At 43.9% G+C, this 1,102,651-nt stretch overlaps 102 protein-coding genes, 2 long non-coding RNA genes and 5 pseudogenes across 141 annotated transcripts; 69 read left to right on the forward strand and 40 right to left on the reverse strand.

Moving 5' to 3' along the window:
* Positions 1 to 41,627: 41,627 nt before the first annotated feature.
* On the reverse strand, positions 41,628 to 52,650 carry RTN4RL2 (reticulon 4 receptor like 2). Its single transcript, XM_028738628.2, has 3 exons — positions 51,937 to 52,650; positions 44,295 to 44,770; positions 41,628 to 43,389 (listed from the first exon to the last, which is right to left on the reverse strand). Exons 1-3 carry the CDS (start codon positions 51,965 to 51,967, stop codon positions 42,592 to 42,594), a joined length of 1,305 nt encoding a protein of 434 aa, XP_028594461.1. The 5' UTR covers positions 51,968 to 52,650; the 3' UTR covers positions 41,628 to 42,591.
* A 13,050-nt stretch (positions 52,651 to 65,700) lies between these two features.
* On the forward strand, positions 65,701 to 108,106 carry SLC43A3 (solute carrier family 43 member 3). 9 transcript variants are annotated; one of them, XM_077933104.1, is made up of 14 exons: positions 65,709 to 65,794; positions 67,247 to 67,315; positions 88,593 to 88,817; positions 90,183 to 90,312; positions 93,403 to 93,449; positions 95,319 to 95,395; positions 95,600 to 95,692; positions 99,321 to 99,460; positions 100,968 to 101,122; positions 102,239 to 102,421; positions 104,438 to 104,557; positions 104,672 to 104,858; positions 106,475 to 106,598; positions 107,280 to 108,106. In XM_077933104.1, exons 3-14 carry the CDS (start codon positions 88,634 to 88,636, stop codon positions 107,430 to 107,432), a joined length of 1,593 nt encoding a protein of 530 aa, XP_077789230.1. In that variant the 5' UTR covers positions 65,709 to 65,794; positions 67,247 to 67,315; positions 88,593 to 88,633; the 3' UTR covers positions 107,433 to 108,106. The 9 variants fall into 9 exon arrangements, with proteins under 9 accessions (XP_028594482.2, XP_077789230.1, XP_028594500.2 ...); XM_077933107.1 differs by lacking the exon at positions 65,709 to 65,794 and adding an exon at positions 66,057 to 66,190 and having other exon boundaries at positions 67,248 to 67,315; XM_028738649.2 differs by lacking the exon at positions 67,247 to 67,315 and having other exon boundaries at positions 65,701 to 65,796.
* A 2,310-nt stretch (positions 108,107 to 110,416) lies between these two features.
* On the reverse strand, positions 110,417 to 141,483 carry P2RX3 (purinergic receptor P2X 3). Of its 3 annotated transcripts, none has more exons than XM_028738690.2 (12): positions 141,166 to 141,483; positions 129,635 to 129,770; positions 122,351 to 122,422; positions 121,287 to 121,350; positions 120,376 to 120,469; positions 119,412 to 119,489; positions 117,755 to 117,896; positions 116,161 to 116,297; positions 114,869 to 114,962; positions 113,198 to 113,263; positions 112,583 to 112,660; positions 110,417 to 111,904 (listed from the first exon to the last, which is right to left on the reverse strand). In XM_028738690.2, exons 1-12 carry the CDS (start codon positions 141,282 to 141,284, stop codon positions 111,779 to 111,781), a joined length of 1,206 nt encoding a protein of 401 aa, XP_028594523.1. In that variant the 5' UTR covers positions 141,285 to 141,483; the 3' UTR covers positions 110,417 to 111,778. The 3 variants fall into 3 exon arrangements, with proteins under 3 accessions (XP_028594523.1, XP_028594532.1, XP_028594541.1); XM_028738699.2 differs by lacking the exon at positions 141,166 to 141,483 and adding an exon at positions 130,017 to 130,480; XM_028738708.2 differs by lacking the exons at positions 129,635 to 129,770; positions 141,166 to 141,483 and adding an exon at positions 124,004 to 125,394.
* Positions 141,484 to 146,072: 4,589 nt separating this feature from the next.
* On the forward strand, positions 146,073 to 160,365 carry SSRP1 (structure specific recognition protein 1). 5 transcript variants are annotated; one of them, XM_077933137.1, is made up of 17 exons: positions 146,073 to 146,196; positions 146,647 to 146,930; positions 148,626 to 148,811; positions 149,313 to 149,418; positions 149,597 to 149,787; positions 149,872 to 150,102; positions 151,714 to 151,817; positions 152,505 to 152,633; positions 152,760 to 152,981; positions 153,489 to 153,561; positions 154,185 to 154,326; positions 155,702 to 155,747; positions 157,272 to 157,392; positions 158,185 to 158,355; positions 158,997 to 159,088; positions 159,225 to 159,405; positions 159,848 to 160,365. In XM_077933137.1, the coding sequence occupies exons 2-17, from the start codon at positions 146,877 to 146,879 to the stop codon at positions 159,914 to 159,916; spliced, it is 2,118 nt and encodes a 705-aa protein (XP_077789263.1). In that variant the 5' UTR covers positions 146,073 to 146,196; positions 146,647 to 146,876; the 3' UTR covers positions 159,917 to 160,365. The 5 variants fall into 5 exon arrangements, with proteins under 5 accessions (XP_077789263.1, XP_077789272.1, XP_077789266.1 ...); XM_077933146.1 differs by having other exon boundaries at positions 146,081 to 146,252; XM_077933140.1 differs by having other exon boundaries at positions 146,186 to 146,261.
* An 11,259-nt stretch (positions 160,366 to 171,624) lies between these two features.
* TNKS1BP1 (tankyrase 1 binding protein 1) lies at positions 171,625 to 199,113 on the forward strand. 6 transcript variants are annotated; one of them, XM_077933173.1, is made up of 12 exons: positions 171,625 to 171,774; positions 178,165 to 178,306; positions 179,180 to 179,942; positions 180,563 to 180,635; positions 181,863 to 183,311; positions 185,030 to 186,819; positions 191,265 to 191,673; positions 192,911 to 193,052; positions 193,652 to 193,785; positions 194,719 to 194,870; positions 196,849 to 196,924; positions 198,623 to 199,113. In XM_077933173.1, the coding sequence occupies exons 1-11, from the start codon at positions 171,748 to 171,750 to the stop codon at positions 196,907 to 196,909; spliced, it is 5,142 nt and encodes a 1,713-aa protein (XP_077789299.1). In that variant the 5' UTR covers positions 171,625 to 171,747; the 3' UTR covers positions 196,910 to 196,924; positions 198,623 to 199,113. The 6 variants fall into 6 exon arrangements, with proteins under 6 accessions (XP_077789299.1, XP_028561655.2, XP_077789288.1 ...); XM_028705822.2 differs by having other exon boundaries at positions 171,702 to 171,840; XM_077933162.1 differs by having other exon boundaries at positions 171,702 to 171,840; positions 191,268 to 191,673.
* An 11,631-nt stretch (positions 199,114 to 210,744) lies between these two features.
* LOC114601534 (apelin receptor) lies at positions 210,745 to 703,163 on the forward strand. Of its 2 annotated transcripts, XR_013394010.1 has the most exons (2): positions 210,745 to 213,716; positions 703,126 to 703,163. XR_013394010.1 is itself a non-coding variant. In XM_028738768.2 (1 exon), exon 1 carries the CDS (start codon positions 211,023 to 211,025, stop codon positions 212,139 to 212,141), a length of 1,119 nt encoding a protein of 372 aa, XP_028594601.2. In that variant the 5' UTR covers positions 210,745 to 211,022; the 3' UTR covers positions 212,142 to 214,835. The 2 variants fall into 2 exon arrangements, 1 of the variants encoding a protein (XP_028594601.2); XM_028738768.2 differs by lacking the exon at positions 703,126 to 703,163 and having other exon boundaries at positions 210,745 to 214,835.
* On the reverse strand, positions 240,212 to 252,927 carry LRRC55 (leucine rich repeat containing 55). The gene is made up of 3 exons (XM_028738781.2): positions 252,543 to 252,927; positions 249,795 to 251,428; positions 240,212 to 244,614 (listed from the first exon to the last, which is right to left on the reverse strand). Exons 2-3 carry the CDS (start codon positions 250,462 to 250,464, stop codon positions 244,379 to 244,381), a joined length of 906 nt encoding a protein of 301 aa, XP_028594614.2. The 5' UTR covers positions 250,465 to 251,428; positions 252,543 to 252,927; the 3' UTR covers positions 240,212 to 244,378.
* Positions 265,227 to 266,168, reverse strand: LOC114585175 (olfactory receptor 5G9-like). The gene has a single exon (XM_028707557.2). It carries the CDS (start codon positions 266,166 to 266,168, stop codon positions 265,227 to 265,229), a length of 942 nt encoding a protein of 313 aa, XP_028563390.2.
* Positions 269,687 to 270,622, reverse strand: LOC114585183 (olfactory receptor 5G3-like). Its single transcript, XM_028707570.2, has one exon. It carries the CDS (start codon positions 270,617 to 270,619, stop codon positions 269,687 to 269,689), a length of 933 nt encoding a protein of 310 aa, XP_028563403.2. The 5' UTR covers positions 270,620 to 270,622.
* LOC114585191 (olfactory receptor 5G3-like) lies at positions 280,336 to 281,277 on the reverse strand. The gene has a single exon (XM_028707582.2). The coding sequence runs from the start codon at positions 281,266 to 281,268 to the stop codon at positions 280,336 to 280,338; it is 933 nt and encodes a 310-aa protein (XP_028563415.2). The 5' UTR covers positions 281,269 to 281,277.
* LOC114601554 (olfactory receptor 5G9-like) lies at positions 284,773 to 285,714 on the reverse strand. The gene has a single exon (XM_028738805.2). The coding sequence runs from the start codon at positions 285,580 to 285,582 to the stop codon at positions 284,773 to 284,775; it is 810 nt and encodes a 269-aa protein (XP_028594638.2). The 5' UTR covers positions 285,583 to 285,714.
* Positions 292,843 to 293,971, reverse strand: LOC114601548 (olfactory receptor-like protein OLF1). Its single transcript, XM_028738792.2, has one exon. The coding sequence runs from the start codon at positions 293,941 to 293,943 to the stop codon at positions 292,996 to 292,998; it is 948 nt and encodes a 315-aa protein (XP_028594625.2). The 5' UTR covers positions 293,944 to 293,971; the 3' UTR covers positions 292,843 to 292,995.
* On the forward strand, positions 302,109 to 303,082 carry LOC114601568 (olfactory receptor 5AP2-like). The gene has a single exon (XM_077928638.1). It carries the CDS (start codon positions 302,223 to 302,225, stop codon positions 303,078 to 303,080), a length of 858 nt encoding a protein of 285 aa, XP_077784764.1. The 5' UTR covers positions 302,109 to 302,222; the 3' UTR covers positions 303,081 to 303,082.
* On the forward strand, positions 305,429 to 306,446 carry LOC114601560 (olfactory receptor 5J3-like). Its single transcript, XM_028738820.2, has one exon. The coding sequence runs from the start codon at positions 305,429 to 305,431 to the stop codon at positions 306,416 to 306,418; it is 990 nt and encodes a 329-aa protein (XP_028594653.2). The 3' UTR covers positions 306,419 to 306,446.
* On the forward strand, positions 310,281 to 311,518 carry LOC144327793 (olfactory receptor 5G9-like). Its single transcript, XM_077928729.1, has one exon. It carries the CDS (start codon positions 310,296 to 310,298, stop codon positions 311,118 to 311,120), a length of 825 nt encoding a protein of 274 aa, XP_077784855.1. The 5' UTR covers positions 310,281 to 310,295; the 3' UTR covers positions 311,121 to 311,518.
* LOC144328601 (olfactory receptor 5J3-like) lies at positions 319,543 to 320,499 on the forward strand. Its single transcript, XM_077932733.1, has one exon. The coding sequence runs from the start codon at positions 319,543 to 319,545 to the stop codon at positions 320,497 to 320,499; it is 957 nt and encodes a 318-aa protein (XP_077788859.1).
* LOC114584208 (olfactory receptor 5G9-like) lies at positions 328,345 to 329,127 on the forward strand. Its single transcript, XM_028705835.2, has one exon. It carries the CDS (start codon positions 328,345 to 328,347, stop codon positions 329,125 to 329,127), a length of 783 nt encoding a protein of 260 aa, XP_028561668.2.
* LOC114601571 (olfactory receptor 8U3-like) lies at positions 333,906 to 334,832 on the forward strand. Its single transcript, XM_028738847.2, has one exon. The coding sequence runs from the start codon at positions 333,906 to 333,908 to the stop codon at positions 334,830 to 334,832; it is 927 nt and encodes a 308-aa protein (XP_028594680.2).
* LOC114584217 (olfactory receptor 5AP2-like) lies at positions 345,266 to 346,192 on the forward strand. Its single transcript, XM_028705863.2, has one exon. The coding sequence runs from the start codon at positions 345,266 to 345,268 to the stop codon at positions 346,190 to 346,192; it is 927 nt and encodes a 308-aa protein (XP_028561696.2).
* LOC144328761 (olfactory receptor 5AP2-like) lies at positions 349,816 to 350,717 on the forward strand (annotated as a pseudogene).
* Positions 355,448 to 356,374, forward strand: LOC114590506 (olfactory receptor 5AP2-like). The gene has a single exon (XM_028716752.2). The coding sequence runs from the start codon at positions 355,448 to 355,450 to the stop codon at positions 356,372 to 356,374; it is 927 nt and encodes a 308-aa protein (XP_028572585.2).
* Positions 362,444 to 363,388, reverse strand: LOC114601585 (olfactory receptor 5AR1-like). Its single transcript, XM_028738880.2, has one exon. It carries the CDS (start codon positions 363,380 to 363,382, stop codon positions 362,444 to 362,446), a length of 939 nt encoding a protein of 312 aa, XP_028594713.2. The 5' UTR covers positions 363,383 to 363,388.
* LOC144327814 (olfactory receptor 5AR1-like) lies at positions 368,477 to 369,421 on the reverse strand. Its single transcript, XM_077928923.1, has one exon. The coding sequence runs from the start codon at positions 369,413 to 369,415 to the stop codon at positions 368,477 to 368,479; it is 939 nt and encodes a 312-aa protein (XP_077785049.1). The 5' UTR covers positions 369,416 to 369,421.
* LOC144327817 (olfactory receptor 5AR1-like) lies at positions 373,945 to 374,889 on the reverse strand. Its single transcript, XM_077928976.1, has one exon. It carries the CDS (start codon positions 374,881 to 374,883, stop codon positions 373,945 to 373,947), a length of 939 nt encoding a protein of 312 aa, XP_077785102.1. The 5' UTR covers positions 374,884 to 374,889.
* On the reverse strand, positions 379,064 to 380,014 carry LOC114585195 (olfactory receptor 5AR1-like). Its single transcript, XM_028707596.2, has one exon. It carries the CDS (start codon positions 380,000 to 380,002, stop codon positions 379,064 to 379,066), a length of 939 nt encoding a protein of 312 aa, XP_028563429.2. The 5' UTR covers positions 380,003 to 380,014.
* On the reverse strand, positions 382,444 to 383,379 carry LOC114584223 (olfactory receptor 9G19-like). Its single transcript, XM_028705877.2, has one exon. It carries the CDS (start codon positions 383,377 to 383,379, stop codon positions 382,444 to 382,446), a length of 936 nt encoding a protein of 311 aa, XP_028561710.2.
* On the reverse strand, positions 388,131 to 389,066 carry LOC114601608 (olfactory receptor 9G19-like). The gene has a single exon (XM_028738923.2). The coding sequence runs from the start codon at positions 389,064 to 389,066 to the stop codon at positions 388,131 to 388,133; it is 936 nt and encodes a 311-aa protein (XP_028594756.2).
* LOC114584231 (olfactory receptor 9G19-like) lies at positions 391,861 to 394,625 on the reverse strand. Its single transcript, XM_028705890.2, has 3 exons — positions 393,720 to 394,625; positions 392,614 to 392,712; positions 391,861 to 391,890 (listed from the first exon to the last, which is right to left on the reverse strand). Exons 1-3 carry the CDS (start codon positions 394,623 to 394,625, stop codon positions 391,861 to 391,863), a joined length of 1,035 nt encoding a protein of 344 aa, XP_028561723.2.
* Positions 400,628 to 401,563, reverse strand: LOC114585206 (olfactory receptor 2D3-like). The gene has a single exon (XM_028707619.2). It carries the CDS (start codon positions 401,561 to 401,563, stop codon positions 400,628 to 400,630), a length of 936 nt encoding a protein of 311 aa, XP_028563452.2.
* LOC114601619 (olfactory receptor 5AR1-like) lies at positions 406,811 to 407,749 on the reverse strand. Its single transcript, XM_028738935.2, has one exon. The coding sequence runs from the start codon at positions 407,747 to 407,749 to the stop codon at positions 406,811 to 406,813; it is 939 nt and encodes a 312-aa protein (XP_028594768.2).
* LOC144328991 (olfactory receptor 5AR1-like) lies at positions 410,321 to 410,962 on the reverse strand. The gene has a single exon (XM_077935112.1). The coding sequence runs from the start codon at positions 410,960 to 410,962 to the stop codon at positions 410,321 to 410,323; it is 642 nt and encodes a 213-aa protein (XP_077791238.1).
* LOC114584238 (olfactory receptor 5AR1-like) lies at positions 419,183 to 422,222 on the forward strand. The gene is made up of 3 exons (XM_028705903.2): positions 419,183 to 420,102; positions 421,788 to 421,881; positions 422,193 to 422,222. The coding sequence occupies exons 1-3, from the start codon at positions 419,183 to 419,185 to the stop codon at positions 422,220 to 422,222; spliced, it is 1,044 nt and encodes a 347-aa protein (XP_028561736.2).
* Positions 423,648 to 424,595, forward strand: LOC114584246 (olfactory receptor 5AR1-like). Its single transcript, XM_028705915.2, has one exon. The coding sequence runs from the start codon at positions 423,648 to 423,650 to the stop codon at positions 424,593 to 424,595; it is 948 nt and encodes a 315-aa protein (XP_028561748.2).
* On the forward strand, positions 429,779 to 430,741 carry LOC114601643 (olfactory receptor 5AP2-like). The gene has a single exon (XM_077933193.1). It carries the CDS (start codon positions 429,779 to 429,781, stop codon positions 430,739 to 430,741), a length of 963 nt encoding a protein of 320 aa, XP_077789319.1.
* LOC144328722 (olfactory receptor 5M11-like) lies at positions 431,820 to 437,196 on the reverse strand. Its single transcript, XM_077933196.1, has 2 exons — positions 436,281 to 437,196; positions 431,820 to 431,863 (listed from the first exon to the last, which is right to left on the reverse strand). Exons 1-2 carry the CDS (start codon positions 437,194 to 437,196, stop codon positions 431,820 to 431,822), a joined length of 960 nt encoding a protein of 319 aa, XP_077789322.1.
* On the forward strand, positions 443,496 to 444,434 carry LOC114601631 (olfactory receptor 5M5-like). Its single transcript, XM_028738960.2, has one exon. It carries the CDS (start codon positions 443,496 to 443,498, stop codon positions 444,432 to 444,434), a length of 939 nt encoding a protein of 312 aa, XP_028594793.2.
* LOC114601636 (olfactory receptor 5M5-like) lies at positions 450,024 to 453,347 on the forward strand. 2 transcript variants are annotated; one of them, XM_077933216.1, is made up of 2 exons: positions 450,024 to 450,937; positions 453,320 to 453,347. In XM_077933216.1, exons 1-2 carry the CDS (start codon positions 450,024 to 450,026, stop codon positions 453,345 to 453,347), a joined length of 942 nt encoding a protein of 313 aa, XP_077789342.1. The 2 variants fall into 2 exon arrangements, with proteins under 2 accessions (XP_077789342.1, XP_028594805.2); XM_028738972.2 differs by lacking the exon at positions 453,320 to 453,347 and having other exon boundaries at positions 450,024 to 450,962.
* LOC114601626 (olfactory receptor 8U3-like) lies at positions 453,759 to 458,216 on the reverse strand. 3 transcript variants are annotated; one of them, XM_077933201.1, is made up of 2 exons: positions 458,193 to 458,216; positions 453,759 to 454,664 (listed from the first exon to the last, which is right to left on the reverse strand). In XM_077933201.1, the coding sequence occupies exon 2, from the start codon at positions 454,578 to 454,580 to the stop codon at positions 453,759 to 453,761; it is 822 nt and encodes a 273-aa protein (XP_077789327.1). In that variant the 5' UTR covers positions 454,581 to 454,664; positions 458,193 to 458,216. The 3 variants fall into 3 exon arrangements, with proteins under 3 accessions (XP_077789327.1, XP_077789334.1, XP_028594780.1); XM_077933208.1 differs by lacking the exon at positions 458,193 to 458,216 and adding an exon at positions 456,919 to 456,933 and having other exon boundaries at positions 453,759 to 454,667; XM_028738947.2 differs by lacking the exon at positions 458,193 to 458,216 and having other exon boundaries at positions 453,759 to 454,703.
* LOC114584252 (olfactory receptor 5AP2-like) lies at positions 460,231 to 461,074 on the forward strand (annotated as a pseudogene).
* On the forward strand, positions 466,995 to 468,699 carry LOC114601654 (olfactory receptor 5AP2-like). The gene is made up of 2 exons (XM_028739005.2): positions 466,995 to 467,915; positions 468,682 to 468,699. The coding sequence occupies exons 1-2, from the start codon at positions 466,995 to 466,997 to the stop codon at positions 468,697 to 468,699; spliced, it is 939 nt and encodes a 312-aa protein (XP_028594838.2).
* Positions 470,841 to 471,809, forward strand: LOC114584258 (olfactory receptor 5G9-like). The gene has a single exon (XM_028705941.2). It carries the CDS (start codon positions 470,844 to 470,846, stop codon positions 471,807 to 471,809), a length of 966 nt encoding a protein of 321 aa, XP_028561774.2. The 5' UTR covers positions 470,841 to 470,843.
* On the forward strand, positions 475,976 to 476,944 carry LOC144327842 (olfactory receptor 5T17-like). The gene has a single exon (XM_077929260.1). The coding sequence runs from the start codon at positions 475,985 to 475,987 to the stop codon at positions 476,942 to 476,944; it is 960 nt and encodes a 319-aa protein (XP_077785386.1). The 5' UTR covers positions 475,976 to 475,984.
* LOC114601664 (olfactory receptor 5AR1-like) lies at positions 482,820 to 483,758 on the forward strand. Its single transcript, XM_028739016.2, has one exon. The coding sequence runs from the start codon at positions 482,820 to 482,822 to the stop codon at positions 483,756 to 483,758; it is 939 nt and encodes a 312-aa protein (XP_028594849.2).
* On the forward strand, positions 488,665 to 489,621 carry LOC114584277 (olfactory receptor 5AR1-like). The gene has a single exon (XM_028705983.2). The coding sequence runs from the start codon at positions 488,671 to 488,673 to the stop codon at positions 489,619 to 489,621; it is 951 nt and encodes a 316-aa protein (XP_028561816.2). The 5' UTR covers positions 488,665 to 488,670.
* On the reverse strand, positions 494,041 to 498,861 carry LOC114601676 (olfactory receptor 8U3-like). Of its 2 annotated transcripts, XM_077933229.1 has the most exons (2): positions 498,838 to 498,861; positions 494,041 to 494,961 (listed from the first exon to the last, which is right to left on the reverse strand). In XM_077933229.1, exons 1-2 carry the CDS (start codon positions 498,859 to 498,861, stop codon positions 494,041 to 494,043), a joined length of 945 nt encoding a protein of 314 aa, XP_077789355.1. The 2 variants fall into 2 exon arrangements, with proteins under 2 accessions (XP_077789355.1, XP_028594874.2); XM_028739041.2 differs by lacking the exon at positions 498,838 to 498,861 and having other exon boundaries at positions 494,041 to 494,967.
* On the forward strand, positions 498,544 to 499,498 carry LOC114601670 (olfactory receptor 8U3-like). Its single transcript, XM_028739027.2, has one exon. The coding sequence runs from the start codon at positions 498,566 to 498,568 to the stop codon at positions 499,496 to 499,498; it is 933 nt and encodes a 310-aa protein (XP_028594860.2). The 5' UTR covers positions 498,544 to 498,565.
* On the forward strand, positions 503,219 to 504,208 carry LOC114584279 (olfactory receptor 5F1-like). The gene has a single exon (XM_077929329.1). The coding sequence runs from the start codon at positions 503,219 to 503,221 to the stop codon at positions 504,206 to 504,208; it is 990 nt and encodes a 329-aa protein (XP_077785455.1).
* LOC114584287 (olfactory receptor 5F1-like) lies at positions 507,714 to 508,658 on the forward strand. Its single transcript, XM_028706009.2, has one exon. The coding sequence runs from the start codon at positions 507,714 to 507,716 to the stop codon at positions 508,656 to 508,658; it is 945 nt and encodes a 314-aa protein (XP_028561842.2).
* On the forward strand, positions 514,243 to 515,187 carry LOC144327867 (olfactory receptor 5F1-like). Its single transcript, XM_077929433.1, has one exon. The coding sequence runs from the start codon at positions 514,243 to 514,245 to the stop codon at positions 515,185 to 515,187; it is 945 nt and encodes a 314-aa protein (XP_077785559.1).
* On the forward strand, positions 518,285 to 519,229 carry LOC114584292 (olfactory receptor 5F1-like). The gene has a single exon (XM_028706022.2). The coding sequence runs from the start codon at positions 518,285 to 518,287 to the stop codon at positions 519,227 to 519,229; it is 945 nt and encodes a 314-aa protein (XP_028561855.2).
* Positions 523,529 to 524,536, forward strand: LOC114584299 (olfactory receptor 5AS1-like). Its single transcript, XM_028706036.2, has one exon. The coding sequence runs from the start codon at positions 523,577 to 523,579 to the stop codon at positions 524,534 to 524,536; it is 960 nt and encodes a 319-aa protein (XP_028561869.2). The 5' UTR covers positions 523,529 to 523,576.
* Positions 528,793 to 529,761, reverse strand: LOC114601685 (olfactory receptor 5AS1-like). The gene has a single exon (XM_028739068.2). It carries the CDS (start codon positions 529,759 to 529,761, stop codon positions 528,793 to 528,795), a length of 969 nt encoding a protein of 322 aa, XP_028594901.2.
* On the forward strand, positions 539,571 to 544,570 carry LOC114601688 (olfactory receptor-like protein COR4). 2 transcript variants are annotated; one of them, XM_077933234.1, is made up of 2 exons: positions 539,571 to 539,600; positions 543,698 to 544,570. In XM_077933234.1, the coding sequence occupies exon 2, from the start codon at positions 543,764 to 543,766 to the stop codon at positions 544,568 to 544,570; it is 807 nt and encodes a 268-aa protein (XP_077789360.1). In that variant the 5' UTR covers positions 539,571 to 539,600; positions 543,698 to 543,763. The 2 variants fall into 2 exon arrangements, with proteins under 2 accessions (XP_077789360.1, XP_028594887.2); XM_028739054.2 differs by lacking the exon at positions 539,571 to 539,600 and having other exon boundaries at positions 543,623 to 544,570.
* On the forward strand, positions 549,219 to 550,148 carry LOC114601694 (olfactory receptor 5J3-like). The gene has a single exon (XM_028739112.2). The coding sequence runs from the start codon at positions 549,219 to 549,221 to the stop codon at positions 550,146 to 550,148; it is 930 nt and encodes a 309-aa protein (XP_028594945.2).
* LOC114601689 (olfactory receptor 5AR1-like) lies at positions 555,709 to 563,306 on the reverse strand (annotated as a pseudogene).
* Positions 567,865 to 571,442, forward strand: LOC114585210 (olfactory receptor 5AP2-like). 2 transcript variants are annotated; one of them, XM_077929533.1, is made up of 2 exons: positions 567,865 to 567,873; positions 570,513 to 571,442. In XM_077929533.1, the coding sequence occupies exons 1-2, from the start codon at positions 567,865 to 567,867 to the stop codon at positions 571,440 to 571,442; spliced, it is 939 nt and encodes a 312-aa protein (XP_077785659.1). The 2 variants fall into 2 exon arrangements, with proteins under 2 accessions (XP_077785659.1, XP_028563466.2); XM_028707633.2 differs by lacking the exon at positions 567,865 to 567,873 and having other exon boundaries at positions 570,507 to 571,442.
* On the forward strand, positions 573,898 to 574,836 carry LOC114601709 (olfactory receptor 5AR1-like). Its single transcript, XM_028739134.2, has one exon. It carries the CDS (start codon positions 573,898 to 573,900, stop codon positions 574,834 to 574,836), a length of 939 nt encoding a protein of 312 aa, XP_028594967.2.
* LOC114601716 (olfactory receptor 5AR1-like) lies at positions 578,091 to 579,026 on the forward strand. The gene has a single exon (XM_028739148.2). It carries the CDS (start codon positions 578,091 to 578,093, stop codon positions 579,024 to 579,026), a length of 936 nt encoding a protein of 311 aa, XP_028594981.2.
* LOC114601736 (olfactory receptor 5AR1-like) lies at positions 583,922 to 584,858 on the reverse strand. The gene has a single exon (XM_028739212.2). It carries the CDS (start codon positions 584,855 to 584,857, stop codon positions 583,922 to 583,924), a length of 936 nt encoding a protein of 311 aa, XP_028595045.2. The 5' UTR covers position 584,858.
* Positions 595,503 to 596,456, forward strand: LOC114601744 (olfactory receptor 5AR1-like). The gene has a single exon (XM_077916972.1). The coding sequence runs from the start codon at positions 595,512 to 595,514 to the stop codon at positions 596,454 to 596,456; it is 945 nt and encodes a 314-aa protein (XP_077773098.1). The 5' UTR covers positions 595,503 to 595,511.
* LOC114601762 (olfactory receptor 5AR1-like) lies at positions 604,141 to 605,085 on the forward strand. Its single transcript, XM_028739252.2, has one exon. The coding sequence runs from the start codon at positions 604,141 to 604,143 to the stop codon at positions 605,083 to 605,085; it is 945 nt and encodes a 314-aa protein (XP_028595085.2).
* Positions 609,981 to 612,203, forward strand: LOC114601769 (olfactory receptor 5AR1-like). Of its 2 annotated transcripts, none has more exons than XM_077933244.1 (2): positions 609,981 to 610,423; positions 611,699 to 612,203. In XM_077933244.1, the coding sequence occupies exons 1-2, from the start codon at positions 609,981 to 609,983 to the stop codon at positions 612,201 to 612,203; spliced, it is 948 nt and encodes a 315-aa protein (XP_077789370.1). The 2 variants fall into 2 exon arrangements, with proteins under 2 accessions (XP_077789370.1, XP_077789373.1); XM_077933247.1 differs by having other exon boundaries at positions 611,702 to 612,203.
* On the forward strand, positions 617,694 to 618,653 carry LOC114584316 (olfactory receptor 5AP2-like). Its single transcript, XM_028706076.2, has one exon. It carries the CDS (start codon positions 617,703 to 617,705, stop codon positions 618,651 to 618,653), a length of 951 nt encoding a protein of 316 aa, XP_028561909.2. The 5' UTR covers positions 617,694 to 617,702.
* LOC144325177 (olfactory receptor 5AP2-like) lies at positions 624,817 to 625,770 on the forward strand. The gene has a single exon (XM_077917906.1). The coding sequence runs from the start codon at positions 624,826 to 624,828 to the stop codon at positions 625,768 to 625,770; it is 945 nt and encodes a 314-aa protein (XP_077774032.1). The 5' UTR covers positions 624,817 to 624,825.
* LOC114584325 (olfactory receptor 5AR1-like) lies at positions 630,714 to 631,667 on the forward strand. Its single transcript, XM_077918402.1, has one exon. It carries the CDS (start codon positions 630,723 to 630,725, stop codon positions 631,665 to 631,667), a length of 945 nt encoding a protein of 314 aa, XP_077774528.1. The 5' UTR covers positions 630,714 to 630,722.
* LOC144325455 (olfactory receptor 5AR1-like) lies at positions 634,323 to 635,276 on the forward strand. Its single transcript, XM_077918897.1, has one exon. The coding sequence runs from the start codon at positions 634,323 to 634,325 to the stop codon at positions 635,274 to 635,276; it is 954 nt and encodes a 317-aa protein (XP_077775023.1).
* Positions 640,745 to 641,680, forward strand: LOC114585215 (olfactory receptor 5AR1-like). The gene has a single exon (XM_028707646.2). The coding sequence runs from the start codon at positions 640,745 to 640,747 to the stop codon at positions 641,678 to 641,680; it is 936 nt and encodes a 311-aa protein (XP_028563479.2).
* LOC114585220 (olfactory receptor 5AR1-like) lies at positions 647,973 to 648,908 on the forward strand. Its single transcript, XM_028707659.2, has one exon. It carries the CDS (start codon positions 647,973 to 647,975, stop codon positions 648,906 to 648,908), a length of 936 nt encoding a protein of 311 aa, XP_028563492.2.
* On the forward strand, positions 656,054 to 657,001 carry LOC114601776 (olfactory receptor 5AR1-like). The gene has a single exon (XM_028739278.2). It carries the CDS (start codon positions 656,057 to 656,059, stop codon positions 656,999 to 657,001), a length of 945 nt encoding a protein of 314 aa, XP_028595111.2. The 5' UTR covers positions 656,054 to 656,056.
* LOC114584781 (olfactory receptor 5AR1-like) lies at positions 660,441 to 699,307 on the reverse strand. Its single transcript, XM_028706879.2, has 3 exons — positions 698,803 to 699,307; positions 670,795 to 670,798; positions 660,441 to 660,903 (listed from the first exon to the last, which is right to left on the reverse strand). Exons 1-3 carry the CDS (start codon positions 699,305 to 699,307, stop codon positions 660,441 to 660,443), a joined length of 972 nt encoding a protein of 323 aa, XP_028562712.2.
* On the forward strand, positions 662,230 to 663,183 carry LOC114584335 (olfactory receptor 10T2-like). The gene has a single exon (XM_028706114.2). It carries the CDS (start codon positions 662,230 to 662,232, stop codon positions 663,181 to 663,183), a length of 954 nt encoding a protein of 317 aa, XP_028561947.1.
* LOC144328435 (olfactory receptor 10T2-like) lies at positions 666,397 to 667,350 on the forward strand. Its single transcript, XM_077931843.1, has one exon. It carries the CDS (start codon positions 666,397 to 666,399, stop codon positions 667,348 to 667,350), a length of 954 nt encoding a protein of 317 aa, XP_077787969.1.
* On the forward strand, positions 673,330 to 674,283 carry LOC114584336 (olfactory receptor 10T2-like). The gene has a single exon (XM_077931890.1). It carries the CDS (start codon positions 673,330 to 673,332, stop codon positions 674,281 to 674,283), a length of 954 nt encoding a protein of 317 aa, XP_077788016.1.
* On the forward strand, positions 678,359 to 679,312 carry LOC114584342 (olfactory receptor 10K1-like). The gene has a single exon (XM_028706142.2). It carries the CDS (start codon positions 678,359 to 678,361, stop codon positions 679,310 to 679,312), a length of 954 nt encoding a protein of 317 aa, XP_028561975.2.
* On the forward strand, positions 683,529 to 684,482 carry LOC114584352 (olfactory receptor 10T2-like). The gene has a single exon (XM_028706155.2). It carries the CDS (start codon positions 683,529 to 683,531, stop codon positions 684,480 to 684,482), a length of 954 nt encoding a protein of 317 aa, XP_028561988.2.
* Positions 690,543 to 691,565, forward strand: LOC114584360 (olfactory receptor 5G9-like). The gene has a single exon (XM_028706167.2). It carries the CDS (start codon positions 690,543 to 690,545, stop codon positions 691,563 to 691,565), a length of 1,023 nt encoding a protein of 340 aa, XP_028562000.1.
* LOC144328725 (olfactory receptor 8U9-like) lies at positions 694,580 to 695,524 on the forward strand. Its single transcript, XM_077933256.1, has one exon. It carries the CDS (start codon positions 694,580 to 694,582, stop codon positions 695,522 to 695,524), a length of 945 nt encoding a protein of 314 aa, XP_077789382.1.
* A 4,651-nt stretch (positions 703,164 to 707,814) lies between the features above and the next one.
* Positions 707,815 to 708,750, reverse strand: LOC114601804 (olfactory receptor 5V1-like). Its single transcript, XM_028739328.2, has one exon. The coding sequence runs from the start codon at positions 708,748 to 708,750 to the stop codon at positions 707,815 to 707,817; it is 936 nt and encodes a 311-aa protein (XP_028595161.2).
* Positions 708,751 to 712,581: 3,831 nt separating this feature from the next.
* Positions 712,582 to 713,571, reverse strand: LOC114601790 (olfactory receptor 5V1-like). Its single transcript, XM_028739304.2, has one exon. It carries the CDS (start codon positions 713,569 to 713,571, stop codon positions 712,636 to 712,638), a length of 936 nt encoding a protein of 311 aa, XP_028595137.2. The 3' UTR covers positions 712,582 to 712,635.
* A 6,082-nt stretch (positions 713,572 to 719,653) lies between these two features.
* LOC114601796 (olfactory receptor 5V1-like) lies at positions 719,654 to 720,589 on the reverse strand. Its single transcript, XM_028739315.2, has one exon. The coding sequence runs from the start codon at positions 720,587 to 720,589 to the stop codon at positions 719,654 to 719,656; it is 936 nt and encodes a 311-aa protein (XP_028595148.2).
* A 5,948-nt stretch (positions 720,590 to 726,537) lies between these two features.
* On the reverse strand, positions 726,538 to 727,473 carry LOC114601811 (olfactory receptor 5V1-like). The gene has a single exon (XM_028739342.2). It carries the CDS (start codon positions 727,471 to 727,473, stop codon positions 726,538 to 726,540), a length of 936 nt encoding a protein of 311 aa, XP_028595175.2.
* A 16,498-nt stretch (positions 727,474 to 743,971) lies between these two features.
* Positions 743,972 to 744,916, forward strand: LOC114601784 (olfactory receptor 5J3-like). The gene has a single exon (XM_028739292.2). It carries the CDS (start codon positions 743,972 to 743,974, stop codon positions 744,914 to 744,916), a length of 945 nt encoding a protein of 314 aa, XP_028595125.2.
* Positions 744,917 to 749,878: 4,962 nt separating this feature from the next.
* On the forward strand, positions 749,879 to 752,932 carry LOC114601820 (olfactory receptor 5AP2-like). The gene is made up of 2 exons (XM_077933266.1): positions 749,879 to 750,802; positions 752,195 to 752,932. The coding sequence occupies exons 1-2, from the start codon at positions 749,894 to 749,896 to the stop codon at positions 752,726 to 752,728; spliced, it is 1,443 nt and encodes a 480-aa protein (XP_077789392.1). The 5' UTR covers positions 749,879 to 749,893; the 3' UTR covers positions 752,729 to 752,932.
* Positions 752,933 to 758,507: 5,575 nt separating this feature from the next.
* Positions 758,508 to 759,446, forward strand: LOC114601823 (olfactory receptor 8U3-like). The gene has a single exon (XM_028739368.2). It carries the CDS (start codon positions 758,508 to 758,510, stop codon positions 759,444 to 759,446), a length of 939 nt encoding a protein of 312 aa, XP_028595201.1.
* Positions 759,447 to 762,194: 2,748 nt separating this feature from the next.
* On the reverse strand, positions 762,195 to 763,148 carry LOC114584369 (olfactory receptor-like protein OLF3). Its single transcript, XM_028706178.2, has one exon. It carries the CDS (start codon positions 763,146 to 763,148, stop codon positions 762,195 to 762,197), a length of 954 nt encoding a protein of 317 aa, XP_028562011.2.
* A 3,866-nt stretch (positions 763,149 to 767,014) lies between these two features.
* Positions 767,015 to 768,319, reverse strand: LOC114584377 (olfactory receptor 5AR1-like). Its single transcript, XM_077933280.1, has 2 exons — positions 767,405 to 768,319; positions 767,015 to 767,044 (listed from the first exon to the last, which is right to left on the reverse strand). Exons 1-2 carry the CDS (start codon positions 768,311 to 768,313, stop codon positions 767,015 to 767,017), a joined length of 939 nt encoding a protein of 312 aa, XP_077789406.1. The 5' UTR covers positions 768,314 to 768,319.
* An 8,073-nt stretch (positions 768,320 to 776,392) lies between these two features.
* On the forward strand, positions 776,393 to 782,988 carry LOC144325789 (olfactory receptor 5AR1-like). The gene is made up of 2 exons (XM_077920307.1): positions 776,393 to 777,296; positions 782,930 to 782,988. Exons 1-2 carry the CDS (start codon positions 776,393 to 776,395, stop codon positions 782,986 to 782,988), a joined length of 963 nt encoding a protein of 320 aa, XP_077776433.1.
* An 8,526-nt stretch (positions 782,989 to 791,514) lies between these two features.
* LOC114584381 (olfactory receptor 5I1-like) lies at positions 791,515 to 792,465 on the forward strand. The gene has a single exon (XM_028706207.2). The coding sequence runs from the start codon at positions 791,515 to 791,517 to the stop codon at positions 792,463 to 792,465; it is 951 nt and encodes a 316-aa protein (XP_028562040.2).
* A 4,689-nt stretch (positions 792,466 to 797,154) lies between these two features.
* LOC114584387 (olfactory receptor 5AR1-like) lies at positions 797,155 to 798,126 on the forward strand. The gene has a single exon (XM_028706219.2). It carries the CDS (start codon positions 797,155 to 797,157, stop codon positions 798,124 to 798,126), a length of 972 nt encoding a protein of 323 aa, XP_028562052.2.
* Positions 798,127 to 804,583: 6,457 nt separating this feature from the next.
* Positions 804,584 to 809,026, forward strand: LOC114601831 (olfactory receptor 5AR1-like). Its single transcript, XM_077930188.1, has 2 exons — positions 804,584 to 805,477; positions 808,982 to 809,026. Exons 1-2 carry the CDS (start codon positions 804,584 to 804,586, stop codon positions 809,024 to 809,026), a joined length of 939 nt encoding a protein of 312 aa, XP_077786314.1.
* Positions 809,027 to 814,782: 5,756 nt separating this feature from the next.
* Positions 814,783 to 817,041, reverse strand: LOC114584403 (olfactory receptor 4S2-like; annotated as a pseudogene).
* A 595-nt stretch (positions 817,042 to 817,636) lies between these two features.
* On the reverse strand, positions 817,637 to 818,560 carry LOC114601835 (olfactory receptor 4S2-like). The gene has a single exon (XM_028739392.2). It carries the CDS (start codon positions 818,558 to 818,560, stop codon positions 817,637 to 817,639), a length of 924 nt encoding a protein of 307 aa, XP_028595225.2.
* Positions 818,561 to 823,081: 4,521 nt separating this feature from the next.
* LOC114584410 (olfactory receptor 4S2-like) lies at positions 823,082 to 824,020 on the reverse strand. Its single transcript, XM_028706255.2, has one exon. It carries the CDS (start codon positions 824,018 to 824,020, stop codon positions 823,082 to 823,084), a length of 939 nt encoding a protein of 312 aa, XP_028562088.2.
* An 8,863-nt stretch (positions 824,021 to 832,883) lies between these two features.
* LOC114584416 (olfactory receptor 4S2-like) lies at positions 832,884 to 833,822 on the reverse strand. Its single transcript, XM_028706269.2, has one exon. It carries the CDS (start codon positions 833,811 to 833,813, stop codon positions 832,884 to 832,886), a length of 930 nt encoding a protein of 309 aa, XP_028562102.2. The 5' UTR covers positions 833,814 to 833,822.
* An 8,456-nt stretch (positions 833,823 to 842,278) lies between these two features.
* On the reverse strand, positions 842,279 to 843,235 carry LOC114585234 (olfactory receptor 4S2-like). Its single transcript, XM_028707684.2, has one exon. It carries the CDS (start codon positions 843,233 to 843,235, stop codon positions 842,279 to 842,281), a length of 957 nt encoding a protein of 318 aa, XP_028563517.1.
* A 9,135-nt stretch (positions 843,236 to 852,370) lies between these two features.
* LOC114584432 (proto-oncogene Mas-like) lies at positions 852,371 to 853,482 on the reverse strand (annotated as a pseudogene).
* Positions 853,483 to 862,049: 8,567 nt separating this feature from the next.
* On the forward strand, positions 862,050 to 870,515 carry RHOD (ras homolog family member D). Its single transcript, XM_028739403.2, has 5 exons — positions 862,050 to 862,410; positions 864,905 to 864,992; positions 868,312 to 868,421; positions 869,023 to 869,157; positions 870,082 to 870,515. The coding sequence occupies exons 1-5, from the start codon at positions 862,264 to 862,266 to the stop codon at positions 870,244 to 870,246; spliced, it is 645 nt and encodes a 214-aa protein (XP_028595236.2). The 5' UTR covers positions 862,050 to 862,263; the 3' UTR covers positions 870,247 to 870,515.
* A 9,629-nt stretch (positions 870,516 to 880,144) lies between these two features.
* KDM2A (lysine demethylase 2A) lies at positions 880,145 to 939,652 on the forward strand. 4 transcript variants are annotated; one of them, XM_077933292.1, is made up of 23 exons: positions 880,145 to 880,258; positions 881,060 to 881,087; positions 882,792 to 882,896; positions 903,851 to 903,989; positions 905,820 to 905,898; positions 908,582 to 908,628; positions 908,925 to 909,103; positions 912,424 to 912,530; positions 913,057 to 913,150; positions 915,761 to 915,914; positions 916,391 to 916,506; positions 917,915 to 918,041; positions 919,024 to 919,421; positions 925,050 to 925,133; positions 925,628 to 925,894; positions 926,177 to 926,308; positions 926,399 to 926,488; positions 926,813 to 927,010; positions 930,507 to 931,219; positions 933,625 to 933,788; positions 935,063 to 935,221; positions 935,416 to 935,631; positions 936,747 to 939,652. In XM_077933292.1, the coding sequence occupies exons 1-23, from the start codon at positions 880,239 to 880,241 to the stop codon at positions 936,926 to 936,928; spliced, it is 3,798 nt and encodes a 1,265-aa protein (XP_077789418.1). In that variant the 5' UTR covers positions 880,145 to 880,238; the 3' UTR covers positions 936,929 to 939,652. The 4 variants fall into 4 exon arrangements, with proteins under 4 accessions (XP_077789418.1, XP_077789416.1, XP_077789422.1 ...); XM_077933290.1 differs by having other exon boundaries at positions 880,179 to 880,204; XM_077933296.1 differs by having other exon boundaries at positions 880,190 to 880,212.
* Positions 936,607 to 955,730, reverse strand: LOC144328729 (uncharacterized). The gene is made up of 3 exons (XR_013394018.1): positions 955,356 to 955,730; positions 942,866 to 943,049; positions 936,607 to 938,579 (listed from the first exon to the last, which is right to left on the reverse strand). It is a non-coding gene; the product is annotated as an uncharacterized LOC144328729 (long non-coding RNA).
* Positions 955,731 to 956,381: 651 nt separating this feature from the next.
* On the forward strand, positions 956,382 to 994,883 carry GRK2 (G protein-coupled receptor kinase 2). Of its 3 annotated transcripts, none has more exons than XM_028739464.2 (21): positions 956,382 to 956,860; positions 966,005 to 966,081; positions 970,036 to 970,109; positions 971,170 to 971,271; positions 973,744 to 973,818; positions 974,194 to 974,255; positions 974,834 to 974,885; positions 975,551 to 975,642; positions 977,176 to 977,275; positions 978,201 to 978,279; positions 978,449 to 978,579; positions 979,660 to 979,754; positions 980,583 to 980,690; positions 980,998 to 981,064; positions 983,392 to 983,492; positions 985,508 to 985,574; positions 986,038 to 986,133; positions 987,833 to 987,995; positions 988,300 to 988,436; positions 988,671 to 988,805; positions 992,736 to 994,883. In XM_028739464.2, the coding sequence occupies exons 1-21, from the start codon at positions 956,748 to 956,750 to the stop codon at positions 992,904 to 992,906; spliced, it is 2,097 nt and encodes a 698-aa protein (XP_028595297.1). In that variant the 5' UTR covers positions 956,382 to 956,747; the 3' UTR covers positions 992,907 to 994,883. The 3 variants fall into 3 exon arrangements, with proteins under 3 accessions (XP_028595297.1, XP_028595307.1, XP_028595313.1); XM_028739474.2 differs by having other exon boundaries at positions 956,389 to 956,860; positions 988,692 to 988,805; XM_028739480.2 differs by lacking the exon at positions 966,005 to 966,081 and having other exon boundaries at positions 956,728 to 956,860.
* A 2,957-nt stretch (positions 994,884 to 997,840) lies between these two features.
* On the forward strand, positions 997,841 to 1,015,853 carry ANKRD13D (ankyrin repeat domain 13D). The gene is made up of 15 exons (XM_028739493.2): positions 997,841 to 998,329; positions 1,002,136 to 1,002,271; positions 1,003,046 to 1,003,170; positions 1,003,843 to 1,003,888; positions 1,004,584 to 1,004,727; positions 1,004,813 to 1,005,002; positions 1,005,751 to 1,005,817; positions 1,005,964 to 1,006,045; positions 1,007,188 to 1,007,249; positions 1,007,445 to 1,007,575; positions 1,007,849 to 1,008,006; positions 1,008,953 to 1,009,111; positions 1,010,168 to 1,010,331; positions 1,010,857 to 1,010,936; positions 1,014,761 to 1,015,853. The coding sequence occupies exons 1-15, from the start codon at positions 998,240 to 998,242 to the stop codon at positions 1,015,038 to 1,015,040; spliced, it is 1,914 nt and encodes a 637-aa protein (XP_028595326.1). The 5' UTR covers positions 997,841 to 998,239; the 3' UTR covers positions 1,015,041 to 1,015,853.
* Positions 1,015,854 to 1,019,419: 3,566 nt separating this feature from the next.
* Positions 1,019,420 to 1,040,245, forward strand: SSH3 (slingshot protein phosphatase 3). The gene is made up of 14 exons (XM_028739506.2): positions 1,019,420 to 1,019,753; positions 1,024,286 to 1,024,323; positions 1,026,620 to 1,026,809; positions 1,029,314 to 1,029,432; positions 1,030,633 to 1,030,704; positions 1,032,702 to 1,032,767; positions 1,033,240 to 1,033,434; positions 1,034,133 to 1,034,226; positions 1,034,500 to 1,034,628; positions 1,035,390 to 1,035,436; positions 1,035,733 to 1,035,879; positions 1,037,303 to 1,037,503; positions 1,038,377 to 1,038,812; positions 1,039,037 to 1,040,245. Exons 1-14 carry the CDS (start codon positions 1,019,688 to 1,019,690, stop codon positions 1,039,538 to 1,039,540), a joined length of 2,304 nt encoding a protein of 767 aa, XP_028595339.1. The 5' UTR covers positions 1,019,420 to 1,019,687; the 3' UTR covers positions 1,039,541 to 1,040,245.
* Positions 1,040,246 to 1,041,486: 1,241 nt separating this feature from the next.
* On the forward strand, positions 1,041,487 to 1,056,805 carry LOC114601898 (MLX-interacting protein-like). The gene is made up of 17 exons (XM_028739518.2): positions 1,041,487 to 1,042,049; positions 1,046,525 to 1,046,631; positions 1,047,047 to 1,047,129; positions 1,047,225 to 1,047,314; positions 1,047,918 to 1,047,959; positions 1,048,134 to 1,048,287; positions 1,048,525 to 1,048,617; positions 1,049,828 to 1,049,865; positions 1,050,106 to 1,050,550; positions 1,052,498 to 1,052,541; positions 1,052,694 to 1,052,793; positions 1,052,961 to 1,053,037; positions 1,053,177 to 1,053,293; positions 1,053,442 to 1,053,569; positions 1,053,682 to 1,053,805; positions 1,053,964 to 1,054,093; positions 1,054,605 to 1,056,805. Exons 1-17 carry the CDS (start codon positions 1,041,670 to 1,041,672, stop codon positions 1,054,724 to 1,054,726), a joined length of 2,274 nt encoding a protein of 757 aa, XP_028595351.2. The 5' UTR covers positions 1,041,487 to 1,041,669; the 3' UTR covers positions 1,054,727 to 1,056,805.
* Positions 1,045,707 to 1,062,877, reverse strand: POLD4 (DNA polymerase delta 4, accessory subunit). Of its 3 annotated transcripts, none has more exons than XM_077933372.1 (5): positions 1,062,126 to 1,062,279; positions 1,061,247 to 1,061,396; positions 1,059,065 to 1,059,163; positions 1,058,654 to 1,058,765; positions 1,045,707 to 1,045,840 (listed from the first exon to the last, which is right to left on the reverse strand). In XM_077933372.1, the coding sequence occupies exons 2-5, from the start codon at positions 1,061,341 to 1,061,343 to the stop codon at positions 1,045,816 to 1,045,818; spliced, it is 333 nt and encodes a 110-aa protein (XP_077789498.1). In that variant the 5' UTR covers positions 1,061,344 to 1,061,396; positions 1,062,126 to 1,062,279; the 3' UTR covers positions 1,045,707 to 1,045,815. The 3 variants fall into 3 exon arrangements, with proteins under 3 accessions (XP_077789498.1, XP_028595561.2, XP_028595543.2); XM_028739728.2 differs by lacking the exons at positions 1,045,707 to 1,045,840; positions 1,062,126 to 1,062,279 and adding exons at positions 1,057,186 to 1,057,613; positions 1,062,746 to 1,062,877; XM_028739710.2 differs by lacking the exon at positions 1,045,707 to 1,045,840 and adding an exon at positions 1,057,186 to 1,057,613 and having other exon boundaries at positions 1,062,126 to 1,062,277.
* Positions 1,062,878 to 1,063,028: 151 nt separating this feature from the next.
* LOC114601909 (glycine N-acyltransferase-like protein 3) lies at positions 1,063,029 to 1,071,730 on the forward strand. The gene is made up of 5 exons (XM_077933322.1): positions 1,063,029 to 1,066,850; positions 1,066,968 to 1,067,075; positions 1,067,294 to 1,067,420; positions 1,067,952 to 1,068,072; positions 1,069,024 to 1,071,730. The coding sequence occupies exons 1-5, from the start codon at positions 1,066,773 to 1,066,775 to the stop codon at positions 1,069,442 to 1,069,444; spliced, it is 855 nt and encodes a 284-aa protein (XP_077789448.1). The 5' UTR covers positions 1,063,029 to 1,066,772; the 3' UTR covers positions 1,069,445 to 1,071,730.
* A 114-nt stretch (positions 1,071,731 to 1,071,844) lies between these two features.
* LOC114601999 (glycine N-acyltransferase-like protein 3) lies at positions 1,071,845 to 1,083,286 on the forward strand. 2 transcript variants are annotated; one of them, XM_077933355.1, is made up of 7 exons: positions 1,073,778 to 1,073,865; positions 1,075,224 to 1,075,344; positions 1,080,696 to 1,080,841; positions 1,080,959 to 1,081,066; positions 1,081,292 to 1,081,418; positions 1,081,950 to 1,082,070; positions 1,082,866 to 1,083,286. In XM_077933355.1, the coding sequence occupies exons 3-7, from the start codon at positions 1,080,764 to 1,080,766 to the stop codon at positions 1,083,284 to 1,083,286; spliced, it is 855 nt and encodes a 284-aa protein (XP_077789481.1). In that variant the 5' UTR covers positions 1,073,778 to 1,073,865; positions 1,075,224 to 1,075,344; positions 1,080,696 to 1,080,763. The 2 variants fall into 2 exon arrangements, with proteins under 2 accessions (XP_077789478.1, XP_077789481.1); XM_077933352.1 differs by lacking the exons at positions 1,080,696 to 1,080,841; positions 1,080,959 to 1,081,066; positions 1,081,292 to 1,081,418; positions 1,081,950 to 1,082,070; positions 1,082,866 to 1,083,286 and adding exons at positions 1,071,845 to 1,072,744; positions 1,073,013 to 1,073,150; positions 1,074,525 to 1,074,651; positions 1,075,695 to 1,076,501 and having other exon boundaries at positions 1,073,758 to 1,073,865.
* LOC114602019 (uncharacterized) lies at positions 1,078,454 to 1,082,020 on the reverse strand. The gene is made up of 3 exons (XR_003707851.2): positions 1,081,916 to 1,082,020; positions 1,079,250 to 1,079,453; positions 1,078,454 to 1,078,983 (listed from the first exon to the last, which is right to left on the reverse strand). It is a non-coding gene; the product is annotated as an uncharacterized LOC114602019 (long non-coding RNA).
* Positions 1,083,287 to 1,088,407: 5,121 nt separating the features above from the next.
* LOC114601974 (glycine N-acyltransferase-like protein 3) lies at positions 1,088,408 to 1,095,832 on the forward strand. 3 transcript variants are annotated; one of them, XM_028739658.2, is made up of 6 exons: positions 1,088,503 to 1,089,332; positions 1,089,631 to 1,089,768; positions 1,090,355 to 1,090,462; positions 1,091,836 to 1,091,962; positions 1,094,491 to 1,094,611; positions 1,095,001 to 1,095,832. In XM_028739658.2, exons 2-6 carry the CDS (start codon positions 1,089,691 to 1,089,693, stop codon positions 1,095,401 to 1,095,403), a joined length of 837 nt encoding a protein of 278 aa, XP_028595491.2. In that variant the 5' UTR covers positions 1,088,503 to 1,089,332; positions 1,089,631 to 1,089,690; the 3' UTR covers positions 1,095,404 to 1,095,832. The 3 variants fall into 3 exon arrangements, with proteins under 3 accessions (XP_028595517.2, XP_028595491.2, XP_028595484.2); XM_028739651.2 differs by having other exon boundaries at positions 1,088,504 to 1,089,358; XM_028739684.2 differs by lacking the exon at positions 1,090,355 to 1,090,462 and having other exon boundaries at positions 1,088,408 to 1,089,358.
* Positions 1,095,833 to 1,097,660: 1,828 nt separating this feature from the next.
* LOC144328746 (glycine-N-acyltransferase-like protein 3) lies at positions 1,097,661 to 1,099,527 on the forward strand. Its single transcript, XM_077933374.1, has 3 exons — positions 1,097,661 to 1,098,537; positions 1,098,655 to 1,098,762; positions 1,098,968 to 1,099,527. Exons 1-3 carry the CDS (start codon positions 1,098,460 to 1,098,462, stop codon positions 1,099,037 to 1,099,039), a joined length of 258 nt encoding a protein of 85 aa, XP_077789500.1. The 5' UTR covers positions 1,097,661 to 1,098,459; the 3' UTR covers positions 1,099,040 to 1,099,527.
* The last annotated feature ends 3,124 nt before the right edge of the window (positions 1,099,528 to 1,102,651 follow it).

Genomic DNA, 1,102,651 nt, shown 5'->3' on the forward strand with positions numbered 1-1,102,651 from the left:
TTGATGGTTTGCTCAGCCCCAGCATGAGAGGGCAATTGACTTAACCACCATGCCTTCTAAAAAGAAAAGGAAAAAGGAAAAAAAGATCAGGCTGATGATCACAGTGAACAGCTCTGTGAACAGGAAAGCTGGGGGCCATGCCAGCAGACCCGATGGACTTCTAGAAGGTAGAGGAAAGCCTCTGCCTGGTAATGGGGATGGGCAGAAGTGAAAGGAGGAGCCTGATCTAGACTGGAACCTTAGTAAAGATGGAAGGGAAACCCCTCATGTGCTTTAATTCCTTTAAATCAGTAGGACTAGTTAACCATGACTAGAATGGTTGGGAAAATCCAGAGTGGTTGGGGAAATACAGCCAGATGGGCGGGGTATAAATAATAAATTATTATTATTATTATTATTATTATTATTATTATTATTCTAATGCAGGCACTGCTGATTTCAGTGGGACTAACACACAGCACAGGCAGATTTAGGGGAGCACAACTGGTTGGCCTGCACTGGGCACTGAGTTAAGAGGTTGCCACAGGGGCACCGTGACAATGATGAACAATGGAAGGTGAGAGGTGGGGTACCCAATTCTGGCATTGCACAGGGCATTGTTGAAATTTTACAGCCCAAAGTCTGCCACTGTGCACCGCTTATTTAGTCCGGATCCAATGCAACACATCTGATTGCTAAATTACTCTTCAAGTGAAAAAGTAGTTCTGACTGTCAGATCCTCGGTGCGTTCACTAGAAAGTTGTTTCTGTTCGTCTGAGGGAACTTACAAATGCGCTCAGTTAGTCTCCTTCAAGTAGACCTTTCTAATATGCAGAGTGAGTCTGACTCAATTAACTGGAATTCAGTGCCAGCTAAGTAGAATTGAGCTGTATCGTCCCATCGAAACAACAGGAGCAACGGTTTGTTGTGACTAACTTCAGCTGGTTCAGGGCTAATAGGTTTGATCTATCAAAGCTTTGCTTGCTGATTAAAATTCCTCCAGACTAGCAGCAGGAAGATGCCTGGCTTGAGAACCCTGCTGCTGGAGAGGCAATACAGATGTGTGGCTGTCTCCTCTGTGCCAGATGTTAAAGGCAAAACATAAGGATGGCTTTTCCTAACAGTTTGCATCCTACCCTAGCAGATGCTTTGCACTCTGTGTGGGGGTTTTTTAATAAAAAAAAACATGCTAACAAACTCCTGTCAATAAGAAGAACAGGCAGCTGAAAGTGACAGCATTAGTGATATATATATATATATATATATATATATATATATATATATATATATGCATGCTAGGTTGAAATACATGTCAACACATATTTTAAAACAAGTGTTTCCATAATAGTGATGGAAGTTGAATATGTTCATTTTTGAAGCCCTTTTGCACGTTGCTATAATAGGAAAATTCTGTTTTCCCAAAATTGAGGAAGACAATATATTTTTAAATGGCTTTTCCTTTTCTGGCAATGAGCAGAAGGCATATTAAATTTGAGCAAGTTTCCTGACGCTTAAGAAACTGCCGCTTTCAATCTGTATCCTCGGAAAACGCACCTTAGTTGAGATTTTTATATATATTTTTTGCAATAAGTGTGCATATTTCATAGGATACACAGTTAAATTCCAGAAAGCATTTTTCTGTGTTAGTTGACAACCTTAAGAGAGAGCTTTCCTTTCCGGCAACAAATCCAGACTAATTTGAGAAATATGGCAGGGAAGACAGATGTGGGAGCTTCAAAGCACAGTATGAGATTCCCAGCTGGAAGGGTCTCTAGTAAGCAGACTCACTGTTCTGCAGGTGGGATTCAGTTGCAAATTATTGCGTGCAAGTGGATTTGGCACTCTTGCATAATAACAAACTTGCTTCTTCCCCCCACCCCAAGACAATCAGACTTTCTGAGATAAGTAAAGCGATGGGGGAATCCACTAGAAAGTATGGGGTAACAATTGTTTGACAACCTATTGTATAACATCCTCGCAAACAAATCTGGATGAATGCTCAATAAACAGGCCTCTGGAAGTGACTGATGCAAAGGTTCAGTTGCCCTGCTTTAAGAGGTGTAGCTCCTGCCCTGATGTCAACAAAGGGAGCTAGAGCCTCTCCCATTCTCAAGGCTTTACCGACCTGTAATATGGTGGTGGGCTGTCTCGAGTGACATGGAAAACCCTGTGTAAGAACAGGCTGAACCCCCTGTCGCTTAGGATAGGAGATGGTCAGTGAGTCAACATCGAGAGCCTCTGTGGCGCATGGATTATCAGTCGTAGTATCAACTGTGGGATGTAAACACAGGAGCAGTCAATGACAACATTCCTACATGGGGAGGGATGTCTGTCTAGCAAGCAGGTAAACTTCCTGGGGACGGACTTCCTCCGCATGTGACCAGAGGTGGGTGTGGCCTCACCTGTGCAGGTAAATGATAAAAGCACGGGGCAGGCAGCCATATCTCTCTCTCTCATCTTCTGAAGGAGCAACATGCCCTCTTGGCTCTCAGCCAAGAGAGGACTAAGGGACTATCTTCCATAAGATAGATTCTGAGTGCATTTTACCTTTTTTAAACTGTCTGCCTTCTGGGATCATATTGTGAACAGAACGTGAGTAAACTCTTTTATACTTTTATAAAGACTGTGTCGTGTCTTGTATTTTAAGAGGGAACAAAAGGGGAAATTACCAGAGTAATTATTATAGTGGTTCTAGCGAACCTGTGCAGACGTTACCGTTGCGAACTAAAAGGGGAATGTCATAAACTCTGCTGATATTTTGGGAACTTGTTAGCACAAGTTGGATTAGGATATAATCTCACAATATATCCTCTCCTGCACCCCTGAACATTCCCACATCAACATTGTGGGGTTTTGGGTAAAAGGGGTGTGATGTTTACATGGCACGCTCTGGCACCACCCTTAGACTGGTTCTATATTTGTTTTGCCTGTTAATGACTTAAGGGGGTGAGTGGGTGCTGTTTCGGTTAGTGTCATGGTTCTAAAAGGGTGATAGGGAATAAGTCCCTATTTTGGTTTGAGATCTGTGTGGCAATGTAGGGCTGGTGGGGGTTGGTGGGGTGAGGATGGGGGGGTGTACTTGGGGTAAGATTGTAAGGGTGAATTGGGCAGGTCTGTAGGAAGGGTGAGGGAGGGGAAAGGTAGTGGGTATTGAAGGTAGGTATTGAGTGTATAGGTATGGGTGGGAGGGGTCGGCAGATAGTTGTGGGAGGAGTGAGGGGATTATTTGGGCTTCTCCACTGTATATTTTTGTTGTTGTAATCTTTATGTATACCGCTTTGAAACTTGGGTGATTGAGTGGTTTATAAATAAGTGAAATAAATGAATAAACCCATCTGTGTGTGCCCTGCTTTAAGTGCCTGTTCGCGATATGGACTTCTGTTTTATTTGAGAGCAATTGGGTGAACCAAAAGATAAGGCTTGCACCTCTTCTGTTGATGATTGTGGCTGGGCTTGTCATATGTCCTCTTTTTCATGGGTATGTAAAATGAGAGTCATAGTTAAAAGTAGCACTGGCAAATGTGTCCTCTTTTTTGCTCTTCCAAATATGGCAACCCTATTTAGTCACCTGACTGTTGCCCCTGAGCACAGAGTTGCACTGAGTTTCCCTTCCTTTGATCTCCTTCTGCTGTGAGGGTTAAAACAATGACAACAATGGTGATGGCATGTCCCTGGGCTCTCCTCAGCACAAACATATACTGTATTTTTTGCACCATAACACTCACTTTTTTCCTCCTAGAAAGTAAGGGGAAATGTCTGTGCGTGTTATGGAGGGAATGCCTACGGGTGGCATGCCTACGGATTTTCCTCCTCTAAAAACTACGTGCGTGTTATGGTCGGGTGCGTGTTATAGAGCGAAAAATACGGTAGATATAATAATAATAATAACAACTCTCTCTCTCCCTGTGTCATCTTGTAAATGAACCTTCTTCAGCTTCATGGGGAAAGTGGAAGGAAGGAGCTTGCGGCTGCCATTCACTTATTCGTCTTTCTCTCCAGCTGAAGCCCAGACATGCTGGGAGGCTGGGAGCCTCAATGGTGCCCCTCTAGAAGCTTCACCCAGGGCAGGAACCCTGGCTAAACTATGCCACCCCTCCCAGCCACAGCTCTGTAAGATTCATAAAGTCCAGAGTCTAGAATTACCCCTTACACCTTTGCATCCGTTCCACACATTTGTAATGGACTGTTAAGAATACTGGATACTTTTCCAACAGCATTTTAGTAGGTTTTGAACCCTTGTTATTCCAGTTCCTAGTGCAAAGCACTACAGTGGTAGCCTATACTTTTGTGTGGATGAGCCACTCACCATGCTTGCATGGAGAAAGTCTCAGGAGGCTTTCCTCTGACATGAACTCAACTAATCTCTAAACCCATTGCTATGCAGTGTGTGGTACTAATTCTGCACTGGTGGAAGGGTTGCTTTCAGTGCTGGCCCTGCGTGAGCGAGGCTGCGTGCACTGAGCTGCCTTGTGTGTCCCCGAGGCAGATGATGGCACCAGCATGCCCACTAGTTGTGGGAAGTGATACTGTATGTACATGATATTGGGCATGTGCCAGCAGCACAAGGGAGGAGCTGGGGCTGTTTGACGCTGGTGCTCAGTTTTGCAGCAGCAGCAGTTCCTGTCTGTCTCACCGTGTCCCTTACAGCACACAGATACAGCCCTGTGTCACTAGGCTGAAGACCTTGAAGAACAAGACTCATGTTCTTCCCCTTCTCCAGCCATTTCCCATTCAGCCAGTCCTTTGGGATGTGTTCAGAGATCTCCTGCAGCATATCACCATGATAATACAAGATCCCAATTGGCTGTAGCTCTTTCTTCCCGGGCAGCTGGCGATACCAGAAGAAATGGTAGGTGCTGCTGCTGCCGCCAGAAAGTGAGCATTTGAACTCCTGTCTCCCCTCTTGGAAGGAGCTGGCAAAGGGTGGTTCTTGGGTCACCTTCACTGTGGCTCCACCACTCAGTAAAGCTGAGGAGAAGAAAATGAGAAATTCAGGGAGGGAATGTGAGAGAGCTGTCCCTGGGGAGAGACTGTGGATTAACAGAGGCAAAGGAGCTCAGCCAGAGAAGTGCCACTGCATAGCACTGTTTATTCCATACGTCAATGAACAGGGATATCTAAGGATGGAAAGTGCCCAACTTACCACACCACAGAGCAATGAGGAAGAGGAGTTTAGTGGATTCTTGGTAGCACTGAGCTGGGGCTGAAGCCATGTCAGTCTGGGATCGAGAGAGGAATTGGCAAGAACCTGGAAGCCACTTCACTTCCTGTCATGGGTGCAGGTGTTCATGACAGGATGTCCTGCCCACACAGAGGCAGGGTAATATTGCTTTCTGTTGGGTTCTGAGCTGAGCAAGAAGTTTAGAGCAGATCCTAATCCACCATCAAAACCACCTCAAAATGTCGTGATAGAACGAGCAAGCTTCTGCAATTCTCCAGAATTCTTCATCAAGCTGGGGGTTAGAAGTGGGTGGGGAGAAATGGGTGACTTGATGCCAAAGCTAACAGAGTTTACATGGAAGCCACAGGCTTGAAGTGGAACATGGGAGGCGATTGTAGGCTTCATTAGATTAGGCTCCATGTCTTCAACATCGCCAGTATCCCCCCCCCCAATGTTTCACAGTGCTTTTTCTCTAGAAAAATAGGTACCAGTACTCACTATGGAGATGTTGCAGTAAGTGCCACACTTTTTAACAACAAAAAAAGAGTACGGCTTACCGTGAAATAAAAGCACTGGTGTTTCACATCCAGCTGGATGAAGAGCTCTAGAGGACTCAAATGTTTGTTCACTGTTTCATGACATTTCAGCAGGGACCAACGACTGGTTTTTGTAAGCAGCTGTGAGAGCATTCTTGGCTAAGGGGTGAATTCGTAATGCTTTCGATGAATAAATAAGTCATAACACTTTCTTTGGGGTCACCGTCTTAATCTCCTGCTGCAAAAACAATCCAGGATTCTTAAAAAACAACCAAATCATTCTAGCATGAGCTATCATGGACTCAACCCCAGTTTCATTAGATGAACCTAGAAATGCAAAGGTTCAGTGTGCCCCACAATTTTTCTGAATTCCCCCATTTATTTCTGCAAAATGGGGGGGGGGGACCACCTGCCCCCACTTTTCAGTTTCCCTCCAGGCCTTTGCATCTCTAGATGCACTTGAATAAAGGCATCCACTGTATGTAGATTTTGTGCCCAGCGTGGCTCTTTTTATCTTCTTCTTCCTCTGCGTTTCTGATTCCTCCCAAGGAAGCTGGTGGATTGTGGTGGTTTGGCTGCACCTGCTTCTGGGCTATAAATAGTTTCAAAGAGGATGCCGTTCTCCATTCCAGGTGCTTCTCCGAAACCTTTGACCCCAGAGTGAGGGCTGCATGTTTTCTTCCCTGCTTCTCCCTTCACGCTGCATTTTTAGTCCTTAGGATTGCAAAGGCATGCATGAAAATGTGTGGGCAGTGCCTGTGAAATGTCAGATATCCCTGGGGAACAGAGCAGGAACTACAGTACTCAAGGCATTAGTGTGTTGCACAGCTTCTCATCTCTCCTTGGCGGGCAAAAGCAGAAAAAGAGGACAAAATCTCCTTGTCTGAAACTCTGGAGAGCCTCTGCTAGTCAGTGTAGATGGTACTGAACTAGATGGACAAATTTTGCTTGTATTCATAATTGTGTGTTCATAATTTTGCTTGATTTCCATAATTTCACGGCTTGGAATAATCCAGCGATCCTTGGTGTAGAATGTTGCCTTGGCCCAGCCTTGAACCACAAAACCAACAACTGATCCAACCTTGATTTGTTTTATTTATGGCTGAGTGAGGTTTTGAACCCAGGCCTTCCAGGTCTAATGCATTAGCAATATAGTATGAGGCATACATTTTATTGGGGGCATATGCTATATGAGGCAGTAGATAAGTTAGCTTAGAAGTGAGGGAGCCCAGATCAAATGCCATGCAGTTCAGTAGCCGCCTTCATGATCTCCAAGCTCAAGAATGAAATGAACTTTGTCACTGTATAATTTCTGCAAGCATTACGGAAATTAATTAGTTGTCCAGTTATTGGTGAATCCTTCCCATTTCTGTCTTGTTTGTTTAGCACAAACATAATTAGGGTTTTTGGGTTTTTTGGTCACTGAATCATGTTCCACATTTTTATCCAGCCGTTCTTCAGTAGTTTGGGTCTTTTTCATTTATCACCATTAATTAGTGTATGCATGTGGTTCTAACAGTGGTGATTATATAGAAGATCAATTCTCCATCTATAATAGGTACAGTTTGTCTCTCTTTCTGACATTCCCAAAAAGTTGGCTGTGGTTCTTATTTATTTTAAACATAATTAAAGGGGTGCAATAGAAACTAGATAGCATTTTTGTAGTATTTCTCTCTAAGGTCCACAGGAAAACGTGTGAGAGAGATTTCCCACTGTTGCAAATGTTTTATCCTCTCTTGCTTGCTCAAATTCACACATATTTTTGCAAGATTTCATAAATATTTAAAAGAATGTACTTTTCATATGAATTTTATATGGCAGTCATGGTTTAAAATGGTTTCTTCCCTGAACAGTGTGATATTTTTAAAATGTACATCTGATCTTAGGAAAGTGTTTAAGAAAGCCTGGGACGCAGGTGGCACCGTGGGTTAAACCACAGAGCCTAGGACTTGCTGATCAGAAGGTCGGCGGTTCGAAACCCCGCAGCGGGGTGAGCTCCCATTGTTCGGTCCCTGCTCCTGCCAACCTAGCAGTTCAAAAGCACGTCAAAGTGCAAGTAAATAAATAGGTACCGCTCCGGCGGGAAGGTAAACACAGTTTCCATGTGCTGCTCTGGTTCGCCAGAAGCGGCTTAGTCATGCTGGCCCCATGACCCGGAAGCTGTATGCTGGCTCCCTTGGCCAGTAAAGCGAGATGAGCGCCGCAACCCCATGACTGGACCTAATGGTCAGGGGTCCCTTTACCTTTACTAATCTAAAAATATTTAAATAGGGAAGGGGGCAGCATTCAAACGAGCATTCCCCCCCCCCCACTTTCTCTACACAGCAAACATGGGGGCAGTCCTCCATTTGTTGCTAGACTACAACTTCTACCATCCCTGACCATTGGCTCTGCTGGCCAGGACTGACGAGAGTTGGAGTCCAACAACATCTGGAGAAGTTCTGAACTTCTTCTCTATGGGACAATAACCTATCACACTTAAGACAAGCACCCCTCTCCCTCCCTGGCAGTAAATGTCCAATAAAACTAAATTAAATAGCAAACAGCCCTTTTGTGAGCTCTTCAGGCACCTGCCTTACCCTGTCTAACAACAGGACTGGGCCTGGCATCAAGGCTGGAATAAGGTTTAAACACATAGTCTTCATTTCCACTGTGATCAGTTTCCAGTTCCAACTGCTTGGTTGCTAGCACTTTTCTGGGAGTGGGGAATTGTATATGCTACGGGGGGGTGGTGGTGGTGGGGAAAGTGTGAATATCTTCTGCCATCTGGCTCCTGCATGTAATTATTCATATATCTCCCTTTTTAAAAAAATAACAACGCAATAAAGATTTAGAAAAGCATCTGAAATCCAGAAAACAGTTTGTATTCTCCATGATCACCCTTTGCCTGCAACAGCTAACTAGCTTGGTTATCAATAGTGGAAAAAGTTCAAAAAGCACGTGTGTACTGTTGATGGACTGAAGTGCAATGGAAAATAATTCCCTACCTGCATTTTTTGTTTCAGAGGTAGTGAGTAATGAAGTGAGTGAGGAGCTATCAAGGGAGGTGATATGAGTGAATTGGCCTGGAATGTGGGGCCCAGCAGACACCTGGAAGATAACAGTGTTCGTGAGAACAGCCTCTCCATGTGACAAGTGACGGAGTCTTTGCATTGAGCTGGCTGCTGTGTGTGTGGCATAGATCGGCCTTTTGCAACCTGGTGCCCTCTGGATCATGTTGGACTCAGGCTCATATCAGCCCTAGCCAGCAGGCCCAACAATCAGTATGCTACAACAGCAGCAAGAATACTTATTGCAAAGTATTGGAAGACACAAGATCTACCCACCCTGGAAGAATGGCAGATGAAGGTGATGGACTATATGGAACTGGCGGAAATGACCGGCAGAATCCGAGACCAGGTAGAAGAGTCGGTGGAAGAAGATTGGAAGAAATTTAAAGACTATTTACAGAAATACTGCAAAATTAATGAATGTTAGAATGATGTCGGAATGAAGTTAAGTGGTTTTTAGCAGCAATGTTATAAAGGAATATGTAAAAATGGATTGTTAACAGGTGATAATCTAAAGTTATAATATATTAAGATAAAGGATTAAGATAAAAACAAAGAGGGAAAGGTTTTGCTGAATTAACTATTTGAACTGGAATACAAAAAAGGGAGGTGTGAGGAGGTCAGGGAAACAAGAAACGAAAGACAAGATATGGAAAGATTTATTTGTTTTTAACTGTTTTTATTTTTCTGTACTTTGTATTTTTCCCCCTCTTCTTTTCTTTTTCTTATTTTTGTAACATTTTGAAACTTTAATAAATATCTTTAAAAAAACAAACAAACAGCAGGCCCAACAATCAGGGATAATGTGGGCTGTAGTTCAAAAAAGCGTCTGGAAGTATTGGAAGATGCAAGAACTACCCACTCTGGAAGAATGGCAGACGAAGGTGATCGACTACATGGGACTGGCAGAGATGACCGGCAGAATCCGTGACCAAGGGAAAGAGACAGTGGAAGAAGACTGGAAGAAATTTAAAATATATCTTAAAAATTGTTGTAAAATTGAGGAATGTTAAGATGTTAAGGAATTAAGAAATAGAGAATTGCGGCTGTAATCAATAAGCTAAAGAAAAAAGATATAATGAAAGTGATTGAAATAATTAATTAATTTGCAGGAGTTGCTGAAGAAATGTAAAACAAGGATGCAGAAAAGGGGAGGTATGGGGAAGTCCGGGAAGTAAGGTGTATGAAAATAAGAGTATGAAGTTATATATGTTTATATGCTCTTGTTTTGTGTATTGTTTGTTTTTGTTTTTTGTGTTTGGAAAATCAATAAAAATTTATTTTTTTTAAAAAAAGCGTCTGGAGAGCGTCCGGTTGGGGAACCCTGGTGCAGATTATGGCATCAGTGTACACAGATTGTGGGAAGTAATGTTGCGCACATCTGACATCAGGACTGTTCCTCTGCACAGCTCCTTGCGCTGTGTGTCCCTGATGCAGATGATGGCACCTGTATGCCCACTGGTTGTGGGAAGTGATACTGCACTTATGTGATATTGGAAGTGTGCCAGCAGCACGAGGAAGGAGCTGGGGCTGTTTGATGCTGGCACTCGGTTTTGCACCAGCCGCAGTTCCTGCCTGTTTCACAGTGTCCCTTACAGCACACAGATACAGCCCTGTGTCACTAGGCTGAGGACCTTGAAGAACAAGACTCATTCTCTTTCCATTCTCCAGCCAATTCCCACTCAGCCACCCCTCTGACTCGGTCAGCTTCTCATTGTACTCAAAGAGGCTCCCGATATGCTGTAGCTCTTTCTTCCCAGGCAGCTGGCGATACCAGAAGAAATTGTAGGGTGAGCTTTCTGAATGGGAGCAGTTGAGTGTCCAGCGCCCCTTTTGCAACATGCTGGCGAAGAGAGGCTCCTGGGTGACCTTCACTGTAGCTCCAATGCCCAACAAAGCTAAATGGAGAGAAAGGGCAAAATCAGGTGGGGCTGTGGAAGAAAATCCCTGGAGAGAGACTGGGGATTCACTGAGCCAAGGGAGGTTAAGTAAGAAAAGGCACCAGTTCCAGACACACTGGAGGATATAGGGGTCCCCAAGGATGGCAATGGCCCAGGACACCAACCTGAGTTTGAGAGTCAGGCCCATGCTCACATGAACACACTCACCACACCAAATGATTACAAGGAAGAAGAGGGAGCAGAGTTTAAAGAAGCCTTGGGAGAACTGAGCTGGTGCTGCAGCCATGTCAGTCTGGGGCTGCAACAGCAAATGGAAAGAAACCGGAAGCTGCTCAATTTCCTGCAAAGGTTGATGTTGGGTGGAGGGGGCGGGGGCGGGGTTAGGCAGGATGTGCTGCCCCCACAGCGACAGGGTGGGGCTCTTTCCTGTTGGGTGAAGAGTTAAGCAAAAAGACTAGTGCAGAGCCTGAGCTGAGACACAAGTGCCACCATCAGGCAATACCTTAGGAAGCCTAATCAAAATGGCATGGCAGAATGAGCGAGCTTCTCACATAGGCCATCACCACACTTTATGTTCCCTTTAATCCTGGTCTGCAGGGTGGGGGTCAGGCAGATTGGCTGAGGTTGCCTCACTGTGTCGAATGGTAGGGCCGGCCCTGGATACTCTGAGTGCCTCCTTTGCAAAGGCTTTGCCCTTTCACTGACACATACTGCCTTCCTCTGCGGCACCTGCTTCTCTGCTGCTGCTGCTGCTGCTTGTGGTTTTGAGGCTAATTCATGACACCCTCCAGCACTTACCGTTCTCTTCGCTGACATCTCAGCCCTCACTTCCTCTCGCTGCTCTGCGGTTTGACTTGTTCCTGCAAGTCGGTGGAAAAGAAGTCCGATTCTAGGCATGTTGACTCAGGTGAAAGCCCCAATTGTTTGCAAAGTCCCCATATCTCTATGGCTCCTGGGTGGGTGAAGAGAAGGGCAAGCTGTAACCAAGGCTTTGAAGATGTTGGCCAGAACAGCCCTCTCAACCACTAGGGGTTAGCAAGATTGGCTCCTGCCAGAGGCACACAAATAACGTATCAGGCTATGTTGTGCAGGACACATATGTGTGTGGTAACATGTTGCCACTGTTGTGGCGAAATCAAACGTGGGAGAAGCTTCCCATCCTTCTCATGCCGATTTTTTTGCCCTTCCTCCTCGCCTCCTCTCCTCACTGCAGTCACTTTGAGTACCTGGGTTGTGTAAAATGTAGTAATTTCTAAGGTGGCTGTTGTGATAAAGTGGTTTTTTGAGAGAGAGAGGGAGGGAGAGAGAGAGAGAGGGGAGAAGGTTCAAATTCCATGCTCAGCTAAAGTTTGCACTATGATCTTGCACTCTAATCTTCTGATACAGAAGAAGAAGAGTTTGGATTTGATATCCCACTTTATCACTATTCTAAGGAGTCTCAAAGTGGCTAACATTCTCCTTTCCCTTCCTCCCCCACAACAAACACTCTGTGAGGTGAGTGGGGCTGAGAGACTTCAGAGAAGTGTGACTAGCCCAAGGTCACCCAGCAGCTGCATGTGGAGGAGCGGAGACGCGAACCCGGTTCCCCAGATTATGAGTCTACCGCTCTTAACCACTACACCACACTGGCTCTCAGCTCCTTGCCAAGGGCACAAGGGACCCGAGATATGCCTCTGCCCCACTCTGACATTTCCCTTTTTGTTTTCCTGTTAGTTTCTTCAAGGATTAAAAAGGATCTAGTTGTTAACATTTTGCATAGGTGAATGGTGTGTGGATTCATTCTGCCATGTTTGGAATCTCTGCCATCATCAGTTTCCTGGATCCTTCCCATTGGGAAACAAATAGCTCTTCTTCTGGACAAATAAAATGAAATTCATTGTGGGCAGAAAATGAATCCATTCCCAGCTCCTTCCTTACAGTATGGTTCACACTCTTCTTCATCATACTTTTCTCCCATGGTGGCTGTCCTCGTTTTTTAAAAATACGGGGCTGAATGAGGCCTTAAAGTACAGCAAACAGTCGGGGAATACCTGATGCTGCAGTAATTCTAAAGTTAAGTAGGTGTGGATCCTTGAATGGGAGACCATTTCAAAGCCCATGCAAGAGGAGAGTGTGATATTTTTGGAACCTGATGTGGTCCAGTAGTTAGAGGGCTATGACCTGGGGGACTAGGTGGGGCGAATCATACAATTTAAGCATATTAAAAGCACATGCCCCACCCCAAAGGATCCTGGGAACTGTAGTTGGTTAAGGGTGCTGGGAACTGTAGCTATTTGAGGGTTAAACAGCAGTTCCTATGGGTGTGTGTGTGTGTGCTTTAAATGTGTGGTGCATACACAACCCTAGCTTCAAATCGATGCTCAGCTCAAAGCTTGCATGGTGATCTTGCACTCTAATCTCCCATAAAAAAGGTTATTATTGTGAAGGTAAAAAGACCTATGTGTGCACTTGCCTTGAGCAACTGGAATCCAGCCTGGGATAAATATGTAATAAATATAAACTGATTAAGCCCCTTCCCCGCTCCACCCTTTGATGAGCTAAGCTGCTAGTTCTATTCTCCTCCTGTCTCCTTGCCAGCTGTCCCCTCCCCAGCCCCCAGCATTAACAGGGTGGAGGGAGATGCTCTCAAAACATTTTAGTGGTGAGTATATATTATTGCTCCTTTGGCTAATCAATGCCCTGACTACCAGAGCGAGCAATCAAGATTTAAAGACGTTCAAGGAGATGGGCCAGCCATTAAGACATATGAGTCACTATGAAGTGCATATTGAAACCGGTGCTAAGATGGGCTGCTTCAAATCCCTCTGCAGTACTGTTGAATGAGAATATATTTTACCAGGGTGAATTATGTAGAACCAATGGAGGGCTTTATTGAATACATAACCAGAGAACAACAGCCTCCGGCCTGGAGACGCAGATCAGGCCAAAGTTACAAGGCAGGATCTCAATGCAGCAAAGAGCAACTATGGATTGAATCGGGGGTGGGAGGGAGAAGGGGGAGCTAAATTAAAACCAAACATTGCTTTATAAACCATCTCTCTGAAATAAAAGGAGAAAATGTGTTTGTATTGGGGGAGGGCCACCATAAAAAGAATTTTTTTAAAAGCACCAGGAAAATATTAATCATGAATTTTAGAGGTGTCAGGTGTGGCCTCATGCTATGAATCAACCTGGCACGGGATCAGGAAGGAGCAGAGAGGAGAAAGGGTGGAAGGGAGTGATCCTTGACCACACTGTCTTAAGTAGGTCACACTTCTTCCAGGAAGATCTGCCCTTTTCTTAGCATGGAGCTGACTTTTCCCTGCAGAAAGGGAAACAGCTGTTTCTCTGCACTTGATGCAGACTGTGTGACTTTGCTTTGCTATGTGGAAGTTCTGCCCACGAAGGCTACATACCTGGGATGGTTCGTTCGCACATGCAGCTGCTGATGCTGCAGTTGGCAAGTGATCGCGATGAGTGAGCCTGTGTGAATCAGCCCAAGGTCAGCGGATCCCACAGCAACGAGAGATGGGCCTCCCTTGGGAAGCAGGGGTGGTTGCCAAAGAAGCCCACACTTCCTCCTGACTCCTCTCTGTGAGTGTCTTGGCTAGACGAGGAGGCAGAGGGCCAACGCATTAGTGCTATAAAGGAGATTGCATCCTTCATCCCTTCTGTTTATTATTAGTGCTAGGGTATCCCAGAAGCCATCATTTATTTCTCAAGAGCCTCCTGTAGGAATTTCAACAAGTTCAGTCATCTCATGCAGGCTGCCCGTTCTCCCACCAACCCACGCACCCTGCCCTCACTCCCCCTGATTCATTGATGCTGGGTTCAGGCAAAAGTGCCCACTGCAAAAAAACACCTGCCTGCCATCATTGCCCGTGCCCTTTGCCCTAAGGGAGGGGCAAGTATGGGTGCTCTTGCCTGTGGGAGGCTCCAAATGCCATGGTATTAGCAGCCCTAAAATAGCATGCAACCCAAGACCATTGCCTGGAGCCATCTTCTGTTAGAAGCTGAACTTTCGCAGTCATGGCTTCAGGTTCTTGTAACGCTCCCTAAGTGGAGTCCTGCTGGATCAGGCCAAAGGTCCATCAGCTACAGCCTCCATGCTCACAGTGGTGAACCTGATGCCCACGGGAAGCCCAGAACACGAGAGCAACAGCGCTCTCCCGACCTTTGAATCTCATGACTAGTAGCCATAGACTGCCTCGTCCTCCATGGATTTATCTAATCGTCTTTTAAAGCCACCCGAGGCAGTGGCGGTCACTGCTTGAGAGCCAGTGTGGTGTAGCGGCTAGACCAGGGTTCAAATCCACACTGGACCACAAAGCTCACTGGGTGACCTTGAGCCGGTTTTGGCCTCTCAGCCCTAACCCACCTCACAGGGGTGTTGTGGGGGAGGCAGGGGAGAACCATGTATGTCGCCTTGAGCTCCTTGGAGGGAAAGGCTATAAATCAGGCATGGTCAAACTTGGCCCTCCAGCTGTTTTGGGACTACAACTCCCATCATCCCTAGCTAACAGGACCAGTGGTCAGGGATGATGGGAATTGTAGTCCCAAAACAGCTGGAGGACCAAGTTTCACCATGCCTGCTATACATACATACATACATACATACATACATACATACATACATACATACTTGTGGGACCAAATTCCATAGTTTAACTATATGCCAAGTGAAGAAGCATTTTCTTTCATCTGTCCCGAATCTTCAAACCTTCAGTTTAGTTGATTGGTCCTGAACTCTAGTATGATAAGGCAGAGAGAAGAAAAAAATTGTGCCTATCTGTTTTCTCCACACCAGCGAGTGAGAACCACCAGCAGATAAGGAATAAGACTTAAGGAAGGGCAGTGAGGATGCTGAGCCCGGGACTGATATGAGAGAGAGGGTGTTGTCGCTAGCAAAAGAGGCCCTGTTGGGGCATTAAGAAATGGCAGGCCTTGGCCAGATGGCAGAGGAGGGACCGTCAGGCCCAGATGCTCCAGGATATTGTGGCTGAAGCAGGAACGAAGCATCATTTCAATTCTTCATGTGCGCAGAGCGCCAAATTGCTTAAAGGCGCTTAAGCAGAGTTTGGTGCGTTTGACGGTGCAGTGGAAAGTTACGTCCAGCAGGTGGCACTGCGGAACTATGTCACTCTCCTCCGGAGGCAGCAAGTAAGGAACGCAGCGCCCAGTCAAGAGGTGAGATAGGGGATGGGTGAGAGGGTGGGGTGGGGGGGATACAGAGACCCCGCCCCACGTAAAACGGGGGGGGGGGAGGACTGTCGCAGCCAACATAGCTCACATCCAGCTCTCATTCATTTATTAAAGCATTTTCTCCTTCAAGAGATGGAATGCATAATTTAGCGACGGCAACGTGTGCAGAAATGAAGTATTAGTAATTTAACATTTCAATGTTAGATGGGATGCAGAAACATGGAATGCCGTAGGTACCCCCCCCCCCACTTAGTATTTAGCCCTTCGTAGGTGCTCTCTGTGTGGAGAGGCACTCACCGCGACACCTGGGGTGAAAAGATGCTTATCAAGTTGTTGAAAGTCCGCATTACAGTATTTTCGCAAGAAGTGCCCCTTAGTTACAAGGACCAAGCAAGGAAGTCTTGACTTCGTCGGTGACCAGGAGTTTTTCATGTGCTTCTACAACTTCGTGGCTACCAAAAACACTAATATAATCAATCAATCAATCAATCAATCAATCAGTAGTCTTTCCGAATGACTTTGGACTATTTCCCTATTTGCCTATCTGCTCTCCCTCCTGTGAGACATGAGTTAAGTGATGAGTTCAGTGGTGTTATTATTAACCCCCTTTGGCCCGTTGAGCTGTTTAGGGGACCAGCCCCACAGCCTGATCTGCTGTCCCAGGTCTGTCCCCTGCCCCACACGTCTGGTTTACCTAGCAGAGACTGGCGTGCTAGCCCCCAACCACTACTGGAACATAGTCCGAAGCTGAAGCCAAAGGACCATTGGCCCATCCACCTCCCTGAAGCCCGCCTGATGATGCTGGACTCCCACCAGCCCTGGCCAACATGGCCAACGGACAGGGATGACGGGAGCTGGAGTCTTGCCGCATCCGCAGAGCCAAAGCTTCCCCATCCCTGGTCTAGCAACCCCTAGGCAGGAGTCTCTTCGGACCCTGCCTGGAAATGCCGGGGACTGAACCTGAGACCTTCTGCGCGCAAAGCCGATGCTCTCCCCACGGAGCTACGACTCTTCTCAGCTGTGCTGCGACCCTTGTGGGTTGTAAGGAACCACATCGATCAGAAACTGGGCCCCCAATAGCCACGATTCCTACTGTGGAACAAGGCTATGGGTGTCAACTTTTAGCAGGGCTCCTGCGCTTTGGGCAGCACCCTGCAAGCGGAAACGAAGCCGGTGAATGCCAGGCTTAGCTTGCTACATTTCTTCACGCCAGGCTGCTGTTAAAAGGATAGGATCAGGGAGAGAGAAAGAAAGAGAGAGAGAGAGAGAGAGAGAGAGAGAGAGAGAGAGAAATCCAAATGATCGAAGGCTGGCAAAAGAGTGGATTCCCCCTCCTCTTATAATGCGTTATTATCTATATGGCGATGCTAATGCATTCAAATGCGCGTGCACACACACACGTAGTGAATAGATGATAGATAGATAGATAGATAGATAGATAGATAGATAGATAGAGAGATAGAGGGAGGGAGGTATTAGTGGTTTTAAAGACATTTAACAGGGGGTGGGGGAGGGAGTTGCTAGCGGTTAATTAATCTGGAATAAAAGAGTGTAACCATCTTTCCACCACATACAAAATACTTCATCTTGGGGACTTGGGATTCATTAGTCCGAATAACTACCATCTGCTCGTTTTCTGTTCACAATGGATTATTAGAAGAATGCCTGGGCGTATTGTGTGGGGCGGAGATCCACTCCATAAGGATCTCTTGATCGGGGGTACAATGCAATGGATACAGTGGGGTGGCGCTGAGTGTGCCCTTAAAGAGAATAGCCCTTAGGCAAGGCTAGCAGCGCAGTGTACAAACAACTCCGCAGGCGTTTCCGGGGGTGTCAGGTCAGCCCTGCCGGCTCCTCTCTCTGCCCACCTCCGAGCCATTCCCTTGTATAGGAAGGGAACGTAGAGAGGAAGCATTTTGGACTTTCTTCCTGCGTTTAATTCAAGGTTCAAAGAAACTTCATGCAAACTGAGGCCAGTCGAGATTATATATATCCCTCCCGCACCCGAATCCTTTTCAGTGCTTCCCAACAGGCAGTCGCTCAACAGGTGCAGCTTTCTGGCCAACCCCTCCCAGCTTTACTTCTTGAACTTCTGCCTGCCGATTAGCTCTTAAAGGAACAGGAGCCGTGAGAAACGCAGGTGAGGGGAGTATCTGATGACCATTCATCACTCTCCTCTCCCCCCCCCCACCCCCCGCCACAAATATGCTTCGAGATGATAATAATAATCCCGGGGCGCGGGGGAAGGCAGCAGCGATGAGCAAACCGAGGGGCTGAGAACGGGAAAACAACGTGTTTTTTGCTGCTTAACAGGGAACAGATGGCGCGAAAGGGCTGCATCTCCTCCTGCGGGGGCCGGGATTAGAGGGGGGGCGATGGATGGAGGGAAGTGGGGGCCCAGCAGAGACAAGCACCAGGAAGGATTAAACCCCTCATCTCCCGATGGGGAGCAAGCAGGAAGGGCGGCTTCTCTTTCAGGCCCCGCCCCCGCCCCTCCTCTCGCCCCGCCCCTTTCATTCATGGAGGGAGCGGGCCCGGAGGAAGCCGGAGAATCCCCCGGAGCTCAGCTTGAGCTGGGAGCTTCGGCCGTCTCTATCTTCTTATTACAGTACAAGGAGGTCCCTAAAAGGCTGGAGAGTGCGCGCGCGCGAAGCCCTCATCAGCCCCTCTTTCCATCCAGGGGAGGGGCGCGAAGCCCTCGGGGCGCGCGTCTCCGGGGCGCATGCAGAGTACATTTCGATCCGCTGCACTAAACCGCCGCCCCCCCCCCTCCCGGGAACACCTGCTTCCCGAGCGCGAGGGCGTCGGTTCCAGGAAGGCAAGGCAAGGCGGGCCGCTCCCCTCTTTCCTTTAAAACAGCAAGAGCAGCAGCGAGGAGTCCTGCCCTGAGCAGAACAGCACACGCCGATCCTGGCTGGCCCGGCGCCTTCTTCCTCGCCAGGAAGACCTCCTTCGTCGCCCGCCGCGTGGTGCCAGGATCGCCACGCACAGCAAACCCCACCCCCACCCCGTCTCTCTGGGCAGAGGTGCCAACTTGAATAAAATGGGGGTGGGGGAGAATCGATCACATGACACGCACACTATTTGAATGCCAGTGCCCATCAGCTTGAGAGGGCCCAAAGGGACATTGGCTCCTTTGCCTCTGGGTGTCTCGCTTTCTTGGCACAGAGCATCCGGTGGTCAGGTCTTCAAGGCCAGAAAGCCTTGAAAGCAAAGGCTGCAGCGTTGGGGGCCCAGGCATAATGCCATTGCTAAGACCCCCCCCCCCAATGGAACATGGCCATGCTGATGATGGGCGTGCATTGTTTCAAAAATCCGAGTTGTTCCACCCGGTCCTTTCTCCAAAGAATGCAAGAATGGCACACAGTGTTTTCCCCTCCCTTCTTCTCCCCTTTGAACCTCACACCTACCCTGCAAGGTAGGCCCAGGCTGAGATACAGCGACTGGTCCAGGGTCACCCAGTGAGGATTTTCACCCTCATTGCCCCACTTTTGTTCTGACGGTCTCTAACCACTATGCATTACAGGAGGAGCTTCTGAGACAGAATCGCTTGAGATGTCAACCAGCCCCACACCTTTACTGGAAAACAGCTTTTTTATAATAATGAAACACCAAAACGAAGTTCTAAAAAGGAAATCTATTTTTGTTGTTAGTACACTGGCAAAATGCCCTTCATGATGACATGACAGGTGCCGTGTGTGGATAGAGAGATGGTAGTTTGAATTCAGTAGGACTTGAGTTGGCATGGCTAGAATAATTGTGCTGTAAGCTTAATGCTGTAAGCTAAACTGCAGCCCCTCTTGGTCACAATGCAGTGTGACAGCTATGATGGGACTGGGCTTTCATATTGCTTTAGAAACACTTGTAACTCATTCTCAAACAAATATCTGCATGAGAAGTTTGAGATTTTGAGGAGCAAAATAATCTTCTCCTCGACCTCCTCCTAAACCTCATTTCCAGTTCCAAAGAAAGCAATGAACATTCATTTTGAAGTAAAGGAAAACATTTCAGTGTATCACACTTACTGGAGACAAAAGTAATAGTGCAGTATGAAAATTGTTCTTCAGACAATCTGTCTGAAATGAGGGGTAAGGAGCTCCAGGCCATTAAAATTTCAAAATAGATTAGGTTTGCAAAAAATAAAACAGAAAGGAGACCATAAGTAGCAGAAGAAAAAGGTGGCTGTGAACAGACAAATGCTTCGGTTTCCAATACTGTGACAAAATGTTAATTGCGTTTTCCAAAATGTCCTATGAGCAAGAAAATCACAGGGGATGTTGCCTAGAGACAGAATATTTAAAAAACGATCGTTCTGGAAATCTGGGTGCCCTAACATTGCTCTCTTGAATGACTCCAACCAAGGATCACCTTTCTCCTCCCTGCACCTCTGTTTTCCTATCTGCATAATTGAGATAATGGGTACAATCCCAAATAATTAAAAGTAATGATGCCATGGCCTTCAAATCCAAGGAACTGAGGGCTAAACCATTTCACCTCTCTACTGTGAATTGTTTAATACATATGGATGCATGGAGCTAGTTTTTAAAAAGAAAAGAAAACCCTACAGGTTAATCTCCGTTACACATTTTAAAAGGTGGCATTCCATCTTTTAACACAGTTCCCTAGGGATAATAGCCAAATCAAAATGGTGAATACAGTATTGGCCGATAGATAGCACCTTGCTTAAAGGTTATGACCCTTTAAGAAATGAAGCAATACCAAGGGAAAGCCATCTCTCTATCCCGCCTTTCTTCCTGCAAAGTAATACACAATGCAATCCTATACAAACCTCCAGCTGGTGGGCCAGAACTGATCCATGGGGGCCTTTTTGTCCAGGTCTACCTCCCTTCCTGCTCCTCCCTGTGCATAAAGCAGCCTCCCATTAGAGCCAGTGGAAGTTCAAACCGAATTGCCACATCAGGGAGCATTTTCAAGGAGAGGGTAGTTTGCTGCATACATGTCTACTCAGAAGTAAGCCCTTATTAAGTTAAATGGTGCTTACTTCCAGAAAAGTGTGCACGGGAATGCAGCCTTATTAGACTTCATACAGACTTTTCTCACAATGAGGAAGGTTGCTACTTGCATTTTTTTTCCAAATATGAAACCTTGGGCATGAGGAACTGACCCTTCCTCCACCATAAAGCCTCTGTCCATGTGAAGAAGGCTGTGGCAGGACTTAACCGAGTTGATACTTAAGCTTCCATATGGCACCTGAATTGTGTCATGACACATATGGTTAACTGCCCTGTGGTTACTTTTGTCAAGTCTGGACCCTTAAGAAAATCTATTTGAAGGAGGAGAAGGAGAAAGTGACCTGTCCCAAGTTCAGCCAGTGAATCCAGAATCCAGCCAGGCTATGATGGATCCACTTCTCTCGGGCCTCATGACTTTCTGGATCCTCTGCTGCTAGCCATGATAATGTTTATTATAATTATATGTAAGGGAAAGGGTTAATCCTTGGCACTGGAGCATTCGGGAGTGGGAGGGAAGGAGCTGGTTGCCACTTACTCATGGCTGCAAATTCCAGGGAACGTGTTTCATGTTCTGGGGATCGCAAATAGAAAGGGGGAAACGTGTTAATTAAGACAGAATACAGATGAGGGGGGAAGGGAGAGAGGAAAAGGAGGAAGAAAGGAAAGGTGAGGTGGAAGAAGGGGGGTGCAGAGCAGGGAAGGCCCAAGGATTTTTGCACCGCTGCTTTGGGGGAAATATACCTACCCAAAGGTGCAGATGCGGGAAGCGTTAACTCAAGAGATGTTGGCTCCTGAAGCATAAAATCTAAAGGGTATCTCCTATCTAGGTTACAGCGGGGACGGGTGCCCCAAGGCCAGAAGGCAGCGAGGCCAGAAGCCGTGGCAGGCGGAACCGATTCATTCCAGTTTTGTTCCCAACCTCCACGCTGCTGATGTCCACCAGGGCAACACTGAGAGGGAGGAAGGTGACAACCTGGGAGGCAGCATGGCCTGGCAGTCTCTAGCGCCACCTACCGTTGGCCTCCCTGCCTTCCGCCCTACCAGCCACCGGGGAAGGTGTCATCCTGTCTCGCGCGCCCCATTCACACCGCACTGCAGCCCGACGGGAAGGACAATGGCCTCCCGCCCCACACCCAATCTAGGCTGAATCCCAACGAGTTTCTCTTTTGCTAGAGGGGGGGGGGGGGAGTCCAGTGCTGTTGCATTCCCTTCCTCCGTCCGCGAATTTCTGAGCCAACTGCCTCCTGGTCCTGCTCCCCAGGTGCTGTTCCTGCTCTCTCTCGCCCCTTCTCCTCCCCGCCGCAGGTCCAGAGCTGAAGGGCATGGTGGGGAAGCGAGGCCAAAGTAGTAGGAACGGTAGCTGCCCCTTCCTAAAGGGCCCTGGGAAGCAAGCCGGAGAGAGGGGTCCCCTTGACCCTGTCGAAGGTTTTCACCGCTCCCCTCCCGATCTACTGTGCCAGTCGCCTTGCCTCTCCCTTGCCCTGTCCGCCCTGGCGCAGCGCCGAGCTGAGAGGCAGGTGCGCGGGCGAGGACGCCGAGAGGACATCGGCCAGGCCGCTGGCGGAGCAGATCTGGGCAGGATGATAAAAGAGGGAGCGTCTCTGGGGACAGGGAGAGGGCGGGGGGGGGGGGGCTGATTCCAGAGGTCACAAACTGCGAGGGAGGGGAAGGAGCGCAAGGGTTAAACACAGCTCTTGACGCACGTGACCACGGGCTTGTGAATGAGTTAACTCCTTAACTTTTTTTTTTAACCTCCCCTTTTGCACCCTCGCCCAATCTGAATGAGAAAAGGGGCGCCGTTCCTCTTTCGGTTCCTGCTGATGAGGCAGTGCTGTCAGGAGGCGCAATCCTGCGCTAATCTGAATGGTTCGATCTGGATAATTAATCCGGAGTGGTCTCTCGTCATCACTCGTCACAATCAATAAATACGGATTAGCGGAGTTTGTTCTCTGGGGGAGATAGAGAAGAGCCCAGCAGCGCCCCAAATGCTGGGGAATGTCTGGTGGTGGGGGAAACGGAGGTGTCGAGAGAGGCAGAGCCGGAAAGCGGGAGCTGCAGATATAGCAAACAAAAGAGCTGCCTCTTAATTTGGAGAGTCACGTGGCGGGGAGATGGGCGCGGTGGGCGAGGACTGTCGGAGAAAGGCCCTTTCCTGGAGAGAACTTTCTTGGGCAAGGATCAACCAGGGACGAGGGCGAGGAGGAGGATGAGGATGGAAAGATGACCTCTCTCTCGGGTTTCGGAAGGTCTGACGGGGCAGGAGGTATTAAACATTCATGGCGGTAACTGGAGTGCCCCCCCACACTTGCCCCCACCCTCGCCGGCTCTAATTGTCTGCCGGCTGATAACTGAGCCGCTATCGCGTTGCAAGGCAAAGAATGGGCACTGCCAGTCACGGGAGGGAGACCAGAGAGCTTCCAGCCGACAGTGCCCAGCCAGTGCCCAATCAAAGCGCCAGACCAAGACGGCACAAAACAAGCGCTCTCTCAATGCCCGGCTAGGGTTGCAGTATCAAACTTCAGCTGATCGGGCTGGAGGCTGGGAGCTGCTTTCCAGGGAGAGGGAAGGCAAAGAGACGCGGGAACCGCGCTGCACAACTCAGCGCCTCTGCGCTTTGGAGATAGGCAAGGAGCATGTGTGTGTGTTTGCAGCACAGAGGGCGTGTCCCGGCGCTACCGCTCTCCCCACCGCACCCCCACGAGAATCCTGGGAAGTGTAGTTGAATGCTGAGAATTCTGTTTGGAATTGCCAGACCCCACCCACAGGGCTGCAGTTTTTAAGGCTCTCTGGGGGAAAGAGTGGCTACCAAGCCAGTACAGTGGTACCTCGGGTTACATACGCTTCAGGTTACATACAGAAATAGTACCTCGGGTTAAGAACTTTGCTTCAGGATGAGAACAGAAATCTTGCCCCGGTGGCGCGGCGGCAGCAGCAGGAGGCCCCATTAGCTAAAGTGGTGCTTCAGGTTAAGAACAGTTTCAGGTTAAGAACGGACCTTCGGAACGAATTAAGTTCTTAACCCAAGGTACCACTGTATGTATATTATGGTGTAGATAGGCCCATTGAGTTGAAAGGAAGCAATTACATATTCCTGCACTTTATGCGGAGGCAGGGACATCTTTCCATATCACACAGACCAAAGCACAGTGTGTAAGACCATCATGCATCCTGATAGGGCAACTGCCTATCAGTCCAAGGCGAGCTTAAGAATGAAGAACCTTAAGAAGGGGGAGTGATGCAGTGGGGGGCCTTGAAATTCTCCATCGGCAGTTAGCATCTGCATAGGTCACCTGGTCACAGCCTTCTTCACTAGACTCATAGAGTTGGAAGGGATCTTGAGGGTCATTCTGCAATGCAGAAATATGCAGCTGTCCCATACGGGGGTTGAACCTGTAAGCTTGACATCATCAACACCACACTCTAACCAGCTGAGCTATCCAGGCTGAGATGTGTTCCTATTTCAATTATAGCAATGATTTCTAAATGTATCACTATTTTCAGGTGATACTCAGTCTCATACTGTACTGGCAAATTCAGGTTGTGCAATTAAAGCTGATTTGGGGCTGGACTTTATATAATAAGGAAAGTGCCCCAGAAAGTTTGGGGTAACTCTTGCTTGACACAACCTAGTCAAATCTCCCTGCAAACAAATCAGGATGAATGCTTAATAAGCAGGTCATATGGAAGGGACCTGTCTCACAGACACCTTTTTATGCCTGGTACAGCTGTAGAGCTTTGCCAGTCCACACATGAAAATCAGGAAAATGGCACAGGTTTTTTTAAAGACAACGATGAAGACAACATGTATTTTAAAAGCCCCCCAAAACTGGAATGCAACAGCTTGTCAGCAGCCAGTTCGGATTCCCTGCAATTGCTATGATATAGTGAGCAAATCTAGCAACCAGTGAAAACAGCAAGTGTGGAAGCAGCCACTGCCTTTAGAGGCAAAAGCACAGCATCGCGTGCTATTAGCACTACAAATGTGTGTAACAGCATCTTCTGCACGCCTCTGTAGCTATGCGATGTGATGGTTGGTGTGTGTGTGTGTGTTGGCTTCTAAGTGCAAGCGAAGGTGCGTGTGTAGCGTGCAAGAGAGACTGAGAGCAGATGTACAGGGCATGTGTGAAAAGTTCTCTTGGATCCCAGGGACATACCCGGTGCTGCCTTGGCTCTTGCTGACTGGCTGGAAATTGGGTCACTGCAATGCTGTGATGTCACACTTCAGTGCTCTGTTAGAATTACAGTGAAAGGGGCCCTTGGGAGGAGAGCTGGAGCCACTGCTAAACAATACAAGGAGAATCACTTCAAATCTACTGTAGCTGATGAAGTGCACCCACTGCTTGTCTAGGGAGACATTCTTTGTGGAAAGCCTATAAGTATTTGGTCTCCCCTGTTCTGAAGCCAGATGGTGAGGATGCCTCCTGTTGGGCTGGAGAGGAATCCCTGCACAATTTGATTGGCAGCTTTGTAGCGCCATGGCTGTCATAATCGTGGAAACTTTCACACCTGTACAGCGCAGCTTCTGAAAATCCCTCTTCAGCTCTGCACAGGCCTTGAAACCTGACAAATGTTTCCTTTTAGCAAATCAAAGCTAGTTATGAAACCTAGACTCACCTGTTCTGTACTGGAAGGACCAGGGATTACCCCCACTTCCAATGAAATAGAAAAAGGAATATGTGAATGAAGGAACAATGATTTCTTTAAATTCATTCTCAGATTAATATTTCTGTATTTAAACAACTATGGATGGAAACACCCTTTAAAAGAAAATAATTTGTGGCTCCTGGGACTATATCAACAAAGAAAGTCAAGCAGCACTCTGGGAGATATATCCAATTAAGCCATATGCAGGGTAGATCCACTGAGATCGGTGTACTCAGAGATGGCTGATGCCATAGGGACTGGTAGGGTGGAAGGCAGGGAGGCCACCAGTAGGTGGAGCTAATGACTGGTGGAGCCAACTAATTCTGGTTTTGTCCCCATCCTCCTTCCTGCTGAATTCCACAAGAACAACACTAAGGCTAAGAAGGAGGAAGCTGACAGCCAAGATCTCTCCATGGACTGGTTATTGAGCAGGCAGGTAGGCTGATGAGGACTGGGTGAGGACAGGCTGAGCATGGTAGGGCAGTGCCCCATTCACCCTAATGGCCCAGCATCCACTGATCAGTGTCATTAAGTACATTGACACTGATTTCAATAGGTCTACTCTGAGTATGGTTTAATTGGATATCACCTTTAGTATTCCAAAATAACAATGAGCATTTATGCCACTGGGGTGAGGAGGGGACTTAATAAATATTATTCTGGCTGCTATTTATGTACACTCACCTGGGAATAAACCCACTGAACCTACTTCAAACATGGATAATATTGTTTCAGTGAGGCAAGAATGTTGTTGGCAAGCCTGTTTCTTGCCCTGCTATGGCCAAGTCCAGCTGTGGACTTGAAAAGTTTGACACCTTCAAACATTCCAAGGAAAAGGATTCCCTTTTCCTAGTGGCAGGAGAAAAAACTATGAGTCAGTGTGGGTTGGGGAGCAGAGATGTGCTGGCCAAGTTCCTAATTCCCTGGTTTGGAATAGGAATTTGTCCGGCTTGTAATGCTCAACTAGAAATCGAGAGTCACTTCCTCCAGATCTTCTCTGGGTCAGAATGTAAAATGAGTTTCTGCACATGGGCAGTCAGAGTTTAGGCTGACAAGGCTGCTTTGTAAGCACATGCACGTAAGTTCTTTAATTTTATCCCCTTACTCTCAGTGAAACTCATTGATCACCATGAAACTATGCGAATAACAAAGCCAGCTGCTTCATAGCTTATGTGCAGAAATTCTTTAATGCCTGCCCCTTACTCTCAATGAAACACTCATTGATTGCTGTGAACTACGTGACCAAATTAGCCAGCCAAGCAGTCTTCTGCTTAGGAAGAGGGTCTCTCGACTGGAGTCCGATCTCTCTGTTGTTGCAAGTGTTTTACTTGCTTGCTGTCCCCCATCCAGATCTAATACCCTATCTTGCTACTGAACGGAGTCTGCTTTTGGCAAGGGAGGGGTGGTTACATTTGCAAGTGGCTCTGAACCATGGCTGATGATGCAGGGAACTGCAATTCCCCAGAGGATGAATATGATAAGGTCTGTGTGCCTGGCACCATCAGAATGCATGTGACAAACAACATTAGGAGACAGAAACAGATATTGCTCTCAACTACCACCCCTCCACACCCCACAACCCCAAGAAAGCTTGTAAAAACTGAGACGGTTCAAAATTGAACTGTGGAGAGTTTGTCCAGCAAAAGTTCAGAGGCAATTGGTAACTATAATTTTGCTATTTAGTAGGTGTTTACAGGTGGAGAAGGAATTGGCAAACCACTCCAGTATTTTGCCAAGAAAACTCCATGGACATAAAAAGGAGAAGCTTTGAGAAGAAAGTGAGAGTTTCCAAGGCTTTCTCTGGTTCATGGGGTCACGGAGAGTCGAACACGACTAAGACGACTAAACAACAACAACAAGGTGTTTACAGGGCATTTTGCTACCTGAGACAAAATCCCCCCACCCTGGTTCCATTTCATGGTCAGAATCCAGTCAGATGTTAGTCTGGTGATGTTCCATCACACCCAAAGGCAGCAGGTTAGCTTAGGGGTGTGTAGCAGGGCCTGTGTCTGAATGGACCTGGGTGGAAGTGGGATTTATCCTGCGGTGCTCCATACTTTTAAGAATGTAAAGGCTGCCATATTTCTGAAACCACCAGGTCTTTAAAAAACAACGACAGCAAGAAATACATTTGAAATTATCTCAGAAAGTGTTGTGTATGAATCATTTGGGTGAGGAAAACGTCTGAGTGCTGGATGACTTGAATACAAAATCACACTTCCAAACTGCATCTCCAGTTGTTAAATAAGCCGTGTATCCCCTACTCCAGAAGCAGCCTGCATTTAAATGAGAATGATTTTTGAAAAGCCCAGTGTCTTGCACCTTATAATGGTCAGTTTCAGATGCCTTAGGACAGCCATCCTCAACGTGGTGCCCTTCAGATGTTATTGAACTATAACTACCACCTCTGCTGACCATGCCAGCTGGCACTGATGGAGCTGCTGTCTTACAGCATCTGGAAGGTACCAGCTTAGGGCAGGCTGCCTTGGAAGAAGCATAGTGCAGCCCAGGGCACTAATACAGATTAGCAGGTCTCTAGCACACATTCCTTCTATCCAGTAGTTCATGCTTTACCCACCACAAGACAGGAAATGCCCAGAACATCTTTGCTGATACCTACCTATCTAGTTTTTCTTTGAAGATGGTTGTCTTTCACCAGATCCTATGGCAGTGGATTTCAAATATCCATTGTCCACTGAAAACAGATCAGTTCAGAGAGAGGCACATTTAAGACCATTGATTTCAAAGATGTCTCAGGGACAACAAACTACACATGACATGGGAAATTGGATTCTGTAATGTCATTTCATTTGCTTAAAAGCATCTGTGAAGAAGGGGTTTGGATTTGGATTGTGGTTACAGTGCTGGGGGGAAAGGAGGGAAAAGACCACTTCCTCCTGCACTCTTTCCCTGATCAAATAAGACACCCCCCAGATGCTGTTATTAGCCATGGAGTCAAATAAGCACAGGCATTACTATTCCCTTCTGTGATGAACAGCAGCTGGGCATGTGAGATTTGATAAAATCATGGAAACATTGTAGGGGGAAATGTTCAACTTTGCTTCCATAAACGGCAGCCTGGACCCAAATGCCTCCCACCCCACCTCCTCTATATGGCTGCTTTTAAGCAAACAAAAAGATGTCAGAAGAGCCAGTCCATGGACCTCTCACTTCATGGTGGTTTAACAGTCACCTAATTCAGCGTAGACTTAGGGACGTTAGTTTGGTCCTTAAGCACTACATGTCATTTTTGTGCTGGATGGCAATGTCCACATTCCAAATCATTTAGGTTTCAAAATTTAGTGTAGGTGTAGGAGAAGTTTAGCACCCTTCTCTTCCACCCACTGATTTATCCTGTGGTGCCTAGATGTAAAAGAGGACATGGCTTCTGCATGTGGATGAAGGGATTTCAGCAGGACTTGGCCAAGATAATGTGCCATTCCACCCGCAAGAAGAGAGGTTGCACACATGTTTTCTGCCTTGGGAATGGAAGTAATTCTGCTGCCCCAAATAGATGTGTTTGACTTACTTCCCAGCGCCTCATGTTCTTTTAATATCCATCATGCGGATGTCTCTGGGAAGGTCAAATTTACAGCTGGCTGTCACGTCAAAGCTCAGGGGAAGCATGGAGTCCAGTTCCATACCATTCCCATGCCCTCTTTTCGTAGGCCGCTCTCTCACTTCTCGATTGATTTATTTTCTGAAAGCTCCCTTGAATGGCTTCCTGGCATTCCCTGCATCTGCCTGCCAGCCTACGCTCCTCTCCGCTCCAACCTGCTCGCTCATCCTGGCCGCCTTCCCCAGAAGACCAATCTCCTTTTGCTGCTCCTGCCAGAGTGACCCCGAGAACCGAGGCGGGGAGGGGGGGATTCCCAGAATCAATGCTTACCCCTGCGGGTCGCGTGGCTCTCACAGAGCCTGCATTATTCCTGTGCAGCTGGAGCGGGAAGGGAAGGGAATGCAGCGGCCCGTAGGCTTTTCACAAACACAGGACTTCCAGCTGCGATTTGGCCGGAGTGTTCCTGCCACCGGGATCATTGAGATTTATTTGTGTTTATAGAGCCCTGTTGAGCCCAGCAGAGTTGACAGTAGTTGCAAGCTTCTGCCCTAAGTACTATATAAACTCTGTCAGCAGCTGAATCATGCCTGGGTTGATCTGCCGGCTTCTTAGAGCAAGGTGGCTGACAGGAAGGGGAAAGAAAGGCGACAGCCCAGTCAAATGAATGCAGCAGGACAGGCCTTCAGGCACCTTGACCTGTGGTTCAGCTAGTGGGCTCTCCCCTCCCCTCTCGTCTCTCTTACAGAGAAGGGCCTATCCAATATTTAGTGGCACAGTTCTGTCTCTTTTCCACATCGGGAGAGCTTGAAGGAGCCAGGTGCCATCGCCTCGCCTTCGGATTCCATCTCTCTGTGTGTCAGAAGAGGGAAAAGTTCTCCTATCAAGAGCAGGGATGGGGTCATCTTGAAGGGTTTGCAGAAAGAAAATTTTGCAGGGGGGCAGGAGGGTGCAGAGAAAGAAGGGGAGCCGCTGTGGAGGGCAGGAAGTGGGGGAAAAGCCATTTTGCAGCAGCTGGCTTACACTCTGGGCTGCAGAAGTTCTTCAGGTCAGGGGCAGAGGCGGGCATGAATGGTGCCAGCTGCACAAACATGGCATGGCTTTCGGTGGTGGGAGAGGACCCAGCATATGGTTCAGCAGAGGGTCTCTGAGCCAAAATGACCCAGGGAGGGTTTCTGCCTGATATTAATAGGGCAGCCTCTCACACTTTGCTGCAAAAGAGGAAAGGCCCTACCAAAGCAAGGACAAGAGAGAACAGGTTTCTGTCCTGTCTGCTACTTTGCATAAATGCAGATTTAGTAAGAATGGGCATCATTTAAATAGAAGCAGAAGAATCCCCACCATAGAATGGAAGACTGTGACTTGCTCAGTCTACTACCATCCATGTGAGGTTGATCGGCAACTTCACACACACACTCTTTCTCACACACAAACACTGCTCACCCTCTCTTCCTACGGTCAAATCATATTGAACCAGGCAGCCCTTCCAATAGAGAGCTGTCCTCTGTAAAAACAGGACACCTGGCCACTCTAGCAACACCTGCTCAGAGCTGATGCAGAGAACCTGGCTTCCTAATAAGTGCATTTATCAAAAACTGGACTGGAATCCCTGGATTACAAAGGATCATTTTATGAAAACATGGATCTGTATGACTGGTGATATGACAAAGGCAATAGCCTGGATCATGCCTAAAAGATGAGGGCCTCCTTTTGTGAGGTCAGCCCAGGCAAACAGCATCCCCATTCTTACAAAGGTGGGACTCTGCCTCTGCCTTCGTCACCTTCTCTTCTAGGCTAACCGGATTCCTCGGCACTGCTGTCTGATGTCCTGGGTTCTTGAAATATCTTTCCCTTTCCATGTTAGCATCTTAATAGCCTTATGTCTTTAAGATACAAAACCATTTAAGGCCTTTATCTTCTGCTTTCCTGCCGCCTAATCCTCCTGATCCCCCTCCGAACAGCTGTTTCTTCCATCAAATTGGAATGCAACTAACCTTAGATTGAGTGACCACCCAATGAGTTGTGGCAAGGGGACCAAATTCCCTGCTGACCCTTGAACCAGGGCAGGATGGGTGTGAGCCGCTGAGCAATGACCAGCTGCAGTTCAGTCCCCACCAACTGAGATAGCAGCATCCTCTGTCCTTGTGGGAGAGAATGAGAAAGACTCTCCTCCCTCAGTGGTGCCAAATGCAGGGGGGAGGGAAAGGAAACAGATCCAGGAGCACACAATTGGTCAGTGTCAGAGACAAAACAAGAACCCAATGGCCATTTCAAGAGAGGCAATTCATTTCCTCCTAAAACCAGATGTGCAGAGAACAAGGATGAAGAACTATGAGAGTGTTTCAAAGAACAGCGTAAGGAGCTGTATCCTCAGTCGCCCATCAGCCGTGAAGGCATCATGCATTTATTTCCTAGATGAGAAAAGCGGCAACTGCTTCCCTCATGCAAGGGGCCAAATGAGATGAAATGCTATTTATGCCCTTGAAGCACTTATTTGAACGGCTTTTAAAAGTAAAGAGCAGACATGGAGACCTGATGGGGCAATGACACAAGGATTGTCACTTACAGCTGGGTCCAGCTCAGTCTCCTTCTTTGTTGCTGCTACAGGGATGCTCTCCCCAGGGAGGCTCACCTGGCACCTTCACTACTTATCTCTAGGCAATAACTTTCCCTTTCGCCCAGGCCATTGGGTAAATAAACATTCAGTGGCCTTTTAAACTGTGTGTGTTGGAGTTACCATTTGTTGCTATGGTATGTATTTTTGTGTTTTTATATTGCAAACTGCCCTGTGATCCTCAGATGAAGGGTCGTAAAGAAAAAATAATGCTAATGACGACAACAACGACAACAACAACAACGCAGGAGGATTTAAGCTCACCACCACAACCAGTGCATCCCCACTCTGGCTCCCCCTGCACTATGCAGACTATTTGCATTGGAAAAGTAAAAGAAGAATATGGTCAGGGCAGAAGAGAGAAAAGCCATATGTGGGGAGAAGCCTTCTGGGAAGCTGGCCTCTGATCTGGAAGCCAGGCCCCCGGTTCCCTGACGTGTGGCACGATCAGAAGTATGAAAATCATGCATCAAGTCTGCACAGTCCTTGAAGCCAGCGTTTAGATTTAAAAGCAACTACAGCAGCGGAACCCAGCATAAGGAGTGATGTGAAATATGCAGGTCCAAGGCCAGAATTCCAGCTATTCCACTGAAAGGCGATGCTCAAAGCAGGGATCGCTGCAGCCACATTAGCTGCCTGACAAAGAGAGAACCTGAACTGAAAAACAGATCAAAATTTTGTTGTGTGAGGCTGAGAATTACTTCCTTGAACCCAAATGGGAGCTGTGGATAGGCATCGGTTACGGATTCAGCCGTGTGGGCTTGACTTGAAATAGAAACTGATGGCACACTCATTAATAACCATCAGAAAGCATCATGGAGATGTACAACCAGAGTGTCTGGGGAGGTTCTTTTAAAATGTATATTTGTCCATCGGTACCTGCCCTCTGGGAAACTGCAGGCATGCCAGAGTCCTGTTGCTTTTATGTGATAGATATCCATAGCAGGCAGGCAAACAGGTCGATGGCAGAGATGCCACAGTGAGGTGGGGAAAGGAGGGGAGCCAATCCTTCTGGTCTCTCCTCCCTCCCCCATTCAGACAGGACATGGTCAACATCACTTGGTACCTGCTGAGGCTTCCCTCTTGAGCAGAGGTCCCTCCACTGAGCTCCTGATCTTGCTCCTCCTCCTCCTCTGCCTGTAATATGCCCTCTCTGAGCATAGAAGCAGCTGCCAGAGGGAGGAAATGGAGGAGTAGCATCCTCTTCATGTGCTTTCGCACTCTCCAAGCATTTGTGTAGATTTGGCCACATTGGGGGGAGGGCAAGGAAGTGGGCAGTGGGGCAAGTGGCAAAAAAGAGGTGGACCTGATCAGAGGTGGAGGCCCACTGAGGGCATCTCACCCAAGGGACTCTCCCTCCCCAAAGCTGGAGCGGGTGCTGACCACATGCAGTTGTTCTTGCTGAACAATTGTTATTTATAACTAAACAGGCCAAAGTGCAAATCCCTCTGCTTAAAACAAAGGTTAAAAGTGTATTGTTTGGCCTGTAATGATCCTATTGCTCTTATTATACTGAGATAGAAATATGTAACTACATACACACTCTTAAAATAGGATGCTTTTTTTGCAGGGGCAATTAAATGTCAAATCTAGCAAAGAGTCAGGTCTCTAAATTTGGCAGAAATCTTGCCTTTCCTCTCCCTTTCTCCCGCCAGTCTCCAAATGCCAGTCCCATGACTGGGAGAGGACAGCAGTTTGAAACCACCCCTTTTTTCACCTTTGATGCAAGAATCACATACACATAGTTGTTAATTCAACAGCAAGTTCCCTGCCAAAGGGTGTATTTATGGTGATTTATGTCTATAGTATCTCGTATAGCAGTTTCCCCCTCTCGAAGCTCTGAGAGAGACAACAAATTAGATCCATTAATTTTGCTTTGTTTCTGCTGACCCCCTGCAAGACTGAAAGGGCCAGCCCCAGGCATTATGCTGCCTAAAGCAAAGGCCAAAATAGTGCTTCCCCCATTCTTTTATTATTTATCGTTTACATACTGCAACTTGCCAAGGTGGTTTCTAAGCCATTTACAAATATAAAACAAATCACCAAAAAAGCCAACTGGACTGATTTGGCAACTGAATCTTACTTGAACACTGGCAGGGTCTGCCATCACAGCTGAGACAAGCAGGCTGATTTAAGAGCTGCAGGTCAGGCTGTGTGTCATGCACAACTCTGCTTTCTCAACACCACCTTGCCACTGCTCCCTGCCTCTCTGGATCTGCTGCCTGAGGCAGCTGCCTCCCTCTGGCTAAGAATCTGGCTGGCTCTAAACCAGACCAGAAGAACTTCAATCACAGTTGAGCCCAAACACCACAACACCAAAGGTTCAGTGGTTCAACTCCTTTCTGACACGGCCTTCTGGGAACTGGGAAGTTGAGTTGCCAGCTTCCCCTCCACCCCAAAGATGCCTTTAAACAGCTGCATAAAAAGAAGAAATTTGGTAGATCAGCTCCTTGCCCCCAGCATGCAGATAACCACGACCGGAAATTTTTTGACATGCTAGTCAGAAAGCAGTTTAAGGCACAAGTGCTTTGCTAGGAAAAGAGTTTGCGACCCAATCAGCAAGACAGAACGAAGAGGGGTCTTTCACATGCATTTCAATTTTGATTATTTTCTGTAGTCTTGACTGTTACTTAAGTACGTCAGCCTTTGAAATGCATCCTTGACCTTTCAACCCAGCAATGATTTGCTTTGTTTGACAAAGCACAGCAGTGCTCTTCCAGAGAATGCCGTTCCATGCTAAAAAGAGGAATTTGCTTTGTTTTATCGAGTGAGTGACATATGTACAGAACATGTTAACCTCAAGCGGGCCATACATCTGACCTCTGTAATTGGCATCATTGAGTTTCCACCGAGACAGTCACTTTGCTAGAGTCACAAAGCCACTAAATACCAGATAAAGCCTTCTCTGAGCTGAACCTTGCACCTTACACGGAGAGCCCATTTTCTATATAGATGAACCCAGATCTGAAGTACTGATACAAAGGCATTAGCTATCCACTTGGTAGGCTCCAGCAGTGAGCGCAGGTTCAAGTTAAGTCCTGCTCCATGACTGCGCCAAGAAGCTCTGCACTTAAGCCCAGTTTAACTTTCTGCTTGCAAAGCACCATATTGATGTGGAGAATAAGAGAAAAGGCTTTCTCTCCTAGCTTAGTGTTTCAGAAAAGGAAAACAGAATGGCTAGATCAATATATTTTCTCAAATTATGTGACACCGTTAGCATTGAAGCAGTTTGCAATCCAGGTTGTTTCTGTGCAGGCTGATCCTATGCATCTTTACCCAGCAGGAAGTTCCACCAAGTTCTGTGGTGCTTACTCTTTAGGGCATGGGTTAAGAGTCTTAAAGTTCAGGACAACCGGCAGGAATGGGAAACCTCAGGTCTGGGGCCAAATGCAGCTCTCCAGGCCTCTCCATCCAGCTGTCAGGGCATGCCCCAGGCCACACATCCCCCCAAATGTGTTGTTCCCTCCTTGCCTTCTTTTGCCTGGCTGGAGCATGTCCCTGAACAGTGAAAATTGTAACAAAAGGAGAGCCCTGACAGATCTGGCCAATGGTCAATCTAGTGCAACATCCTATTGTCACAGTGGCCAACCAGTTGCCTAGTGGAAGGCTGTAGGCATGATCTGAGGGCAACAGCACTCTCCCTCCCGAGGTTTCCAGCAACTGGTTTTCAGGAGCCTCCAACGAAGGTGGCAGAAGATAGCCATTCTGGCTTGCAACCAATGACAGGCTGCTTTAGTCCTCATCTAAAGCCATCCAAGTTGGTGGCCATCACTGCCTCTTGTTCCTGGTTTCTATGTGCCTGGAGCAGTCAGGTGAGTTTCTCCACCCACTTTTGCCTCTGCTCCTGCCCTCCACTGGCATGTGGCCCCTGGAAAGTTTCTCACAAAGCAATGTGGCCCTGAAAAGGGTTCCCCATCACTGTCGATTCCTAAATGTGGCACTGGCGGTTTTTCAGTGCTAACCATTAATGGGACCCCTTGGCAAAGGGACTGGATAAGCCACTTGCATCGATCCAGCTCAGTTAAGCTTGGAAAGGAAAACAGTATCTTGATGGCTAGAACACCTGGCTGCATTTAATTTCTTACAATGCCAGGGCTTGCTCAAGCAAGCTCTCCCCAATGGCACTTCTCCATCTGTAACACCAAGTTCCTTTGTATGCAGCTCTTGACTGATTCAGGGAATTTAGGGAGCTGCACAGAAACAAGTCACTCCAGGGATGTTGACATTGCAAATTTCTCACTGCATGGTCCAGAAGGGCAGAGTTAAGGGGATGAATGCATAGGGCAGGACAGTTACCAATGGCTGATTCAAGATGCCCTTGCAGAAAAAAGGACAGAGCCTCCTCTTTCCTCCTTTAACAATGGGAAGAAAGAGGTGGTGTTCAGAGTGGCAATCTACATTTCATCAGGGCTTCATTTAGAAGAAGAGAAATGTCAATAGTTTTCACTCCTTCATTTATTTACATACCACTTGGGGAGGAAAGGAAGGTCACTTTGCCCTCTGATAACCGCCATTAGTAAATAGTGGATTAAAAAAGAGGAGAGAGAGAGACTAGTTAATTCACTTGTTAAGCTTGCTGCGCAGAGGGGGCAGCCTCATATTCCACTGCTTTCCTATTTTCTCTTCCAACAACGGAAAGCGGAACAATGTGGAATGGACAGATCGCTCCTTAATTATCTTCTCCATATGCTTCCCTTCAAAGTGTTTGGAATTGGTCTCCCTTACGGAAGGGACATAAGCACAGGCAGTGCTGGGGGTGCTATGCAGGCGCCCAAAAGGAAATTCCACAGCAAGGTAATAATACAAGCTGCAGTTTCTGACTCACTTGTTCACAACAAGACAATCTGAATAATGGCTTCGTCTGCATCATTTATTCCTTCTCCCTAGTTAGGAACAACATAGAAAGTTGCCTGATGCCATGCTCTCTAGGACAGGGGTATCTCCCAGCTGGGGATCTAACCCAAGACCTTCTGCTTGCTAAGCAAATTCTCTGCCACTGAGCTACAGCCCTTCCCAGGCCCTACCCAGGGGTAGATCCACTATGAAACTAATGAAGTCTAAGCTTCAGGGCCCCAATTCTAGAGGGCGGCAGAAACTACTTGCTTAGAAACATTGGGTCTAGTAGAACCAATCTGAGTTGCATGACTCTAATGGACCACACACACACAATCCCAAAGTTTGAGAGTCAGTAGCACAGATGTTGTAAACAACCCCATTGAAGAAGATAACATTGGTTACCCAGACCTTGTTGCTGATTGTAAAGAGGCCCCCATGACTGTTTGAGCTTCAGGGTCCCCAGAATTTAGGTCCACCACTGGCCCTGTCCAGGGCAGAACACTCCAACTGTAGACGCCACACCCAGTGGATAGACTGCACACACAGGACTCTGGCCACAGGATCCAGTCCTTTGACTGTGGCAGCTGATCTGTGCCTAAGCAGGGCAGTGGTACACAAATACTTCTTCTGTTTAGGAGTCTGTGAGAGCTCATAGGAACAGCAGGTCGACAAGGTGTGGGATTAACACCCGATGCAGGAGTACCTGCCTGGAGGAGTTGCTGCCAGGTATCTTAAGAGCAAATACAGAACCTGAGCTGCAGCAAGCCCAATTTCAAATCTCAACCCCTGCATCAAACCATACCCTTTAACCTAAAATTTGGGAAGCATCCTGAGTAACAAGGCTCTTGCAAAGATGGCTGAGGTAAGGTACGCAAAGCATTTAGCTTCCCATTCCCCAAACTGCCCTGCTGTAATAGTTCAGCACGCAGGAGAAAGTGAGGACAGAGGTCTATTTTGCCCAATGGCAGGGTTGGGGAACCTCTAGCCCTCCAGAAGTTATCAGGCTCTGCCTCCCATCATCCTCAGCCAGTATGGCCAATAGCTAGGAATTGAGAGTGTCAGAGCCCAGCGGCATATGGAGGGCTACAGCTTCCCCGCCACTGCCCTATATGGGGTACTGCACTCCTTATGGCAAGCAAGCAGCACCGGTTTCAGGGTAATGTGGGCGGTTTTCCCACACAGGGTGCCAAGATGAGTAGGTGCAAAACAACAAACAACAACAACAAATGTATTTATATGAGTACCTATTAAGAAGATCCATAAAATAGGCAACTGTACCAAAGGAAAATATTGAGAAAATAAGAAATATTGGGGGGGGGGGAGAGGGAATTTTTGCCTTTGCTCAGGGCACCATGTTACCAAAGTCCACCTTTGCAACTGAGCAAGGCATAGGAATTTGTGACTCATCCCAGCACAACAGATTTTTGCCACTCCTCCTAAGGATTGCCCATGCCCAGCTCAGGAGCAAATTGGACTTAAAGGTTAGCAACTGGAACAAATGGGTCACCCAGACGTCAGTGGCTGGGATTACTAATGAGAGCAAGTTCGGCGCATCTCTTCACACAAGCAGAGGCCAGTGTTGGTGGCAGTTCTCGGGGAGAGCCAAGCCCCCAGAAGCCTTTTGGAACGAGGCGTCTTCCAGTTTCCACAGCGGCTCCGCACAAAAGAAGCAAGAGAGACGCTAGGTTTTCCGGGGGGTTGTTGCTGTGGCAAAGATGAGGCGGGCTGCTGACTGCCGCGACAAGAGCAGGTCACCCCCATCATCTTCTGTCTGGACAGGAAGCCCTGCCTGCACAATCTCGTGGATGTTTGCCTGTGTTTAAGAGGAAGGGTGGGCAGGAGGCAGGAGACGGTGTGTAATTTGTAAAGATTCCATGCTGCGATGTAGCTATGCGTATGTGTGTTTGTATCTTCCCGAGCCTTCATTCTCACATCCCTCTCTCCCCCCCTGCTGCTCTGAAATAGCATCTGGGATAAGGGGTCATGAATATTTCACAAGGATAATTACCTGACCTGGAAAGACTGAGCCCGCTGGAGTCTTGCTGGCAGATTTAATGGCACTTTCCTCCCGTTTCACGGCTCAGCATGGCCCTCGCTGCAGCTCTGGCCTTTGCCTGCACCCCTGCCAATTAACCCTAACTTCATACTCATTCACTCGCTTGCCCACCCTTCCACAGGAACACCAGAGAGCTGGTTCTGTTGCTCAGTCACCCCAACGTGTGTGTGTGTGTGTTCAATTCTCCTCACCTTCCAGCTCCTAAAACCCCTTTCAATGGACCTGCCTATTTAACCTGCCTCAGACAACACACACACACACACACACACACACACGTACACAAACGTATGCATACCTCACACCTGTACTCTCACATTTAACTTTGGCTACGAGCAGCCTTCTACCTGCTAAAAATAACCCACTCTTCCAGCTCTAACATCCTCTCTCTCCCTTATGTGAAGTTAAATTAAGAAAGCTGCTGCCCTCAGAGTGGGATAATATACACGCTCTTCTTGCTGCTTCAACCCCAACCCCGCCCTTCTTTCCACATATTAAAAAAGAGCCTCTCTAGCACCATCTCTCTCTATCACAATTTACAGGCACCCAAGGGCAATATTAAGCACTATAAAGCCAAGCATTCTGGTGCTAGCCACCTGATCCACACTCTCCCTGTACACATACCCCAGGGCTCTATTGAATTTTTATTTTAGGAAGGTTGGGATCGCTCCTATCTTTACAAAACATACTTGCAGCCTATTTCGAAAACTAAAAATAAAAAACGGGGGGGGGGGGGGACTGGTTGCAGAGACTTGGAGAGTTTTAAGATGCAGATAGTTCTCTTGCTGGCAAACTTAACAGGGGAATGGGGACAAGAAAGGAGAAAATGCTATTTTTTTTAAAGCATATCATGTTGCCAAAGGAGGACACTCTCGGCAAATAATCAAAAGAATTAAGCAGAACATGTCCTTTTAAAAAAGAAACCTGTGTGAGGAATACCAACACTGAATATTTTCAATTTAACACGGCATCCTAAAAGACGATTTTTGATCCCCTTCCAGTTATCAATCACAAGCCTCTCTGTTTAGAATATTAACCCTGTACAAGTATTTATACCCAAAACATATACAATAACTGTGTACAGTGGTATCTTGGGTTACAAACTTAATTCATTCCGGAGGTCCGTTCTTAACCCAAAACCGTTCTTAACCTGAGGCGCACTTTCACTAATGGGCCTCCTGCCGCCTCACGATTTCTGTTCTCTTCCTGGGGCAAAGTTCTCAACCCAAGGTACTACTTCCGGGTTAGCAGAGTTTGTAACCCAAAGCGTTTGCAACCCAAAGCGTTTGTAACCCGAGGTACCACTGTATAACAGGAGTAAGAGCTCAGGAAAAGCGAGGTGAGTACTACTGGCATTCTGAACATCTGATGCCCATTCCAGGACTGGAAGGACTCTCCCTTCAATCTGAGAGGAGGCCATCTTTCTTCAGGGTGGGCCAGAACAAATTATTAGGATGCTCTGAAAATGAAAGGATTCTTTCCCACCAAAAGCTTTCATACACCCATGGGAAAAACCTTGTGATGAGGAACCTGTAGCTCTCTAGATGTTGTTAGACTACAACACTCCTCATTCCTACCCACTGGCAGGCAGGAGTTGAAGACCCCCATCATCAGGAGGACCAGGTTCTCCAACCCTGCCTTATGAGGACCCTCCCTCTTGACATAGCTTCCTCTCTCTATGGTCCACATTGCTTACAGAAGCAACTTTCAGTGGAGGTAGCAGGATGTGTTGTTCTTGCTGCTAAACAGGCTAAGGGTCCCTCCAACCCCTCAAAGACTGTAACACATTTATTACAGCCTAAGAACATAAGAAGAGCCCACCCACTGTATCAAGTCAGTGGCCCATCTAGTCCAGTATCCTGTTCTCACAGTGGCCAACCAGATGTCTGTGGGAAACCCAAAAGCAGTACCTGAGCACAACAGCAAGCTCCTCTCCTGCAGCTTCCGGAAACTGCTATTCAGAGGAATACTGCCTTTGACAGTAGTCGAGGCAGAGCATAGCCATCAGAGTTAGTAGCCATTGATAGCTTTATCCTCCATGGATTTGTCTAATCATCTTTTAAAGCCATCCAAGTTGGTGGCAATCACTGCTTCTTGTGGAAGCATAAACCTTTAAGGAGTATTATCCATTGCCAAAATAAATGTGTTTGGGTTTTATGCTACAGTGCTCTTGTTTTTGCTGCCAGTAATTTCTTCCAAATTACTATGTCCCAGCCAGATTTTATATTACCCCTAGCTCTTTCGGACACTAACCTCTTGGGCTATATATGCAACAACACTTCCAGGACCACACTATATGGTTACTATGGGGCCAACCAGGCTACAACAGCAACAGGAGATGGCTTCAGGTCTTCCTTCCCATCAGCATCTCTGACAGCCTCTATCTCTAGGATTTGTGAGAATAATCCACTGCTGGAATTTCTCCAATGAGGCCTTCAAGTAACATTCAACTGATGGAAGAGGGCGGATTATAAAGTGTAGCCAAAGCTTTAGAGTTAGGGTGTTTTAATTGTTGTCCAATTTTGCTTTGTAAACCACTTTGCTAACTTTCTGCTGAAAGGCAGCATATAAATAAATACTGCAAATAAACTATGCAGCAGGCTAAGACAGAAGTAGAGGCTGTTTCAACCCAACTAAGCCTAGAAAGACCTGTGGACTAATGTATCTGAAAGGAGCCCTTGTTCCAAAGCTCTGGGGCCTGTTTTAAGCAGGTACACTTTTATGAAGTAAACATGTGATTATGAGAACACTTGTATAAGAAAAGGCACACATTGGGAAGCTGGACTCAGTTGTGTTTCTTTGTCAAGTGTAGCACTCTGCAGCAAACGCAGGTTACACGGCAGCAGACATAGGTCACAACTTCAATGCGAGTGAAGACCAGTTGCAAGAACGGAATTTCTGAAGAAACCATGGGTGAATGGACTGGATCTCTTTGAACAACCAAATGACTGGCATAAGGGCTACTCCAGGAAGTATCCATACAAGAATGTGTAGTGAGAAATGAGCAACCTTTGACAGAAGAATGAGCTACTCATTTCCAGTTAACTTCCAGTCAGCCAGCCATTACGGACTTCTTACACCTCATCATGGTTCTCTCCATGTATCCCATTACAAACTTCCTTGAGTGACCAAGTCCACCAAGCCATACTAAAATAGTTTAATAGTTCTCCAACCAACCAATTTTTTGGCCTTTTTCCAAGGGAAAATAGGGGTAGGGGAAGACATGGAGGCACCAGGGGTGGGGTGGGGAGAGGACACGGCCACACAAAAAATGAAGACCAGCAGTTATGAGCAAGGGCCAATTCACATGATCGTGTTTATCATGAGATAACTGCAACTGTTGCCTAAGACTTGGTAGTATGGAAGAGCCAACACAGCCACTTTCATCATCATGTAGACACTATCCCTGCCAATGAAGATTAGCTTACCCAGTGAAACATTGCACTGGGTAATTATTACCTGAACTGATTATGTGACTTGGTCCCCTGGTGTTTAAACTAAAAACCCCAAAACATATACCAAATAATGGGGGAGGAGTCAAGAGTGACAAGGGCCCAAGATTCCTGTAGCCTTTTGCGGCTCAGGAGGAGAATGGTATTTCTTTTTTTTCTGAGTTGAGATGTCCTATCCGATTGGACAAAGCAGGCACTTATGTGCATGGTAGGATATTGAAGAAAGAACAGAACCTCTGAAGATCAGATCCTCATTCATTCCGCACTTCCTTGTCATGCACAGAAGAGATCCCTGCTCTTTCCAGGATATGGAAAACACAGAAGGCCTCATAACAGCCCTGGATAGCAGTAGCATTAAGGGAACATCTTTAGCAGAATTATGCAACACCCCAGAAATAAAAAGGGGGCGCCCTTGCCATATGTTCACAAAATATGTCAGATACCACCCAGAAAGTGGCTCCAGTGTTAAGTCTCACAAATGGCCAGGAAAGCAGCAGCAACGGATCTAGTCTCCCTTTGTCCCTGTAGCAGGAGGAAGCTTAATCCCTTTGGCCTCAGCTAAGCCCTGGGTGGGGACCCATCCTGGCTTGGATCTCCCAGAGAGTCAGTTCTCAAAAGGCAGCTTAGCATCCAGCACAGCAGCCACCCTCCATTGTCAAAACCAGGAAGGTCCCCAAAGCATCAGCAGCCAGGGAAAGGGAAGCAACAGGACGCCAATCCTGGTACCTCCAGAGTCCAGAGAAGAACAGCCAGGTCCCGGGCACCCCTTTTTCAGCTGCCCCCCTTCTTCGTTGCCATAGCCCCCCCAGTAGCCGTCCTCCGTGGGTGGGTCATACTTGGGGCTGCGGATGTCATTGGCCGGCACGTCCCTGTAGAAGGAGGAGGGGTCGGCGGGAGGCGACCCCCCGAGGCCATAGAGGTGATTGGATGAGCCATTGGAGTGAGGGCGGGGGTGGGGGTGGGGGTGAGCTGCTCCATTCTCCCACTCGGGCCTGCAACCCCAGTCAAAGCCCACAGGGTGGTGGTTGCCCGGCGGGCAGCCCCGGAAGGCCGTTTCGTTGAGGCGGCGCATGTCGCGCCCCACGCGGTCAGCCGGAGAAGTGCATATGACGTCCGAGACAGAGACACGTGTGCGCTGGAACCAGGCCCAGAGGGATCGGGCCCGGCAGTCGCAGGCCCACGGGTTGTTGTTGAGGCGTAGGAACTCCAGGGACGGCAAGTCTGAGAGGGTTTCCCCGGAGAGGGTGGTCAGGCTGTTGTTGAACAAGTAGAGGATGGTGAGCTTGCCCAGATCACGGAAGGCCCAAGTCGGAACGGCATGCAGGCGGTTCCTGTGCAGCAACAGGCGGTCTAATCCAGACAGACCCCGGAAGACGTTCTCGGAAAGCTGCCAGATCTTGTTGCCGTGCAGGAAAAGGTGGCTCAGGTTTGCCAGATCCACAAAAAGGTCGTCCTGGGAGATGGAGGAAGAAAGGACAAGCTGTGAAGACACTGCTGGCAAAAGGAACAGCCCCAAAGGCCTCTTCCTCCATATGGGAGATTCTAGGCCGATTGTCAACTCAAGACTGTAGACATTCATTGCTGTCTCCCCACCTTTCCAGATCTCTCCCACACAGCTACACAGGATTTACTGCTGGACGCAAAGCCAGAGTTTTATGAGGAGGTTGACTCCTGCGCTTTGGTTGAGGAAATGATACAGGCTGGCTCCTAAGTCCCCCACCCACAAACTTTGCCCTCCCCTGCTAAGGATGTGGCTTGAAGCACTGAGGCATGATCTGCAAATGCATTTTTGCTGCTGCAGGCCAGGCTGCAGCTCCCCTACTCTTAAGCCACAGCGCGCCTGAGGCCGGATAGGCATGTGGTTTTTAAGTGAGTCGCTGGCAGGGCACAGAGAACCTGCCTTCAGGGGAGGACCAGCCATGTGGGGGTGGAAGGCTGAGCGGCACACCAGTTCCTTGCCAGTCTTCAGAGAGAAATGGCGGAGAGGCCTCCATTTGTCCTCTCAGAAGGCACATCTTAAACCATCTATGTGGAAACATGTCAACACCTCACCTCATCGACCCACCTCCCTGTTCTGCCCAGTGAGACTCTCTCCTATCCATCTGCTTGCTGGAAACTCAGAGGAAATTCCCCATCTGTCCTCAGGCTCCACTGCCAGTCATTTTTCTTCCTTCCCACTCCCATCATCTTTCCTCGAGAATATGCCCCACAAGCTCAAAAGGAACTTAAGCCCAGAGGACCACCAGAGGAGAAAGGGGTCCATACCTCCATGGCCCACCTGGGAAAAAGCTCCCCCTTAGAGGCCAAAGACAGTGGCCCAAGTTCGACGCTAACACACAACCAAGCACTCTGGCTCACCTGTAGGCAAAGCAGGTTGTTCTCCTGAAGGTAGAGGTATTGGAGGCTGAAGAGGTTACGGAAGATGGTGGTCGGCAAGCTGCTCAGCTGGCAGCGGTACAGGTGCAGAGACTGCAGCCGCTCCAGCCCGCGGAAAGTGTCTGCGTCCAGGGTGCGCAAATTGCGGTTGTCCCCCAGGTCCAGCCACTCCAGAGCTTGGAGGTGGCGGAAGGTGCCCGGCTGGATGGAGGAGATGTTGTTGGAGTAGAGCCAAAGGGTGACGAGGCTCGGCCCAAACATGCCGGGCCGCAGGGTCCCAATCAGGTTGTTCTGCAGGAAGAGGCGCTGAGCATTGGCGGGCAGGACCCGTGGCACCGAGGAGAAGTTGTTGGCCTGGCAGCTGACCGTGGGTGGAGAAAAGTAGCAGGTGCAAAGCATGGGGCACATGGCGGCCACCAGAGGAAAGGCCAACAGGAGCAGGAAGGTGGGAGCCAAGCCTGGAAGCAGAGAAGGACAGGCAATGAGATGCTTCCTTCAGCAACCATCACCCCCCGCCCTTATGTGGAATATCCTAGGAGTGGTCCCGCCTTCCCTGTCCACCCACTGCATTGCTATTTCAAGACAGCTATTTATTTAAAGCTGGGCTGGGGAAGCTGTAGCCACCTAGATTTTGTTGGACTATTAACTCCCATTATCCCGGTCTACTGGACATGCTAGCTGGGGCTGCTGGGAGTTGGAGTCCAATGACATCTGGAAGGCAATAAGTTTCCCACTCATGATTTAAAACAGGGTTTCTCAAACTTGGGTCTCCAGCTGTTTTTGGACTATAATCCCCATCACCCCTGACCACTGGTCCTGCTAAGCTAGGGAAGATGGGAGTTGTAGTCCAAAAACATCAGAAGACCTAAGTTTGCGAAACCCTGATTTAAAATATTTATACCCCAGCTTTCCTCTTGAGAGCTTAGGGGGGCTATTCCCATTATTCTCCTCCTCATCTTCATCATCACCCCACCCTTGCTCCAACCACTACACCACACTAGCTCTCTTTAGTACTCCCCCCAAAATGCACACATACTACCCAGATACTTCAAAGGTTCAGTTGCCAGGCTTCCAGTTAAAAACATGATTTTGAAAGATCAAAACAGAATGTCAACATTGTGTTCTTGATGGGTCAGTTACATTTCCCAGCTCTTTATCTTTGATTTACTGGCTATTACTTTGATTTAAAAGAAAAGAAGAGAAAGAAAGCCCAAATCCTCCCACTTTTCAAGAGCTGCGATGCAGAGAGAGAGATCCCAAACCGTGAGACTCACAAGTCACCAGAGCTGGCAACCCTGCGAGGCGTAATCCCACATGAGGAGGCATGCTCCCCTAGGCAAGAGAGCCAAAGATGTCATCCTTCGCACGCAATTTCTCACGTGAGACCCCTCCTCCTCGTGCAAGTGTGCATGGTCCCCAACCTCTGCATGCATGTGTGTGGGCAGTGTGACGTGGCAAACGAGTAACACAAGCTGCCGATGCCGTTTCGGTAGTTCACACCACCTCCACGCGGGCCCTACGCTGCCTTCCCACTCTCTCCAGCCTCCATGCTGCTCATGACAAGCTCCACACAAATGCAGGAGTCCTTCAAGGAGCCTCGCCAACACCCAGAATGCTTCGACACAGCTCCATCTTTACCAGCATCAACAACATTGTAAATCCCCCCCCCACAGGGCAGAAATATGACAGTCCCCATGTCCCTTCAATAAGAGACACCTGAAATCACACACCCCTCTGCCAAAACTTTATAGTTTTGATACATTCACTGTTTTGGGACTTGCATGAAGCATACTGGGAAAAGCCTCCTTTTGGCTACACCAGTCATAGATGGGAGATAGGGGTAGTGTACACACTAAGCACAATTTAAGCCCATTTCGCTACCTCAAAGAATTCTGGGCACTGCAGTTTCCTCCTCATGGGGTTATAATTCCCAGCAACCCTTTACAAACCCCAGCGTTCAGAATTCTTTAAGGGAGGGTTTCACTCCACAGGTCAGGAGATTCACAAGTGCGGCACCTGAGAAGGCCAGGACCCCCTGCCCCACCCCTCCTTTGGCTGTAAGATTACAAGCAGAAGTCTTGCACTGACCCAGTTAAACAGAGCAGGCACACAAGGGGGGGGGGCAGGCTGAATGGCCAGTGGGACAAGAGGGAATTGCAAGACAGCTGCTAACAGATGCCAAGGTGAAATGCTGCTGCCCCCCCCACCAAATCCACCACAGAATCCAATTATTCCCCCTCTTCCCTGTTTTTTAAAAGAATTCTGTTTGTGCTCAGTTTTGGACTATTACCGCAAGCTGGTAGCAAAGAAACATAAATTTTCAACAACAAAAAAAGTCCTAACTTACATAACATATGCCATGCCAAGGAAAGGAAAGGAGTGTCTCTCCCACCCCCCCACCCCATTCTTACTGATGGGTGGCTTCGTGACAGTAACAGGCACAACTTTGGCAGGATATGACACAGGCAGGACTGGGATTCAGGTTGTGAATCAAATTACAGAACTGATAGTCACAAAAATACATGTTGCTTTATAGCTCCAAAAGCATGGCTTTGAGTAGGCAGCAACCATGTATGTTCCACAACCAAAGAGACACATGAGGCGAAATTCTGTTTGCAGGACCTGTTTTTCACCCCTGAAGTAGGGAGGGAAATCTGCCCTGACCTCCCTGCTCCCTTCCTGCCAAAACACTTCCCCTAAAACCCTGGGGTGGGGTGGAAGGAAGCCTATGTTCCTCAGTGCCATCAGCAGTGGCCATTTCCTCCAATAATGGCAGGCCAGTTTTCCCTCAAGGGAGAACAGGGAAAAAGCCTTTATCTTGAGCAGAGGGGTGGGGGCAGAGAAGAGAGGGAGCTGCAGCTGCTACTAATGTTGACTGCTTGCCTCTTGTCTCTGGACTCCTCTCTCTCTCTCTCTCTCTCTCTCTCTCTGGTGCGGTGGAACCGGCTGTAACCCAAGGAGTCTCATCCATAATTCAGGCCTGTGGCTTTTCGCTGGAGCTTGGGCAGAGAAAAAGCAGAGGGGAAAGGGATTGGAAGCTCCACATCTCTCCCCATAAAAGCCCTCTGGCCTCTCTGCCTCATCTGAGGGGGAAGGGAGGCCTGCAGGCAAGTTCTAGATACTGCTGACCTCCCTATGCCCCTCCCCAGCCAACTCTCACACCCCCACCCTTGAATCTCATGGGGGTTTTCACAGCAAATTCCTTCTCAGTTCCACCCACCCCACATTTCCCCAATATTCTCAGGAATTACCCACCCACAGTTACCTTCCCGGTCCCCTCTCCAACCTAATCCCCCCACAAAATCATCATTGTATGGGGGGTGCTTTGCTTCAATTCCTCCCCCCCCCCGAAAATGCAAGAGGTGCTCATTCATAATTTTCAAGGTGAAAAGCTGAACGACTCAGACGAGACCGAGCACATTTGTATGAGACCAAAAAAGCTATTTTACTACCCTTGTTGCTAAACTGCAATGAGAGGAGATGTTCTTGGCTGGAGCACTAAGAATGTGTGCCCTGTAATCCCCATCCAAGCCGACACCAGCACCCCACCCCCGCTCTTAAAGACATTTCTCCCTCCTAAACTGCTTCTCCTGAGATTTAAAACCCTTGATCCTTCCCTCAGAAGAAAACTTCACCAAATGTTCATTAACCTTGTGAGAGGATTCCAGTCCGTACTACGAATAGCACAAGCTCCTCAATGCACTCTGGCTTTTAAACACACTGTTATGGATGGATTTTACCACTCCCTTGGGAAGGCGCAGGAACAACTTGCCCCATGATGGGAAGGAACAGGGTGGGGGCATGGGTCACATGCAGCAGGATTCCAAGGCAGAGGTGAGGAAGCTGGAAGCAGCCCCTGCCATGTCCCCCAACCTGGTGCCTTGTGAATGTGCACGTGAGGGCCTTTCCTTCACACAGAGGAAGGAAGGAGGTGGGACATCCTGCCAGACAGACTCAGTTCCTGGGATAGTTGAAAGGAAGAAGAGTTGGGGTGGGAAGCTGGGATGGGATGGGTTGCTTTCCCCCAACTGGGCAACACAACCCTGTAGTGGCCTGCAAAATGGGGGCTTTGCATCAGTCCTTTCCCCCCAGCCTAACTTGCCTCACAGGGTTGTTGTGGGGGCAAGAGAGGAGAATCAACTTGCTGCAGGAAAGGCAGGATAAAAATGGTAACAAATAATCAAAACCGAAAATAAATCAGATCTGTGCCTACTACCAGGAAGATTTTGGGAGGGGGAGGATTAAGACAGAAGTTTTCTACCACCACATCAAGACTGAAAGCATGGTCTGACCTGGGATGCACAGCTAGATTGGCTCCATTTTTAACTCAAGAGGTAGGAGTGAAATCAATGGCAGTAGATGTGCTCTCAATCCCAGGAGGAAGGGGATGAAATGAGACAGTATTTCCAGTTCTTGCAGAAAGTCTGGCTTCTTAAGGGACACCATTTCCTCCCTATCTTGACCTCCACTTCTTGATCCTTGCAGCTCAAGAGGAACCTGCTCTCTCTCAAGCAGGGAGGAACTACAGAAACACACATCACACCACCTTTCCTGCAGGCTGAACATCTCTTCTAAAAATCAGGGCATGGTATTGACTGGGATCCTCCAAGCGGGAGAGCCTCTTCTTGCAGCCTTGCCCTCCCTCCTCTAGATGCTGTACAGCTACTCTGGCTTTAAGAGAGAGAGAGAGAGAGAGAGAGAGAGAGAGAGAGAGAGAGAGAAAGGAAGAAAGAGAGAGAGGCCTATCTGCTCCTTTGACTGCCAGCTGTTGGTTTTGTCTTCCTCTGCCAGAAGAAAGTAATGCTGATATCCAAAGTTTTAATGCTGGAAAAGTCAACTAGGTTTAAAGGTTCTCAAATCTTTTTTAAAATAAACAAATAGCATCCTGATGAATACTCAAATAGTGGGTGCAAAGGGCTTCTCCTGAAAAAGGTGGCTATATTCAATGGGCCATGTTTTGTGTCAGCCTTTTGAGCTCATCATCCCGTCGCTTTCCCCACCAGCCTCTGTTCTGAACCTTGGAGATCTTTTAAATGTGTTGGCGCCAGGTCAGGGTCCAGCATGCCGTGATAGCAGCAGTACTGGTGCTCCATTGATCAAGTGTTGATTCCCATCTTAACATACCAGAACTCTCCCCTACTATGGAGCATTACTGCCCTTTTGGAAAGAGCCTTTGCTTACCCCTTACAGGAAGGATTGGCAGCTGGACAGAACCCGACCTGAGAGGGGTGCCATCTGACTTGCTGGTTGCCAACCTATTTGCAGTTAAAGTGACATCAGGCCACTCCAGGAAAGAAAAGTCAAGGATTTGGCCCTGCAGTGTGATTCCATTCACAGAGGGAATGCTTCTTCCTTCCTTCCATCCCCATGGGGTTTAATGGTTGGTCAGGGCTTCACATATCTGTTTACTGGCCGTCTCTCAAGGTGGGAGGCAAACAGTGGGCAGGCTCAGCCTACCTAGCTATTGTTGTCTTGGGGAGGGTCCTCCCTCCCCCAGCATTCAACTTTCTCTTTATGTTTGCAGTGTAGATTACAAGAAAAGGGAAACATGGAGGGAATTAACTTTGAAATTAGAAGAATAAACTGAATCAGAAGACATGTGCTTACAAAAGATCTGTGCACACTATGCAGCCAGATGGAAATAAATAAATAAATAAATAAATAAATAAATAAATAAATAAATAAATAAATAAATAAATAAATAAATATAATGCTGCACTCCAGAATGCCACAGATTCCCTCTCACCACCACCATATCTCATGGTTTGCCTCTAGTCCTGGGTGCTTAACGCTGAACAATTTTCCATCTGGAGCCACAAGTTGACATGATCTGTGGGGGAGCTCACTGAGTCCAGATTTTCACCCCTGGTCACATATATCCTTGTTTGCGGCTGTCTGTAGGGCTGGTCCAGGTACGCATGTTCCAATGTTTATAGAATCCTGTGTCAGAATCAGCAGAGCTGCATAGGACAAGCAAGGTTGGACCCATCCGGGGAGCTGGGGTGCCTGCGTGTTCCAGTGCAGGATCTGGCAGGAAGCGCTACTCAGTGTGCGATCGGATACCAAGGCAGGCAACACTCAAGCCCTGCTCCTAAATCTGGGGAACCATGGTGGGTGCTGAGATCAGAAATGACAACTCAGTTGTGCGTAGGCTGGGGGGGTTAAGACAAGTGTCCCTGGGAGGGGCCAGAGGTAGCAGGTCTGACGTAGCTGGTGACGCGGATAAAGCTGAAAACAACCCAACTCCTCTTTCGTCCATAATTTAACACCCCCAAAATAAGCAGCTGCCTGTTGTTGCGTAACCCATTGGGGGCCAGGCTATAAATGGCAACAAGCAGAGTAGAGCAGAAAGCCACCGGCATCCCTCCAGCCAGCCAGGGCCATTGCCTCGTCTGAACTCCTGATCCCGGGACCCACACGGGCCATGCATCTGTCCTGCAGGACAGCAGCGCCAGGGAGATCTGCAGCACCTGCCATTCCTTGGCTCCTGCCTCATTCGCTGGCAGCGCACATCCTCCGTCCTTTATGAATTCAGCACTGATCGGCCCTCCAGAGATGGAGAAGCCCATTGCAGTCTCTCTCTCTCTCTCTCACACACACACACACTGGTCCTGTCCATCACCTTTAGAGTCAATCTCCTCTCAATGCCAAGAAGAAGCGGTGCACATCCTTCCAACTTCAGGACACTTCACCTTGCTCGGAGAAGAGAACTGGCCTTGCTGAGCTGAAGGGGGAAAGGTCTCCAGTTTCCTCTGTGCCTACAGAACCCAACCTCTAGCCTCCGGAGCCACTTTTGAATGGATACCCCTCTAGAAGTTGCACAATCCTGTCCAGGTGGCATGGGGGGGGGGCTGCTAATGAGGCTTTCTGAGCAATTTTGAGTCAGGCAAATTAGACCACTCCTGTAATCTTCCTTGGGGCTATCCATCCGAGATGGTTAAAACCATCAGAAGAGTAGTGCTCTCTCTCTCTCTCTCTCTCTCTCTCTCTCTCTCTCTCTCTCTCTCTCTCTCTCTCACACACACACACACACACACACACACACAGCGTCCTTCGCCAGGACATCATCGCTAGTGTGTGGTGCTTGTGTGCCTCCACATTATTAAGGCACCGGATCGGGGAATGAGCAGTTATTTCAGAACAATCAAAGCACAGAATAACTGGACAGCCCCAGAAGACGCCCATTATCTCCAGTCCACGTGAGCATAATAGCGCCTTTGGAAATGGTGCCACCTCAAGGTCGCCTTGGGGCTGGAGTGGGCAAACAACCGAGTGCCTGTGTCTGTGTGCCTGCGTGTGTATTCCCACGAGATATTTCCCGTGTTCTCAAAAGGGACATCTCAAGGGGATGGGAAATAAAGCTTCGCTTTTTCCTTTCCTTTCTGAACTCAAAGGAACAACCCCCAAATGGACTCCTGACCGATCGTGCCCCATTCTTCCCTCGCTTTGACAGCCAGTTACACGCGAGGTCCCGTTCTCTCCCCCCCATCTCCCCGCCCCCTAATAAAAAAACCCCACCAAGTTATTTTTTCTCGCCCACCCTCACGATCAAAACATTCGTGTCCCGCATTCCAGACCTCCCGAAAATGGATGGAGGGGGTGGAGGTGGGTGCTCCTCACTTACCGTACAGGGTGGGTCCTAGACGGAGCCGCATGGTGCCAGGCAGGCTCGGTGGAGGGACGGAAGAAAACGGCAAAAAAATAAGAAAGACAGACAAAACCTCAGGAGAAGAAAAGGAATGAACGAAGAGACAAGGAGGAGGAGTAGGTGGTGGAGGAGGAGAAAGCAGTAGCGGCGGCGGCGGGTGGGTGGGGGGCGGGGAGGGTCGCGATCGCCTCGGAAGTCCTCGCTGGAGAGCAAACGCGCTCGGCGTCCCGGGACTCCCTAGAGAAGCTCCTGCGCGACGGGGCGCAAGGCGAGGGGTCGCGGCAGCCCGGGCGCGTCTGGGCTCAGTCTGCGGGGGATCATGGCCCGCCTGGGGCCAGCCAGCCAAGCGGCCGGCCGGCCAGCCACCCTCCTTTGGCCCGGCGGCGGCGGCGCTACCCTCCGCTCCGCCGGCGAGAGCTGCCGGACGGAGGCTTCATCCCGGACGAGCCGCCTGGCACCATCTGCTCCGCTCGGCTCGGCGCGCGCGCGTCGCCCCGGCGCAGCCAACCACTCCGCGAAAGGGAGCGCAGGCGGCCGGGCGGCGGCGCCTTATTCCCAGGGCCGGCTGGGGCTCCGCCCCCCCGCGGCCGCGCTTTAACCCTTTCGGAGCGGGACGGACGGACGGGCGGAGGGTCGTCCTCCCCTTCGTCCTCCCCGATCTGCTCTGCCCACTGCCGCCCGGCCCACCTTGCCCGGCAGCCCCTCACTCGGCCCCGCCCACCTGCTTCCCGCCCACGCACCTCGCCCCACCCTGCAGGCGTCATCGCGTCTGGACTCCGCGGGGGGTCGCATGCCCTGCCCTTCCCCTGGAAAGGGGCGGGGGGCGGGGGGTGGGATGGGGCGCCCGCGGGAAGTCAACAAGAGCTCCGCATCAATTAATGCGAATTAAACGTTCTCGCTTCAGTCCCCACGGGAGACACTCCCCCCCAGCTGCCCCACCCCGTGCACACTTACTTGGGAGTAAGCTCCCATTGAAGCCGGTGCTTTCTGGGCTGAATGAATGGTTGGGGAAAGAAAAAGTTAAGGAGATCTGAGCATGCGCCCCCACCACTACACCTGTTCCGACGCGCACCTTCCCGATGGCTTCAAACGTGGATTGCGCCTCCTGCACAGAGAAGCGGAGGTTGGAGGAGATGAACTGTGTAGCCAGGCACTTTCTGAGAAGCGGCTGGAGGCCAGGGCGTAAGCCTCGCCCGCCGCACGCTAGGTGATCCTAGAAAGAGGGTGCTTCTGAGCATGTGCAGAGTTTCCCTTCTACCTAGGAACTGCAACTGGATTTGGCTGAAGGCGGGGGCTAGAGGGATTAGAGGGCACGGCTGTCGAGGAAGCGCGACCTCCTCAGCACCCTCCCTTTGAACAGAGCAACCGTGGGGAGAAGTTTCTAGTCTCCGGTGTGTTTGGTTCGTGCTTGTCTCACTGCAAAAAGCGGGACTGTTCTTTAGGGTTGGGAAATCTGGTTTCGTTTCCATTGGAAAGATTTCGAGGTATTTCTCAGCAGCCTGACAGAGCGAGCGAGCGGGGTGGGGGTGAGGAATCGGAGTACTAGCGCCTACTTCCCCCAAATCGAAGTACCGTAGTTGGGCAAGTGACCTCGCCAACTCGCTCTCCCCAAAACACACACACGCTTAGCGGGAGAGGTTCGGGGCAGAATAAAACACAGCTCCATGGAGCTGGAGCAGATGGGAAGTCGCTTACACTGAAAAACAGCCGATATATAAGGCTGAAACAAGTTTAAGGACGCAGTTCTTTTGTGTAAACGTCGGGGCTCTGGGTACAGGCGTGGGGAGGTTCTGGCCTTTCCAATGTTGCTGGACTCCCGCTCCCATCATCCCTGATCACAGGGCATACTGACTAGGGCTGATGGGAGTGGAACCTCATCCCATGGCTCATCCAGAAAATTTGCCCTATTGGAAGAGCATGGAAACAGAAAACGCGAACCAAGAGAAAGTCTGCGCGGAGAGCAGGAGGCGGCACCTTTTCCCCTACTGCGCTCAATGGCGCTTGCTCCCACAGTCGGTGCGTCCAGGATTCCAACCTCGGTGCAATTGGGATTTCTCTACCGCCTTTCAACAGACGTCCCCAGGGCTGTTTACTTAAGAGGGGGGAAACACAGACAGGTGCACAACGAAGCGTCCCCTACTAGAAGATACCATCTCGACAAGATTTGCCTTTCCCAGATAGAAAAAGCTCATCGGGATAGTTAAACAGCAGGACGCTCGTCCTTACGATGGGCGGGATGAGAGCACAGGCAGAACGTCTACGTCGTAGACATTCAAAGACGCACTTAGAAAAGGGTCGCAAGGGTCATCTAGTCCAACCCCCTGCAATGCAGGAATCTTCTGCGGGATGGGTTAGGGTCGGAGTCAGTTAACGGTGATGGACACAGGAAGCTGCGGTGCCTTTGCAGTGGAGACTGGCGACCCATTCGGGCGGATGGGATGGGGCACTGCCCTCCAACCTCAGTCTGCTCTGAGGCAGCCCCCGACTTGCCTACCGCCTCCAGTCCAGGAGGTAGCGCTGTCTTTTAGCAAGGGAGGCAGAGCGGGGCTCTCATGTGCTCTGGCTCCACCTACTGGTGACCTCCCTGTCACCCGCCCTACCAGTTTCAGTTGTCACCAGCCACTATTGCCTTTGGGGTGGGACTTTGGGGGCAGAACAGAAGTCCAGGACTTCCAAGCGCAGCAGGGTCGGAAAGGCTAAACCCGGACCCAGGGGCAAAGGAGAGCGCAAGACCACTCGGCCCAGAGCCTCACGGTACCTGACTGCACCGCGGCGCAGCGCTAGATCCAGTTGTCTAGTCACGCCAGAACGTGACAAAACCTGGAGAGTCGTATGATGCAGCGCCTACCAGGAGAGGGAAAGCAGTGTTGTGCAATGGTTAGAGCATCGGGATGCGGGCCAGCCATGAATTTCCACCCAGTGATGCCGAGCCGTCAGCCCCCAGTGCTCATCCTAAACAACCTTATGGGGTTGTTGTGCGGTATAATGGGGAGAAAGGAAACCAGGAAAGCGGACGATGGGACGGGACTTTCGCCCGCGAGAGGGGCCGGGCTCCCCCGGGGCAGGTTTCCGTGTCCCTCTCCGACCCCCCAATCATCGTCCCCTGCGGCGGAGTGCGGGTGAGCGAGGAGGACCTGAAAGACGCCAGCCAAGAAAACGGAGTCTCTCTGGGCCAAAACCAAAGGGGAGACTCGGGAAGGAGCGGGAGGAAGGTGGAGGAGAAGGAGAAAGAGAAAGGAGCCCGCGCAACTGACAACCTGGAAGAGGCGCCAGCTGGCCGAAGCTCTGCCAAAGACTCCCTTGCCAAGAATCGCTGCTCTCCCAGGAAAGGAAGCAGCCGCTGCCTCCCTTATTTATCTCGCTCCTGCTCGCTTTCGGGCCAGTTCGATTCCCACGTGAAATGGGGGCGGGGGCAAGAGTCAGGATTCTCCCTTCGCAGGACTTTCTCAACCAGGCATTAAAAAATATAATAAAATAACCGATTCGTATGTCAAAGGCTCTTGAATATATTTTTTTTGAGGGGGGAGCAGGTAAATCCCGCCTCGCATAATCAATCATAAGATGCGGTGCACGCACACTATCAACTTTGGGTCGGGGCAGCCCCCTCGAATATTTTATGGCGGGGGGTCGAAGGGACCTCAGCTCCCAGGAGTTGGCTTCTATGCAAAGGCCCCTGGACCGAAGGTGGAGAGCCGGTATAGGAGCGGAGTGGTCAGAGCTGCGATCCTGCCGCGCTTTACACCCGAGTCAACGCGCGGGGGGTCGGGTGTAAGGGTGTGTCAAACCATTTTGGGTTCAGAGCCAAAACCACTCTCGCCTAGACGGTCCTCGATTAGCTTCAAGCAGATCGGAGCATCGTCTTTCCTTCCCTCCAAGCTCTCAGGGTTGGTGTAGGGCAGCGCTAGGAGAAGATGGGTTAGAGGCCGACTTAGTCGTGCTTAGAGTAGGCTCGGTGAAATCCATGGGTCTAAGCTAGTTACCTCCTGTTCATTTCCATGGGTCGGTTCTGATTCTGAGCCTGCAATCCTGACCCGCCCCCTTACTTGGGAGCAAGGCCATGGAATTCCAAAGGAATTACTTTCGAGTAGACATGGTGGAGCTTCCTCTATAAATCTGGAGCCAACCCAATCTAGGCGAAATTCCTGAAACTACTGTGGCGGCGTTGTTGTTGAATAGGACGTCCCTATTTTCATCGGAGAAATGTTGGAGGATATGAGTTAGGCCTCAAGAAGGCAGGTTGCGCCACTGCCATACAAAGTAGCTGGTTTAAAATGCCTGGAGATCACAGCCCATCTCTAATCACATGGATCGTAAGCAAATGCTTTAGGATCGCCATCTAATAGCCACGCAACCGATCCAATGCATGTTTGAAATCTGGAGTAAGTCTCATAAGACCCATGTGACTTACTTCCAGGTAATAATATGCGAAAGACTGAAGACTGGAAGTTTGTTTTACGCTCACGCAGGTGGGATCAGGTACTCCGACGGATCCGTCTACAAGTCCTTGGCATGGCTAGCTTATGCAGTGGCAAGTAAACTGAAAGGGGTTTAAAAATGGAAATGTTGCCGTTTCTGAAGACGAAGGATTTGTGGGTTTGGTCCATTTTGGTTACCAGAAACCTGGGCGAAAGCAAAACAAACAAACTAAAAACACCCTCCAGTCAAATTGTGTCATAGACTTGGAAGTTCTGGCAAAAGCTGAACATTTCAGGATTTACAAAAATGCTAGCTTGTGACCAAAAATCAACCCACGTCGAACAGCTTTAGTTATTATAACTTGGAACATGCCAATTTATAATGGTTTTTTTTTTAATCGAGTGACAGAACGTACACGCAGGATCTTCTTAATCTGCATTAAGTAACGGGAGAAAGAGCTCTCGGTGTAAATGACCTCATCGCGCGATGCAGAGGAGTGGGCCGCAATTGTCATTTCGAAGGAGATGCGCCTCTGATTGGCATGGCTTGGGAGGAGGGGGCAAGTCGGAGGTCCAGGGGGAAAGTGTGTGTGTTAGCTGGGGGGGGGGGAGATAAGATTCTACCACCCAATGTTGATGAAGAGCTCTGTAGAGCGTAGGGGGGGCTGGGGAGGGGCTCTTCAGTACAATCTGGCACCGAGTTTGTTTGCCTCGCTGCCTCCGGAGTGAAATATCACAAGATGGAGAGACAGACGGTGAGGGTGCAGGTGGGCGGTGGCGGGCGGTAGCTCAGGCTGACTCAGGGGGGCCGTCATCCGCTTGGCTGGCCATATGCGGCTCGCTTAGGGAGGGAGGATCGCTCCCACAATGCACTGGGGCCAACCAAGCATGGGCACCTGGCATCAGGAGCGTGGCTTTCCCTCCTCCTTTCCTTTCCTCCCCATCCTCTGTAGAGCTTTCTAAATCCAGAACCCCTCTTTCCTGCGTTGAGTCCCTAAGCTAGCTGCCCATAAAGCCATCCCACACCCCTTTCGCTTCCCACACAGGTAAGGCTCTTCTCCTGGTCTGCTCAAGGCAGGTGATGGTACTCTCACCTGACCATCCCAATTCGTTGCAACTTCTAAGGACTGTGCTCGCCCCCAAGACACTCTGGTACCCACAATAAACAGAAACGGGTTTTCTGCTGCCCAGCATCCTTGCCCAACCATGGTGACCTGTCAGATGTCTCCTGGAAGTTCAGAAGCAGAACGGGATCCACATTCCCATTCCCTGTCGTTTGTCTCTAGCATTTGACAAACAGGAACATGCGGCTGTTTAACCGTTGGTGTGTGTATGTTTTAGCACTAATAAGCACTGATAGTTGATCATCAATGATGTGGCCAATTCTTTTTCTACCATCTAGGCAGGTCACCACGACCGCATCTTGTGGCCATTAGTTCCATAAATTAATCCATTTGCTTGCCAGGAACCTGTTGTCCATCAGTGTCCTAGGGCTTTCAGAGAAAAACACCCCACCCCTCGCCGTTCATGTATGGTTACTATAAACCTCCGTGTAAATCTCAGAGTAAAGAAGCAATCCTGACCCCAGTTACCTGGATGTGAGCCCCTCTGAATTCAATAGGACTTACTTCTGAGTAGACATAGTTAGGATAACCCTATTAGTCCTACTCTTTTCTTTAAAGAAGCAAAACAAAACCTTACATTCCCGAGACTTTTTCCTAGAGGGAAGACGCTTCAATTATCAATACCCCACCTCCGTTCGAGTTATTTTCCAGCTCTCCACCATCTCTAAGGTGGGGGCGATCAGAACTGCTTTCAGGATTCTAAATGTGGGAACACGAGATTTATATAATGACCATGTGGTATCTGCTGTTTTTGTTTTGGGCCCTTTCCCATCCTGACATCACATTTGCCTTTTTAAAACAAAGCCACAAAAAACCCCACAGCACAACGGACTGACTTTTTCAGTGCTACTTCCATGACCCCGTGATCTCTTACAGGTGAATGCAGTCATTTCAAACCCCACTGGAATATATATGTGAAGTTGGAACTGTTCCCACTCCCCAATAGCCAATGTATGTTACTTTGCACTTATTATTTATGTTGAATCTCCTCTGCCATCTGTTGCTCAGTTACCCAGTTTGAAGAGACCCTTTTGGTGCTCTTCACAGTCTGTTTGATGTTATCATCCATACTAATTTGATGCCATCTGCAAACTTGGTTATCTTACTATCCAACCCCTGGTATGAGATCATTCAAAAATGAGTTTAAATAGCACCATTCATCTCTATGCAGATTCTGAAAGGACCTGGCTGGAATGGACTTGTCAACTAACAGGAAACGATGGGAATGTCTGTTCCGTTCTAATTCTTCAATGCCTGCACAAAACATGCTTCTAAACCACACTATCTCATCTGGAAGCCCTGCCCCTCACCAGAGATGGGAGCATAGGAAGCTGCATTGTATTGAATCAGGCCGCTGATCCATCTAGCTCAGCAATGGCGACTTTAAAAGAAGACTTTTAATGGGTCTTCTGGGGTTCAGATGGGAGATACCCCAAAACCCTACCTGAAGATGCCTCAGATGGAACCTGGGACCTTCTGCATTTGAAGGAGATGCTCTAGCACTCGGCTATGGCCCTTCTACTGCTAATCAATGATGCAGAGAGCCAGTGTGGTGTAGTGGTTAAGAGCGGTGGACTCATAATCTGGGGAACCGGGTTCGCATCTCCGCTCCTCCACATGCAGCTGCTGGGTGACCTTGGGCTAGTCACACTTCTTTGAAGTCTCTCAGCCTCACTCACCTCACAGAGTGTTTGTTGTGGGGGAGGAAGGGAAAGGAGAATGTTAGCCGCTTTGAGACTTCTTCGGGTAGTGATAAAGCGGGTTATCAAATACAAACTCCTCCTCCTCCTCCTCCTCCTCCTCTTCTTCTTCTTCTTCTTCTTCTTCTTCAGAAAATGTACTCTTTATATGTTTCCAGGATTTCTCTTCTCATACCTCACATTTGATCATTAAAACCTGACAGTGAAGACATCAGGGGTCCACCTGAAACTACATCTTTCCTCTGTCCACAGAATCCAGCATAGTCCTTCAATTTGCCTCTGAATTGCTGCACTTTCCCATTTTTTAAAATTCTGATTCGTGTGCAACAAGTGCAATACAATAACTCTAAGCATGTTTACTCAAAGAAAGGCCAACTCATTTCAAAGGGACTTCTATCCATGTAATGGATTATCTGCATATTCTATTTAAATAATTTTATTAATTGTCCACCATCTGAAAACAACTGTGGTGGTGTACAATATTACAATACAGCATAAAAAGAAATAAAAGCTACAGACAAATGAATAACAAGTAGGCTTTCTGATATTGCAGATATTTCTTTTTACATACAGCGCACAGAGTACTTTGCACCAACAGGTGGTTCTTTTTTTGGGCACCCACTATGCGTCCAATGAACCATCGATCCATCCCCAGCATTTTCCCCACAATCATTGTTGGATCTGCAAAGAGTTCCTCTGCTGCGCACCAGATCTCAGCTGAAGAACTATGATGTAAATCTTGCTAGTAACACCTCTCAAACTTACCTGTTTTAGACCTTTCAAGCCTCAAATACATGCTTGTACCCTTCTGCACTTTGCCTGATTATGCATAATGCAGAAGACAGACTAGGTAAAGGGCATGTCAAATTGCAGTGATACATATACATGGGCCTAAGGCCCCCTCTGCTGGCTGCTGGTAAAATTTCAAAACTTGGCAACAACTTCCAGGGGGGTTAGCCAGGTCTATTGGAGAAAAGTCAACATAGTATCTTGTTTCATGTTAAAGGCAAACAGATTTATGATGACATAACATTTATTTGGTCCCTAAATACTTTTTCCATAATAAATCTTCCAGTCTTTAAGGTATCATAAGACTCTTCTTGTTTTCAATACTTGGTGTTCATTCTGGGGCAGCTTCATGCATAACTTCTTTTTCAATATGAAAAAACACCCACGCATCATGGAAAATATGTGCACATACACATACCCTCTTGAATGAGCTCAGTAGCAGTTTTGCTTCAGTTACAGGATTTTGCAAGCTGTAAGGATGCTTCACACATTGAACGGATGATTTTCATGTAGGAAATAGGATATGCCAGCAGTACTTCTCTACTATCATGTAGGGAGGAACACATGTATGCCTTTTCATTGCAACCACAGTTCTGCTATGTGCTCATGAAGTGAAATAAACATGCATGAACTCTTCACACTTAATAGTGGATATATATCTCCTATATGAGAGGGAGATATGTGAATCAGCTACAGTTACTTCCAAATATATAAATTCCTTCCCGTAGCACCTTAGAGACCAACTAAGTTTGTTATTGGTATGAGTTTTGGTGTGCATGCACGCTTCTTCAGATAACAAATATATGTCCCAAATATATGTTATAATTGCAAAACAGGCACATGTGCAATTTTCACCCATGATGGTGCAGGGGACTGCAGAGCATATGCTATTGTTGTATGTCTGGCTCACAGTAGCAAGACCAATGCACTTTGCTACCTTAAGGTGAAGCACAGGGCTGCCCCCACATCAACCCATGGCATGTACAGAAGCCTATTGGTTAAACATTAGGAAGAACTTCCTGACAGTAAGAGCTGTTCGACAGTGGAATTTGCTGCCAAGGAGTGTGGTGGAGTCTCCTTCTTTGGAGGTCTTTAAGCAGAGGCTTGACAACCATATGTCAGGAGTGCTCTGATGGTGTTTCCTGCTTGGCAGGGGGTTGGACTCGATGGCCCTTGTGGTCTCTTCCAACTCTATGATTCTATGATTCTATGATTCTAGGACTGGTAGCTGAATCTTATTTCTGCACTAGCAACAGGACAGTGTCCTCTACCACCCATGAGAGAATCAGACTACGTAAGGGGGTGCAGAGTATTCTTGGCGACAAAGTTCTGTCCTCCAAGACTTCACTGCCCCTTGCTCACTGCTCCAGCACATGCCGTAATGCAACCATAGAGGCCCGCATCATCATAGGAGCATAGCAATGTAGGCACATGCAGAGTGGCTGCCAGAGTGCATGGGCTGGCCTGGCTCCCTGTCTGCCTGCTTCTGGGTTCAGTGGCTTTTCTGCAGTGATGTATTGGGAGAATGCGACTTGGTGAGACAGATAGCCCAGCTCAGCAGTGGAAGCAGCTGTGGCTTTCAGTCAGAATGTGTCAGGTTTTCAGCACCAGAGCCAGTAAGGAGAGGTTTTGCTACTGATAACTTAGTGAGTTCCTCTGAGAACCAAAGTGGATATGATGAGGGCATCTGTTAATAGATGTGTCTGTTCTGACCACACACACATATAAAGGGAGAGTGAATTCTGATTTTAACTTCAAGAAGCATGTGGGCGAGGGAAATTGGATCCTCCCAGGCAGTGCCTCTCCTATTGCTACAGACACTTTTCTCTTAGGCTGTGTTGTTGTACACATTATGGTTTACTCTGACTGCACTGCGCTCCCACTGCTGGTGCTTGAAGTTGAGCACACATGATGCATCTGAATCCTGCAGCTTCTTAAGGAATACTCCTGTTTGATGCACTTCCCCTTAAACCAGCTTCCATTTGATGAGAATAAAAGAAAGCCGAGGTTAAGCAGAGGGGTGTGCATTGCATATATGCAGCAGTGCAGTGTGGGGAACGAAATCAGCCAATGTTATCTGGGATGAAGAAACCTCTCCAGTGTACACAGCAATGTAAGAAAGTCAGTTGCAGTGAGGAGGGAAGCTACCTCACTGCTTTTCAAGGCACCAATGCGTACATAGCCATGAGTTGGGCTTCCTTCTGGTATTGGAGCTGGAGAGGGGGAGTGCTTAAGGATGGACCACAGCTCTCAACTATATATAAAAAAATTAAAATAAGAAAAAATAAATCCTGCAGCAGTGATCACCTGTCCAGGTGAGCCCCAGCATGCTGGCTTAGCTGCTAACATGGGGCAGGTTTGCCACTGCCACCATAACCTGCCATGCCCTGAGTGGCAATTCCCCCCACCCACCCGGGTCCCTGGACTAAGGCTCTGAAATCTAACCCTCACTGCAACACGAGGTCTGGAAACATGGATTGTAAACATGGCTGCCCCTGTCACATCGCATTCAGTCCTCAAAGTGGAGTAGTAAAATCCAAACCATACTGATATCAGAATACATTCTAGATCAGCTGGATTAATCCCTTTTATAAGCCTTGCCCCCACATAACACCAACTGTTCTTTGTGTTAAAGGGAGTAGGACAACACTATTTCTGGATCAGCTGAGAATTTATCCTTTTGTTACCTGCCCCCTCCGCCAGTATTCAAATAGTTCTGGAGGTTATTTACTTATTTATTGATTACAGGATTTTTGCTTTTGTTTTAAAACCCACTGGATTCATTTATGCATTACACACACTACTACTTCAACAGATGTAAAATTGTGTATTTCATTCAGGTTTCCTAACTATAAAAAACCTTGCAGCCTTCATAATTGACTAGTCAAATGGTTTGGCCTTCTCTCCCATCTGCAATAAGGTGTGACCCTCTTTTTGGTGAATTATTTAAAGGACACAGGTCTCATATTATATACAATAACAAGGTCATTAGCTGCACTGAGGTAGGTAGAAATACAGATGTAACCCTCTCTCCAACACACTATCACAGTTTTGTGTGAAACTGAACACAGGATGGGGTTACACAGGTTAAGAATCAGGAATGTGAATATGAGAGGTGGAGATGTGAATATAGGAGCAGGCATAAGGTTTAGCCCCCACTTGCTGGTATCCCCTTTTATACACACAGAGCCAGACCTACCATTAGGCAGAATGAGACAGCTGCATCAGGTGGAAGATGTCAGGAGGTAGGTGCACTCCCACCTCCATTCCTGAGTTTCCTAAGCAAGTTGGTCCTGTAAGCTGTGTATGGTGGAAGATGTTGTCCCACCACCAATGTTGAAAGAAGATTCAGCTGGCAGTCCAATCAGGTTTTGTATGTGGAATGGGTGCATTACCATTTTGTTCTTTGCCTTAGGCAGCAAAATGTTTTTGCCTAGCCCCACTTATATAAGTGAATGCCCCGCTTATATAAGTGAATGCTTGCTAGGCAAAGTGCTGTATTTGATACTATTATGGTGAGAGCAAAACATACCCTTCACCTTGACATTGGGTGACCTGGCTCTCACTGAAAAGGGTTCCATTAAGGGTTGTGGTGCACTTTCCCAGAGGTCTCCAAATTATACTATATATAATAGGGATAATGCTTTTGTGTTCATGTCTGGATGTGGCTTTCCAATAGGCTTCAGCTTGTCCAATATGGGAACAGGATATTGGACTTGACAGCCTTTGGTCTGATGCAGCTTGTCTCATCCTATCTATCTATCTATCTATCTATCTATCTATCTATCTATCTATCTATCTTTCATTCATTCACATATATTTATAGCCACCAATAACAATAGTTCTCTGGCCGGTTAACTCTTAGATTACCTGCCACACACTCTGCCCATCATAACCACTAGCATTTTCTTAGCAATTCAAAACATACTCAGCTTTGCTGCTCAACAAAAACTGCAAGCTGAAGAGGCTGGCTACACATTACACACACCATGCCAATAAACAGACATGTGTATACTGGGCTCTGATCATTGCACATTCTGGAGCCTCCCCAAAGAAAGATAGAGAAATGTGGGCGCGTTACAGGCAAACCTACAACAAATCAGGGGCCACTGGTCACTTTTATCTGGCTCTCTTTGGTTTGTCTCTCCTTATCTGCTTTCCTGTGTATTTTCCTGTACAATTACTTCCAACCTGGGAGAACTTCACAGAGTTCTCAGTAGTAACCAGTTTATGTAAAAGCAGATGAATCACAAGGATAGCTCAGTCAGAAGAGCATGAGGCTCTTAATCTCAGCGTCATGGGTTCAAGCCCCACACTGGGCAAAAGAATCCTATATTGCAGGGGGTTGGACTAGATGACCCTCATGATCCCTTCTAATTGTACAATTCCATGAGTCTATGAATGGCGGTTTTTTCAGTTTTTTCAGACTGTTCATGAAAAAGATTCAATTAACATGAAAAATGCAGAGTGCCAGGTTAGCAAGTTGTAACAGTATTTCAATACCATATTGACAATCCTGATTTGAGAGCACCCCTGAGGATAAACTGGATCTGAAACATGTTGGGCTCACTAAAAATTGTGCTCTTATCTCCCTTTGCACAGCTGGATGCTCTTTCCCCTCCTTTCCCAGCAGTTGGTGGCCTGCCAGATTGCCTTTCAAGTGAATTAAAGGGAGGCTTTTTTGTAACAGTTATATGTACTGCAGTTATTGTATCATTGTTTTTTTGTGTTGTGAGTCACTTTGGCACATGCGTGTAGGAAACTGGCACACACAGTTATCAAAACAGCAAATCCTCACTTGCTTTTTCTGGATGGGGTGATAGAAGTATGATCTCTAGATAGTACTGGGTCTTCAACACACGCAGCAGAACTACATGGTAGGACATCAAACGCGGAGGTGGTAAAATACTCTGTACTACTTCTGGCAACAGGTATGGGACTCCACTTTTGAATAGTTCTCCCTGACCTCCAGTTTGAGCAAAATCCCCGAAAACAAGAAACTAGCACACAGGAAAAGCAGGACTGCAGGCGGAGTGAGGCAGCTGCCTCAGGTGGGGGACTTGGCAGGGAAGCAAAGTGTTATTTATTATTGTATTTTTACTAAGGAGGGGGAAATGGCCTCCTTTCTTTTTTTGCCTGATGTGCCCAAAATTACTTAGGGGAGAGTTACAGCGTTTGCGTTATGAGCTGAAGGCTCCAGGCTCAATCTCCACCATCTCCTGGTAGGGCTGAGAGAGATCCTGGTCTGAAATCCTGGACAGCAGCTGCCAGTCAGTGTAGACAATAATGAGCTAGATGGACCCGATGGTATGGCGCAGTAAAAAGCAGCTTCTTATGTCTGCCTCAGAGAGCAAAATGTACTGGATCAGGGTTTCCCAAATTTGGGTCTCCAGCTGTTGGGGGTTTTTTTGGACTACAATTCCCATCATCCCTGACCACTGGTTCTGCTAGCTATGGATGATGTAGTCCAAAAACAGCTGGAGACCCAAGTTTGAGAACCCCCCCCCCCCAGGTAAATCCCCGATAGGGCTGCAGCAGCCTATATATTTCGCTAATGGCGAAAAGCGCGGCCGTTTTGGCGCGCCGAAGGTGTCGTGGAGAACAATCCCTTTCATCTGGTGCGGCCCAGGGGGGCGGGGGCTGGTCCAATACGCGGCTCCTGAAGAGACGGCGAGCGGGAGAGGCGTGTCTCCGCGCTGACGTCAGAGCACCCCGCGCTGCCTATGGAGGACACCCGTGGCGCACGGCCAGGGCTGCACGACCCACCGCTATGACAACAGTCGGCCGGCCGGATTGACGCGGGCAGGGGTGAGTCTCTCCGCAGGAGCAAATGCGCGCGGCTTCCTTTCATGTGGGGCTGGGGCGGGCCTGTAGCGGGGAGCCTTGTGCAAGCAGGGGAGGGAGTAGGCAGGGAGAGGCGGCCACCCAATCGGCGAGGGGCCCCAGGGGGGGCAGGGCGGGGGCGGGGCCGGTGACTGACACCTCCGGGCGCGTGGGAAGGGAAGGGGAAAGTACCTGCAGCTGAGGGAGGTTGCCAGCGCGCATATGTGCAGGTGGGAGGAATAGTGGTCTCTTCCAAGGGGGGGGGCACGGATAGTGGTCTCTTCCAGAGCAGCCTGTCCTTTGGCCACACGGGGCTAGTCGACGTCCCCCTCTTCGCATTGGACTGAGTGGAAGAGGGGCCCTGAGCCTTAGGAAGGAGGTATGTCTGGAGCGCCAGGTGCCCCCTAAAAGCGCCTATTTGTTAGAGGGATCTTGGAAGTTGGTTGCTCTCGAGCTTGCCTACCTTGAATGCATCCCCGGCGACTTCTGAATAAATGAGCCACGTGTCGGGCCGCTACTGCTGCCGTGAAAATGTGGGGAGGGAAGCAGCCTCGGCGCCTAACTTCATAGGAAGACATCAGAAAGTTTGACTTGTACAGGTGTGTGTGAGAGCAGCTGGGAGTAGGTTGCTCTCAAAGGTGGTCAAAGAATAGAAGGGAGGTGTTTCTTGCTTTTTGTATCAGAATCATAGACTTGGGTCATCTAGTCCAAACCCCCTACAATGCAGGAATCTTTTGCCCAAAGTGGGGCTCGAACCCATGGCCCTGAGGTTGCCTGAGGTTATATGGATACAGGTAGTGACTATTCAGAGATGAGAGGTGGGCTACCCAAATAAATTCTGAGCAGACCGGTCGTTGTGAGGAAGTGTTTGTATCCCACGTGCTGTGCATTTATTTAGGTTTCTTAATTGTCCTGTCTCCAGGGTAGGTGTCATTACTGAAAACAGATGAATAGGCCTAGATCTCGACCCAATATAAAATTCTACAGAAAATTAAAATAGCCCCCATATCTGTCTCTGCTCTGAAAGGAAAGCCAAACATGCACTACTTACAGCACACCTGGAGATTGTTCCGTGTTGTGGTTTTGGGATGCTGAAAGTTAACAGCCTTGACTAGCATAAGTAGATGTGGAATTCATGGCAGGTCTGGCTCTCTAGAGAAAAGCTGGCAGTACTAGCATGTATCCTTTGGGGCAGGTGAGTACCTGGTGGTGTTCTAGATCCTTGGGACAAGGAGGAAGAGTTTCTGTTGTGAAATATTGAGGTAGGAGGATTCTGGGTAAAGACAGGCCTTGCTCAGAAGTGGTCTCTGGAATCCCAAGAGAAGCTCTTTAGTGGGAGACAAGTGATTTGTTTTGCTTGCTTTTCAGAGTTGAAGCTAGAGTATGCCATTGAGTAGGGCATATGCACTCATCCCATTGTTATGTCTGACAAACAGGTTTTGCAGCATTTCGTATTGTTTCAACAACTGTTTGACCAGAGGCAACAGTGGGACAAAAGCAATATGTGAGTACAGTGGGACTTACTCCCTTGTAAGTGTGTGCAGCATTGCAGCCTTATTCCTCTTTTCAAAACCAAAAAAACACTGCCTCCAGCATTTATCCGAGGTCCTGTCCACTGTTTGTGGTCCTGAAATGGCAGGCAAGGAGATAATGAAAAGAATCAGTCTTTGTCTGATATCCACAGACTTCTCTCTTGCCTCTTTTTCTTGCTCATAAGCAAGAACACATGATTTTGTGCCCTACTGAGGTCTGCTGAATCATATATTTCGCAAAGTCCTCATTTTATCTTCCACTTGCTCAATTATTACCTAAAAGTTTATACAGGCCCTGCAGTTTGTGCTGCTCAGGAAATGGACAGTGTCGTCTGTGACTATGCCTCAGGTGGTCAGAAACTGCACAGAACCTTGTCTTTTTATCAATTTAACCAAATATCCAAGCATCTCCCTTTTGTATCGGCAGGAGAACAATTTGCATCAATTACTACTTTCTCATCTGTTTGCTGGGATGAAAATGGAATTAAATGGGAGTATTAGAGCAGTTGCCAATTCCCCTAGACTTGTGTTTCCTTTAGGTCCTGTCCACTGCTTGTGGACATTTCTGAATGGACCTTATGCTTCTGAGCATGAGCTAACTTCCCTCTTTGAAAAGGAGAAAGCTCTCTCATGGGATGACCAAGACCTTGAGGAAACCGCAGGTATAATTAGGCGGTGTTCGTTTTTCCTTAGATCATATTTTTAAAAACATGTTTCACAGCTACTTGTACATTTATTTGTTTTAGAAAGCCAGAATGCTGTGAAATGTGCCTGGGCCTTCCCTTCACTCCCTCCTTTGCAGAAACAAGGTGCACTTGGATGTGCAGGCATGCATACACAAGAGTGTAGTGCATATTATTTAGGTGTGTGGCAGGCTGTGTAAATGTGTTTGACTGCTGGTGGTACTAAGTGTAGAGAAAGATAGTTGTGCATGGAAAAACTCTTCTCCCAAATGAGTAGTCAGCAAGTGGAACCTGCAACAAAATGTTGCAATGTGGTGTGCTGGATGCCAGCAGCTAACCTTTTCTAGGATACTCTGTTCTATTCTCTCTCTCTTTATCTTGTGCATACTGGCCATACTCGGTCCTCACTGAACATCCCCCCCCCCCCCCCGTCCCCTGTGTGTGTGTTTACTCCTCATCCCTGTAGGGCTTTTCCTCTAAATATTTTTCTTGTACTGCTATAAACCTCGGGTTTTCCCCAAACCTGTTTGTGTGTGAATGTTGCCATTTTGACTATAAAATCAGTTTGCTATTAGTTTATAGGTTACACTGTAAAGACCCGGGTGTACAAAACAGTCACATTGACACTACTGAATTGCAACATATTTTCCCCCATTCTATAAACAGAATGCAAGTGTGGTGAGACAGGGTTGCCATATTTCAAAAAGTAAAAACCAGGATACCCCAAAAGCAATTTTAAAGGCAATCTGCAAAATTGTTCTCCCCCGCCCACCCCCACCCCCTCAATTCCACCTTTGAAAGCCCTAGGTGAGATGTAAAAGAGGAGAGGGTTTCTGTTGAAAAAGGGGATTTCAGCAAGGGGTGAGAAAAGCTCTTCTGTGAGATAATTAAAGCTGTAGGCCGCCTTCTCTTTTTGATCTGATAGCCATGACAATATGTTGTGAAATCAGAGTTCCTGTGGAAAGTTTTATTCTTGTTGACCCAGGAGATGGGGGAGTCTGAAGCTTGGAAAATGTCCTTATCCCCACACCACTGTTTGGAAAGTCAACATAGCAGCTGAAATTAGCAACAAGGATAAAATAAATGAGGCCTGGAGCTAGTCAAGAAGCAAATCCCTAGTGGATTTGACCTTGGCTATCACTGAAGATAAGAGCCATAATAAACTTTTAAGGAGGGTTAGTTAGTTTGTTTTACTGTGTAGGTCTGATCCCACATTTCAGAATCGCTGAAGGGCAGCAGTAATGCTATTGCCACCTCTTATTAATTTTGGGTGGATAAGATATTTCAATATTGTCACAGAAAAGGGACTTCCAAGAGTATCACACAACTACTAAAATGTAATTGGAATGAACAGTGCAATCCTATATATGTCTCCGTGGAAGCGAGTGCCACTGAGTTCAGTGCAGTTTGCTTCCATGTAAGTGGGTGTAGAAATTGCTGCCTTTGTTAGATACTTTATAGTTTGAATTGACCTTAAGTCAATATAGCCCTGTCTTTAGACTCCAATCCTAAGTGCATTAACTAGGAATTTAGGTTGTAATGTACTCACATACCTGGAAGTAGGGCTCATTAAAATCAAGGGTTTACTTCTAGAGGTAGGCATGCATAGGATTTTACTGCAAGTCTCACTGAGCTCAACAGAATACACTTCCAAGTAGGCCTGCATAGGATCCCTCTCTGCAGATAATTTTGATTGTATTGCTGCCTCTATGAGGAGAATTGATATTCTGCAGAGGAAAAGGGTAAGGCTACTTGCTCAGCTGGTTTAAGACAAGATTCTCCCTAACCATAATTATGTCTCCTTAAGGAATTGCTATGTAAATAGAGGTTAGAGAATTCTAACTTTATTTGCAGCACTCTTGCCAAGCTGCAATTCCCAGGGCTATTTTTCAGCAGCCAGACTCACCTCCCCTGGCCAGTTAAAAGGGTATCAAACATACAAGGAGCTAAAACAAAAAAATATTCCTTCCAGTAGCACCTTAAAGACCAACTAAGTTAGTTCTTGGTATGAGCTTTCGTGTGCATGCACACTTCTTCAGATACCTTCAGATACCTTCAGATACCTTCTTCAGATACAAGGAGCTGCCATCCCTGTTTGCTCTGTTTGCCGATATTGTCTACTACCCTTCCCTAACACCTCTCTTTACACCTCACCCACCTGTCTCCCCACAGCCCACTTCAAGCCCCTCACCTCCTGCTCCACACCTGCTTTTTAAAGGAGAGGGGAGGTGCTTCACAGTGTGGCTTGCTAAGTTTGCTGGATTTGAGTTAAATGCTTTGCTGAATCAGAGCCTTTGGTTGTTGCTTAGCAGCATACCTACTGACCAGCAAGGGCATTTTGTTCAATGCATTTCTACTCATGACCTTCGTGTCTCTCTATTCTGTTTTATGTAGTTAATTATTCACAAATTGAAAGTGAATTCTTCCCAAACTCAAATCAATTAATGATCTCTTTTTATGTTACTCTGCATACATATTAATGGTTCTGTTCCTTATATTAGAATGCTTCAAGGCACCAATTTTTAAATTTTATTTTAGTCTTAACATGATCAGCAACTATTTTTGACAATCATGTTCTTCTGCCTCGAACACGTGGCAAGCAGAAAGTCTGCCGGCGATTTTTTAAAAACAAACAAACAAGGAGATACAAGTGATGAGAAAAAACTTTATCTACTTATTTGCAGCATAGCTTTTTACTGTACTGTACTGTACTGTACAAATATAGGGTCAGTAAAAAAAGAAAATGGAGACCTGGAAAGCCAGTGATATGGGCAGATGCATAAGAGGGCTTGTACTTCATGAGGAGGAGGAGCAAGACTGATTTTGGACAGAGAGTCCGTCTCTGTAGCACAGAAGGGAGCTCTGTATGGAATGAGAAGACTATGAAGTGTTTCTGAGAGGGGGAGGTGTGCATTGTAGCACCATGAATAGGCTGTTTATAACCCAAGGAAACCAGTCCCTGGGGTCATATGCTGGACAGTTTTGGTCTGTTCCAGCAGTGTCATGCTTGGCATTTAATGAGCTAGTCTTTTATATCCAAAAGAGATGTGAATTTGGACTGGCGAAGAGGCTGATGGTAGAGAGTTTGCCTTCAGCCCTGGTATGTACCAGGCTGTACCTCATTTCCCCTAAAGAGACCATAAACTGTACTCTCCCAGGGTTTGTTTGTTCTGCTTACAGGTCCAAGATTCTTTTTTGGGGTAAATCTGGGTTGTCTTTTCTCTCTAAATGCAACTTACTATTGTTCTTGTATAAATGATTATCCCCTCATAAACAAACAAGCAAGAGCTTTGTTATGCATAGTATAGGAACATCTGAAGGTTTCTGTTAGGGTTGCCAACATTCATACCAGCCCTGTTCCTGACCATTTAACTGCAGTTTAATGAGCAGAAATTTAACAACTTTTCCTGGCAAGGAGGCAAAAGTAATGAGGAAAACTCCACTTGGTAACATAGCCTCCCCCACACACACCAGGCTGCCCCTACCAAGAAGGGAACAGGGCCCTTAAAAGTTGGCAACCCAGCATTTCAACATGTCTTACTTGCAATGTAAGTTATGAAATGAAATGAAATGTATGTCCCTACTACTATTTGATTTGCACAATACAGTACTAACAAAACAGAGAAGTGGAAGAAAATGCTGAAATTATGGTTTGTGGGACACAGCCCAAAAGAAGCATCCCCTCCCCCAAAGATGACCGAGGAACTGATTCTGCTTCTGTTGGGATTGCTGAAATGCAATGCACCTGAGTCTGCATTCCTGAATGACTGTCTCAGGTGCATAAGTAGTGGCCTTAGGGCTTTGTGTGTGCGTGCCTGCGAACGTTTAAAATAGAAACAATCAATCTGTATAATGAGGAGCCTCTACTGTAGCTTTCCCAGATAATTCCAGATAATTTACCGCAAAAGTGTTCTTGTTTTACAGCCCCACTGACTGTTCATGGTTTAAATGACAGAGTACTGTCATCAGCATGTTGCTCTTTATGTCAGACTTATCTGCTGCTGCTCCTATACTTTGCACACAGATTCTGTTTTACTTTGTGATTAGATTCCTTTCAGTCTTCCTTCCCAGCCGTGCAGCCTTATTACCTCTTCTCTCTTAGGCTTTTTCTGCAAGCAAAACAATCTGGGTGATTATGATGAATGCATTTCAAACACCTTCCTTGTCTCCCTTCCTCCGCCACCTCTCAAAACTAATGGGTGGATCTGGTTAGTTTTTCTTCACTGCTTTATAGCTACAGCCTTTTTGCAACTCAAGACAAAACAGACACCTGCCACATGTATTGGTTAAAATGGTTTGTACACTAGGATGTTTTCCTGTTCCTTTAGCCCAATTAAAATGGACGTGAGCAGTGATAAAACGTGGTTGTGCTGCTATACAACTCCCATGCATTTTAAAGGGCCTTGCACAACAGAGCCTCTCTATCCATTGTGACATAATATGTTGGGAGATGGGGGATCTGTGTATCTCCAGATTTTGTTGGACTCCAGTTGCGTGGTGCGTGCTGTAGTCCAGGAACATCTGGATGGCCTCAGGTTTCCTACCCCTGCTCTAGAGATAGTCTCATGAGAAATTAGTGCTAGAAATTACTTGGTTAACATCAGGCAGATCCATCAGGTTCCAAACATCTTAGGAAAAGTCATCATTAATGATTCTGTGATATGACATACGTAATTGCATTGGACCTCTCCAAGAGACCATTTTCTTAAGAATTTCTTTTCTGTGCACATTACCTGTTGATAATCCACACATATTGTTTAGCTATCTGTTAACCTGAAAATATATGCACCACAACTGAGATGTTACCCATTCTACAATTTGAACACAGAGTATACACACTACATGAAAGTTTAGTTAGGGTTGTCATATGTCCAGATTTTCCTGGACATACCCAGAATACTGAAGTTGAAAGCAGTGTCTGGGCAGAAATTGGTGAAATGTCCTGGAAAATCCATATGGCAACCCATGGCAGCAGTGTCATTTTGCTGATTTTTCTTAAAAATAGTTTAAAAACGCAAAAAACACACAACAACTTTTGTGTTTGGATTTTCACCTTTTGAAATGTGGCAACCCTGATTTAGACATCTGCACAGTACAGGAAGGGTATGCGGTGGAATAAAGAGCTCTCCTCTGAAAAATTAGTAAAAGCGACAGTACATTTCTAAAATACTGGGGCTCCATTATGCTTGAAAGTTATGTTTTCCACCTGGAGACATTGCCATCTAAAAAAGGGAAATGTGGTGGTTAGGGTTGCCAACTTCTCTTTGGACCTGGGCTCCTCTGGACAGATTTCTAAAGGGCATATGTGCTGCTGCCCAAAAGGGCCTGTTTCTTGTAGCTACCAGCTCTGCCTCTGAGAGTTGTGGCCAGGTTTCACCCGCCCATGAGTCCAGATGAGGTGACAGTATCCCTGGGGGCAGCAGATCCTGATGTCAATCTTTCTTGCCCCCTTGTTCCTCATGTATATCTTCACTCACTCCATCTTCCCTGATAGGGAGGGAGGAGACACAGGTTAGCCTCAGGCTGGCCCTGGTTGTGGAGGCCAGGAAAGGGGTTTGAGAGACAAATCGAGCACACAAGGCAGTTTATGTAGGGAAAAGTGGTACCAGAGGTACTGTATCCTTGTCCAGGACATTGAGGACTGTAAAAGAACTACCACCTCGGATTGTGCCTGGAAACTAACCTGTAGTCCAGACCAGTGCAGTTCTTCTAGCACTGCACAAACTCTGCAGTCCATTCCTGACCACTAACCAAGAAGCTGTGATTCTGGACCAGCTGCTGTTTCCCATTTTCAAGGGAGGAACCAAACAGTCTGGCTGTAAGGCTGACCATGGATTTCATACACCCAACTGTTACAGACTTGTACAGTTACTTGTGACCCACTGAGTTAAATGTAGCATTGTTGTTGTTTAGTCATTTAATCGTGTCCGACTCTTCGTGACCCCATCGACCACTGCGCTCCAGGCACTTATATGCCTGTTGTCTTTGTCCATGGAGTTTTCTTGGCAGGGATACTGGAGTGGCTTGCTGGTTCCTGCTCCAGGTGGATCACGTTTGGTCAAAACTCTCCACTATGACCTGTCCATCTTGGGTGGCCCTGAACGGCATAGCTCATAGCTTCTCTGAGTTATTCAAGCCCCTTCGCCATGGCAAGGCAGTGATCCATGAAGGGGAAATGTACATACCACCTATTTTTTGTGACTACTAGGTGTTTGACAAGTTCTCTGTATTATATTTCTGCCCCCCCCACTCCCAGTGAGTTTCTTACTCTCCCCAGTACCTAGATAACACTAAGTTATCAGCTAAAATGGCAATATAAGGTCAGCTATGAAGGAAGTGTGGGGACGCGGGTGGCGCTGTGGGTAAAAGCCTCAGCACCTAGGACTTGCCTATCGAAAGGTCGGCGGTTTGAATCCCCGCGGCAGGGTGCGCTCCTGTTGCTCGGTCCCAGCGCCTGCCAATCTAGCAGTTCGAAAGCACCCCCGGGTGCAAGTAGATAAATAGGGACCGCTTTCTAGCGGGAAGGTAAATGGCGTTTCCGTGTGCGGCTCTGGCTCGCCAGAGCAGCGATGTCACGCTGGCCACGTGACCCGGAAGTGTCTCCGAACAGCGCTGGCCCCTGGCCTCTTGAGTGAGATGAGCGCACAACCCCAGAGTCTGGCAAGACTGGCCCGTACGGGCAGGGGTACCTTTACCTTTACCTTTTTTATGAAGGAAGTTTTTTGTCCTTCTCAGTGGGTTCTGGCAGGATTTACACTACCAAATTATATAAAGACAATATACTTGAGGAAAAGGTATTTAATAAAAAAAACCACCTAATTTACTTAAAAACTTCAAATAATATATGCATATGGCCAGTGCTATTTTTCTAGAAAAATAGGTGCCAGAACTCACCATGAACACATCCCTTGTTCTCTTAGAATGGCAATGGTGCCCACCTGAGAGGTGTCAGAACTGAGTTCCAGCTGAAAAAAGCCCTGCATATGGTATAAGTGCATAGAATAAAGACCAAAAATACAAAATTGTTATCGTTGTAATTAACAAACACATTTTAAAAACTTTTTAAAGAGTCATAATTGAGCATTTCCCCCTTATAAAGAGTCTTGCTCAAAATGATTTTATATAATTATGAAATCTACATAAATGTATCACATCTTTTAGGACACGCTGTCCTTCCGAGGCGATAAACACTTGAAAATAACAGTGATTGCAGTTTAATCATTAATATTAACATAGTAACTGAAAACTATCAACAACTAAAAACCTTCAGGCATATCCCATTACGGTAATTAATCAAGTGCAGACTGGAATAAAAACATCTTCAGAGATTTCTTTTAAAACATAAATAATGAAGCAATAGTACGTGTTTTCATGGAGAGGAAGTTCCAAAGGTGTGGGGACAAAAGGTCTTATATCTGTTACCCAGCAATCTAACAGCTCCTAGTGACGGGCTGGAGATCAGGGTGGTCCTTGGATAACCTGATCCCAAACTGTTTAGGGTTTTAAAAGCCAAAGCCAGCACATTGAATTGACTTGGAATCAGTGCAGAATAGGCAGGGCTGGTCCACCCACGAGGCAAGGGGAGGCAACTGCCTCAGGCAGCAGGATCCCACAGGGGCAGCAGATCTGGCTTTCAATACATAGTCTGCTGCTGCCGCCGCCATCTCAGTGACAGCAAAAACTGTGCTGCACTCCTTGGAGGCTGAATCTGTCATCTCCTCAATAGCTCCTCCTATGCTGGCTCTAGAGTGGCCTCCTGGCGAATAGAAGGGGCTGCTGGTCTCCTTCCCCCATTGTTCCCAATGTAAATCTCCCCCCCCCCCCGGATGTAGAGCTTCACTCACCCCTTCTTTCCTAGCAGAGCCCCCCACCATTTTGTGGTTTGCCTTGTGTACCTAAATGTCTTGGCCTGGTCCTCAGAATAGGTTGAATATGATCTGAATGCCTAGATTAATTTGATGCATAGCAATAGAAAAGATTGAGTGCAATGTTAAAATTGACTGAAAAATGTACTTGCACTATAGCAGTAGACATTATTCCATCCATGCCATCACATTTTTATGCTTCAGCTTGATCACTGAGGTCTTCTGATGGGGCATAGGAGGCCAACCCCAGTTCAGCTGGCCTTCACCACAAACTGAGACTATAGTGTGGCAGACCCTGACCTGCAGAACTCCTTGCCAGTAGAGGTTCAGCAGGAGTCATCTGCTCGCTTTTAGACATCTTCTGAAAAACAGGCTTTTTGAACCTGAGATATTTTTTTTGCCAATCAGCTGGTATGCCTGGTGTTTTTCTTGTTTTTATTATAGTATTGTATTTTTAGTTTGTATGCTGCCTTGCAGTATTTTATATGAAAGTGTGCTTATACATATTTAAACAAAATAAATAAAAAGTGGTATTCTTTTGTCTGTGTATTTTAATATTGTGCAAGGAGGCACTGTGTTCAGTGGACGAAGTGACTCAGGCCAGTCCTTACCTCTCAGTTTAACCTACCTCAAAGGATTAAATTAGAGTGAGCGATGGGGAAGATCTTGTATGCTGCTTTGAATTCTCTGGAGGAAAAGTGGGATATTATTTAATAAATAATATGCCTGCTCTATTTTCTCGGGTCAAACAGGTCTTGCCAGGTTTTGAAGCACTATACTAACCATTAAATAAGCATTATGTTTGTCTGAAGATGCTAACAAGATGTGTGTGTGTGGGGAGGGGGTAGGATTGTGTATCCCATGCATAGACAGTTTATTATGCCACAGGGGGAGTGTGTGTCCCATTGACACTTTAATCTCAGATATATGTGTTGTCTGTCCCTAAACTGTGGTAAATTAAACCACCCTGGACCAAAGTGCAGGCATCACTCTGCCACGCCAGCTGCATAGTTGTAAAAAATCCTGATGTGACGGAAAGGTTAACAGAAAAATTACTGAGGGAATCATAATGATTTTAGAAAGTGTGACCTACAAATGCTGGCATAGTCGGTGTCAATAATGACACACAATCAATGCAGTGGGAAAGGGAAATCCAGGCATATGGAAAGAGTGATAGTTCTGGGCCAAAGTTAATCTTTAGTGCTGGAAAGCAACTCCTTTGGCATAATTAAGTGGACTTTTCACAAGCCCTTGCAATAATGTACCTCCATTAAGGGTCCATTAAGGAAGTTAAATAAACAAGTGTAAGGTGCAAAGTCTCGTTAGGAATTAAAAGGTCTTTCTAACTGTAAGCGGTAGCAGAAGGTGCTTGTTCCTGCTTCTTGCAGCTTGGAGTGGGAGCAGCGCTAATGGCTTGGAAGACACACACATGCCCACCCCCCATGAGATTTGCTTAATGGCACACATTCAGGAGTTCAGCTAAGACAGGGGGGGGGGCAAACATTTTTCAAAGAGGGCCAGATTTGATGAAGTGAACATATGTGAGGACCGACCAAAGTAGTTGAGCTTTTTAAAGGATTTTACCCCAGGAAATAAATTGCCACAGGGTCTGGGGCTGGATTAAACCGACCGGCGGGGCGGGCCAGATTAAGCCCCCAAACGGACTTTGGACATGCCTGAGCTAAGACATCCAGATGGTGGAACGTGCAGCGCAATGGAAGACACAAAGCAACGTAGGTACATCTCCAGCTTTGAAGAGAGGCTAGTGGTCTTCTGAGGTGCATGTAAGTTTTCCCCAGGTTTAGGTCAATTGGCATGTTACAACTGTAATTCTTACTGTGTACTAGGAGAGTGATGTGGTTTTGTACAGAAAAGCTCCAAGTGCAGCCAAAGTGGGCTGTCTTCTGTCCCTCATTTCCATGACAAAACTGTTAAGTCTAAACAGATTGTTGCTTGGTGAACTGATGCACGTGTACCGTTTTCTGTAGGGCTCTTAAGGCAGAAGGGATTGCACCGCCTGTGTAGTAATCAGGAAAATGCAAATATCCTGGAATTGTTGGTGTGGAGATATGGGTGGAGAAGTAGAGTGGGCATCTTGCTGCATATTTATTTAGTGGAAGATATATGCATTAAGTTCTAAGTTGCAGATATGAAGCAGCCTAACCCCTTGACTTTTTGTTATCTAGTTTGTGATGCTTGCAGTCTGAGTTATATTGCGAGCCCACACGCTAAACCCTGTCCTTGGAGCCTACCTGCCAGGAATGAGACATGACAACAATGTATGGGCTTAAATGAGGCCACAACTTTATCGAATTTCAGGTGTAGGAACCTTGGCTTAGGCCTTGGAAGGTATCCCTCTCATAGGCTGAGGATGTGCAGGGCAGTCATGTGTTGTGGGAGGGGCCTGTAAAGTGTGAACTTACACAGTGTGCCTTCCCACTTCGCCAAAGCTGGGAGTTTGACTGTATGCTGCCGCTCCAGCACCAGTGACTCCTGCAAGCAACCCTTTCATGAATCCTGCTGCCGCATGGGGGTGCATGCAGATGCTACCCCCATCTCAAAGATAGACTATAGAATACCGACCAAGGCCTAAAACCGCCAAAGTTGTGACAAATTGCTATGGGGAAGGCAAAACCTGCCAATGCAGGGAAATTCCTTCCCGGTTCTGAACACAGCAACCATCTTACAACTATAGCAGCGCCTGCTGACCTAGGAAGCAAGAGGTTAGCCTGCAAAAGAAGACCGTGTTGTATTTTAGGGAGGGTTGGGTGGGTGAACCTGGAAAGAAAACAAAGTGAGCCTGGGCCTAAGAGGATTGGCCTTTTTCCGACCCTCGCCCTGCCCCCAGCCTGCAGCCCATTGACCCGCTGAGATGGGGACGGGGAGGTGGCAACCCTGTAGCCAAGGTGGGTGGCACCCTGGTCCCAGGAACTGCTGCGTGGTGTCGCAAACCCTGCCCCCCTCTTGGAGGGGGTGAGCAGTAATTGTGTTCTGTGAGGGCAAAAGAGAATATCTGGATAATTTTCATGACTGGGTTGCAACAAAGTGGCCTTGATGGTAGCTGTCACTCCTTTTAAGTAGGTCTGTGTGACAACGAAGAGCAGATCATGGAAAATAAATGGTGAGCTGGATCTCACAGGCACAAAAGATTATTAACTGGCCCTTCACTATATAGCGTAGACGTGGTGAACCTTTGGTCTGCCAGGAGTTGCTGAAGTACAACTCCCATTATCCCTGTCCATTGGCCATGCTTGGGAGTTGTAGCTTAGCAATGTCTAGAGGGCCAAAGGTTACTCACACTTGCCTTACAGAGTGAAGGGTTGCATTGTTCCCCTCCTCCACACACCCACACTATGTAGTCTCCGTTACGATAGTTCACAGTAAAGCACTAAAGATTGTGTACACAAATTCAGTGTTTTTTAATTCATTACCTTGGTAGATTGACTTAGAACTTTATTTGGTCATCATTATGTCTCCTTTGGAAACTCCTCTGTAAGAAAGTTAGGATGCCCATCACACACCATGTTAATACAGTCCTACTTCTTGAAGTCCCAGTGCTGTGAACAGTCAAGATAGCATGTAGTTTCTGTGGAAAAGGCAGAGTTTGCAGATCTTCATCTCTGAGATACCTGGACCACTTTGGAATCCAAAATAGCTTGGATCCAAGGCAGTCTAGGGTGTAGCTGCCTAGCTCCGAAGCTCTGGAACAGTGTTAGAATCTTGGGAAGTCTCCTAAGGTGTTCTTAAAATATATATTTTGTAACCTTGTCCTACTTCTTTATTAACTGAAAACACCAGGCACAAAAGAGGCAGGAAGTAGGGGAGGGATTCTGTGACTTGCAGTTCTAGCTGCCAGTCAAGGTATGACTTTTACCAGGTCTCTCCTTTCACTTTCAATTGCACTGCTTTTGGGAGGAACTCATCCACCTAAATCCTAACCAATTTTTTGCTTTGTGACTTTAAGGCAAATTGAGCAGTAAAGAATCTAGGACTTTGTAAAGCCTCAAAGACTTGTTTTGTTCATTCCTTCTGTTTTGATTTTACATTATATTTGAAAATCAATTAAAAATGCAAAAAATATACTGGTTTTATTCAAAATTCCCTAACCTCTGTATCTATCCTTCTGCAAATGTTTCAGGGAATGTACCTTAAGGGCACATTATGTGACATGTTTCTACAAAGTACTCACAAAACCATAGGGTAGGGCATCAGACCTTTTAAAATTATTTCAAACTTGTCATCTAATGGAGGTGAATTCATGTAGTACTGTCTAGCAGATGTACAAGGGCACAGCTATAATTCTTTTGTCTATGGGAAAATATATGTAGCTGTGCCCTTGTGCATCTGCTATGCGGAGAGCTGAGCCCTCCAACCCATTTGAGCTTGACATCTCATTTTAATTTAAACAATCCCAAGAGAAATAGCAGGAAGCTAAAGGGGCGCATCCAGCAGTAATTCATTGGTGACCTCTAAGGCAAATGCTATTAAGATCATAGCCTTGTAAATGAAACTGGAGGAATTTCTGCAAGAGGTTCTCTTCTGCCTGTGGGGTCTTTTGTGGGCCACAGTGTCAGGCCATAGCATTTTGCTGCCTGAGGCAGAGTGGCAAAACAGCACCCCTCTCCCAAGTCAAGGTGCCTAGTATTCAAGGTTGGTTGAAACAAAAAAATTCCTCCCAGTAGCACCTTAAAGACCAACTAAGTTAGTTCTTGGTATGAGCTTTCGTGTGCATGCACACTTCTTCAGATACACTGAAACAGAAGTTGCCAGATCCTTCTATATAGTGAGAAGGTGGGGAGGGGTATTACTCAGAAGGGTGGTGGGAATGGGTGATTGGCAGATAGCTGTGATGAGCCTGTTGACGACTCTTAACGACTGCAATAGGTCTTACAGGAAAAAGCAAGGGGTGAGAGGTGAGGAGGTGAAAAATGGCTTTGTCATGTATAATGAGATAAGAATCCAATGTCTTTGTTCAGACCAGGTCTCTCCATGGTTTTAAGTTTGGTAATAAGTTGCAATTCAGCAACTTCTGTTTCAGTGTATCTGAAGAAGTGTGCATGCACACGAAAGCTCATACCAAGAACTAACTTAGTTGGTCTTTAAGGTGCTACTGGAAGGAATTTTTTTGTTTTGACTATGGCAGACCAACACGGCTACCTATCTGTAACTGGAAGGTTGGTTGAGTTATTTTGGCACCTGGAGCAGAAAATCCCACAAGTACTTCTCCCTGCCCCACTCCCTGGCACTAAAAAAATTACCATAATAAATTAAGTAACTAATTTGTTGCCCATTTATGATTCTCTGTCAAGTGCTGGGGCTGGCCCAGCCCATCATTACATAACGGGTTGCTAGCCTAGCCAAGTGGCTGAGATAAGGAGCAGAGGGATTGCAGACTTCTGGGTCTGGGTAGATAGGAACAGAGAATTTGTCTACTCCACATATTGTAGACCTAAGGGAAGGGTGTGGAGCAGCAGCAAAGCCAGGGGGAAGTTTTGGCAGTTGTTAGATTTGCGGGGCGTTAGCTCTGTTGAGCCTAAGGCATTCTGAGCCTGCTCAGAGCACCTCTGCATACATGCCAACTGCCCCTCCTTCTGTTCTAGCCCCTGGTAAGTGCCTATTTTTGTTTGGTTGGGGAAATGCCTTATTTGAACTTTGTCAGGGGGAGTTCCTAGATATGCCATCCTTTGGAGTTTCAGCTGCCTACTCCAGGTCTGCAGAAATGGGGGGGGGAGGGGGGACTCATCTTGCCTCTAGCATGCATCCATGTAAATTAGGGTGGTGAATCCTTTTTTAAAAAAATCTGTTGAGGGTCCACATTCAGTGGGGGGAGGCTCTGCAAACCAATGGTGGGTGGGTTAGTATTCAAATCTGTGTGAAGCTGGAGTTGCCCCTTTTCTTTCTTTCTGCCACTCCTTTCTCTCTTCCCCCTTTCCCTTCATTTTCCTCCTCCTTGCCACCTGCATGGTGCTTATGCCAAGAGCCATAAGTTGCCCTCCACTGATGTCAAAGCATGCATGTGTGCACCAAGGTCCTGTGCTATTTTACATACACACACTGCAGCTGCTTAAGGTACATTTTTGAACTGTTGATGCCATATTGCAGGACATTTTTAACCAAACAATCCAACACCCTGCTGATTTTTGGTAGAGTTGGCTGTATGTTGCTTTGGGTTGCCCTGGCCAAGATAAAGCAACTAAGAAATATAATAATAATGATAATGATAATAATAATAATAATAATAATAATAATAATAATAATAATAATAAATAAAAACAAAAGCAGTAGATCTGGAGTAGAGCTTTCAGCAATGTGTAATTTCATCTGTAAAATGTTGCCCCTAGCAACTCTAGAGTTCTACAGTTCTGCCATATAATCGCCAACCATTGCAGAATCAAGCTCCTGTTCAAATTAAGCCCAGAGTTCAGGGTTTTTCAATTTTCTGAGAAAAAGGTCAGCATTTGGGGGAACAAGATATTGAGCCATAAGCTTTAAGGAAGGTGTTACATTTGTAAGCTAGAGGTTTTGGCACCCCTTTCACACAGTTTGAGCACCAAATGCTGGGTCACACTTAAGAAGACCTGCGCTACAGGAAGGTCTTCTGGGGCCGTTTTATGTGGTGAAATATTCTTCTTTTGCAGAGATAAATTCCAGCATTGATCAAAATGTGCATTTCATCACTTGTGAAGTGCACCACATGTATTTAATTTATTTTATGGGTGAGGAAGTTGCCGTGTACCTCAGCTTCCCATGAAGTGTCCTGGTGTCTCACAGGAAAAAGCCAATGCTGTGTGAAATATCTGGGTAGAAACTGAGTAAAGGAGAGATCTGGGGCAGCAGTTTATGCATGAATGTGACAGTACTGGTGAATATGTGTCAGTGTACCCATCACAAGTGCCATTGTTTGTCTGACTGAGACTTCTTCCACCAGAGGATCTCCTCTTTCAACATTTGTTTCCTTCCTCTAGGGAAGGAGGGAGGAGACAGAAGGGAGGAGAGAGACTCTGGGCATTCTCTTAAGTTGCATGTGGTCCCAGTCCAGTGTCTGCTTCCTGTTGTTCATTATTCTGCTGACTGGACCTGCCTTCATTGGCAAAGGTCTCACTCTCTGGAGGCAGCTGTGTGTCTTTCGGGTCTTGCCTGAGAGTGGCTTGTGGAAAACCATGTCACTTCTGAGACATGAGGCGCATATGCAGGTCAGCAGCATCTCTTGCCCCTCTTCACTCTCTGGCAGGTGTCCAGCCCATGAGAGCTTAGCCAAGGGTAAGATGTTTATGGGGAAAATATGAGGAAGTTTTGAAAATAGCTGAATGATTCTAAGGGGAACCAGATGCTGTGAGGCATGAAGGAACAGAGATACGTATTTGGGAGATTGAGAATGACTCAGGAAAGTGAAGGGAGGTGATCAAAGAGTAAGAAGAGTCCTTGCTGGATAGACTTGAGTGGGTAAAAAAATATAACTGAGGGATGCAGAGAGGTATCGAGGTGTGTGGTGGCATGGTAGTGGAAGAAATGAGATTAAGCAAGAATCTGGAGGAAGCAATTTAGCAGGAGTGGGAGAAAGGCAGCAAGTCCAAATAAAAACATTACTTCCCACCCCCATCCTCAGAGAGTCTGTAGTGTGTCCACTCTTTAAAAAGCCAACCTTGGACCCAATGGAATGCAACAGCCATTGGCCAGTTGCTAACCCTGCATTTTTCTAGATGGTGGCGAGGGTAGTGGTGGAGCCGCTACAGCTGCTTCTGGAGGAGGCAAATGGTCTAGATTCATTTCAGTCTGGTTTCACATCTGAGTTTGGGACTGAACCAGCCTCTGTTGCCTTGATGGATGACCTTTATCAAGAAAAAGGTAGGGGACTGCAACCCCACTTCTTTTGCTGCATCTCTCAGCAATTGATTCTCCTAGCCTGGTTCTTCAGGCTGGTTATTGGGGGCACAGTGGTTCTGTTCTTACTTGCAGGGTCATGTCCAGAAAGCAGCATGATGGGGAGACTGCTTCTCAGGCCCATGGCAGTATACAGTCCTGGGGGGCACTCTGTTCTCCCCAGTGCTGTCCAACATCTATATGAAGCCATTGGGAATGGTGGTTTTGGGGCAAGGTCTCATCAGTATGCTGGGGAGGCCAAGCTCTGTTTCTCCATTACATCTGACTCAGGAGAGGCTGTGAAAGAGTGGTGGACTGAATGAGGCCAATAAGATGAGTCTGAACCTTGTGAAGACAGGCCTTGTGGGAGAACAGTTCTCACATCCAGGCAAAAGGCTAGCTTCCTGTCATGGGTGGGGTTGCACCCCCTCTAAACAAACAGGTCCATACTTTGGGGGTACTCTTTGAGTCAGTATTGTCACTTGAGGCTCAGGTTGCCTCTGTAGCTAGGAGTGCCTTTTATCAACTTTGCCTGGTACGTCAGTTATGGTCATGCCTGGATAGGGATAACCTGATCTCTCTGGTTTATGCACTGGTAGCCTCAATATTTGATTATTGTAACATGCTGTATGTGGGGCTGCCTTAGTGTCTGGTCTGGAAGCTTCAGCTGGTGCAGAATGCTGCAGTCAACAGTAGTTTGGTGGCAGGAACAGACTACAGTGGTACTTCGGCAGCACAGCCACAGCAGGAGGCCCCATTAGCTAAAGTGGTGCTTCAGGTTAAGAACAGTTTCAGGTTAAGAACGAACCTCCGGAACAAATTAAGTACTTAACCCGAGGTACCACTGTACTGCCAACACATGGCGCTGGTGTTAAAAAGACCCGCCCTGGCTTCCTGTCTGCAACTGGGTCAAATTAAACAGGGTTCTTGTACTAGTGTACAAATAGCTGAATAACTTAGGCCCAAGGTATATTAAGGCCAACCTTACCCTGCATACCCAAGTTGGTCACTGAGGTCATTGTGTGGGGGGAGCACTATTAGTGGTTCCCTATGGGCCAGAAGGGACGCGGGTGGCGCTGTGGGTAAAACCTCAGTGCCTAGGACTTGCTGATCGCATGGTCGGCGGTTCGAATCCCCGCGGCGGGGTGCGCTCTCGTCGTTCGGTCCCAGCGCCTGCCAACCTAGCAGTTCGAAAGCACCTTTGGGTGCAAGTAGATAAATAGGGACCGCTTTCTAGTGGGAAGGTAAACGGCGTTTCCGTGTGCGGCTCTGGCTCGCCAGAGCAGCGATGTCATGCTGGCCACGTGACCCGGAAGTGTCTGCGGACAGCGCTGGCTCCCGGCCCATAGAGTGAGATGAGCGCACAACCCTAGAGTCTGGCAAGACTGGCCCGTACGGGCAGGGGTACCTTTACCTTTACCTTATGGGCCAGAAGCATGACATGCCAATGAAGAGCTATGCCTCCAGTGTTGTGGGCCCAACTCTATGGCACGCCCTCCCACATCTGGGGCACTGCCCCTGTTGAGTTTGGATTCCTGGTCAAAAATCTTTAATTTTTGTTTATTGGAGGTTTAATTATGTTTTTTAATGTTGTACATTGTATATTTTATTATAAGCCACTTTGAGACCCATGTGGTGAAAAGTGGCACATAGTTTTAACAATAAATGAATAAATAGTGCCCTCCTTTGGCTTTTCGAGTCCAACTGCTGAGTGGTGTGAGAAGAAAACAAGACAAATAAAGGGCAGGCATGTGTAAGATGTTTTGATTTGGGTTGATGAACTGATAAGTGAAAGGAAGTGATGCTTGCTAGCTCTCTACTAGTCTGTTTACTATATGTTTCCAGTAGAATAATTCATCCTTGGGTTTTTATTTAGCTTTTGACAATATCCTCTTGACTTGAGACACCCTATAGTGAGATCAGTATCCCAAAGGGAGTCTGTTGCTCTGTTACTCCTCCCTCACATCCTACTCAGCATGGTCCCAATGTTTATAGTAGAAGAAGCCTGAGTCTCTATTTGAGCAGAGAGTACCTGGATCAAACTAGGTCTAGCCCTGTGGAGCTGGGTCCCAGTTCTCTTCTAAGTGATTGAGATGTGATGTAGTTTATTTACCAGCCATTAAAGCTCAGCTTGGGTAGTTAATTTAGGTGGAACATGTTGATAGGGCTTGGATTGAACGGGCCCCAGAAATGTGGAACATTATTTTTAACATTTACCACCACCCACAGCTGAGAGGGAACAGGCTTTTATTAAAAGAATGTGTGATTAATGATTCACAGACAAAGCTGCAGCTATGAAGGTTATACAATGCAACATGCCCCACATCCACACACACACACACACACTTACTTTCTCTCTCCATATGCAACCCACCACAATAACCAAAGACCAAACCTATCTCTCTGCCTATTATACAGCACTGAAGAAATACCATGGTGATGAGCTTGCCAGCAAAAGATAGGAGGATGGTAGAAATATAGATAAGTGAGGGGATAACTGGCGGCATAGGCACATGTCAAGCAGGAGGATAGGTGATTGACAGAAAGTTGGGTGTCTTAAGTTAAACAGATGGCAGGATGTGAATCTGTGAATGTTGGAGGGAGTTTGAGAGGGTGCATTCCTGTTTAGCAATGATCATATGTGCAATAAATTATCACGTGTAACTGCACAAGCTCATCTTTCATGCCTTCTTACCCTTGTCACACTTTTCCATCTCTCTGTAATCTCTCCTGCTGCCAATAGTCTAAATGTAAACTGTAAGCTTCTCAGGGCAGGGGTCTCTCTCTGTTAAGTGAAGAATACCCTGATGGCACTATAAAAATGCATTATTATTATTTTGTTACAATGACTTGTCTTTGCTTGCTTGAACTGTACAGGGTGTGGATTCAAAACTCAAAAGCATATTCCATATCAGATACCATTAGAAAAGTGTGGCTGTGTTGTCCAATGTTGAATTCATTCTTTCGTATTAAGGACATGTGTGTGTAGGGAAAAGTGTGAAGCTTGGGTGTACATCACTGCAGACAGTGATTGTATACATGTTTATTTTGCTTCATGTATAAGTACTGTGAAGCTGTGTGTGGACAGGCAGTGAAATGTGTTTGTGCAATAGCCACATGTGATGTCAACACATGCTTTTTCTGACATGCAGGTTCTTACAGTGTAAGGGTAATGCACGAAGCGGCTTTTAGGGTGTGTGCCTGCTGCTGTTCTATCATGAAATTTAGCAAGGATATAATGCAACGTTTATTTATAATTGGAACCATGGTGTGGAGGGAGACTTGAAGCTTACCCCCCCCCCACTGTGATCCTGATCTGATCAGAGCAGTGTCAGATTTAGGGTGCTGCAGGTGGTTTTCTCTACATGGGGTGCCAAGCTGGGGTGTGTGCAAACATTATGGGTACAGTCACCAAAAGAAATTATTGTGGAAATAAGGCATTTTTGGGCGGCGGGGGTGGAATCTTGTCCTTGCCCAGGGTGCCATATTACCAATGTCTGCCCTTGATCAGAGGCCCTTGGTGCTAACTTCTTCCCACTGTAAATATGCAAGGGGGAAGATTGTGATTACGGTGAGGCAAAGGATCAAAACCCTGCCCCCTTGATACCTTGGTGCCAATTTCACGCAGCCCCCATGTGCTGCCCATTTTTCTTTAAAAATTTATAATCTTCCATGGCAGGGCTAAGTACATGTCAAATGTCCCATCTTGTTTGGCTCTGAAAAACAACAGGGTTGCCTAAGGCAAAGAAGTACCGTATTTTTGTTTAAATGAAATGTAACATTGATTAAAACATTGTTGTTAACTAGTATACTTCAAGCCAATGTAGCAGCAGCTCAGTCTTGTTGCAATAGCACAGAGGGCTTTCCCTACCACCACAAACCAGAGACCTGGAGAAATCCTGCAGCAAAGTCATTGCCGCAAGAGGGCTTGTATGGCATGGTGTGGTGTAGGGTTGCTTGAGTGTTTGATGTGGGAAGTAGGGTATAAACCCTACCCCCTTGAAGGTCACTGGGTAGGCCACTGTCGGAGTGAATTGTCCCACTGCAAGGTAAAGGAGAACAAAGTTACATAAAGGAGAACCCTATAATGTCATGGAGTACTCTTCAGAGATTTTACCCAACTCCATTGCAATATAGTTACACTGAAGAGAGGCAATGAGTTCAAAGGAACTGGGTGCACTCAGCAACATGCACCAGTCCCAAGTCACCAGATTCTTCCAATATCAGTGCATGAAATCCTGTAAGTTTAGCTATCTTTATCCTCTGACTTGCTAGGCGAGTTTGGTCTCGTTTCTGTGCTCCTGAGGTGCAGCTAGGGCTTTCTCACAACAGATCAATAGAGAATGGCAGTGCCAAGTTGTTCTGCATCTGCCCATAAGTTGGTTGCCCTTGAAAGCTTCATAACTGAACTTCCCAACTGTTTTTTGTAAGCAGCCTGAGCTTTAAATTCTCTTTATTATTGCAAGCACTCTATTTAAAAATAGGGTGCTTTGCCAAAACCCAAGTATCACTGTAGCTATTCACAAACCTATTTTGTGTCCATTTTACACATTCTTATATTGTTTCTCTTTCTCTTCTTATGATTGTTTCCTTGTGTTGTAGATGTAGAGAGCTTGCTTGGTCCTTGCTCATGGTCTTATGATATTACCACTAATCTGCTTCCTCATTTCCCCCTTTGCCTCTCTACTAGGTCCAGCATCTTCAGCCAGCCTCCCCTTATAAACTCATGCATGCTGTTATACATTTCACTGCAGAAGCAGCTGCTTGCTACTGAGCAACTTGGATACGCCCTGCTTAGTTTTCCACATATTTCACTGACTACATTTTCTCTTTGGTTGCAGGATCAGAAAAGGAATTTCCTCAGGATCAACAGGGAAGGGCCATGGAGCATCGGGGCTCAAGCATGGCCAAACGTCTGGCCACGCTACTCTCAGGTCTAGTGGAATGCATGTGCTTTGCAGGTGTCATTTTTGGATGGGCATCCCTGGTGTATGTCCTCAAGGATATGCACTACTTTGAGGATCTGTGTATGTCTGCAGCTGCCAATCAAACAAGCAATGTCACAGGTAAGATCAGATGGTGGGGGTCTGCTTTTAAAGGGAAGTTCTGAGTTTATACACATACTGGGCAAGTTGGGAGTCACAAACAGCTGTATGGGCAGGACTGCACAACTTGTAATCCCACCAAGCCAAATGCAGACTGTTGTTCATGTATTGTGAACTGCCAGATGCTTGATAACCCTGCTTTTGCAGGCAGCAGAAACCAAGGAGTTTTACCAAGCCTGCGGCAGATAACCATGCATAGCTGGTGGGCTACATTCAGCTTGGTGGGTCACATGTTGAGCAGGTCTGGCATAGGGAGTTAGTTTGGAACTGCACAGAGATTGGGTGTGAGAGTGTATGAATTATGGCAGAGGTGAGGCACTCCAGAAGTTGTTGGACTCCTCACTCCCATCAGTCCCAGACACCATGGCCAATGGAGAGGGATGATGGGAGCTGGAGTCCACAAAAGGTCACAGGTTCCCTGCCCCTGAACTCATGAATGTGTTGAGACATTCATGCTGGTTCAGAAGTACCATTGGAGACTGGCTGGTGTGGTCCATACATCATCCCGAGTTATGCCCCTGTGAGTACAGCACTCATTTTATAGGTTTTCTCACTGTGATGTGAGCACCTCATTGCAGGGATACAAACTTTCCTACCGTGCTCCTCTCATGCAGGCTTTGTGGCTTGGAATGGCAGGTTTGGTTCATCTGAAAAAAGGATTTCAGTCTAACATACTGAGTGGCAGCTGGAGCCCATTCTGCCTTAACAGATGTGCTCCTTAGCAAGCACTCCACACCGCAGGCTGGTACACTTGCTTGTAAATAATTCTTGCGTTGCATTTTGTGAATGGGTAGACTGCAAAAAGTTCAAGGAACAGAACAGGGAACATTTCGGGATGTGGAGGGAAAGTTGCTGTTTCCATGTCCTGAATTGAAGGCTGGAAGGGGAGCACTGATGTAGGTTCAGTCTAATGCAACACCAAATACTCCCCAGGACATGCCAGGCTTTCAGTGCCAGGGCTCAACCATAGTAATAAAGTGAGTATTTTTAAGTACCCGCAGGGTGCCCTTTCAAAACATTTAAGTAACTGCAACCATTGCCAGCACTTAAGGAATCTGAGGTTAAGGGCTGTCAAATGAGAAGCTGTGAAACTTTCATCAGGAGGGTTTGATCCTGGCACCTCTCCTTTTGGAAACTGGGTACTGGCTATGAACAATATGGTGCTAGGGGTTTGCTTTGCATGTGGGACAGGGTGTGTTAGGCTGGGAGACATACAGTAGATAAAAATCTAAAGTAAGTTGAGTCTGAGCTCTGCACACAGTAAATATGTGCTTGGGGGACTGAATTGCATTAGGGACCATATCTGAATTCTCTGTCCCTTTGCAGACTGCAGTGCTCAGGATGAGCAGTTTTCCCTCATCTTCACCATTGGCTCCTTCATGAACAACTTCATGACCTTCCCAACAGGCTACATCTTTGACCGCTTTGGTACCACAGCAGCACGTCTGCTTGCCATGTAAGTGTTGGGGCACAACCTCTTCTCGTTTTCCCTGCTTGGAGCTCTCTGCCTTTTCTGTGGAACTGAAGCAGGATTGCTAGCGCCTGCCATTAAAGAGCTCCCCTGCCTTTAATAGTCATGTAGTGGGGAGAAACTGGGCAGCAGTGAACTCTTCCACCACCACAACCCTAAGAAGATGTGAGAAGTGGAACCTGCTGAATTCCACCCTGCAATGCAACACTTAAAATCCTTTATAGATTAAGAGTGAGTAATCCTAGACTGAAGTAAGTTCACTCTCTGAAACTTGATTCAGGGACTGAAGTGTTCTGGAGGGTGGGTCCTAGGGTGACTACTCACATTGCTGGGGGGGGGGGGTCATGCATCACCAAAAGAGGAGCAAAGCAGACATAAATCTGCACAAAAATTCCCCAACATTTATTTATCATTTAAAATGTGATGCCTACCTGTAGTCTGAAGTGGTTCAGGCCATTCTCACTGTCTGTTCTTCCAGTCCCTTTTTTAGGTGGGATGGGTGGAGTCCCAAACACTTGGCATATGCTGGCCAGAAAGGAACTGTGATGGTCAGAAATTCACTTCTATGCACATTTCTATCCCTCCCTCCTGCCTGATTCTTTCCTTATCTTCCACCCATGCTCTTGTGCATGCTGTCAGACAGCTAGAATGATAAAATGCCTGTTATCTTTAACAGCCCAGACTGCCTCCATATGAGTACTGAGAAGTTCCTCTTGACTTAATACTAATCTTCACATAACTCTAATAAACAGCTTGCTGCTCCTGTCAAGGGGGAGGTTATACCCAAGGGAGGAAGGTCAGAAACTTTTGCTAGTTTTTGCATGAGGCCTCTGCAGACTGCTGCATCAGCCTCCCTCTTATGTAATAAATGAACAGGATATGTAACCGAGTACGCATGCATGCACATTTTTAGTTTGCATTGACGTGTTCAGTTTCTGAAAGACAGCTCCTTCGTCTCCTCAAATTTAAAAAAGTTTGACTGAAGCAGTGAAGGGGAGAGCAGGCTGACTGGGGATAGATAGAGACTCACAGGATGAGCAGGATGTATTAGAAAAGTAACTAGCAGCTGTCCATGGCTTGGAGGGCCTATTCGTAAGACTCCTTGAGACTGTGGCAGCTGCAGTTTTTCATCTGGCAGCTCTGACTTCTATTTGGGCTGTGTACAGAACTAGCTGCATAGCAAGTGTGCAGGCATGTGCTGGACACAGATTGGCTAGGCTGTGGGCAACAGGTATAACGAGCTCCTGGACTTTTTTTTAAGATGGAAATTGGAAACTTTTGACATTTTTTTACCTAGCTGCATTTGAATTTGTAGCAGTTTTCACACTGAAACCACTGAGCCTTCTACCACTCAGGGCTTCAAAACCAATCTAATTTATCCACCTTGAGGGTGGGGAATAGAAGTGATGTGCTTCTTGAGTCAATATTACCTGAAATAAAATCTGAAATGCCCGTATACTTCACCTGAGCCGATGTTTCGGGGAAGATGACAGGTTGTTCTACACTCCCTATCAGTTGATAGTGACAGGAGAACAGGGAGACAATGACACTTCCCCCTCTCTTGCACCATAAAATGACTGGGTGTGGTGTAGTTATCAATGGAAATGACTGGCAGGTGATTTAGGGCAGACAAAATAAAATGATTCTTCACACGGCACATAATTCATATATGAAACTCACTGCAGAACATGCTGATTATACACAGCACTGAATCGGACCAGTCAAACCCCTGGTGATCATGCCAAATTGTGGGGAGGGCAGTTTCTGGGATGGGAGGTTAGTGAGCCTACAGCAGTGAGGTGTCAATATTCAACCTAGCCCTGTTATCTGATACAGATTTCATTTATGATCAGCTGCAAACAGGGAGCCCTTTGCAGTGCCTGTTCTTTGAGCTGGATACCCAAGTGAAGCAATGTTTATGCCAGCCTATGAGGCAGGAAGTCCAAGGGTTCCTATGAGCACACGCAGGAAGCTAGTATTTGCTGTGGCTGCAGTTTGTGAGGTTCCTTAACTGGCTGGGCGTATTAATGGAGTGGGCAAAGTCATGCGGCTCATGTGAGTGAACTGATCAGCCATGTGGGCAGGAGAGTAGTGCTGAGGTGGCTCTTTTGGGTCCTTGCCCTCTTTCCTCGCAGGGCACGAGGCCAACTAAGCAGAGCTGTGGAAATGTTTTCCTAACCTGGTGTTATCTGCTTGGTGTTATCTAGTACAAAAAAAAAAAAAAAATGTTAATGGGTGCAGCATTCCAAAAACATCAGAAGACTCCCCAAGGGGAGGATATGGTTAAAATTGTTTCTCCACAGCTGCTTAAGTTCCAATAGTTATCACCCACCCAGTGCCATTTGCCTTTTTTAAAAGAAGAACCTGTATATTAGAGACAGAAGACAAACATAAACTTTCATGTAGTTTGTCTATCAGTATCTGAACTAAAGCTAAACTAGAGTTAATGCTCATTCACATTCTCATGTGGGTGAGTATAAGTAATAAATCATCATCATCATCATCATCATCATTCTTTCTCTCATAACCCTAAACAAAAATGGAGGACAATTTTTAATGATCCAACCAGAGGCGGATCTTGGGGTCTCAAATTTCAATGGCACCCTGTGTGACACCAAAATTCGGTGCCTCTTGCACTCCATTGTAAATCCTAGTTGTGGTGTCCTCGGCAGCGCCTCTAAAACTCCACACCCAGTACAACAGAACTAGTCACACTCCCCTAAATCTGCCCCTGGTCCAACTCCCTCCAGGCTGTGCCTTTGCCTGAGTCTCTCCTCTTTTCTAATTTCAGTTTCTATTCTGTTCCTCAGCATGGTTTCCTTCATCTTTTCCCCACCGGTCTATTTCTATTTTCAAATGATCTCTCAATTCCAATCTCCATCTTACTGATTCATCTTTCTTCCTCCGATGCCCATGGCTCCCACAGCTGCCTGCCTGTCTACCAAAAGGATGGGAAGCTGATGGATGCTCACTGTGTCTGATGGGGGATGAAGGGAGGAAGTAGTTCACCTTGCTGCCCACGTGTCCGCAGCCCAGTGCCCATTTGGTAGCTCAGGGCATCTCTTTGTCTTCCAGATCTGCCTACACCACTGGTACTCTCCTCATTGCATTTTCCTCAGCAGGTGAGTGTTCCTGGATTAAGAGCTGGGCTTATTTAGGTAGATTTGTAGGGGTACAAATTATGGACACAATAGTTCCAGTGTTAGGCTTGAAACTGTTGGGAACTGTTGCTGTTGTCCTTCAGAACAATCAAAGACATGATACTATGTTATGTTGCAAGCTGGGTCAGCTTGATGCAGAGTTGTATATGTGAAAACACCCATCCAGTGCATCTGGTGGGGTAGAAATGATTTTAACATATACCTAAGTAAATACATTTTGTATGGCTTTGTGTGGAGGAGCAAAAGATGCCTGGGTGGGTCTTCATATGGGGAAGGGGTGTGTGTGTGTGTGTGTGTGTGTGTGTGTGTGTGTGTGTGTGTCTGTCTGTAGTGCGGACATGAGTTTTAGAAGTGTGCCTTAGCAACACCTATAATCAAGGGATGGCTGTAAATGTGGAAGAGAAAGGGTGTGTGTGTGTGTTAAGTACACATGTATGATGTGATGTACAAGAGTTTCAATGTCTATATCAATGGCTACAGGGAGAGAGAAACCATGCTACTATAGCTCTCCATCTTGAGAGACGTTCAGTCTTTGTGTGTTGCTAGATAGCTGTCAGTCCAATAATATTATTATTATTGCTTGTGTAGGTCTCCCAAAATTATGCTGGATCCTCCAAATATTTCTAAAGATTGGAAAGGGGAATCATATGAGGTGGGATCTTAACTACAATCTATATTTGTAGTAAGTTCCTGTTTTGCCTCTTTCCACACACTCCTGGCATGTTGTGCTAGTCTTTCTCAAATGCTAAACACCAAAAAGCAAGTGAACTGGATTCATCCTTCCCATTGCTGCATTCTGAGCCCCCTGAGCTGGCATAGAAATTTAGAATAGCACAGTGTGCTGCCCTGTATTAATATGTTGACTGGAGAATTCTGGGAAGAGATGGCTTGAGGAGTACGAGTTCCTTTTATTGCACTGGAACGTCTCATTTTCAGTACTGAGCTGCTTCTGTGTGCACACACCAGCAAGATTGTAAGAAAAAAAAGAAATTTAGGTTCAAAAGTAGAGGAGAATGCAGCACTAGGACTTCTGTTTCATTTGTCAGGATGACTAATATTCTCTCCTTACTCTGGCAAATTAACAAGGTGATAACAAGGCTTTCAGACATTTTGGGGCCAGATAAACAAAGAAGGAAAAAGAGGGAACCAGTAAAGCAGAGGCTGGGTACTTCTTTCCTTTCCTTGGATGGGGTTCCTACTTCATGCTAGATAATACTTAATTGCAAGTTTCTTTTTATTTCTAATTTAATAGCTAAAGGCTGATTGGGGATGTGAACCTAGGTCTCCACAGCCAAAGTTCAACATGCTAATTATTACAACTTTGCTGACTCACTTTTCTATTATTGCCAACTGGTCTTAATAATTTGGGCATTGTGCTATGTACTGCTGCACTGTGTGTGTGTGTGTGTGTGTGTGTGTGTGTGTGTGTGATATATCTAGGGGGATGTTGCTATAGGGCAGGGGTGGCCAGCTCCCAAAGGACTGCAATCTACTCAGAGTTAAAAACTGGCAGTGATCTACCCCCTTTTTTGGGGTTCAGGTTGAAGTTGCTGAGCTTTTTTTAGGGAGGAGGAAGGTCCGTTTTCAGGGGTTGTTGATCTTCTTTGGGGGGGAGCCAGTTATCTACCAGTGATCTACCACAGACATCCAGTGATCACCATCTACCTGTTGGACATGCCTGCTATAGGGATTGTTATGAGTTCCTGCAGTTCAAAGTTTGCAGTGGCACCACTGCTTAGAGTGATGTGATGCCCAGCTGTGTCTTGTTTTATGAGCATGGTAGGCCTATGTTGCTGATATGCCCTTCCATCCATTTTTCTTCCGGTACAGCCACTGCGCTGATGCTGTTCCCAGCACTGACGTTTCTCTCTGTCGGTGGGATCCTCTTTATCCTCACCAACATGCAGGTTTGATGCTCTTCCCTCACACATCCTAATGGGGAGGGAGCTGGGAGAGGAAATTCTTTACAGGAGAACCTTTGGGGCACTCTGTCCCTGCCTCCATACTCTAACATATTAAAGTTCACCGGCAACTAGGCCCTTTGGCTGTGATCTGCTGACCCCCTCCAGGAAAGTAGTCAATTTGCTTTGAGATCTTATTTGTCTCTCCAGGTTGGGAATCTGTTTGGAAAACACCGCTCAACCATCATTACCCTCTACAATGGGGCCTTTGACTCTTCCTCTGCAGTTTTTCTTGTCATCAAGGTTAGTGACTGTTTCCTAAAGAATTAAAAATTGCCACACTTAGGAAAAACAAGCACCAGAATCCTGTGTTGTGGGCTTTCCTCCTAAGAAATGATGTGTGTTATGACAGTGCTTCTTCTTCCTCTAAGATGTTGAGTCAGCAGCCTAGTCATAGAACCCTCAGAAATTTCACAGGAAAGGGAAGTTTGGACTCAAGCATTGCCACCTTTTTGTCCCACCTAACTTAATAGCATTGATTGAGCCACTGGCTAGCTCTTGAATGGCCTGAACTGGCAACTGGTTTGGACACAGAAAGAAAGAAAGAAAGAAAGAAAGAAAGAAAGAAAGAAAGAAAGAAAGAAAGAGTCCAGGATGGGAGATGATGGGGGGAAGGGAGGAGGAAAGATAGTGATTTAAGTGGGTGGAGGGAGAAGAATGAGGAAAAATAGAAAGACAGGAAAACAGGGGGATGGAGAAAGATTTTGAGATTCCAAAAGGTCCCAACTCCAGTACTGTAGATACATTTTCAACCTCTCTGGTCAGAAAAATTCTACAACTCTCTGACATCATGTGATATGTCTTTCTTATTGAACATCTGGGTGTCTGCATGGATAGAATTGGCAAGTGCTAGGTATCTTATTCCTCTAATCTTTGGGGGCTTCTAAATTGGATTAACTCTCAACATTTAATAGCAAGAACATATGCAACACATTTGTCTCCTCATCCCCACCTGATTAATTTTCCACTTACATAATGATAAAAAACACTTCCTTTAGAAGCTGTTGTATTATGCTTGTACCGTAGATAAGCTAACCCATGCCTTTTCAAGAGCATTAGAGTAGCAAACTGCTGGTCACTTTTGCTGCAGGACATTGAAGAATTAAGTAGGCTGCTTGTAGTGACCCTGAGACAATTTGAGACTATTAATCCGATAAGTAGCTAAATTGTATGTGAAGGGTCATCCTTGCGCTTTCAGCTAATTCCTAGTTAGGTCATAGCTGAAGGTCAAGGCCAAATAATAAGATATGGCACAGTCACCTGTCTTGTTATTCCAACACTCTTTGTCTTCCCTGTGAAAACCAGCATGGGGCAGCTGTGAGCTAGACTCAGTACACACCATACATTGAAAGCACAATTAAAGCAGATTTCCCCCCCTCCTAAAGAACACTGGGGGCTGTAGTTTAACCCTCAAAGAGCTATAATTCGCAGCATCTTTAACAAACTACAGTTCTTGGGATTCTTGGGGAATCCACTTGGAGTGTTCTTGAACTGCAAGAAGATCAAACCTATCCATTCTGAAGGAAATCAGCCCTGAGTGCTCACTGGAAAGACAGATCCTGAAGCTGAGGCTCCAGTATTTTGGCCACCTCATGAGAAGAGAAGACTCCCTGGAAAAGACCCTGATGTTGGGAAAGGTTGAGGGCACAAGAAGAAGGGGACAACAGAGGAGGAGATGGTTGGATAGTGTTCTCGAAGCTACCAGCATGAGTTTGACCAAACTGCAGGAGGCAGTGGAAGGCAGGAGGGCCTGGCGTGCTCTGGTCCATGGGGTCGGACACGACTAAACAACTAAACAACTAAAAAACAACAACAACAACAATGCCGCCTTGATCATAATGGGAGAGAGGCTGTTCAGCCTTTTTCCCCCCTTACTGGCATTTGTCTACTCCAAATATCCTCCAGCCGCTATTCTCCTGCAGAGGAACACTCTTTCCTTCATAGGTGGGAGGACTGCTGGATGGGGCAGCAATTTTGAGTGGGCAAGCAGGAAGAAGGAAAAAGGTTAAACACCCTCTTCCATTCATCCTCTTAAACTCATAATGCTCTGGACTATTTTTCAGTAAAGATAAGAAATATACCATTGGGGGTGGGGGGTGGAATGCATCTGCTTGGTGCATCTTGTTTGGCTCTGAGTCCTGTGTCTTCAGCTAGTCAGGGACTCAGCAACTCAATTTCAATGTGTGATCACAACATTTCACCCAGGGATAGCCAGTGTGCTTTTCAGAGGTCATTAGACTGCGGCTCCCATCAGCATCAAGCATCATGGCCCAATGCTCAGGGATAGGGGGAGTTGTAGGGTAAATAAGGATATCCTAGATGTTTTTGAACCATGGTGGATATCCTCGTTTATCATTTGCCTTCGACTTATTGGCCAACTTTGATTTTCTCAATTGGGTCTTTCTGTAGAATCTCATATAGCCCAAAGCTTCCTGACTGGATTCCTGGAGATACTGGAGGTGCAATACTTAACATCAACATCATAGGCCCCCTGCACCTGGTGGAAGACAGTCTCTGTGCTGTTAGTATTAACAGTTGCCTCTTTTCACCAGTTTCATTAAGACTGTTCAGATATGCATTGAGCTAAGGGATCACCATTCTCTGTAGAGAGAGCACATGAGCCACCACACAGAAAGCAGCAGGCAGCACTCCTGATGACACAAACCAAAATCCAGCCACACGAGGACAGAGAATATGGGGATGTAGTGAAAGCAGAGGAAGGGTGCAGTATCCTAAGCGTGATTTCAGCTAAGAGGAAGCAGGGCTATAGTTAGCGTGGAAGACGTCAGCTCACAAGGGTTCTATTTCCAGCTGTGGTTCAGCATGTATATGCATGTGACCATGTTGCTTCTCAGGATGCAGGTGGCGCTGTGGTCTAAACCACAGAGCCTAGGGCTTGCCGATCAGAAGGTCGGCGGTTCAAGTCCCTGCGACGGGGTGAGCTCCCGTTGCTCGGTCCCTGCTCCTGCCCACCTAGCAGTTCGAAAGCACGTCAAAGTGCAAGTAGCTAAATAGGTAGCACTCCAGCGGGAAGGTAAACGGCATTTCCATGCGCTGCTCCGGTTCACCAGAAGCGGTTTAGTCATGCTTACCACATGACCTGGAAGCTGTATGCCGGCTCCCTTGGCCAATAAAGCGAGATGAGCGCCGCAACCCCAGAGTCGGCCACGACTGGACCTAATGGACAGGGGTCCCTTTACCTTTATGTTGCTACTCAAATCCATGTTCCTGAGAGCATGGTCATGGCAAAACTGTGCTCTAGGAAGGGAATGTGAGGCATGATTTGCTGACGGTGGTGTATGGTACTTAGGCACGGTGTCTGGAAGCACTGTGCTATCTATTGTTATGAGGAAGTAAGGTTTTTCAAGAAGTACATTTTTATTGTGTTTTCCCCCTATTAAACACTACACACTAAATGCAGACACATTTTGATATCGCATATAATTTGGCTCTGTTGTGATGACATGCAGAAGCTGCTTAGAAACAGTAGCTGGGCCTGGGGAATTCTATAAAAAAGATCAAATCAAATTGAGTGACCAGATAAATCTGTTATGCAAATGAAAGAATGAGCCTGAGAGCTAGTGACTGGTCCAAGGCATTTTGGTGTCTCAGGTGGAGATTCATCATAATTAAAAATAGAGCACAGTCCACCAATACGTTTTCCTGTTCAAATGAATGGGAATTGCAGAAGAGATGCAGTAGTGCTGCTTATATTGAATTGTACCCTGTGGGTTGGATCTGTCTCCCACTCTTAAAAGACAGGCAGATAATCTGCTACTTGAGCCCAAAGCCAAGCAAGCAATCTGTGCACCACACAGATTAGAGTCAATGCAGAGCTTGGCTAACTCAAGTTTGTGCTATTTGTCTACAGCTGCTGTATGAACAAGGCCTCTCGCTGAGAACCATGTTCCTCTTCATGTCTGCTTGCAGTGCCTGGCACTTGATCCGTACTTTTTTTCTGATGCCCCGCAGCCATATTCCATATCCACTGCCCCCAGGATATACATATGGGTAAGCTGCACTTGCCTCTACTTCAGTCTGATACACAGCTCTCTCCCCTGTGTGCCCTCGCTAAGATCCTGAGCCCCTTTCTACCTCCTTCCATTCCTTCCTTCCTTCCTTCCTTCTTCAAGCTCGCAAAGTGCTGCCTAAAACCCTGGTGGTGGTAGAAGAAAGAAGCTATCCCCAGTGGGTTCCATCCACTGTTATTTTTAAAAGACAGTTCTGCTTTCTGAATGCTTCTTCAGGCAGGCACAGTGCTCTGGGATTCGTATAGGGTTGCCAACTCTTCAGGGACCACTGTAACCATACTGCTTGATTGGCAGGTGATGTTTATATCCATGATGAGAAAAGCTTCATCTGTAGGCTTTCTTCACGTGCTGCTATTAAAGATAAAAGAGCAGTTTAACAACTTCTTCTGCCCAATCGATAAAGATAGGATTCACACCCTGCACAGTTTTTACTGTGGCTGTCTCCCAACATCACCATCCCAAGCTCCATTGGGGGGAAAAACACCAGTTTGGAGAGCAGCTCAGGTGCCATTTTGTAGCATCTTCAGAAAAGCCCTAATTAAACAGCATCTGCATGGCCTTCATTGAAAGGATGCAGGAAATATAGTCCAAAGTGAACCCATTGTTTCAGGATGCCTGCAGTTGAGGCAGGCATCCTTAAGACCCCAGACCTCTGCATGCTTAGTTGGAAATTTACATTGACATAAGGGCCAAACTACACAGCAAGCAAATGCATGTTGACTACAGCCCTTTTTGAAGCAGTAAAGCCGGGGGGGGGGGGGGTGATCCAGAGTAGAGAAGCATCTGATGGGAAGATGCTCAGCCTTTTTCCCACCTGCCCTTTTTCTGCCCCAAATTACCCCCTGGAGCAAATTCCCTCCCCTGTAGGGTTTTAAACACATATTCCCTCCCTCCTACCATTTCTATGCTCCTGATTGTTCTCCCTGGAAGCAGCATTGCTGCTTCGAAAAGGTTCACTGGGCTATAGTTAAACCTGTTTGCGTGCAATGTGTCATTTAGCCTTAAATCTCAGAGTTCTATGGAACTCACTCCCAAGTAGGTTTGTAGAGGACTCCCAGCCTAAACTGGTGAGCAGTGAACTGGTTTGGAATGAAACTTCCCATTTCTCACCACTATCAAATAAGAAAACTGAAGGAATGAAGAGAGAGAGGAATGTTGTTGGCTCAAACACATGGTGAAAGTATTTGCTGCAATAGAGATAAACTAACCTGAGGCTGAGTTCTCAGTTTCCTGTACTCCTTTTCTCTTATATGTTGAATCATCCATTTATAGTTTATGCATTTAATGGCAATTTCTATTTACTTGGCGTTATGATCAATGCCATTGTGATTTTGTACCTTTCTGTCATGGTGCATCATCTGAAAGAACGAATAAATTGTATTTGTACTGCCCTGTCTTTCTCACTTTGCACATGTGGAACTTGGGTTTTCATTCTTTGTATGGGAAATAAGTCCCCGGGATACCAGTCATATTAATTGTGTCTGCAGAGTGAGCTGTCACAAGAGGTCCCGTTCGTATCGCACCTATGAGGAGCAACGTAGCCCCAAAGTCCTGGATGAGAATGATGCAGAGGACTCGGATAATCTGCATGCTGACCCAGCACTCGAAGAAAATTCCACCAACAAAGGGCTTGTTGGCATAGGTAGGGACTGAGACCGGTTCCAAGGTTGGTGGTTAGAGATTCTAGCTGGGCCTTAATATTGGATGGGAATGTTGCATTTGGGAAAATATGTTTAAAAATAGAGTAAATCTGCTGCAAAGTAAGTGCAGTTTATGGGGTCTTGAGGGTGTCAGATATACCTTTCACTTGGCATTTGTTCCAAGAAGAGGTTCTGTGTGCATTTATGTGTTTCTGTAGTCAGGCTCATATACCTAATTTCTGACCATCAAATGTCTGAAAGTGCTGTGTTTAGCAGAGCCAGTGAGCAAGCGGGGATTCAATACCAGGGACCTCAAGAGTCAAGTCAGTTCCTTTAACCCTTCTTAATCCTACCCAGTGCCAGATTTACTAGAGCTATAGTTTAGGGCCCCACCCTCTTGGGCCCCCCCAAAAAAATTAAAGGAAAAAAACCTGGATGTACATTTCCAAAATATAATATAAAAAACAAATAAAATAAAACCTACATATAGCAACAGTGTTTTGTGTTGTGTAGGCTCCTATGATGTAAATAATGGGCCCCGCCTGCTATATAAAGGGCCCCATTACCTTCAGTAGCTTAGGGCCTCATCAAACCTAAATCCGGCCCTGATCCTATGCACCCACCCCTGCACTACTAGTAATTCACAGGCAGTCATCTATGCTCATCATTCCTGCTAGAGAATAAGACCTCAAGTCTTCTGAAGCATCACAGTCAGCTATTCCTTTTTGGGTGGGCAGGCAAGTAGGAAGAGTTAACTCATTTGTTTGCTCTTAGTGGTTTTCCCCAGGGCATGTGAATTAATGACTGGAAGATTTCAGCCATACTTAATCATGTTTATCCATAGCATCACTACTGACAAAATGTAAGTCCTATACCAGAACCGACTTTGCATGCCCATTTTTCACCCCTGGGTGAGAGATTCTCTAGGCCTCTGCATGGGGAGATAATTGCTTAGAAGCCCTCATAAAAACCAATGGATGTGTATTTGATTTGTGCCTAGAAAGGGCTCTCACTTTGGTATGACTGTCAGCAGTGAAATAGTAGCAAGGTACTGTGTGACATAAAGATCATTTCAGATTTTACACATGCCTCCTGTCCCCTCTTTTTGATTTATTTAGGAGATGCTGAGACTGCAGCAAACCTCAAGGCTCCAGCTGTTGTTTCCTTCTGGAGCTGTGTCTTCTCCAAACTGTTTTTTTGGCATCTGGTGTGGCTGTCGGTGATGCAGCTGCGCCACTATCTCTTCATTGGCACCCTCAACCCCATGCTGACACAGCTGGCTGAGGGAGACGCCACCCTTGGTAAGGAGAGTATTTGGAAAGGGGCAGGGAACCATCGGGTGGGGATTAAGAGGTTCTCTTGTTTGCAGAATAATCTCCCTCCCTTTGCTGTCACCCTCAGTATAAACTTTCAGGAGGAATTTTAAAACATTTCTGTCCACCCACACATTTGATAGCTGAAAAATACTGTTCTTGGGAAACTTTATTTTAATTTTTGACATTTTATTATGTTTTTATATGTGTTGGAAGCTGTCCAGAGTGGCTGGGGCAACCCAGCCAGATGGACGGGGTATAAATAATAAAATTATTGTTGTTGTTGTTGAAATTATTAGCTGTGAGGCTATGTGTCTATGTTTTTAAGTGTTTTTATTACTTTATTTTAAACTATGTTGTATTGATGCTGTTTCTTGCCCCCCTGGGCTCTTTTGGGAAAATTTAGCCCCAAATTTATGATATGTAAGAAACAAACAAAAATATGTGTGTGGAGATGGATGAGAGTTATTGGGTGAGATCCAACTAAGCCATAGCCATAGTAGACCCAGGGAAATCAGTGGACCTAAATCTATTGTTTGCAATGGGTTTATTCTAATTATGGCTGACATTGGGTCTTGCCCTTTGTCTTGGGGCAGGTAGACTAGAAGAGTGTAGAAGGGAAAAAACACACTATGAGAGATGTTTTGTAACTGGGATTAATAAATTGAATTATTGTGCACCTAAGGAAGGTTTCCATCGAAACCTGTTGGGCTTTTCTCTGTTCCATCAAAGTTCCATATACAGTATAGCCAACTTAAGTTCTGTCAGACCCTCCAAATATCCATATTTTCCAGGGACGTCACTGATTTAGAGAAGACGTCCCAGTTCCTGATTTGATCCCAGAATGCCCCACTTTTCCTTGGGATGTTCCTCTATTCATTGGAGAAATGTTGGAGAGTATGGAGTTACCTGACCCCCACAAGTTATCTGAAGGCAATCCTGTATGGAGAAGTTTTTTTAATGTTTATTTTTTATATGTTGGAAGCTGCCCAGAGTGGCTGGGGCAACCCAGTAAGAAGTGTGGGGTATAAATATTAAAATTACCAGTATGGAATGGGATGTCCCTATTTTCATCGGAGAAATGTCGGAGGGTATGTTATGTTTAAAGTAGAGCTCTTGAAATGAATGGACCTAAATTAGTTGTACTCATTCATTGCAATTAGTCTACGCTAAATATGACTTAATGGTGGATACAGCCCACATAATTTCAGTACAATTTTGAGGCATGCCTCCATTTTCAGTCTCTTGTGTTTGGTGCTGCTGACTCCCTTTTCTCTCACCATGAGAGGAAGGCCATCTTGTCTCAGCAGTGCTCTTGACTTCAGGAAAAAGCTGCTGAAATAGAATTAAAATGGTCTTGTAATGACTTAGCTAAATAGCTGTGCCAGGAGACTGCCCTGGCTAGGAGTTGAGGGGAAGCCCCTCCTGATGGTGATAGTCTTCCTATTGAGAAAGAAGAGGTAGTTCTTGAAATTTTTTTGCTTGGAACTACTGGAGAACTAGGGACATGGGTGGCGCTGTGGGTTAAACAACAGAGCCTAGGACTTGCTGATCAGAAGGTCGGCGGTTACGAATCCCCGCAACGGGGTGAGTTCCCGTTGCTTGGTCCCTGCTCCTGCCAACCTAGCAGTTTGAAAGCACGTCAAAGTGCAAGTAGATAAATAGGTACTGCTCTGGCGGGAAGGTAAACGGCGTTTCCGTGCGCTGCTCTAGTTTGCCAGAAGCGGCTTAGTCATGCTGGCACATGACCTGGAAGCTGTACGTCAGCTCCCTCGGCCAATAAAGCGAGATGAGCGCCGCAACCCCAGAGTCATCCACAGCTGGACCTAATGGTCAGGGGTCCCTTTACCTTTACTGGAGAACTAAGGGCTCCTGGCCTTTGATTCCTCCTACTCTCTTGCCATCATCTAATAATGGGTTACGTGTATGAAAATCTTGGCACATATTTGTGCTGACGGGAAGAGGGTTTTGTCATCCTTTTGTCTTAATTCTTTCTGTCAACAGTGAGCAGCTACACCAATGCTTTTGCCTTCACCCAGTTCTGTGGAGTCATCTGTGCTCCCTGGAACGGGCTTATCCTGGACCGTCACAAACGTGGACATAAAAAGGAAGGGAGTTCGCAAGGTACGTCCCATTGTGTGTGTTTTGCTTTCCTCATGAGACTGCCCATCAAGGATATTTGATGCCCCGAGGTCTCCTTTGGTCCTGCTCACCTCTGTCTGTATTCTCTGTTTCTAGGGGTGCCAGATTCCCTTGCGGACCTGCGCTCCTGTGTGCTGTCACTGGTCATCACAGTGCTGCAGTGCGTGGCCTTCTCAATTTGTGCCTCTATTCCGGTGCTGCCTGTGCAGTACGCCACGTTTATCCTGCAGGTTCTGAGCCGCTCCTTCCTCTACGGGGGCAATGCTGCCTTCTTAGCCATTGCGTAAGTAACTGGCCTCTCCGTGAAAAGAGGAAAGTGTGGTTTGGGAGGGATGGATTAGGGGCGGGGGAAAGAGAAAGGGAAGGATGAAAGCAGAAGGAAGTTTTGATACTCAGTGAATGGTACTTGGAGCCACTGAGAGGAACTGGTAGTAGTGCAGAATAACAATCAATTACAGAAAATTGTTCACTGAAATCCTTTCCCCCTCTCTACCAGCTCCTCTGGTTTTGAATTTTTTAGCAGAAACAGAAACAGAGGCTGTTCAAGATTCTCCCCACACGCAAGAGGGCTAAAAATATCAATTTATACTAATAATAAATGGCTGCAGTTCTCAGAATCTTGCTTTAGGAGCAGCTTCCACAGTTCATAGCACAATTTATGTCTTCTGGGTTTGTAGAACCCTGCTGAGAGACCTTTCTAGAGCTTGTTTCTGTCAGACGCAAGAGACTGGACAAGATGAACTATTTATCTGGCATTTTAATGTTTTGCAGTTATGCTATGATGGCAGTGTATGAGAAGTGACTGTTGCACTTGGCTTAAAATACTAAAGAAAGCAGATATGAGGAAAGGGCTTAGTATGAGTGCTAAATCTGCTGGTTGTTTTCATTTTAAGCTAGTCATTGAGGAGGCAGGCCACATGTTAGCATGGAATTTTCCTTCAGTGGATTTAATGAAAAGCCCTTTGTTGCAGTGTGGGTCCAGACCCTCCAAGTGTCCCTATTTTCCAGGGATGTCCTTGATTTAGTGAAGCCATCCCAGTTTCTGATTTGAAACTGGAATGTCCCACTTTTCCTTACGATTTCCCTTTTTTAATTGAAGAAATGTTGGAGGGTATGGCGTTATCTGCCCCCTGAGACGTCTGAAGCCAATCCTGTATAGGGACACTTTTTAAATGTTTAATGTTTTATTATGTCTTTACATATGTTGGAAGCAGGGGCATAGGAAGGGGGTGGGTGGGAGCGGACCACCCCGGGTGCCCTCACTGGGGGGGGGGGGTGGCATTCGGTGCACTGCCCGCAACTCCCAAGCCTACCTTGAGCCATCGGGGTAAGCGGGGGGAGCTGTGCCGCTTTGCCAGTGGCATTCCCCCCTTCCCCCTTTGTTTTGACAGCTTGGGGGAGGCTTGGGAGTCGCAGACGGGTGGCGCGCCAAATGTCCGTCATGAGTGGCTCACTCCACCCCCTTTGAGGGCACCATCCGCACCATGCGCCCCTCGGGAGCATGCTCTGCCGCTGGTTGGAAGCTGCCTAGAGTGGCTGGGGCAACCCAGTTAGATGTGTGGGGTACAAAATTATCATTATGGAATGGGACATCCCTATTTTCATTGGAGAAATGTTGGAGGGTATGTGGGTGCCATGAAATAGTGATGCAGATGCTGTAAACAAATGTCCCGCCCTGTTCCTTGACCATATGAGGGATGCAGGTCTGATGTCCTTCCTCCTGATGAGGAAGGAAAGGAACATGGAAGTCAAAAAGGAAAGAAATTAAAATATAGAAGGATGGGAGGTGGAGAAGCAGCACATAGTGACAAGTCACTGTGAGGAGGATAGTCCGCTTAGACATGCCGTGTCACAATTTCCATGTCCTTCTTCCTCCCCTCCCCCACTCTGTCTTGGCAGCTTCCCCTTGGAACACTTTGGGAAACTCTACGGCCTGGTGATGGGGCTCTCAGCCGTGGTGTCTCTCCTTCAATACCCCTGCTTCTCGCTCATCAGGGGCCCACTCAACGGGGATCCCTTTTATGTGAGTGTTTTGTGCCCTAATGAGTCTGTTTCACCACGTGAGAGTCAGTACTCCAAATGGGGATCTCTACTTCTTTGAGGAACAGTGTTGTATTGCAGATGGTAGTGAACATGGAGCTAGGAGACCTGATGTACTACTCTGTTGACCAGGCAAAAGGCCAGGCCCCATGTATTGCAATATATATCTGGGCCTGAGTGTGTCCTGCTCTTCAGGGCGAAGTCTGTTAGTCCAAGTCGAGTTTAAATGGGCAGGGGACCTGGACAGCAAATTCAGCATACAGGGCACCTGGTCTGTTGTCCCAAGTAGGACTAGATATATTGCATTTTTTATTTGAAATAGTCATTTTTTGAATTTGCACGTATAGTTATAAATTAGCATATGGAAATATGCAAGTCTCTGTCCTCATTTGTCCTTTGGGTGGGGAGTGGTGCTGATGCATTTCCTCTTTTTTGGTGCTGCATAAGTGGCTGCCATAGGCCTGGCTGATTCAAAGCCTTCATTCTGCCTGCCAGTTGCATACACCTATTCCCTTCTGCCTCTATGCAGAGCAGGCATAGAGACCCAGGTAGCTCTCTGGGCTAGGTGCCAGCCTCAGACACTTCACATTTCCCAGAGCCCCCCAGAAAGGAACATTTTTAGAAGCAGCCGTCTGCATATTAATAGTGCATCTCTTTTTTCCAGGTGAATATTGGTCTTGTAGTCCTAATGTTTCTGGCTTTGGTCAACCCAGTGATGGTGTGGTTGGAGTGCAAGCGGCGGCAGAATGAACATAACATCGCAGGCTCCCCAGCCTTAACTGCAGGCAAGAAGGAAGGCCTGGAGTCTTCTATCTGAGCCCTTCACTGTGTAGACTTTGCGAACCTCTCCTATCAAAAGGGAACCTTAAGAAGATTTGAAAAGGGAACTGAGGAAGAAGCCTCCTCTCTCTCTGAGCTTCATTCCCAGCAAAATCTGGTCACAGTCCAACACAGTCAGGTGTGCTTAAGTCCCTTGAAACAAATGGACTTAAACATATCTGTGATACCAAACCACAGTTTATTGTTCCCTCTCTCTAGAGTGTTATTTTTCTAGGAATCAAACCTATATTGTATCCTCCTAGTGTGGGAATTTAGGTTGTATTTCACTTACATTTATTTTGTTTATTAACAGAGCTATATTTTTGTGAATCATACAAACGAGCCAGTATTAGAGCAGGTACCAAGTTAGGATGTTTAATATGTCAGAAAATGCAACTCTTTAAAGTGGAAGACTTAACATTTTTGTCTCCCATTAAGTTTTTGAATTAGTTGAAAAACAGTCTACCCTCATTGTTTTGAATTATTAAATAGATATATTTGATCTTGGTTTTTAAGAACCAAAGTCCATTACACAGCTTGGGAGATATTCCTTCAAAAAAAAATTTTTTTTTTTTTAGTCGTGGAATGAAAAAAACCAACACCCTATGCCATTTGAATACTTCAATAAAGCTTGTCTTTTTTTATATAAAAAAAATCAATTGTGGAAAGATGCACTAGTTTCAGGCATTGTGTTGTAGTTAAGAAGTCCAGTATTAAATTAAATTCAGAAGGGAACCCAACTGTAATGAAAGTTCATAAATACTGTAGAATAGCAGAAGAATAAGAAACCTGATGTTCCGCATCAATTTCTCTCTCTCTCTCTCTCTCTCTCTCTCTCTCTCTCTCTCTCACACACACACACACACACACACACACACACACACTGGTGCACAGCTCTTCCCATCACAGATAAACTCTTCTTTCAAGGTACAGCAAGAAAGTGTAGTGACTTGTTGGGTACTATAACTGTATCAATTATAGCATTGACTACAACAGCAGGTTTTGTTGTGTTGCCAGACCATCCCTTGGGGGTGGGGTCATTTCACCAGCCAACCTTAGAAGGCGCTCTAGCCTCCTCCTTTCTTTGTGGTTCCTGACAGGATGCCTAGGAACCACATGTTCCTTGCCTTGGGTTCCATGGCAGGAAAAAAGATGAGATGCAAATTTAAAGGAATAAACAGATGACCGGTGCTGTCTCAAAATAAGTAAGACACCTGTATAGAGAGGCTTGTGGCAGGAGGGGGAATCTGAATCCAAGACAGGGCAGGAGATGGATGGGGCTGATGGACCTGTAGGATTGTGAGCCTGGAAGCTTATCTTTTTACCACAAATTCATACTGTGTTCTTCTGACTTGAATAGCTTCAATAAGACACAAAGCCAATGGTTTGTTGTTGTTTTTAAAAAAGTTAAGCTTGTTGAGACGGCTTATATGCTGCTGGTTCTTTCTGTCAAACACATACTGACGTCTATGCTTATATTCAAAGTTTACTTAAGTTGAAGGCTGCATGAAATAGTGATGCTCTTACTCCCTGCTGAAGAGAGATTTCCAAAGTAGTGTTTCATGCAGCAGTTTTAACACTTCTAGAAGCTTTTGCAAAACAAGAACATTTCCTCAAAAGCCCGGGACTTATCAATTCTGCCAGTCATAGATGCTGGATGGGGGGGGCTGGGTGCTCAAGCCCCCACAACATTCCCCATGAAGGGGCCGGGCACCCACAAATTTCTGCACTGGAGCCACGCACCACAGGGGAGCATGTGTCTGATGTCAGCACGCCCGCTGTGGCGCAGGCCCCCTTGGGCCTACCTGCAGCCATGCTGGGTCCCATCAGGCCCTCCAGAGGCTGCGACAGGCCCCGTCAGGCCTACTCCTGCTGCATGACATCTTCCACATGCGCCAGACACCCACAAATTTGGGCAGAATCCGGGGCACCGGCTGCCAATAGCAGTTTCTTATGACTGCCCGGAAAGAGATTTCTGTGGCTTTGCTGCTACAGGCAGGTTAACATGGGATGTTTGTGTTTCTGGCTCAAGCACCAGCTGACTGTTCACGAATATTCTCAGTCATTATTCTTTGAGCTGATGCTTGTCTTCTGCAAGCTCATCTACGTATAAGCTTGCACCAGCAACATGGGAAGGTATTCATCATCTCCTGTGTCATCGTGTTGTGCCCTAAGTTAAGGGGGCCATTTGTGCCATCTGAAGTCTCTGCCTGTGTTCCTGCCTCTCATAAAGGCAGAAGCTAGTGCCTGTGAGTCAGGCAGCCTGAAGGATTCTAGAATACAAAAGAAAGTGCTGATTCCAGCAGGGCCTACCCCTCTCAAACAGGTGATTAGCAGAGTCAAAGGAGACAGCACCCCACCGACCATTTTTCCATCGCTCTATGTGACAGTCCAATCTGGTACTGAGAGTTGCATGTGCAGCCTTGATTATGACATTCAGTGATCAAATGCGAACGACAGTGCATGCATGACAGTTTCCAATCCAGCAGAAGGACACGCATATTGCTCTCACTTGATCAAGCTATGAACCTTCCAAAAGAATTTACATCATAAATCCACGTTACACCTGCCAGATGACCATCCTTTCCTGGGCGGAGTGTTTGCTACCAGTATGAGAAGATGAGCGGATGTTTCCTGGGGGAGGCAAACAGTTGGGGGGGTGTTCTTCCTGAAAGGGTAGATCACCTGCGATTGGGGTCAGTGCTTGGCAACAGCGAGGCTGGAGTGGTGGGGAAGCACTTGCCAATTTTGAATGTGGGGTAGATCGAGCTACAAGTTTAGTGGGCTGAAAGTAGCAGGAGAGGCTCCAGTGGTCCAAGCTGTTGCTTTGGAGAAGTGTCTTAGCTCTATCATAGAGCATCTGATTTGCACGTTGAAGGTTCAATTTCCAGGTAGGGCAGGGAGAGATTCACGTCTGGAAAAATTCAGAAAGCTACTGCAAAGCAATGAAGACAGTAATGGACTAGATGGACCCCAGTGATCTAGCTGGGTATAAGGCAGCTTTTAATGTTCCTTTGGGGAACCTGATATAGGATTAGGAGCTGTGGTGTCTGCTGCAGGGGCCCACTTTCTTCCACTGGACCCTGCTTCTACATTTGAAAATGGAACCAATATTAGACATCGTAAGTCTCTGGTTCTCTCTCATCCAAGGGCTGTATTGTCTCCACTGCTCTTGGAGTAGGGAGTACCTATCAGCGTTGTCACAGAATGCAAAACAAACAAACCCACCACTATTTACAGCACATCCATGTTTTCTTGCCTCATAGATTACGCATGCATTTTTATTTTTATTCAGAAACTTCCATCACTTTGCCCAAAAGTCCTGGCCATTTGGTAGGCGAAGGAGTGGTCAAAGCTCCCTAACCACCACCCTCTCACGGGACCTTTGTGTTGGTCCATGTGACAGTGTTTTAAACTTCTCCAACTCTGCATAAAATACTGTCACATGGATCAACACAAAGGTCATGTGAGAAAACTTCTCCATCTCTCATAATACTAGAACTCAGCCATCCAGTAAGTTAAATATTGGAAGAAACAAAAGGAAGAACTTCTCCATTCTGCACAGTTGAAGTATGACATTTACTCTCACTAGATGTAATGATGGTACCAAGTTGAATGGCTTTAAAAGAGGGTGAGTGTTATCAATGGCTGCTAGCCATCATGGCTCTGTCCAGCCTCCACTGGCTGCCCCTGTATTCCTGTTGGTGGAATTCCCAAGTGGGGAGAGGACTGCTACACGCAAGTCCTGCATGTGTGCTTCCCACAGGTATTTGTGACAAGGATGCTGGTCTAGTTGTGACTTTAGGTGTTCTTATGTAATGTCACCACATGGTACAGCTCAGCTCATGAGGTGGAGATTTTATGCTGCTGTCGTGCCACCCCATAGTGAATCTGAGATTCATGGATTCAGTGTGAAAAGCAGTTTTCCAATGGTACATTTTCCAGTTCTACTGGAACTCTTAAGAGTTTTTTGGGATGACCATCCCACACCCACTTTTAATGCACTGGTGTTGGTGACCCAGGAATCTCCTTTTCTTTAACACTTTTTGTTGTGGCTATTTTCTCAAGGAAGAGGTGAGAGGGGATATGAGTCTTTGACAAGTTAAGACTCACAAGCTTCCCTGGGAGAGGTGGGCCATGATGTGAAACTGAGGAAAAAACAGAGAGGGGGAGAGAGAGAAATGGGAAGCACACAGTAAACTGAGACCAACCAACCAGTTCCCTCAACCCCAGTGGTGTGATGTGACAGAAGGATCCAAAGTGAAGGGCTGTTATGTGGGGCAGCACCCATGACAGCAGAGCAATGTAGGAAATTTGTTAATGTCCTCTTCACATGTCTGTCTGTTAGAGTCCAATTGAGAAGGTGCCTGAATCAGTTGACTGTTTCTCCTCACAACGACGTCCCAGGGTCTGGTTGTTCTGGTAAATGGGGCTTCCAGAAGTGTCTGGATGCAACACTTTCTCTGACACCTGGGTGCGGAGAGAGACAGAAAGCTGTTACCTTTGTAGAGGAATCATTATTATTCCTATTTATTACCTCTATATCATACTTTTCCTCTAAGGAGCTCAGGGTGGCATACATGGTTCTCTCCACAACAACCCAGAGAGGTTAAGTTAGGCCAAGACACAGTAACTTGCCCAAAGTTACCTAATGAGCTTCATTGCCAAGTGGGGATTTGATCCTGGGTCTCCTAGGGCCTAGCCCAACACTCGAACCCCTGCCCCACACTAGCTTGCACAATTCTGAACATTTCTTCTCAAGCTCTACTCTGCAGACTGTGACTTAGCTCCTTGTGACAGGGCAAGAGCAGGGAAGAAGTGAAGAGGCTGCAGTGTTCTAACTGTGCACCAGCACACTTGCTCATTTACACTGAGTCGTGGTTTGGTTCAGTGCTACGTGTGAACAAGGCTGGGGGCGGAGGTAAAAAGGGGAGTAGAGGGGAGTTTTCCCCATAGCGAGCAGAGTCTACTATAATTGATCTTCAGCTGGTGGGCCAAGATGCACTGCTAGGTCATCATTTGACATAAGATGGGTTACAACAGCAGCACTACAACCATAAGAGGGTCCTGGTCTGAAAAGGCTGAGGTCTACTGGCATGGGGGTACTTTTGCTGGCAATGAACTTAACTGTGTACTGTAGAGACCCACCTCTTCAAATTTCTTGGCCTTGTACTGATCTGCTCCCTTCAGGAAGTTGAGGAGAATAATGTCACACAAGACTGTCCCCTGAAGTGAGAAGAGAAGAGGTGAGATGGCCTCTCACAGGAGAAGTGGCCAGGCAAAATGGTACAGCAGAAGAAGCAACTCTGGGCATAACTGACTGACTGGTGCATTAATCAACATTTTCAGATTAGAAAAAGCTTCCTGTCCAAAAGGAAGCTCAAATCCTTGATCCTCTGGAGCTTCCTAAAACCCAGCACTTTCCACTCTCCTCCCCAGTCGGTGAATCCATACGGACATAAAGAGAGGCTGGTGGATCAGGCCCATGGCCTATCTAGTCCAACATCCTGCTCTCACAGTGGCCAGCCAAATGCCTGTGGGAAGTTTGCAAGCAGGAAGGAAGGACAAGAGCACTCTGGCTGTCCAGAAGGAAATGTAGCTCTTGGGCTGAAAAAGTGTCCACACTGCTCTAGGGACCCTTGTCCTAATCGGGTGTGTTCTGAGAACTAAAACCCATGAATGATGAAATCCAACCAGTTCTTTGGACTAAACAATGAAAGGAGAGAAGACATGACGAAACCTTGGGCAATCCAAAATGCTTACCACCCCAACAGACGTGAAGGCTGCCACTGTGTTGATGAGGGTTGGGATGATGTTGAATTTCCCAGCCTGAGGGAACACAAGGCAAAGTTAGCATCCACCAACAGCATACAAATCAATATGGCTAACCTGATCCAAAACACCCACCCACCTCACTCACACACGAAAACAAAGATCACCACAGCCAATCACAAGCAAACAATCACACCCTAGGCCAACCCCAACCTCTCTCACCACCAAAGGAACACAAGTGAACAACACAAGCACGCTGACACCAAACTCTACACACATTAAACATAATAGAAACACCGCCACCCAATCCCACCCTTATCCATCTTCCCTCTCTCCACCCCCCTTTCTCTTTTCTCTCCTTTTTTTATTTTTATTTTTATTTTCTTCTCCCCCTAATGCCTCAACAAATGAAACGGATTTGTAAAAATGTTACATGGGGAAAAATATATATGAGGCACTACACTTCTGTAAAACAAGAAAATCCTTAATAAAATATTAAAAAAAAAAAAAAAAAAAGTTAGCATACCAAATGCGGTTCTCCTTGAAGAATCAGAGGATTGGAATAAATGTCAGCGAACTGTGATACCACCTAAATGGCTCCTCCTCCAGTTGTGAAAGGCGTTCTTGGGCTATTCATGAAAGCAGCTCTACCTTAGCTTGCAGCTCTCTGTAGAAGGGCCGCAATCATGGATGCCACTGTCATCTTAATCATTCCAGGTTACCATCTTGGCCATGGCCACTGGTGTCACTTTGATGGTCAAGAATCCACAGTTCCACAATAATAATTCAATATGGAATTATTGATTAATTAACATACTACAGATGAATGGGTAACCAGCAGCATCTGAACACATTTGTGAAAAGGTGAGTTTTATTTGTGATGTTTTGAAGGAATAATTTTTGAATGTATGCATATCCTTCGAGATCCTAACATTATCACTTCTTATTTACTTTAGAGATTCTTTTCTGTTAGCACTGTTTTAGTTTAGTTTATGTTTCGTTGATATAGAATTCATTAAAAACGCCCCCCCTGCCCCAAAGCTGCTCTTCTGATTTCAACTAACTTGGGCTGTGATCCTAACTCCACTTAAGGTAAAGGGACCCCTTACCATTAGGTCCAGGACGACTCTGGGGTTGCGGAGCTCATCTCGCTATATTGGCCGAGAGGGCCAGCATACAGCTTCCGGGTCATGTGGCCAGCATGACTAAGCCACTTCTGGTGAAACCAGAGCAGCACACGGAAACACCGTTTACCTTTCCGCAGGAGCGGTACCTATTTATCTGCTTGCACTTTGACGTGCTTTCGAACTGCTAGTAAATCCCACTGAATTCAATAGTGTTTACTTCTGAATAGACATGGTCAGGACTGCAGCTTCAGTCTGGATCAACCTGATTACTTTCATTAAAATACTGTAGCTGAAATCTTACAATTGGACACCTGGAAGTACATTCCCTTGAATTTTATGAGGCTCATCAGGATAGACATGTATAGGATTGTGCTAAAAGTACCCCTTGCAAGACATATTGCCTTTGTAAATGCATAAGGACCTGGGCTTTTAACTCCCTGGGCATTAGTTAAGATTTAACTCTCTCCCACCATATCCCATCAGGCCTCTGCCTAGCCATTGCTTTCTGTTCGCGCAGTTGCCCTGTTCCACTCACATTCCCGTATACCAGAACATCAAAGCGAATGCCAAAGGCTTTCATGAGGGTGCGGAACTCTGTGCCGTTCTCTTGCTTGTAGTATTTGGCATATCTGTGGGCGAGGGAAAGGGACACACACAGGTCCATGGGTCTGTTTAGGCTGACAGCAAACACATAATTGCATGTACATACACATCCATGCAAGGTAAACATAACAGTGAGGTGCCATTGGATGGTTGTAACAGTAGAAGAGGAGAGTCGGAAGGCTGTGAACCTGCAATAGAATGCTTGCCAGCTAGCAGCTAGAAGGCACTAAGGCTGTTACTTGCATACTGCGGGTTGTGTCCAACAGAGCCATCCTGTTCACACAAGGACTTCCCTTCCCTCTCCACTTCCCATGTGCTCTAGAAGGTTAAGGGGACAGAATGGGTGGGTGTACAGGGAGAGGGAGGAGAAGTTCTGTTGCACAAGCAAAAGTCTTTGGGGAAATGGGCAACTTCGTTGGATAGAACCCTGAGTGCCTCAACACACCAGTACATAGTTACAAAACTTCCTATCACACCATGAGAAATAAATGAAACAGTTAAAGGTGCTGGGACCCCAAAATACACAGGAAGCTGTTTCAAAATGAGCTACACTAATAATTCGCTAGCTCAATGCCTTCTACTCCATTGGTCTGCTGTGGGTGTGTCAGGAAACACTGCTATCTCACAGCCTGATCTGAGATGGGCTGCAACAGTGGCACAACTATCATACAAAATATGTGGTAAAAAGGATAAGAAATGGGTGTCAAATGCAAGACTGGGTTAAAGGTGGGTCCCAGGTCTCAAAATATTGATGACTGTTGGTCTATTCTGACTGACAGAAGCACTTCAAATTCGCAAACAGATTTTTCTTTCTTTCACCTATCTGATAATTCACCTAGAAATAGCAAGCATTGAACCAGGCACCTTCTGCATGCAAATGGTGCCCTCTGCTACTGAACTGCCATTCTTCCCCTTTGTTCTCTCTGTGTGGCTGGCAGAGTAAGGACACCTGCATTTATGTACAGAGCAGATGTGTCTTATGTGTGAGACGAGTTCTGCAGCTGAAAAGTCATATATAATGAGGGCTGCCTCTGGTGTATCTGCACAGGGGGGAAAGCAGGGGGAAGATGTGTGGGTGGGCGCGAAAGTGCACAGGACAGCATGTTCACAAGCCACAGCAAGGGTGAGAATGTGGGGAGGAATCTTAAATTACAAAGTCATTGCAACAGGGGAAGGGATTCCGAGTATTGGTTTTGATTGAGGACTGAAAAGCTCCGCACTTACCTGAAATTGTATCCATTAGAGACTTTGTTCTTTTCAGAGACACCATCAAGCCGGTTGAATGAATAGCTGGGGACGCAGCGATCCCAAGAATGGTCCAGGTCACACACCCATCCGATCTTGATCCCTATTATCCCACCCTGTGCGGAAAAACACACCCTCAGGCAAAATCTCCCTACAAGCGAGCAGGGAGTTTCTGGCCACTAAGCAGGGACAAGGAACTTCACAGACACAGAGCCAGTTCTAAAGGCATGTGGCCCAAGATCACATCATACTAATTAAATTATGCTTTTGTGGTCTTTAATTATTTTATTGTGCAAATTAGGGTCACTAAAATACAGTGGTACATCGGTTTCCGAATGTCTTTGTTGACAAACATTTTGGTTTTTGAATGCCCCTTGGAAGTCGAACATGCCACGCGGCTTCCGTACTGAGTTTTCCATATTGTGTTTACTGTATTAAGGCTTCCGTATTGAGTTTTTGGTTTTCGAACGTTTCAGAATTCAAATGGTCTTCCGGAACGTATTAAGTTCGAAAACCAAGGTACCACTGTATAGTACAAGGATGGGTTCCCCCCACCACCACCTTTTTAATTCATGCTTACACATGGTGTGAGGGGTTCTAATCCTGGCTACCAATGGATTGTGAATGAGTGATAGCTATTCTGGATCCATTAGGATGATAGGAATCTGCTTTACACAGAGACAGAGACCATCAGTAATGGAATTGAGACAGCTTGTAACTGTAAGTGTGAAGGTTTGCCTGTTATGGTCACACACAGACCCTTGTTGAGGAAAAGTAGCAAATGATTTTATTATGGGAAGCACATAACTTGGGTAGGGTAGAGGTTCTAGTTTTAAGCTAACTAGGCTGGAGAAATAATATGCTTGCTTCTTTTGTTGACCTCTCATCTCAAGGTCCAAAAGAGGAGAGGGAGAGGGAGGCGAAAGTTAGAGAGGATGCAGCTTAAGGATATCAGTCTTAATACCAAAAGATAGAGAAGTCAGCGTAGAGATCAAAGGTACAGAGCTAGAGTAAGCAACCTTCAGATTCCTGCACTATCTGTTCTAACTCCCTCTTGCTGTAAGCTGAGTTGCACCCAAGCTTCCAGAAAGTGGCCCATCAAGTTCAATATTGTCCGTACTGAGTGGCAACAGCTCTCCAGGATTTCAGAGCTCTAGTTGGAGGGGCTGAGGAGCGGCATCTCCAAAGTACAGGGGTGTAATCTTATGAACATCACCATAAAGGTATCCACCCTAACCCCATGCCTGTGGCCCCTGCTATCTCTGTTTGCAAATGCTTTCATCCTGGTACCACTGTTGCACCATTTATTTCAATGGTTGTGATGTACATTTATATCCCTGCTCTGATCGCTAAGGAGATCAGAGCTGTACTTTAGAATTTCAGCAACCTTGCAAGGTAGGACAGACTGTGTATCAGTGAGTTTGCAAGGCCACTGAGAAAGCATCGTAGCTGAGGGGGAGATTCAGGTCAGAAACTAGGCTTCCAATGCTCAAAACTGCAATCCTGGCCATTACCCCACAGCAGCCACAGAGCACCCATCCTAGTGTTTCGTATTGGCAGCAGTAATACTCACTGTGTCAGCCAATTGGGCAAAGTCTTGCCCAGCAAATTTCACTATATCCCCAAGGCGCAGGATGGGGCAGAATGGTTGCTCCACCGGGTTGAAGCGGCATCTCTTGATATCTTCAGCTGTGAGGTTGGGTAGGAGGTTTCCCCTGGGAAGGAGGCAAAGCAAGTCAGACTGAGACGAGAACTGCTGAGCCCCAAATGAAGAGAGTGAGGAAAGTCAGAGGCAAGAAAAGTCAGGGCTTGATGGTGCAATGCAACTCGGTCTGAGGAGCCTGCCCTACTGCTCCCTTCACCTAGAAGTAACTGGAGGTGACGATAGAGCCACAGCCATCACAGGGTGAAAGAGACCGGCCAGAAGAACTGCAACGTTTGTTAGGGGATGTGTGAGCTGCTCTCTGAACCTTCCCAGTCTACTTCTGCGGCACAACTTGCTTGACAATGAAACAGCGAGCCCTGACTCTCCCCAGTGGCCAAGGGGAATGCAGAGTCTATATGGATTGCTTTGAGGTTTCACCTTACAATCAATAAATGCTAAATATATAAATTTTATGAAATAAAATAAATAAAAATAACTTGCTTGGAGACATTATGAGGGAGAGAGGTCATTATAGGGGTCTCTCTCTCTCTCTTTCTCCACAGATGCTTGCTGGCACAATTCACATTCTTACTGTTCGCAAAAAAAAAAAAACCCCAAACCTGAATCTCTAGGGAGGAAAGCATAATATTGGTGTGGAGGAGCCTGCTTTGCTGACATGCAACCTGCACCCACTACACTGCACATTAGCCATGCCCTCCAGGTGTTCCAGACTACAATTCCCATCACCTGGTGGCCACCAGATTTGGGAATCTGCATCAGACTGTGCTTGACAGAGATGACATACAGGGACGCGGACTTATAAAAAATATTGGGGGGGCCCGGGAAAGCTCATGAATAATAAATAAGCTCATGAATATGCAAATAAAGTGGCGCCGCCTCCTCGTGAGCGAATAGGGGAGAGCGTGCTGCGCCTATTAATCAGCTCCAAAGGAAATTGGGTGGAGCTTTTGCTCGGGAGGGAGGGCAGGAGGCATGCAGCCCGCCCCTCCCTGTGCATTTTGGGCTGGGGGAGGGGCGGCGATGGCGCTCTGCTGGAGGGGTGCCGGAGATTATTGGGGGGGCGGAGCCCCCCCAAACGAATTTTTGAGGGGGCTCGGGCCCCCTCAAGCCCCATGGAGTCGGCGCCTATGATGACATACTCAACCAAATGCCATTGAGTGGCTATGCCTATGCTGCAGATAGGGAACTGGTGTTGTTGGGATACAGTACCCTTCATTTCTGACTACTGGGCATGCTGACTGGGGCTGATGGGAGCTGGAGTCCAAAAGTATTGGTGCGGGTGGGGAGAGAGCCGCACAGTTCCCTGTCCCTGCCCTATGCTGCAGACTGGTTTGATGGCCCAGGAGGCCTGTTGCAGCCCAGCCACTGTCAGTCTGTGCCACCACCTCCCACCCTTTGCACGGAGCCCGCCTGCAACTGCCAGAGAACACAATTCCAGCGGGATGAGGAAAACCTCTGGCCAAGGGAAATTTCCAGAGGGCAGCTTTCAGACCAAGTGTATCGGGAGCCACATTCCTGAATGCCATCCCCACTCAGGTTTATAGGCTGGAGCCCATTTACTCACTTTTCAAAATTGAACAGGGGGAAACGGATGCTGTTCTTAATGAAGAGGGTGAAGTTTTCTGCTTCTAGCATGACAGGTCTGCAGGGAGAAAAGTAAAGGAAATTGATTATTTGGAACAGGCTTAGGCAAAGCCTTAGGCAAAGTGAGGGGACTGCCTCAAGTGGCAAATGTCTCCTGGCTATTCCTCCTAAGCCCTGCTAGCCATTTCCCTCTGTTGGAGGACAAGGGCTGTCTGTGCTTTCAGTGGGGCATGTCCTGACCTCCTGAAGAAAATTGCTGCCTCAGATGTTGTGAAGGATATGACCACATCACCACCTTTTAATCAAATGAAATAACCAGGTGAAATAAGATGAAATAACTCCTTCCTTGGAGGTTTTTAAGCAGAGATTGGGTGGCCAGCTGTCATGGACGCTTGAGCTGAGTTTCCCCGCATTGCAGGGGGTTGGACTAGATGACCCTTGGGACTCCTTCCTAATCTACAATTCTATGATTCCATGATCTCTGATAGTGGCAATATAGTTCATGTTGAGGTTTCAGGTTTCCGTGCCATATGTTTTTTTTTTAAATTGCCGTATATGGGGGATTTCCTCATTTTAAATCAGGAACAAGCCTATACTTGTCTGTGAGGCACTAAGACATTTCATGCATCCACCAGTTGGGGCCTGGTTATGATGCTCAAGTCACCTGAAGCTGGAAGTCTTAAGAAGGCACTGAATCAGTACTGGGATAACTGTCAAAGAACCATCCTGTACTTCCAGGTCAGATTAAAATGAATGGAAAAGCTAAGCCACCACCTACGCAAGGACATTTTTGGCCTCAAGAAATATTTGACTACAGGCAAGAGTTGGCGGGTCTGCTGGGCATTATTTGACTAGTCAGTTGACTAGGGCGCCAGCTCTGATTGAAGGTTCACAGTGGGGTCAATGTTCCTTCTCTTTGAAATAATCATGGTTCAAGCACTTACACGTTTACATTGTCCACCTCTGCTGGGCACCAACCCTGGATCTGACAGGTCTGGAAAGTGGAATTGTAATTAACACATCGGCCCGTCAGGATCCCTGCAGAAGGAAACACTCCATCAGGAAAATGTCATGGTAAAAAAAAGCAAAGCTCAGCATGTCAGGAAGCCATGTCTTCATTCAAAGATTACTTGAGAATTTGTAGTTACAGATGGGTAGCCGTGTTGGTCTGCCATAGTCAAAAGGAAGGAATTTTTTTTGTTTTGAGAATTTGTAGTTCACCTCAAATAGCAAAACTGGATGGAACTCTCCAGCTCATTATAAGGGGCCCATTGCAGTCTCCACGCTCTCCTCAGCCGCCACCCAACCACCCGCCTTTTGATCAAGCACATCCAATCCACTGTGGGGCAATCCATGACTGCCTCAACCTGGCTGAACCCCAGGTCAACCTGAACTGGCCTGATTTGGTTTGGGAGCTGATTCAGCTAGAGCCTGCGGACAGTCTTAATCAAAATAATCTCTAAAGCCACATTATTCTTTTTAAACCACAGTTTTTCCTGTGCTGGATGCCTGTCCACCAGCCTTGTTTCAGCACAACTCAAGAACGTATGGTGGGAAAAATAAGTTCCACACATTCCAACTATTTATCCTTCCCGTCATCCCAGAAATTGTTCTAAAAATAAAATTCTGTACAGAGCAATCCAAGTACCAACCAGCCCCTGCTTGGCTCCCCCCCCCCCCACTGTCACAGCATCATTCATGTGCCCTCAGACCATTGGGTATGAAAAAAAGTAGGTCAATGGTGTATAGATCGTTCTGCCAACGATGAGCCAAAGCCAATACATTTCACAGTGACAATGAAAGGTAAAGACAAGCCTTTCATTTGTACACCGCTCCTTCCTTGTCTGTTGCTTACCTGCTCCTGTGGCGGTGGGGACGGGCTTCTTGCAGTCTTTGTCCCCCTTGCACTTGTACCCCGGCTATTTATGAAACAGGAAAGAGAAGAGATGGGCAGAGAGAAGAAGCCTCTAATGTTTCCAATATTAGTTCCCAGTTACCTTGTCCCCCTGTTCTGAGATGCTCAGACTCCTGAGGGAGCTAAGAATATCTTAGCTCCCGATCCCTGTCTCATTCACAATCAGTCCTTAAATTTCTTTTTTGGAGGGATAAAGGTAAAGGTAAAGGTACCCCTGCCCGTACGGGCCAGTCTTGACAGACTCTAGGGTTGTGCGCCCATCTCACTCAAGAGGCCGGGGGCCAGCGCTGTCCGGAGACACTTCCGGGTCACGTGGCCAGCATGACAAGCTGCATCTGGCGAGCCAGCGCAGCACACGGAAACGCTGCTTACCTTCCCGCCAGTAAGCGGTCCCTATTTATCTACTTGCACCCGGGGGTGCTTTCGAACTGCTAGGTTGGCAGGCGCTGGGACCGAGCAACGGGAGCGCACCCCGCTGCGGGGATTCGAACCGCCGACCTTTCGATCAGCAAGCCCTAGGCGCTGAGGCTTTTACCCACAGCGCGTCCCTTTTTGGAGGGAAGGAGCCCATTAATAAAATCCATGAACTCCACCCCGCCCCTTTCTCTGCCACCATTGTAGCCAATTAGTGTGAGCAGTTCTGAGCTAGACGGTGAAGGCAGCTTTTTATACTCCAAAATGAACAGGCCAGTGCGGAACGTCAGAGCTGCCACCAGCATGAACACCGGATTGGCTGTGCCCATGTTGCTGCCACTGTGCCCCAGCACACCCGCTTCAAGCAAGCTACATGGCGTCAGGAGGGCGGCTCTGCAGCTCTGCCCTACCACTCTGACAGCTTCTGCTGCAAAGCTTCCTCTGCCACCAGGATAGTCTTCTCAAAGGAATAGCTAAGGAGGGAAGCACAAAAGGCTAAGCCCCTTTTTGTCTAGAGCACGGAAGACATGGCAGGAGAAGCCACAGCCCCAGGCCACCTCCCTTCACCCTCTCTTGCCTGACCTGCTTACATCAGGGCAGACGCCTTGGAACTGGTTCTTCGTCACAATGAGTTTGGTGATGATCACAAAGACCGATGTTCCCTAGGAGCAGGTGGGAGCAGGGAGGGAAAGGAGGGGAAAGTTCACGTTGTCGCAAGGAAGGGCACAGAGACAGAAGAATGGTGAACAAATGAGTTACCGCGGTCACAGACCAAGAAAATAAAATGCAAAATTAAACCCAAATGACAAGTTGAAGAAGAGTATGCCAAGTGAAGCAATGGGTGGGAAAGAATCAGAGAACACCCAGGCAAGGATCAAAGCACAGACTAAGAGACCGGGACAAGCAAACATTTTTTTATGAGCCTGCCTGTCCACATCAACCAATGTTAGACAGCTGCAACCAACTCTCAATAAGTTTGCAAAAATTCACCATACCAGACCTGTGACTATTTTTGCAATGGATTAGAATTTTAAAAATAAGACCCTGAGGCAACGAATTGGAAAGGAGATGCAATTGTGCATATATTTTTGAAAAACAACAGCACTTTTCTTTTTCTTTGTAAAAAACCCTCCCTCTCCCTCCCTTGAGCACTCACTCAAGCTTTTCCACCACTGGGGAGGAACAGGTTTGGGGGGGTACCCTTCCTTCCCAGGGAGAAAAGTTGCTGGGGAGGATTTTTTTCATCAGAAAGGGTTAAGCTTTAATGCTGTATTGTTTTTAACACTTGATTGGAAGCCACCCAGAGTGGCTGGGGAAGCTCAGCCAGATGGGCGGGATATAAATAATAAATTATTATTATTATTATTATTATTATTATTATTAACCCCCTCCCTTTTCTCTGGCTGTTCTTCTGCAGCTACTCAGCCATATGCACAGTCACTCTTGCATTTAACATTTGAAAGAGAACTTGTGCAGAGAACCTGCATCCTGTACACCAGTGGTTTTCAACCAGTGTGCCGTGGCACTGTTCTGACTTTTCTTCCCTCCCTCCTCTGATGCCCTTTTGCATCTCTGCCTCCCTAAGGCTTGCACAGCTGTTTATTGCACCAGCCCTGGCCACAAGCTCCCCAGGCGAATGGTGCCTCTGGGGTTGGTACTGGTTGCCAGGAGCTGAAGTGGCCTTGGAGTAAGCAAGTGGGCGAGGGAGTCCAGCCAGCCAGTCCACCAGCCCTTGTTACTGGGAATAGACAAACAAGTACAAATCTAGACTTGCCAAGGACAAAATTAACAATATTTAGAAATCATCTGTACAAACACAGTATTAGGTTAAGTTTAGGATAAGTAAAATCTTTTTTTCACAGGTGTATTTTAACAATTGTTATTCTTTTCACTTGTAACTTTATACTGGGTACAAAAGTCCTTTTAATTTTTCAATAAAGAATAACTTTTTTAAAGCTGTGTAATTTCAATATAATCTAAGGATTTGTATGGCACACTTGTAAAATGTTCCACACCTAGGGGCGCCTAAATACCTAAAGGTGTTCACACGATTAAAAAAACTAAATGCTTGCAGCTGCATTTTTCACACAGGCAATAGGAATTGAGCTTGACCCTGGCTCCTCACAATGCATACATAGATGGACAAACAAAAGTAAGAGAGGCAATGTGGTGTAGTGGTTAGAGTATTGGCATGAAACTGGGGAGAGGCGAGTTCAAATCTCCCCCTCTCCCGCACAGCTTACCTGGAATCCCTGGTTCATAAAATGAAGTAACTAAATTTCCACGTAAAGTGATCCTGAAACAAGGTCCCACCTTGAAACAAAGAGCACAGAGCAGCCCTTATGTTCTGGAATGTCAAGTCTGGAAACAAGAAGCCGCAACTCTTAGGAGAAAATGAGTTTCCCTTTTTCAAGCATCTGCCTCGGGACTGGGCAGGAAAACAAAAACAGAGCTGGTTTCTGTGCTTGGAATTACTCTGAATTTTCCAATAAGTTAAGAAGGAAAGTTCTCTTCTGCACCACAACTTTCCCACGTCTGCCAATGAAAAAAGGTTACTCAGAGTTTCCAAAACATTTTATGGCAGTTCCTCTCCCCTGTTGCAGTTTTCGGCAAGCAAAATTGAAACATGTGACTTAGAACTTGAGCTCCTATGAGCACAGTTCGTGTGTTGGGGTGTTTCTGCTGAAGGACGGGGGAAAGCATTTTTTGCTGATTCTTCCTCCCCCTTGCAGCTCTCTGAAAAGCTGCTCGGCTCTGGCTGATGCTGGAGTTTGGAGGTGTCCCCTCCGTGTCTGAGCCTTCACTGAACCACAAATTCCCTTTACTCCGTTTAGAGTGCACTCCCACTGCTGGTTTGAAAAGCAGGATACACACATTAGCCACAATCCATATTTATCTTGTATCAGTCCTGCCGTTCCTTACGAAATCTTGAGTTTTGATGTATTTTACCCAAACCAGCTTCGATCCAAAATGAGAAAAGAACTGTGTACATGTTACCAGCTTAAAAAGCAGCAAGGTTGTCCTTTTTGTTGGATCGATATTGGATCGAATTTGGTTTGGGAGGAAACACATCAAAACACACTATTTAGGGGGGGGGGAGAGATAGGGTGCAGGAAAGATATGGATTGCGGCTAATGCTGTGTGCACACTGTGTTCTGAACACCAGTGGGAGCGCAGTGGATGTTTCCACAGCCAAAAAGTGATGTTGTGTACACCATCTCCGTCCTTTATTTTAATACAGTGGTACCTTTATGAATACAGTGGTACCTTGGTTCTCAAATGGTTTAGTTGTCGAGCAAATTGGCTCCTGAACGCTGAAAACCCATAAGTAAGTGTTCCGATTCGCAAACGTTTTTCGGAAGCCAAACGTCCAGTGCGTCTTCTGCTCGAGTGCAGGAAGCTCCTGCAGCCAATTGGAAGCTGCGCCTTGGTTTTCAAACAGTTTTGGGAGTCGAATGGACTCCTGGAACAGATTAAGTTTGAGAACCAAGGTACCACTGTAGCTGTAAAGACATTAGCAGATTATTATGCTTATCTCCAGGACATAAAAGGTTTCATTTGCTGATCTCTGCTGATTAAGATGCTGTTAAAAGGCACAGCAGCAAGCCAGGATGATTTTCTACCCTGTTCAGGTGCCGCCTTTTTTTTTTTTTTTAAACAAAATTAATTTAATGTATCAAATATATGTGTTACCCATTTGTGGGGGGGTGTGTGCAGGAAAACTGAACCATAAGACAAACAGTAAAGCATACTATAATCCATTAATGATGTTCAAATACAACAACTTGCATGCTGGTGTATTTCACCTTAACCCCCCCTCCCCATCTTTACCTTGGTGACAGATGCTGGGGGTGTAACATGACACTATGCTCTAGCTGGCAAGCACTGCCTGTGGCTGGGAGCCACCATTTAAATCCCCCCCCCCTAATTCCCCGATAGAAACTGGGCGGGGAGTTGAAATGTTGGCTGCAGCTGCTTCAGAATCAGGAGGACTGGGCCCAGGAGATGGGCGGCCCCTTCACAGCCACCCAACATTCCTGACCCATGACCTGCCATGCAGAACAGGAAATGCCTTCAGATAATTTTCTAAAAATGCTTAAGGATGAAGGAATGCAAACTGCTCAGTCTAGCACATGGGTAGGCAAACTAAGGCCCGGGGGCTGGATCTGGCCCAATCACCTTCTAAATCCAGCCCTTGTATGGTCCAGGAATCAGTGTGTTTTTACATGAGTAGAATGTGTGCTTTTATTTAAAATGCATCTCTGGGTTATTTGTGGGGCATAGGAATTTGTTCATTTCCCTCCAAAAATATAGTCTGGCCCCCCACAAGGTCTGAGGGACAGTGGACCGGCCCCCCTGCTGAAAAAGTTTGCTGACCCCTGGTCTAGCACTAAGGAAAGGGGGGGACAGTTGATCCCCACCCCTAATGGAGGAAGGTGTGTGCTAGGAGATTACACATTTCTGTTTCCCTGAGTGGTAAAGAGCTTCAGGGGCTGTGCTGCTGGGATGAGTTCTTCCTGTGTACGAAAACAACTGAGTTCTGGTTTTCTTTGCAATATTTGTCCCCCCTCCCCCTTCAAATAGGCAAGCAGACTGGAGGCAAACAGACATCCCACACGTAGGTAGCAGCTGCTGAACACCCCAGTTCCAGATCCAGCTAACCGCAGCCAACCACAAGAGTCTGACTTTCTCCCCATCCTGCCAGTCTCTGTATTTGTTGCTTATTTAAATGGCCAGTGCTGTTTCTCATGTACACAACTGCTGAGAACCGTCCCATATTCCAGCCCTGCTGGCAAACTGCCTATTCAGGAGACCATAAAAAGTCATTAAGAAATACAGATGGGTCCTGGTGCATACTTTTAAGGCCGTAAACAGCAAGGGCCCATTTGACATGGCAATCCCTCCCTCACCCCCCAAAAGCTTGACTTTACAATTTATTTGATGCCAGTTTAAGACTGTGGTATTTGTGATATTTGCCTGGTGTGCTCTGGTCCATGGGGTCACGAAGAGTCGGACATGACTAAACGACTAAACAACAACAACATTTGCATATATTTGTTGAAAAATACTGGATTGTATTGTCAAAATACTATTGGGGAAAATATGGAAAATAAATTTTATTTTTTAAAAAAAGACTGTGTGGTATTTGCAGGGAGTCGGGTGGGATGTAACAGGGAATGGGTGTGTGTATCTTTATTGTGATGAATTCTGTTTTGATTCTATTGTATTGTTATGAGTTGGCCGGTGGTGGGAGGGAGTAGGCTGTATGTTGAAACTCTTCTATCCCCTGAGTCCAGCAAGTGTAATATAAGCAGGGATTAAAATTCCTAGAAGAGTCAGGCTAGCTTCCTGGTGAGGTGATAGCCTAGGTGATGGGGACATTAAGAGAACAAAGGAAGTGGATTTGTGCCAGATGACAAACTTGCTGGTACTTAGAAAGACAAAGGTGAGAGTGAAGAATTGAAGGGTGTGAGCTAGAAGCTGGAAAAATGCTGCAGGCTGGGAAGCCAGAAAGTCAGAGTGATGCTTGATTTGTGTGTGAATGCAAGGCTGTGGCTATGGGATAAACAAGGCCCTCTTGGAGTGTTAATGCTGTGAAAACCTCCATCGTAGGCTCAGGTTGTATATACGTGTAAATAAGCCATATATCATAACAACACTACAGTCTCCACTGTCCCTCATTCCAAAGGAAGCACAAACCTTGGGTAAGCACCTGGAACCCTCAGAATCTCATACCAATTGGATATTGGGGTGGCACACAACAGTGTATTATTCTTATTCTACACTACCCAGGGATTTGTCTGGACAAAGGGCAGTTTAAAGATTTTAAAATCAAATAAATGAACATGAACGCTCTTTTATTACGTCCCATGAAAACTCAGTTTGCGGTGGCCAAGTCAAACGAATTGACAATCCTATCCTGTTGCCCCCAACTCTCCGGCAGAGGTCCACATTCAGCTGCCCGGGTTCAGTCCACTTGCAAAAGCCAGCAGGGACCTCAGGACGCCATATCCTTGACTAAGCCTTACTCTTGGATTCCACCCCATCCATCAGTTTCACTGCAACATGCAGCAAAAATCAGAAACAACTGGGATGAAGTTGGTGGCCCCAGAATTCGGAGCAGTTGCTCCTATCATCTTTGGGGGGGTGGGGAGTGGGAACAGCTCATGTTCTTACCCACAATGTTTTCTATTTATGGAACTCTTCTTCTGCATTCTTTGTATTCCTAATGGGCCTGAGCATGTTTTGGGAATTTCCTGCTCAGTTGGGGAACATGAGAGCAACGTTTGAACTCTGTTACAGTTCCAATGGGGTGAGGGGGAACAGCATAGAAGGGTTATCTGCGGTCCTGAGAAGTACAGTGTGTATATATTTAGAACACAAATTGCTTGTGCTCACTGACCTGTCTCAGATTTGATGCTGAAGGTACAATGAAATCTGAACACGTATCCATAGAATATTCCGACTCAAGACTCCATAAACTTTTATCTACAGTTCTGCTGATGCCAGTTACTTGCTGCCTTAGATCCACAAGAAAGGCTCTTCATACCTTCATCTGTACTGTATTGCTACCAACAATCTACCTTTATGGCACCGTTTGCCATGGCAAGTGAGCAAGCATGAAATCATTAAGACACTTATTTTCCAAGAAGGCATTTAGAAGTGCTTTAAACAAAGTTTGCACTCAGGTGTGATTCCCCAGGGCAAGAAATACTCACAACTGAGCATCTGAAATTGTGTATTTTAAAATACAGACACTGTAGGCCCTGATCCTTTTCCATTTACTATTTATGTGCAAACACAAATGGCTCATTTGCACCATTAAAATATTAAGTATGTATATCTGGTTCATGCCTGCACATTTATCACTTGATGGCTGCAACATCAGGGGGTGATTCGTATGACTGAATGGCAGGGGCAGCGCGTCCTGTTTTGCCTCCTGAGATGAAACGGGAACGTGTCGCCATGCTACCCATACCTGGGAAGCTGAAGGACAGCCACTGGTAGAGAAGCGATGCTGCTGCTATTGCCACTTCTCCACTGGCGGCACGGCAGGGGGCACCCATGGGGGCACTGTCTTTTCAACTTCCACCACCTGAGGCAGCTACTTCAACCAGTCTCATGGGCAGGCCGGCCATGCTGAATGGGTCATTCTAGAACAGTGGTTCCCAACCTTTTTTTGGCTATGCCCCACTAAGCATCTCTAAAATCCTGACCCCCCCCCCCCCCGCCGTGACATATAATTATTATTATTCAAAAAGTGAACTCATATTCACGTGGAGGAAGCCTAAAAGGCCATTCACTGTTAATAACTCATTCTCGAATTGCCCCCCTTAAAAATCAAATTGCCCCCCTGTGGGGTGTGTGCCCCATGTTGGGAACCACGGTTCTAGAACATTCTTATCACTTCACAAACAATGTTATTCCATGGAGTCAGTCAGCATATGCATTCCCTTGCTAGTAATCAGGTATATAGTAATCTCTCTTACAGAAAGTGATGCAGTGTCATGCACAAACTATACCGGGGAATATTTTTCTGAGAGGGGAGCCACATTACCCCCCCCCCAAGTTATTGCTGAACCCATACTCTGCTCCTGAAGGGTTTTGCTGCTGCTTTATTGGGTCTGTGCTATGGGTTATTGTATAGCTTGTATTGCTTTTTTCTGATTTTATATTATACTTTATGCTCTCAAGTAACTTAGAGACTCCTCTCACAGCAAGCGACTATTAAATTGAAATCATGACGACAAAAATAAAAATGATTGATTTATCCAGACATCAACAGACCAAACGGCCTACCCACCTTTCAGCCTCAGGAGAGCTCCATACCCTTTCAACCCAACTCCCTCCCCGAGAACTTCGTGAAGGCTTACCTGTGGAGGCGTAACATAATCAGCCGTGTCCATGACCTGGTTACTGTACTTGCCAAAGCCTTTCACCTTGGTCACCACGGAGGACTCAATGGAGGTGTCCCTTATTTGGTAGGCCTTCTCGTGCAAGAACACCCACCTGCAAAATGGGGCGGAGGGGGCAGAATAAACCAGTTAGCAAGTCTTCTAGGGCTAGGCATGCCTTGTATGAAATGACAAGACACAGAAAATAATGGTGGACTAATTTACATGAGCAAAAACCACCCTGATCTTTTACTGCAGGGTTAGCTAACTTAGTGTGCTCCCACTGTTGCTGGGCTCCAGCTGCCATCAGCATGGCTGGTGGTCAGAGATAATGGGAGCTGGAGCCCAGCACACTGCCTACCCCTGTTTTGGTGTCTTAAGCATTAGCACTGTTAACGGAATAGCTCCCTATGACTACTAGATCTTGGGGCCAGTAGCTTCCCCTCATGCTTCTGCATAGCCCTGTGCATAGTGAGGTCACATCTTCCACATTCTCTCAGCTGTTGCCAGCCGGTTATCTCATTTTGGGGTCTCCAGCTCCCTCCCTGTGGGCGTAATCCATTTCTATTGCAGTCAGTACAGATGTTATGAATTTGTTTGGCATTTCAAAAGCCTCTTCTGGTTGTCTTGTTATGAGAACTGGGGGGTTGGGGGCTTTCTTCAGAGAAGGAGTGATGAGGTGATCTGCTGGAGCGCAAGGGTAATTGACAGCTTCTGCTTGCTCTGGCAAGCAAAGGAAGTGATGATGTGAGGCTTTCAGGTCCTTTTAAAATGAAGTTTGAACCATAAACATACTATTTTCCAGTTCAGACGTTGTCCTATCTATACCATTAGCCCCCTGCCCCATAATAGTAGATCCCTCCCAGTTATTGCTTCCAAAAAAATGCTGTTTCCCACAACAGGCCTCCCTGCTAGGCAATAAATGACGAGAAGCCCTGTAGGAGGGCGTTTAAAAGAATGTTTTTGTCCAAACCAAATTGTAAGGCAATTTTTACTTCGCATCTCATTTTTTGTTGGGTGCTGCCCTCTAGCGCTCAGATTTATATTGATTTATCACAGCGATAGATAGAAACGCCATCCATGTATGCAGCTGATGGCTCTGACAACGGTGACTTTACCAAGAAGGAGGCCAGGGAGCATATCAGCACTGGCCAAATGGAAAAATGTCACCTGAACACATTTAGTCAGCAGCACATCCCACTGATTTCAATTAAGCCTGCTCCCCAATAAGAGCATGTGCTTAAGAATGCAATCTGTAATGCAATTTGTCTAATTTGGGTTTCAGTGAATCACAGATTGTAAAGGGCCTTTCTATCATCAGCCTGATTTCCGGCATACAGCAGGGTGCATATATTATCCCTCCAGTAATTCTTAGATAGTGTCTGTACCTTTTATGGGATATCAGACATCTAGCGCTGAATCAAGCACATCCATTGGCAAACTGTTCCAACTGCCAATTATCTTCCCGGCTAAATGTTTGCAGCTAATTTCCCGTCTGAGGGATTCAATCTCCCTGCTGGATCCCTCTTTGGTTGCCTAGAGATTAAAAAATGGCCTCCGCTATGAGACATCACTTCCTTGTTCATCCCTTCCCTTGCTCAAGAAGACCATGTGAGCCAGGCACAGCTGATGCCATCCCATCCATACCAGAATGACAGCCTTTGAACATCACAAAGGAGAACAAAAAAAAAAAAAAAAAAAAACCCAACCTCATGAAGTATCAGATGCCAACATTCAAGGTTGGAAGCCACTAATGGATCAAATTAAATTAGATATTTCCCCCCTTCCATACCCACTTAGAACTTGGTAAAATGCTAACAACATTAAGCACACGGTCATTTTGAAATGAAGCTGGCAGTTCAGTTAAATGGTCCATTTATTTCCCTCTGTTTGATCAACTCAGAAGAAGTAGAAGGGTTTATCCTATCTTACATCACTCCTTTCCTACTGCCTTTGCCAAAGACTGGAGTTTTGCTGTTGTAGGCAACATACGCACAGGATCCAGTCCCCTCCTCTTGAGGAAGAGCTTTTATTGAAGGGATGTCGCACATTTCCCCAGCAGCCAGACCACCCCAGTTTTGTCACTGGGGAAAATGCCCTGTCCGTCCAACAAAGATGCTGATATTTGCAACTGTTGTGTGGAATGGACTTTGCCAGCAAGAGGCTCAGAAATGGTGACAACAACAACTTTGCTGGGTCAACACCGTTTTATATTGACTACTTGGTAGTTACAAACTAGGGAGGCTAAAAACAACCCCAGCACATCACTCCAGTGCGGCAGAGAGAGTCAGACACTAGATAGGTTATACCAGCCTGGCCCCCATCCAAAGTTCTGGGCTACAACTACCATCAGCCTATGCTTGCTAGAGCTCATGGGAGTTGTAGTCCAAAACATTGGGGGGTAAAAGCTTGGTAAAAGCTGGGTATATACCATCACCCTGCAATAATAATATTGCCATTTTATGAACCTTTCATTTTAGGAAGGCCACCCTGGCATCTGAACCATACCACACCCTGTGAATGTAGCCAGTGTCTATCCCTTCTATGGCAATGCATCCTGTCTCCATTAGGTGGTGGGATATCCTCCTACTGCTGTAGGATGATGGCTAACATGAGCATGGTGCTTTCAAGTGCATGGGTACCTAAACTCTCTGTTTGGAGGTGGTGGTCTCCTGATTTATGCCACGGTGCATCTGCAGAAGCACAACCAACCAGACACCTTCATCTGCCTCAGCTGCAACAAAACATGTCTCTCCCACATCGTTCTCCACAGCCACAGCAGGAGTTGCAACCTTCCAGCAGTCTGACTTCACCCCCAAAGGCGCACTCTTCCATTGTCTCCCGAGACAGACACCAACAAGGTGTGGGATGAGGGCTAACAAGAGCATAGTGCTTTCAAGTATCTACCTACTTAAACTCTCCATTTGGGGGGGGGGTCTTCTGATTTAAATATTTAGCGGGGGGGGGATGATTTGATCCCCTTTCCTTGGGATGGGATTGATCTGTTTGCGTAGGGAAAAGTTCAGTAGCTGGATCTGAGAAGACCCCCTCCCCAAATACTTACCCAGCCCCCATTTTCTTTTATCTTGCCCTAATTTAGAACATAAGCATGGAGTTTTCCCCACAATCATGAGTTATAAACCTGCCTCTTAGTAAAATGGAAGCTCCTGAAGGTTCCTCAGAAGCTAATGGAATCCATGACCACAAACATATTTCATGCTTTGTGGTACAATCAATGTCATGCCAATTCCTAGACTCCATGCGCCAACTTTGAGCAGCATGTCCATTACACAGACTACAAATGCTTCGCTAGGCTGTGAGCCAAATGAAACTCTATGAAGGGGGGGTTAGCAGTACCTGCATTGTGTGACATAAGAGCCTTTTCAATCCACGTTTACTATGTAAGAAGGTAAGGACATCTTGTCCTGCATCCTGTTTTCTCAGTGACCAACCAGATGCCCAGGGAAAGCCCCCAAAAGCAGGACCAGAATGAAAACAGCACTCTCCCCACTTGTAATTCTCCCCACTTGGTATTCAGAGAAATGCTGTCTCCGATGGTGGAGGAAGTGCACAGCCAACAACACTGCTGCTACGCACGGATAGCCTTATCCTCCATGAATATGGCCTCTTTTAAAGGCCTTCCATGCTAAGTGAGTAAAGGATTGCTGTGACATGCAGCATCCCCAATCTACATATGTTAACTTGAGAGCTTGCATAGAGCCTGCAACTGCAGGCTTTGTAGATTAATTGTGGTTTGTACAGGAGTATCATGTATCCTTTCGAGCTGCGCAGAATCTAATAAGGCATCACAGGCAACGAAAGGCTAAAGTGCGGGAGCGCCTCGTGATGGCTCACACAGCAATACCTGCAGGAAGTTCACAACCAAGCCCTCAAGTGGAGCCCAAAAATGTAGGCACACACAAACTCAGCAGAAGAACGTTTAATCCAATCCAATCCAGTGCTATTTTTCTAGAAAAAGAGGTGCCGGAACTCACAATGAACTCCTCCCTTGTTCTCTTATAATGGCAATGGCACCCACCTGACAGGGGCCGGAACTGAGTTCCGGTGAGTTCTGGCCACTGCTTTTTTTCTTTAAAAATGTTTATGGATACTCTCATTTTCCTACTCATAACGAAATACTGCCCCTCAATGAGGCCAAACTTAGATTCACAAAATGTTTAGGGGTATGCATCCCCCCCAGGAAAAAAATCACTGGTTCCAGCTGGAAAAAACCACCCTGAATCAACCAGCTGTCAGATGCCTGGCAGAAGAGATACGCTTTAACCAGGGGAAAAAGAAAAGAAATGCAAACATTATTGCAAAGAAGTTCAAACCACTAGCATGAAGTTGGCATCCTTCAGAGAAAAGGAAAGGAGTATCTGTTCTTTGCTTATTTCCCTCATTCTCTGACTTCTGTTATTCTGCCACACGCAAAATGGAAAACCTCACTGTCATCTCAGTCACTTGCCAAAACAAGGAAAGTCTGTCGATTACTCTGGCACCTGATAGCCCTCACACTACTCAGAATAAATTTCATGGAACTGTGCTCCCCTGAGTTCCCCTTCCACTGCGCTGCTGACCCTGGGGCCTGATGAAGATAGCCAGATGTGCACATACTCCTTCCACAGAGGTAAGATATATAACCTACTGGTTAGAGTGTTGGAATAGGACCTGGAAGACCAGGGTTCAAATCCCTACACAGTCAGGAAGTTCACTGAGTGACCTTGGGCCAGTTGTTATCTTTTGGCCTAACCTACCCCACAAGATTGTTGTGAGGAGAAAATGTGACGGTAGAGAACCATGTATACCACTCTTAAGTTCCTTGGAGGATAGATGAGATTTAAATGCAATCAATCAATTGATCAATCAATCAATCAATCAATAATAAACAAACATTCTATTTATTATTTTTGGTTAGCAAGGCAGCAATTACCTATTGCCAAATATCTCAGGTAGGCTAGTGAGATGGTTAACCTTTTATTTTTCATGGGATGCAACGGAATTCTGAGACAGCGCTAAGTGAGACTGCTACCAAACTGCACTTTATTCTTGTGGCCAAGGGTGTATCTGTTCTGTACATTAATTAGGCAAAAGATTAGCCAAAGGCAGCATCACTGCATCACAGCATTTGAGTTTGTGTTGCTGATGTGTTCTTCTTCCAGTAAGGAAGCAATGCTCTTGAGCTTTCTGGCTCAGAAGGCAGCACAAAGTGGATAAGCTGAACACCCGTTTAAAAGGGCAGGCCAGCTACAGGTGTAGTGAGAAGCTCAAGGAAGGTGGTGCCAGGAAGTAGATCAGGCAAATCAAAGTGTCAAGAACAAGGAACTTTGCAGTGCAATACAAAACCCTCCCAAACCAATTTCTAGCTGTGAAAGTGTGATGAGAATCTCATCGCAAGCAGCAACTTATCTTTCAGACTACCCACAACTCTCTGGGAAACACCACTGCAAATCGCCCATGCTCATAGCATCACACAGAAATGAAACAGGATGGTTATTTCGCTTGCCGGTTGAGAAATTTCAAGTGCTATCTAACAAGTCCCACAATTCCATTGTGTGTGCGCAGGTGCGGGGAATTTTTACCAGTGACAACATACTGCAGTTTAAGTATGTGAAATATGTACTACCTTGAGGACCCCACACATCAGATGGGTGTAGTCCTGATCTAGCTACAGTGTGTGGTGACTAATAGCCCATTCCTATGCATGTTTATTGGAAGTAAATCCTAGTAGGTTCAAGGGGGCTTACTCCCAAGGAAGTCTCCATAGCATTGTAGCATGGGTCCCATTGAAACTACTATAAGAAACAACTTGTGACTGAGGTCACATTGCATTCAATAAGATGGATGGCCCAATCTTATGCACATTTATGCAGAAGTTCCATACTTTTCCATGTATAAGATGAAGATTTTTTACGGATGGCTGCGTTGAAGTTAAATCCTTTGAAGACAGAGGTCCTCTGGCTGGGTCGGGACGACATGGGGTTGGGGGGCCAACTCCCATCTTTTGCGGAAGCTCAGTTAGTGTCACGCCTTCTGTCAAGAGCTTGGGTGTAACTTTCAACGCCTCCCTTTCCAGGGAGGCGCAGGTTGCAGCCACAGCAAAGCTGGCATTTTCCCATCTCCGCCGTATCAAGCAGTTGATCCCTTACCTGTCTCGCCCTGATCTGGCCACAGTGATCCATGCAACGGTCACATCCAGGCTTGATTATTGTAACTTGCTCTACGCGGGGCTACCCTTGAAGCTGACCCAGAAACTCCAGCAGGTGCAGAATGCTCCTTACGGGGTCCTTGCTGTGGGATCACATTCATCCAGTGCTTTACCAGCTGCACTGGCTCCTGGTGGTGTACAGGATCATGTTTAAGGGGCTAGTTTTGACCTTTAAAGCCCTATGTGGCCTAGGTCCCTCGTACCTACGGGACCACCTCTCCTGGTATGCCCCGCGGAGGACCTTAAGGTCCACAAATAACAATACTTTGGAGGTCCCGAGCCGCAAGGTGGTTAGATTGGTCTCAACTAGGGCCAGGGCCTTTTCAGTACTGGCCCCGACTTGGTGGAACGCTCTGTCACAAGAGACCAGGGCCCTGCGGGATTTGACATCTTTCCGCAGGGCCTGCAAGATGGAGCTGTTCCACCTGGCCTTTGGTTTGGACTCAGTCTGACCCTTATGTTTCCCTCCCCTTATGGTTTTGATTTATGGGCTACTACTAAAATGAGGCTGCATTTTAAATTGTATTTTAACCCGTATTTTAACCCATATTTTAATTAACTGTTTTTTCTTTAACATTTTATTGTAATTTTATTGGTGTTAGCTGCCCTGAGCCCGGTTCTGGCCAGGGAGGGCAGGGTATAAATAAAAATGTATTATTATTATTTATTATGTTAATGTTGAAAAATTGGGTTCTTCTTATACATGGGTAGTGCAGAGGGGTGATCGGGGATTGGTTGCTGCTGGGAGCTGGAGATTGTCTGCGGTGGTATTGCGGGTGATTGTTGGCTGTGGCAAGGGCTTTTAAAAATTGGCTGCTGCAGCGACAGTTCAATTGGGCAGGCGATAGGCAGCTGCTGGCGGCTTGAGGTCAGATGTTTGGTGGCTTTTGTGTCGTGTGCAATAGGAAGCGTTGCTCAGGCAGGCAAGTGATTTTCGGCAATCCCCCCACAAAAGCTGAATGACCCTGGGCAATCCCCCCTCAAAAAAGCTCAAGAACTCTGGGCAATCTCTGCCTATTTTCTTAATTTTGGGTCCCCAAAAATAGGGGACGTCTTATACACGGGGGCGTATTATACACAGAAAAATACAGTTAGTTATTTTGTTTTGACGAAACAAAATAAAAAAATTCCTTCCAGCAGCACCTTAGAGACCAACTAAGTTTGTTTTTGGTATGAGCTTTCATGTGCATGCACACTTCTTCAGATACTTCATATTCTTCAGGCAGACCAACACGGCTCCCTACCTGTAACTATGTTTTGACGGTTTTCACTCCCTAGTAAATGTGCTTAGGGCTGCAGCCTTAGTCATAGGGAACTAATGCTGGTTTAGAGCCTGTGCATTGATTCCACTGCTAAATAATTGTCTCAAGAAGAACCATGTTCTTTAGTCTGTTAGACCCCTGGGAGTGGAGAGAGAAGACAGGATTTACAGCCGAGTTTCCCCCAGCAATGCAGTAGCGGATAAGAAATTGTGTTGCCCCCGGAAGAGGGGAGTATGCATAGGGGAGAGAGAAAGTAATGGGCAAGGCCCAAGCGGCTATCCATGCTAATGGAACTCTGGTTAACAACGTCAGGGTTGGGGTGGGGAACAATTCACTCCAAGCACTCAAGCAGAGATGGCAGAGGGGGGGGGGGGCTTGGCCTCCACCTATTTCCTGCCATCAGCCCCTCCGTTCATATTCCTCTGGAAGGATGCCCAGGAAACAAGTCTGTGCCTCATCAAACAAATGAACTCCCACCATTCTTCTGGCACTGAGCGCTTGCAGGCTATCTATTTTCAGGTGGGATTCAATCATATACCAGCAAATTCAGGTTGTGCAATTAAAGTGGATTTGGTGTCCTGCATGACAAATCTACTCCCAATCCCCGAAGATTGGACTTTTTGAGATAAGGAAAGTGACCGGGAAAATGCACTTGATGCAATGGTCGTCTTAAGGTCCCGATAAACAAATCAAAGTGAATACCCAATGAACAGACATCACCTAATCTTCCTACAAACAATTCAGGTTCAATGCTCCTCTGGAAGTGTCCACTGTTGCAACTCCCATATATTACTACCACCTCTGCCTATAACCAGGACACTTGCTAATATAGCTGCCCTCTCTCACCATCCCTTTCACAACCCAGAATAGAGCTCGTAATTATTATTTCATATTGTACTTTTATAGCCTCTTCCCAACACTGTTTATACAGGGATAGTCCCACTTATCTCCATGGGACTTTCTGGTAATTAGACTAATCGGCTTTGCAGACTTTGTTTATCCTCACAAGCAACCCATCATTCCATTTAACAGATCAGGGACTGAAACCTGCAGTCAGGGACCTACCGTATGTGGGGCCAGACTCGAAGTCTTGAACCCTAAAGCTCCAAATTCAAGGCCCTCCGTTTCATTGCTTGACTCACAGCAGCGGTGTTTTGTTTTTGTTTTTAGCTTAATCCTGCCCCTCTTACTTGCAAATATTTATTTTACAAAAAAAAAATGTACTGCTTGATTGTAACAAAACTAAGGGGTTTACAAGATATGTTCATTCTCAGTAAAAAAGAGTTAACAAGTAGTTTTAAAAGATTTAAAAAAACAATTAGAATCAGGAGTAAGATAAAAAGAGATTAAAACATATTGACATCTACCTGTTTGGATCAGCTTGCTTACAGAAAAAATACAGTGAAGGTGCCTGCCTGATGTGAATTGGCGGGAAGCTCCAGAGTATAGGTGCTGCCTTTTCACAACAATATCAGTTTCAAAAGTGCTTATTCTGTTATAGCATACACAGGCACACATCTCACATCAGTCCCCACCCCTTGCCTGGGGAAACTGAGGATTTATCGTCTTCCCCTCATTCCGCTGGCTTTCCCGTTCTACTCATTCCAGAAAGCTCTCTGTTAACTAGAAGAAACCATCTCCTAACAATTATCTCCCATAAAGAGACCTTCACGGGCCATTAGGAGACATTAACATTCTTTCGCATGTAAGGCAAAACCATATCATGGACCTATTTAACTGTAATCAATAATAGTAAGCCCAGGGCGCTAGGATACCCAGCAGTGATCCCCCCCCCCTCCCATCTCTCTGTGTGCAGCAAAAGCTGTTTCCATATTACTTCTTTTTTTTTGGCCACCAGATGGCCTTCACAGTCACTGTTCCCTAGGTAGCTGCTGGCTTCTATAATTTCCAACTACTCATAACCTCTACCCCTATATAGTAGTTGTCTCCTGTAACTATGATCTCCATGTGCACAACCTCTCTCTCTCTCTCTCTCTCTCTCTCTCTCTCTCTCTCACACACACACACACACCCCTTCCTGCTGAAGTAGTTTTAAGTTGGTCAGCCTTCTCACAATCCACTAATGTACGTTCTTATAGAGTTAAAGGTAAAGGTAAAGGTACCCCTGCCCGTACAGGCCAGTCGTGACCGACTCTAGGGTTGTGCGCTCATCTCCCTTAAGAGGCCGGGAGCCGGCGCCGTCCGAAGACACTTCCAGGTCACGTGGCCAGCGTGATGAAGCTGCACTGGCGAGCCAGCACCAGTGTCGCACACGGAAACGCCGTTTACCTTCCCGCTATAAAGCGGTCCCTATTTATCTACTTGCACCTAAGGGTGCTTTCGAACTGCTAGGTGGGCAGGAGCTGGGACCGAATGACGGGAGCTCACCCCGCCGCAGGGATTCGAACCGCCGACCTTACGATCTGCAAGTCCTAGGCACTGAGGTTTTACCCACAGCGCCACCCGCGTCCCCTCATCTTATAGAGTTACCATCCCCCAAAAGGCTTCCCTCCTTTACCCCACCCCCCCAATATATATTTTTCTCCCAGAAACAACTTTAAGGTGTCAGTGAGACTACTCCGGTATAAACAGTCTCAGGAAAAACAGAACACAGAACCCATCCCAAAGCAGTTAAGTGAACTGTTACAGTAATCGCCTGCTTCCCAAACCGTCCCAGCTCCCCTGAGAACTGTGGGAAGATGCCTTCTACCAGGTCAGACCTTTTGGCTATCAAGCCCAGCATTGCCCACTCTGACTAACAGTGGCTCTCCAGCGTCTCAAGCTGAACTCTTTCACATCACCTGCTCCCTAATCCTTTCCCCTGAATATGTGGAGAGATGAAGCAGGGGGCTCACATTCAAACGAACACCCAACCCATAAAAGCCACGAGTAGAATGAATTAAAACAACTACCAGGAGCCTCTTGCCATCTGGTAAAGCAAATTTTATCATGGCATGTGGTAAAGTCAGCCTCTCTGTGGGGCTGGATGCTCTGGCTCGGGTGGCAAGTTTGCAATGGCACAAACATAGTGCAAAGAGTTATCAGAATCCTTCTTTTGCTGGAAGAAATGACTATACAGTATGTGTGGACAAGCTTGCCTACATAATCACACGTCCAAACAAAGTCTCTGAAGGGACAACATGAATTTAGCTACTTGGTCTCAGGCACAATAGGCAAATAATTGTGAAGCACTTCTTCAGTTAAAAAGCAGCAGCAACAGCAGCTCCTTTCTGTCTATGATTTCCTTGGGGCTATCTAAGGGCAGAAGCCCATGAATTTGTACAACATCCCCTTAGGATGACGAAACGGGGTTTTAACAAATGAAATTTGCTGTGGCCCTGAATCCAAGTCTCCTGGCTCTCCAAACAGCTCCTCAACTCCAGACTTGTGAGAGATGGTAATCATTTTCTATCCGCCACCCAAACCCCACAAACCAGAGACAACACTGTCCGCAGCCTCGTGGGACCACATAAGCCTTCCTGCCACCTGCAACTGCACGTTCCTTTTCCAGAGCTGACAGGAATGTCTATGTGAGTTATTATTTCCTTAGAGATCTTTGCAAGTTTGGAGAATCCAAGTGAAAATCTCTATGTATTTCAAGTCTCCCTTACAGGAACAAGTTACATTTAGAACCATTCACTTGGCACAGTGCTATTTTTCTAGAAAAAGAAATACCAGAACTCACCATGAACACCTTCCTTGTTTTCTCTTACAGTGGCAATGGTACCCACCTGAGAGGTGCTGGAACTGAGTTTCGGTGATTTCTGACTGAAAAAAAGCCCTGACTTAGCAGCCTTATCTACCTGGTTTCTCACACCCATCAAAAATAAGGCAAGATTTTTAAGGTAGCCAAGCTGTTCTCGGTTACTTCCCCAACACCTTCCTTGTTCTACTGTCCTCTACCAACACCTTTGTGTAAAAAGTTGCCACCTCTTGAGCGATGATGATTTGTGGGGTGTAAGCCCTTACCTTGCTTCTCCCAAAGCCACCCTCCCCCCCAAGTGAGAATATATTTCCCCCATTCACATGCCATCCCTCACCCAATGAAGTAGGAAATGATCAGCAGCTGGACGGCCCGGTTGATCACGCCGATGGTCCAACTTTTTACCACCACCGATTTGGTGGTTTCATAGGTGAAGAAGTTTGCCACACAGTTCATGCCGAAGAAAAGCCTGGGCGCAGAGGAGCAAATCCAAGATGTTCTGCAGACCAGACTGGAATGTCAAGGGTGTTGTGATGGGTCTATGAGTGGTAGACACGGAGGTGTAATCTGCGCAGGGAGAACATTCAGAAGCTTTTTGAAAGGAAGAAGTTCTGCTGGCTCCCTCCTGCTGTTGTCTCCTGCTACTCTGGGCATGCTTGAGAGGCTGGGACCCCTTTTTATAAGATCTCTTTCCCCACCCCCACCCCTACCCAACACCCGGTGATGCAGTCAGAGAAAGGTGGGGCTTTCCAGCTCATCAATTACAAATTGGATTCTAGCGAGTGCCTAGATGGAAGAGATCTGAGCATTAAATAATGAATCTGCAATTGCTGCATTTCCTCTGAGTGGTGTTCCAGCTCTACAGATAGTGCCCCTGCTGTGTCAGACCTTCGCAACATCAGTCAAAGGGGAAGGAAGGAGAGGGGGAGGGGAAAGCGGAATAATATTCCCCTCCGGAGACGACATTGGAAAATGGGAAATCATTCTGACAAGATGCTGCCTGCATTGAAAACAGTGGGATCCTAGTCCCAAATCCGTGACAGTGTGAGCAACAGCAAAAGAAAGTTCCTGGTTATTCCTTTGAGCTATCTGTCTCAAAGACGCACAATTCAAGTTCACTTACCAAAGCTCAGTAGCCGAATAAAAAAGCATATCAGGCTGGGTCCAGGGGTCCAGTTTACGGCATTTGTTTTGTGGGACAGTAGGGACGGTAGGAGAATTTGCCTGAGACAGTGTGAAGCAGTTTGAAGAAGAAAAATTGGAACTGGTCTCAACTAGGGCCAGGGACTTTTCAGTACTGGCCCCGACTTGGTGGAACACTCTGTCACAAGAGACTAGGGCCCTGCGGGATTTGACATCTTTCCACAGGGCCTGCAAGATAGAGCTGTTCCGCCTGGCCTTTGGTTTGGACTCAGTCTGACCTTTATGTTTCCCTCCCCTTATGGGTTTGATCTATGGGCTACTTTTAAAATGAGGCTACATTTTAAATTGTATTTTAATCTGTATTTTAAATTGCCCCCCCATTATGTTTTTATTGTAATTTTACTGGTGTTAGCAGCCCTGAGCCCGGCTCTGGCCGGGGAGGGTGGGGTATAAATACATTTATTATTATTATTACTATTAACAGTTTTTGAAAGACTGTAGAACTTTGAAAGCAACTGGACTAAGGACTTGGCTGTGGACTTTAACACAGCAAGAACTTTGAAGCAAAGACCCCTCTCTGGGCTCAGAGAGATAGAGCGAAGACTACTTGTAACATCTGTAAATTGTGTGTGTGTTGGCGTTGGACCGGTAAAGACAGGTCTGCTAAAGCGCTGTTTTCTGTGGTGAGCTTAACTGCTTGACTGAGCTTCCATGGCATATATGCCCAACACTCCCATCATCCCTTACCATTGGCCATACTGGCTGCGGCAGATGGGAGTTGGCCTCCAACAACATCACTTGACTATTGTGCCTGAGAAGATTTGTTCCTAAGAGTGAACAAAATAACCATGGCACCCCCTGCCCCCCGGGTTTCTACACAAGTTAGTGTTCTGGGTGTGACCTCCCCAGTAGGAAGCTAGCAAGTCCAGAGCACTGACTTGTACAGCCTTTAATTGTCTGTTTCTTACAGCACACTCCCAGTTCTCTTGTGGCACACAGGGTGGGAATTTTGCCTGAGAGGAAAGGGGAAAGGTGGTATATACAGTTTTAAAAAACTAAAAGCAGAACCCATGTTGCAGGCTGAGATTAAAAGGTAGGTTCAGGGTCAGAAAAGGTTAAAAGCAACTATTACTGAGCTACAGAAAGACTTTGAATGGAGCCTTATATGCAAAAAGCCTTGTACAGTTTCAGCTCTTCAAATTATTTACAGTATTGTCCGTTACATTGCTTAAGTGATATTCTGCAATTCTATGATTCTATGAATCTAGAGTTGGAAGTGTTCCCAAGGGTCATCTAGTCCATCCCCTGCAATGCAGGATTCTTAACTAAACCATCCATGACAAACAGCCATCAAACCTCATCTTAAAAATCTCCAAGGAAGAAGACTCCACCACCTTCCCAGGGGGTCCATTCCACTGTCAAACAGCTCTTACCATCACAAAATTCTTCCTGGTGTTTAATAGGAATTTCCTTTCTTGTAACTTGAAACCAGTGCTTTTTTTCTGGGATTCAGGGGTACGCATACCCCTAAACATTTTGTGAATCTAAGTTTGGCCCCATTGAGGGGGCAGTATTCCAAATATGAGTAGGAAAATGAGAGTACCCCTAAACATTTTTTAAGGAAAAAAGCACTGCTTTAAACCATTGGTTTGCCTTCAGAGAAGGAGAAAACAAGCTTGCACCATCGTCCATGTTTCTCATCCCCTGAGTTACACTTTGTGAGTTCCAGGTGTGTGTGATATAAGACCAGAGACAGGACAGGCCCTCCAGTGAGGCAAGGTGAGACAGTTGTCCCAGCGTGGCAGGCTCTGGACAACTTGGAGAGGTGGCAGATTTGGCCTCCAAGAAGCATGCCCCTTGCTCCCTCCTCCTTTGCACACTTGTCCCTCTCTGGCCTCCTTTTACTCCCCCCACCCCTGGACAGTGGCATGTGTGAGTGGTGTGTGGCAGGCGCGCAGCAGAGGGTGGGCTGTGGATGAGAGACGGGATTTTGCTTTGTCTCTAGCAGCAAAATGTCCTTGGCCCACTGTGGCCAGAGAGGTATAGCCCCATATGACACACCCTTTCATCTGAGTGATGGGACAGCTAGATAGGTAAAGAAAAAGTGATTTATATGTTAAAGAAAGTGTTCAATGGGTTAATTGCACATAAGTTGGAAATGCTGAGTCATTCCCCGCAATGCAAGTGTTTGGTGACCATCTTATCTTTGTTGCTGGGAGGAATTTGTAGGTAGCTCCCATGTGGATAAAGAGCAAAAGCTATAGCGTTCAGTGCTGGCCAGAAAAGTGTGGGAGATCTAAGCAGCAGAGACTGATTAGAATTGTGTAGAATTGTGTAAGGAAGTGGAACACTTTGTGAAGAGCTGCAAGGACTTTAGAAGCTGCTGGACTCAGGACTTGCTGTGAACTTTGGAACAGCAATAATTTTTGAAGCAAATAACTCTTACTGGGATTAGAGAGATATGCCTACTTTGCCTCTGTCTTCACCCAAAAAGGAAAGCAGTGCCCAACCTGGTGCTAACAGAATAAATAATGCAAGGAAAGAGCTGCAGCCCAAGACAGGAAAACAGGTGGTAAGGGAACACCTAGCTACTTTAAATGAATTCAAATCTCCAGGGCCCGATGAGCTGCACCCAAGGGTACTAAAGCAGCTTGTGGATGTAATCTCAGAGCCTGAGTCTATGTTTGGGAATTCTGGGAGAAAAGGTGAGGTTCCTGCAGACTGGAGGCAGGGAAATGTTGCCCCCCTCTTCAGAAAATGGAAAAAAGAAGACCCAGGTCAGCTTGAAGTCAATACAGTGGTACCTCGCAAGACGAATGCCTTGCAAGACGAAAAACTCGCAAGACGAAAGGGTTTTTGGTTTTTTGAGTTGCTTCTCAAAACGATTTTCCCTATGGGCTTGCTTCGCAAGACGAAAACGTCTTGCAAGTTTGTTTCCTTTTTCTTAAAACCGTTAATACAGTTGCGACTTGACTTCGAGGAGCAACTCATAGCACGCGGTGTGGTAGCCTTTTTTGAGGTTTTTGAAGACTTTGGTGATTTTTGAAGCTTTTCCAAAACTTTTCCGAAACCGTGCTTCACAAGACGAAAAAATCGCAAGACGAAAAAACTTGCGGAACGAATTAATTTCATCTTGCGAGGGCACCACTGTTACTGTACAGTGGTACCCCTGGTTGCGAACGGGATCCGTTCCGGAGCCCCGTTTGCAAAATGAGCAGAACGCAACCCGCAGCTGCACATCTGAGCATGTGTGGGTTGCGATTCGCAGCTTATGCGCATGTGCGTGACGTCATTTTGCGCATCTGCGGGACGCAACCTGAAAAAAGTATCATGAAGCAAACGTAACACGAGGTATGACTGTACCAGGAAAACTCCTAGAACAGATAATTTAACAGTCTGTGAGCACTCAGAAAATGATGCTGTGAATACTAACACCCAGCATGGGTTTCTCAAAAACAAATCATGCAATCTCATTTCTTTTTGGATAGAGTTACAAGCATGGTGGTTCGGGGAAGGCTATGGATGTAGTGTACCTTGATTTCAGTGAGGCTTTTGACAAAGTCGCCCCCCCCCCCAAATTTTTGTGGAGACTGGTAAAATGTGGGCTGGACGAGGTAACTGTTAGGTGGGTATGTAGCTGGTTGCCTGACTGAACCCAGAGTGGCCACTAATGGTTCCTCATCATCCTGGAAAAAAGCGAGGTGCCACAGGGTTCTGTCCTGGCCCTGCTGTTCAATGCCTTTACAAACGACTTGGATTTAGGAATCAAGAGGAGGCAAAAGCAATACTGAACAGGCAGCCCCACACCCCGCTCCAGAGTCCCATCCTACTCCCGCGTTAACCAATCAAGAGAATCACACTGCCGCTCCTCACGGGAGCCGCGCCTCGCTCCCAGGATGGGAAGCCCATAGAGACGGGGGGAGGAAAGACCGGCCTTCTCTCCATGCCGACAAAAAACCCCCCACTACTCCAGGCTGAAAAGGCAAACGTCTCCTCAAACAAGATTCCCCCGTGAGCACTTCCGGTCTGCAACGGAGCGCGCTTCCGGCACTCTCTTCCGAGCAGTCCCACCATAGAGGCGCTGCGCGATAGAGCGGCGTCCCACGGCCTTCGTAGAGAGTCGTGACGCCTTCTTCCATTTTCTTTCTTTTTCAAACCGGAGAGGCAAGAGAGCACTAAGCGACTGTGGGACCGAAAGCCAACGGCCCCGGAAGGAGGAAGTGAGGTGAACTTTCTAGAGAGGAGGGAAGAGGATGTGACTCGTGTTGCGCAGGCGGGAAAGTGCGTCTGGTGAGGGGAGGCGGAATTCAAAGCCGGGCGTGCGAGGGCGGGGGGCAATTGTCTTCGGTTTAAGCGCGGTTGGTATGGGAAACTGAGGTAGTAGTAGTAGTAGTAGTAGCAGCCGGAGTAGGCGGCTGGTGTGCGTTGTTGCTGCTCCGTAAGGAGGCGAGTTTTGGCTCCCGCAAATAAACAACGTGCGTTTTGCGCTGTGGCGGCGCTGAGCATCTTGTGGGTCGGGGGCTCCTGGGTGCGGGGTTTGGTGTGTGTCCTTAGTAGGCATTGTGAGGCATGGGTGGTTTTTAACTGAGTTGGGTGAATAGCAAGGCAGCTTTCTAGAAGTCGTCTTCTTCCCGTCTCCCATGTATAAACAAAACATTTTCTGCTTTCTCCCCAGGTTTCGCCTCCCCCAAAGTGTTTTCTAGTCCTCTGTGTCTTCGTGTTCCCTTTGCTTCTGTTAGAACTAGATGGAGAAGATCCCACGTTCCAGCAAGGACTAAGGCGTCTTGTCTTCTCCCTGCCTGGTTCCCTTTGCAAAACTTTCCCCCAAGAACAGCTCGGCACGTTTTGCTGGTGTGGCCTCAACCCCTGCCATAGTGGGGTGAGGGGGGTGGAGGTGCTGTCAACATGACGGATACATTGGAATTCAATGAAATATACCAAGAAGTGAAGGGATCGATGGTAAGTTAATGGGGTGGTGGTGGTAGCCTGAAAGGAGGAAAGTAACATATGGTGCTATGTGAGGAACAAGCAGTATGTTTGGAGGAAGGTTGACCTGTTGGGTGGGATGCCACCTTGCCACTTTAGAAATCTAGTGCTTTGCCACAAGTTTGTTGTATGATCTGTGGTGTTCTGGTATGCCATCTTTTAAAGGGGAGTAATAAATAATCCCCGCAGCGGGGTGCGCTCCCGTTTTTCGGTCCCAGCGCCTGCCAACCTAGCAGTTCGAAAGCACCCTTAAGTGCAAGTAGATAAATAGGTACCGCTTTATAGCGGGAAGGTAAACGGCGTTCCGTGTGCTGCGCTGGCTCGCCAGATGCAGCTTGTCACGCTGGCCACGTGACCCGGAAGTGTCTGCGGACAGCGCTGGCTCCCGGCCTATAGAGTGAGATGAGCGCACAACCCTAGAGTCTGGCAAGACTGGCCCGTACGGGCAGGGGTACCTTTACCTTTACCTTTTTAAGAAATAATATTGCTCTGTCCCTTAAGGGTTCGGTGAGGTTAATACTTTAAACATACTGGCAGGAGGGCCTATGATAATACATTATTTAGGATGGTGAACAAATGTTTCAAGAGTGATGAAGCCCACATTTTTGCTTTGGACTCCTGAGGATTGTGGAGAAATAACTTTTTTGGGTGGCAAATTCTTTACTCACTAAAATGCATCTTGAGACTTCAGCTGGGTATGAAACGTGCCTTAAAGCCTTTTTATTATTCAGCATTGTTAATGCCACTGGGGGGATTACTTGGCAGGCTGGTTGTATATCACTTGGGATTATTTCTGGATGCAAAACAACAAAGACTCTTGTGGCAAACTGAAAGACTAACAAATATATTATGGTGTAAGATTTTGTGAGCTAGAGTCTATAGGTCTATATAAATGTGATTCCTAGCCACAAATATCTACTTAATTTAAAACTGAATATGAAGCAAGGTTCTGAGGCAGACTTCTAAGGAAGTAACACCTACTTAAATAAATAGGGCTTTACCTCTTAGCAAATATGGTTAGGTTTGTGCTGTAAACATTGTCTTTTTTAAGAAAACAGATGTCTGGACACTTTACTGTAGAAGCATAAAACTAGATCTGGCCACTAGGTTGGCTCCATATTCCTCCCGCTGCCAAAGCAAAGTTTGACAGATGGGGGAGGCTATCCACCTGTCAGTCACTTGACATCACAGCAACATTAAGTCACTGGTGTTTGCCTATATGGTTAGAAATTGACTGTGGGCCAAGGCAAATCACTTAGCAAAGTGCTTAGAAAGCACACTGCAACCCCACTTTTGGACCAGCCACATTTTGACCTTCTCTATCCCAGATAGCATATAGCACATCAGGTGTAAGACAGGTGGGTGTGGTAACCTAATTAGGTCTGTGGGTTGGAGGTTCCCCACTGCTGCTTTACTGAGTGGTTTGAGTCCCATTCCAAATGTTTGGGGAGAAAATAATTATAGTGGAAGGAATTCTTATAGTTGTCGGATAGTTGCCATAAACACCACATCATATGTCTTGTCCAACTTGTTCTAAATAGAATTTTAAAAGGGAATTTGGTGGCAGTTTGAGGAATAAATGGAGTTGTTTTAGGAGAAGAGCTTATGAAGCTTTTGAGAGGCCACGGAGCTAAAGCACCTGCTAACCTTCTATCTCTTGTGGGTCAGAATGATGGCCGCCTGCGACTGAACCGTCAAGGTGTGATTTTCAAGAACAGTAAAACAGGAAAAGTGGACAATATTCAGGCATCAGAGTTGGCAGAGGGCATCTGGCGACGAGTGGCACTGGGACATGGTCTCAAACTCCTGACAAAGAACGGTCACGTCTACAAATATGATGGGTTCAGGGAGACGGTAAGGTTCTTTTTGGAATGAGTTTGCTTCTGAACATGATACAGTAAAGCCCTCAGCAGGTCTTCAGGACTTGGTGGGGTGAGCGGATTTTTTGTATTATGGATAAAGACAGGTTGATATTGTGCAGCATCTGCCATTGGGTGTTTATTTTTGCCTGAAATTCCACCAGTTTGCATATCCAGTTTGGTCTTGCAAAAGTGCCTTTTCCCTCTTGCCTTATGGTTGTGGGTTGCCTTAGTTGCAGGCTGTTATAAAGGAGATGTCGGTTCTACAATGGGATTTCTAGTTTCATGCATCTCTTGTAGCATGCAATTCTTAACTCTCAGCTTATATAAAAAATACTTGTTAGTATTGACATTATTTTGCTCTGGCTTGTGATATGTAGCTTATTTTAATTTCCAAGGTGCAGAAAGCTACTCACAATAAATGGCTACTCTGTATACCTCTGCCTTACTAGTGCATTAACTGACTGCTCCCTGATTATGCATTTTCCTTCCATAGGAGTTTGACAAACTCTCAGATTTCTTCAAGACACACTTTCACTTAGACCTTGCTGAAAAAGACTTGTGCGTGAAGGGGTGGAACTGGGGGACAGTGAAGTTTGGAGGTACGTTTGGGTGCGGTGGGTGGTACCCCGACCACAGGGGAAATTGGCACACTGTGTCTCAAAGACAGAGCTAAGAGAAAAGAATGGAGAAGGTTGTTTTTGTTTTACTTTGGGTGGGAGAGTGACTGAGAATGTATTATTATTTTCTCTTGGAAGATACCTTGTTGGTCTTTTGCAGGGCAGCTCCTCTCTTTTGACATTGGTGAGCAGCCAGTTTTTGAGATCCCACTCAGTAATGTCTCCCAGTGTACGACTGGCAAGAATGAAGTGACGTTAGAGTTCCACCAGAATGACGACACTGAAGTGTCGCTTATGGAGGTGCGCTTCTACGTGCCACCCACTCAGGAAGATGGCGTGGATCCTGTGGAGGTGAGTGAGAACTGAGTAGAGATGATGGTGGGGTGGGAGAGAGAGCATTAGTTGATAAAGACTTCATTCCACTCTTTCCTGCAGGCATTTGCCCAGAATGTATTATCCAAGGCAGACGTCATCCAGGCCACCGGAGATGCCATCTGCATCTTCCGAGAGCTGCAGTGCTTGACACCTCGTGGTCGATATGACATCCGCATCTACCCTACCTTCCTGCACCTCCATGGCAAGACATTTGACTACAAGATCCCCTACACCACCGTTCTGCGGCTTTTTCTGCTGCCCCATAAAGACCAACGCCAGATGTTCTTCGTGGTGAGCAGCAGTCGAATTGGGGGGAGGGGGTTGCCTGTCAGGAGTAAGAATGATGGTTACTTCATGCAGCAGGCTCCATTCATAGGCTCTCTTCCTTCTCCCCTTTGTGCTTTACGAGAGAGGCCAGGTCCTTTCATCCCTTGAAAACTTGGGACCAGTTAACGTAAGAGATTTATTTACTCCCACATGCACCCACTCAACTGCTTTGATCGGTGGAATTAGCACTACTGCGGGTGCCACATAATACCTGTTCCAGATTTGTAAGAACTTGATTGTGTAGTGTTTAGTGGCAGTACCTGCGCTTCTGAACTTCCTGCCTATTGAGATCAAACAGGCGCCTGCTAAAAACATTCTTGCTTACACAAACCTATCCTGGTGCTTTGAAAGTTAGTATTTTAAGTTTTTTAAAAAGATGGTTGTGATTTTTTTCTTGATTTTCTTGTTTTATCTTTTTGTAAACCACTTGGAGGTATTTTACAATCAAATGATGTATAACTTTTATGAAATAAAAATAAATAAGTTCTTGTTACTAATTCAAAAACCAGAAACAAAGCAAATTATCAATCTTATGTTGCACTCTGGGGAGAAGAATCCAGGTGTCTTTCTACTCAGTACGCAGTCAGTGTCTCAGATAATATTTCAGGGATTCTTATATATCCTGCCCCTTCCTATTCTTCTGCTTTGCCTTGGTTCCCTCCCTGCAAGCGTTCCGGGCATAAGGGGAGCTGGCCTGTTGTTTCAGCACTATGTCAAGGTGTCGGGCCTTAGGGCTCTCTCGTTCCTTCTAACTGCAGCAGGTGTGGATAGAGATGCAAGAGCTAATCCCTCAGCGTTGCATAGCTAACTTGCACATTCCTCTCTTCCTATCAGATGGAGATAAAGCACATAATTTTTTCTTAGAAAGCAGCAATGTGGTCTTTTGGCACCTGCTATGCCAGTCTGCACATCTGACCAAGTTATTTGTTGCTTAGAAGGCCATTGGCCTTTATGTTTCAACAAATGAAACTGATTTGTAAAAATGTTACATGGGGAAAAAATACGAGAGAGAGACAGTGCACACACTTTTGTAAATCAACAAAATCTTTAATAAACAAATAAAAGTACAAAAAAGAGAAGGCCATTGGCCTTTAAGGCAGAAGGAAGTCAGAGCTTGCATGTCCAGTCTGGCATGGCATTGCCAATGTCTGACATGTTATTGCGAGCAGAGCAACTGCATATACAGGCTGGGGAGGTTTGGCCCTTGTCTGCTAAAAAATCGGTTGTTGTTGTTTTTTTAAATAAAAAAGACTATAATGTCTCTTAACATTTCTGAAAGGGTGTGTGAGAGAAATATACTCAGTTTGATGCAGCAGTCTGAACCTGAAGATTCCTGAAAAGAAGTGCAAATTTGTATTCTCCTAGTTGAGTCTGTAGAGACTGCTTCTGTCTAGGATTAAATTTGGATTTCTGTCTTAACTCAAGGGGAAAGAGCTTTGTAATGGGTAGGTTGTCCCTTATGAAAGGGAGATGCATGTTATATCAGCGTGGTGTGGGGGGGTTAGGCTGCATGGGAATGGTGCTTTTGGATCAGGGCTCCTGCTGAAGGTGAAGATTATCTCTGCTTCCTTCCAGATCAGCTTAGATCCTCCTATAAAGCAAGGCCAAACACGTTACCACTTTCTTATCCTACTCTTCTCAAAGGATGAGGACATCTCCTTGACCCTCAACATGAATGAGTGCGTACCATTCACAATATTGTATTCCTTGCAGTGTATCTGTGTCTGATTCCCCTAGATGCTTTCTAAGCTTGACTCTACCCATCATGCCCAAGTGCTTTTTTGTCTCAGTTGCACAGACTGCTGCAATTAATTGGTGTTGTAGTAATCTTTGGAGTCTCTTGCATTTCCATTTCTGTCAAACTTGTTCTGTGTGTTTTGTATGGAGAAAGGGAGAGAAAGAGAAAGAGACTGGCTTGCACAAGAAGACCTTGGAGTTTCTGAACGGGATTCCAGTGCAACATTCTAACTTTAAAGTTGCCAGTTCTAGTCTCTACTTGCTCCCTATTATTACCTTTCTCAACCTCACCCCCATGTGTGCATATATGCCCGTGCACACCCACACACAGACGACTCTCCGCTTATGTGGGAGCTATGTCCAGGGAAGGTAGAAACTATAAAAGGCACAGTGCAGCATTTACTGCAGACTGTCCCTGGACCTCAGAATGCTCTCCCAGAGTGAATGCAATGGCAGGTGGAATTGCTGACTGTGCTTTTTCAGCATAAAGCTGTGATCCCTCAAGTTAAATGTGCATAAGTTGTGAGTCAACTGTACATACATAAGCATGCACACTTAGTATTTAAAACATCTTTCAACAGCCCCTTGAGTCTGGCACTTTCTTAACTTCTATTCTGTCTCTCTAACAGGGATGAGGTAGAGAAACGCTTTGAGGGTCGGCTCACCAAGAATATGTCTGGCTCCCTGTATGAGATGGTCAGTCGTGTCATGAAAGCTCTTGTCAACCGGAAGATCACCGTGCCTGGCAACTTCCAGGGGTGAGAAATGCCTCCATGCTGGGTTAGAGGAATCGTGAACCATTCATTGGCTGTCATTGTTTGACCTGGGCGTGAATGAGAAATGTATGGCCAAAATTAAGCATGGCTCTTATTTCAATTTTACAGGCATTCTGGGGCACAGTGCATCACTTGTTCCTATAAGGCTAGTTCGGGCCTCCTGTACCCTTTAGAACGTGGCTTCATCTACGTGCACAAGCCACCCGTTCATGTTCGCTTTGACGAGATTTCTTTTGTGAACTTTGCCCGTGGGACCACAACCACACGCTCCTTCGACTTTGAAATAGAAACCAAGCAGGGAATGCAATACACTTTCAGCAGCATAGAGAGGTGAGTGAATGGATCGTAGCCGAAACATAGAGACACAAGTGTGCTCACCAGCTTTTGATCTCAGCCACCTCTTTAGCTGTATAATATTTTCCATTGTGGCGGAAAGGGGCAGAATTGCCACTGCCCTTGAGCCCTTCCCATTCTGAAACACAGTTCTTTATGCTGCTTGCATATGTGTGACCTATAATTTTCAGGTGTTTTCATTTTAATAGCTGCATCATGCATATATTATTATTTATGAATTTGTTACCTGTCTTTCACTCTTAAGGTCCCAGGGCAGGTCACAGCATTAAAAACAATATTCAAAACAATTTAAAGCCATAAAACTAAGGTAGGTCCTAAAAACACAATTATTTCGTTCTCCAGTTCCCCTCTGTGCCCTCACAATATAGGATCTATTTTCCCTGGCAGCAACTGATTCACTGCTGTTCTGTGAAGTTTTGTCACAGGCAAGTGAGTATTAGTCTTGTGCGAGATGATTGCATCTATGGCTTCTCTTCCTTGCAGAGAGGAATATGGCAAACTATTTGACTTTGTGAATACCAAGAAGTTGAACATCAAGAACCGAGGACTGAAGGAGGTACCTGTTACAAGAGGGTGGGCAAGAGAGAGGACAGGGAAAGGCAACTACTGTCTGGTCCTGGTCCTGATCTACTGGGGAAGGGTGGGGGTTCTCTGTCTCTCCGGAGCTTTCTCCCTTCTCAATTTCTGTTCTCTCCTTGTAGAAGAAAAAGGTCTGTGCGATTGTCCCCTCCTCTTCCTCCTCCTCTTGGTTCAGGTCTCCTCTGCATGGCTGTGGTGAACATTCCTAATCACCATAGTATAACCTTGCATGAACCACAGGGAAGGGGCAGCAGCCTGCTCTGCTCAAGAAGTGGCTTCCACCTAATCCACCTTACTAGCATGGTTCTTCCCTTCCTCTGAGGAGAGAAGGTGTGTTCTAGCAGACCCAGGAGACAGCATGCATTCAGTTCTTGAGGAATCTGCTGTGTGTGTGTGTGTGTGTGTGTGTGTGTGTGTGTGTGTGTGTGTGTGTGTTTAAAACAGAAGCCTTTTCCATACAGTATGTGTGCTCAAAAGCATGCTGCGAGTTGTGGTTTTAGAAACTCTGCATGTTTTGGGTGTGGAAAGTGTTGAGAGAGACTGTCTGCTCAAATACTGGAGTTGGGAAGCTTCCATGGAATGCTTTGTTTATGTTTCTAGGGCATGAAGAGTGTGCCCTATGATGATTATGCTGGTTCGGATGAGGACTCACATGACGCTTACTTGGAGCGTATGAAGGAGGAGGGCAAGATTCGCGAGGAGCATGCAAATGACAGCAGTGAAGACTCCGGGGAGGAGACGGGTAAGCCATTTTTTGTAAATTTCTTTTGGGTTTTGTTTTTTTAATAATTGAACAGTATATAACTTTTTAAAAATACGTTTATATTTATTTTTCATGGCACAGGAGATACATTTTGAGAAACCGGTTGTTACAACAGTAAACAACAAGTAACTTGTGCTGATTGTTTCAAACTTTTGTCATGTTATATAATAAAGTTGTGTTTGATTACGCTAAAAGATTATGCCACATTTCCCCATGAATGTTTGGTGGATTTCTTCCATGGTCTCAACAATTTATGTTTTCAAGAAGCATTTGCCATACATTATAAAAGGAACGTGGATTGTGTCTGCCCTTTGCCGCTTCGACCTGACATGTCAATATCTAAGCCAATGCTATGGACTATACTTGTTAAGCCCAACACCAATTTTCCAGCATCTGACTATCTCCATACAGGCAGCTGTCAATAGAAAGGCTAAGAGATCAACATTAGGGTAATTTTGAGTGGGTGGGATCATAAGCCAAATAGTGCTAGTGCAGGAGACATTTCACTTGTTTTGTTGTATGTCAAACTTATTTCTATATCTGCCCATGGTTTGCTCTTTTGACTGTTCATCAATGACATCAAATGTTTTAGTTGAAAGGCATTGTTAGAAGTTTGGAGGTGTGGGATTCCAAATCTGCTGCTTTGAACACTTCCATACATAGTTCTGGAGCCTAGTTGCACTTTTCCCCTTCGTGTATGAACTTGTTCATTGAGCACTGCCAAATTTTAAATTGTTTGGGTGTAATCATAATTATCAGCACTTGAAAGAGAAACAAAAATTTCAGAAGGATAGCTGCTGTAAAGATGGTTATGCGTCCTGAGCATGCTAAATGTAAGTTTTCCCAAGATCTAAGATCCCATTGTACTTGTAAAAGTAATGGTGTAAAGTTTGCTTTCTTTAGAGCTGACAGGTTTTTTGTTACCTAGGCTCCCAAATATTTTACTTCCTTATAGCAGATTCAAAAACCTATCTGTTTTTGAATGATTGATTGGTCAAATGGAGAAATGTCCATTTATGTTATTTCTGATTTGGATTTGCTGATTTTGAATCCAGACACTTTAGCATAATTGCTTAGTTTTTTCATTTCAGTAATATGAGCATTGCAACTTTTGGATTCAATAGCATAATTGATACAATGTCTGCAAAAAGGCTTATTTTATGCATTTCTTTTGTTAGCTATTTAAATGTTATGAAATAAGTAAATGAATAAATAGCTTTTCTGCAGCCTGGAGATACAGAGATTGGCCTATTCTATCTTTGGTTTGTGGCCAAATCCATTCCTGTTTGCCTTTTCATGCCTTACATTTCATTCTCATCAGTGTGGTTTAAAAACAGAGATTTTCTTTTTCCAGATGAATCATTCAATCCTATGGAGGAGGAAGAGGATGTGGCAGAAGAGTAAGTAAAATGCTTCAGCCTGCTGGAGATAGTGTTGTTGAATGCTGCATTGAGGGCTCTGTTAGGAATCAAAAGGCATGATATTAATATTTTAATAATTACTGGAGGAAGCTGTGTGCTTCGCAGGGACCAGTGTAACACTGAAGGATGCAATAACATCGAACTGTGGGTCTTCAATATGACCGTATGGAAGCAGGCAAATCACATGATTAGGAGACTTCCAACAGAAGAAAGTTGGATCATCTGTATTGGAGTGATGACAATAGTAGGGTGAAATGGGAAGAAGAACATCTTGTTATAATGTTGTGAGGATCCATTTGTGGAGTAGGAAATGGGGGTTGTAGTTCATGCCGCATGAGCAGGTTTCCTCTTTTGCAGGGGTGGCGTGCTTCCTTTTCTCTTTCTCCTGTCAGTCCACCCAGATCTGCTCAGGATGGTCTCCAAAGCCTCTTGAGTAATTGTGACGGTGTGCAGTCAGAGCTGCAAGGAGGAGGGGAAGTCCCACTGCATTAGTGGAGGCCTGTTCCACTCGTATAGCCGCCTTACTGGGTGCAACCACTGGCTATCAAAATGAATGGGGAAATCTGAGTCCTAAATTTAAGGCAACACTTTGCGACTCACTTTGACAGTCTTGTGCTTTTTATCTTCGTCTGTGAAATATGCTGTCCTTTCATCAGTCTAAAATTGTACACAGGGTTGAATATTCAAGAAAACGTTGGGAGCTAGTAATCTGGGCGTGCTTTCACTTAAGCTGTTGGAGAGCATCTTGCAGGGTGGGCAGTCATGACAATGGACCCATTCTATTTCAAATGCTTTAAGAACGTCAGCTTACTTAAAAGACTTGTCTGGTTGGTCTCTGAAGTATGAACATTGGGGCAGGTTAGACAGATGAAGGGTATAAAAGGCAATTGCTTTTGATGTTTGCATGCAATGGTTAACAGTCAATTGATACCTGCTGCTTTGTGCGCTCTTGCTAGAATAGTTTCTGACAAGTCTATGCAGCGGCTTATTGAAATCCTAGATTGTATATCTAACAATTTTTAGCAGTCGTGTTAGGGCTTCCAGTGTTTGTAAATTTTATAAGTTGTTTATTCTAATCGGGCTATATAGACTTATCTGTTTATGATATTTGTTACTGATTTTAATGATCCTGCAGCATCCAAGTCATTCTTGGGACTTATTAATTTATTTGCTGTATTTATTTCCTAGTTTTTCTGTAAGGAGCTGGAGATGGTGTTTAATATGGTTCTCCCCCTCCTTATTTAATCCCCACAGCAACCCTGTTAGGTAGGCTAGGCTGAGTGGGGATTTGAACCCTAGTTACCCTATTTCTAGTCCTGCACTCTAACCACTACACCACACTGATGTAGTGTAACTGACACATGAGAGTTAAGCACAAAAAAACTTAGGATGAGGATATTGTTGCTCAAGCTTGAGTGTGTGCTCTCATTTTAAAAGTGACTGGGATTTGTTTAGGAAGCTGTGAACCCACCTCTTTCTTTGGGTGTCTTTTCCTTGTGACAGGTTTGACAGTAATGCCTCAGCCAGCTCGTCTAGCAACGAAGGAGACAGTGACGAGAAGAAGAAACCTGCCAAAAAAGCCAAAATTGTCAAAGAACGCAAGCCTCGCAAGAAGCCATCTGAGGTGAGAGCAACCAGGATGTGGAGATTGTTGAATTCAAGGCCGCTCTCTTCCTGGCTTTCTTTGAGTGCTTCCTGTCAGAGCTGGAAGTGCCTGTGAGAAAGCAAACAAGTGCACAGTTACAAATCAGCAGCCTTGCACTGGGCATTGCTTGGGAGTTCCTAAGAAACCAAACAAATCAGTGCAGTTTTGAAAGGGCATCCAAACAGAGGGGAACCTGCTCCTCGATCTCAGTGGTGTCCAAACACCTAGCAAGCAGACAAATCAGCAGTTGATATATTGACAAGGGACCATATTTTGAACTGAATCGGGACCAGCAGTGTTAACTTGCGCCTGTGTTAGCTGAGACCGGAACAAGAACTGTTTTAAAACTCTTGAACACATTCAAACATTAATCGACTTAAGTAAAGCTATTGAGGGTACCTAAGGAGAGTTCACTGCCGAAAACTCTCCTTACATAGAGAGGTTAACAGGCATTTCCCCTGTTATTTCCCCAAGTTGGTCCATGCTTATTAGTGGTGCAGTGAATATGAAAACCAGTCTTGGGAATATAAGGGGGAAAGGGGGCAGTAGAAGAGGATTTGGAGCAAAAACTGTGTGTTGCAATTTGCAGAGCTGCAGATTGCTGGAAGGGCACTTGGCTACAGTCAAAAGTCAAGTTAGAGGTCTTTATGCAGGTGGCTTTGGTAGACTGGAAGGGATTTTTCCGGAATCTGTGGAATAGGCAGTGCTTCCCTTTACCTGGAGGTGAAGTGTTGTGATTTTTCTCTCTTCTCACCCTCCCTTTTCCCACAGGGTAAGAAAGGGAAAGACCCCAATGCCCCAAAGAGACCTTTGTCTGCTTACATGCTCTGGCTCAATGCTAACCGTGACAAGATCAGGGCAGATAGTCCTGGCATGAGTGTCACTGATGTGTCCAAGAAGGCCGGAGAACTCTGGAAAGGAATGTCCAAAGAGAAGAAAGAGGTGGGTGATGAGTTGATAATGATAATGTGGAAGTGTGCCAGTAACTTTTGGGAGTTGCTTATGATTTGTTCATCTGAATGCCAGTTGCTGGGGGGGGGGGCAGACAGTGGGAGAGGGCTGTTGCTTTCTGGAGGTTTCTCTGAAGTGTCTTGGAAGGGTGGTAGTTCAGTGGTGGACCACATGCTTTCCACGTAGAAGGTCAGAGGTTCAATCCCTGTTGTGCCAGGCTAGGATTGGAAAGGATTCCTGCCTCAAACTCTGGGACATTAGGGAATTCCTGCTGTGAGAAATGGTTGCTAAACCAAATTGACTCTTGGTCTGATCCAGCAGGAATTCCATAATGTCCCGAGACAGTTAAATCCTGATTTATCCTGATGATTATGCATTTCCACTTGGTCACTAAATCCAGCTCTGGGTTTTTGAACCTCAGTTGAATCCATTTCGGCCTTGACCCACAGGCATAAGGAAAAGAACAATGGGCTTAAAATAAAACCTCAGGACTCTGCATTCCTTGAGTTTTTGGATTTCAGTTTCTATTGCATGGGATACACATGCTCCTGGTGTTAGCAGAAATGGTGCATGAGTTGTTCTTTTTGTGGGTTGCGTGAGTAGTGAGTAAAACGTTCTCTTTTTGGATGAAGGAATGGGATCGCAAAGCTGAAGATGCCAAGAGGGACTATGAGAAGGCAATGAAGGATTATACTGAAGGAGGGAAGTCAGACAGCTCCAAGAAGTGAGTAGCTGCGTCCCTCCCTCACAAACAAGAAAACAGACTCCCTTCCTCATTTCTCCATAGCGCTTCTGTTGCCCCAAAGGGACTCTGCCAATTCTGCCATTACAGCACCCTATCTCTTTCTTCACACGAACAGGGAAAAATCCAAGAAGAAGAAAAAGCCAGAGAAGCCAGGGAAAGGCAAGCCAGAGAAGAAGGCACCTGCATCTGCAAAATCGTCTGTGAGCAAGAGCCCTTCCAAACAACTTGGAGAGAGTTTCAAGAGCAAGGAGTTTGTCTCCAGTGATGATAGCTCCTCAGGCGAGGACAAGAAGGAGGTGAGTGGCAATGCACTCTGTGGTGGCAATGCAGTGCCACTGCCAGTGAGCTAGGGAGGAGGGGAAGGAAAGCATGCTCCATGATTTCTATTTTCTCCTGGTTTCTCCATGTTTTCCTGTCCTATTACTGCCACTTGCTGAACCATATTTATTCTCGTTACATTGTACACACACCTGTGTTTCTAGCATAGTAAATAAAAACACATTTAAGGCTTTTCTAGATTTCCCCATCTTCATGCAGCTTAAACATCCTGTTTGCTCCATTTATTGTATGCTTTTACTGCAGTTGGCTGTTCAGCTGAAGCTTAATTGATCTGGTCCCAGTGGTACCCAGCAGCTCCCCTTTCCGGCGCTGATTCTGTTGGCTTAGACTCTAAGGCATGCAGCTAATCTTGAATCTTTCCCCTGCTCTTAACAATACCTGTGCCTCTTTCTTTTCTAGGATTCTGATGAGGAGGAGATTGCCAGCACCCCACCCAGCTCAGCAGAATCTGCATCTGGTTCAGATTAGCAAGAAACACCCACACAAACACCCCAATTCCCCACCCTTTTTACAGGTGTTGTGGTGGTTCTATTTGTGGAGGTGAGGCCAAGAGGACGTTGTTCCAGGCAGGATGGATGGAGAGCTGGCACCACTACAATGCTTCAGTTGTTCCCCCTCCCAGTATTGCAGGTTGTAGTCAGGGCCAGTTGTCCCGTCCAGAGAGAATGGATTGTGCTAAAAGAGGGCAGAGAAAGCCCATCACCCCTGCCCCTTTTCTACCTTCATGTTGCTACAGATGCATTGTGTCCTGTTAGATGGTGGGCTCAGTGGTATGCGGCATACAGCTGGAAGATGGGGGCACTGTGTTGCTTCCCTGGTCAGATTCAGTTGATGTCTTTTGGTTTTTATTTTTTAAGGTTCTCTTTGCATTTTTGTTTATCGTGGCTAACTGATTTAATAAAAATCAAGTGAATTTGGACGAGAATTGTTCTTGTGTGACACCCCACCCTGCAACAGCCCGGACAAATAAAAAGCATCTTCCAGCATGGAGGTGTATATCAAAGCAAATCAAACCATTTCTTCTGCAGCAGCAGGAAAAGACCTATGTATATTTGCGCAACCTGCGCCAGTAATCTTTATGTAGAGTTTTGTACAGGAGCTGCATCTTATGCTTTGGGCCAAGGGGCTTAACTGTAGTACCTTCCATTAGCAGCTGCTGCACTAATTGTATTTAAAGGGCCATTGCGTGCTGATGGGATGTGGCTAATGTAGGCAAGCAGTCAATAGAGATGAAACCTGGCAGTGCCTGAGATTCCATCAGCAATAACAGCATCCTTGAACCTCGCCAACATTAACACTTGGGACAGCGTCTGGTCCCGATGGATAACTGCTGGCACTCTTTAAAGAAATGTGAGAGCTTCTGTGCTTTGCTTTTCCTTAAAGGCAAAAGAAGCTTACAGGCCGCTTCCTTTCCCCCCTTTCCTCTATTGGATCATCTTATATCAACCAGTATGGAGACATGTATCCATGTGAGTGTGTGTACAGAAGGAACAGAGGTGGACTTGAGCTGGCCTTGGGTGGATTGCCAGTGGCTGTTTCCTTGGCAGGGATGTTGCTCGACAAGTGGCTCTCTGGGAATTCAGGAGCAGTATTAAAATGATAAGGGGCTAATTAAAATCAAATTGGACCTAATGGCTCAACCCATGGAAGTCATCAGCCTCTTTTGAGTACAATGCATCCTGGGCCAAAACAAAGGGGTATTGTGCCCCCTAGACAGAGTGGGAGCCCTTTGGGAAACATAAAAGCAGGGCATGGTGATCAAATCCATCATGTTTAATCTTTTTGCATCCTGTATTGTTATTAGTCATGAGAGTTGCTGCTTTGGCTAACATTTGTATTTCTCTTTAGAAAGCCATTTATGTTGTTGGCCATCACGGTATCCCCTGGCAGTAGGTTTCATATTTTAATTATGCATTCTTTTGATTACTTTTATTTATCTTAAAACCAGCTATATATCCTTTCCAATGAAGAGCTGTGAACTCTTGTTTTTTTAGAGTGGGCAACCTTTCAAAATTCCTTACCCAGTACTTCTCATAACTTTACGTGCCAATCTTGTCCCACCTCAGCACTTCCCACCCACACAAAGCTAAAATCCTCAAATGATTGACACTTTCTTTGTAAGGTAGGTGGGCTCCCTGTGATCATTTTATTCATGTTTTTTCTTTCGACAGCTGTAGGGCTTTGTATTGAGGTTCCTAGAACTGCACACACATTACTAAATGTGTGCACATACTATAGGTTTTTATATGATGGTGCTATGATGGAAGCTGTGTTTTTCAACTTTCCTTATAACATGTAACATTTAGTAAATAGTATATTCATGTGCTCATCCTGAGATTCTGACCAATTCAGACTGATGTCTGAATTCTGTAGTTAAGTATACTTAAAATCATCATAACCCACAGTGAAAAAAACAGGCCTTACCAGGGGTCAGACTAGATGTGATGGTAGCAGTTCAATGTATTTAACCAAAGAAACCCCCCCCCCTTTTGCCTAAAGAATGTGTCTGATTTTAACCCCGAAAGGCATACGTGGGTAAGGACTGCAGAATGCTCCTACACCAATCACACAGCCTATTGTGGCTTCTCTATGTGACTGCTTTTCTCTGACATTGGAAGTGATCTTGGCTGCATGAAAGCACTTTTTGGGAGGGGTAGCGGTGGAGAAGAAAGATTGGCTACAGACAGGGTAAGCCACGGTCTAGTGGGGAAAGAGGATTTCCAGCTCCTCTCATGCACATGCTTCTTTTGCTTTTCAAATAGTCCCATGTTCTGTACATGATTAAGGAGAATGCCATATCAAGCATAACACACCTGCCACAGTCATATCTAGTTGAGCTTTCAACCTATCATTTTCACTGGTTTGATCATTCGGAGCACTATGTGATTTCAACCCTTCCCAAACTGTGTAGATATGGAATAGCTCTTGCCCCCTTCTCACTAAAAAGTCAAGCTTTTACTTATGATTTCCTGTCCCTTTCCCACTTCACTACTCTAGTTCTCTCTACCCCATCAGCTTTTGCAAATTTAACTGCTAGGTGGCAATTAGTAGCAAGGTGGGTTTTCTATCTAGCTCCATTACTGTTAAAGCAGCCTGAAGTTCTTTTTCCTGAAAGGACAGTTAATTTGAGCTAGGGGACTGAACCATGATCCAATTAGTGTGGATTACCGGTCCTCTGCCATCCATTAAAATGGCTGTGGGAACCTTTTTGAGAGCTGTCTTGCAATCACCTGTGAGTCAGACAGCATTTTCTGCTTTGGGATAATTGAATAAGCACTGAATTGTTTTACTGAGAATTGGTACGGAAGAATCTATCTCCTGCTTGTGCTAGGAGTTGAGCGCAGGAGTGTTCCAAAGGGTCTGTAAGTAAGTTTGCAATTAAAGCCAGCAGCAAATTCCTATTTGCACACTTGGAAGCAACACAAAATGTAAAATTCCTGAGGTCCTTGTGTTTGCTTTGGCCAAGCTTACATAAGTCATTTACTGGAAATGTGCATAGGCTGCCAAGAATAAATGGGGGGCTGGTTTCATCTACCTGTAGGCTACCCTGCAACTGTGGTATCTTGCCTCATGCTGCTCTTTTGACTGAACAGCTGAGGGTGGCAAGCAAATGGCCAACCTCCTATTCTGTGGTCCTAGCAGCCCTGTGGTCCTAGCAGATGGTCTTCCTGTTTTCTGTATTTTTGCTGGACAGCAGCTTCCATGGAAGGAGTTAACTAGTTTACCTTGCTTTGTGAGTGTTGGCTAATTAGGCATTGACCAGATGAAATAAAGGATAGGGCTCTGGTATTTCTAATACTTCGCAGGCAAATAGGAATTAGAGATTTTAGGGAGGTGGTATATATGTGGGAGAAGGGTCGCGGGTGGCTCTGTGGGTTAAACCACAGAGCCTAGGACTTGCCGGTCAGAAGGTCGGCGGTTTGAATCCCCGCAAAGGAGTGAGCTCCCGTTGCTCGGTCCCTGCTCCTGCCAACCTAGCAGTTCGAAAGCACGTCAAAGTGCAAGTAGATAAATAGGTACCGCTCTGGCGGGAAGGTAAACGGCGTTTCTGTGTGCTGCTCTGGTTCACCAGAAGTGGCTTAGTCATGCTGGCCACATGACCCGGAAGCTGTATGCCGGCTCCCTCGGCCAATAAAGCGAGATGAGCGCCGCAACCCCAGAGTCAGTCACGACTGGACCTAATGGTCAGGTGTCCCTTTACCTTTACCTATATATGTGGGAAGGGAGGTTGAATGATCTAGCTAGAGACAGTTGTAGACATAAATTCCTGAACTGAGGTTATAGTGGACAATATACCATGGCAATATTTGCAAGGCAATAATGCAGTCCTGTAGTCCTGTACTTGCAAATAAGTTGTGGTTTTCAATGGAATTACTGTCCTAGCTAAATTGTATAGGATTTGTAGCCCAAGAATAAAAGATAGTGGGGCGGGGAGGGAATGGATGGATTATGGATGAAGTAGATTGTTGTGTATAGAAGCTCATGACACAATTTTTTGGGTGCTGCTTTGGCCACTGCACAGCTGTTCCTCTGGGGATTTGTCTGTTTTCTTGTGAGAGTCTCAGTCTATTCATCCCCAAGAAGCATTGTAAGGTTGTATCTCATTTATAAACCCAAAATCCTGGGGGAAAGAGGATGCACAGGATAGATAATGCTTCACATCTAGGTCTACTAGGTATTATCATTAAACAACGGGATACCCATTTCAGCCTTAATAATGTGGGCCTGTTTCTGAAGGGGCATGAAAATTGATTAGTCCCACCCTAACCTTGTTCTGAATTCAAATGAGGCGATTGATGGTTATCTAGAGGTGAGGTAGCTTTTATGCACTCTGAGCATGAGAGAATTGACTGCTGATTTAGAATATAGCTGTGCCTGCTTTCAAAAGAGAGAATTCAAATACTCTGTTTAAGATAAAAACTTGGGTGTCAGAAGATCTACCTTTCTTCCTGATACCTCAGCGTCTTTCCACATTTGCAGCAATGACTGTGAATGGTCTAGAATCTCTATTTTAAGGGAAAGACTGTCTTTCAGACCTATATATGGCTCAAATATATGTCCTTTCTGTTGCTCATTAACTTTCCATGCTGTGGGAGTGTGAGAGAATAAATAACTAAAAGACCCAGCCATCAAGAGTGCTGAGGATTCCTAATTGCGAATACCTTAATATTCTAGATGAGTGTGACTATTACCTGTCTTGAGTCCCCATCTAGTGGCCAAAATAATAATTTTAAAGCTTACCCAATAAAATAACCTATGCAGGAGATCTAAGTATATACACTCTGGAGTGGGAAATATAATTTTCCACTGATAATTCCCTGTTACCTTTGTATTCAAACTGATTTAAAGCATGTTTATGGTTAATGTTGCTGCTAAGGATTGTGAAATATCGGTGGCAATGCAACTTTCAGCCATGAAGGAGTCACTTAAGGAAGTCTGCGTGTTCAAAAAAATATAATCCCAAATAGATCTACAGTTGAATAAGCAGAAGATTTCCATATAGATATCACGTGCTCATTTTAGATTTACCTAGTCTGCCAATTGGGAAACTTGGAAGATGTGATGCAGTCCCAAGTGAGGTTTCCAGTGTCGCGTCAAGTAGCGTTTTGTCTGATCGGTTCCAGTTTTTGCAGCCTGATGTTGTTGGGAAGGTACTTGCGAGTATGCATCCAGTTGTGTCCTTTTGGCCCTTGCCCCTCATGGCTGACTAAAGCAAGTTCAGGCCAAGATGAATGTGTTTCTGGGCGAGGTGCTGGCTGCCTTGAATGAGGTGATAGTGTGACCCAGGGGTCGGCAACCTAAGGCCCATGGGCCACAAGCGGCCTACGGGGGTCGTTTAACCGGACCACGAGCCACCCCCAAACTGAGCCGCCCACTTGGCGAGTCCACCAGCGCAGCATGGCGTGGGGACTCGCTTCCGCGGTGCCAGAAATTGTGGTCACGCGTGCTCACGATCCGGCCCACGGAGGGATCTCTGCTGGAGTGAACCGGCCCAGGCGGGGTAAACCTTGCTGACCCCTGGCACTGTGACCATTTCTGGGGGGAGGGGGGACCCCAAAGGAAGTAGGCTGAATGCAGGATTCTTCCAATTCCTGGACCCAGCAAGGATTCAATTGCTGGAATAGCCAGGCCTGCCTGGCAATGGCCTGATAAGTATAGGTCCTTAAGGGAACAAAGGAGTGGCTCTGTGCCAGAGGAAAATGGGTGGACTCCCTGGTTAGTGACAAAGACAAAAAGCCAGCGTTAAGAGCTGAGTGAAATGAGCTAGATGCTGGATGCCAAAGCGTGAGGCTGGAAAGGCAGAGAGAGGAAGAAGGAAGAGAGAGAGCTCCAGGTTTGATGTCTGCTGGAATCCAAGGCTGCGGCTATGGAAGAAGCAGGAGGATGCTTTGGAGTGTTAATGCTGTGTGCTCCTCCAACGCAGACTCAGGTTGTATGCATGTGTAAATAAATCACATATCATAAGGACACCACGGTCTCTGCTGTGCCTCCTTCCAGAACGGAATGCCAACTTTTAACAAGTGCCTGGAACCCCTGGAATCTTGCACTGCTCAGAGATTAGGGTAGCATGCAACAGTAATTACTCCCCTGTTACATTTACCTGCTTTGGGAGAAGGTACCTAAGAAGGGACACAGCTGCAGACATTCCTGGAGGAAATTGATTGTTTAGACCAGTGGTTCCCAATTAGCTAAGTGCTGCAGACTCCCTGTTTCTTTGGACTCGTTTCTTTTGAAAATGTTGATATCTCTATGGTAGTTTTTATTATGAGAATGGTGCCACAGACCTCTTGAGTGGGTTACGTGGACCCCCCCCCCCCCATGGTCTGCTAACCACCAAATGGCAACCACTGATACAGACCCATTCCAATCTGGGTACAGACCAAGGTTTGGGACTGAATCTGCCTTGGTCACCCTGATGGATGACCTCCAAGGGGAGAGTTGTAGACCACCAATGATTGGAGAACATCATGTTGGCCACCTAGGTTCATGGTTGTGACTGAGCCCAAGGATACTTTTCTGTCTTTTGAGACTGACAATAAAGGATTTGGTCCTTTTCCCTCATCAGGAGCCATACTGTGGCACTGTCAACACGTCAGTAAGTTGGGGGTGTTTGGGCAGCATGTATGTGATCTACTAAAAAGGAAATGCTCAGCCCACCATCCTGCTTGAACTGGGGCTGACCCATGAAATACAATGAACCAGTAATAAAGACATGTCTCTGTAGTGTGTTTGATTTCCTAAGAGTTCTGCTGTATCAGAGCCAAGGGTATGCAGGTTCTAGCAGGCTGTTTGATGGACTGGCCAGCCACATGCTTCTGAGAAGCCCACAAGCAGGCCCTGGAAGTAATAGCCAATCCCTGCTGTCTGTCCCATACCACTTAACCTTCAAAAGTATACTGCATATGAGCATAGAGGTTCCATTTAACTGTTGTGCCTACTAATTAACCAATCTACCCACAGATTTACCAGATCCCCTTTTAAAGCCATCTAAGGTTTTGGCTATTACCCCATCCTGCGGCAGCAACTGCCATAAAATTAATTATGCATTCTGGGACGAAGTATTCTTTTGCTTTCCTGACTCTGTGGTTGTGCTTTTGAGTGGCCCCAAGTTCCAGAGAGGAATATTGTGATATTAATTTATTATGTTTGACTTTGGTATGGAAATTTGTTCCTATATGTTTGGATGTAGATCTCTTTTTACTTTATGTCGTTATACAGTGGTACCTCAGGTTAAGAACTTAATTCGTTCTGGTGGTCCGTTCTTAAACTGAAACTGTTCTTAACCTGAGGTACCACTTTAGCTAATGGGACCTCCCGCTGTTGCCGTGCCGCCACTGCACGATTTCTGTTCTCATCTTGAAGCAAAGTTCTTAACCCAAGGTACTATTTCCGGGTTAGCGGAGTCTGTAACCTGAAGCGTATGTAACCTGAGGTACGACTGTACTTTGTCATGTTATAAATAAATATATGTAAATAAATAAACAAAAATCACAGAATTATAGAGTTGGAAGGGACCATGAGGGTCATTTAGTCCAACCCCCTGCAATGCAGGAATCTTCTGCCCAATGTAGGACTTGAATCCACAACCCAGAGATTAAGAATTTCATATCCTACTAACTGAGCTACCCCAGAAAAAAGGAAACTGAATATTTCTACCCACTTTCTACAAGCCAAGCTTAATTGTTTCAGATAGATCTCAGTCCTGTCCCTTTTCTTATTTCTAAAGCAAAAATACCCATTTACCCTTTCCACCTAGGGAAGGCACCACACCAGCCATTTGCCCCTGTTATCATCTGTATTAAAGGTAAAGGTACTCCTGCCCGTACGGGCCAGTCTTGACAGACTCTAGGGTTGTGCGCCCATCTCACTCAAGAGGCCGGGGGCCAGCGCTGTCCGGAGACACTTCCGGGTCACGTGGCCAGCGTGACAAGCTGCATCTGGCGAGCCAGAGCCGCACACGGAAACGCCGTTTACCTTCCCGCTTGTAAGCGGTCCCTATTTATCTACTTGCACCCGGGGGTGCTTTCGAACTGCTAGGTTGGCAGGCGCTGGGACCGAGCAACGGGAGCGCACCCTGCCACGGGGATTCGAACCGCCGACCTTTCGATCGGCAAGCCCTAGGCCCTGAGGCTTTTACCCACAGCGCCACCCACGTCCCTGTTATCATCTGTATTAGCCTTTTCTTTTTCCAGCTACAGGCGCTAATTTTGCAGATGGGATAATCACAACTGTAAACAGTATCCCAAATGCACCCTTGCCATGAATTTGTTGATTTATTTTAGAAAATTTCTGCACAGAGAGTCTGTCAAGTGGCTTCTAGTTTTAATACAAAACTACCATAAAATGATGACATAAATAATATTTTTTATTATACTTGTTAACGTGCTTGTTACATAAACGTATTTGGGTGACTTACGACACAGTTAAGAACAAACATAAATACATTACTGTGCCATTAACAAATGGGTACACTGATAAATCCAGAAAAAAACTCCAATTCACAGGTAAGTCTTTAGTTGGTGCCAAAATGATGTCTGAGAAGGTACCAGGTGGACCTTGCTAGGGAGAGCATTTTACAGGTGGAGAGCCACAACTGCAAAGGCCCATTACATTGCCACCACCCTCTCAGGCTCCTTCAGAGTGGGGATCTGGAAAATATTAAAGCAGCAGCATTAGAGGAGCAAAACGGAGGTAGGGTGGCAGTGGCTCAGGGTAATTGGACCCATTGCACAGTGCAGTGCTGGGGAGACCACAGCAACTTTCCATCTTATTTTGCAGAGTACTATACAGTGTACTGTGGCGGACACGGGTGGGACGCGGGTGGCGCTGTGGGTAAAACCTCAGCGCCTAGGGCTTGCTGATCACATGGTCGGCGGTTTGAATCCCCACGGCGGGGTGAGCTCCCGTCTTTCGGTCCCAGCTCCTGCCCACCTAGCAGTTCAAAAGCACCCTTAAGTGCAAGTAGATAAATAGGTACCGCTTTCTAGCGGGAAGGTAAACGGCGTTTCCGTGTGCTGCACTGGTGCTGGCTCGCCAGAGCAGCTTTGTCACGCTGGCCACGTGACCCGGAAGTGTCTCCGGACAGCGCTGGCCCCCGGCCTCTTAAGTGAGATGGGCGCACAACCCTAGAGTCGGACACGACTGGCCCGTATGGGCAGGGGTACCTATACAGTGTACTAGGCCCATAAAATCTTGTTGGTACCTCATTAACTCACAGTAAACCTGGGGACCAAGAGCCATAGGTCTTCCACCATCACCTCTGAAAATCACCCTAAATTTGCATGCATAAACATACAAATGCGTGCCACCATTCTGTGCCCCAGTCATTTAGGTACTGTACCTAACAAATCCCTGGGCCACAAACAACAAGCTAAACATAAAGAAAGACCACAAGCTTAACATGAGTGAATGGTGTGATGCAGCAGCAAAAAAACCCTAGGCTGTATCAACAGAAGTATAGTGTCCAGTTCAAAGGAAGTAATAGACAGGAGGCGGGCGAGTGTGGAGGGCTCCCTGGTCCTGAATGGGGTAACTGTGCCCTTGAAGGACCAGGTGCACAGCCTGGGAGTCATTTTGGACTCACAGCTGTCCATGGAGGCACAGGCCAATTCTGGGTCCAGGGCAGCTGTTTACCAGCTCCATCTGATACGCAGGCTGAGACCCTATCTGCCCGCAGACTGCCTTGCCAGAGTAGTGCATGCTCTGGTTATCTCCCGCTTGGACTACTGCAATGCACTCTACGTGGGGCTACCTTTGAAGGTGACCTGGAAACTACAACTAATCCAGAATGTGGCAGCTAGACTGGTGACTGGGAGCGGCCGCCGAGACCACATAACACCGGTCTTGAAAGACCTACGTACGTTTCCGAGCACAATTCAAAGTGTTGGTGCTTTAAAGCTTTAAACCCCCAAATGGCCTCGGTCCAGTATATCTGAAGGAGCATCTCCACCTCCATCGTTCTACCTGGACACTGAGGTCCAGCGGCGAGGGCCTTCTGGCGGTTCCCTCACTGCGAGAAGCCAAGTTACAGGGGACCAGGCAGAGGGCCTTCTCGGTAGTGGCGCCCGCCCTGTGGAACGCCCTCCCACCAGATGTCAAAGAGAAAAATAACTACCAAACTTTTAGAAGACATCTGAAGGCAGCCCTGTTTAGGGAAGCTTTTATTGTTTGATGTATTACTGTATTTTAATATTTGGTTGGAAGCCGCCCAGAGTGGCTGGGGAAACCCAGCCAGATGGGCAGGGTATAAATAATAATAATAATAATAATAATAATAATAATAATAATAATAATAATAATAATATATCTTTGTCAGACCAGACCAGGAGTACTGTGTCCAGTTCTGGGCACTACAATTTAGGAAGGATGTTGACAAGCTGGAATGTGTGCAGAGGAGGCCACCAAGATGATCAAGGGTCTGTAAACCAAGCTTCATGAGAAATGGTTGAGGGAGTTGGGTATGTTTAGCCTGGAGAAGAGAAGACTGAGAGGTGATATGATAGCCCCCTTCAAAGATCTGACTGGCTGTCACATGGAAGATGCAGCCAGCTTGTTTCTGCTGCTCCAGAGGGTAGGATGTGAGTCAATGGATCCAGATTAAAAGGAAGGAGATTCCACCTAAATAAGATATTTCTGGTGGTAAGGGGAACACACTATCTTGGGAAGAGATAGACTATCCTTCATTGAAGTTTATTAAACAGAGGTTGGATGGCCATCTGTCAGGACTGCTTTAGCTGTGACCCCTGCATTGCAGGGGGTTGAACTAGACGAAATTGCGTACAACTCTGTAGTTCCAGGATTCTAAGTGGGTCAGTTTAAAAATACATCGCTCGCAGCTCAGTCCTATCTCTCTAGTCAGAAGAAAGCCCCCACTTCCATGGGGGTTAAGTGTAGGATTGCAGCCTCAAGACGAGGTGGAATAAAAAAGGAAGGAAGAAAAAGTGCCACAAGAGAGGGGCCGGACTTCACCTTTTGCTGGAGGGAGTTCCGTAATCTGGTTGCCATAATCTAGCAGTATCTCCCTAGTAAGAAGGCGTGATGATACTGTTGATCGTTTTATGTGTAACACAGCAGCCGCGCTGCTCAGCCCTTCCCTGCAAAGCTTCCCTCGGGGTGGGGCTTCAGTTTCGGAGTACATTACAGGCACAGGGGTCGAGAGGCTCGCCTCGACTCCGAAGTTGTTTGTTGTTTAGTCGTTTACTCGTGTCCGACTCTTCGTGACCGGAGTAGTGCTGTTAATTAGCCCATCACTCGCAACACGTGGGAAAAGTGGGAGAAAAGTTAAGGGAGGTGCGGATCCCGCGCCTGCAGGGACTCCTTTAAAGTTTTGATCCTCAGCCAAACCCAAAACAAAGGAAACCAACAACAAGAATGAAAAGCAATTGTTTATTGTGTGTACATAAAAACCACATGACTCCAAGCTCCTTGTGAGTCCGGGATGGGTTGCAGAAAAAAAATAAAAATTAACAATGGAGAAATATTTCACATGCCGGTGGGGGGGCTGTGGGCTGGAGAGTGGGGTGGTGTTTCTCCAAAGCCCCGCCCTTTGGCCGTGCTCGTAAACCTCCTTTTTTCCCCTTAAAAAGGCGGAGGCAACGAGGTTCTCATAAAATGTGTAAGCCGAAGCTTCCTTGCAAGCCCAGCCTCGTTGGAGTCCCTGCAAGTCTCGGGAATGTGACACGTGGGGGTGGGTGGCTCTGTATTTGCATGCCTCATGAATATGCATCGAAGTGGGCGGGGCGAGCCTGGCCTTGATTCGAACGTCATGAATATGCACAGTGCGAAGATCTGCTGCGCCTATGTCGGGCCGTAGATCGCCGAGCTTGGTAAGGGAGCCTACGCAGAAGCCCCCGCCAGCGGGGAGGGCTGTGCATTTTCGTCCACATCCCGAGGTGGGGCTGGCAGGAGATCCTCCTGGGGGTCACTGGTGGGGGGGGGGGAGAGATGCGTGCGGGGGGGAGGCGTGCGAAGGGAGCGGACCGCGAGGATAAGGAGGTGGCGTCGCAGGGCCCTGGGGAAAAGAGCTTAGGGGGAGGAGGCCAAGTGCCCCCCCCTCGCCCCCAAATCGGTAGATCGGGGGAGCTGTGGATCCGCGTGCGGGTGGGTCGTCTTCGGCTCAGCCCCTTGCCTGGGATTGAGTCGAGGCGAGTCATGGTGGCCGGGGCAGCAATTGTTCTTTGTAGCCTCTTCGCTGCTGCAGGGATTGTGGAAGGCCTGGCCTGGAGACCCGACTGCAGGATGGTCTAAGGAGCGGGGATGGCGGATTGGTCGTAGAGGGAAGGCCAATTAGGACCATATGGTATGCCCATATGCTCTTAAAGGTAGCTTGTATGCCTTCTCTGCTGTAAGCGGGGCTGTCATTTACACTGGCCAGGGGTAACTGTCCTCGGGCCCTCTCCCTGCTTCCTCGCTTATGCTAACTGGCACCCCTGCTCGCCGCCTTTGTATGCTTTCTGCTTAATGCGTCCTGAAGCTGCTCTCCACCCCCTTTTGGCTGGAGTTTCCCGCAGTTCTGCCTCTCACCACTCCCTCCCTTTCTTGGCTGTGATTCCAAGAACACCCAACTTAGAAATACTTAGCTCCCTTTAAATCTTGCTGAAAACCAGTTACTGCACACAGGCTTTATGAACCTGAAGTACACCCTGTGACCTCTCCTTGTACCCATTTCTGCACCACAAAACACTGCCTCATGCTTGCTGAGCTCCCATCTTCTTTCATGATATTTCCTTGTTGCTTGTGAAAATAGTGGTCTGAACTGGGCTATGAGGACTGTCTAAACTGGCTTTTAAAATTCTGCCATTTGTGAGTGTTGGTTGTTGCTTATTGTTTACAATGAAACTTATTCTCTGTTGGGAGAAATCCACCCCTCTCTTGTACTTTAATCACGTGTCAACATTCTCCCACATGCCTTCTGTTTCCTGTATTTCTGCACAATTCTTCCCCCTAATAGAATTATGAGTTTCTTAGCCCATTAACTACTAACCTAGTGGCCCCCTTTCCAATTGCTGTGATAACCTCTTTCCTATCTGCCCTGGTTTCTATTTAGGATTCTTTCTTTGATCTTCTCTGTTTGGAAATAGGGAGCAATACATTTTTAGAATAAATTCATAATCTGTGCCTTGTAATAAGCCAGTTTTGTTTCACAAAGGGCCAAGTTTACCTAAATACATCTGTTCCTGGTGCCGTTCTTTTCTACCGCTGCTCCTTGAGGAAGAGCCTCCTTTTTATTATCCTTCTGTGACTGTTTCCTATCCATTATTTTTTATTAACATGGTATGTGTGCATTCTATGGACATGCTGAGATTAATGTCCCCTTCATATGTGGACTGTGCAGACAAAGTGGCAGACAATGGTTGCTGCAAGGGTCTTACAGGCTGAAAAGGCAGGGTGGCATGGGAAACAATAGCCCAAAGATGGCAAGGGATTTGTCTGGATGCATTTAGTAGATCACTATGGCAGCTGGGATCCCTTGAATCACATTGTAGTAAGCGTGTGCTGTCTTTTTACTTATTCATTCCTTCGACTGCAAACTATCAGAATGCAAGTGCTGATGAAAAGCTGTGCAAGTAGTAGTCTGATTCAGTGCTAATTGCATAATAGGTAGTCCCTGCACAATGCAGCACCTTCAGAAGAGAGAGTGGGTGGGGAAAGTTGCACCCATATTACTCTCCACCCCCCACTAGAGCACCTACCATTGCTTCTTAGATACCTTTACTTGCTTAGCTCTTTTCCCATAAGAGCTCCCTTGACACCATTGTTTCTGATGTTCTATGGCGGAAGAAAGCAGTTTAACTGATTTTTGTTGTTGTTGCCAAGTTTCACCTTCTTGTAAATCCAATTCAAAGGCTTTACCATCTTCACCTCCGCAGTCCTATTGCATCAGTGCTGGGAATCTGGTTATCCATATGAGGAAATAGTGCTACTTCAACTGAAACATGAAACATTTGTGCTTACAGTTGAAGTTGTTGAAGCTTTAAAAAATGACTACAAACCAGCATTTTAAGAAAGTAGTATGATCCTGGCATGGGCTGGGAATGGGAATGCAGCCATTTGGGAAACTTGCTGTCTGGATTCTGAAGAACAAATAAGTAAGCAACTTGTATTTATACTGGGTAGAGGGGCTAATGTAGAGAAGAATCTTATTGAGGCCCCAGATCTAAACCCACCTGTGGCATTAGAGACTCTTTTGTTCATGATGCACAGTTCTAGAGGAACAAAGTTATAGCCCAACTTGATTTGAATTCATAGTATGTTGGGAGAGTAGTCATTGATGCGTAGTCCAGCCATGCAGTGTTAGAAACTGAGATATGAAAGTTAGGAGCTAAATGGCACCTTAAACCTAGGTTATGGTGCAACAACGGAATGTCTAGGCACGCTTTTTTATAACAAGAATACAAAGCTGAAAATGAATGAACTGCAGCTAAAATATTATGTTCATTTTTCACATGGTCTAGTCCTTCCCCTGCCCACCCCCTAAAGGTCCTCCTTTCCTTCCACTCTGCAGTTTTAATCTGAAATCTTAGGCACAGTACTGCGCCCAGAACTCAGAAACTGCTCTCCCTAATGAAATTCCCTGTCGCAAAATGCGCCTAGAACAATGGGAGTTTTGAACATTGCAGCCATGGTGTGAGTTGTATAGTTTCCTCTTCTTCATATACCTTCTGCTGGAGAAGTTTTGTATAATGTCTTGGAGGTATAAATGCTTCACAAGAAGAGCCTCTGTAGATATCAAGCCATCGCCTTTAGGTATTTTCTCAGTTCTACTTTCTTGGCTCAGCTTTTGTACTTTTTACCTACACCTATTGGTGCCTTTTTCACCCACGTCGTATCTGCTGTTTGTTCATCCCCTGGTTTTACCTTAACCAAATCCTTATTATAGTCTTTCTGAGTGGTTTCCTTCCTGTGGCATTCCAGTTGAAAATCTCTGGGTTCCAGCAGGAGTGGATTCTGTTGCAAGTTGTACTCATTTAGAAGTCTGTGCCTTCTTCATCCCATGTCATAGGGTTGTGGAGGTGCAACTATATACATGACAAAAACAACTATTTTGCTTTAGATATTCCTTTCTATTCTTTACACTGTGAACTTGCCTGTCTTCTCTGCCTTCTATTGACTCACTCTTGATCTTTAAGAATTGCCTTTCTGCATATCTCTGTTTCATCACGGTAGCCCAAAGCTCAGCTGTAATATTATGTGCTTCCTTCTTCCTAAGCGGTTTCTAATTCTGATCTCTCTGTTCCTTTCTTAAAACAATTATGGATTGTCTTTAATAATGCATCACTATTAAAGTTAAAGTCTGGTTGGCATCCGTGTGTCTCAGGAGACAATGGAGGAGTGTGCCTCTGGGGGTGAGGTCAAGTTGTTGGAAGGTTGCATCGCCTGCTGTGGCTGTGGAGACCCATGTGGGAAAGATACGTTTTGTTGCAGCTGGGGCAGAAAGTACCATTTGGGTATATATGCCCCTTTCTGTTAGTAGTAGTAGTAGTAGTAGTAATAATAATAATAATAATAATAAATTTATTATTTATACCCCGCCCATCTAGCTGAGTAGAAAGTCCAGGCACTAAAACTAGATTTTGCAACTATCTGAAAAGATCATAAATGGAATGGCACTTTATCTTATGGGTCTTGCAAGTTAATTTTTTTGATCAAGTGTGAAAGAATTCTCTCCTCAGGAGTCTCTCATAACATGAGATACACTCTTGGGAAAATAGAAATTGTACTGTGATAATTTCCATTTCAAGACTGAGGCTGTAATCTTATACCTGCTTACCTGAGAGTGAGCCCCATTCAACTCTAGGAGTTGCTTCTGAGTAGACATGTATATAGGATGGGTTGTCAGTCAGTGTCTAAATATAAAACAGTTTTTTCTTAATATTCCTCCCCCCCTCACTTTAGAAGCCAAAAGTAACCACCCTCGCTTATCTTTCTTCTTGGTTTTTGTTTACTAGCTTATTGTGTGTATGCATATGTGTTTTACCAAGGCACTTCCTCTTTGAAGGCTGCTTTACTCTTGATGATTTTCCTGCATTGACATTGTTGTTTCTTTAGTACAGGAACAAGCATATACCATCTAATCTGACACATGTTTCTTTATATGTACCCATGGCAAAATGACCATGCATTCATTTTCCCACATAGAAATAATGTTTGTGTAGATAACAAAACAACATGTTTGGCAGTTTTAACTGCTTGATGAAATATAGTTTGTGTACTTCCTTGTATTTTGTAGAAAGGACTTGTCTGTTTCAGGAGCCTCTTTGCCTGACAGGTTAAAAACCATACTTCATCTATGAAGAAAAGTAAGAGCTGAGGAAATAGGATTGGACTGTTTCTCTGCCTTTTTTAATTCTACCTTTATTTAGTTATACTAGTTCTGAATTTGGAGAGAGTCTCATCTTGTCTTGCGTATTTTATTGTGTGTCAGGTATTCACTGCCTTAATAGATTTTGGATGGGGTTCTGGGTATCTTAATGTGTTGCTGGTTTTCAATGTCCACTCAGGTTTCATCTGCTCTCCTTCAGCTATCTTCTCCACTAAACGAAACTCTTTCCCCTTTGCAGGGGATTCTGTATTCAGAAGCAATAGTTCACTCAGGAAGTTCTTGCTGAGTAGGATAAACAGAATGGTACCTCGGACACAGGGGTGTGCAAAGTTGCAATAAAGATTTAAGTTAAGGCAAATGAATATGAGGGGAGAGAGGTTATATGAACAAGTAGCTTAGGCAAAAATAAGGTCTGGGGCTTTGCAAATGTTGGGCTTTGGTGCTACCAGGCTAGAAGTAGGGGATGGGACTAAGGCGCTGTATCCTTGTAGAAATGAGACAGGGCCTTTTTGTGGCAGCAGCCTGTCTGTAGAGAGACTAGTCCCATTCTGACGACATTTCGACTGGCAGGGGAAACATTCTTATTCTGCATGGCTTTTAATGGTTTTCATTATATGATTGAAGCTTTTAGCTCTGTTCCTTTTAAGTTTTCAGGTTTTGTTTGGCATGTTCTTTTATGTAAACTGCCTCGGGGGACCTTGTTAGGGCTGAAAAATGATGTTAAAAACATCTTTTATAAATCAAGATTAAACTAGTCAAAGGAGGGGCCTAAGCAGAAAGAGCAGAGGCGGCTGAACTGCCTTCCCTCATCTGAGGCACTGTGCCTTTAAATCACCCTCGCTTTGGAAGGAGAGGCTTGATGGTCCTATTTTGGCATAATGTATAGATGGAGGCTGAGGAGGGGGCTGTTTACAATCTTGTGGCTATGCCTTAAATTCAGCTGTATGCCTGTTGTTCCAGCTCTTTCTGTCATACTGAGGGAGGGGGGAGTTACTGGTAGGCCCCCCTCCTCCTCCTGCCTCATTATGGGGATCAGTTCTGTTAGAACAATCTCTTGAGGCACACACTCCTTGTAACCAAGATGCTGGCTTTTCTTTTCTTTTTTAGCCAGGGTTTGGCCCTCTCCTGAAATCTAGCGGGAGGCCGTTGCCGTAGTGACAGGAGCAGGCCCCAGCTTTACCTCATTGAATTCCAGGGGCTGTGCCAAACGATTGAGAAATCTGGAGGGGGGTGGTGGGAGGGGGAAGTACTCCAGATGTTTGCTCCCTGCTCAGTATATCCTGGTTGGGAGTGTATACAGCTGGGATTGGGTTGAGCAGAAACTCGGCTTTGCTGCGAAGGGGTGGGAGCAGAAAGGGACTTGGGAAGAGAAAAGGAGATTCTGACTGGAAAAGCAGCCAAATGTTCTGGCAAAGTGACTGGACCTGGCAAAAGAAAGGCAGGGAAGGAGTGATAGCGAGTTGGCTGGGAAGGAGAGGGCGTGGCAGAAAGGTGGAGCAGGGGTGGCCCTGTGGAGAGTGGAGCAAGTCAGCTAGAAAGCCAGAGTTTTATAAGTTTGAGATTCCCATCCTTTAGCATGACTCATGGCCTGGATATTTGTGGGAGACTTGCTTCCTTCACCCTTGTTCCAGCCTGCCCTGGGAGTGGCATAACATGATACATTCTCTCTTTGTGTGTGTGTGTGTGTGTGTGTGTGTGTGTGTGTGTGTGAGAGAGAGAGAGAGAGAGAGAGAGAGAGAGAGAGAGAGAGAAATTCCTCTCTCAAAGGAACAAAGGCGGATATTGGAAAACTTGCATTCTGGGAGGAAGCATCTATGGTCTGATGTTGCATTGAAGGTCTTTGCTATCTTTACAAGTTTTGCAGACTGCCTAAACTCCTTTTCCTGTATCCTAGGGGCTGACATTTATGCTGAGTTCAGAGTCCCAGCCCGGTGATGTGATGGACTCTAATCCTCAGTCGCTGTGCTCCCCATTTCCCTGTACTGCTGCTAATGGCCGGAGAGGACCCAAACAACTAGCAAGCAGTCCGGAGATAGGTATGCCTTGCATTGTGAGCCTTCAGCTCAGCAGAACTGAGTTGATTGTTTGAGAGAGCTAAATATGGGAGATAGTGCGCCAAGTTGCTAGGTATTTAATTTTTTCTGTTTATGTTGGGTGGTGGTGCACCAGAGAATGAAGAATGGAGTCAAATAGCAAGCAGAAGAATCACTTAATGCAGCTCTTGAGGGATTGTAGCTCTTCATTCTGAAAGTAGGGGACAACATATTTGAATGTGTGAAAAACAAAACATGGAAGCTATTGTGTCCAGGAGAAGACTAACCTTGAACCTTTTTTCCTGACATGCTTGTTTTCTGTGTGCATGGGGGATTCCTCTTTGCCCCAGGAGGCAGCCCTGCACCTATAATTGAAGTGTCTTCCCTAAAAGTTGCACCACACGGTTCGGCTAATCACGTAAAGGCTCTGATCCCACTGCCTGACCTGAGAACAACGGGTGGTATGCAACTAAGTTATATTCAGAGCAGAGCTATTGAAAGTAATAGAGCTAACTTAGTAATGCTATTACTTTCAGTGGGTCTACTCTGAATACTACCATTTGCAATTTAAATGCATTCCAAAAACATTTTCATGGCTTCTGTTGGTAATCTTTATTACCACTATTTCTGGTTTAATGGACTAGAAGATCCTCTAGCCTGACCTGTGTCCAAAGCTGCATGCTTATTTAGTGGCTTCTCGGTTTCCTGCAAAATAGTTTGGAAATTTAGCAAGGGTTATTAGTAGAGCTCATTTTATTTTTATTTTTTGTGTACTTAGGCAATTGATTATTATTTTGATTCATATAATTTAGTTGCCCTGTGTTCTGGTTGAGCTCTGTATAAAATGCATCTTTCCCCACATCCTTTTTTCCTCAGGGGATGCCCGTCCAAAGCCACCCGTGAAACCCAAGCCCTGTGTCTTGCCAAAGCCAGCCATGCCAGTGAAGCCTGTTCCTGGACAGCGTCAGGCTCTCTCTGAGGTGCCCTCTGCTGAAAAGATCAACTTGTTGGCTGGGCCCAAGCCATATAGTGGGGCTGGCAATGCTGTTAAGCGTCTTTCTTTTGGTCTAAAGACCTCTCCAAGAGAAGCTACCAATGGGAAGGAGGTTTTGTATCCATTTTCCACCACACCCAAACCAGCTGGAGATGGAGAAGGAACTGGGCCTGCAAATAAATCAAGTGCTGTGGAGGGAGCATCTGGAGAGGAGTGTGGAGAGTCCTCCAGTGTTCGCAAGGGTGCTGTTCCCTTCAAAGTAATACCGGTGCCAGTAGCAGCCAAGCCAGAGCGTTTTCCTGGGACCACAGTGGAGGAGATTTTGGCCAAGATGGAGAAGCCCAACAAAGAAGGGGCAAGCAGCCCTGATAGGCCTCGGCTGGTACGCTCCTTCTTCAGCCAGGATGGTAGCACAGCTGTCCACCTGGGGCCTAAGGGTTATGCTGCATTCCGGAGATGTTCCAGTGGAGAAGGGGGCGAAACAGAGTCGGAGGGTCCTGCTTGCAGAGCCTCTTGTAAAGTTGAGGACAGCATATTGTCAAGGAACAAGGAGGAAATCACAAGCTCAAATGGTCAGCATCTGCCTGAATCTGAGCTACCTGCAAGAGCAACGGAGAGAAACTTAGACTTACTCTCTAAGGACAGGTGAGGTTCAGATTCATTCCACATAATCTTAGATGATCAGCTTTGCAATACATCACAGAGTGCCCTCTGTCAAGGACTGAGATGGGATGCAGGTCAGCAACTAGAGAACAGTGCTAGGAAAATGAAAGCAATACAGTAAATGTGTCTAGAAGGTGACCTGCTGGCAGTTCTTTCTTTGTTCTTTCACATTTGGCTCTAGCAGAGGTAAATTATTCCTGTGATTTAAGAATGAAAACTGAGGGTTGGCACAACTGAAGGCTACATTCCTGGGCATTACATACATGGCAATAAATACCATTGAATTAATCACAACTTGAATTCAATGGCTAGAATTGGGCATGCTTCTCCCAACTATAGTTTCTGTGAAATCTCAGTAACCTTAAATCCTGCGATGATGTCATGAGTGGTAGCAACTCTTGGGATTTATTTGTAGGTGAGCAGTTGATCAGGCACAGGTAACTGCTTTTAGAAGAACTCTGATGATGCTTGGAGCATTTCTACATTGTGGGGGTTGGATTAGATGATAATTGGGGTTCCCCATCTCCCGTTCGTTATGTGATACACTTTTTTCCATCAGTAATCAGGCTTGTTTCCTGATGGCGATGCAATCTTTCTCTCAGCAGCTCCAGTCAACCTAGCATGAGCTGTGATGGAGGCCAACCTGGATATAGCAGTCTACTGTCTCCTCCTGGCGTGAGTTATCTGCAGCACGGCAATTCCTCCGCTGGGCTCTCTCCTTCCTGGCTCTCCTCTGTCTCAGGGGTATCTGCCACCTCTCTCCTTCCGGGCTCCCTCTCTGTAGGGTGCGTGTCTCCTTTCTCTACTAATGCTTCTCTTCAAGAAGAGATTGGTAGCCCAAGCAAACAATGCACTATCTTGCACTGCTATGGGGTTTCCCAGGCCATATTTGTTGCTTTTCAGTAACTGGGTATGTCCTTGCCAAAATCCCATGGGCTGGCTTACGTAGGTGCCTGCAGTTTGAAAGCTTCAGCCCCTAACCTCATGTGCAAGACATGGTGACATCGACTCTGAGGAAGTCTTCATTTTTCTACCTTGCATGGTACACTTTTGAAAAATCCAGAGCATAATCTTGGCATTTGGTATAGCACATAGTGCTCCCACTAACAGCCCCAATACTGCCTTATGCTTTTGGAAGAGTTAGAAAATAAATGAGAAAAAATGGATCTGTGACCCTTCAGCTCTTTAGAGAGCAAACTCTGGCCTAGGCTAGCTAGCTAGCCTGAGCCTAGCCCAGGCAAAGTGTGGAAACCTAATGCAAAATACCAGGCCCTTAGCTGGAGGGAAGGGAGCAGCTGTGACTCAGTGAATACAGTTTGGTGACCTGCAAGGTATGTATGAAGCAGATCCCAGCAGCTGGGCCTGTGGCCAAATAATCTAGCAATGAAAGCACTATAACCTCTTGCTGCTTGTTCAGGGATGGGTGATGGTAATGATTAACTCCTTTTGCCTCTCCCAGAGGAGGAGGAGGAGGGGGGGGGGAGGAAGGTCATCAGCCTATTGTGTGATCTACTTAGCTTAGTTCTTCACTTTTCTGAAGGCCTAGTTGGAGAGGAGGCAAGGTCCTGGGGTGGGGCATACAGCCTTGTTACTGCAACACTTTGAACGATTTCTTCAGCCTCTCTTTTCCCCTTCCTCCATTCTTTGAATTTCCTTTCCTTCTGGCTTCCTTCGGGCAGAAATATTGTTGGGGAGGGTCTCGTGGGGTCTTGTAGTGAAAACAGAACATCCAAGACATGAAGGACAATCTCTAAGGTCTAGAAAAAGAGGGAAGAGGTTAGGATTGGAGGAGACATCCTGTATTCTTTGGGGCTGGAGGGGGACAGATTAGGATGCTCGGGAAGGTTCCAGGGAGGGAGGAATCATATTTTTAAAACCCATTCTTCCCTTGTTTCTCTCCAGGTCTCTCTCCCCAAGACCTATCAACTCCTCACGAAGCTTTCTTCTCGAGTCACTCCTGGGTCCCCTGATGCCCCTGCTGAATCTGCCCAGTCCCCAGAGAGCCCACATTTTCCAGCAGATGTCCCAAGTGCTAAAGCTCAGCTTCCCCCAGGCTCTCCTGATGCACCTACTGAACCCCTCAGATCTCCTGTTAAGGTCTCCCTTGGTCATGCCCAGGCTCCAGGTTCCCCTCTTGCCCTATCTGATCCCTGCCCCCCAGGATCCCCCAGTGGTTTCCTAGGACACTCCTTGTCTTCAGGTCTTGGGGACCTTTCTGCAAGATGTGCTGGGCCATCTGCCAGTTTGACTCATCCTGCTGCTGAGCGCAGCCTGGCACCCCCCTGTGGTCTCCGAGGAGTGTCGGAGTCCCCTGGCTCCCCAAGCACTCCTTCTGAGTACCTTGCTAGTTCTGATAAACCTCCTGGCTCTCCCTCTCATGCACAAGCCTCCCCCTTACTCTCCAGGGTTAAGGATTCCCTCGACAATCAAGCACCAACATTACCATTTGAGGGTAAAGACCCCCAATTATCTCAACTGGTTCTGCGGCGTGCCTCAGAAGGGGTGTTGCAACCACGGGGTAAAAAAATGGACAAGGAGGAGCTGGGAGGGTCTTTGGCTGTCTTGCCAAGAGGAGGGGACCCAGCTTTAGAGCAGGCTGCAGGGGGAGAGTCCAACTGGAGCTTGTCACAGTCCTTTGAATGGTCGTTCCCTAACCGGGCTCTTGAGTTTGGTGGAAGGAGACTGGGGTCTCCTCCAAGGTCTCCCATTGCGGAGGCTGATGATACTGGTCTCTTGGAGGCAGAATTGGATAGAGAGAGCCTCAGCCCCAAAGGGTCTTATAAGGAAAGAGGTTCAGAGGGCCAGAGAGGAGAGGAGAATGAGGCTTATGGGAGCTTGTTCTGCCACAGCAATTCCAGGAGTTCCCCAGGGATCAGGAGAAAGGCTGAGGACCAGCTGGAGTCCCCTTCAGCCCTTGAGATATCAGCACCTGGAGGTCCCTCAACTCTGAGGGAGCCTATTAGCCCCAAGCTCAAGGGCCCTATAGCAGCAGCAGAGGTTGGTTGTCAAGAGGAGCGTGATGGTTTCTTACCCTTTGTCCCAACCCCTGAGGAAGGGGCTTTAAGGGCAATGGAGCCGTTGCCAAGTGTAGAGCAGGCTGCCCCTCCTGCAGAGCCTTGCATCTTATTCTCTGAAGATGTCCAGGTGCAGACAGCTGCTTCCTGCCAAGAAGATGATGGTGCTGTAGGTCTGGCACGTGAAGGCAAGTTGGGGGTTGCTGACCCCGAAAGGAGGGCTGACCCTGATCCAGGCTCACACTGGCTTGATGAACTGCTGGCATCTCCTCCGCCTAGTGCTGATGACATAAAGAAGAGAAGTACGCCCAAGTCAGAAGACCCTACAGGACCGGAGGTAAAGGAACTGTATTTAGTGCGGGGATGGGTGGTTGGCTGAAGACCACAAAACGGGTTGCAAGGAGACAGTTCTACTGGCTTCCTATTTCTAGTGCTTTTAGAACCTGGTAAGAAGGCATTAAATGGGCACAAGCATGGCTAGGTGAATGTGCATTCCTGCCCAGTTAAATAACAGAGACTGAACTTGTCTTTGGGAAGGGCGGGTCTTGGTTTTTAAGTAAGCCGCAAAAGTGGCTGAACAGGTTAGATGGCTGCAGAGCGTGCAAAAGAGGAGGCTGAGCCAAAAGGTGCTGCTGCGTGGGTAATCCTCCAGTCATCCTGGGTGGAGCAGCTTCCCTCGCCTCCCTGAATCCAGCCTGCCCGTACACATCAAAGTTACTTTTGTCTGTTTGGTTGGCCCTCTTTGCCACCAAGAAATTGTGCCTTGAGCTCCAGCAGACTCAGCCTAAGAATGAATTGGTGCTCCTTAGTTTGGTAGGGCTCCATAGCTATGTAGCCACAAGGCACATCACTTAATGTACTGGGTTGTATACCAAAACTAATGTGCATACCTTGGTAGGCTCACGTGCTCTAGCGAACAAGAATTAACTGTTCATTAGGTGGTTATAATAGGGGGTGCTTCTGAAAGCCCCAAAGTCTCAGGGGGTTCTTTGCCAGTGAACAATTCAGTACCAGTGGCTACTAGTTTATTTTCCTGGCCATATAGGTACCTCTTTAATCTTCCTTGCATTCTACCAATATGGAACTTGCCAAAATTCCAAATTATTTTTGAAAACTAATTTTTAACAGGCACGTTTCAAGCTATAATTTCCTTACATAGAAAACACTTCTATGTAGGAAACTGAGCAAGCATGAAAGACCAAAGAAAGAATTGCCACCAGGTCCCCCTCCACACACATTTATGTAAATAATTGTTTCTATACTAAATGCGTGTAACTTGCTTCATCTACACATGAGTGGATGATTACCAAGTGCAGGCTTATCACTCTATGTATGGTCAATTTTTTTTTTAATTGTATATAGCCAAAGGCCTTTACAATGGATGACAGAGAATAAAAGGAAAACTTTCCTCTAAAATCATACATGTGGGTTTGATATATTTTTCCATTTGGAGGAACTTTCTAAATGGAAGATTGCAGTGTTAGGAACATAGGAATCTGCCTTAGACTGAACCAAGACCATTGATCCCTCTAGTTCATGTCTAGTTTAGACCTGGGACCCATTTTTAGTTCAAACATTCTTTTGGGCATAAGCATCTTAATTTTTTACTACATATTTATAAGGTTGTGATGTAGTTGTTGTGCCCACCTTAAGTCATGTTGATCTGGTAGTAGATCTGGCCCATTTTTTGAAGATATAATGGTCTACACTGACCAGCTGCTCTCCAAGGTTTTGGACAGGGATCTTTACCAGCCCAGTCTGTGGATGGCAGGGATTGAACCTGGCACTTTTACATGCAAAACGTGCTGCTACCCAGTAATGGCCCTTTCCTAAATTGTGCATGTTAAGTGAAATATATTCAAACTGGTTTAAAAAAATAATAATACAGGAAGGGCTTAGTGAATTTACATTTTCAGTTTCTGTCTCTTTAATGTATTTCTCATATTGGACTGTTGGGAGAAGGGACATCTTTACTAGATCAGATCCCCACTAAATTTGGCTCACTGCCCCATGCCTTTCTAATGTTGCTTTATTTTCCTCGCCTTTCTTTATTAGGATCTTCTGGGATGGTCAAGGAAGGATCTTCACAGCGAGTTTGGCTTTGTAGAAGTTGATCGGTCTGCTACCTTTGGCATGGGTTGGGCTGCTGGTGTTGGCAAGGTAGTTTGGCCCGGTGAGACAGAGCAGGATCGAGAATTTGGCACTGGCCCACAGGAGTGGCTGAGCTCATACAGTGATGCCAAAAGGCAGGATATGGAATTTGGTTCCAGCCAGAAAGTCTGGACCAGAGGAACACCATTGCAGGACAGTTCTAATCCAGGGCAAGAAGATTGGATCACTGCCTATGGCAGCAGCTGTGGTGACCAGAAGATTGAGGAGCCAGATTGGAGCAGCACATATAGCATCAGCACTGCTGAGTGTCAGGACCGAGAGCCATATGTGAGAAAACCAGGCTGGCCCAGACTCTGCAGTAATGAAGATGATCAGGAGAGCAGCACGTCCGCTGCTGAGAAAATGGGTTGGAGCAGCCCCTATCACGTTGGTGCTACTGAAAGAACTGACTGGCCCAATAAATACAGTGAAGAAAAGGATAGCTGTCCAGAATTGGAGGTTAACACAAAATCATCAGATGCGTTTAGCAAATACGGTACTCACAGCCACCAGGATGCAGAGCTCAGTGCCAGGCATTTAGAGGGGCCCAGTGATCACAGTGCTGTCAATGTTGGCTCTCAGGATGCCACATCCAGTGCCAGCCAGTCAGGCTGGCCTAGTGATTCCAATGTTGACAGCAGGGCTAGCCCAGTGCAGTCAGAGTCCCATGCCAACCAGGTGGAGCAACCTAGTGAATATAGTGCCAATCATCCAGAATCCCAGGTTAGCATCCAACAGCGACTACGACCCAATACATATGGCTTTGATGATGGCAGCTGTCAGGAGTCTGAACTGAGTGTCAAACAGTCTGATTGGCCAAGCAGATATGTCATGGGTATTCCCCAAAGCCATGATGGTGTGCTCAGTGCTGAAAAACCAGATGGAGCCAGTGAATATGATGATAATCAAACACGCTGGGAAAGAGAACTCAGTATTGCAAGCAGAAGCAGCACCACTGAATTTGAGGCTGGTGATCTGGAGTACTGTGCCCGGAAGCCAGTCTGGGCTGATGATTACAACCTTAGGGAATCTGATCTACAAGATAGTGATTTCCCCATTGCCACAAGAGAATGGGTCAGAGACACTGATGTCTCGGCAACTAAACAAAATAACCAGTTAGGTGCTATAGGGAAGGACCGAGCTGGTAGTTTTGGTCCAATAGAGTTACCAAGTCTAAGTGTGACCGTGGATTTGGAGGAGACAGCTGGCAGCCTGGTAGGTCACTCTAGAGACTTAGTAGCAGTTGCTATGGATGAGCCTAGAGGAGTTGGAGAGGGGCAGCCTGAGTGGACTCAAGATCTTGGCCTTAGAGGCATGGATCTCTCAAAAGACTTGAAAGTTGGGAGCCCAGATGCATCTGAAAAACCTACAGAGAAGCAGCTTCATTGGTTTCCTTCCTTGGGTCTGGAAACCTTGTCTGCTTCATCAGATGTAAGGACTGTGAATCCAGAGGAGACCAGAGAACCTGGTGTGGGACAAGCAGATTTGGCCTACAGATCTGGCACTGAAAGCATGGAAGTGTCTGATTTGAGGCCCAAGGCTTTGGATGGGGCTGAGGAAGTAGATCTAATACAGATGGACTGGACTGGCGCAACTGGGATAAAGCATAAGGACAGCAGCTATCAGTTTGGAGCGACACCTTTGGATGGTGATGAGATGGAGCATCCAAGAGCAGCTGGAGTCTCTGGAGAAAGGTAAAGGCTGTATCCTAATGTATTATAAAAAGGTTCAGATGTTTTCATGCTTCAGTTCACTTGGTCTCCAACAGGTGCACTTCAGTGTGACAACAGACCTATGAGAGCTTTCACAGTGCTATTAGAGGAGGATGAGAAGATGAAGGCAGGTGGGTAGGTTGCCCAGGCGATCTGCAGAGGAATTGCCAGGACATTTTCTGAGCAGCTGTGCTGCTGCTTCCGCCATATCCATTGCTATTCGCCTCACACCAGTGATGCCATTTCAGCCTCAGCAGTGTCAGACAACAAGGGAAGTGAAGCAGGTGACCTGCCCAAGTGAGTCATAGAGGAACAGTTGGGACCCCTTGAGCAGCTTAATGTGGGTCAGACTGGGGGGTGGGTGGGTGTTGGTGAGTGAAGCAAGTGATGGCACAGCCCCATGTCTCTTAAGAAAGTTAGAATGGAAGTGGAAGGCTAAATGAATACAAGTGGACAATGGAATTGAAGTACTGATTTTGTTTTTGCATTGATTTCCTTTTGTAAATTCCTTTTGTAAAGTCAAAAGCACAGTTGCACACTTTTAATCGGTTTGCAACCATTCCCTTTCATCCCTCCATGTTATCCATTGTTAGTATAGCCAGTACCACATATTACTTTGTGTCTATGGTGCACAGCTGCTGAGGTAGGCCTTACAGCTACCTCTTGAAGCCAGAAATCTTTGTGGGAACCAGGATAGGCAACTTCTACGGCGCTGCGGTGTAGAAACACTGCCCAGGCAATGGAACTTCTTTCCCTCACTCCCTGTGTGGCCCCTAAATCTACTATGGGTTTCCCCCCAGTTCTCCATAGCAGATTTGGGGATGGCATGGGTCACATTTGGTGGTGTGGGAGAGGGAAGAAGAGAGGGAGAAGGTTCCATCCAACAAATAAAATCCTTGTAGTGATGGAACTTTAGCTCAACATATTAGTTGAATATGGCCCTGAGGTTTAGAAGCAACAATCATAGTGTGTAACTCTTGTTTCTTTGGTGAGAAAATCCAGTGATGCTCCACTGCTACCCTCCATCTGGTCATGACAGCAACTGCACACCCAGTAGCCATGATGTGCACTGTTTTGTTTTTCTAACTGTGGAAACACAGTAGAGTACTGTGGCTGTTGTAGAATGAAATCAGGCAGGCGGGGGGGGGGGGGCTGCAGCAGGTTACCTGGAGGTATATTTTTACTCTCCTTAGCTGACCAGGCAAATGCCTAATGATCCAGCTGCTGTTCTGCAAGAGCTGTCACCTTTGCTGTCGTATGGTCAGTTCCACTGTCTTGTCTTGGGTTGGTGCCATGTTCAGCAGGAATGAGAAGAGGACTGATTCTTTTATGAATTGCTTCTAGTGTTTTGGCTTTCAATTAGCTGTCTTGCTTCAGCAACATCCTGTACCAGCAGGTCCCATGTCTTATGCACATAATTAGCACTCTCATTCAGCATGCTCTGAAGTCACAACCTCTTTGTTATGGGTGAAAATGAGTGACAGTATCTACAATTCTCTTTCCTATATTGCATTCTGTAAACATCTCTCTTCGTCATCACTTGTTTCTCTTCAGCCTTGGATTTGCTGACTAGTTTTTTTAAAAAAATGATTCACTTCCCTCTGTGCCCCCCATGCCTCTTGCTGTGGTCCCTCATTTACGCAATTTTCTCTGTGGCCCCCTTGGAATATCCTGGGCCCCAGCATATGGCCCCTGGTTGTGAAACGCTGCTCTAGACTGGAGTAGGAGTGCTTTGTCAGGATGTGAGGTGGCATTGCTCCCTCCTTTGAACATGTGCTTTTGAGCACCTCTTTTTTGGCAATACATTCTCCACAACTAGGTACTTGAGAGACCAGCAGCAAGTATGGCTTAAGGATTGTGCTGATGTGGAAGTGGCGCACTATTTCAGAGGTAGGAACAGGTCCCATAACAGAAGTAGGTCAGAAGGGGTTGGACCAGGCCTTGTGGTCTCTTCCTGGAATGAAGTGGTAGCTAATCCCCCCCCCCCCCCAGCACTCAAATCTGGATCCATACCTGTATTGCTTTCACTGGGGAAATAACAATTTTGATGACTGTCCAGCTTCTTTGAAATGCAAAACAGAGTAGGAGTAGCAGACTGCACAAACCCCTGTCGCCTTTCTCCCACTTTCCTAAACTTGAAACAATTTTCTTTTTATACAGCTAATGCTGTTGCCATGTTTCTATCACTTTCTGTGGGTTATAACCAGCATCTTTCTGTTCTAGCATTTGAGGAACTCATGTCACTGCTTGGAATAAGACTTCCAGATTGTGAGCTCTTTTAAATGCGAAGTCATCAAATTGGATTGTGATTATGGAAAGCAAAAGGGACAAGAAAGATAGTTTGCAGTGCTGCACTTTTTAAGCTAACCATGAAACAGGGGCAAACTATTATTTATTAGTCACCATTATGCTGGAGCCCCAAGTGGCTAACAGTGAAAATTAAATATATTAAATTTAATCAAGTACAGCAGCAAAAATGAACCATAGCAAGCAAACAGACTAAATGCTAAACTCCTCTTGAGCATAAGCCTCATTGTCATCAAGTTTATCAAAACAAAACAAAATAATGTTAAAAGCACTGATTGGTAACATATGTTGAAAATGTTGAAAGGCCTGGGGAAAGAACTGAAGTCTTCTCATCGTGCCCTCCATATATGTGTAGAAATTAGGAAGAATTGGGTCAGTTTTAATCTCAAATAACTGATTGCCATCATCTCGTCCTTGTAACCTAATGAAAATGGATATAGAGATGACCTTGGCAACTGTAGAGAGAACTCAAGGAGAACAACAAGGTGTGACTTTCAATGTCATGCACACAGCCATTTTAAAAGGTGCAGGTTTCACTCAAGGACTCTTCTTAGCTAAATGATGTGCCTTCTGATTTGGCTAAAATGGGGGATGGAGAGAATTGAGGGTACAGCCAAGGTCACCCAGTGAACATCATGGCTGAGCATGGATATTAACTTGGGGCTCCCTAGTCCAAGCCTAGCATGCTGCCTTTCTCTGATGTGGAATCCTTCTCATGTGCATGCCTAGTCATACTCTTGTTTTGAAGCTGCCTCTGCCTGTTTTGGTTGCTGCGTAACTTCCAGACAAAGGCTTTCTTGTATATTGGGTAATTTTGTACACTTGACACCCTTAAGCCATGCATGGAGTGATTGCTAATCCCTGCAACTCAAAATGAGAAACCAGGAAGTATCAGCATCCAAACCAGTGTAAATTGAATGAAAATTAATTAATGTGTCGTGTCTTGGGTACTCCCCCTCTTCATACTTACATTCTTCAGGCCACAGAGGGAACAGAATGCAGTGGTGCCTAGCAGCTCACTGAAGTTGATTAAGGCTATAATCCTATTGTCCAGTTTGCATGTAGCAGCCATGCTCTGAAATGAACTATAGCTTATCTTAAACAAGCAGTATACTTGTACATGGTGGTCGGATTGTGACCTCTGTGTTTGTCCTTTTTCAGAAGCAAATCATTGCTGGCTTAGCATTGCATGCAAACCGGCACTCATGGTTTGCTTCCCACTAAACAAACCACAAGTGGCAAACCAAAGTCAAACCTCGATTTCTTACTCATGGTTTGTTTGAAAACGCTCCAAAAACATGGGGTCATGGTAAACCGTAATTTTAGGCTATGGTTTACCATTACATGCTAACCAGGACTATGTGTGTTATGTGTGAGTAAGCCTCATTGAACAGAATGGGACTTAATTCTCAGTAAGCATGCATAGGATTGTTCTTTTAGAGTTGCCCTTAAGGGAATGTAAAACCAAGGAGGTTGTCAAGCCAGGGTTTTTGCAGGCTGTGGGTTGTAAATTGGGCAGACATGTCATAACGGCAGCCTTTGGCCTGAGGAATCTGTAGTCTGTGGGGTAGCTAGAGTTACATATTCCACACTCCTCATTACAGTCCAGCCTTTTGAAATGGTCATATAGTATAGCCTGTATTTATTTTGGCAGTCGGGAAATGTGCAGGTTTATCTTTCCTCCTGTCTTCTCTAATGCAAACTGTTGCTGCCTTGGATCACATGAGCTTCCACCTGCATTGTGAAGTGGATATCCCTACGATGATTGTACCATGTGGCTTAAGCGTAGGGTCATGATTTGAGTTCTCTTTGAGGTATTTGTACTCTTTGACCATTGGCAATTGTAGGTTTGAATCCTCCGTTGTGGGTTTGTCCATCTCTGATGCCTCCTTAGGCCTGCATCATGTTTGTAAGGTATTCATTCTCGCTTTGGCTGTCGAGTCCTGACCTTCACATACCGTCATTTCTTTTGTACAGTGAGGAGAAAAATGGCTTTGGGATGATTAGGAGATATGGAGATGCTTGGAGTTGGGGAGGGGGAATTTTGCTAGGATAGTGAGAGCCCTGTTGATAAGAATTAAGAAGAACCTTACCCTAACGTTCATTATCTGACATCCAAGCAGGAAATTCCGTAGTGAGCGACTCTCTAGCCCCAGCTGCCTGCAGGAAGACATGGTTTCCAATAGTGCTGTCAAAGAGGTGGCCCAGCAGAAGAGACCTGCCTCCTTCCACAGCTGCCATTCAGAAGAAGAGAGGATACTGCGCAGCTTGCGTAATAACCAGGGGGCTCTTGCTGAAAGGGCTGAAGGACTGCCTTTCTCAGCAAAGGAGGATGGAAAAGCTTTGTCTGCTGCAGATGGTGGGGACAGCCAGTTAGACAGTGGAAATGGGAGTCAGCTACCCGTGGACCTGAGAGTGTTGAATCATCCAGAGCAAAATGGAAGTCAAGCTGCACAGCCCATATCACAGAAGGCTCCTGCTTCAGAGGGAGCTATTGCTCCTGAAGGGGAGAACTTCATCTTCTTAGAGGTAAGTAGTACTTAAGATGTTTCTGAGGTACCTGCTTGATCCCTGAGCCTTCTCTGCAGGATATGGGCTTATACGTGCACAGCAATTCTAAGGTTTGAGGGGCTTTTACATTACATTTAAATGCGTAGCTGATATAGAAACATGGGTTCCTAATGCTTTCTTTCAGGCAAATGCTCCATTTCAGACCTGCTTTACAAAGGGTTTTGTCAGCTTCTATAATTGCTTCTGGATTGAGAGGGATCGCTAAGTCAGTAGAGCGTGAGGCTGTTTATCTCAGGGTCATGGGTTTGAGCCCCACGTTGGGCAAAAGATGTTGCATTGCAGGGTTTTGGACTAGATGACCCTCATGGTCCCGTCCAACTACAATTCCATGATTCTGTGATTCTATGTATAAAGAATAGCTCATAACCTTGCCTATTTTGGCTGTATTTTGGTAGCTGACTCCAGATAATATTTCAGGCTTCACAAGTTGACTCATGAGTCATGAGTCCTCCAACAAACAGCTTATGTCTTGCTGCTGAAGTAGAAATAAGCTGGAAGACTAGAGAGTGAGGAGAGAAATCTAAATCCTTTTTCTAATATTGCCATTTCAGTTGGGCAACCTTGAACCAAAGTTATTTTTGTCCCTTGGTTTTCATGCAAGCTGTAAATCATTTGTAGGAAAGGTTTCAGCCAACCACCCATGCCAGTCTGCCCAGAAGCCTTCCCACACAGCCTGGTGATGCCCTTGTGTTGTGCTACATGGGCAGAACTAGTGTGTCCAGGCTTTTGGTAACCAGCCTCATCCCACACTTTAGACTTGAGTGACACCCCAGGACAATGTAAGGAGCCTGATGCAGTGCAATCTGGTTGGAAAAATTCATAAGCAGTTCTCCCCGCCTTCCTCTACTCATAGCTGTCAGTCGTTCACCTAAAAGTTAGAAGGTGAGCCAACCATAGAAGAGTATTTGGGGCAGGAAATAGAAGAAAACCGACACATATTAACAGTTTTTAATGAAAGGACAAGTTGTTAATGGTTGAGCTCGGCTTTGTGGGAATATGTGGATGTTTTGCTAGCTGTGGTCCTGCAAGCTGTGCATGTCTCTGGAAAGTGTATGAAGTACTCTTCAGTTTCTGCGCCTTGGAGGAACTGAAGCTGAGAAGGATCTATGGGGACACTCTGGGTGTTGCTGTGCATTCATTGAGGGAGAAATGTGTTTCGCTGATCTCTTTGTTCTCCTCTTCTGTATGCTTTCAGGATACAGAGGTTCTTGACAACACTGTGTATCGTGACCGTGTTAATTTGGGCCGTAAGCGAGGTCATCGTGCACCAGCCACCCGGTCTGGAGGGGCTCTTTCCGAGAATGACGGAGACAATTGGATGTTCAGAGATTCCACAGGTAGCATGGAGCATTGCATCCTGGGCCTGGCATGTAGCCTTCATTGGCATGTAGCCAACACCTGTTACTGAAGCGGTTTTTGATGTGTTATCTCTTCGTGTCTTATTTGGTTATGTCATTTTGTGTGTGGCTTATTTTGTTAACTTACATTCTTGCCTTTCTTCACAAAAAGCTCTAAGCAGCTTGCATATGATTCCCAGGCAGCATTCACTACAGAGGCACTGCTTAGGGTTAGGCCATCTTAAGGTAGTTTACATTATGCTACCAGTACAAGAATGCAAGCTTCTATCTAGAGCTTGCAGTCTAGAATTTGACAGAGTGAAGAGGGGATAACCAAGGCAGCAGTATGTGGTTGCTTCAGTTACATGTGCTTAGGCTTTGTTATAGGCTTCAGCAGATGTGCCACATATAGCATGACTTGGTGTGACAAAGGTTTCCAACAGGAGTGTCCTAGGTTGCCTGTCATTGCTGCTTTCTAGGCACTGCACTTTAGATTATGTCATTCTTTTCCTCCTGTTGGGGCATGGATTAAAATGCGTCACATGGTGTCAGCATGGGTTCTTCTGCATTATGGCATTGCCATTTTCTTCCCTGTTTAGAGCCTCGAATAGTTTCTGCGGTCTCTGATGAAGAAGCCCCAGAGGAACCAAGGAGCAGGAAGTCACGAACATCTCCACTGTCAAAGGGGGTAAAGGTCCCTCTCTTCCCAGGGCTGAACCCATCGGCATTGAAGGTAGTACCTGGAAAGGGGTTGGGGACAGGATAAAGAATGACACAATGTTAACAAATATGGGTTGGCTCTTGGAAACTGAGTGGCCTTTGCTATCAGATAGTGGAATGTTAAATGTTAGAATTCCAAGCTGAAATCAAAGTACTGAATGAAAGGAGGGGGGAGAAAAACTCATGGAGAATGAGACAGTCAATGCTTCCAAGTCATGGTGGATAAACATTACTTCCATCATGCCACTGAACATCATTTGCTGAGGATCACCAATGGTAGAATGCTATTGCACTCATATTTGATAGGCATCTGGTTAGCTACTATGAGGAACCAGGATGCTGGACTAATTAGCTGATAAACCTCTGGCCTATAGGCGGCCGGGGGTTTCAGGGGTTCAGGAAGGGGTTTGCATTGAAATCCTACTAAAATGGTGGAAAAAACATTTGTTTTAGCAGGAGTTTCAATGTGAACCCATTGTGATAAGGAAGGGAAGTGCATGCATTAAAACCCCTGCTAAAATGAAAGGACGAAAAACCTTTGCTTTAGCAGTAGGTTCAATGCAAATCTCCTGTTATAAAAAGGTGTTGGCATTGAAAGCCCTGCTAAAACAAAATGTTTTTCACTGTTTTAGTGAGGTGATTGACAAATGGGTGGCCTTGCAAGGCTTGTTTTGGCCCATAGGGCTAGTTGTGTCCAATTTGGCTTGCAAGGCACTCCTGGCCCATGGAGCCAAAAGCTTCCACACACTTGAGATAGGTCTTTGCTTTGTCAGAGGAGATTACTATCTAACCTGCAGCCCCTGATGGTAAAGAAAGTGCAGGGGGCAGTTGTGAGAGAAAAAACAGAAAATTGCCAATGAAAGATCAGGGAGTAGGACAACTCTAAGCAAATGTTAGGTGTTTTGCTAAATGCCTGCTTTTGTAAATCTGTTGTCCTCAATCCTAGGCCAAGTTGCGAGGCCGAAACCGTTCTGCTGAGGAAGGGGACCCACAAAGTGAGGCCAAGGAAACCCATGTTCAGCGCTCTAAATCGTGCAAGATTGCCAACATCACTGGGAAGCCTCTGGTGCTGCCACCCAAACCAGAGAAATCCTCAGGGTAGGTGTGTGGTGGTGGTGGAAAATAACATATGTCGGTATGTCGGTGGTGGTTATCCTGCTTGCTGCAGAACATGAGTGTGCTGCAACTCTTTCTGGCAACTATAGCAGAAGAAAGGCAGCAGCCAACAATACACAGGAAATTAGGATAAAGATCATATATACTATCAGTCTTCTCAATTCTCCAAGTACCATTGCTTATGTAGTCAGAACATCACCACCCATGCACAAGAGGCAGCACCCCAGGTTTGCAGAAGTACAAAAAATCTTGAAGGAAGAAACCTTTTTGAGGGGAATGCCTCCTTTCCCAAAAAACATTCCATTGAGAACTAAGTGTGCTTAATGAGTACAGAATGTTCCTTGACTAGGGAAAACCAGGGATGGGGAAGAATGGAATGGAACAGCTGGAATCCCGAATGGAGGGCATTTGTTCAATCATATGGACTTGCTGGCCTATTGTTGGTCAGTTACAGGTGTCTGTATACCATTTGTCCCTCTAAGTCATGGTCCTCTGTATGTTATCAGACTGAAACTCCCATTGTCCCTGACCGCTGGTCATGCTGGCTGGGGCTGAGGAGAGTTGCAGTCCATCCACATCTGGAAGACCACAAGTTCTACTCCCCCCCCCCCCTTCTCTGCTCTGAACAATGCATAGTCATTCTTAGTTGGTGGAATGTTCTGTCTTTTTAGTGCTGGCATCGAATGAGACTCTGGCATGCCAACTAGTCAAGACCTCTTAGTGGTTGGCGTTCAGCTAGAGGGAAAGGGACAAAGGCATTTTGCGTTAAGACTCTTACCTGGTGCAGACTCATGGCCTTTCCCTCCTCCTCTCTCTCCCCACTGTTGCTTTTTGAACATCCAGCCTGATAAAGAGTTCTGGGCAACTTGAAAGCTTGTCTGCTGTTTTGTGACATTTTTGGTTGGCCTAATAAAAGTATTGTCCTAAAACAGATTTTGGAGTTCAGTGATGTGTTCCCAGCAAATGACCTCATGGGATATTCTCATTTTTAAAGTAAACTTTGCAGTTGTCTGCTCCCTCTTTGAGCATTCAAAAACTAATGTTACAAAAAGTTTGAAACTGGATGTACTCTTACTTTTGGAATTGCCTTCTCCCATGAGAACCTGTGCAGGAATGCTGTTCCGCTACAGAGGCCCTCTACTATATTCACTTGCTGTTAGAGATACAACTAACGGGCTGATGTCTCTCTCTCTCTCTCTCTCTCTCTCTCTCTCTCTCTCTCTCTCTCTCTCTCTCTCTGTGTGTGTGTGTGTGTGTGTGTGAGAGAGAGAGAGAGAGAGAGAGAGAAAGCCTTCTCTGTTGTGGTGTCCACATTAAGGAACAGCCTGCCTAGGGAGATGCACTTGACTTCCTCATTGCTTGCCCTTCAGCAAGCAGTGAAGAACATCTTATTCCAGCAGGTGCTCACTTAACCTGGCCTCTCTCCATGATGTTTTAATTGTTGTTTTCAGCTGTTGTCTTACTGGCTTGTATTTATGATTTGTATTTTATGACTGTAGCCGTGGTCTTGTTGTAAGCTGCCTTAGTCCACTTCTGTGAGCAAAGGCAGGTAGAAGTAACTGAAATACATAAGAAACATAATAAATATATAATTTTGGGGCAAACTCTGTTACTTAGTGTTGTGATTTTGGGTTCTGCCATGGGTCACAGCGCTACCTGCTCCTTCAGGCTTCCTGCCCACAACTCATGAGACATATTAGATTGGGGGGGGGGTGAAATTAGTGGTGCAGGGCTCTTAGATCCTGTTCTCTGCACTCTGCCTCCTTGCCTGTGTAGTGTTGGAGGGGTTGGAAAATTGTATACAGCGGCATGTCTGTGTGGCTGCATGCTGAGCGTTGGTATTCAAACTATTTCTTAGCATCCAGGTCCATCATTTTGCCTCTGGAATGTGGGTAACCCATTATTATTTTTTCTATCGTAGTTCCACCTTTTGCTTTTAACCATTTCCTGACTCCCCTAGGTCAGAAACATCCTCACCCAATTGGCTGCAAGTCCTGAAGTTGAAAAAGAAGAAGTCTTGAAATAAAAACATTCAGGCAAGTTTCTCTTCTCAGATGCAGGGCTTAAGTCTAGCTTTCCAAATGGGCATCTGATCGCTAATATTTGTGCAAGTGGGATCATCATTGCTTTCCAAGTGCACTACATTCAGCACAGCTGGCCATTTTGGTTCTGCAGCTGCAAGAAAAGTTTGTTGGAATCTTGGCAGTTTGTCAAGCATGCTTACAGAAAAATGTCTGTGGCTCTTGTACATCAAGCATTAAGACCTCTGAACAGGATGAGGCATTTAGGCCTCCTGGAAGTTGAAGCACTCTTCATAGTGGATGTCAGTTGGACAGAGTTATAAGAGTGGCCATTAAATCTCTTCCCTGCTAGTATCCATATACCCCAAATTCTCTTCCGTGAGCTCTCACTGAAGTCTTGTCCAGATTGCACTCAGCAGCTTCAGGCTGCTTGTGTTAGCTTTTGCACAAAATTGTGATTTCAAATACAATGCTTTTCAGTACACATTTATTTTTGTTGTGTTTGTGTGGGGTGGGGATAGGGAGCTTGGGGAATCCTCCTGTCCTTTTTGACCTTTCCATTTACAACTCTGGTAATGTATACTGGGTTAGTCCTGGTACTATAAGGAGAAAGCTATAGTTAGTAGAACTGCATGAGCCCAGAAGGCTGCACTAGTGGATTACCTGTGCTTGCATTGTGGTAACTGGCACTCTGGAATCCTACATAGGTGAATTATCATGCATGTTCATGATAATCATGCTCTTGCTTAGCTGTTTGTAATCTCACAGACAGCTGCAGTAGAGGAGCCTAAAACATTTGTCATCTGTCAGAGGTCCATTGCAGTTAATGTAAAGTGACATGACCATCACAGGATGATTCATGTGCTTTGATTCCTGTGTAAATGGTATGTGCATATTGTAGGTGAGGAAACTAGCTGCCAGGCTGAAGAAGTGTGACTGGTATAGGGCAATTCCCAATGAGTGCTGCACTGGTTGACCTGGGAATTGTTGCAAAAACAACAGTCTTCCGTCACCTTCAAGACTTACATGTTTCTCAAGGCTCAAACGTTTGTAGACTAGATTCCATTTCGTCAGATGCATGACATATTGTCCTAAGTAGGTGCCTGCATGCAATATATGCGCTTTGGGGCTGTGTGGGTGTATGAGGATAGAAGCAAATGAAATGCAAAAAGTACAGGTCGTGTCATAGCACTTCCATGTATTGCACAGAATGAATGCTAGTCTACAAAAGTTTAGGTCATAATACATTTGTTACTCTTTGGGCTGTCTTTGCTGCACCAGACTACCATTATTCCAGGAACTAGAGTAGCATTCCAGCAGCTGGAACCGCATGTGGCGGGAAACATCTTGTGTCTGCAACTTGCAGGCTATTCTAGGAACTTTTTGCCACCTAGTGGGCAATGCTGCACATGACTTCCCGTTTATTTTGGTTGGGGAAATGGAAGATTGGTTCCTTGGGAATTCTAATTGAAAGAGAACTGAAGAGGGAATTTGGCATACTAAATAACTATGCAGTTACAAAAGGTCACCTTGATTTGAACGTGCTGCTCCAAAGGGTGTGTAGGCTTGTGTGGGAGACTAAGCCTTTAACATGTTTTGCCCATGAGCCAAAGTTGGGCGGTGATGCATAAGTCTGTAGGTGGGATTCCTGCACTATAGCAAATAAGCCTGCCAAGCTTTGTAATTCCTGTCATATTCTTCTTTTTGTTGCAGGTGTTGCTCTCCTGCTACTGGGCCCCTGACAGCTGAAGTTCCAGTGAGCTGTTCACGGGTGGGAGGCAGCATGTTGGGTCTGGAGCCAGAATCCCCACCTAACAACTTAGAGGGATTGGGGTGGGGTGGGGGGAGGGGGGAGGTGGGGAGGGGAGAAGGAGGACGAGGCACATTTATGCACTTTGTATCACATTCAGTCACTCATGCATATGGCGGTCAGATGCTCTCTGCCGCTGTCCTAGCTGTTTTCTCCTTTTTTCCCTCCTTCTTATACCACATACATTTTTATAAAGTATCTTTATTCTTTTTTTGTAACCAGTCAAGGAGCTTTGTGCTGGCCCCCTTTTCTTTCACCCCAAGGTAGGGAGGGAAGACAAAGAGGTGAGGCTTCTGCTTTCTCGGCTGCCATATAATGCATTTCAGACAAAAGAAGAATGGAATTTCCCCCCCTTTGGCCACTTGAAACAAATAAAGGTTTTATGGTTAAGGAGGCACTGTGGTTCCCGCGTGCTTGTGTGTGATCCTCTGAGCTGTATCCTGAGCCAGCCTTGTTACTTGGCAACCTATTCTTTGAGAGGGGCAGGCAAGCAGGGGTCATAAAAAAATGCTGGTGGTGAAATAATGTTTTGCTTTTTAGTGGATAAAAACAGGGAGCTTGTTCAATATAGTTTTTATCTTTTTTTAAAATTGATTTTCAGTTTTTACTACTCATTGGCTTAGTCCTGCTGGGAATGTAGGATGAGTGTAAATATTAGAATATGAAACTTGGTTCATTAGCTAGTTTCAATATAAATCAGTATGGAGAATTTTAGTGCTGGGGAGAAACCCAACCGTACCTCTTGGTTGGTATCTTAAGGCTGAAGATGTGCACGAAAAGATTCTGAGCTCTGAAAGTGCATTCACCAGTCTTCTTGTCCTGTCCTATGTACGAGTAGTGAGCTCATTCTTGGTGTATTGATCCTTGTGTATCTAAACTACACCACACATACATGGGAACCGCAAGTACAAAAAATCCTTAGGAAAAAACTCAGAGTGCAAGTCCCAAAATAGTCCAGTTAGAACTGAGTATGTTCAGTGTGCCCAGGATGCTGGTTAGTGGGTGGGTGTGGGGAGGAAAACCAGAAGGGAGATGGAATGGAGTACAATTTAAGAGGGCAACGCAGGCTGAACTGGACCCTTGAGCAGGAGCACTCCATCCACAATGCAACTTGTTTTGTTGCAAGTCCTACTTGTACACACGTAATCCTCTCCAGGACTGAGGTAGCAAATAAACTCTTGGAGTGCTTAGATGTACAAGTGATGGTTAAAAAAATTTTTTTTTTTTAAAAAGTCAGATAGCTTACATTACCCACGGCAGGAGGGACAAGATCTGTGGCTGATTCAGTCATGTAATCCCTAGTAAGTATGTGTGCTGATGGCACTGTAGGGGGAGATGAATCCAGGTTTGCTCGGCAAGGGGAAAAAAGCTTACACCAGATCTTCCCAACTCCCTCTTTTATATACATCAGCACACATCTCCTCTTTAACTGGCTTTCTCTCGTACCTCCTGAATCCCCAAAGAGCAGTTGGGGTGGAGGGAATCTCCAACCTGTGAGTAGGCCTGTGAGGTTGTGTTAGGTGATCCTCTCCCACCTGTCCAACTCCTGACACCATTGTTCCTTTGCAGCCACAGCTTGAATTCAACACCATCTCAATCAGGTGTCTTTCACCTGTTTTGCTACTTATGGAAGAGGTTGAAAGCACTTGCTCACTGCAGCTATATCAGAGCCATGAAGAAAGTAGCACTATGGGGAAATATGCCGTGTTCAGACACCGCCAAATTCAAGCCACAGCTCCAAAGGCACAATTGAGAACTCGCTCGAAGGCTTACAGTATTTTCCTAATTGTTCTTTTGCAGGCGTGGCTTTACCTTTCCTCTGCCTGATGTCTGGTGATGGGCAGGTGGGTGTGGCTTGCCCACTTCCACCTTTGGAACAATAAATTCGGCCCTTGGGCCAAAAGTGGTTCCCCAGCCCTGATTCAGAACAGGTATAAGTCAGGTCCCAGTCATGATACAGCATGGGGTATTTAATGCAGTTAATTTCATTAGGAAGTACAACAACCTCATTTTACACCTGGCACTGTCACACAGAGACTTTTCACATGTTGCCTGTGCCAGAAGTGGATTGGCCACTCCAGTTTCATAGTAGCCTCAGTTATGCAAGACAAGTATTTCTCAATCTTAAATGAGTCTGGGGTTCCTTTTGGACACATACTAGCTGGCCTTAACATGTAGTTGTGCAAACATCCTCCTCTTCCTCCTAGATGACAGCTATGCAGGTGTGCATACAGCCAGTCTTCAAATTTAAGTTGGTACCCCCTTCTCAGAACTCTTGTGTGTCTCTCTCCCCCCCCCCCCCCCCGGGATCTGCAAGCAACGAGGTGAGAATGACAGAAGCAGGGGTGCTATAGTTTTCTTCTGGTCTGGCTGTTGTGCCATTGCTCACTATGGCCTGCAAATCAGCCAGCTTTACTAGTGGAACAGAGTATTGAACTTGAGCCCACAGTAGATTAGCAGCTTAGCCACAATATTTTCTGAAAAGAGGATTTATTCATTCTTGGACACAGGTTTACCAGGCAGGCACACTTTTGATTTTATACACCTCGATTTAACTACAGCACAATCTCGAAGTGCCTTTAACTTGATCCCATTTTCAAATGTTATAGTGTAATTATTATTATTATTTTGCTTTTCAAACATGCCATTGCACATGCGGGATTTGCCTGAAACTATTGTGCCTTGCACCCACCAGAGGGCACTGTGGCACCTTGTAAACTGGCAGCAGACATGTCTTGTTGCTTTGTGTATTCAGTTGCTACAGATGGACAGGAGAAGCGAAGGCAGTAAGAAACAGCAAGAGAGTAAAAGCAGTTCTACCACAGATGGAAAAAAATAATAATCTCACCACATGCATCCTGAACTGGGTTAAAATTGAGTGTGGCTACCAACATAATTCCATCTGTATGCAGAGTGGTCCAGCTCTATCCATGTGCACACACTTGAATATGGTCAAAACACTATAACTTGCATTGGAAACCAAAGTGGAAAAAGAAGAATTACAGGACTGAAGTGCCAGTAAGGAAAACAGTAAGATTGGGCTCTCTTGGCCTCTACAGGATTTATGGCTGAAGAGAATGAGATGTTTGGTCACTTCGAAATCTACATCATTTTTATTGAAGTATTTAGGGGGAAAGCACATGCGGTTGCCTAACTCAAGTATGTTTGAAAAAAATTCAAATTTATATAAATTTCCAGTATTCTTGCTTGTGGATATGGTTAGTTGCAAGGGTTTCAGAAAAACGAGAGTGTTAAGTCTTAAATTGCCGTATTTTTAAATGAATGTTATTGCCTTAATAAATGAAAAATATTTTAAATACTTCGCTTTCTTCCCCCTTGCCATCTTTTGAACAGACCTGGGTAAGCATGAAAATGCCTGAGAATGTTCCCCTGCTTTCCCCATCACTACAGATGTTGCAGATGCTCCTAAATCTTTCGGCTTGCACAAACATTCCACATTTTCAGTATTTGTTCTATGTAAAGTATGTGTTATGTGTTTGGCAGGGAGTGGGGGGTGAAGAGGAGAGAGACGTGATGTGATGTCATGGTGTTTGTCTCATTTCAGTGTGGATTTGTGACTTGGATGCTGCCAAGCCCACTGTTGCTTTGCAATTGTCACACTACACACCCACTCTTTACAGGGTATTTATACGATGCCATTAAGTCATAGTCCTGTGTTCCCTCCTCTCCATGTTCTCCCCTCCCCCTGCCCAACAGCAGAAAATCTGGCTTTTTTGTTGAAAGAATGGAACAAAAGTGTGTTTTATACGTGCAGTGTCATATGAAATGTGCAAGCTCAAGACCACACATATATATCCCCACACATTGTCACTATTATGTTTCTGGTCAGCACTGTGTTAGCTGCATTTCTAAAACTCTTTTTTTGGCTATTATATTTAATTACTGAAATATTTGCAGAAGAGCGCTTAAACGGAAAACTATGTCTGTGCTAATAAAAACAAACAATTAAAAAACCAAGTTTCCAATCAGCATCATTTCATCGTGTTTCATTCTCCCCTCCTGTTTCATATGGACATAAGCATACAATTGTGCATAAATTGTTTAAGTGCAAATTTAAAACATGCTTGTTAAACTGGCAGGGAGGAAAAGCTTGGAATTGCATGTTGAGATGATTTTCCCCCCTTTCCTGCCCACAAGGCTACGCTACACTAAAGAACACTTAGCACATTCATTTATATTATGATTGTGGTGTAGATAATCTTACACTGTTGTTGGACTCCAGCTCCCATCAGCCTCAGCCAGCACAGCCAATGGTCAGGGATGATGGGAACTGCAGTCCAACAACATCCGGAGGGTCAATGGTTCCTCATCCCTGTTGGACAATGACTGTTGCATCAGAGTCATAACTCTAATGATTTTTGTGTGCAAAATGGCTGATGAGAAGCAGCAAGCTTCCCTTGCGTGTGCTAAGCTGAGACCCTTTTCATTTAGCTTTCAAAATTATTTAGAGACTAGCAATCTAGTGGAGAACGTAAACTGGCAAAATAGGGAAGAGTGATGTATCTCAGTTTTTGAGGGCTGTGCGCAAATCCTCACCTGTGCTTGGGAGTGCAAAGCATCAAGTGCTGCCTCCCCTCACAATAGCAAGACCACATACCTTTGGAATTTCACTTCCCATTCTGTCCTGGATGCTTCGGCTGAGATTCCTGCATTGCAGGGGACTGGACTGGATGACCCTATGATTCTATGAAATTCTCTTATTCTATCTGTTGTGCCGAGAAGGTCTATGGCACTCCAAGGATAATGGGCCTGGGGCCTGATTTACTTGTGCTGCAATGCCTACAGTGGATAGTCATTCAGCTCTGGATGGGAGGAAAGAGGTCTGTTATCTCCTTAAGCTGACCTGCATCCAAGCAGAGATTCTCCACTGCTCACATCCCCTCATTGTTACAGTGAGACATGCTATAAATACTTTGCTTACTGTATGCTGGCCCCAGCTCTCCTGTCCTTTCCTTCCTGTCTCCCTTCCACTTCCTGCCCCCCCCCTCCCAATCTCAGCCAGGCATCTTCTCCAACATCCAGGCGCACTTTCAGCACTGAGGGAAAAGTGACGGAAATAGACAGGCGAGTGGCAGCCGGCGCTTTGGAGGGAGGCCCCTGCAGCTGTTGCTACACATCTCAATCCTTCGAAAGGAGGCCTGGCTGACGTTTCCAGGCCTGACTGCAGAGAAGGGAGCGTTCCAGCTAAACTGGTTGGCATTGTACCTCTGTGCCAGTAGCACATGCTTGTCGGCTCACTAGCCTAGCCCAGCGCATCAAAACACTGACAACAATCAAAGAAAGATTTTTCTTTGACACAACATACATTTCCATTTATTCCAAGGAGTTCAAGGTAGTGGATAGGTGGTAGGTGAGACTGGGGTGACTGGCCCCAGGCTCCCCAAATAGCTTTATGACTGAGTGGGGACTTGAACCGCTACATCACACAGGCTGTCATTTAAAGCCCAATGGCTTCTCCCATAGAATCCTGGGAACTATATTTTGCTAAGGGTGCTGGGAGCTGTAGCACTATGAGGAGTAAATTTGAGTTTCCAGGAGTCTTGGTGCTTTAAATGTATGGTATGAGGGTAGGACTGTAGCTGTGTCCCCAACAAAGATGGAAGAGAGCGTAGGAGAGTTGTTTTTACAAAAGGCCAAGTCTCTTAGAAGTTGAATCTTCCTTTGCATTTATTATGGACCAGCCTTCCCCCAACCAGGTACCACCCTCTCTTGATGTTGTTGAACCAAACACTTATTCCCATCATCCCTCAACACTGGCCGTGCTGGCTGCTGCTGCTGCTAACAGTTGTGGTCCAAAATGCCTGGGGGCATCATGTTGGAGAAGGCTGCTTTAGACAGGTGAAGTTTTCAAATATGATACCCCCAGGTATTTCTAGTCCCCCCCCCCTTCTGAGGAAAACTGAGGGCAGTTACTTGGTCGTACTTGCTTGTATGTATTAATAAGGTAATTGACCAGGGCATGGCGGGAGAGATTGGGCAGCATGGAATCAAAGGGAACACCAGAGACGGGAGATGCTGCTCTCTGAGTTTATTTATTGCATAGTCACGTCTAACCCCCTCTTGCTGTGTCTGTTCCCCACTCTTTCATCTGTGCCACTCTCAAATTCACAATCCTTCCTCTCTGAGCTTGATTTGTAACGCCAGTTTCTAGATTAGACCTGGCTGGAATTTGCAATTTAAAATACGAGTTGCTTTTCCCAAAGCTGTCTAACATCTGACATTGTGTCAATACCAGACCCATATTAAATAGTAATGATAAAGTCACATCATGCACACCTTTTGTTTTCCTAGAAAAGCTACTCTCATCCATCGACTTAATTTAAAAGATATTTCAGAGTCTGGGAGTACGTGCAGTACTATGAGATTGAGCTAGATGAACCAGGACCAATCTTGCACTCTGCCACAAGCTCTCTAGGTGACCTTAATCAAGCCCCTGGCTCTCTCCACACTTCCATTTCCCCCCCTTCCATTTGTCCCATGATTTCTAGCCATGGGTATGAGAGGTTTTTCTTTTGCCTTGCTGCTTTCCCCTGGAAAACCCAATCTTTGCTATTGAATCAAAACAAATGTCAATCTGTAGAAAAGCCAATGGATATTTGTTCTGATTTAGCAGTAAACAGCAGGTTTTCTCAGGGAAAGTGGTGGGACAAAGAAAAATCTCTTGAAAGCATGGGGCAAACAGAAGTGTGGACCAGCCCTAACATAAGGAAAGCCCTGCAGAATCAGGCACAGTGGCCCATCCAGTCTAGAATCCTGTTCTCACCGTGGCCAACAAGATGCCTTTGGGAACCCTGCAAGCAGGACCTCTGAGCACAAGAGCATTCTCTCTGGTTTCCAGCAACTGGTATTCAGAAACTTGTGGCCTCCTTTAGTCGAGGTAGAACATTGCCACCATGGCTAGTAGCCCTTGTTAGCCTTTTAAAGCCATCCAAGTTGGTAGCCCCCATTACTTGTGGGAGTGAATCCAATATGTGAAGATGTCCTTCCTTTTGTCTGTCCTGGGTCTTCCAACATTCAGCTCCAAACTACACGTGATGTGGCAGCAACAGTTTTAGCCCTCTCCATTCATTATTGTTTTTAAAAGCCAAACTTGGTCTGGGCAGGCTACAAGGTGGGGTGTGAGAAAGACAGATGGGAGGGTGCTTAACCATTTTTATTCTGGCAATTTCCCAGCTCAAAATATCACCCCCAATATGCTTTTTAATCTTGGAGGTGGAAAGAAAGATGTCCCTTGCTGGGGTGGGGAACCAGTGGTTGACCAGATGTTTTTAGATTCCATCTCCCAGCAGCTCCAGTCAGTGCAGTCATAAGGAATGATGGGAATTTTATTCCAGCAACATTCTGGAGGGCCATAGGTTCATCACCGCTGGCCTAAATAGCTGTTTTGATGATTTCTCACATAGCATATATGTAAAGTGCTTTGAGAAGTCAGTCATATTCTATTTTTTTAGCTGAAGTTCTTGTGTTTTTAAAATTAAAAGTTTTGAACAGAAAGATAAAGAAAGATCTGCTGGAGTCTATTTAGACTGTAAAGTGGTAATGACTCAGTAGGTTTCTGAAATTTTGGCACCTTTACAAAACTGCTCTTTGCTGATCAAATTGCTGTTCTACCCTACCTGTTTATCACAGGCTTGAAATAGCAATTTAGGGGTGAAAAAATGCTGTTTGTAAGATTCTCGGAATAATCCTGTTTCTGGTACAGGAACTGAAGTCAAGGTCCGCTCCACCGTGTCTCTTTGAATAGCTCAAGCGTCAGACGTGATTATGACACATCTTTAACCTCTTTAAAATAGGATGGGATTGTTTTCACCTGCACAGCTCTTCCTCCAGCCTCCTTGACTCCCAAGACATGCCCTGACTAGTAGTAGCTTCTGAATTTCAGGAGATAAAAGTCTGTTAGATTGTATGGAGTTACTCTGAGAAACGCTGGAACATGAAATCTCTCAATTTTTTTTAACCTTGAGGCTGGTGATGGAGCATAGCAGATTGTAGTCTTTATGTAGAACACGTTTAGAACTTCCAAGGTCAAAATACACTTATTGAACTTAAGATGGTGGGCATGAATGAGAAATGGCTGTTGCTCTCGTGTCTTGCTTGGGGGCTTCACAGAGGCATTTGATTGGCCACTGTGGAAAATGGAATGCTGGATTAAATAAACCCTCTGTCTGACCAGCAGGCACCTATGTTCTTATGCAATATGGAAGCAGTATAGACCCAGAAGCACTGGGATCAATGTCCTTTCCATCAAGAGACAGGCTACCCTGATGTGATCTATGTGCCACTTAAAACAAAATGTTCATGCTGACTGGGCTGGTGGTTGTAGTCCCAAACTTTTGGAAGGCTAGTGAAAACAGTGCTTTCAGTTAGTTGCCTGTGTGTTTTAAAACATTATATTGAAGGCTTTATCACCTAAACTGGCTTTCCTACACATAAATTTGGATGTGTGTACATGTGCAAGCCTATGTGTTTGTCACATGTGATCCGCTCCATGTGAGAGTTTCATAATGTCCTCCATGGAAATTCATTCATGGCTTAGCATTTCTGAAGAACCACACAGTTCCTTGATGAGCTTTCACAATATATAGCTTGCCTACCATAGAATCGTATGTGAAGCACACATATCGAGGTTTATTCTAAATCGTGTTCTCATTTCAAATGAGGCAAAAGAGAGGCTTGGCATTTTTGGCTAGTTCCTCACATGAAGTGGATATGTTTTCTAGAAATGATGATGTTCCCAAGGGCTACCTAGTGATCTACAATCACTGTGCCCACTTACCTGGGAATATGCTTCATTGCACTCAATGGGGCTTCTTTTGATGCTAGTATAGGATCACACCATAATATACTGATACCCAAGTTCATCTAGTGGTTTTGATAATGTTGGAAGGGGGCCGTGAACAGTGAACCAGGAAGTCTATGGTTCAAATGTCACCTTTTGCTATGAACTCACTACTTAGTTAGCCTTAGGCAAACTGATAGGCTCAGCCACTTGGTCATCTGCCATACAGGGCTAATGATTCTGACCTACCTTGTATACTGCGGAATTACTGAAAAAAGGTGTATGATTCAGTTGTGCTAAATAACTCTTAAATATTATTGCAGCTGGAGACTTGGATCTCCCACTAACCATGACATCATGCTTATTCCCTGGTATGTGAAGAGGAGAATGAGATGGGCTACCCATTGGCAAAAGGATCTAGACAGAATGTTTTCCAAAACAAGAATGGTATTTGATCATTTAATGATCATCAAAGCTGGCCTGCTACATCAGTACCACACAGGCTCACTATGATTTTCTACTTTTCAACAAATGGCTTGCATGATTTGGGGAAATTGCTCCCTTGACTAACCCAGACATGCTTTCTTGTTTTTAATTTCCCATCTGTAGACCTGAGCAGATATCTGTTGTTAATCCTTCCAGAGTGAAACAATGAGAGAGGCAGTGTGTTGCATTGGTTGGATGAAGACTGGGAAGACCAAAGTTCAAATCCCCCACTTAGTTATGATGCTCACCTTAGACTGGTCACCATACCCTACCTTGCAGGATTGTTGTAAGAATAAAATGGAGGTGGGTGGGGAGAAGATTTGTATACCACCCTGAAGTCCTTGAAGGCAGGCAAATCACAGTCAAGATAGTGTAAGCATTCCGGGTCTGTTTAACTAGATCAAAGTACACTTCTTTCCTAGTTTTCTTAAGCAATTGAGAAGTCCAGCATTTCAGGGAGGAAAACTTAAGCCTAAACAGCATAGAGGCTGTCTTGTTATACAGATGGTATCACAACGCATGCACTATAAACATAAGAGAACTGAAGCTGACTAGGACAGATATCAGTAGTTATCAGGCAGACCAGCAAAACACAAAGAGCAGATAAAATGATCAGAGAGAGATCAAACACCAAAGCCATACGTGACCATAAGGCATGGCATTCTGGTCAGCACAAAAGCCATTTTTTAGTACAATAAGCCAGATGTTGTTGGGAATGCAGATAAAATCCAATAAGCAATGGCACTACTGTAGACACTTCAAAGAAATTGATTGTAGCTGCTGTTGACTATTAGCAAAGAGGGTCTGGTCTTGTCCTGAGATCTCCTGTGACCTGGGTTCAAATTAGTCTTCAGAGTAGACTTTTTATATGACCTTTTGGCAAGTCAGGTCAGACGTACCATTTCATGGGCTGAGTCTGATAGGGTTTCCTGCAACTCTTTCTCAAAGCTCTTCCAGATTCTCCATATTTGTATTCATCTCAATCAAAGGTTTGTAAGTCAGTTTGTTTCCAATCAACACATGGAATTTCTGTTTTGGTTTTTACCCTAAGTATGAGGTAAAAGGTAAAGGGACCCCTGACCATTAGGTCCAGTCGTGGCCAACTCTGGGGTTGCAGCACTCATCTTGCTTTATTGGCCGAGGGAGCCGGCATACAGCTTCCGGGTCATGTGGCCAGCATGGCTAAGTTGCTTCTGGCGAACCAGAGCAGCGCACGGAAACGCCGTTTACCTTCCCGCCGAAGTGGTACCTATTTATCTACCTGCACTATGACGTGCTTTTGAACTGCTAGGTTGGCAGGAGCTGGGACCGAGCAACGGGAGCTCACCCGGTCATGGCGATTCGAACCGCCGACCTTCTGATCGGCAAGTCCTAGGCTCTGTAGTTTAACCCACAGTGCCACCCGCGTTCCTATAAGTATGAGGACATTGCCATTTTATGAGACTTGTGGTCCTACAAATATTTTACTCTGCAGCCTCATATTAGAAAGAGAGTTAGCAGGCTATAGAGACCACCGTTCTTTCTCCTGTGCATCACGTTACCGGGTAGTGTCTGGTTGGAGTCACCATTTAGTTAACAAACTTCATTTTGGATTCCTTAGTAGCACATGCAACATACATATGCCACTCACAGCTGATGTCGTTGCTGCAGGAAAACTTTTACTGCATTAAATGACTGGTGCCGGAGATGGCAAGGATTGCTGCCCACATCAGTTACAGCCGATTTCAGATAAATTATTTTGTTTGGAAAAATAGAAAAGATCTTGATTTCAAAGTTCTAATTCAAGATTGCAGCAATATTTTTAAATAAAAAGCTATTTGGATTATTTTTTTTAAAAAATAAAACGATGCCATTATTGATCTCAGAGGTGCAGAACAGATAAATCTGTTTAGTCCAGAGGAGTGGCGGCCAACCTCTGGTCATTTTGGCAAGGGTTGTTGGGAGATTGTGTCCTACAACATGGGCCAGCACAGGTTCCCTATCCCTGGCCTAGACTGTGGGGAGAGAGTTCCTAGATCAATGACGCTCTTCAAATGTTTGGGCCCCCTGTAAATCCCACCCCTCCTTAAAGCTTGGAAATGCATCTCGTATACTCTGCACACCCCAAGCCTTCTTTTTCTCATCTCTGGGACCAATCACGTAAGCTGAGAAGTTGCTGGAAGGATAAGCAGCATCTGCATTTTGTCTCCAGCTTATCTCCATCCTTCCCAAGGACCAAGCAGAACCTATTTAAAATTCAGATTGGTTTTGCATCCGCCAAGCTCACTCGTGACACTATCCTCGACCCCACCAAACCTATTTGCATGAACAAATGCCACTCAAAATAAATACAGCATTACTGCATCTAAGTAGGATTGACGTAAGTGGATGCTTTCTTTGCTTTGGGCACCCTTTTGTTCCCTGTTGCACTGCTCTTAAAACTAAGAGAGGCTCATGATGAAACTGACAGACAAATTAGATCAGGTTAGCAAGGCATTTGTGAACTGGGGCAGTGAGCCTTCCCTCCACCCGCACCCACCAGCATCTCTGGTTGGACTTCAGCTGCATTCCACCCCCCCTTCTTTCTTTCTTTTTTTGCTCTGGAGAGTTTAGGATGAGAGGATGTGTATGGTTTGTTTGCAAGTGGGTGGATACAAATGACAGATGGAGCTGCCCAGCACTGCAGGGGGTCAAGTCCTCCAATTCACATAAGGATGTTGAGTGAAAGCAAAGGGAGGGGTGGGAAAGGGGGCTGGGTCGCCTGGATTTTAAGACAAATCCCAAGGAAGGAACTGCAGCCTCCTGAGTGAGTGTGTGTGTGAGAGTGAGGAGGAGATGACACACAGGCTGAGCAAGCCCCTGGCCAGATCTGCCTAAAGCTGTGATAAGGAGGCGCAGGAGAGGCAAATGAGCTGAGACCCTGGGACTTTTTCCTCCTTGCAACAAGGAAGGAACTTGTACGGAGTGGATCCAGATTGGTGAAGGATTCTACAAGATTGGAAGAGAGGCCTCTTCCACCTTCTCCTTCTTGAGCAGGCATGGAGTCCAGCAACGACACTGACAGCTACCCAGGCATTCTGGAGTGTGACTACGAGGACTGGAGTTCATCCAGGATCCTGATTCCCTCCATCTACTTGCTGGTTTTCTTCCTAGGAACCACCGGCAACGGCTTGGTGCTATGGACCATTTTCTGCGGAGGCCAGGAGAAACGGCGGTCTGCAGACACGTTCATTGCCAACCTGGCAGTGGCCGACCTCACCTTTGTGGTCACCTTGCCACTTTGGGCTACCTACGTCATCCTGGACTACGACTGGCCCTTTGGCTCTTTTGCCTGCAAGCTCAGCAGCTACCTGGTCTTTGTCAACATGTACGCCAGTGTCTTCTGCCTCACTGGGCTCAGCTTTGACCGCTACCTGGCCATCGTCCGCCCCATCGCAAATGCCAAGCTGAGGTCCAAGGTCAGTGGGCTTTTGGTAACCCTAACCCTCTGGGCCATGGCAGTCCTCCTAGCCTTGCCAGCCATGATCTTCCGGAGCACAACCGTCTTCACCGGGACAGACAAAGTTACGTGCTACATGAATTTCTCCAGTGTGGCCACCGATGAGACCGAGCAGGTCTGGGAAGCAGGGCTGGGCTTGTCTTCCACCCTCCTGGGCTTTGTGCTTCCCTTTGCCATCATGCTGACCTGCTACTTCTTCATTGCCCGCACCATTGCCGGCCACTTCCGAAAGGAGCGCACTGAAGCGCTGAGGAAGCGGAAGCGCCTGCTGACCATCATCATCGTCCTGGTGGCCACCTTCGCCGTCTGCTGGCTGCCCTTCCACTTTGTGAAGACCATCTACATGCTGATGGACTGGGGGGTGATGCCCTTGTCTTGTGGCTTCCACGCCTTCCTCAGCAACCTCCACCCGTACAGCAGCTGCTTGGCCTACATCAACAGCTGCCTCAACCCTTTCCTCTACGCCTTCTTTGACCCCCGCTTCCGACAGGCCTGCGCCGCCCTCCTCTGCTGCAGCCCAGGGCATTTGGCAGGATCTGGTGGGGACAAGTCGGCCAGCTACTCCTCCGGCCACAGCCAGAACCACCTGGGGAAAGGAGCAGATGCACAGCGGGAGAAGCAGTGCCCCGACAGCCAGGAGACTCTGCTCCGGGGATAAAAGCTGGACTACGCCGCATACAAATGTCAAGGACTTTGGAGATAAGGGGCTCTGTTTTCCTCTTTTCCACCCTCTTCTGTGGGCCCTTCCTTTCTAATGCTGTACTATCTTTTTCAGGGTTCCCTTACCCCTTCTGACTCACACCCCCTTCTGCCTTTCTTTGTCTTTCTCTGCCCGCCACCTCGTCCCCTAAACCAGAGCTGGAAAAATTGGTGGTCTTCAATTGTTGCTGGACTCCACCTCCCATCATGGCCCAAAGGTCAGGGGTGATGGGAGATGTGGTCCAACATCCATGTTTAACTTTGCCACTTGACCTCTTTTTAAGATGGAATATCCTGCAGTGATGGGATGAGCTAAGCTCCCAAGGAACAATTAGGAGCTCTGCCAGCTGTTCTGGAGTGAAAAATACAGGTCATGGTGCTGAAACATAACTTTGCTGGGCACTGGCTCTGTCTCCTGCTCCATAGCACTTTCAATACAGTTTTGCTTCTGTCCCCCCCTCTGCACATCTGTGCTTTTTATTGGCACGGTGCAAAGACAAATCTGCCTTAATTTGTGCTACTTGACATTCCAGTAGCACGGCAGCAAGAAAGAGGGAGCAGAGATGAGTTCCTTAAGAGGGGACCAGCTGTCTTAGGAGGCAAGCAAAGTCTGCAATCCCACACACACATAGTTGGGAACGAGTCCCCTCGAACTCACACTTCTGAGCAGGCATAACTGGGGTTGCACAGATGGTCTGATCACCGAGGAGTCAGCCTATAACTTCTAGGCAAATCCTGGGCATTCTAGAAAGGCAGCAATCCCATGCGCATGAAATTAACGGGACTCATTTCCAATTAAATCAGGACAGGATCATCCAGTGTGTCCCACTGGGTTCCACTGGGCTTACTTTCAAGTAAGCAGCATAGGATTACAACCTTGGGTAAGGATTTTTAGCTTATGGTGAACCCCCCCCTCCCCTGGTTATAGAACCATAAAATTGTAGAGTTGGAAGGGACCCCAAGGGTCTACAATCTAGTCCAACCCCCGCAATGCAGCAATGTCATAATTCATTCTGCTCCACACTCCCTAAATAACAACAAACCTGGGAGTAATAACTTATTATCTGTAGCTGGCTGTTGTTATTTTTTTTTTTATTTTTGCTGCTGCTGTTGTCTGAGCCAGCCTCTGGTCAGGATTCCCTGCCTCAGAAGTTTCCCCACCCACACAATTCATTCTTCTTGTCAGGAGACACCTGGGGATGTGATCGATTTACAGCTCCCAGTTGCTCTAAACCTCTGCCGGAGCAAAATGACCACAGCTCAAGGAATGTATCCTTTTTAAGATCCAGCACTAGGACTGGCACCATGGACAGAGGTCTCCGGCCTGCTCCCCTGTACAGTGGTACCTCGGGTTACATACGCTTCATACATACATACGCTTCTTACATACGCTTACATAAGGTTCAGGTTACTCAATCCGCTAACCCAGAAATATTACCTCGGGTTAAGAATTTTGCTTCAGGATGAGAACAGAAATCATGCTCCGGCAGTGCGGCGGCAGCAGGAGACCGCATAAGCTAAAGTGGTGCTTCAGGTTAAGAACGGACCTCCGGAATGAATTAAGTACCGTACTTAACCCGAGGTACCACTGTAGTTGAAATGTGCCTTATAAGATGCACTGAGAACAGATACCAGGCTGCCCTTCCCTTTGTTCTTCTCCCTCTTTTCCTGTCCCTTAACACCCCCTCCCACTTTATTTCCTGCCACAAGATGTGAAGGAAAGATGTGAGGTGTGAGAAACTATCTCCCCTTCCTCACACACACACAATTATGGATGGTTTAGTAGGAGTGACTTCTTGGGTTTTCAGTTTTTTATGGTATAATCCCCCCCTTTCCCCACAATTCACTGGGAGCTGGTTTCTCCCAGAATGTGTACAGAACCCCCCCTTTGCAGGCAATATGAACAGAAATGGCAAAATGCAGTTAATATTGCATATGAGCTCCCTTTTAAGGGGGTTGGGACCAAATGGCAACTTTCTGATAATTTCCTTGTGTTCATTCTCCAGTTTAGTATATTGAGCCATGCAGCAAAATGCTCCAGAACACTATTATAGGCGTGTTCACATTTGCATTCAAGAAGTGTGCAGTCTGTGTACCTGTCTACACATATAGTGGAGCTGTACATATCAGATAGTTACACTCTTTTGCACAAAGACTTGCAAGTGTGTAGAGAAAGCTTGTAACTGTGCTCTCTGCAAGCTATGAACAAACCTTGAGGAATTTGTCTGTTGGCAAAAGGTTTATGTATGAAATGACCTTAAAAATGCATTCTCTGTTCTTATTAATCTAGAGACCCTAGGACAAAATTGCAAAAAAAAAGTTTGAATCTCTCACTTGCTATATTTTTTTATATCTGAATGATTATTTTAAAAACGACTCGTGTTTAATTTCCTAAACTTTTTTTGTATAAGATTTCTGCTGACCTTTAAAATTTTTAGCAAGTGCTGCAGACTGGAAAGCGGCTTTTAGCAATCAAATACTCTGCTTGAATAAAGAATAGCGAACTGGGAAATGCAAATGTTTTTGTATAGATCCTATTGAAACAAAAGTATTCATCATCATTATTTTTTTTATCCTGCCTAATCCAAATTCATTTCCCACCTGAGAGTGTAATGTTCTATTGTTGAATTAAAGAATCTTAAAATGTATGAAATCTACATCTTTGCTGTCTTCCTGGGGCAGGGTGGGGGAGGGGAATCTCTCTCCCAGTGGTAAAAATAGATGTGCAGATGGCTCTCGTTCTGGAGAGGACGTGCTGCTGACTGAGGTTGTGATGCATTTAACAGAACCAAGTGATAGAACTTCCCCTGAATTGTACCATTTCAGGGTGCAGGTGGGAGGTTTCATGTTTAAAAAACCTCCCCGGATATAGAAAGGTAGCATTTCAGGGAGAATATGAGGTTGAACAATTCTCCATGGAATGTTAGTTTTCGAGATGAAGAGAAAGTTTTAGATAGGTGGATTTAAACATGAAACCCCACCTCCAGTTGCAACCTGAAAAGCACGCAATCCAGAACAAGCTTTCCCACTTGATTTTGGCTAACGTCTAAAGTGACCCTGTGTGTGTCAGCTTCTTTCTCCTTGGACAGAGAAAGTGCACACCCTCATTTGGATTATGCATATGTGATGTGTTTCTGAGCTGTCAATGCCCTTGTCTTAAAGCCTTGAAAAGACTGCAGAAAGGAGAATAGGAGAGGGCAATCTGGTTAAAATTCCTCTTTGAATTTTATTATGATTGATCTCATGCTGCTATTAAGCTTTCCCACAAGCTTGATAGTAGCACTGGGGGGCAGGATTTAAAACTTTCCTCTTCCTGTGCTGCTCCCTGTGCTGCTCAGCTGACTGGAGAACAGCTGAGAGTGATGAAAAGAGGAATAGACTGCCAGAAAAAATGTTAATAATATGGGGTCTCATCCTTCTTCCTCTTCCTCAGCTGATCAGTGGGAGGGTATTTCATGGGGGGGGGAAGAGGGACAAAAGGTAACAGGGGTGGGTGGGTGCAGATTGCACAGTTCTAAACAGGAGATGGTGTGGGGGGAGGTTCTTGGAGACTATGCATATTGCCCAGAGAACATACAAAATGCAGTCAAGATATGGCCTGTTGGAGATGTCTGGAGAATATACAACATTCGGCTGAGATATGGACATTCCCTAAGGCCTGTTGGAGATTATGTACATTGACTGGGAAATGTGCACAGTTGCCTTTTATGTGCATATTCTCCATGAGGCCTGGTTAATGTGCATAATGTCTGGTTGTTATGCACATTAATTGCTCAAATTACATATATAGCGAAGGCACTGGCTCTGGTGTTTAGTGCCTATGGATCATGTTGGTGCTTGCCTATTGTATCTGGAACCACCCAGATGTCCATATGCACACCTCTCCTCTGGATGCTTTAGGGGAAGACTTGCCCATCCATGGTGGCATTGCCCTCTTTGCTCCCTCCCACTGCAGAAACATAGCAGAAAGCTTCAGAGAGCAATGTTCCCAGACAAAGCCACAGCTCAAACAATCTAGTTTGCTCTGCTACAAGATTCCTTGCTGGAGCCAGATGCAAGGGAAACCAAACATTCAAAATGCAAAAAGAGATAAAAACTGATGCCTGAGTGCAAATAACTGCTAGACGCCCCAGTGTCCTCACTACAGAATTCTTGAACTTTCCACTTTCAGATTCCCAAAGAGTGTCACTCTCTCTTACTCTTCACCATTATGCTTTTCATCAGTCACAAACACCAATGATGTCTCTTAGGGCTCCCAGATGTCTGATTATCCCACAGACTTCTCCCAAGAAAACTCACTCTTTAGTGCTGAATCAAAGCAAACATCAACCGGGTTTTCAGCAGATTGATGTTTATTCTGATTTAACAGAGTGGGTTTTCACTGGGAAAGCACTGGGACAAGCAGAAAACAATTTGGACTCGTGCCTAGAAAGTATTAGGGACGTGGGTGGCGCTGTGGGTAAATCCTCAGCGCCTAGGGCTTGCCGATCGCATGGTCGGCGGTTCGAATCCCCGCGGCGGGGTGAGCTCCCGTCTTTCGGTCCCAGCTCCTGCCCACCTAGCAGTTCGAAAGCACCCCTAAGTGCAAGTAGATAAATAGGTACCGCTTTATAGCGGGAAGGTAAACGGCGTTTCTGTGTGCTGCGCTGGTGGTGGCTCGACAGAGCAGCTTCGTCACGCTGGCCACGTGACCCGGAAGTGTTTCTGGACAGCGCTGGCCCCCAGCCTCTTAAGTGAGATGGGCGCACAACCCTAGAGTCGGACACGACTGGCCCGTACGGGCAGGGGTACCTTTACCTTTACCTAGAAAGCATGGGACAAGTGGAAGCCTTCTCCTTCTTTCATTGCTGGACTCTCCCCTATTCCCGCTGTCCAGCTAGCTGATGGAGAGGGCTGTGACCCCACATCCACTTACCTGGGAGTAAGTTACATCAAACTCCGTGGGGCTCTCTTCTGAGCAGAGATGCATGGAAATGCATTGTAACTGTACCTATCTGACTGCCACCATGCTCCCCCCTTTTCAGAACTTTGCTACCACAACTATTTTGAGTGTAAAACTTATTTTGGGAGTGAGATGTGTGCTAATTAAAGTGGGTATGTTGGTTAAATCTAAATCTAAAATGGTACTTTATGTGTCATAAGACACAATTAACAGAGCTTCTCAAAAATTCTTTGGAGCGGGCACACCAGTAGGTTAGATCAGTAGATTGGGGATGCAGCTCATAGCTTCAATCCTCAGCATCTCCAGGTAGGGTTGGGAGAGACACCTGCCTGAAATTCTGGAGAGCTGCTGCCACTCAGTGTCAATAGAACTACTCTGGATAGACCAATGAACAGAGTCAGTATCAGGCAGCTTCCTGTGCTTTGTGTTCAACAGATGATGATGAATCTGACTTACTTGACTGCTTCACCATAACACTAAAGTGACCAAATAATTGATACAGGAGCATCAGTGCACATGCTGTTTTATCAAGTTCCCCTGGCCTATGTGAGTCCAAGCATCACAAGCTGCTTTTATACCAATACTATCCTGACATCCCACATGCCTTGGGCGCATCACCCTGACGGCAGCTTCTGCTATCTGTTGAGTATTAGGGCCAGGGAGAAATGTGCAGGCTGGGCTATATATTTCTTGGGGAAAGCACATGGATGCTCCTATGGGAAAGATTTATTGTTTATTATTTATGGCATGTCTATCCCACCTTTTTCTCCAATGAGCTCAAGGTGCTGCACAATGCACATGGCTCTCCAGTTCCACATTTAATCTCCAAAACACCCCTGCGAGGTTGGTGAGGCTGAGAGGCAGGCCCAAGATCACCTGGTGAGTTACATGGTCTCCCAGATTTACTCTTTTCCCAAACTGGGAGCAAGGCGAACAGCAACGTGGACATACAAAATGACCGTAAGCAATGCCACTATCAAACGGCGGAGGATATGCAGCTTTTTCACTTCTATCTAGCCTGCATGACTTCAACACAGGCATAATAACTGAATCCACTGTTGATGCTTTGCTTGTGTGAAACAGCTGCATCAGGTCATCCGTCAATGGAAGAACTTTCCCACCACCTGAAGAGTGCTTGTTTCACCCATGGAAACAAGCAGTTGACACATTCAGCAGCTGCTCAGCCAGTGATGTGCATGTTTGTGTGAACTGGCTCTCAAAAGTCCTCTGCTGTTCTGTCCGTTTCTTCTCACCCAACAAATCCACCTAATTATTTCAGCTCTTCCTTTGTAGTCTCCCTGTCCTGAAAATAAAGAGGGGCAAATGGTGCTAAACCTCTAGCTGGCAGCTCTGTGATACATTTGTCATCAGGACCCTATCAAGTCAACTACAGGTAGAGAAAAGCAGAGACAATTTTGAAGGGTGTGTGGGGGGAGGGGGAGGAGAGGGGCTTTGGCTGATGGAACTTGCTAAGTGAATTCTGCCCGTGAATGGCTAGCTGCATCAAGAGCAAAAATAAGTGAATAAACTCCAGGTTTGGCGCACAAGTTAAATGAATAACGGTTGAGGAAAATGGATATGTTTAGTTTTGAAATGCTGTTATAGAAGAGGCAAGAGAGACAAAGGTAATATTTACGAATGTCTAGGAAGAAGAAATGAAAGACTACAAAAGGTGTTGCATCCATTGATTTGAGGGTAAACCTGGAGTTCTCTTGCTACAGTGTAAGAGAAGTGAGAACAACAGTAATAATGAAGGGACAGCGTTGGGATGGCACAGTGACTCTTTTGTCCCTCTCTTGTTGCTTCGGGACAGGTGGGGATTCTGGGCTGCATCTTGAAATTTTAATAGGTACAAAGTTGCAGCCAAGCCTTCCCTAAATGTACCAAAACTACCAACAGGATCACTTTGAGTGGTGGATTAGTGAGTTTTTTTTGTTTTTTTTAAAAGGTTGATTTACTTCCCCATGTCCCTGAAATTGGATCTGTTTACTTTGCCTTCCTTCTGTTTAGTTTCCCCTTCAAGTGTTGCAAAATGTTAATTTCTTCCTGGAGTTCTGTTAACTGCGTCCCTGGCAATTAGATCAAAGCAGAGTCAGCATGTTGTATAATAGTCTCTCCTTAAAATAAAACAAAGGTTTTAAAATCTGAACTGCTAGATCAAGGCAGAGTTCCCGCCCAAAGCTTCAGCATTCGCAAATTAAATAAAATAGACTTTGTTAAACCTGAACTGCTAAGTAGTTAGGCAGTGGCTCCCAGTTCCCATCCCACCATCTCCCATCTTCAGTCCCAAATCCACAGAAATGTCAAGGACCACCTGAATGAAGCTTGTGGCCCACAGACCAGTTTGGGAATCCCTGGTGACAGAGTTTGTCAGAAAATTTCATGGCAAGGCCTTAATTCCCTTTTCTCTGACTGAAACAGATGCCAAGATCAGACTTCACGTGCAGAGTGAGCTCTTTGGCCTTAAAACATGGCAATATGAAGTATCTTTAATGGCGGTGGTGGGGTTGGGGGGGAGGGAGGGGATACCATGTGAATCAATGCAAAATAATAAAATGTTTATCCTGGTTTTCTCACTTTGATTCTAGTAACAAGAGACAGGGCTTATTCTAAAAGGCAGCGTACTAGCCAAAATAGCCACCCCTGGGATTTTCAGAAGCCAACAAGTGCACTTGTGGGTACCAGACCACGTAATTCCGCATTCTCTGGGTGACTGGGATTAAGCCAGACGACTGTTTATCAAAAAGGCAATTTACCTCAGTGCTTATGTGACCTCTTGATTACAGATAACTATTTAACTACGTATTTACATCGAATAATACATTTAATCCTTTTGTTTAGGGACGCTAACCTTGCTGGTTTGGTTTTATGGCACTTGGCTGTGCAGTTCACTGCTGGGGGGGCTTTTGGCTGAAAAGTAGTGTATAAGTTAACTGGGGTTGGGGAAAACCAACCAAACAAACAAATAAAACTTTCCATTTGACAGTGATGACCAGTACTCTTTCCCCAATACTCTTTAACCTTTTTACATGCTCACCGCATATGAAAAAAGGTTTCCTCCCTTTCTTTACAATTCCAACACAAATCTGATCCTACTTTATACATCTTAACCAATCTACCCAGAGTTAAATACCATCTATGGATCATTTTCATGTGATTCTCTTTCAGTGCGTCTCATGCAGTCAATTTCAAATCGTTCTTCCATAGTTTCTCCCAAAGTTTTAGATCTATGTTATGCCCTATATCCATTGCCCAGTGTGTCACTGAAGCTTTAACCTGCTCATCTTTTGTTTCCCATTCTAGCAGTAATTGATATATTTTAGACTATAGGTTGTCCTTATTCTGTAATAACTGTCTTTCATACTCAAAACAAAAAAATTCCTTCCAGTAGCACCTTAAAGACCAACTAAGTTAGTTCTTGGTATGAGCTTTCGTGTGCATGCACACTTCTTCAGATACACTGAAACAGAAGTTACCAGACCCTTCTATATAGTGAGAAGGTGGGGAGGGGTATTACTCAGAAGGGTGGTGGGAAAGGGTGATTGGCAGATAGCTGTGAATAGCTGTGTATACCCCTCCCCACCTTCTCACTATATAGAAGGGTCTGGTAACTTCTGTTTCAGTGTATCTGAAGAAGTGTGCATGCACACGAAAGCTCATACCAAGAACTAACTTAGTTGGTCTTTAAGGTGCTACTAGAAGGAATTTTTTTGTTTTGACTATGGCAGACCAACACGGCTACCTATCTGTGTCTTTCATACTGTGAGCTTTGGTCTGAAAACCCATTTTTCTTCCCTAGTTTAAACATGTTGTATAACTGCTTATACTTGGCTCCTCATATTTTCCATTGGTTTTAATCTGGGCTCACTCCCTGTGTCTTTGACTTACTTTGTGGTTCAGTGCCTATCATACTCTCCCCCCACCCCAATTTGGCAAATAGCTGCCTTCACTCTGTTTCCCGTTTTAGAGTGGGAGTAGTTGAGGGACAGAGACTGGATAAGCCATTATCAATAAAACTCCTCCATAGGAACATGAGAAACCCCCTCTACATTATCAGACCAAAGACCTACCTAGCCAATATCGTGTTTCCTAAAGTGGTCTTTGACCAGATGTCTGTGAGAAGCCCACAGGCAAAACATGAGGGCAATAACCCTCTCCTGCTGCTCTGACTGGTAACCCAGGGCACACTGCTTTTGATTCTGAAGGTAGCAGATAGTTATCCTGTCCAATGCCCATTGATAACCTTATCCTCCATGAGTCTTTCCGATCCTCTTTGAAAGCTGTCTAACATGGTGGCATCATCACATCTTGCGGTACCAAATTCCTGCTCTGTGTGATAAATCGCTTTGACTGAATGGTCGGCCACAGAAGACTAGCTCCATACCCCATGTGAAAAGTGTAGAGCAAGCGGTCACCAACCTTATTGGGCCTGTGGTCAGATTTGCAAACATGAGAAACTTTTGTGGGCACCACCCACCCACCACCGCAGCACAACAGCCTCTTCTATGGGTTACCACAGAATGATTCTTCCAAATTTCTAATTTCAGTGAGGGGAGGGGTGTACCTTGGGGACAGCAAAGATGGCCTCTGTGAGCACATGGACACCACATTGACAACCCCTTAGAATTGCCCCATCCTCACTTTGCCCCCTTGTTGTGTGGAGTAGGAATGTGGGGCAAAAAGAATGACTGCTAAGGAACAAGAATAGATGCCAGTTCACCTGATTCTGCTTGCAAATATATGTTTAGATGAAACCTCAACATGCCCCCATGAGGCTAGTCAGGCAATTACTGCCCACACATATAAAAGCTGGGCTTGTGGGAGTGTTTGTTTGCTGTTTGCTTCTTATCTGAAGAAAAGTTTGAAGGCTACAGCTGGGTTAATTGAGGTGCTGCTTTTTTTTTTTGCACACAAGCAAAACAGCAAACACTTGACAGTTGCTTATGGGAATCATACTAAAGATAGCATTTGGCAAAAGGAAAAAACACATCCTACCGACACCTAATAAGGCAATTAAGAAGACCTCAGAAGTACCTCAGGCCAGGCTAATTGATCTAAGCAGGCCAACAGCACCGGGGGTGGGGGGTGGAAATAAAGACTGTTTTGAAGTCTATTTAGGCGTTGATGGACAATGCTCCGGGTCTAAGGTCTTCCGCTTACCAGCAGGGCAGCAGTCCACAGCAAAGAACCATTTTCTTCAGTCACCCCTCTCACGGCCATTGCTGACAGAAAAGAATAAGCTGACACTGTGAGGGAGTTGCATGCTCAAACAGCCACCCACTTCGCCCTCCCTATGTTCCTGTGTGAAGCAGCCCTCGTGGGAGGGATAGTGTTGTTTCAGAGTGCAGCAGCTGTAAGTGCACTTGTCTCTGAGGGAAATGTCTCCTTCCCTCCCCCAAATTAAGCTAAAGAAACTTCGGCAGACTTCTTTTGACTCCTACATGGAGCTGCTTCCGAGGCTGGGTGTCTATTCCCAGCCGCTATGGTACTGATGGCAAGGAGAATCCTTCACCTAGCAGCCAAGGTGCTGAGGAGGACAGCAGCTGGGCCAAAGAAGCCTACTTACTAGTTCAATCTAAAACTGCTGACAACCACCCACATGGGCTACCCAGAGGCCCGGTTGGCATCTCAGTCTGTGTCTCTTATGAACTCAGTCCTATTGCGCATTGTTTACTTGGGAGTAAGCCCCACTGAATTCAATGGGACTTTCCCCCAAGTAATACAGCTGAGATCCTATGACCAAAAAAGCCACTCAACTCAGTCACTGTGGTACACAGCCTCCACCACCACCACCATTGTACCAGGTGGAACAGGCCAGAGAAGTGGTGATTTGAGGGAGAAGGTACAAGGGCAGCCTGCTTTGACCAAGTCATGGGAGCTATGATGGGCAAATACCAGAGTTCATTTGGGGGTCTCTGAGGCTTGCTGAGTTTTACATTGGCCTCTACAGAGCTGAGCAATCACAATTTCCTGGGTGTTTTCAGAATAGATACTGCATGGCTCAACCAACCTAAATTCAGTGCTGGCTAACACAGGCTTAAAGTAAGCTAGAGTAGACCAGGCTGCTTGCTGAGATAGATAGAAAAGCTTGGAAGTCAAGATTGTGTAGAAATTCAGCCTGAGGCAAGTCCTAGTCCCTCCAGCTCTTTCAACTTCTCCATGCATGGACTTGGAAAATGCCTGGAGTCTAGACCATTCCTTTGTTTGGAAATGAGACTTCCTTGCTACATTGGATGCCTTTTTTATTTTTGTCTCTTATGAGCAGGGTTAAAAGTGTCAGGCAATGGAGAAATGCTGGACTTGATCGTAGCTGTGGTTTGGCAGCAGCGCATCATCCTGTGCTTCCACAGGAAACAAATGTCAAGGCAGGGACTGCATGCTTTTTCACATGCAGGTCTTATTGTGCAGGGAAAAAGGTTATTATTATTAAACACAGTAATCCATGCTAATGCCAATACAAATACAGTCCATATTTGTGGTGAGTAGTGGTGGCTACCCAAGAGTAGCTTATTTTTAATTTTCATTTATTCTTCCAATTACAGTGTATTCTACCTCTCCCCCCAAGAAACTCATTTCATCCCCGCAACAACCCTGTGTGGTAGGTTAGGTTAAGAGATTTGTGATTGGCTCATATGTATGCAGTGAGCTTCATGGCCCAGTGATGAAATGAATCCTGGTCTCCCAGGTCCTAGTCCAACACTCACCACTACACCACACTGCCCCTTGTAACACAGTCTAGTATTATTATCCTCTCATTATACAGGGGGCTGAACTCTAAGCCTGCAGCTTGGTGTTATCTACTTAGGGTTATCCAGTGCTTCTTTTTCTGGGGAGACGCAGGAGTACACATACCCCTAAACCAGGGGTCAGCAAACTTTTTCAGCAGGGGGCCGGTCCACTGTCCCTCAGAACTTGTGGGGGGCCAGACTATATTTTCAAAAAAATAATGAATGAACCCCACAAATAACCCAGAGATGCATTTTAAATAAAAGGACACATTCTACTCATGTAAAAACACGCTGATTCCCAGATCGTCCATGGGCCGGATCGAGAAGGCGATTGGGCCAGATCTGACCCCTGGGCCTTAGTTTGCCTACCTATGCCCTAAACATTTTGTGAATCTTTGTACTTTTGTCCATTTACTGTATTTATTTTCCCCCAATTTGAACTATAAAATGGTGATTTTCTTGAGTCAAAATGAGAGTACCTCTTAAACATATATTTTTTTTAATAGAAAAAAAGCACTGGGGTCATCTAATTTATCCTCGCTGCTCTTACTGCAATCTAGGTTCTTGAACAGCCCTCAGAAGCACTGTAGTGGAAGCTCTTAACACCTGCAATGTGCAGCTAGGGGCTATGTAGTTGTTGTTTTGGCTTTCCAGCAAGAACGATCGGACACCAACAAATTCTTCAGACTGTAGCCTCAAACTCAAAGCTGAACACTGACATAATTGCACCCCATTCACTTTCATGCAGACGCACTGCGCATTCACCCCTCCTAACGCTGCAAAATGAGGGTCCCACTTCCAACCAGAAGCCAAGGACTCTTTCTGTCTCTATCCTTTCTGTCTCTATGCATATTTTCTAATTATGTTTCTTGACTCTTGGCTCAGATCTGGGAAGGATGCAGGGCTGATACTGCTGGCAAGATTTCTTTTGTTTGGTCTTGTTTGTGTGACTTTTCTTATCACGGTGATCTCATAATTTTGCACCTTGTGCCAAATTCATAACTCTAGTGGGATTAATTTGTCTCATGATCTAACACGTATTAAAATAAAAACAAAGCTAAAGGAAGGGTGCAGTAGATTGCTTTGTTTTTAACTTTCTGAACTTGGATACAAGAGGCGACCTGAGGACTAATTCCATACCAGGGGTGATTAATGCCCAGTTTTGGGGCTTGAACTCCACCCAATAAGCCAATTTTTCTGCTCACCATGACCCCACTACTTTTGGCAGCAATGGCAAAAATAAAATATGAATTAAAGTGGATAGAACCCTGAGGTGGGTGGAGTCCTGTGCCCTAATGCTGATGCAAATAGTCTCTTCCCTGGTTATCAGATCTATCATTAGATGAGGAGGAAAAGTGTGATAGCAAGCAATCAGCTGAAAATGAGCTTTGGTATTCCAGGGACTGTTGACACCACCAGATCCCCATCCCTACTGTGCTCTGCAGGATACCATCTAAATATATTATCTCATCAGGAATTCCTTTCTACACAGTCAGGCCTTTAGGGTGGTGGCATCTAACTTGGGGAACTCCCTCTCTTCACATGCCAGACATCTCTACTGTCTTTTCAGCATCTGTCCAAGTCTTTCCTCTGTCAACAAGTGTACCTCAGTCAGTATCTGTTTTGAATTTTGAGTGTGTGTGTATATGTGTGTGTGTGTATTAGTTTTGCCTGTTTTTATATAAGGAATTGTTTTAACTATTTTAATGTGTGCAATGATTTTGTATATGGCTTTATTGTATGGTGAAATTGCTTCAAGATGCTTCATAAGAAGCATGAAGATCATCATAATCAGGTATTGTAATCATACTGTATGAAAAACTGTGGGGCTGTAATAAAGACTCAGGTGTGTTTTCTGGCTTCCACTAAGAACACAGCTTCTTAAATTAACTTACAGTACAGTCGTACCTTGGTTGTTGAATGCCTTGGTACTCGTAGGTTTTGGCTCCCAAATGATCGAAACCAGGAAGTGAGGGTTCCGGTTTTCGAACTTTTTTGGGGAAGCTGGACATCCGATGTGGCTTCTGCTATTGTTTCTGGCATGCCTGTGCAATCAGAAGCCAATCAGAAGCTGTGCCTTGGTTTCTGAATGTTTTGGAAGTTGGATGGACTTCCGGAACGCATTCTGTTCGAAAATCAAGGTACAATTCCTATGGTAGAGTTGCCGTATTTCAAAAAGTGAAAATCCGGATACAAAAGTTGTTGAGCCTTTTTTTGAAGAAAAAAAAAAAAGGAAGAAAAGGAAGAGTTTTTGAGCTTTCTTTAAAAATAAAATTTAAAAATTGCCAGAATAAAGCCTACACTTCTGACATGGGCTTTCCCTGGACATTTTAGCGATTTCTGCTCGGGCGCTGTTTACGAGAGCCGAATACTGGCTATGTCCGGGAAATTCCAGACGTATGGTGACCTTATAGATGTCTCACTCTCCAGAGAATGAAATTTGTATGTGCAGCCTGACTCTCTACTCACTGCAATACTTTTTGCACACATGTTGCTATAAGAGAAAGCAGTGGTGGTGGAAGTTACTTTCCCCACTCATTTTCTCCACTACCGCTCAATATTGAATGACATAGTGTCAAAGAAATGTCCCTCTTTTCATCTGACATCTTCTGGAAGACACGGAATTGTTGAAAGACCATGAACAAAGTGTCTCACTGAAGAATGAAAGCAAAAAAGGGGGAGAAAGAAGTTTTTCGGCTATTTCCTTTCAGGAGTGGGGACAAGGGATGTGGGCTGCTGTTGTTTTCAATCCAGAGTGCCATCTATTAGATTTGTCATGCAGCCTCTTCATTTTCCATTTCCTCTCAAGGAGGGAAATGGCCTGGATGGAGTCACCAGAAGAGAGAATTTAAGCAACATGACAGGAAGCAGAGACTTTAAACCTGCACATTGCCTCAAGAAGAGGAGTGGGCAAAAGTGGGGAGGAAGCAGCAACATTTAGCAAAATGTCTGAAGGCGATAAGAAAGGTGACAACATCCTGAGGCATGGCAAGGGGACAGAGAGTAGAAAATCCCTGGGAGAGGTACAGGTATTCATTTGTGTAGAAAAAATAGATTGAACCCATATTAAGTAACTCACTTTAGACCCATTGTGATCAAGAGGACTTACTTTTGTCATGACTAATTTATTCCATTGATCTGAATGAGCATAACTGTATTGTGGGAGGGATTCAAGCACATATATACAGTTTTAGGTTTGCGCAGTTAAGGTGGATTAAAGTGCTCTCTTGCCCTAGCATGTAACAAATCCACCTTAAAAAATGGACAGTTTGCAGTTTGGAAAGTGATGATGAAATGCATTCTTAGAGCCTACACACAACAGAACCTTGAATACTTGCTTAATTAAGAGCATTTGTTTAATATGGGGTGATATGGAAGTGGGTTTTTGTACAGTAGCACTGATTATATCTTAAACTTATTCTTATTATATTTTTCATAGCCTGCAGAAATGGGCTGTTCATTGCTGGAACCACAGTAGACAGAAACTGAAATTAACTAGAAAGAAAAGTATAAGAGAGGACTCTTGCTCCAGCTCCAAATAATATGGGGTTTTAATTTATCCCAAGAATGATCAGATTACCACGAATTATTTAACAACACCCACCTTAGCCATTTCTCCTCTCCAAATCACATTGTCACAAAATGGTTGTTCCTGGAATAAAAAGGCTGTTGCAGTTTGGATAGTGACCTTTGTGTATAATGAATAGTTATTAGGTTCCGGCTTTCCCTAATGAATACAGCACTACCAAACACTGAAAGGCTGTAGAAAGTAAGACTTGCCCATTTTTGCTGAATTGAGCTTTGAGAGGCATCCTGATGGATCTTTGCTGAAAGAGAGTTCCACAGCTGTGTTGCCACCACTAAAAAGGCCTTGCCTTCATGCTCAGTAATGCTGAATGCCTTGTGATGGTATCCTTGGATAACATGCTTAGACAAGGAAAAGGAATGAAAGGAACCTCACAAATGTACAGATTGTATTAGCAAAAACATTGCAGCAGCACACACACAGTCACAGAGAGACACTGCCCTACTGGCTCCTGGTTGTGTAAACACCATACATTTAAAGCACGTCTAAAGCAGCCCCCTGCAAGAATGTAGGGAACTGTAGTCTGCACAGTGCTACAATTCCCAGCACCTTTAGCAAACTACAGTTCCCAGGATATGTGTGTGTGTGTGTGTGTGTGTGTGTGTGTGTGTACTTTAAATGTATGGTGTGTATGTAGAACCTGAAGCTGCTCACCCAAGCTATCAAAATTGCAATGACTGGGATATTTCAAGTAACACTCATCAGGCGCCATTCCTCCTTGCCCACCCAAAACTGAGTCTGAAAAGAGCTCACACCTCCCCTAGCAACCATTTATGCCTTTGCAAGTTGACTCCCATTTTCACACATATGCTGAAAGCTGGCGGAAACAAAGAATGTAGATGTACATGGTGATAATTAGCTCTTGACACAGACTTCAATACAGGAGGGCTAAGTAGCTTTTTAAAAGTGTCGCTGTGCTTGAGCATGACCCAAAAATAGGAGGAGGGAAGTGCTGCAGTTGCTCTGTATTTAACAAATGAACAACAGCAACAAAATCCCAGTAAAAGGTTCATTACAAGAAACGTTTCAAGCATTCAAATGAAGCTTTCAAATGGAGAGCGGGTGCAGTGTAATAGTTAGAGGGTCAGACTAGGATACCAAGGTTCAAAACTCCACTTGGCCATGAAACTCACTGGATGTGACCTTGGGGGCCAGTCACTGCTTCTCAGCCCTAACCTACCTCAAAGGGTTGTTGTGGGGATTAAATGAGGAGGGGGAGAAGCATGTATGCTGGCTTGAGCTCCTTGGAGGAAAAGGTGGGGTAGAAGTTTGCTAGATGACTAGATGACCCTTGGGTTCTTTTCCAACTCTACAGTTCTGTGATTCTAAGCGCAAAAAATAAAAATCACACAAGATTCCATTAGAAGTATTCAAAATTGCATTAGGTAAAAAGGAACCAGTTCTTGCATGCTTAGCTTGGTCACCTATAGATGTTGGGCCTGAGAATTTCAAAAAGGCTGCCAGGGTAAAAACTGTGGGTGCTTCAGAGAAAGAGATTGAGGCTGAAATTTGTTCAGCATGAAAACACAACAGGCAATCCAGTCGTAAGTGAATCATCCGCTTGCACAGGGATAGCGAAGCTGTGGTCCTGCAAGTGTCACTCCAGCTCCCATCAGCCTCACCCATCATGGCCAATGACCAGAATACAATGGGAAATGTGGCCCAGCAATATCTGGAGGGCCACAGTTCCCCCATCTCTGCTCTAAGGCTCTCTTTGCGTTTGGCAAAAGCATTGCAAAACAAGAGGCTGGGAGGCAAATTGTAGCCAGAGAGGAATTTTCAAATTGGCTTGGCAGCAGGCTTGCAATAAGGAAATTTGCCCAAATCTACACTCAACAACAACAACAATATAGGAAAGTGTGTTACTAGATGAAGTTTGCACTCTGCAGGCCTAGATACTGGTTGCTGGCCACTACCAGAGATTTCCTTTCCTCCCTCCTGATTCAAGCATGTGACTAAAGAGGCAATCCAGCTGTCACAACCCAATTCTGTGCTATGTTTGGCTTGGGGAAGGCTAACCTCTATCTACCCCATATGGTCTCTCAGCTGTGTGGGGGGAAAAGCGTATCAGCAGGTGCAACTTGGCATCTTTAAGCCTGTGGAAGTAAAGTTCACAAGTAGGGTGTTATGCTCACAGCCACCCTCTGAAGTTTGCCTCTGGGTACCTGTCAATCTTTGATCACCTGCCTCTCCCTGCATAGGTTCCATTCTTCACAGATACAAGAAGTTGCATATAGAGTTATATATGCCACAAATTTGTCTAAAAATCCTTTTCCAACTAAAGTTCCAAAATAAGTCTCTTCTGAATGATGAGAACAGAGGGAGAAGAAAACGGAGATGGCATCATCATAGCACAAAGCTACTGCAGAATCAAGTATGAAGAACAAGGAAGGACAGACAAATGCTAGACAGAGCAATCTATTGACTGAATTTAAAGCATTTCTAAATCACTTGATATTTAAGCATTTCCGAGTGGTATGCTAAAGTGCCACTTAAAAGCAGATGAAGCAGGCATTGAGTAACAACAGGGCTCGGGGAAAGGCTGGGCAAGAAGATATGTGTTCACTCGAGATGTCTGAAGCAGCTGATGGGTGATGCTTCATGTGTGGCAGAGGGAGGGGCGTTGCAAATCAATCAATCATAGGGGCAATGGCAAAAGATGCTCATTTTTGGGTCACAGCCATGTGATATTCTGTAAGGTACAGTGCCATGAGTATAATTTCCCCAGATGATCCAAGTAATTTACAGGTCTATACAGGGGCAGGTGGTCGTTCAGGTAACCTGGTCTTGAATTGTTCAGGGAACCTAACCAAAGGGTGTGTGACCAGGGATATATGAAGTCAACACATTTTGATTTGTGGCTGTGGGTTTGGGGATTCTTCTCATGGACCCATGTGGCGTCCTTCACTTTTTAAAGGATGATTTAATAAGATACTCTGTGAAATTGCAATAACTGGTTGGTTGAGTGAAGCTGTGACATTTGGGGAGTAAGAGATGACCCTCAAAATAAGGGCCAGTTGGCAAGGCAACTCTGGGTTTGGTGACGCCCTGAAACAACCACATCTGAATTTGACATAGACCTTTGGGTTGCCTCGCTAATCTTGCAAGCAAGGTGCCACTGAGATGAACTCAACATGTGTCCTGAGGACTTCTCTGCCAGCAAAGTGAAATACAGCCTGTTTTGTTTTCCCTTCCTTCTGGGAGACAAGGTGAGGAATTTCAAACCCTCAGATCAAAGGGCTGCATGGTACCTTGTGTTTGGTAGATCTGGCCCCAGCTGTTAAGGATCAGGCTTCCCCTGTGGGAAACAAAAGGAGCAAACTGGAACCGTAAACCAGGAAAGAAGGCTCAAGAAAATTAGCTTCCAGGCCTCTTGCTTCCAGCAAACAGGAAAGATAAATACTGCTGGGCAGGACAAATAAAATGCAGATGGAGACATTCTAAGCTTTGCTACTCAATGAGGATGTTAACAACTGGGAGAGGGTGATAAATTCTGTTGCTCAGGATGACAGTGTACAACTGAGGAGACAAAAGTAGGTGACAGGGTCTTCCATAAAGAAATGACATAACCTACTCTCATTTCTAGGAGAAGTAGGTTTGAGACTTGGACCTAGATGTTCTGCCGCTGAGCTACCGTCTTTCCCTTTCTTTATCTCCCAAATTGCTGACGTGGCATCTGCCTGCAATGGCCTAGGAGACAATGCTGATTCCCCCTTAGGAACAAACAGGAGCACCATGGCTGATAACTCTTTGGCACTCTTGCAGCAGGAATTTTCTGCCATGTGTCTTTGTGTTGTTGATGGCTCCCTGGAGAGAAGACCGGTCTCTGTCTTCTTTAGCATCTGTGAGCCAGGGCTACATGGCCTTGAGATAGCAGCATTAAATCAGTCACGAACCTGTGACATGGACAAACAGGAAGAATAAATATCTCTGGGGCTGTGAGCAGGATAAGGTGACAGTCAAAAGGATGCAAATGTTATTCTGAAGTTCCTCTTTGAGTTATTGAGGCACGGCCCAGTGTCCTGTGTGTGAGATCCAAGTCGAAAATGGGAAGAACAAAAAGGGCTTTGTGTGGGGTGGAATGCAACCCCTCAAATGGGAGCCAGTGTGGTGTAGTGGTGAGGATGTGGGAGCCTGGGAGATCAGGGTTCAAATCCCCATGAACCTTACTGAAAATCCCCATGAACCTTTTCTTGGGCCAGTCATTGCCACTAAGCCCAACCTACCTCACAGGCTTGTTGTGAAGATAAAATATGGAGGAAGAGGACTATATATGCTACCTTGAGCTTCTTGGAAGAAAGGTGAGATATAAAAATAATAATAAATAAATACATCTCTACCAGTTCAGTGGGAGCACAATGTATTTCCTCACTACACATGTACCAGCAGTTGGGGTGTTAACTTACTTCCAAACATAAAAACTGGGAGGAATGATAGCACTGGCATCTTTCTTGAGCTATCCACTATTACTCCAAAATCTTGTTCCTTGTCAGTCACTGGTTCAAGCCCCAAGAGCACATATGTGAAATTTAAATTTTTTTTGCCCCAACACATGTCTGCCATTTTTCTATCCACAATCCCTTTTTTACAAAAACACCAAAAAAGTGATTTTTTGATTGACTGACCTGTGATCCATGACAAAGCACCACCTTCCAGAAATTCCACCTTGTTGAGCTTTTTTTTTTTTTTTTTTTTTTTTTTTTTAGTAAAAGCAACAATAATTTTTGAGTTTTGGAGCTTTTAAAGGCATTTTTAAAGGCCCTCCTCGCCCGTGTGTTGTGTGGGAGTTTCCACTAGGGTTTGATTAAATGTGATTAGAAGAACCCTCTTTGTGATCTGACAAAGCAAGGTCCCTGGTTGTGCAAAGGAGGCTACTCCCATTCAAGCAAGCACAGGTAGAAGACCCTTCCAGATTTCCTTGTGCAATGCAAGGATGGTTGGGGACTGAACGGGGAGGGAGGGGACATGTGCAAAGACTTTGGGAGTGGGCTTGCAGGCGTGCCTCCATTCCCATCCACACGAGGATGCAGTTGTTCAGGCCAATGGCAGCCATCTGCACATGCGACAGCAGTGTCATATTCACAACAACCCTGTAAGGTAGGGCGGGCTGAGAGATGATCAGCACTCTGACCACTTTGCCACGCTTCCTCTCAATGTACTTTACATACATTATTGCAATAATCTTGAAGCTCAACAACTTTGCCAAAAAACGCGCAGCAACTTTTGTGTCCGTATTTTCACTTTTTGAGATATGGCAACCCTATCTTGGAGTTAGCATGCATTTGCCTTGTAAGTGGGTCATGTGAGCAAAGACAGGTATTCACAGCTAGACCAACCCTTTGGTTCCCAGCATTTTCTAGAAGACAATCAGGGTGGCCTATACTAGTGCAGTTAGAAGTGTTGCAGGGTGGACAAATGTAGGCCTAAGAGTAATTAACATTGACTAATTAATCCAGTACAATATTTAAACGGAGATTCAGGACGACTAGCCTAGAATTGAAAAGACACTTGAGAATAGATGGCACAGTAACCTAAGCTCCCGCCCCCAGTAAGTTTTGTTTGCCTTCACTTCTGTTACTTCCTCAAGTTTTCCGGCCAAAATCCACCTTTAGCTTCACAATTAGAAAGGTCTGATGCAGATGAATGAGCAGAGGAGATGTGAATGGAATCTGTTGCCAGCACAATGCATCTGGGGATGATATAAGATATATTGTTGGTCCTTGGGGGAGAAAGCAGGGCAAGGCAAGCCTTCGTAAGGTAATCTCCGCCAGGACATGAGTGCCAGCTGCTGTTTGACCTCTGAGACTTGTGGCCTCCAAATACACAATGTTTGCAGTGACCTCTGACTCCTGCTAATGTTCAAATGCTGTTTTGAGTCCGCAGTAGAAGGAAACTTTAAAATAGAAACCAGTCGCTCTCCACACTCCTGGCTCCTACCCTGCATTACACAGCGTCTTTAATATGAAAAATCTTAGCCTGTGGATGCCCACAGGACTGACTAGGGAAAAGCGGAGCTGTCAGTGATGTGGGCACAGCAACAGAGGCAGTCTACCGCCACTGTGCCTGTGCTGTGCCCACACCATGCTAAGCTCCCACTGCCTTGCCCCTCTCTGTCAGCAGGAGTGCCAACTTGGCCCCACGACCGTGGGTGCCCAGGGCCGTAGGTGCCATGCAATGTGCATGGCCCTGGCACCAAAATCTGTGAGTGCCCAGCCCCTTCATGGGGAATTCTGAGGGTGCTCTGGCATCCAGGGCCCCATGGAGTTGGCACCTATGCCTCTCAGCAAGCAGCAATGATGCACGGTTCTGGGAAGGAAGGTCAGCAATACAGCCCCTCCAAGCCTGGCTTATTGGCGGCACACATGGTTCTTCCCCCACTTTTTATCCTCTCAACAACCCTGTGAGGTAGATTAGGCTGAGAGATGGGGAATGGCCTAAGGTGACTTTGGTGAATTTCATGGCTGAGTAGGGAGTGGGGATTTGAACTTGGGTCTCTCCAGACCTGGTTCTAAGTATCCAGTCCGTTTTTACGCTTCAAAAGCCCACAACCCTTTGCCCAATTTCAGGCAATTCTTCCCTTCTGCCAGCAGCAGATACTCCATCCACAGCCTCCCCATGATATATTTTTCACGATGTCCTCTCGGACCCAACAGATATGCCTTTTAGGGGGTCACAGGAAGAAGGAACAGACAGGAAATTTTCCCTTCATGAACTTCCTCAACTTTATCTTAGAACCCAGACTAATGTGGTTTGATAGCTTGAAATGAGGCCTCTCAATCGGTGTTTCACTGATTCATGATTAATTGAAAATGTACTATTTTTGTTTTCAAGTGTATTTTGGGACCATTTTCTGGGTTATGGCTATGATTTCACATTGTCCTGCACTCTACACTTTTCTGTGTTGAGTGTTTGTTCGCTGTGCTCTCCAAATAAAAGAGCCAGAGAAAAGGAGTACGTTTTCATTATTGATCTTTACATTCATTGCGATTTAAGTAGCATTCTTTGTTTGTTACTATTGTAGTTCCTGAAGTGGTTCTTTTTGTTGCAGACATAATATTGGGGGAAAATGGTTATTTTCTTTTAGTAAAGCATAAGGGAACAAATCTTTGCCTGCGTTAAGCAAATGTGCTCTCCAGTTGCAAAAAGAGCACTGGCAGTCCTTGTACTTCACATTGCATGGGAATTCTACAAAAAAACCAAATCTGTGCAGTTTTGAAATCAGGAGTAAAGCTCAGTGCAGTTTTGAAAGGTTCAGTCCACAACCTTGAATCAAAATGTTGTCCAATTGTATCCAAACATAGATAAAGGCCTGCTCCTTAATCTCAGGAACCATCATGCAAAATTTGGCTACTAGCTCTTAAGAGATGTGCAAGTGCATAACCAACAGACAAATAACTTTCCAAAATAGGCAGAAATTCATACAAAAGCATTTTTGACAAGAAGAGTGGAGACTTTCCCTTCATTTCTGCTGTGGTCAGATTGTTGTCGTTGCACAAATATTCTAATGTGGTTAGGTTTATATACTTCACATTTTTAGTTTTTCGAAAGACTTTTCAAAATGGGGTGGAATATAAACCTGGCTGCATGCGATGGGTACATTCATAAGAAAATCTAATCACCAGAGAATAGTGGGAAACTAAAGACACTAGGAAGAGAGGTTATTGTGTGTGTGTCCCCCAAGTTATGAGGAAAGCAAACTTTATACATCCCTTTCCTGTTTTATTTTCAATTGTGAAAGGGAATCTTCACAAGAACCCCCAAATTAACCCCTCAGTGAAAACTGATGAAAATTTCCAGACGAAATTGTAGGAATTTTGAGGCTAACTTTTTGCACCAATGGCAGCATCAACCATGTTAAGCCACCTAGTTCCTTTTGAGGTGGGCTGGGATTCGCAAGTGGAGAGGGTGCTGGTGTGCTCAGGTCCTCCTTGCCAGCTTCCGATAGACATGTGGTTGGCCCCTGAGAGGCCAGGATGCTTGGCTAGATGGGCCTTTGGCCTGATCTAGCGAGGCTCTTCTCAAAGCTGTGCTGAAGAATAACAGGAAGCGTGATCGGGAGAAAGAACCAGGGAAAACACTCCTAATGCACTCTCCAGACTGCATGTGGCTTTTTGTTTTTTCCCTTTATAGCTACAGAAGGACTTTTCTTTCCGTCTGGCCACCGGGACCCTGCGTGAGCAGGAAGGCACATGTAAAGCAAGGAAAAATCTGCCACATCCCTGTAGGCATTCGCTTCTTAGAACATCCTCTTGCTCACAGAAGACCACAAGGCTGCGAGTTCGCAGGAACGGCTGCATATGCATGATGCCGGCATTGTGCTCAAAGTTATGGCCACCCAGGTTGAATGGACAGGCAGTCTCCAAAAACGCTGTTGTACAGATATAAACAGAAAAGCAGACTTGACACAGACACCCTGCAACCCATGACACTGTCATTCAGGACTCCTCGAAAAGATGCCAAGCGCAGTGTACACTCACACATGAATACACATTGCTTGACTCCTCGTCACTCGATGACTCCGAGATGAACATGAGAATGGACCCCACTGGCAAGTGTCATTATTTGAGGTGTCAGCTATTGGCGGTATTTGATCTTTGATGACCCACTCGCACATGAAAAGCACTCACTGGGTGTTCCAGTCAAGTAAGAGATAATGCTGTATTGTCATTGGTGTAAAAAAAAAAAAAGGCCTTGACAGGATACATAAAACAATGAATGACAAGGAGAACAGGGTCCGTCAAACATGTGGCTGTCTGTCCTTTCCTTTGATTTTGCCAGCATGGGATCCACATGGGGTTTGCCAGGCATGAACACACCACAATAGATGGGCTGAATTTGGCTTAGTTGGCCACAAGTTGGGCCAACTTGAGTTTCAAAAGAGGTATGGCAAATAATAATATGCAGCCACCAAATCTACATCTATATATTGAATCTACATAGATTTAAAAACTACATGAATCTCTAGGTTTACGGAGAAACAATTAAGAATGTTTCAATTTATTTTGGAAAACATGTCCATGTTGTAAATCACCTTACTTTGTGCAACCATCTCTCTCTCTCTCTCTCTCTCTCTCTCTCTCTCTCTCTCTCTCTCTCTCTCCCTCTCTCTCTCTCCCCCCCCCCGTGTGTGTGTGTGTGTGTGTGTGTGTGTGAGAGAGAGAGAGAGAGAGAGAGAGAGATGGAACAGAGCCACCAAAAGGGAAGGAGAATGAAAAGAGGAAGGAAAGCCTCATGGAGAGGAAGCAGAACATCATGAGAGATAGCTCAAGATACTCTTAAGAGGAAGTATCACAAAACACAAGATTTTTACAAGATTTTAAAAAAGAAAATACTGTCCCTTGTGAAAGTTTTAGTTCATGCTAAAATGTTATCTGCTTTTGGATGTACTTGTTGGCAAACAAAAGTGCCAGACTCTGAACTTTTAGTTGCTTGTGTTTTGAATTCTCTTTGATTTTGCTCCAAAACAGTTGTGAATACCCATGAAAATGTTATAGATGCACCCCGTTTTAACTATTTAAAAACCGTAAGACAAAGTGATACCAAAGAAAGATTTAAGTGCAAGTTAATTCCTCCCCTCCAGAGTTCTTTGTGTGCTACGATGTGCACATGGAGCCCCTTCAGGAATGGGTTCCTTTCTAAGGGCTTTTCTTATGTTCTTATGAGGTCCCCATGCAATAGAGGGGCCAAACTTGGCTTGCAAAGTTGCATCTCCTTCTATTGAAATGCCCAGGATATCTCTTGTGAGCAGTGGAAATCCTGAGCCCCTTTGCATTTGCTGGATATGGAGCAATTATGTTGATCCCTCCCCTCAAAAACTTGTATGGTGGTTGGGGATCAGTCCATCCATTATTTTAATCAGGCTGCCTGACTTGAAAATGTTCCAGAAATCTGACTGGAATTTGTTTGCTGGTTGAAATGTGTAAGCGTTCACTCTATGGCATCTTCCTAGGGCTGCCATATGTCCAGATTTTCTCAGACATTACTGGGATTTCAAAGGTGGAGTTGACGTCGGGGGGGGGGGGATTTCCAAAAGGAGGCGCTTTATCCTGAATCTTAGGCAACCCTACTTCTTCATGGATAACATGAGAAAACGTGTGTGTGTGTTTGTGTGTGTGCTTTAAATGGAATTTCCTCTTTTAATCCACCAGCTGAGGATCAAATCGGCTGCTAAGATTGCACAAGCTTTGCGCTACACCAATATGAGCTGCACTGATTTTCTAGAATGTGGGTTGGGAGTATTCAAAGTGCAACACTGGCAGGTGGGAGGATGTTTGTGATGAACCTTTAGTCAGTCTGTAGAATACCCACCCCACCCAATTTCCCCCTAGCAGGTCCCCCCCTCTAGCGGATCAGTGTTGCATTGGTTAAAGAGGAGCAGTTTTTGAATAATGGGTGTGCATGTGTGCATGACAGAGAGGGAGGGAGGGGGAGAAAGAGGAGGGGGGAGAGATGGAGAGAACATATGAAAACCCTGCTGGATCAGACTAAAGTCCTATCTTGTCCAGCATTCTCATAGTGACCAACCATACTTCTCATAGCGGCCAACCAAATGCCTATGTGAAGCCCTCCAACAGGGTGTGAGAGCCATAGGCTTCTCCTTCTCCAGATCTTCAGCAACTGGTATACTGCCTCTGACACTGGAGATAATCGGTGGCTTTCATGAGAGAGTACGGAATTAGTACTTCCTCCTACGGACCTATGGTTTGCTTTAAATGTCCCTGCATAGCTTATAGGAAATTGGCTTAGCTCATGCTGTAATTTTTAACATAGGGGTCTTACTACTTTGATACTTTGGTGCGCGTACACACACACAGAGACATTTCTATGACTTTTGCTTCCAAACTTTCCAAGTTCTCATGCATGGCTTCTGTTCCTTTTCCACTTTCGGATCTTGGTGATCCAGGTTGTGCCCTTGCCAGATGCTTTGAATGTAAAGGGATGTTTGATCCTATCTCTCGGTTAACGGTGCTCTCTGAATCTCCAACAAAAAGAGGCAATACCAGGTTCATAGAGTTTGATGGAGGGGAAAGAAGTGCCCAGACCAATTTTGTCCATACTTTCAGTTTCAAAATTGTCCTGCGAATGTAAATTTTTGGAATTGCACCAAATTCAAAATGTAATTGTGATAGTCAAAGCTTTCTTTCAGCCGGAGCTCACCAGAGCTCAGCTTTGGCACCTCTCAGGTGGGTGCCATTGCCATTCTAGCAGAGCAAGGGAGAAGTTAACGGTGAGCTCCAGCACGTCTTTTTCTATAAAAAAAAAAGAGCACTGGTGATAGTCAGATCCTGGGCTACGGAATCCTGGCTTGGCCATCATCCAAATAAGATTATTGATGACTGGACTATGCCCTCAGAGTTGCATAGCGAAATTCTGAATATATATAATGATATGCAAATTAGATCTTAGTTTTAAATGTTCAGTGAAGCCCTGTAAGTTCTCCACATATCTTCGTTGAACAGACAGCTCAGTTCTGCTTATCTTTGGAGAACAGATGCTGTTAGTTCACAAAGCTCCAAAGACTTAGCTCTGAAATTCCTTAAAACACATTACAAAGTTACATAGAGCCTGACAGATCTAGCACTATATTTATGGATGAGATGCTGCAATTCTGAAGTGGACTGTTTTGCTTTTGGATTTTTTTTTTTTATTTGACAACTTTATGTCTCATGACATTTTCAGATCTTTCAAAAGCAAAAAGTGAAATATTTGGAGAAAAGAGAGAAGACAGCATGTGTTAGTAAGACACAGGGCTTGTCCACACTTGTTTGTCCTGGGCCTAGAAAGCACCCGAGCAAGCAGTTGTCCTGTGCTTTCTATGCTTGGATCCTTTCTAGGCAGTTTTGCTTTTACCCTACTGCTTTCCCCTAGAAAACCCCCTCTTTAGCATCAATTTGAGGGAAGCCAGCCTTAAGAGATGCACCAGCAAAATCTGCTCAGCTTACAAGCAGAAGCATTTATGTCCCACTCAATTAGGATACGTAAATGCTCAGTTGCTGCTTTTTGCTGGATATCTAAAAAACACAAAATCATCTTGCAATGATCCCTGTGTCTGAAGAAATATGCTGAATGCAAAGAGAGAAGGATCATACATGAAACTACCTCAGAAGGCATGGCAAAGCTTATTCTCCTTGTATATTTCTGCACTAATTGATTCCACCCCCCTTTTTCTCAGATCCAGACTTGACACAAAAGAGTACTCATATCTTTAATTTAGAAGCAGACCTGGGAAGTAGATTCCCAGCCTCTGGGATCAGGGTATCAAACTAGGTTTCTTTCCAGAAAATATATTCTCACACAGCTATGCCTACACCAGCAAAAAGCTGCTGGTCAGCTCCGCACTGATTACATAACTGCCCCGTGTGAGCTGAATTGCAAAAGGTTGTAAATTGATGTTGGTTCCTGCTCTATATCTGGGACATTTTGCTTGATGCAGATGGACATGAGGATCTGTGCTGAGACCAACATTTATTGCTGCGCACCTGACCCACTTTTAGTGACTATGCAATGGGACAGTAAATGTGGGTGGAGGCGTGACGTGAGCGTGTCATGGACAATCATAAGACCTCCTTCTCACTAGCTGAACTGCTGCTGAGCTTTTGCTCAGGTTATCAAAACGCCCTTTTGGTCATTGCCAGCCCCTGACTTCCCCCAAACAAGCGCTGGATTATGATCTCTCTCAATCTCTCTCTCTGGTTTACCACATCGATCTTCTTTAAACCAGAACCAACTATGTCAATGCAATCAAAAACTAAGACGCAGTCTGAAAGGCATCCTGATGTATAAATGATGCTTGTTATTTTAATGAGTTTTGGAAAGATCGGACAAAAATCAAGTCAGTCTTGCTGGGATGAATGAGATCTACTGTTTTGCATTGCTGTGCAAAACTACAAGAAAGAGAGGAACCTACTTATCACAGACCAGCAGACATTATTCTCAATATACATAATAGAAAAAAGAAGTACCAGATGCCATTCTATGTAGTTGTAGTAGTTGTTTTTAACTAGAGCAGACCTATGTTGCTTTTTTCTGTTGGAAAGATCTCCAAATATTTTTTTCACTTGGGTGGCATGAACTTTCAGTATGAAACTGAGAGCTGCCCTTAGCCATGGCTATCTGCGGACGTTGTTCTATTTTTTTGCAACTCTAGAGTGAAAGCCCATTTTCTCAGTGTGGCCATCAGAGGGACAACCAAGCCAATACCAATAAAAAACTGCAGTGGGGCTGAGATCCTTAAGCGCACCTTGAAATAGTCCTCTGCAGCTAAATACAGGCAATTCACTACAGGGTATGGGAACAATAATGCAATTCTAGCTCGCGAATGAAAGCCTATCAGAATTTAGCCCTGAATAAACCAGTTTCCAGATCCTGAAAATCACATAAAGGCAAACATTTAGGGTCATTTGATATCAACCCCCCCCCCGTCACAGTGCTCCCCATCACTTGGTAGTGAGATCAGTGTGAAAATGTGATTTTTGTGAAGGGCATGTGACAATTTATTAGGTTTCCTGAATCTATAACAGTGTCAGAGATAGTCCAACACATTCTGATGTCTGAAGCTGAACACTGAAGTGCTTCCCTCATGGTCAAATTGATCATCACCATCCATATAAATGATTGACAACTTGCTGCCTGACATCCTCTGCCTGATGCAGGTTGCCTCTCCCTAAATAATGAAAAGGTCAGCTGCGGTTGGTGAAAACACTCATCTCCAAGCTGATCTCACCATGGAGTGTTTGAGGGGGAAAGATCCTAGCATGAAGAAATGATGGTTATGTGAGTGCACTCTGAAAAGATCCTGCCCTTTAAGGACAGTTTTACCTGCTGTCTTCCTGATTTGGGTGAGACTGGGTGAGAACAGTGGACGTGCTCTGTCCTCCCACCCTCCTCTCTCCAATCCCCCCATCCCTGCAGCGTTCAGTCTCTTGTTTGGTCCTATTTCTATGCAAAACCTAAAAAAAGTACAAGTTTCAAAATACGTTAGCTATGCTCAGCGCACACAGAAATCTCTAAGAGATAGTTATAGGCTTTATAAGGTGGTTCCCCAGCAGGGAACATTGGCTGTGGTCTTATAGTTTAACACGCCAGCTAGGCATCAGAATCCTCATGTCCGGCTTTGTTGCTATGAGCCTTGGCACGGCGAGTCTGGATGGGAACAATGATGCACAGTCATCGATGAAGGTCCTTGGCTGCATTCGTCTGGTCTTCAGACCAATTTATAGGAGCCGGATTTGCAGACTGAAGATTGTGTATGTAATGGTTGAAGTTGAGATGAATTCAATTTGAATCCCGCCCCTGACACAGGCTTCCTATGTGACCTGGGAAATGCATTGCCTCTTTTTATACTCCCATATGAATTTGCCCCTTTGCTCTCACCTTGGTGGCTTTGCAAGGATAATGGCAGATGAAAATGTTCTGGGGGATGCTGCATGAATGGAGACAGCAAAGGGCTGCAAGAATCAGATGGCTTTGGCCAGAGTCACCTTCCCTTCCAATGCAAACTTTCTTCCCTCCAGAATAGTTGGTTGTGATCAAGAGAAACAAGACCTCTCCAGCAGACCTAAGCTTCACAAGTCCTTCTAAGCTCCCCCTCACTTGGACTGTGCCTTGCTGCTTTCAGCCCTGACTTGTAGCACCACCTGCTGCCCGAGCTTTGAGTGCAACAACAAAAGAACAACTCTCAAACCAGGGACAAACAGGCTGCTATTTTAGGGTGGGATTCAATCACATACTGGCAAATTCAGGTTGCACAATTCTAGTCAACTGGATTCGCTCCCCCCCCCCCCATAAGTGACAGGAAAGTGCACTGGTGCATGTAAGATTTGCTTTGTTATGTTACAACGTTGTCTAACCTCCCTGCGAACAAATCAGAATGAATAAATTGCCAGCGGCATCTAATCTCCCTGGAAACAAATTAAAAGGTAAAGGTACCCCTGCCTGTACGGGCCAGTCGTGTCCGACTCTGGGGTTGTGTGCCCATCTCACTTAAGAGGCCGGGGGCCAGCGCTGTCCGAAGACACTTCCAGGTCACGTGGCCAGCGTGACAAGCTGCATCTGGCGAGCCAGTGCAGCACACGGAACGCTGTTTACCTTCCCGCTAGTAAGCGGTCCCTATTTATCTACTTGCACCCGGGGGTGCTTTCGAACTGCTAGGTTGGCAGGCGCTGGGACTGAACGACGGGAGCGCACCCCGCCACGGGGATTCGAACCGCCGACCTTAAGATCGGCAAGCCCTAGGCTCAGTGGTTTAGACCACAGCGCCACCCGCGTCCCAGCAGGAAACAAATTAGGAAGGACAAATGTTCAAGAAACAAGTCTGGAAGCACCCTTAAAGTGCTTGAACACTCATTCCTTCTGGGGTAATAGGAATCTGCAACCAGGAATGTTTGCCTCGCCAAATTAGTCTAAAACAGTTCTGAGGAAAAACAAAGCTGCAGATACTAGGGAGATTTGCAAACCATAATATATCATATCCTTAGATGTTTCAAAAAACAAGGCAGCCCTTCACTCCTTGGGCAAGATCTTACCACGTTATCCCCATTAAAAACATCATTCTCCAGAAAAGTTTTAGCATTGGCAGCTTTGGGTTTCCCCTTTGTAGCCTATATTTTTTCCGTTCATGGTTAATTTCAAAGGGAGTCTGCCAATATAATCGGCTCTGGTCTATAGCCTTGGTCTAACCTCAGCCATGTACACTTCAGACCAACTTGGCTAGACTGTGCACTGTCTCCTCCCTTCTGAGCTAAACACTACTGGCAAGGGAACTTGTTTTAAGGTTTCCCCTCCTGTGATATAGTGATTCTCTGTGGGCCACCTATAGAGGGAGATTCTTCTCAGGGGAAGGACTCCACGAAAGGCCACCTAACCCAAAAGCCATATACAGCTTTCAAGGAGCCAGTCACAAAAGCAGGAGACACTTGTATAAATCGTAGCACCATCTATGCTAAATGATTAGCAGTTGGACTGGAAAGTAGTTTTATCTGAGGTGGGTTCTCTGGCCCTCATATTTTTGGGGGTCTCCAAAATCTGCTTGGGGAGCTTGATGGCACTGCTGCAAATAAGAATAGATTGAGAGACTGGGCCACTGGGACTTGTTAAGAATGGTTTTAAAAACAGTTCTTTCATGCTTGGGAAAGAATGTATGCAGTGATGGGATGGGGTGGTTCGAGAAACAGAGTGCTTCATACCTCTAAAGAGGAAACCTTTGATTTTCCCAGGCCAGCCAGTGTGATGTGCATGTGCAAAAGTGTGTTTATGCTACAGCCGTGCATTCAAGGCATTGACTGAGAAAGGTGCAACAAGGCATGAGAGATGAGGAAAGCAAAGGATGGCGAATGGTTCGAGTGTCTATCAATGTCTTTCGGTCGTTTTCCAGGACATGGCTTGCTGGCTGTTTCCAGTGCGAAGAGGATTGTACAAGGCACACTTCAATCTCCCTACCCTGGCTGGCCCCATCCCCTGTACCTAGTAAGGGCTCAGTCACACTTACCTTTCACCCTGTACTTTCTAGGCATAGGTCTGCACTTTAGAGTGCCATGTCCAAGCACTCCCCCCCCCCCCCCTCTGAAAAATCTGCTCTTCAAGCAAAGGCTGGAGAACTCGGTTGGTTGGTTGCCTGAATTGGCAATACAGATTTTCCGCAGATTGCCATTTGCTCTGGTTCAGAGCGGGTTTTCAGTGGTGGGAGCACTTGGACACAGCTCTTTCAAGTGTGGATTGTGCCTAGAAGCACAGCATGAAAGGAAGTCTGAATGAGCCCTCAGAAAGATTGGTGAGCGGCAATCTGCTGCTGTTGTACAGGGGTTGGTGGTTGGGGGGTAGGCCCAAGGAAATGGCACACCAGGGAAAAGACAAGTCACTTCGCTTTCCCTGAACTTGATAGCCCTTGGCTCCCCCCTGGCAGTGGGCGGCGCAGGAGCAGCAGGAAGGAGCAGGCCGTGTGGCTACATCTCCTCATCCTCACTCGCCTTGCTCCAGCGGTGGCAGCAATTGGCAGTGATGCCCAGCAGGAAATTGGTGGCCACAGAAGCAATGGAGACGACAAAGCCCACAAAGGCGATGAAGAGATAGTCATCCAGTGTCAAGGTCAGGTGGCAGGCCTTGAAGCTCTCCTCCGTCAGTGAAAACAAAGGGGCCCCTTCCACTTCGGGTGGCTCCCGGCACTCCGCCAACTCCGTATCTGCAACAAGAATCAAGAGGGTCATGCCAGCACCCACAAACACAGAGCAACACCCAGAGAAGAGGGCCATTTCTCCTCCTTTCCCAACCCATGCCTCTCTGGTCTCATCAGAAATTATAGGAAGCTGCCTACAGGAAGATAGGAAATTAGATCCTTGACCCATCTAGTTCCATGATGTCAAAACTGACAGGCAACAGCTCTCCAGGGTTTCGTGAGGCAGGGGACAATCATAGTCCTACGTGCAAAGAATGCAAGGCAGATGCTCTACCAATGGCTCTTCAGAACCAAGAGGCAGGGGGCAATAAATTCTCAAAGATTTTCATGACAAGATATGTTCTAGGAACACCCAGACTTCTAGCTGTGATTAGGGATGCAGGATGAATTCAGTGTGGAATTCCTGAAACAATAGGTAAATCAAAACACAGCTATCCCCAAGGTCTGTTGGGAGATTATGCACAATGAGAGGAACAACAACAACAGCAACAGCCAGAGATTGTGCAAAATTCAGTCAATATATGCACACTCTCCAAGACCTACAGGACATTATGTACATTGACCAGGAAATGTGTACAACTATCCATTCATGGAGAGATTAAATGCACATTTCCCATGAGGTCTGGTAAATGTGCACAATGAGTGGTTGTTATGCACAGTAACCTCTCAGTTCACATTACCCCCCTGACAGATACAAACAGCTACTTTAGTCTCTTTTTAATACCCCAGTTTCAGTGTTGTTTGCTATTCCACCCCATATGTGTGCAAGTGCCTCTTCCTCTCTACCCCTGAAGATACTCCCAGCCCCCCCTTATTACTGATGCTTATTATTATGATTATTAACTGGTATTCAGAAGCATTATTGCCCCTGACAAGGGAAGTAGAACATAACTATTAGGGATTGTATTACACACCAGATTAAATTAAGTAGATGCTTTCAAGAAATAACAACTGGGCTCACCTTAACCATTCTTCAATTTTCTTTCTTCTACCCCATCACCAGTCTATGATCTCTACCCACATCTCATTCTAATTTGTAACACAGACTATAAGACAGCCTTCTGCATCTTAGTGACCTCTGTTCTGGTTGAGGATGCTAGGAAGCCATAATCCAAAACTTTCAGAGAGCACCAGGTTGGAGAAAGCTGCTGCAAGAAAACCAATTTACACCTGCAGTAGAATCACACTGTGAAGCTTTTTCCCCATGGCTTATAACATGCCAGACGGGGGAGGTGTGTGTGTCTCATTTCTGAATGCTCCCCCATCAGGAAAAAGCATAACAAAAGCAAAATCCTCCTTGCTCATAGACAACTAGAATGCCAGGGAGAAGGACTGCACACTGATATACTCCCTGATATACAATGTATCTTTGTATCAATGTATCTACGACTGGATCTACACTGATCTAAAAAAACACTAGGAAAAACCGTTATATAGCTCTCAATGCAATTTTCCATTGACTGCTGTACAGCGTCCCCTGGTGTCATAGTTTATAACACATTTATAACATTATAACTCACCAGCGTAGATTGGTCCTACATGTGTGTATCTGGTGGGGAGTAGGGCTGGGCGATATCTGGTTTTCAGCAGCTAAATACAGCCACTCCTTGAAAGTCAAACAGAATCTGTTATGGAAGTCCGTTTGACTTCCAAATTGTTTGGAAACCAAAGCATGGCTTCTGATTGGCTGCAGGAAGGTCCTGCAGCCAATCGGAAGCCATGGAAGCCCTGTCGGACATTCGGCTTCCTAAAAAACATTCAAAAACCGGAACACTCACTTCTGAGTTTCCATCGTCCGGGGGGCCGATTTGTTAGGGAGCCAAGGCGTTTGAGATCCAAGGTATGACTGCGCTGCAATATACTGACATATTACAATGTCTGGAATGTTTCTCAGCTGCTTCTCCCTCCCCACCTTAGGGAAACCAAGATATATTGCCCAGCTCTACTGAGCAAGCCTCCATGCCTCTCTGGCTCAGGAGAGTCAGAGGGGCAGAGGGGCTTCACTGAACTGCTCAGCTGGGGGACAGGAAGTCTCCCACCCCACAATACAACTCTGGCTCGCATTAGCTGAAGTGGTGTGGGGCTTCCTCAAAGGTGCAGATAGGTGGAGCCCAAGAAGGTACTTTGTCAGAACTTTCTCAGGCTCCATCTGCCTGCCTGCTCTTTTGCTGTCTGCAGGCAATTTGTCAATCCTTGAAAAAGCCAACTGATGTTTGCTCTGATTCAGCAGCAAAGAGTCAGTTTGGACTAGCGGAACCGAGCTTTGCAGAGGGTAACCACTACCTGAATGTTAAGCACTAATGAAAACTCACTGGGAAGTTTAGACTTGCCATCTTAAGAAACTAGAAGAAGGTGCACAAGACAGATAATCTTCCTCTCTGCTTATGTTTGCTAAGAAGACATCACGACACATAAATTGGATGAGGGCACCAAATCAGAAAACCAACAGTGCATCACTGCCAAAGCTGGAGATGGATGGCATCCTTCTCCGTCATTGTCTGCTGTACATCAATCACAGAGATGGCTGGGAAATGTAAATAGAATTGATGCTCCAAGGAGATGAGAATGATTGCTAAAGCAGGGCTGCCTTCTTCTGGCTCCGCAAGGGCAGGATTTCCTGTCTCTAGGTCCCCTCGCTTGCAGCTCGTGAGATAAGCAAGAAGGTCAGGAAAGGACTAATGTCAGGGAGGGGAGAAAAAAATCAATGGAGAGTGGGAGAGGATGCTGATTTATGATTCCCAATGTGAGCTGGGGATCTGTCACTACAAGGACGCAGGGAGAGCAGAGCAGCGTGACGACACGTCACAAGGGCAGCTTGTACAGCACATCTCATTCCCATCTAGCTCTGGCAAAATCTCAGCTTTAATGAGCAGAAAGCCTCGGTGTGCTTCTGAAAGGCCATTTGCAGCATGGCGGCAGTCACTAGGCAGCTCCACACATGGTGGCATCATTGTGTGGAAATCTGGTTGTCAGTGGCCTCCAATTATATGGTGAAGGGAGCATTGCTACTGCCAGCCTCCAGGTACCAAAGGGCTCATTCATCTGTCTCTTTGCTCCTTAAAAACTCTCTGTGCAATGGATCTAACCAGGGTGGATTTGATTTACCGTAAATCAAATCAATTTAAATCATGATTTAAATCACGAGTCAGTAAGACTTGATTTAAATCATTTTTTTTTACAGAAAGACTCATCCTTGCTGGTATAATCTTAATATTTACAACCAGATGAAGGTTTCATTTTTGGAATAATCATTTTTCAGAGTAGTTTTTACAGTTATATAAAAAATTCCTGATTTGGTTATACTCTTAGTAATACACAGACTGATAATTATGAAATCATTGTGATGTTTAATAAGTTAACTGTTTATATTTGGACAACTTTTCTGCTCAACTTTATCGGAAGGAGAAAAATCATCATTTCCTTAATAACAACTTAAACAATTTATTTAGCTAAAACAATAACATTATAGCATATGCATCCATGTTTGTTAACTGATGTGATTAAACGTTTTTTAAAGGCTTAGACTGAGTAGAAAACTATCTTCAGAAAGATTTTTCCTCCAAAAAGCATTTTATTTTAAAAATCAAATTAAAAAAATAAAATAAATCCAATTTAAATAAAAAAAATCTGATTTAAATTTTAAAAAATCTGATTTTTAAAAAATTATTTTTATCCACCCTGGATCTAACCTCACAGAGGGCCAGTCAGCTGTTGCCTCTAGCTACATGGGGAGGTGATCCTCACTGTGCTCTTGGAAATCAGTGGATGTGAAGAGTCGGGTTGTGTGTGATGAGGTTCAGGCCTTTTTGTGTGTGCAGTTAGAGCTGCCACAGGACTTTTTAGCAGCTGCCATGCTGCACCTGCTTCTTTGTCCCACCTTTCTCCCATAAATAATAAAAAAGTGAGGCAGATGTGTGTGGATAAACTAGGCCCCAAACTTTATTAACATTAACAGAAGGAGACGGCAATGGGAACTGGCTGAGGCAGAGCTTCCCGGCATTTTCTGCCTGCCTCTACTCCATCTGGCGATGCCATTAGATGTCATGGGAGACTCCCCTGAGTAACAACCCCAAACCCCAGGACTCTGCATGCATGCAAGGTCCAGGGGGGCTCTTTTCCAGCTTCCATGTCCCAAAGTCCTGAGCGGCGAAACTAGGGAATTCCTTGTCCCCTCACAGTGCTGACCAGTGACTATGTTTGTAATCCACACTTCTTAGACTGTCCTGACTCTGTGAGAGTACTTTGATGCCACATGTTACAAAGCTATCACCCAGACAGTCAGAAAAGAGTAGGAGAAAGAAAAACCCTGTTTCCCTCAGTCAAGGCTTATCTACACTTCCTCTTGCTCTTCCCATGGTGCTCTTTAATGCTCAGTTGGAGCAAAGGAGTTTTCCATGAACTGTTATTAGTTCTGTTTTAAAGCCAAAGAACAGGTTTTCCCTGGGAAAGGAGAGGGGCAATAGGGAAACTGCTCAGACCTATGCCTAGAAAGGGTGGTTCTAGTGGAAAACCATTTGGACTCATGCTTTCTAAGCATGGGACAAGCTGAAGTGTGAACAAGCCTTGTTTGTTTCAGAGGCAATTTCTGCTCAGCCCTGAAGTGGCCAGATGTTCTTACCCTGACTCATATTCTAGGAGAAGGAGAGCACCTCCCTGCTCTGCCTAATAGTTCTAGTAGAGCAATTCTGATTAGTAACTTTAACAGGCCATTTGGAAGAGAGTAGTGACCTGTTTAGTTAACCAAGTACAATCTGTCCTTTATTTGAATTTCTGTATAGCAGTTTTCACGAACTGCAACTACAGATGCAGCAAAGTACCAAAATCTAATGAATTCACACACACAAATGCTACATGGTTGGGGAAACTTACAACTGTCTCTAAACTTTTTTTTGCATTGCGTGGTTTATAATCCCTAGGAAAATGTGTAAAACAGACTGTTTCCTAGCATAGCAGGTCTAAATCAGGTAGGGGAATGCAGAATGCCTTTCTCAAGGCACAGGATTCAAATCCCATGATCCAAAAATGCCCTTCTTAGCCGCTCTGAGAGAACTGCTGCTTTTATTTCAAGCTGAGGCAGAGACCCAACATTTTACCCAGAAGTTCACAATGTGTTGTGTAATAGGGAACAGAATGACAGAATCCCCAAGGTGAAGCTAACAACTGGACTGCCATGTAATTTCACCTACCTGACATGCATCGCTGGATCCTATTTCTCAACCACTTCAGCAGTGGCTCCATGGTGCAACCACACACCCAGGGATTGCCTCCAATCTGAAGAGTCACCAGGCCTGTGAGACCCTCCAGGACTTCAAGGCTGAGGAAAGACAGGCCCCCATAGCTGAGATCAAGGTCACGCAGTTGGACCAAGCCTCGGAAAGCCTGGGGGTGCACCTTCCTCAGCCAGGGATTGTGGCTCAAGTCAATGTGCACCAGGTTGTAGGCCTCTTGGAACATGTCAGCCACCACGTGAGTCAAGTTGTTGTAGCTCAAGTCCAAGTGGGAGAGGCGCTTGGATGCCAAAAAGAGTCCAGCGGGCAACTCGACCAGGGAGTTGTTCCGCAAGTCCAACACCCTCAGCTCGGAATAGCAGGTCAGGTATCCGGGAGGAATGGTAGCGATGCGGTTGTGAGCCAGGCTCAGGTTCCTGGTGTCCAACGGAAGGTCTGGCGGCACCGAAAAGAGCCGAAGCCCACTGCAATCCACAACCTGGCTGCGGCATGTGCACAGGACCGGGCAGCCGGTGACGGCACTGGCAAAGACCACCACCGCTGCCACAAGGAAAGGGCTCAGTATCATGGCAGGGCAGCAGTGGGGTGCAAGCTGCTCTCCTCCCAGCTGGACACAGTGGGCGTTCATTTTGGCAAGCTAGAGGCTACATGGCAGAGGGAAGGCCAATCAGGATGGGGAGAGCAGTGGGCAGGGATGCAGCCCAGCAAACGGGAGCCACCAATACAGAAAGCCTGCTACATTCTGACTGGGAGGTTGGGAGGACATTGAACCCCTATTTGTCCTGCTCTTGAGGCACCTATGGGAGAACAATGTGCCAAAAAAGGGCTGTAAATGGGCCAGAAGCTGATGATTTCTGGTAGTTTTATTTAGCTGCCAAAAAAACTTTTTACTGTAAGAGGATGAAGAAGAGGAAAGAAATACATTTACCTGCATACATGCACATGTGACCACCTTGGTCTATGGAGATAATCTGTGTGGTTTTTACCCATGTTTGTTGAGCATTACATATCTTGAGCTTGAATTAAGAGACAACGTGTTCCTTTTTTTTTTTACCTTGTGTTAGCTGGAGACATAGGCCTCTCAGAGAAGTTTTCTGTCACTCCAGAAAAAATATATAATCAGGCCCATAAATGTTGTTTCCAGTGACTCCACTTGTCGAGCATTGAAATGGTCTTCTTCTGGAGTCACTGAGGCGTCCTTTGACAGGAGCATTTATAAACAAAATGTGACCTTTGCAGGGTTCAATGGCTCCCCTTGCTTAATTTCCCATGTGCTGCTGTCCTGGTGTAGGCGGGGTCCTCTTGGAAAGGTGAGGAGGAACAATGGCCGGACACAAGCCACTTAGGAGTCTGTGGTTTCTCTTCTCTGGGAAGAAGGTTGGCCGTCATTGCTCAGTTTGGAACTACCAAAGAGCCACAGAATCCCATAGCTGCACGGATTCATGGTGTCTCTGACTTTGAAGTGCTGATGTGGAAGCCATGTGTGACAATGGCTACAGGATCCCAAAGGCCAAGGGCAAGAGGTTGTGATGCTGTCCTTTAAGCCTGGTCTTCTTTCTCAGCAGGCAGCAACAAGACTCTGACTGTGCAACCTGCCAATGAAAACGCAATGAGGATCAAAGGCACAGCAACCATGGTATTGATCAGTTCCCCACCCCTTTCAAATACTTCTTGTGGTTGCCTTCACTAGAGTTCACCTCTTCCTTCACCTTGCTTTACAGTATCAGCCACCATGCATTTTTCACAAGCCGCAACAGCAGCCCCTCATTTCTGATCTGACATATTTCTGGGGACTCCACACAGCTTCCTCCTCTGTGCGTTTCTGATGTTTCATCCATAGACTTTTGTGCAGAGAAGAAAAGCGGTGGGGGAGAGCTTTGGCATGGCTCATTTGGCAAAGGAGTAAATTCATGTTAAAAAAAAAAAAGCGAAAGCGATCAGATTAAAATACTAGATTCAACTTTGGGGAAGTCCTTACAAATCTCATCTCTGCAGCTAACTCCTACTTTTGCTCTCCCCTGGGTTTCACACAAACTGGTCATTGTCCTTCAGTCAAGATGACCCACATTCTCTTTTCCTAGTCCAGGCTCAGCTGCGGGGCACCACCCTTTCATCCACAGAGGTCTGCTGAGAGGCAACTCATAGCTCCTTCCTCCACCATTAGCTGTGGAGGAGCTTTGGGCCTCCACACAAACACACCACTTGAATTTTATTCTGTTGGGAGAACTAGGCCTGCGTTTCAGATTTCCCTGCATCCCTCTCCTTCATCCCTGAGTCTCTGCACATGACTTCCTAGAGGCTCTTCCCTAACTTGGACCACGCTTCCATTCTTCCCTCTCTCTTCCCACATCCCTCTCCTTCCAAAGCTTTCTTCCTTCTCCACTGCCATTCTCCCCTCTCTCCGTCTCTTTCTGTTGTCTCCTCCTCCTCCAGCAAGAATGACCTGGATGCCCTGCAGAGCTCACATCCTATTTGCCCTCTCCCCACTCATCCTTGCCATGTCCTCTTTCTACCCATTGCCTCTTCTCCATGACACCCCATTGTCAAATGCACCCTCCATCCTCACCCGCTGGACACACCCTGCTCACACAAGGCAGGGAGTACCCAAGCCTTAGTTTTCCCACAGACGTACAGCACACAGGCACCCCCTCTTCATTTCTCCCCCATCACATCATCAATTTTATTTTGTTCAAAGGAGACACTTACTCTGAGCAGAGGGTGGCTGTTTTTTGGTTGGAGCTCAGCTCAGCTCTGGTGCTGCGGACTCCTGTGCTGGTTCCTTCCCCTTCAACTGTGCTTCTTGCTTCCCTTCATCCTTTCTTTCATCTGCACCTCTAAAAGACAGAGATTCTGACAGTCTTCTCATTGAATTGCAGCTACTGTTGCGCTCTCTCTCTCTCTCTCTCTCTCTCTCTCTCTCTCTGATTTCAACCAGGTCTTTCCCCACCTCCTCTTCCCTCCTTCTCCCTCTCCCGCCACCCCCCCTCTTTTTCCCCTTGAGGGCCAGGTACTGACGTTTCACTGTCTCTTAGCAACTGCCTCCTCATCTCTGAGCAACAGGAGAGCTGGCTGCAGACCCCACTGAGCTGATGGGGGTGGGGGGAGAGAAGAAGAAGAAGAAGAAGGATGAAGCAACAGAGGATGGAATAAAAAGCGCACCCACGGAATCCCAGAGATGGGGGGGGGCACGTATCCTGGAGGGAGTGGGAAAGCAGAATCAGGCAGACGGGGGTGGCTGGAGATCTAGGAGACAGACAGGGGCAGAAAACGAGGAGGCAAACAGGGACACACAGAGACACGGAAATTGAGACCGGGGGGAATAGACTGGGAATAAACAAGATGTGCCAGGGAAGCAGCTTCTCATTGCTGACTCGGATTCTTAGACTGCGAACACACCGTACATTTAAAGAACATTTTCCCCTCAAAGGATCTTGGGAACTCTCACAGAGCTACAATTCCAAGCACCCATAGGAAACTACAGTTCCCATAATTCTTTGGAGTGGGTGGGGGACTGAGCTGAGTGTCTACAGAAAGGGGGGGCATAAATCTAAGGTCAGAAGGCAATTCCTTGCCTCTTCCTACAGATGATGGCTTTAACAAGGCCTGGAGACCAACTCTTCTCTTCTCCAACAACCTTGAGGCACCAGACATCCTGCCCAGAAGCCATATTGGCTTTCCCTTTGTGGCCTGTGGTCACCTCACAGAGCTTTTGATTAGTTATTTAACACTCTCCACATGTGTGTGTGGAGTTATTTTCCCTCCTTTCCCTGTGGGGGTTTGGCACCTATTAGGGGGACGTTTCATGTCTGTTTTCCCCATTGCCTCTTGCTGGCATCTGGTGGGAAGACAGATGGTGTAAAAACCCCAGGAGAGAGGTTGCTCTTTTCCTTTTGTGTATGGAGCTCTCCCTTGGGTAGATATTAATTGGTTTTATTTCAAGAGCCCAATAGGCTCCAAAGGGACCTCCCACCTGAAACGGACTTTACAAATGCAGATCTATCCTTTGCCAGCTAAACTTCACAAAGGCACAGCGGTGGGTAAATATTGCCTCATTTCCTCCCTCAGAAGCACAGCATTTCTGCCTGTGCTAATTTAGAAACCTCACCAGGTATGACTCAGGAGAACAAAGCCTGCCAAATGTCAGAGAGCAGTCTTTCCCAACCTGGTGCCCTCCAGATGTCATTAGACTACAATTCCCATCTTCCCTAAACATTGGCTTTGCTGCCTGGAGTTGATGGAATTTGCAGCCTAGGGATGGGGAACCTGTAGCCCTTCAGATGCTGTAGGGCTCCTGTTCCTGTCAGGCCTAGCCAACGGTCAGGGATGATGGGAGTTGTAGTCCACAACCAGATTCCTCCACTCTTTGAAGTCTAAAATATCTGTAGGGCACCAGGTTGAGAGAAGGATATAATAGCGTGTTCTTGATGGTATTTGCCAGTTGTTTGGCCACCAGTGAGATTTATAGCCTGTAAAGCTACAGCCAGGGTTTAACTTAGCACTGCACAGATCTCCAAAAAGAGGCTCTCAGCCCTGAGTCTAGAGACTAGATGGCCTACATCCTCCTGCAAGGCCTCTTCAATATATTTTTCTGCCTGAGGCACAACAGCAAATGGAACCTATGCAAGTTCCAGCTCTGATAGCCACATGTGTGTGTGTATATGTGTGTGTGTGTGTGTGTGTGTGTGTGTGTGTGTGTAAGAGAGAGAGAGAGAAATATACACAACTTAAAAGAGAGAGCTCTTTTCAAATAGTGTGTGACCTGCTATGCCAACTTCAGCAATAGATCAGGACTAAGATAATGAAAGTGTACCTCAGTACCATCGTTGGGTGGCAGCATTTGATCTGTTCGGGTTTTTGTTGTTGAAAAGAATAAAAATATTGTTGCACGTCACCCCAATCTCTGAGTGGTGGGAGATTCCAGGTGCTTACCCAGGGTTCGTGTTTCCCTTGGAATGAGGCATAGTGAAGACTGTGGTGTCTTTAGGATATATGGTTTGTTCACACATATCTACTATGTATCCTGAGCCTGTGATGGAGGGGTTCACAGCATTAACACCCAAAGAGGGCCCTGGACTTGAACAGAAATCAGAGCAGTCTCTCTCGGTTCCCAGTTTGCTGCTCACTCCAAACTCTAAACTCTGGCTTTTTCCTTCTAACTATCCACGAGTTGGGGGGCCTCTCCACCTATTTGCTGTCTCACGCAGATCCCCTTTCCTTTGTTCCTCTTAATGGCCCATCACCCAGGTGATCGCCTCACCAGGAAGCTATCATGGCTTCTAACCCCTGAATTCCTACATCCCCTCCCCCAAATTCATAACGTGATATATCATACTTTAAAAAAAAAAAAGATATACAGAATCCAAGGCCAGCCAAGTTATTTTGGCGCCTGAGGTTGAAAAACTTGTAAGTGCTTCCGTCCTGGGCCTTACCTGGCAGTAAAAACACAACAAGAAATTAAATAACTAATAATATACTGTCCTTTCATTTGCTAGAATTGCAACCGTATTATCACACTTTTAAAATATGATGTTAGCATTGTTTCCTCTGCCCTACCATTATAGCTTCCCAGTCTTCTCTATATTTGTTCACCCCCTGCCCCCCCCGCTTTTCTTTCTCTAAGATGTACCTGTCATTATCCTTCATGGACCAGCAGTTTTGTGACAGCCTGGAGAAAATGAGACTGCTGGCATCAGCTAAAAGCCGAGGAAGCCCCAGGGTCTATTTAAGCAGAAACTTCTGGGGCGAACAGGAAATGAATTGGAAAGATCAAGAATGACACAATTGGGGGAAGAGGAGACAGCGGAGACTGAGGTAGAATGAGGTAAGGCAACCTTGGATCCAGCTTTCACACAACAGAGGAGAAGAGAAACCTGATAGAATCAGGCCATATTATTTACCCCATAGCGTAAATGTCGGTGATAGATAGCAAGCACCGGCCTCTGAACCCTGGTTGCTATTTCTCAACTGCAAATGGCAATGTGAGGGATCTTTTGTTGCTCAGGGGAGAAGCAGTGTGTTTATGGGGATGCTCTACCCCTTCTGTATTTACTGCTTTCCCAGCTGCTTTCCTCCACCTGGCATAGAGGATACGCAACCAGGAGGAAGAGGGCTTTCAGGAGGAAGAGTGGTAGGCAGGGTGCATCTTAAGCCCTCCCTGTTCTCCCCTGCAAGACACCTCTGCAACTTTGCAGAGGATAATATTGGCCAGTGTGGTGGGACCAGTAGCAGTTGGTGGACTCTGGACTTGGAGGGGTTGCTTGGCAGTCCCAGACGTTGTGTGAGCAAGGCCAAATTGCTCTGGTTTTCTCCCCATCCTCCTCCCTGGCAAAGAACTGTGGACACATAAGCAGTGCTGCTCTAGCAAACCTGTGATATAATAAAGGAACATCACAATGTGAGCAATTTGTTGTTATCGCGGCTATTATGGCGTGCCTCTAAACAAATGTCACTTCATTTAGATTTATCTTCTCTGTCAGAGCATTCTGGAAGCAATCCTATCCCATGTACACTTGGCCATGTGGTGGCTCACTATGTGACCTTGGTCCAGGCACTTCCTGTCAGCAAAATTGCTATGAAGAAAACATGTCACCTTGAGCTTCTTGGATAAAAGGTGGGATATAATCAATCAATACATTGTTTTCTATTAATCATAATCATGTACACAGAGCCCTGCTGGGACAGCCTGGCATTCTGTTCCTGACCAGATGCCTATGTAAACCACAATAGCAGAACTGAGCAATGTTCTGCAGCAAGAGAGCAACCATGCAACATAATCCAATGGATGTTAAGTCCTTCTGTATTAGATGGCACTTACTCCTATGTTAAGTGTATGAAGAAATCAGATTTTTCCAGTATCCTTTTTACATCTTGCTCCAAGACAGATGATGACAAAGAAAAATAGCCAAACAAGCCAGGATGTCTTAGGATTCCCATAGAAAGTTCTCTCACATGCGTGGTACCTGAGAACTCACAACTAAGTTACTTAGATATAACACCAGAGATATCTGAAATCTCACATATCAATTTAACATGGAATTCATGCAGCTTTTAAGCAAAATCCACACTACATCGCACATGTGTGAATACATTTCTAGTTGGAGAAATGCAGAGTGAGAACATTAATCCCCCCAATATGATGGGGGACTTTGTGAATCTGTCCAGAGTTTCATAGAATCATAGGATTGTGGAGTTGGAAGATGGCTGAAGTCTCTCACATCAAGTTAACACGGCATTTGAGTGGCTTTTAAGCAAGATGCACACCACATATTCACAAAGTCCCCCACCGCATTAAAAAACGATTAAAGCAAATCAGAGTTGCAGCAACAGAGTGGCTCTTAAAACTCACACATACTTTAGATGACAAAGGCTAGAGGTTGAAGGACTCTCCTTCCTTGGATGTTTTAAGCAGAGATTGGATGGCAATATGTCATGAATGCTTTTGATGAGATTCCTGTATTACTGGGTCCCTGCCAACTCTTCCATTCTATGAAGATGTCCCAGCCCCTCCTGGCTCTTGGGTTGGGGCTCTGGTAGGACACCCAGTGGTGGTGGGGGATGATGCCCCTCAATATTGGGGGACCTGGCCCTCCGATTCAAAATATTGAGGGGGCTGGAGCCCCCAGCACTCCCTATACCTGGTGCCAGTGCCTCTGACCCAGCCCACTGCAGGGATGTGGCCCCTGCAGGGTTGCCTAGAAGAGAATGTGGCCCTCAGTCAGCATAATGGTGTCAGATCTCTTCCCCAACTTGAACCAACAATCCTTTGTGCACAAGGAACAACTGGTATGCAGGAGGCAAGGGCAAGGGCAGGGTGTGTGTTTTCAGGTTCCCTAGTTGATTCTATACAGTTTAAAGTAGCTGAAAAAGACTGCTGTGTTGTGATTATAAGGGGTGATGGCTAGTGCTAGAGGGCTGGGTTGTTACACAGGCATACACCTCTCTGTGTGTTTGCATGGTAATAGTGCTGTCATTTATGCATCTTCATTGTGTAGTCGTCAGTTGCATCTGTTGGTGTGTTTGTGCTGGGCTGACTGTCATCTCTGAGTTGGTTTGACAGATGGATCTTGGCTGGATCTGTATTCGATAGCTATTTCTGTATTTTTGGCAGAAAGGCTGCCTTTTATGTATGTGGATTTATGTTGGTTTGTTGAGCCTATCAGTTTGGATATTGACGCTATGCCTCCGGGAGGATTTCCATCGCTGTGTTGACTCTGGGCGGAAATATCTGCTGGCAGATTGCATGGGTACCAGAGGACTGCTCCCTAGCAGACATTTTGTACTTGAAAATGGATTCCCAATCACAAAGTACCCAAATATGCCAGTGAGGAAGGGTGACCCGCTTTACAAACAAATATTAGTTGAGCCCAATTAAGAAAAAGTCACACTTTATATCCATGGAATGAGCTCCCTTTGTTAACTGGGAAACCCAGCCAGATGTGTTTTTTAAATAAATGATAAATAATAATAATAATAATAATAATAATAATAATAATTAACTTGTGTGTCTAATGAAATGGACTGAGGTCCCTGAAACTTTCTGTCATGGTAAATGTGCTCGCTTTATAGGTGCCACAAGACTCTGTTTTTGCCATAACAGAATAACACGACTGCTGTTCTGGAACAGTGTAAACAAATATACCTTTTTACTTTGGTTGAAAATTTAGACTGCAAATGGGTCTGGTTACTCTCCATTTCTTTGCTTGTCATGTATTGGGCTTTGTATTGAGGTTGGGTGAACAGCTTGTCACAGGATATATTTGTGATGTGTCATGATTACTGTACTTTACAGCAGACAAGGGAGTGCAGGCATACAAAGTAATTGGTCAAGAAAACAGTCCCCTCCTAGTCTGACTCACTGACTGCTACGGCTGCTGCTTTTGAGAGAACAAGGTGCTGAGGGTGTATGTGTGGGACCCACACATGGTAACTGAGATCTTTGCAGGGGAGGGCTCTGGAGAGAGCCAGGAGAAGGCATGTGGGTGAACAGGCAAGATGCCTATAAATACCAGTTGCTGGAAATCACAACCGGGGGCCTTTGCTTCTCATCCAGCAGGGCTCTTCTTATCTTTTTAAGGAGAGGACAGTAATGAGGAGAATGTATGCATTCCGCTTTGTGTCAAACACTTGAGGGAAATAAATGTTCCAGCTGAGGGAGCCATGGTGGCACCACAAAAACAGTAGTGGCAGGTGTGGTGGGGCAGAGCCGCTCCCCTGGCTGACGTTAGTTTCTCTGCAGCTCACCTGGGCGGCACTGGGATGTGGCTGGGTGGTGGCTAAGTTGGGGCTGGAGGAGAGCTCTTCAAGGCTTCCTTTTGTGCCATATTTCCAGGCAGTTTAAAGCTCCGTGTCAGAACCCTCTTCCCCCTGACTGGTGCTTCCCCAGTGAAAACCCACTCTTCACTGCTGAAAACAATTCTTCAGAGAACTCAAATTGCTGTTTCTTCTGATTGCTCTAAAGAGTGGGTTTTCCTGGGGACAGCGGCAGGGCAGGGGGAGAGCATTCTGACATGGAGCTTTAAACTGTGGACCAGCACCATTCAAGTAAGCTACAGCAATGACGCTACAGTAGTCTTATCCATACTTACTCTTGTCCTACTGCTTCCCCCCAGAGAAAACTGCTCTTTAGAGCTCACTCAGAGCAAATAGCAATTCAGGGTTTCCCCAAATTGCCGTTTTGTTCTGATCTTTTGCTAAAGAGCGGGTTTTCCCTTAGAAAAGAGCAGGGCGGGGGGGGGGACCACTTGGACCCTTGCCTAAAAAGCGTGGGCCAAGTGGAAAATGGCTCGGACCTGTACTTTTGAGGCATGACACAAATAGGTGTGGACGAGCCCACTGCCAGCTGCTACTGACAGTGCTGACTATCTGATGTGGACTGAGGATGTGTGCAGGAAGGTGCTGCACTCAAGTCATTGCCTAAATGTCTTTCTCTAAAGAGCCTGAGGTAGGCCTACAACCTGTTCCTTATTTATTCACGAGATGCAAGTTGCATGAAGCAACTTAAATCTAATACAAAGATGACATATTTTAATTAAGAACTGTTAATGTTCTGCCACACAAAACAGGCCATTTTCCTATGGCTGTGTACACACTATAAAGCATGTTTGAAACACGTTTCCACCTCAAAGAATTCTTGGCACTGTCATTGGTTAAGGGCTGCTGGGAATTATAGCTCTGTGAAGGGTAAACAACAGTACCCAGAATTCCTTCAGGGGGAAAATGTGCTCTGAATGTGCTTTAAAGGTATAGTGTGTAGTTAGCCATAGATAATCTCACAAATGTGTTCTTTATTCTGGAGCTCTTTGGGTGACATTCTTAGCTAGGGGTTAACATCAACGAATATCACAGGCTCAGGGAGACAGCATTTGTATCAGCGTTTCTTTAGTTGGTGTCATGGACAGGCTGACACATGAAGCAAATGAAATGAATTATTCAATAAAATGACCCACAAAATGAGCCTGAAGAGGGTGGCCTGAATCACTTCCATGACAAGAAGACTCAAGAGATGTTCACGTTATTTAAATGATGGGAACATAATTGATAATTCTGAACAATATAAACAGTTCTAGTGTTCAACCACTAAAATGGCTGGATTAAAAACAAAATTGGCAGAAGCACTCTCTGGGAAAGAATTGAATGACAAATTTTAGTTTCCTTGCAGTTTTTGAAAAAATGAAAATGTGAACCCCCATGAAAAATTCCGGAAGCAAACATTGTATAGGTGTGGATCAAAGTATTGCTTGTACCCTCTAAATGGTGGTGATGTTAATAATAAAAGCAGATCTCACCAAGCTCTGTTCCCTGTGGGACATTTTGGGGCAGCATGGCAGCTGGAAGAAGCTTTGCTGTGTGTCACAGTCAAAGAAAGCTTCAGCATCTTCTCTTCCAGTTGCCTGATCGCCTTCACCCACGATAGCCCACTTCTTAATGGATGGTGATGAGTGAAAGGTTGCCATGAAAGCTGGTGGGCACCACTGATTGGTCCTGGCTGAAGAACAGATGTCAGGATGCATATAAACATGGGGGAGATAAAAGAATGACAGCATATTGGTCAGATTCTTCAAAGGGCTCCCTGGAAAACCTTTGTGCCAAGTTGTTAAGTTTAATCCTGAATTCACCCAGAGATGTGCATGAACTTGCACACACCCATTTGTCAGCCTCCAGGCCTAGAGCAGCTCATATCAGCTGCCCTCTGATAAATACTTAACAGGGCTGACAGCAGTCTTGGGGTCACATGAGTTACTAGGCTGAAAGTACTGCCTGCCAATGGGTTTCTGTGAGCAGAAAATGTGGTGGTGTACTATTGCCACCTGCTGGACTTCTCTGCAAACAGAAATTTGACAGATTTAGGGCAGACGAGCTTAAATCCCGTAGGGTATTTATTGAACCAGAGCCAGGGGTTCATTATGTCTATCAGTCACAAAAGTGTCTGTTGTCATGTGCATTTTGAGTGCTGCTGGTGTCTGACGTTGTCCCCGCTGCTCTCTGGAAGCTGGCACAAAATCTTGCTCTTGAGGATGCAGATATGGAGAGGCAGTGCAGATTTCCCACCCATTTGCCTAAAATATACTCCCAAAGTGCTGGAATGCTCTGTTTCTCCTTTTGGATCTTGTAAAACCCAGTCACCTAGAGAAGAAACAATGGCTTCTTATTGAGACAAATAATTGGGCTCTTTCTAACATTAAGAACATAAGAGGCGGTTTCCTGGATCAGGCCAATGACCCACCTAGTCCAGCATCCTGTTCTCACAGTGGCCAACCAGATGCCTATGGGAAACCACTCCTCGCTCCTGTGGTTTTCAGCAACTGGTATTCAGTAGCATTTCTGCCTCCCACTCCGGAGGCGGAGCATAGCCATTGTGGCTAGTAGCCATGGATAGCTCTCTCCTCCATGAATTATTAGTATAATAATTCTAAAAGCCCTGTTCTGATGAAGTGTGCTCCACTGAAGGGCTGTACACTTTTTGATCTGCATGGATTAATATTGTGTACACTGTACACTTGTTGAGTGTTACATGTGAATAACTTTTTAAGTCCAGCTATTTATGCACAGTGGCACACTATGCACTCATTACAGCGGTACCTCGGGTTACATACACTTCAGGTTACATACGCTTCAGGTTACAGACTCCGCTAACCCAGAAATAGTGCTTCAGGTTAAGAACTTTGCTTCAGGATGAGAACTTTGCTCCAGCGGCATGGCGGCAGCAGGAGGCCCCATTAGCTAAAGTGGTGCTTCAGGTTAAGAACAGTTTCCGGTTAAGTACGGACCTCCGGAACGAATTAAGTACTTAACCCGAGGTACCACTGTAAATGTAGTATGTGAGCACACCTTATGGGAGGCTTTAAGGGCAGACTTGATAAACTCTTTGGAATACATTCAGGAACAATTCATGTGCAAAAGAAGCAGCTTATCCATATCCTTATCATTTGGCCCTTCAAGGTCATGGGGCTGTTCACAATCTGGGCAAGAAACTGAAAACTGCGCAAGCAAGAGATGCTGATCAGCTTCACGCTAACTGTTGACTTCATTCACATTCCATTTGTTCTGTTTTATGCCAAATAAGGTGATTTAAAAATTGTCAGGGCAGATATTTTTGTTGGCAAGTGAACTAAAAATACTCCTCCTTTCTCACTTTTCTTCATCACCTTCATTTGTTTAATTGGCAACCACAAGAACTGAATGAAAAATAAATAGTTCCACCAGCAGCTGTTCAGCCCTCTAAAACTCAGGAAACACCCCCCTCCCTTCCTAATATAATCCATTGGAAAAAGGATAGCTCAGTTGTGGAATGTATGCTTTTTTATGGAAAAATATTCCTGGTTCACATGCAGGTTCTGTAACTTTTTTGGGGGGGGGCACAGGACCATATTATATATATATATATATAATCAAATATATTTCTTCTAAAGTGGTTTAAAGTGCTCTGTTGCCTAGCACGTCAAAGTTTTTTTAAGAAGTTAGAAAGAAAGAAAGACCTTTTCTGGTTCGAAAGAGGACAGGGAATTGTGTTGAAAAGTTTGAACTGAATGATTAATTGTAAAACATATGAACACCCTGCAAACAAGTCAGGATGAACGTTCATTGTTATATAACCTTTCCACAAACAAATCAGAATGAATGCTTAGCAGAGATCCCATACAATATTACCGTTACTTCCACATAAGCTTTGTGCAAACAAATTAGGATGAATACCCAGTAAATAGGTTGCCTGGAGGAGTTCTGTGTCTTGTCAGGTTTAGCGCTTCTCCCACACAAGACACGGAACGCTGGCAGTTTAAGTAGCTGAGGTTTATTTCTCAATAACAGGCTTACCGCAGTCCAAGCTTCTAAAACTCCTCCTTCGCCATCAGAGTCAGTTGACTCGACTGGCTTCTGACCCTAATCAAGTCCAGATATACGCCACATCCTCCCCTGCCTCCTGCTGGCCCACCTTTGCTCTAATTGCTTGCTCCTACTTCTTGGTGACTCAGGTGCAGCCAATTCCTCCTCCCCTGGAGGTGGAGACTCAGGTGCAGCCAATTCTGGAGATTCCTCTTTGCTGGGCATGTCCCTGACATGTCTGTTCCACTATGGGCTTATCCAAACTTACCTTTCCTCCACTCTTTCCAGGGATGGTGCAAGTGCCCCCCCTTTTTGCTCTGGAGTTCCCCCCACAAAAACCCGCTCTTTAAAGCTGAATCAGAGGAAATGTCGAAAACCTGAGTATGTTTGCCAACTCGAGTTGATGTTTGTGTGCGCCACTTATTTTTATTTATTTATTAAATTTGTATACTGCCCTTCATCCAAAGTTCAATCTTAGAGTTGCCATATTTTAAAAAGCAAAAAAGAGGACACTATGACGACTCTCGTTTTAAATACCCCCACTATATGTAGGCTATAGAAGCTGTGCATATTGCTGAGGGGGGCAGGAGAGGAGAAGAGGAAAGCAAGTCTTCAACCATCAGCTATGTCTATGTCTCATCTAGAAGGTATAGCCAGAGAAATTTTGGCAAATTTAAAAAATCCACCCGGACAGAAATTTTACCTCTGAAAAAGAGGACATGTCCTGGAAAAAGAAGACACATGGCAACCCTAAAGGACATAGAATGTTAATCAGCCCAAGGCCAGAATAAAGAGAAATGTTTTTGCCTGGAGCTTAAAGATATGTAATGAAGGCACTAGGCGACCCTCCCTGGGGAGAGCATTGCACAAACGGGGAGTCACCACAGAAAAAACCCTTTCTTTCTTTCTTTCTTTCTTTCTTTCTTTCTTTCTTTCTTTCTTTCTTTCTTTCTTTCAAAAAAGTTTATAAGATTTTATTAATACTGTACATTAAAAAACTAATTTAAATGAAAACAAAAACAGAAAAAAGAAAAGAAACAAGAGCACACAAAACTCCTCTTCACAGGTAAATCTCCCCCCCCCCCAAATTTTTTTTATTGGTTTTTACAATATTAACGACAAACAAAAACACAGAACAAACAAAACATAACAAACATAAATCATACCCTTATTGAAAATAGCAGTTATTGACTTTGTAAAATGACTTCCTCGTTTCCCCTTAGTTGAATTTCATTGTATATCCTTATAACGGTTTTCCAAATCCCAATTTTGATTCCCTTTAAATTAAACATTAACATCTTTAATTCTTCTCCTTCTTGTATTAAACATATTATTTTATCAGTTAACATAAATACAACCCTAAGCTCAATAAGTATCTGGAAGCTATTTCCAGTTAGTTTAGCTTAACAAATTTAGCTAAATAATCATTAAATTTCTTCCATTCTTCATGGTGTTCCTCCTCCTTCTGGTCGCAGACTCTTCCGGTTAGATCGGCTAGCTCCAAAAAATCCGTCATCTTCATCTGCCATTCTTCTATTGTTGGTAATTCTTGAGTTTTCCACTTTTTAGCTAACAAAATACGAGCCGCAGTTGTGGCATACAAAAATAGTTTAACATCTTTCTTGGGCAGTTCCAAACCTGTTATTCCAAGAAGAAAGGCCTCTGGTTTCTTTATAAATGTATATTTCAACATTTTTTTCAATTCATTATAAATCTTTTCCCAGAAGTCTTTCACCTTGGGGCAGGTCCACCACATATGAAAGAATGTTCCTTCCTTTTCTTTACATTTCCAACATGTATTATCACAATTATGATACATCTTTGCTAATTTTACAGGAGTCAAATACCATCTATACATCATCTTCATAATATCTTTCACAGGTAAATCTTAACTTGACCAACACAGAGAAAGGTGAACCCTCCCAGCTCTCATGTGGGAACTTCACTTCCTTCTCCCAGCTTCCCACCCTGGGAGATCTTCCCTTCCGTGCCAACAATAATCCCAATTACATCACACAAACCTGAAGTCTAACCACCCCTGGCTTAAGAAGGAATCCTATGACAGGCCCACTATTTTAATAGGAACCCCTTTCTCCCGATTACTCTCTTTACAGCATCTTTCACTTCTTTGTTCTTTACACTGTAGATCAAGGGATTCAACATTGGAATCACAACTGTGTAGAACATGGAGACCATCTTGTCCTGATCTTCTGAGAAACTGTTGCTGGGCTGTACCACATAGATAAAGAAGAGGGTCCCAAAAAATATGGAAACGGTGGTGAGGTGGGAGAAGCAGGTAGAGAAAGTCTTACGCCGGCCGTCTGCAGAGCGGATCCTCAGGATGGCAGCGAGGATGTAGATGTAGGAGATGATGACAAGAGAACTGCTGAGAGTGCCCAGTGTGCAGGACATGGCAAAGAGCACTAACTTGTTGATATGTGTGTCTGAGCAGGAGAGCGATATCACTGCAGGGATGTCACAGAAGAAGTGATTGATCTTAAACTGACAGAAGGTTAACTGGAAAGTTAAGGCTGTGTGTGTAATGCCATTTAGCAGCCCCACACAATAGGGGCCAGCCAGCAATTGGAGACAAACTTTCCTAGACATGATGACGTTATACAACAGTGGGTTAGAAATGGCCACATACCGATCATAGGCCATTGAAGCCAAGAGGTAACATTCAACACCCAAAAAGAAGCCAAAGAACCACATCTGTGCTGCACACCCGGGCAAGGAAATCATTTTCCTCCCTGCAACAAAATCCATCAACATCTTAGGGGTGACAACTGAAGAATAGCAGAGGTCCACAAAGGACAAGTTGCTGAGAAAGAAGTACATGGGGGTGTGAAGTCGGGAGTCAGTCCTGATTAAGAGGATTATCCCAAGATTTCCCACGAGGGTGATGAGGTAGACCACTAGGAAGAATATGAAGAGGAGGATATGCAGCTCTGGAGAGCCAACAAAGCCCAGAAAGATAAATTCATGCACCATGGTGTGGTTTACATTGGCCATTCGCAATGTCTCTGTGCAGAAAAGTAGAAGCTAAGTTCCACTATAGTGCAGGGAATGTAGATGAAATACAGACTGTGAATGCAATAGGTTGTGAGAAGGGGATTTGCCACAGCTCATGCTCTGCATAAAGAAAGTCCCTGATTCAATTCCTGGAGTCTCAGTGAAAAAGAGAATCAGGCTGCAAATGACATGGAAGGTGTCTCTGTGCTGGTGGAACACAGAGAGCTGCTGGTGGTCAGAACAGACAAAATAAAGAAATACCAGTTTTCTATTTCAGCTGTTGCATATTTAGGAAGCTATTTTAAGAAAAAAAGATGATTTCTGAAAATATGCACGATACCTATAATGATACCTATAATGTTCTCTGCTTTCCTTTTTACAAGATTCTTGTTCTGCCTAATGCACTTTCTACCTTTTAAAGAAGTCCATGGCTAGGAAAATGTTGCAAGTAATGAAAAGCAGGGGCACTGATGGAACGAGAAGGATTTTTTAAAAAATCCTATCTGAGATGCGGGGAGGGAGAAAAATGTGTCCAGACAACCCACATTGTGTAATTTGAAGCAAAAACTAACCATCCCCACAAGCCTTCCCATATCCCTATGAGTCATTAACTTTCTTATCTCTTTTACTTAAAACAAAATACACTTCCCATAATTGTCCTGGCCTCCTTAGGAATGTGGCACTGAAATTTTTTGGCAACTTCTTTCGCTGATTCAATCTTACATCAATGGGAACATTGAAATGATGGTAGTAATTTAACTTGTTTTGACCAAACTGCGGGAGGCAGTGGAAGACAGGAGTGCCTGGAGTGCTCTGGTCCATGGGGTCACGAAGAGTCGGACATGACTAAACGACTAAACAACAACAATTTAACTTGTAGCAATTTCTGAGTTGCTTTGGTCTGAGAACCTGTACTCACTGGAGAGAAAGTCCCATTTGAACTTAATGGGACTTACTTTGAGAAGTCTTGTATAGGATCTCAATGCACATCTTCCAGATGAGGTTTTCTTGGTCTCTCCAGTGTTGTTTACAAAGGCAATAATCTTTATATCCTTCTGAGTTCTTCAGTCTGGGGCTTTGAGGACCAATTTCTACTGTCAGGTGGTAAAGCTGCAATTATTTTTTGTTCCATTGGGTATGAACATTAATTGCACTGAAAAATGTTTTCCTACAAAGATGCTTTGGCCACAGTAAAGCCTGTCTTTTTCATCTGCTAGCCTTGTAAAACAAGAATATTACTTTCAATGCACCAGCATTCTGAATTCAGAATAAATGTAGCCTCTTAGAATCTGAAGCTGTTTAACACTTGCATTTGACATTATTTATTTATTTCATTTATATCCCACTTTTTCTCCAAGATGCTCAAGGTGGCATCAGCATCCTGAATTCAGAAAGCACAGGTAAAAGTGGTTTTCTGCTTGCCCCATGAGTCTTGAGTGGCTTTGCCTTTGTCCCAGCGCTTTCCTCTGGAAAGCCTGCTCTTTAGCACTAAATCGGAACCAACAAATATCTGTGGAGAACTCAATTGTCATTTGTTCCATTTCAGTGCTAAACCATGGGTTTTCCTGGGGGAAAGTGGTGAGGCAAACAAAGGTGTGAATAAGCCCTTACATTTGTCCTTGTAAAACTAAGCAGGGAGGAACGTGGGGACAAAAGTAGAATTAATTGGTTTCGCCTGTCACTGGCTCTGGCTGCACCTACTGTTAACCTCCTTGCCTTCTGCCCTACCAGATCCAATGGGCACCAGCCCCTGATGTGGAGGGAATAGCAAGCAAGACATTCTTGCGGGGTGTAATGCTGTAATGAATTGTTTTGCTGTAGTAGCACAAATGGTAATGTTTTCTGGAAGTGGATAACAAGGTGTTTGGAGCGATAAAGTTCATACATCATTGATGCAAAACATTGACTTCCTTTTCAGCATTTGATAGATAATCCAGAACAGCCTTTACCGGGCCATGAGTATTATGGTGACTTTGCAAGCATTTGTTTATTCATATTTTTGGGAAGGGTGAATGGAAAGCAGAAGGACAGAGAGCAACATAGGTTCATAATCTTGCTCCAAGGCAACTTCCAGCATTTCTTCAAGTATTCATAAAGCCATTTTAGATATTCTTTCCCAGCATGAACTCCCATCTTCAGCCTCTGAGATTTTCATGCTAGAAACCTCACCAATCCCATATGTCTAGCTAGCCATGATGACCTTCTGCCAACTGTTCCCTTAACTAACTTTATTTTTATGTTAAGCATGTAAATTAATTACATTTATTTTTTTCCTTTTCTTAGCCGCTCATTGCAAACTCTGCCCTTTTATCCATATATATAGATAGATATAAAAGGTAAAGGGACCCCTGACCATTAGGTCCAGTCGTGACCGACTCTGGGGTTGCGGCGCTCATCTCGCTTTATTGGCCGAGGGAGCCAGCGTACAGCTTCCAGGTCATGTGGCCAGCATGACTAAGCCGCTTCTGGCGAACCAGAGCAGCGCACGGAAATGCTGTTTACCTTCCCGCTGGAGTGGTACCCATTCATCTACTTGCACTTTGACGTGCTTTCAAACTGCTAGGTTGGCAGGAGCAGGGACCGAGCAACGGGAGCTCACCCAGTTGCAGGGATTCGAACCGCCGACCTTCTGATTGGCAAGTCCTAGGCTCTGTGGTTTAACCCACAGCGCCACCCGCGTCCCTTTATAGATAGATATAGATATATATATAATCAATTTACAGACAAGAAATAAAAACACAGACATTACACAGTTATATATATATATTTAATAAACTTTTTTTTAAAAAATCTTCTTTTCTTTACAAATGCCAAAGTGCAAAACAACAAGCATCCACCCCCCCACCCCGAAATACCTTCTACCATGCAAACACATATTTATTACATACCAGGTTTCCCCTTTAAGGTCTTATTTAGTGTGCAGTCCCCTGCTTAATGCTAGTGCAGAGTTTGAAATCTAATTCAATGAAGAATGACCAGATCACATTGATCTGGATATATTTCTCTGCTTCTTAGACCAGCATCCATTAATCTACGCCCCTCTGCTTCTATTGCAATATTTATTTATTTGCTGGGAAATTCCTTTCTTGAACTGTTAGCCATTTAGATATTAGCTGTTTCAACATTTATCAGTGCAGTTATGCACATGTCTACTCTGAAGTAAGACTTCTCGAGCCCAGACGAGAGTGCACAGAATTACCACCTGGTTGAGCAGTCCTCAGGTGGTGGTGATAAGATGGTAGAAGAATCTTCACTTCGCTCCTTCCAGGGCAGAAGGTGCATTGGAGCTGCTTTCGTGTCCTTTTCTTTCCCTATGGTATATATTTTTTAAAAATCCTTCCCACAAACATAAATGGGAAAGAAAACCACCATTCTACCTGCAGGACTCAGAGAGTTTCATGCTGTTTGGGGGCCTTTTCAAGTCTTCGCTAACACACTTCCTTTCATGAATTCCCCAAACACAAATGAATGGAAATAGCAACTTTTTATGCAAAAAAAAAAAAAAGAATAACTGCATATCAGGAGAAATGTTTCATTCTAAGCACTCTCTTGACTGCGTCTTTCACATCTTTGTTTCTTAGGCTGTAGATCAAGGGGTTTAACATGGGTATCAGCACAGTGTAGAACATGGAGACTGTCTTGTCTTCATCTTCTGAGGAGCCAGAGCTGGGCCGGACATAGATGAAGAAGAGACTCCCAAAGAAAAGAGAGACAGCAGTGAGGTGGGAAAAGCAGGTAGAGAAAGCCTTGTGCCTCCCTTCACTGGAGCGGATCCTCAAGGTGGCTGCAAGGATGTAGATGTAGGAGATGAGGACAATAAAGCCACTGACTGTTCCAAACATGAAGGAGAGACCAAAAAGCACCATCAAGTTGAAACTTGTGTCAGAGCAGGAGAGCGATATGACTGCAGGGATGTCACAGAAGAAATGGTTGATTGTGGACTTGCAGAAAGTTAACTGGAAAGTCAAGCTGGTATGTGTCGTAGCATTTAGTAGCCCTGCAAGATAGGGTCCAACCATCAGCTGGGCACAAATTTTCCTGGACATGATGACTGTATAGAGAAGAGGCTTGGAAATAGCTACGTACCGATCGTAAGCCATGGCTGCCAAGATGAAACACTCAGTGGCCACAAAGAGACAAAACATAGCCATCTGTGCTGCACATCCAGGCAAGGAAATGCTTTTGCTTTTCATGACAAAGTCCATCAACATCTTAGGGGTGACGACGGAAGAATAGCAGAGGTCCACGAAGGACAGCTGGCTGAGGAAGAAGTACATGGGGGTGTGAAGTCGAGAATCGATCCTGATTAATAGGATCATCCCAAGATTCCCCACAATGGTGATGAGGTAGACTACAAGGAAGAATAGGAAAAGCAAGATTTTCAGCTCTGGTGAGTCAGTGAAGCCCAAAAGTATGAACTCATATATGGTGCTGTGATTTCCCCTTGACATGCTTTTTAGTTCTGCAGAGAATGTAGAGAAGAAAACACAAGCAATTTCTGTAAAACTCAAGTTTGGATCACAGAAAACTCTGAATCCTTGTATCCTGCTTGCTATCATGCCTCCTATGGTTATACCTGTGCTGACCCAAGACATTTTGTTGCCTGAGGCAAACTAGAAAATGCTCTGCCAGTCATTGAACTAGGACCAGGACACTGAACACTAAGCAGATGATAACTACCACCCTCTTAGACACACCCTCTTAAGCATTTTTAAAAATGCATTTTTTTAGTTTTATTGAGTGTTGAGCATACATTGAGCAGAAGGTTTGAGTCAGTGACTTCCAAAGTCTGTGCCAACCCTAAAATGATTTAGAATAGAATAATAGAATCATAGATTTGGAGTAGACCACAAGGGCCATCGAGTCCAACCCCCTGCCAAGCATTGGGCTTCCGGTTTGATTTTGGGCTTCCGGTTTCGCTCTGTCTTAATGATGATTGAGGCTAATTATCCTTGTAAAGGCTTCCGGCTGATTTTGGGCTTCCGGTTTTGCTCTGTCTTAATGATGATTGAGGGTAATTATCCTTGTAAATTTTTCCCAGGGATGGTGGTTGGGTGGGCTTCACTCACAGTTTGTCTCAGTACCTGGCTCTTGTTCCAGCATGGAATGTGGGAGTCAGGGTGGCGCTGAGTACAAAAACACTTTGCCTGCCAAAAACTCTCCAATGTCACCATTAAGAAACAGAGGTTCTCCTGTTAATTAGAGCTTAATTGGACTAAAGTACAGGCATGTGCTGGAAGAGATGATATCACAAACTGTGGAAGAAACCAAGAAGAAAGCAAGGATGGAAGAAATTGGAATTTAAATATGGAATATAACATCAAACTGAACTGTGTGTGTAAAAAAAGGAAAAAGGGAGGGAAGCTCTATTTTTCAAAAGGTTTACTGTGGAAACTGAGAGCTGACTCTTCCCCATCCTTTATTATTTACAATGTGAACTGAATAACTTGGACTTGGAATTTAATTTAATTGAAAGGATAATTGCTCACATATCTTCAGTTGGAAGGAAGGATGAAAGGAGTCTGTGAACTGCCAAGGAACTGATAGGGCTCTTTATTGAGTCATCTGCAGTTTGACAGACCACTCTTCTTCCCAGGCTGAGAGGAAAAACAGGTAACATTTATTTAGACAGAGTGACTTTTGCAGCTGTAGTTAAAGTTGAAAAACAACAGAGCAATGGATGGAGAAATTTCTGGAACAGCAATAGGATATCAGTTGTGCCCAAGGCATGGCAGACAGGAAGAAACACCACGGACAGAATAATTGCCACACACAGGAAGAACAAGCATATAGTTTGAGTTCCTCACTTTTAGTTTTATAAATCAATTAATGTGTCAGCACAAATAATTAAATGCAGATTTCCAAAAAATAGCAAGGAGAGACAAGAAGGCCTTCTTAAACGAGCAATGCAAAGAAATAGAGTAAAACAATAGAATGAGAAAAACCAGAGATCTGTTCAAGAAAATTGGAGATATGAAAGGAACATTTCGTACAAAGATTACCACAATAAAGGACAAAAGTGGTAAGGACCTAACAGAAGCAGAGGACATCAAGAAGAGGTGGCAAGAATACACAGAGCAATTATAACAGAAAGATATGGATGTCTTGTACACCCCAGGTAGTGTGGTTGCTGACCTTGAGCCAGACATCCTGGAGAGTGAAGTCAAATGGGCCTTAGAAAGCACTGCTAATAACAAGGCCAGTGGAAGTGATGATATTCCAGCTGAACTATTTAAAATTTTAAAAGATGATGCTGTTAAGGTGCTACACTCAATATGCCAGCAAATTTGGAAAACTCAGCAGTGTCCAGAGGATTGGAGAAGATCAGTCTACATCCCAATTCCAAAGAAGGACAGTGTCAAAGAATGCTCCAACTACCACACAATTGCACTCATTTCACATGCTAGCAAGGTTATGCTTAAAATTCTACAAGGCAGGCTTAAGCAGTATGTGGACTAAGAACTCCCAGAAGTGCAAGCTGGATTTCGAAGGGGCAGAGGAACCAGACACCAAATTGCAAACATGCGCGGGATTATGGAGAAAGTTAGAGAATTCCAGAAAGACATCTACTTCTGCTTCATTGACTATGCAAAAGCCTTTGACTGTGTCGACCACAGCAAACTATGGCAAGTTCTTAAAGAAATGGGAGTGCCTGATCACCTCATCTGTCTCCTGAGAAATCTCTATGTGGGACAAGAAGCTACAGTTAGAACTGGATATGGAACAACTGATTGGTTCTAAATTGGGAAAGGAGTACGACAAGGCTGTATATTGTCTCCCTGCTTATTTAACTTATATGCAGAATTCATCATGCGAAAGGCTGGGCTGGATGAATCCCTAGCCGGAATTAAGGTTGCCGGAAGAAATATCAACAACCTCAGATATGCAGATGACACAACCTTGATGCAGAAAGTGAGGAGGAATTAAAGAACCTTTTAATGAGGGTGAAAGAGGAGAGTGCAAAATATGGTCTGAAGCTCAACATCAAAAAAACGAAGATCATGGCCACTGGGCCCATCACCTCCTGGCAAATAGAAGGGGAAGAAATGGAGGCAGTGAGAGATTTTACTTTCTTGGGCTCCATGATCACTGCAGATGGTGACAGCAGGCATGCAATTAAAAGACGCCTGCTCCTTGGGAGAAAGGCGATGGCAAACCTAGACAGCATCTTAAAAAGCAGAGACATCACCTTGCCAACCAAGGTCCGTATAGTTAAAGCCATGGTTTTCCCAGTAGTGATGTATGGAAGTGAGAGCTGGACCATAAAGAAGGCTGATCGATGTTGAGCTTTTTTGGGAGAGGATTGACCACAGTCGTTGAGCCTTTTTTTGGGGGGGATGCCCAAAGTGGTAGAGGGTTTTATTGGGGGGGGGAGACCGAAAATTGCTCACCCATCTGAGTTATGCATTGCCGAAAACAACAATCAACTGTCCCATCACTGCCAGCAGCAGCCAATCAACCGTTCAATTGTTGCAGTGACAGCCAATCGACGCCAGACCTCATCGCAGCCACCAAACACCCACCCAATCGCCACTTACTATCTCCGGCTTGAGGCAGGAACCAATCCCTCATCCACCCAATGCACTATCCGTTTATAAGATGAACCAAATTTTTAAACATAATTTAATCATAAAAAACCTCGTCTTGTACACAGAAAAGTACAGTAACTTTAGGGGGATCTTCTGGATACTGATTCATCATTCAGAATCAATGACTAGGCAAAGTTTGCATTTTTGTCATCCTTTATCTGTTATGAAGCCAATAAATAATATTTTCTGAGCTATGTCGGCTACTTAGTGGCATGCAGGAAGTACATAAAATAACGTCTGACCTCCACCTGATGATGATCCTACAAATTGCCTCCTCTCGACATAATGCTATGTACAGTATAAACCAGAAATTATTAAAAGAGCCTACCATTGTCCTGATGGCTTTGCTGCAGTTTAAATCCTTCATCCATCATCTATTCTGAGACCCTTTCCTCAAACATAGGCGTCTTCAGCTGAAATAATACAGGGTGCTCCTGCTTCTATCACAGAAGTAGTATCTACAGGGATGATATAACCAACGGTCTGCCATAAAGGGATACCTCATTGTGGGAATTTGTGATATGGACTCTCTGAGGAATTTGAAAGCTCTAGTGGCAATTGCAATTAGCTGTTCTACAATGGAGCAATTTTCTCTGGAATCAATCACACCAGTGTCCATAGATAGGAAAGTCAAGAGGAAAAAACATTGCCAATAAGAAATATAGTCAACCATGTCTTAGGTTAACTAATAGGTTACAAATACACATAGGTTACAAATATACATATAATTCAACAAAAGCGATGTGCGTAACAATCAAATGCAATAATATGTCTTTCAAACTAGGGCTGCAGATTTGCTCAGATTAGGCATGAATCTGGGACGAATATCTCTGTCTGTCTGCCTGCAATGTAGTTGTCAGAGCTGGGAGACCAGGGTTCAAAGTGCCACTCAGTCACGAAGCTCACTGGGTTACTTTTGACCTCTCAGCCTGATCTATGTCACAACGAGCACTCACACTTTACATTGTGGGTGCCCTTTGTGGGATCGCGCGCGGTGCTACAGTTGCCAGGGCAAACAGGGCTGGCCTGCCTCTCAGTGTTATTATTTGGAGGTTCGCGCCCAGCCTAAGTAGTCAAGTTTCATTGCTGGGAGGTGGAGCCAGTCCCATTATATATAGGGGGTGCAGCCGACAGTAGCCAGGCAGTCGACTCAGGAGATTCACCCACCCTCCCCTCTATTAGTTTAATGTTTTCTTGTCTGCAGGTTAACTTTTTCTTCCTCTTTAGCGGGCGCTGCTATGGTCTTTGACTGGTTGTTGTTGAAGGACTGGGAAGAAATTTTCCTGCGTTGGCAGGTTTTGTCTTCCCTGTAGCAATTCATCACAACTTTGGCAGTTTATGGCCTTGGGTGGAATCCTTTAGTCTTTTCTTCCCTATAATGGGGGGAGGGAGGTGTGAAGTGATGACTCACCCCCCCCTGGAGTGGCCATTCCAGGGTCCCCTCTTAAAAGGGGGTTATATAATGAGTGTCACTGGCCATATACTGAAAAGTTGTCAGTAAACTACCCTGCGTGCACCCCCACATCCCAATTACCCTGATGTGCCCCAGTTACCTCGGCTGAGGGGCTGGGAGGGATGCATGCCCAAGGCCTAAGCCCAAGGTCTTCCTACATTCAGAAGTTTAATAAAGTTGTGGCCTAATTTTAATTCCATAAAACGTTGTCAGAGTCTTTATTCCTTCCTAATGATCCCTGGGGGCTGGGGCTGTCACGGCCTGGTCACACAAAGTTATTGTGGGGATTAAATGAGGGGAGAACTCTTTGGAGGAAAGGTGGGATATAAATGCCATTATTATTATTATTATTATTATTATTATTATTATTATTATTATTTTCAGAGAGTTGGAGGATTTCTTGGTTAATATTAGTATTAGTATTATTGACATATTTCTTAACCTTCCCCAAGTGGAGCAGTGAAAGGTACAATTTTGCAACTAACCGCTATAGTTTCCGGTCAGGAAATGACATTATCAGAGCTCTCTTTTTACTTCCAACCACAGTGCTTTGGGGAGGAAGTAGAAAGAATGCTTCAAGCAGCAATCCTATTAACACAACTGGAAGTAAAGGTAAAGGTAAAGGTACCCCTGCCCGTTTGGGCCAGTCTTGCCAGACTCTAGGGTTGTGCGCTCATCTCACTCTATAGGCCGGGAACCAGCGCTGTCTGCAGACACTTCCGGGTCACGTGGCCAGCGTGACAAGCTGCATCTGGCAAGCCAGCGCAGCACACGGAAACGGCGTTTACCTTCCCGCCAGTAAGCGGTCCCTATTTATCTACTTGCACTTAAGGGTGCTTTCGAACTGCTAGGTTGGCAGGCGCTGGGACCGAGCAACGGGAGCGCACCCCGCTGCGGGGATTCGAACCACCGACCTTTCGATCGGCAAGCCCTAGACGCTGAGGCTTTAACCCACAGCGCCACCAACTGGAAGTAAGTCCCATTAAACTTGGGGCGGGGGGACGGGACTTACTTATAGATAGGCATGCATAGTCTGGTGCTGTCGGTGATATCTCTGCTCTTTGCTTGTTGACTGCCAAGCCAAAAATGATGGTCCCCAGCACCAGCCCCCTCCTCTCTGGTCACTCCCCTATGGCCTTTCCCTTGGAAAGAATATGTGGACAGTGACTGGCTGCTTGAAGATTTAATTGTGATGAAATTGTGTCTGCATCTAGGAAGGAGAACTACTGTATACCACCTCGAGATCCTTGGAAGATAAGGGTGGCATATGAAAGAAAGAAAGAAAGAAAGAAAGAAAGAAAGAAAGAAAGAAAGAAAGTTAGTTTCATGGGCAGTACTTTAGCTCAGCACCATCATCTCTACCTGCCATATTTCTCCTCTGAACTGAGCTTGCAGACTATCATCTATCTATCTATCATCTGTCTATATCATCTATCTATCTATCTATCTATCTATCTATCTATCTATCTATCATCTATCTATCTATCATCTCTATCATCTATCATCTATCTATCTATCTATCATCTATCTATCTATCTATCTATCTATCTATCTATCTATCTATCTATCTATCATCTATCTATCTATCTATCTCTATCATCTATCTATCATCTATCTATCTCTATCTATCATCTATCTATCTATCTATATCTATCTATCTATCTATCTATCTATCTATCTATCTATCTATCATCTATCTATCTATCTACCTATCTATCATCTATCTATCTATCTATCATCTATCTATCTATCTATCTATCATCTATCTATCTATCTATCTATCTATCTATCTATCTATCTATCTATCTATCTCTATCTATCTATCATCTATCTATCTATCTATCTATCTATCATCTATCTATCTATCTATCTATCTATCTATCTATCTATCATCTATCTATCTATCATTTATCTATCTATCATCTATCTATCATCTATCTATCTATCTATCTATCTATCTATCTATCATCTATCTATCTATCTATCTATCATCTATCTATCTATCTATCTATCTATCTATCTATCTATCTATCTATATCTATCTATCTATCATTTATCTATCTATCATCTATCTATCATCTATCTATCTATCATCTATCTATCTATCTATCTATCTATCTATCTATCTATCTATCTATCATCTATCTATCTATCTATCTATCTATCTATCTATCTATCTATCTATCATCTATCTATCTATCATTTATCTATCTATCATCTATCTATCTATCTATCATCTATCTATCTAGTCCACCCAGTGCTTTTTTTCTGGGGGGGGGGGGGAACGCAAGGTTACGCATACCCCTAAACATTTTGTGAATCTTTGTACTTTTGTCCATTTCCTGTATTTATTTTCCCCGATTTGAACCATAAAATGGTGATTTTCTTGAGTCAAAATGAGAGTACCCCTAAACATTTTAAAGAAAAAAGCACTCTATCTATCTATCTATCTATCTATCTATCTATCTATCTATCATCTATCCATCATCCATCATCTATCATCTTTCCAGGCACTAGTCCAGGTATGAGTGGGTATTTTTTTTTTTTTTTGTCTCACTGTTTTCCCTGGGAAGACCCACAGTTTATTGCTGAATCAGAACAAACTGCAATCGGGTTTTCCATGGATCAGCTCAATATTTTCTACAAAATCCCAAAAGATCCATTCTTTTCGTTACTTGAGATTAGTGACTTACCAGAGAAAAGAATCTAGCACAATATATGCCTTTTTATTCTATAATAAAATTCACCTCCAACCTGCTCAGTCACCTCACTGCACCTGTCAGTTCTTTGTTTCTGAAGCTGCAGATCAAAGTGTTTAACTTGGGGATCATAACTGCGTAGAACATAGAGACCATCTTGTCCTCATTAACTGAAGACCTGCCGCTGGGACACACACATATAAAGAAGAGAGTCCCGTAAAAGAAAGACACAACTGTTAGATGGATTGAGCTGAGAGAGAAAGCTTTGTGCTTGTTCTTGTTGCAGCATGAGGATAGAATTACAGTGGTGCCCCGCAAGACGAATGCCTCGCAAGACGAAAAACCCGCTAGACGAAAGGGTTTTCCATTTTTCGATGCGCTTCACAAGACGATTTTCCCTATGGGCTTGCGATTTTTTTCGCTCCCCCCCCTTTTTCTAAGCCGCTAATAGCCTTTTAGCCGCTAAGCCGCTAAGACTTTAATAGCCGCTAAGCCGCTAATAGCCTTTTAGCCACTAAGCCGCTAAGCCTTTAATAGCTGCTAAGCCGCTAATAGCCTTTTAGCCGCTAAGCCGCTAAACCTTTAATAGCCGCTAAGCTGCTAAACCGCTAATAGCGCTAATCCGCTAAGCCGCTAATAGGGTTGCTTCGCAAGACGAAAAAACCGCTAGACGAAGAGACTCGCGGAACGGATTATTTTCGTCTTGCGAGGCACCACTTTATAGGTGACAATGACAGTGTTGAAGGTACAGTACAATAATAATTTATTATTTATACCCCGCCCATCTGGCTGAGTTTCCCCAGCCACAAGACAGACCAAGAAGCACCCTCTGGCATCTGAAAAGGAGAGTGCAAACTGACTGCAAAATCAGCACAACAGGATTACTTATCAGCTGAAGAGCAGTGAGCCGCTGGTGCTGTTGTGTCTCTATCAGCTTAAGCCGTTCCCCAATGACAACTTGCATGCTTTAACCTGCCCCCAGTGACTCTTTTCCTATAGCAGGGTTAAATGTATATTTGGAAGCCAAGCATGCATTTGAAATGTTTGGAAAAAAGAGGTTCAGGGTGAGTCCAGACCAGGGTTTCCCAACCTTGGGCCGCCAGCTGTTTTTGGACTACAATTCCCATCATCCCTAGCTATCAGGACCAGTGGCCAGGGATGATGGGAACTGTAGTCCAAAAACAGCTGGAAACCCTGATCTAGACATTTGCTCCAGTGTGGTTGATATTCTTTTAACAAATAGCCATCACTGGACAGAAAGCAAGCAGGATCAGAATCACAGTAGAGGATTGGTAGGGAGCTTTAAGCCTTTACCCCATCATGGTCCCCATGAGAATCTCCCCTCTGCACCACAAATGCTCTTTGTTCTCTCCCCCACCCTAGATTTTTGTTAAAGAAAAATCAACCACACCAGGGAAATAATCATGTGACAAAATTCATGTCATGTTTGGTCCTTAAGGAGGGTTTGGTGTGGAGGAGCAGCCAGGAAGCCTTGCTACTTCTCTGCTTCAAATTTAGTCCCAGTGCTGTTTTTTTACCTAGAAAGGTGGCCATCAGGCTTTTGCTATATTTATTGTGTAGTCCCCACCCCCCAGGTAAGATCCTCCCTCTATTGTGTGGGCAGGTAATCCCTCCCCTACCTGGCCTGGTCTCCTTGGCAACGCTTCCCCCAGGTGGGATTGGACAACTGACTGAGGTAGGCAGAGACCTCCAGGTATCCCACCTGAGGGAAGGGAAAGCCAAGCCTATGCTGTTGGAGCCGCTCCAGATCTAGGGGCTGCACGCGTCCACACAAAGGGCGCCCCCCGTTTTAAGCGGGGAGTGGTCATTATTGTGTAGTCCCCACCCCCTTAATGCTAGTGCAGAGCAAAAATTTCAGTTCAAGGAACAATGACCAAATCACATTGAATTTAGCATATTTCTCTGCTTCTTAGACCAGGATCCATTAATCTATGTCCTTCATCTTATATTGAAATATTTATTTATCTGCTGCAAAATTCATTTTTAGAACTCTTAGCTATTTAGATATTAGCTTTTTAAACATTTAACACTGCAGTCCTGTACATGTCTACTCTGAAGTAAGACTTCCTGAGCCCAGGCGAGTGTGCACAGAATTACCACCTGGTTGAGTAGTTCTCAGGTGGTGGTGGTGGTAAGATCCCTTATGGTAGAAGAATCTTCACTTTGCTCATCAGAGAGCAGAAGGTGCGTGGGAGATGCTTTCATCTTATTTTCTGTCCCATTGTTTTTATCCCTCCCACTTATATAAATGGGAGAGAAAATCACTATTCCACACCCTGGGCTAGGATAGGTATATGCTCTGCAAAGGCATTTTTCAGTTTTCTCCAAAGCACTTCCTTTCATGAATTCCCCAAACACGAATGGATGGAAACATCAACTTTTCTTCAAAATAATAAAATTGCATATCAGGAGAAATGTTTCATTCTAAGCACCCTCTTGACTGCGTCTTTCACATCTTTGTTTCTTAGGCTGTAGATCAAGGGGTTTAACATGGGGATCAGCACAGTGTAGAACATGGAGACTGTCTTGTCTTCATCTTCTGAGGAGCCAGAGCTGGGCCGGACATAAATGAAGAAGAGGCTCCCAAAGAAAAGAGAGACAGCAGTGAGGTGGGAAAAGCAGGTAGAGAAAGCCTTGTGCCTCCCTTCACTGGAGCGGATCCTCAAGGTGGCTGCAAGGATGTAGATGTAGGAGATGAGGACAATAAAGCCACTGAGAGTTCCAAGGGTGAAGGAGAGACCCAAAAGCACCATCATGTTGAAACTTGTGTCAGAGCAGGAGAGCGATATGACTGCAGGGATGTCACAGAAGAAATGGTTGATTGTGGACTTGCAGAAAGTTAACTGGAAAGTTAAGCTGGTGTGTGTTGTAGCATTTAGTAGCCCTGCAAGATAGGGTCCAACCATCAGCTGGGCACAAATTTTCCTGGACATGATGACTGTATAGAGAAGAGGCTTGGAAATAGCTACGTACCGATCGTAAGCCATGGCTGCCAAAATGAAAGCTTCAGTGGCCACAAAGAGACAAAACATAGCCATCTGTGCTGCACATCCAGGCAAGGAAATGCTTTTGCTTTTCACGACAAAGTCCACCAACATCTTAGGGGTGACGACAGAAGAATAGCAGAGGTCCACGAAGGACAGCTGGCTGAGGAAGAAGTACATGGGGGTGTGAAGTCGAGAATCGATCCTGATTAAAAGGATCATCCCAAGATTCCCCACAATGGTGATGAGGTATACTACAAGGAAGAATAGGAAAAGCAAGATTTTCAGCTCTGGTGAGTCAGTGAAGCCCAAAAGTATGAACTCATATATGGTGCTGTGATTTTCCCTTGACATGCTTTTTAGTTCTGTAGAGAAGAAAAGACAAGCGATTTCTGAAATGACATAGCATACACTGAACTATGGATCACAGAAAACTCTGAATCTTTGAGTACCACTGGCTCTCATGCCTTCTATTGTTATTGGTGAAATTTTACCTTTGAGGGCATCTTCTGGATTCTGATTCAGCACTCAGTCTCAATGACTAGGCAAAGCTTGCATTTTTATAATCCTTTATCTTTTATGAAGTCAATAAATAATATTTTCTGAGCATTGCCAGCTGCTTAGTTGCATGCAAGAAATACGTAAAATAACATCTGACCCTCAGATGATGACCCTCAGTGATATATGGATTCCCTCCTTCTGACATCATGCAATGTACAGTGTAAACCAGAAATTACTAAGAGAGCCTACCCACGTCCTGATGGCTTTGCAGCAGTTTTAATCCCTCATCCATCTTTTACTTCTTCAGCTGAAATCTTGCACCTGGCTCCTGCTTGTATCACTGAAGCAGTATCTACAGGAGAATATAACCAATGATTTGCCCAAAAGGGATGCCTCGTTCTGGGAATTTGTAATATGGTATCTGAAGGATTTGAAAACTGAAGTGGCAATTCCAATTAGCTGTTCTTGCATTTCTTCCTGGAATCAGTCACCACAGTGGCCACAGGTAGAAATAGTAATAATAAAACAAATGGCAAGAACAAATATAGCAGATCATGTATAATTCAGCATTCATGCATATATAATTCAGCAAAAGTAAGGTACATAACAATCAAGTGAAATAATGTGTGTTTCCACTAGGGTTACTGATTTGCCTCAGATGAGGCATCAGTCTGGCATGAATATATCTGCCTCAGACATTTTGGGCATTGCGGGCACTGCTGAAATTTGAGACCCCACGGTCTACCACTTTGGCTGGTCACTGCTGCTTGAAAGCACGGGCGGAGGAAGAGGAGTGCGGGGGGAGTGCACCGCCCCTGGCAGCGTGATCCCGGTGGGGTGTCATCATGGATGTGTGTCCTTCTCAGAGCTTTCAAGTGTCTTCAGCCACAGCTTCTCTGGTAAAAAAATGTCCTCCCTGCCCAAACAGCTTTTGTTTACAAAAAATGACTATTGCAGCTAGTTGAGTGTGCAATAGAGCTCTCCAAACTTTTCATGTTGGTGACACCATTTTAAGACATGCATCATTTCTTGACACAGTAATTCAGTTTTACTAGCAAACTGGAGGTTCAACTAACCCCTTTCCAGCCCCGGGAGGAGAGCGGGGAGCATTCGCGTGACACACCCACAAACTGCGGCTGACATGCTAATGTGTCACAACACACAGTTTGAAAGCTCTGCTGTACAATGTATAGTTTACCTCTCAGTGGAAAGGTTTTTGAAGACCATTCCTTAATGAGGCCCCAACTTGGTTCAGGCTCTGATACTAATTAATTATGGGGTGAAATGAGCTGAGAAATGATTCTGCTCTTTTTCAGAAACTCTTCACTCACTTCACCTGTTTCACAGACAATTACCTGGTGATGTAAGATCAAAAGTTGTGGATAAATCTATAGGTAGCATTGCTGGAAGGCAAAGATGGGCAAACACCCACTCACAGAGGCACAAGGCTGGCTCAAGGTTTGGACCCTTCCTTGGCAGAATGTCCTCTGGTCGCCTTCTTCCTCTGCTGGTGTCTCCTAGAAGGCTAACCTGTTGGCCACAATGGACTAGTGTCTGGTACCAATGCGATGATGAGGATCAGGAAGGTGGATCTCACTCACCATTTAAATTTCCCACAATGCCCTGGAGCAGTGGTAGTTCAGTGGCACTGTGGGAAATTTAAATGTTGGCTCCTACCTAGCCATTTGGTGTCCAGGGCTCTGCTGGGTCCCTGCCTGAGGATGCTGCACATTGATCCTGGGCCTGCAAAGATCCATAATCGAGACAGCCGTTTTCCCTAGTCATGTATTCTGCCTCAGTTTCTGCCAGTCAGGTTGGCTTCCTGCAGTTATTGGAGCAGAATGTACTAAGTTCTAAACCAGATGTGTTATGCTTTTAGGAAGTCCATCATAATTAACAGCAGGAACTGGGGCCTCTGATTTTCTTGTGACTATAGCATGTAGGGAGGTTTAACCATTTCCTTCCCATTGTGTGTCTAACAAAAATCCCTTATATGCCCCAGAAGAATGTCCCTATGGGAGCCATTTGGGTGTTCCTTGGCCTAATTGCAGTGCAGTCGGGAAAATGAATTGCATTTTAAGCAGCAGCTAGAGACTACAGCTATACATATGTTTTTAAAAGAATCTTACATTTAGATTTTTTTACCATCTTTCCTATGGAAATAGAAATGGAAAGAAGAAGTCCCAGCAAAAGAAGAATGGATACAAAAATTTATGGAATATGCAGAAATGGGAAAACTTGCTGGAAATCAAGATAACAAACTTTTTATTAAAAAAATGGAAATGGTTTTTGAATATTTACAAACAAACTGTAAACAGATAAGAACACTGGCAGGATTATTGTAATAACCTGCAGTTTTATAGAAGTATATATTTAAAGTAGCCAATGAGCAAATTAAGTTAATTTGGATACCCAGAAACGGAAAATCTTAAATAAAATATATAAATAAATAAATTTAGATTTTAAAAAATTATTCCTTGTACTTGATGCATTTCTATTCTTACTATCCATACCAATATTCAATCTTAAAACTTATAAATAAAATGCACACACAAAAACACATCTTGTTAATTAAGGTTGCAATCCTACTCTTGCATGTATACTTTACTGAAATCTGTGATGATGTGAAATTTAGCAACACAAAATTGAAAGATACATCAGTGCCAGGGAGTAAAGTTCACCTGAAATATTCTGTAACTTAAGCACATTTAGATAGAGAATCATAGGAACAAAGGCAGCTGCCTTATATCATCTCAGATTATCACTCTGTCTTGCTCACAGTAGCTCTCTGGGTTTCCAGAACGGACATCCCCAGGCTTACCTAGAAATGCCAGGGATTGAAATGGGACCATGCTCTACCACTGAGCTGTGATCATAAGCTTTATCCAAATAAATTAAGGAACAAAAAGCAAGTACAGTGGTACCTCAGGTTACATACGCTTCAGGTTACACACTCCACTAACCCAGAAATAGTGCTTCAGGTTAAGAACTTTGCTTCAGGATAAGAACAGAAATCAGGTTCCGGCAGCGCGGCGGCAGCAGGAGGCCCCATTAGCTAAAGTGGTGCTTCAGGTTAAGAACAGCTTCAGGTTAAGAACGGACCTCCAGAACGAATTAAGTATTTAACCCGAGGTACCATTGTATTCCTGAAGATGCTAGACTTTAGCATCTTCTCTTCTAAAAGATAGCCCAGATAACAAAACATAGTGCTGCAATGAGTCTATTTAAGATAAAATCTTAAAACATTGTGTTATGTGGAAACAATATTCTCTGTGAAATCCAGAAAGGACCCATTCTTTTAGTTACTTGAGATTTATTATCCATCAAGGAAAGAAAGCCAACACGATGCATGCCTTTTTATTGCATAGGAAGATTTTTCCCTCTGGCCAGTCGCCTCACTGCATCTTTCACTTCTTTGTTTCTGAAGCTGTAGATCAGAGGGTTCAGCATGGGGATCATAACTGTGTAGAACATAGAGACCATCTTGTCCTCATCAGCTGAAGACATAGAGCTGGGGCGCACATATATAAAGAAGAGTGTCCCATAAAAGATAGACACTACCGTGAGATGGGTTGAGCAGGTGGAGAAAGCTTTGCGCCTGCCCTTGTTGGAGCGAATTCTCAGGATGGCCGTGAGGATGTAGATATAGGAGACAATGATAATTGAGGTACTCACAATGCCAAAGGTACAAGATAGACCGAAAAGCACCCCCTTGTTGAGTCTGGTATCTGAACAGGAGAGGGATATGACTGCAGGGATGTCACAGAAGAAATGGTTGATCGTATTGGTGTGACAGAAGGTGAGTTGAAAAGTTAAGGTTGTGTGTGTTGTGGCATTCAGTACTCCTAAAAGGTACGGGGCGATTATCAGCTGGGTGCAAACTCTGCGTGACATGATTACTGTATAAAGAAGTGGATTGGAAATGGCCATATATCGGTCGTATGCCATTGCTGCCAAGAGGAAACACTCAGTGGCTAAAAAGAGTCCAAAAAACCACATCTGTAGAGCACAGCCAGTCAATGATATAGCTTTTCTTTTCATGACCAAATCCATCAGCATCTTGGGAGTGACAACAGTCGAGTAGCAGAGGTCTACAAAGGATAAGTTGCTAAGGAAGAAGTACATGGGGGTGTGGAGTTGCAAGCTAATCCTGATTAAAATGATCATCCCAAGGTTGCCAAGCAGGGTGATAAGGTATACTGCTAGGAAAAAAGTGAAAAGAGGAAACTGAAGTTTTGAAGAGTCCGTGAATCCTGAGAAAACGAATTCATGTATTGAAGTATGATTTTCCACAGCCACTTCCTCCTGCACTGTGGTGGAAAACAACAACATTCTATTATGTGGATCTCTCCCCTCTTCCTATTATATCATCAGGACTCCCCTTTTCAATTATTATTATTGCTATTATTATTATTATTATTATTATTATTATTATTATTAACTGGAGGAGGAAAACCTATTGCTCCTTGAACTTCTATCAGCCCCAGCCAGTGTGCCAAGTGGTGAGGTGATTATGGTGACTGGAGATTTGGAGTTGTGCACATCCCTGTTGCAAACAATGCAAGCGGCATGATTTTAGAGCTGCATTTGGAGGGTGGTTTTAACACTAGTGTAAGAGAAGTATTTGTGCATGTGTAAAAAGAAAGAAAGTGGCACCGGCAGCAGTTTTGGGGGAAATGTTAAAGCTGAGGGGTTAGTTTCACCTCAAAGTACCTTTCTAGTACATGCATCAGAATCATTCTGCTTTCCATGCTAGGACAGCTATGTGCATTTTGAACTGCTTAATAGGTATATGCAGTGTGATGTCCTCCTTGATATTTGAACAACAGCACAGTCTTTTGTTTAAGGGCCCAACTAGATGTGATACTGAAGGTATCACTATGTTTCATGCATTATTTTTAAAGGCAAAATTGCAGTTGCAGAGCTAAGGGAGGAGGAGAGGAAGGTGATGACCACAGTGTGTGGAGTGACCCCTTTCTTCCCACATTGTAGTCTTTGACAAGCTTCCCACCCCTCCCAATGAAGCTGCTATTAGCCCTGCTGGAGGATGACTAATATGTTGGAGAAAATTCCATTGCCCTTCTTCAAATGATCTCTTTCTTATGCCTGTTTATGAAGAAAATATTTTCACTCATAAACCATTTGCTTGGTTAACTCAAAATTAGCCCTGGACTTCTTTTTGTTTAAGTTAGTTCTAGACAAGGGTTCAGCATCATGAACCATGCTTTCAGTATCAGTGGCTGCTACTAAAAAAATATTTTAAAAATGCTTTGTTTCAAGGACTCTTTGAGGAGAGTGTAAAAATGCTAGATAGCTGCTGGATTCCTAGAGAGGGAAGCCATGACAGACAAAGAATTTTGCATTTGTATCCTCTTAGAGAATTACCCTCCTGTGTTTATAATCTGGTTGACCTGGGGCATCTTAGCCGAATGGGAAGAGCAGAGAGGAAAGAGAGGCCAGAAGGGTGAAAAGATCTTTCCCTTTTCTTCTCATCTGACTTGGCAAGTCAGGGTGAAGAATGAAAAGATCCCTGGAACAGGCAATGGATGTATGTGGATACATTGCAAGCCTGTAGTTTAGGAAGTGGAATCTGGCCAAAGCCTAATTTGAAAACTCAAATCTAGAAATACTTTTTAACCTACCCATCCTCTTATGACCTTCAAACACTTTTTCCTCTTGCAATTCTTGCATCTGGTTTGTCCTGTGCATCAAGTTGAACCTCCACTATTTACTCCACTCAATACCACAGGAGCAGCTTTCAGTGATGAGATGAAAAGATGGCTGAATATCATTATGATGCCTACAAATTCTTATGTATCGCAGAACTGCTTGTTGTGTGCAACTTAGTATTTCTGAAACTGCTGTTCAGATGGGACTTCCTATTCTGAGAGTTTGAAACTGGGGATTTTGTCCTCCAGAAGGATCAGATATCAGGTGGGAATTGCAATTATCTTAATGGCTCTCTGTAGTAGAAGTCAATTCCACTGCAAATGTCCTTACAAAGCAAAAACAGTACCTACATCCTAAGCACACAGTGCCAGCACAAATAGTGTAAAAAGCAGATCTAGACTACAATCCAGTAGAGAGCATAGTACACTTAAGCCCACTGTTTCCTGCTTGGCAGGGGGTTGGACTCGATGGCCCTTGTGGTCTATTCCAACTCTATGATTCTATGATATAATAAGAATGTAAGACGTCTGTGCTGGATCAGACCAAAGGTCCACTCAGTCCAGCATCCTGTTCTCACAGTGGCCAAGCAGAGGGCTGTGGAAAGCCCACAAGCAAGACATGAGTCTATAGCCATCTCTCTACAGTACATGTGTAAGTAGAAGTGTGACTTCTATTGCTGGATTATGGTGCTGCAACCTAGGCTTCCAGATACAGGTCCATTTCACTGTATGGGACAAAGTCATCCAGTGGCTGTAGCATCTGCCACTCTCGAAAGCTGTTATCCCCTGAAGATGTTCTACCCCCTGCAGGAGCAAAAACCCAGATTCCCTTTACCTCCTTGGAAAAATAGTTGGGGTAAATTTTTATCAGAAAAACTGTCAGAGGTTAAAGGGTTAGGCAGGTCCCACCCCCCAAAGTTGTCTTCCACTGCCCACTGAATCCTCTGCATCTGCATTTGATTTTCAAAGAAAATATGGGAAGAAACTTAAGTTAGATTTAAATTTAATGTGTATGCCAACTTTTCCACATTAAAGGCACAAAACAGAAACCACAATATGTTACACACAATGTAAACATCAATGAGCATTTCATAACAACATATCAGCAATTTCATTTCCCATATATAATGAGTTAAAGAAAATGTTTTAAAACACTTTTGTTAAAAAACCAGAAGTCTTTTTACTGGGTATAGTAGGTGAAGAGATACCAAAAAAAGATTAAAGACTGTTCATGTGTGCAACAACAGCGGCAAGAATCCTTTTAGCCCAAAAATGGAAACAACAAGTACCAACAAAAGAAGAGTGGCAGATGAAAATGATGGACTTTGCGGTACTGGCGAAGCTGATGGGGAAAATATGAAACCAGCATGATCAAGTATTTCAGAAAGACTGGAGTAAATTTATACAATATTTGAAAGACCATTGTAAGTAATTAACAACACTAGTAGGGTTACCTGAAGACTTGTAATGAGATTTTTTTTTACCTTTCTACATTTATTTAAACTTTGAGGTATTTTGTAATGAGTTATATTTGAATTGGAAAATATATAAAGTGCTGTGATATAAAGGTTACTTTTGAAAGCCAAGAGGTGGGAAGGAAGGAAGTCGACAGGCTCTAAAGAGCCAAAGAAGGGAAATGGATTACAATGATGTGATTACATATGTTTAAATGGAAAATTAATTAAAAATATTTTTTATTAAAAAAAAAAACCAGCAATTTCAATAGCAATTACTTTCAAAACATAGTGCATTTCAACTGCAATGTGTAGATAAAACAAACAATCCCCAAACTCAGCAAACATTAAAATGTACACATTCAAAAGTGCCCTCAACAAAATCAGCCCAATCATGGGAATTTCTCGGGCAATTGGTTTGTTAACCCCTCTCACAATTACATTGACTCTCCCCATCTCTCACCTGCATGAGACCCTGGAGAGACCCTGCCTGCTAAAGCAGATAGTCTTGGACCATTTGGAGAAATATTCTGGTCAGCTGCCTACATTCCCGTTGTGTCGAATATGGATGCTATCTTGAGTTCTACTGATGAGGTGGTATGAAAGAACAGGAACATGAAATTTAAAACAAAAAAAATTCCTTCCAGTAGCACCTTAAAGACCAACTAAGTTAGTTCTTGGTATGAGCTTTCGTGTGCATGCACACTTCTTCAGATACACTGAAACAGAAGCAAGGGGTGAGAAGGTGAAAAATGGCTTTGTCATGTATAATGAGATAAGAATCCAATGTCTTTGTTCAGACCAGGTCTCTCCATGGTTTTAAGTTTGGTAATGAGTTGCAATTCAGCAGCTTCTCTTTCCAGTCTCACCCCTTGCTTTTTCCTGTAAGACCTATTGCAGTCGTTAAGAGTCGTCAACAGGCTCATCACAGCTATCTGCCAATCACCCATTCCCACCACCCTTCTGAGTAATACCCCTCCCCACCTTCTCACTATATAGAAGGATCTGGCAACTTCTGTTTCAGTGTATCTGAAGAAGTGTGCATGCACACGAAAGCTCATACCAAGAACTAACTTAGTTGGTCTTTAAGGTGCTACTGGAAGGATTTTTTTTTGTTTTGACTATGGCAGACCAACACGGCTACCTATCTGTAAATGAAATTTAAAGTTGTTCACAAGCAGTTCCTTGAAACTACTAGACCAAGTTAGTCACAAGGATCTCAAAACCCATTGCGATGGGACCAAGTTGTGACAAACTTTAGCAGAACTGGGGGTTTCATATAAACCATGGATGGGGAACTAGATCGAGTCAGCAGGTTGGATCCCTCATCCCCTCAACTCTGTGGACCCAGATGGCTGGGTTGTCAGGTGACTGGCATCTGTTAATGTTCAAAGGAGGTTACTGTAACTGCCAATCTGCTCTAAACATTTGTGAAGTTAGCCCAGAGACCAAAGGTAGACCTCTAATTCTTTCAGTCTGGCTCCTGAGACTCTCTCCAGGACGCACCTTTTCTCCCCTGGGCTTCACCCTGTTCCACATGCTTTTGTCTTGGTGGAATGCATCCTTGAAGTATGATAATGCCTCCTGCTTGCCTGGATAATGTATAGAGAGACATGCACGGTGTTGTAGAAATCTCTGACTTTTGCATGGCTGGATGATACAGCTCACTATATAAAGGTCATCCTGTCTACTTTTCCTTTAAGCCCTGCCCACCATTGGCAGATGGACCCCAGAAGGTTGCCCACAGGGAAATGTAGTTGTTGAGCTGAAAAATGTTCCCCACCCCTGATTTAGGAACACAAGCCAGCTTCCTAAACTGCCTTTTTCCTTAGGCGTCCTGGTTTCTAGCCAACAGTTTTTCATGAAGCTCTCAATGCCTTTCAAATTCTTTCAGTGCCACGTAAATCAATCACCCCAAAGCTTGTTCTAATCTTAAATCACCACTTCTTGAATGTTTAAACCAGATTTTAGCCCCATAACATTATAACAGACTCATTTCCTCATCCTGATTAACCTATTAACCACATGTAACATGCTACCTTCCAGCTATAAATTCTGGTTTATCTCTTATCTAATTGCAAGCCCTACATGAGGAACCTTGAAAATCAGTGTTTTAGCACCTCAAAACCTCCTGGGCTTTGTTTATATTCCTAAAAACCTTCCACTCTTCCTTTTACCTAATAAATTTAATTGAGGAGAGTAACAGAATACATGTCATCAATTGAGTTATCTTCGCTCCAACTCTTGCCATATTCTGCCAGGCTGGCCTGGCCAATGGTCAGGGGTAATGGGAGCTGCAAACCAACAACAATAGGAGGTTACAACGTTGGCTACCTCTGATTCATTCTTTCTTTTACATAACTGAATCTATGCCCCCCCCCCCCGTTCTATAGAAAGCCCTTCCCCTTGATCAGCTGCCTCACAGCATCTTTCACCTCTTTGTTCCTCAAGCTGTAGGAGACCTGACTTAAAAATGGAAATAAGGTTCACATCTTTATTAACTTATTAGATCTAAAACAAAACATAGCTAATTTAACTGCCTTCTTCAAAGCCTTATACTTCAAGGTTAGAACTAGGTGATCGCTCCTGCTGTTTGCTTTCTTTAGTTGACCCCATCCTGGCTCACAACCTTGAATTTGACCTTGAACTGATTATGGCTCATAATTCCAGTCCACCTAAGTAAGTGCAAAGGAGGAAAGCTGTAATTCTTTGGGATCAATGACTACAGTGGTTTTGCATGTTTATGTCTGAATCCACATGCATGTTACTGCTCATGTGACCTCCAACATGCACTTCTATGAGAGGAACGAAACCTTCAGCACACAGACAGAGGTGCATTTGTTTAAATGTGTGTATCCCCTTAACCTTTATTCCTGGTAAATAATTTTCTACAATAAGAAACTCTCAAAAGATCGATTTAATTCAAGAAAAAGACAGACAGTACATAGCTTTTAAACACTGAATTACTGTCATCAATACATTCACACACTCTATTCCAAAGAATAAAGAAATCCTAAAGGTATGCAAAAGGAAAGTGTTGAAGATCAACAGGAAATAGAGATTTATACCTTTCCAGAAGACAATCAAGACACAAAGTCAGGATTATGCTTCTGTGCCTTGTTATGTGGATTAAGCCCTCTCCTTCTTCTATCTATACCCTTGCATTTTGGTTCGACAATAGAGGTGTCTCACCTTCTCCTGGTCTGTGTTGCATGGAGATGCCAACTGAGAAAACTGGTTAGAGTTTTATGTTGTGTAAAGTTGCAGTAAGATGTTATGTTGCTAACTTGCCATTGAAAATGCTTGAGTATATTTTGAGGTCTCACTATGTGAACAGAAGGGGTTCTAGGAGGGAACTTGCTTGCTCACAAGCATGACTTTACAAATTCCCGTGAAGTGTGCTTATTCCTTACAATGTGCTACCATGCTGTTGTGATATATTGTGGGACGAAGAGGATATTGTGATATATTGTTGGATGACTTTCTGAAAGCACAAGTCCTCTCCCTTGGGTTGGGGTTGCACATCCACCCAAGAGAAGCAAGTGTCATTTATTTGTTTGAAGCCATGGTGACTCCCTAAGGGAACTGATAACCTGACCTTGCTGGCTGTTTTTGAGCTAATTCTTCTTGCAAACCAGGGTGCTGCATGTGATAGGTGGAAACTGTGCTGATGATCAGGGGTAGTATTACAAGGGACTGACTGGAAACCATGCAAGCAGGAAATGATCCCACACAGATGAACCAGGTGAAAAGTCTAGGCAAGTACATCTCATACTGGAAAGCTACAAGTGGCAGGATTGGGTAAGAATCTCTTCATAATCTGATGCCACAGGGTGCTAACCACTGTATCCTGCACTTTTCTCTGCCCACAAGAGGAAGCTAACCTAGCCTAGCATCCCTATAATACCCCATAGGCCCTTCTGCAGATCCCTCAAGAATGTATCACAGAGCTCAAGGGAAGTAGGCACTTCATCATCTATGAAGAAGTGAGGCAGTGAGTTTATTTATTTAATTCATGAATTTATAGGCCACACATTCATAAAACAACATAACAAGGTGGAATACAACATACAAAAGCAAGGTTAACAAAGATATCCATTTAAAACATCAATAAATACTGATCGGATTATAAAGGAAATTAATGTTGCAAAGGGCAGGCCCAACAAGGAAGACTTCAAGAGACTTCTGAATGAAGGAAGGGAGGATTTCCGTTGAATCTCTGCAGGCAAGTAATACAATGGGTCAGGGCCTGCCACATTAAAATCTCTATCCCTAGTGGTGACCAACCAACTAAGCCTCAGGGATATGGGGAACCAACAGAAGTTCTCAGCTGGAGGATCTTAGTGCGTGCTGTTTTGATGACAATGATGTCATGCTAGCCCCGCCAAAGACTTGCATGTAAGAGGAGCACTGATCTCACAATTATCACCCACCTGGAAGCACCCAAAGTACATAATTTATGCCTCAGCGGAAATACCTTTCTTCCTCACGATCCTTTTCAGAGCCGCCTTCACCTCCTTATTCCTCAGGCTGTAGATCAAAGGGTTCACCATGGGGATCACCACTGTATAAAAGACAGCAGCAACTTGGTCTTGGGCATCAGCGTCACTTGAGGTAGGCTTCAGATAGATGAAAAGAATAGTGGTATAGAACAAGGTGACAGCCATCATATGGGAGCCACAGGTAGATAAGGTTTTCTTGCGTCCCTCAGATGAGCTGATCCGACGGATGGTGATGAGGATGTAGATGTAAGAGATGAGGATGGTGAGGAATGAACAGAGACCTATCAGGGAAGAGATCACGAATAGCAGGATGTGGTTGAGCATTGTGTTGGAGCAAGCAAGCTTCAGTATTAAGGGTACATCACAAAAGAAGTGGTTAATGACATTAGAGCTGCAGAAAGGAAGACGGAAGGTGGTGTTTGTGTGTATCATGCCGTTGGCACACCCCGCCAGGTATGAAGCCAGTACAAGCCAAATGCAGACCTTCCTAGACATGACAACTGGGTAAAGCAATGGGTTGCAGATTGCTACATAGCGGTCATAGGCCATGGCTGCTAGCAAGAGACACTCTACAGTGGCAAAGACAGCATAGAAATAAAACTGGGCAGCACAGCCAGTGAACGAAATGGCTTTCTTCTCAGCCAAGAAATCTGCCAGCGTTTTGGGGACGATGACAGTGGAGTAACAGAGATCTGAGAAGGACAGGTTGCTGAGGAAGAAGTACATGGGTGTTTGAAGGTGGCGGTCAAGGTGAATCAGTGCTATCATCCCGAGATTTCCCAGAAGAGTGATCGCGTAGATGGTCAGAAACACTGCAAAGAGGGAAATGCGGAGCACTGGGTTGTTTGTGAATCCCGCAAGAATGAATTCTGAAACGGTGGTTTGATTCCATTGGGCCATCATAACAGAACACAAAACCTGTAAAACAGTGGAGAGAAACAATGGTGATGTCTTAAACTTGGTTGAAAACTAACACTAACTTAACTATTGCTGCTACAAACCATACCTGTCGTCATCCTAATCATCCGGTATGATGGAAAATGTGGGAAATGGATATGCAAATTTAGGGATTTAAAAAATGTATATATTCTTTATTGAAAAATAAAAAGGAATGTGTATATAATGTATTTCTTGAGCATTTTACATCAGTTTAGATGAACGTTGGATAAGTGATGCATAAATGTTGGCAGGTGCCCGTCATTTCCCTAGGCAGGAAACAAAATGCTATGCTTGTGTGTGCATTCATTTATTTATTTTACATCATTTGCATACCAGCCAGTTAGCAATGTCCTCTGGATGGTTAACAATAAAAGTTAACAATGACCAACAAGTAACTCTAAAAGAAAACAGAATAAAACTACAGTACAAAAAATAACTAGAACTAGCAAGAGCAAAATATACCTTAACACACACAATCATAAAGCACTAAGAAGTATCAGAATCATAAAGATACGCTTCCTAAGTGTGAAAGACCAAAGGACTCAATTCTAGCTTGATCAGGCATTTAAATCTTCAGGATTTTATCCAGCTAAGCTACTGGGGCCATAGATTTCCATAGATCATCTGCTCTATGATTAAAGTTGGATGCTACCTTTAATCTTTTAAAACATTGTTAAGGCAATAATATTCAGTATCAGTATGCAAATTTAACATGTTTACACCATTTGGTTTGCAAGGTAAATTTTGCCAACCCATGCTCACCTGCTCTTTATCTGATGTCATATGTGAAACTGAGCGTGGAGCTAGGAAAGAAGTGGCTGGACAAAAAATGGGGTTTGCAGGCATCTGCACAAAGCTCAGCCCTTGCCTAGAGCTGAGTGCGGTGCTTTGAAACCCCAACAACCACCTGGTCGTCGGGGCTTCAAAGCACCACACAGAGCTTTGTGTGTCCTGGTTATCATCTGATCATGGGGGCTTCAAAGTACTGCACAGGGCATGTTTGCACCTGCAAGGCTTACTTTCAAAGCATGTGGGTTGAATGTGGCTCATGCGGGTGGGGGAGATTCAGTTCTGGCTTGTTTTATTTATTTATAAAATATATATATATGTGCTGCTATATTATTTAATTCAAAGCAGTTTGCAATGATATCTATATATAATAAAAACACTGACACTAAAATTTGTTGGCCAGATCCAGTTCCTCAACCCTGTTTTACAACTTATTTCCTCCCCTTCAGTTCTTACATTCCCTTTGTAAGAATCTGTTACTCAGAACCTAGGAAACAAACTTCTGCTCTTAAGGGAACAAATCCTCCTCTACATTTGGGAACTCAATTCTCCCTGTTATACTATACAGTTTCCAGTCTGAGCAAATGAAACAAATAAATGCATATGACTTTGCAGTGTGCCAGTGAGGAAAGTCAACCCTGGAGTCCATTTTAACTGCTGAATAAGATACAGTGGTACTTCAGGTTAAGAACTTAATTCGTTCTGGAGGTCCGTTCTTAACCTGAAACTGTTCTTAACCTGAGGTACCACTTTAGCTAATGTGGCCTCCTGCTGCCTCTGTGCCGCTGTCACACGATTTCTGTTCTCATCCTGAAGCAAAGTTCTTAACCCAAGGTACTATTTCTGGGTTAGCGGAGTCTGTAACCTGAAGCTTCTGTAACCCGAGGTACCACTGTAATAGGCTGATGTGCTAATAGAAGCTAGTCCCCCTATCCTTCCCACATGGGTGTCCTCTAATTCGCCTTGCAGGGTTGACAGAACACTCAGAACAGTGTATGGGGAGAAAGGGGGAGAACATTCCTTTGGACAAGCAGAAGGGCTTGCACTGATCAGAAAATTAAGTTAGTGCAATGTTCTACCCAAAATCTACAACTTTGCTTTCTAAGGACGATACTTAGACATAACAAAACAGAGTCACTCACTAATCTGACTAGAATTGGTGCTCTAACTTTCCTCAGTTTTCTGCCTCCATCACCTGGCAGATTGTGTAAGGGCTGTTTTCTTTGGTCTTGCTAAAAAAATATTTTCAAACTGCATTACCTCTTTAGGTTGTTAATCTAGAGCCAGTATTAGAGATATTTAAACTTACCAGGTTGTGTTCTTGTCTGGTTCTGAGATCTTCCCTTATGGGCTGAGTGTTTTGCTTATTCCTGCACTGATTTTGGGTTCTGGTTCTGGGCGTAGCATCTTTGTCTCTTCTATGGAAAGAAATTCTCCCTTCGCTCCATGCTTTTCTACCTCTACCCAGTCATAAATTTCTGAAATCTCTGCATGCAAAGCAAGCTGCTTCCTACATATGGCATTGCATCCCACAGACAGGAGCCTTTATATTGAGAATTTGCAGCGTGGGGACCTGTTCCCTGGGGATTTTCTGGTCTTAGAAGCACACAGGGGCAAAAGTGACAATCATTGGAGTGACAGTCAATGATTAGTCTGCTTATGTGGAGATGAAAGGAAAACAAATTAAATGTCCAGGTTTGATTTTGGAAGCTTCAGCTAGTTCAGACTGCAGCTGCCAGAACTCTGAGGGGACTAAGGTGCTTAGATTCTGTTAACACCATGACTGTACTGGTTGATGCTTTAATTCCAAGCCCAATTCAAAGTGCTGGTTTTTTATCTTCACATTTTATACTGGTTTGTGCCCAAGCTATTTCATGGTCTTCCTGCACCCATATCAGCCTGCTTGCATGCTGAGATCTACAACAGAGACCTTCCTTGTGTGCCCACTACCTAGATCAGTGAGGCTGATCAACAAGGAAAAGGGCCTTTTCTGTGGTGGCCTCATGACTTTCAAACTCCCTGTCAGTGGACAGGCTCCCATGCTACAAGCCTTTCAGAAGACCATGACATGACATATTTATGATTGATGTTTAATGCTCTGGATTGTGGCTTGTTATTGCTCTACAAGGTGTTTTAACTGACTGACTGAAAAATTTTATTGGCTGTTATCTTGTGGGGAGGGGTGGTTGATGGTTTTTTATTGTTGATATTTTGAAAATTTTGTTGTTCTAGCCTATCTTGAATGGGCATTTATTATTTAAATTTGTATGCCGCTGCTTCATATAAATCTGTCCAGGGAGTTCACAACAGAACAACAAAAATGCATGTCATTACGTCACTACAATGCAAAGCAAATACAAAATCATTTCAAAGCATAACAGCAAGCTAACAAATAGCTCAGTTTGAGTACTAGGAACATTTTATATTTGAAGTCATCATAAAAGAAACGATCAGTTAATAACAAATATGACCAACATTCCAGCATGCCAACAATAATATAACCAGCAACCACTGTGTGGCAGTACTATACCAAATGATACAAAAAAACTGAACCAAGTGTATTAAAAGTTTCATTAAGACTATATTTAAAGAAGTGAACACAACTCCTAGCAGCTTATAAAATACATAGCAATTAAAATTAATAAATACAAAGCAATGAATAAAGGATGTTTAACAGAAAGTAGCCAATTAAAGTATCTAATTTAGAAAAGAGGTAGTGAATCTTTGGCCTTTCGGTTGTTGTGGAACCACCACTCTCATCAGCCCCAGTCAGCATTGTCATGGTTAGGGATGACGGGAGATGTAGTCCTGTTCTATCTGGAGGGTCACAGGTTTGCCTGTTTTAGAGGTACTGCTACTGTATTATATTGAACTGCTGCCCTCAATGTGCTGTTAGGTACTAAAAACTATTTAGATCAGTGATCACTTGCAAAACCAGTGTGTGTGTTCCTAATGCATTGTGATGCTACTTATAAATAGGAATTTGAGAACATTCCACCATTAAGAGAGAGTGTACCATGTAAATATAGACTCGGGATGGATGAATCAGTCTACTTTCAATCTCTTTCTGTTTTCCATCTAATTTCTACATTTATTTTTTTAAAAAAAGCATAAGTAAAGGTAAAGGACCCCCGGACGGTTAAGTCCAGTCAAAGGCGACTATGAGGTTGTGGCACTCATCTTGCTTTCAGGCTGAGGGAGCCGGCATTTGCCCACAGACAGCTTTCCAGGTCATATGGCCAGCATGACTAAACCGGGTGCCACTACTGAGAAGGCCCTCTGCCTGGTTCCCTGTAACCTCACTTCTCGCAGTGAGGGAACTGACAGAAGGCCCTTGGAGCTGGACCTCAGTGTCTGGGCTGAACGATGGGGGTGGAAACGCTCCTTCGGGGATACTGGGCCCACTCCTGCTCATTAATTGTTGAACAACAAACAGTGATGCAGCACCAAACTATATGATAAAAATCATGTCTCATTCGGACCTAAGGCAGATTGGAGACTCTCCAGGATAATGCTTACACAAAGACGATTTTCAAGCATTGGGACAGATGAGGGTAATTGCTGGCTTTAGATAAATCTCTGCTATCATTTCTGCAAGCTGTGCTTCAGCAAACAACCTCCCCCTCCACACCAATCACACTTCATGTACGGTACCCCGCTTTTATCCACTGAGCTGCAACAGCTTGGTGCTGGACCAACACATGCCCCTCCTATCTTCCATAGTTTAAAATGTGAACTAGGCCCCTGTCAAGAATCCTTGGCTTTGTGCAGTGCTATTTTTCTATATAAAAAAAGCTTGTTCTCTTTATGATGGCAATGGTACCCCCCTGAGAGGTGCCAGAACTGAGTTCCAGTGATTAATGGCTGGAAAAAAAAGCCCTATGTAAAATGCAATATTATCTTACCATACATTGTTTTTATTACATTTTCATTAGCTGCCCTGACAGTGTCAAACAGGTGGGAAGCATGATCGTGTTGAAGGTATAGGATCAACGTAATGGGTGGAGTCCAACATTCTAAATGAACATTCTATTAGTGCAAGGATTTCTGATTGTGCAACGAAACTTTATGCCCCCCTCTTCTCCCCCCGTCCCCTCCCAAATTCTTTTGGGGGTTCCCCCAACCCTCCAGAGCAGGTTGGGGGAGGGCAAATGGCATATAAGAGACAGGAAGAAGAGCGAGGGAAGTCCAGCTGCATGAGCAGAAATCCTTGCACTGACGGGACAGGTTAGTTGTATACAACCCAAAATAAATAAATAAATAAATATTTGGGGAGTGTCACTAAATCATCCCAGTTGTGCTTCACATTCCCCAGTGGCAAATCTTTCAGATAGTTGTAATTTGGCTCGCATTTGTCTTCACCATGTAATTGGTAGGAATCAATGTTCATATGGGTCTGTAGTCCTTTAGGGATAAGGTCCCAAAGCCAAGACTTTCCTCGATGGGATCGTCTTCTCCTTCTTAGTTCCAAAGAGAGCAAAAGAAACAACATCATTTTGCTGTGATTATGGGAAGCTTCAATATTATTTTGAGGTTTTTTAATTTTCTTACTCTGGCAGAAGCATTTTGCTGTGCGCTCCACACAGAGAAACCCATCAAGCAATCAGCATTAAACTGGAAAGAAACATAATGACAAAATGCTGAAGATGCAACTGAACGGAAAGAAAGCAAGTACGTTCTGGTGCATTTCTAAGTCTAAGCAATGTAAGAAGCACATGGTGGTTACTAGCAGGCTAATTTTTAAGCAGCTCTGTGTTTTAGCTTGCTGGAATATGCTTTAGTTACCAATATCCCCACAGAGGCAGCTGTGAGAGAAGCGGGTTTTTTTTTTAAAAAAAATGAACTAAAATGAACTGATTGGATATTTAGAGAAGTACTGAACAAAAGTCTACATAAATAGCATGAGTGATGCTTCACAAGACCAGCTCAAATAAACAGCTGTTAAGGGGAAGATATAGGACCTACACAGTAGTTTTGAAATTTCCTACACTGCTTGTCTGATGATGAATCGTCATCCTATAGAGAGCTCATTCCCAGAGTGTGGATCTTTTGGTATCCAAAACAGAACCACATGAAACATGAGGGAGGTACTGGCAGACTTGAGGAAACCCCAAAGTTTTCTGGAGGACAAATAATATTTAGCAAACGTCCCTAACTAAAGGGGACAGAGCCCTCCCAAACAACCCTGTGACATAGGCATGCATGGTGGACATGGAATGCTGACTGAATGTTGGGAGGGGGAGACAAAAAACCGGGTGGGTGAGGTGGGGAAGGAAACTGGGTGAGGGAATGCTGATCAGGAATACTGCAGACTGCAACACTTTGTTGCTGACCCCACATGTGCATTTGTACCAAGGAAACATTGCAGAGGAATCCACACAAAATTCATTCAGGGACCAGGTGAGTTGGGCTGTACTGCTTTTCCACAAAAACTGAAAATGCAGCTTTGAAATGTACCCAAGAATACTTGGCTGGAGCTCACTGGGAAGGTGTGTAATGGTGGAAAAGCCGCCTTGGAAAGAAGCTTGTATGTCATTCCTTGTTAACTGAGAAATGCCAGGATTCTATGGAATATAACTGAAAAACCACTCATCTACACGAAGATGCAGCTAGAATATTGAGATGAAAGGAAACAAATTATCTACTTAGGCAGTGTTAGGTAAGGTGGCAAACTGATATGAAAATGCAAACGATCACCAGGTAGAAAATAAACCATGTTTACTTGGAAGTAAGTCTTATTTACGTCAGTGGAACCTCAGAAGAAATAGTCTCAAGATTTCAGTTTTAGGAATTAAACTATTTTTTTTGGGGGGGGGGTTCTTTGCTGAAGAGGTATTTTAATTAGTTTCAAAAGAGTAAGGTATACAGCATTATTAAAATTAGTGAAATGAGAGTAAATGTGGGGTGTCCAACTCAGGATGAGTTTAAGTGGCTGAAGTATTGAGGGACTTCATTCTGTTCAGACCAGGATTTTTTGGAAAAAAATGTTTCGTGTATATAGAACTTTTCAAACCTCAGGCTATTTTGACTTCCATATTATAGAATTGAAGGGACCCCAAGGGTCATCTAGTCCAACCTCCTGCAATGCAGGAATCACAGCTAAAACAATCCCTAATAGATGGCCATCCAACTTCTGTTTAAAAACCTCAAATGAAGCAGAATCCACCTCTTTTTGAGATAGTCCATTCCACTGTAAAACAGCCCTTACTGTCCGAAAGATATATACTGGCACAGGCTGAGTGCCTAGTGATGAGCACAGCTGGGCTTGAATTCTAGCAAAGAACGGCACTTGCTCACCTGTAAAAAGTATGTCTCTTGCTTCTGGTTGGCATGCACACATTATGTTCTGTAGCACAAAGTACCTTAAAAACCACAATGGTCATGAGTTTAAGCAGGACTACTGCTGGAGCTTCTGTCCATCAGAATTGCAAGGGTAAGCAGATCAGCAATCATATTTTAAATGTAAATACTACATCCCTTGACAAAGAATAAATCATGAAATATTTCTGGACTAAATGATATTGCTAAAAAAGAAGTCCTGAAACTGTCCTGGGAAAAGACAATTCCACAACACAGCTAATTTTGCCCTTATTTGATGTGTATTCAGGTTCAGACCAAATCACCTGTCTATTCTGAGGTTTTGTGAGCTACATGGTAGTGATCATAGTTCTCTGTCACCTCTGTCCATGACTCTTAAGCAGTAAATTAGAGAAGCTTATTCATGAGCCAGTGTGAGCTGAGATCTGATGCCCAATGTGTCCTAGACAATTGATTGCCTTGGCATGACTCCATGGTTAGACCTTTGTCTAGAACCCCAGTCAAGTCTACAATTCATAACTCTGGGTTATTCACTGTAAACTATGTGATTCTCATACTTTACCAAAATATTTTTATCTAGGTATCATAGGTGATGCTGAAGCAGCCTGAAAGTTTCTTAATGCAGACAGAGCATTATGCTACCACTTCAGCTACATCTGAAGAAATCTGCTTCTTCATTTTCCTTTGACAGAAAGTTAGAGGGAGCCCCATCATCATCTAGATACAAATATCTGAGTTTTGTAAAGGAGAAAAAACACTAATTGTTAATGTTCATCTGCTCTCCATAGGGTCACAGTATTGTAAAAGGAAAACAGCACACTGGTGACTGATTTAATATTGATGGGGTTTGACTGACTTTCAGCAGAACAAAACCTACTTCTCCTCTCCCCAATATTCTGATACCACACCAGAGAGGGACTTTCTCCAGTATGCCTATCTTGAGATGTTAAAAGGAAAAACAATATTGACTTCTGTGTTCTTCCCCTCTCCACAGTGTCACCATGATGCAAACGGTAAACATCACATTGGTGGACAGCTTCCTACTCACAGGGCTAACAGACCTTCCTCAGGTGGAAATTGCCCTCTTTGTGATCTTCTGTGCTGTCTATGCCACCACCCTGGTGGGGAATCTGGGCATGATTCTCTTAATCAGGTCCAGCCCACAACTGCAAACCCCCATGTACTTCTTACTTGGCAACCTGTCTTTCTTGGACATCTGTTACTCCTCATCCGTCACCCCAAAGTTCCTAAGCAATCTCTTAAAGGAGAAGAAAGTAATTTCTTTTGCTGATTGTTTTACTCAGCTTTTCTTTTATGGTGTATTTGCCACCACTGAGTGTTACCTGCTGGCAGTGATGGCCTATGACCGCTATGTGGCTATCTGCAACCCATTGCTCTACTTAATCACCATGTCCCAAAGAAAGTGCATTGAGCTAGTTGCTCTTTCCTATGCAGCTGGGACAGTAAATGCTTTGGTGCACACTGTTGCTGCATCAAGACTATCCTTCTGTGGACCAAACATCATTAATAATTTTTACTGTGAAATTCCTCCCCTACTGGAGCTGGCCTGCTCAGACATTAGTCTCAATGAAATCTTGCTCTTTATCTTTGTTGGGTTCAATATAACAATAACCATAACAATTGTTCTCACCTCTTACACCTACATCCTAGTCACTATTTTAAAGATAAAGTCCACTAAGAGCCAACAGAAAGCCTTTTCCACCTGCACATCTCACCTCATGGTCATCACCATCTTTTTTGGCAGTGCTAGCTTCATGTATGCACGTCCCAGTTCTAGGCAAAATCACCACCTTGACAAAATGGCTTCTGTCTTCTATGTAGTGGTAACTCCCATGCTGAACCCCTTGATCTACAGCCTGAGGAACCAGGAAGTCAGGAGTGCCTTCCGCAAAATCCTGGGAAGAAAAGCTGCTTCTCAGTCTAGGATGATACCTTCCATACAAGTTAGACCTTCTCCAGATTGCAGGAGATAGCACTACACGTAAAAGGATGGTCCACAACATTTTGTCTCATAACATGCAAATAAAACTGCTCTGCTGTTCGTTTATTCCAACACTTACAGTTTAAGCATGTGTAGCTGCTGATCTACCAGCATGGCAGCAAATCCTCCTCTTCTTCAACAATGCCTTTGGAATATTGCTACATCATGGTATAGCAACATTCAAAGCTGCAAGATTTTCTTGGGGCAAGTGTCTCGAAACACACTTGCAGATTACTTCTCCATGTTCCAGGAATAAGCTCATCCAGAACATGAACGACTATGAGAACTTTAATTATGCCAAGGTCAGGGTTTCCCATGGTGACCCTTGCTCTATCCTTCCAGAGGACAGACTGCTGTCTGCCTGGGAGAGCTAGCCCCAAACTAGCATGCAGTTCACAATACTCAGGGACACAGCAATACTAACATCTGTTCATTTGGTCTCGCTAGCGGAGTGTCCTCGTAAGGTACACAGAGAGCAACAGAAATGAGAACACCACTTTGCCAGAAATGAAGCTTTAGTCATAAGTATAGCAAGTGGTACTTTAACATTAAACTGTGAAGGCAACCCCAGAGATGGGGTCTAGAGAGAGTGTAAATATTTTGGATGGCAGAGGGTGGGCGATTTCAGTGAGTGGCAACTGAAATGCTTGTGTGTGAGTGAGAGAGAGGATATATTTCCATCTTTATAGTCCTCACACATTTTCCCCCAAGTAATACACATGCACACTCTTAAGATATATACTTTTTGAACAATTATCCACACACACCTACATGCCACCACTAGCAACACTACTAGAGTGATCCTGTTCTGGGCAAAAGGAAGGAAAGAGCCATACCTTCCTTACTCAGACTCTGCCTGCCTGCACTATGAAAGTTAGGTGCATTGAATAAAGATCATGATGCTTCATTAAATGTAACTTGATATAAAAAAAGTTATGTTTCTCAAATGTTCTTTTTGGGTATGGGGGCAACTGCAATTTGGCCTCCATTGACTTCACTGGGTAAATATTAGATAAATGTTTCGTATTGTCTTGTAAGCATGTGCTTGGGATCTGAGGTACTTCAGGGAGCATCAAGATTTCCCCACTAGTCATAATGAAAGCCAAGTTAACATAATTGTTTGTCATTATGGTAAAAAAAAAAAAAAAAAAGCCCTAGAGCCACAAAGCGTTGGAGTATATCTGGCTTCCTTCAAACCACTAGATGGATTTTGCTATTGGTTTCACAAGGATTCAGGTTCACTTGCATTCAGGTGAGAAATCGCCTTGAAAGAAACAGAATGCTTTGAACTATTGAAGGCACAATGAAGTTTCAAGAAAGAGAGTAAGTTCAGGAGCATTTTCTCAGTTTATGTGAAAAAAGAATTGTGGTTATTAGTGCAACTATCTGACTGCTGCTTTATGCTGCTATTGCCTGAATATGCTTTAGACACAAATACACACACATCATTCCAACCGCAGATCTTAACAAGTTTTCTCTCTCTTCATTTTGGCAAATAAGGAAAAAGGAGAACGGTAGGGAACTTGAAAGACGCATTCACTGGTGAAATCTCTGCAGATACAGCATAGCGTCAGCAATTAATTCTCAAAACAGGAAAGATTTAGGGCAGCCTAACGCAAGGTGGTGCCCATCAGAATTTTAGATTGCAACTCTCACCATCCCTGATGATTGAACATGTAGGCTGGAAATGGCAATAGTTCAAAAATATCTGGAAGGCCTCAGGTTTGGAAAGGCTGCTCTAAGCAATAGTATTCAGTCTTCTTACTGGTCAAAACCCCTTTTAATTTTGATGGTCTGTGAGGAAGTATGTACATCTGCATTGAAATGGAAGGCACACTTTGGTTATGAGGGCTCTATGTACATGGTCGAAGTCTGCAGTCAACTGGCTTCTTGGCTGTTTCTTCCTCTTTGAGACTTTGCATATACAGTACTTGTATTTTGGTTGTATAATTACACATGACTCTGCAATGTCTAACATTCCTACTAAAAACATTCCTACAAAAACCTAGTAGACGACAATCTGTTATTATATTTCATTGCCCCTTATCTTGCTTATAACCAAAGCCCATTCAAACACTGTTCACCATCAATGTATGTCCAGTATATTTAAGAAATGATATTGATGTGCTAATCCTGTACAGGGTGTTTTTCACTGTGTGGTCACATCAATCAGAACAAAAGCTATTTCTGAGGAATAGTCCCATCTCTCCGCCTTCTCCAACACTTTGATACAACATCAGAGACGAATTTGGGCTTTTTTCAGTATTTTAGTTCTTGGGTTTCTAAAAGAAAAAGCAATGCTGATTTCTGTGTTCTTCCTTTCTCCACAGCGTCACCATGATGCAAACAGGAAACATCACGTTGGTGAACAGCTTCCTACTCACAGGGCTAACAGACCTTCCTCAGGTGGAAATTGCCCTCTTTGTGATCTTCTGTGCTGTCTATGCCACCACCCTGGTGGGGAATCTGGGCATGATTCTCTTAATCAGGTCCAGCCCACAACTGCAAACCCCCATGTACTTCTTACTTGGCAACCTGTCTTTCTTGGACATCTGTTACTCCTCATCTGTCACCCCAAAGTTCCTAACCAATCTCTTAAAAGTTAAAAAAGAAATTTCTTTTGCTGGTTGTTTTACTCAGCTTTTCTTTTATGCTGCATTTGGCACCACTGAGGGTTACCTGCTGGCAGTGATGGCCTATGACCGCTATGTGGCTATCTGCAACCCATTGCTCTACTTAATCACCATGTCCCAAAGAAAGTGTATGCAGCTAGTAGGTCTTTCCTATGCAGCTGGGACAGTAAATGCTTTGGTGCACACTGTTGCTGCATCAAGGCTATCGTTTTGTGGACCAAACATCATCAATAATTTTTACTGTGAAATTCCTCCCATACTGGAGCTGGCCTGCTCAGACATCAATATCAATGAAATCTTGCTCTTTGTCTTTGTTGGGTTCAATATAATAATAACCATTACGATTGTCCTCACCTCTTACACCTACATCCTGGCCACTATTTTAAAAGTCGATTCCACTAAGAGCCGAAGAAAAGCCTTTTCCACCTGCACATCTCACCTCATGGTTGTCACCATTTTCTATGGCTCTGTTAGCTTCATGTATACACGTCCCAGTTCTAGGCAGAATCACCACCTTGACAAAATAGCCTCTGTGTTCTATATAGTGGTAACTCCCATGCTGAACCCTTTGATCTACAGTCTGAGGAACCAGGAAGTCAGGACTGCCTTCCAAAAAATCCTGGGAAGAAAAGCTGCTTTTCAGTCTAGGATGATGCCTTCCATACAAGTTAGACCTTCTCCAGATCACAAGAGATAACACTTCAGGTAAAAGCAGCTCTGATAGAATATGGTCCATAAGTTTTAGTCTTTATGCAAATAAAACTATTCTGCTGTGCAAAAAGATCATTAGAATTTAAAGCCAACTTTAAATCCTCAGATGAAATAGTTTCTCTGGCTAAAATCTGATATAGAATTTTATATGATATTCTAGCCACACTTGAGGGAGAAATCTAAGAATGAATAAGCATTACACAAGACTTTCCAACACTATGTTGTCAGCAGTTGGAACATCTCCAGAAGTAACCAAGCTGGAAATATAAATGAATCAAAGGCTTTTGAGTGTGGAGAACAGGAAAAGGGGACTTCCTTGAACTGAGATTAGCAGAGCAACTGCGAACCGAAACCGAGAGTGTACTTGAATCCAGTTGCACCATGGGACAGCTAACATTTTCTGACAATGAACTCCTTCTCTGAATGTTGATCCTTATATAAGCAAGACAGCAACATCCATGCACAAGAATGAGTCATCGAAAATCAACAAGGCATTGCAGCATCTGATCAAGTGTTGCGGGGGACGTGCCATTTCCCATGCTGATACAAAATGTGATAAGGTGGACTCTAACAGACCCAACAGCATCCACCTAACTCCTGCAGGGAATGAGTGCTGGATAGCGGATGTGTTTTAGGGCATCTCCCATTGCTTACAGTTGTAGGTGGTTTGGTGGTGAGGCATCTTAACGGTCTGGCGGTTAAGGCATTGATTTGAATCCTAGCCTTCAAGCGTGGGGTGATGTGGTGCATCACCCACTACGAACCAGTGGTGTTTTCAGGGTACCCTGTTGAAGGAGTCTCAGTGGATGTCCCTGTCCTGAAGCCAAGTGTGTGGCAGAAGCCAACATCTTGTGGAGGCTACAATCCTGGCACGATCCTGCAGCTGTTCCAGTCCTCCAGCAGGAGGTTGGAATAGATACACCCAATGCCAGAGCCAAAATTCCTACTACATTCTGTAATCAATAAAGTTGTGGCCATTATTAATCCAGATTGTTGTCTGCCTGAGTTATTGATCATATATTACAAATAGACACTGACACGGGGTGGGCGGCACTGTGCCTGGGGCCACAACTAAATATGCACACCACATGTTTTTGTGGACAGAATCTCTGTGCCATTTAAAAGCTGCATAACAGGTCCAGAACAAGAGATGAGCCCCTTTCCATTATTGCATCTTTAAGTGGAGGCTCCTATGGTCCGATTCACATGAGGAAACACCAGGTGAGAGAATTACAGGGATATATGGACAAGCTATGGACATTTCTGGACAAGCTATGGACAATTCTATTTCTATGCAACTTTTGCCACAAAAGAGTGTTACCTCCTGGCTGCTGTGGAATATACATGGTCATCTGCAATCCACTCATCTACACAGTCACCGTGTCTCAGAAGGTTTGTGTTTTTCTGGTGGCTGGTTCATACATTGCCGGCTCTGTCTGTTCCCTGATACACAAAGGTTGTTTGACTCGTTTATCGTTTTGTAGTCCTAATGTCACTGATCATTTTTACTGTGAAAGTTCTCCACTCTTTCAACTTTCCTGTTCTGATACAAGTGTCAATGAGTTTGTGATGTTTGCATATGTTAGCTTTAACCTGAAAAGCACCCATCTGACAGTCCTTTGACAGTGACACCCTGCTATCATTGTCACTATTTTGACAATCCGCTCATCTGAGGGCAGGCACAAAGGCTTCTTCACCTGCTCCTCTCACCTGCTGGCTGTCACTATCCTTCTACTCCCTTTGAGAATTAGATTGATCGGCTGTGGTACTTAGTGCTATATGAGTTATTATTACCTTATATACCAAATGTACGACTTCTTAAGCGGTCTTTCAGAATGTATGAGAGATTTTAATTTGGCTGAAATCAGCTTCACTACATGACTATGAGGTCAATTTTAGATATTTTCTTGTATGTTCTTGGGATGTGAGGTACTTCAGGGAGCATTAAGATTTCCCCAATGATCCAAAAGAAAGCAAAGGCAACATCATGGTTTGCTGTGACAATAAAAAGCCCTAGAGCCATGTAGAACACAAATAGATCTGGCTTTCTTCACATCACTAGAAGCATTTTGCTATTGGTTTTGCAAGTCAATGGTTCACTTGCACCGAAGACTCAGCTTGAAAGAGTCAGAAAGCTTCAAGCTATTAAAGACACAACTGAACTTTGAGGAAGACAGTAAGTTCAGATGTATTTTTTCAGTCATGTGAGAAGGCCATTGTGACACTAGCACAGCTGTTTTGCTGCCACTGCATATTAGTATTGCTGGAATATGCTTTAGCCATGTGTAATATTTCACTAGCAAGAAGTTTTTGGGGTTTTTTTTGGAAATAAGAAAGGGTGAATCATTTGGATCCTCAGAGAAGCATTAATTGATGTACCCTCTGCAGATACAACATGCATGATGGTGTACAAAAGCACCTGGAATTAATTCTCAACAAAAGACAGTTATAGGACAGTTTTCCCCAAGTTGCTACCCACCCACTGTCTTAGACTACAGCTCCCATCATCTCTGATAATCGAACACAGTATTTGAAACTAATTGTAGCTGTAGCCCAACAATATATGGAGATGGTTGATTGAGGCAATAGTTCTCTGTCTTTCTGCCTGTCAGGAACCCTTTTCATTTTGGCAGTGTTTGGGGAACTATGTATCTCACATGGAAATGGATTATCTTGGGTATATGTCTCCTTTGGGCATGTTGGCTGCTCTGGTATGCCTACATTTTGGCAGCCACTTATATGCTCTGAGATACCTATGATATAGACTTTGGGTCCTTCACTGTATATCATTGTATCATTATATAACACTCCTAAAGGTCCAGTCGTGGACGACTCTGGGGTTGTGCACTCATCTCGCTCTATAGGCCGAGGGAGCCGGCATTTGTCCGCAGACAGCTTCCAGGTCATGTGACCAGTATAACTAAGCTGCTTCTGGCGAACCAGAGCAGTGCACGGAAACGCCATTTACCTATCTACTTGCACTTTGACATGCTTTCAAACTGCTAGGTGGGCTGGAGCTGGGACAGAAAAACAGGAGCTCACGTCGTCATGGGGATTCAAACTGCCGACCTTCTGATCGGCAAGCCCAGACTCTGTGGTTTAGACCACAGTGCCACCTACGTCCATCTACTCCTATTTGCCTATAAAAACCTTGCTGAAAATAGTGTTCAGTTATTTTTCATTTCAGTTTACTGTGCTGAAAACCATAACTCATTCAAAATATTGTTCAATATCAATGAGATATTTAGGAAATGACAGAGGTTTGATGAAGCTGTAGCAGCACACTGAACATTTTTCATTGCGTGGAGAGCATCTACCAGAACATAATATTCTTCTGAGGGATCCTCTCATTTCATTTGCTTTTCCAATACAGTAGTACATCGGGTTTAGTAATTAATTGGTTCCGGAGGTCGGTTCTTAACCTGAAACTGTTCTTAACCTGAAGCAGCACTTTAGCTAATGGGGCCTCCTCCTGCTGCTGCATCGCCGGAGCACGATTTCGTTCTCATCCTGAAGCAAAGTTCTTAACCCGAGGTACTATTTCTGGGTCAGCGGAGTCTGTAACCTGAAGCGTATGTAACCTGAAGCGTATGTAACCTGAGGTACCACTGTAAAGCATTAACAGAGGCACCTTCCCCACTATGCTTGTGTCAGTCTTTTAGCCCCTGGGAGTCTAAAAGAACAAGCAATGCTGACTTCTGTGTTCTTCCCCTCTCCACAGCGTCACCATGATGCAAACGGTAAACATCACGTTGGTGGACAGCTTCCTACTCACAGGGCTAACAGACCTTCCTCAGGTGGAAATTGCCCTCTTTGTGATCTTCTGTGCTGTCTATGCCACCACCCTGGTGGGGAATTTGGGCATGGTTCTCTTAATCAGATCCAGCCCACAATTGCAAACCCCAATGTACTTCTTACTTGGCAACCTGTCTTTCTTGGACATCTGTTACTCCTCATCCGTCACCCCAAAGTTCCTAAGCAATCTCTTAAAGGAGAAGAAAGTAATTTCTTTTGCTGATTGTTTTACTCAGCTTTTCTTTTATGGTGCATTTGCCACCACTGAGTGTTACCTGCTGGCAGTGATGGCCTATGACCGCTACGTGGCTATCTGCAACCCACTGCTTTACTTAATCACCATGTCCCAAAGAAAGTGCATTGAGCTAGTTGCTCTTTCCTATGTGGCAGGGACAGTAAATGCTTTGGTGCACACTGTTGCTGCATCAAGGCTATCCTTTTGTGGTCCAAACATCATTCAGAATTTTTACTGTGAAGTTCCTCCCATTCTGCAGCTGTCCTGCTCAGACATTAGTCTCAATGAAATTTTGATGTTCATCTTTGTTGGGTTCAATATTATAGCAACCACTTCGACTATTCTCTCCTCTTACACTTATGTTCTGGTCACTATTTTAAAGACCCACTGTGCTAGGAGCCGAAGAAAAACCTTTTCCACCTGCACATCTCACCTCATGGTTGTCACCATTTTTTATGGATTTGGTAGCCTCATGTATGCAAGACCCAGTTCTAGGCAAACCCACCACCTTGACAAAATAGCCTCTGTGTTCTATGTAGTGGTCACTCCCATGCTGAACCCTTTGATCTACAGTCTGAGGAACCAAGAGGTCAGAAGTGCCTTCCGAAAAACCTTGGGAAGGAAAATTGTGTTTTTCCAAAGGTTTTTTATAAAATAGATGGTGGCCCCTACTTCCATGACTTTTGCTTTCCTTACAACATCTCTACATATTGTAATTTAAGAAAGGGGTGGGCAAGAACTTTGGGCCTGGTTGTTTGACTCATTTATCTTTCTGTGGCTCTAATGTTATTGGTCATTTTAACTTGGAAGGTACGCCACTCTTACAACTTTCCTGTTCCTGTAAAAGTGTCAATAAGTGTGTTGGGTTTGCATTTGTTTGCTTAAACCCGATAAGCACCCTTTTGACAGCCCTTACGTCTTATGCTTCTACCATTATCACTATTTTGAGAATCCGCTCAGCTGAGAGGAAAGGCAGAAAGCCTTCTCCACCGGCTCCTCTCACCTGCTGGCTGTCATCATCCTTTATGGCAGCTTGATCTTTATGTATCTCCAACCTAATACATCAACAAAGGGAAACAAAGTTGCCTCTCTCCTGTATGCTGTGGTAATCCCCATGCTAAACCCTCTCATCTACAGCTTGAGGAGTAAGGAAGTGAAGATTGCTTTGAGACGTATATTTCGTAAAGATGTCAATGATTCGTATTTAGATAAAACTTTGTTTATGGGCTGCTGGGTGATTGCCGCTGTGTAGCTGGCTGACGGTTGACTGGAATACTAACATGTGGGGGGAGGTCATGGTGGAAGCAGATCGCAGTGAGTCAGAAGCAAGGCCATGAACAGATATTTCCAGGACTACATTCCAATATAACATGTTCCATAACCACCTCATCTGAAAGAACCAAGAGCAGAGTTTAGCATCTGCTCAGTGAAACCTACAAGACTCAAGGGGCATCTTCTTTGAGGAGGAGAACAGCCAAGAAGTTGTAGGGCTCGCTAAACCTCCTGCTGTGTAAATCTAAGTGGTGTGCAGAGACGACTTTATTGTGTTTTCATAATAGCCCCCAAAGATCTGTTGAGAAGTCAGATTTTCCCCATGTGAGCTCAGTCCCTCTGCCCTGCTCCCAACCACAGGGTTTTAAGCAGCAATTAAACATGCAGTCAAGGTAGGAGGAGACACATATAGGCAACTTGTGATAGCTCCTCCTCTTCCTCCTCTTCACCATCTTACACCCCCAGACTGTTTTGAGGTAGGCCTGTGCTGCCTCAGGATGATCTTACAATGCTGCAGCTATGGGATGATGATAATGATGATGATGATTGATTGTTATATGTGCCTTGTTTGGTGTTTCATATTTTACATTGCAAGATTGAGGTGCCATTTGTGAAATTTAAGGTGGAATGTGAACTTTAAAATGAAATAAATATATATCACACTTTATTTATTAGAACCATATATATGAATTCCAATAATTTCAACTTCTAAGATATAAATACAATCTCAGTGAATCCTGTCATTTAGAAATCTCACCCAAATGGCCTTTCTGTGCATTATAATCAGATAATGGTGTTCCCACCCCTAGGATGTGAATGAATATCCCATGTCACAGAGGGTAGTAGTGAGGTTTCTGGTGCTATCAACTGGTCCTTGGAGACTTTTTCTTTTTGCCTACTGAACCCTGCCTTGATTTGAAATTGATTCTAGCTGGATTTCTCAGGCTATTCAGTTTGGCACCTACCATGGGAAGTCAGGTGGATTTTAGCAATCACAATGGAAATCATGGAACTTTGAAGTGTCAGGCATAGCTCTAATGGCTTTAGCCCAAACGTAGCAGAGTTTTCCTGCACAGCGAAGAAGCTAGTTGAGGTGGAAATGACTAGTCAGCTAGACTCAGAATAACTATTTACAGGATTTATTAAAAGGAAAAATAAAACCAGCAGAGTCTGCATCCAAAACAAAGCAAAATAAATCCTTTCTTTCTCTCTCTCTCTCTTAACCATACACAGCACTCCTACTCCTAACACACCTAACCCAAACTGTGCTAGCATTCCTAGATAACAGAGTTGAGTGCTGGTCATTAACCAATCAGAGTAAGTAGTTTCTAGGTCAAGCAGACCTTGGCTTTCTGCCAAGAGTAAATTGACACTGCCTTGTGTGAAGCCAAAATCTGTAAGTTTTCATGAGAATCAATTAACAGAAACTGAACACCCCCTCACAGATTCTGCTGGACAATTAACATCAAATAACACCTATGTAGGAGATTATTTTTCCAGCAAACCTAAACCCTTGCACATTTGCTTGTTCTTTATCTTTGCCAATGGTTTTGTTAATACATCTGCTACATTTTCTTCACTTGATACATAAGTACATGTGATTATATTGTCTTGTACACAGCAACGTACATTTTGGTATTTTACAGAGATATGTTTGGAACGTGATTTGAAACCCTCTGTTTTACTTAAGGTTATACAAGCCTGATTATCAATGTAAACTTGTACTGGTTCTCAACAATTGACATTTAAATCTGCTAACAAATGCTTGAAATAAATCACCTCGTTGCACAATTCACTCAATGCGGCGTACTCGGATTCCGTTGATGACACACTTACAACGTCTTGCTTGTGTGACCGCCAGCTGATTAAAGCTCCACCGACCATTATGACTAGTCCTGTGACAGATTTTCTATCTGGCAAATTTCCCCAGTCACTATCACAGTAGCAACTCAACATTTCATCCTCTGAAGAATTTAATTGTAACATATAGCCAATTGTCTGTTTGAGGTATCTCAGAACTTGTTTTACCCCTTTCCAGGCATTTAGTGTGGGTTTTGAGACCAATCTACTTAATATGCCTACTGCATAGCTAATATCAGGTCTGGACCACTGTGCTAGATACAATAAACTTCCAATTACAGAATGATATACATCAGGATGTTCAAATTCAGGACTCTCATCTATATGAAGTGTTTTTATGAAACCTGGATCCATAGGCACCACTGTCCCTTTGCAATCCTGCATTCCGTATGTAGTCAGTAGTTGTTTAACTTTGTTCTGCTGACTAATTAGGCAGCTGCCATCTTGGGCCCAGCACACTTCCAACCCTAGATATGTCCTAACCGGGCCTAAGTCTTTCATTTTGAACTTACTGGACAATTGCTTGGCAAACCTTTTAGTTTGTTTATCTGTTTTGCAAGCATACAATACATCATCTACATAAATCAGACAAAACTCTTGATCACTGCCTGTACCACGTACATAAACACAATTGCCAGCTGTACTCTGCTTGAAACCAAATGACACTAAGGCCTCATGGAAACATTTGTTCCAAGATCTTGCAGCCTGTTTGAGACCATATAGAGCTTTGTTTAATTTCAACACTCTATTGGAACCTGTCTCATAACCAGGCGGTTCGGCTAGATACAGGTCTTCTGATATTGATGCATGTAAATATGCAGTCTGGATATCAAAATGGTTTAACAGGAGTTTTCTCTTTGCTCCAAGCGTTAGAATCAGCCTTACACTGTCCCCCTTAGCAGTAGGGGAAAAAGTCTCGTCATAATCTTTTCCAGGCCTCTGAGAGTATCCTTGAGCCACTAAACGAGCTTTGTATTTGTACTTTCCTGTCACCAGAGGCTTAAGTTTGTACACCCACCTGCAGCCTACAATCTTTGCCCCCTCAGGCGCTGCTACTGGTGTAAAGACCTTGTGCTCATTCAGAGAGGACATCTCTTCCTCCATTGCCTGTTTCCAGAGCTCTGCCTCCTCTTTTGGTAACTTTAACACCTCCTGAAAACTCTTGGGCTTTGCAATTACACTAAACACATTTGCAGTATCTGGAGAAAAATGCACCGGAGGCACTCCTTTGTTTTGTCTTTTAGATCTTCTGGGAGAATTTTTTTCTTCTGACCCACTTTCCTCCTCAGAACTACGACCTCTCTTTTGTTGCTTAGCAACTGGTCTCTGGCTAATTCCACTTTCTTGAGAGCTCTTATCTGAACTTTCCTCCCCCTCAGACTCTGATTCTCTATGTTTACCTTCAGAGTCATGAAGCTCCTGGGAAGGTTCAAACCAAACCTCAGTATTGGCATGTTGTCTCTCCCAGCCACTATGTTCACAAAAATTGGCATTCCTGGAGATCACAATGCCATTTGTCCCTTCAGCAAAGCGGAAACCTTTTCCCAGCTCCTGGTAACCCACAAACACTAACTGTTTGGTCTTAGGATCTCCCTTCTTTCTCATTTGTCTTGGAATTAATACCCAGGCTTTTGATCCAAACACATGCAAATGGTCAATTTTGGGTTTTTTCTGAAACAATTTAAAGTACGGAGTTGTACCTATTGTTTGATGAAAGAGCCTATTTTGGAGATAACACGCGGTGAGCATGCTCTCCCCCCAATAAGACATGGGCAAATCAGCATCATCAAGCATGGCAAACATCATATTTTGTAAAGATCTGTGTTTTTGCTCTGCAACGCCATTCTCCTCTGGGGAAAAAGCGTTCATTTTTCTATGCCCAATGCCACGATTTTGTAACCAATCTCTAAAAGCATTTGACATAAATTCGCCACCTCTGTCCGTCTGAATCCTTCTGAGTTTAATGGAAAGAAATCTTTCCACAGATGCCACCCAGCCTTTAAACTTAGTGAACACGTCACCCCTATTCTTCATGGGAAAAACCCAAGAGTAACGCGTGGCGTCATCCACAATTGTTAATGAAAAATGTGATCCACCCCTGCTTACTGCAAATGGACCAATTACGTCCATGTGAACCAGCTGTAGCAGTGACTCACTAACTCTGTCACTTCTGGGGTAAGAGAGTCTGTGGGTTTTAACCTTTTTACAAACATTACAATCAAGGTACTTGTTACAACTCTTTAAATCACCCCCAACAGCCAATTCAGACATTTTTAGTACACTTTTCCAGCCAGAATGCCCCATTTTCCTATGCAATAAGTGGACACAGTTGTCATGTATAGCTTTGTTATTCACTGCAGGCTGAGATTTACTGACTACTGCTGCAACTTGAGATCCTGCTTTAAGCCAAAACAAGCCTCCCTCTGACTAAGCAGTGCCTAAAATCTCACCAGCCTTCTTAATAATGCAACTGTCTCCTTCAAAATGCACTTTAAACCCAGCTTTTAGCAAACAATCTACAGATATCAGATTGCTCCTTAATGAAGGCACACAAAGTACATTTTGCAGGCATTCACGAAGACAAGGAACAAAAACTGCACCCCCCAAAATCACTTCGGAAGTACTTCCGTCTGCTAGAGCCACCTGGCTGCGCTGTGCTGAGTTCTTGGAAACAAACAATTCATCTGAATTTACGATGTGCCGAGACACTCCCGAATCGACCACCCAGACAGCTTGTTTCTCATCAGCAATCTTGACCTCGGCGGTCACCAGCTGAGCCGACTGTTTTCATTTGAAGAATTTCTTTTTACGCTGCTGCTGCTGATCTTGTCTCTGCTCCTGCACTGGCCACTGAGACTTGACCAACTCCAGACATTGTCGTTTTAGATACGCTGAAGACCCACATCGGAAACAACGCCTAACAGCAAACCCTGACTCCTCACTGGTACGCTGCTTTTGCTTCACCTCTGGCACGGCTTGAGAACTCCTTCCAAACCGCCTGCCTGTAGAAGCCTCTGCAGCAAATGACCTTTCTTGCCTCTTTTGCCATTCTTCAATCAAACGCCCAGTAACGTAACTGACTGATAAATCACGCTCCTGTATGCCTTCTAGAGACAAAACTAAATTATCCCAGCTTTCTGGGAGAGAACTCAAAATAATAGCCACCTTCTCCTGCTGGTCTAACGCACAGTCTCTTTCCTGTAGCGCAGCAAACTTTAACTGTAAACTGTGTAGGTGTTCCTGCATTGTAACCCCAGGCTGTAACATTGCCTTGTACAATGCCTTGCGAATGAGCAGCTTGGAAACTGCTGTCTCACGCACATGGAGTTCTTTAAGTGCTTGCCACACACCTCTAGCTGTCTTGATTCCCCTCACATACGGCAATTGGGAATCTTCCAGCCCTAAGACAATTGTGGCCCTTGCTCTTTGGTCTTTATCGAGGTCTTCATCATCAGGCTTCGCAGGAAACTTACCACTTGCCGATCCCTCTGAAGCACTGCCTGCATGCGTTCCGACCACAGCAAGTAATTGGAGTCATTCAGACGCTCAAAAGCCATCTGAACTGGTTGTGAGGCCATCTTGAGAGCGATGTCCCTGGAACCCGGAACCAGCTACTCACGACCATCGGGAGAGAAAACAGGAACCACAGCACCCAGCACTCACACGCTGCAGCTGTTGTCCTTGTGTCCACTGCGTCACCAGCTCACAACAGTCAGGAACCAGCCAGTGTCCATCTGCTGCACCAACAGGAACAACAACTTCTGGAACTACTGGAACCAACACCGTTGATGCTGACACCACCACAACTCAGGCTGGCAGCACAATACCCATAACCTCATGGAACTTTGAAGTGTCAGGCATAGCTCTAATGGCTTTAGCCCAAACGTAGCAGAGTTTTCCTGCACAGCGAAGAAGCTAGTTGAGGTGGAAATGACTAGTCAGCTAGACTCAGAATAACTATTTACAGGATTTATTAAAAGGAAAAATAAAACCAGCAGAGTTTCTGCATACAAATAAAAGCAAAATAAATCCTTTCTTTCTCTCTCTCTTAATCATACACAGCACTCCTACTCCTAACACACCTAACCCAAACTGTGCTAGCACTCCTAGATAACAGAGTTGAGTGCTGGTCGTTAACCAATCAGAGTAAGTAGTTTCTAGGTCAAGCAGACCTTGGCTTTCTGCCAAGAGTAAATTGACACTGCCTTGAGTTAATTGTGTGAAGCCAGAATCTGTAAGTTTTCATGAGAATCAATTAACAGAAACTGAACAGGAAAACACCTTGAAGTATCCTTGGGTGAAGGGCTGTTTCCAACCAGGTTCCCTTGCTGACTAGCTTAGTGGGTTCTTTTCTTACTCCTTGGTTCTGGGCTGTGCATTCTGTGGAGTTTGGAACTGGCAGGGTTAAAACTCCGTGGTGCCCTGTATCTGGGAGGAGCTCTGGGAGGGGCCGTAGTGGTTGGAGTTCAAAGGATGGGTATTCCTACCACCCTTCCTATAGCAGGGGATGGATAATTTTGTCTCTCATCCCCTACTTTGGGAGATGGAGGCCAGCTGGAGTGACCTTGCCCAGGATGAAAGGAAGGAGGCATTCCGATAATTCTTACACAGACTCCCCCCCCCCCCGCCTTTGAGAATTAGATTGGATGAGGGACTAGTGCTATATGAGTTATTATAACCTTATATATCAAAATGTACAATTTCTCAAGCGGTCTTTCAGAATGTATGAGGGATTTTAATTTGGCTGCAATCAGCTTCACTACATGACTATGAGGTCAATTTTAGATATTTTCTTCTATGTTCTTGGGATGTGAGGTACTTCAGGGAGCATTAAGATTTCCCCAATGATCCCAAAGAAAGCAAAGGCAACATCATGGTTTGCTGTGACAATAAAAAGCCCTAGAGTCATGTAGAACACAAATAGATATGGCTTTCTTCACATCACTAGGAGCATTTTGCTATTGGTTTCACAAGTCAGAGGTTCACCGGCACCGAAGACTCAGCTTGAAAGAGTCAGAAAATTTCAAGCTATTGATGACAAAACTGAACTTTGAGGAAGACAGTAAGTTCAGACGTATTTTTTTCAGACATGGGAGAAGCCATTGTGATACTAGCACAACTGTTTTGCTGCCACTGCATATTAGTATTGCTGGAATATGCTTTAGCCATGTGTAATATTTCACTAGCAACAAGTTTTTTGTTTTGGGAAATAAGAAATGGTGAACCAACTGGATTCTTAGAGAAGCATAAAATGATGTACCCTCTGCAGATACAACATGCATGGTGGTATACAAAAGCACCAGGAATTAATTCTCAACAAAAGACAATTATAGGGCAGTTTCCCCCAAGTTGCTGCTCATCCACTGTCTTAGACTACAGCTCCCATCATCCCTGATAAAAAACACAATGGCTGAAACTAATTGTAGCTGTGGCCCAACAATATTTGGAGGTATGTGGTTATGAGGGCTCTATATTACATGGTCAGAGTCAGCAGAATACAGGTGTCATAATCCTGGAGTTTCTTCTTTAAGACTTTGTGTAGATTATGCTTGGGTACTTGTCTCCTTTGGGGAAGTTGGCTGCTCTGCTACACCACTGGTAGCCACTGATATGCTCTGCTACACCTCTGGTAGCCACTGATATGCTCTGAGACACCCATGATATAGACATTGGGTCCTTCATTGTATATCACTGTGCTTTGTATAACACTCCTATCTGCCTATAAAAACCTTGCTGAAAATTATCTTCAGTTATTTTTCACTTCAGTTTACTTGGCTGAAAACCATAACCCATTCAAAACATTGTTCTCATATCTTTTGCTTCTCCAAGAAAGCACCAGAAGAGGCACCTTCCCCACTATGCTTGCGTCAGTCTTTTAGTCCCCGGGAGTCTAAAAGAACAAGCAATGCCGACTTCTGTGTTCTTCCCCTCTCCACAGCGTCACCGTGATGCAAACAGGAAACAACACGTTGGTGGACAGCTTCCTACTCACAGGGCTAACAGACCTTCCTCAGGTGGAAATTGCCCTCTTTGTGATCTTCTGTGCTGTCTATGCCACCACCCTGGTGGGGAATTTGGGCATGGTTCTCTTAATCAGGTCCAGCCCACAACTGCAAACCCCAATGTACTTCTTACTTGGCAACCTGTCTTTCTTGGACATCTGTTACTCCTCATCCGTCACCCCAAAGTTCCTAAGCAATCTCTTAAAGGAGAAGAAAGTTATTTCTTTTGCTGGTTGTTTTACTCAGCTTTTCTTTTATGGTGTATTTGTCACCACCGAGTGTTACCTGCTGGCAGTGATGGCCTATGACCGCTACGTGGCTATCTGCAACCCACTGCTCTACTTAATCACCATGTCCCAAAGAAAGTGCATTGAGCTAGTTGCTCTTTCCTATGCAGCTGGAACAATAAATGCTTTGGTGCACACTGTTGCTGCATCAAGACTATCCTTCTGTGGTCCAAACATCATTCAGAATTTTTACTGTGAAGCTCCTCCCATTCTGCAGCTGTCCTGCTCAGACATTAGTCTCAATGAAATTTTGTTGTTCGTCTTTAGTGGGTTCAATATTATAGCAACCACTTTGACTATCCTCTCCTCTTACACTTATGTCCTCGTCACTATTTTAAAGACTCACTGTGCTAGGAGCCGCAGAAAAGCCTTCTCCACCTGCACATCTCACCTCATGGTTGTCACCATTTTTTTTGGATTTGGTAGCTTCATGTATGCAAGACCCAGTGCTAGACAGACCCACCACCTTGACAAAATAGCCTCAGTGTTTTATGTAGTAGTGACTCCCATGCTGAACCCCTTGATCTACAGTCTGAGGAACCAGGAGGTTAGAAGTGCCTTCCAAAAAACCCTGGGAAGAATAATTGTGTTTTTCCAAAGGTTTTTTATAAAATAGATGGTGGCCCCGACTTCCAGGACTTTTGCTTTCCTTTCAACATTTCTACATGTTGTAATTTAAGAAAGGGATGGGCAAGAACTTTGGGCCAGGTTGTTGGACTCATTTATCTTTCTGTGACCCTAATGCCATTGCTCATTTTAACTTGGAAGGTACGCTACTCTTACAACTTTCCTGTTCCTGTAAAAGTGTCAATAAGTGTGTTGGGTTTGCATTTGTTCGCTTAAACCTGATAAGCACCCATTTGACAGCCCTTACATCTTATGCTTCTCCCATTATCACTATTTTGAGAATCCGCTCAGCTGAGAGGAAAGGCAGAAAGCCTTCTCCACCTGCTCCTCTCACCTGCTGGCTGTAATCATCCTTTATGGCAGCTTGATCTTTATGTATCTCCAACCAAGTCCTTCAGCAAAAGGAAACAAAGTGGCCTGTCTGCTGTATGCTGTGGTAATCCCCATGCTAAATCCTCTCATCCCCATGCTAAATCCTCTTGAGGAATAATGAAGTGAAGATTGCTTTGAGACGTCTATTTCCTAAAGATGTTAATGATTCATATTTAGATAAAACTTTGTTTATGGGCTGCTGGGTGATTGCAGCTGTGTAGCTGGCTGATGGTTGACTGGAACATTAACATGTGGGGGGAGGTTTGACGCGCAGCGTAAATTAATAATGCAGAGTTTTTTATTGAAAGAATAAGAGTGTGTAGAATACCTTCACAGAATGAAATATCAGGCCTTGACCATTGCCTCAGGTACAGAAGAGATTCTGTTACCGATTGGTATAAATCTGGTTGATCAAACAAAACATCACTTTCAGTCTTTTGAAAATCTACAGTCCTAGGGGTTTGCACAGCATTAGAATCCTGCATTTTTAGCTGTTCAGGCAGACCCTTAATTTTTGCTCTTGGCATATTAAGAAACTTCCATCTGCTTCTCTGCATATTTGGACCCCTAAATAGTGACTTATTAGTCCTAGGTCTTTCAGTTTGAAATGTTTTTCCAACTCATTTGCTATCTTTTGAATTTTACCTGTGGAACTACCTGCCACCATCAAGTCATCTACAAAGATCAAAACCAATATGTAATTGTCACCTGATCCTCTTGTATACAAGCAAGGGTCAGCAATGCTCCTTTTAAATCCAAGATTTAAGAGTTGTGTTTATACAATCGTTCCAGCATTTAGCACTTTGCCGAAGACCATAGACAGCTTTGTCTAATTTCCACACCAAATCATTCCCCTCCTCAAACCCTGGGGGTTGTCGCATGTATATCATCTGGTCCAGAGGAGCATTTAGATATGCAGAAGTAATATCATAATGATTCACTTCCAATTTCTTGTCAGTTGCAACAGACAAAACAAGCCCCACTGATTCTGCCTTGGCAGTGGGCGCAAAAAGCTCATCATAGTGAATTCCTGCCTTTTGTGCAAAACCTTTTGCTACCAGTCTAGCTTTAAAACGTGTGTCACCAGACACCTGAGTCTTCCTTTTAAAGACCCACCTGCTAGAAATTAACTTTTCACTTGGTGGCAATTTGGCTAGTGTGTAAACCTTATTTTCTTTGAATGATCCCAACTCTTCCTTCATGGCGTCAAACCACTGGGTTTGTTCCTTAGAAGGTAGTTTCAGAACTTGAGCAAAGTCCTGTGGGTCTGTACAATTAACATGACACACTTTTGTTGCGCCAAAAGTCAATTTATCAGAGGGAATACCCTTGGTAGTCTGTGTGGACTTCCTAGGAATAACCACTGGGCTTTCCCTCTCTTGTTGGTCCTCCAGTTCATCATTTTGTTGTTCCTCTGATTCACTGCTTGTGGCATTTTGCAAAGTGTCAGTGTCTGAGGGCAAATTTTCCCCACTTTCTAGCCTTTCCTCAGCAGCTGGCTGCCTGAGAGGCACCTGTGGCTGTACTGAGAGAGGAATTAAAATAGTAGGATTGGCATGAACCTGTTCCCACCTATCCTGTTCAGCAAATTCAGCATTTTATGAAATGACTACTTGGCCACGTCCCAAAGCAAAACGATAATGCTAGAATAGCCCTGATAGCCAATGAAACATAGCTTTCTGGTTTTAGGCTCACCTTTGCGTCTCAGAGACTTGGGGATATGAAGAAAAGCCCAACTCCCCCACACATGTAAACCTGCGTAATCCGGTTCCTTCCCAAAAAGCATTCTGTAGGGAATATCACCCGTGGCAGTAGTGAAAGTACGGTTCACTAAAAAATTGGCAGCCAAGAGAGCTTCTCCCCAGAGCTTTGTATCATTTTGCAATCCAGCATCAGTTAACAAGCTGTCCTTTACAATTTGTATGACACCCACATGTCTCTCTGCAACTCCATTTTGCCAAGGACTATTTGGACATGTGAGACGATGCGTTATTCCATGGCGTTTAAGCCATGCCTGGAAATGATTACACTGGTACCTCGGGTTACATACGCTTCAGGTTACATATGCTTCAGGTTACAGACTCCGCTAACCCAGAAATAGTTCTTCAGGTTAAGACCTTTGCTTCAGGATGAGAACAGAAATCGTGCTCTGGTGGCGCAGTAGCAGCAGCAGCAGCAGCAGCAGCAGGAGGCCCCATTAGCTAAAGAGGTGCTTCAGGTTAAGAAGAGTTTCAGGTTAAGTACAGACCTCCGGAACGAATTAAGTACTTAACCCGAGGTACCACTGTACTTAAATATTCGCCTCCTCGGTCAGTTTGGAGTTGAATAAGTGGCCTTTGAAAACGTCTTTCTGCCCATACCTTCCAGGACTTAAAAGCATCAGCACATATAACTTGCTGTTGAAATGGAATACTCAGGATGAAACGGTGAAATCTGCTATGATTAAATGGGCACAAGATGTTGGGCATAATATTATGTTTGCTGACTGGGAACAGTTATGGACCACAGGTATGACGTTTACGGCATGTAATGCCTTAAGAGAGAATATTATGAAAATGATATACAGGTAGTACATGACTCCAGTCAAGCTTGCAAAAATCTATCATTTGCCCGATAATAAATGTTGGAAATGTAAAGAAACTGAAGGTACATTCTTTCACCTTTGGTGGACGTGCCCAAGGATTAAGGCTTATTGGGAGATGATATATAATGAAATGAAAAAGGTATTTAAATATACCTTTCTGAAGAAACCAGAGGCCTTTCTCCTGGGCATTGTCGGCCAATTGGTGCCAAAGAAGGATAGAACTTTCTTTATGTATGCTACGACAGCAGCAAGAATACTTATTGCAAAGTATTGGAAGACACAAGATCTACCCACTCAGGAAGAATGGCAGATGAAGGTGATGGACTACATGGAACTGGCAGAAATGACCGGCAGAATCCGAGACCAGGGAGAAGAGTCGGTGGAAGAAGATTGGAAGAAATTTAAAGACTATCTACAGAAATATTGTAAAATTAACGAATGTTAAAATGATGTTGGATGGAAAGTTATGTGGTTTTTAGCTATAACGCTATAAGGAGTATGAAAAAAATGGGTCATTAACAGTCAAAAATTCAATGTTACATATTATTTTAAGATTAAAGAGTAGGATAAACAAAGAGGGGAAGGATTTGCTGAACTAACAAATTGAACTGGAATACAAAAAGGGAGGTGTGAGGAGGTCCGGGAAATAAGCAAATGAAAGAAAGTGATGGAAAGCTGGAATTGTTTTTTATCTATTTTTACTTTGTATTTTTCCTTTTTCTTTCTTTTTTCATTTTGTAAAATTCTAATAAATATCTTTAAAAATAAAATAAAATAAAAGCATCAGCACATTCTGATTTGTTTCTCGATAGATATAGCCATGAATACCTTGTTTTATCATCCACAAAAATTAGGCGATATCTAGATTCTCCCTCACTCTCTGGAAAAGGACTAATTAAGTCAGAATGAACAAGTTGCAAAGCATGTCTAGAAATTCTATCGCTTCTACCTGGTATTGGCTGCAACTTTGATTTTGCTTGCTTGCAAATAGCACAATCAAGGTATGTGCTACACTGGTTAACATTTAAATCTTTACATATTTTTTGCATGTTCTCTAGACATTTGAAACTTGCATGCCCCATTTTTCTGTGCAAAGCATGGATGCAGTTTTTATGTGGGCAATTAGAGTTTTGCTGACATAGTTCAGTTATTAACGCATCATTTTTCCCAGCTATAGGTCTCTCTGTGACCCCATCACTGGGCAGAGAATGCTGTAAAGGGTACAAGCCTTCCACCATTTTTGTAGAAGCAATTACCTTGCCCTGCTTCTTAATAAAACATTCATCACCCTCAAAAATAAATTCAAAACCAACATTGGTAAGGCATGAAATTGACAATAAAGAAAATTCCAGTTCTTCAACAAACAATACATTCCTCAATTCTGCATCGATCCCATCTCCTCCTGAGAATCCTGGTTTCTGGTTAGCAGGGCGACTCAAACTCTTCTGGTCTGCCTTCTCACTCAGCTTTTCCATGCGCTTTTCAGATTCCTCCTGTAGACGGGTTGTTACATACACCATCAATAAATCTTCTTGCCTCATGCTTTCAAGAGAGGCTATCACAATATTAAAACTTGGTGGGAAACTGGATAGCAGGATATAGACTTGATCCAGGTCTGGAAATCTTTTACCTCTCATTTGCAACTGGAGGAATAACATGTGCAAAGTCTGGAGGTGTGTAGTTAAACATCCACCTTCAGGTAGCACAGTTCTATACAGTCTCCTAGTTAGTCCAATTATTGAACCAGCACTGTCAGACAGGTGCATCTGACGTAGACGATCCCAATATTGTTTGGCAGAGTCCAAATCTGCAATGTGCAGGATCTGTGGTTCCTCTAGAGCCAACAAAATGTGCGCTCTGGCTCTATCATTCTCTTCATGTTCCTGCTCAGAGGGTTGTGGATTCAAACCAGTTTCCACACAGTGCCGAAGTCTATCACGTTTTAGAACCAGTTCAAGCTTGAGAGCCCAAGTCAGGTAGTTCTTACCATTCAGACGTTCCATCTGGGCAGTGTTGCCAAGATTAATAAACTGCGCAGGTTGCTGAGCTGACATGGCTTCTGCTCCTTGCTGCAGCGGGTCTGCTTTTTCCGTATGCAGCCTCACCACTGGACCTTCAGTCCCTTCAAGGTCCTCACCAACAATCCTGACTCGACTCCAGACACACTGATCAGATGTTTGGAAGCTGTGGCTGGATGGTTACATGGGAGCCAGTTGAAGTTAAATTCTTCAAAGACAGAGGCCCTTTGGCTGGGTCGGAACGATATGGGATTGGGGGGGGGGACTCCCATTTCTTGCGGGGGCATAATTAGTGCCAGCACTGTTCATTAAGAGTTTGGGTGTAATCTTCAACACCTCCCTTTCTATGGAGGCACAGATTGCAGCTATAACAAAGGCGGCATTTTTTCATCTCTGCCAAACTAAGCAGTTGGCTCCTTACCTCTCTCGCCCTGACCTAGCCACTGTGATCCACACGATGGTCACCTCCAGGCTTGATTATTGTAACTCACTCTATGTGGGGCTGCCCTTGAGGCTGACCCAGAAACTCCAGCGGGTGCAGAATGCTGCGGTGAGACTCCTTATGGGGTCCTCACCATGGGATCACATTCACCCGGTGCTATACCAGGTGCACTCACTCCTGGTGGAGTACAGGATCAGGTTTAAGGTGCTGGTTTTAACCTTTAAAGCCCTATACAGCCTAGCACCCTTGTACCTATGGGACCGCCTCTCCTGGTATGTCCCACGGAGGACCTTACGGTTTTCAAATAAAAACATCTTGGAGACCTCAGGCCACAGGGAGGTTAGGCTGGCCTCAACCAGCGCCAGGGCTTTTTCGGCCGTGGCCCCGATCTGGTGGAACGATCTGTTAAAAGAGACTAGGGCCCTGCGGGACTCGACATCTTTCCGCAGGGCCTGCAAGACAAAGCTGTTCCACCAGGCCTTTGGCCAAGGCACAGTCTGACCCCTCCTTTGGTAATCCTCATAGTACTCTAGCCCAATGGTTGCCATTAATTTGATTCTGAATTGATTTAAGAATGTATTTCAGTTAATTGACTGTGATTTTATGTAAACTGTGCTATTTTTACTGTTGTTAGCTGCTCTGAGTCTGGCTTTGGCTGGGGAGGGCGGGATATAAATAAATTATTATTATTATTATTATTATTATTATTATTATTATTATTATTATTACAACTACCTTATATATCAAAATGTACAATTTCTCAAGTGGTCATTAAATTGTGTGAGGGATTTTATATTGGCTCCCATTAGTTTCACTACATGACTATGAGGTCAATTTTAGATATTTTCTTGTATGTTCTTGGGACGTGAGGTACTTAAGGGAGCATTAAGATTTCCCCAATGATCCCAAAGAAAGAGAAGGCAACATCATGATTTGCTGTGACAATAAAAAGCCCTAGAGTCATGTTGAACACAAATAGATCTGGCTTTCTTCACATCACTAGGAGCATTTTGCTATTGGTTTCACAAGTCAGAGGTTCACTGACACCGAAGACTCAGCTTGAAAGAGTCAGAAAATTTCAAGCTATTGATGACAAAACTGAACTTTGAGGAAGACAGTAAGTTCAGACGTATTTTTTTCAGACATGGGAGAAGCCATTGTGATACTAGCACAACTGTTTTGCTGCCACTGCATTTTAGTATTGCTGGAATATGCTTTAGCCATGTGTAATATTTCACTAGCAACAAGTCAATGGTTCACCTGCATCGGAGACTCAGCTTGAAAGAGTCAGAAAGCTACAAGCTGAAAAACATGAAATTTATTATGGTCAGAGACCAGCTTGAAGCTATTAAAGACACAACTGAACTTTGAGGAAGACAGTAAGTTCAGACGTATTTTTTCAGTCATGTGAGTCCATTGTGACACTGGCACAGCTGTTTTGCTGCCACTGCATATTAGTATTGCTGGAATATGCTTTAGCCATGTGTAATATTGCACTAGCAAGAAGGTTTTTTGTTGTTGTTTTTTTTTTGAAATAAGAAAGATCCATTTGGATCCTCAGAGAAGCATTAATTGATGTACCCTCTGCAGATACAACATGCATGATGGTGTACAAAAGCACCTGGAATTAATTCTCAACAAAAGACAGTTATAGGACAGTTTCCCCCAAGTTGCTACCCACATGCTGTCTTAGACGACAGCTCCCATCATCCCTGATAAATAACACAAATGGCTGAAACCAATTGTAGCTGTAGCCCAACAATATTTGGAGGCATGTGGTTATGAGGGCTCTATATTACATGGCCAGAGTCAGCAGAATACAGGTGTCATAATCCTGGAGTTTCTTTTTTAAGACTTTGTGTAGATTATTATTCGGTACATGTTTCCTTCAGGCATGTAGGCTGCTCTGCTACGCCTCCATTCTGGTAGCCACTGATATGCTCTGAAACATCTATGATATAGACATTGGGTCCTTCATTGTATATCACTATGCTTTGTATAACACTCCTATCTGCCTACAAAAACCTTGCTGAAAATTATCCTCAGTTATTTTTCACTTCAGTTAACTTGGCTGAAAACCATAACCCATTCAAAACATTGTTCTCATGTCTTTTGCTTTTTAAAGAAAGCACCAGAAGAGGCACCTTCCCCACTATGCTTGCATCAGTCTTTTAGTCCCTGGGAGTCTAAAAGAACAAGCAATGCTGACTTGTGTGTTCTTCCCCTCTCCACAGCGTCACTGTGATGCAAATGGTAAACATCACGTTGGTGGACAGCTTCCTACTCACAGGGCTAACAGACCTTCCTCAGGTGCAAATTGCCCTCTTTGTGATCTTCTGTGCTGTCTATGCCACCACCCTGGTGGGGAATTTGGGTATGATTCTCTTAATCAGGTCCAGCCCACAACTGCAAACCCCAATGTACTTCTTACTTGGCAACCTGTCTTTCTTGGACATCTGTTACTCCTCATCCGTTACCCCAAAGTTCCTAAGCAATCTCTTAAAGGAAAAGAAAGTAATTTCCTTTGCTGATTGTTTTACTCAGCTTTTCTTTTATGCTGTATTTGCCACCACTGAGTGTTACCTGCTGGCAGTGATGGCCTATGACCGCTATGTGGCTATCTGCAACCCACTGCTCTACTTAATCACCATGTCCCAAAGAAAGTGCATTGAGCTAGTTGCTCTTTCCTATGCAGCTGGAACAATAAATGCTTTGGTGCACACTGTTGCTGCATCAAGACTATCCTTCTGTGGTCCAAACATCATTCAGAATTTTTACTGTGAAATTCCTCCCATTCTGCAGCTGTCCTGCTCAGACATCAGTCTCAATGAAATTTTGATGTTCGTCTTTGTTGGGTTCAATATTATAGCAACCACTTCGACTATTCTCTCCTCTTACACTTATGTTCTGGTCACTGTTTTAAAGACCCACTGTGCTAGGAGCCGAAAGAAAGCCTTTTCCACCTGCACATCTCACCTCATGGTTGTCACCATTTTTTATGGATTTGGTGGCCTCATGTATATAAGACCTAGTTCTAGGCAAACCCACCACCTTGACAAAATAGCCTCTGTGTTCTATGTAGTGGTGACTCCCATGCTGAACCCCTTGATCTACAGCCTGAGGAACCAGGAAGTCAGGAGTGCATTCCAAAAAGTCCTGGGAAGAAATCTTACATTTTACAAAAGCTTTTTTATAAAATAGATTCTGCCACCTGCTTCCAGGACTTTTGCTTTCCTTACAACATCTGTAACTTAAGACAGGGATGGGGAGCCACTTTCGGCCGGAATATGCTATCTCCCATCAAAGCAATTATAATTAAGAGAGTTAATATGGATAGACAGTAAGCGACTTACTGGGAACTCATGGATTCCACAGTTGCGGGGGTGGGGGGTGGGGAGACGACGGACCCAAACTGAAACTAATGGAAAACCTAAGGAGCCAATTTGTGGATTGGTTGAAATATCATCAGTTAAACATTATGTTTAAATTAGATAGAAAGAATGGATTTTTGGATTAAAGCTCACCTTTTTAAAAAGAACTATTGCAAAATAGGGATAAACCTTTGTCTAATATGTATAATCTTCTATTAGAATGGGAAACAAAAGATGAGCTTCTTAAAACTTCAATGACACATTGGGCAATAGCACACAATATAGATATTAACCTCTGGGAGAAACTCTGGAAAAGCGACCTGAAATTTACAGCATGCTATTCATTGAAAGAGAACTATTTGAAAATGATTCATAGATGGTACTTAACTCTGAGTAGGTTGGATAAGATTTATAAAACAGAATCAAGTTGTTTTGGAAGTACAATGAAGTGGAGGGAACGTTCTTCCACGTGTGGTGGACATGTAAAAAGGTAAAAGAGTATTGGGAATGATTTATAATGAATTGGGAAAAAATGTTCAAAATTACTTTTTTTAAAAAAGCAGGTCCTTTTTGTTGGGGATAACTCAGACTGAACTTCCCAGGTGTCAGAAAAGGTTATTTATGTGTGCAACAACTGCGGTCCATGTTTTGTTAGCCTCAAAATGGAAACTGAGCGAGGTTGCAACTAAAGAGGATTGGCAACTGAAGTTGACAGAATATGCACAACTTGCAGATTTAACTTGCAGATTTTACCCTTTACCTTTAACATATAGAATAAGAGAGCAAGAAGAACATAGTTTGAAAGAAGATTGGAAAAAACTGTATACAACTGAAAATGCTGGCAGCATTAAGATAAATTCAACAGAGTAAATAATTTTTGATGTATGTAAAAGTGGAAAATTGATTTGAATTGTTATAGTAAAATATGCAGAGATGTATATGTAAAATGAACCATGGAAAGAGAAGAACGGATGTCACTGGATATTCTAAAGTTTGTAAAATGTTTATTTGAAATTGTAAAACAGAAAATTTAATTAAAATTATTACAAAAAATAAAAAATAAACTATTTGCATTTATCCTGATACGGTTTCTTGCAATAAGCTTTGGCTGCTTATCTGGCATTTAGCTGCTAGATCATACATTGCTGAGTAACCTGTGAGCTTGGGGCTCAAAAGACAGTGAGCGGACTGCTTGACTATAGTCTCTGTGAATCTCAAGGATGTTCAGAAGCAGCCTGTGTTTCTCCTTGCTCAGTATTAGGGGACCACAGGTGTGGTAGGAGTGCTACTGGCAGGGTTCATATTCCCTGGGTTATTTTGGGACTGTTCTAAAGAATTCCACAACTTCTTTATGTTGCTTCAAGGAAAGATACCAATATCAAGGTTGGGGGCAGGTATGCTTTGGTGAGAGAACCCTAGCAGAGAATTAAAACAAAACACGCAGCAAAGTAAAGAATGGAAATATAGTCTGTTAGACCTTTAAAATATGCCCCTGTGAGTTCCAAAATGTACATCTTTCCCTAGCATAGAAGAAGACCACATGTTTTGTAAGTTAAAAATGGTTTACTTACAATCTCCCCAAAGGTCAGATTCATGTGCTTTTTCATACAACACTCAGAAAAAGTTGCGCAGGCAGTAAAAATTGGCTTAGTTACAGTGAAGAAAGTTCCTAAATTAATGGTATAGGAACTCAAGAGAGACTTGTTAGTGTTAGGATATTTCCATTCCACCTTAAAAGGGAGCAGGATGTTTGTGTCACAGCCTGCGTATTTCCTGTTCATAGGAAGTTTCTGTGGTGTCTATGCTTTCGTTTCTCTCTCTCTGTGTCTGAGACACTGAAGCAGGCAGTCATGTTTTTTCTTTGTTCTGACCAACGCTGAATAAAGTTGTAAATAATGCTCTCCTTAGTGCATCTTTTGCTGTGCATTATCTGCTGAAAGAGCGTGCATCAGCTCTGGAATGTGGCAAGCTATTTCTGGAGCTCATGTCGCTAATTGATTGATACTGCGTTTCTATGGGAGGTCGATGGACGTCCAGAATCGACGTGGGGGCATGATGGCTTTTGTCTCCCTGGCAGTATCCCAACAGTTAGAGCTATGGAGGCTAAGCTGTAGCAACCAACTGAGTCACTTCACATGTCGAGCTTCTGAGGTAGACTGGAGGGAAATAAAGGCTTGAATACCTAGTCCTTCCCAATGTCAACTAAGTCTTGCAGACAGCATACTCTATGGTCTTATCCCCATTCATGCATTAAGCATATTAAGTTATATGGGCTAGTGATCCCACACTTTACAGGCTGGAAGCTGTGGGACACAGTCTGTGAAATGCTGTAAGCTAGAGGGTAATTTTTCATCCCTCTCCTTTACAGTGGCATCCAGAAGAGGTGGCAAGCACAATTTGCATTCCAGCTTATTCTACTAAACGAACACATTTTCGATCAGACAGTAAACCCACCTAAATAGAAAGGTGGCTGGATCCATGTAGATAAGAACTGTGAGCAGTTGTTTCAATAATAATAATAATAATAATAATAATAATAATAATAATAATAATAATAATTTATTTATACCCCGGCCATCTGGATGGGTTTCCCCAGCCACTCTGGGCGGCTTCCAACACAATATTAAAATACAGCAATGCATCAAAAGCCTCTGCAGTGCATGGACTCCTCTGGGACAAGGATCCTCTGGGACAAGGCTGCTACTGTTGCTTTGAGCAAAGGGAACCCTTTTCATAGAAAGCTTTGCAGTTACTGCAAAGTACCGGTAATTAATCAACAAGTGTAATTGTTTATAGTCTGCTGGCAGTCTCTGGAGATGTTAGCAGAGAATTATCAGAAATATAAGGCACCAGAAGTAAGCAAGAGACCATTTCTTATTGGATAATGTAGAGCTCTATGCACTATGTCATGCTGTACATGCTGAACTAATTCCATTGATGAAGCAACTGCAGATCTTTCACTACATCTGTAGCTATTCAAGCTAATGGTATGTTTGCTTATCAAACTGTGTAAGATGCATTGTAGAGGACCTTGAATAAATACAGATTCCACTCTTGAACCTAAGAAAGAGCAGATGCCTCAGAGGACACACTGACGGGAGGACACAAGTAAAGAACAGAATGATATCCCAGGTAACTTCTTGATTGTGGAGTAGAATGTGCTAGAGTGGCCACATGTTCACAAGTAGCCTGACCATTAATCAGTCAGGAGCGGATGCAGGTAGGTAAGGAGGGCCTGGAGTTGATAAGAGTCTCCAAGACTTCAGATTCCTCCTGATGGCTTTTGAGCCCAAAGAAAGTCATGGCAAAGGAGTGGCTGGAAGAAGGCAGAGGTCATTTCTTGGGGGAAGAGAAAGGAACTGCTGGTGGTGGGATGGGTTGTCTACCTTCTAACACTATCATCAGGGCTTGTTTGGTCTAAGAGGAAGATGGAGAAGATAGCAAGGAGCAGCTACCCTAAGCTCTGAAGGGTCTCGGGTCCCAGGACTGTGAGGCTGATACAGGGCTTTAAATATGGGCTAATTTGAGAATTCTCAGCCTAGGAGTTATCACAGAACAGAATAGCCCAAAGGTCACAATATGTGCAACATACTCATACCTACAGTACATTAAATAGAAGTTGAAATTTCACCTCACATTAGAGAGATGATGCTCAGAATAATCTTCCATTTCTCTCCTGTTAAAACCAATCAAAAGAGAAATTGCAACTGGTGGGGCAGTTTCTACCATATATGATGGGACTGCCCTGTCATGTAGGTGTGCTTGAAAAAGAAGACGATGGCCACACTTAACTTTCAATTATGAATAGCAATAAATTGTCATAATATTTCCTGTATGGACACTTTAAACCTAATGACTAGTAATATTTTTTAAATAAATGCAACTAAGTACAACACATATATACATTTTAAGAAGATGTTATGCTCAGAACTGCAGGTCAGGGTATCATATTTCAGTAAGAGTCAGGATTTTTTTTTAATTGTTTGTGAATGTATATGTGTGGTAATGCCAGAATTGAAATATTCTCAAAATTGAACTAAAAAAAATTAGTGTAATATATGAGCATAGGTTGTCCAGGTGTTTCCCTCCTATTCTTTTGTATATCATAATATCCCTAGTCATACTATCACTATATGTCAAGCGGAACCCACTTTAATGGAATGAGATATGTACCTATGGTGAACACACCTTGCAGACAAGTGTAGTTTATTGTTGATAATCACCAAGTGATGAATACAAACAAGTAGGTCATAGATGCAAGTGTTTCTGGGGAATCTTCTTGTGTGGTCTGAATGGGAGTCCAATCCCACTCTGCTCCCACTACATGTTTTATGTTGCAGAAGGCTATTTATCACAATATGATGGCAAGTGACAGTGCTTTGAATTCTGAAGCTGAAGAGATGAAAATTCAACACCATCCTCTTAAAAATCTTTTAAAACTCGCTGACCTGCCATATTCAAGAGGTTAAAATCTATTGTTTTTTAAAACATAGCTGTGAAGACTGATTACCAAATTTCTATGGTTTCTTTTGGCAAACTATTAAGAACCTACCTATCCCTCACCCATCTCCATCTTGTTTCTCTTTGATTCCATCAGGGAGAGAAAAGATGGCTGACAGGAACAGCAGTAGAGTGAAGGAGTTTGTGCTCTTGGGATTCACTGACCGTCCAGAATTGGCTGCCCCCTTGTTCGTATGGTTTCTAGTGAACTATCTCATCACTATTGTAGGGAATCTTGGGATTCTTATGTTAATCAGGGTTGATGCTCGACTTCACACCCCCATGTATTTCTTCCTTAGTAATTTGTCTTTCTTGGACATTTGCTACTCAACCACCATCAGTCCCAGGCTGCTGATAGACCTCTTAAGGGAAAGGAAAGTGATTTCTTTTACTGAATGTCTAGTTCAATTCTATTTCTATGCAACTTTTGCCACCACTGAGTGTTTCCTCCTGGCTGCTATGGCATATGACCGCTACATGGCCATCTGCAACCCGCTCATCTACACAATCACCATGTCTCAGAAGGTTTGTATTTGTCTGGTGGCTGGTTCATACATTGCTGGATCACTGAATGCTATGATACACACAGGCTGTATGACTCGTTTATCATTCTGTGGTCCTAATGTCATTGATCATTTTTACTGTGATGGTCCACCAATCTTTCAACTTTCCTGTTCTGATACCAGCCTCAATATCTTTGTGATGTTTGTAGTTGTTAGCTTCAACCTGATAAGCACCCATTTGACAGTCCTTATCTCTTACTCTTACATTGTTGCCACTATTTTGAGAATCCGCTCATCTGAGGGGCGGCACAAAACCTTCTCCACCTGCTCCTCTCACCTGCTGGCTGTCATCATCCTTTATGGCAGCTTGATCTTTATGTATCTCCAACCTAATACATCAACAAACGGAGGCAAAGTGGCCTCTTTGTTGTATGCGGTAGTGATACCCATGCTAAATCCTCTCATCTACAGCTTGAGGAATAAGGAAGTGAAGAGTGCTTTGAGACGGGTGATAGAGAAATATATTATGTGACAATTTAACGCTTAATATTTATATAAAACTCTCTGTTTTATATAAACCTGCTAGAAGGTATATCTGGTATCTGACTGATGTTTGACTGAAACACAAGAAAGAAAGAAAGAAAGAAAGAAAGAAAGAAAGAAAGAAAGAAAGGAAGGAAGGAAGGAAGGAAGGAAGGAAGGAAGGAGATTGCACTGGGCCGGGTGGGGACATTTCCAGGATTAATTTCAAATATAGCATCTCCCATGAAAGAGTCAAAAGCATCTACCCAGAGAAGCCTACAAGACTCAAGGAAAGGAACATTCTAGTTGAGAAATGGAACAGAATATAGTAGAGAAGAATGCTTTAAGATGTTTAAAATATTTGTTCAATTTTACTGTGTAAATTACTTTGAGTACATTTGTAATGGAAAAGAAACATACATATTCTCAATAAATGCTCATAGTACTACACATACATTCTCTCTGGTATCATACAACAACCGTGTAAGGTAAGCTAGTAACGCTGGAGAAATCCATGGTGAAAATTTGATTGAACGCATTTATCTTGGACAGATCTGTCAGTGACTTTTTACCAGGATAACTACTGTATTTTTCTGTCTATAAGACTCCCCCTTATATAAGATGTCCCCTATTTTGCAGGACTCAGAATTAATAAAATGGGGGAGATGTATCTGTGTATAAGATGCCCCCTAATTTTGCACATTGGGACGCAGGTGGCGCTGTGGGTTAAAGCCTCAGCACCTAGGACTTGCCGATCGAAAGGTCGGCGGTTCGAATCCCTGCGGCGGGGTGCGCTCCCGTCGTTCAGTCCCAGCGCCTGCCAACCTAGCAGTTCGAAAGCACCTTCGGGTGCAAGTAGATAAATAGGGACCGCTTACTAGCGGGAAGGTAAACGGTGTTCCGTGTGCTGCGCTGGCTTGCCAGAGCAGCTTGTCATGCTGGCCACGTGACCCGGAAGTGTCTGCGGACAGCACTGGCTCCCGGCCTATAGAGTGAGATGAGCGCACAACCCTAGAGTCTGGCATGACTGGCCCGTACGGGCAGGGGTACCTTTACCTTTACCTTTAATTTTGCACATTATTTTTAAGGAACGAAACATAGTCTTATAAACGGAAAAATACCATAAATGAAACCTCTTTGTTCAAAAGCAGTTGATATCTTGGACAAGAAGTTTCCTGGGGCCATGAGTGGGGAGTAGAGTGCGTCAACTCAAGAACTAAAGGAAGCAGCAAAGACTTGAGCTTCATGAGCTTTCTGGTTCATGCCTTCTCTCACACATGAAAAAGGTGACAACTCCACACTTTCAGGTTAGCAAACATTAAGAAAAAAAAACTATGGAAGATGAAGTAACCTGTGTGAGACGCAGCATAGAAAGGATCTCTCTGCGTGGGAGGCTGGGGGAAGAGGAGGAAACTGCTAGGTGAGAGCAAGGAGGGTTCACTTTTCTCTGTGTGGAATGAGGCTTAATAGATAACTGTGATAAACGACTTTCCTAATGCCAATGCAGAATTTATTCACCTTCTTTAGCTGTGGGGTGAGAAAGCCAGCCGCCACTACATAACTCAGTGCCCACCCTTTCCTATGTTTACATCCAGTTGTTCTGGCCACAGTTCATTGTTCTTGGCAGATATCAGTGCCAACTTAGCTTAGCCCCCTTAGTCTTGTGAAATTACAAACGCCACTGGAGAGAATTGGAGGAGGCTGCAGAATCCTTATTTTCTTGGTATGGAAACTGAGTTACTTTGGGATAGGCTTTCGATGCTTTTGACAGCAGAGTCTGCACAACACTGACAATATGTCATGGAAATTGCATTGTTATGGTGATTTCACGCCATCCCAGTGTCTGATTCCAGGGGCTCCAGGCACTTACTCAGTGTTTGGTTTCCTTCGGAATGATCGACATTGGGGACTGTAGTGTCTTTATGATATATGGTGTGTGTGTGTGTGTGTGTATTGTGTGTGTGTGTGTGTCTGAGCACACAGCATTAACACCCCTATATGGTCTTGCTTCTTCCATAGCCAGAGCCTTGAATTCCAGCAGAAATCAGGCATGGTTCTATCTCCCAGCTGCCCAGCCTGCCGGCTTCTACCTTCTAACTCACACACCCAACCAACCATTGAGGGAGGGGGCCCCACCCATTTTCTGTCTGGCACAAAACCACTTCCTTTGTTACCTTAATGGCTCATACCTAGTGGGCAATTACCTCTCCAGAAAGCTAACCTGGCTATTCCAGAAATTGAATCCACCCAGGAATTAGAAGCGGAGTCAGGCATACTACGCAACACATCCCCCCAACTCATAACAATAGAAAAACGTCATCATAGTTGTTGCACCCTTCAATGCAAAGGAACCCAGGGCAATACACAAAAATCATGAAAATATAACTAAGAAAATGACATAAAAACCAGGGGCTGTATCCCATGTCAGGCCAACTCAAAGCAAACCCATTGAAATCAATGGACATGACTAACTTAAAGGTAAAGGTAAAGGTACCCCTGCCCGTACGGGCCAGTCTTGACAGACTCTGGGGTTGTGTGCCCATCTCACTCAAGAGGCCGGGGGCCAGCGCTGTCCGAAGACACTTCCGGGTCATGTGGCCAGCGTGACATCGCTGCTCTGGCAAGCCAGAGCCGCACACAGAAACGCCGTTTACCTTCCCGCTAGTAAGCGGTCCCTATTTATCTACTTGTACCCAGGGGTGCTTTCGAACTGCTAGGTTGGCAGGCGCTGGGACCGAGCAGCGGGAGCGCACCCTGCCGCGGGGATTCGAACCGCGACCTTTCGATCGGCAAGCCCTGGGCGCTGAGGCTTTTACCCACAGCGCCACCCGCGTCCCTCATGACTAACTTAGGCCCATACATTTCAGTGGATCTACTCTGGGTATAGGATAGTTGGAAACTAATAGCAATTAACATTATAAAACAGTAATCTAGCTGTTTTTATTCAGACACATTTTAGGATAACATGGTGGCATCAAAAAAATTGTCACAAGAAATCAGTGGCTTTGGCCTCCTATGCCTCAGGTGAGCATTTGTATATGCATGCATGTATGAAGCCTCACACATTCAGAAAGCTACAAACTCCAGTGTTGCTTCACTTTTATAGGCCTGAAGAACCAGGAGGTCAAAAGTGCCTTCTGGGAATAAATAAATATTGTGTTTTACAAAAGCCTTTTTTGAAACAGATAAAGGCACCTGCTTCCAAAACACCTGCTGTTCATACAACTTCTCCAAATGTTGTACTTTAAGAAAGGGATGGGGAACCACTTTGGTCCAGTGGTCCAGATCCAAGGGTGACCATCTCTCTGTCCAAAGACACACCATGGCCTCACATGTTGTGTAAACAATTCCACAACTTCTTTACAGGCTGGAAGCTATGGGACAAAGTCTGTAAAAGACTAGACTACAGGCTAGAGGGTAAATAAATTCTCATGTTCTCCTCCATCATAATGGCATCCAGAGGAGGTGGAAGCACAATGTGCATTCTAAGTCCTATTTCTTAACAAACATGTTTATGATCTGATAGTGTAAGCAACCAAAGGGTATGCTAGATTGTTGCATGTAGATAAGAAGTGTGGGCAGATATTTGCCTGGATAAGTTCCTGCTAAATATGGATTGATCCTCTGGGACTAGGTTGTTACTTCTGTTTTAAGGAAAACATGTTTATCATAGAAAACTGTGTAGTTATTGCCACCCATGTAATTGTTTATAGCCTACCTGGTGGTCTCTCGAGATGTCAGCAGACAGATCTCAGAGATATAAGGCACCAGAAGTACACAAGAGACCATTTCTTATTGGATGATGTAGAGCTCTATGCACTATGCCATGCTGTGCCTGTGGAACTAATTCCACGGATGCAACAACTGCAGATGTTTCACTATGTGTGCAGCTATTTGAGCTAACAGTGTGCTTGGATATAAAACAGTGTAAGGTGCATTTTAGAGGACCTTGGAGGAAGACTCTTGAACCCAAAAAACAGCAGATTCACCAGTAGGCACTTCCACTGGATGCTACAAGTAAAGGAAAAATGATATGACAGGTAACTTAATTGCTGAGTAGAAGATGCTAGACTGGCAACTTGTACACGAGTAGCTTGACTAGTAATCAGTCAATATGGGCTGCAGTTGGGTAAGGTGCGTCTGGTGCTAAGAGTCTCTAAACTTTCAGTCTCCTCCCAATGGCTTTGAAGCCTGAATGGAAGTCAGGGAAAAAGAGAGTGTGGAAGAAGACTGTACCCATTTCTTGATAGAGGAGAAAGGGGCCAGTGAGGTTTGGGGTTGAAACTGAGGTGGTGGGCTGGGTTATCTACTTTTCCTTATGATGAGCAGGGCTGCTCCCGTCTGATAGAAGGACAAAGAATGGAGTGCAGTCTAAAGGTTGCATGGGGCAGCTACCCTAAGGTCTGTAGGTTCTGGGATCCCAGGTCTCTAAAGCTCACCAAAAGGCTATTCAGGGCTTTCCATATTGGCTAATTAGAGGGCTCTCCATCTAGGAGTTCTCACAGAACAGTACAGTCATACCTCATGTTGCGTTCCACTCTTGTTATGGACTTTCAGCTTATGAACTCGGCAAACCCAGAAGTGTTTACTTCTGGGTTTGCCACTCATGCATGCGCAGAAGCGCTCAATCGCGCCATGCACATGTGCAGAAGAGGCGCTCTAGTTGCAGACTTTTTGGGGTGCGAATGGCACCCCAAAACGGATTAAGTCTGCAACTAGAGGTACCACTGTATACCCCAAAGGTCACAATACATACAACATACTCATACCTACAGTGTGCTAAAAAGAAGCTGATAATTTATTCTCCTTCTTGAGTAAGGGCAGAAAGCTCAAACTTAACTTAGAATTGGCAATTAATAGTGGTAATATTTTCTGTCTGGACACTATAACCAAAACAATCAGAATGTTTTTTCTATAGATACACACACCTACTTACAAAACAGAAATACATTGTAGGACAACATCATGCTCAGACCTGCATATTGGGAATGCGTCAGCAAAGACATTTCAGTGTGTGCTCATGAATGTGTATGCAAATGCTTGGACTTAACTATTCTAAAAAATAAAGTGCTATCAATATATTTCAAACAGAAGCTATTTTTAAAGGAATAAGATCTGCACCTATAGTGACCACACCTTATAGATGGGTTCAGTTTGTTGTGCGTAATAATGACTCAGGGTTGGTAAACCAGCAAGTTGTCCACAGATACAGGTGTTTCTGAGGAAACCTCTGTGCTCCCTCCAGCAACCACCTTTTAATGTTGTGTATTACAACACTCTGTTAAGCAATGTAGTGGCAGTGCTTTGAATTCTGAAGCTGGAAAGATGGAAATTCAATACCACCCTCCTATAATTCATTAAGTTCTGTTCACCACCAATGGCAATCCATTAAATCTCATAGTCTCATAGACATCTTCCACGGGTTAAAGTCTCTCTCTCTCTCTCTCTCTCTCTCTCTCTCTCTCATTTGTAAGAAAAAATATATAGTTGAAAAGACTGATTCCCTTATTTCTGATAACAAACTATTAAGAATTGTCCCATTCCTCAGTCATCCTCATTTGTTTCTCTTTGATTCTGTCAGGGGAGGAAAAATGGCTGACAGGAACAGCAGTAGAGTCAAGGTGTTTGTGTTCTCGGAATTCACTGATCGTCCAGAGTTGGCTGCTACCTTGTTTGCATTGTTTCTTGTGGACTATGGCATTACAATTGTGGGGAATCTCGGGATGCTTTTGTTAATTAGGGCCGATGCGAAAAATACGGTAGATCAATCCTCTTTGTTCGGAAGCAGTATGCATCAAGGACAAGAAACAGGAAGATGAGCAGCAATATCATTCCCTGTATACAGAAGCATCTCCTAGGGGCCAAGCCATTTTGCCCTCCCGAAATATCTTTGGGGAGGAGGCCAGGTTCCCAATGTTCAAAGGAGGTACAGATTGGGCAAGAGATGTTGGACACAATATAATGTTTGAAGATTGGGAAAGGTTGTGGAAGAAAGGGGTTAAGTTTACTGCATGTACGATTTACAGATAGGTAGCCGTGCTGGTCTGCCATAGTCAAAACAAAAAGAAGAAAGCTCATACCAAGAACTAACTTAGTTGGTCTTTAAGGTGCTACTGGAAGGAATTTTTTTTGCATGTACGATGTTAAAGGAAAATATAATGAAAATGATGTATAGATGGTACTTAACCCCAGTGAAACTAGCAAACATCTACCATATGAGTGATAATTTATGTTGGAAATGTAAAGAAAAAGAAGGTATCTTTTACCATATGTGGTAGATGTGTCCAAAGGTGAAAGACTTCTGGGAAAACATATATAATGAATTGAAAAAAATGTTGAAATATACTTTTATTAAGAAACCAGAAGCCTTTCTACTTGGAATAATAGGTTTGGAACTGCCCAGAAAAGATGTTAGATTATTTTTGTATGCCACAACTGCAGCAAGAATTTTGTTAGCCAAAAACTGGAAGTCACAAGAGATACCAACAGTGGAGGAATGGCAGATGAAGATGATGGACTGTTTGGAGCTGGCCGACCTGACTGGAAGAATCCGCGAACAGAAAGAAGAGAAGCATCAAGAAGAATGGAAGAAATTTAAGGACTATTTGGCTAGATACTCTAACATAATTTAAGTAGAACTACTTGTAAGTACCAAATTGGCCTAGGAATAAAATAGGTGGAACTGAATAACATTATGGAGTGAGAACATTATGAAAAGAAAGAAAGATGTTAATGGAATAAGCTAATTGTATTTGAATGTGGATATCGGAAAACTGCTAAAATGATTATTATGGAAACATAGTTAGGGGGGATCTGAGGAAGTCACCCAACAATGTTATTTAAATTGGGATTTTAACAGTTAAGTTATATGTTTTGTCTGTCTGTTTTTCTTTTGTGTTTATTATAAAATTGGAAAACTAATTTTTTTTTGAAAAAAAACAAAAAAACAAAGGAGGTACAGGAGGCCAAGTGCAGAGCCGAGCATGGCATGACTTCAGTGGCTTGTTACCCTTTACCTTCTACTGCTGTGGAGGAGAAGGAGCAGGGAAGCAGCTCCCAGGCAGTTGTGGTGGCAAGAGGAGGAGGAATGGCCACTGGCCATTGAAGGCGTGTTGCTGCTATGTTCAGCTTCACCTCCTGATTCCTTCCAAAGTGCTGATGTTATGCTCACAATGTTGGCCCCTATTCTCCCTTGGAAGTTGGCACCTCTATGTGGGGGACAGAATGCTGGGGTGAATGAGCCTTCATCTAATTCCACCCAAAAGTATGCATGACAGCAAACAAACAATTCATGAAAATATGATCAAGAGTATGATATGAAAAGCATGGATTGCATCCAGTGTCTCTCCTACTTGGAGTAAGCCCATGGATATCAATGGACATTAAGAATCTAGGCCTATATATTTCAGTGGGTCTACTCTTGGTATATGTTGGATGGATACCAACCCCATATTACCAATGCTTGAAAGTTTTAATCTCCTTACAGAGTTCTAATTAGTCCTTAAGGATTTTTTTTTTTGTTTTTTGCTTTTACAATAAGAGGGGTAAACAGTTTTTGGCATGTTGTTCTCATGGCACCAGTGCAATTAACAAGGCCCAGGACAGATTATTAAATTGGGAGTCAAAAACATTTTTAATACCAGAAATCTTTTTTCTTCTATGACACAATAAACCTTATGTTGTTATCTGTTGTTACAGTTATTTTCAGCATTGAAGGTTTTATGAAGGGGACCTTGCTGCCCATACTGTAAGCTCCTGGATTTTGATAAACAGGTTTTTCATGATTTCAACCCCCCAAAACCTGTTTGACCTCATGCAATGGTAGGGGAAAAGAAAACTGCACTGCTGAACTAGCACATCTGCTTAACTCACTTTGACATTTTGTCACCTGGGTGGGGCCAAGATGCTTCATCAGCTGAAGCTCCCTCTAGCGCACAAAGTAGGTTCTCTTTGATAACAGGCTCTAGATGGATATTTGTGGTTAGCTCCTCTTAGTTACAGCACTAGCCACTGAAATAGGGATGTGAGGCTTATATTCGGAAAGCCCCCTGGGAATGGGGAGTGAAGAATGACTATTGATTAGGTAGTGGCAATAGTTGCTGAATCAAGTGCCTTCAGTGATAGGCCATTCTTCCTTCCTTCCTGTGAGGGAGTTTTACACAATCTTAGTAATGCTGCTGAAAAAAGATAAATAGATATTACTTGCTTTATTTTATTTACTTGGAATGACACACTTTTAAAATTGCTTGCTACCATGTAGATTTAAATGGTAACTTGTACTCTAGTTTTGATAAAGTAGACAACATTTTAGTGGGCTTTAATTTGCACCAGATTGGGGCCACAGCCGAAAAAGCCCTGGCTCTGGTTGAGGCCAGCCTAACCTCCCTGTGGCCTGGGACCTCCAAGATGTTTTTGTTTGAAGACCGTAAGTTCCTCCGTGGGACATACCAGGAGAGGCAGTCCAGAATGGAAGCCGGATTGGAATGGATCCAGAACTGATGTTTCATCCAGAAACCCACCAAGCTGTTCATCAACCACACTCTCAATCACCTTACCCAGGAACAAAAGATTCAAAGCCGGGTGGTAATTGGATAGATTTATTTTTTTTAAAAAAATATTTTTTATTGCTTTGTTTTCCAGGGTCAAAGTACAACGTCAATACATCGTCGATAACACAACAGAAGCTTTTTTTTTTTTTACAAAATGGAAAAAAACAAAAAAGAATACACTTTTCCAAATCTTTTTTTTCATCATCAACTGGACTTCCCCACATCCTCCATCCCTGCATTCTTTACAATAAAAATCAACAGCAAATTAATACCTTGTTTCATGTGTTTTTGTATTTTCATCTTAATATTTACTCTAAAAGTTAAGCTTTTCTCAGTCATAACTTAGTTTCAATCATTTCCGAATCTCAATACTGAAGCATGTTTTTCTCAGGTAATTGGATAGATTTAAAGGATCTAAAGATGTTTTCTTTAAGAGCAGGCGCACCACTGCCTCCTTCAATTCCCCTGGGAATGTCCCGGTGCCAAGGGACAAATTGATGATCTCACTGAGGGGGCCCCACACCTTGTCTGGACATGCTCTAATCAGCCAGGATGGTCATGGGTCAAGAGGGTAGATGGTAGGCTTTCCAGCTCAGAGGAGTCTGTCTACATCGGCTGGGGATATCCAGTCAAAGTGATCCAATACTGGACCCGAGGACAGTCGAGGGGCCTCCAGTTCCGTTATTGTATCCAAATTGGCAGGGAGGTCAGGGTCCTCACTTGAGTGCCTTGATCCAACTTGACAGGCCTGATATCTTTTACCAGGTGCAAGACCTTGAGAGTTTTCCTCTTCTTGCCTAATCCTAATTAGCCCTTAAGGGGGTTGTTTACCTGAAGGGGAAACAGTTGTTGTTGGCATCTAGGTCTCATGACACCATCGTATATAACCAGACCCAATGCAAATTATTACACTGGAAGTCAACCATCATAGACCATTTCGTATTGGATGATGTTGAGCTGTATAGACTATGTCATGCTGTACATGCTGAACTTTTTCTGTCAGTGCAGCAACTTCAGGTCTTCCACTTTGTAGCAATTTCTGCTCCTTATCAAACAGTGTAAGATGCATTTTATAGGTTCTTGGAGGAATACAGAGTCCACTCTTGAACCTAAGTGGAGCAGTTGTACCAGTAGAAACTTCCACTGGAGAAAGAAAATAATGATATCCCAGGTAATTTCCTGGTGGCGGGGTAGAAGCTGCTAGAGCAACCTTTTGCTCAGAAGCAGGTTGATCAGTCATCAGCCAAGTTGGCTACATGTGGGTTAGGGTGTGGGTGTGGCTGAGTCCCACTTTGCCCTTCCTAAAGTTACAAGCTTTTATGTTGTGTAAGGCTATTTATTGCAACACTATGTCAAGTAATGCAGTGACTCTATTTTATTTCTGAAGCTGGAGAGATGGAAATTCTACAGTACTCATCTACATGAAGTTCTGTTCTCCACTGATGACCATCCTTTAGTGACAATACTGCCGTCTTCTAGGAATTAAAACCTCTCTCTTTTTAAAAACCCATATAACTGTGAAGGTTGCTCACCTCATTTCAGATAGAAAACTACTAAGCAGTTTTCCTATTTTGTTTCTCTTTGATTCCATCAGGGGGAAAAAGATGGCCAACAGGAGCAGCAGTAGAGGGAAGGTGTTTGTGCTCTTGGGATTCAATGATCATCCAGAGTTGGCTGCTATCTTGTTTGCATTGTTTGTATTAAATCTCATAGTCCTGACATCTTTCAGGGGTTAAAATCTCTCTGTATGTCTTTTATTTATTTGTAAGAAAATACATATAGTTGAAAAGACTGATTCCCTTATTTCTGATAGCACACTAATAAGAATTGTCCCATTCCTCACTCATCCTCATTTGTTTTCCTCGATTCTGTCGGGGGGTGGGTGGGTGGAGAGATGGCTGACAGGAACAGCAGTAGAGTGAAGGTGTTTGTGTTCATGGGATTCACTGATCGTCCAGAGTTGGCTGCCACCATGTTTGCATTGTTTCTTGTGAACTATGTCATTACAATTGTGGGGAATCTTGGGATGCTTTTGTTAATTAGGGCCGATGCTGGCCTTCACACCCCTATGTATTTCTTCCTTAGTAGTTTGTCCTTCTTAGACCTTTGCTATTCAACCACGATCAGTCCCAGGCTGCTGATAGACCTTTTAAGGGAAAAGAAAGTGATTACTTATACTGAGTGTCTAGTTCAATTCTATTTCTATGTAACTTTTGCCACCACTGAGTGTTACCTCCTGGCTGCTATGGCATATGACCGCTACATGGCCATCTGCAACCCACTCACCTACACAATCACCATGTCTCAGAAAGTCTGTGTTTGCCTGGTGGCTGGTTCATACATTGCTGGATCTGTCAATGCTATGATACACACAGGTTGTATAACTCGTTTATCCTTCTGTGGCCCTAATGTCATCGATCATTTTTTTTGTGAAGGTCCCCCGGTTTTTGAACTTTCCTGTTCTGATACAAGTGTAAATTTGTATGCAATGTTTGCATTTGTGGGCTTTAACCTGTTGGTCACTCATTTGACAGTCCTTATCTCTTACTCTTATATTGTTGTCACTATTCTGAGAATCCGTTCAGCTGAGAGTCGGCACAAAGCCTTCTCCACCTGCTCCTCTCACCTGATGGCTGTCATCATCCTTTATGGAAGCTTTTTCTTTATGTATCTCCAACCTAGTTCATCAACCAAAGGAAAGAAAGTGGCCTCTTTGTTGTATGCGGTGGTGATACCCATGCTAAACCCCCTCATCTACAGCTTGAGGAACAAGGAGGTGAAGAGTGCTTTGAGACGGGTAGTGGAGAAGTATATTCGCTAACAATATTAACTATTTGTATAGTAAGCTTTATATAAATATTGACTGCTGGATGGTTGCAGTTATGTATCTGGCATCTGGTTGAAGTTTGACTGAAACCCGGAAAGCAAAAGGGAAAGGAAGGAAGGATTACAGTGGGCCAGAAACTGGGCTCCTTTGCAGAAAAATTGCCTGGGCTTCTTTCCAATATGCCATCTGGTCTGATTAAAGAGGCAAAAACATCTATCCAGTAGAGCCTACAAGTCTCAAGGAATATCCTCTTTGAGTAAGGGAAAAGATAATAGTGGAGTAATATGTTTTAGGATGTGTTAATTTGTTGTCCACTTTTAAAGCATAAATTCCGTTAAGTACTGTACATTTGTCATTGAAAAGCAGTATATACTGATTCTAAATAAATGGAAATAAATAACTAGATATTCACAGTCCTTCACATGCATTCTCTCTGGTATTGTGGAACAATAATGTAAAGTAATGTGGTGTTATTCTCCTAACATTGGGTAAAGTCATGGAGGGTATGTAAACACTGGGTAAAGTCAGGTCATGAATAGAGGATAGAAACCCTAATTACTTTTAGCCAGGATAGCTCAATCAATCCTCTTTGTTCAGAAGCAGTATACATCAAGGACAAGAAACAGGAAGATGTGCAACACTATCATTCCCTGTTAACAGAAGCAGCAGGCTGGCTCATGTGGGAGGGCATCTCCCAGAGGCTGAGCCCCCCCCCCCCCAATATTTTTAGGGAGGGGGCCAGGTCCCCAATATTCAAAGGGGGTGCAGGAGGCCAAGTGCAGAGCTGAGTGGGACATGATATCAGTGGTTGGCACCTTTTCCTTCTACTGCTGTGGAGGAGAAGGAGCAGGGAAGCAGCTCCCAGGCAGTTGTGGTGGCAAGAGGAGGAGGAATGGCCACTGGCCATTGAAGGTCTGCTGCTGCTATGTTCAGCTTCACCTCCTGATTCCTCCCAATGACCTGATGTTCTGCCCCCATTCTCCCTTGGAACTTGGTACCTCTAAGTGGGAGACAGAATGCTGGGGTGAATGTGTCTTTATCTAATTAAACCCAAAAGTATGCATGGCAGTACATAAACCATTCATGAAAATATGATCAAGAGTACAAAAGAAAAGGTGTAGATTGCATCCAGTGTATGTCCTACTTGGAATAAACCCATGGATATCAATGGACATTACGAATCTAGGCCTATATATTTCAGTGGGTCTACTCTTGGTATATGTTAGATGAATACAACACTATATACCAGTCCTTGAAAGTTTTCATATCCTTACAGAGTCCTTATTAGCCCTTAAGGAGTTTATTTACAATAAAAGGGGGAAACAGTTTTTGGCATGTTGTTCTCATGGCACCAGTGCATTTAACAAGGCCCAGGACAGATTATTAAATTGGGAGTCAAAAACATTGTTAATACCAGAAATCATGTTTCCCCCCCTATGACACAATAAACCTTATGCAGTTTTCTGTTGCAGTTATCCCTGTGAGGGAGTTCTGTTTACACAATCTTAGCAATGCTACTGAAAAAAGATAAATAGATTTTACTTGCTTATTTTATTTACTGGCAACAACACCCTTTTAAAATTGCCTGCTACCATGTAGATTTACATTGTACCTTGGACTTGAGTTTTGATAAACTAGCCAACATTTTAGTTGGTTTTAATTTGCACCAAATTGGTCACTGAATGTCATACAAAAACAAAAGTCTCTTGTTTTCTTATTCAGTTACAAGTGAAAGGAAATCATTTGAAAACTGTAGAATTAGTCTCATTTTAATAACTGAGCTCACAAAAAGAGAATCAGTAGTAACACTGGATCTCAGTTTAAGATGGAATTCTGCTCCTTGTTCATGAGTTTTCTGAAAGCTTTTGTAATGCCTTTGTTCCTCAGGCTGCAGATCAGAGGACTGCATGAAGAGCACTAGAGTGTAGAACGCAGACACCTATTTGTCTTGCTCAAAGGCATACACAGAAGAAGGCTTCATGTCAGGGTCCGTGCTGAGGAGGGCTGCACAGATGAGGAATGGTGGAAGCCCCCCCCCCCCCCGCTCCTGATCAGGATCCTGAATCTTCCCAGGAGCAGTGGGAAAGTATAGATTTGGAACAGTGGTTCGCAGAGGGACATAGTTCAGAAGATAAAGGTTGAGAGGAACTGGGTGTGACAGCTAGAAGAAGAAGAACAGGGATAGAGAGAGAGAGTTAACAGACTCTGGTTTGCTGGAAAGTGTCCAGTTGTCCAGGAGATTAAATAAGGTAGCTACACAAAAGGCACGATGGTTGCAAGATCAGGTTGCAAGCAGCGGAAGTGACTATGGGGGAAGTGGGTAGAAACCTTAATTGGGAGCACCTTTCCTCTGAGATGGACACATTGTTCTTGAGCTGGGTTCCTTAAAATCTCTTTGAACGATAAGAGACTATTTTTGCTTTGTTCGGCTTATCCACAGAAAAAGGGAGGGAGGAAGCTGCTCACCCCAAGCCTGACACTCCATGGGTTCACTCTAAGGACAGATAAGATGTAAGAGATGAGAATGATGGAGAGGGCAGCAAAGGACTGGGCTGTGCCCCAAGGGAAGGAGATGGTCCTGTTCTCAGATAATAAGACACATGGCATTCTGGGAGTAATAGTAGATGAACAACAGGTATCGCAGAAGGACAGGTGCCATGGGAAGAAGCACCACTCATTCAGAAAGCTATAAACTCCATAGTATCTATAGCATGTATGGAGCTACTCAGGCACCTCACTTGAGTGCCTTGCTCCATTTTGACAGGCCTGATATTTCTACCAGGTGTAAAACCTTGAAAGCTTTCCTCTTCTTACTGAGTCCTAATTAGCCCTTAAGGGGGTTGTTTACAAAAAGAGGAAACAGTTGTTGTTGGCATCTAGGTCTCATGACACCATCGTATATAACTAGACCCAATGCAAATTATTAGACTGGAAGTCAACCATCTTAGACCATTTCGTATTGGATGATGTTGAGCTGTATGGACTATGTCCAAAAGTACATGCTGAACTTTTTCTGTCAATGCAGCAACTTCAGGTCTTCCACTTTGTCTGTAGCAATTCAAGCTAAGAGGATACTTCCTTATCAAACAGTGTAAGATGCATTTTATAGGTTCTTGGAGGAATACAGTCCACTCTTAAACCTAAATTGGAGCAGTCGCACCAGTAGAAACTTCCACTGGAGAAAGAAAATAATGATATCCCAGGTAATTTCTTGATGGCGGGGTAGAAGCTGCTAGAGCAACCTTTTTCTCAGAAGCAGGTTGATCAGTCATCAGCTAAGTTGGCTACATGTGGGTTAGGGTGTGGTTGTGGCTGAGTCCCACTTTGCCCTTCCTAAAGTTACAAGCTTTTATGTTGTGTAAGGCTATTTATTACAACACTATGTCAAGTAATGTAGTGACTCTGTTTTATTTCTGAAGCTGGAGAGATGGAAATTCTACACTACTCATCTACATGAAGTTCTGTTCTCCACCGATTACCATCCTTTAATGACAATGCTGTCGTCTTCTAGGGATTAAAAACCCATATAACTGTGGAGATTTCTTACCTCATTTCAGACAGAAAACTACTAAGCAGTTTTCCCATTTTGTTTCTCTTTGATTCCATCAGGGGGGAAAATGCCTGACAGGAACAGCAGTAGAGTGAAGGAGTTTGTCTTCTTGGGATTCACTGACAGTCCAGAGTTGGCTGCCATCTTGTTTGCATTGTTTCTAGTCAATTATCTCATCACAATTGTGGGGAATTTTGGGATTCTTATGTTAATCAGGGTTGATGCTCGACTTCACACAATTTGTCCTTCTTAGATATTTGCTATTCAACCACCATCAGTCCAAGGCTGCTGATGGACCTTTTAAGGGAAAAGAAAGTGATTACTTTCAATGAGTGTCTAGTTCAATTCTATTTCTATGTAACTTTTGCCACCACTGAGTGTTACCTCCTGGCTGCTATGGCATATGATCGGTACATGGCCATCTGCAACCCACTCACCTACACAATCACCATGTCTCAGAAAGTTTGTATTTCTCTGGTGGCTGGTTCATATATTGCTGGAACAGTCAATTCTATGATACACACAGGATGTTTGACTCATTTATCCTTTTGTGGTCCTAATGTCATTGATCATTTTTTTTGTGAAGGTCCTCCACTCTTTCAGCTTTCATGTTCTGATACCAGCATCAATTTGTATGTGATGTTTGCTTTTGCTGGCTTTAACCTGATAAGCACCCATTTCACCGTCCTTATCTCTTACACTTACATCTTTGTCACTATTTTGAGAATTCACTCAGCTGAGGGCAGGCACAAAGCCTTCTCCACCTGCTCCTCTCACCTGCTGGCTGTCATCATCCTTTATGGAAGCTTGATCTTTATCTACCTCCAACCTAATTCAACAAATGGAGGCAAAGTGACCTCTTTGTTGTATGCAGTGGTAATTCCCATGCTAAACCCTCTCATTTACAGCTTGAGGAACAAGAAAGTCAAGAGTGCTTTGACACGGGTGATGGAGAAGCATATTGCCTGACAATGTTAAGGTTTAGTGTTGATATGGAATGCTCTGTGAAGACTGCTGGAGGATAGCAGCTGTTTATTTGGGATTTGGCTGATATTTGACTGGAATATTTAAAAAGAATAAGTAATTTTGTGGCAGAAATTGGGCCTTGTGGAAATATTTCAAGGACTATTTTCCAATAGGACTTCTCCAATAGCTGCCTCTCTTAGAGAACCAAAAGAAGTTGATAGCAACTTCCCAGTGAAGCCTTGAAGACTCAATGAATATCCTTTTTGACTAAGAGAGCAGAAGATAGAAATGAAATATACTTTATGGTGTTTCAAGTTGTTGCTCAGCTTTACTGTATGAACTACTTTGAGTCCAGATGTTGAAAAGCTATGTATATAGATACATAATCTGATCAAATAAAAGCAAATAACTAAATGTTTGAAGCACTTTACATACATTCTCTCTGGCATCTTACCAAACCCCTGTAAGGTAAGCTCATATTATAGTCCTTACTTTGGACAAATTTCATGGAGAATTAGCTTATTAGGCATATTTATATTGGATAGATACCTCAATGGCTTCTAGTCAGAATTGCTAATGGAAACCTCTTTGGATAAAAGAAGCATATATCTGGGACAAGCAACAGGAAGATGGTCAGCACCAAAACTCCCTGCATGCAGAAGCTTCTGACTGGCTCATGTTGGTGACAAGATGGTGAGCTAGATGAGCCTTCAACTGATTCAACAAGGCACTTAAATAATGTTTTAAACAGTTGCATTGAGGCTGATTGAGCATGGATTGATGAAGGCCACACAGTCTGCTATTAGTATTACATCAGTCCATACTGCTGAGGGTTTTGTAATGTTGTGATTACAGAGTCAGGGTGTTCTAGTGGACGCTGTATAAAAGACATGGGATTCAATGGGGAAGGGTTGCAAAAGCAGCAGTTGCTCCTCCCCTGGATGAGCATTAGTCTGCAATGTCCCAGTTTCTAGCATCTGCAACATCCCAGTTTCTAGACACTACTCTCATTTCTTTTGTCTTGCTGCCACCTTTCAGTAGCCAAGGAATGAGGTTATAGCATTGCTTCACCTTTTAAGCACCCATTGTCTAGACTCTAGAGAAGGAACTTCTTGTTTTGTTTTTATTAAGCCTTTCTTCTGGTCTTCTTTGTTGGAGAAGTAGTTGATGCTCCACAGAAAACAAACAAACTGGTTTTTAAAATTTTATTGTAGCTGGGATTGGAGATGGTATACTGTGTGCCAAGTTAAGAACAACAGGTAGCTACAATGACTGGAGTTCATGAGCTTTCTAATTTAGGTCTTCTTTCATACATTAAAAAGGTGATTCCTACCCTACTGGGTATGTAAACATTAAAAAATGCACTCTCCTAATACCAATCAGATAAAGTCCATCATTATACCCATTGTTGTTAAAATCACTTTGCTGGAGGAAGGGAAAGTTAGAGTTGAGCAGCTTTTGCCCATCTGGTGACCTCCATATACTTGTGTTTACTTCCGGTTGGGCTGCCCAGAGTACAGAGCAGAAGTCAGTGGTAGCCTAGTTGGTGCCTCATACTTGTGAAACTGTTGAAGCTGCAGGGAAGTTTTGGAGGAGGCCACAGAACCCTGGTTCTCTTGGGTTACTTAGTATAATATTTTGTTTTTTTGAGAGCAGAGTCCTAACAACACTGACAATGTACCATGCAGATTGCTTTCTAGTGGAGATTTCCATTAAAAAGATCTGATAACATCATCATGCTTCTCCTTATTGTTGTTGTTGTTGTATTTATAATCCACCCTTCAACCCAAAGGTACCCAGGCAGCACACAAACAATTCATTAAACTACAACACAACAATAAAAACCATGGAGCACTAATCATACTCAGAATATCAACGGATATGACTAACATAGCTGATAAATTTCAGTGGGTCTACTCTGTATATAAATTGGATAAAACCCGATAATGGCAAATAGTGTTATAAAACAGCAAACCAGCTGTTTTCATGATGACACATTTTTTAATAAGTTGGTGGAATCTTATTTAAAAAATTGTCACATGAAAGCAGTGACTTTGGCTTCATGTATCTCAGGTGTGCATTTGTATATACATGCATGTAACAAGCACCACACATTCAGAAGCCTATGAACTCCAGGATGTTCTTTTTGTGTATGGAGTTACACAATTGCCTGAGTTGAGGGCCTTGCTCCATTTTGAAAGGTCTGCTATTTTTACAGGAACAGTGGCTTGAAAGCTTTCCTCTTCTTACAGAGCACTAATTAACCCATAAGGAGTTGGTACACAAGGGGGGTGGGGATATTGTTGGCATGTTGGTCTCATGGTACCACTGCATTTAACTTTGATGCAAGGCAGATTATTAAACTGGAAGTCAACAACCTCAGAGCAGTAAACAAGAGACCATTAACTATTTGATGCTGTAGAGCAGGGGTTGTCAACCTGGTTCCTACCACCCACTAGTGGGCGTTTCAGGATTCTAGGTGGGTGGTAGGGGGTAGTACGGCAGAAGCTGAATCCTCCTTCCATCGAGCACTGGTGAGCTGTAAGGAAATGTTACCATCAAGAAAGATGCATTAGTGGGTGGTAGGTATAAAAAGGTTGACTACCCCTACTGTAGAGTTTTATGGTCTATGTTATGTTGCACATGCTGAACTTTTTCAATCAATGCAGCAACTGCAGGCCTTTCACTAATATCTGTAGCAATCTTAGTCAAGAGTATGCTTGCCTATCAAACAGTTGTTTGAATCTTAGAGGACCTTGGAGGAATACAGATTCCACTCTTGGATCTAAGAAAGAGCAAATGATCCAGTAGCTGCTTCCACTGGAGGACACAAGGAAAGGAAAGAATGATATCCCAGGTAACTTCCTGATGGTAGGATAGAAGCTGCTAGACCAGCCCATTGCTCCTAACCATGCTGACCACGATAGGTTACAGGTGGGTAAAGGTGAGGATAAGAATTTCCAAGCCTCCAGACTCCTCCTGATGGCTTATAAGCACTATAGTAAGTCATGGAAAAAGAGAGGGTCAAAGAAGTCAGACACCCCTTATTGAGGGAGATGAAAGGAGCTGGTGGGCAGAGCCTGTCTGGTCTGATAGGAGGGCAGAGAAGAGAGTGCAGCCTAAATGATGCGAGGAGCCAAAGATCTGAGGAGTCTTGGAGCCCAAGAATTTGAAGTTCATCAAAAGGCTATTGACTGCTTTAAATATGGCCTGATTCAGGAATTTCAACCTGGAGATTACAGTTCTAAAGGTCAAAACATGCGAGATAGGCTCATATCTACAGTGGGTTAAAAAGAAGTTCTAATTGAATCCCTTCTCTTGAAAAACAATGAAACTGCACATTTAACTTATGATTGCTGTTAGCAAATAACAGACACTCCAAGTGTCCCTATTTTCCAGGGACGCCCCTGATTTAGATAAGTCATCCCAGTTTCTGGTTTGATCCCAGAATGTCCCACTTTCCCTAAGGATGTCCCTATTTTCATTGGATAAATGTTGGAGGGTATGGAGTTATTCGATCCCCAAGCCACCTGAAGACAATCCTGTATAGGGAAGTTTTTTTAAAAAAATGTTTAATGTTTTATTATGTTTTTATATATGTTGGAAGCTGCCCAGAGTGGCTAGGGCGACCCAGTAAGATGTGTGGGGTATAAATAGTAAAATCATCATTATGGAATAGAACGTCCCTATTTTCATCATAGAAATGTTGGAGGATATGAAATAATAGTGCCAATATTTTGTGTTTGGACACTTTGAATAGAATCAATTAACTATTTTTCTCTTAAATGCATGTAACTATTGCAAAGCGCACACACATACACAAACATTACAGGAAGATGGTGTCGTAAGTACTGCAAGCAAGGAGAGTTCAATGTTTCCGCATGCATGTTTGTGAAAGGGCTCCGCTGAAATGTTCTCAGAATTAAACTGCAAAATGCAGTGTAATTTAAGAGCATATGTTTTCCATGTGTTTTCTTTAACAGAATGAGATGTGCACATATAGTGGTCACCCTTTGTAGACAGGCCTAGTTCACTGCTGATAATAATCACTTAGTGTTCAATGCCAGCAAGTTGGCCGCAGACAGAGGTGTTTCTGGGGAATCTTCACATGTTGGAATGTGGGCTCAGTCCCCCTCTGCCCTCCCTATATCATATGGTTGCCGTATTTCAAAAAGTGACAATCTGGACACAAAAGGTTTTTGGGTTTTTTGCCAAAGTCGTTTACCTTTTTTAGTTTTGCCTAAAGCTGTTTAGCCTTTTTTATTGGAATCACCCCAAAATGACACTGCCAACATGGATTGCCATGTGTCTGGATTGTCCCATACATTTTTGTCAATTTATAGCTGGACACTGCTTACGACTGCAGTATTCCGTATATGTCCGGGAAGTTCTGGACATATGGCCACCCTACTACATCACCCTCTCTTTATGCTGTGTAAAGCTATGTATACTGCCTTATTTCAAGGTAATAGAGTACCACTGCTTTAAATTCTGAAGGAGGAGATATGGAAACACCATCCTCATATGTTAAAGGTCTTCTCCACCAATGGTGATCCTTTAAATTTTATATTCCAGCCATAATTCAGGGGTTTAAACCTCAATTTCTTTATTTAAAAAAGCACATATAGCAGTGAAGACTAATTACCTCATTTCTGATGGTGACTGATTTCCAAATCTTCCCACTCCTCACCCACCACCATTTTGTTTCTCTTTGATTCCATCAGGGGGAAAAAATGCCTGACAGGAACAGCAGTAGAGTGAAGGAGTTTGTGTTCACGGGATTCACTGACAGTCCAGAGTTGGCTGCCATCTTGTTTGCATTGTTTCTAGTCAATTATCTCATCACAATTGTGGGGAATCTTGGGATGCTTATGTTAATCAGGGCTGATGCTCGATTTCACACCCCCATGTATTTCTTCCTTAGTAATTTGTCCTTCTTAGACATTTGCTACTCAACTACCATCAGTCCCAGGCTGCTGAAAGACCTCCTAAGGGAAAAGAAAGTTATTACTTTCAATGAGTGTATAGTTCAGTTCTATTTTTATGTAACTTTTGCCACCACTGAGTGTTACCTCCTGGCTGCTATGGCATATGACCGCTACATGGCCATCTGCAACCCACTCACCTACACAATCACCATGTCTCAGAAGGTTTGTGCTTTTCTGGTGGCTGGTTCATACATTGCTGGAACTGTCAATGCTGTGATACACACAGGTTGCATGACTCGTTTATCATTTTGTGGTCCTAATGTCATTGATCATTTTTACTGTGAAGGTCCCCCACTCTTTCAACTTTCCTGTTCTGATACCAGCCTCAATATCTTTGTCATGTTTTCATTTGCTAGCTTTAACCTGATAAGCACCCATTTGACAGTCCTTATCTCTTACTCTTACATTGTTGCCACTATTTTGAGAATCCGCTCAGTTGAGGGCAGGCATAAAGCCTTCTCCACCTGCTCTTCCCACCTGATGGCTGTTATTATCCTTTATGGAAGCTTTATCTTTATGTATCTCCAACGTTATACATCAAGAAATGGAGGCAAAGTGGCCTCTTTGTTGTATGCGGTGGTAATACCCATGCTAAACCCCCTCATCTACAGCTTGAGAAATAAGGAAGTGAAGAGTGCTTTGAGACGTGTGATGGAGAAGTATGTTGCCTGACAATGTTAAAGCTTATAATTGATATAGGACTTTTGGTACAGACTGCTGGATGGTTGCAGCTGTGTCTCTGACATTTGGCTGATGTTTAACTGGAAGATAAAAAACTAAGAGAGAGAGGAAATAAGAAAAGAAAGAAAGAAAGAAAGAAAGAAAGAAAGAAAGAAAGAAAGAAAATATTGCAATGGGTCAGAAACTGGACTACTGTGGAAATATATCCAGGATTCCTCTCTTGCATGATATCTTCAATAGCCAATTCCTCTGAAAGAGCCAAGAGTAATTGATAGCATCTGCCCAGTGAAGTCTACAAGTCTCAAGAAATATCCTATTTGAAGAAGAGAAGAAAAGATATATGAACTTCTTGATTATACACTTGTTGAAAAGCAGTACAGTGGTACCTCAGGTTAAGAACTTAATTCATTCTGGAGGTCTGTTCTTAACCTGAAATTGTTCTTAACCTGAGGTACCACTTTAGCTAATAGGGCCTCCTGATGCCGCTATGCCGCTGGAGCACGATTTCTGTTCTCATCCTGAAGCAAAGTTCTTAACCTGAGGTACTATTTCTGGGTTAGTGGAGTCTGTAACCTGAAGCGTCTGAACCCTGAAGTATCTGTAACCCGAGGTACCACTGTATCACTAAAAAGTTTTGCAACTGTAATTTAAAATATGCAGAATGTTACAACAGCAGTAAAATAGACTAAAACAATTAAAACTCCTGCAAAATTTCTAAACATATGGGTAGGTTTATCTGAATAAGAATGCCTTTAACAGGTACAGCAAGGAATACAGCGAAGGCACCTATCCGATATCAAAAATCAGGGAGTTCTAAAGTGTCAGTGCTGGCACACCAAATGATATGTTCTTACAGATGTGGTGCAGGTATTTTGTTGATTTATAAACGTGCCAATTCTGTTGATTGTGTACACACATGGGGTAAGGCGATATCGTAGGTAGACTGGTTGTTAAAGGGTTTAAATACTAAGAGTAACACCTTGAACCTGGTCCTGTCACAGATTGGCAACAAGTGCAGATCTCTGAACACAGGGGTTATATGCTTGAGGAAGGACTTCTAGCAGGAGATGGGTTGCACCTCACACAGTGGTTGGCAACAATATGTTTGCTAAGAGTCTCCTGAACCTGATCAGGAGTGCTTTAAACTAAATCCTAAGGAGAAGGGAGACAGTATTACAGATGACAGGTGAACACCTGGTACTGGGGATAATAGCTCCATTTGTTGCTCAGAAAACTGAAGTGGTGCTACAGAAACTTGGTAAAGAGCAAGCAACTACAAGAAGGAAGCAGCTGGAGGGAATGACTCATGGTTTCTGTTGTCTCCATACTATTGCACAGAGTATGGGAAACAAGCAAGATGAATTGGAACCTTGTGGGTATTACTGAAACTTGTGGGATGGGACTCATTACTGGAATGTAGAAATTGAGGTATAACCTGTTCAAAAGAAATTGTACAAACATTTTTAGATCCAAAAATACGAGGCAAAATGTTCAGGCTCTATTCTCATTTGTTTTTTTAAAGAAGCTAGCATTTCCCCACCTTTCAGTGTTTTTAGCTAATGAATGAAGTTATAGCATTGATTGACCTTTAAAACACCCACTGTATAGCCTGTGCTGTTGTTGTTGTCACCCATACCCTGCTCTTCAGCCAAAATGGTTACCAGAGTGGCTTACATACAATCATTTAAACAAGACACTTCCTGCCTGCAAGTGAGCCCTGCTTCCTGCTATGTAAGCCTGGGGCTGCTGTATGAATGTAATGCTTTTTGGACCCTTGAGCCCCTGTAGTTTCCATGGTGAGTTTCTTCTTTTAGTCTTGCCTTATAGTAATAAAGGACATTTGTTCTTTGAGAGGCCTGCTTCCTTCTGACATGCTTTCCTAATACCCCAACACAACACTTCCCATCTCTCCCAATGAGGCGGTCTGATGGAATGCCTGCTTTCAGGTAACTCCTTACACTTGTGAAATTGCAAAAGCCACAACAATGCTTTGGAGAAGATCCATTAGTGATGAGAAATAGCTCAGGTATTGTGCATAGTTCCTTTCTACTGTAAATGACTAGAAAAAACCAGAGTAAGTTATGCAAAAAAGCAAAAATAAAACCTAAAACAACATGTATGTTCTAACTTAATTCACACAGGCTACAGAATCCTGGCTCTCTTGGTGTGGAATCTGGATTACTTTCGAATAGGATTTTGAGTTTTGAGAGCAGAGTCCTCGCATCACTGACAACATACCATACAAATTGCATTCTGGTGGTGATTTCAAATCAAAGATCTGATAACATCATCATGGTTGTTGTTATATTACCAATTAGCATCTTAAAACAGAAATTCAGTTGTTTAATGACGACAGATTTTTGGATAGGAGTGGCATCTCATCCAAAAATTTGTTATAAGAAAGCAGTAATGTTGGCTTTACGTGCCTCAGGTCATTATTTGTGTATACAAGCACCACACATTTTAAAAGCTACAAACTCCAGTGTGTTTCAGTATGGAGCTACTCATTTGCCAGGGTTCAGGACCTTGCTCCATTTTGACAGACTGATGTTTTTCACTGGGACAGTTTCTTGAAAGTGTCCATCTTCTTACAGAGTCCTCATTAGACTTTAATGAATTTGTTTACAATAAGAGGGGGCAGAATGTTGACATATTGGTCTCATGGCACCACTACATTTAACTAGACCCAAGGCAGATTATTAAATTGGAAGTCAACAACCTCAACAGTATCAGAGTACTTTGACTCCTCTCAATGACTAGTCTATCCCTACAGCGCACTTGTCTCTAGTCCCCCTACACTCTGGTTGCTTATATTTTGTTGTCATTTTGAAATCACTCTGTTGTATTACTCTCTGAAGGAGTGCCAGAATGAGGTGGTCCTGTGACACTATTAGGATCATCCTGCTCGTGTGTAGGACCCTGGCAGAGACACATGCCCAACTGGCACGTTGTCTCCCTTCTGGTCGGTCATTCGGGAGCTTCAAAAGCTTTCTCCAGCCCGAACATCACAGTGACTGATACCAAGAAGCATCAGCACATTTAGGGATCCTGCAGAGTATTTGCAGTTCGTGTAACAGAACTCAGTAGCACAGCATTTTGGCTAATCTACGTTTATTTACATATAATACACTTGGAGCATTCTGACTTAGCTCCTTCCTCGTTCTCATTAGACAGCAAAGAGAAAGAACAAAGGACAATAGTCCCACTTCACGGAACACAGTAACACAAACATCCTGTCCCTGTCACTTCCCACACTGTGGAATAAAAACGTACACCACCATGTGATAGAACAACAATCCCATGACTGCAAACATGGAGCAAGAATCCCAACAGACACTGGCCAACTTGCAGAGGTGATATTGTTACTTATATTCCCTTGTTCTTTTGAAACCCCACTGTGTTTGAAACCCCAAAATACTGGAGAAGGATATGAATTGGAAACTAAATAGATATATGGCTATATGTTTATTCAACATTCATTTATTTAAAACCAAACATTTATTCAAAAGTTACAATGCAGCTTTGTCCACTGCCAGAATATCACAGAATGTTTATTCTGCACATGACCCCTGGTCATGTCTCTTCTAGAGGCCATACCCACAGAACACTGGGATGGGGCAATTTGTTCCTATTCTTTACACTGTTCCCAATAGTTTTATAGGATGGTATGACTAAAACACAGAGTAAACCAATTGACATCAATGGACTTTAGCTAGTAATGATTTACTTAGGCCCATTTATTTCAATGGGTCCGCTTTCTGGCACAATTCATTTATCAGAGAAAAAGCTGTGTTGTTTTACAACAACAACAAAAGTTTCTGTGGCATGCAAAAAATAAGATACCCCATCAGCACAATCTCTGTCATGTTTATGCCTGTCCATCAGATAACATAACAGTGCTGAGCTGTTGTTTTTGCTTGCTACTTTGTTAATGTTGTTAAGATTGATTTATAGATTATAAATGATGTATTGATTTTTTAACCATATAATATGATTTTTTTGATTGTAATGATTATTTTATAGTTGTTGCTTTGTTGCTTTGTTAATAGTATTTTATAGATAGATTGATTAATAAATAAATAAATAACCAGTGAAACAATTACATTCTTCATAATTTATACTGTATTTGTGAAACTCTATTATGCTCTATCATGTTAATATTTATTGTTCAGAAGCTGCTTTGGGATTCATTTTAAGGAAAAGCAGCATAGAAGTATAGTAAATCAAATCAAAGACAATCTATAAGGATAATATTCTAGAGGAGTTGCCAAGTTGTGCTGTTTTAGTGATAGAAAATGTACTGTAACATATTTATGTGTGGACTTGAGCTCATTTCTTTCAAATGAATAAAATGGAGAACAAATATTTTACAAAAATATAGATGTAAGCCCAGTGCAAGACTGAACTTTCACACACACACACACACACACATGCTTACACGCGCAGAGAGAGAGAGAGAGAGAGAGAGAGAGAGAGAGCAGAAAGCAGAAATACAATATATGAATCATTCAAGTAAAGTTAACAAGCTTTACAGTGCAATCCTATAGATATCATCTCAGAAGTAAGTCCTACTGAGGTCAATGGGTCTCTACTCCAGTTAAGGCTGTATAAGCAAAGCTGGGAAACCTATTGTCCTCTAGATGTTGTTGGATGACAATTCCCATAATCTCTGACCATTTGCCTTGACTGGGACTGATTGGAGCTGGAATAAATGACACCTGGAAGGCCACAGGTCCCATTTCCTCATATGTAGAAAAGCAGCCTCAGTCACCAGACACCAGACGACACAAACCAATCAATATGTTTGATAGTTATTGATTTTATTACCCTGCCCCAAATGTGAGTAGATTACATTATTATTGCAAAAAGGAATCTAAGGCAGAAAGAAACTGCTCTGATCCAGCAATACTCTTCAATGTGAGGTAGGGATTTACAAAAGAGAAGTCACATAATTCAGGGGTTGGGGGACCTGTGGCCCTCTAAATACTGCTGTAGTCCTTCTAGATACTGCCATCATTTGTGACCTTGGCCATATCAGTTGAGGCTGATGGAAACTGGAATCTAGCAAAATTTATAGGGCGACAGGTTGCCATTCATGACATAATTGCTTAACAAAAGTGTTTTTCCACATGTGGCATGTTGCATGTAAATAAATGTGCACAGCGATGCAGTGTAGATGATAACTGATCTGTTTTCTCATTATTATTACAGATGTGGGGATGTATCTGCATGAATACTGCATGTAGTATTAGCTGTGACTTGTGCCCTTTTGTAAAGGGATATATTTCAAATGAACCTGATAGGCTGTAATTTTCCAACCGCTTACTATTGAGTCATTCCAGAAGTTTCAGCCAACCTCATTCTGCACATTTCTGATTCTCTAGCTAGTAGGAAATTGAGAATCAGCTATAAGTGAAAGGGGAAAAAACCATTCAGTAATAACATAGGATTTCAGTTTAAGACAGGACTTAGCTTCTTGTTGATGAGTTTTCTGAAAGCTGCATTAACATCTTTGTTCCTCAAGCTGTAGATCAGAGCTGTTTTCATGATGACACATTTTTAAAGAAGATGGTGGAATCTTCCTGTTATGTATGCTAGGAGGTGCTGTATTTGAATGTAATGCTTTTTGGACCCTTGAGCTCCTATGAGTTTCATGGTGCAGTACTCCAAGGGGAATTTCTTCTTTTAGTCATGTCTTGTAGAAAGAAAGGGACACTTCTGATATTTTCCTTATATCCCAACACAACACTTCCCATCTCTTCCACTGAGGTGGTCTGATGGAATGCCTGTTTCAGGTGACCCCTCACACTTGTTAAATTGCAGAGTCCACATGAAGTTTCAGTCAACCTCATTCAGCACAGATGATTTTGAAATTGCAAATGACATAGCTCAATGAATGTCAGACAATAACTCTGTGGTTGAACTCCTTCATATTCTGGTTCTCTAGCTAGTAGGAAATTGATGATCAGCTATAAGGGAAAGGAAATCATTCTGAAACCTACAAGTCAAGTTCGTATGGAACCAGTTCACAAAAAACCCATTCAGTAATAATACTGCATTTTAGTTTAAGACAGAGTTCAGCTTCTTGATAATGAGTTTTCTGAAAGCTTTCTTAACATCTTTGTTCCTCAGGCTGTAGATCAGAGGATTGAGCATGGGGATCGCTACTGTGTAGAACACAGAAGCCCATTTGTCTTGATCCAAGGCATACACAGAGGTGGGCCGGAGATACATGAAAATCACAGACCCATAAAATAAAGCGACCCCTGTGAAGTGGGACCCACAGGTAGAGAAGGCTTTGAGCCTCCCTGAGGGCATTCTCAGGACGGCTGCTAAAATGAAGATGTAAGAGAGAAGGATGATGGAGAGGGAGCTCATCGCAACAAAGCCAGCAAATGCAAAAAGCAAAATCTCATTAATGTGGGTGTCAGAACAAGCGATTGCCAGCAGTGGAGGGACATCACAGAAGAAATGGTTGATGAGGTTGGAACTGCAGAACTGCAGGCTGAAGGTGGCTGTTGTGTGTATTATGGCACTAGTTGTGCCAGCAATGTATGACCCAAGTAGGAGCCAGATGCAGAGGGACTTGGACATGGCAGTGGAATAGAGCAATGGGTTGCAGATGGCCACATAGCGGTCATAGGCCATCACTGCTAAAATGTAGCACTCGGCATCCCCAAAGGCAGCACTGAAGTAGAACTGGGCAGTACATTCAAGGAAGGAGATGGTCCTGCTCTCAGATAACAAGTCAGACAGCATTCTGGGGGCAATGGCAGATGAGTAGCAGATGTCACAGAAGGACAGGTGCCAGAGGAAGAAGTACATAGGATTGTGAAGGTGGGAATCAAGTGTGATCAAGATGATCATGCCCAGGTTTCCCACAACACTGACCAGATAGATGAACAGGAATACCACAAATAATAAGATTTTCATACCTGGATCGTTTGAGATGCCCTGGAGAATGAACTCGGTGATGGTGGTACTGTTTTCATTCACCATTTTTAGGAAAAGATACAGTGGTCTGGAGAAATGTAGGAAATGTGGATGGCAGGGTTGTTTTAAATATTAATTAGTCTATGAGATATCAAAGTTTTCTTGGGTCCCAGTTGCTCTGCAAGGCTGATGATTACATAGCTGCGTCTCACCAAGGCTTCTTTTAGAAGATCCAGAGTTCCTGAGTGATGCTCCCCTTTGTCTTTTCCTTGAACCTTTCTACGGGTGGGAGAGATGAACTCTGACGTTTTGATCATTGGTTAAGTCAGCATCCTACTGATCCCTGTAAGCTCCTGGGTGTCTATTTATTGTGCATTGCGTTTCCTACCTCCTAAAAATGATGTGATAATTAAAGAGTAGGAATGGCAGAGGCAGGGAGCTCTGTCCCCAGAGGATTTCTGATCTCTGATTCCCTCATCAGGAGACATATCTTTGTGGAGGTGTCATGGGTATAGGCATCCCATGCGATTTGCTTTCTCATTGTGCTCCCTGTCATTTCCCCTCCCCTCTTGCAAAAGAAAATACATGGCACCCATTTCTCTTGCTTTCTGGCAGGGTTTCTCAGGCAATGGGACTAATTGTGGTTTGTCAGGGGCCCTCATTTTCCTTCCTGCACCTGACATCACCAACGCTCTCAAGGACTGGCAGGACTCTCAAGAGTGTGCAGTGAAGGCAGGGGACCAGGGGAGTTACCCAGGCAAGGGGACCATCGATATATGGGTCCTGACCGTGCCTACAAAGCAGGAGCCAGGGGAGAGTCAGGACAGAGTGGGATGGAGGAAGGCACAGCAGATGGGGCAGCAGAAGAAGAGGCAGTTCAGCTAACATATGGATCAGTAGACTTTCCACCTTCCTCTGCCCGCTGTCTCCTAAATCCAGGAGGGGCTTGAAGTGGGAAGGGCAGTGGCACCTTCCATACCGGTAGAGGTCTCTGGTTGCTGGAGCACAACCCACCAGGGGAGGACATATAAGCAGGTGGAGAGGTGGAATTTAACTGTTGCTGCAACTGCTCCATAGGCTCCAGACCTTTAGGATCCAATAGGCTAGAGGAGTATATTTGTGTGTGTATCTAGAGCAGTGTTTCCCAAACGTTTTTGGGCAACGGCACACCTGTTTACCGGAAAAAAATCTCGCGGCACACCACCATTAAAGCCCCGCCCCCGTGACGTCATTCGGGGAGCCGGCGGCCCGGGCCTGAGCTGGAAGGAGAGGCGGTGCTTTTCGGCACAAGGCAATCGGCCTGGAATTGTTTCCCGCGCGCTGCGAAAGGGAACAGCTGCGGTCGCGCGAACCCTCCGGCGCTGGGAGGGGAAAGGGCGGAGTCGCAGAGCACCAGCTGGCCGAGCGGTTGCGCGCAGCGTTGCGCTTTTGGAGAGCGTGCGGCTGCTGCTAGGGGATCCGGGGACGTGAGCAGGCCTGGCCCGACCCGGGTTGAAGGAGGACAAGCCGGCAGCGCGCCAAGTGAGTTCGGTTGCGCACGACGGCCCCCGCTCCCCCCACCCCCGCCGGATCCTCGCCGCCGCCGCCTCTCGCCCGCCTCCCTCCCACGGCACACCACCCGATGTCTCACGGCACAGTAGTGTGCCGCGGAACACCGGTTGGGAAACACTGATCTAGAGCACTGTGGGAGCTGCTGTGTTTATCTTGCCAATAAAGAGTTAACTATCAGATGTGCGTCTTCTTTATCTGGGATGGGCCGTGATGTCAGCTATGGGACAGGTAAAAATGCAGCTTCCTGTTGAAAACAGAATTTGCGGATGCTGCCAACAAGGTGATTGGCAGTGCTTGCAACCCTCCGATCCCTTTCCAACATCGTTTGATTTCATAGCCTGTGGGCAAAGGATACAGGGTTTGTAGGCACCAGCAAGCAATTGATCAGCAGAATTCTGCAAACTCCTGTTCTGTCAGGAACGCTCCTTCCAGGAGCAACAGCGGGGCTCCGATGACGAAGGGGGGTGGCGGCAGGGAAAAAGAGATAGAGGCTTGCCTTCTTCCCATATGGGGGGTGAGGTGAGTCCCTACAATCCTGGAATGCGTGTCGTAAACTCCCAAGACAGCGTGAGGCAGGTAGAGGAGCCGCAGATCTCAGACACATTCTCAGGGGAGGAGGGGCAAACTGGGAAAGCGGCTCCATAGTCTCCTGTTACTAGGAGGAAGGGTAGAGTCCAGGCTTGGCGTCAGGCCAACAGTAGGAGGGGGTAGCCGATGGAGGATAGCCTGTTAGCAGAGTCCACCCTTCAGTGGGTGCAACTGACTCATTGAGTGCGGAAGACTGAGCTGTGTGCTCGGACTGAAACTATTGTGTAAATACTAAGAAATTAATAGAGTAATAAAGTCGCCAGCCTACCATCTCTTGGTGTGAGAGGGAGATCATAAACCCTGACATGTTCCTTTGCTTGCATAGTTTAACTGAGGTCTTAGAGAGCTGCAGCCTAGCATTGAAAAGCCTCCTATCACAAGTCAGCCCCAGCCCCGCAGCCCCAGTAGTGGCACTATGAACGAGGCCTCACCTGCTGGTTGTAGAGTCAACTCAAGAACAAAAGGTAGCTACAATGACTGCAGAATTCAGGTCTTCTCTCATACATTAAAGAGGAGGTTCCCACCCCTCTGGGTTTATAAACATAAAACATGCACTTTTCTGATACCAATGCAGATGAAGTCCATCATTGTTCCTATTGTTGTTAGAACCGTTTTTCTGGGGGAAGGGAGAGTTAGAGTTGTGCAGCCTTTGCCAACCTGGTGACCTTTATAAGTTGTTGGACTTTATTGCCTGTCATCCCTGACCAACTGCCACTCTGTCTAGGGCTGATGGAAGCTGTTGTCCAGCAACATATAGAGGGCACTACTATTGCTCTAGTATTCTATAGCATCTCTCAGTGGCTGCAGTGGATGCATGTGGTGTCCTTACCTCCCAGTCCATCATAAAGGACCTCCTAGCAGCAATTACTCGAAATAAAAGTAACTGCAGATGAAGCTGAGACCTCTCTCAGCCTCCCATCTGTCCAGCTTCCTCCCACTCTTGCCTGAATCCCTGTGCTTGCTTGCCACTGTATGACCACAACCAAAATCTTCCTTTCTCCTGATTTCTGCACTATTTTACTCTCCTTCCTAGCTGCCATCTCCTCTGAGGAAGCATTTTGGTTTGGATTTGCTTACTGCCCTCTCTCCTGCTCTCTTTCTTCCCCACATAGCTATCATGTCTCTTTATGCAGCTGAGGGTATGGATGGGTAAATCTGTTAGCTTTGCTTTCTCTCAGTTTCTCATATTTTCCCAATCTCAAGCTGCACACATTTCCACATCCGTTTACGGGGTCGTTGTTTGTTCTTAGGAAAGTTCCTCAGCATTGCATAGCAAATTTCTCCTAATAAATTTATTCTTGCCCACAATGTTGCCTGATATAAAGTATGCTTTATTTTTATTCCCGTTGATTTATGCATTCATATGCACATTTTCCCCTAGTTTGTGAATATTACTTGACTGGGGATGTGCATTGCAAAATTCAGAGAAGTCTGAATTTTGACCGATGGAATTTTATTGGTTCACATTGCTCCAGAAAGTGGAAACTAGGTACGTTCACCTTTAAATGTGCACTGAATCACATCTCTCCCTCATCATAGGCTGTGGGAGGTAAGAGTGCATTGAGTGGTAAGCTGCTACTGCATAGTTCTGCTATAGGCTTGCCTGTGTTTACTTCTGGTTGGGCTGCCCAGAATGCAGAGCAGAAGTCAGTGGCAGCCTAGCTGGTGCCTCATACTTGTGAAATTGCAAAAGCCACAGGAAACCTTTGGAGGAGGCCATAGAATCCCAGTTCTCTTGGGTTACTTTGTATAGCATTTTGTATTTTTGAGAGTAGAGTCTTAACAACACTCACAATGTACTAGGCAGATTGCATTCTAGTGGTGATTTCCATGAAAATATCTGATAACATCAAGCGTTTTGTTGTTGTTGTTGTTGTTGTTGTTGTTGTTGTTGTTGTTGTTGTTGTTATATTTATAACCAACCTGTCAACCCAAAGATACCCAGGACAGTAAACAAACAATTCATTAGACTACAACACAACAATATGACATAAAAACCTTGGAACATTAATCCTATTCAGAATATAAATGGATATGACTATCATAGCTGATAAATTTCAGTGGGTCTACTGTGGGTATAAGCTAGTTGGATACAACCCGATGGTGAGAATTAGTGTTATAAAATAGCAAACCAGCTGTTTTCATGATGACACATTTTTAAAGAAGATGGTGGAATCTTCCTGTTATGTATGCTAGGAGGTGCTGTATTTGAATGTAATGCTTTTTGGACCCTTGAGCTCCTGTGCTTTTCATGGTGCAGTACTCCAAGGGGAATTTCTTCTTTTAGTCTTGTCTTGTAGAAAGAAAGGGACACTTCCTTCTGATATCTTCCTTATATCCCAACACAACACTTCCCATCTCTCCCATTGAGGTGGTCTGATGGAATGCCTGCGTTCAGGTGATCCTTCAAACTTGTTAAATTGCAGAGTCCACATGATATTTCAGTCAACCTCATTCAGCACAAATGATTTTGAAATTGCAAATGACATTGCTCAATGAATGTCAGACAATAACTCTGTGGTTGAATTCCTTCATTTTCTGGTTCTCTAGCTAGTAGGAAATTGATGATCAGCTATAAGGGAAACGAAATCGTTCTGAAACCTACAAGTCAAGTTCCTATGGAACCAGTTCACAAAAAAATAATAATCAGTAATAATCAGATAAGAATGGATTCTTATCTCATTATACATGACAAAGCCATTTTTCACCTTCTCACCCCTTGCTTTTTCCTGTAAGACCTACTGCAGTCGTTAAGAGTCGTCAACAGGCTCATCACAGCTATCTGCCAATCACCCATTCCCACCACCCTTCTGAGTAATACCCCTCCCCACCTTCTCACTATATAGAAGGATCTGGCAACTTCTGTTTCAGAGTATCTGAAGAAGTGTGCATGCACACGAAAGCTCATACCAAGAACTAACTTAGTTGGTCTTTAAGGTGCTACTGGAAAGAATTTTTTTTTGTTTTGACTATGGCAGACCAACACGGCTACCTATCTGTAACCAGTAATAATACTGCATTTTAGTTTAAGACAGAGTTCAGCTTCTTGTTAATGAGTTTTCTGAAAGCTTCCTTAACATCTTTGTTCCTTAAGCTGTAGATCAGAGGATTGAGCATGGGGATCACTACTGTGTAGAACACAGAAGCACATTTGTCTTGATCCAAGGCATACAAAGAGGTGGGCCGGAGATACATGAAAATCTGAGTCCCATAAAATAAAGTGACCCCTGTGAAGTGGGACCCACAGGTGGAGAAGGCTTTGAGCCTCCCTGAGGGCATTCTCAGGACGGCTGCTAAAATGAAGATGTAAGAGAGAAGGATGATGGAGAGGGAGCTCATCGCAACAAAGCCAACAAATGCAAAAAGCAAAATCTCATTAATGTGGGTGTCAGAACAAGCGATTGCCAGCAGTGGAGGGACATCACAGAAGAAATGGTTGATGAGGTTGGAACTGCAGAACTGCAGGCTGAAGGTGGCTGTTGTGTGTATTATGGCACTAGTTGTGCCAGCAATGTATGACCCAAGCAGGAGCCAGATGCAGAGGGACTTGGACATGGCAGTCGAATAGAGCAATGGGTTGCAGATGGCCACATAGCGGTCATAGGCCATCACTGCTAAAATGTAGCACTCGGCATCTGCAAAGGCAGCACTGAAGTAGAACTGGGCAGTGCATTCAGGGAAGGAGATGGTCCTGCTCTCAGATAACAAGTCAGACAGCATTCTGGGGGCAATGGCAGATGAGTAGCAGATGTCACAGAAGGACAGGTGCCAGAGGAAGAAGTACATAGGATTGTGAAGGTGGGAATCAAGTGTGATCAAGATGATCATGCCCAGGTTTCCCACAACACTGACCAGATAGATGAACAGGAATACCACAAAGAATAAGACTTTCATACCTGGATCGTTTGAGATGCCCTGGAGGATGAACTCGGTGATGGTGGTACTGTTTTCATTCACCATTTTTAGGAAAAGATACAGAGGTCTGAGGAAATGTAGGAAATGTGGATGGCAGGGTTGTTTTAAATATTAATTAGTCTATGAGATATAAAAGTTTTCTTGGGTCCCAGTTGCTCTGTGAGGCTGATGATGACATAGCTGCGTCTCACCAAGGCTTCTTTTAGAAGATCCAGAGTTCCTGAGTGATGCTCCCCTTTGTCTTTTCCTTGAACCTTTCTACGGGTGGGAGAGATGAACTCTGACGTTTTGATCATTGGTTAAGTCAGCATCCTACTGATCCCTGTAAACTCCTGGGTGTCTATTTATTGTGCATTGAGTTTCCTACCTCCTAAAAATGATGTGATAATTGAAGAGTAGGAATGGCGGAGGCCGGGAGCTCTGTCCCCAGAGGATTTCTGATCTCTGATTCCCTCATCAGGAGACATATCTTTGTGGAGCTTTCAAGGGTATAGGCATCCCATGCAATTTGCTTTCTCATTGTGTTCCCTGTCATTTCCCCTCCCCTCCTGCACAAGAAAATACATGGCACCCATTTCCCTTGCTTTCTGGCAGGGTTTCTCAGGCAATGGGACTAATTGTGGTTTGTCAGGGGCCCTCATTTTCCTTCCTGCACCTGACATCATCAATGCTCTCAAGGGCTGGCAGGACTCTGAAGGGTGTGCAGTGGAGGCAAGTGACCAGGGGAGTTATCCAGGCAAGGGGACCATTGAATTATGGGTCCTGACACTGCCTACAAGGCAGGAGCCAAGGGACGAGTGTCAGGTCAGAGTGGGATGGAGGAAGGCGCACCAGACGGGGCAGCAGCAGAAGAGGCTATTCAGTCGGCAGATGGTTCAATAGACTTCCCACCTTCCTCTGCCCGCTGTCTCCTACATCCAGGAGGGGCTTGAAGTGGGAAGGGCAGTGGCACCTTCCATACCGGTAGAGGTCTCTGGCTACTGCAGCACAACCCACCAGGGGAGGACATATAAGCAGGTGGAGAGGTGGAATTTAACTGTTGCTGCAACTGCTCCATAGGTTCCAGACATTTAGGATCCTATAGGCTAGAGGAGTATATTTGTGTGTGTATCTAGAGCACTGTAAGTGTTTATCTTGCCAATAAAGAGTTAACTATCAGATGTGCGTCTTCTTTATCTGGGATGGGCCGTGATGTCAGCTATGGGACAGGTAAAAATGCAGCTTCCTGTTGAAAGCAGAATTTGCAGATGCTGCCAATCAGGTGATTGGCAGTGCTTGCAACCCTCCGATCCCTTTCCAACATCGATTGATTTCATAACCTGTGGGCAAAGGATACAGGGTTTGTAGGCACCAGCAAGCAATTGATCAGCAGAATTCTGCAACTCCTGTTCTGTCAGGAACGCTCCTTCCAGGAGCAACAGCGGGGCTCCGATGACGAAGGGGGGTGGCGGCAGGGAAAAAGAGATAGAGGCTTCCCTTCTTCCCATATGGGGGGTGAGGTGAGTCCCTACAATCCTGGAATGCGTGTCGTAAACTCCCAAGACAGCGTGAGGCAGGTAGAGGAGCCGCAGATCTCAGACACATTCTCAGGGGAGGAGGGGCAAACTGGGAAAGCGGCTCCATAGTCTCCTGTTACTAGGAGGAAGGGTAGAGTCCAGGCTTGGCGTCAGGCCAACAGTAGGAGGGGGTAGCCGATGGAGGATAGCCTGTTAGCAGAGTCCACCCTTCAGTGGGTGCAACTGACTCATTGAGTGCGGAAGACTGAGCTGTGTGCTCGGACTGAAACTATTGTGTAAATACTAAGAAATTAATAGAGTAATAAAGTCGCCAGCCTACCATCTCTTGGTGTGAGAGGGAGATCATAAACCCTGACATGTTCCTTTGCTTGCATAGTTTAACTGAGGTCTTAGAGAGCTGCAGCCTAGCATTGAAAAGCCTCCTATCACAAGTCAGCCCCAGCCCCGCAGCCCCAGTAGTGGCACTATGAACGAGGCCTCACCTGCTGGTTGTAGAGTCAACTCAAGAACAAAAGGTAGCTACAATGACTGCAGAATTCAGGTCTTCTCTCATACATTAAAGAGGAGGTTCCCACCCCTCTGGGTTTATAAACATAAAACATGCACTTTTCTGATACCAATGCAGATGAAGTCCATCATTGTTCCTATTGTTGTTAGAACCGTTTTTCTGGGGGAAGGGAGAGTTAGAGTTGTGCAGCCTTTGCCAACCTGGTGACCTTTATAAGTTGTTGGACTTTATTGCCTGTCATCCCTGACCAACTGCCACTCTGTCTAGGGCTGATGGAAGCTGTTGTCCAGCAACATATAGAGGGCACTACTATTGCTCTAGTATTCTATAGCATCTCTCAGTGGCTGCAGTGGATGCATGTGGTGTCCTTACCTCCCAGTCCATCATAAAGGACCTCCTAGCAGCAATTACTCGAAATAAAAGTAACTGCAGATGAAGCTGAGACCTCTCTCAGCCTCCCATCTGTCCAGCTTCCTCCCACTCTTGCCTGAATCCCTGTGCTTGCTTGCCACTGTATGACCACAACCAAAATCTTCCTTTCTCCTGATTTCTGCACTATTTTACTCTCCTTCCTAGCTGCCATCTCCTCTGAGGAAGCATTTTGGTTTGGATTTGCTTACTGCCCTCTCTCCTGCTCTCTTTCTTCCCCACATAGCTATCATGTCTCTTTATGCAGCTGAGGGTATGGATGGGTAAATCTGTTAGCTTTGCTTTCTCTCAGTTTCTCATATTTTCCCAATCTCAAGCTGCACACATTTCCACATCCGTTTACGGGGTCGTTGTTTGTTCTTAGGAAAGTTCCTCAGCATTGCATAGCAAATTTCTCCTAATAAATTTATTCTTGCCCACAATGTTGCCTGATATAAAGTATGCTTTATTTTTATTCCCGTTGATTTATGCATTCATATGCACATTTTCCCCTAGTTTGTGAATATTACTTGACTGGGGATGTGCATTGCAAAATTCAGAGAAGTCTGAATTTTGACCGATGGAATTTTATTGGTTCACATTGCTCCAGAAAGTGGAAACTAGGTACGTTCACCTTTAAATGTGCACTGAATCACATCTCTCCCTCATCATAGGCTGTGGGAGGTAAGAGTGCATTGAGTGGTAAGCTGCTACTGCATAGTTCTGCTATAGGCTTGCCTGTGTTTACTTCTGGTTGGGCTGCCCAGAATGCAGAGCAGAAGTCAGTGGCAGCCTAGCTGGTGCCTCATACTTGTGAAATTGCAAAAGCCACAGGAAACCTTTGGAGGAGGCCATAGAATCCCAGTTCTCTTGGGTTACTTTGTATAGCATTTTGTATTTTTGAGAGTAGAGTCTTAACAACACTCACAATGTACTAGGCAGATTGCATTCTAGTGGTGATTTCCATGAAAATATCTGATAACATCAAGCGTTTTGTTGTTGTTGTTGTTGTTGTTGTTGTTGTTGTTATATTTATAACCAACCTGTCAACCCAAAGATACCCAGGACAGTAAACAAACAATTCATTAGACTACAACACAACAATATGACATAAAAACCTTGGAACATTAATCCTATTCAGAATATAAATGGATATGACTATCATAGCTGATAAATTTCAGTGGGTCTACTCTGGGTATAAGCTAGTTGGATACAACCCGATGGTGAGAATTAGTGTTATAAAATAGCAAACCAGCTGTTTTCATGATGACACATTTTTAAAGAAGATGGTGGAATCTTCCTGTTATGTATGCTAGGAGGTGCTGTATTTGAATGTAATGCTTTTTGGACCCTTGAGCTCCTGTGCTTTTCATGGTGCAGTACTCCAAGGGGAATTTCTTCTTTTAGTCTTGTCTTGTAGAAAGAAAGGGACACTTCCTTCTGATATCTTCCTTATATCCCAACACAACACTTCCCATCTCTCCCATTGAGGTGGTCTGATGGAATGCCTGCGTTCAGGTGATCCTTCAAACTTGTTAAATTGCAGAGTCCACATGATATTTCAGTCAACCTCATTCAGCACAAATGATTTTGAAATTGCAAATGACATTGCTCAATGAATGTCAGACAATAACTCTGTGGTTGAATTCCTTCATTTTCTGGTTCTCTAGCTAGTAGGAAATTGATGATCAGCTATAAGGGAAACGAAATCGTTCTGAAACCTACAAGTCAAGTTCCTATGGAACCAGTTCACAAAAAAATAATAATCAGTAATAATCAGATAAGAATGGATTCTTATCTCATTATACATGACAAAGCCATTTTTCACCTTCTCACCCCTTGCTTTTTCCTGTAAGACCTACTGCAGTCGTTAAGAGTCGTCAACAGGCTCATCACAGCTATCTGCCAATCACCCATTCCCACCACCCTTCTGAGTAATACCCCTCCCCACCTTCTCACTATATAGAAGGATCTGGCAACTTCTGTTTCAGAGTATCTGAAGAAGTGTGCATGCACACGAAAGCTCATACCAAGAACTAACTTAGTTGGTCTTTAAGGTGCTACTGGAAAGAATTTTTTTTTGTTTTGACTATGGCAGACCAACACGGCTACCTATCTGTAACCAGTAATAATACTGCATTTTAGTTTAAGACAGAGTTCAGCTTCTTGTTAATGAGTTTTCTGAAAGCTTCCTTAACATCTTTGTTCCTTAAGCTGTAGATCAGAGGATTGAGCATGGGGATCACTACTGTGTAGAACACAGAAGCACATTTGTCTTGATCCAAGGCATACAAAGAGGTGGGCCGGAGATACATGAAAATCTGAGTCCCATAAAATAAAGTGACCCCTGTGAAGTGGGACCCACAGGTGGAGAAGGCTTTGAGCCTCCCTGAGGGCATTCTCAGGACGGCTGCTAAAATGAAGATGTAAGAGAGAAGGATGATGGAGAGGGAGCTCATCGCAACAAAGCCAACAAATGCAAAAAGCAAAATCTCATTAATGTGGGTGTCAGAACAAGCGATTGCCAGCAGTGGAGGGACATCACAGAAGAAATGGTTGATGAGGTTGGAACTGCAGAACTGCAGGCTGAAGGTGGCTGTTGTGTGTATTATGGCACTAGTTGTGCCAGCAATGTATGACCCAAGCAGGAGCCAGATGCAGAGGGACTTGGACATGGCAGTCGAATAGAGCAATGGGTTGCAGATGGCCACATAGCGGTCATAGGCCATCACTGCTAAAATGTAGCACTCGGCATCTGCAAAGGCAGCACTGAAGTAGAACTGGGCAGTGCATTCAGGGAAGGAGATGGTCCTGCTCTCAGATAACAAGTCAGACAGCATTCTGGGGGCAATGGCAGATGAGTAGCAGATGTCACAGAAGGACAGGTGCCAGAGGAAGAAGTACATAGGATTGTGAAGGTGGGAATCAAGTGTGATCAAGATGATCATGCCCAGGTTTCCCACAACACTGACCAGATAGATGAACAGGAATACCACAAAGAATAAGACTTTCATACCTGGATCGTTTGAGATGCCCTGGAGGATGAACTCGGTGATGGTGGTACTGTTTTCATTCACCATTTTTAGGAAAAGATACAGAGGTCTGAGGAAATGTAGGAAATGTGGATGGCAGGGTTGTTTTAAATATTAATTAGTCTATGAGATATAAAAGTTTTCTTGGGTCCCAGTTGCTCTGTGAGGCTGATGATGACATAGCTGCGTCTCACCAAGGCTTCTTTTAGAAGATCCAGAGTTCCTGAGTGATGCTCCCCTTTGTCTTTTCCTTGAACCTTTCTACGGGTGGGAGAGATGAACTCTGACGTTTTGATCATTGGTTAAGTCAGCATCCTACTGATCCCTGTAAACTCCTGGGTGTCTATTTATTGTGCATTGAGTTTCCTACCTCCTAAAAATGATGTGATAATTGAAGAGTAGGAATGGCGGAGGCCGGGAGCTCTGTCCCCAGAGGATTTCTGATCTCTGATTCCCTCATCAGGAGACATATCTTTGTGGAGCTTTCAAGGGTATAGGCATCCCATGCAATTTGCTTTCTCATTGTGTTCCCTGTCATTTCCCCTCCCCTCCTGCACAAGAAAATACATGGCACCCATTTCCCTTGCTTTCTGGCAGGGTTTCTCAGGCAATGGGACTAATTGTGGTTTGTCAGGGGCCCTCATTTTCCTTCCTGCACCTGACATCATCAATGCTCTCAAGGGCTGGCAGGACTCTGAAGGGTGTGCAGTGGAGGCAAGTGACCAGGGGAGTTATCCAGGCAAGGGGACCATTGAATTATGGGTCCTGACACTGCCTACAAGGCAGGAGCCAAGGGACGAGTGTCAGGTCAGAGTGGGATGGAGGAAGGCGCACCAGACGGGGCAGCAGCAGAAGAGGCTATTCAGTCGGCAGATGGTTCAATAGACTTCCCACCTTCCTCTGCCCGCTGTCTCCTACATCCAGGAGGGGCTTGAAGTGGGAAGGGCAGTGGCACCTTCCATACCGGTAGAGGTCTCTGGCTACTGCAGCACAACCCACCAGGGGAGGACATATAAGCAGGTGGAGAGGTGGAATTTAACTGTTGCTGCAACTGCTCCATAGGTTCCAGACATTTAGGATCCTATAGGCTAGAGGAGTATATTTGTGTGTGTATCTAGAGCACTGTAAGTGTTTATCTTGCCAATAAAGAGTTAACTATCAGATGTGCGTCTTCTTTATCTGGGATGGGCCGTGATGTCAGCTATGGGACAGGTAAAAATGCAGCTTCCTGTTGAAAGCAGAATTTGCAGATGCTGCCAATCAGGTGATTGGCAGTGCTTGCAACCCTCCGATCCCTTTCCAACATCGATTGATTTCATAACCTGTGGGCAAAGGATACAGGGTTTGTAGGCACCAGCAAGCAATTGATCAGCAGAATTCTGCAACTCCTGTTCTGTCAGGAACGCTCCTTCCAGGAGCAACAGCGGGGCTCCGATGACGAAGGGGGGTGGCGGCAGGGAAAAAGAGATAGAGGCTTCCCTTCTTCCCATATGGGGGGTGAGGTGAGTCCCTACAATCCTGGAATGCGTGTCGTAAACTCCCAAGACAGCGTGAGGCAGGTAGAGGAGCCGCAGATCTCAGACACATTCTCAGGGGAGGAGGGGCAAACTGGGAAAGCGGCTCCATAGTCTCCTGTTACTAGGAGGAAGGGTAGAGTCCAGGCTTGGCGTCAGGCCAACAGTAGGAGGGGGTAGCCGATGGAGGATAGCCTGTTAGCAGAGTCCACCCTTCAGTGGGTGCAACTGACTCATTGAGTGCGGAAGACTGAGCTGTGTGCTCGGACTGAAACTATTGTGTAAATACTAAGAAATTAATAGAGTAATAAAGTCGCCAGCCTACCATCTCTTGGTGTGAGAGGGAGATCATAAACCCTGACATGTTCCTTTGCTTGCATAGTTTAACTGAGGTCTTAGAGAGCTGCAGCCTAGCATTGAAAAGCCTCCTATCACAAGTCAGCCCCAGCCCCGCAGCCCCAGTAGTGGCACTATGAACGAGGCCTCACCTGCTGGTTGTAGAGTCAACTCAAGAACAAAAGGTAGCTACAATGACTGCAGAATTCAGGTCTTCTCTCATACATTAAAGAGGAGGTTCCCACCCCTCTGGGTTTATAAACATAAAACATGCACTTTTCTGATACCAATGCAGATGAAGTCCATCATTGTTCCTATTGTTGTTAGAACCGTTTTTCTGGGGGAAGGGAGAGTTAGAGTTGTGCAGCCTTTGCCAACCTGGTGACCTTTATAAGTTGTTGGACTTTATTGCCTGTCATCCCTGACCAACTGCCACTCTGTCTAGGGCTGATGGAAGCTGTTGTCCAGCAACATATAGAGGGCACTACTATTGCTCTAGTACTCTATAGCATCTCTCAGTGGCTGCAGTGGGTGCATGTGGTGTCCTTACCTGCCAGTCCATCATAAAGAACCCCCTAGCAGCAATTACTCGAAATAAAAGTAACTGCAGATGAAGCTGAGACCTCTTTCAGCCTCCCATCTGTCCAGCTTCCTCCCACTCTTGCCTGAATCCCTGTGCTTGCTTGCCACTGTATGACCACAACCAAAATCTTCCTTTCTCCTGATTTCTGCACTGTTTTACTCTCCTTCCTAGCTGCCATCTCCTCTGAAGAAGCATTTTGGTTTGGATTTGCTTACTGCCCTCTCTCCTGCTCTCTTTCTTCCCCACATAGCTATCATGTCTCTTTATGCAGCTGAGGGTATGGATGGGTGAATCTGTTAGCTTTGCTTTCTCTCAGTTTCTCATATTTTCCCAATCTCAAGCTGCACACATTTCCACATCCGTTTACGGGGTCGTTGTTTGTTCTTAGGAAAGTTCCTCAGCATTGCATAGCAAATTACTCCTAATAAATTTATTCTTGCCCACAATGTTGCCTGATATAAAGTATGCTTTATTTTTATTCCCGTTGATTTATGCATTCATATGCACATTTCCCCCTAGTTTGTGAATATTACTTGACTGGGGATGTGCATTGCAAAATTCAGAGAAGTCTGAATTTTGACCGATGGAATTTTATTGGTTCACATTGCTCCAGAAAGTGTAAACTAGGTACGTTCACCTTTAAATGTGCACTGAATCACATCTCTCCCTCATCATAGGCTGTGGGAGGTAAGAGTGCATTGAGTGGTAAGCTGCTACTGCATAGTTCTGCTATAGGCTTGCCTGTGTTTACTTCTGGTTGGGCTGCCCAGAATGCAGAGCAGAAGTCAGTGGCAGCCTAGCTGGTGCCTCATACTTGTGAAATTGCAAAAGCCACAGGAAACCTTTGGAGGAGGCCATAGAATCCCGGTTCTCTTGGGTTACTTTGTATAGCATTTTGTATTTTTGAGAGTAGAGTCTTAACAACACTCACAATGTAATAGGCAGATTGCATTCTAGTGGGGATTTCCATGAAAATATCTGATAACATCAAGCGTTTTGTTGTTGTTGTTGTTGTTGTTGTTGTTGTTGTTGTTGTTGTTATATTTATAACCAACCTGTCAACCCAAAGATACCCAGGACAGTAAACAAACAATTCATTAGACTACAACACAACAATATGACATAAAAACCTTGGAACATTAATCCTATTCAGAATATAAATGGATATGACTATCATAGCTGATAAATTTCAGTGGGTCTACTCTGGGTATAAGCTAGTTGGATACAACCCGATGGTGAGAATTAGTGTTATAAAATAGCAAACCAGCTGTTTTCATGATGACACATTTTTAAAGAAGATGGTGGAATCTTCCTGTTATGTATGCTAGGAGGTGCTGTATTTGAATGTAATGCTTTTTGGACCCTTGAGCTCCTGTGCTTTTCATGGTGCAGTACTCCAAGGGGAATTTCTTCTTTTAGTCTTGTCTTGTAGAAAGAAAGGGACACTTCCTTCTGATATCTTCCTTATATCCCAACACAACACTTCCCATCTCTTCCACTGAGGTGGTCTGATGGAATGCCTGCTTTCAGGTGATCCTTCACACTTGTTAAATTGCAGAGTCCACATGATGTTTCAGTCAACCTCATTCAGCACAAATGATTTTGAAATTGCAAATGACATTGCTCAATGAATGTCAGACAATAACTCTGTGGTTTAATTCCTTCATTTTCTGGTTCTCTAGCTAGTAGGAAATTGATGATCAGCTATAAGGGAAATGAAATCGTTCTGAAACCTACAAGTCAAGTTCCTCTGGAACCAGTTCACAAAAAACCCATTCAGTATTAATATTGCATTTTAATTTAAGACAGAGTTCAGCTTCTTGTTAATGAGTTTTCTGAAAGCTTCCTTAACATCTTTGTTCCTCAAGCTGTAGATCAGAGGATTGAGCATGGGGATCGCTACTGTGTAGAACACAGAAGCCCATTTGTCTTGATCCAAGGCATAGACAGAAGTGGGCCGGAGATACATGAAAATCACAGTCCCATAAAATAGAGTGACCCCTGTGAAGTGGGACCCACAGGTAGAGAAGGCTTTGAGCCTCCCTGAGGGCATTCTCAGGATGGCTGCTAAAATGAAGATGTAAGAGAGAAGGATGATGGAGAGGGAGCTCATCTCAACAAATCCAGCAAATGCAAAAAGCAAAATCTCATTAATGTGGGTGTCAGAACAAGCAATTGCCAGCAGTGGAGGGACATCACAGAAGAAATGGTTGATGAGGTTGGAACTGCAGAACTGCAGGCTGAAGGTGGCTGTTGTGTGTATTATGGCATTAGTTGTGCCAGCAATGTATGACCCAAGTAGGAGCTGGATACAGAGGGACTTGGACATGGCAGTGGAATAGAGCAATGGGTTGCAGATGGCCACATAGCGGTCATAGGCCATCACTGCTAAAATGTAGCACTCGGCATCCACAAATGCAGCAAAGAAGTAGAACTGGGCAGTGCATTCAGGAAAGGAGATGATCCTGTTCTCAGATAACAAGTCAGACAGCATTCTGGGGGCAATGGCAGATGAGTAGCAGATGTCACAGAAGGACAGGTGCCAGAGGAAGAAGTACATAGGATTGTGAAGGTGGGACTCAAGTGTGATCAAGATGATCATGCCCAGGTTTCCCACAACATTGACCAGATAGATGATCAGGAATACCACAAAGAACAAGACTTTCATACCTGGATCATTTGAGATGCCCTGGAGAATGAACTCGGTGATGGTGGTACTGTTTTCATTCACCATTTTAAGGAAAAGATACAGTGGTCTGAAGAAATATAGGAAATGTGGATGGCAGGGTTGTTTTAAATATTAATTAGTCTATGAGATATCATAGTTTGCTTGGGTCCCAGTTGCTCTGAGAGGCTGATGATGTCATAGCTGGGTCTTACCAAGGCTTCTTGTGGAGATTTTAGAAGATCCAGAGTTCCTGAGTGATGCTCCCCTTTCTCTTTTCCTTGAACCTTTCTACGGGTGGGAGAGATGAACTCTGACGTTTTGATCATTGGTTAAGTCAGCATCCTACTGATCCCTGTAAACTCCTGGGTGTCTATTTATTGTGCATTGTGTTTCCTTCCTCTGAAAAATGATGCGGTAATTAAAGAGTAGGAATGGCAGTGGCAGGGAGCTCTGTCCCCAGAGGATTTCTGATCTCTGATTCCCTCATCAGGAGACATATCTTTGTGGAGGTGTCAAGGGTATAGGCATCCCATGCAATTTGCTTTCTCATTGTGCTCCCTGTCATTTTCCCTCCCCTCTTGCAAAAGAAAATACATGGCATGCATTTCTCTTGCTTTCTGGCAGGGTTTCTCAGGCAATGGGACTAATTGTGGTTTGTCAGGGGCCCTCATTTTCCTTCCTGCACCTGACATCACCAACGCTCTCAAGGACTGGCAGGACTCTGAATGGTGTGCAGTGAAGGCAGGGGACCAGGGGAGTTACCCAGGCAAGGGGACCATCGATTTATGGGTCCTGACAGTGCCTACAAAGCAGGAGCCAGGGGAGAGTCAGGACAGTATGGGATGGAGGAAGGCACGCAAGATGGGGCAGCAGAAGAAGAGGCAGTTCAGCTAACATATGGATCAGTAGACTTTCCACCTTCCCCTGCCTGCTGTCTCCTAGAACCAGGAGAGGCTTGTAGTGGGAAGACAATCAGCACCTTCTGTGTTGCTAGAAGTCTCAGGTTGCAGGAGCACAACCCATCAGGGGAGGACGTATAAGCTGGTGGAGGCGGGAGTTTCCCTGTTGCTGCAAGTGCTCCATAAGTCCCTGACTCATGGGTGCTGGCTCCCTTGGGCCCTGAGAGCCAGTGTGGTGTAGTGGCTAAGAGCAGTAGTCTCATAATCTGGGGACCTGGGTTCGCATCTCCGCTCCTCCATATGCAGCTGCTGGGTGACCTTGGGCTAGTCACACTTCTCTGAAGTCTCTCAGCCCCACTCACCTCACAGAGTGTTTGTTGTGGGGGAGGTAGGGAAAGGAGAATGTTAGCCGCTTTGAGACTCCTTTGGGTAGTGATAAAGCGGGATATCAAATCCAAACTCCTCCTCCTCCTCCTCCTCCTCCTCCTCCTCCTCCTCTTCTCCTCACACACACTTCTGTGGAACAATTGTGTCATGCAATGAATTTTTTAATCTAGAATGGGGATGAGGAACCTGTGGCCCTCTGGATGTTATTGGACTACAACTCCCATCATCCCTGCACATTGATCATCTTGGCTGGAGTCCAACTACCTCTAGAGGGCCACTGGATGTTGAATTACTGTTTCTTCACACAACAGCACTGATGTAATAGCCACCAACACCCAGAACAAATAACCCTTTGCAATAACAGAGGCCAGTTTTATCATATACTTTCTAATTTATTATCATTGTTTTATTAAACAGGAAACATACAATTTTAAAAGAAATTGTTATCTTTATATTTATTTTCAAATTATATTATAGCATCTCAACTAAATAAGTGAGGAGTGAACTTTGTTATGCTCATAGATGTTCTCTATGAGAGCAATATATTGATCTAGGATATACACAGGTGGCTAATATTGCAATCCTATGCAGCATGCCTTATCAAAAGTAAGTCTCATTGAGTTAAATGCAGAGATAAGTTCAATAAACATCTTAATGAGAAACTGCCTCTAATTTTTTCTTCCAGAAGCAATATGCAGCCCAAAGGCAGCCATCCTTTGAAATCAGCACTTCTCTGAATTTTGTGATGCAGTTCCCCAACTAAATTATGTGTAAAAATGCATTGTATTTGGGGAAATGGGCACTAAAGTGCTGATGAATTTTTGTGAGGACTTAAGTGCAGAACTGAACCTAAGTTTGGAAAACCAAAAAACTAGCACATTTAAAATGACAGATTTATACATCCTTAGTTAAATGAGATGCCCCAGTAAGTGGGTATAGGATGGCAGCCTAGGGTTCAGATACTTTATCGGGGGAAATGATCTAAAATGATTGTTATCTGCAGCAATAGTCAGCCTCAAAATGGGCAGAGGGAGAAAAGGAAGAATTACTCCAACATGAATGGTTCTTATGAGTATGAAAAATAGTGTCTCACAAATAATGCATTATACAAATGAGGTTCTGAGGGCACATCTACATAAAAACACATGACAAAAGATCTTACTAATGAGTAATAATGCTAAGCTACTAGAAACAAAACTGCATGCTTCCAGTTATATTCATTCATGCTGTCCTCCATTTCATTGCTAGTTTCTTCAGAGCATGTTTTACATCCTTGTTCCTGAGGCTGTAGATGAGGGGATTAAGCATAGGAATCACTACTGTGTAGAAAACAGAGACCACTTTGTCCCTTTCCAAAGCATAGCTGGAGCTGGGCCGTGAGTAGATGAAGAGGATAGAGCCATAGTACAAAGTAACTGCAATCAGATGAGAGGCACATGTGGAGAAGGCTTTCAGTCTCCCTTCAGTGGAGCGGATCCTCAAGATGGCAGCCAGAATGAAGGCATAGGAGGCAAGGATAAGTGCAGAGGGTGTAATTACATTAGAAGCCAAAATGAAGTACAACACGGACTGATAGCTCTTGGGCACGTTGCAGGATAGCTTCACCAATGGAGGTAAGTCACAGAAGAAGTCATCAATGACGTTGCCATCACAGAAGCTCAATGTGAAGGTTTCACTAGTGATTAAGGTGGAATTGATGAACCCACCTAAATATGAGAGGGCCACCAGTGCTGTGCACAGCTTTCTGGACATGGCAGTGGCATACAACAATGGCTTGGCTATGGCCATATAACGGTCATAGGCCATGGCTGCCAGAAGGTAGCACTCGCTATAGGCAAGGGCAGCTGAGAAGAAGAATTGGGAGGCACAGCCACCAAAGGAAATGCTCTTGTCTTCAGAGATGCAGTTCACCAAGATCTTTGGCGTATAGATGGAGGAATACCACAGATCCAGGAAGGAAAGGTTCCCAATGAAGAAATACATGGGCGTATGGAGGTGAGAGCTGCTGCAGATTAGAGCAATTAATGTGATATTCCCTGCCAGGCTGGCTATATATATTAGTAGAAACAGTACAAATAAGATCAGCTGCAGTTTAGGGTTTGTTGTAAAACCCAGGAGAATGAAGTCGGTCACTGTGGTGAGATTTCCTTCCTCCATGAAGCTATGTGGAATTAGCTGGTAAGGAAATTGAATATATACACTGAAGTTCTGGTCTATCAGAATAGTATCAGTTCTCAATGAGCTACATCAGGGATGGAGAACCTCAAGACCTTATCTACGACACACCCTCTCCATGCTACACTCCCTCTAGAGATGGGCAATAAATTCTATTCAGGTCTAATTTGAAGCCGAATCTATCAAATTTGCACTTTCGGAACCACTATGCAAACCGAGACACAGCTATCCTTTGAAATTTTCACTCATCCCGATTTTGCTATGCGGTTTGCCAACCAAACATTATTTACAAAAGTGCATATATATAATGGGAATGTGGATATTTAAAACATGTAATTTAGTGAAAACTGTGTATACAAATGTGTTTATTGGAAGAAACCTAAACTAAAATGCTGATGAATTTTCATGAGGATTTCATTATTATTATTTTGCAACTTGCTGCAAAATGTGAAGAACGGAATTTGAAATGGGGAAAACAGAGAGAACTGAAATGGACAGATCCATCCATCCATCCCATCTCCCCTCCCTGAGGCATCTTGAAGACTTTGGCTTGGCTGAAATGAGTCCCTGAACTGTGAAAATGCCTTTTACTTGACTGGATGGATCTCTGTTTCTCACTCTCACTCTATATATTTGTTTGCACAGAAACCTCTGATTTTTCCACAGGCAGAATGCAGCTTACTGTGCAGAGGTGTCACAGCTGCTGCTTCACCCAGTTTTGCCCTGGCCCCTGTACATCACTGACATGTGGTCCTTGGAAGCTTGCCCTTGAGGAAAGGACACCACTGAGCTGAAAAAAGTCCCCACCTCTGAGCTAAATGGCTTGTGGTGTTCTCAGCATCTGGAAAATAAGGATCTCTGATCTTAACAATTAGCAGAGGACATCAGTGGAAAAGGATGCAAGCAATGCTCTTCTTACACACTCCAAATTCTTCCACAACCCTGTTGCCCTATCCAATGTGCTATATAAAGATCCAAATTTCACTTATTGTTAAAAGTTTTGATTTACTTGGTTATGCCCACCATTTTATGGCTGATTGGACATTCTATGTCCTTTTAAATGTGTTTATGGGAGGGGCTATTGGTTTGCTTTTGTTTTATTATGCATTTTGTATTCCCAGTTTGCATTTTTATGTCATAAGCTGCCCTGTGATGTTCAGATGATGGGAGGCATACAAAGTTTAATAATAATAATAATAATAATAATAATAATAATAATAATAATAAGATTTTCTGCCCCTCCTTTGTAAACTCAGATGTTTAGAATAGGTGTATTTGGAACATAAATAGAAACTAGGTAGAAAGCAATATGAAAGAGCAGCAATTGAAGCAGAAAGGACAGTTGCTTTCCATTTTGAGTGCTTCATTTCTGCTTAAGAAATATGCTTTCAAAATGGGATTTACACATGAACTCATTTTAATGGGAGTTGTATTAGAGCCATATTTATTATATTGCATTAATCTTTCTTTAATCCAATTTTATTGTTTTAAAAAATTACTGACATATACCCAGAGGCATTTCAAGCATGCTTTTAAAAGTGTTGCCATTAGTGCCAATCTCCGTCACAATTATAACCTTGATTTTAATCTGGGTAGCCAAGTCTTTGAAGTGTGTTGCCTTTGATTGCCTTACCTTCTCCAGCCCAGGCAACGAGGCTTGTCATCAATCTCCTCCTCCTTGTTCTTTCCAGAAAACATTTCAAAGACAACAAAACAACCAGGTGCATAACATACGCTTTGAGAATTGATTCTCAGATGTGATTTGCTTGGTCAGTCAACTGATTTCTTCTGCGGGTTTTGTGCTGTACAAGCCAGTATGCAGGGAGGAGTGAAAGAGGGTGTGTCTGTTTCTTATCATATAGAATCAAATATCTATAGAATCAAATAAGCTGAACCTGTTAGGTGATAAAGCTCTGGAACAAAATTTAGCTCTTAATCTTGATGGCACCCACTGGTCATAGGGCACAATATGATAGTCATGGATGGTGCTGATTCCAGAAGAAAATGAGCTTATTCAATCTCTGGACTGATTTATATAAGTGCTGGAACCAGCAATTCACCCACAACCCATTAGTGGCTTCAGATCAGAAAAATATTATTTGATATTTAGTCAGAGCATTCTATTGTCTCTGGAGGATATTGTCCCAGTGGCCTCTTTAATGACACAAAACTTCTCATGCTCTGCTGGGATTTGGTTTTATGCCTTTGGAATAACCTAATATATGGGCAAGCAAATCAAGAGTGTTACTTGTTGAGGAAATAGACTTTGAGAACCCATTCCCCAAATCTCTCTAGTGGCCATTTCTTTCTCTGGATGCCTTCAGGTATATATTTGGAAGAGCTGAAAGAGAACAAGAAGATAGGGAGAGAGGGAACATAATGTAGGGGGAACATCAGGATTATTTAGGGCGAGCATCAGAATAGCTAGTGCAGACCGGAGGAGATGTTTTTGTTACTTCAGTCATCACCATTATCTTGTAACTAACTGTAATGTTTGGCTGCTTCATAAGATCACACACCTATTTAATTAATTAAAGTAGTTTTTGCAAACCTCAATTACCTCAGTTCCACTTACTGAAGTCCTGAAGCCCTTGCTCCTACATTCAGATTCAGCATCCTTGTTCTTGTCCAGGGTCCTGATCTCACTCCACTATAAAATTAGACCAGGCAGTCCAGGGCTTGCCTCGCATCATCCTGTTTGAAGCACTGTCTCTACTCAGTGACGGAGACCACTATGGATTAGGAAAAATATTTACTTGGTTTTTTCCATCATCATTTCCAACAAAATAATTTCCTTCCTAAACAAAAGACTTGGCTTTATATAATATTTCATTGATTCCCAAAGTTTCTCGACTGGGTTGTAAGAAAGAGCTCAGAAGTTCTTTTTCTGCCTTAAAATATTTTCCCTCATCTTTCTGAATTTGTTTTATTAACCCTCTTTTCTACTGATTCCATCATCACTGAAGCTTCTTCACCTTAGTAAAGAGAGCCGGAAGGACAAACCCTAAAATTGAAATATTCGACAGCAGGTTGCTTGCAGTGTAAGAATTTTACATTATTGTTGTAGGCATATTTTAAGGTAGATGAAAAGACTTTTGGTATGGAATGAAACAAGTAGTAAAGAACAGTTTAATTAATCTATTTTTTCTTTAATATCAATGATACCTTACATTCCTGCCCATCCTCACCTGACGTCCATGCATTTGATATAATGTCTAAAAGTATAATTACTATATGCACAATTTGTGGGTTCTCAACTTTTGACCTCAAAAGCTTTAGACATATCTATTATACTCTTTCCTTGAATATTTTTGAAGAGGAAAATTGCAGGCACCATTACTTAGATACCTGAAACTGATAAAAAGGAGACTCAGATTTGGAAGAATAATGATAAGCATAACTTCACTCAGCAGGCATAAAACCTAATTGCAGACTATTTGTAGCACAACAGAGCATAGCTACAAGGGGGTAGAATCCAGCTGAGTCATGTGATTTGGTTGACTGTGAAAATCAGTTGTTACTTTTCACATACCAGTGCAGGAAATTCAAATACTCTCTTCATGGGAAAATAGATAAAATTACTTTATCTATTATTAACAATATGAATATCATTTCCTATAAATTTCATGGCAGAGGTTGGATGGCCATCCTCTGGCATGGGTGCTTTAGTTTAGATTCCTGGATTGCAAGAGGTGGGGGTGTCTTCCAACTCTACAATTCAATGAATCAATGAAGCCCTCAACTTTCATGGGGCTTTGTTCCGGAAAAGAACAAAAGACAAAATTTCATCTGGTCAAAACACAATGGGTTCAATGGTGAGTTGGATTGCCTGTATACTGAGATGTTATAACACAGTTCTGGGACACAATATACAGATGGAGGAATGGGAAAAACTATGGAAGAAAGAGATAAAATTTACACCATGTGTGGTGATTAAAGAAAATTATATGAAAATGATGTATACATGGTATCTCATACCTACGGGACCGTCTCTCCTGGTATGCCCCACAGAGGACCTTACAGTCCACAAATAATAACATCTTGGAGGTCATGAGCCTCAAGGAGATTAGACTGGCCTTGACCAGGCCAAGGCCTTTTCAGCCATGGCCCCAGCCTGGTGGAACACTCTGTCACAAAAGACCAGGGACCTTCGGGATTTGACATCTTTCCACATGGCCTGCAAGACGAAGCTGTTCTACCAGGCCTTTATTGCATATATACAGAAACAATGTACATTGGCAGGGTTTTAAGAATACTTGTCATTTATTATGAACAGATAATAAGTAATGCAAATGGTTAAAACTTTATAATGGACATGTAGCACATTGATATACAATGGAACCAAGGAAGGGAATAGAGGGAAGTCAATCTGGTTTTTTTATTGTTGTTTGTTTTGTTTTTGTTATTGTTGGAAAATGAATAAAATGTTATAGGTAAAAAAGAGAGAGATGTTATAACACAGTTCTGAAGAGATTTGAAAAGCTAAGATGGAAGAGAGCATATTTATTGCTCATATTTATTCAGAAACAGTTGCCTCCATTTGAGACTTACACATATTAAATTCATAGCTGTGGGTCATGTGTAGCTGAGAAGGGGAAAAACTGAGTTCTTAATACAGTTCCTCAAATGGAAGATATTGGGAAGGTATGACAATGAAAGCATACAAATATGTGCTATAAAACCAGTTTACAATATAAATAAATCTACTATGTCATATTTAAAGTCTTCTTCATTTAGAAACCTGTCTTTCTTGTCATCAACTTCTTCACAGCCTTTTTCACATCCTTGTTCCTTAAGCTATAAATCAGGGGGTTCAGCATGGGAAAGACCACTGTGTAGAATGTGGAAGCCCATTTGTCACGCTCCAAAGCATAGCTGGAACTGGGGCGTGAGTAAATGAAGAGTATGGAGCCATAGTATAAGGTGACAGCTGTCAGGTGGGAAGCACATGTGGAGAAGGCTTTGCGCCTGCCATCAGTGGAGCGGATTCTCAAGATGGCTACTAGGATAAAGATATAGGAGGCAAGGATGAAGGCTGAAGGGGCAATGATGTTTAAAGTCAGGAGGACGTAGAGCATAGTCTGGTAATTGTCAGTCACATCACAGGAAAGCTTCACCAATGGAGGTACGTCACAGAAGAAGTCATCAATGACATTGCCATCACAGAAGCTCAATGTGAAGGTTTCACTAGTAAGGACAGTGGCATTGATGAACCCACCTAGATATGAGAGGGCCACCAGTGCTGTGCACAGCTTTTTGGACATGGCAGTGGCATAGGACAGTGGCTTAGCAATGGCCACATAACGATCATAGGCCATGGCTGCCAGAAGGTAGCATTCGCTATAGGCAAGGGCAGCTGAGAAGAAGAATTGGGAGGCACAACCACCAAAGGAAATGCTCTTGTCTTCAGAGATGCAGTTCACCAAGATCCTTGGCGTATAGACGGAGGAATACCACAGATCCAGGAAGGAAAGGTTCCCAATGAAGAAATACATGGGCGTATGGAGGTGAGAGCTGCTGCAGATTAGAAGAATGAGTGCAATGTTCCCGGCTAGACTAGCTAGATAAATGATGAGAAACACCACAAACAGTATCAGTTGCAGTTTGGGATTTGTTGTGAATCCCAAAAGGATGAATTCAGTGACTGTGGTGTGATTTCCTCCTTCCATGAATCTTCTGTCAATCATTGGCTGAAGGACCTGAAAACACACAGGACACTTAACACTTGGAATGGCACCATGGTGTCCCATTAAAGCTCCTTTTCCTCAATATGTTCTGAATCAGAGAGCTCACAAGGGCAATTAAAAATGGGGAGGGAGGAGATTACTTGTTTAATGGGATTCTCACTAATACACACTTCAGAATTATTTTGAGCTTTCAGATTTCTCACCTGGAACAAAGCCATGTTTTTACAAAGTCTATATACCGTATTGGCCTGAATATAAGCCACACTCGAATATAAGCCGCTCCCTTAAAATTCTGCAGCATTCACACTCATTCCATTTTACCGCATGTCTCTTTCAACAGCAATATTGTAAAAGCCCATTTTTGTAAGGTAACAAAATTAAGCCACACTTTTAACTGTTCACGGTCAGAATTTGGAGAAAAAGTGAGGCTTGTATTCAGGCCACTGTGATAAAATATTTCTATTCTGACACTTTTCTCAGTTTGTTTGTTTTTCAATCTGACTTTCCTGTTGTTATTTTGCAAAAAGGTTTCCGAACTATGGCAGTTCAGACAAATGTATTATGAATGTGCTCTAATTTCTAGAGATCAGGAAATATCATTAAGAGTACATAGAACTGTCATAGGAAGATACATACTTCTGGCTCTATCAGTTACACGTTATGAGAGTTTGACCAGATTCATGGAACTAAATCTTTGTTCATATTAAACAGATTGTTTTAATTATATATAGGAATATATTGCAATTGGATTGAGATGGGAACCCTCAAAACACTTGCTAGGATACAAGAATACACTAGGACATTGTGTTGCAGATGCAACTTCTTTAATCAAACAGCACCAAAAGACTCAGCAATTAAATGTAGGAATATTAGTCCATTTGTGTATTCCCTTTCAATTCCAAGCTTCAATCATTTCTGATGTCATGATTTGTGAATTTACTTTATTTAAAGGTGATGGTTGTGAGCCATTAACATAATGCTAGAAGTGGATGTCATGTCTGCGCTGTCGGCCTGACTTCTGTCCTACTGAGTCACTAGAGAGGGGAGGAGGTGTGGTGGCAGTGAGGTTTGCACAGTGCAAATGCACCCGTGAAGTCAATGTGGTTCTCTGCTGGCCCATTTCCAATGTAGCAAGTCAGCACCATCACACTCCTTCCCCTCTCTATCCTGGTATGCTGCAGTAACTCATTTGGACAGAGATCAGCAGGGTGGTTCCAGATGGGGATGTCCATCCCCTGCCACATCAAGACACACATGACCAGTTCAAAGAAGGCTTGAATGCCATCCTTGTGTTTGCATCATCATCAGAAGCTGTGTAAGTGAAAAACCTACATGCTGATCTCCCTTGCTGTATTTGGCTAATCGTATTTGAGGTGCTATGGAAGTTCAGCCTATGCTCTTTCCTCCATTTTGACTCATGCTTAGCTGCAAATCACCACCTAATGCTGCAGGCAAGACAATCATGTGAGAACAAGACAGAAAACAGAGGAGGGGAGCCCCTGTTGTTGTTGTTGTTGTTGTTGTTGTTGTTGTTGTTGTTGTTGAACCCTTTTCTAAGGTAATCCTTTAATCAGATGGAATTTTAAAAAATATATCTAGAGGTTTTCAGTTGTTATTCTGAAATCATACTCATCATAATCATTCTGGCACCAAAATTACGCAACCCTTTCAACTGCCCAAGCCTCATTTCCTTACCTTATCAAGCCCATCCAATGAGAGACCCCTTCTTGTTATTTCCAGGCTCTGCAAAGCTTTCCAAACTAGGATAAATAAAAGTAGAACAAAGTTGCGGGGAAACGGGAAGCCAAATTTAGGTGTACTGGGTTATGCTCACATGGTTTTCTGTCGCTGATGGCCAATTATTGATAGAGAATGTCATTTTTCTCTTGGCGATAAGCTTAAAGTGTCTTCTGGCAGCACCATATGGAAGAACTGCAAGGTTATGGAAAGTGTCTCTGTTCTGATGCTGAGCTCTGGAACCAAGAGCTCTAGGGTCTATGTACCCTTTTCCTTGTTATACTAGAAAATCAATAGGTATCTTTAAAGTTTTACTTTGAATATAACAGTGGGGAATATGGCATTCTTAATTTGCTCAGATGAAGCTAATCTCAGTGTTCTTCTGTTCCATCACATCAAACAGTCCTGATTAGGAAGAGCGAGTGGATATTTATCCAGAAGGTTCTGATTCTTTCTCTTCCTCCCCCACCCCCCCCACCCCAGTGGTGCTATCAGTGGGACTGCATTTCAGAGCTCTGGTGCAATTAAAGGATTGCATTTGGTGCCTGTTGCTCTCAGGTGGGTTGCTATATGATTATGTAGTTGGGTAAAGATTTGTTTATCACTACATTCTTTGTAGAAGGAATAAGTGTTGTGAACATATTCCCTAGAGTTCATTAACTTGTATGTCCACAGTCCACCATCCATCACAATTCCATTTTTGTGTCAAATTAATTACCTACACTTTGCACACAGACACAAAGGTAATATTTAGCTCACAACTTCTTGAGATTATTTGCACACACCAGCCCCTATGCACTTTGTTGATCTTAGCTCTTTAGTTCGGAGACACCTTGATATCACCCCTGAGGCATGTGAAACCATGTAGAACTACAGGCCAATCATATAGGATGTGGGGCACCATGATGTCACTGAGATGTCTGAATAAAAGAACCCATTCTAGCATAAAAAAGGCAATCATATACCATGTTGCATCATGACATATGGAATTCATGAATAATATTTATTTATTTATTTATTCGTTCGTTCGTTCATTCGTTCATTCATTCATTCCGCAGCCATCAGAAACCTAATGGTGAACAAAAATTATGATCAGCATGTTGAGATCAGAGAGAAAAAAGGATTTCATCACAATCACAAGTCCTTGCTCCTTACGGATGTTGGTGTAAGGTGGAGGAAGGTAACAATGAATCTGTCAATCTTAAATTCAGGTTTCCACACTTCCAAAGCAATTTTGAATTCGGTGTTTTTGGTTTGTTTTTTTAAAAATAAATCCTCGTGAAAATTTATCACCATTTTAGTGTTCAGTTTTGACAAATATACACATTTTTGCAAAGGCTCCCCTAATATAGTGCATTTTTTTCCCTATACATGGTTTAACTAAAGAATAGCACCACAAAATTGGGAAAAGTATGAATTTTGAAGGAGAGCCGTGTCTCTGTTTACATATTGATTCAAGAAGTGCAAATTAGGTAGCTTCTCATTTCCATGCAAACAAAACAGAACACCTCTCTTGGCCCTAGGCAGAGGCCTCCCTCTACTGGGTTCTACTGGTCAGAGATTCTGCTGCCACAGAGGCCGCACATCATACCCACAGAAAACACAGGCGATCAGAAACTTGAGTGAATGAATCACACATGACATTCCAATTGATCTGCTGCACACCTATCCTTTGCTTAATCAAAACCACCAGCAGTGGAATGCATGCTATTTAATTGTGCCATCAATGCTAATGCTGTATCCTTATTGTTGTTGTTGTTTAGTCGTTTAGTCGTGTCCGACTCTTTGTGACCCCATGGACCAGAGCACGCCAGGCAATCCTGTCTTCCACTGCCTCCCGCAGTTTGGTCAACTCATGTTGGTAGCTTCGAGAACACTGTCCAACCATCTTGTCTTCTGTGGTCCCCTTCTCCTTGTGCCCTCCATTTCCCCCAACATCAGGGTCTTTTCCAGGGAGTATTCTCTTCTCATGAGGTGGCCAAAGTATTGGAGCCTCAGCTTCAGGATCTGTCCTTCCAGTGAGCACTCAGGGCTGATTTCCTTCAGAATGGATCGGTTTGTTCTTCTTGCAGTCCATGGGACTCTCAAGAGTCTCCACCAGCACCATAATTCAAAAGCATCAATTCTTCGGCGATCAGCCTTCTTTATGGTCCAGCTCTCACTTCCATATATCACTACTGGGAAAACCAAAGCTTTAACTATATGGACCTTTGTCATCAGGTATCATTATTAAGGAGTCCCAAATATTTTCATAATGTCTTGGCCTGGGAGGTGTGGGGTTCCACCATTTCTGATTCCTCCCTAAACATGCCCTGATGTGTTCCTTTCTGTGGCTGCCTTAAACAGGAGCAAAAGTTGTCTCTTCATTCTCTACCCTGTCTCCCTTCCACAGTTGTTATCTCCCATATAACTTAGTTGACTAAGAGGTTATAAGACAGCCACAGAGTTCTGAGGAGATCTGCAAGGCTAAGGTGAAAAAGAGAATCTTTACTGCTCACTTTCATAGATGCCAACACCCTGGGGCCTGGGTGCACGAACACCCACAAAATTCCTCATGATGGGTACCCATAAATTTCAGTGCCAGGGCTGCATGGCACCCATGGCCCCGGGCAACCACAGTTGTGGGGCCAAGTTGGCACTCCAGCTCACATTTCCTATGGGACAGATACCTCCATTTGAGACTGACACATATAAAATTGAAAGCTATCAGTCATATGCAATTGAGAAGCCGACCATTTGAGTTTTCAATACAGTGCCTCAAATGAGACTTTTGATATTTTAGATTAGAAGTTATGATGATAATAGCATTCAGATATGTGTTACAAAACTACCTTACACACTTATTTCTGATCTTACAGTCTCTTTAATTTAGAAATCTGTCCTCCTTGTCATCAACATCTTCACAGCCTTTTTCACATCCTTGTTCCTTAAGCTATAAATCAGGGGGTTCAGCATGGGAAAGACCACTGTGTAGAATGTGGAGGCCCATTTGTCATGCTCCAAAGCATAGCTGGAACTGGGGCGTGAGTAAATGAAGAGGATGGAGCCATAGTATAAGGTGACAGCTGTCAGGTGGGAAGCACATGTGGAGAAGGCTTTGTACTTGCCACCAGTGGAGGAGATTCTTAAGATGGCTGCTAGGATAAAGGCGTAAGAGGCAAGGATGAAGGCTGAAGGGGCAATGATGTTTAAAGTCAGGAGGACGTACAGCATAGTCTGGTAATTGTCAGTCACATCACATGCCAGCATTATCAGAGGGGGTGCGTCACAGAAGAAGTCATCAATGACATTGCCATCACAGAAGCTCAACGAGAAGGTTTTACTGGTTCCAACAGTGGCATTGATGAACCCCCCCAGATATGAGAGGGCCACCAGCACTGTGCACAGCTTTTTGGACATGGCAGTGGCATAGGACAGTGGCTTAGCAATGGCCACATAACGATCATAGGCCATGGCTGCCAGTAGGTAGCACTCGCTATAGGCAAAGGCACCTGAGAAGAAGAATTGGGAAGCACAACCACCAAAGGAAATGCTCTTGTCTTCAGAGATGCAGTTCACCAAGATCCTTGGCGTATAGACGGAGGAATACCACAGATCCAGGAAGGAAAGGTTCCCAATGAAGAAATACATGGGCGTATGGAGGTGAGAGCTGCTGCAGATTAGAAGAATGAGTGCAATGTTCCCGGCTAGACTAGCTAGATAAATGATGAGAAACACCACAAACAGTATCAGTTGCAGTTTGGGATTTGTTGTGAATCCCAAAAGGATGAATTCAGTGACTGTGGTGTGATTTCCTCCTTCCATGAATCTTCTGTCAATCATTGGCTGAAGGACCTGAAAACACACAGGACACTTAACACTTGGAATGGCACCATGGTGTCCTATTAAAGCTCCTTTTCCTCAATATGTTGTGAATCAGAGAGCTCACAAGGGCAATTAAAAATGGGGAGGGAGGAGATTACCTCTTTAATGGGATTCTCACTAATATGCACTTCAAAATTATTTTGGGCTTTTTGATTTCTCACTTGTACCAAAGCTTTTTTTTTTTTTACTAAGTAAAATACCTTTTAAACTGACACTTTTTGTCTCAGTTTCATCATTATTTTTAACCACTTCCTTTTTCATCTTTTGAAAAAATATTTCTGAAGTGTCTAGTGCTGGTGACTATGGCTGTTCATACATATTATTATGTATTATTTAATACATGTGCTCTTATTTCTCTGTTTTCTAATTATTATGTGGTCTAATTTCTCTGTTTTCTGATTATTATGCACTCTAATTTCTATGTTTTCTAATTATTATGCATTATTTAAATGTGCTCTAATTTCTAGAGATTAGAAAATATCGTTTAGAGTACAGAGAACTGACACAGGAAAATGCATACTTCTGGACCTGTCAATTACATACTGTGAGAGTTTGGCCAGACATGGCAATTATTCCATGTTCATATTAACTATTATTGTACATTTTATATATGAATGTCTTACAAGAATATTGAGACAGGAACCCTGAAAACCCCTGTTAGTATGCAAGGGTATACTGTGACATATTGGTGCAGATCTCACTTGTTTAATCAAACAGCACCAAAGGACTTAGTAAATAAACTTAAGAATATTAGTGCTTCTACATCTTCCCACTCAATGCTTCAATCATGATAAGGGAGATTGGTGTCCCACTTAATTTCTGATGACAAGAACTGTTAGTTAACATTATGGTGACCCTGCCCTGTTCACCAGATCTCTGTCTGACTGAGTCAGTGCAGCATACTGGGACTGAGAAGGGAAGGGGTGCTGTGGCAGTGATGTTAGGTAAAAGGTAAAGGTACCCCTGCCCATACGGGCCAGTCTTGACAGACTCTGGGGTTGTGCGCCCATCTCACTCAAGAGGCCGGGGGCCAGCGCTGTCCGGAGACACTTCCAGGTCACGTGGCCAGCATGACAAAGCTGCATCTGGTGAGCCAGCGCAGCACATGGAACGCCGTTTACCTTCCCGCTAGTAAGCGGTCCCTATTTATCTACTTGCACCCGGGGGTGCTTTCGAACTGCTAGGTTGGCAGGCGCTGGGACCGAGCAGCGGGAGCGCACCCCGCCGCGGGGATTCGAACTGCCGACCTTTCGATCGGCAAGCCCTAGGCACTGAGGCTTTTACCCACAGCGCCACCCGCGTCCCTTGGCAGTGATGTTGGTACAGTGCAAATGCACTGGTGGAGCCAGTCTGGTGCTGCTGCTGGCACCTTTGCACCACACCTACCTCACAACCATCACAACCCTCCTCCTCTCTATCCCAGTGTGCTGCAGCAGTTTGTGTGGATGGAGATGGTGTGAGCTGTGGAGCCTCACCATGGCTTCTGCTTTCACAGCCAATGGTTCCAGAAGGAGATGTTCTTTGGCAGCCACACCAAAAGACACACCTGATGAGTTCAAAGAAGGCTTGAATGCAAACCAGATGTTTGCATCCTCATCAGCTGCATGAGTGAAAAACCCACATGCTGACCTCCCTTCCTGTATTGGACTAATTGTGTTCGGAGGTGTTGCGGAAGTTCAGTCTGTGCTGTTCACCTGATGCTGCAGACAAGACATGCATGTGTGAACCAACTTACAATATAGAGAACAATAGGAAGTGATGATCTTTTTTACCCTCTTCTAAGCTAACCATTGAATTACATGGAGTTTTTTTTTTAAAAAAAAGCTATCCAGACATCTTCCATTCTAAAATCATAGTCATCATAATCATTCTGGCAGCAGAACCATCAGTGCCTGAAGCCTGATTTCCTTACTTCATCAAATGCTTCCAAGGAGAGAGGTCTTCTTTTTCTTTCAGATGCTGCAAGTCTTTCAAAGCTAGGAGACATAAAAGAAAAGCGACGTTGCATGAAAACAGGCAGTCAGTTTTGGGTGTGCTGGGTTATAAACACATGGTTTTCTGTTGCTTGCAAAGAATGGCTCTGGTGTCTGTGTCCCCTTTTCCTTGTTATATTGGAAAGTAAGTAGGCATCATTCCACACATAATGCATGGGATTCTAGAAATGTTGTAATTGGAATATAAAAAGGGAAAGATGGCATTATAAATCTTCTCAGAAGAAGCTGATCTCAGTGTGTACTTCCGTTCCTTCATGCCAAATAATCCTGACTGCCAAGGGTAGGTGGGGAGAACGTTCTCTCTTTCTGAAGGTCTTGTTCCCAGTGTGCTGTCAGTGGGGTGGCATTTCAGAGGTCTGGTTCAATTAAAAGCATGCATTTGGTGTTTGTTGCTCTCAGGTGGGCTGCTATATGATAATTGTGTAAAGATTTGTTTACTTACTCTATTCCTTGGGGAGGGAATAAGTCTTGTGAACATCTTCCCTAGAGTTCATTAACTTGCATGAGGCACCTACCTTGTGTTTATCTTTATGATTTCAACAAGAAAAAGCAGCAAATGTAAGGGCTGCAGATCCATTAGAAGTCCATATTATTTGGGAGCTTCGACAAATATTCATTAGTTTTTAATTTTCAGCTGAAATCATTGAATCGTAGAATTGTAGAGCTGGAAGGGATCAGAAGGGTCATCTAGTCCAACTCCCTGCAAAGCGCAGGAATCTCAGCTAAAGTATCCATGACTGATGGCCACCTCTGCTTAAAGACCTCCAAGGAAGGAGAGTCCACAACCTCCTGAGGAAGACTGTTCCACTGTCAAACAGCTCTTACTATCAGAAAGTTTTCCCATATGTCTAGTCAGAATCTCCTTTCTTGTATCTTGAAGAAAGTTCTATCCTCCAGAGCAGCACAAAACAAACTTGTTCCATCTTCCATGTGACAGCCCTTGAGATATTTGAAGATTGCAACCACATCTCCTCTCAGTCTCTTTTCCAGGCTAAACATAACCAGCTCCTTCAACCTTTGTTGAACCTTTGTTTCCAGCCCCTTAATCATCTTCGTTGCCCTCCTCTGCACATTACATATTTGGGTGGTTTGCGGGGGGGGTTTCATCTGGTGCTGAAGTGACTTCAAAGCAATCCATTACAATCTGTTGCAGCCTAACAGGATGGCCCTGTGGAGTCTCTCTCTCTCTCTCTCTCTCTCTCTCTCTCTCTCACACACACACACACACACACACACACACACGAATTTGTAAATGTACCGGTATCTGTGCTTGGCTGCCCAGAACTTGATCTTTCACACATCCTTTCAAACACATGCATTTGAAGAGGAGGAAATGTGAACTTGTTTATTCTCTTTGACTTCTCAGTGGATTTTGATGCCTTCAACAATGATATCCTTCTGAAGCAGGTGTCTGAGTAAGGGGTGGGCAGCTCTACTTTGAAGTGGTTCTGGTCCTGCTTGGATGGTCATTTCCAGAGGCTGTTGCTTGGGGAGTGCTCTTCAAAGTGGGGTTCCTCAGGATTCAGTTTTATCCCCTGAGGCACTGCTACTGTGTGGTTCCTTAGACCAAATAGATGGGAGCTTGTCTGCTCTTTATGGGATTACACTTCTTCTGAAGGAGCGGGTACATAGCTTGGGGGTATTTCTGGACCCTTTACTGGTGTTTGAGGCTCATGTGGTTTCAGTGGCATGGAGTGCTGTCCACCAGCTTGGACAGGTGGACAGGGATAAGCTAACTACTGTTGTCTGTGCTCTGGTAACTTCTAGGTTAGATTATTGCAATGTGTTATATGTTGGGCTGCCTCTGAAAACTGTTCAGAAACTTCAGCTGGCACAACTTTGGTGGCCAGATTGCTCACCGAGGCAAGATGGTTTGAGCATATTACACTGATCCTGGCCCAACTACACTGGCTGCCAGTTAGTTTCTGGGCCCAATTCAAAGTGCTGGTTTTGACCCACAAAACCTTTAATGGCTCAGGACTGCAATACCTCAAGGCCTCTCTCCATTTGAATCAAACTGGACCCTGCAATCATCCTCTGAGGCCCTTCTTTGTGTTCCTCCTCCAAGAGAGGTCTGGATGGTGGAAACACAAGTTTCCTGCAGTAGCTCTCCAATTGCATAATGCTTTCGCAGATAATTTCCACTGGGTCTTCATTACCTTTAGGCATCAGGTGAAAACGTTCCTCTTCAACCAGACCTTGGGCTAACTAACATCCTATATCCTTTTAAATGTGTTCATGGGAGGGAATGGGGGGGAGGGTTTTCTTTGTTTTTTCTTTGTTTTTGTTCTTGTTTTTATTACGTATTTTGTGTTTTTATCTTGTATTTTTATGCTGTGAACCTCCCTGAGATCTACAGATGAAGGGAACTATGCAAGTTAAATAAGTGAGTAAGCCAGTAAGAGTTTTGGATTTTGATTTTGATTTCCCGCTTTATCACTCCCCTTCAGGAGTCTCAAAGCAGTTAGCATTCTTCTTTCCCTTCCTCCCCCACAACAAACACTCTGTGAGGTGAGTGGGGCTGTGAGACCTCAGAGAAGTTTGACTAGCCCAAGGTCACACAGCAGATGCATGTGGAGGAGCGGAGATGCGAACCCAGATTATGAGTCTATCACTCTTAACCACTACACCACACTGGCTCGTAAGTCAATCAGTCAGTCAGTCAATCAATCAATCAATCAATCAATCAATCAATCAATAATGACAACCATCTGGCCACAAACAGACAAGGATTCCTTGGTTCAAACTTTCTTTTTATCCATGGGATTCATCAATGAGATTTATATGCTCATAAATAACAAAATGTTCTCTTAGAAATGTCCAGAAAAAAACAACAACTACAATCTCATTGGCATCAGCTGTCTTGCCAGAACATATTTCACATCCTTGCACCTCGTTGTGAGTTACAGAGTCACACTGGGGATGCTGACACCTTGTCCCTATCTGATTTAGTGAAGGTGGTCTTCAGCATGCTGTTGGAGAACCCTAGGACCAGCGTGCTATTTTTCTAGAAAAAGAGGTGCTAGGACTCACCATGAATGACTCTCTTGTTCTCTTAGAATGGCAATGGTGCTCCTCTGAGAGGAGCTAGAACTGTGTTCCAGTGAGTCCCAACTGGAAAAAAAAGCCCTGACTAGGACTGCTGACTATTGTTTAGGGGACTTCATTGCCATTGTGCATGCTGATGACCAGCTCTCACTGGTCTAGCTTGGGCCTTCATGACCACCATAATAGGCTGATGAAAGGCACTCTGTGCTACTGAAACCACCTGAGCTTCAAGCAATAGCAAAGGGTCCAGAAGTACCCACTCCTTCAGAAGAAGTGTAACCCCATCAAGAGCAGGCAACCTCCCATCCATTCAGTCTAGGGAACTACCCAGAAACAGTGCCTCAGTCTTGTCTGAATTGAGCTTCAGTTGTTGCCTCTCATCCAATCCATTATCAAGGCAAGACAATAGTCCAGCACATCCCCAGCCACAACTGCAGATGTAAAGGGGAAGTAGAGCTGTGTGTTATCAGCATATTTATGACAACATATTCCAAAACTCTGGATAACCCCACTCAGTGGTTTCATGTTAAACAGCAAAGGGGATGAAAGTGAACCCTTAGGAACTCCACTTTGAAGGCTCCATGGGGCTGAAGAGCACTCCCCAAGCATCACCCTCTGGAAATGACCATTCAAGCTGGACTGGAACCACTTCAAAGTGGAGCTGCCCATCCCTAACTCAGACACCTGCTCCAGAAGTGGCTGATGGCATTGAAAGCTACTGAGAGTTCAAGGAGAATTAACAGGGACACATTTCCCCTGTCTCTCTCCTGGCAGAGGTCATCATACAGGGTGGAACCTGGCTTAAATCCTGACTGACATGTCCATCATTCATTAGTGAGATTTATATGCTGCTTAATAACAAAAAGCTATTTCTGGGTACCATCTGGTCAGAAAAACCCATCATCTTATTAGCACCAATGGTCTCTTCAGAGCATTTTTCACATCCTTGTTCCTTAGGCTATATATCAGGGGGTTAAGCATGGGCATTATAATGGTATAAAACAAAGCAATCACTTTGTCCCCGTCTCGTGAGGACTTCGACCTTGGTCGCATGTACATGAAGATGGCTGTCCCATAAAATATGGTGACAACAGTGAGGTGGGATGCACAGGTAGAGAATGCCTTGAGCCTTCCTTGGGCAGTTTGTATCCGCAGCACAGCTAAGAAAATGTAGGTGTATGAGACAATAATAAACAGGAAGGGAATGAAGACTATGATGATGCTGAAAACAAAGACAACCATTTCAGCAAGGTAAGTGTCAGTGGAAGCCAAAGACAGCACTGCTGGCACCTCACAGAAATAATGGTTCAAGATGTTAGGACCACAGAAAGGCAATTGTAAGGTGAAAATGTTAATAATCATGGAGCTCATCAAACTGCTGCACCAGCAAAAAGCAGCCAGCTGAGCACAGAGCTTCCAGTTCATGATGGCCTTGTAAAGCAAAGGCTGACAGATTGCCACATACCGATCATAAGCCATGACGCCAAGCAGAAAGCACTCTGTCATGCCAAACGCCAGGGAAAAATACATCTGGATTGCACAACCCCAGAATAAGATAGTTTTCCTTCTGGTCACAAGGTTCATCAGCATCTGGGGGACATTGGTGGAGACATAATAAATGTCTAAGAAAGACAAATTGATAAGGAAGAAGTACATGGGTGTATGAAGCCGAGGGTAAGTGCTGACAACTGAGATGATGATGACGTTCCCAAACACTGTGAACAGATAACAAGCCAGAAACACCACAAAGAGCACCAGCTGCACCCTTGGTTGATTGGAGAACCCCAAAAATATGAACTCGGACACAAATGTTTTGTTGCAGCCAACCATTTTCATTCACATTTAATCTGTGAGGAGGATAAGGGAAAACAGCAGATGAAGTGAAGTGCAGAATCAGCACCTAGTGACATATACTGCTCCTGGTATTGATGCTCACTGAAGTGATGAGAATGGCAACCCTTGCAAATGTCCTTGTACTCTATGGATGTTCCACTGCTGGGGGAAAAACTTACCTTTCCATGAGAAAAAAAACACAATGCAGCTCTGTGTCTTAATGATAGTGTTTGAAATGGAGACAAGGAAGTAGCATTTCAATGGTGGGGTGAATGCTAAATTGATGTTCCAAGACCTCTCTTCCAATTTCTTGGCAGTTTTCTTTCTCTGCAAAAGAGACATCCATTTTTCTGTCTCATTTGCAGGAGACTTTAGAAAGCATAAGCTTTCAGTAAGTATGGGGTTCCACCCCACCCCTGATTAAATATTTCCCCACTGCTCTGTTGCTTCCATGTTCTGCTTCCTAATCTGAAAAAGTGCATGGGAGGAGTTGCTCTATGATGTCTTCCCTGTTCGGAGAAGTGTAGGAAACCAGGAATCAGGTTACTGAGAGCCTCAGAATTTGGGTGGTTTTTTAGGGTTTTTTAAGGGAAGTCCTTCCTTTCATCTTTCAGAATGCCCTCCCCTATTTCTTTAACAGCAGAAGAGACTTCATTTGCAAAACAGCAACAATGAATAGCTGTCAGAAGCATGGTGGACAGCTTTCTCACCACCCAGCACTTACAGGAAAGCTGAACCAAAGATTTTCAGGAAGCAGGGGCTCCCAGGAAGGCTGCAAGCCACTAGAGAGATGCTTTGTACAGTGAAAGAAAGGACAGCCATACAAACCCCCCTTGGCCATCTTGATAGTAAGATAAGCACAACAAGCCCACACCTCAAACTTTTCTCTTCTCTTTGTTAATTTTCAAACGTAATTTCTTTTCTTGTTAATTTATAGAATGCTCTGAAAATCAGAGGAAAGTGTTGGTACAATACAAGTTTCTAGGTCCTAGCCATAAGTCAGTTGACTGCAGGAATTCGTAAGTAAGGGGATGGTTAAGTGGAAAGGATGAGTAGACAGAACCTGCAAAATCCCAGACTGTAGTCCACGAACACTTATGTAGCCATCAATATGTTGGTTTTTAAGGTACTACAAGACTTTTTTGTTATTGTGCTGCAACAAACCTAACACAGCTATCCTTCTGGAAATTGTTGTATATGGAACCAGTTCCCAGTGATTATAAAACATAGTGCACATTGGTGACTTCCTGTTGTTATTAAAGGAACAAACTAAATAAAATTTAAACATTAGCATTTTGCCCCATTTTCGCAACACAGTTAGGAAGCAGTTATATTACCTGGAGTTCTGTAACTGCCCTGCCGCTTCCCAGGAACACACTCCACCCCCCACCCCCCCACCCCAAAACCCAACCCAACAAGCGCTGAGCTGAAAAGTTACTGTCAAGGATCCTTTCTTACTCCTCCATTATGTTTCTGCAGAGGAAAAAACAGGATGGAAAGCAAAGGTTATAGAAAAGTAGGAGAAGCACTTGGGATTTGATGTCTCTGAAGAATCACCTCACATTAATCTGTTACAGCAAACACATACAAAAAAATATTGTGACACGATAAAACAGAGGGCTTGGAACTTCTGGTTGTGGGCCAGATGAGGCCTGGTGGGGGTTCCAGTTTGGCCTGCTAGGGTGTTTTCTCCAAACCACATCCACTTGCCCCACACCTGATGTCATGTGCACAGCAGGTAGAGATGTGATAGCAGATTGGGGGCCAAAAAGTGTGCTTCCGATTGCTTCATTGCAAATGAGTCTAGTTGTCAGTGCTGATCAGTGATGATAACAACAAGCCCCCTGGTTCCTCTCTGAAATTTAGAAATACTTAAGCTGCTTCTCTTCAGAGAGAGGCGGGGTTGCAAGCGGGCCGCGCACTTCCTGCCTTTCAGTGGTGGTGGTGGGGTATATTTAGGCCCCCACATCACAGGGAGCCCTGGCGTGCGTCATGACCACAGCAGGCTGGGGGGCGTGGCTTGCCACATGAAAGTGGCTGCGCACTCAGGAGATCTCCCTCTCTAATCCTGGCTTCCACGGATCTCCCGCCCTCCCACCCTTTTTTTCTGGTGTTCTTCACCTTGACCTTGCTATGGATTTCGGTTGGGCGCCTGCTGAAGGGGCCTGGTAGGAATATTTCCATTTGGCAGATTGGCACCAGCCACTTGGTTTTCACCTACCTCGTAGCAAATTGTCACAACTTTGTAAGGTTGGGTGGTTACACATTGGAAAAGCTTGGTTTATGGGAGGGGAGGATGTGGCCATCACCTAACTCTGCCCAGGTGGTGGCTAGGGCCATGGCACAAACTTTCTGATTACCTTGGGGGAGCTCCTGGTTGATGTACATCAGCAGGGCTCCCCCTTGTTGTTGTTGTTTAGTCGTTTAGTCGTGACCGACTCTTCATGACCCCATGGACCAGAGCACGCCAGGCACTTTTGTCTTCCACTGCCTCCCACAGTTTAGTCAAACTCATGCTGGTAGCTTTGAGAACACTGTCCATCCATCTCATCCTCTGTCGTCCCCTTCTCCTTGTGCCCTCCATCTTTCCCAACATCAGGATCTTTTCCAGGGAGTCTTCTCTTCTCATGAGGTGGCCAAAGTATTGGAGTCTCAGCTTCATGATCTGTCCTTCCAATGACCACTCAGGGCTGATTTCCTTAAGAATGGATAGGTTTGATCTTCTTGCAGTCCATGGGACTCCCAAGAGTCTCCTCCAGCACCATAATTCAAAAGCATCAATTCTTCGGCGATCAGCCTTCTTTATGGTCCAGCTCTCACTTCCATACATTACTACTGGGAAGACCATAGCTTTAACTATACGGACCTTTGTTGGCAAGGTGATTTCTCTGCTTTTTAAGATGCTGTCTAGGTTTGTCATTGCTTTTCTCCCAAGAAGCATGCGTCTTAATTTCATGGCTGCTGTCACCATCTGCGGTGATCATGGAGCCCAAGAAAGTGAAATCTCTCACTGCCTCCATTTCTTCCCCTTCTATTTGTCAGGAGGTGATGGGACCAGTGGCCATGATCTTCGTTTTTTTGATGTTGAGCTTCAAACCATATTTTGCGCTCTCCTTTTTCACCCTCATTAAAAGGTTCTTTAACTCCTCCTCACTTTCTGCCATCAACGTTGTGTCATCTGCATATCTGAGGTTGTTGATATTTCTTCCGGGAATCTTAATTCCGGCTAGGGATTCATCCAGCCCAGCCTTTTGCATGATCCCCCTATAGGTGGTTAACCCTTGTGAGACTTCCTGCATGGCAGGTAGGAGTCAGATATAGTTGGGTTCAATACCTAAAGCCAATACCACTCACATTCTGTAACCAATAAAAGTTGTGGCCTTTTTTTGCCCATTAACCTACAGTAAAATACCGATGTCCACGTGCTTTATTTAATCAAAGGAGGGGGTACAGGGCCTTGACATGCAACTATAGTTTAAATAGAAATACATGTCAACATAGAGAATCTGTGTGCCAGGTGACTTGAGTGTGTACTCATTCTGCTGCCCAGGTGCTAAGGACCTTGGGCAATTTCAAGCCCCTTTTCTCTCTTATTTTCTCTCATCTTAAAATGGGCTAGGGTTGGGGAACCATTCAGATAGAAGACTCCATCAAATTCCCCTTGAGGGGTTCAAGTATGGAGGCCCACACCAAATTCCAAATCAGACAGACTTTATTCAGTAATGCATTACAGGAGAGAATCCTAAGAATCTTCAAAGTATTTCCACTGGGATCCAATATAGACATCATTTTAGTTGTTCACCCTCTATACAATTACCTGATGCTACCCCAGCACTTTGTCATCTTTCATCCAGCCACAGTCCATGAAATGACCACCTCAAAACATTTGCAGGAGCAAACAGGATTGAAAGCAGGATTGTGTAGCATCATGAGCACAAATCATCAGTAATGTGTGTAGAATTGGTCTTTTGGGAAGCAACCATACCTTCACCTCAGTGACTCTTGTTATGCTGCATCTTTATGAGGATGCAGAACATATAATTTTACTATGCATTTTGACCACCATTTTCCACCACACCATTTTCTACCTTCCATTTTTGATGCAAGCCTCACATAACCCAGAGTCACATAAATCTCCCATAAGTAGCTTGAGAAATAAACCCAAAAACTTTCAGTCAGTGTAATGTAGTAAGTAGAACTTAAATGATTACAATGGCTTCAATCCTATACACATACCTGAAAGTCACATTGAGCTTGATGAGACTTACTTCTGCATAGCAAAGGACTGAGCTATTAGCTCACCTCTTAAAGTAATTTTTCTGGAGTGTTTTTTATAGTCCTTTTTCCATCCTGACATAGTCCCTAATATATTTTGACGCATGAAAGGAAACCATTGAAATTCTTTGGACATTTTTGTTGGCTCCAGACCAAGTTAATCACACTTAGTCCCACTAAAATTAATGTGAAAGCTTAGTCATGACCAACTTCAGTCCCATGAATACCAACGAGACATAACTGTAATTAATTTTCTCAGACTCTAACTCTCTGGGTGCAGAAAAATGTGAATCAATATAATACTCTCTTAAAATGTTTGCTTTATGTATGGCTCATCATCACTGCAATCAAAGTTAAAGTAGAAAAAAAATCTAATAATGTTTTTCATAAATAAAAACATTTGAAAGTAAGATATTATCATTAACTCTTTTTGGTTTTGAGAATAATTTTGTGTGTGTGTGTGTGTGTTTAGTGAAAAATACTGGGAAATATTGTAATTATTCTAAAACTTGCATTATATTCATAGAGCCACACACATGGAAACAAATATCACAGCTCTTAATGGAAACAAGTCTTCTTCCCTCTCTTTCTTTAGTAGTATAGAATAGCTATTATCATACTCTGTAAACATCTATAGACTCCTGCACAATATTATATTGCAGCATAAGACATGGAATGTATTCCTTCTCGTAATGTTTTGAACTTAGCATGTCATCACTGAAGGCTGCCCTGCTGCTTTCCCCCAGGGAAACTCAACATTTAGCACTGAATCAGAACAAACAGCAATTGAGTTTTCCACAGGTTACTGTTTCTTCAGATTTAGCACTAAGGAGTGGGTTTTCTGGAGGACAGTGGGAGGCAAAGGCAAAATCATTTGGACCTAGAAAGTCTGAGACAAGTGGGAAACTGCTCAGACCCGTGCTTTCTAGGCAAAGGACAAGCAGAATTGACTAGAAACAGCACTGAGAGAAGATATTACTGGGATAAAACTTTCTTGCTGACAACTCTTCTAAAAGCTTCCTTCACATCTTTGTTCCTAAGGCTGTATATTAGAGGGTTGAGCATAGGAATCACAACCGTGTAGAACACAGAGGCCCATTTGTCCTGATCTAATGAGTAACTGGATGTCGGTCTCAGATACATAAACATAACTGTCCCATAAAAGAGGGTGACTCCAATGAGATGGGAAGCACATGTAGAGAAGGCCTTACATCTGCCTTCAGCAGAGCGGATCCTCATGATGGCAGCAAAGATGAAGAGATAGGAGATAAGGATGATAAGGATGGTGCTGAACTCGATGAAGCCACAGAGGCTGAAGAGGAGGATCTCACTCATGTAGGTGTCAGAGCAAGACAATGCTAGGAGTGGGGGGATCTCACAGAAGAAATGATTGATGATATTGGAGCCACAGTAATCTAAACTGAAAGTCAGGCTGGTATGGGACACCAGGCTTATTAGACCTGCTACGTAGGAACCAATAGCCAGTACCAGGCAAACCTGCTTTGACATGACTGTGGTATAATGGAGAGGACGGCAGATGGCCACATAGCGGTCATATGCCATGGCAGCCAAGACATAGCATTCAGCATCCACAAAACCTACAAAAAATGCAAACTGTGTGGCACAGCTGGAGAAGGAGATAATTTTTCGCTGGCGTAAGAAGTCAGCCAGCATGCGTGGGGCAATGGCAGTAGAGTAGCCCAGATCCACTAAGGAGAGGTGGCAAAGGAAGAAATACATGGGTGTGTGGAGTTGCTCATCTACGGTGATCAGGAGGATCATGCCCACATTTCCGACCACATCTGCCAGGTAGATGAAAAGAAAGACCACAAAGAGAGCCATTTCGAGGCGTGGATTATCTGTGAAGCCCAAGAAAATGAACTCTGTCACCTGGCTATGATTGCCCTCAGCCATCGTGGCTGAAGACAAATTGGGGATCTTGGGATCCGGAGAGAAGACAAAAGACACTACTTGAGTCAGAAGAAATGCTTTGTAGTGTAGAGCAATAGAATGGGAGAAAGGCAGTCTGCCCTGCTGGACAGAGAATACAGCACTCCTTCTGCAACTGGGTCCACCGATCACTTCAAGTCCCCTTAGTCAATGTTATGAAAGGAACATAAACTATCACATTCAGTGTTTCTTCCTAAAGAAAAGAAAGCAGTTATTTTATTATATGGAGGAAAGTACAATAATTAAACATTTCTATTCATTCGTTTCCCTGATTGGAATCAAAGCCTGCCTTAGTTAAAGCCACAGATAGAATATGCTGCTTTATAAAGTCTTGACCATTATTTGCTCCATTTGTTGTTGTTGTTTAGTCGTGTCCGACTCTTCGTGACCCCATGGACCAGAGCACGCCAGGCACTCCTGTCTTCCACTGCCTCCTGCAGTTTGGTCAAACTCATGCTGGTAGCTCCATTTCTTACCAGATCCCAATAGAGTGAATAATTTTTTTCATATACTTTGCATGTGGATCTAGAAAGGTGTAGCCAGAGAGTGCAGTAAAAAGGGAAACACATCCAGGGGCACATTTATGCAACTGGTGCAGTTGATTGAGGATATGAAGCTTCTGCAATCTTTTCCACCATGGCAGATAGGATTAGGCTAAAGAATGGGACTTCTGGGTGAATAGCTCCTATAAGACACTCCCTCCCCTCTTTTCCTGACATATGAGGAGGCTGGTGTTATGAGAGATCTTCAACAAATTTTCCCCAAATCACTAATCTGTGGGAGAAGGGGAGGAAGGATCTATACTCTCCTGATGTTACTCTTCTCCTGCTACCATCTCTTTTTCCTGGGAGCTAATGGATCTTCTAGTCTTCTACCCAACCTTCCCTGAGAGAACCATGAGAGCAGCACAGGGCCTGGAACCTTCCATTGTCCTACTAGTTCTCTGGGTTATATCCATGGTCTCTGTAGCACCCTGTTTGCATGACTTATTCCAGATTCCATTTTATATTATGGCTCTTCAACTGAAGTGAATATTCCCTGTGCAGATCCCCCTGAGTTGTTAGCTCTGCCTGCTATAAAAGAAGATAATGACCCTGAAATTGTCCTGGTTTTGAATATGTAAACATTAAGAAGCTAAGCAAACCCCTGCTGGATTAGGTTGAAGGCCTCTTAAGTTCAGCATTCTGCTCCCACAGCAGCCAACCAGATGCCTATGGAAAGTCCACAAGCAGGACATGAATGAAATAGCACTCTCCTCACTTGTGATTCACAGCAAATAGTATTGCTGCCTCTATCAGTGAAGGTAGAACATAACCACCGTGCATAGCAGCCACTGATAGCCTTTTCTTCCATAAATTTGTCTAATCCTCTTTTAAAGCCATCCAGGTCAGTGGCCATCACTGCATCTTACTCACCAGCCATTTTAACCAGACTACCCTTGGAAGAGCACAGCATTTGGGTTGTTAAATATTGTTGTGCCTATCTGTTGCCCAATTCTAGCAGCACGACAACAACAACAACAACAACAACAACAACAACAACAACAACAACAACAACAACAACAACAACAACAACAACTGCTTTCAGGAGATTCTTGCTTGGTTTTCAATGTCAACTTGAGTAAGAATTCTAAGCAAGGTGGACTCTCTAGCATGGACAATGTTTGCTAGGGGATTCCTCAAGCAGAAACCTTGACTTCTTAAATTTCCAAAATTCCCTGAGCTAGCTTGGGTCCACATATCTACTTACACAACCTTGAGCCCCTCCTGCTTTGAAAAACTTTATCCCACCTGAAAGTCAGATGCTCAGTCCATACTTTTGTCCTCTCCTCTGCTTCTTAGCTGTTGTAAACTGGCAAGTCAGAAAGGTGGTATTTATTTATTCAGCTCAGAGCCCCAGATGGCTGATGCAAGGATTACATGGCTCCACAGGAAGCCATTAAAAATACTTCTCAAGGGTACCCCTCCCCTTGTCAATTTCTCCCTTTCATCCTTACAGAGATAATTAAAGATGTTCATTGAAGTTCTTTCTCTTGAACCTTTCCTCAGCAACACAAATTTTGTTCTGTTATACAGAAAATTATACCTAGAATTGACTCAGTCCTCCCAATATGTCACAGCATCCTCCTCAGCCAAATGTGGAATGTGCTTCCTTTGAAGTTCCTCTTCTGGAAGTAGAGTACCTCATAATTAAAACTGCCATGGATTCCTCCAAAGATCATTGAAATTATATTTTGAGTGGGTACTTAATGAGAAGTCACTGTTAGACATTCATGTCCCCCACCTCACAGAACTACAACTTCTTCCATGATTCTCTGGGGAAAGGGAATGACCACCTAAATACTTTAAGTATACGATGTTATATACCATAGCCCAGCAGCCTATTTCTTTTAAACCTAAAGTTAGAAGCTTAGTCCTATGCTGTAGTCCTCCTGTATTTCAGAATATATCCATTTGAGGGGTGAGAGACTCTGTGTTGGCCAGAAGGTAATGGCTTTTCAACCTTCTTTGCTCTATCCTCAAGCCCTAGGAACCTTCATAAGGGAGCTGTTTCCAGAAGAAGGAGGAGGAGGAGGAGGAGGAGGAGGATTTCACTGATGGAAGTGTCAGAACAAGACAACGCTATGAGTGGAGGGATCTCACAGAAGAAGTGGTTGATAACGTTGGGCCCACAGAAATCTAAGCTGAATGTGAGACTGGTGTGGGCCACCATACTCATCAGACCTGCAAAGTAGCAACTAATCCCTAGCACCACACACACCTTATTTGACATGACTGAGGAGTAATGGAGAGGGCGGCAGATAGCAGCATAGCGGTCATATGCCATGGCAGCCAAGGTGTAACATTCAGCATCCACAAATATCACAAAAAACACAAATTGAATGACACAGCTGGAGAAGGAGATGACCTTACGTTGGCACAGGAAGTCAGCCAGCATGCGTGGGGCAATGGCAGTGGAGTAGCCCAGGTCCATTACTGAGAGCTGGCAGATGAAGAAGTACATGGGTGTGTGAAGCTGTTCATCCAGGAGGATCAAGAGGATCATGCCCACATTCCCAACCAAATTTGCCAGGTAGATCAATAAGAACACCACAAAGAGGATAACCTCTAGGCGTGGATCATCTGTGAAGCCTACAAAAATGAACTCTGTCACAGTGGTGTGATTGCCCTCAGACATCACCAGACAATTTCAGAACAGGAGAAGAAGAAGAGAAGTGAGGAAAGGCAAAGCCTGTACTGCCAGTTCCAGAAAATAGTAATGTTGCAACCTGCTTCAGAAAAATGGAGAATTAGTCTGCATTGCCAGATACTGCTTCTTTAGCCTTGCATGTTGAGTCCCACAATGCCACCCCCCAAAAAAATCACACTTCACACATCAATTTTTGTTTAAGGTTTTTGGCATAATTTTGGCCACAACTTTATTCAAAATACAAAAAATGTGAGTGGTTGCTTAGGCATTGGTTATGGCTATCTGTCCTTGCCCTCAGGGACAGAGCTGGCCTTCCGGACACCAACAGAAGCCAGCGTGGGAAACAAGTATTGGGTGAGAAAATGAAGCTGGGCATCAGTCCCTCACTTCTCACCCTCATGTTCCTGTGGGGCTTGCACGGCCCAAGTCCGATGCCAGGGACAAGGACGAAAAGAATGGCAAGCCCCTGGATTCCTTTAACGGAATTCCCTTTCCGCATCATTTGGAGGGGTAGGCACTTACCCCTCCAAGCACCAATTTAACCAATGCCTAACCGCCAACCTTACAAGTTGTGACGATTTGCTACGCAGTAGGCAAAAACCAAATGGCACCAGCCAATCAGCCAGATGACAAAATTCCTACCAGGCCCCCGCTCCAAGGCGGACGACCCCATGACAGGCATAGCAAGGTCAAGCGATCAAGAAAAAACCACCCTATTAAAGGGAGGGAGGGCGGGTGATCCGGTGCAAAATGGCCAAGAGGACATCCAACGTCTGGCCCCTGTATTTAAAGACTCTGACCCCTCCTCCAAATTGGCAACAATCAAAACTCCCCAGCAACCCAATTTTAACCACTTAAAGGCTTGGGTTCCTCACCAAATCTGCCCAGTAACGGCAGGGTGGCTTGTTCCCCCAACTGCAACACATGCTCTCTGTTAGGGAGAACACGCTTTCTCTATAAAACTGACAAAATACTTCTCAACTGATGTATGCTTAGAAAGGAACATAATCTATTAAAACTTGTGTCTTTTCTAGGGGTAAAAGTTACTCTTTCAAATAATTACAATGGCATGTAATTAGGGTTAGATGAAGATTAACAGAGCAATGGGTACTCCTAGTCAGAGCATCCCAAAAGCAACGAGTTTCTCCCCCTCCGTCTGCTAGTGCTGGCTGAAAGAGGGGAACTGCGAAGGTGAGGTGGGTAGGGCAAGCTAAGAGGAATTAGGCAGCCATCTTACACAGACAGCCTGTCAGCTCCATACCTGAGGCAGCCATGTTGAAAACTGGTGTGGGACACTCTTTATGTTCAATTAGTTCATTCAGAACACTTTGCCTATCATTTGCTCTGCCTCTGTCCACCTTGGGCATGTGCCCTCCATGCCAATAAATTTCCACCAAAGGAATGCAACCCTTGGCAGTAGAAGGCTGCCATTCCCACCCTTGGATGTTTTTTGCCTGGGTGATTTCAGGTAAGAAAAAGGAACAGGAAGTGCACTTCACTGACCCACTACAAGGCCACATTAATTAAGACACAACTACAAAGTGAACGCGGGTGGCACTGTGGGTTAAACCACAGAGCCTAGGACTTGCTGATCAAAAGGTTGGTGGTTCGAATCCCGGCAACGGGGTGAGCTCCCATTGCTCGGTCCCTGCTCCTGCCAACCTAGCAGTTTGAAAGCACGTCAAAGTGCAAGTAGATAAATAGGTACTGCTCCAGCGGTAAGGTAAACGGCGTTTCCGTGTGCTGCTCTCGTTCGCCAGAAGTGGCTTAGTCATGCTGGCCACATGGTCAGATCACATGGTCTGATTTCAAGATAGTAACTCTACTTCAGAAAAAGTCACTAACATGTTCCCTCACCAATTCTGAAGTGAATATCTTAAAAAATAAGCACGATAAAGACTTGAAACAAAATCTGCATTAAAAACAGAGGTCTGTGAAATTATTTTAATGCCATGGAGGTGAGAATACCTAACCTTCAATTAATGTACAAAGTTGAAAGTTGAGAATCATGGGGAAAATTTTCCCTTCAGGTAAAAAATATGTATCATTTACAGTACATGGGTTTTTATTTCATCAAAATATGCTAGGAAATTATCTGAGCAACAACTTTTCCCTTGTTATGGTCCATACCATTAACTACTTATTAATCTATTTATTATTTGAGGCCTTTATATACTGCCTTTCATAAATACTGATTCCAGTTGATTTTCAATGCATTTTCAATACTCATCCAAACTCCACATGTACACTTTTAAGATGTATTTTGCATCATATCATTCCATAGTGTGACAAATACTCTAAGGGTTATTTTGTTATGGGACAAACAAAGCACATAGGGAATAATTATAGACTGTGCTACAGAGTTCTGTATGTTGCAATTAAAAATAATAGGACTTTATCAGCAAAGAATGCCAACACTAATATCCTCCTAATAATGTCCTTTGTACACAATTATTTATTCATTTGCTTGTCTTCTCTGGGGTGCAGAATCCAGGAAATGTTTGTTTTAATAAAGACTCACAGGGCAAGCCACAAGTTATTGAAGAAGTTACTAATTAGAATCAAGATTGTTAAGTAAATGAGGATCATTTAATCCTACAAGTGAACCAAGGCCAGAGCTGTAGCTAATCAATTTACTATATTTGTCAACCTCTGTATCCTGAATATTGTCAGTACATCATGTTCTGTCTACATGCCATTGCCTGTACTCTGACATCACACACATCTCCTAAATCTGTATGGAAACTGTACATCAAAGTGGCATAACACCAGTGGTTTATAGTTGTTGATTCCGTTCATTAGTGTGGCAAAGAGAATGTAACACAGTGTTTCCCAGACTCGGGTCTCCAGCTGTTTTTGGACTACAACTCCCATTATCCCTGACCACTTGTCCTGCTGGCTGGAGACCCGAGTTTGAGAAACACTGATGTAATACTACTGGGAGAGTGAAAAGTTAATAATTGTAGGAGAGCCTATCTGCCATCCAGAGGCAACATGGGAATATGAACACCTGGTTGGGTTATTGATAAAGTGGCTGCCAATAATTAGAAGCGATAGGCCATAACTGTGTTTATATTTAAATATTTTTAGAAGGGAAAAAGTCATCATGCTGCAGTTTGTGTGGCCGCCAATAGGCGACCATGTGAACTGCAGCATGACAACAGTGGATGGAACAAGCAAAACCGATAGGATGACTATGTGAATGAGCAGGCCAGCAGAATGAGCAAACACACTGGCGGGCAGGCAGTCCAGGTGGGCTTTGATCTGTTCCCTGTGATGCTGCCACCCGCCTGTCTGCTTCCATGATTGCACAACAGAGGGAAGCCTGGGGTCTGAACGAGCAGACGGCTTAGCTGAGTGAGTGGGTGGGTGGGGTGAGTGAACAGGCAGCCTGGAGATGGCCCAGGAAGGCCAGCAGTCCTTTACACAACCGTCATCATTACTGCTTTCCATGGTTCACACCAGTTGTTTGTTTGTTGCGTCCAGAAAATAATGTATAAGGAAGTTCTTTGCTCTCCCTACAATGGTTTTTCTTAATTTATAAAATTTGGCAAGTGTAAGAGCAACAAAATGGAAGGTGAACAATATAGAAAGATGAGTCTTCCTATATGAATTAATAAATTATTCTTTCATGAAATTCCTGAAGCCAACCAAGGTTATGAGATCCCCTGGAAAATGCTTTAGAATGAGAATTGACTGATTCTCAACTTCACTGATTTTGTGGTTATCTTGTTCTTTCATTGTCTTCTCTTCCCCTATTGCTCAATCCATTACCTGCCTTTGGACTAGCCACACTCAACCTGCTGCTAGGGGAAACCCGTCAACCAGCACTGTTTTGAAAGCAAGGGTACCTCTCTTTTTCAGTGATGTCATGGATCCCTTAGAATGAGTGCCTTCTGCACCCTTCTCCTCCATCCCATAAATAACCTTCTATATGTTATTTGTCCACAAATAAAATATAGAGAACCAATATTAATGTGGAGGGGTAAGCCATGTGAATTTCCCCTATACTTACTACAGTGGTACCTTGGGTTACAGACACTTCGGGTTACAGATGCTTCAGGTTACAGACTCCGCTAACCCTGAAGTAGTACCTCGGGTTAAGAATTTTGCTTCAGGATGAGAACAGAACTTGTGCTCCGGTGACGCAGCCGCGGGAGGCCCCATTAGCTAAAGTGGCACCTCAGGTTAAGAACAGTTTCAGGGTAAGAACGGACCTCCAGAACAAATTAAGTTCTTAACCTGAGATACCACTGTATTCCGATACCAGTTACAATTTTGCTCCCAGCCTAAAATATTAAAACCTGAGTTATCCATAGCACAACACATGGCCTCTTGCAAAAAAATATAAAGAATGGGACTGAGGAATTGAGAAGTTTGCACTTATTTTATCTTTAAATACCCAACCTTTCTCAGGGCTTAATCAAATAGTCAAATTTGATTCTGGGAAACCATACAGTATCCACTTTGGTCCTCTGCTATTATTGTGGTTGCATGGCCCTTTGGAATTGTTTCCTGTTCCTTGCAACTTCCTAGAGGGTTTGATTCATTTATTTCCCACCATCCATTCCCACCATTTTAACACATTTTCACAGGCAGCCTGCAATAACATGCCAATAACATGCCAACCATAGGGCCGGTTGCATTTGCTGACTCCAAGCAAAACAGAAATATACTATCACCCCAATGCTTGGTGACAAATCATACTGGAGAACAGGTCTAAATCCTTCCAACCCTTGCCACATACAGTGGTACCTCAGGTTACAGATGTTTCAGGTTACAGACGCTTCAGGTTACAGACTCCGCTAACCCAGAAATAGTACCTCGGGTTAAGAACTTTGCTTCAGGATGAGAACAGAAATCACACAGTGGCAGTGCAGTGGCAGTGGGAGGCCCCATTAGCTAAAGTGGTGCTTCAGGTTAAGAGCAGTTTCAGGTTAAGAACGGACCTCCGGAACGAATTAAGTTCTTAACCCGAGGTACCACTGTAATGGTTTCATTCCAAATTTTCTTTAAATTAGTTGAAGTCCTTCCCATCATCCTCTGTACAGAAGAAAGACTGCATTGCAGTACTCTGTATTTGCAAAAAAACCCCACCTTTCAGTCTGTTGAGATATAGTCTTTCTGCCAAAGAATTAAACATTGCAATAAATTTCATTTATTAAATTTGTATACCACCCTTCATCTGTAGATCTCAAGGCAGTTCATATAGCACAGGTATAAGATTTTAAAAAACAACAACTAAAAAGACTTAAAAGCAACAACAAATTTATAGTACATGTTTAGTCCAACCAAAAGGAAATATGAAAGACAAAGGAGTAAGTACCACAAATAACCACCCACCAAAGATTATGATTCCACCAAGGGCGAGAAACTCCCTGGTGACGTTCAGGTCCAGACCATTCAGATGGAAAGTTTGAAAAATCTTCTATCTTAGTATTTTCTCTATCAATAGTTGGCCTTCCAAAAGGGAAACAGTTCGTTTCAGTTTACCAGTCTTTCTGGAGAAATGCTTCAGTCTGGTCATCTGCATAGCCTCAAGGGGAATATCTGTGATTCCTCCAACTCCATTTGTGCTTCTCGTTCTTGTAATTCTATGGTCTGGTTCTGGAGTGACCTTTTCTAGGTCAGTCCCTCAGCTGTGCTCCCCCGAGGCACCCGGTGTTCCCCTAACCTCCAGGGTAAAAACTGCAACAGGTCAGGAACTCATTTTAACTTGCATGCAGCGAATCCAGGTGTTGTTTCCTTCCAATTTTACAGAGGGATGAATGGCCTGATGAGGGCTATCCCACTGTGGCTCTGGGCAATTCTTTCTTATTACCTTCTTTACCAGGACCCAATCACAAGGTTGCAGATCATCCAGAGGCCAGGACTGAGTATTCCTAAAGAGCGTAAGAGTGAGAGTCAATGCATTCTGGAGTTCTTCAACATGTTCAGCCAATTTTTAATCTCCTCCCATTAGTGAAGCATATAGAATGCATAATGGCCCAGTTAACTGAAATAATCTTCCAAAGAGGACTTCATCGGGGCTCAGGCTTGTACCTACCATTGAGGTGGTTCTAAGCTAAGTTTCTTCACCAAGTTTTCCCTATCCCACCTTAATTTTCCCAGTAGTTTTCTCAACAAGCCCTTGATAACTGTGGGCAATGCAGTGGATGCAGTTGCTGGGTTATTCCCAAGGATGTAAGCACTGTTTAAACAGCTTGGTTATTGAAGTGGGGTCCCAAATCTGGCTCTGTTATTTGAGGACCTCCAAACTGGGGGATGATATCCTTCAGTAGAGCTTTGACTACTGAAGCAGCACCTTCCTTTCTGGTCAGGAAAGCCATTTCAAAAAAGTACAAATCATTACATCCACCACTTCCTTCTCAGTTTCCTCTATCCATGCTTTACTCAAAAGATGCTGATAGCCCTGGTATGGAGGCATATCTGCAAAGTCAGTCTGTAATCTCTGAAGGGGGCCAAAGATGTTACTGGAATACAACTCCCATCATCCCTGACTATTCGCCATGATTGCTGGAGAAGATTGAGAGTCTAGCGACATCTGAAGGGCCTCAGGAACCCATCCCTGCTTCAGAGCAAGGAAGGAATCAGGATTGTGTCACACAATTACCTGATGAGACTAACAAGATGGTGATTATTACTGCGTGGTCTCTCTAGGATGAGTGTCATGGGAAGTTGCCCCCAAGGCTTTCTGTTGTTCAATAAGCACATATGCTCTCATCACCTCTAGAATCAGTTCTTTAAAACGTATGTACACTCATAGCCTCTAGAATCAGTGCACAATATGAAGAAAATTCTGTTTGACTACAGGTAAGGCTGAGGTGATGCAGTCAGATCCTATAATATACATGCTGAGTTTTTATGGGGAAGGAATAATCTTTCTTCTGCAAGAATAGTAGTTGCCATTACTGAAAGTATTTATCCACACTTAATGGGTTTTTTAAAAATTAGGTAAATATCCATTTTAATGAACTTTGAATCTTTTGTTTTCAGTTAGTTTGAGTAGCTGGAAATCAATGAGTATCTAGTTGAGGATGCAGGGCTTACTAAACTGTGATTTCTGAATTTAGGGAGGGGAAACACTGAATGGAGTAAACTGCTTTAATTTTGGCTTAAAGCTGCTTTCCCCCACCCTCAGTGTCACCTACCCCTGCTTACTCTACTCAGACCTCTGTCATTGTTCAAGATTGCTCCTTTCCCCCTCTCAATTTTTCTACATGCCTGCTTTATTCAAGCCTCTGTTGTTTTAAATTTGGCATTTTTCCATCTTTGCTTTCCTCAAACCTCTGCTGTCATTTAAAACCACAACTATCATTCAATCTCTGCTTTACTTAAACCCCAGTTGTTGTTTTAAAATGGGCAATTCCCTCTATGTCTTTCCATTCCCGCTTTACTCAAACATCTGTTCTTGTTTAAAACCACAATTTTCCTCTCAGTGTTTCTCCACCCCTGCTCAAAGTTCTGTCATTGTTTAAAATAGTCTCTATTTTTTATTTCATTATCTCACACATATCTTATGTGTGAGATATAAAGGATGTGGAGCCCTCATATATTCCATTGTAAGAAGGTACTTTACTTAAATCTCTGCTGTTGTTTAAATCCACCTCTTCCTTCTCCGTTTCCTCTATCCATGCTTTACTCAAATGTCTGCCTTTCTTTAAAACCACCACCTTACCCTTCTCAGTGCCTTTGCCTTCTCATTCCCAGGTCATGTCCATGGCTGGTGTGCAACCTCCATTGTCTTTTGCTCCCATACACCATGATAATTTCATGCAAACCCAGGCTTATGATGAGGCAGTGCCAATCCTCCAATGGGGGCTGCATGATGAAAGGAAGGCATGGCCAGTTGGTCCCTGAAGAGTTGAGAGTGGTAAAGAAAATCTGAAATGATGGCACACACTCATTAAAGCCCCTCCTGTCTTTTTTATTTTGATGAATGTACACAAATATAAAATTAACTCTGGAGTGGCCATGCATTTGCCTAATGTAAGTGGAGTTTGGTTCATAGTGCAACATGAAAAATATTTTGAAAAATATTTTTCCAAATTATATAAATGAAAATCACATTCTTTTTTTAAAAAATTAAAATGTTTCCAATGCACACTCTTATATTATCTCAGGTTTTCACTATGATTTTCAATGTTTTCTCTTATCTATCCTAATTTTAGCCCTCATTACTGATTGATGGTTAATCATACTGGAAGAATGCAAGAGGGGAACAGGACCCAGGTGTCTGAGTTCATTCTCTCAGGATTCACAGATCGTTCTGAAGTGGAGATACCCTTGTTTTTGCTCTTCCTATTAATTTACCTACTGACAGTGATGGGAAATTTGGGTATGATTGTGTTGATCCAGACAGACTCCCTTTTGCAGTCTCCAATGTATTTTTTCCTCAGCAACCTGTCCTTCATTGACATTTGCTACTCCTCCATCATCATTCCCAGGCTGCTGTATGATCTCCTTACAGAGAGGAAGGTGATTTCATACAATGAATGTGCAACCCAGATGTGGTGCTTCACCCTCTATGCTACAACAGAGTGCTACGTTCTGGCTGCTATGGCTTATGACCGTTTTGTTGCCATCTGCAAACCACTGGTTTATCCTATTGCCATGGCTAGAAACATCTGTCTTCAGCTTGTGGCTGGGTGCTACCTGGTGGGGCTTGTGAATGCTATTGTTCACACCTGTGGAACCTTTAGTTTGTCTTTCTGTGGTCCCAATGTAATTAGCTCCTTCTATTGTGACATCCCTCCTTTGTTGCGACTCTCCTGCTCAGACAACTATGTTTCCAAGGTTGTACTCTTTGTCCTTTCCACTTTTGTCGTGGTAGGGAATGCAATTATTGTTCTTGTGTCCTATGCTTATGTCATCTCTGCCATCTTGAGGATGCGGTCATCCACAGGTAGACAGAAGACCTTCTCAACCTGTGCCTCACACCTGACTGCTGTTGTACTGTATTACGGGTCCTTGACCTTCATGTATGTGCAGCCTGGAGGCATTGAGGCAGTGGAGCAAGACAAGATTGTGTCCGTCTTCTACACCATTGTGATCCCCATGGTGAACCCCGTCATCTACAGTCTGAGGAACGAGGAGGTGAAAAGAGCCCTGAAGAAAAGACTAAGCAATAATATCTTACTCCCACAGCAAAAGCAGTGAATATTCATGTGGTTATTGTTGTTAAAATGTTGTCCTATCTTGCACCTTTGTCTCACACAACATTGGATTTGAGCCAAAATATATCAGAAGTCGTTTTTCTGGAGAGAGAGAAAATATCACTGTTTTCCCATTTCAGGCTGGGTACATTCGCAGCTCTGCTGCAACATGCCAGGAATTGAACTATGGCTTCCTACTCCTTTTTGATTTGTCTCCAGAAATATATGAGAAAACTCCTTAAAAATACCCCATTGGGTCTTGACCCCAGCCCATCTTGCACATATGTCTAAATTTGGGTCCCCTATGTGTTGGAAGGTATGTATCGAAAGAGCACATGTGGTGGTCTTGCAAACATGTATACGAATTTTGAGAAGAGTTAATGAAGAAATTTCTGAAATAATAGGTGAACTGTTGCCTTTAAACCCGTAACTATGACTTTTATCCATTTCTGATTTGTTTAATACAGACTTAATATGTAATTCTGTGAAGTGCCCTAAAACCCCCGGGTATAGGGTGGTATATAAATTCAATAAATAAATAATAAATAAACAAACCACTTACATTTTTCCCCCCTAACAGGAGCTGCTCATTTGACAATATCACAGGGCTGGAAGGTGTCCTCAGGTTTTTCTTTAAATATTTGGTTCTATAAAGTAATGCTTGTTCCCATTTTTGAGAAATTGACTTATACATTAAATTGACTTATACATTAATCCAGATCTAGGTAAACCTATGGATCTTGCTTCCATTTTGTGGCCATTTGTTACTTACCGTATATAATACGCCAATCATGGGGGTGGCAAGTCTCAATGAAATATGACTCTACAGTGGTACCTCTGGTTACATACGCTTCAGGTTACAGACTCTGCTAACCCAGAAATAGTGCTTCAGGTTAAGAACTTTGCTTCAGGATGAGAACAGAAATCGTGCTCCGGCGGCACGGCAGCAGCAGGAGGCCCCATTAGCTAAAGTGGTGCTTCAGGTTAAGAACAGTTTCAGGTTAAGTACGGACCTCCGGAACGAATTAAGTACTTAACCCGAGGTACCACTGAATTTGGTATTCATAACATTTGTTTTGTTCCAGTTCTGTATCAGTTTGGTTTTTGTTGTAAAATCTAATTCAGTGTGTGGTCTGCACGATTAATCCCCTGACTTGGCAAGGAACAAATGGTAAGGTTCTGGTCATAGACCTTTGTAGAGGTCTATTGATTTTCTGAAAGCTTTAAAGAAGTAGCAGCCCTTGTTTCCATTGGTAGAAACCTGCTGGGAAATAGCCAAATGATTAAGTTAGTTAGGGTATTTAAAAACACAAAGACCAGGAAAAATTCTTGTCTTGCCCTCAGATAAAACACCTGTTTAATTGGCCAAAAGCCCATTGAAGGAAATGTACTGCAGTTTCAATGTGTTCTTGTAGCCGTTGAGGAAATTGGTTGATTGTAAAGAGTTCTCTTTTGTTTTCTAGTTGGAATGTCAAAACACAGGCTGTAAACCTGTGCAATATACTTGGGGAAGGAATCAAACTTTATTTAGGACATTGGTTTCTGGTAGTCATCATTTTGGAATCCATTAACTCCTTTCTCCAGTCCAATATATACCAGCAGAGAACCCATTTGTCAACTGTCAATCCTTATGTTACAAATATGTATCAGCAGGCTTTGGGTGGGAAAACCCAAAGGATTGTAGAAGTATCCAAAAGACAACAAACCTGGGTGGCTTGGGGAAGACACAAAAACAGACCAATGAAGAACATGGTCAGTGGCTGGAATACACTGTTTGTGATCCTCCCTGCTCTTTTCCTTTGCATCTTGGCACCACTCCACTCCCCCAGCCCTTGCACCTCCCAATTCTTTAAATCAGCGGTGACCAACCTTTTATGCCAGACTGAGTCCAATGGTAAATTTGGGATTTTGAGTGAGTGAGTGAGGTGGGCTCCTGGTGGCAGGGATGGTTCTTGACCCAAAATAACTGCCATGAGTGGGTGTAGCTTGAAAAAAAATGGGGAATACTACTATTCCTATATACGTATGTGGATTTATCCACATTTAATGTTTTCTTTTTCTAGATGTTAACATCCATTTCACTGAAGAGGTAGGTGAGGCTGGTGAAGTCAAAGACTTTCAGACAGCCTTCTAATACTACCTTTCCAAGTGTTTGCCTTACACCCCATTTTCCTTTTTTGCTGTTGCTTTAGTCTGCAAGCCTGGGGTTAAAGACTGTCTTACCACTTATATTTGTAAGCTGCTCACAGAGACTTTTGTCAGTTGAAGAATGGGGTTAAAAAGCTCTAAATGAATAAACTTGGATGGTGATAGAGGGTTGTTCTCAGTGTCTAATTTGAATTTTCTCAAGATGTGGCAACAAGATGTTTTAATTAGGTCCACAGAGCATTTCTATTGTTATGATATCCAAAAGGACTTCCAAAACCAACTATAAAATCCTTGTTTCTCCATTGGAAGTCACACTTCCCCTTGACTCCTTTTAATATTAAGCCTTGACCTGCTAAAACTGAAAGATTAAACCAGAAACATGGACCATATCAGAGGAGAGTCACTGAATGATCTACAAAACTTTTTTATTTCATGCACGTCACTGCTAAAGCCAAAAGGTAAGGTGCTAATCATAGACCTTTCCCACCCCAATCTATACCAGCCCAGAACTCATTCTTCAAGCGTCAATCCTTATGGAGCCAAAACTGTAGCACCAGCCATGAGAGAGGTGTCAGCAGACTTTGGGGGAACTGAAAGATTTGTAGACATAGCAAAAAACAAGCAAACCTGGTTAACTTGGGGGAAAATAGAAGAACAGACCAATGAAAACTGAGCATGATCAGTGGCCAGAGAACACTGTTTATTCAGGGAAGAGTGGGAAAGAGACCGTGGGAATGGAATGGAGTATCCTGCTCCATACAGTTTCAAAGGGACATAGTCATCCATTAAGAGAGCTATGGCTGAAAGTGGGGCATACATTGATAAAATACTCTGGGCTGTGAACTTGCTCTCTTCACTGGCTAACCCTGTCTACTCTAACCCATCTTAACTTGCTCACTTGCTCACCAGGTGCCTACAGGGCTGCACTGTTTTCAGAGGTGGGAAGGAGAGCAGCAGGAGAACAAAGCCCTTTGTGATCCTCCCCCCTTCTCCTTTGTGCCATGCTTTGTTGGAGCTGCAATCATGTACATGCACATACACACACCACCCTACCTCTCTCCATTTCTCTGTCGCTCACAGAACACACACATGACTTTCTCCCTTATAAAAGCCTAGCCAGGCTTGCAGACAGTTGGAGAAACAATTAGGGCAACCATCTCAACTGCTTCTCCAACACTTTGGTCATTATGTAAGAGGAACAAATGTTTTTGAAAAGTATATTTCCAATAATGGAAATCACAATTTTAAAAGATGGTTTGCAATGCACCCCCTTGTATTACCTCAGCTTTTCACTTTGCTTTCCAATCCTTCCCCTTATCTATCCTAATTTTAGCTGTCATTCCTGACTGAAAGTTAATCATATTGGAGAAATGCAAGAGGTGAACAGAACCCAGGTGTCTGAGTTCATTCTTTTAGGATTCACAGATCATTCTGAAGTGGAGATACCCTTGTTTTTGCTCTTTCTACTAATCTACCTCCTAACAGTGATGGGGAATCTGGGTATGATTGTGTTAATCCAGACAGATCCCGTTTTGCAATCTCCAATGTACTTTTTCCTCAGCAACCTGTCCTTCATTGACATTTGCTACTCCTCCACTATCATTCCCAGGCTGTTGTGGGACCTCCTTACAAATAGGAAGGTGATTTCGTACAATGCATGTGCGACCCAGATGTGGTTCTTCACCCTCTATGCTACAACAGAGTGCTACCTTCTGGCTGCTATGGCTTATGACCGTTTTGTTGCCATCTGCAAACCATTGGTTTATCCTATTGCCATGGCCAGAAATGTGTGTCTTCAGCTTTTGGCTGGGAGCTACCTGGTGGGACTTTTTATTGCCATTGTCCACACAAGTGGTGTCTTTAGGCTCTCCTTCTGTGGTCCCAATGAAATCAGTTCCTTCTACTGTGACATCCCTCCTTTGTTGCGGCTTTCCTGCTCAGACAACTATGTTTCCAAGGTTGTACTCTTCGTCCTTTCCACTTTTGTCGTGGTAGGGAATGCAATTATTGTTCTTATCTCCTATGGTTACATCATTTCCACCATTTTGAGGATGCGGTCACCCACAAGCAGACAGAAGACCTTCTCAACCTGTGCCTCACACCTGACTGCCGTTGTACTGTATTACGGGTCTTTGACCTTCATGTATGTGCAGCCTGGAGGCATTGAGGCAGTGGAGCAAGACAAGATTGTGTCCGTCTTCTACACCATTGTGATCCCCATGGTGAACCCCGTCATCTACAGTCTGAGGAACGAGGAGGTGAAAAGAGCCCTGAAGAAAAGACTGAGTAAGAAAATCTTTCACCAGAGGCCACAGTAGCAAACATTCATATGGTGTGGATTATTATGATTTTCCTCAGTCCTGCGCATTTGTCTGCCCTCTCACAACCTATCTATGGGTGATACTGGAGCTGAGCCTAAATTTCTGAGATGTGATTTTTCTAAGGCAATTTCTGATATTCTTTTTCTGTTTTGAGTGCTATAAAAGCTTGGTGAAATAAATAAATAAATGACAAATCCAGGTAGGTTTGAGGAACTGGGTGGGTAGGTGTTGCGGTGGTGGTGGGGATGTTGGTCAGGCTGCCAGGACAATTACTGCTTTCCAAATACTGGGCATTAATGGAGTATTGCTTCTGCTGTTGAGGGTGAAGGGGTGATGCAGCCACAGTAGCAAAAGCATTGAATTGTCTCTGTGCTGAGGCATCAAAGCACTGACTTCCCCATGCCTGAGTCATCTGCTCCCTCTCCCTCTCTGGAACTGGCAGTGACACTTGGCATCGGGAAGGCATGTGAGCAGTGCCACCATCCCTGTGCTGCCTCACTGCCTGCTGCAATTGCTATTGCCATTTCCAGTGGCAGCAATTTTTTAATTCATTAAAAAAAAGAAGCTGTGCTGCTCCCACTGCTAAAGTTGAGCCCCATTTCTGAGATACTGTGATCCCTGCTCCTGACAGTCCCTGCAGAAATTTAGTAAAATAGCCCACCAATTTGTCTATCTGGAAATATGGCAGAGAAATTTGAGAGGCTATTTGTGCACAGCCCAATCCTATATATTGCATGCATTTTACTGTCTATACAACACTATCATTTTTCAACATCTGGCAGAATTTCAGAATGCAATTCTGATTTATTTATTTTTTTGAATAGCAAATCTTTCCATTTATTGCTCTTTTAGAATTTTGAGTTTGAGGACTGTTTTTGAAGAATTGATGTAAAGCAGGGATGGAAAATGCCCAGATATTATTGGACTACAACTCCCATTACCACTGGTCATGTGGCTGTGGCTTGCTCCCACCACCACAATGAGAAGGATGGGTTAGCTTTGACTGGAGGCATACCAATCTGGTCAGTGGTGCTGCTATTGCCAGCACCTCCCTCTGCCCCCTTTGACTGTGCACCATAGCTACACACAGGAGTGCTGACCTGAGCCCCTAGGTTATGAGTGCCCAATGACGCCTGTGATGTAACATGATGTCATGATGTCACGACTTCATGACTTCATGTTGTGTTGGTGGCACAGCAGTGCTTCCGAGGCCTTTCGGGGTCTCGGAGGTTACATCCAAGGCCTCATGAGACCTCCAATGAGATTTCCAGTTTTTACCGGAGGTCGTGTTCAGATGCTGGCAGGGCCTCGGACATTGGTTCTGAGACCTCGCAGGGTCTCCGAGGTCACATCTGAGGCCTTGCGATACTTACATGGAACAAACACAAGAAACAAACAACTAAGACTGCGGCCAAAATGGAGGGTGGAGGGTGCACTAGCCAACTAAGATAAAACACAGGCAACAAACAATGTTTACTTATTTATTTACCAATTTACTGACTTTAAGGAAGGGAATGATTAATTGGCAAAGGACAGAGAAACGAACAGATAATAGGCTGGATACCAGTAGGCACTGGATGGGAAAACAAGACAAAATAATTAATATAAATAACTACTAATGAATTAACCACTAATGTTAACGAAAGCTAAGTAGGGTACTACTGCAAAGATTCACACATACACACATGCACAAACATCACAAGCTGAAGTGGAACACAGAACTGTAAAAAAAAAACCTATCTAAAAAGCTTTAGATAAAAAACAAACTTTAGCTCCTTGGACAGAGGACAGAAGGTGGTTCTCAGTGTCATGCTCTATTTACGAACTGTATTCTATTTACTGTTTTGAATTTTCTCAGTTTTTGACAACTCAGATTTTAATTAGGTCCACCGAGCTTGTATATTGTTTTGGCATCTCAAAGGACTTCCAAAACTAACTATAAAATCCTTGTTTCTCCATTGGAAGTCAGAGTTCCCCTTGTTTCCTCTTTACATTTAGCCTCAACCATCTCAAACTGAAAGACTAAGCCAGGGACATGGATCATATCAGAGGAGAACCACTGCAGGACCTGCTGGTTTATTTATTCTTTTTAACATCATGCACATAACTGCAAAAGCCAGATTTCTGTGAGGCTGCTTTGCATGATTAACCCCTTGGCTTGGCAGATAACAAGAGGTAAGGTGCTGATCCTAGACCTTTGTAGATCTCTCTTGATTTTTTTCTGAGAGCTTTACATGAGTAGCAGCCCCTGATTCAGTGGATAGAAACCTGTTGGGAAATAGCCAAATGATTGTTAGGGTGTGTGTGTGTTTTTAACCATTTCTGCTTGTCCCATAACTAGAAAGCACATGTCAGAGTGGTTTTCCATTTGACCAATGCTTCCATTTGACCAATGCATGGATCCAAGTGATTTTCCCCTTGCCTCACTCCTTTCCCAGGGAAAACCTGCTCTTTAGCTCTAAATCAGAACAAACAGTAATCAGCAGAAAACCTGATTGCCGTTTGCTCCAGCTGAGCACTAAAGTGGTTTCCCCCAGGGGAAATGCAGTGGGAGAAGAGGAAGTGTATATGGATAAACTCCAAGAGGCGAACCAGGGGACAAATTCCTGTCTTGCTGTCAGACAGCACCTGTTTAAATGGCCAAAAGCCCATTGAAGAAAACTTACTGCCGTTCCAATGCAACAACCCCAAGGTTTGTAGAAATACAAATAAATTTAAAAATCTAGGTGACTTGGGGAAAACCCAGAAACAGCTCACTGAAGCATGTGGTCCATGGCCAGAGAACATTGTGTGCTCGGAGTGGAGCAGGGAAGAGAGATCCTGGGAATGGAATGTACTATCTTCTACAAACCCCCTACAGCATTGCACTGCTCTCAGAGGTGCAAAGGAGAGTGACAGGCCCTCCAATGTCCTTATTTTCCAAATACGTCCTGGATTAGAGAAGTCATCCCAGTTTCTGATTTGATCCTGCAGTGTCCCAATTTCCTTAGGATGTCCCTATTTTCATTGTAGAAATGTTGGATGGTATGGAGTTATCCGACCCCTGAGCTGTCTGAAGGCAATACTGTATAGGGAAGGGGTTGTTTTTTAAAAAAATGTTTAATGTTTTATTATGTTTTTATATATGTTGGAAGAAGCCCAGAGAGACTAGAGCAACCCAGTAAGATGTGTGGGATATAAATAGTAAAATTATCATTATGGAATGGGACATCCCTGTTTTCATTGGACAAATGTTGAAGCGTGGGGAGGAGTCTCTTCTCTCCTTTGCACCTTTGATGTCAGAACTGCAAAGAAGAAGAGGAGGATTACAACATGCTGTGTTATTTGGATCTTGCTATCTGAACCTACTGCAGTAAAAGGAGAGAGCTAATTATACAGTGATAGTACACACAGGCATTTTCCATGGGAGAGGCAGAGAATTTGCTTTTCTTCCCTAGCCCATGTGCATGTGACTTCCTGATACATATCATATTGCAGCCAGCAAAAAAACCTTGAGGAAGGAACCTGATCTACCGAAAGACCTAGCAGAGGAACAAAGCACACAGGATCATGCACTGGGCTCAGGCTAGCAGATGCACTGCATTCTGATTGCTGTTAACAAGATTGAATGTGGGAGGGGAATCTCACTGAAGGAGGACAGGGAGAGAACAAAGTAGCAAGCCACCTTTGGCTAAACAAATGGCAGGAAGGGATGGAGAGGGAATTCAATGTCTCACAAGCAAGGCTGACAATGCCCATCCATGACTCACCTTCTGTTGCTCACACATGCAGCTCAGCTAGATTGGTAAAGAAAAAGTGTTTTATATGCGTTGTATATAATAATAATAATAATAATAATAATAATAATAATAATAATAATAATATATTATTTGTACCCCGCCCATCTGGCTGGGTTTCCCCAGCCACTCTGGGCGGCTTCCAACAAAGATGAAAGATACACTATATGTGATATGCAGGGACACGGGTGGCGCTGTGGGTAAAACCTCAGTGCCTAGGACTTGCCGATTGTATGGTCGGCGGTTCGAATCCCCGTGGCGGGGTGCGCTCCCGTTGCTCGGTCCCAGCACCTGCCAACCTAGCAGTTCGAAAGCACCCCCGGGTGCAAGTAGATAAATAGGGACCACTTACCAGCGGGAAGGTAAACAGCGTTCCGTGTGCTGCACTGGCTTGCCAGATGCAGCTTGTCACACTGGCCTTGTGACCCGGAAGTGTCCTCAGACAGCGCTGGCTCCCGGCCTCTTAAGTGAGATGAGCGCACAACCCTAGAGTCGTACACGACTGGCCCATACGGGCAGGGGTACCTTTTTATATGTGATATAGCACTGTGACTCCCAATGGCGCTGTGGAGTCCCGTCTTTCCCTACCAGATTTCCCTGTATGAGTTTACAACGTGTTTAACTGAATTGCTTCTTCGATGTGTCTAGATCCAGCCATGCAATCACCATGTACATACAGACACACATGCCTATGCATACCTCCTTCCCTCTCTCAGTTGGCCCAATGGTATTTCTCTGTCTCTCATAGAACTGAACACACCTCTCTCCCCCTTACAAAAGCCTTCCCAGGGTAGCAGACAGGCAGAGAAGCAATCAGGGAAACCATCACAATTGCTTCTCTTAAACTAGAAGAAGAAACTCTTTAGGGCATTGCAAGCCCACCACCGTCTTCAACAGTACACAGCAGGGCAGCAAAGTGATCCTTGTTTCTCCACTGGAAATTAGACTTCTCCTTGTTTCCTTTTAATTTTTAGTCCCAACCACCTAAAACTGAAAGATTAAGAAGGATCATATCAGAAGAGAATCACTGCAGGATCTGTGGCAGTTTTTTACATCATGGACATACTGTACCTAAAAAAGCCAGAAGCCTTTTGGGCTGCTTTGCATGATTAATCCCTTGGTTTGGCAAGTAACAAAAGGTAAGGTGCTGATCATAGACCTTTGTTGAGCTCTGTTGGTTTTCAGATAGTTTTTCAAGAGCAGCAGGCACTGTTTACATTGGTAGAAACCTATTGGGAAGTAGCCAGAGAGTCCCAAGAACACTAGAGGATCACGTGTTCCTCAGGCCTGTTCTATAGACTTGATATCATGACTGGAAAGGAAAGAAAGGGAGGAATTGAACAACTGTTTGGTATTCACTTTTATAAACAAGTTCAGGTCCACATTTCCCCCCAATATTCTAGGATGAGAAAAATTACACATGGGGAGGAAATGGTCATGGAGAATTACACCACAACGACTGAGTTCATCCTTCGTGGACTGACAGATCAGCCAGAACTGAAGATTCCCCTCTTTGTGATCTTTCTGGGGATCTATGCTGTCAGCATCGTGGGTAATCTAGGAATGATTGTTTTAATAGGAATTGACTCTCGGCTTCACACACCCATGTATTTTTTCCTTTGCTACCTGTCCTTTGTTGACTTCTGTTACTCCACCGTCATCACTCCCAAGATGCTGGTGAACTTTGTAGCTGATGCTAACATCATTTCATTCCATGGATGTGCAGCGCAGTTCTACTTCTTTGGCTCATTTGCGGGCATCGAAGGTTTCCTTTTGGCAGTAATGGCATATGACAGGTACAATGCCATTTGCAACCCACTCCTCTACAAGGTGATTATGTCATGGAAAGTCTGCAGCTACTTAGTAATTGCCTCGTTTCTAGCTGGATTTATAAATGCAGCAATTCACACTTATTTCACGTTCCACCTGCACTTCTGTGATTCTAACATCATCAACCACTTCTTCTGTGACACGCCCCCTCTCCTCGCACTCTCTTGCACTGACATACACATCAACCTGATCATCATCTTTGTCTTTGCCAGTTTTAATGAATTAAGCTGCCTCATCACAATTCTTATTTCCTACATCTATATCCTCTCTGCCATCTTACGGATCAGCTCCTCAGATGGGAGGCGCAGAGCTTTTTCTACATGTGCTTCCCACTTACTGGCAGTCACCATATTCTTTGGAACGATCCTGTTCATGTATTTGAGACCCAGCTCCAGCCACTCTATGGACCAGGACAAAATAGTCTCTGTCTTCTACACTGTGGTGATTCCCATGCTGAATCCACTGATCTACAGCCTGAGGAACAGGGAGGTAAAAGATGCTCTGAGAAAAGCTGTGCGTAGGAAAGCCGTGTTTTAACATGTTGGCTACTGGAAGACTATCAATGTGTGCTTTGGGCATGTTGGTAGTCGACTGGCTTTAGCACAATTTTATAAATGTATTGTTAAATGTAAATGTTATCAGTTGATTTTTACCCAGTACTTTTTAGCTCATATTTTCATTATGTTGGGAAGAACAGACTGTTTGGGGTAGAGCTGCAGCTCAGTGGAAGCTGCATTGCCTGCAGAAAGGTCCTCTGGTTCAATCACGAGCATCTCTAGGCTGGGAGAGACCCCAGTCTGAAACCCAGGAGAGTCCCTGCCAGTCAATGTAAACAATATTGATCTAGATTGATCAATGATCTGATTCAGTATAAGGCAGCTCCTTATATCCCTAACTTCATTATAATGGAACCTAATGACTTGTAATTCAGCCAGGTATCCAGATTGCGCAGAAATAACTTATGGAGACCTAGAGTCAACTAAGTTCTACTCAGTGAGTGTAGACTCATTGAAATTTATGAACCTAAGTTAGTAATGTGTCAGGACTACTCTGAGTAGGACTAGCATTGAATGCCATCCATAGGCTTGGATCCTAATTTCCTTTCTTTCAACAGGAGCTTTCTCTGAGTGAAGTTCCATCAGCAGCAACAGAGAAGGTGATTTTCCCCCATGCAGTCACTTCCACCCCTGGAAACCTGCTCAGGAGGGTTCTGGATCCTTCCAGAACAGTGTGAGAGGCTTCAATGGGAGGGGGTAATTGGCCAAAAAAAACCCCCAACCCTGCACCTCTTTCTTTTGATCCTTCAGCCAGTCAAAAGCCCTACATGAATGAAAGGAGCCCTTCTGTCTGAATTTAAATCATTTGCTGAATTAAAATATGCTGTATAATTTAGTACAGGAGTAGCCAATGTAGTATCCTCTGGGTGTTGTTGAACAATATTTTCAATTTGCCACAGCCAGCATGATCAATAATCAGGAATAATAGGAGCTGCAGTCCAACAACATTTGGAGGGCACCACGTTGATTAGCCCTGAAGTATATTGGCAAAAGTCTTGTCATCCCCAAAGAAATATCAAATTAAGATACAAACTATTTAAAGGTTTCATAAATATGATCTATTTTCTCAATTCTAGAAATATAATTAAAATATTTTTGGATAAAGCACCATTGTATTAATTTTTTCCCCACATTATCGATTTCCAGATCTAACATGACCTTCAGTGGAAACTAAATAGTAGCAGAATTCATTTTATAATTATAATTATTTCATAAAATTTATATGCTGCTTGATTGTAGAAAAAGCCTCAAAGTGGTTTACAAAAAGATAAATTTAGCAGAGCAAGATGAATTAAAGATGCAACACAGACTGTATTCACATGTGATGCCACGTTAGGGATGCTCACTGGAAGTTTTCTGGTGTAAAATGGTATTCCACACTGTAGGGCCTTGTGAGGTTTTGGTGAGTTAGTCTTGAGAATGTGGGAAATGTAATGAGACTGAAGGTACCTTTTATCACCTCTGGTGGACCTGCCCGAAGATTAAAGCCTTTTGGGAAATGATCTATAATGAAATTAAGAAAGTCCTTAAATGGACCTTTTCTAAGAAACCTGAGGCTTTTCTCCTGGGCATGGTCGGCCAATTGGTGTCAAGGAAGGATAGGACGTTTTTTATGTATGCTACCACAGCAGCAAGAATTCTTCTGGCAAAGTACTGGAAGACACAAGAACTACCCACTCTGGAAGAATGGCAAGCGAAGGTGATCGACTATATGGGACTGGCAGAGATGACCGGCAGAATCCGTGACCAGGGGAGAGAGACAGTGGAAGAAGACTGGAAGAAATTTAAAATTTATCTTTAAAATTGTTGTAAAATTGAGGAGCACTGAGATGTCAAGGTGTTAAGAGATAGAGAATTGTAACTGTAAACAATAAGTTAAGGAAATAAGAATGTAAGGAAAGTGAACTAATTAATTAGTTGGAGGGTTGCTGAAGAAAGGTAAAAACAAGGATGCAGAAAAGGGGAGGTATGGGGAAGTCCACGAAGCAAGGTGTATGAAAATAAGATTATGAAATTATACATGTTTATATGTTTGTATGTTTTGTTTTGTTTATTGTTTGCTTTTATTATGTGTTTGGAAAACCAATTAAAATTTATTTTAAAAAAAAAAAGAGAATGTGGGGACAAGAGGGGAAAATGTAATTCATTTGCATAAAATACCAGGTTTATTCAATAAAATACCTTACACTGAATGTATGACAAATATACATACTGCACAGAAAAAAGTATCATTTTGTACAATGCTACACCATTTTATCATTCTGCTGGTAGGCCTGGAATACATAATGTATTATGAAAACACACAGGGGATCCTTCCCATTTAGGTTGCTGTTGCAGACATCAGACGGAAGATGGAGCTCTGAGAAAAGGAAGGAAAAGAAGATGTTGTTTTCCATTGTGAATGTAAGCCTGTTCAGGGTGATTCAGAGCTCCTTCTGAGCAATAAATGTCCTTTAAGAAAACCATGATGCTCAACAGTTGAATACTTGGCAACTCAAATCCAATTCAGAAATATCACTCATGTGAGGAGTGGGGCCATGCTGACTAGCCCACCTGGAGATTGCATGAACCAACTACCTCCTCCCCAACTGAGCATTTGCAGGAGAAAGCAGTCACACATACCACTGTATGGAATCATACATATATAAAGGTTCTCCCCTTGCAGACGTTTGCACTGCACAGGCCAATGTTAGAGTGTAGGCACATGGCAGGTGCAAGGCCTGTCAAAGCAGGCCCACTCTCTTCTTATGCACTGGCCCAATGTGTGAGGGATACTTTTGAACAGAACTTCAGTATGGAGAAAACTGAGCTAACAGGATCTTCTTCCCCTCTTTAAGATATAGACTTACAAAGCCACTGGGGCGTGGGTGATGCTGTGGTCTAAACCACCAAGCCTCTTGGACTTGCCGATCGGAAGGTCGGTGGTTCGAATCCCCGCGACAGGGTGAGCTCCCATTGTTCAGTCCCAGCTCCTGCCAACCTAGTAGTTTGAAAGCTCGCCAATGCAAGTAGATAAATAGGTACCACTGCAGTGGAAAGGTAAACGGCTTCCTAGCAGTGGTTTAATCATGCTGGCCACATGACCCGGAAAGCTGTCTGTGGACAAACACCAGCTCCCTCGGTCTGAAAGCAAGATGAGCACCGCAACCCCATAGTCACCTTTGACTGGACTTAACCGTCCAGGGGTCCTTTACCTTTACTTTACAAAGCCACTCTAACATATGTAATAAAAGGTGAACAAACGGTGAATCACTGTAGGATTAAAAACTTTACTGGACAGTATCAATGTCATTCTTGGGTATTGGCTCAGTTCTATTTCTACTGTACAGTGGTACCTTGGGATGCAAACAGGATCTGTTCTGGAGCCCCGTTCGCATCCTGAACAGAATGTAAGATGCAACGGCACGTCTGTGCATGCGTGGGTCATGTTTTGCCACTTCTGCGCATGCGTGTGACGTCATTTTGAGCGTCTGCACATGTGTGAGCGGCAAAACCCAGAAGTAACACACTCCGTTACTTCTGGGTTGCCACGGAGCGCAACCTGAAAACGCTCAACCTGAAGCACATTCAACCTGAGGTATGACTGTAATCACTTTTAGTTTAACAACCAATCAATTGCTATTGTGAAACTCCTGCACATATTCTAGTAAATTAAGACAGATATTGGGGTCTTAGGGGGGGAGTAGTACCTCTGGTGGGGGACACATCATGCTCCTTCTGAGGTAGTTTATCCACCTTTGTCCCCACCCTGCACTCGGCTCTCACCTGTAGCTTCCAGAAGCTGTCAGCATGCAACAGCATGCAACACACCCTGGGAACTAGCTTCAATTGGCTGGCTAAACCAGGTGAGGGTAGCCAATGGGTCTTAAACCCTCAGTATGTTAGGGACTAGTCTGTCTCCTGTAGGTGAAGAGTGAAGCCCTGTAGGCTCCAGTGGATTGAGTGGACGAGACCAATAGTGGGTCCAACAGTCAAGAAGGTGGTTTCTGCACATGGTATAGAAGCATATGGGGCTCATCAACCTGGGAAGGTTGCCCATCTAGGGGAAGGAAAACTCTGATCCTAAACCTCTGCTGCCTTGTGGAATATTTTCCGGCTAAAGTAAACCCTACATAAATCTGGAGTGGAGTTCCTAAGGTGGTTGGAAAGTGCCTTGTATGCCTCCTTTCAGCAATTTCTGAAGCAAAGCTGGTGCCAAAAGTATTGCTGTGCCTTCCTTTGGAGCACATCAATGAGGCCAAGTGCTGCTGCTGGTGGTGGGGTCTTCTCCCTGCTTGGGAATGGCTTACAAAGGTGCATCGACCTGCCTTGCCAAACGCCCTGCCCCTTGACAGCCCAGGTCACTCTGCATAGTCCAAGGCAAACTGGGGTGATCCAGGACTGTCTAACTCTCACCCCAACTTTGTTGAAGCCAATTTCCCCCCTATCGTCCCATTTTGCCCTGGGAGTTGGCTGAATTCAGTGCACAGCCCTTGTGCCCAAGCTTTGCTGTTCTAAGATAAAAATAATCAGGCCTAACACTGCACAAATACAGCTGTGTGGGGTGAAACCAACAGGTTTCTCTGGGTCTATTATAAAGGCAATGTTTTACTTCTTTATCTTTGGAAGACTTACAAGTTTCAGCCCCAAATTAGTGACTTATCTAAGGAAATTGAGGTTTCACTAATCTCTGTTTTCTCCCTTGTCAGCCTCCCCAGTGTTTCTTAGGGTTAGAAACAACCACTAACAATGTGGTAGCTGCTTTAAAGCCTTACTGCATCACCACTCTTAACAGAGGCAATTGTGTTTATTTTTTGGTTTGATGAAAGCTCTGAGAGCCACTCAGAAATTGATGAAAGTGAGGGGGAGTGGAAGAAATGGCAATGCTGGGCCTACCATGTTATTAGAGTTTGCTATGGTCTCAAACCTACATAGATGTGTGAAAAGTCTATGAGCAGTGAAGGCTCTGGATGGCACCATCCTTTGCCCATGGCTTCCCATCCCCAAGTCTGCCAGACATGCATACATTGGATGTCATGTTTGAATAGCTACACACAGCTCCAAAATCATAATGACCAGTCTATACAACACATGTCCTTAAAATCAGAGATAATAATGGGATGGGCAGCTCTAATTTGAACAACAGTGCACTAGGCTGCAGCCCCTTTTCATTTGCAATGTCCACTTCTGTCTTTAGACTATATAAATGTACAATGTAAGAGCAAGCCAGCTTCCCATTTCAGAAGTATCAGCAAGTGCAGGTGCCGTAAACTGCAATATTAATTTAATCTGAAACTAGTTCTGATCAAAAATGATCAAGAGCTAAACCCATTCTGCTGCAGTAGTTGACCAACATGGTTACTTGTTGCCTGATGCTTTTGGCATTATAAGCAGAACAGAAACACACAACACTCACAACAGTTCTTTATATAAGCACAGACTTCACACTATTTATGGAAATAAATAATAGTGGATATTAAGCTTTAAATAAGGAATTAATGGACATTATCGTTTACGGTGTATATTAGTAAAATACTTCCCTACCAGTCTCTTCATGGCACCCTTGACCTCCTTGTTCCTTAGGCTATAGATCAGTGGATTCAGCATGGGAATCACCACTGCATAAAACAAAGATACTATTTTGCCCCGTTCTGGGGACAGGCTAGAAGGACGCCTGATATACATGACGAAAACTGTCCCATAAAAGAGGGTGACCGCCATCAGGTGGAAGCCACATGTGGAGAAAGCTTTGTACCTACCCTCAACAGAGGGTATCCTCAGGATCGTAGAGAGAATGAAAATGTAGGAGATTAGAATAACAACGAGGGAGCTGATGAGGTTGAAACTGGCAGATAGTAACATTAGGGTCTGTTTGACGTGGGTGTCAGAGCAGGACAGTTTCATGAGAGGTGGGTCAGCACAGTAAAAGTGGTTGATGACATGGGAGCCACAGAAGGTCAGGCGGAAGGTGAATATGGTCTGTATCATGGCATCTAGGAAAGCATATGCAGAGGGAACAGCCACCAGCCACATGCAAACCTTTGGTGTCATCTTTGTGGTATATGTCAGTGGATTGCAGATAGCTGCATACCGATCATATGCCATGACGGCCAGGATGAAGCATTCTGTGAGACCCAGAGCAATGAAGAGATAACACTGTATCAAGCATCCAGTAAAAGAAATGTATTTGTGGCCTGTAACTAAATTTGCCAACATCCGAGGTGTGACATTGGAGGAATAGCAAAAGTCTATAAAGGACAAGCTGCTGAGGAAGAAGTACATGGGAGTGTGGAGTTGGGAATCCATCTTGATTACTGTGATTGTCCCCAGATTTCCCACAACAGTAATAATATAGACCAGCAGGAACAAAACAGAGAGCAGGAGCTGCAGTTCAGGATACTCTGCAAATCCCAATAGAATAAATTCAGATCCTGATGTATTATTTCCTTTCACCATTCTGCTATGCATTTTGCCTTTTGAGATACAAGAATTGAAATGCACGCAGTCTAAGTGCTTTTCCTGAAAGACAAAACAACCCAGTTTATGTTTCTTCCTTCCTTCGGGCAGACGCTGGCACAATATACTTCCCTTGCAGGAGATAAGAACATCATCATCATCAATATGTTTATTGTTCTAGCTGAAGGCCATGACAATTGAGTAGAATATCTATGGAAGAATAAACATGAAAACATGCTGCTGAAGGCTGTCCTAGAATATACTGTGCAATTGGATTCTGCAGGAAAGATCCCAAGCAGGATCTTTCCCAGTCTTTTCCCAGTCTACCCTTCAAGCCCATCTAGGCACAAACAAGCAACCGATAATTCCCATTGAAAGAACAGAGGAAAGTAGGAATTCTGCGTGTAAGTTTATGCCATAATCACTGGGTCAGGTGCCATGTGCCTGACTTTTCACAGGATGGTTCACTCTTTGAAGTGCTGCCAGATGACAGTCCTCAATCTGAAGACATCTTCTGTTTGAAGGGCTGTCTGGTCCAAGTCCAGTTTTAAGATAAAGAGCCATAAGAAGAGATAGCAGAAGCCTTGAACTTGCTCATCAGCATTTAGCCCCTGGACTGTAGAATGAGCATAAACAAAGGTCATCCAGTCACATACTTCCTCATTAGGGTGAGATATATTGCATTTCTCCTTAAATTATCATACGGTAATTCTTTCAACATTTGCACCTATACATATAAATTAGGATGTGCTAATTACATGCCAACCCATGTCCTCTTTCTTGATGACAAATGAGTAGCTACCCTAATAACAGGATTATTTTGCCAGCACGGTCTTGCCATTCTGTAGATTGGAACAACCCCACCCCCATAGGTACAGTGCTGTATAGAATTACAAATATTCACTGTTTCTGGGACAAATAATGAATACTTTTTACAGCTATGCTCAGCCTACCAGTTCAGGAAATGTTGGAGACATTTCCACCCAGAGTCCAGAGCAGGGGCAGATTTTGGTAATCTTTGGTAGTATGGCACCCTGAGTGAAGCCAGAATTTGGGGCCCCCAAATGAATCTTCTCAATGATGGATCTTCTCAATTTTGTGCCCCCCTGGGCTCAGCACCCTGTGCAAGGAAACTGTCCTAAATCTGGTGCTGTCCAGAGCACTGACACTGGAGCTAGGCAGAAGAATAGTTTTATACTGTCGTCCTTAGCTCTACAACATGTGACCACTAACATTTTCCTGAACTTCCCGACTAGCATGGACCCCCAAAGATATGACACAATCATTATTTTAGCACAGCCTTGGAAGTCAATTAAGGATACTCTGAGAATTTCTTTCCCCCAGAGTTGCTGAGAACAGAAAAGCATATTTATGTTTGTGATTCCCGTGGGGTTTTGAGCGAGTGAAATCCATACTCTTTCTACAACTGTCATAGCCTAGTTGAAAAGAGGCATTTAATTATTTGTTTTCTTTATTTATTTAGGGTCTCTTTGTTGAACGCTTTCAATCCCGGGGGGGGGGAGATCTATAGGGTCTCTTTGTTGAACGCTTTCAATCCCGGGGGGGGGGGGGGAGTAATAAAAATAAGCAGAGAAAAGCAAAAAATACAAGGATCATATAAACAGGACCAATACACAACTATACAATTCTATTGTAAGTTAAACAAGCAAAAATACAAATTAATGCAAATTTATATTTCCAATTTAACAAAACTCAAGCCTCCAGGTTGGCAGGGCTGCCAGATAGTGATGTGGAGATGGGTTTGCTGCCCCACCATCTCTCTTCTCCTTACTTGCTGACACAGACAGCATTCAGGTTTTTCCAGGGTCTTGGGAGGAGGGTCTGTGGCGTCTCTCCTTAAACAAGGAGCAAACACAGTTTCTTCACTGTGTGGAGATAGAAGCATAATTGTTAGGAATCCAGGCATGGCCATACCTTCATTAAACAGCATTTGAGCTAATGGCTTGGCATGGCTGGGAAATAGTTCTTCATTACCTAGCGATGTTTTGAATGGAGAGAATTATCACTTGGGGGCAGGTGTTTGTGTTTGATGGAACAATCATACTCCCACTCTAGGGTGGGGGCAAGTTTGCCATACCCTAGCTCCCACACAAAAGAAGACTCATGTTGGGTTTTCTTCTTCCCCAGCTGTGGTGAACTGTGGCGATGACCCAGCTTATAAACCAGCTCCTCCCCAAACTGAATGAATGAATGACTCAATCAATCAATCAATCAATCAATCAATTTATTACGGTCACATACCAGAAATTCCTCCCTAAACTGCCCCAAACTGTGTGGTACACACCCTTCCTGCCTTTGTAAAGTGTGAACTTTGCTAGATGCTTGTTGAAGGGACTGAGTAGGAGTTCTTGGTAGAGCACCTAATTGGCCTGGGATTTGGCCTCTTTTTCACCTACTTTACTCTCCTGGGAATTCCTTGTTTGGAGTGGAGTTCCTTATTTAGTTTAATCTGGCCTGTAGTCTAGGCAGCAAAGTGGAATTAAGATCTGTTGAGTAAATTCCTGAGGTATTATGCAAGGCATTATGGTTAAATGCACTCCTTGGTCAACCTCCATTGCAATTGCTTTGTGGGTTATTGCGGGTGTCATGTAGCATGTGTACTAGGGAGAACGTCAAACCAGTGGGCTGTGATACATTGTTTGGCTCAAAAACCCAAGGCCCTGGTAGCAAGGAGGAAGTGTTACTTCACTATTTGCTGTGGGGTCATAGCTTGTACCTGATGATATGCCCAGGAGCAAGAAGGGATATGATCTCTCCATCAATGAGGAACTTTCCTGCTTGGATTATTTGATTTGGTTGATCAGTTCAATTTTCTATTTGGTTATTGCAGATCCTCTTATTGTTATTTTCATATTTTAATAAATATAACATTCCCGCACTTTAGTATTGTACCCTGAGTCTTCTTTTGGGGTATGATGGCAATAGGAGCATTTTTGGAACAGAAGATGGGGAATGGGAAACACAGGACAGAGAAGCAGAAACTCACCTTTGAGCTCTAGAAGCTCATTTGCGTTGCAAGTGTCTCTGGTGATCTGAAATGAAATGCTGCCCTGCTAGAAGGATGAAAGCTGTCTGCCTCCAGCTATGTTCTATTTGCTTATTTCCACACATACATTTTTAAAAAGTTTTTAATTTTTTACAAAAAGCCGTAAGTTTTCAGTGGTCTCATCTCACAAACTCAGGTAAGTGCTTCCACTTGGAATCTCTAACCATGTGAGGAAGTAGGGAGCATATAACAATATAAACCATCTCTATTTTATTTGTTTTTTATTAGCAAGCTTGGGAAGAATGTAGGCTCATGTTCACCTTAGCTTTCTATCTCCTAGTTGTGCAGTACTGTGGTTATGGTTAACATTATGGTCCATAACCACTCAGATATCATTTGTACCATCTGGTTATTTGATGTACGTCCTAGGGATATGGCACAAGACTCCACTTCTGGCTCCTCATCCCCAATTCAAAACAAATCTACACATTATGTGGTACAGGGGTTGCCAGCCTTTTTGAACCAATGGGTACATTTCAAATGTTGAGAGTGCTGGAGGCACTGGTCAATAAACAACTGTTATGGCATAAGACAAAATGGCTGCCATGGGGAGCGTAGCCAGAAACAGCAAAAGAGATATGGCTACCCCCAACAAAGTTATGCTTATTATGGAAAATCAGCTACTGCATGTTGTGTTGGTTTTGATTCTGGAAATCACACAATATTGGTTTTACACACACACACACACACACACACACACACACACACACACACTGATCCCATTGCTGTCTAATGGCAACAGGGGACATTCTTCAGTAGGAAAAAATATATATACAATGTAGCCACACCACACTCACTGTACATTTTGTCGTATAACTTTCATTTTTGGAGGGCTACAGAGTTGCTTTTTCAAGAAATAAAGTATGAAAGCTCAGAGACAGCAGTGAAACCCTTCAAAAGCATCATGGCTCCTGCACATTCCAGGATGGAATCTCTGATCTTCTGATTCATATTAGTTCAAAAGGTCATACCACTATAGTCTAATTAAACAGGAAAGGGGGCACATTTTCATTGTCAACAACAGCTCCCAGGAATCCGATGGAGAGCAGTAATTTTACTCTCAGGGCTCTAGAGGACAACAAGTGGAGCAGAAGAGCCATTTCAGAGACAATCTCCCTGGGTTCATAGATGAATATAAAGCCTTCTGCTTCATTCAGCTGCCGGTGCTCTTGGAAGTCTGTGGGATTGCCTCTTTCCTCATTGAGGTAGGTTTTACCAGCATCCATTGCCCATATTTGGGTGTGGGACATCTTATATCAATTGAGGCATTCAACCTAACATCCATTGGGCTCTATTTATAGCATGGTGTGTTGAGAAAGACTGCCACTGTGCAGTGGTCCTATCTGTTTCTGAAGTAGCTGCAGCTAGATGTGTCCACGAACAGCAAGATTTAGTTTGGATCCCAGTTCAGAACTGTGGGAAAACAACAGACCTCAGTCTGAAGTAGTTTGTAGAGTTGGTGAATCAGTCAGAAAAAATATACCTTTTAATTGTTATTTTAGGGTAGGAATGGATGAGATTTGCAGGAAAAGTCATCTGCTAAAGAGGGCACAGAACCTGTCAAATTTTAGAACAGCTGCTGTGGTTTTCCCTGCAGCTTTACAGTTTGGAGGTGGGTAAAAAATAATCAACCTCACCTGGGGTTTTATGAGTAGTTGGTCTGAAAATTACAAACATGTCTAATCTTCTTTTTTTGTGAACCGTCCTGAGACCTCTGTGTATAGGGCAGTATATAAATTCAATGAACGAACGAACAAATGAATGAATCTCCCACTGAAACTGCCTTCGAAATCCTCAAAGGCAGTCACTGTCCTGAATCTCTTGCCAATCACATTCATTGGATGACCCTGGGTACTAGCATTATTATTTAAACAACAACATTAGGAACTTGTCTCTGTTCACCATCTCCACAGTATGCATATTTTTATTAACTTTAACCACCACCACTCTTCTCTGTTTTCTATGAGGTCCGAACACCTTACTTTTTAAAGGAAAGGCTTGCCAATCCCGTGATCATTTTACTGGCATTTTCTGCACCTTTTCCAGATCAATAATACTGTGTGGCCAGAGCAGTAGATAGTATTCCAAATGCAGCTACCATTCTAAATTCTTTCTACCATGATCACAAGACGCTATGTCATCATCATAATCAGCAGATCCCTTTCCTGTATATGTCAGTTGTTGATATTTTGCCCCATTATGTGAATCACTTTACATTTGCTTTCATTCGATCTTGTTTTCATTTCTCCCCCTTCATCTGTTTTGGAGCTATTGACAAGCTGTTTGATTTTAGCTTGAAAGTAGTTTTGCTGACTCTGGAATATTGAGTGGAGTGCTATGGTTGTATATGTTTTCAGGTTCTTTTTTGACATTTACTTTAGCTATACCCCCCAAAAAATATGGTGAGTCAATGTAACCACCTCTTTCTTCTGTACGGTGGAACCTAGGGTTATGTACCTCTCTGGATATGTAACTTTCAGGTTATGAATGTGGCAAACCTGGAAGTATTCTTCTATCACGCTGCGCGCATGCGCAGAAGCAGCGCCTCTGGTTACGGATTTTTTGGGGTGCGCACGGACCCCCAGAACAAATTAAATTCATATCCAGAGGGTCCACTGTATATAGAAAAGAGATCTATAGCTCTATCTTCTCCATACATATAAGGTCTGATAATATCTGGATCACCAGTACACCAAAAAGCACTTCAAGGTCCCTACTTTAACCACCTGCTTTACCCATGAGAATATGGATACCTCTGATGATCAGATGTTGAAGCTAAAAATGGCAGAATAGCAATCACACACTTTTTTTTGTCACATTCTAAATGCATCTGTTTGGCAGGTGTGAGAAAGAAAATACTGAACTAGATGGTGCTTTTTGTGTTCTTATTCCCTGTCTCCTCCCTCATATAATACTAACCTTTACAAATTTATAAGTTTGTGCATGTGTGCATTTCAACTATGTTTCTATTATTCATTCCCCTTTCATTCAGGTAGCACAAAGTCTATTATGAAACAATTGTATGTTGTCTTCAAGCTAGTTGTGTGTTAAAACAATGGAGATAAAAAGGACCCCCCCCCCTTGATTCACACACAAAAACAGTAGAGGTTTGAGACCACAGAATAAAACTAGGGAAGAATGTTGCTTCACCAGCACATCAAATAATAAGTCTGATTTCACATTCTATGCATGTATGTTCCTTTCGTTTTCAGAAGACATTATAAATGTGTAGATGGCTGAACAAAACAACACAATTGTATTTGACTTCATTCTTTTGGGTGTCACAAATCGTAAAGAGCTGCAGCTTCCTCTCTTCATGCTGTTTTCAGTCGTTTACATTATCACCCTTCTGGGGAATCTGGGGATGATCACATTAATCAGGATGGACTCCCAACTCCACACTCCCATGTACTTCTTCCTCAGCAGCCTGTCCTTTGTAGACCTCTGCTATTCCTCCAATGTCACACCTCGGATGCTGGCCAATTTTGTAGCAGACTATAAAGTCATTTCCTTTACTGGATGTCTGATACAGTGTTATCTCTTCATTGCACTGGTGCTTACGGAGTCCTTCATCCTGGCCATCATGGCATATGATAGGTATGTAGCCATCTGCAACCCACTACTCTATACCACAAAGATGTCATGGAAGGTCTGCATGTTGCTGGTGGCAGTTCCCTCTGCATATGCTTTCCTAGATGCCATGATACAGACCATATTCACTTTCCGCTTGACCTTCTGTGGCTCCCATGTCATCAACCACTTTTACTGTGCTGACCCACCTCTTATGAAACTGTCCTGCTCTGACACCCATGTCAAATTGACCCTGATGTTACTTTCTGCCAGTTTCAACCTCATCAGCTCCCTAGCTGTTATTCTGACTTCCTACACCTTCATCCTCTTCACTATTCTGAAAATTCGCAAAACCGGAGCGAGGTACAAAGCTTTCTCCACATGTGGCTCCCACCTGACGGCTGTCACCCTTTTCTATGGGACACTCTTTGTCATGTACATCAGACGTCCTTCCAGCGTGTCCCTAGAACAGGGCAAAATAGTCTCTGTGTTTTATGCCGTGGTGATCCCTATGCTGAATCCGTTGATCTACAGCCTAAGGAACAAGGAGGTGAAGGGTGCCCTGAAGAGATTATTGCAGAGGAAAGTATTATTGCATTAAATGTCTATTCATTCACTAGTTATGAAATGAAATGATCCATGAGGAAGAAGAAGAGGGGATATGAATTTTTACAGCTTATGAATGTATGGTATTTAATATGTGGTAGATGAGTTCTTGCACCTTGCTGTCTGGTTTCTTCCTTCCCTCCCCACTTTTCCGATTCAATTTTGGTTGTTGGTTTCGATCTCCATAAAATATTGACAGTACGGCCCAAATACAAAATAGTATCTCTCACTCATCACCAGCATCTAATTTTCAGATCCACCAGTTCTTCAAAATTGAAACAGGGTGTTTGGGTGGGCGTATTGCTTGCACACTGCAATGGCACCTAATGGTTAGGGGAAATGCCTCTTCTGAAACTTCTGACTTACATTTTCATCCTCAAATTGTGAATTTCCTGGGAAAAAGAAGAAACTTGGAGTCAGCATCAGGTATGGTATCCTTCTTACATCTGCAAAGAAACACTGATGCCCAAAGCCTAGCCTCGTGTCTTTTTCTCCATGAGCCCCTAACTTCATGAGACCATCAACTACAATGAAGAAATGAGTATCTTTATCCTATCGGTGTTACCTCTCATTTTGGTTGTATATGTACTATTCTTTATTTGGCTCTCCAAGAAATTAATCTTGTGGTGTTAATGTAAGGTGGTATTAATGTTACTATTGGTTGATTGGATTTTACAATGAAAAGAATGCTCCTTATATTTATGTGGATGTAGTGTTTCCCTCCGCCCCATCCACAAACCATTTGAAAGCCAGAAAGACTCTCCTCCCTGCAAGAGAGGGGAGTGGTTGTGGCCGGGAGCCGGACTCCGCCTCAAGCAGGGGGCGTTTGCCCCCTGCCTCCCACTCACCTGGCTGGCGCCCACGCCCTCGGTCAGGCACCCAACCAGGTGCCTTCAAGGGGGCGTGTTCAGCAGCCTGAATTGCTGCGACGCCAGCCTCCAGCCCTCACTTTTGTCGGCCCGTCGCGAGTCACCCACCCTCTACTCCCTTAGAGCAGGGTTTCCAGTTTTCTTTTGGCCTTGCTATGGACCTTAGGTTGGTCGCCCTGGTTGTCCGGGGAGCCTGGTAGGAATTTTTCCATTTGGCATTAGGCTTTTTGGTTTTTTCGCCTACCTCGTAGCAATCATCACAACTTTCGTGGTATTGGTGGATAGGTTAGGCATTGGAATAATGTGTTGTGGTGTCAAAGGGCTAGGTGTGGCCATCACCTGCGCCTTCAATTTTTGGGTATTCCGTTAAAGGAATCCGGCGGTCGTGTATTCTGTCCGATGCCTGCTTGGCGGGAGGCCATGGCACGACCCTCGGTGACATCAGGGGAGAGCCTATAGTTGAATTAGCATCAACAGGCTCCACCTACTGGTGAATAAACCCCCTTTGTTTGTTTGTTTGTTTTTTAGACTCACCCCTCTTCGAGTGGGTGGAGTCAGCTGCCATTATCCAATGCCTAAGCCAATACCTTTTCACTTGCTGTAATCAATAAAGTTGTGGCCTTTTCTTGCCCATTAACCTTATATCACGTGTCCTTGTGTTTCATTCCACTGCACGGGGTTCGGGTCCTCGAACCACAAAACCATTTGTTTGCACCACAATTCCTTAGTCTTTCTGAGGATGCTTGTTTAGGCATGATAGGGGCTGGAGCGGGAGGGAATAGTTGGGGTGGGGAGTTTGGGGGATGTGGAATTTGTTATAGAATACACACATTAGATTTTAGTGATTGCCCTGGGCCTGTATATCATTATGGGATTCCTCTTTTGTCATGGCTGATGTCTATAGTGTTTCACTGAAGGTACAAGGCTTAGATGATGTAATCAAGCAATGGAGGAACTCTGAGTACATTAGAAGGCAGAAGTCCTTTATTGTTTCTTTCTGCAGGAGACACATGATGCAGCTACAAGCAGTAGCCTCTTATCCTACTCATACCTTAGCAAACATTATATGGCTCCAGGTAATAAGCAGTCCAGAGGTGTTGCTAAAACCAGGTCCTAATCTCATGTTTCCCAGTTAGCTAAGTACTATGGACCCCGTATTTTTCAAAAGCCAAGCCACAGACCCCTACTTTTGAAAATCGTGATATCTTTATGGTAGTTTTTGTTATGTGAATGGTGCCACGGACCCCCTGGGTGGGTTACATGGACCCCCTGGGCCTGCGGACTACCAATTGGGAACCACTGTCCAAATCTTTTAATTTTCAGGACCTACGGGGAAGGGTTCTGTGTGTGGCTGGAATGCTAGGTACCCTCACTCTTATTTGCATCGATTTAAACACTGGTCCTGTTTTATGAACACAATGGAAATCATTTGTTAGGCAATTGTTTGCATAACAAGTCAATGATTTTCACTTATTCCTACTGGGAAAATTCTAATGCACTCTTGAGTATACAATCTGCAGCGCATATAGTGAGGAATGGATACTAATTCATTTTGTTCAGAAAAGTGAAATTTCGCATAGCAAGCATTTGTAAATGGGACCTGAGTGTTACCTTCAAAACTATTTTTGCAGGCAATTTGAATGCTATCTGTAGTAAGCATTTGGATAGACTTCTCAATGTGTCGCTTGGCAGCTATTCTGGAAATAAATGTATATTCCCAGTCTTAAACAGCTACAATATTAAAAAAGGATGGTGTCATATAAATCAGGGAGCAAGCTATCACACATATTTATCTCTGAAATTTCATTCTTATTCAGGAATGATTTTTCTTTTTAATCTCTGTCTCCCTAATTTTGATTTTATTGAACATAGAACCCATGACTCTATCTGATCACTTTAAGGCCTCTTTACAAATACAGGGCCCCATTATCTCTGACTCGATATGGTAGTTGCATACATTCCTGATGTACCACAAGATATTCCAGAGGCAATCCAAATGGCTATAACAAATTACTTTGCTGACAATGCCTCTCCCAATGTCGAACCTCATATTCTCTGGGATGCAATGAAGGCTGCAGTACTTGGCATATGCATTGAAGAAATGACTGGAACAACATCAACAAAAGGAATTCCTCTAACAAAAATGCCAATCCAGTCAGATATACAAGACCATGAATTAAAACATTAAAGGACAGGTTCCAACTGAATTTATGTCAACCTAATCACTAAAAGGATTCTGCATCCTGTGTCCATTGAACATATTCTTTCCTGGGCTACATTTGTGTCCCTTCTTCCCCTAATTTTTGTTTTTGTTTTCATTTTTTGTACTTCTGCAAATCATGGAGTTACCCCAAGGCTGCCAATAATTCTCTCTTGGGCATGGATGATTCCTTTTAGCTACATAAGGGTTGATAATCTCAGAATGAGTTCACAATTAATATAAATGATTACACTAGCCCTTATTTTAAATACTGGGTATCTCTTCTGCAATTATTCCTGGTATTATTACCAAACTTTCACATTTTATTTCATTTCACATTTCATTCATTTTCCATGAGTGATGAACTGAAATAATGACATAGTCAATGGTAAAAGAGAACAGGAAGTCTAATATCTTCAGCCAACAAATTAACTACTAAATTATACTAGTTCAATAGATTCAATAGTCAATTAAACAGGAACACATGTTCATTGTCAACAGCAGCCACTAAGTGGCCTATGGAGTGCAGTAATTTTTACTCTCAAGGCTCTAGAAAACAACAAGAGAAACAGAAGAGATTCTGTCCCTTGACTCACAGGTGACTATAAAGTTTTCTGTTTCATGCAGCTGCCACTGCTATCAGGAAACTGTGGGACTGCCTCTTCTCTCATCGAGGTAGGTTTTACCAACATCCATTAACTATATTCAGGTGTGAAACATCTAATATCTATCCAGGAATTTAGCCAAATGTCCCTTTGGCTCTGAGAATTTTATTTCTATAGCATAGTATGTTGACTAAAACTCCAGTTGTGCATTGGTCACATTCATTTCCAAATCAGTTGCAACTAGATGTGTATCCACCAATGATAAGATTCATTCCTCCCCCATTCAACACTTTGAGGAAACAGATTGCCTCAGTGTGAAGTGCTTTGCAGGCTTGCCAATTCATTCAGAAGCATTTATGCCTTTTTAATTATTATTTTGGGCTAGAAATGGATGCAATCTGCTGGCAAAGTTACTCCTTATGAGGACATGGAAACTGGCAAATTTCAAAATGGCTGCCCTGGTTTTCCTGCAGCTTTATCTGCTGACAAGGTTGCACTCCTATCAGCACTTGTGCTACAGCATTCTGCACCAGCTGCAACTTCTGGATCAGGCACAAGAGAAGCCCCACACAGAGTCCAGTAACCCAATGCATGAACTACTGTGGCAAGGCTTTCCTGGTCCAGGGATGGTCATAGCTGTTGAAACAGTTGCAGTTGGTAAAAGGAACTGAGCACCCCAAATGACAAACCTGCTCCTTCAGGGGGAGTGCGAACCCATCCAGGGTAGGCAACTGAACAATTTGTCAGACAGAAGAAGCAGAAGCAGAAGCAGAAGCAGAAGCAGAAGCAGAAGCAGAAGCAGAAGCAGAAGCAGAAGAGTTTGGATTTGATATCCCGCTTTATCACTACCCAAAGGAGTCTCAAAGCGGCTAACATTCTCCTTTCCCTTCCTCCCCCACAACAAACACTCTATGAGGTGAGTGAGGCTGAGAGACTTCAGAGAAGTGTGACTAGCCCAAGGTCACCCAGCAGCTGCATGTGGAGGAGTGGGGACGCGAACCCGGTTCACCAGATTACGAGCCCACCGCTCTTAACCACTACACCGCACTGGCTCATTCACAGTGCCTCTGTCTTGCCAGGATTCAAGATCAGTTCATTTTTCCTTACCCATTTCACCACTGCATCCAGGCAATGGCCCAGAGACAGCCTAGCTTCTCCTGATTCCAATGTTATAGAGAAACAGAGGTGAGTGTCAGCAGCATACTGATGGCCCTCATCCTGAAACATTGAATGACTGCTCCCAATGGCTACATGTAGATATTGATAGTACTGGGGATAACACTGCCGAACCCCATAACGTAGCTGCCAGTGGACTGAAAAGCACTCTCCCAATGCTACTCTCTGGACTCAGTCCTGAAAGTAGGATTGGAACCAGTGTAATAGAGTGTCCCCAATTCCCATTCCCCAGAAGGATGCCATGGTTGATAGTATCAAAAGTCAACAAGAGATCAAGAAGTAGGAGCAAGGTCGCAATCTCCCTGTCCCCCTCTCTGCACAGGTCATCCATCAGGGTGACGAACAAAGTACTTCTTATGTTCTTATTCTCTGTGCAGTCTCCTCTCCTGTATAATGCTAACCCTTTTCAAAGTGTATCAGCTTGTTTATGTGCATGTGTGAAAATACATTCTGTCTTTCTGTCTTGCATTCCCTGAGATTTTGATAGCACCAGTTGTATTAGAAAACAAAATGTGTCGTCTTCAAGCTAGTTTTATTGTGTGTTAAAAGGTGAGGGCATTAAAAAATAGGACCCCAAGTTCCTTCCCCAATTTACATGCAATCATAGAAGAGGTTTGAGACAACAGAATAAAACCAGAGAAGAGTATTGTTTCACCAGTACATCCAATAATGAGTCTGCATTCACTTTGTGTGTATGTTCTTTTTTCTTCTCAGAAGACATCATACATGTGTAGATGGCTGATAGTAATCAGACAATGATGTATGACTTCATTCTTTTGGGGTTCACCGATCGTAGAGAACTGAAGTTTCCATTCTTCATGCTGTTTTTATTTGTTTATATTATGACCCTGCTGTTGAATCTGGGAATGATCACATTAATCAGGATGGATTCGCAACTCCACACTCCCATGTACTTCTTTCTCAGCAGCTTATCCTTTGTGGACATTTGTTATTCCTCCAATGTCACACCTCGGATGTTGGCAAATTTAGTAGCAGACTACCAAGTCATTTCCCTCACTGGATGTGTGATACAGTGTGACCTGTTCATTGCACTGAATCTCACTGAATCCTTCATCCTGGCCGTCATGGCATATGATAGGTATGTTGCCATCTGCAATCCACTGACATATACAACAAAGATGTCCCGGAAGGTTTGCATGTGGCTGGTGGCAGTTCCCTCTGCATATGCTTTCCTAGATGCCACAATACAGACCATATTCACCTTCCGCTTGACCTTCTGCGGCTCCCATGTCATCAACCACTTTTACTGTGCTGACCCACCTCTCATGAAACTGTCCTGCTCTGACACCCACGTCAAACTGACCCTGATGTTACTTTCTGCCAGTTTCAACCTCATCAGCTCCCTCGTTGTTATTCTAATCTCCTACGTTTTCATTCTCTTCACTATCCTGAAAATTAAAAATGCTGGGGCGAGATACAAAGCTTTCTCAACATGTGGCTTCCACCTGACGGTTGTCACTCTCTATTATGGGACACTCTTTGTCATGTACATCAGGCGTCCTTCTAGCGTGTCCCTAGAACAGGGCAAAATAGTCTCTGTGTTCTATGTGGTGGTGATTCCCATGCTGAATCCGTTGATCTACAGCCTAAGGAACAAGGAGGTCAAAGGTGCCCTGAAGAGATTATTGCAGAGGAAAGTATTATTGCATTAAATGTCTATTCATTCACTTGCTATGAACAAAAAAAATAAAGAAATAAGGAGGTTGTCTCCACATTATGTCCAAGTAGAAGGGAAATTAATTTTTAAAGCTTATGAATGTGTGAATTTTATTATATGCTAGCGGGCCTTCTTGGTAGTGGCACCCACCCTGTGGAATGCCCTACCATCAGATGTCAAGGAAATAAACAACTATCTGACTTTTAGAAGACATCTGAAGGCAGCCCTGTTTAGGGAAGTTTTTAATGTTTGATGCTTTATTCTGTTTTTAATATTCTGTTGGGAGCCACCCAGAGTGGTAATAATAAATAATAATAAATTTTTTATTATTATTATTATTATTATTATTATTATTATTATTATTATTATTAGATTTGAACCTTTCCATCCTATGCTCAGGTTATCCTAAATATGCTACAGTCTCTACTAACTTTCTTTCCAGGGAAATTGAGCTCTCTACTGCAATTGTATTTGATATCTCCTCTAGTCTCTTAAAGTTATTATTTTACATTTTCATGACTCTCCTTTTTATTTTCCAAATTTTAATCCATTTGACATAACTGAAAAGCAGCTGGTTACTTTAGATGTCAAATTCCTGATGGAGGGAAATGCCTCATTACAATTAAGATGATCTGTACATGAAAACAGAATCTTCACACAGATTGCCTTTTAGAATTGGATCCTGCGTATGCAAAGAGCACTATGTGGCTAATAAAAGCCCACATCCTACATTCAAAGATAAAAGCATCACTTGAAGATGGAAATCTCCAGAAAAATCTCCAGGAAATGGGAAATGCATTTTCATAGTGTACACTTCCTTGGATTATCTCCTGCTGGCAGTGGAGTCACCAAGAAGAGATTACAGAAACCCTTAAGGTGGACTTTTGCAAAGATAAAACAAGTCAGGCACAAAGCTTTCCCAAACACAATACTAAGGACAACCTCTCCAAGCTTCGTTCTGGAGGTCTGTTCTTAACCTGAAACTGTTCTTAACCTGAAGCACCACTTTAGCTAATGGGGCCTCCTGCTGCCACTGCGCTGCCAGAGCACGATTTCTGTTCTCATCCTGAAGCAATGTTCTTAACCCATTTTTCTCTCTCCTGACAGAAGTTAATTTCTGGGTTAGCGGAGTCTGTAACCTGAAGCATATGTAACCTGAAGTGTATGCAACCCGAGGTACCACTGTAGTTCATGATAGGATGGTATAGAAATAATTCTATAAACAAATAAATGTATTTTTAAATGGAAATGCTACATATGTTATGACTGGTCACATGATTTATTTTTGCAACCAGTAAACCTATTGTTTCAGATTTTACTGGGGTCAGCTGCTCATCGTGAACTCCTATAAGTTATTAAGGAAGAGCTTCCAGAATGAAAGAAGGATATCAAGGAATGCCTAAGAGAAGGGAGGGAAATTGTGGAAACTGAATTACGTTTCTGAATGAATACTATTATTGGAGACATGTGGCTTTTGCCTCTATGTTATTGAGACCTTCAGCTCCAGATAATAGTTTACCAGCCTAAGACTGGGCTCAAGTTGGCAATAACTGAATGATTTATATGGCTTGAGTCCTTGGTCTAAGGCATTTAATCGAGCAGGAGCAGATTCAACCAAAAATGTGGTGATTTAGAATTGATTAATCTTTTTAAAATAATATACTTTTCAAAAATAAATACATTGCCAAAAGAGACCCACCAACTAAATAACTGTAGGATTTGACAGAGTGCCAGCTTTGCCATTGCCATGAGAGATACACTGATGGTACACTGATGAATTCACCAGTGGAGTCAATATAGCTCCACTGTATATATTTATATGTTTTGTGGTTTTATATTCTGATTTTGTTATGTGAACTGCCCTGAGACCTTTGGGTATAGGGTGGTATATAAATTCAATAAAATAAATAAATCTGTACACTGCCCTTTATCCAAAGATCACAGAGTGGTTCAAAACATAAAAATACAAAGTGGGAACACAAAATACATCATCATCATCATCATCATCATCAACCCAAACCAATAACCCCACTTCTAAAAGCACATTTAAAAGGTCACAGAATGTTAATCAGCCAATGGTTGTAGAGGAATGTTTTCACTTGTCGCCTAAAGATATATAATGAAGACGCCAGGCGGGCCTCCCTGGGGAGAGCATGCCACAAAAGGGGAGCCACTGCTGAAAAGGCCCGTTCTTGTGTTGCCATCCTCTGGACCTCTCTGGAAACGACCATCCAAGTAGTACCAGAACCACTGCAAAATGGTGCTACCCACCCCTAACTCGGACAGCTGCTCCAGAAGTATACCATGGTCAAAGGTATTGAAAGCCACTGAGAGATCAAGGAGAACTGACAGGGACACAATTCCCCTGTCTCTCTCCTGACAGAAGTCGTAATCCAGGGCAACCAAAGCAGTTTCTGTGTCAGAACTGGGCCTAAACCCTTATTGAAATGGATTTCATTTCAAAAGAAATGATCGAAATGTATTAAAACGTACACTTTAAGATAAAATATATTTAGAGGCACACATTTGACTGAACATTTTCTTGCAGATTTTTCAGAAGAAATATATTAGCAGATTAATGGGGAAAGGGCATTTTGAGTGAGCACATGTGGAAGTGACATGGACTAGAAAGAGATTGATTTATCTATCCATCCCTACATTGAGGCTCTTCCGTCTTATCTCCTGTGCTGCTTTCTAGCATCACCTCCTTTTGGCCATTCCAGGCATACACACAACACATTCTATTCTTGGCTTGAATAAAATACATTAGGAAGAATGTCCTAAATATCCATCAGCGGACGACAACAATTCTTTCTGTTGTTCTCTTCAGAGCATCTTTCACCTCCTTGTTTCTCAGGCTATAGATCAGAGGATTGAGCATAGGAATCACCAGTGTGTAGAAAACGGAAGCTATTTTATCCGTTGCTAGAGAGTGGTTTGTACTAGGTTGCAAATACATAAAGATCAGAGTTCCATAGAAGATGGTGACAGCAGTCAAGTGAGAAGCACACGTGGAGAAGGCTTTGAGTCGTCCCTGAGCAGAGCTGATTCTCAGAATGGCTGAGAGGATAAACGTATAAGAGATGAGAACAATGAGAAGGGAGCATAGCATATCAAAACCAGCAAAAGCGTAAATCAGTATCTGCTTGGTGCTGGTGTCAGAGCAAGAAAGGGCTAACAACGGGAGGTCATCGCAGTAGAAATGGTTGATCACATTAGCAGAGCAGAAGGACAAACGAAATGTAACTATGGTGTGGAACAAGGCAACACAGAAGCTGTATGCATAAGGGCCAGCTGCCAGCTGGATGCAGACTCTCTGGGACATGATGATCCGATAAAGCAGTGGATTGCAGATGGCCACGTAACGGTCATATGCCATCACCGCCAGGAGAAAGCACTCTGTGATCATGAAAGTAAGGAAGCAGCCCAGCTGTGCTGCGCACGCGTAGTACGAGATGGTTTTCTTAGCTGCTAAGAAGTTTGCCAGCATCTTAGGGGCAATGACAGAGGAATAGCAGAGGTCAACAAAAGCCAAGTGGCTGAGGAAGAAGTACATGGGGTTATGGAGGTGGCTATCAGTCCGGATTAGAAGGATGATCCCAAGATTCCCCATCACAGTGATAACGTAGATCAGGAGGAAGATGACAAAGAGGGGGACTTGTAGGTCCGAGCGGTCGGTGAGTCCAAACAGAATGAACTCCTTCACTGTGGTCACGGTGTGATTGGCATCTGCCATTTATTCCGCATCAGATCATCTGGTTAAACAGGGCATGATTAAATCAGGGGAGAATTTCACTTATCTCTGACAGGCAGAAAACATACAGTAGTGTTATCTCAGCATATGTGGATGATATTTTTTTCCTGGTGGGTACTTTTTAAAAATACTGTCTTGTTTCTGTAGGTGTTCCGTTTTAAGTTCTGATGTGGTAAACATTGTCATGCAATCACAATGTCACCACCAGCTGAAATCATTGTTTGAGAAATGTTATGTGTTTCTGATCTGCATAACCACCACCACCCCAACCCTAAGAGGTTGCCTGGGTTCAGAAAGCATTTCTTGACCTTCTTGCCAGATAAACCCCATGACTGAACACGGGTAGCTTAAACTCTGTCTCCTTATACGTTTTTTTTTTTTTGTCATCTGGGGTCAGGAAGGCAATAGAAATGCTGCCCATTTTGATACATTTCTGTATTTCCTCCTTAGAATAAGGTGTGTAATATATCCATTGTACACAGCAGGGAAATGTTCAAATGTAAATACACCACACAGCAAAAGTGATCAGGGTGGAGGAGTGGTGGCACTTGCCTAACCTTCTGTGACTGGTGTTGCTGTGGGTTACTGGGAGAGGTGAGGTGGTGGGGAGGTTGGTGTGGTGCAAACACACAGCTATGAAGCCAATCTGATACTCCTGTTGGTGGATTTATATCTTGGCAACCTCTCCTTCCCAGTAAGCTGCACTGGTGTCCGTGATAAGAGGTCATGTAAGTGCCACCCCTCCTCCCCACCAACCATCATGGCCATACAGGTACACTGAAAAGGTTGGTTGTAGCAACCTTTTGAGTGCACAGGTGACAAAATTGGACATGCTGCTACATAAAGTGTGACATGGTCCGTAGCAGCACCTTATTCTTGCCAGCAGGGCAGCTTTTTCAAACTGCCTTTCTAACAAAGCTGATCCCACATGAACGCCACCTCCCAATCAGGTTTTTGCTTGAATCATAACACACCTGACACTTTTATGAAGAATCTCTAGGCAAGTAGATCCTCGGCCATATTGTTAGGGGATGCACGGGGAATTTTGTCTTTTGTGATTTGCTCTGAATTTCTTAGACTGGATAATTTTTGCACTTCTCTGAATTTCGCAACACTGCTCTCTGCAATTTAAGGGTATCAAAGTACATTTAGAAACACACACACACACACACACACACACACAGAGAGAGAGAGAGAGAGAGAGAGAGAGAGAGAGAGAGAGAGAGAGAGAGAGAGAATACGTATAGAAATATACACCAACACATATATAAATGCATTTTTGTGTGGAATTTTACAAAAAGAAATGGCTGATTAATGGAATCAGCCTATGGAACAGATTTATGGATGACACAAATGAGAAACAGATTGGTTCTTCCATCTTCAGATATATCATACTTCTATTCTTATTTCCTGGACAAATCCCATTTTTCACCGTAAGGGGTGCTATTCCACCCTGCGCTGCTCAATGTCTGAAGGATGTATCTCTCTGTATCTATACATAAAAAATGTATCTATCTACATATACGAAGATGTTAAATACTAAGATCTCATATAAAGAAATGCACATTCACTCCCAAAGTGCCAGAAGAAATATAGTTATGAACTGAGCGATACTTTGCACTTGTCACTCTTCCTGCAGAGAGGTAAAATTCACCCTTCCTGGGAGAAAGTGGAGCAAAGTTGTGGCTGAAGAATGTGACAGTGTCCATTTTTTGCCACCACTAACCATGCTGAGGCACTTCTGCACTGACTGCTTCCCCATCTCATGGATAAAAATATACTCTCCTCCGGTCTTCCTCGTTCACAACAGGTTACACATTTTTTTAAACATGGAAATTATCCCCTTGTAGAACAATGCTGATTTGGTTCTTGGTTAAAGTAGCCAGCTGCCCAACCTACCAGAGTGTCCATTTCCTTGTTCTTTTATGCACTCTGAATGGGTCCCCTGACTGCTTTCAAGCTCTTTATGTGTGTATCTGTCCCTCTAGCATTCTGCCTCATATTCCGCCTGTAGGAGTTTTGATCCTTAGGGATATCTCCAAATGAGCTGTTGAAATAAACATGTGCCATGTAATCATGCTTCTTTATATGATGGAATCCTCTTCTTACCAACTGGTAAGTGCAGAATTCAACCTTGCATGGTATTGCTCCTTCCCAAGGAGTTTCCCTTAAGGGCAGGTGCTTGTGAACGAGCAACACTGAGCTCAGTGGAATGTTTTGCTTATCAGATGGTAAGTGCAGGATTCAACCCTGCATTTTGCACTCACAAACATGCAGGACCTTTCATTCAGTCAGGAGAGGGGGAAAAGAGATGCAGCTTATCCCCCCCCCCCCGCTCAACCATATGTTTACTTAGGTTTTTAAAAACCCTAAGTACAGGACCATCTTTAGCATATGCGCCGTTGGGGTACAAAGATCCGCCCAGCGCCCCCAAATTTAGTTTAGCCATCCCCTAATTAACTTTTAATGAGCTTTTTTGGGGACGGGGAAGCTAAAGTTGTTGACATTTTGGGGGGGTGTGTGAACTCAAAGTTATTGAACTTTTTTTGGGAGGGGGGAAACGCTCACCTATAACAACCTTTTCACTGCCACTGATCAAGAGAGACCAGTATACAGTAGGCATACATTTGGCGCCCCCCAGAATTAGATGCCTGGGTGCCCCACACCCCTTGCACCCCCTTAAAGACAGCCCTCCCTAAGTAGCCCTGCCCCTGAATCAGAGGCGCCAGCTTGCAAGGCCAGTGTTGCATGTGTGACATATGTGTGATGTCAAGAGGTCAAGGGCGGAGCCAAATATGGTGACCATGCAGCTTCAATGGCTGGTGGCTTCTCCTCCACTTCCTCTTGGTACCACCACTGATGGGAGGCTGCTTCAAACCTTCTCCCCCTCGGCAACAGCAGCAGGAGGAGAATGAGTCGACCACTGGAGTTGTGCAACACTCATCTCCATGCTCCACCTCTGCACTTTTTGGACATTGGAGGAAGCCCCCACTCCCAAAATATAGGGAGGGCAAAAGGGCTCAGCCCCCAGGAGCTGGCACCGCTGCCTTTAATTGATCAGGGACCAGATTTTGGGTGGATGACCCTTTGGCAGGTCTGCCAAATCCAGGGAATCTAGATTAAGGCCCTGATACAGTTTCAGAGTTTGTGTGAGTCTAAAATGTGACTTGTCATTCTATTTTGAAACAAGACAAGGCTAGGTAGGAATGTTTGGTCCTAAGTGCTATCTGTGACTTTTTTGTACATAGAATGAATGGGCTGAACATATTTTTTATATATTGCTGAGTATTATAACATTTAAATTAAAAAGAGATGCTGCTTTATAATGAATCAGAGCAGCAATCCAGCAGCCCCCTTTTAAGATTCCGAGAAAACTTTGGAGATTCTGTGGTTTAAACAATGAGACAGAACCAGGAAAGCAAAGTGCACCAAAGGGGAGTAGAAAACAGCAGCCATTTTGGACTACAAGACTTCCTATAGAGCAGTGTTTCCCAAACTTGGGTCTCCAGCTGTTGTTGGGCTACATCTCCCATCATCCCTAGCTAGCAGGACCAGTGGTCAGGGATGATGGGAATTGTAATCGAAAAACAGCTGGAGACCCAAGTTTGGGAAACACTGCTGTAGAGCTTGGTGTCCAAATAACTCATTCATCAATCACAGCTCTGACTGCACACATGGATTAAAAACATTGAAAGGCAGGAGCAGCCTGGTGACTCATTTCATAGAAATTGCTTAGAAAGTTGCATGTAGAAGGTCTTGGTATTTACAGTGGTACCTCGGTTTTTGAACATAATCCATTCTGGAAGACCGTTTGAGTTCTGAAACGTTCAAAAACCAAGGACTCAACAGCCGACAGCTAGGCCTCTGGATCTTGTAGTCAGCGGAGGCTGCGTGGCATGTTCAACTTCTGAGGTGTGTTCGAAAACTGAAGCATTTACTTCTGGGTTTATGGCATTCGTAAACTGAAATGTTTGTCAACAGAGACATTAAAAAACCGAGGTACCACTGTACTTTTTATTAAAAAAAGAAAGCTTAGACTCTAGGCCCCTTGCAAGTCTGGACCCTGATGAGATGACACCATTATAATCTCTCTCTCTCTCTCTCTCTCTCTCTCGATGTTATGGGGAATTTTCCCAAGGCTCAGGTGAAATTGATGAGTTTAGTCAGCTGCAGACACCCAAGTTCGGAGGCAGATAGACTAATCCTGAGCCATCCACACCTAGTGTGACTTTCTCTGCTCTGCAGCAAGAGACATAAAGGTGATTGAGAGCCTATAGGGAATCCTCACAAGAGAATGAATAAATACTCTGTGAGCTCCTCGTCCAAGCTCAACCCTCTGAATGCTGCTGAGGCTCCATTCCATAGGTGAGCTACTAAAGTATGAAAATGGTGTTCAGGGGACAAGTCCTAGGAATCTCTGGTTGTTGTTGTTGTCATTTGCAATTCATTGAGTACTTTAAAATAGATGTTAGCGGTAGACAGAATGGTGCTGAGAGTTTAGGATTTTGCTCATTCGCTACAATTAAAAATGCTGCAATCCATAGCTGATTATGCCTTTGGATGGTCAAATACATATCTTTGATAGATTGGAATTCCTATTAACTTCCATGTGGGTGGAAGGGATCCAATTTGTGTGTTCTGAGGAATATGTGAGTGGATCAGATTTTTTCCACTGAAAACAAAGAGAGAAGTAATTTGGTAGGGAAGATAGCATTATACAGGCACCAGTTTCCACATTTGGAAAAGATTGCAGGAGGGCACTAAGTTAAAATCTACCTTCAAAAGGTGTTTTCATGCAAAATGTGTAGGATTTTAAAAATTAGTAGCACTTTAAAAAGGTAAAGGGACCCCTGACCATTAGGTCCAGTCATGACCGACTCTGGGGTTGTGGCGCTCATCTCGCTTTATTGGCCGAGGGAGCCGGCGTACAGTCATGTGGCCAGCATGACTAAGCTGCTTCTGGCGAACCAGAGCAGCCCACAGAAACACCATTTACCTTCCCGCCGGAGTGGTACCTATTTATCTACTTGCACTTTGACGTGCTTTCAAACTGCTAGGTGGGCAGGAGCAGGGACCAAGCAACGGGAGCTCACCCCTTCATGGGGATTCAAACCGCCGACCTTCTGATTGGCAAGTCCTAGGCTCTGTGATAGTAGCACTTTATCTCCAAGTAAAATAAAACATGAAATCTTTACAGGCCTCAGAAGTAAATAACATTGAGTCTAGTGTGGCTTACCCCTGAATAAATGGGCATCTCCTGAAAATAGAACATTCTGTAATTTGAAGGGAATTCTGAAATATCTCCTCCTGAATTTAAAAAGGGTGTAGTTCCACAAATCTCCCTCTTGCACATCATTTGCTCCTAATGACCATATGCAACTGGCAGGATTAAGGAGATGGAAATTGTCTGACCTCTCCTCCCATCTTCTTCGCTATCTCTCAAAATAGATGGTAGATACTCAGCCTTTTTCTTTCTTTCTGTCCCAGCAGCTAATCTATAATAAAAAACATGTCTGTGTGGAATCATTCAAGCACCACTGAGTTTATTCTCCTGGGAATCACAAGCCGAATGGAGCTGAAACTGCCCCTCTTTTTTCTGTTCCTTCTGATCTACATTGTCACCCTGGTGGGGAACATAGGGATGATCTTGCTCATCAGGAGAGACCCTCGCCTCCACACCCCCATGTACTTCTTTCTCAGTAACTTGGCTTTTGTGGATGTCAACTATTCCTCAGCCATCACACCCAACATGTTAGTCACTCTCTTGGCAGAGAACAAAAGCATTGGGGTAATTGGATGTGCAACTCAGATGTTTATGTTTGTTATATGTGGGAGTTCTGAATGCCTCTTGTTGGCAGTGATGGCGTACGACCGGTATGTGGCTATCTGCAACCCACTGCGTTACCCCATCATAATGTCAGGGAAAAGGTGCATGTGGCTAGTAGCTGGTTCCTATTTCCTTGGCAATTCTTACGCAGTTCTACATACAGTGTTTACCTTCACTCTATCCTTTTGTGGGCCAAATGTGATCAACCATTACTACTGCGACATTCCCCCATTGCTACAGCTTTCTTGTTCAGATACGCACACCAATGAGACAGTGATATTTGCACAGGTTAGCATAAATTGCGTCGGCACGACGGCAATCATCTTGCTCTCCTATGCCTGTATCTTGGCCACCATTTTGAAGATCCATTCTGCCGAGAGCAGGCGCAAGGCCTTTTCCACCTGCACATCCCATCTGACGGTTGTCAGCTTATTCTACGGGGCAATTTTCTTCATGTATCTGAGGCCCAGCTCCACGTACGCACTAGAGCAAGACAAAGTGGCCTCGCTATTCTACACGGTGGTGATGCCCATGCTGAATCCCCTCATCTACAGCCTGAGAAACAAGGAGGTTAAGGATGCATTTTGGAGACTGCTTGGGAAGACACTGCCATTCTAAAGGACAATTATGGAATAACAAACCAATATAATAATGAACGGGATATTCAACTTTCATTCTGTTTACTAAAATTCATTATGCCTTTCAGTTTATTATTGTTGTTGTATTTATATTTTAAGGGCTTGTCCTAATGGTGGTGCAAGTAGAAGGAGCCTTCCCTAACCAATATTTATCATTTATTTATTTATTAGATTTATATACCACCCTTCATTAAAAGATCTCAGGGCAGTTCACAAGGAGCCTCCCTTTTGCAGCCTCCTCTACCAAGGACAGATGCATCAGTCATATCTGCATGTTGGTTCAGAAGTCCATTCCATCCCATTTCCAGATTAATTTGCAATTTTTACTTTAAAAAATACAAAAGAATTTTTGCATTACAATACATACACATACTTTTATTACAAAATACATATATAAATATTATTTGACCCCAAAATGAGCATTTTAAATACCTATTTCATCTCATGTTGTGCATTTTAAAGCATATGTTATCCTAAAACACACATTTCTTTCCTGTTTTTGTTTTTATGAAGAACTGTATTGCGAAATTAAGAGAAGCAGAAAGAAAATTACACTCTGATCTATGTATTATTCCAGAAGACATGGATTAGGTTTGTTCACTTACAAAGTCAGACCAAACAAAATTCATCTCCAAGGCATCTTAATTTTTTTACATTTTTTAAAATGCCAAAGCAGTCAGTAGGATAGCCATTCTCTACTTTGCAGAGAACAGTTCTCCATTTGAAGAGTTATCCCAGGACAGCCCTCTAATCTGAAGGGCTACCAATTACATGCTTAGTATATAAAGAACAATCAAGAAGAAAAAGCAGCAGAGGCCTTGAGGTTGCCTATCAATGGTTAGCTCTTGCACTGCAGTCTAAGTAGACACAGATGCCACCTGGTCACAGTCTTTGCTACTATGGGGAGATGTATTGTATTTCAATTGTAGTAATTTCCAGATTTGCATCTATACACATTAGCACCTGCAAATGTTATGTGAACCTTTGTCCTACTTCATCCTCTTTATTTTTGTCAGTTTAACAATGGGTAAGTCACCACCCTGGCTTTAAGTCATGGAATCTGGAGTTGTACAGCCTAAGAATAGGTTTACCTGCTCAAGGAGAGACAGGCTAGCAGCAAATACAGCTGAATGTGCATTTGTTTATATAAAGAGATATAGCAGAAATGCATCTGCGTATAAGTGTTTATATGCTAATGCTAGAAGCTTCTGAACCTAGATGGGAAAACTGAATGCAGCAGAGGAAAGTTAGGGCTGCCATACATCCTGACTTTCCAGGACATGCCTTGGAATTAAAAAAAGCACAACCTTTGTTCCCCTAAGAAAACGCACCCAAAAAACTCTGTTCTGATTTTCACTTGGAGATATGGCAACTCTAGGAAAGTGCCTGCTTGTATGCTGCCACAGGCACGTAGCTAGCCACTGGGAGAACAGGATGCTGGACTAGATGGGTCATTTGCCTGAGCCAGCAGATTCATCTTATGTTCTTATGCCAGGCATAGACAAACTTGGCCCTCCAGATGTTTTGGGGCCACAACTCCCATCATCCCTAGCTAACAGGACTAGTGGTCAGGGATGATGCGAGTTGTAGTCCCAAAACATCTGGAGGGCTGAGTTTGCCTATGCCTGTCTTATGCTACATTTACTCCTATCTGAAAGAGCTGCGGTGGATACCACTATAAACACTATAAACCACTATAAACAATATTGCTTGTTCAAGTAGCTACACACCCAACTAGAAACATGTAATTTGATGTGGTTTTCACACGTGAAACATGGATCTCCAGATTTAGAAAGGATAAAGACTGCAATGTACTTGAACATTCTGGCCCATGTAATTTTAACATATGCATTACAAACCCAACTGAAGCAAAAGCTCCATTAAGCCTTGTGTGTGGGAACTATATTTATCATGATTTTCCACTGGTGAATTCCCTGTGATCCACCTATTATGGATACAGGCTCCAGATGGATATGTAAGTTAGTGATGATGATCTATTAATACACTAGTGGTTATTATAGGTAGAATGTTTACAAAGATATAATTCCTCTTAGAGACTCATTAAGTTTATGGAAGCAATAATTACTCAAGGCAAATCTTTATTTAGCATTAGGAACAGTGCTTCCAAATGGTAACAATGATTATGGTCTTAACAAATGATGAGATTGGAGGTCCACAGTGGCCTGCGCTTGCCCAGGCAGGGGCATTATGTGACCTGTGAGAACAGCAAAATAACCAGACTGTACAATGGTGATGGGACAAAATCAGGCCAAATCTTTATTGAAAGCAGCAGGTAGTGCAAGGGTTGCCATGGCATTGGGTCCCAAGATCAGTTCATTATTCCACAAGCCCCATATTGATGGAATGGATCTGCCGGGTTTGGATCGCTCCAAACCTGTACAATGGGAGTCAGCCGGTGTTGAAACTGCCATGGTGCAGGCAGGGTCTCACTGGGAGACCAGGGTGCAGATTCCAACCAGGCAGATACCGAACCCGCACTTGGGATTGCCATGGTCAATTCTCCCCTCAGGCCCCTTATGCCCCCGCCCATACTATGTTGATCCTGACTAATGCCATTTCCGCCCTCATACAAACAACATTCTTCCGGCTAACAAAGGAAAGCCATAATTTCACTGAGGGAAAGGTGAGAAAAGCCCCAACCAAATGCCAATCAATTTGAGAGAAATAAATTCCTTTCTGGTCCTTTCAACCAATGACCCAGAATTGCTATGTGAAGGCTCTAACCCAAGGGCAGGCAGGTGAGAAGCTCTCAAAGCAAAATGGCTGTGAGCTTCAGGGGAAGCAGCCTTATATAGGCTTTCCCCTCCCCTCTTCAGCAAGGACTCATGAGGTAGCTTTTTCACACGAGCCCATCACACAGAGAAGATACTGGGCAAAACCTGGCCACAGCCCCACTCGGCAAAGGGCCCCATGCTTATTGGGCATGGAATGGGGCTTATGTCTGCTTGACAAAGGAAAGGGTGTTTTGGAAACCTGGGAGATGAAGGTTGTGGCCCTACAATTAGACAGAGTGAGACAGCCACCTCAGAGGGAAGATGATGAGAGAAGGCAGCGCTCATTCTTCCTGAGACTCACCTGGGATGTTCCCAACTTCCTAAGTCAGTGCCCTAGTGATGGTGCTTGCTCAATGCTGGTCTGAGTTGACTGGCTTTTCCAGTCAGTTACCCTCTCTGATTGTGTCAAAGATAGGACCTTCAGGAAAAGGCAGCCAACGTAGTCCACATAGTTTAGCAGGAAAGCACTGCTCTTAATATGTGATGCGTGCTGATGCCATCACTGCTGCATTTGTTGGAGTGGACAGTGAGCATGTACCGGGTATAGAAATAAGAGAGTGGCAGCAAAGTGTTGAAGGGCAGAGGTGTGTATTCCATGTGTCCTCTCCTGCACTTCCTAAGCTAACCAGCAGACAATGCTGACCCAGTGTTTTGAAGTAAGATTCAGTTGCTAGTCTGGTTGGCTTCTGTACATGGGGGTGTCTAGGCTGCAAACTATATTGGGCTGGCCCCGCAAGCGTTATGTAGATTTCTCTAAAGCCCATAGAAGAACAAGGAAGGAAGAAGAAGATGAGGAAGTGCTATAGGAATGAATAACTCATTCTAGAACAAATGACTATTCACAACAACCCAGACTAATTGGGCAAGGTATCTTCAGCATCACACTAAAAAGTATATGTGAAACTTAGGGGAGTTAAGTCCCAGAGGTAACAGCAAATAATAAATACTATGAGAGGCTCCTCAAGATAGCAGACAATCATGTCCAACAAGCTGGTGCTTCATCTCACAGGGTAAGCTGGCAATTAATCACTTCTGAGTATGGTATTTAGGGGCCAATGGTTAGCAATCACAAGCATTTTTATTACTAGTGTTAATCACCAATATAGAGACAAACAACATGGTAGCTGCTGTTGGGAAAATAGATGTAATATCTGCCTGGAGGGCTGGATATTCTACATTGGATAGATAAGGGAGGGTTGATGGGAGACATCAGGAATTGACAATGCACGGCAGGAAGCAGCAGCAGAAAGTAAATTGATGGTAGAGGAGACAACTAAAGATGATTTATGGAAAAGGAGCATCTTGAGGGGCAACCTGGGAGGAGGATCCATCTCTAAATGCACCCATTTCAGTTATGGAAATAGAGCTGGCTATTAATCAAGAAAAACAGGTAAATCATCGGGTCCTGATGGGCTCACTGCTTCTTGCTAGAGAACATTTCGAGATCTAACAATACCACTGAAAGATACAATGAACGGAGTAGGAGAAAGACACAGCACTTGAAAATTGCACCCTAGCCTAAGTCATTAATTACCTTCCTACTGAACAGCCCACACCACGCCCCATAATCGTCTTATGGAAAATGTTTAATAGCTTGACCATGATTCCATAAGAAATTGACATTTTACCATTGTTGTGTTTTTTTTTTCCCCTCCTGAGGTTAACTATAATTTTATTACTATCTACTCTTAGTAGAATTTTCAGATTTTCAGGTTACATCTTTGCCTCCTTTGCCAGGAATGAAGAAATGAGGTATGAATTGGGGTGAATAAAACATGCAGTTAAAAGAAACACCCTAACACCCCTCAGTGTGGGTTCCTGAGAGTTGGGAGAATAAGCCTACCAAATTATAACTGGCATGGGCAATTCCATCCCTGCTCTGAGCACTAGAACAGTCTCCCCTTGCCTGTTCATCTTAAAGGTAATCAGCCACAGATGGAATTTTTTGACAGACAGAATCCTAGAGTAGCTTCATTTCTGTAGCACCTTATGCAAGACAGTTGTGAGAAGTCAATTGGATAAGCATCTCTTCACCATAAGGATGCCTCAATTTGACCCCCTCCTGATCCATCTTACACCTGCATCTGTGTAAGATGTTTCACCAAGCTGGCCCAATTACTAGATCCCTCCCTCAACTTATCCCTCTACTACTACTGCATGAAATAGATGTGGAGGGCCAGTGCTCTCAGTTTGCCAACTCTGAGGGTACCCACCCCAATACAAATTCTACTTAACTCCTTAAATAGGGACTGGCTACTCCCATGCTCTAAATACATAAATATATATACAGTAAAGGTAAAGGTAAAGGGACCCCTGACCATTAGGTCCAGTCGTGGACGACTCTGGGGTTGCAGTGTTCATCCCGTTTTACTGGCTGAGGGAGCCAGGGTACAGCTTCTGGGTCATGTGGCCAGCATGACTAAGCTGCTTTCTGGCGAACCAGAGCAGCGCACGGAAACACCATTTATCTTCCCGCTGGAGTGGTACCTATTTATCTACTTGCACTTTGTGCTTTTGAACTGCTAGGTTGGCAGGAGCAGGGACCAAGCAATGGCAGCTCACCCTGTCATGGGGATTCGAAATGCCGAGCTTCTGATCAGCAAGCCCTAGGCTCTGTGGTTTAGACCACAGCGCCACCCATGTCCCATATATACAGTATATAATTATGGAAATGCACTGAGGAGGGTTAGGCTTTTAAGCCTGTCCACATTCCTCCTTTAACTGGCAGATGCATCCCACCAGCTATGGGTCACCAAAACGGATGTGGGTGAGGGAATCACCCTTCACCTGAAACAAGGGCAGAAGAGCAGCATTCCATTCACTCTTCCATTCTTTGTATTTTGAAACCCTTTGCTTTAGAACTCTGGAAGCACATGAAGTCTTCGTCCAAAGTCACCTGCTGAAATGGTATTTTGTTTTGTTTGCCACACAAAGGGAACTGATCTGAGAAAATAAAATATTACATTGCTAACCATTGTTTCTCGTCCCACACAGGCAACTTGTATATGAGGAAATGTCTCTGGAGAATCACACCACAATCACTGAATTCATTTTTCTAGGAGTCACAAACCGAACAGACCTGCAATTGCCCCTCTTTATCCTGTTCCTTATTGTCTATATTGCCACCGTAGTAGAAAATCTGGGCATGATCTTTCTGATAAGGAGTGACTCACAGCTTCACACTCCCATGTATTTCTTCCTCAGCCACTTGGCTTTTGTGGATGTCTGTTATTCTTCCACCATCACCCCCAAAATGTTGGTGGATCTCTTGTCAGAGAGAAAAGGCATTGGGGTTTCAGGCTGTGCAACCCAGATGTTTCTCTTTGTTGTATTTGGGATTACTGAGTGCCTCCTGCTAGCTGGAATGGCCTATGACCGTTATGCAGCAATCTGCAACCCCTTGCTCTATTCAGTTATTATGTCTGAGGAAAGGTGTGCCTGGCTCGTTGCTTGTTCATATGGAGTTGGACTGTTCCATTCAGTTACCCACACCACATTCACTTTTACTTTGTCCTTCTGCAGATCAAATAAAATAAATCATTTCTTCTGTGATATTCCTCCTCTTCTCCAGCTTTCTTGTTCTGATACCCACATATATGAGATGGTGATCTTTGCTTTGGTTAGTGTAAATTGTGTGACCACCACAATGACCATTGGCATTTCCTATACTTGCATACTGGTTACGGTTTTGAAGATACGCTCTACAGAGGGCAGACACAAAACCTTTTCCACCTGCACTTCCCACTTGATGGTTGTTACACTGTTCTATGGGACAATTTTCTTCATGTATCTCCGACCCAGCTCTGCATACAGCCTGGATCAAGACAAGGTCGCCTCTGTGTTCTACACAGTGATGATCCCTATGTTGAACCCCTTGATCTATGCCCTGAGGAACAAGGAGGTTAAATGTGCCCTTCAACGAGCGATTGAGAGGATGTTATCACTGTGAAATGAAATAGCAGAACAGCTGGAACAAAGTACAAGAAAAGAACCTTGCAATACAACTTGATCACTGTTATAATTGATCTGTTCACCTGGTTGTTTGTTGCGAGTCCTAGCAGGGAATGAATTTGGAGCGACAATAAACCATGGCTTCATGCTTTTTGTACACATGAAGGACAATTGAAAAACCTATTGCTATTCTAGCACAATGTTAGAAAGTTCAGTAATGTGTAGGTGTCATGGGCCAGAATGTTGCACAACGTGGGGATATTACTGAATTGGCACCTGCCACAATTTATTTATATATTTTTATCCCTTCCTCCCTGCAATGTAGCTAATATGGCTTTCACAGCTTTATCTCAGTTTTTCCAACAGAGGGCAGTGAGAGGGTGAGAAACCCAAATTCAAACCTGAATATGAATTTGAACGTATGACACCTGGTGACATATATGGTCCTATGTACAATAAGGGATGTGGGTAGTGCTGTGGTCTAAACCACTGAGCCTCTGGGGTTTGCAGATCAGAAGGTCGGCAGTTTGAATCCCCGCGATGGGCTGAGCTCCCATTGCTCTGTCCCAGCTTCTGCCAACCTAGCAGTTCGAAAGCACACCAGTCCAGCATTTTGTTCTCACAGTGCCCAACTAGCTGTCCAAGCAAAGTCCAAAAGCAGAGTACAGGCACTCTACCCACAAGTGAATCCCAGCAACCAGAATTCAAATCCATATAAACAATGACAATTGAGATAGAATACAGACAACATGAGCTGCAGTCATTGATAGACCTGCCCTCCATTAATTTTCCCTTTTAAAGCCATCCAAGTTAGTAGCCATCACTACTTATTGTGGGAACAAATTCCAGATTATAACTATGGGCTGTATGAAGAAGTATGATCTTTTATCTGTCATGAATTTTCCAATATTCAGTTTCATGGGATAGCCACCTGCTCTAATGTTATTCGAGTGGGAGAAAAACTTTTCTTTGTCCACTTTCTCTACTCCATGCATCATCCCATGGCTTCTGACAAAATTAAGTGGAATCTTACTAAAAACATATTTCTTTAAATTGTAAAGATTTTAGTAAAAACATCCGGAAACTGCACTAGCCACAGTACTTGTTATATTGACACCTCAATTTCCAAGCTCTTTGCTTTGTCTGAATCTATACAAACCTCTGCCCCACCAGAACACCCTCCTAGTGCTTTGCCCCCAGTGGGAGGTATCTGCTAATGGAGGAGAAGGGGGCCATTTTGACAATTCCCTCACCCACTGCTGCCCCAAATGTCCCTTGAAAATCTAAGCTGGAGGGTGGGGGAACAACCTACCCAGCCCCTGAGATCACTTTCTGAGGCCCTCCTAAGTGTGACTCCTCCACCAGAGGTCTGGAGGGTGGTAATATAAGAAGAGGCCTTGTCTGCGATGGCTCCCCATTTGTGAAATGCTCTCCCCAGGGAGATTCAGCTAGCGCCTTCATTATACATCTTTAAGTGCCAGGCAAAAACGTTCCTCTTCAACCAGACTTTTGGCTGATTAATTTCTATGGACCTTTTTTTTTTTTTTTTTTTTGCAAATTCTCTTTATTTTATTTCCAGCATATAAAAAAACAGGTCCACAAATGTATCAAAACAACAACAAAAAAGAAATAAAAATACATAAACATAAGTAAGCATAAAAGAAATACATGAACATAAGTAAACCACATATGCACACATTAATCCATACTATATCCTTGGTATGACTTCCCTCTACCACGGTTTGAGCAATGTCCCAAAATTGTCTTCTGCAGTATCCTTTTGCAACCATTGTCTCTACATCACAGGTAATTTCACCTTTAAGCGTGTCTTGTGGTAGGGTGGGTGTTGGTGGTTATTGTTTTGTTATTGTTATTGTTTTTATTATATACTTTGTTGTTTTATTCTGTGGTTGTTATGCTGTGAACTGCCCTGAGATGATGGTGGTGGTGGTGGTGGTGATATTTCACTCTTTCTCTCTCTGGAATTCTGCTTGACAGCACCATTTCACCTCATTTTCCATTAAGAGGTAAAAAATAATAATTAGCTCCCTGTTGGTCATTTTAGTTTCTATGAGACTTCAAGAGGGATTAAAGTCTGAAAACGTCATGTGTGAGGAAGCTCAATATCCTGTCAACTGTTTATCTTACAGCAGCCAAACAAAAGTGCTCCATAATAAATTGCAAGGTAGTCTCTTGCAAATTCAGATCAGAATAGACATTCTATTTATGCTAAGAATTCTGAAAGAACAGGACTGCTGAGAGAATAACATCTGGCGGAAAAGTAATGTTAGGAACCAAGTGTCACTGGAAAGATTGGTGAAGAAAGAAAATGGAACAGAGCTTCTTATGGTGCCCATATAGTACCAACAATCAGGGGGTTGGCAATTAGATTAAGGGAACATTTGTAGCTTATTTTAGAGCTGAGGAGAGAAAACATTATTGCAAATTATCAGATCGCTGTGATTCAACATATCTAGTTCACTTTAATATTATTTTATATCTTACATGAACTTGCTGATCTATCTGCCTCAAGCGCTCTCTCTCTCTCTCTCTCTCTCTGACTGCAACAGAGTACCACAGCTGTTTATGCAAAAGCTGCACAGAGCTTATTTCCAAAGGTATGTAAAAGTATGCAAAAGTGCACTTTATGCTATGCTTTCTTGTGTTGGTGTAGATAGAAGTATATGAAATGAAGGAAATGATTTGCATGAATTCTTTGACCGTTCATAGCACAGGAGTAAATATCTCCTGAGTAGATGCAGTGATAATCCAATTTCTGTTAAAGTAATGCAAGCTCATAGTCATCCCTGCCACTGCTGGCAAAGAATTCCATACATTAGTTGTAAAATATTGTTTTACCTGTGCTATGCTTTGGTGTTTTTTTCAGATCTGGACATTTCACCTGGGTGCAATGTCTGAAGAAAACTCCACAACAGTGGTCAGTGAGTTTGTCTTTGTAGGATTAACAAACAACCCTACACTACGAACTAATCTCTTTTTGGTGTTCCTGGTTATTTATATGATCACCTTGGTTGAAAATCTAGGAATGATTGCCTTAATAAGGGCCAGTCCCCGGCTCCACACTCCAATGTACTTCTTTCTCAGCAACCTGTCTTTCCTGGATGTATGCTTCTCTTCTGTGTTTGCTCCAGAGGCATTAGTAAACTTCTTAGCAGAGAAAAGGTCCATTTCCTTTATTGGGTGTGCAATGCAAATGTACTTTTTTATAGGTCTGGGGAGTACGGAGTGCTTTCTCTTGGTTGCAATGGCATATGATCGCTATGTGGCTATCTGCAAACCGTTGCTGTACCCAGTCCTCATGTCTCCTAGAGTCTGCATTCTTCTGGTGTTGGGGTCTTATGCTCTTGGCTTTTTGCACTCTCTCCTTCATACAGTCTTCACCTTCAGGCTGTCGTTCTGCAGGTCTAACGTGATCAATAACTTTTTCTGTGACATCACAGCACTTTTGGCCATTTCCTGTTCAGATATCCACCTCAATGAACTCCTGATTTTCTATGAAGCTGGTCTTGTAGAAATAACCACCATCCTGAGTGTTGTAGTTTCTTATACATATATTCTCAGCAACATTGTGGTGAGGATCAGTTCGGTCGCAGGCAGGCTGAAAGCCTTCTCCACCTGCACCTCGCACCTCATCGTGGTTACCATTTTCCATGGGGCAATTCTCATTCTGCATTTCCGACCAACCTCTAGCAGCGAATCTTTGGTTCAAGGCGTCTTTGACAAAACACTGACTGTGTTCTATACAGTTGTCATCCCTTTGCTCAACCCTTTGATTTATAGCCTCCGAAACAAGGAGGTAAAGGATGCTTTGGGAGGCTTTCAGCGAAAGGTGTGTGACAAAATGTTTTGTTCATGAACCTTATAAAATCAAATGGGCATTGCATTATTAATGTATGTAATGTATTACAGTTCTTTCCAGACCTTAAAGTCTGGATAGAAAGAAGGATGCACCAAATTCCCTCTGGCCCCTATGTGCTGATTTGGTGAGGAATGTAATGTTTCCCTTAAACTATGTCCCTATTAATCCAAGCTGAATGAAGGGAACATTCTATGCTATGAATGATATATGGTGTATCCCCTAACATGGAGTTTGACCACTGTTTTAACTATTCTCTTTTGTATGATTAACATAGTGCTTAATAGTGCATTGTATCCCCACCTCCTTAAGTCAGAGATGGGGAGTTGCTGTAGCCCCTTGGTGTTGTTGGGTTCCAATTCCCATCAGACTCATGATCAGGCAAGATGGGAGTTATAGTCCAGCAATGTCTGAAGAATCACAGGTTCATCCCTCCTGCCTTAAGCCATAGGGAGTATGAGAAGTGCTCCTGTTCAGTCAACTTGGAACAGGAACCTCCTTGGAACAGGAAGGCTTGCATTTGACAGAGTTATCCGTCCATCCATCTTGCCCACCTGCTGCCTGCCAACATCATTCCATTGGCACAGAGCACCCTTTTCTATCCACCAGATGTATGGCCAGATAGAAGTATCACCAATGGAATTGCTGCGAGTGGTGGCCAGTGGAAAGTCTTGAAAGGGATCCCTTCCCAGTGCTACTACCATCGTATGAAAACATTGCGCCTGATTCAGTTCCAAGTGGGTGCAACAGTCTTCTTGCTCCCAACTTCTGTCCTACCTGTGATGTACAGCAAGGCTCTGGATGTGACAAAAAACTCTCACAGAGAGAGAAGTAGAGGGAGAGGGAGCTGCTGTCTGCCAGCCACCTCAAAAAGTATCTGAGATGCCATTGCACTGCCTGCAGAAAGTTTAAGAAGGCTTTCCCTGATGTGTGCCTCAGTCATTCTCTACAGTGTCTATAACTGTAGATATGATTTTATTGCTTTTAGTTCATTGAGTTTGTTTCTTTTATATTTTATCCTATTTTCTCTTACTGTACAATGCTTGCATGACTTTAGGCTATGAAATGCTTTTTAGAATTGAAAAATAAAAAAAAGGCAGTCAACCTATCTCCTCCTCTATCTCCTCTACAGTCAACCTATCTCCTCTATTGTGAGACTCAATTAGGCCCTCTTCAAGTGTTTGGCTTGACATTATGTCAGAAGCTAGCCAGCAATAAATCACACAGAGTAAGTGACATTAACTTTATTAGAAGAAACAAGGTCTGCTCAGGGGTGTCAGCATAGCAACACTTTTCAGAGGCCTAGCTCCTTTGAGGCAGTTGTGGAGACTGCAAGTCCTCACTTTCCCACAGCTGCTTAAATCTCCTCCTCCCCCAGGTCCTTCCTTGAACAAAAGAGATAAAATTCAAAATGGATATCAATATTTCTTATTAGAAAATTCAGTCCCACGTGTTTCCCCATTCTTCAGCACTTGTACCTACCAGTACTTTGTATTTCTGCTAGGGTTGCCCTATTTCAAGAAGTGACAATCCGGACTAAAAAGCTTTTGAGCTATTTTTTTGGCAAAAATGCTTTTTAAAAATGCACTATTTTTGAAGGAAATCGGCAAAAACACTGCCGACACTGTTGCCATACACCCAGATTTTCCCAGACATTTAGCTGATTTCTGCCCAGACATTGATTCCGACTGCAGTATTCTGGATATCTCCGGTAAATTCTGGACAAATGGCAACCCTGATTCCTGCCATCTCACTGTTTTGTATTGTTGCCTGGTTGTGTGTGTGTGTGTGTGTGTGTGAAACCTGGGACCTTCTGCAGTCAGATGCACTACCACGGAGTTACAACCCTTTCCCAGAAAAACAAATTGTGACAAAGTGTCAATGCGAATTTGATGGAAGATCACATGCTTCCCCTGCAAAATATCCTAGGTTCAATGTGCAGCATCTCTGGGTAGTGCTGGGAAGGATCTTTCCCTGAAACCCTGGAGAGCCACTTCTAGTCAGTGCATAGTCCTGCACATTGCTGCTGCCCTCCAATGCCAATATTCATTCAGATAAACCAGTGATCTGGCTTTGGCTTCCTATGTTATTGGGATTCCTTCATGAAACAATATTATCCATTTCCAGTCTATGATGCCCCCAACATTCTTCCAGTTGTAGCCATAGCTGTCAACGTTTCACTTTTTTTAAGGGAAATTCCCTTATTCCGATTAGGATTCCTCACAAGAAAAGGGAAAAGTTGACAGCTATGGTTGTAGCTTCATATATGTTTGTTTTTCAGGGCTAGCAATACTCCCCCCCTTCTCTTTGCCTCTTCACAAGGGTGGCTCACCTATGAAGCAAGGTGAGGCAACCGCCTCAGGTGGCAAGATCCACAGGGGTAGCAGATCCCAGTGTAGATCTTTATTTCCCCTTTGTTAATCTTTATTCACTCCTTCTTCCCTAGCAGGGAGGGGGCACTTTTTGTGGTTCACGTGAGGTGCCAAAATGTATTGGGTCGGCCCTGCCTCTTCATATGGAATTATTATTATTTTTTATCAGAAACAAACAATGCGGTTGAGTCTTGGGGAGAGTATAGCACATTTTCCCAATAGATGAATTCCTAAAACGATGAATTCTGTGCAGTTCTCCAAGGACATGGAGCACTGAGGGTGGTAGGGATAAAATAAAAGCTCTCCAATTATATATACACATGCCATTCCATGCAGCTGGCAAAGTGGACTCTGTCTAAGAATGCTTCTGGGTACAATAACTGTGCTCATTATCACATTTCTCTATTTGGGTTTTACTGCAAGCAACCCACATAGTTATCTCTCTGGAATTAAGTTCCATTGATGCAATTTCATTCTCCATTCATTTCTTCAGATCTTCTACCACCCCAGTTTCCTTTAAGAGTAAGTAGAGACATATAAGAAAGCAGGAGTCAGTATGTTGTTTTCCCGCAACCACACACCTTGTTTTTCTGCATAACGTTTCCCCAACTTTGCTCTTAATTTGGCACATATATGCACTTCTTCTGCTAATGATGATTTTGAAGCATGTTTGATTGATCCTTGTGGCAGGCTTTTTGCCTATTTGTTTGTTATTTTGTTTGCTGTTTGCATTATTTATATGAGCTCTGTTATGCAGGCTTATATGCATTTAAAGAATTATGGTTTTTTCATGCTCTCCAGAGAAAGGAGAGAGTGCTTCATGATTCCACTGCAAGCCAGCTGATTCTGCACTGATTATTTTTCTTCAGTATTGTAGTGCATGTACCTCCCAAGCATTGTTCTCAAGAGAAGATTATGCTCAGCAATCCAAGAGTCAGAGTTGTTACTTAGCTGTAACAGATACCAGATCCTGCAGTGTCATTTTAGTTTAGAAGGGGAAGGAAAATGTGCAGAATTTTACTAAGGGACCCTCTTAACAGGCAAAATAGCTTCTGGAAAAATTGCAAGTATGCGTAATGATTATCGTAAATGTACTCTGAGTGTCTCGATTATACACTTAAAACAGAAGTGAGAGGAAGTTTTCAGTCGAACTCTTGAATTTACTTGCATAACTTTGACGACATATTCTTTCTCAACATCCCCAGTAATAGAGACTCTTAACAGCGGCATTCTTGTAGCAGCAGAACCAAAGGCACACTTTCATACCCCTCAACCGTCCCAATTTAAGTGGGACATCCCATTTTGGGGCGCTGTGTTCGTGCACAAGTCCCCTGGCTCCTTTGAAATTGCAGCCCCGAAAGATGCATGTCCTGGTTTTCCTCTGGGCTGGGCTGGAGGGTATTCACTTTCAATGCCAAAAGTAATTTTTGAAAGAGTTTCTACATTGCTTCCTGGTATAGCCAGTTTCCTACATTAACAAAGGATGTGCTAGCTGTGTGGGGTACATTCTTAGTTTGTGTGGGTGTCTTCATCACATCCTTTCCCACCTATAACTAGGCCCCCATGCTGTATAAGCAGATACCTTTGTAGAGCTGAAGAAGAAGGTAAGACACTCCCTTTATCCCCAAGCGCCTGGTACCTTTGATAGAAATCCTTCCTATATTTGTCTAAATAAAACAAGGGAGTCACTGGTGGCAAATGAATTGCATAGATTTCTCATGTGCATGATGAATAAATGGTCGCTTCTTCTCAGTTGTCGTGTTTCTTTATTTTACAGCTCTGGAATAAAACAATCTGAATGCAATGAAAGAGAAAAACTTCAGCGTAATAATCAATGAGTTTGTATTTGTAGGGTTAACAAACAATCTCATACTACAGATTGTCCTCTTTCTAGTCTTCCTTGCTATTTATATTGCTACTTTGGTGGGAAATCTAGGACTGTTTGTGTTAATAAGAGCCTGTCCCAAGCTCCACACTCCAATGTACTTCTTTCTCAGCAACCTCTCTCTCCTCGATGCATGCTTCTCCTCTGTGGTTGCCCCTAAGACTTTTGTGAATCTCTTAGCAGATAAAAAGACCATTTCCCTCACTGGATGTGCATTGCAAATGTACTTTGTGATAGGTCTGGGGAGCACAGAGTGCTTTCTCCTGGCTGCAATGGCATATGATCGCTATGTGGCTATCTGTAAACCACTGCTGTATCCAGTCCTCATGTCTCCTAAAATCTGTACACTTCTGGTGGTGGGGTCCTATGCTCTTGGGCTTCTGCACTCTCTTCTCCATACAGTCTTCACCTTCCGGCTGTCATTCTGTCAATCTAACGAAATCAATCATGTATATTGTGACATCACTGCACTTTTATCACTTTCTTGTTCGGATACTTACATCAATGAACGTCTGATTTTTTTTGAGGCTGGGCTTGTAGAAGGAACCACCATCCTGAGTGTTGTCGTCTCTTATATATACATTCTCATCAACATTGTGAGGATCAGCTCAAGGGCAGGTAGACTCAAGGCATTCTCCACTTGCACCTCACACCTCACTGCAGTTACCATCTTCCATGGGGCAATTCTTATCTTGCATTTCCGACCAAACTCTGGCAGTGGATCGTTTCTTCAAGATGTCACGGACAAAACCCTTGCTGTGTTCTACACAATTGTCATCCCCTTACTGAATCCCTTGATATACAGCCTGAGAAACAAGGAGGTTAAGGATGCCTTAGGAGGCATTCAGAGAAAAGTATGTAACAAAATGAGTAGCTAGCAACAATTTCTAAACATTTCCACAAGAGTTATATATTGCTAGTCCATTATCAGCATCTATGTATGGTGTTGCATGTCCAATATTAAAATTACAAAAATGTAGCCTCTCTTGTCATTTACCTATATGATGATCTTAAGGATCAATATAAGTTCAGCAAATAATATAAGCTAGAAGTGCTCATTGTAGCTTAGGGTTGCCATATTTCAAAAAGCAAAAACCAGGACATCCCAAAAGTTGTTGAGATTTTTTTAAGGAAACCCCCAAAATTGTTGAGTTGTTTTTTAAATAAAAGAGAGTAAGTCAATTCTAGGAAAGTAATGCCCTATTCTTAAATTGCTTATCTATGATTACCTCTTACAATAAATATGTAGAAGATACCACATATCATGTGTGGTTGCAATGAGAGAGGGCTGTGGAGATGAACATGAGATCTTAAGATTGTGAGGAAACACAAAAGCCAGAGTGGTCTCATGGGGAGATCTTGGGCCGATCACTACTACTTAGTACAGTGTTTCCCAACCTTTTTTGGGCAAAGGCACACTTGTTTCATGAAAAAAATCTTGAGGCACACCACCATGCCAGATGGGGAAAGGTCACTTTCTACTTATGTAAAAAAAAAATAGTAACAGCATAGAAGGTAATGGTTAGGCTAGCATCCCTCTTCCAAATATGCTAGGTTTTTATTTGCAGGGACTGTTCTACATGGGAAAGCATTCAGCACTGTCATTCTCCCATCTGCCACCTGAATTGGTACTATTCTGGGTCAACTTACTCTGCTGCATGTGTAGATGAAAATGGCACCAAGTGTGGGGGAGGGGGCAGAACAGGTTTCAGATACAGGATATTAAGCATACACGTACTTCAGATTGAACTGGTTGCTTGCTTTGCAAGTTTTCATTTCCCAAATGACTGCCTTGGCAAGCGCAATACCTACCAGGCTCAACGCCGGTCTCGCGCTGCCGCTTCCCACGCTCTCAAGGACCCGGGAGGAGGAAGGCGTGAAGGGAATCCCGAAGGCGCGAAAACCTCGCGCATGCGCAGGCCTTCCGCCTGCGACAGCCCAGTAGGCCAGCCGAAGCGAGCGGCGATGGGATGTGGGAGGGAGCTCGCTCGCCGCCCCGTGTGTGCCTATGTGGGGCACGTTACAGCCCCGTGACGTCAGCGCCACGCAGGCAGCCAGGCAGGCAGACGGCGAGAGCCCCGCGCTAGTGTGCCGCGGAACACCGGTTGGGAAACACTGGTCTAATGATGACAATTTGGCCCTCTCTGAAGTGCTTCTCTGCAAGATATGGTAGGGTGTGTTACACAAGTAAACACTTGGAGGGTATGATAAAGAGAGCATTCCAAGAGTGACTTGGGATGCTATGAAGATGCTGCAAAAGTGGGCATGTGATTATTGCACGCCTTAAGCTAATGCTGAATACCCAAGAGTGTACAACTGGACTGCTGAATCCTAACTCGGTGTACTGAAAAGATGCTGGATGAGGCCCAGGCCAATAGTACCTGCAAAAGCAGCGTTATTAAAAGCAGCTTTCCCTTTGAACATCTCTTTGTTCAAAGTGCATCTGAAAGCCTAATGACCCACTGGTTCCTTATGAGTGAGCTTTAATGCAAGGATTTTGATGTTAATCCATGGATCAGATGCGTGTGTGTGGATAATCGCATTGTTGGACAGTCCTTTCTGCCTGTTGGCCGTTAGCCAACGACCCCCTCCTCCGCCTGAATGAAATGTGCCCCGTGGGAGCGTTGGGACATCAGAACCACGAGTTATAGTTATAGGCACGTCCCAGGGCGAAGCAGGTTTGGAGGGAGGGGGGTGCCTAAGAAACTATCGACGGGGTTGGCGAGGCGGCGTTCAGACTGGGCTGCAAACAGCAGCTGTGTAGCCTGGCCATAGGAAAGGCGAGCAGCTCCTTTTATTTCCTCCCTCGCAGCTGATTCCCCTCTCTCCCGCCACCAGATTGTGAAAAGGCTCGGAATTCAGCCTGAGGAAAACCCCAAGTCCCCACATTTCTAGTTTCCCGCGCCCTTTAAAGGGTGATACGAGCCCCACGGCAGGCAGGCAGGCAGGCAGAGCTGGGACAGAGGTTTCCAGGGGACACGGCAGCTCCTCGAAAGGCTTCTCTCGGCTGCGCTCAATCCTCCTCGGAGAGGATTTCCCCTCCGGTCCCATGCGTTCGTTTGGGGGAGCCCTCCGGCTGCTCCCTCTCCCGCCGCGCAGGAGCGATGCCTCTCTCTGGCTCTCCCTCCGCGCAGGCTGAGGGAGGGAGGGAGGGGCGCGTGTGACCCGTCTCTGCTGGGAGACCAAACCCAGCGAGGCAGAGTCGCGCGGAGGCGCCCAGGCAGCGCTGCCGGCTGCGAGGAGGAGCGCCAGGCAGCAGCAGGAGGCGCGGCCTCTCCTCACCGCCGCCGCCCCGCCTCTCGCCGCCCGACTCGCCCGCCTCCCTCCAGGCAACATCTTGCGGCACACCAGGCAGCGTCTCGCGGCACACTGGTGTGCCGCGGAACACCGGTTGGGAAACACTGACTTAGTATATAGAATATTCTACTACTTAGAATATAGAATATATACTACTATATACCTCATAGAATCGCTGTGAGGATAAAAAGGTAATAAGGAGACCATGTTTACTCTACACACCCAGAGAACCTTAATTATTGGGCAGAACATAAACACTGCAAATAAATTAATAAGCTACCTTCTGCTTGGAGAAAGGGTCAGGTGTTTTTTTAAAGCAACAACAGCTAAACATATAATAAAGCAGTGTGCAAAAGTTCCATGATAGATGTTCAGAGATTCCTCATAATAAGCGCAAGGTGTGAAAAATAGGAAATATACTTTATTTCCTTGACATCTAATGGGAGGGCATTCCACAGGGTGGACGTGACTACTAAGAAGGCCCTATGAGCTCTCCACAGCCGCCAACAGCGCACCCACACGAAGGGAAGAATCTACTTGGACTTCTGGTCCAGTATTCACTCTGCTCTCTCAGCTTCTTCATTTCTCTTCACCTGCCTTATTTCCCTCTAGAGCATCCTTTCTCAACCTGTGGGTCCCCAGATGTTTTTGAACTACAACTCCCATCACCCCTAGCTAGCAAGGCCAGAGCTCAGGGATGATGGGAGTTGTAATCCAACAACATCTGGGGACCCACAGGTTGAGAACCGCTGCTCTAGAGTCTAGAGTCTGCCATCCCAGTCTGCACTTGACAATGAGTCCTTCATACACAAACCAAACTACATGCCCTTGGGGTACACTTGACTTTTTCAAATGTGAATATTCCCATAAAGCTGATTGCTCGGAGGAAATGTGTTGCTCTGTAATACCATTTCATAAAAGGTTCAGGTCCATCTCAGCAATAATTCATAGTTTCATCATGAATAAAGGGTTAAACTAGAGGTGGAGAACCTGTGTCCCTTCAGATGCTGCTGGGCTCCCAGCTCCCATCAGTTCCAGCCAATATGGCCAATGATCAGGGGTGATGTTAGTCCAGGAGCATTTGGAGGACTGTAGGTTAGCCATTCCTGAGTTAAACTAATCAGCTTCTGGGTATATGTCAAATACCTACCCTGGAAGGTGACTTTGAGCAAGAAGACAGTTTGGTTCATGCAAACGATGCTAGCCTAAAAATCTCAACATACTTTCAATTTACGTTTTGATCCTGAGGAAGAACTTGAAGAAAAGAGAGTCCTCCTTGGGATGTAGCTGGCAAAATGAGTATTTCGAGACCATGAATACTGTTAGTACTAGAAGTACTGCTTCTTGATTTCCTTGTGAGTTTTATTTTCAATACAAATAGGGTAAAATACAATTAAGACACTCTTCAAAATGAATTTTGGCATCATCAATAGACCTCAATGCCAAACTGTTTAAGTTATGTGAGGTCTCATTGTTGTTATAGGTAAACCTCTCTAAGGTGCAGGTCCAAAATCATTCTCCAAATCATGGGGAAATGGCAGTTGATCTTATCATACTGGACAGCTGCCAGGAAGCAAAAGTGGAGAGAGTAAGAACAGGAAGCTGGACTAGAGGGGCCTTTGGTCTGATGCAGTGGGGCTCTTATGTTCATTTCTTTTCTCTAGGTTTTTTTTAATATTAAAAAATGCCTTGCCAGTTTTTCAAGCAGCATCTTAGATGCTTTCAGCTGCTGCCAAGCCATAGCCCATGGGGCAGATTGCTTCCCACCAACTGTAGTCCTTTAGGATCCGATCATATTTTGCATATTTATTTTAATATATTCAAGATAACTTGCACCTGTTTTATTTTTGGTATTCTTGTAACTCATCCTGGGACAATTGGGTGAAGAAGAGGGTCTATGTAATAAATAAGTAAATATTAGAATTCACAAAAAACTGTTTCCTTTATGGTTACAGACTGTTTCATTAGCCAGTGCCCCATGGGAGATTGTACTAACAAATCTCTGTATGCTAGAACCGCCACAGGAGTTTTGTTGTTGAAGTACAGTATGGAGAAAATTACTTTTTTGTCTTGTAAAATCCTGGCGCTTCACCAACAAAGAAAGGCCAGTATAATAAAGCTACTTTTTGTAACAGTTTGTGGAAGTTTATATTTCCTTCCAATGAGGTCTGTCAGTGTGAAGCACCCAAAACCATTTCATCCACAATATCTTTCCACTGTGTATTATTTAGAGATTCCTCCATATCAAACCAAAAACATCTTGGCAAAGTCACAAGGTAAACAAAGAAGTATTAACAGAGCAGCTTGACTTATTACTGCAGAGGTCCATCAGGTGGAAGGATCCCAATGGGTTTACCCAAACCCAGATCTTCAAGATAAAATAAGTACATCTTCATTTGGGAATCTGATGACTAAAAGAAGGCATGCACTTCAGACCTAGAATAATAACCTAGAATAATAATTAAGAAACCAACTTCAACTCCTTCCCTTGCTGCTATAATTGTTGCCTGAAACTGTGGTGAGTACAGATCTCTCCTTTTCTCCAATGTGGTATACAAGCTGATGTTGTCCTCAGATTCTCAGAGAATTCATAATGAATTTAAAGAGTTTATGGCTAAAAATGAGATAACTATTCTACCTAAATTTATCAGTGAGAGACATCCATGCTGACGTAAAGAAAATGATTTGCTTCTTTCCTATATGATTTGTCACCTTATATTTCTTAACCTGGTGCCCATGTCCATATATAGAGAACATTCCATCTGTGGAATTTTGCTTCCATATGTGGAACTCCTTTATTGGCTTGGCGTGTAACATCAGTATGTTACATTAACAAAAACATTAGAAGAGCTCTGACCAAAGACCTGTCTTATTCAGCATCCTGACCTAAGCAACCAGATCCTTATGGGAAGCTCATAAACAGGATATGAACAAAAGAGCGCTACCATCAATTGTTATTCCCAGCACTTGAGGAAATGATATTGAGTTTAAATGAAGTCAACTGGGTGTAGCTTGTCCAAATAACTCATAATTGCTGGAGTTGTTAAAAGTGGCCTACAATTTCCTTTCCCCTTTCCCCCATTTTATTCTTCTTCTTGTTTTTATATATTGTTTATAGGAAATTCTATCCTGCTGTTCTAGTGCCTCTGCAATGCTCAGTATTCTTAATTTTCTCACAATATAAAAATATATTTAGAGGGGGGTCTTTTTTTAAAAAAGGAGAAAGAACAGTAACTGAAACAACACCTGTGTATTTTCAGTTAAAGGATCAAACTGGAGATTGCTCAGACAAGTTCCTCCTTTCCCCCCCTAAAAAAATGATATTTCCGAAGAGATTTTGAATGTCAAATAATCTTGTTTTTTTTTATAGCAGCTTTTCAAAATCTGATTTGCTACCTATAACACTGAAATTTATTATTTTCCTCCTTTCCAATAACAGTATGTTTGCAAGGGCACATGGATGGGGACAACTGCACTATAGTGAACGAGTTCATTCTTGTGGGACTCACAGATCGATCTGAACTGCAAATCATCCTCTTCATAGTCTTCTTGCTGATCTACATTATCACAATATTGGGGAATGCTGGGATCATTGTAATCGTGAGGACTTGCTCTCAGCTTCAAACGCCAATGTATTTCTTCCTTAGCAACTTATCCTTCCTGGACCTGTGCTATTCCTCTGTCGTAACACCCAAGATGCTAGTGAGCTTCATATCACATAGAAAAACCATCTCCTACTCTAGCTGTTTCACTCAGTTATATTTTTATATTGCTTTGGCAACAGCAGAATGTTACCTCTTGGCAGCCATGGCATATGATCGCTATGTGGCCGTCTGTAACCCACTGATGTACACAGTCATCATGTCTGAAAGACTATGTGTTTTGTTGGTGTTTGCTTCTTTTGTGGTAGGCTTCCTAAATGCAACAGTACAGATAGGTTTTTCCTTAACAGTGTCCTTTGGTGATTCTAAGGTCATTAACCATTTCTTTTGTGATGGGCCACCATTGATGAAGTTGGCCTGCTCTGATACCACTCTCAACCAAATCCTTGTTTTTACTATTGTTGGATTCAATGAAGTTACCACCACGTCCATAGTTCTCATTTCTTATACCTGCATCTTCTCTACCATCCTCAGAATACGCTCCAATGACAGCAAGCACAAAGCTTTCTCCACCTGTACTTCTCATCTAACCGCCGTCAGTTTGTTCTATGGGACCCTCCTCTTTATGTACTTGAGACCCAGTTCCAGCTACTCTTTGGAGCAGGATAAAATAATTGCAGTGGTCTACACAGTGTTGATCCCGTTCGTGAATCCCCTGATCTATAGCCTCAGGAACAAAGATGTGAAGGATGCCTTGATTAAAGGAATGGAGAGACTCGGGATTTCAAGATAAATGTAGCAGTCACATACTGGAAAGAATATGGCAAAGGGTTAGCTCTTTGATTTACCTGAAGGCTGGGGAGGGGAGAGAATTTTAAAACAAAAGAAAAAATAGGAATAAAAGCTAATGCTCATAATATATATATATATCCAGAGTTATACAGGATGATATTCAATGTTAGTTATACCCATTGTGCCAGGCTGGCACAATGAGACCGCTGAACTTTAGTAATGTACATTCATTGATTTTAATAGGTCTGAGCTCTGAATATGACAGTTGGATATCATCCATACCTTATTATTTCAAATAGAGAGTTTCACAAGCCTTCATAAAGGAACCAAAAGGAAGAAAAATAATGTATTTGTACGTACAGTATCTACAATAAATAAAAACGAGAACATAGTGATAGTAGTAGTTGTAGTACAATGAGTAGATTTTTAGAAGGTTCTTAATGCTTAGAAGGGATAGATATGGAGATTGTATTGATTGCTATTACTGTGCAAAACAAAACAAAAAAAAAAACAAGTAGAAGGCACAAATATAGACATGTTGGAATTTAGATTTTCAAATCACATTGGTTGCACATTGGCTTGAAATTGATTGTTCCAGTGATTTATTGATATGGACCATCTCTCAGTGAGCTTGTCTTCTGTCTTTTGCTTAGCCCTGTGTTTCGCTTGGCTTAGAAGTGTGTAAAGTTTATTAACATATGCAACTACCATTTCAAAAGTAGCTTTGTCAATATAAGAAAGGGTTTCTTGAAAATGAGAAAGGTGATTCATGATTGGCATATTAATTATTTATGAATAAATAAAAATACAAATTCTGCTTGTTATTATCCAAAAATTATTATGCAACTTTACAATCTGCCCCCCCTGCCCCCGCAATCCAACTTGGTGCTGGTCCTTAGGTGGGTCAGAGATGATTTGGCGTTGGGGTGAACTGTGAGGTGGCCAAGCTTGCTAAACAAACCAGGTTATTTGGGATGATGAAAACAAAAAAAGGATAGCAAAGATCTTCAAAGATATATAACTGGCAAGTGTAATTCAATGTAAGAGATTCATATGGGGTAAAAAAATTCCTAATTTCATATATATGCTAACAGAGACTCAACTGGTGGTGATTGATGATGAAGACTGTTAAATATCTATATTTCTGTGTATATTGCTCTGTTACTTAGAGTGAAGAAAAAATGTTGAATTGTTTAAGTGAGAGAATGGTTTCTATAGGTACAATCCTATACTCAAGCAGTTCTTTCAAAAAGTTAAGGCATTACAAACATTTTAAATATTCCCATTATAGTGAATGGGGAAACTTGAAGCTTCGTTGTTCCAGAACAAGGTTCTGATTTGAGTCTGAGCAAAGCAAGTAGCCTCTGAAGTGGTGCACACCACCTCTGAAGTGGTGCACACCACTTTCTGAATCATCTGGTCAAGGTCCAAACCAAATCTCGTGTTCAGTACACACCTCTAATATCTATGTTGTTGTTGTTGTTGTTTAGTCGTTTAGTCGTGTCCAACTGTTTGTGACCCCATGGACCAGAGCACGCCAGGCACTCCTGTCTTCATAACTTTTATATGCCTGTTATCTTTGTCCATGGAGTTTACTTGGCAGGGATACTGGAGTGGCTTGCCAGTTCCTGCTCCAGGTGGATCACGTTTGGTCAAAACTCTGCACTATGACCTGTCCATCTTGGGTGGCCCTGCATGGCATAGCTCACAGCTTCTCTAAGTTGTTCAAGCCCCTTCGCCACGACAAGGCAGTGATCCATGAAGTACCGGTAATATCTATGGTCAGTACTAAAAGATGTGACATGTGTTACAAAAGACACTTCCATTTTCTCCTTAAGGGGAATAAGCCTTTCTGGTATTACTCTGTTAATTTATAAGTATTTTTAGGAAGGTTGCAATAGCCTTTTTATAGTTAAGGTGGAATTTAATTATATCATATATGGTATAAAAAAGCAGTTTTTAAGTGGCTCCTTTTTTCTTTTTCTTTTTTGAAGGGGCTACTTGTTAAAGGGGTTTAAGTTTTTTTTTTAATTAGTTTTCAAATTGCTATAGAACCACAAGGACAGATAAACCAAATTAAATAATAACACCCAATCTAAGATCAAGACATCCATATTTTCCTAGAAGGTGCAGAGAGAGATAACTGTAAATCTGAAACTATATGGGATTACACACATGAGACAGGAACTTTACAGAGCTGATGGAGTCCACTTGTCAGACTTAGGGAATGACATTATACTCTCTGATGATGATGATGATGATGATGATGATGATAATAATAATAATAATAATAATAATAATAATAATAATAATAATAATTTCTTATTTATACCCTGCCCATCTGGCTGGGTTTCCCCAGCCACTCTAGGCGGCTCCCAACAGAATATTAAAAACATAATAAAACTTCAAAAATCAAAAACTTCCCAAAACAGGGTTGCCTTCAGATGTCATCTAAAAGTCAGATAGTTGTTTATTTCCTTGACATCTGATGGGAGGGTGTTCCACAGGGTGGGCATCACTACCGAGAAGGCCCTCTGCCTGGTTCTCTGTAACCTCATTTCTTGCAGTGAAGAAACCACCAGAAGGCCCTCGGAGCTGGACCTCAGTGTCCGGACTGAACGATGGGGGTGGAGACATTCCTTCTGACCTTCATAAGGGGTTAAGAGCAGTAATAGTTGAGCAGTGGGGGAAGAAGCACTAAGTTATCCTTTTCGTGTTGCAGGTGTGAACGGGAAAGGAATAGATTGAAATGGATGATGAGTTCCTTGAGGCATGTTTGAGGTAAACTGTGATGCCAGAGTATTTCACGCTTTGTGATGTCATGGCGAAGGGTATGGCTCACTGTTGAGCTTAACTTGTGTCACCCATTTTGGGTTTTGCAGTCTTGATGGGCCATGAATCAGGAAGGAGTTCCTCCTCACCTTTAAGGGTGTGGTGTGACAGGTACATGTTCATCTGCAAACCCATTACACAGCTATCATGAGCAAAAGTGTATGCAGTTGGATGAGGAGGGAATTATGGCTGAGTGCAGTTCACATTCAATGGTACAGACTCTCCTCACTATACATCTCTCCTCTTGTGGGCGAAATGAAATTGACGATTATTTCTGTGGTGTCTACCCTTTATTGAAATTTGCAAAAATTAAGTTTCACCACCTAAAATGGCATGCCCTACTGTGGCAAGAGGAGTTGGAAATTAAGGCCACCTTGACTCCCTTCAGTGTAGGCTTACCCAGTTAACAGACAAGAGCCTGATAGAGTCTGAAGATGCTTCTGTACATTTTGTCATTTATAAGTTGAGTATGTTCTTCTGTATTTAATAAAGTGGTCCTCATTCTACACCATACTTGGTGTTTTGCCTCATTATTTCTGGTTTCCTAACATAAAAGCACACTTTCTTCTTTTGGGAGTAGGGAATCGTTTTGAACAGAAAATGATTCCCTAGCTCCAATACAGTATTGTTTTCTCTACCATCAAGGGAAAACAACTCAAGCCATTAACAACCAACTGATTTTGTGCTTAGGGGACTAAAGCTCTTGACATCAGGCAACCTAGTATAAATGTACCAACACTTTCAGACCCTTGTATCTTTCTGAAATGAGAAAATGGCATTATTTAGAGACATACATTTAAGGTAAGTATTAACTAGCAGGATGAGAAAGTTGATTTTCGCTCTCTTGGAAAGGTTGACAAAAGGGTTGTGACTGAGTAGAAGACTAGGAAACAAAGATGTCTCCCAATACCATTACAGCATTTGCTAAAGTTGCAGTTGCAATAATCAAACTTTAATTGGTCTAGCTGTCACCTAAAGCTTTCAGCCGTAATCTGGTGCCCACTGACCCCATTAAATTCAGTGAGATTTACTTTTGAGTATACATGTACAGGATTGCTTTCTCAGTGAGGCAAGGAACTAAAGAGCTCACTCGATTAATTTAACCTGTTTGTTTTAACCTGTTTGTGGTGCATTACTGTGAAAAAATCAGTATGAAAGAATCAGTATGAATGATGACTTCTCCTAACAATTGGCCACATATTTCATTTGAAGAAAGGAAAAAAAAACCCAGTTAGGTTACATTTGTTTCAATATAATCAAAAAAATGATGTCAAGATGGTTATTATTATTATTATTATTATTATTATTATTATTATTATTATTAAAAAGTCAGTCAAATACTTGAAATTCAGAATGCTGATAACACAAATTGTTTAATCAGTTGACAGCTGTAATAATTGGAGAGCTTCTGGTTGCGCTGTGGCCTGCCAAACTATATCTAGTGGTAACCTAGGCTAAGCCAGGCCTTTTTCAGTTGCAGAATCTAGTCTCTGGGATTTCACCCCATGCCCCATAGTAGCAGCTCTGTTGAGTTTTTGGTTCCTCATGAAAATGCATTTATTAACCCAGATTTTGTTGGTTACTGGCACCAAACATTGAGAAAATATCTGGAAATTGCTGTCTCTAGTGCCTTCAATGCCCAGTAATTTAAATTTTCTTACAATAGTTAAGATTCTTGGGAGAGAAGTCCTGAAAGAGAAGAGGAGAGGAGGAAGAAGGAAAAGGAGGAGAAGCATTACACGAGTCAACCGTAACATGACCTTCATGCTCTCATTTGAACTACAATAATGGAGATTGCTGGGGAAAGATCCACCTTTTCCCCCAAAACTGATAATATTTCTGCTTTAAAATTATAATTAAATCATATTTTTTTCATGAACAATAACCACATACCTTTTAAAATCCCTGGGGAAACCCAGCCAGGTGGACAGGGTATAAATAATAACATTATTTTTTAAAAAAACATTGTGAATGATGTGCACCGGGCACTGAAATATTTTTTCCACCCTCTCAAATAACAGAATATGTGCACATAGATATACATATAGACAGACAGATATATCAAGTGCTTGTAACTGCACATGGATGGGGACAATTGCACTATGGTGGATGAGTTCATTCTTGCGGGATTCACAGATCAATCCAAGCTGCAGATCACCCTCTTCATTGTCTTCTTGCTGATCTACATTATCACTGTGATGGGAAATATTGGGATCATTGTAATCGTGAGGACTTGCTCTCAGCTTCAGACGCCAATGTATTTCTTCCTTAGCAACTTATCCTTCTTGGACCTGTGCTATTCCTCTGTCGTAACTCCCAAGATGCTAGTGAGTCTTTTATCTCATAGGAAAACAATCTCCTACTCTAGCTGTTTCACCCAGTTGTTTTTTTATATTATTGGTGCAACAACAGAATGTTACCTCTTGGCTGCCATGGCATACGATCGCTATGTGGCCATCTGTAACCCACTGCTCTATACCGTCATTATGTCTCGAAGGCTATGTATTTTGTTGGTCTTTGCTTCTTATGTAGCTGGGTTTATAAATGCATTAGTAAATACAGGATTTACCTTAACAGTGTCCTTTGGTGACTCTAATGTAATCAATCATTTCTTCTGTGATTGGCCACCATTGATTCAGTTGGCTTGCTCTGATACCAGTCTCAACCAAATCCTTGTTTTTGCTATTGCTGGGTTTAACGAGGTTACCACCACATTGGTAGTTCTCATCTCTTATGCCTGCATCTTCTCTACCATCCTCAGAATACGCTCCAATGACAGCAAGCGTAAAGCTTTCTCCACCTGTACTTCTCATCTGACCACCGTCAGTCTGTTCTATGGGACCCTCCTCTTTATGTACTTGAGACCCAGATCCAGCTATTCTATGGAACAGGATAAAATAATTGCTGCGGTCTACACAGTGTTGGTCCCTTTGGTGAATCCCCTGATCTATAGTCTCAGGAACAAGGATGTGAAAGAAGCTTTTATGAAAGGAATGGGGAGGCTGAGGATCACTTTAGCAATCATCTGCTAGGTAGAACCCAAAGAATAGGGAGGGGAGAATATTTTAAAAATGAAAGGAAAATTGTGAGTAAAAAATAATCACACTCTGAACAAGCCCAATGGATTTAAGAGATTTAAATAATGTACATCCAGTGACTTCAATAGCTCTATTTTCTGAGTATGACAGCTGGAGATCATCCATATTTCATTATTTCAAAAAAAGTGAATCATACAAGCTTTCAGAATGTGATGAAATGAACAAAAAAATGAACATTTGTAAATACAATATATACAGTAGAGAGAAATATAAGAACATAGCAACAGTAGCAGTACATATTTAGAAGGTTCTTAGTTATTAGAGTGGACATTGAGATTGTATTGTTACCAGACTAACCCAGACAAAGACACAGATATGAGGAACAAACATACACTCATGAGATTACAGTTATTCAAAACAAAGAAAAAAAATGGTTGCACATTGGCTTCAAATCTGTCATTCCAATAATTTATTAATAAAGACCAACTCTATGAACTTGTCATCTTTTGTCTTTCACTTAGCTCAATGTTTCCTTTAGCCCTGGAGAATATGTGTATTTTGTTGACATACAAAACTCCCTTTTCAAATGTAGTTTTTTCTGTGATGCTCATTTTAAAGAATAAATTTTGAATAAATAAATAAAGAAAGAAAGAAAGAAAGAAAGAAAGAAAGTCATTAAATACAAGTTATGGTTGCTGTTGTTCAAAAATATTATGAAACACTATTATTTTTTCACAATGGGGGGATGCAAGGGGGGAACACACACACACACACACACACACACACACACACACACGGAACCCTTTTGAGTTAAAAAAAAAGTGACTAAGGAGGGGACCTGACCAAAGTTCAGATGTCTTCTAAAAATCTGGTAGTTGTTGTTCTCTTCGACATCTGGTGGGAGGGTGTTCCACAGGGCTGGTGCTACTACCAAGAAGGCCCTCTGCCTGGTTCCCTGTAACTTCGCTTCTCGCAGGGAGGGAACCGCCAGAAGGCCCTTGGCGCTGGACCTCAGTGTCCGGGCAAAACAATGGGGGTGGAGATGCTCCTTCAGGTATACTGGACCGAGGCCGTTTAGGGCTTTAAATGTCAGCACCAACACTTTGAATTTTGCTCGGAAACGTACTGGGAGCCAATGTAGTTCTCTGCTTTCCCCCCACATAATGGAGAAAATAACCCTGGAGGGGAAAACACACAGCAATGTGCATAAAGATGTATACAGTACTTTAATTTCTTTTAATTTTTATTATTTGTATACTAGGGTTGACATATTCCCAAAAGTGAAAATCTGGACAGAGTTGTTGAGCACAAATCCTTCCAGACGCCATTTTTTCAGAGCGATTCCCGGACGAATGGCAGCCATATTGTCAGTGCAGGATTTACATATAAGCTAAAGAAGCCTCTCTTGGGGCCCCCCAAAAATTTAAAGAGAAAAAACTGGATGTACATTTCCAAAATATAAGATAAAAAACAAATAAAGTAAAACCTACATACAGCAGCAGTGTTTTGTGTTGTGAAGGCTCCTATGCTGTAAGTAATAGGCCCCACCTGCTAGCCTTCTCCCTAGAATATCACTGGTTTGCTCATTTCTATATATAGGGTGCCTACATTCTGCATGGACTGGTTGCATGGCAGCATGTTCAAATGGCTTTAGATACCTATTAGGTCCATAAATTACCATATAGCATGTATTCAACACAAAAAAACAGTGACAATTTGTTGTTGACAAAGGACAGCTGGACATATAAAGGGCCCCATTACTGTCAGTAGCTTAGGGCCTCATCAAACCTAAATCCAGCCCTGCGTATTGTATACCACCTTTCACCAAAGGGCAGTTCACAACATACAAAATACAAAATGAGAGCACAAAATACATAATCAAACAAGAACAAACCAATAACAATCCCCCTCAAAAAAAACACACACACACACACACCAAAAAAACCCCACACATTTAAAAGGCCAAAGGCTGGGTTACAGAGGAACATTTTCACCTGGCACCTAAAGATAGTAGTGAAGGTGTCAGGCAAGCCTTGATGTGTGTTTGAGAGGATGAAATGTTTTCTAAGGGTGGGTGACAAATGCATAAACTTTTAGTATGAACACACACTGCAACAGCAAGCTCACGGTAGGAGAATGAGCAAGGGTGTGTGTGGAGCCAACCCCCTGGTGTCGGCCTTGCTATTGCTTTCCTACATGGAGCTAAGGCAGGGCTGGTAAGCCAAAAGGTTGAGGTGACGTGGTGACTCACTCTCTTTTCTTTTCTTTTCTTTTGTTGCTTTATTCTTGTAACTTTCTTGATTGCCCACTTCAAAATAAAGCCATAATTGGGCTTTTAGCTAATACCCAGTATGCCTTATTAAAAACTGCTTGTTGCATGTATAGGGAAATTACACAATCCATATGTAGAGAGAGAGAACTTGATAACAGTATTTATAGTTTGTGTAATGACAGCTAACAGCCCTCGGCGAGCTGGACTTCTGCCCTGTCAGAGACATGCCCGTGATTTTGAATAAAAGCATTTATTTGACCAGCATTTTAATATGGCAAAAACTAATGTGCTCTGGTGTGTTTGGGTGGTAGTGGGGACTATTCCATGGATAATCATGGCTAGATCTACATCAAAAGGGCCACATGGGTCAGGAAAATAAATGCTGCATAATCTGTCCCTGGGAGAATCAACCTAACAAGCTCATTTGAGAGGGAAATAAGATTTGTGTGTCTAACTAAATTCCTAGCTATAGCTGCTTATTTTCCTCTATAGATGTGTGTGTGTGTGTGTGTGTATGTATTTATGTATTTATTTATTTATTTATTTATTTATTTATTTATCTGCAGCAATTAAAACCACAGGTATGCAAGCAATGTCAAGTAAATACTGAATCTTTAGGGGTATCATTCTGCCTTTCTATTATTTAGAACCTCATTCAAGGAAAATAGAACAATAAAAAACATCAATTAATATCCATGAAACGTTCTCATGATTGGGTTGTATTCAGTGTTTGTCTAACTCAGGGTAAACCCATTAATAATTTCTTCAGCCGCTGGAGGCAGATTTTCTTTGGCCAAGCTGCATGAGATCTAGAGCCACACTTTCATTCTACCTACACCATTCTTGTATGATCATTGATCACAATGTAGAAGTCACTTGAAAACGGGCTTCAAATATTGCATGTAGCAAGTGTCATAATCTGTAGAGCAGCTTGCACTGATAAATGTTACCTACTGAATAGAGTTTCCATGATACCTTTTGCAACAGAAATGGGAACAACTTTCATGATATATTTTTCTGCCCTCCAAAATTTTCCCCAATATTAATTGTGATTTTGAGATGAGAGATTTTGGAGAGACACCCAACCCACCCCCCACCTACCCCGGAAGAAGATGCCCAGAAAAGGCAACTGCTTTTGTACAGTTCTGAGCAGTCTTCAGCCCAGACACATTCAGGCAATACAATAGACCTGCAACTTATGCATCATTTACAGTGGTGGCTTTGCATGTGTGGCAGGAAAATAAATGGAGAACAGGAGGGAAACAGTCAGAACAGGACATTTGAGATCTCACACAATCTTTCCAGGGTCCGGTAAGCAAGGTGGAGGGCTTACAAAGTCTTTTCACACTGGAAATACTTTTAAGACCTTAACCTGCTTACTGGGCTCTGTGGAGGACACTCAAGGCCTCTAGAAGGCTGTGGAAAGCTCCTGCGAGATCCTGGATGGCCCTGCAAGCCTCCCACAGCCCCAAAAGTTGGGATAATCATGCAGGGGTGGTTCCTGGGGTCTTCCTGACATCACAGTACTTTGCCTTTGTGTGCAAACTCCCAGAATGTAACCTTTGCCAAAGTTGCATAAAGTATTGTGCATGCCTTCATGGCCTTCTGCAGTTTTGGTGCTACTCCCCTTCCTAATCAAGCCTTCTTCAGCCGCATAATATAAAGGTGGTCATCAAAATCTACCATATTTTTAAATGTGGAACAATGGTTCCCAAATAAATACTGTTCCCATTCTAAGTTTGATTCATATTTCTAGTTTTATTTTGCAATGTTCTAAAATGAATACATACATAGATATATCCAGCTGTCCTTGGAAAATATGGTATAGATCTCAATATTGGTTGCATGCATGCATCTTTTAGACCCTCTTCTGGAAATGGTTTACAAAGAACACTTGCAAAGAACACTTTTTATGAACATATGACCATAAGGAATAACTTTGTCCACGTTGCAACTGCAGCTGGTCACCAGAACAGCAAACAAGAAGGAGTCCTAGAATTTAGCACTTTCCTAGTCTTGGGTCACTAGATGCTGTTCAACTACAACTCCCAGCATCCATAAGCCTTGGCCATGCTAGCCACTGTTGTTCAACAACATTGGGGAGCTAAGGTGGGAGGGCTCCTCTACCCTAGATCCACATGCTACCTGAGGGGCATCAGCCTTTTGAAGGCACCTTTCACTTCCTTGTTCCTCAGACTGTAAATCAGGGGATTCAACATGGGGATCACTATTGTGTAGAATACAGAAGCAATTCTGTCTCTTTCCAAAGAATGGCTAGCATTTGGCTGGCAATATATGAGGAGAATGGTAGCATGGAATATAGTGATGGCTGTGAAGTGAGAGGCACAAGTGGAGAAGGCTTTGTATTTCCCTTCATTGGTGCGAATCCTGGATACAGATATAATAATGAAAATGTAGGACATGAGAATGATCACTATGGTGCTAGTCTCCACAAAGGTAGCAAAAATGAAAAGTAACATCTTATTGATGCTGTTGTCAGAGCAGGATATGGCTAACACTGGGGAAATGTCACAATAGAAGTGATGGATGACATTTGGCCCACAGAAAACTAGCCGAAAAGCAGAACAAGTGTGAACTAGGGCACAAACCATGCCACACATGTAAGAAACAGCTACCAGTTGGGTGCAGAGCTTTCTAGACATGGCCACTGTGTACAGCAAGGGATTACAAATGGCCACGTAGCGATCATATGCCATCACAGCCAAAAGGTAAGATTCAGCCACCACTAAATTAACAAAGAGGTACATCTGTACTGCACAAGCAGAGAAAGAAATTCCTTTGGCCTCAGAGATGATGTCCACGAGCAATTTGGGTGTGATGGATGAAGAATAACAAATGTCAATAAAGGACAAGTGACTGAGGAAGAAGTACATGGGAGTATGGAGTCGCACTTCGAGCCGGATTATGAGGATGATGCCAAAATTCCCCATCAAGGTGACAACATAGATTGTGAGAAACACCACAAAGAGGAGGATCTGCAGCTCTGGGTGGTCGGTGAATCCCAGGAGGATGAACTCTGATACCAAAGTGTAATTTCCTTTCTCCATTCCTTTGAGATCATGCTTTATCGCTAAGAATTGGGGAAGATGGTAGTGGATACAAGATTGTTGACTCAAAAATCAGCTTTGAACAAGATTATCTGTTGCCATATTATTTTGTCAATGAAGAGTGCCGCAGTAAAGGCTTCATGTTGACACCTCTGTGCATGGTCTGGGTAGAGTCTTGTGAGCTGGATAGAGAGATCTGGATGACTTAAATGATCCTGTAATTGGTTTGAAAGAGAACCAGATTAATCTAAAGGTTCATCACTAAGAAATATTCTGTATTTATACTGGATATGTTTTTGTTGTTTTATCATTTCTTATTTGCTGTCCTGTGTTCCTGTGTGAGGAAGGATAGCATATAAATTTAATTAACAAAGAAATAAAATGCAAGAAGCATATTAAATTCAAAGTCCACTCACTACATTTTTAATTTATTTTTACTTCAAAGGATGCTTTTGTTTCTCATGTTTTTAGCATGTGATTAAAAATATCATTCTAGAAGAAAACTCAGCTGGAAAAAATACTGTGTGCAAAAATCTTTATGAAACAGGTCAATTTTATCTCAGTATTAAAAACTATTAGAATGTTGACTATGGGAAAGGTGTATTTTTCACATATCTTACTAGACAACCAAGGGATGGACCTACTGAAGTCTTTACAACATTTATTTACTGATCAAATTAGAAATGGGTACATGAAATTGCTTCCAGGTTACATAGCTAGTGTTATAGTGACCACAAAATGTGAAAGGAGAAGGGAAATCTCCCGCCAGTTGTCTAAATCTGGGGTAAAGTTTATGAAAAGCCATGTGGCTATTGTGAGAGTTAATGCTGGAGGGAAGGTCTTTGCTTCTGAAGGATCCTGGAAGGAAAGAGAGGGTTCCAGTTCTGCTGAGAACTGTTTTTAGTTGCAGTGGCCAACATTTTCTGGGACCAATCCTAACTTTGTTCCTGCCCTTCTTACCTGCCTGATCCTTATCATGGGAAGCTGTGAAGGAAGAGAGAAGATGGTCTTCCTTGAATTCAAAAGCAAATGCTACTTGAGTGTGCGGGAGCTGTTTTTCATTCACTTTTATGGCCTTTGGGGTTTAATCTCTGGAGCAATTTGAGAATTCCCCATCTTGGAGAAAAGAAACATTATGACAAAACTTTAGTTGCAATGCTTTTTTTTTCTAGAAAAAATAGGTGCCGGTACTCACCATGAAGTTGTTACAGCAAGTGCCACACTTTTTAACCAGAACAAAAAGAGATGATAGTACTGCATCCCTTTAAGTACCCACTGGAAAAAAACCCACTGTATCAGTTGTATTATTATTATCTGTGCTTTTTTTTCTTTTTTTAAAAAAATGTTTAGGGGTACTCTCATTTTCATACTCACATTGAAATGTTTAGGAGTATGCATACCCTTGCGTCACCCCAGAAAAAAGCACTGATTATTAAAATGCACAGTTATCTTTAAAGGAACAAATAACACTGCTACCATTCCTTGCTCCACCAGCCCCAGGCTCCACTCTTGCTCCCTGACTTACAAGACCAGAGCGCTGGGCGATCGATTTTCTAATGAAACCTAGAGATCCTTTGAACATGGGTTCTCAGTACAGTGATACCTCGGAAGTTGAACAGAATGTGTTCCAGAAGTCCGTTCGACTTCCAAAACGTTTTGGAAACCAAGGCACAGCTTCCAATCAGGAGCTGCAGAAGCCCCGTCGGAGATTTGGGTTCCAAAGAACATTCGCAAACCGGAACACTAACTTCTGGGTTTGCGGCATTCAGGAGCCAAAACATTCAACTCGCAAAGCATTTGGATTCCAAGGTACGACTGTAAAGTGAAGTACAGTCATACCTCGTTTTGCGGCCAGGGTCTGTCCTGGAGTCCCGGCCGCTAGCCAAAAAGGACGCAGGGCAAAGCCATGCGTCTGCGCACACGCATGGAGCGGTTTGTGCTTCTGTGCATGCACGAGCAGCAAACCCGGAAGTAACCCGTTCTGGTACTTCCGGTTTTGCTGCGGACGTTTGCTGGAATGGACGCTAGACAAGGTGGACGTTTGCGGAGGTATTACTGTACAGCATAGGCAATCTGCTGCTCATGTGAATAAATGTCAGAACTGAATTAAACTTTGGCTGCCTTCAGTTGGGCTTGTATAGCTCTATTTAGGCATTCCGCTGCACACAGCTGTAATTGTGTAGAAAGTCAGAATGGTGCTATACCTGGCTATCTGCCCCCAGCCCTATGAAGAGGCGGGCAGGGAGGGCAAAATCTCCACTCCTCTATTAAACCATGCTGCAGCTGCATTTAAATTGAGGGCAAAGTGCTTCACAGAGCACTTTAGCAAACAAATTAGGACAGCTTAAGGACTCCAATTGGTGTGAAGCTGGTTTGAGATACAATGCATCAAATAGTAGCACTGTAAAAGAAAGTACTAGATAGATGTGTATTTTGGGTAATGTCATGTGAACATGTCCAGCACTGGAAATGCAGTTGAGTACACAGTAAATGGGAGTCTGAACACAGCCTAAGTTGCAGTCTTAAGGAGCTCCTTATACCAATGGATGAAAAGTTAAGCTTATAAAAATAATTAATTAAACTTGTTTATGTGGCAGTTCATCATCAAGGATACCTTATTCTTCCATGTAGGACATAGATAGGAATAATATGTGGCACCAGAGCAGTCTTGTGTACCACATGCTACACCAATGACCTAATACCAGAAGCTGTGTGCAAAGATGCAGGGCTGTCATATGAACTAATGAGTTAAGTTCTGGATAGTTTCAAGGAGATTTTCCCCTAAGACAAAAATCCTCTTGTGCTTTCATCTTCCAACTTACCGCAGAAAAACAAAGTCGGAGTGCAGAAACAACTTGGAAAAGAAACAAACAAATTCAGAATCATTGTGCTCTTGGGGTGAGGCCACGGTATAGGCACTCTTGGGGAGAGAAACAAGTATTTCCAGTGACTCGTGGTTTCATACATTAAACAATGCCGAGAGCTTGCTGAGGAGCCATTTTCATGCCTCTTAAAGGTACAATTAAATTTTTAAAATCTGATCTTTTTTCCTTTTTTAGAAATATCTTATTCCAAAAGTTTTATATGTATATGATGATATATCAATTGTTGATGATATTTGTGCATTTGGATATGAATGGTGAGAAGCCTCAAGTGTAGCAATTAAAAACATGGAGCATAAAATAGCAGTGAATATATTTAAAAGAGATGGGAATAGAAAGCAAATCAGAATCATTCTAAATCGAGGAAGAGGGGTTTTTTCTGGCAAAAGTTTAATGTATATATTAACCAGTAAATATATGTTTTAATACTCAAACTAGGGGGTGACAAAGACATGGCTAAAGGTTTTGCCAGGATATGTAGAGAAAGGGTAGGATTTGAAATATTGAAGAGAATGGCAGGATTTGGAAATGGCTTGGATATAGGAGAAGGAAGGAGATGAGTTGGAGATGATTCCAAGCTTGGACACCAAGGAGTTGCCCTTGTAGACTATTACAGCATTAGCAGCCAACTAAAATAAAATATTTTTCTTTCAGCTCCAGTGCCATCAAGTGACAGAGACAGACAAAGACTGGCATGCGAGAGCAGTATTGAAGGAATGTCTGAGGGAAATGGCTCCTTGGGAACAGACTTCATCCTTTTAGGCTTTACAGATCAGCATGAGCTCCAGGTTTTGTGCTTTGTGCTCTTCTTTGCCATTTATATTTTCACTGTGGCTGGGAATCTTGGCATGATTATGTTAATCAGGATGGACCACCGGCTCCACACACCCATGTACTTTTTCCTTAGCCATCTTTCCTTCTTAGATGTGTGCTATTCTACTACAATTGTCCCCAAGACCTTGGTGAATTCTTTAGCAAACAGCAAAACCATTTCTTTCTCCGGATGCACCATTCAGCTCTTCTTCTTTGCAGCTTGTGCTACCACTGAGTGCTACCTGCTGGCTGCCATGGCCTATGACCGTTATGTTGCTGTTTGTAGCCCTCTCCTGTATGCGGTTGTGATGTCTCATAAGCTTTGCATAGGGCTAGTGGCTGGGGCATACACTGCTGGCGTGATTAGTTCAGCCACACACACCATTTCCATCTTTCGCCTGCCATTCTGCCGTTCTCGTAGGATCAACCATTTTTTCTGTGACGGGCCTCCACTCCTAACTCTAGCCTGCTCAGACACACATTTCAATGAGATGCTGCTTTTTGCGGTTGTTGGCTTCAACATCATAGTCACCACTGTTATCATTCTAGCATCGTACTTGTCTGTCCTCACCACTATCCTGAAGATGCGGACAACGGAAGGCAGGCGCAAAGCCTTCTCCACCTGTGCCTCCCATTTGGCCTCTGTTGCTTTGTACTATGGGAGTTCCCTCTTCATGTATTCAAGGCCCAGCTCAAGCTATTCCCTAGATCAGGACAAGGTGGTTTCTGTTCTATACTCAGTTACAATCCCCATGTTGAACCCTCTCATCTACAGCATGAGGAACAAGGAGGTGAAAGATGCCCTCAGAAAAATGAGAGGCAGATTCCTTTCTTGATGACTAAAACTGCACAGTAAGATGGGGTGGGGTTCATACATTTTTCTGATGCAAGAGCCAGGCAGTGTGGCTAACCAAATGTCTGGTGGTCTCAGGGCAGAGGTGGGGAAGCTGTGAGCCTCCAAATGTTGCTGGACTCCAGCTCCCATTGTCTTTGACCATGAACCATGTTGGCTAGGGCTGATGGGAGCTGAAGTCCAACAACATCTATAGGGCCACAGGTGGTCCACAAGTGGGGAATGCCCACAGGATCTGCCATCATATAATATGTTGGAAATGCTGCCCTCTTTAAGAAATACGTTCCTGCCCTGTTCTTGACTTGGTACAGGAATCTCTGTGCGATTTTTGTTTGTACAGAATCATCTATTCCACTTGCATGATGTGCAATACATTGGTGTTTTATACTTTTTGATAAAGTTAGATGTCACTTCTGTGCAAAGAGGAAGTAGAAGGGGGGGGATCCACATTTGAGTGCCATAATAACCACATGCCCAACTTTGCTCTGTTTCTTTTGAGTCTGCTGCTGATGTCACAAACTGAAAGGACAAATATGAGCTGTGTAAGGCCTTTGGTATGATGGGGAGAGGAGTCTGCTTCTTTTTCTGATGGTGTGTTTCACATAAGTGAGTTTGACCTTTACTGCCTTTTTTACAATTAAGGTTCCCAGAATAATTTCACTGGAATGCTTTTAGTCCTGTACAATTTATCTTGACAGATTAAAATGGATTAAATCACACCAGTCAGGCTTCACAGTGCTATGTGAAGCAGGCAATTAATGAGCTGTTGCTCCTTCCCATCTTTAGGCTATTATGTAGTTAATGATAACCTCTGCCTTTCGGGATGAGCACCAAAGTTGTAAGGAGCACAGCTTCAGTATTAAGTCTCATACTCAGGTTAACCTTAAGGACAAACGCCAGTATAACAAAAGAAAATTGCATATATAGAGCATGTTATATAAATGAAGGACATGTTCAATGAACTTTTTATGTGTTGCTTTGCTGTAATCTATACAAAATCCCAGTAAGGTAAATTGGTATTATTAACCCACATTGTGGACTGAGGGAGAACAGCTTTCATAAGTCTACTAGTCAGCTGAAAATCAGACCTTCCATGGCTTTGCTTATAGCTCTTTGTAAGTCCTGACAGTCACCTAGTTTTCCTGACACTGTGTGAATGACACATGGGCACCACCTTCCTGTCAAGCTTGGCCCATGGGGAATGGGGGAGATGAGAATGAAGCCCGCTGGGCAGCTCCAGTTCCTCACCACAGACCTAGTGAGATGATGGTAGAAATGTATTCCTGAAGGGGAGTTCCTGATTTATAACCCAGTCACTCAGCCGCTATGCTATGTCAGCATTCAGTAAGCTAATTTATCAACATGAAGCTTTGGGTAGTACTTTTAGGTAAATAGGTCCACTAGCTGAGGATGAATTCTTTCTTCTGCCTCTCAGGAGAGCCAGTGTGGTGTAGTGGTTAAGAGCGGTAGTCTCGTAATCTGGGAAACCGGGTTCACATCTCCGCTCCTCCACGTGCAGCTGCTGGGTGACCTTGGGCCAGTCACACTTCTTTGAAGTCTCTCAGCCCCTCTCACCTCACAGAGTGTTTGTTGTGGGGGAGGAAGGGAAAGGAGATTGTTAGCCGCTTTGAGACTCCTTAAAGGGAGTGAAAGGCGGGATATCAAATCCAAACTCCTCTTCTTCTTCTTCTTCTTCTTCTTCTTCTTCTTCTTCTTCTTCTTCTTCTGTTAGATTTCACCATAGATTTCATTCAAGTGTTCTAGCCTTGTTATGTAAAGTACTTAAGCATGTTCTTCATTTAAACGTATCAGTAATCTAACAGAAGTATCCATGCTTCCAATCATATTATGTATAATTTTAGAGATCATATGAATTGTTTTTATTTTTGGAGAAGACTCTGGACTGTTCCCATCAAGACAATGAGCATAATATGGTTCTGAGAAAAAGAATGTTTCGTTAGTTAAACATCTTCCTGGAATAAAGGTCCCACAAAATGGTGCTGGGGAGCTGTGGCTTTAAACTGTGTCCTTTGACAGGCAGGCACGGAAGGGTTCCATCCTGTCTCTCGTCTAATGTGGGGAAGCTGCTGAGCTCAGTTATCTGCATGGAGCCTACTAACCCTGAAAGTGATACCATCCTTGGTCCTGGCACTTATCCTGATACAATGTTGAGTGATTTATCCCTGCCTGTGTTGCTTATAAACCTGATCAATAAAGTTGTGGCTATTGATTAGGAGTTGTGTCATAGTCTATCTTCTAGCTGGTTCAGTAAATATGGAAATGACAACTTCTGCATCTCTGGGTCTTTCTTACTCCTCTGAGATCAAGTCCCTCAAATTAGTAAACAGTATATCTTTCCAATTAGTATAACAGTGTTTGATCCCATATGAATACATGCAAAAGGGATTTAAAGGCAAAAGGAATTTAAGGCACAGTGGAAGAAAGATATAGCTCTTTTGCCAACCTCAGCTGACTGGACAACTGGCCTCAGTGAGATCAGCAGCACACTCTATAGTTGCTGTGATAATTACTTACTTGAGGACTTATTTACATTACAATAAAATCACCAAACCACAGAAACAATATGGTACTGAAGTCTGGCAGTGAGGCACTTCCACTGTCAAGTAAATTTCTTCACATTAATTAAGGTAGGTAGGTAGTACATGATCACAACAGATCAGATGAGTTGTCTCCTTACTGCCCTTGGACAGTGCGTATGACTGGGGATAGAAATGGTGGCTGAGTGTATTTCTGGGGGCTTGTGTGTGAATGTATATGTATATGAAAATATGTGTACATGAGAGAATGATGTTTCTGTGCGTGTTTAGGGGAAGATGAATACTACTTGTGAATGGGGTATCTGATAGGTCAGAAACATAAAAGAAGCAGACCCTGACCTCTCCCATGGCACTTTCCCCTCAAACTTGCTGGATGAGACTCAGTGAGCTAGGCTCAGTGAGACTAGCAGAATTTCATGCCTGCTTAGGACATCCTGGACCAGTGTGAGAATAGTAGTATAAAGCACTAAAATATATAGCTGTGTAATTCTTAAAACATTGACTTAAATCCGTACCACAATCTGATGCCTGTTTACCCTGAAGTAACGCCTACTGAATGATTTGGGGCTTACTTCAAAGTAATAAGGCATAGGACTGCAGCTTCAAAGCATTTTTAAAGATAACAGTTGCATATTAAATGATCTAATCTGAAAATGATTTTTAAAAAGATGCATATTCACAAAGCTGGATATTAGTGCAAATGAAGAAAAAAATAGATTTTTCCCTAAAATTTATATGGAATTTATTCCGCTAATGAACTATGGGAGTAACATTTGTTAAATTATATAACTATTCTTTGCAATATCACTAGGTATTATGATAATGGTTTTTTTATATTTGCAGATTGAGGATAAAGGAGAAATTCATGCTCTGCAAGCTATGGCGCACAAGTAGCCTGTACGAATTGATAATCACAGAAATACTCATTATTAAGTACAGTGATACATTCTGACATTTTGGGTTATGACTTCTGAAGGCATTTCAGCACACTCTATCTCCAACTGCCTCTGTCCACGCACACCCTTAATATCTGGCAAGGGGGTGGAGAAGTCAAATGACCTCTTCACAGAGCAAGATGTCAAAATAGGCATCACACTACACTGCAGACTTCACTTCCTTCCCCATCTGAAGGTGCACAAAGATCCATGTTCATTCACTATAACTACAGCAGGAATAAATCAGCTGCAAAAATGTCTACAAAAAATATCAGTGTTGTATCTGAATTTATTTTTGTGGGATTTGCAGATGTACCAGAACTGAAGATTCCCATCTTCACATTGTTGCTGCTGATCTATGTTATCACTGTGGTGGGCAACCTAGGGATGATTTTGCTGATCAGAATGGACTCTCAGCTTCACACCCCCATGTACTTTTTCCTCAGTAATCTGGCTTTCTTAGATTTTTGCTATTCTTCCAACATCACCCCCAAAGCCTTAAGAACTTTACTATCAGAGAAGAGAAACATTTCTTTCCTGGGATGCTTCATTCAGCTGTATTTCTTTGTTGCTCTGGTAGGTACAGAGTTCATGCTTTTTGGGCTAATGGCTTATGACCGCTATGTGGCCATCTGCAACCCTTTGTTGTACACATCAATCATGTCACACACCCGATGCGTCAAGATGGCTGGCGGAGCATTCACAGCCGGTTTCTTGAACTCAATCATTCATACCACTTTGGTAGGTACTTTGTCTTTTTGCCAGTCTAATGAAATCAACCATTTCTTCTGTGAGAGCCCCCCACTACTCAAGCTCTCATGTTCTGATACATCCATAGCTGAAACACTAGTTTTCATTTGTGCTGGAATCAATATGTTAGGCTCTCTCTTGATAATCCTGAGTTCTTACCTGTACATCCTTTTCACGGTGCTCCAGATGAAGTCAGCCAAGGGCCGCAAGAAAGCCTTTTCCACCTGCATCTCCCATCTGATTGCTGTGATCATATTCTATGGAACGACTATATATGTCTATTTGCAACCTAGTTCCAACTATTCAGAAGATCAGAATAAAGTCGTGTCAATGTTCTATTCCTTTGTCATCCCAATGCTCAACCCCTTAATTTACAGTCTGAGGAACAAGGAGGTGAAGGAGGCAATGAAGAGAGTGATGGATAAGAATGCATTTTCACATTTACTATAAAATACTATATCAACAGACTGTCGAATTAATTAGATTGCATATTAGATTTTATTCAAGTCCTCTAGCCTTGTTATGCAACGTACTTAAGCTGTTCTTCATTTAAACATATCAGTAATGCAACAGAAATGTCTATGTTCTTTGCCATGTTTTTGAACATTTTAGAGAACATATGGATCCACCTTGTATTTGGAGGAGATTGTCAGGTATCCACCCTGATACAATGAGCATTGAGCTATTAGAAGACACTCCCCAAAAAGAGGTCCTCAAAATTTGCAAAAAAAGGAGCAATGCAGCAATGGCGGTAGAGCTGAATGCATGTGTTCCCAAATTAGCCTAAAATGGGTGGGAAACCTGGGGTCCTCCAAATTTCTTTGGACTCCGATGATTTCCTTCATCCACACCCAGCATAGAATCCTTCTGGACCACAACGGTAAGAAGTTTTTTTTGGGGGGACAACAATTTTCTGTGTGGTTATGCTGCTTCCTGAAGTACAAGGTGGTGCTGGGTACTGTTTCGCTGAAATGTGACCTTTGACACTGAATGGTTCCATCATCTCTCACATGCTTTTGACATCTACCTGAAGAGGTTAGCTGTAGTTTGGGGGTGGAATGTCATCACAATGCTGATGACACCCAGCTCTTACTTATTGCTTCCACAATTCAATCCTGGGGAGGCATTGCAAATTCTAAACTTTTTCTAGTTTTGGAAGAAAATCAATTGAAATGTAATCAAGGTAGGACAGAAGCAACCTTGGTTGGCCATTTTAATGATCTTGGAGGAAGTACACAGACTTTTCTCGACTCTTTGTACAGAAGTGCCCTTATATTCAGAAAGATAGAATATACATTTCTGAAAGAATCTAAAGAACTAGGGTGGTTTGTTTCATACTTCACGTGGTATTAGAAGGACTTATCTGCAGGGCTAGAGGGAGGGTGAAAGAGTTTATGCTATCGGGAGAAGCAGCTGAGCTGAGTTTATCCCTGCCCTGGAAATGTGGTCTGTGTTGCTTGCGAGCCCAATAAATAAAGTTGTATCTGTTAATGATCTACCTTTTAGAAATTTTTAAGATAATATTTTAGTTTTATATTATGCTGCTTTGACTGTATACTCTATATTTTACTTTCTTCAGATAGCTTTATTTATGTTTTATAGATTTAAAATGCTGTAAACCGCTTTGAGATTTTTCTTAAAAATATAGAGTGGTATAGAAAATAAATAAGTTAATGGCAACTTCTGAGGCTCTGGATCTTTCTTAATCCTTGGAGATCAGGTTCCCTGAAAAACAGTGTATGCTCCAATTAGTATAAAAATGTTTGTTCCCATAGGAATGCTTGCAAGAGGAATTTAAGGCACAGTGGCAGAAAGATATAGTTCTTTTGTTAACCTCAGCAGATGGGGTAGACCTGACCCTGAATGAAATCAGCCCGACACTCTTTGCTTACTAGGATGATTACTTTATTGAGGACTTAAAGGTACATTGTAGCTCAGTCACTGAGTCACAGAAAGAAAACACTTCTGAAGGTTGGTGGTGGGGCACTTCCAATGTCAAGTGACTTTCTTCGTAGTCATACAGGTAGGTAGTTTCTGATCCCATCAAGTTACATGTGTTCTATCATTATTGTGCTTTTACAGTGCTTCTGACTGTGGATATGAATGGTGAATGTGTGTGAATGTGTGTGTCTATACTTTCTCTGTGTGCGGTGAACACACACATATATATGAAAGAGTGTGTGCATGAGAGAATGGGTTGTGTACTTTTAGGGATGGGTGAATACTGCTTGATGTGAATGGGGCATTTGGGTAGTTAGAATGTGAGATGGGGGGGGGAGAGGAGTGAACAGTGTATATATGTGAAATGGGAGGACTTCAGTGAAGGTATCAGATGGAATCATCCTCCAAAGAAATTTTAATACTGTTCCAGGCAGCCCCAGTCTCCACATGGTGGGAGATTTTAGGGGTTCCAGCAATTTTTCAGGGTTCGTTTTCCTTGGAATGAAGCTCAGTGAAGACTGTGGTGCATTTAAGATATCTAGATTCATTTAGAAACATACAGTATATAACCTGAACATAAGATGGAGGGGCTCACAGCATTAACACCCCACCAGATTGTGTTTCCCTATCAGTCCCAGCTTTGGATATAGCACAGTTCCAGCATGTCTCTGTTTCTCCAGCTTCCAGCCTGCTTCCAGCTCAGTTCACACCCACCCACCAGATTATTGTTTTCCTATCTAGCAGCTAGGTGAGCACAAGTGAATGAAACACCCACCTACTAGTCTGGAAGGCACCATCACCTAGTGGTAGCCTAGCTCATTTGTTTTGGATGCTGAAGAGGATACTTCAGGGGTCAGCTAAAGTCATTCTATTACAAGGGAACTTCTCAGACAAGATCAGCTATCTCCTCTGTTCGATTCTAAACCCTCACTGGGTACACAGAGCTCCCTGATGCTTAGCGGCTGTTTCCCACTTTACTTTTCATGGCTGCCTTACTCTGTCTAATGGCAGGGCTGGCTTTAAACCTGACACAAATATAAGTTCTCCCTTGAGCAGAAGATGTGCATGTGGCAGCCCCCTGGTATGCCTGCATAGTCCTTCCTAGAACAAGGTGACAACTATAGGCTAAAGCACTAAAATATATAGCTCTGTATGTCTTATTTAGTTATTAAGTTATTAAGAACAAAATCCCATACAACTCTACCCTGGAGTATTTCCCACTGAACACAATGGGGCTTAGTCCCAGGTAAGTAAGCCTAGGATAACAGCTTCAAATTATATATATATATATATATATATATATATATATATATATATATGCAGGTTTTGGTGTCCTCGGGTGTCTTCCCGTGTAAAAGTTGGGGTGTCTAGGCGACGTTTCGACGAGGTCTCACTCGTCATCTTCAGGCTGGTGCTTTCGGCTTCTTGTTACTGGAACAGACCAGGATCCAGTCGAAACGTCGCCTAGACACCCCAACTTTTACACGGGAAGACACCCGAGGACACCAAAACCTGCATTCCTGTACCCGTGAAAATCTACGAAAGCAAATATATATATATATATATATATGAATTGCATCTTAAATTATCTAACCTGAAAATGAAAAGAAAGCAGATGCAAATTCATACAGCAAAATATTAGTGTAAATTTTAAAGATAATGGATTTTCAAGAAAATTGAAAAGAAACTTGTTTAAGCAATGGAACGTTGCAAAATGATATTTGTTAAATTATAGAAATATTGTTTGTAATATCCCTAGACGTTAAGATGAGGCTTATTTTATTTTATATCTGCAGATTGAGAAGAAAAAGCAAAATCATGTTCTACAACCTAAGGCACACAAGCCTTCGGTACATATTGACAACCCAAGAAATGCCCTTTACTTAGTACAGCCAGACTTTTTTGGTTATCATTCGCTCTTCCCAGCTGAATCCATCCTCTCCTCCAACTGAAATCATATGAAGATTCATGTTCATTCGAAATAAAAAATAGCAGGAATAAATCAGCTACAAAAATGTCCACAGAAAATACCAGTGTTGTGTCTGAATTTATCTTGGGGGGACTTGTAGATGTACCGGAACTGAAGATTCCCATCTTCACATTGTTGCTGCTGATCTATGTTATCACTGTGGTGGGCAACCTAGGGATGATTTTGCTGATCCGAATGGACTCTCAGCTGCACACCCCCATGTACTTTTTCCTCAGTAATCTGGCTTTCTTAGATTTTTGCTATTCCTCCAACATCACCCCCAAAGCCTTAAGCAATTTCCTATCAGAGAGGAGAACCATTTCTTTCCTGGGATGCTTCATCCAGCTGTATTTCTTTGTTGCTCTGGTAAGTACAGAATGCATTCTTTTTGGGCTGATGGCTTATGACCGCTATGTGGCCATCTGCAACCCTTTGTTGTACACATCAATCATGTCACACACCCGATGCGTCAAGATGGCTGGCGGAGCATTCACAGCCGGCTTCTTGAACTCAATCATTCATACCACTTTGGTAGGTACTTTGTCTTTTTGCCAGTCTAATGAAATCAACCATTTCTTCTGTGAGATCCCCCCACTACTCAAGCTCTCATGTTCTGATACATTCATAGCTGAAACACTAGTTTTCATGTGTGCTGGAATCAATATGTTAGGCTCTCTCTTGATAATACTGAGTTCTTACCTGTACATCCTTTTCACGGTGCTCCAGATGAAGTCAGCCAAGGGCTGCAAGAAAGCCTTTTCCACCTGTATCTCCCACCTGATTGCTGTGATCATATTCTATGGAACTGGCCTGTTTATATATTTGCAACCTAGTTCCAACTATTCAGAGGATCAGAATAAATTTGGGTCAATGTTTTATGCCTTTGTCATCCCAATGCTCAACCCCTTAATTTACAGTCTGAGGAACAAGGAGGTGAAGGAGGCAATGAAGAGAGTGATGGATAAGAATGCATTTTCACATTTACTATAAAATACTATATCAACAGACTGTCAAATCAGTTCGATAGCACGTTAGATTTTATTCAAGTACTCTAGCCTTGTTATGTAAAGTATTTAAGCATGTTCTTCATTTAAGCATATCTGTAATGCAACAGAACTGTCCATGTTCTTTACCATATTTTTAAACATTTTAGAGAACATATGGATCCCCATTGGATTTGGAGTTGATAGTCAAGTATTCACCCTGATACAATGAGCATTGAGCTATTAGAAAACACTCCCCAGAAAGAGGCCCTCAAAATTTGCAAGAAAGAAGCAATGCAAAAATGATGGTAGAGCTGAATGCATGTGTTCCCAAATTGCCTGAAATGGGTGGGAAACCTGGGGTCCTCCAGATTTCTTTGGACTCTGATGATTTCTTTCATCCACACCCAGTGTAGAATCCTTCTGGACCATAAGGGTAAGAAGGTTTTGGGGAAGAAGAAGAAAACATTGTTCTGTGTACTTCCTGAAATACAAGTTGGTGCTGGGTACTGTTTCCCTAAAATGTGACCTTTGACAGGTAGGCCCTGAATTGTTGTATCTTGTCTCCCTTGCTTTTGACATCTACCTGTAGAAGTCACCTGTAGTTTGGTCCAGGCAGACCAGCTCTTACTTATTGCTTCCACTATTCAATTCTGGCGAGGCACTGCAAATTCTAAACTTGTCATAGTTTTGGAAGAAAATCAATTGAAATGTAATCAAGGTAGGACAGAAGCAATCTTAGTTGGCCATTTTAATGATCTTGGAGGAAGTACACAGACTTTTCTCAGCCGGCTGTACAGAAGTGCCCTAATGTTCAGAAAGATAGAATATACATTTGTGAAAGAATCTAAAGAACTAGGGTGGTTGGTTTCATACCTCATGTGGTAGTACAAGCATTTATCTGCAGGGCTAGAGGGTTATGGAAAGAGTTTATACTATGTGGAGAAGCAGCTGAACTGAGTTCATCCTTGCCTTGGTAATGTGGTCTATGTTGCTCGCAAGCTCAATCAATAAAGTTGTGTCTGTTAATGGTCCACCTTTTACCTGGTCCAATAATATGGAAATAACAACTTCTGGGTCTCTGGATCTTTCTTATTCCTTGGAGATTAAGTTCACTGATAAAAAAATGTATACTCTAATTAGTATAAAAATATTTGTTCCCATAGGAATACTTGCAAAAGCAATTTAAGGCACAGTGGCAGAAAGATATAGTTCTTTTGTTAACCTCAGCAGATGGGGTAGACCTGACCCAGAATGAAATCAGCCCCACACTCTTTGCTTACTAGGATGATTACTTTATTGAGGACTTAAAGGTACATTGTAGCTCAATCACTGAGTCACAGAGAGAAAACACTTCTGAAGGTTGGTGGTGGGGCACTTCCACTGTCAAGTGACTTTCTTTGTAGTCATACAGGTAGGTATTTTCTGATCCCACCAAGTTACATGTGTTCTATCATTATTGCCCTTTTACAGTGCTTCCGACTGGGGATATGAATGGTGGCTTTGTGTGCATGTTTGTCTCTCTCTGTGTGTGGTGCAGACACGCATATATATGAAAGAGTGTGTGCATGACAGAATGGGTTGTGTATTTTTAGGGATGAGTGAATACTGCTTGATGTGAATTGGGCATTTGGGTAGTTAGAATGTGGGGTGTTGGGGGGGGAGTGAACAGTGTATATATGTGAAATGGGAGGACTTCAGTGAAGGCATCAGATGGAATCGTCCTCCAAAAAAATGTTAATACTGTTCCAGGCATCCCCAATCTCCAAGTGGTGGGAGATTTTAGGGTTTCCAGTGATTTTTTAGGGTTTGTTTTCCTGGAATGAAGCTCAGCGAAGACTGTGGTGCATGATAGATAGATAATTTATTATGGCCGAAGACCAGCTTATAAAGCACACTTGGGGTACAATCCCAGAAAGAAAACAAACAGTTAAAGCAATGTAGCGCAATAAATTTAAAATTTATAAATGCGATAAGCATATAGACACTTAAAACTTTAAGATAAGCTACTGCATAGATATGACCCAGAGTCAGCCATGGAACCGAGTTTGGGGATTTTCTTCATGAACTAGTTTGAGTCAGGGGATGGTGTGAGCGTACAGATCTGTACACAGAATCTGGCTACCATCCGGGTCGTCTTATGATCTTTGCCTAACAGGAAAAGGTCAATTTTTTATTTTTCCAGTAGCTCAGCGAGCCTCACCAGTAGGGGATCAATGGTTTTACAACATGCCTCTTCATAAAAGGGACATCTAAAGAACAAGGCTTCCTATATCCCCCAATGAACAGGCGCAAAGTCTCTGAGCATATGGGACTTTTTTTAAAGGCTCCTTCCAGGACCAGCGAGGGCAGAGCCAAGCTTCTGGCGAGTGTAAAGGCCCTTCTAGCATTTTTGGATACGAGAAAGAAGAGATATGCTGCCGGTATGGCTATATATCTCTTGATTTCTCCAATTTTATAGTCAGGGCACCTTGAGCAGTCCTGTTGTCTCTCGGTGTCTGTGATTCTTTGCCTGACCATAGCTTTTGCCTGGCCCAACCCCAGACTTAGAAGGGCTTGAGGGACAAAGCCCAGTTTCTGAAGGGTGTTCAGGACTGCTGTCAGCCAGCCTGACTGGAACTGGTCTCAGAGGATCAGTGGGGCTATTCCTCGGGGCAGCAGATTCAATGTCAGCCATTTGTAAATTGATGTTAGGCAGATTTAAGCCTCCACTCTCATCATCCCCATTTCTAGTCTAACCCATGCATTTGAAACACATCTGGGGACTTGTAGGAGAGCCCTAAGGAGTTTAGATTGAACTCTCTCAAGGGGTGAGAAAGCAGAGGAAGGTGGGCCCAGAAAGGATCCATAAAGGAGCTGTGTCAACGTTTTGGCCTTGTATAATTTTAGTGACGCGGGGACGAAAAAGCCCCCTTCTGGTCTAAAAAATTTAAGAATACAATTTGCGGTTTTTTCTGCTGAGCTGCTGATGAAGTTTATGTGACGTTTGTTCCTGAGGCCCGTACCACCATTCCTAGATACTTATAATTTGTGACTTGTTCTAATTTATGGCCTCGAAGTTCCCAGCTTCTAAACTTTGGTTTTCCCCCAAAACTGAGTATCTTGGTCTTTTGATAGTTGATTTTGAGACATTCAGTTTCACAGTATGCTGTAAGCTTTCCTGGTGCTCTTTTGAGCCCAATGGGGGTTCTAGATTATTACCGCATCATCGGCATATAACAGGACTGAAATATGCCAGTTTGTGAGCTTCAGAGGGTGGAGTTCTAAGTCATTGAGTGCAGATCCTAAATTATTTAAATAGAAATTGAATAGTAGAGGGGCCAAAAGGCACCCTTGCCTGACTCCCTTGAAGGTTTTAATGGGGTCTGTTAGATATCCTAGGCGGCTACACCTGACTCTAAGAGCCGTGTTTGCGTGCAGTGCCTGAATTAGGAACAGAAGCCTTCTATCTATAGTGGTACCCTGTAGTCTATCCCAGAGTCTGGTTCTGGAGACTGTATCGAAGGCTGCTTTTAGATCAACGGAAGCAGCATATAGTGAGGCCTGCCCTCCTGATATGTATTTATCGATGAGATGTTGCAACGTTAGACAGTGATCTATCATGGACCTTCCAGGTCTAAAGCCCGCTTGTTCTATTGCCAGGATATCTTCATTCTCTAGCCATTCTGTAAACTTATTAAGGAGGTGCTTTGAGTAGAGTTTACTAATCACACTTAATAAACTGATCGGAATGTAATTCGCTGGGTCCCCTCTATTACCCTTTTTATAGAATGGGACAATTATGGCTGTTCCCCATTCCCTTGGATGCGACCAGTGTCATCTATGTAAGTAAAGAGGATGTCTAAGAAAGGTGCCCACCAATCCGCCTGTGCTTTTATCGTTTCTGGCGTAATGCCGTCTGGGCCTGGGGCTTTGGCCGTTTTCAGCTGGTTTATAAATGATTTCACTTCAGTTACTGAAACTGGCGGCCATTTAGCCAGTTGTTCTATATTATAATTCCGTAACGGAGGTTCAGCGTCCTCACACAAAGATTACAAGAATGAGCCCCAAAGGTTAGGGGGAATTTGTGAGGTTAAGGGGGAAATATCCTTATGGGTGCCAGAAGCTACCACTTTCCAGAATAGTGTCTGATCTTTTGCTTTTGCAGCACTAATTAATTCCAGAAACATTTTCTGGTATAGGCATCCTTTTGGTGGATTATTAGGTCTTTATACTCTTTTTTTAGGGCACAGACGGCAAGATAGGCTTGCGGTCTGACAGAAGTTTTGGCTGTCAGGGCGGCTTCGTAAGCATGTTGCAGGGCTCTCTTGGCCTCAAAACAGGTGTAATCAAACCAGGGTTTATTTCTGTGGTGCATGTAGGATATCTAGTTTCATTTAGAAACATACAGTATATAACCTGAGCATAAGATGGAGGGGCTCACAGCATTAACACCCCAACAGATCTTGTTTCTCTATCAGTCCCAGCTTTGGATATAGCACAGTTCCAGCATGTCTCTGTTTCTCCAGCTTCCAGCCTGCTTCCAGCTCAGTTCACACCCACCCACCAGATTATTGTTTTCCTATCTAGCAGCTAGGTGAGCACAAGTGAATGAAAGGCCCCCCTATTAGTCTGGAAGGCACCATCACCTAGTGATAGCCTAGCTCATTCGTTTTGGATGCCGAAGAGGATACTTAAGAGGTCAGCTAAAGCCATTCTATTACAAGGAACTTCTCAGACTAGTTCAGCTACCTCCTCGGTTAGATTCTAACCCTCACTGGGTACACAGAGCTCCCTGATGCTTAGCGGCTGTTTCCCACTCTACTTTTCATGGCTGCCTTACTCTGCCTAATGGCAGGGCTGTCTTTAAACCAGACACAAACATAAGAGTTCTCCCTCAAGCAGAAGATGTGCATGTGGCAGCCCCCTGGTATGCCTACACAGTCCTTCCTAGAACAAGGTGACAACTATAGGCTAAAGCACTAAAATATATAGATCTGTATGTCTTATTTAGTTATTAAGTTATTAAGAAGAAAATCCCATACAAGTCTACCCTGAAGTATTTCCAGCTGAATGCAATGTGGCTTAGTCCCAGGTAAGTAAGCCTAGGATAACTGCTTCAAACTATATATATATATATATATATATATAACTATATATATATGAATTGCATCTTAAATTCTCTAACCTGAAAATGAAAAGAAAGCGGATGCAAATTCATGCAGCAAAATATTACTGTAAATTTTAAAGATAAAGGATTTTCCAGAAAATTGAAGAAAAAAAACCTTGTTTAAGGAATGGAACGTTGCCAAATGATATTTGTTAAATTATAGAAATATTATTTGTAATATCCCTAGACATTAAGATGAGGCTTATTTTATTTTATATCTGCAGATTGAGAAGAAAAAGCAAAATCATGCTCTACAACCTAAGGCACACAAGCCTTCGGTACATATTGACAACCCAAGAAATGCCCTTTACTTAGTACAGCCAGACTTTTTTGGTTATCATTCGCTCTTCCCAGCTGAATCCATCCTCTCCTCCAACTGAAATCATATGAAGATTCATGTTCATTCGAAATAAAAAATAGCAGGAATAAATCAGCTACAAAAATGTCCACAGAAAATACCAGTGTTGTGTCTGAATTTATCTTTGTGGGACTTGTAGATGTACCGGAACTGAAGATTCCCATCTTCACATTGTTGCTGCTGATCTATGTTATCACTGTGGTGGGCAACCTAGGGATGATTTTGCTGATCCGAATGGACTCTCAGCTGCACACCCCCATGTACTTTTTCCTCAGTAATCTGGCTTTCTTAGATTTTTGCTATTCCTCCAACATCACCCCCAAAGCCTTAAGCAATTTCCTATCAGAGAGGAGAACCATTTCTTTCCTAGGATGCTTCATCCAATTGTATTTCTTTGTTGCTCTGGCAAGCACAGAGTTCATGCTTTTTGGGCTGATGGCTTATGACCGCTATGTGGCCATCTGCAACCCTTTGTTGTACACTTCAATCATGTCACACACCCGATGCATCAAGATGGCTGGCGGAGCATTCACAGCCGGCTTCTTGAACTCAATCATTCATACCACTTTGGTAGGTACTTTGTCTTTTTGCCAGTCTAATGAAATCAACCATTTCTTCTGTGAGATCCCCCCACTACTCAAGCTCTCATGTTCTGATACATCCATAGCTGAAACACTAGTTTTCATGTGTGCTGGAATCAATATGTTAGGCTCTCTCTTGATAATACTGAGTTCTTACCTGTACATCCTTTTCACGGTGCTCCAGATGAAGTCAGCCAAGGGCCGCAAGAAAGCCTTTTCCACCTGCATCTCCCATCTGATTGCTGTGATCATATTCTATGGAACTACTATATATATTTACTTACAACCTAGTTCCAACTATTCAGAGGATCAGAATAAAGTTGTGTCAATGTTCTATTCCTTTGTCATCCCAATGCTCAACCCCTTAATTTACAGTCTGAGGAACAAGGAGGTGAAGGAGGCAATGAAGAGAGTGATGGATAAGAATGCATTTTCACATTTACTATAAAATACTATATCAACAGACTGTCAAATCAGTTCGATAGCACGTTAGATTTTATTCAAGTCCTCTAGCCTTGTTATGTAAAGTACTTAAGCATGTTCTTCATTTAAACATATCTGTAATGCAACAGAACTGTCTATGTTCTTTACCATATTTTTAAACATTTTAGAGAACATATGGATCCCCATTGTATTTGGAGTTGATAGTCAAGTATTCACCCTGATACAATGAGCATTGAGCTATTAGAAATCACACCCCAAAAAGAGGCCCTCAAAATTTGCAAGAAAGAAGCAATGCAAAAATGATGGCAGAGCTGGATGCATGTGTTCCCAAATTGCCTGAAATGGGTGGGAAACCTGGGGTCCTCTAGACTTTTTTGGACTCTGATGATTTCTTTCATCCACACCCAGTGTAGAATCCTTCTGGACCATAAGGGTAAGAAGGTTTTGGGAAAGAAGAAAAAACATTGTTCTGTGTGGTTATGCTACTTCTTGAAATACAAGATGGTGCTGGGTACTGTTTTCCTAAAATGTGACCATTGACAGGTAGGCACTGAATGGTTCCATCATCTCTCACATGCTTTTGGCATCTACCTGAAGAAGTCACCTGTAGTTTGGAGGTGGGATGTCATCACAATGCTGATGACACCCAGCTCTTACTTATTGCTTCCACAATTCAATCCTGGGGAGGCACTGCAAATTCTAAACTTTTCATAGTTTTGGAAGAAAATCAATTGAAATGTAATCAAGGTAGGACAGAAGCAATCTTGGTTGGCCATTTTAATGATCTTGGAGAAAGTACACAGACTTTTCTCAGCCGGCTGTACAGAAGTGCCCTAATGTTCAGAAAGATAGAATATACATTTGTGAAAGAGTCTAAAGAACTAGGGTGGTTGGTTTCATACTTCACATGGTAGTACAAGCATTTGTCTGCAGAGCTAGAGGGAGGGTGAAAGAGTTTATACTATGTGGAGAAGCAGCTGAACTGAGTTCATCCTTGCCTTGGAAATGGGGTCTGTGTTGCTTGCAAGCTCAGTGAATAAAGTTGTGTCTGTTACTGGTCTACCTTTTACCTGGTCCGATAATATGGAAATGACAACTTCTGAGTCTCTGGATCTTTCTTATTCCTTGGAGATTAAGTTCCCTGATAATTAGTATATTAGTATAAACATTTTTGTTCCCACATGAATACTTGCCAAAAGGAATTTAAGGCATAGTGGCAGAAAGATATAGTTCTTTTGTAAACCTCAGCAGATGGGGTAGACCTGACCATGAATGAAATCAGCCCCACACTCTTTACTTACTAGGATGATTACTTTATTGAGAACTTAAAGGTACATTGTAGCTCAGTCACTGAGTCACAGAAAGAAAACACTTCTGAAGGTTGGTGGTGGGGCACTTCCAATGTCAAGTGACTTTCTTCGTAGTCATACAGGTAGGTAGTTTCTGATCCCATCAAGTTACATGTGTTCCAACATTATTGCCCTTTTACAGTGCTTCTGACTGTGGATATGAATGGTGAATGTGTGTGAATGTGTGTGTCTATACTTTCTCTGTGTGTGGTGCAGACACGCATATATATGAAAGAGTGTGTGCATGAGAGAATGGGTTGTGTATTTTTAGGGATGGGTGAGTACTGCTTGATGTGAATGGGGCATTTGGGTAGTTAGAATGTGAGATGGGGGGGGAGAGGAGAGTGAACAGTGTATATATCTGAAATGGGAGGACTACGGTGAAGGCATCAGATGGAATCATCCTCCAAAGAAATGTTAATACTGTTTCAGGCAGCCCCAATCTCCAAGTGGTGGGAGATTTTAGAGGTTCCAGCACTTTTTCAGATTTCGTTTTCCTTGGAATGAAGCTCAGCGAAGACTGTGGTGCATTAAGATACCTAGTTTCATTTAGACACATACAGTATACAACCTGAGCATAAGATGGAGGGGCTCACAGCATTAACACCCCAACAGATCTTGTTTCTCTATCAGCCCCAGCTTTGAATATAGCACAGTTCCAGCATGTCTCTGTTTCTCCAGCTTCCAGCCTGCTTCCAGCTCAGTTCACACCCACCCACCAGACTATTGTTTTCCTATCTAGCAGCTAGGTGAGCACAAGTGAATGAAAGGCCCCCCTATTAGTCTGGAAGGCACCATCACCTAGTGATAGCCTAGCTCATTCGTTTTGGATGCCGAAGAGGATACTTAAGGGGTCAGCTAAAGCCATTCTATTACAAGGAAACTTCTCTGACTAGTTCAGCAATCTCCTCTGTTAGATTCCAGCCCTCACTGGGTACAGGAGCCCAATAATTGGAAGGGTCTAAGGGCATTATCCAGACAGGACCCCCAAAATCCACATTGCTGATAACTGCAGTCCCTCAGCAATCGACACATACTTGTGTCATGCACAGACTCATTACCTTATCCAGACCTGCCCCCTATCTCTCTATTTAACAATAGGGACACAGGTAACAGCCAATCACAACACCATCATCCCCCATAGTAACTGTTGTTCATCCATGAATGATGGAGGTATTGCCCATCATTCATGGGTGGACAACTACTTTCTTCAGGGCCATATAATTCAGAGAGTTAGGGAAATGAATCATCTATTAGTGTAGTAGCACAGTACTTACGTAAAAAATGTGTAACTAATTACATATAATTTACTGAGGGTTCTTTTTTTAAAAAAAGACCCTGAGAAAATACAGTTGCATTCAGTTCAACAAGAAACTCCATTTCTAATCAGTGAATGAACAGGGAAGTTGGGAATTTGTGCATGTGTGCCCATGTACAGTGGAGATCTCTGACATAAGGTTGCCATTTTTCAAACAGTGAAAATCCAGACAGAAAAGGCTTACTTTATTTTTTATTTGCAGATTGAGAAGAAAAAGAAAAATTATGCTCTACAACCTAAGGCACACAAGCTGTCTGTACACATTGACAACCCAGGAAATGCATTACTTAGTACAACCAGATTTTTTTGGTTATGACTACTGAAGGTATATCATTCGCTCTTCCCAGCTGAATCCATCCTCTCCCCCAACTGAAATCATATAAAGATCCGTCTTCATTCAAAATAAAAATAGCAGGAATAAATCAGCTACAAAAATGTCTACAGAAAATACCAGTGTTGTGTCTGAATTTATCTTTGTGGGACTTGTAGATGTACCAGAACTGAAGATTCCCATCTTCACATTGTTGCTGCTGATCTATGTTATCACTGTGGTGGGCAACCTAGGGATCATTTTGCTGATCCGAATGGACTCTCAGCTGCACACCCCCATGTACTTTTTCCTCAGTAATCTGGCTTTCTTAGATTTTTGCTATTCCTCCAACATCACCCCCAAAGCCTTAAGAACTTTACTATCAGAGAAGAGAACCATTTCTTTCCTGGGATGCTTCATCCAATTGTATTTCTTTGTTGCTCTGGTAAGTACAGAATGCATTCTTTTTGGGCTAATGGCTTATGACCGCTATGTGGCCATCTGCAACCCTTTGTTGTACACATCAATCATGTCACACACCCGATGCGTCAAGATGGCTGGCGGAGCATTCACAGCCGGCTTCTTGAACTCAATCATTCATACCACTTTGGCAGGTACTTTGTGTTTTTGCCAGTCTAATGAAATCAACCATTTCTTCTGTGAGATCCCCCCACTACTCAAGCTCTCATGTTCTGATACATCCATAGCTGAAACACTAGTTTTCATGTGTGCTGGAATCAATATATTGGGCTCTCTCTTGATAATCCTGAGTTCTTACCTGTACATCCTTTTCACGGTGCTCCATATGAAGTCAGCCAAGGGCCGCAAGAAAGCCTTTTCCACCTGCATCTCCCACCTGATTGCTGTGATCATATTCTATGGAACTGGCCTGTTTACATATTTACAGCCAAGTTCCAACTATTCAGGGGATCAGAATAAAACAGCCTCTCTATTTTATGCCTTTGTCATCCCAATGCTCAACCCCTTAATCTACAGTCTGAGGAACAAGGAGGTGAAGGAGGCAATGAAGAGAGTAACAGGTAAAAGTGCATCTTCTCACTTACTATAGCTTGCTACTTTAAAAGGTTTTCAAGTCATATAGATGAGCTTTTATTTTTTTGTATATAATTTTTATTAAATTTTCTAGTTTACAATTAAAATACTCATTTTTACATCCTTAAAATATCAATGACTTTCCTTCTTCCCTTTCCATGGTTCATTACATATCATAAATCCCTGAATATTTTACAAAAACTATACCATTCAGTATTCCATTATTGCATCCATCACAACTATTTATACTGTTGAATTTATCTTAATGCTGCCAACGTTTTCAGCTGTACACAATTATTTCCCATATATTCAATAAATGTTTTCCAATATTCTCTAAATACGTGTTCTTCTTGTTCTCTGAGTCTATATGTTAAGTATCCGAGCTGCTTATATTCTGTCAGTTTAAGTTGCCATTCTTTGGTTGAGACCTCGCTCGTTTTCCATTTTGGGGCTTTACACAGGCCGCAGTAGTAGTATACATAAATAACCTTTTTTGACACTTGGGAATTTCAGTCTGAGTTACCCCCAACAGAAAAGACTCTGTTTATTATGGATCATTTCCCAATACTCTTTTACCCTTTTACAAATCCATCTCATATGAAAGAATGTTCCCTCCACATATTTGCATCTCCAGCACTTATCTGATTCAGCCTTATACATTTTCGCAAGCCTACTCAGAGTTAGATACTATCTGTAAATCATTTTCAAGTAGTTCTCCTTCAAATAATAACATGCTGTAAACTTCAAATCACTTTTTCAGTTTCCCCCAGAGGTTAAAATCTGTGTTTTGTCCTATATCTATCACCCAGTGTGCTTTAACACGCCCGTCTTTTGTTTCCCAGTCCAATAACAACTTATATATTTTGTACAAAAGTTTCTCTTTGTTTTGTAGAAATTCTTTCTCGAATTGTGAGCTTTGGGGTGAAAAACATTTTTTTCTATCTAATTTAAACATTTCATGTAACTGATGGTATTGTAATCCCCTGTAAAGTACAGCAATTCTCTGTAAATTACCCACTGATATGGATTACCTTTTAGATATTTTCAAGTATTCTAGTCTGGTGACATGGGGTACTTAAGTACTTAACTTCCATTTAAGTGAATCTGTAATCTTCTAGAAATATTTGCTATGTCTTCAAGGCTAGATCCACACACACACACACACACACACACACACTGGGTATACAACAGTGCTCCAGCAGCACTCCAAAGCATAATTGCCAGGGTGCTGAAAAGCACTTCCCCAATGCTACTGGACATGACCATGTACAGTAGGTAGAACAAGAACTACCAGGACACAGTGCCTTCAATTCCCATCCCACAGAGCCAGCCCAAGATGGAGGAATCCAAGGTCACAGAGAGACAGAGATGCAGGAGAAAGCTTGAACTTCCCATGTCCCACTCTTGGTAATGGTCATCCATCAGAGCAACCAAGACTGGCTCCATCTCATGGCCAGGTGTGGACCCAGATTAGAATGATCTAGATAATGCATGACATTCAAAATGCCTGCAGTTCCTCTCTTGACCACTTGCCAAAGGAAGGGGGTTGGTTGCCTTCCGTCCCTTCCTTGCAGTCTTCCAGGACCACAAAGGGCTTGAAGAAGCAGGCACAGCAGCAACTTCTGTGTAGGAGAAGTTTCAGGTTGCTATTGTGCATGCCATCAGATGATGGTACGTAAGTTTGGGCAGAGGCATGGCCGTGCTGTTGCTCCAACAGTCCAGCTTGGAGCACAAGGAGGAGAGGATGCAAGCTACTTAGGCACCAGAAGCGGGTGTGTTTAGTGCACCTACTGTGTGTGCTTTGTCAATAAAGAATTAAACTACCATCCATTTGTCATCTTTGGGCTGGGTGTGCTCAGGACACCTGCCACATGGGAGACATGATTCTGTGTACTAACCAGTGTTGGGTTGACTTCAAAATATGAATTGCATCATTTGTACTCTAGTCTTCATCTGGCTTGTTTCATAGCCTGTAGCTCACCAGAATACCCCGGAGACACTTGGGTTCCACAATGCTGGAGTGGACATTTAGCAGTGACTCTATCAACCACCTGTCTCATCTTCCCATTCCACAGCGAGACCATGATCAACAGCTTTCTCCACTGGAAAGCCTGGCAGAGCATTCAGGAATCCAACAGGTTCCATCAGTCTCTGGGGGTGAGCTACCCAATGAGTTCCATCACCCTTGCAGTGAGGAATATCTGCCACCCCTCCAATCTAGGCCAGAAACAAACTTCATTTGGTGACTGCTGGACAGTGGGGCCAAGATGCCTGTGTCACATTCACATATCCGAAGTCCACATTTATTGATTGATTGATTGCCCACCTTTCACCCTAAGCTTCCAGGGTGGGTTATCACATTAAAGCACAACATCATTTAAAAAAAAAATGACAATCATAAAAATAAGGTGGGTCCTGAAAACATACACCTCAAGTTTCAAAGGCCAGGGTAAAGAAGTACGTCTTCAGCACTCTCCAGAAGTTGTATAATGAAGGTGCCAGACACACCTCTGTGAGGAGGGAGTTCCACAAATTAAGAGGCTGCCACAGAGAATGCCACCACTGCCTGAGCCTCTGAGAGCAGAGGAACTACCAAGAGGGCTTCCTCTGCTGATCTCAGCGCCTGAGAGGGTCTTTAGGGAAGGAGACGGTCTTTCAGGTATTTGGCACCTGAGCCATTTAGGGCTGTTTTCCTGTAGTGGAAACAAGGGAAAGCATTTCAAAAGCTTTCTGAGCGCTGGTTAATATGAGCACTGGTGTTTCCATCCTAAAAACTTAGGACACCAACCTTCATTGATTCATGTTTTACCCCTGCAGTATCGTGATATACTTGTAACTCTTTGGTTTGGATATCCAACAGTCCCTTTCCTCCTGAACCCTTCACCAGCTTCCGTCAAGTTCTCCAGGGACTTGGTCTCAACAGCATGATGATTAACGCAAACCTTCAAAAGCAACAGTTCCTGCAATGAGACAATGCATAATCCATTACGTGCTTCACAGGTAAGTTACCACAAATGAGAACCATTTAAGGAGAATTTGACCTGAATATGGTAATTTTTGCTATCTTAGCAGCTGCAACACAGTGGTAAATTGCTGTCTTCCTTGATGCAGACATATCAAAGATTCCGGCTTGTGACTATTCTGCATAAAGGCTTCACAAAGGCACCTTACTGTATCATCTTCTACATGGTTTTCTGAGCTCAAATTGTGTTAATTCATCAAATTATTGCTTTCCTTTAAAAATGTCAGGAAAGCACAACCTCCAAAAGTAAGAAAACTTGTTTTCTTATAATCTGCATAGGATGAAAAGAAACTATACAATATTATAAGTGACCTGTTCTTTCCAATAATGTTATGAGGGCACTTAGGTGTTCTGTTTGTACTGCTTTTGCATTTTACTGCTTTTGCATATACTACTTTGGGTATTTTTTTTAAAAAAATAAGCAAGTGCTTATAAAGAATGAAGTTCTATAAATAGAGGTTTATTGGCAGCAAGTTGTTCTGAGCAGTCAATAAACACACACAGAGACAACTTATTTCTAAGCATGTTGACTATTATGCAGTGGTATTTTTGGCTTAATTTCAGTTAGGGTTCATGAGGTTGAAGCCCTGTAAAATATTTTAATACCAAGGCTCAACTCTGAGAAATACATGGCAATAAGGAAGATACAGTAGCTCTGAGCACGTGCAAAGTGTCCTTTATCATCAAAGAGAGAAGGCAAATTCAGGTCAGCAAGTGAGGTTTCTAATCACACTTGAGCCATAGCATTTACAAATTAACCATTTAAGGTACTTTTACACACTCTTGCAATAGTTTACACCTCAATCAGAGTTCTGTAGATCTCCTTCGTGAAATGCCCAATTAAGCTGTGGCCCAAATTACTAAAGTAATAGTGGCTCCACCAGTGCACTCCCAGTAAGCAGCAGCTCTGCTGACAGGAGGCCAAGAACATGGGCACTGCCCCTCCTCACCAGCCACTACTGGTGAGGCAGCCTCAGGAGCCGTCATGTGATACCCTGGCTGAGAACCAGGTAGCCCTTCAAACAGAGGACATCTTTCAAAAAGAAGACTGTTCTCTGCAAAGTTCTCTGCAAAGAGCCCTCCCACACTGCTCCTTCAAGCAACTGCAACCACACCCAAAATGTTCTCACAAGGGTAATATTTATTTATTTGTTGTTGTTTGTTTATTTAATTTTGCCATATATCGCACACCTCCCTATAAAATATACAAGGCAGCTTTTGAGAATATTTACTCTCCTTCTAGTTTCAAGGGAGAGGCAGAGGAAACTACTTTCTAAAACCATTTCATTGTCCCCACAGCTCATTCTTCTTCTTGATTCACCTACCATAGATCCAGATGCAATGAAACAAAAACGGGAGGAAATGGCCAAGGGAAATTTCACGGCAGTGACGGAGTTCATTCTCCTTGGTTTCACAGATCGTCAGGAGATCAAGACCATTCTCTTTGTGCTCTTCCTGGCCATCTTTCTGGCCACTTTGGTGGGGAACTTTGGCATCATCACATTAATCTGGATCAGTCCGTCTCTGCACAGTCCTATGTACTTTTTCCTAAACAATCTGGCATTCCTGGACCTCAGTTATTCCTCCACCATTACCCCCAAGATGCTGGCCAACTTCATAGCAGAGAGGAAGAGCATATCATTCGCAGGATGCATTGTGCAAATGTTTCTGTTTGCTGCCTTTGCAGATGCAGAATGCCTCCTGCTGGCTGCCATGGCATACGACCGCTACATGGCCATTTGTAACCCACTACTCTATCCACTTTTCATGTCACGCAAAGTGTGCTTATGTCTGGTAGTTGGCTCCTATCTCACAGGCAGCATGACCTCACTGGTGCACACTTGTCTTACCTTCCGTCTCTCCTTCTGCAGTTCCAATGTCATCAACCATTTCTTCTGCGATATCCCTCCTTTGTTGGCCCTCTCCTGCTCCAACACCCACTTCAATGAAATCCTACTCTTTGCCCTGTGTGGATTCATCCAAATGAGCACATTTGTGCTCATCATCATCTCTTATGCCTGCATCCTTTGCACCATCTTGAGGATGCCCTCAACCGATGGCCGCCTGAAAGCCTTTTCCACATGCACCTCCCATTTGACAGCTGTTGCCCTTTTCTATGGCACCCTCTTATTCATGTATCTACGTCCTAGTTCCAGCTATGCCATGGACACAGACAAAATAATCTCAGTGTTTTACACGGTGGTGTTTCCCATGGTGAACCCATTGATCTACTGCCTGAGGAACAAAGAGGTGAAGGATGCCTTGAAGAGAACATTGGAGAGACATGTGTGCTGCTGTTAGTGATGAAATGCAGAGAAAAGGGGACACAAGCTCTTCTTAGTCCATTTGTTATCTACTTTGTGTATAGATAGACTTGTAAAGGAGTGGTCCAGAAGAATCTATAAACCTGGTCAGAGACACCTGAGTATGAAGAAGCCACACTTCCACATGGTTTGGTTCTAATGTACTATGTTGTTTTGATGTGGCTCACTGGTAGAGCATCTGCTTTGCATGCAGAAGATCCCAGGTGGGGCTGGGAGAGATCCCTATCTGAAATACTGGAGAGCAGCTGCCAGTCAGAGTAAAAAAATATTGTGCTAGATTGACCAATTGTCTGACTTAGGATATATAGCATCTTTCCATGATTCCTATTCTGAATGGTTGAATGTCATTTTCTCAGTGATATATTTGCTCATCTGACACTGCAGGGGGAGGGGTTCTGAACAGGGAGAAGGAAGCACCCCCAACCCTGAAACCACATTACATAAATGTAGAAACATTTTTAAACCTATTCATTGATAATTGGTGTTTCCCTGTACCGTATTCCAGCATATTTTATAGGGAAATAATTACTTGACTCTTTCCCCCACACCCTCCATTATTCTTTTCATCCTCCTTCTTTCTTGTCTTTTTGGCATGAAATTTGATTTGTGTTTGTTAAAGGGCTGATGTAATGTGACAAAGAAGTGGAACCTGAGGATCCCCTAGTACAGAATAGTACTGATTCAAGAGAAAAGGAGTGTTTCTCCATTGCTTCTTGGTGCCATCTTTCACTCTCTCTTCCCAATGAAGCATGAGATAGAAATTGGCAGAAAACTGGGTGACAAAAATGAACCAATTCAACCAGTAAGCCTGAACATCAACAGCAAAAAACAGCATTGCTTCACTGAGAGAACAATCCTATACATGTTTCCTCATGGGTCAGCCCCGCAGATTCCAACTGAGCTTACATCCATGTGATGATGGGCAAATTTGCTGGTTTCAGTTTCTCATTTTTCCAATCTAGAGTTCATTTCTCCACACTTACAAATTGAAGTAGAATGTTGTTGTTTTTTAATGTGAATTAGTTTTTAAAGTCCTCATGAAAATTCATCAGCATTTTAGTGTGAATTTATTCAAATACACACATAGTTGCAAAGCAATTTCCCTTAATATAATGCACGTTTGTATGCTTTTCACCAATATATGCAGTTTCATGCATACCTCGCCATACACACACACACACACACAGAGAGAGAGAGAGAGAGAGAGCGAGAAAGAGAGATTACTTGCCTAGGGAACTGCATTGCAAAATTTGCAGAAGTGTAAATTCTGAAGGATGTCTGTGTTTGGCTCCTTGTGTTGTTTCAGAAAGTGCAGTTTAGTTAGATTCCCCTTTAAAGGAGAACTGAATAAAATTTCTCCCCCTTCCCTACTCTTTGTGCGCAGGAATACAACATGAAAGGGCCAATTCATGCTTTTGGTTGCAGAACAGATCTGCTGGTGTTTACTATGGCAAATCATACAATGTCAAGTAGAGATGTCCATTTCCATAAATACATGCTAGAATGAAAGAATAACTATGGCTTCTAGGCAGGAGTGCCAGCTTGGCCTCGTGACCATGGGTCCCCGGGGCTGTGGGTGCCATGCAGTATACATGCCCCTGGCACTGAAATTTGTGGGTGCCCGGCCCCTTCATGGGGAATCTTGTGGGTGCTCAGGCACCCAGGGCTCCAGGGAGTTGGCACCTATGCTTCCAGGTGCATGTTCACTGCATGTCTGGAGATACACACGGTATCCTTTAGGGGGGGAATTACACACACACAGCAGGTGATGATTAGTGAAGACCAGGCTCAGTCACTGAAACACAAATGAAATTGGGCTTCTTTTCCTTTTCTGTGAGCACTCACAACCAGTGGCGTAGCGTGGGTTGTCAGCACCCGGGGCAAGGCAAGTAATTTGCGCCCCCTAACCCATGGATTTGCGCCCCCTAACCCGTGGATTTGCGCCCCCTAACCTGTGAATTTGCCCTAACCCCAGATGTTGCGCCTGGTGCGCCCGGCCCCCCCCCCTGCACCCCCCACGCTACGCCACTGCTCACAACCACCCTTCAAATAATTTATTATCTAAGGCTGGGTTAATAAATTATGTGAAGGGTGGTTGTGAGTGCTCACAGAAAAGGACAGGCTGGGTTAGGGGCGTGGGTGGCGCTGTGGGTTAAACCACAGAGTCTAGGACTTGCCGATCAGAAGGTTGGCGGTTCGAATCCCCGCAACAGGGTGAGCTCCTGTTGCTTGGTCCCTGCTCCTGCCAACCTAGCAGTTCGAAAGCACGTCAAAGTGCAAGTAAATAAGTAGGTACTGCTTCGGCGGGAAGGTAAACGGCGTTTCCGTGCGCTGCTCTGGTTCACCAGAAGCGGCTTAGTCATGCTCGCCACATGATCCGGAAGCTGTACACCGGGTCCCTCGGCCAATAAAGCAAGATGAGCGCCGCAACCCTAGAGTCGGTCACGACTGGACCTTTACCTTTACCTTAAGGCTGGGTTATAATGGGGGTGTATGTGGTTTCCTCCCCTGGGAAAAATCCCACTCACCGTTTGTGATCAGGGCCCCTTTTTTCCTGAGGCCATTACAGAGAGAAGTCCCAGCAATTTAGGCAGGCCCCACTCACTGAGGAGGCAGTCCTTAGCTCGCTGCTCCCTATTCCAATGGCAACACTATAACTGGTGGCTACTGCTACTGAAAATGGCTGCAGCTTTACTGTGGCCCTTTTCATCAAAGTGCCCATCTCCCACCAGTAACAGCGGCAATGCCACTCTGACCTGGCTATGTGACGATGTCATCAAAAGCAAACCAAACTAATTCAGACCTTTACTTGCTCTTCATTAGCTGTGCTTGCCCTCAAATAACCAAATCTGATTGGCTGGGCAGCAACATCACCATTACTAGGATCGCAAAGGGAAATTTTAAAGGGGAACAAAAATAATGCCCAAGTAACACCTGTTGGGGGTGGCAAATATGACTAGGGTGGTTGTGTGTCCTGCTTTTACAGAGGACAGCCCACTGTTTAAAGCTGTTGAGTCCAGCTTAAAGAACCACAGGGAGGGAGAGAGTGAGGAAGCCTTGAAACTCCTCATCAACAACACCTGAACCACAACAGACTTAGCAGGCACACAGGTCACATTCCTTCTCACTATGGTGAGACATATTTCTATTTAAATTATAGTAATTATTTCTATCTGTGTGCATTAGCCGATGCTAATTTTATGCAAATATGTGCCCTCTTTTGCCCGCCTCTTTGATGATGCATAAGGGCCTACCCTAAATATATTCATATGGGGATCTCTCAACCCCCTGAAACACCCCCTTTTACACTGAATTGTCCACTGGGAAACATTAGGCCCATTCCTAACTGTGTGTGACATATAATCATGATGCACTCATGGCAATTCAGAAAATGATTAGAAATGTGTCTCCAGGTCTAGAAGGTGATCACTGACAGTACAAACCACAGGTCCATCTATTCCAGCATTGTGTTTTCAGTAAGATGCTTCTGAGCATGAAGAGAACAATTTCTGAATAAAGCTTCAGTGAAAATACTATTTTATACTGTCCCAATAAATTGTTTATAGGAACTCTTATCCAGAGCACTTACAGTGTTTTCATAACTGAGAGAAACTTTATGACCGTGATCCACAAATCATATGACTCACAGTGTATCTATTTGAAAATGTCTTCATCACCTCTTCCAAAAGATGTAATGTTCTCCAACTTTTCCATTAGAAAGCTGCTATGTCCCACACAGCCATTAAACATCTAAATATCACTGGTTAAGTAAATGGTTTTAAATGAAGTAATGATCACCTGCAAAACCGAATTGAAGCAATATTATTCGGGTCAACATATTCCAAATGGTGAAAATCCAGCCAGAAAAGTTGCTGAGCTTCTTCTTCCTTTGCCAAAGTTGTTTAGCTTTTTGAGTTTTGGCCAAATTTGTTGGGCAAACCCTTTTGAAGTTTTTTGAGTTATTTTTAAGGGAAATAGCCAAAAACAATATTGCTGACATGGGTTGCCATATGTCTGGATTTTCCCAAATATTTTTGCGATTCCTACCCAGACACTGCTTCCAAATGCAATATTCCAGATATGCCCGGGAAATTCCAGATGTGTGGCAACCTTAAATATAATACAACCACAAGTACTGTAAAGGGTGTAGCATTCTGTTGTTGTGGATCCATAGATTCAAATCTGTATGGCAAGTGGTGGTGTTTATGCCGCCAATAATAAATGGAAATCTTGCTATCGACCTCTGAGTACCATCACTTTCCTTTGCAATATTTTGCCGAGGGTATCCTTCACCTCTTCATTTCTCAAGCTGTAGATCAATGGGTTCAACATGGGGAAAATCACAGTATAAAACACTGAGATTATTTTGTCTGTGTCCAGAGTATAGCTGGAGCTTGGGCGCAAGTATGTGAAGAGAAGAGTACCATAGTACAAAGTGACAGCTGTCAAGTGGGACGTGCAGGTGGAAAAGGCTTTGTGGCGGCCTTCTGCTGAGTGGATCCTTAGGATGGTGCAAAGGATGCAGGCATAAGAGATAAGGATGAACATGAAAGTGCTCGTTTGGATGAATCCACAAAGGGCAAAGAGCAGGATTTCATTGAAGTGGGTGTTGGAGCAGGAGAGGGCCAACAGAGGAGGGATGTCACAGAAGAAATGATTGATGACATTGGAATTGCAGAAGGAGAGGCGGAATGTAAAGTAAGTGTGCATAAATGAGCTCATGCCGCCTGTGAGATAGGAGCCAGCTACTAGCCAGACACAAACCTTGCGTGACATGAGAACCGGATAAAGCAGCGGGTTACAAATGGCCATGTAGCGGTCGTACGCCATGGCAGCCAGCAGGAGGCATTCCGCATCTGCAAAGGAAGCAAACAGATACATTTGCGCAATGCATCCTGCAAGCGAAATAGTTTTCCTTCCTGTTAAGAAACTGGCCAGCATCTTGGGAGTAATGGCAGAGGAGTAACTGAGGTCTAGGAAGGCCAGATTGTTGAGAAAAAAGTACATTGGACTGTGCAGAGAGGGACTGATCCAGATTAACGTCATGATGCCGATGTTCCCCACCAGGGTGGCCACATAGATGGCCAGGAAGAGCACAAAGAGGACTACCTGTGTCATTTGATGATCTGTGAAACCAAGGAGAATGAACTCAGTCACTGTTGTCTGATTCCCCTTCACCATTGCTTCTGTTTTCATATTCATATATGCAGAAGCAGCACTTGCCGATCTGAGTAGGGAGACAGCAGAGAAGTTGCTCTAAGAGCAGGTTTCCCCTCAGATTTTGTCTGTTACCTGTATCTGAAAGAGAAGGTGAATGTGCTTAACAACCCATCCATTCTGAAACGCTGCTTTCCATAATCACCGTTTATCCAACTGAAAACCTTCACAAGTGTTGTCATAAGGGTAATAAAAATGAGTTGCTCTATTTGGCATAATAGGAATATATTCAAGTTGTGAATATAGTGTTTGGAGATGTGAATAAATTGAGAATCAGTAGCTTTACAAATCCTGAAAAACCTGCTTGCCGAAGGCAAAAGGGAGATCAGTCTCCATGTGCCTCATGCAACAGCAATGTCTGCCATTAATGTTCTATGATACACACACACACACACACAAAAAAAACACAACACACACACACACAACCTTTCTGCATTACTTGCACTCAAGATGGTGAACAGGAATATAACTATTAAGCACAACAATGCAATGCTCCATAATGCAATATATTAGTTTTAAAACTTGTATTAAAACAGAATAAAACTTTCAGAATAAAGAACACCAATCAGTAGAATAGAGTTGGGGAAGTTGTGGCCCTCCAGATGCTGCTGTACTACAACTCCCATCATGCCTGACAACTGACTGACTGGGGTTGATGAGCGTTAGGAGGCCAGCAACCTATGGGGCCGACCAGTTATCCACCTCTGCATTAAACTATAAACCAGCAGGAAGATATTTACACAGTCACAGCTTTAAAACAATAAAACAGTAGCTTATACAAATATTTATTCAGTGAAAAACTAATGGGGACAGAGGTGTGTGTTTGTATATATGTGTGTGCATTTAAAGTATTTTTAATACTATGGTACTTCCCTGCTCCCTTCTTTGCCCTATCTTTCTCTCAGTATATAAGCACAATTATGCACATATAATACTTTATTTTTTATATAAAACTCAGAACAAGAGAGCTTTACAGCACAATCTTAACCATGTATATTTAAAAGGAAGTCCTACTTAATTCAGTGGGGCTCACTCCAAAGTAAGCAGGGTTAGGATTGCAGGCTGAGCTGTTTTCTGGTTTCTTAAATAATCCTTCTCTGCACCCCAAAGCTGCTAACAAATCATGATGATAAAACAAATCATGATGATATGCACAGTACTTACTTCCACGAGATGATAACTATCACTAGAAAACTGTAAGGAGGGGTGACAAATTTGGGGGGTATCTGCAAGAAAGAGAAAGTTTTAGCATTTTGTACATGTAACAGTCCAAGAATGTATGCACAAGTTCACCTTTTTTTAAAAAAATCCAGGTTAACCAATCGAGAGAGCCGTTTCTGTTTGATTCCCTGTTCACCTGCTCCACCATAGCTACAGAGACTACTTCATAAGGGATGGCCCGCATATCCAGTCACTGTGTAAAAACTTGAAGGTAAACCAACCTCCCCGCTGCACCAAGGATTCCCTGCCCGAGCTGCTTCAGGTCGTGGCGGATGTTCTCCTGGAGACACCTAGCTTGGTCGTCCTAGGGGATTTTAACATCCATGCCGACACGACCTTACAAGGGGCCGCTCGGGACTTCGTGGAAAGCATGGCCTCCATGGGGCTGTCCCTGAATAAGTCTGGCCCAACCCATAGCCGTGGACATGCCTTGGACCTGGTGTTTACCTCTATGGATGTTGGTGATCTGACACTAAGTAAAAGCGAAACGAAAGAAGTGCCATGGTCAGATCACTTCCTGGTGCAACTGGACTTCTCTGCGACCCATCCCCTCTGCAGGGAGGTGGGACCAATTCGGATGGATCCAAATGGTTTCCAGAGAGTGGTAGGGGATGCTTTATCCCATGTTGATGGCCTTTCAGCTGATTCCCTGGTGGCCCGCTGGAATGTGGAGTTAACCAGGGCTATTGACTGTTTGGCTCCGAAGCGCCCTCTCCGATTGCATGGAGCCCGGACAGCCCCGTGGTTTTCCACGGATCTGAGGGCAATGAAACAATCGTTGAGACGGCTAGAGCGCCGGTGGCGGAGAACTCATTCCGAATCTGACCGGACACAGGTTAGAGCTCAACGTCGAGCCTACCAAGTGGCGATAGCGACGGCGAAGAAGAATTTCTTCGCCGCCTCTATTGCATCTGCAGAAAACAGCAGCAGGAGACTTTTTCAGGTGGTTCACAATTTAGCGGAACCACCTGCAACATCGGGGCCCAGTACGGGCCACATGTTCTCCTGCAATGATTTTGCAAAGTTTTTTGCAGATAAAATCGCTCAGATTCGGGAAGAAGTAGACTCCACCGTGGGAGCAGGGCCGGGGCGGGAGAGTGCTAGAGTTCTGTCTAGTCAAGTTGAGTGGGATCAATTCCAATCTGTTACCTCCGAGGATGTGGACAGGCTGCTTGGACGAGTGAAGCCAACCACCTGCCTCCTGGATCCTTGCCCATCCTGGCTTATAAAAGCTAGCCGGGAAGGACTGGGCAATGGGCTTCGTGGGGTGGTGAATGCTTCCCTCCGTGAGGGAGCCTTCCCAGACCCGCTGAAAGAGGCGGTTATTAAACCGCTTCTTAAAAAACCATCTTTAGATGCGGCCACGATGGCCAACTATCGCCCAGTCTCAAATCTTCCATTCCTGGGCAAGGTGATTGAGCGAGCGGTTGCCGAACAACTCCAGGCACGCCTGGAAGAAGCGGACCATTTGGATCCCTTCCAGTCGGGATTCAGGCCTCATCATGGGACTGAAACTGCCTTGGTCGCACTGGTTGATGATCTCCGGCGGGCTAGGGACAAAGGTGAGAGCTGTTTCCTAGTTCTGCTGGATCTCTCAGCGGCGTTTGATACCATCGACCATAGCATCCTTCTGGACCGTCTTGAGGGGCTGGGAGCTGGGGGCACTGTTATACAGTGGTTCCGCTCCTTCCTCCTGGGCCGTGTTCAGAAAGTGGTGGTGGGGGATGAGTGTTCAGACCCCTGGGCTCTCACTTGTGGGGTGCCTCAGGGTTCTGTCCTCTCCCCCATGCTTTTCAACATTTACATGCAGCCGCTGGGAGAGATCATCCGGAGGTTTGGGCTGGGTGTTCATCAGTATGCGGATGATACCCAGCTCTACCTCTCTTTTAAATCAGAACCAGTGAAGGCGGTGAAGGTCCTGTGTGAGTGTCTGGAGGCGGTTGGAGGATGGATGGTGGCTAACAGATTGGGGTTGAATCCTGACAAGACAGAAGTACTGTTTTTGGGGGACAGGAGGCGGGCAGGTGTGGAGGATTCCCTGGTCCTGAATGGGGTAACTGTGCCCCTGAAGGACCAGGTGCGCAGCCTGGGAGTCATTTTGGACTCACAGCTGTCCATGGAGGCACAGGTCAAATCCGTGTCCAGGGCAGCTGTTTACCAGCTCCATCTGGTACGTAGGCTGAGACCCTATCTGCCTGCGGACTGTCTCGCCAGAGTGGTACATGCTCTGGTTATCTCCCGCTTGGACTACTGCAATGCACTCTACGTGGGGCTACCTTTGAAGGTGACTCGGAAACTACAACTAATCCAGAATGCGGCAGCTAGACTGGTGACTGGGAGCGGCCGCCGAGACCATATAACACCGGTCTTGAAAGACTTGCATTGGCTCCCAGTACGTTTCCGAGCACAATTCAAAGTGTTGGTGCTGACCTTTAAAGCCCTAAACGGCCTCGGTCCAGTATACCTGAAGGAGCGTCTCCACCCCCATCATTCTGCCCGGACGCTGAGGTCCAGCGCCGAGGGCCTTCTGGCGGTTCCCTCATTGCGAGAAGCAAAGCTACAGGGAACCAGGCAGAGGGCCTTCTCGGTAGTGGCGCCCACCCTGTGGAACGCCCTTCCAGCAGATGTCAAAGTGATAAATAACTACCTGACATTCAAGAGACATCTTAAGGCAGCCCTGTTCAGGGAAGTTTTTAACATGTGATATTTTATTGTATTTTTGGTTTTTATGGAAGCCGCCCAGAGTGGCTGGGGAGGCCCAGCCAGATGGGCGGGGTATAAATAATAAATTATTATTATTATTATTATTATTATTATTGTGAGGAGTTTCACTAACTTAGCTGAGGGGAACATAGGGAAAATATGTCATTTTGCTTTGGGGTTGTATTTTGGTACTGTGCTGATTTTAGGTAAGCTGCCTTGTGTACTTCAGTAGAAAGGGGGTATAAAATCTTATTTCTTTATTTAATTATTTAAAAACATTTCTGAGCTGCCTATTATTTCAAAATACAGTAAAACAATGAATACATAAAAACAAAGCTACAGCATAAAATCAGTAAAAGAATATTATAAAAACGGGAATTCAGTAATAACTCCAACCATATGGGTGGACTTCAGCATCTGAAGAAACTTGGGGATAATGCTTCAAGTATTATCAGAGACAATAATATGACTAAGGTGCTCCCTCTGGCCCTTTCCATGCTAGTTTCTGCCCTGTGACAGGCTTTTGCTTCCACTGCCATCTGCACTGTGAGGAGCATGAATTCAGTAGCAGGAGGCACATATCCTTCAGTGTCTACTAAGAATGCAGATTAGCATTTTTACTTCACATAGCAGTTTACGGAGCAAAAGTGCAGGGTTTAGGGATAACCAGCCCATGCAATGCTCTCATAAGAATTCACACCAAACCTGTCGGATCGGGTTGGAACTATGGCCTGGAGAACTTGCATCATAGCAACATAGAACTGTCGAGTTGGAAGTGACCGCGAGGGTCATCTAGTCCAACCCCTTGCAATGCAGGAATCTTTTGCCCAATGTGGCTCTCAAGCCTGCAGCCCTGAGATTAAGAGACTCATGCTCCATCTTTGGCACTGGAAAACACACTGCCTCTGAAAAGTGGGAGCAGTAATCTATTCCATAAAGTGTCTGTGCTCATTGTAAGATTATGAAACACTGTGCAAATTAAAAGTGCTATATGGTAAATGATGAGGCACTCACTACTTCAACATTAGGGCATATAATACTATCACAATATCTATTTGTATAGCAATGACAAAGCAGGGGGAGAGAGGCATGATAATCATGATTAAAGGGTGCCTAAATGCTTTTTAAAAACTTGTCTGTCTTTTATTTAATTTTAATTTTAATTTTAAATATAGGTAAGCATAATTTTAATATAGGATTATCAACGAATTTAATATAATTTTAGCTCTTTAACCAATTAGTCAGTTTCATTAAAATAATGTACTGTTTATTCTTTATTCTTATTCTTATTTGTTAATTTATTTATTTACCGTATATACCACCATCTCATTAAATATCAGGGCAGTATGGTACAATATAAAAACATAAAAACCATTAAGGTAATACAGAGCAATTGTTATAATGATTGGCTACTCAATAACATGCTAAACAACTTCATAGGCCTGTTGGCATAGAAAGGTCTTTAAGAGACATCTGAAAAGTCAAAAGGGAGGATGCCTGCCCAATCTCTGTTGGGGAGTGTTTTACAGCAGACATGTCCAACAGGTAGATCATGATCCACTGGTAGATCGTGGGGTGTTCCTGGTAGATGCTGGTAGATCTTGGGCCCCTCAGTGAGCTCCTCCCCCTGACCACCCAAAGGGGGAAAAACAATTTTGGCTTCCTAAAACAATTTTGCCTTTCCCAAAAAAGCTCAGCAACAATGGGTAGATCACTGCCAGTTTTTGTATACTGTGAGCAGATTGCAGTCTATTGGGAGTTGGATGTCCCTGTTTTACAGCATAGGACCAATGACACTAAATGCATGGCTTCTGAGTGAGGTCAGTCAAGCCTCTGTAACATTTTGTTTATGCATTGCTTCCCATCAAACATCCCATAGTGATTTTACAAGAAACACAGGTTCCTTTTCATATATTCTTTTAAAGTGCAATGTAACTTGAATTTAATGTAAGAATAAAAAGTTTTCCTTAACTTTTATTGATTCCCTGTTATAGAAACTCGTAGCAACTAATTTAGCCCCCCTAATAACCTCTTGGCTCTTCTGCCACATTTGGCTCTTGCTAATTCGAGTTACCAACCTTCACTCAATCAACTAACAAACTTTAGTTGATATATCTACCAATCAAGCCTTCAGTCTTATTGAAATTATATTTTGCGTTAGTACAAGAGCTTCAAAAGATACTTTAAGAAAGCAACAGTACTGTTTTGAAATATTCCAGAGGAGAATATCTTTCTCATCACTTTCTCACACTTTGGCACACGTGCTTCACTCAAAGCTTCTAATTTCTCTGAACATCTCATCACCAGCCCTTTTTCCCCTTTACATTGGAGAAATGGTCATACCTGTTAGATAAGAAGGATGACAGCCATTCTCTGTTCCAGAGGATATGTAAGACAGAGTTGATGGTTTCCTTCCATCCAACATAATGCTGCTTTGATAGAGAGATAAACTCATACCTCTGTCTTTCAAGACAAGACCTGCTGGGAAAATTAAAATGCTCTTTGCATCTCCTGGGGGGTAGATTAATGACATGCAGAAAAGTGGCCTTGAAAAGTTAAGTAAAGTTCATAGCATTTTGACTAACATTTGATAGGAAACCTTAGCAAACTGCAAAAAACAAAAACACAGTACTTTCTTTAAAAGCACAGAAGTTTGTTGCCTGACATGAAGATGAGTAAAGAACCCATTTTGATGGAACAACCTGAGCACCTCATTTTGTTAAAAGGGAAATAATACCTGTCATTTTGGTTGTCAAGTTGGTTGGCGAGAGGGAGAGAGACACCATATAAGGTCTCTTTGAATAGGTCGTTCAGTGTTGCATGCTGGGGTCCAGATCTTATATTCATCACAATGGTCTCTTGAAACTTATTGCCTTACCTGTGTATTCAGAATTCCTGCTCACGTAGAACAGGGATGGGAAATCTTTTTTCAATCTGAAGGCCACATTCCCTCACTGACAAGCTTCTGGGAGCCATATGCCTGTGGTGGGTGGAAACAGAGGCAAAAGTGCGCAGAGCAGTGAATGTAAACTTCTACACACCTAGCCATACACCTCTCCATCTTTCTTTCAGGCAAGCAATCGGCATTATGAGAGTTTGAGGAGTCATTCCAGCCAGCCAAAAGCCCCAACAGTCCTACCAATGACATCCCATTTACTTTGCATTTTATTCAATTATTTGTGACTATTTTCTTACATTTGTATTTGGCATAAATGCGGTTTGTGGAGGTCACCTGACCAGGTACTGACCAGATCCAGACGTGCTCAGCTTTACCAAATGGCTCCATGTGCTTTCCCGATCATACCCTGGGACCATTGTAAATTGGCTCTGCACTTGACTTATTACTATTATTAATTAAATTTTTATAGCACCCTTCATCCAAAGATCACAGGGTGGTTTACATGATCAAAGTATAAAGACTTGTGGGCTGGAGGTTCCCCACCCCTTTCAGAAAACCCAAATGTTGTATCCAACATTAGTTGTATTCAGAGTAGAACTATTGAATCAAGCCACCCCAATCTCTGTTGAGCAGTAGCAAGAGATTCCAGGGTTCTTGACACTTCACCAGGGTTTGTGTTTCTTTGGAGGAAATGAGGCACAACAGAGGCTAGGGTCTTTATGAAGTACGGTTTTTACACACATATTTACACCTGAGTTTTATGGAGAGCTCACAGCATTTGCATCTCTAGAGGGGCTTGTCCTTTCCAACAGTGCAGCATTGGATTCAGAGGCATCCTAAGCACCAAAGCTGTGTCTGTCTGTAACAGCCTGCTCCAGCCAGCCAGCATGGTGACTGCCCTTCAGTCCTAACATGAAGTTCTGCCATGTCTTCCTCCTCCTGTTTCCTAGTGGTACTTGCAGAAAACAAACCTTCCGCTTCCAGCATCCCCAACCTCTGTTTCTCAAGTCCACTGCAAAAGGCTTGCTTCTTCTTTTTTGCTATTGCTTACATCAGGCCAATGGTAACCCTACCAACCTTAAAAGCTACTGGGCAGAGAGTCTGATGTTTTGCCAATGCCAATGGTAACCCTACCAACCTTAAAAGCTACTGGGCAGAGAGTCTGATGTTTTGCCAATGCCTTGCCATTATCAAACAAAGCAGGCCTTTATCAGCCTTTTGTTTCCTCAATGACCCACACACAGTGAGCCTCATGAGGAAGCTAGCTGGTATTATTTCCAGCCCTTGCTAAATTCATGAATTTATGAGTTTGCTCATGAATTTCTAACCCTTCACTGAATGTAGAGGTTATTGGGGGGAGGTTCTCACCTCCCAAAACTCATAATAACAACTAAAAACCATTTATTTCAATGAGTCTATTTTGAGTATGAAGCATTTGGATATGTCTCCAATTACTAAAAAGAAGTTATTTCAAGGGGGGTGGAATCCTGGGGGCCTCAAAGTGCAACTAAAAATGCCAGCACACAAAGACACTAAAAAAGTTAATCAGAGAAGGTGGCTAAAATGCTAGTTTAACATTTTAATAAAATCAGAAGCCTAAGGGCATTTCCCCTCCCACCGCTTGCATGTGGCCCCCAGAAAATTGCCCTAAGGTGAGTGTGGCCTTCAGGCTGAAAAATTTGCCCCACCCCATTAATTTGACTTAGTTCATTGATGGGTGACATTGGGAGCTAAATGGACAACCTACTGCAGCAGGAAATCTTGTATTCCAAGCATCAAGCACGTTTGTTGTATGGTGTGTTCCATCACCAGGAAGAATTCTTGAAGCAAGTTTGAGATTTTCAGTTTGTAAACTGTAACTAATTAAGAAGCAATAAATGAGAAATGTTTACACAACATTGCAAGACGTTTACATTCTAGAGGAGTGAACATGCTCATCAGCTGCAGAGGGTGGATAGGGAGATGTCTCGTGGCAGCACTAAGGTGTCACATAATTCTCTGCTGTTCCCCAAGAATGCTCATCTTTATGAGATTAATGCTGCTCCCAAGTGGTGAAAGGCATTATAATGAACCCAGAACAGCTCTGCAGTGCATTCTCTTCCACAGCAATAGCATGCTACACACAAAAACCTAGGTCTTCCACCCAATTCTGTGATGTGATTCCATGAATCAAGAAAAAAATCCCATCCCGTAAGCATGGTTATGCATCCAAATGGATTTCAGGTTGCCAGAAAAGAAATCAGGATATAATCATATGTGATATCTGTATCTGTCTGTCTGTCATCTATCATCTATCTATCTATCTATCTATCTATCTATCTATCTATCTATCTATCTCTATCATCTATCTATCTATATCTATCTATCATCTATCATCTATCTATCTATCACCTATCATTTCTTTCTGAAGTCATATATTAAAATAGTTCAAGAATTCCTCAGAGTGGGGAGATAGCAATGCAAAGAATAATAAGTCATGGTCTCCAATCCATGGGTCTATGTATATGAGAAAGACTGTTCATTTGCACTCATTGTTCTGACAGGACTCTAGTGTCCAAGAGCAAAAGTCTTTCTTGGTCCTGGTAAACTGTCACACAGGGTAAGAGTAGAGGACAGATGGCACACAGAAGCAGTCTAGCAACTTGCTTTGCTGCTTTCAGCAACAGACAGCATTGACCATTAAAAGGTGATTGGTTGCATTGGATTCTGCTACATATGTGCATGGATATCAGAACACAGACATATAACAATACATCTATTTTCAGAAGAACATAAAAGAGCCATGTTGGATGAGGCCAATGACCCATCTGGTCCAGCACTTTGTGCTTACAGTGGTGAACCAAGGGGAAGGCTGCAAGAATTGCTCTCTGTTTTATCCTGGTTTAAATTTTACCTTTTTTATTCTGGTGCAGTAACTCTTGGAACTGAATGAATGGTGAACATGAATTGCACTACATCTACCCCTGAATTTGTTTTCTCAGGACTGACAGCTTCCAGGGAGGTGCAGATCACCTTATTTGAGCTGTTCCTAATGATTTACCTGGTCACCCAGGTGGGGAAATCTCAGGATGGTAGCCTTGATCCATGCTGATGCCCACCTCCAGACTCCCATGTACTCCTTCCTCCAGAGCTTGTCCATAGTTGACAGCTTTTATTCAACAGGTATCACTCCAAAGCTGTTGGCGGACCTCTTAGTAAGAAAAGCCACCATTACCTATGTAGGTTGCGTTCTTCAATACTACACTTTCATCTTTTTGGCAACCTCAGAGTGCCTCCTGCTTGCTGTAATGGCATATGACCGTTACGTCACTGTCTGCAACTCCTTGCTCTATGCAGTGATCATGTCCCCGAAAAGGGGTTTCATGACCTCTTAAAGTTGTAAGTTTCATGTACATAAAATGTTGTGTTTGAACACATTGTATTTGGAATGCTGTAAAGAGACATTTACCTTAAATGAGAGGTTCCACTCTGGGTGAAAGCGGAAGGCTAGTGTTTTTCAATTTCAAGGAGCTAAACTACTTGATGACTCATCTCCTGGAAATCAGAGCTGCAACTCTTACAGCAAGAAATGAAACTTCAGAAGTCAGAGATGGGACTTGAGAGAGGAAAGTTTACTGAACAACAAAAAGAACTGAACCACATTGCTTGTTTGCAGTTGTGCTACTTTACTATTCTGTTCATGTAATGTTTATACCTGACTAGCATTTAAAACTGTTCCACAGTAAAACATTAAAACACATTCTTGGGGTTGAACTCTCATTTACTTCTACACAAGATGCAGATCAGGAATTCCACCGAACAACTATAACATTCTGTGCACACTTACCAGAAAATACTAGGACTGGGTAGTATGGCTGCAATTCTATACACACTTATTTGATAATAAGAACTATTGAATCCAATGGTACTTATTTGCAATTAAACATGCATAGAATCATGGTGCATAAAACCGGGGGCAGGGGCAATAATATGCCCATGTTTGGTCCAATAAAATAAACAATCCCATCAGTTATATGGCATTATTTCACTGGGAAATATTGGGATGTATTTCCACTGAAAAGGGTGGTTTAGGGAGCAATCCTAAGCATGGAAAGCTAGCATAAGTTGTACTGATTTACGTTTTTCATGGATATATTCTAGCTCTGTTTCCAGGGGTGAATATTATTAAGCCACTGCTCAGTGGTAGAGCATCTGTTTTGCTTCCAGAAGGTCCCAGGTTTAATCCTCAGCATCTTGAGGGAGGGTAGCATAGACTCCTGCTTGAAACCCTATGGAGCTACTGCCAGTAGGTGTAGACAATATGAGTTAGAAGAGCCAATGGTTTGAGTACATCACCATCTTATGTTCCTGTGCTTCCTACTTTAAGGCTGTACTTCCACCTCCATTATGGAGACAGGCATTACAGGAAATTCTGCTATATTAATTTTGTTTCAATGGGGCTAAATGGTGTCCCTGCAGGTTTGTGAACCTTCTTGATTGACAAGAAGGGAATTGGGCTTATTTCTACCCCCTCTGTTTATTAGATTAAGGATTCAGCTCAATGCCTTTATCCACCAGCAAGTTTACCTCACATTTGTTGTGAGGTAAGCAAAACCTCCAAACCAGCTCAATTTGTCTGTAGGCAAATTCTGTAGGCTGTTTCCTCCTTGGCCCCAAATATGGTGACCGAGTAACTCCACAGCAAGGCCATACACATGCATTGCCTGCTTACCTTTGGGCAGGGGCAAAACATGCAAGTTGGGTGGGTGGGACATAGTACAAAAATTACTTTGGAGTAAAAGAAGCATTTGACAAACAGGGACAATATTCACAAATACCTTTGAGATCAATTACCTTTCTTGAAGAACACACCACTGGGAGAAACTTTAATTGTGTTGTTTTGGTGTTAGAGATATTTTTGAAAACTTCATGTAATTTGCCTCAAATCTCTCTGTGATACACATAAGTAGTTCAGAAAAGCACAACTTCATTTCAGGAATGATTTCTTAAGCAACTGGACATCTTCCATTTCTTCTACAGGTAATTCTCATAGCGTTAGTGACTTTTCTCTTTTCGTAGCTTGCTAAATATTTATTCGTGGTTGCCTCTTCACTTTGTTTATCAAATGTCTGAAAAGCATAAAGAAAATCATTACAATATCTCAGGTCTGTTTTGGGCCTGTCAAACTCACTAGGAAAATGTGGTGATGCATCAGAGGATCAATAAACCTGGTTTTGTTGGCTGCCTTTGAGTTCTAAAATGGGAGATGCAACAACAACATAGGAGAAGCTCTGTGTTCATGGTCCGTGTGTCTTAAGTTGTGCAATCTGGTCCATGTCCCAGAGAATGAATCCGCCCCCCACCCCCAGTCATATAACAGCAATTGCTCTGGTCATTTGAGGGCTGCCTTGAGCCTCATGGATAGCAGTTCTGTTTACCCATCTCATATGGCAGCTCACAATGTTCCTGACTTTGGGTGATGCTGGCAGGTTCCCTGAAATAGACTGATATACCAGAAATAGTCTGATTTGTGCCCTCCAGAATAAGGTCTGTTATATTTAATCCAAGACTCATATTTTCCAAATAAAGATGAATAAATTTGTTTTGTGGTGTCATTAGTAGTTTTGTGATGTCATCAGTAGTTTTGTGATGTCGTTAGTAGTTTTATTGAATATAAAAGCCAAACAATTAATAAACCTATAGCCATGAATTACCTTTCCATTTCTCTTGTGGTTAGGAGGGTGGTTCCAGCCAGATGTGGGGAAAGAATGTGTGGTTCTTTTATTCTACTGTTCCAATTTTGAAAACTTAAGAGAATGTTCCTAACATTCACTGGAGTGATCTGGGAAAAGGGCAACATTGTTCAGACTAGAAGAAACTTTGACATATCTACTTATGTAAATGTGAGGAGACATAGAAGTGAGGTTCAGTCAGGGAGAGTGATCCAGGTCCATGATGGAGACACTTGTCTAAGAGAAAGAATAATGCTCAAAGGGAAAAGTTAGGTAGAAGATCTTGAGGAATGGAAATGGGATGAAGAGCTGTGGGGAAAGAAAAGAGGAGAGTCTGGGAGCATCAAAAGAGGAGTAGTGCAGCTGATGCCAGTGTGGTAAGGGTCCATAGTCAACAGTGGAGAGAACTTCACCTTCCAGAGCAGTGTCAAATTCAGAGGCAGGGAGTGTTGAACTAGAAGATAAGGGAATGGGTAGCCCAACATTTAAGGTGGCTCTAACACTCCAGTCCTAGAGGACTATGGAAACTGGGGGTAGGGGACCCAGCTATACAGCTGCAAATAAAATGTTTTAAGTGTGTTGTAATGTGCAATATACAAATGTGACACTAGATGGCGAGAGTGAGCTATGACAAATTCAATGTATTTTTCAAAACGTTTTTTTTAAAAGCATTTTCACTGCGTTTTTTTTTAAAAAAAATGTGTGCAGATTCCACCAGGCTCACTATTGTAACTTAAAACAGTAAATTGTTATGAGCTAGAATGGTGTCAGAGTTGTATCATTTGAGGGTATTGGGAATTGGCATGACATGGAACTTTCCCCAGCAGCCCACAGAGGACATGGTATCATTCTGCTTTTTCCAGTTTGACATTTTATGTACTTCTAATGTGGTGAAATCTGTACATGGTAACCTAAACTCAGCATATAGAGACCACTGCTCTTGCCAAATTCCATTTTATTTGAGTTGTGATTCCATCTAATTGAAGCAGGACTGTGAAGTAGCCAAGAGGTCTAAGAGCGTTAATGGCTCACTTTAGCTGCAATAATTAATTTTGTGGAATTTACAGTCTGTCCAGGTGATTGATGGGTGCAATGGCAAAACCAGATTAAAAACCCTCCACCAGATTTCACTTTTTAAAAAGTCTCCAGTTAATAAAGGTCCATCAAAGAGGACCTCCCAGCCAAACAATTGTAGCTCACACAGTTCAACTACTGAGGTTAGAGAAAAGGAGACAAAAAGAGGTTAAAATGCCATGGTGTCCCATATCTAATAAAGAAATCTTGCTTTGTTTTTCCTAACAGGAAAGTGTGAATGAATCCAATGGCTAAAGAAAATTACACCATGACAACCAGCTTCAATCTCTTTGGACTAACAGAAAATCTGGAGCTGCGTCCTCCACTCTTTGTGGTCTTTTTAATAATCTATATTGCCACACTGGTGGGGAATCTTGGGATGATTATATTGATTGGCATAGATCCTCAACTGCACACCCCAATGTATTTTTTTCTCAGCAGCCTGTCCTTCCTAGATGCCTGCTATTCCACCACCATCACACCTAATATGCTGGTGAATTTTTTAGCAGAAAACAAAAGCATCACTTATGCTGCCTGCATTTCACAATATTGTTTCTTTGCAATCTTTGCCACTACTGAGTTTTTTCTTCTGGCAGCCATGGCATATGACCGGTATGTGGCTATCTGCAACCCTCTGCTCTATGCCTCTGTGATGACCAAGAAACTTTGTGCAGGTCTGATAGCAGGATCCTACCTCTTGGGTATTGTGAACTCTCTGATTCAGACAGGTGGCTTGTTGAGACTGTCCTTCTGTGGTTCCAATATCATCAATCACTTTTTTTGTGATCTCACGCCTCTTCTGAAACTGGCCTGTAATGATATCTACATCAATGAGATGCTGGTATTCATTTTTGGCAGCCTGTTTGAAATGAGCACCTTGCTGGTCATTATAATCTCTTATGTATTCATCATTATAGCTGTAGTCAGGATTCGCTCTGCTGAGGGGAGGCATAAAGCTTTCTCCACATGTGCCTCCCATCTCACAGCAGTGGCCATATACCATGGGACCATTCTTTTCATGTACTTCAGACCCAGCTCCAGCTACTTTCTTGACACAGACAAAGTAGCCTCTGTGTTTTACACAGTGATAATACCTGTGTTGAATCCTTTGATCTACAGTCTGAGGAACAAGGATGTAAAATGTGCTCTAAGAAAAGTGATTCAGAGAAAAGTGGTATTTCAATAAATATCTCTTTTAACAGTTACCAAGTATAGGTGGACTGGGCCACCTATATGCCAATAAAATCTTAAGGCATGGCCTTATATCAACTGAACATACTGGAACATTTCCAAATGTATTTTGGTGATCTATACCAATAGAATAATAAAATCCTAGCAACTGCATCTTTTTCCAGCCCACCACATATACCTTAAACCTTCCTGTCTATGGACATCGAGGGACATGGAACTTCAGGTCCAGCATTACCCTACAAAGAACGAATTAAATGCCAATCGTCTTATCAGGAGATGAGGGAATTGAGAAGGTGTGTATTTCAGAATTCCCTGGATATGTTAAATGCATACACTGTGCTTTCCTTCTCTGTTCAGTCTGTCATAGGCCTCTCAGTTTCATCAGGATCTAGCATGGTTTGGCAGTCCCAAATGGAAGAGGAGCAGAGAGAAAAAGTGGTGGAGGTTGAACCTTGAAGGCTGCCACCCGGGGATGGAAGATGGAGGTTCTCCTCTTGCAACTCTAGATATCAGGGGGAGAGAGAAGCAAATCTGCTGGCTCTCTCCACTGCCCCTCCTGTGAAGCATAGAGTTTCACTGGGGTAGGGGGAGCACTTTGACCAGCCTATATGAGGGACTGAGCAGAAAGAGGTGGCAGTGAATCCAGAGTCTGAGGGCAAGACACAGTGAGCCCACGCATCAGCCCAAATGGAGCTTACGTTTGTGCTCACAGAAATCTTGTAAAGCAAGAAAGTCATGTGTGTGAGCTCACCCTATCTTTAAAATCTTGGTGGGAGGGGTGTGGTAACTGTTGGGACATCTTCACTGCTTCCATTCAAATGTGTACCTCTTGTCTAACCGTTGTACCTTGGAATCATGATTTCTGGGCCCTGTGATTGCTGCTGAGCCTCTTCTGTCACTAGCCTGAATAAAGATATCTTCCTTATTCTCGGTTAAGAAGCACCGTTACTGTGTTTTGGTATGGGAGCATGACACAGTCCTTCCACGCCAGTCAAATGCAGATCATTTGCTATCAACAATGGATTCTGCCCTTAGTGGTTGGGGAACTTGACATGGTCAGGTTACTTCAGAGCAGAAACTAGACCAAAATGAGTGACCATGAAAGTAGCAGCTGCATTGCTAAGAATGAAAAGGGTAAAAGGTAAAGGACCCCTGGATGGTTAATTCCAGTCAAAGGTGACTATGGGGTTGTGGCACTCATCTCACTTTTAGGCCAAGGGAGCTGGTGTATGTCCACAGACAGCTTTCCGGGTCATGTGGCCAGCATGACTAAACCACTTCTGGCACAATGAAACACTGTGATGGAAACCAGAGCGCACAGAAACACCACTTACCTTCCTGCCACAGAAGTACCAATTTATCTACTTGCACTGGCATCCTTTCAAACTGCTAGGTTGGCAGGAGCTGAGACAGAGCAACGGGAGCTCACTCTGCTGCGGGAATTCAAACTGCCGACCTTCCAATTGGCACACCAAAGAGGCTCAGTGGTTTAGACCACAGCGCCACCCGCGTCTTTGCTAAGAACAAAAGCAGCATACTTGACTGCCTCAGCTAACACCCTATGGTTGGAATAGGAGCACAAAAGTTAAGCTCCCCATTACAGACATGCAGGAATGTGTCAAAGGTTGTAAAGATTAGAAGACAGCAAAAACTAGTGCAACTTAATTAACAAAATGAAACACCGCACACAATGCCATTTAAAGTGAATTCTTTAGATGTTCAACAGTTCTTGGTCAAGCAATGTAGTGGTATTTGGGGTCTGCATGCTGACACACATCAGTGTCTTTAGCAACACCTGTGGGAGGTTGCATATGTGCACAGAAAGCCCGTCCAAGAATGTATCTCTCTTACAGGATTTGAATGACTGAATGCACTGCAATGCCCCTGTGTGTGTTGAGAGAATTTCCCTCGTAGTGATACATGGGAGATCCTTACATGGACATGGTAGATATGACAGGCAAGGAGAGTTTCTTGAATCTATGAAGGAAGAGAAGCAAAAGTCCTATCCACTCCTAAACTTCATGCTATCCTTTACAGCCCTTTAGGCCAATTAGATACAAAACAGTACAAAATGCCCAGTCAAATTTTATTGTGGAGACTGTGTCTGATTCAAGAGTACATACTGTACTCTGTATGTACACTGGAGTACATACACCACCACCATTTGTGCAATTCAGACAGGTGGAAAGGATCCAGCTCTGCCATTGTTGGATTCTGGCTCAAGTGCAGTGGAATACATTCCCCATATCAAAGGCAGTTTTAGGGTAGCAAGGTAAAGATAAGGTAAAGGACCCCTGGATGGTCAAGTCCAGTCAAAGGTGACTATGGGGTTGCAATGCTCATCTCACTTTCAGGCCGAGGGAGCCAGCGTTTGTGTACAGACAGTTTTCTGGGTCATGTCACCAGCATCACTAAACTGCTGCTGGTGCATGGAGGACCGTAACGAGTGCCAGAGCACATGGAAATGCCGTTTACCTTCCTGCAGCAGTGGTACCTATTTATCTACTTGCACTGGCATGCTTTCAAACTGCTAGCATGACCAGTTTGGGCACAAAGGGCACCACAACAATGCTGTAGAAAGGAGCACGAGAGGCAGGGGGTGCTGAATTTTGACGTTGCACAGGACACCACTGGAATTTGAGAGCCCAAAGTCCGCCACTGCCCATATGGCATATATAAAACTGAGAAAATTATTTATATCATGCTGAAGACTGGGCTAATTCAAATATTGATTATGGTGTTCCTTGTACTTGAAGCATGAACAAAATAAATTATGAGGAAAGGTATGTTCATTATTTATATTCAAATAGAAGGGGGAAAGAACAGCAATTCAATTTTTAATTAACTTTTAAAAAAACAGAGCTTTTTTTAGAGCTCCCACAAGTGTAATTTTTAATTATTTTCTCTGAGACTAGAGTTGCTTCAGGGATTTCATTAATAATAATAAAAAATCCCTCTCCCATCATAAATCATTGAATCTGGGATCAACTGTCCTGTAAAAATTGCGCAGTGATGCTGCCATGCACTCATTCCAGCCTCCTGGTAAAGGTAGACTGCCTTCCTCTATTATTTGCAGATGGTGTCGGCTGTAGCTGGGACTTCCAGATTTCCTTTGCATGTTTTAAGGTAGCAGCAAGCAAACTGCATTCAGTGTTTCGTTTTCCATTGCAAACTGATTGATAATGAAGATGTATGTGATTCATGCCTGAACCTGACAAATCCAACAAAGGTGCTGGTAAGAACAGAGTTTGTTTGCCTATTTAATTGGAGTTTATATTTCCTTGGACACATATTTTAAATCTATTCAATGTTGACTGTTAAATTCCATTTTGACCGTTTTAATGTTTATGTAAAAAATATTCTGAATTTCTGGTTTCACTATGCTGGCTGTTTAGCCGTAATAATAAACATTCATTCAGTTTGTTCATTTAAAAAATACTTTCCTTGAACAGGAATGTAATGTTAGAATTACAAGGGCCTGAAAACAAAAGTAAAGATAAAGGTAAAGGGACCCCTGACCATTAGGTCCAGTCGTGACCGACTCTGGGGTTGAGGCACTCATCTCGCTTTATTGGTCGAGGGAGCCGGCATACAGCTTCTGGGTCATGTGGCCAGCATGGCTAAACCGCTTCTGGCGAACCAGAGCAGCGCACGGAAACGCCATTTACCTTCCCGCCGGAGTGGTACCTATTTATCTACTTGCACTTTGACGTGCTTTCGAACTGCTAGGTTGGCAGGAGCAGGGACCGAGCAAAGGGAGCTCACCCCATCGCGGGGATTCGAACCGCGACCTTCTGATCAGCAAGTCCTAGGCTCTGTGGTTTAACCCACAGTGCCACCCGTGTCCCGAAAACATAAGTACCCATCAGGAAATGTGAGTTCCCTAATTTGATGAAATAATGCAAATGGTGGCGGTGGGGATTTATAGGGGTAAATCAGAAGATAGAGATTCTTAACTATTTCTGTGCCCTATCCCCAATTCTTCCCTTCAAGTGCCCTTCCAATATGCCATTCCCTTGGATTAATTTCCTCTCATGTAGTCCAGCTGAAGGGAAACCAGGATAAAATGGCTGTTCCATATCCAGTTCCTGCTTATTTCCTCCTGTAAATTAGTATTAGGAAGAAGACAATAGTGGAGTACCTTCTGTTTGCCTCATAACGTGTAGCTCTGACAAACAAAAATTTGGCAGGCCTCTAAAAGGAGAAGTCTTATTTTCATTATTTCTCCTAATACACACGTTTCTGGGCAATTTCCTCCTAATATATATATATATAAACATTTTTACAAAGCCATTTCCCTTGCTATTATGCTTTTTTGCATGTTACTTTAACAAATATATGGATTTTTATACACAACACCCTAGTATAGGATTTATTTGTTACACAGTGCATGACTGGATAACTTCATTGCAAGATTCAGAGAAGTGCAAGTGCCAAAGTATGTGTGTGTTTTGGCTTGCTGATTCTTTTGGAAAGTGTGAATTAGGTAAGCTCACATTTAAATGTGATATAACAATATATAACTATTTAAATCTTTATAGTGGCTTGGTAACTGTGCTACCAACAGTGCCACCAATCAGAAGTGATGACCCTCTTCTTTTCATTGTGTTAACCAGGTGCAAGTATCATGTCATCACAACTAAATGGCTGCAAACAATTATACTATGGCGACTGAATTCATCCTTCTTGGACTAACAGATCGGCTGGAGGTTCAAGTTCCCCTCTTTGTGATATTCCTGTTGATCTATATTCTGACATTGGCTGGGAATATGGGGATGATAGTACTGATCAGGATTAGCCCCCGGCTTCACACCCCTATGTATTTCTTCCTTAGCAATCTTTCTGTAGTTGATCTCTGCTATTCTTCCATCTTTGCCCCAAGGCTGTTGATGAATTTAGCACAATCTAAGATCATTTCTTATGCGGGATGCATCACTCAGCATTGCTTCTTTGTAGTGTTCGTGAGTACCGAAGGCTTCCTCTTAGCTGCAATGGCATATGACCGTTATATTGCCATATGTAATCCCCTGCTCTATACTGCTATTATGTCCAAAAGTGTCTGCATCTACTTAGTAGCAGGGGCATACTTTGGGGGGATATTGAATTCCATCACACATACTTCTGGATTGCTGAGACTGTCATTCTGTGCCCCTAGTATAATCAACCACTTCTTTTGTGATACCCCAGCTATGTTGAAAGTTGCATGCTCTGATATCCATATTAATGAACTTTTGTTGGTAACCTTCTCTGCGACAGTTGCTATTTCTACACTCCTGGTCATTGTAATCTCTTACCTCTACATCCTCTCCTCTGTCATAAAGATGCGCACTTCTGAGGGCAGAATCAAAGCCTTCTCCACCTGTGCTTCCCATATGACAGCTGTGACTTTGTTCTATGGACCAGTAAGCTTAAGTCACTTGCAGCCCAGTTTCATGTACTCTGTAGAACAGGAGAAGATCTCAGCTGTGTTCTACACCCTGGTGGTCCCAATGCTGAACCCATTAATCTACAGCTTGAGAAACAAAGAGGTAAAGGATGCTTTGAAGCAAGTGATCAATTGTCAAAAGAAATAATCTGAGTCTCCTCGCCTCAGGATGGTTTAGACTGCAGGGGTGGGCAATCTGTGGACCTCCAGATGTTGGTCCATAGCTCATATTTGTGCCACTGGGCATGCTGGAGTGGATGGGAGTCCAACAATATCCAAAGATTCAAAGTCAAAGATTCCCCATCCCATATTCAGTCATTTATTTTGAATGAGTTGGAGGTCCAATGGGGAGAGCAGATATTGTCTTAATTTGTCTGATATGCAAATATGATGTACAAATAAAATAAAATGGAGGGAAAATAAGCTGGTGTAGAAAATGCTTTTGTTTATTCATTTCATTTAGTTATCTCCTCCCAAGAATAAAATGCTTCCCAAGGCAATACACACAAAATACAAAAGCAAAATTCACATCGATAACATTTCAAAACAAACCAGTGAAACAAAGACTCTCCTCCTGCAAGAAAGGGGAGTGGTTGTGGTCGGGAACCGGACTCCGTCTCAAGCAGGGGGCGTTAGCCCCCTGCCTCCCACTCACCTGGCTGGCGCCCATGCCCACGGGCAGGCACCCAACCAGGTGCCTGCGAGGGGGCGTGTTTAGCAGCCTAAATTGCTGTGGCACCAGCCTTCCAGCCTCACTTTTCGTCGTCCCATGCGAGTCATCAGCTAGGAGTCATCACAGTCATCACAGGGAAGAGCCACGAGGTTTGGAGCCGGGGGGGTCTGTGTGTGTGGAGGCTGCCTGGTTCCTGGCTTGCCTTTTAACTTTAGGAGGCTTGTGTGCGCTCATTGCTTTACTGCTTTTAAAAACCCAGGCATCCAGGTTTGCTTTGCTGTGTCCTCTTTTCCATGCAGCGGCGTAGCGTGGGTTGTCAGCACCCGGGGCAAGGCAAGTAATTTGCGCCCCCTAACCCATGGATTTGCGCCCGCTAACCTGTGGATTTGCGCCCCCTAACCCGTGGATTTGCCCTAACCCCAGATGTTGCGCCCGGTGCGGCCGGCACCCCCTGCACCCCCCACGCTACGCCACTGTTTCCATGTAAAAACCTACATTTAACCTTCTATTTCCCCCCCACTCCTGGTGCTTGATTTGTTTGTGCGGTCTAAGTGCGAATTACCTTTCTTAAGCTGCAGCTTGTTCCCTTGCCCAGCATGTGCCCCCAGCGAGGTCTGAGTGTGAGTGTGGTTCCGTCTTTCTTTCTCCCTCGTCTCCTCACTTTCCTTCCCCTGCCTCTGCCTTGGTGGCTGTGCGTTTTATTTTAATTTTTGGCCAGGGTGCTTGTACGTTTCCCCCTCTATTGCCCTTGCCTGTCCGATTGCATGGCTGGTCTGGGTGACTGAGTGGGTTTGCCTTACATTTTAATTTGTTGGCCAGGGAGCTTGTGCGTTTTCCCCCTCCATTATCCTTGAGAGCCTGGATAGTCCTTGAGAGCCATATTTTAAAATCTAGCTGCCCAACATAATATCAGAAAAGCAGCATAATAAAGCCACCAAGGCCAGGCCACACAATCAGATACTCAGACACAATTTGTTCCTGAAAAACAAGGCAGAAATATAGTTCTTACAGCCAGTAATGGAACCTACCTAAGATCACATGGGATTGTGTGTGTGTGTGTGTGTGTGTGTGTGTGTGTGTGTGTAATATTACTGTTTACTTGATCTAAAGAACAACAACCCTTTAATCTAAAATATTCATTAGAAAAATAGTGTGTTCCAATCACAGTGATTTAAGGGAGAAATAAACAGTCGTTCTTCATGTGGAGCAACCTTGTCCTACATTTTGGGTGTGAGAGAACAGTGAAAGCAGAAAGCAGAGTGATAGCACTCTTGGGGTGGCTTGTTTCTTTCCCAAGTGCTCTTTTTGCTAACAGAAAATTAAAAATCACAGCCTTCTCATTCTTTCTCATTCAGCTTGGGTGTCAAGGCTTCAGTGAATCCTATCACTCGCACAGCAGCAGCAAAGAAGCAGATAAAAGAAGAGTTCTTAGCAATTAGTTTATTCAGTAATCACAGCGAGAGACAAAATAATGCATCTCTCTCCTAGAAATGGCATTGTTCCAAGTAACGTCCCGTCCCGTCCCCCCTTCATCTCTCTCTTTTTTTAAAAAAATAATATTTATTGAGTTTCCAAAAATTTAAACACTACAAACAAAAAACAAAAAAACAAACGAAAAACAACACAATACAATACAAAAACACTACAAAACACTACAAAAAGACAAATAAAACAAAACAAAGACCATTTACAACCTTTATTCTTACTCTTACATCATCTTAACATTCATACAATTTACAATGTTTTTGTAGATAGTCCTTAAATTTCTTCCAATCCTCTTCCACCACTTCTTCTCCCAGGTCACGGATTCTGCCAGTCATTTCTGCTAGTTCCATATAGTCTATCAGTTGCATCTGCCATTCTTCCAGCGTGGGCAAGTCTTGAGTTTTCCAGTGTTTAGCTATGAGTATTCTTGCTGCTGTTGTTGCATACATGAAAAATGTATAATCCTTCTTTAACACCCTCTGGCCGACAATGCCCAAAAGCAAGGCCTCTGGTTTCTTAGGGAAGGTATATTTAAATAGCTTTTTCAACTCGTTATATATCATTTCCCAGAAAGCCTTAACCCTAGGGCAAGTCCACCAGAGGTGAAAGAACGTTCCTTCAGTTTCTTTACATTTCCAACATTTGTTATCAGGCAAATGGTATATTTTTGCAAGCTTGACTGGGGTCATGTGCCACCTGTATATCATTTTCATAATATTTTCTTTTAAGGCATTACATGCCGTGAACTTCACACCGGTGGTCCATAACCTTTCCCAGTCTAAAGCCGTATAACTTCATTCCAACTTTGTTCTAACATTCATTAATTTTGCAATTTTTCTATAATTAGTCTTTAAACTTCCAGTCTTTTTCCATCAGCTCTTCTCCCTGGTCTCGGATTCTGCCGATTCTCTCAGCCAACAAAAAGCAGATGATTCACAACAAAATTTAGGGGTCTGGCAGGGCAAATCCACCTCCTTCTTTAGCATCCGTTAATATCTTAAATTTTACTCGAGGCTTCCTGCCCTGCCAACCAAATCTAGAGACGTCCCTCTGCCACCTCCTGAGACAATCCCTCCCATCCAAAGCTTGAAATGTTTGAAACAAAAGCGACATCCCCGACATCACAGCAACCCTCGTCCCCACCACAGCAACTCGGCCCAGCAATAACAACTTCCAATTTGACCCTATTTCCAAATCCCCCTTCAAGCCAACATCCTTCACAGTTGCCCTTGAATAGATTCACATTTCTGGCGGTCATACTAACCCCCAAATACCTCCCTTTCTCAACCAAAGTTAGTCCTATCTCCTCCTGAAACTCTATCAAGCTTTTCTTTTCCTCAGGTAGGGCTCTGATCCTCAATTTCATCTGTTTCTCTTTAAGTTCAGTCATAACAAGTGTCAGCTTGTATTCCTCAAGTTGTCCTTGTGTGAATGGGACTCTCTCCAGTTGAGTTACTTTAACTTCAGCAGCAAGGGTTTCCTCCTTAACTTCATCCGCAGTTTGCCGTATCAGGGTAGATTCCTGTATCAATTTCTGGGTGGTTTCTGAATTGGTATTCACCTTTTGTCCCAGGTTATTTAAACTTTCTGCCATCAAGTCAATTTTAATATTTACAGCATCCACTTTCATATTTATCACATCTGTTTTCTTCTGAAGCTGTTCCAGCGAGTCATTTATTTTCACTAATACAACCGCTAAGGCCTCTTCTGGCGACATTCCATCTTTCCCATCTGCCATAACACTCAATAGATTCAAGGTCAGTCTCACAGTCTCACAATTTTTATCTTACAGCTGGAAATTTCCCAGCCCAGATCTTATATAGCTGCCAGTTTCAAGAACTTCCACTAGAGGGAAACAGTTTCTATTTGTATTGATAAATAATATCCTCTTATAAGCACAGTTCAAATGACCCAAAACTAGTTTCAATTTTCAGTTACTTTCACTGCTGGAGACAGTAGAAACAATGTGTCTTCTCTTATGCTAACTGTCAATGAATGATCCAAACGCTGTCAATAAACATCCCACCAAACGTCAGACCTACTAGCAGCCCGTTCCCAGGGTCCGAGCGGTGGTATTTTACCTCTCTTGGTCTCTTCCGCAGGCAAACTCAGTCCACAACTCCCCCCCCTTCTCCTGCCTCCAAGGGAGGGATTGTATTCTTTACTTATGAAAATTTAGTCTTTTACAAAAAGCTTTCCAAGACTTCAGCTTGCAGCCTCAATTGCTTCAGACTGTTTACAAAAAGGGAAGGCGGACTTCCTGTATTGAACCTTCCCCGTTTTGATGCCAAATTAGACGTTTTTAAAATCCAATTTTCCCGATTAAGCTCTACTCACGGGTAGTTACTTTAGAGTCAAATTGTCCACAGGAAAAAGTCAGCGCTCTCCGACAACAGCTATGCGGCTTCGCTCTGTGGAAGAAGCAGATGATTCGAAGCACCGCGCCACTCACCCCACGTCGCTCCGGATCCCCGAAACTGGGTTTCCCCGTGAGTGGGGGAGGCGCAAAAGGTGCCCGCCGAATCCCACGCTCACAGGCTTCTCCCGCCTGTGATTTTTAACGGGTCTCCGCCTTCGCCGTGGCGGCCAGACCCAGATTTCCACGGAGCTGATTCCTCCTGATCAGAGGAATCCAGCCATTGCCGGAGGCGCCTCCCCGGAAGTCCCCCCTTCATCTCTCTCATACTACATCATGCCTGTGCCAGTTGGTCTGGGCTTTTTGTCTCTGAGCTTTATGTTTGGCTACTCTCACAGCACTCCTAATCCTGGGGGAGGGGGCTCAGGAATGCTCTCCAAAGACACAGTGTCTGTTGGCTGCCTCTCTCCTGGTGCTTCTCTTTTGTCCTGCTAGTATTTCCCAGCTTCTGTTCTCTGCAGCCTGTGCCCTTCTGCAAAGCACTGTTCTAAATCTACACTGTCCTCCTGTCCTCAGGAAGGTTCAGAAGAAGGGGGACAGCCCCCACCATTCCTCCTCAGTTCAGCCCCTGACATTGTGTGTGGGTGCTCAGGTTCAAGTGTCTTGGATTCTCATGGATTCCAGCTGGTGGACTCAGGCTCAGAAGAAAAATTTTCAGAAGGAAACACACCAATCTATGTGGTGATTTCCCCCATGAAGAAGTGGGCTTCTGTGCTCATATCCCTGGCTACACAAGAACCTCTGAACCGTTGCTTTTTGTTTTTACCAGCCCTGATAACTGGGTGTCACCAACAATGGCAAAAGGGGAAGGTTTCTAGGGGGAGAAAGGAAGCAGTAATACTGTTTATGTTAGACTAAGAGAAGGAAGAGGGGGGAACCTGAGCATAAGAATGTAGGAGAAGCCCATAGGAGGGTCCTATGATGAACCAGGCTCCTGATTTCTGGGGACAAAGGGCTCACAAAGTCTACTTTTAAACAAAGATGGTCTGGGATTCTGAGGAACCTCAAAAGGGATGAGTTTGAGGAAAGACTGTAAAGTGTAACAGGATCAAAGAGATTTTAATAGATACTTTAACAATGGGTACAGAAAGTTATCTTACCAAATCAGTTTTATCTCAAATGAAGTTTGACTACTCAACAAGCAAAGATCTTTCTGCCGATTGCCCTTTTCACAGCTTCCTTCACTTCCTTGTTCCTCAGACTATAAATCAAAGGGTTTAGCATAGGGATCACCAGTGTATAAAACACTGAGATAATTTTGTCTTGGTCCATTGTGTAGCCCGAGGTAGGCCGCAAATACATAAAGATCAGAGTTCCATAGAAGATAGTGACAGCCATGATATGGGATGCACAGGTAGAGAAGGCTTTGCGCCTACCCTCAGCAGAGTTGATCTTTAAGATGGTGGTGACAATGGAAACATAAGACACTAGGACAATCAAGACAGTACTCATGACAACTATTGTGGACAAGGTAAAATGAACAATGTCTGTACTGTGGATGTCAGAGCAGGACAACTTCAGGATTGGAGGGATATCACAGAAGAAATGGTTAATTACATTGGAGCCACAGAAAGACAAACTAAATATAAAAATTGTCTGTGCAGTGGAGTTCACAAAACCAGTTATGTATGACAAAATGACAAGCAAGATACAAAGTCTCTTGGACATTGCGGTGTGATAAAGTAATGGATTGCAAATAGCTACAAAGCGATCATAGGCCATCACACCCAAAAGACAACATTCATTGGTTACAAAGATACAGAAAAAATAAAACTGCACAGCACACTCAATGAAGGGAATGGTTCTGTTTTCAGATACAAAGGTCATGAGCATCTTAGGGGCAATGACTGTTGAATAACCAACATCTACAAGAGACAGGTTACTGAGGAAGAAATACATTGGAGTCTGAAGTCGGGCATCAATCCGGATCAAAATAATCATACCAAAGTTCCCCACCAGGGTGGTGATATAAATACCAAGGAACAGCACAAAAAGAGGAATCTGAAGCTCTGGGTGATCCATAAATCCCACAAAGATGAATTCTGTCACACTGGTATGATTCTTTCTTTCCATCTATGTTCCTTTGTTCTCCACTGAAAGAGAGAAGGAGCATTTGCAATTAAATGAGCACCAACATTAATAGTTCTTCAAGACAAGTTCATGCACACTTGCTTGGTCCACCATTTTTGAATAATGCCAGCCCCTTCTTTGATGACTGCATTCCAAATGCCTACTGTGTGATGCACCTCAATAGGTTCCACAACACTTAACAGTAGCAGTTTTGTTCCTTCCACTAGAGCAGGGATGGTCCTAGTGGTACAGTCCCCCAACACTTTATTCTACCCAACCCTATCAAAAAAGGGGGGTTAAGTAGACATGGTACAGGGGTAGGCAAAGAAATTTAAATCTCTTCATCCAACCCAGCATCCAGATTGATCATTTGATTGAGCATTGATAACCACCCTCTCTGCACAGATTAGTTAAGGAGAGGCTGTGCATGTGTCCTCAATGTCCTGCATCTCTCATGCACATAACAGCAGGTGTAAGAGCATGGATGTCCATGCCCATCACTGGCATGCACCCCTCAGAGGATTGGCCAAGGTTGACTGTTACCCTCAGGTCAAAACAAAATAGCCACTGCTCCACTAGAGCCTCAAGCATCACACCTAACTCCAGTCTCCAGTACTATCGGTTAGCTGCAATGAGTCTTCTTTCTGAGTAAATATTATTGGGATGGAATGGTAACATCATTTTACTGATATGAGGCAAGTCAGCAGAAAGGAGAAGGGAAATTAAGTTCTCTTAAAAAGTCAGTGAGAGGCTGTTTCTCTAAATACTGCATGTTGGAGTGAAGAACAGGGGAGGTCTACCACAGGCATGCCTTGTTTGTGAGCTTCTGAGAGGCATCTACCTGGTCACTGTTTGAAGCAATATGTTGGAGCTGATGGTCCTCTGATCTCAGCCAACCAGGTCCTTCTTCTGTTCTACATTTCCAGTACCTTAAAAAATGTTCAATACATTGGATAATATGTTGTATCCAATGTTTCTCTTTTTCATAATTGTTTTACATATAGAAAGTTCAACAGATGTTTTATGTTATCAGCCTGAGTGATGTTCTTAATACACAAGAAGGGTGTAGTATAAACGTTCTGATCCAAAAGAGGCTTCCACGAACAGAAAAAGGGTGGGAAGTGATTTTCAGAAATCTCCCATGCATGCCCCTTTGCCTTCCAAAACTCTGCTCCTAAAGATTGGGGGGCACCCCAAATCAGCACTGTAAGTGGTAGAGAAGGTTGCAGGGAGAAATAGAAGGAAACTGCTTCCATTAGTTGAGGCTTCTGCTAAATCAAAGAGCCTTCTGCAAATGGAAGTGCATGAGCGGATATACCCCATTGTTTTTGTTGGTATTATGTATCCATGTATCCTGCCAATAGGCATTCCGAGCAAGCTTTAAGTAAGGACATATGAAAAGACTGCTTGAACATGCCAGTCACCCATCTGGTCCAGCATCCTGTTCTCATAGCGGTCAACCAGATGGCTGTTGGAAGCCAAGAAGCAGGTCTTGAAGGCAATAGCACTCTCTTATTTGATTCCCAGCAACTGGTATTCAGAAGCCTACCACCTCTCTCAGTGGAGGTACATACAAACCTTTCCACTCCTTATATCCAAAGAAAAATAAGAAAACTGTGCCTTGCCTTGAAAAGTTTATGGAGCAACAGAAAGGAGATGGGTAGATTCCCACACTGGATGAAACTAGGAAGAATCATTCTGACATTATACAGAAGCACAAATCCTCAATTGAAGCCCATTAATTTCTCATTAACGTATAGTACTCTGAAAGAAACACCCTACTGAGACATTTTGTACAAAAACAAAATTGGGCACAGGCCTGGCTAGGAAATAGGTGTCCTGACTGTGACAAAGGTGACCTGTGTGCTTGCTTGCTTGCTTGATTAACAGCTGTTGGGAACTTCAAGGTCCCTGCTCTCCCTTCTTATGGTCTTTGTACTGGACCTGGAGACTCCAGTAGAGAGCATCCCATGTCAAGAGCATTCCATGTCAAGAAGGAGGGCAAGTCGGCACCCTATCAAATGACAGGGCAGGAGCTACATGGAGCAGGGCCTTTTCACTGGTGGTGCCCATTGCATGCCTCGCTCTTCCCAGGCCTGTTATCTTTTGGCCTGTATTTTGGAGCTTTATAATTTAGGAAGACTTTGGAAGAACTGGTTGACAAGTCTTATCAGTTGCTGACGTATGAGAGGAGTTTATTTGCTGTTATTCTGGGTTCCTGGTGCACCAGGGTTTACACCAGCGTAATAGAGTTGGCCAGGATGAAAGAAGGGATACAATTTATGAGCTTTCTCCATTATCTGCACAGCAGGGGATGTTTAGTCAACAGTGCAAAGGCTGAGCTGAAGTGCTCCCTGCTGGTTACCTGCTTTTAGCAATAGAGGTCGCTGTTTGGTTAGCTGTCGGATTCTAGAGCTCCCTATTGGTGGCTCTTAGGTAATTCATAAAATACAGAGTCCATTCATAAAACAGTGTTCATTCATAAAGCAGTAACATAAATCTCCATTGCTACATAACAAGTCCTTGAGCCTGTACTCTGAATAGTGACACCAGGGACCTAGAAGGTGCAGGGCTTGTCAGTCCAACCCCTGCATTGTCTCATCAGGGCTGACCTTAAGGCAATTGGAGCAATTTGGCCAAATCGGGTCCTGCGTGCCGCTCCTAAGAGGGCCCCCACACCAGGGCAACCTAGATGGATTTTCGGAGCACAATTCAAAGTGTTGGTGCTGACCTTTAAAGCCCTATACAGCCTCGGTCCAGTATATCTGAAAGAGCATCTCCACCCCCATCGTTCTACCCGGACACTGAGGTCCAGCGCCGAGGGCCTTCTGGCAGTTCCCTCACTGCGAGAAGCCAAGTTACAGGGAATCAGGCAGGGGGTCTTCTCGGTACATCTCCCACCAGATGTCAAAGAGAACAACTACCAGACTTTTAGAAGACATCTGAAGGCAGCCCTGTTTAGGGAAGCTTTTAATGTTTGATGCATTACTGTATTTTAATATTTTGTTGGAAGCCGCCCAGAGTGGCTGGGAAGGCCAGCCAGATGGGTGGGGTATAAATTATTATATTTGGCTGTGAACTAAGGCCCTACAAAAAAATAATCAACTTGCACCCCACTGCTTCAAATTGGGCCCCACTGGCTACCCCTGAGTCTCTTAGCTGCTGGGCCTGAGTCGCCCTGCCCTTGCATGAAGTCTTGGGTTTGCAATTTTGGGAGAGGGGAGACTGCCCACTGGGGAGCGGGCAGGCTGGCGAGGCGCCCTAGATTTAGAGGCCCTAGGCTTCAGACTACTTGGCCTATACATAAATCCGGCACTGCCCCCTGGTACTTTCTCCTTCTCTCCCATTATTTCCCAACTTTCCCCCTCATCTGCCTTTGAGCTGTGACCTCCCTCAAACCCCTGTTGTAATTCTAAACTGTCTTCCTCTTCCTTCTCCCTGGAAGGGTCAAACTGGGGAGACAGTCTCCACCATTCCTCCTCTGCCCAGTCTCTGACACGGTCACATTCATAGGAAAATGATTCCAAAATTGTCAGCACATTTTACAACTGTATCTTCCTCAACCACCCAAAAGCCTCGCTTGAAAACAGAGAGCAATGTTTGAGAGTAATTGGCACAATGGAAACACCTGGCTGAAATACTTTGTTTCTAGTGACACTGTTCTCTGCTGCCCTCGTAGAATATATTTCAAAGATAAATACTGGAAATGAATCCTCTTTGTCAGTGGTTTTAACACCTGGAAGACTGCTTTGGAGAGCAAAAATAGTACTGTGAATACAATAGCTGCCATAGTATAGCAAACAGTATGGGAAGATCACAAATAGAGGTAAGAAATGGGGAAAGAGATTCACACCCTATTTGTTACTGAGCAGATAGGAATTATTTCACCAATATGGTGGAATGCATGGGCCAGCCCTCATGTGGCTAGAAAACAAGTTTGAAGATGGAATAAAACACTCTTCTGCATTCACCATTCTGGGTTGTTTTTTTTAAGCTACTGAATGTGGCTCTAAGCAACAATGCGTGCACACGCACACACACAAAGATGTGCAGGTGTGTTGTAGTGGGGCATGGATTACAATACATGTTATGATAGTTTGCTGCACACATGCACATTACAGCAAAATTTACGGGGCCCCACAAAGATAAATTTACTGGACATGACCCTGGAAGGCATTAAATGCACAAAAATCTGTGGTAAAATGTGCATGTACAGGGCACTGTGCAACATTCAGAAATACAAACAATAAAGTATAAAACAGTGGGGAAATTCTCCAGTTCTGAAATTTTAAAACCTGAGGAGAAATTTAGATGAGAAACACAGAGGCACCCCAGTATATCGGTTGCTCCGTAACATCCTTCATTGAATTAATGTGATGCTGCTTGGCAAATGGCCTTCAAACCAGCAGCCCAGTCCTCCCCACGTCTTTAACTCTCATTGAGTTCTGCTTAGAATTGCAGTGTTACTATAGTTAGTAAGTGTTACTAAAGTTAAACTCTTTTACATTCCATGTTACATTCCATTTTACCTGCCCCATTGAAATAAGCTGAAGCTATGTTTGAAATACATCCTACCTTTTTTTAAAAAAAAAAATCTTAATAATGACCATGTAATTTATAATATTGTATAACTGCAAAATACCAACATGATGTCCATACAAGGATGCAATACTAATCCGGCATTTCTATTCTTACTACTTATTTATTTCTAAAACAAATAATATGTGGTACTCCCCTCCTTTGCCATCTACCTCCTTTGTCCCATTTGCTACTGAAAAGTTTTAAGTATCAATAGAAATATCCATATAATGTTTCTAATCCAGGAGTTTTACACAAATGTCGAGCTGGGATACTTACAGAAGTAGGACTAAATCAAGTTCAACCTAGCACTAAGCAAATTGTTCTACTAGCAAAAGGATTTCTCCCTGTACATTGGAACACTCTCCCCATCTGTTCCCTCTGTTAGCTCCCTATATCTGTTTTGGATTTCTTCCAACCCCCCAGCACCGATTTCGGGATGACATGGAGGAAGGAAAGTCCCATTGCGCTCGTGCTAATCCTTGTATTCAAATATTTAGTTGACTACCACCCCTAATATTTCCAATTTAGTGGAACATTGTACTCAGTGCAATGATAAATGACTTCAAGGTTGTTCTTAAGAAATGAAATGAGAATAAGTATTATTGCAATCTATTTGATTGTAGCTTCCCACTCCTGCTTGCAGCTCCCCCTGCTCCTGTAGCAGAAATATTCATATAGAACATACATAAAGCATCCCTGACTATTGGCCATGCTGGATCAGGTTGAACACAGCTGGAGTCCCACACTCTCTGAAGAGCCACAGGTTCCCTGTCCTTGTTTTAGAAGAAAAGATATCCCTGTGTTACAATGAGTCTGGGAAGATAGCCAGCGGTAGGTGAAGGAAGCCTGAGTAAAATTTGTTTGAATGATTTCTACAAGCATCCTCTTCTGGCAATTGACCCAGCCCTCTCACTTTCAACTCCCTTTCAAGAAAGCTGGAATAAATTAACTTACCCAGGAAGAGTGTCTGTTCTCAAAATATTCCTGCACAATACAGCATAATGTGTTATTTCCATGAGGCATTTGTATTTGATATAGTTTAATGGTTAGCTGAGGATGCGATTCGGAACAATATGAATTTTGGATGAGGCACATGATGCTCTTCGGTTATTGTTCATGCCTTCGGGACCTAATCACATGACTGCATGCCTCCTCCAAAGATTATTACACATCACCTTTAATGAGTTTCAAAGAAAACTCATGAACTGATGAAATAGATTGACTTTTAAAGATCTCTAACAAAGAGCACATTTTCACCAATAATGATTCCTGAGAGTTAGTAATGCTAGCAATTATCAATCTTGTTTTACTCAAGTTTAAGTCAATCATCAGTCAGCCAATTTCTAATGTTTTAATCATAGATGATTTTAACTCAGATGATTTTGGGACTCATGAGAAAGATACCCTTACCCCTTAATATCCCCAATTCATCTTGTTTTTCTCTGCAGAAGAGAGCCACCTGATGATACCAGATGGATGCAGAGATTTGCATAGGCATTGCTAGGATTTCATTGCTCTTACTCAGCTAAGTGAAACTAGTGCAAGGCTAGAACCTAAAGTTGCAATCCTGCTCACAGATATTGCAGCTGAAATCAATGAGAGCTTACTTTTGCAAAGGCGTATAGAAAATATCATCAATCAGGTGGCCATGGACCTTCTCTGCTGCCCACAGGTTGCCCTTTTGGGCTTGAAAGAAGCATCCTATTTTGACCAATAGGATAAGATGCATTGTGTGCTTGGTGTGTGTGGCGCTCATGACAATTTTCCTGATTTGCAAATGTACCCAAGAAGGTTGCCAGTCCCTGGCATATAGGAATTGTGAAGAAAGCAATCCAACCATCTCTGCTTACTATATAACTGTAGATCCTATATATATTCACCTGTAGAAGAGACCTTATCTGGGCTAATTGGTGACAAAAAACCAGACCATTGTGACAGAATTTATTTTCTTGGGCTTTACAGAGCACCCAGAGTTCCAGATGCTCCTCTTCTTGGTGTTTCTGTTCATTTATGTTGTGACTCTTGGGGTGATTATGTTGCTCAGGATGGATTGGCAGCTTCATACTCCCATGTACTTCCATACTTCCTCAGCAACCGGTCTCTCTTGGATGTTGCCTATATAATGACCATTGCTCCCAAAATGTTGATAACATCATCATCATCATCATTAAACTTTATTTGACAGACAACATTAAATTACACAACATCCCACATCACACCAGAATATACAACAGAATACAACAATACAGAATACAAAATGTTGATAACTTTTGTGATGGAAAGCAAATCTATTTCATTCAATGAGTGTGCAATTCAGTTCTTCTTTTTCTGCATTTCTGTGTCCAGGGAGTGTGACCTCCTGGCTGCAATGGCATATGATCACTTCACAGCCATCTGCAGCCCATTGCTGTATACAGTTATCATGTCCAGAAGACTCTGCATTTCTTGATTATGGTTGCATATACCCATGGCATTGTGTATGCAGTTGTTCAGACAATTTTCATATTCAGTTTGATATTCTGTGGCTCCAATGTCATCAATAATTTCTTCTGTGATGTGCCCCCCATTCTGAAACTGTCGTGTTCTAACACCTATTTTACCCACCTTGTACATTTCATCTTCTCCACCATTATTTTGTCAAGCACCATCTTAACCGTTCTTGTTTCCTACATATACATCCTGGCAGCCATTCTCTGAATCAATTCTACAGAAGGTCGATGCAAAACCTTCTCCACTATTGCTTCCTACTTGACTGCTGTGGCCATTTTTGGGAACTGCCATATTCGCGTATGTAAGACCTGATTACAGGTTTGCAGTTGCCCATGACAAATTCATCTCTTTGTTCTATACTCTAGTAATTCCTATGCTAAACCCCCTGATCTACAGCCTAAGGAACAAGGAAGTGAAGGTTGCTTTGAAGAGGTCTATACAAAGGAAACTTTCTTCTCAATAAAAGCTTTGCTTAGGGACTGGTATGTAAAAATAAATAAATAAATGGTTCTGTAACAGAAAGCTATCAGCACTGTGATTTTGAACTTGAACAGTTTTTATGTGCCATTCAAGCTTGCAAAGTTAGCCGCTATCAACTCTCAAAATCAGTAATGGGTGCCGGCTTGCATGCACATGCATGTGCCCTTTTACCATGTCAGTTTCAGGAACTCTACTTCCTTGTCACTCACAGTCAATTGATATGATCCAAAAATGTAAATCTAGGCATACCTAAATATATGTCCATCTTCTGCATCTTGTTAAAGATTGGTCACCTTTCAATGACCAATGTAGCAGATTACAGTTCTCATCATGATCAATAAATATAGTGTCACCAAAATGTCAGTTTTCCTGGACATGGTTAGATCTGTCCATCACACTATTTGCTATTGCTTTATCTGTTTTAACAACCTTGTTTATTTAATAAAATGTAGCTGTCTTGAGCAAAAACTTGTGGAATGTTCCTCTTCAAGTATTTATAGAGCTATGAAATTACTCCATCTGAAACCACTAGTACATGTATCAAAGTTATAACCAACAGCAGTTATAACCAACCAACCAACCAAAGTTATAACCAACAGTCCATTCAAAATATCAGTGGGATTTACTTACACACCATATATTTACCATTGTGGCTTTAATGTCTATTACATTTAGGACACAAGCCAACCACACTTAAGCAGCAGTGAACTCGATACAAGAGTTAAACATATGTTTAACCACTGCCCATTTAAATAAATAGCCACATACCTGTTTTGTCTAAAATTGCTTTATTCATACCACTTTTGTATCTCCCTGTGTCTGCCCCAATGTCCTCTGACACAAGGACTAGAATCTTCACAATCCAGGCATTTATTGCAGCCTTATGTGCCTTCCTAAAAGAAAGGCATGGATGTTTCCATGTTTATTTTTATTTTTCAATGCAACTTTTTCCTTAATGCAACTGCTGGATTGTTCCACTGTGTCCTTGAAGTAGGGACCTCGACTAGGACCCATCATCAGCAGATCAAATGTTGACATGAAAACTGAAACAAATCCTTAATATCATTGTCAGGCACATAACTTAAAGCTGCTAAAGGGATCGCCACCATTAACCTTTACTAAGAGGTAATGATACATTTCAAAATTAAGAAAGGAAAAATGGGTGCATTTTTATACCATGGAAAATGCTATACCAGATGCATTGTTGCCCATGGTGTACTCTAGCAGTGCCGTCCAGTAGTAACCTCTAGATTCCATTGTGGTGCAGTCAAAAATAGGAATTTCCACCCTGATCAGAAACCAATGGGATAAGTAGAATTGTTCAACTGCTGATTAGTTAGAGGCAACACATGAACAGAGGCTGCTGATATCAGTGAGGAAGGCTAGCTGCATGTCAAGGCCCTGAGCCCTCCCCCATTTGTTGAATAATAAAACACATAAGACACCAGTATTTTAGGTTAATGGGATAATTAAGGCCACAACTTTATTGGTTACAGAATGAGAGTGGTATTGGCTTAGTCACTGGAATTGAATTGACTATATCTGACTCCTGCCCACTATGCAGGTAGTCCAGTAAGGGTCAATCACCAGTAGGGGGAGCCCTGTTGATGTACATCAACTGAGAGCTCCCCCAGGGTCCCTAATGGGGTCATGGCATGGCCCTAGCCCCTACCCGGGCTTCGGACGAGATCCACACCCCCGGATCCCTTTAACAGAATACCCTTAAAGAGGAGGGGCAAGTGATGGCCAGAACCTCCCCTCCCATAAACCAGGTTTTACCAATGCCTAACTGCCAAACCTTACAAAGTTGTGACGATTGCTACGAGGCAGGCGAAAACCACATGGCTGGTGCCAATTTGCCAAGTGGAAAAATTCCCACCTGGCCCCCTCAACAGGCAACCAACTGAAGTCCATAGCAAGGCCAAGATGGCGAATGCATGAAAAAAGGGCGGGAGGGCGGAAGATTCGATGAAGCGGGAAGCAAGAAGGAAGAGCCCCCAGCCGCGTGGCTGTTTAAATAGCACAAGCCATGCCCCCTGGCCAACCGGATTGGTCAGCCAAGGGCGTGACATGGCCGGGACTCCCCGTGACACAGGCGGCATTGTCAGCCGCGGCCCCCCCCCCTGCTGTACATGGGGAAAGTGCGTGGCCTGCCTGCAACACCCCCCCCCCCCGGTAAGGGGAGTGGCCCTAGTCATCTACTAGTGTGATGTTGAATAAGTGCATCTTACTTCCTCTGCCTCCTCCACCCAGTTTCTGGTAAAGACCTGTAATGGCCTGGGAATCCGATTCAGAGGCTGAACCGGAGGAACCCCAGCCTGCACAGGAGTCCCCGCCTCCAGGGGGGGCTGAGCTGGGGCGGGGCCTTGGATCTGAAGCGCCTGCACCTGTGCCGGATCCTCAGGAGCAGGCACCAGGTGATTCCACTCTAGCTCCGGAGGTGATTGAGGACACAGTACCTACAGGTGCGCCTCTCCCGGCCCTGCCAGAGGAAGGTGAGTCTCCCCCTGGGTCCAGTAACTCCTCAGCCTCTCCTGAACTGCAGAGGCTCAGGGCAGAGAGGCGGAGGGAACTGGTTTCTCCCAGGAGGAGTGCTCACCTTAAGGCCGAGAGAGGCGGGTCTCCTGGGGGCCGGGACCGCCCCTGGCCTCAGAGAAGATAAAGGCCAGTCAGCCCGGTCTCAGGTTGTAGGAGCAACGTCGTTGAATACCTGCTCCTGCCCGGACCCAGACCTGACCTTCCAGTGTTCCCGTCCCCGCACGGCTTCCTGCTTCGGACCCCACCTCGCTCTTTGTGAACTGTTTCCAGACTAGTGACCCAGGACCGGACTTTGACCACGCCCCGGGACCAGCACAAGACCAGAGTTCCCAGTAAAGACAGGAGTGTCAGTATTTACATGGGGACAGCCATGTTCCCCCTATCAATACAGTTCCTCCTGAGACAGATGACGTGCCATCGAGTCCCCTCACTCCCAGGGGGACTTGCACTATTTTATTCAAAGTGTGTGATGACAAGAAGCCCAAAGTATTAACTTCACACGTGGTAATGAGAAATAATAATAATAATAATAATAATAATAATAATAATAATAATAATAATAATATTTGTATACCACCGTTCATGCAAGGATGATAGGATGGTTTACAATATAAAAACACAAAACAGTAACAAACCAAAACAATAAACCTCCTATATAGTTTAAAAGGCCATATAGTGATTAATTAGCCAAAGGCCAACATACCAAATATGTTGGTATTGTTAGGTTGGCCTCATTGCTCATTAATTGGGGGATAAGATGCACTGCAGCTGCTGCTGAATCTACTGCAAGCTTCCTCAATCAGCCCTCCAGAGAGCCAGTGTGGTGTAGTGGTTAAGAGCGGGAGACTCGTAATCTGGTGAACCGGGTTCGCTTCCCTGCTCCTCCACATGCAGCTGCTGGGTGACCTTGGGCCAGTCACACTTCTCTGAAGTCTCTCAGCCCCACTCACCTCACAGAGTGTTTGTTGTGGGGGAAGAAGGGAAAGGAGAATGTTAGCCGCTTTGAGACTCCTTCGGGTAGTGATAAAGCGGGATATCAAATCCAAACTCTTCTTCTTCTTCTTCTTCTCCAGATGTTTTTGGCCTACAACTCCCATGATCCCTAGCTAGCAGGACCAGTGGTCAGGGATGATGGGAATTGTAGTCTCAAAACATCTGGAGGGCCAAAGTTGAGGAAGCCTGATCTACTGCATTGTGAGTATTGCACTAGCAGAAATAGTGCAGAAATAAGCAGCAATAAGCAAAGAGTAAATGACTTCTATCTGCAAGCTTACATTAAAGTGGCATTAAAGTAGATTAATGGTTGAAAATATGTACTGAAATGAGTGGCATGGGGACAGTTTTGTTTCAAACCAATTATGGAAATAAACTCTCAGCTTGCAGGTCCTTAGGTGATGACTATGCGAAGAGGTCATACTGAATATTTTAATGATATGGGTTTCTCTCTTGAGAATTTCAGCAATTCTGTTCTAGCTCAATACCAAACCAGCTATAAAGCAAGAAATTCTATCCACATTTCATTGCTTTTTAAGCTTTGGGAATGACATTTTGTGATTCACAGGTAAGAGTTCTTAGACTATTTCTTCTTATTATGGTTGACACATGAAATATTGGCAAAAAAAATGTTCTCTGGCAAGCAGAAGTATAAGCAGCTAAATTGTCTGGAAGCTAAACAAGTTTTCAGTAGCCACCAAAGATGGGTAGAGATTGAAAGCCCTTTGTGATGCTGCATTACAAATCTCTTGCAGGTTTCCTAGGGATCTATGCAGCCAAAGCTGATCTTCAGAAACACTGAGTGAGGTACGAACATCACATAGATTCATCCATGTATTATCATCCATTTATTAATCTAGAAGTTTATTCCTTTTGGCATTGCCAAACTCCAACCCATGCAAAACCACTTTAAAGTCAAGGGGATCATTATTGGTGCATTATCTTTTTAATCATCCATTTATAATATCTCCTTATTTATCTATATTTGTTGTGACCCAGCAAACCCTAAGGACTGTTTGGGTGCTGCAGGGCTATTTATTTATTTATTGTCTACAGCTGCCTTGGCAATAAATGGGGAGGGGCTTTTCACAGGTGGGAGAAGAGAAACCATTCTGGGACTCACAGCCATAATCCAGGCTTTCTTAAAAAAAAAGTGCTGGGTGCAACCAGTGCAGAAATATTTTGAAAGGCTAGATTATCCACACTGCCCAGCTGCAATGGTGCAACAAGTTCTGACTGGCATCTTATACAGTATTTGCACTGTAAAATTTGGGAGCACGGAACTTACTCTGATGTGAATGTGTTTAAGGATTGCAATCTAAAATTCATAGAATAACATAATTTTTAATACCTACTTTTTTGATGTGTAAAAGAATGTTGGTATATGGATGGAAAAGATGCATCACTGGACATTAATGATGTTGTGAGCACTAGCCAATAGGTGCCCATTATTCATCCAGAAGTACATCCCACAAAATATAGGCACAATAGATTGCACTTCTACATGTGGTAGGGGTGAGAGAATTTCAAAATGCCAGCAATTCAGTTTTAGCAAGTTTTGTGCAAAAGAGAGAGACAAGGAGATACAGAAAGATACAGAGAGAGACTTCATCCTCCCACAAGGAAGGACGTTGCTGTGGAAATTACAGTTAGAATGTATGTTGGCAAGCCTACTTGAGTGCTTATTATACCTAATTCTAAATATATGTTCTGATGTCAAACTGATTTGCTACTCAAAATAGTCTACCTGAATTCTACACAAAGAAAGGGGGGAGAGGAAAAGGTAGGAAACAAAGACATTTTAAGTTATTCCTTTCAAAACTGGTGGTAAGAATGCTAACTCCCTCATTCAATGTAGTAGGTAGAGAACTACTCAGTCAAAACCTCCATTGTACCCAGTGCTTTTTTTCTAAAATAATGTTTAGGGGTACTCTCATTTTCCTGCTCATATTGAAATACTGCCCCTCAATGAGGCCAAATTTAGATTCACAAAATGTTTAGGGGTATGCATACCCCCAGAAAAAAGGCACTGGTTATAGCTCTTTTTTCATTAATGGATTTTTATTCTGGTTATTTAAAGCAAAGTTGGTAGACTTGAAACTGTGCTCTAGAAAATGTCTGACGAAGGCTTTCTCAACCTCTCTTTACATGAAATGATGAAGGCTACTTTTCCAAGCAATCCAGTCATTATGAGACTGGTCTTCCCCCAAATAAGGGCTGCTTCAGTGAATTTTCTTATTCATTTCACATCAATGTCTAGTGAACAAATTCATCAAAGCAGAAACCGTGTTACTGTTTCTGACAAAACAATTTAATAATAATAATAATGAGAGACTCTTCTCAGTGTTCCACTTAGGATGGGACAAAAGAGAAGGTATTCCCAGTGGCTGCACCCAGGTTAGGGAACTCTGAAATCGTTTTATTTTTCTGATTTATTTAAAAAAAAATGTGGCCCTGTCCCTGTTTTGCAATTGTTTGATACTGTATTATGAAATTGTAATGTTTCATTATGTACCAGATCAATCACCTCACACTTCAGGAGAGGGCCTCCTGCAGATTCCATCTTACTAGAAAGTCCATACCATATGACATAGGAATCAGGCTTTTAGTGTGGTGGTACCTACCCTTTTGAATTTCCTCCTGTTACACCTCAAGCAGGGATCATCTCTATTGCCTTTTCACAATATACTCCTGAGGGATGTAGAAAAGCAAAGATGTGGTTGACCTTGACTGTCACATTATGCTAATAATTATTTTTATCCCATTATAGAGGAATAATAATGAAGCAAAATCTCACTTCTGTAACGGAATTCATCCTTGTAGGATTCATGGACCACCCTGACCTCCAAGTCCCCCTCTTCATCTTGTTCCTGGTTATCTATGTAGTCACAATAATAGGCAACCTTGGGATAATCATAGTAACCAGTGTGGATGCTCGGCTCCACACCCCAATGTACTTTTTCCTGAGAAACCTCTCCATTATCGATATTGGTTATTCAACTGCCATTGCCCCCAAGTTGCTGACAACCTTTGTGGCAGAGAAGACAACCATTTCTTTCAAGGGATGCACAGTGCAGTTTTTCTTTTTTTGTTTGTTTGTGACCACTGAAGGCTGCCTTCTTGCTGTGATGGCGTACGATCGCTTCACAGCCATCTGCAACCCACTGCTCTATTTTGCTGTTATGTCAAAGAAGTTGTGTGCCATATTGGTGGTAGTTGCATATAGTTGTGGCTTGGCAAGTTCAACTATCCATACCATTTTCATATTCAATTTGTCCTTCTGCAGTTCAAATATCATTAATCATTTTTTCTGTGATGTTCCTCCTATACTCCAGTTGTCCTGTTCTGACACCCATGTCACTCGCACTGTGCATTTCATTTTATCCACTGTCATTGCACTGACGACTTTTCTCATTGTCTTGGTGTCCTACATTGCCATAGTTTTTGCTATCATGCAGATCCGTTCTGCCCAGGGCAGATACAAAGCCTTCTCCACCTGTGCTTCCCACCTGACCACAGTCACTATCTTCTTTGGAACCATCATCTTCATGTATATACGGCCTGGTTCCAGTTTCCCAAAGGATCAGGACAAAATAGTTTCTGTGTTCTATACTCTCGTGACATCCCTGCTCAACCCTCTCATCTACAGCCTAAGGAACAAAGATGTGAAAGATGCTGTGTGCAGGATAGCAGGCAAAGTGGCATTTCTGAAGTAGCCACTCTGCAACTGCTTCATCCTTCCTCCACCATCATTGTGGCCAATGGTTCCTACAAGCAAGCCACTTTTCCTGTTACTGTTGATGCTACCTGTAACACGTGTGACTCTTTAGGGACTTGTTTTGAGCCAGTGATGTTCAGTTAAATTCTTTGTGTTTGGGCATCTGTGTGAACTATGAAAAGCCATGGTAGGTTCATCACACACACATTGCTCTTGGGATGAAATACATTGACCTTTTAAAAAATGATTTCTCTGTTGGTCATGTTCTCCATTTATTCTGAAAGTTTTGATCCATGGCCTTGGGTGGTATTGGATTCCCTCCCCTCCCCCTCCCCCCGAGCCTCACACCTGGTTATCACATATGTTTAACTCACTTTGATGCATTGTCAGCTAAGGCTTGCGCAATGGGACTCCCCCCCCCTTCTCCTTCCACATGCCCCCTAAATATGTTCTGGGGTTCTCTCAGCCCTCTGGAGCAGATTTGGGGAGTCCACAGGAGATACACAGGGGGAGGAGAGGGGGAAAGTCTCATTGTGCAAGTCAAAATCCATGCACTAATGAGACATGTTAGTTGGATACCACCCATTGTTACGTTTCCAAATGTGTTGAGAATTTTTGTTTTCTCCCAAAGCTTCCTGAATTAGTCCATTCTAGTTCTGCAGTTTCAAATTCTTGTTGGCTTCGTGTTTTTAGCATTGCTTTATGATTTGTATTCTGTTTGATATTCTGTTTTTGTACACTACTCATGTATTCTTGGAATGTAGACTGGTTAAATAAAACAACAACTACCAAGAAGTGATGTGAACTGGTACTCTAGATCTGAGACAATATATTACTTTGTAGTCATCTACTATTCCCTAGTGGACCTGAAGGGAATGTTGCAATCTCAGCTATATCTTACTTAGAAAATCCCATGGGGTCTATGTCCCTAGTTTCCAAGGAATCATATATAAACACATCTTGCTAATGCACACAGTGATACGCTTGTAGTCATGAAATGACTTTTCTTTCCACTGGTAAGAGTTACCAGCTTGACTAATAAAGCCGAAATAGATACCATCATCATTTTTTCTGCATTTTTGTTATGTCGGTAAGAGATATTGCATTCAATTGTACCAACTCTTTAAAAGCCTTTCATTTTGACATTTGCAGCAAACTGACACAAAATCGGGGGGGGGGGGGGAGAGTCAAAATAAAGAACTTGTGCCCAGTTGTATTTGTTTAAACATAATAGAATATGGAATATTATGCTCAGAAGTAAAACTCATTGAGTTCAGCCATATATACTCCCCCTAATAACTGCAGCCTTAATTATTCAAGCTTGTTTTATTGTCCAAGATTCAAGAATAGCAGGTGGTATGGATGGAAGCTGCTGCAAAAGATACTGGAAGCAAGTCTTTCTAGGAAGCAGCAATATGGGTATGTAACAATATGAAACATGCACTTGATGATTGCACCAGACTCTTCAAAGTCTTATGCCTGAGCTGGTTGTTTCTGAGTACTATGCTTACATGAGAAATGAATGGGCATCAGTTGAGGATTTCTGATTTCGTGGGTGTGTGCCGATCCGATCCCACCCAACTGCCATGTATTCTCCAGAAGGCTGTCCACCAGGTAATGTGCGTCTCACTTGGAAAAAATCCTTCTCATACCTGCACCATCCAGGGGTCCTTTACATCATGTGTTGATTATGACCTGATGACTCATGCCTAAGCTCAACAATGGCTGACATTTAAAACTATTTGGTGGGATTCAATGAACAACTCTCATGAACAGGAGCCCATTTGATGACTTCCAACTTCACAACGGGGGTTTCTCCCTCTCCTCCCCTATAGCCCTGGTAAGGAGAAACCCCAAACTGCACTCAGTGGGAGAAGGTAATGGAACATCCTATCTAGCAAGCTGATGTACTTGTCATGACAGAACATTCAGAAGAACCCAGCACTTAATTCCTCCCATTGTGCTTCAAGTCACGGAAGGTGATATTTTTAAAAATTGTCACGGTTTCTGATCCTTTCTGCAATTTTCATTCAAGTCATCACTTGATTGTGCATTAATTAGCCCCAGTGCTGGTAAAGATAGTCATAACTAGGGGTAGATGAGAATTTGGTTTGGGTTTTAATGAGAAACCACCCAATTTACACTTTTCAAACCAATATGACAGTCAAAAACTTTAGACCAAATCTACACTGCTCTGAATTTTGTGATGCAGTTCTTCCACCAAATAATATGTACAAAAATGCATATATACATTACTGAAAATAACAAAGAGAACTGAATTAGGTGAAATCACTTGCCAATATGTGTATAATAATGGAAAATACATGCAAAAATGTGTTTATTGAAAGAAATTCAGACTAAAATGCTAACACATTTTCATGAGAATTTTTAAGAATAAATAAATAAAATTACTTACTTTTTATTTCCTTTTTTCTTTTCCTCCTAGGGAATAAATGATGGAGTACACAAATCAAACCATGGTGACTGAATTCATCCTTCTGGGCTTTATGGAATATCCAGAGCTGTGGGCCCTTCTCTTCCTGCTGTTCCTCTTGATTTACATTGTCACAGTGTCAGGGAATATTGGCATCATCGTACTAGCCACCCTTGATGCAAACCTGCACACTCCCATGTACTTTTTCCTCAGCAACCTATCTTTGGTTGACGTTGGCTATTCCACTACTATCGCTCCCAGGTTGCTGATGACCTTTCTGGAGAGCAATAATGCTATTGCATTCACAGAGTGTACCGTGCAATTTTTCTTTTTGTGTTTATTTATCACAGTTGAAACTTGTCTTCTAGCTATTATGGCTTACGATCGCTTCACTGCCATTTGCAACCCATTACTCTATTTTGTTGCCATGTCTAAAAAGCTCTGTCTGGTCTTAGTAATAGGTGCATATATTTGTGGCTTTGTGAATTCAGTTGCACAGACTTCATTGATATTTAGCCTTTCTTTCTGCAGCTCAAATGTTATCAATCATTTCTTTTGTGACATCCCTCCCATCCTGAAACTTTCCTGTTCAAGCACAGAAGTGGCTAACACTGTGCATTTCATCTTTTCTACTGCAATAGTCACAACCACTTTGTTGATTATCCTCATTTCCTATATCTACATTATTTTTGCCATCCTGCGGATTCGCTCTGCTCAGGGCAGACACAAAGCTTTTTCCACCTGTGCCTCTCACCTCACGTCTGTCACAATCTTCTATGGGACCATTATCTTTATGTATCTGAGGCCCAATTCCAGTGTCTCAATGGATGAAGATAAAATTGTTTCAGTGTTCTATACTCTTGTGATCCCAATGCTAAATCCTTTCATCTACAGTCTGAGAAATAAAGATGTGAAGGATGCTTTCCTAAGGATGAATGGAAAGATCTCATTAAATTAAGTCAGTTATTGCTCTAGATGAGTTTGAGTTTCCAGTAGATAATAACCAAGGAAGTGTGTATTTGTTCTATTTGTGTATGTGTGTGTAATTGTCCTGATGTGTTGCTTTTTTTCCCTTCTTTTTCTTTTTTTGACCATTCCACACTTAATAGTCAGTAGGTGGCATTAATAGTACATAGCATGGTTGGCTGGCATCTGTGTGTCTTGGGAGACAATGGATGAGTTTGTCCTCACGGGTGAAGTCAAACCGCTGGAGAGTTACAGTGGGTGGTTGGACGTTGGGGAAGCCCTGATATTGGGTAGAGGGTAGCTTGTAACCTCTTCCTGCCCCTCTTTGGTTATGGGTATTTTGTTAAAGGGATCCGGGGAGAGTGGCCTATAACCAACACCCAGACGGGGACTAGGGTCATATCACTCCTCTAGCAGGGACTGCCCAGGGGATCCGCTATTTGATGTAGGTCATAGGCCCGCTCCCCATGGTGGTCTATCATTAGATGGATTCCCAGCAGATGGGCTGGAGTGATTTAAATTGGCTTCACCCAATGTTTATGAAAAACCACTCACATCTGTAACTAATAAAAGTGGTGGCCTATTTGATCCACAAATCGTATATACTGTTGCCTGTCTATTTATTCACCCCTAGGGAGCTGCAGGTCCAGGGGTCTTGGCATGCAATTACAGCAGCTGCTGTGGCTGTAGAGACTGATACAAGAGAGACATGTTTAGTTGCATCTGTGGCGGATGAAGGCATCTAGTTTTGCTGCTACAGATGCACCATGATATTTCTTCTTTCTGTGGTCCTCCCAGTGGTCTTTCCTCCTTTGGTCACTGCTGTGGATACATGATCTGACTGTCTCTAGGCACTGTGGTTGTCTGCCAGGAATTCCCACATGATGGGGTTAATGTTGCTAGCATTCATGTCACGTTTGCAGAAATCTTTTGTAATGCAGAGCTAGTCTTCCAGTTGGCTTGCTTTATTTTCTGCTCAATGTTACCTTCTTTTATTTATTTAAAAATTTATACTTCACATTTTAAATATAAATCCAAGCCATCATGGTTTGCAGAGAACTATAACATTGTTAAAAGACAATGAAAACAGTTCAGACTACTAAAATGATGGTTAGCACTCAATTTTAGTAATCAGTTCAAACCAACAGAGGGACCAAAAAAATTAGTATAAAAACTAGGCAACCCAAACTAAAACACAGTAGAATAAAATGGATTGGCTGCTAATCTGAAGTTTAAAAGGTGGGAGTCTGGTGTTTCTCTCTGGAGAGGTAATGCTACAACCTGGGTGCCACATTGGAAAAGGCCCTGTCTTGCATCCCAACCAATTAGACTTCTGGATATGAGATACATATTGAAAGCCTCTGAAGTAGAGCACAGTCAATGCACAGAATTGTGTTTCTTTGCCACTGACAGCATAGAGCAATATTACAATCTCATCTTGTTACTATCCTGCTCAGATATTACTAAGAAGGTTGAAGAGGGAGCTAGCAAGCTTCATCCCAGCTGGAGCCAGCTCCAAAACTGCATAGACTCTCTAGGGAGTCTCCTCTCCTCTCCTCTCCCAATTAACTCCCATTTCTGCAAAATATTGCATAGACTCTCCGGGGGGGGGGGTTGCATCTTTCCCTCCCAGTTGACCTCAGTCTCCAGGGTGAGAGCAGCTGAAGGAAAAGAACTGGGCTGGTCACAAGAGGAGGAAGAGGGTTTTTTGAGTGTTCATGCACACCTGGCATGAGATGCAGGGCTGTAAATAAGGAGAGTGCATTGGAGAACTAGAGTGGTAGGAGCCTAGGACTGCTGCCTTCACCACCTACATCATCTCCTGGATGCCATGTGGAGCATGGAATGCTGAGAGACAGGACTGGAGGCTGGAGAGTCTGCACTGGAAAAGGTGTTTCTTATTTATTTTCATTTCAAGTGGAGACCAAAGGGGTCATTTCAAGAAGAACTGGATGGGGGGGGGGGGGAGGCTGCATCAGAGGCTGAATAAAAAAATGCTGGAGTGAAAGAAAGGAGTGGTGAAAGGGGGGAGTATGTTTAAGAAAAATGGATAAGTTTTTCAGACTAAAACCAGGACTGAAGATAGAGCTATATTGATTCACAAAGGTGCCTTCAACTACCCCAGTTATATTTTTTGGGCTACCAACACCTGTGTTTTTAAACTCAGTGCTTAGGTAATAAATTGTGTTGTGTAATGTAGAAATTTAGAAATGTCTGCTTTTGGTGTGAAAAGAGGTCCTTGCCATTGTTATTTTGGTGAACTACAATTCCCATCTTAAACACTGACTTTGAGGAATAAATGTTGTGTGTGTGTTTCAGTTTAAAGCAGAGGCTGGGTAGGAGTGCTTTAGTTGAAGTGCAGTACTTGGAAAATCCTGTTTTGATATCCAGTGCAGTCTTCCCGTTCTTTAAAACACTAACAGAGAAAGTTCCAGTATTTTCCCTTTAAGTGACTTTAGCAAAAACAGACGTCACTGGATACAGATTCCAGCCAGGAGCATTTGTTGTTCCAATTATTGTTAAACATTTTGTTCCTGGTTTCAGCCAACAGGAGACTGAATCACTGTGACGTAGTAACATGCAGAAACTCTTCGTGTATACAGGGAGTAAAGAATGTCAGGACTGTGACATTCAGGACTGTGACAGGACTGTGTCAGGACTTTGACAGATGTGGTCCTCATGTAACTCTAAGTCCATAGGACCCTTCCAAACTAACACTAACTCACTAGACAATGTCTTTCATTAGCCTACCCTCCTCAAGGACTTTTGCCTGCCAGGAAGGTGATACTGAATTCACCTACTGGGCTTAAGGTCATAGGAGGTGATAGGAAGAATCGGTCCCAGATTTTTGAGTGGATTTTTGAGGTCCACTAGCGATGGAGGTTAAATTGAATTTTGTTTGCATTTTAGTGGAAATGACTTAATTTGTACTTCTTGAACCAATATGCAAACCAAAATTCAGCTGTCCTTAGAAATGTGGGCTTCCCTGTATTTTATGATGCCACATTCTTAAAAGAACATTAGGTACAAAAATGCATATATTAGTGAAAATAACCTTCAAAACTGGATTACATTAGGGAAAATCACTTCAAAAAATTCATATTAGTCAAAACTGCATAGAAAAATGTGCTTATTAGAAGAAATTTGCACTAAACTGCTAGAAAATTTCCATGAGGATTAAAAATATATACGGTACTTGTTTCACCATTTCATTTTCTTCCTCCTAGGGAAACTTTGCGGTAAATAATGGAATACACGAATCACAGCATTGTGACTGAATTCATCCTTCTGGGCTTCATGGACCATCCAGAGTTGTGGACCATTCTCTTTCTGGCATTTATCTTGATCTACATTGTCACAGTCTCAGGAAATCTTGGCATCATCATCCTAGCTACTCTTGATGCAAACCTTCATACCCCAATGTACTTTTTCCTCAGCAACCTTTCCTTGGTTGACGTTGGCTATTCCACTACTATTGCTCCTAGGTTGCTGATGACATTCCTACAAAAGAATAGCACTATTCCGTTCACAGAGTGTACCGTGCAATTCTTCTTTTTCTGTATGTTTGCTACAGTTGAAACTTGCCTTCTAGCTATTATGGCTTATGATCGCTTCACTGCCATTTGCAACCCATTACTTTATTGTGCTGCCATGTCTAAAAAGCTCTGTATAGTCTTAGTAACAGGTGCATATATTTGTGGATTTGTGAATTCAGCTGTTCAGGCTCCGTTGATATTTAGCCTTTCTTTCTGCAGCTCAAATATTATCAATCATTTCTTTTGTGACATCCCTCCCATCCTGAAACTTTCCTGTTCAAGCACAGAAGTGGCTAACACTGTGCATTTCATCTTATGTACTGTGATAGTTGTGACCACTTTGTTGATTATCCTCATCTCCTATATCTACATTATTTTTGCCATCCTGCGGATTCGCTCTGTCCAGGGCAGACACAAAGCTTTTTCCACCTGTGCCTCCCACCTCACGTCTGTCACAATCTTCTATGGGACCATCATCTTTATGTATATGAGGCCGAATTCCAGTGTCTCAACGGATGAAGATAAAATTGTTTCAGTGTTCTATACTCTTGTGATCCCCATGCTAAATCCATTGATTTACAGTCTGAGAAATAAAGATGTGAAGGATGCTTTCATCAGGATGATAGGGAAGATTTCATTAAATTAATACATTTCCTTTTCAAGATGAGTTTCAGTTTCCAATAGATATTAACCAAGAAATAAAATGTGTATTTGTTTCATTTGTATGTGTGTGTGTGTAATTGTCCTACTGCAGAGGTGGCAAACCTTTTAGAGACTGAGTGCCCAAACTGCAACCCAAAACCCACGTATCAAAATGCCACGTATCAAAATGGCACTTATAAACAAATGAATATACTGCAATTTTTTGTGTATACCATGCCCCCAGAGTTGTTGAGCTTTTTGGGGGAGGATTGCTCAGAGTTGTTGAGTTGTTGAAGCTTTTTTGGGGGGGGGGAGGTTGCAGAAAAACACTCACACGCAGAAATGAAGCAGATGCAACTGATTGTCTCAATGTTCAACGGCAGGGAGCAATCAACAAAAAACGTTGACGCAGCAACCAACATGTGCACCTTTTCATTTTCCTACACAAACAGTTTCACACCCACAGTGGTGGTGTGGGGGGTAGCGGCGTGGACAGAAACTAGCTGCTTGGTGGAAATGCTACTTCCCCCAAGGCTGCTGCAGGCAGAGAGTGTTCTAGGGAGCATTTCCACCCCACAATGGCATGGGGGCCAGATGTACACCTAGAATGGCACTGCTGGGGCGATGGCGCGCGTTCCCACAGAGAGGCCTCCATGTGCTCACTCTGGCACACGTGCCATAGGTTTGCCACCACTGTCCTAGTGGGTTGCCTTTTTTTTTTTTTTTTTTGCCTATTCCTCTCTGAGTAGTCAGTAGGTGGCATTAGTATTCCACAGCATGATTGGCTGTCATCTGTTGGCCCTGGGAAACAATGGATGAGTGTGCCTTCATGGGTGAAGTCAAAGTGCTGGAGATTTACAGCACCTGCTTTGGCTGTAGAGACTGATACAGGCGAGGCATGTTTTGCTGCTTCTGGGGCAGATGAAGGCATCTGGTTTTGCTGCTAAAGATGCACCATGGTGTTCCTTCTTTCTGCACTCCATCCAGCCGTCCTTCCTCCTCTCGTCACTGCTGTGAATGCACAGCCTGACTGTCTCCAGGCACTATGGCCACCTGCAAGGTGTTCCCACACAACAGGGTTAATGTTGCCAGCCTTCCCGTCCTGTTTACAGACATCTTTCACAACACAGAGTTGGTTTGCCAATTGGCCTGGTGCCAGAAGCCAGCTCCCTTTGCAGCATGTCCTTAGGGATCCTGTTGTTTTCCATTCTGTGGTCATGACCAAGCCAGCATAGATGTCACTGAGAGATTCTGGGAGGTGAACGTGATGGGAATGTCGGTTTGGAAGACCACATCTTTGTTTGAGACTCTGTCCTTCTTTGCCATGCCCCAAATCTTCCTGACGCATTGCATTTGGGAGGTGTTGAAGCCTTGCTCCTGAAGTCTATAGGTTGCCCTCTGCTCTCATGATATATAAATATGTTGATTCAGTCACTTTGGTGTAGGAAGGCGCTTTAACCTTAGGCGCCTTTTTGGGGTGAGGGGATGCCCCTGAAGCTGAATCTTGGGACTTAGGGGCCCTGGGCTGGAGTCACGCAGGGGAAACCTGCTTATTTGCCTTCAGGGTGTGGCCAGGTAAAGTGGCTAGATGGTACTACCGCCACATCTCCACTTCCCACAGGCAGGGGTTGCCTTCCCTTATGGGTTTCAGGCTTTGCCTGGTGTTTGTAGTTAATTTTTGCACTTAGAGGGGTCTTCCCTCTGGAGGTTTTGATTGGTTTGGCCATCAGGTCACCATCACAATACTCACAGATATAAATGGTGGAATGCTTGAGCTGGGAGGGAGTGCTTTATTTCCTGCTCAATGTTACCTTTTTTTAATTATTTTTTTAAAATATACTTCTTTCATTTATTCAAAAATTTATACTTCACTTTTGAAATATAAATCAGAGCCATCCTGGTTTGCAGAGAATCATAAAATTGTTAAAAGACAATGAAAACAGTTCAAACTACTAAAATCATGGTTAGCACTCAATTTTAGTAATCAGTTAAAACCAACAGAGGGACCCAAAAAAATTAGTATAAAAACTAGGCAACCCAGACTAAAACACAGTAGAATAAAAGGGATTGGCTGCTAATCTGAAGTTTAAAAGGCCCTGTCTTGCATTCCCAACCAATCATTCTTCTGGATATGAGACACATATTGAAAGCCTCTGAAGTTGAGCACAGTCAATGCACAGAATTGTGTTTCTTTGCCACTGACAGCATGGATGACATTACAGTCTCATCATGTTACCACCCTGCTCAGATAACATCAGGTATTTTATAAACAAATTCAAAAGAACCAGTCTTAGCATAGCTCCTTGTGTGACCCACTGATTGCATCCCGTCAGGAACTGTCCCCACTTATTCCCATTACTGCTAAGCTTACTCAGGAGTCTCTGACTAGATAGTGCATGTTTTTGAATGGTTAACAACTCCTGTACAAGCTCTACTGTCTTGTGATGTGTATCCTTTGGAGTGTATCACACACAGCACACCACTAGAAGAATGATATTGCAGCTTGAGTGCCAAGCTGAAAAATGCAAGGTGCATGTAACAGATTATTCAAAATCCTCCACTGAGACTGGGAAGAATGGAGAGTGGGAAGAATTTTAGCAAAGGAAATTCTCCACCCACATCAGTGGCTGGGGAAACTGAGCCATTTTGTTTTGACTAATATGAATTTTTTGAAGTGATTCTCCCTAATGTAATACAGTTTTGAAGGTTATTTTCACTAATATATGTATTTTTGTACCTAAAGTCCTCCATTTTTCTTAAATACACTTCCCTTCTTTTCTTTCCCACATCCAAGCTGATTTATTATACCCATTCCCAGGGTTGCCAACTGGATTATTTCAAGGATGAGCTAGTGTGGGGACTTCCATGGAGATGAAAAGGTGAAAAGCCCTGTAGTGGCATTGGGAATTTCTCAATCCAGCATTTTCTTTTATTCAGCCTCTGATGCAGCCTCCCACCCCATCAACTTCGAGAAATGATCCCTCTCGTCTCCACTGCACTGCAAATGAACATAAATAATAAACACCTCCTCTGGTCCACACTCTCCAGTTTCCAGTCCTGTCTCTCAGCACTCCAGCCTCCATAGGGCATCCCAAAAAATACTGCAGGTGGTGGAGGCAGCAGTGCTAGTCTCCTGCCACTCCAGCTCTTTAGTTTGCTCTACTTGGTTTCCAGCCCTGCATCTCACACCAGGTGTGTAAATTGACTCAAAGCCCCATCTTCCTCTCGAGGCCAGCCCAGTTCTTTTTCTTCATCTGCTCCCCCTCCCACCACTGAGCCCTGGAGACTGAGGCTAATAGGGAGGGGAGGACACAGCCCCATGGAGATCCTATGCAATATTTTGCAGAGATGGGAGTTAAATTGGGAGAGGGAAGGAAGGCAGACTCCTCAGAGAATGTATGCAATAATTTGCAGTTGATTCCAGCTGGGCTGAACTGACTAGCTCCACCTGCAGTCTTCTTTAAAAAAATATATTTTTTTAAGACACTCTTGCCCACCAGTAGATCCAGGCTCCCCCACTGCCACCTGGAAAAAGCCAGGCAAAACTGGAGACTTCAGGTCAGCCCTTGGGGATCATACAGCCCCAAATCTTCCCCCTGTATATTTTCAAATTCTATACCAACACAATGAGTAAAGCATTTTACTATTCCCCTATATTATAGAATCATGGAATTGTCAAGTTGGAAGGGAAGTCAGTCCTGCCCAGTGCCATTTCTGCATCTGTACAAACAAACTTCTTTTCCAAAATTCAAAGGGAGATCTTCTTCCTGTGAAACCCCACAGAAGCATGACATGGACAGAACTCTGCCCCTCAGCTAAAGCTCCTCTAGTCCTTACCCCACCAGGCAAAAGGGGCCCCAGCCTATTTCAGCCTAAAATAAAACCCACTGCAATTCACACAATCCTGTGCACCAATTGTGATCAAGCTCAGAGGTTCTTTTGTGTGTCTCACCATGCTGAGAAGCGTAACTGATTGGGATACAAGACAGGGCCCTTTCTTTCTAAGCACTCTCCTGAGAGACATTCATCTTATCTCCCCACTTTCAACTTCAGATTAGCAGCTAGAACCATTTTACTCTGCCTAGTTTTTGTGTGGCTTTATTTTACCCTTCTGTTGGTGTAAACTGTTAATTAAAAGTGAATACAAAAAATGATTTTAGCAGTTTGGACTATTTATATTGGCTTTTTAAGATGGGAGCCACTGTGAATTAATCTGATAAATACCGTATTTTTCACTCTATAACACGCACCCGACCATAACACGCACATAGTTTTTAGAGGAGGAAAATCCGTAGGCATGCCACCCGTAGGCATTCCCTCCATAACATGCACAGACATTTCCCCTAATTTCTAAGAGGAAAAAAGTGAGTGTTATGGTGCAAAAAATACAGTAAATATGAGGTATAATTTTTAAAGTAAATAAAAGAGAGTAACATAGAGTGGACAAAGACCATTCACTCAAAGTCTAGTAGTTCCAGTATTTAGATCACTGAGTATTGCTGTTGTGACCTGATGGCTGAATACAAAGTCAGACACTTTAGGTTAGCTTTCAAGCCACTTTATTGATTCTGAAACCAAACCAATCAAAAGCTGCAGAAGGAAACTTCTGTAAGTGCAGAAATCAACTGTAAACTCCGAGGGGAGCCCCTGGGCCAAAGAGTCCAAAAAGCCAGCCTTCGGGCCAACTCCTAAGAAGATCGCTTAGGCTAAACTTGCTTCCTGCACCTAACCACCAAAAGTGAATGAATCAACCCGTTTACACACTATGGACTACAACTGCCACTCAGCAGATGTAGACAAACAGGCAACTCAGTAGGCTGCTCACAAAAAACAAATACACATTTTCTTTCTTGGTTAATATCTATTGGAAACTGAAACTCATCTTGAAAAGGAAATGAATCAATTTAATGAAATCTTCCCTCTCGTCCTTATGAAAGCATCCTTCACATCTTTATTTCTCAAACTGTAAATCAATGGATTTAGCATTGGGATCACAAGAGTATAGAACACTGAAACAATTTTATCTTCATCGTTTGAGACCCCAGAATTGGGCCTCAGATACATAAAGATGATAGTCCCATAGAAGATTGTAACGGCCATGAAGTGAGAGGCACAAGTGGAAAAGGCTTTGTGTCTGCCCTGGGCAGAGCGAATCTGCAGGATGGCAAAAATGATGTAGGTATAGGAGATGAGGATAATCAACAAAGTGCTCATGATTATTGAAGTAGCAAAGATGAAATGCACAGTGTTAGCCACTGCTGTGCTTGAACAGGAAAGTTTTAGGATGGGAGGAACGTCACAAAAGAAATGATTGATAACATTTGAGCTGCAGAAGGACAGGCTAAATATGAATGAAGTCTGAGCAGCTGAATTTACAAAGCCACAAATATATGCACTTGTTACTAACACCAGACAGAGCTTTTTAGACATGGCAACGAAATAAAGTAATGGGTTGCAAATGGCAGTAAAGCGATCATAAGCCATAACAGCTAGGAGGCAAGTTTCAACTGTGACAAACAGACAGAAAAAGAAGAATTGCACAGTACACTCTGTGAACGAAATAGTGCTATTCTTTTGTAGAAAGGTCATCAGCAACCTAGGAGCGATAGTAGTGGAATAGCCAATGTCAACCAAGGATAAGTTGCTGAGGAAAAAGTACATTGGTGTATGAAGGTTTGCATCAAGAGCAGCTAGGATGATGATGCCAAGATTTCCTGAGACTGTGACAATGTAGATCAAGATAAATGCCAGGAAGAGAATGGTCCACAACTTTGGATGATCCATGAAGCCCAGAAGGATGAATTCAGTCACAATGCTTTGATTCATGTATTCCATTATTTACACCAAAGTTTCCCTAGGAGGAAGAAAATGAAATTGTGAAACAAGTACTGTATATATTTTTATTCTTCATGAAAATTTCCTAGCAGTTTAGTGCAAATTTCTTCTAATAAGAACATTTTTCTATGCAGTTTTGACTAATATGAATTTTTTGAAGTGATTTTCCCTAATGTAATCCAGTTTTGAAGGTTATTTTCACTAATGCATGCATTTTTTTACCTAATGAAGGTGGCATCATAAAACACAGGGAAGTTCACATTTCTAAGGATAGCTGAATTTTGGTTTGCATATTGGTTTAAGAAGTACAAATTAAATCATTTCCACTAAAATGCAAACAAAATTCAATTTAACCTCCATCGCTAGTGGACCTCAAAAATCCACTCAAAAATCTGGGACTGATTCTTCCTATCACCTCCTATGACCTTAAGCCCAGTGGGAGAATTCAGTATCACCTTCCCGGCAGGCAAAAGTCCTTGAGGAGGGTAGGCTAATGATAGGCATTGTCTAGTGAGGAAGTGTTACCTTGGAAGGGTCCTATGGACTTAGAGTTACATGAGGACCACATTTGTCACAGTCCTTACACAGTCCTGTCACAGTCCTGAATGTCACAGTCCTGACATTCTTTACTCCCTTACACGAAGAGTGTCTGCATGTTACTATGTCACAGTGATTCAGTCTCCTGTCGGCTGAAACCATGAACAAAATGTTTAACAGTAATTGGAACAACAAATGCTCCTGGCTGGAATCTGTCTCCGGTGACATCTGTTTTTGCTAAAGTCACTTAAAGGGAAAATACTGGAACTTTCTCTGTTAGTGTTTTAAAGAATGGGAAGACTGCACTGGATATCAAAACAGGATTTTCCAAGTACTGCACTTCAACTAAAGCACTCCTACCCAGCCTCTGCTTTAAACTGAAACACACACAACATTTATTCCTCAAAGTCAGTGTTTAAGATGGGAATTGTAGTCCACCAAAATAACAATGGCAAGGACCTCTTTTCACACCAAAAGCAGACATTTCTAAATTTCTACATTACACAACACAATTTATTACCTAAGCACTGAGTTTAAAAACACAGGTGTTGGTAGCCCAAAAAATATAACTGGGCTGTATCTGAAGAAGTGTGCATGCACACGAAAGCTCATACCAAGAACTAACTTAGTTGGTCTTTAAGGTGCTACTGGAAGGAATTTTTTTGTTTTGACTGTGGCAGACCAACACGGCTACCTATCTGTAACTGGGCTAGTTGAAGCCGCCTTTGTGAATCAATATAGCTCTATCTTCAGTCCTGGTTTTAGACTGAAAAACTCATCCATTTTTCTTAAACATACTCCCCCCTTCCACCACTCCTTTGTTTCACTCTAGCATTTTTTTATCAGCCTCTGATGCAGCCCCCTCGTCCCCCCTCTACCCCATGCACTTCTTTAAATGACCCCTCTAGTCTCTACATGAAATAAAAATAAATAACAAACACCTTTTCCAGTGCAGACTCTCCAGCCTCCAGTCCTGTCTCTCAGCACTCCATGCTCCACAAGGCATCCTGGAGATGCTGTAGGTGGTGAAGGCAGGAGTCCTAGGCTCCTACCACTCCAGTTCTTCAATGCACTCTCCTTGATTTACAGCCCTGCATCTCATGCCAGGTGTGCATGAACACTCAAAAAACCCTCTTCCTCCTCTTGTGACCAGCCCAGTTATTTTCCTTCACCTGCTCTCACCCTGGAGACTGAGGTCAACTGGGAGGGAAAGATGCAACCCCCCCTGGAGAGTCTATGCAATATTTTGCAGAAATGGGAGTTAATTGGGAGAGGAGAGGAGAGGAGAGGAAAGCAGACTCCTCAGAGAATCTATGGAACTTTTTAGTTGCTCCAGCTGGGATGAAGCTTGCAAGCTCCCTCTTCAACCTTCTTAGTCATATCTGAGCAGGATGGTAACAAGATGAGATTGTAATATTGCTCTATGCTGTCAGTGGCAAAGAAACACAATCCTGTGCATTGACTATGCTCAACTTCAGAGGCTTCCAATATGTGTCTCATTTACAATTAATTTGGCTTTTTGCTCAGAATATATTGCTTGAATCCCTTTTTTAAAATTTTCTCCAAAATTCATTTCTTCAAGGACTTTTTTCATAAATTCCCATGAAATGTCATCAAATGCTTTCTCAGCATCTATAAACATCAATGCTGCCTGCTTTTCATTTCTTATTTTCAAGTATTCTACGATATCATTAATATTTCTTATATTATCCTTCATTTGTCTCCCCGGAAGGAAGCCTGCCTGGTCATGATGTATAAATTTCTTCAGTATTATTTTCATCCTATTAGCCAATATGTTAGCAAACAGTTTGTAATCATTATTTAATAATGAAATAGGTCCATAATTTTTTATTGAGGTCAAACCTGTCTCTTGTTTTGGGTTTAAAGTTATATATGCATCTCTCCAAGCCTCTGGGACCTTGCCTAACTTCAAGATTTCTTTCATTGTAGCTTGTAATGGTGCTAATAATTGTTTATCTAATTTTTTATAGTATTTAGCTGACAGTCCATCTGGTCCTGGCGATTTCACTGTTTTTGCCTGATTGATTGCTTCCAATAGCTCTGTGGATGTTATGGGGCATTTAAAATTGCTACTTTCTCATCTGTGATTTTTGATAGTTTACTTACTTTCAAATATTCCTCTATCTCCATTTTATTTTCTGATCCTGTTCTATATAAATCTGTAAAATATTTGACAAATTCTTTCCTAATCTCTTTTGGGTTGTCTAGAATTTTTTTCTTGACTTTAATTTTACTTACAGTATTTTTCATCTCGTTTTTGTTGAATTGCCATGCCAACAATTGCATGCTCAAAATATATTTGTTTCATTTAAAAAAAAATTCCACTCTACTTCTTTACTGATAATCATTGAATATTGTGTTTGTAATAGCTTGATAGCTTTCTTTGTACTCTCTTTGTTTGGTTTGTATATTAACTGTTTTTCTTTATTTATCAGGGCCTCTAAGATTTCCCTTATCTTTTGTTCTCTCAATTTCTTTTGTTATGCATTTTGTTGAGTTAAAAAAACCTCTCATCACAGCTTTACTGGCATCCCAAACCATCTGAAGGTCTGATCCTTTATTTAAATTTGTCTTGAAATAGTCCCCTAACGTTTTCTCTGCTTTTTCTACCAAATTTTGATCATCTAATAAATCTTCATTCAATCTCCATCTGACAGTAGAATGTTTTTCATTTTGTAATTCTTAAATTAATGGATTGTGATCTGATATTGTTCTTGGTCTTATTTCTTTTTTTAAACTATTAATTCTAATTCTTTAGAGACCCACATTGCTTTGATTCTTCCACTGCTTTTATGCACATATGAAAAAAAATGTTAACTCTATACCTAATGGGTGCTTAAAGGTAAAGGTAAAGGGACCCCTGACCATTAGGTCAAGTCGTGGATGACTCTGGGGTTGCAGCGCTCATCTCGTTTTATTAGCCAAGGGAGCTGGCGTAGAGCTTCAGGGTCATGTGGCCAGCATGACTAAGCCGCTTCTGGTGAACCAGAGCAGTGCACAGAAACACTGTTTACCTTCCCGCCAGAGTGGTACCTATTTATCTACTTGCACTTGGATATGCTTTCGAACTGCTAGGGTGGCAGAAGCAGGGAGATCAAGCAATGGGAGCTCACCCCGTCGCAGGGATTCAAACCACCGACCTTCTGATTGGCAAGCCCTAGGCTCTATGGTTTAACGTACAGCACCACCTGTGTCCTGAATGGGTGCTTAGTTCTCCATATAGCTGTCAAATTTAGGATCTCTACCATGTCACAGAAACTTGTTGGGAGTCTCCCTTCTTTAGTGTCTTTTCCCATTTCAAGTGAAAACACCCAATTTAAATCGGCTATTAAAATCATTTTTCTGATCTGCAAATTCCAATAATTCTGTCATTCATACACACACACACACACACACACACACACTGCTTTCTTTTCATTTGGGGCATAGATTCCAACTAATTGAATTTTTTCACCTTGTACTACAATCTGTACTATGATCACTCTTCCTTCTTCGTTTCCAGGATTTGTTTAGGCTCTAATTTTGGTTTAATGTACAAAACCACCCCTCGTTTTTAATTATTTATCTGCTGTTATAAATTCCATTCCTAATTTTTTATTGATTAGGACTCTTTTACAGTATGTCTACTTGCTATGTTAGTCTCTTGTAAGTAAATTACATCTAAATTTTGTTTTAGAATTATATGTTCGGTTTTCTTTCTTTTTACTTTATTGTTCAAGCCATTTACATTCCAGCTCCATACCTTCAGATCTGCCATTTTATTTCTCTGTTTTCTTTTTCCCTAGAGTCTTATCTTTTCCTCCTCTTGGTTATTTAAAACTTCTATCCCCCCCCCGTATCTCCTTCACCTGTTCCCCCTGTTGCTCGAACCAGTTCTGATGGTGTATATGGGCTATCAAAATCTGTGCCATATCATTTCAAGAAGTCCTGTGCCTGCTCTGTGTTTGTAAGTCTGTGCCTTTGTTTCTTGTATGTAAAGGAGATTCCTTCTGGAAACTCCCACCTGAATTGTATGTTAACTCTAGTCAAAACATTTGTCAGGAATTTGTACTTCTGGCATTTTTGTAACAAATGGGGAGGGATTTCTTTTAGCATGAAAATCGGGTTTCCATCAATCTGGAGTCTGTTTTCATAATTATTCTGGATTTCATAATTATTCCTACTGCCTGACCTTAGTTAGAGCACACAGAGTAAAAGAAAAAGAGAAAGTATCAAAGGAGAAGGAGCAATTCAGTAGTACAAATACCCTGAATTACAAAGACATCTCCAGAATGTAAAAGTAGAGACTGAAATTTTGATCATCCTCTTCCTTCCTTTTGTAGTCAAATGTAACATTCATCCAAAATTCTAAATGCTCTGGTCTTCACCAATCAATTTATTTAACTTGACAATTTGCCAAACCTCCAGCTATTTCCAGGCACTCACCCCTTCCTCGTTTCCAAAGTTAGATGAGTGTTTCCCTGCATAACTTTGGTTTAGATTGGGAAAATCCAGGTATTTTCAAATAATTCCAAAGAATTCAATAATATGTTCTCAAATCTAGGAACTGTCACTTCAAGTTCAAGATCAATATTATATCCAATAGAGTTCAAGTTCAGCAATCAAGTTCAAACAGTATTAGCACTAAAAAACCCCTCACAGAAGGTATTTCTCACCAGAGGCATTAAGGTAGCCTGTAAGACTTCCACTTACAAATCTCTTCCCAGCAGTTGGCAGATAGCCAGAAAACAGAAGTTGACTTCCTTTTTGATTTCCGTTTTCACCAAATTAAAAGAAAAAAAGGAAATAAAAGTAAAGAAAGTCCAAAGATGTTTCGGTTTAGTAAAATTAGAATAAAAATCTCCTGCTTACTGTGGCAGTCTGAGACTTGGACTCACAGGTTCGCAATGCAGACGCAAGTGCTCTCGACTGCTCTCCCCCCCCCCCCCGCCGCCTTTCAACAGTGTTTTACTGGGCTGTGTGTGGCGGCAGAAGAACCCTTCAACGTTCCACAACCCCTAGTGGAACTTTCTGGAGGGGGGTAGCCTTACCTTGGCACTTTCCCCTCTTTCCCCTGCAGGTCTCAGACTGATCAGACGATCGGTTCTGCGCTGCATTTTTTCCTACTGGCAGGAAACCAGAAGGGCCAAAAAAACACAAAGCTTTTTCCACTTGTGCCTCTCACTTTATGGCCGTTACAAGCTTCTATGGGACCATCACCTTTATGTATCTGAGGCCCAATTCTGGGGTCTCAAAGGATAAATATAAAATTGTTTCAGTGTTCTATACTCTTGTGATTCCGATGCTAAATCCATTCATCTACAGTCTGAGAAATAAAGACGTTAAGAATGCTTTCCTAAGGATGAAAGGGAATATTTCATTAAATTAAGTCAGTTCGTTTTCAAGATGAGTTTGAGTTTCCAATAGACAATAGACAATAGACAATAGACAAGAAAGAAAATGTGTATTTGTTTTTTTTTGTGAGCAGCCTGGTGAGTTGGCTGTTTTTCTACACCTGCTGAGTGGCAGTTGTCCATAGTGTGTAAATGGGTTGATTCATTCACTTTTGGTGGTTAGGTGCAGGAAGCAGGTTTAGACTAAGTGATTTACTTAGGAGTTGGCCACAAGGTCGGCTTTTTGGACTCTTTGGCCCAGGGGCTTCCCTCGGAGTTTACAGTTGATTTCTGCACTTACAGAAATTTCCTTCTGCATGTTTTGATTGGTTCAGTTTCAGAATCAATAATGTGGCTTGAAAGCCAACCTAAAGTGTCTGACTTTTTATTCAGCCATCAGGTCACAACAGCAGTACTCAGTGATCTAAATAATGGAACAACTAGACTGTGAGTGAATGGTCTTTGTCCTGCTCTATGTTACTCTGTTTTATTTATTTTAAAAATTATACCTCACCTTATTTATCAGATTAATTCACAGTGGCTCCCATCTAAAAAAGCCAATCTAAGTAGTTAAGCTGCTAAAATCAATTTTTGTACTCATTTTTAATAAACAGTGTACACCAACAGAAGGGTAAAATAAAGCCACATTAAAACTCAGCAGAGTAAAATGGTTTTATCTGCTAATCTGAACTGTAAAGTGGGGAGATCAGATGAATGGCTTTTTTAAAAAAATATATTTTTTATTAACCGGCCAATCAAATCAAATTAAATCACATCACATAAATTCCGAATTACAAAGCCGAATTTTAAATTTTGTTGGGTGGACCCATATTTCAAGATCCGAAGGGGGATTCTGATCATCTTCTTGCTACTGCATTAATGTCCAAATCAGACCAAATCAGTCCAAACAGAGTTCATAATTCTATCCAGTCTTATCTTGCTGTTTCCACATCACATCTTGTTCATATATTTTCTCTTTTTTCTTTATGATCTCTTCTGATAGTCTCCTTAAGCCGATAAACACCAATAATAATAATCCTGTGTGAATTTTTCCGTTCTTCCAATCCTCAAATCAAGATGGTTTCCATATCTCATCGCCTTCATAGATAACATCGCTCTTTCCATCATTAATTACAGAACTGTCGCTCTTAGGTCCCTCTGAGGAGTTTCACCGACAATATAAAGGCAGCTCTGTTTCTCTATTTCTCTTCCCAGACTCAAGACCTCTGTCAGAACTTCCCAATATGGCGACGGCATTTTTAACTGCGTCATTCCAGAGCTCTTATACATTCCACGCTCTTCTTAAAACATGCTTTGGTTCGAAAGTTTATCTCCACACAGCCTTAAATCCACAGCTTAAGTCCTTAAAACGACATTTCTGACTCTGTGGGTTGGAGAGATGTTATTGTCATCTTCCGATGCGCCCCTAGTGGCCCCCCCAGATGAATGTCTTTCAGGAGGTTATTCTACAATCTGGGTGCTTTGAAAGAAAAGGCACTGTCTTACATCCCAATCAGTTATGATTCTCAACATGGTGAGACACACCAAAGGATCACAATTGATGCACAGGACTGCGTGCATTGCAGTGGGTTTTATTTTTGGCTGAAATAGGCTGCGCCCCCTGTTGCCTGGTGGGTAAGGACTAGAGGAGATTCAACTGAGGGGCAGACTTCTGCCCATGTCTTGCTCCTGTGGGGTTTCACAGGAAGAAGAACTCTCTCTGACTTTTTTTTTGAGGGGGGAGGGAGTGGTTTGTACAGATGCAAAAATGGCATTGGGCAGAATCAACATAGTAAAGGGGGCTCCTCATAAGGGGTCAGAGGAGGGGGATTGGCCACGGAACCCCAAGCTCAGGAGTTGAATTCCTGATTGGAATCCTCACCCTGGTTGGCCAGCAAGATCTTGCAAGATTTGCTTGCGCCACAAGGTTCAACACTATAGGCACGTACCTCCACATGTAGTGGGATTGCTCCAAAATTCAACGCTTTTGTACATTAGTCTTACAAGAAATCTCCAAAATAACAAAACAGGTATTAGAAGCAACCCCAGAACTGATCTCTTCCAAGAGAACAGTGCACACTCAGAATACAAAGAACTCATAAGACACTTTCCAATGATAAGTATTTTGGCACTGTTGGGTTGGCTTGGATGTTCATGAGTTTGAGAATAGATTATGATACCCCTTTTTGAGGAGTGAGGTTATTAACCCTCTACTACTATCCAAACCAGGTCACTCTACCATTACAACTGTGTCCTTTCTTCTAGCAGATCAAGATAATCAGGTGACAGCAAAAACTGCAATTTTTTTAACAGGGGCAATTGGAATAAGATCTTTTATTTGATTATTGATGTATACCTCCAGAACGTATTTTGTATAGTTAAGTATTTACCCTTGTCTTCAGTATATGCCATTTTATTTTATTGCTATGGCTAGGGTCTGATGCAAATAAAGAGTCTTCTGATTCTACCATACTCTTTATAAATGAGTTTATTTGAAAATAAGGTAGAGAAAAATAACTAATGAGGATAGTTACCACATTGTGTGGGCTGAATGGAAAGCCAGAAGTCCTGTTTCAAACCAATTAAGGATGAACAGTGGGAACAAGAACAAATTCCCACACAGCATGTCCTCAGGTGATTATGCTGAGAGGTCCTACACAACATTTTAATGATGCAGCTCTCATTCATATATTTCAGGGATTTGATTTCTAGGTAATACTAAACCAAGTATAAAATGAGCAGTTTTATCTACGCATCTTGATTTGGAAGGCTTTAGAAATGACATCTATCATCTTCACAGGTAAAGTTACTTGGGCTATGTTGACTTACCAGATAAAATCTCAGTTATACAGAATTTATAGGGGAAGAGATAAGGGAAGAGATAAGGGAAGAGATAACTCAGTTGGTAGAGCATGAGATTCTTAATCTGAGGGTTGTGGGTTCAAGCCATACTGCAGGGGATTGGACTAGATGATCATTGTGGTCTCTTCCAACTCCAAAATTCTCTGGTTCTATGTATTTGCAGCTTAAACATTGCAGGCACGTTCCTTTTTTATTTGGCACAGAAGCCTAACAAATGAATGGGAAGACACCCTTTCAGTAGGAAGAATAGAACAATTCTTCCCAGCTTTAAATTTCTGTTTACTCAAGTGGCAGAGATGATGACATTAAAAGTAAAAAGAATGAGGAAAAAGAAACATGAAATTATATGGAAGCCTAAAATTTTATGGATTTGGAAAGGCTAGATGGAACTCTCCCTTTGCTGTAGTAGCGTGCTACAAGGGCTGATTAAGGATGTTCTAAAAGATCAACGTTTTGTGAACAAAACATATGGATGATGTGGAAAACTTGTGACGCTAGTCATAATTAGACATTGGTGAATCTGTCAATTTCAGTTTCTCTTAGTGCCTCATTTTTCCAGTGACTAATTCTATTTTCTCCGTTTCCACAGCAGTTTGCAAAGTTTTATTTAAAAAAAAAAATGCATATCAATTTTTGATGGTATTTTGCCTAATCAAGAAAAAATATTACAGAATCCAAACACTTCCTTTTATCATTATAAGCTGCTTGGGGAAAGTGGGTACTATGTTTGTAGATATCATCCACTCCTATCAAAACGTATAGTCATTTTTTAAAAAAATCCTAGTTAGTGAATGGGCAAAATGAATTAGGCTAAGACAGTGCCATTCAGTGCCACACTTTTCTAACCATTCTGTCTGTGCAAGCATTGCAGCTTGTCAGATAAAATGACCACCCCCCTCTTTCCTCTGTGTACTGGTTACCCAACCCCCTTGCGTCAATTTCTGGGGTGTTGGGGGAAGAAGAGGGGGGAAAGTGTAAAAGTGTAAGTCTGTGTCTTCCTCTGACTGGGCTGGTTAGGTGAATCCTGCCTTTAGTTTCTAATCTCAAATTGCATCTTGGAGAAAAGCAGGTGTGTGAGCATTTTGCAGTGGAGAGCAGAGATAGGGTTCAACACCCTCTCCTGCCTTTCATTTGAAATTGCTCCCTACCCCGCTGTTTTGTGCCAATCTTTGGCACAACCTGCATTTTTAAGTCATAAGTCTGTCCTGTACTGACTTACAGTTGCATAACATTGAAACCTCAGCTCGGAGTTTGCAATATTACGCACATGTATTTGGGCATAAAATCTACTGAGGTCAGAGTAGCTAATGCCTCAGTAAAACAAGATAACATGGGATTGCAACCTTCCACCTTCCTTTAAAATATGGGAAAACTATGCCCATGCTATATATTTTATTAGAGGTCCTAAAATGTGAACAGTGAAAATAAGGAATGGGTGACAAACCTACATTTGTGCTAAGTCAAAATATTATCTTCTACAGAAAACAGCATATGATAAAATAAAGATGACTACCAGTGCATCATATCTGAGGTCGACAATGTGAATGGCACATTGTGTATTATGAGTGAAATGACCATGGCTTCCATTGGTTTGGTTCAGAAATAAACTAGACACACACACGCACAAAGAAATGGGGGAAAGGAGACTGAACATTTATGTGCCAATCTGTTTTTTGCTCCCTGACCCTCATTTGGTAACAAGGAACTGTCCTGGTCATTTGCTATTAGTAGGCTGTGGAAAAGAATCTGAACATCCACAAAGGACCCTTGAGACAAGAGCAAGTGAAGAATTCCTGGTAGCTAATACTATTTCAACTTTTTTTTCATATTTTTATTTACACAGGAGAATACAACTTGTGACAATGTCGGAAGGAAACTTCACCACAATTACTGAATTTGTTTTGCTGGGATTCACAGATAATCAGAGTATGCAGTTTCTTCTCTTCATAGTGTTCTTACTGGTTTACTTGCTCATCTTGGTGGGGAACGTTGGCATGGTGACATTAATCAGGATTGACTCCAGGCTTCACACTCCCATGTACTTTTTCCTGAGCAACCTATCAATCTTAGATATTGGTTACTCCACTGTCATCGCTCCCAGGACACTGATGACACTGGTAGCAAAAAGCAAAACAATTTCCTTCACTGGCTGTGCCCTGCAGTTTTTCTTCTTCTGCATTGCAGTATCCTGTGAGTGCTTCCTGCTGGGTGCGATGGCATATGACCGCTTCATCGCTATCTGCAATCCATTGTTGTATACTACCATCATGTCCAAAAAGTTCTGTTATCTGCTTGTGGCTGTTTCGTATCTAACAAGTTGTGTGAATGCAGCGGTCCAGACTTCATTTATATTTAGTTTGTCCTTTTGCGGATCCAACATCATCAACCATTTTTTCTGTGATGTACCCCCTATCCTAAGGCTCTCATGTTCAGATACAGGAGTCATTGATATAATTCATTTTAGCTTCTCCACAGCAATCGCATTAGTAACGATCCTGACCATACTGATCTCTTACATATACATACTTGTTGCCGTCCTCCGGATGAACTCAGCTGAGGGCAGACGTAAAGCCTTCTCTACCTGTGCCTCCCACCTTACAGCTCTCACTATATTCTATGGGACAGCTGTTTTCATGTACTCACGGCCCAATTCAAAATATTCTGTGGAGCAGGACAAAATAATCTCTGTGTTTTATACCCTTGTAATACCAATGTTGAATCCACTCATCTACAGTCTGAGAAATAAGGAGGTCAAAGAGGCTTTCAAAAGGCTGCTTGGGGAAAAGGCTATCACTCAGAGCCATTGAACTTCATGTTAAGAGGCCTTATTACATCCTTAACTGCAATGTCCATATTATTAATTTTTGTCTACATTTTGGGTTTGGTCCTGACTACTTACCTTAAGGTAAGCCACTTTGAACTCTGAGAGTCTTTTTTCTGCATAGAGATGTATGTGATTGTGTGGCAAAATCGATTTATTGATCTGGCGCGACCCCGCTAATTGATTTATTGGCCCTCAATTAGCTACGCATGGCCGCCCGGCACACTTCCCTGCGAGACTCTGCTCCGTCTCCAGCAGCTCTTCAGTCACGCCTTAGCAGAGATAAACACAGCGGTGATGAAACTGTCACGTCCTTTACTTAGCTTCCAGACAAACACATACAGAGTCCAGGTTTGTCCATTTCAGTTCTTTATTCCGACATTCCCCCAGGGATCTCCTGGGCTCCTTGCCGCCATTACGAAGCTGCGACTTTCTCCCTCAAAGACCAGAGGGGAACAGAAACTCCTCCCAAGCTCCTCCCAGCTTCTAAAAGAATGTTGAGGCATCATGGGAACTTCTTAACCTGTTAAGTTCCAAACCTCATACCCCCTCTTGCCGAAAACCATTCTGACAAGACCCTTCTGAGTTCAACACCTTCCCCTTTGCCTTGTGCCCCTTCCCGGCATCTTTCCCAGGCACCTGTTGAACCCCTTCAACATTCCCAGAATCACACTGTGCGACACTTTTCCACGCACCTGTGACCTGATACCCTACTGACCCATTAGGGCCAGCAGTTGTGTCTTCTCCGTCAGACTCTTCCCCCTCTGACTTGACAACCCTTCCGTGAGCTTTCTCCATTACCGGAGATGAAGCCTCACACCTGGACACTCCTTTAACAACCCTTGGAGATGCCCAAACCTGCCCTGAACCCTGACCCTGGACTTGGTCCCCATCACCTGGTTTTGAACCCTGATTCTGGACCTGATCCCCCGTCACCGGGTTCAGTAACAGCCTCCCTTCTCCCTTGAGAAGACTTTGCACCCGTCACCTGGTGACGTATTCCCTTTTCCTTGAAAAATTCCTCCAGAGCAGACCCAGTAAACTGTGACCCTCGGTCGCTCTTGAACCCTTGCACCTTGGTGGAGAACTTTAGTTCCACCTCCGCAACCCAATCCTTGATCAGTTGCACCGCCTCCCCCTGTGATTTGAGAGAGAGACACCAGCCAACCTGGCTGTGGCCATCTGTTAGCGATAGCACATACCTGGCCTCACCCAGACTCTCACACCTCCTGGGTCCTGACAGATCTGTGTGAACCAGCTCAAAGGGCTTCTTTGGCTACCCTCCCAAACCCGGGAAAACCATGCACCTGTGCATGCCCTGCACCCTAGGGACCTCCCACATTTCCGGAGTTTGTACCCTTTTGTGCACCCGTGCAACTTTTGCACATCTTTGGGAACCTTAGCACACTGCGCCTGTGCTTTTCCAGTTGTCGCCCCCCTCTGAAAATGGAACAGGTATCATTTTCAAAGCATTTTTGAACCCCTGCGTCATTAGAGCAGATACAGATAACCGACAACTATTCAGTCCCGGCACAACGTAGACCTCTTGCTCCTCCTGTAAAAGGGAGAGAAAAACACGTTAGCCACATCACAGACTGATTTTTTGTGCTCCGCCTGTGAACATAACAATCAATCCTGTTGAAACAGCCCTGCAGTTCCGCATTCCGCCTGCAGGCTTGCCTATCAGGTGCTGCCTGATAGCAGAATCCAAAACACCCAGCGTGTCACCGTGTCCTGGCTGGAGTTGTTCTTCACAGTTGCCATAGAAGCAGTGATAAGAAACAACCCTCCCCAGCGTCTGAAACACGTCTTTCCCTTGCGTTCCCACGCTGGCCTGTCTCTCCCAGACTGACTCCCTGTGGGAACTCAGCTGGTTGACCTTGGGACCTTCCTGCCCAGCTGTTTCCGCACTCCATGGGCAGCAGCGTCGCAAGCGTCCCGTTGCATTACACACGTAGCAAAGACGAACTCCAGTGGAAAAACACTGCTCTTGGGCTCCTCCCAGCTGGCCTCCTTCTCCTTCTTCCGGAAAAGCACTCCTTGCCAGCTCCGCCCTCTTTGAACCTCCACTTCATTCCAGCACGTACAGTGGAAAACTTTTTGAACGTGCCTTTGGAAAAGTCCGCCCCCCCCCCACCTGCTCAGCAGCACTCCTTGTGGCTAAAGCATCAGGGACAGGGGCTCCAGCCGTCTCTAGGCTTTTGTATTCCTTCTCCAGGGCTCTGGCCTTTTGCTGAAGCTTCACAGCAAAGGCAGCTCATTCCCAGATAGCCCTTTTAGACTCTGCAAACCTGGCAGCAACAGCAGCAGTGCCAGTAGTCCCTTGGCCCCCCCCTGGGGCCCACAGCCCTTCCCAGCTGTGCACCGGCTCTCACGAAGGTGGTCAGCGCCATCTTGCCTTTCTGTTCTGAAGCAGCCATCTTCCGGCACCCAGAACAATAGACTTCAGATCAGCAGCCAGGTTGCCCAACTTCTTAAAGTGAGCATGGAATGTCCTCCAAGACCTGGCAGCCTGCCATCCTCTTCCGTTCTCCCAAGGGGCCCCAAGCTGTACTTACAGTTCACAAGCTCCTCTGGCACCCGTGGAGAAGCGATTCCTTGCTGCCTTCAGCTCCCAGAGCTCCAGCTGGTCCCAGCATTCAGCAACACAGGCAGCCACTCTGTGTCTTTCAGCCAGCTGCTTTTAGCTCCGCAGCTCTCCTTGCCTCTTAGCACCAGGCAAAAAACTCCGCCAAACTTCAAACGCATTCCGGCACTTCCAGTGACAGTTTTACAAGCGGTAATTACCCATAACCTGTGGCAAAATCGATTTATTGATCTGGCGCGACCCCGCTAATTGATTTATTGGCCCTCAATTAGCTACGCATGGCCGCCCGGCACACTTCCCTGCGAGACTCTGCTCCGTCTCCAGCAGCTCTTCAGTCACGCCTTAGCAGAGATAAACACAGCGGTGATGAAACTGTCACGTCCTTTACTTAGCTTCCAGACAAACACATACAGAGTCCAGGTTTGTCCATTTCAGTTCTTTATTCCGACATTCCCCCAGGGATCTCCTGGGCTCCTTGCCGCCATTACGAAGCTGCGACTTTCTCCCTCAAAGACCAGAGGGGAACAGAAACTCCTCCCAAGCTCCTCCCAGCTTCTAAAAGAATGTTGAGGCATCATGGGAACTTCTTAACCTGTTAAGTTCCAAACCTCATAGATTGCTCCGTTCATTAACTGTATTTATGTCCCACTGAAATGGATGAAAAAGGTCGTAACTCAGTTCCCTTTAAAATGAATTGGAAAATGAACTTTACTGCATGTTACACCATCAAAGAAAATATGATGAAAATGCAGTTTTGGTTGTACCTTACACCATCAAAAATCTCCAAAATGTATAAAAATAGTTTGAATAAGTGTTGAAAGTGTGGAGGAAAAATAGATTTTTATCATATGTGGTGGACATGCAGAAAAGTCCAAGATTTTTGGAATATTGTTTATGATGAGATGAAAAAAATGTTCAAATTAACATTTTTAAAGAAACCAGAAGCCTTTCTGTTAGGAATCTTAGGTAGAGACATTCCGAAACATACAAGAGAAATCTTTTTATATGCAACAACGGCTGCAAGTCTATTGATTGCATCTAATTGGAAAGGGGAAATGATACCAACGCTAACAGAATGGCAAAATAAATTATTAGACTATGTGGAAATGGCTCAATTAACAAATAGGTTAAGAGGTAACACCAAACAATTATTTTCTCAAAAATGGGAAATGCTTAAGAGATACTTAAAAAATAATAACAGCGACATATTATATATAGTAGTGTTTGAATGACCCTTGTGTACATAAAATATTAAGAAATAAAGGAAAATCAGTATGCAAGGTTGTAAAAAAGTATTAGAAAGTATATTAAATGTAAGGTAATAATTATAAGTACATTCAAAATCACAAATGTCAACTATATCGGGAAATGATGGGAAGTCTATATTTATTTTACTTTAGTTTGTTGTTGTGGTTTTACTTTATTTTATGTACCATTATATGATTTTAGCTTAGCTGATATCTAAGTGGAATTAGAAGGTTAAGTTAACATTCTAAGTTAAACTAATTTAAGAATATATATATATATATATATTCTTAAACACATACACATATTATATATATATATATATATATATATATATATATATATATATATATATTGTATGTATGTGTATGTGTGTATGTGTGAAGTTAAATCTGTAATGACATTGTTGTTGTTGTTGTTTAGTCGTGTCCGACTCTTCGTGACCCCATGGACCAGAGCACACCAGGCACTCCTGTCTTCCACTGCCTCCCGCAGTTTGGTCAGAGTAATGACATTAATGAATTCCAATAAAGAATTTTTTCATATAAAATAAAATGAATTGGACTTAAACATAACTAATTTAGGCTGAATGCAGCTTATTGATTTCAAGCAGTAGTGTGAGGATTATCTGTTCTCCATCAGAAAGAGAGAGAGTGAGGACTGGGCACTGCACTGAATAGCAACAGAGTTTGCTATTAGACATGTAACTGATTTAAATACTAGACACATGCCTGTTTACTCCCAATTATGGCTGTTTTAAGATGCCATAAAACATGGGAGATGTGAAATGAAAGGGGCCCTTCAAGCACAAACAGGTCTATCTAGAGGACTGGCAGAGGTAGAGTATAGGCCTTACACTGCTACAGGGGTGCAGAATCAGCAGCCTTCCATGTGTTGCTGGATTATCTCTCCCATCATCCCAGCCATTCTGGAGTCCAACAACTTCTGGAGAGTCATAGGTTCCCATCGCTTCTCTTCTAGATGAGTTAAGTTCCTTGCACAGGTATCATGGAGAAGCACATGTTTCACACATTGGCCAGTGTATCATTCTGTACATTCTAATTGTCAAAATCAGTTATTTGTGACCAGGTTCCCTCACAATCTCTTTGGAAAAGTCATTACAATATGGCCAGTCTCTTTTCCAATTGAATCTTTTTTTTCTCTTTCTGGTTTGCCACCACCAGTTGAGACCCTAACATATGTGAAGTTAGATTCCCCCACCCCCTAAATGTGTCTCATTTTAAACTCGCTTACATTGAATTTCATTTCCATTTTGACATTCAAATATGGAGAGATTCTTTTAGAGCACCATCACAATCCCTTTTTGGAATATTACTCTACCGAGATGCAGGGGCGTACCTAGCTGCTCTGGCACCCAGAGCAGTGGGGGCGGGGCGATCTGCCCACAGGGGCAGGGTGATCTGCTCACGGGGGCACCACGACGATCTGCCCAGGGGGGTGCCACAACGAGCTGCCCACGGAGCTGCCTGGCGGACACAAGCCCCACACTGCCGTTTCGGGCAATGCAGGGGCCCAAGCCACCATATCACCATATCACTCCCAGGAGAGACGTGTGGCTCTGGCGTGCTACAGGCCAGGCTCTGCGGTAAGTGCCACCCCCGTGGTGTGCCATTTTGTCACCCCCTCAGGCAGACCACACACCCCACACCCCCATTCCTACGCCCCTGCCGAGATGATCACCCTGAAGGGGTGGAAGCTAACATACATTTCATATTTGGCCAGCTCAAGGGAACAAAGAAAGAAACTGCCCTCAGAGCCTTTTGTCTACTGCATGCTGATCCACAGGGGTGGGTTGGAGCAGCCAGTTGTGCCCTTGATGTGCTGGGAGCTTGGGCACCCACATTTTTTTGCCATGGATGCCTGACCTCCGCCACATGCCACCGCCGCTTGCCGCCCCAGTAGGTGGCAAATATAGGTGGCACCCCAGTAGGTGCTCCACCCACTCATTATACTTTGAGGTAGTTAGGGATGCTTTTGCTATTAAGATGAACATGAATGATTTGCTGCCTGGTTGTGTTGAGTATGTGTGTAATCAAGGTGTCCGAAGCAACACATATATGCACTGTCTTTTTCATTCCATGTAATAAACCAAGCTTTCTTTATTCTGCTGGTGTGCTATCTTTCTTATTGGGCATGAGGTTAAAAATAGAAACACGGAGTAGAAACACACATATTAACTCCAGGAAAAGATCCTTAACCTATCAGGCGTGTGTAGAGTATATAGGGAACACATGAGTGGTGGACACAAAATGGGGCTTCAGTTGCACACTTGCACAGTTGTATTGATAGGGAACAGTTCTCTTTGAAACTAATTAAAGATGAATAGTGGAAAGAACCACAAATTCCCAAATAGCAGGTCCTCAGGTAATTATACAGAGAGGCCATAGAGAGCATTTTAATGATATGGGCTTCACTCATGTGATTCACGGATTTGGTTTCTATCTTATACAAGGCTATAAAATGAGTGCTCCTTATTCTAAGCATGTCATATTTGCCACAGAGCATTTTTTTTTAATGCAGTTGGTAAACTCCTGCTCCATAAAACAAAGGCAATGTTTCCCAGGCAGCTGCAGGTTTGTGGCTTGTGGGTGCTGTGGGAATGACACGTGCCAGACAAGTGTTTGGTTAAATAAAGCTACAACTTTATAGATTATACAGCAGGTAAGTGGGGTTGGCATGGCAGTAGTGTGAGGATTGACTCTTCATTCCCATCAGCCCTTGGCAATGGAATGGCATTCTGTTTGAATAGTTGGCAGGTATCCAACACCTCCCATGGGAGTTGACCAGTGTTGGACCCTGGCATGGGACAGGTCAGACACCCAGAATCTCCCTGAAGCAGATACTCTCCCACCCTTTGTGGTGTGTTAAGGAGCCAACAGAGAGAACAGGTCATTTGCAGAACAGAGAAAGATAGTGACATGCCAGCTAACTTGCAGTTGGTTTCTTTATTAAGAAAGCAGAAAAGAGAACACACAGAGAATTCTAAGGGTGGCTCCTGTCAGGCAGCTTCCACGACTCCTCCTCATCCAGCCAGTCCCTGACATGGTGCCTCATATAAAAAGAGAGAAATGTATGCTGCAAGCAAAAGTAGTATTTGTGTAAGAAGGCCAGATATAATGAAGTAACACACATTGTTTGGAGTAAACTAGGATCACCTTATGAAAAATAATGTTAGAACACAATGAACTTATGGAACTGGAGAAAGCCCTGTGCAGGAAATATCCCCAAACTCTATCAGGCTCCTATGGCTGTTTACTGGGTGATCCTACCCTGCAGGAAGTAAAATTTATGAGCTAAATGGATCAGCCTGCAAAGCACCTCATTACAAAAAAATTGATGTGCCCCCATTTGATAATGAGAGCACTCCTGGTGACTTTACATAAGCAGGCTGCTTCCTGGGGGAGAAGACTCCAAACCTCTACATTTGACCTGCCCCCCTCATTTGGTAACTAGATAAACTCTAGTCATTTGACATAAGGAAACTGTCCAGAAGGAAAGCACAGGTCAGGAAGAATCCCAACAAAGAGAGAGGTCCCATGGTGCAAGAACCACATAATTTCATTGTACTCCCCTCTTCTTTGGGGAACAATAATTTTGAAGCTTATAGCAGGGATGATTTGTTCAGAGGAGGAAGTGTTCAACAGTTCCTTACCATTCCCCTCCATTTTAATGCAAGGCCACCTGAATATGCTTTTGGTTCTTGTTTTTAACAAGTCAGTGGACAAGTTAATATGCGCAACATCTAGTGTTGAGCTAAGAGTATTTAAACGTTGTCACTTCTTCTTTTTATTTACAGAAGAGAGCACACCTTAGTAAAATGTCAAAAGGAAACTTCACCGCAATTACTGAGTTTGTTTTGCTGGGATTCACAGATAACCAGAACCTGCAGGTTCTTCTCTTCACTGTGTTCTTTCTGATTTACTTGGTGATCTTAGTGGGGAACATTGGCATGGTAACATTAATCACAATTGACTCCCGGCTCCACACTCCCATGTACTTTTTCCTGAGCCACCTGTCAATCTTAGATATCGGTTACTCCACTGTCATTGCTCCCAGGACACTGATGACCTTTGTGGCAGAAAGCAAAACTATTTCCTTCACTGGCTGTGCCCTGCAGTTTTTCTTCTTCTGCATTGCTGTATCCTGTGAGTGCTGCCTGCTGGGTGTGATGGCATATGACCGCTTCATTGCAATCTGCAACCCACTGTTGTATACTGCTCTCATGTCCAAAAAGCTCTGTTATTTGCTTGTGGCTGGTTCCTATCTAACAGGTTGTGTGAATGCAGCGGTCCAGACTTCATTTATATTTACTTTGTCCTTTTGTAGATCCAACATCATCAACCATTTCTTCTGTGATGTGGGCCCTATTCTAAGGCTCTCCTGTTCAGATACAAGAGTCGTTGATATGATTCATTTTAGCTTCTCAACAGCAGTTGTATCAATACCTGTCCTGGGTATTCTGGTGTCTTACAGTTACATACTTGTCACCATCCTTCGGATCAGCTCAGCCGAGGGCAGACGAAAAGCCTTCTCCACCTGTGCCTCCCACCTTACAGCTGTCACCATTTTCTATGGCACAGTTGCTTTCATGTACTTACGGCCCAGTTCAAAATATTCTGTGGAACAGGACAAAATCATCTCTGTCTTTTACACCCTTGCAATACCTATGCTGAATCCACTCATCTACAGCCTGAGAAACAAGGAGGTAAAAGAGGCTTTCAAAAGGATGGTTGGGGGAAAGATTATCTCTCAGAGGCGATAAGCTTCATTATCAAAATCCTGGTTCTGTATCTTATTGTACCCTTTATCTCATTTCCATTTTTAATTTTTATCTCTATAATGGGTTACATTCACACTTAGTCTACAATCCTTTACGTACTCCCATTTCTGAGTATGGGATTGTTCCATTTTTTATGTGTAGTTAGGTTCTATTGAAGTTTGACTTGGGCCCTCTCGATTTTTATTGGAATGAGGTACAACAAATTCTGCCTGTTTCCAAGCAAACTATTACAATTTGAGGTTTACAGGCTATGGATTTACTGAAGCACCAAGGAATTCTAATGCCTGTTTTCTGCCAGCAAGGGAAATAATGAGAACTGAGCACCATTCCATTGAATGATAACAGAGAGTATACTATTTAACCTGTAGCAGATGAAATTCCCTGGCTTTCCAGATGTTGCTGGATTACACTTCCCATCATCCAAGACCATTGTCCATTCTGGTGTCCAGGAACATATGGAGAACCACAGGTTCCCATGCCTGCTCTAGTAGATGCTGGAAGCTTCTGACACAGGTATGATGAAGGTGTACATGTTGCACACACATCATTCTCTGTTGCTGCAAAGATTAATATATGCTATTTGTGACAAGGGAACTATATGAATGGCATGGCTCTGATTACCCTTCTTCAGAGGATGGTTAATGTGTTGCAGTAGTGATACTTAGGCAAGACAGTCACACCATTCACTGATAGACATGGAGAAGCGTTTTGACTGTGAGTGAATGCCACAATGCTGGCAGCCCATTATGTTGCCCCTAAACAGTAGGGTCCAGTGAGGGAGCCTGGGTGAGGCACCATTGCTCTTCTAGTGTTCCAACATAGCTAATTGCTGGCACTTGCAGAAAAGAAAGGGGGGACAAGGGGGGTGAAACAATGGTGCCAAACTATACATTTTCTATGGTTCACTGCCGCATATATTTATTCTGGTATTAATCTTTATCTTAAATGTGACCGGGAAGGTATGAGTAAATATCCAGACCTCCTAATCATTAATGTAAAGATCAGTGAACTCATCTACTGTTACAAGCAAAGCTTATTAGCTCTTGTAATGAAAAAACCCTGTTTTGCTTAGACAGTAGGCTGTTCCTCCAAAAGTAATGGTTTAGAAAAAAATAACATAATCAGTTAGTCATTTCTTATGGAGGTCATGCTCTTTCAACTTCAGACTGGACAAGCTATACAAAATAGAAAAAAGAAAGGAACTTTTGGAAATAATTTATGGTGGAAAGGAATAAATATGTTATAATACTCATTCCAGGAAGACCCCTTCCCTACTCATCGAGTTACATTGGCCCCAAATAGCATTTAAACCACAGATTTCCATAGTTGGATAGCTCGCACACTTCAACGGGACCACCTTTTTGTCGTATATTCTCAAGGGCCAGCTTCCCTCTTTGCTGAGCTGCAGACCTAGGATTGGGTGAGGGAACTGCTGTAGCCTTGCTGATATTAATGGGAAGAGCTTAACTCTTACATGGAAGGCACAGGTCTCTGATTGCTGACTTGAGTTCCACTTTTTTCAGGAAAACCATACCCCCTCCCTTTTTCTCTTTACTTTTAGAGTGTGGCTCTGTGGCAAATTTCTGTACCTGCTCATCAGGCTTTGGGTAGTTTGGGATGCTCTTAAGATCAAGGAGCAACTGTACTGTGGGATTTGTTACCTATTGATATCTCTATAATCAAGGGTGTCTGAAGCAGCACCTGTATATTCTGTCTCTGTCATTTCACGTAATAAACATAATAAAGATTCTACTTTCTTTATTCTACATTATTCTACATTCTTAGTGAGAATAAGGCTTAAGGTAGAAAAAACATGTTCTTAATTGAAACAAACATTGACTCCAACAACATATTGTGATCTTGCAAAGGGAAGATGTGGTTGGTGGGCAAGCTTGTGGGTTCAGACATACGCTTCATTACATGGGGAGCTGAGCCCAGAGAAGAATATGGCTGCAGAGTGAACCAGAAGGTCCTGCCATGATGCGCTGCACCAAACCAGCTCCCTGCACCTTGCACCTGCCCTCTCCCCCTCCTAGAAACCCTCTGTGTCAGGAACATGGGAGTACAAAACCCATTCCACCTCAATGGCCATACTGATTACCAAACTAACTCAGCAGTCTCTGGTCAAAAAGATTGGGCTTGTTTTTGAAATGTTTCGAAGCCCTTCAAAACCTTTTTGACCAGAAATGATAGTGGAAAGGGGGGGGGGGATGTAGATGTCATGAACATTGACGACTCTGCAATCTCAAAGTTCCCAATTGCTGACGTGTGTGTATGTGAGGATGATGATGGAAATGTTTGCAAATGCAAGATGTTCCACTGGAAGCTCACACTTCACATTTTCAGTATGAATCAGCATGCCATATACTTGAAGAGCCTATTCTTGCGAAAGGCATGCTACAAATTTCCCCATGAGAAATAGCTTTGCAGAGTTGAGTTGGCAAGATTGGGACCAGGCTGTCTTACAAGTTTATCAGCAAACTTAATTTGACAGAAAATAGAGGCAAGTAATAAATAAAGATTCACATTGAATTGTGGACCGAATGGAGATGAAACACTTCTGCTTGGAACCAATTAAAGATGAAGAATGGAAAGAACGAATTCCCAAATAGCATGTTCTCAGATGATTATGTTGAGGGGTCATGGAGAGCATTTTAATGATATGGGCTTCACCCATGTGTTTCAGGGATTTGGCTTCTAGTTGATGCTAAACTAACTATAAAATGACAGATTCTATCTACAACTGTTGGTTTGGTGTTCTTGGAATGACATCCATGTCTTCACAGGTAAGGTGAGATATGCTATGTTAACTAACCTGATAGACTCTCAGAGTGCTTGTGAATTTTTATGTCTAGCAGTCAGATCTAGCAACAGCTTGGTTCTCTGGGGGCAAATCAATTACCTGGGATTTATTTTGGCTTTTTCTTTGACAAAAGACTTTTTTCATTCTCTGTATGTGATGTAGCCTGCTAGTTGCCTGTGACTGTAAGCAGCAGCGGATCATGGAGATCTGTAGAAATGCAGATGGCAGTCTTTCTGCATTGACTTGTTGTAGAAAACATAGTCATGTGCAGCTGAAGGATAGCTTACATACTGCGTAACAAGTATGAAATATTGGGCAAGAGGTTTTATAAAAAATGTTACTGTTAGCTTACACAGTTCCAAAGGAAGGAGTATGTCCCTCCATAGTTATTTTCATCGTTGTTGCCTTTGGGAAGAAGGGGATGTATGTGAGCTTTTTCACATATTTTTTGGAGCATGCATTCCCCTTTCCCAAGAGCAGCAATCACCTTGGTAGGAAGACAAAAAAACTTTAGAGTCATAGACTCTTACATACTGAAAGGGCATGACGGTGTAAAATAGGAACACAATCCAAGCAGGTTCCTTTACGCCTCAGGATGCTGTAAATAAGTGAACAGCAGGGACAATCAAAATTCCACTTCATGAAGACCAGATAGTACAGACAGCTAAAGCAAGTTGCTCAAGATGCCTAAGTAGCTGGACCTTGGTGTGAAAGAGCTTCCAATAGTGGTAGAATGTGGATCTGTATTGAAAATAAATTACCACTCACCCCCTCCAAGAAGTGGGCGGGGTTTGTGACACCATGCAAGACTTAGTTCAGTGATGGCCAAACTTGGCCCTCCAGCTGTTTTGGGACTACAATTCCCATCATCCCAGACCACTGGTTCTGTTAGCTAGGGATGATGAGAGTTGTAGTCCCAAATCTGCTGGAGGGCCATTACAGGTCTTTGTTCCATTAAGTATTTTGTTTTTGTGGGACTGTGGAGTCAAAAGTCAAAGTTCATTTTCAGAGGTTTGTGACATAATCCAGTTCCATAAAATGAATGGACTGTCGCCAATAATATCAGCAGAAGGTGGAAAAATCTATGCTTGTAGTTTGTGAGGCTGATTCATTCCTACAGTGTTCTCCTATGAGATATTGTTGGCATAATTGTGGTAATTTGTTTTAAGGTAGTGTGGTAGTCATCCAGCTGCAGGCATTCTTTTGGGTTGCATTTCAGAGCAATATGCAGTAAAATAGGTAAAGGTAAAGAGACCCCTGACCATTAGGTCCAGTCATGGACGACTCTGGGGTTGCATGCTCATCTCACTTTACTGGCCAAGGGAGCCGGCATACAGCTTCTGGGTCATGTGGCCAGCATGACTAAGCTGCTTCTGGAGAAACCAGAGCAGCGCACGGAAATGCCATTTACCTTCCCGCCTATTTATCTACTTGTACTTTGACGTGCTTTCGAACTGCTAGGTTGGCAGGGGCAGGGACCGAGCAACGGGAGCTCACCCTGTCGCGGGGATTCGAACCGCTGACCTTCTGATCGGCAAGTCCTAGGCTCTGTGGTTTTGACCACAGCGCCACCCACATCCCTATGCAGTAAAATAAAAGCATACTATTATAAATTAGTTCAGTTTTGTAGGATTCATTGATCACCCAGGGCTTCAGTTCCCCCACTTCATTTATAAGACTTTGCAACATTCCTGGTAATCTCTGTTGCCATACTAATGGGGAGCATTGAGATAAGAATATTAACCATTGTTGATTCTTTGACCTATGCAGTGTTCATATGAGGACAAGGGAGTGTTGCTCACATCAGAGAGAGTACAGGGATGTCTTCAGCCAACACACATGATCTTTTTGTTTTCCCTGATCGTAAAACACCATTTCATGAAGCTGTCATTTGTCTGTATTTGACAATTGCAATGGAATGGTTGCACTCCTCTTTCAAGACTTAAAATTGTGGCTTCCTGAAGCTTTTGGTGGTGATGGACATAGTACACACTGTAATATCTAGTATGGATCTAATACTATTTCATCATTGTTCTCCTATTTTTATTTGCAGAAGATAGCACACCTTAATAAAATGTCAGAAGGAAACTTCACCGCAATGACTGAATTTGTTTTGCTGGGATTCACAGATAACCAGAATCTGCAGGTTCTTCTTTTTGCTGTGTTCTTACTGATTTACTTGGTGATCTTGGTGGGGAACATTAGCATGATAACATTAATTACAATTGACTCCAGGCTCCACACTCCCATGTATTTTTTCCTGAGCAACCTGTCAATCTTAGATATCGGTTACTCCACTGTCATTGCTCCCAGGACACTGATGACCTTCGTAGCAGAAAGCAAAACTATTTCCTTCACTGGCTGTGCCCTGCAATTTTTCTTCTTCTGCATTGCTGTATCCTGTGAGTGCTGCCTGCTGGGTGCGATGGCATACGACCGCTTCATTGCAATCTGCAACCCACTGTTGTATACTGCTCTCATGTCCAAAAAGCTCTGTTATTTGCTTGTGGCTAGCTCGTATTGAGGCATCAGGCATAAGCCTGCATTTTATTAATGTTTGATCAGGACTTGTATATTAAAGAGGGCTTAGATTTTCAAAAGTTTCATGCCAGGCAGACCAGCTGCTTAAGAAAACACTGGCAATGTTTTCCTCCTAGACAAGGGGCCCCCTTGATTTATAGCAGGAAAATAACTTTCAAAGTCGTAAAAGCTGAAATTACAGGCTGAGAACGGACACTGACCCTACATGTTACAGAAGATAACAAAGGCAGAGATAAATATAATTAGGAATGAGTAAATAGTAAAATAATACCAATGTGCCTCCCAGTAAAATGAGCTAGATCTTCTTTCCAAGGTTAAAGACCAAATGGAGAAGCATCTGGCTGGCAGAAAGAAAGCATTTTTGGGAAGTCTTTTTTAAAGCTGTTTTCTTTCTTAAACTGAGAGAGTTTAAGGGTAATAAATGTTGGGAAGATCTAATGGGAAAAGCAACTGGCTGAAGAGGGGGGGGGTAAACTAAAGAGGCTTCTTTAAAAACTGTTTTTTACTGAGTTCCTTCCGTTCTACTTTGAGAAGCTTTATTCTTTTAAAAGGTTACCTATGATAATGTATGAAATATATTAGCTTAAATATATTGGCTTAAATGTAATTATGCAAAGGATTTAAGAGATGTTAGATTCTTATTTCATAGAGTCCTAGAGTTGGAATAGACCACAGGGGCCATTGAGCCCAGCCCCCTGCCGGACAGGAAGACGCCATCTGGGCAGTCCTGATATATGGCTGTCAGACATTTGTTTAGAAACCTTCAAATGAAGTAGATCTTTCAATGTTGATGTGAAATTCAAGATCCTTGACATATGTTTAAGATAAAAATTTAAGATTAACCATTTGTTTTAGAAGGCAATAGGGCAAAGAGGGCAAGAGGTGAGCTGGTAATTAAGATTCCATGTAAGATATATTATTACTTATTTGTCATTTATAGATGTAACAATATATAGCTCTTTGTGCTCCATATAAGGACAGGAGGATGTGGGTGTATCTTTTGTGATTGGATATAGCAGGCAGCCAATAGGAATTTCAACCAGGCTGATTGGACAGATGCAGCCCAAGGAGGAGCAAAGGGGGCTGGATTAAGGGAATATAAGTGCTGGCCATAATGGCAGGAGGCCAGGCCAGAGCTTGGTAACCATATACCACTGTGCCTCTCATTTATTTGTCTGACAAATAAATTATTATTTTAATTTCTCTATTGCTGCGTTGAATATTTCATTCCAGCTAAGCGTTAACCACAAGCAGGGTGCTACAGTATCTAACAGGTTGTGTGAATGCAGCGGTCCAGACTTCATTTATATTTAGTTTGTCCTTTTGTAGATCCAACATCATCAACCATTTCTTCTGTGATGTGGTCCCTATTCTAAGGCTCTCCTGTTCAGATACAAGAGTCATTGATATGATTCATTTTAGCTTCTCAACAGCAATTGTATCCGTAACTATCCTGGCCATTCTTGTGTCTTACACATACATCCTAGTTGCCATCCTTCGGATCAACTCAGCCGAGGGCAGACGAAAAGCCTTCTCCACCTGTGCCTCCCACCTTACAGCTGTCACCATTTTCTATGGCACAGTTGCTTTCATGTACTTACGGCCCAGTTCAAAATATTCCGTGGAACAGGACAAAATCATCTCTGTCTTTTACACCCTTGCAATACCTATGCTGAATCCACTCATCTACAGCCTGAGAAACAAGGAGGTAAAAGAGGCTTTCAAAAGGATGGTTGGGGGAAAGATTATCTCTTAAAGACATTAACGTTCAAAACAATAAATCCAATCCTACAGCTTACTTCATCCTTTATTACAAAGTCCTTATTACTATTATTTCCTTCCCAGTGAGTCAGATCCAGGCTAAAGCTACACTTCTATTCTTAATTTGAGTAGCTCACACTAAACTCCACAGGGTTTATTTCTCAGCAGGCATTTTTGTATTGGTCTGGGCATTAATTTATATCAAGTCCCATTGAAATGTGTGTGAGTTCTAAGAGATAGGTATACATCAGTAACATTTTTGATCGAGTGCATAAACTATGGTGGTCACGCCCAGTACGGAGACTGAATAGAGCATTCCCATGTCTCTCCCCAAAATAGGCTGCCCTCGCACATCTTATCACAATGTTTAGAAGTTATTATTCATTGGCTTTCTCCCCCCTGCTGTCTCGTGTCATAATGCCTGGGGGTGATGGAATGGTATGTGCACATATACATGAAAAAATGAATGAAATAGGTTTACATGGAACTCTCTGTCATTTACTTATAATGTGGTATTAGAGTGGCCTGGCTTGACTTTTAATGGTGGCCTGTAACGATGTTCATCTCTTTATTAGCGTTGCTGGACGAACACTTTTACTGTTATGTTTTATTCCATGTTATGAATTTTAAATGTTTAATGAGCTGTTTGTCTTCTAGCATGGTGTAAGTCACTTTTTCAGAAGTTTTGTAAAAGGCAATGAACATATATTATTAATAATAAATAAATAAATACATTTTAGCAACCAAAAAATTGAATCCTTTGTTCCCATGTCTATTTAGGTACACACATAGCCTCTTTACTTTAGTTTTTCAGCTCATTTAACTAAGCCGTTTCTATTTGGCTCAGCGGGGGGTTAGTGAACATTCAGTGAACGCTCACTCACATTTTAGAGGTTCAGTCATTTGATGTTACCTCATCTGTCACATGAGGGGGTGAACAGCATGACCATTATCTATTTGCATGTATTAATAACAGGACTTTTTTCACCTGGAATTTACTGGAACTCAGTTCTGGCACCTCAGGTGAACAAGGGGGTTCCAAAAGAGTTCCTATTTTTCTAGAAAAATAGCACTGATTAATAATGTAGATCTTTAAAAAGCCATTCACCATATACAATGGGCTCATTCCTCAGCAAGGCATTATTCAGAGGTGGAGCCTATGCCCGCACTGCCCAGGGCAGGCGCACTCCCGAGGGGGGGGCGGGGTATGGAGGGTGCCCTTCCAGGCATGGGACAGCTGCTCGGGTGCACAGAGCGGCACGCACATGCCCTGCAGCCAGGGGCGGAGTGAGCTGCCCATGTGGCCAGAGCGAAACATTTGGTGTGCTGCATGCCCACGACTGCCAAATGTCACCCCCCTCAGCAAAGACACCCGGGGCGATCCGCCCTCACTGTACCTCCCTTCCTCCGCCCCTGGCATTATTGCCATATATTTGGCATGTGTCCATTTACAGCTTCACATGGTGCCACTAAGAAATAACGTGTCTCCAACAATCTCTGCCTGGTAGTGCCTCATTGATGCTGAATAGCTGGATGTAGAAAAGACTCAGAATGAGCTTGAGGAAATAAAAAGTTATTCACTGCTTACCCAAAACTTGAAAGACAGGTAGTCAACTCTATGGAATGGTGATCTACAACCTGTGTGCCACAGTAGAAAAGGCCCTGTCTTGTGTCCCAACTAATCAGGTTTATGAACATGATGAGGCAGATTAGTAGAGCCTAAGATTTTGAGTACAATGTCAGAAGAAACCTTTGGAAAGAGGCTACCAAGCAGATTTCCTTCCATCCGCCCATTCAACAACACCTGCTGTGAAAGCTATGCACTTTAGTTCTCTGCAAGGAATGTTGTTATTTCTTAACGTGTACTCAAATAGTAACATAAATTGCTTTGCAATCTTTCATTCTTGGCAAAGGCAGGTGTACACTAAGACATTGCAAACCTGATTGTGTGTCAGTGTGGTATAGTGGTTAAGAGTGGTAGACTCATAATCTGGTGAACCAGGTTCGCATGCCTGCTCCTCCACATGCAGCTGTTGGGTGACCTTGGGCTAGTCACACTTCTCTGAAGTCTCTCAGCCCCACTCCCCTCACAGAGTGTTTGTTGTGGGGGAGGAAGGGAAAGGAGAATGTTCGCCGCTTTGAGGCTCCTTCGGGTAGTGATAAAGCTGGATATCAAATCCAAACTCTTCTTCTTCTTCTTCTGTGTACTCAGAAGTAAGGCCATTGAATTCAGCTGGACTTATTCCCAGGTAATAGATTTAAGATGGTTCATTTGAATTTTATTACTGCTCCTCAGTTCAAGTCCTAGTCTCTTTATCAAAATGGATACAGTAGAACTGCCTCAGGTTACAAACGCTTCAGGTTACAAACTCTGCTAACCTGGAAGAGTTACCTTGAGTTGAGAACTTTGCCCCAGGATGACAACAGAAATTGTGTGCTGGCAGCGCAGCGGCAGCAAGAGGCCCCATTAGCGAAAGCATGCCTCTAGTTAAGAACAGTTTCAGGTTAAGAACAGACCTCCACAACGAATTAAGTTTGTAACTAGAGGTACCACTATGGAACCATCTAGATTTGACTGCCTGTTTTTGACCACTATAGATATTCGCTTTTAAATTTAAATTTGTTTCCCTGCCCCGTGACATTTTCTGGACATACATAGTACCTACTCAATGCCTGAGTGAGGGCAATTAGCATAACAACTTTATGCTGAACTATGAGATTCTAATTCCACGTACCCAGGAGTGACCTGCACTGTTAATGTAGCAGCTCAGCCCTACCAAGTGAGCTGTTCTGGATGGCTCTGTCTAACAGCCAGCATGTTGCAAGCACCTTTCGGTCCTGCAGGTCCCAATGACTTTGTTGGTATTGTTAACTGGTGTTAATAGCTTTGGGAATGTGCAACAAACTTACTCTAAAACAGCGGTTCTCAACCTGTGGGTCCCCAGATGTTGTTGGACTACAACACCCATCATCCCTGAGCTCTGGCCTTCCCGGCTGGGGGTGATGAGAGTTGTAGTTGAACAACATCTGGGGAACCACAGGTTGAGAAAGGCTGCTCTAAAACAAGATAGAGGAAAGTAACTAGTGAAAATTCCTACTGAATTGTGGGATGAATGGAGAGGGGAAACTTCTGTTAGAAACTAATTAAGGATGAATAGCAGAAAGTAAAAGAAATTCCCAGGCTGTCTGTCCTCAGGTGATTATGCAGAGATGTCATACAGAGTATTTTAATTTATGCCTTTGAGGAATTTGGTCACTAGGTGGTAGCAAAACAACTATAAAATGAGCATTTCTCTCTACATCCCTTATTCTAGGGCTCTAGGATCGACATTGATCATCTTCACAAGTAAGGTTTCTTAGAATACATTTCCTAGCCAGATATAATCCAAAATTCCTGTTAATCTCCCCACTAGCAGTCAAATTTATCAACAGTGCATTTCTCTGGAAGCAAATTTATAATCTAAGCATTGAGGGGAGGGTGTTCTTGCTTGGTTACGGTATCTCTGAATTCTACCTCTTTTGCACTGATCCAGCAAACAGGTTTATGTGCAAATGAAGGACATCAACATACTGCAGAGGAAGTAGTTCTTTATCTACTGCAGCTACCTCACAACTATAAAATTAGCCTTTCTATCGATATGCCTAACTTTGGGGCTTTAGGAATGACATCTGTCCTCTTCACAGGTAAAATTCCTAGCCTGATTTATTCTCAGAGTACTTAGGATATTTTATTTTTGGCAGCCAGACGATATCTATGCACAGTTCCATTCTCTGCAAGCAAGGAATTTTTTTAGAATTTAGCTTGGTTTCTTTTCACAAAAGCTGGGGAGGTTGACTTCTGTTGATGATGCACTAGATCTTTCTTGCAAGTTGTGTGTGATTGTAACAAGAAATTCAGAAATGGAGATTTAAAATCACCAGATAAGCAGTTTATTTGCTTAATGTTTTTTTATCTGGTACTGCAGCTGGATTCAACCAAAAAGGGGGGAAACTCAGATTGAAGTTGAGAGACACATTTGCATATCTGGGCATTGAAGGGAGCTAGTTAACACTCAGTTACAATATTTTTGCATTCTGTCTTTATGATCTCCATCCAACAAACATGTTTATGAGCAAATGGAAGATAGCTTGCCTGCTGAAGGGCAATTTGCATTGTACCTTGGTTCTCGAAAAGAATCAATTTGACTCCTGGAACCATTCAGAAACCAAAGCGTAGCTTCCAATTGGCTGCAGGAGCATCCTGCAGCCAATTGGAAGCCGTGAAAGCCGTGCTGGATGTTCGGCTTCCAAAAATCATTCGAAAACCGGAACACTCACTTATAGGTTTCAATTGTTTAGAAGCCAATTTGTTCGGGAGCCAAGGCGTTTGAGATCCAAGGTATGACGGTGCTTCATTATTTTCCACAGCAGCCTCACAAATGAATATGGGGAACACCAGGGCAAACAGCATACTTTAGAACACCAACCCAATTCTGCCTTTCTTTTTAGATTCCATTGACCCAAGTTGCAGCAAGATTTGATAGTGCATTCTTTTTTTTAAAGGGGAAAGATGGGGAAAAGATGCAGGAACCTTAACTTAAGGGGGATTTAGGAGGTTTGCTGCAGTGACATAAGCAAGAAGTGGCCAGCATTTGAAGGATGTTTTTTTAAAAAAAATGGGTATTAGGCGCATCAAATGGTGCTGGTTTTGGTGAGTAAGTGGTGGCACTGGTCAATAGTGGGAGCCAATGGCCAGCACAAGAGCTTTCTACAAAACCTGAATGAAGGCTGAAAGAGGCCATGTGTTTGAGAACCAAACCTCCCCTGGCAATTTGACACAAGCTGACTGCACAGTGATGGGAAGAATCCCAATTTACATACAGGGCCCTTGGGGCAAGAGCCAGAGAAGAATTCAGGAGCACTCATATCTTCTTTTTGACAAACATTAGGAGTTTCTGAAGCTTATATCTGAGGTGTTTAGATTGGAGGAGGAAACGTTAAGCATCTCGTTGACATTCCTCTCCGGCGGCAAAGTGTGTGGAGGGCCACAGGGGCAGCTGCCCTAGGTGCAAAATTGTTAGAGGTGCAAAATTTCAACACCCTGTGCTGCCTCAGTACTGCTGTGCACTTCTGTCACTGGGCTTCCTTGAAAATGGCTCCCCCATGTGAAAAAGAATGTGACCTCTCCAGACAATGGAACGACTCTTCTTTTCTTATCTCTGTGGCTGTGATCTCCTGAGTGACACAGATGGTGTTAGGCAGTTAATGTGCATGCATACTCTATCCATTTCCCTTTCTCCACACACCCCTTCCCCATGTGGCCACAGGTACTGGCAACCCATGCTACATCACTGTTCCTTGCCACTTAAATGTAGGGTCTCCTGAAACTACTTTTGGTTGTTGTTTTCAGCAAATCAGTGGATGTATTGAAATGTGTAACATCTAGTGTGGAGCTAATACTATTTCAACTTTTTTCTCATATTTCTATTTACACAGGAGAATACAACTTGTGACAATGTCAGAAGGAAATCTCACCACAATTACTGAATTTGTTTTGCTGGGATTCACAGATAATCAGAGTCTGCAGTTTATTCTCTTCATATTGTTCTTACTGATTTACTTGTTGACCCTGGTGGGGAACATCGGCATGGTAACATTAATCAGGATTGACTCCCGCCTCCATACTCCCATGTATTTTTTCCTCAGCAGCCTGTCACTCTTGGATATTGGTTACTCCAGTGTCATTGCCCCAAGGACATTGATTAACTTTATAGTAGAAAGCAAAACTATTTCCTTCACTGGCTGTGCCCTGCAGTTTTTCTTCTTTTGCATTGCTGTATCCTGTGAGTGCTGCCTGCTGGGTGTGATGGCATATGACCGCTTCATTGCTATTTGCAACCCACTGCTGTATACTGCTATCATGTCCAGAAAGCTGTGTTATTTGCTTGTGGCTAGCTCCTATCTAACAAGTTGTGTGAATGCAGTGGTCCACACTTCCCTTATATTTAATTTGTCCTTTTGTAGTTCCAACATCATCAACCACTTCTTCTGTGATGTGCCCCAGATCCTAAAGCTGTCCTGCTCGGACACAACAGTCATTGATATTTTTCATTTCACCTTCTCTACAGCACTTATATTGGTAACTATATTGGCCATTTCCATCTCTTACACATACATACTTATTGCCATCCTTCGGATCAGCTCAACTGAGGGCAGACATAAAGCCTTCTCCACCTGTGCCTCCCACCTTACAGCTGTCACCATATTCTATGCAACAGGAGCTTTCATGTACTTAAGGCCCAGTTCAAAATATTCAGTGGAGCAAGACAAAATCATCTCTGTCTTTTACACCCTTGCAATACCTATGCTGAATCCACTCATCTACAGTCTGAGAAACAAGGAGGTAAAAGAGGCTTTCAAAAGGCTGGTTGGAGGAAAGGTGGTCTCTAGTGAAAATTCCTGCTGAATTGTGAGCTGAATGGAGAGGGGCAACTTCTTTTAGAAACTATTTAAAGATGAATAAAAGAAAGTAAAAAAAAAAATCCCAGGCTGTCTGTCCTCAGGTGATTATGCAGAGATGTCATACAGAGTATTTTAATTTATGCCTTTAAGGAATTTGGTCACTAGGTGGTAGCAAAACAACTATAAAATGCATTTCTCTCTACATCCCTTATTCTAGGGTTCTAGGATCGGCACTGATCATCTTCACAAGTAAGGTTTCTTATAATACATTTCCTAGCCAGATATAATCCAAAATTCCTGTTAACTGTTAGGATATAGTTCCATTTCACCTTAAAAGTGTCAGGCATGATTGTTGTGTATCACATGTTTGTTTACTCCAAGCACTGTCTGCTGGGAACTTCTGTTGTACATAGCTTTTGTATTCTGGCTGTTTTTCCTGGACACGGAGGCAAGCCGTCATGTTTTTCCTTTGTTCTGAACTACATTGAATAAAGCTGTAAATATGCTCTCCTGTCTGCATCTTTCATTACGGAGACTCTGCTCAAAGGGTGTGCATGGGTCTTGGAATGTCTCTGAGGCTCGTGTCGCTAATTGACTGATGCTGTTCCACGGGAGACCGGTGATCGTCCGGAGACAACTGGGGGCCTGCCTGATGCCTCCGTCTCCCTGGCAGTAATCCAACAATAGGTTTCGGGCTCAGATTCACGGCGCTTACAGGAGAGTAAGACTGCTGATGCCTGCTGAGATCCTGGCAGCAATAGCAACAGAGGTATGTGGAAAAGCGAGGCTTTTCTGTGCCGTGGAAGCAAGCTACGTCTGATTTACGACGTGCTAAAGATAAGGAGCCCTTGAAGGGAATAAGGCTCACGGCTGAAGTAAAGAGCTGGGATGGATCTTTTACAAGCCTCCGTTGGGGCTCTGTGCCCAAAGCTTAATGGCCACAATTATCAGACCTCGGCAAGGTACTGTGAGGGCCAGATGAGAATGCTTGGTCTGTGGCACACTGTTTCTGAGGACCCCCCTGTGCCTCTGACAGATAAATGGGTGGCACAAGATTCAAGAGCCATGGGAGTGATTTTGCTCTCAGTAGCTCCTGAAGAGTTAATCACCCTGGCTGGCAAGGCCAGCTTGCATGAGATGTGGGAAGGGCTCCCGGCCTTCCCTGACAAGAGGCTGGGTCTGTGTTGCTTTACTTCAAAAAGCTGCACAGGAAGCATTTGGAGCCAGGGGAAGACCTTGGAGCCCACGTTTTGCATTTGCAGCATCTCAGACAGGAATTGACTCATAGAGGTTTTAATATGCCTGAGTCTCTGTTTGCAATCCTTATCCTGGTCTCCCTGGATGAGAGCTATCATGCTGTGGCAAGCCAGCTGGCAACTCTTCCTGCGCAGGACCTCACTGCTACAAAAGTTTCGGCGACCTTGCAAAACGAATATGATAGGAGGAATGCAGCTGAACCAGCTTGTGTGCTTCAGGGGGAGCAGTGTGGGACAGCATTCCAGCTTCCAGGTGGAGCCAAGGCATTGGCAGCTGTGAAGTGCTGGAAATGTGGAAACCAAGGTCATATTCAGAGTATTGCCCAAAGGCTGGAGCTAAACAAAAGAAGAAGCCTGCAGGTGGCTAGAAGCAGAAGGGGGGTGGGAAACCCAGGCCAGTGAAAAACAAGGCTTTGTTTGCTGGCAACGCTTCTCCAAAAGTCAAAGGCAGATTTATTGTGGATTCTGGAGCGACAAGGCACATAAGGAAGGATCGTCACCTGTTTATTTCCTTCATGCCTCAAAATGGGGAGATCCAACAGGCTGATGGAAAGACGTTGAGAGTTGCAGGAGTCGGGACAGTGAAACTGGCAAGTCTGCACACAACCATCAGCGAAGTACTTTTTGTTGCAGATTCTGCAGACAATTTCCTCAGCGTCCCACAGCTGACTGGGCAGGGCTTTGAGATTTCCTTCAAGAAGAGCATCTGTGTCATCAGGAAGGGCAAAGAGGACATTTTGCATGCGAAGTTTGTAGATGGCTTGTTCTTGATAACTTATGATGACAATGCTGTTGATGTGTCTAATGTTGAATCTTGTTGTGTTGCACAAACTAACAAAGTTCTTCATGTAGGATGTATTCACGAGGCGCACCGAAAATTTTGTCACATGTCTTGGCAGGCACTGGCCAAGATGCCTGGGTTGGTTCAGGGTTTGAACATTAAGCCCTGTAAGTTTCAAATTAAATGTGTATCTTGTGCAGAAAACAAGGTGAAGGTTGATCTGAAAGGCAAAGTGTCTAGCAGACAGGCTTCCAAACCCTATCAGCTAGTCCACGCAGACCTGGTTGGTCCACTTGCGCCCTCTTTGGGTGGAGCAAGGCACTTCATGGTTTTAATTGATTCTTTTTCCAGGTACATTCATGTGTTTATGCTCCAGCAGAAGTCAGAAGCGTTCCCTAAGTTCAAGGCGTTTTCTGCTTGGTTGGAGAATGCTCACAATAAACACATTGGCTGTTTATTTTCTGATCAAGGCGGTGAATTCACTTCTCATCAGTTTGAGGCTTTCCTGACTGAGAAGGGAATCCAGCACGACCTCTCAAGTCCTAGATCTCCATGGGAGAATGGACTTTGCGAGCGCGCAAACCAGACTTTGCTGCAAGGCCTAAAAACCTTGTTGCATGATGCCAGTCTCCCTGAGAAATATTGGGCTGAAGCTCTATTGTGTTTCCTTTATTCCTATAACAGGAGACTGTCATCACCTATTGGTTGTACTCCCTATGAGAATATGTTAGGTAAGAAACCTTACGTCAAGCATATGAGAATCTTTGGTTCTGACATGTGGGTACACACCCCACAGAGCAGCAAGCTTGGGAAGCATGGGGCACATGGTTTGTTCATGGGGTACGAAAAAGGTGCATACAGGATATTCATGACTGACTCTCAGTCCATTAGGTTCACAAAAGTTCATAAATCCAATCCTATAAATTCATTCATTATTGCAGAGTCCATATGATCATCATCATTATGGGCAACAAATGGTGACCAACAATATAGGATGCTATTCCTATGACACTGCTCTGATTAACAATCCTCAGACTTGCAACAATTATAGTTCAGAAATTTTGGGGTGTGGGATGGAGAGAGGTGGATACTTGATCAGAGTCTGGACACCAGCTTCAGTGGGTAAGTAATATGATGAGGCAACGCTATCACGCCAATCAATGATCTACATGGTGCAGTGCCTGGACTTGAATAAATGTCACATTTCCTACAACAGACAGTGCCAATGGTCCTCTTATATTTCAGATAAGGGTCAACCCATGTTGACCACTCAAACTCCATTGAACAGGGAGCAGCAACCAATCCTCACTTTCACGTCAGTGTGTGATGAGCATGTTTTCAAAAGCATGTGGTTCTCACTTTACATTTTGAGTATTACTCAGCAAACTGTGCACGCCTAAGAGCTTATCCTTTTAAAAACCATACTACAACAGTGAAGTGCACTGCTTGTTCCATGTGTGCAGGATCCATTTCCTTTATTGCAATTGGGTCTGGGGGAAAGCTGCCTTGCTCACTTTTATTGACCTTTTCTTAGCCTTTGATACCATTAATGGTGATATCTAGTGACTTCTAGATTAGATTAATGCAATGAACTATATACGAGGCTGCCCTTGAAGATGACTTAGAAACTTGAATTGGCTCAAAATGCAGAAGCCAGGCTACTGGCTGGGGTTCGATTGAGATAACATATAACCCCTGTTTCAAAAAAAGTTACATTGGTTTGTTTCCAGGCCCAATTCAAGGGGCTCATGTTACTTTTTAGCCCCCAAATATCTGAACATCAGCATCCTACAGTCCTTCTTGGGTGTTGAAATCAGCAGAGGAGGCTCTATTGGCAGTTCCACCTCCCTAAAAATGTCAAGTGACAGTGACCCAGGAGAGATAAATTTCTTTGGCAGCACCTAAGTTGTGGAATTCCTTCCCCACAGAGATGCATCTGTCTTCATTACTCCCAACTTTCAGTGAAAACTGAAGAAGCACATTTTAACATGTGTTTTCAGGGCCAACCCTCTTCCGCTTACTGTAATCTCTTTGAACTGTTTCAAATTCTGGTTTTTAGATTGTAAGCCCCCTTCAGTCCTGCTGGTCCCAATTACTTTGTTGGTATTGGTAACTGGTGTTATTGTTAATAGCTTTGGGAATATGTAACAAACTGACAGTACTCTAAAACAAAATAGAGGAAAGTAACTAGTGAAGATTCCTACTGAATTGTGGGCTGAATGGAGAGGGGAAACTTCTGTTAGAAACTAATTAAAGATGAATATTAGAATGTAAAAGAAATTCCCAGGCTGTATGTCCTCAGGTGATTATGCAGAGAGTATTTTAATTCATGCCCTTCGGGAAATTGGTTTCTAGGTGATACCAAAACAACTATAAAATGAGCATTTTTCTGAACATGCCTTATTCTGGGACTCTAGGATCGACATTGATCATCTTCACAAGTAAGGTTCCTTATGATACATTTCCTAGCCAGATATACTCACAAAGTTCTTGTCAATTCTCCCTCCAGCAGCAGTCAAATTTATCCACAGTGCATTTCTATGGAAGCAAATTTATTATCTGGAACTTCTTTGGGCTTCCTGTTCCTATTTCTCTATTGTTTTCATTGGGCTTCACAGCCAGCTTCAACCCATACAGGGTAAATAAAGATTAAATTTAACAGCCACAGCATATTACATGTGCATTGAGGGAAGGTTATTTCTTGCTTACAATATCTACAATATCTCTGCAGAAATACAGTAATTGAGTGGTAACTCGATCCCTTCAATGTCCAGATATGGTAATGTGTTTCTTAAATTCAATTTGATTTCCCCCCCTTTTTGGTTGAATCCAACTGCAGTGCCAGATAAAAAAATTAAGCAGATAAACTGCTTATCTGATGTTTTTAAATTTCCATTTCTGAATTTCTTATTGCAATCACACACAACTTGCAGGAAAGATCTCATGCAGTATCATAAGAAGTCAATCTCCCCAACTTCTATGAAACTAAGCCAAAATAAAGTCCATATTTTTGATTTGTTTTGTTTTTGTTTCCAGAGAATTGAGCTGTTCATCGATATCATCTGGCTGTCAAAAATAGAATATCCCAAACACTCTGAGAATAAATTAAGCTAGGAGGTTGACCTGTGAAGAGGACAGATGTCATTCCTAAAGCCCCAAAGTAAGGTTTATTGATAGAATGGCTAATTTTATAGTTGTGAGGTTGCTGCAGAAGATAAAAAATGAATTCCTCTGCAGTATGTTGGTGTCCTTCATTTGCACACAAACCTGTTTGCTGAATCAGTGCAAAAGAGATAGAATTCAGAGATACTGTAACGAAGCAAGAACACCCTCCTCTCAATGCTTAGATAATGAGGTGTGTCTCTTAAATTCAGTCTGATTTTTTTTTTCCTGTGGGTTGAAGCTGGCAACCATGCCAAATGAAAATAATAAACCAAACAATTGCTTGGGCAAATATTGTAAGTAAAATGAAGGGCACCTTATGTACTCCAGAGCAAAATCCTTCATTCTTTGAGACATCAACCTCTCAAATTAATGGGAAGAGACACTTTCTGCAGGAATCCCAATTTACATACAGGACCCTTGGGGCAAGAACCAGAGAAGAATTCAGGAGTGCTCATATCTTCTTTTTGAGAAAATTGGGAGTTTCTGAAACTTATATCTGAGGTGTTTAGATTGGAGGAGGAAACGTTAAGCATTTCATTGACATTCCTCTCCAGTGGCATAATGTGTGGAGGGCCACAGGGGCGGTTGCCCTGCGTGCAAAATTGTTAGAGGTGCAAAATTTCATCACCCTGTGCTGCCGCAATACAGCTATGCACTTCCGTCGCTGGGCTCCCTAGAAAATGGCTTCCTCATGTGAAAAAGGAAGTGACCTCTCCCAACAATGGAATGACTCTTCGTTTCTTATCTCTGTGGCTGTGATCTCCTGAGTGATGCAGATGCTGTCAGGCAGCTGAATGTGCATGCACACTCTGTCCATTTCCATTTCTCTCCCCCCCCCATCCCCATGTGGCCCCGGGTACTGGCAACTCATGCTACACCTCTGTTCCTTGCCACTTAAACGTTAGTGTGGAGATAATACTATTTCAGCTTTTCTCTCATATTTCTATTTACACAGGAGAATACAACTTGTGACAATGTCAGAAGGAAACTTCACCACAATTACTGAATTTGTTTTGCTGGGATTCACAGATAATCAGAGTCTGCAGTTTATTCTCTTCTTATTGTTCTTACTGATTTACTTGTTGATCCTGGTGGGGAACATTGGCATGGTAACATTAATCAGGATTGACTCCCGCCTCCATACTCCCATGTATTTTTTCCTCAGCAGCCTGTCACTCTTGGATATTGGTTACTCCAGTGTTATTGCCCCCAGGACACTGATGACCTTTGTGGCAGAAAGCAAAACTATTTCCTTCACTGGCTGTGCCCTGCAGTTTTTCTTCTTCTGCATTGCTGTATCCTGTGAGTGCTGCCTGCTGGGTGTGATGGCATATGACCGCTTCATTGCTATTTGCAACCCACTGCTGTATACTGCTATCATGTCCAGAAAACTCTGTAATCTGCTTGTGGCTGGCTCCTATTTAACAGGTTGTGTGAATGCAATTGTCCAGACTTCCATTATATTTAATTTGTCCTTTTGTCGTTCCAACATCATCAACCACTTCTTCTGTGATGTGCCTCCGATCCTAAAGCTGTCTTGCTCGGACACAACAGTCATTGATATTATTCATTTCATCTTCTCAACAGCAATTGTACTGGTAACGATATTAGCCATTTCCATCTCTTACACATACATACTTATTGCCATCCTTCGGATCAACTCAGCTGAGGGCAGACATAAAGCCTTCTCCACCTGTGCCTCCCACCTTACGGCTGTCACCATATTCTATGCAACAGGAGCCTTCATGTATGTCCGACCCAATTCAAAATATTCCATAGAGCAAGACAAAATCATCTCTGTTTTTTACACCCTTGCGATACCTATGTTGAATCCATTCATCTACAGTCTGAGAAACAAGGAGGTAAAAGAGGCATTCAAAAGGCTGGTTAGAGGAAAGGTGGTCTCTCAGAGATATTAATTTTCATAATAATAAATACAATCCTATATCTTACTTCATTCCTTAATGCAGAGTTGTGGTTGTTGTTGTTGTTGCTGCTGCTGCTGTCGTAATCATTATGGGCAACAAATGATGACTAACATACCTTATAGGATTCTATTCCGATGACACTGCCCTGATTAACAATTTTCAGACTGGCAACCATCATAATAATTTGGGGGGGGGGTGGAGAGTGGGATACTTAATCAGGGTCTAGGCTCCACCTCCAGTGGTTAAGTAATTTACTGAGGCAACTATAACACACCAATCAATGATCTACATGGTGCAGTGCTTGTACGTGAATAAATGTCACATTTCCTACAACAGACAGTGCCAATTCTCTTATGTTTCAGATAAGGGTCAACTCATGTTGACCACTCAAATTCCATTGAACAGGGAGCCACAACTAATCCTCACTTTCATGTCAGTGTGTGATGAGCATGTTTTCAAAAGCACATTGTTCCCACTTTACATTTTGAGTATTACTCAGCAAACTGTGCACACCTTTTAAAAACCAGACTACTACAGTGGAGTTCACTGCTTGTTCCATGTGTGCAGGATCAGTTTCCTTTATTGCAATGTAGTCAAGCTGTTGAATAAGTGTGGCCAACCACTTTCCCTCTTGACCAATTCCCATCTTGGCTTCTTGAAGCTAGCTGTTGGGGATTGACTGGGTGGGCCCAGGACTTCAATGACGCTTCACTGAGAGAGGGGAGAGTGTCACCTTCTTTGAAAGAGGCTGTGGTGCATCCTTAAGAAGACCTCCCTGGACCTGCAACTGCTGGATAACTATTGCCCAGTAGCTAATATCCCCTTGGCAGGCAAGGTGCTCGAAAGCGTGCTGCCAGTCTTGCTTCAGGCATGCTTGAAGGATCCATTTCACCTTGTCATGACATTTGTTGGAAGAGAGGTGATGGGGGAACATATGCTCCAACACTTCTACAATGAAAATAAGGATGACCTGGGGGAAAGCGGACATTCTGGGATCATATCTGAAACTTGGACTGCTTCTGTAAATCCGGGATCATCCCTAGAAAATAGGGACACTTGGAGGGTCTGTGGGAAAGCTGCCTTGCTCACTTTTCTTGACCTTTCCTCAGCCTTTGATACCATTGATGGTGATATCTAGTGACTTCTAGATTGTTGTTGTTGTTGTTGACTATATGGAACTGGCGGAAATGACCAGCAGAATCCGAGACCAGGGAGAAGAGTCGGTGGAAGAAGATTGGAAGAAATTTAAAGACTATTTACAGAAATACTGCAAAATTAATGAATGTTAGAATGATGTTGGATTGAAGTTAAGTGGTTTTCAGCAGTAATGTTATAAAGATGTGTAAAAATGGATTGTTAACAGGGGATAATCTAAAGTTATAATATATTAAGATTAAAGATTAGGATAAAAAGAAAAAGGGAAAGGATTTGCTGAACCAACTAATTGAACGGGATACAAAAAAGGGAGGTGTGAGGAGGTCTGGGGAACAAGCGAATGAAAGATAAGACACGGAAATATTGAATTGTTTTTAACTGTTTTTATTTTGTATTTTTTCTTTTTCTTTTTTCTTTTTGTAATATTTTGAAAACTTTAATAAAAATCTTTTTTTAAAAAAAAATAGATTGTTGTTGTTGTTTAGCCGTTTAGTTGTGTCCGATTTTTTGTGACCCCATGGGCCAGAGCACACCAGGCACTCCTGGATCACTGCCTTGCCGTGACGAAGGGGCTTGAATAACTCAGAGATGCTATGAACTATGCCGAGCAGGGCACCCAAGATGGACAGGTCATAGTGGAGAGTTTTGACCAAATGTGGTCCACCTGGAGCAGGAACCAACAAGCCACTCCAGCATCCCTGCCAAGAAAACTTCATGGACAAAGACAACAGACTTCAAGATTAGATTAATGCAATGAACTATATACGAGGCTGCCCTTGAAGATGACTTAGAAACTTGAATTGGCTCAAAATGCAGAAGCCAGGCTACTGGCTGGGGTTCGATTGAGATAACATAGAAGCCCTGTTTCAAAAAAAAGTTACATTGGTTTGTTTCCAGGCCCAATTCAAGGGGCTCATGTTACTTTTTAGCCCCCAAATATCTGAACATCAGCATCCTTCAGACCTTCTTGGGTGTTGAAATCAGCAGAGGAGGCTCTATTGGCAGTTCCACCTCCCTAAAAATGTCAAGTGACAGTGACCCAGGAGAAATAAATTTCTTTGGCAGCCCCTAAGTTGTGGAATCCCCTCCTCACAGAGATGCATCTGTCTTCATCACTCACAGCTTTCAGTGAAAACTGAAGAAGCACATCTTAACATGTGCTTTCAGGGCAAACCCTCTTCCGGTTACTATAATCTCTTTGAACTGTTTCAAATTCTGGTTTTTAGATTGTAAGCCCCCTTCAGTCCTGCTGGTCCCAATGACTTTGTTGGTATTGGTAACTGGTGTTATTGTTAATAGCTTTGGGAATATGCAACAAACTGACAGTACCCTAAAACAAGATAGAGGAAAGTAACTAGTGAAGATTCCTACTGAATTGTGGGCTGAATGGAGAGGGGAAACTTCTGTTAGAAACTAATTAAAGATGCATAGCAGAAAGTAAAAGAAATTCCCAGGCTGTATGTCCTCGGGTGATTATGCAGAGATGTCATACAGAGTATTTTAATTCATGTGTTTCAAGAATCTGGTTTCTAGGTGATACCAAAACAACTATAAAATGAGCATTTTTCTGAACATGCCTTATTCTGGGACTCTAGGATCGACATTGATCATCTTCACAAGTAAGGTTCCTTTTGATACATTTCCTAGCCAGATATACTCACAAAGTTCTTGTGAATTTTACAACAGCAGTCAAATTTATCAGTAGGGCATTTCTCTGGAAGCAAATTTAATGTCTGGAACTTCTTTGGGCTTCCTGTTCATTTCTTTGGGTTTGTGGGTTGGCACACTTTATGATGCTGCATGAAATGTCTCCTGCATGTTGCCTGTGATCGAAATGTATCTCCAGAAATGCAGATTCAAATTGATCGGCTAAGAAGTTTATTTCTCTAGTGTTTTCATTGGGCTTCACAGCCAGCTTCAACCCATACAGGGTAAAAAAAATTAAATTTAACAGCCACAGCATATTAGATGTGCATTGAGGGAAGGTTATTTCTTGCTTACAATACCTCTGCTTCCTACAAGTGCATATCCATTTTCTGGAGATCCTTCGAATGCTGACCACATCTTGCTATGCCACTGCAACAAGGGAGACCCCCATCTAGCCTCCTCCATTCCCCCCTCAGTTAAGGTTACCCCATCCTTTCCTATTGTTTGTCCTTTAAAACAAGAATGGACTATTCAAATCGTGCTCTGCCTGCAACTTGGGTCAACAGAATCCAAACGCAAGGCAGAATTGAGTTTATGTTCTGCAGTATGCTATTCCCCCTGGTGTCCCCCATATTCATTTGTGAGGCTACTGTGGCAAATAAAGAAGTAAATTTCCCTGCAGGAGGAAAGCTGTCTTCCATTTGCTCATAAACATGTCTGTTGGACTGAGATGATAAAGAGAGGATGCAAAAATATTGTAACTGAGTGTTAACTCGCTCCCTTCAATGCCCAGATATGTCAATGTGTTTCTTAAATTCAATTTGATTTCCCCCCTTTTTGGTTGAATCCAACTGCAGTGCCAGATAAAAAACATTAGGCAAATGAACTGCTTATCTGATGATTTTAAATTTCCATTTCTGGATTTCTTATTACAATCACACACAACTGGCAAGAACGATCTCATGCAGTGTCATCAGAAGTCAACCTCCCCAACTTTTATGAAACTAAGGCAAAATAAATTCCAGATTTTTGTTTTGTTTTGTTTTTGTTTCCAGAGAATTGAGCTGTTCATTGATATCATCTGCCTGTCAAAAATAGAATATCCCAAACACTCTGAGAATAAATCAAGCTAGGAGGTTGACCTGTGAAGAGGACAGATGTCATTCCTAAAGCACCAAAGTATGGTTTATTGATAGAATGGCTAATTTTATAGTTGTGAGGTTGCTGCAGAAGATAAAAATGAATTTCTCTGCAGTATGTTGGTGTCCTTCATTTGCGCACAAACCTGTTTGCTGGATCACTGCTAGAGATACTGTAACGACCCAAGAACACCCTCCTCTCAATGCTTAGATAATGAGGTGTGTCTCTTAAATTCAATCTGATTTTTTTTTCCTGTGGGTTGAAGCTGGCAACCATGCCAGATGAAAATAATAAACCAAACAATTGCTTGGGCAAATATTGTATGTAAAATGAAGGGCACCTTATGTACTCCAGAGCAAAATACTTCATTCTTTGAGACATCAGCCTCTCAAATTAATGGGGAGATACACTTTCTGCAGGAATCCCAATTTACATACAGGACCCTTGGGGCAAGAACCAGAGAAGAACTCAGGAGTGCTCATATCTTCTTTTTGAGAAAATTGGGAGTTTCTGAAGCTTATATCTAGGGTGTTTTGATCGGAGGAGGAAAACTTAAGCATCTTGTTGACATTCCCCTCCAGCAGCAAAGTGTGTGGAAGGCCACAGGGGCAGTTGCCCTGGGTGCAAAATTATTAGAGGTGCAAAATTTCATCACCCTGTGCTGCCTTGATACAGCTGCGCACTTCCATCGCTGGGCTCCCTTGAAAATGGCTTCCCTATGTGAAAAAGGAAGTGACCTCTCCCAACAATGGAATGACTCTTCTTTTCTTATCTCTGTGGCTGTGATCTCCTGAGTGATGCAGATGCTGTCAGGCAGCTGAATGTGCATGCACACTCTGTCCATTTCCATTTCTCCCCCCCCCCCATCCCCATGTGGCCCCGGGTACTGGCAACTCATGCTACACCTCCGGTCCTTGCCACTTAAATGTTAGTGTGGAGCTAATACTATTTCAACGTTTCTCTTATATTTTTATTTACACAGGAGAATACAACTTGTGACAATGTCAGAAGGAAACTTCACCACAATTACTGAATTTATTTTGCTGGGATTCACAGATAATCAGAGTCTGCAGTTTATTCTCTTCATATTATTCTTATTGATTTACTTGTTGATTCTGCTGGGGAACATCGGCATGGTAACATTAATCAGGATTGACTCCCGCCTCCACACTCCCATGTATTTTTTCCTCAGTAACCTGTCACTCTTGGATATTGGTTACTCCAGTGTCATCGCCCCCAGGACATTGATTAACTTTATAGTAAAGAGCAAAACTATTTCCTTCACTGGCTGTGCCCTGCAGTTTTTCTTCTTCTGCATTGCTGTATCCTGTGAGTGCTGCCTGCTGGGTGTGATGGCATATGACCGCTTCATTGCTATTTGCAACCCACTGCTGTATACTGCTATCATGTCCAGAAAACTCTGTAATCTGCTTGTGGCTGGCTCCTATCTAACAGGTTGTGTGAATGCAGTGGTCCAGACTTCCATTATATTTAATTTGTCCTTTTGTCGTTCCAACATCATCAACCATTTCTTCTGTGATGTGCCCCCGATCCTAAAGCTGTCTTGCTCGGACACAACAGTCATTGATATTATTCATTTCATCTTCTCAACAGCAATTGTATTGGTAACGATATTAGCCATTTCCATCTCTTACACATACATACTTATTGCCATCCTTCGGATCAACTCAGCTGAGGGCAGACATAAAGCCTTCTCCACCTGTGCCTCCCACCTTACAGCTGTCACCATATTCTATGCAACAGGAGCCTTCATGTATGTCCGGCCCAATTCAAAATATTCCATAGAGCAAGACAAAATCATCTCTGTCTTTTACACCCTTGCGATACCTATGTTGAATCCAGTCATCTACAGTCTGAGAAACAAGGAGGTAAAAGAGGCTTTCAAAAGGCTGGTTGGAGGAAAGGTGGTCTCTCAGAGATATTAATTTTCATAATAATAAATACAATCCTATATCTTACTTCATTCCTTAATGCAGAGTTGTTTGTTGTTGTTGTTGTTGTTGTTGTTGTTGTTGTTGTTGTTGTTGTCGTCATCATTATGGGCAACAAATGACAACCAACATACTTTATAGGATTCTATTCCTATGACACTGCCCTGATTAAGAATTCTCAGACGGGCAACCATCATAATAGTTTTTTGGGGGTGGGATGGAGAGTGGGATACTTAATCAGAGTCTGGGCTCCACCTTCAGTGGGTAAATAATATTCTGACGCAACGCTATCATACCAATCAATGATCTACATGGTGCAGTGCTTGGACTTGAATAAATGTCACATTTCCTACAACAGACAGTGTCAACGGTCCTCCTATATTTCAGATAAGGGTCAACCCATGTTGACCACTCAAATTCCATTGAACAGGGAGCCACAACTAATCCTCACTTTCATGTCAGTGTGTGATGAGCATGTTTTCAAAAGCATGTTGTTCCCACTCTCCATTTTGAGTATTACTCAGCAAACTGTGCATGCCCAAGAGCCTAACCTTTTAAAAACCATACTACTACACTGAAGTGCACTGCTTGTTCCATGTGTGCAGGATCAGTTTCCTTTATTGCAATGTAGTCAAGCTGTTGAATAAGTGTGGCCAACCACTTTCCCTCTTGACCAATTCCCATCTTGGCTTCTTGAAGCTAGCTGTTGGGGATTGACTGGGTGTGCCCAGGACTTCAATGATGCTTCACTGAGAGAGGGGAGAGTGTCACCTTCTTTGAAAGAGGCTGTGGTGCATCCTTAAGAAGACCTCCCTGGACCTGCAACTGCTGGATAACTATTGCCCAGTAGCTAATATCCCCTTGGCAGGCAAGGTGCTCAAAAGCATGCTGCCAGTCTTGCTTCAGGCATGCTTGAAGGATCAATTTCACCCTGTCATGACATTTGTTGGAAGAGAGGTGATGGGGGAACATATGCTCCAACATTTCTACAATGAAAATAAGGATGACCTGGGGGAAAGCGGACATTCTGGGATCATATCTGAAACTTGGACTGCTTCTGTAAATCCAGGATCATCCCTAGAAAATAGGGACACTTGGAGGGTCTGTGGGAAAGCTGCCTTGCTCACTTTTCTTGACCTTTCCTCAGCCTTTGATACCATTGATGGTGATATCTAGTGACTTCTAGATTGTTGCTGTTGTTTAGCCGTTTAGTTGTGTCCGATTTTTTGTGACCCCATGGACCAGAGCACGCCAGGCACTCCTGGATCACTGCCTTGCCGTGACAAAGGGGCTTGAATAAGTCAGAGATGCTATGAACTATGCCGAGCAGGGCACCCAAGATGGACAGTTCATAGTGGAGAGTTTTGACCAAATGTGATCCACCTGTCACACACAACTTGCAGGAAAGATCTCATGCAGTGTCATCAGAAGTCAACCTCCCCAACTACTATGAAACTAAGCCAGAATAAATTCCATATTATTTTTTGCTCCCAGAGAATTGAGCTGTTCATAGATATCATCTGGCTGTCAAAAATAAAATATCCCAAACACTCTGAGATTAAATCAAGCTAGGAGGTTGACCTGTGAAGAGGACAGATGTCATTCCTAAAGCACCAAAGTAAAGCTTATTGATAGAATGGCTAATTTTATAGTTGTGAGGTTGCTGCAGAAGATAAAAAATGAATTCTTCTGCAGCATGTTGCACATAAACCTGTTTGCTGGATCAGTGCAAAAGAGATAGAATTCAGAGATACTGTAACGAAGCAAGAACACCCTCCTCTCAATGCTTACTTAATGAGGTGTGTCTCTTAAATTCAGTCTGATTTTTTTTCCTGTGGGTTGAAGCAGGCAACCATGCCAGTTGAAAATAATAAACCAAACAATTGCTTGGGCAAATATTGTATGTAAAATGAAGGGCACCTTATGTACTCCAGAGCAAAATCCTTCATTCTTTGAGACATCAGCCTCTCAAATTAATTGGAAGAGACACTTTCTGCAGGAATCCCAATTTACATACAGAACCCTTGGGGCAAGAACCAGAGAAGAATTCAGGAGTGCTCATATCTTCTTTTGACAAACATTAGGAGGTTCTGAAGCTTATATCTTGGGAGTTCTGATCGGAGGAGGAAAAGTTAAGCATCTTGTTGACATTCCCCTCCAGCAGCAAAGTGTGTGGAAGGCCACAGGGACGGTTGCCCTGGGTGCAAAATTGTTAGAGGTGCAAAATTTCATCACCCTGTGCTGCCTCAATACAGCTGTGCACTTCCATCGCTGGGCTCCCATGTAAATGACTTCCCCATATGAAAAAGGAAGTGACCTCTCCAGACAATGAAAAGACTCTTCTTTTCTTATCTCTGTGTCTGTGATCTCCTGAGTGATGCAGATGCTGTCAGGCAGCTGAATGTGCATGCATACTCTGTCCATTTCCATTTCTCCCCCCCCCATCCCCATGTGGCCCCGGGTACTGGCAACTCATGCTACACCACTGTTCCTTGCCACTTAAATGTAGGGTCTCCTGAAACTACTTTTGGTTGTTGTTTTCAGCAAGTCAGTGGATGTATTGCAATGTGTAACACCTAGTGTGGAGCTAATACTATTTCAACTTTTCTCTCATATTTCTATTTACACAGGAGAATACAACTTGTGACAATGTCAGAAGGAAGTCTCACTGAATTTACTGAAATTACTGAATTTATTTTGCTGGGATTTACAGATAATCAGAGTATGCAGTTTATTCTCTTCATATTGTTCTTACTGATTTACTTGTTGACCCTGGTGAGGAACATCGGCATGGTAACATTAATCAGGATTGACTCCCGCCTCCATACTCCCATGTATTTTTTCCTCAGCAGCCTGTCACTCTTGGATATTGGTTACTCCAGTGTAATCGCCCCAAGGTCATTGATTAACTTTATAGTAGAAAGCAAAACTATTTCCTTCACTGGCTGTGCCCTGCAATTTTTCTTCTTCTGCATTGCTGTATCCTGTGAGTGCTGCCTGCTGGGTGTGATGGCATATGACCGCTTCATTGCTATTTGCAACCCACTGCTGTATACTGCTATCATGTCCAGAAAGCTGTGTTATTTGCTTGTGGCTGGTTCCTATCTAACAGGTTGTGTGAATGCAATTGTCCAGACATCATTTGTATTTAATTTGTCCTTCTGTAGATCCAACATCATCAACCATTTCTTCTGTGATGTGCCCCCTATCCTAAAGCTCTCCTGCTCAGATACAGGCCTCACTGATATAATTCATTTCACCTTCTCGACAGCAATTGTATCAGTAACTCTCCTGACCATTCTTGTCTCTTACACATACATTCTTGTTGCCATCCTTCGGATCAACTCAGCCGAGGGCAGACGAAAAGCCTTCTCCACCTGTGCCTCCCACCTGACGGCTGTCACCGTATTCTATGGGACAGCCATTTTCATGTATTTAAGGCCTAGTTCAAAATATTCAGTGGAGCAAGACAAAATCATCTCTGTCTTTTACACCCTTGCGATACCTATGTTGAATCCACTCATCTACTGTCCGAGAAATAAGGAGGTAAAAGAGGCTTTCAAAAGGTTGATTGGGGGAAAGGTTGTTTCTCAGAGACATTAACGTTCAGAATAATAAATCCAATCCAATTCATTCATTCATTATTGCAGAGTCCATATTATTATTATATCATCATCATCATCAGTATGGGCAACGTATGGCGACCAACATACTTTATAGGGTGCTTTTCCTATGACACTGCCCTGGTTAACAATCCTCAGACTTGAAACAATTATCATAGACATTTTTGGTTTGGGATGGGGAGTGGGATACTTGTTCAGAGTCTGGTTACCGGCTTCAGTGGGTAAGTAATATGCTGAAGCAACAATAACACACCAATCAATGATCTTCATGGTGCAAGTGTGGTGTAGTGGTTAAGAGCGGTTGTCTCGTAATCTGGGGAACCGAGTTTGCGTCTCCACTCCTCCACATGCAGCTGCTGGGTGACCTTGGGCTAGTCACACTTCTCTGAAGTCTCTCAGCCTCACTCACCTCACAGATTGTTTGCTTTGGGGGAGGAAGGGAAAGAAGAATGATAGCCGTTTTGAGACTCCTTCGGGTAGTGATAAAGCAGGATAATAAATCCAAATCCAAACTGCAGTGCCTGGACTTGAATAAATGTCACATTTCCTACAACAGACAGTGCCAATGGTCCTCTTATATTTCAAATAGGGGTAAGCCCATGTTGACCACTCAAACTCCATTGAACAGGGAGACGCATCCAATCCTCACTTTCACGTCAGTGTGTGATGAACATGTTTCCAAAAGCAAGTTGTTTCCACTGCTGACTCCCACTTTACATTTTGAATATTACTCAGTAGACTGTGCACGCCCAAGAGCCTACCCTTTTAAAAACCAGACTACTACAGTGGAGTGCACTGCTTGTTCCATGTGTGCAGGATCAGTTCCCTTTATTGCACTCTGAGGACGTAGTCAAGCCATTGAATAAATGTGGCCAGCCACTTTCCCTCTTGAACTTTTCCCATCTTGGCTTCTTGAAGCTAGCTGTTGGGGATTGACTGGGTGGGCCCAGGACTTGAATGATGCTTCACTGAGAGGGGGGAGAGTGTCACCTTCCTTGAAATTGGGTGCATCCCTTCCTTAAGAAGTCCTTCCTGGCCCATGAATTGCTGGATAACTATCGCCCAATATCTAATATCCCCTTTGGGGGCAATGTGCTTGAAAGGGTGCTGCCAGTCTAGCTTCAGGCATGCTTGAAGGAGACAGGGTATCTGGATCCATTTCAATCTGGCTTCAGACCCTGTCATGACATTTGTTGGAAGAGAGATGGTGGGGGAACATATGCTCCAACTTTTCTCCAATGAAAATAGGGATGTCCTGAGGAAAAGCGAACACTCCAGGATAAAATCTGGGACGGCTTCTTTAAATCCAGGACTGTCCCTGGAAAATAGGGATGCTTGGAGGGTCTGGGGGAATGCTGCCTTGCTCACCCTTCTTGACCTTTCCTCAGCTTTTGATACCATTGATGCATCTTTCTTCATCACTCCCAACTTTCAGTGAAAACTGAAGATGCACATCTTAACATGTGCTTTCAGGGCAAACCCTCTTCCGGTTACTGTCATCTGTTTGAACTGTTTTGAATTCTGGTTTTAAGATTGTAAGCCCCTTTCAGTCCTGCTGGTCCCAATGACCTTGTTGGTATTGGTAACTGGTGTTATTGTTAATAGCTTTGGGAATATGCAACAAACTGACAGTACCCTAAAACAAGATAGAGGAAAGTAACTAGTGGAGATTCCTACTGAACTGTGGGCTGAATGGAGAGGGACAACTTCTGTTAGAAACTAATTAAAGAAGAATAGTAGAAAGTAAAAGAAATTCCCAGGCTGTATGTCCTCGGGTGACTATGCAGAGAGTATTTTAATTCATGCCCTTCAGGAAATTGGTTTCTAGGTGATACCAAAACAACTATAAAATGAGCATTTTTCTGAACATGCCTTATTCTGGGGCTCTAAGATTGACGCTGATTATCTTCACAAGTAAGGTTCCTTTTGATACATTTCCTAGCCAGATATACTCACAAAGTTCTTGTTAATTCTCCCCCCCAGCCCCAGTAGTCGAATCTATCAACAGTGCATTTCTCTGGAAGCAAATTTATTTTCTGGAACTTCTTTGGGTTTTCTGTTCATTTCTTTGGTTTTGAGGGTTGGCACACTTTATGATGCTGCCTGAGATCTCTCCTGCATTTTGCCTGTTATCGTAAACACATCTCCAGAAACGCAGATTCAAATTGATTGGCTAAGAAATTTATTTCTCTAGGGTTTTCATCTGGCTTCACAGTCAGCTTCAACCCCAAAGAGATAAAAACAGATTAAATTTAATAGCCACAGCATATTGCATGTGCATTGAGGGAAGGTTATTTCTAATTCATTCGTTATCTTCTGCAGGAACCCCACTACTATAAATTAGGCATTATATCAATAAGCCTTACTTTGGGGCATTAGGAATGGCATCTGTCCTCTTCACAGGTAAGGCTCCTAGCTTGCTATATTCTCTGTGATCTTGGGATATTTTATTCTTGGAAGCCAGATTATATCTATGAACAGCTCAATTCTCTGGAAGCCAAAAAAAAAAAGATTTTATTTTGGTTTATTTTCACAGAAGTTGGGGAGGTTGACTTCTTATGACGCTGCACAAGATCTTTCCTGCAAGTTGTGTGTGATTGCAATAAGAAATCCAGAAATGGAAATTTAAAATCATCAGATAAGCAGTTCATTTGCTTAATGTTTTTTATCTGGCACTGCAGTTGGCTTCAACTCCAAAGGGGAAAAATCAGATTGAATTTAAGAGACACATTACCATATCTGGGCATTGAAGGGAACGAGTTAACACTCAGTTACAATATTTTTGCATCCTCTCTTTATCGCCTCAGTCCAACAGACATGTTTATGAGCAAATGGAAGACAGCTTTCCTCCTGCAGCGAAATTTACTTCTTTATTTGCCACAGTAGCCTCACAAATGAATATGGGGGACACCAGGGGGAATAGCATACTGCAGAACATAAACTCAATTCTGCCTTGCTTTTAGATTCTGTTGACCCAAGTTGTAGGCAGAGCACGATTTGAATAGTCCATTCTTGTTTTAAAGGGCAAACAATAAGAAAGGATGGGGTAACCTTAACTTAGTGGGGAATGGAGGAAGCTAGATGGGGGGTCTCCCTTGTTGCAGTGGCATAGCAAGATGTGGTCAGCATTCGAAGGATGTTTTAAAAATTAAAAAACAGCTATTGGGTGCACAAAATGGTGCTGGTTTTGGCGAGTAAGTGGTGGCAATGGTCACTAGTAATATAACAGTAGCCAGTGGGAGCCAATGGCCAGCACAAGAGCTTTCTACAAAAACTGAACGAAGGCTTGCAGAGGCTAGGTGTTGGAGGAGACATTATGTAGTGCTCATCAACTACAAGGAAAATGTATGCTAGAGAAATTACACCTGTAACCACTGGTGGAGGAAGAGGAGTATGGGCGGTGCGCCCCGCCCCCTGGATGCACGCCAGCCCCACTGCCGCCTGCTCTCCGCCCCGCAGTGCTGGAGCATGAAGCTTTGCCACTGCCTATAACATGTGCAAGAAGATGATGACACATTAGTAGACTTCCTCTGCCCACAGATTACATTTTGTCAGAAAGTGCTTGTAAATAATAATGACCACACTCTCCAACAGAGAGGCAAGGCAAGTTCCAGAAATAAAGTATTTCTCTCCACCTGACCCCTTTTTAAAAATGTAATTTTGGTACACACCATTCAGTTAGGAGTAAGATTACCTTACTTAGGTTTGGGTTTTCTTGCACTCTACTCACTTAGGCATTTTGGCCTGTGAACTGAGCATGAGTTCTTCCACATAGGTTCGACATATACCCCTGATGTAGTACTAATGTACATCTTAGTGGGCAAACATAAAAGCCGTTCCTAAATTGCCCCAAAAAGCCATCTCTATATTACTATATGCAGATGACGTGATACTCCGGTCTCAAACAAAAGTGGGCCTAAAATGAGGGCACTCTCAGGATGTTGCCAAAAAGAACAGCTGGTTGTGCATTAAAATAAAACCAAACTCATGGTGTTTTCAAGAAACAATAGGGCCCATAGGTGCTATATGGATAATCAGCTCATTGAACAAGTTAAAGGCTGGATCTAGACATAGGGGGGATAAACACTATAAGTAAGTCAGAAATTAGATCATTATAACAGAAGAAATAAATCTCTGGAAAATCACGTTTTCCTGCTCTTTGGCGCTGTCTGGTGTAGCATGTTTATAGCACATTCAAATCCATATTTCTTTACTAATGTAGCTGTGTCCAAAATCTTTAAATATATTGGTCTTGTTGGTCTTGGTCTTTCAGTCAACAGGGTCATGGGCAGTACATCAGAAATATGCAAAGAAAAAAGCTCTTCAAAGTGTCATGCCTTTTCCATACAAAAGGTAGCAATCAAATACCTTCAGCACTTGAAGAGTTTAAAGGTAAACCCCTAGCACAGTTATTATACGGGACTCAGATTTGGACAGGTACTAACTTTGGATCTACAGAAGCTGTTCAGTGCTTGGAGGGTAGTCTTCCCTCTGTTGAATTACAGATTTGGCATAGAATATTTAATGATTGGCTTTGGCTCAATTTAACCCCCATCAGTCTACTGCCTCTAGTATTGCAAGACCGTCATGAGTGTGCCTGGACTAAAATTGTCATCCAAAAGCTTTATTCCTCTGGTTTATGGCTACAATAGTTATTAACACGGGGCTTCATCAAAGCAAATAATTTAATTAGACAGTGCCTATATGACATTGAACAACAGAATAATTTGGCCACCATAAGGAAAAATTGCCCATGGTATGATTATTTTCCACCTAGTTTTCTTGATACATTGGCACCCTACTTGCAAAATGTAACAGTTCCAAAATACAGATGTAGAATCCCATAAACCTGATGTAGATTAACCCAAATAGCCTTAGTGTAGATAAATATGCTTCCTGCAGACCAGATAGTATTCAGTGATACAAACAAGTGCACCAAGTCACCTCAGTTGTTGGAACTCAATGTGGAATAGAGGGTTGTTGTTTTTTCTTTTTTTATTCTTTCTTTTTTGCTTTGGGGTGCTTCAGCTGAGAGCCCAAGTTCATATGCACAGAAAGGTGGTCTATCAAAATCAAAAGAGGTATTGTAAGTTTTGGTAGAAACTTTTATTGATAGTGTTTAAGAAAAGATGAAGTGTGCATAAAAGTTAATTTATTGCACAGTGAAATATTTTAAAATGTTGCTGTCGGTAAAATCCGCTTTTATAATATGAAGGGAATTTTGCCACTAATTCCAATTGAGTGTGTAAATAGCAGTGCCTGTAATTCAAGAATGGAGGTAACTGGACTCCAACTCCCATTATCTCTGACTATTGGCTCTGCTGGCTAGGGCTGATGGAAGGCCATAGGAATCTTGTAGTGCTGGTTTATTTTATTTTTAAGGAAGCCTGGTAGCCATCCAGGTTCAACTACCATGTTATTTTTAATTCTCTTGCAGAGCAACACAGAATGAAGCCAAATGAAAGCACTGTAACAGAATTCATCCTTGCAGGATTCATGGTCCACCCTGACCTCCAAGTCCCACTCTTCCTCTTCTTCCTTATAATCTATGTAGCCACAATAATAGGCAACCTTGGGATAATCATAGTGACCAGTGTGGATACCCAGCTCCAGACACCAATGTACTTTTTCCTAAGAAACCTCTCCATTATTGATATTGGTTATTCAACTGCCATTGCCCCCAAGATGCTGACAACATTTTTGGCAGAAAAGACAACCATTTCCTTCAAGGGATGCACAGTGCAATTTTTCATCTTTGCCGTCTTCATAACCACAGAAGGTTGCCTTCTTGCTGTGATGGCATACGATCGCTTCACAGCCATCTGCAACCCACTGCTCTATTTTGCTATTATGTCAAGGAAGCATTGTACCATATTGGTGGTGCTTGCATATGCTTGTGGACTTACAAGTTCAATTCTCCAGACTTCTTTTATTTTTACTTTGTCCTTCTGCAGTTCAAATATCATTAATCATTTTTTCTGTGATGTTCCCCCAATACTTAAGTTATCCTGTTCAGACACCCATGTCACTCACACTGTGCATTTCATTTTATCCACTATAATTGGGCTGACAACTTTTCTCATTGTCTTGGTCTCTTACATCGCTATTCTTTTTGCCATCCTGAGGATCAGCTCTGCTCAGGGCAGATACAAAGCCTTCTCCACTTGTGCTTCCCACTTGACCACTGTCACTATCTTCTTTGGAACCATTATCTTCATGTATATACGTCCTGGTTCTACTTTCTCAATAGATCAGGATAAAATAGTTTCTGTGTTCTATAGTCTTATGATCTCCTTCCTTAACCCACTTATCTATAGCCTGAGGAACAAAGATGTGAAAGATGCTTTTGGTAGGACCATAGAGAAGGCAACATTCTTCAAGTAAAAATGACATTTTCTTTACACTAAAGAAAGATATAGCAAGGTTTAGTATGTACATAAGGGACGCGGGTGGCGCTGTGGGTAAAAGCCTCAGCGCCTAGGACTTGCCGATCAGAAGGTCGGCGGTTCGAATCCCCGCAGCGGGGTGCGCTCCCGTTGCTCAGTCCCAGCGCCTGCCAACCTAGCAGTTCGAAAGCACCCCCGGGTGCAAGTAGATAAATAGGGACCGCTTTCTAGCGGGAAGGTAAACGGCGTTTCCGTGTGCTGCGCTGGCTTGCCAGATGCAGCTTGTCACGCTGGCCACATGACCCGGAAGTGTCTCCGGACAGCGCTGGCCCCCGGCCTCTTGAGTGAGATGGGCGCACAACCCTAGAGTCTGTCAAGACTGGCCCGTACGGGCAGGGGTACCTTTACCTTTTTAAGCTACCTTAATGCTTTCTAACACAATGCCCATGTTATCAAGCTACTGTGTAGAAGTAAGGTATAGTGCCTTTTGCAATTGATATATTTCATTTTAACAGTATATTTCAGGATATGCCCTACCAGTGATAGGGCTTTTAGGCTACATAAGGGCCATATTCAGTCAGATGATAGAGAAATTATTACACACCAACTATTGCTTGATTGACAATTTGTTAGCATTAGAGGAAACAAATCACAAACATTTGGGAGAATGTTCAGGTGGCTGACCTGATGAACATTAGCAGAGTAAGAGAAGATAGACAGGCAGAATCCTCTTATTATTTGCTGGAGTAACAAAATTTAGGAGAATGTGGAACCACAAATTTTATTGTGAGCTTTATAAAAATGTTATGATTTCTTATTTTCATGCTGTTTTTGATTGTATTTCTTGTTTCTTTGTAAAATAAGGTGAATATATTGTACTTACTTATTTCTGCTTTGTATCTATCAAAGGATGCATAATGTACTGGGCACAGATGTTCTGGGTCATTGATCAACTCCTCTTTGGGAAACATCAGATGATGCATTGCCTCGATTGCTTTCTTTAGAATCACAAAACAGTGGGGATATGCAAGGCTGGCATGGGAGGAGTGAGAAACGGACCCTGTGTTATGGACCTCTGATACTCCAATAAGGTTCCTCCTGGAATCTTACTGGGCCATGATCCAAATTGGTGAGGGTTGAGACCACTGCTTCCTCTGTCCTGAGAATCTCAACTGCCCTGCCATCTCCAACGCACTCAGGCTCTGCTGAGCCCACTTCTCTGCCACAACCCTGGCATGTCCCTCCATACGTCCCATAAACTACTCTGAGCCACATCAGGCCACTGAGGCTGCCACCTGTCATAGACTGGCTGGATGCAAAGGTGTGGTGAGAGGCACCAGCTAGGGGACCTCAATGGAACTCACAAGGGAACTCATTCAGAGCCAGGGGATTGGTGTTGGGAGGACGATCAGTGTTCAGAAGAAGAAGAAGGAACAAACTGGAGGGAGGTGGTCTCAGAAGCTGAAACGGTAACAGGGTTTAGTGAGCAGGAAGAGACTAGGGCAGAGAGCGATCCAGAATCAAAGGTAGAAGTGGAGGTTGGAGAGGGGGGGGGGCAAAATTCAGAGGTGAGGCAGGCTGCTGAAAAACCAGGGGGTCTCCTCCTCGTACTGTGACCAGCTCCCCACCCCCTCGGTCTCCCAGATCCTGCAGGGGTTTGAAGAGGAAGAGCACAAAGTCAAAGAAGTCCCTGGTTGCTTGGAAAGGACCCAGAGTAGGAGGAGACATAGAGAGCTGTAGGAAGGCAGGGACCATCAGCCCTCACAATTGCATCATTGGAGTAGGACCAGCTGGGAAGAAATGCTGTGTTCACTAAGCCTGAGCTGTTTTTGTTTCATTGAATAAAGAGTTTCACTGAAACCTTGTGAGTTATTGCTGCCCTGCTCCCCACTTCCGCCTTGACAGCAGCACTGCCAATAGCCTCCTATTCAAGGCCTTCCAGTGCTGGTTCCTCGCTGCACACCTCCTTGCCACATCAGCATCTTGAGAAGGAGGAGGAGGAGAGGGTTGGGAAGCCCTTTGTAGCCTCTGCATGCTACTCCTCACTCCTCCTGTCTACTGGAAATGCCAGTGATATCAGTAGGAAGGGGCTTCTCACCCGACTTCCTCTCTTCCCAAAGGTGCACCCGCCAGGACTCCTTTTGGAGCCGTGTAGTGGGGAGTGACATTATCTGTCCCGAATCTTTCACCATTAAGCTTCATTGAAAGTTCACAAGTTCTAGTGTAAGAAGAAGAGGGGGTTCATCTACAGTGGTACCTCGGGTTAAGTACTTAATTCGTTCCGGAGGTCCATTCTTAACCTGAAACTGTTCTTAACCTGAAGCACCACTTCAGCTAATGGGGCCTCCTGCTGCCGCTGCGCCGCCGGAGCACAATTTCTCTTCTCATCCTAAAGCAAAGTTCTTAACCTGAAGCACTATTTCTGGGTTAGCGGAGTCTGTAACCTGAAGCGTATGTAACCCGAGGTACCACTGTATTCACTTTCCCTATGCATACTTTTATAAACGTATTTATTTGTATTTATTTATTTTCTATACCACCCTTCATCTGAGGATCACAAGGAGTTTTACAGTATAAAAACACAGAAATACACAACAGGTAACAAACCGTCTATCATATCCCCTCTTATTCACCTTTCCACTAAACTACAGTGCCTCCTCCCATTTAAAATGGGTGTGCCTTTGCCACATCCCAGCTCCCCTGGAAAGGAGGCTACACTTGGTTTTGCCTGTGGGAGAAGTAAAGGGGTTGACCATGGGGCAGTTTGGCCAATGCAGGAGAGCAGTTAGCCAGGCCATTTATGTGCCTCCTTCTCACCAAACTTTCCTGTATACTTTTGCTGCACCCTCCCTCCCTATTCAGCATGGGCCATTTTGGTTAGCTGCCCTTTGAAGGGGCTGTGTAGGAAAAAAAATTGGGGGGAGGAGGAGCCAATGCCGCATAGGCAAAAGTGAAAACTGACCACAAAACTGATAAAAAATAGTTACGGGGAAACCTAATGTCTGAATATTAAAGTGAAAAACAACCCCATATGAGGTACAATGAGGATTCTGATTCCTCCAGGGAACAATAGATTAAGTTGCATTTCAGGGTCTGTAGTTGGAGGAGAAACAGTGAGGCGCTGGGATGGCAGAAGGAGATTGGTTGAAGAACGAACAGCTAAGATGCCATATATTTCCTGCATAGCATGTGTCATAATTGAAATGCTGTTGGAAGCTCTTTCAACTGTCCAGTAATGCAGTACTGAAAAAAGTTTGACTGATTTGGAATTTGGTCTGAGCCTCTGTACCTGAACTCCCAATGGTAATTTCACCCCAATACATTATATATTATATACTATATTACACCTAGGAAAAGAAAACAAAATAACAGGCTCAGACATTAGCACACGTTAAGCACCTGATATGAAGATTAAAATTCATTCAGCCATGCTTCAGAGGGGAGGGAATTCCACAATTGGGAAGCTTATTGTAAAAAAAAAATAGAGGAACATAAATAATCAGAATTATTACTGAATTCTGGTATGTGAATGGGGAGGCAATAATTCTGTTTGAAACTTATTATAATGACTAGCAGAAATTGAACGAATGACACTGTATGTCCTCAGGCGACATACAAACTCATGGAACTTACTCATGAGTTTCAAGCATTTGACTTCTAGCCAATATCAAAGCAACTATAAAATTAGCCTTTCTATCATTATGCCTTACTTTGGGGCTTTAGGAATGGCATCTTTCCTCTTCACAGGTAAGGTTCCTAGCTTGATATATTCTCAGAGTGCTTGGGATGTTTTATTTTTCACCAGCCAGATGATATCTATGAACACTTCATATTTTTGGAAGCCAAAAAAACTATTTGGAATTTATTTTGGCTTTCTTTTCACAAAAGCTGGGGAGGTTGACTTCTTATCACACTGCATGAGATCTCTCTTGTAGATTGCCTGTGATTGTAATCCAGAAATGTAGATACTTTATTTGCTAAATGTGTTTTTATCTGACATTGCAGCTGGATTCAAACCACAAGGAAAAAATCAGATTGAAATTAAGAGACACATTACCCTTGAAGGGAGTGGGTTATAATTCAGTTACAATATTTTGGCATTCCGTCTATATAGCCTCAATCCAAGAAACATTTTTAGGAGAAAATGGAGGGCAGTTTACCTGCTGTAGAGCAGTTTACTTCTTTGTTTCTTGCAGCAGTGTCGAAGATAACCTTCCTACAGGGAGTACAGTTCATTACAAGCAAACAGTGGTACCTCTGGTTAAGAACTTAATTCATTCCGGAGGTCCGTTCTAAACCTGAAACTGTCCTTGACCTGAGGTACCACTTTAGCTAATGGGGCCTCCCATTGCCACCGCATGATTTCTGATCTCATCCTGAAGCAAAGTTCTTAACCCGAGGTACTATTTCTGGGTTAGTGGAGTCTGTAACCTGAAGCGTCTGTAATCCGAGGTACCACTGTACTTACATTCTTGCTTTGCTTTAAAATTGTGCTAGCCCAAGTTTCTGAGAGAGCAAAATTTAATAGTGCAGTATTGAATTAGAATAATAATATTTTTAAAATGAGGAAAAGAAATCCTGAAATGATGGAGTAGTCTTACCTTTTGGAGGACAAAAAATCTAGATGGAGCTGTCCTGTGCTGAACTAATTGGGGCTTTAAGGATGATCTGAACACACAAACACACACACACTTTTAGGTACACAAAATGGTGCTGTTTTAGGTGGGAAAAGTGTTACAGTGCTTGCTAGGGATGTGGCACATTCCCAGTAAGAGTCCCTGTCTCAGGCAAAAGAGAACCTGCAGAGACTTGACAGAGGCTGAGAGATGGAGTAGAGAATTACACAATCCTGACAATTTTATTTATTACTCTGAACTGCTTGTGAAAGAATGGCAGGATATGTGTGAGAAAGAGGGAGGGAGGGAGGGCAGTAGAGTGAAGTGGTCCTATGCTACAGTTGTCCCACAAGGAAAGGGATTTCTGCAGAAATGAAACATGGAACACATGCAAGGAGATGGAGGCACTTAAGCAGTCTTCCTCTGTCCACAGGCAACATTTTGTAATAACTTACAATGGCCACACTTTCCAACAGAGTGGCCATAACTTACAATGCCCACACTTTCCCATAACTTACAATGGCCACACTTTCCAACAGAGAACTAAGTCACAAAGAAAGTTTTTAATGAAAAGGCTGAAATAAAATTTAATTTTTTAAAAAAATGCACCTGTTGGTGCACACTATTCAGAGATAAGTAAGAATACCTTTCACATATTGGTTTTTGTTTTACTCTGCTCACTTTGGTGTTCAGCCCTGTAGAATGAATATGAACTCATCCACATAGGTTTTGCTGCAGGTACCCCTAATAGAGTAGCAATGTACACCTTAGTGAGCAGACATAAAAACCTTGGTTTCATAGAATCTCAGCTGTCACACATCAACCTGCTATAGATTAACCCACACAATCCCAGTGTAGATAGGTACAATTCCTGCAGACCAGATAATATCAGGTGACTCAAGGAATTGCTCCCAAATGCCTAAGTTGTTGGGTGTGAATATAAAAGGTTCTCCCGTACAGTAAATTAAATTCTAAAACTTGATTTAGTTTGTATTAACTCTTTCTTTGTGGATGGAAGTGCTTCAGTTTAGATCTTAAGGCCATACGCACAGTTCAATGACCTAACATTCCTTCCTGGTGTTTAAGAGAAGGTGGAGTGTGAATAGATGTTACCTTTAAACTATGTTAATTGGTCACAGGGTGCAATATTTTTAAGCATTATGGGTAAAATGTTACGGGTAAAATCCAGTTTTATAAAATGAAGGGAATTTTGCCACTAATTCCAATTCAATGTGGAAATAACATCACCTGTATTTCAATAATACATCTTAAGACATCTTAAGGCAGCCCTGTTCAGGGAAGTTTTTAATATGTAACGCTGTACTGTTTTTAACACTTGATTGGGAGCCACCCAGAGTGGCTGGGGAAACTCAGCCAGATGGGCGGGGTATAAATAATAAATTATTATTATTATTATTATTATTATTATTATTATTATTATTATTATTATTATTATTGGAAGCAATTGAATTCCAGCTCCCATTAGCCCAGGATTTGCTGGCTGGGGCTGATGGGAATGGAGACCAACAACACCTGGAGGGCCAAAGGTTCTACAACCAATGCTGTAGTCTGTAGTTTGTTCATTCCCCTCAAACATACAGTTTTAATGTAGTCTGGTAGCCATCCAGCTTCAAAAACCATATTCTTTTTAATTCTCTTACAGAGGGATATAGAATGAAGCAAAATGAAAGCACTGTAACAGAGTTCATCCTGGTAGGATTCATGGACCACCCTGACCTCCAAGTCCCCCTCTTCATCTTGTTCCTGGTTATCTATGTAGCCACAATAATAGGCAACCTTGGGATAATCATAGTAACCAGTGTGGATACCCAGCTCCAGACACCAATGTACTTTTTCCTGAGAAACCTCTCCATTATCGATATTGGTTATTCAACTGCCATTGCCCCCAAGTTGCTGACAACCTTTGTGGCAGAGAAGACAACCATTTCCTTCAAGGGATGCACAGTGCAATTCTTCTTCCTCGCTGTCTTCATAACCACAGAAGTTTGCCTTCTTGCTGTGATGGCGTACGATCGCTTCACAGCCATCTGCAACCCACTGCTCTATTTTGCTATTATGTCAAGGAAGCATTGTACCATATTGGTGGTGGTTGCATATGCTTGTGGACTTACAAGTTCAATTCTCCAGACTTCTTTTATTTTTACTTTGTCCTTCTGCAGTTCAAATATCATTAATCATTTTTTCTGTGATGTACCCCCAATATTCAAGTTGTCCTGTTCAGGCACCCATGTCACTCACACTGTGCATTTTGTTTTATCCACTATAATAGCGCTGACAACTTTTCTCATTGTCTTGGTCTCTTATATTGCTATTCTTTTTGCCATCCTGAGGATCAGCTCTGCCCAGGGCAGATACAAAGCCTTCTCCACTTGTGCTTCCCACTTGATCACAGTCATTATCTTCTATGGAACCATCTTCTTCATGTATATACGGCCTGGCTCCAGTTTCCCAAAGGATCAGGACAAAATAGTTTCTGTGTTCTATACTCTTGGGATCTCCTTGCTCAACCCTCTCATCTACAGCCTAAGGAACAAAGATGTGAAAGATGCTTTTGGTAGGACGGCAGAGAAGGTGATATTTTTCAAGTAAACATAGTAAAAGCATGACCTTTTCTTAAGGCTAAAGAAATATATGAAAAGGCTTTGTTTTCTGCTCCCAGTCCCCATCATATGTTAGAGGGCAAATAATGATATCTAACATGATGACCACCTCATCATGCTACCGTGTAGAAGGAAGCTATAGTGCCTTCTGCAATGATAAATTGGAAGGAGGATTCTCTTAGATAAGCCACTTAAATAAATAATATTATATCTGAATAACTTTCATGAATAAATAGGTGGAATCAAAATGGAAGTATAAGACCATTTGGCAAACACCCTGTTTAAACAGATGGGGTGAGTGTGGGGATTCACTCTCCATTTCTGCCCCATCTAATATTTTTCTACTCCCAGTTCCCATCATAAGTTAGAGGGCAAATTTGTGCAAAGAGGAATGTGCTCCATGTGTGTTTACACTCCTCGCATAATTTAGAAACTTCCTGGTCATGGTTCTAAATAACTCAGCAGCATCTGGAAAGCCACAAGTTCCCATGGAATGGTCCTGGCACAAGCATGATTGCGATGCACACATAAGACAATGTATTATATGGTAATAATGTAGGTGTCAAAACCAGTTGTGTCGTAGTATTCCAATTAAAGTTCCAACATAGATCTATATAAAGTATTATGATTTTGTGGATTTTAATTGTCCATCTCAAAGGGCCCAGTTCAGATGCTGATCTTGTACATGCAAAGTTACGGGGTTTTGCCCAAATGTAAATCTTTTTAACTTGCTTTCATTGAACTGCATTTTCCATTTTTATGTCCAGTTTTGAAGAAGTCATTTTAGAACACCACACAATCCCTTCTTGGAATACTAGTAGAACACTTGGCTACCCTGGTGAGAACCCTAAGGTACCTCTCATTTCTAGCTTGCTCGAGAGGCTATATAAAAGGAGCTGTCCTTGAAGCCCTTCATCCACTGAATGCTGACCCATCAGAAAGGGGTAGAGTAGCCATGTGGTTTCCTTGGCATGCTGCTATCCGAGTAATTAGTGACAGATAAGCAAAATCCTGGCTTCAGTGTGTGAAAAATGAGGGTGGTATTGCCCAACAAGGAGAGAGAAGGATGTATTCTGTTCATGCCCAAGAAAAAATGTTTCTTGGACATCTGTGCTAAAAGAAATATAAAATATGATATGATGATATGATATGATATGATATGATATGATATGATATGATATGATATGATATCCAGTAGTGGTGCTTTTTGGTTACATAAAATGGTATGTCCTGTTAGTTTATAGAAAAAATGTAACCATTAGAGGAAAATCAACACCTCATAATGGATACTTGGATCATACTTGGGAGAATGTTCACATAATAAAATTGGTGAACATGATAAGAGTAAAGGGATGTACATAGGTAGATAATCATTTTGTTGAGACATGGTGCTCCTTTTACTGTGTGTTTGTGGAAAATTACACAGATAAATGTTGAAACACAAATATTGTTGGGTATTTTATAAAAATGTTACGTTCTCCTATCTACAGGCTGTTTTTATTGTACTTCTTATCTATTTTTAAAATAAGGTGAATCTGTTGTAATTACTTTTATATGTAATCATTTTTGAGAATAAAAATCTGAAAACAAGAGAAGGATAAAATAACACTTTTTTAAGAATGGTCTCCAGCGTTAGTCAAGCCCACTAAAACTAATGAACATGACAAACTTAGGTCCTTTAAGTTCAATAAGTCTACGTAGAATAAAACTAAGTTTGATACAACCAAAACCAGGAAGTATTACCTGCACTAAAAACTTGGTGAAATAAAAAGGCATTAGCTCTTCACCTGAAGTTAAAAGAGATGGGGCCAAATGAAGCAACTAGAAAGAGGGTATTCTACAAATTGGGTGCCGCAGTAGAAAAATGGCCAGTCTTGTATCTGAACCAATCATCTTTTTGAACATAGTGGAACACATAGTAAAGCCTCTTGAAATTGAGCACAATCAGGGAACAGGATTGTGTGGAAGAAGGCTGCCCTTCAAATATGCTTCTTTGAAACCCTTTAACACTTTACAGTTAGGAAAGGACAAAATAAGCAACATCTATTCTGCCATCTGGTTTGGAATTATCTTTTCAAAGTAAACAAAGTAGCTAATGGCCCATGAAGATGTCACACTTGGGGAGGGAGGGGAATTTGACGCCACCTTCATACCATATGTTTTAAACACTATGATACTACTTTAAACAGTCATGGCATTTTCCAAAGAATTTGGGGAGCTATAATTTATTAAGGGTGCTGAGAGTTCTTAGAAGACCCCCATTCCTTCCCCAGAGCTACAGTTCCCAGAGAAGTTTGACAACCAATCCTTCTTCATGGGGAACTCTGGGAATTGTAGCTATGTCAGAGGAATAGGGGTCTCCTAAAAGCTCTTAGCATGCTATAATAATATATTATAGCTCCCAGATTAATTTGGAGAAAGCATCTTGCTTCTGCACTATACAGCTTTCAGTGAATGCTGAAGATGCACTTTTTTGCCCTGGTCTTTGACAGCTGAAATATCCATTTTCAGAACCCACCACATTCCTGCGATTCTGCCTTTCTTTTAAATAGTGCTTGATACTAAGTGTCAATGGATAGCCAGCAATGAACTCTTCACTCTTTATTAGCAAAAACCCATTCCACACAGGAGTGTCTGGCCTACTGGGCACAGCAACTCATCTCTGGTAGGACTTGCCCCCATGAAGCAGTTGCAGAGACTGAAGTTCCTTGCCTCCTGACAGGTGCCTAGGTCCTCTCCACTCCAGGGTTTTTCCAAGCAATAGGAGACAAGGTGCAAGCGTCACCAATCTCCTCTCTGCCCTTTTCATACTTCTCCTGGATCTGGCAAATCTCAGCTGGGCCAGCCAGAAGAAAAAGCTGGGAAGGAGACCTGAGTGAAGACTGCCTCATTCAGGTCTCCTTCCCAAGCCACACCCCCTAGGCTGCCACACATCAGCTCATTCAAATCTAAGGGTTTGGCAGGAACCTGTGAGCCTCTGCACCAGCCAAGAGGGACAACTGCATCAGGCCACCATTGCTGCTTGCCGTGGAAGCGTGGTAAGCAGCCATTCTGGCACATCTCAAACCCCTTGGGAGTGATCTCCTTGCTACTAGCTAATTTATTATTTCTTGCATCAGTTGTGTTTGAAATCTCTAAAGATGGGTTTGGGGAATATTTTTCCAGAAACCTCAGCTATTTGGGATTAATAGTAAATTTCTTGGGGCATCATTACAATCTTTTCCCCAATAATTTCGTCTATAATTTGTCAACAGGAAGCAAATGGCACTGGGAATAGTTGGATAGAACATCTAAATGATGCATTATTCTCGCTATAGAAATAATGGTCCCAATCCAACTAAAGCTAATTTTAATGCAGTCCCGTTGAAAGCAATGGAACAAGTTATTTCCATAGATTGAATTAATCTGCATTGTTTTCTCAAGATTGCAGATTTGGGCTAGGATTCAACTAACAAATCCTTTCAGAAGAAGCCCTGCACAAGGGGTCAGCTTGCACAATGGGGCTTCCCCCACCACCACAAAAAAAGAAAGCACACCTACCTGGGAGGACTCCCAGAATAGCATGCAGGTGGTGAAGGCAGATTGTTCCATTTGGTAATCTCATATGCTTGTGCAGAAGGAGCATTTGCAGTAGAACCAATCAGTTAAGAGGGCCAAAGAGACAAATGGAGGAATGTGTTGATTTCCGATTCCCTCAGATTCTCAGTTTTCAATCTTAATTTGGTTCTCCATAGTTCTGTAGGAAGTAGCAATTATTGTTGTTGCTGTTTTAAAAGAAGTCCTCATTGAACTGCATCAGTATTTTAGTGCAATTTCTTCCTAATAAACACATTAATTTTGACTAAAATACACATATTTGTAAGCAGATGTACCCACGAGAATGCATTTTTGTATGCTGTAAACCTAATGTGAATTTTATGCACACTTTCACTTAATATATGCATTTTTGTGCACAATATTTGATTGGAAAACTGCATCACAAAACTCAGAGAAGTGTGAACTTTGAATGATAGTTGTGTTTCTCCTCTAGACATATTGGTGCAAGAAGTGTGACATAGGTCGTTTCTCATTAAAATGCAAACAAAATCAGTTTTCTCCCTCATATCTTAACACATGTGTCAGAGCTGCCCTAGGTCCCAGCTCACAAAGGACCAACGCCAGTTCGTTGTTATATAAAACAGTCTTTATTGAAGCTCAGTTTCGCTTTCACAGCCGCGGCGCGCAGCTCTACGTCTCAAACTCTAGACCGCCGAAGCTCCGTCTGAGTCTCCTCCCCCCAGACACCAGTTTAAGACTCTAGCCTTGCTCCACCTCTTCCTTTGCTCTTTCCTTCTCTGGATCCGCCTGTCCGCTGGGGTCTTGCCCTTCCTAGACTCTTCTGACGCTGAGTCCCCTGAGTCTTCCCCCTGCCTCCGGCGGGCTTTAGGACCTGGTTCCCAATCCGGGTTTTCTGCTGTCCCGCGCGCCTGTACATTCGAACTTGGCGCGCGCGCCCAGCCGGCCACCTTCCTCCTGACCGTTACACTGCTCCTGTCACTGCTTCCCCCTTCGGGGAGGCTAGCTGGATCTGACCTCCCCTCCGTTCCCCCACTCTCCGATAGAGGCGTGGTCAGCCCTGACTCATCTTCTCTCCCTGCTGGAGGAGACGCTGGCCCTGACACATGGGACTCTTCCCCCCCACTACGCTCTGGTGGGGAAGCTGGTCCTGATCTCCCGCTGCTGCTTTGGGAGTCCCCGCTGGCCCCTTGCTTCTGGTGCGTCCCCCCTGGGACCCCCCTTGCCCTGACCATCGGCGCCCCCTTCTGGGAATCTTCTGATTCGCTGGAGAGGCTCATGGAATCTTTTGGGTCACTGTCATTCTCCCCTCCGTTGCCCTCAGATTCTTCCCCTTCGCTCTCCATTTCCTCTCTCCCCTGTGCCTCTGCTCCTGAGCCCCTGACAACATGATATCATGACATGCATCATGATGACAGACTATGCACAGCATGTTCTCATTGTGCACTTTTCAATGCGCATTCACAGAATCAAACATGCTTATGAGACATCCATAGGAGCCAACTTCTAGGGGCTGAGGTCCCTTTGTCCTCTCCCCCAATAAAATATTTAACCATTGCCATTCAAATGGTGAGTGTGTACCTCATCTTGTGATGCAGGGCAGGGTTTGCTGGGCTCCCCAATATTTTATTCAAGTTGCCATCCCTATTGTGAGATTTCAGAATAATCATTCTCTCCTCTTTCTTTGTTTTCATAAATTAATCTAATTCATCCCACCATCACAAATAGTTGCTCTGTAGCTGGTATTTATATTTATTGTTCTATCCACATGCTGTGTCATGTAATTTCCTGTTTCTCAATCCAGCACAAGTTGTAGGGCAGGGGTAGCCAATATCATGCCAACCAGACATTGCTGGACTACAGGGGATGAGGGTGGCGCTTTGGTCTAAAGCCTCTTGGGCTTGCAGATCAGAAGGTTGGCAGTTTGAATCCCCGCAACGGGGTGAGCACCCATTGCTCTGTCCCAGCTCCTGCCAACCTAGCAGTTAGGAAGCACACCAGTGCAAGTAGATAAATAAGTACCGCTGCGACAGGAAGGTAAATGGCATTTCTGTGCACTCTGGTTTCCGTCATGGTGTTCCGTTGTGACAGAAGCAGTTTAGTTATGCTGGCCACACGACCCAGAAAGCTGTCTGTGGACAGACACCAGCTCCCTCGGCCTGAAAGCAAGATGAGCGCCACAACCCCATAGTCGCCTTTGACTGGACTTAACTATCCAGGGGTCCTTTACCTTTTAGCTGCTGCACTACAGCTCCCATTAGTCCCATCAGCATGACCAATGATAAAGCATGATGGGAGTTACAGCCAACAACATCTGGAGGGTACCACATTGGCTATTCCTGATGTAGGGCATGATGCACACAAACATCATTAGGACAGAGCTGACCCTGGAGGGAAGAAAGATGCATTTAAGGGGGTACATCATCACCCTTGTTGGTACAGGGCAGTTGAAGTTCATCCTAAAAGAGGAGGGGGACTCTTCATTTGCTGTCACTGAATATAAATATGATCATAATGAGTTTTTCAGTTTGTGGCTTTATGATTATTGCCTTGAGACCTTTCAGGGACTCTGTTTCAACGTACTTATGAAAGGAATGTTTTGCAACTCATGTTCACCTAATCCAAATCTCTTTGGGACCCAATAATGGCATCTACCTCCCTCCCTCTTTGAGGCTTCCTCCTTCTTGCTTTAAGAGATATAAATGCGCCACAGTCTTCTCGTTCTGCCAGCCTTCCTATTTGAAGATTAGGATCACCATGCTATCAAAACAACCTGTGTTTGTCATCGTAAGGCTTCTTGTTCTATGTCTGCTTTAGAATGCAAGAGAATGCAAAGGAAATCTTAGTCGTGTGGGAAATGCTGCAGGCAATGTTGAGGAATCTCTAGGTAAGTCAAATGTGATATTATATGTTTTAAGGTAATGGCAGCCTGTAAATATTAACCAACATCTACCGTATATGGCTCTTTTGACATCTGTAGCATAGGGAAAGGTCTCCTAACTGGGGATAGTCCTGTTCCCTGTGGCCTCTGCAAATACTTACATTTATCTGGATTGTCTGCTTCAGAGAGTGAATCTAACTCCAGAACAATTGCCTTTTCCTGTATTGTCTTTGCACACATTAGAGAAAAAAATGCTATGGAGAAAAGGAATGAAAGAATGAATCGATTTATTTCGGTCACTGACCAGAGTTGTATGGGGGAAATGGTGAAATGAGAAAAAATTAAGCAGCTCTATGTCACCCCCTCCATTTAAGCATGTGGCCCTTTGAAACTATTGCTGGCTGAAAAAAAATGTGAAGGGCTATATGCTATTCTGTGTCCCTTGTTACTCATCCACTTAAATGTGTGGCCTCCAAAAACAGCCTTTGATTAAATGAGAGATGGAGGTTACATGTGTAACACCTAGAGAAAAGGTTAAGCAGCATTATGTCACCCTAGGCATGTGGCCTCATGAAACTATTGCAGTTTGAAAAAAATGTGAATGGTGATATGCTATTCTGTGTCATGTCAAGAATGGAAATAATTCTCTTTCATCATTGTTCTCATATTCTTGTTTACAGGTGAGAGCACACCTTATATAAATGGCAGAGGGAAACTTCACCACAATTACTGAATTTGTATTGCTGGGATTCACAGATAACCAGAATACGATGTTTGTTCTCTTCACTGTGTTCTTACTGATTTACTTGTTGATCCTGGTGGGGAACATTGGCATGGTAACATTAATCAGGGTTGACTCCAGGCTCCACACTCCCATGTATTTTTTCCTCTGCAGCCTGTCACTCTTGGATATTGGTTACTCCACTGTCATTGCTCCCAGGACACTGATGACCTTTGTGGCAGAAAGCAAAACTATTTCCTTCACTGGCTGTGCCCTGCAGTTTTTCTTCTTCTGCATTGCTGTATCCTGTGAGTGCTGCCTGCTGGGTGTGATGGCATACGATCGCTTCATTGCAATCTGCAACCCACTGTTGTATACTGCTCTCATGTCCAAAAAGCTCTGTTATTTGCTTGTGGCTGGCTCCTATCTAACAGGTTGTGTGAATGCAATTGTCCAGACATCATTTATATTTAATCTGTCCTTCTGTAGATCCAACATCATCAACCATTTCTTCTGTGATGTGCCCCCTATCCTAAAGCTCTCCTGCTCAGATACAGGCGTCACTGATATAATTCATTTCACCTTCTCGACAGCAATTGTATCAGTAACTCTCCTGACCATTCTTGTCTCTTACACATACATTCTTGTTGCCATCCTTCGGATCAACTCAGCCGAGGGCAGACGAAAAGCCTTCTCCACCTGTGCCTCCCACCTGACGGCTGTCACCGTATTCTATGGGACAGCCATTTTCATGTACTTAAGGCCCAGTTCAAAATATTCAGTGGAGGAAGACAAAATCATCTCTGTCTTTTACACCCTTGCGATACCTATGTTGAATCCACTCATCTACAGTCTGAGAAACAAGGAGGTAAAAGAAGCTTTCAAAAGGCTGGTTGGAGGAAAGGTTGTTTCTCAGAGACAGTAACTATCATTGTCCTATGTCTGGCCAGGTCCTAGAGTCCACACATCTCCTTCCCAAAACCCGGTAAGTGATTGCTCAGCTTTGTGAAGGAAGTGGGAGGGCTCTACAACTCCGCCATAGCCCTTGCATCATCTTTCTAAGGCCAGGTAAACCTGTGATCATAGCATGCTCAGGTGGTGGTGGTGAATAAATAAATGTAGAGTGGATTTCCTCTGCTCTCCTTGCATAAGTAAAAGAAGTGTAAGATGTGAGTTACCTTTCGCTATATGCAAATAAGATGTAAGTTTTACTGACCAGTGGTTATTAAATTTACTGAAACACAGAGGATTCAGATATCTGTCTTCTATCAGAGAGGGAATGAGACACTACATTAATGTGCAACACAGAGTTTGCTTTTTAACACGTAAGTGATGGAAATACTTGGCACATCTATGGGAGAGATGAATATCTCTCTTCTATCACTCGGGTGTACAACGCGTCAATCCTGAGACCCCAGTCGATCCTGGGCTTGTTTCTGTACTACTCCTTCTCTCTCCAGCCTCCTTCCTCCGAAGCCGGCTTACCATCCTTCCTGCTGCGCTCTTGGGGAATAGAGCGCAGGTATTGAGGAGGGGGATGTTGCCTTCACGGAGGGAGGGAGGGACGGAGGGAGAGGGAGAGGGAGAGGGAGAGGGGGAGAGAGAGAGAGAGAGAGAGAGAGAGAGAGAGAGAGAGAGAAGCAGTGGAGCCTCCCCCCCCCCGCCCGAAAGCCCCGGGTGGATACACAGAGCTTTGCGAAAGAGGCTCTTCCTGAGCGAGGACAAATCGAGGGCTGGCAATGGGCAGGCGGCAGCGGTGGACGGTGGAACAACGTCAAGATGTTGCCCGATGTCAGTTTTCCCTTTGGAGACTTGCTGATTTTGGAGGGTCTCCTCACTGAAGGAGAGACTGGAGGGTTCAGCACCCCCAGCCACGTCCCACGAAAGAGGCAATTGATGGAGCAAAACAGTTTAATGTTGGAACTTTCCGTCCCCTGCCAGCGAGTTGCAAAGCGGGCAACAGATCAGGGCGCATTATAAGCAAGCGACGAATTAGTGAGATGGAAAGGATTCCAAAGTAACATCACAGGAGGCAAACACGTCTTCCTAAGCAGCGGAGGGTTTGCTAGTAGGACATTGGCATGGCCACTTCTCTTTGGTTCAGATCCTTCTGCCCCCGGAAGACAGCTGTGCACACTCATTCTCCACTTTTGTCATCCGAAGCCCCTTTCTCCCGGTCTGGGAAACCCTGACGCGGCTGGAAGGTGCTGTCAGAGGACCTCCCCAGAGTCAATCCCCTGCGCTTGGTCCCAGAGCTGTGGGGAGCCTCAGCACCAGCAGGGGCCGAGCTGCTTGGCAGCAATGTGTCTCCACTGCCCCTTGTCACTATTGGCAAGGAAAAGTGATGGTGGCGGCGGCAGCGGGGTGGGACCAAGCAACCATCCTGCTGGCATGTTGTGTGTGTTGCTGCTGTGGTGGGGGCTTGAGGGGGGAGAGAGAGTGCTGCTTTAAACTCCCCCCTCCTGCGTCCAGTTAGCCACCTCCTTCCACACAAGCACACACACACACACACACCCGCCCACACGCTCTCCTCGTCCCTCCAATTTGAGTGTTAATTGGCCCTGTATTTGGCTGGTTTGGATGGTGCCGCTGCTACCCTGAGCAGACAACACAGACGTTACTGGCCTACTTCAGAGCTTCTTTCTCTAGCCCAGCTAATGCCCGGAGGAGAAGCAGCGCCCTGTGAGAGCTCCGCAGCGCACTCCACTAACCCGGCCAGTGACCTGGGGTGGGGCGGGCGGGAGATACCATCAGACAGACCAGTTTGGCCCTGAGGGGGTCTAAAAGAAACACAGCTTAAAACACACATGTTAAGAGAGGGGGCGGGGAGAGTATGTTTAAGTTGAAGAAGGACAATGGTAGATCACTGCCATTTTTTGATACTGAGTAGTAGATCACAACCTATCTGAAGTTGGACATGCCTCTATCAGAATCTCAGATTAAGTCCTTTTCACGTGCTCTCCTCCGCACGAGTGCTCTTCAACCTTGGGTCCCCAGATGTTGTTGTACTGCAACTCTCATCATCCCTGACCATTTGCTAAACAGGCTGAGAACAATGGGAGTGCAAATTCTGGAGAGCCGAAGTTGAAGAACATTGTTCCATAGGATTGTGATCACATGGAACAGGAGAGTAGGACCACAGCTGCTGGCCACGCCTCCATCACCACATCACTAAGGGAAATGGGTGTCAAATGAAACCTTTGTCTTTTCCTTATTATGGACAGAATCCCTGAAATATGAACAGTGGAAAATTTGACTGGTTGACAGGTTTAGCTAACCTACCTTTCTGCTAGATCACAATGATATCTTCCATAGAACAAGCCATTAAAATAAAGATGGCAGTCATTAAGAAGCACCTGAGGACAGCTGTATGAATGGCATACTGAGTAGTGCTGAGGGAGCTCAGAGTGATGTGGGGGGGGGGACACACACACCAACTCTCCACACCACGCCCCCATGAAAAATATGGAAACAGCTCAGAACATTTCTTCTGAATAAAACCCCTGAGACGTAGAAGGTCCCAGGCTCAATCTTTGGCATCTTCATTTAGAAGGATATGTTTGCAGCTGATGTGGCAGCCATGTGCTTGGCACAGTGGAATACTGTAAGCAATGCTGTGGGGTGTCATTGTTTTGGTATGTTATTATATTATGCATTTTTGCATTTGTGTATTATAAACTGCCCTGTGAATCTCAGATGAGGGGCGGTATAGAACTAAACAAACAAACAAACAAACAAACAAACAAACAAATAATAAAAATGGATGAAAGAAACTGCCTCACCTTATATAAGGCAGCATTCTACAGCCTGCATTTGTGCAGAATCACAGAGAGCACACAGCATATTAGGTTTCCCACTGACTGTAATGTGAATTCCATTATAGCTCTTACAGCAGAGGGGAAATGTCCAGGAGTTCCAATATAGTCCTTCTGAATGGAGGATTGCCATAAATATATTTTGGTCTCTAGAGAGACAAGCTGCTGCTACCAGGTTGATTCCAGAGAAAGAGAGTAGCCTCTCATTCTGGAGAAGTAGGATTCATTGGCACAACCTTTACCTAGGATTTGTATGGTTTCCATCTTGTGAAAGAAGGCTCTCTTTTGTAAAGGATCCTGTAGGATTAAGTTAGCATCACAGATCATTTTGTTTGGATATAGGCGGTCTGTATAGAATCAGGGTACTTTTTTCTCTCTGCCAATGTAAGGCATTGCAGAAATACACATTTAATTCTCCATTTAGGTATAACATGATAAATGCATACATAAGCAAGTTCTAGACATTAGATATTTCACATGCTGTGCACACAGAATAATAGTGCAAGTCAGATGCCTGCTGCTAATTTATTTCCAGTCAACACAGTTACTTTAAAAAATATATAATGTAGAATGGGATCGTGCCATTTTGTTTGTCACCCTTGCAAAGGCATCTTTCACATCCTTGTTCCTCAGGCTGTAGATCAATGGGTTAAGCATAGGGATCACAAGAGTGTAAAACAAAGAGACAATTTTGTCTTGGTCCATTGAGAAACTGGAGCTTGGCCTTAAATACATGAAGATAATGGTTCCATAAAAGATGGTGACGGCTGTCAGGTGTGAAGCACAGGTGGAGAAAGCTTTCTGCTGACCCTGGGGAGAGCGGATCTTCAAGATGGCTAAGAGAATGTACATATAGGACACTAAGATAATCACAAATGTAGTCAAGGCAATTATAGTGGACAGGATGAAGTGCAGAATGTCAATTGTATGAGTGTCTGAACAGGACAATTTCAGAATGGGAGGGGTGTCACAGAAAAAGTGATTGATGACATTTGAATTGCAGAAGGACAGACTAAAAATAAAAACAGTATGAACAGTTGAATTTACAATACCACATATAGCTCTTATCCTTGGAAAGTTTCATTCAAGGAAGAGAGACGGGTTAGATATATAGATCTTAGGTAAGAAAATAATAATTACTATTTAGGAACTATGAAAACGTTAACATGAATACATGAAGATACTATAGTTCCCCCCTTTTTCTTTTAAAAATATCAAAATACTATGGAACAAGCATAATTTTGCATAGCTAATAAATTCAAACAATTCAAATTAATACTCAGCTTTATTGGCAAAACCCTTCACCTCTACCATCTACCTCCAAAGATTAATTGTTTTATTTATGTTTTGCATAGCCAACATTATCAGGGGAATATGTTCCCAAGTGATGAACCAGTCCTTGAATTAATAAGATAAAATCAAATTGCGGTAACTCACAGCTGCAGTGCTGATTGCTTCTAGCCAGAGGTAAGATACTTGAAGATAGTAGCATAGCTTGCTTCATTCATTCATTCATTCATTCATTCATGTATGCATCCATCCCTGCTAGTCTCCATCTTAGTTTCAGAGCTCATTTTAAAAATGTTATTGACAAACTGAAAAGGAATTGCCTTTAAAGCATGAGAGAGAAACAGAAGCTGTATAAAGAATGATTCAGTAAACTGTATTCAGTCCTACACCATCTATTAGGGTTAGATTAAGCATCTTGCTCACCTGTGTTATGTAACAAAGGCAGAGATCATTTGTTTTCAAAGTGCTACTCTGCCTAAAAATATGTGGTAGGGGGTGGTTCATTGCAGTGGGGGGGGATTTTTGATTCTGTTCTCATTTTAATGTGAAATGACCTAGTTTGCTGTTCCTAAAACAATGCACAGACCAAGACACATCTGTCCTTCAAAATTTGCACTTCTTTATATTTTGCAATGCAGTTCTTCATATGTGCATATTAAGGGGAAATGTTCATAACCATGCACAGAGAGGGGGGGGGGAGAGAGAGAGAGAGAGAGAAATATACATAGATTAATTATATTAAGCAACATCGTTTGCCAAAATATGCATGTTAGGGAAAAATGCCCACGAATCTGCAGATAAATTTCCAAAAGGACTTTTTTAAAATATTCAAACAGACATGGTAATATGGAATATTGCAAAAAGGGGAAATGAGAACCTTAGAGAAATTAAATGGATAAATTTCTCCAGCAATACATTTGCAATCATTCCAATGTATTTCAAAACATCAAGACAGGGTTAATGCCAAGAGCTAGATCAGAAAGATTTTTTAAAACTAATAAGACTTCACTTCCTTTTTCCTTTCAGGTCAGATAACATTATTGGTAACATGAATAAGGGAAATGACAGCTCAGTGACTGAATTTCTCTTGCTGGGCTTTTCTGTCTTTGGAAAGAAACCAACTCTACTCTTCCTAGGTTTCTCTCTTATATATGGCACTATCCTGGTCTTCAACCTCACCATCATGTCTGTCATCCTGTTTGACCGGACTTTACACAGCCCCATGTACTTTCTACTCTTTGCATTCTCCGCATCAGAAACCTGCACTACATTTATCACCATCCCTAAGTTGCTGGTGACCCTGGTGACAGGCAGTCAATCCATTTCCTTTGATGAGTGTGCCGTGCAGATGTTTTTCATTTCTGTATTTGGAGCGAACAACTGTTTCCTGCTTGCTGCTATGGCTTACGATCGGTATGTGGCTATATGCTGCCCACTTCAGTACCAGGTGCTGATGAACAAAAGAATTTGTACCCAAATGGTAGCTGCTTCATGTGTAACTGGATGTATCATAGCACTGAGCATTAATACTCTCATTTTCAGGTTGCCCTTCTGTGGGTCAAACGGAATCAGGCATTTCTTTTGTGATTTCCTACCTGTGCTGAGGCTGGCTTGCATTGATGAATCGGTCTTGCACCTGACTAATATTGCAATCATTATTTTGTGTGCCATTGTTTTGCTGGGCACAGTCATGGTGATGTTTGTCTCATACCTTTACATCATTTCTGCCATCCTAAGGATCCCCTCCAGTGTAGGAAGGCAGAAAGCCTTCTCCACATGTGCCTCCCACCTCACAGTGGTGATAACACACTTTGGGTGTGCATCCTTTGTGTATTTGAGACCCAAGTCTTCCTCATCGCTAGATCAGGACACATTGATCTCAGTGACTTATGTCTTTCTAACCCCTCTACTGAACCCTGTGATTTATACCTTAAGAAACAGGGAGGTTAGAATAGCCATAAAGAAATTACTAGTGCACTCATTCTGTTCTCAGAAACTGTGAAGAGAAGGCACTTTGACATTTTTGTCAATTAGCAAGCAAGTCCTGATTGAGAATGTAGTTGTTTAAGCTGTGACAGCTATTTGGCATGAGAAATAAACTTGAATATGATTTAGGGTTGGGACCATGGTATAGAAGATAAGGGTACCCCACGTCTCCCATACCCTCTGGTTCCAATCCTGATCATGTCCACCAATGAAGGTCATTTTCAGTCTTCAAAATACAAGGAATGTCAATCCAAACCTCGAACATTATGGGTAGTTTGGTATTAGTTTTAATTAACAAAATACCGTTCTGTAATACAGTTTGCCAGTCCACTGTTTCAGTATTTGTACCTGAATAAATATTTAAATACTCAAAAAATCTGTAGGCAGTGATTTGTATTCTAAGGGTCGATATCTATTAGACCAGGGGTAGTCAATGTCTTGCCCTCCAGGTATTTAGTGGACTAGAACTGTCATCAGGGTGAACTGACTGGCCAGCCATGTCCTTGGCTGTCGTGGGAACTTCAGTCCCAGAAAGTGGGGAAGAGACTGACAGAGGAGGATCCCCTCCCTTTCTGTGATATCTGGGAGCAAAGGGGTAGAACCCTCTCCCAGGTCTGTTCTTCATCTGTCCCAAATCCCAACTTCTGAATGCTCTGTCTCCTCCTCTGACAGACCCACCATATCCCAGTTGGCACCATGGGGTCTATAACGATCAGTCAATATGATTGTAACTATGGAGGCAGAGCATAGCCATCAAGCATTAGCCATCAAGCATAGCCACACATAGCCTTTGAAACTGTCCAGGTAGGGTGCAAGAAATCTTTAGAGCTCTCCTTCTCTGGTAGGGAGGGGGGAACCTAAGATTTTAACCATTCATCCGTTACCCATCCACCTCCTCCCACCCTAGTCTCTTACAATCATTCATCCAACCACAATCCTTGGACATACTTACTCAACCCATTTTTCACTGTACATGTCAGAACCCTCCTTGTACTCTGTACGGAGTGGCTTTTCATTATAACAATCAAGGTCGGTCCCACCTGGAGCAATCCAGTGTTTGTCAAAATGGAGAGGAAGTCAGGTGGTGAGGAGAGTGGGAAGGAGATGATGTAGTCAGACAATCCCACCTCCATTGTCTCCCTCTTTCCCCACTGCTTATTGCCAACCACATGTTTCATTAGGGCTTAATACCCTGGTTGAACCTGGGCTAGGAGGGGGAAATGAGACAAGGTCACCAACCACATTGAGTTGTATAACCCTGATTACACCTTCTCCGGTCGGGCAGGAAGACACACTGGCCACAGGTTCAATTAGAGCTTAAACTGCTATCTTTTTAATTACGGCCTTTATAGAACTCCTGATTAAATTTAGGGCCAAGGTTGGCTTGGGTTCAGATCTATCTCAGCCAGATTGAAGCCTAATCATGATTCTTGAATTTATTTCACAAAATGCATGTAATGAACATTTACGGCTCCCAACCCTAATCCTGCGGAAAGCCATCTAATTAGATTTTAATTTGATCCAGACTTGTTTTTGGAGGTACTGTATTCATTGTTTGATTTTATACCAATGTTATATATTTGATGTTAGCTGCCCTGTGCTGTGCTGGTGCTGGCTCGGCAGCTGCAGCTTCGTCACGCTGGCCACGTGACCCAGAAGTGTCTTCGGACGGCGACGGCTCACGGCCTCTAGAGCGAGATGAGCACGCAACCCTAGAGTCGGACACAACTGGCCCGTACGGGCAGGGGTACCTTTACCTTTACCTTTACTTGCCCTGAGCCCAGTCTCGGCCAGAGAGGGCAGGATATAAATAAAAGTTGTTTTTTTAATATTATTATTATTATTAATGTTTCAAAGTAAAAAATGAAAAACAACGGATTCTAAACCCTCAAAGCGGTTTCTAAAACAATGGTTTAAAAAATCAGGATTGTCAAATTGGGCCTGGGCCAAATTATGAGTACTGTGCACAGAGCTAGTTTTTAACCCCATGGGCAACTGAAAAGAAAGAAAATTTATCTTTCTACAACTGAGGTGAGAAAACAGAAATTATCACTGTTAAGGATTTATTTAAAAAGACACACCATTTCAGTCTAAATAACATGACACACTATATTTTTGCATATTTTTCTTTTTAAAATGTCATAAACTTAGGGAATAAACATAATTTTAAAGAAGAAATAAATTCAAGCAATTTATATCAATATTCAGCTTTATTGTCCAAAACCATCTCCTTTACCATCTAACTCCAGAGCGGAATTATTCTATCTAAGTTTTGCATACTCTGTATTATCTGGGGAATATGTTCCCAAGTGGTGAACCAGTGCTTATATTAATAGCATAGTATCAAAGTGGGGTCTCCCACAACTGGAGAGCTGCATTATTCTAGCTGGAGGTAAGATACTAGGAGATGGTAGCATCCATCTCTTCATGCATTCAAGCTAGTCTCCATTTTATTTCAGTGCTCATTTTAAAAATGCAATTGACAAATGGGAAAGGAGTTGCTCTTAAAGCCTGAGAGAGTAACAGAAGCTGCATGAGGAACGAGTCAGAAAATTTGCTTGTATTCAAATTGAAGCCTTTCTTCAGTCCTATACCATCTATTCAGATTAGATGAAGCATCTTCTTTACCTGTGTTATGGAACAAAGGCTAAGAAGAAAGATAATTTCTTTTCAAAGTGCTACTCTTCCTCAAAATAGGTGACAGAGGATGGTTCACTGCAGGAGACAAGGGAGAAATTTGGTCCTCTTCACACTTGAATGTGAAACGACATAGTTTGCTGTTGTTAAAGCAATGCACAGGCCAAAACATGCCTGTCCTTCAAAATTTCCACTTCTTTGAACTTTCCCATGCAAAAGTTGCATATTGAGGGAAGGTGCTCATAAATAGCCATATATACATGAAGCACAACATATATAGATTAATTATATTAAGCAACATTGCTTACAAATATGTGAATATTAGGAAAAAATGAATGCTAAACTGCTTATGAATTTCCAAAAGGTCTTTAAAAAAAATACTTGAACTGGCAAGGAATTATGGCATGGTGAAGATTCAAAAAATGAGAAACTGATATAGATAGATTTGTCCATCCATACATTTGCAGTAATTCCAATGCATTTCAAAATCTCAAGGCAGGGTTAATCTCAAGGGTTAGATCAGAAAGATTTTTTAAAACTAGTAAGACTTCACTTCGTTTTTCCTTACAGGTCAGATAACATTATTGGTAACATGAATAAGGGAAACGACAGCTCAGTGACTGAATTTCTCTTGCTAGGGTTTTCTGTCTTTGGAAGGAAACCAACTCTACTCTTCCTAGGTTTCTCTCTTATATATGGCATGATCCTGGTCTTCAACCTCACCATCATGTCTGTCATCCTGTTTGACCGGACTTTACACAGCCCCATGTACTTTCTACTCTTTGCATTCTCCGCATCAGAAACCTGCAGCACATTTGCCACCATCCCCAAATTGCTGGTGACCCTGGTGACAGGCAGTCAATCCATTTCCTTTGTTGGGTGTGCCATGCAGCAATTTTGTTTCTTTGGCTTCTCTGCAAGCAACTGTTTCCTGCTTGTTTCTATGGCTTACGATCGGTATGTGGCAATATGCTGCCCACTTCAGTACCATATACTGATGAACAAAAGGGTTTGTACCCAAATGGTAGCTGCTTCATGTCTAACTGGATGTGTCATATCACTGAGTATTAATACTCTCATTTTCAGGTTACCCTTCTGTGGGCCAAATGGAATCAGGCATTTCTTTTGTGATTTCCTACCTGTGCTGAGGCTGGCTTGCATTGATGAATCGGTCTTGCACCTGACTAACATTGCAATCATTATTTTGTGTGCCATTGTTTTGCTGGGCACAGTCATGGTGATGTTTGTTTCATACCTGTACATCATTTCTGCCATCCTAAGGATCCCTTCCAGCTTAGGAAGACAGAAAGCCTTCTCCACATGTGCCTCCCACCTCACAGTGGTGATAACACACTTTGGGTGTGCATCCTTTGTGTATTTGAGACCCAAGTCCTCCTCATCGCTAGATCAGGATACATTGATCTCAGTGACTTATGTCTTTCTAACCCCTCTGATAAACCCTGTAATTTATACTTTAAGAAACAGGGAGGTTAGAATAGCCATAAAGAAGTTAGTTGTGCACTCATTCCATTCTCAGAAACTGTGAAGAGAAGGTATTTTGACCTTTTGCCAATGCAAACATGCAACTCCTGATTGAGAATGCAGTTGTTTAAGCTGTGGCTGTTCTTTGACATGAGAAATAAACTTCGATACGTTTTAGGTTGGGACCATGGTGTAGGAGATAAGGGTACCCCCCCCTCTCCCATACTCTCAGGTTCCAATCCTGATCATGTCCACCAATGATTGCCATTTTCAGTTTTCAAAAATACAACGAATGTCAATCCACACATTGAATATTACGGGTAGTTTGGCCTTAATTTTAAATAACAGCATACCGTTCCCTAATACAGTTTGCCAGTCCTCTGTTTCAGTATTTGTACCTGAATAAATATTTACTCAAAACAACTATATGTAGTAATTTGTACTCTAAGGGCTGATATCTGTTAGATCAGGAAAAGTCAATGTCTTGACCTTCAGATATTTGGTGGACTAGAACTTCCATCAGGTAGAACTGGCTGGCCTGCCATGACCTTGGCTCCCATGGGAACTTCATTCTCAGACTGACTCAGGAAGATCCCCTCCCTTTCTCTGATATCTGGAAGCAAAGTGGTGGAGCCCTCTCCCAAGTCTGTTCTTCATCTATCTCAAATCCCAACTTCTAAATGCTCTGTCTCCTCCTGTGGCAGACCCACCATGTTCCAGTTGGCACCATAGGGTCCATAACAATCAGTCAGTATTATTTCAACTATGGAGGCAGAGCATAGCCGTCAAGGCTAGTTGCCACATATAGCCTTCTTCTCCATGAATTTGTTGAATCATCCTTTGAAGCTGTCCAGGTAGGGTGCAAGAAGCCTTTAGAGCTCTCCTTCTCTGGTAGGGAGGGGGAAACCTAAGACCTTAATCATTCATCCTTTACCCATCTACCTTCTTCCACCCTAGTCTCTTACAATCGTTCATCCAGCCAGTCCTTGGACATACTTACTCAACCCATTTTTCACTGTACATGTTAGAACCTTCCTTGTACTCTATTTAGAGGGGCTTTTCATTTCTACATTCAAACATTCGGTATTAGCAGACTCAGTAAAACCCCAAAGTTTCATGGCCTGACCACAAAACTGGGAAGATGAGTTAAAGAGGAATCTAAAGTGTTTGTTTAAAGATAACTACACACCGGTATGGAATGGTATTAAAAGAGACTTCGAAGTGTGGGGAAGGATGTAACTATCTCTATGGGGTAGAATATCAGCAATTAAAATGAATGTGCTACCCAAAATGTTATTTTTATTTCAGTAAATCCCAATTATAAAAGGTGTTTGTAACTTTAAAGAGTGGCAAAAAGCAATAACGAAATTTATTGGGCCAGGGGGGGGAACCTAAATTGAAATTAAAATTACTTACAGATGTTAAAGAGAGAGGAGGCTTTTCCCTACCAGATTTAAAATTGTATTATGAAGCTTCTTGCCTATGCTGGTTAAGGGACTGCATATTGTTAGAAAATACATATCTACTAGATTGGAAGGGTTTGATAATAGATTTGGATGGCACGCATATTTATGGTATGAGAAGGTAAAAGTTCATAAAGGTTTTCTGAACCACATAATTTGAAAACCAATCTATGAGGTGTGGAATAGATATAAGAGTTTATTAGAAAGGAAAGCACCTTGGTGGCTGTTGCTGCTAAAGGCAACAACTGTGAAAAAGTCAAACATGGAAGAAAAGTGGGCCACCTGTGGAGATTTGGTGATAGAGATGAAGAATCAGTGGAAATTGAAACCTTATGAGATAAAAAATTTACTAAATGATCAGTTGCATTATTGGCAAATAAATGAAGTCTTTAAAGAAGATAAAAAGAAAAACTGATTTGAATTTACAAGATCTAGGTTTGAAATGGATTTATTAAGTAATAAAGTAAAAATATTGTCAAAAATGTATGTTACTTTTGGAATGGCATACGAAAGATGAAGAAGTAAAATCAGTAATGATACATTGGGCAAAAGATATTGGTCATAATATACAGTTAAAAGATTGGGAAAGATTGTGGAAAGATGGAATAAATTTTACTGCTTGCAGCTTGCATAAAGAAAATGAAATGAAAATGATGTACAGATGGTACCTAACACCAGTGAAATTAGCAAAAATGTATAGAATAAATAATTTATGTTGGAAATGTAAAGAATAAGAGGGTACCTTTGTTATATGTGGTGGGTTTGTAAAGAGGTGAAAGCTTTCTGGGAAATTATAAATGATGAACTTTAAAAAAATGTTGAAATATATGTTTATTAAAAAAAAACAACCCCAGAAGATTTCTTATTAGGTATTGTAGGTAGAGAAATACACAAGCAGGACAAAACATTGTTTTTATATGCAATAACTGCAGCGAGAATGTTATTAGCCCAAAGATGGGAGCAGGGGGATCTATCAACAAAAGAAGAGTGGCAGATGAAATTACTGGACTATGCCAAACTGGCGAAACTGATGGGAAAAATCCGGAACCAGCAGGATCATGTTTTTCTGAAAAATTGGAATAAATTTGTTATATTTGAAATACAACTGTAAACAATTAACAACGCTAGCAGGCTTATTGAAAGTTTTGTAAGGTTAATTTTATCACTTATTATGTATTGTAGTTACGGTAAGTAAGTATTACTGTATATAAGGTTATGATTTAACAGAAATAAGAAATAGAGGAAAATCCAGTATACAAAGATTAGGTTTGAAAACCATCATTCGGGAGGAGAGAAGTCACAGTCTCAGGGAGCCAAATGTTGTTGTTTTTTTGCAAACAAAAATGTCATGTATGAAAATATTTGTAAAATTAATAAAATTAAATAAATAAACAAAAATCTAAAGTGTACAGGTGCTTCTTTGCTTCAACAACACTCACTCCATGAAGCTTGGAAATGCAGGAGATGATTGTGGCTTTTATTCGGCCTGTGCATCTGCTCAGAGCAAATCCTTGATCCCAAACTCATTCCGGCTGAGTGAGTCAAGGCAGCCCATAGATCCACCTGGAGCAATCCAGTGTTTGTCAAAATGGAGAGGCAGTCAGGTGATGAGGAGAGTGGGAAGGAGATGATGTAGTCAGACAATCCCACCTCCATTGTCTCCCTTTTCCCCCACTACTTATTGCCAACCACATGTTTCATTAGGGCTTAACACCCTGGTTGAACCTGGGCTAGGAGGGGGGAGTGAGACAAGGTCACCAACCACATTGAGTTGTATAACCCTGATTACACCTTCTCTGGTGGGGCGGGAAGACACACTGACCTCATGTTCAATTAGAACTTAAACTGCTATCTTTTTAATTATGGCCTTTATAGAACTCCTGATTAAATTTAGGGCCAAGGTTGGCCTGGGTTCAGATCAATCTCAGCCAGATTGAAGCCTAATCATGATTCTTGAATTTATTTCACAAAATGCATGTAATGAACATTTACGGCTCCCAACCCTAATCCTGCGGAAAGCCATCTAATTAGATTTTAATTTGAACCTGACTTGTTTTTAGGAGGTAATTTAATTACTGTTTGATTTTATATCAGTGTTATATATTTGATGTTAGCTGCCCTGAGCCAAGTCATGGCCAGGGAGTGCGGGATATAAATAAAAGTTGATTATTTTTATTATTATTTCATAGTAAAAAACAAAAACAAACCCTCAAAGCAGTTTCTAAAACAATGGTTTAAAAATCAGATTGTCAAATTGGGCCTGGGCCAAATTATGATTACTGTTTTTAACCCCGTGTGCTGCTCTGGTTCTCCAGAAGCGGCTTAGTCATGCTGGCCACATGACCCGGAAGCTGTACCCCGGCTCCCTCGGCCAGTAATAAAAAAAAGCGAGATGAGCGCCGCAACCCCAGAGTCGGCCACAACTGGACCTAATGGTCAGGGGTCCCTTTACCTTTTTTAATTGAAAAGAAAGGAAATTTATCTGTCTATAACAGAGGTGAGAAAGCAAAAATTATCACTGTTTAGGATCTATAAAAAGACACACCATTTTAGTCTTGATAACATGATACACTATATTTTTGCATAATTTTCTTTTTAAAATGTCATAAATGTGGGGAATAAGCATAATTTTAAATAAGAAATAAATTCAAAACATTTACATCAATACTCAGCTTTATTGACCAAAGCCATCTCCTTTACCATCTAACTCCAGAGCGGAATTATTCTATCTAAGTTTTGCATACTCTGTATTATCTGGGGAATATGTTCCCAAGTGGTGAACCAGTGCTTATATTAATAGCATAGTATCAAAGTGGGGTCTCCCACAACTGGAGAGCTGCGTTATTCTAGCTGGAGGTAAGATACTAGGAGATGGTAGCATCCATCTCTTCATGCATTCAAGCTAATCTCCATTTTGTTTCAGTGCCCATTTTAAAAATGCAGTTGACAAACAGGAAAGGAGTTGCTCTTAAAGCCTGAGAGAGTAAGAGAAGCTGCATGAGGAACGAGTCAGAAAATTTGCTTGTATTCAAATTGGAGCCTTTCTTCAGTCCTATACCATCTATTCAGATTAGATGAAGCATCTTCTTTAACTGTCTTATGTAACAAAGCCTAAAAAGACAGAGATCTCTTTTTTTTCAAAGTGCTACTCAGCCTCAGAATAGGTGACAGGATAGTTCACTGCAAGAGACGAGGGAGAAATTTGGTCCTCTTCACGCTTGAATGTGAAACTACATAGTTTGCTATTGTTAAAGCAATGCAAAGGCCATAATAATAATAATAATAATAATAATAATAATAATAATAATAATATCTTTATTGTCATTACCCCCTCTCGGGGACAATGAAATTACTTGACTGCTCCATAAAACCCCTAATTAAAACAATACAGTATAGTACAGCAAGGAAGATTAGATGACTTTCAAAGTCCAGGCTTTCCATTCAGGGCCGAGATCGCTCTGGAGAAGAAGCTGTTCTTAAGACGGCTCGTTCTTGTCTTCATCGTCCTGTATCTCCGTCCCGACGGCAGGAGCTCGAAGAGACAGTGACCAGGATGCGATGGATCTTTTACTATGTCCAGTGCCTTCCTATGGCACCTTGTGGCATAAATCTGCTCTAAGGTGGAGAGTGGGCAGCCAACAATGCTCTCTGCTGCCTTAACAACTCTGCACAACCCCATCCTGTCCTGGGTAGTACAGCTTCCGTACCACACACATAAGCCATAAGTGAGCACGCTCTCAATGGCACAGTGATAGAAGGCAAGCAGCAGTTTCTGCGGAAGATGGTTTTTCCTTAGAATTCTCAAAAAGTACAGTCTCTGCTGCACCTTCTTCACAAGCCCCCTTGTGTTGACACTCCAGGACAGATCCTCTTGTAATTCAATGCCCAAAAATCTGAACGTTGTTACCCTCTCCATGCCTGTCCTTCAAAATTTCCACTTCTTTGAACTTTCCCATGCAAAAGCTGCATATTGAGGGAAGGTGCTCATAAATATCCATATGCATACCGTATTTTTCACACTATAAGACGCACCAACTATAAGACGCACCTAGTTTTTAGAGGAGGAAAGCAAGAAAGAAAAAATTCTGAATCAAATGTTGTTGAGGAGGCTTCGCGCGGCTATCCCTGAAACCAGAACAGCAAGAGGGATTGCTGCACAGCCTGCATTCGCTCCATGAGACGCACACACATTTTCCCTTACTTTTTAGGAGGGAAAAAGTGCGTCTTATAGAGTGAAAAATACGGTACATGAAATACAACATATATAGATTAATTATAGTAAGTAACGTTGCTTACAAATATGTGAATATTAGGAAAAAATGAATTCTAAACTGCTTATGAATTTCCAAATGGTCTTTAAAAAGAAATACTTGAACTGGCAAGGAACTATGGCATGGTGAAGTTTTGAAAAATAAGAAACTAAAATAGATAGATTTCTCCAGCCATACATTTGCAGTAATTCCAATGTATTTCAAAACCTCGAGGAAGGGTTAATGCCAAGGGTTGGATCAGAAAGATTTTTTAAAACTAATAAACTTCACTTCCTTTTTCCTTTCAGGTCAGATAACATTATTGGCAACATGAATAAGGGAAATGACAGCTCAGTGACTGAATTTCTCTTGCTGGGCTTTTCTGTCTTTGGAAAGAAACCAACTCTACTCTTCCTAGGTTTCTCTCTTATATATGGCACGATCCTGGTCTTCAACCTCACCATCATGTCTGTCATCCTGTTCGACCGGACTTTACACAGCCCCATGTACTTTCTACTCTTTACATTCTCCGCATCAGAAACCTGCATCACATTTGCAACCATCCCCAAGTTGCTGGTGACCCTGGTGACAGGCAGTCAATCCATTTCCTTTGTTGGGTGTGCCATGCAGATGTTCTTCTTTTCTGTATTTGCAGCAAACAATTGTTGCCTGCTTGCTGCTATGGCTTACGATCGGTATGTGGCAATATGCTGCCCACTTCAGTATCAGGTACTGATGAACAAAAGAATTTGTACCCAAATGGTAGCAGCTTCATTTGTAACTGGATGTATCATAGCACTGAGTATTAATACTCTCATTTTCAGGTTGCCCTTCTGTGGGCCAAATGGAATCAGGCATTTCTTTTGTGATCTCCTACCTGTGCTGAGGCTGGCTTGCATTGATGAATTGGTCTTGCACTTGACTAACATTGCAATCATTATTTTGTGTGCCATTGTTTTGCTGGGCACAGTCTTACTGATGTTTGTCTCATACTTTTACATCATTTCTGCCATCCTAAGGATCCCCTCCAGTGTAGGAAGGCAGAAAGCCTTCTCCACGTGTGCCTCCCACCTCACAGTGGTGATAACACACTTTGGGTGTGCATCCTTTGTGTATTTGAGACCCAAGTCTTCCTCATCGCTAGATCAGGATACATTGATCTCAGTGACTTATGTCTTTCTAACCCCTCTACTGAACCCTGTGATTTATACCTTAAGAAACAGGGGCGTTAAAATAGCCATAAAGAAATTACTAGCGCACTCATTCCGTTCTCAGAAACTGTGAAGAGAAGGAATTTTGACCTGTCAATGAACATGCACGTCCTGATTGAGAATGCAGTTGTTTAAGCTGCGGCCGTTATTTGACATGAGAAATAAACTTGGATATGATTTAGGGTGGGGAACATGGTTTAGGAGATAAAGGTACCCCACTTCTCCCATACTCTCTGGTTCCAATCCTGATCATGTCCACCAATGACTGTCATCTTTAGTTTTCAAAAATACAAGGAATGTCAATCCAAATATTGAACATTATGGGTAGTTTGGCCTTAGTTTTAAATAACAACATACCGTTCTCTAATACAGTTTGCCAGTCCACTGTTTCAGTATTTGTTCCTGAATAAATATTTACTCAAAAAATCTGTACGCAGTAATTTGTACTCTAAGGGTTGGTATCTGTTAGATCAGGGAGAGTCAATGTCTTCCCTTCAGATATTTGGTGGACTAGAACTCTCATCAGGGTGAACTGACTGGCCAGCCATGTCCTTGGCTGTCATGGGTACTTCATTCTCAGAATGTGGGGAAGAGACTGACAGAGGAGGATCCCCTCCCTTTCTGTGATATCTGGGAGCAAAGGGGTAGAACCCTCTTCCTTGTCACCTCTTCATCTGTCCCAAATCCCAACTTCTGAATGCTCTGTCTCCTCTTGTGACAGACCCACCATGTCCCACTTGGCACCATGGGGTCCATAACAATTAGTCAGGTTTCAGAATATCCTGAAGAAGGACGGGGGAAGGAACTTGATTACAGGTTACCAGGCAGAGGGCCTTCTCAGTAGTGGCGCCCGCCCTGTGGAATGCCCTCCCATCAGATGTGAAGGAAATAAACAACTATCCAACTTTCAGAAGACATCTGAAGGCAGCTCTGTTTAGGGAAATTTTTAATGTTTAAAGTTTTATTCTGTTTTTAATGTTCTGTTTAAAGCCACCCAGAGGGCCTGGGGAAACCCAGCCAGATGGGCGGGGTAGAACTAATAAATTGTTGTTGTTGTTGTTTATTCAGTTCACACTTTAGGGTGAATCTAATTTGCACATTCCAAAACCATATTTTAGTTTTAAATGCAGTTGCTGCTTCTGTATCTTTACTGTTTACAACTAAGTTTATTATACATCACCTTGAGAGAGGTGTTTATGAGGAGATTAGTAAATTGAATTGAGATTAGTAAATTGAATTCTGCAATGCGATTCTGCAGCCCGGTAATGTGTTCAGAATGAATCTACTAGTATAAAAGGTGCATAAAAATGCACACATGGTACATTGTAAAATGTGTATAGTAATCACAACTCCATAAAAAAATGTGACCATTAAGATACATTTACACGAACAGGCTGATAAAATTTCATTGAGGACTTTTTTTATAAATTGCAAATTCATGGAAATGTGGAGCGCTGAATTTAAGATTGGAAAAATGGAGACAGAAATTGAAATTGACACAGAAGAATAGAAGAGAAGCATCTAGTCCAATATCCTGTTCTCACAGTGGCCAATTACATGCCTGTGCGAAACCAGCAAGTGGGACCTGCGCACAAGAGCCCTCTTCCCTCTTGAAGCTTCTAGCAAGTGGTATTCAGAACCATTACTGCCTCCCACTATGGAGGCAGAGCACAGCCATCAAGGCTAGTAGCCACACATAGCCTTCTTCTCTATGAATTTATCCAATCATCCTTTGAAACTGTCCAGGTTGGGTGCAAGAAGCCTTTAGAGCTCCCTTCTCAGGTAGGGAGGGGAAAACCTAAGCTCCTTTGAGGCCCAATACACACCTTCAAAGCTTCCCATGGGGGTTCAAATATGGAGGCTCGAACAAAATTCCCATTCATTCAGACTTAGTAATGGTTTACAGGGCAGAATTCAAAGAGTCTATGAGAGCATTTCCTGTATTGTAAGATATATGTCATCTTAACCATTCATCCTCTACCCATGCGCCTTTTCCAACCCTAGCATCATACAATCTCTCATCCTACCACAGACCTTGGACATACTTACTCAACCCATTTTTCACTGTACATGTTAGAACCCTTCTTGTACTTAATATAAAGTGGCTTTTCAGTTTAACATTCAGATGTTTGGTGTTAGCAGGCTCAATGAAACCCCAAAGTTTTGAGGCCTGACCACAAAACTCAGAAGACAAGATAGGGAGGAATCTAAAGTGTACAGGTGCTTCTTTGCTTTCACAGCACTCACTCCATGAAGCTTGGAAATACAGGAGATGGTTGTGGCTTTTATTCGTCCTGTGCATCTGCTCAGAGCAAATCCTTGATCCCAAACTCATTCCGGCTGAGTGAGTCAAGGCAGCCCATGATTCTCTTAGATCCACCTGGAGCAATCCAGTGTTTGTCAAAATGGAGAGGCAGTCAGGTGGTGAGGAGAGTGGGAAGTAGATGATGTAGTCAGACAATCCCACCGCCATTGTCTCCCTCTTCCCCCACTGCTTATTGCCAACCACATGTTTCATTAGGGCTTAATACCCTGGTTGAACCTGGGCTAGGAGGGGGGAGTGAGACAAGGTCACCAACCACACTGAGTTGTATAACCCTGATTACACCTTCTCGGGTGGGGCAGGAAGACACACTGACCACATGTTCAATTAGAGCTTAAACCATTATCTTTTTAATTATGGCCTTTATAAAACTCCTGATGAAATTTAGGGTCCAGGTTGCCTTGGGTTCAGATCAGTCTCAGCCAGATTGAAGCCTAATCATGATTCTTGAAATTATTTATTTCACAAAATTTATCTAATGTTTCATAGTAAAAAAACAAAAACAAACCTCAAAGCAGTTTCTAAAACAATGGTTTAAAAAATCAGGATTGCCAAATTGGGCCAGGGCCAAATTATGAGTACTGTGCACAGCCCTAGTTTTTGACCCCATGGGCAATTGAAAAGAAAAACAATTTATCTTTCTTCAACTTAGGTGAGAAAGCAAAACTTGTTACTATTTAGGATCTATAAAAAGACACACTATTTCAGTCTAAATAACATGACACACTATATTTTTGCATTTCTTTCATTTTAAAATGTCATAAACTTGGGGAATAAACATAATTTTAAATAAGAAAAAAATTCAAAACATTTATATCAATACTGTACTCAGCTTTATTGACCAAAGCCATCTCCTTTACCATCTAACTACAGAGCGGAATTATTCTATCTAAGTTTTGCATACTCTGTATTATCTGGGGAATATGTTCCCAAGTGGTGAACCAGTGCTTATATTAATTGCATAGTATCAAAGTGGGGTCTCCCACAACTGCAGAGCTGAGTTATTCTAGCTGGAGGTAAGATACTAGGAGATGGTACCATCCATCTCTTCATGCATTCAAGCTAATCTCCATTTAGTTTCAGTGCTCATTTTAAAAATGCAGTTGCCAAATGGGAAAGGAGTTACTGTACTTTAAAGCCTGAGAGAAACAGGAGCTGCATGAGGAACGAGTCGGGAAATTGGCTTGTATTCAGATTGGTGAGTTTCTTCAGTCCTATACCATCTATTAGGATTAGATGAAGTACGGTATATTTTTTACCTGTGTTATGCAACAAAGTGCTACTAGGCCTCAAAATAGGTGACAGAGGATGGTTCACTGCAGGAGACGAGGGAGAAATTTGGTCCTCTTCACACTTGAATGTGAAACTACATAGTTTGCTGTTGTTAAAGCAATGCAAAGGCCAAAACATGCCTGTCCTTCAAAATTTCCACTTCTTTGAACTTTCCCATGCAAAAGCTGCATATAGAGGGAAGGTTCTCATAAATAGTCATATATACATGAAATACAACATATATAGATTAATTATATCAAGCAACGTTGCTTACAGATATGTCCATTTTAAGAAAAAATGAATACTGAGCAGCTTATGAATTTCCAAAAGGACTTAAAAAAAATACTTGAACTGGCAAGGAATTATGGCATGGTGAAGATTCAAAAAATGAGAAACTGATATAGATAGATTTGTCCAGCCATACATTTGCAGTAATTCAAATTTCAAAACCTCAAGGCAGGGTTAATCTCAAGGGTTAGATCAGAAAGATGTTTATAAACTAATAAGACTTCACTTTCATTTTCCTTTCAGGTCAGATAACATTATTGGCAACATGAATAAGGCAAATGACAGCTCAGTGACTGAATTTCTCTTGCTGGGCTTTTCTGTCTTTGGAAAGAAACCAACTCTACTTTTCCTGGGTTTCTCTCTTATATATGGCACGATCCTGGTCTTCAACCTCACCATCATGTCTGTCATCCTGTTTGACCGGACTTTACACAGCCCCATGTACTTTCTACTCTTTGCATTCTCCGCATCAGAAACCTGCAGCACATTTGCCACCATCCCCAAGTTGCTGGTAACCCTGGTGACAGGCAGTCAATCCATTTCCTTTGTCGGGTGTGCCATGCAGATGTTTTCCTTTTCTGTATTTGGAGCAAACAACTGTTTCCTGCTTGCTGCTATGGCTTACGATCGGTATGTGGCAATATGCTGCCCACTTCAGTACCATATACTGATGAACAAAAGGGTTTGTACCCAAATGGTAGCGGCTTCATGTGTAACTGGATGTATCATAGCACTGAGTATTAATACCCTCATTTTTAGGTTACCCTTCTGTGGGTCAAACGGAATCAGGCATTTCTTTTGTGATTTCCTACCTGTGCTGAGGCTGGCTTGCATTGATGAATCGGTCTTACACTTGACTAACATTGCAATCATTATTTTCTGTGCCATTGTTTTGCTGGGCACCCTCATGGTGATGTTTGTCTCATACCATTACATCATTTCTGCCATCCTAAGGATCCCCTCCAGTGTAGGAAGGCAGAAAGCCTTCTCCACGTGTGCCTCCCACCTCACAGTGGTGATAACACACTTTGGGTGTGCATCCTTTGTGTATTTGAGACCCAAGTCTTCCTCATCGCTAGATCAGGACACATTGATCTCAGTGACCTATGTCTTTCTAACCCCTCTACTGAACCCTGTGATTTATACCTTAAGAAATAGGGACGTTAAAATAGCCATAAAGAACTTAGTTGTGCACTCATTCCGTTCTCAGAAACTGTGAAGAGAAGATATTTTGACCTTTTTGCCAATGCAAACATGCAAGTCCTGATTGAGAATGCAGTTGTTTAAGCTGTGGCTGTTAGTTGACATGCGAAATAAACTTCGATACGTTTTAGGTTGGGACCATTTTGTAGGAGATAAGGGTACCCCACTTCTCCCATACTCTCTGGTTCCAATCCTGATCATGTCCACCAGTGATTGCCATTTTCAGTTTTCAAAAATACAAGGAATGTCAATCCAAATATCGAACATTATGGGTAGTTCGTCCTTAGTTTTAAATAACAACATGCCGTTCCCTAATACAGTTTGCCAGTTCTCTGTTTCAGTATTTGTACCTGAATAAATATTTACTCAAAAAATCTGTATGCAGTAATTTGTACTCAAAGGGTTGGTACAAAAATGTGACCATTAAGATACATTTACACAAACAGGCTGATAAAATTTCATTGAGGACTTTTTTAAGAAATCGCAAATTCATGGACATATGGAGCGCTGAAGGGAGAGTCAATGTCTTGCCTTCAGATATTTGGTGGACTAGAACTCTCATCAGGGTAAACTGACTGGCCACCCATGTCCTTGGCTGTTGTGGGAACTTCATTCTCAGATTGACTCAGGAGGATCCCCTCCCTTTCTGTGATATCTGGAAGCAAAGGGGTGGAGCCCTCTCCCAAGTCTGTTCTTCATCTGTCCCGATCACCAACTTCTGAATCCCCTATCTCCTCCTGTGACAGACCCACCATGTCCCACTTGGCACCATGGGGTCCATAGCATTCAGTCACCTTTCAAAATATCCTGAATAAGGACGGGGGCAGGAACTTGATTCAGTTCACATTTTATGGTGAATGTAATTTGCACATTCCAAAACCATATTTTAGTTTCAAATGCATTTGCTGTTTTTGTATTTTAACTGTTTACAACTAAGTTTATTATACATCAGCTTGAGAGAGGTGTTTATGAGGACATTAGTAAATCATTCATAATAATACTGAAACACAGGAATCCTTTGAAATTCACACTTCTCTGAATTCTGCAATGCAGTTCTGCAGCCCAGTAATGTGTTCAGAATGAATATACTAGTATAAACAGTGCATAAAATGCATATATGGTACATTTTAAATTGTGTCTAGTAATCACAACTGCATAAAAAAATGTGACTATTAAGATACATTTACACAAACAGGCTGATAAAATTTCATTGAGGACTTTTTTAATAAATCGCAAATTCATTGACATATGGAGCGCTGAATTTAAGATTGGAAGAATGAGAGACAGAAATTGAAATTGACACAGAAGAATAGAAGAGGAGCATCTAATCCAATATCCTGTTCTCACAGTGGCCAACTGCAAGCCTCTGGGAAACCAGCAAGTGGGACCTTCGCACAAGTGCCCTCTTCCCTCTAGTACCTTCTAGCAAGTGGTATTCAGAACCATTACTGCCTCCCACTATGGAGGCAGAGCACAGCCATCAAGGCTAGTAGCAACACATAGCTGCCTGCGCACGTGGGACCTGCACACAAGAGTCCTCTTCCCTCTTGTACCTTCTAGCAAGTGGTATTCAGAACCAATACTGCCTCTGACTATGGAGGCAGAGCACAGCCATCAAGGCTAGTAGCCACACATAGCCTTCTTCTCTATGGATTTGTCCAATCATCCTTTGAAGCTGTCCAGGTCAGGTGCAAGAAGCCTTTAGAGCTCCCTTCTCAGGTAGGGAGGGGGAAACCTAAGATCCTTTGAGGCCCAATACACACCTTCAAAGCTTCCCTTGGGGGTTCAAATATGGAGGCTCGAACAAAATTCCCATTCATTCAGACTTAGTAATGGTTTACAGGGCAGAATTCAAAGAGTCTATGAGAGCATTTCCTGTATGGTAAGATATATGTCAACTTAACCATTCATCCTTTACCCATTCGCCTTCTCCCACGCTAGCATCCTACAATCTCTCATCCTACCACAGACCTTGGACATACTTACTCAACCCATTTTTTACTGTACATTTTAGAACCCTCCTTGTACTTTATATAGAGTGGCTTATAATTTTAACATTCAGACGTTCGGTGTTAGCAGGCTTAGTGAAACCCAAAAGTTTTGTGGCCTGACCACAAAACTGGTAAGACAAGGTAAGGTGGAACCAAATGTGTACAGGTGTTCTTTTGCTGCAACAGCACTCACTCCATGAAATTTGCAAATACAGGAGATGGTTGTGGCCCTTTATTCGTCCTGTGCATCTCCTCAGAGCAAATCCTTGATCCCAAACTCATTCCAGCTGAGTGAGTCAAGGCAGCCCATGATTCTCTTAGGTCAATCCCACGTGGAGCAATCCAGTGTTTGTCAAAATGGAGAGGCAGTCAGGTGGTGAGGAGAGTGGGAAGGAGATGATGTAGTCAGACAATCCCACCTCCATTGTCTCCCTCTTCCCCCACTACTTATTGCCAACCACATGTTTCATTAGGGCTTAATACCCTGGTTGAACCTCGTCTAGGAGGGGGAAGTGAGACAAGGTCACCAACCACACTGAGTTGTATAACCCTGATTACACCTTCTCGGGTGGGGCAGGAAGACACACTGACCACATGTTCAATTAGAGCAGCCTTTTTCAACCTATGGGTCCCCAGATGTTGTTGGTCTACAACTCCCATCACCCCTAGCTAGCAAGGCCAGAGCTCAGGGATGATGGGAGTTGTAGTCCAGCAACATCTGGGGACCCACAGGTTGAGAACTGCTGAATTAGAGCTTAAACTGTTATGTTTTTAATTACAGCCTTTATAAAATTCCTGATGAAATTTAGGGTCCAGGTTGCCTTGGGTTCAGATCAGTCTCAGCCAGATTGAAGCCTAATCATGATTCTTGAAATTATTTATTTCACAAAATGTATCTAATGTTTCATAGTAAAAAAAACAAAAACAAACCTCAAAGCAGTTTCTAAAACAATGGTTTAAAAAATCAGGATTGCCAAATTGGGCCATGGCCAGATTATGAGTACTGTGCACAGCCCTAGTTTTTAACCCCATGGGCAATTGAAAAGAACGACAATTTATCTCTCTACAACTTAGGTGAGAAAGCAAAATTTATTACTGTTTAGGATCTATAAAAAGACACACCATTTCAGTCTAAATAACATGACACATTATATTTTTGCATTTTTTCTTTTTAAAATGTCATAAACTTGGGGAATAAACATAATTTTAAAGAAGAAATAAATTCAAAACATTTATATCAATACTCAGCTTTATTGACCAAACCCTTCTCCTTTACCATCTAACTCCAGAGCGGAATTATTCTATCTAAGTTTTGCATACTCTGTATTATCTCGGGAATATGTTCCCAAGTGGTGAACCAGTGCTTATATTAATTGCATAGTATCAAAGTGGGGTCTCCCACAACTACAGAGCTGCGTTATTCTAGCTGGAGGTAAGATACAGGAGATGGTAGCATCCATCTCTTCATGCATTGAAGCTAGTCTCCATTTAGTTTCCGTGCTCATTTTAAAAATGCACCAGGAATGGAGTTGCTCTTAAAGCCTGAGAGAGTAACAGAAGCTGCATGAGGAACAAGTCAGAAAATCTGCTTGTATTGGAGGGTTTCTTCAGTCCTATACCATCTGTTAGGATTAGACGAAGCATCTTTTTTACCGGTGTTATGTAAGAAAGTCTAAGAAGACAGAGATCATTTATTTTCAAAGTGCTACTCAGCCTGAAAATAGGTGACAGGGGATGGTTCACTGCAGGAGACGAGGGAGAAATTTGGGCTTCTTCACACTTGAATGCAAAACGACATAGTTTGCTATTGTTAAAGCAATGCACAGGCCAAAACATACCTGTCCTTCAAAATTACCACTTCTTTGAACTTTCTCATGACAAATCTGCATATAGAGGGAAGGTGCTCATAAATATCTATATATACATGAAAGACAATATATATAGATTAATTATATTCGGCAACTTTGCTTACAGATTTGTGCATATTAGGAACAAATGGATACTAAACTGCTTATAAATTTACAAAATGGCTTTTAAAAAACACTTGCTTGGTGAAGATTCAAAAAATGAGAAACTGATATAGATAGATTTGTCCAGCCATACATTTTCAGTAATTCCAATGTACTGTATTTCAAAACCTCAAGGCAGGGTTAATGTCAAGGGTTAAATCAGAAACATGTTTATAAACTAATAAGACTTCACTTTCATTTTCCTTTCAGGTCAGATAACATTATTGGCAACATGAATAAGGGAAATGACAGCTCAGTGACTGAATTTCTCTTGCTGGGCTTTTCTGTCTTTGGAAAGAAACCAACTCTACTTTTCCTGGGTTTCTCTCTTATATATGGCACGATCCTGGTCTTCAACCTCACCATCATGTCTGTCATCCTGTTTGACCGGACTTTACACAGCCCCATGTACTTTCTACTCTTTGCATTCTCCGCATCAGAAACCTGCAGCACATTTGCCACCATCCCCAAATTGCTGTTGACCCTGGTGACAGGCAGTCAATCCATTTCCTTTGTTGGGTGTGCCATGCAGCAATTTTGTTTCTTTGGATTCTCTGGAAGCAACTGTTTCCTGCTTGTTTCTATGGCTTACGATCGGTATGTGGCAATATGCTGCCCACTTCAGTACCATATACTGATGAACAAAAGGGTTTGTACCCAAATGGTAGCTGTTTCATGTACAATTGGATGCATCATATCACTAAGTATTAATACTCTCATTTTCAGGTTGCCCTTCTGTGGGCCAAATGGAATCAAGCATTTCTTTTGTGATTTCCTACCTGTGCTGAGGCTGGCTTGCATTGATGAATCAGTTTTGCATTTGACTAACATTGCAATCATTATTTTGAGTGCCATTCTTTTGCTGGGCACAGTCATGGTGATGTTTGTCTCATACCTTTACATCATTTCTGCCATCCTAAGGATCCCCTCCAGTGTAGGAAGGCAGAAAGCCTTCTCCACATGTGCCTCCCACCTCACAGTGGTGATAACACACTTTGGGTGTGCATCCTTTGTGTATTTGAGACCCGAGTCTTCCTCATCGCTAGATCAGGAAACATTGATCTCAGTGACTTATGTCTTTCTAACCCCTCTACTGAACCCTGTGATTTATACCTTAAGAAACAGGGAAGTTAAAATAGCCATAAAGAAATTACTAGCGCACTCATTCCATTGTCGGAAACTGTGAACAGAAGGCATTTTGACATTCTGTTAATGGAATCCAAACCCTGATGGAGGATGCAGTTGATTCAGCAGGGCCTGCTACTTAACATGAGAGGGTAGCTTGAGAGCATTTTACTGTTGGAAGAAAACTAAATCCCCTCCCCCACATTCTCCGGTTCCAGTCCTGATCACATTCCCCAATGACTGCTGTTTACAGTTTTCCAAAATACATGGAATGCCAATCCACACATTTAACGTTATTGTGCCCTGAATAGCACAATAATACATTTCTATAGTACAGCTTGCCTATCCAGTTCATCAGTATTTGTCCTTGAGCGATGAATATTAACTTAATGAATCAGTACACAGTGATTTGTACTGTGAGAATTGCTGGATGTGAGTCATACAGAATATACTATGGAAATCCAACATATGTTCATTTTCATATTTTTTTTGAGAGAATGGATGGTGTATAATTGTCCCTATTAAACTAGAATGTTGTTCCTAAGCAATGATACTGCTTCTTTTATCATCTAAACCACTGAGCCTAGGGCTTGCCGATCGGAAGTTCGGTGGTTCGAATCCCCATAATGGGGTGAGCTCCCGTTGCTCGGTCCCAGCTCCTGCCAGCCTAGCAGTTCGAAAGCATGTCAAAGTGCAAGCAGATAAATAGGTACTGCTCCGGCAGGAAGGTAAACGGCGTTTCCGTGTACTGCTCTGGTTTCGGTGTTCGGTTGCGCCAGAAGCAGCTTAGTCATGCTGGCCACATGACCCGGAAAAACTGTCTGCAGACAAACGCCAGTTCCGTTTGGCCAGTAAAGTGAGATGAGCGCCGCAACCCCAGAGTCGTTCGTGACTGGACTTAACAGTAAGGGATCCTTTACCTTTTACTGACAATGTAAATGAGCCAAATGAAAAGTGATTTGGGATTGCAGGATCTACTTTCCTTTTTCGTTTAATCCTGAGGCTGAACTACTGGCGCCAGATGTAAAATAATGGCAAGGTTGGAACCAGACATACTTTGAATTAAACAGGGTCCCTCTTTATTGTGCATCACCTTGAGGGAGGTATTTGAAATGTGATTAATAAATCAGTAATTATAATAGAACTGAAACACAGCAATCCTTTGAATTTTTCACTTTTCTGAATTTTGTGATGTGGTTCTACAGCCAAGTAATTGTACAAATTGCATATACCAGTGTGAACTGTGCATAAAAATGACATTTTAGTGAAAATTGCTTTGCAAAATGTAAATCTTGGTCACAACTGAAGGCAAAAATATGAATATTAATAGTAATTCACACAAACATGCAGATGAATTTTCATGAGGAGTATTTTTTTAAAATGCAAATCCATGGACATGTTGAGAACTGAACTTAAGAGTCAACAAATGAAAAATGGAGGGGAATTGAAACTGACAGATTCACCCAACCCAGTGCTGAAGATGCAGCTTTTTGTTATGGCCTCTGAAAGCTGAACCGTATTATTATGACCCTCCTGAAAAGGGTAAATGAATGTATCAGTTTTTCCTTTGTATTGATGGTTGGTTTTATTCCATTTTAAACTATTGTTTACTCTGGAACCTTATGATGAAGAGTGGGTGAGAAATCTAATAAATAAATATAAATACGTTGTTGTTGTCGTCGTTAGAATCATAGAATGGTAGAGTTGGAAGGGACCCCAAGGGTCATCTAGTCCACCTCCCTGCAATGCAGGGGGTTGTTGTTAGTATTCAACACAGGTTTGCTGTCCTGGGATCGTAAATTCACAAATGTATTTTATAGCTTTCTTCTGGAATGACCGCTCCCCGCTTAAAACGGGGGGCGCCCTTTGCGTGGACGCGTGCAGCCCCCAGATCTGGAGCGGCTCCAACAGCATAGGCTTGGCCTTGCCTTCCCTCAGGTGGGATACCTGGAGGTCTCCGCCTGTGGATATATAGGATTGCAACATTATTCTTCATTTTCAGATCATTACTAGATGATTACAGTGGAACCTCTATTTGTGACCATAATCTGTTCTGGAGGTCCGTCCGGAGGTCGAAATGGGTTGCGGGGAGAGGTGCCGTTGTGCACAGGCACGGGCGGCGATTGCCCACATCTGTGCATGTACAAACAGTGATCATCACTTCTGTGCATGCGCAAACAGCGATCGTCGATCCTACGCATGCGCAAATGGCGATCGCCGCTCCTGTGCATGCGCAAATGGCTGCAAACTCACCGGTTACTTCCAGGTTTGCCTCGGTCACAACTTGGAATGACTGTAAGAAGAGGTATTGGTAAGCAGAGGTTCGACTGTACTGTGCATGTATTATTAACATGTCAGACATTTCCATGCTGAAGCAAGGTTGGGGATATGTTTTTATCTCTGCTGAATCTGGCCTTGCATCTCCTTCCTGTGACATCTGTGTGTTCAGTGTGCTTGTCTGCCATGGAATCCCAGCATCAGCACCTGCTTGCAAGTAGAGGCTCTGTATGTGATTGATGCACCTATAGAGCCATGCATTGGGGTTCCTTTGGAGACACTGATGTTCAAAATAGGGATGTTAGAGAAATGAGATGCAGTGTCAGGGAAGGGGGAGGGGTGTTAAAATGACAACTCTGCTCCAGTTTAGCATGGAAATACCCTACACTTGTGTAATGCCTGAAGCTATTTTCTCTTACAATCAGAAATGCATTTCATTTGTTTTTCTTCTGCTTCCGTTTAATCATTTTCCATCTTATGAACTCTTGGTGCACCCGATTGCCATATGCAAACAATCTCTGGGGCACATGTCTCTGCAACTTCAGGACTGAACTATTGCTGTGTGGTATGTACTGTGCACCTGGGATTCATTAGCGTAAATATGAACGCTGCCTTTACCCACAGGATATCGTAGTGTGGTGTGTGTTTTTAACACAACCATAATATATTAATTTTCCATGTATAAAATTAGAGAATCAAGTCTTGCATACAGATCATTAAATCAGAAGGCTTTGAAAAGTTTGTGTTCTCTTGCCCTCTTCCACACTTTCCATACAGTAAGTTCAATAATATTCCCTAAGTATAATGTGTTTCACTAACAGAGGGGTGGGATGACAGAGAATAGCCCAACTGAAGAAGCTCATAGCCTAGTGGATGAGCATATGCATTGCACGAAAGGGTCCCAGGTCCTTTCTCTTGAATCTCCAGGTCAGGCTGTGAAAGGTTGGAGACACACTGTTTGTCAGTGTAGGCCAAACTGACCTAGATGGATCAATGGTCTGAATCAGTATAAAGTAGTTAGAGATAGAGAGAAAATTTGTTTGAAACATATTTATCAATGGAATTTGGCACTTCCATCAAGTATTCTCTTACAACCAAGCCACTGGTGCATTGTCACTTTAAACAAAATGCACAACTGATTATATTCAAAAATTTAAACAAAATTATAGAGGGGGGAGCATGTTATATGTATAAAAGAGTCAAGCCCAATGTGGTACTATATTTTAATTATTAATATGTAAGAGTTTTTATACAGTTACATGCTTTTTTGTATGCATCTGTTTACGTGCTGGTTACTTTAGGGAACCTGGAGTGCATATGCATATAATACCCAAGAAATGTTCGTATTTTTAGTGGAACCGGGGGAAAGGAATACCTTCCTTCTTGACAAGAGCAAAGGAGCAAGAAAAGAAAGAAAGACTCATGTGGATAACTTCAGCATCAAGTTGTTCAGAAGGTTCCATCCCTAAAGGTAGTTTCCAGTGCTTCTGCTTTACTATCTACTTCTGAGTAAACTTGCAGAAGGCCTGCCTTCAGACATAAGGCTCGTCCACACTTACCTCTGCTCCACATTTCTAAGGACAGGTTCCGGCTTTCTGGGTCTGTATCCCAGCTCTTTGTTTAATTTTTGGCCTGCCGCTTTCTCCTTGAAAAACTGTTTACCACTGAATTGGAGCAAACAGCAATCCACAGAAAACCCAAAATGTCATTGCTCTAATTCAGCGATAAAGATTGGGTTTTCCTGGGGAAAGTTACAGAAACAAAAACAAAAAGTGCTCGGACACAGACCAAGAAAGCTTGGACCTGTGCCTAGAAAGCATGGGGCAAAAGGTAAGCCCTAAATCTCACTATTTTCCATACTGAAAGAAGAGGAAGCAGTGAAGAGGTTAGTAGGATGGATTCTATAAAGTTCTCAGAAATGTAATGTTTCCACATTAATTTGATGGGGGCTGTTTTACAACCCCTTGCATACATCTGCAGCAGAAAAGGCATAGGCAAGCTTTTAAAATTGTGTGCCTGCTTTTTTAATTGATCCTGAGATATCCTTGAGTGTTAAGGTGGTGTAGTGTAGTGGTTAAGTACAGTATGGAGAGCCAGTGTGGTGTACGGGTTAAGAGCGGTGGACTCGTAATCTGGTGAACCGGGTTCACGTCCCCGCTCCTCCACATGCAGCTGCTGGGTGACCTTGGGCTAGTCACACTTCTCTGAAGTCTCTCAGCCCCACTCACCTCACAGAGTGTTTGCTGTGGGGGAGGAAGGGAAAGGAGAATGCTAACCGCTTTGAGACTCCTTCGGGTAGTGATAAAGCGGGATATCAAATCCAAACTCTTCTTCTTCTCTTAAGCTGCTATTGGGACAAAAATGGGATGGGAGGATTTTACTCATGTAACTTTAGGATAGGGAGAACTCTGTTATTGTTACATTAATTTCAAATTGAAGCCTTTTTGTGTTTTGTTTTCTGGAACCTGTCCTGAAGCTTTATTGAATAGCATAATGAAAATCAGTATCAGTAAATGCCACTTGGGGGAGTTAAATAATAGGGAGGGTGGGACAGGGTAACTTCAGTGATAACTGTGCCATTTAAAGAACACTGTCTTGTTTACCAGTTTGACGGGGGCTAATTACCCTTCAGCATTCTTTCCTCCCTTTTCTTATACTCACAACCAAGGTGATTTAAAAGAGAAAGATTCTTATCCCACCCTAAGTCTGAGCTGAATTGGTGATTCAAAATATAGAACCAGAAGGTGGTGATTATTGTGCATTAGTCAGCACTGAATGTTTTGTGGTGGAGCATTGAGGCGAGGCTTCCTTCTTTATCTGAGTTTCCAGAAATAAAACAACATCATCCCAGAACTCTTCTTTACTTGATCCCCATCCCAGTACACACACACCCTCCCCATGTAAAATGTTCTTAGTAACCTTATCACTGCCAAGCAGTGGGAAAATGTTTTTAAAAGGGAAAAAAGAGCTTGTAAGCCCTTCGGCAATGCCATAAAAGAAAAGAAAAAAACAAGGAATGAGCAGATCAGGATTAGAAAGGTCTGTAGACATGCAATCTAATCTGCATGTCTATGTTCCCATCCAGCCCATCAAATGTAGACCATGGAGTTTTGTCCCAAATTCTGGAACCGACCAAAATCCTCCCCCATCCTTACCTGTCACCCTGAAAATATTATTCTACTCCACCTCCCATCAGCTACAGCCAGCATGACTTATGCTCAAGGATTATGAGAGATGTAGTCCAAAAGCATCTCGTAGCCTCCATTCCTGCTCTCCATCCCTGCTTTATGTGATGCTAGTTATTATGAGTAAAAAAGAAAAATCTCTTCCATGTGGCTTCTCACTACTAGCAAAATGGCCAAAACATACAGGCATGCATTACATACACCACCTTTCCATAGTTAAAACCATGCTCAATGTGGCTTACAGCATGGGGGGGGGGGGAATCATAATTACAAACATAACAAAGTAGTCTTGAACAGTAAATAAAACGTTTAAAAGTGCACAACTAAAATATGCAATTTCCACATAAATCATTAGAATATCTAAAATAAAAATACAAAAATTAATATGAGTAACAGCAACAACCCCTCCAACCCCTACTAAACAATATCCCAGTCCAAGAGTCTCCTCAGCAGCCTCAGCTTTTGTAACTGGGGTCAAACAAAACAAGGAGGCCAAGTATTTACTGCTTAGATACACATCCCTGGAACACAGTCAGAGCACTGACACGGCAACAAATTAGCATAACATGTAACTATTAGATAGGTTGGTATTATTCAGCTTTATTTACTTGCTTTATTCAATTATCATCTTTGCTCTCCAGGTTCTTGATGCTGAAAAGATGGACAAGCAGAATAATCACAGCAGGGTGACAGAATTCATCTTGCTGGGATTCACTGATGACCCAAAGGTGCAGATTGCCCTCTTCTTGCTCTTTCTAGCCATCTATGTTATCACTGTGGCTGGAAGCCTCAGCCTGATTGTGCTGATCAGGACTTACTCCCACCTGCACACTCCCATGTACTTCTTCCTCTGCCACTTATCATTCACAGACCTCTGCTATACCTCTGCTATAGCCCCCAAGATGCTGGTGAGCTACTTGGTGGGTGATAAAACCATCTCTTATGCTGGCTGCGCTGCTCAGCTGTGCTCATTTGCTGCCTTTGTGAGTACCGAGTGTTTCCTTTTGGCTGTGATGGCATTTGACCGCTACATGGCTATTTGTAACCCACTTCTGTACTCTGCTGTCATGTCCCAAAGAGTGTGCAGCTGCCTGGTTGTAGGGTCGTATGCAGCTGGTTTTGCCAACTCAGCGCTGCAGACAGTATGTATATTCAGATTATCCTACTGTGGACACAACATCATCAAACATTTCTTCTGCGATATCCCTAAACTTCTGAAGCTTTCCTGCTCTGAAACCTTCCTTTCAGAGTCACTGTCAGTCTTTGCATCTGGAGCAGTTGCTATGACCTCTCTTTCAGCCATTATTATCTCCTACTTCTGCATTTTATCTGCCATCCTGAAAATACACTCTATCAAGGGCAGACACAAGGCCTTCTCCACTTGTGCTTCTCACTTGACCTCAGTGGCTCTGCTTTATGGAACGGGGACCTTTATGTATATACATCCCAACTTGAAATCTGGACTAGATGGTAATATGGTGGTTTCTGTAGTTTACACATTAGTGATACCCATGCTCAACCCCCTAATCTATAGTTTGAGAAACAAAGAGGTGAAAGAGGCCATTAGAAAAGCCACAACAAAAATGAAAGAACATCCCCCTTCCAAAAGCATTGAGGGAAATGATGGTAACCAATGTCGCACCCCAAGACTGAACAATTTAAACCAAGGTAAGATTACATAGATGCATTACACTGTTCCAGACCATTGGTTCAACTTGCTCGCTATTCTCTACTTTAACTGGTGATAGCTCTCCAGGGTTTCAAACATAGCTCTCCCTGCCCTACCTGGAGACACTGAACCTGGGACCTTCTGCATGCAAAGCAGATCCTCTACTATTGACTAATAATAATAATAATAATAATAATAATTTTACTTATACCCCATCCATCCAGCTGGGTTGCCCCCGCCACTCTGGGCGGCTTCCAACACACGTAAAAATCAAAATCAAAATCAAATATTAATAGATTCAGTTAGGTAGCCGTGTTGGTCTGACACAGTCGAAATATATATAAAAATAAAAAATTGTCCAGTAGCACCTTAGAGACCAACTAAGTTTGTTCTTGGTATCATGCACACGAAAGCTAATACCAAGAACAAACTTAATTGGTCTCTAAGGTGCTACTGGACAATTTTTTATTTTTATATATATTCAAACATTAATAGTAACAATCTGATCCAATATAAAAAGTTGCAGTAACTTTAAAATAAACCATTTTCAATAATCCAGTAGTATTACAGTTCTTCCCTCAACTACATAGTTGTGTTACATGAACAAAGAAAGTTAGACCCCTTTCCTTAGTCTGACCCCATCTGGGATGCTAGTATCTTTATGCATATCTTCTCAATAATGGCGACCTTATCCTTAAACTGAGTTACAATGAATCAGTTATGACCACCTTCTACAACGTGATAATCACTTTAAGGAAGTCAGAGATTTCTGTGTCACAGTGTTATTTCATTGTGATTCCTTCGATCAACGTTGTTGCTCAAGATCCTATCCATTCTCTTTCACTAGCTACTGAACATTTCTCAATATGTCACATTCTTTTTTCAGACACAACACCCAACTTTCCCTTGTTTTCAGAGGGAACTGTGGGTCACGGGGCCTCGGCATGCAATTCCACAAGACCTCACCATCACCAGAAGCTGCCACAGTTGCACAACTGTGGCAATGGTGGGATGGGCGAAGTGTCCGCATGGGTGCTGCCTCATGGGATCCTGCTGCCCAAGGTGGCTGCTTCAGCCCACCTTATGGGTGGACCAGCCCTAGCATTGGTCATACTGGGTGGGGCTGATGGGGACTGGAGTGCAAAAACAGCTGGCGAGGCACAGGTTCTCCATCCGTGCCATAAATGACACAGATGTCAAGGTTCTGAGACATACATTCATGTGTAACATATCGTTCGATCCAAATATAAGGTAAGAGAATATAATAAACTGGAAACCCCAAGGGAGTGGAGAAAAGTAAACTATGGTGCCCTGTGCATTCATTTTAATTGCTGTGTGCCTTTAATTGAGTATTGAGGCGTTCAAGGCATAAAGTACTCAAGAGATTATCTAAAGCAGATATTATAAATACCCCATTCTATTAATTCTACCCTACCTGGTTTTTCTGCTGTAACTTGCATTACTTAGATCAGGTGGGTCTTGGGTAATAACTTTGTGACAGCCAGTGATTAGGAATTAAAGGTTCCTGCTGTTCTTCTCTGTCATCAACAGTAATTAACTCTGTGTTTACTTCCATCTTTTGCAAATTATGAAAAATATTTCAACAGAAGTACTATGTCTGTTTGGTGAGCTGGATATATGAGGAGCTTTTGTATGGGGTAAATGTACACAGTTGGAGTAATTTAACAGTAGTGTTAATACTAGGGTGATATATTATGTAGTTTTGCATTTCAAAGCTCTAGAACCTAAGCTGGAGTAAGATCCATGGTAGACAATGTATTTACTATGCGTGTGTTTCCAGGACCATGGGAAGAAGGTGAGTTGGCCTTTTCTCTAGGCACTATTTTCCCGTGGAAATCCTCTCCAATCTGCTAGTATTTACCCCCAAAGATGCCATTTGACTCCCACTGATATTATCCACATTTTCCATGAGAAATAAAAAGTTTATTGCAGATCCAGCCACAGCACCCCCCAACCCCGTTGGACAAAGACATTGAGCACAGATATTTGGAACAAACTTGACACGACAACCTTCTGGGATTGGAAAGGCGGCCACACCTTTACTGAGTACAGATATAGGTAGACTTTGGCTCAGGCATCGGATCGATTATCAACCTCTGGGTGGAAGGCTGAAGTTTGAAGGGGCTTTTACTATGTTTGCAGCTTATTTCTCACGGCAAATGAGAAAATTCATAGAGATATTTCCCTTTGAAGTCAGTAAACTCAGTATTCACAACAGTTTGCAGCTTAAAGAAATTCAAGTGGTCCAAATTGCATTGCAGTCTTTTTATAGTAATTGCTTTACAATCAATTTATAAAGCACCACGCACACTCAAAACCCAGCTTTTTTAAAAAGAAAAAGAAAAAAGCAGGCTTCCAAAACACCTGAGCAAGAAAAAGATAAGCAAAAGAAAAGGGAGATAATGCAAGACCTATCAGAGAGGGGAGGATAGTAAAAATAAAATGAAAGTAGATGAAAATAAAATTTGAAATGGAAGAGGGTTTTTTCCACTGGCACTAGATCAAATGTATTTTTCCAGAATTAGAATATGCACAACAGCTTGATTATTGATCCACATTTGTCATTATTATGACAACATTGAAAAAGTCCCACCATCACTTTCAGAGTAACAGTGCTATGTAGAACTCTTCTGCAGCTCTGCAGTAATAAGAAAGATAATGCAAAGTGGAACCAGACTCCCTCCCAGCTCACACTGCTTCTAATGTTATCCTTCTAACTAAAGATTTTAAAAGAGTACTTTTCCCATTTAGAGTTGCTGAAAAGCAAGCACAGAGATCAACTCTTTGATCCATTGCACAGTGACAACAGAAATTTAGCCATGATGTCCATTTCACATCCTTTTCTATCCTGTATGTTTGAAATGTACTTTTGAATTTGGAAGCTGTTTAGCTCCAGTTGATCAAATTTGCAATTTGTGCTGCAAATAAATCTTCAAGTCTAGCTATTTTCTTCCTTTCAAGTTTCCATTTTTACCTCTCCCTGGCAGGTGAAAAGACCTAGGATAAATGACCGCAAAAAATCAAACCCAAGTGACTGTGTTCATATTCTCAGGATTCACAGATCATCCAGAATTGAAAGCTATCCTCTTTATCACATTCCTGGCGATTTACACCATCACTCTGGGTGCAAATCTAGGGATGATCATCTTGATCAGGATGGATCAACAGCTACAAACCCCAATGTACTTCTTTCTCAGTCACTTGGCTTTCCTGGATGCCAGCTACTCTTCCGCAGTTACTCCAAAAGCCATATGGGACCTTTTAGCTGAAAGGAAAACCATTTCCTTTGCTGGGTGTGCAGCACAGTTTTACATGTTTGATGGTCTGGTGATGACTGAATTCTTCCTACTGTCTGTGATGGCATATGATCGCTATGTGGCCATCTGCAACCCATTGCTTTATAACGTAGTTATGTCTAAGAAGTTCTGCACTGCGGCAGTGGCCAGTGTATATATCTATGGCTTTGCGAGCTCAGTGGTTCAAACAGCCTTGACTTTTCAGCTGTCCTTCTGCAGATCAAATGTGATCAATCATTTCTACTGCAATGACCCACCGCTTCTCGCTTTGTCCTGCTCTGACACTCGACCGAAGGAAATCCAGCTTTTAGCTCTATCTGCTATCAACTTATGCAGTTCCCTCTCAGCAATCATCGTCTCCTATGTCTACATTCTGTCTGCCATCTTTGGGAAACACTCTGCAGGTGGGAGTCAAAGAGGCTTCTCCACATGCGCCTCACACATGACAGCTGTTATCATTTTCTATGGCACCCTCTTCTTCATGTATCTTCAACCCAGCTCGGCTCATTCTCTGAACTATGACAAAGTGGTGTCAGTTTTTTATGCTGTTGTTATCCCTATGCTGAACCCTCTGATCTACAGCTTGAGGAACAAAGAAGTGAAGGGGGCCTTGAAGAGAGTGATGGGAAGAAATTGTTTTTATTGTATGGTTTAAATAAAGTGCAGCCCTGGTCCTGCGTTTAAAAAATAGTAGTATTGCAGTTGACCAACTCTACAATTTTATGATTCTGTGACCCTGAAATAAATGCTACACTGATTACCATTTCAGAGCTGTGTTTAGTGATAAAAACCTTCCCATAGGGAGCCCATGGGGTGCCCTCCAGATCCCATCAACCAATGCTCAGGGGTGATATAAACCACAACTTTGAGAGGGCACCATGTTGGCTTCCCTTGGAAGGGAATTGTCAAGGCTACGGGAAAGCTATTTCTCCCCCAGTTGTAGCAAGAGCAGGGAAAACAAGGTAAAGTCCTGTTTAATGAGTTTTATTCAATACTAATAGCGAGAGACAAAAGAATGCAACAAGTCTTAACAATGGCATTGCTCCAAACTGGGCTCCTCCTCCCTCCTTTCTAGCAATAGCACCTTCCCTTACAGTGGCCACTTGTGGCCAAATGTCTCTGATTCTGTTGTTCCTGCACTCTTAATGAACGAAGCATTCTGGGAAAAGGATGACCATCTGTACTGCCTCCACCACCCACAAGTGGTTATCTATTGGATTTTCTGGTGAAAGGCAGCTGTCACCTTTGGAGTGGCAGGATGGCCAGCCAACTGGTCATTCAAGCCCCTATAGGATGTACCTTGGATAGAGATGAGTGACTCTGCCAATTTAAGTTTCTCATATTTCCAGTTGTCCACATTTCTATATCAGTTTGTATTTTTTATAGTCCTCATGAAAATTCTGCAGCATTCTAGTTTGAATTTCCCCATATCTGATTTACACATATTTGAAAAGCAATTTTCTCTCATGGATTTTTGTATGATGTTTTCAGTAATGGTGCATTTGTAGGCATACTTTCCCCTAATCTATGCATTTTTGTACACATCACTTAACTGCACTGCAAAATTCAGAGAAATGCAAATTTTGAGACATCAGTGTGTTTCATTGTTTCAGAAAGTGCAAATTAGATGGGTCCGCCTTTGAATGCAAACTGAATTGTATTTCTCCCCCATCACTAGTCATGGAGATGATTTCTCCCCTCTATTTACTAGCCAAGGGTGTTCCATAAGAGGCTCCACATACTGTGCTGACCTGCTCAAATTTCCTGCTGGACAAGAGGGCTTCAGGTGCCAAACCACTGAAGTCAGCAATGTCTATCACATCAAATATTTAAAGGGTTGTCACATGGAAGATGGAGCAAGCTTGTTTTATCCTAACAAGGGCTCTCTCTCCTCTATCTCTCTCTCTCCCCCCCCCAACCCTTACCCACTCCTCAGAGAAGAAGTGGGGGGTCTGGTAGGGAACATGGTTCCAAGTTATTAGTGTGTCCCCCCCCCCCGAAAAAAAGAATAAACAACAAAAGTGCTGGACAATTCTCTGAGAAAGCAAAATACACACACACACACACTGAGGCAAGCAAGGGGAGAACAACAGAACAACAATAAATTATCCAAATTACCGGTAGTACCTAAAAGGTTAAAAGGGAAACAATCTCATTTTAAAGATGAGTACAGTAATCCCATAATTTATGTGCATTTAACTTGTGCACATTCAGTTTTATATGTGTGGCAATTTTTAAAAATAAAAAGGGGAAGGAAGGCAGATGGGGTTCCAAGAAAATATGCCTTTGGCAATCCCACCGGCCATTGAACACAATGGGGTTTGACTATACACAATTTTGGCTTTAGGCAACGTCCCTGGAGCGTAACCCCTGTGTAAATTGTGGACTTACACAGTACATTTCCGAGCACAATTCAAAGTTTTGGTGTTGACCTTTAAAGCCCTAAATGACATTGGCCCAGTATACCTGATGGAGTGTCTCCACCTCCATCGTTCTGCCCAGAAACTGAGGTCCAGCGCCGAGGGCCTTCTGGCGGTTCCCTCATTGCGAGAAGCCAAGTTACAGGGAACCAGGCAGAGGGCCTTCTTGGTAGTGGCGCCTTTCCTGTGGAACGCCCTCCCACCAGATGTCAAAGAGATAAGCAACTACCTGACATTCAGAAGACATCTGAAGGCAGCCCTGTTCAGGGCTGTGTGTGATATTTTAATGTATTTTTAATCTTTGTTGGAAGCCGCCCAGAGTGGCTGGGAAAACCCAGCCAGATGGGTGGGGTACAAATAAATTATTATTATTATTATTATTATTATTATTATTATTATTACTGTGCATGACAGGTGGTGCCATTTAAAACAGCAAGAGACCATTGCTACATTCCCTATGGCTGCAGGGGGGTGAGTTTTCACATTTTCCTTCTAAAATAACAAAACAAGCAGAACTGGCCTATTTCCAATGGAGTGGAATTACACAGTTGAGACAAAGTGTGTGAAGAGGCCTGGGCAGGCTCTGTATTTATCCCCCCAGTGCAGTTTGCCCCTCCCCCAGGGAGGTCCTGCACAGCAGCCCGCCTGTGATTGGCCAATTTTCAGGCAGGCTATGATCTGACTAGGTCCTGCACCCAGCACTGCCACAGGGTTGTGCAGGGGAGATGGTGCCAGGCCACAACACCACCTGCCCAATAGGGAGCAAGAGGACTTGTCAAGCGTCAGGCCTGCTTAAAGCCTTATAGCCACTTAAAATAAAAGAGAGGTTAACTTCTTTTGCTTTGTCCCTGCTTACTGCTACAGTTGTAGAGAGAATGTGGACCACCATAAAAAAGTGATTTTCTCACTTTGTTCAGGACAAATGAAAAGGAAAGAGGGAGGAGACCATGTGGCCTTCTCCCTTAAAAACAGACCTGTGCGCAGTGTTGGGGATTTGGGCCACATCTGAGAGATACTTCTGAATGGGCTAAACAACACATTTTGATAGTACTGAGGAACAGGAAAAAATGAACCGAGCCCATTCAGGGAAATCTTTTCAATCCAAGTGCTTTGACCAGAGCCCTCTTAACTTGCTTATTCCTCAGACTGTAGATCAAAGGGTTTAGCAGGGGAGTAACAACCACATACAACATAGAAACAATTCTGTCCTGTTTGGGGGAATAGCTGGAGGTGGGGCGTACATAGGTGCCCATGGTCGCCCCATAGAACAGGAAAACTACAGTCAAGTGGGAACCACAGGTAGAAAAGGCTTTGCTCCTTCCCTCAGCAGACTGCATGTGCAAGATAGTAGAAATGATATAGACATAAGAGATCAGAGTGACCAGGAAAGCACCAGCTCCTAAAATACCAGGCACAACAAGAAGGACCAGTTCAAAGATGTAGGTAGAGGAGCAAGAAATCGCAACCAGTGGTGGGATATCACAGTAATACTGGTTAACTTTGCTGGGCACACAGAAAGTTAATGTAAAGGTCAGCGAGGTAAGAACCAAGGCATGGATAAAGCTAGCTAGCCAGGACCCAGCAGCCAGCTGCATACACAGCCGTGTACTCATTATGTTTGTGTAGTGCAAGGGACTGCAGATAGCCACGTAGCGGTCATATGCCATCACTGCTAGCAAGAAAACTTCAGTGCCCACAAAATCAATCAGAAGGAAGAGTTGTAATACACAGCCAGCAAATGATATGGTCTTGTCCTCTGACATGAAGACCTGGAGCATCTTGGGCACAGTGACAGTTGGGGAAAGAATATCCAGGAAAGATAAATTGCTGAGGAAGAAGTACATGGGGGTCTGGAGCTGGACTTCTCTTGCTATTGCCAAGATAATTGCCCCATTCCCTGCCAGAGTGATCAAGTAGATCAGCAGAAACACCAGAAAGAGGGAAATCCGCACTTCCGGAACATCAGAAAGCTCGATCAGGTAAAATTCTTTTGTTTCTGTGATGTTGTCTTTCTCCATCTTCCTGCCAATCAAATTAATCAATTGGAATATCTAAAATACACACAGAGAGAAAGTAGATTTGTTAAAGGTGTTGGAAGAGAAAGAGCAGGGATCATTCAATTTGTAACCCAAGGGTTAATTCTATCATTAGTAAGATAGCCAACCAAGAGGAGAGATGTAGGTGATTTCTGGCAATGAATCAGAATGCTATGATCATTACTGAGTTCTGATTTGCTGTGCTGTTCTGAATGAGTTTTCTCCCTGTGTAGTTGTATGTCTCCCTGGCATGTACTAGGCCTGAAGAAAGAAACCTTTGCTTATTTCTCCTCATATTATATCCTGCTCTTGTTCAGTTTACTAAGTGAAGTATTCTCGGTTTCTCTTCTTTCCAGATACTACTTCTGTTATTCAAGTGACTCTGCTAACAATAAGTAGGTCTATATCTTCCTATATACAGTAACACTGTTGTCATGCTATGGTTCACATGATGGCCACACCAACTCCTGCATGATGACACAATGACAGGCAGATGAGTGAGTGAGTGAGTAAGTGAGTGAGTGAGCAGCAAGGTTGTCCAAGTGAGCTTCTTAAATGAGGGTGAGAGGCACTGTCTGTAAAATGTGACTACAGCAAGGTTTAATGGAGAAGGGAGGCTTCAACAGTTTGGCAAATAGCTCTGAAGCAGCTATCTCCTCTGTTAAACCTTGATGCTTTAAAGGTGGGAAACCACACTCTCTAAAGCACCTCCAACCAGCCCTCCTTAAAAAGGGGTTAGGCCAGGTGTGGAGGTAGGAGTTTGCAAAGGGGTTAGCAGGTAAACGGGCTTGGTGAGCAGGAGTGTATAACTGATAGACCATTTGACTTTTAATCACATAGAACTTGTACCATACCTGTATCCCTGCCACAAACACGGCTACCAAGCAGGCCAAGAGGAACTGGCAGCTGAGTGGAAGAGAGTTGCCAAAATATCAATACAGATTCCATTGAACATTGTTTGAAACAAGGTCATATTTACTTTCACTGTGAAATGATTTGCCATCTTGGCTGTCTCTTAGTGCAGACCCAGTTCATCATCCCTGAGCTTCCACAACCACCATCCACCATGAACCACCACTGGCAGTGTTGATATTCCTTTTTACTCTCCTTTCAGAGGGATATTTTTTAAAAAGAAATTTCCCTCTCGTTTATTCCATTTGGAAAAAGTACAAACACTAACTTCAAGGGAGGCGTTGGTTGCGGAGCATTGGATGCAGGGAATATGAAACCACCCCTTACCCACATCCAGTAAAACCCCAGAAGGCCCCATTTGTTCCCTCATCACTTTCAGAGCACCAACAGCAGGCACAGAAGGAATAGCAAGAGATCTTGCCACTGCTTCTGCAGACCCTCCAAGTGTCCCTATTTTCCAGAGACATTCCCAGATTGACAGAAGCCTTCCCAGTTTCTGATTGGATCCCAGAATGTCCCGCTTTTCCTTAGGATGCCTGTCTTCATCGGAGAAATGTTGGAGGGTATGGAGCTATGCAACCCCTGAGCCAAGGAGATAAATAGCTATACAACCTTTAGAAGACATTGGAATACAGTCTTGTATAGGGAAGTTTCTTAATGTTTAATGTTTTCTTATGGTTTTTTATATGTTGGAAGCTATCCAGTCAGATGGGCAGGACATTATTATTATTATTATTATTATTATTATTATTATTATTATTAGTGCCCCTGCTTTCATCGGAGAAATGTTGGAGGGTATGCTTCTGAAGGGAGACCTCCCAGATCCCTCTCCACTGAAATATCTCTCTTTCTCTGATCATGCAGAGGAAGATCTGCACAATCCTATGGCATAGGAATGCAGACTTGATGAAAATAATAGTTTAATAATATAAACTGTATCATATACTATGTAATGTAAATTATTCTGTTCAAAATTTTAGAGACTACTGGAATGATGGGTAATACATTAGTACCAAAGCCTGAAAGATATTCCTAAATTGCAGGGGTTTGGACAAGATAACTATATATATATATACACACATACATACACACACACACACACACACACACACATATATATATATATATATATATATATATATATATATATATTACACCGCACCTTGCTTTTAGCATTTAACAGCTATATTTATTAACTTTATCAAATACACTAGTTTGACCTGCAACACAATGTTGCAATGTCCAGCCATAGCATTCTATTCACTCCTTTCTATCTCCACCTTACCCCAAACAGCAAGTTAGCATTTCATGCTCACTGAGCAGGCTGTTTGATGGTTACCCACCTCCTAAAGCTTTTTGCCCTGAAGATGCTGCCCAGTTCTGCAAAATTCAAGGATTCCTACATCAGCTGATATAGTAGAACCTCAGTTGTCAGGCGTAATCCATTCCAGAAGACCGTTCAACTTCTGAAACGTTCGACAACCGAGGCTCAATGGGCTGCCAGCAATTTCCATTGAGAAAATTGAAAAACACGCAGTGGAAGCCATTCAACTTCCAAGGCATGTTTGAAAACAGAAGCATTTACTTCCAAGTTTTCGGCATTCAGGTTCCGAAACGTTCAGCTTCCGAGACACTCAAAAACTGAGGTTCCACTGTATATGCCAAAGATACTATCATTTTTGGACTGCCGTCACTAAACCTACAGTATACATTCTCACAAATAGATTTAAATCTTGGGTAATGACAACAATATATTCAAAGCTACTAACATTTACTAAACCTACCATATATCTATACATTCCCACCAACATTTCCATTATACAGATAGGGGACTTTTAATTACGAAATGGAAACTTGCCCAACATTATCAACTGATGTCTCAGTGAGTTCTGATCTTTGATCTTTAGTGCATTAAATGAAAACAATATAAATCCAATTTTTTTTAAAAAGCACTACAGACCTAAAATGTTTGACTGCCTAAGATTGCCAGTATAATGAAATTCACCCACTTGCCTTTCTTCCTTTCCTTGTAATCTGTAGCACCACAGTAGGAGAGGGCAATGTAAAGAACTTACCGGTATGTGGAGTCAAGAGAAATGTACATCTTCTGAAGTATAATATAAGAAATATTGCCACTGCCATTTGGCAAAGAGGGAAAGCCTTCTCCCCCTCCACTCCCACTTTTGCCATGGGGAGAGCTGGCATTAAGGTGAAGTGTCTACATTGGGACAAGCGTCTCTGGGGCATCTTGCTGTTCCTGACTTGAAGTTGCAAGTGAGAAAACCTATTTGGCCCAAATGTGTTTTGAATCCTATGACCCTGATTCAGGGTAGCTGAGTTCTCCCAAAGTTATGGCAAATTCAAGAAGACTTAATTTACTGATTCCATGATTCAAGGAAGGAAGGAAGGATGGGTGGAATAGTTTTTTGAGTAACATTGAGAGTGTTTAGCATTTTTACTATTATGATTTCAATTTCTAGTCTGGCCATCATTCTATTAATGATACCAGGACAGCTTACAACATAAAACATGAATTCCATTAAAACAAAAGCAAAACATTCGCATATAAAATTACAACCTATATAGTACATCAGATGGAATACCAGTAATTTACAGCTAGTCACATCAAGTCAAGTCCCTACAGAAACCTGACAAAGTGGTGCTGAAAAGTAGACACCTATGTCACCAGATGTACCTGGGGGCGGGGAGATACAGTGGTACCTTGGGTTACATACGCTTCAGGTTACATACACTTCAGGTTACAGACTCCGCTAACCCAGAAATAGTGTCTCAGGTTAAGAACTTTGCTTCAGGATGAGAACAGAAATCGTGCAGCGGCGCGGCGGCAGCAGGAGGCCCCATTAGCTAAAGTGGGTTCAGTGCTTCAGGTTAAGAACAGTTTCAGGTTAAGAACGGACCTCCGGAATGAATTAAGTACTTAACCCGAGGTACCACTGTATAAACATGGTGCCACCACAAGTTACTTGCTTCACATCTCAACATAAATATAAAGAGAGGTATTGGTTATCATCATTAAAAAGAAATAAAAAGATAGGTACATGGAAAATAACCTTCCACTGAGCTATGCCACTGACTCGTCTTCTTCAGTAGTAGGTACACTGACTGGCGGCAGCTGCCCCTGGTTTAAGGCAGGATATTTTCCAAATGCCTACTTGGAGGTGCCAGGGATTGAACCTGGGATCATGTGCAAGCAAAGCAAAACCAGGCAAAACTTTCCTTTATAACCTGGCCTTTGGTCTTTAACTATTGGTGGCCATTTAGAAGTGGGTGGTATGTGTTTAATGTATTTCTTTTTCCTCTTGGTTTTAATGTATCTATGTGAGAGGGTTCCTGTCTGTTTGTTTGGTTGCACGTTGCTAACAAATTTCATAAATAACAACAACAACAACTTCACTTTTAAAATATACATAGTTGTTCATAGTTTTTCCAAGAGCAGTGTCTTCCCATTCTTTTTGTGTGGGAGAAAAAGATGGAGCTGTTTAAATATACTTTTATAACTCTGTTAGGATACACATTTTACAAAGAAACATAAGCAAGAGAGATACCGCCTCAAGGAACATACAATCTAGAGGCAGGTGGGTTGTGGCACAGGGGCTACAATAGCAGAAGGGAGTAGATAAAGTGAGAGTAAAAGAGAAACAAAGGAAGAAATGGAGCAAATGCTTTTTCTGCATGTTTACACTGCAACCCTCAGGGGTAACTCCCACTGTGTTCAGGTGTAATTACTCTCAGGCAAGGCTGCTACAGTTAGTGTGGACAGGTTGAAGCTCCTGAATCCAAAAATTATTGTTGCAAGGAGCTTGAACCATCAGTACTCGCAAATAGTGGGGCCTGTTGTTGTTGTTGTTGTTGCTGCTGCTGCTGTTACCCCAGATGTAATGTTGTGCACTAGTGTGAACCCACAAATGCACAATTAACCCACTCAAGCTTCAGTGCAAACAAATTGGAGCAGCAAAAACAGTCATGGTGTCAAAACTTTACCCTATATCAAAACAAAAGGCCATGTACAGTGGTGCCTCGCAAGACGAAAAGAATCCGTTCCGTGAGTCTCTTCGTCTTGCGGTTTTTTCATCTTGCGAAGCAACCCTATTAGCGGCTTAGTGGATTAGTGCTATTAGCGGCTTAGTGGGCTTAGCGGATCAGCTGATAAGCGGCTTAGCGGCTTAGCGGGCTTAGCAGATCAGCTGATAAGCGGCTTAGTGGCTTAGCGGCTTAGCGGATCAGCTGTTAAGCGGCTTAGCGGATCAGCTGATAAGCGGCTTAGCGGTCAGCTGTTAAGCGGCTTAGCGGATCAGCTGTTAAGCGGCTTAGCAGATCAGATGATAAGCGGCTTAGCGATCAGCTGTTAAGCGGCTTAGCGGCTTAGCGGATCAGATGTTAAGTGGCTTAGTGGCTTAGCGGATCAGCTGATAAGCGGCTTGGGGGAAAACCCCTGCAGGAACTCGCAAGACATTTTTGTCTTGCGAAGCAAGCCCATAGGAAATTCGTTTTGCGAAGCACCTCCAAAACGGAAAACCCTTTCATCTAGCAGGTTTTCCGTCTTGTGAGGCATTCGTCTTGCGGGGCACCACTGTATTATTCTCTTTAAAAGATGTCCTGTGGAAACTGAGGAGGATATCAACCAGATTTTATTTCCTTTCAATCGATCAGTCGAATATTAGTCAAGAATGTGATTAGAAGCCAAACACATTATGAGAGTGTTGAAGGACAGAGAAAAGAGAATTTAGCCACTTCATGAAAATGTTTGGAGGTGAAATGCTTTGACCAAGGCCCTCTTAGCATCCTTATTCCTCAGACTGTAGATCATAGGGTTTAGCATAGGAGTAACGATCCCATACAACATGGAAACAATTCTGTCCCGTTTGGGCGAATAGCTGGAGGTGGGGCGAACATAGGTGGCAATGGTGGTCCCAAAGAAAATGAACACTTTTTTTTCACTATAGTCAGGTGGGAACCACAGGTAGAAAAGGCTTTGCGCCTTCCCTCAGCAGACTGCATGCGCAACATAGTAGAGATGATATAGACATAAGAGATCAGTGTAACCAAGAAAGTACCACCTCCTAAAATGACAGCCACAAGTTTGCCGCATGCATATCCCAAAGGATACATAACCAGAGGTGCTCGTAAGTAGAGGTACCACTGTATTGTACTTCACCAGATCTTAACCTATTACAGTATTTGTAAGAATGGATTCCAAATACAGTATCATTAAATTTGTCCATGGCAAGTCTGCATTTATATGCAAGTTGTTCATATGCTGTTAGTTTGTGGAAGTCTTCAATCCAACTGTAGAAAGGAGCCATATTTTTATTTTTCCAATTAATCAGTATCAGTCTTTTTGCTGTGGTAAGGGAGTGAACAGTCCACTCATATTGTCCTTTTGTAAGGTTCCATGTGCTGTGTATATAATTCAAAAGGATATTTTGCTCTGTAAATGTAAGGTTTTCCATACAGTTCTGATAGTTTCAGTTAACTTCTGCCAAAAATATTTCAATATAGGACAATGAAAAAACATGTTTTAGAGAAGCATTATCCCTATTGCATCTCTAACAGTTAGATACCTTAGATAGCCCTTTTTAAAACAAACATAAATGGGGTCTGTATTATTTTTTGTTGTATGAGCCTCAATTTAAGGTCCAGAGATGCCCTTCTTATAGCACTTAAAACAGTTTCCCACTTGTGTGGCCAAAATTGAGATCTCTAATTCTTTATTCCATTCCTACATCAATACCTGTATGTCCGATAGGTTTGCTAGTAGCAAAGATTTATATATGTTGATGGCCGGTGTTTTTTGTTGCATAAGAATTAATCAACTGCTTCAATATCTCTGGGGTCTCTGAGGCTGTAAAAGCTGATGATCCATAGGTGGTGGTTAGCAAGTGTTTTATCTGGAGATATTGTCATTGAGCATTTGTAGGTAATCTGTATTTGTCCCTTAAGAAGGAATATGTATAAAATTCATCCTCTTCATCTATGAGCTGGTCTAACATTAATGCACCCAAATTCATCTACCTCTTCCAAACGACCATTTCTCTACCGATTTTTAAAGACAGGTTTCCGCAAAAGTCATTTTGTCATAGGAGAAAAGGTCGAAATTATATTTTTTGGACATGTGGTGTCATACAATTCAAACTGATGTTATTGCTTCAATAGCATCTCGAGTATTAATTTATTTAGACCCAAGTGCCACCCATCTTTTGCACGGTGCTACATAGGAATATTCCAAAGCAGCCCAATTTAGACCGTTGTTGTGGGTCTCCAGAATTGTGTAGCTGACAGTAAATATGCATGGGGAAAAAATTCTAAGTCTGGGATCCCAAATCCTCCTTCCTTTATTGGTATTTTCATTTTTGGCATAGATATTCTTGGAATTAAAGAGCCCCAAAGGCATTTTCGAAACAAAGATTAAATTTTGTTAAACTATTTACTCAGTATGTGAATTGGAATTCCTCTTAAGATATAAACTAGTTTAAGAGCATTGACTTTTCCCCACAGGGTTAGGTTCAATGACTCCCATTTGTCAATATCCATTGATACCTCATGATATAGTTTGTTGCTGTTTAATCACGCTAATGTAGATAAGTCTCGTGGTATTCATATGCCTAGATATTTAATGTTGTCTATGCAAATACAAAATTAGTATTGTTTAAACGGTTGAACCAAAAAGGTTATTTCCTATTAACATCAACTCCAATTTGGACCAGGTTATAGTATATCCACAGATATTGCCAAAAACATCTATGGTTTGCAGTAATATTGGAACAGAACTGTGAGGTTTTGTGATGAACAGAATAGTATCATTTGCAAACATTATCAATTTGTATTAAGAAGATTGAGTTGTTTAGGTATACTTTTATAACTCTATTAGGATACGTGACACTTTTCAGAGAAACATGAGCAAGAGGGTTGCTGAGTCAAGGAGCATACAGTCTAGATGCAGATGAGTTACAGCATAGGGACTACAGTGCCAGGGGGAATTACATATAGTGAGAGTAAAAGATAAACAAAGGAAGAATTGGAGCAAATATCTTTCATAAAATGTTTACACTCAGAAGTAACTCCCACTGCATTCAGGTGGACTTACTCTCAGGCACTACATGAAGACAGATTGAAGCTCCTGATTCCAGAATTACTTGATGCAAGAAGTTTGAACCATCGGTACTCACAAATATTAAGGCCTGTTGTTGTTGTTGTTGCTGCTATTGTTACTCCAGGTGTAAGACTGTGAACTAGTGTGAACCCACAAATGTACAACTAACCCCATGGAATCTTCAATGAAAACTAATTTGAACACCAAAAACAGTCATGGCTTTAGACTTATATTCTTTATGAAAACAACATTTTAAATGCCCAGGATAAACCCTTTTAAAGGCTGTGTATTCTACTCCCTTAAAATATGTCCTGTGGAAACTCAGAAAAATCTGGACCAGGGCTGATATCAAGACTTAATTTGCTTTCCCTCTCAAAGGATCAATCAAGTATTAGTCAAGAATGTGCTCAGAAGTCCAACATATTCTGAGAGTATTGAAGGATAGGAAAGAGAGAACCTAACCATTTCATGAAAATATTTTAAGGCTGAGGGCTTTGACCAAGGCTCTCTTAACGTCTTTGTTCCTCAGGCTGTAGATCATAGGGTTTAGCATAGGAGTAACAATCCCATACAACATGGAAATAATTCTGTCCTGTTTGGGCGAATAGCTGGAGGTGGGGCGAACATAGGTGGCAATGGTGGTCCCATAAAACAGGAAAACTACAGTCAAGTGGGAACCACAGGTGGAAAAGGCTTTGCGCCTTCCCTCAGCAGACTGCATGCGCAGGATAGTGGAGATGATATAGATGTAAGATATCAGAGTGACCAGGAATGCACCACCTCCTAAAATGCCACCCACAAGGAGAGCAGCCAGTTCAGGGAGGTAGGTAGAGGAGCAAGAGGCAGCCATTAGTGGTGGAATATCACAGTAATATTGGTTAATTTTATAGGGCTCACAGAAGGATAATGTAGAGGTCAATGAAGTATGAATCATGGAACTGATGAAGCCGGTTAGCCAGGTCCCTGCAGCCAGCTGAACACACCGCCATTTTGTCATGAAGTTTGTGTAGTGCAAGGGACTGCAGATAGCCACGTAGCGGTCATACGCCATCACTGAGAGTAATAAAATTTCAGTGCCCACAGCATCAATCAGAAAGAAGAGTTGTAATACACAGCCCACAAATGATATTGACTTGTCCTCTGACAAGAAGACCTGGAGCATCTTGGGCACAGTGACAGTTGGACAAAGGACATCCAGGAAAGACAGGTTGCTGATGAAGAAGTACATGGGCGTCTGGAGGTGAACATCCGTCGCTATTGCCATGAGGATCAAGCCATTCCCTGCCAGAGTGATCAAGTAAATCAGCAGAATTGCTACAAAGAGGAAGATTCGCACTTCTGGGAGATCAGACAGCTCTGTGAAGTAAAAATCTCTTGTTTTTGTAATATTAGCTTTCTCCATTGCCACTCAAATAGCATATCTAAAGCACGGAGAAAACAAAAGCAGATTTGTTACAAGAGCAAGAGCAGGGATCATTCAGTTTGTAATCTAAGGGTAGTTCTGTTATTAATAAGACAGCCAGTCAGGAAGCATGGTGCCAATGCCCCACGTCTAGGGGATCGTAGGCACCTAGGTCCCCTTGGTATCAGTTTTAAGGGGCCAGGCTCCCTCAATGTTCAGACATTTGTTGTCTTTCTTAAAACTACAAGTTTGACCTGCAACATAATGTTGCAATGTCCACCCACAGTGAGACAGCATTTCATGGCATGCTGAGTTTGATAGTTTCCCTCCACCTAAAACATCCCACTTAAAGATGTTGTCCTCTTCTGCAAATGTCAGGGTTTCCTACATCAGATTATACCTTTTCCTGGTGTGCATGGTACCCTTTGGGCTACATCAAGATAGCATGAATTTGCTATTAAAATATATTAATCCAGTCAATGTCCATTTGTTTTCTAATGTTAAACTTTGTAAAACCAGATACAAATTATTCCAGCTTTTTCATCAGCTATTTTCAACGGACAAAATAAGATTTTTCAAAATATTTTTCATTTAAAAATGTCATTAATTTTTCATTAAAATGCATGATGAAAGAGGAAAATCCCAATATCAATAAAACAGGTATAGTATCATCTAACAACACTACCCTCCAAAATTTCACTTCCTCTTAATACCAGACCTTTTTAGGGTCAGAGAGTTATTTGCCAAATCTGTCAATGTTTAATAGAAATAAATGGGTTGGAAATTTACATAATGATACCAGTGTATTGCAGACATACAATAATTGTTATAAACAGTAACTGAACCTACCTTATACATTCCCACAACTGAATTTTAAATCAATGGAATGGGTTTTAATACAGAGTTGAAAACTAAATGGATTTAAAAATTAAGTCATCACAACAATGTATATTGTGAAGATGATATAGTATTTCTACTGCAAAACCGAAAGCTACAGTATAAAGTCCCTTTTTACTGATAAGGGATTCAAGATTGTGACATGGAAATTTGCCCATCACCCACTGATATCATGAGATCTGATGTCTGATCTTCAGCTCTTTGAATGAATACAGTTTGCCTATCACTAAAAAATAGCACTACCTACCTAAAATGTTTGACTGCCTAAGTCTGCCAGTACAATAAAGCATCTACTTGCCTTCCTTGCTTTTCTTGTAAGTAAGAGTCTTTCCACAGTAAGAGAGGGCAATGTGAAGAATTTATGTCTCATCAGGAGAATGATGTCATGCCTCTTCTGAACTAAAATTCAATAAACAATGCCTCTGACTTGAGTCAAAGGGGCAAAGTACTGTATTATTTTTCCCTTGGTACAACAGTGTGGGTGAATGGTATCGAGACAAAGTGTCTATATTGGGACAAAAGTCTCTGAGGAATCCAGCGGTCCCTGAGTTGAAGTCTCAGAAGTGTGCAAATTCATTTGGCCAAAAGGTATTTTGAATGCAATGGCCCTGATCCACGGAACATGGGTTGTGCCCAAGTTCTGGTGAACTCAATGGAATCTACTTTAACCTTGAAATCTCATTATCAAGCAAGAATATAAAAAAAAAATGTGGAGTCAAGAGAAATGCTGGCATATGTTTTCTGAAGTAAAGTTTAAAAAACACTACATCTGCCATGAGAGGAAATGGCACCAAGAGAAAGAAAGACATTTGGACAAAGGTCTCAAAGGAATACTGCAGTTGCTGACTTGAAGACTCATACGCGCAAAAGCTCTTTTGGCCAAAAGGAATACAATGGTCTTGATCATGGGCTTAGCCAGGATTTTTGTTTTGGGTGGGGCAGGCTTCTGTTGGGGGACAGAACCTCAGTTAGCTATATAATTTTATTGATTTTTATTGATGGGGGGGCAGCTGCCCCTCCCTGCCCATGCTCCTGATCCAGAGAAAAAAAATGTTAGTCCTATGTTCTGGAGAACTCAAGCAAACTTTATTTAACCATAAAATCTCATTGATTTCTATGAAGTTCGAGGGCAGCAGATTTACTTGGGACCAAACCTGGTTTAAAAGGCTTTTTTCTAAACTGCATCTTGCATTCCTGTTATCTTCCATTTGCGAGGCCACCCAGAAGAATCTAGAAATGGTGGTGTGCGCTGTTAACTATCCAGCTATTAGAAAGTCACAAATAGGGAGAAAGAAGATGGTATCTCAAATAGCTTGCCAGGATTATCTTCCTGTTATCAACACACAGACGGAAGCTGCATTAGTCAGCAAAATCAATATCAACTTCAACATGCCAATGCCTTCAGTATGTGTAGATGTCAGGGAGTGTTGATAACAAATGAGTGTAGTTAATTAGCTAGAAGATTTATTGCAAAAACAGAGTTCACTGGAGCGGCGATCACAGCTGTCCGTCTATAAATCAAAGATGTCCCTTCTAAGGAGGGTGCTTCCAGCGAGACCAGAAACAGCCAAACTTCTTCTTGTGACGCATTCTGTCTTGCAGACCCCCCTTATGCCCCTGGACCTTGGACTAAGGGGGTCAGCTCCCACCCCTTCCTCATTCTCTGAAACAGTACTTCCGTGGTCCTTCACGCTCTCTGAGCTGCTTCCGTTACTAGCCCCTGCAATTTGTCCTTCACTAGTACGCCGCCAAGCTGCCAGCTGACCTTCTGCAACTCTGCTATCAGCTGACATTCCTAAGGGTGGGGGAGTTGACTCTCGGCTATAATCATCCTGTCTTGCAGTTAACTCTCTCTTCCTGGTTACGTCCTTCACTGGGAGCTGGCTGCAAACTTTCCCTGGGGGCTGGCTCATGCATTACAGTTGATGAGGGCTAAGGAGCCTTTCTTAGCCTTAAGTACCAACCTTTGCCATTAGTTTACACTCTTTGCTTTTTTGTTAATCTCCAAGCCCAACTCAAACATAAGAGCTGATGCTTTTCACCTAACTATCTAGGAATCCATGGTTGCCCAAGAGACTTCGCCTGTCTCTGTAGAAGAAAATTTCTTGTGGAACAATACACTCACACACCTTGCATTTTACGCTTGGCTTTCCATCATTCCTATGCTGAGGAGATTTCCATGTCACCACCATCAACCCCAACAGACCTCATCCTTGCAGAATCAGGAAATGCATTAAACTCTCTCAAGTCCACCCCTCCCTCTCCTTCCCCTGCCTTCTGCTTTGAAGCCCCATGAAGTCCCCTTCTCTTGGGGAAACGTGTTCTCTTTCTTGTCTGTTGTCTCACCCTAAAATCTCAATTCCCCCTTTCCTCACTATCCATACCCTCCCGCTGCAAAAGGGTGACTGTCCAAAGTCTCTAACCTGCATTCTTGTTATTTTTGCCTTAAAACCTTCTCAGGGCCCCACTCCTGAACGCCCCTATTTCCTCTGACTATCTCTGTTTCTCTTCTGCAAGCAAACAAGTCTAGTCACCCACCCACCCTGGTTCTAAAAGAACTTTCACCTCTTGAGCCAACATCCTTTCTCTGCCTTCCTTCACCACACCCGTGTTTTCAAATGAGTATCTAGGAAAATTTGAGTGTCAGATTGCATGTGAGAATTGCAGACTTGTGTCCAAACTGCATAAGGTATTTACTCAAATCTAATGTGCCATCGAATCTAATGCGCACCTTTATTTTCGCAACATAATTTGGCAACCAAGAAGTGCGTATTAGATTTTAGTAAATATGGTACTTCATAACAGGTCATTAAATGATTGTCTCCCAGTACAGGCTCATAAGAAGGAAGGAAGGAAGGAAGGAAGGAAGGAAGGAAGGAAGGAAGGAAGGAAGGAAGGAAGGAAGGAATATTGTAGTGACTTTTAGCTCAGAAGTACAACGTATTTGAAGGACAGTATTCAATGACAAATGGAATGAACCCAATAATTTCATGAAAAACTTTTCAGGTGAAATGCCTTGACCAAGGCCCTCTTAACATCCTTATTCCTCAGACTGTAAATCATAGGGTTTAGCATAGGAGTAACAATCCCATACAACATGGAAACAATTCTGTCCTGTTTGGGCGAATAGCTGGAGGTGGGGCGAACATAGGTGGCAATGGTGGTCCCATAAAACAGGAAAACTACAGTCAAGTGGGAACCACAGGTAGAAAAGGCTTTGCGCCGTCCATCAGCGGACTGCATGCGCAAGATAGTAGAGATGATATAGACATAAGAGATCAGAGTAACCAGGAATGCACCACCTCCTAAAATGCCAGCAACAAGGAGAGCAACCAGTTCAGGGAGGTAGGTAGAGGAGCAAGAGGCAGCCATTAGTGGTGGGATATCACAGTAATATTGGTGAATTTTATAGGGCTCACAGAAGGATAATGTAAAGGTCAATGAGGTATGAATCATGGAATTGATGAAGCCGGTTAGCAAGGTCCCAGCAGCCAGCTGAACACACCGCGTTTTGGTCATGATGTTTGTGTAGTGCAAGGGACTGCAGATAGCCACGTAGCGGTCATACGCCATCACTGAGAGCAAGAAGACTTCGGTGCCCACGGCATAAATCAGAAAGAAGAGTTGTAATACACAGCCAACAAATGATATTGTCTTGTTCTCCGACATAAAGATCTGGAGCATCTTTGGCACTGTTACTGTGGGGCAAAGGACATCCAGGAAAGACAGGTTGCTGATGAAGAAGTACATGGGGGTTTGGAGGTGACTATCTGTTGCTATTGCTGTGAGAATTGCCCCATTTCCTGCCAGAGTGATCAAGTAAATCAGCAGAATTGCTACAAAGAGGAAGATTCGCACTTCTGGGAGATCAGACAGCTCTGTGAAGTAAAAATCTCTTGTTTCTGTGATATTGGTTTTCTCCATTGCCACTCAAATTGCATATCTAAAGTACGGAGAAAAGAAAGCAGATTTGTTAAGAGAGCAATAATAATAATATAATAATTTATTATTTATACCCTGCCACTCTGGGCAGCTTCCAACAGAATATTAAAATACAATAATCTATTAAAGATTAAAAGATTCCCGAAATAGGGCTGCCTTCAGATGGCTTCTAAAAGTCTGGTAGTTGTTTTTCTCTTTGACATCTCGGTAGTGGGAGGGTGTGCCACTACCGAGAAGGCCCTCTCCCTGGTTCCCTGTAACTTGGCTTCTCGCAGTGAGTGAACCTCAGTCTACTTGATATCAATTTTAAGGGTGCCAGGCTCCTTCAATGTTCAGACATTTGTCATCTTTCTAAAAATGTCCACCCACAGTGTTTTATTCACTCCTTTCCACAGTGAGACAGCATTTCATGGACATTTGGCATGCTGAGTTTGATAGTTTTCCTCCACCTAACCCCCCCCCCCCAAGATGTTGTCCTCTTCTGCAAATGTCAGGGTTTCCTACATTAGATGATACTATTTCCTGGTATGGGTGGTACCTTTTTGGCTACATCAAGATAGCATTAATTTGCTATTAAAATATATTAATCAAGTCAATGTCTATTTGTTGCAAATGTTAAACTTTATAAAACCAAATACAAATTATTCCAGCTTTTTCATCAGCTTTTTTCAACTAACAAAATAAGATTTCTCAAAATATTAATCTATTTTTCATTTAAAAATTTCATTAAAAGTACATGTTAAAAGAAGAAAATATCAAATTTTTTTTTAAAAACCACCTAAAATCAATAAAACATGTATTGTGGGATCTAACAACATTACCCTCCAAAATTACACTTTCTCTTAATACCAGACCTTTTTAGGGTAAGGGAATATCTACCAAATCTACCACTGTTTGATAAAAATAAATGGATTGAAAATTTACATAATGATAACAGTGTAAAGCAGACATACAATAATTGTTATAAAGCAATAACTAAACATACATTATAAAGCAGTAACTAAACCTACATTATACATTCCCACAATTGAATTTTAAATCAATGGAATGGGTTTTAATACAGAGTTGAAAACTAAATGGATTTAAAAATTAAGTCATTACAACAATTTGTTTTGTGAAGATGCTATGGTTTTTCTACTGCAAAACCGAAAGCTACAGTACAGTATAAAGTCCCTTTTTACTGATAAGGGATTTAAGATTGTGACATGGAAATTTGCCCATCACCCATAGATATCATGAGTTCTAATGTTTGATCTTCAGCTCATTGAATGAATACAGTATGCCTATCACTAAAAAATAGCACTACCTAGCTAAAATGTTTGACTGCCTAAGTCTGCCAGTACAATAAAGCATCTACTTGCCTTCCTTGATTTCCTTGTAGACTTGAGCACCACAGTAAGAGAGGGCAATGTGAAGAATTTATATCTCATCAGGAGAATGATATCATGCCTCTTATGAAGTAAAATTCAATAAACATTGCCTCTGACTTGAGTCAATGGGCAAAGTATTGTTTTTCTTTTGGCATGGTGGTTGGGGGAATGGTATCGAGACAAAGTGTCTATATTGGGACAAAGGTCTCTGAGGAATCCGGCAGTCCCTGAGTTGAAGTCTCAGAAGTGTGCAAATTCATTTGGCCAAAAGGTATTTTGAATGCAATGGCCCTGATCCATAGAAATGGGTTGTGTTCACGTTCTGGTGAACTCAATGAAACTTACTTTAACCTTGAAGTCTCATTGCTTTCAATGGGACTTGCACAGCTACTTTTCTCAGGAGGACAAAGTCTCTTCAAAGCAATATCTGTTTTAATGTATTTTTAATCTTTTGTTGGAAGCTGCCCAGAGTGGCTGGGGAAACCCAGCCAGATGGGCAGGGTATAAATAATAAATTATTATTATTTATTTTATTATTATTATTATTATTATTATTATTATTATTATTATTATTATTATTATTATTTGCTTATTTCATGATGTTTGTGTAGCATGATGGACTGCAGATAGCAACATACCGGTCATATGCCATCACTGCTAGCAATAAAATGTGAGTGCCCACCACAGCAATCAGAAATAAGAGTTCTAGCATGCAGCCAACAAATGATATTGCCTTGTCCTCTGACAAGAAGACCTGGTGCATCTTTGACACAGTGACAGTTGGACAAAGGACATCTAAAAAAGATTAATTACTGAGGAAGAGTTACATGGGGCTCTGGAGGTGAACATCTGTCCCTTTGGCCAAGAGAACTGCCCCATTCCCTACCAGGGTAATCAAGTAGGTCAGCAGAATTGCCACAAAGAGGGAGATTTGCACTTCAGAAGATCAGGCATCTTGGTGAGGTAAAAATCTTTTCTTCTGTGATATCGTCTTTCTCCATCTTCCTGCCAATCCGGTCAACTGGGATATCTAAAATACAGTAGAAACAGAGTAAATTTGTTTAAAGCTTAACTACTTAACAATATATAATTGATTACCTTTCTGACTTTTATTTACATAGAGCATGATTCAATTTTTGTGTCTCCACACACCCCTCATCCACCCGTGGCTACCAGCTTGGCCAGAGGGGACTGGCAGCTGAGTGGGAGGGAATTGCCTGACCCTTGTTTGAAACAAGGTCATATGTACTTTTCACTGTGCAATAATTTAGAATAAATATAGCAAAGCATGAGCCACTGTGAAAAGGAAAAGCCATCTTATCAACAAGCTTAACAATAATCAATTTTGAAATTTGAAATACAAAATTTAGGCCATATTAGGCTTCAAGCAAAACCTGACCTTTGACTGATTAACAGTCTGTGTCCTTCCTAACTCTCTGTGCAAACTAAATGAAATATTTGAAAATGAAAAAAGTAAGGATTTGCTTATGAAATCTCAAATTTTCAGAGAGAAATCATAGAAAGTGGTACTAATATATCTTCAAAGATGTACAGTTCATGCTTGGAATGGGAAATTAAAGATGAAGAGGTCAAGTATGTCATGACAAAGTGGGCAAAAGATGTGAGACATAATACTCAGGGGAAAATTCTGGAGGAATGCTTTAAAATTCATGGCCTGTACCTCATTTAAATGTTGGAAAGGTAAAAAGAAAAAAAAGGAAAAGGCCATTTAGATAATCCTAGCTCAGTACAGTCCCAGCTAAAGAAGATTGGTAAATTAAGTTAATGGAATGGGCTGAAATGGTTAAAATAATTGGGAAATCTAGAAATTAAGATGATAACAATATAAAGAAGAATGGGAAATGCTTATTCTATACACACAAAGCAATGCGCATAAGTAAATACATTAGCAGGATTTCGGAAAACACTTGTAACATGTTAGAAAATGTATTAAAAATGGAAGAAAATAGAAGTTAAGATTTTTTGGGTGTGCCTAAATGAAAATAATAAAATTGAACCTAGGGTGGGGATGGAGGGAAGTCAAGGGATTAAAGTAATCCCAAACTAAGGATTTAATATGAATTGGTTTTTTTAAAAAAAACAACCTCAAAAACAGTATTGTATGTGTGTGGTGGTGGTGGTGGTGGTGGTGGTGGTGGTGTTTAGTTCTGCTGGGGGTTTTTTTCTCTTTTCTTTTCTTTCAATGAAATCTTGTGGGGGTTTTTTGGTAAAAAGTTAATAAAAATATTATTACATTTTTTTAAAAAAACAGTCTGCGTCCTTGGTGGCAAAGATACTTGGTGGGATTCAACTGAGTAGTTGAGTGCATAGAATGAAGTCCACTCATGCCACATCTCCTTCCACCTTGTGCCCCCAGTAATCCCTCAATCTGATGTAGAGGGTTGGGATAAAACCTGGAGCTGGGAGCAAGAGGAGTGCATGGCAGAAGAGAGTGGGGAAGGTCCCATTGTGCAGGTGGACCTCGTTCTCCTGCTCACGGGCCACTTTGCGCTACTCTGAATTCCACCCACTATGTTTCTTCAACTGCAGTCACAAAACCAATGGTATACATCCCTACAAATGGACTTAAAACTTAGGTAGTGGGTTTTAACTCAACTAAATAGATTTAAAAATTAGATAATGGCAACAATATATTGTGAATGTGCTAAAAAGAATTTTTTTACTGCAAAACCTAAACCTACAACATGCATTCCCATTTTACAGATAAGGGATTTAAGATTGTGAAAAGGAAACTTGCAAAAGATCATCAACTAAGATCACGACTTCTGATCTCTGATTGTTAGTTTGTGGAATTAATACAATAAGCGTATGAGTAAGAAACAGCACTGCAAACGGAAGCCACTGGCCTTTCTTGCTTTCCAAGTAATCTGTAACACAACATTATCAAGCAAGACGATTAAAAAAAAAGTGGAGTCAAGAGAAATGCTGGCATATGTTTTCTGAAGTAAAGTTTAAAAAACACCGCATCTGCCATGAGAGGAAATGGCACCAAGAGAAAGTGGCTACATTTGGACAAAGGGCTCAAAGGAATACTGCAATTGCTGACTTGAAGACTCATACGCACAAAAGCTCTTTTGGCCAAAAGGAATACAATGGTCTTGATCATGAGTGTAGCCCGGATTTTTTTTGGGGGGTGGGGCAAGCTTTTGTTGGGGGGCAGAAACTCAGTTAGCTATGTATTTTTTATTGATTTTTACTGATTTGGGGAGAGCAGCAGCCCCACCGTGCCCCACCCTGCCCATGTTCCTGATCCAGAGAAAAAAAATGTTAGTCCCATGTTGTGGTGAATTCAAGCAGACTTTATTTAACCACAAAATCTAATTGATTTCTATGAGGATCAAGGACAGCAAATTTGCTCGGGACTAAACCTGGTTTAAAAGGCTCTTTTATAAACTGCATCTTGCATTCCTGTTATCTTCCATTGGAGAGGCCACCCAGAAGAATCTAGAAATGGTGGGGTGCGCTGTTAAATATCCAGCTATTAGAAAGTCCGAAAGCGGCAAAGAAGATGGTATATCAAATAGCTTGCCAGCAGCGGCGTAGCGTGGGTTGTCAGCACCCGGGGCAAGGCAAGAAATTTGCGCCCCCTAACCTGTGGATTTGCGCCCCCTAACCTGTGGATTTGCGCCCCCTAACCCGTGGATTTGCCCTAACCCCAGATGTTGCGCCCGGTGCGGCCGGCCCCCCCTGCACCCCCCACGCTACGCCACTGCTTGCCAGGATTGATCTTCCTGTTATCAACACACAGATGGAAGCAGCATTAGTCAGCAAAATCAATATCAACTTCAACATGCCAGTGCCTTTAATATGAGTACATGAGGCCTGAAAAGCCTTTCTTAACCTTAAGTACAAACCTTTCCATTAGTTTACACACTTTGGTTTTTTGTTAATCTCCAAGCCCAACTCAAACATAAGAGCTGATGCTTTTCACCTAACTATCTAGGAATCCATGGTTACCCAAGAGACACTGCCTGTCTCTGTAGAAGAACATTTCTTGTGGAACAACACACTCACACACCTTGCATTTTACCCTTGGCTTTCCATCATTCCTATGCTGAGGAGATTTCCATGTCACCACCATCAACCCCAACAGACCTCATCCTTGCAGAATCAGGAAATGCATTAAACTCTCTCAAGTCCACTCCTCCTTCTCCTTCCCCTGCCTTCTGCTTTGAAGCCCCATGAAGTCCCCTTCTCTTGGGGAAACGAGTTCTCTTTCTTGTCTGTTGTCTCACCCTAAAATCTCAATTCCCCTTTTCCTCACTATCCATACCCTCCCACTGCAAAAAGGTGACTGCCCAAAATCTCTAACCTGCATTCTTGCAATTTTTGCCTTAAAACCTTCTCAGATCCCCAAACAGCGTACGATGTCAAAACTGCATATGGAATTTACTCAAATCTAATGCACCATCAAATCTAATACACACCTTAATTTTCGCAATATAATTCGGCCCAAAAGAAGTGTGCATTAGATTTCCGGAAATACGGTCCTTCATAACAGGTCATTAAATGATAGTCTGCCAGTACAGGCTCATAGGAAGGAAGGAAGGAAGGAAGGAAGGAAGGAAGGAAGGAAGGAAGGAAGGAAGGAATATTGTAGTGACTTTTAGCTCAGACGTACAATGTATTTGAAGGACAATATTTAAGGACAGGGAGGATTGAACGCAATAACTTCATGAAAAGCTTTTCAGGTGAAATGCCTTGACCAAGGCCCTCTTAACATCCTTATTCCTCAGACTGTAGATCATAGGGTTTAGCATAGGAGTAACAATCCCATACAACATGGAAACAATTCTGTCCTGTTTGGGCGAATAGCTGGAGGTGGGGCGAACATAGGTGGCAATGGTGGTCCCATAAAACAGGAAAACTACAGTCAAGTGGGAACCACAGGTGGAAAAGGCTTTGCGCCTTCCCTCAGCAGACTGCATGCGCAGGATAGTAGAGATGATATAGACATAAGAGATCAGAGTGACCAGGAATGCACCACTTCCTAAAATGCCAGCCACAAGCAGGAGAACCAGTTCAGGGAGGTAGGTAGAGGAGCAAGAGGCAGCCATTAGTGGTGGAATATCACAGTAATATTGGTTAATTTTATAGGGCTCACAGAAGGATAATGTAAAGGTCAATGAGGTATGAATCATGGGATTGATGAGGCCGATTAGCCAGGTCCCAGCAGCCAGCTGAACACACAGCCTTTTTGTCATGATGTTTGTGTAGTGCAAGGGACTGCAGATAGCCACGTAGCGGTCATACGCCATCACTGAGAGTAATAAAATTTCAGTGCCCACAGCATCAATCAGAAAGAAGAGTTGTAATACACAGCCAACAAATGATATTGACTTGTCCTCTGACAAGAAGACCTGGAGCATCTTGGGCACAGTGACAGTTGGACAAAGGACATCCAGGAAAGACAGGTTGCTGATGAAGAAGTACATGGGAGTCTGGAGGTGAACATCCGTTGCTATTGCCATGAGGATTGAGCCATTCCCTGCCAGAGTGATCAAGTAAATCAGCAGAATTGCTACAAAGAGGAAGATTCGCACTTCTGGGAGATCAGACAGCTCTGTGAAGTAAAAATCTCTTGTTTTTGTGATATTGGTTTTCTCCATTGCCACTCAAATTGCATATCTAAAGTACGGAGAAAACAAAGTAGATTTGTTAAAAGAGCAAGAGCAGGGATCATTCAGTTTGTAATCTAAGGATACTTCTGTTATTAATAAGACAGCCAGTCAGGAAGCAGGGTGCCAATGCCCCAAGTCTTTGGGATCGTAGGCACCTCGGTCCCCTTGGCATCAGTTTTAAGGGGGCCAGGCTCCCTCAATGTTCAGACATTTATTATCTTTCTTAAAACTACATGTTTGACCTGCAACACAATGTTGCAATGTCCACCCACAGTGTTTTATTCACTCCTTTCCACAGTGAGACAGCATTTCATGGCATGTTGAGTTTGATAGTTTCCCTCCACCTAAAACTTCCCACCTAAAGATGTTGTCCTCTTCTGCAAATGTCAGGGTTTCCTACATTAGATGATACCTTTTCCTGGTATGGGTGGTACCTTTTTGGCTACATAAAGGCAACATGAATTTGCTATTAAAATATATTAATCAAGTCAATGTCAATTTGTTGCAGATGTTAAACTTTATAAAACCAGATACAAATTATTTCAGCTTTTTCATCAGCTATTTTCAACTGACAAAATAAGATTTCTCAAAATCTTATTCTATTTTTCATTAGAATATTTCATTAACTTTTCTTTCAAATACATGTTGAAAGAAGAAGATATCAGATTCTTGTTAAAAAAAACCTAAAATCAATAAAACATGTATAGTGGCATCTAACAACATTACCCTCCAAAATTACACTTTCTCTTAATACCAGATTTTTTGGCAGGGTTAGAGAATTATCTGCCAGATCTGCCACTGTTTGATAAAAATAAATGGATTGAAAATATACATAATGATAACAGTGTATTGCAGACATACAATAATTGTTATAAAACAGTAACTAAACCTACATTATACATTCCCACAACTGATTTTTGAATCAATGGAATGGGTTTTAATACAGATTTTAAAACGAAATGGATTTAAACATTAAGTCATCACAACAAGGTATATTGTGAGGATGATATGGTATTTCTACTGTAAAACTGAAAACTACAGTACAGTGCTTCCTCAGGTTACAGATGCTTCAGGTTATAGACTCCGCTTACTCAGAAATAGTACCTCGGGTTAAGAACTTTGATTCTGGATGAGAACAGAAATTGCAAGGTGACAGCGCAGCGGAAGCAGGAGGCGCCATTAGCTAAAGTGGTGCTTCAGGTTAAGAACAGTTTCAGGTTAAGAACGGACCTCCAGAATGAATTAAGTTCTTAACCTGAGGTACCAGTGTATAAAGTCCCTTCTTACTGATAAGGGATTCAAGATTGTGACATGGATATTTGCCCATCACCCACTGATATCATGAGATCTGATGTCTGATCTTCAGCTCTTTGAATGAATACAGTTTGCCTATCACTAAAAAATGGCACTACCTACCTAAAATGTTTGACTGCCTAAGTCTGCCAGTACAATAAAGCATCTACTTGCCTTCCTTGCTTTCCTTGTAAGTAAGAGTCTTTCCACAGTAAGAGAGGGCAATGTGAAGAATTTATGTCTCATCAGGAGAATGATGTCATGCCTCTTCTGAACTAAAATTCAATAAACATTGCCTCTGACTTGAGTCAAAGGGGCAAAGTACCGTATTATTTTTCCTTTGGCACAGCAGTGTGGGTGAGTGGTATTGAGACAAAGTGTCTATATTGGGACGAAAGTCTCTGAGGAATCCGGCAGTCCCTGAGTTGAAGTCTCAGAAGTGTGCAAATTCATTCTGCCAAAAGGTATTTTAAATGCAATGGCCCTGATCCATGGAAGATGGGTTGTGCCCAAGTTCTCTTTGCTTTCAAAGGGACTCACACAGCTACTTTTCTCAGGAGAACAAAGTCTCTTCAAAGCAATTATTTGTTTTAATTTATTTTTAATTTTGTTGGAAGCCACACAGAGTGGAAACCCAGCTAGATGGGCGGGGTATAAATCCATTATTATTATTATTATTATTATTATTATTATTATTATTATTATTATTATTATTTGCTTATTTCATTATGTTTGTGTAGCATGATGGACTGCAGATAGCAACATACCGGTCATATGCTATCACTGCTATCAATAAAATGTGAGTGCCCACCACAGCAATCAGAAATAAGAGTTCTAGCATACAACCAACAAATGGTATTGCCTTGTCCTCTGACAAGAAGACCTGGTGCATCTTTGACACAGTGACAGTTGGACAAAGGACATCTAAAAAAGATTAATTACTGAGGAAGAGATGCATGGGGGTCTGGAGGTGAACATCTGTCCCTTTGGCCAAGAGAACTGCCCCATTCCCTACCAGGGTAATCAAGTAGGTCAGCAGAATTGCCACTAAGAGGGAGATTTTCACTTCCGAAGATCAGGCAGCTCGGTGAGGTAAAAATCTTTTGCTTCTGTGATATCGTCTTTCTCCATCTTCCTGCCAATCAGGTCAACTGGGATATCTAAAATACAGTGGAAACAGAGTAAATTTGTTTAAAGTTTAACTACTTAACAATATATTATTGATTACCTATCTGACTTTTATTTACATTCAGTTTGATTCATTTGTGTCTCCACACACCCCTCATCCACCCGTGGCTACCAGCTGGGCCGGAGGGGACTGGCAACTGAGTGGGAGTTCATATGTACTTCTCAGTGTGCAATAAGCTAGAATTAATATACCAAAGCTCTACCATGAGCCACTGAGAAAAGGAAATGCCATCTTATCAACAATCTTATCAATAATCAATTTAGAAATGTGAAATACAAAATTTAGGCCGTACAGTGGTACCTTGGGTTAAGAACTTAATTCATTCTGGAGGTCCATTCTTAACCTGAAACTGTTCTTAACCTGAGACACCACTTTAGCTAATGGGGCCTCCTGCTGCCACCGCCGTATGATTTCTGTTCTCATCCTGAAGCAAATTTCTTTACCTAAGGTACTATTTCTGGGTTAGCGGAGTCTGTAACCTGAAGCGTCTGTAACCCGAGGTACCACTGTATTAGGCATCAAACAAAAACCAGACCTTTGATTGATTAACTGTGTCCTTCCCCTCTTCTTAAAGCTTTTCCCCCTACATACGCCGTGGGCTCTTGTGTGTGGATAGTACCATTATGGCTACATGAAGACTCGGAGAATGAATTTGCTCTTAGTATATACAGTATTACTAAGAGGAGGAGCAATTTCTCAGTACTTTAAATCATTATTGGATTTAATTTATGTTTCAATTGGAATCATTATTAGTGGAATGGAATAAAAAGTGATGGAGGGATGTAACACATATATTATGAATCAGATCAGTGTCAGTTTGCTGCAAATACAACTTTATAAACCTTCAGATGCAAATTCTTTTTTCAGCTTTTTAATCAGAAATTTCCATCAGGCATTTCCAAGTTTTATAATGAGATAATTCAGAATAGTAGTCTTGCTAAAACCAGTAAAACTGAGACTATTTGCATTTGACATATATGAACATTGCCTTCCAAAATTAAAGATTCTATTAAATTTTATGGTAAGACAGTTCTTTGCCAAAGCTGACATACTTTAATAAAACTAAATAGATTTAAAACATGCATAATGACAACAACATATTGCAAAGATACTTGGTGAGATTCAATTAAGTTGTTGTGTGCAGAGAATGAAGTCCACTCATGACACATCTCCTTCCACCTTGTGCCCCCAGTAATCCCTCAGTCTGCTGTAGAGGGTTGGGAGGCCACCCAGAAGAATCTAGAAATTGTGGTTTGCGCTGTTAAATATCCAGCTATTAGAAAGTCTGAAAGCGGCAAAGAAGATGGTATCTCAAATAGCTTGCCAGGATTGATCTTCCTGTTATCAACACACAGATGGAACCAGCATTAGTCAGCAAAATCAATATCAACTTCAACATGCCGATGCCTTCAGTATGTGTAGATGTCAGGGAGTGTTGATAACAAATGAGTGTAGTGAATTAACTAGAAGATTTATTGCAAAAACAGAGTTCACTGGAGCGGCGATTACAGCTGTCCATCTATAAATCAAAGATGTCCCTTCTAAGGAGGGTGCTTCCAGCGAGACCAGAAACAGCCAAACTTCTTCTTGTGACGCATTCTGTCTTGCAGACCCCCCTTATGCCCCTGGACCTTGGACTAAGGGGGTCAGCTCCCACCCCTTCCTCATTCTCTGAAACAGTACTTCCGTGGTCCTTCACGCTCTCTGAGCTGCTTCCGTTACTAGCCCCTGCAATTTGTCCTTCACTAGTACGCCGCCAAGCTGCCAGCTGACCTTCTGCAACTCTGCTATCAGCTGACATTCCTAAGGGTGGGGGAGTTGACTCTCGGCTATAATCATCCTGTCTTGCAGTTAACTCTCTCTTCCTGGTTACGTCCTTCACTGGGAGCTGGCTGCAAACTTTCCCTGGGGGCTGGCTCATGCATTACAGTTGATGAGGGCTAAGGAGCCTTTCTTAGCCTTAAGTACCAACCTTTGCCATTAGTTTACACTCTTTGCTTTTTTGTTAATCTCCAAGCCCAACTCAAACATAAGAGCTGATGCTTTTCACCTAACTATCTAGGAATCCATGGTTGCCCAAGAGACTTCGCCTGTCTCTGTAGAAGAAAATTTCTTGTGGAACAATACACTCACACACCTTGCATTTTACGCTTGGCTTTCCATCATTCCTATGCTGAGGAGATTTCCATGTCACCACCATCAACCCCAACAGACCTCATCCTTGCAGAATCAGGAAATGCATTAAACTCTCTCAAGTCCACCCCTCCCTCTCCTTCCCCTGCCTTCTGCTTTGAAGCCCCATGAAGTCCCCTTCTCTTGGGGAAACGTGTTCTCTTCCTTGTCTGTTGTCTCACTGTAAAATCTCAATTCCCCCTTTCCTCACTATCCATACCCTCCTGCTGCAAAAGGGTGACTGCCCAAAGAGTTTGGATTTGATATCCCGCTTTATCACTACCCAAAGGAGTCGCAAAGTGGCTAACAATCTCCTCTCCCTTTCTCCCCCACAACAAACACTGTGAGGTGAGTGGGAGTGGGGCTGAGAGACTTCAGAGAAGTGTGACTAGCCCAAGGTCACCCAGCAGCTGTATGTGGAGGAGCGGGGAATCGAACCCGGTTCACCAGATTACGAGTCCACTGCTCTTAACCACTACACCCCACTGGCTCTCAAAGTCTCTAACCTGCATTCTTGTTATTTTTGCCTTAAAACCTTCTCAGGGCCCCACTCTTGAACGCCCCTGTTTCCTCTGACTATCTCTGTTTCTCTTCTGCAAGCAAACAAGTCTAGTCACCCACCCACCCTGGTTCTAAAAGAACTTTCACTCCTTGAGCCAACAACCTCTTTCTCTGCCTTCCTTCACCACACCCGTGTTTTCAAATGAGTATCTCGGAAAACTTTTAAGAATAACTCTCCTATTGGTTTTAAACTTTTCTAAATTCAACCTAGTATTAGAGTGGTGTTTATTATTTTGGTTAATTTTTTAGTAACTGTGCTAATTTCCTTTTGCGGCCATAAGCTAGTTGTAATAAAATTTACTTCTGATTTTTCTCTGCTGTCTGTGTTAACCCTTGGGGTACTAGACTCTTGTGTGCTTCCAGGTCTCAACATGAAAAGATCCCTAGATTTGAGTGTCAGATTGCATGTGAGAATTGCAGGCTTGTGTCCAAACTGCATACGGTATTTACTCAAATCTAATGCGCCATCGAATCTAATGCGCACCTTAATTTTCGCAACATAATTTGGCCCAAAAGAAGTGTGCATTAGATTTCAGTAAATATGGTCCTTCATAACAGGTCATTAAATGATAGTCTCCCAGTACAGGAAGGAAGGAAGGAAGGAAGGAAGGAAGGAAGGAAGGAAGGAAGGAAGGAAGGAATACTGAGTGACTTTCAGCTTATAAGTACAATGTATTTGAAGGACAGTATTCAAGGACAGGGATGATTGAACCCAATAACTTCATGAAAAACTTTTCAGGTGAAATGCCTTGACCAAGGCCCTCTTAACATCCTTATTCCTCAGACTGTAGATCATAGGGTTTAGCATAGGAGTAACGATCCCATACAACATGGAAACAATTCTGTCCTGTTTGGGCGAATAGCTGGAGGTGGGGCGAACATAGGTGGCAATGGTGGTCCCATAAAACAGGAAAACTACAGTCAGGTGGGAACCACAGGTGGAAAAGGCTTTGCGCCTTCCCTCAGCAGAGCGCATGCGCAGGATAGTAGAGATGATATAGACATAAGAGATCAGAGTGACCAGGAAAGCACCACCTCCTAAAATGCCAGCCACAAGAAGGAGAACCAGTTCTGGGAGGTAGGTAGAGGAGCAAGAGGCAGCCATTAGTGGTGGGATATCGCAGTAATATTGGTTAATTTTGTAGGGCTCACAGAAGGATAATGTAAAGGTCAATGAGGTATGAATCATGGAATTGATGAAGCCGGTTAGCCAGGTCCCTGCAGTCAGTTGAACACACAGCCTTTTCGTCATGATGTTTGTGTAGTGCAAGGGACTGCAGATAGCCACGTAGCGGTCATACGCCATCACTGAGAGCAAGAAGATTTCGGTGCCCACAGCATCAATCAGAAAGAAGAGTTGTAATACACAGCCCACAAATGATATTGTCTTGTTCTCCGACATAAAGACCTGGAGCATCTTTGGCACAGTCACTGTGGGGCAAAGGACATCCAGGAAAGACAGGCTGCTGATAAAGAAGTACATGGGGGTCTGGAGGTGACTATCTGTTGCTATTGCTGTGAGAATTGCCCCATTTCCTGCCAGAGTGATCAAGTAGGTCAACAGAATCACCACAAAGAGGGTGATTCGCACTTCTGGGAGATCAGAGAGTTCAGTGAAGTAAAAGTCTTTTGCCTCTGTGGTGTTGTCTTTCTGCATTGTCCTCCTAATCAAACTGGTCAGCTAGAATGTCTAAAATACAAAGAAAACAAAGCAAAAAATTTATAAGTACAAATGTTGGTTGAAGGACAATATACAATTGTTTAAGCATCTGACTTTTAATCGTAGATGGCCTGATCCTGTTTGTTTCTGATGAATATCTCTCCCGCACATGTGGCCAAAACCTGTATATAGATTCCTTTGGTCAACAGAAAAAGCTTTGAAACCATTTTGAAATTAAGAATAAAGAAAACCTCATAAAATATAAAATTGAACACAAAATGGGAAAGCATGAGAGACAGCACTATAATCTCTTTTCAAAACCATTCAAGTCTTAACCACAATATTACTGTCAGAAGTTACCATAGAAAGAATCATTTTCTTGTACCTACTAGGAGAGGGAGGCAGGCATAGTGGCCAACCCTGGCAAGGTGGAGGGGAGTGTCTTTCCCCCAGTTTCCCTCTCCTTTCCAGTTTTTTTTAAATGAATTTTTGATTAATTGACTGACGGATTGGCTTGGATTGGATTGGATTGGATTGGATTGGATTGGATTGGCTTTCTATCCAGCCTCTCCTCCAAGAAGCTCAAGTTGACATACACAGTTTTTCTTCTCCCCATCTTCTCCTCACAATCCTGTGAGGTAGATTAGGTTAAGAGACAGTGACTGGCCCAACACCACCCAACTAGTGGTGGAGCTTCATGCTCTGGCACCAAGGAGCGGAGAGCTGGCAGGGGCAGGGATGGTGCGCATCCTGGAGGCGTGGCACACGTCCTGGGGGCGTGGCGCACCACCTGCAGGGGCATGGCGCGTGTCCTGGGGGCGGTGCGTTCCCCACTGGGATCGCGCTGCTGGGGGTGGTGCGCTCCCCCTGCACTCTTCTTCCTCCGCCAGTGCACCCAACGAGCTTCCTGGCTAAGTGGGGGATTGAATCCTGGTCGCCCAGCACTCTGATCACCCCACCGTATGATGCATGCCAACATCAGGGCTGTGTACCCTCCCCCACCTCTGCTACATTCTAGGGGCTTGTCAAGGGAATGAGAGGGCTCTGGATCAAATGGTTGCAAAACCTCCTCTCACCATCCCCAGCACAACCCTGGAACACTGGAGGCAGGGCAAAAAGCAGCAGCAGATCTTAACACTGATGCTGCAGGAAAACCTCCCTCATCAGATCTTCCTCTCCTATGGCGGACCTCTGTCTCCACCCATGGAAAGGAAGATCTGCAGAATCGTATGGCCTCAGGTCAGGCACCCCAAAGACTACAGGATTGCAGTCGTAATCGAAACGCCCTACCCCTCAAAATTATACTGCATATACTGCAGTGCACACATTGCATTAATCCTGGATTAAATAATCCTGTTCAAAATATTAAGGAGTACCAGAATGATGGGTGGTAGTTAAACAGTAAAGCCTAGGAAACATTATATAGTACATGTTAAAAGAAGGAGATTAAGAACTTATCAAACCAAGAAAATGTGCTTATTGGCATATAACAACATTACTCTCCAAGTTTATATTTATCACTTAATAACAGGCATTTGTATGGCAAGACATTTATCTGCCAAAGCTGCAAAACAGTTTATTAAGAGTAAATGGATTTCAAACTTACCTAATGACAATATATTGCAAAGATGCTATAGGGTTGTTTTTTTTTTTCAAAACAATCACTAAACCTAAGGTATACATTTCCACATAGAAACTCAACTAAGATTATGGCTTCCGATCTCTTATATTTAGTTCACTGAATGAATATAATATGCCCATAACTGAAAAACAACACTATAGACCTAAAGTGTTTTGACTGCCTAAGATTGGAGACCCGGTAAACTGCATCCACGAGCCTTCCTTGCTTTCCTTGTGAACTGTAGAACCACAGCAACAAACAAGACAGTGAAGAATTTATGTGGAGTCAAGAAAAATGTTGTCACACAGCAATCTGAAGTAATGCCTAAGAAGCATTGCCTCTGTCAGAAGGACAACATCTCCCCCCGCCCAACTTTGCCACAGAGGTGGAGCGGGGGCGGAGGGGAGATGGCATAAACTCTATATTGGGACACGGGTCTCGGAGGAATGCTGCAGTTGCTGACTTGAAATCTCAGTTGTGCAAAAGCTCATTGGGCCAAATCCTGTTTGCCAACACACAAGAAAGAAAACTCGAGAAAAACATTACCACGGGTAAACAGATTATATTGATTAAATATACCAAAGTAGAGGATCTGCAAACCAACCTAGTTCAATCCGACTAAGCAAATCAAATACACCCAGCTGGGCAAGTGAATTGCAATATATGGGTGGGATTCTATCCTTCCCAGCTCCTGGGCATATTCAGAGTCACTTGCTGTGGACATACAGAAATGTTTGGAAAGAATCCTCCCTCTCTGCTGCAAACATATTGATGTTCAGACTATGACCCTGCCAGTAGGAACCCCACCCCACCCGAAGGACATCCCAAGGTATAACCTGTGAAAGATGACTGAAGAGTGCCCTCAACCCAATAATGTCTTAGATATTAAAGCAAGCATGCCTTAATTCCTCTCACCTCCCCATACCAAATGCCACAGGAGGTGATCAGCTCCCATTTGTTCATTTCCAGGGAAACACACAAGAGCTCAAACAGAGAGCTCTTTGCAGATCCTCCAAGAACATGTTCTGACCTGAAAGATGAACCCCATCACCCTTAAATAACTTCCATGCGATTATCAGGGACTGGGCAGAGGAGGAGGATGTCGGCATGCAGAGGGTCGCAAGGCCAGCTGGCTAGCCCCAGCTGGGTCATCTCCTTCCAGCCGTCCCACTGCAAAGACCCATCGGCCTCTGGTCCCCATCACCCTGGGTCCCCAGCGACCCAGGCTTCAAAAAGCCAGAGCACACCATATCAGCAGAGCGAACTGCGCACACAGAATAGGCATGAGGCTTGTGGAAGCATACTACAACTATGGATTTATTTATTTATTTTTAACATAATTTTCATTGAATTTTCCATATTTCATTTCATTTCATAATACATATCCAGAGCTTACATTATTACTCAAAAAGAGCAGCGACCTCCTTCCCTCCCACTTTTCTGACTTTCCTATACCTTTAACATATTTATCACATTTCCATAATCACTTCTTTACCTTATATAATCATTTAAAAATCACACTCTCATTTGTAAATTAGCTCTTTCTTTCCTCATTACCAACTCCACAAATTCTACCATTTTTATCTGCCAGTCATCTAGGGTGGGGAGTTCTTGCTGTTTCCATCTCTGGGCCAGGAGGATTCTTACTGCCGTTGTGGCATACATCAATAAGTTTACATCTTTTTTGTGGATTTCCTCATCAGTTAACCCTAATAAGAATACTTCTGGTTTTTTACTGAAATTATATTTCAATACCTTTTTAAATTCATTATAGATAATGTCCCAGAAGGTTTTAACTTAAGGGCAAGTCCACCACATACGTAGGAAGTTTCCTTCCTTCTCCCTACATTTCCAACATGATTTATCCTGGCCTCTATACATTTTGGCAAGTTTACTTGGTGTGATGTACCAACGATACATCATCTTCATTAGATTTTCTTTAAGTGCCACACACGCTGTGAATTTGATTGTTTTATTCCACATTACCTCCCACCTCTCAAAATCGATGTTATGTGCCAGATCCTTTGCCCATCTTGCAAGTTGACCGTATTCTTCTATCTTTTCCATTGCTTCAATTGCACTGTTTGTTGGTTGTTCCAGCGTCAACACTACGTCATCTGCAAAGGCTTTATATTTATACTCTTTGGAGCCAATTTCAATACCCTTTATTCCTTTTGTTTCATCCATTTTTTTCAACAAAACTTCTAAAGTTGTTATGAATAATAGTGTCGATAACGGACACCCCTGCCTCGTCCCCTTCATTATCTCAATTCTTTCCGTAAGAGTATTATTAATTACAAGTGTAGCATATTGTTCAGAATAGATAGATTTAATTCCATTTATAAATTTCATTCCCATATCCTTGATTTCTAAATGCCTTTTCATGAAGTGCCAAGAAACATTATCAAATGCCTTCTCAGCATCCAGGAACATTAACACCGCTTGTTTATCCCTTCTGACATCCAAGAGTTCGATTATGTCAATGATGTTTCTAACATTATCTTTCAGTTGACAGCCAGGCACAAAGCTGGTTTGATTTTTCCCAATTCTCTCTCCTAATATTTGTTTATATCTGTCAGATAACTGCCATCGGCTCAGGGGCGAGAGGGGAAAAGGCGGATGGATTACAGCGAGCCCCCAAAGATCGTGGGAAGCAGCACTTCCTCAGCAGAGGAAGGAAGCCACGCCTCTAGAGGGGAGGAGATGCAGGGTTCGGAGGATGCAAGGCGGTGCCAGGACACCTTGCCTGAGCAAAGCGGGGAGGAGGGAGGTCCCCCGTTACCCAAGCCTTCCTTGCACAGTAGGCTTTCGCACAGAGAGGGGAGGCGCAGAATGGGGGTTAAGAAACTACTTTGCTGGGGAAGATTTAAGGACCGCCCACTCTCAGATTCTGCCAGTGAATGAGCAAGACATGGAATAGAGGCGCTCTGCATCAAATGACACAGTGCACACACACCATTTGAATGGGAATGCCCATCAACTTTGTGGGGGTCTGGCCCCCTCAAATATTTTATTATGGGGGCCAAAGCCCCCACTGCCCCTAGGAGTTGACTCTTATGTGCTCTGGTAACCTTTAGGCTAGATTACTGCAATGTGTTATATATGAGGCTGCCTCTGAAGACAGTTCTGAAACTTCAGCTCCTGCAGTGTTCAGTGGCCAGAGGCCAGGTTGCTCGCCAGGACAATATGGTTTGAACATATAACACCAATCCTGTCCTGATTGCACTGCCTGCTAATGGGCTCAAATCAAAGTGCTGGTTTTGACCTATACAGCCTTAAATGGCTCAGGACTGTAATACCTCAAGGACTGCCTCTCCCCATATGAACCAACCTGGACCTGAGATCATCATCTGAGGTCCTTCTTTGTGTGCCTCCTCCACAAGATGTCTTGAGGGTGGCAACTGAGAATGGGCCTTTTCTGTGGTGGCTCCCCGTTTGTGGAATACTCTCTCCAGGGAGAGTAGATATTGTTAGGTGCCAGGTGAAAACATTCCTCTTCTCCCAAACTTTCTCCCAAACCTTTGGCTAATTAGACTATTAAACCTATTAAACTGTGAGAGGTATTGTTTAGTTTGTTATTGTGCTATGTATTTTTGTATTTTTATACTGTAAACCACAATGTGATTCACAGATGAAGGAAAGTATAGAAATTTAATTAATAAATAATAAATAAATGCATTCGGTTAAGCCTGCCCAGCCCCACTCCCTATTATTTTTAAGGGGAAAGGGTTATATGAACCATTCCAATAGACATTCCATTGCTGGCTTGCTAGCAGTGGCATTGCAAGGGGAAACCCAAGCCCTTTGCCCTTTGTGTTGGGCATTGCATCTCCTATGACTTTGCCTCCCTTTTAAAATTATTCTGTGTACCTGTTATTACATTACATTGTATTGTATTATATTATATCATATTATATTATATTAATTATTTACATTGCTTACAGGGCAGCTGGGCACATTGCAAAGTGCCTTACAATTGAGCCACTCATCATCTTAATTTGTCCAGAAGCATATATGCGTCTAAATTAGCATAAGCAAAACTTATGTCATGTGATAATCTCTAATGAAAAATGGAACATGGTTTTTTTGTGGGGGATCTTTTAAAACAGTTTTGGCCCAATTAAACAGCAGGCGGCCACACACCCCGGCCATCCTGATTGGTCAGCCAGGGGGTGTGACACGACTGGGAGTCCCAGTGATGTGGGCGGCATCCCTCCGCCCACAGCCAGGTCACCGGGAGGCCCACAGGCCCTCCCGCAATGCTGCCCCCCGGGGAAGGGGAGCAGACTTTTTGAAACTTACATAGGTGGCATCTTTCCCCCTTGCAAATATCTCACATGATACCAGGGGCAACATCAGCCTGCTGGAGGGGAGTTTACATACATATATGGTGGTTTTGCAAATCTGTTCACCCATGTTAGGCTTTGGCATTCAAAGAATTGAGTTTAATATACAAAGCGGGCCTGCAAACTTCCCCTCAGCTTACTTTACTTGGAATAAAGGACATGTCTGCTCCACCAATTGTTCATAAAGTACTTTTAACGTTCCTCCTTGTGGTGGCATGTATGGAAATACCCATGCAATGGCACACTACCTTGGGCTTGAACTTTGAAGCATAGTACTCCAGAGCATGGACAAGAGCCCTGGCTGAGAAGACATAACAGATTCGTGTGACCAAAGGGAATTCTAACCCCCATCAGTTCTATGAAGTGTGGTAACCATTTTTGGATTACATGCATCAAGAAGACTGTGCTTATAAACCTCTAGAGAACTCATGGCAATATGTGGGCGGGGGTGGGGGGGGAATTGGAGTGAACTATAAGAATTTGATTTGATATTTTTAAGAAAAGCGATTGATGTGTTGGGAGCTGAGTTGTTTTCTGTGTAATGTGAAAAATGAAAATTATTTAAAAAAACAAACAAACATGCATAGAGGGACCATCCTGGTGAGAATATGAACTAGCCCATTTTATCTGGTGTGATTAGCTTACAGGGACAGAACTATGCTGTGGGAAAGTGGGGGGGGGGCAGATCTGGGCAAGATAAGGAGGGGGGGATCGTGGGTCATTTTTGTCATGATACACAGGCATGTCAAGGTGTGATGTCCAAACCAGCATTCGTTCCAGAGAACCTGCATCTGCCTTTCTCTAATTTAAAGTAACGTCTTTGAAACAGAGTTGAATTTTAACAAGGCACTGAGGAGCCAATTTGCCAGAACTTTCAGACTTCTTGCATAAGTTACATAATGGCAGGCTGGCAAGCGATAACTTTTTAATCATGCCCTCGAGGGCTTATTAGTATAGCTGGGAGTTGACTCGGTTGCCGGAGATATGAGTCAATTACCTTAAACTGATCACCTCAAATCCAGAGGCAGAAGCACTCAAAGGGGAAAACCCCTGGAGTTTTCATTTTTGTTTTCTTGCCAGAGTTGGGACCATTAGGCTGAAGCAGTGCACACAATCTCCATGGTGCATGTCTTCGTTCCCAAGAAAGGAGAAAGAATTGGCTACAGAAAATTCCCTAGGAGAGATTGGTAAGGGGAAGAAAAACTACTTGTATGATCTCCAACTCTGAGACTACACAGAACATTAATCATGCACTTCTATCTTCTATTCTATTATACATGACAGAGTAAATCACCTCTGAGTATGAGTACCATTCTTGTTAGCCACACACCCCCATCTTCCCAGTCTGGGCCTGCCATTTGTCCTATCCCCTGCTGACCCCACAGGGAAAAATCACAGAACATAGAGTTTAAACTGAGAGTTGCTTATAGAAAGCAGCTATATGCAAATCAAAGCATGGTGTATTTGCTAGAACACAGCAGAAGTTATGGGAAAGGGACATTAATTCATCCTACTGTAAGCTGAAACTTCAGCCATGAGTTCCTCAGACTCAGAACAAAGCCCACCCCAATGGCAAACATTTCCCCATTCCTGTAGGAAAGGCATTCTCCATCCACAGGAAATTTGAGTTGTGGCAAGGCCGCCCTACCATTACGCAGACTGATGTAGGCCATATTCACACCATATATTTAAAACAGTATGATATCACTTTAAAGAGTCATAATAATAATAATAATTTATTATTTATTCCCCAGCCACTCTGGGCGACTTCCAACAGAATATTAAAATACAATAGTCTATTAAACATTAAAAGCTTCCCTAAAGAGGGCTGCCTTCAGATGTCTTCTAAAAGTCAGGTACAGTCATACCTTGAGTTGAATGTGCTTCAGGTTGAGCGCTTTCGGGTTGCGCTCCGCAGTAACTCGGAAGTAATGGAGTGTGTTACTTCTGGGTTTCAACCACTTGCGCATGCGCAGACGCTCAAAATGACGTCACACGCATACGCAGAAGCAGCAAAACACGACCCACACACGTGCAGACACTCCGGCACGTCTTACGTTCCGTTCAAGATGCGAACGGGGCTCCAGAACAGATCCCGTTCGCATCCTGAGGTACCACTGTAGTTGTTTTTCTCTTTGACATGCCACTACCAAGAAGGCCCTCTGCCTGGTTCCCTGTAACTTGGCTTCTCGCAGCAAGGGAACTGCCAGGAGGCCCTCGGTGCTGGACCTCAGTGTCTGGGCTGAACGATGCGGGTGGAGATGCTCCTTCAGGTATACTGGATCGAGGCCATTTGGGGCTTTAAAGGTCAGCACCAACACTTTGAATTGTGCTCGGAAACATACTGGGAGCCAATGTAGGTCTTTCAAGACCGGTGTTATATGGTCTCGGCGGCTGCTCCCAGGCCCCAGTCTAGTTGCCACATTCTGGATTAGTTGTAGTTTTCGGGTCACCTTCAAAGGTAGCCCCACATAGAGCACATTGCAGTAGTCCAAGCAAGACTACTTGGCTTCCCCCAAAGAATCCTGGGAACTGTAATTTGTTATGGGTGCTGAGAGATACTAAGAGAACCCTATTCCCCATAAAGACCTACAATTTCCAGAGCTACCTGTGAAGAGGGATTGATAAACCACGCTGGGAATTGTAGCTTGGGGGGGGGTAGGGGGTCTCCTAATAAGGCTTAACAAGCTTAACAAACTACAGCTCCCCAAATTATTTAAGGGAAGCCTTGATTTCATAGTGCATTAAATCTTTGATGTGAATGTGGCTGTAGTCACCTCAGATCGCTGATATTTGGCAGGGGGAAGGAGTTGTGGCAAAGTGTTGGAGGCTGAAGCCTGTGTGTCTGCCCTGCCTTGAACAAGCCTGCTGCCCTCTGGTAAACAGAAAATGAATTCCCCTTGCCAGGATGGCCCATCCAGTTTCACCGCCTGAAAAAAGATCTCTATGAGATCCCACGAGCAGGAGTGGAGGAAGGGGGTTTGTGGGTGCAGTCCGCCCTGGGTGTCACCACTGAGGGGGGTGACAAAATGCCAAGCAGCACTCACCAAAATGCCAAGCAGCACTCCTGGGAGAGACGCGGCGGCTTGGGCGTGCACAGGTTCCGCGCTGCCCAAACGGTCTGCCCACTGCCTCCCCCCCAGCTGTAGGGCAGCTGAGTGAGAGGAGGCAGGCAGACTCCAGAGGCCTCACGGTGTGCCCCGCCCCTATGGACGGCTCACCCCACCCCTGGGCACACCGCCCCAGGTGCCCGAGCAGCTTCCTCCACCGCTGCCCACCAGATCTCGACAGAAGCTGCATCCACCACAGCCACAACGGCCACACAACCCCAGCAGTGACAGGGGTGGGTCTATGGAGACACAGCTTCCTGGGATTCCAGACCCTCCAAGTGTCCCTATTTTCCAGGGACAACCCTGGATTTACAGAATCCATCCTGGTTTCTGATTTGAATGTCCTACTTTTCCTTAGGATGTCCCTATTTTCATCAGAGAAATGTTGGAGTGTATGGAGTTAAGCGACCCCTGAGCCAAGGAGATAAGTAACTATACAACCTTTAGAAGACACCTGAAGGCAGCCCAGTATAGGGATGTTTCTTCATGTATAATGTTTTATTATTATTTTTTATAGGTTGGAAGCCACCCTATAAATAAATTATTATTATTATTATTATTATTATTATTATTATTATTATTATTATTTCCTTTTTAGCACCATTGGAGGTGTCTTCATGTTTTATAGGCCCATGCTTTAAGCCAAGGTTGGTGGTAGTAGTGGACTGTGGCCTTCTTGATGTTGTTGGGACTCCCAACTCCCATCAGCCTCAGCCAGCATGGCCAATGGTTAGGGATTGATGGGAGCTTGTAGCCCAGCAACATTTGGAGGGCCACAAGTACCCCATCCCTGGCTTAGATCATTTGGAGTTGCCTGGCTCAAGTTCCTAAGGCCCTATGCTGTTTCTCAAGTCTCCATCATTACACAGTGGTACCTCGGGTTACAGACACTTCAGGTTACAGACGCTTCAGGTTACAGACTTCGCTAACCCAGAAATAGTACCTCAGGTCAAGAACTTTGCTTCAGGATGAGAACAGAAATCGCGCAGCAGCAGTGGGAGGCCCCATTAGCTAAAGTGGTACCTCAGGTTAAGAACAGTTTCAGGTTAAGAATGGACCACCAGAACGGATTAAGTTCTTAACCTGAGGTACTGCTGTACAAGGTGCTTTACAGTGCAACATAAGCAACAGAGACATGTCCCTGACCCAAATTTTGTAAGAAGGAAAAGGAGAGGATGAGTGGAGCGCCTGGAGGAAAGAGGGTCAAAAATAATAGGAGACAAATATGTTTAAGTGCAGCTGCACCTATTTAGCTCAGGTAAAGAGTGAAACCAAAAGGGCATCACAGAACAAAAAGGCTTTGAAAAAAGAAGCTTGGAGGAACAACTATTGTATATCACTAGCTTAGAGTTCAGAAACAATAGCTTGAATCTCCTATATTGTGAATAACATTGCGCAGAGAGCCTATAGATGGATCTTTGGTGACATCTAGCGGCTAGTTTAAAAAATGTATTCATTCAGTCTTTTCAAACCAAAGGAATGGGAAGTTTTTCAATTCTAGGCCCGTTTAGATTTTAAAGAATCAAGTACCAGGTAAAGAAACTATGTGGAGGTTATACACGACTGTATTCTGCTTCTCTATCCATTACTAATAAAGGATGCAATACCCCACATTACTGTTGATGAGTGCTGACAATCCACATGCTGCTGTGCTTGCCACTCAACCATACCCTGGTCACGAGTTAGGCTTCCTCTTGCCTTCAGACTTTTTGTTAAGTATCTTTCCGTAAGAACAACCCCTCAAATTGATAATCCCGTCATCACACACACACACAACTGATGCAATAATTTTAGATTAGATGGCACAGCTTCTGTTGGCTTCTGGCTCTTTATTAGCTGAACTTCCAATGGTTATGCATTTTTCAGGGCCATATCTCCATATGCAAAAGGTGGAGACACATAGAAAGTTGGTGGTGCATGCAGATTGCTGCATGTCATTAGCTGGAGCTATTACTGATGCTGCCCATTCGCACAGTGGTTGCATACTACCATTATCAGCTTATGAAAAAAGGTTTGCATCTTTGACAAGTCACCACTTTTTAACATCAAATCATAAGATCTCAGGGCGGCTCACAAGATAAAATACAAGGTAAAAACATTATTGGCTGAGAACCAAGTTTTGAAATTTAAAAAAAAACCAGACTCATCAGAATGGTATGCAGAACAAGCTGGTGCCTCTGTGGTGTATCTTCCAATTGCAGGTTGTATGAAATAGTGTTCCAGGTTCTGCAACAAGACCCAACTTCTGTTTATCCATAGCTGGGGGGCAGGGACGACCTGGTATAAGACAGAGATCATCTCAATAACAAGGCTTTTAATGCAAGATAAATAATGCATTGCACATCATTTTGAATTGGTCGTATTAAACAAACAAACCAGATACTTGTGGATGAAACTAGCAGAAGATGTCAAAAGTATTTGAAATATTAATTAGTGAGTTATTGATCTGAAACATAAGAGCTGATTTGAGAACCTGGAGAAAATGAGAGCTGTACTGGACAGTTGGTACAAGATTGACTTTTGAGTGTCTTGAAATAGCAGGAATGGACAAGTTGACAGATTTGGTTTATAAGACAAATGGTATCCTCTGTAATACAAAATTTGCTTAGACATGGTCATGTTTTATAAAGTATTGCACTACAAATGTGGGAGGCATAAAGCATGAAATAAATTTATTTTTGTAAATAATGTTTGATGTAAGTGTGAACTGCATGGCTTATACATAAGGGGGAAGCTTTTTAAAGTTTGCTTAAGTTTTCCTCTTTCCCTCAAACTTCTCTCTCTGTTTCATAGCAATGTATTATATTGGTTTTCAAAAGTGTACAACAAGGAGTAAAGAATAACAAAGTAGCAAATGCAGGCCTCTCATTGTTTACCCTGTTGAATAAAGTTCATAAAGGAGGTAGACAAGCAGTGGGCAGGTTAGCAAAGAAGTCTCTCCAAAAGAAAGCATACAGAGCAGGTGGCTTTTGAGCACCAGAAGAAGAGTTAGTGTCTGCAAGGAAGGGAAATGAAACAGTTTCAACTGTATCAGGTTTGGCATTGCCTTTAGCCAGCCTTAAATTATGAGTAAGTTTTATATGAGCAATGTGTTATACATAGGGCTGCCTCTGAAGACGGTTCGGAAACATCAGCTAGTGCAGAATTCAGCAGCCGGGTTGCTCACTGGAGCAAGTCGGTTTGAGCATATTGCACTGATCTTGGTCCAACTGCACTGGCTACCAATTAGTTTCCGGGCCCAATTCAAAGTGCTGATTTTGACCTATAAAGCCTTAAATGGCTCAGGACCACAATACCTCAAGGAGCACCTCTCTCCCATATGAACCTACCCAGACCCTGAGATCATCTTCTGAGGCCCTTCTTCGTGTGCCTCCTCCTTGAGAGGTGCGGAGGGTGGCAACACGAGCAGAGGCTCCCCGTCTGTGGAATGCTCCCCCCAGGGAAGTTCACCTGGCACCTTCATTACACACCTTTAGGTGCCAGCAGGGTCGGATTTAGGTCTGATGAGGTCCTAAGTTGCTGAAGGTAATGGGGCCCTTTATATGTCCAGCTGTCCTTTGTCAACAACAAATTGTCACTGTTTTTTGTGTTTAATATATGCTATATGGTAATTTATGGACCTAATAGGTATTTAAAGCCATTTGCACATAACAAAATATGTATTTTATCAAAGTATTGTCAAATACTATTAAGAAGTATATTAATAGTAAAATAATTGTTAAGTTCTAGCTGCATGTAGGTTTTATTTTATTTGCTTTTTATCTTATATTTTGGAAATGTACATCCAGGGGTTTTTTTTCCTTTAAATTTTTTTGGGGCCCCCAAGAGAGTGGTGCCCTATAGCTTGTTGAGCTTATACAGAAATCCAGCACTGGGAGCAAGGCAAAACATTCATTTTTAACCAGGCCTTTGGTTGGTCTGTTTGACATCTTATACTATACCCTTTTAAAATGTGGCTCTTTTCTGGGGGAGGGTGGTTATTGGGGGGTGTTGTTTTTATTCTGATTATATATGTTGTGATCTTTTCTGTGAACCACCCTGAGACCTCCGGGTATAGGATGGTATAAAAATTCAATAAATGAAATAAATGAAATAAATAAATAAATAAATAAGCTTCTCCATCAGAGCTAAACAGCAGAGACAACTATTACCAGTCAGCGAAAGGAAAAGTCAAAAGCCTCCTGCCACAGTCATTCTAGCAGTAACAAAAAGGAAGACACTGAGAGCTGTGTGAAGTAGCTTAGGACCAATAAAGAGAGACAGCAGGGCTAAGGAGGGAGACTTGGGGACTGGTGATTTTAGAAATACAGTTAAATACAAGATCCTAGAGTTGGGCCACATAAGGGAGTAAGATCCCTAGCAGAGCAGCCTCTCCAGCAATTTGAGGATAGAGATGAGGTCCTATAGCTCAACTTCACTGGAGTAAGATGCCAGCAATGGATAACCTTCAGTGCAGCTTCCCGTCCTGTTGCTAAACTAGCCTCAAATGGTGCCAGCGTCCTTTCTCAAAGGCCTATGGAAGTTGGTGGTGGAATGCCACTTCTTAGCAAAGCTGTGGACTTGAAAGCCCTGAAGCCAGTGGTTCTTTGGATCAGTCAGGGAAGTCAACAGCTAGGCAGGAGTTTTTGGCTTCTCGTTTACGGACAAGTCACAGAGACATGGGATCCCGGCACCTTCCCACTTCAGAAAATGGCTGTACCAATCAGGCTGGGAGAACCACGGATGATCCAGATGAAGGTTTGGGGGGGGGGGGCAAAGGAAACAAGTGAACCCGGCTTCCCCTCCACACCTGTAGCATAGAAAGCAAAAGGAAATTCCCCAGATGCTGAAGGAATTGGTGAGATGGAAGAATGAAAGGTAGCGCTGGTGTCCTCTAGGATTCCATTGAGAGCCAAGAGACATTCGTACTGTGACTAATAATTTGCAATAATTGGTGAAGCTGACAAGCCTTGCAATATAGTCTGAGATTCAGAACACCCATTCCTCCCTCTTTTGCTGTCTTATAAAATAAGGCTCGGTTAAACCCTTCCCCATTTCTCTCACGGAGAAGACTACTGCCACTACTGTAATAAGGTAAGGGGAAGCATAACTGGAAGGATCTAGAACAGATAGAGCAATCTCAGTAGGAACAACATCTTGATGGCCAAAATGTGCCTTAGCCAAGAGAGCAAAAGAGGACCATAGTTCCACCACCTAACATGTGCCAGGTCTTTGGTCTCCAGGACTCCTAAATATTTCTTTTTAATGCTTCCCAGAGGGTGAAGTTGGCCTCTGTTGCTAAGGAAACCTGGTCATGCTAATTGATGTTGAGGCATGTAAGTTGTCGTTTGGTATAATTGACCTCTAAACCTTCAACTTTTAAAATTTACGTAGTTCCTCTTTCAAAGGTGCAATTCCTCCAACAGGGCCTGATAACTTCCCTCTTCTTTTGTCTCATTTTTCTTTAGATTATGAGTCGAAGGCAAGGAACTCTTCTTTTTATTTTTGCACAGTGCCTGGTGCAAATTAGGGAATTAGAGGTGGTGATTATGATGTTATATTGATTCCTTTCTTTTGACAGGAAACTACTTTCACTTCAGAAATCCACCACTACAATTTTAATATCTTATCAGTCTTGCAATGTGGGGTGGGGAGAGAACCAACACCTGGCTTTGCAGAGTGAGGGGTGCCACTATAAACTGCTGCACTGCTGGTATATATAGTAAGTTATAATGAGCTGATTAGGAATTACTCAGTTGCCATCTTGAAGTGAAGAAATACATTTTGTTTTCAAACAAGGTTTGCCTAACTTGATTCCAAGCTCCCTTTTGGGTTGGAGAATGAAGAACAACATGCACCTTGCAGATTGTGAGTCTGCTCAGTAGAAGTCACCAGAAATCAACAAGTTATGGAATATGAAAAAGTTATGGTAGCTTTTGCCATCGTAAAATTTTGAGGCAGATGCTTCTTAGAACTTTTGTGTGGTATACAGAGGAACAAAGAGATCTAAGGTAATGAACAAGTTCAGCAGTAACAGGTAGGATGGTCACTGCAAAATAAAGAGCTGAATGTTATTTCTCTTCTGTTGCATTACAGACCTGAGCTTTCAGAATCAAGGTATATTTCATAAGATACTTGGGGGACTGGGAGATGATTCCAGATTAACATTCAAACAACAGAACATTTGCAACAAGAATTAGAAACCAGGGTGTTCCTTCATTTTAGAGTCTACACCCAATAAACTAGCTATTCTGGGACAATGGAGTCTTCTGTCTGTTCATGGGAAAGACAAGCCCTGATCTTCACGCCAGAGCAGAACAAGCTTCTAAAGACTGTTTTTCACTAATGAAGCCCCTTATCACTGATCCTGTTGCAGAGTGAAAGGTGAGCCTGCTCGCTTCATTTTCAGTGTATGTTATTTGAACTGCCGTAGTGCCATGACTAAAAAACTTAGTTCACTTGTTACACAGAACAAAGGTAGAAGCTGACTTCACACACGAACAAGTATTTGTGTAAAAGTATTTGTTGATTTGTATAACTCAGCTATTCTGTACACAGGTACACAGGCTGTACACTTGTTGAGAATTACATGCAAATAATTGTACACCTCAACTGTTGTGTACATGGGTACTACACAGACTGCACAGTCATTAAATGTGAGATGTAAACATCCCTTATGAAACTGAGTTATGAATCAGTCCCCAGTTCAAATCTCAACCTTCCTATGAAGTCACTAGGTGCAAACTACTGTCTGTCAACTGCAGTCCTCCACATCTGCAATATGAGAGATAATTATACCGACTTACCTTACGCAGTTGTTGTAATGATTATAAATAGACAGTTGTCAGGATTGTAGATAGATGATGCATGTGGGGTGCTTTGAACACTTGAAAATGTTTTATTTATTTATTTTTGTTGATTAAATTTGTATACTGCCCTTCATCCAAAGATCTCAGGGTGGTTCATAGCATACAAATTCAAGATAAAAACACAAAATAAATAACAAAAACGGTGGGGATGGGACCAAAAGCAACCCTCTTGACTTGCAGTCCCTCCTCAGCCACATCCCCTCATCCCAGGACACCTCCCTCATTGGCCCTGCTTTGCACCCTCCTTGAGTTGTTTTGCCTAGCTGGAATGTGCCCTCAAACTCTAATAATGTGTCTTGCTTGGATAGATGGATGGATGGATGGATGGATGGATGGATGGATGGAAAGAGGGGTCTGTGAGCATGTGTCTGCCCTGGCCACCACAGGCATGTGGTCCCTGGAAGGTTACGCAAAAGTGAATGTGGTCCTCAGACTGAAAATGATGCCCTGTCCCTGCAGTAGGACATTCATGTAGAATTTCATTTCTAAGTATGATTCACCAAGACCTTTGTAGTAATAAGAACTGACTGATACAATTCCCCCCCTCCACTATTTAGCAGATATCAGAATATGGAAGCAGCTGTAGAGGGAAACTGCACCGTGGTGACTGAGTTCATTCTCCTGGGATTCTCAGAAGGTCCGGAACTGCAGCTGCCCTTGTTTATGGTGTTCCTCGTGATCTACATCATCACCCTAATGGGGAATCTGGGGATGATCATGTTAATCAGGGTCAACACCCGGCTTCACACTCCCATGTATTTCTTCCTATGCAACTTGTCCGCTGTTGATATCTGTTACTCATCAGTCATCACGCCAAGGATGCTGATGAACCTTCTAGCACAAAGCAAATTGATTTCCTTCAATGCATGTTTTGCTCAGCTTTACTTTTTTGTGGCCTGGGTGTGCACTGAATGTTTCTTGCTGGCCAACATGGCATATGACCGTTACATGGCCATCTGTAGCCCATTGCTCTATTCCGCAGCTATGTCGCAGAGAGTCTGCATCCTGTTGGTTGCTGGCTCGTGTTTCATCGGCTTCACAAATGCCATGGTCACGGTATGTTTTTTAAGCAGGTTGCCATTCTGTGGCTCTAACATCATCAGACACTTCTTCTGCGACACTCCTCCCCTATTAACGCTGTCCCCCGATAGCCATGTCACGGAAATGATCATTTCCTCCCTCGCTGGGTTCACTACCATTGGATCCTTGTTCATCATTGTCTTCTCTTACGTGTTCATTCTGGCAGCCATCCTGAAGATCCGATCAGCTCAAGGCAGACACAAGGCCTTCTCCACCTGCACCTCTCACCTTACAGCCGTCACGGTCTTCTACGGGACTCTGATATTCACATATCTGCGTCCCAATACAAGCTACTCGTTGGGTCGGGACCAAGTGGCTTCCGTGTTCTACACAGTGGTAGTCCCAATGCTGAATCCCCTAATCTACAGCCTCAGGAACAAGGAAGTGAAGGAGGCTTTCAGGCAATCCGTGAGGATGAAAATGTTTCTGCAATGAATGCAAAAACAATTTAGGGCAATTCCTTGAGGAGGCCAACAGAAATGAAACAGAATTCTGTGAAAGCTTCTGAGCATATGTACACATACCCCTCAACCTCTTTATCAGACAAGATGTTAAAAAACACACGCTTGCACACCTTTCTGTTGGCTTAATAAAGGAATTTCCCTAATATGCACTTTGGAATTTTTGTTATGAGCCAACAACATTTACTTGGGGGGTTTAAAAGAATTTTGTAATTTAAATAGTAATAATCATGTAACAAAATAATCATAAAACAATAAATGGACCAACTCTAAAATCTTCCCTATGTGGGTTCCAATCTGAATTAACATAGACCTTGTACACTGTTGTAGATGACAACGGCTAATCTATGCATGGCAAAACATATGTTACCTCCATTGAGTTGTCTTCACTGAAATAACTAAAACATCCTTAGCCACCCAGTTCTATTCAATTATGGCTCAATTAAAGCAATAGCCCTTTCTTTTACTACAGGTATTAAATTAGTTCAGCTAAAGCAACTGTGCTATCACCACTAATTAGTGTTGATTTGAATGGTCACTATGTTTACCTTGTGTGGTTTGCATTTAAATGCCACAAAAACAAATTTCATGCTCTTTTGGTTCTTCTGTTTGCACATATGTGTGTACCAGTTAAGGGTAACATTTCATGCATCTGATGTAAAGTCATTACACAAAAGTTTCTGCCACAATCAATCTCATAAGTGCCACGAGATCTTTGGTAGTTTTACCTACAAAGGTGGCTCCTCTGTTGAGAAATGTAATGCAAGCATGCATGCATTCGTTCTGTTTAAAGACCTTCCTTCATTGATTAGGATCACATCATAACAATACAGCTGGCATGTCCTACTCCCAAGAGACTGTGATCTACTCCCAGTAAAAAAAAAATGGCAGTGATCTACCCATTGGGGAGGATTGCACAGAGTTTTTAAACTTTTCCCCACAACATTTTGTACACGATAAGGATCTACCAGGATCAGCCGGTAGATTGTGATCTACTGGTTGCACATCCCTGCAAGACAGCATCTGCCTCGGAGCTGGACCTCAGTGTCTGGGCTGAACGATGGGGGTGGAGACGCTCCTTCAGGTATACAGTGGTATCTTGGGTTAAGAACATAATTCATTCTGGAGGTCTGTTCTTAACCTGAAACTGTTCTTAACCTGAACACTTTAGCTAATGGGGCCTCCTGCTGCTGCTGTGCCGCACTGCACAATTTCTGTTCTCATCCTGAAGCAAAGTTCTTAACCCAAGGTAATATTTCTGGGTTAGCAGAATCTGTAACCTGAAGCGTATGTAACCCGAGGTACCACTGTACTAGAGTTGTGTTACTGCCCCCCAGGTGACTGTGATGGGAGGAGTGGATCTCTCACAGCTATGTCCACCTGAGTTCTTGACACTTCGCCAGTAGGAACTCAATGGCTGGAGAGCAGAAGCTGCTGTAAGACTGAGAGTCAGTTTTTGAGCCAAGGTCAGCCAATCAGCTTCATGGCTGAATAGGGATTTGAACCACTAAGCTCTCAAACCACTATATCATTGTGTCTCTTTTTATCTTGACTGCTTCCATTTGGGGGCAACCATGACTAAGGCTACAAGTTGTGCATTAGTGTACCAGAGGAGGAGGAAGACCTTGATTCATACAGATTAAGGCATATTCTATATTTCTTGCAAATCCTCCCACCCATTTTACCTGTGGATGGGAAAGATGGGGGGAAAATGGGACTGATGCAATCACATCTAGCTTGATCCTGACTTCACTACATCAGTAGAGCTCATGCAAGGGTGTCTCAAAGGACCATCAAGTCCCAAAGAACCTGAGGCAATGTAGAAATACTCCTGCACTAGCTGATTCTAAGCCCTTTCAAAGCTGCCTTTGCAGTTTCCAACCTGGAAATATTGCAAGGTAATTTGAAACCGAAGTGCTACCTGGAAAACTGGACTCTTAATTGTTAGCCAACAGAGGCTAACAACAGAGGCCCATTTACCCTGCATCCAGTGTGTGTTCCCACCACTGGTTTGGGAAGCAGTATGCACACGACATTAGCGACTACTCATATCTATCCTGTGCCTGCACTTTGATGCATTTTCCCCTAAACCAGCTTTGGTCCAAATTGAGAAAAAGAATGACTTAGCTGCACTTTAAGCTCGTAGTGTGTACATAATCTAAGACTAACCCTGTGCACGCTTCCTTGGGAACAACGCCCTGCCCGAAAACATAGTGAGCGTAGAACCAGGCTGTAAACCAGGGCTCTTTTTTCAGCCGGAACTCTCTGGAACTCAGTTCCAGCACCTCCCAGGTGGGCACCATTGCCATTATAAGAAAACAAGGGAGGTGTTCATGATGAGTTTCGGCACCTCCTTTTCTAGAAAAATAGCACTGCTGTGAACTATTTTATTTGAAGACAGCAGAGCCCACACACTTTGCAGCTTAGTTGGTCGTCTTCAGTTAATTGGTGAAATGTTTTTATTTTTAAAATGATGGAGAACAGAATGGAAAACCATGGCCTGCTTAACTGAAATAGAAAACAGCATTATTATTTTTCATCCTGGCAAGGTTCCCCTGAATAGTACCATTAGGAACTGAAATATCTGAATGTTTTCATTCTTCAGGGAAACAGAAGAGCCAGCCTTTGCGGAGCCATGTGAAGCACAGTAAGTCTGACTCATCTGTACAGTTTCTTGCAGCGTCTTGTAGACAAAAGGCCTGAGGCTCGCACTGTTGTTGAGGCACTCAAAACTAGCAATAACCAGCAGATAGATGCCAGTTAAAATGTGAGGAGAAAATTGTGACAAACTTACTTGAAGGCTGAAGGGAGGGAGGGGGGGAGGTCTTTACCATCCTCCTGAAAGGACCAAGAGATGGATCTGATGAACTTTAGATGGAAGAGAATTTCATAATAGAGGAACCACCGTGAAGATGGCTTTGTTACCTTGCAGGTCAGCCTATCCTATGCATCTTTTGGTGGCTCATTGATATACCTCAGTATACAGAGAGGTACATAAGGGAAGCCCCTCTTAATGTTCCAACCCTGTGAGCTACATGTTTGATAATGACCCATGGGCAGATCTTCTCTGTGGAGGCTCCTGGTTCTGAAATTTGGTGGGTACCCACATTGCTGGCCTTTAGACGCCATCCAGGTGAGTTCTTGACTGTTTGTTCTGGCATTGCAGCAAAAATGCTGATGTTTGTGGTATTTCTGTTGTGTGTTCTGGTGGGATTTCTGTAGTATGTGGTTTTAAATTGAGAGTTGTTGTTATGCATTTGTTAAAACAAACATACAAAGTAAAAAAAAAAAGTCACTTTGCTATGTGAGTAAATCGCCCTCTTTTAAAATATGTAAAATAGCCAAGCTAGTTTTTTAAACAGACAACTTTGCCTTAGTGTGAGTTTACACAATCATTGTGTGCACTGTTAGTTTTAAGTAAAAGCAATCCTGACGTTCGGCCTTCTCTCTGCTACTCCTTGCCTCTCTGCATCTTCTGCCTGAGATGGCTGGCTCATTCTATTTGATGGTAGGATTAGCCCTGCAGCAGGGGCAGAAAGCAGGGAGGGGAGACAATGCACATCAGGCCACCCATCCGCCTTGTTGCTGTGCTTACTGGGAGGGAGAGGCAGTGGGGAGGTGTCTGCACAATGCAGACACAGAAGCAGAAGTGCCACATTGACTCTGCTGTTGTGTTCGCACTGCAGCAACCTCCCCACCATCATACCCCTTCCTCTCTCCCTTCCTGTAAGCACAGCAATGTGGCAGGTGGGAGGACAGGCATGTAGCACTCTCCACCAGGCACCCCTGTCCTGGAGGAAAAAATTGTGGAACACTTGTCTCCTCCCTTCCCCCCCCCCCTTTTTCCCTTTTTATTTTCTTTCTTTTTTTAATTTTGCATTCAAGATGCACACTTGTCTGATACTTGAGTTAAGAGTTCCTGGGAGGAATGCAATGTAGCACTATGGCAACTTTTGTCAGTGCAAGCACTTTTCAGCTCACCAGATGCAATGCTTCACCTCCCCTCAGAAGCTGGTCTGAGGGTTTTTCTGACACACTGCCCCCCCAGCCATCCTGGGCATACCAGCGGGAAGGAGAGGAGGGAAAGACCCACTGTAGTAGTAGAAGTCCTTGTGCAGACTTCCCATAGTGGGAACAGTTACTTTAGATTAGGTAGATAGATAATAGATGATAGATATAGATGATAGATAGATGATAGATAGATGATAGATAGATGATAGATAGATATAGATGATAGATAGATAAATGATACATAGATAGATATTGATTTTATATAGTCAAACGTTTATGATAACCTATCAATAACCAATCATCAGATACAGATCTCTCACCATTATTCTATTGGACCATGCACATGAATGGAGCACTGGATAGAGTTCTAGAAACAAGGTATGATATCTCACAGAGAGTCTCTCCAAAAGCCAACATATGGGGCAGATGGGTTTAAATAATCAGAGGAGGAGTTGATAACAGTAAGGAATGGAAATCGCTGTCAAATAATAATAATAATAATAACAATAATAATAATTTATTATTTCTACCCCGCCCATAAAACACCCAGAGTTTTATACAAAGCTTTATTAGAACCACCCCCCAGAATTATGGAGGCATACCGTGAGTAGAAACGTTGAAAGTGGATTATGTAGGTTGGGTGGGAATTGCACTGGAGGCTTCCTTTCCCCTGCCAAAATGAAGAGTTGTTTGAGTTATAGTTATGTTTCTATGCTTCTTCCACAGAAGATGGAGCATGTGGGTGGGGAAAAAACCCTGTCCTCAGTAGCTGTACTGATGTGAAGAGGCAAAAACTGACCTTCATTGATTAACCAGATTGAATTTCCACCAAGAGGCCAACGAGAAGAAGAAGAGAGAGAGAAAGAGAGAGAGAGAGCCCACATCTACTCATCACAGATTTTAATTGCCCATAAACCGTATTAGTCAAGTCATTGTAAAAATGCCTGAGGGAAACGATAGCACCATAACTGAATTCATTCTCCTGGGACTAACAGACAGGCCAGAACTCCAAGGTGTTTTGTTTGTGGTGTTCCTGATCCTGTACTTGATCACAGTCATAGGGAATTTGGGCATGATCACACTGATTAGGGCTGATGCCCGACTGCACACTCCTATGTACTTCTTCCTCAGCCACCTGGCCTTCCTGGACTTCTCTTACTCCTCAGCCATCACCCCAAAGACACTAATAAACCTTTTGGTTGAGAACAAGGCCATCTCACTGACTGGCTGTGCCGCTCAGATGTATAGCTTCATTGCATTTGGGACTACCGAGTGCTTCCTTCTGGCAGTGATGGCCTACGATCGGTATGTGGCAATCTGTAAACCCTTGCTCTATACAGTCATCATGTCCCGACAGCTCTGCCTGCAGCTCCTTGTCACTTCTTACCTTTGTGGCTTTGGGATTGCAATGATACACACGAGCTGCGCATTCCGACTGTCCTTCTGTCACTCCAACCTCATCAAGCACTTCTTCTGTGACGTGATTCCCCTCCTCAACATCTCCTGCACTGACACCAGAGCGAATGAGATCATTCTGTTCGCCTTCTGCATCTTCAACGGGCTCTTCATCACATTGGAGATATGCATTTCCTATATCTACATTGTCTCCGCCATCTTGAAAATCCGCTCCTCCGAAGGGCGGCGCAAAGCCTTCTCCACCTGCGCTTCTCACTTGGCCGTTGTCATAATGTTCTTCGGGACAGCGGTTTTTATGTACATGCGCCCCAGCTCGGACTCCTCGCCAGACGAAGACAGGATTGTGTCAGTGTTTTACACTGTGGTGAACCCCATGCTGAACCCCTTGATCTACAGCCTGAGGAACAAGGAGGTGAAGGATGCCTTGAAAAGGGTGTTAAACAGGAAAAATGTGTTTTTCTCTTTGCAGAAAGATAAAAATGCACTTAAAACAACTGCTTAAAATGACCTGACTCCTTTTGGTACATTCTTTTTCACAGCTGTAGAAAAATGTTCGCAATACAAGTATGGTGGTTCTATAATGTTCTTACTAGAAGAACTTCAGGCCCTTTTTTCCTTTATTACCTAGAGCCACTTCCTACAGTTATCAAAGATAACACTGGTCAACAACAAATTTGTTGTCTGCGTTTTTTCAGCTGATTTAGTACGAATCTGATGCGCTGAATCCAAAAATCACATTGGTTTTGCTCAATCAGGTCAAGTTTTTGAGCTATGGCCACATGTCATTTTTTTACATTTTTGTTCACATGTACGCTTGTGTGGAGCATTTTAGAAGAAGTTGGTGGGGGTAAAATGCCATGTCGAATAATTGTTTTGATTGGAAATGATTATCTTAATGGCAAGAAGTATTCAGGTCCGATAGTTCTGGGTGATTATGTCAAAAAGGGATCAGTTTGAAGTCATAAAACCTCGAAATCTTCCATAAATTGGTGCGGCTGGGATCAACAGAAAGAACCGGAGCAGCCTCAAGTATCCTGATCTTCAATCAGCACGTCGTCCTGTAGCTCATTGTGATGAAATTCCAGTGCCTATCTTCGGAGAACTTCCTGACATTAGTGACGAAGATGCCTCCCGTATTGAAGGACATGAAGAAGAAGAAGTGGTTCTTGAAGATGATGCTCCACATCCATTTTCCCAAAAGGAGTTGAATAATCTAGTTAGCGACCTCAGCTTGTCAAAGGACTCTGCCGAACTGTTGGCATCCAGATTGAAGGAAAAAAACCTCCTCTCTGACAGTGCTCGCATCAGCTTCTTCCGCAACAAGCATCAAGAGTACCTCCGTTTTTTCTCGGAAGAGAAGGACTTGGTGTACTGTGCAGATATTGCGCAGCTTCTGCTCAAGCTTGGAGTGCCACAGTACAAACCCAAAGATTGGAGACTGTTCATTGACAGCAGCAAGCGATCACTGAAATGTGTTCTGCTACACAACGGCAACCAGTTTGCCTCTATACCCCTGGCTCACTCGAGTACACTGAAGGAGAACTATGAAGCGGTGAAGTATGTGCTGGAGAAAATTGGTTATGATCAGCATAAGTGGTTTATTTGTGTTGACCTGAAGATGGTGAACTTTTTGTTGGGACAACAGTCTGGCTTCACCAAGTACCCATGTTTTCTGTGCATGTGGGATAGTAGGGACCGTGCTCAGCATTACACGAAGAAGGACTGGCCTGTGCAGGAGGAATTGGTGCCTTGCAAAGAAAGGAACGTCATCAACGACCCTCTGGTGGACAGAGACAGAATACTCTTCCCACCGCTGCACATCAAGCTCAGCTTAATCAAGCAGTTCACCAAGGCTCTGGACAAGGATGGTGACTGCTTCACTTACTTGTGCCAGGCTTTTCCAGGATTGACCATGGAGAAGTTGAAAGCTGGCATCTTTGACGGTCCTCAGATCCATCAGCTCATCAGAGATCCAGAGTTCAGATACTCAATGAACGAAGTGGAACTGGAAGTGTGGAAGGCATTTGTTCTGGTAGTGAAGAACTTTCTTGGCAACAATAAGGCCAGGAACTACGCAGAACTTGTCAACAACATGCTGACTGCTTTCAGAAACCTGGGCTGCAACATGAGTGTCAAGATGCACTACCTATTTTCACATATGGACTGGTTTCCTGAGAACCTGGGTTCAATGAGTGATGAGCAGGGGGAGAGATTCCATCAGGACATGAAAGAGATGGAGACCAGGTATCAGGGTCGCTGGGACGCAGTCATGATGGCTGACTACTGTTGGACTCTGAAGAGAGACCTTCCTGCCACTGAGCATTCCAGGAGTTCCAAGAAATGGAAGTTCAAGCCCTGAAGTTTGAAAAATGGTGAAGCAACATGCAGTTTACATGTACTTACCTTTATCAATGCCCACCATTCAGTTTACAGTAAACCTGACCTGATGGAGAGAAACGGATGCCATTTCCTGATTCAGCAGTGCAAAAATACCCTAAATCAGTTGTGGAAATCTAGACAACATTCAAAAAGTAAAAAATTGTTGCCCAGTGTAATTCATGCAAAAGTGAAGCAAATGATGCTTCTGTTGTTAAAATGTGCAGCTGCAGAAGTGACAGATGATGGTATGCATGTTTTAATGGCAAGCATATTTCTTAGAATCAGCCTCTTGACTTCATTCAGGACTCTTACTACTCCTGGCTTGTTCTCTCCACCTTTTTTTCCCTTTCTGCTTGTATCATTTTTACCAGACCAAGTAAGAGATGTTCCAAATATTAGCAATGACGTGATCAACAACCTGGTGCTGTGCCAAAAAAAATTACTGTTGTGCAAATAAATAAATAAATAAATAAATAAATAATCAAAGGGGAAATTACCAAAGGTTTGGTGTAAGGAACTGTGCTTTCCATCCTTTCCTTACTTTCAGTGAAGAACCACAACATTGCCCAATGGTTGAACTGTAAAGAAGAACAGGCTCTCCAGAAACAAATGACAGGGTTACGCTTGTTTGTTTGTTTGTTTGTTTGTTTGTTTGTTTGTGTACCATCCTTCAGCCAAAGGTCACAGGGCAGTTTACAAAATAAAAACACAAAAATACGTATTATAGTGACAGACGAAAAGAATACCCCCACCACACACACACACACACACACACACACACACACACACAAGTTTAAAAGGCCATCAACTCCAAACTGGCAGAGAGACAATTTTCAAGCGCCCACATTATTAGGGATCTGGGGAGTTGCTACATGTAAGCATCCTCTCTACAACAGCTGCATGGAGCCACAAAGGACCCATTCCAATCTGGTACCCAAGCCTGAATATACCAAGCCACAGCACTGTACCAGTTGACTCTTGATATACAGAAGCTAATAAATGCTTCATTCAAGAACCTGTTCTTTTAGGACCTTGCAGTTAACCATTGTTGTGATGCTATTAATTAGTTTCACTGAATTTAAAGCAGCACTCCCCTTCAGCTTCCATGTGATCTACTCCCAGTAAAAAAAAATGGCAGTGATCTACCCATTGGGGAGGATTGCACAGTTTTTTAACTTTTCCCCATAACTTTTTGTACATGATAAGGATCCCACAATCTACCAGGATCAGCCAGGGATCTACCGGTAGATTGCAATCTACTGGTTGCACATCCCTGCAAGACAGCATCTGCCTCGGAGCTGGACCTCAGTGTCCGGGCTGAACGATGGGGGTGGAGACGCTCCTTCAGGTATACAGAGGTATAACCTGAAACTGTTCTTAACCTGAACACTTTAGCTAATGGGGCCTCCTGCTGCCGCTGTGCCGCCACTGCACAATTTATGTTCTCATCCTGAAGCAAAGTTCTTAACCCGAGGTAATATTTCTGGGTTAGCGGAGTCTGTAACCTGAAGCGTATGTAACCTGAAGCGTATATAACCTGAGGTACCACTGTACTGGGGTTGTGTCACTGCCCCCCAGGTGAATGTGATGGGAGGAGTGGATCTCTCACAGCTATGTCCACTTGAGTTATTGATACTTCACCAATAGGAACTCAATGGCTGGAGAGCAGAAGCTGCTGTCAGACTGAGAGTCAGTTTTGAGCCAAGGTCAGCCAATCAGCTTCATGGTTGAATAGGGATTTGAACCACTCTTTTTATCTCGACTGCTTCCATTTGGGGGCAACCATCACTAAGGCTACAAGTTGTACATTAGTGTACCAGAGCTATGCCTCACTGGAGGAGGAAGACCTTGATTCATACAGATTAAGGCATATTCTATATTTCTTGCAAATCCTCCCACCCATTTTACCTGTGGATGGGAAAGATGGGGGGGAAATGGGACTGATGCAATCACATCTAGCTTGATCCTGACTTCAGTACATCAGTAGAGCTCATGCAAGGGTGTCTCAAAGGACCATCAAGTCCCAAAGAACCTGAGGCAATGTAGAAATACTCCTGCACTAGCTGATTCTAAGCCCTTTCAAAGCTGCAGTTTCCAACCTGGAAATATTGCAAGGTAATTTGAAACCAAAGCGCTACCTGGAAAACTGGACTCTTAATTTGTTAGCCAACAGAGGCTGTGTACCCATTTACTCTGCATCCAGTGTGTGTTCCCACCACTGGTTTGGGAAGCACTATGCACACGACATTAGCCACTACTCATATCTATCCTGTGCCTGCACTTTGATGCATGTTTCCCTAAACCAGCTTCGGTCCAAATTAAGAAAAAGGATGACCTAGCTGCATTTTAAGCTCGTAGTGTGTACATAACCTAAGACTAACCCTGTGCACGCTACCTTGGGAACAACACCCTGCCCGAAAACATAGTGAGCGTAAGTATGCATAGAACCAGGCTGTAAACCAGGGCTCTTTTTTCAGCCGGAACTCTCCGGAACTCAGTTCCGGCACCTCCCAGGTGGGCACCATTGCCATTATAAGAAAACAAGGGAGGTGTTCATGATGAGTTCCGGCACCTCCTTTTCTAGAAAAATAGCACTGCTTGAACTAATTTATTAAAAGACAGCAGAGCCCACACACTTTGCAGCTTAGTCGGTCATCTTCAGTTAATTGGTGAAATGTTTTTTCTTTTAAAAATGATGGAGAAAAGAATAGAAAACCATGGCCTGCTTAACTGAAATAGAAATCAGCATTATTATTTTTCATCCTGGCAAGGTTCCCCTGAATAGTACCATTAGGAACTGAAATATCTTAATGTTTTCATTCTTCAGGGAAACGGAAGAGCCAGCCTTTTTTGGAGCCATGTGAAGCACAGTAAGTCTGACTCATCTGTACAGTTTCTTGCAGCGTCTTGTAGACAAAAGGCCTGAGGCTCGCACTGTTGTTGAGGCACTCAAAACTAGCAATAACCAGCAGATAGATGCCAGTTAAAATGTGAGGAGAAAATTGTGACAAACTTACTTGAAGGCTGAAGGGGGGGGGGGTCTTTACCATCCTCCTGAAAGGACCAAGAGATGGATCTGATGAACTTTAGATGGAAGAGAATTTCATAATAGAGGAACCACCGTGAAGATGGCTTTGTTACCTTGCAGGTCAGCCTAACCTATGCATCTTTTGGTGGCTCATTGATATACCTCAGTATACAGAGAGGTACATAAGGGAAGCCCCTCTTAATGTTCCACCCCTGTGAGCTACATGTTTGATAATGACCTTCTCTGTGGAGGCTCCTGGTTCTGAAATTTGGTGGGTACCCACATTGCTGGCCTTTAGACTCCATCCAGGTGAGTTCTTGACTGTTTGTTCTGGCATTGCAGCAAAAATGCTGATGTTTGTGGTATTTCTGTTGTGTGTTCTGGTGGGATTTCTGTAGTATGTGGTTTTAAATTGAGAGTTGTTGTTATGCATTTGTTAAAACAAACATAGAAAGTAAAAAAAAAAAGTCACTCTGCTATGTGAGTAAATCGCCCTCTTTTAAAATATGTAAAATAGCCAAGCTAGTTTTTTAAAGTGACAACTTTGCCTTAGTGTGAGTTTACACAATCATTGTGTGCACTGTTAGTTTTAAATAAAAGCAATCCTGACCTTCGGCCTTCTCTCTGCTACTCCTTGCCTCTCTGCATCTTCTGTCTGTGATGACTGGCTCATTCTGTTTGATGGTAAGATTAGCCCTGCAGCAGGGGCAGAAAGCAGGGAGGGGAGACAATGCACATCAGGCCACCCACCCGCCTTGTTGCTGTGCTTCCTGGGAGGGAGAGGCAGTGGGGGGTGTCTGCACAATGCAGACACAGAAACAGAAGTGCCACATTGACTCTGCTGTTGTGTTTGCACTGCAGCAACCTCCCCACCATCATACCCCTTCCTCTCTCCCTTCCAGTAAGCACAGGAATGTGGCAGGTGGGAGGACAGGCATGTAGCACTCTCCATCAGGCACCCCCTGTCCTGGAGAAAGCAGCACTCCCCTTGAGCTTCCATGAACCATAGCTTTTAAAAATATATACTATATAAATCTCCTAGGTGACTGTATATTGGAGTAGCCAGGGACACAATGGAGAGTGATTCTGCACCTTGAATTGTAGAGGAGCACAATGAAATGTTATCATCATTGCAGCCAGACGATGGTAGCAATGTGTAAAAGGGAAGATCTTGTGCTACTTTTTATGATGAAGGACTGCCACTGTTCTCTGAAGCTTTGGAGACAAGGAAAAAACTTTCATTCAACAGTAAGAAAACTGTGCATTGCATCATGATAAATATTGTTGATTTGTCTTGCAAATTTATTGGCTGATATTTAAAAAACAAGGTCCTGTATTGGTCAACCACCAACCCAGAACCCGGAATATAATAAAATACTATTAAACTTTGGTCCTCAAGGAGAGGCTAGCTTTATTGACTTCTTATCTGGCAACTATTTCCAGCAACAGTAACAAAGATAGCAGCAGTTTATGTCTAGGATGTAAAAATAAACACAGAGAAGTGGAAGTGCTGTTTCATAGAATGGTAAATAATATTTCATATATTTTGAAATGACGATATTAAGAGGAAATATGTGAGGATTGAAGCAAATAAAAAACAAGATCAGGGAATATCACACCTAAGAATCTAGGTGCACAAGCAGGCAAGATTTACAAATAAATAATGATTAACAAAGGTGCAGTATTTTGTAAGCTGTTTTGTGGGCCAGTGTCGTCTGTGGACCTAATTGCATACCTGAGCTAGACAACAAAAAGGTAATCTGCTCTCATCAGGCTTCATTTTTCAGATGGAGGAAAGAGCCTGAACCAGTTAAGGTCTTATAAATGCTGCTATATCTTTTTTTAAATCATGTACTATCTTATTCCATGGACTAAATTAGCAAGCTTTTAAAAAGCCGCTACTTAGTCTGACTTTTTCACTCACCAACACCCCAAAACAAAGCCTTGAACTGTAAGCATTTCTTATAATTACATTAAAAGTCAGGTGTGGGTAATTAATTCAATATTTGCTTTTTTAAATTGTATTTATTGATAACTGTCACATTTGAAGATGATAGGATTCCTTGGTGAAGAACCTTTTGTGATGTTTGTGTCTTGTTATTGGACATGTCTTTGTGAACCACTTTGAGGGTTTTTAAAAAAAATAACTCAGACGTAAGTAGCGTTTACATCCAAATCAGTATAATTCTGTGCACACTTACTTGGGAGTAAGTCCCTTTGAACTCTGAATAGACATGTTACAGTTTTAAACTGAGAGAATGACTGTTATACAATAGGAATCTTTGATACTGTTTTGGTACTGCTTTATGTGGGTGCAATTATATTTATATATTTTCAGTGAAAGAGTCTGGAACTGTTAGTGCTAGAGAAATGGATATGTCAACTGAGATTTGAAAGAGGTCACAGCAATCAAGGACAGTTTAATTCTTATCACTTTCTTTCTCAAAATAATGTTGGAGGGAACATATATTGACAAACAAAAACACATACATATTTGTTATACGTTATTTTAATCCAGTTTTCAACTTGCATTTACATATTATTAATGGACAGTAGAATTATTAACATTGCTCAAGATTATCATTGATTAGGTTCCATGTTGTTATTTTTCTCAAATGTTTTATTCATAGATGGAGACATTGATATCAAAATCCACTGGTATGAAGACACATTCCACTGCAGAAATACCAAAAGGTCCTTAGTGTGGAGACTCACATCATCAAATAACAAAATGGCAAGAGAAAATCATACTGTAGTGGCAGAATTTTTCCTCTCAGGCCTCACAGAAAATCCTGAGGTAGCCATTATTTGTTTTCCCTTCTTTCTAGCAATATACATGATCACTTGTGTGGGGAATCTTGGGATGATTGTCTTGATTAGGATTGATTCCCGACTCCACACCCCTATGTACTATTTTCTCAGTAACCTAGCTTTTGTGGATTTCTGCTATTCCTCAACTATAACTCCCAAGACCCTGGTGAATTTTTTAGCTGTCAGGAAAGCCATTTCATTTGGTGGCTGCGTTGCACAATTGTTCACCTTTGTCCTGACTGCAAGCGTTGAGTGCCTTCTACTGGCTGTAATGGCCTATGACCGATATGTGGCCATTTGTAACCCACTCCTCTATACAGCCATAATGACAAAGAAACTCTGTGCTCAGCTGGTAGGCATTACCTATCTTATCGCCTTTATCCATGCTCTTGCACAAACTATCTCCACGTTCAGGCTCTCCTTCTGTGCCTCCAATGTCATCAATCATTATTTCTGTGACATTCCCCCTCTCATAAAGCTCTCCTGCAGTGATACCTACAGTAATGAGATTGTGCTTTACACCTTTGGCACTTTCCATGGCATCTTCACCTCAGCAGAGATTGTGGTCTCCTATGTGTACATCATCTCCACGATCTTGCATATTCGCTCTTCTGAAGGCAGACGCAAAGCCTTCTCTACCTGTGCCTCTCACCTCACAGCTGTCTTGATATTTTATGGAACCACAGTGTTCATGTATGTCCGACCAATTTCAAGCTACTCTCTGGGCCGAGACAAAGTGATCTCTGTGTTCTACACAGTGGTGATCCCCATGCTGAATCCCCTGATCTACAGCCTGAGGAATAAGGAGGTGAAGGATGCGCTGATGAGATTCTCAAGAAGGCTGAAGTTTTCTCAGTAAGCAAATGTTGTACATGAACAGAAACCCTGGTTAGAATAGATTGTTTCATGCATCGCTGGTACTCCTAACTGTGCAAAATTGAAATAAATAAAAAAATGTTTTTAACATTGGTATACTGTCCAATAACTAACATTCTCTGGGTGGCAAATATTACAGTTTGAAAAAAATGTAAGATGAGAATCAATGGGGAAAGCAATGAATCCATATTTATAAATAAAAAAATAGAAGAGATAAAATAACCAGCTGAAAACTATATAAAACAGCATTTAAAAGCACTAAAAGATTGTAAGAATTCAAAATACCTGGGAAAATAAAAAGGTATCAGCTAGTGCTGAAAGAGCAGGTGAGCCTCTCTGGAGAGTATATCCTGTAATCGGGGTACATTGCCAAAAAGACCCTCCATTCAGTAACCACGTACTACAGCTCATTTAGTGGGGGGCAACCAGAAAAGGGTCTCTGAAGATGACTTTAGGTCCAGATAGGCATATATGGATGGTGGTAATAATCAAGTAAGCTGGCCCCAAACCATTTAGGGCTTTATAGATTAAAATCAGTAGACCTATTGAAATGAATGGGCATGACTAAGTTAGGTTAATTGCAGTGGGGCGGCTCTGAGTAAAAAATAGTTGAATATCAAATGCTGATTTTATCAAATGCTGCATTGTGTAAGAAGGCATTAGCAATGGTGACCCACTTCGTTGTGGGCCCTTGTGCAAAATACAGTTTGAGCACCCAGTTTAGCTGGATTATACAGAGCAAAGGAAGCAGCAGCATAGGCAGATAGTTCATTTATGAAGCAGAAAAGCCATTAAAAAATATAAAAAACTCACAAAACAGCTGTCAAGAAGACCAGGTCTCCAAAACCTGGGATTCAGCCCCTTGCCAGTTTAGCAGGTGCCAACTGGACAGAGATGAAAAAAGGCAACCACTCCTGTAGTTCAACCAGGCTAAGCCAGGAGACTCCCAGACTTTACCAAACAACCACAAGACTCAAAAGAAAGCAAGAGCTAAGAACCATACTCTCTGCCTTGAGAGCCTTGAGGCTACAAGGTCACTCAGTAGCAACTGGATCCACCACCATGGCTTTTCCCAAGAAACCACACCAGGATTGTAGAAGTAGATTTATTGAAATAATTAAACGTGACAGCAAAAAAGACAGAACCTGTGTGCCAGTGAGAAATATATTGTTAAAAAAATACTGTTTAGAGCCGCGGTTCCCAACGTGGGGCACACACTCCACAGGGGGGCAATTTGATTTGGGGGGGCAATATAGAAGCTTGTTTAGACCAAGTTAATGGCCTTTTGGGCTTCCTCCACATGAACATGAGTTCACTTTTTGAATAATAAGAATTATATATCACAGGGGAGGGCATCAGAATTTTACAGATGCTTAGGTGGGGCATGGCCAAAAAAAGGTTGGGAACCACTGGTTTAAAGCATAAAGTACAATTGGGAATTATAATACAGTAATAAAACAATAAAGCTAACTTAACAAAACACAAAGGTGTCAGTAAAGGTATGAGGCACAAGACAAAGAAATATGGGTAACTTTATATTACATGGCCTAGCAATGCAAGAAGAGTTTATCCATACTTCCCCTGTCACATCCTAGAAAGCATGGGACTAAGCGATTTGCTGCTTGTCCATTGGTCCAAGCAGCTTTCCTTTTGCCCCACTGCTTTTCCCTGGAAGACCCACTCTTTAGGGATAAATCAGAACAAATGACAATCTGTGCAAAACCCAATTTCCATTTGTTCCAATTCAGCTCTAAAGATTGGGTTTCCCTGAAGGAAAGCAGCGGGGCAAACGGAGGCATGGATGAGCTTGCAGGCTGGAAGTTTCCAGAACTTCCAGAGTGAACGTGTTGTCACAGGGCTCATCCCCACTTCCACTTGCCCCACCATTTTCCCATGGGGACACCCACGGTTTATCGTTGAAATGGGCAATCAAGTTTTCCCCGGATAGTCATTTGTTCCAAATTAGTGCTAAAGAGTGGATTTTGCAGAGGACAAGCCGAAGTGTGGACAAGCCCTCACTTAATACATAGCATGAGGTAGCATATCTTCATTTTCCTTAAATAATGCCACTGTTCTTACCGGGAAGACAGCATGTGAGGAAGTGGGGATTATCTCTTCAAGGGATTTTTTTTTTCAAAGTTTCTGACTGCACAGGGTGGAGGGGTAAGGTAATCTCCATTTCGACTGAGGTGGGGGAATGAAAAGATAACCCTTTCCTCCCCACACACTGACTTACCTGCCAGAACTGGGCTCCCCTGCACCTGTAATTCACACGTCCCTAACATGGTGGAGTTAGCATATTTACAAAGAAAATATACCCGAAGAATTTGCACAGCCAAGACCATCAACCTTATTAAATGTGCATGTGAGCTTCTGTAGACCAAAGGGTTATTACCTGCATTGTATAGCTAAAGGGGACACACAGAGACTTCCCTCCGATCCTCTGTTACTCCAAGTAAGCAGGAAAGGAATTGAATGAGCAATTCAAGAAAATATAACTGACAAAGACCTTTTTCTCCCTTCTTGAGCCTTCATACAAAGTAGTGAGGATTGGGTGCCAGTGAGGTTGGAAAATATATCATTTCACCTAACTTCAACCCTGCCAGTTGTGACTGATTTAAGGTGCAATCCAATGTATGTCGATTCAGAATCAAGTCCCACTGACTTACAACACCCAGGTAAGGATATAGAGGGATCAACTTAGATGAACTTGATGGGGAACAAAAGACTATCATGAGTAAATTAGGGTTCTTCTTTTGCCCTTTAGCCCAACAACCTTCACTAGGGCCCCCTTTACCTCTTGGTTCCTCAAACTGTAGATCATGGGGTTCAGCATGGGAGTAACAATGCAATAGAACAATGAGGCAGTCTTCCCCTGCTTAGGTGAATAGTGGGACCTAGGTCGCAAGTAGGCAAAGATGGCTGTCCCATAGCACAGGGTCACCACCACTAGGTGGGCTGTACAAGTAGAAAAAGCTTTGCGCCTTCCCTCTGCTGTACGGATCTGGAAGATGGTTGTGACGATGTACACGTAAGACACCAGCACAAGGAAGAAGGGTGTGAGCAGAATGAGGACACCAGCTCCCAGCATCACAGCATCTCCCACAAAGGTGCTAGAGCAGGCCAGCTGCTGGACGGCTAAGACTTCGCAGCCAAAATGGTTGATGGTCTTCCTTCCGCAGAATGGCAAGTGCAGAGTGAACACCGTCTGCAACAGGGCATTCATGAAGCCGCAGAGCCAACACCCGACTGCCATCTGCATGCAGAGCCGTTGGTTCATAAGAACATTATAATACAAGGGATGGCAGATTGCCATGTACCGGTCGTACGCCATGACAGCTAGCAGGATGAATTCGATTCCTCCCAGAGACAGGGAGATGTACATCTGTGCCATGCAGCCCACAAAGGAGATGGTTTTGTGCTGGGCCAGGAAGTTGGACAACATTTGAGGAATGATTGTGGTGGTGTAGCACATGTCCAAGAAGGAGAGGTGGCTCAGAAAATAATACATAGGTGTGTGCAAGTGTGGGTCCCCTCTTATCGCCAGCATGATGAGAATATTCCCTGCCAAGGTCACAAGATACATCCCCAGAAAAAGAGCAAAGAGGACTTTCTGAGTTACCGGATTACTGGTCAAGCCCAAAAGGACAAACTCCATGTTCCATGATAGATTACCACTTCTCATATTGTATCCAGATTCACCTATGATCGATGTCATAGCAACAACAAAAAAAGATGACAGTGATTTAGTTTTCCTAATAATTAATATAACAATTGCGTGGCTGGAGGATAGAAGTCTATCTCTTTTAGCTTTCTGTGACCAACAATGGCCAGCTTCCCAAGCAAAGCATGATAGGAATTGCTTTCCCCTACAAACGATCCCCCAGTAACTCATAATGACACATGCATTGATTCTGAATAGGGACTCAGCATGGTGCATACAGAAGCAGAGCTTTGCATGAGAAAAAGTAGGGAGGGAAATAACAACACTTTACCTAATTACTTTCTCCAAATAAGATTTTTATATAGATATAGATATCCTGAATTTGATATACATAAGATACCTATGGAATAGCAATTTCTTAATTTTCTTCCCTTTTAATTCAATGCAAAATCGTAAAGGATCACATTGTCTCTGAAATCAATAGAATTCTTGGGACTTAAGCAAGGATTGATGAAATGCTCACCTCGTTTTCTTTCATTCATTCATTAAAAAAAAAACCTCTCAGAAAAGAAAAACTACAACATCTCAAGGCAACTTGTGGCATTCTTGGAATTAAAATTGTAATATAATAAAACACAACATCAGAAATAAAATAAGCAATTAAAAAATCAATTAAAAGCCACACAGCATCTAGCACAGTGCATTACTGTTGCTACAACAAGCAGAAAAATCAGTGGTATCTGGGGATGAAAAGTTTGGGAACCACTGATTTAACCCATGTTATACTATCAAAATACATTAAAAAAAATAATTCCCATAGCCAGATTCATAGAATCATGGAATCATGGAATCATAGAATCATAGAATCATAGAGTTGGAATAGACCACAAGGGCCATCGAGTCCAACCCCCTGCCAAGCAGGAAATTCGTCTATTATATTTACCTTCCTTTTGCATTCTAATGTTACCCAAAATGTTTCAATAATCATTTAAATAAAGCAATAAATTTATTGATGCCCAGCCCTGTCAGCTTTGTCTGATTCACAAGTCAAAATGAGCAGCGATGGCCAGAAGGTAGATTTGGGTCTACTTGTAGAACCCTGGGTTATTTCCATTAGATCAGCAAGGGTTTCTGTCATCATGACTCCCAATGGTTTAACAACAGCAAACAGCCAAAGAATACTTTGCAGCTAAATTAGGCTGCTGAAATGAAGAAAGCTAATGGGACTAGACTTCTGTCATTAGCGCCAGCATTGTATGCCATCTTTCCAGAGTCAAACAGTGTTCAGGGCAGCTTACAACATGTAAATATTTACATAATTACAAGAATATATCAAAATGTAAGTGGTCATAAGCAATACATGAAAACATCACCACATCATTTGTAATAAGGTCAAACAAAAATTACCCATAACAGCAAAAATTAAGCACCTCCAAAATTAAATATCGAAACCCCCCCAAAAAAAATCCTAAACAATACTTCCATCCCATTAGTTTTTAGCCATCCTGAACATCAGGTCCTATAGGAGTCAAAGGTAAGGTGATTTTATGAAAGAACTGTGCAGCCAGTTCTCTTCTGGTACCGAAGACCAAGGGGCAAAGTGGGCTCAGAGTCAGCCTACTCTCTAATTCTAACAGAACATCTTTTGCACATGACTCTAGTTGGTAAATCTACTAAAAAAGTAAAGTAGATCCAAGAACCCTGAAATTAGCTCATCTCTGATGCAATCAACACAGTATATGAGCTAGCCCATCCATCCATCCATAGATGGATGGATGAAATCTGCCAGTGATTGCCACAGTAAGTGTGGATTTATTCAAGTCACCATGCATGCTTATAGCAAGGGCTGTGAATTAGATGAGCGAGTATGAATCTGGATTTGGGGTCCCTTCGCTGGCAATGTGTGCTTAAAATATTTTTTAAAAACATCCAACAGAATATACTTGGTTGGAGTAGACCCACCCAAATTAATAGGTGTAAGTTAGTCATATATACATATATATAAGGTAAAGGACCCCTGGAGGGTTAAATCCAGTCAAAGGTGACTATGGGGTTGCGGCGCACATCTCACTTTCAGGCCAAGGGAGCCGGTGTTGGTCCACAGACAGCTTTCCGGGTCATGTGGACAGCATGACTAAACTGCTTCTGGTGCAACAGAACACCGTGACGGAAACCAGAATGCATGGAAACGCCATTTACCTTCCCGTTGCAGTGGTACCTATTTATCTACTTGCACTGCCATACTTTTGAACTGCTTGGTTGGCAGGAGCTGGGACAGAGCAACGGGAGCTCACCATCATCACATGGATTCTAAATGCTGACCTTTCAATTGGCAAGCCCAAGAGGCTCAGTGGTTTAGACCACAGGGCCACCCGCGTCCCTAAGCTAGCCATATACAGTCATACCTCATGTTACGTTTGCTTCAGGTTGAGCGTTTTCAGGTTGCGTCCCGTGGCGACCCGGAAGTACGCGTTACTTTCAGGTTTCGCCGCTCGCGCAAGGGCAGACGTGCAAAATGACGTCACATGCATACGCAGAAGCGGCAAATCGCAACATGCGCATGCGCAGATGCAGGTTGCGTTCTTTTCAGGTTGCGAATGGGCCTCCGGAACGGATCCCGTTCACAACCAGAGGTACCTTCATTCATTCATCGCAACCACTGTACATTCATTCCAATAGGCCTACTCTTTGATGTACATTCTGCAAGCTTCTATGTTTCTGGTCAGAAATGCAAAAAGCATCTGGGAGTGAGCTCTTCATACCTGCACTTCTGGCTTTCTGGCCTCTAGAATTTCCAGAAAGTGTTCTCAGTTTTTCACCCCATATGAAATCTGTAGGGCCTTTGAGATTGGTTCCCACAAGTCCAATTACAGTATTTTCCCTCTGCACAGCACAGCATATTTCACTTTGACTTTGGTTCTGCTTCTGTGCCAAACATAATAAATTGATTAATGCCTTTTTCATAGTCCTATGCAATGCACCTAGCTCAGTTGGTAGAGCATGAGACTATTAATCTCCAGGTCATGGGTTCGAACCCAGCGTTGGACAAAGGATTCCTGCATTGCAGCGGGGTGGACTAGATCAGTGTTTCCCAACCTTGTGCCTCCAGATGTTTTTTGGCCTACAACTCCCATCATCCCTGACTAGCAAGACCAGTGGCAAGGGATGATGGGAATTGTAGGCCAAAAACAGCTGGAGGCACAAGGTTGGGAAACACTGGACTAGATGACTCTTTTTTTCTAATAAAAATTTATTAGATTTTGCACAATTATAACAAAAACCACAAAGCAGAATGACACACAAAAACAGAAAAAAAGAAAAATACATCAATGAACGAAAGAAGAAAAAAGGAACAATAGACAGATAAACAATAACATCAAACTTAATTCTTTACAAATCCAACCTTTTAAACATCTTGGTTGACTTCCTCTAGTCCCTCCCTTCTGAGTTTCCTTGTAGTTAAAAGTAACAGCTTTCCAATATCATTATTAAACTAAAACAATTTCCAATTACAGTCCGTCTTATTCACTTTTCTTAATATTCTAAATCCCATTTATTTAATTATAACTTAGTTTAATCCTAGGCCTATTTGTTTCTTTCAAGTAATTTATATTTTTTTATATTACGATATTTATTCAAATAGTCCTTAAATTTCCTCCAGTCCTCTTGAAACTCCTCTTCTTTCTGGTCGTGGATTCTTCCAGTCAGTCAGGTCAGCTAGCTCCGAAAAGTCCATCATCTTCCACTGTTGGTAATTCTTGTGTTTTCCAATTTTTAGCAAGTAATATTCGGGTGGCCATTGTGGCATACAAAAATAATTTAACATCTTTTTTGTAATTCCAAGAAGAAAGGTCTCTGGTTTCTTAATAAATATTTCAACATTTTTTTCAGTTCATTATAAATCTTCTCCCAGAAGTCTTTCACCTTGGGACCAGTCCACCACATATGGAAAAAAGGACCTTCTTTTTCTTTACATTTCCAACAAAGGTTATCACTATTGCGATAAATCTTTGCTAGTTTTACAGGGGTCAAGTATATACATCATCTTCATAATATTTTCCTTTAACATCGTACATGCAGTGAACTTAACCCCTTTCTTCCATATCCTTTCCCAATCCTGTCTGTGGACAAACGCCGGCTCCCTCAGCCTGAAGCGAGATGAATGTCACACCTCTTAATCTTAACCATCCAGGGGTCTTTTACCTTTTACCATCCCCTTTTCTTTCTGTGTGCCAAGGACTATACTGAAGCAAAACCACTTCTATGTGGTCAAGTGCTTTTGTCAGGGCATCCTTCACATCCTTGTTCCTCAGACTGTAGATCAGAGGATTGAGCATAGGGATCACTACCGTATAGAACACCGAAGCCCATTTGTCTTGGTCCAAGGAATAGCTGGAGCTGGGCCGAAAATACATAAAGAGCATTGTCCCATGGAATAGCCCAACGGCCGTAAGGTGAGAGGCGCAGGTAGAAAAGGCTTTCTGCCTGCCGGCAGTGGAGTGCATTTTTGTGATTGTGCCTAAGATATAGATGTAGGAAACAAGAATCATGCCAATGCTGCCTCCTATAATGAAACTAAGAAAGGTAAATATCAGAATCTCATTGATGTATGTGTCAGAACAGGAGAGTGCCAGTAGGGGAGGTATATCACAAAAGAAATGATTGATGATATTAGACCTGCAGAATGGTAGCCGGAATGTACAGCAAGTGTGTATCATTGAATCCACGATGCCCATGAAGTAAGCTACAGCCATCAGCTGTCTGCACACTCTCTTGGACATAAGAACCGAATAGTGAAGGGGCTTGCAGATGGCCACGTACCTGTCATAGGCCATCAAAGCCAGCAAAAGGCATTCTACATCAGCAAATAAGCCAAATAAATATAGCTGTATAGCACAAGAATTATAAGCAATACTTTTACTCTCAGCTAAGAGGTCAGCCAGCATTTTGGGAGCAATGACTGAGGAATAACAGAGGTCAACAAATGAGAGGTTGCCCAGGAAAAAATACATGGGGTTGTGAAGCTGAGGTTCAACACAAATTAAGACAATCATCCCAACGTTCCAGATTACAGTGATGACATAAATCAGTAGGAAGACCATAAAAAGAGGGAGCTGCATTTTTGGATTATCTGTGAATCCCCGAAAAATGAATGCTGTTATCACCGAATGATTTCCTTTATCCATTATTTTTTCCAATGGATGCTGAGATAAGGACGTTTGCTTTCTCTGGAATTTTCTTTCTGACTTTTCCTAGCAAGGCAAGAAAAAAAAGCAAACAAATGTGCTTTTTAACAGTTTACTTGAGTACAATCCTGGAACGGGGGTTATGGGTTCACATCCTATTGGGTTCACACCATTTTCATATGTCAGTCCCATTGTAAAAAAATTTGCAATGTATTTGAGCTGTGAATGTGGCGGACGTAAATGCACTTTCCATCTCTTGGGAGGCGTGCAATTAGTGCCAGCACCATCCATTAAGAGTTTGGGTGTAATCTTCGACACCTCCCTTTCCATGGAGGCGCAGATTGCAGCTATAACAAAGGCAGCATTTTTTCATGTCCACCAAGCTAAGCAGTTGGCTCCTTACCTCTCTCACCCTGACCTAGCCACTGTGATCCACGCGACGGTCACCTCCAGACTGGATTATTGTAACTCGCTCTACGTGGGGCTGCCCTTGAGACTGACCCAGAAACTCCAGCGGGTGCAGAATGCTGCAGCAAGACTCCTTACGAGGTCTTCGCTGCGAGATCACATTCACCCGGTGCTATACCAGCTGCACTGGCTCCCGGTGGAGTACAGGATCAGGTTTAAGGTGCTGGTTTTAACCTTCAAAGCCCTATACGGCCTAGGACCCTCATACCTATGGGACCGCCTCTCCTGGTATGTCCCACGGAGGACCTTACGGTCTTCAAATAAAAACATCTTGGAGATCCCGGGCCACAGGGAGGTTAGGCTGGCCTCAACCACAGCCAGGGCTTTTTCGGCCATGGCCCCGATCTGGTGGAACGCTCTGTCACAAGAGACTAGGGTCCTGCGGGACTTGACAAAGACAGAGCTGTTCCACCAGGCCTTTGGCCAAGGCACAGTCTGACCCCCTCTCTCCTTCTGTAATCCTCATAGAACTCTAGCCCAATGGTTGCCATTAAGTTGATTTTGAATTGATTTTAGAATGAATTGATTTTAGAATGCATTTCAATTAATTGATTGTGATTTTATGTAAACTGTGTTACTTTTATTGTTGTTAGCCGCTCTGAGCCCAGCTTCAGCTGGGGAGGGCGGGATATAAATAAAATTTTATTATTATTTATTATTGTGGGGGGGGATCTGTATGCACAATAAACATGTATGCATGTGTCGATGCACATATACAATGGCCACAACAAACTTTGGCATATTTCCCACAGAGAGATGGCTTACTATCAGTTTGGCCCTCAGGATGAAAGTTAGTCACCCCTAATTTAAATGGTACAAATATATTATTTATTTCATTGCATGTAATTCTCATTATTTTTACTGAATGATTTTTATAAATGCGTAAAGATTAAAATAAGCACTGTAGAATTTCCGGCAGCTGAAGTGAGGCAATAAACAGTGTGGATAGTCAGAGTGACATTTAATCACTAGAAGACTCAATTCTGCTCTTTTAAGTTGTGTACAAGTAACTCAATCATATTCGGCTGTTGGATTGGGCTCAAGATAGATTCATAGGTGTCAAGGTCTTGGGTGCCCAAACACCCACAAAATTCCCCATATAGGAATCAGACACCTACAAAATGCAGCAGCGGGCACATGGGACATCAATTGCACATGCCCCCACAGCGTGCACGGCCCCAGGCACCCATGGTTCCAGAGCCAAGCCAGTGTGCCTGGATGGATTCATGTTTCAGAATAGTCTTCATGAAATAAGATTCTGAGAAGAAGAAGAGGAGGAGGAGGAGGAGTTTGGATTTGATATCCCGCTTTATCACTCCCCTTCAGGAGTCTCAAAGCGGCCAACATTCTCCTTTCCCTTCCTCCCCCACAACAAACACTCTGTGAGGTAAGTGGGGCTGAGAGACTTCAGAGAAGTGTGACTAGCCCAAGGTCACCCAGCAGCTGCATGTGGAGGAGCGGAGACGCGAACCCGATTCCCCAGATTACAAATCTACCTCTCTTAACCACTACACCACACTGGCTCTCAGAGAATGGTTTGGGAGGATTTTGAACCACTCTGGATTTGGTAACTCTCAGTAATCAAGCTGGTCTGTGATGTTAATGTTCTCAACATAAAATCCCACATGGTTCACCATGGTCAAATGATTGCAAACAGTTACCTCAAAGTGGCAAAACATGTAACTCTAGCCTTAGTTTTCTGCTCCTCAATTAGCAAACTTACCTGGAGTATACTGTGTGGTTTCTTCTCTGCTTTCAGAATCTGTAAGTAGACCAAGAGGTCTTAAATGCCATTTGGTGGCGTCTGGGATAGTGTCCCTGAGGCACCTGAATACCCCTGATCCTGGGAATTGCATACACTGTTGTGTGAATATCCTAGCAATTAAACTTCCTATTTTGTTTTCGTAGATTTTTTAAGCTGTGGGTTGCTTGCCTCCCTGATCACTTATAGTCAGAATCAGCTAACCAGCTTTACTGACAGTTTCACATATATGCCTCTATAATTTCCATCAACAGTAGTAACTAGCTCCCCAGTCAAGGGCAACTAATGAATGCTACCAAAATGGCAAGGGAGGTGCTTAGCTCATACTATATGGAACACATCCACAACCAGATCTAGTGAGACAATCCAGGGAAAAGAAGCAGGGTAGAATTTATTTATTTATTTATTTATTTATTTATTTATTTATTTATTTATTTAAATTTCAAATGCAGGATATCTATATCTTCAGGTTACAGACTCCACTAACCTGGAAATAGTACCTCAGGTTAAGAACTTTGCTTCAGGATGAGAACAGAAATCGTGCGGCAGCAGCAGGAGGCCCCATTAGCTAAAGTGGTACCTCAGGTTAAGAACAGTTTCAGGTTAAGAACAGACCTCCGGAACGAATTAAGTTCTTAACTTGAGGTACCACTGTATAAAAATCTTATTTGGCGAAAGTAATTGGGTAAAGTGTTATTGTTTCCCTTCCACCTTTTTCTCTTAAGCAAAGCTCTGCTTCTGTATGCACCATGCTGGGTCCCAATTCAGAATCAATGCATAAAGAAGAAAAAAGCACGAAGTGTCAGGCATTAGAGGATCCAACCCCCCCCCCCAGCAGGTTGCCAGGAATGGATAATACAAGGAAAAGTTCTTACCAACTGCTTTTTATTCAATATCCACAAAGATAGGCTTGGAAATGCAACCTCTTGGAATAATGGCGTTGCCCCAAGTGAGTCTTCACCTCCTCCCTCTCTCTCTTCATGCATCATCACTATGGGTGCTGAGAAGTGCCCTCTGAGCTCTCTGCTCTCCTACTTTCAGTGTTCACTGGATTCTGGGAGAGGGGGGTCTGGAATGCTTTCTATTTATTTATATATATATATATATATATATATATATATATATATATATATGCTTTCGTAGATTTTCACGGGTACAGGAATGCAGGTTTTGGTGTCCTCGGGTGTCTTCCCGTGTAAAAGTTGGGGTGTCTAGGCGACGTTTCGACGAGGTCTCACTCGTCATCTTCAGGCTGGTGCTTTCGGCTTCTTGTTACTGGAACAGAGCAGGATCTCAGTGTTTGAGTTCCTATAAATACTGTTGAGGAGGTGTGGTGTATAGCCTCCAATGTTCTGGGCAGAGAGGAAGTTCCCAGGCTAGTGTGCCTTTTCTTCTTTTGTTCCTTAATTGCTTGAGGGATATCTTGAGTGATTTCTTGAGTGATATCCTGAGTACCACTTAGGTGGGTCATTAGGTGTGGATTAGTTGCTAAAGCCTTTGTGTCTTGACCTCTTGAACTTTGTGAAGAGTTTTTCTGAGAAGATGGATGTACTGCACTTAGTTGTGCTCTGGCTTGGCTTCGTGTATAGGGGCGAGCTGTGGTATATATATATATATATATATATATATATATATATATATATATATTGAATTTTCAAATTATAACAACAAATTTTCCACAAATCTTAACTGAACAATTTATATATCCATATTTCTCCCCTTCCCCCCCCCCTTTGGCTTCCCCCATATTTCTGTATTGATTTATTAAACAAATTCTATACCCTGCTGATTTTACCTCTTATATTGTTGTGAAAGTTTAGTCAAAACCTGCCAATGGCTCCAATGGCTCCAATGGGTCTTTATACTGTCTTTTTATATAGTTTATAAATGGTTCCCACTCCTTTTTGAAATCGATGTTGTCTCTCTCATGTATCCTCTCCTACGCCAATTCCGCGTAGTCTATAAGCTTGGCTTGCCATTCTTCCTTTGTTGGCGTTTCCTCTGTTTTCCATACTTGTGCTAATAAGATTCTTGCTGCTGTTGTCACATACATAAACAATCTCCAATTTCCCTCTCTTATCATGATCTAAAATTCTGAGCAGGAAAGATTCTGCTTTTTGACAAAGGTTTTTAGAATGGAATGCTTTCTAAAGACACTGTGTCCGTCAGTTGTCGCCCCTCTTCTCCCATTATTTCCCAGCTTTTCCCCTCATCTGCCTCCGAGCTGTCATCTCCCTCAAACCTCTGTTGTAATTCTGAACTGTCTTCTTCATCTCTGGAAGGGTCAGGCTGGGGAGGCAGTCTCCACCATTCCTCCTCTGCCCCGTCCCTGACACGCAGTTTAAAAGTCCAAAGTCCTGGGAGAAAAGGAATGTTTTTGCCTGGCACCTAAAGGTGTATAATGAAGGTGCCAGGCGAGTCTCCCTGGAGAGAGCATTCCACAAACAGGGAGCAACTGCAGAAAAGGCCCATTCTCATGTTGCCACCCTCCAGACATCTTGTGGAGGAGGCACACAAAGAAGGTGATGAGCCAGTTGATGCTCTTGCATTCACTGAAGGACCATTGCTTTAGCAGATACCTCTGTTAACAGGGAGGGAAGGGAGTTTTGCCAATTTGCTCTCCTCCGTGCAGCCCCTTTCCTCTTCTGGGAGACCACCCCACACTCTGGAGCCAATATTTAGGGGCACTGGGGAGTACAGGAAATAGGACGAATGTGTGTGTGTTCAATTAAATTTTACTTAAAGTAGACTCAGGGTTTGTCCACTTTTCCACTTGCCCCATGCCTTGAAAGCATGGGTTCAAACAGTTTTCTCCTTGCCCTACTCCTTTCCTAGGGGGGAAAACTCATTCTTTAGTGCTAAATCAGAGCAAACATGCATCTGGAGAAAACCCAAATCGCTGTTTGCTCTGAATGATCGCTAAAGAGTGGTTTTTCCCAGGGGAACAAGAGCAGGACAAGAGGAATTGTGGCTAAGTCCTCATTGGAATTAATGAGGTGACTTTCAAAGAGGATTAGACACATTCATGGAAGAGAGGGCTATTGATGGCTACTAGCCTACTAGTCTATAGCTATGCTCTGACTCCACAGTTAGATACAGCATTGCTTCTGAAAACCAGTTGCTGGAAACTACTCTTGTGCTTGACTCCTGCTTGGGAGTTTCCCTCCGGCATCTGGTTGACCACTGTAAATACAGAATGCTGGACTAGATGGGCCATTGTTCTTATGTACACGCACAGAGCCAGTTCTCATCTTACTCTGAATGTGTGGAGGTTGAAGATGGAACCAGCAGATGTGGTCCCACTCCACCTCTACACAGACAGACTATGTGAGTTATGTTGACATTTGTAGCTTAGCCTATAATATAATAGTGGGTCTCCCCTTGGGATCCCAGTGAACCAAACTTGGGGTGATTTTGGAAATACCTCCATGGAATTATTATATATTGCACAACACAGTGGGGAAGAATCAGAGCTAGGAAGAGTGGAGCACAAACTTTGCTTTCAGGTCTCCAGTTCAATCCCTAGTTTGCCAAGTAGGACTAGGAAGGACCCCTGCTTGAGACAGTGCCAGTCTGAGTAAATCAGGAGTGGTGAACCTGCAATCCTCCAGATATTGTTCTATTATAATTCCCATCCGCTCCTGTCAGCATGTCAGATATTTTCTCTGTATCTGGTGTATCTAATACTTCGTGCTTTTTTCTGGCGGTACACACCAGTACACATTACTGGCACTTTTTTTTCACCTCCTTCCCAAAACCCGGGAAGCTTCTGCCCAGAGCATTCTCTGGCAGGGTCTGAGAGCCCTCCCTTGTGTGGTGACTACAAGCACCTTTTCTTCTAGAAAAAAAAGTACTGAGACAAATGAAGCAAGGGCCTGATTCAGCAAATGACAGCTTCCTATATTCCACATTTTGCAAAGAAAATTACCATCTTGGTAACATTCAGTGACCAACATTTCTCTGAATCTGTGAAGATTTCATAGAGCATCAGTGCAATAGCCCTTGAGAATCAATTTTATCACTTTGTTTGGTGAACATTAGAAGGAATCAGGAGATTTGATCACAAGGGATATTCCACATGAGAGAGGTCTCTAAGAGCCATTCTATCACTGTGAATGCTGCTTTAATATCAGAAATTTCAAGATCACTTCTACTACACTCTTGGTGTGGACACAAAATGGTTTCCAGAGATCCCTAGCAAATGAAAAGATTATACCACCAATATCCATGTTGTTTAAAATAATTCAGGAATGCCACAGAACAAAAGTGAGTCAATATTATATTTACTTATGAGCGATAATAAATGTTTTTTTGCAATGTGTAAACTGGGCACTACACATGAGAGGATCTGCATATCTCCCTCGCTTTAATCTATTGCAGAAAATGTGCCCTAGAGTAGCACATCTAATACAGATTTGCAAATTGTGAAAAGCTGGACTGTATTGAGCAGAGGGGGAAATATTGAGCAGAGGGAAAGATTTTCGCAAACTTCTTTATGTCAGACAATTTTGATTAAACCTGGAAACAGGACACAGTTTGCAGCTTGCAAGAGAAGTGGCACAAACCTCAGTTATCCACAGTGCATAAAGCTTTTCACAGAATCAGAATTGTAGAGTTGGAAGGAACCAAAAGGTTCAGCTCTCTGCAATGCAGGAATCTTTAGTGAGATATAGATTCTCCTTGCAGGCTTCTACTTATATAGGAGAATAGCTGCTTTATACCAAATCAGATCGGTGGTGCATCTAATAGAAGAGTGATTCCTGAATCATGAGGCAAAGGGGTGTAAAGCAGGATCTGTACACGGTGGCATAGGTTAAATTGGACAGCCCTGATGCATGCTGTGGTGCTTGAGGCATTTAAAAAATGCAGGCAAGTGTCTTCTGAAAGCAATAATGATGTCTCTAAGTATACCACAGTGCCATAATACTAGAGTGGGGCTGTGGAAGAAGGGAGATCATATGCCACTGTGGGAAGAGAGCAGAGAGGAAGCTCCACTATGACTGACATAGCTTGTAATGAGAGGAGATGGTTTTACCAGAAAAAAATCAATCCCTTTTAGTACTTTCCACCCCAAACTCAGGGACGCGGGTGGCGCTGTGGGTAAAAGCCTCAGCGCCTAGGGCTTGCCGATCGGAAGGTCGGCGGTTCGAATCCCCGTGGCGAGGTGCGCTCCCGCTGCTCGGTCCCAGCGCCTGCCAACCTAGCAGTTCGAAAGCACCCCCGGGTGCAAGTAGATAAATAGGGACCGCTTACTAGCGGGAAGGTAAACGGCGTTTCCGTGTGCGGCTCTGGCTCGCCAGAGCAGCTTTGTCACGCTGGCCACGTGACCCGGAAGTGTCTGCGGACAGCGCTGGCCCACGGCCTCTTGAGTGAGATGGGCGCACAACCCCAGAGTCTGTCAAGACTGGCCCGTACGGGCAGGGGTACCTTTACCTTTACCTTACCCCAAACTCACATTTAAGGGTACCTAGCACTGTAGCTATCCTTTTGAAATTTGACAGGATTCATGCCCGCAGAGCACTTTCCTTCAAACTTAATTTAGTTCTGCCCCCAATTTTTTTAAAAAAAGTTATAGACTTTGCCTGTAATCAGACAGGCTTCATTCACCATGAAGGGAGGCCCAAGTGCCTGCAAATTCTATCCACTTCTGTCTCATCCAGTCAACCTCATGTCTACCTGCATTAGCATTGTGCTTTTCTTTGCCACCTCCGGTAGCAGCCAAAGAATTCTGCTCTCAGAGCTCCAGGCTGCAAGCATGCTTCCTTACCAACTTAAACTTTTCCTGAATTACAGATCAGATTTCATCAGCAAAGTGGATACTATAAACAGATGATAGACATAGCAGAGAAATGGATAGCAAAAACCATACAAAGGTAAATGAGTTTGTCCTCTTGGGATTAGTGAACAGTCGTGAACTGAAGCCACTCTGCTTTATTGTGATATTAATTATGTATTTAGTCACCCTGACCGGGAATGTTGGGATGATCTTCCTAATCAGGATCGACCCTCAACTCCAGAAACCAATGTATTTCTTCCTCAGCCATTTGTCCTTCCTAGATTTTGGATATTCCTCAGCCATTGCCCCTAAAATGCTGGAGAATTTTTTAGCAGGGAAGAAAACCATTTCCTACAAAGGCTGCGCTGTGCAGATGTATTTTTTCGTCTTCTGTGCAAGCACCGAGTGCATCCTCCTGGCAGCAATGGCATATGACCGGTATGTGGCTATCTGCAATCCTCTGCTGTATATGGCTACTATGTCTCCCAATATGTGTTCTCTGATGGTGGCCGGATCCTACCTGGTTGGCTTCATGAATGCAATGACCCAAACGATTTCCACTTTCATGCTATCTTTTTGCGGCTCTGTCATCAACCATTTCTTCTGTGATGTTCCCCCACTATTGGCGCTTTCCTGCACTGACACAAGCATCCATGAAATGGTTCTCTTTGTATTTGCCACAGTCCTGGGCATATTCACTTCAGTGGAAATTGTGGTGTCATACGCCTTCATCCTGTCTGCTATCCTGAGAATCCACTCAACAGAGGGGAAGCGAAAGGCTTTTTCAACATGCGCCTCACACCTGGTGGCTGTCACTGTCTTCTATGGAACAACGGTCTTCATGTATCTGCGGCCAAGTTCTAACTATGCCATGGATCAGGACAAATGGGTTTCTGTCTTCTACACTGTGGTGATTCCCATGCTCAACCCCTTGATCTACAGCCTGAGGAATAAAGAAGTGAAAAATGCCTTGAGAAGATTTCAAACACTGAAATTATCTTTCAGGTGGAGCATGAGAAGCTTATAAATACTAAACTCTGACAAACTGAGCCATTTTATTGAAGTGTGTGATCTAATGCACTGTTAAGAGTGTTTAAGATATTGGGGGGATAGAAATAAGTAGTGCTAAATGCAGTGGCTTGTATGCAGGATTGTACCCAAAACACTCATGTGAATAAATTAACCTAGACAAAAATTACTATGTAGCACACTGTAGAATAAGTTATGATTCTGCAACTTCTGTAAAGATACGCATGACATGAAGAACTGGTCACCCTTGATTGCTTGAGCATCTGGGATTCACGAAGGAATGCTTGCTGGACACCTAACACACACAAAGAACACTGTCCTGACCAGCTGAAAATCTAGGTCTTACTTAATGGTTTTCATTTTTAGTGTCATAAAATTATAAAATCCAATAAAATGTTTTTTAAAACAAATCTGGTTCTTTCTGTACTGAAATATGACATGAATAAATCTAGGTTTGCCTTTCATACTTTCTTTTAGGAAAATATATTTTAAAATATTACCAAAACCTGAACATTTGGGGGAAGAATGAGAAAAGCTCCCAACCTTATACATCATTATTTAGGGAAGTTTTTAATGTTTGATGTTTTATCATGTTTTTAATATTCTATTGGGAGTCACCCAGAGTGGCTGGGGAAAGCCAGCCAGTTGGGCAGGGTATAAATAAATTAGTAGTAGTAGTACAGTAGTAGTCTGGTGATAGCACTTTGAAAGTCAGCCTTATCCTTAAAGCAATACTTGGTGGGTGTGTATTTATTTATTTATTTATTTATTTATTTATTTATTTATGCTTATTGGTTTTAATTCAACACATTTGTCAGGGTGGGACAAATCTCTAGTCCAGCACATTCCCCCCCAAAAAATGAGAGGTGCTCAAATGGAGCAATTTAACTTGAGTACTGAGGCTGAGGTGAACTCCACTGCATAGAAGGTGAAGGTTAAGGTAAAGGGACCCCTGACCATTAGGTCCAGTCACGGATGACTCTGGGGTTGCAGCGCACGCTTTACTGGACAAGGGAGCTGGCATACAGCTTCCAGGTCATGTGGCCAGCATGACTAAGCCGCTTCTGGAGGACCAGAGCAGCACACAGAAACACCATTTACCTTCCCACCAGAGCCATACCTATTTATCTACTTGCAGTTTGACGTGCTTTCGAACTGCTAGGTTGGCAGGAACTGGGACCAAGAAACGGGAGCTCACCCCATCGCGGGGATTTGAACCGCCGACCTTCTGATCGGCAAGCCCTAGGCTCTGTGGTTTAACCCACAGCGCCACCGGCCTCCAAAAACAAGCACAGACCTCACCCAGCCAGCAGAAGGTTGGAACATACTATCATCCTACATATGCAGTGTTGTCACACCCTTGGGGTGCTGTCCAATGAAGAAGTTCCATTTGCTCAAGGATTTCCATTGGCACCATAGAACTTTTTCTCCCTCTTCTCTCCCTGCATACCCTTATACTTCCCCCAAATCTCCTCCAGAGGGCTGGAGAACCCCCAGAGCTTATTTAGGGGATGGACATGGGAAGTGGAGAGAGAAGTTAAGATCCATTGCACAGCCAGAAGCCTTTGCAATAACAGAACTATTTTGTTGGTTGCCATCCTTTGATCTGGAACTGGCAGCAAGGAACACTGCATTTATCCAAATCATGGACTCAGGTCAAAATTGGCTTTATTGTACTATTTGCTGCTATGTTGGAATACATGACATGATATGAAATTACTAGTGCGCTCAGCGTTTGGTCAGAGTTTGAGCTCTGAGCTGCTTGAGATAGACTCGGCACCTGGAGAGGCGAAGCAGGAGCAACAGGAGGCGTAAGTTGCCCCTACTCGGGTGGATTTCCCGGGAGCAGAGGCTCAGCAGCGCAAAAAGGGGTTTCCCCACACTAGAACTGGACTTTAAGACACTTTAAAAAGAAGAAATTTAGGGGAGAACCTCAGCACAAAGGAGAGAGACTGCCCTCCGGTGCCTTCGCCTCCAGACCCCATGAGCTAGCGCTGGACTCTCCAGTAAGATATTGACACAAATTCAAGGAGCGTTCCCTCCCAATATATACAGTGAGAAAAGGGTTATTTAAGCCCCAACAATACATCAGAAACAAAAAAAGGGGGAACTAACAAACAGATAAAATTAAGGTGTTGCGAGTGGAATGCTAAAAGAGGGTCATCCCTCACAACAGAAATTAACGCTGCAGAATCGGCAGTGCGGTAGAGATCTTGAGGGGCTTCTCTGCACTCCCAAAATAACACAGTCAACCCAAGAAGTGTCACTGGAGTTTGGAGCGGGGGAACAGTTTAGACCAGCTAAACAGACAACAGAAATAGGGAGAGCTCTTTGCCAGTGACTTGCAGAGATCTGGAGAGGTGAGGAGAAGGCTGGAAAAGTGAGTCAGCAGATTGAGTGGGGTGGGTGGTGGCCATTGCTGAAAGACTACACTGGAAAAGACTTCAATGAGCCGCTATAACACCAGAGAAAGATAGAGTGAGGAACGGCAGGAAGAGCTACACAGCGGCCACTAGTGGAAGAAGAAAACATAACAGCCAAGAGACATAATACTCGAGAGTAGTAGGAAGAGCGACACAGCGGCCACTAGTGGAAGGAAAAGATATAACAGCCAAGAGGGAAAGTATATAGCCATACCCGCAATGCCAATACTTGCTTAGAGGAACTGTAAAGCATAAACATCAGATACAAATAAAGGGAAAAATTAAAATTCCAAATATATCCAGCATAAAGATAAAATTAATTACCCATGAAAATTAGATCCAATTAAACTTCCCACAGGGGAACTCCCAATAGTTTTAATCTTTGGAAACTATATAGAATCCGAGCCAGAGAAGCGGAATCGAAACACAATTGAATGCAATCTCAAAATAACCAGCCATCCAAAAATATCCAAATACCCAAATGGGTTCAAAGAGAACGCAATCAACAATTGGCCAAACTTGAAATTGCCAGCCAGGCAAGGAGAACTTTGGTGGCGGAAGGTGAAGCAAGTATGGATGTAAAGGATTTGATTATTGTCATGCAGAAAGACTTAGGGGACAGAATAAACTCAGTATACGGAAACATAAAATCACTGGAAGAGAAAGTAGTAACTATGGGCAATAAAATTGAAAAAAACTCAGCTCTTATAATGGACCTTACACATCAAATGAACCAATTGACAACGAAGAATAAAAAAATTGATAAGACAGTGCAAGAAGTGAAGGCAAAGGCATTGAAGCAAGAAGAAATAACCAAAAAGATGGCGGCTGAGCAAAAAGAACTGAAAAAAATCCAAGACAAAAACAAGGGGGAAATAGAGGACCTAAGGAAGATGCAGGAGGAGATTTGGGATGAATTGGCAGTCCTTGAGTTGAGACAAAAAGAAATGATTCTCTGTCTGAGAGGAATACCAGAGAGCCAGGATGATGACATTTCGACAAAATTATTAAAAGTCCTGGCGGACTGGTTGGGGGTCCAGGAGAAGGACTTATCATAGATATTGATAAAATTTTCAGGATAAAACTACATAAATCTAAACCCAAAAAAGGACCAGGAGACTGCCTGGTCTTCTTGAACTCAAGACTTCTCAAAGAAAAAATATTATTGAAAAGTAGAAGTAATACCTTATGTATAGATGACAAAGTCATAGAAATAATGACCCACCTCCTGAAGAAAAGGGAAAACTACAAACCCCTGACAACTGCTCTAAAGAAAAACAAAATTTTATTTAGATGGGAATTCCCCAAAGGGCTAACATTTGCCTATAAAGGAAGACGCAAGACCTTCAGATCGGCAGAAGAAGCAGACTCTTTTTGTAAAAAAAACTGGAAGGACTTGGGGGGGAGAAACCACAAGAAGCCAAAGAAGCAAGATTGTAACAGAACTGGAAAATAGGACTTTATTTTTAAACTTTAATTTTGAAAAAGTGATGTATGAACATTAAGACTTTATGGCACTTAAATGCATTTCTTGGAACGTAAATGGGTTAAACAGTAAACTTAAAAGCCATAAAATAAATCACGTATTAAAGAGGAAAAAATGGGATATCATATGCCTGCAAGAGACCCATATCTCCAAAAGTCATACAAGGGTCTTACAGAATAGAAACCTGGGTCTAGAGTTTATTGCATCAGGAACAGAGAGAAAGAGGGGTGTTGTGATTTATGTTAAAGCAAGCCTAGACCCCCAATTACTTTTTGTGGCTCAAGAAGGTAGAACTGTAGGAGTGCGGATTAATATAGAAGGGGGGGAAATAATCATAATGGGCATATATGCCCTGAACAATAATAAATCAGAGTTTTTTAAGGAGCTGGGAAAGAAGTTATGGAACTATATTGGGGAGAATATTGTTCTTATGGGAGATTGGAATGGAGTGGTCTTGGTTGAATGGGATAGAACTTTTAGAGGGAAACGTACCAATGAAGGTAAACTACCCCTCTCCTTTTTCCAGATGGTGGACAATTTTGACCTCTATGACTAATAGAGAATTAAACACCCTAATGGGAAAGATATTACACACTTCTTGGAAGCTAAAAAATCAGGGGGGAGGTTAGATGCTATTTGGATTTCTAAAGGGCTGACCCTCTTCTTAGAAAAAGCAGAAATTCTGGGAAGGACTATATCAAATCATAATCCAGTAACAATACATATGGAAATTAAAAAGCAAACAAAGGGAAGGTGGAGGATGAACGATGAGATATGGAGAGACGAACAATGGGTGATGCAAGCAAAAAACAAGTTAGCGGAATTTTTCGAGATAAATGGGAAACAAAATACAGATATAAATGTAGTTTGGGACGCAAGTAAAGTGTACATGAGGGGTCTTGGAATACAACAAATGGCTAGGCTGAAGAAGAAAAAAGACAATAACATCCACAAGCTAACTAAACAGATAAGAATTAATGAAAAAGAATTGACCAAAAATCCAAAAAGTCATGAAATATTACAAAAAATAAAGATATTGCAATCCCATATCTCCGGTATATTAAATAAGGAAGTAGAAAATAAAATTAAATGGGCAAAACAAAGGTATTTTGAGTCCGCCAATAAGCCCGGCAAGTTGTTAGTATGGATGATAAAGGAAAAGCAAACAAAAAAAAATATAAATAAAATTCTGGACCAAGGGGAGGAAATAACCGACCTAGTAAAAATAAAACTAAATTTTTTAAACTTTTATAAAGATTTGTATAAACAAGAACAATTAGATGTTAATAAAATGGAAGAGTATTTACAACAAAATAAATTACCAAGAATTGAAAAAGAAGTAGAGGCCCTAAACTCCAAAATAGAAATAGATGAAATAGCACAAGTAATAAAGAAAATGAAGAGTGGCAAATATCCAGGTCTTGACGTAATTACATTAATGTACTATAAGAAACTGGAAGATGTAATCCTCCCTATATTACATAGAATAATGAATAATATATTGGGAGGGAAAGATATACCACAATCATGGAAAGAAGCACTGATCACTCTAATCCCAAAACAGGGAGTGGAGTTGGCAGACATGAAAAATTATAGACCAATCTCCCTGTTGAATACAGATTATAAAATTTATACTGGAGTGATGGCTAATAGACTAAAAAAGATTCTAAACAACTAATCAGCAGAGATCAGGCGGGTTTCTTACCGGATGGACATTTAAAAACAATATAAGAATAATAACTGACCTTTTGGAGTATGTGGAAATGAAACCAAGTAAAAAGATGGCCATGTTATTGGTCGATGCAGAAAAGGCTTTTGATAGAGTATCATGGAATTTCCTATTGGAAACTTTTAAAGGTCTGGACATAGGAGGGGAAATAATTAATGGAATTAGGGTGATATATGAGAACCAAAAAGCAAAACTGCTAATAAATAACAAGATCACCGAAGAGTTCAGCATCGAAAGGGGGACAAGACAGGGGTGCCCTCTTTCCCCACTTCTCTTTATTGCCACCTTGGAACCACTTTTAATTGCAATAAGAAAGGATAAAAACATAAGAGGAATTAACCTAGGAACTCGATATTATAAAATTAAAGCCTTTGCAGATGATGTAATCGTAACCATTGAAAACCCAGTAGAAAGTATCCAAAAAACGCTTGCACAATTGGAAGAATATGGGAAGGTATCTGGGTTCAAACTGAATAAAGGAAAATCCAAATTATTAACGAAAAATTTACATAAGTCAGAACAAGAGGATTTGGAAAATACAACAGGTTTAAAGGTAGCCAATAAGGTAAATTTGGGGGGGGGGGGGGGTTGGATCACCAATAAGAATATAAACTTATATAAGGACAATTATGAGAAGAAGTGGAAGGAAATAAAAAAAGAATTAGAGATCTGGGGAAAATTGAATTTGTCCCTGTGGGGGAAAATATCCACAGTTAAAATGATGGTTTTGCCAAAGATGATTTTTATGTTCCAAACAATACCTAAAATTAAAGGCATAAGGTGTTTTAAGGAATGGCAGAAAGACCTTGCCAAGTTTATTTGGCAAGGAAAAAAACCACGCATAAAATTTAAGCTACTAACAGAGTTGAAGGGGAAAGGAGGCTTTGCGGTCGCTGACCTTAAACTGTACTTTGAGGCAGCGAGCTGGACAAGGACTGGATATTAATTAAAAACACGGAAGTCCTAGATCTGGAGGGATGGGATATTGTGTACGGGTGGCATGGCTACACAGGCCATGACAAGGTTAAATCCCACAAAGGATTTTTAAATCATATTGTGAGAAGGGCATTACCGTATTTTTCGCTCTATAACACGCACCAGACCATAACACGCACATAGTTTTTAGAGGAGGAAAACAAGAAAAAAAATATTCTAAATGAAACAGTGGATGTATGATTTTTGTGGTTCATGCTGTGGCCACAGACATGTGATCTGACAGTGAGTTTGGAGTAGCCCAATGCAAAAATCCTGAGGATCCATGTGGATCCATGCTTTGTAACCACGTTTTTGCACCACTGCGACCCTAGGCAACAGTGGGTGCGTGATTTTTTTGGTGCAGGCTGTAGCCATGGACATGCTATGTTATCCGATGGTGAATTTGGGGTGACCCAATGCAAAGATCCTGTGGATCCATGCTTATAAAAGTCCCTATTAAGGATAAAACAGACAGGATATACGAAGTATGATTTCTTTTTTATTTACGGTATTTCTTTTTTGGCCACCTCTGTCACTGCAACCTTTGCTCTGTGCTTGCACACTTTTGGGCAATAGGGCATGTAACACACTTTTTTTCATCTGCCAAGATGTAGAAAATCAATTTTAATGTCCCTATATAAAATGCCTAGTGAAGCAGAAGGGTATTACATCAGCCACTGTATTAAGGCTAAACGTTTGAAGAACAGCTCTCTAGGGGGGGGGGACTAAATTCCATTTTCAATCAATTGTTATTGTGGCAGCAATTATCAGTGTATAGCGCACAATGAGGAAATGAACTTTAAAAAATATATATAAAAAACATTCTCACGTTATACTTCTTCAAAGAAGAGTATTAGGCTTTTAATGAAGGGGAGAGGAGAGATGCTGTAATCCTCCTGGCTCAGGAGATTCTGATTTACCTGCCGCGTTAGAAAGTATAGATTAAGATATTTGATATACAGCATATAAATCCAGAGATTTCCATGTCTCACTCTGCAATCCAGCCTGCTGTTACTTACGAGCAGGGAAGCAGGGTTTCTCTTCCAAACAAGCATACTGTCTCCCTCCAGCAGTACATTGCTTGGAGAAGCTGTAATTTGGAGGGGGCCTGGGGGCAGGGCTCTCTGCTTTTGGAAAAGAAATGAGAAACCTACCATTGTAAAGCAAAAGTCCCCTCCACCCCACCCAAGCCAGCCCTCTCTCTCTCTCTCTCTCTCTCTCCCACTTGCGTGTTTTTCGGCTGCCTGCGAGTCCCTAGAGCACGGAGAGGAGGAGGTGGTGGGCTGGAGCCTGCACGGAAGGACTTGATCATTTCCTTAACCCTCTGCTTGCCAGGAGGGCAGGGGATTCCCTGCTCTTTGTTGAGTTTGAGCAAACGCAGCAACAGAAGCTGGTGGGCAGTAAGACCCTGAGGCAGAATGCAGGAAAGGAACAGCTTCCGCCTTCCCTCCGCCCGCCCGCCGCCCGATCTTATTTTTGCCTTATTTTTGCCTATTTTGCCCCTTAGCTCCGGAGAGTCAGCTCCAGGGACCACACATTCGCTCAATAACACGCACAGACATTTCACCTTACTTTTTAGGAGAAAAAATCTGCGTGTTATAGAACGAAATTTACGGTATATGAAGTATGGGAGAGAAGTAAAAAATCAATAGTAACCAAAACACCATGGTGGCTGTCACCAATGGAATCTATGTTGGTTCACAGGATAAATATGAACAGCGATTGGTTAACATATAAGGATTTAGTAGAGGAAATAAGTAGTGATCCAAAAAATAAAGGACCTAAGCGAACTGAAACAGAAGAGCCTGGCTGGAGTACTATCAACTAAAATCCGCCCTTGAAAAGGATAAAAGAACCAAAGGATTTGACAAAAAATATCCTATCTGGAGAAGGATATTTTATATAATAATCAAAAGACACTTTCAAAAATGTACAAACTACTTTTGAATTGGCAAAGAAAGGAGGAGGATATCAAAGAAATTACAGTAAAATGGGAGAGGGACCTGGGACATACGACCAAACCCAATATTTGGAATGAATTATGGACTAAATATATAAAATTCACGGCTTGCTTCCTTATAAGGGAAAATCTTATGAAAATGTACTATAGGTGGCACCTGACCCCTGTAAAACTTGCAAAAATAAATAAATCAAACAATAACAAGTGCTGGCGATGTAAGGAACAGAAAGGAACATACTACCAAATATGGTGGTCCCGTCTAGAGATACAAAGATACAAAGCGCCATGCCCCCCGGTCCTGTCTAGAGATACAAAGATACAAAGTGCCATGCCCCCCAGACCGACGCAACGCCCCTACGGGCGGCACACCACGCCCCCAGGACAACGCCAGCCCCGCCCCTGCCTGCTCTCCGCCCCCCGATGCCAGAGCATGAAGCTCCGCCACTGCCAGAAGTTTGGCTGTTGCATCCCGTTGACCTCTCATACCTGCACCCAGGACCTAAGAGAGGGTGAGAGGGAGAAACATGTTTCTCTAGTCCTGCTCAAGCATTCCCCTCATTAGATTAGCATCCCCAAAGTGGAGAAGAGAAGGGTTCCACCTGCTGATCCCACCTCTGCCTTTGCATCCCCATCAGCTACATCCCTTGTTGTCCCTCTACAGAGGACTATCTGTAGAGGGCAGCGCGATTTCCATGCATAGACTGTGATGTGGAACCCAGTGCAAACAGAAATCCACATCACAGGATGAGCTTACACCTACAAGGCAGGCTCTCTGCTACAGACATGGTCCATAATGCCTCAAAGCAGAGCCTATGTCTACTCTTCATCCAAAATCAAAGGTCCCCACAGCAGCTCACAAATATCAATAATACAATCTAAAGAGGGATAACACGAAGGAAGAGGGTATGAGAAGAATGGGGGGGGGGGACAAACTCAGCACTAGTTTTTAATTGCAGCATTCTTGGAACAACCTGCTGGAAGGGAATGAGCTCAGGAAGCTGAAAGTCACTGATCCCACTGCTGAGCTTATAGAGAGCTTCTACAATTCCATCTCTCCCCCTGCTGTAGCTTAATGGAAAGGAAGCAGCAGTCTGACTGGGGGAAGGGGGCAGCTGTTTAATAGTCCCACTTCAGAACCTTCTGAATAGCCTCATGGCAAGCAGGAGAGCTTGACTGTAAGGGGCAGCTGAGCATATGTGTGGCAAAGCATGCTTGCTTTGCCTCAGCAAGTCCAGAGACTATTGATTGATTGTCACAATTAAGCATGGGATCTCAACTGTAAAAACTGGAGCTTAAAACAGCTTTCATAGTATGATTCATAAGAAGCACTTCATTATCTTTAAAATAACTCTGCAAAATGCACAAAACTGTCATGGTTTAATTACCATGCTCTGCAGACAATACTCCTGAGATCTTATGGTGCCATATCCTTCAGAGGTTATGCCCCAAGGGCTCGAAAAAGGAGCATATATATATAGCATTTTTTCCAGCTTAGGAGCAAATTGTGAATTCAGAGAAGGAAAATAAGGGAGCCAAAGGTATGTTGAATGGGTCTGCATTTTTGTTCAGAAGACTAACTATCGCAATTTTATTTTTCAGCATTAGTTAACTAATATTGAGGCCCTATGTGGCAACAGCAACAGACCATATGCACCACCTGATGGCTAACTGAATTTCATGGAGCAATCTGTAAGATTACATTTTTATACATTTTTGCCCATCTACTAGGTCTTAGGTACCATTTATATAGTGTTTTCATATAATTCTCTCTTTAAACCATAACATGCTGTAAATTTTATATCCGTGTTCCACAGTCATAGAATCATAGAATCATAGAGTTGGAATAGACCACAAGGGCCATCGAGTCCAACCCCCGGCCAAGCAGGAAACACCATCAGAGCACTCCTGACATATGGTTGTCAAGCCTCTGCTTAAAGACCTCCAAAGAAGGAGACTCCACCACACTCCTTGGCAGCAAATTCCACTGTTGAACAGCTCTTACTGTCAGGAAGTTCTTCCTAATGTTTAGGTGGAATCTTCTTTCTTGTAGTTTGGATCCATTGCTCCGTGTCCGCTTCTCTGGAGCAGCAGAAAACAACCTTTCTCCCTCCTCTATATGACATCCTTTTATATATCTGAACATGGCTATCATATCACCCCTTAACCTCCTCTTCTCCAGGCTAAACATGCCCAGCTCCCTTAGCAGTTCCTCATAAGGCATCGTTTCCAGACCTTTGACCATTTTGGTTGCCCTCCTCTGGACACGTTCCAGTTTGTCAGTGTCCCTCTTGAACTGTGGTGCCCAGAACTGGACACAGTACTCCAGGTGAGGTCTGACCAGAGCAGAATACAGTGGCACTATTACTTCCCTTGATCTAGACGCTATACTCCTATTGATGCAGCCCAGAATTGCATTGGCTTTTTTAGCTGCCGCGTCACACTGTTGGCTCATGTCAGGTTTGTGGTCAACCAAGACTCCTAGATCCTTTTCACGTACTGCTCTCAAGCCAGGTGTCACCCATCTTGTATTTGTGCCTCTCATTTTTTTTGCCCAAGTGCAATACTTTACATTTCTCCCTGTTAAAGTTCATCTTGTTTGTTTTGGCCTAGTTCTCTAATCTGTCAAGGTCATTTTGAAGTGTGATCCTGTCCTCTGGGGTGTTAGCCACCCCTCCCAGTTTGGTGTCATCTGCAAATTTGATCAGGATGCCCTTGAGCCCATCATCCAAGTTGTTGATAAAGATGTTGAATAAGACAGAACCCTGTGGCACCCCACTAGTCACTCTTCTCCAGGATGAAGAGGAACCATTGATGAGCACCCTTTGGGTTCGGTCAGTCAGCCAGTTACAAATCCACTGAGTGGTAGCATAGTCAAGACCGCATTTTACCAGCTTCTTTACAAGAATATCATGGGGCACCTTGTCAAATGCCTTGCTGAAATCAAGGTAGGCTACATCCACTGCGTTCCCTTCTTCTACCAGGCTTGTAATTCTGTCAGAAAACAAGATCAGGTTAGTCTGACATGACTTATTTTTCAGAAATCCATGCTGACTATTGGTGATCACAGCATTCCTTTCTAGGTGCTCACAGACTGTTTGCTTAATGATCTGCTCCAGAATCTTCCCTGGTATTGATGTCAGACTGACTGGGCGATAATTATTTGGGTCCTCTCTTTTCCCCTTTTTGAAAATAGGGACAACATTTGCCCTCCTCCAGTCTGCCAGGACTTCGCCTGTTCTCCAGGAATTCTCAAAGATGACTGCCAGTGGTTCTGAGATCACATCTGCCAGTTCTTTTAATACTCTTGGATGCAGTTCATCTGGCCCTGGAGACTTGAATACATCTAAACTAGCCAAGTATTCTTGTACTCTGTCCTTAGTTATTCTGGGCTGTGTTTCCTCTGCTGAATCATTTGCTCCAAATTCTTCAGGTCGGGCATTGTTTTCTTTATCGGAGAAGACTGAGGCAAAGAAGGCATTGAGGAGTTCAGCCCTTTCTGTGTCCCCTGTTTGCATTTCACCATCTTCTCCTCTGAGTGACCCCACTGTTTCTTTGTTCTTCCTTTTGCTACGGACATACCCATAAAAGCCTTTTTTGTTGCTTTTAACCTCTCTAGCAAGCCTGAGCTCATTCTGTGCTTTAGCTTTTCTGACTTTGTGTCTACATGTGCTGGCTATTTCTTTGAATTCCTCTTTGGTGGTTTCCCCCCTTTTCCATTTTTTGTACACATCCTTTTTTAATCTTAACTCAGTTAAAAGTTCTTTAGATAGCCACCCTGGCTTCTTTAGGCACCTTCCATGTTTCCGTCTCATTGGTATTGCCTGAAGTTGTGCTTTTACTATCTCCCTCTTAACAAACTCCCAGCCATCATGAATTCCCTTTCCTTTTAGTATTACTGTCCATGGGATCTCACCCAGCACTTCCCTAAGTTTTATGAAGTCGGCTTTCTTAAAGTCAAGAAATTGAGTCCTAGTATGCTTGGCTGCTCCTTTCCGCTGTATAGTAAACTTCAGAAGAGCATGATCACTCGCGCCTAATGATCCTTCCACTTCTACCCCACTAACCAGGTCATCAACATTGGTTAGGACCAGATCTAAAATGGCTGTTCCTCTTGTTGCTTCTCCCACTTTCTGGACAATGAAGTTGTCTGCAAGGCCAGTGAGGAATCTGTTTGACCTTATGCTCTTGGCTGAGTTTGACATCCAACAAATATCCGGGTAATTGAAGTCCCCCATTACTACTATCTCCCTTCCTTTTGCATGCTTGGCCATCTGTTCCAGGAAGGCATCATCTATGTCCTCCGTTTGGCTTGGGGATCTATAGTAAACTCCCACAATGAGGTCTCTATTATTCTTCTCTCCCTTAATTTTGACCCAAATGCTCTCACTTTGGCTTTGAGGTTCTAAATCTTGGATCTCTTCACAGGTATACACATCCCTGACATATAACGCCACTCCTCCTCCTTTCTTGTCTGGTCTGTTTCTCTGAAATAGATTGTATCCCTCCATTATTACATTCCAATCATGAGACTTATCCCACCAGGTTTCAGTGATGCCTATTATGTCATATTTAGTTTGCTGTACCAAGAGCTCAAGCTCATCTTGTTTATTTCCCATGCTTTGCGCATTAGTGTACAGACATTGAAGTCCATTAATCATTCCCCCGTGTCTCTTATTTAAGGATTTTTTCCTCCCACCACTAGGTCTGCGTGCTGTTTGCTCCATTTGGTCTATGACATTTGGATGATCATCTTCATCAATTGATAGACTCCTACCTTCAGGAGCACTGTCTCCCTCCCCCACATTCCCATGCTTCCATTTCTATATTATGTGTGTTTTTTAGATTCAAGAAACATAGCCTCTGTTCATACACAGAGTCCTGTCCTTAAGATAAAGTGGATGTGTGCAGATACCTTGGCAGTACTGAGTGAGTTCTTTTTGTTGAAACTAGGAGCGATTCCTTTCACAGCCATCCATCTACATCCTGGATGGCTCCAGGCAAAAACGTTACTCTTTGACCAGGCCTTTGTGTAATTAACATCCAATGCCATTTTAAAATGTGTTCAGGAGGGAGGGGTTACTGGGTTGGTTTTTGTTTTTGTTATGTATTTTGATATTGTGATTTTATGTTGTAAACACCCTGAGACCTGCACATACAGGGCGGTATACAAATTTGTTTGTTTGTTTGTTTGTTTGTTTGTTTAGAATCCTGACAAAAGCCGAGACATTCAGCATCAAATAAGGAGGGGGGTGGAGTTCCTTCCCCAGCTGTGTGTTAGTTAGCAGAAGACAACAACAGATGAAAGGAAAAGAGAGAAACAATGGCCCATATCATTTCCTGATACAGGTCGGTGACTATAACTGATTTTCATCCTCTGAACATTTGTTCCCATCACCACCTAACAGTGCTTCTTTCAAATTATACGGTGCTGCCCATTTGAAATTGATACCTTCCTTTCTTTATTGTCGTAGCTGCTGACCTACTTTTGTGGTGCCTGCTTTATTGAAAAGTATGTTGCCTTTCTTTCCCTAAGCACACTGAGTTCTGCAGTCCAGCTTCTGCCTCCTTCCAGTACCTAACATATTGCAAAGAGATGTCAGATGGTAATGAAACCACAGTGACCCATTTTGTCCTCTTGGGCTTTGCCAGCAGCCCAGCTATTCAAGTCGTCCTCTTCATGGTATTCCTGATGCTCTACAGCTTGGTTCTGCTGGGGAACATTGGGCTGATGGTTCTGATCAGAACCAGCCCCCAGCTCCAGTCCCCTATGTACTTCTTCCTTAGCAATTTGTCATTGGTTGACCTCTGCTATTGCTCTGTGATCGTCCCAAAGATGCTCATCAATTTCTTGGCAACAAAAAAGGGTATTTCGTATGCCGGCTGCGGACTGCAGTTTTATTTCTTCTGCACTTTTGCTGACACTGAGTCTTTCATCCTCGCTACTATGGCATATGATCGGTACGTAGCCATCTGTAACCCACTTCTTTATACCGTCATCATGTCACCAAGGCTCTGCTTCCTCCTGGTTGCCCTCTCTTACCTTGGCGGTACATTGAGTGCCCTGGTCCACACCTGCTTTGCCTTCAGGCTCTCCTTCTGTGGCCCAAATGTCATCAACCACTTCTTCTGTGACCTTCCATTGCTTCTGAAGCTGTCGTGCTCAGACACCTCCCTCAATGAGCTCCTGCTCTACACATATGGGAGCTCAGTGGAAATCATGTCCTCCATCATCATCATCATCTCCTACGTCCTCATTGTCATCTCGGTCCTGAAGATGCACTCCGCTACGGCAAGAAGCAAGACGTTCTCCACCTGTGCCTCTCACTTGACCTCCGTCATCATCTATGAAGGGACACTCCTCTTCATCTATTCCCGCCCCAGCTCCTGGTACTCACCCACCTCTGACAAATACATCTCTGTCTTCTACACCATTGTTATCCCTGTACTGAACCCCTTAATCTACAGTCTGAGGAACAAAGATGTGAAGAATGCCCTCCGGAGAACAATAGTCACTAAAGTCTTTGTTCGGGTGTCTCATAACTGAGAGACTGTCGAAAGAAGAATCATAGAAATTTATTTATTTATTTATTTATTTATTTGTGTGGAGCAATTGTTCCTTGTTCCTGGAATGGCTTTTTCCCAGTCAGTTCTAACAATACAGTCCATAAAATCTAAAAGACAGGACACAAAAAGGGAAAGGGACGGTGCAGTGCGGGGACAAATTCAGACACCAATTGTGGACCCAGGCGCAGGGTCCATGTGGCCAATGGAGCCTAAAGAGAGGGAAATAATAAGGCATGAGACAACTGGTATTGGGTTCAAAGTGGCCACAACTTTATTGATTGCAAATCAAAACTTGATTAAGTAGGTTTTGGAAAAAGGCATCAGATATGTATCCTGAATCAACCACCCAGCCTTCTGGTTTATTATTTTCAGCTGGGTTAACTCTGGGTTAAGAATCACCCTATGACAGACATCAAATCAGATCAATCCCTCCAGGACTGCCATTTTGGATGGGTGCTATAGCCCATGGTCCCTCATCTGGGCTCCTGGGCAAAGCACTCCTTCCTGAATCCCTTTAGTGAGACACTGTCAGGGGCTTGTTGGATGCAGAGGAATAGTGGGAGGAACCAGCTGGGGAACCCCAAGAGGGAAAGGCTCAGAGCCCAGGCAGACCCTCCAAGTGCCCCTATTTTCCAGGGACATCCCAGACTTAGAAAAGCAGTCCCAGTTTCTGATTTGATCCCAGAATGCCCCACTTTTCCTTAGGATGTCCCTATTTTCATTGGAGAAATGTTGGAGGGTATGGAGTTATCAGGCCATTTGAAGGCAATCCTGTATAGTTTTTTAATGTTTAATGTTTTTAATGTTTTAATATATGTTGGAAGCTGCTGGGGCGATCCAGTAGTATGTGTGGGGTATAAATAGTAAAATTATCATTGTGGAATGGGACACCCCTATTTTCGTCTGAGAAATGTTGGAGGGTATACCCAGGATGTGGTGGTGGTCAATGAGTGGTCAGAGGGAGAAGAGGAAGAAGACTGAAAGGAGGAGGTATCAGAAGCTGAAGATATAACAGGAGTTAGTGAGCTGGGAGAGTCTGTGACAGAGGAGTCCAGATGTAGAAGCAGGAGAGTGGGATGAGGGAGGCCAAGAGGCAGAGATGAGTCAGGCTGGTGAAGAAACATGGGTGTCTACCCCTCCTGCTGTGACAGGCTCCCCTTCCCTCCCCTTCCGGTCTCCAAGGACCAAGAGAGGCAAGACAGACATGCAGGTACAATCTCAGATTGCTTGGATGAAACCCTGGTGTAATCATCTCAGGCAGGCAAGCAAGCTCCAATAAGAATTAATGAGTCTCTGGCAGTTTTATGTATATTTATTTACATCCAGAAAGTGGCTCCAAGTCTTCTGCCATTAGCTACGAGTTGGTCACCCCCTTCCTGCTATCAACCGAAGATCCCTCTAAAAGCTGCCTGTTTCCTGGATGCATGGCAACCCCCTCAATGTCATCTATCTCCTCCCCTCCCTCTGCCTATGAGTTTTCCGAGCCTGGGAACTCTTGGTGAGGGGGGGGCGAACTAGCCCACTCCTGCTCTGACTGTGGCTGCAATTCCTCATCTCCAGAATCAGACTCTGTCTCCCTTTGTACAGGCATCCCTTCATCTCCAGAATCTGACCCTTCCCAGGCATTCGATTCAGCCACATCCCTAACAACTGGAGACAAGAGGACTTAGGCAGCTGTAGGAAGGCAGGTAGCTTCAGTCTCCCCAACTGCCTCACAGGGGTGTTGTAAACAAAATCTGCCCTTATTCCCTTATGGGGTACACAAGAGCCCTTTGTAGGTTCCCTATTGGTAGGAGAAAATAACAGAGGCCAACCAGAGAATATTGTGAAGCAAAGCAGCTAGTAAGCCTGATCTTTATTAAAGCTGTTGCAACAGGGTGCTCCCCTCACACGGAGGAGGAGGAGGACCCAGAACAAAGGTGTGCCCACCCTTATATAGGCATTTTCCCTGCCCTGGAGCTCCAGACCACCCCTCCATACATCATACATACATCACAGAAGGGGTGTAGCCCAAGACCACCCCCCACAAACATCATACCTACATCACAGAAAAGGGGGTCTACAACAAACATTTGAATGTTGTTGTTTTTCCTGTCTGGCAGGTTATCTGATAATGCCTTATCTGATTGCCTTTTCTAGTAGTCTGGCCATTCCTTTGAGATGGTAATTACTTAATTCCTGAGACAATGGGAAGGTTCCCTCACCCCCTCTCTCCTTGCAGAGAAACATTTGGTCAGTTTGGGAGTCAAAATGGTTTCAGGACTGTCTTCCTGTGCTGCTTCAGATATGTGGTTTATATATTTATGTACGTGTTTGCTGGTATTATGTACTGAGTTGAATAGGATCCAAAATACAGCAGTCTGATTGGTCCTAGAACAATTGGATTCAGAATGCAGCAGTCTGATTGGTCCACAGGAGCCACCTACGGTAATCCAGCTCCAGGTGGAAGTGAATCCGCAACCTGATTGGCCTACAGGAGAATCCCGGAATTAGCCAATCAGGTGGGGCCCATTGTGTAAATAATGTATATAAAGCAGATATTGTGGGGGAACTTCCATTCCTCCTCACCACTATGAGCTGAATAAAAAGCATGAAATCCACTCTCGACTCTGAGTATATTTCACTGGCGACGAAGGTGGGATCCCGCTAAGATGACCACCACACATAGCACCTCAGTACCGCCACCTGCCACACCGCTGCCTTGCACCATGTATCCATGCTTCAGCTCCAGGCCCCAAGGAACTCAGAATGGCAACCAACAGCAGCTTCTTGCCATTCAACCCAACATCAGGAGACTGGGAAGCATACGCTTCCCGTTTCACCTTCCTCCTAGAAACCAAAGGGGTCACCAACGAAGAAGACGCCAAAAAGAGGGCAATATTCTTCAGCGTCTGTGGAGAGGAGACGTTCGAAATCGCCCAGGCTCTCCTTGCGCCTGAAGACGTCACTACTGTTCCTTACAAAACAATAATGGAACGGCGGAAGGGGCACTTCTCGTCACAGCCCTCAGTGGTGGCTCGTCAAAATGCCTTCTACGCAAAGCAGCAAGCCCCTGGAGAAACCATAACTGGGTTCGTGACATCCCTCTGCCAAGCCCCCCGTTCTGCAACTTCTCAGAGTTGGAGAACATGCCTTGTGACCACCTCATCAGTGGCCTGAAGGATGAGAAGCTGCAACGATGCCTCTACATCAAGAAGGACCTAACATTCCAGGTCGCTCTGAAGGAGGCCCTAGCAACTGAAGCTGCCGAGAGGTCGACGCAAGAGGCACGGCCGAGCCTGCCACCCCAACCGAGGGTCCATCATGTCTGCAAAAACAGAGACACTGAGATAACGTGTGCATATATATATTCATGAATATAAAATGCAAATATTGTTGCCAATGCAAGAGGCATCTCAACCACCATCTTAAAACACCACGGTAGTGTTTGTTTGTTTGTTTGTTTGTTTGTTTGTTTGTTTGTTTGTTTGCCCAAGTATCAGTACTTAGGTTCATGATGTGATATCTTCACAAAGGAAATGATCATCAGAGGGCTGTGAAGCACAAAGAGGACAAACAGAACAAATTTGCTGCTGCTGGGTCCTACATGGTCCAACTGGATTTGATGAGGAAGCAAACAAAGTACAATTTGTTACATGCCATCATGGACTGAAAGAGAGTGCATGCCTTAGTATTTTGGCAGAATCCATGAGCCTTGCCATTGATTGGTGGTGAGGTCTCACTATCATTGACAGGAAGAATCCAGACCAGGGTGTAGACGTTATAGTAGACCTAGATAGTTGAAACTGACTATACAAAAATCAAAAGGGAAGTTTTAGAGGTTTCTTGCAGCCAATTAAAATGTAATTATTAATCAAAACAACCATGGATATCTGGGGTATTCAGTGGCATCAGGGATGATGTCCCAGGTGCTCGCAGCTAGCATTTAAGGTCTCTCCCCCTACTCAGTTTCTGAAAGCAGAGGAACCTCCCAGTCTGCATCTCAGGTAAGTTCACTAAATAAGAAAGAGATATTTAGTGTATGGTTCTGCTATAACATCGCCAGACCTCTGGTAAAGGGTCTAAAGCCCTGAATCTGTCCTCCATTGACACTGTTCTTCAAAAGAAAAAAACTCTCTTGCGGACACACTTGAAGAGCCCCACACTCTCATGGACGAAGACAATAGCAAAGGTAGGTGGAACAAACTCAAGAAGACAACTGTTGGGATTGAAAATTGGCCACAACTTTGTACATTACAGATATAGATAGGGTTGTCATATGGATGGGACTCTGGCGTGCGCAGCTTGGGCTCAGCAGTGGCTGAGGGATTCTTCAGCAATTGCCCTTAAAAAAGCTCAAGAACGTTTTGTATATGGATTTTTACCTCTTCAAATATGGCAAACCTAAGGTAGGCTTTGCTCAGGCTTTGCGGGTGTATATACATTATCAGTCTCCCAAAGGAAAGCTGAAACAAGGATGTGCCAGGGATGTGGAGCATAGCTGGTGCTGTGTTAAACTAGTGCAGTGAGCTTGTGATGGCCATTATCTTGACTCCAGGACTGCTGTTGTTTCTAAACAAAAAGGAAGTTGGATGGAGCGGTCAAAAACACAAATCTCCTTTCTTCCCTTCTCAAGGAAAAGTCAGGGAAAAGAAAAGAATCATCCTGAGCCCAGCACTGATTGAGGGAAATGATGGATCAAGGAAATAATTCTGTCGTAACAGAATTCATTCTTCTGGGATTCACAGATGATCCAGAAATGCAGCTCCCTCTTTTTATGCTCTTCCTACTGATTTATGTCATCACTGTAATCTGGAATGTGGGGATGATTGTCTTAATTTGCGCTGAGCCTCAGCTTCACAACCCCATGTACTTTTTCCTGGGCAACCTCTCTTTTGCTGACCTCTGCTACTCCTCAGCCATTGCTCCCAAAATGCTGGCTGACCTCTTAGTTGAGACCAAAAGGATTTCATTCAATGCCTGCGCTATACAGCTATATATACTTTCCTTTTTTGTAGATGTTGATTGCCTTTTGCTGGCTTTGATGGCCTATGACAGGTACATGGCCATCTGCAATCCCCTTCACTATTCAGTCCTTATGTCCAAAAGAGTCTGCGGACGGTTGATGGCTATGGCTTACTTCATAGGCATGGCAGATGCAATGATACACACTTGCTGTACATTCCAACTACCATTCTGCAAGTCTAATATCATCAATCATTTCTTCTGTGATGAGCCTGCTCTTCTATTGCTCTCTTGCTCTGACACATACAACAATGAGCTCATTTTATTTGTCTTGTTTGGTTGTATTTTAGCCAGCAGCCTTGGCATGGTTCTTGTTTCCTACGTCTACATCTTGGGCACAATTGTAAGAATGCGCTCTGCTGAAGGCAGACGCAAAGCCTTTTCTACCTGCGCCTCCCACCTTACAGCCGTTGGGATATTCCATGGGACAATACTCTTTATGTATTTTCGGCCCAGCTCCACTCTTTCCTTGGACCAAGACAAATGGGCTTCGGTGTTCTATACAGTAGTGATCCCCATGCTCAATCCTCTGATCTACAGTCTGAGGAACAAGGATGTGAAGGCTGCCCTGACAAAAGCACTTGCCAACTTAAGGCTTTTGGAAGGGAGTCTTAAGTCTTGCAAAGCTGTGTTCTGATGACCCCTGGTATTGATAAGTATCTTATCAGGGCTTTATCAGAGAGGATATCAGCACTGGAAGAGATACTTCCTCATAACTGACCGCGGATGTTTTAGTATTTCAAGCAAAATGTATGGCAACCGAATGCCACTGGCCCCTCCCCACAGATTTGAACCTGCCCACCGCCACTGCCCCCTCATATTGTGCTGCCACCGCTGCCCCCTTGCCAGCACAGCCATAGTGCACCTCAGGCACAACAAGGAGGGTGTAGCAGCAGGGGCACAGCCACAGGGGCCCAGGCACAGAGGAGGAGGTAAACAGTGTGCTCCTCAGGTCCAGATCCGCTGCCTGAGACAACAGCTTCACCTCATGAGGAGGTCAGACCTGTGCTTCCTGAAAAGACAAGTTTCCTGCTACTTAAAAAAATGAGTAATCTTCCCTTTAAGCAACCCTTCTTTTGCTCTTCGGTTTAAGAATAATGCTTCATCTGTGTGGCAAACTGCAGTGGTGGGCCCATTTTCTTTGAAATGAATGTGCCGACCACTGCCAAACTTTCTGTGCTATATGTGGCTGGAAGAGGGCAGTGGGCAAGTCCCTGAGCACACTCAGTTCACCCAGAACAACTTGGAGGCCCAGCAAGCTTGGCCACCACTCACAGTAAACGGTATGTTTGCTAAAACACACCCCAGAATTTTCTACAGCAAGCACTGGTTCCTTGGCAGATAATGTGGAGACGTCACCCAGAAGGCAAAAAGGGAAAACCACTGGCTGTACAAACCATACGATTTTTTAAAAAATGCCCATATGTAACAGTTCATACATCAGCAAAATATGTGTGTCACTTCTGTCTTTTTCGAACTATCTGGGTAGCATGTTGTAATCCAGGTATTTCCCCAGATCCTGTCTGTCCCCAAGGTTGAGCAGATTTAAATCACTTCATTTCAATGGGATAGACAGGCAAATGCTAAACTGTACCCTGTTGATATGAGTCAAGGAGACTTAAAAGGTTCATAGAATCATAGAATCATAGAGTTGGAATAGACCACAAGGGCCATCGAGTCCAACCCCCTGCCAAGCAGGAAACACCATCAGAGCACTCCTGATAAGGTTCTTATCTTTGGCTGGATTGCACTTTATTTTTTAAAAAAAAAACATGCTTTTGCAGTTTGGTATATTTGATTATTATTATTATTATTATTTTGCACAATATTTACATGCCGTTGATTGTAATAGAAGTTCAAAGCATTTTACAAAATATAGATCACTGCTGCTCCTTTGCTCTTTAATGGTGCCCCTAATCAACCATCTCAAACTTGGGATGGGGGTTTAAATTTCATACTTCAGGAGCCAAATGACTACGGCTGACCATGTGACTCATATTCCAAGGTTTGAAAGAAGATAGTAAAATAATAATAATAATAAAAGCAAAAATAAAAAACCAACAACCCAGAACCCTGTACATATTTGCTTTCTCACACCACCATGTCTCTGTGTACCTAAAATTAATCTATGCGAATGAACTGACAAAATAAACTGTGTTTGTATTTTTGATGGGTTTGTGTAGCTTTATCCTATATGTTGTTGTTGTTGTTAAGTCGTTTAGTTGTGTCCGACTCTTAGTGACCCCATGGACCAGAGCACGCCAGGCACTTCTGTCTTCCACTGCCTCCCGCAGTTTAGTCAAACTCATGTTTGTGGCTTCGAGAACACTGTCCAACCATCTCGTCCTCTGTCGTCCCCTTCTCCTTGTGCCCTCCATCTTTCCCAACATCAGGGTCTTTTCCAGGGAGTCTTCTCTTCTCATGAGGTAGCCAAAGTATTGGAGCCTCAGCTTCAGAATCTGTCCTTCCAGTGAGCACTCAGGGCTGATTTCCTTCAGAATGGATAGGTTTGATCTTCTTGCAGTCCATGGGACTCTCAAGAGTCTCCTCCAGCACCATAATATACTAATAGCAAACTCATTCTTCAAGTGTGAGTCCTTATGAAGTCAAAAGGACCACACCTACCAACAAGATGGAGGTAACAGCAGCCTTGGGGAAAACCCAAAATTTTAAGATGCCAAAAGGAAATACAGAGGAGGGAACAGCACAAAGAAGACTGGGCATGGTCATGGAATGCTGACTGATTGTTGTGCAGGGGAAATGAAATCTTGGGGGAAATAGAATGGAGTATCCTGGGGAAAGGAATGGTTGCCTGGCTGGCTGCAACACTGAACACTCCATACTATTCACTCCAGACTGCAACATTTTGTTGCAGCTCATACTTGTTCTTCACTATTCAATATCTGGGAGAGGCTAACTAACTTTTGTATGATGTAGTTTGTCATAGTTCACAGTTCATAACAATAAAACAATGAACAGAGTGGCGCTGTGGTCTAAACCACTGAGCCTCTTTGTTTTGCCAATCAGAAGGTTGGCGGTTCGAATCCCTGCAATGGGGTGAACTCCTGTTGTTCTGTCGCAGCTCCTGCCAACCAAGCAGTCCGAAAGCATGCCAGTGCAAGTAAATAAATAGGTACCACTGCGGCAGGAAGGTAAACAGCGTTTCCATGAGCTCTGGCTTCCATCATGGTGTCCCGTTGCACCAGAAGCCGTTTAGTCATGCTGGCCACATGACCTAGAAAGCTGTCTGTGGACAAACGCTGGCTCCCTCTGCCTGAAAGCGAGATGAGCACCACAACCCCATAGTCGCCTTTGACTGGACTTAACCATCCAGGAGTCCTTTACAATGAGCTTTTACAATGACTACTTCAATCGACACAAGATAATATCACCAAGGCAACTATCTGTAAACAAACAATAAACATGCATAAAAATGGCAAAAGTAGTTTATTTCAAAAATAAATTTTATCTTAAACAATTGCAAACACAATAATAAAGAGTCCACTTGTAATATACCAGTGGTTCAGTGCTCAACGTCATTCCGGTAATCAGACATTTCATAACTAAAGAGCTTAGTCATCAAGCTGTCAAAATCAGTTGTAACAGAATTGCACTGAATTAACAAGTACTGTAGAATAAGGAAAATTAAAAATATGTTGAGAATGCATAATTAAGACATACCTTTGTAGTAAATAATATACAAGAGAAGACATTATGTAAACACTTAAAGCAGGAGTATATCTACAAGAATAAAGGTGAGACAATAACTAGTCTATTTGCACATATATAGTTAATACTCCCAGTCCCACTAATACAAAAAATCTCTATAGAAACTTACCTGTCCTCATCTGCATGTTTCCATTGGGACGAGCAAAGAAGGAGGATGGTGTCCTTCGGTTTGTTAAACCTCCTTAGGAAACATGGGTGGGGCTCACAAATTTAAAGAACTAGCAGCAGAAAGTCCACAAACACAGCCGCATGTAATGAATCCTGCAAATTCTAATGTTGAATTTAATCCATGTGGATCTAGTGTATTGAGTTTATAAATATACTTGGACTCCATCTGGGAAAGTAATCTGGACACATTAATGCCAGTGGAGTGAGTTGAAGATTTGTGCTTTACAACAAAAAAGCGAAAGTCATCACAAGTGTGGTTTTGTTCAATGAAGTGTTCAACCAGCGGAGCCTCTCTGATTTTGCCTCTAATGCGGGATCGGTGTTCTAAAATATGAGTCTTAACAGGGCGGGTGGTGGCACCAATGTATATCAACTGACACATGCATTCAATTAAATAAATCACATTTCTGGTGCCACAGTTAGTGAACCCATTCATTTCAGAATCGTGGAGCTGTTAGGGACATGATATGACGCAGTTTAAATAGCCTCTACACCACGGGTAGGCAACCTTAGGCCCGGGGGCCGGATGCGGCCCAATCGCCTTCTCAATCTGGCCCATGGACGGTCCGGGAATCAGCGTGTTTTTACATGAGTAGAATGTGTGCTTTTATTTAAAATGCATCTCTGGGTTATTTGTGGGGCATAGGAATTCATTCATTTTCTTTTCAAAATATAGTCCAGACCACCACATGGTCTGAGGGATGGTGGACCGGCTCACGGCTGAAAAAGGTTGCTGACCCCTGCTCTACACTGAAAGTGTCCCACTGGTAGATAAGAAATTTTCTGTGATCATTGTGAACCAAAAAAACTTTTACACTGCAGGTTCTGCAGAACCCTATCAAGGGAGGCAGGTCACAACCTGCAATGTGAGATACAAAGCTTCAGTATCTGTTTATGATTTGTCTTACCTCCATTGTCTGCGGGGTAAACTCAAAAGAGCAGGTAATACGTTTTTATGGTATTTTACTTCTGGGTACAATAAGGTCCCCTCTGTCACATGCATCTACTTTCACCCAGACTTTATGAATAATATGCCAGGGATGTCCTCTATTTAGGAGGGCAGTCTCTAGCTCACCTGGTGCTCATTGGTACATGTCCAAAGTAGAGGAAATCCTTTTCCGACGCAAAAATTGGCCCAAAGGTAGGTTACGTTTAAGATTGTATGGATGATGTGGTTTGAAATGTAATGAAGTGTTACGGTCAGTATCCTTTTTATATAGGGAAACAGGAAAAAAAATTCCCAATGGTCCATGCGACTAAAGTATTAAAAAATGGGACTGATTAATGACTAGTATTGGCAGAAAACATTAGCAAGGTGTATAGTTGATCAATTCATGATATAAAGTCAGGAAATCTCTTGGCATTTTAAAAAATCAGAAAGATATCATGAATGAGCCTTCAACAGAAAACCAGATATGAAGCAAAAGGAGTATCAGGACCATACACAAAATCAGCCATAAATAAATTGGCTATGGAAGGAGCCATGGGATTACCCATGGCTACACCCTTCACTTTACGATAGAAGGTGTCTCTATACCTAAAGAAATTGTTCTCTAAAGCTATGTCTAATAGGTCCATAAGAAAATGTTTTGGAGGATTTGAAAAGGTATGTCGTCCTAGAGAGACAGATACACAAGTGCAGGCTTCCTCATGAGGTATAAAGGTATATAAAGATTTAACATCCAGAGTCACAAAGAAAGAATCAGAAGGAATTACCACTGACTCAATTTGTTGAACGAAATCCATGGAGTCCCTAATGTATGACAGAATCTTAGGTATGATTTTGACAGCTCGATGACTAAGCTCTTTAGTGACGAAACGTCTGATTACCAGAACAATGTCCAAGCACTGAATCACTGGTATAACACAAGTGGACTCTTTATTTACTGTGTTTGCAATTGTAGAAGATAAAACCTATTTTTGAAAGAAACTACTTTTGCCATTTTTATGGATGTTTATTGTTTGTTTACAGATAGTTGCCTTGGTGATATTATCTTGTGTCAATTGCAATAGTTCACAGTTCAGCAATGATGAATCCCACTGAGCTTCCTTGCTCACCTTTGCAATTCAGATTTGACAGTGGTGTTCTCCTGCCAAAGATGTCTCCAAAAACATATACACTGAGGTAAAGTGTTTATAAAAATGCATATATCCATGAATATAACATGCAACTCTTGTTACCAATGCAAGAGGCACCATCTTAAAACATCACAATAAGTAAGTATCTTTCTTTCTTTCTTTCTTTCTTTCTTTCTTTCTTTCTTACTTATCTGACTGTTTGTTTGTTTGTTTGTTTGTTTGTTTGTTTGTTTGTTTGCCCAAATACCAGTACTTGGGCCCACAATGTCATTTCACAAAGGAAATGATCTGAGGACAGTGAAGCACAAAGAGGACAAACATAACAATTTTACTTTTGTTCATACTTCCTGCTGCATTGTACCACTGGATTTGTTGAGGAAGCAAACAAATTACAATTTGTACCATGCCATCATGGAATGAAAGAGAGTGCATGCCTTAGTATTTTGGCAGAATCTGTAGGAGTTCTCATGGCTTGGTGAGGAGCTCTCAAAACCATTGACAGAAACAATCCAGACCAGTGTGTAGAAGTTATACTAGACCTAGATAGTTAAAATTGACTATACAAAAATCAGAAGGGAAGTCTTAGAGGTCTCTTGCATGCAAGCAGCCAATTAAAATGTAATAATCAAAACAACCATGGATATCTGGGGTATTCAGTAGCATCAGGGACGATGTCCCAGGTGCCTAGCAGCTAGCATTTAAGGTCTCTCCCCCTACTCAGTTTCTGAAAGCAGAGAAACCTTCCAGACCACACCTTAGGTAAGTTCACTAATTCAGAAAGAAATATTTAGCGTATGGGTCTGCAATAGCATCACCTGGCCTCTGGTACATGGGGCTAAAGCCTTGAATCTGTCCTCTATTGTTACTGATTTTTCAGGGGGGAAAACCTCTCTTGAGAACGGCTGAAACAGGGATGTGCCAGGGAAGTGGAGCATAGCTGGTGTTGTGTTGAACTAGTGCAGCTGAGCTTGTGATGGTCATTATCTTGAATCCAGGACTGCTGTTGTTTCTAAACAAAAAGGAAGTTGGAGGGAACTGTCAAAAACACAAATCTTCTTTCTTCCCTTCTCAAGGAAAAGAAAGAATCATCCTGAACCCAGCACTGGTTGAGGGAAATGATGGATCAAGGAAATAATTCTGTCGTAACAGAATTCATTCTTCTGGGATTCACAGATGATCCAGAAATGCAGCTCCCTCTTTTTATGCTCTTCCTACTGATTTATGTCATCACTGTAATCTGGAATGTGGGGATGATTGTCTTAATTTGCGCTGAGCCTCAGCTTCACAACCCCATGTACTTTTTCCTGGGCAACCTCTCTTTTGCTGACCTCTGCTACTCCTCAGCCATTGCTCCCAAAATGCTGGCTGACCTCTTAGTTGAGACCAAAAGGATTTCATTCAATGCCTGCGCTATACAGCTATATATACTTTCCTTTTTTGTAGATGTTGATTGCCTTTTGCTGGCTTTGATGGCCTATGACAGGTACATGGCCATCTGCAATCCCCTTCACTATTCAGTCCTTATGTCCAAAAGAGTCTGCGGACGGTTGATGGCTATGGCTTACTTCATAGGCATGGCAGATGCAATGATACACACTTGCTGTACATTCCAACTACCATTCTGCAAGTCTAATATCATCAATCACTTCTTCTGTGATGAGCCTCCTCTTCTATTGCTCTCTTGCTCTGACACATACAACAATGAGCTTATGGTATTTATCTTCTTTGGCTGTATTTTAGCCAGCAGCATTGGCATGGTTCTTGTTTCCTACATCTACATCTTGGGCACAATCGTAAGAATGCGCTCTGCTGAAGGCAGACGCAAAGCCTTTTCTACCTGCGCCTCCCACCTTACAGCCGTTGGGATATTCCATGGGACGATGCTCTTCGTGTATTTTCGGCCCAGCTCCACTCTTTCCTTGGACCAAGACAAATGGGCCTCGGTGTTCTATACAGTAGTGATCCCCATGCTCAATCCTCTGATCTACAGTCTGAGGAACAAGGATGTGAAGGCTGCCCTGACAAAAGCACTTGCCAACTTAAGGCTTTTGAAAGGGAATGGTTTTGCCTCAAAGGAGTTGTATGCCATGTTTGTAAAGCTGTGTTCTGGGAATCCTTAGGATTGCTAGGTATCTTACCAAGGCTTTATCAGAGATGAGATCAGTACTCGAAACAAAATATTTTAAAAAATTCATCCCAGTAGCACCTTAGAGACCAACTAAGTTTGTTATTGGTATGAGCTTTCGTGTTCATGCACACTTCTTCAGAACTTCAGTACTGGGTGAGATACTTCCTCAGGTCTGGCCCCGGATGTTTTGCCACTTCAAGCAAAATACACTGCCACCCAGTGACTGGGCAGCTCGCCCAGGGCAGGGCAAGCCTCCCATAGGGACGGGGCGATGTCAGGGCAAGCGGGGTGCACCGCGGGGCCTCCAGAGCTGGCCTGCCTCCTCCCACTCTACCACCCTACAGCTGGGGGGGAGGCAGCAGGCGAACCATTGGGCAGCGTGGAGCCTGCGCACGCCCAAGCCACCCCATAGCTCCCACTAGAGACACGTGGCTCGCCCGCAATGAGCTGCCCAGCATTTTTTCGTCCCCCCCCCCCAGTGGTGACACCCGGGGCAGCCCACACACCCCTTCCTCCACCCCTGCCTCCACCATCCTGAAAAAAATCCCTTAACCCCCTGCGGGAGGCAGTGGAAGACAGGAGTGCCTGGCGTGCTCTGGTCCATGGGGTCACAAAGAGTCGGACACGACTAAACGACTAAACAACAACAAAAACAACCCCCTTTAAAAAATTTATTCTTTGGTAGATTTGCAAAAAGAAAAACATACACCAATAAATAAAGAGAGGGGCAAGATTAGACACCAATGCACAAAGCATAAAAATAAAAAAGTCAAGGCTCCTTGTGCTCCTCTCCACTCCCCCTTTCTTCCCACCCAGGACTCCCCTGCCCTCTGCCTGACTCTCAGAGCCAGTGCCACCATCAACTGCCCAAGGAAGGAGTCTAGCTGCGGTGGCAATGGAGAAGCCATGGAGAGGCAACAGGATGCTCCCTCATTGCTGCTGCCCAGGACAAGTGCTGGCTCATTCTCCTCACCAGCCTTGGTGAGCAACAGCACTGGCAAGGGGAAATAGGGACATTCCGGGATCAAATCAAAAGCCGGGATGGCTTTCATGATTCCAGGACTGTCCCAGGACACTTGGAGGGTATGATATCTGCTTTCTCATACCCACCTTTTTCTGTGTACCTAAAGCTAATGTACACAAATGGACTGACCCAATAAAGGATGCCGTTTTTACTGTGTTTGTATTTTTGTGTGTTTGTGAAATTTTATCCTGAATGCTAATAACAAACTCATTCTCCAAGTGTGGGTCCTTATGAAGCCACCACCTACCAACAAGACGGGGGTTTCAGCAGGCTTAGGGGAAACCCAAGATTTTAAGATGCCAAAAGGAAATGCAGAGGAGGAAACAGCACAAAGAAGACTGAGCATGGTCAGTAGTCATGGAATGCATGGGGAAATGAAATCTCGGGGGAAATGGAATGGAGTATTCTGGGAAAAGGAATGGTTGGTTGGCTGTCTGTCTGGCTAGAACACTGAGCACTGCATACTATTCACTCCAGACTGCAACATTCTGTTGCAGCTCACACTTGTTCTTCACTATTCTATATCTGGGAGAGGCTAAGTTTTGTATGATGTATGATGTAGCTTGTCATTGTGTCCATTTGAGATAGTTTACAGTGATGATGAATCCCACTAAACTTCCTTGGGCACTTTTTTTTTCTTTTTCTTTCTTTTCCATTTCTTTCCCTCTCTCTTTTTCTTTTTCATTTTGGTTAATCCTAGGTCTTGGTTATAATATATTCACAGCTCATCATAGCTCATCAATTTAGTTATGAAACTATGAAGAGCTGTCAATATATAACCTACACTAAGACCTTTGGCATAAGATGGCAAAGAAATCTAATGGGAAACAGTCCCACTGCATGCTTTTCTTCCCTCTCAATTATTCTTGATCTCTAAAATGTTTTCTGTGGAAAACAGTTCCCCTTTGAAACTGGTGTGGTACTATTAACAGCATTGCATTTGCCCTATGGTCCTCTGCCTTGTTGTCTCAAACTCTTAGCAGACCTTGCGGCTTGGTGGTCTGGATTGGAATAATCACTTACACTTTCTGGAATTTAAAGGCTTTATTCATGCAGGATCTATTTACCGGATGAGTGGAAATTAGAGGGAGAAAAGAACAAACATTTTGGCTCAACAACTTGAGAGAGAACAATAAACAAAATAGCTCAGCTTTTATGGGTGGATTTAACTTTGACAGAGAGCTACAAACAAGTGTTGGCTAGATTGCTACACAAGCAGTGCCCTCTGGTGGTTTAAAGCAACACATGCATTAAAGACGAACTCAAGAGAAGGAAATGTATTTGCTTTTCTCTAACACAATCCCTGGATTAGAGAAATTTACAAGGGGATACCAAGGGGAAAGAAACTGTTTTGACCAGGATGTCATGCAAACACTACATAAATGGGAATGCAAACAGCTTCAAATAAACATTAAAGTCAGGTGTGGATGAAGCAGAGAAACAATTCAAGAGACTAAGGGATTCATGTCTTCCTTGTTCCCTCCTCACTATATTTCCTCTCCCAGAGCTGATTCCCACTGGCATGTTCATCTCCAGATGACTACAACATCACATGTGTGAATGGGCTATCAACACAGATAGAACTTTCATACCACCCACCTCAGATTGAATGCTGTTCAATGAAGTTGAGTCACACATACACCTGCCAGTCATCAAGTGTACCATAGGTAAGTGTTGAGCATGACTGTGAGAAAAAGAGATGTCAGAGTTCGAGTCTGTCTGAAAACACCACCAACTTATCTTGATACCCTTCTTCCTAATCACCTAATCACTCTCTGTCATTGTTCACTGGTGACAGAAATATTATCTGCACTTGCTCAAGGGCTCTTTAGTGCTACATACTTCACATGCTTTAGAATTAAACCATACCACTGAAAACACTGAGCCCTGACACAACTTAACTCGTCTTCAAATAATGCCTATGCATGCATCTGGAATTAAGATGTGTGGAGGGTTTGTTAAACTGAAGTCATGAACAAAGGAACACTTCTGTTAAGTAAATTCCTATTTTGTTGTGGCCAGTGGTGACTGATTCCCATAGGGATTGGTGGGGTGGAAGGCAGAAAGGTTAACCACAGGTGAAGCCAGAGCCAATAACAGGCAAAGCTAACTCTTCTAGTTTTGCTTCCATTCTCCCCTCTACAAGGACAATACTTAGAATAAGGAGGAGGAAGGTGATGTGCAGTACCTCCTCCTGGGCTGTTGTAAGAAGGCAAGCAGGTGGAGGGCTGGCTGAAGATAGACTGGGAGTTGGTGGGCCAGGGCCCCATTTGCCCAAATAGACCAGCCATTGCTGGTTATGGCTTTACTTGGCGCTGCAGCCAACCTACGTACATACACAAAACTTAGTTATAGTTACTCAAGTCCACAGTATTAAAAAAAATCAGTGAGGATTTATATTTTTCCTGATCAGTTTCTTTAGGGCATCCTTCACCTCTGAATTCCTCAGGCTATAAATCAGGGGGTTCAACACGGGGATGATGAGAGTGTAAAATACAGAGACTCTTTTGTCTGTGTCCATTGAGAAGTTGGAACTGGGCCGGAAGTACATGAAGAGGATGGTGCCATGGAACAGGGCAAAAGTCGTCAAGTGAGAAGCACACGTAGAGAAGGCTTTGAGCCGGCCTCCCGCAGAGTGTATCCTGGTGATAGTTGTGATGATAAAGCCATAGGAGGTGAGGATAGTCACAATGTTGGACGCTTCAACTAAGATGCCAAAAGTTAAGAGAAGCCACTCATTGAGGGATGTGTCTGAGCACGCAAGAGCCATCAGGGCAGCCAGGTCACAGAAGAAATGGTTGACAGAATTCTCCCCACAATAAGACAGTCTTAGAGACGCACACGTGTGTATGAGAGAACTCATGATCCCCCCAACATATGCCCCAGTGAGCAGCCAGACACAGAGTGCCTTCGACATGATGACTGTGTAGGACAATGGTTTGCAGATGGCCACATAACGATCTATTGCCATGGCAGCCAGGATGAAGGACTCCACATCTGTAAAAGTACAAAATGTGAAAAACTGGAGAATGCACCCACTGTAGGAAATGGCTTTCTTCTCCACCAGGAAGTTCAGCAGCATTTTAGGGGCAATGGTTGAAGTTATGCAGGCATCCATAAATGAAAAGTGTGTCAGAAATAAGTACATGGGGGTATGGAGCTGGGGACTGCTCCTAATCAAGACAACCATCCCTAGATTCCCTATCAAGCTAAAAAGATACATGACAAGAAATACTACGAAGAGTAATGTTGGGTTTCCCATAAATCCTTGGAGAATGAACTCTGTCACAGTGGTGCTATTTCTCTCCATCATTCTTCTAAGCAATCAGAGCTCTGCTGAGTAGATGAGCCAAATGAGGTGGTATCTTGATGGGCCATCACTGTGTGAATTAGCATTTGAAGAAATCCTTGAGGATTGCCCATGTTGTTCTGACTTGATTGAGAAGGGCTTTTGTCTGAAAGGCTACAGGAATCAATGGCATATGGTTCTTTTTATAGCCCATTACAAACCACATCACAGGAAGCTGCCTGATACTGTCAGCCCATTGGTCCATCAAGCTCAGCATTGCCCACGCTGAAAGACAGCAATGTTCCAAAGTTTCAGGCAGGGGACAATCTCAATCCTACCTGAAAATAAGCCAAAGACCTTATGCAGGGGTAGGCAACCTAAGGCCCATGGGCCACAAGCGGCCCATGGGGGTCATTTAACCGGCCCACGAGCCACCCCCAAACCGAGCTGCCCACTTGGCGAGTCCCCGCACGCTGTGCTAAACCAGCACAGCGCGGTGCGGGGACTCGCTTCCGCAGTGCCAGAAATTGCATCTGTGCAGACGCAGGAAATCGCGGGCGGGTAGAAGAAGAAGAAGAAGAAGAAGAGTTTGGATTTGATATCCCGCCTTTCACTCCCTTTAAGGAGTCTCAAAGCGGCTAACATTCTCCTTTCCCTTCCTACCCCACAACAAACACTCTGTGAGGTGAGTGAGGCTGAGAGACTTCAAGGAAGTGTGACTGGCCCAAGGTCACCCAGCAGCTGCAAGTGGAGGAGCGGAGACGCGAACCCGGTTCCCCAGATTAGCAGACTACCGCTCTTAACCACTACACCACACTGGCTCTCGGGTACACTCACACTCATGCACAATCCGGCCCACAGAGGGATCTCTGCTGGAGTGAACAGGCCCAGGCGAGGTAAACCTTGCCGACCCCTGACCTTATGCATGCAAAGCAGATTCTCTATCACTGAGATACAGCCCTCCCCTCATAACGCTTTCTGCTTCTATCACTGCCTGTTGAAAAGGTCCTTTCTGCTGTATGTCTCATTGAAAAGATGCAACGTGCATGTATATGTCAAAGGGAATATGCGTGCTCAGAAGCATGGGATATTTACCCTCCCACTCAGTATAAACACCTATGTTTTCATTGTGTTTTTTAAAACTATAAATAACTGTTTTTTATCCTTCTGTATTCTATTTTAATAATGATTATTTATTTCATTTATTTATTTATACCCCGCCCATCTGGCTGGATTTCCCCAGCCACTCTGAGCGGCTTCCAGCAGAATATTAAAATACAATGATTCATCAAATATTAAAAGCTTCCCTAAACCGGGCTGCCTTCAGATGACTTCTAAAAGTCTGATAGATGTTTATGTCTTTGACATCTGATGGGAGGACATTCCACAGGGCAGGCACCACTACTGAGAAGGCCCTCTTCCTGGTTGCCTGTAACTTCACTTCTCGCAGGGAGGGAACCGCCAGAAGGTCCTTGGCGCTGGACCTCAGCGTCCGGGCAGAACAATGGGGGTGGAGACACTCCTTCAGGTATGCTGGGCCAAGGCCATTTAGGGCTTTAAAGGTCAGCACCAACACTTTGAATTGTGCCCGGAAACATACTGGGAGCCAACGTAGGTCTTTCAGGACCAATGTTATGTGGTCTCGGCGGCCGCTCCCAGTCACTAGTCTAGCTGCCACATTCTGGAACAGTTGTAGTTTCCGGGTCACCTTCAAAGGTAGCCCCAAGTAGAGCACATTGCAGTTTAGCCCATCACATTGTTTTGTGAGCTACCCATGTTATGGGACACTTATTTTTTATTATTATTATTATTATTATTATCATCATCATTATTAGTTAGTTAGTTTTTAGTGCTTTTAAGCATTGAAGCACATAACTGTTCAGAATAGTTCCATTTCATTCAGCCAAAGCTCCCTGTTTATAGAGAACGGGCTGCCTGACTCACCAAGTGAAAAGTTTGCAGTTTTATATGCTAATGCTCAATCCAAACTGAGTTCAGTGGGTTGCTAGCTAGTCAGCTGAGTGTATGCAAAAAGCTTGCTTTTCTTCATGGGGAAAACAGAGCTGCAGAATTGGGCTGGAAACATCTGACCAGTGTAATAACACAAGGATATTACAAGCTCGCTCTGTAAAACTAAGTGCCCCAGGGAATTCTGCTGCTAACAAGGTAACAGCCAAATATTTATCCCTCTTTGGCAAATGAGCAGGGCAATGTGGGACAACCATGGTGTCCTGCTTGCAGTTACAGATAAATGGGAAAGAAAGAAGACAGTTTCTGATGTCCTAAGCCTGGGTGACAGCCAGGAGCTCATCCTCCCTGCCGCAACCTCACAACTCTGATGTTCACTCACTTCCAGTGAAGTGCTGAAATGTGAGCTTTGTCTGCATGGGAGTGCTTTAGTGATGTCCACAGTTACTTTTCCACTGCTTAACTGGCTTTCAGCAGCATTGGATGTTATTCCCTGGTCCTAGCCAAGATTCTGACATAGCCTGGGTAACTGAAAACTAGCCCATCAATTGTTTGTTGCTTTGTTACATCCACATCTCACATTTCCTCCCAGAATCTTAACCCATGTGGTAGGTTAGACATAAGGACAGCAAACTGTTACTTACATGAAAATTTGGATTCCAAATAAATGAAGATTGGTGGAGTTCCTTCCTTACAAGCTTGGCTAGGCAGTTGTTTATCTAGTGCCACTACAATCTTTAACCATCCATTCTTTCCACTTGCCTACAAAAAGATGGAAGTGTCTGGGTCTGCCACTCCAAACCTCACCAAAAGCACAGGGAATGCAGATCAGGTCTCTGTTAGCTCCCAACCAGTGATTAAGAAACATTTTTAATTATTATTATTATTTTAAAAAATTGTACGGCACTTAATTGTCAAAATCACTAAGCAGTTTCAAGATACAGCATGAATAATTATTTCTCAGGCACTTCCAGACAATCTGTTTAATGATCACTCAGCGTGATTTGTTTGTGGAAGAATTCAACAAGATTGCACCAAGCAAGTGTTACCCCACAACCCCACACTTTCCAGTGCATTTTTCCATCACAAAAAGTCTGACCTTTCAGGAAAGTAGCTTTGTTGTGCATGGGCTCCAAATCAGTTTTAACTGCACAGCCTGAATTTGCCGTAGTGGGACTGAATCACACCCCAAAAACAGCAGCAATCTGGAAGCACTCTTAGTTGATGTGCAATCCCGTTTCAAAATATGAGAATGCATTGCCTTAATTAACACTAAATGCTTTACTGCTGCTACATCAGAAAGAAGAGGCTTTACAAGCAACTTTTAAATCTGGGGAGCTTTTGAAGGTTTTCTTTCCCCCATTTAATGGCCCTAGAGGAAGCCAATTAAATCATGCTCAAAGTGGTTGCATGTTGCACAATTCCTTCAGAGAGTTTGTGAATACCAATTTTTTTTCTCACTTTTCCCACAGGAACATCCATTCATTCCTCCCTGAATTATCACATTTTGTAGTCACCATGTGATAGTTCAACACAGTCCTCAGTAAGTCTTTAACATGGGGAGTATAAAAGCATGTTAAAATCAATCAAAACAGGATTTCAGGGAATTAAAATTAGTCTGATCTTGTGGATGAAAGAAAGCCTGGGGAAAATCTTTACCAGAAGACCTCTGGTGGGGTCTCAGTGTGGGGACTATGATGAGCCAGACCTGGGTTTGAATGTCACCTCAAGCGAATGTCTTGGAGAGGGCGAGATTTTCTTTCCTCGGTTCTCCTCCTTCCTCCCTGCCCCACATTTTTACAGTATGGTCTGAGATCCTTTCAGCTGCTAATGCTATGTTGAGGATTAAATTTGGGCCCTTATGCCAAGAACGCGAGATGCTGCCTTACACCCCATCAGGCTGTTGGGCTACCTTAGTTCAGTATTGACTACATCTGACTTTGCCAGCATGGTTCTTGCAGGTGTCATGGTGCCCACCATATGCTGCTAAGGTGCCCACCACTCATCAAGTCACATCACCCATCCAGCAAAGGAATAATGGGGAGCTCACTTTACACGCCCAATTGTTCCTTTGAAGCGCTACCCTTACCCATCCCACACCTGATGTCAGGTGTGGAAAGGGTTGCTGTGGGTTTTCCAAAATGGCCTTGTGAGCCAAATGGGGAGAAAGGGATTTCAGGATTTAATACTAATCATCATCATCATCATCTTATAAATTGTGTGTCACTGTTTCCCAACTTAACCCTTTTACATGGTTTTGTATGTATTGCAGTATTTTATGCATTGTGACTTGCTGTTATTTTTATTGATTATAGTTTAGTAATTATTTATTGCAATTGTTAAGAGTGAATTTCTGTTTAATCATTGTTTGCTGATATTTGATTTCATTGTGCACTGCTATATTCTAATGGATTATTGAATATTGCTTTGTTTGATATAAGTTGTGTATAAGTTATATTTTTATTATGACTTTTTTGAATTGGATTAGATTGTTATAATGTGTGTGATCTTTGTTGTTTCTTCAGCTTGTAAACCGCCATGTATATAGTAATATAGAAAGGCAGTATACAAATTAAAAGTTAAATGAAATGAGGAAGGCCGGTGAGCTAAGTTTGGCCTGCAAACTGGAGGTTCAGCACCTATGTCTGAAGCATATATCTGTAGTGGAGATAGGCTTCCGGCTCAGAGCCACTCTAGATCCTCATAAAAAATCTGTAATGTGTTCACTGCAGATGTCCAAAGTATTATCTGAATTTGGAGTGGGGGGCTTCAAAGGGGGGTGTTTCTGAATTATAACTCCTTCTTAAATAATATTTCCACACTCAAGACAGGTTTGATCTTTGTTGAGTATGCCAATCGAAAGGCCAGATGATTACAAATATTCCAAGGACAGGAGAACTAACCCATTTTATTTTGGCTTCCCAAGCCTCTGTGTCTTCCTCCACAGCTTCTTCGTGGCATTTTTCATCTCGGCATTCCTCAGCGAGTAAATGATTGGGTTCAACATAGGCATGAGGATAGGGTAGAACAGAGCAAACACTTTATCCACTGCTTTTTTTTAAAATGATATTTATTAGAGGTTTAATAGTTACAGAAAAAAGAAGAAAGAAACAATAAAAAGTTAAACAAAACAAAACAATACCTTACAATACATCAGAAATAAAAAGAAAAACAAAAAACAATACAGCAAAACAACAAGAAAAGCAAAAACATTTAAAAACACATCCAATATTTCCGTATCTTTACCTTTCATTTACTTGTTTCATCGACCTCCTCACACCTCCCTTTTTTGTATTCTAGTTCAATTAGCTATTTCAGCAAATCCTTTCCATCTTTCTCAATTTTTGTTCTATAATTTATCTTAACACAATCTAACCTTAAATTTTCAACTTTGGCCCATTAACAATCTATTTTTACTTAATTCTTTATAACATTTCTGCTAAAGCAATATAACTTCATTCCAGCATCCTTCTAACATTCATTAATTTTGCAATATTTCTGTAAATATACTTTGAATTTTTTCCAATCTTCTTCCACCGACTCTTCTCCCTGGTCTCGGATTCTGCCAGTCATTTCCGCCAATTCCTTATAGTCCATCAGCTTCATCTGCCATTCTTCCCAGGTGGGTAGATCTTGTGTCTTCCAATGCTTTGCGATAAGTATTCTTGCTGCTGTTGTAGCATACATAAAGAAAGTTCTATCCTTCTTTGGCACCAATTGGCCGACCATGCCCAGGAGAAAGGCCTCTGGTTTCTTCAGGAAGGTATATTTAAATACCTTTTTCATTTCATTATAAATCATCTCCCAGAAATTCTTGATCCTTGGGCATGTCCACCAAAGGTGAAAGAATGTACCTTCAGTCTCATTACATTTCCAGCATTTATTATCGGGCAAATGGTAGATTTTTGCAAGCTTGACTGGTGTTATGGTTTTTAAACGCTTTATGTGCTTTAACCTTGTCATACCACAGATATGCATGCCAACCAAATACATTGTTGAAACCTTCCAAATCCAACACATCAGTGTTTTCAAGAAGCATCCATTCTCTCAGCCAACAAAAAGCGGCTGATTCATAATAAAGTTTAAGGTCTGGCAGGGCAAATCCACCTCTTTCTTTAGCATCAGTTAATATCTTAAATTTTATTCGAGGCTTCTTTCCCTGCCAGACAAATCTAGAGATATCTCTCTGCCACTTCTTGAAACAGTCCATTTTGTCCAAAATTTGCAATGTTTGAAACAGAAACAGCATCCTTGGCAATACGTTCATTTTTATCACAGCAATTCGGCCTAACAGTGATAACTTCAAGTTTGACCATATTTCTAAGTCCTTTTTCACTTCAGTCCAACATCACTTTATCCACTGCTAAGGTAGTAGAAGGGCAGACATAGATGAACAGGCAGGGCACAAACAGAATGAGCACCACAGTGATGTGGGAAGCAAAGGTGGAGAGGGCTTTTTGCCTCCCCTCAAAGCACTGTGTGCGGAGGGTGAATAAGATGACACCATAGGACACAACCAGCACCAGGAAACATCCCAAAGCAATCATCCCAGTGTTGCCAACAACCAAGGCTCCAACAATGTGGGTGTCACTGCAGGCCAGCTTGAGCAAAGGGTAGATGTCACAGAAATAGTGGTCAATCTCATTAGGCCCACAAAAGGGCAGCTTTATAGTGAGAATAGTCTGGACCATTGAATGCATAAGTCCTCCAGCCAAATGGCTACAACCAGCTGGTGACAGACTCACCTGCTCATGATGGCTGTGTAGTGAAGGGGCTTGCAGATGGTGACATAGTGGTCATAAGCCATCACTGTGAGGATAAGGATCTCAGTGCAACCAAAGATGTGCACAGAAAAGAGCTGAGCAATGCAGCCCACAAATGAAATGGTTTTCTCCTTGGCAAGCAAGTCTGCAGTCAGCTCGGGCACCACAGCAAATGAATAGCAGGTGTCCACAAATGACAGGACAGAAAGGAAGAAGTACATGGGCGTGTGGAGGCGCTGGCTGGACCGCACAGTGACCACGATCAGAAGGTTCCCCAGAACAATCACTAAGTAGATGAGCAGAAACAGGAGAAAGCAGGCTTGTTGGACCTGCTCGTTTTGGGATAGTCCCAAGAGGATGAATTCTGTCACATTATTAGTGTTCTCCATCGGCATGGAGGTGGGGTGCAGTTTCACCTGAAACAGTCCAGAAAAATAATTTGTGATTGTTTCAAACCTATCTGAACGAACCTTCAAGGAAGCTGACCTCTCTCTTTCCCAACTGACCACAATTAGATGAAACATGTTGATTGGCAATCTATTGAGCCAAAAGCATACGAGGCACAAAATGAGTGAGCTGTAAGCTTTGATTTGACCATTTGAGCTTAATGCTGGTACACAAGCTTCCAGAGTTCTTGCTTATTTTTCTCAAATAAGAAATATGTGAAGGTCAAAATCTTTCATAGGAAGGATTGGCAAAGAAATAATAATATATATTTCCCAGCTTACCCTAAGGCTACAGCCAATGCACACTTACTTGAGAGTAAGTCTCAATGGGGCTTGCTTTTGAGTAGACATGTATGCTACAACCTGTACCGATTGTTTAATGAGCAAACACACAAGTAAAAATGACTAAAATAGAACCAACACAGTGGTAGCTTAAGGGAAACTGCCTTTCCAGATTTCAGTATAACAATTAGCCACTTCTGTAAATGCAAGCAGAATATCCCTGTCCCCAGTGTTCATATGAGAGTCATAAACTTGCATCTCTTGTTATTTCTCACTCCATAAATACTTTTTTGCTCCATAATTTTCTCATGGCATTTTTCACCTCTTCATTTCTCAGTGTATAAATTAAGGGATTGAGCAGAGGGGTGATAATAGTATAGAATAAAGCCACACTCTTGTCCTGCGAAAATGTGGTGGGAGGCCTCAGGTAGATGAAGATGCAGGGTCCAAAATATAAGATCACAACAGCGATGTGGGAAGCGCAGGTGGAGAGGGCTTTTAGGCGTCCTTCGGAAGAATGAGTTCTCAGCATAACTAGAATGCTGATGTATGAAACTGCCAAGACAAGAAAGCTGGTCAGAGATATCATGCCACTATTGGCAATGACCATGAGTCCAACAATGTAAGTATTGGTACAGGCCAATTTCAGTAAAGGGTGAACATCACAGAAATAGTGGTCAATTTCATTGGGCCCACAGAAGGGCAGCTGTATAGTAAGGAGAGTCTGGACTATTGAGTGAAGAAACCCACCTAGGAATGAGCCTGCCACCATTAAACCACATACATTCTTGCTCATAATAGTTGTGTAATGGAGGGGTTTGCAGATGGCTATGTACCGGTCATACGCCATTGATGTGAGAAGGAAGATCTCAGTGCCACCAAAGAAATGAATGAAGAATAGCTGTATTATGCAACCAACAAAGGAGATTGTCTTCTTCTCAACAAGGAAATCTGCAATCATTTTGGGAGCAGTAACAGAGGAGTAGGAGATGTCCACAAAGGAGAGGTAACTAAGGAAGAAATACATAGGAGAGTTCAGACGGGAGCTGCTTTTGATGGTGACTATGATAAGTAGATTCCCCAACACTATTGCTGTGTAGAAGACCAGAAAGAGCCCAAAACAGGCTTTCTGTATGTTTGGATCCGGGGTAAGCCCCAAGAGGATGAATTCAGACACATTGTTTCTGTTCTCCATGAAGTCAGCAGAGAAGATGATTACAATCCAGAATTAAAATAACCTGCCATCAGACAAAATAAAGAATAGAGTCAACTAAAAGTGATATTTTTAAGTAAACCTGAGAAAACTGTAGTTGTTTTCGTGACAGTTCAGAAATCTTGTGGGATGATCCTTCTTTCATTAATTCTGAACAACTCTGAGAATCCATTGTTGTCTGCAGCTTTGTCGCATACTGCAAAGGGCCAAACTATACATGACACTGCACACACCACTTTGAAGGACACCAAGGTTTTTTAAAATGTAAGAGCAGGGGCAGTGGGGCAGTTTTCATTGGGGTCACAAAACATTGGGGGGAGGGTAATCCACAAGCCCAATGAAAATCCCACTCCAGGCAGTGCTATTAGTCTTAGTGAGAAAGCGCCCATTAGCATCTATCAGAGCTTTTTTCCTAATACCAGGATGGCTCACAGCTGGGTAGAGAAGGGTTAAACTTCAGCTCCCTATGCATTGTGGTCCCAGTGAAAAATGTGGATTGGGGATACACATACTATTAAAATGTTCAAATGTCTGGTGTGCTTCTGAGTGGTGTTTTTCATCTTACATGCAGTTGGTCCCTAAAATCTCCAGTGTACAATGGACGGTGCACTGTACAGTGTACAGTGGAAGTGCTGACTAGTTATGGGGAGAATGTGACCAGGGCAACAAACAATCTCTTTGAATGCATTCCAAGGCTTTGCCTAGAATTAACTGGCATTGGAATCATATTTTTATAGATAGAAGCTTTGTGCCTTTAATTAAAAGATCTTTCATGACTAGTGTTTGACAAACTTATGCCATCAGAAATGACACCCCGTTTCTCAAGTTATGAAACCTGCATTACAAGATCAAATTAAAAGTTCTTCTTTGTATCAGGGTCTTATAGTATATAGGAATTTGGGGACATGCCCATCAGTGAAATTTATCATAGGAACATGTTGTGCATGGTGTGACAGCAATACACAATGTGCTGTATCTAACACTTGGTACATCACCAGTTGATACATCACCAGAAAATCCACACCAGTTGCACATTTTTACTGGCATGCAGCTGTTTCAAAGACAGGAACCCTACGGAAGGGTGGAGGGGACATGGATTTAGCATTAATCACATTTGAAGTTTTTGCCCACAACCATCCACAGGCAAAACCCTCCCACCTTTTCCCACAATAGCAAGAGGGCAACACAAAAAAAAGCAACATGGCAGCATTCTCAACCCGATGGAATGTCACGGTTTTTCCTAATGGAAGTTCTGTTCCTTCAAAGAGCTGAGTGTGTCATCCCAAAATCCAACACGTTCATTGTATTGCAGTGACAAGGAAACTACCCCTACTGTATCTTTGAAGAAAAGTAACTTTTAGGGTGCAAGAGGTGGGGGTACTTAAGGGCATGCAGTACCGGCACCTCCCCCCACCCAATGTTAAAAGTGTAGCACTTACTTTAACATGTTCGTGGTGAGTACCGACACCTTTTATTCTTTTTTAAAAAAGCACTGGATACAAGCATGCCTAACAAACCTCCAACCGAGCCTTGCCTGGGGAGACGGAACCAGTGGAATGTCATTCATACACTCCTTTTACTGGGCCCTATGTTAACTTGGTTCTGTTGGGATGTATAAAAAAATCTGTACTCGCTTTCCACAAGGAAATAAATGTTGTTGGCAGTAAAATAGGAATAATAATTTGATCATTTCCCAAATTTATATACTGCTTTTTAACTTGCTTTCTTCAAAGCAATTCATGAATCTTTATCTTACAGGGATTTTGTGAGAATAAATGAGATGGGGAAATTCTGTTACCTTCCCTTGCCCTTATGGCTAACAAGACAGGATATATATAAAATTAGAATAACAGGGGGAACAAAACTTTGAGTCCTAACCAGCATTTTATTTTAATTTTTGCTTTAATCAGCAATCTACACACTTAAATCAATTGTTGCAGCCCTTCATTTATTACCTGGAGGGACTTCCTTAGATGCAATGCAGCAGGAGACCAGCTGAAGTTTGTACGGGGCCGTCTCTTTCTCTGACTGCCTCTGTCTCTCACACACATTCACACTGTTGTGCTCTAAGAACCTAGAAGCATGTGGCTTTGATCAAGCCCTCTTAGCAAATCAAGCCCTGCTTAATAAGCTCCCAGGAGCATTGAGATGCCTTCCAGTGGAAAATGAGTCATTAGAGAAACAGCTCAACTTTTTTAATGCATAGGTTTGTATTCAACCAAGCTGTACTCGGAGCAGACCCATTGAAATTATTGGTCCCAAGTTAGGCCCATTAACTTCAATAGGTCTACTCTGAGCCGCACTAGCATGGGATACCATAGGATACAAATTTCAAGGAGGCATTTCGAGTTCTATCAGCCACAATGGCCATGTGTCCTTCATTGCAGAGAATAGCCCTCCATTTGAAGGCATCTTCTCTTTGAAGGGGTGACTTCTTTGAACCATAAAGAACCATAAGATGTGGAAGTGAGGAAGGGGAGTGAAGTTACCTATCAACAGTTAGTATTGAACATACTGAGCAAATGAAGGAGATCTGTAAAAAAAAAAGTTAGAGGTATGAATGTCTGTATATTTCCAATGTCTTTGAATAAAATGTGGGGAATAGCAATTTTGGGGGGAAATGCATTGATCTTGATTTAGCAAGGCAGCATGTAGGTGTACTGCGTTCAATTTAATTGCTATAGATGTTGCCCTGAAAGATTTTCCCACTATTGGGTGGCACCAGGTAATGCTTCTGTAGTGGATTAAATATGCCAAAAAGTGGACTTCAGGTGTTTCACCATTAACCTTGAGTCATTAGGTTGTCACACACTTTTTTATTGCAAAAATAAATTAATTTAATTTAATGAATGAAGGAAAATATTTCTACAGCATTAAATATTTATATTGAGGAACCAGATTGAAAACAAGACAACAAATAAAATAACAGCTTCTAAAAATTAAACATTATTGGCACAACATTAATCAAATATTATATTTTAGTGCTATGCCTAGTGTGGATGCACAGGCAATAAGATTGTTAACAAAAGGAGAAATTATGATTCCTGAATTTAGGAACCAGTTAAGGGTTAAGTATCAGAAATGTATTGGTTAAGACAAAATGCAAAGCAATATAATCTCAGTACACTAAAGATAATATGGGGAAGGGAATCAGGTCATACTCTAAGTATGAAAACTTTGTACAAAAATGGAAGAAGAAGAAAACAGTAATATCAGAGCAAGAATTAGGAAAAATCCACTTAAAGTTATATATTGGTACCACACACCCCAAAATAAGCTGCATATATGCTGGTGTGATCCCTTACTTTTGGAGAAAAGAATGTAAAGGCATAGGCTCTGTTGAGCCTATGAGCATAGGCTCATAGGTGAAGTTGAGAGGCAATACACAAACATTAGGAAACATTTTTCTAGAATGTAGCAAAATGGCAGGTCACCATATTGAGACAGATCTCTCCCTGGAACTTTTAACCATCTTTGATGGGGAAAACATGGATCTCCCTCACAAAGTCATGATGTCACTTATTCTGGCAGCAGCCAGACTAGTGGTAACACTGGAAATCAGATGAGTGAGGATCAATAGATAGGATTTGGCATATTGATTTGTTAGATAAACTAAGCAACATAAATTAAAGCGACTAGACAAGAAAACGCTATTGATGGCTTTTAAGGTCAATGGCAGGAATTTTTTCTATGGACAAAAGATAATCCCAATGAATCCCAAACTCCTGCCACCCGTAGAACTCTCTGAAGTCTCTTGTTGGAATAAGGAAAATTATATTGAATATATTGATAATCATAGAAACTGCTGCTGATTTACAACATAAGCAAAAACGTGCTTCATCATCCTTTGTTGTTATTGATGTCATTTTTATGGAATAAAACTTCAATAAACTGCAGTGAAAAGATTTTAACTATAAAAACATATTCAGATCAATACAACCCTGTAGAGGTCATTCTACAAAGAAGGGTGAACAGACTTAAGGCTGGGGAGATTTACTTTGTTTTTACTTTTTAAAAATTGATTACATTTCTATCCCACCTTTCCAAAGAACTCAAAGTGCTATGTGTGGTTCTTCCCTCCTCCTGATTTTATTCTTACAACCACCCAGGATAGGCTGGGAGACAGTGACCTCGTCTCCCAGGTCCTAGTCCAACACTCTAGCGACTGCACTACAATGGAGCCCAATATCTGCAAATGGCTGCTAGATACAAAGCAGCAGCTCAGGGGGCAGTGCTAATTGAGATGATCTGCATATCTAAGCACAAATTGACATCTGAGTTACTTCAATCAGCATCTTTAATATCATAATTTGGGAATAAGAGGGAGCATTTTTGTTGTTGCTATTATTACAAATTTGGGAATCAGAAATTCTTGCTGGTCTACTACAAAACTATGACTAGATTCCAATCTACCTTCTACTCAGCCCTTCCCTAAAGCACAATATCCACTGCTTATTTTAATCATTGCAATTCACATGGCTTAAATGAAAAAATATATAAATGTCACATTCTTCTTCTCCGTCTTGAAATCGCTTTTTGGCTCCACAATTTTTTCATGGCCTTCTTCATCTCCTCATTTCGTAGTGTGTAGATCAATGGGTTGAGCATTGGTGTGATCACAGTATAAAGCACAGCCACAGTCTTGTCTTCTGAAAAGTTACTGGAAGGACGTATGTACATAAAGGTGCATGGGCCAAAAAATAAAATGACTACGGTGACGTGGGAAGCGCAGGTAGATAGAGCCTTGAGGCGCCCTTCCGAAGAGCGAGACCTCAAGGAGACCAAGATGGCAATGTATGATGAAACCAAGGTGATAAAGGAGCTCAGAGCAATGACTCCACTATTAGAAACCACAATGACACCAATAATGTAGGTATCTGTGCAAGCCAATCTTACTAAAGGGTGGACATCACAGAAATAATGATCAATCTCATTGGGTCCACAAAACGGAAGCTGGTTGGTGGCAATTGTCTCCAACAATGAGTGCATGAGCCCTCCAACCCACGAGGCTGCCACCAGCTGCCCACAAACCCGCCTGGTCATAATGGTGGTATAGTGGAGAGGTTTGCAGATTGCAATGTACCTGTCGTACGCCATCACTGTGAGGATGAAGCTCTCAGTGCAGCCAAAGAAATGGACCCCAAAGAGCTGTGTCATGCAGCCAACGAAGGAAATGGTTTTCTTTTTGACAAGGAAGCCCACAATCATTTTGGGGGCTGTAACAGAAGAGTAGCAGATGTCTACGAAAGATAAGTAGCTGAGGAAAAAATACATGGGAGAATTCAAGCGGGAGCTGAAGAAGATAGTGACAATGATGAGGAGATTTCCCAACACAATGACCAAATATAAGAAGAGAAAGAGCACAAAACATATTTTCTCAATCTGTTCATTTTGGGTGAGGCCAAAGAAGATGAACTCTGTCACGTTGTTTATGTTCTGCATCACCTGCAATGAGAAAAGATGAGTTTGCTCTGTAACGTCTGGTGTTAATGAGTAGTTGAAATCCAGAAATATATCGCAAGGCAAGCCTGACATCAACTATAGTGTGTGTGTGTGTGTGTGTGTGTGTCCCCACTCACCCCCAAAACAGCTATTACTAACCCAATTTTTCTGCTGAGATAATCAGTGGCATTCTGTAGGTGATTTATAGAAAAGCCAGTCAGTTTGCATTTCTTAGTGCAGAAAGTATTGATCTTTCCTATTCTAATTAATTCAAGAGGGCTCTGGAAGCTTCTCTGTGCGAAAGAAACAAGCAGAAGGTTCATGGTGTTTGGGTCGTTCCTTCAGAGAAGCTGAGTACAGCTGGCTTAAACTGGTTCCGTTATCTATTCTTCAGGGTCATGCTGACTATAATAAGAGGCCAGAAGGAGCCTGGGTTTCACCCTCTCTTTCTATCTCTTTTCCTTCTGGTGTGGTGTTCTGTACATAGTATGCTTAGTGTTAAGGTTCAGACTTATTATAAGTTATTGTAAGTTTAAGTTAAGTCTGCTGCAACTGGAATTCTTATGGGCAGGACCAATCCTGAATGTATTGGATTTGTGACCATTATGCTCATTTGCCTTCAATAGCAGTAAAGCTCTGCTAGATGAAATACAATTGCCTCTGGTCTATTTTTGGGGAATCCTGCAACGTGTTTAAGTTGCTACTCTGCTAACTATACATTGGAATCTAATCTGGATCAAAACTGAGTAGAATTCCATGGCAAAGCCTTCTATAAATTCTGGTTCTCTTCGTCTTGGTGTAGAAGAAATGCTTGAAAAAGCTCTCAAATTTATATACAATTCTGCTTAATGGAGTGCCTTCTAACAAAGCTTTTCTATGAGGAAGCTAAGAAACCTTTCCTGCAAGTTGATCTGCAAGTGAGTAAGCACCCCACCCAGCAAGCCGGAGCGCTTACTCAAAAGTAGGTTCCATGGCTTTCATGAAATCTCTTAAGAGTACCTCCAGAACAGTCAGTATTTTACAGGAAGGATTCAAGTGCATGCCCAGAAATTCAGGTTTCCACATTTAAAGTGGATTAAAGTGCTCTGTCACCATAGTGCAACGAATCAAATTTAAACATAGATATAGATTTTTGAGCACTCATCCTGATTTGCTCGTACAAAACTGACACAGAAGTTAGGGCTCATCCACACTTCTGCTTGCTCTGCTGTTTCCCCCCAGGAAAACCTGCTGTTTACTGCTGAATCAGAGAAAACGTAAATCAAGTTTTCTCCAGATTGACATTTGCTCTGATTTAATGCTAAAGAGTAATTTTTCCAGAGGAAAGTGACAAGGCAAAGGCAAAAGCACTCGGTCCTGTAACTGGAAAGCATGGGACAAGCAGAAAACCACTCAGTCCCTTGCAAGCCCTTAGATTATGGCAGGTCTTTACTGTGCATCCATCATGATTTGTTTTGACACATCGTCCCTTTAGTCATTTGTTCATTCCACACTTTTCAATGGGTTTACCCATCACTTTCCATACCACAGAAAGTCTGTTGCTTTTTTAAAAGCAGGTTCATTGCACTAGGGCAACAGAGTGTTTAACCCACTTTAATTGCACAAACCTAAGTTTCCTGTTTTGTTGTGAGATGCTTACTGCAAGCTGATGGAGCTATGCATGAGGGGTGTAGAATGAATGAATTCATGGAAAGGCATATAAACACTCCGAAAGCAAATCAGGATGAATGCTCCTTACAAATAAATCAGTATATTTAGGGTTGCCATATTTTGAGGAGCAAAAAAGCAGTCGCTGTGACGACTCTCATTTTTAATAACGGTACTATATGTAGGCTATAGAAGCTATAATATATTGCTGAGGGGGGCAGGAGGAGAGAAGAGGAAAGCAAGTCTTCAGCCACCAGTTATGTCTGTGTCTCATCCAGAAAGTATAGCCAGAGACATTTTGGCAATTTTTTTAAAAATCCACCTGGACAGAAATTTTACTCCTGAAAAAGAGGACGTGTGCTGGAAAAAGAGGACACATGGCAACTCTAACATGCATCATAAACCGGTCATATGGAGGTACCCTAAGACATGTGAAACCTCACAGACTTCCCCACTTTCCTGTATTCAAACCTCTCCCCAATATTTTTTCTGTGTTACCTCCCTGAAAGATTTAAAGGCAAAGATGTGCAAATTCAGCACAACAGTACTCATTAGTTCTCAGATTAATAAGTAAGCAAACAAATATGTTCTGTTTTGAGTCAAGGCTGCAGAAACAGCCTTTATTTTCATTTGTACTGTAATGAGTGCACAACTTGGAAATCAGAGGTGAGAAGCAATTAAGAACGCTTACCCTGTTGATTTCAAGATGAATTCTGCAAGCCTGCACTAGAGCAATGGTGAAGTTCATGACATTTACATCATCTACAAGATTAGAGCTTCTTTACCACACTTCAATGCCACAGGATTCTTGAGTTTAAACATTTGTGTTTTCAACCCAAGGAAGAAAAGCTGTGCCACCTGACCATGTATGAAACTCAGCTTCTTCTTGCACCAAACAGGAAGCTGTAAGAAGGAATTACGTGTATATTACTGCATCTTACAATCATCTCAAGCATACATACTTGGTTCCAAACACCTGGAGACCAACCACTCCTTTCAGCAACAATTAAGCTCCACCAGCAGTCCTGTCCTGGGAGGCCAAATTATTTCCTCCAAAGGATACATAACTATTAGCTTTGTGGACTTCTTGCCAAAGTTGATGTCATATCACAATTTAACTACTACTTTATCTGCAGCTTTTAATTAGGCCCAAGGGGGATGCATCCACAACTTTTTCTGAGTTGTTCCAGGATTGTCTGTGCTTCATAAATGAGGTTAAGAACAATGGCTGGCCCCACTCCAATTTTGTAGCCACATAGTGGCCAGGGCTGCATCTATTCAGAGCCTTCTTCAAAAAGCAGTGATTCTGCCAAACATCTGTTCAGAGAGGACAGAAGAGTGGGGGATATTTTAACCCACCAGATGACTTTCTAAACATATGATTGGCCCAATCCAGCCTCTGCATGCACAGCACTTCCGGGGGGGGGGGTGCTGAAAAAATGCATTTCCTCATTCTGCTTTGGGTACATACGGGGCATCTGCTTCTCTTTGCATTTGGTCCCTGGCTGGATTGGAGTGACTATGGACTGCATATTTATATAATGCCTCCCTCAACTTCCTGATCTTCTGCTGGGGTAAACTGGAATCACTTTACTAAACACAAGTTTAGGCTGCTATTACTGTATATGTGCTCATTAGCAAGAAGCATTCCTCTTCAGGCATCCCAGGTGCATTGTGGGAAGCCAGTTGGACCAGCACAGTAGCAGAGCTGCTTTTATATCCAGCTCATCTATTGGTTCATGTAGCTCATTATTCTACACTTTTCTTGTAGTTGCAAATGTTTTGCTCATTTTTGTAAATGCATGTTTTATTGTTGTAAACCTGCTCTGGGACCTATGGTAAATGCCAGATAAGAAATCTAACAAAATAAATAACATATAACTAATAAGAGGCGTTGTGATAATTCAGTGCACAGAAGCATATGGTTTCTGCTATATATTTTCTTAGATGTTGCTTTAGTTCATAAAAACTCCCCTACACATTCTATCCTTCTAAATATACCTAAGCAAAATCCTCTCTCACCATTTATCTCAAAACTATGACCAAGGACAATGCTGGCACTGCTTTACCTAACCAACCTTTCCAGAACCACCCAAACACTCTCCCACATCCAACTTAAAGGTAAAGGGTAAAGGGACCCCTGACCATTAGGTCCAGTCGTGGCCGACTCTGGGGTTGTGGCATTCATCTCGCTTTATTGGCCGAGGGAACCGGCGTACAGCTTCCGGGTCATGTGGCCAGCATGACTAAGCTGCTTCTGGCGAACCAGAGCAGCGCACGGAAATGCCGTTTACCAGTACCTTCCCACTGGAGCGGTACCTATTTATCTACTTGCACTTTGACGTGCTTTCGAACTGCTAGGTTGGCAGGAGCAGGGACCGAAAAACCGGAGCTCACCCCATCGCAGGGATTCGAACTGCTGACCTTCTGATCTGATCAGCAAGTCCTAGGCTCTGTGGTTTAACCCACAGCACCACCCGCGTCCCTCACATCCAACTTAGAAGCACAGAATTGTAGAGTTGGAAGGGACCACAAGGGTCACCTAAGTCCAACCCTCTGCGATGCAGGAATCTCGACACATGGTCCCCCAACGAAGTTGAAACCAGACCTGACCCTGTTTGGCTTTGCAATTGTGCTAGCAGTTTTATTGCTACATCACTAGCCATAACAGTACCAGTCAACTGCCTCTGGCTAGCATGCAAACTCCCTATCCAAACCTCCTCTCCAGTCCCCATTTACTTAGTCGCCACCTAATGCCCAAGGCACCTCCACAACCAACCTGAAAGTGGGCAGTACAGGAACAGCCACTCAGTTAACTTGATTGGCTGCTGCTGCTGCCCAGAAGGATTCCCCTGCTGAGCGCCTGAGGGCTCCAGTCCTGCCACTCACCACTTGGTCTAGGGCGGGGCTTGACGGGCTCCATAAAGGACTGCTGCTGCTGGGCAAAGAGGACTCCAGTGTTTTTTGTTGGTTTTTAAAAGTTGCTGTTATTTTTTACCTATGTCATTTTAAACTGTGATATTAATGCCATATTCTTAGTTTTAGATTTTGATTTATGTGGAAATCGATTTCTATTTGGTTTGTGTATTTTTTGTGATGTGGTTTATTTATTGTTTATGACTTTTGTAATTTTGTAAATCTTGTCGTGTTGTAAGCTGCCTTGAGCATTGTTTTTAACTGTGGAAAGGCAGCATACAAATAAAATGATGATGATGATGATTCCCAACGCATGTCTTGTTCCTGACAGCCTCTCCTTGCACCCAGTGCTCCAACATTTGCCAGGGACTCTTCATCCAGAATGTTCTAGGAGCAGGTTGAGCAAACAGAGTATGACTTTGGGAGCCATACTGTTAAGCTAACAAGCAATTAGAAAACTCTCTCTCTTTCATCCTACATCCATACCAGGGGTGGGGTTTCAACAAAAAGATAAAAAGGAATCAGATAGTGGGAAAGCTTTGATTTAAGTTTTCTGTCATTTACTTCACTGGTATAGCATCGTTTTCGGAAGCCCAAACCTGAATGGGCACACTAACTTTCCTATATCTCAGTCTATAATATCATATATTCAGTGGATATTGTACCAGCTTGATTACACACTTATTTCCTGGCCCACTTTGCTTGAGTGCTAGTGAATGGAAATGCCTGTTTCTAACTTGAAATCTAGAATTATGTTCTCTAGAATTATGAACACCACCTTTCAATTTGATAACTCATTCTTCAAAGGAAGCATCACATTGTGTTGAATTGTCTCTTACTGAAACATGGTAGAGGAGTTGAGTGGATACCCACACTGAATCATGTCTCAAATGTGTGAGCAAGATTTCATTTTCATTCTGGTACAGTGGTACCTCGGGTTACAGACGCTTCAGGTTACAGACTCTGCTAACCCAGAAATAGTACCTCAGGTTAAGAACTTTGCTTCAGGATGAGAACAGAAATTGCGTGGCGGCAGCGGGAGGCCCCATTAGCTAAAGTGGTACCTCAGGTTAAGAACAGTGTCAGGTTAAGAACGAACCGCCAGAACGAATTAAGTTCTTAACCCAAGGTACCACTGTATTTCAGTATCTAATGGAGCTATCCCTTCACAAATAAACAAAGACAGAACACCAAAGCAGCAAATGAAAGCCAAGGTCTCCAGTTATTTATTATCACCTCTTACTTTCCATTCTGTTCAATTCACTGCATCATAGTTGCAATGCCCTGCAGCGCCCCTTAAGCTTGGCACCCAGTGTGAGAACCAGTCATACTGCCCTACATCTGCCTCTGCTTCTAAACAGAGCTTTTCCATGACTAAGCTGAGAAACTTTCCCTGCAAGTAGATCTAGAAATGAAGTAGCACTCCAACCAACTGCTTTGCCCAGCAAGCTGAAGTGCTTACTGAAGAGTAGGTCCCATATCCTACATGAAATCTATGACGATTGTCAATATTTTGCAGGAGGAAGCAATTAATTATGCTTATCTTATTGCTTTGAAGCCTAATTCATTTTATTGTTGCAGGCTGAGCAACTCTGGAGTTCATGGCATTTAAACCACCTGCAACATTAGAGCTTCGTTGTTATCACAGGATTCTTTAAAGTCTAAAAAACACTGATATTTTCAATACAAGAATGAAAAGCTGTGCCACCTGATCACATATTATCTTCAACTTCTTCTTGTACTCAACAGAATGATGTAAGAAGAAATCATCTTATTGCATCCGCCAGTGTTCTCTTCTATGAATCTTCTTGCACTAAACTGTGGTTGAAATATTTAAGGTCAAGTATACATAGGGGTTCCAAACACAACTACTCCTTTCATCAATGATTAAGCTCTTCCAGTCTCATCCTGGGAGGCAAAGTTAGTTCCTCCAAAGGATATATAACTATTTGCTTTGTGGAACTTTGCCAAATCTGATGTCACATCACAGTTTAGCTACTCCTTATCTGCACCTTTTAATTATGCCCAAGGGGGAATGCATCCACAACTTTTTCTGAATTGTTCCAGGATCCTCAACTGTATTCTACTATTCCTCAATTGACTGTGGTTTCATAAAATCAAGAGGTACAGAACAATGGCCCCACTCCTATTCTGTAGCAACACAGCTGCCAGGGCTGCATCTATATGGGGCCTTCTGCAAAAGGCAGTGATTCTGCCAAACATCTGTTCAAAGAGAAAGGAAGAGTGGGAAATGTTTTAGCTCACCAGCCCACTTCTTAAACATTTGATTGGCCCAATTGTTACTCTTTGAAGAGCGCACAGCCCCAGCAGTGGATCTGTCTGCATTCACAGCATCTGTTAGCAAATGTGTTTCCTCATTCAGCTACACATAGGGGCATCTTCTTCTCCTTGCATGTGGCCCATAGCTGGACTAGAGTGAGTATGGGTTGCATAGGTATCAATTTCCACCCTCAACGTCCTGATCTTCTGCTGGCCTAAACTGGATCAAGCTAGCTTTTTCCTCAGATGTCCCTGTCTCCTCATGCAAGCCCAGTCAAGCCAATATAGGAACATAGGAACCTGCCTTTTATCGAATCTGACCATTGTTCCATCTAGTTCCGTTTTCTACGCTCTTCTTTTTATGGTTGTAGATATTTTATTTATTTTATAATTGCATATTCTATTGTTGCAAGCTGCCCTGGGACCTTGTGTTAAAGGACAGGTTAAGCAGCTCATAAAATTAATAAGGAATAAATATCGCATATTCTGACTGGCAGCTGCTCTCCAGGGCAGGGGCACACCTTCGTGGTATGCTGTCATGTGCAAGGCCATTTGCACCCACATGACACAGGCTGAAGCCGAGTTTTAAGAAGGAGGAGCCCTCCTACTTCCTTCCTGAAGCCAGGCAAGTCCTTACCAGGCTTTGAGAAGGCTCCCTATTTGGGTCATGCCTTTTTATAGTAATCTACAGGAATGGTGAGTAATGGGGGATATGGCAGAAGTGTATAACCATATTCATGGTGTGGAGAAAGTTGTTATGGGAGAATTTCTCCTCTCATAATACTGGAAAGCGGGGGAGATCCAATGAAGCTGGATGTTGGAAGATTCAGTACAGACAAAAGGAACTACTTCTTCATACGGCTCATAGTTAAATTCTGGAAATCTCTCACAAGAAGTAATGGTGGTCACCAACTTGGATGTCATTAAAAGAGGAGAAGACAGATTCATGGGTCATAAGGCTATTGATGGCTAGTAGCCATGGTGGTTATGTTCTAGCTCCTTTGTTGGAGGTAGAATGCCTCTGAATACCAGAGAGAGCACTGGCATCTGGTTGGTCACTGAGAGACCAGAAGGCCAGACTAGATGGGCCTCTTCAGCAGGCTTCTTCTTATGTTGTTTTGTTCCTAGTTGACATCCCAAAGTTCACCCTTCATACTCTTCCCTGGGGCCTGGAGAAAAGGGCAGTTTAAAACAAAACAGTGCCCTTATTGCAGTGCCCTGCCCTCCTTTCCACCTTCCCCTCACCACCACCAACCCAAGCAGCTCCTGAGCAAAAATTTTCAAGGAAAAGTTCCTTTTCGTTTTTAGGGGTTTTTTAAATTTAAAAAAATTAACTCTCTGCAAAAGACTGTAGTATCCTAACATAAAAGTCACTTTCCCTCTGCAGATGATGCTTTTAGAGGCAATAAAGCCTCTTGTCATTTCAATGCCACACCTCTTTCCATGAAAGCAATTAGGTTGGGTTGCCATATGTCCTGGACATTACCGAGATTTCAAAGGCAGAAGTGATGTCTGGGGGGAATTCCCAGAAGGCAGTGGTTTGTCCTGGATCTTCAGTTTTCTTGGTGTTTACCTTAAAAAAAAATCAACAACTTTCAGGTTTTCCTTTATAAAGCTCAACAATTTTGGTGGTTTCCTTTCATTAAAAAAAACCAAACAACTTTCGGGGTGTCCTCATTTTTACTTTTTGAAATATGCCAACCCTATTTTTAGGTACTAACAAATGTAATATTTATTTGTTTATTTTATTCCATAAAAATTATATACTGATTGATTGTTTAAAAAAACTCAAAGCGGTTCATAATATACTTTATCCTGGTGGCCTGCTTTGGCATCAGAACTGAGTACAATCATATTTATTTGCATAGAAAAGAACACTAAGCAAGAACACAAATGTATGAGTCCTTCCTTTACTAAAATATAAAAAATGAAACCATATCAGGAGGGAACCATTCCTCTCCAGATTCAGATCTAATGGCTGAGCCCTGTAAAAGTCATAATCTTATTTCACACTTTTTAATTAACCACCCCAAAGTACTTTTTTCTTGCTCCATAATTTTCTCATTGCATTTTTCACCTCTTCATTTCTCAAGGTGTAAATCAAAGGGTTGAGCATAGGGGTGATAATGGTGTAGAACACCGCCACGCCCTTGTCCTCTGAGAATGTGGTGGAAGGCCTCAGGTAGATGAAGATGCAAGGCACAAAAAATAAAATCACTACAGTGATGTGAGAGCCACAGGTGGAGAGGGCTTTGAGGCGCCCTTCAGAAGAACGACTTCTCAGAGTGACTAGGATAATGATATATGAAACTGTCAGGAGAACAAAACTGACTAGAGAAACCATGCCGCTATTGACAATGACAACATACGCAACAATATAAGTATCAGTACAGGCCAATTTCAATAGAGGGTGGACATCACAAAAATAATGGTCAATTTCATTGGGCCCACAGAAGGGGAGATGTAAGGTGAGGAGAGTCTGTACCATCGAATGTGCAAATGCTCCCAGCCATAATGCCCTCATCGTCCAATTGCATACACTTTTGCTCATAATAGTTGTGTAATGGAGGGGTTTGCAGATAGCTATGTACCGGTCATATGCCATCACTGTGAGGAGGAAAATTTCAGTGACACCAAAGAAGTGGAACACAAAGAGCTGCGTCATGCAGCCAGCAAAGGAGATGATTTTCTTCTCAACAAGGAAGTCTGCAATCAGTTTGGGGGCAGTAGCAGATGAGTAGCCAATATCTACAAAGGAGAGGTAACTCAGGAAGAAATACATGGGAGAGTTCAGACGGGAGCTGCTCTTGACGGTGGCAATGATAAGTACATTCCCCGTTAATATTGCTGCGTAGAGGACCAGAAAGATCGCAAAACAGGCTTTTTGTAAGTCCTGATCTGCGGTGAGTCCCAAGAAGATGAATTCAGACACATTGTTCCTGTTCGCCATGCAGTCAGAGGAGACGGTCGATTACAACGCAGAATTAGAACAACCTGCCATCATACAAAAATAAGGAACAGTGTCAACAATGAGGGTTATTTTCGAATACAGCAATGAAAAAACAACACATCCACAAACTAGATGTTAACATCTGAAGTTTCCCGAGGAGTCACATTCTAAAAATATAAAGTAAGATACTTCACTCTGCAGTTAATCAATTGGCATTCAGCAATTCAAGAAAGGAAATCTAGGAGGTGTGGTAAGTCAGCTGCAGAATGGTTCGTTGGGGGAATAGTCCATAACTTGGGATGCAAGCGTGCTATTCACATTTCTAGATTTAATAAAGTTTTACAGTCAGCTATAAAATACGTTTTGAATTATGGTGCTGGAGGAGACTCTTGAGAGTCCCATGGACTGCAAGAAGATCAAACGTATCCATTCTTAAGGAAATCAGCCCTGAGTGCTCACTGGAAGGACAGATCGTGAAGCTGAGGCTCCAATACTTTGGCCACCTCATGAGAAGAGAAGACTCCCTGGAAAAGACCCTGATGTTGGGAAAGATTGAGGGCACAAGGAGAAGGGGACGACAGAGGACGAGATGGTTGGACAGTGTTCTCGAAGCTACCAGCATGAGTTTGACCAAGCTGCGGGAGGCAGTGGAAGACAGGAGTGCCTGGCGTGCTCTGGTCCATGGGGTCACGAAGAGTCTGACACGACTAAACGACTAAACAACAACAAAATAAAATACATTTGTTTTCAACATCTGTACAGAAATCTGATCCTTTATTCATTCACTTGCTTTTCATATTCTGAACAGCCCTGTCAACATCGCCATGGAATACTGTCGCTCTCAAATCAGCCACTGAGACTGCCATAAACAACCTAGTAATGCATGTGTCAGGGCTGCCTCAGGTCCCAGCTCACAAGAGACCAACGCCAAGTCCAGTTTATATACAAAGATGTTTATTGAAGTGCATTGTACGCTCCACAGCCAAGGCGCGCAGCCCCACGTCTGTTACGCTTAGACCGCTGAAGTCCCCTCTGAGTCAGTCCCGCCTCTGCACCACTTTAAGAGGCTTGTGCTGCTCCACCTCTTCCTTTCTTTCCTTTTCCGCAAGGTCTTCCTGCCCCCTGGGGTTTCGCCCCTCCTGGATTCCCCTGACGCGGAATCCCCAGACAGCTCTTCCCCCCTCCTGCGTGCTTTGGGACCTGGCTCCTCCTCCGGGCTCCCTGTACTTCCGCGCGCCTCCACATTTGAACTTGGCGCGCGTTCGCAACCTCTAACCTTCCTCTTGACAGTTACACTACTCCCTGCATTACTCCCCTCCCCTTCCGGGAGGATGTCTTGCTCCGATCTCCCCTCCCTCTCTGCTTTCGGACCTGCTTCCCCTGTCACTCTGGAATCTCCACCCCCTTCTCTGCGCTCTGGCGGAGAAGCCGGTCCCGACTCCCAGCTCCCAGCTCCCACTCTGGGTTCCCCCGCTGGTCCCCTGCTCCTGACGAGTCCCCCCTGTGACTCCCCTTGGCCTGACCACAGGCGCCCCCTTCTGGGAATCCTCCGATTCACTTGAAAGACTCATGGAAACCCTCAAGTCATTGTCATCCTCTTCCTCGCTGCCCTGGGATTCTTCCCCCTCGCTCTCCGTCTCCTCCCTCACCTGTGCCTCTGTCCCTGAACCCCTGACAGCATGTATTTTCAAATGCCGCTGATGTTTCCTTGTTGCTGTGTCACCTCCCTTAATGCAACTATTGCCAGTGGTATACTAAGGGTAGCCCCTACAGTGATTATGGTTATCTATTTTTTAAAAGTTATTTATTTGAACAAAAGCATACACTTCAACAACACACAAAGAAGAAATCAGCAAAGAAAAGCAACAGAGCAGAATGAAAACTAGAATCAAACATAGACATGCAGACAAAGTACAATTTTGAGTCATTTTATTCATATTCCCCGGAAAATAATTATCGTTACTGGTGATGGGGAGTTGTTTAGGGAAGCTTTTAATATTTGATTAATTGTTGTATTTTAATATTTTGTTGGAAGCCACCCAGAGTGGCTGGGGAAACCCAGCCAGATAGGTAGGGTATAAATTATTATTATATTATATTATATTATATTATATTATATTATATTATATTATATTATATTATATTATTATAATTAATATTACAACATTTTTTTAAAAAAAAAACAGTTTTATTTATAAATATCAATATATTGTCCTCAAGGCTTTATGTTATTCTCACTTAAAGCTTAAAAACTACTAAGCATTTGAAATTCTAGCATATTATACTGGAGACAGTTGCACATTGCTATCACCTTTAATATACAGTGGTACCTCAGGTTAAGTACTTAATTCATTCTGGAGGTCCATTCTTAACCTGAAACTGTTCTTAACCTGAAGCACCACTTTAGCTAATGGGGCCTCCTGCTGCTGCCGCGCTGCCGGAGCACAATTTCTGTTCTCATCCTGAAGCAAAGTTCTTAACCCGAGGTACTATTTCTGGGTTAGCGGAGTCTGTAACCTGAAATGTATGTAACCTGAAGTGTATGTAACCCGAGGTACCACTGTATAGAATAATTTTTTGTCATTTAGTTGAAAATGAATCTTGTTTTGTTGGTCCTCTAGTGTACCTTAATTTTTCAGCATTTCCTAAGAACCAGTTTATTTCATTTTTCAGCACTATCTATGGACCAGATTGGACTAGGTCACAAATCCTTATTTAATTCCTCTAAATATGTCCATTTTCTTGCAATAACCCACCCGGGAGGTAGCAATAAGAGCAGATTCAATTATTTATCAAAACCATCTTCATTTGACCCATCCCATATCTGCAACAATGCTAATGAAGAGATTAGTAGAAGTTCTTGCTTTGTTATTAAATTAATTCCTACGAACACCATCTCCCAAAAAGCGGAAATACATGTCTTTGGGTTTTTTACATTTTGGAGACATTTTTACATTTTTGCATTTTGGAGACAGACTGGGGTTAGTGTATGAAAAAATTACCAGCGTATAGTTCCACCTAAAGAATATATTGAGTAGAGTCTTGAATCTTTACTGTGATTGATTTCATAGATACCTTGTTCCTTATCATTTCCTATTTGATGAGGTCAATATCATAACCCAAATACTTTTCCCAACATTTTTGTGATCTGGTTAGATCACCTGTTAGATTAATAAAAGAACAAATGACCAATGCTTTCCACACTAACAGCAATGATCACATGAGATGAGGGGCTTAGTGTTGGGCTGTGTAACATAGGAAGCTGCTTTATACTGAGTCAGATCACTGATCCATATAGCTCTACAGCAGGGGTAGGTAACCTAAGGCCCAGGGGCCGGATGTGGCCCAATAGCCTTCTCAATCCAGCCAACAGACAGTATGGGAATCAGTGTGTTTTTACATGAGTAGAATGTGTCCTTTTATTTAAAATGCATCTCTGGATTATTTGTGGGGCCTGCCTGGTGTTTTTTACATGAGCAGTATGTGTGCTTTTATTTAAAATGCATCTCTTGGTTATTTGTGGGGTATAGGAATTCATTTTTTCCCCCTTCAAAATATAGTCCAGCCCACTACATGTTCTGAGGTACAGGGGACTGGCCCACAGCTGGAAAAGGTTGCTGACCCCTGCTCTACAGTGACAGATGATAGCTCTCCAAGGTTTCATACAGGGGCCTCTCCCAGCCCTACCTGTAGATGCCAAGGATTGAACCTGGGGCCTTCAAAATAGATGCTCAAGCATGTCCATGTGCCCTCTTGCCTTTTAGAGGGGATCAACAATGTCAAGTCTGAAATACTGGATCAGCTGTTAGGCAGCAAATGGGGCTCTGTATGGACAGCTATTGTCCCGCAGTCTCTTGTTTAAGTCATTGTTCTTTGCATCAGGGCCAAAGAGTTCCAGTCCAATGCACAATGAATTGGGAATAAGGCCCATTATTGACCCAGCAGAACTTAATTCTGAATAAGCATTGGATTGGGCTGGACAACTGGAAGCAACCAAGCCCAGTATCATGACCACCTCAACCATGGATGAGGAACCTGTAGCTCTCCAAATATTGTTGGACTCCAACTCCCATCACCCACAGCCACTATGGACAATGGTCAGGAGTGATGGGAGTTGTAGTCCAACAACATCTGGAGAGCCACAGTTTCCCCGTCCTTGACCTAAGCAAGCCATTCAACATTTTTGTACAACCTTCTCACCATGGTCAGAAAGGAAAGAACACATTTTAAATGTGGTTTTTATTATCCTCTTTTTGGCACATATCAAGAACCTGCAGTAGCCGAAACATTAGAGAACTGTGTGAAGTTATTATCTGTCAATCAGTGACATTGCCAATATGGGCAGAGAGACTCAAAATATCTCTTTTCTTGCACCTTAGTTGCCTCTTATTGATCATGATTTGAACCTCTCTCTCTCTTTTCTTTTCTTTTCTTTTTTACTTACCCTTGTTGCCCTCACAATTTGCATTTAGTTTAGCACTGAACACTCATGCCTGAAATAAGAGACCTGGAATCTTACAAAATGTTAACCATGTGATTATTCCAGTTGCCTCAGGATAAAGAAAAAGAACCCACAAACTTTTACCCCTTCCCACATGTTCTGAACCCATCATGACTTTGCCAGTATAATGTCACATCTCAAAATAAAATGGAATTTTTAAAATGGCACTTTGAGGAGTGTTTTAAGAATAAAGAGGGGAGTATTGTATGTACCTCGATGCAGCATTAAAGAAAGAAAGAAATGAACCATTTGGAAATCCCAATCAACATTTTTTTTAGTGCAATAATAATCAGTGATCTGTACGCTTCATTACTGTATCTCGCCGTTCTTACCTGGGTGGTCTTGACTGAGGAGTGTACTTTAAGGGTGCTGCTGGGCTGTCGCTTATCTTCAGGTGGGATTCAACCACATACCAGCAAATTCAGGTTGTGCAATTAAAGTTCGTACACAACAAACACAATGCCCACCCTGCAAATGCAGACTTCTGTGATAAAATGTGCTAGAAAGTATGTGATAATGTTTGCTTGATGCAATGTTATATAAGCACCTCACAAAGAAATCAGCATGATTGTTCAATAGAAGGCAGGTGTTGTGTAACTTCCCTGAAAAAATTGTGCAAAAAATAAACTGGTCCTCTGGAAGAGATCCTATTTCACGATCTGCCAGCACTGACAAAGTTTCCTTTATACCTTCTGTGACCAAAGTTGCTGCATCTCTCTACCAAGTTTATCTGTTCTTTGCTTCACTGAACTGCTCTGCAATTCCACCAACTGACATCTGTCCCAGTGCTGGTGACGCAGGCCAAATCCCCCTCTTGAGAGCAAAAGACCAGCTGAAGCTATTGACTCGATATATTTATCTCAAATCACTGCTGCTTCTACAAAATCTTTGGGAAGGTTGTCACTCCTCTCCTTATTCTGAACTGAAATATTTGCATGTGATAATGCCCTGCAAGAGCACATCATCGTCATCAATTTAGTTAATAAGCTCTCAAAAGAATATAGACGTTTCCCAATAGAAAAACGTTCATGAGGAAGCAATGCAAAACTTTTTTTTAAGACACAGGACAGAAATATCAATCAAGGTTTTGTTTTTTCTATCATTATCCCCTTTTCATTTTTAGAAGTTAGAACAGAAACTCCAGAGTTTGGTTCATTCTCTGGTACTGCTCTGATGTTTAAAGTCAAGGCGACTTGTGACATGATGGACGTTTATAAAATGATGCATGGCATGGAGAAAGCTTTTTCTCCCTCTCTTCTAACACTAGAACTCATGCACAACCAATGAAGCTGAATGTTGGAAGATTCAGCACAAATAAGAGAAAGTGCCTGTTTAGACAGTGCACAGTTAAACTTTGGAGCCCACAGGATGCAGTGATGGCCATCAACCTGAATAGCTTCAAAAGAGGATTAGGTAAATTTATGGAGGACATGACTATCAATGGCTACTAGCCATGATGGCTATGTTCCCACTTCACTGTCAGAGGCAGTATGCCTTTGAACACCAATAACTTGGTTTTACTATGTTTTTATATGTACAGTGGTACCTCAGGTTAAGAACTTAATTCGTTCTGGAGGTCCGTACTTAACCTGAAACTGTTCTTAACCTGAAGCACCACTTTAGCTAATGGGGCCTTCTGCTGCTGCCACCACTGGAGCCCAATTTCTGTTCTCATTCTGAAGCAAAGTTCTTAACCTGAAGCACTATTTCTGGATTAGTGGAGTCTGTAACCTGAAGCATATGTAACCTGAAGCATATGTAACCTGAGGTACCACTGTACTGTAAGCCACCCAGAGTGGCTGGGGAAATTCAGCCAGATGAGTGGGGTATAAATAATAAAATTGTTGTTGTTGTTGTTGTTGTTGTTAGTGAGCCCAGTGCTGTTGCATTTGTGCCCTGTTTGCAGGCTTCCTATATGCATCTGCTTGACCAATGTGACTACTAATTTGGGCTTATAGAACCCACAGCAATACAGGAAGGACGTCATTTCTCTCCAAAACCTGGTAGAGGAGTTGAGTGAGAACACACATTGAATCCTATCTCAAATGTGTGTAGAAGTTTTCTTTCTGGTGTTTCAGTATCTAATGGAGTTATCCCCTTACAAATGAACACATTTATAGACAGTACGCCTAAGTAGCAAGTGAAAACCAAGGTATTTATTTATTTATTTATTTATTCATTCATTCATTCATTCATTCATAGCATTTTTATCCTGCTCTTCAACCAGAAAAGGCTCCCAGAGCAGCTTACAAATGTCAGTGATAAGATAGTCTTGCCCTCAAGTTTACAATCTAAAACACATAACACAAAAGGGATTGGAAGATTCAGGCACTGTTTCTTAATTACAGAGTTCTTGTAAACACCAGCTGGAATGGAAAGAGTTCAGGGGAAGGAGCAGCCCAGTTTTGTTGATCTTTCCACAGAATGGCTGGAAAGCCTTGCAATCCTATCTCTCTTTTCGTTTTGTAGCCTGATGCAGAGGCTGACTGAGGGCACAACCAGTTCTACTGCACTGGGCGCCAAGCCTAGGAGGCGCCGCAGGGCATTACAACTATGATGTAGTGAACTGAGCAGAGTGGAGGCAGGGGGTGCCAAGTTTTGGGCTCACATAGGACACCACTGACATTTGAAAGACCAAAGTCCGTGCCTATCTGGTGGAATTTGTTTAGACAAATAATCCTTTCGAACTGGTTCATACTGATTTTCTATTCCGGTGCCCAACCAGACTTAGCTGATGCTCCTGCTCTGATCAATGTAACTCTGCCACTGAGTGTGGCAATAACACTTTGCAGAATGCAACCATCAGTTAGATTTAGAGAGAGAGAGAGAGAGAGAGAGAGAGAGAGAGAGAGAGAGAGAGTTACTTGTGCACCATCTACAACCATTCCTGGACAGGGCTAGTCTTGCTAGGGTGGCACATGAACTGGTAACCTCATGATTAGACTACAGTGGTACCTCGGATTAAGAACTTAATTGGTTCTGGAGGTCAGTTCTTATCCTGAAGCTGTTCTTAACCTGAGGTGCCACTTTAGCCAATGGGGCCTGCCGCTGCCACCGCGCCATCGCTGTGCGATTTCTGTTCTCCTCCTGAAGCAAAGTTCTTAACCCGAGGTACTATTTCTGGGTTAGCGGAATCTGTAACCTGAAGTGTCTGTAACCTGAAGTATCTGTAACCCGAGGTACCACTGCACCCATGTGCCTAGTTCAGAAGCTGCAACTAGTTCAAAGTGCAGCTACCAAGGTACTGAGTCACATAGTTGTACACACATTACACCATGTCAGGGACATTCCTTCCCAGAGTGACAGTGAGGGCTCTGAGGACCAAGGAGGGGTGGCAGGCAGAAAGAGACAGAGACTTGCTTTCTTCCCATGCGGAGAGTGAGACGAGCCCCTCCTGTCCTGGAATGCATGTCGTAAATTCCCAACACAGTGTAAGGCAGGCAGAGGGGCCACAGCTCTCAGACCCGTTCTCAGGGGAGGAGGGGCAAACTGGACAAGCTGCTCCTAAGTCTCCTTGTACTAGGAGGAGGAGTAGAGTTCAGGCTTGGCGTCAGGCCAACAGAAGGAGGGGCAGCCAATGGAGGATATCCTGTTGGCGAAGAGCCTGCCCTTCAGTGGGCTCAACTGACCCATCTAGTGAGGAAGATTGAGCTGTGTGCTCGGACTGAAACTACTGTGTAAATACCAATAAATCTGAACGTTAGAAAACCACCAGCTTGCCGTCTCTTGGTATGAGAGGGAGATCGTAAATCCTGACACACCAGAGCTGAAAAATCTGCACCAGCTGTGTTTTTACTACTACAAGCTCATCTACACACCCACTTGTCCCATTCCTAGAAAGCATGGGTCCAAGCAGTTTTTTCGCTTGCCCTGTGCTTTCGGGGCATGGGTCCAGGTGGTTTTGCCCCACTGGATTTCTATGTACCTTATTTAACTAAATTAATGACTTAAATGATGCTAAAATTCAAATTTTTGCTTTCTCACTTGAAGTCACTTTCCTCCTCCATAGTTTTCTCATGGCATTCTTCATCTCCGCATTTCGTAATGTGTAGATCAATGGGTTGAGCATTGGGGTGATCACGGTGTAAAACACAGCCACCGACTTGTCTTCTGCAAAGTCACTGGAAGGGCGTATGTACATAAAGGTGCATGGTCCAAAAAATAAAATGACCACCAAGATGTGGGAGGCGCAGGTAGACAGAGCCTTCTGACGCCCTTCGGAAGAGCGAGACCTCAAGGAGACCAAGATGACAATGTAGGAGATAACCAGGATGATGAAGCAGCCCAATGCAATCATCCCACTATTAGCCACCACAATGATGCCAATAATGTAGGTATCTGTGCAAGCCAGTTTCAGTAAAGGGTGGACATCACAGAAATAGTGGTCAATTTCATTGGGTCCACAAAAGGTGACCTGAGTGACGGAAAGGGTCTGCACCAATGAATGCATGAGCCCTCCAACCCACGAGGCTGCTATCATCTGCCCACAAACCCGCTTGGTCATAATGGTGGTATAGTGGAGAGGTTTACAGATTGCAATGTACCGGTCGTACGCCATCACTGTGAGGATGAAGATTTCTGTGCAGCCAAAGAAATGGACACCAAAGAGCTGCGCTATGCAGCCAATGAAGGAAATGGTTTTCTTTTCTACAAGGAAGTCTATAATCATTTTGGGGGCCGTGACAGAGGAGTAGCAGATGTCTACAAAAGATAAGTAGCTGAGGAAAAAATACATGGGAGAATTCAAGCGGGAGCTGAAGATGATGGTGACTGTGATCAGGGAGTTTCCCAGCACAATGGCTAAATAGAAGAACAGAAAAACCACAAAACAAATTTTCTCCAGCTCCTCATTTTGGGTGAAGCTGAAAAAGATAAACTCTGTCACATTGTTTATGTTCTCAGCTGGAGATTTGAGTTCCATATCTAGATCACCTGCAGAAACAAGTAAGGAAGATGCTCAGAAACTGGCATGTCATTTTCAGGATCCCCCTGGTTTTATGACAATCAGATGTTGGAGGTAGCAGAGTGAAGTCATCCATAACAGTCTCTGGCTATATATATATCAATGCAAGTAAAAAGTGCTAGCATGCCAGGAAGGAAGCCTTGCCATGCAACTCCATATTAAAGGGATGGGGAATCCATCACCCTCTGTTGGATTCCAACTCCCAACCAGCACGGACATCCCTCAATGGCAGTTGTACACAAATTAGTTAACTAGGGTTGTTGTTTTTAAAGGAAAGAGGATTTAAATCAGCAGCTCCTTAACAGTAGCTGAACTCAGGAAGGTACCGTATATACTCGAGTATAAGCCGACCCAAATATAAGCCGAGGCACCTAATTTTACCACAAAAAACTGGGAAAACTTATTAACTCGAGTATAAGCCGGTTCACCACACCACAAACCTGGTGGTGGTGGCAGTGGCGGAGGAAGAACAAGCAGCCCAAAAGGGCTGCTTTCGGGCTGCTCGTTCCTTCGCCGCCACTACAGACAGCAGCAAAGGAGGAGGAGGAGGAGGAAGGAGCAGCCCAAGAGGATCCTCACTCGAGTATAAGCCAAGGGGGGCTTTTTCAGCATAAAAAATGTGCTGAAAAAGTATGCTTATACTTGAGTATATACAGTATTTCAGCTTATTTTTCACTTTCTGAATAAGAAGCTGATTTAAATCCCCTTTTCTTCTCTCTTTTTAAAATTACCCATTAACTAATGCATCCGTAATAGTCAATTCTGCTCTTCGTTTATTTGCAAATCATACAGTTAGAGCCAGGGCTGTCTTAAGCATATGTGGTACCGGGGTGCAAAGATCCGCCTGGCGCCCCCCCCCCCCTCCAGGTTGCCCAGTCCCAGGCGTGCAGGAGGGCACAGCCGGCCGGCCGCCTCAGCGTCTTGCTGGCTTGGTCGCCCCCGAATTCGCAGAAAAGCCTGCTGTGGCGTTCCAACCGACGGGTGGGCTCTTCCCCAGACTTAACTCTCAGGCCCCGGACTCTCGGCCTGGCATCCCTGAGAGCCCGGTGCCCGGGTGCCCCGCACCCCTGGCGCATATGGGTAAGATGGCCCTGGTTAGAGCAGAAATCTTCAAATGCACCTGGTGCCTTAAGTTTACAGTATTATTTACTAAAGTGAAATAAAGAGGCAATGGGAAAGAAATAAAGGACTTGTTCACACTGTAGCAAAATGTGGATTTGCACCTGCTTGTCTTACCATTAATACAGGAGTGCCCACATGCCCATCCCAGTGGTGTCCTGGAACTTTTCCCCAACCCTTTAAATGGGGGGGGGGAGCAGTCTTAGATGTTTTGGACTTTCCAAGAATAGAAAGACACTGCGTTTAGAGCAGGACCAGATTTAGGTTTGATGAGGCCCTAAGCTACTGAAGGTAATGGGGCCCTTTATATGTCAACAACATATTGTCGCTGTTTTTGTGTTGAATATATGCTACATAGTAATTTATGGCTCTAATAGGTATCTAAAGCCATTTGCTATCTGTAGGTTTTATTTTATTTGTTTTTTATCTTATATTTTGGAAATGTACATCCAGGTTATTTTTCTTTAACTTTTTGGGGGGGGGGCCAAGAGAGTGGGGCCCTAAGCTATAGCTTGTTTAGCTTATACATAAATCAGGCACTGGTTTAGAGAGGGAAAGGTCTGAGACAACATTGATGTCTTGTGGATGCACCTATGTTAATGGGAAGACTACATTAATGGCAGTGACCCTTCATGGATCACTGCCTTGCCGTGGCGAAGGGGCTTGAATAACTCAGAGAAGCTATGAGCTATGCCATGCAGGGCACCCAAGGTGGACAGGTCATAGTGGAGAGTTTTGACCAAACGTGATCCACCTGGAGCAGGAACCGGCAAGCCACTCCAGTATCCCTGCCAAGAAAACTCCATGGACAAAGACAACAATGGGAAGACAGGCAAGTGTAAATCCACATTATGCTCCAGGGTGGGCAAGCCGGAGGAGGAGGAGGAGGTGAAAGAGGAGTTGTCAGAAGAGAACTGGGACAGAACCAGAGCAAGGCATCCACCACCCAATGTCAGCACACATTACCTGGTCATTTTGGGCTTTCCACACATTAAAAAATCTCTGCATTTAAAGGTAGGGAGGTCCAGGACAACAAATGGGAGGAAGAGGGCATCATGTGCACATACAAAAATTAATGAGGAAACAAACCAGACAAATAGACATTTTTCTCTAGTGTGAACAAGCCCCTAGAACGTGCTGATTTTAACTGGGATTTTTTGCTGTGCTTTTATGCAACTCGGTGGTGCAGCTAGAAAATTTTAGACACTGAACTTAACAGGCTTCATGGAAGGGAGGGGATCCTTTCGCTAATGACATTTATTACTTCACTTTCAAAGCACACAATTAATATTTTTTTCTTTCCTCTACCTCCACTATTGTTATTCCATGCTTTGCAGCTGCTTCCACATTCCTGATATATTAGAGAGAGAGAGAAAATAAAATGTTTGCCCATCTGAGAACAGCAACAAAAAGACTCTGTGCATGTCATTTCACATTTTGAAAACTCAGTTAAATCATAGCAGCATCATGAGATTGTGCAATTAGGAATAAAGTGAAGTTTACTTACTGCTGCAAAACAAATAGGACTACTCCAAACTGGAAGAAAACGTGGTCCCCATCCCAGAGTTCTTCATGACCTTCCCCACTTTAAAGGCTGGCTTTTTCTGATTCATACTTTCCAAGGATTCTAAAGCCCCACATTTAAAGAGGGAAATGTCCAGGACACCACTGAGATGGGGAGGGCATCATATGGGGCCCCTATATTAATGGGGAGCCAGGCCAGTGCAAGTCCACAATTTGCTCTGATGTGGACAAGCCAGTTTACTTGGGAATTAGCACTATTCTGGATAAAAATTGTAATATGCATGCCTAGCCAGCTACACCCCGATTGTAATTTTAAAAAATAAAAATGGGTGGACCACAGCATGCTATTGCAGGGACTGATGCCAGGCACATTTGCCACTGCTGCCATCATCTGCCACTATCTGGGTGGTCATTTGGGGACCCCTCTGGACTTCACCCTCAAGGTCAGGCATAGATGTTATTGTTGTATAGACCTGTAAAGCTAATCTTTTAGCATGTTCCCTTATATTATTAAGACCTGTCTGATATGTTGTGCATTTGGGAATCTAAGAGATGTTGGAAAGAGAATCTGGGCTGAACAGCCAGATTACCAAACAAAGAGTGCACACACACAGAGTCCCTTTTTCTCCCTTTGAATGTCTTAAAATAACAGCCAAAGTTAAGCACTTTTAAGTATCATTGAGTACAATGGGGTTGATTAGGAACTTGTCCACATATACATATACACATACACATACATACAGAGAGCTTAAAAAGAGAACGCATCCCTTCTGCAACAGTATACCTTGCTTGTATTTGCAGCTGTTGATAGCCGTGTGTGGTTCTTTCAAGGTTGCCTTTGGAGTTTCTCACTATCTTGACATAATGAGTTGAAAGCAAAAAGCATCTAGACTAGGGGATATGAAGCCCGATGCAGAGCCATTCACTTTTATGGCACTGGATGGTAAATGGGCAAAAGAAAACAATAATCCTGAAATGTAGAATTCTCTTCTTCACTCAAAAGAGTAGTTCATAGTAAGGAGGACTCTTCTAAACTGAATTCCTTCCCAATTAATAAATCAGCTATTCTGTACCAAAGGGAGGGTGACTGAGCATCTTCAATGATTACATTTTTATATGCAGTCATGGAAAAGCATAATGGTTTCTCAACTTCCCTCTTTTGGGGGGTGGGAGGGGTTGTGCGGAGATGTTCCTTCGCCTTCATGTGGGACTATATCAAATCTACCCACTTTGAATCTCTGGGGAGGTGGAGTGATAGGGCAGTGATGCAACTATCCAATTTGCAGAGTATGACGTGAAACACGTCTGATGCTAACAAGATAGCCTAAACCTGGATAATAAGATCCCAGGGGCCACGAGAAGCGCAAGAGGGATACCAGCCAAAGAAGGACTAAACTTTGTGCATCACTTTTCAAAAGTATTTGTAGCAGCAGGCTTTGATGCTCTCTTTAACTCCTGGTGCCCAGCCTTGAATGTGCTTGTGGAAAGTTATTCTATCAGTTTACTTCCCAAAGCCAGACCACACAAAAAATTCATGTGGTGTAGATTCTATGTGCCTAACAGTTGTAAGTCAACTCCATACCATCCAACATTTCTCTGATGAAAATAGGGATGTCAATAATAATATTAACAATGATCTTATTATTTATACCTTGCACATCTGACTGGGTTACCCCAGCCACTTTTTAAAAAAAAAACATTAAATATTAAAAAGCTTCCTTATACAGGGCTGCCTTCAGATGTCTTCTAAAAGTTGTATAATTACTTATGTCCTTGGCTCGGGGGCCACCTAACATACCCGCCAACATTTCTCTGATAAAAATAGGGACATCCTAAGGAAAAGCGAGACGTTCCAGGATCAAATCAGAAACCAGGACAGCTTCTGTAAATCCAGGACTGTCCTTGGAAAAGTTAGTAGGAAGAGAAACTGGGGAGATAATGGAGGTCTAAGTAGCTATGAGAGCAGGATAGACAAGGTGGCAGGAGAGCTGAGATTCATTTTTTGATTCAAAATGAACAAATATTTGGCTTTAATACCAGAAAAGGAGGTGAGGTTTCTCAGGTCCTGCAGTTGTCTTCAATAACACCTTGTTCATGGCATCAGCTTTTGCCAAAGGATCAAAGGGGTATAGTTTCTTCTATTGATTCTAAGCAATCAGCCATTGCCATAAGCAAAACCTAAATTCTTCAGTCAAGGACTAGTAATCTGAAGTTACAACAACCAGGTAAACCTGAAGCTATAAGTGCCCACTCCAGTTTCTTGCCCCAAAACAGAAAGATGGAAATGGAGAGGCGTTAGCCAACATTTGCCAGCTAACATAGACCCTCCAAGTGTCCCTATTTCTCAGGGATGTCCCTGATTTAGAGAAGCCATCCTGCTTTCTGATTTGATCCAGGAATGCCCCACTTTTCCTTAGGATGTACCTGTTTCCATTGGAGAAATGTTGGAGGGTATGAAGTTATCTGACTCATCTGAAGGCAATCCTGTATAAGGAATTTTTTTAATGTTTGATGTTTTATCATGTTTTTATATATGCTGGAAGCTGCCCAGAGTGGCTGGGGCAACCCAGGAAGATGTGTAGGGTATAATAGTAAACTTACCCTTATGGAATGGGACATCCCTGTTGGAGAAATGTTGCAGGGTATCCTAACAGCAATCCCCGTCCCCCGCCCCTTTTCAGAATGTAATGTCTTGCATTGCATTCAGTGTTGGTTTGGTACAGCAATAAGAATGCTGAGAAATGGGAGACTCGGGTTCAAACTCTTGCCAAGGCTGCAGTCCTAACCCCTCTTTTACTTAGGCTGTGTCCAAATTCTTATTTATTCTGTGTCCAGTGTTGGTTTGGGAAGCAAACTCTCAACTCTCCGCCCTGGCTTTTGTCCTTCTCACTCTCTGTGAGATGTAAATAGTTTTGATTCTTCTCATACAGAACTTGATCTCAATCTAACACATCAACATGGTTGTTATATTCAGTTACATTATCAAAATATTTTTAAATCCACTTTGTTTTCACATTGTTAATAAGCAAGGTGCCAGTTAACGCTAGCATAACAAAAAGAAATTATGAACTCAACTTCCAGTTAAGGTAAGGACACCAAACCAATCCACCACATCTTACTGCACGATGAAATTCTTCTTTTTCTTTTTAAATTGGGAGGAGGCATGAAGGAATCATCAGCTTACTTTCCAAGAACACATTCTAGTTTTAAATTCAAATTCACACCAGGTTTCAAAATAGACAGTTCCATTTCAGATCAAGTCCATTTTCAAGACATTTCACACACGGATTGTGGGGAATTTTTAGAATCCAAAGGAATATATTGATCACCAGTTTTCCAAGCATTTTCTCTGAGTTGAGGGGGGGGGGTTAATACATGAGCAAGTCTCCTTAAATTCCATATTCTGACAGCTCAATAAAATGAAGATCTCTTGTATATTTTATTAAAATGTATGTGCATTGATTGTTGGGTTGTTCTTGTATTTATTTTTATTATGTATTTTGTGATTAGTGCTCACTTCGACAGCACATATACTAAAATGTATTTTGTGGTTTCATGTTGTGATTTTATGGTGTGAACCGCCCTGAGACCTGTGGGTATAGGGCGCTATGCAAATTTTAATAATAATAATACCCAGACAGGTGCAAGCTGCGGTCCTGCAAGACTGGTGAAATAATTGACACAGGACATAGATGTTGGGTGAAATCAGGCCAAATCTTTATTGACTACAGTGGAAAGCAGGCTTGGCATGGAAATAGGGCAAGGATCATTTCTTCATTCCAGTCACCCCCTGCTGATGGAATAGCACTCCATCGGGGTTGGGGAAACACCCAGCCCCCCTCCATGGGAATTATCCTGTGCTGAACCCTGGTATGGTACAAGCCAAGTGTTATGTACTGAGTTGAATAGGATCCAAAATGCAGCCGTCTGATTGGTCCTAGAACAATAGGATCCAAAATGCAGCATTCTGACTGGTCCTAGAACAAAAGGATTCAGAATGCAGCAGTCTGATTGGTCCTAGAACAATACAGCAGTATGATTGGTCCGCAGGAGCCACCCAATCCAGCTCCAGGTGGAAGTGAATCCACAACCTGATTGGCCTACAGGAGAATCCCGGAATTAGCCAATCATGTGCAGCCCATTATTTTTGTTTTTGTTTTAATAATATTTTATTAAGGATTTTCTTGTTTTACAGAAGTGTAGTGCCTCGTATCTTTTTTTTTTTCATGTAACATTTTTACAAATCCATTTCATTTGTTGAGGCATTAGGGGGAGAAGAAAAAAGAAAGAGAGAAGAAAAGGGGGGTGGAGAGAGGGAAGATGGATGGGGGTGGGGTCGGGTGGCGGTGTTTCTATTATGTTTAGTGTGTGTAGAGTTTGGTGTCAGCGTTGTTTGTGTTGTTCACTTGTGTTCCTTTGGTGGTGAGAGAGGCTGGGGTTGGCCTAGGGTGTGATTGTTTGCTTGTGATTGGCTGTGGTGATCTTTGTTTTTGTGTGTGGGTGAGGTGGGTGGGTGCTTTGGATCAGGTTAGCCATATTGATTTGTATGCTGTTGGTGGATTATTGTCATTGTCCTGTTGGACTGTGTGTGTGATAAAGGGGAGCCATACCGGGGTGAAGGTGTCTTCTTCTGTTTGTCCCCGTGTCAGTTTCAATTTATTAGTTAATTTTTCTAGTAGGGCTGTTTCCCATACTATTTGGTACCATTGGTCCATGCTTACTCCTGACAGGTCTCTCCAGTGTCTGGTTATGGTATTTCTGGATGTGCAGCCCATTGTGTAAATAATGTATATAAAGCAGATATTGTGGGGGAACTTCCATTCCTCCTCACCACTATGAGCTGAATAAAGAGCATGAAATCCACTCTCGACTCCGAGTATATTTCACCAAGCTACCAGGGTCTCACTGGAGAGAGAGATTCCAGTCAGGCAGAGGCTGTAACCCAGTTTAACGCATTCCTTGGCCAATCCTTCCTCAGGCCCCTTATGAGATCATAGGGCAAAATGGCCCTGTACTCTCACAAGTGGGCCTTTTAAAGGCCTCTTCTTGCAAGATCTCACGGGAGAATCCAATCCCACAAGATCTCACTCCAAAGGGGAGACGCAGCTATAGTTCCCCCACTACTCTCTGGGTTGCGCACTGCCAGGAAGGTTGGCCCAAACACAGATTGCACCAGGAATGAGGCTTAAAATGCTATCACTGCAAAACTCATTCTCTCCCTCACATTCTCCTGCTGCCATCCATGCCTGCCTCTTTGATCCTCTTCTGCTGGCTATGGAAAAGTCTCTGGTGGTGTCCATTAAGTTGGCAAGAAGAATAGGAAGGATGCTTTTCATCACTTTTGATGGCACAAGAAAGCAACTGGTGCCCTGCTGCTTGTCCCACTACCTCTAGTGGTTCCTTGGGAGGGGTGGAAGGCAAGACCCTCTTCACTGAGCAGCCTTTTTTGTGCAGATGTTACCCAAGAACCATGTTTGAGTGCAGTCATTTTGGAAGAAGAACTGCAAGGTTTGTCATGTGCCACCAGGGGACTGTTTCCTTCTCATGCTAGGATTGGTTTCAGGAACTCATGGGATCCCTCTTCTAGTTTGTCCCAATTCCCCTGACCAGTAGTGAGTTATTTTTTATCTTGAGGTGAGGAGAATCAATTCCCCTTGGCTTCTACCATTTCTCTGATTGATTCTGAAACAGCTTGTGTGACGTGTGAGAACTTGCCACATCACCTGTCACCCTCAACAATCAGAGATGGATGGTGTTCTGTACCTCAATGTACTTTTTAAGGCTAGGAGTGGCAGCTATGGTCTCAGTCTCAGCCTAGAATTATTATTATTATTATTATTATTATTATTATTATTATTATTATTATTATTATTACTGTCTGGGTTTCCCCAGCCACTCTGGGTGGCTCCCAACAGAATATTAAAAGCACAATGAAACATTCAACATTAAAAACTTCCCTAAACAGGGCTGCCTTCAGATGTCTTCTAAAAGTCAAATTGTTGTTTATTTCCTTGACATCTGATGGGAGGACGTTCCACAGGGCAGACACCACTACCAAGAAGGCCCTCTGCCTGGTTCCCTGTAACCTCACTTCTCACAGTGAGGGAATTGCCAGAAGGCTCTCGAAGCTGGGGCTCAGTGTCCAGGCTGAATGAAGTTCAGAGTTGAGAGAGGAAGGGTGAAGAGTGACGCCTTTCTCATTTCCTTCCATGTCTCAACAGTGATACCTCTGGTTATGTACTTAATTCGTTCTGGAGGTCCATTCTTAACCTGAGGTATCACTTTTGCTAATGGGGCCTCCCATTGCCGCTGCGCCGCTGCGTGATTTCTGTTCTCATCCTGAGGTAAAGTTCTTAACCCGAGGTACTATTTCTGAGTTAGTGGAGTCTGTAACCTGAAATGTCTGTAATCTGAAGCATCTGTAACCCGAGGTACCACTGTATATACTTTTTAAAGCTGTGAGGAGAGCACAGAGATTTCACAAGCACCTGGGGAGGTCATCACTGGCCCAGTTATGCCCACGGGCTTCACACTGGCTACACTAGCCTTAGGGGTTTCGACTTGGCTGTTTGCTATGTCTCTATCAGAACTGCAGCAGACATTCCTTTCCTCCTCAGCCTCGTTCTCCTCTCTTAGGGACCTCTGAATGATGAACTGGAGAGGCTCCCTGAACCATCTCTTTCTACAGAAACCTACCAGGAAATAAATGGCAGGGTTGATGCTGCTATTGATACAGGCAAGCATGTAAAAAACACTAGGGAGTTCATCATAAGGGGCTATGTGGTGCACATTGAGGGGAACACTGAAAGCAACAAACACAAGAACTGTGAGCAAGATAGTTTTACAGAGGTGTCCTGTCGGACGCTGCAGAAAACAAAACCTAACCTTTATGAACAGGGTCAGGCTAGACAGAATCATGATAGGGGTGAAGAAGGCGAGGTTGACGAGAGAGATCTTTTGTTGCATTTTGTCACATACTGTTTTGTGACTTAAAGAACAAATGTCCAGCCCAAACAGCAGGATGTCAGCAGACCACAGCACGGCCGCCACTGCACTAGACAACCATGCAGGGCGGAAGGAGTGGTACCAGAATGGGCACAGCACACAGAGACACCGCTCAACACTGATAGCAGTGAGGAAATACATACTGCTGCTGAATGAGGACACTTCCATCTTGCTCAATATGGTCATCAGCTCACACCACTGAAGGATGTGGGTGGCAAAATACTGCGCAAAAAAGAAAGATGTGATAAACAGGCGCAAAAAGAGAAAGAAAAGATCAGCCGCTGCTAAGCTGAGGGTGTAAACGAAGAGTGGATTCTTCCTGATGTCTAGTCGGAGAAACCAAAGGACAATCCATTCCGCAGCAGGCCAAAGACGCACATGAACAGACTGAAGCAATAGATGGTGTCATCTGTTAAATAGTGCACAGAGCATTCGTATCCAACATCACAGGTTTGTGTCTGAATGCTATGAATAAGCAAATGTGCCTGTGTTGTGTTAGCCATCACAAAGGCTTTGCTGGGGCTGGCAGGTGTCGTCTTCTTCTTCTTCTTCTTCTTCTTCTTCTTCTTCTTCTTCTTCTTCTTCTTCTTCTTCTTCTTCTTCCCTCCTGCCCCTTTTCACCTGCAAGCACAGAGAAGACGGAAGCGCATCAGTAAGTAACTCAGGCTGCACTCCCATTGGCGATTTATGCATTGACAGCTTTGTGGTATTTATAACCCGTCTTTTACCCAAAGGTTGCCAAGCAGGTCACAGTGCCATATACAATATTAGATGCATAACTTAATAAAATATACAAGCAAGCTTTTTTAAAAAAATAAAACACCTTGGTTCACAGCAATACTTCAACCAGAACAAAATTACTTCTCACATCTCAGAATGATACTCTCCTGTCACTCAAAAGCCCAACAGAATCAACCCATAGAATATAGATCCATGCAAACTCTGGGTTTTTTGGTGGCAAATTCATTGCAACAAGCACTGCACGAGCCTTAAAAACAAAGCATTAGCACATGGTGGGCTTATCCACACTTACCTTTTTTTCTTTTCTTTTTTTTTAGAAGAAGAGTTTGGATTTGATATCCCGCTTTATCACTACCCTAAGGAGTCTCAAAGCGGCTAACAACCTCCTTTCCCTTCCTCCCCCACAACAAACACTCTGTGAGGTAAGTGGGGCTGAGAGACTTCAAAGAAGTGTGACTAGCCTAAGGTCACCCAGCAGCTGCATGTGGAGGAGCAGGGACGCCAACTCGGTTCACTAGATTACGAGTCCACTGCTCTTAAGCACTACACCACACTGGCTCTCAGAAAGCATGTCGTTTAACCAATGCTTTTTTTCTAGAAAAAGAGGTGCTGAAACTCACCATGAATGTCTCCCCCGTTCTCATATAATGCCAATGGTGCCCATCTGAGTGGTGCCAGAACTAAATTCTGAAGAGTTCTGGCTGAAAAAAAGCCCTGTTCCTCTCTTCTGTTTTTCCTCAATATGGCAGCAAAAAACGTTTTTTAGATCCTCTAGCTGGCTGAGAGCAGATCTATTTATTGTAGTTGCTATAACCTCCTCCAGCAGAATGTGCTGGAGAAAGATTTTCTTTAATTAAGGCGGCACGGATTGTTGCTCTGACTCTTAAAGGCATCCACTTTTCAAATGCTTTCTATGATGGGCATGGCAATTCAACAAGTCCCTCTTGAGCAAGGCTTGACGTTATACCTTGATATGTCATCTGGAGACTCTGGGTACTCTCACACTAGTCATTTTCTCAAGAAGCAACTTCATTCACCTGGAAAAATTGAAATGAGATTTCCATTCCAATATCTCTATGTTCTCCTCCCATCTTTTAAATTATTGGATAGTGCTCACCTTTATGACTTTCTGTTCCTTGGCGGCGCCCGCCTTTTGCAGGTCAACTGGCAAAGTGCTGTTGATTCACCTGGCATGGAAGAGTGAAGCACTTTGGGCAAAAGTACTTCGGGCCAAAGCACTTCTAAAGGTAAAGGTAAAGGTACCCCTGCCCGTACAGGCCAGTCTTGACAGACTCTAGGGTTGTGCGCCCATCTCACTCAAGAGGCCGGGGGCCAGCGCTGTCCGGAGACACTTCCGGGTCACGTGGCCAGCGTGACATCGCTGCTCTGGCGAGCCAGAGCCGCACACAGAAACGCCGTTTACCTTCCCGCTAGTAAGCGGTCCCTATTTATCTACTTGCACCCGGGGGTGCTTTCGAACTGCTAGGTTGGCAGGCGCTGGGACCGAGCAACGGGAGCGCACCCCGCCACGGGGATTCGAACCGCCAACCTTTCGATCGGCAAGCCCTAGGCGCTGAGGCTTTTACCCACAGCGCCACCCGCGTCCCAGTAAAGCACTTCTAGCAAACTTTAAACCAGACACTTGTATTTTGAGAGGAAAGGGATCTGCAGAACTCCCACTCAGAATGCACTCCTGATCTAAGGGAGCTGGACCAGTTTCCTACTGAAAATCCTTGCCTAAGTTCCTACTATTTGCCCCTGAAAATGCTTCTCACAGTAAATGTCTCTTTGGGGAGCGATTAGGGGGTTCAGCATGAGACCAACATGGGGCCCTGATCTGGAGACATTCTAGTTTTGAGCCACATTGTTGCTGGAAGTGGCCAGTTACACACACCTTATTAAAAGTGTACTGATTGCACTGTGTAATTTGGCTCTTAAAATAAGAGTTACCGGTAGTTACAATGTGAGTCTATACCTGTCTATTCAGAATTAAGACACATTGAGTCTAATGCGGGTTATTTACATGTAAGTGAGTACAGGATGGCAGCCTTTGTTAGTTACTGCTTTTTAATTGTTTTATTTGTAATTTTGATATTTCATGCAAACTGCTTATACGTTTTGTTACATTCAAACAGTATATAAATGTTGTTAAATAAAGAGCAGATCAGCAGTGCCGGGGCATGCGTGGCAAGCGCCAAGCATCCCGGGGGTGCACGTCAAGCACCGAGCGTCCGGGGGGCAGGGGCGGGGGGGCGGCTGCGATGTCATCCCCCCCGGGATGGCAGCTTGGGTGGACCGCTCCCCCTGCCCTGCCTTCATCCGTCAGTGCAGATCAGAATGATTTTAACCAGCATTAGTTTCTTGTGCCTCTGCCATTATATATCTGCAGTGGGATCCCAACCCCCATGCAAATGTGTATATTTACCGGTAGTTTGCACTAAAATGCAAATGAATATTCATGAGAATTTAAAAAAAATTGCAAACTGATGTCAGAATGTGGAAAACTGAATAGGAAAAATGAGAAATTGAGAGAAACAAAGATTGACAGATTAACCCATAACTTAACAGTGAGTAGTGACTGATTACTTCTAGACATTTCTGAATTAGGCTTTCTGGACCTATTCCAAACAGATTTCCTGCCTGGTTTCGGGACTAAGACCGTTTGAACAATCTGTGTCTGGAAAGAAACAGGGGAGGTGTGGGCTTGTTGATTCACCTGGGGTTACTTATGAAGAAAATGAAAATTGGAACTGGGTGTTGTCAGAATAAAAACAACACCACACACCAACCCCCGCATTCCCTCTCCAAGCAGTTTCACGTCAAGCAAGAAAGGGAGGTTACAAGTTGGAACACTCTGACAGAAAGAAAGGAGAAATCTCGTAAGACAGCTCTGTAAAATAGGAGTAGGACCAGTGAAAACCTGCCCACCAGTGGAGTGCGGCCAGTGGACTAGGAGGACTAGACTAATCCCCTAAATCAGTGGGGTGCCTTGAACAATGGTCTGGCGTGCCGCGGGCAACACTGGCCTCTGTCCCTCTTTCCTTCCCTCCTTGCATCTCTGCCTCCCAAAGGCTTGCACAGCTGTCTGTTGCAGCAGTCCTGGCTACAAGCTCCTCTGGCAAATGGTGCCTCTGGTGCTTCCCAGGCCCCTGTGGGGCAGTGTGAGGAGGCACCTACAAGTCTGGCTTTGGGAAGGAGGCAGAAGGGCTACAGCATCCTGTCAGAGCCCTGGAAGCTTGTGCCTGGCTTCGGGAGGGAGGCACAATGAATGATCATGCACATGATGTTGGCCTCCTTCCCAACAGCCATCGCAAGCTGACGCCTCTGGCCCTAACTGTTCCCCTATGAAAAATTTCACTGCCTGCCACTCTTGCCCACATAGATTGTCCAGAAGCATTTGGTAATAAATGGGACCAAAAGCCACCGAGGTCACTGCAGAGATTCTCTATCTGTCCATCTATGTATCTGTCTGCCAATAAACTACTTCCTGGAATACCTTCATTATTACTTCCTGGAGTATTTTTAAGTATTTTAATTTGCATAGTTTCTGCAGGTAACAGTGTTCAGCTTTTCTTGTGCAAGGGCATGGGATTATGGCATTTCCCTTCCCACTCTTATTTCAAAGCTATTTTTGTCTTTGTATCAGAAAGGCACCTGACCAATTTGGTTGCCAATAAATATTGCTGCGAACATTTCAGAGATCATGGTCTTTCCAACGAGTGGCTCCTGTCCAGGTTTGTTACTTGTCTTACTTTAAATGTTGTGAGGATCCTATGCCCTTTTAAAATGTGGTTTGGGGTGTGTATTGTTGTTTCTATTTTAATTATGTATTTTGTGGTTTTATATTTTGATTTTATTCTGTGAACCACCCTGAGACCTCCGGGTATAGGGTGGTATATAAATTCAGTAAATAATAAATAATAATGGCAGAGTGCTCATAGTCCTGAAAATATTGCAATTTCGCTGCTGAGAAAATGGGATACCTCTGCAGCAGTAGTGTTGCCTTCAGGAGAGATGTCTGGATCCCCTACAACTGATGACTGCCAGCTGGGTATTTGAAAGCAACATCTGGAAAGCTCCCTACAGAGGAAAAGGGACTATGATACCCCATAGTATACCTAGAGCGCTGGTGAAATCAGTCATGCTCAAGCCTTTGCTGCCATCATGTGGCTCTGTTTTATACAGTTTCCGGGGGAAATCTGTGTTCGTCAGGTACAGCAGTTGAAGCGCTTTAAATGTGATCGTAGTTGTTGCTGCAGAGCCTTTATTTTGTTTATCTAAAAATATGTATGGACAACTTTTATGAGCAGAACTCTTCAAAGTGGCTTACTTGATGTAACAGATCTGTAGAAAACGCAACCTGAAGAAAGAGACAATGGGGACTTCCGGCGAGGCAAGATGGCCAACGCCACGGCTGCACAGAGCTCCTGAGAATGACCTGCACCAACAGCATTGGCTGGCTGGTCCCCACACTGCCAACACTGCTACCACCGCAATTGGGGGGGAACCAGGGGTGCCCAACGCAACAACCAGGGAGGCTGTGGGGAACCCCTAGCCCCCCCCCCCCAGTGGCCTTGAGTGTGCTGGGACCGAGAGCACCCCACTGACAGCCCAGCAGAGCTCCGAGGCCTCTGGAACCAAACAGAAAGCAAAAAGGAGTCGTCCCCACACAGCCAAGCACCAGCTTACTGCCACCGCTGCCACAGCCACTGCCACTGCTGACACCAAGAGAGAGAGGTAGGAAGGTACCGGGAAACTACTGTCTAAAAGACTTCTACAAAAACAACAAACCCACACCAACACAAGAAATACAAGAAAAATTAAAGGGTAAAGGTAAAGGGACCCCTGACCATTAAGTCCAGTCGTGACCGACTCTGGGGTTGCGGCGCTCATCTCGCTCTATAGGCCGAGGGAGCCGGCGTTTGTCCGCAGACAGCTTCCGGGTCATGTGGCCAGCATGACTAAGCCGCTTCTGGCTAACCAGAGCAGCGCATGGAAACACCGTTTACCTTCCCGCTGGAGCAGTACCTATTTATCTACTTGCACTTTGATGTGCTTTCGAACTGCTAGGTTGGCAGGAACAAGACAAATTAGAGACACCCAAATATCTTGGCTAACACACCATCAACTACACGCCTTCTTAAACAATCCAGCAGTAAAATCAGCAGCCACTAGGCCCTTGACCACCTTCGAAAAACTTCTCCTGACAGCAGAGGAACACGGCAAAGGGATGGTATCCACAATATACAAAATACTGCTCCAAAATCCCACAACTTCCCATGACGCAATCAAAGAACAATGGGAGCATGACATAAGCTATGAAATCAACCCCACCCAATGAACTAGAATGTGGTCTAAACCTCCCTTTAAGTCCATATTAGCCAAAAGAAGGAAACTCACTCTGAAATAAACTGGTCCCAAGCTGTTAAGGGCTATTTTATTTTATTTTATTATTTTATTTTATTTTATTTTAGAAAGCACATACACTTCAATAACATATAAGAAAAAAGAAAGAAAATACAACTGAATTAAAATTGAACATACATACAAAACAAATTTGAGTTGTTATGTTCACAGTCCCTAAAAAGAATTATTAGTATTGGGAGAGGGAGGGTAGTAACATTATTTTGCTAAATTTTAAGTATTTTATTACATATAAAATATGAATATTTGAAAGATACAGAAACAAAAAATGACTAGCCCTTTCAACATCAGATGGTTTAAATTATGGGCTTTAGATAACAAAAAAGATAACAAAAAGCACAAGGAATTTTATGACCACATGATGGCAGCAACATCCCAGAGAAAGAATCTCTTAAGGATCTTCATCTCGGTTGGGATCTATGAGTAAAACTTTTTAGGACTGTGTTGCCTCAATGTCTCCAGAGTGCACAGCCATTCAACTGAAGGTTTCATTTGCCACTCTGAAGAGCAGCTTAGTATTCTCCCCATTCTGAAGCTGATGAGTAGAGAGGAAATATTGGTCTTGCCGTTCAATATGTGGTGAGTGGGCAGGACTCATAGTCTTGGTATCAGATAAGTTACACTGAGCTAGTGTGAGTCACTGCACATTCTACCTTGGACTTTGGTTGTCCTGATTGTTTTGGGTGACTATAAAGGAACTGTTGGTATGAATCAATTTTATGTTTGGCAAGTTGCAACCAAGAGATATTGTGTTGCTGTTTCAAAGGCTAGAGGCTGCAAGATTGTCCAGGTTCAGCATTGTTGCCCTCGATCATATTCCTCTCCTACGAGCTGCATTCCTATTCTGTCCCACTTAAGGCAAGGGAGGAGGGTGGACAAAAAAACTGGTGGAGGATCAAGGCAAGAGAAGCTCCATCTGCAGGATCTCCTGCTATCTCAACCCTTCTTGATTCTGAATAATCTGTCCTTCCAGGGAGTACATAACTGCATAAGAAAGATGGTTTCTGGGCAGACCATCCATCCCTGACCATTGGCTATGCTGGAAAAGGTGTGGAGAACCTAATCAAAGGGGAGGGGGTTCAAATGTATATCAAGTGGATGTGCTGTGGTCATGAGCCTATTTTGCAATTCCTCCCCCCCCCCCTTGCATGCACACTTAACAGTCTGACACACAGCAACATAGCAAGTGAAGGTATATCTGCCATGGATATGAATGGAGGGAGCTTCCTCAGCTGCATTTCTGTGCACTTAAGCTGGTGTTCAAGGGTCAGTAAAAATGTATCTCTTGTTGTTCTAGTCTTCAAAGAATACCTATGATTTGAAGAATTTGCAGCAAAGGCAAAATTTCACCAGACACAACTATTTCCATGCACCTATAAAGCTATGGAACAGGGGTCCCCAAACTAAGGTCCGTGGGCCGGATAAGGCCCGAGGGACTCGTTTATCTGGCCCGCAGCGACCCCCGCCGCCCGCTGCTGCCGCCTGCTATTACCAGCACTGCGCTGCATGGCTGCCCACTTCCGGGTCGGAGGAGCACCCGAAATAGCTTGTGTGCATGCACAAGCATTATTTGTGCATGTGCAAGCGTTATTTCTGGTGCACCTCCAACCCGGAAGTGCACCGGAAATAGCGTGTGTGCACACGTATGGGCACGTGCTCCCCCACCCTCCAGCCCGCCGCATGATCAGCGCTGGAGACACCGGCCTGAGGCGCAGTAAGTTTGCTGACCCCTGCTATAGAAGCCCACATTCAGCAACCCTTATTTCATTGGTGAATTAAGTAATTGTGTTCATAGACAGGTGTCAATTTACAAAGCTTTACCTTTGTAAAGCTTCTTATGGACGGAAAGTAGGGTGCAATCTGACTGATGGCCTTTTCTTTTGAAGTCCTCCTTCACTGTGAAACCCTGGTGATATTCTGTGCTACTCCCAGTCAGAAGAGCGCCACTAAAATCAACAGGCTCAAGGAACTGACGTGCATTGATTTCAGTGGGTCTACTCTGAATATGACTTGGTGATCACCCTTTGGCTGTGACTTTTAAACAGAGCAGTATTTTATTCCATTTCTTCAAGGTAAGAGGTTGGAGGATCAGAGCCTCTGTGCTTAGAGAGAAAGAGAACACTGCTTGAGATCAACAAAGAGCACTCGAGGTGAATGGTTAATGGCCCATTAATTTGAACAAAGCAGTTCATTCATATTCAACTAAAAGTAATAGGCAAGGACTGAGCAGGTATAAACCAATCTTCTCTGGCCACAGTCTTCATCATACAGAGGAATGAGCTCTTTGGAAATGGACACACCACCATTTCCGTAGACTCTTTCATAGGTCTCGCCTGTGTATTTAACTGCTGCCCAGCCTGCCAAAGTAAGTTCCCTCCTAGGGAAATAGAAAGCAACCAGATGCTCCCTCAGATTTATAGCAGATAAAAAGACTTATGTGGCGTCAAAGCGCTGGTGAAGATTTAAGTTTGAATATTCCATTAACTCTGTGCATGTGTCTGTATACATGTGTCTGTATATAAATTTGCACATGTACTGTTCGCTGTGTTTGTGTGTCCGTAACAGAGTATGTATGCATTTTTACACTGGCATCAGAACAAGGATCAAATGTGATGGTACACAACTGCACAAAGTGCATGCTTTTATCTATATCACTTCTGTTCCTCTGTGGATTTTGTTGAGTATACCATTGTATGCTACACCTGTGCACATGTGTAGTCCTGAATGTATGCAAGATATGGGCATGAACAGGATTTAACAGTGTTTAATCGATACATGGGTGATGCCCCCATCTTCCTTGCTTGGTGAACTGTTTGAAAAGCACTTTGCCAATATGTGAATTTCCCTATCTTCCATTCTATTCGTCATCACCCTGAGGGTGGATGCTTCTGGGAAAGTGTCCCTGTTTACAATCTCCACCCTCTGCCAGCCAATCCTTTCACATTCCAGACACACCTGCTGTTCCACATTCACCCTTGGCCACTCTCTCCCACTGACCTTGTGCTGTGAGCCTTGATTTTTAAATCTACAGCAAAGAAAAGAGTCAAGCTGCAGATCTCGGCGTGGAAGAGCCCTGTTATACAACTTGTTGGAGAAAAGAAGTTATCTCATCTGCCGTTTCCTTGGATCGTTGCAAAAGATATCCCTTTGTAGGGCCCTGGGGGCTGGTAGAGATGCAAAGAGGCTTAGAGACTCCAGACCAGTTAGGTGCCAACCGGGAGACTCCAGGAATCCCTGAGATCAAAGTTGTTGTCGTAGGAGATGGAGGCTGCGGAAAGACATCGCTGCTCATGGTCTTTGCAAAAGGAGACTTCCCCAAGGTAAGCCCTGTCTATCCACAGGATTGTTACCACCAATAATATGCTTGTTATTTGCCATACTATATCCTGCCCAAGGAAAACTGTCCAACTTTCAAAGTGGGATTGGGTTGTTGCTCTTTTTACTGCCCTGAGGTTATCGTTCTGGGAACCTCTAAGATAGGGGTGGTGGGGAAACCTTTTTCAACTCAAGGGTTACATTCCATTCTAGGTAAGGTAAAGGACCCCTGGACGGTTAAGTCCAGTCAAAGATGACTATGGAGTTGCGGCACTCATCTCACTTTCAGGTCAAGGGAGCCGGCATTGGTCCACAGACAGCTTTCCAGGTCATGTGGCCAGCATGACTAAACCTCTTCTGGTGGAACGGGACACGGACAGAAACCAGAGCACATGGAAACACCATTTACCTTCCCTCCATAGTAGTACCTATTTATCTACTTGCACTGGTGTGCTTTCAAACTGCTAGGTTGGCAGGAGCCAGGACAGAGCAACCGGAGCTCACCCCATCACAGGGATTTGAACTGCAAGCCCAAGAGGCTCAGTGGTTTAGGCTACAGCACCACCCGCATCCCTTTACCATTCTAGGTAACCTTCCAGGGGCCACATGTAAGAGTGGGTATCAGGGTCAGGTCAGCAATGACTCACAAGATGTCAGTGAAGCCTTTAATCAAAGAAAAATGGCTCAGCCCTAGTGAGCACAGCTACCCTTTCCAGTAGGTCTTGCCCCAATGAGGCAGTTGCGAGGACTAAAGGTTCCTGCCTTCACACCACTCTTTAAGGCTCCTCCTCCCCAGGTTCGTTCCCAAGCTATCTGAAGCTCATTTGTCTCGTCTCTCATTGTTCCACCCTCTTCATGCCTCTGTGGGTTCTGGAAGTCCGGGGTGGAGGGGAGATTGTCGCAACAGGAGGGGGAGACCCCCTGGCTTCTTCAGCAGCCTGCCTCCACTCTGCCTCTTGCCCCCCCTCCTCTCCTGCCTCTGCTTCTGTCTCTGCCACAGCCTCTTCCTGCTCACTAAAGCCTGTTGCCACTCCAACTTCTGGCACCTCCTCCTTCCAGTCTGCTCCCTCTTCTCCCTCTGACCACTAATCATCATCCCAACACCAATTCCCTGGCTCTGATCCTTCTTCCTTTGGGAATTCCCTTGGGGGTTCCCCAGCTGGAGCCTCCCACCACTCCTCTGCATCCAACCAGTCCATGACACCACATGACAGAAATGGGCAGGGCCAGAGGCAATTGTGGGTGGAGCAATTAATGTAAATACTAGCTTTGTGCAGGAGGCTACACTCACCCATCCCTCTCTGTCAACCACCCAGGCAAGGAAAGGGCATCATCAGGGCTTAAGGACACATTCCAGTCTGGCAAAACTACCCAAGGAAAGTAGGACTGGTGACAGGGTAGGGTCTGGTGAAAGGGTGTGTTTAATTAATTAAATTTATTAGTTTTATACATTTATGGCCTGGGAAGAGTCCTAAGGGACAGACAGAGAGGCTGGGTGTGTCAACTTTGGTCTCAGGCCTGAGTTTCCCCAACCCTGACCTAACATGGTAAATTCTACCAACAAAAACAAGGTAAGCAGGCTTCTCTCACCATCTCCTTGGAGTCATGGGTAATGGGACCCTTGGGACTTCACTGGAACAAGTTCAGTAGGGAAAAGTCAAGCTGTGACTAAGAGTACTACTGGTCAGTGTCACCGAACCTCCTTTCACACAAAAAAAACATTTATTTAGTTGCCAATACTGTTGCTATACAAAAGAAGAATTTGTCTGGTGTGCATTCTCCAGTGGTGCCCACTAGGGGTGGTTGAGCAGGAGGCAGGAGCCAGAATCAAGGACAGGGAGACCCAACTGATTCTAGTTCTGCACCTATCCTCCTCTTTGCTGAGTTGCACCTGAGCAACCCTGAGGCTAAGGAGGAGGAACCTGATAACCAGGTCCCCCCCCATGGCTGTTTGTAAGCACAGGTGGGAAACAGGTGGGAACTGACTGAGAGCAGACTGAGGGTGATGGGTCACTGCCACATTCTTCCTAATGCAGCAGTCACCTCTGGTGTTCTCAAAAGGTAAGCCCACCTGGCAGCAAACACAGTACATGGATCAGTAGCAGATGGTGGGGTGGGATGGCTGTGCTCACCTGACCACCAGACTTTTCATGCTGCTTACTGGGAAGTAGAAAGGGAGGAGTGAGGCCAGTGTAGTGCAAACACAGAAGCAGAGACAATCTCATGCTCCTGCCAGCGCATTTGCACTGCACCAACCTCACTCCTGCACCTCCCAGTGAGCAGCAACAATGTGGCTGGCCAGAGGTCAGGTGAGTAGCAGTGCCCCACCAGGCCATCTGCTCCTGACATTGAACGAAGGCTCATTTGAGCAAAATGTTGAGGAAAGGGATGCACGATAGTATCTTGAAGAAAAAATGTTGGAATGGAGATAGAATACAAAACGGTCCTTTCTCACAGACAAGGCAAAAACATATCTTTCTCACCTTCCTCTTCTTCTAGGTTTACATCCCAACAGTATTTGAGAAATATTCAGCCCCCTTCCACATCAACGACAAGCAAGTGAATATCAGTCTCTGGGATACAGCAGGTGTGTGCGTCAGGGTAGCTGAAGGGGAGGGTTATGGACAGTCACATTGGAAGGTGACATATTATCGGGTCATATTATGCTGAGAATGGGTGTGCTGTCAAGTCATATAGGCATCATCAACCAGAAGAAAGCTAGGTGTGACACAGATTTCTGCATATTCATTGTGGCCACTGAGATCTGTCGGCTGGAAAGTAGGGTTGCACTTTCATAAGGACAATTGATTTTGCTATGTCAACTATACAGTGGTACCTCAGGTTACATACACCTCAGGTAACATACGCTTCAGGTTACAGACTCCACTAACCCAGAAATAGTGCTTCAGGTTAAGAACTTTGCTTCAGGATGAGAACAGAAATCGGGCTCCGGCGGCACGGCGACAGCAGCAGGCCCCATTAGCTAAAGTGGTGCTTCAGGTTAAGAACAGTTTCAGGTTAAGTACGGACCTCCGGAACGAATTAAGTACTTAACCCGAGGTACCACTGTACAATTATATCAAAATGTGCTTTCCCTTTTGCAATAGTACATTTCTTACCATGGGCTAGCCAGGGGGGTGGGGGTGGGCAGGGCTTAGGGCATAAGCCCTGACCCCGACTTAGGAGCATACCAAGGTGCCAAGCGAGCTCTGTAAAGCACTTGTGTCAACAGCCCAAGCCATTTGGATGTTCCAGTGATCGGCCAGGGCTTTAATAGGAGCGCCAGTCATAGCAGCCAGAAAATCCCCGCTTTCAGTGTATTTGCATTCTTTTAAATGATCATACGCTACATTTTCTGTGTTGCTGATGAGACTCCTTTTGGTTGTGTGAAGCGATACATACATCAAACAAACTAAACCTAAATTAAACTTGAGTGAGGTGTTATAGATGCTACAACCTCCCTGACAGAGATTTTTGTTCAAAGAGGCAGTATCAATAGATTGTTAAAATGCTTGGGTGGAGCCCCCTTCCCCAAAATGTCACACAGGTAGTAAGTATTACTCACTTAGGTGGAAACTGCATTGGGAAAATAAGGATGAAAACTCTGGTTAAAGAATACAGTATGTGGAATATTTCTTCAAAAGAAATTCTCTTTTAATGTAGAGTAGAAAACAGAACAGAAGTTGAACTTAAACATGTAAATAAAACATATCTTAATATTTGGAGGGCTTATTTATTTATTTACTTACTTACTTACTTACTTACCTCCAAAAGTCCATATTTTCATGGTACAACTTCCTGGAGACCTTACTGAGCATTTTCTTGATTTGTTGCAGGGAGGTTAGATGACCTTGGCTATTTAAGGAGCCTTCAACCCTCCATTGTCTCCAGAGGTAGATGGATGCCAACCAGTTCTGATTCCTTTGTAGGGAGGTTAAATGACATTGCACCAAAGCAGGTGTCACCCCCCAACTTTCCAGTGCATTTTCCGATCACTTTTCTTCTCGCAAAAATGTCAATCTTTTGGGGAAGTTGGTTTCTTGAGCAAGAGCTCCCAATCAGCTGTAACTGCACAACCTGAATGTGCCGATATATGACTGGATCATGTTTTGTGACTAAATCCCCCCAAGCTATAAGGGTGTGGAAATGTTTCCTTCCAGTAGGTGGCAGCCCAACCAAATTTGCACACACAATACCTCTCCTGTTAATTGAAAGCACATCCCCCCCCCCCCGCAAAGAATTCTAGGTATTGTAGTTGGTTTAGAGCTGCTGGAAATTGTACAGTAGTTCTGTAAGGGGTAAACTACAGCGGCTGAAACTTTTTGAAAGAAATAATGTGCTTCGGCTGTGCTTTAAAAGTATAGTGCATACACAGCCCCAATATGAGGGAAAGAAAAAGAACTTTCCTGGAAATACTGGAAATCTGTTCTGTTGGAAGTCGTATTTTAAAATTTCTGAATTTCCAGAGTTGCCAAGCAGGGTCCTGATAGTGCTTAAGTGGATTATCTGAGACAGGTTTCTGAGGGAAGACAAAAGGGAAAGCCTCCCTCACTCCACTCCCTGCCCTCAAGCACATGTTCTTATTATGAAGGTATCTTTTAAGTGATAAGGATGATAAGATTAACAAGTTAGAATGCAATGCAGCAATATTCCCCTAAGGAAATGCAAGTGGTGGCATTTTTGGCTTGCTTAAGTATAAATTAATCAGATGTTAATAGCTCAAACATTCCATTTAAAATTTCATTTTCAGTAGGAACCTGTCTCCGTGCTAACCATGCAATCTTGCAGTAGAAAGGCTGAATTGAAATCCTCTTATTAAAAAAGGTCTGGCCTGATGGACTTGTAGAAGCCAGTTGGCCCATAACCTGTTAGACTCGGGTCCAACCATCTGTTGTTGATACAACACCACACTTTGACTAGTGATCGGCAGAGTATGCGTAGCTCCAGCAGATTCTTCCAGCACAACATGCAGAGTCTTCCTATTTTCCAGTAGATCACCATGTCCAGAGTTCCCAGTTAAGACAACTCCTTTCTCACTCAGTTCAGTTCAAAGTACAGTGGTACCTCGGGTTAAGTACTTAATTAGTTCGAGGTCTGTACTTAACCTGAAACTGTTCTTAACCTGAAGCACCACTTTCACTAATGGGGCCTCCTGCTGCCGCTGCGCCGCCAGAGAACGATTTCTGTTCTCATCCTGAAGCAAAGTTCTTAACCTGAAGCACTATTTCTGGGTTAGCGGAGTCTGTAACCTGAAGCGTATGTAACCCAAGGTACCACTGTATAAAACGTTTATTGTCTCATGGCACAAGACAAGCATAAACATGCTAGCTACGTTAACTGATGCTGGTACATCATGAACTAATCTACTATAAAATACAATTATTCTGGTCTTAGAAATAAACATTTCAAAGATACAAATTGACAGAGAGATCTACTAGCACTTTGCCATGCTAGCTCACCATGCTATAGCATGTAACCTTCAGTTTCACAACATTGATGCTTTGCACTGAGCAGTGAACACCTCACACTGCTAGCAAAAGCAGTCTTGGCTTTATACCACCAACACCACCCCACTGCACATTCACACAATCCTTAGAGAAAGGGACGGTGGGTGAGTTGTGCTTTAGGCATTTATCCTTGGACTGTTTCTAACCACCTGGCTCCTTCTCTAAGCAGAACCCAGTCACAGAGAATGTGCAGTTCAGAACACGGCCCAAGCATTTAGTGTGATTTCACCCATATTTTTTTTCCAAATTACACCAACATAGTTGTTAATATTTTGGACAGTGAAATGCAACATGGAAGGGGGATATTTATTAAAAGCATTTGTCCTTGGCAAGGAGCATTTGCATATTGCGCTATAGAGGTGAAAGCAATGCGTACAACTTTGTCTCCACTCCACCTAGGGCAGGACGATTACGACAGGCTCCGCCCCCTCTCCTATAATGGGGCTCATGCAGTTATCATGTGCTATGATGTCACCAGCCCTGCCAGCTTCAACAACATCCTCACAAAGGTAAAAAGGCCATGCAATAACTAAGCCAAGACTATCTATGAACTCAGTAAGAACAGCTGCCTCTGGAGTCTATGGAATAGGTGATATAAGAATAATGTGATATGATAGATAGATGTAGATATAATCTGCAGATTTGCACCCAACATTGCTCAGGAATTTTAAGATACCAAAAAAATCAGTGTCGTCTTGAAAGCTCCAGTCCACCATCTTGATTCAAAATGGCGTCCAGTTGTACCCTAGCATCGATTAAGCACACAAATTTCCTGTGTGTGTGTGGTATAATCAAATTGGTATGCCAAGTTGGCATGCACACACACTACAGCATTCCTGAAGCATTGAAAGAGGGGAAGTAGTAAATAGGAAAGGCATCATTTAGCAGATATGGGTGCCTTATTTAAGGAAACAATTCATTTTCATTAATATAGTGAACAAACTAAACATTTTAAGTTGTGGTTCTTCAGAAAAACCTCTATTAATTTCTCTGCTCATTTATATATCAGGATCCAGCCCCTCACCACCATGTTACTTTCTCTCTCTCTCTCTCTCTCTCTCTCTCTCTCTCTCTCTCTCTCTGTGTGTGTGTGTGTGTGTCCCCTTTTAGTGGTACCCTGAAGTGAACCATTTCTGCAGAGGGATTCCACTCCTGCTTGTTGGATGCAAGACAGACCTAAGAAAGGACAAGGTTCTGCTAAGGAGGTTGCATCAGGACCATCTGGAGCCCATCACATATCAGAAGGTAATACAATCAGCAGATAGCTCCTCTGCACCAGCCTCACACGGGCAAGAGTCAGCACCAATGGACTTCCACACTAAACAATATGAATCCCACAGACAGGTCTCTGGGACACAGCAGACATGTTGTTGTTTTTACTTCTGCCCATATGGTCATTCTTGCCAGAGCCCCATCCTTGCCAGGTGCTGGTAATGGGGAGTGGCAATCAAATATTAGCTGAAAAGTATGTGTTTGTTTGCAATGCAAAGGAATTTCTTCCTAATAGAAGTTTATTGAGCAAGAGCAGCCCCACCACTGAGATGGTCAAATCCAGGCACCAGCTTTTGTCTTGCCACGAAAGGGCAGAAAAATTCTTACTCTGGGATTCAGTGTGGATTTTCTGTTTCAGGAAGTAAAATGTCATGGACCACCCCTTATTTTCCTTTTGGTAGGGTCTTCGCTCTCCTCCCTTTCCCTAACAAGATCTATGACGTACAGTTCAAAGTGTTGGCGCTGACCTTTAAAGCCCTAAATGGCCTCCGCCCAGTATACCTGAAGGAGCATCTCCACCCGCATTGTTCAGCCCAGACACTGAGGTCCAGCTCTGAGAGCCTTCTGGCAGTTCCTTCACTTCTGGGTAGTGACACCTGCCCCGTGGAACGCTCTCCCATCAGACGTCAAGGAAAAAAGCAACTATCTGACTTTTAGAAGACATCTGAAGGCAGCCCTATTTAAGGAAGTTTTTAATGTTTGATGTTTTATCGTAATAATAATAATAATAATCATCATCATCATCATCATCATCATCATCATCTGTTGGGAGCCACCCAGAGTGGCTGGAGTATAAATATAAATTATTATTATTATTATTATTATTATTATTATTATTATTATTATTAATGACATTCTCTTCTTCTCCTCTTTCCCCCTTCACACACACCTTTATAGGGAGAGTCTTTGGCCCGGAATCTCCATGCAGTTGCCTACCTTGAGTGCTCAGCTCGTTTCCATGAGAACATCATCGACATATTCACAGAGGCTTCCAGAGCAGCCTTGAGTACCATGAAGAAGAAACGAAGGTGCAAACCCAAAAGGACTTGCCTGCTTTCCTGATAGCCATAGTAGATCAACATGTCAGCAGATGGATGGAACCAACAGTGGAGGATTGGTGGGGTGTTTGGCAACTGCCCAGCACCCCACACTTTAGGGAGCCCCCAAGTCTTGTACAAAATCCTGCTTGCCTCCTTTATGGTCAGTCATTCTCAGCAGGATTTCAGTTGAACATAAACTTGGGAGAGGCTGCAATTGCAGTGGATTGATTGAGGACTTTGCTTCCAAGGAGGCTCAAAACAGTTCATTTCATTAAACAGGGTACTAGAGAATTTACTTTTAAGTGATCAATCATTATACCATTATTTATCAGTGATCTGACTACCATATGTTCCTCCTACCAAGATATTATATAATAAGCTTTTATATTTTTTTTAGATTTTTAGGGTTTCCTCGACATAACAATTTGTTTCTTTTTGTTTATGACTTGTATCTGTGTATTTACAATGTAGTGTTAGATAATGTATTCTTGCACACAGTCTCCCTCCATTTTGATTCAGGCATACCTCACTCAAGGACCCTCTTCCAGAAAACACGAATCCGAGTTCTGACACCAGTGTTGCACACCACCCCAATCTCTGAGCTGTGCAAAATTCCAGGGGTTCCAGGTGTTTTGTCCAGGGTCCATGTTTCATTTTGGGAATGCGGCACATAAGAGACTGTGGTGGCTTTATGATATATAGTATATTTATACATATATACAAACTGAGCCTACGATGGAGGGGTTCACAGCATTAACACTCCAAGAGGGTCTTGCTTCTCCCATAGGTGCAGCCTTGGATCCAAACAGACATCAGACATCATGCCCTGCCTGCTACTTCACTTCTCCTGGACACATAACTCCCAACACTGCCACTCCAAGTTGTGGCTTTATCTGTTGGGGGAAAGGTCCCACTCATTTGCCATCTCACACCAAGCACCTTTTGATCCTTTGTCGTATTAATGGCTCATCCACCATGCTACCACCTCAACACAGGAGAATAGCCTGGCTTAATTAGCTTTGGACACTTGCTAATTCTAGGGGAATTAGAAGTATCTCGTACACAACTTCATACATGTCTGGCATCTAGTTTTAACACCCTAGCTTTAATTAAATTCTAACAGCTACTAGACCCAGCAAATGAATGTATTACGATACAATTGTATTTCCATTGCAGTTTCATGTAAAGAATCAAGTGAAATTTTATGCCTGACTTGCTTTCATTCCTTTAAGGGGCCCCAAATGACTTTCTTGCCCAGGGCCCCCCAAACCTTAGGGGCACCAGAATGTACCAGCTTAAAATCAAGCCTCCAAGATCTAGTGACTCGATATCTGCTTACTTTTAGCAGCTGGCTTAAGTGGAGAAGATTAGTAGATGGTCTTAGCTTCTGGATCTAAATGTCATGAGAATCAGGTAAAGACCTCCCTCCACATATTCCATTTGTGTTTATACCAGGCCTAAAATATGTAAACCCCACCAGCCAAATGCAGCCTACCAGCCACTCAATAAGCCTCCTGTTTTTGCTGTCTGCCTAAGATTGCAAATGGAGGAGTTGTCAAGTGCCTGGCATGCCACAGGTAGCAAGCAGGCTGCAACCAGCTTCTTTAGGACAGGTTTACACCAAACCTTAAAAGAAGAAGAAGAGTTTGGATTTGATATCCCGCTTTATCACTACCCGAAGGAGTCTCAAAGCGGCTAACGTTCTCCTTTCCCTTCCTCCCCGACAACAAACACTCTGTGAGGTAAGCAGGGCTGAGAGACTTCAAAGAAGTGTGACTAGCCCAAGGTCACCCAGCAGCTGCATGTGGAGGAGCGGAGATGTGAACCCGATTCCACAGATTACGAATCTACTGCTCTTAACCACTGCACCACACTGGCTCCCACCTTCTAAATTTGTTGTCCACTATATCCACCCAAGTGCTTATGTCTTCCATGTTGTTGATTGTCAACACTGTCCTTTCCAGAAAATTATGTTTCCTGAGAAGCTGCAGTAGAGGTTGTTAATTTCACACATTTTTTTTCATCCTTTCTGGGACCTGATTTTGCCTTTAGTCAATTTAGGGATCTATAATCCTCAGACAGAGTAGCTGGCAACAACTACAAGCACCTGGCCACAATGAGTGATAGTATTCCAAGTCACCCAAATAACAGGTTTTCTCTGCTACTTATAAGGTTTCACTAGATATTGACCAAAAAGTGTGTCTGTTCTGGGTTACTGTTTTTTAAAGTCACTACTTTGTTTTTGTACACTACTTTGTTTTTGCCCTGGGGATTATCTAATACTTATTTCCCCTAAATTGATTTCTGAATTTTGAATTTTATTATTATTAATGTTTTTATACTGTATTTTATGCTACTTTTACAATTAAGTGTTTTAAATTTGTTGTTAGCCGCCCTGAGCCCAGTTTTGGAACTGGGAAGGGCGGGGTATTAATAATAATAATAATTATTATTATTATTATTATTATTATTATTATTATTATTATTATTATTCGTCCCTGAGCTTTCCGATCAGTTTTGCCATTTCAGCTTGATTTGCCATTCCTCTCTGGTAGGGGCTTTGTCTTATTCCATCTCTGGGCTAATAGCATCTGTGTCATTTCTGTTCCTTTGGGATGTCGGTAACTACCATTCCTAATAAAAAGTCTTCTGGTTATTTTACAAAAGTTATTTTAAACATTTTTTTAATTCATTATATATCATTTCCCAGAAAGTCTTTATAACTTTGCATGACCACCACAGATGATAAAAGGTAACTTCTTTTTCTTTACATTTCCAGCAGGTATTTGTACTTGTTCTATACATTTTTGCTAGCTTAAAGGTAAAGGTACCCCTGCCCGTACGGGCCAGTCTTGCCAGACTCTGGGGTTGTGCGCCCATCTTACTCAAGAGGCCGGGGGCCAGCGCTGTCCGGAGACACTTCCGGGTCACGTGGCCAGCGTGACATCGCTGCTCTGGCGAGCCAGAGCCGCACACGGAAATGCCGTTTACCTTCCCGCTAGCAAGCGGTCCCTATTTATCTACTTGCACCCGGGGGTGCTTTCGAACTGCTAGGTTGGCAGGCGCTGGGACCGAGCAACGGGAGCGCACCCCGCCGCGGGGATTCGAACCGCCAACCTTTCGATCGGCAAGCCCTAGGCGCTGAGGCTTTTACCCACAGCTCCACCCGCGTCCCACTTTTTGCTAGCTTACTAGGAGTCAAATACCACCGGTACATCATTTTCATGTAATTTTCTTTTAGCGTAGAACATGCCATGAATTTCAAATCCGTTTTCCATAGCCAGTGGCGTAGCGTGGGTTGTCAGCACCCGGGGCAAGGCAAGTAATTTGCGCCCCCTAACCCGTGGATTTGCACCCCCTAACCTGTGGATTTGCCCTAACCCCAGATGTTGCGCCCGGTGCGGCCGGCCCCCCCTGCACCCCCCACGCTACGCCACTGTCCATAACCATTCCCAGTCTGAATGTTGTGCTCCAAATCCTTTGCCCAGTGTATCATTACAGATTTAACCTGTTCATCTTTTGTATGCCATTCCAAGAGTCACTACTGTGGAGAACATTCTGGGCTCCAGAATGATTGAAGAATGGAGAAGGATGTTTATATGCTTTCAGCCCAACATTTGTTCAATGGTATGCACTGGATTGGGGTGGGATAAGAGTTGAATATAAATTTAACAGAAAAATCCATAGCATGTAGGGCTAGAACTTTGGAAACAGCTACTGTACTGGACAGCACATTCCAACAATATGACCTTGAGGTGGAAATAAGTCAAAGGTCATTGCATGGCAGCTGAAATCATGTGATGAGGCAGCCATGCAAAGCCTCCAGTCATAAGACAAACTCATCACAATAACCACCCATAGCCACACACACACACACAAACCCAGGGGAGAGAGGATGGAATACCACTGAGTTGGAGGCTATAGACATCAATGAAATGGAAAAGATCTCAGTTCAAATCTTCAGTTACGCTCTTTGGATGACATAGGACAAATCATAATCTGTCAAATGAGGCTATTTCATAGGATTTATCTGAAAATAAAACGGGATAGCCCCCAAGCAGGACATTCTGAGCTCCTTGGAAGAAGGGCATGTCATATAAGGTGCATTTTAAATTAACTTCTATCCCTGATTTTTAAATTAAATAAAAGTATTTAACTCTTTTCTCTGTTTGTTATGCTTCTGAAGCTAATAGGTTGGGCAGATGCAGAAAAGGACAGAGCTCCGCCATCTTTAATATATATCCTGGATCCAAACCACTTAGGACTTTATGGATACTAATCTACTACTAGAACCCAGTGCAGATTCAACAAAAACAGATCAATATGTTCCCAAAAGCAAACCCCAGGCAACACTCTGGCTGCATCATTTTGCACCAACTGAAGTTTCAAACACTTTTCAGGGGCAGCCCCACCTAAAGCACATTGCATTAATCTAATCTGAATATGATCACGACATGAGGTGCAATGAGGCAGTGTGTCTGGCTGTTAACCAGAAGGTTAGTGGGCAGTTGTGGGCAGAATTCCTGCATTGCAGGGGGTTGGACTAGATGACTCTCGGCATCCCTTCCAACTCTGGAATTCTGTGATTCTATGGCTCTATAAGTCGCAGTGGTGAAGCCTGCTTTTTTGCAGGAAAGAGCACAGTTGGCACACTCACTTAAACTGGGCAAAAGTAGTGCTGGCCACAGCCCATGCCCAGCAGTCCAGGAGTATACAATACAGGGGCACATTCAAACTGCAAATGTCATTCAGTGTGAATACTTTGCAACTCCATCTGCTGCACGTGTAACCTTGCACTGATTTCCCTGTTGACCAACAGCACCTCACCATGCTCAGACATTGGTTTCCACAGCATCTCTAGAATGACATACAAAAGAGAGATAGGCCTGAGTGTCTCCTGCATATTATTGATAGCACCCCATGCAAACAGGTGTCCCCCAAAACCACCTTCTGGGCCCTGCCCACCTAAGTAAGACTGCAGTCATCACAAAACAGTGCATCCAAGCCCCATCCTGTCCAAACAGCACAGGAGTCATCAATTAGTCCCATGGATTAAAAAAGCGTGCCTGCAGGGGGCGTCTTACCCATAGAGGCTAGTGGTGCAGGGCACCAGGGCACCAAGTTCTGGAGGGTGCCAGGGAAGAGGCGGAGGCTGGACGCGGCGCGTCCCGGCATCAGCTCGCCGCCCTTGCCTGCCTCCGCCATGCTGCGTTGAAGCAGCACTGCGCCCGGAGCCTCCGTCTGCCGTGGCCACCATGGCACGAAGCAGCCAGTTGAGCTAGGACACACCACATCCAGCCTCCACCTGTTCCCCTCCAGCTGCTGCCTGCCTCCTCCAGCCCCACCGGCAGCTGGGAAACGGGGGGGGGGGGCACCGGAGGGAGCTTTGCACCACAGCATCAGATATGCTTAAGACGGTCCTGCATGCCTGGAACTGCTATCTTAAGTATATATTTTGTTAGGCTGCAATCATTTCTAATTGACAGAGAGAATAGAACTATACACAAACCACATGGAAAGTGCTTCCATTCATGCAAAAGGAGATATAACCCTCCATTTCTGGGATTCACTTCCAGATTCCCGGCACTGCACATGTGTGTGTGTTGTTGTGCACAAATAGAGCACAGGTAAATGGAGAGTTGCCTGAAGATGTGTTTCAAGGTAAAAAAAAAGGCATCAGTGAGGGAAACAGCTTTATCTTCATGGGGAACAAATTCCACAAGCAGGAAGCCACCACAGACAAAGCCCTTTGCCCACATCACCACATACCAAGCCATGCACATTGATGGGACTGTGAAATGCGGCTCCTCTGCATTCACATGCACAAATACATAGGCACATTTTATACAGACACACATAAAAGAGTAATACTGGTAATAATAATAATGATAATAATAATAATAATTTATTATTTATACCCTGTGGCTCCTAACTGATTATTAAAAACACAATAAAACATCAAACATTAAAAACTTCCCTAAACAGGACTGCCTTCAGAAGTCTTATAAAAGTCAGATGGTTGCTTATTTCCTTGATATCTGATGGGAGGGTGTTCCACAGGGCGAGCGCCACCACCGAGAAGGCCCTCTGCCTGGTTCCCTGTAACTTCGCAATGAGGGAACTGCCAGAAGGCTCTCGAAGCTGGACCTCAGTGTCTGGGTTGAATGATGCGTGTGGAGACGCTCCTTCAGGTATACTGGGCTGAGGCCGTTTAGGACTTTAAAGGTCAGCACCAGCACTTTGCATTGTGCTTGGAAACATAATACTAGTCCTGGGAATAGGTAGAAACAGTGATGTTAATTGGATTGGCATTGCTACAGGCCACCCCAATCTTTGCTAAGCAGGAGCAAGTTTCTCAGGGTCTTGGCACTTCAGCAGGGTTTTTGTTGCTTTGGAGCAAGGCAAGGTGGAGTCTGTTGTGTCTTTAAGAAATATGGTTTATTCACAAATATGTACACCTGAGATTTATAGAGGGAGTGCAGAACAATATACTCCAACGAGGTCTCTTGTTGCTCCCTTCATAGCTTAAGCAAGCTTGGTTCCAGAACAGAAGCCAGCCATGCTCCCCGGACTCTGGGTGCAGCCTCTCCCAGCAGTGCCAGACTGAGGGCATTGCTGTGCACGCAGTTCCCCTGCACAGGGCGCTGAGCTGAGGGAGTGCAAAACTGAGAAGATCCATAACAGAGAAGTTCTCTATCACCATATTACAAATGATCACCAAAGTCCGCTCATGTTTTCAGCCAGTGCTTCATGGAATTTCTGGCCCTCTCTTCCTCTTCCCCAAAAAGTTTCGCTCCAAACACAACTCAAGCCTCCTGTAAAAAGGGCATCTTTTCTGCTATTGTCCTTTACAGTAACACATAGCTGGAGGACGAACTCCACTCCCCTTTTGTCTGACGCTCAATAGCTCACCCTTTGTCAGGGTAATGACCCCGCCATCACCTGTTTTTGTTCTTTGATAGCACCTCTCTCAGCCAATCTCCTGAGGAAGCCGGCTTGATTTATGTTAATCTTTTAGGCCTTGCTAAATCCATTGATCAAACCCCACATTTACTTAATGCCATAAATTATGGGGAGGACCTGGCACCCAGGAATTTTAGGGGATCCTTGTCCTCTGGAGACCCGTAACATTATATTTGAGCATGTGCACAATGTCCTTTGTTTCTGGGTAAACTGACCTAGTCATCCCCACATTCCTGTGGAATAAGGCAGAGAAATTTTCGAATGAAACAGCACTACAGCTTGGGAAGGTCCAGAGCTCAGTGGCTGAGATTCTGTGTAGCTTGCAGAAGGTCCCCATTTCACTCACCTGCATCTCCAGGTGGGGCTAGAAGAGATCTCTGTTTGAAACCCTGGAGAGTCGCTGCTAGTCAGTGTAGACAATACTGAACTGGATGGCCCAGTGTACGAGATAGGCAGTCTTAAAACCCAGCATTATTTACTCTTTTTTAAAAGAGAAAAATCTAAGCACTATAGATGCAATATGTTAACTTGAAGCAACATCCATCTAAAACACTGCCAGATGGGCTTTTAAAAAAAAAGGCATAGGTATTGGAGACAAAATGGGAAACAGAAAGATGGATCAGGTTTTTACATAACCTGTCAGACTGGAGAACCAAGGAGTGCCTCCTTTGATGCATTTAAAGCTCATTTGGCTGTAGCCACACCTAAGAGCTGAATTCGCCTTTCAAAGTCAAGCAGTGGCAAAGAAATGTAGAATCTGAAAACAAAAATGACCAAAAACTGTTTAAGGGAATCTTAAAAATTAGTACATTGATTGCAGTATAAACGTTAAAAAAAAAAAGTTAACCTCTTCTCTATCTCCAGTTTCTTACAAGTTTCACTGAACCCAAGATACTGAAGAGATAAGGCAAAAGCAAAAATGGCTTTATACTAATCTGGCAATTGTTTCGCAGAATACGAACTGTAAGGAGAGTCAAATTAAACATTCTTGTGATGCTAAGAGCCCTTCTCATCAACCTGAAATTCTACACAAAGAATAGGGCACTGTTGAGATCTGTCCCTTTAATTTCTTTATTTGTGAATCGCACAGACAACCAAATGTCGTTAGACATACAGTACATTCCAGGTTAATTTTAAACAATTCTGATATATGATCAACCTAAACAATGTTTCAACGAACGAGGACCCTCGTTTTCTAAGTGGGCATGAGATTTGATTGATTATATCATAGTCCTAAACGCATTGGTTGGTTTCGACAGAAAGTTTCTTCTGTTGCGGTTGGGAGGGAGGTGTTAATTCTATATTACCGCAGGCATCGTCTGTCAATTCATGCATTTCAACCACACTGAAACCCCGAGCCGTCATGTTTTTCACAAAAGTCTACGGATTGCGATCAAAATCGGGATACTAAACAATAGAGCGTATCATAGTTTAAGTAGGGTGCAATCTGCACATGTCTAAAAGTTTTTGGTGTTTTTTTAAAAAATCTTTTACTCCAGAGCAAGTTCCATCTGGACGCGTTTCTATTTAGATACACATAGGACGAGGTTTGCTCCGTACAAAATAAGTCGTCATAATTTGCTGTTTTACCGAACTCTATTTATTGTATAAACTAATGTATACTCAGTCTTCTTCAAAATTTAGATCCACGCCCCTGTGCTTTTCAACATATTTTACGTTTCGTAAACGTAATCTAATCAAACTAACAAAAGCCTGATTTAATCCAAACTGAACAGCCCCTCCCCTGACTTCTGCCGGGGGGGAAAAACCTCCAAAAGATTAGGTTAACTCCACACCTTTGAGGAAATTTATCTCAACATTAACTGACGCTGAAGTAATTATATACTGACAACAGCCAGCTGCCAGGATGCATTTGGTTTCTGATATTTAGTTGACAGTGTGCACGGCCCTTTGATACAGTTTTTTAAGGGGCTTTCCGCGCGGTTTCTGGAAAATAAGAGTACTGTATCCCTTTTCTGCACCACTTTACTGTTTACCACCGCGGCGTGACGCCGAAAAAGAATATTCCCACGGCAGGTTATGTTAGATGCAACAGAGTGAGCTCGGAGGAAGGCGGGGAAGGTTTTTTTTACTATCCTGTCCTAAACATACCTACACGTGGTCAGCCCAACTGAACTGCTGCGAGATTCGTTTAAAAACTTCAGTCTCAGCAAACCGGACAGGTCTCCAAACCAGATACCCAATTTTTAAAAGTCACTCACTCCCTTGTCCGAAACAGAGGCATAAACATAGCCTCTGGCAATTGTGGGCTTGGTGGGTGGGGATGCCGTTTCCAGAAAAGATAAGAGGACATTCCACCCCCTGCAAAAAAAAAAAAAAAAAAGATAAAGCAACAATTCTTGCAGCCGATCTGCTATTTGTTCTCTCTGCAGCCGACACAAAGGCAATGCCTTGGGATGTTTGCGATGCCCGCCGTTACCTGCAGAGCCACTCTGAGCAGGGCATGTCCCCCCAAAAGCCTCGTATCGCTAAATGGGCCTAGAACTGGGAACTCCCTGTGTCCCCTTTAAAACAAAACAGAGTGTGGAGGCCTCTTTATCTACACACTTTCAAGAAATCCGGCCCTTAAACTTCTTACTCTGGATTAGTTCCATTGAGAGCAATAGCCCTAATCCAGTCTGACTCTCAGCACATGAAGAGGGATCGCTGCCTACAGTCGCTAGCGCCGGGCAGAAAGCTGCCGTTACTGCGCACGCGCCAGAAACCGTATTAGTATTTCCAATAGGCAAAGCAACAGAAAACTACAGTTTTACGTAAGACTCCGGTCAAGCCAGAAGGGTGACCAAAAAAAACAAAACACCCCACACAAAGGCGCATGCGCCTCCGCTGCCTGACTCTAGGCCAAAAAGAGGCAGTCTGCGCTCTCGCGCTTGCGCAGTTAGGCTGCTCTTGTTTCTGGGTGGGGAAAATTACGCCTGCGCATGGTAGGCCCCTGCCCGTAGGGAGGGGGGTCAGCGAGAGAAGGATATGCCGCGCAGGCGCAGTATGGCGGCCTTGTATGTGTGTATGTGAGAGTCTGACGGGTTCAAAATGGCGGCGGCTGCTTCTATGTGAGGGGAAGAGTCTGGGGGTTGTGGGGAGGGAACGGGTGGCGGTGTCGGACGGGCGCCGGTGGGTTGGGGGCCCCAGCTGCGCGGTGCTGGGTCGCAGCTCCTTGGCCCCAAGAGGCGGCGCGGCGGTGCTTGCTGGCCCAGCGCCTTGAGAGGCTGCGGTCGCGTCCCAGGGGGCTGTTAGGGCTTGGGCTCGGGTTCGAGTTCGGGGAATGCGCGTGGGGCCGGCGTTGCTGAGCCCGGGTGGAGCGGGGGGCTGGGCTGGGCTGGGTGGGGGCATCTGAGGTGAGCCGAGTGGGCTGAGCTGAGGGGTGTGTGGATGCCCTAGAAAGGCAAGTTGTGGGACTGGGAAGGCTGGACGTGTAGGTGAGACTGGTCTGGATTTGGGGCACAGGGGTCCAGGACCTGCAGCCCAAGAACAGCGACTGAGCGCTGATTTGTTTCATGACTGGATGGAGGTGGGGGAGACTTTCTGTAAGGGCAGGAGCTGGAGAGAGAGTTGCTTTCCCTCCTGAGGAGTTATGGCTCTGGGTTCCCAACTTGGAGGGTAGGGTGAAGAGAGACTGTAGTTCTCAGGGCAACCCCCTCCCGCCCAAGGCTGGCCTTGCTGAGAGGAGCTGAGGAACTGAGCGCCCTCCATAGCCTACCTGATGACGCCCCCTTTCCCCAACAGTGGGATCGGGGTCCCTTCTTTCTGAGGGGCTTATAGCCCATTTTGGATGCTAACGTTCTCCAGCCTTCAGGGTCGAAGAGTAATTCACTTGGGAATTAATTGACTTTCCGGCTTTTCTCCTGCCCTAGGAAGGGGCAAAGGAAAACCAGAGACCTGGTAAGATATAGCGATATTTCTATTATTTAGTTTTGCAAACAGTCCTATACAGTATCTCGTTCTTTCCCTTTTGCTCTGTGGGAGTCAGGGTGCCTCATTGCGTTTATGTTACTACAAACAATGAGTGATATTCTAGTGCTTAAAATGCAGATAAAGTTTATGCTTGCTCTGATTTGTCTCTCTCTTCTGCTGGAATGGAGTTGAACTGGCATGTGGGGTGCTGATCCTCTTCGTTTTACTGACTTTGGGACTTTTGAGGCTGTTTGGAAAGAGAGGCACACACAAGACTGATTTGGAATAGGAGGTGGCAAGTAGGAGCTTCTGAGTTTCACTTACCCCACCCAAAACCCTCCTGCTACTGTATACAGGAAGCCCGCAACTTATGCGCATTTAACTTGTGCACATTCAGCTTTATGCGTGTGGCAAAAAAATTAAATAAAAATTAAAAGGGGGCCGGGTTGAACTCAGTGTGCCATTGAACTCAGTGTGTTTTGACTATACTGTACATGATTTTGGCTTTAGGCATAATTCCCAGAATGTAACCCCTTGTACGTTGCAGGCTTACTGTACTTGAAAATGTAAACAGACCATTTAGGCAATTTTGTATTGGCTTTAAATCGAGTTATGTTGTGGTCTATATCTTATACTACTTGCTTAACCCATGCAAATGTTAAGCGGGTGCTGAAATGACTGTTTCCTGGTGATTGACTGCTGACCCAGTCTTGTAATGTGTCTACCACTAAAACAGTACCACCATAACTTATATACACCATTTTGGGGTATGCTCAGGATCCATATTATTTCTTTTATTTGCTTGATGCATAAAGTACCTTTACACAGGCTTCTCTAGAATTAAATGTTCCATTCACTAACTTCTCCTTAACTGAGCAATAAAATAGTTGTGACACACATGTCCTGACTGAGATACAGTGGTAGTAAAGGTGTGAATGGACTACAGCACATATGATGGCTTGCTGTCATATATTATGCCTACACTAGTCAATTAAAACATTATGCTGCTGAACTGCTGTAGTTGGTGTCTGACTGCATTTGGTCAGACTAGATCTAGGTTATGCCATAATCAGTAGCAGAGTTCTGCCTCTATAATGGTGGGTAACTCTTACAGTATTCAAATGAACAATGGATTGCGTACTTTTGTCTTCTCCGCATAGAGCCAAACTACAGTTTCAACAAATGCTGAGAGGGGTCCTTGGTTGCGAGCCCTCTGTATTGATTCCATTGTGTTTAATCATGGTATCTCTGTTGTTTTGAAACATTTCCTGGGAAAATTCCTATAGGTATTTGCTGACCAAACTGAGCATGTTTGTTCTTTAACTGACTTTTCAATTCATTTAAAAAGCAGACACCACATAGAATACTCTGTCGCCACCTAGCATGTATATTTACTTGAGTACTTGACAAAACTATGAAAGTATTGCTTGATGTTAAAGTGTGGATACTATGAGACTGATTCCATTGTGGAATAGCCACTTGGGATTTTTGTTTTATTTGAATTGACCCTAGTTTTAAAAAATGGCCATGGCTTAATCAGGTCCTAAAAATTAAGTCATCCTGTTACTTCATAGTCATTGTTAATTTTCCATTCTTGATTCATGACATTTCATATTGTTGATAAAACCAAGGCAATAAAGAGTTAAAGTGGAATTTCTAATCTGTTCTACTTCCTTATTCTGGTATCTTTAGGAGGAAGAAGAGGAAGACAGCAGTTCTGATATCTCATTCTCGCTCTCATCAGAAGAGTCTGAGATGGAACCTGAAGAAGAGCGGGTCCGTTATAGCAAAAGGCTGGTCAGTATATACTCTTATGCATAGTGTTTCTACCCATAACTTTTTAGATCCACTCTAACTAAAAGAAACAAAACAAAACAAAATGTAAATAATTGCCCAGTAGTGTTAATAGGCTCAATTTCAAAGTTTGTGATTTAGTAGCCACTTCAAGCTCGTCATAAATTTTAAAATTGTGCTTCCAGAGGAAGAGGAGTGTAGTAAGGCTACTAAAAGTTTCCTACAGTTGAATACAGCAAAGGCTGACTGAGGTGATGATGGTTAGCAAAGCTGGAGGTGACTGAGCAAGAATGTGGACACACATGTTTGGCCTCCATTGTGCTTTCAGTTTTGCAGTCTTGGATTATCACAGGTGTGCTATCTTGAATTTAACACTGTGTCCAGAAGCTCAGGTTGTGGTGGTGTCAGAGTGCTTTAATTGACTACATCTGGTGTGAAAGCTTGGGTATTTTGTCCAATTTGGACCTGGTGAGTTGTTCATGTTTGTACCCTTAAGGCTAGTTCACCATAATGTATTTTGTGGAGCTCACCTTGAGGATGAGTCAGAAGCTTCTCAAATGGTATACTGTGCTGCAGCTCATTTCCTGAGAAGAGTAGGTTTTATAGAGCATAGTATACCTAATGCTCCAGTGCTTGTTACTGCAGAATCTATTAGTGTCCAACATACCATATGAGGGGTTTTGTGGGATCAGTTTCAGTTATGACAGCCTGATGATATGAACAAAGTGTTTGAAGCAGTGCATCCAAACAGGGCTGGTTACTGAAGTGCAGACAATCACCTGATCAGCAGGAGTTCAAAGCAGGGTCCTTCACAAGGCCCTTGCAAAAAGCTCTGTGTTGTGCTTTGAAGTACTGAGGATTAGCTGACCAGCAGTGCTCCAGAAGCAATTGTGAAGGATTACTGGCAGGTGGACATCCTCACCCACCTGTCAAATTTGGGACTGTGGGGGTGGAGGTAAGGATCTGGCCTGTCAGCTGGATCCAGTGTCCCACCCCTGGAGTAATGCGTAGTTATGTGATATGGTGCTGCCCGGCTGCTTGAATGTGGTGGTGTGGTCTTTCCTGAAAAATCTTGCCTTGGATCCAATGGTATGTGGCAACTTGGGCCTAATTGCAAAATACCCTTTTTCAGAGGAAGGTGCTTGCTTGAGAGGGTAGTAGTGGTTTAAATACAGGTGTTTCTGTGTGAAATATATTATATTTAGCCTTACCAGTCTGGGTTCCAACCTGGCTTAGGGACTGAGCTGGCCTTAATTGCACCGATGGGTGACCTTTATAAGGTGAGGAAAAGGAGGGTTGCAACCCAGTTAATCTTTCTTGATCTCAGCAGCTTTTGATATTATGCTTAGTATACTTCTGGATCAGCTCTATGGTTTGGGGGTTGGAGGTGTTGTTCAGCATGTCTGCCCAGCTTGATTGCAGAGTAGTACTGGGTGACTGTGTCTGCCCCCTAGCAGTTATTCTCCTGGATACCACTGTGCAGTACTTTGTCCTCAATGCTATTTAACATCTAAGTAAAGCCATTGGGATTTAGAACACAATGTCTTCAGTATTATATTATTATTATTATTATTATTATTATTATTATTATTATTATTATTGGCAGTGTACAACATTACAAACCTATTTTATGGAGCATAAGATTGAAAATATAAAACAAAGCATAGTTATAGGCAGCATAATAATAAAATAATAATAATAACAGTCCCTCTGTCCCCACAACCTTAACAGGCCATATTATTTAATGGCCTAAGGTCTTGGTAAAGACGAATGTTTTAGGCTGGCACCTAAAAACATGTAGTGATAACACCAGGTGAGCCATTCTGGGGAGAGCATTCCACAGATGGGGAGCCACCACAGAAAAGGTCAGTTCTTGTGTTGCCATCCTCCAAACCTCTCGAGGGCCTCTGATGACAAATGCAGAATCCAGATCAGTTCATATGGGGAAAGGTGGTCCTTAAGATACACTCAACGACTGATTTAGGCATGTCCAAATGATGCGTGATTGTACACAGAACCTGGAAGTAGCCCCCAAATGTCATAAAGATGACACAAAAAGGGGTCAGGGTAGAACAGATTTACACATGTTCCGGTGTATGCAGGGGTCTGGAAAATGAGGATTGCCTGTATTGCAGTCTTGAGCTGTGTAAGGCTCATAACAATTGACTCTCCTTCTCTCTTACATCTGAATCTGGTGGCAAGTTCTGAGCTGATATCTAAATGCAGTTGTGTGCTGAATGGATGCCAGTAGACCTTGACTGAATCCTGACAAGGTTATGGATGTTTCCCTGCCTTTGAAGATTTGTAGTCTGGAAGTACTCATCTTTGTCACAAGAATCCTCATCGGCTAAGAGTACATTCTACCAGCTTTGGTAGGCTAGATAAGGACGTCCCTGTTAGGGGTTATAGGTTCACATTGGTCCATGCATGCATTGGTAATCTCAGGACTTGGTTATTGTAATGCACTCTATGCAGGGTTGCACCATACCAAACTCTACATAATCTGTTACTTCAAGAACATGGGATGACCGTCCCCATGCAGTATAAATAGGAAGGAAGAAGTGTAAACGGAGAATAATTGAATTGGAAGTACTTGGTGCTTGGCTGAAACCAACGCATCATAGTTATTATTGAAATTACAGAACTGGAATTTGACCTAATTACTTCCAAGAGATATTCAAAGACACTCTTAGTTTACTGATGTGTAACATATTTAAGTCTGTCTTGGTTGTTTAAGCTTACAAATGTAATCGGGCATTTTGTTTCTTGGCATCTTTCATTGTTTGTGTATAGGCAAATTGTATTACCTTCAACACCCATATTTGTGATTATGATATGTGTGTAGTGGTGGGAAGCTATATGTGCTCAGTCTTTATGGGTTTGTAAAGCTGGGTTTGTATAGGCTGGAGGAGTGGAATTAAGAAATGGAAGTGTTAATTGTACAAGTTATGGGAGGTGGGTTCATATTAGGAAAGAAGAAATGAGAATAAGATCTGGTAGCAAACATTTCCTTTTTTAAAAAAGAGTGGACGGGATGGCTGTACAGCAGTTTTGAAACATTCTAACTTCAGAGAATCCTTTTTATATTGGTTTGTCTGCTAAGGTGCCCTGTAGCAATGCCACAAAGCATATGCATGGCAAAGGACTCCTGAATATGTTTAGTGCGCTCTGAATATGTTTAGTGTGCTCAGCTTAGTTCACTTGATATACTGGTTTCTCCTGTTAGCCCTAGTGGTCAAACCACACCAATTGTACTGTAGAATGAATTTGACATTGCTGCATAAACCTGCACCATGGCATTAAAGAAGTACATTGATAGTACTGAGCAAGCTTTTCTTTTGGTGAGTGTTGTCCTTTAGTAAGAATCCTTAGCATGTATCTAGGAACTACAAGATTTCATAGGACTGCATTTGAAAACCATTCAAGAAAGTATTGTGGTAAAATAAGAAAAAGGAAATTAAGTTGCCCTGAACCTTCAAGATAGGCTAGAGAAAACAAATTAAAATATATTGATCGTATCTGTCAAAATACTTGTATCTGTAGACGATTGATGGGATAAGATTTTATACTTGTTGTTGACGAGTTTTCCATATAACTTTCAAGAAGGGTTTATTTCAGCATTCAGTTGTGCCTGAAACTAAAAACTGTCTTCCACAAATACCAAGTGGAGCTATCCTTTTATGTGTGCATTAGGAATATTGTTAAGTGGTTAGCCAGCAGAGATAAAATTGTTTTAATGGACATAGTCGAACTATTGTAAAGTTGAGGTTTGTTTGTTGAGTTCTTTGTAACTGTAGCTAGCTGATGGTTTCAAATATGTAGATAAATTTTGAGTTTCTGCAAAATTGGACTCTCGTTTTTAATACTTACCTGCTTTCAAATAGAAAAGTATGTACCTAGTTAGCTACATACAATAATGTTGTGCCTAGCTCTTCAGATAATACAGTGGTACCTCATATTACGTACCATTCCCCTTACGAATGCTGCGAGTTACACGCTCTGCTAACCCGGAAGTAGATGCCCCTTGTTGAGAATTTGCCCCGGAATGTGAGCGGAAGTCACGCTCCAGCTGCGCAGCAGCAGCAGGAGGCGCCATTAGAGAAAGCGCGCCTCATGTTACGAGCAGTTTCCTGTTACGAACGGACGTCCAGAACGGAGTAAGTATGTAACACGAGGTACCACTGTAGAAGAAAGAAACCTATATAATCCAACTTTGGTTTGCTCAACATGTTTGGCCTTGGAACCAATTTTGTTTTGGGTATGTGAAATTGGTTTTTATATGGAATGGATTATAGTATTCTTACTAAATGCCTCTACTTTATTTTCTGATCAGGTGTCCATGCCTCCCCACCAACCTTGTGATTTTTCTTCCCCTGCCCCCTCCCCCCAAAAGCTCTTGCTTTTTATCCCTCCAAACCAGGTTAAGGATAATCTTTGGCCCATGGACCATATCTGACCCAACACAGTTCCTACCAGTGATGCCGTTATCCACAAACAACACCCATCTGCCATTGAATGTGGCATCAGTTATGGGGCAGGTAGAGATGCAGCTGGACTAGCATAGCTGATGTCTGCAGAAAGCAGCTTTGACAGGTCAATGCTCAATGCATGGGAAGCAGTGCACAAAACACTTTGCAAGCTTTGTGCTCAATGGATCCCAAGTGCTTGCCAACCAGCTGGCTGTTGGGTGCTTGGGAAGCACTATGTGAGGTTGGGGGACAACCCACCTATCAACCACTTGGTTTCACAATGGGTTGTCCTGTTGACATGTCAAAGTTGGCCCATAAGGCTCTAGCTTGCTGGATCAAAAAGGTTCCCCTCCCCTACTCCAAATTCTCTGAACTGCTACCAAACATATTCTCTTGAATCTTTGGGACTGCAAAAGTATAACATTATATATGTGCTTTTTATTGGACCAACATGGCTGGCTATCTATGTTTCACCTGAAAAAGGGTAATTGCAACTTTCAAACTGGCCAATTTGACTGGAATTGTAGACTAAGAGATAAAATTGTGCAAGTAAAAGAAAGAAAGATAAAGAATGTATTTAATTTTTCCAACAATATATGCATAAGAGATATAAATGAAGTTACTAGAATGCAGTAATAATGGACACAAAGTGATGTCTGAACTTCAACTTCATGTGACCAGCAATAATACTGAAGGCGAGACACATTTCAATCCACAAGGGGTCTTTCTTAACGGTCAATAAATGTACAAATTTCAGTGTTGTCACCGGAAAGAAATCATACGGCTGATTTATATAAATAGCTGACCTACCTCATCCTTAGAATTTTTATACAATTAAGTCACAAGCTGTATAGCAGGGATGTCTAACCAGTTGACCACCGAGTAGGTTTGGGTCGACCATGGGCGATTTTTTTCCTTATCCCCCAAAAGTAAACTCAATATTTTTGACTTGCCCCTCTAAAAAAAGGCTAATAACTTTTACTTTCCTCCCTTAAAAAGCTCAACAATTTTGACTTTCCTCCCCCCCCAAAAAAACCTCAACAACTTTCACCTGAACCCCCCCATAAAGGGGTAGATCACTGCCAGTTTTTTATTTTGTGAGTAGATCGCAGTCTCTTGGGAGTTGGACGTCCCTGCTGCATCTTCTTCTTCTTTGACGATCACTCGTAGCCGAGTAAGATTGTCTTCCATAAACACAGTTTGAACAATGAGTTTGTAAGTGACTGTGGAGGCCGATTCTGGATCCACACATCCTTCCACAGTGGGGACATTGGTTTCTGGGCGGGAGTTGATCACGGTGTGGATTTGCCAAGCATGCCTTCCTCTTAGCACATTTCTCCCTTGTGTCCTGAGTTCGAGTGTCTTCAAACCCCATGACACCTTTGGTAGAGGCTGTTCTCCAACTGGAGCACTCGCAGGCCAGTGTTTCCCATTTGTCAGTGTTTATAGTACATTTTTTTAGATTTGTCTTGAGACAGTCTTTAAACCTCTTTTGTTGACTACCAGCATTACGCTTTTACATTTTTAAGTTCGGAATAGAGTAGTTGCTTTGGAAGACGATCATCAGGCATCCGAACAACATGACCACTCCAATGAAGTTGATGTTGAAGAATCATTGCTTCAACACTGGTGATATTTACTTCTTCCAGTACACTGATATTAGTTCGCCTGTCTTTCCAAGTGATGTATAAAATTTTTTGGAGACACTGTTGATGGAATCTTTCGAGGAGTTGGAGATGGTGTTTATAATTGGTCCATGTTTCACAAGCATATAGTAAGGTTGGTAGTACAATAGCTTTGTAAACAAGCATTTTGGTTTCCCTGTGAATGTCCTGGTCCTCAAACACTCTGCACTTCAATCGGGAGAAAGCTGCACTCGCAGAGTTCAGGCAATGCTGGATTTCAGCATCAATGTTGGCCCTTGTGGAAAGATAATTGCCTAAGTTGGAGAAGTGATCAGCATTTTCCAACGTTACACCATTGAGTTGGATTTGTGGTGCTGCAGAGGGGTTATTTTGTACTTGTTGGTGCAGCACTTTGGTTTTTTGGATGTTGAGTGATAGGCCAAGCTTTTCGTTAGCTTCTACAAAGATATTTAGGATGGTTTGGAGGTCATCCTCTGAGCGTGCACACACTACATTGTCAGCATACTGAAGCTCTATGACGGACCCCGCTGTATAGTTTAGTATATAGTTTAGAAGGTGGTATATTTCTAGTGCTCACTCATATATATTTCTGGGGCTTTCAACAGGATCTCTACTTGGCAAATGTCAGCCATCCAGTCCATCTGGCAATTCACTCCCCACACCACCCTTTTAAAAAAACTTCATACCCAATTTTGTGCCTAAGTTACACTTTTGAGGTTGGGTTTTCTGTTTTCTTTTCTTTGGATCTTCTTTACTGGGAATGTATGCATTAATCAGGTTACAGTACTAATTTTCTGAAACAGTGCTGTTTAGAAATAGAAAATTTTGCACTCAACATCACTGAGACATGCCACACACGCACACATTGCAATTGTCAGAGTTCTGAGCTTACTAAGATGAGAAATAGTGAATACATGTATGGGATAATAGGCAGACATCTTGAAGAATTGGTTTTGAGACCCAACTGCCAGTCAAGTTTAAAAGTACTGTGCTAAATAGAGCTATGGCCTTTCCATTATACACAATAGATTTTTGTGTGGAATAGAAGAAGCAGGAGACTGCATTGTCTTGTATTTCTTTCACATTTCTACTTGATAACTGAATTGGAAATTCTCTTTCACTGGTGAAGTGAATGTATTCATTTTTAATTACTGATACAGTCTCTTATTAATCATTGGTGGACCTTGCAGAGCTTCCTAGGTCACAAGTACTGGTCTCACATGTCTTTAACTTTGATCATAGGCATTTCCATCTGAAAGATTCAGCTGCCCTGATTGAGGACCCCAACCCTTTTTCTTCTTCTGTTGGTGTAAATGTAGCTAATTTAGTTTGCATTCACATATTGATGTCCTTCAAAATTTTCGGGAAAACCCTAATCACTGCTGTTAAAAGAAAGATGTGTCTTTAGATTTTAGAATAAAAAACTACTAATGCATTGGGGGACGCGGGTGGCGCTGTGGGTAAAACCTCAGCGCCTAGGACTTGCCAATCGCATGGTCGGCGGTTCGAATCCCCGCGGCGGGGTGAGCTCCCGTCGTTCGGTCCCAGCTCCTGCCCACCTAGCAGTTCGAAAGCACAATTAAGTGCAAGTAGATAAATAGGTACCACTTTCTAGCGGGAAGGTAAACGGCGTTCCGTGTGCTGCTCTGGTGCCGGTTCACCGGAGCAGCTTCGTCACGCTGGCCACGTGACCCGGAAGTGTCTGCGGACAGCACTGGCTCCCGGCCTCTAGAGTGAGATGAGCGCACAACCCTAGAGTCTGTCAAGACTGGCCCGTACGGGCAGGGGTACCTTTACCTTTAATGCAGAATATTTTCTGTTCAGTAACACAACCAATGAGCAGAACTCCACGCATAGGACATTCCTGCTGGAGGAAGAAGAAATGTGATTTTTGCTTCATGCTCCCTGAAAAGTTTAGTTGAAGGAACCTCAAAAGAACAGTGTGAGTGAGTGGTGGTACAACAATCTGAAGAGCAATGGGGAATTAGTTTAAGTCACCCTCTCTCCCTCAGCAGAAGCCTCTCCTGAATCTCAGTCTCTTTCACAAATGGGACACTCTGGATGCAACCCATTGACTTTCTATCAGCTGAGGAGTGCTAGTTTCATTTGCCTGAAGCTTTTAGTATGGAAACAATAGAACTTTTGTGTTTAAACAAAGATTATGTGCTAGCATCAAATACAAAATATAAGAGAAACCACCTAAAGGTTTCTTTTCCATAACGTTTTTTTCAAACAGCTGGTCAAAGTGGTGGAGACTTTTCAAGAGTTTCAAGTCCTAAATACTTCCTTTGCTGTTCTTTCATTTAATCAGTGGGTAAATGATAATCTGAGATTAAATGAGGAGTTGAATATTTGCATTTATTAATCAATTAAAGGCATAATCCAAACTTGACAGCTGCCTGGAGGGGCTTAATGAACCAACATTACCTACCACTGGTGCATTTGAATCGCTGTTGCACACACCAGCCATGGCAGAAGGTGGGAACAAGGCAAATCAATGGGCCAGCATGGAACTGGTGCAGCAGTTGGGCCTGGTGTCAGCAGTGTGGCTGTCTTGGCAGGCTCATTTTGGAGCTTTCTGCTGGCTGCTGTTGATGGGGATCCCAGCAGCAGCAGTTCTGTCTACCTACAAAGCCAGAAACTTCACATCATCAAAGTGATGTTGGCAGCACTTTGCAGGCAAAGACTGGCAGGTCTCGGCAGAGGGACACCACCTAATTCCCTTACCTCCAGTCCAGTGCAAATGGGGTTTAGGTTGCCCCCTAAAGTTTATGGCACTAAAAAATATCTAGTCTTCTTGCTGAATGTAATCTTTTATACTCTGGGTTCATAATTAGCAGGGCGCCAGGTGCATTTTGCACCTAAAGAATCTCCATTTGCGATCCCCTCCACAAGTCTGGGTGTCATTTGTACGAGGCTGGCACTCAAAGATTACTGAAATGTATGTGCTTTGAAGCCTCAACGTATATGTTAAGGATAGACAATAAAGGAGGTGAGGAGTTTGTTAAGGAGTTTAATAATGAAGAGTAGAGTGTGTTGAAAACTGAAGTTTGGTACAAATATTTTTATTGTAAAAACCAAATTAAACATGTATTAACAATTTCTGCTAAAATGTGATATTAACAATGAGTCACTTATGTGAACTGCATATTAGTTTACGCTTATCAAAATAATAACTAAAAAGGGTTGCTGACACACCCACCCAGTGGCAACTAGACATTGTTTTGGCACCCACAACCCAGGTCCCAGTTTATACTGCCATAAAAAGCTCAAATTGCTAGGCACAAGAATTGTAGAAATAGGAGTTCAGAAACAGAATCTAGAAGTCTGGAAGCATAGACAATTTGAGTGCTTAATGTGTGTATTCCTGTTTACTTTTAATTTGGGGAAATTTCTCAAAGGACGAAACCAGATGAAATCCAATGCGCCCCCTGCCTTTTGGACCTCCTTGTAAAACTTTCTCAGGTGTGATGCTGAAAGTAGATCTTAGTTAAAGGTCTCTTGTTTACATCCAGTTATGTTTCTACAGCAACAACATGCACCCACATAGCAAAAAAGGAAATGTTCTCTATCCAGGGATTCTTTGAATCTCTAAGGAATCTGCAAGATCTTGACAAAAACAAGATGACTTTGAAATTCTTGATTAAAAGCTTGGGCTTAAAGGATGCAAAAACCATACTAATGTAATGAAATACGTTTGTGGGCTTTCTGGAAGCAGAACACAATTGGAAAACTTTACTGATCTTATCTTAACCTAAAGATTTGGGGGAGGAAGGTTCAGTAGAAAATGGAGTGAACAGAAAAGTGCTGAGGAATACTGTTTGAATCATCCAAGCAGAGTTCTGAACTCTTCATGTATGCTAGGCAGTGTGATGTGGTGTCTACAACAAAGATTTGTACTTCCATAAATAGGTAAAAAATATGATATTTACCTTGACCAATGCCAGGACACTGTGCTAGTCTCACTTACAGAGGATTTCATACATTGGTCACTTTGCAAAATCAAAGTATGTCTCATGTCTTATTTGAAAGCATTGAACTGTCATGGGGAAATGTCATGGGTTTTGATTTCCTTTTTAAGATGGGCCTGTCAATTCCATGCTATTCTGGTGCACTTGATAGTTTTGGGAATGAACAATTTTGTCATTTTTCGGGTCATGCTGTCTGTCTTGAAGCCCTAGACAGTATTCAAGCTTAGTTAATTACTGGTGGTTATTGTATACTAAACAGGTCTGCTCAATTAGCCACCTGTTATTTTATCTAGGTGTGAAAGCTGGCAGCTAAGATGATAGTCTGACCCAAGAATGTGGCATGAATCCTAATTAAACTGTATCAGACCTGATCAGGAACAGGTCTTGAATGCAGAAATGACATGCAGGTGTTTCTTAAAGTCAAGACAAGCAGTGGAAATGATTGGTAATCCTTCAGTTAACTTCTCTTAGGAAAACTGCTTCCTTACTAGTGTCTTAATATAGGCGTGTAATTTCTAGCTTTAGGTTGCATGTGCCATATTACTCTCTATGTCAAGAGTAATATAGGTATATAACATGGATATATTTGTGTGTGTGTGCGCGCGCACACCCACAGAGATTATATGTTATTTATCCTAGTAATCCTGACATAGGTTCTGAAGTAACTGAAGCATGTGTGAGGGGTCATTTGGGTTAGTATGTACAACTCTTACAGATACAGTGGACGCTCAGGTTGCGAACGTGATCCGTGTGGGATGCGTGTTTGTAACCCGCAGAGTTCGCAACCCGCAGCAGCACATCTACACCCGCAGCAGCACATCTACACACGCGCGGGTTGCGATTCGGTGCTTCTGCGCATGTGCAAAGCATGATTTAGCGCTTCTGCTCATGCGCAACCGCGAAACCCGGAAGTAACCCTTTCCGGTACTTCCAGGTTTCAGCAGTCCGTAACCCGAAAAAAACGCAACTTGAAGCGTCTGTAACCTGAGGTATGACTGTATGTTGTTTTGAATGCTATGTATTGCAGGGGATTGGACTAGAGGAGCCTTGGGGTCTCTTCCAGCCCTACAGTTCTAGATTCTATGTATACAGAGGTCTATTTATGCAACAGGGCTTCCTCTCCTTTCCCTGCAATGCTCTCAAAAATTGCTCTGGAGGGTTCTCCTACCCTCTGGAGCAGATTTTGAGGTTGCACAGGGGGTTGCCTAAGCAAGATTGTGCAAGCAAGATTGTGCTAACAGGACAGCAGCATCAGATGTGAACCTGAGGTCTTTTCACTTCATTCTATTCTTTAAGAGTACTTTGCTTGTTTGGGTCTCAAGAAGGCAGAAAAGCTGTAAAAGCATTTTGATCATAAGGAATGTACCCTTCAGTAGAAGGGGGCAAGTCAGTTGATCTTCTGACTGTCCCACTTTGTGTATATACAAAGCACTGTAGAAGGTGAAGCATTTGATGGCATACCAAGAGGTTTGCAGGCAAACAAGTATATCTGTGGTGGGATGATGAGCTGCTTGTGCGTAAAATGCAAGTCCCTCAGAGTTTGATCAGGTTTTCAAACCTCTGCCTGTGACGGAGCCCCTCCGGCATGGCTGCGTCAATCGCTAGTAGAATCCGAAAGTGGTTGCTTTCGGAAACGTTTCCAACATAAAAGCTCTTTCACGGAAACACGTCTTCTGGACTCTCTGCGTGACAGTTTCCGGCGAGGCGTGGGTGTCCCTATAGGAGGTCCTGAGACCTCTCCACTGTTTTCGCTGGAAACGTCTCTGAGCCACCCCTCCGACTCACTTTCCCTGGAAGTTCCTGCTCGCCCCCTACTGGTTCCCTCTTCAGCTGCTCCGTCTCTTTCAACCTGAGGGAGCCTTTGCACCTCCTGTCCTTCCGATGGCAGTTCCCTGACATCCACCTCCCCTCCAGGGCCCCCTTCACCCCCTCCCGTCTCCTCCCCTCCGGGCTGGGAGGAAGTAAAACCCCTGAAAGAACCTTCCTCATCGTCCGAAGTTTCGAACACTTCCCTCCACCTGCTACTGTCCCTCGTCTCTCGATACTCCTCGTCTTCGGAGTCTATTCCCTCTTCCAACTCCGACTCCGTGAATCCTTCCATTTCCTGTTCCTCGTCGGTGGTGCCGAAATACTCCCTCCTAAACCTTTCTACCGGCTGTGGTTTCCTAGGGAATCTTTGGTGGAACGTTTCTGTTAAAACCTCGTCATTGACCTCCCCTGCAGTCACCCAGGTGTTTTCTGACTCCGGTTCCCCTTCCCACGCCACCAAATACTCTACCTGATTTCCCTTCCACCTGGAATCGAGGATTTCCGCTACATGGTTGCTGCGTTCCCTCTCTTCCAAGGCTGGTCCCCTGACGTGCTCCCCTTCACGTCCCCCCCTGTATGGTGACAGTAACGACCTGTGGAACACTGGGTGCAATTTCATGTGGTTGGGTAACCGGAGTTTGAAAGCCACCGGGTTGACCTGCTGAATGACCTCAAAGGGTCCCAATCTTCTGGGCCTCAATTTCTTACAACCCCCTTTGAACGGCAACCCTTGGGTTGACAGCCACACTTGATCCCCCACCCTTATGGTTTCACCTTCCCTTCTGTTCTTGTCTGCCTGCTTCTTATATTGTGCCTTGGCCCTTTCTAAGTTGAGCTGGAGCTGATGATGGATCGCTTCCATCTCTTCTACAAAATGTTCAGCCGCTGGAACGCTCCATCTCTCCCCTCCCTCCCCTGGAAATGCCCTGGGGTGACACCCGTAATTAGCCAAAAAGGGGCTCATCCCTGTGGACACATTCTCCGCATTATTGTAGGCAAATTCTGCCAGCGCCAACTTTTCGACCCAATCGTTCTCTCTGTCATTGACATAACACCTCAGATATTGTTGAAGAATGCCATTTGCTCTTTCCGCCTGCCCGTTGGTTTCAGGGTGCCGGGCCGTTGAAAAATTGACTTCCACGTGCAGCAAGCTCATGAGCTTCCTCCAGAACCTGGAAGTAAATTGTTTGCCGCGGTCTGAGATCACCCTCAAGGGAGCCCCGTGCAACCTAAAGATGTGTTCTACAAACAACTTCGCTGTTTCTTCCGCTGTGACTGCATGTGAGCATGCTACAAAGTGGCACATCTTTGTTAACAGGTCTACTACGACCATGATGGCTGTTTTCCCCTTGGACTTCGGCAGATCCGTCATAAAATCTATTGATACCGCTTCCCAAGGCCGTTCTGGTGTGGGTAATGGTTCTAATAACCCTGCCGGCGCCCGTCTTTCCCCTTTGGCTCGCTGACATTGGTCACACCCTCTTACATACTCCCTTACATCTTCCCTCACCTTGGGCCACCAGAATTCCCTGGTAACCAACCACATGGTCTTGTGTTGCCCAAAATGTCCCGCCGTGGGGCTATCGTGCAACTGCTTGAGTACTCTCCCCCTCAATTCACCTTCGGGTATATACAGTGCCCCTTTGTAATACAATGCCCCATTTCTTTCCTCAAAACCTTCGGGGCTCTCGCCCTCCCCCCTGAGTCCTCTGAGCTTATCCTGGGCATATTCATCATTTTCCGTTTCCTCTACCAGTTCTCGTTGCCCCACCAGCGCCGCCCCACACACCCAGCGGTCCTCAGGGATGACATGTCTCTCTTCAATCGCCCCCTCCCCCTCCCAATACTCTGGTTTGCGGGAGAGAGCGTCCGCCCTGACGTTTTCTGGACCTGGCACATAACAAATTTCAAAGTTGAATTTAGAGAATTCCTGTGCCCATCTCACTTGTCGTTGGTTGAGCACTCGAGCTGTTCTCCAATACTCTAAATTCTTGTGGTCGGTGCACACTTGCACCTTGTGTTGTGCCCCAATTAATAAATGTCTCCACCTCCGGAACGCTTCGTGAATGGCCAGTAGTTCCCTGTCATACACCGTGTAGTTCCTCTCGGATTTATTCAGCTTCCGCGAGAAGAAGGCACACGGTCGCCACTCTGACATACTCCTCCCCGGTTGAAGAAGTACCGCCCCTACCGCCCGGTCGGACGCATCGGTTTCCACTCTCATGGGTTTTCGTAAATCCACATGCAGAAGTTGTTCTTCCGAGGCGAAAGCCCTTTTCAGTTCTTCAAATGCTCGCTCCGCCTCCGCCGTCCAAACAAATTTCTTCTTGCTGCTGAGGCAGTCGGTGATGGGCGCCGTCAAGTGGGCAAAGTTCTTGATGAACTTCCGATAAAAGTTCCCAAACCCCAAGAATCTTTGCACATCCTTCTTGGTCTTCGGTGTCTTCCATTCCAGTACCGCTTGGACCTTGCCTGGATCCATGGCCAATCCCTTGTCTGACAAGCGGTACCCCAGGAATTCCACCTCCTTGGTATGAAACTGGCACTTCTCCAGTTTCACCCACAGCTGGTTGGCTTGCAGCCTGCCCAACACTTCTCGAACGTCCCTCACATGCTGCTCCTCATCCTCCGAATACACCAACACGTCGTCTAAAAAGGCCACACAGTTCTTGTAGAGCAAAGGCCCCAGAACGTGGTTAATAAACGCTTGAAAGCACGCGGAGCCTCCTTGTAGACCGAAGGGCATAACGAGGTATTCAAAGGCTCCCAAAGGGGTGAACATGGTGGTCTTCCATTCATCTCCCTTCCTTATGCGTATCAGATTGTACGCCCCCCGCAGGTCCAGCTTTGTAAAAATCTTTCCCTTCCTTACCCTGGTCAAAATGTCATCAATTCGGGGCATAGGGAAAGCCAGGGGTTCCGACACTGCATTCAAGGCCCTGAAGTCACACACAAGTCTCGGCTTATCTGTGTTTTTTTTGTCCACAAAAAACACTGGGCTGCCCCCCACCGCTCGGGACTCTCTGATGAAACCTCGCTTCAGGTTTTTGTCAATGAACTCCCTCAGCTCCTGCATCTCCCTGTCGGACATGGCGTACAGCTTGCCCACTGGGAGTTGGGCCCCAGGGAGTAGGTTGATTTGACAGTCAAAGGGTCTATGCGGCGGCAGTTTGTCTGCTTCCCTTTCGCTGAATACGTTGCTCAGATCTGCGTATTGCGGGGGCACCTTCCCTCTGCCCATTACTTCCATCCCGGCTAGGGTGACTCTGTCTCCGCCCTGAACCTTCCCCTGCTTGCAGTGTTCTAGGCAATGCGCTGACCCAAAGGAGACCACCCTCTGATGCCAGCCCACTAGCGGATCGTGTAGCGCCAGCCAGCTCATCCCCAAAATGATGGGAGCTCCTCCCAAGGTGGCCACATTAAACGCTATCCGTTCGGTGTGCCTTGCCACCCTCATTATCATCGGGACAGTCTGTTGGCTAACTTCTCCTCCCAACAGCTCTCTGCCATCAATCGTGGTCACCTGCAAGGGATTACTTAAAGGGATGGTCTGTATCTGGTGCTCAGCTGCAAACTCCTTACTCATAAAATTACAGGAGCTGCCTGAATCCAAAAGCGCCTTGACCTGTAGGGGGTGTCCATTTGGCAGCTCTAGTGACACTTCTATCACTAAAGCAGGTCTGGGTGGTTCTGGCGTGGGCACTTTCACTGCTCTTTGGCCTGGCTGCTGTGCCCCGACGGTGGCAGCCAGGCGTTGGCTTTTACTTGCTCCTTGTTTTCCTCCTCCCTTTCCCCCACAGCTCCTGCCATCCCTTGCCATTCCTTTCTTTGTGGGCAGACTCTGGCAAAGTGCCCTGGCTGTTGGCAGAGATAACATTTCTTGGCGCTCTTTCCCTCCTTCTTCCGCCCTTCACTGGGATTTGAAACTGCGCGCGCCCGCGCTGTTCCAACTTCCATCGGCTCTGCCGGCGGGAAAGGTGGCTCTGGAATGTCCGGAATGCGCAGTTCCCTCCAACGTTCTCCTTTCCCTTCCCGCCTTTCCAAAGCTCTCGCTTCCTGGCGCGCTCCTATGGCCAGCGCGGATTTGGTCAGCTGATCCATAGACTCCGCCCTTGGCCCCCGGGAAAGTTCATCTTTAACGGCCGAAGAAAGCCCCTCTTCAAAAAGCATTTGGATGGGTTCCGCCGATAGGTCCCACCCCAATTTATGAATCAGCATAGTAAACTCAGTCCAGTACTCACGGACAGATCTGCTCCCCTGTTTGCAAGCCATTAACTGCCTTCGTACCACCCCCTGCTCAATGTCACTGGAAAACATCAGGTCCATGGCACGAAAAAACTTCCTCGTGTCCTTTAGTATCTCATTATTCACTGCCATCAGGGGTCGAACCCAATCCTTCGCCCCCCCTTCGAGATGGCCAATTACAAAAGCCACTCGCGATTCCTCGTCGGGGAAGTCATCATACTGCAGGTTGAGAGCGTATTGCATCTCAGTTCTAAAGGCATGATAGTTTCTGGGATCTCCCCCGAATTTCTGCACCAATCCTGGCACCTTTCTGGCTATCGGGGTGGTTTTCTCCTTTCCCTTTTCTGCATCCTGAGCCCTCCTCTCCTCAAGCCTCGCCGTTTGCATGGCCAGCTGGATCTCCAACGCCCTGTACCTTTCTTCCAGGCTTGGACCTCCTCCAGCTGCTCCTGCTCCTCCGGTTCCGGCTGGGTCGCTCATGATGCCGCTGCTTGCACAAGCTGGCTTTCAGGGACTTTCGGATTGCTGTGGTGGGATGATGAGCTGCTTGTGCGTAAAATGCAAGTCCCTCAGAGTTTGATCAGGTTTTCAAACCTCTGCCTGTGACGGAGCCCCTCCGGCATGGCTGCGTCAATCGCTAGTAGAATCCGAAAGTGGTTGCTTTCGGAAACGTTTCCAACATAAAAGCTCTTTCACGGAAACACGTCTTCTGGACTCTCTGCGTGACAGTTTCCGGCGAGGCGTGGGTGTCCCTATAGGAGGTCCTGAGACCTCTCCACTGTTTTCGCTGGAAACGTCTCTGAGCCACCCCTCCGACTCACTTTCCCTGGAAGTTCCTGCTCGCCCCCTACTGGTTCCCTCTTCAGCTGCTCCGTCTCTTTCAACCTGAGGGAGCCTTTGCACCTCCTGTCCTTCCGATGGCAGTTCCCTGACAATATCCTTTGCCTCATTTAGTATGGAGAATCCATAAATAGGATAAACTTGAAATTAAGCGTGTAGTGTAGTTTGTCAGCTTTTTGCGATGGGCGATGCTCTTAATAGCAGAAAACTACATCTCAATGCCACAATAAGCTAAGCTGATGCTATCAGTGACAGTGTGCAACACAGGAGACAGGCGATACTGGGACCTGTAGTCTCTTTTTAAAATTAAACTGTTAATATTTCTACAGTTCACAAGTCAGTTTTTAAATGGCCATGTCATTTCCTGCGTAGCTTCTAAGCAAGGGAGTGACTGCTTATTTGGCTTTGTAACTTGTTTTGTTTTTTTGTTTCCACATTGTTTGTTTTGTTAAAATTACTGCATGTATGTGAAACCAGTAAATGTCTGACTATGCAAAACAGAATATAACAATTTGCAAAAGATCTTTTGCATCCAATCTTGTATTTAGTGGATTTTTTGGAGCAATTTTTTTTCTGGCTGAATAATAGTCATTCACCACAGTGACTTGCAGAGACGTGAAGCTGGATGGGCTGGTCAGCTTTGAGTTGCTAACCTTCCATTTCCAGCTCTTTCAAAATAGCCTAGCAAGTTTATAATTGAACTGATGATGCAACAGAGGAGTTAGTCAGTTTTCCCCTGCAGGAGAAATTTAGCTCAGCAGTATACTAGATAGACACAGCTAATTCTGTCAAAATAGAATGAGCTGACCAATTCTTTTCTGGGCCAGAATTGCTAAATACCTCAGTACCTGGTTCATCTTCAGATATGTCTGTGTGAGTGTTTGAAACTCCCATTGTTCTAGGTGCATTTTGCGACAGGGAATCATTAATGGTGAACAGCTTCTGAGCTCCGGGTGCAGTACTGTGCCCAAGATTTCAGATTAAAACTGCAGAGTGGAAGGAAAGGAGGACCCTTTTCTGCCTCCTCACGTCTAGCTACTCTCTGAAGACTGGAGAAGAAACCCTCTTAAGAATATTATGGGGGGTGGGTAGGGGAAGGACTAGACCATGTGAAAAATGAACATAATATTTTAGCTGCAGTTCATTCATTTTCAGCTTGTATTCTTGTTATAAAAAGGCACACCTAGACATTCCATTGTTGCACCCATAACCTAGTTTTAAGGTGCCATTTAGCTCCTAGCTTTCATATATCTGTTTCTAGCACTGGTCTGTGTAGATTTTCAAACTGGAATGACTTCCCCATCCTGTAAGAAAGTGGGGGGGGGGGGCTTACATGTATCCCACTCATGTGTGACTGTGCTTACACAGGTCATAAATAAATAAATAGACCTGCCCTTGCTCGGGACTACTGCCCGGAAGTCACTTGGGGCTGCCGCCCAAATGAGGGAAGGCAGCCTTTAAGCGACCAGCAGTGTGGGGTGAGAGATGCCTTCTCTCCACCTCTGCCGCTCCACCACGTGTCTGCACCCCCATCTAGACCATCACAGCTACTTTTGCTTTTTATGCACAGAAGTAGCTTCACCCTCTTTATCTCTTGCCATGTGAAATTACTAATCCTGGTTTTATCTGGAAAACGTCCAAAAACTTAGTAAAACTTGCATTTCAAGGTGTATATCATGAGAACCAGTGACGGGTAAGTATTAGTTTTGGACTATGCCCATTGTCCTAGGAGATCAGGGTTTGAATCCCTACTTAACCATGAATCTCATTGAGTGATCTACCGCCAGTCACTGTCCCTCAGCCTAACCTATCAAAGAGTTGTGATGATAAAATGGGGAGAACCATGTACACCACCTTGAACTGCTTGGAGGGAAAGGTGGTATATAATAAATATAATAAATAAAATTTGTGTGTGGTAATATTAGAAACATGATTTAACAAACTGATAAATCCTGCAGGAGACACATAAATTCATATTTAAATAGATCCATGCTCATTTAAACACAAGTGTGCAAATAACCAGTTGCCCAGGATGGCTACATTTTTCCATTAATTTGGACTTTAGAATCCAAGGAATATTAGCCTTTTGGTTAATATATAATATGTTGAGCTTTTATAGTTTCAGGGGAAACTAGGTAACTGCAATGTGAAATACAGTGGTACCTTGAGTTACAAACGCTTCAGGTTACAAACTCCGCTAACCAGTGGCGTAGCGTGGGGGGTGCAGGGAGGGCCGGCTGCACCGGGCGCAACATCTGGGGTTAGGGCAAATCCACAGGTTAGGGGGTGCAAATCCACGGGTTAGGGGGCGCAAATTACTTGCCTTGCCCCGGGTGCTGACAACCCACGCTACGCCACTGCCGCTAACCTGGAAGAGTTACCTTGAGTTGAGAACTTTGCCCCAGGATGAGAACGGAAATTGTGTGCCAGCGGCAGCAAGAGGCCCCATTAGCAAAAGCACGCCTCTAGTTAAGAACGGTTTCATGTTAAGAATGGACCTCTGGAACGAATTAAGTTCGTAACTAGAGGTACCACTGTACAGCCACTGTGGATAAATGTGGCCACTAGGGGGTCCAGTAGCAACATAATACCGTACTGAGCAAATCCTTTTACAGCCCAACTTGAAAAAAAGAGAGAAATAAGGAAACATACCTATATGGACAAGGCTGACATAGTAAAGTATCTGTCTAGCACTGCTGGAAGGAAGGTAGTGCCTAAGGCAGTGTTTCAGCAGGAGTATGGCTTAGGCTGGGTATATCAGAAAGAGGAGCTATGACTTAACTTAATTAGTCACTTGTTTTTTAATATTACAGAGTTGAGTCCAGACTGAGTATTTGCAGGAAATAAACAGCTTCAGTTGAAGTGTTTGTACCTTCACACAAATGAGGCCCTCTTCAGGAAACCCTCATCCAAAAATTGCTCAAATTATTTCTGTGTCTCAAATCTTCCTAAGACAATAGACTTGGGTGGAGAAGCTGTGGCACTCCAGATTTTGTTGGACTCAACTTCCATCAGTCCCTGCCAGCATGACCAAGGATCAGGGATAATGGGAGTTGTAATCCATCATAACCTAAAGATCCATCCCTGCAACAGACTGACTTCATCGCAAACGTAGGCATTTCCGGATTATAGTTAATTTTCGTTTTACTACATTCTCAGGTCCGAGCTTGATTTGGTACACTTAGCTAATGATGTGCTTCCAGAAATGCAGTTGGTTAATACAGGGTGAGTCCTTTAAAAGAGGCCCCATGAATACAGAGTACACATGTTCCACAGGACCTCTTTTAAAAGACTCACCCTGTACATCTTAGGGGGCCACCAGATTCTGGTACAGTGTTTGCAGAATTTAAGGGAAATAAAGAAAGAATCCAATTTCTTTGGAACTGTCAAAAATCTGTCGATATGAGCAGGAAGTATAATACCAGGATGTTACCATCTTGTGTTGCCATTAGCCCCCATCATGCTTTCCTCGAAGAGGCATTGTGTGAATAAAAGGGCTGTGCCACCTTTCCTCTGGGCCTACCCTGATGACACATGGCTTTTTTTGACCCTACCTTCTCTGTCCACACATTAGCATGGATATCTGAGGCAGGGAACACAATGTATGTAGACTTCCCATTTCAGGCCTCCACATTAATATGTAGAGAGTGGTACTGCAGAGAGCCATGCATCAGGGTGGAACTTGAGACATAGCCATTGGCTCACTCTAGTAGTGGGAAAGAACTATCATTCAACATCAATATGAAGTCACACGGAAAGAGCATTCAGATAAGTAATTGCACGTTTTTTAAAACTGATATAATTGTAAACAGGATCTCTTTGCGGAAGGTTGTATTGGTTTAATCACCTATGCTCAAGAAGAACATGCAAGCACATGTTGTGCATTTACATTGCATATCTCAGGAAACTTGCTGCCATCTAGCTGTTGGGTTCAAGACAATGGCTCCTCCAGTTCTCACCTGTCACTATTTCCACAGCGTGGTGCTATGAGACGACGTTATGAGGATGATGGCATCTCAGATGATGAAATTGAGGGGAAACGAACATTTGACCTCGAAGAGAAACTTACCACCAACAAATTTAATGCCGATTTTGTGGTCTTCATGGAAGGCAAAGGTAAGCATCATGCCAAGCTACCTTTCTAAGATTCAGATATCTGTGAGCTCTTTTTTCTATTGCAGTAATAAGCAACAAGTGTGTTTTGACTCTCTAGATGTGCTTAAGCACCATGTGTATTGGAACTCCAGCTTCCTATTTTAAAAGAACCAAATTGATATGCATCATGATTGCATAGAGTATTTGAAAATAAATTGTTCTACCTCTCACGTTTTACACTAAAGCATGGCAATATGGTGAGGTGGACTTCCCTTAGGCTTGTGTAATCTTGTTTTTAAGCAGAACTCCATGGCCTGCCCAGCATGAAGAACATTTACAAAAATGTATTTTAAGAACTTTTATTGTAGTTTCATTTCATTATTTGAAATATAAGAGTGCCTTGTGAAATAAATCACAATTTTTAGGGTTCCAGGTAGGAAACAGGAGCCACAGTCATGTCAGCCACAGGCAAAAGTCTCATTCATATATATATATATATTCAAGATTATATTGTAAAAAGATAGTGCCCTTTAAGAAACATTTATTTTATTGTGGTCACTTATTCTCACAGTAACCAGAAATATAGGTACTTCTGAAACGCACTATCCATACTAAATGGTGATCCTGATTATTATGTGATATTAATAAGGCGGCTTGGGGAAAATCTGCTAGCTATTTATCATCTAAATGAAAACTTATAGATATAGTTCGGATTCTAGGAGCAGGAAGCTGGTGGTCTCCTAGAGGTCTGTCAGTAGTATACCTTGTGATCCTTATTGACATTGTGCCCACCAGTGCAGTGTAGTGTACAGATGTTATTTTCACAAGGAACTGTGGCCAGCCAAAGGCAATGATACCATTTTTTATGCATCTTTCTGTGACGGACCCATTGTGATCCTTTCTAATATTGGGCTTAGTCATGGGACCTCTATCAGCCAGACAGCAAAATGGGGCCACCCACAGACAAGACAGTTCTGCATACAAGGTGGATTCCCCTGGGGTTGAGGAACATTTGATTCATGTGAGTGTTTTAAACTTTTTGCGTTCAGTAGGTTACCTGTGAATGGGCTGCATAGTGAATACTGCTGTTGTGAATGTAGAAGGGAAGGATGACATATAGAAGGAAAAACTTTTTAGAACTAGAAATGTCCCTTTCTGAACTCAAGAGGACTTAACTCTGGGAAAATTCATTGCACCTAATTTTGCATTTTTACTACTTGTGCATCTCCTTCGTTGTCCCTTCTTGAGGCACCTGCTGGACAATGTTGTCCTTGAAAAATAGCATCAGCTATCACTTAATGACTTGCATTACTGTGGGAAATTCTGTACGAAAATGTGTTTTTTTTTATGTTGTTTTTTTTAAAATTGGTCAGTTCCTCAGCTGTAGATAGGAGCCAAGATTTGGAATAGTTCTGAATCTGCTCCTTGGAAGTGTACCACTTTGGAATGCAGCTGATTGAAATGTCTTTAAGTGAATGAGCAAGGGAATAGAGAAGGATTGGAATACTGTTTTGCCTTTCAACCTTGAAGTAGCAATTGGCCGAAATCCTTGCATAAGACCATCTGAAAGCTAGAGTGGATAATTTGGGCGGAGAATCAACATAAAGGTTTTTGTGTCAATGTCAACCCTTTGATTAACCAGTATTATATATGTATGCATGAATCTGAATACTCATAGATGTCTGCCAAATTAAGGGTCATGTGGTTGCAAGTGAATAATCTATTGCTCTGGACAGTGTCACTAGCATCCTTTATACTTTTTCTCCCTTTTTAAAATACAGCTTTTCCCTGGTACCTTCTTGTCAGCTGCTAGCCTCTCTTAACAAACGTTGTCTTCTCTCCTCCCGACAGACTTCAATGTGGAATATATTCAGCGTGGTGGCTTAAGAGATCCATTGATCTTCAAAAATTGTGATGGACTTGGAATAAAGTGAGTATTGATGCAAAGTGTTTGCCATTAGTTAAGTTGTTCACTGATGCTAGTAAAGTAACCCTAATCAGGACTGGTGAAATGATGAGATATAATGGGACAATTGCCTCAGGCAGTGGGCACAAGGGATAGCTAATTGGCATCTCACAGGCCCCTTATTTGATTAATTATTGGCTTGGGCAGCCAGCTGTCAACCCGGCATGGCTCTTTACCACCCCTTCTGCCACATCTTCCCTGCCTTGCTCTGAGAAAGGATGAAGGTGTGAGGCCTTCTGGGTGTTGTGGCCTGACACAAGAAGAATGCCTGACACCCAGATCAGTTGGCGGCAGTGGCTGTTTTAAAATTTGGGGGGGAATGTAAAGTTGCTTGTAACTTTAAAACAAAAATCAAAACCTAAGTTTAAAACTGTCTTTCTAGATGACAACACAAACTGAGCTCAAGTAGTCTCCTGGCAATCTTGCTCAGAAGGCCTCACTGTGAAAAAGCCCCCTCCCCCCCAAAAAAAACCCCCACAGCTCTTCTTCTGAACAAGATAGGAAGGGGGTGGAGAAACTGCTGGCACTGCAAATGCAGCAGCAAAGAAAAATAAAATTTAAAAATGTATGAGAAGGCAGGGAGGAGGAAAGTGAGGGGAAGAAGCCAGCACGACCAGCACTGCAAAAAGCAGTGGGGTACCAGCCTACCTCAGAGCAGTCCCTTGTGTGCAGAGCTTGACCTCAGTATGCAGCAAATTTCCCAGAATGTGTCTCCTATATAGCTGTACAGAAGCTTCTAATTCAAATTCAGGATTCCATCCCAGCCAGTGGGTTAAATATTGAATCTCAGAAGCTGCAGTCATATTGTATCCAGTCCTGTTTGCTGGCATTTTCATCCTTGTTTAATCCCCACTACAGTAATAATCTTCTGACTGACTGAAAGATAGTGCAGCAAGGTCCTTGACTCGCAGCATGTGTAGTGAGTCTTCTGAAGTTGTACCTTCCATAAGGACCTAAGCCGGAGGTTTTCAACCTTTTTCGGTCCATGGCTCCCTTGACCAGCTACATTCTTTCTGCGGCACCCCTGTGGGGCTCAGGAACCCAGTTATGTCACCCCTTGCCTGCGGAGCTGGGAGCCTCTCACCCTCTTTCGAACACCCTCCCTTGTGGAATGTTCCCTCAGCCTTCTCTCCCGTCTCCTTGGGAGTTACAGGGGCAGCTGCTGCTGCTGCCTCTGGTCTCTGAGCTGCCTCTGGTCTCTGAGCTGCCGCCCCCACTTCCCCAAAGAGAGGTGTCTCCTCACACTGCCCCACAGGGGCCTGGCCAGCCCCAGAGGCCCCATTTGCCAGAGGAGCTTGTAGCCAGGGCTGCTGCAACAAACAGCTATGCAAGCTTTTGAGAGGCAGACGCAAGGAGGGAAGGAAAGAGGGACAGAGGCCAGTGTTGCCCACTGACTATCATTCAAGGTACCCCAGGGTGCCACAGCACACTGGTTGAAAACCATTGACTTAAGCTGTGGGCCCAAAATGTTCCCTCTTGCTGCTTTAATCATGGGACAGAATACAGCCATGCTTTGTTCTGCTTTCAAAGAACATTCATTCATTCATTAGATTTATATCCTACTTCTCAACTAGAGTCCTCAAAGTGGCCAACAGCATTTCTAAAACACAACAGATACCAAGAACCACAAGCACCTTCCTTGCTTCATTTTCCTCCCAAGATAATCTGGCACAAGTAATTGGTACAAACATGCCAGCCTGCCTTGCACTGATGCTACATGGCTGCAGCAATTTTCCATCTGCAAAGGTGTTTTTTAATTACATATATACACACTGCTGTCCAATATAAAATATTACTGCTACTTACTACAGCGGCTAACTACAAGGAGTTAAAACAATAAAATGCACACAATAGTGTGGGGAAAGTCCAGATAAAATACTGAGTAAAGATGGCAGAAAAGCCTGGGGAAAATAAAAAGTTCTGGTGTCTGAACAACAGCAAAATACGCACCAGGCAAACCTACTTGGTGATAATTCCACAGCTTGGGTGCCACAACTGAGAAGGTCCTCTCAGATACCACTTGCCTTGCCTCTCTTTAGGAGAGCCAGACAGCAGTTCTGGGGCAGGTTTTGTGAAGGTATGTGTATCTAGGGAACTAACCCATGTGGGGCTTTAAAGGTATGTTCTAGTACTCTAAATTCTGCTTGGAAATGGACCAATAACCAGCAAAGATGTTTAATTACCTGTGAGAGATGTTCCCAGCCAGAGGTCCAGCCCTTGTGTAGTGCGTTCCAGTAGTCTAATCTGTAGGTTGCTAGCCAGTGGACAGATTGAGGACAGGCTATCAGGGAGGGGCTGCAGCTGGCACATTTTTTTCAGTTTAGAGCAGTACCGAAACAGATGCACCTATAGTTGGAGAAAAGAAGCCCTAGAACTGGCTAAGACCATGTTAGGCAGTAAGTATAGCGCTCTCTCCCATCTGTCTTCTTGAGAATTATTGCCCTTTAGAAAGTGAGCCACACTTGCAGTGACAGCAAACGAAGATGGGGGCACAGGATTTGTATGTTTCCACATTTACTCTTTGAAGGCTGAAGCAAACCTATGAAGTTTTTATAGTTCGTGTCTGAAGTGCCCAGGATAAAATTGCATGGTGAAGGGCTATTGGGTGATTATTGCATTAATTTTATTTTATTTTTTCATTTTACAGGATGCCAGATCCAGACTTCAGTGTGAATGATGTACGACTCTACGTAGGTAATTATGCACTCCTGTTTTTTATAGCTCAGAGTATCAGCGGTGTGTAACATATGAACAATCTGAAATCTGACATGGAATTTGGTTTTCGTTACACATTTTTTTTTTTATTAAAAAAAACCTGACTTTGTGGGGAAATAGCTGAAACTTCTTCAAAATCAGGGGGCTTTGAGTGGATAACCTATACCCTGTCCTCCCATACATTCTTTAATCTTTTTTCTATACTCTGGTGTCCCTCCCACCTTTCCTACTACAATTTCTAGCCAAAGTAGCCACATATTTCTGTGTCCTGATAGGGAGTCGAAGGATGGTGGACGTCATGGATGTAAACACACAAAGGGATATTGAGATGACCATGGCACAGTGGGCACGCTATTATGAAACTCGAGAGGAGGAGCGAGAGAAGCTGTATAATGTCATCAGCCTGGAATTCAGCCACACACGGCTCGAGAACCTGGTGCAGAGGCCAAATACAGTAAGCAGAGACCCTTGCCCTGCCAACATCACCCTGCTTTTTCCATTTCATTTGAATAGCTATGGGGCTTCATAAGTTTTAATTTGAATTGTTTGAAGAAGGGAATTATTTCACATCCATTTGGGTAAATTCCAGTCAGCTGATTGATGCCAATTAGTTTTTACAGATACCTTCTGGTTCCTAACTAAATGTACTTGTAACACTACACTTCAAATACTCATAATCATATAGGGTGACTTAGATTCTCATATTTACCAATAGCCATCAATGTAAGAGAGGAATCCAAGATGTAACACATACTTTCAATAAAATCATTAGTGCTAATGAGAAATAAAGACGCTGTTTACAGTGGTGAGTGAAGTTAAGTTTGTGTAGTGTGAATCATCTATGTGGCAACGTAAGTTAACTTTTAAGGATGATACTTTCTAGTAGTGTGAATTTTGTGAGAAGAATTCAAGTAGTGCTGGCTAATTTCTAGCCAAGCCTTAATTACTTGAATCTTGTCCCTTCATTAGCTCAGTAGCAAAGTTCTGTATACATTGGCTAGTGTAGTTCTGCGTAGTCATTTTGAACATTTTAAAGCTGCATGCTGTCAGTGCACAGGTTCTTGCAAGGGCTTACACATTTAAATACAAATTAGTGTTTAGCAGTATCTCAGCTAGCTGCCCTAATTGAGTATAAATGTTGCAGGTTTTGTGATGTGAAGAAGGGAGAGCAAACCAATCTCCTTGAGTAAGTCATAGTTATGCAGTTAGCAAATGTGAGGGAAATGGCTTATTATTTTTAGAATGGTATGGATTCTTACAAACATGTAAACATTAAGGGCAGCTGGAGCAGAACTTTTCATTCCTGAATAATTTCTTAGATGCAAGGCCATTCACCATGATTCCATCTTCTAGTCATGGTTGTAGTCTAGACTTTGTAATAAACTTCCATAGGAAAGTTATTGCTGATGGCAGTTGCAACTTGGGTGACATAGAATACACTGCTTGTAATGAAACATTGGATAGACATCGTACACAAGTGGAAATAAATCTGCAGAAGCCGTTTTACAAAATGGCCACAAGCCATGCTCTTGCAGCACCACTCCATCATGCAAAGATGCATTTACCACACCTATGACCCATTCAGTCACCCCAACTCAGCTAGCTTTAATAAGCCAAGATGGACAAGGAGCTAATAAGCATGTGGTCAGCACATCACTGCAAGTATCCTGTCCACATTCTCTGACTGCATTTACTAGACCTGATACCAAAAGACTGGGCTGGACATTACATTGGACATCTCAGTAGGCATCTAAATTGCTACGTAGTCGAGTGACTTTATCCTCAAAGTGTGCAGCCATCCAGTTATAGCTAGACACCATGTACCCCAGAGGTGTACTCTCTGTTCAGAAGTAAGTAGCCTCCAGACCACATGGAACAACTCTGCCGGACAGTTCCTCAACGATGCAATGGAGGCAGTGGAGTAGGATGTCTTTGCTGCCCTCACTGCCTCATGGTAGACCAGTTAGGAGCCCGAACACATGGAGCCCAAACCACATGGTAAACCAGTTAGGAGCCCAAACCAGTTAGGAGGCCACCAAAGCGAGATTTATTTCACTTACGCTCCAGTCCTTGCCCAGTCCATTTCATCATCCACAGCTCCTTAGTATATCAAGGAGCAAAACAGACTCCACAGCACCAGAGTAATTGTGTCAATGGCTGCACGAGTCTCAGTTTCCTAGTGAAACTAGGACATAAACAGGATCACGCGCTTTATCCACTGGAAAACCTGCAAAGCAGTGAGGAATTCAACAGATTCCATTCATATCGGGGAGCAGACTACCCTAACTGGTCCCCCACCCTTGCAGGGGAGAATCATTGCTGCAAGTCCAAATCTCACCAGGAAGTGGTCTGAGAATGACATGCCCCACCCCCTTTTCCAGACTACCCCGTTCAGCATGAAGCAAAGACTAAATCAAGGGTATGTCCTTCTCTGTACATTGCACCGATGATCATTTGAGACAGGCCCATGGTTGCCATGAAGGCCATGCACTCCCAAGCAAGACTTGAGGCATCCTCAGCATGAATGTTGAAGTCACCCAAAACCACAGTTCTGGGTTCCTCCAACATCACGCCCAATACACCATTGGCCAGCTCAGCTATGGAGGCTGATGAGCAGCATCCCTAGCCTTTGGCCCAACACCAGATTGCAGGCCCTCCAGTCCCACTCCAAGAAAGAAGGCTTTCCCAGTAGTGGTAAGTGAATTCCTGTGGAGTACAGCAACAGCTCCGCACCCACTATGCCTGTCTGGGCTGATGTTGCCCCAAGTACCCAGGTGGCCAAAGCTGAGTCAACTCTGGCCCACCCAGGTGTTGGTGATGCATCCCTGGTCAGCCTGTTCCTCCACAGTAAGATGATGAATTAGCATGATGTATCCTCACCTCCAGGAGAGTGTCCACTATAACATAGGAACATAGAAAGTTGTCTTATACATAGTCAGACCTTGTCATGCTTGGTATTTGCTATGCTGACTGACAACAGTTCTCCGGGGTTTGAGAGAGGGAACTCTCCCAGCCATACCTGGCAGATATAGAACCTGGCACCTTCTGTATGCCAAGCAGATGCTCTACCACTGAACTACACTCCTCCAATTGTCATCTTGTAGAGAACCCTCATTTGGAGATGTTGGCATATAATTTGTGTTGGCCCAACGCTTATTTTGAGATGCACAATCCTAAATCTTTATTCTTGCTTTCTCCTCTACTATTGGCATTATAATATAATAAAACTTATGTACATATAACTTGTGAAGAACTGAGACATCTCAAAACATGTAGCTTGACAAATTTTATGGATGTAGATGTCATAATTCATGAGAGAAAGATTGCTGGAGGATGGCTGGCAGCCACTTTGGGAAATGACTTTCCCAGACTTTTGTCGACTAGCACATAATGTCTACTCAATTTTCTTCATTCCAAACTGTCATCTTGGTCATCCAACTGGAAATTTCTGTCAGTAACAACTTTGCTATGGAAAGCTATTACAGAATCAGGGCCATGGTTGCATAATTAATTGAGCCATTAATAAGCTGAGTACTCATTTCATATCTGATACTTCAGGAATTTAAAATATATGGAGATCATAGTGCAATACTGTATTTGTAGCTAGAGAGTATGAGGTAAGTATTACTGATAATGTACCTCAAAGTAAGTGTAGCATTTTATATTCAGTTCATTAAGTTATTTTGACTGCCATTAGCCATTATGTTCTGTAGCAATGAATCCTCCTAGTATTTCTGCTGTCTAAACTTTGCTCTAATACCTGTATGGTTTCAGGTGGATTTGATTGATTGGGTTGATAATATGTGGCCAAGGCATCTGAAGGAAAGTCAGACAGAATCAACAAACGCTATTCTGGATATGCAGTATCCCAAGGTGCAGAAGTAAGTAGTTTCAGATGTTGTGTGTAACCACCTATCCACTAGGGCGAGATTTCAGAATGAGGTCTCTGCTAAAGCTGCCTCTCCTTAATATAATGCCCAAACTCTTTCAGTCATCCAAGCCAAAAACCTAAAGGTTGTTTTTCCTAACATGACAGTGATACAGAACAGCCTTGCACACTATATTGTCGAAAGGTTATCTTTATTTGACTGAAAATATCAGGAATTGCAATAATAAAGTGGAGGTGGTTCCTGTTACAACATTGTTGGGATGTAGTTCCCTGTTGCCCCTGTTCTGATGCAATAGTAGCTGTGCCCCATGGTGGTCATTTAGATCAACAGCAATTGGCATGGGGGTCAGCATCCTGAATGTGTAAATTCTGGGTGATTAGTGCTTTGATTCAAAGTGCCAGTCACCCATAAAATACTGTCAGCAAGCACTCTAATACCAAGCATTTATTCCATCTGCATAGAAATGCAAGATTGATTGGACTTGAGTTGCAGTTTCATATTGCTGATTTCATTTCAGGTACTGTCTGATGAGTGTCAAGGGCTGCTATACAGACTTCCATGTAGACTTCGGTGGCACTTCAGTGTGGTATCACATCCACAGAGGGGGGAAGGTATTGTGACAATCCCAGCAAGTTGCTCTGTTTTGTGTGGGAGATTGTGCAGAAGGATATAGTTTTTTAAATGCTTAACTGAGTAAAATTGGAATTCCGTTTCTCATTTGCCTGCTGAGGTATCCCAAAACACTGGACCCTGTGAATCATGAAACTGTGTCTGCTTTGTTCAGAAATCCTTCAGTCTGGCTTCTGACTAAAAAAAAAAGGAAGGGCAGGGAGGGTGAAGGAGACGTGGGAAAGGTTCTGTTATGCTTCTAGAACACTTGCCCATTGCAGAGCTGCTGTATCATTAATTGCTTCACTTTCTTGAACCACCCAGGGAGCCACATGCAGCTCATTAGCTTGTGTTTGGTCACTGTGCTTTAGAATCAGGACAACTAAGCTTATTGTACTGTTGAATAGGATTCCCAGGTGGATACAGTGTGTAACTAACGGAACATGAGCAAATTGAAAGGGAGATGTATGAGTGATTAGTGAAACAGATGTATATTAAATCATTTGCGTTGCTAAACAAACTTGAAACATTATACTGGAAAAGCAGGATATACATACTTTGAATCAAATAACATCCAGTCTTTTTTAAAAAAATAACATTGAAAATATAAGAGCTCACTGTATCCGCTGGTGTGCTTTAAAATTTGGGAGGTTGTGTCCAACTAAATCACTGCATGCACATAACAATTGCTGTGTAGGCAACTGAACTTCCTCTCCCTTTCATCTCCTTGTGTACCCTCCAATCTGCTCTAGGGGTTTCCAAACCCTTAGAGCAAATTTAGGGATCTTGAAGGGGAAGGAGAGCTTGCAAGATTCCTAGTCCATATAGTCTTTTCTTCCTATTTCTCTTCCATTAGTGGTCACAGGCCTTTCATCCAGCCTTGGTCTGAGGAATTAATTAACATTTGTGTGCATGGACACACACACACACACACACACACACACACACTATTACAAGCTTGTCTGTGAAAACATTCAAAAGCTGTGAACATTTAAACACACATTTCTAGACAATCCATGTTATCCAAACTTTTGTTTCCACCCACCCACCCTTTTCTCCCCCTAGTCAGAAATATAATTTTTGGCACCTCTGCTTCTTTGTAGACAACAGATACTTGTTTCTCTGGCTTCACCAGTTTAGAGAAGTATTCCTTGGTTTTTGTTGCAAATAAGGCATAGAGACAAATTATCAGTAGCTTAATCTGGTCTCTCTCACAAACTGAGGCATTGCTGAGGATTACACATACGGATTACTTTTAGAAACAACAAAGTGGTTTAGGTACCTTATATCTCATAATATTCGGTAGGGCATGTTCTGTGTACTTGAGTGGTTAGTGTTTGTGTACATACAACTTCCTACTTTTTAAAGAAATTTGAGGAAAACTACAACACTGAGCTCTCCAATAATTCTAATTCTGTTAGTGTGACTACTAAATATTCCTCATTCACTTTATATAAACAAACCTTTGCTTTGGTGGAAATAAGTACAAAAGGCAGGTAATTTGTTAAAACTCTTGAATGCTGAAGTAGAAATTGTCTCTGTAGGCATGAAAATAAATTACTTGATTCTGAATTGTAATTGCAACTTCCTGTTCTATTCATTTAATACTGAAAGCATAGTGTGGTTACTGCTACAAAATGCAAGCCATAAAGATTCACCAACTCACAGCCTTCATTATGATTTGGGGTTTTTAACCTTCTGATTTGTGCACTGCCTGCTCTTGGCACATCTTATTGCTGCAATGACTCTCATTTTTCTGAGCAGTGTTGGCTGTGCACTGTTTGTGCAATGGAAGTTTCATTTTAGTTTGTGTGTTAATACTAACCACTCAATCCAGGCGTACTATACTACACATGAAAAGCAATTTCCACATAATGCAAAATATTGAGGCTGCCTCTTACGGTAATGAATACTGCTGGCCATTAAACAGTTAGCATTCGCAGCAAGGAAGGCACATATAGAAAATAAATGATGTGTTCTGCGCTATAGAGTGGAGATGTAGGGGGAGGTTAGTCTGTGGTACATACAAGACATATAGTGCTGAAAGATTTTGCCCAAAACCTAACCTTAAGGATCCACTACTTGGAGGAAGAGTGCTGAAAAATTAGGGAGGGAAGGTTTTTAGGTAGAGTAATCAGCATGCAACAAGGCACCGATGAAAGGTAGGATGAGACAACTCTGGGACAGGTAGTTTAATATACCTCTTCAGTTATTTTTGTCCATGTTGCTCCAGCAACATTTGCTGCAGTCTCAAGGAGTGACCCATTCTTTCCCCCATCTCCCACCCCTGCCAAGAACTGAACTTAAAATCAAGGATCCATGGGTAGCCTCCACTGCATGTTTGGATATATGCCAGATAGTGCTGAATTTCCCCCATCACAACTGATGTATTTATCAGGGTAAGCACCAGTGCACCTAAGCTACTGAGTAAAGCGTGAAGTGCTTTTATTTGGGAAGGTGGGCTTTGTCGGCCAATTGTTGCATGGTTTATATAGCACTGCTCTTGAGTTTCTTTTAAGTCTGGCTCATATAACAAAGCAACAAATGGATCTCAGCAAACAGTAGGTTTTCAAAAGAGAAGGTTTGTTAAATCTATCTTTTTCCACTTGTAGGTCTTTTGGTTAATTCCACCCACTCCCCAGAACCTGGAGTTGTATGAAAACTGGCTGCTGTCGGGAAAACAAGGGGATATCTTTCTTGGTGACAGGGTGTCAAATTGTCAGCGTATTGAGCTCAAACAAGGCTATACCTTTGTCATACCCTCAGGTAGGGTAATGTGAACAGAGCTTAAACTAATTTTCTGTTGCCAAAAATAAATGTGTCCATTGAAGCATTAGAAGAGTTATTTCTTGCAGTTTGTTTGTTAGCCATGTGGTTTTGAGCTTTAACTATTGTTGCTCCTTAGAGCCAATGAGGCTGTCAACTACATGGGCAAATCTTATGTATGGGAGAGGACTTGAGAAGAATAAACAGTAGATCAGAGACCCCAAAAACAGTATTCCCTTTTCCAAGACAATTGGAATCAATTCTTTCTTGATCCTGCCTTTGAAAATAAGATGGCACGCATTGCTGAAAAGGAGGAAGAATCTTGTAGCTTTTAGTAGCAGGAGCTGAGATTAAGAGCAGGCCTGTTTTTCAGAAAGCACAACTCTTAGGATACTACAGAAATCAGCTTTAGTGGCACAAGGTACTCCCATTATGCAACATCAGAAAATCTTAACCTATGGGCTTTTTGCTATCAGGTTGGATCCATGCAGTGTACACTCCTATGGACACCCTGGTCTTTGGGGGTAACTTTCTGCACAGCTTCAACATCCCTATGCAGCTGCGGATCTACAGCATTGAAGACCGCACACGGGTAAGCGGTTTCCAAAAGTTTTCAAACCTGGATAACATAGGAATTTCAGTAGCAATACTACTAGCTCCCCGCAGAATTTTCTTTGCTCACTGGTAAATGAAATAGGCAATTTTTATCTCTGGGGAGCATATGCAGTATTCCCCCCCCCCCTGCTGTGAAAACTGGCAGTTTATTCTGACGCTGCTATCTTGTTCAATCCATAAGAGGATCCATCTTTGTAATTCCATGACTGCTAAATTTTCTTAGGAGCCTTGGTAAGGAAAGATTTTTGACAACATATATAGGGTTAGATCCTGAATCTCCTTTCACTGGCAGAGTGTCCTGCGAGCAGAGTTCCATTTATGGGATGCTCTCACCAACAGAAAGAGCAGGGTCTGAGCTGGTACTGTTACAGGTGGCACATAATATTTGTTCCACAGTTGTAAGAATTCTATCTTTTAGTGTGGTGGCATCGACACTTTGGAATTCCGTGCCTATTGACATCAGGTGGGGGCTTCACTGTACTCTTGTCGGTACCTGCTTTAAGGAAATTGTTTAGGAAAGCCTATCCAGACACGTAGATGTGGACATGTTTAAACCTCTTTTATTTTACTGTTAATTTTAAATGTTTTGGCTGCTTTTATTGATAATTTTAATATTTCTTGCAAACCACTGAGAAGTTTAACTGCAATCAAGCAGTATATACATTTTGGTAAATAAAGAATAAATAAAGGCTCTTCTGTTTGTAGAAGGGAAGGGAAGATCTAAATGAGTGTCTATAGCAGGGATAATCAACCCATGGACCACATATTGCCCCTGTAAAGTTTTTTGTGGCCTACAGAGACCCCCCCCACCTTGATTTGTTGGTTGTATCACCAATGTAATAGGCTGAAAATCCCACCATATTCCACCTTTTGTGTTTCTGGCATTTGAGTGCCCCACAGTTAGTCTCTGGTGTTTGAGTCCAATCCTCACTCCCCAAATCAGCAGGTTTCTACAGCTGCTTTTGCCACTGTTCATTGCCATGCAGCTATGGAGTATCAGGCTATGATGCTTGCAAGATCAGCCCATAAAGCTATAGTAAGCCTTGTAGCCAGCAGCAGTTTGGACAATCAGGAGAGAACGTATTTCTCTGTCAGGCATCTGAGGAAGCTGAAGCAATCAGTGGCAGATGATAGAGAGGCAACATAAACAGATAACTTAATTGAAGGTTGGCAACTTTGAGAAATTGATTAGCTTTTCTGGTTGGAATGGGGGTGCTTCGCTCAGCAGTAAATAACAAACTAACTGATGAACTTCATTATTGAGAGGGGAGAAGTAGTATTTTTATTTCCCTAAAAGGGAGTGAATGGTAATGGGATGGTTTACAAGGGTGTGCAACTAGTAGCATTTTCTAGACTCAGCCTTCTCACTTCTTACACATTGACAGGTTCCAAATAAATTTCGCTATCCCTTTTATTATGAAATGTGCTGGTACGTACTAGAACGCTATGTCTTCTGCATCACCAACCGTTCCCACCTAACCAAGGACTTTCAGAAGGAGTCACTCAGCATGGGTAAGAGTTATTTCCCTGTTATTTGGCTGTCATTCTTCTGTGAATTTCTAAAAACACTTTGCTTCCAAGCTAAACTCTCATCTGGGTTAGAATCATAGAATCATAGAGTTGGAATAGACCACAAGGGCCATCGAGTCCAGCCCCCTGCCAAGCAGGAAACACCATCAGAGCACTCCTGACATATGGTTGTCAAGCCTCTGCTTAAAGACCTCCAAAGAAGGAGACTCCACCACACTCCTTGGCAGCAAATTCCACTGTCGAACAGCTCTTACTGTCAGGAAGTTCTTCCTAATGTTTAGGTGGAATCTTCTTTCTTGTAGTTTGGATCCATTGCTCCATGTCCGCTTCTCTGGAGCAGCAGAAAACAACCTTTCTCCCTCCTCTATGTGACATCCTTTTATATATTTGAACATGGCTATCATATCACCCCTTAACCTCCTCTTCTCCAGGCTAAACATGCCCAGCTCCCTTAGCCGTTCCTCATAAGGCATCGTTTCCAGGCCTTTGACCATTTTGGTTGCCCTCCTCTGGACACGTTCCAGTTTGTCAGTGTCCTTCTTGAACTATGACATTAGAATAAAAAGAATCACTTGTTTTGATGCCTTCTGACTTCAGCAAAAGTAACCTCTTAATTAAGCATTTTCTCCAAGATTGGTGGAATCTGCCAGAATATAGATTACATATTTCTACAGTTTGCAGTGGTTTGTGTTCCCCATTGATAGCCAAGTGGCAAATGGGTCACAGCTGCTGTGTGCTGTATTTTCCCAACTTTGAAACGCAGCAGGGTATTGGCTGTTACACTTGCACGCTCACTCTTGCCAAGAGTGTGTGCGCAACAGCTAGAGTCTAGCTGTACTCCATTTTCCCCAGGCCGCTGTGGTGGCTAAGTGAATAGTACAAATACTGAAACACCTTAATTCCCTCCGAAGCTGTTCCACAGGCAGATGTGCTCAATTATCACTGTTCTGCCCTTTACATACAGATATGGAGTTATGCGGCTTGGAGTCAGGCACTGTGGATGAAGATGATGCAGCAGCAGAAAAGGAATCGCGCCGCCCTGTCACTAGGCGGTCGGTCCTCACTAGCCCTGTAGCCAATGGTGCTAATCTAGACTATGAAGAACTAAATAAAGGCTGCCGGAGTTTGCCAGACCTCAAGAGAACTCTCTCCATGGACTCAGAGTCCAGTCGAGGCTCTCACAATGGCCAAGCCTGGGACACTCATAGCAACAGCCCTCATAAGGGCAACAAGGTGCATCTGACCCAATTTGAGCTTGAAGGTCTGCGTTGTCTTGTAGACAAGCTGGAGTCTTTACCCCTACACAAGAAGTGTGTACCCACAGGCATAGAGGATGAGGACGCCCTTATTGCAGATGTTAAGGTATGTTGTAAAGTCAAGAGTTCTCATTTTTGTGTGTAGCACTTTATCCCCATCACCTGTGACAACCCACCAATGTTTGTTTACATGGGCCATGTGCAAGCCTAAGTGATTTGTTGCTGTGGCCAGTTTCTCTATTGGAGTTGATCAGCTGCTTATGCATCTGTTAATATTGTAAAGTTATCTAGCATGGCTCTGTGGGTGTGTTGGGCTCTACCACCTCCGTAGTGTGTGAGCACAGTCATCAACTGGATTACATTTTTTGCTAGTGCTTCACTTCTAGTCCGGGGCCATACGAAGTTGTTTCATGCCATTGGGAGTTGAAGAAAGACTTGCCCTCCCAAGCTTTATCCATATGAAACTGCACGTTGATCAACAGTGTAATTATATGGCCTCTTGTCGCTTTCTCTGTATGAATCCCTGAATGGTAATGAGGTGCTTTGAAAATGGCTCTGAAAATCTCTCTTGAAACTTGGCCCTCTTGTTATGGCTTCTTTGGCTATGATTTGTTCCTGACCTTGTTTGTTTCCATGGTACCAGAAAGGTGTACACACACCTAACACACTTGCATAAACATCTCACTAAATCAAAATTTCCAAAAGTATGCACAAAAGAACTTGACAGATGAAGTGGCAGTAATCGCTATCTGTCCAAGGGTTTGTTTATTCTTCAAGAAAGCAGAAGGCAAGCAGTGTATCCACAGCTTCATTTTTTAATAAGTATCTTCTTCCTTTGGTCTGCTTACACACTCTTCTTTCTCCTTGCACTTCTCTATCAGGTGTGGTGGCATTGAGGAAAAGATGGGCTTACTTGGCCAAATGGGCTAGCAAAACAGCTTTATCCAACTCAAAAGGCATCAGGATTGAATGCTGTTCTCTTTATTGGAGACTTGCTGGAAGAAATAGATAAGGCTAAAAATGGTAGAACCATGAGCTGCTTACCTCCCTGGAGGGAATAAAAGCTGTCACTTATTCACCTTTCATTTCACTATAGTACATGCAATGTTGTCTGACCTGTCTGTAGAAAAAAGGTGATTAACCCCAAGGTTTCCAATGAAAAGGGAGCACTCAAACTTGACTGGGGTCATAAGAAGCCTAGTACAGATAGCTTGTGTGCTCACATGGCAGCACTGTTTCACTTCTGTTCACTTTGCTCCAGTTTGCTTTGTTATAGAAACCCATCAACCTGTTTCAAAATGCCACCGGAAGTAAGAAAATTGAGACCTGACTGTAAAAAAAAATTTGCTTTCTTGATCTTGCGCATTTATGACAATTCTGTAGCATGCTAAAGCAATGTCTAGACTAGAGCAAGAACAGTGTTGAACATTTTCATTGGCAATACTATGTACAAGCATTTCACTTCTCCATAGCTTCTATACTGAATTCCCCTTGAATTCAGTCAATTACTAATACTTACGAAACTTGGGGCCACTTCATACATTACCCTTTGTAGGTAAGGTACCCTTTGTACTTGGGCATTTAATTCCAAGGTACAAAGGTCAAGGTAAAGGTACCCCTGCCCGTACGGGCCAGTCTTGACAGACTCTAGGGTTGTGCGCTCATCTCACTCTAGAGGCCGGGAGCCAGCGCTGTCCACAGACACTTCCGGGTCACATGGCCAGCGTGACGAAGCTGCCCTGGCGAGCCAGAGCCGCACATGGAAACGCCGTTTACCTTCCCGCTAGTAAGCGGTCCCTATTTATCTACTTGCACCCAGGGGTGCTTTCGAACTGCTAGGTTGGCAGGCGCTGGGACCGAGCAACGGGAGCGCACCCCGCCACGGGGATTCGAACCGCCGACCATGCGATCGGCAAGTCCTAGGCGCTGAGGTTTTACCCAAAGTAAAACCAAATTTATACTTTTTCCAAAGTATAAATACATGCAAATATCACATATAAGCAGTGCACACATGTATAAACTTCAGATCTTGCCAGCAAATTACACAGGAGCTGGACGCTGATTCTGAATGTAGATGCACTTGAACACCATTTTGAAGATAAATGCACTTGGACACCATTTTATAGATTCACAGAATCATAAAATTGTAGAGCGGGAAGGGTCCCTGAGGGCATCTAGTTCAACCCCATGCAATGCAGGAATCTCAACTAGATCATATATAACAGATGTCCATCCAACTTCTGCTTAAAAACCTCTAAGAAAGGAGAGCCTGTCACCTCTCATGGGAGTCTGTTCCACTGTTCCACAGCTATTCCTATCATACATTTCATTTATGTAGGCTCTGAAATCTCCAAACTGGCCTTAAGGATAAAATGGAGGGAAAAGGCATATCAAAGAATATATGTATATTTCATATTGGCATGGTGCAAGGTGATGTACCATTTGGCTAGCTGTGATACACAGAAGATTGCAGCTGTGAATGTGAGCACTTTTAATGTCAGAGACTGGCACTTTTAAGACCCAGAGAGCTTGTAACCTAGTGCATATTTGCTCTAGCATTCTACTATTTGTGGTAGAAGCTTTACAAATACTTGACATCTAGCTTAACTACTTTTATTTCAGCTTTTAATGTGTAGGCGGAGGTTATAACCAGATAGTACTCAACTAGTCAGTTATGCCAGTTCACCTAGTAATACCTGTTTGACTGGTCTAGCACCTGCTTATCGTTGCTAGTTGCCGTCTCAAGTTTGCTAACACGTTGAATTCTGAAACCTACAAAAATGTAGGGTGTGTGTGTGTGTGTTAGAGAGATATCTTGCAGCATTGAAGAGGGTAATTCAGACGTCTTGCTTAAATAGAACGTTGCGGTGTCTAGGTTGGAGGAGGCGGTCTTAAGATTTCAAATAGATTGAATAGCTGGGGGGGTTAATATGTTGCAACAAAGTATCTATTTCCACCTCTCTGATGAGGAACGGCATGGACACCTTGGGCATGTGCCTTCTTCGGAGTTAAAACGTCATTGTGGGTGTTGAGAGGGCGTCGTCGTTAAGCGGCAGTTGCTTCTGAGGGCTTAGCGAGGTAGGGGGACATGGAAAACGGGGACGTAGCTGCAGCGCACCGGGCGGGTGAAAAGCTTTCTGTGCTGTTCTCTATAAAGTCTGCCCCAGCCAGCCCTCGGGTGCTGGCCCCGGATTCTCCAATTGCAGTAGTGGTGGGGGAGGGGGGGAGAGGCTGCCTCGGCTGCCGCCTCGACCAATCAGCAAGCAGCCAGCGGCTTGGCCCGGCCCCCTCCCAACTCTGCAGCAGAACGGCTTTGCCGTCCTGTTCCTGGCTTGGTTTTCTCGGTCTCCTTTCTCTTCTGCCATCTTCCGTTGCAAAGCATTGCTGGGAACTGCATGTGGGTGACGCAGCAGCATTGTTTGCGGGCGCAGGAAGCTTCCGCTGAAGGGTTCTGGAAGGAACATGCTGCTGGCGCCGGGCAGCCGCTGGTGCTGGCGGAGTTGGGATCGCGCTTCCTGAGCCGCTCGTGTGAAGGAGGAGGATTGTGCTGGAGTTAAAATTACATAGTGGGGGGTGGATCGAAACCGAAGCCCTGCAACTTGGCAGAATAGAAAACAAAGGGACTCGGAAACTTCCTCCGAGACTCTCGGCACCTTCCGTGGAACGAAGCACGCAAGGTCAGGCAGAGACGAATCTTGGGGGGTTCAGCAGGGTTCCGCCGGCGGGTGGGGGAGGGAGAGAGCTGCTTCCCACGTCCATGCAGGATAGGATCACCCGGGACTCCCCTCCTACGGTTCCCCTCTGCATTTGTTTGAAGGGTACTTTCCATGGGAGGAGTTCGTAAGCTTGGAATGCAGGGACTCCCTTATATCGGTTGTTACAGGGTCGGAGCCCGCGTCTTCCCTTCCCGAGTTGGTTTGCATTCTTTGGGGGTTTGGGAACGGCACGTTTTCTACTTCAGATCAGTGATAGACTTCTTCTTACTCTTGGGGCGGGGTGGGGGCTACTCTTTCCTAACATCCGCGTGAGTCGGTGAAGCTGGGTGTTCCCACCCCCGGAGTTTGCACGTCTGTGCAGCCACCCCTAAAGTGCCCCAGGCTGATGCATATAGTGCGTTTCCCCTTCTGCCCCGTGAAGCATGTGTCTTCATGCCCTCAAATGCCGACCTTTCCCCATAAGTAGACGCTGTAAGGGAGAGGGTGGGGCTTGGGGACTGCACATTCTGCTGGGCTAGCCGAACAGCCACTTCCTTCCACCCACAACCTTCTCTTGAAGGGTGGAGAAGCAGCTGTAAAGCGGAGTGGATAAAAACTGATGGTGCTTCTTTTTAAATTAAACTGGATTTAAATTTTTTATTTTTTGAAAAATGCAATTACTTAACAAACATTTAAACTGCAATCCCACACCCATTTACTTGAGAGTAGACCCCATTGCATTTTGTGGACTTGCTTTTCAGTAGGTAGATAAATATTATATTAGCATCTATCCTGAGTCAAACACATTGAGTTGCTTTCTCCCCCCCCCCCTTTACTTAAATTGAGGTGCTGTTCTATTTAAAATAATGATCCAGTTTAAAAATGTGGGGGGAAAGTCAGGCATTAATAAACATTCTGGCTGATTAATTACTAGCCCTTGATTATGGAAAGCTCTGGACATTTAATCTTAAATGCTTTTGCTTGGTGTTCTTACATGCTGGTAGAGAGCCAAACATTCTTTATCATAATGCATTTCTTTAAGCAGATACAGTTTGCAGCAGAAAAAGCATGTATGCTGCATGACCAGGTATTTTGGACAGTGTTCCCTGGGTAATAAGAAGACTTGCTCTATTTAGTTGTAGACAGATGTTTTAATTGTTTGTAGCAACCAATTAACATTGCTTATTTAGGAACCATTAATTGGACAGTTGGAAACTTCATTTTAAATTGTCGTTGTGAATTGGACACCTATCTTGGTGACTTTAAATTAATCTGTCCTACTGGAAAGCAACTTGCCTGTATAGGCAGCTTCAGATGGGAATATGAATCCCCTTTCTCTGGTAAGTGCCAGGGAGAGTGAGCCCAGCCCATGCAGTGTTCTTTGCCTCTTGGCAGCTAGAGACACTGCACTCCCTGCACACGGGGATGCCAGCAAAGTAACCATAGTAACCTCAAGTAAATAAAGCACATCTGAAATGGCAGTCAAGAGTGGGTGGGTAAGGTGGACGACAGAATCAGGAACAAGGCTAAAAGAGCCAGGCGGGAGGAGATGCTGTCTCAGGGTGGCAACCACATTTGCTAGAACCTGGTCATTGGTTGGTGGCATAGAAATTATCTAGCCCATGTGTGAGATAGAAAACAGTATGGCTGAGAATACTGTGTTTCTGTGCTGTTTTGAGAAGTGTAACTTCTAGGATAAACATGGACATACTGGTTGGGTAGAGGGCTTTGCTACATTGTGGAGGAGACCACACTTAACCCAGACCTTCATTTCTGATCATGTTTCATCATTTTATTTTCCCTAACACAATGACTTTTAAGTGTGTGAGTCATGAGACAAGGGGTCTCTGGTCAAATCTAATCTCTGTTAGGTATCCTTAGGCAAACCACATCTCTTGACCCTCATCAGTAACATGGGGACAAGAACACTGATCCGCCTTCCAGAATTGTTGTTAGGATTACTAAGAAAATGTACTGAATTATTCTGAAATACCATATAAGTATAAAAACTGATTTTTATTTTCTTAACCCTGCTATAGCTGCTGCTGGAGGAGTACGCAAACAGCGACCCCAAACTGGCACTTACTGGAATTCCTATTGTCCAGTGGCCAAAGAGGGATAAGGTAAATAATGGATCCATGACTTAACTCAAATAGCTTGGAGACTTGGTGGAGGGAACAGGAGTTCTGTGCTGGAAAGTGTTGTCAGTTGACAAGAATAGCCTCATAATTTAAACCAAAGAACCTTACACCAGTATAAGGTATAAGGGCAGTAGCAGAGTAGGTCTGGGCACAAATCACAGGTATTAAAATGAAGTGCAGTATAAATATGAGGATAAAGAAACCAGGAGGATCATGATCATGGCTTCACTTTCTAGGAGATGTGATTGCCCAAATCCAGAATTGGTTAATGATAAAACACAAGTTCATTATTTAGACATTGTGCCTCTGAGATCAAAGTCCTAATTCTTTCCATACACAATCTCTTCTGTTCCAAATTCCTGACTTTAAACTTCATGCATCTGTCATCTGGATCTCTTCTGACAGATTATTGTTTCCTTGGTTGATTATATGAGCCTCCTAATTTCTTGCTGTCTTTTCCCCCCCACCAATGACAGCTCAAGCTTCAGGCTCGGCCAAAGTTAAGATTACCTACCATCCCTATCACCAAGCCACACACCATGAAACCCGCGCCACGGCCAGCAACTGTGAGACCTACAGTCTCTCCTATAGTGTCTGGTGCCCGCAGAAGACGGGTGCGATGTCGTAAATGCAAGGCCTGCTTGCAAGGCGAATGTGGCATGTGCCACTACTGCAGGGATATGAAGAAGTTTGGGGGGCCTGGTCGTATGAAGCAGTCCTGTGTACTACGGCAGTGCTTGGCGGTGAGTCCTGTGGTATATTGGGTGGGGAAATTGCTTATCTCTGTGGAAGGTCCTAACAGTAGGGGATGAAACCTGTCGTACGTCTCGAAAGGCAAAAGAGCAACTAATGAGGTTGATTGAAAAGCCTTGGGAACAAATGTGGTTGGCACTGGAAAGTAGTTAATGTCCTTCAGTGCATTCTATAGAGGCAAATGGGGTTGGGGAAGTGGGATAACCATCCCCTGAAGCTTAGAAGCAAGCCTGTGGTATAACTTCCTGTTTCACTCTTCGTTTGCTTTGTAGCCCAGACTGCCTCACTCTGTTACATGTTCACTTTGTGGGGAGGTAGATAAGAATGAGGATTCGCAGGACTTTGAGAAGAAGCTAATGGAGTGCTGCATCTGCAATGAGATTGTTCACCCAGGTTGTCTACAGGTAAGAAGGTTTACTTGACTCATCTCGATACAGGAGTGTCAGGAACAGATGCATTGCTGGAAATCACCTTTGTGTATTTTTCCTCTTCAGATGGATGGGGAAGGGCTACTGAACGATGAATTGCCCAACTGCTGGGAGTGTCCGAAGTGCTACAAGGGAGATGAGTCGGAAAAAGGCCAGGTAAGAAATGGATTTTCAAACATTGGCACATGCCTTCTGTGTTGCATGCTACTCTTGGGTAATGAAGAGGCACACTGTTTGCACCTAGCCTGTACCTAAGGTATTGGGGAGAGAAGGTTCTTTGGGTATCCTGGGTGTTTATCCTTGTGCACTTTGGGAAGGCTTAGTAGGAGCCACACGAGTGTGAGGTGAGCCCTAGGAGAGCCTCTTCTGTTGAGTAAAAGAGTTCCACCTGGAAATGAGCACTGGTGACACCATACAATGTTAACTACATGATGGAGCCACTTTACAGCTTTTCCACCGCCACCTTCTTGGCATCTACAGAGAGCTCATCAGCACATGAACTGTAACATCCTGCTGGAGAAACAGTTCCTGGAAGGGCAGCAAAATCAACTTCCATCAACCAAGCAGTGGACATGTTATCAATGGCAGAAACTGACAAGACTGCCCTGGGAGAAATACAATTGCAAGATCCTGCGTAGAGTTGTGCCTGCTGCCCCAGCAAAGAGCATCCCAGTGAAGGCAAGCAGGGGTGAGGGCAAGGGACTGGTAATCTCTTATTACCATCACAGGAGTTATTACGATCTGGCATTCTGTTAGAATAGTGCCCTGCAGCACTTCATTCCAGCCTTGGGGAACTTGGACCATGGCAGTCAGCGGCCTGTTTCTCCTACATGTTTTGTGATGGAGATCTGCTTTTAAATAAGCCATAGCTTAGCAGAGTGAAGAAATTGGCTGAACCCTTCCCTTAACATCTGTTTGAAAATTGAATCTAACAGCACATTCTTGAATAGGCAAATTAAGATGGTGATACAAATAAACACTGCATGGTTCAAGTCTAGTATAACAATTGACTCGTTCCTCACATCAGCTACTTATCTTCAAAGTTGGGTGCATGTGTGCATCTAGTGTTCTCACATGTATTCTGCAGCTTGGTGACATTTTATTAGATCTACATAACCCTTCAGCTTTCACTAAGTGACAAAGTCCAATTTCTTCAACCTTAATGTAGCTAACGTGAGGGCAGTTTGGAACAGAGTTCATACTATAGCCAAATGAATGGATTCAAATGGTATGGGCCCAGCATGTCCTTCAAGGAAGTCATCTGGGAAGAGAGACGGTACTTCCAGTAACTTCACTTGCAGGTGCTCTGGAATGCTAATAGGATTTTCCGGGCCCAGTACACTCACTGTATGTAAGTTGGGACCTTTTGCCTACCCGTAAGCTGACAACCTGCTACCTATATACGTACTTTAAGTAATTGTAAAATTGCAAGCTTTCATGCAGTATATTGCTACCTAATTATTTTCTAGACTAAACTTTTTGTTTGACTACTAGCCGGGCATAGTTTCTACTGAGAGGTCCCATTAAGTTCAATGGGACTTACTCCCAGATAAATGGCTATAAATTTATAGCCCAGTTAGGTAAGGAAGAGAAAGGAGACTCTCCCCACACACCATTCTTTTTAATGGACCCTAATTAAATCATCCAAAAATATACTCGGATCACCTTTCTACTTTGCTAGCCCCATTATTGAAAATGGTTGTGTGTGTTTTTACTGGTGGGAAGCAAGGAAAATTAAGTAAGATGGATTCAATTTACCGTATTTTTCCATATATAAGTCCATCTTTTTGGCTAATTGTTTTGAGTCAAAAACTGGGGGTTGTCTTATACACGGATGGTGAATGCGCTCTGGCTCCAGTGGGGTGGCCTGGGATCAGGATCGGGCTCTGGTGCAGGTGGCCTGGGCTTAGGCCCAATTTCTTAATTTTGTGTTAAAGAAAATGGGTTGTTTTATACATGTCGGCGTCTTACACTGTATTGGCCCGAATATAAGCCGCACCATAATATAAGCTGCACCTTTAAAATTCGGGGGGGGGGGGAGAGAAAAAGACAATATCCAAATATAAGCCACTCCCTTAAAATTCCACAGGCACTCACACCCGTTCCGTTTTACCGTATGTCTGTTTCAATAGTGATATCATAAAAGCCAATTTTTGTAAGGTCACAAAGTCATGCCACACTTTAACTTTTCACGGTCGGAATTTGGAAACAAAAGGGCAGCTTATATTCAGGCCAATATGGTACATGGAAAAATACGGTACTAACAAAGGGCCAAAGACAGCCTTTAACTACCTAACCACAACATCACCACTATCTTGTCTCATGTAACCTTGTTGCAATAATCTGTCCCTTCAAAAACACTACACTGTTCACTTTTTTTTACTGATACAGAAAACAAAGAAGTTCTTCTGTCATTTTGGTTTTAGGAGACCAGTGTGGGGAGGAACTCCGTCATGATTAAGACTGGTGTCCTATTTTTATTTGCCTGGGAGTGAACCCCATTGAACTCGGTGGAGTTTACTTTTGAGTCATCATCTGTAGAATTGTACAGTAATATGGCTACCCTGATATATTGCTTTCAGAAAACTTTGCTTTGAGACAGTAGGTGCCATACATAGAGCATACTTCCTCCAAGGACTTGAGACTCCCTGGGGATGATGATCATTTCCATTCATGTCAGTGCAGGCTCCCATTGGCTTTCAACAATTATTTTAGGAATTCAGCTTAACTATAAATGCCAGAAAATCTCTGTTCATATGTAGTGACAAGAATGTGTTTGCATTACATATGTAGACCCTGATGTCAATAGATTGTGTGCAGCTGCTGCATTTTATGTAAAATTTGCTTCAAAGGGAAGAGGATAAGCCTGAGGTTTACAAAGGGATACAACTTGGAAAGAGCCGCAGTTTTAATAATGCATTAAGCATTTCTTTCAGACATCTTCTGCAGTGGTAGAGTAACATTGTCTTTGATCTGTATCACTGTAAACTTTGTTTCCTGTCCCTCTGCTGTAGCTAATCCATAAACTAAAGTACAACAATGGTATCATCCTAAAGAGTTTTCTTAAGAGAAAAGTGGCATGTAGGTTAGCCCAGTTTGTGTTCTTCCTTGGCTTCTGCAAGTTCATTTGTCTACAGGAGTGGTGAAAATTGACAATTCTTTTATCTGATCTTTTAACATACCAACTAGATCAGGCATATGATCCATATGTTTTTGAACATCCATCAACCCCAGTCAGCGTGGCCAGTGGTCAAGGATGCTGGGAAGTGTAGTCAAACACCAGCAGGACACTGTGCTGACTAGACAAAGGGGAATTAATGGGTGGCATTCAACTAAGTTTTACTCAGAATAGACTTGGTGAAATTAATGGACCTAACTTAGTCAAGTTCATTAATTTCAAAGTTAGGTTAGCTAATTTCAGTAGGTCTATTCGGAGTAAAACAGCTGAATTACTCTCCAACCCAATGTTTCTAACCTAAAATCTCTGAAGTAGGAAAATTAGTAAAGCCATTGCCATCACTATTTTAGAAGAGCTTATTTACGTTAGGACTGTAATAGTGTTTATAAACGAAGAAAATGAAGACATGCTAAATTTATTTTAAAGTTTTGTCTTGCTTTTCTTTAAATCAACCCCATAAATATTTTTATCAGCCCTAAAGATACAGAAGCACGTTCATTTTTTGTTTGTTCGGTTTTGTTTTTAAGCTTGCCTTCTAAATGCCAATAAAGCTGGATGCACTGTTCTCTTTGTATCATTTTTTGGAGATGAGATTGAGAGCAGGGCTGTCCATGTTCATCTCAGTAGTGGGTCTGGGGAAGCTGGCTTCTCTGTGAAGTATACTTAAGCGACCCAAGCTACTTAGAGCTTTATAGGCCAAAACGAGCACTTCACATTGTGCCCAGAAGCAAATGGAGAGCAAGCACAGTTTTAAATTATGGTGTCCTGCACTTTAATAGAGTTGGCTATTGGAAAAATGGAATGACAGCGAAGAGTGTAAATTTCACTTCCTTCACTGACACCAGTGTGAAAGTAAAAGAGCTTATAATAATGAGCATCACCCACCCTGATGCATTTTACTTTTAAATGGAATGCATTCTACCATATAAATTTCAAAATTTAACTCCCTCCTGTTTTGGTCTTTACAATGGTAACTTGTTGCCACTCGCTTTGCAGAAGCGGAAAATGGATGATGGCGATGATGACACAGTCCAAGCGAAAGTTCTGCGTCCTTTGCGAAGCTGTGAGGAACCTTTGACTCCACCACCACATTCGCCTACCCCAATGCTGCAGCTAATACATGACCCTGTGTCACCACGAAGCATAGTGACACGGTCCTCTCCGGGGGCCGGTCCTAGTGACCATCACGGGCCCAGCCGGGATGAACGCTTTAAGAGACGCCAGCTACTTCGGCTGCAAGGCACAGAGCGCACAGTGGTGCGGGAAAAAGAGAACAACCCTAGTGGCAAGAAAGAGCTGTCAGAAGTAGAAAAGGCCAAGCTCCATGGTTCCTATCTTACAGTCACATTACAAAGACCTACCAAAGACATGCATGGCACCTCCATTGTGCCCAAGCTGCAGGCAATCACTGCCTCCTCCACTAATCTGCGGCACTCTCCTCGTGTGGTCATGCGCCAAAGTTCAGCCAGAGCACCCCAGCGGGGTGGAGATGAAGAAGCAGCTGAGGATGAAGAGGAGGAGGAAAGTGCAGAGGAGGAAGAGGAAAGTGCAGAGGAGAGTGGGGCAGCCAGACTGAATGGCCAAGGAGGCAGGGCTCCAGATAGTGAGGAAATCTGGATGCAAAAAGAGGTGTGGATGTCTGTCTTCCGTTATCTCACTCGCAAGGAGCTTTGTGAATGTATGCGTGTATGCAAAACCTGGTACAAATGGTAAGTGACTGCAGAACTGGATCCGCCGCCTATTTTAATAGTAGTTCTCTCTTTTTCAGAATGTTTTTATTGAACCCCTAAGCCTCTTGGATCCAATTTTGTGTGCTGTACTACATCTTGCAAATTTATATGTAATATGCAAATGTAAAAGGGGCAATTTGGGCAGAAGGCGGAAAGCAACTGTATTTAATAATACAGTGCATAAACTTGTGGAATTCATGTCACAGGATGTAGTGTTAGTTGCAAGCTCAGGTGGCTTTTAAAGAGGATTACACAAGGCTGTTGGTGGATTGTAACAGTTACTAAAAATTGAATCTCCACCTTCAGCACCAGTATAATGTCTAAGTACCAGGAAAATGTTGTAGACAAAGAAGCTTTTGATTTCTCATTCTTGCTTTTGAGTTCCCATGCCTAGTCACTTCTGAAAACAAAATGGGGTAGAGGGATCTTGATCTGATCTAGTGCAGCCATTCTTAGATAATTATCCTACTAGTCTTTCCTTTCATCATTTGGGTATCGTCTGACCAAACTCCATGTGTTGCTCCTTTCTGGTAAAGCTGTGTGTAACCAATAGGAATCAAAATGATGTCCTGGGGCTATTAAATCCTAAGAACTTGCTTAAGCAACTCTATGCACTTGAGTTGCTAGTTCTATACAACCATTGGACCTAGATTAGATGTAAAATCCTCAGATAGAGGACATGCCATATTTTACAATTGGGGAGAATTATACTTTCTCCCTTCGTGTCTTAAGAAGCCCATCTCTGAAAAAGGGAGAGAAGCTGGGAGTTGAACTCCCAGCTTCAGTTTCCCTAAATGCTTCCATCTTTAAGGAGGACCTGCCTTCAAGCATGAGCAGAAAACCTCAGATTCCTTGCCTCCCCACCCCCCAAAAACTTTCTAAGATGAAGAGTGATTCAAAGGCTAAAAGTCAGAAAAATGAAGCATGCCCAATTCAAAAAATTCCACAGTGGCAAGGTAGAGCAGATAAGATATAGCTATTCTCAGTCAGCCAGTATACACAAATGTAACTCTTAGCCTTAAGAGTTACCAGTGTAGTATCCCGCCCCAGCCAATTAATTGTATTAGATAAGACATGTTACCTGCAATGAACACAGAATCAAAGCTGAAAGCTTCAAGGATATTCTGCTGATAGACCAGAGGCATCCTAAATCTGATACAGAAAAACTTAGAGATGGCAACCTCGTAATTCAGGAAGCCTTTTACGAGCCAGATTATAATTTTTTTGCCAATATTAATATGCAAATGTCATATCTGGATATAACTTAAGAGGAATATTCCAGCCCTCGAGGGTCAGCAAGAGCCCTACTACTATGAGGAGTAGATATTTAACTCAGTAGTTGAGCCCCTCAGATTTCAAAGTATGAAGTAATGTTGCCACCCTGGGATCATTTGGGAGGAAAGGTGAAGTACAAATGTAATAAATAGGATAGCATCTCAGGTGTTTCAGAATTAGAAGCTTAGGACTCCAAGGAGAATACATGGACATTGCTTACCCCTACAGCAAGACAATCTTACCCCATGTGTATTCCGACCAGCAGTGTGAGAGTCAGAGAAACATACATATCAGAAAGACATTACTTTATTCATTCATCAACAACTTCTCAAAAGCACACATTTTTTTAAAGGTGATGATGTAGAATCCCTTAATATAAATTCTCTGTCACAAAGGAATGCAATATTTTTTGTCTTGGATCAATTAGAAAATATTGTAAGTTTTTTATTATCAACAAAATTTTTCTTTTCCACCCGGTTTTCGTTTATGACTGCGAATAATGAATTAGCTTTAAAGTGTCTTACAAGTTTTTTCATTTCCCAAATAAGATTTTGCAGGTTACCTCTACCTTGAATATGTTTACACAGAGAATATCTAGGATGATGATGTTAGGAAGGTGAACATATATCCATCCTACTACATTAATTCCGATTTTCTTTGTTAGATATATAATGTGTAGTTTTCTTGCAGTTAAAGTGTTCTTTGGTTCTATAAAGCTTCATAGATGGAAAAGAATAGACTTGAAGGTGTGTCTAGCAGTAGCCTTCATAGTCAGTTACCTTACTATTTTTCAGTGATCTTCAAGAACCACATTTCTATTATCCCTGTGGAAAGAATAAATTTAAGTGTCTCAAAGGAAACACAATATTGTACCAGATACACCTGTTGAAGGGCTGAGGGGAGTTGACTAAGTCCAAGAGAAAAGAATTGGGGTTACCTACCCATCACAGACTGGGGGGGGGGGGCTTTTCTGTTCTCCTTGGTTTCAAAAGACATAAGTACTACTGCTCAGTAAAAGATCCTGTCACAAATAATTGGTCAGACACCAGTAAGTATAAAGAGTTTGTGGAAAGGTGTATTTCTAGTCTAATACAGTGTGTTTCAATTAGGTGTGGTGACAGGAGATTGTGGACGAAGATTGACTTAAGCAGGTACAAGTCCATCACACCTCTGGCACTGGGTGGCATAATCAGGAGGCAGCCAGTCAGCCTTGACCTCAGCTGGACCAATATTTCCAGAAAACAGCTCACCTGGCTCATCAACAGACTACCAGGTTTGTGTTTTAGGCAGCTGGGTGGGTACATCTTCACTATTTGCTTTAGTTTCAACATTATTGAGTTAAACTGAACATTCCACTATACAGGTCAACTTTGTGGTGCCTGTGAGTGCAGTAGTACCCTTGAAGTTTCCCCCTGGCACCCACTACCTGAACCCCAGCTTACTGGTAGTGAAAGTGGTTACATTCCCCCCTCCAAAAAGTGCATAAAGACAGAAGATGGCAGAGTGACTCCCACTTCAACTTCCAGCTGTGTGCTTTTCAATGCACAGATTAGTTCTGTTGCAGGCATATCCAACTCCCAAGAAACTGTGATCTACTCCCAGTATAAAAAAATTGGCAGTGATCTACCCATTGTCATTGGAGGGAGGAGGAGCATGTGTGGGGTGGGTGGATTGCCCAGAGTTGTTGAGCTTTTGGGGGGGAGGATTGCACAGAGTTTTTTTGCTTTTCCCCTGTAACTTTTTGTACGTGATAAGGATCCCACGATCTACCAGGATCAGCCGGGGATCTACCAGTAGATCACAATCTACTGGTTAGACACCCGTGTTCTATTGAAACAGACTTTTATGCAGGTTCCTTGGAAAAGCAAATAGTACATACTTATACTCTCCTGGGTCCACTTGCCAGTAGTGGGTATAGTTACTCACATACTTGCCACACACAGGAGAAACCACAATGCCCTCTCAGCTAACCTGTTGCAGGTCAGCTGAGGAAGGGGGTTATCACTCCTCTCAGTTCATCAGTTGATTGATATGATGACTGAGGTGGAAACAATTTGCATCCTTGTAAGAGCAATGGACACCCCCCCCCCACCCCCCAGTGCTGTGTCTACTCTTTAAATTTCTTTTTCCTGCTGCCAGCAGAATCAGTAAAACAGAGCTTTCCAAACTGTGTTGCAACACGTTAGTGTGTTGGTGTGTTGTGCGAACGCTCCCTGCACTTCTCCCAGGGTAAAACTGAATTACTGAATTACTGTGTCACAAAATGAAGCATGTCTAAAAAGTTAGTCACCAACATGAAAAGTTTGGAAAGCTCTGCAGTGGAGTCTTGACGAGCCTCAAAAATTGGCTTGGGGGCCAAATACATCTCCTAAACTTAGGGTGGGGAAGTCACTCCAACTTAACCTGAAATGAGGGCTCAAAATAGATCATTCGTTTTGATTTACTCTCTGATGGATTGGGCGTAGTGCCATGCTGTTAACTCTACATGAAACATAACTGTTCTGAAGTAGAAGGCACTAATATTTTCCATCTTTTGCTGTGCTACAGGCCTCAAAGACCTCATCTTGGCAGGCTGCTCCTGGTCAGCAGTGTCTGCTCTCAGTACCTCCACCTGCCCCCTTCTCAGGACACTTGATCTTCGGTGGGCAGTAGGAATCAAGGACCCTCAGATTCGGGACTTGCTCACACCTCCATCAGATAAACCCAGTATGTTTTGCCTTCTGGATATACCAGTATGTTGTGCTTGCTAGTGAGGTGGGGAAGGGTGAAAGCTGACAAGAGCTGGATGCAATGCAGGTCTTAAAAGGGAAAAATTCTGACCAGGGGGTGTAATTTCTACTTGCATGCTCTAGAGAAACAAGAGACTGTGCCTTCCAACTTACTTGCATATCTTCCTACAGGCCAAGACAATCGCAGCAAACTCCGTAACATGATAGACTTCCGGTTGGCTGGGCTGGACATAACTGATGCCACACTCCGGCTCATCATTCGCCACATGCCTCTGCTCTCACGACTTGATCTTAGTCACTGCAATCACCTTACGGACCAGTCAACCAACCTATTAACAGCTGTGGGGTCTTCCACGCGAAACTCGCTCACTGAAATCAACATGGCAGGTTTGTGCATCTTTGATCGTTTCCCCCGACATGCTAAGGGCTGTGGACCATGTAAAATGGGTGGGGAACCTCTGATCTGTTGGCCGCATTTGATCCACCAGCGGTTCAGCTGTGGCTGCCAGGGTGTGCTCCCAATTGTGCATTTGCAAGGGAAAGTGGGCTTTGACTCGACCACCCCTCAGCTGGAGCTTTGGAAGCCCTGTGCAGTGATCCAGCAGGCAGCTGTCTGTCTGTTCCATCACTGTGAGGGGCTTGCAAAGCTCTTGGTGCAGAGGTCCTCACCCCACCCCACCCAACAGATTTTGACAGGTGGGCAATTCCGCCCACCTTACAAGTTTACCCGTAATGTAAAGGCTGTAAGCCCTCTTGCCTCACTGAGGTTTCTCTTTTGCTGGAAGAAAGAGAAAATACATCCAATAAGTTTTTGCTCCAGACCAGAGGGATAAATGAAGGATTTAGTCGCAGCAGCCTCATGATGAGGCGGGTGTTATTTCCCTTTTTTACAGGCCTCCCCCGCCCTGCAGCCCTCATTGTTTGTGGGGTTAACAAAATAGTAATCTGAGGCTGCACTTAATCTTCAAGTGTTCATATCTGGATATAGTGCAATACTGTCTTCTTTAAAAGCATTTGTAGTGACATATTTGAAGCTTGTATCCCTATGTAGCAGAAACACATACCACCTCAATATGCAATACAGGCTAACAGATCATGCCAGATGGAAAAGGAGCCTTAAGGGAAATAATCATGTTCCAGCTTTTCTGTCTCCCTCTAGCATAAGAAGCTGCTACTAAGGGTCTAATGGTTCACTGTTACCTGATTCACAAAGAGTGGCTGCCTATGTGTGTCTTGTCAATACAAAAGTCAGACTTGTTCATATTAAGCTGTCAAAAGTTGCGAGGCTTATCAGGTTGAGGTGTGTTGGTATTCAAACAAGCAAGTGCTCTTAAGAGTTTGAATAGAAGAATCACACTTGCAAACCAGAAGAATCATTTGTGTAATGTAAGAGTCTGGACACTTCGTATTTTCTGAGTATTTATACCAGTGCATTTGTTCTCTGAACACCTTTGTGGCGCTAGGCATTATGCAAATAATGGCACTTGTCATCTTCTCCACAGGCTGCAATAAGCTCACAGACCAGTCCCTGCTGTACCTGCGGCGCATCTCTAACGTCACCCTGATAGACCTGCGTGGTTGCAAGCAGATCACCCGCAAGGCCTGTGAGCACTTCATCTCAGACCTGTCAATCAACAGCCTCTATTGCCTGTCTGATGAAAAGCTGATCCAGAAAATCAGCTAGAGATTTGCCACACACAGACTGAAGAGAAGGAAAGATCCCAGACAAACCCCTCTTGGAGAGCAGACCCTTTCCTCCCCTCCCCCGTTTCCCCCACACCCACAGGCAGGGAAGATGCCTGTCTGACTGTGACTGTAATGTCCCTCCTCTCCTTGGGACTTCTGCAGACCAGAAAATCTCACCAGGCATTTGAGGAAGTGGCGAGATTGCTGGACGGGTGCTCTTGTGGGGTGCTTGCTCATCAGCTACATGCTCTAACTTGATGTTTTGTAGCAGCATTTTCAAGGGGGACGTGCCCCTTTCCTTTCTTCTCAACCCTTCCCCCTCTACCATTATATCCCACAAAAAACAACTATACTTACCCATCAGATTGTGGGGGGAGGATCAGACCTGGATGGTGTAGAACAGGTGCACTTTTGCACCCTGTTTCCCTGCTGTCTTGGTATGCAATTTCTTAATATGTTATTGGGCTTGGGAGTCACTTCTCCTGCCCTTCCACACTCTGCTAAGCTTTCTTTCCTTGCCCTTCAGCAGCTGAACGGGCAGCAACTGCTCTGGGCTGATTACGCAGAGCAGTAGTGTAATGTCTACAGCAGCAGTGCCTCTTGTCTGGTAAGGGACTCTCCATGTGCCCTCAGGTCAGCCTGCAGGCACCTTCCAACATGAGACTAGAGCGGGGGTGGCTAAGTGTTCATACGGAGGGAACCATGTTCTTGCCGCCAACTTTCCCAAGAAGGGGAGTTAAGCGAGCATGCTCCTCCTCTGAAAAGATGGCGGTGTTTGTAGAGGGAAAGCTGCAACAGAGCTTGGAGGCTTGGGAGGCACCTAGTGGGATTTCTTACACCAGCGGAAGTGGTCTCTGTCCCATAGTCTGTGGAAATGAGCATTCTTGGGAGATGCTGGCCGACGAAGAAATGCCTCCATCTTGAGGTGCATAGCTGTTGGCTCTTGAGCTGGGAGACGGGTCAATGCCCCATTAGCTGCCTCTCTTTCTTTGCAATGAATGGCCGGTCCAAAGAACTTCTCTCTTGGGCAGCAGAGAGCTTTTTGCACTTTAGAAAGAAAGGTAATATTTTGGAACCCTATTTTATTTCCCCCTGCCCGAGTGACTGGACACTCCTTCCAGCTGTCTGAGCTTGTCAGGGTTTGAATGCACACTTTGCACTCTGCTCTCTTCCCCATAGCGATAGCACAAATTAGACTGCCCTTCACCCCGCCTCCCCCTCTGAGCCTCGCATGGCAAAAAAGAGCTCTCCAGTGTCTGCGCAGCAAGGGAAAGGAGGAATCTGGAGGAAAGCCCAATCCACCCTCGCTGCTTCTGAAGCAATAAGGGAGGGGGAGGAATCCACCCCATAGCTCTCTCAATTGCCCAGCCCGATTGCATTGAATGCTGCGGCACCTGAGCCTCAGGGAAGAGCAGCTTCCCCTGCACTGATGGGGGTGGGGGATAAATATCTAGATCTACTGAATCCCAGAGGTTCCCCCTCACTTCCACATGAGGAGCAGGCTTCTTTGCCGAGAGGACAATGCTAGTGTGATGAGTTCCAGAGTGCCTCAGTACACAGGAGCTTTGCTGCAAATTGAATTTTTCTACAGAAAACGCCCACTGATCTTCTTCTAGAAGTGGAAACCTTCTGCCTTGTTGTGTTGGCTCCTGTGGAAAAAAAAATATTGTAGAATCAATCTCTTGCTTTTGTTTTCTTTCAAAAGAGGAAGGTGAGAATAGCCATAAATAGGAGGTTCAAGTGCATCAGCCCAGATAACTCCCACGGAGATCTCTAGGCTCTGGATATTTTGTGTTTTGTTTTGTTTTTCCAAAGTGGGAGCACCTTCACAACTCTCCATATGCATTGGTCAGCCGGAGAAGTGCTGAAATGCAGCAAGTTGGCATGTCAGGAGCATTAGTCTGGGAAGAATCTCGTCCTGCGGCAAGAGGGATAAAACAAGTAGCAGACTGATCGGGTGGGGTATTGGCTTCGCTGTCCTACAGCCTTCTCAAATGTGGCCCTCAAATGACTGTGGCTTAAACTTCAAAGCAAATTGTGATACTTCAATGCCTAAACTGGCCCCCACCTCAGAGGGCAAGTGATGACATAAAGGAAAGAGAAATTATATATGAAATCACTTAGTGATTTAAAACAAAAACATGCTCCCTAAATAAATCTCCCTAAAGAAAGTCACTATTGTCTAAAAGGGTTTGGTTGTTCTTTTGTTTTTGTTTTTGTTTTTGTTTTTTTGAAGAAATTGTAAATATATATTTTTTGTTGCTAACTTAGAGTCAATCTCCAATGTTGTGCTTTAAAATTAAATGTAAACATTAAGGGTAAAAGAAACCAAGTCTTGCGCTCTCTCGGTTGACATGTTTAGGGTTGGGGGATATTTGGGGCTAAAGGGAGGGGAGCTAGTTGGGATTTTTTCATTTTCTAATCATTTGCCAATATTGGTTTTAGAGAATCTTTCCTCAAACATATTACCACAGGAATGAGAGACAAGTGAAAGGGGGAAGACAAGATACCAGCCTCTGAAGGGAGACCTTGTTTCATGGGGTGGATTTTGGAATAAAAATTTCAAGAAAAAACATGCGGGTCTGCATATTGATTGCAATGTGAGCTCAAATCCAAGGGCAACTCCAGTCTGAATGAGAGAACCCAGTGGGTAATTTATCCTCCCTATATATAGGGACTTGTGTATCCCATGCTATTAAAATTTTGTACTCAGGCAATCCAATTCTGTGTCCAGAAAAACTGAATTCTCTTAACTTGCATCAGGTACACAACCTTGTTCATTTTGCATAGCTTTGTGGGTTTTAAAAAAAGATATAATTATGCCAACTTAGCTAGACATGGGAGGTGGACATTGAACTAAACTGGGTACTTGAAGCCCTATTCTCAACCCTTGGAAATACTGCTTTAAGATTTTAGCAAGCATTACCCCTACATTTTCAAGCATATCTTAAAAGTCACGAGGACTAGGAAGTTTTCTTTAAAAATGATGCTAAATTCTGCATTGTGTACCATTTTCTGCACGCCAAGAGTATTGCACCATATAAGCAGCCCTGCTTATATCAAATAGAGGAGTGCTTCCAGGACCACCACACAATTCTAGGTCAAAGGACCCGTTACTATAGTTGAAGCCCCTTAAGCTTGCTTGGTCTTAGATGGAACATTGTAATGACATTTTGGGCTGTAAGCTCATTGGTAATTTGTAAAAGATAGTGCTATTGTTGCACTTCAAGATGGTAATTGAGTTTCAAGATAAGTTTATGAGATAACCAAGGCGTGAAACTTTATTTCCTTGTAGAGCAGAAAATAACATGGAGATAGAATTCCATTGCAATAGCCGCATGATTCAAACTCCCAACGCCATCTTCCAGGAATCATGTTTTGCTATTAGTTTTGCACTCTTTACCTAGCACATTGGGTACGTCTGGCTAAGCAAATCTGTAAGGCACAGCCACCTCCCAAACACTGATATTCATCCCAATCTTCTGGCATTCTTTTGCATTCACAATTTGTTACATTTTCCTCTCATGCCCAATTAGTACTTTATTTTCTCCAATCCCTTTCCCTGTCAGCTTTTTAAGTTTGCTGGCTTCTTGCATTGCTCCTACCTGAGATACAATGAAATCCTTTCCTAAACGAGAGTATGTTTTTATCATAATTTAATGTAAAAGTAACATAAATTTCTTATCTGTTTTGTGTGCAAGGTACAGGTGTATCAAGGGCATTTAAGTTGGCTGTTCTTGTTAATTAATTCTATTTGTAGACCACCCTGTACCTGTAGATCTCAGGGCTGTTGTGAGGGACTATCCAAATTTTTTAAAAATAAATAAATCAGACATTTATTTTTAACAGGCTATAGCATCTATATCTGGCCTTATACTTTCTTAATATTACTAAATATATTGGTACTCTTCAAACTATATAAATATCCACAATGAGAGGTGGTGGACTCTCCTTCCTTGGAGGTTTTTAAACAGGTTGGATGGCTATCTGTCATGGATGCTATAGCTGAGATTCCTGCATTGCAGAGGGTTAGACTAGATGGCCCTTGGATCCCTTCCAACTCCAAGATTCTATGATAATATCTGAACTATTTATCCAGTCCCTTCTGGCTCACATGCTACAACCTGTTGATATAAATGTAACTTCAGGGCACTGTGGCCAAAATTGCTGGACTCAATTTTCAAAACATGTTGGAAAAATCGGAAAAGACTCGGGGAAATGAGTACTGTAGATACCTGGGGGGTAGGGGAAAGATCTCTATATAAGCTGCCCTGGGAACACTGTAGTGTTGAGGATACAGGATAAAGCTGTCAAATAAAAACAGAAGTTTTCATTCTATGTATTGGCTTCTGATAGGAGCAAGTGCTAATCTAGCAGAAGTACAGTGGTGCCCCGCAAGATGAATGCCTCGCAAGACGGAAAACCCGCTAGACGAAAGGGTTTTCCATTTTTGAGTTGCTTCGCAAGACGATTTTCCCTATGGGCTTGCTTCGCAAGATGAAAACGTCTTGCAAGTCTTGCGGGGGTTTTTTCCGCTCCCCCCCCCCTTTTTCTAAGCCGCTAATAGCCTTTTAGCCGCTAAGCCTTTAATAGCCGCTAAACCGCTAATAGCGCTAAGCCGCTAATAGGGTTGCTTCGCAAGATGAAAAAACCGCTAGACGAAGAGAATCGCGGAACGGATTCTTTTCGTCTTGCGAGGCACCACTGTATATGACAGCTGCTAGCTGAAAACAAATCAGGTAAATCTAGTTCATGAAGACAAAAAGTTCATAATAGCAAGGCCAACTCGTTGGAGCCCTTTACTGAATAGCCTTTGGGGCACTTATTGAAGATGCCCTGACTTAACAAGTGACTGAGAAAATGCAGCATGAAATATGCTGGCCTATAAGGAAAGCAAAGACCATGTGAGCTCATACTCTCAGATCCGTAAAAGAGTGCTAAACATGTCACTTCCTTAGCATATGTATATGAAAGCCATCAAAAGAGTCTTTGTAAGAAATGGAATTAACGAAGTGTCTTCTGCAGGTTGGTTTGCAAGCTTCTCTTAGGAAATGAGGTATACTTTGTGTGCATTCTGTCAAAAGCTAATGCTGATGGTATATCCTTTATAACTGAAACCGAATGAAATGTTAGAAGGTGGAAGCAAACCTCAAAGACTGCAGCTGTCATGCAGTGATGCATTTGGACTGTCTTGAGCAGGTTTAATCCCTGGCATCTCCCAATTAAAAGGATCTCTAGAAGTAAGACATCTGTGTGTGGCCTAGCAGATCCACCACCAGCTCTGGCCTAAATTGACCAGTTTTCCGACTCCATATAAGGCAATATTTTATATGCACCAGCATCTTTGCTACTTTGAAAACACTGTCTCTCATTGGTTGCACAATTGTCAGATAATAGAGCACAAATAGTCGAGATTAATAGCAAATTAATTTCCTTTGGTTTTTTAAAAATCTTTATATTTCTGTTTGTGAAAATATTAATTTCTCTCTCTTTGGCAGCATTGAAGCTGTGCTTTCTATTGTCCCAGCTCCCCCCACCCCAACCACCACCCTTCAAAAGCAAGCATTGGTGTATGTTGCCACCGTTTAACTTGAAGCCTCAAATTTGGGCAATGTTTGTGGCTACAAATTGCTTCCTCCCTCTTGGAGGAAAAGTACCATCTGCTGAGCTTAATTTATAATCTCCATATTTGGGGCCTTTAAACATCTCCCTAGAGTCCAATTTCCTAAATCCATACCACCCTCTTCCTCATCATGGATTGATTAAAACCAGAAAATTGCTACTTGAGCCAACAGCAGCTTTTGGATGTTCTGATACTCTGCAGACAATTTCTTTGTGTATATCCACAAACCATGAGGTGGGCAAAATATTTTTGATTTAGATTAATTGATGTTTGGGGTCTCCGTATCACAAGAGAAGGATATGTACTGTGTACCTCTTAATCTGTGTGCTTGGTCTGGAAGAAGTTGAGTGTTCTCTGAGGGAGTCTTTCAGGAAAGATCAGATCATAAGATTCACACTTAAATGCCCACAAGGTTCTAGATTTTGAATTTTGAAGCATCCTGATGTAAAATACAGAAGGCTCCTGCACCCTCGCTCATGGATATGTTTTGGTGTATCTGCAAAATAGCAATGTATTTTAAAAACCAACATGAGTACAGTCTTTCATACAAGCAATTCTACACATGTATAGACAACATGTAAGCACATTCAGTGCAAGAGGTGAACAACCCTGCAGACGCTGGCACAACCAGGTCACTGGAGGATGAAAAATAAATCCATATACCAGGGGGCTGTGCTTGGCCATATGTCTCTACATATTTATTTGCAAATGTGCATCTCCCCTTCAAATATTCATGCTGTTCACCATGTAGTTATTGGTACCAGTTGGCCAGTATTTTCCTGGCCTAATTAGTAAAGCCATGATATCAAAAGTTGGCCACCCTGTGTGAGCACACCAGGAACATCTTACCGGGGTCAGGTGTAGAATGGTATTGAGGTTCTATATTAAAACAATGTTAATTTGCTCTATTTACTTTATTACCTTATTTATGTATTTACTTACTAGTCATTTGTTAGCTTTGTTTTGTTCTTCCACCAAAGTATCCTAAGATGCCTGAATCAAGCCAGTGAGGGAAAATAATTAAGTCTACAATCCTTTCTACCTGGGAGCAAATTTAATGGGACTTACCTTGTGTGTGCATGGCAAATAGCTTGGGATCTAAGTTACTAGATAGTATAGACATACACCATCTGTTAGATTTCTATCCACATAGATTTACTACTCAAACTTGAACCTTGTTGTAGGTAGCTAAGAGAATATTTTAGTTGCTCAAACTGTAGAGTGAGTTGGTACAAGGCTTTACAGGCAGAGAGGGGATTGTTGCATAATTTTACATTTACAAATGCCCTGTGATATAACATACTGTACATAACATGAGAAAGCTTGAAATCTGTGGGATGGGGAAAATTAAATTGTGGTGGGGGAAATTAAATAGTGGAAAAAGGGGGCCAGATTTTGAAATGGGCTTTCCAGAGTATGTTTGTAGTATTAGTATTGTCTCTTACTTTTACATAAGGTTGTCAGCTTTGAGTCCCCATTTCTGCAAAAACATTTTTCAGATGAGGTTTAACCCAATATTACTTCTCTAATTGTTACAAAGCAGAGAAAGCCCCTTGGGAGAATTTGGAAACCCTTCAGCAAAGGCTGTTTTCTGTTGGTCTAAGCCGGGGTCGGCAAACTACGGTCCGGGGCCCGGATACGGCCCACCAGGCTCATAAATCCAGCCCACGGAACCTGCCGCCCGCTCAGTCAGGCCCTGTGCTGAGCTAAACCAGCACAGCACGGCATCTCCTTGAAAAGAAGCTGCAGACGCCTCACCGCACTGGGACTGACTTCCGCGACGCTGGCACGGCTTCAGATTGGCTGCAGGAAGCTCCTGCAGCCAATCCGAAGCCTCGCCACCCACATGCTGAGGTAAACCCGGCTCAGCCATGGACGGAGAGCCATGGGCATCATGACGGGCACGTCGTGGGCTTCAGCCAGAGCTTGGCATGCCTGTTGGCCCCACGCCTGGCACTCGGCTCAGCACACCTGCTGGTGGCGCACTCAGCGGCCGCGCTGGAACAGCTGGAGGGTGAGCTGCATGCGCGGCTTGCCTGCCAATCTGGCCTCAAACAATCAGCCGCAGCACATGGTGCACACCACCTGGGTGCTCTGCAGGGAAAGGCTGTGGAGAGGCTGCTGCTCGTCAACAACGCCAGTGAGCGGGGGGCATCGAAACGCACTCCTGAGCACGTGCAGAGTACGTTCCTCCAGGTCTGGAGGCAGCTGCAGGACTGGCTTGCAGGGTATTTATATTTTTCAAAATATAGTCCATCCGTCCCCACAAGGTCTGAGGGACAGTGGGCCAGCCCCCTGATGAAAAAGTTTGCTGACCCCTGATCTAAGCTCATATATCTAACCAGACTAAAGTTCTAATGTGCACTGGAGGCCTGAATATCCTAGCTGCCATTTAGAGAGAGAGAGAGAGAGAGAGAGAGAGAGAGAGAGAGAGAGAGAGAGAGAGAGAGAGAGAGAGAGAGGAGTGTGTTTTCTACCTAGATACAGAGGGATGATTTAAAATGATACCGCATCTATAAAAGCATCCAGGGCAAGAGAATTTAAGAAGGGCCTCACTGGGACTTGGTCACAATCCCATGGCCCTCCTTATAAAATGCAGTCTCTGATTCCTGACCTAGAGCCCACTGTCCTAAAGGACTGTTCTGTTCAGTGAGCTGTAAAGGTTGTTTCATTTTCCTTACTGTCGTGGTGGCTTTCCTCATCCCTTAACCTCCTACAACTTTGCCTTGACTTCTGCTTGCCCCACCTGTTGATGACTTTAACAGAGGTGCTCTGAAGACAGGGCAGCCCCTCTTCCTGCCATTGGCTTAGCTGCTGTGATGTCACAAGAAGGCCCCTGGCCTACGTATAGTAGAGTCACGGGCCACATTAGAACCTAAACACCAAAGTCTTCCATTATTACTTTGTTCCCGTCGTTTAATTCATCTGTAGTTACACTGCAGGTTTTGAATGGCACTTCGTTGGTAAAGATTAATCTGTTATGTGCATGCGCAGAAACACACACATTGAGAGTCTGATAAAAGGCTTGAAAACCAGTCATATACCTGACTCACCATGGATGGCATGAGCCAAACTTACAGCTCCTGATATTGACTGCTATTTTGTGTTTTAAGAAATTAAATATGAGTTATTACTAGTGGGCTTCATCCAATAATCTGCAAAACACTTCTGCTTGTGACTAATTTGTGGAATTTGGCTGACCAATCTGGATTTTGACTTGCACATTTTGACTTGAGTGTCAGAGACGGGATTGAATTTTGCTGTTTTACTCTGTTGTTGACTTCCAACTTAACATATGGAAATGGTCACAAAATCTTGGGCATTCGTATTATGTTGATGACTCACAAGTTAAACTGAAGCCAAGCAGCAATTTTCCAACCTGAACCCAATAGTCTTTATTGGAACTAAGCCTGAAATCCTGAACCAGCTTGGTTCTAATTTTTAATAAGCTGTTTCAAAAGATCTCTATTCTGTGTTTTCTCCATTCCTAGCCCTCCTATGTGGTGTTACAATGTAATAATAAACCACCTAATTCAAGTGATCTTGAATAGCTATTCTAGGAGGTTCCAGAGGGGTTTTTTTTTAATCCACAATGCTGCTTTTCAAAAGTGGAAGCTACAGTCACCAAATGTTTTCCTTGCCAAGTAAGGTCATAGTGATCCCATTAATAAAAGCTGAGTGGAGTGTGTCAAGCCATCTATCCATGCAAACATCCTCAAGCATGCAGGGGACTGAAGGCTTTAAGCTATCTTCTCTCAAAGAGGTACCTGGTGTTCAACAAGCAGCTGTGTGACTGGGGAGATGGGTTTTTGATCCAGAGAAGGGCGGCTGGCCATTTTCTAGAAAAAGTCAGAATGGCAGCTTCAGAAATAACCCAATCAAGTTGTCATAAAGATCCTAGTTCTATCTTCCACTGATTTCTCAGTCAAGCTTATCTTCTGCCCCACACAGCTGAATTGAAGTAACAGTGCACACGTTGTCTGCAGGGCCAAAGAACTGAACCCAAGAGAGGTTGCAGCTTAAAAAGTTGCCCAGTCATTTCCTTGCCAAGGAACAGTGTTCAAAACCAAAACAATTGTTATTTCATTTTTTTAAAAAAATAGCACCTTATCTACATCACCTTTGCTTCAGACTTGTTTCTTCTTTTGTCAATAGTATGTAAAATGCTTCAAAGATTTGTCAGATTTTATCTGTTGCTCGTAATGAAATTTGCCTCTACAACTCTGAAGACCCAAAGTAATTTGTATCTCACAGTAAGGTTTAACAGTGTAGACCTGAATTGAGGGGAAGTTGCTACATGATTACAGTATAGGGCCTCTCCCCTACTCAGATCCCTTCTATTTCTGTCTAGCAGGTAATATTCCTTTACAGTTCAGGATACTTTAAATATACAGTAAGGAGATACATACAGCAAGACAGAAATTCAACTCCCTGCCTTCCACTGTCATTTGGTTAGTTCATAACCTCTGGTTCAGAGATTTTCTAGCAAGACTTCTCAAGAAACTGTTCAGAAGCTTCCTCCATGAGATCAATACCAACAGACAAATTTAACTGAAAGTGAAAAGGCCATAGAGTTCGGTAGGTGATACAGCACATGCCGTGCAGGCAAGAGTCCCAGGTTCAGTTCTTGGACCTTCTCCAAAAGCAGGCATGGGGAACCCTTGGCCCTCCAGATGCTGCTGAACTACAATGCCCAGCAACCCTGGCCATTGTCCAGCTTGCTGGGGCTGATGGGATTTGTAGTGCAGCAACATCTGGAGGACCAAAGGTTCCTTGCAGCTGTCCTGAAAATATCAGGCAATGGGTGATGGGGGAAGAGCCTCTTGCAAAGAGCTAGTGCTTAATCAGTGTAGTGGATTGTGCTAGGTGGCTGGAGAGTCTGACTTGGTAGAAAGCAGATTCCTATCTTCCGAAATGCAGCTTTCCCATCGCTTCCAACTTCCCTACCCCAAAGCTAAATTTGGGAGGAGTGGTATCGTCTGAACCAAAAGTGTCCCGCTAGTGCTCAGCATATGTATGCGCGCACCCTATAATATCCTCTACAACACACAGGGTTTCCATGATGGCCTGGCTGAATTCTACAGTAGTCTTTTGATATGGAAAGTCAAGGCAGAAAGTTTGAAAACCACTGTCCTAGTTATGCAGGGCCTAATAAGGAAATGTGTGTTGGCTTCCCCTGGAGCCCTACAGTACTTACATCACTTTAAACATATTATTTCCTGGCCACATATATGGCATTTTGCCGGCTTCTCCTCCGCAGGAAAAATTGGTCTCCTGCCCCAGGGTGGAGAGCGGTTTCTGTTGTATGGCGGTGCTGGTCTCACTTGGGCAAGGATGATAAACAGTAATTGCTCTTCCTCTTCCTGGCCCTAGGTGAATGAGCTGGTGTGAACAATTCTGAATTATAGTGAATTCTGCTCTGGAGTAGGAGTGGGTAGACTTTGTTAACTTTGTGGCCCCTTTCTGTCGCTTAGTCTGTGCATATATGGGTGTAGGATCAGAAGCCTAACTACATTAGGACTGCCATATTTCAAACAGTGAAAATCCGGACAGAAAAGTTGTTGAGCTTTTGTTGCTGTTTGGCCAAAGTTGTTGAGCTTTTTGGGCTGCCACCAAACATCCGGATTTTCCTGGACATTTACCCAATTTCCACCTCGACTCTGCTGCCGACTGCAGTATTTCGTATATCTTCAGGAAAATCCAGATATATGGCAACTCTAAACTTCATTAAATTTTTCTTGTTGTATTCAGATAAAATGTTCTTTGAAGCAATGTTATTTTTAGGTTTTCCTGCTGGAGCAACAGACATTTACTATACTGTGTAGTGGCCTGCTGATGAAAAACAGAGCTGCAAGAGGAAAGGTAGGGGAGAGAAATAATTCCAAGGACTGGAATGTAAATGCCTCACAGAATCCTCCTTGGAAACGTACCCTGGAATTATCCACGCTAAGTCTCCCAAATGTGTGTGCTGCTCTGATCCCAAAGTCTGAATGGCTCAGACATAGGCCTCTGTTTTATTTATTTTCAGTATTATTGATATAAACAAAAGCAGGGGAAATACATGCACTTGGAAGATGTGAAGCAGTAGGTCACAGTGGAGTCCTGTGGTACCTTTCAGGTTAATTTATTAGTGCAGGAGTTTTTATAAGCCAGCAAACAGGCTTGCATCTGCTGAAAGGGTAAGGTCTAGCTTACCAGAAGTAATGATGCCATTCATGACTGTACTGTGAAATCCTACGCATGTTTACTTGAAAGTAAATCCCACTGTTCTGTTCTGGTCTGCTCTGGTCCATAGGGTCACGAAGAGTTGGACACAACTAAACGACTAAACAACAACAACAACAACAACAATAACAAATCCCACTGTATCTCATGTAAATGGGTGCACAGAATTGCTGTTTTACTCTTTTAAGGCATCTGAGAATACTCTTTTGGCTTTGAAACTGAACAGTGTTTTAAAATGAAATCCTCTTGCAATGTGTATCTTGTGGTTGGGGAGTTAGAAAACAGTTCAGAAATCTTTAAGATGACTTTAAGGACACAGCCTGAACTGCAGCTTTCAAAGCTAGATTCAGGTAGGTGTTGGTCTAACGCAGTCGAAATATATATTTAAAAAAATAAAGAAATTGTTCAGTAGTACCTTAGAGACCAACTAAGTTTGTTCTTGGTATGCACGGTATCTGAAGAAGTGTGCATGCACACGAAAGCTTATACCAAGAACAAACTTAGTTGGTCTCTGAGGTGCTACTGGACAATTTCTTAATTTTTTAATATATTTTGAGCTTTCAAAGCATTTTATATTATTCTTGGACAAAACAAGGTGCTGACGGTTTGTATCACCTTTCCTGAATACAAAATGACCTCATCTGATTATATTCACAAGTGTTTCTCCCTTACTATAAGGATTTTAAAAACTGCTCTTTAAAGGAAAAATAGTGACTTAAAATCACAAAGAATCACCCAGCCTTGCTCCAGGAAGCTTCTGCAGCTGTTTTAAGTAGAGATCTTTGTATGCAGGTGTACATTGGGTTTGAATCTCATTCCATTCAAAGTACAGGCAATGATGAGACAAACAAACAGGAAAGATGATTTCATAGGACAGAGTTATGGGTTCATTCTGTGGTAGAGGTTCTTTACCTTTTTTGGGATCACAGACCCCTTCAAGAATCTGAAGAAAGCTGTGCACATAAACACACACAAAGTTTTGCATACAATTTATGTATGCATTGGAAAAATCTTGTGTGTATGTGTGTGCCCAGTTTATGGATCCTCTGAAGCCCATTCATGGATCCCGGATTAATAAACCCTCATTTTATGGCCAAAAACTGGGACTGCAACACCAGATTCTGGAGAGACTTGATTGGTTGAGATGTAGCAATGCATCACTTGATTGAACCTTCCTGGAGAGACTTGATTGGTTGAGATGGAGCAATGCATCACTCTTCACATTCTTTTGATGAATATAGTAACACCAAACAAACAGGGCTTCTATAGATTGTAATTTTTATATTGTTATACAGTACAGGAAAAATGAAAAGGGATTTAAAAAATAGCTCTTATGGTATTTACTTCCAATATGCATATTATTTTTTTGTAGATATTAGAATTCAGATGCTAATGTCTCTAGGGATCTTCTTAGCTAGAATTGAGCTTTGCAGCAGCACAGCACCTAAGTTGATTAGTAGCTAAAGGGGCCATGACTCTTGTTAATACAGAGCCATTGTGACATCAGAGCAGATCAGCCAATGACACTGAGAGGGAGGCAACCTTTGAGGGGAGCAGCAGAGAGAAAGGGGGGGGGAGCACAATTTGGAAGAAGATCCAGCAACTCTAAGGTTCAGTACAAAAGTTAAAAGACTGGTGGTTTTTTGAGCCTTGTGATGAGAGGGTCTTTTTATGCTTGAGTGCAGAATGCTAGGAACAAAGACACATTTATAGACCTCAGTGAGAGGAAAGCCTTGTTACTAGGCCCTCTGGTTAAAAAAAATGAGAAGATTGTATGCTTAATGAGACAGAGGTAGAGCATAACAAACAATAAATACTTGTGCAAAGAAAAATTACTCTCAATCATTAACCTCACAGGTGATGGTATGGGAGTTATTTGCGTGCAGAAGCTATAATGATGATGGTGATGATGATGATGATGATGATGATGGCTTTCCAAAAAACAATTTATTCCAAAAGGAGGGAGAAATAGATGTTTAAAAAAACACACCAGTTGCATGCATGTGAAGTTAAGATTGGAGCCTAGCAGTTCAGCCAGTTCAAAACTTCAGAAGCAGATGTACAAAACCTGTACCATTAGCTCCATAAGTGTACAGAATTATGCAATAGAAGACATCCACTATATTCTATGGCACCATGGAGAATGGGCAATGAGGACCTTGCTGACTTTTCAAAGGCACACGCTCCAGTGTAAACCTACAGGTGAGGATAAATAGTTTGTCTTAGGTTACATGCACACTATACATTTAAAGCGCTCTTATACCACTATAAGGGACGCGGGTGGCGCTGTGGGTAAAGCCTCAGTGCCTAGGACTTGCCGATCGTCAGGTCGGCGGTTCGAATCCCTGCGGCGGGGTGCGCTCCCGCTGCTCAGTCCCAGCGCCTGCCAACCTAGCAGTTCGAAAGCACCCCCGGGTGCAAGTAGATAAATAGGGACTGCTTACTAGCGGGAAGGTAAACGGCGTTTCCGTGTGCTGCGCTGGCTCGCCAGATGCAGCTTGTCACGCTGGCCACGTGACCCGGAAGTGTCTTCGGACAGCGCTGGCCCCTGGCCTCTTAAGTGAGATGGGCGCACAACCCTAGAGTCGGACACGACTGGCCCGTACGGGCAGGGGTACCTTTACCTTTACCTTTATACCACTATAACAGTCATGGCTTTCTGCAAAGAATCCTGGGAACTGTAGTTAGTTACGGGTGCAGAGAATTGTTTCTCTCGGAGAGCGGGTCTCTTAACAACTCTCAGCACCCTAAACAAACTACAGATCCTAAGGTTCTTTGCAGGAAGCCATGAGTGAGTGACATTACTGAATGGGCCGCTAATTTCTTTGTTTCTCCCTATGGACTAATAACAGTGCTCCTTGGTAGAAAAAGATAAAAGAGAAGCCAGAGATACTATGTAGATCAGTGATGGCCAAACTTGGCGCTCCAGCTGTTTTGGGACTACAACTCCCATCATCCCTAGCTAACAGGACCAGTGGTCAGGGATGATGGGAACTGTATTCCCAAAACAGCTGGAGGGCCAAGTTTGGTCATCACTGATGTAGATCCTAGTGTTTCATATTCTGCTTATTTTTGCACATCATAGCTGAAAAGAAAATTGTTGTTCAAGGCAATCTTGAATAACTAGCAACTTTTCTCTAGAGTTGTTCTTTGGAGAGTATTACAACAGTGCCTTGGACCCAAGTCCTGGGTGGAATATACACACACATAAAAAATGCTGTGAAAATGTTTTGTTTTTTTAAAAAACGTTTTGGAAAAATATATCAAATTTGTCATAGCTCATCATCGCCATCTATTGTGACATTTGTATATTGTACTTTACAACACACTTAAAACATTTTATTTGCAGCTATATAGCTGAGTCCCTGGTCTTGTTCTGCCAACCCCTAACACTTAGTGATGATTTACTATACAAAAACAAGAATAAGCTAGCCCATTTTCATACTGGCACTTTATTCATTGTGGTTCTTACTATTTTATCAAATATTTCAGGAACATAACAGTTGCACTCAGAAATGTATTATTTCTGCTATTATTTTGTAGTACAAGAAAACAAAGGCCTTTCTGCAACTATTTTATCAAATATTTCAGGAACATAACAGTTGCACTCAGAAATGTATTATTTCTGCTATTCTTTTGTAGTGCAAGATAACAAAGGCCTTTCTGCAGAAGGCAATTTCTGTTCGTGACATACATTTTTAGTTCACTTCAGCAGCACTGACAGAAGGTGAACTGCCATTCTTGCAGTTAATGCAAGAACTTCCCTATTTGCATGTTCAAATATTACCCAGTTACAGAAGGAGGGCCTTGGCTGCAACTTCTGAATCCCCAGAGAAACATTGGAAACGTTTTTAACTGAGATAAGGTTTATTCAAGAAAGAACAGGACCTACATTTATTCCAGAATAAACATAAAATGCATTTTCATTATTGAACTCACCACTTAAATGTTGAGGGTGCTAGTTGACTAAAGTTATACTCTGAATAGACATTCACTGAAATCAATGGACAAGTATCTACACTACAACTTCATTGGATATCATCCTGAAGGCTAAAACAAAAGGACAAGATTTATGGGTTCTAAAAAAAATGCTGATATTACTAGGTACCATTTAAAACTAGATCGTCAGCTTTCAGAAGTGGACATGGCTTAGCAAGGCAGAAAATGGCTGTTTGACTCCAGAGCTCCAGTGCCTGGAACCATTTCCATCATTCAGGAGCTTCAGGGAATTAATCTCCCCAGGGCATGTGTCTCTGAAATAAAGGAGTGACAGTAAACCAAACTTGTAAAAAACGGGTGGATTTCTCCTATTTTTTCCACCTGCAGAAGAAAGACAGGCTGAACACGGAGTCTTTGTCTAAGGCCAAGTCCAATAAGTTGCCTGCTCAAGCTGCTGTAGCTCAGAGGTAGAAGGAAAGAGACTACAACTTGCAGTGAATGTGCAGCTTGGTTGTTCTTCATAAGGGAAATAGTAAAAGAAACATGAAAGCAATTAATGACTCCAATGGAAGGGACAGCTGACAGAGATTAATGTGCATCTGAACACTTTGACTGAGACTGCAAAAGAAATAGGGCAGATGCATGCAAAGCAAATTTGTTGATTGCAAGCAGATTACAAAAAGAAAAGGGAGAGGAGGCCGAAAAATCAGGAGAGACGTGTGAATCTTATATTTATGTGGCTTTCAGGAAAATGTGGAGCATGAGAATATGTTTACTTTGCCCAAGCCCAAGAAGGGTTCCTTTCCCCAGAATGTGGTATTGTGTTTTGGCAGACACCATAACAAAATAATATGGAAGAAGCTAAGGGACACTCAAGACATATCCCATTACAGATGGCCTATCATGGCGCTATAAGATCCAGTCCCCCAAAAGCTTAGAAAGTATCACTGTCTAAAACCTTTTTACAAGAAAGCTGCAGGAGGCAGGGATCCACCACAGATTGGGTTTCCCAATCAAACTGGTTCTCATGAGAGTTGAAACGTCATTAATCGCAAGGAATCACTGCAAACTATAGAGTTGCTGGAAACGCTGTACAGTATCTGGAACTCCCTGCAGAAATAACTATGGATGACCCCCAAGAAACAGGAAATAAGGAATTAGAAGAACCCAGATGCTGTATGGGAAGAAGTGTCTGGAAACTGGCATTCCAGGAGAATGGCTCCATATATACCCCAGCATTTATTCCTGGTCAATCCGTGTTCACACTTATCAAGGTTTCACTGAGCACCTGTGGAAATCTATAGCAGTGACTCCATTTTACCACCTACACACTATTTCTGCTAAATGTCTCTGCTGTTTTATTTAGTAATGCTGCTTTGCCACCGTAGCTTCCCCTTCAGAGTGAGTGCATTAATAAGAAGGGCACATGTTTCAGTTGACTAGACATGTGCCTTGTCTCTCTCCTTGTAGGCACTCAGCTATGCAAAGCTGAAAACAAAAAGGTAGCTAGAGAGGTAGGGTTGTTTAAGGAAATAACATTGCAACCTGTGTGCCTCAAACTAATAAACGGCACTTCAATGTGGAAACGGTATTAATCACAACAAGGAAAACAGTTCATATAGAAGAACTGGATGAACCACTTTCTGGAGATGTCTGCCTAACAGCAGGATTTAATGGCTGTGAGAAAACCCTATAATAGGTGTGCAGGGAGAGGGAGGCAGGACAAGGTAGGCCTGGTTTACTCAGGCATCTCCATCAACTGATTTCTGTACATTTGACTGGCTACTGACCAGGTGAATTAACTCCATGGGAAATAACTGCATTTAAGGGTATGAACATTCTCTTGTGTAAGTGTATGACAGCCCATTTCCACCCAACAGTCAAGTCTGTTGCTTGCTTTTGCAGTCATGGTGATGAACCTCACGTATTATTCAACCCCTAGTCACGTCAGGCAAACTGAAACCACATATTTTGAATAAAGTCAACCTAACTTCCCAATAGAGATAGCAATACTAATAGAATAAGAACAGCTTGATTTTTCACCCGGGAGGTTTTTAAATAAACATTTGGCAGGAGAATGTTTTGTGTAATTTGTTCTACTGTATCTACCTTCCAGACAGGTGTCAAAGCAAGGCTCAACGAAAGGATGTAGGCCTTGGTTGAATCTTAAGGAAAGCTTCTTAAGTGTTCAAGTAAAGCAGCAGCCACCTAGAAGGGAACCAGTGGCCTTCTAGATGCTGAACTCCTAAGTCCCATCAGTTTCAGCCAGCATGGCCATTGATCAGGGATGGTGGGAGCTGAACTTCAGCACCATCTGAAAGGACACAATTTGGGCACACGTCGGGCATGGAAAATCTTTGCCGCAGGTCAAGGCAAAAATCTATACGGTCACAGAATCTGGTGCTTCTACTCACACCTGAAACTTAACACACAGGAGAAAATGAACTAGTCCAACTCAACCTACCTAGGACCATACCAGTTTGCCAGCATGAAGAAAACTAAAGAAAACTCTTCTTGTGGAAATTTTAAGAGAGTAGAACTCTGACCATTCCTTAGCCTTCTGGCTGGGATTAACTACATATTGTATTTTTAATGTGTACTCTTCTCTCTAGCCTACAGTGCGCACACAAGAACTTACTTATTGTAGGTCTTTATCTCCCAAATTTGTACCCGTCAGAAAAGCAAAGGTCAGTCTTTTGGTCTTGAGAATGTCTGCTCCTGAATTTTAATCCTGAATATTTTCAGAAGGGTAGCCACGTCAGTCTCTTGCAGCAAAAGCAATCAGGAGTCTTGTAGCGCCTTAAATACTGTACTAATTTCTTCGTTAGCCTTCAAGGGGTCACACTGCTCCTTTGTCGTGCAGACCTTCAGGGTGTCCTTGAGAGACCAGAGGCCAAACGTGGATGTCAAAATTATGCGAAACGGGTTGCAAGGAATTATAGCTGTGGCCAATATTTTATGCGGGATGCTACCGGACGTGCTAAGGCAACGGCCGGGTGAAATCATGGCCCGTTAGGCCTCCGAGCGCTCCTCGATTTGAGCGCCCGCCGCAGCGTATTGCCTGGGGCCGCGCTTGAATCGAAAGGGTCTGAAAGACACCCGGCCTGCGCCAAGCAAGCTGCAAATCTCCCCTGGGCCTCCAGAGGGCGGCCTCGGGCGACTAACTTTCTTCTCTCTGTGTGTGTCTATGTACAAAGCAGGCTTCCCTCGAGGGGCGGCTGTTGCTTTAAGCTGGCCCTGGAGCGAGCGGAGAGGGGAAGCCAGAAGCTGCGCGGCGGGCCCCGGAGGTCCTTTCCCCCTGCGGAGAAACAAAACCACCTACGGGCGGCAACAGCAGCAGGAGGAGGAAGAAGGAGGAGGAGGAGAGCGTGTGCGAGTTTCGGATCCGCTCGGCTCCCGCCTTAAGCGCCCCGCATTGAATCAGCGCGTGGAGCTCGAGAGCTCCTCTGCTGCGCTTGCCTCGGGCACTTGCGCGACGCTGCTTCTCCGCCTTGGATCGCAAGCAGAGGAAAAGCGCTGACAGATAAAGGCAGCAAGCCGCCGCCGCCGCCACCCCCCACCCCTGCGCCGCCGCCGCCGCCGCTCCGCGTTGACAGGCAGCGGGAGCAACAGCAGCGGCCGCGGCAGCCCTCCCTGCACGCGCGCGCGCAACACACAAGACACACACAAGACACACACACACACTCAGGACACACACCGAGAGAGCCCGCCAGCCCTGGAGGAGGAAGGCAAGCCAGGAGCGGAGGGCAGCGGGGCCAAGACGCAGCCCATGAACTAAGGAAGGGCCGCCGCTTCTCTGCACGGGCATCATGTGGGTCTGTTTGTAAGAGGGGTTGGGGGGCCAGATCCCCTCTCTTCGCCTCCCCCCCTCGCTCTCCCTCCCCTCCCCCTAGCACAGGCGGCCACACACACGCACACACACACACACCCCGACCGGGAGGAGGCGGCGGCGAGGGAGCCGCAGAGGCCGCTGGAATAATAAGAGAATTGATTGTGAAAAAGGAAAGCAGAAGAAATATTTCCTGGCAAGATGGCCGACTTGGAGGCTGTGCTCGCCGATGTGAGCTACTTGATGGCTATGGAGAAAAGTAAATCCACTCCGGCAGCCCGGGCCAGCAAGAAGATCGTGCTACCTGAGCCGAGGTGAGCCCGGCAAGGGGGGCAGGCGGAGGGGGCAGGTGCGGCGCCGGGGCCCCGCGCGAGGCGCGCCGGGCTGAGGATGGGCGCTGGGTGTTTGTGTACGCGAGCGAGCGCATAAATGGGTCTGTATATGACTGAGCTTCGCTCTTCTGAAATGCAGCGAGCCGACTTGCCCTTGGCCCAAGCAGCAGAGTCCGTGATCTACCCCGTCCATGTAGCGGGGTGGAGTGGGGTGGAAAGAGGGCTCGCTAAAGCGGCGTCTTTCCGTGTACGTGGTTGTGTTGATATAGTGTGGGCATGATGATGGATTGTCAGGGTGTCCTGTCTCTGCTTCCTGATTCTTCATTCGGCTGCTCAGATCCTTGGAGATCATCCCCCCAGCACCTCTTGCAGTAGCAAACCCCCTCCTTCTGTGTTTTTCCCTACCCACACGTCACAATTCCACCCACCCCAACACAAACACATAGTGATTCTCTGTGTGTATGTGTAATATGCAGTTGTGTTAACCACAGCAGAAAAGCAGGCTAGTAAATCAGGCTGTATATATGCCTATATAGTGCTTTTTTTCTGAGCAGTCCAGCAACTGTGTTGCTGGGTGTTATGAGAAGCATACAGCTTGGCTCTGGCAGTGCCTGGAGTCAGCCTCAAGATGCCCTAACCACTGTCTTCTGTTTTGGGTGGGTGGTTTGTTTGTTTTTGTTTTTGAAAATCTGTGTGTACAGACCTGTTCAATCCAGCGCTGTGTCTTGGTAGTGTGCTGTTAGATAGCGACCAGGCCTTTGCCCACCTTGCAGCTGCCCTGAGTTGAAGCAGGAACTGGGGCTGCACAAACAACGTTGCAAGCGTGCGCAAATGCAGCGCAAGGTCACCATTGTGCAGATAAGGGGAAATGTGTTGGGCAGGGGCTCTGCTTCATGTAAGGGCATTTTCTTGCTGGGAGACACAAGTGGGAGCATTAAGTCAAAAAATCTGACTGGCCATCCAGGTGGGTCAAAGGTGCTATGGTTTCGGCCAACCAACCCTTAACTCTGCTTCCTGGCAGCAGTTACTAAGGGCAACAGGGTGGGGCCTGACAAGCATCCTGCACCTTCAGCACATGGGCAAATGGAGGCCTTCCTCGCTCTCCTTTCTTCCCTTCCACCTCCCATGTGACATCTGGCTTACCCTACCCTTCCCTGTTCTAGCCAATAACCTTGGGTTGTCCCCATTGTAGGAGAAGTCTCTTCAAGCAGAACTGCTCCCCTGCCACTGAAGGCAGGACGGAGGGTCTCTGAGAAAGCTCCAAAGGGCCCCTTTCCGCAAGAAATGGCAAGCAGCCCTTTCAGAGGATGATGCAGATGTGTTACCATGGCGATGCCTGAAAGCCTCAGCAGCCTCTGTGCTCCCCCCCCCCCCACGGTTGCTGGTTTCGGTATGGAAGTGCCCACATGGGAACTTTGGGTGAAGTTCCATAGCCTTTGGAGGAAATAATTTTGGGATGCATAGTGACCGTCCAGAGAGCAGCCCCTTCACTTGCATCACATCTCAGCTAATAGTTGCTCACTGGCAACCCCCTGCCTGCCTGAGTCACATCCCTGAGTCCAGTTTAAGAGAACTGTCTTGGGGTGGCAGAATTTAAGCCACCGTTTGCCCTTCTGCCCCTCCCTCATCTCTTTCTGCACCACTTGTAATGACAGTGTAACTGCTGCTGCCTTCTCCTCCTTTCCTCTTCCTCAAAGTACACCAGGGAGGCCTTCAATTCTCCCAGCTCAATAGCCATCTATTTTGGGGGCAGGAGAGGGAGTAGAGGAGTGAAAGGCAATATTGACAATATATCTACACATAGGAGGTACTTGTGAAATTTGGCTTTTAGGAAATTGAGCATTTTATCTGTTAAAGAGCTGGGGAGAGCTAAGGGGTCAGATTACCAATTAGGGAAGCAAGATTATGCCCTAGAAGAAGACTAAGGATTAAGAGGCGTACAGGGAGGTTTTGCTGTGATCACAGCACAGGGGTCTTATTTATAGCTTACTGATAGGCAGAAATAAGGTAACTGGAATGGTAAGGAAAGCATGGGGAGGAGTGTCAAGGATATGTACAGAATTGCATTTGTTTTGGATTCAAGACATCTGCTGAAAACAAGCATTAGAGACTGCTTCTTCCCATTAGCTAGGGAGGATCAGATACATCTCTTCTGCACATCTCACTGTGGGAACTTTGCTGGGGGACTTCTAAAGTGTGGCCCCATTAATTTTGCCCGGGAAGCTGATTTGGAGCAGGAGGAGAACAGGGTAATTCCAGAACAGGTTAATTCAGGCAGAAGCTGAAGAAATTCTTACTTCCCCTAATCTGAATGCGTAATAACATGTAGACCTTTTGGTACAGCCCAATAGAAATCACGTGGAGGAGGAAACTGGGTTTGGGTGATGAGCAGAGTGTGTGTTTTACATTAACATATGCAAGTCAATATATTTGCATATTTATTTTTTGCATAATTTGCTCTGTTCCTAGCAGTCATGCGAGGCGGTGCAGGGAAGCAGTGCAGGGTACAGAATCCCCACCTCTTGACCACTAGAAATTTGACTCATCCTCCCTCTGGCCTTGCACACATATACTGTTGCAGATCAAAAAGACAAGAAACTTGCTTTTTTTTTTTTAATGAAAAGCAAGATTTGGGTGCCCAAGTATAATTTATTTCCTTGCCTTGCATGATACTGTCTTGGCACAGCATGCATAGTCCTGTTCACAAATCACATTACCTTGCTTCTCAGAGACAGATCATTCACTCTCAGACACTCCATAGGAAGGTGAGACTTAACAGAAACCACAAGCAGTGTGCATACATTATCTTTCATCATTGTTGCTTTGCTGGTGGTTGACCTAACAGCTTCCGTGTGTGTGTCTGTCTTGAAACATAAGGGACATACAAATCACACCCTTGGAGCCTAGGTGGTGCCTCCATTTTTTTTCATGGGCTATCTATTGGAATTGGGACAAAAATGCAGATACATCCTCAGGAAGTTGTCCAGGATTGGAACAATAGAAGGATGGAGATTCTAAAGCAGTGGTGAGGAACCTAGCGCCCCCCAGATGTTGATGTACTCCAAATCCCATCAATTCCAGCTGGCACAGCCAATGGTCTGGGAGTTGTAGTCCAGCAACATCTGGAGGAGCACACCACCCCCTCCCTGTTGTAAAGAGAGGAACATCAGCAAAATTGCCAAGGGTGCTGTTGGGTACTTAAAGAACTTGAGGCACAAACCCATGGCCCAAATTTCCATAGCCATTTGCATTGGCTAGTTTATATGTATTTAAGATGGTGGGTTTCTGATGCTTATCAGCATTGCATTTTGCAGTGTGCACAGCAAGTCAGTAAGAAGGGGGGGGGAGGGAAATGAGTTTTTTAAAAGGAAGAAAAGGGCAGGAGATTCAGGCCAAGTGCAAAGCTGGGTTTTGCCACCCCACCACATCTGGAACAGCACCCCTGAAAGTTGCTGAAGGGGCTGCATCCTCGTTCATTACTGCAAAAGCAGGAGCATTCTATTACATCTGTTACATTAATTTATGGCATTTATATGCCACTTCATCATTAGCATTTCTAGGAGGCGTGCATAAAAATAAACCATACAGAGAATAAAACAGTAAAAAAAAATCACCATAAAACCAAACCTAAATCCAAACCCTACCTTAAAGTGCTTGCTGAAATAAGAAAGTCTGAGTCACATGCCTGAAGTCCAGCAATTTGTGTCTTACCTGTCCTGTACGTAGTTCAGAGGCAGCATTTCATCTTCACAACCACCCTTTGAAGGTAGATTAAATGTGAGATACAGCGACTTGCCCAGAGAGCTATCCGACGAGATTTGAGTCTCTGCTTCCCACCAACCAAGCTCACTGTGCAGGGTACAGGAGACGTGATCCTGAAGATCTGGAGGACTCTGTCTGCTCCCTCCTGGAATGTCTTTTATAGATTCTACACAGACATTCCAAGAGGGAGTGGAGGTAATGAAACTCGGAACTGCTGCCCATTCAAGATCTTGGGGGAATAAGATGTCTAAGGTTTTGTTGATTACATTGCGTCATACTTCTCTCCAAAGGAGCTGAGGGGCACACACATTGTATGCGGGATGGTTTAGGTTGTGTGTGTGTTTGACTAACCACCGCCACTCTTTGAACTTCATGCCAAAGTGGAGAGTTGAGCTGAGGTTGCTCAGGGGTCGCTAATCTGTCACTCTCCACACATCGTTGGACTCCCATTGGCCCTAGTCGGCATGGCCAATGGCCTGGGGTGTTGACAGTTGTACTCCATCCACATCTGGAGGACCACAGGTCCCCCCATTCTTCTTCCATATCATGCAGAGCAGAATTGTGGGACAGGGAAAGGAGGCCTCCCACAACCCCTATTATGGAGCACCCTGACTTTAAATCACTCCAATCGGTTTTCTCCGATAGGCTTCAACACACTAAATTTCCTGCCCGAGCAACCTCCTGCAGCCTCTCATGTCCCTCCTCCTGCCAAAGTCAAGGCCCAGCTTCAAAGAAGAGCTGTCTCTCTGGTTTGTCTGCCAGGAAATGACGTCACCTTTGGTCGCAATAGGCTATTTGGGTCTGCTGCAAAGTAAGAAACTGCAGCACATAGGAGAATCAGGGTGACCTGCGTCCTGCTGACCCGCCACGGCACCCACTGCAAGCTCTGCCTTTTTGTGCAGGTTTTATAGCGGAACTAGGAATGTGTCGGAGCCAAGGTGGTTGTGACATTTGTGAGAGGGGAGAATTAAACTTTGGTAAAAGGGCAGGGGAATAAAAAAGGGGGGTGGGGAGGAAGTTTCTCCTTTGCTGGTTGCTGCACTACAGTGTTGTTTTTCCTGTTAAGGGAACCAAACTGTTTTTTTCTGTGCATTCATTTCCTTTTTCTGTGCTTGGATATGAAGCCAGTCAGTGTTCCCTGAAGTCAGGCTCTCTCTAGCCTGACAATCTACAAGAGCATAAAGAAAAAAAATAATAATAAACCAGCTCAGATGCCCAGGGATACTAGCAGGCAACTTCCCACTTCCTCCCCAATGGCCTTTAAGCGAACAAGAGCATTGTCAACAGCTGGCTGATTATTTATAGTACTAACTGCCTCTCATTAAGTCTCTGTGCAAGAGGAACTCGAGGGAGCTGACATTCTCCATAGGCCTTCCTGGTTGTTAACTAATGCTCTCTTTTTTTCCTAAGGGGGAAAACTGAGGCAGGAAAAAGAGGGCACTAGGACCAGTTCTCTCAGACCTTATCTGACCGAGGTTAACTTCAGTGACTGAATTTTTGGAATTGGTCTTGTAAACAACACAAAATTTACAAGCTCAGGATTGTTCCCCCAACCCCCCCCTCTGCAGACTGATATGCACATACAGGCTTGTGGCTTAAACCTTTTTTTTTTTTTTTTAACCTTCCTTTCCTGGTTGCCTAGAACAGATGCTTGTTTGCCACAAGTGACCATGCTAGTTGCTTTTTAGAAGCCTGGCCTATATAGCTGTGCTGCTTTTCCATAGAGCAAAGGTAGCCCTCCAGATTATGATAAGGCTATAAGTCCCATCATTTGTGGCCATGCTGGCTGGGGCTGGTGGGAGTTGGAGTCAGGCAACTTCCAGAGGGGATGACGTTGGGCTACTTGGTTTGATGCTATGAGTCCCAAGTTCAAGTCTCCGCTTAGCTGCTGCTATAAAAGGAATGACTTGCCTACCTTACCAGGACACTGTGAGAATAACCAGATAATGAGTGTGAATTCCTTTTCTGCACAAGGCATTTTATGTAATGATATTAATGCTATCATTCAACTGGACCTGCCCCCTGGAGATGGTTGTTATGGAGATGCTTGAGACACATTATCCCAGGCCCATAACAGCAGCAGGCACCAGAAAACACAGCCATCCATCATCCTTCCAAGACGTGTCTGTCTCAGGCATGGGGCTCTCTCCCCTGCCCCCCATCCCCCATGGCTCACTAGTTTCAGGAGCAGGAGTTTCTGGGGGGTGGGGGAAAGACACATTCAGTCTAAATGATTGAAGTAGGTCTTGTTTCTCAGCACCCTGATATTTACTGCGCAGAATCCAAGAAAAAAAATCTGCCCTCCACAATGGGAAAGTGTCTCTTCAGCCCGATCACACTCTCCCCTTCAGAGGCACCCCTTACATTAAGCTCCCATAGCTCCTATAATACTACTAATCCCCAGAAGCCCCATTCAGAGACAGCCCAGCACCCCATTTAATCCATGGACTGCAACAGCAGCAACTATGGTTGCTCCTGCTGCAGACCACATTGGGCACCTTTCCATTGCCATTCAGGGAGGATGCAGTGGCCTCTCTAGGCTAAGCATCCTGATCTCTTTGTCCTCCATTCAGATATTTAAAAGGTACCCAGATGAAGGGCTGTTTATTCAGTCAGCACACTCAAGCAATGTCACCCTCACCCCCCGTTCTCTCTCCTCTCCCCCCCCCTGCACTGCAGACGGTAACACTTCCAGGCGGGCCAGGAGTGAGTTGCGTGTCTGAATAATGTTCCACACGTAAAACTAGAAAAGCAGTGTGCATGTCATGGCGAAAGGATTCAGTCTTATTGGGCTCGGTATTCTCTGAGGAGTTTTTCATTCCCATCTGGGAGCATTCAAAATGTCACCCACCCCCACCCTCTCACCTGCAACCTGAAATGGAATAGTCCAAGATAGCCTTCCGCAGCCTATACAAAGTGGAAGGGCTGCATAATGCTTTCTGTACCAAAGTGGGGGTAGTGGGGGGCAGGTTTCTGTGGAAAAACAGTGGACAGGAAAAGGGTTAAGGCGTGATTCCAGTTCTCTAAACCTTCTCTTCTTCCCAAAGTTACTTTTTCATAAGAAAGGGGTGGGGGACCTGTGACCCTTCAGACCCTGAGGTCCAAACTCCCATCATCTCTGTCCCTTGGCCATGCTGGCTGAGGATGATGGGAGTTTGCAAGTCCAGCATCACCAGGAGGGCAGCAGGTTGAGGAATGCTAGTCTAAGGAAAGCTTTACCAATTGACCGATTCAGTGTTTCTCAGACTTGGGACCTCAGCCATTATTGGACTACAGCTCCCATCATCCCTGACCACTTGTCCTGCTAGCTAAGGATGATGGAAGTTGTAGTCCAACAGCAGCTGAGGACCCAAGTTTGAGAAACACTGCATTAATTGGTCCTGTCTGACTTACCAAGTATCTCATGCAAGTGGTGCAAACTATCACAGAATGTTGGTGCCACAGTCACAGCATTTTCACCATTATTGTGCCACCCGCACTGCTTCTCATTCATTCCAACCTGCAGTGAGGATCTGTACAGTCAGTATGTGGATTGTGGGTGTTGGGAATGCTGACTCAGTACACTTGTCAAGTGATACGGTAATCTGCGTCTTCCATCATCTGACAAGTACTTCTTACACAAGCTTCCATCTCGAAAGGTACCCGTGCTGCAAACTGAAGCATGCTTTCTGGGGAGCAAACCCCCTTGAAGTCAATGGGGCTTCTTCCTTCCAGGTGAACATGGTCAGGAGAAAATGGTTGAAAGTGATTCGGTGGCATTTCCAAATAAATGCATTTAGGATTAGGATTTCTGCCTCCGTTGTCAGAGGCAGTGTGCTTGGAATCCCACGTGGAAAGAATGCTCTTGTGCCCAGGACCTTTTTGAGGTTTTCCTGCTGGCCTCTGGCTGGCCACTGTGACAACAGAATTCTGGCCCAGAGGGAGACTGTTGCCCTTACCCTGCAATGGCCCTCATACTCAGGAGCTTCCTCTTGGCTGCTTACGCTGAGTCAATTAAAATCTTCTCCATAGAAGGGCTATGTGTGCTGCTTAACCAGCTAAATATCCACAGGAGAAGCCAGGTCACAGCCCAGCTCTGAAAGATGGCACACGACTCCGAAAGAGAGTTCCAGTTCTTTGTAATACATTAACCCAGCATGAACCCCTGTCTCATGGCCAGACCGTCTATAGCATTTTCCAGGCTGCCAGCTACCAGGTCTTGCCAACTCATCTTTGAGATTAGTCATTGTACTTTGGGACCTTGGAATTTCAGGTTCATTTTCAACCCAAAAGGTGCTCTTTCCTAATTATTTGCCTGGCATTCTCTCTCTCTCTCTCTCTCTCTCTCTCTCTCTCTCTCTCTGTGTGTGTGTGTGTGTGTGTGTGTGTCTTTCTTGGTCACTTTTTAAAATTAACCACCCAGGAGGACAAAACAAACACAGCGACTAAAAAACCAGAATGTATTCAGAACAGTGCTTCCAAGATCCAATGTATTATTTCCGCTGCTTCTCTAGCTAGGAGCCTGTCCGTCCACACTCAGACCACCGTCCTCCTGTCCCTCCCGCTTTTTGATGAACCTTCATTTTCTGTTTAGACTTTTAAATTGGCTTCTCTTCCAAATTGCCCAGATGCAGATGCCATTCTAAGAGCACCAGCTCTTCTTTAAGACAAGAAACAGACCTCTGTTCGTTCACCTGCTAGAATGACTGGCTGCCTTTGTAATCTTCCTGTACCTGGCTCCACTTAGCCCCAGATAAAAACACAGTCTCCTTTAAACAGCTGGTTGGTCTTAATTCATGAATGAAATGTCGGCTATCCAGTGCTGGATCCTTACTGACCCAAATTCTCTTGAGATAAGTGTCTTTTATCTGCAGGCTTCCTGTGATAATAATGGGGGGGGGGGGTTGCAGCAAAACCAACAAAGGGTATTGTAGCACCTTAAATACTACATTTGCTATCCTTTAAGGTACTACAAAACTGCTCATATAATAAGACTTTACCCCCTCTCCAGACACACACCCCACTTTCTAAACATGTTCTTGGTTCCTCCTCCGACCCTCTAGAGCAGATTTAGGGGGCACAGCAGGAAGAGAGGAGGGGGAAGTCCTGCTGCAGGAGTGGACCTCATTCTGCACATGCAACAGCTTAGCTGGATCCTGCCCTTGTTGTTGTTTTCGGAGCAGGGACGGCAAACCTTTGTCCCTCCACATGTGGTTGGACTCCTATCAGGCCCAGACAGCGTAGCCAGCGGTCAAGGATGATGGGAACTGGAGTCCAGCAGCATATGGAGGGTCACAATCTCCCCACCCCCTGCTTTGAGGGAATAGGCCGAGCTGAGAAGCTTCACCCCTGTTAACTTCCCTCACGTGCCTTTTCTCTTGGCAGTATCCGCAGTGTTATGCAGAAATACTTGGAAGACCGGGGTGAGGTGACCTTTGACAAGATATTTTCTCAGAAGATTGGTGAGTAGCAGAGCCTCTGCAGGGGTCATGAGTTCAGGCAAGACCAGCTTGCCTGTGCTCCGGTTAGCCAGGAGTCAACGCCAGTGAGAAGAAATAGGGGGGCAGAAGGAGGAACTCCTTTTTAAAAAGGCTGTGGTGGGATTGGATATCTGCGGAGTTGTGATGGAAGCTGCTTGCTGCATACTCAGTCTCCTCCTTCCCCTTAGGAATCCAGCTTCTGGCCTGAAAAGTGCTGCTGTGTTTTGGCTGCAGGGGCCGGTGCTGCAGGTGCAACTTCTTTTGTCACTTGCTCCTTCGCTGGAGTTGGGGAACGCTTGGCCCCTGAATTTGTCCTGACCGTCCAGCCCTTGGAAAGGCCAGTCGCCCACCTTCTTCATTCAGATCAGGAGTTAACAAGTCTTCTCCTTCTCTAGGGCGGCCAAATGCAAAGAAAGCCAGTGATCCTGTATCTATTAATGAGGGGTTTTTTTGGAAAGCGCATAGCTCTGCAAGGGCGGCGGAAGCTGTGCCAGCTCAAATTATCTTGTCCAAATTATCCAAAGATAATAAGTCCCTGTCCTGCCTTGGGTCTGGTCAACTCTGCATCCCAGGCTGGTGCTGTAGAGCAGGGGTGGGCAGACTTTGGCCAATCCACTTTCGCCTTTTACCAGAACTTCCAAGATTGACCAACCCAGGCCAGGTGCAAGAGACCCAGAGTTAGAATTAATGAACAAAGGGTGCCACAGAGCACATTTGGAGCCCAGGAATTTGTTTTCAGCGCCATTTTGGGCAAATGTCCAGTCTCAGTTAGCTTTCTTCATTTCAGTAGCCTAATTTTGATTTTGGGGGGTGGGCGGGTCATTTTGTTCTTGCTAGTTGCTCAAGAATTGGGAGTCAGAACCCCTGAGGATCTACTGCAGGTCACCCAGAGATCTCCCAGTAGATTGTAATCTACTGTCTCTTCCCCCCTCCCTCGCCTTGTTCTCAAGTCTGAGCTGAGATCCGTGAGCAGCTGAGCTGAGATCTGTACAAATGAATTGGGGAAGGGGGTATTGCTGAGGTCGATGAGGAAATTCTGCTTCCTCTTGTGCGGCCTGCGACGGTTCCCCGTTCCAGCTTCCATTAGTTGTTTGCAGGACAATTGCTTCACTTGAGGGATATTGGAAGAGAAGATGGTTCAAAGCTTCTGGACTGGCTCACATGTGAGAACTTCTGCCTCCAGGAAGGGGGTGGAGCTGCAGACCTTGCGATGTGGCCCTGTAGGCCCATCTTTATGGCCCTCAGGCTTCTTCCTAGGCCACAGTATATCGCTAGGCCACCCCTCACAGGCCCTGCTGCCCCCACCCTTGACAATGCCTCTCTTGAGTGTCTGAATGAAGAAGTTTAATCACTCCAGCAGAGAATCTGGACCTGGTGGAATTCCCCTTCCATGCAGCTCTTCAAGAAGCCTTTTAGAAAGTAAGAGTGTCAGCTTTTTCTGGCAAGGCTCCTGCGCTGTTAGCAGCTGTGTGAGAAGTACAAAATGCAGCTCATGTAGCTTTTTCTCCCTCATAGATTGAAATGTACAGGCTGGTGGGGAGAGGGGACAACAACACACTTTCGCTGCTGAATTTCTGCCTGTCATCTTGCTGAAGACACAGAAGCCTGCCAGGAAGAAGGAAAATAAAATTCCACACCCTGCCACTTACTCCTTTTAAAAAACCCCAAAACAAAACAGAATATTCTAGAGCACTGGTTCCCAATTAGCTAATTACGGAGGACCCCCTGTTTTTCAAAAGCCAAGCCACGAACCCCTTACTTTTGACAATTTTGATGACTCCATGGTAGTTACCTCTGCAAAGCAATTTTTTGAACAAAATGTGTTGTAGCCCCTCATAAGCAAAGGACTTTAGGTATAATTTTAAAAAACAGACTATAAAATTTGTGATACTACCATGCAAAAATGACAAAAAAAATAGTTGAGGTGGGGAGGCAAGGGATGGGGCCGCGGACCCCTAATTGGGAACCACTGCTCTAGAGGCACTGATGAGGTACATCTGGATAAATTAGGAGGAGAGCACAGGTTAGGAAGGGCTGTGTGACTGCTGGCTTAGGACAGGCTGGGTGATGCTGGGCTGTTGTTGTCCATACTGAGCCCCGGAGGCATCTGCTTGCAAGGCTGTTTCTCCTTTTCAGTTACTACACCCCGCCCCAACAGGAAACACTCTTGCTTCCTCCCACACCCACAGCCACTTGTGGTTTCCTCATAATATCTCCCGCTTTCATCCCCTCTCTGCTCCCACCCCTCCTGGCTCTCCCTCCGCTCCTGGCTCCCCTGCTGCCTTCCCCACAGCCTCTTGCCTCTGCCTCTCACCTGGGGATGGCGCACAAGTAGGTCGGGGAAGCAGGTTTAGCACCAATGAGCCGTTTAGCCACAAGCTGACTTGGATCTTGATCCGTGTGCCCCTCCACTGTGTGTGGGGGGGGGGGAGCAGAGTTGAGACGGAAACTGGTGCACAGTATGCTTGAGAAATCTTCTCCAGGTGTGGGGATTGCCACCCTCCAACTGCCCCTTTTCAGTTAGCTGCGGGAGCCTGCGTCTCTGCAGGTTTTGTTGCTCTCCCAGCTCCCATCAGCCCCCCAGCCAGGGTGGCGAATGGTCAGGGATCATGGAGTTTGTAGTCAAGAACACTCAGAGGCAGACAGGTTATCCACCCCCTGCTATATCTGGTACAGATGAGACTCATGCCTGCTTTGAATATATATTGAAGGTTACTGAAGGGGCCGCTTCACCCTGTATAAAATTTGCAAGGAATTTGCACACAGGCACAGTTCCGTGTAGCTTCCGTTATGCATCCAGAGGGAAGCTCTTCTCGGTTGCTTATTATGAGTGACATGTAGGTCTCCTTCATGTTCCTAGGTGGAAGTGCCTTTGGTTTGGGGACTTTAACATACAACTCAGACATGAGTTATGACTAGTTTTCCCAGGGGGACCACGTGACTTAAGGCAAGCATGCGCAAAACAGTTATTTTTCTTCTTTTTTTAAAAAAGTGACCCTGCTCCTGTGCATTTAACAGCAGCCTGACATGCAGAAATTAAGAATGTGAACCCTTTTGAAGTTTGTGGGGCTTACTTCTGAGTAGGCATGCATGGGATTGCCCTGGGAATGGTGGGAGAAGCTTCCCTGTATAAACCTACTGGGCATATTGCAGCTTCCAGGGATATTGAACGTAGCTTATGAAACTGAAATGGTTATGCTTGCTTTCTTTTTTTTGCAAGATGAAAAGATTGAGATGTGCCTTCTTAGAAATATCAGAACCCCAGCTTGTTTTCTAGAAGTTTTCTGTAAAAAATAAATTGGATGACTATACCTGCTAGTTTTGTGTAAGGAGAGACTCTTTGTCTCTGACAGTGGTGTAATGGGCAGAAATCACCAGGTGAAGATTTGTTTGGTATGAAGATGCATGATGTTAAAAGCTTCAAACTTGTTGATTTCTTTCTCTTATGTTTGCTGTTAAAATCATAAAGCCCTTGTCCATAAAAAACAGGGTTTGGTATTAATGGGCACTGGTATAGATGACTTTAAAAGCCAACTTAGATAAATTTGCATAGATCTTTCAAAGAAGATAGAAGAATGATAGAAGAATGACCATGATAGAAGAATGAAACCTCTATATTTGGAGTCAGTGTACTAAATTTGGGGAATGCTTTTGGACTACAGCTCCCATCATTCCCGATCGTTGGCCATGGTGGCTTAGTCTGATGGAAATTATGTCCCACAATATACAGAGGGCGAGAGGTTCCCTACCCTAGCAATATACCTGTGTACATATACAATGAATTTCTCTTCCCACCATTGCTGATTAGTCAGGGTTGGAATGCAGGGCCCTGGCTTTCTAAGGGTGCTAATTCAGGTGGGACCAACTGGCTGGCTTTGAAAAAGGGAAGCAGGGGCACACCTGGTCGTTGCAGCTGACAGTTGTGTGTTTTCTTAGGTTTCCTGCTGTTCCGAGACTTCTGCCTAAACCAGGTGGAGGAAGCCAAACCACTGGTGGAATTCTATGAAGAGGTGAGGCCCTGATTGTGCGTTGAGGGTGGTGGGAGAAAATGCTGTATTTCCTTCCGTGCCGTCAAACCACAGTTTCCTTCCTTGGCCTGGCACACAGACTCCCCTCTGACATTGGTTCCCAAACTTGTCTTGAGCTGAGGAGTTGACTTTTCAAAGACCTGTTCAGAGGCCCCTTCAGGCCTTTTGACCCTCCTCTCAAAAAGCATATCTGAATTCTTGTTCACGGCAGCATGACTGGAAGCGGTCAGGGGGAAAGGAGCGGGGGGGGGGGTGACAGAAGGCAAGGCTACTGCATCTCCTGATTCAGGTTGGAAAACAAATACATGGAATCCCTGCGTTGCCTCTTCGGGGCAGAGTGTGGTAGTTTCATTTTGCCAGGGGTGGGATGGGGTGCGGTGGGTATCTGGGGAACTTAGAAGCTTAAAAATGGGCAAAATATTTTATTAGAGAAGGCAAGACCCAGAAAGTTTTGCTCTTCTTTATGCTTTCTTATAGTATTATCCCTTTTATGTGTATGGTTTATGTCGTTTGCCCTCTCATAATTTAAAATAAAACTTGATTTAAAGGAGAACAATAATAATAAGGAGGAAAAGAAAAAATGCTTGCTGTGAGATTTCAGCGCACTGCTCTCCCTGTATCTCAGAGGTCGCCCACAGGGTGCCCTCCAGATTTAGTTGGGCTCCATCTCCTATCTGCCTCAGCCAGCATGGCCAATGGGCACAGATAATGGGAGTTGTAGTCCAGCAACTTCGGGGGGGGGGGGGCTACAGGTTCCCCAGCTCAGGTGTAAGCTCAGCTTTTGTCTCTTTGACCTTGCATATGCATTCTATGGCACATTTTGTCAGCTGCCACCCAGCCCCTGTGGAAAATAATTAAGGTGGCGACAAGAGACTGCAAGCGCTCTCTCCAAGCACAGCCATTATTTGAGTTCTTTGGGTGCAAAACATGGTCCACGTCGACCATGTGTCTGTCTATGCCTTCTGAAGGGCCTTACAGAGTCTGTAGTCGGTGGGTAGGTTGCTGAGCCTTGTTACCTCTCCCCTTGCCCCATTCTTCATAGATCAAAAAGTATGAGAAGATGGACTCCGAAGAGGATCGAGCTATTAAGAGCCGCCAGATCTTTGACACATACATCATGAAGGAACTGCTGTCCTGTTCTCACGTGAGTGGCCCGAATGCTTGCTGTCACATGAGAGAGTCTGAAAAAACCCCTTGGCAAGAAGCATCATGTTTGCTTTGCAATCCCATTGATCAAGATCCTTTAAAAGATAATATTCCTCAGCATTGTCCATTGTCTCGCAGGCTGTGTACTCTCCCTGTCTCAATAAATGTCACATACAACTCCTTTAGAACTACCCACCCCAGCTCTTAATCTCCTTTTCACGACCTCACTTCCCTCTACCATGCATGGGAAATGGCTCTTTCCTGTTCTGGGATGACCTTCCCATTAATGAATTGTAGGCAGCCGCTTAAGGCACCACCTTGTGAAATGTACCAGCGCCTTTGCTTCTCCCATTACAGTGGCAGCAAACAAACCATGGATTCTTCCACCATTAACCGTGGTTTCCCGTTTTATCGGAACCAGGAGACCATAATTAACAGCTTCAGAACAAGCTAGCATATCAAGCCAATTTCAAAACATGGTTTTATATGGGAGGAAGGAGATCACACTTCAGGCCAAGGGCCACATTCCCTTGTGGGTAGCCTTCCAAGGGCCATATGCCAGTTGGTGGGCAGGGCCAGAGGTAAAATGTGGGCAGACTAGATGGCCCTTGGGGGTCTCTTCCAACTCAATAATTCTATTATTCTAGGTTGCTGGGGAACAATGGGTTTAGTGGGAGGTAGGGGCAGTGCATGTGAGCCTTGCAGCATAGCAGGAGGGAGGCCTTCAGGAAGTCCCGGGGGGACATGATGAGAGATGAAACCAAGAAGTCACAGAGTCACACTTATTGGTGTAAAGTGCTGGGCCAACTATTGACAGTTTTTGAGGTAACCTGACACTTTTCAAGTTGTGCGAAGAGCAGGCAAACACTGATGCCCCCAGTGCCGCATGTCAAACTGCAAAGAGGAGTGATTCAAAATGAGAACGAAAATGTCCTTCATTAAGTGATGCTCGGAAACCAAGAAAGTTAAAAAAACGTATAAATGGAACAATTTTATTCTGAATGGCCGACAGTCATAATTGTACCGTGTCAGTGGTTCCCACAGACGGCTTCAAAATCGCTGAGAGTCCTGGCACAACGCTTTTTTTGTCAATTGTAGCAACTGTCATGCTAGATGCTGTATGATTTTTTAATTGCACTTTTATTGCTGCTTTTATTTCTTGCTTTGTATTTTGCTCTAGCATTCCATTAACATGGTCAGATAAAGACATGAAAGAATGGCAACAAGTTATTAATTAATTTATCTGACACAATAATAAAAAAATCCACAGCTGAGTGCTGTGGCAGCGTACAGACAGGGGTTCCGGCTGCCCTGTTTCAGTTGCCTCCTCCCCCTCTCACGTCAGGATTTTCCTGCTCACCTTCATTCCCACGTTTTGACTGTCTCTTTCTCTTTTTTTGCTGCTTCCTCTTCCTCTCACTCTTGTCTTTCATGCTGCTAATCCTCTCTACTCCTTTCAAGTGCCTTCTCCTCCCATCGCTTAAGCTCCTTCCCACTCAACTTTTGGTTGGACCACCAGTTCCTCAGAAGGATGGAGCAGCTGCTGAGCCCGCCTTTCACAACTGCCACGCCCGCCATTCTTAGGACTACCTGTTCAAAGCTTGCTGACCATGGTGGTCTACAGACCGCAGTTTGGGAACCTTTGTCTGTGTGTTTACTGGTAGTTTGAATTGCTTCTTGTTGTTAAAACAGGATTTATTTATTTTTTTAAAACCCTGATAGGTGAAAAGTGTTTGCCAAGCCCAAGAGCAACAGGCTTGTGCATCGGACAAAGGAGATAATTTATTCTGTTTTCCTGACGTTTCCATAATTGTTTTATTTCTGCATCGTATTTCTGCCTTCAAGTGACGTAAACGAGCAAGTAACATGGAAATGAGTGCCGGACTTGTGCTATATTCCGCTATATTTCTAGAAGCAGCTAGCTGGGGAAATGCTGGGAAAGTGGAATACAGTGATATCTTGGTTTACGAACTTAATCCGTTCCGGAAGTCCGTTCTTAAACCAAAGCATTCTTAAACCAAGGCGTGCTTTCCCATAGCAGCGGGGGACTCAATTTACAAACGGAACACACTTAGCAGGAAGCGAAACATGTTCTTATTCCAAGGCAAAGTTCACAAACCAAAACACCTACTTCCAGGTTTGCAGCGGTCTTAACCCAAGTCGTTCATAAACTAAGCTGTTCTTAAATCAAGGTACCACTGTAAACTGCTGTGTGAATGCAGCCAGTGCCTCTCTTTAACATGTCCAAGATTTGCTAGCCCTATTCCTGACCCAGTTTGTAAGCCTTCCCCAAGCTTTGTGCCCCAGTCCTGTTGATTTCCTTGTCACTGGGCTTCTTCAGTGGTCTCAGCATTAGAGCTGGAAGTCAGCCCAAGCTTTGTGCCCCGGGCAGGCACTATATCTTGATGGAATGTCTCTTTGGACAGCAATGAATCCAGACTCATTGCCTTTTTCTTGTGTCCTCTCACAGCCCTTCTCCAAGACTGCCACAGAATATGTGCAGAGCCGCCTCAGCAAGAAGCAAGTGCCACCCGACCTGTTCCAGGTAAATCCCTCCCCATTGACTAGACCCTTGGGCTCATCCAATCTCAAATCTCATTTGCCCCAAGACTGGATGCACTTGCATCGGTAGACAGGGGCTGATGTAGCATGAACTCTGGCCCATTGCAACCAATTTCTTCTTAGCCTGTACAAGTGTCCCCACAGCAGGGGGGGGGGGCCCTCTTTTCCTATAACATTGCCAAACCCAAAGAAATGCAGACTCCATTTCCTTACAGCACTTGCTGTTGAGAATCTTATGGGGATTTCCACATCACTGAGTCCCGCAGGGGCCATGCAGATGAGAACGGGGACCAGTGGGTGGAAAGCTTTAATGGGTAGGTTTTCGGCATTCATTCCTCTCTGCCCACTCTTCTGCCAGCCATACATTGAGGAGATCTGCGAGTGTCTGCGTGGGACTATCTTCCAGAGGTTCATTGAGAGGTGAGTGCTTAGGACTACAGGCTGTCCACACGCAGAACCTGCAGCACCATGTTGCAGCATGGTATGCTCCTGTTTAAGGGGCCAGCCACACCTTTTCCAATACACTCCATTCCATTCCCCTTCCCCCTTGTGCATGGTGAAGCTTGAAACAAGACGGGACAGTGCCTTTGAAGTCTGCAGATTTTCTTGGAAGTAAGCCCCTTAGAGCACCATGGAACTTCCTTCTGAGCAAAAATGCCTAGAATCAAGCAAAGCAGGAGTGAGTTCTGTAGATGGAAAGAAGGCTCACTTCTGAGTTAAGCCTGCGTAGGGTTGTCTTGAAGGCAGGATGGAAGTTATATGTATGTGAATGTTCCCTGTATTTTCCCTTTCCCCTCCCTACACCCAGTGCTTCCTTCCCATAATACTGAGGTATAGGAGTCTCTGTTAAGGGGACGGGGGGAGGTGTTATTAGACTTGGCAGAGTTCTGGCACAGGGATTTGAGGAGGGGTCCTTTGAAAGTGGTGATACCCAGGGTTTGTGTTCCAGGGCCTGTGTGTCCTTTCTCTCATTTCTTCTCCCGTCTGTTCTGTTTTAGTGACAAGTTCACACGCTTCTCCCAGTGGAAGAATGTGGAGCTCAACATCCATGTGAGTGCCTGAGGAGGGAGGGCATTCCTGAGAGCTGCGGCGATAAAAAAAGAGCTGTCAAAAGACACTAAGCATGGACCTGCCTGCAGCCACATTGTTGCAGAATGGCAAAGTGTATAGGATTTGCAAAGTTGCTGGTCGTGTAGTTGGTGGGAGGTTGGTGGTGTGTGGGGGACTAATCCCTGCCTCAGGAAGTTCACCGATTTAGTAGCTTCAGGGAAAACCAGGATTACGATCGTCTTCACTGGGTAAATGAGATGGGAGAATTTGAGGGTTTTTTGTCCCTCATGAGAGCTTGAGAAGCAAGCCCAGTTTTGGCTCCCCAATAATCCGAGAGCAACTACCCCTAACATGGGATCCTCTGTACAATTCCCATCAGCCTCAGCCGGCACAGCCCCATCTGGAGAACCTCAGGCTGGGGAAAGCTTTCCTAGTGCTACCCACATGTGACACAAAATAACATTGGATCATAATTTGAAAGCAGGATATGAGGAAAGGTCACTGTGGGTGAGAGGAGTGCCTGTGGAAGGCTATTCCTTTCTATGATGGGTAGACCCAGACTCCTGAAAGGGTAAAGGTGTTGCCAGCAACATGTTAACACTCTTGGTCTTGCTCTCCCCCCCCCCCATCATGTTTGTTCATGCTCTCTGCCTTGTGGGACCCAGCTGACCATGAATGACTTCAGCGTCCACCGGATCATCGGGCGTGGCGGCTTTGGCGAGGTCTACGGCTGCCGGAAAGCAGACACGGGCAAAATGTAACGTTTCAAGTTTGGCTTGTCAAATTGGTATTCCAACAATTATCTGGGAGCCCAAGGTTGGTTAAGGAGACAGAGGGGGTTGCCATGTGGCCTTTGGCCACTGTCTTTTAGCCTAGCTTTGCTCCACATCATTGCTATGAAGCTATATGAAGTATTTACACATGGAAATGATAAATGATATTATCCATCATTCTCTTTTGGTTTGTAATGGCCATGTTGGTCCTGGAGAACCAGGATGGTACCCTCTGATATCTCAGCTCCCAGCCAGCCCTGCTGCTCCCTGTAACCAGCATAAGTAGGCTTCTACTCACTGTCTGAGCCTCAAATGCAAACATAGCTTCCCAAGGGCCTTTCCCCAACTTGACTTTATTTTCTGGGGTACCAGATTGGTGCCTGTGCTAAACTCAGATTCTTCCAATGCACGTATGAAATGTTAGGAAACACAGTTTCTGCCTTTTCTGTCTCAGATTTTATTCTTTATTTACTGAGGTTTTGAGGTAGCTAACAGCAAAATGGAGCAAAGCCATTGAGTGTCATCTTAAAACAAGATAATGAAAACAGCAGCAGCATTCATAAAGCAAAACTAGCACCCAGTCAAACAAGAGGGGAAGCAGGTATCATTAAAAAGTGGGTCAGATACAATAAGGACGGGTTTAATCCAGGTGTTTATTGCTTAGGGGGTGGCAGGTTCAGAGAATCATAGGGCTAGATCCAGAGTAAGTCAATTGCATTGAAGCCCCATTGACATAAATGTGAAAAAATTAGTCATGACTTAGGGCTCATCCAGACTTCGCTTATCCCACTGCTTTCACCCAGGAAAACCTGATCTTATTTCTGAATTGGAGCAAACGCCAAAAAAACCTGGATGAATCAGGTTTTCTGCGGATTAATGTTTGCTCCAATTCAGCGCTAAAGAACCAAGTTTTCCCGGGCAAATGGAAAATTGCTCAGACCTGTGCTTTATAGGCAGGGAAGTGTGGACAAGCCCTGGGCGAAGTCCCACTGATTCCAATGGGAACTGGGCTTGTCTGTCTTGTTCTGGATCCAGCCCATCAAATGTTAGTGTTGAAAAGAGGACATCTCATCAAGGTCCCCAGCTCAACCCAAGAACCTTATAATGCAGAATCTACTAACTGGCATACTTGGCAGTTCAGCCTTTGTTTCAATACCCCAAGTGCAGGAGACTCTACCCACCCCTGTCCCCCACAAAGGAAGGCTCTTCTCATATAGGGGGAGCACAGTGAACATTAGCAGACATCCCAGGGACATCTGTGGCAAATCTCCTCTGTGGGAAACCAAAGAAGTGTTGGGGGGAGTTTAGTCATAGCAGGTGACTCAGGACTCAGATGGGGGTCGTGATGGGTGTAATTAAGGAAGTGCCAAGTGGAATGAGTTTGGTAGGTTTCCACAAAGGAGGCGCACAGGCTGTTCTGCGTGGAGGGATATCGGCAGGGGCGATTCCCTGGGAAGCAGCAAGACCTGGCAAGAGCAACACCGCAGGGTTGCAGCCTCTTCTTTCTCCTTTGGCAGGTATGCCATGAAATGTCTGGATAAGAAGCGCATTAAGATGAAGCAGGGGGAGACCTTGGCCCTGAACGAGCGCATCATGCTCTCGCTTGTCAGCACCGGGGTGAGTCTGGCTACATTGAGCAGTTGGGGGTTGGGAGGCAGAGAGTAGGCAAGACCCGGAGTCTGCCCAGTCCAACAGGGAGGGGAAAGAGATCTGTCAAGTGGGCAGATGCGAATGCTTGGGCTCCAGTATTGTGCTTGCAATCAAAGCTATGATAATGCCGGTATAGACATGGCAGGTATTTTGAAGCACACACTGGTAATTAAAGGCAGGGGGGAGGGATGACGGTGATGAAGTGTGCTGGAGGTGGCATTGAGCATGTGGCTGGGAGTGTGATGCCTGCAGTAAACTAGCAGCAGGGCTGGGATGTGTGTAGGCAGCGCAGCGAATTATGCGCACAGAAGGGGAGGGGAGGCAGTTCAATGTGCGCAACAGCAGGAGGAGGGCAGGAGGGGAAGAGAGAGGGGCAGGGCGGGGGCTCCGTGCGCAAGGGGCATGGGGGAAGACGGGAGACCACCATAGGGGTTTGTGACAAGTTTGCGTGGGTGGGGGAGGTGGGGCAAAGGAGCCGACAGGCGACGTGACTGCTGTGTAGGAGTCGGTGCAAAACCCACGGCTGAAAATGGGGGGCGGGAGCGAGGGGTTAATGGAAGAGCTGGCAGAGGGAAGGAGGCAGTGGCGACGTGTGAGGCAAGAGGCCGAGGGCCCTGTTGAGCAATCAGTTCCCCCACGGTTATCAGATGCAAGCGTGCTCCTGTGTGTAGGGGAACTGTGGTAGGAAGCATGCATGTGCGAGGCATGATTCTGAGAGCGCAGAAGGGAAACGTGGAGCTTTCAGGAAGGCCTGTGGATTCCGGGTGTGAGCAGAACGTAGAGCGAGGGAAGTCGTTCACGCACATGTGCATGCAGACTTGGTGATTCATTTATGTATTTTCCCCCCTCTCTTTTTTCCCTGCTGTGACTTGGTTCCTCGTGTCTCTGCCAGGATTGCCCCTTCATCGTGTGCATGTCGTATGCCTTCCAAACACCTGACAAGCTCAGCTTCATCCTGGACCTCATGAATGGTGAGAGCCAGAACCCAGCCTGTAGAGAGCCTCTGCCTCTCCCCCTCCCCTCCCCTCACATGCTTCTCGAAGGGATCCACACACAGAGGCATCCCTGCCTCACCACTACTCCCCTCTGCCGATACTCAGGTTGTGTGCCTCACATGGCTGTCTGCTCCGTTTCCTGCAGGGGGTGACCTACATTACCACCTCTCCCAGCATGGGGTCTTCTCCGAGACAGAGATGCGCTTCTACGCAGCAGAGATCATCCTGGGGCTGGAACACATGCACAACCGCTTTGTGGTGTATCGCGACCTCAAGGTGAGCACACGCCCCCCCCCCCCCGAATGCTGCATCGTTCAACATCCTTTATCTAGATGTTTGTATGTCGCCTGCCAGGGCTATGCAGCCCTTTTGAGGCAATGAGTGTCGTCAAACAATTAATTAATTAATTGCAGCATTTATTCCCTGCCTTCCCTCCAAGGAGCTCTAGGGGGCTTACATGCTTCCTCCCCCCCCCCCCCCCGCTCCCCATTTTACCCTCGCAGCAACCCTGTGAGGTAGGAGAGAGAGAGAGAGGGAGAGAGGGAGACTGACTGGCCCAAGGTCACCCAGCAAGCTTCATGGCTGTGTGGGTTGGGATTTTAACTCCCCCACCACCACCACCACCACCTTTTGACAACTATGGCAAGCCAAGCTACACCAGGTTAAAAGAATAAAATTCAAAGAAGTCTAAAAACCTGGTTTTAAAATGGAGAGAGAAAAACCTCACCATAGGCTTCTCTTTCCACAAAGAGAGGCAATTTCTGCCTTCAGCGTGGGGTCCCTCGGTGTTGCACCCGCACCCACTGAAAATAGAGTTCTCTAGTGCACTCTGACTTCATGGCAACTGCCTCTTACCCAGAGCCGTGCTTCCTCCTCCTCCGCCTTAGAAGCCAGGGCTGTGCTGTGTGCCATGAGTCGTTCAGGGTGGCAGCATTCCTCACTGGGGAATATCGGGATCTCAAGTTCTAACATCTATTTCAGAAAATGTGAGGCTTGAAAGTGTTTTTTATTTTACTGAAGGAGATTGTTGCCTTGATGGAAGTGCACTCCCACTCAAAATGCCTTGGGATTTGGTACTGTGGGTTATCAAAGCTACTTTTGACAACCCACTCATCACCGTTGCAGGGCGGGATCTTGCGAGGTTGCTTGTCTTTTCCGTATCATGACCTCACTATGCCGCTCTTCAAAATTAAGCATACCCGCTGCAGGAATTGCTCCCTCTGTTTCATCATGGTGCTGCTGCAGAGGCCCAGGCCAAAAGATGGAGGAGGAGGGTTTATTCTCTCCCCTACTTTCCCCAGCAAATCCTCTCTTCCCCCTAGCTGCCATTCATTGCTGCTCTTGTTCCCCCTGCAGCCAGCCAACATCTTGCTAGATGAGTTTGGCCATGTGCGCATCTCGGATCTGGGGCTCGCCTGTGATTTCTCCAAGAAGAAGCCTCATGCCAGCGTGTGAGTATCAGACAGGAATCTAATCCTCGGCCAGCAGCTCTGTTCTCTGTATCTGGACCTAAAACTGCTCCCGTCCAAGGGTCTTGATAAATGTCAGAACACCTTTTCCCCTTCTCCCTCAGCTGCAGGGTGAGCTACTGGAAGTTCCTCCACTGTTGCTTCCTCTAGCTTTTTATAGGTGTTAATTCCTGTATTATCTGTGGATCACAATATCACTTGTTCAACATCCACTCATTGGGACATTTGCCCTAAGGCCTCTGTCCAGTAATGGCGACCCAAAATATGGACCACAAAACCGGAACCTACAGATTACAGGCCTCAGATTCCGGTAGTGGATTCATCTGCAAAGGGGCTTTCTGATTCTGGGGTGTGTGGGATAGAACGAGCTAGTTCAGTCCCAATGCCCAGCTTGCACAGGAGCGAATGTCTTTATGTGATCACTTGTTCTTGGGAGATGCCGGTGTTGCAAGGAAAATGGCCCCTCTCTAACTTTTTCTGCTTGGAACCATTCGTATTTTGTGGGGAGACAATTCCTACAGGCCACAACTGTGGTTTAAAGGGGCATTGTAAGGAGGAATTAGTACCTGCCTCCATTTGCAAGCACATGCGTACCCAGATTCATAAGCGCATGCTTCTCCCACGTGAACGTGTGTATTTCGTAAGTGTACATAGATCTATTTGCCACTGGCCTGGGTGTTTATTTTTCCTGTGTGTTTATTTTTCGAAAAGGATTCCTTACCCATTGACCTGTCCCTGCTGAGCCGCCCCCCCCCCCTGACAGGTGCTGTGCTGTCTTTTGTAACTCTCTGTTTCCCTCCACCCCTGCAGTGGCACACATGGGTACATGGCGCCAGAGGTGCTGCAGAAGGGCGTTGCCTATGACAGCAGTGCTGACTGGTTCTCTCTAGGCTGCATGCTCTTCAAACTACTGAGGGGGTAAGTGGGGGAGAGCCAAGGTGGAGAAGAGTTTGCAGGGATGGGGGTGGGAAGGAGGCCTAGCTGGCAGAGGGAGCCGTGGTTGAATCCAGAGGGTGCTGGGTTGGATTGATTGCAATGGGAATGGCAAGAATTGGGGGGGAAACCGCCCTGAGATCTACAGGTATTGGGCGCTATACAAATGAAATTAAATAATAATAATAATAATAATAATAATAATAATAATAATAATAATAATAATAAAGTGTTAGGAGGTGCCTGTGAGGCCTGAGTCTCCTTCTGATGCTCTCCTGGTTCTTCTTCTCAGGCATAGCCCCTTTCGGCAACACAAGACTAAAGACAAGCATGAGATCGACCGCATGACGCTCACTATGGTAAGGAAATGTTGTCAAGCTCAGTCAGGGATCAGCCTGGATCCCAAAGCTTCCAGGTGCTGAATCGTTCGCCTCTTGCCCCTCGGGTCTCCGAAATTTCAGATCTTCCCTTTGCCAGCCACCAGAGTTATAGCCACGCTTTGCAGAGCCTGGCTGACCTATACTGCATGTCAACTTGCCAGTTTCATGTGGACTTAGTACATATTCCCAAATAGATTCAGCATTTTGACATGAGGTTTTTCCTGTGCTGAACCCCCATTATTCTCCCTCGAAGTCAAATATCCCTACACTTCAGACCGGGTCCATTTCCGTGAGTTCCAGCACTCTCTGTTTGGTTAGCTGGGTGGCTCAGTGTGCACATTTGTGTGAGGGAAGGAGGGAAATGGGTACGCAGAATTAAATTTCCCACTATTACTGTAAGTTATGCTACTGCCTGAAGAACATGAATAGATCGGGGACCTTCTATTTTTAGCACCGCACAGAGAAATCACAAAGAAATTCCCTTCCCTAGAGAACGTGCAGAGACTGTAAGCAGATGCAGTTTGGTTGAACTCAACCATTACTGTTTGGCAAGGCAAGCAGCACAACTCTTGCCAAGGTGTCAGGCTGCTAAGCAGTCTCAGGCAAACGTGCCATTAGAAATTTCTGGGCTGGGCATAAAAATGCTTTGTGCCAGTCCGGGGTGCGGCTGTCGGGAAAAGTCCCTTCCTCCATGCCTTTGGTGTACAGCTGTGGCGTAGCTGCAACTATTTGCTGTTGAGGTTAATTCAGGGCATGACTTATACAAAGTGTGTGGCAGGGGTGGGGTTCCCTCTTCATTTAGCAAAAGTTTATGGGTGGTTCTGAGGACTGCTGCTGCAGCTGCTGTTTCTAGAAAGTCCCAGATTTCGATTCTTCTTCCAGCAGAGCTCATGTGTATCACCCTAGATTTCCGTGAGGGTGTAGGATCCCTCCCACAGCCCTTTTTGCACACACTAGAACCGGGTAATGCTGACAGCGAGGGGAAGAGGGAGACAATACTGATCATCATGACAGACTCGGGTTTCAATGCATCGGCTGCCTAACTATTTGACAGGCTTTTTGAGGCCTCATGGTGAGATGGGAGGGAGCCGAATGGGGTTTAAGGTGCATAAGAGGCAGCTTTGGATGTTTGCAATAGCCAAGCCACTTTTATCGTGCAAGGCAAGTTGTGGAGAAATTGTGCTTGTGGGCAAACTTAAAATAGGTGGGCAATTAAGATAGCTATTTTCAGATCCGTGCTTGCAGTGGTGGAGGAAGGGGGCGCAGGGAGTGCGGTTCGCCCTGGGTGTCATCAGGGTGTGTGTGTGTGTGACAAAATGGGTTTTTTAAAAAAATGGGCTCATGAAACTTTTTAGGAGTGACGTGGTGGCTTAGGCGCCTGCAGGTTCTGCGCCGCGTGAAACGGCAGCGTGGGACTTGCCTCTGCCTACTGCCTTTCCCTCAGCCGCCCTACAGCTGAGGGGGAGGTGGTGGAGAGGTTCCAAGCATTGGAGATGCTTGTCCCGCCCCCGGCTGCAGAACACGCCCCCACACCAGGCACCCGAGCGGCTAGCTATGCCACTGTGTGTGTGTGTGTGTGTGTGTGTATGAGACAGAGAGAGAGAGAGAGAGAGAGAGAGAGAGAGAGAGAGAGAGAATGTTTCACAGCTGGGTTGGCATTTGATATTAAAACACCTTTTCTTCTGATGACAACTAAGGAGTCCTTTAGCCCACTGCCTCTCTCTCCTACACCTCTTGCCAGGAGTGTGATTCCGTTGCCACTGGATGAAAGTTGTCTTTCCTCTGTGGGCTCCAGGAATAGGAGGGCCTGTCCCTTCTTTCATAACGAATGAAATAAACTGACCCAATTGTTCCGCACAGCTTTGAGCCATGGGGACAGATTAGTGGTAATGATGCCCCTAGATGCCAAAGGACGTTCTTCCTGTACAATAGGGATGAGGAAACTGTGGCACCTCCTCCCAATGTTGCTGGACTGCAGTTCCCATTATCCCTGAACATAGGCCATGCTGGCTGAGGCTGATGGGAGTTGGAGTCCAGCAATATCCAGAGGGCCACAAGTTCTTAAACCCTGGCAGGATCTTTCTTACTCCAGATCCTTCCCATCCCCATTTCCATGATTAACACCCAGTGCCCTTTTAAAATGTGATGGGGAAGGGGTTGTTTTTGTAAACACTACGTATATTGTGTTTTTATATTGTGATTTTATGTTGTAATCTGAGACCTGAGACTGAGACCTGCGGGTGTAGGGCGGTGTGCAAATGTAAGAATTAATAATGAGAATAATTCTGCCTTTCACGTTCCCACAGGCTGTGGAGCTCCCAGACTCCTTCTCACCTGAGCTGCGCTCTCTGCTGGAGGGGCTGCTGCAGAGAGATGTGAACCGTCGGCTGGGTTGTATGGGCCGCGGGTGAGTCTCCAGGGGGGGAACAGCTGAAGCGCCTGGATGGGCTGTAGGGCAGAGATGTTGGTGGGGAGTGAGATTCCTGTGGCCCTCCAGTTGTTGCTGGACTGGTTGGTCAGCAGTCAGGGGAAACTGTAGCCCAAGCGCATCTGGGAGGCCATTGGTTGGCTGAGGGGATTAAGTTGCCCAACCTTCTTATACAAAGAATGCTTTCAGAATTATCAGTGGAGTGGAGTTTTGTTGTTTGGAACTCAGCTAAGAATACTTCAGCCCTTCTCGTTTGGAAAAAAAAAAACCTGCGGTAATGGACAAGCATGCTATTTCCAGGTGCTCTGGTTGCCACAACAAGGGCAGGTTTAAAATACATATATATCACACTACGGGACAAGAAGTGCCTTCCATTTTTGAAAAGTATTTATGGGACAGGCTTAACATCCTGCTGTTAGCTTAGCTTTCCCAGGCTCCCTGCTTGCCCTGTTCCTCAGGTTCAGATTCAAGCCACAATCTGATAACTCAAATTTAGATGACCTTGAAGCAGAGGATGTAGTGCGGGAGCTAAGGAATGCTCCGGCAACGTTATTCCTTCGTCGGCAAGGCTCTGGGCTTTCCATGTAGTACCCTGTTCAGCGCAAGACCTAAGATAGGATCTGGAATTCAAAGAATCACACAGTTTGCTTGCTTAAAAAATCCAGTTTATGGCTTTTAATGGTTGCAGAGAAGCCATCTTGGACTGAATTGGCTGCTGTGTGCAAAATGTGCGCCTCATGTTACCCTGCACCCCAGCAGTCTGTCTCTCCCCCCTGCTGTCTTTTATTCTCCATTATTTTGGATTTTGTTAGCCTAGTTTTGATTTTTCTCAAAACATAAAATTTTCTATCACAACACTTTTCAGGTCTTTTCAGAGCTATGAATCGTTATTACTCACTTGCATATACAATATCTGTTGTAGAGAGAATGGCGGATGGGAGTCCCTGCCTAGGTACTTGCTGATTCACCCTTTCATAAAATAATAATGGAGCAAATTAAACAATCCTGCCCCAGAATAGGCTATTCTCAACTCTTGCGACGAATATATATAACCCAGAAACTGACGTGTCTCATGTAGGGACAAATCAGCTTTGTTTACATCCTGCATCTGATGAAGTCGGCTCTTTCCTATAAACGTTTGTGCTACGATGAGTCACTTAGCCTCTAAGGTGTGATGTGCAGACTTTGTGTTAACAGCGTTCTGTGGCTAGGCAATCCAAATTCTGTGTCAACAAGAGCTGTGTTCTTTGACTTGTATATAAGAGGTTTGCACATTTTCTGAAGCTGCCCGCCCCTGAATCTCTGATCATCTTTCTCTAGGTTCTGAGTTTTTAGTAAGCATAGCTCACATACTTTCAAATATATATGCAAAACCATAAGGACTACAGACTTGCCTGCCTTAAAAATGAGACCTGAACTTTTCTGAAAGCCGGATTCTGGGTGCAGAATCCAGCTTTCTGAGAAGTTCAGATCTGCCTTTCTGAGCATCTGCAGAATTGCAGCATTTGCACAGCCCTACCTTTAAGTTGCTCGACGTCTCTCTTGTCCTTTGTTTGATGTAACAAAACAGAGCAGCTCAGGGTTGTTGGGTTTTTTTGCAGGGGGCAAAGAAGGCACACCAGGCTGAGTTAATCTAGGTGGTAAAAAAGAGCTGCAGATGTGGTTAGGCCAAGCTAAATCCTGATGTCCTTTTAAACAAAACAAGTTTTCCTTCAAAGGAAATTGCTCAGCTGTTAGATGAACACAAAGGCAGCATTCCAGTTCTGTGTGGCTGTTCATGACGAAGCTGCTGTTCCCAAGCTTTTCTCTAGCCCCTAACTCAGGTAGCTGACAAGAGATAGTAATGAACAGCACCCAGCCTCCCTCCCCATTGACCAAAGAGTGTAATAGTTCATACCGTCTGGTGGACACTGCATTGGCTACCCCTGCCCTAACTATTCAGTGCTCAAAGGGAAGAGGGAACTCTATGTAATCTGCAACCGTCTTTCCAACAGGGCGCTTGAGGTGAAGGAGAGTCCCTTCTTCCAGGGTCTAGACTGGCAGATGGTTTTCCTCCAAAAGGTGAGCAGGGCAGTTGGGAAGACAGTGGAGTTGCTGGGGATAAAGACTCTGCTCGGTCATCATGAATCATCGAGTTGGAAGGGACCCCAGCGGTCATCTAGTCCAACACCCTGCAATACAGGAATCACCACTAAAGCATCCATGACAGATAGCCACCCAACCTCTGCTTAAAAACTTCCAATGAAGGAGAGTCCACAACCTCCCATGAGAGTCTGTTCCACTGTTGAAGAGCTCTTACTGTCATAAAGCTCTTCCTGAAGTTTAGTCGGAGTCTCCTTTCTTGTAACTGAATCCACTGGTTCAGGACCTAGTCTTGAGAGCAGAAGAGAACAAGCTTGTTCCCTCTTCAGTGTGACAGCCCTTTAGGTAGTTGAAGATGGCCATCAGGAAAAGAAGGAATTGTAAGGGATAAGCGACTCTCCTCTGCTCCTTGGTTGACTTTCCCCCCATCATGTCTTCACAGTATCCGCCCCCCTTGATCCCACCACGCGGGGAGGTGAATGCAGCTGACGCTTTTGACATTGGCTCCTTTGATGAAGAGGACACCAAAGGCATCAAGGTATGTGGGGGGCAGCCCTTAACCTACTCTCTGCTAGGGCAGCTGCAGCTTCCTCCTCTACTCTTTGGTTTGAATATACATCTACTTAAAAAATAAATAAATCTATCTATCTATCTCCCATTTTTCTTCCAAACGTGGCACTCAGAGCAGGTTTGATTACAAATACACGGTGTGGGCTTCAGCAGCAAAGTGGAAGCAGCAGCGCTAATGGGTGGAACTGCACTGTAGGCTGCAATACTATGTTCTGCTACTAGGGAATAGGATAACGCAGACAAATGAATGTTACTGACTGATTTGACAAATGAATGTTACTGGACTGATATGTTGGCTTCAGTCCATCTAGTTCAGCACCTTGTCTCCGACACTAAGGCCAGCCACAGACCACTGGGAAACTCACAAGCAGAGCATGATGGAGATAGACACCCCTTCTCTCTCTCTCTCTCTCTCTCTCTCTCTCTCTCTCTCTCTCTCTCTCTCTCTCCTTCAGTAGTTGGAGCTATACTGCCTCTGAGCATAGAGGTTTCATTTATCCTGGCGAACAGCCATGCGTGTGTTTAAACCTTTGAAGAGCTACTTGGGTAGTGGCCAGCATGTCATCTTTGGTAATGAAGTCCACAAAGTAAATAGCACATAAGACGGGGATGTTCAGCCTTAGCCAAGCTATTCCTTATATGTGGAAGAAGTTTGTCATACGATTGCTGCATCCCCTAGAACCTAAATCTACTGTTCTGAACAGCAAACTTTGGGAGTGTTTTGAGACGTGTCTAACAATCCAGCGGTTCTCCAAATGCCTTAGGTACCAGGGCAAGCAGAATTTTGTGTAGAGGGGTTTACCGGACTGAGAAAAGTTACTTGACTTTAAGCCAAAGCGAGTTGCAAAGTAAAGAACAGAAATCACACACACACACGGCAATAAAGAACTTTACAATGTGCATCCATAGATAAATATACGAAGCATGTACCCCACTAAAAGGAAGACCCAAAAAAGAGGCAACAGACATAACTAAATAACCTCCAAATTAAGGCTTGAGGGGCTGGGTACATAAAACTGGCACCTAAAGGCAAACAATGATGGTGCCAAGCTTGCTTCCCTTGGGAAGCCACCATTGAAAAGGCCCGTTCTTGTGTCACCACCCTCTCTGCCTCTCTTGGAGAGAGCACACACAGAATGCCCTCAGATGATGAATGCAGGACCTGGGTTTGTTCTGGAGGGGAGAACTCCTTTAGGTGGTGGGATCCTGAGCTGCATTATGGTTCCCCCCACCACTGCAGGCAGGTTAGGAGAGGTGTTGTGTCTGAGTTGGTTGGGAGAGAACTGGAGAGAGCTGAGATCAGCTGGGAAGTGATTAGGGAAAACCTGGTGAGTTTCGGTTTTAGTGCCTAGAAGAGGCGGTGTAAGTCTGGGAAGGTGGAGAAGTGCAGAAGGCAGAGCCAGAGAGAATATCCATGTCAAATATTTAAGATAGAAAGGAAGAAATGGGACTCACCCCAAACCTCCACAGTAGAAGAATGCTGCTGGATCAGACCAAAGGCCTATAGTTCTGCATGCTGCTTCCCAGTCGGATAGGCCTCTTAGAAGCCCACAAGGGGGGCACGAGGGCAGTAGCCCTCTCTTGCTGTGGTTTCCCTGGCAGCTGATATTCAGAGCAGGGGGACTGTGCCTGTTACCCTGGAAACAAGGGCTCACTTCTCATTCCAGCTGTTGGACAGTGACCAGGAGCTCTATCGCAACTTTCCACTCACCATCTCGGAGCGTTGGCAGCAGGAGGTGACAGAGACCGTCTTTGACACAGTCAATGCCGAGACTGACAAGCTGGAGGCTCGCAAAAGAGCCAAGAACAAGCAGTTGGGCCACGAGGAAGGTGAGACCCAGGGCTGGTAGGACAAGTGGCAGTGGGTTTCCTCATTCAGGCTAGCTCTGCTCCATGACCCAGTCCTCCTCAGCCGCCATTGCCACCCAGCTTTGCCTGCCAGTTTGCAGGGCACCCGCTTTTAGAAACTCTTTGCTGCAACACCCACTATGGAGAGAAGACATGGCTGGATGACTTGGGTTGTTTCCCCCTGAACTGGTCCCTTTGGTGTCTCCTTGTTTTGTTTCTTGTGGGGGGTTTTTGTTTTGTTTTGGCCTGTCCTTGATGCTCTTCTCTTTGCCATTCCCATACACAGATTATGCCCTGGGCAAGGACTGCATCATGCATGGCTACATGTCAAAACTGGGGAACCCTTTCCTCACGCAGTGGCAGAGGCGGTACTTCTACCTCTTCCCAAATCGGTTGGAGTGGCGTGGAGAAGGAGAATCCCCGGTAAGAGGAGATCTTTCCTCTAAGGAAGGAGGGGAGGGGATAATGGCAGGTTTGGGGTGAGGGTGGAGAGTCTTGCTATATACAAGTGGGAGAGCCTAGGTTTGTCTCATATGGGTTTGGGGGGGGGGTAGGATTAAGCATTGATTGCAGTGCCTGGGGGATGGGATTATGTGGAGGGATGTAGAATGCATGTTTAACCTGGGGTTATATAAGTGGCTCTTTCTTTGACCAAAGATGTTTTGGACCCTACAACAGCAGTCGCTGCTCACCATGGAAGAGATCCAGACTGTTGAGGAGACACAGATAAAGGATCGAAAGTGCATCCTCCTAAAGATCCGGGGTGGCAAGCAGTTTGTCCTGCAGTGTGACGTGAGTTTTTCCTCACATTGCCTCTCCTAGAAGAAAGTCCAGAGGTTGCCAAAAATTGGTGATGGGCAGCCCCCAGTTTCCCATGTTTGATGACTGGACAGGACTTAGGATAATATAGCACATCTTGACTGTTTGAAGTGTTTCACGTACATTATCTCAGTGATTCTTACAAGGCCTTTGTAAGACAGGCGACCATTGTTGTCCCCATAGCGGGGGGCGGGGGCTGAAGCTGAGAGAGAACTTTGCTTGCAAAACCCCACCCAGTGAATACATGGCGGAGGCAAGATTACAACCTGAGGCTTCCTGATTTCACGGCACTGTGGTCTAAACCACTGAGCCTAGGGCGTGCCAATTGGAAGGTCAGCGGTTCGAATCCCCACAACGGGCTGAGCTTCCGTTACTTGGTCCCAGCTCCTGCCAACCCAGCAGTTTGAAAGCACGTCAAAGTGCAAGTAGATAAATAGGTACCGCTCCGGTGGGAAGGTAAACGGCGTTTCTGTGCACTGTTGTGGTTTCGCCAGAAGCAGCTTAGTCATGCTGGCCACATGACCCGGAAAAACTGTCTGCGGACAAACGTTGGCTCCCTCGGCCAGTAAAGTGAGATGAGCACCACAACCCCAGAGTTGTTCGCGACTGGACTTAACTGTCGGGGTCCTTTACCTTTTTATGCTACACTAGTTCATGGTCTTATTTCTGTACCTGAGATTAATAAAAATCCTGCTGAGGTCACATTCTACATGTTTGGCTGGGCTTGCCTAAACAAAACTATGTTAAGCAGGTGCTGAAAAGAATGCAGCCTGATGTCAATAAGCAAGGAGTTCCAAAGGGTTGAGTACTGCCACACTGAAAGAGCAATTTCTTACAAAGGACTTTATGTGACACCTGTAATGGTGCCAGTTCCACAGATAGAAGCAAAGTCGACTACAGTGGTACCTCGGGTTACAGACACCTCAGGTTACAAACACTTCGGGTTACAGACTCTGCTAACCCGGAAGTAGTACCTCGGGTTAAGAACTTTACCTCAGGATGAGAACAGAAATTACGTGGCGGCGGCAGCAGGAGGTCCCATTAGCTAAAGTGGTGCTTCAGGTTAAGAACAGTTTCAGGTTAAGAACGGACCTCCGGAATGAATTAAGTTTGTAACCAGAGGTACCACTGTATTCCCAAGCTGTTAAAGGCTTTATATATAAATAGTGACACCTTGAATGGTAACAAATCAGCAACCAGTGCAGATCTCAGAACAGAGGTGTAATATGATGGCAGGATCTTCCTCCAGTCAGCAGCCATGCTGCAGCATTCTGCACCAACTGCAATTTCTGGATCAAGCACATGGGAAGGTCCACATTCAGTCTTGAAGTCAACAGTGCCTGTGATTAAGCTCTCCTTAACGACCATAGCTGTCATACCATATGCAGCTGGTAAAAGATGCTTTTAGCTCCTTAGGGTACCAGAAGCACTCAAACATTGTGTGCCTGCCCCTTCAAGAAGAGAGCAACTCCATCCAAGGTGGACAAATGACAAATTTCTCTGACACAGGAAACACCCACGGTGCCTTCATCCTGCCAGGATAGATCGATAGTGGAGGGGGCTTGCCTACATTCCTGAAGTTTGCAGCTTGTTTTAGTCACTTGGAGGTATTAGGCCAGCACCTTTCTGAAGTTGTGTTCTTGATTTGGTAGGTTGTTCTGGTCAGATGAGATCAGGAGAAGGGTGGATGGTCCTTTTTTGCAGCTGAATCAAATTTGAACCCTCAGGTGTAGGATGAATCAGAGGCACAAGTATCTTGCAGCTCTTTGTGTTTGTTTCTCATTCAAATCTGAAACAGATCTTTTCAAGTCTACCCTCACAAGGGGGTGAGCAAGTGTGGGGAGCTTAGGAGAGCCAAAAGAGGAGATAAGAGTGAGATGACAGAGCAGAAACAGGAAGTGTAAAACAGTTGTGCTTCCTGTTCTCCCTACTTAACTCAATGGCCTGTGTTCCCTTCCTGTTCTGTGATTTCTTGAATTCTATGGTCACGAGGTCCCCTACAGGCTACTGGAGGAGGGGGAGCCCCTTCTCAATCTATGGGGAGGGGGAATGTCCTGTTCAGTTAAGAAAGCTAGTTCACATTTTAGAAGACTATAAATAGGGCGGTGTGTGCTTTGCATCAAAAGGAGAAGAGATTTCTCTACAACCAGAATAATTATATGTATTCATCAGATGTACAGAATATAGCTGAAGCTGCATAATTCTCTTAGAACTTGTTCAAGCCTAGAGGAGTTGGAGTAGCGTGTGTTATTGTATTGGGAGGCAAGGACTTTGCGTGGGTGCAAGAAGTTTATCCCTTTGCTGGAAAACCCATCTGCAGTGCAATCCTAAACTTGCCTACTCTGAAGTAGGCCCCACTAATTCAGTGGGGTTTTCTTTTCCCCAGGCAAGTTTGTGTAGCAGGGATAGCTAACCCACGGGCCAAATCCATCCTCAAGAGTGGATACACACACATACCCAGACCTGAAATAAATTGACGATTGAATTTGTGCTATTTAGTTCATTTTTTAAAGCCTGCATTTTTGCTGAGGTGTCCCTCACTGTCGCTGTGATGGTCCTACTGCAGGCAGCCTAGCCAGTATCCCAAAAATTGGGTGCCTCTGCCTTGACCTTTCAAAGGCACCTCTTCTCCCTCTCATGCTGCACTGTTGATAGATCTATAGTACTCAGGAATCTATATGTTTTTAACAAAGGCCATATTTTGAATTAAGGGAAGGTTAATCATTGGCTGCGTCCATTGTCTCACTCCCACATGACCCCATATACAGGCAAGCACCTCTTTAAGCCCTCTCTGGTCCAGAATGAGTAGTCATAGGGGCTTTGGCAGTCTGCCCTATATTGTTCCCCTGAGATCTGGCTTTTATGCGCAAGCCAAGCGACAGGCAAATGTGACTGAGCAGTTGTGATGCATAAGAGGAAATCAACACAAGTAATATGTGTGGGGATTAAACAGCCTTTTGCCTGAGTGTTGGTCCATGCAGGAGAAGAGCATCCTAGGTGAACAGCAAGATGCTCCTTATGATCAGGAGCTGTGCTGAGAAACTCTTTACCTCTGGCTTCCTATTCCTTCTCTACAGAGAGAAAGTATTGGTGCTAATGGGCTGGCACAGAGAGGTGCCATTAGGAAATAATTCCTGAAAGCATTAACCATTTGTACACAGCTTCCAGAATTTTAGTCTGGTGGTTGTTTTCTGACAACGTTTAGAACAGGGGTGTCAAACTCAAATTCATCGGGGGCCGCATCAGCAGTTTGGTCACCCTCAAAGGGCTGGTTGTATCTGTAGGAGGTTTCCTGAATGCATGTAAAGTGGAGGTTTCCTGTGTAGAACGGCCGGCGCTGCTAGAGGGCAGACGTTCTCTGGCTTGTAGGCTGCCGCGCATGCGCTGAAGAGGCGGCTTTCTTGTGTCAAAAAAAAAAAGCGAGAATAAAAGGTGAAGGCCGGCGGCGGCTACACGGGCCACATGACGAGGTCTGGCGGGCCGGATTCGGCCCGCGGGCCTTGTGTTTGACACCCGTGGTTTAGAACATTTAAAAACAATCACATGCTTGCACAGCTAATGATGTCAAGGGGTTGCCAAGAACAGTATCTTCCAGCCGTCATAGGCCTGGTTAAACATGAATGTTTTTAAGTTGCTCCCAAACCTTAATAATGAGGGAGATGAATGCATCTCGCCAGGAAGGGTATTCCATAAACCCAGAGCCACCGCTCAGAAGGCCCTGCCTGAGTAAGTGCCAACTGGGCACCAACCAGTTATGGCAGCACCACTCCCAAGCCGATTGTAAGGTCCAAGGCGATTGATACCCTCTCCTGCCCTGAGCAAAACAATGGCTGCTGCCTTGAGAGCTGCCTCCTTTGTATTCTAGGGGGCCCTCATGCTAATCCTTTGCCTTTCCTCCTCCAGAGCGATCCGGAGTTGGTGCAATGGAAGAAGGAGCTGCGCGAAGCCTACCAGGAAGCCCAGCAGCTGCTGCAGAGGGTGCCCAAAATGAAACACAAGCCGCGCTCTCCGGTGGTGGAGCTCAGCAAGGTCCCTCTGCTCCAGCGCAGCAGCAGCAGCACCAACGGCCTCTGACCCTCCTTGACTTCCTCTCCCATCCTTAATTTATTTGGCTGGGTTTGTCCACCATCCCCACCCTCTCTCCTGTCTCCTTTCGCTGATCATTGTGATGTCCACCCCAGCCCCCTGGGGTATTATAGTGAGGGGGTGGGGCATCCAGAAGGTGTGGGACAGACTTCCCTCTCCCCATCCCCCAGCACAGGGGGACCAATACCCATTTGAGGGGAAGGAGCCTGGTTGGCAAGGTGGATGAGCGTCTACCCCACCCCCCCTGCCCCCCACGAAGGAAAGCTGGGATTAAAGCCCTGCCTCTAAATAGGACCAATGGAAGGAGATGCCCTGAGGTGTGCCACACATCTTGTGTCCTCCCTGCTTCCTCCCCTGTGGCTGCCAGACATGCGCTAGCGCACTCACAAGAGAGCCTGCTGGCTTAGGCCTTGCTCCCCATGGAGTGGCTGGCAGGGCATGTCCTCTCAGGTGAGTGAGTCCCTTCACACCAGCTGAGGTGAAGAGACGCATTGGCACAACAATCCGTGTCCCCAGCCCCTTTTCTTTCCAGCGCCAGGCTCTGGCGTACGGTTCCACAGCAGGCCCCCTGCAGAAAGGGCGCCCTGGTTCTGGCATAGATGGGATAGCTCAAAAGAGTGTATTTCCCGCCGCCCGTCACTCACAGAATATCGGCTAGGCAGCCACTGTGCCATAAGCAATCCCCTTCAGCATTGGCTGGGTTTGCACTCTAGAGTGTGATAAGGAATTGCCTTGAAACTCTTACACTGTAACGAAAATGTCTAACAAAAAAATGAAGGCTTGCTCCTGTTCTGTTCTCTTCCCTTCGTCCCTGAGTTCACGTCCTGAATCCTTCCCTACCACCCTCTTCTGGTCCCGCCAATTGCCATCCCAAATCCTGAATTCCTGACCTGGGGCAGCGGCTGCTGCTGCTGCTCTTGCTGCCGCCTCAGAGTTGTGGCCTGCCCTCTGCCTTTTGCCACCCTGCTCTCCCAGGCATTCTCTTATCAACTGTGCCAAATTTCAAGATTATTGTTGTGCCCTTCCCGGTTGGCCCCGTGGAGTCTGCAAAAAGTCGTACTCCCTGGGGCCGAATCTGGACAAGCTCCTTGCATTTGGCTTGCCCAGTCTCTGTACTCTTGCCTCTGAATCTTCTCCTTGGAGTGGGATGAGAACTGCCTCTTGCTCTGCTGTCTCTACTGCCAAATGCCCATCTTGCTTTGCTGTGGAAAGAGGGGAGGGGCAGCAGGTTTCATGCCAAAAGAGATTTCTGAGCTGCCTGGCCCCTCTGCTCTCAGGGCCTCTCTGGGCTGAGCCTGGAGTGGGGGGAGTGGGGGGGGTGCGGTCACTGGAAGCTTGGCCTGGATGAGGCCCTGTGCCAAGTCCCAAGTGTCTGAAGGATTCTGTAAATATCTTTGTGCCAAGGGGGGGCCTGGCTGGGTGTGGAAAAACTAGGCCCATTCTGCCCCTCCCTTCCAATATCCCTCTGTATTAACAGCTCCCCCCACCCACCCACCACCTCCCCTTCCCCTAGCAGTGTTACGGTTTCTCCCGCAGGATGGGGAGAAATATCAGGTTGAATTGACCCTGTACCCCTCCTCCTCTTCCCTCCACCTGCGGTTTAACAGAGGGGTTAAGGGTAGATGGCTTTCGGTTGGGGATCAGGTCTCTCGTCCCCATGGTGTCATGCCCCAAGCGCATGCGATTGCCTCTGCTGCATGCCCCCCCCCACTCCGCCTCATGTGATGAGTTTTTGCCTGTTCTGCTACATGGCTCCCACATTCCTCCCAAGGCGATTGGCCCTGGGAGGGGGAGGGGTAGAGCGGGAGCCCCCCCCCCCCCTTTCCCTGCAGTGTTTGTAAATATTGATCTCTGGTTTGTCTCTCTGGGTTATTATTATGGATTTTTTGCCGATTTTTGAATGTGATTTTAATGAGTGGGATAAAAAGACTGTTTTTATAATAAAAAAAATCCAAAACCCACAAAGCTTAGAAAAACGCAGGCTCTTTTGTGGCTCTCGGCACCAGAATGCGTAAAACGTGTCGCTGACGTAGATTGAGTTGGGTTGTTGGCTCAGGGTTGTCAACTCCAGCTTTTCCAAAGCTGGTATCCAATCCAGGTGTTTTAAGAATGCAGCCTCCATTAGCCCCAGTCAACAAGACCAATTGTCACAGATAGTGGGAGCTGTAGCCCACCAGGTTGGGGAAGGCTGGTCTATGGCAGAATCCAGCCCCAAGACCATGGAGACTGAAGCTGGGACCATAGGCATGCAGATTGTGTGTTTTCCATGGCGATATGGGTGCTCCGTTTCCTTTCTCTGGAGCAAGGATGAGAAATTTTTGGTCTTCCAGGTGTTGCTAAACTACATCGCCCATCAGCCCCAGTCAGCATGGCCATTAGTCAAGGCTGATGGGAACTATAGTTCAGTAACATCTGGCGGAGCAAAGTTTCCTCACCCCTGCTCTAAATTGAAGCATCCATTTAGGAATCTATGGTAGGAAGCACACAAATATGTCAAGAAATTCTTGCATTATAATAGGTAACCAACCAACTCTCTCCTATGGGTCTCAAGCTCCAACGTAATATAGTGCATCACTAACAAGCCAAGTCCTTCTGTTGTCCCCATAGGATAAACAAAGTGGTGGGAGAACATTTCTGATATCCTCAATATTGCCATGCTTCACACACACACAAAAAGGTTTCTAAGGAATACTCCAGCATAAAATAGCTAAATTAGAATTTATCATCAAATTCAGTTCTGTTCAATTTGGACCTAATGGGGACTGTGGTTCTCCCCTGCAAACATGGTATGGAAGTGCTGAATTAGCATTGCATAGTAAATGATTCATGCCCCACTCTTCCCATAGAACCCATATGAGGGGGTTTCATGAACTACAAAAACTCTCAAAAAGAAAAAAACACACACCTTAAAACACTAGCATCAATAAACAGCAAAGAAAGATCAATAGGATTATAGTGACTGCAGCTGAGAGTACACCAGTCTGTGCTTATCTTGTATACATTTGAGCTCTGCACAAAAAACGTCACAGACCTGCTGCAACCCTTTGCATTTTATAGCCTCTTGGACCCACTGTTTACATTTCCCCCTCTACAGCTATGTGCATGTATATATTATCTGTCAACTGAGGATAACACTTCATGCATCTGATGTCGTGCGTGCTAGTTCATGAAAGCTTCTGCCACAACAAATCATTCTTGAAGGTGCCACAAGACTTGCTTGTTTCTGATACAAGAGTCTCAATGAACTTACCAAAACAAACTGAGCACAGCTGGGCTGGAGCTTAACACAACAGCTGGAATACTTTTCTCTCCATAAAAGACCTTCATGGCCCAGTGGAATTCCATCCCTATCCCATTTGATAATAATTTAATAGCATCTGTTTGAGGCAGAAGTGTAATGGGGAGCTTTTCACAATCTAAAGGAAGCCATGTTGGAGTAAGCTTCCCTGTTGAATTTCTGCCCATCACAGAACTCTTAAAAGCCAATGGAACCCTTCTCTGTCAAAAATGGAGCGAAAGACAGGCTGGGGTGTATGACTGGAGGTGGAGGGTTTATGATTCACAGAGCATGTTTCTTGACTCTTGAGAGAGTAACCTTTCCAAAGGTTGCCTTGCTGTTTTAAAGGTGCCTCCTCTACACTTCCTGTACTACATTTTTCTAGGCCTAGTCATGGAAGGCATGTTTACTCCATGACAGGTGAAAACAACTTCAGGTTTAACTGGGTGCCAACTACTTTGTTACTTCAACCACTGAACAAGTCTGCAACAAGGCAACACTTCCCCAAGCAGGTAGAGAGCAGGTCCTGCATGTGAAAACCTGAGGGAGCCATTACTGAAAGACTGTTAGTACAATAATCATATCCATGTCTACTCAGAATTAAGCGCCACTGAGCTGAATAAGATTTATTCCCAGGGGGTATATTCGATGACCAATACCTGTGACCTAATACCCGCTAAACACAGAGGGACTCATTTCTGAATGCACATGTCTAGGAATGTGTTTTTAGAAATGATTTCCCAGTCCTATATCCTTCTGGCTTGAAAGATGCATACACAAAACAACTTTAAATAAAAAGCAGTGGATAGTCCATATTTAGGATTGGAAGGATGGAGTTTAATTTCTAGAATGAGTTGTGTGAGGTTCAAGAAGCTTGGCTGGAGTCCTGGTTGTTCCTACTCAGTAGAGAAAGGTGCACTCTGCATATGCTTAGGTGCACTAGTTTATTGAACCACATTTCACAGCTGAGCCCTGGCAATGCAAACAGCCTAGAAGGCAGCTCCAGGTTTCAGTTCGCCACTAACCAGAAGCCACACGCAACCCCTTCTGGTGTGATTCTTATTTCCCTGAATAATAAAAGATGCAAGGGGAAGAAGGCTCTCTAACTGAACATGATCCGACATGTATCTCTACTCAGAAGTAAACTCGGCAGAGCTTAATAGGCCCCAAACCAATGGATTCAAGTCGCAAGAAAGGAGATTTTGACCAAACTAGGAAGAACTTCCGGAGAGTAAAAGGTGTTCGGACTCCAGGTGAGGAGGTAGACTCGCCTTCCTCGGGAGGTTTTTAAGCAGAGCTTAGATGGCCACCTGTCACGTATGATCTAGCTGAGATTCCTGCACTGCAGGCGGCTGGACTAGATGACCCTTGGGATCCCTTCCAGTTCCTCTCGGGTGAATGGATATCTGACTGCAGCCTCAGCCTTCCCGTCCGCCCCCAGCAAGCAAGCGGGGCCCAATCGCCCACCCTTCTGGGGACCGAGGACCCCGAGGAGGCCGTGGCTCCTGCTGCCGGGGGGTGCAATTTCGCCTCCGCCCGCTTCCCCTGGCGGCTGACGAGGGAAGCAGGCTGCCCAAGGCGGCCGGCTCCGCTCCCTCCCGCTGCCGGTGGTGACGCAAGGGGTGTTGCCTGTCCTCGACGCCCAGAGCGTGGCCCTCTCGCGTGGGCTGGAGCAGGGAGCGAGCGAGGCCGGAAAAGTGCCTGGGCCAGCTTTCCGCGCCCCTGCCGCCGCTGTCTCCTCCCTGCGCCCCGCAGGCCCGCCCCTTCTCCCCCAGCCCCGCCGCTCCCTGGCTCTGGGTCGGCCCCGGGAGCCGCAGCGAGCGAACCCCGGCCAGGCCGCGCGTGCGCCCCGCCGTCCCTCCCTCTCCGCCTGCCTGCCTGCCTGCCTCTCCTCCCGGGAGCGCAGCCGCCGCCACCGTCGCAGCGGGGCCCAGCGCAAAACCGAGCAGGAGGGAAAGCGCCGCCGCCGCCGCCACCCGGAAAGGCCTCGGGCAGAGAGGGATCGGAGCAGAGACCCGGCCGGGCGCGGGGACATGGTGACGGGATGGCCCGCATCACAGACGCCTTCCCCCTGCACCTGCTCGTCTGGCACAACCGGCACCAGGCGCTGGACAGCGAGCTGCGCAAGGGACAGGTACGGGGGAGCCCCTCAACACCCCCCCCCAATCTCCTAGGACTCCTTCCTTCCTTAACCCCGCATTCCAGGTCGCCCCTTCCAGCCGGAGTTGGAGATGTGGCAGCCAGGGAGGGGGATGTGATGTGGGATCCTTCCAAGATGGTCCCAGCCCTTCGCTCCCCCCCCCCCCCACCCGCTGGTAGCCCTACTGCTGCCACTGGGAGGGAGAATGAACAAGGGCCAGATACTGGCACCTAGTATATCTGACTGCTGCTAACCTAGGTTTGTTCCATCTGCATCCTGTTAAACCTGCCACATCCAGTTAACTCCCCCCCCCCCAGCCACGCCACACACACAAGCAGGAAAGCTCCCCAAGGGGCATCTCTTGACCCGCCCCGCCCCCCAGTGGTGATAGCATCATCACCTTTCCCCCACCTTTGTAATGCTCTTGGTCCCCTCTCTCCATTCCTTCTCTTTGTACCTCTGGATTGTAACTCTTCCCTCCTCACCCCAGCCGAACTGGTGGTTTCAGAATAGCTGTATAGATGTTTGATGATTCTTTTGGGCTGGGAATCCCCAACCTCATAATTCCTCATCAAACTTGGCAGTTGAAGCTTTGAAGCAAACAGCAATCCTCATTTGAGGCCATCTGTTTGGAATCCCAGAATCCACTGCTCCTTCGTCTTAGGCCCCCTCGTAGTGATTTGGGCACATGAGGGCAAGACACGCGAGGGATCAGCACACTCAGTTGGTTCTGAAGGGTGCCGTGATACTCAGTCCCATAATATCCTCTAGCAATCGAGGCCTAGTGTTTTGTTTTTGGGTTTTTTACAAAAACAACCTTCCTGTGGTGGCTTCATGTTTAGTGCGCTGATAGCCACCATTTTGGAAAAGAGAAAAAGGGAGAAAGGCAAAATAATCCTTAAAGATTGATGTGCGTGTGCACAGCTGGTATGGGTCTCTTTTAAAAATTCAATTCAATTATTAGAGCCTCCAAGCAAGTGCCAGCTCTAGCACCCTGTTGCATTGGAGAGGGGAAATTCACAGGGTTTCCTTCCTGCTTGCCCCTATGGACCACAGCTGAGCACTGGACTAGGCTGAGCATCTATTCTTTAAAAAACTCTTGGTTCTCCCACCTAGAGTTAGAACCAAGAGAACAGAGTCATTAGAATACCTGTATGGGAGAAGACTGACAGGAAGAGTTCTGCCTGGCAACTGATTTGGAACTGGGAGAAATGCAGATCAGGGAGCATGGCTTAAAAGAAGACTGGGCTGGAGATAACTGATGGTACCTGAGATAATGATGATTCCCATTTCTTGTTTTGGAAGGGGGAAACAGGGAATGAACTGACTTATAGATCTAGGGGGATGAATTTTGGGAGGATCTCAAAAAGAAAGGAATTTGGGGCAGAGGTTTGGTCAGCCGGATGTTTCTGGAATCTAATTACATAGGGCACTCCAATGATGGCCTTCTCTTGTTGTCAGTCCCTAACAGCTGATACTCAGAGGTATGTTACCTTTGAAGAGGGAGGTTCTATTTAATTTGGTGGTTGAGGCTAGTAGCTGTTGACAGACCTGTCCTCTGTGAATTTATCAAATCCTTTTTGAAACTAACTTAAGCTAGTGGCCATCAACATACCTCACCGCAGTGAATTCCATGAGTTAATTACCCCTTGAGTGACAAAGTATCTGAATTTGCTTTTAACTTGTTTCTAAAAAATCATGGGCAGTCTGGGAAAGGTGGGAGAGGAACGATTCAGAGTATGTGGCATCGCAACAAAAGTTAGATCAGGGCAGATATTTGGAAGGAAATTGTGTGGAGGGTTTGGGGCTCTGCCTTGTGTTCAATTTGGCTAGGTCACTTGTCTCTCAGTCTCACCAGTTCTCCTTCTGTAAAATGGATGTTGCAGTATCAAATGTGAGGTCAAAGAAGTGGTTTGGTGTGTAGAGCTCATGCTCCACCTTTGCATTGTACTCAGGTTGCAGTCTTGGAGAAAGTCAGGTGTCTCCATCTAGTCCAGCATTCTGTTTCCAGCAGTGGTCAGCCAAATGCATCTGAAAATTTTACAAGCAAGGCCTGAGGTCAACAGTGTTCTGCTGTTGCTTGTATCCAGCAGCTGACATTCAGAGGCAAATTCTTTCTGAATATTGTGGTGCTTCCATCAAATTATGACTTTCAGAGTGGGTGTTGGGGTGATGGAGCTTTGAGTGGATGGAGCCTAGGCAAGGGAATGGCTTGGCAGGGTGGGCAGATTTGTAACATCCTGAATTTCTGAAGGTATCGGCTGCTGTTACATCTTTTTTACAGATGCTTTAGGATGTTCAGCCACCCTGCACATGACTTAACTTGGTGGTAGAAGAAATCACATTCTGACTATTTTCAAATATACTCTTGTGGTCAACTAGTCTGCAAGTGCAGTGAAAATAGGCCCAGCTTATGTAGGATATAAGAGACCCTGGGCTGTTCCAGGTAACACAGAAGGATTCTGGAGCTATGATAGAACCCGCCAGACCTCTCTGCAGCAAGCACTCCCATTGTTGGTGAATTGCTGATAATCAGCTGTTAAAAAATGTGATTCTTAGCCCCAGTGCTTGAAGCGATTACACTACCCTCAGCATAAGGAAGGTGCCCATGACATCTGCACAAAGCTCTACAGCCCTGTCTCCTGATCCATTTTTATTATCCATCCCTCAAAAGCGTATTTACTTGTGGGTTTGTTTGTTTTTTGTTTCTTTTCTTTAATTCATAAGCTGTGACTCTCCTTCTGTAGCACTTGAGTGCACTCTTCTTACAATTAAATACAAAACAGGTTGTTTCACAATATAGCTGGGCTAGTCCCTATTCTGTTCTATCATGTGGGGACAAAGGCCTTTGTGGTGAATGGCCCCTTCTAATTGCATCTTGGAACAAGGCAGCATTTGCCATTGCAAAGAAGGTCCTTTCATCAGGAAGCCAAGACACAACATTAATTGATTTCCATACATACTTAGATTTCTCCCCACTTTTCAAGCAATCAAGAGTCTCCCAAAGTGGTTCAAAAACAGAGTCAGGCCCTGCCAGCAGGCTTGCAAACTGAAAAGACGAGACACACAAGGAAAAGGAAGTGGGGTGGGAGAGAGATTAGTCCTTCCAGGCCAGAACAAAGTGGGGAGCTATAAGAGAGGGCATTTATGCTCAGTGGAGGCCAGGGTAGGTAACCTTGCCTTGCTGATGTTCTCACTTGAAGAGGAATTGTTGGCTCCAGCTCCTTTGACCAATGGGTGGGGCAAGCGCTTCAAACTTCTCCCTTTTGCTTCTATAGTCCTGGGGCAAGTTGGAAGAGGTGAGTTCCATGTAGCCTGATGGTTCTCTGGCTGGTGGTTGGGGCCAGGTTGGTCTCCTTGCCATGATATTCTTCCTTGGAGGGCAACTGGACTGTAGCCGTAATGTGCTGCCCTTCACTTCTGCAGTCCCATCAAGGCTTTTGAATATCTGAATATCAGCATGCGCAAGCTTAGATTAAGCAACAAGGCCGGCTCTTCTATTCTGGCCAGTGGATATGATACGTCATGGTCCCTTGGGTCGGATATTCTATAGGATATGTGAATTCTATCCTAGTCCCCTGGATGTCCTTGTAGGTCAGGGACAGCATTATCTGGGGACAAGCTCTGAGTGAATCTTCCTCTTTTGCAAGAGATACTGGTGCAAGGGCATTAAAACCCTGCTGAGTCCTAACACTGAAAACTGTTTCCAGGAATGAGCCCCAGCGCAGAGAAAGCCTCAGCCCTTGTTCTCCTGCAAAGGAAGGTCCACCTAGCTCATTAATCCTGTGGCTCTTTTGCAGCACGATATTGAGATGCTGGACCCACGAGGCCGAACGCCCCTGGAGCTGGCCGTGTGCCTGGGGAACCTGGAATCCGTCCGGGTGCTGTTGCGACATAATGCCAGTGTGGGCCAGGAGAATGCCAACGGCTGGACAGGTATGAAGGTTCAGTGGGCAAGGGTATGTGCCCCATGTTGGTCCGTTTCAATTTCTGTCTCCTCCGCTTAAAGCTGGGGTGAGGAACCTGTAGCCCTCCAGTTTTTGTTGCACTTACAACTCCCACGCTGGCTATAGGCTGATGGGAGATGGAGTCCAACAAAACCTGGAGAGCCACATGTTCGTCCGGATGGTCAGGTTGCACGACTGTGAAACGCCTTCTGCTTGAGACCTTGCAGTGCTGCTGCCTAATACTGGGCTCAATAACATATTGAAGCATCTCCTTATATCCTAGGCAAGAGGGGAAATAGAAGGAATGTGTTGAAAGGGTTGTTGTGAAAGCTGAGCAAGGGAAGACAGCAGTTGAGAAATGAAAGACCTGAGACATGAGGGCTGTGGTTTTGAGGGATAAGCAACACGAGTGAAAGCCAGAGTCCAGTGCTTAGGCCAGTACTGGAGTAATATGTGTGCTTTGAAGGCAGAACTCTTCCCGGCAGTTTTGTTTAAGGCACCTATCCTTGCTTCTCTGGCTTAAGTTTCTGGAGCCTTGCTTTGCCCTGCCTAGGATGGTAGAGGTTTCCCTGGGAACTGAGCACTGATTGGCATGATACCTGTGCCCTTGGCAGCCAGACGTGTCCTTTGGGCAGATCAATAGGCTGTCTGCTCCTGGTTGGGAGTGAGGATAGAGGAGAAACTCGTTTGGGCTTGAGAGATGATGGGCACAGTGAGTGGGGCCAAGAAGCCAAATACTGATTTTTCCCCTCTGCCTCTCTAGTCCTGCAGGAGGCAGTAAGCACGGGGGACCCAGAGATGGTGCAGCTGGTGCTCCAGTATCGCGATTACCAGCGGGCCACACAGCGCCTAGGCGGCATCCCAGAATTGCTCAACAAACTGCGCAGAGTATGTACTGTCAACTCCCAGTCAACTTCAGTCCTTGTGTATTTATCAGTGTCTACAGATTTTATTATAAGGGTGCCCGACCTGTACTCTTCTCAGGACCCCTGGCAAAGGGAGAAAGAAATCTTGCCAAATCTGCCCTCTCTTAGGATCTTATTGGAATCTCCTTTTCTTTCTGAAACTCTGGTTGTGTTTGTGTTAATTAAAAGCCACAACCCTCTCTCTGGATACTTCTTCCATAGAGCACCAGCATTAAGTCCCTCACTTTTGTGTGGGCACAGAACCATTGCAATTTAACCATTCCTATGTTCTTCTAATGCATACTTCAAGAAGGGAAACACTCTTGTCCCTCCCACATTCCCTTGCGAAGGGGCTTGGAAGATGAAGCATTTGAACAGCATGGTTTCAGGATGACAATGGCAGCAGTTACTCTGCATCCCAGAAGCATCAACCCTCTTCTTCTTAAACCCCCTGAGATGCTCAAAAGCACTCTTGGGTTTTCTAGCTAGCAGTTGCTAGATCTAATTGAACTCCCATTGGCAAAGTGTGACTCTTAATAAGATTATGGTCACAGCAAAATGTAGTCCCTTTAGAGAACAGGGATTGGCTGTTCTCTCTGCCCCTTCTCTCACTTGCAGTGCTCTGCCCCCTCACTTTGGTTCTCCATCTCCACAGGCTCCTGATTTCTACGTGGAGATGAAGTGGGAGTTTACCAGCTGGGGTAAGTCAGTGCTTCACTTCTGGGAGTGGTCCACAAAAGCCCGAGCAGGTGACAGGAGAGAGCTATCCAATAAGGGAGGAGTTTGGCCTGGGGAAATGATGCAGCAGAAGAGTTAACTACTTAACCCTCCTGAGCTCAGAAACATAGACGACATTTTGAGGAAGAAGGAAACATTCTCCTTTCTCTGTGGTGGGTGCCGTGGCTTCACCAAGGAGCAGAATCCATGCTATTGACACGTGGTGTCCTAGTCGTGCTCCAGAGATTAGAAGTGTGACACTCTGAAGGAATGAGGTGAGGCCAGGCAGAGAGGGCAAGAAGTAACTCTCAGCCATGAGACTCATTGTGGAGCATGTCGCTGTCTCTCAGTTTGACCTTCCACACAGAGGCTATGGTGCCTCTCTGAAGGGCTGTAGCTCAGTGGGAGAGCACATGCTTTTCACACAGAAGATCCCAGGTTCAGTCAGGCATTTCTATGTAGGGCTGGGATAGGCCTCCCATCCCGAAACCCTGGAGAGCTGTTGCTAGTCGATGTAGACAACACAGAAATTGATGGACCGGTATTAGGTGGACCAGATGGATCAGTATAAGGCAGCTCCCTGTGTTTCTGTGGGTGAGGTACAAATGTGCCAAACAAGTAAATGATGCTAAGCAATGTTCCCTCTCCCTCTGCTCCCTCTCTTCCTCTCCGTCACCAGTGCCCCTGGTCTCCAAGATATGCCCAAGTGACGTGTACCGGGTGTGGAAGCGTGGGGAAAACTTGCGGGTTGACACCACCTTGCTGGGCTTTGAGCACATGACCTGGCAGCGGGGCCGCCGCAGCTACATCTTTAAAGGCGAAGGTCAGAATATCTCTTTTCTGAGGTGCTTGGCAAGGTGTGGGAGGCTATGATACTGACTGCTTTTCTCCTTCCCCTCATTGTCCAGATGAGAATGCTGTGGTGATGGAGGTTGACCACGACAAGCAGGTGGTGTACACTGAAACGTTGTCTCTAGCCTTGCATGAGCCGGAGCTGATGCTGGCTGCCATGCAGCCTTCCGAGGAGCACGTGGCCAGCCGGCTCACTTCGCCCATCGTCTCCACCCACCTGGATACCAAGAACATTGCCTTTGAGCGGTAAGCTGGGGCAGGGGGAAGGGTAGCGTATGGGTCTGTGTGAACCGTGTGCTGCTGCTGCTGTCACTGGTTGTTAACCCCAATGACTATATGCTGCCTCCAGGATCAGAGGCAGCCGCATGCTGCTCAGAATACCGGAATTGTCAGGGGACAGTAGCGGGAGAGGGCTATTGTCATCACGGTTGCTGGCTTCTGATTGGTCATTGTGGGAAATGGGATGCTAGACTAGAGGGACTATGGATGTGATGCAGCTACAGGGCTCTTTTTATGGTACAGGATGAGGCCCATGAGACCAAAGCTGGGAAGGATGAAGTCTGCCCAGGCCCTCGAGCATCAACTAGTTTTGTGAGAAAAGAGGGGGACCAAGGCCCCAGCTTCTACTGCCATAGGTGTCTGCAGCCCTGCTATCGCATATGCCCCATCTCTCCTCAGAGGAGAGACCTCCACTTGCAGCTCCCTAGTCCCAAGTCTTTCAAGGGCAGGGTTGGGAGAGGTGAAGGTAGAGGTGTGTGTGAGAGAGAAAGTGACATTTGATGAGATGGTTATCTTTTAGGCTGAAGAGTATGAGGGCATTCCAAGTCTGAAAAGGGTTGGAAGAGATGAAGCTCCATTGTAGCAGTGATGTTTGAGAAAATGGCATTTGAAGAAATGGATATCTTTAGGCTGCATTGTGGCGGGGGTGGGGGGCAGCTGAGGTCTGCAATGGCAAACTCTATCGCTCTTGACCTAAGGGCTTTCCTCTCTGCAGGAACAAGTCTGGCATCTGGGGCTGGCGCTCTGAGAAGATGGAAAACATCAGCGGCTATGAAGCCAAGGTACAACTCTTCCCCCATTCCTGTTCCTTATGTGTGTAAATCTGAAAAATTCAGCAAAGTTTAGCTTAGCTTCACTGCTTTGAGGAATCAGGGCTTGTGTTGGATGGGACCAGGTGATATCAATGGTCTCTTGGTCCTTTTTCCAGGTTTACAGTGCCAGCAACGTGGAGCTTGTCACCAAAACCCGTACTGAGCACCTGTCAGACCAGGACAAGACACGCAACAAAGGTAAAAGCAGATGTTGAACCGCCTCCAGTTGTGACTCGGTGTGTTGACTCATCCAATGACCCTTCATGCTGCTGGGGATTATTTTACCCTACAATTCCCAGAACTCCGATTAATTGTGTGCTGCACTTGCTGTTTGGCGGCTCCTGCCTGCCCTTTGACCACAAGTGACGTCCTCATTAGTCATGATGTGCTCCTCCGATTTACAGGCTTCACCTGGTGGTTAAGAGAACAAAAATGGCAGCAGTGTATACTGAATATTGGCCTGGTCTATATGTAACGCTCAGCTGAACCATGGCTAAGCAAGAATGAAAAATTGCACAAGTGCACCGAGCGAATATTGCTGCCACTTCATTCCTCCCTGATTCCGCTGCCTAAGAAGCAACAGGATGGATATGGATTTTGGCTGTTGTCCTGTGTAGACAGCTTTCCAAACCACTGGTGGGAGAGGCAGAGTAAATCGGAATATGTACACAGCATAACTGTAGGAGTTTGAGAGGGGAGGGACCACTTGGGCCACGCAGGCCAATGGAAGGCACCCACTTTCATGGAGAAGGAGTCTGAGAAGGAGGATGTCAGGCGGTAGATGGGCTAGCCTTAGCGGCTATGGCAGGTAGAGGAGCCTAGTGATTCCATGGTGCTGGTGGTTCCATACTGCATCTGGCAATCCTTGTGTAGATCTTCCCCCATAATGTAAAAATTATTCAGTTCATGGATATCAGTATCTGTGGTAGTAATAGAGAGGACCTTTTCTGTAGCCACCTATACCCTGCAACTCTGTCGAGAGAGACCCACCTTGACCTCTCCCAGAAGGCCTTTTGCCATAATGCAAAGATCTTCCTTTCTTGGCAGGCATTTTGTCTGTTGAGCTGCTGACCTTAACCTCCCAGGCAGGTCACTTTCTTTTTTAATCTGCTGCCTCTGCCTCTTTTATCTCTTATCAATGACTGTTTTGCTGCATTTTCCTTGGATTTTGTCGTTCTAATGTTACTAGCCGCCTTGAACATTGCTGGGTAAAGGCGCTCTAAAACCATTTCAGATAAATAAAAATAAGATAACAAATAAATTGCACTAAAGTGGTGGAGGTGGTGGTAGGTTCTTTGGAGAGGACTCATTCACTTAGACATCCTCCTTTTGTCTTCCAGGTTCTAAGACTCCATTCCAGTCCTTCCTGGGAATTGCCCAGCAGCATGCTGCCCAGAATGGGGTGAGTGACCAGGTCAGATCCTGCCCGTATATGGGGAAAGGAGATGCTGGCCCAGCCACACAAATTTAGCTTAGGGGTACATGAGGTGGGGAAGCAGATCACAAGGGGAATATGCCAGAGAAGGGATTGTGTGGCTCCAAAGTGTTGGTGTTCTAGTTCCTGCCCAGATCCAGACCCCGATCCTCACTTTTGCAGGCCCCTGTTCTGCAGTCAGCCAGCCCAACCAACCCAACGTCTATTACCCCTGAGGAATACTTTGACCCCAACTTCAACCTGGAGTCCCGCAATATTGGCCGCCCTATTGAGATGTCCAACAAGGTGCAGAGGTGAGAAGGATGGGGGATACTGCATGGATTAGTGGGGTGGGGTCAGAAATGGAAGAAGATGTCAGGATGTGACAGCTGGCATGTAACTCTTACAAAAGGTACTCATTTTTCCAGAGAAAGGTAAGAAACAAAAGGTGGAGGAAATAAAAGCATGTCCCTGCAGATAATTCACCCGTGTAGGGGAGTTGCAGGCCCAGTCTCTCCGTGGGCAGATGTTGGGGGCAGGGAGCTGGAGGAATCTCCAGGAAGACTAACATGCTCCTTGTGTGACAGGTTCAAGGCCACTCTGTGGCTCTGCGAGGACCATCCCCTCTCCCTGGTGGAGCAGGTGACGCCCATAATTGACCTGATGGCTATCAGCAACGCCCACTTTGCCAAGCTGCGTGACTTCATCACCCTCAAGTTACCTCCTGGCTTCCCTGTCAAAATCGGTGAGAGGTGTGAAGCCTGGCTGGTTGGGGGGACATTATCTACTCAGGGCGGGGGGCGGGGGCAAGGAGACAAGCTGACGGGAGGCAGATCAAGAGGGGAAGAGAGAAAAAGGAAGGCAGAGAATGAAGCTGTGGGGCTCCGCCTCTCCAGACATTCTTACTGTTGTACATCCATAATGATTTGTACTCATGAAGGTATTGGGCTGGTTCATACACAACCTTGCTTTCCATGTCATTTGTGCCTGCAAAGGTTTCAGAGCGGACATACTGCTTCATTTCAAATTGGTGAAATCCTGTAATGTTTCATACCTCAAATGTTCTTGGGTGGGTGCAAGAGTGCCCCTCCAGAGGGCAATAATGCAATAACTTTGGGGAAACATCTCAGAACAACTAATAAAGCAGAATGATGTCTGCTATAAATGCACCACCAATGCACTGTTATTGCACCTACAGAAAAGAAAAACCTAGATCCACCTGCACTTTAAATTTAAAGCAGTATCATACCACTTTGAGCAGGCATGGGTTGTTCCCCTCCAAGAATCCTGGGAACTGTAGTTTGAGGGTTCTATGAATTGTTAAAGAGTTCCCTCTTCTCTTCACAAAGCCAAAATTCTCAGAGTGGTTTAAATCAGCCCCTTTTCCCAGGGAACTCTGGGAATTGCAGGTCTGTGAAGGGAATAGGAATCTCCTAATAACTCTCAGAACCCTTAACAAATTACAGCTCCCAGAATTCTTGGGGGGAAGCCATGAATTTTTATATTTAAGGCTGTATCATACTATTTTATAGTGCAGTCCCCAATTTGGAAAAACCCTCAGCCTTTGTTGTGGGGAAAGGGATAATGTCCTGGGGAGGGGAGTGGTCATGAGGGAAATCCATGAGAAGCTTGAAAATAGAGGTTTACCAACCCCCCAACCTTCCTTTGTACATTTTCTTTCTTTTCCCCAGAAATCCCCCTCTTCCACGTGCTGAATGCCCGGATCACTTTTAGTAACTTGTGCGGCTGTGATGAGCCGCTGAGCTCAGTGCGAATCTGTACTCCCACCCACACCCCAGAGAGCACCGAGGAGCCGACTGCTGGGGCAGAGGCAGCCAACAACACCAAAGGTAGGAGGAGCAGGATGGGGTGGGAGCCAGGGTCAGGACTTCCAAGAGCTAATCTAAACCTTGGAGGGGGGAGAAGAGTGGAAGAGGTGGAGGATGTTCCCGCAGGCTGGGAGAGGAAGGGAGGCAGCATTAGGGTGTAGTGGCCGTGAGCCCACATTGCAGAACTGGGAGACAACGGGGTTGAGAAGGAGATGTGAAAGTGTAAGATGTCTGAGTGACTGGAGAACGGGTGACTCCTCTGTGGAAGGGAAAGCATGCTTTCTAGAACTGACACATCCTTCTCCATGATCCCGCTACTGACCATCACATTTTAAAAATGGACATATTGGCTCAATATGTTTATCGTCATTTTTTAAAAACATCAAGTCTTCCCGCTTCAAGAATGCTAGCGCAGCCATATTCCTTTTGTTTCCCATTGATGTGCCTGAGAAAGTGGGAGCTATGCCTGCTTGTTGCCACCTTTAGGCTCATGCAGACAACCTGTGTATTCAACTTTTACCTGGATTTGCTTGCGCAAAGCTTACACGGAGGTTAGATTGTATCTGGTTTTTATTGAGCATTCATTCTGATTGGTTTGTGGGCCAGCTATGCCCCAACAAGCATTCGTCCCACATTCATCCTGATTTGCTTGCAGGCTGTTGGTATGGCTTCCTGTTAGTCATTTGCTCACCCTGCAATTTTCAGTGCACTGCCCCACCCCTTCCCAAACTGCAAAAACGCTGGATTCTTTTTAAAACAGCATTTTTTGTGTGCGAGGGCAACAGAGCCTTTCAATCCACTTCAGTTGTGCAAACCTAAATTTCCAGTGCGTGTTGTGTCTCTCCTGCAAATTAGTGACAATCAGGAGGGACTTTTTGTTAAAGAGGCCCAGCCCATTTGCTGCTTGCCTTAGGCCCTAGGGAGATGTCCTTTGGCAAAAGTTTTTAAGAGCCCTTTTCATGGGTGGAGAAAGCGAGGCAAAGATGAAGGGACTGGTCTTTGGTGACACAGGACATTGCAGAAGTTGCGTAGTCCGTTGGCCAGCATGCTAACCATTGTTCTCCCTTCCTCCCCCAGTGTACCCTTTCCCCTGCGAGGTGGACCCATCAGTTTTTGAGGTGCCCCAGGGCTATACAATGTTGGGCGCAGGTCGTACAGAGCCCATGCGGGACGAGGATGATGACCTGCTCCAGTTCGCCATTCAGCAGAGCCTCCTGGATGCTGGCACAGAGACAGACCAGGTGACTGGGAGGGCGGAAACCTGCCTGCGCTGGGGTGAAAACGGGTCCATTATAGCAGGCAGGCATGACTAACTGGTTCTTGGAGGGAGGGCACATGGTGCCAGGATGCTTGTGCGGGGACCAAGTAGAGGTTGGATTGAGTGGTGTAGCAAACTAACTCCCAGTTGTTGGCACTCAGAGTGGAGATAATTCTTGGCTGCCACTTATAAATGTAGCACTGAGTGCTTTGCAAACCTTGATCTCATTAAGGCTTTTACATCCCAGTAGGAACTGGTGATTATATATTTCCTTTTTGCATGTGTGTGTGTGTGTGTTTGTGTGAGGGGGTGGAACCTGAGGCCATCAGATTATGGCTTGCCTCAGACCTCCCAGAGAGTCCATGGCTTAACCAAAGCATTATGGCTTATTATTTTAGCATTATTCCAAGTCCAAGCCTCAAATCACTACCTGCTACAGCAGGAGCACACACCCATTCTGCCTCTTTGCTATCGGTTTTTGCATATTCATTCTTGTGTGTTACACCAGGTGACCATCTGGGAAGCTCTGACCAACACACGGCCAGGATCCAATCCTCCGTCCTATGATGAGGAGCTACAGCTGGAACGGTGAGTTTCCGTAGCAAGAAGGAAGAGGTGGTATTACGGATTCAGTTCTGCAACCTGTATGTTAAGGTGTATTATTTTCTAAAACCTACTTTGTGGTCACTTGGTCCACCCACCAGCAGCAATTCCATCTTAGCTGGATTGAGCTTCAGTCTTGCCAGGCCTCATCCACACCCTCACGGCTTCCAGATACTGTTTCAAGGATTTCACTGCCTCAGTGGGGTTTAAGGAAAAGCAGACAGAACTGAGCAGGATCTCCCTATCCTCACAAGACCTCTCCCATCGGCTGAATGCAGTGTTCTTCCCCAGCTGTTTTCCTTCATATTCCACTATAAAGCGGGGTGCAGGGCATCTCCCTCGGTCACCTCACATTCCCCTTCTCTCATCCTTTCTTACCAAGCAGAATGGGAATGTCCTCTTGGGGAACACGATGGCAATGAAGGAATTGGGGCGTGCTTGAATTAGCTTCCAGTGCGTCACCCATGAATGGAGTTTGCCTGCTTGTAAGTGATATACCCGTCTGTCTGGGAGATCCCCAGGAATTGGCATAGGTGCTACGAGAAACTGAGCTTGGCATAGTTCAGATTGTAAACACTTTGAAGGTGGGTAAAAATCCTCCAGATGCAAATATATTTGGAGAAATTTCCCCTCTTCAGCCTTCCTAATTGTGGGTGTTGTGTGGACCTAGCTGGTTTCCCTACCACCTCCTCTCACCTTCCTCTCTCATGCATTTGGCCACTCTGCCTAGTATGAAGTGTGATTGTTTATCTGTCACGTGGATCTTCTTCCGTGTGAGGAAAATAAGGCTGTCTTGGTGTACAGCTTTATATCCTTCTGGGGGCATGGATGGGGGCTTTTTTGGGAGGCGCTTGTGATATTTCACATTCAGCTGTAAGATTCCTATGTGGGTTTTTGCAACGGTGCCAGTTCTTATTTCTAATAATAATTTGAAAATCTCTTGAACAACTGCAGTCTGCCAGTGGGTGGAAAGCAAGCACCACCCGCTTTCCGGCACCAATTGGAGAACGATGCCAACAAAACTGAGAAGGCTGAGAGAGCCTGAAGGAAGTTTTTTGGTATGAGTAACCACCCGTTGCTCTACAAGCACAGAGCTTCCTTAAAATTCAGCAGTTGAGAGAAGACTGAAGGCACATTTGCACCTATGCTCTCAAGCAGCAGGAATTTACTCCCAGCAGTAACTTCTGAGATAACAGAATCTTAGAATTGTGGGGTTGGAAGGGACCACGTGGGTCATCTAGTCCAACCCCCTGCAATGCAGGAATTTAGTTTGTTTCCTCTTGTTGTCAACACTGCAGTTTAGTTTACTCCTACTATTCAGGCAGTGCAGGCAGCCCAGAAGTGACATACTTTACTCCAATTCTGCCTCCTGTGTCTACTCAAACGCTATCTCAGGACAAATAACATCAGCCATTCCGTTAAGGGTTCATTGGCCTGTGCATCTTTTCATGTGACGTACGCTGTCATCTGCTGACAATGCCGTTGTTTACATGGGTCAGACTGCTCAGTTGTGACATGAAGGAATAAACAGACACAAATCAGACATGAAAATAGTCACAGAGGGCAAGAGGAGCATTTCAGTCTCCCAGAACTTATTGAAACAGACCTTGAGGTCCCCTCTTTAAAAGTACAAGCAGACCACAAAGTTTCAAATGGCAGTTCTTGTGTGAGACCGGGCTGGGGGGCTGTTCTTTAATTTTTCTTACATTTATATCCCACCTACAGATGGTTCCCAGGTGGTCTCCCAGGCACTGACCAGGCTCACACCTTCAGCAAAGAGGTGGCCTTAGGTGCTTTCAGATCACTTCAGCCATTAGCTCAAATTCATCACCAAGTCTGCTGCAGTGAAACTTGGACTTGATGAAGGCCAGGAGTGGCTAGTTAACTAACATATTTGTCTTTCTTTTGGTCTTTATTTACCTGATTCAGCTTGCTGTGCCTAGTCACCCCAGAAGATCCTTGTTGAGAAGGAGTTACACCTGCTCTGAGTGGGTCCATCAATCCAATGAATGTAGTTGTATTGGTGCTCTGGCTAGTATTGTGGCAAACCTGCTGCTATCTTTTGTATTGCTTGTGGTGGGGAGGTTGGCCTCACCTTGTGGAAAGAAAGGTTCACTCTCTACTTTGTGGGTAGGTTCCCACTTTGGCAGCCGCTCCATCTAACAAAATGGGCTTTAGCCCTCAAAAAGTTCATGATGCAAAATGAACTTTATTCTCGTCACTGAATGCTTTATTCTCGTCACTGAAACAGACTACTCGTGCAAAATTGCCCTGGCAGTAATCTCAGCAGTAAACGACAGCTGTTTTGAGAGAATTGGTGTGAACATTCCCTGCACTGATCCAGAACTGGTGCAAGCCCTTTGCTGAGATGTAGAGTATAGCAGTGTAGGTAAGAGCACACATAGACTGCATCAGAGGAGATCCTTTAGGCTTCTTGTAGGGCATAGAAATGCATAAGGAGTGAAAACCAGGGAACAAACAGGGGGGAAACCCCTGGGTCGTGGTGTGGCCTGTGCAGGCAGTGAGGTGTTTTCTTCACTACAAGCAGTAGCCTCTTTCCCTTTCTCCTACATTTCCTGAGTTGCTGCCCAGCAGGGAACCCACCCACAGTTGTGATGCAACGCAACAATCTGGGGACAACAGGAAGAAAAAACACAAGCCTTTCAAAGGCTAGATGACTGCTGTTTATCCAATCCAGATAAGATGGAAAAATTGTTGATGGGTAATGCCTATGTCCAGAGAATGCTATCCAGTCTGTTCTGCATAGGATTATACTCTGAAGAATCATGCTTACGGTTTAGGGGGCTTCTACACCCCACTTTCTCACTAGAGGCCCAAGTGGGACAGAGCACCTTGAGACAAGTGCACCAGCTTGTGGCTCCGCCCTGGACAAGGGGGTAGCCTATACTTTGGGTTTCCATTCCCTGGTAACTTCAAGGCTTGATTACTGAAATAAATTCTACATGGGAGTACCTTTGGAAACTGCCCAGAAACTGTAATTAATGCAAAATACAACTACTAGACTGTGAAATGGGCCCAGGTGTTTCAAACGTATCACCAACATTTAAACAACTGTACTGGCCCCTGGTTCATTTCTGAAAGCAATTTGAAGTGTTGGGCTTGGGACCTGAAGAGTCCCCTAATCACAAGATGAGTCTTTCCATGAACTTTGGAGGGTCTTCACTGAGTATCCCCACCAGCTAAAGCCACAGTGGCCCAAAGGCCTAATTAGGCCCACCAGGGCTTTGAATTTGGCCATGAATTAAGCCTTCCAGGCCATTTTGGGCAAACCAGCTGTCAGGTTACCTCTGATGTAAGATAATGGAAAATGATACAGAAATGCCCTGGAAAGTGTGAGATAACACTTGCTTTGAGATAACATCATCTAGCCTCCTTGCAAACCTTTAGACAGCAGGGAGATTAGACAAGGTTGGCTAACAAATGGGCATGGATCTTCAGTAAACAGGTCGCTTTGAAGCACCCTCGGTGTGAAAATAGGTGTATTACAATTACACAAAAAGCACTGTTTTTAACCTGTGAATTGTATTGATGCAGAGAGCACCAGAAAGCTATCAGGCACACTGGGAACCAGACTGAGCCAAAGGCCAGCCCATTTCTTTATTTTTTACTAGCATCCAGCAGGCTCTGTGTGGGAACGGAGGAAGCCCAGATTGGGCTTGGGGGTGTTGGGACATATCTGAGAGCAGCTTGAGCAAGCTTGCCTGAACCAGGCCTGAGAAGCATGACCAAGTAGCCATATCTTGCTGCCCTGTTTGCTGATGCCTCCTTCTCGTTCTGTGTCCTCTCAGGGCTATCCAGGAGAGCATGTTCCTTCAGGCGGGGCCAGGCCTGAGCCCAGTGGAGTCTGGAGGTGGCAACGGTGGCGCTCCTCCTCCCGAGAGCAGCCCACCTCTCAGCACCAATGGGGGTGGCTCCTCGGCCTTGCCCCCGCCCTACCCCAGCTTTGACGAGCAGCTGCGCTTGGCCATGGAGCTGTCTTCGAGGGAGCAGGAGGAGAGGGAGCGCCAACGCCGCGAGGAGGACGAGGAGCTGCAGCGCATCCTCCAGCTCTCTCTGACGGAGAAGTAGCGTCCTAGCCTCCCTCAAGCCTCACACCGCCCAGCCTAGCTGTCCTTGCCGTCATTGTATTTTTAACCTCTGGGGGGTGGGGTGGGGTGGGTTTCCTGCTTTGCCCCTTCCCAGTTGAGGGTCAGGCTGGATGTGAGAAGACAGCACCTTCTGCATTTCCTGGGACTCACTCGGTTCCATCCTCTGATATTATTTCCTGTAAGATTTTTTTTAAAATTTGCTTTATATCCTCAACCTTCACTGAGGAAATGTTTTCTACAGCACAGAGAGGCAGGTTGGAGAAGAGGAGCAGCAACAAATAAGAAGGAGACGGGATGTGGGGCGGGGGGGGGGGGGAGAGACGTTGAGGAAATTTTTATCACCTGGGCATGAGATTTTTCTGAGACTGATGGTGAATGTGCTGCTTTCTCTTTCCTTGCAAGGGTTTGGGCCTGTTGAGGACGGGACCAAGTTGGGGAAGTGGCAATAGAAGGCGGTGGGGAAGCCTGGAGCTTGATGCGCTGATGTTTTGCGGTGAGACCTGAAACCAGGCTGCCGTGTGGTGAATAATTTTCAGTCCCGCGTTTTATTTTCCTCCTCATTGCGAGCTGCTGCTCTCCCTGCCCCCCTTATTTTTAATTTATTTTATTTATATCTCTGAAGATATATACAAGTGGGAGGTATGTGGTTTTTTTTTTTTTTTAAAGAAACTGAACCCAGTGGGTCTAAAGGGAACAGCTGTGCCCACTCCTGAGCGGCTTTCTCCTGTCGTCTGGGAACCAGGCACAGGGGGCCCTGGGCAGCAGGAACTACTAAATAAAACTAAGAAACCAGCACCGCTCTGCTGTGACGTTCTTCCGTTTTCTTCCATCTTGGTCTCGGGTTGCATGGCTGTTACATAAAACTTGGCTCCAGAACCTGCTAGGATTTCTGTGGCTCTCCTTATGAAAATTAGGAAACATGCTAATTAGTATACTCACAAAAAACCCAAAAAACCCTGATAGTCTGAACCATAAAAACATTATACCAGCATTATTTTGTTTCTAATGATCCCTAGCATGGGATTCGCCTTTTCCACAGCTGCCACATGCACTGTTGATATCATTTTCACCAAGATATCCACTATGACCACAAGGTCTTTCCTAGGCTGCATACAAACTACACCCTTAAAGCACATTCAGAACATATTGTCCCTTCCCAGAATTCTGGGCACTGTAGTTTGTTCAATGTTGCTGGGAACCATAACCCTCTGAGAGGTGAACTACAGTACCCAGAATACTTTTGAGGGGGAATGTGCTTTGAATGTCCTTTAAAGGTATATAGTGTGTGTGCAGCCCTGGTCAGTCACTGCCAGTTCAGACCCCATTACTATATATGTCAAATGAGGGTTTATTTTACTTACACTGAATTGTGTTTGCTATTTTAAGTTCACCCAGTTTGGAGAAATTCTTTTGGAACTCCTTGCAATCCCTTGTTTTGTTTTGACAACCCAGAACAAGTTAGTATCATGAGCAAACTTTGCTCCCTCAATACACTAATGGGACTCCATATGTTGGTGATAGTCTGTATCCATTTTGGTAAACGATAAGGTTTACAAGCTGCTTTAGGGTCTTCAACAGGCTACGTTGCTATTAATTCCCAATTTGGTGGGAGCAATAGCAGAGAGGGAAGGTGGGGGGTGAGAGAGGGAGGGAGGATAATACGATCTTGGAGTCGTAGAGTAGTACCATCCTTTTTCTTACAACTGTACTCAGAAAGTGTTCAGTTTAAATCATTACGCGAAATCTACACACTTCCTTTGCCTACACTGCCCTGTTAGTCCAATGCCCCAGTGACAGTAAAGCAACAACTAGCTTAGTTTCTTGGTAGAGTCTAGCAATCCTCTACCCTCCACCTTTGCTTCCTCCCTTCCTGCCAATAGTACACAGCCCTTGCACCATTTAGACCATGTGCATCATTTTGCACCAATACTCTTTAATACTCTTTAATATTTTGCACCAATACTCTTTAATCAAACCGACAACTTCCATCTTGCCTCAAAGAAACCAATGGATTTGTTCTCTGAGCCACTGAAGTTATATGTCTGCTCAGCCAACATAGCATCATAGTTTTGGACTGCCCAAGTGCAAATATATACATACACTGCGCTTTGTAGAAATTCCTGTTGGCCTTGCCTGACACAATGCATATCCCCATCTAGTGTGCATACATAGAACTGCAATTTGTCTCTATCTCTCTCTCCCTCCCCCGCACCCCCCTTGCTCAATCTTCTGCATGGTGCAATTTAGGAAGCCAGGCACGATGATTGTACACTGAAGAACCATGGCACCATGGCTGCCACGTGATAGCACAGTGTCTCATAGGACCTTAAACAGAGCAGGTGGCAATGGTACTGTTAAAATTGCTTTGGCTGGTTTCAGTTGCCAAGTCTCCCCTGCCAGTTCGGAAGGTGTGCAAGGGGCTCTGCCTTAACCAGCTGCATTTTGGGGGAAGAGCTGTACTCAGTGGTAGTGCAGCACATGCTCTGCAACCAAAGATCCCGGGTTCAATCCCTGGTGTCTCCAGCTGAGGCTGGGAAACGGCTTCCCAATCTGAAACCCTTAAGGAGGTGCTGCCAGAGAGTGCAAGCAATACAACTGACCTAGACGTGCCAATAGCCCGATTTGCTATAAAACAGCTTCATAACGGCCTGCAGTAATTTTGGGTCCAAATTGCAGCACTGTGTCATATAGGCTGTATTGTAACTGTGTGCCTGGGGCTGGCTTGGGGAATTGAGGGGGTGGGTGGGCTGAGTGTGCCGAAATTAGGGCTGCCTGCAGTGAACCTGGAAATCCTGCCTACTCCTTTCAAAAGCTCCAAAGCAACAAGAGATGCTGCTGCCTTTCACACCGCTGACCCACCTGCCCACGCTCCTTTCCACCTGCTGGGTCTTGGGCAGGTAGGAAAGTGAAGTGGTTGTCCGCCCTTTGATTGGTTCTGTGTGTTTAAAGATCAAATGCAAAGCAAACAATTCCATTATGTTCACGAAGCAGCTTACATTAAGCATCAACAACAAAAAGCCCCAGGAATTAGCTGCAGTTCCTGCTATGTCTTCTACACTTAACAAATTCTCAGTTGGTAGAGCATGAGACTCTTCATCTTAAGGGTGTGGGCAGAAGATTCCTGCATTGCAGGGGGTTGGACTAGATGACCCTTGTGGCCCCTTCCAATTCTATGGTTCTTGGAGGTTTAACTGTGGAAACTAGTGTGCACTATGCAACTTGCACTTTAATGTTTTAAAATATACTATCATTTCCTTGATTATTTTTTTAAAAGCATTCCCCTTACTAAGGGCTAGTTGCTTGAAATGATTTGGATCAAAACTGCTTCCAATGAGAACTAGTTAGCAATTTGAGCTTTTAGGGGGAAGAGCTAGGTGTCTATCTAGGTCGTTTGCTGGCAGCCTTCCGCAATACTGTATCCGAAGCATTTAGAATTTTAGCACTGCTGAGTTCTGAACAGATTTTACTTTTACCTTCGATAGCCTGGCCCGGCGGTATCAGCAGCTGGCGATGTTTGCAAGGCGGTGCTTGTGGGTAGCTGTGCTATGGTTTAGGAAGGCTGCTTTTTGGATCCCGATATGCGGCGGGGGTGGCAGTGGGCTCCAGGCCGTCGTGCCTGATGTAGCGGGGGGGGGGGGCGCTGTGCTGCTTCTCCAGCATCTGACGTTCGGCTTTTCGCTCGACCACCTGCTGAGTCATTGTAGTAATATGCAGGGGGGGGGGGGGCTGGCAGCAGCGGCAAGGCGTTAGGTTTCCATTTTAAGCTCCGACTCTGGTGTTAGCTGAGATTTTAACTACATGCATGAAAACAAGCAAACACGGTGCCCGCCGCCCTCCCTAATGTTCAGGCCACAACGGGAAGAGAGCCTCCTCCGTTTCACACGCCTGCACCAACACTCCCGAGGCAGAAGAAGCAGCAATCTCACAGCAGCTGCAGCAACCTCTGCACATCCTCAGAAGCATAAGAGCCAACTCCTAGGGGCCGCTGTGGTCCCTTCGCCGCCCCCCTTTATAAAATATTTGAGCGCCCCCCTCCCCCAAAAAAGAAGTTGATGGGCTTTGCCATTCAAATAGTGTGCGTGTCATGTGATCGATTATGTGGGTCCGGGCTTACCTGTCTCTCTCCCCCCCCCCCCCATATTTCATTCAAGTTGGCACCTCTGCTCAGAGGCGCTTGTTACCCCGCTTCCCATCATGCGCAGGCCTCGCAGCACTCAGAATAGGTGCCGGGGCTGAGCCTTGGCCCCTGTGATGGTAGGGTGCCACTGCGGCTTGGGGAAGCGAGCCCAGAGCAGCCCGACGCTCCTCCCACCTCCGCTCCCGGCTGGGGAAAACCCTGCCGCGTCTTGGGGCTGGTTCCTTTAAGAGCCTCCCGCCAAGGACGTGCGCGATTCCGCCGCGCAGCATCCTTGAGCTTCCTGGTTAAGGCGGCTGAGAGCAGGAGAAGAAAGTTTACGGCCGGCAGGTCCCACCCTGGCCTGACCCAGGGAGTGCGCGGAAGGCTAGGCACGCCCGCCCCCTGGAGGCTGTCTGTAGCTGCGGCGGCGGCAGCGGCGCCGAGTGGTACGATCTTTCCCCGTCGGCTCCCCGCGCGCTGGGAGCGGAGGAAGGGCGCAACAAGCCGCGCATGGCGCTGGTGACCGTCTGTCGCTCCCCGTCGGGGAGCGGCCACTCGACACCCACCGGCAGCAAGGTGAGCTCGCACGCCGCTTCTAGCCCAGCCTCAAGCCGCCCCAAGAGAACCCCACCCTGATCCCCCGACGGGACCCACACAGCAGCGGCTCTTCTTTGAGGCACGGCTGCGATCCATCATCCCCTTTCTGGGGCTGGTGGGGGGGGTGTTGTTTCGACGGCTGCGCCATCGTGTGCCCCTTTCTCGCCACCTCTCTCTCCCATTGCAAGCTGTATGCTGAGCTGTGCAAGCGACTGCACCTTGCACCATTTTGGCCCCGAAGGATCTGGCCGTTTGTTCTCGCACCTCCCTGCAGGGGCGCTGTCGGAAGAAGGACTGGCTTGCGCGGGGTGGGGGGCGGCATTGCGCAGAGAAGGGGGCCCAAGCGCCAAAGATCAGGCAAGAGATTTCCCCGCCCTCTTCTTCCCAGTAGAGGGAGCTCCCTGGGGTGAAGCACCAGTGGGACAGGGAAAGAAAACGACGGTCTTCCACTCTTATGTGTAGGATTTCTTTACCTGCTGCAGCAGGGACTCGTGTTTCCCACCTTTGCCACTCCAGGTGGGCCAGTCTCAACATGAAACACGAACTCCGCGTACCTGTTCTGTCATACTTGCATTCAGTGTAAGTCACAGAGTGTCAAAAGGATGGGGTTTTTTCTTTTCTTTTTAAAGCCATCATTTGTAGGGAAAGGCCTGTAGATCCTCATGATGGCCATGTTCTGCCTCCATCCTTCTGAATACCAGTTGCTGGAAACCTCAGCTGCTGTGGCTGCCGTGCCCCGTTTGGAGGCTTTCTGCAGGCATCTGGTTTGACCACTCTGAGAACAGGATGCTGGATTAAATGGGCCTTGGGGCCTGATCCAGCAGGCTCTTCTTATGTTCTAGACTGCATCTGCTCTGCCTGCAGATTCAATTCCCAGAGTTTCCAGGCAGGGCTGGGAATGTCCCCTGCCTGACACCCGGAAGAGGTGCTGCCAGACCACGTAGAGATAATATTGAACTAGGTGGGCCAATGGTCTAATTTGGTCTAAGGCAGCTCTTATGGAGTAGTATTAAAATGTCCAAGCAGAAGCAACTACCTCTGTGCTGGTAGCTGTGGCTACAGAACTAAGGTTACCAGATTTTTTTCAATGAATCCGGGGACACGTTTCAACTTCAGTCAAATTCAGTGGATTTTGTCAGGGAACTGATTTGTAAATCTGGGGACTGTCCCCGGGAAACGGGGACATCTGGTAACCTTATTGTAAACAGTTCTGGGTTGCCTAATGGAGCGGGAGAGGTATACAAAGGCATGATCTTGAGCATGTGGCATCCCCAGAAAGGTATGGTGGAGGCATTTTACCAGCATCCTCCTTGGGCTGGGTGCTTGCACAACTCATAGCCTTCCTGGGTGGGTGGGTGAGTGGAATGAGGGGTTCATATAGAGGGGTTCTGGCTGCGTGAAGCCAGAATGTTTGAGCTTCATAGTCCCTCCTCATTGCGAGTGCTGTAGAGAACAGGGGCCAGCTGTGAAACACCCATTCAGCTCCTCTGGCCTGAGCTTCTCTGCCCCACACAGGGTGCCTTGTTGTGGGATTCCTTCCCTCCCTGATCAACTCTCTCTCTCTCAATTCTCCATGTAAGGAAGCCTGTCAAAAGCCTGCCACAGTGGTCAATTGCCTTTCCTTGCTTGGGTCCCCACAGATATGCTTTCCCCAGTCCTTACTCCTTCCCCCTTTCTTCCTCTAATCAGCTCTTGACAGCTCAGGATCCTGTGCAGAAGAACTGGGCATTAATAAGTGACTTGTCAGGGAGTTTCACAACTTGCCACTTCCTGCCGGTTCCTTGCAGATTGCAACGTCAGGGGCCCGTGGAAGGCAGCAAAAAATATCCCTTGCATAATAGCCTCAGAAAAGCAAGATTTCCCCACCCCGGAACACCAACCCTGGGATACCTCTGTGTCCCTTTGCACTGGGGTGCCTAGTGCTAGAGTTCTCACACCCCAAGCTTGGCAGTTTGCTGGGCTGATTGCATTTCAAGCGTAATTAGACATTGTGCAAGGAGCTGGCAATTAGGAAGTGGCAGGGACAAGGTTTGTGTTTTTTTCCATGCTTAAAAATGTCACAGGAAATTGCCAACAGACTGGGAACCACATAGATAAGGTTATGCAAGAGCCTGAATTCAAGGCCGCTCCAGGAAAATATTTGCAACCATTCCAAGGAGACGGGAGACTAGCAGTGTCCTAAAATGGAACCACACTGTGTATTTCCAAGCTGGATTCCCTCCCACCCACCCACCAGCCCTCAGCTGTGAAACTGTGACATTGTGCAGGTCTGCACAGCTTGTGATCCACCAGGGCAAACACAGACCACCAGTCGCAGATTGTGAAACGCACAAGGCTTGATAAATATTCTAGTTTCTTTCTTATAGGGGATATGGACCTACAAAAAAGATGGCGGAGAGCACCTCTCAGCCCATAGATGTGGTCCGCAGGGAACACTCAGCTTAGTGGGACGTAAGATGTCCAGGCTTGGTGCAGAATGCTAAGAATTAGTGTAGTAGCTAACAGCTTGAGCTGCAAAGTCCTTGGTTTGACCCTTGCCTTAGCAGGGAACTCGTTTTGTAGCTTTGGAGAAGCCGCTCTCTTTTGGCCTCAGCCCCACCATCTACAGTGCAGGGATAATAATACTGACGACTAGATGATCTTCAGGGTCCCTTCCAACTCTACAATTCTATGATTGTTATTAATTGGTCACCTTTGTCTTCAGCAAGTGTTCTAGCTTCTTATATAGGCCAAGAACCAGCAGGTTTTCAAAAACATCCCTTTTATGGCAGAATCCCATATTCACTGTAGAGCCAGCCCTGGTTTTCCACCTGAAGTGAAAATCAATATGGTGACCTTCTGTTCAGTTCTGAAGTGTTTTTTTTAATGACATGAAGACAAGAAATTGGAGCACCCTTCTGGAATCTGTTGCCCATAGGTCCCAGATCTAGCCCTGACTTGTAGGCCCATAATGAAAGGCTAGCTACTTCAAGGAAGTCCTGTTGATGTTCGGGATCAGAGGTGGCATAACAGTTCTGTGCTTGTGGCACAGAAGGGACTGCTTGGAACAGGAACATTATGTCATGCTGGGTTATTCCATGGCAGAGCCAACAGCGCAAATGCAATTTTGAGGTGGTTTGGTTCTTCTGGTATAAAGGAATCGTTCTGAAGTTGCTATGGAAGGTGCCAGCCACCTGCCCCAGCCATGGGTGTAGCCCGCCAGAACTTGGGCCTTCTCCACTCTTACCTTTTGCCCCACTCTTTCCAGGCACAAGTCTGCACTTTAAAGCTCTGTGTTCAAGTGTGTTTCTTTTTTGCCACAGAGCTTTCCCTCTGAAATCAGAGCAAATGTCAATTCTGGCTTTCTGCAGATTGACATGTGCTCCGACTGAATACTAAAGAGCGGGTTTTTGCAGGGAAAGCTCTGGAGCAAAAAATAAAAAGTTCCTTGGACACGTACCTTTGAAGCACTGACTGTCCCTGGAAAAGACCAGAGGAAAGGCAAGTGTGGAAAAGCCCTTAAACCTGTGCTCGCCAGCAGTGCGTTCTTTGTATGCCTTTTGTGTTGGCAAGCATGAGCTTAAAACATTTCAGCTGTGCATGAGGTAGATGATTTTAATAATAAATGGTAGAATATTTTATGGTTTTACAGCCTGCATTTACAATGTTTGTGCATTGCTGTATGTTATGGCTCTGTGGTCTAGACAAATAAACTTATTCATCACTTAAAAGAAAGGCAGCCTGCTATCACTCCCAAGTCCCACCAAGGTAAAAGCCTCAGTGATTTAATTGGGTCAAACTGTTTTATCCCCAGGCCCATGCAGAGCTTGTCTGAGGCCTGGGGTGGGAGTCCCCAGTTGGCTAGGAGGCATGGCAGTCCAAGTTTGGCAGACTTCCCCAGCCAGCTTAGCCCTCTGAGGAGTCAGTGCCATTTTTCTAGAAAAAGAGGTTCTGGAACTCTCCATGAACACCTCCCTCATTCTCGTAGAATGGCAATGGTGCCCACCTGAGAGGTGCTGGGACTGAGTTCCGGAGAGTTCCGGCTGAAAAAAAGCCCTCTGAGGGCCCCCTGCTCTGTGTGGACCTGCTTACCTCTGGAAGACCTAGGTGGCAGGGCCACCTCTACCATTAGGCAGAATAAGATGGCTGTTTTGGGCAGCATTTGCTGAGGAGTGCAGAGCACTCAGTAGAGTAGAGTGTAGAGCTGAGTGTGCCATGTGATCTGCCTTGCAGCTCCCAAACCAGCCTGCTGCCCTCAGGTCCAAGGGAGGATGCTGTCCCATCTCCACTCTTCAGGTGATATTCAAGGGCCTGCCTGGTTGGCTTCTGCATATGGAATAAGGGGAGCGGCATCTTGCCCCTTTGGCTCAGGAAGCAAAATGCCTTGGGACAGCCCTTGGTGGAAATGACCGTGTCTAGGAGATTGGTGCCACATGTGCGGAAACTTAGAACATCGTTTAATCTGGAGCAGGAGATTTCTTCTTCTTTGCCCTGGATCAGAAGTGACTGATCTACCTGGAATTCCCTTGCAGGATGAAGAGGTTCCTCGGAAGAGACAGCTGCAGCGACGGTAAGGAGCTAGCCTTTGTAATCCTGTCCCTTCACACATACAAACAAAAAGACCAGGGTCCTCCCAAACCAGCTTCTGGGCTTTTTCACACCATTTATTAAAAAAATGTTTTGGATTTAGTGTGTTACTCCCAGTAGCAGGAACCCAGCACCAGAGTACCCCCCCCCTTAAGGCATTAGAGTGGGAGGAAGTTGCACTTTGCAACTTATTTTTAAAAATATGGTTCCAATGCTGGAGCTACATTGTGAAGAAATGCAGAAGGAAGAGAGTATAAATATTCCAAAACAGTGCAGTGGGTAGTGGCGGTGCAGGAAGGTGGAGCATTGCTGCTTCTTCTAACTTTAAAAAAACAACTAGTGCTGCACCAACAGCCCCTGTACTAGAAAAATATAGTGTAGGAGTTCAAACAGGAAAAAATAGTTGATTTATTTTTACCCTGTTTTTCATGAAGCATCCAAAGTGGCGTACTACAAAAGATATCATAACAAATTAAACAGTTAAAAAAGCTACAGGTTAAAAAGACAACAGTGACCCAGAGTAAATTTAAATCGTGATACCATACTCTGGAATCAAAAATTAGCAAACATTTAGGAGCATATTCTGGTGCCTTTTTAAGCTGAAGGGAGAGAGGGTGCCTGCACAGAGAAGACTCTTCTTGGTTACTGCCAAACACACATAAAAAGTGTGCCATAGCTGATTGTAATGAGCAAGAAGGAGAAAGGGAGCCTTCAGGTAATCGGTCCCAAACTGTTAAGGCAGTATAGGTCAAAAGCAAAACCTTAAACCTGGGTCAGTAGCTAAATGGCAGCTAATGGAGCTCCTGTAGGAGTGGTGTAATATGCATGTGGTAAGGCACCCCGGTGAGTTGTCTAATTGCTGCATTTTGCACCACTTGCAGCTTGCAGGGCAAGCTAAGGGCAGCCCCACATAAAGCACATTGCAGTAATCCAAACTCAAGGTTATCAATGCCTGAGTCACAGCAACCAACTGATGTGGGTGTTTGGTGGTGGTGAGGAGGAGAGAGTTGTGTTCCTCATTAATATCCCATGACATTTGCAAAACCAAATTGTACACCGCAGTCCCAATTGCATTGGAGGGAAGAATTACATTTTCACAAGAGAAGTGCAATCTTGTGCAGCAAAAGCATAACAACTGCATGTTTGTTGCTCTGAAAAGAGGGGGGGAAACCTTGCAAAGAAGAGTGGGGAATAGGATAAATTATCTTGCAATGGAAAATGTGCACCAAACAAATGCATGGGAGGATACTGTGCTTTAAATATAAATGTACAGTATACTGGAAAGTTCTCTAATTCTGGTGAACTGGAAGGATCTAATTCCCTCGTCCTCTGTAACAGAACTTGCCATCTTTTCAAACACCTTTGAACTCTACAGGTGGGGCAGGGGGGTGAGGTGAACAGAGAAATAATGGCTGGGGGAACAGCTACTGCCCACTTCCCCTACTTCTCCTCCACTCTAAATCGCTTCCCCTAGATAATCTCTGCTTTTTGAAAAATGATGGGAGCACTGTTAAACACAATAGTGTGTAGCATGTAGGGAGTATTATAGCCTTTTTGTCTAATTAGTCATGGGTTGGCAGTCATTTTTAGAGCACACATCTCTGTTTAAAAAGTGTGAGAAAAGCAGAGATTCGGCAAATAGTTTTAAAAACTCTTGGGGGGAATTCCTTATACTTTGTGTTGTTGTTTTTAAGTAGGTAATAAATCAATATTGACATTTTTTTTAAAAAGGTTGCAATTTCTAAAATGCTTGCTTGTATTCCAGCTGAGTATAGCTAATATTGGTTATATGTTCCTTAGAGTCAACGTTTTTCAACATTTTATTTTAAAATCTGATGTGATTTTTCAATATTCTGCCACCTCTGTATACATTTAATAGGCCTCAAGGCTTCTAGCTAGCACAACCTACCTAGTTTGCCTTGATGGCTAGGCCTGCCTCTCTTGGACTACTTCAGATTTTGTGACTGTTCTGTAATTGCAAATTGCTCCCAAGCGTTCATGGGGAAGGGCCGTAGTTCAGTGGTAGAGCACCTCCTTTTATACAGAAGGTTTCAGGTTCAGTCCCAGGCGTCTCCAGGTAGGACTGGGACAGATTCCCAGCCTGAAACTCTAGAGAGCTGCTGCTGAACAGTGTAGAAAACGCTCAGTTCAATGGATCATTGTCAGGGTAAGGCAGCTTCTTGCATCCCCCCTTGGAATGAGGAAGGATTTAATGGGGCAAGCTCTCCTTCTGGCGCAAGAGGGTTTTTCTACCTATCTCCGTTTCTTTCCCTTTTCAGCCACAGCTTCGTCATGGTCAAAGGAGCTGCTTTGCTCCTGCAGGAAGAAGAAAAGCTGGAGTCTGTGCAGGAAGGCCCAGCCACCCCCCTAGACCACAAGCCTAAGAGTGAGAATGCCGCGGCTGAACAACAGGAGCAGCACTTGCAGCAAATGGTGGGGTTGATGCGGCCAGAAGACAGCATCCGGCTGGTGAGACTGTGAGGGCAGGGAGATACGGCAGAGTGCGGATGACAAGAGACAGGAAAGCAATTGGCCTGACCACAAAATGTGCCTCTTCGAATAAAGAGTCTGGAGCAGGCGGTTATGGAGCTCAGTGTTTTTGACTGCCTTGTAAAAGAGTTTGCTTGGGACAGGGCCTTTGCCCTTTTCCCTCCTCCTGTTCTGGAATCAGCACGATCTCCATTTCCACCCACTCAACCCTGCCAAGGCCCAACACTCAGGGCAAATTCCCTTCTCTGCCTGGCTCAGCATTGCTTACTATTGGAACAAAAAATATTCCAGCTTTCTGCTGCCAAGCCAGGCCAGTTTAAGGTTCATTCTGTTCATCAAATGATCTTATCTTGACCTTCTGTAGTAACACCCACAGATTACAATTAAAGCACATGGCTTCACCCACCCCAAAGAGCCCTATAGGTTGGTGCTGTTTACTATAGGTCTGTGATTAGTAAACTATTTGTTTATTACTTATTAAACTTCTATACCACCCTCCATCCGAGGATCACAGAGTGATTTACAATATAAAAACACAAAAATACATAGCACAGTAACAAACAAATACAATAACATCCTCATCACCACAGAGTGTTTGTTTTATATATTGCAGCTCCCATGGGAAGTTGCGACTATTAAGATGGTATAGCTGTGCTTTAAATGTATGTTAGTGGGATTCCTTCCCTTAATGGCATAAGTGCTTTTCTGCCCTCCTGTCCAGAACCACCAGCTGTACCCAGTGTGCCTTGCTGCTGTCCTACAGGCCTGGTTGGGCAAGCCGTGCCACAAGAGACAACTGTTCTGAAATGAAAGAGGGCTATTTTCTGCAGACACAATATTTCAGAAAAGGGAGGTGTGCGCCCTCAGGCTCCGGCCTAGTTCTAAGAGGCAGTAAACCTGTGTCTAGACAGTATCGCTTCAGGCTGTGGGTGGGATTTACATGACTGAATCCTTCCATCGTGGGATCGCACCTGAAGCCTGAAAGGGCACAAGTTTACTGCCTCAGTGAGAACGCCTTAGTGACCCAGATTGCTTCCCAGGCTAGTTCAGCTGGTCTGTGGAGCGGACACCCGACTATTAACTCCTTCCTCTTGACCTTGATCTTCACCTTTCTCCTCCTCTTAGCACGATTCTAGAATCTGTGTTGCCTCTTGCCTGGGAGTCCTGTGATAATCTGATTCCGCTTTGCCTTCCTGCTGCAAAACTCTGTGCTGGAGAGGCCTGGCTTCTGAGAGCCTCATTGTCCATGCTTGTGGAGGCTCAGAGCAGGGCGGTGAGGGATTCCTCTCCTTGAGGAATGTGGTTTTCAGGCAGACATTCAGCCGGGAGCTGCAGCCACTTCCCCATTTATGGCCTGCGGGGCTTTTGCTCTCTTGGGCAGACAGCCAGAGATGGCGTCTCTGCCGAGTCTGATCCCGGCTTTGGCTTTGGGGACTCTGCTGGGAGATTTCCAAAGTAGCATGTGCTGGGTTTTCTTTCTTTTCTAGAGAGTGAGTCACAACAGCCTCCAAGTACCTGGGGCAGTTCCTGAAGGCAGCGGTTCTCATGCTGCTTTTTGGTAGCTACTGATGTTCTCAGGAGCTTAGCAGACGTGGCTCATTCGGAAGTTCAGTAGCAGCAGACAAGCTGCCCTAAAAGATAGCTTGCTCCCCACTGCGGATCTTCCCTTGCAGTGTGGGAAATGGAGAATTAAATAAATAAACATGCATCTGTCCAGTATAATCTCAGTTCAGGCAAGTCAATACTGAGGTCTCATATGCTTGTCTAGTGGTCCACAATAACACTCCCTGCCCCCTCTGTGTGTGTGTCTTCCTAGAACATGCCCCAAACCCCTTGGCAAAACTACTGAAGATCCATGGCATTTGCCAATGTGGAAAGTGTGCAGAAAAATATGAAAAACACTCCCATAACACTTAGGTCCAGAGGCTCTTCCCTCTGATCCTACCACGCAATGCCAAACTGCATTCACTTAATCCAGCCTTTTTCTGAAACTTCCCTTCTATTTCCTAATGATTTTGTGCTAAAAGCCTTGTATAATATGATTTTCAATGGATGATTTAATAGCTTTGAGAACCTCAGTGCCAGGGCTCTTGGGCTCAGAGATGAAAATGTGATGCACTTATTTCTGGATAAATGTAAATGGAGTTTCTCCTCAAAACCCTTTTCCCCCTCATACTGAAAAGTGCACAAATGGCTACTGGCAAGGAACAAGGGGCACTCTGTCTTAGTCCTACTTGGATTATCCCAAGTTGCTATCTTACGTTATTTCCACACAAGTAACAATATGATACTTAGCTATGACACTGGTCTCAGGAATCGTGGAATTTTTTTCAGAAGTTGCTGGTGGTGCTAAACAAAGAACTATCCCTGGATCTGCCAAATGCACCACCAACAGTTATGGTGGAATCTTACTGTCATATGTGTGGAGGTGACACACACAAGGACAGTCTTGCAAGGACTACATGTTTGTTTCCCTCCTCCAGGCTGTGAGGCTGGAGTCGGCTCGAGCTCACCGGATCCGGTACTTGCTGGTTGTGTCAGCAGCAGAGGTGGAGAGCAAGAGTGAGATGGTGCTGCTGGGAGTTGACTTCCCTGAAGAAGGGTGAGAGGACAAGCACGAAGATGCAGAAGGGGTGGGGCCCAGGCACTTCTAAGCTAGAAAGCTTCCAGCTGTCTATACTGTCCTGCCTTGTATCTTCTCCATGATGTCTTTCATCAAGGCTTGGACCAAAATGAGATACCCAGTAAGGTTCTATCCTTGACCCACTTGCCTGAGAATAAGCCCCATTTAATTATATAGGACTTTTGTTCTGAGTAGACATGACTAGGATTGTGCTGAAAGTCTCTTAGACTACAGGCTGATGCATACTGCTTCCTTGAAAGTAAGTCCCATTGAATGCGGTGGATCTTCTGAACAAACATGCATAGGGAACAGGCAACATTCTCTGCTTCAATAACCAAGGTTGTGTTCCAAATTACCATTAGCCGAAGGCAAGTACCGTTGAAATTAATGGGGCATGCTTCCAAGAAAATGCCCTCGGAAGAACACAACCCCTTTTCTCTCTGCATGATGTTTGTTCAAAACCCTTATCGAAAGCATCTTTGCTTCAGAGTGCTTTCTTTCTGTCCTTCGCTGTGTGTGTATCTAAACTCCTTAATGTATTTTACTCCCTGGTCGAACTGGTTTGGCAACCCTTCACCCAGTCTTTCTTCTCCACCCCATTCCCAATGCCTGTGCTCCAGAAGAACCTTTGTTTATGTATTCAGTAAGGGCACAGGCACTCGAGCATGCTGCAGGAAGACGTCCAAATCAAGGAGCTGAATGGAAGATAGCTGTGCAGTTCGCCAAGCACCTCTGTCACAGCTCTGGAATGCTTGCTTGGCTTTGCTATCAGTGATTTTTACAATGCTGATCAAGCTATTGAAAAAGCAGGTTAAGAGGCGAGTGCAGATGGGGTGAATGGGGAACGTTTGTAGGACAAGCACAGGGACTATAACAGGGGTCAGCAAACTTTTTCAGCGGGGGGGACCAGTCCACTGTCTCTCACACTTTGTGGGGGGCTGGACTATATTGGAGGGGGGGGGTGAACGAATTCTTATGCCCCACAAATAACCCAGAGATGCATTTTAAATAAAAGCACACATTCTACTCGTGTAAAAACACACTGATTCCCGGACCATCCGCAGGCTGGATTGAGAAGGCGATTGGGCCAGATCTGGCCCCCGGGCCTTAGTTTGCCTACCCATGGACTATAATAACCCCTTCAGTAGCTACCTGATCTCTTCTCTCTTTACCTCCCAGCTCGGCTGCCTGCACACTGGGGATGGTGCTTCCGCTTTGGAGTGATACTCAGGTCTTCCTTGATGGCGATGGGTAAGAGACAGACCTAACCCCACCAGGCACCCACAATGCTCCATGTAATAGTAATCCTCATATAAGCTCTGTGCTTTGCAAACAAACTAGGATACTCAAACAGACTGAGATAGTGAGAGGCCATTTTTTTGGTGTGTGTTTATTTTTCTCCTCGCCCAGTTTCACCAACACTGCCTGCTCTCTCATCTGACTTGAAAATGGTCTCCACAGACTACAAACCACTTTCTACAAAGTCCTGAATAGCTACGGGAGAGTTTGTGTTTTTTGCTGTCTCTCCCTCCAGTATTAAATGGAAACCAAGCATTCTTTTCTGCATGGTCTCTTTTCCTTAAAAAGTCTCCTTGAGAGCCTGCCCCATGCTGTGTCTCATCCTATGGTTGTTGTTAATAATAGCCATGTAGCACCAATAATGTGCACAGCTTTATTTCAGTGAGTCATACTTGTGTTTGGTTCCATGATGGAAGAGGACTAGGCTATGTGTGTTCGTCCCAGACTTTTCACAGGAAAGGTATGTTTTGAAGGAAATCCAAGAAGGTCTACTTCACACAGGTTTCCTGGAGAACAGTTCTAGGCATAAGGGGCAAAAGGGGGTAAAAGGCAGAGTCATCTGAGTTAGCAGGAGAGCTTCAGGCAGTTGAAGGTGGTTGAGCTTGAGGCACAAAGGCCTTGAGTGGCCATATTTTGGGATAAAAGAGCAAAGAGATGGACTTCTGGGCCTTAATTAGCCGTGTTTAGGGAAGTTTTTAATGTTTGATGTTTTATTCTGTTTTTAATCTGATGGGAACTGCCCAGATTGGCTGGGGAAACCCAGCCGGATGGGAGGGGCATAAATAAATTATGATGATGATGATTATGATGATAACAAAATTTAAAAAATCCTTCCAGTAGCACCAGTAGCACCTTAGAGACCAGTAGCACCTTCAGATACATTGAGTGTATCTGCAGAAGTGTGCATGCACATGAAAGCTCATACCAATAGCAAACTTAGTTGGTCTCTAAGGTGCTACTGGAAGGATTTTTTTTATTTTGTTTCCACTACGACAGATCAACATGGCTACCTACCTATAACTAGATGATGATGATGATGATGGAGGGCTAACTAGGGTTCAGGGCCAACCCAATGTATTTTGGGGGTTCAGGCAAAAAAAATACATAAATCCAAATTGTACCTTCCAAAGAAAAAATAGATAGATAAAAAGCAGACACTTAGCCACCCTTCAGTGCATTTGCCATTTCAAAAAAATCAGAACTCCTCAAACAGGACACTGGTCAGTCACTAAACCACAACTGCAAGCAATCAGACTTTCAGGTTTCCTTGTCCAGAAGGGAAATCAATAGCTCCCTGAAAACTCCAGGCCAGTTTACACTGCATAGTCAGGAAAGTCACAGGAGCATTCCAACAGCTGAGGGGCAAACCCACAATACAGGCCTCACATAAAATCCAACTGTCTGTTTAACTTCCAGAGTTACACAGATACTGCTTTGCAACTTACTTTTCTGGCTCCCCGCCCCCTCCTGAGGAAAAGTAATCACAGACTAAACTCAGTGGGGCCTGACAACTGGCCTGGTCTCAGTAGAGTTGTTAGAATTTTCCATATTTACCTTGTCCCCTGCAGAAAACTTTATGGTTAGAATGAGAGAAGAATAATTTATTTGCTAAGGCTGAGAATTTTTAGAAGGATTAAGCAGTGCAGAAGAAGCATACCTAAAATATTGACTTCAGCTGGCGCCATCCTTTCTAGAATGCGTAGATTAAGGTTGTTGCCATTGCACAAGGCAAGAAGCAACACTATCCTGACTTTTAGATCTCAAGATCAGAAAAGGATCAGATTCTCTTTTTTGCTTACAAATGGAACCTGGCACCATGGAAGATCTCAAACTAGTTTCACAACCGTGCCAAGTACTGCATTGTTATTTGCCTCTTTCCGTATATCTGCATCTCAGGTGGAGCGCTCCCAAGTTCCTTGTGACACTGCTCTCCCCTTCTCTTTCCCCAGGGGCTTCAGTGTGACGTCTGGGGGGCAGACCCGTATCTTTAAGCCCATTTCAGTCCAGACCATGTGGTAAGCAAGGCTGTCAGGTAGGGTGAAAAGCGCAAGGACATGCGTGGGAAAGGATGAATGTGGGGGAACAAGGATATACTGTATTTTTTGCTCTATAAGACTCACTTTTTCCCTCCTAAAAAGTAAGGAGAAATGTGTGCGCGTCTTATGGAGCTAATGCAGGCTGCGCAGCTATCCCAGAAGCCAGAACAGTAAGAGGGATCGCTGTGCAGCAATCCCTCTTGCTGTTCTGGCTTCGAAGATTCAAAATATTTTTTTTATTGTTTTCCTCCTCCAAAAACTAGGTGCATCTTATGGTCTGGTGTGTCTTATAGAGCGAAAAATACAGTAGTTGCCACTATTGCTTTTGTTAGGCTGGGAGAGGGGCATTATGGAGGGAAATGGGAAGAGAGATTTGCATTTCTCTGATGGCAGTGGTAGCCTTCAGAGGATTTTTTTAGCGCATCTCTGATATCTGATTGTCATCTCTCAGGTCAGCGTTGCAAGTGCTGCACAAGGCATGCAGCGAAGCCATCTGCAACAACCATTTCCCAGGAGGCAGTGCGTTGAGCTGGACCGAGTGGTATCAGAAGGCTGTGAACTCGGAGCAGAGCTGCATTAATGAATGGCTAGCCATGTCCGACTTGGAATCTGTGCGGCCCACTTCCCCTGCAGCCTTCTCTGACCAGTCAGTGATGGCCCTTCCCCTCCTAGGGCTGGTTATAGGCTGTGAATGATGTAGTCAGCAGAGCTGCAGTGGTTCCAAGGGGGAACTCGATAACATGCAGTAGTCCAAAGCACAGACATTTCAGGTGGCCTTGCTAGCCAGTTTTAGGGACTACTGTGCAGAAAGTTCTTCTGCAGGTCATGAAAGGGAAGGGTCCTTGTTTTTGTTTTTTTGTAATAATTAGGGAGGGAGATGCTGATCAGAGCAGACACAGATCAGAGCAGAAGCCCACCCCCAGTTCAGGGCACGTAGCATCACTTTTTGTGGTGCACTGGAGTGGAGTGGAGTGGTTTGGGTACCAAACTAGGACTTGAGAGAGACCCAGGTTAACATTCTCACCCAGCCATTGAGTTCACAGGGTGATATTGGGTCAGTCAGAGCCTAACCTACCTCACAGCAACTTGTGAGGATAAAATTGAGGTGGGGGGGGGGAGTAATCCTTAAGGCCCTCAGAGGAAGCTCAGGCTATACATGCAATAAATGAACGAGCACATTTACAAATGTGTAAAAGATACCTAGGGAAATGCAAAGCTTTGGCATGGTGTCAAGATTTGTAACCCTACTGCCAATGGGGGAGGGATGCTCTAGGTGTGCCATGGTGTCTGGGGCAGAGTCTGGCGAGCCAAGAGCTTTGCCGACCCTCCGTCTCTGTGCCTCAGGCCGACAGCACAGGAGATGACAGAGCGGATGATCCGGGCCAAGCTGCGTGAGGTGATGGCCACCACTGACCTGGAGAACATCACCTCCAAGGAGGTGGGATGTTGGGCCAAGGGGGTGAGGGAGGAGGGGGCGGGGGGGAGAGAATGTGAGGGAATGGAGACGTGTGTGAGGGGGTGTGTGTGAGAGAGAGAGAGGGTATGGGAGCAAGATATGTAAAACGGACTGGGAAGGGAATGTGGGAAAGCAGGGGTATGTATAAGGGTTGGAGTGATGGGTGAGGGACAGGGAATGGGCATGTCTTTAAAAAGCAGCCAGGCTCAAAAGGGACCTCAAGCACTCACAAGCTCCCTCCCTCTCTTCCTGCAGATCCGTACAGAACTGGAGCGGAGAGCCGGTCGGAGCCTGAACGACTATAAGGAGTTTATTGACAATGAAATGCTTCTCATTATGGCTCAGATGGATCGGCCCTCCAGGATTTTTGACTATCTCTACTTGGTGAGGAAGTACAGGAAAGGGATCCATGATGCCAGCAGACTGGAGCTCCAAGCCCCTAAAAATGGCAGTCCCTCCTCTCAACTTAAGAGTCCTCAAAATTCTTTCCTGGAATGGCAGGAAGATGGAAGTCTTGCCGTTATTTTGAGGCCTCCAGGCTTTGCCTTCCCTTCCACCATAAGAGGAAGCAAAGCCCCCTGTAAAGCCTCTCCCTTTTACTACCTACAGGCCTTCTTGAGAGATAGCATGGGGCAGCAGATTTATATTCTTTACTTCATACAAAGTTGAAAATCACAGCAAGCAGCTAAGGCTGCAATCCTAAATGGATGGTTTGCACTGAAAAGGCTCCATCTTTGGTGGCCGTCAGTCTAGCCTCAACAGGTGGTGGAACAGCCTTGGAAGCTGACCTAAGAAACTGGACAGGTGCTATTAAATTAGTATACCGCCCTATACCTGTAGGTCTCAGGGCGGTTCACGGTTACTCCCTCACATAAAAATCACAACCAAGCACTTGATCAGGAAGATTACTCTCTGCTATCTACATGCTGGCAATTTTTCTGTTGGGTGCATATTCAAAACCTCAGTTCCTTCACCTGCCCAGTCTGCAATGGTATAAGCTAGGAGGGACTCTACCACATGATTTGGCTAAATGTGTTCGGTTTTGAGTATTTAATGAGCAATTGCAGGATGGCTGAATGTTTGTGAACTATTTGCACTCACCTGGGACTGAGCTCTGTGCATGGTGGTGTTCCTTTTTGTCCCAGGGCTCTGAATGGAATGCAGCCAACTTTGAGGAGCTTCAGAGGAACAGGTATGTCACCAAAAGATGCTGCTCGGAGAGCAAGACTAGTACCTTCGGGAACTTCATCTGATCTGGATTCCTTGGACACTGAGATGACCATTTGCCACACCTCTCCGTGTAAACTTGCCTTCTAGTCAGAAGGGATTTCTACTATGCATTCCAACCCGACTCTGAGATACTGAGCAACTGCAGTGGGGGATGTTTAGGAAATGGGACATGGTTTAGTTAGTTGAGGCCATGCTAAAAACATGGTGGAAAAGAGCTGCTCACATTCTCTGCTGATTACTCCTTGCCTTGCCTGACAGGGTCAGCCACATCCTTAATGTCACCCGTGAGATCGACAACTTCTTCCCAGAGCACTTTACGTACATGAATGTCCGGCTCTACGATGAGGAAACCTCACAGCTGCTGCCACACTGGAAGGAAACCTACAACTTCATTTCAGCTGCCTGGTGAGAAGTGGACACCAAAATGGTAGTTGCGATTTCAGCTGCAGCACTCATGTATTGCAAGCTTGGCTTACCAGCATGGTCCCCATCTAGTCAACGGGATTGCAGGCACAGAAATGGGCTTTTCAGTGGGAATCCAAGGGCTGAGGTGGAAGAGGAGGGCTCTTGTCACAAAAAGCCCCCACCTCCCTGAATGAAATGTCAGCTGTTGTTTGAGAGGACCTGTGATACCAGGTAGGACTGTCAGCCCATTCTCTCCTTTCACCCCAGAATATTTTGCAGGTGAGAATTTGGCACAGCCCATGATGATGATGATGATGATGATCCCATGAGACTGGTTTGCCCCAATGCACCCTCTGCTTCATTAAGAAGTACAATGCCATCAGTTCCTAGCTTTTGATCTCTGTCAGATTTGACACAGCCAGTTACTCGTTTGGAAGAGCAAGCAGCTGAATCCAGCCATCTCCTCCCATATTGGAGGATTCATAGCTCAGAGCTACAGTCACCACTGCTGGAAACAATATCTGGAAATTCCCATTGTTGCCTTAGCTCAGCATTCAGGAAACTGTGACCCCACTCTACATGATGTTGGACTGCAACTCCCATCAGCATGGCTAATGGCCAGGAATGATGGGGGTTAAGACTTCAACACCATACGGAGGGGCAGAAGTTCCCCATCCTTGCCCTAGCTTTTTCTCTTCTTCATTTATTTTTATTACTACATTTATATATCACTTTTCCTCCAAAGATCTCAGGGTAGCACATACTGTTTTCCTTTCCCCCGTTTATCTTCACAACGACCCTGTGAGGTAGGTTAGGCTAAGAGATGGTTGGCCACAGTGAGCTTGCTTCCTGGCCAAGTGGGGACTTAAACCCTGGTCTCCCAGGTCCTAGTCCACCACTCTAACCACTACACCACACTGGCTGTTGAACAACCATAATGTTTTCCAAGCAGCAAGGATAGTCAGTCACTTGGATTCATCATGATCACAGCACAGTGGCCTTAGCATAATATACCGTATTTTTTGCTCTATAAGACTCACTTTTTCCCTCCTAAAAAGTAAGGGGAAATGTGTGTGCGTCTTATGGAGCGAATGCAGGCTGCGCAGCTATCCCAGAAGCCAGAACAGCAAGAGGGATTGCTGCTTTCGCTGCGCAGCGATCCCTCTTGCTGTTCTGGCTTCTGGGATTCAGAATTTTTTTTTTCTTGTTTTCCTCCTCCAAAAACTAGGTGCGTCTTGTGGTCCGGTGCGTCTTATAGAGCGAAAAATACGGTACCTAATCTGTGCCTTGGCAAGTGTTGAGTTAGGCCAAGAAGCTGGGGTATCCTACTCTTGGCTGAGGGTACAGCAACTGGATGCTGAATTTCCTGACTGTCCTGGGTGATGTTGTAGCCTTGCTTATAGCAAATATTCATTCCCCACAGGGCACAAGGCTCTCGGGTGTTGGTGCACTGCAAGATGGGCGTGAGCCGCTCTGGCTCCACAGTGATTGCATATGCCATGAAGGAGTATGGGTGGTCACTTGAGCAGGCCCTTTCTCATGTACGGGAACGACGCCCAATTGTCCACCCCAATCCAGGATTCATGAGACAGCTGGAGCTTTATCAGGGCATTCTGGACGCAAGGTAAACCCAAGGGGAGGGAGTGCAGGTCTGGTCACTGTGTATGTATGTGGGGAGGGCAAGGGAGACTGATGGGAGCTGCAGCTGACCAGCCTGATCAGAACACAGCAGAAGGCTTGTTGTTATTGTCCAAGGGCCAAACTACATGTTACATGCAGCAGCATGATGATCCTCTTAGACTGGAAAATCTACTTTCAGTGGGGCTATTGGGATCAGAGAAGATCTCCCTTTCCTGGGATTCTAAGCACCTGTGTGCAAAGGCAAACAGGAAATATTCCGTGTGGAAAAAAATGATGGGGGTGCCAAAGAGTGGCAAGGAAAAGATCCGACATCCATGCCAACTGCTCCATTTCCAACTTCTACTCCAAAGCACTTCTTCCAGTTAAAAAGGGCTGTTTCGTACAGTGGTACCTTGGGTTAAGTACTTAATTCGTTCCAGAGGTTCGTACTTAAGCTGAAACTGCTCTTAACCTGAAGCACCACTTTAGCTAATGGGGGCCTCCCGCTGCCGCCGCACTGCCGGAGCACGATTTCTGTTCTCATCCTGAAGCAAAGTTCTTAACCTGAAGCACTATTTCTGGGTTAGCGGAGTCTGTAACCTGAAGCGTATGTAACCTGAAGCGTGTGTAACCCAAGGTACCACTGTATTGTTATGCACACGATATTTAATCTTAAACAGGGAGGCACTGATAGCAAAATTGTCCCACACTAATAGTGCAGCAAAAATTAAATAGACATTGTGATTATCTTTAATATGTGTAATTAATGCTTCTCACTGTAACTGACTGGATTCAAAGTCCATTCTTTATTTGGCTCTTTATTTAGCATTCCTTGCTGAATAATCTCTTACATTGTTCACCTCATGTTACTACGCAGCCGACACAGCAGCCTATGGGAACAAAAGGCAGGAGATGCCCACTCAGAAGGTTCTCCAGATATAAGTGATGCCAGCAGTGATCCTTCAGGAAGCCCATACTATGAGACTTTAAGCTCAGAAGAAGAACCAGAGGAGCCAGTGACAACCCCCCAGTATTGCTTTCGTCCTTTGCGGGAACCTCCTGAAGAACCTCACCATCCGGTGGACCCTCCTGATAGTCCCAGGCTCAGTCTTCAGGCCACAGAAGAACCTGGGGCATCGGATGACTCTGGAGCTGAGGAAGTGCGAAGACACCTGGCTACGATGAGAGTGCCAGAGAAGCCAGCCACGCTCAGACGGGAACGCATCAATCTCTATGCTGTCATGCGCAGCATCAGTGAAATGGACAGCCCAGAACGCCACATCTCTGTACCAGAGTGTGCTGCTGAGGAAGAGGTAAGAGGGTCATGTAAGGGCATGCTTCCAGAGAGAGGCAAGTGGAAAGAGTAAGGGAACTTATAATGGAGCCTCAAGGCATACAAGGGAAACAAAAATGGCAATGCATAAATCAGTGGATCTGAAACCTCAGCTAATGCGAAGATGAATGGTAGAGGCAGGATGAAGGAAAACCCTTTGTAATTGCTGGCCCTCATTCAATCTACCTCTTCTTCCTCCAACAGGTATTTCTTCATGATGAAAAGAAGAAGACTGTGACCTTTGAGCCATTTCCCCAAAATGAAGAAAATTCAGGGTCAGGAACAGACTCTACAGCAAAGACGCCACTGCCAGAGGAAGAGGAGGCTCAGGGTCGCAGGGCCAGGCGACGCGGGCGGAGGGCTCACCGGGGACGTCGCCATGTCTGCAAGCAGCTTTCATACTACCCGGCACCAGGCAGGGTGCGCAAAGTTGTCCAGCGCATGGAGGGCCCTGTCCCATTTGGCCGCAGGCCCGCCTTACAACACCGGCTCTCTGTGGCTCAGCTGGCTGATGCTGCCCTGGTGGTGAGCCGGGCCAAGGAGTTTGAGGGACACACAGATCCCGAAGGACCAGACAAGCTCCGGTCCCCTTCTCCTCAGGAATCCAAACCTGAGGAAAGCACTGCCCTCTGTTCTTCCTTGCCCTGCTCCCGGTCCCGGCGGATGGTTCGCCAGGCCAGCGTAGACATGGACCCCAACTCAGGGTGAAACCCTTGCTGTGGCATTTCCCCCTTTCTTCTGTTCATAAGTGGAGTGATAAATGGAGCCCTGAAGGCCAAACAGGTTCACTTCCTATTGTTGGGGGGCTTGTTTCCTCTGCCTGAAGCACTATTGGCAGCTGGTGTGGGAAGTGGTAATTTAAAGCTGCCTGGGAGAAGGGCAGGAAAGAGGAGGAAGGGAGACCATCCCTTTAAGAGACTATAGTGCTTCACAGGCTCTCCATCTCTTTCCATAGCTATGGAACTGCAGTGGGGGGCAACCAGCGCTCTTGTGGGGCTCTGTCCAACCACTTATTTCAGACCTCTAAATGGCTTTGAAGACTGCACAGCTCCAAGATTTATACTGCAGGGCACTTCTGCTTATTCCTTCAACTCACTTTTGATAACACTACCCTTTGTTAAAGCTGCGGGGGTCCCTGTGGCCTCCCAAGATGTCGCTGGGCTCTTAACTATCTCCAGCCGTGCCAGCATGGTGAATGGTCAGAGATGATGAGAGTAGTAGTCCAGCACATGAGGAGGGCTCTGGGCTCCCCACATCCCTGCTTTATGAGGTGGAGTAGTATCTCACTGTGATCCTAACCGGGGAAGAAACGGCCCCTGTTTACTTTTGCACACACATACACAACCACTGTGCCATTGCCAGCTTCACTCTGCTTGGGAATAAAAAAGTTGGTTAACTTTCCACTTGCTGGAACTCTGCTCTTGTCCTTTTCTTTGAAATGTGTGTCCTAAGGCTTGGGACCTAATCTGTGACCACAAACTCGCCTACCTGAGGGAGGGAAACGGGGGACAGTTTTTCCTCTGGCTAGGCTACTCAGTATCCACACAGCTGTGGGGCTCTGTTAAAGACAGTGTGGCTGCATGGTAATAGCTGGTCATTTTAGCCACTGGCCATTTGCGTTAGGGAACAACGGGTCAATAAAGCACCCCACAACATAGGGCTGTTTGCGGAATCAGTTTTCCGTGGGCGGTGAGCTGAGTTTTACCTATGCAGAATGAGGGCGCAGCTCACCATGTGACCAGTAGAGTGTGCAGACAGCAAAGCACATGGTCACACTCGCCCCAACTTCTCCAAGCGCTGACGAATCCTAGGGAGAATTGGCGAGCCTGGTTTCATTACATGTAAGCATCAGAACCTCTTGCGGAGGGTGGGGAGAAACTACAGTTACCAGCAACCCTTTCGGTCCGCTTCCTGCTTGCGCCATGGCGTCGTTGCGTAATTTTACGTCGCCGCCATCTCATGCCTGCTAAAAAGAACAGAGCTAGGAACTTTATAGAGTAGCTTGTCTCATTGTCAGATATGGGGAAGCTGGATGTATATTTTTTTTGTCTCCAGCTGAAAGCGAGAGCTGCCCTTGGTAATTGACGGTGAGACTCAAGATTTCAGCGTAGTTATTTACTGAGAAGCAGAACCAGAAAGTATTCAGAGAGACAGCAGCTGATGTCAGGCCTTACTTCGCGTGGAAATGAGTGCCCTGCCCCTGCTAGTACAGTCCAATATCGCAGAGGAGCACGGCTTTCAGCAGCCTTGCAATGTAGAGTCACTGAATGAAGGGTGGAAGCAGGGCTTAGGCTGCCTTAAATTTCCAGGCCAAAGTCCACCAGATAAAACATGTCTCGGGTTTCAGTATCAGTGGCATGTTAATTGGATTGTGCCCCTATCAGCTGCACTCCAGAAAAGTTGCGCACAGAAGCCCTGCGTTTACTGACTTGTAGGCAGAAGAGTTGCACTGTTAAATGTTAAAGCAAGTCTAAAATACCGGAAGTAGATCCCTGTATGTCACTCTACACAGTGAAGTCTATGCTACCTAGCGAGTAACTCTCGTTCTCGCCGCTAGGTGGATGTTGAAACAAAACTACCATAACCATCATGCCCTGCGGCCACGGCAAGGAGGCGGGGACTAGGACACATGCGCCAAACGCTCTTTCCTTGTTGCTATGGGAGCCTACGGCAGGGCAGCTGCTGGGAAGAGGTAGAATCCGCGTTCTCTTTTGTTCCTCCGCTGCGACGGCGGCATTTTGGCACCTGTCGCGACTCTTTCCCGGCTGGGGTTTGCGCCGGCGGCGGCCCCTCGTTGCCATGGCGGCGGCGGCGGCGTTGCCTCTCGCGTGCTAAAGATGCCCCGGGAGACGGCGAGGGAGGCAGCGAGACCTCCGCCTGGGAGGATGTCGCGTCCGCAGATCATCCACAGCGGCCACTTCATGGTGTCGGAGCCCCACGCCGACCCGGACCCCGAGGCGGCTCTGAGCCAGCCAGGCCAAGGCGCCCCGCCGAGCGCGGCGGAGCGAGCGAGAAGGGCCGGCTCCGCGCGGAAGGCCGCGGGCGGGAAGGCTGGTGACGGGGCCCAGCTGACCGCCGCCGCCGCCGCCGCTTACGACTTCGACACGGTGGACGAGGCCGCGTGCCTGTGCTACCGCTACGGGCCTCGAAGCAGCGGAGCCCTCAGCATCGACCCTTCGCTCACGAAGCTCTTCGAGTGCATGACGCTGGCCTACAGGTAAGGGCGGGGCGGGCAGGGCAGGGCAGCCCCCGAGCGAACGGGGCACAGCGGGAAGTGTGTGTCTGGGGGAAAATGTGGAGAGACACAGTAAGAAGGGATAGAGAAGGGCCCGCGCGGTGGCTTCCTTTCTTGCCTCCGGCCCTTGCCTCTCGGGAACCAGACTATGCCTTGGGATTACAGAGTGCCTGCTGTGGGAACTGCAGCACGACCAATTAGCCTGCCATTCATACGCAAGATATACTAGTATGCATGCAGATAAACGATACTCATAAGAGAATCCATCCATCTGCAGTTAACTTGGCATCGTTAAGTAAAAGCCTCGGATTCCTTGTAACTACAGACATAAAGGTCATTTTCACCCAAGAAGGCATTTCAAAGGCGCAGCTTGCCTTTGTCGTGCCTGCCATGCCAAGTTAAAATCTAAATGAGTGTATAAATCTAGATTTGTAGCTGCCAGTTAAGAAGTGCTCCCCTGCAACCTTTCCTTCCACTTTAAGAACTTTCACTTATGGTAGGGAGGTTCTCAGGCATCACGTGTGAGAACAGAGTAGTCAAGGAATGAAACTGACATTTTAGAGTCAGAAACGCATACATCTGTTGAAACCAACAAATCCGGTTTTGTAGTTAAAAAGAAAGCAGGGGGCCTAGATATGACATAGAGTTGGGCCTGGTTCTCCAGCATTCTACTACCACTTGCTTTCTGGCACAGTATTCTTTCTTTCTTTCTTTCTTTCTTTCTTTCTTTCTTTCTTTCCTCACTCACTCTGGTTGCAGTTCTACACACAAGGGATTAGAATCAATGAATAAGTCTCATTGAACTCCGTAGGAGTTACTCCTGAGTAAAGGTGCAGAGGATTGCACTGCTACTTATTTTACTGTATTTGCAAGGTACCCAATAGCGTCTCTAGTGGCATATGGGAATATGTTCGTATAAGCACAGCATAGAGGAGGGGAATTGACACTAACTTTAGTCTTCCCAGAAAATCATGTCAGAAAAGCACATCTTGCTGCTTAGACAGTGCTTCTGACACATACATATTACTTTGGTTTTTATCTACCCCATTTTCAGTGTATCTCATACCCCAGTTGACTTTTTCATTAAGCAGTCAAGTCCTTTAATCAGCTCTCAGGTCAGACTCCTTTAATGTGTGGAAAGGAGAGAAAGTCTTAAATAATAGAAATTTCTATTTGACAGAGTGTAGCAGATAGATAGTTAGCATGAGTATTAAAGTGAGAAATGGACCCTGACCCAAGTTGTCCCTGCCAGATGCTAGAGACATAATGTCAAAAAGCTGTCTGGGTTATGTGGGATTAAATATCATAAAGTATATGCACTGTGGTAATGGTCTGTTTTGTCCCCTTTCTGATAGTAGTGTTGCTAAAGCATAAAAACTTGGCAAGTTATATAAACAGGAAGTTTTCACAGGACATGTATTTCTTCCTGTGCTCCCTTTAGCTTCCTAATAGAATTTTAATGTGAACTCTTGTGCAGAATTTTAATGATTTATGTTAAGGAACTAATCGGCTTGTTTTGCACAGTCTAGTTTTAATTATTGTTACCTGTGCTGTAGTATGTTGAAAATTAATACATGCCCTGAATTTTTTGAATTGGTTGGCTGTCGTCCCCCCCCCCCCCCACATTTCTGTAAAGTAGGAGAGAAACTTGAGCAATGAAACAAGCTGCTTAGGGAGGTAATGAAATTTGCTTCCTTGGAAACTTTCAAAGAAAGGCTGGGTGGGCAACTCTCTGGAATGTTTTACATTACTGTGCTTCAGGGCATAACTTGGACTAGATTAGGGATCAAAAACTTGCAGTCTGCTCGCTGCATATGGCACCCAGAACACTTGATTGCTGGCTGTGTGCCTCTTAAAAGTTTAGAAATTCTAGTGTTTCTTTTTTAAAGTAACATTTGACATGATTGCATAGACCATTTTGGTCATGAGATGGTAAAACAACAACTCTCTTTTCTGGTTCTTGGTGCCAAACAGCCTATCCTGCACTGATCTTGACCTTTGGGATTTCTCCTAGTTCTAAAAATAATTAAAATAAAAAGTACCACACTGGAACAGACAGCATTTGTTTTAACCAGTATCCCGTTCCCAGGAATGTCTGGCCCTGATGTTAGCATATAGAGTTTTGAATTAAATAGATGTAGTCCTTTCATATAAAAGTTATATTCTTACCTGAGTTGCACATTCAGCGGATGCTACAGCTGTATGTTGCAGACTAGTTTCCCAACCAATATATTTGCTGCAAAATTAACTGCTTCTGCCATTTTTATGTAACACTGAATGCATTTTTCCTACATTGAGATCATCTCCTTGTAAATATATATCTATGAAGCAGCTTTAAATCAAGAAAAAAAGTGTTCCGGAATTTTCAGCAACCTAGTGAACTGGAATAGATCCTCAGAACTGGGATTTTTGGGTCTGTTATTTGACTTCCAGCATTATGACATTTCAAACGTTGACTCCTTTAGGTATTTTTTAGTTAATCTCCCACAACATTATGAGATGTCATCTTGGACTTAGCAAAAGGACAAAGGTAGTATGAGGAGTTTGAATGCCTGAAGAAATCCCCTCAACAAGAGTCCTTTTTGACATTAACATTGTCAAAAGCTCAGTTTACCATATACCTGAGCCCACTGGTTTCAGTGCCAAAGCAAGCCTCTGCCTCCAGCCAGTGAAATAGACATTATATTTTGCTCACGCGGGTGGCGCTGTGGGTGGAACCTCATTGCCTAGGACTTGCTGATCGTAAGGTCGGCGGTTCGAATCCCCGCGGCGGGGTGAGCTCCCGTTGTTCAGTCCCAGCTCCTGCACACCTAGCAGTTCGAAAGCACCCCTAAGTGCAAGTAGATAAATAGGTACTGCTTTATAGCGGGAAGGTAAACGGCGTTTCCGTGTGTGGCACTGGTGCTGGCTCACCAGTTGCAGCTTCGTCACGCTGGCCACGTGACCCGGAAGTCTCTTCGGACAACGCCGGCTCCCGGCCTCTTGAGCGAGATGAGCGCGCAACCCTAGAGTCGGTCACGACTGGCCCGTACGGGCAGGGGTACCTTTACCTTTAACAGAGAATCATATATTGAATCTTTGCACAGCTATGCATTAGAACTGTGACTGATCTATCTGCCTGGGATTATTCATTATTCATTCTGTCTCAAGCAGGTGCAATTTTGAATAAGAAGCTGTTGTGGCAGAACAGCAAAGGGGCATGGGTTCTGAACAGTATCTTGTTTTCTTTTACACAACTGTTCAGTGAAACAGCTGCCAGGTTTGAAATGTAATGGGGCAGAGTGCAATAGGGTGGCCTGAGAATGTGGTCCAATATGCTTAGTGTGAGGATTTTCATGTGGGATGTTTGTGCACCTTCCCGTGAACTTCTGAAGGGCAGAATATGAGTGTGTTGCTACTGATTAAACAGAGTGCGTGAATGGAATGCAAGCTGCCAGTGTCTGCCTGTATTCCTAAGGAGATGCTGGCTCATTATAATTTCTTCTCCTTCGTAAGAACATACAGATGAGGCACAGTTTTACTTTAACAGTGGAGGAAATAAACCACTGAATTAACCTTCCAAGATGTTTTTAATCATTTGGATTACTCAAGTCAATACTATTATTTCTCTGTTGTAGAGAGATACTAACAAATTGGTTATTAATAGCAAAACACAAATCATTTAACTGGATGTGTTTTAAATTATGCTGCATTTCTTCAGAATAATTGAATTACCATAGGTTCTGTCCAAGAAATAGTTGTCCAGCACTCACTGACTCTTCGTAGATGGGGTTCTGCAACAATAATGAATGGGGAAGACCCCTTATAGTAAGGCTGGGAGTGGGGGGTATTTCCAGATCTGCCACCTAAAGCCAGGGCTATTTTTTCTTCTGTCATAATTGCCACATGGAATTCCACCCCAAGGCTGGTATCTATAGCATACTTTTTAAAAGCAAGATTTTGTCCTTTGTTGAGGAGCTTCATCAGAAAAACAGGAAGGCAGTATACATAGAAGGCCATGTAGTTCTGTGGGCAGAGCTTCTGAAATCAACACAGCTTCTTATCCCAATATATGGTCTATAATTATGTTCTACACTTATCAGCATATGCTACTTCTAACCTGTTCATTTTTCTCCTTCTCCCACAGTTTGCTCTAAAAAGTTGAGGAGGAATCAACATCCAGTGAGAGGTTTAGAATAAAGCAGGCATATTGGGTCAATCTGTGCAAAAGGTGAACATTTGTAGACATCTGAGTAGTTTACAGTTTATAGTTTTGAGTGCAGAATTTAGTTTTATTGGCACAGATTAGTAATAAACTGTGGCTATAGAATAGTCAAGCTTATTAAAGAGATGTTCCTGTTCAGTGTGTTTTGAGCTGCCGCCTTCTTCTTTGGGTTGTTGCCTGGCCCTGTTTCCCCTTGAAAGCCAGATATACTTGGTATTACAAGAGGTGGTTTTTTTGGCTTTCTCATTTGTAGTGAGAAACTTGTCTCTCCCAAATGGAAAACCTTCAAAGGGCTGAAACTGCTACAGCGTGACAAGATTCGACTCAATAATGCCATCTGGAGGGCCTGGTATCTGCAGTGTAAGTAGCCTGGAAGAAGGTATTTAAAAAACAACAACCAAAACAAAACAAAACACCCCAACCATATAAAAGGTGATCCGATATGGGCAGATTAGGTGGGAACCACCAAATTCTGTGTATAAATCCACAAAAAATGGGTTCTTCCTCCATCCCTGCACATGTTTTCCATGACTTCCTCAACGAAGGAGATAGTTTCACACAGAATTATGTATTGCAAGTTTGCAAAGCTTTATGCTAGCAAAAGTCACATATTAATTGCTTATGGATTTAAGCAATTAAATCAGCTCTACTGCCCTATTTAGTGGATGCTGAAATGGGAGTGACTGCCAGCCAGCAAGTATTTTCTCTGTTTGGTCCTGCTTGAAGCTATACTGCAGATTACAGCCCCTTTTCTGCTATTTCATTCTGGATGCAGATGTGGAGAAGCGGCAGAACCCAGTGTGCAGTTTTGTGACCCCACTAGAGTGCAGTGATGTAGATGTGCACCGCAAGCCCGAGGTGAGCAAAGGTTATTTGGGCCTTTCTTACTTAGTACAAAGAAGACAGACTATGCATTTCTGTATGTGACCCCTGGCTGCACCTTTGTTTGGCAGGCTGTCATCATGGAAGGAAAGTACTGGAAACGCCAAGTTGGGGTGGTCATCAGGGAATATCACAAATGGAGGTTGTTTTCCTATACCCAGGTAAGTGTCTTCTCCAGCAAGATGTGTTGTACTTCATATAGCTCCCCTTCACCCCTAGATGACATGTTCCACCCAAGCTCATACAGTCCTTTTTAGTGTCAACCAAGGAAATCAGGTAGCCAATCCAGAAGCACCTTGGAACTCCATTGTAAGAAGGTGGATTTTCTAGATGCTTCTTGCCAGGCTACCATAGACTGCATCTGGTGGTTATGAGGTGATCTGGTACTAGACTGGCAAGGCTATGTTTCCATCTTACTCCGATGGGTGCCTTGGCCTATAGACTCATTTCCGCAGCTGCCAAAGGCTCTCATTCTCTTGCCCTCTCTCATTTCCACAAAGACACACACTGGTCACCCAGCTATCCCTGTGTGATTATTGTGGTCTGCAATGGCTTGGCTGAGGCCTCATGTGTTCATTGTTGTTGTAGCCGTAGTAGTAATAATAATAGTACATTATACCTAGCCCTTCCTCCCAAATGTGTCCAGGGCAGCAATAAGCCAGATAGGATTTTATTTAGCTACCTATGGTTTTCCTCTAGCTAAGTATTGTAATTGTAGTACTTTCAGTGGCCTAATCCTAAACATTCTGTGCATTTTGTTATAGGCTTCAAAGAAGATGGATAAACCCGTCTATGGTTCTGCTCAGGTGCTATTTTAATGCCTTGTTCCTATACTGCACCCTCCAGATTCCCCTTTCCCCATGGCAGAGGGTGGAATTAAAAAAGCTTGGGGGTTGTCTGCAGCCATTCAGCATTCCAGCCCCTCATTTGAGTTTGCCTAAAGTTGGAGTTCACAGCTCTTTCTCTTCCATTCTGGACAGGAAGTAGCTGATGATGTTCCAAGGGCAGAGCTGAAAACGGATGGAACAGATGCATGCCCCATGGACCTTGACCCCTTGCATGACCTGGATGCACTTCTGGACACCTTCATTTCTAGCCGCAACCCTTATGGTGGCCCCAACCTCCGTGGCCTTGGTGAGAGGCCTTGCTTTGTGCTCATTCCATCTATCTCTGGATCTGTCCCTTTCTACCAAGAAACCCTTTAAGTTTTCTCCACTGTCCCCAGAGGCTGGTACAGATGCCTCTAAAGGGTGGAGAGAGCTTTTGAAGTATCTCCATGTGAGAGCCAGTCCCTTGCTTGTGCACCAGAGAACAATTGCTATGGAACAAAGTAGTGAGCGAGTGATATTATTTCTCATTTTGTGTCTTCAGCTCACCAGGGAAATGCGGATATGATCCAGCCCACCCTGACCCAACTGCACCCCATCTTTGGGGAGGAGTTTATGGACTTGGACCCCATTCAAGGTAACAGCAGAGGTTTTATGGCTGTACTTAGTGGTAAGGTGGTGCATCTCAAAGCTGAAAGACATCCTCTGAAGCACTTTATATGGCTTCTTAAGACCACTTCAGACTGTGTTTAAATTATTTATCCATACTGTACACACTTAAAAGAAATGTGTTTGTTTATAGATGCTACTGGGTACATGCTGCTAGGATCTCCTGATCAGCAGCAATTCCCTTCAATGCTTATCTGTAAAAGAGCCCTTGGATTCCTCAGAATTGCAGCTTGCATATTTACTAAACTCACTGTTAGGGAGAAAACAGAACAAAATATGAAAAGCGTGTCATCAAGGCCCAAAAATCAAATAGAAACATGTATTATTATTATTTTAAGCCCACAAGTTAATCACCAGTTTTGAAAGATTAACTTGTGACCTCAAGAGTAAATAACATCTGAGTCTGGGTCACCAAAGTGGGCTGAAAGCTATCACTGGTGAGAGGAGACTATTTCCAACCTGACATTGATGAAATTCTAGTTCACTCAAGGCCAGAGCAGAATGTTGCTGAGCAAACATGATACGTCCTGGTAAGACTAGACATTATTTAAATCAGTCAGCATGCACATAAAAATCCTCTTTTGGGCATCCAATGCTCTAATAGAAGACTCATTCTCCATATAATCACATGCATACTGTGCTTTAGATATTGTTTGTCCCCTCTCCCATTTTCTGAATCAGCCAGGACAAATTCTTCAGAGCCACTGTATATCCCCTTTTCACAGGAAGAATAAAGTAGGCAAATTAATCTTGTATGAATTCTTAATTTGAAAAATCTTAAACTTACGAGTTTGTCATCTCAAAATTTCTACTTGCAAGTATAGCATCTACATATAGAGCCTATTTCAGTCTCATTCCTGCCACTCCGTCACATAACTCTGAAATCAGCAGTCCCCACCTGCAGATTGCTCCTGTTCTTGACTTGAGTTTCTCTACCAGTTGACATATCCTGGATTTTAGGTCTCATCTTTCTTCGAAACCACTAACTGATGTCTGCTTGTATGGTGGATGTGAATGAATGAATGTTTATTATTATGACCAAACAGCCAGCATACTACCTGTATGGTGAAATCCTGATGATTCCTTGCTTAATTGATTCAGACACACCAGCCAGTTATCTTCTACCAGTTGCTTTTTATCTCCTCCCAGCCTTTTAAATCTTTGCTTTCTTTTCACAGAATTCATCACTTCCTGTCGTTCTCAGCCCACGATCCAGGTAAGGATAATAAATTTATCTGATAGCTTACAAACTCCTTGGGCTTCTGCAGCCCCTGATGCTTATTGCAGATACTGGTCTGTGCTTGATTTTGATTTTGGAAAGGCAATAGCCTTTTCTCAGCATTGCAAAAAAACTGAGCAGTGGGAGTTCTCCCACTTGTATGATTTTCAGTGCAGACATCTCCAGCCTGGACTCAGGAGTTGTGTTTGATTTGCACTCTCTTCTCCCCCCTCTTAGGCTTCTGCAGTAACAGATGCTAGTGCTTTGAACCAGTGCAACCCAGATACACCTCTCATTGCCCCTGGGACCAAGGATCTCCCACCACCTGGAGACTCTCTCAATCCCATTCCCATCTCACTGGATGTGGAGCCGCCTGTACCTTTGAATGGACAGCAGACCTTCCTGCCATTCTTCCCCACCTCCCCACTGAGGATCAGCCCGCCGCCTGTCTCTCCCATCTTGCGCATGCAGCCTCAAACCACTTTGGTCTTCTCTGTCATCACGCACACAGGATCAGAAACAAATTCTCCGTCTGTATTTCGGGACACTTTTGCTGTGCCAGTCTCTGCTCCTCCACCCAAGGATGGGAAATGCAGACACCTGCAACGGATTGCTCCAGCACCCTCCTCTAGCCAGCAGCCAGCCCTTCCCGGTGCTCCGCTCCCTTGCCTGCTTGCAACTGGTATGTCCCTGCAAGGACAGGCTCTCTGCAGGGGAAATTGAGGCATTGCTGACCTAGACTACAATGCTTCTCTAGATCCATTTGGAGTATTAAGTCATACTGCAGAATTCTCCTTTCTTTTTGGTGGTTGTTTTCTCAAGCAAATCTCAACAGGACCAACTTTTGGAATCCCTAATTTAAACAACTGCATGCATTATTAGTGTTTATTTTGATATAATTATCTGAAGCTGGAGTTTAGCTTCATACTTGGGAATCACTGGAAGCAAAAGCATTTTTCCGTACTGGAAAAATAAAATATGTGGTCCAGGGAGATAGTTTTTTTGTGTTACTGCAGAATTTAAAAATGATATACATTGGTGCCTCGATTTTCGAATGTAATCCATTCCAGAAGACCGTTCGAGTTCTGAAACGTTCGAAAACCGAAAACTCAGTATGGAACTGAGTATGGAAAACTCAGTGCAGGAGCCGAGTGACATGTTCGACTTCTGAGGCGTGTTTGAAAACTGAAGCATTTATTTTTGGGTTTCCAGCGTTCAAAAACTGAAATGTTTGTCAATGGAGACGTTCAAAAACCAAGGTACCACTGTATCTGACTTGAGCTGATAGGCATTACCTAACAGTGCCTGTATCTCCTTCAGTGGATTTAGGGTTTAGCCTTGCAGAAATTGTGTGTCAAAACTATGTACTGACTAGTCTGTAGAATAGCAAAATGGTTAGTCCACAGGTATTGGAGACGGATTTAAGGTGGCAATCTTACTTGCAACTATAATACATATGTGTAAAGATGTCTGGGAGCTGCTGTTTGGAAAGGGAAAGAAAAAGTCCTCTATAGAGAGCCAGTGTGGTGTAGTGGTTAAGAGCATTAGTCTCATAATCTGGGGAACCGGGTTCATGTCTCCGCTCCTCCACATGCAGCTGCTGGTTGACCTTGGGTCAGTCACACTTCTTTGAAGTCTCTCAGCCCCACACACCTCACAGAGTGTTTGTTGTGGGGGAGGAAGGGAAAGGAGAATGTTAGCCGCTTTGAGACTCCTGAAGGGGAGTGAAAGGCGGGATATCAAATCCAAACTCTTCTTCTTCTATGCCCAAATTCCTGCATTGATCCCCTTCTTGCTTCTCTGGAGTGTAGTTAAGCTTTTTGTTTCGATGCAGCCAGCAGTTTGAGCCAGGTAAATCAAGCAAAACTACAAATGTCAACATTCGTCCAAATGCTTCATAGTTAAACAGAAAACCTTCAACTCATTAGTAGAAGTGAAATGACAGCTCATTAATATAACTCTGCATATTTACTAGCTTTTTAAAGTTATATTTTAATTTCTCTTAAATCTACAAGTGAGCACAGATTTTCTTGACCCAATTCAGAACAAGGCTCTTGTGCCTTGTAGCTTTTTTGAATGGGGAAAGTTGTCAAGAACTGTAGAGTCTTCTAATGTGCAAGCATTATGAAGAGAATCTGTAACTATGAAACTTTCCTCTCTACCCCATTTAAAACTCACACATAAAGGTCCAGAATTCCTATCCTCGTGTGTCTGATGGCAAAGTGGGTACCAAACAGTTGGTGTCAGATTGGCTGGTGGTACATGCAGGAATTTTATGAGACGCTAATGGTTATGGGGAAACCAGGTCTAGGTATGTTTTGGAAGGGATCCCTGAGGCAAGAATGCTCATTGGCCTCTCTGTTGGGTAGGGTGCCATGCATTTAAGTAGAGATCATTAGCCCGAATTGTATTTTCAGTTGTGGTGGGTGGGATTTCATAAAGCAGCAGACTCCTTTTCATTAAATAAATTCTGCCACATTCAAAAACTTGGTCTACTGGTGAGCAGCTAAACTGAAGCTGTGTAGTTACAAGGAGTGAGTGATGCTGCTTCAGCCAGCCAAGTTTTGTACATGCATTGGGGGTTAATACATAGAGGCTGGGAAAATAAGAACATCTCTTTCATCTCTAGGTCCTGCCCCACTGCCCCTCACTCCAGTCATGAACTCTGTGCAGGTAAGGATGCTCTCCTCTGCCACCTTCCTTCTGCGAGGCCTCCTATCTGTGTTCTGCTTTTTGCCTCCTTGGAGTTGACAGGCGGTGTATTTTTCTATCTTTCTGTTTGGCTGCTCTCTCTCTCTCTCAACCCTGCTTTTCCTCTCCCACAGGTGTGTGGCGTCCCAAAGCCCCCTGTGAATATGCTGAACTCATTCTCGGCAACGGTGAAGTCTCCTCCACTAGCATCTGCTGCTGCTTCCCCTGACACTGGTAAGCTGGCTCAGGAGGGTGCAAAGTCACTCGGCCTCTCTTCTTAGCAATATCTCATCTGCTTTCACTGGATTGGTCTATATGCCGTGCCAAAGTAGAAATTGAATACACACCTTAAGAAATTGAATACACACTCACCTACCCCAGTATTTTTGGGATTATTTCAGGTGCCAAAACCAAGGAGAGAGCTGAGGACAACACACACTGCAAACCCCAGGAAGTGGACAAATGCTGTACTGCCAAGGTAATAAGGATACCCACACCACTGTACCCCATCTTGTTGGCTTGAGTATTGTGGGAGAAGACATCTTTTCTCAAAGACGATAGCCAAAGGGGTAGTCGCCTGGCAGTGTCTCAAATCATGGCTTGATTGGCTCTTGCAGGGAAGTCGCAGATCAACACTTACCTCGGCTGACTATGCCCGTCGTAGGGTCATCAGCTCCGGCTTCAACACTCTTGCCACTCTGGTGTTGACAGGACCTGATCAAAGCAGCACTAAGGTAAGCATCCCCCACTGTACCAGAGGGTGGAAGGGCACATATTCTCTGCTGTTTGTCCAGTCCTCCCAATTTGCTTTGTGAACCATTCTTGTGGTCTTTGCCCTCCCAATCCATTTTACACCTTTACTCCACCCCCTCACCTCCCCAGTTCAGCAAAGCGATGCTCCTGCAGAAAAGTGCGGCACATGTGGAAAGACTGCAGCAAGAGCGCCGACAAGCTCAGGAGACAGTTGAAAGACTACGTGGGGAAATCAAAGAGCTGAGCACTGCCATTGAGTGAGTTGGGGGGCTGGCTTAAGGGGTTGAATTTTCATTGGATCAGGGATACAAGTTAAAAGGTGAGAGGGGAACTCCTGTCAACAAGTTGCGGCTTTTCTCTTCCCTGCAGTGACTTTCAGCGCCAGCTTCCACCTACGGGAGCTCCTGTGCTGCCACCACAGTCAGATCAGGCTTCTCAACTCTATGAAGAGTATGTGCGCAAGCGCACCCTGCAGGACTGGCGCTTCTGGCTTGTATCCACCACCAAGCATGTGGGATGGGATGGGACAGGTTAGAGTGCAAGAAAGCAAGCAAGGGGAGGTATTTGGCATGGCATCAGTGGCCTGCTGGGTGCTTAAGGGGAGCAGGGAGACTTGGCTGCATAGGCTCCTTAACCTCTTCCAACCTGCAGTTCAGCATGGTGATTAAGCCACTCTTTGAGAGCTACACCAGGACAGTGAGCACAGGCAACGTCAAGGAATTCTGCGACTCAGTGTTGAGCTGGTTGGAGCAGCACTGCACCCTGCCCATCTTGCGCCCTGGTATGGATCAACAGGGAAATCTAGAAATGTCTTTCCCTTCACTGACCCATCTCTTTCCCCCCCATGGCTTTCAATGATCCTTGCCTACCTTCTGCTCTGAAATCTAGCACGTGCTTGTGTATCATTCACCCATCCTACTCCTGCTTGAAGTACTCTTACCTTCACACATAACTAAGAGAGTGGAACCATGGCTTACCAATTATACTCCACATTCCCGATTCCCTTTTCATGCCTTGCTAAGTTACTAGACACAATTGCCCATCACTATGATCCTTTCCTTGCCCTGAAGCAAGATTATTGGGCACTGCCTTAAAGCAAGGCCCAGATGTGACCTTAGGAGTTACCTGGCTTTGTGGTGTTTAGGAAAAAATCTAGCTGGAGATGCCAGCTGTTCTCACAAGTCTTCTATTCCTGATACTTCCAGAAGACTTGAAAGGATTTTCTTTCTAGGAATTAGGAGAAAGTGTCTGCATTGAGTTCATTGTTACTGTTTTGGTTTTTTGTCCCACAGCTATCTCTGGCTCCCTCCTGCAGCTAAGCAAGATCACATCCATACTGACTCGGCCAACCCAGTTGCGTGAACAAGCCCTGCAAGCGGTAGCTGGCCCTCCACACTACAAGAGCAACAGCTAGGATGAAGACCAGGTCCAGTGCTATATGGACATCCTCACACACTACCAGGAAAGCCACCAACAGGGACCTCTATCTCAGGAATTCATTTGCCATGCAACAAAGAAGCTTATGTTAGACAGTATTGGGGTTTAGATTGCCAGAGCAGAGAATCTCTGAGTATTCATTTTGGTGCTGGACACCTCTTAATACTCTCTCTCTTTTTGCAGAACTTCAGGTAGTAGAGTGGGGGATGTGGGGAATAAGGCTAGAATGCAGATTTAATTGCCAGATGTAGGATGCCGGCCATTGCTTTAGCCTCTTTCAGAACTGGGGTGAAAGATTAGCCGCATAATAATTAGTGTGGCCTCCATTTCCTGTGTTTTCCCACCAGAGGGCAGTGAAAGTGATTCTTGCAGGCCTTCTCAATACATAGAGAAATACTTCCTCTGTATGATTCATGGCTTTGTTCCTCACTAAATTTGAGTGTTTGTGGCTAAGTGTTCGCCGCCCCCCCCCCCCAATATGGAGTATATGTTGGTGGCAGATTTTACCTATGCAACCATACCCATGAACCCTTTCAGGGGTGTAGAGGATCAATTTCTCCAATCTTTCATTTTAGCTCGGAGACCTTTTGTAGGACTGTGTATTTTTTGTAGATCTGCTGAATTTTTACAGGGGGTGGAATCTGACTTCAGCTCAGTATTTGATGGTACAATCCATTCTCCATCCCCTATGCTCATGTTTCTTTTCTCAAGTTACATATTAGCTTGGCGTGGAATCTGGAGTTTATTTATGCACAACACATCCTGTACTATGTTTGCCAAACTTTGTTCTAGGCTCCCAGCTAATGTACAACAACTCCTGACATCTGACCACACGGAGGTTGTGTGATGGGGAAGACACCACCTAACCACTGATAGGCAACCTGTTCTGTCTCCACTACTGTAACTGTATGATTGCATAACCTTCTGCACATGGCAATACCTCATTCAAAACTCCCAAGTTAGTAATAAAGCTAATGCCTACAGGAACAGGAGCCTAGCTGACTAAACTAGGGAAAAGGCTTTTTTACCATTTCCAGAGTTTTGAGTAATATCTGAAGTAGCTCTGGACATTTTGGCACCTGATAACAGAGAATCCAAATGTCAGACCTCTATCCCCCCACCCTCCCCCAGTTAACAGGTACAACCATTGAAACTAGCAGGAACTGTGGGGGTGCATAGATCCTTTTCGTTCCTGATGGGTAAGCTCTACAGCTTTATCTTTCATTACCAGATGAAAGCCTTTGATGATTGGAAATTGTTCTAGCTGTTTGCATACAAGATATTCTAATACTTATGTGTCCAGAAATACACAAGAGAAAGAGTTGGAAGGGACCACGAGGATCATCTAGTCCAACCCCTTGCAATGCAGGAATCTTTCACCCAACGTGGAGCTCGTTGTTGAGATCTGGCCTAGGTGTGTGTGGTTTTCTTTTCTTTTTACTGATTTATTATTTCTTCATTCTGCTACAGGCCCAAAATTTTCAGCAACAAAACCAAAAAAGCTATTCTATTATCATATAGGAATATAGTACTAGTACTAGTTTTCCATCAGCCACTTTAACCAAGGAATGGGCAACTGATTGATTCCCATGGGAGACTCACCTCAGTATACAAAATCTACTTCAAGCCCAGGTGTGCTTTCAGTCTGTGGGATGTTCTATGTCCCTTTTCTGTACCTCTTTTACTCATGAATGATGGTGGTGCTTTTTAAGAGTCTGCATTAGCTGAAGGTAACCACTCTGCATTTATGTGAAGCTAATGCACAATACAGCTGACCCTTTCACTGTTCAGCATGGGAGGTTTACTGCAGAAAAGACTTCCAGTGCTTGCTCACCTAGATGTAATTACTGATAGCACTTTACTTCCTCCAGTCCTGGAGTTCTTTAGTTAACGTGTATTAAAAAAAGAATGAGAGCACACATGAATTATGAATTCTATCTTGAAAATATTCAGTGGACCATTTGAGATTTCTTGTGTTTCTATATCATTTTGTAATTTTAGCACTATTTCTGTATGTTCCACATATGTCACTAAAATACATTTGAGTAATCTTTAAGCGTTGTTTTCCTTTTTCACAATTCAGCAACTCCACTCTTTTCATACATGTAGGCAGCTGCCAGCCTTTGGCCAAACTGCAAAAGCACCTGCTGGGCTTTGCAGTTCCATCTTTCAAAAGCATCCCACAACCAACTTCTGCCCAGCCATCCCCACTGCTCAGCTGCTAAGGCCTAGGAATAGCCAAATAGCACTTCAGTTGGGGGGGCACACTATTCAGTTATTCATAGTGCTACTCAGCTGGGCAGCAGGCAGGGAGGTATGCAATAGATCTCTCTGTTGGTGATGGAGTTGAAGAGTCTGTACATCTTCCTTGAGCAGGGTGGGGAGAATAATGTGTCACAAACTATTCAGATGTGGCCCCATTGACACATGTAGCTGTTAGATGTGCAAGTGTTTTATTTCTCAGTCAATTAACTTGAAAGCCAATTCAACAAACCAAGCAAGTTTGCAAAGAGCACACAACAGTAAAATAAACAGGATGCAGTGCTATACTAAGCTTGGCTTCCAAGAACTAGTCACTCAGTTTTGGGGATTCTTTTCCCCAGCACAGCATATTGATCCAAATCAATCCTCACCTTCATTTGACCTCAGCCTTCTAAGTACTCCCTAAGAAACTTTGATTAGGGCCAGAACCCATAAGTGGAGACCAGCTAGTAGACCTTGGCATCTTTTTAGGGCTGTTACATCCAAGCACAGAATCTCCATGATAGGAATGAAGAAGTTATCCAATAATGTCAAAACTCAGGGACTTCTCAGGCTGAGATACCATCACATTTTCCTCTCAGAGGCAATATCCATGCCACAGGCTGCAAGGGAAGCATATGGAACATGGTTACTGTCTGGAAGAATCCTGACTTGGCATCTTACATGCCTCCTCCACCTACTGTGCCAAACAGCAGGCATGGGCAGCACAACAGCAGCAATGGTGCCTGTTTTACAGTCAGTATAAGCAAATGATCTGTGGGGAGGCCGCAGCTCTCAGCTTTCAATTCTAGGAAGTCATTGGCCAGAGAGAAGGTGGCGAGTAGGAAAAGGAATACATAGGAAGGAAGTGGGGGAAAGGATAAGTGGGAATACCTGCTACTGAATGTGTCCACATTTCTTACATGTAAGCCTTTTTAACCCTTTAAAAATTTTGTTGGGCCCTGAGCTGCTTTCAGAGACTCTAGTGAGCATAAGAATGATGGACCAAAGTCATGTCTGGATGTGAGACAAGGAAGCCCCATGTAAGCTACTCTGTGCTTCCTAAAGCAAGTAAACTGTAAATACATACTAAGGCTTCAGTGCTCAATGCTTCAAATGGAGTCATAGTAAATGCTGTGGGTTGGAAGTACAGCAAAGGTGAAGCAAAAATCTCATTCTTCAGCAAGGTTCTCACACAACATGCAAGCTGACTGCCAAATGTCAACTTCGTAAGCGCCTCTGCTTCTGACAATCTCAGCCACTAGGACTTCCTACCATGAAATGGCCAGGACGGTCTACCAAACACCCTGGCGGAAGCTGCAAATAAAGGAGAACTGCTTGTTCTTGGCTTCTGATCTCTTTCCTATTCTAATCCCCAATAGGTGAGTTATGGATTTTACTTGACCTTTGCTGAGCTCATACTTCCATTTGCCCAGTTCATTTTGTGTATTACCTCTTGCGATACAGTTACTCCTCATTCATACAGTTGTGAATAAAAGATGCCCAGAGCTTAGCCAAATTATCATGTGACCTGCTTAGCACTGCCATGGCCTTGCACCACCAAGCCCAACCTCAATAGTCTTCCTCTTCCAGATCTCATTACCCTAGAACAGATGCTTCCATCCAGTGCCTGAGAAGGACAGAGCAGCTTTTCCATACTAACCTGTATGTAACGAGAGGGTCCTTGTTGTGCTTCTCTAGCAATTCCCGCACCATAGCAGGGGGGTTGAGACCCAGTAACTCTGCCCTCTCCCAGCGCTGCAAACGGGTGATTCCTGTCAGGGGGAAAAAGGTCTCTCAAAGTGGCCTCTTCAACACCAGTGATCTTCAACCACCTTCCTTGCAAGTCTATTGCCACTAGATGAATTTGAGAATTAACTAGGAGTCCCCTTTTCCTGGTATGCTGCCACTTACTATAATGTAACACTTTAACAGAGCATAGGGAGACTGGTCCCTGCCCCATGGAGGTATATCTAAAATTGTGCATGGAGGGAGGCAGGGAAAACCTATGCTTTCATTGCAGTGATGTGTACTTTGGCTCAGTTGTAGTAGCAGCATGATTGGAAGTTCTTACCTGTACAGGGGCCGTACTGCCAGCTGAGGTCAAATTGCTTTAGTGTCTCCAGCTGGTCTGGATGTGCAGCATCTTGGACTGCCTGCACTGTCACTGCGTCTGATCAGAGAGAAATGGATGATTATCACCGCATTATGGAGAGCTCTTGTATGAAATGAGTGTGAGGAAAGGGTTAACATAATTCTTTAGCCAACACCATTACATTAGTTATCTCTCGTTTGCTCTACAACCCGTATAACTCTGCCTGTGTTTTTTTAGCATCTCTTCACCCACACTTCGATCTCATGTAAATATGAACACACACAACATGTGCTGACTGAAGGAAACAACACTAACATAATTAATCCATTGCTCATTGAGAATGCTCCTCTTCTGTAGAGGGTTCCCCACCTTTTGGGAGTACCGGTATATGTTTCATATAATTTTAAGGTAAAGGTAAAGGGACCCCTGACCATTAGGTCCAGTCGTGACCGACTCTGGGGTTGCAGCACTCATCTCGTTTTATTGGCTGAGGGAGCCAGCGTGTGGCCAGCATGACTAAGCCGCTTCTGGTGAACCAGAGCAGCGCACGGAAACGCCGTTTACCTTTCCGCTGGAGCAGTACCTATTTATCTACTTGCAGTTTGTCGTGCTTTTGAACTGCTAGGTTGGCAAGAGCAGAGACCGAGCAACGGGAGATCACCCCGTCGCGGGATTCAAACCGCCGAACTTCTGATCGGCAAGTCCTAGGCTCTGTGGTTTAACCCACAGCGCCACCCGTGTGCTTTTTACTTCCTGCTAAATGATTTTTCAAATACTTCACTTTCACAGAAATCCTGTGCAATAATTCATCACCACTGTCCTATAGCAACTTGCTAGCTAAGCAAGTGGCAAGTCTATTACTGATTAACCCTTGCTTGCATAACCGTGGTATTGAGTTATGTGCAGCTCCAACAAACAACCTAGGAGACGACCAAAGCAAGAACATGCAGGGAAAGAGTTTGCAAGAACTGATGTCTTGCAAATCTCAAGGGCCACTCCATCTACTCCCCACCTAAAGCTGCTGCATTTTCACCCTTCCCCCCTGTTCAGATTATCTACCTATTGGTAGCAGAGGTATCACCTTGTCGTGGTGAGTGGGCTTGCACATGCCTATGACCCTTGTGAGTGAAGCTGTCAGGAGTCTCGTACTCCCAACAGGGTCACCCAAGGTGGCAGGGTCAAAGTGGAGGAGCTAGACAAAGAATGATCCAAGAAGTCCTCAACAACAGAACAGGTGGAAGATAACAAGTGGCATGTTACATCGGCTGTGAAGGCGGATGAAGGCTGCAGCAGATAAGATAGAGCCTTACCGCGAAGACTGCTTTGGTCAGCGTGCACTGATCTACACACATGAAACAAATTCACGCACAAGCATCTTCCAAAAACCCATACCAAACACAAACCCATAAAACTCCCATGGCGATCGGCAAATGGTAATATTATCTCCCAAAAATTTGACACATCACTTGGGAAGACAGGTGAACTAATGCCGGTGTACTGGAAGAAGCAAAGATCACCAGTGCTGAAGCAATGATTCTTCAGCATCAACTACATTGGACTGGTCATGTGCGGACGCCTGATTATCGTCTTCCAAAGCAACTACTCCATTCCGGACTTAAAATGGAAAGTGTAATGCTGGTGATCAAAAAAAGAGGTTTAAAGACACCCTCAAGGCAATTTTTAAAAAACGTAGTATAAAAACTGACAATTGGGAAACACTGGCCTGTGAGCGCTCCAATTGGAGAACAGCCTTTAGCAAAGGTGTCATGGACTTTGAAGATGCTTGAATTCAGGATGAAAGGGAGAAACACAGTAAGAGGAAGACACATTTGGCAAACCCTCACTATGATCAACTCCCACCTAGAAACCTATGTTTCCATTGTGGAAGGATGTGTGGATCCAGAATTGGCCTCACAGTCACTTACGGACTCACTGTTAAGATTGTGTTCATGGAAGACAATCTTACTCGGCTACGCCAAAGAAGAAAAAGGATTTACGGGAGCATGACCAAATCGGTTGCACTGGGCACGGAGACTTGGGGGTGCCACAGGGAACGCTGAAAGTATGATTTAAAATGAAGCGAGAGAGGTGAGGGGCGCTGAATTTTGGTGTTGCACCAGGTGCTGCTGAAATTCACGCATCCCTTCCTAGCAATACTCACCATGGAGTGGGCTCTGAGCCTTCTTTGTTTCCTTACTGTCTCTTTTCCTCTTCTTCACCACTTGGAAGGAGTCTGTGATTAGCCGTTTCCTGCCCATGGTTCCATGTGGCAAGGCTCACAGAGCATTAACAGGTTGCTCTAAACAAGGAGCTGAGGAGAAGCAGAGACTGTTAGACAAGCTGCTGACTAGGACCTTCAATCTCCAAACCTACTGTCCTAATACCAGCTACCAGTCAAAACGACTTTATTTCTGGGAGAAAAAACTACGCAAAAAGGTGTTTGGACTCTCCTAGCTGGTGGCCTTCTCCCATGTGGAAGTTCTTTGCCTCCAAACACATTAAAGAGCCTAAGTTTATGTAAAGGAGAAGGAAGTATATTCTGTGCATGGTCAGAGACCCTACACCTTTGCATTTTCCAGGACTGTGTGTCGATACTGAAAAATTCTCAGCCCGACTCCAAGGCAGGGCAAAGTCCTTTCCCTGAGCGGGAGGCTATTCCTCTGTCAAGAAGTGCGTCAGAATCCCTTGCGGTCCCCATCCTGGACTCTGCTTCCTCCTGAAGCCTTCAAAGCAATGCACGACTCGTTCCTCTCTTCATCCAGACCTCGAAAACAGACTCCCCGGTTCCTGCTCTAACCACTGGTTACTCTCCCCCACACCCAAGAGACCTGGGGATCAAAACGATCCCCTCCCTCTCACCCCCCTGAACAGATAGATCCCTCTTGTTCCTTCTATAGCAGCCGCCTTCCAGCCTTTCCGAGTCGCCCCCTGGAGTTCCCTCCCCTAATGCCCAAACGCGGAAGGGCAGGGAGGATCTCTCTCCTCCTGTCACCCCGGAAAAAAGGCTCCGCGACATCTCTAGAAGCAGCTGAGTCCTTACCAGCAGCTGCGCCGGGGGCTGTCGGTGCTCCCCCCAATGTCTCTTGGGGGCGATGCGAGGACTGCGGGGTGGGAGCTGCTGGCACAAACCGGTCCCGATTCTCCCCCCACCCCCGGAGCCGTTCTGGGTCTCCCCGGAGCAGCCGCTTGTTGTTTTTGCACGGATCGGCCAATGGCAGCGCTGCTTTCGCTTTGCGTTCAAGGCGGCGGCAGCGGAGGCAGCGCCCCTGGCGGCCGACCCGGGGAAGGACGGCGGCTTAAGGCGTCGCAGGTGGCGCCTCTTGCTCTTCGGGGCCCCGCTATTCTCCCGGCTGTTTCCTGCGCTCCCCGCACTCCATCCCTCAGTCCCGCATCTATGCGCTCTCTTCCTTTTGCTCGAGAGATTTTGCCGCGATCAGAGGAGCAGAAGCCACAGAACCGCCAGAGGTAGCAACGAGACGCCTGCCGATTAATAGTAAGGCATGGGACATGTCCGGGCCAAAACTCTGATCCGGAGACGGACCAAGAAAGGAGCGGGGCGTCCAAACGAGGAAACGCCGCCATAGCAACTTGCCTGCTGCGCTAGCTTAGCCGCTGTTTGGGCAAGGAGTGGGGAACCGGAGCAGAAAATAAATGCTTTACCTGGAGACTGTTTTTCCCAAAATCACTGAACTAGAGAGCAGCTTTGTCTTCTCCAGCAGCAGTGGTCCTCTTCCTTACAGCTCCCTCGATCCCTGCTCCTCCGCGATCTCCTTCAGCACCACCTGGTGGGAGAGGCTTGCAGCCGGCAGAAGCTTCCCCTGAAGCAAGCACTCATCTCTCGTTCTATGGAAGCAGACTCGCCTCTTTTTCATTCGGAGAATCGGCCGATTACTCTGGATTATGCGGATCACATCCCACTGGGCCCGCGGCTGCAACCCAAGAAACAATTTTGTGGAGTGAATGAACCATTTAGTATAACATATACATAACACTACCATCTCTCACTCCCCGAAGCAAAGCACCCCGACACACCAAGCTGGACACGACACACACAGTGGGTGGGTGTTCAGCTTTAGTTTCTCATTCCTAATCTGCTTTTATCAACAGGAAGACCACAATAGAGTAGCTGAAAGCATGGTGGAGCATCAGTAGCTCATATAAGACCATGTTAGAGCACTGAGCACTCCTATAAGCTCAGGAGCTGTGCCTTCTTGCACCTGTGTTGAAAATAAATCCCTAATTTCAGGTTGTGTAGACACACCAACATTTAAAGCCTATTCACACATACCAAGAATCCTGGGAACTTTAGTTTACCCATTGCAAAATTTGCTCAATATATTGTTGTGCATAGCATATAACTTTTGAGCAGAATAATAAAATACAAAGTTGATTGGAAAACAGAAGAATGCATAGCTTCGCAAGCTGCTGTGCATAAACAACAGTTTAAGCTGCCAAATATGTTTTGTCTGGTTCTTCAACAGTGGCAAATACTGATAAATTAATGTAGAATACACAGTGAACTAGTTCACACATAACTTTAAACCACAGTTATGGTTCCTAAGAGTGGAAGCAGACCTGAGTAACAGCTTTCAAAGATAAGGAAGCTTCTACTGGCTTCTTTCAAAATCAATTGCATTAAGCAAAGGATGAGTTCAGGAGTCACAACTGGGAAGCGTTAACCCCCCCCCCCCACACACACACATGTTAGCTGAAAATTTCCTCCATGCTGCTAGGCTTCAAAAAAGTGTCTATTGGTTGCAGTAGAAGGTATGAGGATTTTACGATCCTGTGCCAGGGTTTGGAATTTGTGTTTCAAACGTGAGTGCGGGTTCTGGGTCAAATTCTGGTTCATTTAAAAATCTTGGACTTTGGGGGACAGCCTGGAGCAGGAGTTCATTTCTACAGATAAATATAGTGACTGTTTCACAGAACAACAATTACAAACAGCATACAGGCGTCTTTTATTTTTATGTTTCCTTAAATAATAATAATAATAATTATTATTATTATTATTATTATTATTATTATTTACTGAATTTCTTAGTCACTTTATCTTACACAGGGCAACCCAAAGCAACTTAAAAATAAAAGAACAAGAGTGAGAACTAGTGCTTTAATGAAAAATTATACATAATATATATGGGACAGCAAAGGATATAATAGATTCTTATAGAATAGTAATATATTGTAACCAGAATAGAAATTTAAAAGGGGAAGTAAATGAATTTTTACTATTTTTATTATTGTAATAGTTGTTATTATTTCTTATTGGTAGAAGGCAATGTTAATTTAGGCTTCTTTGTTTTGCTGTCTGTATAATTTTCTTAAGACAATAAAATAAATATGCAAAGTTTTTTTTTTTTTAAGAATTGAAGTTGCTGAGCTTTTTTAAGGGTGGAAGTTGCTGAGCTTTTTTGAGGATTTTACCCCAGGAAATAAACTGCCACGGGGGCCGGATTAAACCGACTGGTGGGCCAAATTAGACCCCAAAGCAGACTTTGGATATGCCTGCATTAGGCCAACCAAAATATCACATTATATTGCGCATGTTTTTGAGTTCTCCCCAAAGTCACAGGTTGGCAATGATTGCCAATCTTTTTTGGGACCATGGGCATATTTGCAAACCTGATAAAATGTCATTTACAACCGCTCAAATTTGCAATGCAGCTACACACTCACTCTAAACCCTACCCACCCGCAGTCCCACCAGGAATTGCACTTGAAAAAGGCATTTTCTGTTTTTTTAAAAAAATAATACCAGGGGCGCACTTTGTGGAGAGTGCACCAGCGGAAGAGTTAACCTTTCATCTTCCTGCAATTTCCAGGAAGATCATCCCACAACAATTACATTGGAGCCAGTAGCAATGGCGTAGCGTGGGTTGTCAGCACCCAGGGCAAGGCAAGTAATTTGCGCCCCCTAACCCGTGGATTTTAGCACTCGAGTGCGAGCGTGCCCCCCCCCCAGATGTTGTGCCCGGTGCAGCAGGCCCCCCCTGCACCCCCCACGCTACGCCACTGGCCAGTAGTATGCTTTGTTTCCAAATCTAGTTGTAACAGAAGAGGGGCAATTTTGGAAATCGCTTCTGGAGAGGGAAGAGTTAACCTTTTCTTCCTCAGCTATGCCCCCCCAACACCTCTTCCCATACCAGGTCAGCTTAATCACCTACTACGGAAGGCTTTCTCATCTCTAAAAGGGAAGGACTGGTTGTTACTCAGGTCTGCTTCCATCCTTAGGTGAACATTAAATCATAGTTGAGTTTTAACTGTGGTTTAAAGTTACCGGTATGTATGAACCAGCTCACTGTGTACTCTGGATCAACTTATCAAAATTTGGCACCAAGACATAAGATATATACAGTGGTACCTCGGGTTACATACGCTTCAGGTTATATACCCTTCAGGTTACACACTCCGCTAACCCAGAAATAGTGCTTCAGGTTAAGAGAAACAGAAATCGGGCTCCAGCAGCACAGTGGCAGCAGGAGCCCCATTAGCTAAAGTGGTGCTTCAGGTTAAGAACAGTTTCAGGTTAAGAACGGACCTCCATAACAAATTGAGAACTTAACCTGGGGTACCAATGTATATATACCCCTGGTGTATAACTTGGAGTGCATTTTCTTGGATTCTTACTGAAACAGATTGAAAGGGAGCTTTTACCTCAATGGGGAGGTTGGGCATCCTGACTTTTGCATGTTGTCAGAGCTCATCCCATTACCACATTGCAGTGAAATGAGAAAGGGACCCTGGTGAATGAATACCTAGCTGTCCTGCTCTGAACTTGAAACAAAGTAGATCTGTGCAGGGTTGAGAAGACTTGGCCAAGTGTAAGCAGGGGCGTACCTAGGGATTGGTTAGGTTGGCCCCCGCTCCTAGGGGGGCGTCAATATCACGCCCCTCGACTCTGGCTTGGAGGGGTGGAGCGCCCAGCAGGGCGGCTTCAGAGTTGATGATACAGCTCCTTGCCAAGGGCGCATGGAAGCCTGGACATAAGTCATAGTATATGCCGAATCTCTCATGTTCTCTGGACTTGTGACCATCTGAGTCAAGCAAAAGCATTTTGCAGCCAAACTTCCTTCTCTGTTGAGACACTGGGAAAAGGGCCAAGGCACCAGCCTGTTAATGGCTTATTGCTTCAGGAATTAAAAAAAAAATGCTTAAGTGGATAAATTGTCTCAGCAAGGATGGCATTCCATATAATGCCAGTGGCCCTGCGATAGGCTGCTACCTTCTTCTCAAAGGCAGACGTGTCCCTTCAGGTAAGCACTGCAGCTGTCATTGTGGACCTCGGAAGGGGACAATCTAATCCCCCTGAATAAGTGGGACTCAAATCTTCTTGCCTACCAATTCAGCTCTGCCTCAGTGCTAGAAAAATGAGGAAATGGTTTGACGAGCTGCAAAGGGGAGTTGGGGACTGTCTGAATGAGGGGCAGCCAGTGTCGATCTCCTCAGCCGGAATAGGAGTCAACTCCATATATCCCTGATCTACAGACATAATTAGTGAAGTAATTTGAGTACTAGAGATTTCGTGAGAAATGGCAAGTCATTCTGGTTGTGGGTTGTCCGGTAGCAGTGAGTGTAAGGGTCTGATGCATTTCTTTCTGCGTTTCGTCCCCTTCAAGGGCTTCCTTCCCCCCCACGTTATCTTGACTGGAACCTGACGTAGCCCCCAGCCCCTCTTTGGCCAGCCATGCAGATCCTGACCTGCCCCTCCAAGTTGAAGCTGCTTGAGACTGTGCTGCAACGGCACCTGCCCCAGGCTCTTCCGGTAATCCTCGCTCCTCTACTGCCGCCCCCTTTCCCCATCAATTTAACAATTCCTACCATTTTCTCATGGAGCAACATGGATTTTTGCTCTAGCTAACTCCCCTCCTTTCCTTGGCAGGCCAACGGAGCTGTGATGCACATCAACCGCAGAAATCCAGCTCAGCACGAAGTGGTGGTGGACTCTTGGCCAGAGTTTAAAGTTGTCCTTACCCGCCCACGTAAGGAGGTGAGAATTCTCCCATAACCCGTCACCTGAACCTGTGAGAAAAAGCCCAAGAGACGGTAGCTTCTGAGGCTGGAAAACCATTGGAGACGCACTCCATGGTGGTGCCGGGCCTGTTCCTGCCTCCTTTGCCTTTTCTTGCTCCTGCTCTTAATAAGACCCAACCAACCCCCGCTACCTGCGTCCTGTCAATAGCCAAATGACTGTGCCACGTTCTGCAGGTAGTGAAAGACAAGCAGGATTGCTACTCCAACTTTCATACTGCTTTCTACCGGGATGTAGACGCCTGGCGAACACTCTTGGAAAATGCAGAAGCAATTGACTGGGGAAAGGCCTTCCAGCTTAAAGGTAAAGCTCCTCACCCTCTACTTATTCCATTCCTGGAATAGCAAAACTAGCTTCCTGGTAAGGTGATGAGACATTGAGAGGTACAAAGGAAGTGGCTCTGTGTGAGATGGAAAATGGGTGGGTAGTTTGAAGGGCAAAGGCTGAGTTAAGAGCAGAGGATTGGAGTGATGTGAGCTAGAAGCACATTAGCAAGCTGGGAAGAGAGAAAGAGAGCAATGTTTGATTTCTGTTTAAATAGAAGGCTGTGAGCATGGGAGAAGCGAGTCCCTCTTGGGGTGTTAATACTGCTCAGGTTGTGTATATGTGTAAATAAACCACATGCCACAGAGACACCACAGTCTCTGCTATACCTCATTCCAAAGGAAACACCAACCCTGGGTAATCGCCTGGAATCCTGGAATTTCGCACTGCTCAAAGACTGGCTGGCACACAACACTATAATCATACAATACCAAGAGAGGTGCAGACACCGAGCATTAGAAAATATAATTCCTCACCCCCAGGTTGACATCTCATTTTCATTGTGTGCAGGGCTCCAAGATGGCTTATATGAAGCTGCCAGAGAGATTGCAGCGTCCAGACGTGTCAGTCTTAAGCCATACTTCTACCAGACAACCCTGCATCCTGACCCATCTGCCTACTGTCAGAGCCGGTTAGTGAGTGCATATTATTTGTGGACTGAAAATAACAACAGCAAATATTCAGTATTCATTGGACTGTTTTCTGTTCTGGAAAAGGGCTGACTAGCTCAACACCAGCAATTTCTGCTTCTGTTTTCATCAGAATTCTCAGATGTTCCTCCGCATAATCAGTAAGCAGTGAATTGTAACCCAACACCAAGTTCCACATCTGATTGCTATGTCCTGGCTTAGTTCTGCCCACAAAACAGGAGGAGAAAGTCACAGAGTCACTTCCTGAGCTTTTTCTCTTGCAACTTCCTGTTCATTTGTTCCAGTTGATGGTGATGAAATACTTTTTAAGCTTTCAGTCTGCTCAACCGCCATCACTGTCGTGCAGCGGTAAATTAATCATAGCAGAGTCTTCTTTATAAACAGAATAAAACTTTACTGAAGAAAATAAATTTGTTCAGAAACAGCATAGTTAAAGAGCATACACAGAGTGCTCATAGCAGCTATCTGACTCTTCACAGAGGTCCTGGAGCCACTGTGTCTACCTCAGCTTTACATGGCAACAACAACAGCACTGTTCACAGACTACTCCATACACAATCCATACAGCTCTCTGACTGAGGCTCCTAGAGAGGCTGGCTACTTTTACAGAGAGAATGAGTCTTCACCCAAGATGAGTCACGAGTCACAGTGACTTAGCAGTTTGCTGTTAGCAGGCTTAGGCTTGAATGATTGTGTAGGCCTTACCAGTGGTGTAGCGTGGGTTGTCAGCACCTGGGGCAAGGCAAGTAATTTGTGCCCCCTAACCTGTGGATTTGCGCCCCTAACCCATGGATTTGCCCTAACCCCAGATGTTGCGCCCGGTGCGGCCGGCCCCCCCTGCACCCCCCACGCTACGCCACTGGGCCTTACTGCTTCTTCTGCTCTCAAGAACCTTTGTCTCATGACAATCACTGCCTCTCTTTGTATTTCAGGTACAGAAGTGGCCTCTTCCACTTCGGCAGCCTAAACTCCTCCCATTCAGCTCTGCTCAATGAAAACTGGAGTGTTGGGCGCAATGATTGGAGCCTACGCTATCTGGACAGCCTGATCCACAACTTCCCTAGTGCTTGCCTCCTGGACAAAGAAGAACAGCTGGTTTCCTGGTGCCTTAGTGATCCAATGGGTTGTTTGACGCATGGCTACACTCTCCCTCAGTACCGAGGTCAAGGCTGTGTGGCAGCTGTGACAAGGGCAACAGCTGTGAAGTTGCACGCATGTGGGTTCCCCCTGTATGGTGGGGTTTTGGCAGACAACCAGCCTAGCAAACAGGCATTGAAGCGGCAAGGATTCCACATCTTGCCCTTGACGAATTATGCGCTTTTCTTTACACCAAGCCTTCAGCCCACAAGATAATACACTGCAACCTTTCGCTCCCAGAACTGTGCACTTCAGGGTTAGTTAACATCATGGCCAGATTTAGTAGCCTGCTCTGGACATATTTAAAATTAAATTGAAATACATAGCAAAGCAGCTATTGCGGCTACTTTTCATACCCAATAAGAATTAAGGTTAAAGTTAGTCCCGATGGATATTCAGTTAGTCTAAAACACATTTTCCCTTCTGTCTCTTTTAAGTCAATCTTAAGTGTTTTTTTAAGTCTCTTTGAGTCAATCCGACTAATATTCTGTACCACAGCATGTCAGGCAGAGCCCAACACTTTGGACACAAATATATCTTGTTTGGATGCCTTCACAAGAGGCACCTTTAGGCAGGGCTCGTCATATTTATCTGTCCCACAGAGGTGCCCAGTTTCAGCAAACACATACAATGCATTTGAGACAGACATATATCAGTGACACAGAGGCTGGTTGAGTTGCCTGTCGCCCCCTGCCCAATGCTGCAGGTATTATTATTTACTAAAGCACCACATCCATTTAATCATTCATTCACTTGCCTCACGTAAAGAGGGTAAATACCTTGTAAAGCATTGTAACATTACTAGGGATCTTTCATTCGGAGAATCAGCCGATTACTCTGTATCACCTGGATTACATCCCACTGGGCCTGCGGCTGCAACCCAAGAAACAATTTTGTGGAGTGAACCATTCAGTATAACTCAGGGGTCTGCAACCTTTAAGACAAAAAGAGCCACTTGGACCTGTTTCCGAAGAAAAAAAAACCTGGGAGCCGCAAAACCACTGCGACATTTAAAGCATGTGCGCCGCTGCCCTCCGATCTGACAGTGGGTGGGAAGGTGACGTCGGGACGGTGCGTGACTAACGCACGCACTGCCCCCATGCGACGTCACAGCCAGTACAGCGCCCGCCACAGTGGGGAGTGTCGCGGCGCACAATGCGCCTCCTCCCCTCGCTAGTATCCGCCCCGGAGCCACGGCAAAGGTGTAAAAGAGCCACATGCGGCTCCGGAGCCGCGGGTTGCAGACCCCTGGTATAACTTATACATAACACCACCATCCCTTGTTCCCCGAAGCAAAGCACCACTTAGACACACCAAGCTGGACAAGACACACACAGTGGGTGGGTGTCAGCTTTGGTTTCTCATTCCTAATCGGCTTTTATCAACAAGAAGACAACTGAGTAGCTGAAAGCATGGTGACTATTTCACCGAACAAAACTTACATACAGGAGTCTTTTATTATTTTTATGTTTCCTTAAATTGGAAATTATTATTTTTATTTACTGAATTTGTTAGTCACTTTATCTTACATAGGGCAACCCAAAGCAACTTACAAAGAAAAGAACAAGAGTGAGAACTGGTGCTTTAATGAAAAATTACACTGCATTTCCCCCCCCCCCATTCTCCATTAGTGATAAAACAAATTGCATTCAAAAATTGCAAAAAAGAGAAAAAAGTCAGAGAAATCCTCATGGGTTGGATGCATTGTTTTTCTCTCCAATTGTTTTTTCCATTTAGTTTACTCTCTGTAGACCTTTCCTAATAAATATAAGAATTCTCTCATTATTCCCCTTTACCACATTTTAAAATTTATCCCTCCAGAAATTGGAAGATCATAAAGATATCTAGTTTAATTATGCTTCACATAGAAACTAGAACATAAGAGCCCTCTGGATTGGTCAATCAAGTCCAGCATCCTGTTCTCATCATGGCCAACCAGATTATTTATATACATTTACCAAACAAAATATCTAAGATAATTCATTCTATGTCAATATGTAAGTACAAGTCCATCCAATTTATCCACATATATTTCCTCACAAAATATCTTAGATACATCCTACAGACATAAAAATAAATTATTTCTCCAAGACAAAAAGACAGCCCAACATTGCAATTTGCTGGTCATTTCGCAATTGTTGGGTGTAGCCCCAATATTCTTCAAACCTGGTACAAGTACAGGTTTTTCCCCTGGCCTGCCGAAAGTTGATTTATTTAAAATTTGACATATTCTTAGAGTGTCAGTATCAGATTTGCTTTCCAATACTTTATGGAAACAATTCTAGCTGCCAATTCTAGCTGATGGAAGAGAAACGTATCTTTATCAGAGAAGCAAGTTGTTGGAAGTTTTGTAGCCATGGAGGGAAAACCAGCTTACTTCAATCCCAACCCCTACCAATACCCTCCCCAATGGTTCACGAATTGTAATTGACAACAGAACTATTTAAATAATCCCTGTAGTTCTGTTAGACTTGTTGCAGAATGATTAAACCAATGACTGAACCCTCTTCTGAGTCCAACCTTCATGCCAACGCACAAGCACGCTAATAGTCAAGATCCGTTTTACGGATCATTTGAACAGCATGACAGGGACTGTCAGTAAATCATATATTGCTCAGGTGATCATTAGCTGTTTACAGTGGACCCTCTGGTTACGAATTTAATTTGTTTTGGGGGTCCGTGCAGACCCCAAAGAATCCGTAACCAGAGGCGCCGCTTCTGCAGACGCAGAAAGCACGATAGAGCATATACACCCAGCGTGCAGAGTGCTTCTGCGCATGCGCATGCAGCAAAAACTGGAAGAATACAAAAGGTCTGTGTTGCTATTTTGGACAGCAGGTGAGCAGTATGACAGGGACTGACAGTAAACCATATATTGCTCAGGTGATCATTAACTGTTTACAGTGGACCCTCTGGTTACGGATTTAATTTGTTTCGGTGGTCCGTGTGGACCCCAAAAAATCCGCAACCAGAAGCGCCGCTTCTGCGGACACACACAGCATGATAGAGCGTTTCTGCCTATGCACCCGGCGTACAGAGCGCTTCTGCGCATGCGAAAGCAGCAAGAACTGGAAGAATACACTTCCGAGTTTGCCGCTTTCGCAACCCGAAGATTACATATTCAGAGCTGTATGTAACCGAAGGGTCTACCGTAGTTTAAGTTGCCATTCTTCTTTAGCTGGGAGTTTGCTTGCTTTCCAAATCCTCCATTATTTCCTTCAACTCATCCTGGTGAAAGAAGCTGCAGCTAGCACTTCTCTCCCGATCTTTTGAAGCAAACCCACCTCATTCTTATCCAGGAACACAGCCAATTCCTCTGCATCCGTGGGATCCAATCCCACAAGGCCTGTGGCTACAATCGCAAGGAACAGTTCTGTTAACGGTTCACTCACTCTAGTATAAATTTATGTAAATTACCCCTCCTAATCAAAGGGGTAAAGTTACCAAGTTACCAAGTTACCAAGCTGGAAAGAGGACTCCAACTGCAAAGGTCCGTGTTGCTGTTTTGGACAGCAGGTGAGCAGTATAAGAGAGCTTCTTCCTGTAGTTCACAAGAGGTTTTTGTTTATCAGAGTTGAGCTGGAAGGAAGGTGAGGGCTTTCCTGTTATAGTTAGAAGCTCAGGGGGAGCTGTGCCATCTGACACTGGGGTGTAGACATAGGGGTTAAATAAGTAATAAAAATAATAATGCCCATCTGACTGGGTTGCCCCAGCCACTTCAATGACAAAAGACTTCTCAGTTTGGGGATTCTGGTGAGCAGCAAAGAACTGATCTCTCTCCCAGGTGCTTATCACAGGCATTGTTTCTGCTGGTACCAGCCCATCGGCTTTCACCTCCCAAGCTATGTTGATCCTATCCTGTGCGTCCAAGTTGCAGTTGCTGGAGACGCTGCTGAAGAGAAACCTCCCTCAGACAGTTGCGGTAATCTTGATCTTTGTAATCTGGTTTAAGAGCTAGGAATGGGGACAGGTTCCTGACAACATCTCTTGATCTTTCCAAAACTCTACATTTTGAATCTGAGAACACCATTATATGTTACATTTTTAGGTGCATGCCTTAAGAGTTTACGTTCAAAACGAAGGTGCTTGAAAATGTGTCTATCATGTTGATATGCTCAGCAGAGAGTTAGGATTTGTGAGAAATATGTGTAATATGTGACATGGCCTTGTGGGCTCCTAGATTTTGTTAATCAGCTGGTTAACAGGAAGTCCTCAGTCAAGGTAATACCATTCAAGGGCTAGTCACAAACAGTGGGGATTCATGCAGCAGATTAAATTCTGAATTAGGGGCCACACCACCGATTCTCTCCTCAAATGTTTGTCCCAGGCTGCTTCTTTCAGCTGGAACACCAAGGGAAATTGACAGATTCTCCTGTCCCTTGTGCTCACTCAGATCAGGACACCCCACTCAAGGCATGCAGCAGATACAAGCCTGACACACCACACCACGTTTTCTCTCCCCGACCCCACACATTTCTCCCAGCCTGCCTCCTTCAACTGCAGCACCAACATCCTCTGACTTTTGACAGGTCTATGGTGCAGTCGTGAATATAAACCGTGGGAACCCAGTGGGCCATGAGGTGATTGTGGATTCTTGGCCAGATTGCAAAGTGGTCCTGACTCGTCCACGGACAGAGGTAGTAGCCTTTGGGGATTTTGTGGGAGGTGCTTTGTGGGATGTCAGCAGGAAATGCTGCGTGTTCTGTGCTGGGACTCTGAGCCAGGCTCAAAATGAAAGGGGATGTTGGCTTTTGTTTAGGAGGCAGAGCCACCTTTCACCTTTGTGGTGCATTGCGCCAGGGCGCCGGCCTCTCAGGGCTGCCCCAGCAAGTGGGGGAGCTGCGTGGTTTTGCTGGCAGCCTCCCCTTTCCCTGCACGCCTGCCAGCTGTGCCCGCAGAGGCTTGGGATGGAAGCTGTGCCCCGCCAACAATATGGCTGGCGGGTACACAGCCTCTGTGGGGATTGCTCTCCTGCTGCAGCTTGTGGGAGAGTTAACCCCCCCTCAAGGCTGGCAGGGCGCACTCCCCCCCCCACTACCCGTGGTAATTTGGGGGCACGGGGAGGATATTTGAACCCTGGCGCTGCATCTGCTAAAGACAACCCTGTTAGGAGGGCACATTTGGCATTAGAGCAGGTCAAACTTCACCCATCATTTCATCTCAACATCAGGAAAAGCTTTACCTGTTAAAGTGTCAGGAATTTTAACAGAATAAATTTGGCAACCTGAGAAGAACTGGTTAGAGAAGGGCATGGCAGGGAGCCTATCCTAATGAGTTCCATCTCCCTCTCTTTTAGGCTGATACAGACAATACAGATTTGTATAAAAACATATACGCAGCCTTTTACTGGGATCTTGATGTGTACCGGAGACTGTTGCTGGACACAGATGCTGTCAACTGGAAGCAAACCTTTCGTCTCTTTGGTAGAAGACATTCTTTCTAAGGGAAAAGTTATGAGATGAGAGAGTCCCCCCCCCTCATTAATGTAAACTGTGGTGGCTGGTTCTCATTGGAACTGGTAGGGCAGAAGGCAGGGAGACCAACATAGGTGGATCCAGAACCCATAATAGGCAGCATTTGCCTTCTACGAGAGGCAAAACTGAGACTGAGGAGGAAGCTGATAGAAGTGCCTCCCCCCCCCCCCCCCAGATTTGATGAAAGTAAAAAGCAGGTGGGAGAAGCTGGCTGTGGGCATTCACCCTGAAAGACCAGCCTCCACTGAATATAAAGTGTAGGACCAGCACGGCCATCAGGCGGAGTGAGGCAGCGGATGCCCGAAGGTGGTACCCTCGCTTGCCCCAATAATAATAGTAATAGTAATAATATGAATGCTTTTAAAATGTCGATATCAGGTGTCAAATTGGAAGATGGGTAGGGGGCTTTAACATTTTGCCCCCTACTGCGGGCCTGATGCACTGAACAACTTCTTGCCCTATCCTCAAAAAACATACACATATATCCTTCTCTTTGTTGTTGAATATTTACAATTTTACAGGGAACCAGAATGGGATCTATGATGTCTCTAAAGATGCTGCTGCCGCCAAGAAAATACATCTGACTGCAACTCCCCACTTCACCTACCTGAACCCTAACCCAGATAAAATGCCTCAGCGCCAGTAAGTGTCCACCTTGCTCACCCCTTTCTTCCTTTCTGCTTGAGGCACTGGTTAACCTGTGGTGCTTCCAGTTGGAGAAAATGGTCAAACCTTGCATTCACTCTTTCCAAGTCTGCCTTCTCCTGGCTGGCACAGCAAAGTTTCCTAAAGATGTTTTGTCTATTAATGGCTATGTTGACACCATAAAGCAGCCCATGTGTGCAAAAGCAAAATGGTTTCCTGCTTGCGACTTACTCAGGTTGCTGGCCAGTGTTAACATGTGTTGGACTAGATGATCTGAGCCAAAAAGGTGGTTCCTGGGTTCTCCTAACATCTCTGTCTATATTGTTCTTGCCTGTCATTTCTTCCAGGCTAGATCCCAGCTTCACAATTTCCACCTTGAAAAGCTCCCATGTTGACATCCTAAATGAAACATGGCACCATGGGGGCAATGAACAAAGCCGACGGTACCTGGACAACATAGTGAAATGCTTCCCCAATATCTGCATCCTGGACAGCAATGGTCATCCTATCAGCTGGGGCATCACAGATCCACTTGGTGCACAAATACATGGCTACACCCTTCCATCCCACCGCCGAAGGGGCTACTTAGCTATAGTATTGAGGGCACTGTCCATGAAAAGCCATGTGGCAGGGTACCCTGTATATGGCCATACTGCCTTGAATAATGTCCAAATGCAGAGGTTGCTGGAATATATGGGCTCCCAGAGATTATCTGAATTGTGTCATCTCTGCATACATTCTTCAGTTTAGTAAAGGGAGGAGGAGAGAGTCCCAAAGTATCTCCTCTCTTTGACTTCAGTAGCTCTCTGAATGAAAGAGAAACAAACCCATCACTCCACCAATCCCGGAGTTTCCTGTCCCTCTCTTATACATATTGGTTTTAAAAAATATTTCACATAAGGTACCTTAAGCCATATATCTAGAATGGTCAACCAGCCAAGCAATGGTCTAATGATATAATAGTGAAGCACTAGCATTTCCAATGCTTTTGGGGGGGGTGGTATTGGTTTGTGTGTTTGTGTTTTGTTTGTTTGTTCTTGATTTTATTACGTATTTTGTGTTTTTATATTGTATTTTTATGTTGTGAGCCGCCCTGAGATCTATGGATGAAGGGCAGGGTATACAAATTTAATAAAGAATGCATAAGTAAGTACCATTAGGCCAGCGGTGTCCAAAATTTTCAAAGAGGGCCAGATTTGATTAAGTGAGGAGCCATAAGGACCAACCAAAGTTGTTGATGGTGGGGATGCAGGGTGGTAAGACAATTTTGGAATGAGACAAATGAGGAGATCCTCAGGAGCTCTATTTCAAAAAAAGCAGTCATACTTATTGAGTCTATTAACAAACAACATCCCCAAGGACAAAAGGAACATATTTTTGTATATAACTGCAGCCGCAAGAATACTTACGGCAAAATACCCTGCCCGAAGATTAAAGCCTACTGGGAAATGATCTATAATGAAATTAAAAAGGTCCTTAAATGGACATTTTCTAAAAAACCAGAGGCTTTTCTCCTGGGCATGGTGGGCCAATTGGTGCCAAGGAAGGACAGATTTTTTTTCATGTATGCTACCACAGCAGCAAGAATTCTTCTAGCAAAGTATTGGAAGACGCAGCAGCTACCCACTCTGGAAGAATGGCAAGCGAAGGTGATCGACTACATGGGAATGGCAGAGATGACCGGCAGAATCCGTGACCAGGGGAGTGAGACAGTGGAAGAAGATTGGAAGAAATTTAAAATATACCTTAAAAATTGTTGTAACATTGAGGAGTGCTGAGATGTTATGGTGTTAAGAAACAGAGAATTGCAGCTGTAAATCATGAATCTAAGGGAATTATAAAGAAGACGAGTTAATTAATTAAATGGAGGGTTGCTGTTAAAAGGAAAAATAAGGATGCAGAAAAAGGGAGGTATGGGGAAGTCCGGGAAATAAGGTGAAGGAAAATGAGTTTATGAAATTATACATGTTTATTTGTTTGTATGTTTTATTCTGTTTTATTGTTTGTTGTTATTACATGTTTGGAAAATTAATAAAAATTATTTTTTTTAAAAAAAAGAATACTTACGGCAAAATATAGGAAAACAGAAAAAGTACCACAACTGACAGAATGACAAATTAAGATTTGTGAGTTTGACGAGATAGCAAAAATGACTGCATCACTCAGGGGCTGCTCCAAACAAAAAACGTTATACAGAATGGGAATGCAGAGGGGAATACATGAAGAAATATGGTGTTAAAGCAGAACTTTTAATAGGCAATTGTTAAGCGTGTAAGGACAAAAGAAGTAATTCTAATTTAACAGTTTTCATGTTATTCTATCTTATTAAAGCAACTGAGGGGGGGAGGAAAACTTATGACGGGAAGAAGAGGGGAGGAGGGGAGGCTTAGGTTGAATTCAGGAAGTAAAATAATATATGGGACAGCAAAGGATATAATAGATTCTTATAGAATAGTAATATATGGTAACCAGAATAGAAATTTAAAAGGGGAAGTAAATGAATTTTTAGTATTTTTATTATTGTAATAGTTCTTATTATTTCTTATTGGTAGGAGGCAATGTTAATTTAGGCTTCTTCGTTTTGCTGTCTGTATAATTTTCTTAAGAAAATAAAAATATATATGCAAAGTTGACCTTTTTTTAAGGGTGGAATTTCCTGAGCTTTTTTAAGGGTGGAAGTTGCTGAGCTTTTTTTCAGGATTTTACCCCAGGAAATAAACTGCCACGGGGGGCCAGATTAAACCGACTGGTGGGCCGGATTAGACCCCGAAGCAGACTTTGGATATGCCTGCATTAGGCCAACCAAAATATCACAATATATTGCGCATGTTTTTGAGTTCTCCCAAAAGTCACAGGTTGGCAATAGTGGCCAATCTTTTTTGGGACCATGGGCATATTTGCAAACCTGATAAAATGTCATTGACAACCGCTCACATTTGCACTGCAGCCACACACTCACTCTAAACCCTACCCACCCGCAGTCTCACCAGCAATTACACTTGAAAAAGACATTTTCTGTTTTTAAAAATGTAACACCAGGGGTGCTCTTTTTGGAGAGCGCACCAGCGGAAGAGTTAACCTTTCATCTTCCTGCAATTTCCAGGAAGATCATCCCACAACAATTACATTGGAGCCAGTAGTATGCTTTGTTTCCAAATCTAGTTGTAACAGAAGAGGGGAGGGATAAGAATTTTAAGGACATATATAAAAAAAATTTCTCTGCAAGGTCAAAGTGGGAAACCTCCCCATTGTCTCTTTCCTCACAAATCCTGTCCTCACAAATCCTGTCTTAAGGGCACATTCAAGATATGAACAGGGTGTGAGCCTGTGACCAAGATTCAGGAATTAAGTAGTTATAATAACAAAAGAGTGGCTAAAACCCAGATAATGCAATCAGGTAACATGCCAGACAGGAGATAAACAACTCACTCAGATTTCTGTTGTAGACCGCCTTTTCTGTGATGTAGATATGATGTACCTGGCGGGTGGTCTTGGGCTACACCACTTCTGTGATGTATGCATGATGTTTCTGGGATTGGTCCTGGACTCCAGGGCAGGCCATTTAAAATGTCTATATAAGGGCTTGCGCACATTTCTTGGGTTCCTCCTCCTCTCTCCTACGTGTTGGGGAGCACCCTGTTGCAACAGTTAATAAAGATCAGGCTTACTAGCTGCTTTACTTCTCAATATTCTCTGGTCTCTGTTATTTTCTACTACCAATAGAGAACCAACTAAAGGACTCTATATGGGTTCTTGGGTACCCCATAAGGGAAAAGGAGCAGGTTTTTTTGCTTATATCAAGGGGCAATTTTGGAAATCACACCTGGAGAGGGAAGAGTTAACCTTTTCTTCCTCAGCTATGCCCCCCATCACCTCTTCCCATACCAGGTCAGCTTAATCACCTACTATAGAAGGCTTTCTCATCTCTAAAAAGGAAGGACTGGTTGTTACTCAGGTCTGCTTCTATCCTTTGTTGTTGTTTAGTTGTTTGGTCGTGTCCGACTCTTCGTGACCCCATGGACCAGAGCACGCCTGGCACTCCTATCTTCCACTGCCTCCAATACTTTGGTCACCTCATGAGAAGAGAAGACTTCCTGGAAAACACCCTGATGTTGGGAAAGATTAAGGGCACAAGGAGAAGGGGACGACAGAGGACGAGATGGTTGGATAGTGTTCTCGAAGCTTCCATCCTTAGGTGAACATTAAATCATAGTTGAGTTTTAACTGTGGTTTAAAGTTATGTATGAACCAGCTCACTGTGTACTCTGGATCGACTTATCAAAATTTGGCACCAAGACAGAAGATATATATATATACCCCTGGTGTATAACTTGGAGTGCATTTTCTTGGATTCTTACTGAAACAGATTGAAAGGGAGCTTCTACCCCACAGAGGAGGTTGGGCATCCTGACTTTTGCATGTTGTCAGAGCTCATCCCATTACCACATTGCAGTGAAATGAGAAAGGGACCCTGGTGAATGAATACCTAGCTGTCCTGCTCTGAACTTGAAACAAAGTAGATCTGTGCAGGGTTGAGAAGACTTGGCCAAGTGTAAGCAGGGGCGTACCTAGGGATTGGTTAGGTTGGCCCCCGCTCCTAGGGGGGCGTCAATATCACGCCCCTCAACTCTGGCTTGGAGGGGTGGAGCGCCCAGCAGGGCGGCTTCAGAGTTGATGATACAGCTCCTTGCCAAGGGCGCATGGAAGCCTGGACATAAGTCATAGTATATGCCGAATCTCTCATGTTCTCTGGACTTGTGACCATCTGAGTCAAGCAAAAGCATTTTGCAGCCAAACTTCCTTCTCTGTTGAGACACTGGGAAAAAGGCCAAGGCACCAGCCTGTTAATGGCTTATTGCTTCAGGAATTTTTTTTTTAAATGCTTAAGTGGATAAATTGTCTGAGCAAGGATGGCATTCCATATCATGCCAGTGGCCCAGCAATAGGCTGCTACCTTCTTCTCAAAGGCAGACGTGTCCCTTCAGGTAAGCACTGCAGCTGTCATTGTGGATCTCTGAAGGGGACAACCTAATCCCCGTGAATAAGAGGGACTCAAATCTTCTTGCCTACCAATTCAGCTCTGCCTCAGTGCTAGAAAAATGAGGAAATGGTTTGACGAGCTGCAAAGGGGAGTTGGGGACTGTCTGAATGAGGGGCAGCCAGTGTCGATCTCCTCAGCCGGAATAGGAGTCAACTCCATATATCCCTGATCTACAGACATAATTAGTGAAGTAATTTGAGTACTAGAGATTTCGTGAGAAATGGCAAGTCATTCTGGTTGTGGGTTGTCCGGTAGCAGTGAGTGTAAGGGTCTGATGCATTTCTTTCTGCGTTTCGTCCCCTTCAAGGGCTTCCTTCCCCCCCACGTTATCTTGACTGGAACCTGACGTAGCCCCCAGCCCCTCTTTGGCCAGCCATGCAGATCCTGACCTGCCCCTCCAAGTTGAAGCTGCTTGAGACTGTGCTGCAACGGCACCTGCCCCAGGCTCTTCCGGTAATCCTCGCTCCTCTACTGCCGCCCCCTTTCCCCATCAATTTAACAATTCCTACCATTTTCTCATGGAGCAACATGGATTTTTGCTCTAGCTAACTCCCCTCCTTTCCTTGGCAGGCCAACGGAGCTGTGATGCACATCAACCGCAGAAATCCAGCTCAGCACGAAGTGGTGGTGGACTCTTGGCCAGAGTTTAAAGTTGTCCTTACCCGCCCATGTAAGGAGGTGAGAATTCTCCCATAACCCGTCACCTGAACCTGTGAGAAAAAGCCCAAGAGACGGTAGCTTCTGAGGCTGGAAAACCATTGGAGACGCAGTCCGTGGTGATGCCGGGCCTGTTCCTGCCTCCTTTGCCTTTTCTTGCTCCTGCTCTCCCTTGTTAATAAGACCCAACCAACCCCCGCTACCTGCGTCCTGTCAATAGCCAAATGACTGTGCCACGTTCTGCAGGTAGTGAAAGACAAGCAAGATTGCTACTCCAACTTTCATACTGCTTTCTACTGGGATGGAGACGCCTGGCGAACACTCTTGGAAAATGCAGACGCCATTGACTGGGGAAAGGCCTTTCAGCTTCAAGGTAAAGCTTCTCACCCTCTACTTATTCCATTCCTGGAATAGCAAAGCTAGCTTCCCGGTAAGGTGATGAGACATTGAGAGGTACAAAGGAAGTGGCTCTGTGTGGGATGGAAAATGGGTGGGTAGTTTGAAGGGCAAAGGCTGAGTTAAGAGCAGAGGATTGGAGTGATGTGAGCTAGAAGCACATTAGCAAGCTGGGAAGAGAGAAAGAGAGCAATGTTTGATTTCTGTTTAAATAGAAGGCTGTGAGCATGTTGAAAACGAGTCCCTCTTGGGGTGTTAATACTGCTCAGGTTGTGTATATGTGTAAATAAACCACATGCCACAGAGACACCACAGTCTCTGCTGTACCTCATTCCAAAGGAAACACCAACCTTGGGTAAGCGCCAGGAATCCTGGAATTTCTCACTGCTCAAAGACTGGCTGGCACACAACACTATAATCATACGATAGCAAGAGAGGTGCAGACACAGAGCATTAGAAAATATAATTCCTCACCCCCAGGTTGACATCTCATTTTCATTGTGTGCAGGGCTCCAAGATGGCTTATATGAAGCTGCCAGAGAGATTGCAGAATCCAGAAGTGTCAGTCTTAAGCCATACTTCTACCGGACATTCCTGCATCCTGACCCATCTGCCTACTGTCAGAGCCGGTTAGTGAGTGCATATTATTTGTGGACTGAAAATAACAACAGCAAATATTCAGTATTCATTGGACTGTTTTCTGTTCTGGAAAAGGGCTGACTAGCTGAACACCAGCAATTTCTGCTTCTATTTTCATCAGAATTCTCAAACATTCCTCCTCATAATCAGTAAGCAGTGAATTGTAACCCAACACCAAGTTCCACATCTGATTGCTATGTCCTGGCTTAGTTCTGCCCACAAAACAGGAGGAGAAAGTCACAGAGTCACTTCCTGAGCTTTCTCTTGCCACTTCCTGTTCATTTGTTCCAGTTGATGGTGATGAAATACTTTTTAAGCTTTCAGTCTGCTCAACCGCCATCACTGTCGCGCAGCGGTAAATTAATCATAGCAGAGAGTCTTCTTTATAAACAGAATAAAACTTTACTGAAGAAAATAAACTTATTCAGAAACCACATAGTTAAAGAGCATACACAGAGTGCTCATAGCAGCTATCTGACTCTTCACAGAGGTCCTGGAGCCACTGTGTCTGCCTCAGCTTTACATGGCAACAGCAACAGCACTGTTCACAGACTACTCCATACCCAATCCATACAGCTCTCTGACTGAGGCCCATAGAGAGGCTGGCTACTTTTACAGAGAGAATGAGTCTTCACCCAAGATGAGCCACAAGTCACAGTGACTTAGCAGTTTGCTGTTAGCAGGCTTAGGCTTGAATGATTGTGTAGGCCTTGTAGGCCTTACTGCTTCTTCTGCTCTCAAGAACCTTTGTCTCATGAAAATCACTGCTTCTCTTTGTATTTCAGGTACAGAAGTGGCCACTTCCACTTCGGCAGCCTAAACTCCTCTCATTCAGCTCTGCTCAATGAAAACTGGAGTGTTGGGCGCAATGATTGGAGCCTACGCTATCTGGACAGCCTGATCCACAACTTCCCTAGCGCTTGCCTCCTGGACAAAGAAGACCAGCTGGTTTCCTGGTGCCTTAGTGATCCAATGGGAAGTTTGGCGCATGGCTACACTCTCCCTCAGTACCGAGGTCAAGGCTGTGTGGCAGCTGTGACAAGGGCAACAGCTGTGAAGTTGCACGCATATGGGTTCCCCCTGTTTGGTGGGGTTTTGGCAGACAACCAGCCTAGCAAACAGACATTGAAGCGGCAAGGATTCCACATCTTGCCCTTGGCGAAGTATGCGCTTTTCTTTACACCAAGCCTCCAGCCCACAAGATAATACACTGCAACCTTTCGCTCCCAGAACTGTGCACTTCAGGGTTAGTTAACATCATGGCCATATTTAGTAGCCTGCTCTGGACATATTTAAAATTAAATTGAAATACATAGCAAAGCAGCTATTGCAGCTACTTTTCATACCCGATAAGAATTAAGGTTAAAAGTGGTTCCAAGGTGGCAATAAAAAGAAGTGGGGAGAGAGGGCACCCCTGTCTTGTCCCCCTTTCGATGCCGAACTCTTTGGTGATCTCGTTATTTATTAGCAATTTTGCTTTTTGGTTATCATATATCACCCTAATTCCATTAATTATTTTCTCTCCTATGTACAGACCTTTGAAAGTTTCCATTAGGAAATTGCATGATACTCTATCAAAAGCTTTTTCTGCATCAACCAATAACATGGCCATCTTTTTACTTGGTTTCATTTCCACATATTCCAACAAGTCAATTATTATTCTTGTATTGTCTTTTATATGTCTATCCGGTAAAAAGCCCGCCTGGTCTCTGCTGATTATTTTGTTTAGAGTCTTTTTTAATCTATTAGCCATCACCCCAGCATAGATTTTATAGTCTGTATTCAACAGGGAGATTGGTCTATAATTTTTCATGTCTGTCAACTCCACTCCCTGTTTCGGGATTAGAGTGATCAGTGCTTCTTTCCATGATTGTGGTATATCTTTCCCTCCCAGTATATTATTCATTATTCTTTGTAATATAGGGAGGATTACTTCTTCCAGGTTCTTATAGTACATTAGTGTGATTCCGTCAAGACCTGGCGATTTGCCACTTCATTTTTTTTTATTATTTGTGCTATTTCATCTATTACTTTTAATAGCAATAAGAAAGGATAAAAATATAAGAGGAATTAACCTTGGAACTCGATACTACAAAATTAAAGCCTTTGCCGATGATGTAATCGTAACCACTGAAAACCCAGTGGAAAGTATCCAAAAAACGCTTGCACAACTGGAAGAATTTGGGAAGGTCTCTGGGTTCAAACTGAATAAAGGAAAATCCAAATTATTAACGAAAAATTTGCGTTAAGTTGGAACAAGAGGAACTGGAAAATACAACAGGTAGCCAATAAGGTAAATTATTTGGGGGTTTGGATCACCAATAAGAATATAAACTTATATAAGGACAATTATGAGAAGAAGTGGAAGGAAATAAAAAAAGAATTAGAGACTTGGTGAAAATTGAATTTGTCCCTGTGGGGGAGAATATCCACAGTTAAAATGATGGTATTGTCAAAGATTATTTTTATGTTCCAAACAATACCTATAATTAGAGGCATAAAGTGTTTTAAGGAATGGCAGAAAGACCTTGCCAAGTTTATTTGGCAAGGGGAAAAACCACGCATAAAATTTAAGCTACTAACAGAGTTGAAGGAAAAAGGAGGCTTTGCGGTCGCTGACCTTAAACTGTACTTTGAGGCAGCGTGCTGGACATGGATTAAGGACTGGATATTAATTAAAAACACGGAAGTCCTAGATCTGGAGGGATGGGATATTGTGTACGGGTGGCATGGCTACATAGGCTATGACAAGGTTAAATCCCACAAAGGATTTTTAAATCATATTGTGAGAAGGGCATTATATAAAGTATGGGAGAGAAGTAAAAAATCAGTAGTAACCAAAACACCATGGTGGCTGTCACCAATGGAATCTATGTTGGTTCACAGGATAAATATGAACAGCGATTGACTAACATATAAGGATTTAGTAGAGGAAACAAGTAAAGGACCTAAGCAAATTGAAACAGAAGGGAATAACCCGGCTGGAGTACTATCAATTAAAAGCCACCCTTGAAAAGGATAAAAGAACCAAAGGATTTGACAAAAAAATATCCTATCTGGAGAAGGATATTTTATATAATAATCAAAAGATACTTTCTAAAATGTACAAACTACTTTTGAATTGGCAAAGAAAGGAGGGAGATATCAAAGAAATTACAGTAAAATGGGAGAGGGAGCTGGGACATACGACCAAACCCAATATTTGGAATGAATTATGGACTAAAAATATAAAATTCACGGCTTGTTTCCTTATAAGGGAAAATCTTATGAAAATGTACTATAGGTGGTATCTGACCCCTGTAAAACTTGCAAAAATAAATAAATCAAACAATAACAAGTGCTGGCGATGTAAGGAACAGATAGGAACATACTACCATATGTGGTGGTCCTGTCTAGAGATACAAAGTTTTTGGAACATGATTTATGAAGAGATAAAGAGATTGATAAAAACTACATTTAGCAAGAAACCAGAAGAATTTTTACTAGGAATGGTTTCAGTTAATATTCCCAAAAACAAAACTAGGCTATTTATGTATGCAACGTCAGCAGCAAGGGTTATAGTGGCAAAACACTGGAAAGATAAAAATACACCCACTAAAGAGGAATGGGTAGTCAAATTGTGCCAGTACTTGGAGCTCGAAAAACTGACAAATGCAATAAGAGATAAACCTAAAAAATTGGTAAAAGAAGAATGGGAATGTTTAAATAATTATTTAGGGGACAAGAGCTCAGCAAGAAAGACCTTTCTATGTTTAGAATGACACCGCATAGAGAAATGTTCCCTGATACCAAGATGAGGGATTCCTTTGGAATGCAGATAGAGATAATAGATAAGAATAATGATCTGTTGTGAGCTTGATGGAAGTGTACAATAGATGAGCTTTCCTGCTTTGGCTCATCTTCCTTTTTCTTTTTCTTTTTCTTTTTCCCCCTATTTTTCTTTTTTCTTTTCTTTTATCTTTTCCATAGTTGCTTATGTTCTGTGTCATGTACTTCGATATTTTTTGTAGTTTTTAAAGTTTTTCCCCACCATTACTATTAAGGAATTTTCCTTTGTAATTTTGGTTGTCTATATTTATATGTACCTGTTTAAAGCAAAATAAAAGTTTTTTTAAAAAAAGAATTAAGGTTAAAGTTAGTCCTGGTGTATATTCAGTTAGTCTAAAACACATTTCTCCTTCTGTCTCTTTTAAGTCAATCTTAAGTGTTTTTTTAAGTCTCTTTGAGTCAATCCGACTAATATTCTGTACCGCAGCATGTCAGGCAGAGCCCAACACTTTGGACACAAATATATCTTGTTTGGATGCCTTCACAATCTAAGCATACCTTTAGAGGCACCTTTAGGCAGGGCTCGTCATATTTATCTGTCCCACAGAGGTGCCCTGTTTCACCAAACACATACAATGCATTTGAGACAGACATATATCAGTGATGCAAATGCTGGTTGAGTTGCCTGTCGCCCCCTGCCCAATACCACAGATATTATTATTTACTAAAGCACCACATCCATTTAATCATTCATTCACTTGCCTCACGTAAAGAGGGTAAATACCTTGTAAAGCATTGTAACATTACTAGGGATCTTTCATTCGGAGAATCAGCCGATTATTCTGTATCATCTGAATTACATCCCACTGGGCCTGCGGCTGCAACCCAAGAAACAATTTTGTGGAGTGAACCATTCAGTATTACATATACATAACACCACCATCCCTTGCTCCCCGAAGCAAAGCACACACAGTAGGTGGGTGTTCAGCTTTGGTTTCTCATTGCTAATCTGCTTTTACCAACAGGAAGACCACAACAGAGTAGCTGAAAGCATGGTGGAGCATCAGTAGCTCATATAAGACTATGTTTAAGGTCTATCGTGAGCACTGAGCTGTTACACCTTCTTGCACCTGTGTTAAATACGGTAAATCCCTAATTTCAGGCTGTGTACACACACCAACATTTAAAGTATATTCACACATACCAAGAATCCTGGGAACTGTAGTTTACCCATTGCAAATTTTGCTCAATATAGAAGAATGCATAGCTTTGCAAACTGCTGTGCATAAACAACAGTTTAAATTGCCAAATATGTTTTGTCCGGTTCTTCATCAGTGGCAAATACTGATAAATTAATGTAGAGTACACAATGAACTGGTTCACACATAACTTTAAACCATAGTTATGGTTCCTAAGACTGGAAGCAGACCGGAGTAACAGCTTTCAGAGATAAGGAAGCTTCTCTTGGCTTCTTTCAAAATCAATTGGAAGGATGAGTTCAGGAGTCACAACTGGGAAGCGTTAACCCCCCCCCCACACACACACGTTAGCTACACCCTATTGAAAATTTCCTCCATGCTGCTAGGCTTCAAAAAAAGTGTCTATTGGTTGCAGTAGAAGGTGTGACGATTTTACAATCCTGTGCCAGGGTTTGGAATTTGTGTTTCAAACGTGAGTGCGGGTTCTGGGTCAAATTCTGGTTCATTTAAAAATCTTGGACTTAGGGGGACAGCCTGGAGCAGGAGTTCATTTCTACAGATAAATGTAGTGACTGTTTCACCGAACAACACTTACATACAGGAGTCTTTTATTATTTTTATGTTTCCTTAGATTGGAAATTATTATTATTATTTACTGAATTTGTTAGTAACTTTATCTTACACAGGGCAACCCAAAGAAACTTACAAAGAAAAGAACAAGAGTGAGAACTGGTGCTTTAATAAAAAATTACACTGCATTTTTCCCCCATTCTCCATTAGTGATAAAACAAATTGCAGAGAAATCCTCATGGGTTGGATGCATTGTTTTTCTCTCCAATTGTTTTTTCCATTTAGTTTACTCTCTGTAGACCTTTCCTAATAAATATAAGAATTCTCTCATTATTCCCCTTTACCTCATTTTAAAAATTATCCCTCCAGAAATTGGAAGATCATAAAGATATCTAGTTTAATTATGCTTCACATAGAAACTAGAACATAAGAGCCCTCTGGATTGGTCAATCAAGTCCAGCATCCTGTTCTCATCATGGCCAACCAGATTATTTATATACATTTACCAAACAAAATATCTAAGATAATTCATTCTATGTCAATATGTAAGTACAAGTCCATCCAATTTATCCACATATATTTCCTCACAAAATATCTTAGATACATCCTACAGACATAAGAATGAATTATTTCTCCAAGACAAAAAGGCAGCCCAACATTGCGATTTGCTGGTCATTTCGCAATTGTTGGGTGTAGCCCCAATATTCTTCAAACCTGGTACAAGTACAGTTTTTTCCCCTGGCCTGCCCAAAGTTGATTTATTTAAAATTTGACATATTCTTAGAGTGTCAGTATCAGATTTGCTTTCCAATACTTTATGGAAACAATTCTAGCTGCCAATTTTAGCTGATGGAAGAGAAATGTATTTTTATCAGAGAAGCAAATTGTTGGAAGTTTTGTAGCCATGGAGGGAAAACCAGCTTACTTCAATCCCAACCCCTACCAATACCCTCCCCAATGGTTCACTAATTGTAATTGACAACAGAACTATTTAAATAATCCCTGTAGTTCTGTTAGACTTGTTACAGAATGATTAAACCAATGACTGAACCCTCTTCTGAGTCCAACCTTCATGCCAACGCACAAGCACGCTAATAGTCAAGATCCGTTTTACGGATCATTTGAACAGCATGACAGGGACTGTCAGTAAATCATATATTGCTCAGGTGATCATTAACTGTTTACAGTGGACCCTCTGGTTACGAATTTAATTTGTTTTGGGGGTCCGTGCAGACCCCAAAGAATCCGTAACCAGAGGCGCCGCTTCTGCGGACGCAGAAAGCACGATAGAGCATATACACCCAGCATGCAGAGTGCTTCTGCGCATGCGCAAGCAGCAAAAACTGGAAGAATACACTTCCGAGTTTGCCGCTTTCGCAACCTGAAGATTACATATTCAGAGCGGTATGTAACCGAAGGGTCTACTGTAGTTTAAGTTGCCATTCTTCTTTAGCTGGGACTTGGCTTGCTTTCCAAATCCTCCATTATTTCCTTCAACTCATCCTAATGAAAGAAGCTGCAGCAAACCCACCTCATTCTTATCCAGGAACACCGCCAATTCCTCTGCATCCGTGGGATCCAATTCCACAAGGCCTGTGGCTACAATCGCAAGGAACGATTATGTTAATGGTTCACTCACTCTAGTATAAATTCCCCCTCCTAATCATAGCAGTCCCTAAAGTTACCAAGCTGGAAAGAGGACTCCAACTGAAAAGGTCTGTGTTACTGTTTTGGACAGCAGGTGAGCAGTAGAAGAGAGCTTCTTGCCTGTAGTTCACAAGAGAAGGTTTTTGTTTATCAGAATTGAGCTGGAAGGAAGGTGAGGGCTTTCCTGTTATAGTTAGAAGCTCAGGGGGAGCTGTGCCATCTGACACTGGGGTGTAGACATAGGGGTTAAATAAGTAATAAAAATAATAATGCCCATCTGACTGGGTTGCCCCAGCCACTTCAATGACAAGAGACTTCTCAGTTTGGGGATTCTGGTGAGCAGCAAAGAACTGATCTCTCTCCCAGGTGCTTATCACAGGCATTGTTTCTGCTGGTACCAGCCCATCGGCTTTCACCTCCCAAGCTATGTTGATCCTATCCTGTGCGTCCAAGTTGCAGTTGCTGGAGACGCTGCTGAAGAGAAACCTCCCTCAGACAGTTGCGGTAATCTTGATCTTTGTAATCTGGTTTAAGAGCTAGGAATGGGGACAGGTTCCTGACAACATCTCTTGATCTTTCCAAAACTCTACATTTTGAAGCTGAGAACATCATTATATGTTACATTTTTAGGTGCATGCCTTAAGTTTCTAAGTTCAACAAGCAGGTGCTTGAAAATGTGTGTATCATGTTGATATGCTCAGCAGAGAGCTAGGATTCGTGAGAAATAGTGTAATATGTGACATGGCCTTGTGGGCTCCTAGATTTTGTTAATCAGCTGGTTAACAGGAAGTCCTCAGTCAAGGTAATACCATTCAAGGGCTAGTCACTAACAGTGGGATTCATGCAGCAGATCAAAATCTGAATTAGGGGCCACACCACCGATTCTCTCCTCAAACGTTTTTCTTAGGCTGCCTCATTCAGCTGTAACACCAAGGGAAATTGACAGATTCTCCTGTCCGTTGTGCTTGCTCAGATCAGGACACCCCACTCAAGGCATGCAGCAGAAACAAGCCTGACACACCAGACCCCACACATTTCTCCCAGGCTGCCTCCTTCAACTGCAGCACCAACATCCTATGACTTTTGACAGGTCTATGGTGCAGTCGTGAATATAAACCGTGGGAACCCAGTAGGCCATGAGGTGATTGTGGATTCTTGGCCGGATTGCAAAGCGGTCCTGACTCGTCCACGGACAGAGGTAGTAGCCTTTGGGGATTTTGTGGGAGGTGCTTTGTGGGATGTCAGCAGGAAATGCTGCGTGTTCTGTGCTTGGACTTCCTCTAAGCCAGGCTCAAACCGAAGGGGATGTTGGCTTTTGTTTAGGAGGGCATCTTTGGCAGGGGTCATTCCACATCAAATCCACGCAAAAAACAAGGGTTTCATCACCCACTGTCTTGAATTTTGATGAAACTTGGTGTACACCCTTCCCTTATGGTTGAAACAAACCCCCTTAAATTTCCCCCCTCTATCTCAAATGGTTTTAACTTTATAGCACTTCAAAGTTTTGTGAAATCTGCGCTGTCTGTCCCTCTTGAGACCCTCGGCACATGTACATTTCATTTTTTCTCCATAACCAATGATCAGATCAGTTTTTCTAGTGTTGAAGTGGTTTTGATCAATTGTGTTTGATCTGTGCAAATCCATTGTGAAAATTCAATGGGATTACTTCCTGATAGCCAATTTTCACAACTTCATATTCAAATATCCCCAAATTAAAACAAGTATGCACTTTACTTTTGGGGGGAAACTTATAATAACCAATATTATGTTAATTTTTATGAGGAACACCTTTCTTTCATTAATTTTTCCTATTACAGCTATGGATTGTAGGAAAGTTGTACCCAGTAGCCATTTCCACCCCCCACGATGTCCAAAAAACGTAAAATTTTCATTACAAGGAATAAAAAACCCATTAATTTCATTCTTTGTTAAGAAAGAACATGTCTTTGCAATAATTTTCAACATCACAAACTTTGAGTTCCATCATGGCCACACGCTGAAAATTGAGGTTTTCTAAACCTGGTTTTTCCAGCAAAAAAAATACATTTATAATTTTTTTTAGGCATTTATAAAATCTTTTGAGTGCTGGTGTGTTTTTTTCCTGAAATCATCATCCTCTTATTGAGCTCTGTGTAAGATTTCAAAGAGATCTGATCATTGGTTATGGAGAAAAAAAATTAAGTGTACAGATCCTGAGGGTCTCAAGAGGGACAGACAATGCAGATTTCATGAAACTTTGAAGTACTATAAAATCAAAACCATTTGAGATAGAGGGGGGAAATTTAAGGGGGTTTCTTTCAACCATAAGGGAAGGGTGTAACACCAAGTTTCATCAAAGTCCGAGCCAGTGGATGACATGACTGCATTGACATGACGTGGAATGACCCACAGGTGAAAGTTCACTCATCATTTCATCTCAACATCAGGAAAAGCTTTATCTGATAAAGTGTCAGGAGGCAGTTAAAAGCGCAGGAATTTTACCAGAATAAAGTTGGCAACCTGAGAAGAATTGGTTAGAGAAGGGCATGGCAGGGAGCCTATCCTAATGAGTTCCATCTCTCTCTCTTTTAGGCCGATACAGACAATACAGATTTGTATAAAAACATATATGCAGCCTTTTACTGGGATCTTGATGTGTACCGGAGACTGTTGCTGGACACAGATGCTGTCAACTGGAAGCAAAACTTTCGTCTCTATGGTAAAAGGCAGTTCTTTCTAAGGGAAAAGTTATGAGATGAGAGAGTCCCCCCCGCCCCTTTAAAACGACATTACTGTAATTAATGTACCGTAAACTGTGGTGACTGGTTCTCATTGGAACTGGTAGGGCAGAAGGCAGGGAGACCATAATAGGCAGCATTTGCCTTCTACGAGAGGCAAAACTGAGACTAAGGAGGAAGCTGATAGAAGTGCCCCCCCCCCCCGATTGGATGAAAGTAAAAAGCAGGTGGGAGGAGGTGGCTGTGGGCAGATAGCGCTTGAAGAAGCAGGCCCCATTCACCCTGAAAGACCAGCCTCCACTGAATATAAAGTGCAGGACCAGCACAGCCATCAGGCGGAGTGAGGCAGCGGATGCCCGAAGGTGGTACCCTCGCTTGCCCCAGTGCTGATTTCCAGTGAGATGTTGTCAAAATTGCACGAAATCTTGTGGAGTGAGATCTCACCCCCATCAGCATGCTCTCACCCAAATTCAGTATCAATACCTGTGCCTCTTCTCTGCCAGTGGATGGTGGTGGCAGTGGCAAAGTGACACTTCCGGTTTCACCTCAGATGGCAAAACGAGATGTGGTGCCCCTGATAAAGTGTCTCATACACTTAAGTGCTGTTGAGAAATGCAGTCAAAAAGCGGAAGCCCATTGAGAAGGAGGGAGGGACTCAAAAGGAACGTGAAGAGGATAGAGAAAGTAGTGGTTAAAGATTTGGGAAGAGGGAGGCATTTTCACCTGCTACTTCAACATTTGCAAGGAAAGAGCAATGTGAATATTGAGAGGCCATGATGGTTTCCGGAGGAAATGTGAAGCAAGAGAGTGAAAAGCTGGAACTGTGAAATCAAGGAGTACGTGGAGTTTTAGCCAGGAGGTGAAGAATATCAGTGAGTGGAAATGAGAGGAAGGCAAAGGAAGAAAAAAGAAAGAGCTAAAGAGTGAAAATACTTTATGTGATCACTTCAAAGAGATCCTTTAACGAAAAGGAAGTCACTGGAGTGTAACCAAAAGGAAATGTAGGTAAACCAAAACATGGGAGGAAACCACACAGGCAGCTGAATTAAGAATAGAAGTCTGGGTGAACAGGACAACAGGCAAAATAGAAAGAAGAGAACTGCAATAGTCAAGCATAGAAAAAATAAGATAATAAACTTGGGATAGCTCAGTCGGTAGAGCATGAAACTCTTAATCTCAGGGTCATAAGTTCAAAGCTCCACGTTGGGCAAAAGATCCCTGCACTGCAGGCAGTTGGACTAGATTACCTATGTGGTCCCTTCTAACTGTCTTTTCGCACCTTGGCTGTGAATTTTTAAATGGCAAATAAAAGGTAGCTAAGCAGTGTGGTAACATTTGAATATATTTTTATTTGATTTCTAGGGCTATACCCTGGATTAGACTGAAGCCAACCCAATCCACAATTAACATGTGCTCATTATGGCTATTCCAATCCCTTTTCATCATATCTATCCCACATACAGACTGCAGGATGGGGAAATGGTCAGTATTCCTTGCTCCTTGTTGTTCAGGACTGCAGAGGCAGAGAGGGTGTAACTACACCTTAGGCCCAAACTAGGCATGAGTGACATTCACACAAATCAGCAATGGCATCACATGGCAACACGAGAACGGGCCTTCTTTGTAGTGGCTCCCTGTCTATGGAATCCTCTCCCCAGGGAAGTTTGCCTGGCACCATCATGATACACCTTTAGGCACAAGGCAAAAACGTTCCTTTTTAACCAGGGCTTTAGTTGATCTTATTGACATCCAACACCCTTTCAGAATGTGTCTTTTTTTTTGGGGGGGGGGTTTACTGGGTTATTGCTTTTGGTTTGATTTTATATGTTGTGGTCTTGTTGTGAACTGCCCTGAGACCTCCGGGTACAGGGTGGTGTATAAGTTGAATTATTATTATTATGGCTTTTAAAATGTCAATATCAGGTGTCAAATTGGAAGATGGGTAGTGCCATCAGGGGACTGCCATCGGAAAGGGGGAGGGAGGCAGGGGGATACAGGGAGCCTCCGGCGCTTCTAAGAAGCAGCTCCTCGTCTGGCAGTGGAGAAAGCCACACCTCCAGGGAAGCAGGGGGAAGGGAAGGCTCAAAGATGCTACGGGGAGCCCAAGCGCCTCAGCTAGCCCGGCCGGCCAGGAGGCAAACACGCTGCTTCCGTCGCCCTGCTTGCGCACAGGGGTGAAACGCAAGGAGGGGAGGCGGAGATTTGGGGTGTCTAAGTTCCTATGCTGGTGGAGAAACTGGAAGGGGCCACTCCCGGAATCTGCAAGTGACTAAGACGGACATGAACTTTGGAGTTTTGCACCGTAAATAGTTTGCACCAATAAAACCTGAAAAAGAAAGGTCGGAGTCTTGCCTGGTTACTCACGAGCTTCCACCTGCACATCTGACAGGTAGGGGGCTTTAACATTTTGCCCCCTACTGCGGGCCTGATGCACTGAACAACTTCTTGCCCTATCCTCAAAACACACACACAATTATCCTTCATTGTTGAATATTTTACTATTTTACAGGGAACCAGAATGGGATCTATGACGTCTCTAAAGATGCTGCTGCCACCAAGAAAATACATCTGACTGCAACTCCCCACTTCACCTACCTGAACCCTAACCCAAATAAAATGCCTCAGCGCCAGTAAGTGTCCACCTTGCTCCCCCCTTTCTTCCTTTGTGCTTGAGGCACTGGTTAACCTGTGATGCTTCCAGTTGGAGAATCTCCAGAACCAAAATACTATGGTCAAACCTTGCATTCACTCTTTCCAAGTCTGCCTTCTCCTGGCTGGCACAGCAAAGCACCAAACGTGGCACTACAAGTTTCCTAAAGATGTTTTGTCTATTAATGGCTATGTTGACACCATAAAGCAGCCCATATGTACAAAAGCAAACTGGTTTCCTGCTTGCAACTTACTCAGGTTGCTGGCCAGTGTTAACATGTGTTGGACTAGATGATCTGAGCCAAAAAGGTGGTTCCTGGGTTCTCCTAACATCTCTGTCTATAGTGTTCTTGCCTGTCATTTCTTCCAGGCTAGATCCCAGCTTCACAATTTCCACCTTGAAAAGCTCCCATGTTGACATCCTAAATGAAACATGGCCCCATGGAGGCAACGAACAAAGCCGACGGTTCCTGGACAACATGGTGAAGTGCTTCCCCAGTATCAGCATCCTGGACAGCAATGGTCATCCTATCAGCTGGAGCATCATGGATCCTCTTGGTGCACAAATACATGGCTACACCCTTCCATCCCACCGCCGAAGGGGCTACTTAGCTATAGTGATGAGGGCACTGTCCATGCAAATCCATGCGGCAGGGTGCCCTGTATATGGCCATACTGCCCTGAATAATGTCCAAACGCAGAATTTGCTGGACTATATGGGCTCCCAGAGATTATCTGAATTGTGTCATATCTGCATACATTCTTCAACTTAGTAAAGGGAGGAGGAGAGAGTCCCAAAGTATCTCCTCTCTTTGACTTCAGTAGCTCTCTGAATGAAAGAGAAACAAACCCATCACTACACCAATCCTGGAGTTTCCTGTTCCTCTATTATACGTATAGGTTTAAAAAAATATATCATGCAAGGTACCTTAAGCCATATATCTAGAATGGTCAACCAGCCAAGCAATGGTCTAATGATATAATAGTGAAGCACTAGCATTTCCAATGCTTTTTGGGGGGGTGGTATTGGTTTGTGTGTTTGTGTTTTGTTTGTTTGTTCTTGATTTTATTACGTATTTTGTGTTTTTATATTGTATTTTTATGTTGTGAGCCGCCCTGAGATCTATGGATGAAGGGCAGGGTATACAAATTTAATAAAGAATGCATAAATAAATACCATTAGGCCAACCAAAATATCACAATATATTGCGCATGTTTTTGAGTTCTCCCAAAAGTCACGGGTTGACATTGGTGGCCAATCTTTTTTGGGACCATGGGCATATTTGCAAACCTGATAAAATGTCATTTACAACCGCTCACATTTGCACTGCAGCCACACACTCACTCTAAACCCTACCCACCCGCAGTCCCACCAGCAATTACACTTGAAAAAGGCATTTTCCGTTTTTTAAAACATAATACCAGGGGCGCTCTTTGTGAAGAGCACACCAGCGGAAAAGTTAACCTTTCATCTTCCTGCAATTTCCAGGAAGATCATCCCACACCAATTACATTGGAGCCAGTAGTATGCTTTGTTTCCAAATCTAGTTGTAACAGAAGAGGGGTGTTATAAGAATTTTAAGGACATATACATATATAAAAATTCTCTGCAAGGTCAAAGTGGGAAACCTCCCCATTGTCTCTTTCCTCACAAATCCTGTCCTCACAAATCCTGTCTTAAGGGCACATTCAAGATATGAACAGGGTGTGAGCCTGTGACCTAGATTCAGGAATTAAGTAGTTATAATAACAAAAGAGTGGCTAAAACCCAGATAATGCAATCAGGTAACTTGCCAGACAGGAGATAAACAACACACTCAGATTTCTGTTGTAGACCGCCTTTTCTGTGATGTAGGTATGATGTACCTTGGGGGGTGGTCTTGGGCTACACCACTTCTGTGATGTATGCATGATATTTCTGGGATTGGTCCTGGACTCCAGGGCGGGCCATTTAAAATGTCTATATAAGGGCTTGCACACATGGCTTGGGGTCCTCCTCCTCTCTCCTGTGTGTTGGGGAGCACCCTGTTGCAACAGTTAATAAAGATCAGGCTTACTAGCTGCTTTACTTCTCAATATTCTCTGGTCTCTGTTATTTTCTCCTACCGATAGAGAACCAACAAAAGGACTCTGTGTGGGTTCTTGGGTACCCCATAAGGAAAATGGAGCAGGTTTTTTTGCTTATATCAAGGGGCAATTTTGGAAATCACACATGGAGAGGGAAGAGTTAACCCTTTCTTCCTCAGCTATACCCCCCATCACCTTTTCCCATACCAGGTCAGCTTAATCACCGTCTACTACGGAAGGCTTTCTCATCTCTAAAAAGGAAGGACTGGTCGTTACTCAGGTCTGCTTCCATCCTTAGGTGAACATTAAATCATAGTTGAGTTTTAACTGTGGTTTAAAGTTATGTATGAACCAGCTCACTGTGTACTCTGGATCGACTTATCAAAATTTGGCACCAAGACAGAAGATATATACAGTGGTGCCTCGGGTTACATACGCTTCACGTTACATACACTTCAGGATGCACACTCCGCTAACCCAGAAATAGTGCTTCAGGTTAAGAACTTTGCTTCACGATAAGAACAGAAATCGGGCTCCGGTGGCGCAGTGGCAGCAGGCCCCATTAGCTAACGTGGTGCTTCAGGTTAAGAACAGTTTCAGGTTAAGAACGGACCTCCATAACAAATTAAGTACTTAACCTGAGGTACCACTGTATATATACCCCTGGTGTATAACTTGGAGTGCATTTTCTTGGATTCTTACTGAAACAAATTGAAAGGGAGCTTCTACACCACTGGGAGGTTGGGCATCCTGACTTTTGCATGTTGTCAGAGCTCATCCCATTACCACATTGCAGTGAAATGAGAAAGGGACCCTGGTGAATGAATACCTAGCTGTCCTGCTCTGAACTTGAAACAAAGTAGATCTGTGCAGGGTTGAGAAGACTTGGCCAAGTGTAAGCAGGGGCGTACCCAGGGATTGGTTAGGTTGGCCCCCGCTCCTAGGGGGGCGTCAATATCACGCCCCTCGACTCTGGCTTGGAGGGATTGGAGCGCCCAGCAGGGCGGCTTCAGAGTTGATGATACAGCTCCTTGCCAAGGGCGCATGGAAGCCTGGACATAAGTCATAGTATATGCCGAATCTCTCATGTTCTCTGGACTTGTGACCATCTGAGTCAAGCAAAAGCATTTTGCAGCCAAACTTCCTTCTCTGTTGAGACACTGGGAAAAAGGCCAAGGCACCAGCCTGTTAATGGCTTATTGCTTCAGGATTTTTTTTTAAAAAAATACTTAAGTGGGTAAATTGTCTCAGCAAGGATGGCATTCCATATAATGCCAGTGGCCCTGCGATAGGCTGCTACCTTCTTCTCAAAGGCAGACGTGTCCCTTCAGGTAAGCACTGCAGCTGTCATTGTGGACCTCGGAAGGGGACAATCTAATCCCCCTGAATAAGTGGGACTCAAATCTTCTTGCCTACCAATTCAGCTCTGCCTCAGTGCTAGAAAAATGAGGAAATGGTTTGACGAGCTGCAAAGGGGAGTTGGGGACTGTCTGAATGAGGGGCAGCCAGTGTCGATCTCCTCAGCCGGAATAGGAGTCAACTCCATATATCCCTGATCTACAGACATAATTAGTGAAGTAATTTGAGTACTAGAGATTTCGTGAGAAATGGCAAGTCATTCTGGTTGTGGGTTGTCCGGTAGCACTGAGTGTAAGGGTCTGATGCATTTCTTTCTGCGTTTCGTCCCCTTCAAGGGCTTCCTTCCCCCCCACGTTATCTTGACTGGAACCTGACGTAGCCCCCAGCCCCTCTTTGGCCAGCCATGCAGATCCTGACCTGCCCCTCCAAGTTGAAGCTGCTTGAGACTGTGCTGCAACGGCACCTGCCCCAGGCTCTTCCGGTAATCCTCGCTCCTCTACTGCCGCCCCCTTTCCCCATCAATTTAACAATTCCTACCATTTTCTCATGGAGCAACATGGATTTTTGCTCTAGCTAACTCCCCTCCTTTCCTTGGCAGGCCAACGGAGCTGTGATGCACATCAACCGTAGAAATCCAGCTCAGCACGAAGTGGTGGTGGACTCTTGGCCAGAGTTTAAAGTTGTCCTTACCCGCCCACGTAAGGAGGTGAGAATTCTTCCATAAAAAAAGCCCAAGAGACGGTAGCTTCTGAGGCTGGAAAGCCATTGGAGAGGCACTCCATGGTGGTGCCGGGCCTGTTCCTGCTTCCTTTGCCTTTCTCTTGCTCCTGCTCTCCCTCGTTAATAAGACCCAACCAACCCCCGCTACCTGCGTCCTGTCAATAGCCAAATGACTGTGCCACATTCTGCAGGTAGTGAAAGACAAGCAGGATTGCTACTCCAACTTTCATACTGCTTTCTACTGGGATGTAGACGCCTGGTGAACACTCTTGGAAAATGCAGAAGCCATTGACTGGGGAAAGGCCTTTCAGCTTCAAGGTAAAGCTCCTCATGCTCTACCTATTCCATTCTTGGAATAGAAAGCTAGGTTCCTGGTAAGGTGATGAGACATTGAGAGGTACCAAGGAAGTGGCTCTGTGTGAGATGGAAAATGGGTGGGTAGTTAGAAAATGGGTGGGCAAAGGCTGAGTTGAGAGCTGTGACCATGGGGGAAGCAAGTCCCTCTTGGGGTGTTAATACTGCTCAGGTTGTGTATATGTGTAAATAAACCACATGCCACAGAGACACCACAGTCTCTGCTGTACTTCATTCCAAAGGAAACACCAACCCTGGGTAAGCGCCTGGAACCCATGGAATCTCACACCGCTCAAAGATTGGGCTGGCACACAACACTATAATCATACGATAGCAAGAGAGGTGCAGACACAGAGCATTAGAAAATATAATTCCTCACCCCCAGGTTGACATCTCATTTTCATTGTGTGCAGGGCTCCAAGATGGCTTATATGAAGCTGCCAGAGAGATTGCAGCGTCCAGACGTGTCAGTCTTAAGCCATACTTCTACCAGACAACCCTGCATCCTGACCCATCTGCCTACTGTCAGAGCCGGTTACTGAGTGCACTCTCACCCTGGGGTATCTAACTGATGGGGGTCTGTTGACTGGAGAGGGGGAGAAATTTAATTTAGTTCCCATTTAAAGGCAAACTTATTTAACTTGCACTTTCCTTAAATACAACCATCCTTTAAAATTTAGTTTAGAGAGGGGGGCCCTACCCATTTACCATCTCACACCAAGCCTCTTAATCCTTTGTTCTCTTAATGTCCAGGTGATCACGTCAGCACAGGAAGCTAGCCTGACTTATATTTTAACACTTCCTGGGTCCAGGGGAAAGGAGGGCCTCAGCTCTCCTCTGCAACTCTTAATAACATCAGCAAATATCCAGTATTCACTGGGCTGTATTCTGTTCGGGAAAAGGGCTGACTAGGCGAACACAAGCAATTTCTGCTTCTATTTTCATCAGAATTCTCAGACGTTCCTCCTCATAATCAGTAAGCAGTGATTGTAACCCAGCACAAAGTTCCACATCTGATTGCTATGTCCTGGCTTAGTCCTGCCCACAAAACAGGAGGAGAAAGTCACAGAGTCACTTCCTGAGTTTCTCTTGCAATTTCCTGTTCCTTTGTTCTGGTTGATAGTCACAAAATACTAAGGCAGTGTTTCCCAACCGGTGTTCCGCGGCACACTAGTGTGCCGCGAGACGTTGCCTGGTGTGCCGTGGGAGGGAGGCGGGCAAGTCGGGCGGCGAGAGGCGGGGCGGCGGCGGCGAGGATCCGCGTCGAGCCGGGGGCAGCTCCGCGGTGGTGGTGCCGAGGTTTCTCTCTCCATTCTCCCCTCACACACACACACAGGAAATAACACAGGATCAGCTGACAGGACCCGGCCAATGGGGCGGCGGCGGGGCAGCGCGCGCAAAAGGGAGGAGCGCGAGACAGCGGACGAGGAGGAGGCCGGCATGTCCGGGCAGCAGCAGCAACAGCAGCAGCAGCAACTCCCGGCGACGGCTCCTCAAGCCCCGGGCAACCCTACTCCCTCACCGGCCTCGGCCGCCCTCCTGCTCCACCCGCCGCCGCCTCCCCCGCTGCCGCCGCCGGCCACCTCGGCCCCGCCGCCGCCCCCTCCTCCGCCCGCTATCGCCGCCACCACCACAACAGCCGCCACCGCCTCAGCTGGGCCCATGCCTGCCGGGAGCGGCGGCGGCAGCAGCAGCAGCAGCAGCAGCGCCCCGGCGCCCTTCCCTCCCGGCGAGACGCTGCGCGCTGACGTGACGGGGCTGTAATGGTGGTGTGCCTCAATATTTTTTTCATCAAACAAGTGTGCCTTTGCCCAAAAAAGGTTGGGAAACACTGTACTAAGGGATGCTTTCAGTCTGCTCAACCGCCATCACTGCCTCTCTTTGTATTTCAGGTACAGAAGTGGCCACTTCCACTTCGGCAGCCTAAACTCCTCTCATTCAGCTCTTCTCAATGAAAACTGGAGTGCTGGGCGCAATGATTGGAGCCTGCTCTATCTGGACAGCCTGATCCACAACTTCCCTAGTGCTTGCCTCCTGGACAAAGGAGGCCAGCTGGTTTCCTGGTGCCTTACTGATCAAATGGGTTGTTTGACGCATGGCTACACTCTCCCTCAGTACCGAGGTGAAGGCTGTGTGGCAGCTGTGACAAAGGCAACAGCTGTGAAGTTGCACGCATGTGGGTTCCCCCTGTTTGGTGGGGTTTTGGCAGACAACCAGCCTAGCAAACGGACATTGAAGCGTCAAGGATTCCACATCTTGCCCTTGACGAATTATGCGCTTTTCTTTACACCAAGCCTTCAGCCCACAAGATAATACACTGCAACCTTTCACTCCCAGAACTGTGCACTTCAGGGTTAGTTAACATCATGGCCAGATTTAGTGGCCTGCTCTCGACATATTTAAAATTAAATTGAAATACATAGCAAAGCAGCTATTGCAGCTACTTTTCATACCCAATAAGAATTAAGGTTAAAGTTAGTCCCGATGGATATTCAGTTAGTCTAAAACACATTTTCCCTTCTGTCTCTTTTAAGTTAATCTTAAGTGTTTTTTTAAGTCTCTTTGAGTCAACCCGACTCATATTCTGTACAACAGAACGTCAGTCAGAGCCCAACACTTTGGACACATCTTGTTTAGATGCCATCGCCATCTAAGCATACCTACAGAGGCACCTTTAGGCAGGGCTCGTCATATTTATCTCTCCCACATGGTGCCCAATTTCACCAAACACATACAATGCGTTTGAGACAGACATATATCAGTGATGCAAATGCTGGTTGAGTTGCCTGTCGCCCCCTGCCCAATACTGCAGATATTATTATTTACTAAAGCACCACATCCATTTAATCATTCATTCACTTGCCTCACATAAAGAGGGTAAATACCTTGTAAAGCATTGTAACATTACTAGGCGTGTGTGATGGAGGTCTCCTTCTGATACAATAGGCAACAGTTTGTTTCTAGAGTCAGAATATTAAAATTGTATCTGGGAAGGGACCCTGGGAATCATTAAGTCCAACCCTCTGCATTACAGGGATCTCAACTAGATCATACATGACAGATTGCCATCCAACCTCTGCTTAAAAGCCTCCAAGGAAGAAAATCAAGATCAATGCTCAGTACATAGGTCATCAGGGGGATCCCTAAATATATATACAGCCAATATGTCACCATTTAATTAAAGGGCCAAATCATTACAAAGACAAACAAAACCAAAGAAAAGATGAAACCGCAACAATCTGTGTAGTGCTACTAGATGTAAGACTTCTCACATTGTTCCCTTTTACCACTTTTTCGATTTACTTCTCCATAAGCTGTTGATCAAGGTTTCTAGCCTTATACTACTTTACACAGGAACTCTATCTAACTAGCTATATATATGCCTACCTACCAAGGGGGTTGTATCCAATGTTATTCAAAGACCAATTGAAGTAGTTTTGGAGTAGACCAATTGAAATGAGTGGATCTGACTAGCTTAGGTCCATTCATTTCTACTGGTCTACTCTGAGTAGAAATAAGTT

This window comes from Podarcis muralis, chromosome 1, assembly GCF_964188315.1.
Source record: "Podarcis muralis chromosome 1, rPodMur119.hap1.1, whole genome shotgun sequence".
Taxonomy (NCBI): domain Eukaryota; kingdom Metazoa; phylum Chordata; class Lepidosauria; order Squamata; family Lacertidae; genus Podarcis; species Podarcis muralis.

Coding starts and splice junctions, on each gene's coding strand:
- LOC144327842 (XM_077929260.1), top strand. CDS start 475,985: ATGAAAGAGAAAAACTTCAGCGTAATAATCAATGAGTTTGTATTTGTA.
- LOC114584299 (XM_028706036.2), top strand. CDS start 523,577: ATGAAACAAAAACGGGAGGAAATGGCCAAGGGAAATTTCACGGCAGTG.
- LOC114601571 (XM_028738847.2), top strand. CDS start 333,906: ATGGCTGACAGGAACAGCAGTAGAGTGAAGGAGTTTGTGCTCTTGGGA.
- LOC114601744 (XM_077916972.1), top strand. CDS start 595,512: ATGTCGGAAGGAAACTTCACCACAATTACTGAATTTGTTTTGCTGGGA.
- LOC144327867 (XM_077929433.1), top strand. CDS start 514,243: ATGTCCACAGAAAATACCAGTGTTGTGTCTGAATTTATCTTTGTGGGA.
- LOC114585220 (XM_028707659.2), top strand. CDS start 647,973: ATGAAGCAAAATGAAAGCACTGTAACAGAGTTCATCCTGGTAGGATTC.
- LOC114601974 (XM_028739658.2), top strand. CDS start 1,089,691: ATGTTGATCCTATCCTGTGCGTCCAAGTTGCAGTTGCTGGAGACGCTG. Junction 1,090,463..1,091,835: donor TGACTCGTCCACGGACAGAG/GTAGTAGCCTTT, acceptor TCTCTCTTTTAG/GCCGATACAGACAATACAGA. Junction 1,091,963..1,094,490: donor GCAAAACTTTCGTCTCTATG/GTAAAAGGCAGT, acceptor ACTATTTTACAG/GGAACCAGAATGGGATCTAT.
- LOC114584238 (XM_028705903.2), top strand. CDS start 419,183: ATGCAAGAGGGGAACAGGACCCAGGTGTCTGAGTTCATTCTCTCAGGA. Junction 420,103..421,787: donor CTGAAGAAAAGACTAAGCAA/TAATATCTTACT, acceptor TCAGCAGGCTTT/GGGTGGGAAAACCCAAAGGA. Junction 421,882..422,192: donor ACAGACCAATGAAGAACATG/GTCAGTGGCTGG, acceptor TTCTTTTTCTAG/ATGTTAACATCCATTTCACT.
- LOC114601534 (XM_028738768.2), top strand. CDS start 211,023: ATGGAGTCCAGCAACGACACTGACAGCTACCCAGGCATTCTGGAGTGT.
- LOC114584217 (XM_028705863.2), top strand. CDS start 345,266: ATGGCTGACAGGAACAGCAGTAGAGTGAAGGTGTTTGTGTTCATGGGA.
- LOC114601664 (XM_028739016.2), top strand. CDS start 482,820: ATGGATGGGGACAACTGCACTATAGTGAACGAGTTCATTCTTGTGGGA.
- LOC114601709 (XM_028739134.2), top strand. CDS start 573,898: ATGATGGAGTACACAAATCAAACCATGGTGACTGAATTCATCCTTCTG.
- ANKRD13D (XM_028739493.2), top strand. CDS start 998,240: ATGGCCCGCATCACAGACGCCTTCCCCCTGCACCTGCTCGTCTGGCAC. Junction 1,003,171..1,003,842: donor TGCTCAACAAACTGCGCAGA/GTATGTACTGTC, acceptor CCATCTCCACAG/GCTCCTGATTTCTACGTGGA. Junction 1,007,250..1,007,444: donor AGCATGCTGCCCAGAATGGG/GTGAGTGACCAG, acceptor TCACTTTTGCAG/GCCCCTGTTCTGCAGTCAGC.
- LOC114601835 (XM_028739392.2), bottom strand. CDS start 818,560: ATGGAGAACAGAAACAATGTGTCTGAATTCATCCTCTTGGGGCTTACC.
- RTN4RL2 (XM_028738628.2), bottom strand. CDS start 51,967: ATGCGGCTCCGTCTAGGACCCACCCTGTACG. Junction 44,771..51,936: donor TCTAGGACCCACCCTGTACG/GTAAGTGAGGAG, acceptor CTCTGCTTCCAG/GCTTGGCTCCCACCTTCCTG. Junction 43,390..44,294: donor ACAACCTGCTTTGCCTACAG/GTGAGCCAGAGT, acceptor TCCATCTCCCAG/GACGACCTTTTTGTGGATCT.
- LOC114584246 (XM_028705915.2), top strand. CDS start 423,648: ATGCAAGAGGTGAACAGAACCCAGGTGTCTGAGTTCATTCTTTTAGGA.
- LOC114601626 (XM_028738947.2), bottom strand. CDS start 454,703: ATGGCAGATGCCAATCACACCGTGACCACAGTGAAGGAGTTCATTCTG.
- LOC114584231 (XM_028705890.2), bottom strand. CDS start 394,625: ATGGAAGGAGGAAATCACACCACAGTCACTGAATTCATCCTTTTGGGA. Junction 392,713..393,719: donor ATGTGAAAAAGGCTGTGAAG/ATGTTGATGACA, acceptor ACCACAGAAGAC/AAGATGGTTGGACAGTGTTC. Junction 391,891..392,613: donor GGCGTGCTCTGGTCCATGGG/GTCACAAAGAGT, acceptor GTTCACCATTAG/GTTTCTGATGGCTGCGGAAT.
- LOC144325455 (XM_077918897.1), top strand. CDS start 634,323: ATGTCAGAAGGAAGTCTCACTGAATTTACTGAAATTACTGAATTTATT.
- LOC114601548 (XM_028738792.2), bottom strand. CDS start 293,943: ATGATGGCCCAATGGAATCAAACCACCGTTTCAGAATTCATTCTTGCG.
- LOC114601831 (XM_077930188.1), top strand. CDS start 804,584: ATGGATCAAGGAAATAATTCTGTCGTAACAGAATTCATTCTTCTGGGA. Junction 805,478..808,981: donor TGAGGAACAAGGATGTGAAG/GCTGCCCTGACA, acceptor TAGTTACTCAAG/TCCACAGTATTAAAAAAAAT.
- LOC114584416 (XM_028706269.2), bottom strand. CDS start 833,813: ATGGCGAACAGGAACAATGTGTCTGAATTCATCTTCTTGGGACTCACC.
- LOC114601762 (XM_028739252.2), top strand. CDS start 604,141: ATGTCAAAAGGAAACTTCACCGCAATTACTGAGTTTGTTTTGCTGGGA.
- LOC114601909 (XM_077933322.1), top strand. CDS start 1,066,773: ATGCAGATCCTGACCTGCCCCTCCAAGTTGAAGCTGCTTGAGACTGTG. Junction 1,067,076..1,067,293: donor TTACCCGCCCACGTAAGGAG/GTGAGAATTCTC, acceptor CACGTTCTGCAG/GTAGTGAAAGACAAGCAGGA. Junction 1,067,421..1,067,951: donor AAAGGCCTTCCAGCTTAAAG/GTAAAGCTCCTC, acceptor CATTGTGTGCAG/GGCTCCAAGATGGCTTATAT.
- LOC114601670 (XM_028739027.2), top strand. CDS start 498,566: ATGTCTGAGGGAAATGGCTCCTTGGGAACAGACTTCATCCTTTTAGGC.
- LOC114584410 (XM_028706255.2), bottom strand. CDS start 824,020: ATGCAGAACATAAACAACGTGACAGAGTTCATCTTCTTTGGCCTCACC.
- SSRP1 (XM_077933137.1), top strand. CDS start 146,877: ATGACGGATACATTGGAATTCAATGAAATATACCAAGAAGTGAAGGGA. Junction 149,788..149,871: donor ATGGCGTGGATCCTGTGGAG/GTGAGTGAGAAC, acceptor TCTTTCCTGCAG/GCATTTGCCCAGAATGTATT. Junction 152,982..153,488: donor ACTTTCAGCAGCATAGAGAG/GTGAGTGAATGG, acceptor TCTTCCTTGCAG/AGAGGAATATGGCAAACTAT.
- LOC144328991 (XM_077935112.1), bottom strand. CDS start 410,962: ATGTCTGAGGGCAATCACACCACTGTGACAGAGTTCATTTTTGTAGGC.
- LOC114584325 (XM_077918402.1), top strand. CDS start 630,723: ATGTCAGAAGGAAACTTCACCACAATTACTGAATTTATTTTGCTGGGA.
- LOC114584223 (XM_028705877.2), bottom strand. CDS start 383,379: ATGGAGGAAGGAAATCTCACCACAGTGACCGACTTCATTCTCCTGGGT.
- GRK2 (XM_028739464.2), top strand. CDS start 956,748: ATGGCCGACTTGGAGGCTGTGCTCGCCGATGTGAGCTACTTGATGGCT. Junction 987,996..988,299: donor GCAGTTGGGCCACGAGGAAG/GTGAGACCCAGG, acceptor TCCCATACACAG/ATTATGCCCTGGGCAAGGAC. Junction 988,437..988,670: donor GTGGAGAAGGAGAATCCCCG/GTAAGAGGAGAT, acceptor CTTTGACCAAAG/ATGTTTTGGACCCTACAACA.
- LOC114601631 (XM_028738960.2), top strand. CDS start 443,496: ATGGCTGAACAAAACAACACAATTGTATTTGACTTCATTCTTTTGGGT.
- LOC114601736 (XM_028739212.2), bottom strand. CDS start 584,857: ATGGAATACATGAATCAAAGCATTGTGACTGAATTCATCCTTCTGGGC.
- P2RX3 (XM_028738690.2), bottom strand. CDS start 141,284: ATGAACTGTGTGGCAAACTTCTTCACCTATGAAACCACCAAATCGGTG. Junction 129,771..141,165: donor ATCATTTCCTACTTCATTGG/GTGAGGGATGGC, acceptor CCCATTTTGCAG/GTGGGTGTTCTTGCACGAGA. Junction 111,905..112,582: donor AGGCCAAGAAATTTGAAGAG/GTGGGTCTCTAC, acceptor CTCCGCACCCAG/GTGTCAGAGAAAGTGTTGCA.
- LOC114585206 (XM_028707619.2), bottom strand. CDS start 401,563: ATGAAAATGGTTGGCTGCAACAAAACATTTGTGTCCGAGTTCATATTT.
- LOC114585215 (XM_028707646.2), top strand. CDS start 640,745: ATGAAGCCAAATGAAAGCACTGTAACAGAATTCATCCTTGCAGGATTC.
- LOC114601769 (XM_077933244.1), top strand. CDS start 609,981: ATGTCAGAAGGAAACTTCACCGCAATGACTGAATTTGTTTTGCTGGGA. Junction 610,424..611,698: donor TATTTGCTTGTGGCTAGCTC/GTATTGAGGCAT, acceptor GTTAACCACAAG/CAGGGTGCTACAGTATCTAA.
- LOC114601811 (XM_028739342.2), bottom strand. CDS start 727,473: ATGCAGAAAGACAACACCACAGAGGCAAAAGACTTTTACTTCACTGAA.
- LOC114584369 (XM_028706178.2), bottom strand. CDS start 763,148: ATGAGAAGTGGTAATCTATCATGGAACATGGAGTTTGTCCTTTTGGGC.
- LOC114601636 (XM_077933216.1), top strand. CDS start 450,024: ATGGCTGATAGTAATCAGACAATGATGTATGACTTCATTCTTTTGGGG. Junction 450,938..453,319: donor GGTGCCCTGAAGAGATTATT/GCAGAGGAAAGT, acceptor GAGAACTGACAG/GGACACAATTCCCCTGTCTC.
- LOC114601619 (XM_028738935.2), bottom strand. CDS start 407,749: ATGGCTGAGGGCAATCATAGCCAGGTGACAGAGTTCATTTTCTTGGGC.
- LOC114585195 (XM_028707596.2), bottom strand. CDS start 380,002: ATGGTGAATGAAAACAGTACCACCATCACCGAGTTCATTCTCCAGGGC.
- LOC114584336 (XM_077931890.1), top strand. CDS start 673,330: ATGAATAAGGGAAATGACAGCTCAGTGACTGAATTTCTCTTGCTGGGC.
- LOC114584342 (XM_028706142.2), top strand. CDS start 678,359: ATGAATAAGGCAAATGACAGCTCAGTGACTGAATTTCTCTTGCTGGGC.
- LOC114601823 (XM_028739368.2), top strand. CDS start 758,508: ATGGCAAGAGAAAATCATACTGTAGTGGCAGAATTTTTCCTCTCAGGC.
- RHOD (XM_028739403.2), top strand. CDS start 862,264: ATGCAAAGAGGCTTAGAGACTCCAGACCAGTTAGGTGCCAACCGGGAG. Junction 862,411..864,904: donor CAAAAGGAGACTTCCCCAAG/GTAAGCCCTGTC, acceptor CTCTTCTTCTAG/GTTTACATCCCAACAGTATT. Junction 868,422..869,022: donor TCAACAACATCCTCACAAAG/GTAAAAAGGCCA, acceptor GTCCCCTTTTAG/TGGTACCCTGAAGTGAACCA.
- LOC114601608 (XM_028738923.2), bottom strand. CDS start 389,066: ATGGAAGGAGGAAATCACACCACAGTCACTGAATTCATCCTTTTGGGA.
- LOC114584292 (XM_028706022.2), top strand. CDS start 518,285: ATGTCTACAGAAAATACCAGTGTTGTGTCTGAATTTATCTTTGTGGGA.
- LOC114584316 (XM_028706076.2), top strand. CDS start 617,703: ATGTCAGAAGGAAATCTCACCACAATTACTGAATTTGTTTTGCTGGGA.
- LOC114601790 (XM_028739304.2), bottom strand. CDS start 713,571: ATGGAGAAAACCAATATCACAGAAACAAGAGATTTTTACTTCACAGAG.
- SSH3 (XM_028739506.2), top strand. CDS start 1,019,688: ATGGCGCTGGTGACCGTCTGTCGCTCCCCGTCGGGGAGCGGCCACTCG. Junction 1,029,433..1,030,632: donor GTTGACTTCCCTGAAGAAGG/GTGAGAGGACAA, acceptor TTTACCTCCCAG/CTCGGCTGCCTGCACACTGG. Junction 1,035,437..1,035,732: donor GAGGAGCTTCAGAGGAACAG/GTATGTCACCAA, acceptor CTTGCCTGACAG/GGTCAGCCACATCCTTAATG.
- LOC144325789 (XM_077920307.1), top strand. CDS start 776,393: ATGGATAGCAAAAACCATACAAAGGTAAATGAGTTTGTCCTCTTGGGA. Junction 777,297..782,929: donor AGTGAAAAATGCCTTGAGAA/GATTTCAAACAC, acceptor AAGATTCTAAAC/AACTAATCAGCAGAGATCAG.
- LOC114584377 (XM_077933280.1), bottom strand. CDS start 768,313: ATGGATAAAGGAAATCATTCGGTGATAACAGCATTCATTTTTCGGGGA. Junction 767,045..767,404: donor TGAAGGATGCCCTGACAAAA/GCACTTGACCAC, acceptor CCAAGGTGAAAG/ACTTCTGGGAGAAGATTTAT.
- TNKS1BP1 (XM_028705822.2), top strand. CDS start 171,748: ATGTCGGGCCGTAGATCGCCGAGCTTGGTAAGGGAGCCTACGCAGAAG. Junction 171,841..178,164: donor ATTTTCGTCCACATCCCGAG/GTGGGGCTGGCA, acceptor CCTGTATCCTAG/GGGCTGACATTTATGCTGAG. Junction 194,871..196,848: donor AAACCAGAGAAATCCTCAGG/GTAGGTGTGTGG, acceptor TGACTCCCCTAG/GTCAGAAACATCCTCACCCA.
- LOC114584387 (XM_028706219.2), top strand. CDS start 797,155: ATGATGGATCAAGGAAATAATTCTGTCGTAACAGAATTCATTCTTCTG.
- LOC114584287 (XM_028706009.2), top strand. CDS start 507,714: ATGTCCACAGAAAATACCAGTGTTGTGTCTGAATTTATCTTGGGGGGA.
- LOC114601694 (XM_028739112.2), top strand. CDS start 549,219: ATGGCTGCAAACAATTATACTATGGCGACTGAATTCATCCTTCTTGGA.
- LOC114584279 (XM_077929329.1), top strand. CDS start 503,219: ATGTTCATTCACTATAACTACAGCAGGAATAAATCAGCTGCAAAAATG.
- LOC114590506 (XM_028716752.2), top strand. CDS start 355,448: ATGCCTGACAGGAACAGCAGTAGAGTGAAGGAGTTTGTGTTCACGGGA.
- LOC114584335 (XM_028706114.2), top strand. CDS start 662,230: ATGAATAAGGGAAATGACAGCTCAGTGACTGAATTTCTCTTGCTGGGC.
- LOC144328725 (XM_077933256.1), top strand. CDS start 694,580: ATGACCGCAAAAAATCAAACCCAAGTGACTGTGTTCATATTCTCAGGA.
- LOC114585183 (XM_028707570.2), bottom strand. CDS start 270,619: ATGTCAAGGGGAAATCACAGCACCATATATGAGTTCATACTTTTGGGC.
- LOC114601685 (XM_028739068.2), bottom strand. CDS start 529,761: ATGAATATGAAAACAGAAGCAATGGTGAAGGGGAATCAGACAACAGTG.
- LOC114584781 (XM_028706879.2), bottom strand. CDS start 699,307: ATGGAGAAAGACAACATCACAGAAACAAAAGAATTTTACCTGATCGAG.
- LOC114601999 (XM_077933355.1), top strand. CDS start 1,080,764: ATGCAGATCCTGACCTGCCCCTCCAAGTTGAAGCTGCTTGAGACTGTG. Junction 1,080,842..1,080,958: donor ACCTGCCCCAGGCTCTTCCG/GTAATCCTCGCT, acceptor TTTCCTTGGCAG/GCCAACGGAGCTGTGATGCA. Junction 1,081,067..1,081,291: donor TTACCCGCCCATGTAAGGAG/GTGAGAATTCTC, acceptor CACGTTCTGCAG/GTAGTGAAAGACAAGCAAGA.
- LOC114601643 (XM_077933193.1), top strand. CDS start 429,779: ATGAGAAAAATTACACATGGGGAGGAAATGGTCATGGAGAATTACACC.
- LOC144328601 (XM_077932733.1), top strand. CDS start 319,543: ATGCAAACAGGAAACAACACGTTGGTGGACAGCTTCCTACTCACAGGG.
- LOC114585191 (XM_028707582.2), bottom strand. CDS start 281,268: ATGTCAAGGGAAAATCACAGCACCATATATGAGTTCATACTTTTGGGC.
- LOC144327814 (XM_077928923.1), bottom strand. CDS start 369,415: ATGGTGAATGAAAACAGTACCACCATCACCGAGTTCATCCTCCAGGGC.
- LOC114601585 (XM_028738880.2), bottom strand. CDS start 363,382: ATGGTGAATGAAAACAGTACCACCATCACCGAGTTCATTCTCCAGGGC.
- LOC114601716 (XM_028739148.2), top strand. CDS start 578,091: ATGGAATACACGAATCACAGCATTGTGACTGAATTCATCCTTCTGGGC.
- LOC114601820 (XM_077933266.1), top strand. CDS start 749,894: ATGCCTGAGGGAAACGATAGCACCATAACTGAATTCATTCTCCTGGGA. Junction 750,803..752,194: donor TGAAGGATGCCTTGAAAAGG/GTGTTAAACAGG, acceptor CTGCACATCAAG/CTCAGCTTAATCAAGCAGTT.
- LOC114584208 (XM_028705835.2), top strand. CDS start 328,345: ATGTACTTCTTACTTGGCAACCTGTCTTTCTTGGACATCTGTTACTCC.
- LOC114601654 (XM_028739005.2), top strand. CDS start 466,995: ATGTCTCTGGAGAATCACACCACAATCACTGAATTCATTTTTCTAGGA.
- LRRC55 (XM_028738781.2), bottom strand. CDS start 250,464: ATGAACGCCCACTGTGTCCAGCTGGGAGGAGAGCAGCTTGCACCCCAC. Junction 244,615..249,794: donor GATCCAGCGATGCATGTCAG/GTAGGTGAAATT, acceptor TTCTTGTTGCAG/ATACGGAGTTGGCGGAGTGC.
- LOC114601804 (XM_028739328.2), bottom strand. CDS start 708,750: ATGGAGAAAGCTAATATTACAAAAACAAGAGATTTTTACTTCACAGAG.
- LOC114601568 (XM_077928638.1), top strand. CDS start 302,223: ATGATTCTCTTAATCAGGTCCAGCCCACAACTGCAAACCCCCATGTAC.
- LOC144325177 (XM_077917906.1), top strand. CDS start 624,826: ATGTCAGAAGGAAACTTCACCACAATTACTGAATTTGTTTTGCTGGGA.
- LOC114584360 (XM_028706167.2), top strand. CDS start 690,543: ATGGACAAGCAGAATAATCACAGCAGGGTGACAGAATTCATCTTGCTG.
- LOC114584352 (XM_028706155.2), top strand. CDS start 683,529: ATGAATAAGGGAAATGACAGCTCAGTGACTGAATTTCTCTTGCTGGGC.
- LOC114585175 (XM_028707557.2), bottom strand. CDS start 266,168: ATGGCCAATGTAAACCACACCATGGTGCATGAATTTATCTTTCTGGGC.
- POLD4 (XM_077933372.1), bottom strand. CDS start 1,061,343: ATGGGCAGGAAACGGCTAATCACAGACTCCTTCCAAGTGGTGAAGAAG. Junction 1,059,164..1,061,246: donor GGCTCAGAGCCCACTCCATG/GTGAGTATTGCT, acceptor CTCTCTGATCAG/ACGCAGTGACAGTGCAGGCA. Junction 1,058,766..1,059,064: donor GCAGTACGGCCCCTGTACAG/GTAAGAACTTCC, acceptor TCCCCCTGACAG/GAATCACCCGTTTGCAGCGC.
- LOC114601796 (XM_028739315.2), bottom strand. CDS start 720,589: ATGGAGAAAACCAATATCACAAAAACAAGAGATTTTTACTTCACAGAG.
- LOC114584381 (XM_028706207.2), top strand. CDS start 791,515: ATGTCAGATGGTAATGAAACCACAGTGACCCATTTTGTCCTCTTGGGC.
- LOC144327817 (XM_077928976.1), bottom strand. CDS start 374,883: ATGGTGAATGAAAACAGTACCACCATCACCGAGTTCATCCTCCAGGGC.
- LOC144328746 (XM_077933374.1), top strand. CDS start 1,098,460: ATGCAGATCCTGACCTGCCCCTCCAAGTTGAAGCTGCTTGAGACTGTG. Junction 1,098,538..1,098,654: donor ACCTGCCCCAGGCTCTTCCG/GTAATCCTCGCT, acceptor TTTCCTTGGCAG/GCCAACGGAGCTGTGATGCA. Junction 1,098,763..1,098,967: donor TTACCCGCCCACGTAAGGAG/GTGAGAATTCTT, acceptor CACATTCTGCAG/GTAGTGAAAGACAAGCAGGA.
- LOC114601776 (XM_028739278.2), top strand. CDS start 656,057: ATGGCAGAGGGAAACTTCACCACAATTACTGAATTTGTATTGCTGGGA.
- LOC114601554 (XM_028738805.2), bottom strand. CDS start 285,582: ATGATCATTTTAATCAGGATTAGCTTGCAACTCCACACCCCCATGTAC.
- LOC114601676 (XM_077933229.1), bottom strand. CDS start 498,861: ATGGTGCATCCGGAGAAAGAAATG. Junction 494,962..498,837: donor TGCATCCGGAGAAAGAAATG/GTTTTGCTGTTT, acceptor AAAGGAATGGAG/AAAGGAAATTACACTTTGGT.
- LOC114601688 (XM_028739054.2), top strand. CDS start 543,623: ATGAATCCAATGGCTAAAGAAAATTACACCATGACAACCAGCTTCAAT.
- LOC114601898 (XM_028739518.2), top strand. CDS start 1,041,670: ATGCCCCGGGAGACGGCGAGGGAGGCAGCGAGACCTCCGCCTGGGAGG. Junction 1,047,315..1,047,917: donor GGTTGTTTTCCTATACCCAG/GTAAGTGTCTTC, acceptor ATTTTGTTATAG/GCTTCAAAGAAGATGGATAA. Junction 1,053,294..1,053,441: donor CTGATCAAAGCAGCACTAAG/GTAAGCATCCCC, acceptor TCACCTCCCCAG/TTCAGCAAAGCGATGCTCCT.
- SLC43A3 (XM_077933095.1), top strand. CDS start 83,592: ATGGTGGCGAGGGTAGTGGTGGAGCCGCTACAGCTGCTTCTGGAGGAG. Junction 93,450..95,318: donor CATTGCATTTTCCTCAGCAG/GTGAGTGTTCCT, acceptor CTTCCGGTACAG/CCACTGCGCTGATGCTGTTC. Junction 104,558..104,671: donor AAAGGAAGGGAGTTCGCAAG/GTACGTCCCATT, acceptor CTCTGTTTCTAG/GGGTGCCAGATTCCCTTGCG.
- LOC144327793 (XM_077928729.1), top strand. CDS start 310,296: ATGGTTCTCTTAATCAGATCCAGCCCACAATTGCAAACCCCAATGTAC.
- LOC114584258 (XM_028705941.2), top strand. CDS start 470,844: ATGTCTGAAGAAAACTCCACAACAGTGGTCAGTGAGTTTGTCTTTGTA.
- KDM2A (XM_077933292.1), top strand. CDS start 880,239: ATGGCGGCGGCTGCTTCTAT. Junction 912,531..913,056: donor CAGTATCCCAAGGTGCAGAA/GTAAGTAGTTTC, acceptor ATTTCATTTCAG/GTACTGTCTGATGAGTGTCA. Junction 918,042..919,023: donor GAAGGAGTCACTCAGCATGG/GTAAGAGTTATT, acceptor CTTTACATACAG/ATATGGAGTTATGCGGCTTG.
- LOC144328722 (XM_077933196.1), bottom strand. CDS start 437,196: ATGGTGAAAGGAAATAATACATCAGGATCTGAATTTATTCTATTGGGA. Junction 431,864..436,280: donor TGCCATGAAGAGACTGGTAG/GGAAGTATTTTA, acceptor ACAATGGTGCTT/TATCCAAAAATATTTTAATT.
- LOC114601784 (XM_028739292.2), top strand. CDS start 743,972: ATGGAAGCAGCTGTAGAGGGAAACTGCACCGTGGTGACTGAGTTCATT.
- LOC114585234 (XM_028707684.2), bottom strand. CDS start 843,235: ATGGAACTCAAATCTCCAGCTGAGAACATAAACAATGTGACAGAGTTT.
- LOC114601560 (XM_028738820.2), top strand. CDS start 305,429: ATGCAAACAGGAAACATCACGTTGGTGAACAGCTTCCTACTCACAGGG.
- LOC114584277 (XM_028705983.2), top strand. CDS start 488,671: ATGGATGGGGACAATTGCACTATGGTGGATGAGTTCATTCTTGCGGGA.
- LOC144328435 (XM_077931843.1), top strand. CDS start 666,397: ATGAATAAGGGAAACGACAGCTCAGTGACTGAATTTCTCTTGCTAGGG.